The sequence below is a fragment of the Lycorma delicatula genome, chromosome 2 (genome assembly GCF_047948215.1).
Source record: "Lycorma delicatula isolate Av1 chromosome 2, ASM4794821v1, whole genome shotgun sequence".
Classification (NCBI taxonomy): domain Eukaryota; kingdom Metazoa; phylum Arthropoda; class Insecta; order Hemiptera; family Fulgoridae; genus Lycorma; species Lycorma delicatula.
This window is the reverse complement of record NC_134456.1, coordinates 194,294,537-195,409,103: the sequence shown is the minus strand read 5'-3', so window position 1 is coordinate 195,409,103 and position 1,114,567 is coordinate 194,294,537. Positions and strand designations below refer to the sequence as shown.

The 1,114,567-nt window shown below is 29.6% G+C and overlaps 3 protein-coding genes across 4 annotated transcripts; 2 read left to right on the top strand and 1 right to left on the bottom strand.

Moving 5' to 3' along the window:
• Positions 1–33,840: 33,840 nt before the first annotated feature.
• LOC142319549 (uncharacterized) lies at positions 33,841–45,954 on the bottom strand. Of its 2 annotated transcripts, none has more exons than XM_075356940.1 (4): positions 45,796–45,954; positions 39,801–40,025; positions 37,589–38,558; positions 33,841–35,703 (listed from the first exon to the last, which is right to left on the bottom strand). In XM_075356940.1, exons 1-4 carry the CDS (start codon positions 45,841–45,843, stop codon positions 35,447–35,449), a joined length of 1,500 nt encoding a protein of 499 aa, XP_075213055.1. In that variant the 5' UTR covers positions 45,844–45,954; the 3' UTR covers positions 33,841–35,446. The 2 variants fall into 2 exon arrangements, with proteins under 2 accessions (XP_075213055.1, XP_075213056.1); XM_075356941.1 differs by lacking the exon at positions 45,796–45,954 and adding an exon at positions 44,135–44,308.
• A 19,577-nt stretch (positions 45,955–65,531) lies between these two features.
• LOC142319548 (uncharacterized) lies at positions 65,532–110,102 on the top strand. The gene is made up of 9 exons (XM_075356939.1): positions 65,532–65,720; positions 69,131–69,306; positions 85,289–85,732; positions 94,571–94,679; positions 97,186–97,427; positions 98,452–98,658; positions 102,905–103,252; positions 104,009–104,156; positions 107,944–110,102. The coding sequence occupies exons 1-9, from the start codon at positions 65,669–65,671 to the stop codon at positions 110,037–110,039; spliced, it is 3,822 nt and encodes a 1,273-aa protein (XP_075213054.1). The 5' UTR covers positions 65,532–65,668; the 3' UTR covers positions 110,040–110,102.
• Positions 110,103–181,117: 71,015 nt separating this feature from the next.
• LOC142320024 (neural-cadherin-like) lies at positions 181,118–769,471 on the top strand. The gene is made up of 16 exons (XM_075357704.1): positions 181,118–181,251; positions 201,462–202,774; positions 674,673–674,864; positions 697,271–697,517; positions 712,573–712,789; positions 715,932–716,208; positions 718,150–718,321; positions 718,981–719,278; positions 719,486–719,611; positions 723,602–723,748; positions 730,574–730,765; positions 752,877–753,067; positions 760,634–760,823; positions 762,871–763,053; positions 765,815–766,004; positions 769,434–769,471. The coding sequence occupies exons 2-16, from the start codon at positions 201,478–201,480 to the stop codon at positions 769,469–769,471; spliced, it is 3,957 nt and encodes a 1,318-aa protein (XP_075213819.1). The 5' UTR covers positions 181,118–181,251; positions 201,462–201,477.
• Positions 769,472–1,114,567: the final 345,096 nt, after the last annotated feature.

Sequence of the window (1,114,567 nt, the reverse complement as noted above, 5' to 3'; positions counted from 1 at the left end):
TTTCTGAATGCTTTCTTCCAATCTCTTTAGTTGTTTGTCTATTCCTCACTCTCCCCAGTGATACACTTTACCCAAATTATGCATTCTTCCTTTTCTCATTGTCATGACATCTATACCATGACATCTTATCCTCAGCTACACTATTTTATCCTACTCCACAGAAATTTCATTTCATTGGGATTTTTCTTTTATTAGATTTCTTCATAACCAATATCTTCACAACATATGTAAGTATTGTAATGTTTCTATGATGTACTTTTTTTTGTATGATGTATCCCATCTCCAGATTAAATGTTCCACGCTTATTTAGATTGCTTAAGCTTGCATCACACTTTTATTTATCTCTTTCCTATCTCTTCCCCAATTTTCTTTGATGTTTTCCTGTTGATATTTGGAAATTTTCCAATTCACTTAGGACTCTCAATTTTTAATAGGGCAAGGAGTTGCACTCAGTAGCTTAAGTTAGATAAATTTTTTTCTCATTATACACTGGATATAACCAGACCTAGACAAAAAGCCCTACTGTACGTACCACACATTAAATATTGTAATGTACACTTCCATCTATCTCGTTCCATCTCATGTATGCGATTGCTTGAGGAACTGAATTTCTAACTTACTTAAAACATTGCAATCTTTAATAGGTAAAATTGAAAATATAATAAAAAAAAGAATTAGATAAAGCTTATCCAGAATTTACTTCAGTTAAATATTTTCTTAATTGGAAAAAGATTGAGTACCTCCATCTAATTCTAAATTCTAGCTAATGATGCTATCTAATTCTAGTTGAATGATCACAAATTATTTTAATAATAAAAATGAAAAAAAAAAGAAGCTGAGGAGGAGTGCATATCCTAAAATTATATCTCTACTTAAATGTAAAATAAGATTTACCTTATTTTCTGTTTTGGTGGAATGATATTTTCAATTTTATCTAATATTATTGCGCACTTGTCAGTAGTAGTACATCTGTTTGCTTTAAAATATCTGGTGAATGTACTTATATTTACTTAAAATTGAAAATTATTTTGCAGATCAAGGTAATTCACCATTGCACTTTAACTGAACTATGAAGAAGCTTTTTAAGAGTACATTTATTCAGATAACTTATTGTGGATGAATTGTGAGGCTTATGCTGAGAGTCATTCTAATTTTATAGCATAATTTTTTGTGTAATAATACTTCGAGTCTGACTAAATTACATGTTGTAAACAATAGTTATGTGGTTCATGTAATTAAAATTGGGGAAATGCTGTAAATTTAATATGGTATTTTTTATCAAAATATTATAAACTCTTTATTTTAAGAAATTTTTTAAAACTGATTTTTCATACTTTTCTAGGAAAGGAAAGGGTAACTTGTTTTAAAGATCATAAGTTTAAAAATTAAAGATACATTAACTTAATAATGAAGACATATTTTTTATGTGTGAGTTTTTTCTTCAAATATTACATTTAAAAAATCCCTTTTTGTTAAATATTACTCAGAAAAAAATGAAGGGTGTAGATAAACTCTGTAGTTAGTTTGACATATTCTAAAGCAAGATCATGTTATATTTTGTAATGACAATTAGAGTCTACACCTAAATTGATTCTGTTGCAGATAGCTTCTTGATTCCTCTGAGCAAAATTTAGATGATAGTATGATTTTTCATTTATTAAAATCAAACATCTATTCTGTTAGGTATAAGATGTAAGCTATTTTTTACATTTACTGGTGTTGATTTTTCTTCTGTGTTTAGGTACTTATGTAGAGATCCAAGTTTCATCAGAATGATTTTCTAACATAATTTTAAATTATATAGAGAGGGCATACCTTTATCATCTCGGTCACTGATATCTAACAAAATATTCATTGAAAAATTAAATTAATTTATTGTTATGTTGATACATACCTCTCCTACAATTTTAAGTTTTGTTTTTAATTAAAGCGTATAAAAACCTATAGTGATAAACAGAGATCTCTTAAAGTACTAGATTTGTAAGAAAAAGACAAGAGTAGTGAGTATAAAAATTAATTTTATGTATAATTATGTTCTGTTGTTAGAATAAATTATTATATATAAAATGCTCAATGCTTAAAAGATTCTGAATTTTATTATTATTAAATCTTAACAACAGCATAGAAGTTTGGATAATAGACTTTCACGAAAAGAAACCTGCTACAAATCACAAGCAGTAATTAAACTGTGAATGATAAAAAACATTTACTTAATTGTCTTAATTTTTACTTTACTTAATATTCTTTAGTAATTTGGCAATATTTTATTATAGTAGCGATAAAATAGTATATAATATTTACATTTTAATTCTAATTTTACTTTGGTAATTATTTTACCTACAGAAAATACCATTACAACAAACAAAAAATTATGAAAAAATTTTTCTTCAAAATTTTGAGTTTTATTAATAATTTTTTCACATTGTTCTGTTTACTTGAAACATGTATTATTTTTCCCTGAATAATGTGTTAAAGAATTAGAATAGACTTCATTTATTATTATACTGCTATTGATTAAATGTTTAGATTAATACAAATATCTCAAATTATTTATTTTTTGATTAACAGGCTCACATATTATGATTTTAAACAAGTAATTTTTATAACATATATCAATTAAAATCAATTTGTTATTATTTTAATATTCCCAAATAATTTAAAAAAATCTGATTTATATGAAAAATTTTTTGTATCTAATTTCATTTACAACAATGTTGTGTTAAACTCATTATTTGTATGCAGTATGTGCTTTAAGAACAACAGTGTATATTTTATTACCATATTAATTTGTTTTTAATTAAAAGTAAAAAAGAGTAAATTACAATTCAATTTTGATTTGTTAGTAAATAAATTGTTCTGATAGAGAAGAGACTGATTGATTAGAGGTAGTAGATAAAATATATTGTTTCTACATAAGGGATTTGTTGATGTACAATGGATTAGTCAGAATTTCTTTCTTGAAGATGTTATACAGTCGGTCCCTATGATGATGAACAAAGGAACAAAGGTGATGCTTGTGGGGATGAGTATCATCATTCAGTAGGCTTGACAGATGTGTGCAACAGTATATTTGAACTATTGAAGAAGGAAACCACTCCATAATCATGCATTCTTGAAGACATCTTTAGAGCTGACTTGTGTCTATATCATCACCCAAAGCCTCTTAGTTAGGGCACCTAACATACATATATAATTAATTGTTAATTTTTATAAAAAAAAATTTACAAGTGATTTTTCAAAAATTTAATTTAATGAAAGGTGTTTTAAGTTATTAGGAGTTAATATCCTTATTTTATAGCCTTCAATTTCAATGATGCTTCTTTCCATATGTCTTAGAACTACTCAGTTTGCAATATTACCCAGGATTCTTTTCTAATTATGTAGAACCTTTTAAGTACAGATATTGTCGCTGAATTTCCCTGACAGCATATGGCACTGTAGAACCTTGCAGTAGCCTGAAAAGACAATTTGTGTGTTTGATGAGGTTGCCCTGAGAAGGGACATTGAGTCCGATCTGTCGTTTTCTGGAGATGTCGGCTTGGCTTGATGGGTTGTAATATGGGAGTTATGGCTTGTCAATTGAAATCAGACCAAGTTTCCCTTCAGTGGCAGTTGTATCCCTCACTGCAGTTCTGCTGTACTGCAGAAAGCAGTACAAAGCTCCACAGTGTTGAATTGATCATCTTATGCTGCCAAGACTGAGGAGTTCTCCCAGCCAGTGGTCATTGAGCTTTGTCTCTTCACTCCTACGCCTCCTGGCACTAGTGAGATGTATTAGGCCAACCAGAGGACTTCTTCCACCTCCTTCTGGTAGTGGTCTGAGAGAGAATGCTCTCATTACTGCAAGCTGCTTACAGAGCTAGTAGCACGTGTTAGGGATTGTTACGTTTATAGCTGCTTTAATAGGGGGAGCAAGTGTGCAACCATATAGATGGACTGCAAACTCCCGCCGACATCTAGCTAGCATCACACTCACTGATAGAAAGCACAGCATGTAGCAACAGTGAATATGGTGTGTCCTAGAGGTGATGGCCAAACTTCAGGACTGAAGTTGGGTGTACATGTAACCCAACAACATGGTCTACAAAATAAGTGAAAATTCCAAAGTAACAGCCATTTAAATTTTTAAATTCTTAGTAGCTCTATAAATTAATATTTCATGTGATAAAATGTTTAGCCTTTTATTGGGAACAAAATGATAACCTCATTTTTTTTTAAATTGGTTGAATAGCTGAAATGTGGCTAGAATTGTTGAAGAAGGTAGCAGAAATAAGGTAGTCTGACTTTTTTCACTAATTGAATTAAAAGTAATAATTCTTACTGTTATTAAGTGAAAACAGTCACAGCATTGTCAGACTGCAAATTATTTTATGGAAATAAATTGAATTCAGTAAGCAACGAACTGGGAAATGCATTTTTTATCCTTGTTTGAAACCAATGAAGTTGTAAAAAAATACAAAGCTACATTAATTTATGAATGATAGAAATATTGTGAGAAGTGAAATTTATCATGCAAACCAACTGAAAGATTAACTGATATTACAGAAATTATTAAAAATTTATCAGTTATATTGCAATTGACTTTTCTCTTGTTACTATTTTTTTTTTTTTTTTTTTTTTTTTTTTACACCAAAGCTTTCAATAATGCTGTAGGAATTAGTCCAGTAGAATTAGGTTGGGTACATTAGAGACCACCATTGATCCTTTACACAGTCTTCAGTTGCTTAAGTAAGTATTGTTCAAGTAATTTGTTTTGTTCACAAATATGTGGAGGTACGCTACCATGTTGGAAAATCATCTGCCAGATGGCAGATGTTCAGTAATAATGTGGTCAGTATAAGCTCACTATTAATTTTATACCTATGTTTGAACATAATGTCTGTTGTGCTGCATGGGGGCATTCAAATCTCTTCAGATGATGATATCTTGTAAAAATTATCATGTAAGTAAATAGAGTAAACTGCAACACATGTTGAAACAGGTAGTAGATGTTGAACCTTGTGAAGCGAAAAGGTTACAAGATTTTCTTACAACATACTCAAGCTTTAGTGTGGGACAAATCCACACTATACATCTGTTATCATCTAATACAGATAGCAATAACAGATAAGTTGTAGCTGTTGAACAAGCTGAATTATAGTTTCATATTCATTAACTTCTTGCTGTGCTAGAAATTTAACAGAGCATAATACATAATCTCTCTGGCCAGGATTAGCAACATATAGCAGCCATGTTTCGCTGCATGTGCATGCAAAAACCATACTGCTGAGGTCCAGAGACCTGATGACAAAAATACAGTACAACTTGAATGAGCATGAGCACTATGTCCAATTTATTTTTGAAAAGTCATTTTATAAGTGATATGTATGCACTATATTTTACTAATCAAAATAAGGTTTTATAACTATTCAAAAGCAGTTCATATACTCTGCAAAAGCATTTAATTACTATTTTATGAAATGTAGATATTTTACAGTTTTAAATGTTAAGTACCTTTCAAGTATATTCTTTGTGAAGTAGGCTGTTTTCAAGAATGTTATAAGACTGCTATTAATAAATTTTTTATTTAAGAGTAAATATATTTTTCATAATTTTTAAATTACTTTATAATATAAGTCCATAGAGGAATATCCACTTAATATTTGTTATCCGTTTAATAGTACAAAAGCTATTTATATAAAATCAGAATGACTCATATGTTATGTTTTACAAGATGGCAAGGTATTATGATTGACTGGATCAATTTCTCAACATTAAATGAATTAGTTTAATAAAAGCAGTACTACCTTCCATTGCTGTTAACTTTATTGATGTTGTAAGTACATTTAATGCTGAACTGAGTTAATGACTCATAAAACTAAATATAAAACAGTTTATAGTTCTCTCATTGTGTTAATTCTCATGACTTGTAATCATTTAAAGTTGATATATTTTTTGCACAGAAATAGTATTATATTTGTTAATACTTTTTAATGAACAGCAATATAAAATTAGCTATTAAGACATAAACAATTTATTTTGAATGTTAAGTGATTTAGGAAATCATAAATCTAAAAAAAGCAACAGTTTGAAAAAATTGTTTTTCTTGAGGTAAATTTATGCGATTGATTTCCTTAATAATCTAAATATAGAAATATTTGTTGTGCGTTTGACCCTGTATAATACGTTTCAATTTTTTCTAGCCTAAACAGAAAAACTGATTTTCTTTAAAATGATCATCAGTTTTCCATTATATATGTAGCATTAGCTGCAGTTCAGTGTTAGGTTCAGCATTCTAATATCCATCAGCCATCTACCATCCATCATAAGACTAAAATTAGAACAGTTATAAAATTTTTTTACCACCGTAGCTGTAATAGTTCCATACTATCAAAATAAATTGAGTATAAGACAGCAGTAATTGCTAATATAATCATATACATAATGCTTAAATGAGCTTCTTTTTTGTTTGCATTCAAAAAACTAAAGAATCTCTTTCTTTCTTGTTGGTAGATTTATTATTTCTTTTGTGCATTATATTATAAATTTGTAGTATTAATGAAGTGTGAATTATTAAAGCATGCAAACAATACATGTGTTTAATTTATCATTTCTTCCATTAATTTAAACAGGAATTAATATAGATTGTAGGGTTTACTGCATTTATTTCACTGAGAGGTTTAATATGGTAGAGTAATAAAATTTCTTCTTTTCATCCCAAAGGTTCTGGATTAAATCTTCATTAGATTAGGTGTTTTCATATTTTACAAATACTATTACCACATTCTCACACATATGCTGTGTGTGTTAATGTCCTACTGTTAATGTTGTGTTAAGAAAAAAAATACTGATGATGAAATCTGTAAAAGGAGAGAAATAAAGTTTAATTATTTGCAACATTTGTGTATAATTATATAAAAAATATTTTTTGAGATAAAAAAGTAATGTCTAAAGCATTTTTGACTTCAACAATGGAAAATACCATTAAGAGTACAATAATAATAATAGTAAAGTAATACAGCAGTAATAACCTTATGAATTAATTTTTTAACACCGAATTCCATGCATACAATTTTTTTTTATTAGCTGTCATTTAAAATATGGAGAGATGCTATTATTAATACCAATTAGATTATCAAGACAATATTTTATTTTTTCACTTTCTTATCTAAACCCAACTTCCTTATAGAATTAACCATATTATTATTAAATAATTTTTTTTTATATTTGCCTGTTAATTATTTTTGTGAGTATTTAATTAATTAAATTATGATAACTGATTTTCATTACAGTATATAATTTTATTTGATTAAAGATTTGTTTATTATGATGTGCTAAACTTAATTAAATTTAAGGATTTATTTAATCTTTTTTTTTGTGGTGGGTTATACCATTAATAGAATACTCATTATTGGAAAGTGAAAAGATTCCATAAAACTTTTATGTCTTTTTAAAATATTACATGACATTGCTTTGTAATTAAAATATATATATATATATATAAATTAATTGAATAAATAATATATATTATTTATAAATTATAATTAATTTATAACATGTATTTATAAATATATATATATATTTATTTAACAAATTAAATATATATATATAGTTCATTATTCAACTGTGTATAACTATACAACTAAATAGTTGTATAACAATAGTATAACTAAATAGTTGTAACAATTTTGAATTTTGTATGAGGTTGCATTAACTGCTTTGGTCATTTAGCCCATTGGAATTTTGTAGTATATGAAAAATGCCATGCCTGACTGGGATTCGAACCCAGGATCCCCAGATGAAAGGTCTAGATCAGCGCTGGCAAATCTTTTTACAACTAGGTTTGCATCTGAATGATTACAAAGGTTGTGTAGGTGCGAGGATTTGTTTCAATTATCTCCACACTACTGCTGCTACTTATGTGATGTGTAGCTGGAACAATATGCTTTTAACGAGTCATCAAGGTGAAAATCTGTCAGGCAGGATAGATATTTTATTGAGGAAAATGCAACTTCACAAAGATATGTTGAACCAAAGCACGAATACATTTTTGATGTAACACTAAGGAGAATGGGGTATTTTCTCTGTCCACCAGAGTCCATATATTGCTACACATTACAAATGAGGATTTCAAAGAAAGGTCGTCTTGAAAATTTAAAATTTCCATTTCTAATTCTTCAATTTTAAACTTCCCAAATATTTCACACACCTTATTTCCAAGTTCACTAACATCAACAGAAGCGAATAATTTATTGACAAACATTATCACTGGTTCAAGTACTGAAAACTGGCTAAATCTATTGTCAAATTCAAACAAAAGAGTTTCAAGATGCTTGGCATAAGAGAAAAGTAAATGATGGCGATACTCGCCATCATTTACTGTTTCTAGAATTAATTTGAAATTTGGTAAGTGTGAAAGGGAATTTCTTTTTAAATGTGTAACCTGTAACTTCACTTTCTTTACTAATGCATTTATAACACTTACCATATCTGAAATATTACCCTTACAATTATTTCCCTTGCAATTCCAGATTTAACTCGTTTAATTTTGAGTGATGTCAGTCAGGAAATATAAAACTAGTATCCATGATATATCATAAAGTTCATTATAATATGATCCGGGAGATGATTTCAAAAATCTCTTTACTTCCGCTAGCAGACATCAGATGTGTTCCAGTGTTTTACCCCTAAGTCACCTTACATCTGCAAGAAGAATTATATTCCCATACTGAGTATCTGATATTTTCAAAATATTTAGAAATAATTGATGACATGTAACCCACCAGGTTGGTCTAGTGGTTAACAACATCATTGCAAATCAGCTGATTTCAAAGTCGAGAGTTCCAAGGTTCAAATCCTAGTGCAGTTACACATATATGGATTTGAATACTAGATTGTGGATACTGGTAGTTGAATTTCAATTAACTACACATCTCACAAATGGTCAACCTGATTCTGTACAAGACTACATTTTATTTACATTCATACATATCTTGCTCACTCATCCTCTGAAGTAATACCTTACGGTGGTTCCGGAGGCTAAATAGAAAAAAGATAATCCGATATAGTTCACCACATGAGTTACAACTTTCATGACAGATCAAACTTTAAAACCTTTGTGCATAAAGCTTCCTGGTGGATAATGCAATGATAAGAAATACATTTTTGAAATTATTCATCCTTAACACAAAGAGATAGAAATCCATTATTCCTACCAGTCATAGAAGGCGTTATCTGTTGTTGTAGCAACAAGCTTTGAAAATGGAAAGTTACTCCCCTAGTTTGTCCATGAATGGCAACAGTTTGACAAACTCTTCCTGTGCTGTGAAATCATAGAAAACAATTCCAATAAATACACACAACTCGGCAGTATCAGACATGTCAGTACTTTCATCAAACTGGAGTGAAAAATATTCACGTAATTGCAAATCTTGATGTAACAGATTCCAAATAATCAGAAATCTGTTCAACTTGCCTAGCCACAGTTTGGTGAAACAGTCGTAGTCCTTTAAAGGAAGATATAAGTGCAGATCTATCTTTGTGACCTTCGAGCAGAGATTCAGCAGCACTGATCATTGCTTCTTTTACTACTTCCCCATCATTGAACGGTTTCTTCCTTTTAGCTAGTACATAACAGATTTTATAAAAAACTTTTATCAAGTTACTGGTGTCCTGAACAGGTTGCATAAACACGGATTGCTGCAATTGTAATTTACATTTAAGGTCTTTGTGTTTTTTCAGTTCGAATTTACAGGAAATTCGTTATTAAACTGTTTGTAATTAGTCAAAAAATGTCACTCTACATTACTTCTTTTAGAAACAAACACACTAGCATTGCACAATAAACACACAGGTTTTCCCCTATATGCAATAAAACAATATTGGTTCTCCCATTCACTGTTAAAGTTGTAAGTTCTTTGCCTTTGCCATGTTAAGACTAAACTAGATAATTTATTAAAATAATATATAATAATTTAAAGAACTTTACTTTAAAATCACTGATAACATGTGGAATGTATAACATATGACAACAAACTAAATTGTACAGCAGAACATAGGCCTACTTCACTTCACTTCAGAACTCCCAAGTTTTATTGAAGTTAAAATATGACAAGAATGGGATTGCACTCAGAGTCAGAATTGTTTAAATGTGTCCAATTCATCTCCTTATTGGCTGAAGACTATGTTGAAAGATAGAAGCTCAATGGTTTTTCTAAATAACAGAAAATTCACTGATCACACCCACATGCAAATTAATTCAAAAACTTTCTCTCTCGAGAAACATGTGTTTCTAATTTAGGAATGTCACATTAAAATCGATGTTAGGAAATACAAATAACGGAAGGGACTCAATTTTATCAAAGAACAGAAAATTCACTGTCTTTTAAAACTGTCAGATTTAAATTTCTTAACAACTAACTGACCAAAAATGACCCTCATTAGTATTACTAAATATCTGAAAAATCAGTGTCTTGGTAAATTATACAACTGCTAAAAAAAAAACAGTTTTAAAAATGCTAGTTTGAAATTTATTACAAAGAATTCTAGGAGCTTGAGTGGAGAGCAGACCACCAGATGAGTGACAATTAGATAGCTTGTGTTATGTTGAGTTAGACCCCTGCTAGGAGGGTCTTATACCTACTTATACTATTACAAACATGGGTTGTAAGGAAATGAATTTGTCAACAACAATGATAAAGAAATTAACAGGAGTTACAAAGGCCGGCCAGCAGAATTACTTCTGTTGAACTACTGGACAATACAACAGCAAAAATGTATTTTTTATATCCATTACAAGACTTAAAGTATAATGTTATTTTGAAAATATGAAATAGTATTAAAAATTGACAAAAGGGCACCCAAGTTGAACAGGGCTAGTCTGGATGCTACCACTTTGCTGTGGAGATTGGCATTAAGTACTTGTATTTAAAGTTATAATAAACAATTTATAGTAATTTTAAAATTTATTACAAGTATTTTGTTATTGTTTTTTTTTTTTACCATCTTTGACTGTAAGAGAGTATATTTTCTATAGTTATAAACAAATCTAAAAACATAAATTGAGAAATTGATTTTGTCTTGCATTAATGAATATTACTAGGGGAAGAGGTAGTCGGTTGATGTAATCAGTTTTTTGTTTGCACAAAAAGGCCTATGTGTTATCTTAAAAGAAAACATTTACTGATATCTGTCATCATAGGAAATGTAAAAAAAAAACGAATAGTCGGTAAATGTCCGTCTAAACTAAATTAGTTTTATCAAGGTATTTAATCAGTACTAAATAATTTGAATCTATATAAATAAATTCTCTTGATAATTCACATTACAGAATATTTCTAAAATTTATTACTTATGTTTAGCTGAATATAAACATAATCAAGATCGTAAACAAAGTAAAGTTGGTTTGCAGGAATGATAATAACTAAAATAAAATAAAAAAAGCTAAAATAATGTCTCTTATTTTTATAAAAACCTGTTTTCAGCCATGAAAATATGAGAACCATTTAATCAAGTTTTTATGTAACTTTTCAGTGTTTCTGTTACTTATTCTTTTATTTAAATAACTATATCCTAAAATTTTCTGATCTTATTTAGATTAAAGTTGGTAGTTTAACAATTTCATTGTAAACAAAAATCTACAGACAATGATTTTAAAAAAAATTCTGAAATTTTTGGGGGTCTGTTCATTCTTTTGATCTATCAGTTTTCTTAAAAATTTGGTTTTTAAAAAAGCTCTGAAAAGTAAAAAAAAGAAAATACTTTTTAAATATTTCTTTGAGTTTCACTTTTTGAATCAAATCGAAAACGGTTGACAATAACTTACTCACTCTTAATTTGGCACTGCCTTCAGAAAGTCGTCAAAATTTGAAGAACTATTTACAAAGTATTATTTTCTTATTTTTTAAAGTGATTTTGTTATTCTATTACTCTTTAGTTAGATTTTTATTTACAATATAGTTAGGCATTCAAAATATTCTGTCCTAAGATAAGTGCTTTTTTATAAGAAAAAAAATGGTAAAACACTTGCAGCTTCATAAAAATAAGAGTGCAGTGAAATAATGAAAACAGAATGGTAATTAAGTAGTCTTTTTACTCACTATGAGTTGAAAACTTTCTCTAAGGCAGGAAAATTTTTTTTTATACCTAAATAAGTAAAAAAGGAAAATTGTAGTAAATCTATGTGTAATCATTATTTTTTAATATATCTGTGTAACATTCCTGACAATTACACCATGAAATATTATTGACCAATTTCTATTTAGATTATTGACAAATTATGACATTTTTTCCTGTTTGTAATATTACTAAGTTAATTTATAAAATTTCAGTCATAAGTGTTTCAGTGGTTTGTACATTAACCATTTTAGTATTTGTAAAATCTTAATTGTTTTTTCATCCACGATAAAACACATTAAAATGTAAGTGCACTATAAATAATGATATATGAAAGTCTTCATTAAAGATGTAGATGAGAATGTATAATGTATTCTAAACAAGTTTAAATTTTAAGTTTCACTTAGGGGCTACCAGATCTACTTTATTCTATGAAATTGAATAAACTTAACAAAAAATTAACTTACGCTGCTCAAATTAAGGCTACTAACAGCAATATAAATAATTTCTGAAATACTAAAACCTAGAGTGTTATGGAAAAATTGTTTATACATTTGAAGCACACAAAAATGCAGCTTCACTTAGTACATGGCAGTGCATAACCATTGCTTAAGTAGATTAATTGCATACCACTGTGAAAAACTTATCGATGATAAATTAAGATGTTTACAAAATGCACAATTTTTTTTTGGGGGAGCATAATGTTATTGAAAATAATGCAAAAATGTATACTTTTTGTATGCATACTTTGTCATAAAGGTACTAATATTTTTACTCATCACCCCAAAAACTGAATTTAATTTTTCATCATTTAAATGTGGGTATTAATTGTGGGTTTACTTTTGAGATTTACCTATGCATACTTTTTGTATGTGTAACTATATTATAAATAAAAATTCAACTGAAAAGTAATGACAAGACTAAATAAAAATCACTTAAAAAAATAAAAAAATAATATAGTTTTTTAGATTTTGGCTTTCTGAAGGCAGTGCCAAATTAAGAGTGAGAAAATTATTGACAGCTGTTTTTAATTTGATTTAAAAAGTGAAACTTAAAGAAATATTTAAAAAATATTTTCGTTACTTTTTAGGGCTCTTTTTATTGTTGTATTGATACAAATAAATAAAACATACAGAGTTAAAAGAAACCCATCAGTATTATTCAACTAAATGGACAAAATGTTAGTGCCACACAGAAGTTAGATTTCTTTGATAAGTTCATTGCTATATAATCAGATGGACAGAATAAAAATAATCTAGCTTTCAAAATGAAAAAAAAAGAATCTGATGTGGATGCCATATGACGTCCTTGTACACCTATTAAATTGCATATACACATTTTTTTTTTAAATGTTCATAAAATTTTATTTCATAACTTTTGATATTTTTTCATATATATATATATGTTTTTTTTTTATTGTTATTGAATTAAAACATTTGGATTTTGGGCTTTTTTGGACACTTTTGGTTCAACCGATTGTAATCAAAAGGGGAGGTGCACAGTACGTATAGGTTGTCCAAGCCGAATTGGCACAGATCTGATGAACAGCATAGCTGTATATCTTGCTCCCTAATGAGCATGTGTTTATAATACTATTCGATTAAAGAAAATATGTATATGGTACGACTATTGTTTATCCCAATCAATGAACAAATTCATGTCATATTTATTAGTTACTTATTTGATACTGAAATAGATAGGTTATGCAATATTATGCAGACTTCTTTCTTTTCCTGTTTAGCCTCCAGTAACTACCGTTCAGATAATACTTCAGAGAATGATATGTATGAGTGTGAATGAAGTGTAGTCTTGTACATTCTCAGTTCGACCATACCTGAGATGTGTGGTTAATTGAAACCCAACCACCAAAGAACACCGGTATCCACGATCTAGTATTCAAGTCCGTGTAAAAATAGCTGGCTTTACTAGGACTTGAACGCTGGAACTCTCGACTTCCAAATCAGCTGATTTGGGAAGACGCGTTCACCACTAGATCAACCCGGTGGGTTAATATTATGCAGACTAACCCGCTTAACCCATCGGGTTGGTCTAGTGGTGAACGTGTCATCCCAAATCAGCTGATTTGGAAGTCGAGAGTTCCAGCGTTCAAGTCTTAGTAAAGTCAGTTATTTTTATTCGGATTTGAATACTAGATCGTGAATACCGGTGTTCTTTGGTGGTTGTGTTTCAAATAACCACACATCCCAGGAATGGCCGAACTGAGACTGTACAAGACTACACTTCATTTACACTCATGCATATCATGCTCATTCATCTTCTGAAGTAATTCCCGGAGGCAAAACAGGAAAAAGAAAGAGACTAATCGGCTTACTGATTAGTGTTTAGCCCTAAATGTATTTATTTATAGTTTTATAGCTGTATAAGATATCCAAGCCAAACACGCAAAAGATTGATGTCTACTGTTTATGCCCTTTATTCTGTTTATTCTTTATTCTTAAGGGCTCTTCGCCCTTTATTCTGTGAGCAGCGAACAACCGTACGCTAGCGTAGGCTTTAGTCATACATAAGAAAAATTTCTTTATTCAGGTTTATGTAAGCAATAACCAAGGATGTGCCATTCTAAATAAATGAAATATTAAATCTCTATTTACAAAAACCGTTCCCGATTCATTCAGAGACTAACTTGTTTTTGTAAATGGTCTAATTTATACTGTACAGTATTTGCAGTTAAACTTGTCCAGTTAATTGTGTGTATCCAAACAGTAAGGTTATCGTTTGGTTATAGCGTTCTTTGAGTTTCTACGAGCTGTTTCTTTAGCTGTCTACGAAGTGACATTCATTTGACAGCAGGAGTTAAATTATTGTAAGAAAGACAATAATTTAAACAAAAAATACAACACTGCACTTCATTTACATGTCATGCATATCATCCTCATCTCATTGGGGTATGGGGAGTTGCTTATTGTTCACTAGTTGAACAGATTGCAATGTACACATTAGGAAAGAGAATTATATTCAATTAATTCTTAATTAATGAATGCAATAGGTTCAAAAAGGATTATCCTATTGCCCTGGTTGAACAGATCAGATCTGAAAGTAATGAGACTGAATTTTATCAGATTCAGTACTACAAGACAGACCTTTCTCCAAGTTATGCTGATAATAACTAGCATATGGTGAGAAAATATTTTAAGATATAAAAGACATAAACAGGTAGCAAAAACTGAAATGAAATGAAAAGTTGATGTAGGAATAAAATCATGTAAGAAAGACTTTTATAAAATGTAGTGGGATAACTCTAAAAGAACAATTGATGCCAACCATCTCCAAAATACATATTCATGTTATTTAAAGTAATGAAAACAATATACCAAACAGAATAAAAAAATCAAAGGCACTGAGCCAATATCATGGTTTACTTTTTGTAAGACTGTAATTACACACAAATTTGAATTTATTTTAAAGTTAATTTAAAAATATGAAATAACAGCAGGTTTACTCTGAACAGATATTTCTATTCATAACCAGCTCATAAATTACCTTTTTTAAATCTCCCTTATAACTTATTGGCTTTTTAGAATTGTAACTGGTGTTTAATAGTAATTCAATGGCATTAGTAATCTACTGCACATTAATATCTTTATATTTGTGTCAGTTGATCTGACATGAAAAATAAATCAAATCAAAAGAAAAATGCAAGTAAATGAACATTAAATATTTTAATATCATAGTTTTACTGACCTTTAGGTAACATTTAATATTTAAATAAATATTTTAATATTGGGGTTTTACTGTTACATTTTATCACTTGCATTTTTCTTTTGATATGAATTATGTATTTTTTCATGTTATATCAACTGAAACAAGTGTAAAGATATTGCTGTGCAGTAGATTTCTAATGCATTTAGTTACTAATACACACCAATTAAAACTTTATTAATGGTAGTAAGTCGTTAAGTGCATAACAACATATCAGTATTTTTTATCTTAATTTGATAAGTTGTACCTTACAGTTTATTTTTAGATAGGCTTATTATGTAATATCATGAACTGCCCAAATTATATTTGTTTAAGTTTCTTTACAAAGTATGTGTTATTTAATAATAGTATTCAAATTAAAAATTATTTTTGATACAATTTAAGAATAGTCTCTTTAAATCTCTGATCATTAGATTATAAATTTGAATTCTTAGTATTAAATTAATATTAGTGTTAATTTTTTTAATAATAATCAAACTACAATTTTTTTCCTTTATTAATTCAATTACATTTAATTACTAGTATTGCTTTACAAAGTAAGAGTTTTAATAATATGCATTAAAATTAAATTATTCACTTGGTAGTATTAAATTATTTACACTATATATTTTTTTCTTATTGTACAAAATATATATAAGTAAGTTCCATGATTATTGAAAATTCTAATTTCAATCTATTTAGATTTTGAGAATTCATGAGTTTGATTTAATATTAGTAGTTTGTTTTTGTATTAGTAATTTACAAATATACATTTTATTTTAAAAAAACCCTGTAATTTCCTCATTAGATGAATGTAAAAATGATCTTAAAATTATCCAGAATGTTATCCAGGTACGTATGTATGTATATTAACTGTCATAACCTAAAAGATTGTAGATATCATGTGATAAGACATTCTGGAACCGGGTGTAGCCATTCCCAAGATAACAAGCACTCCATATGAATTATTAAGGAGTGAAGTGGTTTCTTGTTGCATTTTGCACAGAACTGAACATTCTGTTGCATATAGGCATGCCAAGACCACTGGTGTAGATGTTCAGCATTACAATTAATTACGTTGCCACAGGGGTTGTGTAATGAACACAATTTCCCTCAAAGTACAATTTTGATAAATGCCTCTACATAAGATGCTTTACACACATAACAGCTGTAAGAAAATTTGGTACAGATAGTGTAAAACAACCCCCACCAGGTTGGTCTAGTGGTGAATGCATCTTCCCAAATCAGCTGATTTGGAAGTCGAAGTTCCAGCATTCAAGTCCTAGTAAAGTCAGTTATTTTTATATGAATCTGAATACTAATTGTGGATACTGGTGTTCTTTGGTGGCTGGGTTTCAATTAACCACACATCTCAGAAATGGACAACCTGAGACTCCACAAGACTACAATTCACTTGCACTCATACATATATCCTCATTCATCCTCTGAAGTAATTCCTGACAGTGATTCCCGGGGGCTAAACAGGGAAAAAAGATAGTGTAAAACAACAAATTAGTATTCTCTTTGTCAAGAAACAATGGATTATATATTGCCTCTACTAAGTAAAGAATGGAGGATACCAGATTATATATTTTGAATTATACAGTTCTTCGGTATTGTAGATATAGTGCAGATTTTTATTAAAAAAGATTCTTTGAACTTGTCTAACATTTATCTCAAAATACCTGTGTTTAGTAAATATTTGATGCACATACAAAAAGGTATTATACAACTGTGCAATAAACCTGGTATGAGATGCTTGTTACTTTTGAGAATGGTTATGTAATTCTTGGGATTGACTTCATCTCATTTCAGATTTCCTATAATCACTACATAAGTGTAATACTTGTTGGCAACTCATTAATATGTTAGATTTTGTTACCTCAAACATATATTAACATGTCACATATGGCATCTAGCATACATAAACTTATATTTCAGAATGAATCCTAAAGCTGTGAATTAGGATTTTGATCTTCTTGTTACATATATTAAAAACATTAATCGTTTTGTCTGCGTTTGTTATGCTGTTTAATGTGGTGTGTTTTAATTATTATTTTAGGAAATAGAATATGAAAATCGGTTGATTTGGGTGCAGTCTTTATGATATAGAGACATAATCCATTTATGAATTCTTTTTCATTCAACATACATAATAAGCATCGTATCAAAATATTTAGAAAACCCTCACAAGTGAGCCCCTTACCATACTGCACATTTAATCACAGCATACAACATAAAGGTTTTTCACACTTGTTACATCACTTGTCAAATTTAAACCTTTGTCTTCCAACAATTACATTGAAGAACTAAACAATAGAATATGTATGTATTAATGGCTATGCACACAAACTTATAGATAATATTTTATATAAAATACAGAACAAAATCAAAAATACACCTTGTAATAAAAAATGTGCAATAAAACATTTATTTAAAGTTAGCAGCATTTTCAGAAAAGAAGTTTATTGTGCTGTTTTCCATACAATAAAGAAAATGCAGAAATCCACATGACACAATAACAAAGCCAATAAGCATTGCAAGCCAGGAATGAACAACTGCAGGTATTGTACCAAATACTCTATATTTTCCTTCACGTACAAAGAACAAGTAGTAATAAAAATTAAAATTAACATTTTTTAAATTTCCTCATACAAACAGAACAAACATATATTAAGCACAACTCATAAATTTTACATATAAAGCATTATATGTCTAAACATTATATGAACCCAATATACTTTGGCAATATCAATTTTACTAACACTAAATCTGACAAAAATAAGATTAAATTAACAAATTAAACAGAAAAAAAACAGATATTTGACCATTTACTAAATGGGTTACCTCATCATTTCAAAATTAACAAAACTGTTACTGGTAACATTATTGATGAAGAAAAGGCACAATAACCCTGTAAACATCTTCTGGAAGCAAACTTCCTTCTTTTTAGAAAAGAACTTATTTTATAAATCTGTAATAAATTCTAATCACATTTTGTTATTGTGATCTAAAAATTATAAATTGTTATTTTGTTTTATTAAGAGTCTGATTAACTAAAAAAAAATTCAAACTAGACTTTATACTCCATTAAACAATGACTGGAATACTCTCTGATTCGGTAGTTATATTTCACCGGTTTTTAATGGAAAGTAAGCACAGCTTCAATGCCCATTTAAAAAGAACTACTACTAATAATAATTATCATTATTATGATCAATATAAAATTTATTATTTTAATGGTAAATTCTTTTATCGTTTCTTTGATTTAGCTAGGTGCTGTAACAAACAATTTTGGATGATCTGACATAAGAACAAAATTACTAAAAAAAATTGTCACATTCGTTCCCAAACTTATAAAAACATTTCTTGCTTTCTGAGCAGTGTGAGGAATAATGTAGTTTCCATCTGCCTTCTTCATGAAGCCAAATAAACTGCTGTATCAAAACAGTATTTATCCAACCCTAAAAGTGACATCTTTACTTTTTTCACCATAGGAACTTACTGTATTAAGAGGATAATAATTGTTAGAGAAAACTTATTTATACTTCAGGTAGTTACCCATTTTTTGTGGGAAACAATGCATTTTAAACAGTCTCCATTCAATAAGAGAATGTTTCATATTATTCAAATCAAGCATTTTCATACTTCATTAATAATTTTTTCCAATAGATCAATAGTTCTAGTATCCTAAAGGTTATAATAAATCAGCATGCAGTCTTTATATTTACTAATTTAATTTATTTATCCTAAAGTGTTCATTTTTTGAATATGGAAGCATGACCGTGAGACCTGGAGCTAGTTAAAAGCTTTCTTTTAAATACATTGAAGCAGTATACCACACCCATACAACATATACATATATACAAAAACCCTACTCACCCATAAACATTGACATACATTTAATAGTACCGAAAACTCAAATCTCAATAAACACTAAATACAATATTTTTCTTTATTTATTCACAGAAGTGGAATAAGGGTATTTCTAAAATAAGAATGATTAGAAATGTTAAAGAAGATACCCTATTCACTTAATTCCCTGTTCATTGGCTTGATTATCCTTTAGGATGCTAACTCATTCTCAGGCAAAATACTTATCTTACTGAAGATACCCTTAAACAATATCATAAGATGCAACGTATGGAAAGACAAAGATTTTTTTTTAAATTTAATTATTGAATACAATATGATAAAGTTGAGGACCTGATAAAAGTGATTTTGTATTTTAAGCTCAATTTTATTGAGTTTTTAATTTTCAGCTAGGCAACATTTTAAGAGGAGTAAAGGTGCATCATCCTCACTTTTTTGCGTTACATTCCTATCACCATTGCAGAATAAAAAGGAGGAAAAAGCTTCTATTAATTTGCATTGTGAGTGTTCTTGTATAAATGCAGTTTTTACTTATTTTATTACTGTTCTGAAAAAAATAAATACAGTAGGCCAATATCAAGTTCGATTACCGGCAAGGCCCAAGAATTTTTTCTCTTATTTTTCATTTAATTCATCTCATTGAAATGTATTTCATCAGCATTCCCAAAGTCTTAAAATTAAATAAATAATATTATTGACACAATAATAGGATGTTGATACTGTAGATTAATTCACTAAATTTATGTTGCATATCCCACATACAGTATGTTGTGCTCATTTATTTATTTTCTAATTGTATGTTTGGTTTAGTATTTCTTTTGAGACATGAAGAAACAAACAAATATATATAAAAAAATATGTATTGCTTAATTTTTATAAAACGTTGCCCAGTATTTATACGACAAAGAAAAACAATATAAATATATTTAAATAAATATCGACAGTTGTAGATAATTGTTGGAATTTATCAGCTTCTTGCAGACGTCAGAATTACGCACATTTTCACGCGGGATGACCCCCTCCGCGACCGATGTAGGAAGAGCAAAGGAGTGAACAAGAGGCCACGAGGCCAAAGCACTGCCGCAGGGAGGCATGCACGACGCCCCCACGTGCGCTGGGTGTGTCAAACAGGCCCTCGATTTCGCTAACACTACTATAATTTATTTTCTTAACTGCGTTTTGGGATTCAGTCCAACTTAATATAAAATGTATGCGCATAAAACTAAAAAAAAATAAATATAAATAAACAAACCACTTAACAACAAAATGTTTCTGTCTAGTGATAAATATAATGTAAAGCGTTTTTAATAAATTAAATAAAAATACAAAATTTTAATCCAGTTTTGTCGATTTCCTGAAATTTCACGAATTAAGAAATAAATATTCAAGTTTTTATTCAGCGTCATTTTTTGTGGATGAATTTAAATCGTTTCATTAAAAAGTCTTCGAAGTATAATTGTGCTGTATTCTATATGATAAATAAGATATTTAAAAAAAGAGATTTCGATAATAAAAAAAATTTAATACTAGTTTTATCGAAATTTTATTTGTTTTTTGCTGCCGACTGTCGTACGCTACGGATTGTTTTAATATTCGTTTAGTGTCTACGTATATCCAGTCGACTGAATACTGCATAAGAGATATTGTTTGTGTAATCTTCAATTATACAATGGTTTGATAAAGGGAAGGAGTTTTATATATATATATATATATATATATATATTATATATATATATATATATATATATATATATATATATAATTACCTATAAATTGGTAATTACATATAAATTGGAAGGAGTTTTATATGAACAATTATATATATATATATATATATATAATTACCTATAAATTGTTATTTATTTTAATAAATAAAAAATAAGAAATTAAGTAATATTTCACTGATAACTTAGGTTTATATTAGGACATTTAGTTCTAAACTTAAGATATTGTGGTTTAATAATGTTAAAAATTACTGCAGAATTTATTTTATTAGTCTTTATAATCGCATCAAAAAGACTTAAACCAGTAAAATTAAACTTTTTTACGTGTGAGTTAATAAATTACGGTAATTTTCATAACACTTTTTTTTTTAAATATATGGTTATGGTTTTAACACAATAAAGATTCTAATGTTATTAAATATTGTAATAATTATTTTCTTAGTTTCATTAATTTTGAATAAAAGTAATCTGAAAATAAATATTTAGAAAGTTATTCGTTAAATGATGAAAAAAAAACAGCTGCATTATTGTAATTATCTATTCTCTTAATTGTCATTTGGATTAATATGGTTTTTCATTAAAATATAAGCTGCTCGTTTCAGAATAAATATACTTTTCTGTATTAATACATCGAGCTTACAGAAATGTAAAGTGTAGAGAATAGGAATCTTTCCTTTGGGTATTACAGGTATGGGCGCAGCCGGCTTCCGTGGCGCGAGTGCTAGCGTCTCGGCCTTTCATTCGGAGGTTCCGGGTTCGAATCCCGGTCAGGCATGGCATTTTACACGCTACTTGTCATTCATCTCATCCTCTGAAGCAATACCTAACGGTGGTCCCGGAGGTTAAGAAAAAAATAAGTATTGGCGCAAGGATTGGCATGATAAAGAAACTGATCAGTTATGTTTTCAGTTTTTCAAACTATCTATTACTTTATCAAATAAATGGAAAATAAAATTTATTCCTACTGAATTCCCAAATATTATCGATTACATGTTTCTGTTAGAAAAAAAAAAATATATATATATATATACGAGGTGCGACAATAAAGTAATGAGACTGATTTTTCTTTGCAAGATGTGGCAACCCTGCAGCTTGCGTAGGCACACCATCTTTGACCTTGGTGTATAAGCTACTTTTAGTCCAAGCGGCGGCACATTGATGCAACTGCTCAGTCGTGAGTTGTGCTGTAATAAGTGAACACGTGTTTGTGTCTCTCGTCACAGAAATGAAACCGCAAAATATTGCGCAACTGTATGCCATTTCTTTTAGCGTTAAATTGGGTAAAACGCGACGACAACTTATGGTTAGCTTCAGAAAGCTTTTGGAGAGGAGGTTATGTCAAGAGCTCAAGTTTTTCGGTGGCATAAAATTTTTAGTGAAGGCAGAACGAATGTTGAAGATGAAGACCGCAGTGGACGACCATCAACCTCACGGACAGATGTCAACTTGACCAGGGTGCGTGAAATCGCGTACGATCTGATCGAAGATTATCCGTGAAAATGATTGCAGAAGAACTCAACATCGATCGAGAAACGGTTCGTCTAATATTAACAGAAGATCTTGGTATGAGAAAGATTTGTGCAAAAATGGTTCCCAAAAATCTCACACAACAGCGAGAAACACGGAAAATGCGGCAGTCGATCTGTTAGAGCAAACGGAAATCAACCCAGATTTGTTGAGCCGTGTTATCACTGGTGATGAAGGTTGGTTTTTTCAATACGATCCAGAGACATCATCCCTTTGAGCACCATTGCGAACTCCAAAGTTCGCAATGGTGCTCAAAGGGATCACCCAGACCAAAAAAAGCTCGCATGTCAAAGTCAGAAGTGAAATGCATGCTTGTGTGCTTCTTCGATTCCAAGGGAATTGTTCATAAAGGGTGGGTGCCTCCTGGACAAACAGTTAACCAATATTTCTACGAAGAAATTTTAGAAAGACTTCGTAAACGAGTTCTTCGTGTCCGTGCCAACATTGCTGATAATTGGATTCTGCATCACGATAATGCGCCATCCCATACTGCCCTGTCAGTACAGCAATTTTTAACCTCAAAACAAATTTCAGTACTACCGCAGCCACCTTATTCACCAGATATCGCTCCGTGCGACTTTTTTCTATTTCCAAGAGTCAAAATGGCGGACAAGGGACACCATTTTCAAACAACACAAGATGTCCAAAAAGCTGTGACGAGGGTTTTGGAGGATATTACAGAAGATGAGTTCCAGAAATGTTACCATCAGTGCCAGAAGCGCTGGAATAAGTGTGTGAAATCAGAAGGGAACTACTTTGAAGGAGACAAAACTAAACACGACTAAACGGTAAGCAACATTTTTTTTCACATCAGTCTCATTACTTTATTGTCGCACCTCGTATATGTAAATTATTAAACTATATACAGTTTATTTTTCTTTTGCTTTTACTCCAGTCTTCCTAGTTTTTCTGAGCTTAGTCGAGAGTTAATGGAAAGTCCTTTACTTGATGTCAGCCGACTTAAATGAATGTGATATAAAAATTTATGGTTTACGTAAAACGCCAGCCTGTCCAAGATTCGAACTTCCAGATGAAAGGTGAAAACGTTAACAGTTCACAACATAAAAATCGGTGGAATGATCGATCACTATTAATAGTATTAACTATAAGTATATGATATAAACTCAGAAAAATTATTTATTTAGAGAGAGAAAGAGAGTAATGCGAAAATAAAATAATCCATAACTGCTATATGTTCAGTACAACCCGTTACAATAATATTTACGTAATCCAAATGATAGGCATAATATTATCAATGCATCTGCAGAATCTTGAAGAGAAAAAAGTAGTTTTAGTCTATGTGTTAGGCTTATCAAGCCAATGAAATGTAATCCTTTTGGATACATCCTACATTACTTAATATTGGAAGCAGAGTAGATAAATTTATTAGAATATAGTTTTATTTAATGAAATTTTATAAAAATATGAAAAAGTTAGTTAGGTAAAACAGTAAACAAAAGACTTTAACTCAGATGATAAATGCTTATGAAAAAAGGCAAACTTTCAAAACTTTTAAAAAAATCTTAAAATTTGTGTTACAAAATCAGATGTTGAAGAAAAGATAAGGTTATTGATTACGTGCGGGAATAAACAAAACAAAATAAATAATTTAAAAAAAAAACTTTAAATTCTGGATTATCAGAAGTTAAAAAAAAAATACATTCGTTATTATCCACAACAGCCGTGCATTTTTTGATGATATAATTTTTTATCTTGGTTTTAATAATTATTTTTTCACAGTTAAATAAATTAATCAAAAATGAAAATAGGTTGTTTTTAAGAAATCGCAATATAATTAATTATCGTGAAATTAAAGGACCATACATGTTTTTAACAATGAATTTCCATATAACAGAAAATTATAAATTGTACATCCAGTATTTCAATGTGAAAATTTCTTATTAAATAGAAGAACTATTTAATTTTAATTTTAACTTAAATATTTTTACTATTTATTGTCAACGATTTTTTCATTGATTTGCGTAAATGTAATTCTTTGAACACCCCCACCGGGCCTAATATAACTTCAATTAAAATAGTTGACGTGCGGTTCCGCTGGCAGCACAGGATCCTCGTCACGCAGCCTGTAACCATGACGTCATTACAGCAGTGCTTTCATGTGATCACTTCGTGACATTCCCTACATCGTAAGGCATTGACGATATTGCAATACGAAACAAGATATTCTCATTCACGGTAACTGTTTATTTTGCGCACAACCTTTTGTTTTTACCTTTTTTTTTGTTTTAATTAAAAATGAATGTTTATTGAATCATTAGGAATATAGAAAATTTATCTGTAACCCAATTTATACCGTCATTTTATTACGATTCGTGAGATGAAAGTGATTGAACAGTCCTTCGTGTTCAGCTCGGGGTATGAACATAAATTAACTCAGATTTGTTCATAATTTTAAAACATACAAATTTAATAGCTTTTTTAAAGAAAAAATAACAGATAAAGTAACTTGAATGTTAAATGATATTTTATTAAATGAAATGTGAATATGTTTAATACCAGAAAATTTCATAGCAACCTACCGGGTTAGTCTAGTGGTGAACGCGCCCTTCGCAAATCAGCTGATTTCGAAGTCGAGAGTTCTAAGGTTCAAATCCTAGTAAAGGCAGTAACTATTATACGGATTTGAATACTAGATCGTGGATTCCGGTGTCCTTTGGTGGTTGGGTAACAATTAACCACATCTCAGGAATGGTCGAACTGAGACTGTACAAGACTACACTTTATTTACACTCATACATATATCCTCAATCATTCTCTGAAGTAATCCTGACGGTGGTTCCGGAGACTAAACAGAAAAAAAAGAATATTTCGTAGCAAATGAAAGAACGCTACTTAACATTACTGGACTGGATGCACACTTTCAAAATTCAAAAACGAATGGTTAAGTTAAACCCGTCGTAACCGCTAGAGCATAAATTATTTTATTCTAATTTTTTTCATTTGTAGAGTCAACGTTTATAAATGTATTAGTCACTTAGTAAATACCAAGAACTTTCTAATCGCGTTAGCCAACTACATGTTAAGTATTGTGCGTATCTGAAAGCGATCGCTACATCAACAAAAGTGTTACCTGTTACGACCCCAAAAAATGTATAAAATTCATAGTATAATAATTTTTTTACTGAAAACAGGAGTGATCTCTCGAAATTAAAAATAAATAGTCCGTACAGAAATTGTTTATATTTTCGCAAAAAATAAATCTTGGGAGAGTTAACTAAGAAAAATTGCTTCTCTGTAGGGAAAATATTGAGTTTGAAATATAAAAGAAAATATTTCATCAAAAGTTTAAGATTTTATATGTTTATTTAAATAGTTTTGTTTGAACAAGTCCTTTAGAATTAAAAAAGAATAATAATAATAACAATAATTCCCCCCACTTCCGTAAACATATTAAAATATACTATAGATTTATTCAGAATATGCGAAATTTTGTCAAATTGGAAGTTCACTCACTAGCTGCTACAGCTAGCGTCTAACAATAATTTTTTGTCCTAATATTATTTTGGAAAATAATAATAATAACAATAATAATATTATTATTATTATACTGATAAACATCATTTTTGTTTCCTAACATGCAATGCAGTTTTAATCTGTTTTTGATGCTGAAAAAGAATGTGAACTCAGAATCTTTCTATCACCCACCATTTTTCAAAAATGTTTAAATTTTAATTAAAGAATTTTTTTTCATTTTTCAATGTCTAGTTAGCATTTTAAGATCCTATATTGTATTTTCTTAGCTCATTTTTTATTGCTTAACTTTGTTAACGTAATTTGTAAGCTATAAATAAACATTATTAGACAAAGAATTAAATCATAGTCGCATATTATGACATCATATCTAATACTGAAGAGTGAGCCTTCATGGACAAGATTAATCATGTCTGAGCAGGTCAAATCAACGTAGTTGAAAACACAGCTGTGTTGTTTGTATTAAGCACTGGATTTAGGAATGAATTAATTTTGTTCAGTCTTATTGCTGTCTTAAGTTTGTTAACAGGGCAGTGTCATAATGCCTCGAAATTATGTAAATGTTGTGGATGCTTTTTTTATGTATGTGGTGAATTTACCATAAAATAAAATAGAGAAACATTCACCTTTAATTAAAAAAGCACATCGTTTGTACTTTTAGTGTAAAATTGGTGATCAGGATAAGACGTGGGCTCCTCATATAGCATGCATTAATTGTTCTGTTTATTTAAGAGGATGGCTGAAAGGTACACAGAAGGCTTTGCTATTTGGTGTACCTATGTTTTGGCGTGAACTAAACGAACATGTAACCGATTGTTACTTTTGTTTAACAAGTGTGTCTGGAATTTCTAAAAAATCTAAACGTACTGTAAAATATTCTTCATTGCAATCTGCGATCAGGCCTGTACCTCACAGTGAAATTATTCTAGTTCCTGAGCCGTCTCTGAATGTATGTTTCGAAAGCAACGATGAAGATTCAGGCATACTGAAGAAGACAACAATGATTTTGATTTTGAATTATCTTCCAAAAAACCACATCTTATATCACAAGGTGAATTAAATGACTTGGTTAGGGATTTAAATTTATCAGAAAATCAAGCTGAACTGTTAGAATTGAAAGACTGCAGCAAGGTTGGAATTTACTTCAAAAAATACAAAAATTTCGGGCTTTCAAAAATACAAAATAAAAAAAAGAACTTTCTCAGTACTTTATTGATGAAAATAACTTAGTTTATTGCACAAATATTGATGAGCTTATGTTGAATTTAGGATTAGTTCATAAATCTGAGGACTAGCGCCTTTTCATAGATTCGTGCAAGTATAGTTTAAAAGTGGTTCTACTAAACAGCAGTAACAAATATCCTTCGATACCAATCGCTTATGGTATTAATTTGAAAGAGACATACGATGTGATAAAAAACGTTGTTGAAAAAATAAATTATAAAAAAACATAGCTGGACGATTTGAAAGTTGAAAGTTGATTAGCTATTGATTTGAAAGTTATAGCTATTTTGTTAGGCATGCAGTAAGGACATACTAAGTACTTGTGTTTTCTTTGCGATTGGGACAGCCGAGCTAGAGGTAAAGATTGTGTTACCAAAGAGTGGAAGAAACGAGACAACTTAACTCCAAATGGGAAAAATATTATTCATGAGCCCTCAGTTGAACCCAAAAAAAATATTTTTACCTCCTCTCCATATCAAGCTAGGACTAATAAAAATTTTGTAAAAGCAATGAAGAAGGATAGTCTTTTAACTATCGAAAGATAGATTTTAAATATATTTTCCCTTAATTTTTTTGAGGCGTAATTTATTTAAAACTAACAGTGATAGAAAAACTGTATTTACAGATCTGTAATGTACGCAAAAAAGCAATTCAAGAAATGGTATCACTCTTAGAGAAACATTAAATTTTTTTTTCTGTTAGTGTTATTATTACTAACAGTATACTAATCGACGTAATTTCAGTATTAACTATTTTTACCGCAAGCAGTCCAAGTTTTAGTAAAGTAGTGAAATCTAAATTTAAGAAGTTTTTTGCTACAATTTTTTTTTAATTGATTAATTTATCAAGTAAGTTTAAACTTGTTGTAGGAATACGATATGAAAATTTTGTATTGTGTGAAAAGATACTACATTTGATAGGAATTCGAAGCGGAAACCTTGCCTATTAAGAAGTATTAAGTTCTTAATAGTTCTGTGACAGCAGGGTTTTGTTACTCGTGGTACGGGTGGGTGATACGAACGTGCATGCTTGTTTCAACCGTACAAATGTGTGTGTGTGTGTGTGTGTGTGTGTGTGTGTGTGTGTGTGTGTGTGTGTGTGTGTGTAACATGCACATATCTTAAGCTGCGTGTATCCTCAGAATACATGGCACAGAACAAACAATCTATTTTGTTTTTCCTTGTCGCTGTTATCATTGGGGCTGCCTGATGATCACGTGATATTATCGAGCAACTCTATAAATCACAAAGTGTAGGCCATTCTGATTGCATCAAAATAACGTACCTCTTATTTTATTATTTTTATATCTGAACAAATTTGATCTTCCTTATATATATATATGTGTGTGTGTGTGTGTGTGTATTGGGTTTATTGCACTGACATACACGACATACATCTTAATTCATGAAATAGATTAACAAAATGAAGAATTAGCAGTGCAAATGTAATTAAGAGTAAACATAGCTAGCTATTTAACATTGTAAGCTTTTAGCGAAAAATCTTCCAAAAATCTTTATATTTAAATATGATCATTGTTAATTAAAAATGCAGAACTTCACGATAAGAAACACAAATCTATATTCACAGGTGTATTAATATTAACAAAGTTTTTCACTACACAAATTTGGAAGCAGTACAGAATGGTTTCTGTGGTAGTGAAATTTTCTAATTTTTGTTAGTGTTAGCATCGTTATGAAAGGGGTAAGTGAACATTTTAAAATAACATTTTACTTAACTTTACTACATTTTTTTTAACCTCTGAGACCACCTTTAGGTATTGCTTCAGAGGATGAGATGAATGATTTGTAGCGAGTGAAAGTGCTATGCCCGACTGGTATTCGAACCCGGAACCTCCGGATGAAAGGCCGAGACGCTACTACTCGGGCCACGGAGACCGGCAACTTTACTATATTTACATTAATGACACTTAACGGAAGATTACATTAAAATTTTGAAAAATTCTCATAAACGATTTTAATAGAACTTTTTTCACTTTCTCAATATGTGATTTATGTACATATAATACTACTAAGCTGTACATATAATACATAAGCTGTCAGGGAACGTAGCATGAGATACTAACCCCTCTCAGAAGTGAAATAGGTATTCTCATAATAACAAGCACCAGTTTCAGGCTTGCCCAGGAACGTGAGGTGTGAAGTAGTTTCCCGTTGTATTCCTCATCGAGTCGAATATATAACTGCATATTATTATGGAAATGCACCGAAATCCAAATGATATTCTTCTTTAAGAATGATACTTCCACAACCGGAACTATTGGGCGCTTTACGAACACCATTACTCTCAGAAAAAGCAATTCTTATTAGTGATGTTTGGATTTCACACGATTTAACTGCGTCGCAGATGCAAGAAATGAAAAAATTCAGTAAAAGAAAAATTCAGTACCCTGTTTCTGTGGGAAACATTCGTTGTCTCCTCTCAGCAGGGGAGCATAGAATTATGTATAATCTCCAAAAATATGAAATTCCATTCATTTCTTAAGGCTGTATATAATTATATTATTCTTAATTTCCTATTCAGTTATATATTTTACACCTATTATAAATAATTTTTAACAAGAGACCATCGAATTTTGCAATCAATATAGAATTTTTTGTACCAGTATTCTAAAATTTATCTGCAGAATTTTGAATAAAAAAGTTTACATTTTTAAACAGCATCCCATAAGTTATTGTGAAAAAGAGATAAAAAACGCTGTATTTGTCAAACGAATACTTCCGTACCGGTGTCGGGATAATTAAATTATGTACTACATGTTCACGTAGATCCCACTCATCAGCAGTTATTCTAGGTAATTAAAAATGCCAGCAATGAACTGCATAACTTTCCCAGCTACGCCGATCAAGGTTTTTCAGTTAAATCATTTTAAGCTCTGTTTTTTATTTATAATAAATACGAAGATACAAAGAATAAACAATTCGTATAAACAAAGTTGTAATTATCTAGGAAGGGATGAAATTTTTGGCTAATTTTTTTCAAGAAATCTAAAGGTAGGACTATAAAAAATTAACTTTTTAAAATTTTAAAAGCAATGGGTAACTTGCGAGATGGATTTAAATTTAAAATACTTTTTTTAAATTAAAAAAAATATTTGATTCCACAGACCAATGGAGTGTGAGGGACAAAAAATCTTACAGTAGTTTGAGGGTCTCTACTGGTGTAGAAAATATTGTAAAAAAACTTCCGTTAACTCCTTTTCTGAAGCAAGGTGTAGGTGAAAAAGAAAAATATGTGAAGTCATTTTTTGGGAAGGGTAGAATATTAAATAACAATTTCTGGTATTTTGTGATCTTGATTAAAAAACTTCGACTTTTGTTAAGAAAAACATTTTAGTAAAAAATGTTCCAATAAAGATTTGAAGTTTTATTCTGGCCAAAATACTCCCACCTCTTTTTCCAATTTTTGCCAACATTTTGAAGAAAAACGGTCAGCAGGGTCGAGAGTTATAAGACCAAATACAGGCCAACATACATTTGTCAGACGAAAATAATAGATTTTTTGGGAGTATTAGAATAAAAATTTTATTTCGCAGATTATTTACAATTTATTTAATTCTATTGTTCTTTTTTGTTAATTTTTTTTAAATGTCTCCTTAAGGTACAAAACTTAAAAAGACCAATTTTTTAGATTTTTCTATGACCAATATATATATACATACCTTCCCGTTATAGCTATAATTGTTATAGCATCATATATTGCTATAGCGGGAAAGTAAACATATTTTAATCTGGTTTTTAATTTGTTTTATATTGTTAAATAAATTATTATTTTAAATACAAGTTTAAACAATCAGTTATTTATTTATTTATTCGTATGGCATACACGCAAAGTGATTACAAAAACATATTTAGATTACAAAAACATATTTACAGAAAATATATGAATAAAACAAAAATACAATGGGTCAAATAAAAACTAACTAAATATTAATATCTAGGCTTCCAATCCATGTTAGCGCTGTGTCGTCAACTTTCATGAAGTCGCTCCAATTACCTGGTAAAAATATGAGGCCACATTCCCCACTAATATGCCTGATTGTCTTGTTTGGAGCTTCACAATTACATCCCGGAGACTCCGCAATGCCCCTTTGTGTAGTGAATTCGCCATGTCTTGTTTAAAAATGTTGATTTCAATATTCTGGAGTGTAAAAGCTATCCCAAGCATATCAGCAACAATTCACATTAAAAAAAAAAAGAATCAACGGCTGATAATGATTTTATCTGTAAATATCTGTAATAGTTCCACTTTATTCAAAATAACGGTAAAAATCGAGGGAGTTTTATTTTATCTCAGATTACTTTGTCTTTAACTTAACGAAATTTATTTAAGAACTGAAATTTGTCTTTGAAATGAACTGAAAAAAGAAATTTATTTGTGGCAAATTCGGAACGAAGGTCCAAGATTTCTTGTTGGCAAGTCCTGAAAAGGACTGTTGGATATATCTAGCGACATGGCCTACAATTCTTAACACTGTAGGCTTGTGTCTGCGTGGTCAGGAGAACCTACCTTCTTGGTTTGTCCGACTGCCAGCATCTGCTAGCTCATTTAGCGTTACCCAGGGTGCACCACGAGGCGAACTAGCTTTAAACCCCGAAATAAAGAAAAATACTCATTTCTGCTACTTCCAACCTAACTAGATTAGTCACCCGATCAAAACACGCAAAACCTTTCGTGTTTACTTGCCTAATTATTAACCTTTTCTGTTTTGTCAAGCGCAATGATAATAAAATTTCAAATATTTTAGTGGATTAAAATTCTAATTCTGGTTTACATTTTTTCCCAGAGAAAGGGTTACATTGATTGTTCTGGTATTCCTAACATCTGCTTACGTGTAACTCACGTGAAATAATAACACAACTATTGATAATTGCTTTCTATGAGAGTAATGATGTTCATAAAACCCTCAAAAGCTGCGGTTAATTGATTGAAAGTATCAATCGTGGAGATTAACATGTACTTAGATTTCGGTTATTGCCACAATGTGCAGCTATATATTCAACTCGATGAAGAATACTACGGGAAACCACTTCGCATCTCACTATCCTTAGAAAGTCTGGAACGTATGCTTGTTATTCTTAAGAACTTTTGAAAGTAATTGATATTTTATATCAGTTCTGTTTTTAAATAATGGATTCATCTATCCTGTGTTTTTTATAATTGTTATCACCTTATGTTTAAAAGGAAATTAATTTGCAATAAAATTTAAAACGTCCTCGACATTTTAGCGTTAATATGAAGAGCGCGATTACAGTTATATAAACTATTTGAATTTTGTAAAGGTACAGGTCCGGTTAACAATTGTCTTTTGTTATACTGCCCGCTGACACATTCAACGGGGAGGAAAGGACCTTTTGAAAATATAATGAAGATCGGTTGAGTTGTTCCTGAGTTACGTTTTAAGGTCGACAACTGACAACATACAAGTATTTTCAATTTCAGGTATTTTTTCTTTCGCATGGTGTGATCGGGGGAGGGGGGTTGAGAATGGATCTCCTCTGCGTTTTGAGGTATTAGGATTACAAAAATACCATTCATGTACAACATTTTGGGGTTATAAATCTCAAAAATTGCATTCGTGTATAAAAATTTTGTGGCTCGAAAATCTCTAAAACTATTGGATCAATTTCATTGAAATTTAGATTATTTGATATTTAGATATTTATGTATGTGAAATTGCGAATTTGAAAATTTTATGAAGATTGGTAGAGTCGTTTTTCAGTTATGCTCAATTAAAGATCGATAACATATCCACTTATTTAATTAATTAATTTTCATATGCACCATGCACCTATACCGTGAGTTACAGTGGTGAGCGAGTTTAAATTTAATGCTTGTGCGTAGGGTCTTCTCAGGCAACAAAAATTGAACTAAGAACAAGTAAGAATAATTGATCATTTACTATAAATAACTGTCTAATTGATTGTTACATAAAAATCTTATTTTCTATGTTTTGTTGTGTTTTGATAAAACCTTTTTTCTTTGGCGGTTAAATAGAAGAGAAGAGTGCATCTAAAAGGTGTGCCTCTAAAAATGAAGCTGAAAGAGAATCAGTCAATGAGTAGTCATCTCTCTAGTTATACATGCATCATAGAGCTGGTAAATACCATTCTTTTGTTTTTTACTTATACACACACAATTATCTATAATTATTACCAATTGAGAATAAGGTTAAAATAAGTACAGTCCATAAACAATGTATTAATTTATTGCATTATTTTTTGGTCTTACATATTCGTATTTCTATAAATCAGCTAATTTAATAAATTTTTATATTTTATTCTGTGATGTAAAACCAAAGTCAATCAAAATATTGAGCAAACACTCCTACCAATCAATCCCATTTTATACATCTTTTTTTTATCTTTCTATTTAAGAACAAGTATTACTAACAGTACCTTATTTTACAGTTTATAGCACTTAACAATAGATTATCTAAAACACATTTAAATTAAATTAAGTAAAATAAATTAATTATAATTCACAAACAAAAATATAATTATCTAACAGTACAAAACATAAATACTTAAATTGGCAGCATAACATAAAACTTTTATACCAGTTAATCATATTTATAGAATTTTATATATACAACAGAGTAAAATAAATTAAAAAATGGAATGGTAAGAAAAAATAAATTATATATTGCTTAAGAAATAAATGACTATATTCAAAGTTTATTATCACAAGAGTAGTAAGTGAAATCTTAAAGAATCACATAGATTATTCAAGACACTAACATTAAATATATTTAAATTTGTTAAAATGCTAGTTCTTGTCTTTTAACTAAAAAGTAGAGAGTAATCAGTTTCCTACAAAAAGCTACCTACTATATTTCTAGTTTAAAGTGGACTCAGGTACAACCCATGTATAAAAAAAACAAAAATGGATTGTTTTTTATTTGGTCAGTTACACAAAGTGGAAGACAATAAAATGGTATTTGTCTACAAATTAACTAAATTTTTAAATATTCAGAGTAATAAAGTAATAAAGGTTTGTATGCCTACCGTATTATAAATTTTGATATCTGAAAAATATATATTTATTTAGACTATACATCAATAAAATTTCATTAACTTACAGTTTTGTACATATAAATATTATATGTTTATGTCATTAGCAGTCTTATAAGTTCAGTTATTAACCTATCTTGCATTTTAATTACCATTTATTAATTATTTTTTAATTCAGTCAAATCTATCTATTTTTTATCTAGTCTATATGAACATCTCTAATAAATACAATAGTTAAATCAGTCAAAACAAACAGTATAAAAAAAATTTGTAACATTTCACAATTTTAAAATTAGTCCAGAATTTCAATAAAAAAAAGTCAATGGTGTTATATTCATGTTACACTCTTAATTTCTGTAACATGTTCTTTAAATATGTCAAAATTCAATACAATTTTACGTAAAAAAGAAATGTTAATTGTAAAAAAAAAATATTTCATGAAATAATACAGATGTTGAACTTATTCAACAACAAATTATATTATCTGCATTTAAACCCTAAAATATTTTAAATCATGATCATCCTTCATTGTCAATGATTGTAGTTAAGTATTTTAGTTTTATCCTTGTTATTTTCACCGACTGTATAATTATTTACACATATTATTCTCAATTCCATTACAAACACCTTTTAACTGAATTATTTATGGTCAGTAAACATTTTTACAGTTTTAACATATTTTTTAAAAATATTTTTAATAATAATTCTATAACAACATTAATTGGTAACACATAATTTTAAACAAATAAAGCGCTTTTAACATAACGATATTTTGTAATGAGTTTATATGGAACATTTATCATTAGGGATCATTAGACCCAATTCAACATGAATAGATGATGGAGATCCAGTATTAATTGCTTCTTTTAAATGCCTCTTAGCGTGTTTTGCTAAATGATCTGATCGCATAAATCTTCTTCCACATGAGGTACAAGCAAATTTCTTTTCACCAGTATGAGTCCTTTTATGTCGTGATAATTCATCAGATCTTGAAAATCTCCTATTACAATCTGCCCATTGACAAACAAATGGTTTTTCTCCTGTAAACAAAATTAACAAGAAAGTTAAATACTTGAAACACAGAGAATAAAAACTTTAAAAGGTTCAATCAACCAATTAATAACAGCTCACATTAAAATAACTGCTATACAAAAATTGACTGAATCCTTAAGACAAGTTATTTAAACTTTTGTTTTCATCAGTTAAATATTTGTTTCCTCTAGGATGACCTAGATTCTCTAGATTTCCTCTAGGATGACCTAGTTCAAGCTTACTAATTATCATCTACTTTTAAGTTCACACTGCTGCATGTTTGTATTCATGAAACAAACAGTTTATACACTTTTTATAAAGAGCTTTCATTAATGGGGCATGATTCTTCTAATGATATTGATTAAATTGAACACTCATAAAAAAATGTAATGTTTCTAATTTCATGTCTTAAATGACTACTGATGTTCTGAGTTATAAAGGCACCTTTACTTTTTGATTTTCTGTGCAAAAATACAGAAGTATCAAAAACTTCTGTAAAAGTTCATGTAATATATACTTAAACAAAGTAAGTATAATTTTGAAGAAAAAATGTAATTTAAAAATAATACATCAAAATTGTTCAATATATCTTAAAAAACTATTCATGTAATTATGTCAATTCTATGCTATCTAATCAACCTTCTTAACCTGTAACCATCTGTTACAAAACAAGCATTTTAAAGTTTATAATATTAATAAAAATCTTACTTATAGAGAGAGATTCCTATATTGTAATGAGTAGATATGCAAGAACAAATTTCATTCAACATCATGGTAAAAAATATTTGCTTATTCATAAGAAAGAATGCTTGTTATTCTTCTTTTTTTTTTTTAAATTGCTCATTCAGTTAAGTTAACAGGAGGTAACACAGTGTTTTGTTAAACAATAAAGACTAAAGCCATATGGTTTCTCCATACTATTAAAGTACTAAGTATAACTTTTGAAAATTAAAACTCTTTAAAACAAATTTTAAAATGTCATTTATATTATTATTTTAATTTTAACCTTCTTTGCCTCATGCTTTATATGTTATTATATTAATTTTATAACACACAGTTACCTAGCTATTATTAAGTTTGAAGGAGGAAGATTGACATCCTCACTCATAATAGTGATTAAGAATGCCTTATCAGAACTCCATAGACTTTGAATAAACATTTTATTTGTCAGAAGCATTAATTAAAACTTAAATACGCAAGTATCTGTTAGTCTTCTTCTTCAAATTAATTTTATAAGACAGTAATAAGGATTTCTGATGTTTAATAAACTGCTCCTTTACCTACCCACCCTCATACACACAAATATATATATATAAACCAAACAAAACACATAAGTGCGTTACAGAGAATAACCTTGCCTGAATATTAAGCTTTATGGGCTAATAAATAACCCATGCTTACAAATTTTAATTTAAAAGAAATAAGACTGTAAGAGTTTTTCTGTGAGAAACATGAAATTACTGAACTACATAAATAAAATATTACACTATAACATCTAGTTAATAATTTTTGAATTATTACTATTTGTTATTGGACTTCACTAACAAAAAAAAATATTAAAATAAATTCTGTTTCAATTATGAATAATGCATTTATTACTTCTATTTAAAATACTCTCCTCTTCTATAACTTCACCACAAATCTTTTAAATTGTTCTAATTTTGCTTAATTATGATCACATTTTAATATTATTTATGAAAACCTGATTATAACTGTCAGAAGAAATTAAAACTAAATAATTTTTTTTTACAAATGATTAATATACAGCATCAAAATTATTTTTTTAATAAATATTTTTATTAAAAAAAAAAACTTCTTCAGGCTGATTTTTATAGCGACATAAAAATTTATTTTACTCTATTTATCTAGTGTAGAAGCAAGTAACGTAAATACCTGTATGTGTTCTAACGTGAGCCTTAAGGTGAGACGACTTGAAGTAATTCTTCCCACATCCTTCAAAATCACATTCAAAGATTCTTCTCCTTACATCTCCTTGTTCCTTTTCTTCTATTTGTTGATTTCCAGCAGTAAAAAGTACAAAAGATGGACACACAGCTTTCTTTTGCACTTCAGCATTTGTAGGTGGTGACAAGACAATATGCGTCGCCGGTATCAAATTCCCATTTGAAGAATTTATAGGAATAAATGATCCTGTTAAGGAACCTGCTTGAGATCTGCTAACTGGAATCAAAGACCCCGTGACATGATTGGATGAGGTGACAGGTATCAGGGTTGTTCCAGTCAATATAACAGTCTCAGGAACAGGAAACACAGGTTTTGGAGCAATTGCAACTGCCTTTTGATTAGTTGCATAACTATTATTAATACTGTGGTTATGGGTGGAGTGTATAGATGGTGGTGAATTATCAGTCGAAATTGTAGCTAGACGTTTTTCAATGCAATTTTGATCTATGACAGGAGCTGAAGATGGGAATGGAGGTGAGGATGATAAATTTTTGGCTTCTTTTTCTTGTTCTCTGTTGGTATCCTTGTTATTTACAAAAATCTCTTCCTTTTTAATGCTCATTTTAAACTTCAAACTTTTAACTATATTCTGAGATGGTACAAATCTTCCTTTAACGACAGGTTCTACACTTCTTTCAAATGTACTTCTCTGTGCTACCTGTCGTTGATTATTTTCAACTTTTGTATCGATATTTTTTGAATAATTTTCATTAATTTTGGCTGCAGAATTATTTGAATTGCTATATAAACTCTGAACTCCTGAAGAACAGACACCATCTTTATCGACTTTCATTATAACAGAAACAGGTACTGCAGTCGGTCTAATAACTTCTTGAGTCGGTTTGAGAATCACATCAACTGGACTTGGCGTCCTGGGTGGGGTACTTGAAAGCAGCGGCTGTAAAAATAAAAATTAAAAAAAACATTATTTTCTATCCAGAAAAAATTCAAAGTATTTTATATTTACAAATTTAAATTTTGAGATCTGTATAAAATTTATTACATCACCCTAATTAAAATACATAATTATTTTAGTTCAGTATAATTTTATCCAATCGAAGTCCATAAAAAAATCATTTTAGGGTAAATAATGAACATATATTTAAATGTTTATTGAGTAATTTTGTTCTGATTAAATAACTTTTTTAATTATAATAATCTTATTCTACCTTTGTGATGAGAAAATCATCCATTACAATATTCAAAATGAAAAAATATATATATTTTATTGTTACACTTTCTAATTCTGATTTTAATTCAGGTCATATTCTTTATCAACCATATTTGTGATATACTACTGTAACTTCATTTTACTTTGTTTTTTTTTTATTTTAATTATTCTCAAGAGTTGTATAAATGTTCATAACAGAATGTGAAATATGAAAGATATTTTAAAAAATATTACCCTAATTTCATTGCAATATAAACTAATTAATTTTCGAAATTTTTTTTATATATAATTTTATAATATACATAAATTTTATTAAATAAAATTTAGTTGAAAACAAATAATCTGAAATTGCACGTAATTAATGTTACTGTTTTCATTTACACTTATAGAATTTGAATTATAAATTTATTAGTTTCTTAATTATGGTATATTTTTTTAATTTATTTAAACTAAATTTACAAAAAGCAGATAAATTACTTCTCTGTAAAATTTATGGAGTAGTAAATCAGCAATTTTCAGAAAATGCATTCTTCAACAATAAATTTCAATATACCAAACAATGGGCTTCTATAAACGAATAATTTTTGTGTTTGTCTCAAAATTGTTACAAATTTAACATGATCAACTCAGATTAGTCTGGATTAACTGATAGTCCAGATTAATGAATTTATACCACATATGTTATTAAATTTTCAATTATAATTCAACACTTAAATAAAAAATATTTTAAATAATGATAAAATATTTTAATATTAATGAAATAAATAATATTTTAATTATCTCCAATGAGAGGATCTAAATTTATTTATTTGCATATTCAAATTTATTCATATCAGTACAATGTTATCACAAATAAAAAAATCATATAATCACTTAATAAACAGATAAGATTTATAAAATTATTAATGCTTATATTAATGAATTGTAATCAATCATTTATAGACATGCAATTTAACAAATTATACTTACTTTAGCTAATTCACAATTGTAACGACAAACACGTTTGCGTAAGGGTAAATCTGAATCATCACTTTCTGAGTCAGATGGCTGTGGTGTTGGAAGACCAGGAGGTGTAACAATAACTTGACAGTTACTGTTTACATCCTCAGCATTATAATTCCACCACACCCTCTTTCTTTTTCCATTTTCTAACAGTGTTCTAACTGCTTCTAAATCCACCCCGTCTCTGTACATCTAAAACAAAATAAAATAAATATATTATTTTTCAATTAAATTGGTACTCATTTTTTTAAAAACAAAGTACAAAATCATAGCTAACAGTTAACAACATAGTTTTATAAATAAATTTACATTTAAATTTGTTAAAAAGAAAAACAGTTTTAAATTAAAAATATCAATAAAATAACAATCTACTGACATAAATTACATTTAGAAATGTATATTAGCTAATCAACAATGGATTTGCTATAGTGATAAAAAAATGCAAAAACAAGCAGTAACAAGATTATATCTTAATCAATTTTCTAGGCACCCACTTACACCACAATGGTGTTTTGACTAACCACAAAAATGACAAAAGTGCAACATAACGGACTCCTAATAGATCCTGGGATTATTTACTTATATGTAAATAACTTTACATTTTTAAGTTTGTTTTGATTTTTTCTTTGGCCAGTTAATTAAAAACTATTTTGTTAACTACTATAAGAACAATCTAGAATTTCAAGTGTTCCCAACAAAAGCTGTTTCAAATATGTGTTTTCATTTATCCTTCAGAGTTTTTGTAACTCCTGAGTAAATAAACAATAATACTGAATTCATAACCATCTCAATAAAAATTCATCGAGTAAAGTTTAAAATCCTAAATTAGTGAATAATCTCTGCTTATAAAAATTATTTATTTATAATTTTACCCAATTAATGAAAAATATTTCTTTATTGTAATGATGATATATGAGAAAATTAGATTCCTGTCAGGAATTGAACCTAGGACAACTTATAATTACAGAATTCAATTTTAAAATTCCTTTTGAATCCCATTTTATTGATAAAAAAATAACTGTTTAATCACTGCATACTAAAACTAAGCACTTTTAAAAACTGGTGTATGATTAATAAAAACACACAATTGGTCTAAACCCATGCAATACGATGCTGAAATTTTCAGATTGATATTACTGTCTTTCTTGTGATTATTATAATAGTACAAGAAGTCAGCCTTTTTAGTATTTTTTTATACACTAATAATAAATAGAATATAATTTTCAAAGAAAAAGAAATATAAATTTAAAAAAAATCCATTCAGTCTACATATATTATTATGGAGCAATGGGAGAGTAACCTCCATTTTATTTTCTCAAATAAAATGGTTTTTATATCTATATATATATAAAAGAACATATTGTGAATGATTCATAATCAATTTTCAGCAAACATGACAGAAGGTAAATTGATAAAAATTTGTATATACGTTCTTCTTATGGTATAAATGCCCAATAAAAAGGGATTTTTTTAAATTCCGAGTTTAAAGGGTTAAAATGAATTTTTGATTTTTTTTTAAACCTGGCTATTTTATTTTAATTTCTCAGTAACAAATGAAGCTATCAATCAACTTGATTTTTTATGTCTGTAATCTTCATGTGAATATCTAAAAACAATTACTAAATTTTTGAAATTCGATTTTGAAAGAAGTGAAAAAGTTAAAAAAAATGTTGAATGATGGCAAATTTTCCACATTTCCTACTATCCTAAACGAGATATTCACTCAATTTGGGCTTGCAAATAGTCTTCAGATAAATATCTAAAAACTATTTTCAAGTTTTTAATTTTAATATTTTAAGGGATAAAAAACATAAATTGTTTTTTACATTTTTTGAATTTTATGTTACCGCTATTGAATCAATCTTTATGAGATTTGTTAACATTGTGATGGTAATTTTTTTTTTAAATTATGATTATGTATTCTACAAGTGATGTGACTGTAAATATAAAAACCAATTACTGGGTCGTGTACTGACCAAAATAATGTTGCTCTGCAGAAATTACAATACACTTACAGTTTTTATAAATTGAACAGGCTTTAATTTTTATTTATAAGTTAATAAATTATTTTCAATTTATAAGTTATTTAATTTTTATGTATAAGTTTAAAGAATACAGGGGATCCAGGGGGTACAGCTCCTTGGCTAGATGGGAAGGGCAATGGAAGTGAGCCCTGACTGCGAAGGGAAAACCAAGTAACCAATGGCTAGTGTATATATATACATAAGTTAGTTATTAACTTTCATCAATAAATAAGATGTATAACAAAGATTTATGTCAAAGAAAACATGTTCAACGTAGTTTTATATTCTTGAAGGTACATGTATTTTTTTAAGTTAGGTTTTTCACATATCAAATTTGATATGAGCTACAAAGCTGCTCATTTACCTAAATAATAAAATAATTCTAATAGAAGACACTAGATTACATAAATAGAAAAATTCATAAATTCATATATGACACTCTCATGTATTCAAGAAGTACACACTCATATATATATATATATATGTGTGTGTGTGTGTATGTGTGCACACACACGCACATGAATATAGCCTTGATTAACAACAACATTTCTTACATTACAATATCAACTTTTTTATAGTAAATATTTTAACAGCTTAAAATAACTTTAATAATTTTATTTTATTAAATCTGAATTTATAAACAACTTAAGTTGTTGAACTTCCATAAAAATGAGGTCAGTAGGACATGAGTATATAAATAGATCTACAAGGTAATATAGCACTGTTACTCTTAACACAAGGCTAGTTTTCAATCTCATACATCATTTAAAAGGAACAACTGTTAATACTGAATTACCATCAAATCTGAGGTCACAAGTAAATATTAAAATTAACAAGCCAATTTATATAAATATGATTCACTTTTGTTATAAGTTCAGCATTGTTTTAAAATGTTATAAATTATATATTTTTTTAAAGTCAATCAGAATCATGAAACATATAAAGACTAGCATTTTATGTGTATGTATGCATGTATGTATGTATGTATGTGTGTGTGTGTGTGTGTGTGTGTGTGTGTGTGTGTGTGTGTGTGTGTGTGTGTGTGTATATGTGCATGTGTGTTTACATGAAATCATTCATATTTTTCCAGTCATATAATTACAAATATAAAATAATAACAAGCTGTTTCTCATTGAATGATGGAAAGTTTACTTTCTTTTAATCTCGATTATTATGTATAATTTCTAATCACAACAAAATATCAATTTTTTCTTGAACAGTTATTTTATTTATTTTTTTTAACAGTTTATTTTTTTTCTCCAGACAATTCAAGTCTGGAGGCACCGAGTTAAAAATAAATTTCCCCTGAAAATTAATAAATGTAATTTATATACTTTCATATAAAAGGCATGCTGCTAACAAAAGCAAGTCTTTTTAACAGCATAATCAAACAAGAGAATGCTTAAATATTATAAATGATAGCTTTGAATTAATAAAACTATTCTTCCAAAGGTCTTCAGTGTTAATTATCAGCACTTCCCTCAGAGGAGTTTCTCTGAGAAAGTTTTCAATACCATTAGTTCTATCAGTAACTCCATTGTGTTAGCTCCTAAAGGATTTGTAAAAACAGTTTTTACCGATTTAATAGTTAATTCTTCAAAATTTTTAATAATTTTAAACAATAAAATAGACAAAAAAGAGAACATCACTAAGAATGGAACCCAAGGCAACTATAAAAAAACCCAGAAAAAACCATTCACTTAACCACCTGAATCTATGTACACTACCCTTGATGTTGATAACACCTATTTTTATTTTTGTACTGCTTTGGTTACTTTATTTTTATTTTATAATTATAGTGTCACACAACAGCGGGTTAGTTTAGCAATTGGCTCTAATTCAGTGAGATAATGTCATTAACTAAGTCCCAAGTGTCAAAGTAAACCAGCAAACATGGGTATTCCAATACAATTAAAAATAATTATACTTTTAACAAAATCTTATCCTAGACATGCAAAATAGCAAGACTGCTGAAATAGTTGTTTTCAATCAATAACTTTAATAACTATAATGCAAAAATACAAGAAATTATATTAGTTTATAAACATTTAAAAAAAAATGTGTAATCAAAAATAATTTATCAGCATATTAATATCCTTCTCTACCAAAATATTAATAATTTACTGCTGCAGATTTTAAAATTTTACAGAAAAATATGGAAATATTTTGACATATGTAAAAAAAAATGTTTCTTGTTTTACGTATTTATTTTTTAGCTAATACGAAAAAGTGAATAATTTTTTTCACATAATGTTTTCAAACAATCCAATTTATTACCTAATTACATCAATTTAGAACGGCCTAAATGAAGACTATTGAGACGTAGGTATCGCAATATTTACTCAGACAAAAAAATCTATTATAACAAAATAGTACGTTATACAGACTGTTAGAATAAACAAGACGAGAATGTCTGTGGAAAAAATACTGTTAATTCATTAGGACTATTACGTAATATATAACTCAGCTCTTCACAACAGGTATGATGTCATTCAATAAAGAAGTGTTAGATTCCAGGATGTTTACATGTGGACTGTTGAAGAAGGGAAGCCAGTGTGAAGAGGAGGGGGGAGCATTAGGCGCCGTAATGTCTGGTTTATCATACACTGTTCACGTGAATAGCACGATCTTGCGCAGCACAGTATGGCAGTAACACGCCAATGTCAGTTGAATCGTCTACAGAGTAACATGAATGTTTATATGTATGTATGTATGTGTGTGTGTGTACATCGTAGTATGCTCACTACCGTTCTGTTGAGGAATATAATAATAAGGCGCCACTTATAAATAGCATTGGCAAGCGCAACCTACAAGTAACAATAAAAGTAAAAAAAAACTAGTAAATATTACAAATTTCGTACACCAATATGGAATAACCAAATTTAATAAAAATTTTAATGATCTTTTTCAAATGAACATCTATTATATAAATATCCATTTAAAACAAACTAATTTTCGTAATAAATATCTTCAAAAAAAACATTTAACAAAATACGATTGGAATACAAATGAGTCGTATTCGAGTAAGGGTTGTAAATAAAAAAAAAATATATATATTGAGAAATGGTCCGGTTCTCTCTGGTATTTAATTAAAACTAGTTGCTGAATGTAAAAAAATGCATAATTAATCATATTGGTGACAAATTATATGTAAATTTCTAGCATTTCTTCCCTGGAAAATATTTTATTAAAATACAATATTTCGTTGAAATGAAAACACCTCAGACATCCCTCAAATTATTAAAAATTAACAAATCTTAATCATACATTATCATTTTAATATTATTAGTTATAAATAATAATAATATTTAGTTATAAATAAATCTTATTTAAAATTAGTGAAAGTTTTGTAACATAGAGTAACTTTTTAGGATTGTCGTATAAGTTTTTAGCATCTACGATGTAACCACATGCACACTTTCTCCTACTACTATGCATTAATTTTTTCCCGGAACAATAATATAAATTTCATTTTAAAAACTGTAGAAACGTTTTCCTAATATTTTTTCTTTTTAATTAACGCACTTATAACAATTTAATTATACTAAGTTATTTACCAACTTTAAAAACGTGGTCGCAACAAATAAAGAAATAATCTTTAAACGGTATATAACGTTATTAGATTTGAAGCTACCCCTTCACTTGAAAAAATAAAATGCAACAAATAAATTATTTATTTCTTGCAAATTGTTAATTTATATTTTATAACTGAATAATCCCAAAACGTATTTTATCATCACCTTTGAGCAATAGTATTTTATAATATTATTAAACGAATTCAATATTTACAAACCTTAAACTTCATAATCCACAATAAAACCCTTTCACAAAATTAGTTTTCCCTAACCGTGACGATACTTTCATGTTTTTGTAATTTCTGAAAATGTTTAATCTAAGGTAATATTTTACAAAATTAGGGCAAATTAATTAATAATTACCTTTTCATGCGGGGGTGTATTTGGCGGTGATAACTGATGACTTGTCATTTATATTATAAATAACTATTGAGTTAAATATTCACAAGTTCACTAAAAAGAAGATCCCTCGATCATTCGCTAACGAAAACCTGAGTAAAATGTAACGTTCCATGGGATTGTTGGGGGTCCCTCGAACCAGGGCGGGTATGCAGGGCCAATACGGGTAGGAGGCTCGCCTCCATTAACCAATCAGATTTTAGCAGTCAGGCAGCGACCGCGTGATCAGCAGCATGCTGTTCACGTGAACGCCGGCTGATTTCCTAGCGTCACAGTGACGTCATTATAGCGTCACCTATCGATTGCCACACCTCTACCTCTACGCGGAGCCAGGACATCTCATTGTTGTTGTTTACTTTATGTAGCCAAGGACGTGCAGATAATTTTTAGAGAATTTACTCGTACTATTGCGCTTTCTTTAAACGATCAGTAAGCAAGAGCTAGAGAAATATGCTTCATTTAGAGGTTCCAAATAAATTGGTCATTTAAAATTATTTTTTTGATGTTTCGGTAATTTTTTTATTCGAATAATAAACAGATTGTATATTTTTAATTTAATAAGAACAACAAATTGTAATTAGAAAGTTAAAATACAATTCAAAATAAAATGCTACGCTAAAAATAAACTAAACGCGATAATACAGCTAATTGACGTGGATCGAAATTCCGTTTTATAATTTATTTGTTTTTAGAATAGATAAGAGTTGCAATACATTTCAGGACAGTGTACTAAACAACTACTTTAAAGAAGTATATTCTCAGTCCTCAACTACGTGTATTAGCCAAATAATTAACATAAATATAAATAATGTTGATGAAATAATGTATCTAAAATTGTATAAATTTCTATTTTATAATCATTACATAGACTAGGTTTAATTATTTAATAGATGATATAATTGAATACTACAAAAGTATTTTAATAAGGTAACATGCTAGTATATGGTAGTAGCAGTATTATGGTAGTTTTCAAAACGTATTAAAATTAGTTGAAATAATACAATGTGTGAAGTTCAAAGAAATCTAATAAATCCATTCCTGCTAACTTGAAACAGTACGTGTCATGCATTGTTTCATAATAGAACAGATACATTAATTTGTTGCTTTACACTACCTGTCCAGTCTTTCTTACAGCTGTAACATATGTGAAGCACCTGAGATGCAAGAAGAACCAGTTTGAATTGCTTTCTCAGTCGGAATTAAATATATCAAAGATTTGTTTTGATACACTCTCCTAAAATGTATTGCAACTCTAGTCAGAATTGTAATGATGTTCACTGTACAACCCATTCTTATACTGCTTCGTGTATGCTGAATATCATTTGATATTCAGAAATTCATTATCAATGATATTCATCGGCTTGGCATGCTGATATGTAACCATATATTTGGCTTGGTGAAGATGGCAAATGGGAAACTACTTCTTTTGTCACCTTCCTGAAAAGCTTGGAATGGGGTTTGTTGTTCTTGAAAATTCTGTCATTTTCATGAGTGACTCGTGACTCAAATTAGGTAGCCTAGAACCATTATGAATATGACGTGTAACATATGTATATCAGTTTTCACGGTGGAGTGATAGCATCTCTGACATTTATCTTTCAGATTATGGATTCAAATCCAAGTTAGACTTGACATTTTCAAACACTAAAAATTTTATCATTAAAAAAAAATCGAAAAAGTATAGCTGTAACTGGATTTAAGCCTTTATACTGGAATAAATATAATATTCCAGTAAATTTTTATTCAAGTTCAGAATAAATATAATACATATAAGTGTTTATACTGGTTTCTAATATGGCATTTTTTAATTTTTTCCCCTATTTTCAAAGTTACATAAGATATTTTTAAAAATGCAGCTTAAAAGTGTATAAACCTTTATATAATGTGTGAACTGAATCAGTTCAACATCACATTAAACTTCTACCTTTCTGTTTTATTTAATAGAAATTGAATGGTACAGTTTTAGATATAAGTGTAAATATAAACAGAGGCATATTGGAAAAAGGGTTACATATATTGTGTAGGGAAATCCAAATCCACTAACTCCCCTCAATTTAGTGACAGTCTACTTCATTAATTTTGCCATTCTATAGAAAATAAGTTTTTTGAAATCAGTGTTTAAAAGGAGGCAAATATAATAAAAATAATAAAATTTATTGGTCCAAGAATCGATATAACCATAAGGTTTAATCACAAAAACAAATTACAACTCACTGACTTAATCTATTAAATTTAAAAGCTATTTACATAATACAAATTTTACATGGTTTAAAAGTAAACAAAAAAAGAAATAAAATTAAAAAAACAGTATATAACAATAAAAATTATTAAAAATAAATGTTAAAAAACAGATAAATAAAATAATATATATAAAATGGAATGAACAAAATGAGCACATAGGCTTATTTTAAAATAAATATCACAGATTAAAAATTCATCAAGCTAATTAAGTTAAATGAAAATTACTGTAAATTTAATAAATATACTTTGTCCTTTATAAGAGAATACAGTAGTCACCATATAAATTATTAAAATAAGATTCATGATTGTTATGAATCCTTAAAATAGCTATTTTTATTTTCCTTCATAGGCAATGTCTTGGGCTTATGCTGTTTTTGACCTGCAATAATACATTCTTCCTGGAAAGGTGGATTTTAACAAAATAAAAAAAATCTTTATAATCTTTAAACAATGGGTGGGCAGTTAGGTCTTTCCTTTAACTCTGCTATTTATGAAGTTGAATCATAGTTTTCTGAAAACTTTAAATAAGAACCAGATTTCTCATATAATAAATTGATAAAACTATTTCTTTGTTACCTTATATTGTACAAACAATTATAAAACCAAAATTTTTACATAATAACTATTTAAAAAAAGAATGAATATAATTAGTTACACTTTTATAGTGCCAGTGATTTACCTACAAATGCTGGTACTTATTTCAAGTAGGATATTTTGTTCTTTGTAAGTAGTTGAGTGGTAATTAGACCCTGTTTAGTACTCTATTAATTATAAACAGAATATAAACAAGTTATTAGTATTATTATTTCATGACTCATTGTTACAGCCAAACATCTGATTATAAAAAATAAAAACGCATATAATATAATCAATACATCTTATTTATAATTTAAAGAGACTGTAAAGATTATTTTTCAATTTAAAGAGATCATTTTAAAAATGTTTAACAAATTATAATTTTCAATTTAACGGATAGAATATTAAATAATACTTAGCTTTCATTCAGTAAATGAAATTTCCTATGAAATAAAACAATTGGTTTCATAAAGAATTTCTACTTACACATATTGATAATTATTTCCATGTCACAATTTCTTATCTCAATAAATATTTTTTTCATTGTTTTCCTATTACATTATTTCCACGTTATTTATTCTCTGCAATACTTACAGTTCTACACCCAATTACAGTTATAATACACTTAGTTGAAAAGTTAATGTTTCTCAACAGGTTTCTAGATCAGATGATCTCAAATTTGATTTCTGACTAAGGTCATTTATTTTTACCTGTCAGTCAGTCATCCACCTCATCTTCCTTACTAAAATAGAAACAAAAGAATGTTTAATAATAAAATAATCATGTCTTAAAGTAGAAAAAATGTTTATTGTTTTGTGGTATTGCTGTGGTTTTTTTAGGTTATATATATATATACATATATATAAAATATTGACAAAAGAAAGGGTACAGTAATTCCGTAATGTTAACTATGCATTTGTTAGAAATGTCAGTACTTTGCTCAAACTGTGTAAAAAAATATATTTATATAAACACAAAATAGATAAATATCTTACATTAGTTACTTTCTATAATAGAAGACACCTATACCCATCTACCCAAAGACAAAAATTTTTATTTCTGAATAATCATAATTTATATTCTAAACACAACGTTGATCTTTGAAACAGTTGGGTTTTGTGGAAGGGTACAAATTCATAGCTGATTGGGTTGAAGTCAGAATAACATTGTACACATTTTGATTTTGCAAATCCATGTTTTCATAACCTGAATTTTTTTCAAAAACAACTGTGTATTATACTATTTATTTAATTAGCAAAATTGCAGTTATTAGTTCATATTCAACAGTAATGCTAGGGTAAGTTCAACAAACTTTGTAACCTGTAATTATTATTGCATACATAATCTGTTTTATATATTATTTTTTTTATAGCCTGTTATTATTATTGTGTATATACGAGTATATATATATATATATATATATATATATATATATATATATATATATATATATATGTATATACGAGTATATATATATATATATATATATATGTATGGGTGTGTGTATATGTATATATACACTAGCATTGATGTTGTGGCTTAGCACTTGTTATATAGTTACTTTTGTCTCCTGTCCAAGTCAGGGGATGTTTAGCTTGAAAAATATAATGTTTTTTCACAAATATTAAAAAAAAAAAATATTAAAATTAAAAAAAAAGTGAAAATGGTCTTTTTTATCTGAAGAGTATTTGCAAGCCCAAATCGATCTCGTTTAGTATAGTTGGAAATGGAGAAAATTGCAATCATTGTTCGATTTTTATTTTTACCTTTCTTCTTGAATTTCAAAAAATGTGTAAATTGTTTTTAGATATTTACAAGAAGATTACACACAAAAAATGAAGTTGATATCTTCATTTGTAACTGAAAAATTAAAAAAACACAGTAAATTTCATTGTTACAACAATTTAATCCTTTAAAATCGGAATTTCAAAAAAATATTTTTTAATGTGCACTTACAACTTAACAAGATCATGTACACGCCGGCCTCCGTGACGCGAGTTCTAGCGTCTCGGCCTTTCATTCGGAGATCCCGAGGTCAGACATGGCATTTTCACATGCTACAAATCATTCATCACATCCTCTGAAGCAATATCTGACGGTGGTCCTGGAAGTTAAAAAAAAACATAAATTCAAATTTTCATCTATTTATCTTCAGTAGTTTTTGCTGGGCGTTGATTATGAATCAGTCACATGTTCTTTTTTATATATATACTAGCATTGCCCCGACTTGGCTTCACCCGCAACATTTTTTTTATAACAAACTTATTTATTTATAAATGAAGATATTTAATCAAAAATATTATTATTAGATTTTCATTAAATCCTGATAAAACGGTAAATAATCATGTTTATTAAAAATATAGAGTGAATATAATATGATAAACAACGAATTGTTGCCCAACACTCAAATATATACTATCCTGAAAAGCTACGGCCGATTTACAATGTAGGACTGAAAAGTGCTGTATGGGATATTTTATGTATATGAGGTAATAAATTGTGCATAACATTTTATACCCTATGCTAAATTTTATGCGTTCAATTAATTAATTAATTTTGATGCATTTCTAGCATCTCGTTGCGGCTTCGCCCGCGCTATGTAGTTAGTTGCGTTTTCTGTCGCGGTCAGGGAATATTTAGTCGGTCATGGATCGCTTCGCTCTCTCTTCCCGTCCAGCAAGAGAGCTCTGCTCGTTGGACCCCACTGTGTTCATTAAACTTATACATGTGAAGATAATAATGATAAATAAAACTTAAAGCCTGTTCAATTTATAAAAAATATCACTGTATTGTAATTTCTTCAGAACAACAGTTTGCTCGGTACAGGAGTCGAAACTTTGAGTGATCTGAGAATGTGGATTTCGCAACAGTCAGCCTCCATCTTAGAAAAATTAGTTGTGACTGGTTACCCGTGCTTTATACAGGTAAAAAATTATTTTTACCGGTTCTTAGCATTACCCGGCAAATACCACTAGGAGGTGACCGTATGCGTTTATCATTTTAAAAAAAATTGTTTGATTACTTTTTCTGTTCTAAGGCAAGTAATCGAAGGCATGTGTAGCCAATCGCGTTGCACATACAGTAACAGTGGCTGTGTTGGTTGAACTGCTGCATCATATACCGTCGCATCCCTTAAAAAAAATCAAAATTAAAGAAAAACTGAAAATTGTTTTTAGATATTTATCTGAAAAGTATTTACAAGCCCCAATCTAATGAATATCTCGTTTACTTTAGTCGGAGGGGAATATTTGGAATTATTGTTCAAATTTTTTACCTTTCTTCACCCCTTTCAAGGTTGAATTTCAAAAATTCTAGAAAGTGGTTTTTAGATATTTACATGAAAATTACACGCCCTAAAAATCAAGTTCATATCTTCATTTGTTGCCGAGAAATTAAAAAAAATAATAAATTCATCTTTACTCCATTTCAACCCTTTAAACTTGGAATTTCAGAAAATTCTTTTTTAGTGTGCACTTACACCACAAGAAAAACAAGTATATAAATTTGCATCAATTTATCTGCAGTAGTTTTTGCTGGGTCTGCAATAGTTATTGCTGCAGTAGTTTTAGTCAGCCAGTCAGGACAAGTTGGCCGGTCTCCGTGGCGCGAGTAGTAGCATCTCGGCCTTTCATCCGGTAGTCCCGGGTTCGAATCCCGAATGCCAGGCATGGCATTTTCACACACGCTACAAATCATTAATTTCATTCTCTGAAGTAATATCTGACTGTGGTTCCGGAAATTAAACAAAAAAAGAAAAAAGTCAGGACAAGTTGCTTTATAAATAGACATATATACTAAGGTTTTTATAATTACTTAATTAAATCATAAATAAATGCAATGAATCAGCTGTTTATAATTTTGTTAGAATTTTTACCAAATTCTAACAAAATTAATTTCGAATAATTAAGTAAAAAGAAAAAAAATTTGGAAAACGGTTTGCATAATCGTTTCCAGCATGAAATTACAATGTTACTTGATGTCTATTTGTACCCCTTTCTTCCGAAAATAATTGTCTTGAGTGAAGGTTTGTGCACGGTCATTTTACCTCGATATGGACACTTTATTGGTCAATATCTAAAAAAACGGATGAAGCTATGCATGTGGGGTTTTCACTAAAGTTTTCGTTCAAATCTGTATTGAAATCGTATATAACTATCATGCCATTTAAAAAAATAAAAGTCTATTTCAATATGGCGAATTCAAGATGGCCGACAATAATTTCAAACAACAGTAGTTTCTTTGATACAGTAATCAATTACATTTATACTGGTAATGAAGTCACACAACGTTTTCTATAGTTAAGCCGTTTCCAGACTTTCCGGATACTGTATATATATATATATATATATATATATATATACACACACACACAGAGAGAGAGAGAGAGAGAGTGAGTGAGTGGGGGGAGAATAATTCTGGAGGAAAGGTAAATAATCTAGGAAGTGATTCTCAAACTTAAAATAAGGAAAAAATGTCATACAAACATAGTCTGAAAACGCTTTGTTATCGAGTTACATCTAGCAAAACATTTCACTCAGATTTCAGTTCCCCCTGTGAAATGAGGTCATACTGAAATTTTTAAGGATAACACCTTAAAAATAAAAGGTAAAGTTGATGGATATTTTTTAGCCTTGAAACAGGTCCCAATAACATACCTCCCATATCTTTCTTAATATCCAAAACAAAACAGAAAAATTTAGTGACGAAAGTCACGTGTTTTTAGTTTTGAAGTACAATAACTTTGTTAAATGACTAATAAATGTGTAAATTTTATTATCAAAACTTGTAGAGAATTTAATTATGAGACAATTTATGTAATAAAATCAATGAAAAACAAAAAAAAAAAAATCTGCTTTTATTGTTTTAAAATACTAAAACATCTGTTTTTATTGTTAAAAACAGAACTTAACACAAAAGTGTTTTGAATTTGTAAAAATTAAAAACAGATTTTTTAGTACTATAAATTTAGCTCTTTGAAAAATTAAGATACTATTAATTTGCTTTAAAAAAATACTGTGGTTTGTACTTTATTAATTTACAATAAATATTTAAAAATTCCTTTTTTGACTCCTGACACTTTTAAACTTGTTTCTTTAAATTTTCTGTCACCAAGCTAATGATGTCTTCAAGTTCCTTGATGAGGGCAGCAGCATTGAGAATGCAAGCGATTAGTTCATAACGTGTGTCTTCCTTTTGCTTGTATGTATGTCCAGTCACATACATGTATATTAAAGTGATGTACAAATGAACACTATAAATAATGATGATATTTAACAATTGAAGTGCACACCTAATTTTAGATCTTTAGTTTTTACAAATGATTCTAGAGTGGTCCTTTTCATTATTCTATTCTTATAACCATTTGATAAAATAACATAACTATGTTTTTATCTTATAATACCCTTTTGATCATAGTTTATTTACAAACATGATTAAACATGATTTTTATCTAAAGTTAAGGTCTCTTAAGTGATTTTTATTTCTTTCAATGAGACGAATGGATAAATAACCACTTGAGAAGTCAACATACTGACCACTACATCAACTGAGCAGTTACTGTTATAATGATTTTCAAAGATATGCCCCAATTTGTGCACTATACTGCTTGATAATTCATTCCCAACTGATGAAAATAAAAATTAACTTGAAAAAAGTTAGTTGTTACAAACCGAATGTTTTATGATAGCAGATGTTCTTTATGTTATTTCTGAAATATAACAGTTTTGTAATCTCTAAGGTAAACTTTTAGGAATGTAATAACAGAAAATAATTAATTATGAGCATGATTATATGCTCTGTGTACATTTTTAAAACATAAGTTGTACACATATTTATTCAGGTTTTACAGATCATTAACTTACCAGCTGTTATAATTTTTTTCTGTTTTACTATAATTTAATTACTTTTAATTGGCTCTGAATGGTTCGATAGTTTTATTGATGACTATATCGGCAATGCTTCAACATTGCTAGATTTGAATATATATATAGATTGAATGAGCACAAATGAAAGTTTGATAAAACATTAAAAAACTGAACATTACGGAACTTCATAAAATTTAACCTTTCCCTTCTTCTTCCCTTTTCCCTTTCACCATTTTTCGTAAAAATATTTATATGAATTGTATAGGAATGCATATGGGACAAACAAACAAACATTCATTTTTATGTATATATACTTGCAGACCCGGCAGTGCTTCACTATTGTTAGATTTGAGTATAAACAAATATATATATATGTATAGATTAAATGAACACAATTGAAAATTTGATAACACATTAAAAAAATAAACATTACGGAATTCACAAAATTTAACCTTTCACTTTATTACTACGGCTCATTACTGCAGTCAAGAAAAGTCCAAAATCCAAATGTTTTGGATTTTGGGCTTTTTTGAACACTTTTGGTCCAGTCGATTGCAATCAAAAGGGGAGGTACACAACTAGATGTTACAACACTCCTAAATACAAAATTTCAACATCCTATGGCTAATTGTTTTTAAGTAATGCAGGATATATGTACGTATGTGGAGATGTCATACTGAAACTAGTCAAAATTGATTTAGGAATGGTCAAAATGAATATTTCCGTTAAAATCTAAAAACTGAATTTTTTCGCAATTACAATACTTCCTTTACTTCGTACAAGGAAGTAATAATAATTTTTAATTTTATTAAAAATAATTCAATTATTATATTTTATATGAATAAAATTTATATATTTTATAATAATAATTTCTATATTTTATTATTGACTGGTACATACTATACAAATATATATCGACTGAAACAGTCAACTCAAAATCAAGATGCTTAAATTTACATTTGTACGTAACTTAAGTAATGGTTTTAAATATTTCCTTTTTACATCACATAATAATTAGTAAATATCAAACATCAGAGTATGTAATGGATACATCTGAGCTCCCTTCTCCAGGAAAAAATTCAAATCTACACATTAGCCATTAAAATGATGCTAGCAGTGTTTTGGATCTATAAAGGCCCAATTTATTGAAATTGTTTGGAAGAACAAGTTTTAATCATTAACAAGTACTATCGTGACATGATACAAAATAAAGTGAAACCCACATTAAGAAAGAAACATCCTGGATCTCTCTAAACGGGTAATTCTTCTGCATGGTAATGCCTGCCCTCTTAGCACTCAAAAGATATGAAAAACTATTCAAAAGTTAGATTGGGAGTGTTGTCATGTACACCTTACAGTCCCAATCCCACATTATCAGATTTTTTTTTGTTTGCTCCTCTCAATGAGTTTTTATGGGACAGCAATGAACAGACCAAGAATGCAGTACAAGAATGACTCAGACATCAAGCTGAACAATTCTTTATTATTGGAATAAGAAAGCTCACAGAAAGATGGGACAAGTGTCTAAATGTAATGCAGTTGGTGATTATGCTGAAAAGTAGGGCAAATTTCATTATCATTTAATAAATAATAATCTTTCTACAGTAATCTGTCTCTTTAATTATTGAACCACCTTCACGTAAGACATGATATTAAATTTTTTGCAGTGTTTAGTGAAGAAGTTTACATACAATAAAATGTTATTTATTTATTATGTCTTCTTCGTCAGGATTTTTCCACAGCTTTTGCAAAACATCATATGTTAATTATTCAATATGTAAAGCCAAAAATCCTTCAATATCTTCAGAAATTAAATCTAAAACAACTTTTTGTTGAGACATGTTTTACAACTCTTAACTATGATAGTAATATTTTTGGAGAGATTATCTTGGTATAAATGATGTAATCTATTCAAATACAGGGAACTTTAACTGGCACAATCCACTTGTGCCAGTTATGCCAATTTATGTACAGTAAAACAACTTGAAACAGAACATATTAGAGAACTTATGTAATTATTTATCACCAATCACGTGCCAACTATCACCAATAACATACTTGCTATATACATAGCAGCCTATAATGTACAAATTTTGTTTACAACAGGGAAACTCCTATGCACAACACATTATAACTACAAATACTTACTGTATTCTCACTTCAAACACTAACTGACCTCACCACTTTATTTACTCAGATTTTAAGATGAAGCTTCATTACATTTAATTTTAATAAAAACATAATGAAAAAATCCTTTTGTAATAGAACTTATTTACTCTAATTATACTATATAATATGTTAAAATTTAAAACTAAACATTTGAAATGATACTTTTTAGAAGCATAAATTTTAAAAGTACAACATTTTTGTAACTTACTTTAAAACATTTTCAGTCTTCTTTGTCACCATCTACAGTGATTAGTGCTCCTATTCCCACCTTGGCTTCAGTTTCTGTTATTGTTGGAAATATATTTTTTAGTTAATAGATGCATATTAAGAATGTGGTTTAAAAGTTTATGTATTTGAATTATATCTTCATTTGGTATATTGTTATTTTGTGTTTATACATTTCATAATGTTTAAGAATACTAAGATGTGGTTCTTTTTTATGTACGAATGGAATATCAAGGTTGTTGTCAGTGTTGGTAGATTTGTAAATTATATTTATAAGATGGCTAGAAAATGTTTATTATTTGTTGCTGTAGAAGGCTTTGAGATGTTCAGTGTATCTTTTAAACTATTACTTGACCAATGTAGAACATTGTACAGTTAGAGCAGATTAGTTTATGTATTCCTAGGTCACTGCATTTGTTTGGTAATAATGTTCTGTTTGTAATGATCTATTTTGTTTGTTATCCTGAAGGCCAAACTGTATCCAGCTTTATAAAGTGTGATTTTTATTTTTTATTGATGATTTTTTTAATGCTTTTTTTTTAAGAAGAAAAATGATCAAAAAACCAATTTTTGTTTTTAGTTTAAAATCTTCAAAACAGGATAAAATACTCATAACATAATCCATTTTTCTTATATTTAACGACAGTTAAGTAAAGCTTACCTTTTTGTTTTTTACTTATACTGGAATATGTGTGTTTTATTCATTCCCCTCCTGACAACTCATGTTTTAATCAGTCTTTTGGTCTTACAATCCCTTAAACATTAATGAACAGTAAAAATAGAATTATATTTAAACTTACCTACTTACTATTACTTATTATACATAAAGTAGTATCATCCAACCTTTATTAAAAGTCCCATGAAAACATTCTATTATACAGATAAAAAAATTTAATCATTATTCATACAAATTACACACAATGTTTCCTCTTGTTAGATTTTGTTATACATAGCCTTTTCTACTGGAGCCTTCATGATTTCATGATACTTTCCTCAACTTAATATAATAAATAACATAACCTTTATACTTATGCTTTATTTCAGCACCTACAGAAAATAATAAATGTTCATAGGAGGAGTTAATTTTGAAAGGTTTTTCTTTTTCTTGCCAACATGATGCATGTATCTGAACAGTAAGATTTATTTTATAAAAAAAAAATCTACTTCAATTTATAACATTTTTTCAGTTGTAATTTTACTTCAATTTATAAATATACTGCTGTTATATAAAGAAGAATTATCATCCCCCTAGGAGAAATAATAATCCTCTAAGATCACAGGAGTTATTTTCTCATTTTTTGTTGTAACCTATATCTGAAATGAATAAAGAAAAGTTTACACCTATAAAATAGATCAGGGTAATTACTCTGTGTCATGGAGAAGTGGTTTTGTGTTTTGTAAAACTTTCCCAACATAAACGGGTAGTTTTAAAATAAACAGACTAGGATAGGTGAAAGTAGTTATAAACGTTTTCTTTATCATTAAAGTTTTGAAAAAAAATGAAAGAATCATTTCTATATTATCAATTTCAGGCCCTGAGAAAAATAAAAGTTCTAGTAGCAAAATGCTTTACGTATGAATGAATATATGTGGGCTTCTACTTTCTGCATATCTTAGGAATAGCTTTACCTAAAATCATAAAATTTCTTTTGGTAACAGGAATTTACAGACATTGAATCCATTTAAGTTTTGAATAAATTAGAAACAGGAGTTAAAAAATAATAATATTAACAGGTTCTTATATTTCTAAATAAATTGTAATAAATAAAACTTTATTTTCTTTCATTTTTTTCATACATGGATCAAGTGGATAAGTAATGCATGCTCCTGCAAACCAGTGCTACACAACCACTTGTACAACAGTGTACTCTAAAATTCCAACGTTATAAAAATAAACTAGGCTATGGATATTATACATGTCTGGAAAAATAAATACAGTATTATGTGCTCGACCCACTGGGTTGGTCTAGTGATGAACTTGCCATCGCAAATCAGTTGATTTCAAAGTAGAGGGTTCTCAAATCCTAGTGAAGACAGTTAATTTTATATGGATTTGAATACTAGATCGTGGATATTGGTGTTCTTTGATGGTTAGGTTTCAATTAACCACACATCTCAGAAATGGTCGACCTGAGACTGTACAAGATTACACTTCATTTACATTTATACATATCATCCTCATTCAACCTTACAGTGGTTCCAGAGCTTAAACAGAAAAAGAGATCTAAGCATTATATTCATAGATCAAATGTATTACGTGATCATAAGTTTATGATGAGATTTCAGATTCCTATAATATCTAATCAAGATATAGTAAAGGACAATACAGAAACCTCACCAACAATCATTGAACTCAGTTGAAATGGAGAAAATTCAGAAGAAGGTTTGATGTGTTCTTTAGTTTGCCAAAATTAAATCAGTGACTTTTGTTTTCATTGAAGCAATATCGCATAAAATTAAAGTTTCCTGTTATGATCACCAGCTTAAGTAAATTGGTAGCTTATTAAGACTTAAATCATTTTGGTATTCCATCTATCAGTGATAGGTCAAATGAAGGTACATTACAAGTTAATTCTTTATAAAAAGTCCCAAAAATTTAGTGCAGACCTGTGATCAAGAAGTAAGGCTTAAAAAACCACTGTTCATTAAATTTTGAAAAATCATTTCCATTTTATGAATGTTTTTGCTTCAAATGTTCAATAAGCTAGATAATGTCAAACAATTTTTAAACAATATAATCTCCAGGATGAGTCTGTATTTCACATATCCAGTCATATGTATTAACATAACGTCAGGACGGGTCTTATGAACAACTGCACACTTTTAGTTAACACAAAAATTACAATCCCACAGTGAATGTTTGGTGTGGTCTCATATATTACTGAGTAACAGGCTCATTTTTCCTTAAGAATCTACTGCGATATTAGGTAAATAATTCTTTATTCTCATCACTACATATAATATATTATATTGACCATATACAATAGCTACAAGTAATTGTAAGATAAAAAATAGATGTGATTAGAATCGATATTAATTATTTAAAATATAAACAAATGAAATAATGTTCCGGTAAATAAATTAAATACACGAGGATATTAAAAATAACTTTCTAGATTAATTGGAATTACATGTAGGGCTAAATTATATGGAAAAATGTCAGGTTTCAGAAAGATTATGCTGTTTCACACTACAGCAACACTTTTCACAAGTCTCTGGATATAAAATTTTCACACCTCTGTAGGAGGATGGATGGAAGATAGTCACCAAAATCACAAAACGTGTACTTTAATTATTTATTACAATTTTTAACTCTGAATAAATAAATATTATTCAGAATGGTACAAAGTCTCTCTCTCTAAAAGCGCATTTTGTGAACAGTTCATAATCAATGCCCAACAAAAACTGCTGAAGATAAATTGATTTATACACTTGTGCTTTTTACAGTGTAAGTGTACACTAAGAAAGGATTTTTTTAAATTCTTCCGAGTGTAAAGAGTTAAAATGGATTTTTTTTTAAACCTTTTGTTAATCTCTTGGTAACAAATGAAGGTATCAATTTAGTTTTTGGTGTGCGTTATCTTCATGTGAATATCTAAAAACCAATTTCTAAATTTTTCAAAATTCAACCTTGAAAGGGGTGATGAAAGATAAAAATATTTTGATCATTGATTGTAAATTTTCCCCATTTTTGACTTCACAAAACAAGATATTCTTGATTTGGACTTTCAAATACTCCTCAGATAAAAACTTAAAAACAATTTTTGTTTTTTTAAATTTTGATTTTTAAAGCACTGTGACAATGTATAGCAACACAGCCACTGTTATTGTATGTGCGATGCAACTGGATGTACCTGTCTTTAGTTACATGACAAAAAAAATTTGTTTAATTTAAAAAAAAAAAGAGAATTAAAGTATTGTCATCTCCTAGAGGTGTTTGTCGGGTAATGCTAAGAACCAGGCAAAATACATTTTTATCCTTAAGAAGAATGGCTAACTAGCTATAACAACTATTTTTAAGACAAATGCAGATTATTTTGAAAACCATATTCTTCAGATTGCCCAAAGTTTCAGGTCCTGTAGTGACCAAACTGCTGTTGCTCTTAAGAAAATACAATACACTGTTATTTTGTATAAATCGATCAAGCTTTTTTATCATTATTATTCTTTCTAGCATGTGTTTAATGAACACATAGGGGTCCAAGTAGCACAGCCCCCTGGCCAGATTGGAAGGATGAGCGAAGTGAGCCATGACAAACTAAACATCACTTGACGGTGATGGGACATGCAAGAATACAAGTAACTATACACCACAGATAAAGTTGGAATGGGGATGGAAGTAATCATATATGTACATATATATAAATATTTTACCGAAATTAATCTTTTTAAGATTTATATTATCCTCTGTGCTGTTAAATTATATTTAAATTCTATTAAATAAATCACCCAGTACAGAATACTGAGATAAACCATAGCTTATCTTAATTTTTTATGTAAGTACTTTTGCTGGATCCCACATCCTCAATAATGATTGAAGTAATTCCATTATTGCATAATAAAGATTTAAAAATAAAAATACTAAAATAATGAAAATTGTGTATTAATTTACTCGAGTGCTGCAATCTGTTGCAGTTTTTATAAGACCGTCTTCCTGTCTGATAGAGATGGTTCCAATATAGTAATTTTTCAATAATAACTGAGGAAGCAGGATCCCCTGAAAGTACTTTCATGAAAAATTAAGGTAAGATATATATATATATATATATATATATTATTTTTTATTTTTTTGAAAATTCAGATAGTTCATTAACATATTGACTACTGAGCTAATAAGATTTAATATGAAATGAAATATAAACTGCCAAAACATAGTCAACAGATAAATTGAAATTAAATTGAGATAAATTAATTGCGGTAATTGGAATTAGTATGGCAAGTTTAACTTATCTATTTACTGTGTTTTGTATATATTTCATTTAATATATATATATATATTTTCGTGTATAGATTACATCAGGAGTGGGTAGGTCTACTGTTCCATGTATAATAAAAGAAACTGTGCTAACTTAACTTGCACTGGGTATGTCAAGGAAATCATGGTATACCAGAGCAGCAGTAGGTAATTAATTAAAAAAAAAACCATCTAGAAATTAAATATTATATATTATAAAGTATATTTAATACTTAAAAGTAATAATCTATTGAAATAATAGTGATTTTAATAAATACTTGTAACATGCAAAGACAATAAACAGATCAACTACAAGAAGTAAACCAACTTTGGGGGTGTTAATGGAAATTATTTAAGCATGTATGTAAGCATATTAAACAAAATTGCAGACATTTTTTTACTAATATTATTTAAACATTTATTGATATAGTAATACTGACTCAGTAAAAGAAAATAATTTTATTTTATTTGAAATGAATTGATGAAAATATCTTTTAAATGACAATGGAACCATAATAAGAGCCTTGTTGTGCAACAAAATATTGAGCTGAGTTACATAAAAATAATTCTGTTTGAAAGAGGTAGATAGAGTTATTTTTTAAGACTAAAGTGATAATTTTTTTTTAACAAAGGTAGCACTTTCATAAATTTGAGCCTTTAAATAATTTATAATTTTTAATGTAAAAGAAGAATATATATAAAAAAATAATTTATAATATATAAGAAACACAATTCCTATTTATGGTTATCAAAAAATTGCTTGTTTTCTATCTTGGAAACTGTTAAAACTATTTTATATCCAGTTATTTGTCCATTATTCACCCTTCTGTTCAATATGCCCTAAAAAATGAAATAAAAGGGATTTATATCAGATGATTAAGAAGGCTAGGCCACAAAGCCACAGCTTTAAATGTATTAGTTGGGGGAATATATCACATGCACATGGATTGCAGCAGTGCTTCTACATGTAAATGCCCAGCGATTGAAAAAGTTAAATAGCAGAAATATTTTGGCATAGTTATAGAGAAAATTTAAGATGGGAGGCCCATACTTCAATTTTTTTTTAAAACCTGAAATTTTATAGACTAAAACTATAGACTATATTCTATAGACTAAAATAAATGAAGTAAAATTGATTTATTATGCATTTATACAATCAATATTATTACTACATGATTTATCAGTTTGAGGTGGAATTTTTGATTCTCACTTAAATACTTTATTTAAAATGAAAACAATGGTAATCAAAAACATATTGAATAAACATAGACTTTATTAAAGTGAAAATATATTTATGGAATTTGATATTATGACATCAAATTCTGTCTTGTTAAGACACTCACACATTAAAAGCCTCATGAGACATATCTAATGTAAATAGGACAATTTAAATTAAGAGCAAATTATGCATTTAGTTACTAGGAAGTGATACAATTAAGAAATATTATTCAAATTTGATCTTTATATGAAGACAGTTTATTTATTAGTACAAGACTAATAAACCAAGACAATTTTTAAATATCAAGTTATCAGATATAAAGCAAACAAAGAATTAACTAAATTGATTAAAAATAGTTTTTTCTTTAATACAGATAGTTTATTTTTTGTTAAATAATCTTAACTAATCTTCCTCTGTTTTTTTTAAACATCTAATCTTTAATTATTATTATTATTATTATTAAAATTTCAATTCACTGCTATAATTTTGTTATGCTAATGTAATAAGGATAATTTTTTATCCTTTTCTCTCTTTTTATTGTACTAACTTACAGGTCTGATCTATTGAAATGGTTAAATGGATGCTCACACTAACAGACCATCAACTAAATCGAAGAAGGTCAAGACAGCTGTTAGTGAGGCTAACAATGCTAGTGAACAATTGAAGTTGATTCATGGGTGGGAATGGTTGAAGCAGAGGCAATCTCCAGTGAAGGAATCACAGCGGGCAGAGAAATACAAGTTTCTGGTTCTAATCGAAAGCTCAGCTGATGGAGGAACTTTTTGATCCCTCCACGAGCCAAATTAAACCACTTTTTCCGCCTATGCAGGCAAAGAAGGTTGAGGTTGTTGCCTTAAAAAAGTTGGAAGTTCAGTTGGCCTCTACGGATTTGATATCTAATGAGGCAATGTCAGAGTTTATAGATATGTTCAACGATTTTTGTGTAGAAATAGAAGAGTTCGTTGGTAATTCTAAAAACGTAAAAGAGAAAAGTGCCACGTATATTCAATCGCGGCAGTGTAAATTACGGTTTTTTCATCTGCTGAAGATGAGAACTGACAGGTTGCAAGGCTACATTGAAGGTTTTAAGGATGGAATGGTTGAACGGGCAAGAACCTTTCACCTTCGCTACTAAGAAGTTGTTGACAAGTTAAGGAGTCAAAACCGAAGATTTTGCTGATTGACAAACGTAAATAGGATGATCATGGTCGCAGCAGTCGGAGGAATATTCCGGTATGCTCGGGCCTTGATCCCGTCTATCCCTGGAGCCTTGTCAGGGTTTGTGGCCTTGATAGCCGCGGTCACTTCTGTTTCAGTGACGGGGTTATTAACGGGTGGGGGCTTCCTCTACCTAAGTAAAATAATCCAAGAGGAAAGTTTATACCTTGGTTACATGGTCGACGTCTGCGCCGTGAGGAGGGGTTCGGGATGAACTGGTCCTCTAGTGTATTCGCGAAAATATCCGTCCGGTCTGATTCAGAAGAGACTAAAAGGCTTCTCTGTCACTACACTTGGTGACGAGTTTTCTTTCCGTCGCATAGCTTTTATTCAGCCTGAACATCGAAGAGATGTCTTCCGATATCGAGGCGAGGTAATCGTTTCATGATACTTCACGATGTTTTGTCAGCAGCAACTTCACCCTGTCCGTCTGTCTATAAAATGCTCGCTTGCAGTCGGGGACCAGGGTGAGCCGTTATCTCCTCCTCTGCCGGTGCTTTTCCGATATTGCACCGAAAACGTGAGGTGGGAAATCATTATAAAGCGGCCGTGCAATTTTCTCCGTAGTGGTATATGACAAAGCCTCGTTTATTGACGACGTGACACGATCGACCGTGTCGTCGATTTCCTCCGGCGTAGTCAGGAGTTTTAAAACCGTCGGCCTATAATCTTGTTGGAGAGATTTATAGAATTTACTCCAGTTCACTGACCTTTGGAATATTGACGAGAGGGTCTCGCCCGGCCCCTAGTAAGCCTAACCCTAGTAGAAACGAAGAGTGTGGTCTGAGCTGAGGTCCTCAATTATTTCTGTCGCGTACGGTATTGGTACCGCTCTCAACAAATACGCTGACTTATAATGAAGAAGCAATACGGGAATTAATAACGTCCTGCTAAAGATTGTTGCATATAGAAGGAGAACAGTATTGATTAAATTGCAAAAGTAAAGGAGATACCGTATAAGATATTAAACTATTCAGACAACTTATCATTCCAACCAGCAGAAGTATGTCATTTCAGCCCTTTAGTTGAAAAATGCTAGAAAAATTTACGTTAGCATCAAATAGTAGCATAATGGTAGTTTGTTTCTTAATTGGATATTCTTACTGTTTGAAGCGTCTTTATTTTTAAGTTTACCTATTATATTGCACTAATTTGACAGTTTCTGATAATTGTAGAATACTGGCTGTTTTTTTTTTTAGATTTTGTGTTGGTAAACCTTGCAAGTATAGTAAACATGGTGTATTGGTCAGAGGAGGAGTTTTGTTGTTGGGTTGAAAATGTGTATTATATTTAATTTGTGTTTAGAAGTTCGTTATGTAATTTGAAATTAAAATTTTATTTAAATTTATTAGTTACATTCAAGAATTAGGTATGGATGTACAAGATCATAATCTTCTTGTCGTGAGTTTAGATAACTCTACAGGTATGTGTGACTGCTAATTTGATTCTGACAAGTTATTTAACATTTTCGGTGTGATGTAAAGATTTTCTGGACAATATCAGCAGCCTTTATTTGTAAAACGTTGTTTTATTGAAACGTTATTATGTTAATGATAAAAAAAATTTTAGCTGTTATTGACAAGCCCTGCTTTACTGATTGCAAATCAACAGTTAGTAAGGCAAAACAATAGGTTATTATTGTTACCGATTTCGGACGTTACTTGCTTTTATACGATTTTAAAATATGTGATTAATCATATCAGTTATTTTCCACTTTAAATAGTTCACCGCATAATTACAATAAGTATCCTACACAATATTAGACTAAGTAATATTTTCATCAGTACTTAGATTATCACCAGTTCCAAAAGTGTTTATGTTATTGACCATCATATATTTTATTGTTTTCAATTTTTTTTAAATTCCACTAGTTCTTGATATTTATATGATAGATGTAATTGATAAGTATTCTGTTATTTAAAATATACTAACAATGTTTTTTAACATTTTTGTAATGTACTATTTACTTCGAAACAGTATACGCATATTTTTCTACAAATAATAGGTATATAAAATTGTTTAGTTAATAAGTAACATTTATTTATTGTTCATTAATACTGTCAAGTAGACATTAACAAAATTTTGCACATGTCTACTTGACATTGTAAAGTAGACTTTACTAGCAAAATTTTGCACATAAATTTAGGCTGGTTTTCTGTTCCAAACCAAATTAATATATATGTATTACTTTTTATTTTATTAGGGTGTTGTACCTTAAACAAAAAAATAATAAAAAGTGAAGAATAGGCAAATAAATTATTTGGATCAGATATTCTGATGTTCTGGGTACCCATTTAAAATGTATTATGAAACCACTATTTACCTATAAAGTACTAACACTTTAAAGACCACTGTTTGATGTGGACTGCAAATTTTGTGGTATTAATACTGAAATAGATGACAAACTGCACAATTGTATACTTGTGTTGTTCTTTAAAAAAATATGCTAAGCTACGTATTCTTTTTTAGAAATTATTGGGGATTTTTTTTCTTCATTTGTTACTAGAAAAAGCAGTATTTTACCTTTTTTTATATAAAGGCAGAAAAAATTGTTTTAACTTCATTATATATTTGGGCACACATATGGACATATATACATATTATGTTTGGGCAGGTTAGTTTGTGGTTTTTATGTTGACATTAATTCTATGCTGATGTTATCTGACCCTTTTCTCTGCTTTTCGGTTCTATATTTAAATTTCTTTGTTTTAAAAATATTGCTGTTTTTTCATGTAAAGATTATTTGTTATTATAAAATAACGAGCCACAATTTGTAAATAATGATTGGTTGATATTGGTCTATTTTACTTTTTATTTAATTGCTCAGCACGTTATTTCCTTACCACATTTTGTTTACAGGTAGCGCTAAGACGTAGAACTGAAATTAAGTAAATGAGACTGATGAGTTTATGAATTTATACTGTAAATCCTTTTATAAATAAATCATTTGCATAATATTTTAATTTATTACATTTTTGCTATTTTATTGGTCAGTGCAGCAGTTCTTTATTGGTCCAGTTTACTCTGTACAGTTGTACTTTGTAGTTTTGCTTCTTCAGTCATGACAGCTAAATCTGGATGCTGAAGGCTGAAGTTTATGTCTCATCAACCTTATCCGATATATATATATATATATATATCATTGAGATTAAATTTTTTATAGTCCATTTTTTCTTTTACCTTTGTACATTAAATAACTATATAATATAGACCAAATCATATAATAACAAACAAACAAATATTTTTTCTGATTATATATATTATATATAAATATTTGTTCACTTAGTTCTGAATTTTTTAAATGTTTTTAACTTTTATTAACAAACAATTTTTATAAAATAAAATGTAAAAAGCTAATAAAATTAATGTGTAAATGTAAACAAATCAAGAATTTATTAAAAAAATATCACTGAAGGCTTAGGCCCGAAAACGTTTTGATGAATGTAAAAAAGTAAAGGTAAGAGTTTTCTTTAATTCTGCACTTTGTGGAGGCTGAAAAATATTATATAAATATATATATATATATATATAGAGAGAGAGAGAGAGAGAGCGAGATAGAAGGAAAGGAAAAGAAAGTCATTTATATATATAATATTCTACCACAAACTCCTGTTTCCAATTCTTGTTAAAACGTTGTCATTCCACACTTAAACTCACCAAATTTTTAATATTCTCTTATAACATTGCGCTACAAAAAGCTTCATTTTTAAAAACTCTTCCCTCTGTTTTGCTGTTAAGAAATGAAAATTTTTAAGAATTTATATTTATTCCCATAACATCTAATTGATGTCGGTGAATGAGAACTCCCCCATTACAACTTCTACAACTACTGTACAACAACTCCCCTACAATCTACTTTTGGCTTTATTTGTAGATCTGCTTTATTTATTATTAGACTAAGTAAATATTAATAATATTCTGTAACTTCTGGTATATTCTGTAGACCTGTCATAAAATTTAACAGATTACCAGTGTCTCATACAGCAATTGGTTCATTAGTATAAATTCTTTTAATTCATTCCTGGCTCTGTTAAAATAATAAATTTGGTACTTTAAAAAAAATCCTTGCAATGTATACAAATCATAAATAATTAAAAGTCATCGTGTAGTATTTTCAGTATTACACTGTAGAAATGTGGTCGTAGATTTTTCTGTCAGAAAGTGGTTATTGTAATTGTCAACAATAATATTTATGATGAAAATTATTTTTCATATCTATACAGACACTAAAATGAAGGATTTGGTACTTGTATATATTTTCCAATTAAACATCTTATACACTTGTACTTGATTTATTACAAATTATTAACACTAAAAAAACATTATTCATGCATATCACAATTAACCCCTCCTGCCTGAATTTCTATAAAATGAAACGTTTGTAGTTTTGTCTTTAATGTCATTGAACATTATAATTTAATAAATATTTCTATGTAAAGATATTGTTACCTATGTGGTTTTTTTTTTAATTTTAGTTCAGGGATGATACTGTGAAAAGAATTTGTGCCTTTTGAAGTAAAATAATTATTTTCCTGGTAAATTTAATAAATTTCACTAATAAAGAAACCCTTAAGTTTTTTTGAATTTGTATTGATTCAACCATAAATGTGCAATTAAAAAAATTTAAATAATGCAGTTATTACTTTTCTAGATATGTGTAATTAAATATTTGACATTAATATGTATTTGTTTCTAATACTGTTCATATAAAGTGGCCTGACAGAGATTGCTTTCACTTGAAAGATTCAAACAAAAAAATTTTGTTTATTTTATCATATCTAAAATTATACAAAATAGCTATCCCTCTATTTCCTTTAAAATTTTATTTTGCAGGTGGTAATATTGCCAAAACGGGTGGTTGTATTTATACAGCAGCTATGTCAGGTGCGGCATGCAATCATCAGACATCTGTAGTTGAATTAACTTCTCCAATCCAGTGCCTTGGTACAGCAGTACCTCGTTTACAACATCAACACTTAACACAGTTGCAACCAATTCAGTACCCACAAGTAAGTTGAATGACAGTATTAATAATAATAATTATCTGTACTACTGGTATTACTGTTACTAAAACCTGTGTTATAGTGGGGTCATGGCTACACAAGATTATACAGAAACTGTTTTTGTACAAAAGTACATCAAGAAAAATGTTTACTAGTACTGTATAATATTGTCTTTTACACCTTTGGTACAGAATCAAATTTGGTATTCATTAGATGGTGGTGGAATTCTAGTTTTAATATATATATTAATAGAATAAAGCCAAAAAGAAAAAAAAATGTGTGTGTGTGTTTAGATTTATGAACAAATAATGAAAATAAAATTTTATATCTTGTAATTTCTGAGGTGAAATATTTTTGGAGAGTGTGGCAGTATTGCGCTTAGGAAGTAACTAAGGCGTAATATTCTTCAAATAATTATAATTTAACAAAAAAATGTTATAATTTAAAAAATTATATTTATTATTTATATATAATAAGATATATTTATAATATAAGAAGATATAATATAGAAGATATATTTATAATATATATAATAATATCAGTTTATCATAATTTTATAAATTAGTTTTTGTTTTAAAATTTACCTTAATGTCTCATATAAAACATTGCTTTAACTTTAAATGATAAAATTAAAGTTATTGAGTTAAATAACAAAGCTAAACTGATTGTACATCAATCAATGGACAAGTTTAAGTGCAGAAATATTCAGATATACAACTCTTTAGAAAATAGGAAAAATTATGGATGACTGGCTATAATGAAATGGGTATATGAAAAGACAGCAGAAGACTACTGGGTATGAAGAAATAAACAAACTATTGTGGGAACAGTTTGTTAGCAGTAGATCTAAACATTTGCCAATTTCTGGCCCTACTTTACAAAGCCAAGCTTTACTGTTAGCTAAAATATTAAACAAACTTGATTTTAAAGCTTCTAATGGATGGCTTGAAAGTTTGAAAAATGGACATAATAGCTTGGAAAAGCTTGGAATAATCCTTGTGGTAAAGCAAGCAATGTCAATATGTCTGTAGTTAAGGAATGGCAGACAAAACTTTCTATCATTCTGGCTAGCTATGATCCAAAAGACATTTTAACTATAATGAAAGAGGAATATTTTTTAGAACTTTGCTGACTAAAACACTAGTGTTAAAAGGAGAAAAATGTCAGTGGAAATATATAAAAACAGTCCCTTACTGTCATTCTTTGTGCAAAAATATCTGGGAAGTCGGCAAGACCTCGGTATTTTTCTCACATTGATGTTAATAAACTCCTTGTAACTTGGCAATTAAACAAAAAACCTTAGATGACTTCTATAATGGAGAAGTGTGACAGAATACAACAGCGGCCTAGGTCAGTGGGCGAATCTTGGGCATTGACCAGTCTGCTGATCAAAGAGTCCCTGCAGCCATCATGACCCCTACTGAGGGACCATCTGTTAACCACAGGTGGAAACCTAGGAAAAGGTGGTGGTCTGCTGACCTTAGTCCACTGGTAGGAAACAGTACCAGCGTTGTGATAGCATCAATGATGTGCACACAGAATATCTCCAGATCTACCAGCATTTCATGAAAAATATGTTTATGCCATCAAGGAAGCCAAGCTCAAATGCTGGCAGAACTCCTTGTGCAGGATGCAGGGAAACTCCTGGCAGCTTAAAAAATCATGTTACTGGCCAAAGCCATTGCACGTCGTGACACTTGTGACAACTTACCAGGCCAACTTAACTTTAACACCTATGATGACTTACCAGGCATTCCTTGATATTCTGTTTCCAGATGCTCTAGAGGCTGAAGTAGAAGTCAGCATTCAGGCAGGGGTAACACCCTTCCCTGTGGATCCCGTAGATATTGATCAAGTGGTTTCTTTAATGGTACTGAAAAAGGCACCGTGGATTGACCCACTTGACTTGGATATTTTTCACCATCTCCTGCCTGTCATAAGAGAGTCACTAGCAGACTGTTCTTGGGGTTGCTTTCTGACTTGTTGGAAAGTGGCTTTGGTGAGGATGCTCTAAAAACCTGGAAAGGATCTTAGTAAGGTCAACAGTTATTGACCCATCAGCCTTTTGCTGGTTCTCGGCAAATTGCTTTAAAGGCTGGTTGTGGAACAGCTGTATGAAAACATTGATGTGAACAGTCTTCTAAATCAAGGCAAATATGGCTTCATGGAAGGGGTTGGCACTGAGGATTGCATCTTAAATGCTCTTGCCAAGTTGGAAAGCGCCATCTGTAAATATGTTTTGCAATTTTTATTGACATAGAGACGCATTTCCTTCCTTGTGTTAGAATTCTGTCCACAATGTTCCCAAAGCCCTACAGCATATAGAGTTCTTGTGTTGTGTAAGACAGTTTGTCTAGTCACCTAGTTGTGGAAAAGTCCATGACCATGGGAAGCCTGCAGGGTTCTGTTCTTGATCCTCTACTGGAACCTGGTTTTAGACGGATTTCTGGGATTGAAATTCCAGAAGGGGTCATGGCCCAGGCTTTCACCGATGACTATCATGTATTAGTTCATAGTAATTCACAACTGCAGCTAGTTGAAAAACCACAAGCAGCCTTGTCAGCTGCGGAGGGCTGGATAGATAGTCAAAATTTAGAGATTTCTGTGCTCAAGATGAAGTGTATGCTTCTGAAGGGTGTAGACAAATTATCATACAATCATAGCCCCAACATTAAGTATAAAGGCTGTGTAATCAGCCAAGTAAGAGTTCATAAGTACTTTGATGTACTGTTTGATGAAAAGTTGCTGTTTATCAACCATATCAAACAAGTAGCAGTGGACACCATCTCCGTGTTCCACTAGCTTAGGAAAATTGCTCGGAAGGACCATGCTGTTGGACCACCAGTTGTGCATGGTGAACTGAGGATTCTTCAAAAGTATGACCACTTATGCGGCACCCAAATGGACACGTAGGTTGGAAAGAAATAATGCACTTATTCTAAATTTAAAGAATGCCCAGCACGAAGCTCTCACTGTATGCACTGGTGTTTACATAACAACCTCCTATGAGTTTATATATTGGGAACGGCTCTCCCAATCAATTTTGTAGTAAAAGTTAGACAGCCATGTGGAAGTTGTGAAGAGGTCGGGAGGTTGAGGTATTTGGGATGCGGTTTCGAGCTGGGCTTGTATCAGAACAGAACAGTGAACACAATGTTCCAGATATAAATTTCATACAGTTGCCCATCTCCCACTTGCCGAAGAAGCTTCAGAGCCTCGCGGTGGAAGCATGGCAGTGTGAATAGAACAACACGAATAAGAGTAGGTCTTTGTATGATTTTGTAGAAGACTTGGGGGCATTGTAAGCCTCAAGATCATTTTTAAGGGCAATGAGGGCCCAAGCACTCACCAACTGCATAAATTAGAAACAACATCTCCTTAGATTCCTCCTGGCAACTGATGAGCTGTGTGTCTGCGGGGAGATCCAGTCGAATGTACATATGATGTACAACTGCCCCACTCTTGGAGGGGCCAGAGCCCTGGCCACCCTGGAACTTAAGGTCAAGGGGAAGATTGACCACTCATAAGCAGTAAGTCAGTGTTGTGGTGTGAGCCGCACTGTTGGACCGTGTGGGAGTTCTTTGATGTAGTTGCATTGTTCAACTGGCATCAATAGTTTGATTAAGGGAGGACACTAACCACGTTGCTAGAAGAAGCTACCCTTCAGTAATGATCGATCATCAATCTATAGCTCCAAGCAGCTATAAAGGATGGGTGGTACTTGCTAGCATGCAGCGACCAAGGCACAACAGCGAATTGCTGTCATTTAATTAAATTGACAAAATAAATTTTTAATTCATGATGCTCATATTTTTATTATAAGACGGGGTACACCTACCCATTTAGAAAATATATGACATGTGAACGGCTGGACAAAAAACAACTGGTGTAATAGACCATGCTTATATTGTTCACGCAATTAGTTTAGCTCCAGGAGCGATTAGGAACTAAGTCACTTAAACTGTTTCAAGGTACAGTAGCCCTTTGAGACACAGACATTTGGTCTCATTTAGGATGACCGAATGGGATGGTAGTGAGAGAAATGCTAGTAATAATAATGAAGGAGTGGCTGAACAATTAAATAAATTTAATTCTAGAATGAAAATTCAAAACCCCACCATGTTCTGTTATTCCTTGATAATGCAACTTGTCATCCTATCAATTTGTCTAATCTTAAATTAGCCCTTTTTTCACCTAATACTACAAGTAGCACACAACCATTGGGTCAGGATGTGATTTACACCATGAAAATCCTCTGCAGAAGAATGATGTTGAAATCAGTTATTACAAAAATGAGTGGTGTGAAGAGTGCTAATGAGCTCGCAAAATCAATTTCAGTACTTAATACTGTCTACTGGATTCATATGCCATAAAGAACATAAAAGAAGAAACTGCAAAAAAAAATTTAAAAAAGCTAAATTCTTATCACTTCCTGATGCAACAACTGTAGTCTTAGATAAAGCAGAGGAAAATATGAGGATTTTAATAGATTGTGCAGTACTAATGAATTTGAAGTAGATGCTGATACATATGTAACCTCTGACAATGATTTGACTACCAGTATTACCAGTAACAATGCAACTGAGGTAGTTTTGTCAGCTCCATGGGAAGAAAATGATGACATTGGACTGCCAACTGACGAAGATGAAGAAGACTGTACTGAACATGGTGATTCAACAAGCAACATTGAAAATCCCGTCAAAATAAACTCCTACATCGATGCACTCCAAAGCTTAAGTGACTTGAAATTCAGCATAAGAAAAAACTATACTGAATTTTTGGAGTATCTATCTAAAGCATGTATTTCTTTAGAACAGCATGCTGTTAAAGAAAAGACAAAGCAGGTATCAGTTGACATCTGTAAATCATATAAAAAATCATGATATAAATGTAAATTAATCATACGTACTGTATTTTTGAAAAATTGTCTTTTTATAGTTTTTGTGGTTAATTAGTGTAACTTTAATTTTGTAAAAAAAATATCCATTAAGCCTACAAATTGAATTATTTTAATAAATTATATACTGTATTATTCCAGTGGATTACAGCATTCTAGGCAAATTGCCATGTATTCTTAGCGTGGCTTGTTGTTACTCAGCACAAACAGTACTCAGTATGTTCATCATTACTGCAATAAGTGAGTAAAACTGAAATCTGACCAAAACGGAAAAAAAATTTATCTCCTTGGTTTTCATTTTGATCAATCTTCACTGTATATATATATTTAAATAATTTTTTTTAGATTATTGTAATACATCCTTAATTATGTATATTATAAGTATATGGATTATAGCTTGTTTATTTTAAGTGTTCCCTCTAATTTATTTGACAGTTGCCAATATGTCATCATTTGTTTATTGTATGTCAACATTTTGTTTATTATTAATTAATTATTATTTATTAGTTTATACAATTATATTATTATTATTAATTATTTATTACATAAATAGTAGTGTAAAATAAATATTAGAACTATTTTAAATAATTTTTTATAAATATAATGTAGTGGTCCCAAAAAAGGTTGTGAGTTGTGTTTTATTGATAAATATCACCAGAAATAAATCTTGTGGAATCTACAAGACCGATAGATAGCATTATACATACATATTAAAAGAAAACAATGCTTGGCAGCAAATGGCTGATGAGATACAAAAAACAAAAGAAGAATATATACTAAAATTATTAATTTGCCGGTATCTCTGGAAAGAGCAGTCAGAAACATATAAAAACAGAAGAACAGGAAAAGGTAAGACTTATTTATATTATTATAATCAATAAGTGTTCATTAATATTTTCTATTCTTATTTATTTATTCTATTTGTTTATTTATCGTCAAAGTTTAATTCGGAAATTTTATTTTAATTTATATTTCTTTAAGTTCCTTACATTAATAATATGATTTTTAATTTCATAATGCACAGTTATTTAACTTTGAAAATTTTGACGTGGTCTTTTTCAATAATGTTTAATATGAAAATACAGTAACTGTTGTGGAGAAAAAAGTTAATTCTCTGTTTTATATGTAGTTAATGAAGTATGATGTAAACAAGTAAGTCTATCCATGCATCAAGTAGTTATAGTTTTATTTAGTTGAAATGTTCAGAGTATTAAATTTTTCTGTTGCTAGACTATTAACATTAATCTTCTCATTTAAAATGACATCGTTTTCCCAGTAATGAATCATCTATATATCTCATTCAGTAAAAACAAGTTTGGCATCACTATCCTTCCCTTTGGTATCACATATTGTACCTCATTTTTCTTTAAGATGGGAAGATAATACAAACCAAGTTGACTGCATTCTCCAGACTCGCCTTCGCCTTGATTGATTTGTCAAAGATAAAAATAATGCCATTGGCCCAGAATCTTGCCTTGAAAACCCTGATGTGATGTTTCAATTAGTTTCATCTTCCTCAATTTTTTTTTTTTTATTGCACCCCTAAGGCAACCAGCTCCTGCTGTTTAGACATTACTCAATCGCCTCAGGGTGTCGTGGCAGCAGTCTCTGCCCTCCCTATCTTACCCCCACCAGAGGATTTTTCCCAATAGCGGTCCCCCGAGCCTCATAGGGACATGCTGACCTCCTCTCCCAGACAGCCGACGTGCCCTTCCATTGGAGGACTGCCCTCCCCGACCCTAACCTACACACTCCAGACATGCCTTATGTATATCCTTTGTGATCCGCGCCCCCTACACACATCTTGAGGGTCCCCCATGTCATCATCAGGGAACTCCAACCCACCCACTCATGCATGTGAGCAAGCCAAAGCACTCTATACATAGAGGCTGCCTTCCTGGCCCTGAACGTTGCCATGTTTTGTATCCCCTATATATATGAGGTGTGTGAGAAAAGTAATGAGATTGGTAACACTGCGAGTGATCTGGCAATGCTGTGTCTATCAGTTTGTGCTAGACTGGTTTGTTCATTCCGGCAAAGCGGAGTGGCACACTCTGTCATCTCCTTGATCGAAAAAATGTCAAATGAGCAAATCAAAGATCAAAACCATGCTGATTTGCTGTTTTGACGGTAGGGGTATTGTGCATAAAGAATTTGTACATCCAGGACAAACTGTCAACCAAGTGTTTTACAAAGATGTCCTTGAAAGGCCCAGGAAAAATGTGATTCGCGTGAGAGCAGACATTTCAGACAAGTGGATGCTTCATCATGACAATGCCCCGTGTCACACGGCCATTACCATCACGGATTTTTTGGCCTCAAAAGTCATGCCTACGGTTCCTCAAAACCCCCCCTATTCACCTGATTTGAGTCCTTGTGACTCTTTCCTTTTCCCGAAATTGAAACATGTCTTAAAAGGAAGTCATTTTGGAACTCTGGAGAACATTCAAAAGACTGTGACCGACCAGTTAAATGCCCTACCAATTGAAGCCTTCCAGCGTTGTTATCAGGAGTGGGAACAACGACTCCACCAGTGTATAGCTGCGCAAGGAACTACTTTGAAGGGTATAATATTGTTGTTTGAAAAAAATAAAAACTTTGGTAAGTAAAAAGCCAGTCTCATTACTTCTCTCACATACCTCGTACATAACGTTACTGTTCCACATGGTGCTACCCTTATCCCAGGTATGGCGGGGCATTTCACCTACCAAGCCATTCAAAAACAATACAATACTACCCTGTTACAATACTAAACATAATAATATTAACATTAAAATACTGCACAATAATACTTAATAATAAACATTATGATACTACACACATGGAAATGTAATTATTATTACCCAAGATGTCGAGGCTGTGCACCCACCAAGCCCATACTAAATACAATGCAACAATTACAATACTACAACACTACCCAATACCTGATAATAATACATGATGCTACTTTACATGACAATATACAATATACCAAAACAATACTACATCGTACATAAACATATCTACACGGCTGTATTGTAAAAAATATGGTAATATAATCTATACACAACACGATACAGTACCATTTAAGATACTCTGCACACAGAAACACGATAGTAGTAGCATCCTGATACATCATGGTAGGGAACTTGCTGGTACATCCTAGCAATACGTAGCACACTTTCCTTTTAGTGAACTTCCTCTTCCGCCGTTTGTTTCTGTATGCTATGCACCAGGTTGACCACCACTTCCCAGCCTTCCTTGCTCCTTGTCATGTGCTCGAGCACAGTGCCCGGTGTTATATTAACCGACAGTCTGTTTCTCTCAGCTTTGGCAAGGGGGGCAGATATTATCCTAGTCCCAGAACCAAACATTAAAATGATGAGAGGTGATGATTGGATGGTGGGTCCTTGGGAAGACGTGTCAAGGGGGGATCTCATGAATAAGTTTACCTTCTCTAATTATAGGTAAGGTGAAGGGTTCATAAGGATGAGTATGGGGGTATATACATCTACTGTGGTATATCTCCCCCAACTATACACAGGCGAAATTCTATGACTTCCTGGGCGAACTTGGGGATGATGTCAGAACTGACCATCCTGCCCTAATAATTGGAGACCTTAATGCAAAAACCACAGAAGCGGGAGAGGTTTCACCAACGAAAGGGGCCAGGCTGAGCTGATGTCTTTACTTAATCTACTTTGCTTTAATGATGTTACCTCCACCTTCTGGAGGGGGGATCAGGATTCTGTCCTCGACCATATCTATGGCTCTGAAGTTTTGGTTCCACGTGTCTTGAGGTGCGGACGTAATGCAGAAAGAATTGAGCAGTGACCACAGGGGGATATGGGTTGAGCTCAGTGACCTGCAACCCATCAGGAGACAACCTAGCTGGCAAGTGGACCAGGTACATTTGCTGAGGCTAAAGGAGAGACAAACAGCTAAATTCAATGAAGAGATCCATGAGACCCAGAAGATCTAGCAGGGTCTGTGCGGGCAGCCTGCCAGGAAGAGTTACAACAAAGAAGAAGCCTCACTCAGGATGCTGCCTGACTGGCAGCATCCTTCTCAGCCTCTTGGTGACAAGCTTGTAAGCTTGTCCCCAAGGGTCATCCTGTAGCTCTTGTGTAAGCCTCTTCCAGGACTCACCCTTCTCCTTCCAGATATCCCTCTTAAGCCTGTTCCATGTCTGTTTTAGGTCTCATTTGAGTTTGCCTACATCCGCCCTCCTCCTCACCAGACTGCATTGTACCTTACGCCGTAGCTGAAGTACCATGACCCTCAGTTCACATATTTCGGCAGTCCACCAATAGACCCTCCTTCTTTTAGGGCTTCTTCTTTGTTGTAACTAATTCGTCACTTGCTTATTAGTTTTACCCTCCTTCGCCATGTGGAGCGTCCTCCTTCTGTCATCCCTTCTTGCAAGGTATTCTAATAGCCTCTTTTACTATGTATGCCGTTTTACCAAGAACAGCCCCAACAGGAATCGGCCCTTTAGTCACTCCCTCTATCTTCTGTATTCCCTCAATAAGGTGCCTTGTTGACAATGGGTCTTCCATTGCCAAGTCTAGGACCAGAACGAAGGTTCTGTCAGAGTCCTCAACCTCCTACTCCTTCTCAAGAAAGACCTCCGCCCTCAGGGTATCTCAAAGCACAATGCCAGAGGCGATTTTCCCTTCATTCAGCATGCGGCATATTCACTGTGCCACATAACAAACCCAACTGGAGAATTGACTCTTTTTGTCCCCTTTTAAATCCAAAACCATTGCCACCTCATAGCCAGGACCCAGTTCCATTAGTCCTGTCTTTACCAACATGTTTTTGAAGAGATCTTCGGGCTATTAGGCCCGGAATCTCCTGTTTGACACCATTTTCTAATCTCCTTAAAGTCTCCTCCTTAGACACCATGGATCTATCAAGCCTTTCCATTTGAGCACCTGTCTCCTCCGTATCACATGGGGTCAGATTCTCGACCAATTCAATAACAGCATCTACCTTCTTGTCCAGGAGTTACACAGACTCCTTAATTTCATGTTTCGTGGCATTAGTCTCTTTTATTAAGTCCAACAGCTTGTCCATTTCGCCTCGTAAATATATCCTGGGTATGGGATATGGGTGGAGGCCTGCGGCTTCTCGGAGTTTGTGCCCCCCTGCTCGTCTTGTTTTCTCCCTTGACATATCGAAGTGAGGCAAAAACTGTATATTACAAACACTAAAAATTAAAGGATCAAAAAATGTTATGGGGTCAAAAGTTTTTTTTTTGTGGCGGGTTAAATGGGTCAGATGAAAGTAGAACCCAACCCATTTGTATCTGTGTACACTTATAACAGTTTATATATTCCCTAAGATACCCCCATTGACTTATAATTTTTCCAAGTCCCTGGAAAGAAAAGATCTAGGTTTGTAGTATGACCTACCCTAGAAAAGTTACTAGTTTATATACTAAAGTCCATCTTCTTTGGTGGGAAGCTGGCACCAAAAAGAATTGGTGCGCAGCAGAAACTAAGCTATAACTTTGACCATGTGGCGAGTTTTAGGTTAAGCACATGCTTTACAGATTAATTTAAATTAACTTAAAAGCCTAAATAATGCAGTTTATACTTTAAAAAAATAAGTCACTGTCACTAACAGTACAGCACAGTCTTATCACTACAGTTTATAATAACTAGGAACTATATTACACAGTTAATTATCACCACTAAAGTGTATTACACTTACTGTGTTCCCGCTGCCACATGATTTTTCACCAGTTTTATTAAACACTGAATAACTTAAATGATACTTGAAATCACATCATCTGCATTCACATGATTGTTAAATACTCACCCGAACAACTTAACACATAAAACAAATCACAATTACTAATATATATAAAAAAATATAGCTATATAAGACACGCATTACTATAAAGACTTCCCATGATCACTTCCCACTATAATTGGTCTGTTCATCTTCCTGGTTTATAAGTTCATAAATACTAAGTATCTTCTTAAGTAATTGTGAAAATTTGTTATAATGATCATAAGATCATAAGATGGAATAATAAGATGGCTTTCCTAACACCAAAAACTGACTATAGAATGCCAAAAGTATTTTCAACTACTTTTCTGACTATACACAGTCTAATTGAATATTCTCTTTTGTGTTCTTTTGTTTCAGGATCCTGAATGCACTCATTAAATTTGCAGAAAGACAGAATGTTTCTTTGGGCACAAAATAATAGTGCATTTCCTGTGATCTTCCTGTTGATAAATCTGGTTTTTGTGTATTTAAAATATTGTTCTCCACTCTTCTATATAATTCAGAGTCTAAATACTGCACCATGTGAAATTCTTCCTTGGCATCCAATGTCGATATAAAGAGAGTTGTATTATGAATCAACAAAAATAAAATAAAAATACTGAATGAATATTTGTAGTTGAACTCTCACCTTCACTGCTGGTAGAAGGTCGTAAAACCATATGCTTTCCTTCAAGACTCCAAGACAGGGAGGAAAGTTCCATTTCTCAGGGGTTATCTGCAATTCTGATCTATTCTTCAACTGATGAGGAATCAGTGAAGCCATTCATTGATGAATGAGATAGTTTTTGATTTTTTATCAGCAATTAGTTAAAAACTACTCATATTTGATGAGCAGCATGTACTATGTACTATTTATTATTATGAACTTTTTTTTTCAAGGATGTAAAGGTTACTTTGAAGTGATTTACCCAAGATGAACCAAATATGAATCTGATTATGGACATTCACAAAAACTTGGCCATTGCAGATCTGCATTCATTCACATATCCAACACCATCATTGCAACAACAATCAACAAAGGAAATAAAGAGGATGTCAAGATAATTATGCAGCAAGAAAATGCTACATTTACCAGAAGCTTGGTTGCATAATCTGGACCAATGGCGGGAAAGCTAAGGATTTACTTTATGAATCTTCTGACTAATAATTGATTGTAATGATAAAAACAAACTGAAGTTATATTTATTATGAAAATAAAATGCCATATTTCTGTATTTTGGTTTTAGTTTTACTACTAGATTCACTGACTTCCTTGATAATAAATCCCATTCTTTGCCTTGATATTTAAAAAAAAAAAGGATTATAAGCTGGTGAAAGAGTTGACAGAGGCAAAAAAATTCAATGTAACTGATATAGTTTTTCTGAAAGTACTGTCTTCTTTTATACTTATTGCCACTGTTAAAGTTAACAGGATACTGAAAATCCTTACATGAAATATGAACTTAGGTTTTGTAGTATCCACTGATGTCTTAGTTTTTTATGATATTCATTAATGTCGCTTCATTAACATTTCTTTCTCTTAATTAATTTGTTTGCTACCATCACTGTTGTTTTTTCCTCTATATTAAAATTATTTAGTTATCCATTACAATACATTACAACAATAAAGCACTTGCAACTTTTAAGTCTGACATCCATTAAACTGAAGTGGAACACCGAATCCAAACATTCAAAGTGAGCATTCATAAAGAAACAATTTTAATAATGTAATACTAGTGTGAGCATTTTATTAAAAACTGTCATAAAATCATAAAACTATAAATTTGTTATTTGATTGTCGATAAAATGTAACCACACATCAAATTTTTATACTGATCTCTCCTTTCTATGCACAACACTAAAAATTAAACACACTAACAGCCTGATGTAAATTGGTTGTGGAAAAGTATGCTACCTCCTGTACTGTATGTATTTTTTAATATTTATATTGTACAGAACAAGAATGTGATTAACGTAAAATGAATTTGTGTTCTTCAAAGTAGAAGAGTAATTCTGATGGTATAAATGTAAATTTGTAATAATTTTTCAGTTATAAGTGAATTCTTTTCTGTCTAAGTAATTAACTACTAATTATAAAAACATTATTGATTTGTTTTCATTCTTGAAATGTTCAGATATCTAGTGGAATGTTTTTTATTTGAAGCGTTAGGCAACTGCATCTCTTGTTCTTGTAATCGGTGTACCTGTAACTTGTTACATTCATGGATTGCCAGTTCAGGGTGTGTTGTCAGTAAGAATGCTGCAACAAAATGTTGAGCACTCAGCAACGTTTGAATTAAAATGTAACTGGTTTGGCCTGACCTTAAACATTAACCTCCTGCTTGGGAAGGCACATGCGCATACACAAACACACACACACACACACACCAAACTTTTGTATGTTTTTGGTGTACAAAGATCCATTCTGACAATTTTTGCAATCCACTGTAACAGTTTTAGCCATATCTCAGCTGTTTATCAACTGATTTAAACAAGTGAGATGTCATTTTGTTCACAATAAAATTTTAAAATTTTATCTAACAAAATATGTTTTGTTAAACTAATATATTAACTAAGTATTTGATAAAACTAATATTTACAAAAGTATTAATGATTAAAAAAGTTAAATAAATGGCCCTCAATTTTGGAATTGTCAAAGGTAAGATTTTTCTTTTTTTAAGATGTTGGTTACATTTATACAGAATTTCATTAATATCTAGTACCCTTTCTTAAGATATAAGCTTTTATTGAAAAAAATGAATAAATAAGCAAAATGTCAGAAAGAGAGAAAATGAAGCGAGATAGGTCATTTTTCCACATACACCTTTTTTTCATTTTGATATACTGAATCAGTCCCTTAAGTTTGGGCTCTGGGTCACCTGTATATGTCATTTTTTATATCTTTACCACATGTAGACACTGATACTTTTTAATTTAAATATTTACTACTCAGAAAAAGTAAAAGTTATGATAGTTTAAATGATTTAATTTCAGAATCTTATAAAGTAATAATGCTATTGATTCATATAGCAATTTTTTCAGCAGTTCTGAAATATATTGACCAATTCTCAGCCAGTATTTTTGATTATGTTACTTTCTACAAATGTATACTATAAATCAAAATTTTGTTACAAAAAATGGATCTGTTCTGTTATATTTTCAGATAACTAGGGAATAAGTAGTTCAGGTATATGAACTAATGAGTGAACTTTGTGTAAAATTCCTTTTTATAGGACAGTACAGATTGTAATCATCTATGTGAAATAAAATTAAACCTAGAAAAAATCTTTACAAAAAAAAAAGGTTGAATTTAATACGGAATCCTCCAATACAATGATTGACTGTTTGAGACTATAATAAGCAACAAGAAGAATAAAGTAATTAAACAATACATATTTGGCAAAAGTGCATGCAGTCATATTGTTAATTATTTTTTGTTATCTATTGAATATATTTATTTAAAAACACTTTTTTATTTACTGTAGTTAGTATTTTAGTTGTTAATGTCAGATGCTAAAAATATATATTTACAAAATGTTATTAATATAATATAAAAAAATCTGATGTGGACAACCCATGACTACCTTGTATGACTATTAAATTACATTGTACATTTTTTTTAAATGACAAGTACATAAAATTTTATTTCATGAAAAACTTCTGAATTTTTTTTTGTTATTGAATTATTATTCATCGTAAAGATTTTTTTATAGTTAGAGGTTAATTATTATTAATAAATCAATATATTTAAATTAAAAGAAAAAGTTAAACAAAAAAAAGGAGATGAAGTTTTATTCGAACTGATGTGCCTTCCCTATTATACACATATTTCATTAATTAAAATTTTATTTGCCTATAACACTGGAACTAATGAAAATAAGTACCACTTATGATATATCGTTCAAAAGCTCTCACTGAGAGCTTATTACTGTAATGAAGAAAAAGTCAAGAATCCAAATTCTTTGGATGCTGGACTTTTTTGTACACTTTTGGTTCAGTCGATTGCAATCAAAAGGGGAGGTGCATAATTAAATGTTACAACAGTCCTAAATCCAAAATTTCAACATCCTACGGCTAATCATTTTTGGGTTATGCAAGATACATATAAAATGGATATTTCCATTGAAATCTGGAAACCAAAATTTTTGCGATCACAATATTTCCTTTACTTCGTACAAGGAAGTAAAAAACTTGGCAAAAGTCCAAGTTGCTTTGATTTGATATATTCTTTAAATTTTATTAAACAATTACTTAAATATTATATAGCCATTAATTTTATTTTCTTATCATGTAAACACAGGTTGTTAATGACTGTAGGTAGGGTTGACTGATCATGAGTTTTATGGACCCTAGCCAGGAATTGAACGTTGTGGTCAACAAGTACGTTACTGAATGCACCAAGAAATTTTCCCATTTAAATGTTACATCAAATTAAATTGTATCTTTAAAATTCTACTTAAATGTTTTTATTTTCTACAAAGTAATCAATCATTTTGCTGTTTGTTGAGTTAAATTGTTCTGCTAAATTGTGTAGGGTCTTACAGTTCCTTATATTAAATAATAAAAACAAACATTTAAAAAAAAAAATGGAAGTTTATTTGTTTTTAAAAAAAAAAAATTAGCTTAAGAATTTAAAGTTACGTATTAATTATCTTAGAAATATGTAATTAATGTAATTAAAATGTAAATACCTTAGGTATTTACCTAAGTTTTGTTGCTTAAAAAATATTAAGTTTAAAATATGAGAATTGTTGTCATTTAGTGTTTTTTCAAAACTTTTCTAATCGCACATCTTCATTTAAACTTTTATGAAACAAAGCAAAAAAATTTATGAAAACAAAAATTTGTAACTCTTACTCAATATTAAAAGAAAAAAATGTCTATTTATATACACACACAGAATTTATAATATCTAGATTTAGATATTTAAGAAAAAAGTTACTTCAGCTGTAAAGAAAATGACTTTATCAGAAGTTGTACCTATTTATATTTCAGCTCTTCACCATATTCTTGGTTCATTTATAAATTTATATGAGATTGGGTTTAAGTTTAATATATAATTTATGTTTGCATAAATATAAATGATAAAGCCTTTTCTTTAAATTTTATTTTAGTGTATTAATTGTATTATTTACATTACAAGTCTTTTGTCAGAATTTTTTGCTTTTATTGACATAACCTTTGATATAATATAATACAGTTCAGGCAAATACTAGTGCACGAGTATAACTTAAATTGCATAACCTATAGGAGCTATAATAAATTGTATTTGCTTTCTGGTTGTGCATCATAGTTATTACTTAGTTCAAACAAAATTTATTTTTATTGCAGGCTGTCAGCTATGAGCCTGCTCAACCCCTTCAACAACATACAAATCTTGTTACAAGTCACGCTATTTACCAGTCAATGAATCCAACACCGTTACACCATTACACACCGAGCCAAGCAATATTAAGTAGTACTGCTTATTTGAATACAGCACCTACACCTGCTCAGACTATTCATCTTGCGGCTCCTCCGACAATTTCAGCTCCACCAATTCATCATCATCCTCCTACTCATGTGATTCAACAACATTCAATTCCAGAACCTCAGCCGGTTCATATTGCTACAGAACAACCAGCAGATTCTGATATTACTCCTGAGCCTACATTTCCTGAAGATGATTTTGAATATTATAAAGAAATATTTAATTATCTTACTGCTAATCAGTTTCCAGAGGGAGTTTCAGAAAATTATAAAAAACATTTAAGGAAACGTGCTCAGCATTATACGGTAAGTATAATTTTGTTAACTCAGAGTATGTTTTTTTCTTTCTTTTTTTTTTATATAATCTAACAAATATTTTATAATTTGTTATTTAATTAAAATCATTGAAGGTCTTTAAGTTTACCATTTAGATTGTGATACGTAATGTTTAGGTGTTGCTAAGATGGTCTGGTAAGATTGAAGACATTGTTGTTTATCCCATTCAATGCCAAGAATGTTATTGTGTATTGCTGCTTATTTCTTTAAGAGAAATATTGCTCACTTTTTTTCTGTGCAGTTTGGTGGGTAGATACTTTAATTAAACTATTTTAAAGTATTCCATTTTCAAATTGGGTTTTTCATTCAATTTCAGTCATAGTCTCTTCATGTAAGAGTTTTTATTTTTTATTTTTATATAATTTTGATTGTATTTATTATTAACTTGAATAAAAATAGTTTTATATTTTTATGAAAGTTTAATTTTATATTTTGTGATTTCTTATAAATTTAATTTAAGGTTTCACAACATGAATTTCTTGGCTGTAGTTGTATACACTGTTTAGAATTTTAATCTTGAAAATTTTATAATCTGGTAATTTTTTATCTTAATCTTGAAAATTTTGCCAATTCCTTCCTTTTTTTGTAACCTTTGCATATTGTGGTTAATTATAAATTTTTAAGGTTTTGTTATATTTTTCTCCAAGTAAGTGTAAAAAATATGAAGTCTTTGTTTTAATGAACATCCTTTTCCTCTACCCTCCTATTTTCCTTATTCTTCATCCCTTCTTCCTTGAATAGATAACATGGTTGACCAGTGCACTACCTCCCTACTGCAAAAACTGCAAAAAGAAATGTTTGACCCATTAAGACGTGATATGCAAAAATCAGAAGTAATGTTTTCACCACTATTAGCATTCAGAATTCATTATATATTAAAGCAAGACTAAGCATCTATAATCTTCTTGTTAAGAGTTGTTTTATGTACTGCAATAGCCATTCAATGTGTTTATAAACCATTTTAAATGAACTATGTAAGGTGATTTATATAAACATCAAGCTGGTGTGGTAAAGAAGTAATTCTACTAGGAATACAAACTTGCTCCATTTTATTAGCTAAAGCTCTTCTTTAGTCAGTCAGATGTCAATGAAAATTGTCCAACACTAGCGTGCTTCTAACTGTAGAACAGCATCATTCCTGTAAAAGTTTAATCCAGTGTAACACAAGTACATTATTTTTTATCTTTTCTTTTTCATGACATTGATAATTGCCTTGTTTGGTAATTTCTCACCTGTTGGAAGAGTTTTTCATTTAAATATAACAATGTAGAAGAGCATTAGCAAACATCATCAGTGTCATAATATATTGCAATATTTTGGATGCACTATGTGCATAATCAGTTAAATCTCTCACTGTGTTAACTGTTGTTTCCAGCAATTCAAAAAATGCTGGTGTCTGATAAATATTTATCATTCATTTTTTTCTTTTTTAAAGATAATAATGCCTCTGAAGAACAATTAATTTCTTTTAACCATCCTGCAGTCATTGGTATTAACTGTATGTTCCTCCTTATGGATAGCCCAACCCATGAAACAGTACAACCATTTTCAGCTTGCTTCAAAGTCTTCTGTGGTATTTGCATTTTTGAAACCTTTAATTATGGTTCCATAGGTACAGGATAAACTCTTGCTGCTTTCAATCTTGAATGTAAGATGATAACGGATTTGTGAAAACTTCCATAGTCCTCTTGGAAACAAAAACTGTTTTTATCACTTTTAGCAGTTTTCTTTTTTTCTTCAATCATAATTTTTAATTTATTTGTCACTCATTTATTATCTGAGGCACAATTACCAGTCTCTTCAGCTTTGCAGATTTAAAAAAAGCAACATTTTTAATTCTAAAACTTAATTTTAAATTAAATTTTAAAACTTACCAATCATAAAGTAAGTTATTTTTAAAATGTCTGTTTTCAGTAAAGTAGTAATAAAATTGTTCGTTAAGGATAAGTTTCAAGTTTGTTATGCAATTACTTCTCATCTTGTTTTGATTTGTTTAATTTTTATCTTTTTTTAAATGCATCAAATACTATGACTTTGAGCATCTAATGTTATTTTTCTCAAAGTCATATTATGAGATGTATCGTAATCCTTTGATGACTTAGACAAAACTCTTCCAGATTTGTAGACATGGGCTGCAGACTTTAAATGCTATTCCTGTATATAGAACAGGTGCAGTTACTGGCATTTGTGTTCATTTGGGCCATCAATTTATTTTAGTTCTATCCATCAGTTATTTAAGCCATCATTTATTTGAGCCATCAGTTATTTAAGTTTTATTTTAGATTTAATTTTTCTGTAATTTGATTGCATATTTAAAAATTTTTATTTTTACTTCATGAGGTATTGTACACATCTCAATCTAAAAAACTTTTTACACACTTGTTTCTATTGACTATTAAGCCGGTTCTTTATTTTTAGACATAGAATATTTACCTGAAAGAGGGGAGACTAAAAAATTATATTTCTTCAGTTTTTGAATATTTCACCTTCAAGGAATAAATGCCTACTAGTCTTGCTAGACTGTTGGCACTATCCATGAAATGTTTTCTCACATGTGGCCAATAGTTTTCAGATGCTTCCTGAGTGTATTATGCCCACTTAAAACCATCATATAAGACTTTGCCTGCGAAATTTAAAAAGAAATGTTGAGTACTTGATTGGGTTCTTCATTGACAAGCCTGTGTGCACAGGCCTTAGGGCCCAAAAGTGATACAAATTGCAGAAATTTCAAAGACGCCGTTGAGACTCTGGGTCATGTCTAGGGCAATTGTGTGAACAATAAGGCGAAGTACATAAGAAGGCATGACAAGATAAAAGACCTCGTTGATGCCTTGACTTCTCCGAAGGGGAATGTGGTCGCTGTAGAACAAACGTTTTGCAGCCTCGCTAAACCCGGAATTGGCAGTAGCAGAGACCGCTTGAGGCCGGATATCATCGTAAAAACTGCTTCTGGTCTCTTTGTGGTCGATGTAACTGTTCGGTTTGAGAAGGAGACTTCGCTACATTTAGCTGCGGAGGAGAAAGCTGTAAAATACTGGCCCATCCTCCCCGAGGCAGCTCGGGTTCTCAACTACCATGGTGATCGCTGTGAAGTGGTTCTGATCGTGGTCGGCAGCAGAGGAGTGGTACTGACCTTTACTGCGCAGCATCTGCAGACACTGGGAATTTATTCCCCATCAATTGTTAAAACGATGTCACTCATCGCCCTAAGGTCGTCACTAGAGATCTTGCTCCGCCATATCGATGGCTGATTGTGAAATTCAAAATTCCCCTTCAATATTTTGTAATCTAAATTCTTTTTCTAGTATTTAATCTGACAACTGGACTTCTTAATCCGCGGTGAGTTCAACTGCTTTTGCAGGAAGTTATAAAGTTTATTTAACAAGGTCCTATGGGCTGCACAAGTGAACTTGCTGCTCCTTAGTATAAGATTAGTATTTAAGTGTTGCGATCTTAATGCTCTATTAGCAAGCCCGACTAGGCAGAGTACCCTAGAAAGAAGAACCCCTCTGGATTTAATAATCATTAACGTTCTAATCCTAGCCAGAACACTGGATATGCTGTGTACGCACTGTTTTATTAGTTTTAATTAACCATTTTGGGCAGAAAGAAAATAATCTTACCTTTTTAACATTTTAAATTTCTTGAATCAGTTAATAGGAGTGGATATATACTCATCTGATTTATGATAAAATTTCATAATGAAATGTATTAAAATAATGTTTTACTGAAAATGAAGTTGTAAGAATATTTATAATAAAATTTGAAAATTGAAAGATATGATTGACTTTACTGTTGATATTAATTTATATCATTACATGTTTTTATGGATCTCAATTACTGTTATGGAAAAACATTTTTTATAACCAAACCAATCTTTATTTAAAACATGTAGCATGTTTTAAATGAATATAAAATGTATTCTATGTTCAGATTGTACTGTAGTTTTCACCCATTCTCTCTATTCTTTCTTTCTCCTTAGTTTTTTCTGAAAGCAGTTCAGAAACTGCTTTCAGAAAAACTTTATAACTTTTTCATTTGGTATTAATAGTTAACAGTGTAAAGGTTTAACCTTACACACATGTAGGTCTTAAGCTAAAATAGATGCTTGTCACCACAAAAGAACATCCCAATAGATCAATTACAAGAAAAGTCTGTGAATAAAATCTGTATGGGTTTAAACTGCAGACAACGTTTGTTTAACTGGTGTATTGCTACACCAGTGAAGTTAAAGAGGGCTGTGACATTAAAGTAGAATAGTGTAGTGAGATCTTTACTAAGGGTTTACTAACAACTTGTCTTTTTCTACAATTGTCAGTTTATATTGGCATGTATTTGTTTCCTATTTTCTCTATTATATAAAAAGCATATTCAGTCATTACATTATATATGCTAATAGAGACATCAGAGGTTCACTATGCATCATATCAATAGCACATCAATTTTTATTCTCAGGTTTTCATTATTATTACTATGTTCAGTTAATTGATTTTCATCATCTAATGTCCTACTCTTATAATTTATTTTTTGTTCATTTATTTTGTGTGATTTTCTTGTTTAAGTTTTGTTTTTTGCCTTTTTCTGTTTGTTAATTTATCTGTAACAATTATTAATTATGTTCATAATTAGCATTAGTTTCTTTTACCTGACCTGTTTAAAATTAGGTTTAATCGCTTCTTTTTTCTAAATGTGTTGAGCTTTTGTTTTAAGTTATTTTCTCTGTGATTAACTCAAGGTCATCAGATGTTTGGCTGATTAGATTTGCATATGTTTTTGAATGAATGTAATTGGTGTTACTGAATTATTCAGAATTTATTAATGATTTCTGCTTTGATTGTTAGATTTTTTTCTTTACAATGGTCAGTAGATCAGGGGTAACAATTATTAATATTTAGTATAGCAGTTAACAAATTGAAAATTCTTGGATCAGCTGTGGCCAATTCCTCCCCCCCCCCCTAAGATTCATGGATTTTTTAACCAGTCATTTCACACATTCATCATCTTACTGATTAAAATATGTGTAAAATCATGTCTGAAGTGATAATAAAAAAATATTAATAATATAATTTTTTTTAAATCCTAAGATGAAAAAATTAATTCATCATTCTTCCAGAAGCTAGTAAAATTACAGCTGATTATGTTATTAAACTATTAACTATTGGTAACTTACTACCTTCTTTGTTCTGAGGAGATTTACAGGAGTACTTTCCTCTAATCAAGTATCTACCAATTTAACAAGATTTGATACTGATTAAAGATTGCTTTATGCTTAATTGCAGCCAAGAAATGAACCAGTTACAATACCTAGTAATGAATGCAATCAAAAAAGAAACTGAAGAGCCAAAGTTGTTGAAAATAATAATTAAAAGTTAAAAAGATCAATATGTTTACAATTTACAATGTTACTACCAGAATAATTATTCTAATCCACCTTTCAAATTAATAAATGGTAAAAAGAATTGGCCTGTAATAAATTCTCTTTATTTTTATGTAAAATAATTTTATCTTTACCAAAATTCAACGTTATGAGTTTGTAGTGCACTAAAGAGGGTGGTTATTATTGTATTTAATTACAGAAGAAGAATAAGTTTAGATATTGACTTAAACTATGGGTATAATAACTGAACTTTTCAATTTATTGCCTAGATTTGATATATAGATATAATGCGTATAGTCAGACACACACATACTTGTGTGTGTGTGTGTGTGTTTGTGTGTACAGGATGTATGACAAAGTTTTCTTGGGACTTTCATAACCTATTCTACTCATGAAAATAATGGGAAAAGTTCATATAAACATATGTCCTAAAATGTTTCATTTGCGAATTAGGACTAGTGAAAGATCAGTGCACCACATCATTGTGGATTGCATACGTTATGCCGCCTTGTGTTGTAAATTTAAATTGCCCAGAAACATTCATCAAATTCTGGGCAATGACAAGGAAATTTTAGATCACATGTTTCTATTTTTACAACGTACAAAATACGCATAAAATTAAATTATTTTTAAAGTACGCATAAAATTTAATATTTTTGTTTATATATTTTGTACCATGAAGAGTTTTTTAATGTGTTAGTTTTATCTTTTAATTGTTATAATTTTTATGATAGTTTTTTATTCTGTTATCCAAGAAGGGGTAAATTCGGTAAATTTTTTTTCTTTTTAAATAAATCTATCTTATTATTTGACTCTGATTCTTGTTGCAAGTTTTTTGGGGTATTTTATGTTTCTTATTAGTTGTAAGTTTAATTTTTTTAGTTTTTAATGTAGTTTTAGTTGTGTTTTTTTCTCTTATATTTTTATTGATGATAACACGCAAGCATCTTTTGCACTCAAATAAAAAAGGCAACTTCCAATTGCAAAAGCTTCTCCCATATCTAACATTTGCCATGATGGTGATGATTTCCCAAAGCATACAAAGAAATCATTCATAATATTCTCCAGTGTTTTTTAAGTGTGTGGATGTTTATGGACTCACATACAAGCTAACAGTTGCTCTTCAACAGTGAATGCACTCATATCTACCATTGTTCTGTACTTGGCTACAACTATGGTTATCCCACCACACTTACTTTACTTTTTCATGTCCTAGCGATGAGACATTAAAACCTTTGTGACCAGTATTGTGCCACTGAAACACCAGAAGCATTTCCTTGCCACAGATCTTGTAGTGTGCATTTGGTTGGGCAGAGGGTGCATTTTAGGAGATGTTCAGAGTCCTGAATCTCACCGCACTCGCAGTTCAGGTCATTAGGCTCTATTTGACACCATCTAACATGGTTAACTCTGGTTGGTGCAACCCCAGTTCGAAGCCGGTTTAAAGTCACCCACGTTTGCCAGTCCAGGTCGTGTCCTGGAGGTGTTGGAGCCCTTTTTGGGAACCATGGAGGGGGCTCGATAGATGTAGAGTTAAAATCCCTTTCTCGATTTCAGTCTTGGAGGGGGTGGTCGCTCCATCTGGTACATTGTATGTCGTGTATCAAAAGATTGTCTGAACCGTTCTGATTGCCTGATTAAGCTAGATATTTATTACAGTGTAAAAGGACTCTTCCCACTTACTCTGTAGAATATGCAGCAAAATAGAGTGAGATGGCAGCTGTCAAGTAACACCCTTATTCTTTTAATAGAAGAACTTTATGTTCTGACCAACATAGTTCTGATTATTAGATAAAGTTAGATGTATTAAATAACTAAAATTAATATCTATCTCGAGAAATGGTTATTTCTTGCTTTAAAGTAATTATTAAAAGTAATAAAATAACTATGAAGCAATTATTAAAATAATTATATAAATAATAATTTTCTTTTCATTGCTGTAATGAAAAGATTAACATACACCTGTTATAAGGAATCTATTATTTAAATTAGTATTATTGAGTTTATAAAATGAATAACTAGTTAAACAAGTTTAATAAAAAAGGAAGAAAAATTTAAGTTTAATCCTCTCTCTGACAATGGCTTAGCTTCCCTATCTGTGCTATATTCAGTTCTTCATTTTTAAATTGCATGTATGCCATAAGGCATTCACATGTTACAAGTTCCTTTTATTTTCATTGTAATTTGACATGCAAGGTATTTTTCTGTGCTAAAAACTGTTCTGATGTGTGGTTATTAATTTTTTTTTTATTAGAGTCTTTCTGAGATGAAATTAATTTTAAATTAATACTGAATGCTTCTGCTTGAGTACAACATGCTTATTAGTACTGTATTGCAGATAGATGTATTCAGTACAGCTATAATTTTCCGTACTTATAGTGGAAATATAGTAAAAAATAACAGATCTCTCTCTCTTACCTATTTCAAGCTTATATAAGTGCAGTACATCTTTCTGTTACTTGGTGCAGTTTATATAGCTAGCAACAGATTAAAATATTTCGTTAATTTAAAAAAAACCTTAAGCACAGTAAATATTTATGTGCTGTTACTAATTATAGAAATTAATAATTGTAGTTTGGTCTTAGATGTACGGAATAACATTGCTCAAACCATACGAATGTTTGATTCCATAGCCATTAAAATTTAGTAGGAATATATAGAGTTAACAACTTTATATTCACTATAGTATTGTTTATCTTTAGTTTAAATGGGAGCCCTTTACACTTAACAAGGATTTTTACAATTTATGTGTATACACACTATAGTTTGTTTTATCGTTTTTACCCTATTATGGGGTTTTCTGTGTTGATAGTATCCCTTTTCAGTTCCTTAATAACATTGTTTTCCCTGAAATTTATGTTACTGGTTTATAAAACATTGTTTTTTAACTTTCATGTTAGTGTTTTCACAAAGTTGGTTTTAAAAAAGAATTATTTTCATCTTTGTTTTTTATTCAAGGAATAATAACTTTCTGATGGCCTCTAAGTAAAAAATGAATAATCTAGCTGGTTAAGATTAATTATCTATTAGTTTGAAATGTTTAATAATCTAGCTCATATAGTAAGAAGATTGTCAGCAATCTTTTGACAGCAGTACATTACCAACAGGTTTAAAAAAAGGTGAAAGGTTAGTATAGTTCTATTACCTTGTAATGGGGAACATTGGTCCAACGCATTACTATTACCAGTTTAGAATAAAAATTGTTATCTTCCTTTCTAGATGTTATTGGTTTCTGTAAGTAATATAATTTACTTTATATCCGAATGAAATAATTATTATTTAGGTTTATACTTCTCAGGTAATTTCTTTATATCATGTTACTGCAGTCTTATACACTGAGAAAAAGAATGACACGTTATGTCATTTTAAAAGTATAATTGAATTTCAAGATATTATTTTAGATAATTTGTAAATTTTAAAAATATTTTCAGATAATTGATGGGAAATTATATCACAGCAGAAAACAGCCTAAAGAAGTTATAATGAAAAAAGAAGATCAACTGAAAATGTTAAAAGATATCCACATTATTGAAGAAACAGGTTAGTTGATAATATGATTAGAAATTTTTCTTTCTACATTAAAATATTAATCATTAGAATTAGCTTTTACTCTGCATTCCCACCTAGAGAGTACAGGACCTTAATGTTGTCAGCAAGGTTTTTTATGCTCTGTTGATTCTGTGAACTGTGCTGACAGTAGCTTGTTTCTGATAGACTCTCCTAAGTCAGACAGATCAAGTCAGACAGAGCTAGACTAAAACGTACTTTTCAGCAGTCTGTTCCTTATGTTAGCATGTGTTCTCTATGTTAAGAGCAGCTCAATCAAAATCTGGTCCCATTAGGAGAGTCTGATCTATAGGCAATGGAATAACATCAACCAATGATTCTCCAAGTTTTCAGGTCATAAGAAATCCTATTTCTGTCCTTTAATTAATGTCATAAAAATTTCAGTACGACCTCATTTCACCATGCTGAAATCTGTGTCATACTTAATAGTTTTTGTGAATTAAAATATTCCATTTAAGTGAACTTATAGCTTTACAATATTTTTTATTTATATAACATATTAAAATATGATTCTTGAATAGATTGGGATGAATACTAAAGTAATAAATCTAATACTAAGTAATAAGAAATGTTTTTTCAAATTCAGATTTTTTTTTTTTTAAATAGTTATATAAAGAAAAGTCAAAAAGTAAAGGGACATTTTTGTTTCCTTCCCATTCATGTGACTTATATTATGTTCTGCTATGAATCATAACCAGTTTTTTCACTAGAAGTATTGTTTCATTATTAATTTTATTAAGTTGTATTTAAATGTTAATTTAAAATGAATGCTCCTCTGTCCAATTACACCAAGGAAGAAATGCAAGCAGTGATACATTTACTCAATTCAGGATGGGTCAAAGTGGCTGAGATTATTCGTTGAATGCAGCAGCAGTATGGAGAAAGTTATTTGAATGAAAGCAAGATCTATGATTGGATTAATCACTTTAAAAAAGAATTTCTGTCTGTAATAAACAATGAAAAGGTACCCCCTTCTGGTTCATAGAATAATGACTATGTTGAAACAGTAAATAAATTATTTATAATAATTAGTGAATTAATGTTGATGAAAAAGGAAGTGAATATAAGCCATGAGTCAGCATTTTCGATCAACCATGATATTTTAAATTTTTTAAATGTCTTTTTGCTGTTTTCACATCATGTGACAGAAATCCACAAAGAGAATCATTTTAAAATTTCCCAGAAACTTTTGAAACATTATGAAGATGAAGGGATTTCATATTTCAAGTGAATAATAATTGTTTTTGAGACATGAGTCCATCAGTTGAACCCATGAATAAGCAACAAAATTTATTATTTCAAAACATCCTTCATCTTCTACAGCAAAAAAATTCAGAGCACTTCTTTTCATTAATGTTGATGACAATATTAGGGATGTGGAAGGTCCAGTTTTTTTATCATTTCACATCTAAGAGTAAAACAGTGAATAATGAAAGCTATCATCAGCTACTGTAATCACTTAAGGCAAAAATCAAATTCTAAAAGTGTGAAATTATTTCAGGATATTAAAACTCATATGAATAACAAAGTAGTTATTTACCTTCAAAATTTTGATTTTGTGTTAATGGACCACCCACCATAGTCTGACCTAGCTCCATGTCAGGTCTTTTTGGCCCACTGAAAAAAATGCTGTGAAGGTATCATTTTTCTTTTGATGAAGAAGTTATGGAAACAGTGTGGTTTGGCTATGCGCCAAACCAAAAACTTCCTTCCTAAAGTTTGTTTAACAATGGACATAGAAGAATAAAAAAAATAAATAAAAAATATTTTTTGAATTTCACTTTACTTTTTGACTTACCATCATAGATTAAATTCACAAAGTAAACAAGTTTTCTAAATCTACTCTAGTCAGTCAAAGTTAAAATTAAAAAAAATATATATACAAGTATATATATTTATGTTTACTTTTATTAACAACAAATAAACTTAACCTCCATTATTTATGTATTATCTTGATGTTGCTTTATCTATTCATTAAATTCTTTTGTGAATATTTTTTTATTTATTTGCTGTATATCCTAGTACCATCTATCTACCAGCTCCCCTTGTGGAAAAATCCTTAATTGTGTAAGCAAGACTGCATGTGTGCATAATGAAACAATAGATCATCAGTAACGCTTGTACTTTGTGTTAAATTGTGGATATTTTCTTAGAATATGTCTAGAATGGTCTTCCCAAGTCTAGACAAGTACTTCTGCTGAATTATAATTTAGCTTTCAGCTTGCTGTAAAGTACTTTATTCTAAAAACACTTTTTGAGTGATACAACCACTAGTTGTGACAAAGTAGCATTACTGCGTTTTTTTTGTAATTTTTTTTCATATATGACATAAATAAATTTTGCTGTTTTGTGCAACTTCTAATTTTAACTGCTTAATTGCATGGTAGAGAACAGGAAATTATTTTTTTTATTCTTACATTAAACTACCAAATTATTTCAGTAGTGGAAATGCATTTTTAATTACTGAATATTTTTTCAGGAGTCCATTTAGGAGTAAAAAAAATGTTCAATAAAACTCAGATGAAACATTTTTGGAGGGGTATGTACATTGATGTTGTAACATTTGTTAAGAATTGTGAAAAGTGTTCAGATGTGGTGGATATGGCAAGACAAAAGCAGTTATGTGGTGAAGAAAATGAGGAAGACATCGAAGATCCTTCTGCAGTATTGCAGAACACAGTTGCAACTCAGTATCCAGAATCATTAAGAGTTTGGAAGAAGGTAATACAAATTATTTATAATGCCAAGAAATTACCTGAACAATAATTGGATGGTCCTTGTTAAAAAAAGACTTCAATGATTTATCATAAATTAAAGTTTTAAAATTAATATGTTATGATCACTAGTTTTTTTCTTTAATCCAGCATACTGTATTCTGATGATATTTCCCATGATCCGTAAATTATTTAAAGAACTTATGAACCAGTAGTTAATTGAAATTGATGAAAGTACTTTGCTTAGGAATTTTTTGAAGACTGTACTTAATGTTATTTCCTATTATAATGTACCTGGCAGAAACTTTCTATAAAAACTGCATTTCTTATAACATCACACAGTTACAAAAATTAAGAGTATTATTATTGAGATGAAGATAATTCCATGTAAATCCTTGTTGAGATTTGAACTCAAATTTTAATTTTTTTTTTTAGTGTTTACATTTTAATTTGAAATTTTCAGATACACTGCTGAAAGTAGTGATTTTTTTTGTCTGCTTTGATATTTCTTTTCTCATTCTGTTTGTACCACAGTTATGTGGTTTTTATTTTTATTGGTCCTGATGTGTCTGTAACCTCTGCTTTATCAATCACTGAGAAATATTCTTTAAAAGACTGTTTTGTTCTATGTTTCATTAAATATGTCAAGTAATGCTATTCATTGGACCTTTCCAGTTGTTAGACATGCATGCAGTTGTGCAGCCAGTTCTAAAGTATTATTGTAATCCATTAGTACATTTGTTTAAAAAAAAATTTTTTTTTGTCCAATTGATCATATGAATAGCAATTCTGAACATCTGATAAAATTTTACACAAGTTGCTCATTTTTATTTACATCATAAAAAAATACAGTCTGATGCTTTAGAAAAGAAATTGCAGCAGTTGAGTAGTTTTTCTCTTCAGCCATGATATCGGTTTACTTATTTTTTTATTTAGGTGTATCGTTTGTTTTTGTTTTTTAAATTGTGGTTTCAGAATACGTGGTCTCTCATTGTAACATACTAGGGGACGATTTATTTCGATGAATTCAGGTGGAGGTGTGGATGCACGGGCCATTGAATCAGACTTGCAGCCATCAAGAGTTTCTGGTGACTGTTGTTGATGAGGAATCTCGGTGGGTTGTGGCTTGTCCGGTTTCATATGATAGTGCAGCTCAGATAGCAGAGTTCCTTTTCCATACTTTCTGCAGCTACGGATTTGCTCACTGTTGTCTTGTTGGATTTACTACAGAAATGAAGGTTTGTTAGTAAATTTCTTATAAATATTGTTTTAAAATATAGAAGGAATTATACAGAATGGTACGATACTGTGTATTTATTTCTCTTAGTTTTTCTTTGATACCATGTATACCTTCATGAAGTAGGAATCAGTCTTTATCCAACAAAGAATATTCTATTTAATAAAGCTTATTTTTTATTATCTGTATTTTATAATGTAAATGATTATGCTAAAACATTGTCACCTGTTTCATTATATTTATTTTATTTTGGATATGTTTATCAGATTGTATCAAAATGGAAAATATTAATAGAACAAGTATGAACTGTAAATAAATAAATAGAATGATATCTATTTATTATATGCTACACATGTGACACAAAACACTGATATAAGGAAATCATATTTTTATTTTAAATAATGAGTCGTACATTTTTTTTGAACACACTGTGTGGTACATATAATAAAGAGTACATTTCTCATTTAAACCACTAATTTACTTCATTTACTAAAGTTAAATTGCTTTCTGTTGGAATTCTTGAAAATTTATGGATAAGCCATCCATTGATAACTTTATTGCACAAAATAGGGTGATTTACAGGAATATTTAATTCATGCATTTCATATGAAGCCATCTTACCACAGGAGTGAACAAAATCTACATAATTTTTTCAGGAGTGTCAATTTTGCTCAGAAGCAATCTTTATACAGTTCTTGGGGGACTTGTTATGCTGATGGATCAAAACTGTCCATCCTTTTTAGCTTTCTAATTGCTTCATGTCTTTGTGAATTTCTTGAATGATATTAAATTTGTTTTACAGTGTAATTTGCTTACCTGAAGCCATAACAAACTATTACAGCAGTGAATATTAAAACAACACTAAAATAAATAAATAACTGAATAAAGCAGGTAAAATTTGTTTCAGGTTTCCACTGATACAATTACAGTATTGTAGTATTTAAGTTTCTAGAAAATAGTAAGCAGTGAGTAAAGCAACTAAACTCAAAAAATGACAAAGCCATTTGTGGGGTTTGCCTGAGTGTACCAAATACAGTATGACAAGAAACAGCCATTTAGCAAGCTATAGTAATGTTTAATTCAAGCTAGTATAATCCTTGCTAATAAAATGGCAATGGCACTTTTAGATGTTATTATACCGACCAGGTAGGAATGTCAAACATGATGTCATTGCTGCTAGAAAATGATCAGAATGTAATAGAACATAATTGACATACTGAAGTCAATACTGTAAGTCATAAAACAGTCAACTAGCTAACTATATTGCTAAAACCAGTCTTATTGACTGTTGTAAGCCAATTTTGAAAGGTGTTTCAAAAGTTATGATGCTAGGATGTCAGAGTGCTTATGAATGTAAACAACATAATTTCAGTCCAATTGTAATATTCTGTTTGTACTTAGTGAAGTTGTGGTCTTACTCTAGCTCTGTTAGGGGTGGAAATAAATATTTTAATGAAAGCAAACTCATCCATTTGTATATGTAAGTCTCCTGAGTAATAAACAATCTAATAAATATTATTATTGTTGTGACATAAAATTTGTTAAAGTTGTAGGATTTATCAAACTTTGTACATTCTTCACAACCAAACCATCAGCTCATAAATATGAGCTTATGGATGTTTGCACTTTGTAAATATTCTGTGTTTTGTCTTGATAGTCCTAACATGTATGATCTTTATGTGTTTATTTATTTCTTCCTAGCTACTTATTACCACTGAATTTCCAACATTGATGGGTTACAAGAAGTAAGCCATTGATCAATTGGAATTTTTTAGGAGTTTTCTAGCATTGTTGGCAAGGTAATCCAAGATGTAGTAATATACACTGGAGAATATAATATGAATCGGTGATAGGTGGTTTGATTTGTTGTGCATTCAAGATCAGTCAGAGAATACTTGTTTAAGCATGTTTTTTTTTATATCTTGAGCTTCATGCTACATTTATGACCTACATTGGTATATGACATTTCCATCACAGTATAATTTGGTTTGCATTTTTAAATTATTATATTTAGCCAAATCATTGAATTATTTATTATATGTTTACATTTATATTACTATTTATACTCTGATGGCTTCCACAAATCATGTGCGCAGTTCAGATTATCTGTGTTTCATATAATACCAGTTGAAAGAGTTTTGGCATAGTAATTTTGTGATTAATGTACTGAGTTTTTAAGGGCTGCTATACATAAAGATACTGTATTGGCAGTCATCAGTGAAGAAATCTTTGTCTCTTTTTGCGTCATTATTTGAGATTTACATGTTACTTTTAATGTTATATTAAGGGAAGTTAGTAGTCAAAAACAAACTACATGAAGTAACAAACTACATGAAATATCAAAAAAATATCAGTGAGTAATTTCTAAAATTATCATCATTAAGCAGCTGCAAAATCATGCTTGGTGATATTCTGTTTTTAGTTGCAGTTACATACATATACATACAGTTCAGTTCAAAAATGGTTACCATGTTTGATCAACAACTGAGGTAGGCGTTTTTTCCCCTGTTTATCATGAAAAGTGTTTCACATGAAATGGTGCACAACTAGTTGATGTATACCCTCAAGGATGCTTAAACATTTTCATTAAGACCAATCTTGTCTGATACCAGGAGAATTTATAATGCTATTAACAGACGGAAATTTTAATAATCATTTTTTGGCCCAACTGGAGGAGGTGATCTTATATTATAAACACCTATTTTGTTTTTTTGGACACCCAAAAGAATGACTGTAAAGTATTATACTTACTAGCCAACGCCTGCCCTTGGCTATTGAGCCATTTGGCAACGCGCTGATCAACAAAGACAGGCTTCTGTGAACTCCCGGCTCTCATCCAGCTAGGTGTAGTCCAGGACTGGACAATCTCTCAGGTAGTCAACATCCAGTGTCCCACAACCACACAGCGGACATGCAGGAGACAGCAGCACATGGATGCGGTGAAGGTGACAAGCAAGATAGTCATGGCCAGTTTTTAGTCTGACGGCAGCTATGCTGACCATACGCGGTAGACTGGGGTTGATAGGACCATCACTGACCAAAGTCTCCCATGTATCAGCAGCCATCTTGGTGAGGTGCTGTTTGTTCCATCTGTCAACCGCCGCGTCGACCAGTGCCCTGGATTAACGCAAGGACACGGGGCAACTAGGTTAGGGTATTATTCTGTCAACCTAGAAGTAAAATTGTGACCAACTTTGTGCAGAGGGTTGTAAAGATAATGTGACCTGATTGGTGGGTAATGATAAACAAAATAGGAACTTATGTTTATACTGCAGCATTATGGATGATTGCTTTAATTACTGAAAGATTCTCATGCTATGAACCTAGAAAACTAACTTATTGAACACAAAATGAATCAAATTGATCTGTACTTGATTCTCTTAGTACATCAGTGTGCCAATGAAGACATGCTAATTGAATTGTTAATGGGATGAAACATAGTCCACTTCTATCAACCCTAATCAAAGCATGATTTAATGTGATGGTAACATGCTTCTTTAGCTTTGTCCAGCAGAAAATTCAAGGCTATACCCATCTTGGATGAACTGTGGGTGCTTGCATTTTGAGATTGTCATTGGAAAGCTGCTGACCTGTTCTCTGATAATGAAAATGCTATTCAGACTTTGAAGTTCTGTTGTTTCTTTGAGCTACAATTGAAATAAAACTTCCACGCGTATTGACTAGAGGTGAATTCCTTCACCATGCCATACTCAGAAGAGAATTGAATTAGGATGATACCATTTTCAACATCTGCTGTACAATGTAGTGTTAAACACTAGCTACATTATTCTGTAAAAACTCACCTGGGCATCAAACATTTTATAGATAATATAGATTAAATATGAGGTTCAAATGTGGCTGAGAAGCACCCCAAAGACTTTGCTGCAGACACCAATACATTGGATAAGTTTATCAATGTTGGTGAACATATTAAAAATAAAAATTCCTTTCAAATAAGCATCTGAATATTTTTTGTTAGCATAAGTGACCTTTTGCTGTTTATTTTTGAGTATATATATATATTTATAATAATTTCTACTAATTTTATTTTTCAGATTGTGGCATTTAGGTTATTATTATTATTTATTATTATTATTATTAACACTTTTTATTATTCATATATTTAAGTTAGAACTGCTAAATGTTGTTTGGTTACAAAATGTTGTGATTCAATAATAATAATATTTTATTAGAATAAAATCTGATATTACAATGAAATACTAATTTGAACTTTCTTTTATATTCAGGATCATTTAAATGAAGAATTAAGGTGGAAAGTGAGAAATATAACTGATATTAGGTTGAGTTTAGTTGATAAACCAGCTGCTAAATGTCAGTGGGTGTTGAAACTTGTTGATAATTTAGTACAGACATATACAGATTGGGATCAGAATTTAAACCAGTATCTATTCCGATACCGAACTGGACAACTAAAGGCATTTAATCCACCATATGGTTGTACTCCATTTTCTTCCCTCTTCAACCATGATCCATTAGGAGTAGTGGATAATGATGATGATTTCAATAAAGAGAACATTGATGATGACTGCTCAGTTGTGTCTAAAAAGAGGAAACCTCAGAATAACACACTGCAGGTACGAAGTTTTTGTTTTTGAAACTGCATCCTCATTTTATTTTGGTTATTCATACACATATAATATAGCTAATTCCTTGTTTGTCTGCCTTCACCTTCATGTAGAATTCCTGAAGATGAAATTTTTCAGTTTCACATTGTAGTTGTTATAATTTGTAAAATATTGACAATGGCATTTCAGAAATATTTGTCTGATTAAGAAACACATGAGCTGACTACATTCTCCGTTCAATTTCACCAAAATATGTTAATTACTTCCTATACGAGACTTATAATTTCCTTAACAGCATCAACATCACATTTCTTATAAATAATTTTTTTATTTAACATAAATAATTTGAGTAATAATGGAAATAATTAAAATTTTATAATATTTTATTTCTCCTAAATTAATCACCTTTTAAGAGTTTATTTTGAAGAGATTGTTGGTTTATTTTTTTTTATTGTTAACAAAAACTTACAAGCCTGTGAATGTATATGAACTACTTCAGTTATGTAAATAATTATTAGAGGAGAGATAATAAATAAAATCAGCCAGAAATAGTAAATTTTCAAACAAAACGTTAGGGCACCAGTAATTTGATTTTTATTACTAATTAAATATTGGATACTTAGTAATTGAATCTGTGAATATGGGTTGTATTTTTCTTAGAATTTTAAGTGTCATCTTTGACAGTTTTTCTTTTGATTGTTCTATATAACAGTTTAGAATTCTATTTATACATGTTTAAAAAAACATTATGTATTTTTTCTGCAGTGTGAATATTGTCATGATGTTTTTACTTCAAAGATTTCATTCCGTATCCATCAACGGAGACATCTAGAGAGTAGATGTAATTCAGGTGATCTTGATGAATCCAAATCTCGGTTCCATCGTAATGGAAAGAAAAGAATCGTTAGAAGAGGTAACTAGCTGAATTTTATTTTGTTTTGATTTTTTTTAAATTTTATTTTGTAATCTTTCTGTCATATACATATTTTTATTTTAGTACTCTAATAAAGTTGGGTGAAGTTTTTTTAATAAAAAAAGGCCATCCCATTTAAATATTGAGAAAATTGTGCCCTAGAACAATGGTTTTTTGTTGCATGGGATTTTTGTTAGTGTAGAATGCACTAAAATTATCCACTCTCTTCTTATTGCTGCTGGGTTTAACTTAAAAATGAATTAAAAGGGTAGTTATTTTTGAGTTGAATGCTCATCTCATAACATTAATGCCTGTTTGTATATCTGACTCTTCTGAGCAAAAATTTTTTAGCTACTACAGAACAAATTTGCCTTAAAATGAATTAGACATTTTCTATTCTGCTTTCATTATAAACTTAACTTTTATTTTTTGATTGATATTTATAACCAAGCTTAATTATTGCCACAATTTTTTTTTTTTTTACTTTTTTTTATAAACTAGAGTTGAACTTTATAGCATGTAAAAAATGCCAAGTGTAAATGAGATTAGTAATCAAAATCTGCTAGATCCACTCTGCCACAGAGGTCAATAAATTTGACCTCTCAAATCTTTAAAGTACTCCTATATAATGTATTATTATATGTAGCATATTGTGCATTACAGATACGTGCCAGCCTCTGTGGCAAATTGGTAGCGTGTTTAATTTTTTGCTATTTAAGTTCTTGGTATTGCTTTTGCCTTTTAGTCGCACTGTGTATACCTGTCTCTGTGGTGGACTGCAAGCCTTTTGCTGCACATTTATGTTGCAAACTACCTTGATGTTTCTACCTTGTGACTTCCATGATTCCTTATAACATTTCACATTACAACCTGCAGTTGATCAATATTTGTTATTTTCTCTACATACAGTTTCTTAATAAAATACTGCAGACTGCATATACTCAGAGTGGTAGGTAAGAAAACATATTATAAAAATACACTGTACTGAAATCAAACCTGTGCAATTTTTGTGTTCTTATTTATCTAAAGTGTTTTCCATTTGTTATAGACAACAGATAATTTACTTCACAAATCATAATATGCAATACATATATAATGCTGATATATAGCGTATAAATCAAACATCTTGTAATTTACTATTTTAAATTAACAATTAATTAAATATATTTTCATAAACCATAGCTTCTTAAAAGAAACATGATTTTTTTAACAAAGTTAAAAAAATTTAGGGACATATTCTATGAATTGTAGTACAGATTGTTAGTTAATAGTCTTAAATTACAATATAAAAGCAAACAAGTTAATTAAAATGTATAGAAAGCTTTGTATGAAAAAACTAGAGTTCTGCTAAAACTTATGTCAAGTACTGAGCAGTTTATTTTGCACTGAAAAAAGTTTCAAAATATGATATTGAACTTACGTTAACATACAAAATATTTGTACATATGTTATTAAATACAATCTATATTTTGCTAATAATGACTACACTGTCAGGAGTATTTATCGTATGTGTTTTTAGAATTTGTCAAATTTGAATATGTTTGTTACTATACTGTGATTGTAGCATGTAGTATATCAAACATACTTCTCCTACTACCACATCCTTGTTGTAAATGAAAGTATATGAATAAGGACATTCATCACAGAAATTTACACTCAACTTATGTAGTGAATCTTTTATAAATAGTCTAAAATAATCATCATCGGAATCAAGTTTTTACTTAAATATATTTAATAAGTATTAAAAGGTTATAGGTACTGTGTAAGTTTTCGCAAGTAATGATTGAGGAAAGAGAGGTTCTATCCTAATTTGATCTTTTGATAAACTTATCAAATGTTACTGTAAGATTCCGTGTTATTAGGAGAACTACGTGTATGTATAGAACTATGTACTTTTTTTGTATAGACTTCCATTTTTATTTTAAACAATAGTTAAAGCCTATTTTAAAAATAGTAATAAGCACAGCATTAATCCTTATAATTTAAAAGAAAACAGGTTGAATCGATTAGCTTTTTTTAAGAATATTGAAACAGTGTGGATTTATAATTTTATAGGAAACTTAATTCTAGACTGAATGTAAACTCGAAAACATTCTTGGGTCACTTAAATCACTACTTTTTTTTAGATTGAGGGTGAAAGAGAGGACTGGTGGTAGTCTGTTAAGGGGTAGTTAGCAACATCAAGCCTGAACTGCTGCAACATTTGAAATGAACACAAGAACTTACTACTACAGAGAAGTGATTATCACATGCCCATTGTAGTTAAAACGAATTAGGCTCACAAATTATTGTTTTAAATTAAACAATAACAATGTTGTTTTAATAATAAAAACTCAGTTAAATGCTATAACTTATTACGGATCCAATCACTGTATTTGCCAACAAATTAAAAAGAAAGTAAACTTGGAAAAGCAGACTCACTAACCCACTAAGATATATACATGTTTTTTTTTTTTTTAAGTAGGGCCATTTTGATATAAAAACAGGTTTTCATGACAGAAAAAACTTAATTAGATTTAAATAAATTTACATGTATGTATTATTTTGCATATAGTCTGTCATTCATTAGGGCACATGTTCTACCTGCTTTATTAATCTGTCTTTGAAAAATTTCCCCACCAGTAACTTAAGCATTCAATTACTGTAACATTGTCATTTTCAAACCTCTGTGATACAAGTTATTGTTTTAAATAGAAAAAAGATAATAATCACTAGGTCATGAGGTTAGTATTATATAGTGGATGTTAAAAAATTTCCCTGCAGATTTGTTGTATTTCTTGAACCATTTTCGTTGCAGTTTGCTGTGAATGTTGTATGGAAACAAAAATGTGTTGGACAGCTTCCCACTTCTTTTTTTCTGAATGGCAGATTGACATTTTTTTTAAGTGTTTCATTACACATTCAGCTTTATACTATTTTCATAATCAAGGGACTCAATAAGAAATGTCGCTTTTTATTCAAAATACCAGTGGCATTGGTCTTTTGAATAAAGACTTTCCCATCTGAACATTCTCTCTTAAACTTCTTGGGCCTCAGAAATGATAAATCATGTGCGATTGTATCATTTGCTGCTCTGTACTAACATTTTATATAATATTAAAGTCTCATCTCAAGTCAAAATTTGATTAAGCAGTTCTCATCATTATCCTCATTTTAGAAATACTGCAAAAATATGTGAGCTGCAGCAACATTTTTTTTTTGTCCATTTGTTAGTATTTTTGATTTCTCCAGGCACACAACATTCTGTAAACTAGTTTTTCTGTTAAAATTTGATTAATCATTCAACATGATACATTTGGAAATTCATTTGATAATTTTAAAACTGTAAATGTCTTCACTCACTTTTCAAAACAAATTGTTTGTTATAATAAAAGGGTAATCACTACATTCTTCATAGTCAGCATTCATCCCACCTTTTTTGAAATAAAAATAACATTATTTTGGAAATTTACCTTCACACATTAGCATTTGGTTCATAAATATAACAAATTAATTTGTGGATTTATGTAAAACATTTTTTTTTAAGAAGCAAATTTCTGTTTGAACCTCACACTTGCCAGTAGTGTTTTAGATTCATTTGAAATGGGTTATGCACGGCAACTAATGAATATGACTGGAGTATTGTTACCATCATTTAACTACTGATACAAAGAATCAGGCTTCGCAAGAATTATCTATTTCCATCGTTTGAATAGCCCTCAGTTAAAAAAACATGCCTTATAAGTAAACAATGTATATGAATTGCAATCATTTGTCAGTATCATCATGATAAAAAAAAATTTTTTAGGTGTTTTGAAGATGTCTGCAACTTCAGTATCAGGGAGTTCAAAGAGTACAGTTAGTGATATAGATTTCAAACCACCAGAAGCTTGTGTTGAGAGTGCTGTATCAGCTGTCAAAGCATTGTTGGCTGCAACAAAAGAGGAACGTCGTAGGCGTGGTAAGTATCATAAGTACACTCCTGAACTTCAGGAACATATGGCTGCATATGCTGTAAAACATGGTAATCAACAAGCTGTTCGTTACTTCTCTGAACGCCTTGGCACCATGGTGTCTGAAAGTACTATTCGTAATCTTGTAAAGGTTCACTCTTCATTTACTCCCTTATTAAAGGATGAAATTGGACGATTTGCTGCTAGTTTTGGAGTAGAACCTGCTGCTCGCTATTTTTCTGATAGGTTAAAAAGAGATATACCCCAGTCTCTTGTTCGAAAATTTAAAGGTATTCATTTAGAAAAGTTGCCGGATACCATTAAAAGACAAAAGGATAAAAAGCCAAAGGACCTTAAGAAAAAATGTGTCATTAAAAAAAATGTGGATTTAAATGCTGGCAAAGCTAAAAGATACAGCAGTAAAATAAAAGAAGAGATTGGTTATTATGCTTGTCAGCATTCTATTTCAGATACAGTCAATCATTTTTCAGAAAAATTACAGATGGTTGTAAAAGAAAGGACTATTCGAAGGTTTCACAAGGCTTATATGGAAAAATATAATTTGCAGTCTTGTAGTGGTGGCAGTCAACAACAAATCTCTGCTAATGGACGACAACATTCTGTCGAATCTGTGCCTGTAATTAACATGAATTCCCATCACCACTCACAATCACAATCTCAGCCTCAACCACCTCCTAGTATATATGCAACACCATTTCCTCAAGTAGCTACTAATACCACCACTTCCTGTTTGCCTCATCCTCATCCTCCTCCGCCTCCTCCTCCTCCTCCTCATCCACCTCTTCTTCGACCACATACAGCAGCACTGCCTTTATATCCTCTCAACCAATGTTCTGCCGAGAATGACTGTTATCAAACACCATCATCATCATCTGTCATCATGGCACAGACTAATGGTTCATTCCAGTATCAAAGTATAGGTTCAGTTCAGAACTTTCAGATACCACTTCCTTTTAATTCGCACCAAACAGTTCCGCCATTAACAAATCATGAACCTCAACATCAGACAGTCCAACCATTATCACAACATCATGAACCACAGCAAGATCCATCATCATTTGTGATGACACAACAGCCTTTAATAGTTTCTCATGAGCCCAATAATTTAAATGTCTCGACACATTTTATGGTAACACCACAGTTAAGCACAGATATGGAAATGCAACAGCGTTCACTTCAAGACAAAAGTATACAGAAAAATGTTAATGATGAAAATAATATTCAAGTATTTATTGCTGTGAAATGTGATAATGATAATGATCAGCCGGATTTTAATAATGAAAATTATACCTCGCAGTCAAATGTATCTACTAATACTTCATCAGTAGAAGTTAGCAATGTGTCGCCTAGCCAACAAAAGCAGAATGTAAAACCAACTGTGAGTCTTGATAAAAAAGATACAAGTGAAGATGATAATGAGGAAGAACCTTTAATTAAAAGACTGAATGAAACACAAATTAAAAAAGAAAAGTCAAAGAAAGAAGAAACCAGTAAAAAGCGAGGTAGATACACTTCTTATAGTCCTGAATTAAGGGCTGAAATTGGTAAATATGCCGCTGAGCATAGCAGTTTAAAAGCTTGTCAGTATTTTAGTAAATTGCTTGGACATGATGTGCCTGAAAGCACTGCTCGTGGTCTAAAAGAAAAATATTTACGGAAGAAGGTGCACTGCACAGTTACAAGTCTTGGGTATTCACAACGTGGCCGCCCACTACGCCTTGGTAAATATGATGAAGTTGTTCAGGAATGTTTAAAAGAACTTGTGCGTTCTGGTGAAAAGGTGTCTTCATTTTTGGCAATAACTACTGCAAAACAGATACTAAACAAGTGTGAGCCTGAACTTTTGGAAGATAACGGCGGCCCTATTAAATTAAACACAACATGGGCAAAATCTTTCTTAAAAAGAATTGGTGTTCATAATAACTCATAATATTTATAAATTTTCACTGATTTATGTAGTGTATTATTTTTCATGTATCAGAAAACTTTAGGTTTAAAAACCAATCTCCTTAAACAGAAATATAATTTTATCTTATTTTTGTATTCAATTGTATATATATAGAGCCTTTATGAAATTTCTGTTTAAGAGGATATAGATGTTATTTTAAAATGTTTTTTTAAGTATTGTGATTATTATAGGTAGCAAGCTAGTATTAGTTGTTTATTTTTATTGCATGAAAATTTATACCATAGAATATGAGATTTTATAAAAAACGTTAACTTTTTATTATAGCATGATGAGTTATATAGTATCAGAAGCAAACAGATTAATTATTATTAACGTAGAATTATTCTTATATAATTTTTTGCTTTGAAGTGCTTTGCTGAAAATGAGGAAACTTGTTCAGTTTAATTTACATTTATTTTTAAAATTTTAATTAAAAAATTATTAACTTTTTGTTTTTATTATTTATTTTAGTGTTGTTTTGTTTACATAAATGGAATTTAACTGACATGTATTTGTAAGTTAGTAATCTCTATCAATGTGTATTAGTGTAGAAGTATTCATGAAATCTATTTTTGAAAGACTAGAATATCCCGAAAGATCTGGTATTATTTGAAAATGAAATTTAAAGTAAACCAAAAGTGAAAGCTCATGTATTTTTATTATCCTAAGTACTTTAGGATAAGCTCATGGTCACTAACTTTCTCATAAATCATTGATCTTGTCAATTGGCTGCAGTGTATAAGACGATTGTAGTACACAGCAAAATGTTTATTTATTTATTTAATCATCTGATCAGATACAATAGGAATTGAAACAAATTATTTTATTTTTTTTTTGTGGTTCTTCAGCCACTAACACTCTCCATCTTCTCACTCCCATCAAAACCAGATCCTTCATAAAGTCATCAATCTACCTCTTCCTTGGCCAGCCTTTCTTTCTTCTTTCATGGAATCTTTCCATATTATCTTGACCATTCTGATTGCCTCTTATTTTTTCAGTATGCCCGAGACAACTTATTTTTTGGTATTAATAAATGCTTTAATATCCCTTTCTTCTATGAGAACTTTCAGTTCTTCATTATTTTGTTTCTAATTGTCTCCTTTAACTGGTATAAAGTATTTCGCAAGGTACAAAATGTTTTTGTACCTTGCGAAAATTACCAATAGTTTTAATATGAAATAAATGTTTAGACAAGACTAATCATATAATGAGTGAATTTTAAGATTTATGTTTATACATTTATATTTATTTTTATATTTGATGATTTTAAACTTAACATTAATTTTTTCAGAACAGACCAAAGAATGCATATATTTTGTTGGACGTGCAACTTTTAAAAAAAAAAAATCTATAAAATGAAAAATATTCTTATGGAAACTTTTTTTTTCATTTGCAGCCCCTTCAGAGTGGTAGAAAAAAATATTCACAATATCAACTAGTCCATTAGAAAGAAAAATTTGTTTTTTACCTACACAGCCTGTTCCAGTGGAAAAGGTGACTGATGCGAAATAAAATAAAGATGTGGTTTATTTTTAATTTTCTTTATTTTTTATTCAAAATAGACTCCTTGTGAGTCAATACAAAGCTGGTAACAATTATGAAATTGTTCAAAGCACTTATGATACTCATTTGTAGGAATCGTCTTCAAAACCACAGTCAAAACCTTCTGGATATCTGAAATCGTGTCAAAACACTTCCTTTCATCACCATTTTAGTTTCAGGAATAGCCAGAAGTCACATGGAGCCAAATCAGGTGAACATGATCAAGCACCACGAAATGTTTTTTAGCTAAAAAATCATGTACAATCTTGCACTTGTGCATTGTCATGCAACAAAGACCATGTCCTTTGCTCCCTTTGGGTTGAACTCAAAAAATCCTGGCCATAAATGATTCATAATGTCAAAGTAATAGTCACTGTTCACCATTTGACCTTCTGGTACAAATTCTTGATGGATAATTCCTTTGGAATCAAAGGAAACAGTGAGCAAAGTTTTGATTCAGCTCTTCTGAATTTGTACTTGCTTTGTTTTGGGTTCTTCTGGACTCTTCCATTCCGAGCTCTGACGCTTTGTGAATGGCTCAAATTGAAAGCACCAGTTTAAATTTTTGCCATAAAGTCTGGATCCATATCAGCCATTCTTTTCATATCTTTGCAGTGATCCACTATGTAATCTTTGTGATTGATAGTCAGTGTGTGCAGTTAAAAGCAAGCACAGACCTTTTGTTTTCCTAAATTTTCTTTTAAAGTAAGATGGACAGTGGATTTCAGAATACCAGTGAGCTCTTCGATGAGTCATCTTCAATGCTCTTTTTGATTAAATTTTGCAAACCGCTTGAAAATCTTCTTATGGCTCATTGTCTGACTACCATAAACAATCAGAATCATTTCAAAAGTTTCTGTTGCACTTTTACCTAACGTATAACAAAATTTAATGTTAGCATGTTTTTTCTATCGACACTCAAAATGTAATATCACGTGTTATATCATTACAGCTAAATAAAAAATGTTAGTGCCTTGACATATGTATGGTAAAAAGCTCAAATATGTCATCATATAACGAACATATTCATTCAGAGGTGGTGCTGCTAGTTACATGAAGAGTCAGTCAGTACCCTTTTTCATTGGACAGACTGTGCATATGCAACTTTTCAGTTTGATAACTGTTATACGTAAATTTTGAAAAATCTTAAACGAAAAATTCAGTCTGATGCACAGAAATTTTGGAAATGTTCTAAAATTATGAATGCACTATTTAATTGAATTCTATTGTCGTGTCATACCTCTGAATAAATGATATATTGTTTTTATATAAACACTAATTAAACATTTTACCTAACAAAATATTATCACTAGGATTAACAATAATGTGGCATTCCAGACACAGAGGATGAACAACTTTATTACATTTTTTGCAAATGTATCTAGTTTTATTTTCTTTTGCCACCACCGTAAGTACTAGCTGGTCTATAGATACTGCAGTTTTTCTCACTTATGCCTGGTAGTAATTTAAGTAACAGCTATTATTTCCATCTTCACAACTTATATCACCAGCTGTCAGTACTAAGGCTGCCTAGTGTACCTAGTACACTTACAGTACAGTACCTATTGCCTGTAGGTACGCTTAGAAACTAGCCATTCACTTGACAAATGTTCATCTAGTAAAACTGTGAATTCATAATGACTTGCTGGTCTGTCTGTACTTTCTTTATGTAATATATAACGCTTTTGAATAATTCTGGCAAAAATGTATGTTAAATGTCATTTTTTTCCAATACTGCAATGTCGAACATTCATGATAGAAATATAACATTTGATCAGACAAGTCAACAGCCCCCATGAAAGAATTATACTTTACTGTAATTTCAGTTATTAGATATTATTTCTCTATTACCTTACACTTTGACTGTTGAACATTATTTGCATTAGCTTTAGTAGATAACAAAAGCACTGCTTTATTTTAATTTTTTTTCTCTGCATGCATCCATTAACATATTATTTTTCCTGCAATATTTCTTTTCTTGTACTTTGAAAAGAACTTTGAGCCTTGGAGATATTCCGTTTTCATTCTTTCAAATTGTGGTTGCAATGGTTAATTTGGAATACAGATCTTTAGCAAGTTTTATAGATGAAAAGTAAATATCAATAAAATATGGTAACCTTTGCTTAGAAGATTAATGCTAATAATTTCATAACTGCAGAATAGGTTAACCCATATTTTAAAAAATTTTCCTTTTCAGCTCCTCTTACCCCTTTATATACAAAAAATTAATATAATATTTTGATATTGCATCATACATCATCCAACATTTGATTCCCCAGCAGTGATGAGTTTTGGCATATACTGCAACAAACTTGAATGACTCTTTGTAGCCACCATACTTTCATCAGTTGAAAGGTTTTGATGAGTATAATAAAATCTAAACAGCCAGTTAATGTGGTCTACCAGTGGTTGGAAGCGAGCACACGAATCATACTATGGCTGGCCAGGTTTGGCCAGCTTACTAGTACCATATCTACCATATGAAATAAATTTCAGTATAGCCTGAAATCTCTTTCTGCTAAACATGTTAGCAAACCAAGGTGCACTCTGTGAAGATGTAGTAGATTAATAACAACTTAAAGTTGGTTTCCTAATCAGTCCTATACTGTTCAGAAAAGCAATGAAGGCTTTTATTTCCAATAATGTCACCGGCTTCTAAGATTTTTGTGTACTGTGTACAGAAAATCTGTCCTTTTAGCTGATAGGAAATTCTGACTATATCGATTTGTATTCACCATGAACATATTTAGCAGAGAATTAATGAAAAATGGGTTAAATATGTAATATGTAATAAAAATATAAAATATATAATCTCCAGGAGGGCAATGTTTAGGACCTGGTGTTTCATCATAAGAAAATGAATGATTGAAGCCTTGATCATTATTTTCTTCGACATCTACCCAATCACTGTCATTCTTTGAACCAGCAGAACAATCTGAGTTACTGTATTGATGTAGTTGTATTTTTTTCTTGGATGTGCTCTAGGCCTACATATATTTTCCGGTAACATATTCTCATCATTTGAACTCATATCACTTTTGAATGGTGTAAGAACAAACTGATTACTCACATTTCCGGTGGTAGATGGTTGATTACGATTAAAAGATGGATCTTTGTCAGTATCATCATGAAAAGAACTATATTCACTTTCAGAATCAAGACAACTAACACATACAACTCTCAGATATTCATTGTTAATCAATAATTCATGCAATGTATTATCACTTATGGATGAACGTGATCTAAATAGCCTACACATTATAATACAAAAACATGAACATATAAACGTTAGAATTAAACACACTAATAGTTGTTTAGTGTAATAAAATAAAAATGCACGGTTAAACAGAACACAAATGAAAGCATGATTGTAATCAAACAAGCAAGGCCAAGACAACTTACAGAGCTGCCATCACAACAGATTGGCCAATATGGGATTTAATTATGTTTTATTTAACTAAACTACATATACCGTATTTTTCTGTGTATAAGACGCACCCAAGAAATTTAATACAATTTTTTGGAAAATCTAAAATTTAAAGTATGATTTTAAAAAAAATTGATTAAATAATATGTAATTTTAAATAGTAAACTGACTTTTCGGAAACTTGCAAATCCATGTCACTGTCATCTGAATCTTCTCTCTCATCAATATCTTCAAGGTGTTAGCTGATTTACACCAGCAATCATCATCCACTTGTTCCACTCTTCTCTCATAAAGATTTTAAAGGCTTATTTAATGATACATCAAGTGGCTGTAGTTGTGATAAGTCCTCCTGGTATGACAACCAGTTCAGTATTGCACTCTTGGAATTTTTGTTTGATTGTTTCCTTCAGATGAGCCTGGAACTGATCAAATACAAGAAGAGCTTTGTTCTTTATCAGTGCACCATTCGTTCTTTTCCATACTTTGTCTATCCACACTTTCATCCATCCAACCTTTTTCATGAACATGTACAATCACTCCTGTTGGTATTTTTTCTTTAGGCAGTGTCTTCCGCTTAAAAATTATCATTGGCAGCAGCTTCGTACCATCAGCACAACATGCAATTACTACAGTGTAGTGTATTTTTTCATGTTCACTGGTTTTGATTGTAATGCTTTTCTCACCTTTCTCAGCTACAGTTCTATTTGAGGGTACCATATTGGCTATCTGTTGTCGTATTTCAAAATTGTAATTTTTTTGTTGCTGAATTGCATATTTATGAAGGGAAAAAATTTTTTATTGTATTCTTTTGGCATTTTTTGACTGATTTTTGTTTCTGTACGCATACAAAGTCCACTACGTTTCATGAAATGGTAACACCATGACTCACGTTTAAAATCTTCTATATTATGATTACAGACTTTTTTGATTGCATGTATACTTGGATTGCATTTTAAAACTTCAGTCTCGAGTTCTGGCTATTTTACAACTTTCTGCGCGCTTTTCTTTATGCAAATTGAACATCTTCTGACCATCCCAAGTTGTACTCATGTTTTCTGTAGGCGGAGGTCCAAATGTCTTTCAGCTTCCTTATTTCCATGTTCTTTTGCATATTTTACAAGCTGTTATTTGTAACTTGTGTAAGAATGTCATCTACTTTTTTCCATCACTAAAAACTATCAAACTATCACAACACGTCAACTCAATACTGATAAACGTCTGTAACTGATTACTCGAATAAGAGATTACGCAACTTAAACTGGGACTCCCCGTTCTGAGCCAATGACGTGCTAGAAGTAACATGAAGGTCACACATCAATTTGGTCGTGTCATTCACTCCCGTCGTATCACCTGAAATCAATTTCTTCCCAAACTCAGTTCAGCATATCAATTTTGCAACTTTAGTGGTGATTCAGTTTTTGAATTCAGCAAGATTGGAAGATTAGAATTACATAAACAGTTATTATTTAATGAAACCTCACAAAAAAAACTGACTGACATTAAATTTGGAACTAGATGGTGGCCTGTGTTGCTCAACCAATCCACCAAAGCTGGTAAACAGTTATCAAGAAAATCCTGGATGTGTGTGAAGTATTGGGAGTTACACCATGAAGGTGAAAATAAGTTTCTTTTTAGACTACTAATAGTGGATTGAGAAGATTTTCTACCATGTATAACGACATTATACTGTTTGTGTTATTTTTGTTGAAGGCAAAAAAATTAACTTGTTTAAAAGTACCCGTGACATTTGCATTTGGAATATCATAATTATCCTACAGAGAATCGCTTAGAATTTTTACTGCCCCAGATCTTGTTATGGATGTACACCATGCCACTAAACATGACATTAAAAATTATGTTTTCCTGGATAAAGGAAAACCTTCTTTTCTTTTATTCAGTTTAACATTTCTCAGAATTCATGAATCAACTTACTCGATTAATTCCTTGCACCTGTATGTGGTTTTAAGCTCAAATGTTCACTTGTTCGCCAAATAGTCATTTGTAAATGCTTGTTTGAAAAGAAACATATCTCATTGATTTATTAAGACTATTCACAGCTCTTTGTAACCTGTCCCACAGCAGGATCAGAAAGATGCAAGCTAATGTTGATGTTCTTCACCAAAAAAAAGCCAATCCAACAAAATTCTGGTCCCAAGCATAAAGTTTACATTTACAGAATAATGCTAACCATACTGGGTGAGAAAATTTTCTTGAACTGTAATTTCAGATTTTATGTCATGGGACCAAAACATTCTGAATCTCTGAAAGTAGCCATTTTGCTAGCTGAACTAAATAGATGCTGCTAGCTCTCATAGTGAAGAAATTTATACTGTAGCCTTATGAGAATCAAAACTTTGAACATTTTGCTACAAAAAGTAATACCTTAACCAATTTTTTAAGTATATGAATATACTTTTATTTGTCATTAACTTTTAAAGTTTTCTTTGAATCACCAGTATGTGTATTTAGAATTGTATTACCGTTTTCACAGGTCTTTTTGTGGTTAAACAGAGGAAATTTGGCAGGTTTTTTTTATAGAGATTGTCTTTCCTAATTGCTTTTATAATTATTTGTTTTGAAACATTTTGTTTGTAATAATATATTTTCATTGTAAAATACAAATTTATCTTTCACAGTATGCTATTTTACTTTTACTGAGAAAAATCACAAATAATAAGCAACCTATTACCAATGTAACATTGATAAATTATAAATTTTAAACAATATGAAGCTGTCATATTTCATACCCTTTCATTGCCTCAATGTAATTGACTTTACTGTATTTCCTGTGGCTGTTTTAATTGATTTCATCCCAGGCTGAATAATTTCATTCAACATTGATGCTTTAGTTGACAACTAATGCCATCCATACAGATTCGTGGGAATAAATTTTCAAAGAAGCTGATGTATTAACCTAAAAGTTAACAAAGTAAATAGGTTAAGTCTATTTACAAAAAAATGCATAAAAATAATTTTAACTTTAAATCTAAGTAAAAATGCTATGAATCATGAAAATTCTTTTAACTTAAAAAAGTATTGTAAAATTAATTTAATTTTTATTTCAAATGGGAGAGAAATGTTTTTATCTAGAATTTGTAATTTGGACCTACTATCTTTTTTTACATTTAGAATATTTACTCTTTTTTTTCCTTTTATTCATTATAAAATCTCTACTAGTAGTTTCCAGATATCCATACTAACAGTTGTAAACTAATAAATGCTTAATAGTTAAAAATAAAAATTCATATTAATAAATTTAATAGAGTGAAAGTTAATAGTTCTAATACCACTGACACAAAATGTGCATTTTCATTAAATAAATTATTATTCACTTATATATGCATAATTTTTACGATTGGCCTGTGCTACAGTTTACTTCTTCTTCCTTAATTTTTTTAGTGCTTTAATCTCTGCTTTCATTTCCTTTTCTTGATGATTTAGAGATCTTGATAATGCTGTTCTTTTCTTCTTTTTATACTCTTTACTCACCCAAATTCATTGTCTTACTACATTTTTTTTTTAAATAGAAGGAAAGAGAAAGTTCTGCCACCCATGCAAATGGTAGTTTGGCTCGCACTGACTAAAAAACATCTCCCTTATACAACAGCCCTGATATCTTCTTTGTGGCATCATGAGCATGCTGTATTTTTTGTAGGCCTTCTACAGATGGTTCAAAGAGTCCTGGACATCTCAACAGTAGCGACAACCCCTAGGGTCCCCCAACTACCTTCTTGCCCAAACTATCCTCTTCCCATCCGCCCAGAAACAACTAATGCTCTTGCCTCTCCTCCGCCACATATTGGTGCACAGGATTTCTCTGCCTGCCATGAACCCTTGCTAAGCAGGAGCTTATCAAATAAATTTTTAGCATTTAATGTTTCTACTATTGCATTGCACTGCTGCCTCTCATCTGTCCACCTACCACACTCAAAGAATGTGTCTTACAGAATTTTCTCTTTTTGAGAAACAAGGAACACCTCGAGTCCAATCTTCTCTTTTTTTTACCAATAGTTGAAAGCACCTTGGTCTGTGTAGAGCTGGGTCAACCAGGAATCTACCTCACCATGCCTCTAACAGACCCATCTTCTGATGTTTGGGATATCAATGAAGGTCCACCTTCCCACAGTGGCGGATTTCCATCTATCCCGCCACTTTGACAGATAATTTTTTACATGCTTTTTCTTTAGTGATGCCTCTCAATCTTTTGACCCATTCAGATATTTTCAGTTCAGTAGGTGGCACCTCTACAATGTTGAAAACAGCCTCAGTGGTCACAGTTCTTATATGTAGAGGCAATCCGAAATGCCAGCTGACTCATTACACTATGAGGTCTGTTCAGAAAATAGCCGTACTTTATTTTTTTAATGTTTATTATTAATTTTACAGATTATTGGTCCTTGTCCTCTTCAAAGTACTCCCCTCCCCTATTCACACACTTTTCCCAGCAGTGTTTCCACTTTGTGAAGCATTCCTGGATAGCTTCATTTGAAATGGCCTTTAAGGTCCATGTCTGATTTGCTTTAATGTCGTCAGTAGTCTTAAAACGACATCCTTTCATCACTGATTTTAATTTCAGAAATAAAAAAAAATCACAAGGAGCCAGTCTGGCGAGTAGGAAGGAGAGTCATCTGACTTATAGCACAAAACTGACGAATTGACAAAGCTGAGTGTGCTGATGCATTGTTGTGGTGAAGGAACAATGAGTTGATTTGCCACAATTCTGGTCTCTTTTTGTGGATTTTTTCATGTAACCATTGTAAATTGCCTTGATGTACACACAGTTCACGTTTCACCGTGAGGCAGAAATTCAAAATCCGTAATTCCATTAAAATTGAAAAAAAAGCAGTGAAAATCACTTTGACCTTGGATCCAGATAGACATACTTTCTCGGGGCATGGAAATCCTTTGCCAGTCCATTCTGATTATGAAGTTTTTTCTCAATGTCATAGCCGTAAACCCAGCTTTGTCTCCCATTATGATTGTTAGCATTAATGTTTCATTGTCATTAGTTTGTTGAAGAAGTTGCAAACAAACATCCACTCAATATTCTTTCTGCTGTTCAGTCATCAAACGAGGAACAAACCTTTTTGCAACTCGATACATGTTCGATTTTTCAGTCAAAATGTCATGGCATGATCCAATTGAAATGCTAAACACTTCTACAAGTTCTCTGACAGTCAACTGGTGCTTTGCATGCATCAGATCATTGATTTTCTGAACATGGGTGTGATCAATTGAAGTCAAAGGCTTTCCTGGTCAGTGTTTATTTTCAATTGACTGACGTCCACTTTTTAATCGTGAAAACCATTCGTAACATGTTGTGGTAATATGTGATGTAGTGAGTTGCCCCATGACTTTGCCAGAGATGATCCCACCAAGCACAGTGTTTTGGAGTGTTGTAAACAAATTATGAAATTTGAATCTTCCATCTCGTAACAAATCAAAGAATAACTCGGCTCTGACAAGTATGTCAATCTCACTTGGTGATTAAAATAAGGATCTGCTAGTTGGACATTTTGAGGAATTTTCAAGTATGATTTGCTAATTGATACGGTAGGTAACTCCTTTGTGATGATGGCAAGACAATTGATAGTGGCAGAAAATGAATTAAATCTTGACTTGATAACACACTGAACTACTTTTGATGTAGTTTTTGATGTTCCAATCCTGCTCACTTCTACTGAAAGTTTTGCTGATGGTAAGCCAAGTTTTTTACATTCATTTGGGCCAACTCCTAACTGGATTATTTCTTCATTTGGTGAAATATGACCAGTGAGACACTTCTGTATTGCGTATATTAGATATTGAGTGAGAAAGTCTAACTTTAATTTTGATTTCCATCATTTTAATACCGCTGTTTGCTCTTTAGTCTTATTGAGCTTTTATTTGGCATAATCAAAAAACAAATACTATACAAAATGACATCTGATCTAAACCTGTATTACTAATTAAAATTTTTTCTCAATAAACAAAATTCTAGTGAAGAGATTCTGGAATCTCTTCACTAGAATTTTGTTTCTATTTTTTGTTGGTTTCTATTTTCTTGCCTGAAAAATATTGCTGGCTTTTTTGTGAACCATGCTCTGGAAGTGACCAGTTTTCCATTAACCTTAACTATTTTTTTTTTATTAGCATGGTATATCACTACTGGAGATTACTAACATCAATATTGACTCACCTTACTTGATGTTATCCCATCAGTTATTGTTCTCTGACAAAATATATGAAGGTATATTATTGGTATTTGGAATTTTGGTAAATACAACAATTTCTTTTCTTATAATTATCCTGCTGTTCAATAACGTATATTTTTTTAGATTTATACATTTGTAAAATTATATTTTGTATTATATGGTTTCTTGGATTCTTTGGTTGCATCCTATTAAACAGGTGAGCCACTGAAACAGGCTGGTTATAAAAAACAAAACATAGATATCTTCTTTTTTCATTTATAACTTTCAGGTATGTAACATTTGGTAATAATAAATTCTTTCTTAGTTGAGAGGAAGCATTAGTTGAGTGAACAGCATATGTTTTGATTAAGATGTTCTAAAAAAGGTTTTTATGGCTGGACAACTGTTGTTTCATTGTCAATTCCCTATCCATCAGGATTATGCTGGGCTGTCAGCCACCTTCAGGATTAGTGTTCAAAACTTATAGTGTTTAGATTCAGTTAATTCTATTAAATTAACTACAAATTAGCAGTAAAAGCCCAATTTTAAAAGAATTATTAGATTTAAAATAGAATTTAATATAATGTAATTTTAATTTATTAAATTAATAAATTATTATTTTTTTACTGGCTCATCCATTATTTAAAAGCTCTTCCAAAGTATTGTAATAATGTTTGTAGACAATTAACTGGTGTTTTTGAGGTGTAGATATTAGAGTTTTTGAAAAGAGTGATTTTTTTTATTTTAGATTCATTGATCAGCATGACAAATAACATAACACTTTTTAAAAATACAAAAAATTATAATAACTTGTTTTCAAAAGTGAACTTTTGAGAATGTCTTGAATAAATGTTAAAATTAAAATAGTGGTTATTTAAGAAATTTTATATTTAAAGCAGTTCATATATAATGAATGAAGCAAAAATTTCTGTTTAGTTGAAATAATTCATAAGATTGCTTCAATTCTAAGATTTTTATTTCAACATTTTAATTTATCAATTAATAATTTTTTTAAATGAAGCATTCATTTATTTAATGTAATTGGAAAAAAATAAATTTGTTCAAACCATAACAATAGAACTTCATCTAATTGACTTTTAAAAAATTTATTGTGATATATAGGAAGATAAGGAAAAAATGAGTATTTCTGTGAATTTCGTAAACAATGTACTGGATTTTAAATTGAAGCATCGGCAAACAAAAAGAGAGAGCCCAATGCAGTAATGTTGGGGCACTTGATATCAATAACTTGTGATTGTTTCCATAGATATATATAACCAGAGCAATCTTTGGTACCATCTTCTTCCATAAATGCAGGTAAAAACTCAGATATATATGTATTTATAATTAAGAGATAATATAATAGCTAATGCTATGAACATAGTAGCTATAGTAATGTATAAAAATTAAATATAAATAGCTAAATATAAAAACTTCTTTACCTAACAAAGAGTAATTGAGTTTGTTTTAATTTAATGTACATGAAACAAATGTAATGTATTTTAATTGTCAACATTATAATATATAGTTGCACTGAGATTAATTTGACAACCATTAACAGATAAAACCAAAGGAAAGTCTGGGTTGTAGTAAGTAGGCACTCTGCCAGAGATCATTTTTGTTTAATTCTGTTACAGCTGTTTTGTTTTGTATAAAATCATCAGGAAATAAAAGGGATTTTTATGAACTTTGGAATAATCAAAGACATCAATTGAACCTTTCAGTTATATGTATTAAAATTTCCAGAATGATGATGTTTATGTGTGTAAAAGCTTCCACTGAATCAAATTTATCAAATTATTACCAGATACATCTCATACAGGTGCCAGGTTCTGTACTGATGAAATTAGATTCTAACTTGAAATGCCATACCTTTAAACAGATAGTATAGTTTCTTATTATAAAAAGCATTATTGTATAGGTATTTTATCATATTAATAGATAATTTAAATTCAATAAATATACATCAGATGTATATGTAGCTTTCTTAAAAACTGTATTTATGTTAACTTTTAAATTAAATTTAGTAATAGGCTCCAGTAGTTAGTAAACAAAACATGTGAAGGTTACAATTATATTTTAAGTGAGAAAAGGATTCATATATACTTGTAAATCTTTGCCACACTTATGAATTTTTTTGTAAGCCGTTAAGATAAGAATTCACTTGTATCCCATTTTAATTATGTCTAATTTGCTTTCCTTTACATTTATACATTTTAAAGAAATTGTTCTTGTCCCTTTTTTTGATCCGTTCATATAATAGATCGTAAACAAAAATTTTGTAAATATAAATAACTATGTGACATTGATAACTCTACTTCTTACTCAGGGTTTTATTGACTGCATCCAATTTTTGACTGATTACTGTAAGTTTGCTTTCATTTCCTTAGATTACAGTAAACACTGATGCAGAGAGACTACTTTGCAGTTGATACTAGCTGACTTAAAAACATTTTTAACTTCTGGTTTATTATTAATGTGACATTAAAATTAAAAACTTAAGATCTCAAGAATCCCACTGCAAAATGTAAAGCTGAATATTATTTTTCCTTTTTGAGCTCATCGATCCTTACACAGTTTTCTGTGAGAATGAGGAAATAGTAAATTAATATTCTTAGATTATGATAAAGTTTATATCTCATTTTGTCAAGCTGATTTAATGAATCTCTCAAATTTTAAATTAAGAATTGTGTTTGTAAGTTCTTTTTCAGTTATTTTGAAATCTGAGGAAAATTTTCAGGGATAATCATAATTTGGTTAAAAAAAAAGAAAAGGTTTACTGAATGTTTATTGAAATAAATTTATTAATAAAATACTCTCAAAAGACTGTTAGCAAAAGAAAATTTTTTTATTAAAAATCAAGATGTCCGTTAAATTTTTATATGAACTGCATTTACTATTTCTAGATATGTAGTGTCAAAAAAAAAAATCGCATCTTGAATGACAATAAATGCTGAATTTATTAACATAGATAAAAGATTAGTTGTTTTTAATTAAAGGATATAAGTGTACACCGCTTTGCTTGTTGACAACCAACATTTTCCACACACAAATGAATGGTGGAGATCATGGATTCCAAAATGTTACAACTCATTTTCATTTGGAGTTGCAAGACATTATCTTTCAATTTCCCTTTTCAAATTATTTGTGTAAATCTTGTCCTTGAGTTATTTCCTTTAAAATAATTCCATCATTTGAGTTCTGGGGAGTGTTCAAGGAATTCAGCATAACTTCGCCCAATCTGCGAGTTCAGATGTGTTGCATCAAGTTAGGTCTATACATTACAATGGTAGTGGGGAGGTGCTTCATATTATTTGTAATAATTTTCTTCATCACCAAACATCTCTTCAGTGCACGGATGAACAAATTCCTGCAGCAACTTTGCATAAAAGTCACCCAGTGACAGTTTCATAAAAAACAATGACGTTCCTAGGATGAAATCTGTATGTCAAGCTCAGATCCTTTAGCCAGTTTTACTGCCTGCTGACAAAATTAGAATAGATTTTGATTTTAAACATATTATTTTAAAATAAAGAAATATTGTTTGTACTTAAGGTCTCAAATTACAACTGTATTTTTTTTGAACAAATATCTGTGTCAAAAACCACTACAAACCACTCCACCATCTATAATCATGGTAGTGTCTTTGTCTTTGATCATTCATTAGGAAGATCCCAGGTTTGAATCCCAATCATACATAGTACTACTCTTCACGCATAAAAATATTTCTGTAATGGACTCTGTCCCAGCTGTTGAACTATAATTCTTTCACACCTAGTCATTTTTAATTTTACTTTTAGGTGCATTTAAGTATTACATTTCATAGGCACAAACCTCTTAATTATTATATTTTCCACTATATTGTAATCCCTGTTAAGTTCAAATGGTGTTCACTAAAACATGAAGATTTTGAGGACCAGTTGTGTTGATTAACTGAGTAATTTAACTTAAAACCTCATTGATCCAGAAAGGTTTGTTTAGAAACATTGCATCTTCTACACATTTTTTCAGTACCATTCACAAAACTGTTTTCTGTGGTCAGGATTATCTTCATTGAGGTTATGGGGTAGTACAGAAATGTAACAATGGATTCACTTCTAATAAATGATCAGTTTTGGGATTACTGTCTCAAGAGCCATTATACAGATTTCTTTAGGGATCAGAGGATGCTTTCCAGCAGGCATTTTTCTCTTACAAAGCTGGCCAATGTTCATGATTTTTCAGAATATTGCTAACGGATGTTATGAACCGTTCCATCTGTTTCAGTTTTATCTCTGATACAAGCAGTGGTGTATTGTGTTGGTGGATCTTCCTTCTAAATTGTCTTCATATTCTTTGATGTTTTCTTACTTTCAATAACATTTTAGATTAAGTTTTCTTTGTTGTAATTCTGCCATTATTTCACGTTAGTTACACTTATAAAAATAAAAAAAAATTGAGTGAATTTTTTTTGGTATACTAGTTCGGCGTTTAAGAATTGTTATTCTCCTGAAATATTTGCCAAGTTTTACAAATAGAAGTAGCAAAGTAATAACAAAACATTGTTGATTTTTATGTGGTTTTTTTAAAAATATATTTAATGATTTTGTTGCCTTTCTAAAGGTTTGAAAGGATTAATATTAATTCGTTAGTGTTTATTTTCGTTTTATTATGAAAGATCCTTTTTATATTTTAAGCAAATATATTTATGTAAATAGATTAATATATAGATAATTTTTTTATTATGCAATTCATTGGTTTAATTGTTTTTGTATTTTATATGTCATTAAACAATTTAAAATGCATTAAAAAACATATTGCAGGTCAATTGTGAAATTGTTTGATGCATAAAGGCTGATCCACACTAGATAAACACATTGAATGAAAGGATCCTTGAAGTTATCCCTTTTGTTTATGGTTTTTGTGTGTAGGGTAAAATTCTATTAGAAATGTTTATATTTGATGATTATGATTTTGGTATTTTGGCAATAATTATCCTTAATTTTTTTTTTTTTTTTAGTTATAGAAGTAAAACAAAATATCTGTTATTAATAAATTGAACATTGACCAGTGTAATAAATGTTAACATTTGTGAAGTTCATTTACCTAGTGTAGGTCAGCCTTAAAACATGACTGAACGTTATATTTATTTTTTAATTGTGATATTTAATTAATGTATGGTACTGTTTGTTATATTACTTAATTTTCTTAATAATAAATGGTTATTTATTTTATTCTTTGATGTATGAACAGCATTGGAGCAATTCTATTTATAGAAATGATTTCCTTAAAGTTAAGTGAGAATATAATCAGAAAATTATGAATTCTCTGAAAGTTTTTTTATTAAATAATTAAATTTTTTACTTCTGGTATGTGTATGTGTAATGTAATCCTTTTTACACTCGTTTTCCCTACTTAAGTTAAACTATTACAACATTTTATTAATTCAAAACTATCAAAAATAGTATAAATTTAAATTACAATTTACTAATATAAACATAACTACCTGATAATAAAACTTTTAAGCTCAGTTACCTAGAGACATATACAATTGAACTGAGCTTTTAACTTTTAAATCTTTTGAAAAAATTAATATGTTAACCTATTCAGTACTAATATTTTTTTTTAAATGGATGATACTTATAATAAGTTACTGGTATGCCTTAATTTTCAGTAATGTGATATATTTATTATTCCCTGTTTTAGACTGTTATTACGTTTCATAGGTGCTAACTTCTGAAAATTATTGTTGGTGCTCCAGTGAATTTCATCGGAGTATTTGGGCATGTATGAAACTTCATCAGGTCTTAAATTCTTTTAAAAGTTTTTTAAGATGGAAAAAATATTATGTTACACTTATTAGGAATAAGAATAGATTTACACTCAGAAAAATATTTTACACGTAACAAATGTATAATTAAGCATATATATATGCAGATATACATGCTTATCATGATTAATTTTTTTTAGGATGGATAAATATTATAATTTACTTACAAGTGTTCATGAATATATCATTAAATTACTGACAATAATTATTTTAAAAAAATTTATTTAGATTACATTTAAAAATAAAAAATTGAACTATAACTATTAATAAAATATTTTTATAAACTCTAGCCAGAGTTCTCTCAGAATTCTGAGTAGTTTGACCATTTTTATAGCTCTCATACAAATCTCAGTTAAGATTCACTGTACGATGCTAAGTAATGAATAAACATCAGTAAAACTAACATATGTGTATCAGACCTGTCTTTAAGTAGTGATTGATATTATTTTCATAAAACGTAATTGTATTGTCATAGCCAACATTTATTTTGCTTTTTCCAATAAGAAATGCCTGACATATTGCTTATATGAATTTTAATTGAAATACTGTTCAGTGCTCATTAGTATTATATTGTATCTGAAACGTCAAAATATATTTTTCGATAGAAGATCATTGGTATTGTGATTAAATATTGCTCACAGCACATTATGACTTTTTTTACTTCGGATAGTTTCAGTATGTATACAGCTTTTTTGTCTATTCTTAAAAATTTTAATATTCAGTGTGGCAATGCATGACCATATTTGCATACATCATGTACTAGTTAAGGCAAACAACAATGTGGCTGTTATTCCTTATATACTGTATTCACTGGACTTGGGTCTGTGTGACTTCTTTCATTTTTCCAAGTTGACAAGATACAGATTTCTCGAGGTAGAAGGGATTCAAGGGGAATCGCAGGCTGGTGCTTAACACACCCACAAAAAAAGACTTTCATTTTGTGGCAGAAGCATTGGGACTGTTATTTTAGCTCCTACTCTGAAGGTGTTGGTGGGAAATAAGATCCAGGTATGATGAATTGTATCTGGTGTTATATTTTAGGAACTTTTAGATAACCTTTTATGAATTTTAATAACTATTAAACTATTTACGTCTACAAATAAAACAAAAGTGGCATAATCTTTGCCGCTGACTGTTGTAGTTATGGTAGGTACTATTTCAAGTTCAATGTTAACTGATACTTTTAAGTATCTTTGTTTCCATTTATTTGTCACAGGCTCCATCCCATAAAATAATTATTACATCCAGTGGCATTTACATTCAGGAAAATTGGCTTACGAGGTGTGATCAAAAAATACGGTGAATAATTTTTTATTAAAAAAAGTAATAAGGTTACATAGAATTCGATTTAATCTCCTTCAAAGTACTGTCCTTGGCTAGCAATGCACTTATCCCAGCGTTGACTCCATGACTGGAGGCATTTCTGGAAGGCGTCTTTCGGAAGGGCTTTCAGCTGCTCGGTCGTGGCCCTCTCAATGTCAGCAATGGTGTCAAAACATTTTCCTTTAAGCACAGTTTTAATTTTTGGGAAAAGGCAAAAGTCGCATGGTGCTAAATCCGGTGAGTATGGCGAATGTGGACAGACAGGAACACTTTTTTCGGACAAAAACTCACGAATGAGAAGCGAGGTGTGACACGGCGTGTTGTCATGGTGAAGAAGAAAGCCATTGGTCCATTTTTCTGGACGCTTTCTTCGTACGTTGTTTCGCAAACGTTGCAGTACACCCTTATAAAATTCAGAGTTTACAATTGTTCCCCTTGGAACAAACTCTGATTGCACTATGCCCTCACTATCGAAAAAAGCAACGAGCATGACCTTGATGTTGGATTTTGACTGACGTGCCTTTTTAGGGTGAGGAGATGAACTGGTTTTCCATTGGGAACTCTGCATTTTGGTCTCAGGGTCATAGCCATAGACCCAACCTTCATCTCCAGTTACAATTTTGGCCATGAAGTCCAGATCTGCATGAAGATGACCCTTCAACTCCATGCAAATTGACACACGATTTTCCTTCTGTTCATCACTCAAAAGTCTGGGAGCAAATTTTGCACTCACTCGTCTCATTTGCAATTCATTAGTTAAAATGCTTTGAACGGATCCATACGAGATGTTAAGGTCTTCCAATAGCTCTTGAATAGTCATTCGCCTGTTTGAACGAACCATTGTTTCCACTTTTTGCACATTTTCAACTGTTTTTGAGGTTACTGGACGTCCCGCATGCTGCTCGTCTTCAACAGACTCATTTCCGTTTTTAAATCGGTCATACCACCTGTACACAGTCTTCAAAGTTACCACATTATCGCCGTACACCGATTCTAACATTTCGTGAGCTTCTTTGGCACTCTTTTGCAACTTAAAACAAAACTTAATGTTAATGCGTTGTTCAAAATTCATGTTGCGCGACAGACACGATAAACACAACCTCACTCTAGCGGCTCTGGCAGCTGACTGGCCACGCTATTGGACAAATTGCAGCATATGGATGTAGCGTCGGCAGTTGCCGCTATAAAAATTCATTCACTGTATTTTTTGATCATACCTCGTATAGCCGATAAAAGCTTTCTCAGTGCGACGGAAGCTTAATAGTTTGTGCATAATGTCAAGTTTGCTAAGTGACATAGCTTGTTCTGCACAGTACATAGTCATATATCTCACCATGCATTTTTTTTCTGCAAGAGTTCTTATCCTTTCAAATAATGTCTTGCAACCAAACCCTCAGAACTTTTCTTTCAATTCTTTCTGTTTAGATACAACTCTGATAATAAAATGATTTCTTCTAAGGACATTACTTTGTAGTCAATATCGGCCTGGCTTCATGTAATTCATAAGGTAATCAATATGGTTGCTGGCCTGTTTATCATTCAGCAAGAAATATAATAGTAGTCAAGTATCTTTCCAGAGGATTTTTGAGTCATAATCCTGGTCGATATAATGACTATACGCTATTGACCGCATGACAGAAATGGTTTTATCTTTTAAATGTGTAATAGTATTATCACAGAAGTCAAATTCAAGAACTTTCTTAAGATCAATATCATAGTAATCTCCAATTTCTACAACACCATGACGCGATGTAAATACCAGTTTGTCTGGATCAATATTAGCCTGTTTTGCTTTTTACATATGTGGTGATAACCTTAAAGAGTGGCCATACCCCATGTCACAGTATATGTGATTTAATGAAATTCTTAATAGATAACAGATGCTTTTTATCACAGCAGTCTGGGAAATAGTTAATTCAGTTTTTGTCTTTTCTTATAATTGATGTGACCCTGCCTCCATACTTACAAAAGCATGACCAAAGTCTCCATCCATCCCATCTCATGATTAGAAAGTATAAAGGAATTTCAAGATGTCATAATTTATAGGAGAGATCATAACAAGAGAACAAGAATATTAGTAATATATAAGTTATTTTCATTGCTTCAGTAATATTTACAATCAGAAGTCTCTGAGAAGTATGTTGATTTACATACATGTATATCATTATACTGTAGTTTTCTTAAAATTAATTTTATCTTTTGGATCTGCGTTTCATTTCATGTAAAATATGTTTTTTGCATAAAATATTTAACAGTAAATTAAACTGAGCCCACATTAGGTGACACCTTTTTCAGTCATTCTTAGATAACTGGATCCTGGAGCACCCACATCTTCTGTATTAACTTATATAATATCTGACCTTAATTTTAAATCCTTCTCTTTCAGTAAAGTGTTTTTTGTTGGTCATAGAATCTTAAAAATAAAATCAGTATACATATCACATGACCAGGAGATTTTTAAATCTACATTACCTTTGGTTCTAGAGATATCTCATCTGAATTTTTCATTATCATATAAGTTTAAAGCTTGTATTACTCTTATTATATTAGATTATCATTATGGTGTTGGGAATGGTAGTCAGTAAGCTTGATCTTCATTGTTTAATTAACTTTTTTTTTCTCATATGTTGCTATATAATACTTTCAGAATTTTGTGAGCAGAGATTTACTGATGTATTAAAGGATTTTTAGATATTTTTTTTATTAATTTTTAATCTCTGTGTGAAATAAAAGTAAATGAATAATCAGTGTTTATAAACAGCAGAAATAATCAATTTATGTTTTGTTTATTTAAAACTTATGAAAATTGTAGTATTCTACATTTTTTCTAATTTATGAGGACTTTATAAATTGCAAAATAAATTTTAGGTTTATTAAAATTAACTTTCAAGATAAAGTTGATAAAAAGTAAATGTAAATTTTCATTTCATTATTCATATTTATGATTGATTTTCTACTATATCGCATACAATCATGATGAACTTGCTATGTAATTTTTAATAGATTTAGTTTAGTTTTTTCCTTAACAAAGAAACAAAATTGTTAAATAGTGCATTAAATCTTCATCCAACATACTCATACTAAGTATTTGTTTTTAGTACTCATGTATTTTGTATAGAATTGTATTTAGAAAAAAATTTGTAATTATATTCTTATTGTTTAGAAATTTATAATGAGACTGAAATATTAAAAATAAAAAATCTAATTTTAAGGGATTGTTGAATTTTTTAATATGGACTTAATAAAACCTAACTTCAGTATCTGTTGTGTTAGTAACCTAACTTCAGAGTTGTGTTGGGTGAGCCTTCCTTGAATTCCCAAAACTTTGATTTTGTAGTTATTTAATGTAAGATTGGGATGTATGACCAAACCTAATAGTGGGATGAAAAGAATAACTGGTCCTGTAAGTTATGGTAATAGTGCAAAGTTTGCTTTGTCAACTGCCAGTGCTAAAACAACATAAACCAAATATTCTTCAGTTATCCATTAAGCAGTTAACATTCACTCTGCATAAAATACATTACAAAGTAAAATAACACCTATTGGGTTATTGACTTGTATCCTTTCACCCTTTCTCTCTCTCCCCTCCCTCCCTCTCATACTCTCTCTTTCCCCCTCTCTCTCTCCAATTTGCCTCATTCAACTGCAATGAGTGAATTGCCAGTTTTGTAAGCTTCCTTTGGAAATATTAATTACTTACTTGGATAATATTGATTTTAGTAAGGAAAATAAATTACCCATTCTGCTTCACCACAATGTTTTGTTTTGGTTCCAGTCTCTTAATTAATTGGTGGAATTATCATATAAAACTAACATGAAATATAATTATTTTGTTTACTTTATCCAAATCCAGTGATAAATTACTTAGTAACAACTTTTAATATATTGTTAATGTTTCATTATATCCATTGGAATCTTTGTGTGTGTGTGTGTGTTACGCTCTCTCTCTCTCTCTCTCTCTCTCTCTCTCTCTCTCTCTCTGTGTGTGTGTGTGTGTGTGTGTGTATTTATTTATTTATATATATAAATGAGTGATTAAGTGCTAAATTGTTAGATAATATTTTAACACTAATTAATTTATTTAACATTTCATTTGAAATTTTTGTGGTCATTAGTATATGCGTTACCATACACATATTACTGGCATTACTTTAAACAATTCTGTTTGCTAAAATACCATGATGTTTTAAAAGCCTATGTTCAGTTCCATACCCTAAAATCATAGTTGTGTTTGTCATGGCAGAAGCATGATATGAAAATCACACCTGCTCTATACACCCTGGTGACAACAGTAAACATATTAAGATAATGACATGAAACCCTGACTTATACTTTCATTCCATATTGACATGCAAATGTAAATCAGTTGTATAGTTGACTGCTATGAACTGTTCCATTATATGTTAAATAAGCAAACTTCATATGCAGTAGACCCATAGTAATATGTAATTGTTATATGTAAACCACCAATAACATCACTTTGACTTTAAATGTATAGAATGTTTTCAACTGTTTCTATATGCATGCATTATTGTTTATAAATTTTATGTTGTTTCTTGTTTAAATTTTAGTAAAACTACTCTTTTCTCATCGGTCTTCTTCCTCAGCATCTGTCTTATTTAATTGAGGAAAAGATGGTAAAAGACAAGTTCTTGCAAGATTAAGTTGGTCAACAATAGTAAATGGATATATCTTAATGAAAAATAAATCATTATGGCAGGTTTTAGCTATACACGTATATATATATATATATATATGTATAAATAATGTTGCATGTTACACATGATAAAAGTTAGACGTATTAATGATTTGACAAAAAATAAAATGATTTACATCAACATTCTTTCTGTACAATTGCTACAGTATTTTACTTTAAATTTCGTGAAAGTATTGGTTAAATGGAACACTTTTACAGATTGAAATTTTCTTTTTCAAATAAACAATGTTTCAAAGAAAATCAGAATTTTCTAAAAAAAAAAACCTTTCATTCCCAAGTTCTTTGGTAGGATACTCTTTTTATACAACAAACTTTTTTGTTTAATTTTAATAACTTAAATATAGAAAACCTACATTCCCTGTTACAGCAATTCTAAAAATTGTATTTGAGCTTTATTGTATGATTTATTTTTAAAGATTTTTTTCAACAAAAGGGTACTTTTATTGTACTTCAGTAATTGTTTATCAGAATTTCATGAAGCAAAATACAATATTTTTAAATATGTTAAGTCAAAAGATGACATGCATAAAATAATTAACTCATTTATCGATTTTATTATGATTATAGTGAAAACAGAACTTATAAATGAGTAAATCAAAATTAAAAAAATGTCTGAAACTTTAATAACAGTGAATAGTATGCAGTTGACATTGACAACTGCACCCAGCTTTTTTTTAACATTAAAGCCTACATAACTTTTTAGTAAACATTATTTTGATTATCTGAAATCTATGACCATCATAAGACCAACCTTTTATTTAGATTTTAAAACTGTATCACAAGATATTTTCAAAAATAAATAGTTTTTGAAAATATTTTGTGAAAAAATTATTCAAGTTGTATGAAGTTATGATTTCTTTTGAGTATTATTTAATGAGAGTCAAGCTAACAGAAAGAGCAGAGAGGGAAAAAGAAATTGCCCATACAGCTAGTAATGGAATTTCATTGCTCTTGCTGATTAAATGAATCCTGCTCAATAGTGAGATACTGCTCAATAGTGAACTGTTTTATTAGTTAATTTGTAGTTAATGCATCATAAAGTTTCTAAAGTGTAATTTAAAGAAGGAAATTACCTGAACCCCCACAATTTTGTAAGATAAATGTTACACTTATAAAAGTTATTGTATTTCAAAAATATTACTTTTTTCATATTTTGTATTTTAACATTGAGTTTTTAAATTTGATTGCACTTTTAATCTTTTATAGATTAATTCTGATATTAGAAATTTACTTATAATTACTCTGAACTTTAACAACTGTTCTGTAAAAAAATATAATCTTTTGGCCTTTTTTAGTTTCTTAGTAAAAACAAATTCACTTATCTGAGTTTATTGTCACTTTTGACTTATTCTGAAGGTTAGTTTAAAAATGAAATACCTAGGTTCATTATCTAATATGAACATGCTGATGTTTTTCTTTTAAGGATACCTCATGGTTCTGTTTATCATAGTTTTTTAATCAACCTAAAAACTTGACAAAATATTGTTAAACTATAATAATTTTACATTGTTATTTAATTATAAAACTTTTGATAACCACTTAAATGCAATTTATATAATTAATTTTGCTAGTGACAAAGTGTCATTAGGAAGTGCATACATCCTAATATAAAATAATTTGATGTAACAAACTATTAAGTTTCTCTAGTATTTTCAATTGGAATCCAATATATTGGTCATACTATTTTCTCCAACAATAAGTTATTTACGTCGGTGATTTAGATGTAAAAATGTTTTAGACTTTCCGTCAATTTACTGTCATCTCAGAGACCAAGGAGTGGTATATTTTGATGCCCAAGTAAGTCTTAAAAACTGGCTTAAGACGTTTACAATTTTCATCGATTGATTTTAGTTGTAATTTATTTGCTTGATTGTTGATACTTAATTCTTATTCACAAGGTATTTCTAAAAGATCTTTGGCAGCACTAACAGCATCTAAATGATATTTGTTATAACACACATTCAAATGGCCATCAGTACCTAGGAGTTTTTTAAACGACTTCAATGGTTGTCTCACTAAATAATTAAGAGGAATATTTTTTTGGTCCACCAGGTTTATAATTTGCAAAAAAAGTGATAGTATTTGTAAAAATATCCTTGTTAAATATCTAGAAAATACTAACCGTTCAAAATATTTAGATATTTATGACTAGTATAGCATTTTATTTCCTTTCCATAAAATTTATACATAGAAAAAGGAAATTTGTAGTTTTTATATAGAACCCATGGATTCACAATTAAGTTTTTCTTTGTGATGTTGCTTATTTCTTTGTCAAAATAATTTCCTACATTGTACTTCACAGCATTTTGAGATGTACTGATACTGATATTTTTATTATGAGTACTGACAGTTAGGCTTTCATTTTAGTCAAGTACAGTACACCCACTGCTACATTCACTATTAGCAACATTTTTACTCGGACATTGATTACTTTGGCGAGACTTAGATTCTTCAATCTCAAGTTAATTCAGTTAATTTGGATGTTGTTCATTTACATCTTTTGGTGCTGTTGAACAACTTGTATGCAATGTAGGTCATTTTAGCTCGAGCAAACATCCTTTTTTCAGTAATTTTGGGCTAAAATGTGAGCTGATTTTGTTCTCTATTTTTCTTTTGGTCTGACTGTTTAATTCATTTTCCAGTAATACAATAATTTATGTATGAAACCATTACTTTCATTAAATTAAGCAATTAAAAATTGTTTTTTTATCATTATATGCTATAAAAAGTTTTTAATTTTAATCAGTATTTACATAATTATTGAAGAAAGTAATTTTTTTATTCTTAATTCTGACATTATAATTTAAATCAAGAAAAATACATAGAAAAGACATAAATAACTTGTTAAGTACTCACTGTGATCAAAGAAAAAAACAGTAGGATGGCCCAAAAGATAAAAATTTTATCAATTAAATTAAAATGCCCAACCTCTCAAGTTTTACTATGATACTTTGTTAACATCATGCTGTTTATTTTGTTATAAGTGAACTTCTATTTTTTTAATCTCAAAAAATGATCATATCTGATTAGCAGCAATAAATTTTTCGTATGAAAATGAAAAAGTATTATATAAGTTTTTATTATATGTACCATTAAATACTATATATTACATATATCTATCTCAAAAAATGGATAAGTGTTGCAAGATTAAAATCATGTTTGTAAATATTAGTATACACTGGATGCAGGGGTCTTTGCGACACAGCAATGTAATTTATCATTCAGTTACTGCAATTTTCTATAAAACATTATGTTATGCAATCTTTTTCTTTCAAAAACATAATTTTCAAATTTTGAAATGCAAATATCCACCCAATTGTAAATTGATTTCAATTCAAATTGTTAATGTATCAGTTAAAAATGTTTATTACCAATATTCCGGGTTCTAATGTGTGCACAGACCTGAATTCAGTTATATTTTATAACTTTTTGCTGTTTTCAATCTAATTAAATCTTGAATATATTTAGAAATTTTTCACTTTTTCTTTAACCATTGTATCTATGGGTATGATACTAGAGCCACAATTAAAAGAGTCAAGGACTTTAGTAATAAACTGTTATATGAGGAACATACATGATTATTATGTAGAGTAAAACATGTATGGATGTTTTACTCTACTTTTTGATTTTGATGCGAAGACAAATTAATCATTTTAGGTTCTCAAAAATTAGATTCAATCATGATTCTTTTCAGCAAAAAATCAATGTTTTTGGTTCAATTAATTAATTTTTTATTAAAAAAAGTTTAAGAATGAACTGTTTCTTCAATGTTAACATATATAAGACTGGCTGACTGTATTGTTAGAAAAATTTCATGTTGATTATTTCTTAAATTTTTATTTGATTGAGGAAATTGTACATTTTAATTCAAATATCTGGAAAAAAATTGTAGGTTGTGCATGTTTCAAGGTAATAAATGCATGTTTCTACATAGTATGATTTGTAGGGTTGAATATTCCATAATATATATTATTTGAGTTGATCAATGTTTCTTTTTTGACTACCCTAGTATTATACATGATAGGATAAAATAGTATAAAATTCATAAATATTAATAATATTTATTTCTTACCATAACGTAACAGTTTACTACTAAGGCTTGTACTTGATTTATAATAAATAATGCTTTGCAGTGATATAATGCACATTGGACTGAAAATTAATTTGACTAAACAATTGTTGATTCACTCAAGTAAAAAACTGTTGATAATTTAAAATATTTTTTGATTAAAATCAATTGTCAGACACAAATGAATTCAAAAAAACTTATGGAGATGTGTGCTCTTTGTTGTCTTTAGGACAGAAAAATGATATAAACACAGAAAAGTACTGGTATATATGTTATAGCCAAAGCTTAATACCCAGACCTGCTCGATCTCAAAATCTGCGATGAGCTTTGCAGGTCACAGCATGCCTGTGCATTGAGCTTTGTCCAAAACATATATATATTATAAAAAGTTATGTAGCTGTACAGCAACTATTTCAGCATAAGAGTGAAAAAGATACATATTTTTTACAAGTAGAAAGATCTAGTACATATTTTCTTATTTCAAGGGCAGATGTTTGACACATGTCTTTTTCTTATAATTTAAAAGGATTTTTTAAGGAGTAGCTTTCTTTTTAAACTTGATATAATTTGACCGTTTGCTGCATATCTGTTAACCATAAAAAAATTCATACACATGTTCAAAATGTATACAAAAAATATATTGAAATACTATCAATAATAAAAATTCATTTCTGGGGAAATGTATTGGTTTTCGTAAAGGAAGAGAGAAAGAACCATGCTTAGGGTTCAAGGTTACCTGTCTACCGTGTTGCATACATAGAACTTGCTGTATACAGAACGCTTTTAGAGTTTAAGATTTCCAGTCTATTATTTTCAGCATATGTATTTGATTTTGGTGGGAGGGGGCGCAGTACTTTTATCAAGTACAGGCGAGGGTGGATCCACCCTTGCCCAAGAAAACAAAGTTACATATAGAATCCAGATAAGGTAATAAGTATTAGCATTCTAGAAAAGTATGTGTGGAATATGTGCACATGTTCCTACTTAGAAAAAAAGCTTTGAGGATATAGAACTCAAAAATATGTTCAATTACCTCAATCTCTACCACGAGGCTTGTTTCTTACATCATTGTATAGGTTACAATTTTGCCCAACAATAAGCTAGTTATTTATGTCAATGATATGTTTCAGTTTGATGTTAAAATCTCTCCTTAATAGCTTCAACCCATTTTTTTATTTATGCCATATATTCCTCAGCTTACCATCTATGTTTATAAGTAGTTTAGGATCAAATGTAAGATGACAAGAAAGGCCTTGTCATCTTGCCACAGTTCTTATCATAACAAAAATGTCTGCCTCAAGTGCACCTTTCAGACAGAAATGTCTGAAAAATAAAAACAAAAACAGATCTCCAACTCATTAACTGATGCTGTTTAGTGTTTTAAAACATATATATATATATATATATATATATATATATATATATATACAGAGAAAAAAAGATTTTTATTTTCAACAATTAATATTAGTGTAACCAAATAGTTGAGCTGCTTACCTGCGGCACACTAGTTTGAATAATTAAAGAAATTGTGCCAAATTTAAGTTTTAATATTAACCAACTCATAAAAGTAAAAATTATAAAACAATTTTTTTATGCAGTTGAGAATGTTCTAGCATTTAAAAATTAAAAACTTGTAGATTGGATTTTGGATGTTTTTTTAAAGAATTTAATGCCTTTTAACCTCCTAGTGTTATCATTAAAAATTCTGCCAGCAGGAAATTTTCCAAAGGATCAAAATTTATAATTTTTGCTTTTTAAGTGTAATTCTGGAAATGAAATTAACATACTTAGATCATTCTCTTTAATCCCATTTTATAACTACTTTAGAAGGGAGTTTTAAAAAATTTAGTGGATACTTGACTTGATGAGCACTCCCTATGAAGTTTAATTTTCCTGTGACAATGGGTTAGGAGAACCTGAATAAATGAGTTAACATATGAACAATGAGGCTGTGGTATTTTATTTATTTATTCATTAGTACAATACAAATCCACTTACACAAACAATCATAGAAATATAATCTCATAACTAATTTATAACAAATTAATTAGTGTATTATCTTGTATAAATCAGTGATTTTCTTCAAAAAATAATATTACAAGATAAAAATTAATAGTAAAAAAAAAATGTGTAAGTAAAACATTAGGTACAATAATACATTGGAATTCAGTTCAATACAATATGTTGGTTTCACCTTTGATAATATGTGGAGTTGATGTTTAAAAATTGATTGATATTACATTCAGAAATGTTGATTTCTGTACAAATTTCATTCAAATTTTTCGTCATAAATATTTTGGTTTAAATATAAACATAGACACAGTTAAAACTATCCTTATCTGTAAGTCATCAAAGAATAATTTTTTTGTCTATAAATTGAATCTAGAGTCGTAGATTTATTTGTGACTTTCTTGTGCAATGTTTGTAATATTGCTAGCTTCTGATTCAGTTTTATCCAATATATACCAAAAAAAGTATCCGGTGATTGATGCAGTAATCACCCCATATTATTCATTTTTATCATATAGCAAGATTTAATAATTATAAATTTGAAGAAAAGAAATTTTGAAAGTAACGTAAAATATGGTGAAAATTACAAAAAATTGTTATTTTTGTTTATAATAGCATATTTTTAGGAACTGTTATGGGTGCTATCCCTAATACTGATAAAAATACAGAGCATGAAAAATTAGCCATTCCTTTAATGATAAAAGGTTAAGAAGAGTACTGAAGGAACCTTTCAGAAGCCTTTATGTGTGTGTAATGCCATGACCTCTTGTTTATATTACTGAAAAGGAAAAAAGTAAAGTTTTCTTTTATCAAAATATAATGCTTTTACTTCAGCTATCGTAAAGAAATTAATCCAAAGGTCAAAAATGAGTTACAGGCTTGTTTATCAGTTTTACTTCCTTAAGTTGCTCTTTTATTCTTTATGCTTATCATTCATACTTTTTTAAAAAAAGAATTTTATATAGTGTCACTCATTTGCATTTGTATCAGTTTTGAAACATATTGTTGTTGTCTTTCTTTTTACTTTAATAAGAGTAAGTCGAAAATTAAATTGATAATTTCTCAGTGATAAAAAATGGTTTTAACAAATCACTTGTTGTACCTCATTGATTATTTATTTAAATCTGTTGAATAAAACTTAATACTATTTTGTTTTTTACATTAAAAGTTTTATTTCTTTATTTATGACAAATTCATTCTCACATTATTTTATAATAAAATGTCTTTCTTTTCTTATTCAATTGCACTTATCTCTTAAATCCATAATTCTGTTTTGTGAATTACTTTATTTCATGTTAGTGCTGATAAGTGATGAGACAACAATATATTTTAATGTAATCAAGAAATGCAGGTTTCTGAAAGAAATTTGCATAACCAAAGAATTAGAATGTATTTTAAATTGACTCTGCTTTTTAATAAAGACCTGTGCGATTAATATATTATTGGTGTTTTATTTTATTCATAATTAAAATGACTGCAAGATTTTCCATTTATTTAACAGTACTCATGATTTGTATCTTGTGAAAGATACAAAAACTTTTTGAACAGAATTACAAAGCAGTGTTTAATTTGTAGTTAAGATTATTTTCCTTGTAAAAAGACCTAAGTTTTTGCTTGTGAACTTAATCCATGAGATTGGCATAGCATTTAAAAGTGATATAGCAAGGATGTATAAAGAATAGAAGGTAATGCTGTCTTCAATACTCCTTGAGAATAATTATTTTCTAGTGCTCAGCTTTAATTGAGACTTCTCAAGGAAAGATTGAGTCAAAAAATTGTGAAATAAGTTTATGACCATTTTAAGTGAACTTAACTCCAGCAATTCTCTAACAACTTAATGCTATTAGAGTATCTTTAAATCTTAGTTAAAAATTTCTCAATTCTTAAAAAAAAATTAATGATTATTTCCACAAATTGATCAACAAAACTATTATACAAAGCTTAATATTGTATGAATAAGCCCTTTTTATGTCTCGTTTCCCATTTTCAGTTAATTATCTAATTGTCTAAACAATCTTCCAACTAATTTATTTAGAATTAAATGAAATGATTTATTTTCTAAAAAACAAAATTATTCTGTTGATGACTTTCTAAATAACCCTAATGAAATACGGAAGTATAAAAAAATACAAAAATATAGGTGTAAAAAAAATCAGTTTTAATTTATTATTAATATCTCTTGGATGAGGTGTATAGTGTTTATTTAAGCCTAGAATCAAAGAGGAAAAGGATAATTTTAGTTGTGTGCATGACCGTAGATTTATTCCCTATCTTTCTGCTTGATAGCGCCACTAGCAAAGATAGTGACTCCTGAACACGAAGACGTTTGAGCTTTGGACTTTGCTAAATGTGAATATTTAGTTGCAGTTCTTTCTTTTCCTGTTAAGCCTCCAGGAATTACCATCAGGTATTACTTTAGAGGATGAATGAAAATATATGTGAGTGTAAGTGAAGTGCAGTCTTGTACAGTCTCAGGTTGACCATTTGTGAGATGTATGGTTAATTGAAACCCAACCACCAAAGAACACCGGTATCCATGATCTAGTATTCAAATCCATATAAAAGTAACTGCCTTTACTAGGACTTGAATACTGGAACTCTCCACTTCTAAATCAGCTGATTTGCAAAGACTCATTCACCACTAGGCCAACCCATTGGGTTTAGCTGCAGTTCTATGCGCATACTGTAGAACCTTAAATTGTGATCCTCCAAGTAACAGTATAATTCATTGGTGTTATAAACAATTTGAAACAACCGATATCTATGTAAAGGGATATGCGAGGGTGTTTGAAGAAAATGTTGAGAGTGTGAGGGAATATTTCCTGCATATTCCTAAAAAATCTTTTAGGAAGGCCAGCTGTGATCAAGCAACTCCACTGATGACAGAATAGAATGTTTAAAGGAAACCCTTACATATGCCTCCATATTGTTTATAGCTGTTGCAGGCTTTAAAGCTTACATACAATGCTGTGTGTGCTGATTTTCCAATCAAAATGTTGCAGCACGATGATGACGGCTTTCTTAGTCATATTGTGTTTAGTGATGATTCAACATTTCACCTCAGTAAAAAGGTTATCATAATTATACTGTATCTGGAAGTCAGAAAATCCCCATGAACTCTTACAATGCGAAAGGGACCCCCCAAAATTAAATGTGTTCTGTATAATATCTAGACAGCAAATTTATGGGCCGTCACTTGTTTCATTGAAACAAGTTGGGGTAAACCAATCCAGCATCGGTTGGTATAGAATCTATAACCGAGCTTGTTTGCGGTGATCTCCAAGCTCACCCAATCTGATCCTATGTGATTTTTTCCTTCAGCATTTTATGAAGGATCTTGTGTATGTGCCTCCACTACCTACTGATCTACTCAATTTAAAGCAGTCTACAGAAATCAAGTACCTGTCGCTTCCATTACTCCAGACATGATGGTTAAGGTATGGGATGAACTCTCCTCTCGACTGGATTTGTGCCACATGACAAAAGGTGCTCGCTCACATTGAACACATTTAGAGAAAACTATAAGAGATATTCTTTAATTTTAATTGTAATTCATTACTGTAAGTCAAAGTTCAGAGCTATTATAGCTTTAAAGCCTCAATATTCTTTTTTTTTACACCTGCACATGAAATTTTTTCATTTTAATTTAAATTGTACTTGAAATATACGCATATGTTTCAACTTTTTTAAATATCACCTTCAAAATAATTTTTTTATTTTCTATCTTTTATTTATTTAAATTTATTCTTTCATCGAGCTTAATTCATACAGTATTACTTTTATGCAATAATTTGTTTCTTTTAGTGTATTCCATTATTTTATTTCATTCTGAAAAATCCTTTTGCATATATTTTAACATGGATAGATGAAATGATGCATTATCCTTGCTTGCATTTCTTTATCTTCAGGGCAAAAAAACCCAGTCTCTTGCTAGATTTGAAACCCACAATCAGTTGATTTAGAAGTATACTAACCAACTAGTTGTATGTAGATAATAAACAAATACTTTTTTACTCTCTTAGTTACTAATTTTATGTATTTGTTTATATATTTATTTATTTATTTATATATATATATATTAGCAGCTTAATAAATTATTTCTTTACAATATTACTTGATGTTCCAGAAAACACACACACCAATATATTTTTTGGGACCCTGAACCTTACCTAGTACTGGGACACCTATGTTGATGATGTAGTGGGCTTGATATATTGATTATTATTATTACTAAATCTAACAAGAAATCACCATTCAGTTAAACAGTATTGAGATAACTAATATGATTTACCTGCTCTACATGAATTCCAAAACCTGGTTCTGAAATAACTAGTAACTAAATTCTAGAAGTTATCCAAGAACTTTCTTTAGTCTAGCTTAAATATGTATTACATTAAATTGCTTTTCCTTCAGATAATATCACTTTAAGCAATGCTCAGTCTTCCTAAAGGAAAATCCTTTCTAAGAATTCTTTACATGTATGGAAATATCCATCTGAACTGTATAAAACATTTAACCAGGTTACTGTTGAAGGGTGAATGGAAGGAAATCTTACATACAACATTTTTCTTTTACTTTTTTTAAAAGTAGATTGAAAAATAGCTCTGGTCATATTTTCTAAATATCTAACGATAACATCATCCAAAATATAAACAATCTTCCATAGATTACCATCAACCTTGAATGAGTTTAATAATTAGATCATGAGCTCACATACTTTGGATTAAAAATGCTCTTATAAAGATTCGAAATAGGAAAACGATTGTAATACTCCAGCAATTTATTAATTTTTTTTTATCCAAATATTGGATTTTTTTCATGTATTTTTTATAATTAATTAAAACAAAAAAATTGTTTTAACTAATTTCAGTAATCAAAATGCCTTTTTTCATGAGAAAATTCTAGTTTTTGTGCACTTCAAAAAAATACCTTACAAAATATAAGGATCTTTTTAAATTTAAATTTTAACTATTAAAATTAGTAAAAAAAAAGGTTTAATGGTAAAAATGTAAAGCAAGAAAATACAATTCAGACGTCTATTCTATCAAAAATGAATTGTTATGATTTAATAATTAATGCGAGTTAAATGTTTTTAATTTAAAAAAAAAGTTATTTTTTATATTTACACGAAACTAAATTTGTTTTTTGTTATTCCTTAATTTTGCTATCGAATTTTTACCTAAAGCTGAATAAAATTCATATTATAATGTGAACCGCGAAAAGTGAACAGATTTTCCAAGTGGGCAACAGCTTTAAAGAAAAATAAGAAGCATCAGTGATAACTAAAAATAAAACTTTAAATTTTTATAATTTGGTCAGCTTGAAATACGACTTTATTATATTTGTTCTTATTATTATAATGGGAAACGCAAACAAACCGAGATGTTTTTGTACATTATTACGCGCGCGCGCACACACACACACAACATATATATAAAAGGAAAATGCCTTTATTTTCTGAATAAGAAGCTTTCGTATAGGATATTTAGTTCGAGGACGCAAATTGTAGTAGAAACAAATAGTTCGTGTTTATATTCACTAATACGAAATTAGTAAACATAATTTATTAGATAGATCAGTTTTCGTTTCTCTTACGAAATATAGACTTAAATTATTCTAGAATGAAACTGTTTTTAGTTGGAGAATCGTTCAACTGTCTGAATAAAATGTTTGTGTAATGGAATACGACATAATAAAAGGTGCAACGTATCTGTTAAAATATCGGTAATGTTGCTCTTAACATGATTTTAAATGGTAATTTTGTAGAAATTCTACTGCTAATTATATTACTAAAAAGGTTTGGAGAGGTTGATCAGGAATCTTTTAATTTTTCCAATTTAAATAATTTTTCATCAGTTTTCAGTTTTCGATTTATCATCTTTTTTTTGTTTAACTTCCGGGTCCACCAATAGGTATTGCTTCAGAGGATGAGATGAACGATTGGTAGCGTGTGTGATAAATGCCATGCGTGACCGAGATTCGAACCCGGCACCTCCGGATGAAAGGCCGAGACGCTATTTCTCGCGCTACAGATATCGATTATCTTACATTCCCATTACCTAACTTTCCGTTCATTGTTCACATTTCGTTTTTCATTTTATAAAACAGTATTATTCACTGTCAACTTATAAAGAAAAACTAACCTTCCACATAGAAAATTTGTTAGTCGTTTTTTTTTGCAATCGTAGACAAAGCCTGCCAGGAATACATATCGGTGTGGTTTGAGAACACGATATGACGTTACCTTTTTGAAACGCATGCTGACTAGACATGAGTAATAACGAGTCCTTATCCTTTTTTATTTCTAACACTGACAAATGTCCTGTTCTTACTATCCTTAGCATACTATTACCAAATTCGTAAAAAAAAAACCTCAGTAATGAAAAATTATCTCCTCACCCTGCTACTTTTGCTAGTAAAATGTAAATATTCATTCTTTAAAATATGCCTCAGAATAATAACATAGTTTTTTTTTCATAAATTAAATAAATATTCGTGTATTTTAAAATATTTATCCATTTTTTATTCTTAATAAAATACTTCAAAACTATACATAGTACAATTAAATATTGTAGATTATGCTTGTAGTTAGATATATTGGCCAAGATTAAATTTCAAATTGGTGTTAAACGTAATAAATCTTTTTTTAATTAGAAAGGGGACTTAAAAATAAAAGAAAGCTTTTGAACTACATTCCAGTACGTATAACAAGCGGGTAATGGCAGAGGTTGAGACAGAAGAGTATATAGTTCCCGTAATACCCTACATAAGTGTTCTTTTTATTTCCATGTGACGATGATATTTAATTTCTTTTTTTTCCAGTGAAATTCTGAGTTTATTTCACCTCTCTCTCCGATCGCCTATAGTGTTACGATTTTTATTATGTTTAAATTTGTATTTAAACTTTAAGACAGATTTATAAGTTAAGGGAAAAATCGATTCTGTAAATCCTGCCGACTGAATATTCCAGTGTGATTTGATAACGTGAAATGGGTAAGGAAGACGTATTTAAACCGTCCAGGGTGCTGGCGAGATCGCCAACACGGGAGAGAGTGCCATTTCGACAACGAAATGCGACAGCGGCCATTGAGCCTGTTGAGAAGGAGACCAAACAACTGCTGACAAAGAAAGGGGATGAACACGGCGTGAAGAGAGCGGGCGAGATAGCCCAGAAATCTCCAAGAAGGCTTTTAAAGTGGATAGAGTAAAGGTTCTGGACATTCCTGATCTCGTTGCCCGGCTCCAGATGGTGTCTAAGGAATTTGAGGAGGGGGTAGAAAAAAAAACACTTTTAAGACACTAAACGAGTACAGAAAGAGCGGACCAATTTGGTCGGGGACTTCGTAACGTATCAGAAGGAGAAGCCGTTACGGGCGGATTGTGCCACTCAGACTGAGAGGTTAGTCAGAATAAGGTGTTGCAACTACTGGAGGATGGAGTGTACAATGATGATCTAGATGAATTAATTATGATGCGATGGCCGAAAGGATGTTATACCCGCTCGGTCGAGAAGAACCTATTTCACAGGTTCTTCACCGAAACCTTCTTCACCTACTTTGGTGAATACGATAGTGATATGGCGGTCATTCTTGACCTTGCGAAGTCGAAGGGTGCCTTTGCGGCCTCTCTTTAAAAAACGGCCCCTGAGGTTAGAGTCCGAATGACTGGGGGACAGTTGACCGCTGGCCACTTGTTGGCCTTCACAGCCTCCACGAAGGTGCTTCTGGGATAAAGGTCGGACAGAACGATTTTTTGGATTCCTCGCTGGATGGTAGGAGAGACTCACGCAGTTGAAGAATGATATTGGAGGCATTTTCACTAATGCGAGCAGCGATGTGATATTTTGAGTAGAGGAGGATGTGTTTGCACTCCCATGTAGGAAACTGGTGGAGTACTCGGCTAGGAGGATGCACTGGACGACGTATATACATATACACGGGGCTCCGTAGAAGGAAGCGAGAAGATCAGAACCTAAGATCTTCTCAAAAACGGTTTTTATAAAGCGATTGAAGTGGATAGCAAATATACTGATGTGCTGAAACACCAAGACTGAGGTTAAGGGGAAGTCCTCAGAGGTGCTGTCGGTGCGTATGGGCAGGAATGAGGAGGTACTAATTCGAATAAGGGACGAGGGACAGAAGGCTGATAATTTATTCCAGAAAATCCAAGGTGACATGCAGGAGGTACAAGTCACTTGGAGAAAGAAGGAGTGACTGAGGAGGGTCTGTAAAAGGGATATCACGGCATTAACCTAGGAAGAGGAGGTTGCAAATGCTGTTGTGGAACTCATTGCGTTAGAAGAAGAACACAAGAAGTCCTTAAAAATGCGGTCTGCTTACTCAGGTACTCAGGTGGTGACCTTGATGGTGTCTAATACTCAGGCGGATATATTATTGAAGAAGGGCAGGATGATACTGGTGGATTGAGTCTACTGCAGGTGTCCCTTAGCATCAACGAGGAAAGGTGTTATAAATGTTGGGACGTGGAGTAGGCATATATCTGCTAAATGTCAGTGCCCCGATAGGTCTGCTTCAACTGCGGCAAGGATGGACTCTTTAAGGCTGAACGCAGGAACCCACGACCTGCAAAAAGTGTGGTGCGGAGGGCCACCGATTTGGCAGCCCTCAATGTAAGTCATGAAAATTCTGCAACTGAACACGAATCGCTGCCGCCAGTCACACGACCGTATGACCTGTTGTGGATTATGTTTGGGGACATGGGAGCGGATTTGCTACCAGTCTCTGAGCCTAATTGTCGGACTGTTGCAGACGATAGATGGTACAAGGTTCTAGATGGCACTTGTGCGGTCACTGCAGTAACCAGTCGACTGGCGGTCATCAACTGAGCAAGAGGTAACGCATTTGTTTGGATGACTGTGGCGGGGATTACATGTTATAGTTGCTACCTCTCTTCTAACATACCGCTGAGCGAATTTTTCGCGGTGATAGAGGGATTAGCCTTGAAGATTAGGAGTACGCGGGGTCCGACTATCATTGGTGGCGATTTCTATGCTAAGAGTCACGAGTTGGGCAGCGTGGTGGCTGGTAAAAGGGGGTAGATTGTTGGCCGAGACGATGGCCTCCTTTGGAATGGTGTGTGTGAATGTGTTCGGCGCATTTACGTTCCATAGGAGGGGCCGGGGAACCACGCAGGACATGCATTTGTTGGGGAGAATTACGCCGGCGTGTGCAGTGGCGGGTATTAGACAGGGAGACACTCAGCGATCATAGCTCTATAGAGTTGGTCGTTGGGTGCTCTCTGAGTGGTCTTACTGATGTGAAGGGGAAACTAAGCAGGCACACTCTGAGTTTTCGTCCTTAGCTGGTGACAGAGTCTCAGATACCGGCAATTAGGAAGTGCTACTTAGAGAAAGTGTCGCGTTTGGATATGAATGAACCCGACTGGCTGCACGAGGCTATACACGAAGCCTGTTTAGAGATCCTGCCTAAACGTGGGGTTTAGACAGATCGTCGTCGAGCATATTGGTGGAACTCTATAGTAGAACTGAGAAGGAAATGTAACAGGTTAAGAAGAATATTTACCCGAGGAAGGGTAAGGAGTAACGCTGCGAATGAGAAGGTGGCCTTAAGGTTACGACAGTCCAGGAGGGAGCTTAAAAAGATCATCACAGACGCTAAAAAGGAAAAATGGCATGCATTTTGTGCGTAATTGGATAAAAATCTGTTTGGTAACAAGTACAGACTGGTCATGGATAGGTTTGGGAGGGCGTTGCCCAGATTGCCGGTGGATCAGAAGACGCGGGCTCTGCGAAAACTTTTTCCTCGGGAGGAGAAATTGAACAGACGAAAAATCACGGCCGGAGATATCTCCGAGATTCACGGTGGAATATGCTGTCAACAAGCTTAGACCCCCACAAGAGTCGGACCGGACGAGGTTACGGCGGAGGTGTTAAAAATTATGGCTGAGGCGATCCCTTTATCATTTCTTGAGGCGTTCAATCAGGCCTTATCTTGTGAGGTCATGCCGGGTAGCTGGAAAATGGCTAGGCTGATTATGGTGCCCGCGCTTCCAGAAGACTGATAGCGTTTACAGTGGCCTCGGTCATCTTATACGCAGCTCCGGTATGGTTTCAAGATCAGAAGGTTAAGCGTAATTGCACTGAGATTCACAGCACTTACAAAAACCTTGCGCTGCACACATGTAGCACAAGGTATGCCATGGTCACAACCATGGCATACCGATCGGTGTCGCTTGAGGCCTTCTTCGTGATATCCGGTATGGCTCCGATTGAGATTGATATGCTGGCGGAGGAGCGGGCAGATAGATACCGGGATACGGAGATCTCGGATGCCAGGAGCAGGATGTTTGATCGATGACAGGAAAGGTGGGATGTGGCCACCTCTGGCAGGTGAACGCATCGGCTAATACCATGTGTCAGGACCTGGCTGACACGGGAAGGTGGACGTTTGGACGGCCCAGTGGCTCACGGGGCATGAGTCGTTCAATGTCTACCAGCATGCTAGAGGGAGACGGGAGACACCGACATGTGTGTATTGCCATGAAAGAGATGATCTAGAACACACACTTTTAATGTGTCCAAGATGAGCTACGGATCGGCCGTTTGATGGAGTGATCTCTCCACAGAAGTCACGAAATATATGTTGGCTTCGGTTGAAAAATGGCACATTTATGCGGCATGGTTTAAAGATGTACTCTTTAGGAAGTTTGCAGAAGGCAAGAGGTAGTTAGGTGGTTTTCGGGCAGAGAGTGACGGTGGAAGGCCAGCCTTTGGTGGTAGGTAGTGGGGGTCCAACAGGATTGCCGCTGCTGGTTCCCTCCGGGGAACGCTGGAAGCCGTTGCTTGAAGTCGGCACTGGATTTGCCTCCTTGCCAGAAATAGATGGAAGACATCGATTGGTGTATACTACTATGATAGAGGATATGGAATATGCATTTTTAATGTGTCCAAGATGGGCTACAGAGCGGTCGTTGAAGGAGTGGTCTCCCTGGAGGTTATCATGGAACATACGTTGGCTTTGCGTGAGAAATGGAACATCTCTGCTGTATGGTTTAAAGATGTACTCTCCTGGAAGGTTGTAGAAGAGGTAAGACAATCGGGTGGTGTTCAGGCGGAGAGTGATGGTGGAAGGCCAGCCTTCGGAGTAGGAAGTGGGGTTACAACTGGATGCTGCTGGGTGCCGCAGGTTCCGCTGCTGGATGCACCCGGGGGACGCTGGAAGCCGTTTCTTGATGTCGACACTGGTGAGCCCGTGAACACGCGCGGTGATGATGCAATACCCTTTGGGTGGTTGTATCACCGCGTTTCGTGAGTGGGAGGGTTTTTAGTGAGTCCCTGTCTCTGCAGGTAACCCCAAATACCCAGCAGTACGGGCTGCTAGGCGTCTGGTAGCAGATTTTTCCTCCTCCGACGCAAAACAAAAAAAAAAGTACTAGTGTTATATAAGGAATAATGAATGTACATCAAGATCTAATCTGTAATATAAATTGTAATACATGAGATTTCATGCAGATCGGTATCTTTCTTATCGGGTTCTTAGATCCAAAAAAGGCTAATCTTTAAAACATTCCAATAATTTTTAATTATGACAGTGTAAGCCTGATTTTGCTTGCCAAAAATCTTTATCTAAGAATGGTTAAAATCCTTATTATCGTATAATCAACTTTTATAAAATTAAATCGAAAAAACTTAACTTGATTACAGTTTATAAAAGTACAATGGTAGATGGAAATAATTTTTTAATAGAATTAGAGATAGAAATACGAGTAGTACTCAGTTGTAAGCTGAAAATCGACTATTAAAAACCTCACAAATCATACTGTATTTTTATATATATATACTGTACGTACAGTATTTCACGTATTAGTTATTGTTTTAAACACTTTATAAAATAGTTTAATTTATAAACTAAATAAATAATTATAAATAAAATTGTTAAAAATTATATTTTTGTTTAATTTTGTTAATACTACTTTTATTAATAAATATTTTTGTTTATAATGACCTGGATATGTTATAAAAATAACCAGGAAATGAAGAGTTTGTTATATTTCTCATAATCTTAACAACAAAAGGAAACTGTATCGATATCAATTTCCTTTCCTTGTGATAAATTAAAAAAAATTCAAGTAAGTTTGGATAAACCGATTAATTAATCATTGTTTTTGGTTCTCCCTTACTATTTTTATATAAAAGTAATTATAACATTTTTTTAGATTAAAGATAAATAAAAGAATCTACTTTTCTTTTACAGTTATCAAGATCTGCAACAATGAAAGTAAACTAAAATGTTTGCGATTACTCTTCAAGAAATAGGCTCGATCTCTTAAGCCGTTTTTAAACGCTTTCAGAAAATTGTAATCGTATCATCACTTCCTAAGAACTGTACGAAATGTACACAATCTGAAGGATGTACAAGTATAAACTAAATTGATTGACATAGAATGATTTGATGCCGGTTAGCGACGACATAAGGATCGATGGATACAGCTGTGAGGAACACAGGGCACAGGGTTTATTTAAAACACCCAACTAAGTAATATATACCTTTTTTCGGGAATTGCGAGAAATTTTTATTTTTCTACCCCCAAATGTATGATGTACAATTTTTTCTGAAATTTGAATCGGTTACTGCAGTTTATTAATCAAGTACAAAAAAACCTGAAAAAAAAACATCAGTATTTGAGCTGTTATGATTATTATTATTCATATATATATACGAGTATATATATAAATAATAATAATAATATAAAATTAATTTTTTAAGGTTACTTTAAATAACAGGATCGTTAAAAGTTATAAATAATTTCATTTACACGTAGAATTTTTGTTTTAATAATCATGATTCATTTCAGTTATTTACAATAAAAATAATATAGTTATTACATATTATTAAGTAGTTTACGGACGAAAAGCTTTATATAAAATCTTATTACTCGTCAGATTGTTTTATTCACAGGATTTTATACGTATGTAGAATATGATGCTCCGATTCTAAGTTGTCAATGGTTTACTACAATAAACTAAAAGGCGGGGTTTATTAGGTTTACCAACACAAAACGTAAAAACCTTGTTAATTAAAAATAATTTAATAAAATAAACCTTGTTTATTAGGTTCTACTTTTTGATGGAAAAATTCTGTCACAGTTTAAGATGATAGATGGCGTTGTATCATTTTTTGACATTTACTTGAATTCACGACTTTGAAACTCTAGCCGCAGATTTTGATAACTGTTAGTAACATAAAGGCGACCTTACTGAATTGCTTTGATCAGTAAGGCTTTATTTTAACGGATGATGGTATTAAACTTTATAGTAATAATGCGGTTGAGATCACAACATGAAGCAAATTTTGTTAATGTTATATGGTTATATTAAACACCCCATTCAAGTAATGCGACTAGCTCTAATTAATTTTGTTGAGATCTCATGGAGTAGTATGATCTCATAACTTTAGCGAAGTATTGATTTAATACTACCTAGATTTACGTAATATATATATATATATATATATATATATATATATATATATGTGTGTGTGTGTGTGTGTGTGTTTAAATGACTTGTCTTTGTCTTTTCTTAGTTCAGAGATCAGCATATTTGAAAATTGTTCAACATTTAACCCAGTAATGGGTTACTTTACCTTTTTTTTTTTTTTTTTTTTTTCTCTCAGCTCCCCTGGGCCGGACCGACTTGTTGGTATTACGCCGCCCAGGGGAGTGTCTTTAAACTTAAATAGGCCTCCCCACCTACCGGATATATACCGGCAAGGCCGGTTGGCCTACCGGTTAGCTCTTTTTGAGAGTTCTTTATCAATATTGCCCCCTTGGGGACCCAAAAGGGCAATACTAATACACCACGCCAGACCCAGTTCGCCGCGACGCGGTACCGGGTCCCTTCAGTTTTCAGTGTGCTGTTGCCTGACTGTTACCCGTGGAGTCCTTGGTGGCTCATCAGTGCCAACACACCGCAGCATGCTGGACCTCACCAGCAAGGCTGTCCACCCAGTCCTATTCTAGCGAACACCTTGTCTGCTCTCATCAGAGTATTTCTGTAGAACAACTTGTCTAACAAAACTAGCAAAATTATTCCAGTTTGACTCGCTTCTTAGCATGTAGTCTATTGTTGTCTCTGGAGTTATACCTGTGAGTGCCTTACTATGTCTAAGTTTGTCCCACCTATTGCACTCAAAAAAGGTGTGCTCAGCATCATCTATCTCGTTGCAGTAGTTGCAAATTGGCTCTTCTCTCTTGCCTATTTTGTGCAGGTAGTTATTGAAGGAACCATGTCCTGTAAAAAACTGCGATAGGTGATGATCAACCTCACCAAATCTTCTCGACAACCATGGCTTGATGTTGGGGATGAGGGTTCTCGTCCATCGACCCACAGCTTCCTGCGACCATCTTTCCTGCCAGATATTATAAACGGCATCCCTGACCTCTTGTTCTGGCTTGCCTTGTGCCGTCTCCACCCTCTTTTTTGCGATTAGGTCAATAGGAGGTGTACCCGATAACACGCACAGGGCGGCATAGGACACTGTCCTGTATGCGGACACAACACCTAGGAGCACACACCTGTGCGTCCTCGCCAGTCTCTCTTTGTTACGCCTGATGGCGATAGAGCGCCACCAGGCCGGAACGGCATACATAATTAACCAGTACATACATTGTAACCACACGTTTGGTATTTCTGGTCATCTACGTGTTTCCAGTTAACTAATGAATTCGCTTATTGCCTGAGTCGGCATTAACGATGAAATTAGACAATCGGTTTTTAATAGCATAATTTTAGATAATGCCTTTTAAATTGTTTATCTTAGCTGTTCCAACATTTTTTTTAATTACTTACGCCTTTTTACTTTCTTCTCTTCATCGATATACGAGTATCTGTGTATATGTATATGTGCGGGTTCCTTTTATTTTACATCTCTGTGACAGTTTATCGGTTTTTCACGGAAATTATTAACGTGACTCATATGTATTATGATTCTGATGATGAACAATTTTTGGAAAATCGTGGTAATAAAAGGTGATATATATTGAGGGAGTACTATATTACGTAAACGGTTGAATTTTTAAGTGAACATTTTATTCGAATTCATGAAAGTTTTTTTTGGATTAAAACAAGTAAAATAGGAAACGAAAATATAATGAAAAGGTTTTGAAAAGACGTTTGGTTTTTATGAGTTTTTTTAACTTTTTGGCTGTTCAACCTGTCGAAGTGAATTTTTTTAAAAATATTCCCTTTGGCGTTACCAAGGTTACCAAAGCGAATTCTTTATCAAGGTTAAAACAAGTTCTTTATTTTTCAGAGAGTAAGGGAATAACCCCCACCATTAAAATCTGGAGATTATGTCTTTTTTTAACTTTTTGCTATTCTAACGCTTGAAATTTTTTTTAAATTACTTTTTTCTAAACTTCTGGATGGTAATAATTTTAATATCTTATCATTGAGTTAGGGGTAATAAATCCCTCGCTAAAACTAAAGTCAGGAATTCTATATATTTTTCTTACATTTTACTGTTTGAAACTTTTATATTATTTTTTTTAAATGAGAGTTTATCAGGTTAGAAATAATTTTTAACCTTTTTCATAGGGACAGAAAGTATATTTTTAAAAGTTTTTTACTTACTTGTACGAAGTAAAGGAAGTGTTGTGATCGCGAAAATTTCGGTTTCCAGAAACTAGTCAACATTTTTACTAGTTTCGGCCGGACATCTATACGTACGTATACATATATGTACATAAGTATCCCACATTACTCAAAAACGATTAGCCATAGGATGTTGAAATTTTGGATTTAGAACTTTTGTAACATCTAGTTGTGCACCTCCTCTTTTCAACAATATATCACAAGTGGTACTTATTTTCATTGATTCCAGAGTTATAGACAGATAAAAGTTTAATTAAAGAAATATTTGGATCTTACGTGGGGAAGATGATCGGTTAGAATCCGACTTCATCTCCTTTTTTAAACCTTTTTCTTTAATTTTTTTTTGTCTTTTTTAATTTATGTATACTGATTTATTAATAATTATTAACTTCTGATTGTAAAAAAAATGTTACAATAAATAATAATTCAATAATAACAATAAAAAAAAGATGAAAAAATCAGAAGTTATTAATTAAATAAAATTTTATCTACTTTTTATTTTTTTTTAAATTTGTGTATGTTATTTAATTGGCGTAGTAGGAAGTCATGTGATATCCACATCAGATTTTTTTAAAAATTAATTGAATATTTTTGAAACAGTTCAAAGTACTGCCTTTTTTCACTACGTTTCATGTTTACCTCACGACAAAGAAAGTTACGAAAGATTAAGTTTCCGCTAATTTTACAACTGCTTAATTGTATAACTATAGAAGCTATTTTTTATTATTTCTGTTTAATTAAGAAAGTAAAGTAAGTAAATAAATTAGAAAATAAGTAAAGTATTAAGAAATTAAATTTTTAATTATATTAATGGGAAGAGTGATTTTAAATTTTAAGCTCGAGTTAATTGTTTTAAGAAATTTTAGCGACATCTTTGTCAGCCATTCTATCTCATAATTTATCTTCGTAGTCTGTTGATTTACATAAAACTATACAGCCTATATTAAAAACAGCATATTGAGTAACTTGTCTGAATGGTTTATGAGTATACTCGTATTAAAATCTATTTAATGCGTACTGTTTTTAGTTATAAATCTGCCATTGTTATTTGAAATACATGTTTTTCTTTTTTAAATCTACATAGCTTATGAATTAATTTGACCGCTACTAAGTTGATTTCATTATTATACTTTGTAATTAATAACGTATGTATTATTGTACATATATAATCTTAGTGAAATATGCAATATCAATATTAATATTCTATATCTCAATATTAATATTAGAAAAATCTAAAATTAAACCTCATTTTAATATTTCAAATGTAGGTTTATTATTATTTAAATGGGTTCTCTTGGAATTTTAATATAAATTGTAGAGTTAAGCTGTGATACAGTGTTCCTGTTTTGAATTCAATTTAATTAATCATAGTCAGATTTTTTGAATGTTGAAGTTGGATCTGTTTGAATTGTTAAGAGTACGATACTTAATCAATATTTTTTAAGTGCTGAATACTGTTATAAAATTGCCTTTAAGGGATTATGGGATTCCTTAGATATCTTCGTTGGTCTTATCAGTGAACCTTAAAGCTTCGGTCTTAAAAAAACCGTAAAGCTTATAAGCTTTACGGGTTTTTTAATGAAAGTTTTACTAGAATTATGTTTTTTTAAATTTTTATTTTATATTAAAACTTGAAGATTTTAATCAAATTAGCATTCTAAATAATAATTCTATCTGTTTTTTTGGAAGAATATTATAAAAATAACTAATCGCTTAGGTAAATTTTTTAATGAATTTAAATCTTGAAAGATTTACTTCGAGAAACCAGACTGTTTCCACCATGTTGATAACAAAATAATAATTTCACTAATGAATTGTTTTAATGTTTTTATCACTGGCAAACGTAAAATGATTTTTCTCAATATGAATTGCAGTTTTTTCCTTATTGTACTGCTACGGGAAACAGAACCCGTAGATTATTAGATTGTGTAACAATCTGTACATCTGGGGTTTGATCATACATAAAAATGAGAGAGATTTAATCTTGTTTTGCCATTTAAATACTTGTAACTATGCAATAAAATATGTAAATATTATTTTTATAATACGTAAGTATTTTTTATGACAGTAGTAATCCTTTTTACAAGGATGTAGCTCTTTTCTTAAGCTCTAAATAGAAACTAAAACTTAATAAGCTTAATATTTTATAACGCTACTAAGGAATGTTGCTAGACATACTAGAAAAATTCGTTGTACGGAATGGAACTGTGCGCAATCGTCTCGGATCGGTCCACAAGAAGCCCCCTCTCACCGGATTACGTTAAGGATTGCACTGGTTCTACAGGTTCCGACACCCTCGCCAGGACCTGGCAGGATCCCATCTGTATCCACAGAACCGAAAATAGGGAAGAAGGAATCAAGGATAAGGAAAGGGGGATGGTGAGAACAAACATTATCGATCAAGATAAACAAAAAAACCGAGATAAATAAAACGGGTAAAGGATACCTCCGTGTCCTTTTTGAAATACAGGCGCCCATCCTGTCTGTAATCCGCTGAGATATCAGGTAATTTTTACTCACATGGGAGGAACACAAATAGATTAATGATTTAATGCTTATCAGCGTAAATAAATAAGAAAGAATCTTTAATGTTTAATAAATAATCTCTAATAAATCTCAAATTTTAATCTCTTATAAATAATAATCTTTAATCATCTTTTAGAATCTAAGAATTTTTAATTATAATTGTTTTTCCTCTGGAAATGAAAGATTCGCTTTAGAAAATGTAGAAATCCTAAAGATAGAAATCCTACTTTTAGAGTTATGTGGCACGTGGAAACATCCAGCTGAGCTATAAATGATTTATATAAATCCTTATTAGAGGAATTTTCTCACAATGTTACTTCACCAAGATGTCAGAAACCAGATTAAGAATTGCAGATATTGTATAAATTTAATGACCGATGTATTTATTTTTAAATGATTAGAAAAATAAATAGATTGATGTTAACTACATTACTTGTTCATTAGATACTTTTGAGAGAAAAAATCAGTATAACGATTGAAATTAAACGTCGATAAATCTAATACATACCCGTACTTCTCTAAACAATTAAATCTGATGATTTTACGGCCTTTCAAATCTTTATTTTCTATATTATTAGCATTGAGTTGTCTGGTTATTTCTCTAAAATATGTGATAACTTTAAAGTAGTGTTAAGTAAATTTTTACCAATCATAATTTACTTTCTAACATAATAAGATTTAGCAAAAAAAAATGTTATGAGAAGATTTATTGTGGTGGAATAATTTGTTTTTTATATGTCAGTAATCGTTTATTTTATTTTTTTCATTATACTTCTTATGAAACTTTATCCAAGTTAGAGCCCATAACGTTTATACAAAACAAATAATGAAGGTTACTGCGTATCTTGGTACTAAACTCCACCCGTAACACAACATATTCCATCCCACCGACATCTAAATACGAACAATCCAATTTTTAGTGATTTATTGAAATTTGATATTAAATCAGTATACGGTAATTTTTCTCTACTGAGTATGAGTATTATTTAATGTACTAGCTGACTCGACAATGCTTTGCTATTACTAGATTTGAGTACAAATATATAGAAATACAAATATATATAGTTACATACATAGATTAAATGAACAAAAATGAAAGTTTGATAAAACATTAAAAAGCTGAGCATTACAGAACATCACAAAATTTAACCTTTCCTTTTTCCCCCTCTTTCCTTCTTCCAATCTTCACCCATACCCCTCTTCATCACTTTCCCTTTTTCCATTTTCCCTTTTTCGCAAAAATATTTCTTTTCACGTAACTAATATATTCTGAATATGAGCCAAATCAGACCATAAATACAATTTTTCAAATTTTTTTTTGCAAACAACTCACGATAGTTTTATCGCACCGGATGAATGGTGTAGGAACGCATACGAGACAATCATTCATTTATATATATATATATATATATATACAGTTTCTTACAGAAAAGGATAAATTAATTTAACACTATCTGTCTCAGATGTACTTATCCCTATGACGCATGTAATTTAGCTCAGATACAAGTAGCACTGATCCGTTTCTATTGACAGTATTAGTCCTAGTTCCTTCATCTGGAACTAATAATGTTCAGTTCACATCCAATCTTGGTGGCGCACAGAATGATGTTACTTGTTATAATATCACTCGCATTCCAGTGGGTTTGCCATGCTGACATTCAACTCTGTATTTAACTTAGTAGCTAATTTGTTAAACATTTCACTTCTTACTTTTCCTTGTAAATGTGACAAAAGATATATTTTATTCTTGAGAATGGCAATGTCATTTTCGGGAGAGTCTTATGATTCATTTCTGTTCGCTTACAACTGTTATGGTTATATTATTTAAAACAAAATATACATAAAAAGCAACTAAGTCAATAATGTAAAAAAATATGTTTGACTTTTCAAAAATTTTATTAAAACTGTAAATTCAAAATCCATAACTTTCAGGTAAAATGAATAAACTTCTTTGTCAGGTGAGACAGATTACTAAATATAGTCATGATTTCAAGATATCTAAAAAAAGTTAGTTAAAGAACCGATCAATAAATTGCAATGTTGTTACGGATTTCGTATTAGTAACGGATTCACTGAAACATCTCGAATCACGGATCGAATATGCGAAAAATAAGTGAGCCTGTCGTGAAAACAGACTCAAAAACAATCAAAATGCGCATCTACTTATTAATCTTATTTTTTTGTGAATAACTCCGAGCATTTGTTTATTTTATTAATAATTTTTCCCTGATGAGGTAAAGGTTTGTATATAACAAATTGTTTCAAGTAGGGAAGGGTATATTTGTCACTACAGAGTGTCTGTCCCAGTCTTTATGACTATAATGCAAACACCTGATATACATACCAGAGGCACCTGTCAAAGTTGCTGACCGCAATGATGATTTAAACGCAGTCTCTGTAGATGTCACTCGTGGGATTGTATATCACTGGCATTTTGGTAAGCGTGGCATGCCGATGTGCAAAAATATATTCGGCTTATTGAAGAAGACAAGATGAATCTACTTCATTCCTCACTTTCTTTTGTAAATCCATTGATTTATGTTTCACTTGAGAATTGCTACTTAATTTTTTTTTTAAATGGTTTGCACTTTATTTCAGGTTGTCTACAGCTATTTCATTTTTGAATCCAACATACGGATATAGGAAATAATAATTTTTAAAAAAATATTAATTTAAACCAAACTACGATTATTTTTAAAAATAATGATGATTTTTTTTATAGATAAGTTAATTTATTTCTTGATTCAACCAAATCTGTTAAAAATTTACATTTTTAACTTTGTTCGTAAGAAGTTGGAATATTTTTGACGAAAGGGAAGCGATTATTATTTTCATTTTTTTCGACACTTACTAATCTAATTAATTTTGTGCTGGTGTTTTAATACAGATCTAAAAAAATGTAACTCCTCCATGAAAATTTAAATTTCTTAGGAATTTTAATTTTCTACAACATTAGTAGAATTTTGCATAATTTGTGCTGTGTGCCTAAGGCAACATGAAACTAATGAGAATTTTTTCAGTTTTCTTTTATGCCTCTTTCAACTGTTATATTCTTACTTTAATGCTCTGAAGGAAATGCAGTGTAAATATTTTAATATCATACAAATTATAAATAAAATCGAATTTTTAAAATGATCCTTCTTAAAATATAACGTAAAATTAGTAACTTATATTCGTATGTTTGTATTTGAACGGGTCGGATTTGAGAATCAATTTTACTTTTTTTAGCGTAATACACTTGCTTGGATTTTTTCGTTTTTATAAAATATTGATATTTTGGTACGGCAATGTTTTTGGTTAAACTTTGTTTTCCATATTGGAGATATCGGCAGAAAATTTCTTGATCGACTGATTTTTGTATCATCTCAAGAGTGTTACATTTAATAAAATATATATGTGAAAAGTTTTCGATCAGTTAGTAAAGGTTTAAAAATTAATAGTGCATTTTTTAATAAATAAAATGAATTTGATTAGCTAACCGTCCTACATAAAATTTTATTCTTTTTTATACCAGTTTGTTCATTTAACATTTGTTTTTTTTTAACATGTTCATTTTATTGTTATAAATTTATATTTAGGAGCTTTATCGCCTCCTGTTTGCTTAGTTTACCAACCCCTTAAATTTTTTAACGCAAATTTCTGTATTAAAAATACACTATTGCTATTACTTTTTCTTAGGAGTAGTGTTATTTTTTTCATCACCCGCATAAATATAATGCGCCAGGTGTTCTTTTTCTAACTGTGGTTAATATGGTACTCCGTAGTAGCTCTAATCCTCAACGCATCAGGAAAAAACTTATTTTCGATTTTGTTAATTATTTTACAGCTAATTTAAGTTGTGAATCACTGTCGATATCGGTCGTTAATTGCAGCAGAGATTTATGTCAGCAATGATTTCTTATTTATTTTTATTTGTATTTCGCAAACTATATATTTTCACTCTTGCACGTATTTTAAAAAGCTAACGTATTTTAAATAATATTAAGTAATAATTACATAATATATATATATTTTTATAGTTTTTTATCGCTTGTGATTTAACTATTCTTCCTTTTTCACAGTAACTTCTTCCTTAAAAAATGTTCTACGGTAGATTCTACTAAAAGATCTTGTTTTTAATTATATTAGTTACATTATCATTAATAACAGCACGGAAAAATTCAGTAGACGTTTGAAAATAAAAATACACGTAATTTTCATGCTAATCAAAATATTTATCCTTGTTCGTCATAAACTCTAAAAATATTTTTATTATTTCACGATCTGTTACTAATGTAGAGTTTCAATTTTGTTTATTTCATCTTAAAAAATACTTGATACAAATTATATATTTTAAAACTCTTTAATTATTCCAAATGCTTTCTGGAAATATTCACCTTGGTTTTTTACAGAGTGAAATTATATTTTTAAAATGTATAATAATTCCGAAATAATAAATAAATAAAAAAAATGTGGCAGTCGCCTTACTGGCCGACAGAAGTGAAAACGTATATATATAATATAATATAGATATATATACGAGGTGCGACAATAAAGTAATGAGACTGATGTAAAAAAAAAAAATGTTGCTTACCGTTTTAGTCATGTTTAGTGTTGTCTCCTTCAAAGTAGTTCCCCTCTGATTGAACACACTTATTCCAGCGCTTCTACCATTGATGGTAACATTTCTGGAACTCATCTTCTGTAATATCCTCCAAGACCCTCGTCACAGCTTTTTGGACATCTTGTGTTGTTTGAAAATGGTGTCCCTTGACCACCATTTTGACTCTTGGAAATAGAAAAAAGTCGCACGGAGCGATATCTGGCGAATAAGATGGCTGTGGTAGTACTGAAATTTGTTTTGAGGTTAAAAATTGCTGTACTGACAGAGCAGTATGGGATGGCGCATTATCGTGATGCAGAATCCAATTATCAGCAATGTTGGCACGGACACGAAGAACTCGTTTACGAAGTCTTTCTAAAATTTCTTTGTAGAAATATTGGTTAACTGTTTGTTCAGGAGGCACCCACTCTTTATGAACAATTCCCATGGAATCGAAGAAGCACACAAGCGTCCATTCAATTTTGACATGCAAGCTTTTTTTGGTCTGGGTGATCCCTTTGAGCACTATTGCAAACTTTTGCGTTTTGTCTCTGGATCGTATTGAAAAAAACCAACCAACGTGTTATCACCGGTGATAACACGGAGGCTGATGGTCGTCCACTGCGGCCTTCATCTTCAACATTCGTTTTGCGTTCACTAAAAATGTTATGCCACCGAAAAACTTGAGCTCTTGACATAACCTCCTCTCCAAAAGCCTTCTGAAGCTTACCATAAGTTGTCGTCGCGTTTTCACCCAATTTAACGCAAAAATAAATGGCATACCGTTGCGCAATATTTTGCGGTTTCATTTCTGTAACAAGAGACACAAACACGTGTTCACGTATTACAGCACAACTCACGACTGAGCAGTTGCATCAATGTGCCGCTTAGACTAAAAGTAGCTTATAGACCAAGGTCAAAGATGGCGTGCCTACGCAAGCTTCAGGGTTGCCACATCTTGCAAAGAAAGATCAGTCTCATTACTTTATTGTCGCACCTCGTATATTAACTTATATATCAAATTATTATTATATATATATATATATATATATATATATATATATATATATATATATATACATAATACATAATATTATGCCGTATATGCTTTTTGAATGTAAGTGTCACGTGCACACGTTATAATAAAAAAATAAAATATAAACATGAAATACATGTTTGATGTATTCACTTTTTTATCCAGTATTCTTCTCAAATATTGTGATATGTTACACTTATACTGAATTTAAACAATTATTTTTTTAATATTATGAGTACGTATTGAACTATTTCATATAAACAAAACTTTGACATATAATAAACAAACATTTCAATGTATATATGTATACAAGCACAACCGAGAAGAACGTGATACGGCTTACTATAATTCACAGTCTATCTTTACCGTATATTAATCTATACGTATATGCGTGTATGGGCATGTATATTGAAAGAGAGAAAGAGAGTGATAGAGAGGGAGAATTATTGTGAATCACCGGCAGTTTTTTCTCCCACCTCTCATCCTCTGCTACTGCATATAATACTATACACTCATATATACGTATATATATTCTCGCTCTATGCCTTTTTCTCTTTCATATATATATATATATATATATATATATATATATATATATATATATTTATTTATATGCTTAGCGTCTTGCGTTACGTTACAGATTTTGATTACGAGACAGTGATGTTTATTCCCATGTTCCCATGTAATTCATATGTACAAAAAAGTCTGACACAACGCGCCTAAAGAAGTTTTCACTTCAATAATTACGAAAATTACGAGTATTAATTCTGATAAGAATTAATACTGAATTAAGAATTATATAAACTAACAACCCATTCATTCTTGATCCGTTACTAAATTGTAAATCAGCTGATTTCGAAGTCAAGCGTTCTTAGGTTCAAATCCTAATAAAGATTTAGCTGCTTTTATTCGTATTTGAATATTAGATCGTGAATATCGGTGTTCTTTGGTGATTGGGTTTCAATTAACCATACGTCTCAGGAATGGTCTGGTTGAGTTTGTTCAAGACTACACATATACTGATATAGTTACAGTACACTGCTAAGTCGCTAATTACTTTAATTGTTGATGCGACTATAAAAAAAAAGTTTGTTTTTATATTTTTTAAAAGAATTTGTAGCACCAATTTAAAAAAAAAGTTTTTGATAAGTCTGGTAATTAAAAATACAATTTAATTGTTCTAAGAGATATTTCTCAAATATGTATCTTCATCTATTACATCAGTTTCGTCATTTTTTACACAATCAGTACTGTAATAAGCTTTATTATATATGGATAATATTTTTTTAATATTTATTATTTAGGTTATAACTATTTTTATTATGGAAACAAAAGATTTTATGAGATATCATCGTCATTATTAGATTATTATTTTTTTTTTTGTAATGTCTTAAATAGGTTAACCTATCAATGACGATCCGGTTTTTCAAGGTAAAGTGAATTTTTCCAAATACGGTTCCTTATTAAACAGTTTTTTTTGCTTACAATTATGAAAATAATGTTTACAGGATTAATTTTAATAGATTATCTAAAGATCTATGCACATGTATTCATGTACATTACGCGACTACTGTATTTCTTATTCATGCTAGATTTATTTTTTAATATCGATGTATTTTTTAATATAGGTTTTTTACATGTGCATGAGTACACAAATTACAGAAGCAAATATGTTGTAAAATAAACAGTTTGTACATTGCATAATTTTCGTTATAAACAAACATTCAACTAAAAAAGAACTAAAGACATGTTGATACGGATTCTCCAATTTATTGTGATAATCACGATGAATTTCTTAGCTGCTTTTTGAATAACAGAATTTTATTGTCTCATCTCAGTTAAATAATAATGCCTTCAATTTTGATATCCTACATGTTGTTTAGGATAATAAAAACTTTCCTTCACCGACTTCAGCTTCCATAGTTCAAAAATTCTTTTTACGAAACTTTGCCTCCAATACTAATAAATTTGCTTTCAAGCGACCGACTCAACACCACAAATATTTATCTCAAACTCATAATAAATTCAGCAACAGCGCGCTTTTCATACAGACAAAATCACTTAATATTGAACATTATACGATGCCTGAAAAAAAGTCAGCCAAAATTAACGTAATTTAACGATCGCTTAAAAAAAATGAAAAAAATAAAACCGTGAAGAGCGTCTCGTAAAAGCGCAATACATATAGCTGGCTAACGGGGCTCCGAGTAAATTCCTCAGATGTATTACTTTATTGACCTGTCTCCATCTTCAGGTCAACAGACGGATAGGATTTTACGGCTACCTGCAGGATATGAACAATTTATTGATTAGGAAGTGGACACATACCAAACTTAGAGCTGGCGATGTAGAGGCCAGGGTCAATGTTATTGCAGGTGTAACGGAGACCCTTCCGTTGTCCACATGCCCCCTGCGATGGCAAGCATGTAGCAATGGTGCCCAGGTATGTCGGTGCATGGGAGCTCTGAAAGCTTCGGTGAGTAGGAGCCTGGAGTCAGAGCAGAGACTGTGCATCCGCTCTCTGCCAGGACATATGCCGGTTCCACCGGAGTACCGGATCGGTACCAAGGTTAGTAGCCCCGGAGGGGGGTGTACCCCGGCGGCTAGCCTTGCTACAGAAGGGATTAACCGTTCATGAATTATGAACAATCAAACGTGGCAGAGGGTGCACGAAAACACCCTCGTTTAGAATCCTCCGATTCGCCACAAGCGAAGAGTAAAAAGAGCAAAGAGTGTGACAAAATCAAGAAAGATGCTGATAGAATCAGTAAAGACTTACGTAAAAGCTTATTTGGCTATAGTGTACCTAAGCCAAGATTTTTAATTATTACAAAGGAGAATGGAAACTTCCAAAAAGTTAGTCCATTCTTAATCGCAAGAGAAATTACAAATTGTGCTGGTGGTCCCGTTAAAGAAATCCGAAGGACTTTTAATGGATTGCATATCGAAACTATCAACGAGGTGCAAAGCCAGAAAGTTCAGGCGTTGAAGAAGATCGGTGAATTTGCGGTTTCTGTCCAACCGCATACCACACTGAACTCATCCAGAGGAGTTGTTGTTTGTCGCGATCTTCTTAATTTTACAGAAGAAGAAATTGTACAAGAAATGTCGAGTCAGGGAGTGACTCAGTGTCGCAGACTAACCATGCGAAGAAATGGTGAAGTTGTTCCTTCGGCCTCGCATGTTTTAACATTTAATAGGCCGAATCTTCCTGAAAAGGTACGAGCTGGCATCCATCGGCTTGATGTGCGAGTATTTATTCCGCAGTCGATGTTTTAAGTGTCAACGATTCGGACACACAGCAGCTAGATGTGAAGCGCAGGAAATATGTATATGTGGAGAGAAAACACATGAGGGTGACCCATGTAAGGACCCTCCAACCTGCGTTAACTGTAAAGGGCATCACAATTGTCGTTCAAGAAACTGCCCTACATATAAATTAGAAACAGCCATTCAGGAAGTTAAAACGCTTCAGAAGGTCAGTTATCCTGAAGCGAAGAAAATTGTTAATCAACGTACACCACGACCATCGACTTCTTACGCAGAAGCAGCGGCTGCCCCTTCCACATCTAAAATTAATGTGGAGCAGTTGCTTAACACGATGGCACCAAGTCTTGCGACAATGATTGAAAGAATCATTGATTCAAAGATTGAGTCGACTCATCAGAGAAAACAAAGTAAAGATGAGAAGGCTCATTCCCGGACTGACGCCGTTGACATGAGAGACGCACCAGTGCACTTTAAAACACCAGCTAAACCTGCGATTATTAAGCCACTAACTGAAGTAAGAATAAAAAATCTTGACTTATTTAGTAAAGAGAAACGGATCACTCCGTCGTCTAGTCACAAGCTTAAAGAAATTGTGACAAGTAAATCTGAATCTGCGGAAATGGAGGTACAAGTTTTTATTGAGAAACCACCAGACGCAGATGAAATAAAACCTGTACCAATAGAGCCTCCAAAAGCGCAAAGATCAGCTTCGGTGAGAGCATCTATTGCAGCTGGACCCAGCACTGAAGTAGAGGTAGAATCCAGTTCATCAGCCGCGGAAAGTGCATCGCTTGCTAGTTTAGATCAACAGCAACGATGCTAACTGCACCAACGATGTTTTTGTCTCCTGACGTCAGCGGCAGAACGTCACTGGCATCGGAAAGAGACGATGCCATGTCTGAGGCCTCAGATACGCTGTCATCAGAGGTTGAGTCCGTTAGAAGAATGGAGAAACGGTGCAAGAAAGGATGGCCGAAAGGAAAGCCTAGGAAGTAATATTCTGGATTCGGAGTTATAGAAGAACGTAAATCTTTGAACATTTTTGATTCATAAGAATGTAAATCATTGAACCTTTTTTTTCTTCTTTTTTTTGAAGTGGGATGGGGCTAATGACCAAAGTAGTCGATGCCCCTAAAAACCTCAAAAAAAAAAAATAATAATAATAAAAATTAAAAAAAATAATAATAATATAATGCTTCCACACTAATAGCGTAAATAGAAAGGTTAGAATTTAATTTGAAATTAAAATTTATTATTAATATATACAAAAAACGCTTTCTTAAATCATTCATAATTTTACATATACAAGAAAAATTTACAAAATTACCTGGTAGGAAATTAAAATCTCATTGGAATTTATAAATTATGTTTTTTTAACGTGTACGTTAAATACGTCCTCAATTCATTCATAAATTTTATATACATAAATATTACGCTGAATTGTTTTATATTATTTATCCCAATATTTTAATAACTGTGACCCATATAAGGCACCTAAGAAGTACAAGAGTTAGGAGTCAGAGTTCCTTTTTCTGGGTTCGTTTTTGGAAATAATGTGCGACTTGTTTCTGGTCGTTTATAGTAGTTACGGTTATGACAATTAACACAACATATACATAAAAGCGAGCAAAGTCAAAATATCTTTTTAATTAATGATATTGTGAAATAAGGGAGCAGGTATCTTGAACACAACAGCAGCGGCAATGATTTTTATAATCAAAATTAATAAAATTAGATCACATTAATTTTAAGTATCCCGCTGAAGCAATTTAGAAAAAAAACCACTTATTTTGTTAAATCCAAAAATATATTTAATTAAAGATGTATTTAAAATATCCGTTTAATTTAGAAATGTTGTTTAAAAAAAAAATATATATATATATATTGTTTCCGAATGCGATGGAATTGAAAAGTTTATACTGTAGCACGGATTTTGTCATTTGAGTTTCTCTTGTATTCTTCACGTTGCACAATTGCTTACTTCTTATTCTGTTATACTGACGTACTTTGTTGAGCAATTGAAATGTCTTGAAGGTCAGTAAATTAATTAATCTATTCAGCAGACAGGCAGACCGACGCATTGCATAGCCTATCTGCAACTCACTAATTTCTATTCTCAATCCCTCCTACGCCACCTCCTCATAAACTGCGGCTGTATTTCTGCTTCATGAGAGACGTTGTTTAACTTTTAGCGTCAGGAAATGAATTTTAGCGGTTATTGCGCTCTACTATTTTTCAACGATGTTTCAAGATTCTTATTTTAAAACAGGTATGCTAATTAAAAAAATAGTCTAGATTGAAATTTAGTTTTCATACAGTACGCTTCAAGAAATATTAAAATATGCTATACATATTCGATGTAAACGTTACTTCTATTAATAATTAAAATTATACTAAAAAATATTTAAATCTGATTCAGTAACAGCAGATTGACTTTTATTATATATTTTTCTGTTTAGCCTCCGGAACCACCGTAAGGTATTATTTCAGAGGATATGTATGAATGTAAATGAAATGTAGTCTTATGCAGTCTCAGGTCGACCAATCCTGAGATGTGTGGTTAATTGAAACCGAACCACCAAAGAAAACCGGTATCCGCGATCTAGTATTCAAATCTGTATAAAAGTAACTGCCTTACTGCTGAAATCGCCTTCGAAGTCAGCTGATTTGCGATGAGTTCACCACTAGACCATCCTGGTGGGCTATTTTTTTACATCTAAAAAATTTCAAAGTTAAAATCAAACAGCATCTTTATTCCGAAATAATCCCCTACAATATATTTAAATATTATTTATCTCACAAAGCAATGATTAAGTTTCTACTGTTAAAAATTACATTAGCTCTGAATTCTTTTAATTAGTATTATTTTAAAATAATAATTATTTTTTTAATATTTAATTAAGTTATTAGTTAGTTTTATATTTTTTTATTTTTTTGTGGGGATATCGGTCATCAGTCATCGGCTGCTACGGTCATTAACCCTTGTTCCAAACAAAAAAGAAATAAACTTTCCCACCCTGATAAAAAAACTAGTGACCAAGTCAAAAGACCAGTCTATTATAATCCATCAGCCTGTAAAGAGGTTTATCATAGATTATTAAAACCCCAAATAGACACAAGGTGACAAGGGTGTAATAGGATCCTTGTACATAAAAACACCGAATCCAAAAAACAAGAAAACCAATCAAAAAAAAAAAAAATTAAACTCAGAAAAGGAGTTAAAAAAAAATCACAAAAAACCAGTAATTTCTAAAGAAATTTCAAATCATTAAATCGGATGCAAAGGACCAGCAATAGTTTAAAACACATCCTTAAAAATAAATTTATTAGTGTTTAAAATATTAAACGTATAAAAAAGTATAAAAAATCAGTCGTCTAGGTTTTTTCTTAGGCCATACTTTTTTTGCTTGATGATATCATCGCATAAGCTTGAAGCTTGTGATAGGATATGGAAATGGAATTTTTCAGCGTATGAAAGATGCCAAGCCTGACCGGGATTCAAACCCGGGACCTCCGGATGAAAGGCCGAGACGCTACCACTCCGTCACGGAGATCGGAAAATACTATCGATACGGAGATACTTCTTTTCTCCATCCTCCTGATGGCCTCCACTTCTACAGGTAAAGTGTCTGAGACCTCGGTGATGGAATCTTCTTCCATTTCCGATACTATTGATGGTGATAAAAGAGTGGTTGACGAAGAAGAGGTACCAATTGCTTGTGCATAGACGATGTAGGTCGAGGTGTTCGTTTACTGACAATTTTTCTTGCTTCTTTTGTAGTGTTCTGCTGACTTTTTGTAGTGTTTTCATCTCCTAAAGCGCAGTTTCCGTTTTATAAACCGGACAATTTCTAGAACGGCAATTATGTTGCCTCTTGCAGTTAATACAAATAGGAGGATTTTTTCACGGATCGCCTTCTTGACTTGCATCTACATACACTCAGATTTGCTGTCTTTCGCATCGGAGTGCTGTGTGTACAAACAGCTGGCATTTAAAACTCTGCATATACTGGTATGAATTCTCAAAAGTTCAAACGATATATGCCAGCACGTTCCTTCTCAGACAAGGAAAGTCTATTGAATGTCAGCAGATGAGAAGCTGAAGGAAGAACCTTACCATTTCTTTTGTAGTCAGCCTTCGGCATTCGGTCACACCTTGACCTAATAGTTCTTTAACTATTTCTTTTTCTTTACAGTTAAGCAGATGCCGATAAACGGCAACCAGCTTTGATGAATTAAGGGTGTTATGTGGTTGAAAAATCAAGGGGAACTTAACAGTTTTCTTCAACGCAAGAATTTTCTGCGTTTGGCCGTCATATACAGTTTCTACATACAGATCATTAAAAGTTTTGCGAATTTCTTTAATGGGCCACCAACACATTCGGCAATTTTGCGAGCAGTAAAGAATGGGCTCACTTTACAGAAGTTACCACATTCTCTCTAGTTAGTCTAGTGGTTAAACTCGTCACAAAATTAGTTGATTTTCGAAAACGAAAGTTTTAAGTTTTGAGTCCTTCTAAATGCAGTTGCTTTTATATGGATTTGAATACTAAACTGTGGATACCGGTGTTCTTGGTGGTTGGGTTTCAATTAACCACATTGGGAAGGCACTGACAAACCACCCGTAAAGCCTGCCAAGAAAATTCCTATGGAATCGTCAAAGGTCGAACACGGCTGAACGACTAAAATTAATTTGTTTCATAACAAGATACCTGGTTCTGAGTTTACTATTACTTACAAATAGCTGTCGTTGACTTCTGAGTTAACTTCTGAATCTCACTGAGTCCTTATATTTTTTTGAGTTTTTACATTTTTTTGTCTTCCTTCTGGCGAATCGGCTGATTCTATATATGGGTGTTTACGTGACCTGTAGACTGAAGAAGGTTTTCCTTAAGGAAGCCCGAATCTCACATGGCATTTTAGTTTCTGGAGGAAATGTTTTTAAACTAGCTGCACAAGTTTGTTTATCAGTAACGTAGGCCTGTAGTTCTCATCCTAATAAAGATAACTAGATTTTTTGTGTAATTTCGGGTAGGATGGATCCCCACAGCCTGGAAGTAGCCTACGGTTCTCCTTTTGATGGGATTATTTGGTTTCGTATCCGTATGTTGGTAGATTGCACGTTTATCAGTATTCACTGCTTATCCTTTATCGTTTCCTCTTTTGCGATTTTCTGAGGAATTTTTCTATATGCACATTGGATTCGAGTTAAGGATATCGGAATGTTATTGCGACTTGATATTTATATGATTAGATTAAGACGGCTCTGCCATAGATCTTTCAGAGGCTTTAATAAAGCTTTCGGAGGCTTTTATAAAATTTCGCCCTAGCAGCAAAATATGATTATTTATTTTGAAAAATTAAAGTATTAAAGGTAACTTAGATTTAGAGAAATGGTTGAGAAAAATTGTATTTAAAAACACAAGAAAAAATACCACATAACTATATCATTATTTATTTGATATATACAATCACGAATTTAAAAAATGTTTAAATAAGCAATGATATTCATAAATCATAAATATCGGATTTTTGTGTAATAAAATTACACTGTTTTTGTTGCGATACGTAACAGTTAAAATCGGTGTCTTAATCTCAATCATAAGTAGATATCTCAATTCAATCACCGCCCCTAATTCAGATGTCATTCTCTTTCTTGCTTTTTCCAGGTTTTAAACGAAAATATCCTTGAAAAACGAGCAATATTTTTATATTCCATACAATCAGTTCGAAAATTTTTTTCATTACAATTCTGGTGAAAATAGTCATCTAGAGACTCTTTCGTAGAAATAATTTATTTAATTTTAATAAAAATAAACTGACAAATACCGGCGATTTTTAAGTTTCACGGTAATGCAGAGTCGCCTTTTTTCTACCACCTGACTAGCAGTTTGTGTATATATATATATATATATATATATATATCCTGCGGTTTAACTGAAGTCCAACGGCTGTAAAAATAATATTTTATATCATGTTATTTTGTAATGTTACAGTGTAATGATTTATAATGTTTATCTCTTGTTAATAATATGTTTCTGCCTTAGAATATTGTACAAAAAGCACTTCTGTGCATGTGCGGATTTATTTTTGCATTATACACCTTGGTTCCTACTTGTTATGCTACGTGGGACTTAGATCAAATTTAATATGTACTATTACATTATCGATCAACATTATGTTGATCGATAAGTAACTGCCCACGACGCTATTGCACGGAATTGTACTTTGTTTCGTATTTTTATTTCTATACAATATCATATAGTTTTCACGGCTTAAGTTATGAAATACGTACCGTACACTAACAACTTGCCTGTTCGGAGATAAAAAAAAATACGCTGTAATTTCAGTGCCGTGAATATTAATTCGTAGAATTAATTTAGATCAACGAATTAGGATGAGTGAGTGATACAACCATGACTCACCATTTTTAACGAGACTGCTGCAACACATCCGCTCTTTACAGAACTTGGATGACGATTGGATTTATAAAACGTACCGAATTTTCATCCAGATCGATTGAATCAATCTACCAGTTCGCGTACCAAAATTTACGTTAGGTATATTATAAACTGTAAACGTCATATAATGTTATGTTTTTTTGAATTTTTTGATCTAAATGGAAACTATTTGGAAACTATTTTTATCTAAATGGAAAATATTTTTTGAACCTTAATTTATTTTTTGTGTGTTTCTTTAAAAATAAAATATGTATATTTTTTAAAAAATATTTTCAGTATCAGACATATTCAGTGTAGACCTATGATAAAAAAAATAAATCCAGAATCCAATTTAGAATTATTATTAGTAACATTACAAAAAAAAAGGTGAGGGAAGATAGCTAAAATTAGTCGTCAGCTTGTAGTTGCCGGGCTGAAAAGAATAAAATTATAGTTTTTTATGAAAATGGATATTAGTAAATTTGATTGTATTTATAAAGAAATTCTATATATTTCTTAAGTTTATTTATTTAAATTATCAAAAAATATATTTGAAAACAGAATGATATGTTTTCCTTTGTTAACGTGAAGAAGAGGATTGTATATACAATGTGGTTTTGAAACAGTTGATTCAGCCCCTCGCTAAATGCCACATCTGTTGTCTCTGAGGTTGACGGAAACAGTAAATAAAAAGTTTGTATAATTTGTTCAAAATATTCTGTTTAACAAAATTGATTTAGCATACGATAACGCCCCCCCCCCATACACTCAAAGTCTCAATTGCTTTTTTATTTATACATAGCGTCCTGTATGAAATGCATCTATCCCAACTTTATGTAAGTAGATATACTTACATATAAAAACATTAAATATGTTTTTTATTTAATTTTACATCTTAAATTCTAGAGTAAATGCTGAAAGTGGCCAGCATCTTTTTGAATACATACTTCCACCCTTTTCACTGTGTTTCTTGGAATTATTTTTAGACTTAATACTGACATTTTATTCGGAGCCGGTCCGTCTCGATATTTCCGGTGAAACATTTCTTGCACAACAGCCGCTCATCGAGTGCTGAACTACGACTTGGCAATAAAAACACGCTCCTCTCGTGAAAATACGATTTTCTCATTAAAAATCTGCTGGGGGTTCTTATCGCTTGTTACGGCTACCGTTGTTAGTTTATTGCTTTGACACCAAAATCAAATGTTGGACGATTCCAGAATTCAGTAAAATATACGGGAGTAGGGTTCTCAATCAAAATTTTATAGAAGGCTGATTGGTTGCGAGGTCGTATTCTGTATGGGACACTGTATTACGTTCTAAATAACATGGAGAAAATATATAAATAAATGCCTTATTTTTAGATTAGATTTTTACATTGCGTGATTTATAATTTGTAATACACAACCAAAAACCGGTAAATACATCTTAATAGCAATTTAGATTTGTAGAAAGAAAGGGTTTGTTTATAATTTTATTTATACAATTTTTTTTATTATAATATTTTATAATAAGTTTATTTTAAAATTTAATATATTGTTGAAGGATGAATTGATAAATAACCACTTTGACGCTTGTAAAGTTATATTCATAAATAGTTATGAAAAAGCCGGAATACTGCTTATGGAAACCTAGTTATTGGAGGATGCAATGCATTCCCTTCGCCAGAGAAAGTGGTATATGCTAAAGATAGGCCAGAATTGTAAGTAGGAAGAAAGAAGGATGATTGGTGAATTTATGTTTTGTAGACTCATCTTTTTGCAAGACGAAGAAGATGAGTCATCTTCTTCGTCTTGCATCGGCCGGTTCAGGGCTAGGCAGAGTTCAACATAGTGAAATGTAGCTTCTTCTTATTTGGTCTATCTTTACGTAATTTCGGTTGTAAATAATTACTGACCGTAACCTTAGAAAGACCTGTGAGCCCCGAAAAGGGAAAAGTGTAGGCCTCTTCGCGCAGTGCTCTTCGGGGGACTGCTGGGCTTCTTCTTCCATCATCGTTTCTATCTTCCGGCGGTCATCATTATCTTCTCTAAATAGGATAAAGGATTTTGGTTTGACTTACAGTTAAACAGTTAAACTTACAGTTAAACTACATATAAGTAGGGCATTCGCGTACGCGACGGTGCAGCGGTCGCCTTGTGTGCGCCGTATACGACGAGAAGCAAGAATAACAATCATTCATGTTCTTCTAGACACAGGTGTATCTAGGGAAAGTTTGGGAGGACCACGAAGTCGAAAAAGTTGTCCTTGATGTTGTGTCGCTTTGGTCAGTCTGTAATACCTGAAACAAAAGAAAAGGAACATAGCCCTAACGCTGGGGGGGAGATGGATAGACAAAAAACCACAATGTCGACGACAATGTGGTTAAGAATTACACTCCTAAAAAAATATTTTGTTTGTTTATGTTGCTTTTGTTTTAATTTTATTTATAAATAAAGCTTTAAAAGTTACGTTCAATAGACTAAAATAATAACTATTAATATTATTTCATATTTCTATGATAATAAAATTAAGCGCACCTATTTTTATGAAATTTTTCAAACTTTTCGTTGTTAATATGATCGTGGGCTTAATATTACACTGAAATTGCAAACCATAGGGAAACTAAGTGAATGAGTTTTAGTTCAGCTCACTACTTACAATAGCATAAATTCTAGGTGAGATTAGACGAGGGAAAGCGTGTATTTGGTGGGCACTTTAATATTTAGAAGAATAATGATTTGTTGCATTTATTTAAACACTCAGAATCGTCGGTTATCGTAAATTAACCAACAATTTCTAGCCTATGTAATATGAACTGGCAAAAGGAGATATATCCACCATAAAATGCTCTTCACACTAAGGTATTTACTCCAGTGTGAAGACAGTAGACCTGTACAAGGTATAATCTCTGAGTACTTTTTTTATAATCTCACTTCTGGATGCCTTGAAAATGTAATGTATGTTTGTATAGCTCTTTCAAAGTATCGACTAAATAGGGCAGGCCTTGAAGCAATCTTTGGTTGTGGTTGTTCTCGTTTTGCGGTCTACTCTTTCTCACTAAATCGTCCCTTTCTCGCTATTTACCCTTCACCTATTCCTTATTCTCTTCTTCGTGGGTTCTGGCTAGATGCTCCATTGGATCCTCCTTAAGGATGGATGGACTTGCACAATCACTGCTTCCTTAATATTTTAAGAGCCGGTGCCTCATTATTATTTTTAGTATATACATACAACACATTGTAATTTCAAACAAAGATATGTACTATCATTTTATCCTTAAAGGGATAAAATTATTGTTTATTTGAACATATGAATCTGGATGCTCAATGTTTAAATAATGGGGTTGTAATTGTAATCGGTATAAAAAAAGTAAAGAATCGGTAAATAAGAAAGTTTGTAAGTTTTTTAATAATATAAAATGGACAGCCTATTTAAAATAAACAAAAATATTATTTAGTTTCCCACCTTTTGTTTTATCCTTGATGATGCTGTTGCAGTAGATTTAGACAAGGTCAAACAATAGGTAAATAAGAGTACGTTAAACAAAGGATTATAAGAATATTTTTGTATTGTTTAACTAACAATAATGCATTATAATAAAATGAGATATTAATATTCTGCTTGAAAGAAAAAAAATAAAAATTACTATTACCACAATTATTCTTTTTAAATACTAACTAAATTCGGTTAAAAATATCGTTTACATAACTTTAGCTAGAAAATTATCTGACAGTCTGATTTTTTAATAAGATTTTACTTAATTATTTTTTTTGGAGAAATATTCTATTGTTCATGTTGCACTGTTTTTTTTTTTTTTTTAACCTCCGGGTCCAACTTTAGGTATTTCTTCAGAGGAAGAGATGAATGATTTGTAACGTCTGTGAAAATGGCATGCCTGACCGGGATTCGAACCCGAGACCTCTGTGTCGCACTTCTTAGCTAATTAAAAATAAATTGTATTCTTATATTTTTTTTTTATGTCATGAGGCATATAATAAAAATAACATAATTAATATTTATGCAATAAAAATAACTAAATACTATATTATCTAAAGACAAATTAATAAAATTATTTTTTTATTAATCCCATCACAGAAATAAGACAGCGTATTAAAAAAACTAACCACAACATAAATATTTTATACATATTTATTTTCTCTACTAAATTATAAACCTACGCCAGTTATCTTATACTTCTTTATTTTATAAGAATGAATTTTTGCACCGTATGAAAATTTGTTGAACCTGACCGAGGTTTGAACGCAGAATCTTCCGTATGACAGAAAGAAGGCGGGGATGGTATCACTCTTCCACGTTTGGCACTCAACAGATAAAAATAAATCTTAGCACACCATTCAGTGGTATGAGTTTTACCAACGTACTAAATTTGCGAAAAATCATTTAACCAAAAAACGATCAGGTAAAATTTATTATTAAATTATTACTGAAGAGGTTTCTTAATTTTTTAAGACGGTCGCCATTAACAACAGCGCATCCGGTAAAGGCCTCTGTAGAAGGTATTATTACTATTACTAGTGCTACTAATTATTTTCAAAGTCTTTTGAAATTGTACCGTTTATAGTTTTGTAATAATTTTAATGTCAGAAAAATAAATTAATTAACGATTAAGAAAACATGAAAGAAAAGTTCATTTTTGATATTCTGAAAATGGTTTTTTCTTAAAATATATAATTAATTCTTATCAAGCGAATAATGCAAATATCACGAAATTTCTTTCCAGCAAAGCTACTTGCTAGTTTTACCTCACGATCATACCGGTTCTTTTTATTTGCAGCCTATCCGCAAAATATTGTTATCGTTTAATGTAGATTATATTTTTAAGTTCAACATGATAAAAAAAGAATTATAATATTTTGCATCAAGATGATTAAATGTCAAATTTATGGTTGATATAAAAATAAGATTTAAAATCTATATGATTAATGATTTAAAGCCTTGCTAAAAAGAAATTTTTTCTAATGTGTATTTGATCTGGTAGATTCAAATTCGTTCATTATGCCGTTTACATCTTAGATAAAACTATCCTGATTTTCCGAGGAATTATGAGCGAGATGGATGCCCGCTGGACAGAGAGATCTAATTCGGATGGGATTATTTGTCACGTTTCACGGTCCCTCTGTTGGCAGATCGTTCCTTTCACTGTATACTACATCTTTTATTTTATACTTTATTTATTTTTCTCTATATTGTACAGTGATTTCTAGCCAGACATCCACTAGCCCTGCTAAGAATGTTTAAAGTTTAAAGTAAAGAGCCTTTAAAGTTTCTACGTCCCTGATATTTGTGGGTTACAATGGGAGGTGGGGGCATTGGCTTTTGAAGTACAGAGTCTGTTATCTGAATGAAGTCTGTACAAAAAGTTTAACCTTATAGTCGTGGTACTTAGAGGATAAATTCATCTTTAAATACAAGAATTTAATTAACTTTTAAGTTAGATCACGCTTGAATACGAACATACATAAACGCATATAAATCAGTAATTAATAAATATCTAAATAAGAAGTTGATTGATCGATGTAATTGACAAATCTATAGTTGAAAAATTACAGTTTACTATAAACTTTAATTTTCACAATAATAATTAATAAAAATTTAATAAAAAGTGAGGTAGTAATTAAATAAAAATAAAAAATCTGATGTGGACACCACATGACTTTCTTGTACGTCTATTAAATTACATATTCACATTTTTTCTGCACTTCATCTAAACTTATTTCATTTGAAAGTAGATACGATCCTCCAATTCTTTAATAAAAGTGGACAGTTACGCAAATGCTAAAATATTAGTTTTTATTAATATCAAATATTTACAATTATTAATTCAACAATCGTACCTGAAATACTGGATTAGTGTAAAAGTCCCTTTATTACTCTTTAAATAAATAGTTTACCAAATAATCCAAATAAAAACTGATTATTCTACACCGTAAGGTAAAAATTAATATTTGTAACGAGTATACAGGAGTTCACTAAACGGAATAGTTTAATTATTATTAACCTTTATTTATATGACACACCAGAAATCTTGTGCATATTACGCATAAGTGAAGAAAGACTCAAGATTCTAACTAAAATTTTCAAGTAATATTAAATAATCAGATGTTCCACCAAATCTCTTACATATGTATATACCTACACAATGTCTATTAAATTATATTTACACATTTTTATAAGTACACAACATTTTATTTCACGAATTATTTTTTTATTATTTTTTTTATTATTGAATTATTATTTATTGTAAAACTTCTGTACAAGCACGAGTTAAAAAAAGGATATTAAATCAATATATTTAAATTAAAAAAAAGAAAAGTTAAAAAAATAAATAATAAAAAAGTTAAAAAACAAAAGGAGATAAAGTCTGATTCGAACCGATGTGCCTTCCCTTTAAGATCTAAATATTTCAATAATAATAAATTTAATTTTAATTTCGATTGCAATCAAAAAGGGAGGTGCACAATAGATGTTACAACAGTGCTAAATCCAAAATTTCAACATCCTACGGCTAATCGTTTTTTCAGTTATGCGAGATATATATATATGTACATACATACATACGTACGTACAGAAAACATACAGTCACGCCGAAACTAGTCAAAATCGATTCAGGGATGGTCAAAATAGGTATTTCCATTGAAATATGATAACAGAAATGTTTTGTGATCACAATACTTCCTTTACTTCATACAAGGAAGTAAAAAAAGAAAATGAAACCTGAAGACCGAAATTTTTGCGATCACAATATTTCCTTTACTTCGTACAAGAAAGTAAAGATAAAGCATACTTTTAAAAAACTCTAAAATTAATATATATATATATATATATATATATATATATATATATATTTACAGAGTGAAGTATTCGTAGAAAAGTTTTCGAATGCCTGTACCCCAGTCAAGAGTAACATACACAATTTAGTTAAAAAATGTAGTACAACAGGTTCAGTTTGAAATGTAAAACGAAATAGGCAACCTCCGTTAAGACTCCACAGGGCAATGCCGATATTGAAAGAAGAGTTACTACCAATCCAAAAAAATCACTACGCAAGTTTTCCCAACAATCTGGTGTTAAATACACATCTTGTCGCAATATTCTTCGTGAATTAAAATTGAAATCATACCGCGTCACAACTGTGCAACAACTGAAGGAGACAGACAAACCAAAACAACTTAATTATTGCAACTGGCTTCTCGAAAATATTGTTGATGGACAGACAGACCTCATGTCTGTATTTTATGTCAGACGAGGCATGGTTTCATTTATCCGGCCATGTTAATTCGCAGAACACCAGGTATTGGATGGCGAGGAATATTCACGAGATATTCGAGCGTCCACTTCACGATGAGAAAATTGGTGTTTGGTGTGCCGTTTCCGGTAATCGTATAGTGGGACTAATATTTTTTAACTGGACTGTCAATACACAAGTTACCTCACAATTTTCGAAAAATTCAATTAACTGATAATGTAAAAGAATACAGCTTCTTCCGACAATACTAAGGAACGTGTGACACATCAAACGTTTCACTGAATCGCATTCATGCAGTTTTCACAAATGAACAAGGTCTCAGCAGAGGACGGTCGCCTCCTCGTTCCCCAATAGGTGCATCAATTGCATCAGACGACTCTTACCATATATGTTCAGTGGAACACAAAAGTGCATCGATGCCCAGGATAGTAATTTTGAACATCTTTTATAACAATAAGGTAAATAGATGCAGTATTTAAATTATGTTTTATGTTTTCTTATTTAATTTATCCGAATCATTCATAAAATTTCATTCCAACATAACCTACCGATTCTGTAGTGGTTCGGTTTTATGTTGCTCACTCTGTATATATACAATTAATATATATATATATGTTTAAAAAATCTTAAATATCAATTTCCTGACTCTTCATTTCGAGCCAAATACAAAAAATCAAAATTTAAATAATAATTTTATATATATATATATATATATATATATATATATATACACACACACACACACACACATACATACATACACACACACACAATGTTATGCCGATACTAATGCAACAGTTAGCTTCATTTGTTGGTAGTTATTTCTGTAGTTTATTTCTGAATACCGGTGCGTGTGATTATGTATGTAATAGATGAGATGAGATGTGTGCGTAAACGAAGACATAGAGGGTAGCGTATTATTTTGCTGGGTGACTGTACGTTGATGGGCCGGTAAGGTTCTGCCGTTTAAAAAGACTCAAGGCGCGGGAGTTTGGAGGAGGGGGCACTGGCGGCGCGGAACACACATCAGTGATCTCACAAGTAATATTAGTGAATATCTGAATGGTTGCTTTTGAGATATCGTATTGAGTATATTCACATTAATATAAAACTAATATTATTAACTGTTATTGCTATTGGAATATCGAAAATCGAGTAGTTTTTTATTTAATGCCGGGCACTACTTTACTAGTGAGCGGATGAATAGGAGCACAACGGCGCCGCGGTCGTTAGCTTCTGTCAGTTCTGTGGTTGCTCTGGCCAGCGTTGTACGGTGTGCGTCTTGTTTGTTGTGCGAGCTGTGTAGTGTTTTTATTTACTACTAGTTCTTGTCACCTGCTGCGATATCACGATCATCGGAGGACGTTTCCTCAGCGCTGCACAGAGCGTAGTAAGTTCACTATGTTTGAATGTTAACAACTTTTACCATTGATGTATCTGTGGACGCTTTGGCGCCGTTGTCTGTCTTAGTTTATTTCAGTCATCCATAGTAGGTTCATCCGGCGTCAGTCCCGGCTTAGTTTATTGCATTAACAGTAATGGTAAAACCAGAAAAATGTGTTTGTTAAGATAGCAGACACGTTCGGCCCGGAACGGCAGTGCCCTGTGCGCTCGGCGAGGTATTGATTTTACGAGCGCCGACCCACTGTAGTTCGTGCGTATAAGAGTCTTAGTACATTTAACTTCCTCATTCAAGTTTTACAGTTTTTTTAGTGTCATCCTAAAAGACAAATAATTTTTTAAAATATGGATTAATGTGCATTGTTTAATTTGAATTTGAACTTTATTTTACGAATTTACCGGTGGAGGGCATTAGTGGGAATGTATGCTTTACCTAACCTTCATGTACGTTTCAGTATTTTCTTAATTTATTTTCAGTGTTAGAATTAGTTTTTGTATTTATGTATTAATGGTATAGGACTTAATATCTACTACAGCTGCAAATGAATTTATTTTTTTAGTTAAAAATTAAACCTTTAGCCCCGCCCTTGTGCTAAACGATTTCCGGTGGGTATTACTAGCCAGGTGCTACTCCATTGCTGGGGTTATATGATTTTATTACAATGTTTAATTTGTTAATAACTGAAAATTCATCCTCGTTACTAAAAATAAAATGTGCTATTTTTTAAAGTTTTAAAAACTTAAGGTTTGCGTGTCTTGATTATTAAGTTAATGTCTGTATAAGAAATATAAATGATAAATGCAGTTATTTCTTAAGTTAATACTTTACATATGTCTTTTTAAACGTATTTTAGAAAACTAATGAAATTGTATTATTTCATTTTCTTCGTGATATTAAAATAAATTATTATACAGTTCATTGACGGTTAATATCTTTAAAAATTTAGCGTAAAGCAGTTACCTCTGTTATTGTAGTGTTGTTAGTTGCTACATTTGTTAACAGTATACTTATTTTATTGTGTAGATGACTAAAATAGATACTACCATGAGTACTGCACTGTCACACTGTTAACAAGTCATATTTGTAATAGACTGCGTAGAGTGTGCTTTTTTAGTCTTTCTTTTTCTCTGTGTGCTTCATTACTTGTTAATATTTGGTATAAAATTTTAATTATGTTATATAGTAAGCCTTGCTACATAATTATGTTGGTTGTTCAGTCTTTACAGAAGTTACTCGAAAATTGTGGTAGAAAATGAATTCCTTTCTTTTGATTTTATTATTTTACTTTAATGAAATGCGGTTATTTGTTTATTTATTCAAACCAGTACATATGCCTTTAATAGTAGTACGTATTTTTACATTTTATCTTTGTGCATATAGTCTTTAAAATAATTTAAATAATATTTCCGAAAATATAACTACGTTTTTGGTTTGTCCAGAATATATTTAAAAAAAAATCATTTATCCTTTAAGCTATTTTTGTTGACTGAGGTCCAGTTTTCATTATTTTTAGACTAAAATTTAAATGTTCCTGGTTACTGGCTAGATGATAGATTAATTAATGTACTTCCAAAGATTTATTGTTCATACTTTCTTAATTTAATAATAACTCCATACGAAATACTCATGGGGGTCTTTTTTTGTATTACAAAGCACTTTTCATTTACTAATTAAGGTATATAATTTTTGGTATTATAAATTAATTAAAGTCTATGTCAAAATTTAATTCATATTTTATTTATTGATGATTTCAAATCTGGTTATATTGTAAAGTATAATTTTAAATGTTAAATTTTATGATTCGTAAAAATTGTTTAAAAATATAAACAGTGATTACTAATTGGATTCATTTAAGAACGCAATTTATTTCTTAAAATGATGTGTTTTAACGTAATTATTTTAGTTGGAATTCAGAAACTAATTCCTTTAACAGAGTTTGACTAATGGCGTTACTATAATGTAGAACATAAAATGTATATGTTGATTTGTAAAGTTGTACTAGCATTATTTTATATTGATTTGCAGTAATGTTCTCAAAGAATTCCTTAAAAACAAATTTCCCCTTAGTAATCACATTTTCTTACCTGTAATAAATTTAATCATGATTAAATTTCATTTGGCTGTTCATTAGCCTTTTTAGTTAGCACGTATTAATTTACGATGCTAGTGACGAAGGTTTGCGTGTGAATAATTATTTTTAAGTGGAATACTGTATTAAAGTTTCTATTCATAGATTTGCTATAAAAATCAATTTTTTAGTTATAGAATGAAAGGTTCTATGATAAAGTTTAACTTTGCAGTTGAGTTTCAAATGTTTAATTTAATATGAATACCGTACTTTAACCCTCGTCTTCATTTGTATTAATGCATGCGTTACATTCACAACATCGTTAACTTTTCTACGTTCTGAAATTCATTACCGTGTCGGACGTCTAGTTTTGCATTTATATTGTATTTTTCTTGTAAACTACTACAGTTTATTAGTTTTATTAATGAAAGTGCTATAATTTTATGTTCCTATTTTTAAATATTATTGGTTCGACTCATCTTAATAATATATTTTAAACAATTTCTAGAAATTTCTTTTTTAAAAGATCTTATTTACTTCAATTGTGAGGAAAAGGTTTTCTAACCACACACTGACATTTTTCTGATAATCCTTTAATTCATAAAAAAATCAAGTAGTCAATACGATAAAAGTATTAAATTAACAATGATTTGTAGCCACATATTTACCTTCGTGTAACACTGTGAATGCCGGGGAACTACCAGAAGCTATCACTGACTTACCTTTTCTGTATCTGATCTTTTGAGGTTTCCGAGCCAAAAAATAAAAAAAATATTCCCGTTACATAATTTTTTAATACATCTCTGTATATTATGTGTTACAGGGTCCGGATCTCTGTTACTATTTAGTTTATTATCATGAGATTTAAGCTGGATAGTTTCTGTATTAAGGGAGGTGATTTTATTCAATTTTTGAAGAAATTAGATCGGGATAAATTTAACAGGGTTTTCATCTTAAAGAGAATTATACTTTGTTAACAAAGATATTACCGGTACGTACTTTGTAAATTGAAAAAACCTCCGAAAATGCACTTGAATAGTTTTCGAAAAAATACCGTAACCCAGTGATTCCCAAATTGTACGCCGCGGCGTCCCGGGGAACCGCGACCTCTTCACAGGGGCGCCGCGAAATATTGTAAAAGCTTCATAATTAATTGAACCAAGACATTTATAATTATTAATATTAATAAATAAACATTTTTGAAGATAAGACTAGTTTTATTTATTTTTATCTCTTGCTTACGAGTAGATACTTTTACTTAAGGTAGGGCGCCTTGGAAAAATTTTAATTGAAAAAGAGCGCCGCGACTTGGAAAAGTTCGGGAACCACTGCCCTAACCTGTTACACTGTTCAATCTCTCAGCTTGAAAATTAAAAAAAAGCAAAATATGGGTATTAAATAGATGAAACTGATAAAAAGTAAATAAATAGAAATTAGTATTTATTACAGTTTATTGTTTGTTTACTTATATTTTCTTCTTTTTGCTGTAAATTATCGGTACGCTAAACTATTATTTTACATATTAACTTATTGTAAATAGATTGAATGTTAATATTTTTTCTGTTTATACTCAGATTTACCGTACAAAGATAGAGAATTTAGTGTTTGATTGACGTTATTCTTCAGGTACGATTCAACTTTTTTAATCGGTTGTTACATTGGTAAATTAACATGACTAAACCTAATTATAATATATATATATATATATATATATATATATATATATGTCATTTCCTCAAGTTTTTGTTTCATGTAATTTTAATTATCTTGGTTTTGATTGAATTTTTCCGAGGACGGTGATAATGAATGGAAAAATGAAATTATGTACTTTCCTAAAACTTAATTGCTTCAACTAAAATATTTTATTTTTTTAAATTATTTAACTGAGAATATATAGTTTTAATACGAATTTTTTCTACATTTAATTTTTCTTAAAATTCGATCTAAAAATAAAATTAAAAAAAGTATTTCAATACTTTAAAATGTACCCTATTACATATTTCATATCCACATTAGTGGATGGTATATCACTTTCTGACTGATATTTTGTTCATAATGAGCGGATCTATTCGGTCTGTAACTAAATTTAACCCTCTATTATAATATCTCTTGTTCTCAGATTAAATCGGCTTAACTCAAAATGACCCTTCCTGGAGAATGAATATCGAGAGAAGCTTTAATTCGTTGAGCACGTGCGCTTTAGTGTGTTGTTTGTCTGCTTGTTACGTACCTTGAAGAGAGGAATGTTGATAGAATTCTTTAAAAAACATTTTTTTATAACGTAGTGAACGAAAACATTAAAAATAAATATAAATACTTCAGTAATATATATATTTTAACTTTACTTACAAATTATATGCAGTAAAATATGATTATTTTAATTATTAATTAAACGAATCAATATTTGGGTATTCAATATAATCGTATGAATAAAAAAGTTATATTATTATAAATGTTGCTTTATATCGACTTTCCTTGCTTTTATTACGATAGTACCGTACTTAATGCTATTAGAATTAGATTAATACAACCAGTTAAAGGTGCTTTCTTTGAAGGTAAATCAATACTCTCATATAATGAACATCTGTTTGTTGTACAGCCAGTCCCTGGAATGATCAGAGTGAAGATGTTTTAGGGGTGGGTTTTAGTAGGTTTAAGTATTTACGCGGAACTCACCGGGTTGGTCTAGTGGTGAATGCATCTACGAAAATCAGCTGACGTGGAAGTCGAGAGTTCCAATGTTCAAATCCTAGTAAAGGCAGTTACTTTTATACGGATTTGAATACTAGATCGCGGATACCGGTTTTCTTTCGTGGTTGGGTTTCAATTAACCACACGTTTCAGAAATGGTCGACTTGAGACTACAAGACTACACTTCAATTACACTCTTACATATCATCCGAATTTATCCTCTGAAACAATACCTTACGGTGATTCCTGGAGGCAAACAGGAAAAAAAGTACTTATGCGGTTCTTGCCTGGGTCACCTTGGCTCGCCCGAATTCAAGAGCGGTGGGTCGGGGTGCTTCCGATGATGGCACGGAGGACCCTGATATCATGAGAGGGCACGTTGAGGAGAAGGGCAGACGAAATGCATCCCTAGAACCTAGTAGGTTAGGGCCGGGAAGGGCGGTTCCCATGGGAAGGGTCATCTCGGCTATCCAGAAGCGAGAGTCGGGTTGTTCCTGTGATGCAGGCGAGACCCCGATGGGGGCCTCTGGGAGGGCCAGTCAGGGTGGAGCAAGCCGCTGCCACGACACTCTGAAGCGATCGAGGTAATGCTTTAAGGTTGTACCGGTCGCGCTGGGAATGTTTAAAAAAAGAAGGTGCTTATGCAGAACAGTTTATTTGCTTAATTTTTTTATTTTTTAATAAGCATGACTTGGGATGCTTGTTACTCCTGGTTGTTATCCTTGATAATGCCATTTTCAGGGTTTTCTTAAGATTCATTTCAGCCATCGCTTACAAGTGCTAAGGTTATGTACTTAACAGATATGTTATTACTCGTTCTTCTAAGTGTCTTCATAAATTATGTTCAAATTTTGTGAACATATTTTGTGTATAGTACTAGAATAATATTTTCTGTTGTAAAGAAGATTACTGTATTTTTTTTTTGTACTTTAGTATCTTTGTTTCCTTTTATGGAAATTATATTTAATATTACTTAACAAACACACACACACACACACACACACACACACACACACACACACACACACACACACACACACACACACACACACACACACACACACACAAACAGATATATACGAGTACAAAAAAATATAAATATGTATTATTTATTATATGCATATATATATATATATATATATATATATATATATATATAGTTCCTTAAGTAATATCAAGACAAGAATATATGAGACAAATAAATGAGAATGTAGGATTTAGATTAGGAGATGTGCTGAGGTTAGAGTTTGTTGTAGAATGGAAAGAAGTTGAAATTCTATAAAACTAGGATGATAGATATATTAGGATTATTGTATATTTTCTTAACGATCTCATACGTTGTTAGTAATTCTTTTATTTAGTAATACAATTATTTATTTACGTACATGCGTAGAAAAATTTAGTTCTTCCTCTGTGAGTTTTTTGTTCTTATTTTTTTTATCTCTTTTCTTTCAAATGTTCATCTTTTTTCATTCAGGTAGTATCTCATTAAACCTATACTCATTCACCGTTTTCAGAACCACCTCTCCATTTCTTATTCCGTAAACCTATTTTATCCTCGATGTTTGTCTTCAACACCGTATTTCCTGTTCACTAATCTTGATGCCGGAGTTATTCATTTAGTTCGACCTTGTCTTTTTACGTTGAACAGTTTTTTTACACGTAGAGTTTTAAAACATTTTGTCCATATTGAATACTTGTTATCGATCAAGCCATCTCAAATCACATGCAAATTGACTGAAAAATAACATTACGAAACTCTGATAAAAATTTTATTTTTTTTGTTTATGGACATTCGGATAAAATTTAAAAGAGTAATAAATAAATAAAAATCGTAAAAGTAGGTAAAACTAATTTGTCGTAAAATATTTGTAATATTATGTCAAGAATTTCATATGTACGGTGGGATACTACCAAAATGTACAGCACAAAAAAAAATTCTTTCGTATATTTTTGCTGATGTTACCGAACGTCGTACACATGTAGGTTACCGAGTTTTCGTGTCGGCTACTCATATCAAATTACATGTTTTATATAGATTACTGAGGTTTCATATTGCCTCGGCTCTTAAACGTAAATAAAAAAAAAATATTAAATAAAAATTGTAGTTAAAAAAAAATAACGACGAAAAGGAAATGCAAAATATTTGATAAGCACGGACGTGGAACATGAAAACTGAGAAGAGGTTTCTTGGTCTATCGTGCTCGACCTGACTTTGACTTGTTCCGCCTTACTGGATCCAGTATACCAGTGCTTCATTTGAAAAACTTAAGCTGTTCTTTTACCAGTACGATGCTACCGCTACATAATCAACACAATATTATGTAGTATTCGGAAGATACCGCTTTGAAGTCGTGCCTGTAGGTTCAGTCATCTAAGCTGTTCAACCATCAGCCGTTGTATACTCTTTTATTTGTCCTACAAAATGTTAAAGTGATGAAAACACTTTACGTACATATATATATATTTGTGTGTGTATGTACGTAAAGTATATATATATATATATATTTGCATTCACACGAATTTGTTTACTTGCACTTTTGCACTTTTTCATCCATTTAAAAAAAAAATCTATTATTATTATTTTTTGCTTAACTATACGATTTATAGGCAAATTTTATTACTTGTTTAAATTCTTTTATTAATTTTTAAATTCATTATTACTGATTTTTATCTATAAATCTATAACCATTTTCAAAACAAAAATTAAATATGATATTTAAAAAAAAATACCTTACATAAGTTTATTTTAAAAGACTAATTATAACTAATTAAAACTTATAAGCAATGTGGTTCATTTGACTAGTATGGGATTAAACCTGTTATATGTATTCTTTCAAAATTATGTTCAACTGTAGTACAATATAATTTGTTCATCTATATTTAGTTTTTAATTAATTATAATTGTGAAGAAATATTGTACGAAAGTATAAGGAAACAAATATGTAAGTAATCTGTCAGTCTCCGTGGTGGAGTCGTAGCATCTCAGTTTATCATTCGGCAAGCCCTTGATTCAAATTCCGGCTAAAAATGAAATTTCTCCAATATGATTCTAGAGTAATGCGGAAAATTATAATTAGTATTTTCAATGATATTTTATGATACTACCGTATTAAACTGAATGCAAACTTTTCTTTTGGTTAGCGTGTCACATGACGAGAGTCGGGAATTAGAACAAGTTGGGTTGCGCTAAACGAGGCGTGGACAGCAGGTTTTGCCTCCAGGCCGAATTGGAAAGTAAACTTTTTACACGGGCCGGACGAAATATTAAAATTAAAAATGTTAAATACAAAAACGATTCATCTAAGTAAACAAAATTTTATTATGGAATTTGTTGTACTTTTATTTAGATTCATTGAAGAAAATGATTGTTAACAAATATGTTGAGCTGAAGATTACTAAATATTTCGTGGCAAATTTTTTAAATTTCCGTATTTTCCATTATTCAATTGCTTATAAAAAAAAGCTAATATTGAAACATTTTTCGCGGGACGCATAAATTCATTATGCGGGCCGTATGTTGGCCATGCCTGCACTAAACCGACTGATAGACGATCTAGGATCCTTTGAAGACGTTGATTATATTATCTATAGTCGAGCGTCCACTCAAAAATACTGTTTGATTTCGAAGCCACGTCGCATCTATATCTCGTCGTGAAAGTATCATAGTTAGGAGTATGAAGAAAATGGTCGTACAATTAGAGCAAACATATAATGGTTCATTCAATTCCAAAATGTTTAGTTCACGAATGTGTGAACTATCTAGCGCTTTTGATATACATCGCTGTATGTTGTTTTATTTAACTATTTAGAAAATATGTCTCTTCTTATCACCGATTAGAAATTATCATATTTAGTAACGGAATTAAAAGTCCAGATCTCTCAGTAAAAACAAGTAAAAATTTAATCCAGTTTTAATGATCTTCAAATAAATAGAAATCTTAGAGAATTACGACTATTTTATCTAATATACGACCTAGCTTTCATTATAATTAGATGCTGTATTTTTTTATTAAAGAATAGTAGAATCTAACAGTGTTAACTTACATAGAAAAACAGTGAAATATCGTAATAAGCGTCTAACTTTTTATGATTGCAGGTTAATTTTAGTATTAAAGATGTATTTTACGGTAATGCAAGTGGTATTTAATGGATCGAGTTTTGCAATTACCCCTATAATCACGATGTTATAGCAGCACGCTTCATGTGTACTGTGCAATATAGTATATAATATTATGTTCATACGTCCTCTCATGATCACGATGGCATGCATTTAACTGTTGCGGTGTTGCCGAAGTAAAGAAAATTTTTCGTTGTTAGTATCTATCTCGTATTCATGTTATTTTACGCCTCGTTATGCAGAGTTTTTATTTATTATTTTAATTTACTTTAAATTTTTTTACATTTATGTTTTTTCTTTATTTTATTATATAGGGTAATCATCAATTTATTAATATTGTTTGGATTTATATAGGATTCCCATAAAAAATATTTGTACAATTTCATGAATTTCAGTGGCCTAATGCTATAATCAATGAAAATAGTTGATTTGATTTTATTTCTGACGTTTATTATTTCATTTGAAATTTATTTAAGAAAAACATTTTCATCGTTGCCAATTTTTAAGAAGCTTTCTCAAAACCGTTTATCTTTTTTATTATCTGTTGAAAATATCTCGGTTTGGTATTTTTTTTATCAATTACAATTTATCCCAACACTTTTTCAACATATATAATTCTACGGTTAACAGTTAATGTAATAAAAATACATATTTACATAAAATAGATATTTTTCGTAATCATACATAATGACTTTTTATCTTGTGGAGATGTTATTTTATGTGTCTCTACACATAAAAGTGGCGCGTGTACACACAAAAATTTTATGGATAAAATTTAATAAGGCTTATAAATATTATTTAATTAGAAAGAAAACATTATTTCTGATACAAGTTTAATTTCCAAATAATATAAATGATTCATTTTTTTTTTTTGTAACATAATTTTTATTTTCTGGTTTATTCCTAAATGTCTCATAAAATATACCGAAAATCATTTTTCCTTTTTATCTAATGGTAGCCAAAATGTAGCGAAGGAACATTAATTTATTTTGCGACTTTTGAGGTGAATGGAATCGATTACTAGCTTATTTGTGGCGTAACACACCTTTTTAGTGTTGCCTTGGATTTATATAATTAAGGAAGCATTAAAGTAGAATAAATTTTGCTATATTTTTTTAGCCTAGTGTCTATTTTTATTGATTTTTTTATATTCATGCTTACCTACACACGTATATAGGCTACATATAAATACGACGTTTTGCACATCAATGTACATGTACGATCGATTGTTCTCATTCACTCTTAATGAGGACGTGAAAGTTAGTTGGTCAGTCAGTCCTATACTTGTAATAAACTATACATCAAGCGAAAAACTTATTTCCTTTACATTTTATTCATCTAGATAGTCTTTTTGATTTTTACTTTTTCTTGTTAATATTATAAATTTTATAAGTAAAACGTTTTTTAATCTGTAATTAATTAAGCGTTTAAATAACATATCTATTTTATGTTTTAAAGGTCTCTGGGTTCGATTCTTGCATATAAAGATTTATCGGTAAACGTTGAACTCCATTTATAGGGCTCACTATAAATATGAACTATAGTTTTAAAAAAATATATAGAAATGTGCTTTATTACTTTCTTGTAAAACACTTAATTCAATTTAGTTTACGTGCCAAAAAATATTTTAAGCTGAGAAATTCTTTCAAACTTTTCATTGCACTGTGAATTTGTGTCAAATCTTAGATATTAGATTGTGTAGTTATGATGCTGATGTTGCTATAGAATCTTGTGGGGTTCTTGGTGAATGCTTTTTGTTGAGAAGTCCGCTAAATTAGATAAGGAATCTTACTGGAACGAAATGGCTGCTGGAATACTAATGCATGAGTACAATAATAATAATAATACGTTTTCTCATCCTCTCTACACTCTACCCGTCTCTCTCTCTCTCTCTCTGTGTGTGTGTGCGTGTGTGTATGCGCGCGCGCGCAATATTAAACTTTCGTTTTGAATTCATTTGCCCAGTTGGATCCATGCTTTTTATTTACTGAAAATTAACTTAATCTTACGTATAATTAGAATTAATTTTTGGTTTTTAGAATTTTAATTTGTTAATTAGGCAATTCCATATTTTTTCCAGTCGGATTGCGAGTCTTTTTTTTGAGATATTAAGGTTAAATAAGCAAGGTTAAATAAATAAGATTTTTAACACATAGTTATTGTTTACGTATTCAAATTACGCACACAGCAGATAACGATATAAATATATTAATTTAAAGAAATATTAAAGTTGAAAAATATGAGATAAAATAAATTTTGATTCGCCGCATAGTCGGTTGGTGTTAACAAATTGTTAATTGTGTTGTTATTTTTATTCACAGTTGCCTTTAATTTTATCATCGACCATAAAATAAATAAAAGTAAAATGAAATCTAAATTTTTATTTTTATCTTGTTGAAAATAACAATCTTATGGTCAATCTGGGATTTTCATGTCCTCAGCCCCAAATTATCACCGTCAAACTTGAATTCATAGCTGTATGTTTTTTTTTTTTTTAACTTCTGGGACCACCGTTACATATTGCTTCAGAGCAGAGGGTGAGATGAACGATTTGTAGCTTGTAGCGTGTGTAAAAATCCCGGGACCTCCGGATGAAAGGCCGAGACGCTACCACTCGCGCCACGTAGGCCGGTACGCGTTTTATTTTTTATTTATTTATTTTTTTTAACCTCCGAGTCCACAGTTAAGCATTACTTCAGAGGATGAGATGAATGATTTGTAGCGTGTGTGAAAATGCCATGCCATGTTTTATTTACATCACCAAATCGTAACTATTCAATGTCGGTAACATTATCGATTTTTAATGTAAAACCGATAATTGATTACGTGAATCATAAATCGATTTTGTTCTATATACATTTCGCACAGCGCATAAAAATTTCTAGCGTTGCCGGGATATATGTTTAAATATGTTTTAACATTAGCTTTGAACACCATTTCTGTGATACGTACATTTTTAATGCCGTACACGGCTGCCGTATTTGCCTTTTTAAACGACGGTTATGTTTCAAAATTCTCATTTGCTGATGATATTCATACATTATTGGTTTATTTGTGCCGTTGTTGGTAATTGCAACTGTTTGCAGATATTTCATCAGTTCTGGTAATGTATCTTCAACGAGAATATTCAGACACTGCTGCATATAATACCGATTCAAAGGTAATCGTTTACCTAACGGACAGGATATATATCAGAATAACTATCTGAGATCCTGTACCTTCATAGCTGAATGAAAATTCGTCGATGAAATTATATAAATATATCTCTGTAGGTACCGTTGGATTATCAGTGGGATATTTATATGTACCTTTGGCACCTTGTTATTAATTGTTCAAACCGTAACCTTTTTTCCTGTTTAATCTCCGGGAATCACCATCAGGTATTACTTCAGAGGATGAATGAGGATGATATGTATGAGTGTAAGTGAAGTGTAGTTTTGTACAGTCCTCAGGTCGACCATCTCTTAGATGTGTGGTTAATTGAAACCCAACCAACAAAGAAATCCGGTATCCACGATGTAGTATTCAAATCCTTATAAAAGTAACTGCCTTTAAAAGTAACTGCGTAAAAACGTAAAGTTGCGTATAAAATTAACTGTTCAATGCTGCATTGATTATTTGGATGCTACCCCTTTCAAATGGAAGAAGAAAAGCGATTGAAATTCACAGTTTTTCCCCTTTTCTCTTGAGATTTAATTGCTGAGTTCTTGATTCTGTAGGACACAAGCACGATGGTATTGCATCACAACGATCACTGATATAAGGAGTTACAACATAACCGTAAGTAATAAATGTTCCCGGTTTCGCAAGTGTTGGTGTAGCGAGTACGGTCTTGGCTCGTGTGAATTGACTGTTGAGATGTTGAATTGGTATCTGGTTGTCTCATAAATCTCATCACCATTGCCACTTCCGAGTCCGGCTTACTGATATTCTTGGTTATATTATTCTAGTAATCATCTCCAACTCCGTATTTTGCTGAAAGGTCTACACAAACGATTTTGTGAAAATTCTCAGTCAGATTGAAATTCTCACAAAATCGCCGATATTCTGTCTATATGGTGTATGGATATGATCATTGCTGCTGGCCGATTGTACGCGTTGACATCAATCCGAGCGATCTGAACATATAAATATATCCATCGCATCACCATTGTCGGCAAGATTTCCGGGTCCTAAATAATTACGTCCAAGAAAGTTCATATCGATTAACAAGAAGTGGCGCGCATTATGAACGTGATATCCTGTTATCACGCAAGTAATCCCTACTCCTGCCAGACTCAGTATTCCGCCTAAAAATACTGGATGGGAAGTAAAAACGTCGTACTAATTCTTCGAATTTTTTTCGATAGCTCCAGCCCCGCCTCACCTTCTCCACAGGCCTCTTGACCGCTCTACTCCATCTTCAGTTACAGAACGAACGATTTCAAAATGAAATGCAATTTTCTGTGTTACTTTTTAAAGGGCTTAAAAGATTTTACGAGTAGATGTTTTGGCTTCGTATCATTTATTGGCTTGTTAGTTTGTTAGCTAGGCGGCCCGCTCCTGCGGTCACCTACACCTGTGGCCGACTGCTTTTATCGTTAGCTCCGTACTTTTGTTCCCTTACCTGATAAGACAGTTAGACAGAGCGACGATTGAAGTTGGAATCAGAAGTTATAGAGCTGTATGTGCAATTCTTGCAAATGCCCTTTTACTTTTAATTATATTTTATAATTTTTTATCCATTTATACAATCAAAATAAAGTTAGATAGTGAAAAATAAAACGAAATTAAAAAAAAAATTAAAACCGATTTAAAGAAAGCACCGAATAATAATGAAAAAAGATTTCAATTTATTTAAATTTATTTTTGTTTTCAAGGCCAAATTAAAGGTTAATAAGTAAGTGATAATGTTTTAAATTTGATGTTAACCTCAAAAAGTAAAATTTAGTGATTGAATTGTATTTTTGTTTTTTGTTTTTAATGTTTAATTCGGTTTTAATATTTTTAAGGTTCATTTTATTTCTTTACCAAATTAAGATAAATTATCTTTCTGTCATTATCTCGTTTCTCCTAATTTTTTGCTCTCCGGTCTTCACTATGAGTTTCCTCCTTTGCAGTTTCTGGAATTCTTTTCTTGAATAAAAAATTTACTCCCTAAATTAATTATATTTTCCTAATTACTGTAGGCAAACTAATATCAATCAGAAATCCCTTCCATAAATAATTAACATTTTTCAAGAATAACAAACATTGCCTGATAGGGATATTAGTTGGGGGATGAGTTGTGAACTGATTTCCAATTGTCATTTTCTCTGATACAAATATTTGGTTGCATATCAGCATGCCAATGTCACCGAAATGTATACAACATTTTAAACTCTACAGGTAAGACACCTTCATTATGTTCACCACAGAGGTTGGATGTACAGTGAATTTAATTTGCATGGCATTTCTCCCGCCACCACCCCATTCGGTTGCCCTAAAGTATAAGACCGAATGTCTTCGCAACTTCTCTACATGGCCGTCCGAACTTTCTCCACTAAATCGATTGGGAGAGCCTTTCCCAATACAGCAGTAGCCTCGTAGGAGGTTGTTTTAAAAAACCAGTGCATACTATTAAGGCTCAGCGCTGGGCACTCCTTAAATTCTGAATAAGTGCTCTATTTCTGTTCAACCTATGCGCCCAAACGGAGCAGCATAAGAAGCCATACGTTCGAAGACATCTCGGTAGACTATGAACAAATGACGGCCTGACAGCCACTAATCCTTCCGAGCAATCCTCCTAAGCTTGTGCGTCACAGAGACGGCGTCCGCCGCTAGTTGCCTAATGTAGTTGCTAAACAGCAAATTCTCATCAAACAAGACACCTAGGTACTTATGAACTTTAGCTCGGCTGATCACACAGCCTTTATACTTAATGTGAGGTGATGTACAGTGAAGATCGTTACTCTCAGAGAAGGAAATTCTCATTGTTACCTCCTGTACCTCACTTTATACTCGTGGAACTATAAGAAAGACTGGCAAGTAGACCAAAATGACAAACAATTAATGTACCGTTTTCTGTTATGAACAACGCATTTCACGCTGCTTCAACTCAGCAGGATAATCCATTCCGATTAGTTAATATCTTAAAAGGATAATGTTGTTTATTTAATTTTTTTCTCGTTTTTACTATTCTACTGAATTATTTTTCACCGTTTAAAATTACTATTTTTTTGTACATTTGTTAAGTGCATAGTTTATTGTTTGATTGTTGCCGTAGTTTTTTTTCGAGAACTCGTAACAAATAGAATTCAATCAGTCAGTCTCTGTTTCACTACTCTGTTTGTACGTAAACTTTATTTATTATGTCGATTAGTTTCGGACTAATTTTAACCTAACAAGGCAATCTATATATTTTAATGTTAAATGAAAATCGTATGACTATATTTTGCAGAAATTGGGTCGTATTAAATAAAATATTTTTTTCATAATTAAAGTTTTCTAATATCGAATTTAATGACTTGATGTTACAATTTTATTTATATTAAAAATGTTTTCTTTTGTTTCTTTGTTTCAAAGAGTGCAGAAATTGAATCGTAAATTAGCAGATTTTTTGTTCCTTTGGACAGAATTTATGAGAAGCGTTATAGATCACTTTTAAATCCTGTTAAAGCATTTTTAAAGTGTTTTAAAAAGTATTCTTTTTAATTCAGTTTAAATAAATTTATTTATCTCATGAATTATAGAGAAATGTTGATCTTTGTTAAAGTAATTATAATGGTTTGAGAAATATTATTGAAAAAGGATTGTTGAAGTACTTTACTACTGATTCATATTACGTGTGCTTGTAAGTAATACTTTCATCTGTTTGTTGCTCAAAACTTTCCCGTTATTTTTAGCTTCAAGCAAATTATTGGATACAGGGAAATTAGAAAAAAAACCTTAACCGAAGGTTACATACAGACAGTATGTTTGCGAGGATGTCCGCATTCCTGAAAATATTGTTGTTTTTTTTTTTATTGGAATTGACGCGTTTTAAGTAACTTGCACCGAAAAAAAAATTAAATACGACAAAAATTTTTAATTTTTTAGGAAATACTTTTGATTATTGTAGTAGATTACATTCTAGTAATAGGCGAGAAGTAATGATAACGTTCAGATAATTTTTACTACTTAAAAAAAGGTTATAGATCAATTTACAGTGGGATTTGTCGTTTTTTTTTTTAAATCAACCATTTACGTGACATTTCAACCATTTAATGAGTAGTATCAGATTCCCGGTGAGGTCTGCCAGTTTTTCACCCATTTTCATACATCTCTTTCAAAAACTATTTGCAGTAGCTTATCCAATGTTTAAATAAATGATTAAATTAAAAATTATTATAAATTTAAAATAGTTTCACATTTTGCTAGTTAAAACAAAGAGAAAAATGAAAAGGGAACGTTCAAGAAACAATTACAAAAAATGAAAATCCGTTACTAGATTTGCATTTTCATTGTATTAGTCTGAATTTTCCTATACCTCCGATGATGAAAACGAATTTACAAAAAAAAATTCACAAAAAATGAATGAAAAAAAACAAATTTATGAAACAAACCAAAACATAAGCATTAAAGACAAAAGTTAATATTAGAGTTCGCGTGGCGGCTTTAAGTTGTGTCGGCTTAATTTTGTAAGCCAACATTTTTCTTCACCTCATTCCCTATAGCTAAGTTGTTTTTGTTTTTTAATTTTCTGTTTTTTGTTTTGTTAATAAATACAAATAAATTTTTTGTGATGTTTTTAGTTTCAATGTTTTGCTATTATATTTTAATGTTTTTCTAATTAATTTATATACACCGATGATGATTGTTTAACAATGAAAATGCGTATCTAGTTATAGGTTTCCAAATTTTATAAATGGTTATTGTTTATTATGTAATTTGTGGTAATGGTCTGCTTTTATAAGTTTTTTCTTTGTACTTTATATTAGTTGTTTTCGTCTATTTACTTGGATACTAATCTTTTTCTACCGTGCACAAATAAAACTTAGTATCCATACTATTAGTTATAATCGGTGATATTCTAATCTTTTTCCTGTATCTATATTTTAAATCACATCACGACATGGAACATAAAAATCGTTGACGCTGTTACATAGTATATTTTGTATTTTACCGTTTTTTTTTCTTCAATAAGTGCTTGTTTAATAACTGAAAGCCGATATTTTCTTACTGTTTACGGTTTTTGAAACACTGTTAATAGACTACAGTTTAGCAGAACTAAAAAAAAACATTTGACATCAATGTACAAGTTTTGCTTTACAGGTCACTTATTTTAATAATAAAGTGTAAATACAGTACTTTGAATTAGTTAGTTTCTAAATCCATGTCCTTGTTTTAATTTGATTAGTAGGTTAAAATGGAGGGTAAACTAAAATAGATGGTTTGGGGATGTAGGGTACATCTAGTTATAAATAGTTTGCAACAGGATTACCTTTGATGATAACATTCCGTGATATAGAGGGTAGCGTGCGTGCATGTAATGCCATACCGTGCTAATCCTGTCCATATACTTTACCATAACTGGTATATGCAGAATTATATTCGATATACCATACCTAACTTATTGCTACCTAAACTTACCTATCTCATTTCGGTAAAGAATGAACGATTTTCTTTCCATTTCATATTGTTTATTTTCTTGTAAATTATGAACTGCCGTTATTTCCACATTTTTTTTCTTTTTTTAATACTGTTTATAATATATTCGTATTTTCGATCATTTTCTATTCTATTTACGTTATTATCGTAGTTTAAAATATTGCAAAGTAATGAACCTTTATCAAGGACCAAATCTATTATAAAACCTAGTTTCAAATTAACTATCGTGCTTTGTTGTAAAGGACAAAATGTTATTTCTTTGTCGGAAATGTTTTTTATAAATATAAAGGCTATAACAAGGTTTCGTACGAATTATACTCGTATTTCTTTTATAGTAGTTGTTAGTTTCGCAAATACGTCTTTATTTTTAGATGAATATTTCGAAATTTTTGTTTAATATTTTATTATAACCGAAAAATAAATAAATAAATAAAGATACTGGTCACAAGTTATACGGTACATTTGCTCTATTTTTGTCTGATTTAAACAGTGAAGGAAGTTATCTATATATTTATGCTCGCAAATATAAAAAAACCACTTGTTGTTTAATTACTTTTATATATATATATATATATATATATATATATATAACAACGAGAAAAGAAATCTATCTGACTGATTAGGTGGATGTTTGATGAAAATTCAATGGTTCTATTTGCGGGCATACAAATATATAGATTACATTGATAACCTTCATCACCGTTTAAATCAAATAAAAATAGAGCAAATGTACCGTATAACTTGTGTCCAGTATATATAGAATATGTATATAATATTAGAATCACTTTATATACATATATATATTTATTTTTATTCATATAAATAGGAATATGAATATATATTCTTCTTATATAAATATGCATATTCTACATATACAAATATAAATAAATAAATAAATAAATAAATATATATATATATATGTATATAAATATATACAAGAATTATGAATATATATATTTATTTTTTTTCATAATTCTTATATATAAATATACATATATATATATATATATATATATATATATATATATAAGAATGATAAGTAATTAACGCATCAAATTAATCCAGCCTTAAAGAGTTACCGAACTGCAGGGATATCGAAGGTGAAACAACATATTGAAGCGGATGTGCTTGTCGGTGAGGGACAAAATTTATATAAGCCTGATTTAGCGATTTGTGTACATAATATGAAAATTATGTTAAAAAAAGTGGAAAGAGTTCCAAATGAAGTAACTACACAACTTTAAATAGAAAGTAAGCATTTCGTGCATACTATTTGCTCATTTTTCTACTGCAAAATCTAAATTTTTACAAGCTTTCTATTCAGACAATTTGGTTAATATATTCTGGGCCATTTTTAATTCGAATCAGTAATAATTAACTACTAATTGTAATGTTTCCTTTATTTCCCTGAAGTAAAGAATTTAAATTGTATTTATCCATGTTATGCAGTTTAATCTTAAATTGAAGATTGCTATCTGAAATAGGAAGCTGTTTTTAAAACTGTGGTTGTTAAGAATGCATATGCAAGCTTTAAGAATACGAGTACATATAAATTCAGCGGATATTAGAACCGCTTCAGTTTTGACGTTTACAGCAGGGATATGTAAAGTATCTGTCAAAAATATATATTGCAATTTCATACTTTTAATCTTGATTCAGTAAAAATTATTTTTTTTACTCTGAACGGGCTAACAATTTGTAAAAGAAAATATATTTTGTTAACAGGATAATGGTAGGAATTAAAAAGCAAATGAATTCTGTAATAATTTATAGATTTTAAAAATGAGTGTTACTTTATTTTGCTTATCGTAAAATTTATATACGATAAACCTATTTTATAAATATAAATAAAACTTATTTAGTTTTATCTCATTATTAGTTTCTTGGTTATCTGTATTCCAATGTGCATTCCATTTCAAAGTTATGCTATGTAAGTGGACTAATTTCGAGGATTAATCCCGTATCTTTGTAATTTTTTCAGGTAACTAACCTGAGACGATCTTTTATCAAACGATCTGCACTGTTTAGACGATTTGAAAGTATTTTTCTTTTACAGTAGTTATTGGAAATGTTTTATAGTTGTAATACTTAGTATCATATTGCTATGTATAATCTATAACAATAAACTAACTTCTGATGGATTCTTATATTCAAAGCTTTTTCTTAGCGAAGATTTAACAAAACTAATCGGAAACCTTTGGGTAAAAAATTAAAAGGAAAAATTAAAATTAAAATTTTAATTAAAAATTAAAATTTAGTTGCTCGATAGCAGCTCTTTGCGTTTTTACGCGAATTGTTTTTTACGATCTGTTTAAAATTTACGTACAAATAATAGCTAAAAAATTTAACATACAAGTTAAAAAAAAAAATTATATATAAAACCATCTTTGTCAGAACCGCCCTCGTAAGAAGAGCAATTGTTACCATCCCTTTTTTTTAAGTAAAAAAATGATTGATTATTTTACAACATTGGTTTGTTAAGAACTATGTCCACATACACTAATGAAAACAATATTAAAATATTTTTTAAAAATACAAGGATTGTGTGTTGCTAAGAAGAAACTGTGATTTGAGAAAGATGCTAAGCCCAAACCGGAAATCGATTCCAAAACACTTGTATATCGGAATATTACATTTATTATGTGTATAGCTTAAATATTTTTTAATTGTTTTGTACGTGTTTTAATTTATATTTTTGTTTTTCTGTTTCAGTGAGAGGGGTTTAGCTATGAAGTGCCTGGTGGTGTTGGTGCTGGGATTAGGCCTTGCCCACGGACTGGCCGTACTCCCGCACGACACCTACCCCGGCTACACCGTGAAGAAATTTCCGGGGGACCATGTCATGAACTATCGTTTATTGGAGACCGGATTCTCTCAGTTTTTTACCGTACTTGACGATGGACTAGTTATGACCACGAGCGATCTTACTCCTCTGGTAAACCATCCTGTTAATCTAGTAGTGCTCGAAGAGACGCCTAACAGTACAGCGACTCATACTCTTCAGTTGTACGTGTTAGATAGAAGAGATATGCTTAGATTTCCCGAAGAATCGTACGATTCGGGTAAAGTGATGGAGAACGCAGCGGCGGGTACACCGGTCACTGATCTGCCTATCTTGCAAGCTACCGGAGAAGGAGCCGGAGGGTTACCTCTCCGTTATTCTATTGTAACGGGTAATGAGGACGGGGCATTCGCTTTAAAAGATGAAAAAACTTATAACGGGTCTGTTACTGGTAACGGAGTGAAACTTATAACCGCTAAACCGTTGGACAGGGAGGTAACACCTTCTTACACTTTGACCGTTCAGGCGGCTGATGGAAGAGGTATAGATAAAGCGGTGACCCGTGTGAAAGTTGAGATTTTGGATGAAAACGACAACAGTCCCGTTTTCAAGCAACGCGTGTATAGGTTCACTATCGGAGATGTTAAAAATGGACTCAATAATATTACTATAGAATCTTGGAAAAGATTCTCCGCGGTAGGAACGGTTTCCGCGACCGATGCAGATGGTGATCGAGTAGCATACCGTTTGGCTGTGCCTAGCAACCTGGTCGTTATTGTACCTCAGACAGGTGATCTCCTTCTTACCGGAGAACCACCGACTACACCCGGTGAAGATACGGAGGTGGAATTGGCTATAGAAGCTCATGATCTACGTACACCCAGCCGAGTCTCTCACCAACCCGCGCAAGTTTGGCTGCAGTTCACTACTCCCGTTCAAGATGATGATTTATTACAAAACGAAGATAGTCCGCACCGCGTTTTCAAGCGTCGTGTTACTCGCGCTGTTCGTCCGACTAAAAGAATTGACTTTACAGAAGGTGATGGTGAAACCGAGGGACGTATAGTTTTTCAATTGGAAAAAGAAACTGAACGCGAAACGTTTAAGATCCGCGATGAAAATGCGTGGGTGACCGTTGAACCGAACGGGGCTGTGCGCGTTAAGAAGAAGTGGGACTACGAGGAACTCGGTCCTGAGAAAACTATTGATTTCTGGGTTACCATCACAAACGCCGGTGTTGGAGGTAAGCGTTATTTAATAAATTTTATTTATGTTTGTAGTCGGATGGTACTGTGCCTCGATGTTTATTATACTCTAAATAAATCGGGTGTGATATTATGCAGCTAAGTTTTTCAGGCTGTTGCTCAACACTGAAGTATTTAATTTGTTTAAATTATTAAGTACTAAATTCTAATAATCGAAATTTTGGTTGCTTAATTATTTGTTGTATTATTTTTACTTCCATGTACGAAGCTAAGGATGTATTGTGATAGCGAAAAATTTCGGTTTCCGGATTTCAACGGAAATATCCATTTTAACCATCCCTGAATCCATTTTGACTAGTTTTGGCGTGACATCTGTACGTACATATGTATGTATATCACATAACTCAAAAACGATTAGCCGCAGGATGTTGAAATTTTTAATTTTCAACTGTTGTAACATCTAGTTGTGCACCTTCCCTTTTGATTACAATCGACGGAACCAAAAGTGTCCAAAAAAGCCCAAAATCAAAAAAAAAAAAATTGGATTTTGGAATCTTTCTTAACTGTAGCCCTCGTGTAGTGCTTTTCAACAGATATCATAAGTGGTACTTATTTTCATTGGAACGGGAGTTATAGCCAAATAAAAGTTTAATTAATGAAATATTTGGATTTTAGGAGAGGGCACGTCGGTTCGAATCAGACTTCATCTCTTTTTTTTTATTTTAACTTTTTTTTAAATTTAAATATATTGATTTATTGTAAAAAAAGTTTTAATATGAATAATAATTCAATAACAAAAATAAAAAATATCAGAAGTTTTAATGAAATAAAATTCTATGTACTTTTCATTTAAAAAAAAAAAGGGTAAATGTAATTTAATAGGCGTACAAGGAAGTCATGTGTTGTACACGTCAGATTTTTGTTTACAGATAATTAACGAAGTAACACTGTTAAATATAAAAATATGTAACTGTTATTTAATATAAATTATGTAACAGCTGCGTACTGTACTATTATTAAGTTATTATGTATAAAACTATATTTATTTATTTGATACTTAAAGCAAAAATGAAGCAAGTGTTCATATTATTCCGGATGATCTCCTTTTTGGAAGGTTGTTGTCGGATGTTATAATGTCGCACATTAATGTTTAATTTTAGAAAACATTTCTTATAAAGGACTTATGTTCCCATTACATTTTTAATGAAAATACTGTTTCCTAACGGTAATAATTTATAATCCGAAAAAAACGTATTTTATTATTTATTCTTTCATACACTTTCTATAAGTCGTATTACAGTTTATAAAGATACTTCAAATTAAAATTTAGTGATTATTTATATTCTTAGAGTAGTAACCGTAACTTTAATTTTGCCATGCCGTAGTTCACTACGTTTATAATTAAGAAAATATTATTCTTTGTTATGTTCGTGTTAAAAGTAATCTTTATTTGTTTTCCACCGTGCAACGATACAAAATGTGAAATAGTCTACTCTTACTTTAATATTCGTACTTAAGCTTAATAAACACATCAGATTTTTTTTATAGGCTTTAGGATACAAATTTTATAACTTTTAACTTATTTAACCCATGACATTGTGTGTAATAGGCGTGAAATATCCGAAGAACAAAAGCCAAGTCAGATTTTGATCTGACAGCGTGCAGCTGGTTGGGGCTGGCGTGCGGATTTGCCTCGGGCGAGCGGGCATTTGAGTTTTCTCACAGGTTCGACTTTGTGTGGCACTACGTCGCTGTGTTTAGCCGCCTGACTGCTTATTCCATTCTGTTCTAGACTGTTGGGCGGGATGGACTAAGCTGATGTGAAGGTCAGAAAACGCCATCACTGACCTTCAGCCACCTTGTAATTCTCTACTCTTCCTCGGTTTAACTTTAAGAGTTTTTTTTAACCGAAATTGTAATTTACGGTTTATTTGATGTTTAATTTTCGTATCATCCTCTACATTAAAGGTACAGAATTTGGTTTAATGGTTATTTATCGTTTGAAGTACCATTCGTAAATGTTTAGGTCAATTTATTTGGTAATAAACCTTATAGAAAACCCACCTCAACGAGGTGGGAATTAATTCTATTAATATGTTTAGCTTAGAAACGTATTAATTATTTCTTCACAATTTTTATTTTAAATGTTAGACTATCTTGTATTTGTTAACTTTAATTTTATTTATAATTTCGTTTCATCATCTCCTAATTTAATTCTCATTCTATTTTTTGTTTCCTTTATTCACGTTTATATATTTCATGATTTCAAGTATCCTGTACGTATTTATTCAATTTTATATCGGACAAATTGTACCCATAATTTATATGTTGTAGAACTTCTCCGCTAACAAGTTGTGATTAATTCATTTTTTCAGAGAAGGAAAAAAGTAAATTAGTCACTTTACTGTTCGTCCCTGTCTTTCGTTTGGTTGTAAAGCTGATGACATATGTACCTGATCCTGTAAAGGACCTGAATTTCTAGAAAAATTCACTATTCTTTGTTACTTTTTTTGAGAGTAATGATATTTACGTGAGGTTTACAAACTATAATTTTTAGAAAAAAACCACCTTCATTTCGTTGGGCTTGACACGCTGATTTATAACGGTTCCTTCTGCTCACTGAATAAGGTAACTGAAAATTACCGGTTTAGTCTTGTTTGGGTTTTTGAGAACGGTATGCCTTTTTTTCCGAATGAATGAATGGTTTGTGACCCATGTCAGATCGCTTAAAACCGTTACTGTTGTGGTACCTAACAAATAAAACTGTGGAATAAATAACCGAAAGCTAATATTAAACAATACTCAATCTACTTTATTTAAGTCTACTTTATTAGTTTCTGTAGTATTATGGAACAAGACATTTTATTAATTTAAAAAATTATTTTTTTATAAGAAAAATCATTTAATAATATGTTCACAATTTAAAAATGAAGTCATATAAATTTGTTTGCATAATGATTATTTTAAAAGAATTTTCGATTATTCATCCATTTACTGTAGATTATTACCGATTATGTCGGATGGTTTCGTTAGTACAGCTGGGCACGAGATGGGATCTCGTTTTAACCTCTGCCACGACCGTGATCCTTTAAATTACTAAGAATGCACAGAATTGTACTGGTTGTTCTTTCTTAAACTTCTGAAACATGTGTCTAAAGGGATATTTATAATAAATACAAGTACGTAATGTACTTCATTTATAATACAAACTGTTCTTTGTTAGTATCTGATTAATTTTTTTTACAGTCGGTTTAATTTGTTATCGTCTTCAATAAGTGTACTTACTTATTTATTTGTTAGTAAAAAATTCAGTGATAGAACTTTAAAGATAATATTTTGAATTGGACTGTATTTTCTCGTTCTACTTATAGAATAAACTACGCCGTAACAGAAGTCGGTCCGGAAATTAAATTTTTTTCGTGAATATTTTTCCTAATTCAGCATGGATTTGTTTATTAAAATACGCATCTTTTTATTTTAAAATTGTAATTCTAATTTTTTTTAGCGAGAGAATTTGTACTAGATTTCTACTAAAATAGATTTATCACGTAATTTTTTTTTTTGTTTTTCTTTTTTAATTTATTGATGTTGGTTAGCCGCTAAAACACTAGTACTCGTAAATCCAGTATAGTGTTTAATTAAAATTTAATAATTCCTGTGAGGCCTGAATTTAAATTAAATGGGGTTATTCTAACGGGATTATGACTGTATTAAATTTAAACCGTATTTATGTATTATACAACTGTTAACATTTTGTGCATGTGCAGATTATTTGTTTATTTCTTTCAGAGTGTTTATAAAAGGCATTTTCAAAAACAATTTCATCTGTTCCCATAAAAAAAAGCTTAATTTTGTTCCATATTTTTAACATGTGGGAGAGTTATTTATTTATGATTACCGAGTAATTACTGGCATTACCCTAATTGCAGTTACCGTTAGTAATGAAAAATGAATTACATGTTGCATATTATTTGTATTATGCATAGTTTATAGGTTGTACATAATATGTATACATTTTTTAGTACGACTTATATTTTTGTTTACTTAACTGTAGTAATTCGGCGAGAATTAGTAAATTGCATTGTAGTTAAAATCCATAGTATGTGATTAAAGCTGAGTTGATAATATCATGATTGAGAGCATAATTTTAGTTGATTTTAGAATTCTAGTTTTTAGTACTTAATGAAGGATTTTTGTAGTAGAATTTTAAAAAAGCGTTATTTATTTATATGAATCATTTATTTTTGGTAGTAATATATTAGATTTGTTCCCGTTAATTTTTGTAGAATGCTTCATTCATATCTGAACTTAGAAACGTAGAATTCACGAGAAAATTACTCTATTTCTCAGATATATTTTTAGATTTTTATTATATTTTACAGTAAATTTATTAAAAATTAACATTTAGCTTTTAATATCTGTACTTTCTAATCCTTAACATTTATTAAATTATTTGGAAGCATTACGGTTGATCTTGTTTCTTTCGAAAAAAAAACTTTTGTAGCATGTGTGAGGAAACTCTTTATCTTGCAAATCCTGCCTAATAAATCTAATTTTATTTCCTGCATTTTTCACCAGCTGGATCATTTCTTTAAATTTTTCTTTAAGGCTGTTTCATTATTCTTCTTGTCATTGAGGTTGTTTACCATCATTCTAATCTATGAAAACGTACAAATAAATGTCTTTTTTCCTTTATACATTACTGTTAAAAATGACTTAATCCTTTTTTTTATCATCGCATTAAAATGGTTCTCATTGTCGGTACATTTTAAGTTAGATAGTTCACACATATTCTATTTTTCTTTAAAACTAAAACATCTAACGTTAAAAGATTTGTGAAATCAGAGCGGTATTCTGTGTTTTCGACGCTAGTACTTTAAAGTTTCTAATTGAGTTATGAGTTCTGAGATTTTACGCGCTCTGTATCATCGTTAAGTTGACTTTCTGTAATTATTATTTTCAATATACTGTTATATGTGTTTGTATCTGATAGGTACTTCTGCCGTTTATTACGAAGACCAGAAATAGATCTCGGGAAGGTCCAAAGGCAGCTGTCCTACAGATCAAACCAATTCTACAAGTTCCTCCTCACCTGGATGTATTTCTATACTCATAGCCAAAAAGAGGAAGGAGCGATTAAGTATAAGAAAATCCTAATTCGTAATATCAGACGAAACTACTCCAAATCGAAGCACCGACGAAACTTCGTAGCACCCTTCATCCAGTAGGTCAGATGGATGATTTGATTTATATCATATAATCTTCCGAAAGTCTCAAAATGTCTAGTGCAGATTTCTTTATTCGGGGCTCGTAGACATCTGCAGATTACTTTTTCGTGTAGTGAGTATACCTTTAGGTTTTTACATCTGTGGATCGCCAGGCCTAGATGTATCGTTAAGTAGAATTCTACAACAGAATTGTAGATCCTGCATCCTTCCCACAATCCGTGGAAAGATCGTATTATTTTTATCAGGATAGTGAGATGCATTACCGATCTAAATTTTTCATTGATCGGCTTCAATATGTGTTCAGTAGATTTATTTTCAAACTAAGAACAGTTCATCCAAATTTTTCTGAAATGGTGAATCGTAGTATTATTTTTTTAAACAGGTTTTATATACACCAACAAAAATAAAAAAGGTCAAGTCAAACTTTGGACTTTTAAATTTGTTAAGTTTAATTGAATGACAAAAAATCCACTAAGGAAAGTGGAGTCCTCAATCAAAATATCCAATCCTTGGAAATTAGCTGGATGAATGATTAGCCAAATTTTAATGAAATTTATTCATATAAAGTTTCTGCCAATATCCAGTATAAATAAGAAAATTTATAAATTTCCATTTATTAAATTATTGTACTAAATCATCCTTCCCACACGATAAATAGTTGAAACGCTAAACAGTAGAAAAAAAATTAAGGTAAATTATTTTTGGTGTTTTCCTTCACCTACTGGCTGTTCATTCTCGCCTCCGATTTCTTCAGTCCTATTCATTTATGTTACGTAAAAAAAAAATTGGCTAACACTTCATCATTTGTACATGAAAGTTTTTCTCGATTCAAATCGATTAAGAAAAATAACTGGCTTTACTAGAACTTGAACGCTGTAACTCTCGACTTCCAAATCGGCTGATTTGGGAAGACGCGTTAACCACTAGACCAACCCGGTGGGCTTACAAATTTGAACCTGATAAAAAAATAAATAACGGATTAAAAAGAGAACTTGTAAAACTAGTTATTATCACTTTAAAACATGTAACAAAAAAATGCATAAAAACACAAAATCTTGAGAAGAATCTTCAATGCACTGATAGATTAAGGTTTTAGTTTAAATTTTATATGAATATACATATTCATAAGTGGGCATACATTAAAAACTGCTCGGTTTTCTCTTTACATACGATTAAAATAACATGTTTCACTATTTTGAAGTTTAGTTTTTTTTTACTATTGTATTGTTTTTCTTTTATCGTTGAAATTAAGCTCTTTTCTTAACATAAATTATTTATTAGTCATACGGTAATAAATTATGTGCATCTGATAAATAGTTTAGTATGTGAAGTATTTTTAGTACTTCTACACGAGATAAATTTTAGGTTTTCATATTTTATGTATTTTATTTCAGAGCTAGTATATTATATAATTCCAAAATTATAATTAATATTCTTAAAATTTTCTATCGTATTTTTCAATTGATACCGAACTGCAGCTCTTAGTTGTTTAAAGGGTTAGTTCAGGACAATCATTAATAGTAATTCAGAAAAATATTGAAGCTTTAATCTTTGTTTATTAAAGGTTGTTTGTGAAACCAATATTCTTAGTTTATATCCGTACATCAAACGAATCAAATCTAGTTATGATTGAAATTAATATAAATTAATTCTTACGAAATTTAAAGCAATACATTTATATTGATTGGAAGATTTTGTCCTTCGTAGATGTTATTTTACAACTGGTTGTAAATTGTATTGACGAAACAATACTTATTGTATATTATATTGTATTACGTACAACCTGTCGGTATAAATTACGATATAACTAGCGCAAAATCCCTGTGCGAATAACAAAATCAATGTCATATTTGTAGATAAAGCTATAAAAATGTCATATGCACCGATATAAAGTTTTGTTTATGTCAGTATTAGGTATATACCTACGAAATATAACATTTGTTGTACGACATAAGCATCTAGTTTATTGCCTTTTTTCGTTATTACTTAAAAATAAACTTGTAAAGAAAGAATAAAAGTGGTGTTATTTGTTTTTAATAAATAATGGAAGCGAGTAACTGTCTCGAATTTACAAATATAAATGGTCATTAGAGTTTGTTCGAAGGCATACAAGATGCTATTAATCACAAACTGCTCTGCTAAACCTAAATGTGGTTGGTTGGTGTGCACCAGCCAGTATTAAAAAAAAATTAATTATTGAAATAAATTTTTAATGATAATTTTAAATTAAGATTTAAAACTTATACTGAATATAAGAAAAAAAAACAAGAGGAAAGCGATGAACTACTTGATCTGAAATTACTTAAAACTGGGGAAATGTGGAAGGCAATTTACTTATGAATATATACACAAAAAATTATAAAATTGTGTGGTACCTAACTTTGATAAGCGGCACATATATTTATTTAAAAATAAATCCATTACTTATCTAGCATCATAATAGATATGCTATTAACTTTATCCTATTAAAATGGATATAATAATTTCCACTGAATCTTTATTTAATTGACTACTTGCCAGAATTATAATTAAAATTACGAATATGAAGTTTCACCCGTCTTAATGTTATATGTCGGTTTGTAAGTGAAGGAATATCATTCTCAATAAGACTTTCTGAGACCTGCAAATCACGTAAGAAATACTTTTGATGTGTTAAATTCCAGCAACCCACTTGTCCACTAGTTTACTTTATTAGGCATTTCTTCTCTTTCACTCACACTGTCCCTCTCTTGACATCATTGTGTGCGCGCGCGTAGTGTAACCTGCCTATTGAAATTGGCTTCTAAAGGATGGTTAAAAGAGGGGTGGTTGGGAGGTTTGTCTGGTACGTTATACAGTATTGTAGCACACTAGCTTCTAGTAGAACCCTACCGTTCTGTTTTCTTAACGAAAACAAAGCTGGCGCATAACCTAAGTGAATACCATTCTTGGGAGTACTAGAAAGTTGGACAAATTAGTTAAGTACGTTGATAATATTAATATTCTAAATTATTCCTTATTTAATTTTTTTATTTTTTAAATAATTTTTTAACCGTGAATATATAAAAATAAAAAACGTATTCTCATTTAATTAAATTTACATTAACCACTTTCGGAGTAAATATAAAAAAATATTCAGAGTAATAACTTATACATATTTATTATAGTTAAAAAATAAATTGAGTTCTTAATTTTTGGTTGATGCTAATTTTATGGTTTATTATTTATTGTAGAACTTGAGATTTAATATAATTTGATATAATAAAAAATATGAATTTATGAATAATCCATTAAAATGGATATCTTATTTTCATTTGAACAAATATTTCCAATAAATCTATCGTATTGTCAAATCATCCGTGAATTTATTTTGCTAACTAGTTTTATTTCATTTTCTTTATTTCTGGATATATTTTTTCCTAACTTAGGTTTCTCGGGTCGTCTGATTCTTCTGTTCGTTTACATTTTTCTGAGGTAAGTGAAGTATCCGTGGTACCTTGCCCTGTCTTATATTTTGTTGCTTGTTCTTTGATTGATGATGAACTATTCTTATTTGCCGGGTTGTTTGCTCAATCTTGGAAAAGTTCTATTGAAGAGAATATCGATCTAAAGATTGAACTGGGGTGAATCGGAAGATTTTGAATTACTTATGTATAATTACTAATTTTGCCAGTAAATATTTGTTCGATCCCTTTTGACGCCTTCTTCACTGAAGGAGTAACTGTTAGGCTACTCCATAACATAATTTATGTCCATTTAGAAGCGTGACTGAACATAGGCACTTTTAGATTTTAAAATATTTCTATCCAGTTTAAACTTCCATAGTGTAAACATTTTACCGCACGTCGGAACAGATGTGCATAATTTTACCAGTATTAGAGTTCACAAAGCTAAATTCTTATTAAGTTTACAACTGCATTGTGCATAAGAGCGATTTCAAACAACGTCAATTTACCAACGTTAATAACTCTTGTCAGGTGGTTACTTACTAAACAATTCAGGAGGTACGTCTGAATGATCCAAAGTAACTTATAATTTCTTTTTGATGAATTATTTAATTTTCACGATCGATAAATATAAAAGTATAAAAGTTTCGATGTCGTTAAACTTTTATTTTTTCGTTGTTTTTTTTGTTCATAGAAATGTTAAAATAGTATTGAAAGCGCAATGAATGATGTGCACATTTTTGTAACTTGAGATGTTCTTTTATGTGTTTTTTAATATTATTTTCTCAATTTTGATCAAAAATATACCTGAAGTAATATCTTTAAATGAAAAAATGTATATCCTAATTCAGTGTAATAAATGTTAAAAATTTAATTAAAAACTTTCATTTAACGCCGTGCAAACGTTTGAGGATAGTCTTCTTTTGAACTCAAGTGCGACATCCTTCTTTGCTAACGTTCAGCCCCTATCATTTAAGACAATGACTGATGATTCATGCATACGCTGTGCGTAATCATTCTCATCTCACTTTGCTTCTTTCATTGTGTCTCATTCTCCCTTAACTCTGTCAACTCTCCCTTGAATTGATTTTAATGTCGTTTGCTTTCATTTAACATAATCCGGAACATTATTGTAATCATTGTTTCTTGAATTGAATTTCCTTTAACGATTACAACTCTTGGTGCTAAAATATCTCTTACGAGCTGATTTTTAGCAATATTAAAACGTAATATTACAAATCTCAAATGGGTATTACAGATTTAAATAATAACTGTGATATATTCCTTTTTGGTGTGGTGCTTCTCTAATACCTTAGGTGGAAGTTAAAATACAGATTTAATGTCGAATTGGCTTTAATAATTAAAAGGCATACAAAAAAGGTTTCAAATATAATATATTCATTGAGGATTTATAATTTCTGATATCCTTTTTAATAGGTTAACGAAAATTTTCATAAACGTACGTTGGTTTTAGTTGTCTGAATTATTCGGTTGTATTTTTATGTTAGTTGATTCAGTAGTAAATTTATTTGACAACGTTTCAGCTGGTACGGTTGTGTGTGCGCGTGTGTGCGTGTATATATATATATATATATATATATATAAAGGTATAAAAGGGACAAAAATGCTTGTTGAAAGATAAGATTTAGATATACGATATGAAGTGCTATGATTTCGGCTTATGTATTATTGTGCCGTATAATGTGAGAAGGAGGAAGGTAGTGTACGTAGAGTGGCAGGCAATATGTCTCTCTATTCGTTTGACAACTGAGGCTCTGTCAGGCGTTGGACTGGGCTAATGGATATCAACGCTCCTATTAAATGCAGTGCCATAAGCCCATTTATATATACTACATCCCCTTCTAAAACAAACTGAACCCCGTGCTTCCCCTCATGCTGTTGTATTTTAACCCTCCTATTTTATCCTGTGTTTATTTATCTATGTGTATGATCTATTTTTCTCTCGCGTAGCTGCTTTCATTTTATTTAATTTCTTCTATACTTATTTATTAAAATAAAATATTTAATGATAAACGCAAATAATTATTACGCGTTTACAAAAGTAAACAAATTTTCAAATAACAGAATGTTGTTTTTTTTCCAATGCATCCCGATAAACTGCATGTAGTCTTCTTGATCGAATCCCTATTTTTTTACTTTTTTTTAAAGACCTTGAGGAACCTCATTTACGGGCGCCGAAGCAATGTCGGACTCGCTAACAGGTTCCGCAAGATGAAATTAGGTGCGTATGTATTCCTGCGCACTACCGACTAAACCTCCATCCCTGGCCACCTCCTTCCTGGTACAGCTGGTTTGCATTTTATCGGGAAGGGGGTAATACGCCCACACACACAATCAAACCACGCAGAAAGTCACACACACGAACAATATCATATAAGGCAAAAGCGCACCACTGACGCAACACAAAATAACACCAACCACAAACTACACACATCGCTACACATCACAAGTCACACCCATCCCCCTTAGCAACAAAAATATTCGTCAAAACTTACTTTAGCATACAATAGCAACACACCAATCGCACACCATGCACACACACACACACACACACACACACACACACATATATATATATATATATATATATATATATATATATATATATATATATATATATATATATAAACAGTCACAACATAGTTATCACATACCACTTACCACAGGCCATCATCGGATGCATAAGAGGAGTGCCCCCGACCTCAACACGCCCAGGCGATCCCCATGCGTACGGGGAACCCCGGAGGCGTTCAGCTGAGAGCCTATCCTCCCAAACGCCCTCCGGCGGCCCCTTCTTCGTCTGCCCCTACTGGACTTTTCCCAGGCGTACAGCCCCTGCGTTACTTTCCTGGCCAACATTGCTACGGCTATTACTACGGCAATTACTTGCACTCTCAAGCATGATCCGTTACATTTTCTCATGTGAAAACATATCCCTTCTGCCTATTGCTTGCAATTCTTCACTCCTATGATCCTCAAATCTGGGACAGCTGAAAAAAACTTGGTATGCTGTCTCATCCACACTCTCACAAACCGGACAACACGGGGAGTCGTCAAGTCCAAACCTATAAAGGTACTCTCTAAACCCCCCATATGGCCCGCCAGAATCTGTGTAAGACAGTAATACAGCGAGGCATGAGTACGCCCGCACCAACCCTCCAGGTCCCTGCTGATCATGCGGTACGTCCATCGACACCTTTTACTGTCATCCTACCGCCAGTTCCAACCTACCAGTTCCAATGATGGAACTGGCCAATCTCCTTTTTTCAGCGGTTGTTAGAGCAGCATGTTCTTTCATCTTCCTACGAAGAATTTCAAGGTCTACCGATAATATCCCACTAAGACGTTCGTAGCCTCGCGGCTACTCTCCTGTTCACAGCGCCGTGAGTCACACAATTAAAAGCGTTGCGGACATCCAACGCCACGAGCACGCATAACTTCTTCTCACATGTTATTCTCGTCATCCCAACAACTTCCGTATCTAAGACCGATTTCCCTCTATGAAATCCAAATTGTTTGTTCGAAAGCACTGCTGCTTCCTCTACAGCTCTGGACAACCTCTGTTGCAGTGTGCGTTCGAATACCTTAGATATTGTATCAGTCATTGCCAGAGGCCTATAAGAGGACGTCAGCATCGGATCCCTCCCTGGATTAGGGACCAGTACCAGGCGCTGCCGCCTCCATCTCTGGGAGATGGACTCCTACTAAACAATTGTTGTACACCCTCAAAATCTTGATCGAGTACCTAATTTATTAAAAAAATATCATGGATTGATTTTAAATTCTTAATTTGGATTAAGAAGGCAATAAATCTTTTTCTTTATACAAGAATAAGGTGAATGTGAAGTCTTTAAGTATTTTTTCTTATCTTCAAAATTATCTTATCTTCATTTTTTCTTAAGAATAGGAAGACGTGAAGGGGGAAGCTGTTAGTGTTGTGGTTGGCTCTAGGTGTTGGTGTTGTATTTAAAAGAAGCTGGTGTGCATTAGAATTATATCCTTGCGTGCATTCTTGTTTATTAAATAAACTCGCTTCAAATACTGTTTGATATTTTCACTATTCAAGTCTATCGGTAGAAGTTTGTTTTTATTATCCTTCTCTGAACAAGACATTATCAGAATGAGAATAGTATGCAACCCTTACGATAATGAGTAAAAGATATAATCCTCAAACCGAAAAATAGTAGTTCTGTAATTTTTTACTTTTCAACCTTTTGAAATTTTAATTTTCTTTTTTCCCTAGATGAGCTATTTTTGGGGTTGAACGGCCCGTATAATCCGGTTGGGGGTGGATTAAAATCTTAAAATTTGTTTTAAGCAAATTTTTTAAATAATCTTAAAAATATTCATTTATGATAATCTTAATAACATTTTGTAATACTTTATACAATAGTGATTAATTTTGAAGAATTTTGTAATTTTACTGGTGTTTGGTATTTTTGTCATTATTTTTATTTATGTAAGAAATTAAATAAATAAATAAGTTAGGCTGTGATAAAAGTAAAAATCACTTTAAACTACAGAACCTAAGATGTGTAAAACTTTTAAGTTCTATGGAAATTTCGAGAAAATTCTATATCATTGCCAGTTTTTAAAATCTTTCATGTACCGTACGATTAAAACTGTACGAATGTTGCTGTATAATGAAGTTTAGAAAATTAAAAAAATGATTGACATATGCTACTACATTTTTGCCAGAGTACTGGGAAGTAATGGTAAATTACCAAGAAAATTATTCAAATTAAATGACATTGTTGTATAAAATCTACCTGTTGTTTATATGTAGTTACAAGTAATTATGCAATCATAAACAACAATTATATTATCGCTGGTTTACCCATTCGTGTGTTATTATAATTTAGTCTAATTTGCTTCTTTTTTTTCTTTCGTTAAAATGGAGTGGTGTTGATAATTATTCGTGTATATAAACTGCAATCGCCTTTAATAATTATATTAATATTTAATTTTCATAAACTGTCAGGAAAGTTTAATGTTATAATTCGTGATTTATACTGTATTATACTTATCGGATTCATTTTTGCTCGGTTTCTTTTCCGAACATCTATTTTCATCTTCATTTCAAATAAATTATAATAAATAAATAAATAAAAAATAAATAAATTAATAATTATTAAATTTTAAAATTAAAAGCAATGAAAATATTTAGTTAAATAAAAGCGTGGTGCAGTTTTTATAACAATCTTTTCGAATAAGTATTTATAGACATTTGCTGTATTTTAAAATATATTTTTTGTTTAATGAGGTTGTTAGTATATATATGTACTTTATTTATCTGTAATAAAATAACAAAGTTTTAATTCTTTGATGGTTCAAATTTGCACCGAGATGACCTTTAAGGGTTAATAAGATTAAAAATAAAAATTAAATTTAGAAATCTTGCACAAAGTTATTACATTTAGACGGTAATCTGAAAAATTATTAATTATTGTCATTATTATAATTGTAATCGTAATTATGAATTCATTAAATAAAAATTCATAATTAATTGAAATGAAACTTTTAGCGGAAAGAGTGCGTTAAATTTTGCTTAGATTACAAACAGAATTCGAAGATGAACTTCAACTATGCGAGAACACGTACAAAGAAAGCGAGTGGGTGCATTTTCCCAGATTGTTACTTGTAGCTAGTCAGTCTCAACTGGAGAGGTTCCAGCAGACCTTTCCTCCTCCCCGCGTCGTTATTGAAAATGAAAATGAAGATTAATTGTTGTAAAAATAAATGTTGTGTTGTTTTAAATAAATAATAAAAACTGCGCCACGCTTTTATTTAAATAAATATATTCATTACTTTTAATTTTAAAATTTAATAATTATTACATTTATTTATTGGTTATTTATTAGATATTTATATAATTTATTTTTTACTTTTCAGTGCATTTTTATATTTGTTAATATATTATATTTTTTTGTTTAAAATTATTAATTTGATTTAATTCTTATTTTTTACTTTTTAGAGAGTTTTTCTAATTTGTTTCCTTTTTTTTTAATGTTAATATTAATATTAGTTAAATAAAATGTTTTTTAAGAAATAATTTTTTATATGTAAACAAATATATTTTTGTAATTTTTGTTGTTTTTTGTATATTTTTAAGACTAAAAAAAAGTAAAAATATTTATTTTTACACATCGAAGTTACATAAACGAGTTAAATAAAAGCTTTTAATAAAGGTATTGTCCATATAGTTTTATGCCGTCACCTAAGCTGTGTATAATATTTCTATTAAATATCGTAAAATAGTTTTTTCTTATTGAAATAAAGCGTAATAGCAAAAATTTACGTCTTTAGTGTCAGCTGTAAAGCCTGTTATTCGCGTTATATATATTTTTTATAGCTTATCAGAATTCCATCTGCATCTTTTATCGTTTCAGAATCATATGCCTCCTTCTGTTTTATGATATATTTTATATCAACTACATATTTTTGAAATAATTATTTATCCACATAATATATACTATCATAATATACTTATTTGTTGGTTACTGTACATTGTTTTTGAATTTTATGGATAGTATTGGTTATAGGAACTCATGTATTATCTTTTTTTAAATTATTTTGAAACGTCTACAAAAACAAACGCAAATATGGTTACATAATTTGAAGTTTAATCTTACGCTATTTAACTATTACCCCGATTTATAATTCTTTATATTTGAAAGGACCCACTTCATAAATTTACTGTATGAAGTTAAGAACTTGAGTGATAAAAAGAAAAATAATTGCCATCATACCATCTCGGTTGAATTTAACACTACTGTCGTCATGCCCTTTTTAAAAATTGTAGTATTGTAACAGTAACGAAGATAATGAAATAAATATTAAAAAACACAACCCCTAAAAAAAATATTGCTTACAAACATTGCTCTTTAATAATGGTTTAATTAAAGAGCGTGCGGATGACAATTTTGTATATAGTTTAATTTGTTTTTCAAATATATATATGTATATACACACACATACACATACATATTTATATAGCTTATGACACTCCCGGTAACTCAGGGATTCCAATGCAGGAGTCATATATCTAAGTCAGTTCAGCCGTTTAGCTGCTACTGTGGAACAAATATACATACGCCATAAATACACTACCCTTCTTTCTGGGCAGTCGTGTAAAATAAGTAAAGAACAGATTATCCTGTATTTTTGTAAAAAAAATTAAATAATCAACTTCAGTCGTTTTAAAAAAACAGTCTTCAAATTTATTTATGAGTGTAATGTTCTAAAATAGTTTCCTTTTTATTACAGTTTTTTTATATTTAAATAAATTAATATAATGCACCTTACCAGCACGTTGAAATGTTCTCTAGATCTTCCGGCTTACTTGGAAGTATCATCAGGAGCAAAAATTAGTTATTAAAAAGTTTAAAAAATCAGTTAAAATTTAAAAACAGTCACGACTGTCCGGTCCTACCAGTACACTGATATACTTTGAGTATACTAGTAAGACATGTTCAGGTATACTGTTTTGAGAATACTAGTAGGGCCGGACAGTCATGACTGTTTTTAAATTTTAACTATGATTATTTAAACTTTTGACTTTAATACATTAATTTAATTCCTGATGATGACATCCAAGTAAGCAAAAAGATGTAGGGAACATTTCAACGTGCTGGTAAGGTGGATTATATTAATTGTTAATTTATTTATTTAACATATCAGCGAAACCATGTTTGAGAAATTAATTTTTTATATTTATACAATTTGGAATTTTTCTCTTAAGGGGCCAAACTATTTAATAATAATTCAAACCTCAGACTGTGGTAACACTATGCTGTATGATATTTTTTACGAATTTTCGATAAGATATACAATATTTAATTATACTTACGTCACTAATTGTACAATATATATTTTCGATTCAAATTAAATTGAAATTTACTGAAAAATGATTTTTCAATTGAAATTTCTTTTGATCTTATATCATTGTAATTCTGATTTACTTAGATTATTTCTTGTTAATGCCTATATTTTTGGATTTTTTTGTACAAATAAATCGTTTTTATTCTGAAAGGTATTTTATTTTGAAATAAATCCAGTTAACTACTTTTTTAGTTTTTATTTCATTATAATACAACTAGTGATCTAACTATGTAATAGTAACGAGTTTTATTGTATTAATCCGTTTCTAATTAATCAGTGCATTTAATTAGCGACAACTAAACAAAATAAGCAATTAAAATTCAAAATTGCTTTCGTAATTGGATCATTTTTTAAAGTTAAATGTTTGTTTTTGATTTATTACGTTTGTTCAGTCGCCAACTTTCCTTATTAGTCCTGTTAATTTTTTATGGTATTACTCTGTTTTAATATTTACGACGAAATGAGAGTTGATATGTATAAAATAGAATTGTGATGCCTTATTTTAAAATGTTTCTGTGCAACACAGTTTTGCACTGTTATAGAATGAATAATTCAGGTGAATCAATACAGACTAGTGAATAAAGCGGGTTTCAAATTCAATCACTACCCATTTCCCCCTCCACTTAACCTCCCGTGAAACGATTTACTGTCACTAATTTGTCTTCTTTTTATTTATTTATTACTGTTTATATTTTATACTCCTCCCATGGTATTAAACGTTGTTATGGGGTTGTGTTGTTTTTCTAAAAGAAATACAATACAATAGAATCTAAACTAATCATATTATCATAGTGACATTATCATACTACTATTCGCGCTAAGTCTTTGCCGATGTGTTCGAAATTTAATAACTCCCTTCTTAATACACTAAAAAAAATTTCATACACTCTTTTAGGATTTCATAAGAAGGCTACCTATTGTATTGGGTACCATAATTTAACTTCCAGAAAATTTTGACATATCTTCGCGTTTCACATCCTCCATATCCCAAAACTACCGTCACTTCAAAAGTTTATATATACATTTGTATAATATATATATTTCACTTTCTTGTGGACACGATAACTGCCATAATTTTGCGCCAATCACTTTCAAATTGATACATAAAATATAACGACCCAAAATGTCGGTCGAGTTCATTAATGGAAAAATCGAACCATGAGGGGGCTTTTTCGAAAAAAAAAATATTGCTATAACTTTCTTATTAAGTAAAATATCGAATTCGTTTAAAGTTCCTACTATTCTTTGGATAAGGGCCTAAAACATATGTAAGTAAAGTTTTTTGATATCACCAACCATTGGCCCAGGGGATGGAAAAATGGGGTTTCAAAGACAAAAAAACATACTTCCCTTAATAGGCAGAGTATCGAATCCGTTTAAAGTGGTCGTTAGTCCTCTAAATATTACCTAAAACGTTTATCTGAAATAATTTTTGTTATGAATAACCCTTACTGGGGAATGAGGGATGACCAAAATGTTGCTGGAATTGTAAGATGGGGCTTGTCGTATGCTAAACATGTGAAAATTTTTTCACATGCAACCATTGTCGTATTGAATAAATTTGAATTTTTTCTTAACTTTAAGGTGGAAATCTTTTTTATCCCCTACTTAGCAGAAATCTACCGCCTTCCGGTATGCCGAAAGGGATTTTTTTGTTTCCTTATCAGTTTTTCTTTTTTTGTTAATTTATGCAGTCTTACTTCATTACATAATTTTTTCAAAAAACTGAAGAAATGAAAGGAAAGTTTCCTTTTTATGACTACATTTAACTGTACGAATTTATGGCCGTCTGTAACGCGCGACAAAAAAGTTTGAAGAATGCGTTACATTACATTGCTTTTGGTAGTTTCTTAAAAAATATATTGTATTTTTTATTACATCACCTCACGTCTCAGGAATGGCGGGTCTGAGCCTGTACAATAATATACGTAATTTACATGTCATACATACCATCCTCATCACATTGGGCCATGGGGTGGGGGTTGCATATTGTTTACTATTCCAACAGATTGCAACGTACACATTAGAGGGAAAAATTATGTATTACATCTATTAATTGCATAAAATTAATATTTTGTAATGTTTCTTTGCTAAAATTTCTAAGTAACAGCTATTCAATCAAGGAAAAATTATAAAAGGAATTATGTATTATTAGTAAAAGATATTTCATTTTAATATTACTGTAAAAAATGAAACGGTCGCGTCAAAATTATTAATCACAATTGCTGTTACGAATTATTGCTCTTAAGACGGTATGTAAGGTGGTCATTTTTATGGGGAAGTTACTGTACATCAGTTGCACTCGAGCAAAACATTTAATCTTAATTTTATTGAGAAATTTCATTTCATCATCGATGTAATAATTTTATTTTTCATTTACAACATTTATTATTCAGATATTTAAAAAGAACTTTATTTAACTCAGTCCATGACAAAACTGGGTGGTAACTGGAAAATCATCGGCCGAAAAATTGTCGATGACAATAAGAAATACAAAATTTAAAAACAATCATAATCGGTAAAATTTTAATTCTTAAAATCAAATTCATAATTGTACTATTTAGGTTCTGAACTTAGAAGTACGATTAGTTGTCTGTAAAGGTATCTGTAAGGTTGTTTTATTGATGTGTACATGAGTGTGCAAAAAAGGTAATAATAGAGAGAACGGGTTATATATGTCAGCCGATGATCGGCTCATTTCCGCAGGAAGAATGTAACCAAACCGAAAACAAATGGTGGTATGTACAAAAACATGGCAAATCACTGCATAGTGGTCGATCCCGTTCAATTTCCTCAAACAGAAATAACAATAAATGAAACGAGTTTAAATTGGATTTTTATTTAAATGAAGCCATTATGTAATATTATGTATCTTTATAACCTAATAATCAGGAATTTATTATAAAAATAACGTAATACAAATGCTAAAATCGTCGAATGTTGATGAATTAGAAAATTAATTTATTATTCTATTCAAATAAAAAAAAATATCGAGGATGGTATAAAAAGGAAGCTCTACTACTAAGTAACTGTAATTCTCTTCAAGGTTAAGTCAATTTTTGTGACTGTGTATTTTTCTGATCTTTCTTTTAGCTGAGAGGTTTTTTTTATTTTATGTAGTTCATGGAATTACTTGAAATTTATTTTTATTTTTTACATTAATTTTGGTACTTTTGATTGTTTTCATCCTTTAATTTACGTCTTTTAGTGTCTGCTTATGGTTACTTCAGTGACCTAGTTCTACCTCGTTGTTTAGTCTGACTGACTGGGTCACTCAATATCTCCCGTTTCCATATTGTAAATTCTTATTCTCTTAGCATCATTTGTGTTGCTGTATGTGTTATGGAAGGTAGGATACCGAAATCATCACGATATGATGTGATTGTAATAAATTTACTTGTAGAAGTTGACGTTTGTCGTGACTGTAAGGTTTAAAAGTTGTTATGAGCAGAGACGACATGATTCTGAGTATGGGGTTTCGATAACCTCGATTATTATTGATTTTATTAATAAAAATATGCAAAGAAAATTTCTTCTTATATTGTGTTGTTTTTTTTTTGTTACTCATTAAAATTTGTCATCGTAATCATCGATCGTTTGCTTTGGCGTGATTGACACTAAGAATTTTACCTCAGTAAATGAATAATGAAAAAAAAATGTATGATTTGATGTTTAGATCAATGTATACTTATCGCTCAAAATTTGGTAAATGATCGTAAGCTTAGTGGTACGATCTTCCAAGCTTTAAATGTAGAATCTGCCCTTTTAACAGAGATCAAAAAAAATTTCAAACATTTATTGATGCAGTTTATTCATCTAATATTGTAGTATTTAAAAGTTAAAAAACTTGAATTCTATTTTATTTGTATGTTGCCGATGAATAGATTTTATTTCTTTTGTTTTAATTTGTAATTAATTATATTATTTTATTATCTCTGAATTCTCGGTATTCTGTGGTTCCATTTATGTCTAAATAAAATGAACAGTTCAAACTGTGTAGTGATAATCCTTATATTTTTAAGTAGTTGTAATCTGTGACATCATTTTTTCCAGTTTATCACCGTTCATGGCCCCGAAAAGTCCGAAAAATTACGAAATAATTATAGAATATTGTTAAAGCCTTATTTATCAGTTCTGTCCTGCGCTTAATTATTTGGGGAGCTTAGATGGTAGGCCTTTTTCCATATATCTTTAATGAAATAATAATCTCAATACTTTCATGTTTATCATATTGAAACTAATTTGTTTTTTCAAAGTATTTTGTTTTCATTTTGAATTGTTGAGTTAATAAACGTGCTTAATTTTGTTGTTATAACCTCGCCTTGTACGTTGGATGTAAAAATCGCGATGGTTGTTGGCGACCTAATACAGGGAAAAGTCACATCCAAAACCGGGATACTTAATTTCCAAGAATAACAATCGTACAGTGCCGAGCTTACTAAAGAGAGTGAGAAATGAGGTGATTACCCGTTGTCTTCTTAATTGAGGGAAATGTACTGTTGCATGTCGAGATGGTAAACCGATTTTAGTGTTATTCAGGCCTACAAGTAACACCTTCACTGTTCAACACACGGACTGGCTGCATTAAAGATTATTAGTCTTAGAGAAAGTAAATTATTTTACCTCAGATGATTTACATTTACATGTGTTACTGCCTTAAAAAACCGTAAATATACGATAATGAAATAAATTATTGTACTATTTTCTGTGGTTAAATGCAATATATATCACGCGGTAGAGGAGAATTCTACTGTATAATTATGAAGTACTGTTGGCCATTAATTGTTATGATATTTTTTCTTGATTGTATTTATAAGAATTCGTGATACTTAATTACTTTAATATCAATCTATTCTGCAATTGAAATAATTTATCAGTTAACATTCAATGCGTATATTAATATCTTGGTTAAACATTAATATTGACTTTAGGCTATTTTTAATTTACATTTTGATGTATTTTTGGATGTAACCTGGCATTTGATGACGTTATTATAAGGATTTTGAAAACGAGTTCTTATTATTATTTAATTGTATATTCTAGCGTATCATTTTTTTATAAATGAGGGAATTCTCTATTCTGTAAATCGATTACGGGCATTATTATCAATGTATACGCTTAATATTTAAATATGATTGAATGTGTTGGGCTTGCTCTACTCGTACAGTAGGTTGAGGTCAAGGTCACGCACAATTATTTTATATTTGCTTATTTTATATACCTGTTCGTTTGCCTTTATTTATTCTCATGTTGAAGATTTTTGAAATCGGAAATACTTGGACTAAACTTAATCAGATATAACGCTGTTATATCGTTGTAACGTCAAGCAAAATGTGATGAACCTCACGGGGAGTTGTCTAGGGAACGGACATATTTGAAGATTACCTAATTAACATGAAAAATCATTGTTTTAACTTGTACTCTGACCGCATTCGACAAGATGATTTTTTATAATGAACAACATTACTTACAGAGAAAGTCACATTAATTGCTATTTCTTGAACCTGAAATCGTTTATTTATACCAGAGACATATGGTAGACAATGTAAAGAAAATTATTTTTTCATCCCTTTTTTGTCGTAAAATCATAATAGAGTACGGTCACCGCCAAGTATCGGCGATCTAGTAGTAGTGATGATTACGACTATCCAACGTAAAAACATATTTTAGTAATCCTCCTTACCAAATAATTGATCTATTTTTAACAAATGAATGCAACAATTTTGAAATGAAATACAGTCAGCTAATTCTGTACTGTACATTGTAAAATGTAATAACGGATGACAAAATATTATCTGTTTCTAATAACTCGGTAAATATTGCGGTAGATGGTTATTATTGTAAATTTAATTACTTACTGGAAAATGAATTATCCGTTTAATTCCTCACTGGAACCCTCTTCTCGCTGTCATTATTACTTTTATCGCTGTCACTACATAGACAATGAAAGATTCTGTCAGAGAATCTATTAACGATTCTTGGCTCCAATATTCACCTTCGATTTTTTTAATCTTTTCACAATAAGGTTTCCAGTGTTTGTCACTCATCGTTTCTGTACTTCTAACATCTTAAACGTAGTGTTGCGGCTCGCAGCATGTCGTTTTACTTTTGACCGTACGATCTCGGTTGGATTTAAATCTTAACAATTCGTCAGATTGGTATCGTTTTCTGTTACTGTTGTTCAACTTAATGAGTTCATGCAATTATGGTTTAAGCATTTGAGATGAAAATGGAATATAATGTTTCTGTAGCCAAACAGTCAAGTCATGTTTCTTGCTTGATGACGCTGGAAGTTTTTCAGAAAGGGTATTACGATAAGGAGCATTTTTAGTAAATACTGCAGATTCAGGGGGAAAGTTAGGAACTAATGTTTTTTCAGCCCATTTAAAATAAATTTTAGTATTCATGCTATCATGGTAATGGGCACTTTTTGAGTTGTTCTAATTAATATTGCGTTTGGAATAAAGCCCATTTCACCTCCGGCGCGAGTTATAATTAAACGTTCACCTTTATTTATTGGTAAATGAAGTCCTGCACCGCTATCGTCAGCCCATGATTTTGCCGTTGATGAGATGATAAAAGAACAGGATTCATCTAAACATACGATCACCCGGTTATATTTTCTAAAATCACTGGTTGCCTGCAAATATGAATTTTTTTCCTGCCTAATATCATGTTTTTCAACTAAAACTTTTCTTTTGTTTTCTGTTTTGCGCCACTTAAAACCTAATTCTTCTTAAACTAGTTTCACTGCCGTTAAAATTATTTTATTTTCAATTCTTTACAGAGTTTGTTAACTGTTGACAGCTCCCCTATCTTTGAGTGAAATTCATTCACAGTTCGCCTAATCATACCTTTATCAAAATCATCTAATCCGACAACTTGTTTAGAACGTTTCGTTTTTTTTTCGGGGTGGTGAACGACCATTTTGACCCCTCGGATCGAAGTTGTATTTTTCTTTTTTTAGGCTTTGAACGTGAGTTCTGGAAATGCCACAGGCAGCTGCAGTTCTTTCTTCACACTTCTGTATAACAATTAAATGCTCGTCATTTTTAATTTTCCTACAGCTAATGATTCTTTCTTCATGGAATCATACACGTTGTTTACAATTTCGTGCGCCTGTCTTCGAAGTATTTTATCTTTCACAACTGACTTAAATTCAACCATAACTATTCAAGTTCGTGAACGAACTTCTTTTAAAAGTTTGAACCGTACTTACAAAACTTTACAAAATAACTTAAAAAACCTTTTTACAAAATAATCTACCGTATATTAATTGACTATGTAACAAAATGCACGACACACGCTAAAAGAACCGTACCGAGAAACAGAACTTAACTTTGTATATATATATATATATATATATATATATATATGTGGAAAAGCAAAAGAAAACAAAAATAAAATGACAATAATTGTTTTGTATTTGAAATATGATGTCACATTCTTAATACTGTAACCAAAAATACATTGCTTCGTATACAATAGTTGCATCATGTTTATGCTACTAAGAGATGTCTAATCATGGTACCAATGTTTTAGAGAAAAATAGTATAGCAGTAACGTGCGGGCTGATCATCCAAGCTGTAACGGCGAGCTTAATAAAAAACCTACCTTAATAAAAAAATTAATTAAATTACCTTAATAAATTACCTATGTACTATCTTATTGAGTTTGAACGAACATACCATTTTTAATTTAAAACATAATTATACCTGATGAATTAGCTATTACTTGAAATAGCTAAAACTGGAAAATTATCGAACTAAAAACGCTAGAATTAGGCTAGAATATGAGACGAATTCGGTTCTGGAAAAGACTATATTTTTAAAATTATTTTACCCTTCACTTAAGTCGAGTTAATTTAAAAATTACTAAAACAATGGGTTTTTCTTTTATCATTTTTTTAAACAGATTAAAGCAACGAAATAGATTTCTTGAGTTTATTGAAAAATGACTACAATATAAAATAAGACTCTCCTCACTTTTTAGCTGTTATTCGGAAGCGAGTTGGTAAAATTCAACATCACCGGAAAAATGTAACGCGACTAATACAGTTATAATTGGATTAATAACGTAGAATTAAATATTTATTTGATTTCCATAAAACACTTGTGAGAAATGTTTTTGTAATTGGTAAATTTAAGACAGTTACAAAGTAACCGCTTATTGTAAACGAGACGCTTGTTGTAAACGTATGGTTTGTTAAAATACATTTTTTCCAAATGTAGTATGAAGTAGAACCTAAACTTAAAAAAGAAAAATTTTTTATAGTTTTCTTTTTTAATTTTTCTAAATATAGGAAATGTTTATTTTTATGCATAAAAAATCTGGTTTGGACACCTATGATTTCCTTGTACGCCTGTTAAATTACATATACGCATTTTTTGGTGCGCTTCATTTAAATTTATTTCATTTGAAAGTGAGATACGATCCTACAATTCTTTAATAAAGTTGACAGTTACACAATTGGATTGTGGTGGACACCACATTGTATCATTTTTTTTTTGTGGTGCCGTATCAGCATTTTATATTAGTTTATTAGTTTTGTTTCACGTCATTCAAGTAGATACGTGATGTAAGTGAAAACGTGTCGGATGCGTAACCATGCGCACATCGGTTAGAATCAGACTTCATATACGTATTTTTTTTCTTTATTTAAATATATTGATTTATTAATAATTATTAATCTCTGAATGTAAAAATTTTTTAATTAAAATAAAAAGTCCTTAAAACTTTATTTCACTAATAACTTCTGATTTTTTTTTTGGTATTTTATTATTGAATTATTATTTGTCGTTAATTTTTTTTTACAATCGGAGGCTAATTATTAATAAATCAATATTATTTAAATTAAAAAAATGTGTGTATGAAATCGGATTAATTAAAACTTTATTTGGCTATAACCAATCCAATCCATTTTTGGCCTTTTTTAGCTCAGTTGATTACAATCAAAAGGGGAAGTGCACAACTAGATGTTACAACAGTCCTAAATACAAAATTTCAACATTCTACGGCTAATCGTTTTTGAGTTATGCGATATACATACGTACGTACATAGGTCACGCCGATACTAGTCAAAATGGATTCAGGGATTATCAGAATGGATATTTCCGTTCTGGAAACCGAAATTTTTCGCGATTACAATACTTCCTTTACTTCGTACAAGGAAGTAAAAATTAAATACAATTGTGATGCTTGGAATTGAACCGCAGACCTTCATGCCAGCTTATTTTATTAACTGAAGTATCAAAGTCGGATTAATTAGTTTTCTTTAAATACTGTATTAATCATTCATGTATGTAAATTATATTACTTTCCTTTGATTTTACAATTTTTTAAAAATAAAAAAAATATTTAATCATAATAATAAAGTTCTTCAGTCTAATAAATTTATTTAGTTTATTAATGTACTTATATTGGATATTTAATTTGTCGTTATTAATAATTTAATGCGGCTGTAATTATTTCAAGGAGCAAATTAAATTTTTTTTTTATTATGATTTTATAATTTACATTTCTGCATTAAAAAGAATAATATTTACTATTAATTACTTTCAGTTTAGTTTACTCTGTATTTATTCAGTTTTTTGTAATGATCTGAAACACCATAAATAATGTAAAATAATCACCGATGTAATTTTACTGTTGCATGCTATAAAGAGAAGTACTTCATTTATTACGAAATTATTTTCTACTGAATGGGTTACCATTCATTTTATATCCTGTAATGATAAATTGTATTTTCTTTTCCACGGACTAATCTGTTTTGCTTCACTTTTTTCAATTTAAATGCCCATACATGTTTGATGCATTATAGATGTCGGATTTTGTTGGATTGATTGGTCGTACTGAATTCTGTTGAAAGTATTAATGTGGGTTTGTACCAAAGGATGTTTTTCCATTTGGTAGATTAAAGCGCGGACATCCATAGATTGAGTCGATTCATAGTTCGGTTCAGGATTGCGACTATTCGAACCGTATTTTTCCCAGCGGCAGCTGGATTATAACATGAGGCTAGAGCCATTGATTGGGACCTAGGGTCCATGGGGAGATAGGATGATGCGGGGGAAAGGGTTTCCGAATGCGAGAGGTGGAACGGAGTTTGAGTTCGGTTGGCGTCGGTTCAGATCGGATTTTCGTCCAATTACATCTTTTGTTATTTTTCATTTGATTTCCTTCTTTTTTTAATTTTTATTCATTTAATTCATCGTTGACCTTACTATCTATATGAACAGAATCATATGTGCAAATTTCCCATGTGCATTACGTAACGTAATATAATTTATAACGTGTCCAACATCAACTTTTTGTTTTTTTTTTCATAACCTTCCTGGCATAAATTGTCAAAGATCTGTTTTTTGCATTTTAATCCATAGTGTGTATTTTTTTCTGAATTGTTATTTATGAAAATCACGCGTGAAGGCGATGGCGCGCACAAATATTTAAGCTTACTGTCGGAAGGCTGTTTGTTACAGTGCAAAATATTCCCTCATGCGTGTTTCACTAATACAAATAGTCTTTCGCCATGAAATTATTTTTAGAGATTTAACTTTAATTTTAAATACATTTTTATATAATTTATTACTATAAATTATATTAAGTAAATTAAGTAATGTATTTTAAATACAAAAATAGTTTATTGAAAATTAAATAAAACGCTTATCGCATTGCATTATAATTAAAATTTTAGAAAAACTCACTACTAAGTAAAGTCATTTGGAATAAAATAATTTAAAAGAATGTTTTTTACGTAATCTTGTCAACAACGTATGTGTTACGCTAAAAGGGTTGTAGAGTGGCGCTACCACTGGTCTCGGCTCTGAAGCAGCCGGTTGAATATTGGGGTACAGCTTATATTATTTATATATATATATTTTTTTTTATGAAAAAAATCTCACACGCCCAGCAGAGCAAAGAAAAATTGTAATGACAATTTGTCTTTAAAAATGAACGTAATGATCAAAGCAACCAAATATGATTGATTTCCTATTATGTATTACAATATAGTGAATTTATTAAGAGGTTTTTATAAAAGGTCGATCCTAAATAAACAAGCCTTTACAGATGAAATATGTTGATGAAAAAACGAATTGCCTTTACTCTCGGGTTGAGAATGGAATTTAAAGCTTGATTTAAAAATATTGGAGCAGAAAAAAGCAGAACTAAAAGTTTTGCGAGCGAAAATTGGCGTTCAAAAAATGCTTTTTTAGATTCGCCATAAATTAACTTTCTGAAATTGCCAATATACAAATAAAAATTCAAAAAAAAATTAATTTGTGGAGAATTTAACTCTTGAGAAAATTGATGTAAGTAAATTCATACAAAACAAGTAAAAGTTTCAGAAATTCGTTTTTATTCCATAACAAAACAGATCAAAAAGTGATTATGTGAACATTATTCTTAATATTAAAAAAACTGTCGAAACAAGTTTAAATACTGGTCTGTAAGGACATAAAACAAAATAAAAAATTCGATTTGAAAAAAATACATTCGCTAACTTTTATGTAACCATCCTGGCAACTTTCCGTAACACAAACGTCACTTATTTCTTCTTCCACGCCTACCTTTTTGCAAATCTTTCCTCCGCAGTCTTGATAACTCCGACTCATTTATTGCTTTGAAAATTCTATGTTTTCTCCGTTATACTAGAATTATCTTCCAGCTTTCCTGGCCCATCAGTAAAGCTGGTCCTTTGTTATTCGCCTATATCGTGATGAACCTTTTTTTTCAATTTCATCAAATAGGTTGCTTAGTGTTCGTATCTTCCAAATCTCCTCATTTCGTTTCCTGTTGAACCTCGAGATAGTAAAACTTCACCTCCAAATATCCATCTGTACAGCTCTTATCATCTTTATGTGGTTTTATTATTTTCAGCGTAGAAGCGCCATTAGAGTATTTATTGCTTAAAAAATTAAAAATTTAATAATTTTTTAGTTTAAAATTCTTCGTATTATCATCAGTTGCCGTTATAAAACTGAATAAAAATTATAATACAATTTTTAATTCTTAATAAATTATCAATAGGTTTTAAAATAGTGATAGAAGAATGGATTCTTCATATTCACTCACCTCAGAGTACCCAAGGGTATCTCGAGTTCATCAAAAATTATTAATTTGTTTATTGCAATATTTAAATAGTTCCACCTTCTTTTGTAATCCCAAGAATATAAGGCATTTCCCTTACCGATAAATAATGATTATGCCTTTAAATGAAAAGCCATTAATGAATGATTCCTGAACAGAAGGCAGACATCACGTTTTATATTTTTATATTCTAGTGTGTACGGTACGTACATTTATGTGTTTGTACAGGCATAAAATTAAATATAATAAAAATAAACGTTTTATTAATATAATTAAAATTAAGGTATAAGAATTTAAGTCTCATTTTTATTACCTATGAGGTGATTTTTATTACTTTTTTATGCATGTAAACTTATTACTCCGTTGTCCTATTTTATTCTTATTTGTTTCGAAATTATTTTATTCGTTTATTAGTAAAGGCTATTTTTATTACTACTGTTTTACTTATAACAACGAACGCTTTTGAATGATCTGTATAAAGAATGGAGAAATTATGCTCGGTTAATGGAAATTTTAAAACAGTCTAACCTACTTAATTTGTATTTTATTAGAATTTTTTGTTTTAGATTTTTTATTTTATAATTTCCGTGCTAATTTTAAAGAAATTTAATCCTGTTTTTTTTTTGTTGTTTAAACCGGTTTATTTTACATACAAGTTAGATACTACATAAAAATTGTAAGTACACCTATTTTTCATTCTGGTTTTTAACTTTTTAATATGCTTTGAATAATTTCGTAGCGTATTGAAATGATTAAATGTGCTTAAATTCTGGATTGATACAGTATTTCAGATCCTTTAATATATCTAATAGTAACGTAAAATTAAACAAACAAAAGACTTACAGGTAACTTTACATCATTGATTGTGGTTATTGTTTGTAAACGTATAATGCTACAGTAGTTTGACTTTTTATTATAGTTTTAGCTCTACTTCATTGTAAAGAAGGAAGTATATATTACTTTATGTTGTAGCCCAAACTGTCTGCCGAAGGTAGCTAAAGTTTTCTACCTACTTAGAATCTTCAAATAAGAAAACAAAATAAGAAGTTTATATACGAGTATGTTTTATAATAATCTCAAGTTATAATGAATAGGAAAAAACAGATTTGTTGTATATTTCATAATATAATAAATTACATACATATATATGTGTATATACTATATAATATTATCTACATTTCATATATATGTATAAGAGAAAACACTTCCAATATATTTTCTATTCTTTCCAAACTATTATCTACCATTATGGCAGATACCTTTATCTATCCTTCATTAGTTCCATAAAACTTATAACACCGTAATTCTGTTGATGATAAAAGACCAAGATTAGTACAAAAAATCAATCTGAATAGTATTACCCCAAATTATCTTGAATACATGTAATCCGTAATAGTGTGCAAATTATATAGAAATGTATTATGCACTTTATTGATATAGACCCGTAAAATCTTTTTGACCAAAATAAACTAATTTGGCCAAAAATATATTCATTATTGTTAGTTTTTAGTACGATGTCAACCAATCTTGTTCTGCAAATACTCTGGTGACTTATTTGTGTAAATTTTTTACATAATGTATTTTATTGTTAATTATTACAGATTGTGGTATTCTGGGTCCCCGTATTAACAATTTATAGAAATGGTTTCAGTGTAAAAATTGTATGTAAAGTAATATTTAATCAATCTTTATAGAACATTATTTTTGTTGAGAATTTAAAAAATAAATTAATAGCGACTTAAAAAGTAAATTAATAGCGACTTAAAAAATAAAACACGTCTTTATTTTTCTTTAACGAAACCCTTGATGGAAGCGACAACTTGAAATCAATACTGTCGTAAAACTTGCTGGTTAGTTGTGCTGTTCCTCGTCCGCTTCATGAAATTTACGAAATAACTAAAAGAAATTCTTTTTCTCGTCAGTTCAGAGTTTACAACACAATGCTCTTATCAGTTCATTTTATTTTCAGGGATATATGTAAAAGTTTTTTGAAACTTTCAGTGATGTCAATAATAATGAAGTTTTAAGGAGAGAAAAAAACGACAGAAAATCTTACTAAACTTTTGTCGTTTTAGTTAAATTAAGTAAGTTAGGATTTTTCATTATCTTTTGTAGTAATTATTGTGTAACTTTTAATGTCTTCTTGTGATATTAAGAATATGTGGAAATCGACCGATTTCCCGTCCAAAAGATGCTGAAACTTTAAAATCATTCCCAACGTTTTCCGCCTAATTCCCTTTTCTTTAGTGTTTGTACAGTCTGAAGTCCCAAAGTCTTTTCAACCTCTCTTACTCACTCGCGTGTATGCATCTTCTGAGAATATGCGTTACAGTATTTACTAGCCCATTAAATATTACGTACGGTCGAGTTTGACGAGACATATCCAGAAAATGGATAATCAGGTTTTTGAAAAAGGTTATATTAAAATTTAGCCTGTTTAGTTTTACTTTTTGAGGTTATATTTTTTAAAAAATCAGTTTCTGTTTGAGGGGTATGTATTAAAAAGAGCCTGTTTTGGAAATTTGATTCGAAGGTCTTGCTTTGTTGATTATTATACGTGAAATCTGATAACTGATTTTTTTCAATTTTAAAAATTATACATCTTAAAGTTTTAAATTGGTATACTACATCTCAGATCACTTATTCTTTTATAATATTTTAATACTTTTATGAAAGTGAGTTAACTCCACCAAGTAAGTACAACTCACGTAAATGTGAGGTAATTGTATTGGCTTCGTTACGAGTTTATTGTTATAAATTATTTATTGTAGAGAAACAGTTTGGTTATTTTATTGTTTTTATTTTTTACATGGAAGACGTATTTACAAGAGAACAACGTTGCCAGATTTATTTTGGGGCACTACTCATTGGCAAAAATAAACGTTCGTGTTTGTTAGAAGGAATCTAGCATTGTTGCTGTTTCTTTTCTGTTTTCTAGATTTACTCTCCATCTATAAAAAAACCTTCACAAGATATGTTTACATTATAATACTACGAGTATTGCAGGTTTTTTAATTTCCTCGACCAAATACACTATAAGGGTAACGGTCTTTAACTCGTAATACCTCCACGAACACTTGGCAATGGGACGAAACCCTTTTACAAAATGATAAAAGCAAAGCCAGTTTCACGTTGTACTTTCTGCATATTTTCGTTATGTGAAGCTTATTAATTAGCACGATAGAGCTGTAATAAGAAATTAAAATAATAGTCTAAACTGTTACAGAAACCGAGTTCTTTTATACAAAACACACATACACACACGCTCGAACGCGTGTGCACAGTGTAAAATATTAAAAATATCGACGTTACTTTAACAGTTCATTTTATTATTATTGTTTCATTTACTCTCGTTTATATATAAAGCTGGTCGGATACAAGTGACAAATTTATCATTGTAGAATTTATAAGGAAAAAGTAACTTTTTCGTTGAAAAATGCAAGATTGTTTTGCTTTGTTTAGTTGTTTTCTTTGTTTTATTTTCCAGTGAAGCGGAGAGCTATAATATATATTTATATATTTTTTTGTTTTTGTGATCCATCTCTGTACTTACAGTTTTTATTTTATTGTATCGAAATTTCAAAGTTGATTTATTTGATGATTTTCTTGTTAATTTCTTTTTTACAAGTCGCAGAACTTCAGCTGCCATAAATCATATTTCTCGCGAATAATTAACAATTAAATTGTAGTGAAAATGTTTATGTTTGAAATATGCGGGAAGAGGTGGTTTTCTTAGTTGGAAAAAAATGTTCTTTTTTCCAGATATTACTTACATTGAAGAGGTAATAAATAAGTGAGGAAAAATTTTCCCCTTTGGCATTTTTATCGAGATACGATATTCCAACGGTTTTATTTTCCCTTTCATCTGTATTCAAACATTTAATATTATTCTATATAAATAGAAGCAACTTTTAAAAATTACAAGTGATTACGTTAACGCAGTTCGGAGATATTTATATCTGAATTTCCTTACTCTTCCTTCTTACTCCTTTTGTAAAGATCGTCAGAATGAGATTTATGCACCTAAAACATATTTCATTTAGATAAGTAATAAAATTAAATAAACCAACATTCATTAAAATGTATATATTTTAAATATTTAAAGGACAAGGTAGATTAAAAAAAAAGAAAAAGCAAATATTACTTGTATCAAAAGGCAAAGAAAAAAATACTTCATGGAAGTTCTGATGCTTTATCAAGGAATGACAGCCCCTACCACCGTATTTCGACACCCATTTGACAGATTTTTGTAGAAGATTAATAGAATCAGTATTCCCTACTTACAACCATTCAACCAAATTTCAAGTTTCTACGTCGACCCGTTCCTGAGTAAAGTAAAGGATAAGTATAATAGAGGACAACATACACAACAAACAAGCATTCTAATGAATGATTTTTTTTGCCGGATTATAGTCTTGTAAATTAGAAAATGTCTTATCGTGTCTTCAATTGATGACTCTCCCGCTATTGTATTTAACGATAAGATAGGAAAGTAATAGGGGGTCGTAGTTTTTGACTCGATAGGATGATAATCTCTACAATGTTTGTAAGTATGACTATGTTAGAAATTCATTTATGTATGAAGTTCTGGTTCACGCCTGTTTCTCTAAGGCTCATGAACCAATATTGATGAAATATTAAATGTAAAAATATACACTAATGTGATACAAATTTAACATATCTCTTCTTTTATAACAACATTGTTAACTAGGTTGATTATTAGAGGAAATTTTATATTACATCTTTGCTTTTGAGTGAATTCATGTTCTTATTCTTAATCCTGTGACGGATGAAAAACAAAGGACAGCACTAGTGAAGTTAGTTGCTTATTTAATGGTTCCAGTGGTAAAAGGTTTACATCAATGATAGTCTCTCTATTTATATATTTTGAGATGAATTTTGTAGCATAGGAAAAATGCCAACTCTGACCGGGATTCAAATCTAGAAAGTGGAATCGATCCACTCTTCGCTTTCTGAAGTAAGCCTGGCATTGATTTTTTTTAAAATTATTTTTAGGAATAGAACATTTTAAGCGGTTAGTTCTCATGTTAGGTCGCGTAACCGTTAGGTTATCGTCCTCAGTTTATAATTAGTTTATGAAATTCACGTTATGCTTAAACGTAAGGCTGGAAGGATCAGTTTAAGGGGAAACAAAAAACGACGTCTCAACGTATCAGGATATCGAGAAATAAAAATTAGTACGTGAATCTAAAACTGAAAGGGGACAAACTATAAAAAGTTTTATAGGGACTTCGGGACCACCGTCAGGTATTGCTTCAGAAGATGAGATGAATGATTTGTAGCGTTTGTGAAAATGCCATGCCTTTTATAGGGACTTGTCTGAAGGTATATTTTGATGATGTGTCCATCACCATGGAGGAGTGGTGAACGGCCTCTTTCTTTCATCCAAATGGTCTGTGTTAGATTATCGGTCATACTTGGCATTTTCAATCTAATACAAAATTCTTTTACATCATAAAAAAAATCGTCATCGCCTTGTTACTAAAATGAATAAATTAAAAAAATAAATAAATAGATACCATGGTCTTTTTATATATTCGTCAATTCTGGTAAAAAAATGTACGATTAATAATATTAAATGTAATTTATTTTTTGGCAAACAGTTTTATTATTTTTGTTTAGAAATAAGTAATTTATTTCTTAATCGATGTACGATTATACGTAAAAAATATAATTCTTTTTGGTAATTTTGTTGCCGTGTTCGTAAGATATTATCCATGACATTCATAATATTGTATTTCTTGACGAGTGGATTTACTCGAATTTTTATTTTCTTTAATTTTTTGTACAGTCACGAAGCATCAACGGGTGTTTTTTTTCTATTTGAGCTTACCTTTGTCTGTCTTTTCAAGTTTTAGCAGCTGGTTTAATTCCGTGACCGTATTATGTAGCTACGTAGTTTACTGGTCTGTCGAGAACTGCGTTGGTCATGCTAGATTCTAGATTGCACGATATCATTAAATTTCTTGAAAGATTTTTAAAAATAAATTTTTATAAGTTGCTAAATTAGAGAATTCTTTTTTAAGAAATTTACCATTAATAAAAAGAATGTATGTAATAAATATATTATCGAAGTACTTATAAAATGTAAATTTTAATTTCGCAAAATGTTTCTTTAATTTTAATTTGTAAATTCTTCATATTTCGGGTATTTAATTAATTTATTATTGGCTTCATCTGCTTTCACCCACTACTAGAACATCTGTTTCTAATGAATCGAGCTTACAATATTATATTTTCTTTAATCTGTTTTTCGTTTCCTCTAAAACTTCGTTATTGAATCCAGTTACTTAAAATATCCTATCCAGTTGTATCTTCAAAATAGTTTTAAGTTGGGATCTGGTCGTTGTTTTTTTTTCAGTCAGTTATTCTATGATCTTTACTGATGTTAACATTTTATTCCTTTAGCATCGTCGTTTACCCCACAATCCCTGTAAGGCTGCATCTATAGGAGCAAAGCGCGATGGTGGTTTAGCATTGCAAAGGGAGTGAAATATGCAGTAATGTCGAGGATAGCATCAAGTTACGCCATGAGAGGAGCGGTGCCGATTGATTTTCTTTAATCCATTTTTAAAAAAAAAAGAAAAAAAGAGTGTCCGTTGTTTGTATTTTATCCTCGGTGTGTACCGAGGATACTCTTTCTGCTACGCTCTTTCTACTACGCAGCTTCAGGTCAGAATTGTGATTCCTCCTACTTTAATGTAGATTATTTCCAGGCTTTGTTTATGAAACGTTACAATAATTAGTCTTGAAACATTCTTATTATTTTTTTTTCTTTTTCTGTTTAGCCTCCGGAACCACCGTAAGGTAATAGTTCAGAGGGTGATTGAGGATGATATGTATAAACGTAAATGAAATGTAGTCTTGTACAGTCTCAGGTCGACCACTCCTGACCTGATACCTATTTCAGTTTTGCCAATTTTCCATAAATCTTTTTAATTTTTAATTGTATTTGTTATAATGTTATTATAATGTAATGTTAATGCATTCTAAGTTGGGTTTCACGATGGAGGAGATACTAGGAAAATTATGTCAAGGATAGAGAAACTTATAGTTTGTTTGTAAATGTCCTTTAGTATAGGATATCAACGGGGAGCTTGATTTGCTTTTAGCTTTTTTTTATTTAGCATTGACATTATCCCTTTTCTCCTGATCGAGTAAGGAGTGTGCATTCGCTGATTGACAGTGATTCTAGTAAGGAAGGGGAATTTCATGCAACTGAGGCCTTACAGATTACAGAAGAATGTGACTTACTACATAAGAGGACCGTTCGGGAATTTCTCGGCCTGACAAAGAACACAAGATTTTTCAGAAAGTTTTTTATTTTTCAACGTAGTCACCTTACAAACTCGATACATTTAGATCAACGACTTTCCAGGGTCTGTCTGAGCTCTAACCTCATCATTTTGAGTGATTCTTCGTCCAGATAGACATTTCTTCAGGTCTGAGAACAAGAAAAAGTAATCGCTGAGAGCCAAAGCCGACGCATGTGGAAGCAGTTTGACGCGTAGATCTTAGAGCACTGCCTCAAAACGTGTGGACAGGGCCATTACCGTGTTGAAAGAGCGCTTTCTTTTTAGACAAATGAGGACGTTTTGCTTGAATAACACCATTCAGTCAGTCCAGTTGTGAAGCATAGTCCTCTCTGGTGATAGTCCTGCCTTTTTTCAGGTAAAATACGAACACCACATCACGCGAATCCTATAAAACCGCAGCCACGACCTTTCCTGCAGATGTAACCGTTTTCGCATTCTTTGACGCTATTTCACCTGCTCTCATCCGCTATTTTATCTCTGACACGTAATGGCGAATCCATGTTCTTCTACTGTTATGAAACATCGAAGATGTAGCTGAATTTCGTTTAAATTAATGTAAATACGCTTGAGAAATGTTGAGTCGAATCCGTTTTGGTTGACTTAACTAACACGGCACTCATGGAGCGGAAACTGATTTATATCATTAAAAGCAAGTGTAAAATATAATGGACACGGTCTATGAGATGTTTGCAGTGGCAGTAAACCTTCAGTCAGCAATCATTTAATACGGCATTGTGGATTTTTGTAACAATTTCTTCGGTCGTAGCGGTTTTTGGGCGCCTTGAGCCTATATCTTGCATGTACGACCACGTTTAAACTCAGCGGTCCGCTTTTTTAACGTCGAAAACGAAGGAAATATTTCTTAAAACTGGTATCTAATTAATTTTTTTGTGAGCCGGTTAGATGTTAAACCTTTTAAAATATAGTATTTTATAACCACGGTTTTCAATTTTACCCGTTTTTCAAATGTTTGTTTAATTCGATCGCGTCACAAACAAGTAACTAAACGCACGCTTCTAAAACTTCGTAGTAGCCATCTAAAGTGTTACTTGACGAATATCATAGTCATTTTGTCACATCTCCATTTTTGTGTCAGACTAAGATTCGAACTATCCGTACACTAAGTTTCAAATCGGCAATATTACTACAATGATTTTTTTAGTTAGGTATTCTGGCCCTATCAAAACTTTTACAAACTATTATTAAAAATATACATTACGTAAATATTATAAAATATACTTTAGTATTGTAAATAGTTAGAGTTATGTAATCAAATTATTTCATATTTTCAACAACGAGTGAAAAACATAAATTTAAACCACAGTTTCAGATGGTTTTATCAAGGGTATTGAAGTTCACTAAAATAAACGTAAACAGTTGTTGATAGGGTGGATATTATGTTTCTTATCTTTAGCTAGGATCTGTCTGTAACATCTGCCTTTATAGTTTTACATAAGAAGGGAAAAATGTTACAGCGAGTAAAAGGCTTAATGTTATGGTCAGTACGCCAGATTACATAGAGGCAATCGGTGTACATCTGGAGCTGTCTCTTCGGGTTGTAGATAAGCATCAGTTCTTAATTATAGCTTAATCCGAGTTACGTCATTTAAGTTTTACACTTTTTTTTTTCATTAGTTCTAACGAAAAACTTTTAGATTTTAGATAGAATTTTATATATTTATATATTAATTGAAGTTTTTACAGTCTTCTTATGAGACGCCATTATTTATTTTAATTTTCAGATGGTAAATTTAAAATGGATTTTCGTTATTTAAAATAAAATTAGTATCAGAGTAATTAGTAAACTAACGATTATTGTAATTATGATAATAACGGTAACGAGTGATGGTGTGTTATATTTAGGTTAGATCGTAGAAACTGAATTGCATTTGCTGTAATCCTGATTATTAAAAGTTATGCACAATAAAATTAAAACTTCGTGATAGAGCTCTAAGCAACGATTACGGGAATACATTTAACGTTTTACTATGTTTACTATACGTTATTGTTTCTATGTGATGAGACGTAATGTTATTATTTTGGCTCTACTGTTTGGTCTATGCGAAATCAAGTCGTGGTAATTATAATAATAATATTGTGTTAACGTGGACGCCTTCAGTAATATTAATTGAAAAAATTCTTACTTTGAAATAAAATATAAAATTATTTTATCGCAAATAAAGTGAAACATAAATTCAAACAATTAAAACCGAATTGAATGCCTTGTCCTTGTTTAGTGAACTAGTTTCGGATATGAAATTACCATGAAAATAGGTTTTTCGTTAACACCTTTTTAGTCGGAAGTCAGGAGCTTTAAACATTATAACTTTTTTATTAACAATAAAGTAAATTTATTATCTCTGTTTTTGTAACGAGAAAAGGATACCATTAAAAATAAGCCATAAAGTTAAGGGCATAAATTTTCAAACAAATCCACAACTTCTTTCCTCATTTCCTATTGTAATAAAAGTTATTTAAACTTAAAACTCATATAAATCTTAAGAATTAACTTCATTATTATTATTATTATTATTATTATTATTATTATTATTATTATTATTATTTTTGTATGACTTGTAGTATCGTCACTGAAATACAATTTTCAGTAATTGAACTGACTGTTCTATATTAATACTTTATTTCATTCAGTTCATATTTTAATTTAGCTATCTGTACAAGGACGTTTTATTTAATTTCGCTTTGTTCATTTAGTTTTTAACTTCGATCGATTTATGAAATTATAATATTTTTACATAACTATAATGTTTAGATACTTAGAAAGAGCTAGTGGTTTTTCTCAGAGAGCGAGATTTTTAACATCTACACGAAAAATCTCACTTTTTCTTTAATTTTATAATTATTAGCCACTAAAGTCATCTATAGCATGTAAAGAAACATCATATGATATTAGCTTAACCCACAATTCATTTTTACTAGTTTCGCCGTGACGTCTATACGTATGTATGTATCTCGCATAACTCAAAAACGATTAGCCGTAGGATGTTGAAATTTTGCATTTAGGACTGTTGTATCACCTAATTATGCACCTTCTCTTTTGATTGCAATCGACTTGACCAAAAAGCCCAAAATCCAAAAAAAAATTGGATTTTGGACGTTTTCTTAACTGCAGTAATAAGCCCTCATTGAGAGATGTTCAACGCGATATATCGTAAGTGGTACTTATTTTTTTCATTGGTTCAAGAGTTCTAGCCAAATAATGGTTTAGTTAATGAAATATTTTGATCTTATTAGGGGAAGGCACATAGGTTCGAATCAGACATCATCTCCTTTTTTTTAATTTAAATACATTGATTTATTAATAATTGTTAACCTGTGATTGTAAAAAAAAGTGCAATAAATAATAATTCAGTAATAACAATAAAAATAAAAAATAATAAGGAAAAATATAAGAAGTTATTAATGAAATAAAATTTATGTACTTTTCATTTAAAAAAACGTGTATGTTATTTAATAGGCGTACAAGGAAGTCATGTGGTGTCCACATCAGATTTTTACTAACATTTTTCTGTTGTATTACGTAGTGCATCTTTAGGATACTTTATTAAAATGTTTAATATAACAGGAAACCTACTTTAATTTGTTCCATTTTTGATAGGAATTTATTGTTCCATTTTTGATAGGAATTTAGGGACTAGCATAGCTTTTGGTTAAAAGCCACTCCTACCGTAACCGACAGACTTCTATTATGTAATCTGTTATCCGATACACCCAGGCATCAGCAGCGAATGGAAAATAAATATTTACTACTTATTATTGTGTTTTTCTTAATTGAATGCTAAATTTTACCGGTAAGAAACTTCAGTTTTTTCTCACAGTATCCGCTATAGTAAAAGTCTTACATACTCATCGCACACGCTCAATGTTACACGCCGGTCACTTGGAAACTGCTCTCTGCTTGATTTTCTCATTGTGTTTTATATGAGTGAGAAAGACATTAAGTACACACAGTCCCGGCAGCTATGTTTCAACCTTTTCTTCCTCTAGGCGATCAACTCAAAATACAGGAGTATAAATAAACACTTTACTGTTACATTAACGTAAACATGTTATGTTTATTAAATTATGCTTAATTTCATAATACTGACATTTGCTGTGAAAATCATTCTCACTGAGTTTGAAGACAGCCAGGTTTTGTAAAATATTTCTAAGTAAGTGACCATTTATATTCAGACACAATTGGAATGACGTTAACACTACATATTCTAGTAAAGAAAACTACTGTTTACTCCTATTATTCTACAAATAATTATTATTGTTTTATTACTGGTAAGCGATTTGTACTGTACGATTAAACGTTGCGCTAAAGTACAAACTTCACATTAAGGAAGTAAAATCGGCCGAATTGTGATGATTTGTTAGTTTAAATGGTAATTATTAACTTTAATATTTTTTTCAATTAAAAGAAAAAGTAATATTTAAAAAATATTAAACAATATATTGAAAAATAAATAATAGAATAAAATAAATAATAAATAATATATTAATATTAAATATTATATTTAATTCATTACATTTAAAATTTTTTTTTTTTTCATTTTACGTAAAGTTTTACTCTTGGTTTTTTTAGGTATTCATTATATTACAGTATATATTCTATTTTATTGTTTAGTCTTTATATGAATTCCTTTGTAAATACAGTTTCCTAAGAAACTATGGTTTTTTTTCTTGGAAAAAAACAATGAATTTTTTTATTTTGATTTTTGTCCACTTAATCTTCAACATTTAATACTATCTATTCGTATTTAAAGAGCGTGTATTTATTAACTTTTTGGGTTTCTTATTATGGTGTGTTTTGCTTTCGTCTATGCTCTCGAGAAAACTGTTTCCGTAAATCAGAAATCTGGTGTTTGACACTAGTAAATTTATTTCTATATAGAAGATTAAGCTCTTTTTTTTTACGTTATTGTATTGATACATTGTAAAATATAGAGTATAGACGTATTTTATGAAAGAACATATTCAGAGTAAGAAGATATTTTAGCGGTCTTCCAAGATACTTTTACATTTTGGGTGATGTATATATGCCTTAGAATTATGCCAATACCAAGTCTTAGTAAATAGGCGTTAATTCGGTATACTGGTTGGTCTGGGTTTTGTTTAAAAGAAAATATTTTGCTTTTGTTGAATGCTTTAGAGTTAATCGGTATCGAAAGTTGTGAAATAGTATAGTTTGAATTTTTGGTTTATATTTCAGAGTTGTCTTTATTATCTTGTAGTCCATGAAAATGAATCAAGAGAATACTCTGTTATTTAACAAAACGTGGAACATCTCCGGTAGTAGAATATTGTAAATATTACAGAATATTTTGTAAAAACCGCTGGTCGAAGCTATATTCAGGAAAATGGTAAGCTTTTTTCACTGGTAACTTGGATATTATTATTTCCGATTAATTATCTTTTTTTTTTTGTATTTTTCTGACTAATGCCCGTAATGGACGATGCCATTAATAAAAACATACAAATAGATTAGTAAAAACAAGAAATAACTGACTGGTATCCGATTAAATTAGCGATAATAGTGATTAATTCGTCCATTAAACCATTAGATTTTATCATATTAATCTAATTTGTTAATGTTCAAACTGCGGTTTAAAATAATGTATGATAAATCAATTTATTACAGCGTTGTACAACTGGGATTTGTGAATTTGATTTCCACAGGTGTTTCACGGTTTATTTGAACATTATAATACATTTATATAACTGCATTATTAATTTTATAAAAAGGTTTTCCAGTTTTTTCCTATTTTATGTTGACACATTTAATTTCATCAATATTGGTCATTTAATAGCTTATATGATCATATTAGGTGGTTTTACTTTAAAAGTTTTATTATAGAATTTTACAGAAATAACTTAAAGCGATTTACATTATTAATTAAATTAACTTAAGATTTAAATTAAAACATATTGCATGTAATAGCGTCAATATGTGCTATTTCAGACTATTATTTGAATTGCACTTTAGTGTTAATTACAATTCAGATTTAATATACTTAAATTTCATCGTGCTTGTAATATTGATATCTATTTAAAGAAAGTCAATTCAGGAAAAACGGTAGGCAGATATTATGTTAATATGTAACATAATTTTTTCGAATACTGCAAGTTATGTGAAACAATGTTTTGTTTTGTTGTCTTTCATCGTTAAGTGGAAAGAAGTTGCCGCTTTATGTTATTTTGCGTTTAGAAGAAAACTTTTATGAATGAGTTTTTCTAGTAGATTTACAATTTGTACATTAGTAAAAGAAGTAGATGGATAACCGAACGGTTCAGGTTTAAGAAAAATATTCTTTTCCTACTTTCTCTGGTGGAAAAACAATGTGCTATTAACGGACACTTTTCTGGATTATATTACTAATCACAATTTGGCTGTCGGAAAATTTGATGATGTTTTATTCTTGGGATCGTAACGTATTACAGTAGTTTGCTGTATCTTTAAATAAAAAATTCCTAAATTTTTATATTTATCAAATGTAATGGAAGAAAATGTAAGTTTCCTACACCTTCGTTTGAAATAAAGAGACCGTCGTGGTTTTTAGTTTGTTAGAGGTTTATGTAAAAAGGAGAGGGTGAAATAACAGAAAAATTATTTCAGAAACCTTTACGTTCTTTTTTGGTAGTATCGATTATTTTAACAGGTTTAGTGCGCAGAACAATTACGAGTATAATAGTGGTAATTCAGTTTTAATTTCATGTTTACGTGATTTAATAAACTTTTCTTAAGCAAAAATTTACTCAGTATAAGCGTATTTTTATTCACGTTTATTTAATTAATATTAAAACTAAGTAAAATTACTTATTCCGTAGGAATATGTGTACTATTTTATCTAAATTTAATATTTATTTACCAAAACTTTGTAATAGAATTATGTATTAAAATTTTTATATTTTCCTTTGATACAGTGTAAGAGCAGCCTGCACTCATTACAGGATATCAGGAATTCATACTTAATCATTACTTATATATAAATCAAGCTTTCATTAATGTTCATTCCATTAATGCTCAGCGGTCCGTATGTTAGCAAAGAATAAAAACAAATATATTATTCGTTTATTAATACTAATTTGTATTACTATTCTTCAGTTTATTCCGGTGAAGAAAGAACTTCCATTCTATTCGACTAACTTCTCTTCCATTATAGTAACAGACAAGATGACCTGGTCTTATAATATGACATTTTAAAATGCAGTAGAATTGTATTTACTCGATTTAGTTTAATTTATAATTCGATTTATACAGTATAATATGACTGGTGAATCTTTTGAATTATTCTCTGCAATTATAAACTTACTTCTGTATGGTTCAAGGCGTAATCTTGCGAAGTTACTGTGAAATCACATTGAGATGCTTGAAAGTTTGGCTAAATACAAACAAGTAACCGCTTGCTTGCACAAACACACTCACACGCACATACATATAAACACAAAATGCCAAGGTGGCCAAGTTAGTTAGTTGTAGGTTTTGTTTCAGTCAGTAATATTAAAAGAGAAAATTAAATGTATTTTTAATCTTAAATAATAAAAATCTATTTATATTTAAAATGTTATTTTAATTAAATAAAAACCATAATACAGTTACATACTTCAAATTAGTTGTAACTTAAAAAAAAAAAAAAGAGTTAAATATCCGGGAAAACTGGGATAGTTTGTATTTGTTTTTTTTTATTGTACTATTTTTTCAGTCGCTACTGAGTTCAATTCTTTAAAATTGTTATTTTATTCTGTAATTGTATTGTTGATCTTATTTCTTGATCAGTAAAACTCATTACATGGAGATCATGAATTTTGATACATAATTTATTTTTATATAGCTATCAGCACGAATAAATTTCATTAATTTATTCATATTGATACTGTATTTTGTGTTGCTGCTATAATGCAGGTTTTCCTGATTTTGTGACAAACCCTGAAGCAGTTTTTTTTTATTCGTGAAAAAATATGCCTATACAATCATTTCTTGATGTTAGTAAAATACAATATTAATTCCTAACATTAAGAGTGCCTCTATACGTATAAGAGTAGGTCTGTAACTTTTCTCCATTACCATTCTGAGTGTTAAGCAGATTTAATTCGTAATTTATTTGCATTTAGTTGTTTTCATTTCATGTCGTAAAGACCTATTATACTTACCTAGTGTTTCATGTTTTATTGATTAAAAGAGATTGTTGTTATGCAATCTTTGCAAGGATGGTGAGTTAATTCATGCTCTTTAAATAGCGTTTTAGTTACATTTACTTTATAACTAAAAATATTAACAATAATAATAATAATAACTTTCTGGTATTATCTGTATTAATCAAATAAAATTTACCGTTTTGATCAGATATAAATTTGAGATCGTATAAGAGAGTGCTGTAAAACTTCAAAGAATGAAATAGTCATAAGTTTAAAAATCTTAAGAAAGAAAGAACTGTTAGTTGGCCTGTTGTTGTAATATGTACATGTAGTTTGTATATAAGGAATGTAAATTGATTTATTAACAAATTTCCGGTAATTACAAGGTTACGCCCAATTATAGCTACCTATCCGATTTTTTATAATGAAAAATGAATTTTGTAGCCTGTTAAAAATGCCAAGACACACCGGAATTCGAACCCAGATCCTTCTGTATGAAAGACAGAAACCTAACCATTCTGCCCATGGGAGTTACACCATTGTGCCACAACGTTTGTTTTTATAATATCTTTGTCTTTTTTTTGTTGGAAGTGAAGATTTCTGTTTCATTGTAGGATTTAAAATTCTATTCATATGGAGGCCATTTCTGTTTAAATAGAACAATTATCTAGTCAATAAAAAAATTGCTCTTGATACTGTAAAATTAATTCTTTATATCTTCGACTGTCTTCATCATTTATTACGACAAGTTAGCGAACTGTCAACGATACAGGAACTTCTTTTCAGTGTAGTAATAATTCTTATTTTGATTGTAATTGTATTAATGATAACAGATAATCAATTATATATATATATATATATATATATATATATATATTATTTTTTTTTATAAATATAATTATAATGAAAAAAACATTTATTCACTTTAAAGAGCCTAATCTTAACAAGATTCTTTTTTTTTATAGATACTTTTTAATTGTTATTTTATGAATGCTAATTGTGATACGGTCAGTTACGATAGACTGGAAATTATTATATTATTATTATTAAGTTTAATAATATTGTATTCATCTTAAAGTGTAATATCAGATTCCCGTGACGTTGACTATCAACTTAACGTGTTAACATTTTGAAAAAGCGCTTCAGCCCTTTGGATACCGGTCCAAACCTTAATATTGTCCAACAGGAAGTTCGTCTCCTTCCAACTTCTTTACGCCCGTCAGGTTTCTACTGAAGAACCAATTTCAAAATTTGATACCGACTCTCCCTTAAAATGTGAGCCAAATAAACCAGCTTCCTGCACTTAATATGTGTCAGAAGCTCTCGTCCAACCCCGGCTCTTCTTAAAACATCTTCATTAGATCTTCGTTCCGATCGTGGGATGTAAAACATTCTTTTATGGAGCCATATTTCAAACGCTCCCACTCGTTTAATAGTCACCGCTTTCAGTGACCAGACCTCACACCCGTACATCAACGTAGACCAAACGTAACATTTGAGCATTCGTCGTCTTAAGCTTCAAATTCAGATTTTTATTGCAAAACGTGGGCTTCATTCTAAGAAAATTTGGTCGTTATCTTTATTATTTGTTTCACCTCTATCAGGATCCAACTGGTTGGTGATGTAGCTGTCCAAATACTTGAAGGAATTAATTCTTCCTATTTGACTATTGACAACTAGTTCCACGGTTGAATACGTTGAATTTAGTCTTTGATGAATTAATATTTAAACCCATCTTCAGTCCTGCTTGATAAACTCGATTCAGCAAAAGTTGAAGACCTTCAAGTCTAAGAAGATGACAGTGTCATCGGCATATCTAATTCTATTGATAAATTCTCCGTTCACTCTTACCCCAATATGTTGACCATGTATAAATTCCTTAAAGACTTTGTCCCAGGTATAGATTAAATAGTAGAGGTAATATTTAATAATATTTGATTAACCAAATCTAAAATAAAATTTTTTTCAAAAGTCGTATGTATCCATTTTAGGTAATCCAACCGTAATGTTTATCGGTGACTTGAACAAGAAAAAAAAATGTAGCTTGAACATTTATTTGTAAGAATACAAGTATAGTATTCTAAACATATTAAAGAGAGGAAGGCTTGAAATGGTTTCCGGTTATCTTTTTCACTCGGCTAAACGTATTACTATATGCCAGCATGCAAGCCGATTGTGATATGGATAATATTCACTGCTAAGTGTGAAATTTTCACTGTGTTGACAACAACGTTCCGATGTATAATGACATCGCTTCTCCCAGGGAAAACATCTTTGGTTTATGATATTTTATCTGAGCTTGCCTAATTAATTATTTATAGGTTTCAGAGAGTGTAAAATAACAAATTAATGTACTCTTTTCTGTGAGAAACAATGCATTATAAGACTATCGTCACTTTGTACGAAACAAGTCGGGTGCAACTATTCAAAATTCACTAATGACTGGAGTTTCATAATTTTTTGCTTGACATTCTTTATAAATTGACACAGTTTGATTTTCGTTACTATTGTAATTATTATTATTATTATTCACTTAATTTATTAGTTTAATTATTAGTTATTTTTCACTTTCCATAAGAATTTTATCGTTCTTTATATGAAATTATTTGTCTTATTACTTACGCGTAAAACAGATTGATATTACATAATTCAATGTGTGTTCGGTAAAGCTTTGTAATGAACCATATGTTGGTATTCATAGAACAAGTACAATTGATCTGTCAGTGAAATTGCAGTCTGCCACTGCCACGATTCCGTGATTGCCATTAACACTACGCTACGCCTCTTTAGAGAGTTGTCATCTAGGACCGTAACGCAAATAGATGATTTGGTAGTTGACGTGTGCAATATCATTCTATTATTAAAGAACCTTTTAACATAGTTATTGTCACAGTTATAATCTATCGCATTATTCGTAATCGTATTAGATTTAAGATTACATTTGACGGCTAGGATTGTAATATTGTTTGCTCTAAATTCGAAATTAATGATCTCAAATGAATCGATGGCGTAGTATATATGATATAATGAACTATAAATCAGACGTTACTCATCAATGAAAGTTCTGTGTTAAAAAATGTTCACACTTATGTATAATTATAAAAAATGTTTACGTCAGCTAATTGATTGTGCTTTCTTGTGAAGATTTTGAAAATGAATTGTAAATTTGAAAAGATCTTTTTCTTAAATAATGTTTTATAAAATCATTCTTATCTTACTCTGATTGTTTATTAACGTCGTTAGTTACGAAAATGTGTCAGTCTGTTAAAGAATTTTCGATTCCTGAAAAAAAGAATGGATTTAGGATAAGTAATAATAAGATAATATATAAAAAATTGGTTTTAAAATGAGACTGTTTTATGTTAAAAATTGTAATAAGACCGCATGTATAAGAAAGATTATTTGAAAGTTCAGTTTTCTAATAAAAAGTGTTCTTAAAGTAAGTAAATTTTGTATTTGAACGTGTGGTTATTGTTTCGATTTATTACAAATTCTCAGTGGTAAAAGTAACTTTAAATATTATCACTGATACATTCTGTTGTCCTTAAAGTATACTGTAAAAATGTTTGTTTTTGTTAAGTGTGAAAGTTCTTATAACCTATAGTAGGTAAGATTTTGTTTAGTAAGCCGCGAATTAACTTCGAGAAATCTAATATTTTACCCTTTATAGTCGAACAGAAAACAGGATGAATATTCTGAATAAAGTTCTTTTACTTTTTTAATACTAAAACGCTATGTTGATGTTGTAAGTGGTCTGTTAATAGTGTAACCTTAAAAGAATAAAGAAAGAATTTTCAGAAAAAAAAACAGAATATTAATGTAGATACAAAACATCACATGATGTAAATCAGTGGGCGTTTGTTTAAAAAAATATCACAGCGATCCGTAACAGTGCAAAAAACTGGAGATACCTTTTTCACAAATTGCTAAAAAAAAAAATCAAGTTGACATCATGTCATTAAATTTCCCAATTTTTGCAAAGATCTTAAAAATGTAAAACCTTCCTACTGGTATAAAATTGAAAATTGTTGTTTTCCTTCTGACTCGAATTTTTATTAGTTTCTAAAAAAATTAATAAATATAATTCTTCAATATTTATCAGCCTAAATTATGGTAGTAACTAATGAAAATATTATTAGCCGCTAAAAATCACGTATCCACTGACGACTAGAAATTTCTTGTTCACTGACAGGATTGCATGTAATCAAACAGAAAAAAATAATAATGAAATATGGAAAGTAGCAATTAATTATAAAGATGTCTAAAATCTAAGAAATGAAGTCAGTTAGAAAATTATAAGAAACAATTATTAGTAATATTGAAAATATTTATATTCTGTATTTTAGCATCTCAGTGATTTAGCGTAAAATAGTCTGAAGCTATAATAAAAGTATTAAGTTATATATCATTTTAAGAACAGTTTACCAAAATTCCATTTGACTTCCTCAAGCGCTTTCTGCTGTTCTCCCATCTTCAGGAGGGATTTATAATATAATAATTAAAATGTTAAAAATGTAAGATTCTCGTAATAAAATTAAATACGTAACAATTGATCGTCATTTTTTAATGTTAAAATCGTAAGTTGAAGTAACTACCTCCGTTTTGTAAAAGTATCACAACTGTTATCAATTACATAAAACGGACGTAGTTACTTTTAAACTTATGAATTTAACATTACAAAATGACGATCCATTGTTATGAATTTAATTTTATTATGTGAATTTCATATTTTTATATATTTTAATTATAAGTTATGAATCCTTTCTGAAGGTGGCAGAATAGTCGAAAGCGCTTGAGGAAATTAAATGAAATTTTGGTAAGCTATTCTTAAAATTATATAGAATAGTGATTAATACCAACGGTAGTACCATGTTTGAAAAAAATAATTAAGTTATTACATAGAAAAAAAAGTATATAGTAACGTAACGTAAGTGTAAAGTAACTGTATTTAATTCAGTCCTGGGTGCTTATGAGGAGGGGGAGAAACTATTTAATCAAAACTATTGAAAAATTTAGTGTTTGTAAGGAAAACATTTGCAATAATCCAAATATTTTAATCCGGAAACCGCTAAAATATAGATAATTTGGAATAATAATCCAGTCTGAATGTATGCTTAAAGATTGAATCGGCATTCTGTTTTGGAACTGTAACTTAAACTTTTTTCTTTTCTTAATTAATATATTTAATTACATAAAAATAAGAAATTTATGTATACAAATTTGTTTGTAACGCATAGTTTCACAGCAGATAGTGGTGCATTAATTGTTGCTTTACAGTTTCTTCAACTCTTTCTCATGGCTTTGATGCATGTAAATCAGTACTGTTTAAGACACATCAGCCAGAGTTATTTTCTCTGATCGTTATGGTGATGATTATACATCCAGTGTCTATGATGAGTTCAGGCATCATTTGTAGGGATGAATGTCACTTGTGGACTTGGCATGCTGATATCCCCTCCCCTCTTTATTTGGCTTAATGAAAAAGGTTACGGATTCAACCTTTACTTTCCTCGGTATTCCTGGAATTGGAAGTTTGTTGTTCCTGATAATGGCTATTTCATTTTTAAGAGTGGCTGTTATTCGTGTCAAGTTGTTTACAAGCGTTATGGTTATGGCTCTTAACATAGAAGTTTAAAATAATTACTCTATCTATTGCGCCACATTTAAATTTGCTTTCACTGCAAAATAAATATAAAGGCTTTTCGCCTTTATGATTGTTACATGAAAATTTCAAATCCCAGTTGTGGACTGGTAGCGTCTCGAGCTTTCATCCGGAGGTCTCGGATTCGAATCCCGGTCAGGCTTGGCACTTTTCATTCGTTACAATATTTCATTTCTTTTTCCCACGCACATGCTTCAAGATTATGTGCCGAAATCATTAAGTAAAAAAAAAAATCTTACGGCAGTTTCAGGAATGACTTGTATCTCATTTCGGATCCGCTATAACGTTTTTAATTAATGTACTTAACAATATACACATCATTATTTACTGAATCTTATGTATCTCTTTCAAACATGTTCAGATTTTGTGGTTAATTAAACGGTTTTAATTGTAGAATGTAAAATTTATATTAATGTAATCAGTTAGTAGTGATTATTTTTATATTCCCTAGGGTAAAAATCTGCGCCGAATAGCATTAATTCACAGCTGGTTAGTGTTATAAGATTTTACGCAATTTTTTTTTTTACGTTAAACATTTTCAGGGTGTAGGTAAGAGGTACTGTTATATAATCTCGGGTAATAATTTTTTTATAATGCTTAAAAAAGGAGTGTTTTAATGTATGCGCACAGTTAAAGGGGTGGAAACGATGAGTATGGGAGTTTAAACCTTTGTATCGCTTATTTATTATTCGCTGTTGTAGTTATTCATATCGCACCTGGTTGTCGTTGCACTTCGATCACATTGTTCTCTACAACTTACCTCTCGATCTGTTCCTCTTTTTCTCTCTCACCTTGTGTGTACACACGCGTGCGTGTGTATGTCTATAAATGTTGCGTGATTGTTTTCAGTTGACTGAATCGAATTGACCTGAACAGCGGGGTGCATTTTAATAATGAAGGGAAAGAAATTTCATTCATTTGGAATAATTTGTGTCACCTGTCTAACGTCATGTACAGTGTAACAGAATGCAAGGAAACAAAAACAAAATGAAAAAAACATGCGCGGTTAAACACTGAAAGAAATTTAATTAAACATTCTAAACTTTATGTATTTTCTCTGTTAGTCTTTTTGTTCTGTTTACGCGCCGATTGATTCATTTACAGTAGTTGCATTTCAGATTTTGTTCCGTGTATTTATGTTTACTGCACATACAAACACAACAGTTTTTGATACTTTGCCATAAATTTATGTAGATCGAGAAATAGAAAACACGGTTGATCAGGATTTTGATTAAAAGGGGAAATCGTTTAATAAAGAAAAATAAGATTTAGTTCTGATTATTAATTTTATTAGCATAAAACAAAAGCAGGTAAATCTATTGTAGACGCACTAGTGATTTCGTGTAATCTAAACGCCTGTCCTCATTACTTTATTATTAAAATTGTGAAATTTATAAGCTCTCTCCAATAGATACCTATTAAACATTTAGGGACAGTTCTGCATTTATTATAAATCTGGACAAAGGTTATTATTTTATATATAAATGGTAATACCTTATAAATTAACGGATATCATTTTTTTCGAAAAAATTATTTCGAATTTACTTTGTATTTATGTAAGACAAATTTTCGAATTTATCCTTTTTAACGTATGATTTCCTTTTTTATTGAAGATATTTCTGGTTTTTTTTCTTTTAATTTAAAGAAAATTTTAAACTAAAGGGACACTTGTCTAATCACATAAAAAAAAATCGGCTGTTGTAATGATTGAAAATTGGTTAAGATAAATGCATTAGAAATAGTAGTAAAATTTTTCCATAATAAATCACATTTAGATAATTGGGTAACTAATTCACAGTGATGTAGTAGGTGTTAAACTAAATAATGATAGGGTACAAATATCTAATAGCCTTTTAGGATACTGTTTTGTACATAGTATTTGTTACATTTTTTAAAGGTTATTTGATGTGAACATTAATAGTTTATCGTGATTAAAGTTTTATTATAATAACAGTAGATATTACTGTGGGTTGAAAGATTTATTACCGATCTTTCTTCAAATAAAGGTTTTTATTATCTCACCTTGTATAAAGGGAGTAGAATAGTTCCCGGTACCAGTCCAGGTAGGCAATTTAATGTTTATGTATTGCAAATTAACCAATTCCTTTCCATTTGGAATGCTTATAGGGAAAGGTGTGTTATTGTTTTAGTTTACAATTTAAAAAAAATATATATTCTTAAGCACTGGGTTTTGTTTATTTATTTTCATTGTTAATCGTGAAATTTGATGTTCTTGACAATAGTTTAATGTTTAAGCATAACTAGTTTTATCTGAGATTGCCTAAAAACATTACGGTTATGACACTTAGTGTAGATATAAGAATAAAAATTTAAAAGTTTCACTTATATTCCCATTACACCATATTTAAGGTTACTTTCAGTGGATTTTTATTCATATTTATTTATAAATCCGGATGGGTTTATTTTAAAATTTATATTAATTATTACTAATACATTTGTAATATTACAATGATGATAATTGTTTAACAATGAAATTGAGCACATCATTTCTAGATTTTTAATTTTATAAGCTGTTTTTAAAATATTCTGTTAATTAATTTATTTTAATAATCATTTAACATAACCCGTTCTTTGTATTGCGTACTTCTATTAAAAGAAATAATAAATTTCTATTCGTGGAATAAAATTGGTTCTGGGTGTGCGTTTATGCACAATTTTATTCTTATGTAAAGGTTATGTATTTTACCTCTTGAATTACATGACTGTAATACGATCTTTCGGAGAGATTGTTTGTGTACAAGCACGCAAACTAATAGTTTTTGTAAGATTTAAGAAGGCTTTTTTACCGACTGTAATAATGGAATTATTACATTTATAAGATATTTAGTTTTAGGTTACGTATTCAAATTTCTTTGTAAGTGTGTAATCCCTCTCTTTCCTGTCGTTAAGATGATTAATTTTAAGACTTTTAAAGGAATTAACAAGTGAAGGGCAAAGAAAAGAAGAGAAGAGAAGGATGTAATGAGATTATAACTTTGCTTTTCAAATGTCACTTACTTTCTAGCTAATAAGCTTTTTAAGTAAATGTTTAGGAATTTTCTAATTTATTTAGTTTATATTATAATATAATATCTGTATATGTTTAAAATAATTGTTAATGCGTATATATATATATATATATATATATATATATATATATATATATATGTTTATAAACTGAACATTTTTAATCTTATTACTGTGTTAGTAAACATGTAAGTGATTTGTTTACTTTCTCCGATTTATTTTCTGTTTTATAAGATTTGTTACTAATTCCGCTTTTTATTTAATTTTTTTTATATGTATAAATTTATTTGAATTGGGTGTTCATAAATATTTTATTAGTATTTACAACGAATAAATTTCATATTTAAATTTAATAATTTAAACTGGACAAGCATGTGATCATCTGACGCTGAGTTTCCTTGACATTGATGAGGAAGTAAGACGATTCAGGATGGATGCATATACTGAACCTCGCTGATCTTTGTAGGGATGATGATGATTGAAGTGCATGACCTTTGCGATGATACAGTGGTTATTATGTCAAATATAGTTGAAATTGGCTCCGAGTTGGCGGTCTGATTTTCTGTTGTGATTATTGTTTTTATCCAACTTCAATATTTGTGATTACTCGGATGACTTTAATGTTTTATGACTTCTGACTTCATTTTTTGTTATTGCTTCGTTTGTGCCATAAAGGAGATGCATTTTATTAATATTGTATTTGAGGTGGGCTATCTTTGGATGGTCTCCTAAATACATTTTAGCCAAAAATTTTACTTATAGTCGCAGTTCTTTTGGTGACCGATTGTAAAAATAAATTGCTCAAAAAAAATTTTTATCTATTTACTGTATTTTAGTTGAAATAAAAAACAAATTTTCATGTACCGCATATCTCTCTGACCAATGTAAGTGTTTCTCTTATTAATCGGGCCAGTCGATGGAGCGATCAGCATTATAATTACTAGTTTACCATCGTCATTTTCTCGAGCAAGATGCTTAACCGGCTTGAATGTCGTAATGCAAGAAGGCCAATCATACAGCTTTTTCTTATTTCCGCTTATCATAAAAGTTTTCTTTTCACCTATTCTTATCAGGGAACTTCTAATTTCCCGTTCTATCCTTCCAACAGATCTCACTGATTTTCTCAGGATCCTTTCCGATTTTCTCAGGATCCACGTTTTTGATGCACAACTAAAAATATTCATTATGAAGTTTTTAACAATGTTTTGATTTTAGAGGAGCATTCTTTGTTTTTGATAAAGTTTTATTCTTGTAAAATATAAAAATAGAAGATTTTTCCTTAAATTTTTTTACTTTTTGTTACCTATAAATCAGGTTTTTACATCGTTTGAACATTTTTCATGATATTATGTAGGTAACTAAAGTTCCCTGCCTTAGTTTTTCCCTTTTAACCTGGACCTCAACTTTCTGTTTTTACATCTTTGGTATAGTTTATCTTTGATTTTGATCTTAATATTCATTTGAGGTTTTAAATTGTGTACATTTTTTTTTTAATCTCCGTGTCCACCATCGTTATGTATTGCTTCAGAGGATGAGATGAATGATTTGTATCGTGTGTGAAAATGCCATGCCTGACCGGGATTTGAACCCGGGACTCCCAGATGAAACGCTGAGACGCTACCACTCGCGCCACGGAAGTCGGCGTATAATGCATCTTGTAAATGATGATTACAAGATATGATTTTGTAGCGCTTAATATTTATACTTATACCTCTTTGCTGGAGAATTCCTTCAGGATTTTTCTATTATATTTATTGTTTAAATGTTAGAGCAGATAAAGTTACATCCTTTTCTAAAGCATTTGCTCTCTTCGTTGGCCTATTCATCATTGCCCTCCGTGATATTACACAGCTTCGGTGTAAATACTGTGTACAGCTACGGTTTAATTAATGTGAATATTAATTTGATTGAGCTGCAAATATATAAATCAATTAATTTATTCTTCATTATTAATTTAATTGATGATTTAATTTTTTGAGTGGATATATATTTTATTTCGATTAAATAGGTGACGAGTCGCGAAACGTATATTTTAAAATTTAAAACATAAATTTGTCGTTTGTATCATAGCACAGCACCAAAGCATTGTACGTACTTTATACCATCGTGAATGCTTGCAAAACTCATTGTCGTAATAAAGTTATATTAATTTAGTGAAATTCATGTTTACACTTATGTAAAAAAGTTTATGTGTTTTTTACTTCCTTTTACGAAGTAAAGAAAGTAATGTGATAGCACATTATATGTTATAATGTGTTTAAATTTCAACGGAAATATTCATTTTGACCATCCCTGAATCCGTTTTGACTAGTTTCGGCGTGACGTCTGTACGTACGTTCGTATGTACGTATGTATCTCGTATAATTCAAAAATGATTAGCCGTAGGTTGTTGAAATTTTGGATTTAGGACTATTGTAACATGTAGTTGTTGTATACCTCTCCTTTCGGTTGCAATCGACTGGATCGAAAGTGTCTAAAAAAAGTCCAAAATCCAAAAAAATTGGATTTTGGACTTTTTCTTAACTGCAGTAATAAGTTTTCATCGAGAGCTTTTCAATAATATATCACAAGAGGTACTTATTTTCAATGATTTCAGAGTTATAGCCAAATAAAACTGTGATTAATGAAATATGTGGATCTTACAAGAAGAAGGCCATCGGTTCAGATTCGACATCCTCTCTTTTTTTTAACTTTTTTATTTATTTATATACATTGATTTATTAATAAATATTAACCTCCGATTGTGAAAAAAATTACGATAAATAATAATTCAGTAAAAAAAAAAAAAAAAATATATATATATATATATGAGAAAATATCAAAAGTTATTATTGAAATAAAATTTTATGTACTTTCTTTTTTAAAATTGTGTGTACTATTTAATGGGCGTACAAGGATGTGGTGTACAATGTAGATTCCACATTAGATTTTTAATATAAAATATGCATAAACATTAATTGTTAATTTTGCTGTAAAGGAAAAAGGTTAACAGCATAATGCACCTCCATATATAGTAGTTCACCTCCATATTTTTGCTTTAGCTATTCGAATCGGTTAATATTAATATTGATTATACTAACCTTCTGGTTGATTACCCGTACAGTAACGTTAAGTGCAAACTCTTTTTATCGTCTAACTGTATTTTAGTATTCGAAGTTAACGTTCTCAGTATTTTTATACTTTATTACAAACTTCGTAGTACTAATTAGAACAACATCTAACAAAGAGCTAGTGGAAGGAAAACCGTCTTTTCTACACAGCTATTAACTTCTTAAATTATCGTATTAGTTTCATTTGTAGTTACAGTAAAAGTTTAGATTTTAATTAGTTGAGTAGTTTCTCTCAAGCCTTCTACGTTTATGTTATTAAATAACTTAAAATATATTTAATGGTAATATTAGTATATGTATAATACACAAGCAAAACCGAGAACATACTCATGTTACTCTCAGTTTTAGAGAGAAAACATTTTTATGGAAGAAGAACAGAAAATATATATCCCTAATAATAAAATCTTTTATAATAACAAAAAATGCATGTCCATAAACACAAAAATAAGACATTATAACTCAGTTATCCAACCAGAAATACTTTACGGATCCGAAACAATATTTGTACTGTACCAGACAAGGTTTACCGACAAACTGGAAAAGATTGAAAGACAGATTCTGCGACGATGCATCGGGAAAAACATTAAAAAAGACGGGATTTGGAGAATTATTCCAAACGAAGAGATTTACAAAACGATCATCCCGATAACTAATAAATTTAGAAAGAAGAGAATTTCCTTTCTAGGACATATTTTCAGAATGGAAGAGACCAGACTTATCAGACGGATAATCGAACTTTTCTGGAACAAGAAAAGCAGACCGAACTGGTTATACGAAGTACAGAAAGACATGAAGGAATTAGAGATAACTCGTGAAAACCTAAAAACGAAAACCGGAAACTATGAGAAATTAAAAAATAAAGAAACAAGATTCCTATCAAAACCCAAGAAAACAATAAGCCGGGTGTACTCTGAACAAGAAAGGGCAAGAAGATCTGAAACCCTTAGAAATTACTGGCAAAAAAGAAAAGCTGAAAAACAATAAATCAGCAAGAAAAGAAAGAACTTGCCTAAAAAAATGAACTAAAGTGATCCATTATGGTCTTAAAAGTAAAAAAAAAAAAAAACTTTTTATTGAAGATTTCTTTAATTTTTTTATTTATTTATTTTTCTTTTTATATTTAAGACGACACGTTTGCTTTGTTACAACTGTACGAATAAAACAGTGGTTTTTGTGTATCACGGTAAATTATTATTCCGTTTGCTACGTCGGAATCTTTGTGAATGTTATTGTAGTCTCCCACGTTTACCGCAAGTTATTCCAATTATTGTACATTTTAGACTACATTTCGCTAAGTTATACCACAACCCTCTCAATTCTGGTCAATACCAGAAAATAAATAGTAAACCGCATCGCATCTCATCACTTATTTGGTTACAGTCCGCTTTTAAAACAATTTGGAATATTTACTACAAGTATTTACAATTAAATAAGTTTTGTTTGTCGTTCGTATTAAAATTGAATCGTGTAAATTTTCATAAGGATTAATTTCTGTAAATAATTTTTAATTAAAAGAAGTAGTGTTATCAAATAGGGTTGATGATACAGATCGGTATCATTTATGGTTAAACGAGTAGGAATAGTAAGAATTAATAAACCTGTACTTATCATTAGTTTAAAAAGAGAAATTTACAATAATGTGATACGATACAGATACAAATGTGGACGCGATTTCGTTCAAAGACTCAAAATCTCTCTATAGAAAATATTTTTATGTAAATATTTAAAAAAATTAATATTTTAAATTAAAAGAAAAATCAATACGTAGAATTAGTTTATAACTAACTGACGAGTTCTTTACTAATTCGAATTCTAACATTGGAATCGTTAATTGTGATGAAAACACGACTTGGGAGAATTTGTATATCTTTGAAGGGAGAGGATTGAAAGGACATTTTTAAAAATTAAGATGAAGTTTATTTTTCTTCAAGCCTGTGAACCTGTACGGTAAACCGTTTCTCACGGTCGTATGACGCATCCACGTTTTGAATGTTAAAATTTCCATTTTAATATTATAGTATTACCGAATTAAAATAAAGACAGGATATTTGCAATCTGTTTATTGTGGACATGTAGAAATAACATCGCGAAAGAATGCTGTGGGTTACAATTAAATAAAGCAGCGCAGTAGTTTGTTACAATATAAAAACAGATAAACATTACTTTTTTAATTTCAAATATTTCTTTATTTAAAAAAAAAATATTAAAATATAACTGGATGTTGTGGAATAAATTTAATATTTTAACGATATAATTTTTAATGAACTTCATTAACTGTATTACTAAGAAATTACCCTTCCAGACTACTATTATGCTTAGAAATAAACTCCACTAAATATAACGTTTGGTTTCTGGTTTTTCTCTTTGGGTCTAATAAAAACATTGACAGAGAATGTTTAGTTTAATCTCTTAATGCGTATGAAATTTCTGTAAAAAATTAATATTACTTCATTTCAAGATCGAGATTTCCACCTAAGTATTATATCCTAATAAATAAGTCGCTTAAATTTTTTAATTAAACTATTTCCCAATCGCTTATGTTGTACGTGTCTTTATAACCAGATGTTTCTAATGAGGTTTGTGAATCGGTTTGGTCGCGTACGTTTTTATGTGTTATGTATTATATGTTTTTGGTCATGTTTATTCAGCTTTTTTTTTTAAATTTTAAATTAAAAAAAATTGTTATAGGTTCGGTTTTTCATTTAATAGTTTTTAAACGTATATTATTTTTCAATAAAATATTTTAAGTCTGTTTAGTCTAACATTTTTCTACTAGAATTGTAAATTTAAGTGTATTAATCGAATATTGTAGTGAAGCTTAGTATTCTTTATTCTTTTAATGTTAATAGCTTAATTGATATTCATCGTTACCGTTTATTCCCTTCCGATTTTTATAATTAATAATTTTATTCTAAACAGATTTCAATTTTATAACGTAACAGAATTGTATGAGATTTTCAATTATTTTTTTTTTAATGTTTGTGTCAATTTTATTAATAAATAAATATTATTATAAATAATATTGACATTTGTCAATAAATAAATAAATAAATTAATACATAAATAGATTTATTAAGTAAATAAGTAAATGATATTTAACTTAGCGAGATAGAAAGGCTGTTTTTTTTCTTCAAATTTACGTTTATATAACATGTAAATACTTGTTCAAGATATATCTATTTATTATAGTAAAATTGTATTTTTTTTTTTACTGAATCATTAGTATTTTTTTCATGTGGTAATTAAATTTTAAAATGTTAATTGAAAATAATTTAGAAACACATTTTTAGGTTGTTATACACATTAAGCTTTATTATATTTCAGGATTTTTATCACTGAATAAGTTAATTACGTAGTCTGTTACCGGGAGAAATGTTACTTCCTATGAAAAAAAGAAAATTTTCAACCGAGGGAATTATATTTTAGAAGAGGGGTAAAGAAGTAGACATGAATTATAGTTATTATGCAGGAAACATCTGCGTTGATCCACTTTTTGTTCGGTTATTTCTTTTAGGTTCATGATTAAGCTATGTACGTAACCCTCAAAAAAACTACTTCGAAGCCGTTCCAGTTGTCTTCCCAGATTTGAAATATTTATTACTAAGTGCTTTTTTTTTTAAACAAGTTACTTTTAAATGACGCGAGCTAGCGCGGTTTTGCGTTTGTGGGTCTTAGAATTTTATTTATTTACATCAGCTCGCTGAAAAAGTTATGTTTTGTAAATTTTATTGATGCGTTTGTTTTAATTTTTTGGTTATTAATTTAGTAAAAAAGAGTTATTATTTTTTGAAAAGAAATTTGGCCACCAGTTAATTAAAAAAAATTATTGAAATGCCGTTGTAAAGTTATTTTTTTTTCAAAAATTTAATCAAGTTAAATAAATTTGTATTCCTGTAATTTGATGGGTTAACGGTACAAAATGAAAAATATTTAGGAATTTTCTTTTAATTCGCAGATCAGTGAAAATACAATTTAAAGAAGTACAATTAAGTATTGTTGAATTATTATTTTAATAACACTATAAAATATATCATTATTAATAAATATTTGTTTCATTATTTAATTGTGCTGTAGTTGAACACAGCGACGATTTTACACTTGATTTTTTTAGGGTGTATTTAGGTATTTATGGTACACGCATGGGTAAAATTTCTGGAAGTTATTTCCCTCTCATTTAAAAACTTAATTTTATTCTGTACTTAATGTAAGTGTAAAATACAAATAATATTAGATAATTAAAAAATATATTCCATATAAAACTAAATATAAATTTTGTAAAAGCTCTGAAAATCAGATACGTTTCGCTTACTAGGTTTAGAAGACAATATTGTATCGTTTGAAATTGTCACGATACGATATAATATGACTAAAAAATTTACTCAATAAGCCTATTAATAAACGATACAGGCAAATGTTGTTAAAGTTGACAGTACTGTTAATATGTTAACAGCGGTTTAATTAATTGATATTTACAGTTTATTTTTGTAATCAGAATAGGTATATTTTTAATAAAACATATTTTGGAATCCAGGATCATGGCTGTAACTAAACATTTACTTTTCAGAAAAATATTTGTTTTTATTTTTAATTTTTTTTAATCCACTTTATTTAAATGTATTTTTTTGAGAGCATTTTATACTTATTGGTGTATTTAAGTAGTTAGAATTTTTAATTCTAAAGATAAATTAAAATTTTTATTGGAAATATATTAAAAAAAATTACATTTAAAAATATGGTTTGTTTTATAATACCATATCATCAACGATATGATTGTATGTAGCTGACAGGTTGTTAATTTACCCACCGGGTAATTCTAGTGGTTACGCGTCTTCTCAAATCAGCTGATTTCCAAGTCGAGAGTTCCAACGTTCAAATCCTAGTAAAGGCTTTTATACGGATTTGAATACTAGATCGTGGATACCGGTATTCTTTGGTGGTTGGGTTTCAGTTAACCACACATCTCAGAAACGGTCGACCTGAGACTGTACAAAACTACACTTCACTTACACTCATACATATCATCCTCATTCATCCTCTGAAGTAATATCCGACGGTGATTCCCGAAGACTAAACTGGAAAAAAAGGTTGTGAATTTAAAGATCGATTTAATAATAATGGATAGAATTATAATGGGCTTTAAATGAAAATAAAAATAAAGAACGTGTAAATTAACAATTTTATCTTAAGGTCAATAATGTGGAGTCCTAGTCGTTCATTTTGTATATCTCAAATGTAATACAATGAAGTTACTGGAAAAAAGAAAGAATATCGCCGTTGCTTTATCATTCTTTCGTCATTCTTCGTCATTCTTTCTAAAGAATTTAAATTATTTCAGAAACTTATAATAGTAGCGCATTTTGTTTAGCGGTTATCTAACTTTAATTTCTTTGTTAATATCAAGGTTATTCCATTTCTGAAACCCCTTAACCCGCATTAATTGCTAGTCATGTAATTATTATGTGGATGCCAAACTTCATGTTGTTTTCTTGGCACGTGGATTGTGATCCCGTTGTTAGTTTTGTATGTTGAGGTTGCGTTATTACAGCAACCAATTTATCTTCTGCGTGTGTCTTTCTTTTTCTGCGTTTTCTGTGTATTCTTGTAACATTATATTGGTGATATTTGAAGGACTTCTTCAATCAGGTCATTTAATTCTGTTATATCTAATTTCATTAATAAATTTTCTGTTTGAAACAGTATTGAGAAGTAAAGTTCGAGGATTAATATTAAGATTATTTAAAATCGGTCAGAATATAAGTAGGGTGTTCAAAAAGTGACGCAACCTTAGGGGAAAGTGAATAAGTTGCAATATTTGTTGAAAGTGGCCTCCATTATGCGGTTCACATAACTGAATACGACGTTTCATGCTTTTTTAACACTTGTTGCAACGTGTGTTGAGGAATTGAAGCGACACATCCTTCAATTTAGCTCTGCAATAATGGTGTGAGAATGAGTTTCATAAGCAGTATCCTTAAAGTATCCCCACAAGAAAACGTCAGGAGGGGTTAAATCAGGAGACAGAAAGGGCCACAACCCCTTCGAAATCACTTGTCCATGAAAACATTAATCCGAAAATGTCAAAGCGTTGTTGGCTGTATGATCCGTAGCATTGTCTATCTGAAACCACGTGTACTCTAGCCGGTCTGCAAGTGTAGTGTTCACAAATTGTTGCACCAACTTTATCACTGTTCACTGTTCCATGAAAGAATGCCATGAAGATGTGCCTATGTGACCTTGCACACCAAATTTCCGCTTTTTGTCTGTGCAGAGAGGACTCGTGCAGCTGATGTGGATTTTCCGTGCACCAAATGCGTGAATTCTGTACATTCACGTATCCATCAGCGTGGAACCGTGTCTCGTCAGACCAAGACCAATCATCGAGTTCTCCTCCATTTCGCGTTACAGGTGACATGAACCACGACAGAAAACTACAGTTTACTAGTGTCTGCTGGTAGCAACTCGTGAAAAACAGGAAATCTATACAGATGTATCTTTAAACACTTGCGCAATGCCATGTGGGCACTACCAACGGAGAGATCAGACTGGCTAGATAGGCGTCGCACAGACGTCTTGGGACTAACAGAATATGCAGCTTGCATCTCGATCAACTTTTCAGGTGCTGGCACTTTCGGTCGACCACTTTTGGCTACATCTGCTACATTCCCTGTCTCTTGGAACTTGTCGTACAGCCGCTTTGATGGAAGACTTGTTTGGTGCATCCAAACCATACTTTTGTGAAGATATTCTGGTTCTAGGCATAACTGACACATCTAATGTATTGGGAGACAATGAAAATTCTTGCTGCATTGTGTAACCCATTTTTCTTCAATTAAACCAGCAATAAAAGAAGGAAATATTCTTCCATAAAATTGCATCACTTTTGAACACTTTGTAAGTTAATAACATGCGTGTGTACATTTTATTAATGCAGTACCATCGCTCCGAAAACAAATGCTTTATTTTATTGTGTTCTCTCAGTATTTTAAGAGAATGATTGAAATAAAAAATATATTTTTAAAAGTACGAGTATTTAAAATGCAAATATTTGTTCAACGGGTGGAAATACCAAAGACCTTACTGGAATAGTTTGAGTTAATATTCAGTTTAAAATTTACTATTCATGAAGTACTCTCGTATTTTCTCTGTTTTTTTTTTTTTTTGTGAGATATGACCTCATTTTTCTTAATGAGGCTCTTTTAAGTACGTATCAGATCAGTGTGAATTTTTTATTCATAAATTAAAAAAAAAAAACACAGTTATTCATTTTATGTAACTTAGTTCGGGTATATTTGATAATGTCCTCATTTTATATATTACTTTCTATTGATGTAACTTAAATATATATTTTATTACATTACATTCTTTCGAATTTTTTGCAGTTTAAAATGCAAATTTGTAAATTAAACTTAATATTTATTTTAAAACTAGTGAGTGTTTGTGTGTAAGTGTGTGTGTGTATGTGTTTGCGCGCGCACTACATTATATATATATATATATATATATATATATATATAGTTATTTTTGTAATATTAGTAATTATATTTATAGAACAGTACCTTATAATTTAATGAACTGAATAAATGAAAAAGATAAAATTAGATTTCCTTTATGATTTGTTGACCATAAAATACTTCTGTTTTATAGTTTGATCTTGAATGTTCTCAGAGGAAGGGGTTACCCATGTGGATTCCTTCCCATTTTGTTGGTTCACGGAAATCAATCTTGTAATCTGGATGTTGTCCAACCCGGCCAGGAAATAAATTTATCCGCGGAGTGTAGATGTTTTAACTTTGTGCAGTTGGGAATTGTTTTATCTCACCGGAAAGCAACCCGTCTGGCACAACACCCTTGAATCGCTTCTGCAATTTTTCATTCGGTTTTCTCTTGATAACGTAAAAATTCAGATGTAAAAATATTTTCATACGACTATATTAAATGTCCTGTAAAATAATAGTTTTTATTTATTTAATCAGTAATGTTTCTTTTATTATTTAAATTGTAGGAAAAATTTGTAGCAATTTGCATGGAAAGCAGTTTTCTATATTTTTTTTTTTTGGGTTGGTTCGATGGAAGTACTAATTCAATGTAAATTTCATGTAAGCTGTACGTCGAATCAAGGCAGTGGATTTGGCTGCTAAAATTTTGTGTAATATGTAATATTGAAATTGTTTTTTTGTGTCATGAAATATTTTTTTGTCTTCAGTCATTTGACTGGTTTGATGCAGTTCTCCAAGATTCCTTGTCTAGTGCCAGTCGTTTCATATCGGTATACCCCCTACATCCTACATCCCTAACAATTGTTTTACATATTTCAAAACGTTGCTTGCCTACTCAATTTTTCCCATCTACCTGTCCCTCCAATATCAAAGCGACTATTCCAGAATGCCATAAGATTTGGCTTATAAGTCTGTCTCTTCTTTTAGCTGTATTTTTCCAAATGCTTCTTTCTTCTTCTTCTTTCTATCTTGTGTATAGATAAAGTAATACAATAGTCGAAGGAAAAATTTGAAAACGGTTAACTATCAAGAGATAAAAAAAGATGTTAACAAGATCATTAGAGAATTTAATAATTTTACGGAAACAAAATAAATTTGTTTTGGCATGAATTTTTTGCTAAGAGAAAATTTCAGTCTGAAAATATATATGAATAAACATGAAATTTGTTTAAATAAAAGAATACACTTCAAATTGGATAATGAAGAAAATATTTCGGTAATATATCAGAAAGTCAAAAAATATTTTGGTTGTAAATTTGCAATAAATAGACAAAATAAAATGGAAATCGAAAGTAGATAAGCACGGAGACCTTCATGTAGAAAAGGAGTACAGATGTAAGAATAAATAAGAATTTTTTAAAAATATTCATGCGCGCTTCTTAGTAGCGAAGCGTGACAATTCGATATCCAGCAAAAAAATAGACATTTGAAATGCTGCACGAGGTGGGTTGATAAAATTAGAAATGAAGTAGTCTTAGATGAATAGGAAAGGAGAAAAATTAATTGAAACTTAGAAAGATAAACTATTCTTGTCGGACACGTATTAATGGATCAGGTTTAATTGATGTGATAATACAGTGATTTGTAGAGGGTAATAGCTGAATAGGAAAACCAAGATTGGAATACATAAAGCAGATAACCGTCTTATGTAGTAAATATTAAAATGAAAATAGTAACAGGGCCTGAAAGGAATGGAGTATATCAAACCATAAAACCATTTAGTGACTTAAAGAAAAAAATAATATTATTTGAAATCTTTTTCAACGATGGACATAATTTTTATCTCTAAAGTAATAATGCACTACATCTTACATTGATCTTTGCCATTGTGTTCTGTTGAGTTAAGAAAATGCTCATAAGTAATTTACGATTTAATTTTTTATTTATTTACGTGTTTAATTCTTTAAAAAAATTATTTTCATGCGACATCAAAAGTTGGGAACCCAATTTTTTATACGAAAAAAATTCTAATATTTTATTTTATTCCTTCGATTTAAAAAGAAAATTAATTACGATTATCTAATTGAATTCTTTTGTTAAGATTGTAAAGGGAAGATAAAGAATAAAAATTATAATAAAGGGTTATCGGCGAGGATCCGAACGAAAAAAAAACTTTGGTGTAGAATCTAGACACTATGCGCTCGTGCACACATACACATTAGGATACTGCATTCCACATTCCAGTCTTTGCTTTACCAGGCGCGGCCTCAATTCCTTACCCTAGTTTTTTTTTCCTTTATTTTGGTTACGGCTCGATACTAAAAGACACCTCCAGTTATATAATAGATCTAATCTGTGTATAGCCCTGTTAAAATAATCTCAAGATAATCTTATTGCTTGAAATATGATTCCTTTCTAAAATGATTATTCGTTATTACATAATTTGGCTTGAAACTTTTTACGTAATTCGTAATGAACGATTATTATATTTATTAGTTTTATAAAAGTATAGCTAAACGTTTTTGTTTATAAAAAAGAAAATATTTAAAAACTTGGATATGATCAAGATGGAATTTCATATCCGTGTTTATGGATGATTTACCTACATTGTTTAGATGGAGAAAAGATGGTCAAGAGGAAAATATTTTTTCCAATGATAATAATAATGTTCATTAATGTTTTATTTATTTTTCCTTAAATTTTACCGGGTATAACTCTATTGACTGTGAAATATCTTTCAAGAATTTGATTAAATTAAGAACGGGAATGTTTGTTAGTGATAACTGTTAAAAGACTTAATCAATTTTCTTAATTTTTTTGTAAAAAAGAAGACTTCTTAATGTAAAAATTATATTTTGTTGATAGAAAAACGTATTAAATTATGTGTGACAGAATAGATAGATGATCACAACACAAAATTTTTATCTCCTCGATGCAACTATGCACTGAAAATTTACATAATTACATTATACAGTAAAAACGTGTAGGATATAAATATTTTTGCTACGATGTGGTGGATTACTTCTTTCCACAAAAATTTTTTTCAAAATTATACGGTTTCATTAATATTAAATTGACGATTTTATTGTCAGCAGCCTGAGGCTAAAATGATATAACTACGAACTGGGCAAGTTTTTAAATAACGAATATATTTTACGTGGGTAATTCATATTTTCAGCAGTTTACAAGTAGATAAGAATTACAAGCAGATGTATTCAGATTTAATTCAGTTTTTGACCCAATTTTATTATTATTCCAATTTAAATAATTTTCCAATTATTATTCTCCCAATTTAAAAACCGCAAGAAATTAATTGGAATAAACGTTTAAATAAAATGTCTTTAATCACTGATGAAAGCTGTATTGAATTTTCAATAACTTTTAAAATTTTATTTGTTTGATTGTTGATAGGTATTCTGTTGTTTCATCTCACCAACCATATTAAAGAAGACGTCAAACATCCTTTTTTAAATTTGTAGGATTATAAAAATTTTCATATATTTGATCTGCGCTCTTAGGATTATAATATTATAGCAATATAAACCGTCAAATTAACCAAAAAAAATTTAGTTACGATGTGGTAGATTACTTCTTTTGCACATATTTGTTACACGCTACATCTTTCATATATTCTACTATTTCCTTTCTGTTTGTTTTTTACTTACTTCTATAACAGGTTCACTGATGCTGGTCCTATATGATCCACCAGATTTGTATTTATTTTATTTATATATTATGTCAAGAAACCTTTCTCTCTCCAAACCACTTTAAAAACTCATAATTTTTTCTACTATTAATCCGGCCAATTTTCAAAATTTTCCTGCAACACCAAGTTCTCATATTTACCTTATTCACCATGTTCGTTCCCGTAAAGTACTACATTCCATACAAATATTTTTGAAAATTTATAAAAAAAATTGTTAAATCTATATTTGACACCAGCAGAATTCTTTTCTATGAAAAACTTCTTTTGGTTTGTGATACGTAGTTTTCACATCATTTTTTTTTTTATTTCGTTTATTCTTACTTATTTTGCAATCAAGACGATAAAGTTTTGCAAGTTTTTGTATACAATCTTCTCATACCTTATTCGTTTATCCTCTTTTCTTACAAATTTCATTTACTTTGACTTCAAACTTAGTTTATTTAAATATATTTCTGTGTTAGATAATAAAACTTAATAATTCGAAACTTTGTTAATACAAATAAATTATAACAGTAATCTCTCCCTTTCTTCCAGTTGTAATTTGAAGATATAAATAGAATGTTTAAATAACAAGTTCTATAATCTAGATGCTTAAAGATTATATACTTAAATTTCTCAACTATGGCTGCTAAGTTATTATAAAGTTCATTGATAAGTTCTCAAGATGTCCTTTTTATTTCACCGAATTGGGCTCTTTTTTGACAGCTATTAGAAGAAACAGAAATACTGTCAGAGTGCCAAAATATTTCTTATAGAATACAAAAACGTTGCCAAGACTATGTTGTGCAGTTCTTCCTTTAACTCGCTAACACTGAGTTGACGGAAATTCATGAATCTGGAAAGAGATCCAATTCTTTTACTTTTAAACAACTGAAATAGCGTATTTTATTCTTTCTGTTTTATTTTTAGAGTTACAAAGACTCATTTTCGAAGATTTACAGTTTTATTATATTCAACTGGAATGTAATTAAGTTTAAAGCCTACATTTATTATCAATATATATTATATAAATAGTATATATAGTCTGAAGTTTATATTTATTGATTCTTTTAATTTTTTTACTTTCATTTACGTTAATGCTCCATCCGATTTTAACTTGTTTATCTTGCTTTAATTACTTAGTAATTAAAGAAAAAACAAAGGAAAGCAAATAAACATTTATTCATATCCATTTATAACTTTTTACTTTCTTGTGTGAAGTAAAGGAAGGATTGTGATCGCGAAAATTTCCATACATACTTCGAAAGTATGTAAGTAACTCGCATAACTCAAAAACGATTAGCCATAGGATGATGAAATTTTGTATTTAGGACTGTTGTAACATCTAGTTGTGCACCTCCCCGCTTTTGATCGACTGGATCAAAAAAGCTCAAAATCCCAAAATTTGGATTTTGGAATTTTTCTTAACTGCAGTAATAAACCCTCATTGAGAGCTTTTTAACGATATATCGTAAGTGGTACTTATTTTCATTCCTTCCAGAGTTATAGCCAGATAAAACTTTAATTATTGAAACATTTGGATCTTACAAGGCACATCGGTTCGAATCAGACTTCATCTCTTTTTTTTAACTTTTTTTTTTTTTAATTTAAATATATTGATTTAACCTCGTATTTAAAGAAAAATTACAATAAGTAATTCAATAACAAAAAAAAAAAATATATATATATATATATATATACATGAAAAAGAATCAGAAGTTATTAGTGAAATACAATTTTATGTACTTTTAAAAATGTGTATATATAATTTAATATGTTTACAAGGAAGTCATGTGGTGTCCACATCAGATTTTTTTTCTTACTTTAATACGAAATTTTGAATAATAATTCAAGTAAGAAATTATCTTATTGACTATATAATATGAGTTTTAGATGTTCAAGTGAATTGGGTCCAAATTATTATCCAATTGTATATCTCTATAACACAGTGTGGTGATTATGTATATTTATGTTTTACGAGTTATAAGGAAGTCCGGCTTTAACCATTTAAAATTATTAAGTTTTATTAACTAACACTGAAATATATTTAACTGAACAAAGTGTCAAAGTAAATTAAATGTGAGAAAAAAGAGGATAACAATAAGATTAGGGAAGATTAATTTACAAAAACGTAGAAAATTTTATTGTTTTGTTGGAAAAAGAAAAAAAGAATAAATTATTTCTGGCATTTAGCTTATTAGATAACCACCGGGAAAGAAACAGAGCACCTAGATCGATTCACCGGCTTGTAACTCACACATCACATTAAGGAGAAAAGTTGTACTTATTCTGGCGTTCTCAGTATGAACTAATTGAAGTCAGACGTACAGCCATCAGACAAGAAATGAAGTTGATCCATGACAAAGAACCGAGATTAACGGTGAGTAAGAATGATATATTTCCGAAGGAACCACAGACGAGATAATAACCCTTTCTATAAGTAAATTGAAACCTCTTCTTGGCACTAGGCCCCCATCCAATCTATAATCCCTAGGAATATTAGAACACATTTATCCATTGCTGGAGTAATACACTGATGAACGATTTTAGGTTAACCAGCTTAAAAATATATGTGGCAACTAATTTTTTTCATCCAGAAACTCATCTTAAAAGGTTGATACGGAATTCTTTAAGAAATACATCTTGCTGAACTATAAACCGTTCAGCTAGATCCCTAATAGTGCGTCTACGAAAAATAAAATGTGTAAATTTGTAAAAAGTTCGAATAGTGCAAAGAAATAGCTTTAATTGTTCTTAGAATTATAGAAAATGTTAAATTTATACGCATAATAATTGATAAAATTCTACAGTACGCGTATATTAACCAACTAAATGACTTTATCTCGATTTAGGGTATCGCATTTTTGAAGCAAAGAATTTGTTTTATTTATTTTGTAGTCATTGAAAAAAAAAACCCAAACATCCATATATTTTCGATGTTTTTTTTTTTTTTTTACATAACTCTTTAGGGTTGATCTAGCCCGGCTGTTGCAGTTAATTTCATCGTAGTTTCTGTACTGGGGAGAAGACATGATAATAGTTTAGCCTCAGGAAACAGCTGCTAAATGTATCCTGTACGTCTGATCTATGGGTTCGTAAAACACTGACTGAATGAGTAAAGATTTGAAGTTTCCAAAAACATAAACCTTCAGTATGTTAAAATTTTATTATTCTGTACATTATATATAATGTACTAATATATATATATATAATATTAGTATATATATAATATACTAATTCTGTACTAATCTGTAGTTATATATATATATATATATATATATATATATATATATATATATAAAATACATGTATAAAAAAATAGAAATTAATGGCTTATATATATATATATATATATATATATATATAATCCATTAATTTCTATTTTGATTAAATCTTTTTATATACGGAGCCATAAACTTGATAAAATATTATTACCTGTTTTATTATTTTAAAACCGTATATTTTTTCATCCGAAGTGAGATGTTCATTTTTATCGCATCGGTTGATTGTACGCGTATAGAATCATAAAGTTGGTAATCGGATTTATATAGGGTTGAAATATCGTCAATAACAGAACCTTTTGAATACTTATTTGTCGATGTTTATACACATTCGCGCGCACGTTTGTGCGAGTGTATTCAAAAGAACAAATACGAAAAAACAACGCGTCTGTACGTGAGTTAGCCGTAAGCGTGCATTTTATTTGGGATTAGAATGTTTGTATAAAAAAAAAAATGTTGTTTTGGAAAGAAAAAAAGGGAAACAGGTATTGCCTTGAAAGAAATAAATATAGTAGTCTGTGGTAGATCTTCCTCTTAACTTCTTTTTTTACAAGTGGACAATCTACAGAAAACCATGAGGTTCGTTTCTGGTCGTGTATACGTAGGTGTGCTGTAGTTTCACCAGCAGTGGGGAAACAGGGGTTGTCATAGCAACATTCTCCCTTCTCCCTTTTGTTCTCATACCACCCTTCAGTTTTCACCCCTTAGTGTCGATAGACCTTTGTAATTATTTTATTACTTCTAGATGCATGTTACTGTAATATATTGATCTTTAGCCTTAAAGATTTTCAATGGATTACCGATTTAAAAAGGTAAACAGGCTAAGGGATCCTTTATCGTAGTTTTCTCTTTTTAACGACTACTTAATCCTGGAATTTGTGGTCAAGATTGTTATTTATTCGTTCTGAAGTTTATTGTTTTGTATCAATTAAATAAAATAATAAACTTACAAATCTCACAGATGTCTTTATGTAATTTTTAAAACCAGTTTACATAGATCTTATATTGCTTGTAGGTAAATCACAAAACAAGGGTTTTGTTTTCTTTGAAAAAAATCACCTCCGAATTATATATTATCCATAAGGTGACGATCTTTTTTGAAAATTGACTCATTTTACTGTTATACGCGTAATTCTGGTTGCTTATGTTCTACATTATATTTTTACGTTACTTATAAAATACATTAATCATTAGGATGGGAGGAAACATGTCTTAACAGAAAAGAAAAACAATATTGAACAAAAAAACTTCATTTTTTTGTTTGTTTATATATATTCCCATTATACGACTTGTAATATTTTATACACAACAAAGGGGAAATATTTCAGCTTTTAGGCATTTGTGTGCACTTCAGTGGATATTTTTCTAAATTCCTTGCTCTCTTAAATGCATGTTTCAACTGTTGTGTAATAGTTTGATGCTAAAGATAAGTCGTTCTTGTGATTTCGTTTCTTGTGTGCTGGGCATTTGTGACATTTTTGTAACCTCTTGGAACAACCTTTTATCTTAGGGCTGCTAGGCAACCTAGTACTGATGTACAAGGTAGAATAGAATAGCATATCCGGTGGTCTGGAAGGTTTATTTTACAAGGAATTTTATAAATAGTTCATCCTCGTTTTGAATCCTGTTCAGAACAAGTAGTTTTTCCTAATTCTCTGAAAAATTAAAGAATGTCTCTTCCGTGAATCTAGGAATGGTGTATAAAGGGAACCTGACTTCAATATCAATATATTATGATAACGTTTTAATATTTGTGTTAGGTAAGTTCTTTTTTATCTTTGAAAAAGTTGATGAATGTCTGTAATAATGTAAGTGTTTTATTACTAATTTTTTCATATTTTCGTTAATTAATTTATCTCACAGTAATATAATCTTCATTTATTTTTAATTAGCTGTTTTCAATTTAATAAACGTATAAATATTTTATCGTACATTTTTATGTGAGGTATGAGAGGATGTAGAAATGTTTTGATGCATTTCCCGGATGGGTGTAATAATGATTATAGTTAAAAGATAATCGGCAGTAACTTGGGCGGAAGGGAGCAAGCAGCTCAAAGGAGGGTAAATTGGCTTGTAGGAATAGATCACTACCGCTTTGTACGTGTGTGCTGTAACAAACTATTGAGAACCTGTGCCAAAGTGTAGGGCTAGATGTACCAAGATTAGAGCGCATTTTATATGAACAATAGAAGAGAACGAAGACGCTGATCTTGAATGAAAAGATTTGCTTACAATTAATTATTGCATTAATTTTCTATTATCAGCAAAATAAAATGAATTGGATTAAATAATAGTTTATATATGTATGTATATATATATATATATATATGTAGAGAGAGAGAGAGAGAGAGAGAGAGAGAGAGAGAGAGAGAGAGAGAACAACGAAAAAGCTGTTTAGAAAAGTTGTAACTTAAGTAAAAAAATAGATTCTGTTTTTAGGTACTAATTTTGCCCGTTTTTTGTAGCGTCTTAGTAGATATTTTCGGTTAATTCGTTTTTTATTTAAAATAAATAATTTAAATTATGTGTAATTAAAAAGACGGGTTTCAACCTGTATCATTCTCTCATGGTCATTTAAATTAATATACGGTATTAAAGAAAAAAATAAATAAAATGTTGAGTAACTTTCTGGTTACATGTTTTCTATTAAAAAAAATTATGATTGTCTAAAAAAAAGTTAATATTATGTTTTATGTGCTTGTTTTTACTAATTATAAATGTTTTATCTTATTACTTAAGTGTATCATTAATTTATTCAAATTATTATCCTTCTTTAAAAATAATTTATTTAAATATCTCTAATAACTCGCAAAAAGAAATCTATTAAACAATTATTAAGTTAAAAAAGTTATCGGGTTTATTTTTTTATATTTAAAAGGTGCTGGAAACTTGAAGAGGAAGTTCAATTGACACATAGAAAATGAAGTTCATTCGTTTCGTTAAACAGCAAAGACAATTCAATTCTTATTGAATCTTCTGTTTTTTCTTTGATAAAATTTCTTTTTCAAGTAATTCAAGTGTTTTCTGTCTTTGACAAAAATCGATCTAATTTATAATTACTACATTAATATTTTATTTAACTGAAAATTAAATAAAATATTAACTGAAAATTGGTTAGAAATTTTCTACTTTTTATTTATGCTTTGATTTTTTTTTCACTTTTTTGCGGTTGTTTAATTTTTGTTGTTATTTATTGTAACATAGGACTGGGTGGATTCTTGTCGTGAATTTGAGTTTGACATATCTTAGAATTTTTTTGATATATTTGTAGGTCTATTTGGTACACTCTTGACTTTCTTCCTGAAATGAGAAAAACGCTTTCGCTTACAGGGTTTTTTATTATTTGTTAAAATCATCTCATCTTGAAAATGTGGTTGTGAGTTCATTTTTCACAGAATTGTTCCCCCTTTAGCTAAGAACTAGAAAAAAACTACAGCGCGGCTAAAATTTGTGTTTTGTTCTTTTTACTTCCTTGTACGAAGTAAAGGAAGTAATGTGATCGCCAAAAATTTCGTTTTTCAGATTTCAACGGAAATATCCATTTTGACCATTCCTGAATCCATTTTGACTAGTATCGGCGTGACCGTCTTTATCTCGCGTAACTCAAAACGATTAGCCTAGGATATAGAAATGTTGGATTTAGGACTGTTGTTGTGTACCTCCCCTTTTGGTTGCAATCAAATTGACCAAAAGTGTCCAAAAAAGCCCAGAATGTAAATAAATTTTGATTTTGGAGTTTTTCGTAACTGCAGTAATAATAAGCCCTCATTGAGAGCTTTTCAACGATATGTCATAAGTGGTACTTATTTCCATTGGTTCCAGAGTTAGAGCCTAATGAAATATTTGAATTTTAGAAGGGGAAGATACATCGATTCGAATGATACTTCATCTCCTTATTTCAACTTTTAATTTTAATTTAAATATGTTGATGTATTACTAAATTATTAACCTCTTATTATAAAAACAATTACGATAAATAATAAAAAAAGGAAAAATATCTGAAATTATTAATGAAATAAACTTTTATGTACTTTTCTGTTTATAAAAATGTGTATACGTAGTTTAACAGGCGTACAAGGAACGCATGAGTACGCATCAGATAGTTTTTTAGCAAAAACAGAACCAGAATCTGATTGGATTTTGTACACATTTGGTCGGGTGATGTCGATGCAAGAATAAAATTTTAATTAATAATTATTATCTAGTTATAAGAAATTTCATTGAAGTATTTGAATAACTCCGAATTTGTGTTTACAGTCGGCTCGTCAGTTAAGAGTTATAATAAAAATACCGAATTTTTGCTTATTTAATTGAATTAAAAATGGGTAGTAACAAAATACAGCGGTACTGACACATCAGATCACAAAGGTACAAATGAACAATTTTTTTTTTAAAAATATGAATGTTTTTTTATTTATAATAATTTGTATAAATACATTAGTTTTTGTTTTAATCTACCTCTCCTAACTTTGAATGTAGCTGGGACGCATGTGCAACTCCGACGTCCTTAATCCAACAGTCCTAAATTCAAAATTTCTATCCTAGAGCTAATCGTTTTTGAGTTATGCGAGATACTACGTACAGACGTCACGCCGAAACTAGTCAAAATGGATATTTCCGTTGAAATCTGAAAACCTAGATTTTTCGCGATCAAAATATTTCGTTTACTTCGTACAAGGAAGTAAAATTGTTAAAATGCGTGTATTTCATTAGTCGGAAATACAATATAAATATTACTTTAAACGGTTCATCTAATAAATTTCGTTGTAACGGATCCAAAAACTACCACCAAAAAAGGATAATTTATCAAAAATTTAAAATATCTTTTCTATAAATAAAACGTTTTCATTACATTGTTTTTACAAGTAATATTTAAAAATAATGTAAAATTGTATACATAAACTTGTTTTCTTAAAACAAATTAAATCCTAGTTGATATTTTTATTTGTCACATTATTATCCTTATGAAAAAAATTTCATAAAAATTTAATAACATTGAAAATGAAGAGGTCCATGAAACTTGAAAATACTTTTCATGGGTCATTTTCAAATTAATGAAACCGATTCTTCCGAAGGCCTTTCAATGCTAGTTATCAGACATTTTTTCAGAGTAGCTTCTGGTATGATTATTATTGATGACACTCGTCCTTAAAATATTAGGGATCCATTTAAGAGTTTATCGATATACATTCGAACTACATGCGCTGTTTCGTATAGTATGTTATTCTCAAATTTATTCTGTTCGATTACATATTTTTCAAGTTTGTTAAAATATTGGGTTTTATGTGACGTATAGAACTTACAGAAAACACTTAAACAATACGTAACCTTTTATTCAATATAAAATATCTTCCTCAGATATTTTATATTGAATAAAATATCAATATAAAAATATCAATATCAATATCAATAAAATATCAGGCTGCTCATCTACACCCATAAAAAAATGAGCAAAATAAAACAAACGCGGAAACAAAGAGTATATAATATTAACGTAGATAAATTATCAATATAATAATAATAATTATATATTATTATAATAATAATTGACAAAATATTTTTTTTAATAAAGAAGGTTACTGTAATTTACTCAATATACGAAGATATACCATACCAAAACGTAAAATAAACTAACAAACATAGCAGGTTAGAAGCACACAAATTTAACATTTATGCGTGCATAGAAATCTACATTGTACAAACCGGACGCTTATTTGCTCACAAAACAAAAAATACATATATTAATAGAATTAAACTTCATATAAATAATTTTGTCATAGGTACAGGACAAGTATCATAATTAATTAACATAGGAATTGTACTCCTGGCATATAAAACCAATCTCAACTCTCTTCAACAGTATAAAAATGTATAAACTCGCTAAATTTTACAGAACCAATATTTTAAATGAACAATAGAAGAAAGATCAGATATATTATCCAACTCCTTTGAAGAAGGTATGCTTATTATTTTGCTCTGAAAAGAAAAAGTACCATTAATTTAAAGTCGAATCGTTTATATGATTTTTAAAATTTTTGGCCTAAAAAGTACGTTAAGTCTCTTGATGTTCAAACTGAAGACTCTGGATTTAAATCTCGATCAGGTTTACCATTTTTCAGACTAAATTAATAACTATATCCTGTTTAAAGGTAATAAGGAAAATAGTAGGTGCAAAACACAAAAAACCAACCAAAAATGTGTAAAAAGAATTACGTAAGTAGATTTTATAGATGATTAAAAATGAGAATATTTATTTAATTATATTATTGTAGTATTTTTAATTAACTGCATATTGATGTAAGTATTAAAAATAATGTTTTTATAATATCTATTTTTTTTATGAATGAAGTGATTGTAATAAAAAATTCACATTTTCCCAATTAATTACAATTCTGAGAAAAATATAATTAAAATTTATAAGTTAGTCTGTGTGACACACACACACACACACACACACACACACACACACACACACACACACACACACAATACTTATATTGTCAATAATGTGGTAAAATTTAACGTATTAGTTTTTTATTAATTCATTATTTCAATTTTATTACAATTAAGCTATTTATTTTTAATATTATTTAAAGAATGTTACAGTTTAATTACCTCATATACAAGTAGATTTTATTACTGGGTTCAAGGTTATTTATAAATTACAGAGTTTCTGGGTTATTTTATTGTGGCAATTTACTTTCCTATACCGGTTTAGTATATACTTTATTGCTGCACTGTTACTAAATTAACGAGCTCTGTAATAAAACTACCACAAGAGAAAATGCATGTTAACTTATTTAAATAATAAATTACAATTATGATTCTGAAATTTATATTTGTGTGAAATGCGTGTGGTTTCATCAGGTTATTGTTATTCATTATAAATTAATCTTTTTAAAAATTAAAATAAGAATTATATCAGCAAATTATTACATTTATTTAAGTTAATTTTGTCATTTCCAATTATATAATTTATTAAAATTGGACATAATACTCGTGGATCACAAATGTCTGATAAAATTTTAATTAAATAGTTTTATTTCATCGACCTAAAAATAGAAGTTTGTTATTCTCTTTTCAAATTGTTCTTTTCTTTTTAATTTTACATAAATATTTATGTGAAAATTAGAGATAGATTACTATAATGATAGTTACTTAATGAAATGATAACATTTATACACCATCTAGTAAATGTTGGTAATTACATTTTTTTTGTAGTAATTTTTACACTTGATTTTTTTTAAAGGTAAAAAGTTGATAAAATTAATATTTCCCAATATATTAGTATATATATATATATATATATATATTATATTATACTTAATATTAATTAAGGCACATTGTATTACAGTAAAATAATACTTTCAAGGTATTATCAAAATCTGATCTACAGAGTATCTTAAACCTGTCGTTTTGTTTAGGTACTCGGAACGGCTAGTTGTTTTGTTCTTAGCCCCTTATTCAAACTTGAGCAATAAAGCATTTTAATAACTGTTTCGGTAGGTAACTGGCCACTTCTGTTTAGTCAGGTTATACCATTTTCCTCCTTAATAAAAATATCTTAATATATTTTTACTTTAATAAAAATATCTTAATATATTTTTACTTTAATAAAAATATCTTAATATCAGTACAACACGTTTTATCCAGAAAACCTTTTTTAATATTACGACATTTATTCGATTATTTTTATCTTACAGCCGAGGAATTGAATAGCTGCCACCAGATTTATTTATTATTTTAGCTAATGTTCTACAAACATATTTTTAATAGAAAATTTCGAAGTATCTTTTTTATATTTGATAAGTTTGTTTTAAATAACTATTTATATTTCGACGTTTTAATGCATTAATGTAATTCGCATATTGATTAATTACTAAGATATAGTAGTACATTACTACAAGTTTATTGAATTCTAGTAGATTAATTTCGTGTCGAACTATAATCCATTTCACTCATGTTTAGATGTGGTGTAAAAAATGCTCCAGTTCAATATTAGAACAGTAAATACAATTCGTAGCGACAGAATTCGGTATTTATGTTTCCCTATCCATACAAATAGTAACGATAAATATATCTAAACATTTTAATATTATAAATCACGTTAATATTGTGTGAAAATTTTATAATGTTCGGATATACTCCGATTTGGTTTATGTTTCTATTATGTTCGCCAATAACAGAGTAGTAGTTTATATCATTTGTTTATATCAGTACCAGATGTGAGGTCGACTTAGACTACATATAATCTACCATGTAACTGGTAGACACAATAAAGGTTAGGTACCGGCTCTTTCAAAATATTTTCACTGAACTGGTTATTTTGTCATTTGAAATATTGTAATAAATAGAAATCTGTCTAGGGAAAAAATAAACATCATTTTGAATATTCTTCACCCTTAATCGAAGAGCAGCTTTGATCTGATCTTACTGTTTTGATGTATTTATTCGATACAGTCATATAGATATATCAGTTTATACTACTGTTCTATTTTATAATAAATTTGTGATTTTATAAATACTTTCCAGGTATATTTTTTCCACATGCATCGATTATATTTTTGTAATTAATAATTACTTAATTTTTGCTTTTTCCCTGGTCTTAAATAATTAGTCTACTACTGTACTGGTGCGTTAATTTCAACGTCGCCAGTGATTGATGGATCAACCCACCGGGTTGGTCTAGTGGTGAACGCGTCCTCCTAAATCAGCTGATTTAGAAGTCGAGAGATCCAGCGTTCAAGTCCTAGTAAAGGCAGTTACTTTTACACTGATTTGAATACCAGATCGTGGATACCGGTGTTCATTGGTGGTTGGGTTTCAATTAACCACACAAATCAGCAGTAGTCGAACTGAGACTGTACAAGAACTACACTTCAATTACACTCATACATATCATCCTCATTCATCTTCTGAAGTAATACCTGAACGGTCATTCCCGGAGGCTAAACAGTAAACAGAAAGAATGTGATTGATGATTCACTCTATCATAAAAAAATATTTAATTATAATAATTTAATATTTTGTATTAAATATTTATAATGATGTTTAGTTGAATTAATCAGTCACTATATTATGATTTCGTATTGATTGTGCTGCAGAAACATTAATTTAAATTTGAAGAAAATACTGAAAGAATCCATCATGATTAGAATTCCGCCTTGAAATATTTTTGACGGGAATTATATATAATTTTATTTTATTTAGATTTGTTGCCCGTTTTTAATTTTTTTCTTCAAGGATTCAGTAATATTTCTCCCGTGCAGTTTCTATAACTTTCTGGAAATATCTATTCGGTTTGACTATTATAAAAAAAATATTATTATTATTGTTTAATTTGAGAGTATTATTATTTGAATTTTTGCACGGAAAAAGTATACGTTTCTTTTCTATAAATTTCATGTTTAAATCTAAGCCTATATTAAAATTCTCAATATTTATGAGGATGTAGACACATGTGTTCGATGAAGTAAAAAAGGGACATTTACTAGAAAAATTACAGTAGAGTTTATTTAACAATGAAATATATTTATATGTATGCGTACGCGTGAATAAGGAAATATATAATTTCAGTATATGTTCTACTGATAAAAATAACGAAAAAAACGTTACATTAAGTCAAGAAAAAGCTTTTTCCAGTTACGGTTAACGAAAAATGTCGCTCTTATATCAAACTGTGAAATTAGACTATTAAAATTCTTTGGACCAAAATTATTTTTTTTTATACGATATTTTACCTGAAAATTCAATCAAACAGTCGATTTCCAATAGTTTACAAAGAAATCGTTGGAAAGGAAAAAATTGAGTCAAAACAGATTTTTTAAGTTTTGCGTTTATTTACTGTGTTGAATCATCAATAAAGTAACTAAATTTCTGGAGAATTTAGTTTTAAGAATTGATTGATATAAGTCAAGTCAACTGAAAACACAACATTTAAAATGTTCAATTTATTAGAAACAAACAGAGTTAAACCAATTGAAAACTTATGGTTTTAAAAGAATCGTTTTTTTTTAACAAATGAATTAAAAATCTTTTGTTATAAACCACAATAAAATTATAGAAACAAAGTTAATTAACTCTTAAGTTACGTACATATAGTTTTTTTTTAAGTAGAGATTTTTAACTGGAAAACGGATTAAGGTATCTTAGTAATACTTAATATACTTAATTAATCCAACATTCTCTTACACTTTCAAATTTGTATGAAATTTACTTTTTCAAGTTGAGGATCATTTTAATTTTTAAATCATTAATATGTCGGTAATACTAAGTTCTATCCTGTCTTCTTCGATATTAACTATTTTATTGCAAAGGGATTGACATTTATTTAAACATGTTTTCAAACAACCGAGTTATGACGGGAAAGATTTGGTAGTTTAGATTACCCACCGGGTTGATCTAGTGGTGAACGCGTCTTCGTAAATCAGCTGATTTCGAAGTCGAGAGTTCCAACGTTCAAATTCCAGTAAAGGCAGTTACTTTTATTCGGATTTGAATACTAGATCGTGGGTACCGGTGTTCTTTGGTGGTTGGGTTTCAATTAACCACACATCTCAGAAATGGTCGACCTGAGACTGTACAAGACTACACTTCAGTTACACTCGTACATATAATCCTCATTCATCCTCTGAAGTAATACCTGGCGGTGATTCCCAGAGGCTAAACTGGAAAAAAAAGGATAGGTTAAATTAACTTTTCAAACACATTGTATGGAAATGTACACCAGAATATAGCTTTTAGACGCCAAAAGATATATTCATTATTATGTACAATCTTCGTGTTGGAGATTACGCATATCTTCCAGCGTCGTGTTGAAAAATAGTACCACAATTTAGGAATTAAGTATTATTTATTATTTTATTAATTTATTTCTTATATTATTGTGTAATAAATTTGTTTTTTTTCCAGGTATGTACGAATAGAGCGAATCTATTTTATTACGAGTGAGTAATTTTTTACAGTAGTTAAATTTATTTTTATACGCTATTGTAATGACAGTATAGTATTAAAAATGTGGGTACAATTTCATTCCATACCAATTGTCATTGTTAATAACTTAATGAAATTAAGAGTAAATTATTAGGTTACGATTTTTTTTTAATTTAATAAGCGCATGAATGGGTTTCAATGAACGGATTTACAGTGATCCGTTTGTTTATTTTTCAGTTGATTTATTTTGTTAGTTTATTTATTATACATTGTGTAACAGGTAAAGGACGGAAAAAGATAATCAAATGGTAGTGGAGAGAAAAGTTGTTTGTATCATTTGATTAAAATAAAATCTGAGACCAGGGTAGTGGAACGTTGGTTGTTTTGTTTTTTTTTTTTTTTTATGTAAAGCAGCGCCGGATACAATTCAAATAATACTAGTATAAATAATTAACGTAATGAATTTCAGCTATATTTTCAACTATTTACATTTTTTATGATTTTGTTAAAACCTTTACGATGTTGAATGTATGTTGTTTTTTTATCAATTCGGTATAAAATATTGAGCGAATTTTCAACCTGGAAATTAGAAATTTTCATTTATTAAGTTATCTGGGGTACTATTTTGTTCAAGAGTATTTAAATTTTTCTTCATAGGACTACATAAGATAATTTTTTTTATGTCATATTGGAAATTATACAACGATTTCAGAACAAAGTAGCGAGGGTAATTGCCGAAGCTCCGTGGTTCACGTGGATTGATGAAATTCAGGATTATCTGGAACTCCCATCGGTTCGTGAGATTGCACAACAGCGCAATGTCAAATACCTGCGGAGGCTTGAGAATCATGTAAACCACTTTGCAATTAATCTACTCGATAACAGCAGAGACGCCCGACGGTTGAAACGAACCCATGTACTCGACTTAGGGTCTGCGTAACGGTTTGGAATCTAACACCGTCAAGTTTAGTGGTGCCGTATCTAATTTCTTGTTACTTTTCTTTCTTTTCTTTTTTATTTGTTATTAATGTTTATTTTGTGGACTATATGGTTCTGAAATTATTGGGTTGTGATTTATGACTGAGCTTGAAATTTCATTTTTGACTTTAAGTTGCTTACAACTGTTTAGTGTGTATTATCTATTTTGGGGGTTCCTTAAGGACTTTCTTATCACGTGCTTTTGTCAGGAAACTTATTTATGGCTCCGCAGGAGAGCCGATTGTAATTATAATTGTTATTGAGCAAAAAAAAAAAAATATTAGCCTTTTTTTATCTGAAGAGGAAATTTTTTGATTGCGTTGTTACTATATATATATATTTCTGAGTACAGATAATTTAGGAGAAAAGTGCAGATTTCTTCAGTCCAATATTAAAAGTACTAACTTTTAAATTCAGTTATGTAATCAGTATCTAAAAAATAAAGATTTTCCGGTCATAAAGTCTATTTTTAAGTTGCGGAGTGAAATATAGTGATAAAATTGATTTCACAATGATCTTGAATGCTTAAATTAATCCTCCTTGAGGAAGAAATATTACTGTGCAGTCAGTTTCACTAAAGTTACTGGAATGATTCTTATATAATTATATCTGGCATATCAAGCTAATTCTGGTTTGCTTATTTTGGGGTCTAATCCCAGGTAATACGATAAACTGATAGGCTTCTTTACGGCAACCGTAGAGTTCTTGCAGATAAAAATCGAATTTTGCAAGAGTGAAGTTTATATGTTTCGTATTTCTTACCTTTCTTAGCTTCAGTCTTTTATCTATTGTTGACGCGTTTGAAACCACTCCATTATCAAATCTTATTGTACTCATCCATGAATACAATAAGTTTTGACAATGGAGCGGTTCCGAAACGCGTCAACAATAGACAAAAAATGAAGCTAAGAAAGGTATGAAGTACTAAACACATAAACTAAAGAGATCTTAACAGTAAAGATAATATTAATTATTATCTTAACAACAACAATAAGAGTGAAGTGTCGACGGATGAAGCTTATGTTATTAATTGATGTAGATCACCAAAATTAAACAACTCTCGGTTCGATTTTCTTTTATTATCTGTTAGCATCTTCTCATGGATTATGATCTTTACAGTCGATGTCGTGTAAATATATATACATCTCTTATTTTTAATAAAAAAACTTATATATGCACCAAACATACATGCTGTCACTTTACATTGTGATTCATCGAAATCAGCTTATTCATTTACTATCGTAGTAAAGTCTGGACAGACATTAGAATCTGAAATACATTTTTAATTATTAGTAATAGTTCAGGTAATATAGAACCTTAAAGGTTTGTTGTACGTTTTCCGTTTCTAATACGTTTACAACTCATAGTATAATATGTAAGCAATGTTTTTCCCCAAAATTTATATTTGAATTTACTTTTGTGTTATATCTTAAGAATTATGAACAGTAAATTGCAGTATTCAGAAAAGTTCAATGAGATGAGTTAAAAAAATAAAAAGTAGAATCCTTGACGAAATTGTAAATTAAAATTTATGCGAAGTTGCTTCATGAGATTATTTTTATTTTTAAAAAATTTTTAGGTATATTTTTATCTTTAAGATAAAATTTCACATTTTTGTTTTGCAAGTATTATTTTTCCAATGAGGTTTTGCAGTCTATACGTAATTAAAATTCGTAACTCGACGATTTTTTTTAATATATCAAACCTAAATCTCCAGTTTCTGCTACATAAAATGTGTTTGGGTTTTTGATATTATAGCAAATTACTAGATGTTGGAAGTTTTTAATATGTTTAAAGCAAATATTGCTTTATTGGTTGCGGCTATAAAGTTTAAACAAACGCTTTTAGTGATAATAGAGGAAAGCGTTTGGGGTAATACGCATTGGTCAGACGGTTAATAATCTTGAAAACAAAAAATCCTTGAAAAAGTTTTGGTAATTTTACCTGTTCCTCTAGTCACGACATATTCCTATGAGTAACAGGTACTAATATATAATCAGTATAGAATCAATATTTATATCTTACTTTCATTCGTACGTAGTATTTCCTGGCGCGACCATTGTACAAGTACCTAAATTTCCAAGATCCCTGTAGTTGAAAAAAGAATATTATTTTTTAATTTCTGTTTTAGAAGTAAAACTATTCGATTCCTTTCTTGATCTGGTTCCTGAAAATCATATCTTGAGTTATCCCTACATCTAGTAATATTATATAAAGCCTAGAAGAACGTTTTAACTCAAGGATTACGGGGTAGGTGGTTTTTCATTTTCCTTATTTCAGTAGGTTTTTTTTTTAACCTCCGGGTCCAACGTTAGGTGTTGCTTCAGAAGATGAGATGAATGATTTGTAGCATGTGTGAAAATACCATGCTTGACCGGGATTGAACCCGTGACGTCCGGATGACAGGCCGAGACGCTACCATTCGCGCCATGGAGGCCGGCCTGATTTATGATCAGATAAATGATTGATCGAAAATCAGATTACTAATGTATCAATTATTACAGAAATAACGTTGTGATACAATGCTATGTCATTTAGGTGTATTCATTGATCAACATCGGTGTGTACATTTTATTTATTTTGTATGTATGTATGCGTTTATTGTGCTTACTAGTTAATTGACAATTTCATTATTTATTTGGAATTCTGTACTCAGGTAATTCTGTACTCTTGACCCACCGGGTTGGTCTAGTGGTGAACGCGTCTTCCCAAATCAGCTGATTTGGAAGTCGAGAGTTCCAGCGTTCAAGTCCTACTAAAGTCAGTTATTTTTATACGGATTTGAATACTAGATCGTGGATACCGGTGTTCTTTGGTGGTTGGGTTTCAATTAACTTCACATCTCAGGAATGGTCGAAGTGAGACTGTACAAGACTACACTTCACATTTACACTCATACATATCATCCTCTGAAGTTATATCTGAACGGTATTTCCCGGAGGATAAACAGGAAAAAGAAAGAAAGGAACTTACTTTTATTCTGTTATCAAATGTCTTTTTATATTTTAGTTCTTATTCATTAGATTTTATGCCCGTTGTGCCAATTCCACAGTTTTTACCTGACATTACACGACCGTAATATTTTAATTTTAGACTATGAAAAGTTATGGCTTTTCCAGTTACTTAATGATGTTCATTATAATGTAATAAATAAACTCAAAATTGTTATGAACTTTTCGTATAACTGATGTAAAGTAAGTTTTGTGCTGTTTGTTATACTACCGTTGTATCCTCATTGTTATAAATTTGCAAAAGTTGTTTCTTTTATTATGTCATTAACCAGTCCTGTCCAAAATCCCTGTTGATAACTATTATTTGAAGAAGTAGTAAATTGCGAAGTAATTTATTTTAATCTTTTATCAGATCTTTTTTATTTGTTTTCAAACTTTAAACAATTCATTTTATTTACTGGAAAATAGAAGCTTGGTATTTTCGTATTTTTCTCCGAAAACTTTCACCTTGTGTTTATTACTATTTTATTCGTGTTAATAAGCTTTGCTATGATTCATTTACGTGTATTATTGGAATGGTATTTTTAAAATACGTATGTGTTTCTCTTAATGACTTACTAGTAACATTTGTATAAAATCTAATCCAAATTTCATTTTGAATCGGTATGCTACTCGTATTATACAACTAACCAGTAAGTAAAAGGTTTTTATTAAATCAAAATTCAGTTTTTAAAGTTTAAAATTCAATGCATAAATGTTAGCAAATTTCTATTTATTATAATCAATTTTTATTTTATGAAAATAGTTGTTAACTCAATAACGGTTCAACCAGCAGTCATTTGATTTGGTAATGGATATTAAATATAATATCTACTATAAAATCCTATTAATAAATTAATCCTATTAATAAATAGGATTGATTCTGATCATGATTTATAAAACTGGATGAAAAGATGCAAATATTTTATAACTGTAAAACACCTACCTGTATTGTAACATGTAGCATTGAAATTAAAGTTATCAGATGCACTTAAAACATTCAAATATTTTTGAAAAATAAATTTTTAAAACCTCCATACTAGAAAGGTTATTAACAAATATTTTAGTTGTTTCAATTTAATTTAATTTGGATTTCAAATTTTATTTTTTCTCTATAAAGCGTTATTAAACCAGCAAAACTTTATATCATTATTAAAGGATTAAAATATGTTGTACTATTCTCTGTATATTAAAAATAGATTCTATTAGAATATTTTCCATTACAGTCGATTTGAATGGTAAAATGTTTATCGGTTCATTTAAAGAAAAATCTTCTTTTTTTTAATTCAAGCCGATAGGGAGGAATAATCAAAAGTTGTAATAAAAATCCTATGCTTTTTTTAGGGTAGTGGGTTATTATCTCCTAACTCTTTGTTAATGAGAGATTATCAGTGCGATAACCATACTTTTAAAAAAATTGTTAAATTTTATTTGGGCGGTAACTATTTAAAAACTTATCGAGCAGATTTTTGATCCATCCAGAATGAAAGTGGAAGTTTTTAAATTGTTTTATTATTTTCCTTTTTCGATATTTCCACTTAATTTTTGTTTTATTATATACTCCTAAATATAGTGTTATCAGAATAGAAAAAAAAATTATCAAGCGATACCAATAAGAGTTGTTTTTTATGACAGTAATTATTTATTAGATAGAATAATCATTTAAATAATTATACAGTCTATGAAGAGGTTTTCTATGGAGAAAAGTGGTCACTTTAAGGGCTAAATATAATCCCTGTTTTGATGGATTTGTATTCTGATGTTTGACGGTATTTTCTGATCAGCATCAAAGGCAACAGGCATCCCATGTCATGTTTCTTGTAAACATGACATGGGATGCTAATTCAAGAATTCGGTTACTGATTTTTTATTTTTTAGGAATATGAGGTGTCCCTCTCTAATCAGAGTAACTTTCATTTAGGTGACTTTTTTATTGTATTTTGCGTAGTTTACGGTATAATCGCCTGGGCGATTAAAATGAAAGACCCTCAAAAACGATCCAGGGTCCTATATGACCACCATATTTCAATATAAAAATGTTCTGCTCTTTTCATTGGTGAGAGGTCAAAAATAGGTCTTTCCATTGGAAAAAAATCGTATTAACCTTGAAATAACGTTTCAAGGACAAATCAAAAGTCACCATGAGGTTTCCCCCCAATATGAGTAACTATTGTTTAGGTAATTTTTAGGTTGATTTCATAAGAAAGCTACCTATTGTAACGGGGACCATGATTCGACTTCCAGGAAATTTCGACATATCTTCGCGTTTTACATCTCCCAGATCCCAAAACCACAGTCAGTTCAAAAATTTATTTTTACATTTATATATATATATATATATAATATATATATAATATATATATATATTTTATATATATATATATTTCACTTTCTTGTGAACACGATAACTGCCGTAATTTTGCGCCAATCACTCTCAAATTGATACATAAGATATAACGACCCAAAATCTACGTCGAGTTCGTTAACGGGCAAAATCGGACCATGGGGGTTACTGAAAAAACAAAATATCGCTATAACTTTCTTAAGTAAAAATCGAATTCGTTTAAAGTTCCTATATTCTTTGTATAAGGGCCTAAAACTTATATAAGTAAAGTTTTTTAATATCACCAACCATTGGCCCAGGGGATGGAAAAAATGGGGTTTCGAAGACAAAAAAATCAAACCTCCCTTAATAGGATCAGTATCGAATAGGTTTAAAGTGGTCATTAGTCCTCTAAAAATTACCTAAAACGTTTGTGTGAAACAATTCTAATATGACCAACCCTTACGGCAAGGGATGACCAAAATGTTGCTGGAATTGTAAGAAGATGCGGCTTAATATGCTAAACACGTGAAATTTTTTTCACATGCAACCATTGTCGTATTGAGCAAATTTGAAGTTTTTCGTAACTTTGTGATGGAAATCTGTTTTATCCCCTACTTAGCACCGGTGAAATCTACCTCCGCCTTCCGGCGTACCCGAAAAGGATCTTTTTTTGTATTGTGCGTAGTTTACGAGAAAATCGCCTGGGGCGATTAAAATGAAACACTATATAATAATTAATTAATTCTATTTTCTGAAATTTTCTCGTTAGGAAATTGCAGGATTTATATGTTAAAATAAATTAAAGCCATTAAAAATTTGAATTCTTTGAAGTTACACATTATAAAGTTAATTCGTTCTCAGTGTCGTTTAACTTAGTGGACTACAGGAATTCATTTATCGAATGAACTTTACATCGGCTATCATTTGTGTTTATTTCACACCTTTTTCGGGATGTTCTGCTTGTGACGTTTCAGGGGTTTTAAAACAATCGGGTATTTTTGGAAGTAGATCAAGATCTGTCAGTGTATTATACTCGTAATTTATATGTCATTGAATAGAAAGTTTACGTGTTAATTAAATCTATTGCGAAAATTAAATGTAAAATTTGGTCGAAAATAATAGACGGATATCATTTAGAGAAAGGTCTTTACGATCGAGTAATTAAAACGTATTTACTAAAAGTTCATCAAGTTGATCCCATCTCATCCGATGTCATCTGTTTGGTCGATTCGTACAAATTTCATCTAAACGATTTTGTTAATGTTGATTTTGGAAATGAATTCCTAGTATTGTATTTTTATCAACGTTAATTAAACAGAGTACTTTATTACAAGCGAGTTAATCACATTAATTGTAGATGTTAAATATTTATTTGAGAGAAAGATAGTCATTATTAGATTTAATAATAAAGAGATAATATCGATTTGCGACCATGTTACGGTTAGCTAACGGTGAAGTAGCAACTGCTGCACCATCCGCAGTGCGCTGTAATATCCACCAACCCCATTCTTCTCTCATATTTCCACCCGTTATCACATCCACTATAACATCACTAAATATAATTTATCTTCCATCTATTTTAAACTGATATGAAATCTGCTCGTATTATCTGTATATGAATTCCCTGCCTATTTATTCAGGCTCTTCCACTGTTCCTCTTGTTTTTTGTTTGTAAATCGTATAGTTTGTACATTACATTATAATTGAACGTTTTGTTTCTTTGATTTTCTAGTTTGATCCAAAATTGATCAGAATTCGATTATTCTATAAAGATTATCAAATTATAACGATTCAGGTTTGTTTGCGTGCATAAATAAGTGTTTTTTGCACTTGCATTCACTACCTGAATACACGTTCACGGTTTGAGTTACGTTTTACGTTGCCAAGAATGCAATTAATATGCATTTTTCATTAGATCATGTATTCCAGTTGTACCACCGAAGTTTGTATCGATTTAAAGTTGAATATATGAGAGTTCATATATTCATCCTGCGATATTTTCAAACGGTTCGAAAAAACTCAACCACATTTTTTAGGGATGTTTCTTGAACCTTAGGAAAAGCAAAATAAAAATTTGCATCGTAACAAAATAAATTTTTGGCTTAACAACTTCAATCTTGTGATCAAATATATTTATCTCATTTTTTTTTTAAGTTAAAATAGTTTACTTCAAAACAAATAAAGATTTACCGTCTTAAGACTAATCCTACAATCTTATCGTCTAGACGAGTATTTCTTGGTCTATTGAAGAATTTAAATTTAAGGGTTAAATAAAATTTCTATTATTATTGTAATTTCAACTATTACTTTTATATTGGATTTGTATCTTTTTTAAATCTGATTTTTCAATAGAAAATTCTCGCGACAGTTGCTGTTATTACTAAACGAATACTTTTGAACACCTGATACTGGATTCTTTTTTTAAATTTCTGGTTGCTTTGAAGAAGGAAGCAGCTGTACTATAGCTTAGTTATTAAGAATTTATTGATGTCTTTATTTTTGCCTTAAACCTTTTTTTTAATTCTCTTTTACATCTTTGAATATTAAAAGCGTGATGGCATAGTTTCAATGAATTTTACATGTTTTGAATCTAATTTGCACGAATTTTTTGTGTGATAAAGAGCTATGCGTGTAGCAAGCAAATAAAACTCAACAATGGTCTTTTCAAAGTTCTCGAAGTCTTCTGTTTCATTTCTAAAATATTTTTTACTTTAAAAAAAAAGCTACTGGAAATACATTTGATTTGTATGTTAGAAAGAAAATTATCCATATTATTAATGAATAAACTAACCACAACGAAATAAAATTTCTATCGTAAAATCGGATGATTTTTTGATTGTGGTTATAAATCTTTCATATGGTAATAAAAGATATATATGTTCGTTCTTTTATGTTCATCTTTTCATGACTTATTTGTATTAAGACGGAAGTTATAACCAATGTAACCGCCCTAAAAACCCGAATACCTTTATTATAATTAAACTAACCTAACTTAACCAACAGGTATTTAAACAGGTAAGGTACGTACTTCTTGCGGGAGTTCATTCATTCTTCGCTTTATGCTGTCTGTTGCGATGTTTGTTAATGCTATCCATTGTTTAAAGCTTATTACCTTACGTAATTGTGATGCTTTTTCTGAAAGCCATGATGTTTCATTTCAACCAGTACTTAGGTAGGTTGGGTGTCCCTCTGGCTCATCGTGGTCTCCATCACGATTGGTACATCAGGTTAGGTGTCCAGGGTATCCAAGTTAGAGAGTGGTCAATTTATAATCATTTGGATTCTACTACATTATATAATTCGAGGGGTGGGCGTAGGAATTTCCTAAGAATGCCTGAGACTGAGACTGTTGGGAGAAAAAAATTTGTTTAAGCACAATTTTAAATATTCAACTCATATTTACTAATGTTAACAGTGCTTGTTCCACCCTGGATGATATCTCGATCTCCTGAGGAATTGTGGGCAAGATGGATGCCACTACCTGGAAGAGGCTGTGAAACACTCATTTCCTTGGGATTTTTTCCATTTCACGGTTCTCTTTTGGTATACTGTTCCTCACTTACCAGTCACTTACTCTTTTATATTATTCGTGATACTTTTTTCTTCGTGTACGTTCTGTTTGTTTTGGCTAAACGCTTACAGAATCATTCCTAATGACGGGTGGATGGGGGTACTGTGTGTGGCCTTCATATTTTTATGATATCGTGAATGCAGCTGTGCAGAAAGTCTTTTGTACGACAGCTGTACAAAAGCCGAATCTGGAGCTGAGATACTTATCGGGTAATTTTAGGCCTTCCAATTCATTCTAATGCAGATAACACAGTGCTGCAAAAGATTAATTCCTGTGAGTAGATGCGTAAGGTTAAATATTTTGTTAAGACGATTCTGCATAAGCCTCTGATTTTTTAATCTGTTTATCTGTCATAGTTTTAATTTTATATATAGTACTGTGTTACAGTTATATATCGTTTTTGGATTTTAAGGAACTTTAAAAAAATTATAAAAAATTGAATTTGCTAATTTTCATCTGTCATTTAATCCAAATTGAGGATTTTTAGTTGTATCTAAATATGAAAACATAGTTCAGAGTTCGATGTAATCACGTCGATTAGTACATTCGTCGAATCGATTTCTTACTCTATCTAGTAAGAATATCTCTCAACTGCTTACTGTGGTTTCTCTTAGTAAGCTTTGAGAACGTTGTTTTGATAAAAGTCGTCGATTTAATTACGAGTACATCAACGTTGAACAATGTTGATTGTACTTAATTCAATACGCATATATTAACAATTGATTTTCGATTACTGGAACCTCTTTATGATTAAATTCTCTAAGTTTAATCTTTTGTGTTAATCAATTAAATTACATTTTATTTCATTGCTTTTGTAAACATTTCCCAACAGTTTTATTTTTTAATCTTAAGTTATATCGAAAATATTTGAATTTTTTTCAAATTGTTAATAAATTGGTTCTGATGTATTCACCATAGTCAAGTAACATCAGGTTCAGTAAATTGACATCTTTACAGCTTGCATTCTGTAGTACCTTGGCACCAGGTAGGGCATCTACTTATAAAAATCCTACAAAATCCCTAATTTCTCCTATTCTTAGAAAAATGTAAATTGTGTTGTATAAAGCCTAGTTATTTTTTTACAAGATGATTTAAAAAATAAAAATAAATTGTCTTTCTTTTTTTCTAAAAAATCTTTTAATCATTATACTATTTTATGTTTGGTTGTATAAAGTCAATAATTATTTTATAATGTCGGGTTTAATGGTGGGAAGTAGTTCCTAGTTAAATAGTAGTGATTTATTGATGTTCTTTTATTCGTCTAAAATTAGCACTGTCGATGGTGTGCATGGGTTCTGAATACTGTTATAGTATAAATTTTAAGAATTTCATTCCAGACGTCATCGGTTTCTTGCAATGTATGGAGGTCATTGGAGGTTACTTTTGAAAGGATGTTTGTCGGTAGAAGGGTCGATGTTTTTCTGTTGGTATACTAAAGGGAAGAGTTTTTTTATTCTTTTCCCGCAAGGAAGATGTTGGAGTATTTGAAATAATATTAACTAACTGAAACATGTGAACGGCAGGTTAGTCTCTGGTCACGTCTTATAACATGTCGGTTGACTCCTGCCTCTTAGCTACTTTACCCTTATCTTGTCACATTAAATTCCTTTAATGGTAAGTTGCAACTTTTGTTTATGCTGTGGTTTTCATTGTGGATAGCCGTAATTGTTATTTCTAGCGCCATTATTTGCACTCTTGTAACGTAAACAGAAGTACGAGTTTTACCTTGCTTTATTTGGTCTAACCGTTCCGTAAGGTTAATAATTTTTTTTTTAATCGTTTTTCTTTCTCTTTGATGTTATAAAAATAACATATATAATGATTAACATTATAATTCTTTTTAATTGTTTATTTGTAGATTAAAATATCTAAATATGTATATATATACTTTTTTTTTGATTCTCAAATTATATTTACAATCAGTTTCGTAGGTAGAAACCTTCAGTAAATTCCATCATAATAAGCAAGTGTAAAGCAGTTTCCTTCAAACAACAAACACATTCTAAAAACAACAATAGTAAATTAAAGATAGCATATGCAATGATAAAATATTGTCTCGTGTTCGCGGCTCGATCAGGATATTGAGAGAGTGACAATTGAAATTGCTGATATTATTACAATTTATTAGTTTAAGAACATAATTAGAATAAGACAAATCAATAATAATAATTACAATAGTAATAGTAATAATAATAATAATAAACGACATTAATAAACAACTAATAATAATAATAAATGTCAACAATAAACAAGTAATAATCACAACCACAATAATAATGATAAACAGTGATAAATACAAAACTGAATTTAAAGTAATCGTCAGGATTTATTTTCAGGTAATTAAATATAATTCAGTCCAATTGACAAAAGACATTAGAATGACCGTTAATCTTAACACTTTTAACCACTAGTCTTGTATTAACAACAATAGCTCAGTAGATAAAAGAAGTTTAAAGTTATTTCACTGCAGATACGTTTGCTGTTCGCAAATAAAATTACCCTAAAACTTTATCAATGAAATTTAGTACATTATCTCGTTCACTTGTAGTCTGATAGTAATTAACCGAACCACTCTTTTTCATGTACTGAAATTACTTGTGACCTCACCTTTATCGCTTCAAACTTAATTCACTAGAAATTCGCTCTTTCACTGACCTCCTCGCAGAATACTTTGCCTTCAAACTCACATAATCACTTCTCGCTTAGAACTCTATCGTAGCACTCTCTCATAGACTCTCCTCTGAGAATGATTTCACAGACTCACATCTCGCAGACTGATTGTCAACTGGTCTTCCCCGGAGTATTTATACTCATATCCTCTTGACCTGCAGGATCAGACCTTCGTTGAGTGTGATAACGATCGACCGAGCCATTTCATTCCCATGCATTCCTAACCTGGTTTCGGTAACTCTTCTTACGGAACAACATCTGTTTAGCTGTGTCAGCGGGCAGTATTATAAAGCAGGATTGTTAATCGGACCTGTTAGCTTTACTAAACGGGTTTCTTTTAGCCCCTTTCTGGATTCCTCCCATTATTATATTTTCTATTACTTTCTTCTTAATTGACAGGAATACGTTGCTCAAGTCCGTTATACCGGTCTCGTTACAGTATACACAAGTACTAGAAGCCTTATCCACCGGGTTGGTCTAGTGGTGAACGCGTCTTCCCAAATCAGCTGATTTGGAAGTCGAGAGTTCCAGCGTTCAAGTCCTAGTAAAGTCAGTTATTTTTATACGGATTTGAACACTAGATCGTGGATACCGGTGTTCTTTGGTGGTTGGGTTTCAATTAACCACACATCTCAAGAATGGTCGAACTGAGAATGTACAAGACTACACTTTATTTACACTCATACATATCATCCTCATTCATCCTCTGAAGTATTATCTGAAAGATAATTACCGGAGGCTAAAGAGGAAAAAGAAAGGCACTAGAAGCCTTAAAAAGTTCAGTAATACGAATAAAACCACAAGGTAAAAGGAAAAGTAACATAAGAACAGATTACACCACAAACATACAAAATCACTAACATTAACACTTATCCGTCTATCATTATTTGTCATTGTTTAAGAGGTTAACGGCTAGATGGTTCACGTGGTCATTAAGCTTTATTTTGTCCTTGGTTGCCAATCGATTGACTTCTTCCCGAACATACGGTAACCCATGGATTTTTTTTACGGTAACCCGTACGGTACTCATGGATTTTGGCACTCCGAATGAACCGTAGCGCCTGCGTTATGCATCACTCAAATTTATTCGGAAATCGCTGAATAGTCTTTGCATTTCTGGTACTTGCCGTACTCCAAAGTTAAATTCCGTATGTCCAAATAGATTTTACGATCACTTAGTAAAATAACAGCTTGTTAAATACGGACTGTTCCGATTTCCTGCCTATTAACCAGTGTTGCTTCCTAAATTTGATATTATCTACCTGGATTTCTTTTTCCTTAATATGAACCTTCCATGTTAAACGACTATCTAGGTTAATACCTTAATACCGTACCCTCTCACTTCGGGGGATGTAACTTCTATATAAATGGATTCCTGGGCAGTCACCCTTTCGCAACGAGAAAGTCAGATGTGTCAAATTCGCTTGATTCACCTGTATTTTCCATTTCTTAAGTCATTCGGCGTGAAGGTCTAATCCCGACTGCAACCTGAAGCCTGAGTTGGTTGATCATCGACAGCTTTGATTGCCGTTGATAAAAATATATTATTATATTCCCGTAAATGAAATATATTAAAAAAATAATATCTCCTTTATTGCAGAATCTGTAAACGGTTTTAATTCGTTATTTCTACCTAACAAATTTGGATAAATTCAGAGTTTAATAATGAATCTTTTTTTTCATCTGGATTGTTTAGTTAATGCTTATTCATTGTTTTAACGATTTTAAGAAACATAAAAGTTCTTAACTCTACCCATAGGTAATTTTTTTATATGAATTCAAGCCTTACACTTTACCATGTGGAACGAGTTCAACGATCCTTTTTCTTGTGCTTGGTACAAGAAGCTCCTTTGTAAGTTATATTAACATAACTTCGTGTAAAACTTTTTAAACAAAATTAGATTATTTTTACGACGATTGAAACATATTCCTTAGCGTTTGATTTTTGTATTGTAGTGACGTATAATTTGATATTCCAATTATTTTCATACGTAAAATAATAATTTGAGTTTATGGTGAATAAGTAATACGTATTTTCCTGAAATCTAGAGCCTTAGCTCACACTCGGTAATTTCTTTTGCATTCATTTTCTTATACGTATTCAGACATATTTTTTGATTTGTTCAATATTTTTTTGTAGGTCTATTCATATGTTAAATAAATCTAAATTAAAATAAAAAAAAAAAAATAATAAAACTGATTAAAAAAATTTGAATTGAATATTATTTTTTTTTGTCTTTAGTCATTTGACGGGTTTCATGTAGCTCTCCAAGATTCCCTATCTAGTGCTAGTCGTTTCATTTCGGTATACCCCCTACATCCTACATCCCTAACAATTTGTTTAACATATTCCAAACGTGGCCTGCCTGAACAATTTTTTCCTTCTACCTGTCCCTCCAATATTAAAGCGACTATTCCAGGATGCCTTAATATGTGGCTTATAAGTATGTCTCTTCGTTTAGCTATATTTTTCCAAATGCTTCTTTCTTCATCAATTTGAATATTAAAAAAAATAATAATTTTTTTAATTTATTTTTTAGATTTTGATTTTTTGAATTTTGAGTTGTTTTTCATTTAGGATCTTCTTCTAACTATTGGAAGTTTATTTTATTATTATTCATACAAATAGATTTAGCAGTTAATTTATCCGGATATTTAATTTTTAGTACAACTTGTTTAAGAGTTATTTTCATTTTATTTTCGAAATTCGATAATCTTATACTTTTCACATATTTCTATTTATATCCATTTATTTATTATAGTTTATGCGATATCAAGGGGTTCCATTTCTATTCCCTTTTACTATTTATACAAGTAGTAATAAAGTACTAAAACTTTTACATAAATGTAGTGAATACTATATTTGTTCGCTAGTATTTTCTTTAAATAAAAATACTTTGTAATACGAATCAGGCTTATTACAGAGCTTATAAGTACAGCTTAATTTGTTCGGCTTTGTTATCTTCCATTTATTCCTATTTGTTTTTATTTTCCTGGAATATGACATAGTTGTTAATAAATTAATTTATTTTTATTACTTGCTTTTGTTGATTGTTGACCGTTTCACGTCCTTGACAGGGAATGATGTTAATTGGTAAGTCATTAATATATCTTTGATTCTTGATAAAAGTATATTAATTTGTTCACTTGACAAAATTAATCCTCTGTAATTTGTTTCACGAAAGCATGCCGCAAATCAAAACATAACAGTATAATTATTTTATTTAATTTAGCAGAATCCCACCGAGAAAAAACACCTCTCTTTACTTTCAACATAAAAATGAAGTAAAAATAACTTAAAATATAAAAATTAGAAAAATATGGTAAAAATAGAAATTTAAAGAAAGTATGTTACCGCTATATTAAAATTTCATCAAGTAAAACAGAAAAAAATATTTATTACCTCAGTGTATTTCTTCAGTATCCGTAAGCTGCTGTCTATTGAACTATTGTCATCGTCTCGTATGTATCACAATATCTTCAATAATATTTTCATACAAACTATATCGTGCTTTTTTTTTTGTTCTTTAATTACATGTTGAGTACAATTTTTCCAAGTGCATCTACTCTATGAACACCTTCAATCAATAGATTTTTAATATCACTTGACTTAAATGTTGTGTTTACTCCCAATATAGCCTTTCACTTGTATCCATATCAGTTCCATAGGGTTAAAATTGCAGTGGTATGGAGGAAGACGCTACACGACACAATTTTTAATTGTGAATTTATTTTTGTTTAACTGATTTTACTAAGCTTATAAGTCCTACTTCTAACATGTCTTCACGATACACGATTTTCTTCGATTTAAATTATTCGGCTATTTTTTATTTTTGGGTCGAAGCGTTTGGCGTAATGGTACGGCGCAATATCCATTATTGTGACGGATCCTTCAGAAACAATTTCTAAACAAATTGTCACCATTCAATTCATCATGATACTCTTGGGAAGATCTGCAATAAAATACAGTTCAAAATTCCATTTTCACTTCCTACGTGCGTTCCTATTAATTGTTTATTTTTTCCAGCCGGGGTTTTCAGCCCAATTAACAAACCTTTCATAAAGGCTTCTTTTGCGCTCTTTATTTCTTTATCCACTCATATATTTTCTCGTACTTGTCCCGCATTAACCCAATTTTCTTCTAGATAAGAAATTGTATTACCTTCTTTACGAAATTTCTTAATTCCTCTTAATATTCCTACGCTGTGAAATAATACCTTCGCCTTCAGTCAATAAAGAATTATTTTTTCTGAACATGAAACGAAAAGTCATTGATTTTAAGACACGATATAATGTACTTCTAGAAAAATTCAGCAGTTTAGAATCGGTATTAACAGCATTTAATATATTGTTCAAGTTTCGAAGCTTGTTATTGTAGTAAAACGAATGAACGTTTTTTCTGATAATGGTTTTAGTAAAATCGTCCAACTTATCAATCGTTTTCACTCGCTTTCCAGTCTTTTTAGGGCTAATATATTTACCACCAATTCTGAGTTTCTTTATTATATTAAAAATTGTTCTTTCGTTAACGCCACTTGCACTACTTGCTTTCCGAGCAATGTCTCTGACTGCAGTTTCAGGGTTATCTTGTTTTAAGGTTTTATACATATATATATATTGATAATTTTTTCTTAGGAGCTACTTATGGGTTTATCCGGTTTATATTTCACGACAGAATCACTCATTGTTAAAACCCGATTTGCACAAAAATAAAGGGTAAATTAAAATGAATAAAAATAACACTGAATTAAACTGTTATAAAAATGAATTCTAAAACTGCATCGTACCTTATGGATTAACACGATAACACAGACTGATATACTTTCTTTCACTGAATTGAATAATAGTTTGAAGCATTATAATTGATGTTATCGTTATTAGACATAAACAGAATGTTTAATTGCTTATCATCGCCTTACAGGTAGTTTACAGTACGTTATTATACACATAAAACAATAATTATACACGTGGGTGTGACGGAATGATTCAGACTTAACCACTAAGATGTACCTCATACATGGTGAATTCTTAATTATATCTATGCACCGTTTTGAGAAGCAAGGATTAATTCTAAAAATTTTAAATACGTCACTTTTCTCAAGATGAATAACCTTAATTTTGAATTTTAGTATTTAATTTTTATTTTATTTAATCTAAGATAAAAGATGGTATTCTTCCGTTAAGAAATAATAATGTTAATTTTCAACTGGTTTACGTTAAATTGTGCTCTATAGAATAATCTTTTGCAAGTATTCAAGATTTTGTGAATTATTCATATTTTTATTTAAGTTATAAAGTAAATGTTTCTACCGTTAAGTTACGTATATTAACGTTGTGTATCAAGGTAACTTAAATGATGGTTTTTTGGGTGATCCTTTTCTTTAGTTATTATGTTAAGTATCATTTACCTTTTATTTAGGCCAATAAGCGGCAATCTCAGCGAGGATATTTTGAAATAAATCCCGAACTCTGTACTGGTGACGCCATGTGAGGTCGGCAAGGTACGAATTTGTCATTCCTCTATCAGTATCACACCGAATTTGTTAGAGAGTTTCCCTAATTTCCATGTATTTTTTATAATTTGTGTTCGGGATTCCGTTTGTGGGTATACAAAATTTGAATGATGGTGGCGAATGAAGATTGACGTAGTTTCACGGCAGGACTGGAATTCCCGATATGCCCGCCATTCATACGAAATAATTGTCGATCCCGTTTTTATATAATTTATCAAAGAAAGCGCGCTTCGGTCTTGCACAGCGACCAATAAAAGCATTCCTTAGTTTCTCTGCAATGACCACTGAAGACCCGCTCCTGAGACAGTATGCGGCTAACGTTGTTTTCGTTGCGTGAACAAACTGTCGTCGATTTCAACTGTCATATCAAGTACGTAGATTACCACCGGATTGTTAATGATATCGAGAGTACAAAGCTCGCGCAGGTAGTTCCCAAGTCCACATAACTGATGTGGTCGATTTGTAACTCGTGTTCACAAAGCTTGAGTGATGCTATCTATACCCTTTGCTCGAGCATAAATGAAGAATACTATTCTCCGAAATAGTAATGTAGACGGGTCAGAAATTATTATGGCATAACTGTTTAAATTCTGTAAATCCGTCCTTGGACCACATTCACCTGTCCCGTCCACGCATTCTCATATTCATGTTGTTCACATCTACGCGGACTCCAAAGAATACCGTGTTCGTGGAAAAAATCAAAATATCATCATTTTCATTTGTAACCCTTCAACAATTAATCGCACAAAATTCATAATAGACGACGAATTGCAAAAACTTGACGATGTTGTTTAATTGATTATTAATAATCGGTTAAATACGGACCTGTATGATGGCGCGCAGTATGGACTTGTACGACATGCGTAGTTGGAACAGTGACACTAGCTACGTTGATATATATAAATAAAATAGCAAATATTACTACTAGATTACGACAGTAATAGATTAATAATTAACTTTTCTTGGTGCATAACGGAAGAATACCCAAAAGGTAAAGATAATTATTTATTAACGTACTAATTTGCCTACGAATATTTATTGAACGATTTGTAGGCGATTTAATTGTGTAGTATGTTGGGCATTTTAGTGCTAAAATACATTTTTTAGTGTCTACAATTCATTTGAGTGTACGAAATTTTATGTAACTGGAATAAAGCTAGACTGTTAGCGGGTGGGAACATCTTTTTATTAAATAAAGCGAGCGGATTACTGTATAGCCACATCCGGCGTGTGATGTTATGAGGAGATTCCCATAGCTGCATTAGCAAAAATTAGAATACGTATTATTAATATACTGTAGTGATTATATATTTGGTCTGATCAAAACGTAACTTCTTTTTTTTTTCTTTAAACTTCAATTTAATGGTTAAATTATCTGTAAATTTCAAGTTATTATTTTAATTAAACTTTTTTATTGATTGATTTAAATAATTTCTAATTGGATTTTTTCGAATAAGTTAACGAAATCAATTTTAGATATTGTTTAAAAAATCTGACAACATAATTGTAGGGCTACCGGAACGCGGCTTTAGCCGCGTGACAACTGTGGGTTATTTCTGATGCACCACATAAACTTACACACAAAACTTTATTTAAAATATTTATCATTCTATTTAAATATAATATTTTTTTCGTTTATTAATTCAATGATTCTATCTAAAGAGCGCGCGCATATCGTATTTAATTCGGCCGATGTGACGGTACTAGCGGCGAGGGTCGGCACTAACTGAACTAATGTAATTTCGCAACTTACATAGAATATATTTCGCTTGTACGATCGGCAGACTAGTATAGCCGCGGGTGTATAGGGGTACAGACTAGTATAGTCAACCGGGCGATCGAGTTCAAGACCAAGCCAGACCGAGTTACTTTTTTACCCACCGGGTTGGTCTAGTGGTTAACGCGTCTTCCCAAATCAGCTGATTTGGAAGTCGAGAGTTACAGCGTTCAAGTCCTAGTAAAGCCAGTTATTTTTACACGGATTTGAATACTAGATCGTGGATACCGGTGTTCTTTGGTGGTTGGGTTTCAATTAACCACACATCTCAGGAACGGTCGAACTGAGAATGTACAAGACTACACTTCATTTACACTCATACACATCATCCTCATTCATCCTCTGAAGAATTATCTAAACGGTAGTTACCGGAGGCTAAACAGGAAAAAAAAGAAAAGCCACGGGACTTAACGCACCAGGTACTCAGTCAACTGGGCGATCGAGTTCAAGACCAAGCCAGACCGAGTTACTTTTTTGCACTTTAAATATTATTCATTTATTTAACTCTACCGCTCACCTGTGACGTCACAAAGTAGTAGACCACTACAACAGCATTTTGTTGAGGTGGGTTGCTATTTTGCAAATAAGCTTTTTTTGTTGTAAATATTGTTATTTTTTTAATTGTCAACAAATATTTCTAAGAAAAATATGACCTTAATTAGGCGAAATGTCGAGAAACTGAGACTGACCTTGCTGTACTGCCTCACCTCCTTGACCTTTTAAGTTGAAAATTTAACGGCATCAATACCCCATATACAGAAGTAATCTGACCAAGTTTGGTCAAAATTAGTTTAGTACTGGAGATAAGGTGATTTAGAGGCCGTCACTGAACACACACACACCCACACACACACACACACACACACACACACACACACACACACACATAAATATCTGGAAAATATCCATTCGGTTTTTTTGTTTTTTTTTGGCCTAAGGTTTCAAAACATCAATATCCGGTGAAAATCGCATATGCCAAAATTGGACCGATTACAATACTTTCCCATTTATAGCTATAGTTCTGCTATAGCGCTATTTAGACGGGAAAGTAAAAAGATAAAAATCCTGAGGTAAAAAAATAAGTAAATACGGCTGCTGAAAAATAGTTTATAAACCACAAATGAAGTTTTCAAAAGCTGTAATACTATTTCTAAAGACCTATAAATTAGATTTTCAATACAGGTTTAATGAACTTGTGCGTAATTATTTTACGCCTTATATTCTCCATAGTGCCCTTTTATGTTAAGTGAATGCTGAACTTTTAAAGCTTATTCCGTGTGGGAAGAGGTTACTTAACTTTCATCGAAGTAGAATCTGTGGTGTTTAAGATAAGAAGACAAAGCTATAATTTCGTAAATAAAGTTATAAGTTATATATATTTTTCTTTTCGTTACTTGATGTTTGTTTTTTATGTTACTCTAACATATTTTTCTATGTGAAATACTATTAACTTCTATATTAAAACTCCTGAATTCAGTTATAAATATTGACATATGAGGGTTGAAGTATTCTCGAATACTGTATAAACTTAGTGACAATTGATCGAGAATAGTAAATTGTAATTAAAGCAAGAAAAAAAGTGTATAGACCCCCCCCCCCCCTGCGCACTCGTGTTTGTTTAACATAATAATATATCTAAAATGGCTATTACTTCTATAATTACAGTACGTAGACCGATTTACTTACTCAGTGGTAGATTTATTACACTATATATTACAGCAAAAATTTATTAGAATGGATTATGTATGTATCGTACGTTTATTTTTTTTTATCTTGGCAATGAAAAATGATTTATGAAATGACAATAAATAATTATCTTTTGTTCGTATCGAATTTAGTTTGTTATTAAATTTATGTAAATGACATTCTTTTCGTATTAAAATTATTGGCTTGAATTCAGTCCTCTGCTCAAACATTGATTAATGCCATTAATTCTTAACGTTTCATTTCTAAAATTTTTATATCAGAAATAATTTAAGAAAATTATTATATTTTAATTTTAAAAAATTCTTTTTATTAAAAATTTAAACTAATATAAAAATTTTGTCTTGTTTTACGAATACGGCTTATAGATATCGTTTGTGCTTTGGCAGGTTCTATTTTTTGAATATTACTCTTGTCAAAACCGTTGCAGTGATTTTGTTCACTTCTTTACATTTCCGTCTCTTGTCAAACCTGTCAAAAATCAGCACATGTGTATTTCAGTTATACATTTTTCAATTTCTTATTCATGTCATTCAGTGTAGCGCAGTACTAGAGTGTTTATAATTTAATATCGATATCAGGATAATCTCTTTGTGATCGACAATTTTCGTCGTTATGTGATGAAATATAATTATGATTGATTCTTTTACATTTTTACCGTTGGATATTTTTTTTTTTTTAAACAAACGTAAACGTTTTTTCATTTCCAATTTAAAACATTTATTTATAAAACAGAAGTTTTACTCTACGATAGACAATATATGAATAGGTTAAATGTAGATGTAGTAGGAATCAGCAAAGTTCAGTGGGAAGAGAAAAACGACTTTTGGTCAGGGGATTTCTAGAATAATTTAATCAGCGTCAAATAAAGGACTGGCAGGAATAGATTTTGTAATGGACAAGACGATAGGGAGGGGAGTAGAGTATTTCAAAAAGCTTAGCGATAGAATCATTGCAAAAAGGATAAAATCAAAACCTAAGCCGACAATGATTGTTAACGTCTACATGCCTACAAGTGCCACCAATTGACGAAGCAGTTAAACACATTAAAGGGGATGAAAATTTAATAATTTAATCGAATTGAAAAGAGACCAGAGTTAAATTGAAAATTTTATAATAGTTAGAGATTGGAACACAGGCATGAGAAAAGGCAAGGAAGGAAATGTTGTAGATGAATACGGGCTGGGCAAAAGGAATGAATGAGGGAACCGTCTTATTGAGTGTTGCACGAAGTAAAATTTATTAATTGCCAACACACAGTTTAAAAATCATAATAGAAGAATACACACATTGGAAAAAGCCTGGTGATACTGCAAAGGATCAGATAGATTATGTTAACTCAGATAGATTCAGAAATCAACTCGTCGATTGCAAAGCATATCCTGGAGCAGACAATGATAGCGACCATAATTTACTGATAATGAAATTTAGATTGGGGATTTAAAAACCTGAAGAAAATGTGTCAAATGAATCGGTGGAATTTAGAGAAGCTTGAGGAAGAGGAGGTAAAGATTTTTGTGGAGGATATAGGAAGAGATCTGAGTAAAAACGATAAGGTAGAAAATATTGAAGAAGAATGGGAGAATGTTAAAAAGGATTTTCTTAAATCAGCAAAAGCGAACTTAGGCGGAACCAAGAGAACTGAAAGAAAACCTTGAATATAAGAATATATATATGGCAGCTGATAGATGAACGTAGAAAATATAAGAATGCTAGTGATGAAGAAGGTAAAAGGAACTATTTACAATTAAGAAATACTATAAACAGAAAGTGCAAATTGGCGAAAGAAAATTGGATTAAAGAAAAGTGTTCAGAAGTGGAAAGACAAATGATCATAGGTAAAATATACGGAGCATATAAAAATGTTAAGGAAACTTTTGGGGTACATAAGTTAAAATCTAATATTGTGTTAAATAAAGATGGTAATCCGATTTACTAACCGAAAGAAAAAGTTGATAGGTGAATGGAATATATTGAAGAGTTATATGTAGAATATGAATTAGAAACTGGTGTTATAAAGGAAGAAGAGGAAGTCGAAGAGGAGAAAAAGGAGATACAATATTAAGATCTGAATTTAATAGACCATTAAAAGGTTTGAATAGCAGAAAGGCTCCTGGGATAGACGGGATACCTGCAGAATTACTGCGCATTGCAGGTGAGGAAGCGTTAGATTACACAAACTGGTATGTAATAGTTAAGAAAAAGGGTAATTTCGGTTAGACTGCAAAAAGAGTGTTGTTGTCATGATATCAAAGAAAGCAGGAGCAGGTAACTGTGAAGAATGAGTAATTAACTTAATTACTCATGCATCTAAAATCTTAACTAGAATTTTGTACAGAAGAATTGAGCCAAGAGGGAAGAAGTGTTTCGAAAGAAGAATATAGTTTCAGAAAATGACAAGGGACAAGGGAAGCAATTTTAGCGCTCAGATTAATAAACTTTGAAAATGCATTTGCTAACGTAGACTGGAATTAGATGTTCAGCATTTTAAAAAGTTTAGGGTTGAAGTATAGAAATAGAACAATTGCTAACATTTACAGGAACCAAACAGCATCAGTAATAATCGAAGGGTTAAGATAGAAGCGGTTATAAAAAAGGGAGTCCGACAAAGATGTTCCCTATCCTCGTTACTTTTTAATCTTTACATAGAACCAGCAGTTAATGATGTTAAAGAACACTTTAGATCCGGAGTAACAGTACAAGGTGAATAGATAAAGATGCTACGGTTTTCTGATGATATAGTAATTGTAGCTGAGAGTAAAAAGATTTAGATGAAACAGTGAATGGCATGGATGAAGTCCTACGCAAGAACTACCGCATGAAAATAAAATAAAACAAAACCAAAGTAATGAAATGTACTAGAAATAACGTAGATGGACCACTGAATATAAAAATAGAAAGAGAAAAGATTATGGAGGTAGAAGAATTCTGTTATTTGGAAAGAAGAATTACTAAAGATGGTGAAGCAGGAACGATATAAAATTCCGAATAGCGCAGGAGAAACGAGCGTCCAGTTAGAAATATAATTTGCTTAATCAAAAATTAATTTAACGTCAGGGAAATTATTTGAAAGTATATGTTTGGAGCATAATGGAAGTGAAGCTTGGACGATTGGAGTACCTGAGAAGAAAAGATTAGAAGCTTTTGAAACGTGGTGCTGTAGGAGAATGTTAAAAATCAGGGGGTGGATAAAGTGACAAATGAAGAGGTGTTGCGGCAAATTGATGAAGAAAGAAGCGTATGGAAAAATATAGTTAAAACAAGAGTGAGACATATAGGCCACATCTTAAGGCATCCTGAAAAAGTCGCTTTGATATTGGAGGGACAGGTAGATAAGAAGAATTTTGCAGACAGGCAGCGTTTGGAATATGTAAAAGAAATTGTTAGGGATGTAGAATGTAGAGAGTATACCGAAATGAAAAGACTAGCACTAGATAGGGAATCTTGGAGTGCTGCATCAAACCAGTCAAATGACTGAAGACAAAAAAAGACACTATAGTAACCATCTGCCTATGCTTTTTTTATTATAATGAAAGTAATCAGAATTTGATTATTTTTTCGTTTTTATTTGCTGAGAATTGATTGGATGACTTGTAAATTGTATAATAATATTTTTCGGATTGATCGACAAAAAGCCAGACACTTTATGGAATATTTAGAAACTTGAGGAAACGTTTTTAAATTATGAACATGTTGTTTGATTATTCTCTGATCAGTAATATAAATGGATAATTGTGAAGTATTTCGTAGACGGTATTTCTTAGCTTATTTTACAATAATAGGCTTATTGAGAATACTTACACTTTCAGTTAGTATTCTAACTCGAAGAAATATTCATCTGTTAAATTGCGATTGTGTGAAAATATTATACCTCATTTTTTATTTCAATTTTATTAAAAAACTAATAAAAACCATCTTCATAATATTAATCATGTTATTTTTTTTTTTTTGTAAGAGATTTTCTATATTGCATGGAAGTGAATTATCGTGTTGATTCCAACGTGTTTCTGATTCCATTTAAAAAGTTTTACCTTTTCCTGTCTCGATTTAAAAAAATTAAATTCATTACTTCCCCTTTTTTTAGTAATTAATATACTTTATATTTTTCAGTATAATGTATCTGTTGCTCTGTTTTTAAATGCATTTTTAACTTACTTAATTACCTAATGTTGCTAGAGATATTGCTGTTGAATTACAAATAAATAAAAATATTTTGAAATGTCTATTACAAATCTAATCATTTTTTTTTACATTAGGTAGATTTAATAAGAACGTTTTCTATTGTAATGGGTACCATGATTCGACTTTCGGAAAATTTCGACGTATCTTCGCGTTTCACATCCCCCAGACCCCAAAACCACCTCCAATTCAAAAGTTTATTAACACACACACACACACACACACACACACACACACACACACACACACACACACACACACACACACACCCACACACACACACACACACACACATATATATATATATTACACTTTCTTGTGGACACGATAACTGCCGAAATTTTACGCCAGGCACCTTCAAATTAATACATAAAATATAATAACCCAAAATTTTGTTCGAATTGGGACCCAAAAATCCATTCCAATGGATTTTTTAACTAACAGTTGTCTAGTTAATGGTCATTTTCTAGGTAATACCTATTATATTCCCGAATGAATATTTTTTAAATTTCAACTCCTAAAATTATATTTGTTATGATAATTCAGTTAAGAAAATGTGTTAAGTAATGGCAAGAAAGCACTATTACTTGTACATTGTGGGCAAAGTAGTACTTGCAAAGTGAAAAGTGATTCAATTTTTACCACCATCACTGCTCAATAATAGTTTTTAAAAAATGTATTATATATATATATATATATATATATATAAAAAAAATTATTATTTGAAAGCGATCAATAACCGCCACGAGAAATAGTTCAATCAAAAAAAAATTCTTACTCATTTGAGTAAGACAATAACAAACGATTTATTATTAGATAGTTAATAAAACATAATTATAAATTAATATTTTGGAGTAGAACTGAAAACGAATCCTAAATGAAAAAAAGAAGAAAAACTTAGCAAACAAAGGAACATTTCAGAACGTGTGATTTCATGTGTATGATCTCATACACACATCACTTTCTTTCTAAAATGCATTAATTAGCAAAAATTCCAATTGCCATTAATTTCTTTTTCAAATGCTTTAAAAAGAAAGAAAAAAGATCTTCCATTAGTTTTTTTTTCAATTAAAAAAAGGAAATATCTAACTGAAGTTGCAACGGTTAACAAAATAAAGGTGAAATAAAATAAGTCTACTTAATATTTTTTTATCTTTACTAGCTTCTCCCGGCACGCCCTCCGCAGCTAGGCCCTCCGGGTGGGTTGCCCTGGTGGGCGGCGTTTCGGAATGGGATTATTAAGTGTTAAAAATTGATTCATCCCAAGAACTAAAATATACTTTACTGGTTCTTATTATTCAGTGTGAACAATTTGTATCATCGATTGGTCATTTTTCAAGCTAATGTTTTTCTGATTAATTTCGGAGATAATAATAATTAGTATTTCTGATTTCATATACTTAGTAAAAAAGTTTTGTAACAAAAAAAAAAAAAACATTATTACTTCTTAAAGAAAAGATGATATTTAACGATATTAGAATAAACCCTTAAAAGAAAAACTACACATAATTCAGTCAGACTGCTCTGTAATGGGCTCTAAATAGAACTATAAAAATATAATTAAAATGATTAAAAATTCAATATTAAATAATAATAGAAAAACATGAATTTATAAGGTGAATTAAAACATCTGTAATATTAATAAAATCAGGTATAAGCAGGTCCTTTTTTTAAATAAATTGATGAATATGAACATTAAATGAAATCAGAAAAGGATGCCAAAAGAAATAGTTTTCCAGTTGTGTAATTGTTAATTTGAGTAATTACTTTTTGGTTATATAGTTCATTATTTTATGAAGAAAAACAAATTATATAAATAAATAAAAAATATATTATTAATATATATTTCGCATATATATCTATATACATACGGTATATCGGTATATAATAATATAACAAATATACACCTGACCACCACGAGACGTGTACTAACGAATCGGGATTTTCCGCTAGTGATCGGTACATTCCGGTCCCTGTTCTTTCTTTCTTTTTCCTGTTTAGCCTCCGGTAACTACCGTTTAGATAATTCTTCAGAGGATGAATGAGGATGATATGTATGAGTGTAAATGAAGTGTAGTCTTGTACATTCTCAGTTCGACCATTCCTGAGATGTGTGGTTAATTGAAACCCAACCACCAAAGAACACCGGTATCCACGATCTAGTATTCAAATCCGTGTAAAAATAACTGGCTTTACTAGGACTTGAACGCTGTAACTCTTGACTTCCAAATCAGCTGATTTGGGAAGACGCGTTAACCACTAGACCAACCCGGTGGGTTTAACGGTGCCTGTTGTCTGAGCACATCATCACTTATTATTGTACGGAATGACATCACTCGGAGTATTGGTGTTTATGTCTAAGCTAAGGGGGCGGACACACACAAAAACAAATGCCCTTTAATAGGACAGGAAAGACCATTTTTTTATGAACTTCAAACTTATCGACAATATAATATATCTCAACTAGCTTATTTTTTGTTATTATATTTTTATTGAAAAGAAGCTACTTATATTTTTAGGCTTTAGGTAAAAACAGTAGCACTTAATGAAAAACGATTATTTTAAGACTTATCTGCAATGTTTCTAATTAATTAATGTTTATGTTAAACATAACTGTATATGGAAACCGATTCACGAAGGAGCTGCAGGATTTAAAATTGAAATCCTTTCATAGAATATAAACAAATTCATAAAAAGATGTAAATGCTTTTACAAAGAAGCGTAATTCCTTCAACATCCGTTTCCATACTTAATTTCTTAAGACTTAGGAGAAATGTTTAATTATATACAAGAAATCAAGAATAATAATAGGATTAAACGGCTACATCTTGAGGTATAGTAACCGAGTCACGCTAATGAAAGAAAAAAAGTACCTCAATCATAAGAACCATTTGTATACGCTTTTACTCGCTATAAATGTAGTAAGTAAGATAACGTATAAAAATTAAAATCGTTAAAACACATTCAGTTATAAATAAGGAGAAGCATAAATTTATGTGCTTGTAAAATGAAATTCCTGTTATAAAAAAAAGACACACCTTTGAAAAATTTAATATATATTTTTGAATAAGATTCAAACAACGGGAACATTTACCGACAATTTTAAAATAAACGACATATCAATAGGTTGTTTTTACATACATAGCCATAAAAGATATTTATGAAGTAAAGCTGAAAGTTAGATAAATAAAAAGATTTCATATTTGTTTAGTTATGGTCCTCCAAAAACCGGATAGCCACTTTTAACGGTTGCAAATAACACATTAAACTTCTATATAAGGCAACAAGTCAACCTTGTTAGTTTCAGAGAAATTAATGTGTGGGCGATGTTCTCTATTAAGTATAATTTTATAAGCGCCACCAAACTTACGTTCCGTGTACTTTCAAAGTTTTATCTACTCGTATATGTAGTGACATACAGAAAAACTTCACTTTTACACAAAACACATCCTGTTCTCGTACTTTCACCCAAAATTTATTTTTTCTTAAAGCGATAAGATAAAACGCGTTATTCCTTTGCAAGCAGTTAAATAAATTAAATATCTGTTTAATTAATTTTTATATATTGGAATACGACAATTTTCAACAATATTTATTTGAGTAAATAAATATTGGGACCCAAAATGACATTGGAAATGGGTAAAGTGAATAAAAAATTAGTAACTACTGTTAGTTGTTACTAAGTAGTTTTTACAATTGGCTAAAATGAGGTGAATGAACAGATGTTGAAATTATATACTAGTAACTAGTCCAAATTAGTATCAAAAACTTAAGTAACAACTACATTTAGTAATTACTAAGTTTGCTTTATATTTAATTTTTATTCGAACCTAAGACTTCCGGATGAAAGGACGAGACGCTATGAAGGCTGGCTTTGTCTGCTACTTGACATGAAATAACCTTAATTTCATAATTATATTCATAAAATAATCGTAATTTCTTATTGTATTTGCACTGGCCATCTTTAGGTAAAGAAGTATCGCGAGTATATATTTTACAGTAATCTGAAAGTGACGTATTCATCACACAAAGAGATAGTATACAAAAGGCTAGGTAGTAGATAGGGATTTTTTTCAATAGTAGATCGTGGATACCGGTGTTCTTTGGTGGGTTTCAATTAACCACACATCTCAGGAATGGTTGATCTGAGACTGTACAAGACTAGACTTTATTTACACTCACACATATCATCCTCATTCATCCTCTGAAGTTATATCTGAACCGTAATTTCCGGAGGCTAAACAGGAAAAGAAAGAAAGTAGATAGGGATTTGTTTGTAAAATGATTATCGAAAAATAAAATAATATTTGAAAAGTGTAAGTTGCCGGAAGTGATATCGTCAAAGAAGCAAGCCTGGGAATTAATCACGGATTTTTTTTCAAATGTATATTTTTTTGCTGTAGATCCAAAATTTACAATCGGTTTCTCGTGATGAAACCGTGAGTAAATAATATGTTAAAATATCACATGAAAGAGGGCCATCCAGTGATGATCCCTCCCCACGTCTAGGGATCATCACTGGATGGAAGATCAGCAGAATCGTCAACAGATTGCCGTATCATCCGCATAGATGCAATTACAATAGATTCTGGACAAGGAAGATCAGCAGAATACACTAGGAATAAACATACGTATAGTAACAAGTAAGATCCATTAAACATCCTCTATGTCAAAAGTACTATCATCACTGGGTTCTGTAACTTGTCCACAAATTATGGATCACATGTGTCCGTCACTTCAGTTCACACCCTATGTTTTTTATTTAAGATAAACCAGGTAAATAAACGAATGAATGAAAATAGCGTTAAAACAATAGTAACAACAAATGGTACCGGGAAAAAAATAGAGTATCTTCAACAACCATTACTAGGGTACAGCAATGAACTCTTTTCAATCGTTTAATGTGATCACCGTTGTCTAGCAGGTTCAAAGCAAGTGGATTTACATGTCTATTCGGCTTAACTATGTGTTTAGAACTGAAGCGGTCAATCTCATCCCAAACATACGGAATCCCCAGGTTTTCATCTATTTCAGAATTCCTAAGGAACCAAGGCGGTTAGATCACTATCATCAATGCCTTTTTCTGTAACCTTCGGATCACTTTAATATTGCTGTCATCCAGAGCTGAATCCCATACATTCATATCGGTTTCAAGGAAGTCTTGAAAGAGGGTCTTGATTGAGAGAGACAACTGAGAATCCTTACGCATTAGCCAATAGATATTCTTGAATTTCTGGTCAGTCTGTTTATTCTTCTCCAGTACATGACCTCTTCACGATATACGTTGATCTAGCTGTAAGCCAAGATATCTCACTCTAATCGTTGAGGAATTTCAACGTTATCCAAGTAGACTGGAGAGTAGTCTCCTGTCTTAGTCGTAAAGGTAACGTGGGTACATTTCGCAGGATTGACTTAAATCTTCCACTTTGCAGCCACTCACTGATTGCATCCAATGCAGACTGAAGCTTCTCAGAGGCTACAGTCCGGTAATCGTCAACAGATTGCCGTATCATCTGCATACGATGCAATTACAATAGATTCTGGACAAGGAAGATCAGCAGAATACACTAGGAATAAAATCGAGCCTGCGGCACTCCTGAAGTATTTTCCAAAAAATTTGGAAAACCGGTACCAACCATGCAGGCGACAAAAATATGTTAAATAATATGCAATCTGCGGTAAAGAAAAACCCGACATTAAAGCGACGGGAAATAAAAAAATATATATATTGAAACCATGGGAAAATACACTTCTGAGATTAATAAGTAATGAAAAAGAAAATCCGTTGTTCAGTAAAAACGTTAAAAAAAAAATAGCCCAGTAATAACAAATTCAACAATATACACATCAAATGGAGAAGAGAAAATAAGAAAAGGTATGAAAACAGTTTATGCATTACGAAAACGAAGAAAGTAAAAATTTTTCCTTGCCAAACTGTAACGAATTGTTCTCTTGCAGCAAATTCAGTTAAACTGAAAATTGAAAAATTAAAAACTGACGACTTGAATAGTTATTTAATATCTCACAATTTGTAATAAATATATTTGTAATCCTATCCTTTCCCTAGCAATTAAATAAATAAAAAATTTAAAAAATTATCTAGGGTGATGCTTGCGTGTGTGTCAGTATAAGTGAATGTAAGACCTTAGGTTATATGTGCGCGCACGCACACAACACACACACACTTGGCGGCATAATATTATATACACACATAAACAGCGTAATATACGAATTACCACAGTATTTTTTTAATGTAAAACTTTCTTTTTTTGAAAGTAATTTTAACTTTATTTGAATACAAAACAAAACCGTTACAAATATTAAATACTAAAACTACTGTACTAACTTTCAAAAATCCATTTTTCATTCATATTTACAACATTGATCAACTTTATCATGCTGCTGCGATTCTTTTCCCCCAATATTTTTTTTATTGCCCAAAAACTCTTTCTATGATTACCTACTCCTTACTGTGAGTTAAATAAAAATATCGTTATGCTCTATCCTCAGGAGCTGTAAATGGTATTATTAATCATGGAGAAATACCGACCTTGAATATCCCAGTAATCTTGCCGCTTTGTCATGCCGAGAAAATAAATCTCTAACGGAGCATCATCTCCATATCCTAGTATTATGTACACTCCTAGGTTATTCAGCACTTTTACTAGGAAATTTTTCTCCAGCATCACAAGTCGCTTGTACATTAATTGATGGGGAATTTTTCCTGTTAATGTACTCATCCCCAAATATTGACAGTTTCCTTATCTTTATGTGTACAATCTACGACCCTATTTCTGTTGACAGCTGGAATTGTGACTGCCACTGAAGCTTTGCCACATTGCCACATGCAGTACAAGGGGAAATGGATCCATTTATCCGAGTTTTGAATAATTTGATCCATTACAAAGTTTACTGTTTTATTGGAAGTGGTTCCATGAACACCGACGTCCTGAAAATTCGCCACTCTGGAAACCAGAATCAGCTACCAGCTGTAAGAATAATTCCATTTGCTACCTGGGAGACCATCATGTGTTTCACTTTTTTCTGGCAGTAATTCAGTTATAAAAATCGATGTTCTCATTTTCAAAACGCAGTAATTCTTTCTGATTTATTTTCCTTCGTTCGTCGTACATTTTCCTGGTGTGTATATTAAAGAACGTCGCTGTGGCTGGTGCTAATAAAAAAAAACAAGCATGCCTTCTGCGATATTTAAATAATCTAGTTGTTACCTAAATTATTGATTTTATTGACTTTATTTTTTAAGTAGTCACAAGAAATGCTTCTTTTTCCTGTTTAGCCTCCAGTAATGACCGTTTAGATAATACTGAGGATGATGTGTATGAGTGTAAATGAGGTGTTGTCTTGTACAGTCTCAGGTTGACCATTCTTGAGATGTGTGGTTAATTGAAACCCAACCACAAAAGAACACCGGTATTCACGATCTAGTATTGAAATCCATGTAAAAATAAGTGACTTTACTAGGACTTGAACACTGGAACACTCGACTTCCAAATCAGCTGATTTGGGAAGACGCGTTCACCACTAGACCAACTCGGTGGGTTAGTTACAAGAAAAAACCAATTGATACTACGTTTACTTATAACTAGTTATTTTATTCACACAAAACGTAGAAGTTACTTAAAAACAGCCTAGTAAAAGCAACTACTAAGTTCCATTCACTTCACCCAATGTGAAACATTGCTAATTGTCTTTTGTAAATATATTAGACAATTAATAAGAAATATTTGTAGAATTCCCCCTCCCCATAGTTTGGTACGGACATTAAGTTCAGTTACGTTAAAAAAAAAATAGTCAAAGGGTTTTTTTTTATAGTTTTCTTTATTTTGAAGATTTTTTGTTTTATTTTAACGTCCGGGACCACCGTTAGGTATTCCTTGAGAGGTTGTTATGAATGACATGTAGCGTGTGAAAATGCTACCTGACCAGGGGATTCGAACCCGGGACTTCCGGATGAAAGGCCGAGACGCTACCAGTCGCGCCAAGGAGGTCAGCAGTTTTGAAGTTTAATGTTAGTAATGAAGTAAATTAGCACAAATTAACAGAAAAAAAATTTAATAATAAAATAAAGCCATTTTTTATTTATTTACCTTTATCATGAAGCAAATTGTAAACCTTAAAACTCATCGACAAAGATGAAACACGAATTGTGTAAAATTATAAATAAAAATAGTATGATTGGGAAAGGGTTGATGATAATATTTTCGGTGTAAGTTAAAAATCGTATATTTTGGGGGTCCCTCATTAGAGGCATGGGGATGACAATAAATTACCGAGCCCGGCTGCCTTGGTAAGGTTTTGTTTCCGCCGAGGTAGTTTGAGGCGGGGGCACTCCTCGGAGCTGAGTTTATGATTGATTGGTTGTCCGGCTCGGGGAGGGCGGGGAAAATAAAGATCTGACGTAATAAAAAAAAAAAAATTTTAAATTCGTGTATTTGTTTACTGAACAAAATATTTGTTTTTAAATAATTCCAATCGTGAATTAATGTGGCTTTTTGTTTTTTTTTTAACATGAGAGTATTTGACATTGTAGAGACATTTTATAATCATTAAAGCTGTAATTGCAATCATTTTATGAAACCCCCGGTCGTTATTCTTAGTTAAATTAAATTACTGTCGATGTAATTATATACTTATTCTAAAGAGAGCTTTACTAGTAGAATAATTTAAAGATAGTACCATTTCTATTTTAGGTTTATTATTATATTTTTGATTTTTTTTAAATAATTTATGTAATTTTTTATTATTATTTTAATTTTTTTAAATAATTATTTGTTTGAGGAGATTTAATTAGAACTGAAATAATAATCATTATTTTATTTTATGAAGTTATAACGTAGGTTTACATCGCATAACAAAAACCGTTATTTTATTTTGCCACATATTTTGTGGAAAATATGGTGAAGACAGATTACCTGACGCTGCTGACGTAGAAAAATAAATCGGTTCAGTAGATGTAATATATATTTTGTGAAATTTAAATAAATAAAATTAAATGCTATCGGTACTGAAAGTCTATTTTAAATAAATATATACGGATAATTTGAAATTAATTTATTAACATTTAAAGCAAAATTTATCCAGTAGAAACGGTTTATTGTAATGTTTACTTTTGTCTGTTCGTTCAGCAGAACTTTCCTCATCAAATTATTATTTACATATTAGCTTTAATTTTTCTCTTTATAAATGAAAAAGTTATTTAATTGTTACTTGTTTATTTATTTTAATTTCGATCTTGTTTAAAAAATTATGTTTAAAGTTTTCAAAAATATTATCACATAACATGTTTGTTCATTAAGCAGACTATTAAGAAATTTTTAAATTAGATTCCTGTATAAAATTTTGTGTCTCTCTGGATAATAAAGAAAGTGTAGTTGCATATTAGTTGTAGCTATATATTCGTTACTGATAATCTGAACTGGTATTGCATGCGATTCGATTCAAATAATGGGAAGTAGAACCTGGACGTTTAATCTTATAAAAAACTACACAGTCCCTTATACTGCATTTAAACGCATCGATGAATTGAAAATCATTACTATTACACTCAGAGACAACGAAAATTATTGTAATAAATAAAATCTTTATTTGTCGAATAAATTTCATTTGTATGCTGCACAGTTATTGTTTTTTACTTAGTTACATTAATGATTAACGAATTACAACTTATTATATCATTATAGGTCACGTTCTATGTAATAGATCGATTTTAAAACAAATACGATATTACAATCTGTAGATAAACAGAAAATTACATATTATATGAGTAATGTTACCTTTTATTTCTGAAAATTAGCAGTAAATAAAGCGTTTCAAGTAATAACATTATAAATGACTTGATAATGATAAAAGGTATCGCTTACAAACACTAATTAAAGTTATAAATAGACAAGGTAATGTTCTGAATGTAATAGTATAAGGTATTGTACTGAAATGTTTTTGTACTGGGGGCAGACAGGAGATAAAGGAACGGTTATTTACTGTACAACTGATAGGGTCAGTTATAATAAGTGGTATTTGTGTTGCCAAAAGTTACCATATAGAAACGACTGAATAGCTGTCTGACCTTACTCGCTGAAGGTCATAGAAATGAATGAAAGATTAAAGAAACTGGAATAGAAAGAGAGAATCATTCTAAAGTGAGATTTCGGTTATGTTGCCAGAGCTAAGTATCAATATCACGTTTCCAACAGAATTCATTGATTGAGCAAAACATACGTCACAAGACGCTTCTTCCATTGTAGTTGTTTTAAGTATCGAATTAATCACATAAAAAGATAAAAAAAATTATTTACTAACCAGCCGGTTTATCGATTTGCTTTGCCACATTGTAAAAGAAAATAAAAATGTATTGGTTCTTATAATACCTCTTCAAAAATTAATCTTTTTTGCATAAAAATAAAATAAAAAACAGAATTAAAATAAACTATTTCTCGTCAAACCATTGATTCAATACCTTAATTAAAAGACTGATTATTATGCTAACTTAGCACAGGCAAATTAGTACAGATATTTAAAAAATTAGTGTGATGATGATTGTTTAACAGTAGAAAATCCGTATCTAATTTTAGATTTTCATGTTTTGTAAACGGTTTTTAAGTGTTCTCTAATTATTTTATTCCAGTAACTGTTAGGGTTATTCTTCGTGCTTGTAGTTAATTTGTTTAAATTTACTTGTGTGGTAAAATATGTTTATATATATTAAACTGGCAGTTAAAAATAATTTGGTTAAAATTATCATAGCTTATAAATACCTTTAATTTTTATAGCAAACATTACTTGTTTTTGCAATTCAAAATAATGTAACGTGTAATGTTATTTGTTGTAATTACCCATATATATTGTATAAATATTTCTAATAATAAATTTATAATCTGTAACGAATAATCAGGTGGTTTTTTGTTTTGTATGTAACTCTTAGTGTCTACTTAAAAAAAAAAAATTATGTGGATAAAAGGACATAACTGCTCAATTTTATTGTTGTAGTATTTCTTTGTTATTTGTTTAATTAATTACCATATAATACATTAGTAATCTGAATAAGCGCCAGGTTTAATAATTAATTCATTAATAGTGTGACATTCGTGCAAATGGTCGGTTATGAGGGTGCAGAATTGAGGAATATTTGAGGGTTGTTGAACTCTTGCGGGGGCGTGGATCGCTGCCAGAGCCGGAATTAACTAGCTTCCTCTAATTGCGGTTATTTACTACACTTTAGCTTTAGGTCAGGGCCAGTACTTCGCTACTATCTGAGCTTGTCTTTTAAATAGATGACTTAGTCTAGTCTCTCGTTATAGTACTTTGTATCCCTATGTTTTGTGCAAATTATTTTAATTATAAGCAATCACATGCGGTTTAATAGCCCATTTCTTTGCTTCTGCTCACTGTCCACTTGAAAAATGATGCTTCTCATTTAGAAAGCTAAATTTCGATAGGCATAGTGATAATCAATTAGTGAATTTACAGAATTATCCTGAACTATACTATTCATGGATAAAAAAATTTCCTGAAAATTAAAATTTTTTAAATTAGGTAATACCGAAAAATTTGTGAAGAATTTTTCTACACGCAGAATGAAAAATCAATATAAATTTCCGCTTCTATTTTACAAAGGGTTAAAAATGAAACAATTAAAAAGATTTTTTCGATTAATTTAGTTTTGAGTTGTTTTATTTTTATTTTATTTTTAATAAAATAACATTGTATCTAATTGATGAGGATCTAACTATACAACTTTAATATGTTACTTAAATCAAAGTAATTTAAAAAATTCGTAGTGGCTGTCATCAGGTAAAGTTATGTAAGTATTGAGAAATTTGGTTTCTCAAAAAGGAGTTAGATAAGTTAAAAGCGAGGAAGTAAGAAGCAAAATATCTCGAGGAAGAGAGATTTAGAAATTGTGAAAGGATGTCTGACAGCAATAAGGAACCTTATTGAATTAAAAAATAGGCAAACCAAATGGTTTTTGTAGAGTACGTTATGATTGGATCCCAGTTGGGAACATTTGGAGAAAATGAAGAATAATTGAAAAGTTTTAAAATTTGTTATAGAAGAATGAAAAAGTGAAATGGATGGATAAAGTGAGAAACAAGTATTGAGAAAAAAAGAGAGGAAAGAAATTTGATTAAGATGATAATCTTGATTAGAGTGCACGCTATGTAGAAATCTTTTTCAACGAAGGATTATTAAGGGATAAGTGAAACGGGAAAGTGGTATAAAGTTAAAAAACAGGGATTCAGAAGAACGAATGGGATCTTTACAAACAATTGTAGGAATGGTATAACCAATAATTAAATCAAGAAAGATGTCAGGACTGAGAAAATGAAGGGCGTTAACTAGAACCTATCGAAGGACAGTCACCAAGAAGTATCAGCAATGGCGGCTGACGCATAGGCAATATGGAACTGCATCACTCCCTATTTCCACTTGATATTATCAGTAAAATTTAATTTAATGTATTAATTTTGTATAATATTAATATAATGTTTTATCATTAACATTTAATATGAATCCTTTTTTCTTTAATTCTTCTTTTATTCTTGTACATTATATAATCCTTAAGCTTAATGACAGTAGCCATCCCTCAGTTTATGATAAAGATACAAAAATCTTTGTATAGAACTGTGCGCTTCACAGTTCCAGCGGCGAGGTGTTTGGCTGATGCGCACGTAGGAAGCTGCACGCGAAGCTGCGAGGGAGAGAAAGCACTGTCACTCCTGCGTGCCTACCGTGGCGTGCTGGTACAAGGTAGTTTTTTTCTCCGCTTGTATATGGATCGTTCCTTGCTCGTTCCCTTTTCTAGTTTAGTCGGTGGAAGGAATGTGAAAGTGGTTTAGTTGTCTTTTTTCAGTAGTGATCAGAAGATGGTGAAAAGCAAGGGCTCTTTGATTGCCAGATATGTCCAAAAACACGCTGGAAGGGCGAAAGAGAAGGTAATTAGTAAAAACTAATATGTATTATATATTTCTGTGAACATAGAAGTATAATTAAGCACCATTGGACTATATAGTTTTGAAGCGAACATTTTGTTAAGTTATTATCTAATAACACTAAAATTATTATCTATATTGATATTTTATTATTTATTCGGTTAAACCTAATACTGTTTTTAAGCACAATGTGCTTACAAACAGTGTATCATATTAGTGAATGTGATAAAATGTAGAATTAGATTATTATCCTGCTTCCAGCTATTCGATTCTTTTTTTTTTCGATTTTATTCCCAGGAAAAGATTTTCTGGAGCAGCACCTCCACTAATTTTAGCTGCAAACCGCTACTGAGTATCAGCGACATGTTTTGATCTTTCAAGACAGAATTTAAAAATATATGTATTCGCAAAAGAGGACTTATTTTTCAATTTTCTTTATCATTATAGTTTTTGAAAATTATTTTATTTGCCTGTTCGTAGCCGTTGGGATTACAAATTAGCCAAAATGAATTTCAGCCTCTATTTGCTAATTTTTATCAAAAACTGTTCAAGCGTTGTGTTTTTATTTATATTTTTTTTTTGTTGATGGGAAAATAACGAAATAACTTATTACCGCCCGATTAAAATAAATTCACAGTAAATTACAGTAAAAGTTTTGTCTCTAAGAATTCGTTCTAGTTATAAAACCGTAAGATATAAAACGTCAAGAATAAAACAGCGTAATTAACTATCATGAACAAAGAAACAAAAGACTAGTTTTTAGCTGTGATTAATAGTCTTTTATTTCCATTTTTCCTAAAATAGATAAAACTAAAAGAAGAAAGAAAAATGGAAGTGGCATAGTTATTTATTTTTCATATATTTTTTTTATCCCTAATGTTTTACTGATCGTTATAATATATAGACATTTCCAATGATAATAACTGAGAAATTTTACGATCTTTAATTAAAGTATATTTACAAGAAATATTTTAAAATTTGTAAAAAAAAAAAAACGTACGGCATAATAAACAATTTTTTAGATTTAATTTACTAAGCATTTGGCACCGTTGGTATTAATACAATTGTATAAATTAAATTTCCACTTACCAACAATTTAAAAACTGTAAATCCTAGTACTTTCGGAGCTGTTACTCCATCTTCAGGAATTTTCGTAAAGATGTTAATTTAAATTCAAATCGGTAATCGGTTTTAAATTAAACTGTATGTTCATAATAGTTGGTCGTGGAATAAAATTAATGCGTTCGTCAATAAGACAGTAACGTCATGTTTGTAAGATGTTTGCGACTATTATATATGAATACTACTGATACTGCTACTATTGATAATAATCGCAAACATCTTACAAACATGAGTTACCGTCTTATTGACGTGCGAAATAATTTTTATTCTTGACGATCGAATATTATGAACATAACAGTTTAATTTAAAAACGAAAACTGATTTGAATTCCTGAAGATGGAGTAACAGCCCCGAAAGTACTAAGAGTTACATTTTTTAATTTTTGGTAAGTGGAAATTTAATTTATATAAACAAATTTTTTTAGTACTATTCGACTAATTTTCATGAAACAAAAAAATTATTGGATTTTTTCACCAATACTGGACTTTTATTTTTTCTAAGATAATTGCATACAAAACTGTCGACTTCTTTTTCCAATTAATCAAGTCTTGATAAAAAATGTTCCACCTTATGGAAATTGTTTGCTTAGTAAAGGTAATATGTATAATTAAGTGAGTTTCAGACGGAAGTATTCATTAGTTTTTTTGCTTTACATTATTTGTTGTTTTTATAGAGTGAAGGTCCAGTCTTTTTTATTCAAGAAAGTGTAAGGTATATATAAACTTTTAAACTGACGGTGGTTTTGAGGTCTTGGGGATATGAAACGCGAAGATTGTCGAAATTTTCAGGAAGTCGAATCATGGTACCCATTATAATAGGTAGCCTTCTTATGAAATCTACTTAAAAGGATGGATAATGGTAAACTGACGGGCCTGTAACAGAGGGATTGCTTAAGTTGACAAACAATATTGCTTATTGGTACATCTCAGGTCCCCTCCAGGCACTAGCATCTTCCGGCCTACAGTCTCTTGGGAGTCGGGGTATCATTACTCATGATTGGAGCCGCACATTAATAATAAACATTTTAGTGCTTGCCATCAATCAGCGAAGTGCTTTTTAGTGCGATACTAAGACCAACTTGAGGTAAAGTTCCTTGATGAAAATCCTCTCTTATCCACAAAATTGTTGAGTTTAGAAGTAACAAACTGAATTAAATAGCCGTTCAGTTAGATCCAGATTTACATCGGAGCGTTTCCATATATTAGAATCGGACTTCTATTAAATTAGTACAATAGATATCGTTTAGGAAGTAATGAACTTTCTTTTTCCTGTTTAGCCTCCGGTAACTACCGTTTAGATAATTCTTCAGAGGATTATATGTATGAGTGTAAATGAAGTGTAGTCTTGTACAGTCTCAGTTCGACCGTTCCTGAGATGTGTGGTTAATTGAAACCCAACCACCAAAGAACACCGGTATCCACGATCTAGTATTCAAATCCGTGTAAAAATAACTGGCTTTACTAGGACTTGAACGCTGTAACTCTCGACTTCCAAATCAGCTGATTTGGGAAGACGCGTTAACCACTAGACCAACCCGGTGGGTTAGAAAGTAATGAACTGGAAAGATGTAATTGCACATTATTCCTTATTTATCTACAATTAATAATTACGTTTAAAAAACTTTATTCTGTAATTTAATAACTGACCTACACTAGTATTAGAATTGTCTAGTTTCTAAATTCGAATTTGAATTATTACAGCCGTTTGTTGTATTTTAAGAAGTTATTCCTTGTGATTGATATTTATAATTTATTGAAAAATATAGATTTCATTTTTTTAATATTTGAATTTTCTTTGTATTTCACTTAGGAGTATTGGTATCCACAGTCTGAGATTACTTTTTTCAAGAGCTACAGTAAATTGTTTTATTTTTTTTTACTTTATTAAAAAATATATGCCCTATTTTTGAAGTTTTTTTTTTATTAAGTTATTTATAGACAAAATACAGTATGTTTATAAATAAATAAATAAGAGTAGTTTAAATTTATGTGAATTGATGTGTACTGTAAAGTTTACATCGGATTTAATACGTACTGGTTCGATATTACCACAGTGGTTTGGTAGGTGGGAGAGGTTAGTATTAGTATTGACTAGTGACGTCATAGTCGTAGTAAAGCGCTGTTTTGGCTAGCTGCTAACATCCGCAAATTAAGATAAACGGGATCTATTAAATGATTTATGAAGTGAATTCCGATGTTGCAGAAAATGTTAATACACTAGTTTACACGAATACGGATGTATGGCCATTACTTAAAATATTTGAAATCGTATTTGTATTGGTAAAATGTAAACAGTAGCCATTAGTGTATTTGGAAATATTACGTTTTATTATCCCCTGTTTTAATTATCTCTGCTAAAAAAAAAAGTTGTTAGCTTTGTCAATAACTAGGTCAAAGTATATTTCATGTTCACCCGTGTTATCAGAACTAATTCAGTAAATATTTTAGTAGTGTATAGAGTTACCGATATGAAATGTTCATTCTTTTTGTGTATTGAATATATACTTGGCTAAATTAATGATTCATATGTTCTACACGTAGAAAAATTGGTGTATCAAAACTAGTGATCCAAAAAACTGCAGAATGACATTCTAAATAATTATCCTTTATGTTTGTTGACGGTAAATTTCTCGTTATTCTCTCCATATTTTTAAATAATATGTAATTATAATTTTGAGTATCAAAAAAATGGTTTATTTTAATAGATTATTACAAACAAAAATTTATTTAATTAAATCTAAAATTAAAAATTTCATTTGAATTCTTCCACAGATAATATCTTACATAAATTACTCTTTGTTTAAAAGGTGTTAGTTGGAGGGAGGAATTCATATGTAACCTGGTTGTATTTAATATTTTGTGGATTCTTCAATGTGGTTAAAACCAAGCTATATAAATTCAAAATGTCATATCAAGTTATCTTTGATGGTTTATTATTGCTAAGTAATAAGTAAATATGAGAAGCATATTTACTCTTTCTGTAGGTATAATATATAAAAACTGTTCAGTCGGATTGTGTTGTATTTACCAAGTTTTTCAACTGGAAAATTTGCATTTAACTTGTATTCTATCAGCGGTATCAAACGGGGTTTGATGTACAATTAGAATAAATAACTCAAACAATGTTGTTTGAAGATATAGAACAACAGTAAGTTAAAATGTAATATAAGTATATTAAATAATAGGTAACTTTGGTTTAAAACCTAATTATGTATGTGTATGATTATGTATTTTTTTTTATACCAAAAGTATGAAATTTTTCATGAATATTTTCAAAAGATATTCTTTTACCGGTTTACAAAGGATAATGTCAAAGTTTTGTGGCAATTGTAGTTTCAGATTTTGCTAAATCTTGCTACATATTTTCACTTTAATCATATTTATATATATATATATATATGCACATACATACACAGCGCGCGCGCAAACACCACACACACACACACATACACACACACACACACACTACATCCATTTTTATCTGTACAATTAATTATATGTAAAATTGAAGTGCTGGTAAATGAATAGAAATCCGTTATAGATTCTTATAGATTTGTAGACAGTTTTGTTAGAGGTTGTTACTGTTTCTTGTGTAGAGTTAAAAAGTAGGTTATTTTATTTGAAAGTTTTACCTGGAACAACAAAACTAACGAAGTTTTTTTCGTTGTAATCATAAAAAACAATTCTCATATATAGTTATTAAATTAGTTATTTGACATTGTCTTGGTAAATATAAATAGAACGAGTATCATAGATATATTATTTCAAAGATTAAATAAAGCTTAATGTATGAAAAGTCATCTAACTGGGATTTTCTGATTCATGTAGTCAGATTCGTAGTTCTTTAGGGATTCAATCGTTTTAGCATTTAAATAATAAATAATGTAACTGAAGAGCTATGAGTTTTTGTGAGAGTTTTTTTTATTATCTAGCTTTTCCTGTTTTATAAAATTTTTTTTTTGTTTTCTTTCGTTTTGTATAATTTATGTTTAAAATGTATGTACTCGTATATTCATGTTTTTTAATCTAAGTCTAAATCTTTGTTAAAGAATAATTTACGTTTGTAGTGTTTTCAGTTGATCCAAAGTTTTACCATGATTGTGATTTGACAGGCATAAGTAATGTAACTCTCCTGTTCTCTTTATTTGGGTCCAATATTCTTAATTAACTCAATGAATCAATCAATTGGCAGAATAAATATAGAATGACCCCCGTTTCGTCCTTGTTTTATTATAAGAATGCGCGTGTGGCGGGCTATAACGTGGTAAGGTATGTTGATTACCATTCAAAGGATTGTTTTGTTTGTATTTTGCAAAACCGGTTGGTTGTTAAATCGCACGTGCTTGTCGGACTGCTACGGTTGCTATTCTTTATCGCTTGCTTCCGCCAGTGTTTGCTGACTCTCCTTTCAAATACCCCTTGACAACCTGTACTAAAAGACCACATTCTCCTAGCACCTGTCAGCGAATCATGAATAAGTTTTTAATACATAAATTATACTCTTTAATTTTAATAGCTTTTTATTTTTATGTAGTAATTCGCTTTAATTGGTAGTTTTAGTAATTTATAATTCTGATAAAAATGAAAAATAAACAGAGTATATATTTATTAGAACGTTTTTATATATTATGTCAATTTGCCTAGTTTTATATGTAATTGATTCTTGTCTTAAATTACATATTAATTATTCTGCATGATATTTCTTGTTATTTAATACTATATTATGTTAATAATAATTTATTTTTTACACAATGTAAGTACGTTTATATTTTATTTGAGTTCAAAAACAATTTTCAATTTTAATGTAGTTTATTGTATTGATTACCTTGATAACTCCCAACAACATTTTATGAAATACGTCAATTACTGGCCCATCATCAGAAAGAATCCTCGTTTTTCGGGAAACCCTCGGAAAGTTTTCAAATTATTGATATAGATAATAACAATAAGTGCTGTAACGGCACATTTTACTGATTATAACACAACATTTTTTGTAATATCATGTTATTGATTAGAAAAATCAGCAAATAATTATAAACCCTCTTCTATAATACAAATAAAGAGATATTGAAAAACTGGAAAACAAGATTATTCTCAAAACCATGCACACAAATTTTTCTTATAATCTAAACCATTGACTCTCAAACTTTTTCGCTCACCGCCTACATTGAGAATCAAAAATATTCTAGCGCCCTCCAAAATTTTTAAACTTACCACTGTTAAAAACAATAATTGCAATTATTGTTTTTAAACGTGGCATATCCTATTTCTGAGTTGAAACTTACATTTTAAATGATAACAATTAAAACGCTTATTTAATCATATATGGAAGTATTTTTATTAAAATTGCTTTCAAAAAAAGTTAAAATTATATCTTATATAGTTGTATAACAACTATAGTGATATCATATTTAATATAACAATACAATAATTGAAACAAAGCTTTGAATTGAAAAATTACACATTAATGTGAAGGATGAATCTGATATGTTTTAACGAGTTTGTTAATATCAGGCTCAAATTTACTTAAAAACAGCCGTAAGTTCGGTAACATGCAGCCAATTTCTCCTTTTGGTTAGCAACGTTACTGCAGCACTAAATCCACGTTCAGATAAATACGACGATGGAAATACTATCAGAAATCGTTGAACAATCGACCAAAATCCAGTGTAGAGTTGTGGGATTCGCTTTTGCAGCCAAAATTCTTGGTAACCATCCATCAGCCTTCCTAGACCGCCTTACCGCCCCAAATTTTCTGTGGTTCTTCTACGGGCCCCCCTGAAGGTCTTAGCGCCTACAAGGGGCGTTTTCGCCCACTTTGAGAACGAATGATCTAAAAAATTGAATGCAAAGTGTTTATTACAACATATATTTTTTCTGGATTTTAGCATAAAAAATTACAAAGAACTGTGCCATTTTATGCAATTTCTAGTCGAAAGCGTACATTTTACCTAAAATGTCGAAATTATTTTTTTCACGGATCTTTTGTAGCTTGAGTAGCTAAAACGTATCTCAATTAATAAAATAACCCTTAAACTGTAAAAAAAAATTCAAGAGGTGTCCTCGCCAAGAACAAAAGTTAGGGAGGGGATAATCATTTTGTTATGGTTTTCAAGAATTCAAGAAGGTTTATTAAATTAATTTTATTTATTATCGTTGCTCAACAATGATGTTTCTCCATTACTGATGATAAAATAATTTTTCCGATTTCAGTTCTTATTTATTACGTAAATTTTTTAAAACTTATCAATTTTAATAATTAAGTTCACGACCAGGGAATGCTGACTACGGCGGACTTCTCAGGTCCTCTTTGTTCATAATAAGCCAAATGTTCCTTTAATCTAGTCTCAGTCTTTCTTTTAGTTTGTCCTACGTACCCCAATTTGAAATAATTATTGGTTTTACGAATCAATTAAACATGTAACTCTTTCGGGTTTAATTTTATATTTATCATTTTCGAGGATGGATGCTAATTTCCTGGAAGTAGCAACTGTAATTTAAAGTTGTGATTTGAAAAAAATGATTTTTTTTTTTACCTTGTTGCTGTACGGAGGGCAGAATGTAGTTATTGTAGAGTTCTTTTGCTGCATCTATTAAATTTTATTTTCAATTTTTTTTTACATTGTCAGTGGTCGTTACAGTAAAACCATTTAACTCAGCTCTGTAGTTATAAAATTCAAATCTGTTATAAGATTCCAGATCAAGCCGTGACCGGTTTGCTCTGTAAATTATGCACTAAAAGTTGGCATCTTATGTTGCATAGAAGAAAAATGAATCGTTAGTGATATACTTTTTCAGTATATATATATATATATATATATATATATATATATATATATATATATATATATAAATTAAGCGATTTCACTATCTTTACAAAGTAATTTCAAATCTACAAAAAAGTAACATATATTTCATAAATAAGTTTTGTAAATAAATTTGTTGTTTTTATTAATTTCATCGTTAAATTTTCAATGCTATTAGAAGTTTGAAAAACAAACAAAAAATATCATAATTACTGAAGTTTTAATTTTGCACCATTTCATTTCGCGTTAAAATGAAAAATCAGCTAGAAGTCCAAAAAGGGGTTTACCCATTACTGATCCAACTATTTGTTTATAAAAATCATAATTAAATTGAAAAAGATTTTGTTTTGTTTTATACTAAATTTTACATACGTTTCTGTTTTACTGAGAATCGAAGAAATTGGTTTTCTTGATTAAAAACGTTTTTAAGATTTATAATGATTTTCCAACTCCGTAATGTTGTCATAAATAATTATTTTCTCCGTAAATAATTATTTTAAATATTACATGATATTATTATAAATATTTACTCCGTAAAAGCCATCAATCAATGACATTTATAAATTAGTTTTATTACTTGAAACAGTTATAATTAAACAATATTAGAATATTAAGTAGCATTTGACAGTTTTAGAAATTTTCAAAAATCCAAATCAAATTTATCAGATGTAAAAAGTTGAGTTGTAACATCAGTAAAACGTTTTATCGACTCTTCAACTTACCGGTAACGAATAAATGATCATCCCGGCAAAGTATAAAGATTGTCTTCTTTATAGACAAAAACTATCATTTAAAATTGAATGGACTCAAATTCCAATACACGAAACTTCACTTCAAACAACTCTAACAAATGCAGACGTCTAACGGCCACATGATCAATAACTCTTAATGCCGAATCAACTATTCTACTTAATAGATCTTATTCTAATGATTTAAAACAAATATAAAACGTAATAAATATAAATAAATTATAAAACGGAGAAATACTTGTAGAACGGGTGGGACTGAATTTATACAAAAATTTACTAATACTTCTAAATGTATTTTTTTTGAAGATTAAGATGTGTATGTAATTTATTATTTAAAAGTATAGTAAAGTAATTAATGTTAAGTAAAGTATAGTAAAGTAAAGTAAAATAATGTATCAAAGTAAAGTAATTAATGTTGGTTTTGTTTTATTTGTTGACTCATTCCCCTTTTGAAACAATAACGTACAATAATAAGATAGAATCCTTGTTAAAAAATAAATAAGTAATAATATTAATTGGATTTTAAGGTTCTAAAAAATACGCTACATATTTTAGATAGATTCCAATTTCCTAATGATATAATGAATCATTAAACTTACGACAACATTAACTAATATCATAAATGATGAAGTAATAAATTCACTGCCACTACTGTTTATATCTTACATTTTCACTCAGTTTTTTTTCATTAACAGTACTAATGCGTTACTAGGGTTTATAATCAGTATTAATGCTTGCTTTATCGTATTCATATGTAATTTTTTAATTTGAAAATCTTCCACGATAATTGAGAAAAGTTGCATTAGGCTTAAAATAGCTGGTAAAATATTAACGAAGCTCTATATTAATGCATTAAAGTAAAATTAATTCATCCTAATTTGAGCTTTTAAATTGTTTTGTTAGAAATAAAATTTTTTACTATATTTTATTTTAGAACTCCTTCAGATGCTTTATTATTTTTTTTTATTTATGAAAAAATATAAACATTTTTGTTGCGTAATAACTGTGAATATCTATAAACTTTCTAAGTGGCGGAGCACGGTGGTAAACATGACAAGGAAGTTCTATATTTTAAGATCGAGGGTTAGATATGAACAGCATCATGTTATAACTTTTTTACTTCCATAATAGCACCCTAGTACTCACTTTATGTAACACTACAGGGGTTTCACAGTCATTTTCTGACTGAAACAGTTATTAAAATTGCATAGCTCTTCCGGGAATAGGATGTTAGTGATAAGTTTTTGTTTGATGAAAGGTATATTATTCTAGAATAAACTTTTCTCTCAAGGAATACTTTTTTTTTTTAATTTTGTACTAAAATTAAAATTTTTATCTTGAAATTCTGTGAATGATAGGTAGTCATCTATCACTGTTTCAAATATGGGTAACCTATTTATAGAAAATTAATATCAACATATTAGTGATATTTTAATTAACATAGTAAAGCGTTTCGTTAATATCATCGGTTTTTACGATAATTTAAATTATGTTTATCGAAACATTTCTAAATGATAAATTTCGGTCATTATTTTCATATTAATTAATCATGATTATGATAAAGAGGGATTAGTAAATTATAAAGTGACATATATTTTACAAATTTGCATGAATTAGTTATTATTTCAAACGTTATCCGTATCGATATCTTCATTATGTGTGGTTATTTAATTATATTTTAATGGAAATTCTAATTAACTATTATTGAATAATTCAGTTATATTAATTATAATAGTATTATTATTTTTTTACGTTCACTTTTTATTATTAAAGTTGTAAAATGCTCTTACTTTGCTACGGATGTAGCAATGTAATGTATGTTTTAGTTCTATATAAATATTAATAATTCAAATACAGGAACATTTGGTTTGGTCTTCAAAGGAACATTGTTTACGAATTTAATTATTTTATGTTACGAAATGTAATATAAAGAGAATGAATAGTTTAATTTAAAAAATCAAAATTTCTCAGGCACAGTTTTTTTATTTTGTTTTGTAGCACACTTTAATCATGTTGTGATCACGAAAAAAATTTAACAAATTGGCTTTTTTCTTTCTTTTATCTGATTAGCTTCCGGGAATTACCGTTCAGGTATTACTTCAGAGAATGAATGAGGATGATATGTAGGAGTGTAAATGAAGTGTATGTAGTCTTGAACAGTCTCAGTTCGATCATTCCTGAGATGTATGGTTAATTAAAACCCAACCACCAAAGAACACCGATATCCATAATCTAGTATTCAAATCCGTATAAAAGTAACTGCCTTTACTAGGACTTGAACGCTGAAAATCTTGACTTCGGAATCAGCTGATTTGGGAAGACGCGTTCACCACTAGACCAACCCGGCGGATTAAACAACTGGGCTCTAATCTAATAAATCTAAACATTAAGCCAACATTTTTTATGTCTCGTTCATCTGAAAATTGGGTCTTTTCCGTTTATCCCCAACAATGGTTTTTTTTATTTTTACGTTGCGTATTAGTAATAGGGACGAGTTAATTAGTCAAGGTTTGTGAGCGTAGGTTGAAATTGATTAAATTTTATTTATAATTATAAGTAATAATGCTTTTAATATAATGTTTATTTTTAATGTCTATACGAAATGAAATAAAATAATGTAAAACAGTTGCTTTGGTAAAAACTTATTTCTTCTAATACGTCTAATTTTTAATGTCAGTATGAGAAAAGTTACTAAAAAATAACGATTATTATTTTTTAATGAGTTTAAATAGTTATTGTTGAAAAAACTTTTGTGGGGGAGAAACAGAAAAGACTCTGAAAGTTACAAATTTAACATTTTGACTGCAGCAAATTTTATATGATCAGACATTAGGTTTGGCACTAAGTCATAGAGTGCTTTAGTGATTTATATAAATCTATTCCATGTTTACCATTTAGGATTGTATGTTGATATGACTTTACTTAACTTCTCCCTGAGTGAATTGTAAGAAATATCTGTTCAACAAACTGAAAATTTCTGCAAGTTTATTTAAAATAAAACTTTAAGTAGGTATTTTATTTCAGATTGAAACTGTTAGGCCCTTGCAAGATATATTGTTCATAAATTTAGTTCAATATTTATTAGTGGCCCTTCTTACAGAAAACCATGCAAATTCTAACGCAGAAAAGGAATTGTTTCTAAAATCAGATTTAAGTTCTTTTGTAATTCGTTAATTGAAATAATTTAATAAATTATTATACCTTTTTACAGTTTTTACCTGTTTTTTTTTTAGCTTTTACCCGTGAAAATCAACAATTTCCCGCTAGTATGACAAAATTTAAAAAGATTTTGTAGATCCATCTTATTTTTCAGCTTCCATAAATAAACATATTGCACCACTGAATTTGTAGAGTAATAAAACTTTCTCTCTTGCACTCTTAAGCCATAATATACATATAATTTATTTCTTTTAATTTTTAAATAGAAACAGTAATTAATTACAGGTTTGGGAAGATCAATTTTAATAGAACAAAATGAAGATCTATGGATTCATCACTCCTCCCAAGACACTGATAAGGGATAAAGAGGTTTTTCCTTTGAAAATCTAATTTTTTTTTTTATTAACTATTTAGGAACATTATAAAGTTTTTATTGCTGAAAAAACGTTAAAATAGGTAGGACAATTATAAAGAATTTTATTTTTTTGCTCGCTTCACGGTTTTATTCACAAAATTGTACATTACTGTACATCGATATTTTTTTCAATAGTAAGAAATTTAAGCTAAATAACGAACGTCATTTGGATCCGGTCCAGAATTTGGGAAACCATGAGGGATTTTTGGCTTCTAAAGAATTTATTTAATTTTTTTAATTTGCTGGGAAAAAAGGGATGTTTCTACTGCATATTTTCTGCTTTCGGATTCAGAAATTAAAATATTGGATCAAATTCTCATCAAAGAGAATAGATTTAATAATAGATTAACCCCTTCCTTTTCAAAACGTTGAAGTCGAGTCGCAGAGCTGAAGTTTTTCTTCTCTGGTATGAGAAGGCAAGAGACCCATTTTGTGCTGTGCGTTATTTGTTAACACTCCCCACGCTATTCTTACGTTTTGCTGCAGTTGTGCATTATTATTTGCTGATTGGGCCGAAGCAGGCTTATCAATTTACGTTACGTCAGGAGTTGGTCCCGAATATGACATCATTCTCGGCATCTCTTTTTCCTCATTACACGATTTTGACTAATCGTATATTCTTGTTTATAATAAACATTTACGCCAAAAAGTGTAAATCTGGTAAAACTTTCTACAGACTTAAATCCCTCCGTTTAAGAAAAATGGCATAATATTATTTTTTTTCAGCAGTGCTTGCTCAGAGATCTTTTTACATTATAATGTGATCGATTTATAAAAAAGAAGAATTAAGTTAATATAATTGGCAATTTATCCGTATCTGAACATTTGTTAAGTACCACAATTCAAACATAATAGGTTTAGAAAGAAAATTTTCCTAACTCGAATTATAAAACAACTAAATTATTTTAGGCAGGTTGGAACCATCCTAAAATAATTCTGTTAATCAGTGATAAACAAATTTAAAAGTTCTACTTACTTAACCGTTTGTTTTTATGTTAAAAATAATACAGTGATAAAATTAAAAAAAAAAAAAATAATAATTTTTTTAATATTTAAAAAAAAAACTCTATAAAGAATGCAAGATAGTCAAATAAGCTTATACTTACTTACTTTTACATGAAGCTAGCACAGTAGTTTTATTAGATAGTGTGTTTTTAAATTATAGAAGATGTATGTTTGAAAAAGAAAAAATACATAATGTTCTTTGCTGTTTTGCATTTCCCCTGGCGTTTTATGCAAATCAGTCGCTTCTCGTTCTATAGTCTACTAGTATTCACGTTGGTGCAACTCGTCTGGCTTAGGTTTAGCTTTTCTCTTATTGGATCATTGTTCATTGCTGCATTTAGATAACGTTAGAACTGCTATAACATGAACCCTTCGTGAATTGTAAAGATTATACCTTTTCAACTTGTTCAGCATAATACTTTTCTTTAAGTGTATTTTTCAGCCATCGCTGAGCTCAGTTCTTTCATAGCTTAAAGCTGTACAGTTTGTATATTTAACCACAAACGATATCTGTTTTTTAACTATCCTATAATTAATTTCTCCTCTGTCAATTTATTAAATAATTAATTTTCTACTAAAATGAATACATTTGATCAGCAAAGTAAATTTGATATATATTTAATTATTCTTTTCGTAATAGTTGTTAGACATTACTGGTGATATAAGCGAAATAGTTTATCTGTACATTAGCAACGTATCTCTCATTTAATTTATGACACGAGTAGATACGGACATTTTTTTCTTCTTTTTTTTAACCTCCGGGACCACCGTTACGTATTACTTCAGAGGTGAGATGAATGACAATTTTTGTAGCGTGTGAAAATGCCATGCCTGACCGGGATTCGAACCCAGAACCTTCGGATGAAAGGCCGAAACGCTGCCACGGAGGACGGCAGGACGGGAATTGTACGGCAGTTATCATGGAATACGTCTTTCTGAAATCATATTGTTATTTTCTTCCGATATTTGTACGAAGCTGGATGTTTGACGTACAATAAATTGACAACCTTTATAAATAAAGGTATTTAAAAAATACTCCAATAAAATGTAAATTAAGTTTAAAATAATATACTATTTCATATGATATCTTCATGAGAAGCTATAACCGTGTTTGTGATGGATGAATTTATAATGTTAAAGTTTACAAATTGATGTTGTTATTACTGGTGCACTTTAGTTAAAGTGCATGTATTGATATTACTCAGCGTACTTCTATTACTTCATGGAGTGTCTTAATAGTTTATATCGATTGTGCTTCATAGAAGGAACTTATTCTGTGGATCTTAAATTTTCTCTTCAAGAGGTAATATCATTAATGATTATTAGAGATTGTAGTCGATTGTTGTCTCGTAAGAGAATATCAAAGTTTGTTAAACAAAAAAATTTAAAGAATATTCTTTGTTATATTATTATATATATTTATTTAAATAACCAGAAACGACTCGTTTTACTTTCCTGGCATCATAGATATAGATCTATGCTGCACGAAGGAAATTATGGTAATCAGCCGTAAAATGGGGTACGGGTTTTTCCACATCTAGACGTTTCATGACCAATGAACTCCAAAAAAAGGAAAAAAAGAAGGGTTAAGGTACGTGGCGTGTTTTAAACTTAATAACTTTTGATTGGATAAACCGATTTTGATGAAATTTAGCATAGAGTCTCGTGAATGTGGGGAAATTAGTTTGTAAAAGTTTGGGATCAGTATCTCCAGTGAGTGGGGGGGTAGATATTTTCTGTGGGGTCAATTTTTCTCAACATTTTCCTAACATATATTAAGCTAACTGTATATTAAGCTCAGTACATATGTATCTTAAAATAAAAAAAAGATTCCCCCAAATTCTCCCCTTCCCCAAAAATTGAAATTAGCTATCTTTTTGTTTATTGCATATTTTTTATGGCTTCCTAGTAGTAGTGTAAGTGGCCCAAAAAAGAAATACTTTGGGGAAATATTGGGGATGGGAGAGCCGATGAAAGTTTAAAAATATCGATTTTTTTTGTTTCTAGTTTTAAACATTTTCATGTATTTTTTCCACTTCATAAGAATAAATAAACATTGCCAAGGAAACTATAAAAACTTTGTTGTCAGCTTTTTTGTTTAATAGAAATAGAAAAACACAATTATTATATATTTTTATTGTATGTACGATTTACTAGTTCAGTACCTTTGCTGAAAATTGCAGTTAACAAAGGAATAATAAATCAAAATATTTATTATATTCATCAAATTTTGTTTTACCTTTTTTCCTATTATCTCGATGATGAAAGGACTTAAAAATATTGTCTTCCAATGTCTGAATGTTGTTTACGAGATTTTTATAAGATGTTTTCTAACATTAACATGGGATGTAAACTTTATAATTTGTAATTTTCCATCATTTCTTTATTTATCTATACTTTAAAAATTGAAATGATTTTTCATGCTATAAGTAGTTTAATTACGGTTTGATTTGTCCTGTTTCTGATTATTTATAAGTAAAGGTTTTATATTTAACATCTAATAGTGAAGAAAAAATGAATAGAATACCCTACATAAAATTTATTATTTATGAAATTGAAGTAAAGAAAATTTCAATTTACTCAAAAATGATTCTACACGAATTCTGTGAACTTTTTTTGTATCATTAACTTATTTCTAAGATATTAATAAAAGCTGAGTTGTTTGATATGATTATTAGATTTTTTTACCACTTTTCGAAGAAAAAGTACGGTATTTCTTTTGGTCGCAAGGTTTGAAATTGTGGGCGGGGGGTTAAAATGAATTCTATTTACGTTTTGAGATGTGAGGAGTAAATAAATAAAATACCATTCACTTAAATTGGGATTTCCTTATATATTTATTTATCGGCCCATGTAAAAAATTTTGTGATTCGAAAATTTCCAAAACTACTAGATCAATTTTATTGAAATTTAGATATCCTTTAGTTGTGACTACTAACTTTAGATATCTGAAGTTGTGCATTCGAAAATTTTGTGAAGATTACTTTAATCTTGTATTCCGCTCAATTCAAGGTCGAAAAAATTTGAACGGGGTAAGTTAGAAACGTGATTCGTTATGATGCTGCAAGTTGGAACGTTGACGTTTCTTATCTGCAGTATCTATTTTTAGCAATATTAAACCAAATTTAAAAAATAAAAAATAAATATTAAAATAAAATTAAATTAACGGAAAAGTCGGTCTTGTGCAGAACTGTGCAAGAGTTTTTTCCATTTTGATTAATTTGCCAGTGTAACGTTTCATAAAAATTCCATAAAATCTATAAGATTGATCGGTAAGACGTAGTTTCTTAAAATACGTCTGAAAATAATCAGAAAGCGTTAAAGTATTTTTTTTTGGTCATCGTCTGTCACACGGTTGTTAAGATTGTATTTTCTATTCCTTTTTATTCCACGTTTATCTTTTAATCTCACTGTGTTTGTTAGATGCTACATCTCAAATTATTTGTTTTAGGTATTCCTATTATTTTCTTCCTTACAGGTTTTAATAATTTAAAATTAAAATTTAATATTACTAATTAAAACAAACTGCGTCATGATGATTTTTATTACTGTTTTTTGTTACAGTTATTTACGCTGTAACTATTAACATTAACATTAAGTTTTTAAGTAGTGAATGAAAAAATTTTTTTCAGCATTCATGATTCCCGTAAAAATAATGAAAGTTATCTCTGTATCCTGCTGAATTGGCATTTTACTGGATTTCTCTTGATAAATTCTAAAGAATTCATATTACGTAGAAATTATATTACGTGTTTTAATTTCACATTAAAAAACCATATCCTAGCGCATCGATCAAGATTACTGCCGAAGGAATTGTAAACAATGTAATATGATGTCGTTCGGTAGAATCAAGATTAATGGTACGTACCGACACTAATCTATTTCCCTCCGGTGTAATGATTTAAACCGCCTGTAAACCTTTTATAAACGTTGTGAATAACGTTTACGGATAACTTTAACATTAATCTCAATGTTTATATTTACACTATCTAATATATAAATTGCTTATTTTAATACCAATACTTTCATGCAATCTAGTGAACGGTTTCGATTTAATGTTTGCCTAGTTTAGTTACATTTCATAGTTTCAAGTTGTTCGACGATGATTTTAATTTCATGTTTTAAACCGGCACGCTATCTGCATTACTTTGATATCAAATTTGCTACAGTAATATTAACGTAGCTATACTGCTTTTTGATTTAGAGGCCTTGTTTTACACAACTGGCATCTCAGTCTGCGCTTCTTCTATCGGATAGAGAACAGATTCCCTGGACCGGCACTAGAGAGAAATGCTCTTTATTCCCTTTTTTTTTTAAATCTTTATTTGTCTCACCTCCAGAGCCGGACAGGCACTCAAGCATAAACTCAGCTCCGGGGAGTACCATTGCCTCAAACCACCTGGGTAATAACCCTGCCCGGCTATTCCGTTCCCAAAGCCCCAACCAGGTAGCCGGGACTCGTAATTTTCTTGCCATGCCTCGGATAAGAAGACCCCGAGGGGGAACCCTCACCGGGACTCCGGTCTTTATGTTGCTTCGCTTCAAATGGGGAACCCCCCCAAGGGATCCCCCACTGGGATTACGGTCTTAATTATCCCCCCAGCGGTTCCGGAAGGAGTTCCCACCCAATCATCGAAAGTGAGACACCGGAGCATCTCACCCCCACCGGACGGGGCTGTGCCAGACCGGAACCGTGTGGTATCCAGATGCAGCAGCAGCCGATTTTCACCCCGCATGGGTAATTTTGCAACCCCGACCTTCAGGGGTGACAGAGTAATTCTCCATATCTTTACTTACTTAGCGTCTATCAATCTGGTATCTTGACAAAGCTAACATAACGATTTGGAAGGATGAAAAAAAGGAGCAATCTATCTAAAACGGGAACAAAACATTAAAAAAAAAAAATGGTATCCACAGCTTCTTCTGGTTGTGAATGCGTATCCTACCCACAATTTGTCGAGAATTATCTTCCCTAGAGAGGAAAAGCACAGTTAAGTACTGTTAACGCGTTACTCCGAGAACAATCATAGCCCGTATTAAAAAAATCTCGATAATCTGCGGAATTATTTGGGAGTAAGGAAGCATCCAAAGGTTCAGTCTATGCCATTTTAATGTTAACCGGCTTTATTAAAGAAGTGACGATAGTATTTATTTTTGGTAATAAAAAAGTAATCGTCCCCTTTGAACTATCTATCAGTGAAAAATAACCATTACGCATTGATGGATTGGTAGGTTGGTTTATATTTTGTATTTCGCTTTTCTTAATTAAAATAAAACAATCATCTGTTTGTATTTATTTAAAAAGATTCTACCCACTTATTTAAAACTTAAAATGAAAGAAACGGTTTGACTGACCCGATTTTATTTTATTGTTATAGTTTTATTGCCTATTAAGCTTGAAGTTCAGTAATATGAATGCATGTTCTCTGGATGCATACAGTATGCATAAGCACGTTTATTATCCGTGCGTGTGACCTTATGTAGTGTAATCTTTCAACCGATCATACTGTTACTATTAAAAGCAGTCTCATGCTCACGCACCTTGCTCACTTTTAATGTAACTTATATTTAGATATAGATTGTTACTAATTTACCTTTTCATGGTAATAATGCATTATAGATGGAGGTTTATTATTGTTTTACTAACACGAACCCTTACGAGATTTTACCCCTTCATGTATAATATTATGTGGTATGTTATTAAAAGTAATATTTTCATTAATTTTATGGCTCTCTTTTGTAGAATTAAATGCTCTCTTAACATGAAGTTTTGTTTTCATTTGTTCATTTCCTTTCATGTTCATTTAAAATTATATTGAATTTAAGATTGCGATTAAAGTTTCTAGAAATAATTTAAATATGATTTTTATTTTTTTTAAAAGTGGCCGTAAGGAAATTACTATTGAGAAAAATACGAGAATCAACATTTTCTTGAGGAGAATTTTGTTTTAAAATATGTCAGATTAGTCTAATTTTCTTCCCCAATTACCGTATATAATTACTTAATATTTCAGTTTCGCCTCTACTAAACATATTTTCTGTACTAAAATCCAAGGTTGAGCTGAGGTGGTTGTCTGATAAAGTCGAGCCTCAAAATCATACCAATTAATGACGTTGGGTCGTGCTGTAATTAGGGATAAAGAAGTTTAGCTACAACTATTGAATTAAGTACTCGCTTCAGTTTAAAAATCATCTACTGATTCTGCGGGCGGCTGTCTTTCTGTAATGTTAGAAGACAGTTATTCTTAAAATTATATCGGAGTGCGTTATGCTTTTCAATCTTTATTAAAATTACTTGCTTCGTCATCACTTTAAAAAATCACATTTAAAACATTCATCCTTCTTTTATTTGGATTGTCCTATTCTTACAACCGTGTAGCTTTAATATTTTGCATTTGTTACTTAATTAGTCTGGCCTTTTTCCTGTTTAACCTCTGGGAATTACCATCAGGTACTAATTCAGATGATGATATTTATGATTGTAATTGAAGTGTAGTCTTGTACAGTCTCAAGTCGACCATTCCTGAAATGTGTGGTTAGTTTCAAGTCCGTATAAAAATAACTGCCTTTACTTGGACTTGAACGCTGGAACTCTCGACTTCCAAATCAGCAGTTTTGCGAAGACGTGTTCGCCACTACACCAACCCGGTGGGTTACTTAATCAGTCTTATCCGTCTCACAAAAATTATCCAGATTTTTATAAAACTGATGGAGTGTATTAAACTTATGTTTTTGAGAACAAAGTCTTAATTTATCAATTTGTTACTTAATTTCTTTGTATTTATTTAGAAAATGTTCATCATATTATTATATTACGCTTCCATATTTTACATCTTAGCATGCGATTGTTCTGATGTCAACATATACAACCCACATTTTGTATCGATTTGGACTATCGTATATTATGATTTTTTATCCCAAATAAAGACATTAAAAAAAATTAAGAATTTTCCGTGAATAGCAATGTAGTTGCCATTGTGTAGTCTAGATTAGTATAATACATATTTTCTAATATAAATTAAATTACTCTATTTGGTGTTCTTAGCGCACATATAATATGAAATAATAATTACACTAAACTGTTAATCTAGACACAACTGTAAGAAATACAAAAACTGTAACTGAAAACAAAAATACTTATATACTTATTTCTAAAATTGTTAACAAAACATTAATCATTATTATGAATGAAAAATCTTGCGCAGTTCTGCGCAAGAAGACCCACTTATCGTTTCTGACGCCTCGCTATTTCGCAACCAGAAACACACTGATTTTAAGAAAAAAAAAGGGTAGTGATGACGTAGAAAATAATGAGAAAAGGAAGACTAATAAAAGGATGAAGATGAAGAAGGAAAGAAGATAAGTGAATTTTTTTTCTTTATTTTCATTTGTAGATTACATTATGAAATTCTATACATTTCATCGTGTGATACTCTATCTGTCTCATTCTCTCTCTCTAAGGTAATAAACCTTTTACAACTGTGATGATAATTTGTAGCCATTTAAATACTTTGCTGATTTTTAAACAGTTTTTGGTGTAAGGCACATTATATTTTATAATCTTATATGAATCATTTTGAATGGTTTGACGTAATTATCAGTTCCTTTCATTACATTCCTATGCTAACCTTATAATTTTACATATTTAAAATATTTTACATCCTTAATTATCTAATTTATATATATTACAATTTTTATTTTATCTTATAATTTTTACCACCTACTTCCTTTTAGTAAAGATATATCTTTAATTAATCCTGTGTTATTCCTCCTCCTTGTTTCTGTATCACTTTACTTCTTAATGATAGCGGTAGATTAATTAATCCAAGAGACTCAATATAAATGCACGATTACTATTGGATTGATAAAAGTCTTTCTATCGGATTGTAAGTGTAACCATTTGCTTGAATTTTTGCGAAAAATCATCCACGTTTTGTTTGAGTTTATTTATTACTTTTTTTTTCAGTAATATCTTGTAGTTCTTTAACCTCATTTACATTTAATTGTGCTCTACGTTTAGAATAGTCAGTTGGCTGCATCATTGTAATAATGTAATGATTTTGTACATTGTACTTAATCACGAACCTTGGAAACGTCAATGATTTTTTTCCTGAATCTACATGAGTATTTTTTATCTTTACATTACATTTTTAATTACATATTAGAAAAATTTTCAAAAATAAATATATTTTTTGTAGTAGAGTTTATTTTTACGTGTAATGACCATCTGTCTGCGAGTGACGGTTAGTTGAACTTAACTGTAATCTATTTTCAAGTGGGGAATTGAGGGGTCCGACCTACCCCAATAATAATAAAAGCGTGAGTCACCCACACATTTTGTCTAGGGCAATACTAGGCTCCCTTTCCTGATTACATGTCCGTCTGTTGGTCTGTTTGTCTTTTATTGTGTGTCGATACCAAAAGTCTTAGATCTTAATTATTTTGAAAACTTTGCGTCATTCTTATTTTTACTTACAATATCGATCGATAAATTATTTCTTTTTTATGTAAGAACATCTGGTAGAATACCTTGTATTTGCGCGTGGCAAACATACATGTTCGATGATTTTGGTAATTTACAGTTACGTGTTTTAGTGGTAAATAATTTTATTATTCTATCAAAAATCTGTTCAATATATGAATATTATATGTTTCATATTTCTTTAAAACAAAACCAAAAAAAAAACGCAGAAACTGATGTTAATTGAAGTGTATGAAGAAGTTAGGAGCTATGTTTTTAAACTTTGTTAAGTTATGTCAATAATCATAAAATTCTGCTATTTCTATGAACAAGAATAAAAGTCATTCAATCAGTCGCTTTATTTGTATCAAAAAAATTCTTGCTTTCAAAAAGGGTGCCTAAATTCAAAAACTGATATCTTAAAATTCTAACAGTATTTGCATATCTTAGCACTATGTGGAGATCCATCCGTAATACAGATTAAATTAGTTCAAGGATTATTTAATAATCTTTTATATTGGTTTTCTTGTTTCTTAATTTTAGAAATTAATATTATGGAATTTTATTTTTTATAAGTATTATAAATATATCTAAATATTGCAGTAATTTTGTTCTTTATTTAATGATTCAATTTAAATTCTGTATTTAATTCGTTTGAAATTATTAGGAGAGTTAATGTAAAAAAAGTTTTAAATAAATTTTATTCAATCTGCTGAATTAGAGGTAGTCAATTAGGGATGGTTATCAAGTTATTGGTATAAAGTGAATTGATTTAAATAGTTTCATTATTAATTTTTTTTAATAATTAGTATTGTTGGATATTTTATGTCTTTGTTAATACGAAAAAATAATATATATTATAATAACCTTTTATTAATTCAGTTATAGTTATAATACACAGGATGTTTAGAAAACTTTGGGAACTATTTCACGCAACTAAAATGAATGAGATGAGACGGAAGAAAGAAGCTAAACAATAAACCATCTCTGTCCCCCATCTTGAATCAACTTTATTTATAAGTAGACGTCGTATGGTCATGCAATACGTGATTTTCATTTCAATTTGACAAGAAAAACGATATTGAAACCATTTTTGTAAGTGGACATAGATTTAAAATTTTCTGCGTAATGGTAAATCTGTTTTTGCCGATTAATATTCAGTTTTGTAATGTAAAGCTGTTTCGCGAACTTTCTATGTATTTATATATATATTAATTATTTTGAGTTGTAATAAATGGAAAATCAATGAAATTATTTTTTAGGCCAATATTAATTGTCATATTAAACATAACTTATTCTTATTTCCTTACTAGCCTATTTAATTCTTTGAATTGCGGGCAGGGAAATTAGTAGGTTATCCCGTTGTTCTCTCTTCTGAATCCTATACTTCAGTGACTATTAAATAGCTCCATTACAACGCTATTTAACTCCGTAATTATGCTCTTATACTCCTCGATATGATACTATCCCCCATCTACCAACTCATTTTGATTCAGTCCGTGACATTAAACCTCACAAATGGGTCTCGAATGTATAATTCCAAAATTATTACCTAAATTTTGGGATTAAGTAAATTATGGGGTTCATTTTTTTTTCATGAAATTCTATTATGTAAAATTCGTTGTTTATTTATTTTTCAACCGAACAATAATTTGAAATCAAATAATTCGTAATGTTAAATTAATTTAAAATTGTACTCCGTTTCAGGTGGGCAGGTTTTTTTTTAAATTAAGAACTGAGTTATTATAGAGTCAATTTTCGTGAACGATAAATGAAAAAAAAACAATTTTTAATGATGTTTTGCAATTTTTTTTTTGTAGAAGATGAATATCTGTTATATATCGGGTTAAATTGTTTTGTTAACCATTTTCATTTAATTTAATATAGACCCTCAACTAATGATATGTGGTTTGTATAAAACTATTGTATTATTTATATTACTTATATTTTATTGGTTGGATATTGTATTATCTACTATAAAAAAAGGAATAAAGTAAAACGTATGAACATTGTATCTTTTTTAACATATCTGTGTAAATGTATATTTTTGAATGAAAAACTCGACATATGTGGCTATGAATTTATTCATGTATTAATATGTTATACCTTTTTGAATTGCATCTAATGTAATTCTCATGTCTAATACACATTTTATTTTGCATAATATCGACTATAAAACTCTTATCATCACTTTTCTTTAACGACTTTCAAGCTATTATAAACTCAGTTCATCATTCAAGATATTGTAAATTCTAGGTTATTGTAGGGATGTAATATCACGGAACTTTTGCGATTCATCTTGCTGAAATTACTTTCCCTGTGTTGTGTTCTATGTCCATACTTGTTTTTGTATACCGTGTCCAGATTTGGTCGACGAGTTTTTCAGAAGTAATTTTTGATCAATAACCGTGTTCATCTGATATATCGTAAAACCCAAATTATTAGTGAATGTGAAAATTATCGTAATGTAAAAGTATATAAGTGTGGAAAATATCGTCTAAAACCCTAGAAATATTTAGATCGAGCTTGATTTTCTAGAGCAAAAACGTTTCACCAGAAATATTGACGGCAAAATTACGATCTCAATGCGTGTAATTTCTGGTTTTATTTTATATCACCATATATAACACCAATTCAGGAATGGTGTCAAGTATGTATTGTTTCTACAGTGATATTTTAAATTCAGTAACTTATTTACAATAAATAACATTATCAATTGAAGATGTTCCGTGTTCCATACGTTTATATTTTGCATACTTAAAGTAAACTAATGTTTTTATTTCTGAAAACATTCACCCTGGTTCCTATTGCGTAATATTATATCGTGTTCAATTCCAAATGGAATCCAAATAATATCTATAGTCCAAAGAGTATATACTCTGCAGTTCCAATTATTTTTAATCTTTTTAAAAATCAGAATAAAATGCAATCGTACAAACGTTTTTCGTTGTATTTATTATTAGTCTATTTTCATTCATTATTCTTTTCGTTTATTATTCAGAACCTAAAATTAATCATTTTTCGGCATACTACTCCTGTTCAGTTTAAATAATAATAATTTTAGTTTAATTAGTGGTTCAATTTTGTTTTGAAGTTCAAGTTTTTCACGTTCCGTTATCAGTTTTTTCTTATGTCGGGCACATCAACTAATTTGAACCGATTTTTTTCATTCTGTTAACTTTTAGATCTTCATTCCGTCAGGACTTCCGGAAACAGTGTTTTCTCTGAAAAAGAGAGGGCTTTTGGAGGTCCTTAATCGAGACGAACTAACCTAATCAGGAATCACTTTTCGGCTATTCTCTACAGTACTGTTACAAGTTTACACTTGCCGACCACGGGATTTTCGTTTTTATATACTCCGAGACTGATATTTCACGCAGCTACTACGTAATTATTTAAAATATTTCTTTGTTTAACTTTCCGCACTGTCACCATTTGATTCTTATCACGTTGTGTCCATTTATTTTTTTTCCTCCGCCAGCCAATCTGTCCGGTTCACAAAAGTTTCACTCACCGCCGAAGGCGCTACCAGTCAGTCAAAAAGCTTTAATATTAAACAAATTAACAAACTAAGATAAAAAATAAATAGTTCATTTACAAATTTATAATAAATAAAATAAATTTCCAAATTCAGTCTCAAAGTAATAAAATTAAGTTGATCAAAAATTAAATAAATTAATATAGGAAACAAAAATAAACCAATAACAATTAAGAATTAGCAAATGAAAAACATATGTTAAAAAATAATCAAATTATGGCTGAAATTGATATTCACATTAAAAAAAATGAGTTGATAAAAGAATTAAATAAATTGTAATATTGTAAATAAGTAAACAAACTAATAACAATTAAAAATAAAGAATTAAAAATAAAACCATATTTTAGGTATGTAAGTTATAAATTAAGTAAATTTTTTCCTTCAGAAAGGAAAAAACACAAAAATTAATAAACTAACGATTTAACAAACGATTACTAAATTATTACGGAGAATCGAATGACGTTGAAAAACGATGATAATCATAAGTCAAAGTTACAAGCACATTTAGAAAAGAATCCAAGTTCAGCAGTGTACTAGATAAGTACACGCGTTCAGATACGTGTGTTAGAAAAGGATACATAGGATTCTCCGTGGCAAATGAATCTTGTAATTTTAAATAGATTTTTCGCTCGCTTACAAATGAACAAGACCTTACTTAATCTGAGAAAAAACGCGTGTTCTTTTCTATCATTTCTTACCGTAAGATTTAGCGAGTTGATTACTTTCTTAAGACGTTGTTCACATTCCTACCTATAAGGATGGAAATGAAAGTCACCGGTCTCTTTTTTGATATCAATTCTTTCAGTCAGACAGATTTTGTTGCGTGTTTTTGGGAGGCGATAGATTTTTTTGGAAAACAGAAGAGTTTTTTGGACAGGGCATACAACATTCTCAAACATTTTCACCTTGGAAGTGTTATTTGGGGCATTCATCACATAATTCAGTAAATTTTACTTTGATTTTCGTAGCCTTATTGATTTGGATTATACTCGCTCGTATAGCGGGCGGCGTGTAGCTGTGACATTGCATGCGACAGAGATAGACCGATAGGATGGGTAGAACAGTTAGATAGTCATTCCTTTACGAAAACATCTCGTGTAGCTCCGTATACTTACATTGTAGTAGCAGTACGTTGGCAGAGTTGTTCAGGATAGTTAATAGCCCAGTAAGCCAGCCGTCAGCCTATGTGCACAGCAATACGCTGCCCGCTATATTTTCATGTTAAAATTGTATAAATGCTCATTCCCTGCAATTATACATTTAATAAATCTAATTTAAAATATTCACTTAGGTATTTTTATAAATGGATTGGAAAAAATGAGTTGAAATAATTTATGCATTTTAATATATAAATAAAAAGAAAGTGGTTACTTAAAGAAAAAGAATATTGAACACTTAGTTTTTATTTATGTTTTAATAATAGAATTTAAATGAGAGATTTTTGTTCGTTTTTTATAATGTAAAATATTTTTGTAATTCTATTTCTTTAAAGAGTTATTTTACTGTCATTTTAATTAGTTTCTTACTTGGTTGTTGACAATTGAAAGAATATATTTTTTTCTTCTTTGCATAAGTTAGGCTATTGTGTTTATCCTTTCTTTGTCTTGCTTACTAAATAGTTAAACCTTATTGAATAACTCTATGAGCAGCATTATGCAGCAAAACAGTTAACTAACACTTAAGAAAAGTACATATACTTCTGTTAAATGGGAAAATATTACGTAGAGTTTAATGGTAGTTTATTACTTATCAAAATTCCAACCTTTGTTTTTAACAATCGATAATAAATTTGTCTTTTAGAAAATATTATTTTTAATTTCTTCGTATCGTAGCTTACCGCATTTTTGCATGTCTACTGGTGGCTTTTCCCCAGTATAAATATTTCCGTTTAATGGATTTCAATAAATTTCACTTCTAATGTTTTTCAATTAATTTTTTTTTGTTATTTTTATTTAATTTTATTTTTTTCCAACTGAGAAACTAATGTATGCTTATCTTTTGACTGCAAGCTAGGTCAGTTTAATGTATGTACTGATATCATTGCGTTTGTTGATAGAGATCCATAAATCGTATTGAGTGGTGATATAAAAATAAAAAAATAAAATTGCCACCTCATCATCATCATCCTGTAGGATTTTAGATTAAATTACAAACGGTTATCGTTTACTACTGGACAATAGCTAATCTGTAAGTTACGATCTACAAATAAGATATAAATTTTATCTGTACCCTGCTATTTCCCTCATGATATCGTTTACAAATATTGAACCGAATTAAACCATAATTTCGACTCAACCTGCCTTTTTATTCATCACAAATAATTTAACGAGTGTTCAGGTTTTAAGAAATTTTCTTGGTTGCTTGGATTACTTGCAAGAGTGGAGAATTATTTAGAATGCAATTACGAAAAAAAAAATTGATTAATTTGAGTATTGTACAAAAACTTTCAGCATTTTGAAAAATTATTTTTAATTTTTAATAGCGACTCCATATAAGCTTGCTTTATTATTTTTTCATTAATTTTATTTTCGGGGTGGGTTTCAACGGAAATAAATCGGGATATAAAAATATTTTAAATAAAAAAATTTATAACTCTTTTGTAGGACATTTTTAATTTTACCGCCCAACGCTGTAGCAGAACTATAGCTTTAGAAGGGAAAGTGTTGTAATCGTTCCAATTCGGGATGTGCGGTTTTCACCGGATCTTTACGTTTTGATGCCTAAGGAATCCAAAAAACACAATCCGGATGAATATGTTTTGCATGTACGTGTGTGTATGTGTTCGGTGTTTCACACCTTATATCTTCAGAACTACTCGACTGATTTTGACCAAACTTGGTCAGATTATATATATGGGGATTGATGCCATTAAATTTTCCACTTAAAAGGTCAAGGGGTTAATGCTATAGAGGAAGGTAATCCTCAGTATCTCGAGATTTCGCCTATTTAAGTTTTTATTTATTAGACACATTTCTTAACAATTAAAAAAAAATATTTCCAAAAAAGATGTTTGCAAATCGTACCCCCCACCTCAAAAAATATTAGTGGTTAAGTGGGTATAGTGCGTCATTAGTACCTCCTCTCACCACAAGGAGCGATAATATATCACTGATGTACAGCTGCTGTAGTCCGTCTCTCTCTTTTTCTGTTTAGCCTCCAGAGCCACCGTAAGGTATTACTTCAGAGGATTAATTAGGATGATATGTATGAATTTAAGTGTGTTAGTCTTGTTCAGTCTCAGCTCGACCATTCCTAGGATGTGTGATTAATTGAAACCCAACCACCAAAGAACACCAGTATCCACGATCTAGTATTCAAATCTGTATAGAACCAACTGCTGTAGTCGTCTGCTATGTTGTAATATCACAGATGAGCGGTAGAATTAAATAAATGAATAATATTTAAAGTGTAAAAAAGTATTCAAAAATGGCCGCTAATACCGCAACACCCACGCGAATGAAATATGGTATGCGCCGCACTTTAGTTAGAATCATTGAATTGAATATACAAAAAATATATTTAAATAAAATGATAAATATTTTAAACTAAGTTGTGTGTGTTAGCCGTTAATCAGAAAAAAGCCGCCTGATGGTAAAGTCCTACAACTTTGTTATTAGCTTTTTTTTAAATTTTTGCTAGGATCTGTGTCCCTTAGATGCAAAACCTTTTTTCTGTCTCACTGAATAATGATAAAAATGTAGCTTAAGATTTCAAGGAGAAAAAATTAAAGCATCGAAAATTAATAAAAAAATCTGTAGGCAATATTTAAAAATCGCTTTAGATCGATGTTCTGTCCCTTATCGATGGTTATTAATTAACCGGAATATACCTAATGATGAGTGAATTACTTCTTAGAAATTTATTTTGAATACTGGTAAAAAAAAATAATAGGATTTTTTACTTCCTAGTACGAAGTAAAGGAAGGATTGTGATCGCGAAGAATTTTGGTTTTCATATTTCAACGGAAATATCAATTTTGACCGTCCCTGAATCCATTTTGACTAGTTTCGGCGTGACGTCTTTGCGTACATAGGTTTGTGGGTATGTATCTCGCATAATTAAAACACGATTAGGCGTAGGATGTTAACATTTTGGATTTAGGACTGTTGTAACATTAAGTTTTGCACCTCCCCTTTTTATTCAATCGACTGGACCAAAAGTGCCCAAAAACCTCAATTCCAACAAAATGTGGATTTTGGACTTTTTCTTAACTGCAGTAATTTTTCTCTAAACTGCTAAGCTCTCAATGAGAGCTTACTGCAATTAGCAAGGATATATCATAAGTGGTACTTATTTTCATTGGTTCCAGAGTTATAGCCAAATAAAATTTTAATTAATGAAATATCTGGATCTTACAAGGGAGAGAGGCACATCGGTTCGAATCAGACTTCTTCTCTAACCTTTTTTTTTAAGTATATTGATTTATTAATAACGATTAACATCTGACTGTAAACAAATTTTGACGATAAATAATAATTCAAAATTAACAATAAAAAAAATATATATGAAAACTATCAGAAGTAAAATTTTATGTATTTTTCATTAAAAAAAAATCTGTATATGCAATTTAATAGGCGTATAAGGAACTTATGTGGTGTCTACATCAATTTTTTTTAGTTGTAATCTTAATAATTCAAATAATGATGATGTATTTGCTTGTTGTGCTGTAGAAAAATGTTTGCTTTTTGAATCTTAAAAGTTTACGAGTTCGTTCGAGCCGAAAACTTTTTCCAGTTAGGTTAACTTGACCGGAATGACAGCAACTCCTCTTCCCTGATTTTAGTCTTTCCCAAAATATTTATAATTGTTTATTTTTAAATAAAATTAGAATTATAATCGGTAAAAAATTATGTTAAATAATGGAAGGTTTACATTTTTTTTTTATTCTGAATAACTACAGTTATTTTTATCTCTGTAAATAAGCGTACATTATTAGCTTTTTGTTAGCTTTGTACTCTTGTTAAAGTACATTCCTTTAGTTTTCATGGAGTATACTACTTTTAGAGTTGCTATTATTATTACTACTGATACTGATTTGTAATCTAAGTTGCTATATTAAAAATTAACTACTACTTATGGTTTGAAGAAACTCAGCTTATTAGATAGGCTTAATGTAAAATTTTCTTAATGAAACAATTTTTGTCGTTTATATCGTATAATTTTTTTAAACCAGAATACCAGTATTAGTTAGCACAGAGTTGGCGTGTATCGAATATAATAGATCCTTATTACTGTTATGTTACCCTTTTGCGAGTCTCATTATAATTTGATTTATTTCTGGTATACTGTAATATGAAAGAAAGTCTATGAAGAAACAGTAACAGTGATTGCTTGACGCCACCTGTGTGATGAATGTGGTGATATTATTATTGTTATGTGGCTGTGTTAGCGTACGGTCACGGCACGCAAGTCGGTTCACGGTATGTACACGTGGCGCTATAACATTGTAGCCCTATGGCTCACCGGCGGCCAACCCCCCGCTTCAAAGCTCTGAGATGGGGAGGTTTGCTCTGCCTCTCTTTGCTCTATATCGATTACTGCCACACCCGCGTTTATACCAGCCCCATCGTCTTACCTTAACGCTCGCTTTTCCTATACTATATTATTGTCTTTAACAACAAAATCTGTTTATCCGGTTAACATTTTCTAACGGAATTAATCGAAAGTACATTCAAATATGATTTTTATCGTTTTGATAGGTTCGATTTTACTCAGAATATTGTATTTGCAGTATTTATCTTTTCTTAACAGAATGAATAAATAAATAATAGTAAAAAATGTTAAAATTTAAAATTGTACGTATATTTATCTAGAGTTGATTACATATTTTTTATTAATTTATATTCCAGTTGTTTACTTTTCACAATCTATTATTTTTTTTTTCTGAAACTTCAGTTTCTTACTGTAGAGTCTAAACTTAAAAAATTATCTAAATTTTTAATTTTATTTGTAGAATTTTGTTTCATTCTCTAAATCCAAATTGTAATAGCATTAAAATTCGAACTGAAATTAGATACTCAAAATTAAGACTAATTTAAATAGTTTCATCGGTTTCAGGTGCATTAATGAAAGTATTACTAATGAATTAGGTGCATAATCTCCCCGCAATAATTTCTTTGCATAAGATCTTTTATTCGGGTTAGGATATTTAGACTCCAGCCTAGTGCGACCAATATATGTCGTAAACAGCCGATTGCTACCAACGAAACCTGATTACACTTAATTTCTTGGATACTGCCAGAATATCATATGACTTGCTTTCGTTCTCGTTACTGAATTGATAACTTAAAATGAAGAATTAAGTACGATTATGTCTTAAAATTTAATTTAAATTACTTTCTGCATTTCTGATTTCTAGGTACTAATTTCTTTGTACGTTTGTTAGGTATCTTGATCAGGCAGAAGTCCTAATGTATGAAATATTAGATTTTAGTAGTAGTTAAAAACCCACCGGGTTGGTCTAGTGGTTAACGCGTCTTCCCAAATCAGTTGATTTGGAAGTGGAGAGTTACAGCGTTCAAGTTCTAGTAAAGCCAGATATTTTTACATGGATTTGAATACTAGATCGTGGATACCGGTGTTCTTTGGTGGTTGGGTTTCAATTAACCACACATATCAGGAATGGTCGAACTGAGAATGTACAAGACTACACTACATTTACACTCATACATATCATCCTCATTCATCCTCTGAAGAATTATCTAAACGGTAGTTACCGGAGCTTAAACAGGAAAAAGAAAGAGTAGTAGTTAAAAAAATAACATCTGCTTCTAGCGGATACATATTATATAATCTGAAAGATCGATACCGGGTGTGAAACATGTGCGTTAAAGTAGATGAATTTTGTTTTAATTATAAGTTGCTGAGAAACAACTCAATTTTACTGCACTTAAAGTGACGTCCTGATACTCAGTACAAATTATACCGGATTCCCGTGTAGTGTAGACAGTTTGCCGTTCATTTTTAGAAGTTATATTTTTTAATCATAATCGTAATTATATGGCTTTTAATAAAAAAATGTATTAATGCAATATTTTTTACGTAAATTTTTCTGCGTTGTAAGTAAAATAAAAATTAATAAGTAACGTCTTATTCCATTAAAAATAGTCCGCATACGTATATTAAAATGATTTATAACTCCTTAAATGTCCATCGTATAAAATATTAAGATATTTTAGGTAAATTTCATAAGAAAACTACCTATTGTAATGGGTAACATGATTCGACTTCCGGAAAATTATGACATATCTTCACGTTTCACATCCCCAGTCCCCAAAACCACCGTCAGCTCAAAAATTTATATATATATATATATATATATATATATATATATATATATATATATATATATATTTCACTTTCTTGTGGACACAATAACTGCCGTAATTTTGCGCCAATCACATTCAAATTGTTCCTTAAAAATAACTCTTCCCAAAATCTCAGTCGAGTTCGTTAACGGCCAAAATCAGACCATGGGGGTGGAATGGGAGGGGCTTTTTCGAAAAAAAATATCGCTATAACTTTCTTATTAAGTAGAATATCGAACTCGTTTAAAGTTCCTTCTATTCTTTTGATAAGGGCCTAAAACATATTTAAGTAAGTTTTTTGATATCACCAACCATTGGCCCAGGGGGTGGAAAAATGGAGTTTCTAAGACAAAAAAATCATACCTCCCTTAATAGGTACAGTGTCTAATCGGTTTTAAGTGATCGTTAGTCCTGTAAACATTATCTAAAACTTTTGTCTGAAACAATTTTTATTTGACCCACACTTACGGCAAGGGAAGACCAAAATGTTGCTGGAGTTGTAAGTTGGGGCTTGTCGTATGCTAAACATGTGAAACTTTTTTACATACAACTATTGTTATATTGAGTAACTTTGAAGTTTTTCTTAACTTTATGGTGGAAATATTTTTTATCCCCTACTTAGTACCGGTGAAATCTGCCTTCGTCTTCCGGCGTGCCGAAAGGGATTTTATTAATTCTATTTGTGTAATCTAATTTTAATTTTCCATTTTTTATTTCATAAAATAAAGCAGAACTCAATAATTGAACAAATTTAAATTTTGGCAAATAAGTAAACATATTTTAAAAAAATTAGGGTTCAAATACAGAGATAGAAGAACAATTGCTAACATGTACAGGAACCAAACAGCAACAGTAGCAATTGAAGAACATAAGAAAGAAGCCATAATAAGAAAGGGAGTCCGACAAGGATGTTCTCTATCTCCGTTACTTTTTAATCTTTACATGGAACTAGCAGTTAATGATGTTAAAGAACAATTTAGATTCGGAGTAACAGTACAAGGTGAAAAGATAAAGATGCTACGATTTGCTGATGATATAGTAATTCTAGCCGAGAATAAAAAGGATTTAGAAGAAACAATGAACGGCATAGATGAAGTCCTACGCAAGAACTATCGCATGAAAATAAACAAGAACAAAACAAAAGTAATGAAATGTAGTAGAAATAACAAAGATGGACCACTGAATGTGAAAATAGGAGGAGAAAAGATTATGGAGGTAGAAGAATTTTGTTATTTGGGAAGTAGAATTACTAAAGATGGACGAAGCAGGAGCGATATAAAATGCCGAATAGCACAAGCTAAACGAGCCTTCAGTAAGAAATATAAGTTGTTTACATCAAAAATTAATTTAAATGTCAGGAAAAGATTTTTGAAAGTGTATGTTTGGAGTGTCGCTTTATATGGAAGTGAAACTTGGACAATCGGAGTATCTGAGAAGAAAAGGTTAGAAGCTTTTGAAATGTGGTGCTATAGGAGAATGTTAAAAATCAGATGGGTGGATAAAGTGACAAATGAGGAGGTATTGCGGCAAATAGATGAAGAAAGAAGCATTTGGAAAAATATAGTTAAAAGAAGAGACAGACTTATAGGCCACATACTAAGGCATCCTGGAATAGTCGCTTTAATTTTGGAAGGACAGGTAGAAGGGAAAAATTGTGTAGGCAGGCCACGTTTGGAATATGTAAAACAAATTGTTAGGGATGTAGGATGTAGAGGGTATACTGAAATGAAACGACTAGCACTAGATAGGGAATCTTGGAGAGCTGCATCAAACCAGTCAAATGACTGAAGACAAAAAAAAAAAAAAGTAAACACGTAAAAAAAAGAAGAATTTTGCTTACTTGAAAAAATAAAATAAAATTAGGTTTTTATTAAAAATTTCATTCATGTACTTTTCTTATATATTATTCTTCAAGAACGCGATTTTCTTAAATTCTTAAAATTTTCCTATTGAAAGGAAATGTGAAATCATACGAAAATCCTTGTTCAGTCTAATTTTTTTTAATCTCTGTTCTATTTTTATTCGTTCATTACATGCCTACGTGGAGTAAGTATAGTCGGCTTTAGGAGACATATTCAGGTATAATATTTTCATAACAAATTAGATTTTGGTATATGGCTTGTGAAACTGAAAACGCTGTGCCAGTTGTATTTTATCACAGTACAGATTATTTTGGTCAGTTTATCTAAAGAATATAATATCGACTGCATTGGCGTAAGTTATTCGTAACAGCGGTCATACTGACGAGTGAACTCAATCTCATCATTTATGCCCATCAACTAACCACACCGAAATGATTACTTGGACCGACATAATTGTGGTTGGGAATGATTGTGAAATACCCTGAAAAGGTTTTGTTATATATTTTTTTTGTTGCAGGACAGCGGCTGAAAGATATAGCCGTCCTCTGCAACCCAATGCGATCACCGAATGCGAATGCGGATAACGTTGCGTGATAATGGTTGTTGTCAGGGCATCGCGGAATAATTTTTTTTGGGAGAATTTAAATGGTTATATTTGATAATTCTAGAATAAAGACTTCATGTGGAATAAACTTCTATTTTTCTCGGTGAGCTCAAGTTCAGAACTTTTAATAGAAACCGATTTCCTTGTTCTTACAATTTTAATTTTACCGTTAAAATCCTGACGGGATTATAAATAATGATATATCTTAAAAATATATCTTTATATCTATAAAGATATATCTTTATAAATAAAGATATCTTAATAATATACGTTTGACTACAGTAAATATTTTTTTTTTATAATGAATTCCTCTAATCGGGTTAAATTTCTTTACTGATTTGAAGCACGGTACATTAATTTGTTGCTTTATCAGTCCTAGTTTTTTTTTTGTGCTGCCATGCATTTACAGCACCTGAAGACCACACAGAGTTACTTTCTCGGAAAGTAATGATATTTACTTTATAGTCAGTCCCTGACTACAGGGGAACTGAGATCCTCAAGCTCACTTGTAGATACATCTGCATTATAAATACTATCTGCATTTGGTGGAATTAATGTCTTCTGCATAAAATACCGTATGCAACCATGTATTCGGCTCGGGTAGGAAAGCAAATGAGATTGCTTCTCATTTACTTCTCGTTTTCTTCTAGTAAATTTTTAATTGATGTAGTTGTTATTTCCGAGAAAGGTGATTTTGTTTTCGAGAGTCTATTGTGACTTAAAACAGGTCGCTTACTGCTGTTACCATCATGGTGCAATATACATACATACGGTCAAGAATTTAGATGTTTACCTTTGAGAAATGGTTCCCAAATAGTGGTTTCCAAGTCGCGGTGCCCTTTTTCAATTAACATTTTTTCATGGCGCCCTACCCTAATTAAAAGTATGACTACTCGTAAGTAAGAGGTAATAATAAATAAAACTCGTGTATCTTCATTTATTCATTCTTAACAGATAAGTACTTCTGAGGACTAAATTGTTAAGAAAGCTGATTATTCTAAGAAAGTTAAATTATGTCGAAGAAAAAAATCTCTTTTATATATTTTTTTGAAATAAATAGAATTAATATCATTTTATTTTATTTTTAATTTAAAATAATCTTAGTTTATAATATCTGTTTTATATAAAATATTGTGGATATTTTGATAGGAATGAAGGATGGTTAAATAAAAGACAAAATGAGAAAAATTTGTTGTGACAGTTTAGTAACATTTTCCTGCTTAGAAGTTGAATTCAACAAGTTTCCACTCCATTTGCTTTGCAGGTGTCATACGTTTACATCGGTTCATGCAGGCGTTTTATACTGTTGGCGTGTACTGTGATTGTTAAAGTTTAATCCCGTATTAGTTTGACTTATAATTTAAAGCTGTTGAATCTTTTACTGATACGTAGAAATTTATGAAAATTTGGAGTTTAAGCCTTTACATGTGGGACTAAAACCTTTGAATTTTGATCAACGTAAAATATAACTTTTAATACCTAATCATCCTTTTACCTATACCGATATAATATCAGAATCCTGATTCGAGTCTCGATTAAGCTAATTGTATAAAATACAATTATCTTTACAAAGTCAAAAGAAAGGAAGTTAATTATAACTTGTCGTAAGCTAGGAATTGTCAGAATGAATACATAAATAAAATGTCAATACCAGCCGCCTTGCCGATTAGTTTGTTTAATCGGACGAACAAAAGCTAGGTCTTGTTTTAACATGAGGAATGATGTATGTGTGACGATATGTTAAAAATTGTTCCGTTTTATGATTATGGCTTTTATATTAGTTAGACCGGCGGAGGAGGACGACAATTTACTATTGCAAAACCACCACTGCCACAGACTGAACACATGGTCTTCCCCCCACTCTTGATATGAATTCTCGACATGTCTCTACTTAACGTTAATCATACGAGTAATTTCCAACTGCCTCAATGGCTACGTATTAGAGGCTTTTTTAAAATTGTAAACCTAACGTTTGTTTCTTAAGACAATTCTACTACTACTATATAAAATAGGATCGTGTCTTCTCGGTACACTATTACGTAGTAATACTAGTACGCAGTCTTACGTTGATTTTCGATAAACGTATTTTTTATTGTTGTCGCTTGAAACACCTTACTGGCAAGAAAAAAATTAGAAAAATAGGGAGGTTTTAGTAATAGGTTTTCTTTGAATGTCTTCAGTAAGTGATGTCCAATGTCCCAGGAAATAGTGCTTAAAATATTCCTGACAGAGTAAAATTATTTTTACACTGCTACAGTGAATTACGATCGACAGTTTTGTTTTTTAAATTTTATTTTACTTTTAATTTCATTAATTCAATTTTGTTGTAAAATTCAATTTGTCATATTTGGTGCAAAATTCCTGAATTCTGCTGTCTAAAGAACTATTTACATGCGACGAAGAAAATTGAGGGTGATCTTACTTTATTCCCAAATCAGTTTTTGTTAATTGATACAATTTCATTTCATTACTGAAATCTGTCTATAAAAAATTATAGAATAAAAGAAATACACTTTTTGACGACTTCTACCTTATCAGAAAAGTGATTGGAGGGAAAAAACGAGATTAACTTCGATTTTTTCCGATTTTCAAGAGAGTTGTTATACTTAATCGTCAGAAAAATGTATTCCGATCAATGTTACGTATTGCATTTTATTACTGTAATATTTGCATATCAGAGTTTTTGTTGCCGCATATACGTCACTCGGTTATTAATATTTGTAAAATTAATATTAACAGTGAAATAAAACGTAATGAAATAAGCAAAAAAGAAATACTATTTTTTTTGTTTTCAGTTCATACTGAAAATCGCATGTTGTTGGTGTATCTTTACCACTATTTTCCAGACTTTTTTTGTCTAATTTTCAAAGTAACTTTATTTTATTAAAATATTTCTTTATTAACTTTTTTCATCAGAAAAAATAGATGATCTGCTTGTGGGATATTTATTTGTTTGTGTAACGCAATTCAAAAGATGAATTTTTTGGCTTTTTCCTAAATCTAAAAATTTATGCAAATTAAATTTATCTTATTTCGTCAGATCCTAATTTAAAAAAAAAATTATTTGGACACACATAACTTCCTTGTGCGCCTATTAAATTTCACATACACATTTTTAAACGTTCATAAAATTTTATTTCATTAATAACTTCTAATATTTAAAATTTAAAAAAAATTATTATTTATCGTAAAAATTTGTTAACAAACGTTAATAATTATTAATACATCAATATATTTAGATAAAAAAAATTTAAAAAAAGGAATGAAGTCTGATTCGAACCGTTGTATATAAAATTTTATTTCAATAATAACTTTTGATATTTTTTCATATATATATATATATATATATATATTTTTACTGAATTATTAATTATCGTAATTTTTTTCACAGTCAGAGGTTAATATGTATTAATAAATCAATGTATTTAAATTTAAAAAAAAGTTAAAAAAAAGTGATGATGTCGAATTTGAACCGATGTGCCTTCCCAGTGTAATATCCAAATATTTCATTATTTAAAATTTTATTTGGCTATAACTCTGGAACCAATGAAAATAAGCACAACTTATGATATATCGTTGAAAAATTCTCAATGAGGGCGTATTACGGCAATTAAGAAAAAGTCCAAAGTCCAAAAACATTTGGATTTTGGGCTTTTTTGGGCACTTTTGGTTCAGTCGATTGCAATCAAAAGGGGAGGTGCACTACTAGATGTTATAACAGTCTTAAACCCAAAGTTTTAACATCCTACGGCTAATCGTTTTTGAGTTATACGAGATACGTACGTACGTACAGTCGTCAAGCCGAAACTAGTCAAAATGGGTTTGGGGATGATCAAAACGACTACATATTTCCGTTGAAATCAGATAACCGAAATTTTTCGTGATCGCAATACTTCCTTTACTTCGTACATGGAAGTAAAAATGTAATGTACTTTGTTTAAGTTTTTTCTTATTTTATTTTAGCAGCGAATTATGATTCTCGATTTATTTTCCCCATTTTTGTTTTGTTTATTACTTTAATTTTGAGCGATGTTTTAATCAATACCTAAATCACAGAATTCTTTATTTTTATTCATTTTAATTAATGCATATTTGCGTATTATTTGTTGTATAGTAACGTTTAATGTGACTTTTACAAGTGGAGATTGTTATCATCATGTTGGTTGAATTCACTAACAATGTGGTTTCCAGAAACAACATTCATACACTGAAATTACTAGTCCCCTCCGGTTAGCTATTGTACGGAAACCTCACTGTCTGTAGATCACAATCTTATCTTTGTTTATTGTGACTCTAAAATACTCCAGTATCCATCAATTTTCTTAAGCGTATAATCTTATGCCTTACCGAACTCTTTTCTTTATTTATTTCAAAGATTATCTGTTTACTGATCGTTAGTAATTTATAATTTTAATTACTTTTGATGTTAATGTATTTAATTTCCTTAAATTACCATAAAATGTTCTATATTTTTGTTGTTTTGCATTAAAATTATTTATTTTTTTCTTTTAGTATTTAATATATAATCTAATGCTTATTTTACTGTTTACATTCTATGTAATAATTGTTAAGTTAGGAAATGTTTTGTTATCTTTATCTTAAAAAATTTACATTCCTTTTTTACTGCGAGGTAATATTTAAGAAAAATATATGTTCAGCATTTAATTTGTGAAGTAGTGTATGTTAACATCAAGAAACTTTGTGGTTAATTCTTGATAAGGACCAAACGCATAGCGGACCGAATTTTATTCCACCGAGAAACCGACTAATATTTGTTGTTTGGGTCAGATTGACAGTGCCGTCCGGGGAATTTTAGGCTTTAGTCGTGGCAAAGAATACTTTGTACTGTTTACTAGTGTACCCAGGTTAGAGTACTTCATTCACCTGTCCCTTATGTAGCAGTTTGTTTATATTTTCTCTGCAAATCTAACTTCATCATGATTAAGCTGATTGAAAACACTGATAAACATAATTTTTGTTTCCTAACATGCGATACATTATTTTAATCCCTTCTTTGATGCTGAAAACGAATATGAATTCAGAAACTTTCACCCATCAATTTGAACAATTTTTTAATTTTAATTAAATGATTTTTTCATTTTTCAACGTTAGCATTTTAAGCTCCTATATTGAATTTGTTAGCTCATTTTTTATTATTTAACTTTAACATAATTTGTAAACTACAGATAAACAATACTAGACAAAGAATTAAATCATATCATAGTCAGAAATTATGACATCATGTCTGACTGACATGAAGTGTGAGCCTTCTTGGACAAGAGTAATCATGTCTGTGCAGGTCAAAACCTATATCTTAAAACACAGCTGTGTTTGTATTAAGCACTGGATTTAGGAATGAATTAATTTTATTCAGTCTTACTCCTGTCCTTAGTTTGTTAACAGTGCAGTGTCATAATGCCTCGAAATTGTGTAAATGATGTGGATACCTTTTATTATGTATGTGGTGAGTTTACCGTAAAATCAAATAGAAAAAAAAATACACCTTTAATTAAAAGAGCATATCCTTTGTACTTTCAATGTAAAATTGGTGATCAGGATAAGACGTGGACTCCTCATATAATAGCACTAATTGTTTGAGTATTTAAGAGGATGGCTGTAAGGTACACTGACCTACCTATGGTTGGACGTGAACCAAAAGATCATGTAACCGATTGTTACTTTTGTTGAACAAGTGTATCTGAAATTTCTAAAAAATCTAAACATACTGTAAAATATCTTTCATTGCAATCTGCAATCAGGCCTGTACCTCACAGTGAAATTATTCCAGTTCCTGAGCCACCTGTGAATGCATGTTTAGAAAGCAGCGATGAAGAATCAGGCAGAACTAAAGACAACAATGATTTTGATTTTGAATTATCTTCCAGTAAGCCACATCTTATATCACAAGGTGAATTAATTAAATGACTCGGTTGGGGATTTAAATTTATCAAAAAATCAAGCTGAACTGTTAGGATCAAGGCTCCAAGGTCTGAATTTACTTTAAAAAAATACAAAAGTTTCGGGCTTTCGGAGCCGACAAAAAGTTCTGATTACTATATTGATGAAAATAATTTGGTTTATTGCGCAAATATTGATGAGCTTATGTTGCACTTAGACTAGTTTATAAACCTGTGGACTGGCGCCTTTTCATAGATTCGTCGAAGTATAGTTTAAAAGTAGTTCTACTACACAACGGTAACAAATATCCTTCGATACCAATCGCTTATGGTATTAATTTGAAAGAGACATACGATGTGATGAAAGACATTCTTGAAAAAATAAATTATAAAACGCATAGCTGGAACATATGTGGTGATTTGAAAGATATAGCTATTTTTTTAGGCATGCAGTTAGGTTATAGTAAGTTCATCTATTTTTTTTTTGCGAATGGGACAGCCGAGCTAGGGATAAACATTGTGTTACCAAAGAGTGGAAGAAACGAGACAACTTAACTTCAAACGGGAAAAATATTACTCATGAATCCTTAATTGAACCCAAAAAAATATATTTACCCCCTCTCCTTATCAAGCTAGGTCTAATGAAAAATTTTGTAAAAGCAATGAAGAAGGATAGTCCTGGATTTTTGTACATCAGGCAAAAATTTCCGAATGTAAGTGAAAGAAAAATTAAAGAAGGAATATTTCTTGGTCCTCAAATAAGAGAGTTGGTCAAAGATGATGTATTTAACTCAGTTTTAAATAATGTAGAAAGTGCAGCTTGGGCTTCATTTAAAGATGTTAGCAAAACTTTTCTCGGCAACAATAATCCAATTTACCACGATATTGTTATTCAACTTCTTACTTCATACAGAGCTATGGGATGTAATATGTCTTTGAAAATACATTTCCTCCACTCACATCTGGATTTTTCCCGGACAACCTCGGAGACATAAGTGACGAACACGTTGAACGTTTCCACTAAGGCATTTCGGTGTTGGAAAGCCGCTTTAAAGGAAATACTAACATGCTAGCCGATTACTGTTGGACATTAATTCGGGATGTAGCTGAGGCTAATTATAAAAGAAAAGCATCAGCGAAATCATTCTAACACAGGTATGGCCATGCAAAATTATAAATTTTGCAGATTTTAACTATATTTTCCCTTAATTTTTTTTAAAGCGAAATTTATTTAAGAATAAGGTTGATAGAAAAATTGTATTTACAGATACGCTGTAAAACACAAAAGCAAGTGTAAGCTGTTTTTGCTTTTTTGTGTACGCTGTAATGTACACAAAAAAGCAATTCAAGAAATTGTATCACACTTAGAGAAAAATTAAAAATTTTTTTTGCCTATTTATGAAATTGGCTGAAAAATTATTTTGAAATTCGTATTACATTTACTTCGTATCTGTAGATTTTTTTTTAAAGTTCTGTACCAAAAACCTTTTTTTTATTAAATTCATAAATTATTTCCATTCAGTACCCAACATCCCCTCAGTGACTGTTATGATTATTACCAATACAGTTCTAATATGCAGAGACTTCTCTTTGCCAGATATTCGTATTATTACAGACTGCATGTAATGTTTTAAATAATTTCTGAATTAGTTTTTAAGTGTTGCCTAGTTAACACTGTGAAAAAATTATATTTTTATCTTGTTGTGAAATGCAACCGTATGTTTTGTCCAGTGAAGAAGGCAACACGAAACAGTTTCCTCTTCACTTTCTGTAGTAAGCCTGGCATGAGAATTGTTGAATGAGTTGACACTCGAAGTTCGAGAATGATATGTGTCACAAATGAGAAGTTACTTACAACCATTACAGATGTAGCTCTTCATCCACCGGGTTGATCTAGTGGTGAACGCGTCTTCCTAAATCAGCTGATTTGGAAGTCGAAAGTTCCGGCGTTCAAGTCCTAGTAAAGGCACTTACTTTTATACGGGTTTGAATACTAGATCGTGGATACCGGTGTTCTTTGGTGGTTGGGTTTCAATTAATCATACATCTCAGGAATAGTCGAACTGAGACTGTACAAAACTACATTTCATTTACACTCATACATATCTTCTTCATTTATCCTCTGAAGTAATACGTGAACGGTAATTTCTGGAGGCTGAACAGGAAAAAGAAAGTAGATGTAGTTCTTACATAAAATTCATGATTATTTTACTTTTTTTTGTTATTAATATTATTTGGTTGTTAGTTAAATATAGTTTATAGAATTATGTGTTGCATAACAATAAGAATCACAATAATACTGAAATTCTTGTAGAAGCGTTTCCAAATACGGTTAAGTAATGTAAATAATTACTATACAAATTAATTCCCTTGTTCATGAACAAAATAATGCAGTTTAATCTTACTGAAATATAAATTTATTTGTAAGCTGTTTTTTAATTATCTTTTACTGAATTATATATTGAGCTGATTACAATTTAATACAAAATATAGAATTATTTTACTAGTACTATCTCTACACGAATATTCAATATTAGCAATTGTCTTTTATATAACATTTTTTCAGGATTTATTCGTAATAATAACATCCAATTCTGAATATATAATTGGCAGGTAGAGACGTTTTATGAAAAATTATTGTTTCAATATTAAGCTTTTATAATAATCTTGAAAAAATCTGTCATTACAACTATGAATCGGTATATCTATATTATCAGTTATTTTCATCAATTTTTCTTTATTGTAGAACTTTATTGTTGCGAATTAATTTTATCATATTATTCAGTATTGTTTTTTTTATTTTAATATATTTCTTATTGTTGCCATGAATCTTTCTATAACTGACAGACTTGTTTTGGTAGACAAGAATAAAGTAGGTTTTTTGTGTCTTATTTTTTCATATTGTTTAGATTATAAATATTTATCATTTATTTTCATTTTTATTTAAAAGATCTAACGTATTAAAATAACATTTTTTCTTCTTTAATTTTCTGTTATTACATTATAAATTTCGCCCTATAAATTCTCGCTTCTGTTTCTTTTCGGTATAAATATTATTATTATTTAAAAAAAAAGGTAATTTAAAATTCTGTCTGAAGCTTTGAAATTTGAAATTATAATTGAATTTTTATCCGCCTGCGAAAGGAAGATAATTATGTATGTTGAATCTTATTCGTATGTGACACGGTAATACCATAACGGTCGCAATAATTTTCATAAATATTGAATGTAACGTCTACAAGCAATCCTGATACTAATAATGGGCTCCTTCCAGATTTATCCTGGACGTCATTCTTTTCTTCTTTTTTTTATCAGAGTATGCCAACTCGTTTTTTTCATGAAATGAACACAAGACGGTCGTAACGTACAGTTTATTTTTACCGACTGATTTGAGCATCGATCGATTTAAACTATTAGCCGATTATTTAATCTAAAAATTCTATAAAACTCCGTTGTAACAATCGTATAATATAATGGACTACATTGCTTTGTAAGCTCGAATAGTTTCTTGGCCGACGCAGTGCCTCTTTTGTCCCGTTCTTAGAAAAACTGTTACGTCGTTTGTAAGCGGATTTTTTTTATTCTATAATAGTCTTTTTTATAGTAGAGCTTAACACAGAACTCGGTTAGGGAAGTTAGTAAGGGTGGTTACTTTGTGTAGGCTGTGAGATGGCAAGGCAGTTTGCGGAGGGGATTAGTTGACCCCACCGTTGCAATAGCATTTTACTATGCATGTTTATCTTGTTTGTGCGACAATTTATGGGGCTTTTGGCCATTGTGATTTTTTTAACTGTCTATTTAGTGATAATTAATAAAAATGTTTCGCTTTTATTTTAATGCATTTACCTTTTTTTTAAACAATGTTGATTAGTTAGTTTTTAAAATAGTAACTGATATTTTTAGATTGAACATTTATCTTGAACGACCACATCTTTCACCATCGTCTTCTCTTAAATCTATCTTTTTAGATGGTTTGGTATTGAGTTATATTTAATCTTTTAGAGTTTATTAACTAGTTGGTAAAGGAAGAAATAAATGGTGATTTTTTTTTGCGAGTGTCAAAACAGTTTTATTCAACGTGTGTTTTCGTGCGCGCTTGTTATAAAATCATATAGGAAAAAAATTGTTATAAAATCTTATATAGAAATCAAATGTGTATTTCTTATAAAATCATATAGGTTGGTATTTTTTCCTCTATTTCCAACAGATTTAACATGAACCAACAGTAAAATAGCGCAGCTGGTTTTTTTTAATAATATCAACTGTAGGATAAAAGTTACATTTTCTGCTAATAATTTTTTTTTTGTATTTTGCTTTTGAATTTATTGAGTCACCTAAAAATTAAATATGAAACCGAATAAAAAATTTAATTCGGTAATTTATAGTTTTTTTTTAATAACCTCCGGGACCTTCGTTAGGTATTGCTTCAGAGGATGAGATGAATAACAATTTTTGTAGCGTATGAAAATGCCATGCCTGACCGGGATTCGAACTTATGACCTCCGGATGAAAGGCCGAGACGCTACCACTCGCGCCACGGAGGCCGGAGGTAATTTATACGGTTTTTTTTGTAACCTCCGAGACCACCGTTAGGTATTGCTGCAGAGGATGAGATGAATGATTTGTAGTGTGTGTGAAAATTCCATGCCTGACTGGTATCTCCGGATGAAAGGTGGTAATTTATAGGTTTTTTTTTCTGTAGAGGGAGAGAAAAACTCTGCCAGGCTCGCTCTGACGGCAAGTGCGGGGCTCTCACCCGCTAAAAAACTTCCGTGTACTCACGTAGGGGACGTACCTAATCCACGTGGAATGTACGCAGCCCCTGCGCAATTATCCGGGCGCTCTTGTTACCGAATTAGAATAGCCAGAGCGACGTCCCCAGGGGATCATCGGCGAACGACAACTCCGAGGAGCCCCCGCCGCCCAGTCCCTGAGGCTGGCCGTCCGGGATCGGTCGCTCCGCCTCAGGTCAACTGCAATCTTTCAGCCTGCCTGCCTCTCTCCTCTGCCTTGTCTCGAATTATGGCTGAAAGCGCAGTCGTTACTCTCTTCCAAGCATCTCTGTCACCCAAGTCACACTTATAACATTACCCACATTTACTGCCCCGTGGCCCATCATGACAGCCCTCAAGTCTCTCCACCTCGTGCAAAAAAACACTACGTGTTCCTTCTCCCCACAATCATAGCGGCATCTCGTGGTACTCCTACTCATACGGTACAGGTAATCTTGAAAGCACCTAATCTATTAGGGCTACTCAGTTGCCCTAATAGAAACTGGGTGAGCTCGTAAGTGGTATCACCGTATTTCCGCTCTACCCAGCTCCTATGTTACTGATGAGCCGGATCTGTCCACCGTCCAGTCTCCGCTGTATTCCACCTCTCGTTCCAAGCTCTGTAAATCTCGTCGACAGTTACTTTATCTCTCACTCCCTGAAGCAATAGAAAGTCTCATCCTGGCTTACAGATCAATCGATGGCACACCAGCTATGACTGACGACGCCTCTGTACCTATCGTCTGGAACCTTGCAATAACCCGCAGATTGAGTCGTCGTTGTTGGCTCAATAACCTACTGTTGCGTTCCCTATGAAGAGCACCAACCCAAACAGTAGCCCCATAGAGCACTACTGCTGGACAGTAGCCTCCTCTTCGCTGTCCCGAGGACCACCCATATTGTCTATCAACCTTGTCAGGGCGCGGACAACCCGCTCGCCCTTTCTGACAGCTTCCACGACATGTATGGAGAAAAACCTGTGCCTATCCATTCAAACCCCCAGATACTTCGACGTCGGGCTTGTGTACACAAACCCACCCGGAACCGAAGAGGACTGGGTTGTCATGACTGTCTTAACTTACCATGACCCAGTCATGGTAAGTTAGTTAAGTTTTTTCAATGTTCAAAAAAGTTCAGCAACACTTTCTCAGCTTTCTTCTTGTATTGAAACTGTTTTAAAATATGAACGTATAGTACTTACTAATATACAGGAGGAAAGGGAAATAATTTGGGAATTGATTTTACAGCTTGAAATAAGGAAAAAAGTACGTGCAAACGTACGTCCAAAAATGCTTTGTCATCGAGTTACGGCTAGCTAAACTAAAAATTTTAGTTCCTCCGGTGAAATGAGGTCATACTGAAACTTTTAAGGCGTTATAGGAGTATATAAGAGGGTAAACTTGATGGTTCCTTATGTTTTTGACCCGAAAAATAAAAATAAAAAAGGTCCCAGAATCTGTAAATATTTTAATATCAGATTATCTCGCATTAAACTTAAAAATGTTAAATTTAATTGTTAAATTCCTTATATTAATTCATTATAAGCTGTTATCAATCATACATTTTGAGAATTTATGTCATAAAAGACTTTATTAGCATTGTTTCTTCTAATTAGACAATTAAACTCGACATTTTGAATGCCTGTTATATCTTTTGCTATTCTGATAATAGATCTGATAATTTTTCCAGTGTACAGACATTAAACGGAATGAATAATAATTATTGGCTTTTAGTTTATAGATTATTATTTAACGAATGATTTATCTCCATGTGTATGTCAACAAAAATTGCGGTAGTAAGTTTTTGAACTGTAGTATGTTGCAACATCAAGACAACTATTACATTTTCTATGACGAATTGGAAAATATACTTTTACAGTTTTAAACTAGCGGCCACTGCACTCTTACAATAATCACAGTATGTTGGACGAGTTTTAGGTTCTTTCTATCGGTGAACTATATTTTTCGTGTGATCTGTAAAGTAAATCCTAACTAAAAAGTAATTAAAACGGTGAACTAAGCTTAATTTTATATCACATTTAAAGTAATATAACTGGGAGAATATTTTTCTCAGATGTGATAGAAAATATTTTACCACTTTAAATTTTGTATTAAAATAATCTTTCTTTGTATTATCTAAAGAAATTCACTTTAACTTAAGTAATTCATTATTTATTATCGAATCATTAAACAGCTCTAAAATGGGTAAGAAAAAATTTGTAAAAGTAAAAAACATTTCGTATCTGTCTGCAAAATGAATTGAATGAAAACTAAAGAACTTGCTTTTTATAAAAACATTTTTCTTAAATTACAATTTTTGTAATAATGATGCTTTTCTTATGGGAAAAAATTTATTGCCTCTTTATTCTTGGATTCATTTTTTTTATTTTTTGTTGTAAATTGTATCATTTCATATTTCTATTTTCATCGAAATTTAATTTTATTTAGTGTATATGAGGGAGTTTCATTTTAACTTGTTTAACCTTTACTGCACACTTTTCTCATGTATCCTTGTAAATAATAAAACGCGATTAAGCTTAGTGTAAATTGTGTATTTTTTTTGTTTACTTTAGTAATGCATGTTTATCAATACTGTAATTGACTTATTACCTAATTGAACATATATGAAAACACGGAAATAAAGAAATATTTATATGGCCGAATTTACTAAAGAATTGCGTAAAGATAAGTTTATTTATAGAAAATTACATGAAAAGTCGGGTGACTAGAATACAGTGTTTAATACAATGATTTATGCACTTTGTAAACGTTTCAAGCAATTGTAAATAGTATATTTTGATTAAATATCTCGAAAAAGTATAATGTACTCTCAATTACCCATGAGCAAATTGATCAAGTGTTGTAGATTTTCTTGGAATTAAAAAAAAATACAGTCCAGAAAAAAGAGATCAGTTATGATTAATTTTTTTTTAACTTCCTTTTATAAAGATAAAGTTTGCAATTATTAGGCTTTTCATATGTCCATTTTGGGGGCAAGAGCAAATTATTATTCTGAAAATACAAAATGTTGTCTATGGTGTAATTATTTTTTTATAGCTGATTTATTTATACAACTTAAAATAAATACTTAATTAATCCAATTTTTATGAAAGAAAAACATATTTAAAATTTTTGTAGAATGTGCATAGATTTACAGAAACATACTGTGTTAATAGAGGGAGTTTTTTTTTTGTGCTGAGTTGATAACTTTACTCTGTAGCTTTTTATACTCAACTGTTTTCCGCGACATTTTTGCTTTGTACTGTAGTTCTTCAAAGAAATAAGCTGCCCTGAATCAAGTGTTGAAACAATCTTCTAAAAGAAAATTGATTGATCGATTGAACATTTTCTAAAAGAAAGTATTCAAAAACGTTTAAAAAAAAGATTAATTTAGATATTCCTGTTTACCGTTAAAAAATCATCAATGGGACCAGAATAATTAGTTGAAGTAAATGTAAATGTAAAAAACTCTTGCTCAGTTTTCCCAAGATGACCGACTTTTCGTTTCCTACGCCCTCACTATTTCGCAGTCAGAAACGCACTGATTTTCAGAATACAACGCATTAGATACGTTCCATTAACGAGTAGACCCTATACGCAAGCATTAAGTTTAAATTCGCTCATTGTGGCTCACTGCATGAGCGCATATGAAAAATACACCAATACAAAGTCAACTTAACCTCAAATTAAGGTTATATTTTCTGTTGTCGACATTAAATTGAGCGTAATTGAGAAACGACTCAACTAATCTTCAACAAATTTTCACATGCACAACTTCAGATACCCTACTGCAACATACCTAAATTTCAAAGAAATTAATGTCGCGGTTTTGGAGTTTTTCAAGCTATAAATCGTACACATAAGCCTATAAATAAATCTATAAGGAAACCTCAATTTAAGTGTATGGTGTTTTCGTAATTCTCATACCTCAAAACGTAAAGAAAATTCAATTTAACTCCCGAAAATTCGGTAGAAAGAAAAATTATTATTAAAGAAATTAATTTTTATACATATATAATCATTTTTTTTTCAAAGAAATAAAAACATCATACATATGTTACAACACAAAGAATATTCTATCCGTTAATTAAAAAAAAAACAAACAATTTTTAAATGAAAATTGATAAAATATAGCTTTGGACAAGCAAAGTCGAAAATTAAAGGTACTTAGTTTAAGATGAAAATGAAAGTTAAGTAGTTTAGAGTGAATTTAGCAAATTCGGCCTAAAATACTTAGACGTCTTACTCGGCCATTCCGAGTGAGAGGTTTATGTGGTAGAGTGTATTTAAGCTTATTTTCTATTTTACATTTGAAATTTTTGAATGATATTATATAAATCTTTGTTTAGCAACTATTTTTATTTTTTATTACTTTTTTTTATAAAGGGAGGGAAGAGTTGTATTTTTTCTCTTCACTGTTAATTTATCTTTTTTTATATTCATTCATTTATAGTAGTATAGTATGTACTACTTTATAGTTTATAGTAGTATGTATGTATTTTCAATATATTTTCTTCTAACTTTTTAAGTACGAGTATCTACTGATGATGATTGTTTAAAAACCAAAATAGGCATCTTCCTTTAGATTTTAATTTTATTCGTAAACGGTTCTTATGACTTTCTTTATGCTCTATATCAAAATACCGTATTAACGGCTAAAACTAAAATACTATCGGTAGGTCAAAAGTTGACGGTTGCTGTGGTAGTCACCGCTAAAATCATTAACTAAAATTTCAATAACGGTACATTTAGTTGATTTTAAACGCATTATCACTGGTAAATTTGCGGTTCATAATAGGCGAACAGATATATTTTCTTTCTCGAATGATTGTCATTAATGTAGCATAATATTTGAGTTCTTCCCGGTATATGTCAATATGGCATGTTAACGCTTGTAGACGGTTATATAACTTGCTGTTAAGCTTTATTATTTATTTTCACAAACTAAAGTGTATATGTGTTAATTTATTTTAATAATATTAAAAATTTGGATCTTTGGTTTTGGATAGATCGAAATTTTGTGTAGGCTGATGTTTTCTTCGTTCGCTCAGGAAATTAAAGCTACTGATTATTTCATTAGTTATCGAATTCGATAAAATTATAATCCAAAGTCACCCGCAGTTTTGAATCCATAACAAATAAAAATTAGTGTTACATTATCTAATGAATATTTGAAATTCATATTGTCTGTTTACGATAGCTGATAAGATTTCATTTCTGATTTTCTGATCAGCAATCATTTACTCATAAGTATAGTGTAATTATATACTATTTTATAGAATCGTTGAAAAAATAACATATTGGGTCTCTTTTTACTAAATTATTATCTAGTAATTTTTTCAATTAATTTTATTTCGTGATTTAATAAAATGTTTTTTAACCATTTTATAAAAATAAAAAACTGTTCTACTTTTTAGCAGACTACTCTTGAGAATACTTAGCTAGTTGTGAAAGGAAGGTACTAACAGATTGTTCTTATTTTAAGGAAGAAATTACTGTATATTTGTTGCGGTATTTTAAAAGATTCACTGGATTATTCATTGCTTTTTCTCATAATTTAATTAAGTTCTCGTAACAATTAAGTCTTATTAAGTAAATTGTTATATCTTAAGCTCTGTAAAGAAGGACATAATTTATTTAGTGATAAATATTTAGTATGAAACGTTTAGTCGTACTTAGCTGAGATGTAGAAGTTGTGATCGCCTTAAAGAAATTATCTTAAAAAAAAAAGAATTGAGTTCAACTCCAGAGAGAAAAAATAAAAAATAAAAACGCCTGGTGCATGGAAGAAAAGAAAAATGAAATTCGTTATATTAAGCCAGTATATTGAATTATATTGATTTTCTTTCTTTTGTTATATAAGTGTATATTGTAGTTCTGTCGTCGGTTTGCTTTGCAATAACCAGTTTTCGTAAGACGACGATATGTTTACATTTTGCTGGCCGGTGGAAACGAGTGATCGAGTCAAATACTTTGTAGACTGTGCCTTGTGTACGTGATACTCTGTAGAGTGTGGAGTGTTTACAGTTCAGAGCTCAGTTCCTAAGGGACTAAGAAGAGTAAAGATAGAAAAGGTAAAAGAGGAAATGAGAGAAGGAATATCCTATCTACCTTAGTGAATAACGTAAAACTCTTTTTAGAGTGGAGATTGTAGAGTATAATATTTATTAGTGTGTCTAGTAATATGGAATACAGTATAAAGTAGCAAAAATACAGCAACCAGTATATAAAACTTAAATGTCATTTACGGCGTCAAGTATTACAATCTTTAAACAGTCGTAAACATGGCTGAATTATATTTATCTTACTTCTTTCTGTTCGCAAGTTTATAAGAGACATATTTTTGTTTTTTATTATTTGCAGTTTTATTTATTTTTTTTACTATTAACAACGCAGTTTCTTAACTTATACATTTTATCACTTTAATACCATATCAGAATTATATAATCATCCAGTTTTGACAAGAAAGTTTATTAGTTTTTGTTTTTAAGATTCTTTCATTTAATTGAAGCCATTTATTTGGAAATGTATTTTATAATTATACTTTAATTGTATTTTGTGGTTTTCTTCTGTTAAAAGTAGAAATTTAAGCTTATTGAGATAGTTAATTTTGGATGTCCCTTGGAACGTTTGCTTATTCAAGTAACAATTTAAAAATTTCCGTTCTAAGCGTTATTATCATTATTCAACTTTATTTGAGTTAAGGCTTGGATTTGTTTAATTCTCTCTTCAATTTGTTTAGGTTCTTAACTTTATATCATCTTCTTTTAAGTTTTTAGTGTTATAATCCTTTCTGAATCGATTTAAAAAATTTAATTATAATTAAAATTGTGCGTAAATTTTTAGAATTCTTGAGAGTTTATTAATTAAAAAAAAAAAAAAAATGAACAATAAAGAAATTTTGTACGTTTAATTATTTTAGGATTAATAGAAAAGAGATAAATTCTATTTTTTATTAACGTATTGGCTAGGCTAAAAAGGGTTATTTTTTTAATTTTATTAACATACATAAATGTATTACGTCGTTTGGAATTTTATCAGATTTTACAGCTTCATATAGTTTTGAGCTTTTATATTTTCCAATATTATTTTAGGCCGGGTTAATTTTCCTTTTCTTTTAGTTTTTTTTCTCATAACCTTTGGAGGTTATTTTCTTGTAGTTTTAGCTATCTTCAGATCCTTCATGCCACTTCTTCAGTGCTATTATTACAATTACAACATTTATGTTTTTTAAAAATCGTCGTTTTTACGTTGGATTACCAGCATCAATCATCAGTTATTCGGTAGATTTTATTTCTTTTATTGAATTTATATTAATATTTCACGTTTTTTTTTTTTACATTATTTCACGTGAAAAAGAGGAATTATAAATGGAAAATAAAGTGAGTCATTTTAGTTATAAAAAGTTCTGATGACTTTTAAATTAAATTAAGACCATTTTGCCTGGAGTCCTACACGAGTGAATTTCGCAATTATTTTACGGTTAGGAACGTTTTGAGTGAATAATTTTTATAAAAGCTAAAAAAAGTAAAGAAACGTTTTTTTAAAATATATTTTTTAATTCTTCTGTCATGTATAATTTTTCATTTTTGGTTTGTTGTTTCATTGTACATCTATGCAAATTTCATCATTTTGGATGAAACTGCCTCTTTCCCTTCCTCTTACAAAATTGCGATTTCTATTCTTTCCCTTTTTAAACATCCAGAAAAAGCGGGATTTTCTAATTTTAGCCGATACTGGATTTCAAAAATTATTTTCTCGAACTAAAAATGTTTTAACATGAAGATTTTGTGTTGTACCTGGGTGAAATTACAACAGCGGCGTTTTTTTCTGAATAAGAAACCACATCGGAAATAATTAGGAGAACCTAAACATTTGGGTAGTTTACAAAATCCAGTATTTTTTGCAAATTGTTGTTATATTGAGAGAAATATCTTTGAAAAATAATTCCTTAGATAATAGCTTTTTTTTTTTACGGAACAGATTCGACAGGTTTGTCCACAAATAAGTCATTTATTATCCTATTACGTCAGAGTTACCGGTTTCTACAGTTTTACCGTTGGACGGAGTTGTTTGTTTCGAAGTAGTAGGATTCCGTTCAGTCCTCAATTCCATGGGAATCGGGGATTTTTGCCCAAAAAGGATGCGCAGATTACTGATAAACGATATTATTTTTAATTTTCTTTTATACTGTAAAATTCTTAGATTTTCCGCTAGAAACTCTTTCGTCAGATGAGCGATCTGAGTTTAAAGCTATATTTTTAAAAAATTTCTTAATCCCAGCTTTAGGGATTCATCTGTAAACGATATAAAAATAAATATACAAAATCTAAACTTCCTGTGGCTGTAATATCGAGTGATGTTCAATCGCATCCTTAACCGTTTAGCCATATTCCCAAACAGTAAAGTTTTAGATTTTGTATTCTGAATTATTTAAATATTAACAGTTTATATTTCTATTCTTCATATTAAAATAAATCACGTTCGGAAAAATGTTTTTAAATATAGTATACAAGTACTTAAAATTCTAAAATCTTTAATGCAAAAAATTATTTTTATAATTTAAAAAATTTGAAAGAGTTGGAGTATGTTTTTATTGTAAGGAATCACATTGAAAAAAATAAAGAAGTTCGTTAGAACTTCACCGGTAAGATCTCGCAGAACTGGACGGCACGGCGAAGTAAACGAACTATGTTTGCAGTTCTAAACACGACCTAACGTAAAAGTGAAATGAAAATGGGGAAAAATTAAAAAAATAAACAAGAAAACATTATATTTCAGTTCAATTAGATTTGTAATAAAGAATACTTTCAAAAAATACCTCGAATTTTATTAAACAACCTTTTTTTTCCCATTTAATGAACCGCGAGACTCGATTATGTTACTTTTCCTCAAGAAGGTGGGTTTACGAATCGCGCCGCTAGGTAGCCTTTGAATTTACGAATGATCTTGTACAAAAAATTGATAATGTACTTGAAATAATGAAATTTAAAAGAAAATATATTACAGCTTGTTTTAATGGTAAGTGCTGTTATGAAAATGAAAGTACTGAAGATGAAACAATTTTTTTTAATTACATCCACTTCATTAAAAAAAAATAATAATATTAGTTTATGAGATTATAGCTGCTAATAAAACACAAAAACCACGAGCAGTTGGAAACTGTTGCAAATGTGACAACAAAGAACTGTTACATAAAACAGAAATAAATTCGATTGGTAAAATTTTTAGTCTACAATTACAATTATTTGAATTAATTGATGGAGAAATAAAAAAAATGTAATAACAATATAAAATGTGTGTCCTCGGATACGATAAAAATCGAGGGTTATACTTACAAAGTAATAAGTCCAATATTACATCACCGATATTCGATTCGTGAAGGTCATTAAAAAAAGGAAAAATATGGTATGACGTGAATGATAAGCCTATAAAAAAAAAAATTAACCGAGAAATTTAAAATATGTGTATTTGGTTGTTCTAGAAAGGCAATAAATTTTAATAATAAATCCATATAATAAAAATCGGTAGTTCATAAAAAAAATAAAAGAAAAATCTAACAAAACGCAGTGATATCCAATGAAATTGTAAACTGTACGGTAAGTCTCTCAGATATCATTTCTTCCACTCAAAAAACAAAAATTGTTGTAATATAAATAAAACTGTTTTAACATAAAGATACTGATATCGAAAAAGGTAAGACGCTACATTTCTATTATCAAAACCTGCTATTTATTTAGAATTTTGTTTAAAAAAAGTGTTAAATATATGTAATAACAATAGATATACAATAATAGATAATAAACAATGTTTAAGCGTTTAATATAATAAGCAAAATATATAAAAATTTGTTACAAAACTCTTACCGGCCCGATTTCATTTATTAAACGACGAATAATCATAAGAATTGTATTATTTCTGTTAATGTGATATGTATTACATATAAACATAGATACACAATAATAGGAAACTATTCGTATCGTTTTGTTAAAAACAGTTTTATTTATATTACAGTAATTTTTGTTTTTTGAGCGGAAAAAATGATATATGCGAGACTCTTACTGTACGGTATACAATTTCATTGCAATTTTTTTGGATTGTACTTACTTCTTAAAGGAAAGGAAATTTTAAATATAAACACTTTTGATTTTTGTGCGGTTAAAAAGTAGTTCTTCTATTATAGTCGGATAAATTTATATTGCAATCAGCTATAACCTGTCAGTAGCACGCAACACCCATCTAAATTGAACTATACTTGACGGCTTCGCTTAACTTTGGCGTTCTAAGAGAACTGGTTTGTTAAACATGGCTTCCGCTGTAAGCATTTTATCCATTTTGAAAATTTTATCCATCTATCATATCGTCCGTACGTCTAGTTCAAGATGTTATTTCCTGAGATGTTGCAGCTGCTTGGATAACAATCAGATCTTGAGTGACTCGATTTACAGCTTTGCTCACTACCTGAACTTCTATAGGTAAAACTCGTGTTATCTTCTGTATTTGACTATATTGATATTATTCACTTAAGTAAAACGTTTTCACATTTTTAAGATTTTTCTCAAGAAATTATTTTATTTCACTCATAAATCCCCGTTCATTTTACAAAATGTTTCATTTTTTATTATTATAATTAATTTGGTTTCGGAAATGCAGCTGCAAGATATTATTATGTTGTTTCCGTGCATAGAAAATACGTTTTGAAGGTAGTTTGATGTTCATTTCTATTACTTTTTAAATCCTTTTGTCACATTTTTTATTTAAGAAAGGCTGTTTTAAATTATAAAATAATTTTTTAAGTTACGTAGCTTTCTTTTTTTAATAAATTACGTGACTATCTCACTGTTAAACTCGTGTTATCTATCTAAATCTTTGATGTTAATTACGAAGACTTGCTGGAAGACAAAAATTTCTGAGAACTCGTACAGCTGTTTAAATTATGTAATAACTATGATCGTTTTCCATTTTACTAGAAATTTCTGTGTACAACGTCTGATTAAAATTTTAAAAGGTTTCGCGTTTATTCCATTTCTCATCTTTCTCTGGGTTCATGCGATTCTTTTTTGTGAAAAAAAGTGATAAAATTGTATTTTGGATTATCAGGGTAATCCATTGAAGACCGTTTTTATAAATGTCCTTGCTTTTCGCCATTTCGATCGGATTGGATGGTTAATTTAATTGTTTTTGTTTAAGTATTTGTTGACTTTCCTTCTCTTCTATAGATTTTTTTGATATGTATCGTATTTGGCAAGTAAGGATTCATACATCAGGTGACGGTAAATAAAAAAAAAAAAATATAAACGCTCATTTCTAAAAAATGATTTTTTTCTTTTGATTTATTTTTTCTTGCCATGTAAATTAATTCTCTTCAATTTCTTTTTCCTTTCTAATCCGTTTTGATTTTAATGAAAGAAAAGAGTTGTGATTTTTTTTCTTTAATTAAAGAACCTAGGGTTACATTGACTTATTATGTCTATTCCATCTGCTGCTGTGTCCTTTTACGTGTATAAAATTTTTATTTTCGCAAAAATATTGCAATTTTTTTTTTTGTATAAAGTAAAATCATTTGAACAAGTACATAATAGGATTTTTCGTAAATAGAGTTTGACATTCAAGTAATTAAAAAACTATTTTTTTTTAATTTTTTTAAGGGTCAAAAATAAATCCACCGGCTTGGTCTAGTGGTGAACGCGTCTTCCAACTCTGCTGATTTGGAAGTCGAGAGTTCCTAGTAAAATTCAGTTATTTTTACACGGATTTAAATACTAGATCGTGGATACCGGTGTTCTTTGGTGGTTGGGTTTCAATTAACCACATATCTCAGGAATAGTCGAACTGAGACTGTACAAGACTACACTCATACATATCATCTTCATTCATACTCTGAAGTATTATCTGAAAGGTAATTACCGGAGGCTAAACAGGATAAAGAGAAAAGGTCATTAAAAATAAGTTTCCTTTGTCAACAAACTTTCAAAAAAATAAACAACAAAAATCTTTTCGAATGCAATAAAAATTTCAGAAAATTAAACTTAAAGTAAACTCTTCGTCTAAAATAAAGTTGCACAATTTATTTAGTAGATTAATAAAATGACTTATTTGAAATAAAGAATTTTTTTAATGTCTATTCATATCCGATTCAAAAAAAACTTTTAATCAGTTACTCAGTCTTATGTCGGAAATTATGTGCTACGATCGTAAAATTGAAACACGCCGAGAAGTGGTTTCTCTAAACCTCCAGCGGGGATCGGACGGAATGATTTTTTTTTTTTCTACTTGGAATGATATTTTACATTAGAAAGTTCTACACGCCATACAATTCTGCAAATGTGTGGGTTTCTCTGGGGAAATCTGATCCTTTTATCAGGTGACTCTAAAGAAAAATAAATGTTTATTATTATGTAGGAATATTTTTCGCAAAGTCGTTGATCAATTAAGTAGGTATTGTTCCATTTTGAATACTTCGATTTTCTAATGATTCATAGTCGGAATTGATGCCTCACTATCTGGGATATCTGTTTTCTTTTTTCTTTCCCTGTTTAACCTCCGGGAAGCACCGTCAGGTATTACTTCAGAGGATGATATGTATGAGTGTAAATAAAAGTATAATCTTGTACAGTCTCAGATCGACCATTTCTGAGATGTGTGGTTAATGAAACCTATCACCAAAGAACACCGGTATCCACGATCTAGTATTCAAATCCGTGTAAAAGTAACTGCCTTTGCTAGGATTTAAATGTTGGAACTCCGACTTCGAAATCAGCTTGTTTGCGAAGACGCGTTCACCTCTAGACCAACCAAGTGGATATGTTTGTCTCATTTAGCATAAATTAGTGTAATTTCTCTCTCTATCATCATCTGATCCGTTATTACTTTGATATTTTCTTTCCATCTGGATTTCTGATATACAGTTTTATCTTTGTTTTGTTTGTGAAGTCACAAATTCTTAAAATTTTATTTAAAAAAAAATTTAATTCTTTGTTTAGTCTTTTTCAGAAATAAATCATATTGGTTAATGATTATCTAGAACTTCCACGTGAACGTTGATATTCACTGAATGAGGAGTGACATTAAACCTCGAATGATTATATGTGGAATTTCTATGAGTTATTAAAATAGGCAATTTTCAATAATTATTATCTTATTTTTAAAGTAATACTTAATTGTAATTAAGAATTTTCCTTGGATACAGGATAAAATATATAAAAATATTACTTTTTTGAAAATTGACTATTTTAAAGTGATTCACTTTTGAAATCCCACAATTAAAAGGTTTTCGTCGAGTTTACGTAAAAACGTCAGTCATAATTCACCGAATTGACATACATGTGGATCGCAGAAGAAATGGACATGGAAATATTAAACATATTCTGACATGTAAATGGAAAAAAAAAATTATTATTTATACGTACATCGGTATTCCATATATGTCAGTGTATTCACATGTGTAGCAATTCTTAAATCGGATAATTTTTTTAATAGATTTATGTAGTAATAACTAACTAGTTTCAATTTGGTGTCCCCTTCAACGAATTGTCGATAATTTGAAGCGATTTTAATTGAAAAACGTGTTTTTCTACTAATTATTTTGTGATTATTATGAAAGTGTTAAAAAATGAGTTAAAGTTTATTACTTCAGACACTAAAAAAGCGATAAAATTTCCATTAAAATTATCTGAATCAATTTTAACAGTTTAGATTTTCAAGAATTTAAGAAAAAGGTATTTACAATAATTCTGTAAAAGTTATTTGTAGACGAACAAGACTTATTTGTTTTACGTCCTTGTTTTTAACGCTTATATTCTACCTGAGAAAAGTAAGAATATAAGTAAATAATCCAGTCACGACCATTTTCACAGGACTCGGCGAATAAATGAAAAATTTAACTGTAAATTTCGTACATCCCTTAATTACAGTGGTAGTCGATCGAAATATTGTTAATTAACTATTATTCACTAAATAAACTATTCACTGTAACCTGTAACATAGTTAACACACATAAGTTCTTAATAATATAATATAACATGGAGATTGCAGTATCGCTTATTAGTCAGGTTGTAGACCCCCCAAGCACGTTGGGTTATTTCCAACCTTGTATTCGTAACTTATGTTAAACGTAATGCTCCCGGCAAGAAATGAAATAATACATACAATTATTATTACAGTAAATTGCTCGTACTTGTCAAGTGATATTAATAGGTGTTTCTCATCTAGTTATCTCTAACTAAAAAAGTTGAAGTAAAATTTATTTTTTTTAATGGTATACTGCAGTTTCTATTTGCAGCTACAACGAGTATTACCCATTTAAAGTTTAGCATGGACTTAAAACAGTATGTAATTTAATTAAATTTGACCTACTTTGTTTATCTAACTCCCTGACGACAGCGTATATTTATCTACTTCGTTTTTAGTTCTCAACTTCTCTTTTATCTTTTAAGCAAATTCTACAGTTAGAATTTTTGAATTAGGGTTGTTTAAGAAGAGTGATGTTATTCTTTCATTTTTTTTTTTTTAATTTTTACTATAGTTTCTTTTTTTAATATTGCATTACGATTTGGTAGTTGTGTTTCGGTATATATGTTAAATTATTTGTTCATAATTGAACGTAAGAATAGAGTTGAAAATGAAGAATTTGGTATATATTTATAAATGCGCGTTTAAATGCTGTTCCCCTCATACTGTCTTGTTAATATAATAAATACAGTCTGTTCGAAGTGTAACGAGTAATAGATAAGCAGGTGTTGCCTCATTTATTGTCCTGTTGTTTTCCAACTATCTTTAAGTTTTCATTGGGTCTTTTCTATAAAAATAATTAAATTTAATGAGGATTGTGGTTATTATAACATTTTCATTCCTTTATGCACTGCAAATTTATCTTCTTTTCTCTGTTTGCAGTGAGTTTCTTTTTAGTTTTGTTGTTACTGTGTGTTGATTTGAAATCTGACAAAAATTATGTATCCAAGCATTTCAATTAACGCTACAGTATTATAAAAGATTGACGGAAATCTTTAATATTGTTGATATTTTTAAATTAGTTTATTCATTAGAATGAAAGAGAAAAGAAAGAGTAATGTCTTTTTTTGTAGAAAAATGTCATTGATGATAATAATTTTAGGATTGCCATATAATTTGGTTATAAATATTTATTAAAAAAAATTTTTTATGATTTTTATTTGAAATATTAAATTTTCATTTAACGAGATACTATTTTATATTAAGCGAGATCTATTCAAAATGTAGATTAATCACTGATAGGAGTGTTATTTTCCTACATTTCTTACATTGTAGGTGGTATAGTAGTTCTAAAACACAATAATATTTAATGTAAAGCTGTTGTTACATTTAATACCCACGCTTGTGTACAATAATAATATGTTCCGTACTTCAAGGCTGTTATTGAAAATGTAATATCTTGTCTGCATGCCATTTGTCAGTTGCTATTAGCAATGTGATTTAGGTTGTGTTGAATTTATTTACATATAATTTACATTTTATTACGTTTTGAGTTTCAACAGTTATTTAAACATTTTTTATTTTGGGATAATAAACTAAAAGGTGGTTCGGTAACTGCACGGTGTTAAAATATTTTGTCTAATAGCCGTAACAGTTTATTAATTTAACTGCTACTGTTAGTTGATTATGTAGCTAAAGGCATTTCAAGAATGTTTGAATATTTCCACTATAGAAACAATTATTTTTTACCGATTTTTCGAAGAAAAGTAAGGTATTAAAGGTATCATAGGTGGTATGATGTGAGTGGGTCCTAGTTCTGAGGCTTATTTTGGTGTTGAAAGTCATTTATCTTTTCTGTGGGCAGGTTATTAGCCTCCCGCACATCCCCCAACCTGTGGGACCAGGGACTTTCTTTCGGGCTTCAGCATTGGTGACAGAATAAGGGTGAATAAGAAGAGGTGGTGTATACTCTCAAGAATGATAGAAGATCGGTTGCCAGTAGCGGCGTTTAGGTATCGATCAATGTGAAGAAGGAGAAATTTAGATATGCTTTAATAGTGTATCTAAAGTTGTATATGTAAAAATTTGATGAAGATTGGTTGATTCGTTATTGAGTTACGCTCAATTTAAGTCAGAAAAATATTGTGTGGGGCCAAGTTAGAACCGTAGCTCGTTATGATGCTTCAAGTTGGAATGATGACGTTTCTTTATCTGCGGTATCTACTGTTAGCAATATTAAACCAAGTTGGTCTTCTTACGTAGAACAGCGCAAGAATTTTTTTTTTTTTAATTTATGACGGCTTTAAAATTAAATGAAGCGAAAACAAAAAACTCTAAAATTGTAAATAAAGATTTCTAAATTATAAAACTAAAATTATAAATTGTAATTTAATATTTTTAACGATCTCCATATTGATTAAAGAAAACAACAGAATCTACGAACACCTTAATTTAAATCCATAATTTAATTCGTTTCAAAGACGATATGATGCATTGACAAGTTTCTATTATTAGGTGTAAATGTACTAAAACAATATGTTGTATTGTCTTGATGAAAGTAAAACATTGTTAAATATAAAATACACTTATTACTGTTTTATTTTCTTCCACTAAATCTAATACAGAGTGAGTAACATAAAACCGAACCCATAATGAAATCGCTACCCAATACTATTCATGAAAGTGTCTCACACAACTAGCGCGAGTAGTGGATGTATATGTTACTATTGATTGTTGCTGCCGTTTATCAGGTGGTTACGAGTCAGTGCAGTGTACGTTTAGTTACAGCGCAGTATAGTGAGTGCAGTTGTGTTTGTGTAAAATGTCTTATTCAATCCACGAGAGGATAGCTATAGTTGCCTATATTCGTTCTAGATCGTTTGAAGAATCACGTCAGGTATTCGTAGAAAAATTTCCCAATGTCTGTATCTCAGCGAAGAGTAGCATACACGATTTAGTTAAAAAAAATGGCGTACAACGGTTTCTGTTTCAAATGAAAAACGAAATAGGCAACCTTCGATTAGGACTGCACAGGCCTCTGCCGATACTGAAAGGAAAATTATTGTCAGTCCAAAAAAAATCACTGCGCAAGTTATCCCAACAATCTGGTTTTAAGTATACATCGTGTAAAATTCTTCGTGAATTAAAATTGAAACCGTACCGCGTTACAACTGTGCAACAACTGAAAACTGACAAACCGATTATACAACTGACTTCTCGAAAATATTGTTGGTGGACAGGTTGACCCGACGAGGCATGATTTCATTTATTCGGCCATGTTAATTCGCAAAACACCAGGAATTGGGTGGCGAGGAATCCTCACAAGATATTCGAACGTTCACTTCATGATGAGAAAATTGGTGTTCGGTATGCAGTTTCCGGTAATCGTGTAGCGGGACCAATATTTTTTGATCGGACTGTCAATACACAAGTTTACCTCAAACTTTTCGAAGAATTTTATGCGCAATTAACTGATAATGAAAAAGATTATAGTTTCTTCCAACAAGACGGAGCAACGTGTCGCACAAAAAACGTTTCATTGAATCGCGTTCATGCAGTTTTCACTAATGAATGAGCTGTCAGCAGAGGACAGTGGCCTGCACATTCCCCAGAGTTGTCTACTTGCGATTTTTTTCCTTTGGGGCTACTTAAAGGAGAGAGCTTATGCATCTGATCCCCATAATATTGATGACGAAGATGAACATTCAACGAGAGATTAACGCAATTGACAACAGCGTTTTGCGTAAGACGATTCTCAATATGATCAGTCGAGCACTAAAGTACATCGGTGCCAAGGGTGGTCATTTTAAACATCTTTTTTAACAATGAGGTAATAAATGAAACATTTAAATTACGTCTTATGTTTTTCTTATTTAATTTATCCGTATCATTCATAAAATTTCATTCCAACATAACCTACCGATTCCGCAGCGGTTACGTTATGGGTTCGGTTTTATGTTGCTCACTCTGTATTATGAAATAGTAGTATAGTTACAATTGATGATGGGAACTTATTCCCGAAATATGTCGTTAGACATAAAGAACGAAATCGCAAAGGGATTTAAATTTTAAAGGTATTTATAATTTTTTTTAATCTAGAAGATTGGCATAGTAATCATAAACGATTTTTTTTTTAAGTGGGAATGTGCACTATATACGTACAAGTGTAATATTGCTAAACCATTCCCAACGGAAAGAAACTTCAATTTTTATTACATATCAAGAGAACGCTTCTGTTTTACTACCTAATCGACTGTAGTTGTAAGAAAAAAAAAACGGATATGGGCGTAATATAATAAGGATTCATGTGTGTAAAGTATACTTCCTCTGAGAATTCACTTAAACTTGTTTATAATTTAAAGCTAATAACGATCGTTTGGGCGTACTTGTAAATAGCGGTTACGTAAATTACTATACTATCCTACGCATGTTTCTTTTGCATAAGCCTTCTTATAATAACATGTTACATACGTTTATTCAGCTTATACTGTGTACACATTTATATGTATATATTCAGTATGTTATCGTTTGTATGAAAGTTACAAGTTTAACAATTTATATTTGTAAATTTAAGTAAACCTGTTCGAAAACCTTTTTAAAGATATAGTTTATTTTATTCGTGATAGCGTCGACGCGTTAGGAATCGCTTGTCATATTTATTTTATTTATACATCTTTGTACTGTTTTATTTGATAGTACTTTGTCATCTCAAAACTGGTAGAAATTTAATGAAAAGCATTGTGGTTGTACGCGTAATATCATATTACATTTACTATTTCCGAAATACGATATTGAAAATAACACCTGATACTTTTTTTTTGTAATTATACAAGTCTATTTATTTTTGTAATCCGTAATATATTTTGTGTTGATTTATAAAATACAATAAAACCTTACATTAAACGGTTATTAGAATAAAATAATAGTAAATGGTCAAAAACCGTTGCTGTGGACAGTTGATTTTCCCTTCTTTATTAAATAACATTATATGCATTTAGAAAATTTATTTCTCTGTAACTGAAAATTCTCTGACCTGACACAAAACAACATTTAAATCCAAAACCTACTATATCGCTAAGGTACAAAATGAAATTGGGTTATGAGTCAAGTGTCAATTAGAATGTATTTTTTACCTCAAAAATTAAATTAAAACGATTTTAAATACTTTTCCTTACCAGTTTGAATGTAACGAAAGAAATTTACATGGAAATTTAGTGAAATTTTCAAGTTTTCTGAGTTATATACAAATTAAACGAGAGTGTTAAGTAATTTTAAGTTACTTTCTTTAAGCCGAAAATGTGAAAATACCAAACCCATCGAAATTTAGGTATCATTCAGCAGTAGAAGTGATACTTATCCTGTTTATCATATAGAGAGATACAAACAGTACTTTCGTTTCTTACCATAGAAATATTGTGTCTAACAAAATTTCGTCTTAAAATCTATATAGTATAAGGTTTAGTAAATTTCATACAAAATGTCTCGTATTCGTAACGTATTTCAAAAAAAATTTCCGAATCTCATCCTTCGTAATTGTTTTGAGTTATTTATGGATAACCTGTTATCTTAATTTAATTAATTTTGTAATTTGTTTGTCCCATTTTTTTTTTTTTTGTTAGGTTTTAGTAGGATGTTCTATTATGTTGTAATTATGATTTTAAAATTTATATTATTGAAAATATTGTTATTTATTTCTGTTTCAGGTCAGTTGAAATAAATACTTATGCTTAATGTACGTATTTATTTATTACAAAATATACATTAGAAGTTTTGCAGCGTCCTATATTTTTTAGTAAGTAATTTATATTGTACAGAACATTTTTTTATCATTTTTTTAAATCCAGTTTATTAATTTTTTTTTTCATTTCCAATAAAAACAAATATTGTATGTTTACAAATGGAATATTGTGTGTGATTTTTTTAGTCTATTTTAGTTGTAAAATTTTAATTGTAATTACTAGGCCCTATACAGATGGTGAAATATTTTACACCTGTTGGCCCTCTCGCTCCCCCTCATCACTCTCTCACTCTACCTATCTATGTGGAGGTGGATCGCGCGTGCATGCTTTAAGCCTGGTAAATCAGATGTATTCCAAGCACGGTATTTGATTTGTTAGGTCAAAATGTTTATTTATTTTTGTGTTCTAGAACCGATCATTCAAATGTAGCTTAAATGTATGCTTATTTTAAAACCATTGAAAGTAAACTTGTGTGTATTTACTGTAACTATTAAATAAACCAAATTCTTGGTTAATTTGTTTAAAAATGTAGCTGGATGCTGTAGTAAAATTTACTAATAACTGAGATAAATTTTAATTTCATTAAAATTGCTTGAACGTAAATTAATTATAGTATTTTATTTACTAATATCAAATTCCAGTTTTATGAATTTAATCTCATTTCGTTTTTGTAGTAAATGTAGGTGCCATATGATAAATTAACAAATTAGTTGTAACGTAGCCTGCTTTATAGTATATGTATTATTACTTCTGATCATATTTAAATTTTTGAATTGTTTGAAATAAAATATAGAAATTAAATTCAGTTAGGTTGTTCATTTTTAGTCTTAAAATTATTTTTAATAAATTATTCCTTATGCACCCTTTTAACTTGTTTTTTTTATATTTTTTTACATCTGCATGTAATTTCAGTTCGGTTTGTGATTAAATGTCCTAAATTTATTTATGCCTAGTTATAAATCTTCAATTTCATTTAAAGTTAAAACACGTAGGAAATTACGAGATCATTAATTTTACCCGCAGACGTTATACGCAATAGGATCTTTGTACGCAGTACTGTTGGGGCGGCCTAAAGGGTGCGTTATACCGGTGGTCACTGAAAAATAAAAATAAATTACTGGTTTCCCTTAAGTATTAAATGTTTTAGATATATAGATGTGCATGAAATGTCTAATGTGAATACGTTTATGACTAAATTATAACATGTCTGTTGTTCGTTTACCTTAATTATTTGTTGGTAAATAAATAGAAGTGTTTTGTGAAACTATTTTGTATGAGAATAAAAGATTTTAATATCTCTTAAATTTGTTTGATATTGCGGTATCTTAGTTTCAACTTTTAACATCATAGCGCTATTAGTTGTTCCTAAATACCGGAAAAGAAGCTTTATCGACTTATCTTTCACAAGATTTATTTAATACTTTCTTTACTACAAAAACAAAAAAAAAACTATTCAGATTGTCTCCATACCTTTACAGATTTCTAACCTACTATTGAGTGTTCTTGATTCGTAAGCTCAGTTGACTCGTTTTCATTAGATATAGCCTTAAAAATGACAGAGACTATGATTAATAATGTGATCTAATTCGTGGTTTAATTGTGGGTTAGATTTAAAGCTAATGTTATGATAACAGTTTTGGTTCGATAAACGATTTATAATTAGTTCCTTACATATTTAAACTTAGCAATTTCATCGGCGTGTGGAAAAGCAAATTGAGAATCGTTGTCGAACGTCTTTCTAATTTGTAGAGAAAAATAATTTTTGTTGCTTTATCTCATTTGTTTGACTTACTTAAAATAAGTCGTGTGCTTCATCCTGGGTAAAAATGTTCGAATTTGATGGATTTTTTATTAGGCTGGCGTCTGCTGCCTGCAGAGTGAGGTTTTCTCCTCGTTTCGCAGTTGCTGTTTGGGTATTTTGTTCTTTCTCACTATCCGTTCTTTATTCTTATTTCTTTTTAAGGTTTTTTCCTATTTTAAATTCTGTGTTGTACCTTGATAAATCATGCTGGGATGGGATGAGTAGATCTGATGAATCTTTAATGTGATTTGGTGTAAAAAAGCGCCTTCCTTTTTCGTGTTTAGCCTCCGGGAATTACCATCAGGTATTACTTCAGAGGATGAATGAGGATGATATGTATGAGTGTAAAGTGTAACCTTGTGGAGTCTCTAGATCGATCATTTCTGAGATGTGTGGTTAATTGAAACCCAACCACCAACATAAGATGTTCGTTGAAACCCAACGAACATCTTATCCACAATCTAGTATTCAAATCCGTATAAAAAGTAACTGCCTTTACTAGGACTTGAATGCTGGAACTCTCGACTTCCAATGACCACTAGACAAAACCGGTTGGTAAAAATGTGTCTGTGCACCTGTTTGAGGGCTACCCTTTCGCTTACAGTAAACCTATTTCTACAATCCAAAGAACGAATACATATGCTAACTTTTCCCAGCTTATTTTTATCCGATAGTATTGTTCGTTTGTTAATGATAAATATCCTTTATTGTTAGTGTATTACGGTATCGCATTACCATGATAATGTTTTATGGTATTTAATTTTATTGTAACTTTGAATGAAGTTTGACTTCTTGACCACTAGTTTAGTATATTTCTTTTTTATTGTAGAATATTTATATTTGAAATTTATTTAAGTTTGTTTTTTTAATTAACAGATACTGAAGCGTAAACTAAAATTTTATAAATATGGCTACTTAAATTCGTTGCGTTTAAAAAGTTTCAATTAAATGGTTTTTTTCGGAAATTTTATTTTCGGATTAAATGATAAGTAGGTTAAATGAAAAATAATAAGTAGTTTAAAAAATTGTCTCCAATTTGACTTTCATATTTTATCCCTATGAAGGATCTTGTTTTTAAAATTGTTAAATTAGGAGAATTTTTTTTTAAGAAATAAAAATTAAATCTTTATATGTTGTTATGTTTATCATTCATATTTGTTAATCTTTTTATTTCATAAATAAAAAATATTTATGTTACTGCATCCCTATCTACAAAGAAAGGAGGTTGAACGCGATTTTGAAGTGAAGCTAAGAGGAAGCCAAAGGAAAGGGCGTGACTTTTGGTACTAAATTACATCGGATGGTTGTGCTGTGTGGTATAGGTGATGATAATCACTGTACCTGGTTGCAGCTTGTTGTCAACCTGACTAGATAGTTGTTATACGTTGAGTCAGGTAAATACAGACACCAAAACACCACCGACCCGTGTTTGTTATTTGCATTCTCTTAATTGCATTCCTCCTCGATGGAGTTACTTTTCTTCTTATTCCTCTTTTAACTCGGTTTGCATTTAGGTGCAGTCTTTTCAGCTATTAATATCTTCATTATTTGATTATTTTTAGAATATATATATATCTTTTTATTTAATTTAACATCATACATGCTTAATAACTGGATGGATATTAAGTAAGAAATCTTACCGCGAATTAAAACGTTTTTTATTGTTTACCTCGTAAAAGTTTTAAATTAGAAAAAATTCTCTTTTACTTGCACATTCCTCAAAATCTTAGGTTTCACGTAATTTAACATTTTTTTTTTATTTACCTTTATTAACTGTAGTAAAATAGGTTAATATTGTTTTAATTGTTAGAAAACTTACTGTTGTTTCAGTATGCTATGATTTAAAAAGTAAAAATCATACAAAAAAAATCATGTCGCATACAGAATCTTTGTCAAATATAAAACGAGATGAAGTTTGATGAGGGTAAAGATGAAAAATTTATTTAATACTTAATTTTGTTGAAATTCATTTAAGGGTTTTCACATACTACCAAAAGCGCGTAAAATGAGTATTTTTTACGTTTTTATAAATTTAAAAGATGCCTTTCTTTTTGTTGGCATCTTGCCGACCGTAAACAGATATTTAAAAAATCATCTTTTAATAAGCATAACCATGTAAAATGTTGGTTCTCACTTTAAGATGTAGAATGCGGAGTGCCATAAATTACTCTAGGACCCTTGCTTTTCTTCTTGTTTATTATTGTGATCTGCCTCAAAATCTTTTACTATTCATTGTTGCGCTCTTCGCTTATAGAAACTGTGTTGATAGGTGATTTTCTCAAAAATTAGTACTGAAAAGATGGTTTTTTTCGACGTAGAATATATTACCTTTATTAATTAAGGTAATCAATCTTATTTTCCGGTTAGGCCAACCACGGACCACGCAAATTTCATTTCTTCTGGTTTTTATTTTCTCCTTTTCTGTCATCCCTCCGCGTGTTTGGACTTTGTTTCATCCGGCTATTTCATACTTTCGTGTGATTCTTTTCCTTCCTCGTCGTTTCAAACTCAACTTACTGTATTTTTTATATGAGTTCGTTTCTTTTTTTTCATTTCTGTTCGTGGGTTCTGCAATTCTTTCTTCATTTGTTGTAGATAACCGTGGTTGCTCTTTTGTTCAAGAGTTTAATTAATTCTTGTTTATTTAGTCTGTGATCGTCCATTCTGTATACATGGCCCAGAAGTTTAACTTCTTATTCTTAACATTTTTACGAGATCCTCTATTTCTTCGTGTAGTTAACTATTTATGTTAAAATAGAAAAGTTTAGTTTTTTTAAACTTTTTTTCAAACTTATATTAGCTAAATTTTAGTTTTTTTTTCTTTCGTTAAACAAACTATAGTGGTATTATTTCAGATTTTAAACTCATGATTTATACGGCAAAAACCTTTTAATAATATGCTATTTGTGTACGTTAAGTTTGCAATCCACTTTACTAATTTAATGGAAACGTTTAGTCTTAGACAGATGTAAGAAAATGTAGAATTTTTTAAGTACTGTGGTAATAAAACAAAAGAGTGTTGATGTTATTAAGGGAAGGATAAAAGAAATTAACAAAATTGCTGAGCGCAGAACGTTTTATATATTTACAGGTTAACCTTTAATTACTTTATATACATTTATATATATATATATATATATATATATATATATATATATATATATATATATATAAATGAATGTTGTTTGTTTGTCCCATATGCGTTCCTATGCCATTCATCCGATTGGGATATAATGATTGAGTGCAATTTATCACGGTTAGCGTTTTTTATCGTAAAATTAAAAATTTCATGATCCCTGTTCTAATTTCAATTCATTTACTCTGATATTAGAAAAAAATCTGATGTGGGCAACACATGACTTCCTTGTACGCCTATTAAATTATATTTACACATTTTTTTAAAATGAAAAATGCATAAAATTTTATTTCATTAAAAACTACTGATATTTTTTCATTTTTTTACATACATATGTACGTACAGACGTCACGCCTAAACTAGTCAAAATAGATTCAGGGATGTTCAATATGGATATTTCCGTTGAAATCTGGAAACCGACATTTTTCGCGATTATAATATTTCCTTTACTTCGTATAAGGAAGTAAAAACATGTAAAAAAAATTAAAGAAACTCGAGAACGGATATTTCCTTTTACTTACTGCTAAACCAACAAAATGTTTACAACTATCATTATTATTTTTTTAACGATATAATTCTGTTTAAAAGTAATAAATTACTCATTTAAACGTCTGTATGGTCAAACCTTAATGGACTAATTTCAGTCTCTAATACAAAATGAATTTGACATATATACTCATGTTGTGTGTAGTAATGCATTTTGTTATTTAGTCTAAATAATCTTTAATTATTTTATATATTATTTATATATATAAAAAAAATGAATGTTGTTTGTTTGTCCCGTATGCGTTCCTATGCAATTCATCCGATTGCGATGTAATTTTGGTATGTTATGTGCATGCCTGTGAAGGTTTCTGAATTACTTTGAACACGCTAGGTGGTGCTGGGGGTCGAGATATTTCGAAAAATTGTATTTATGGTCCGATTTGGCTCGTATTCAGATATATATTTGTTACGTGAAAAGTTAGATTTTTGTAAAAAAATGGATCAGCTAGGTGGCGCTGGGGTCGAGATATTGCGAAAAATAGTATTTAGTCTGATTTGGCTCATATTCAGAATATATATTAATTACGTGAAAAGAAAAATTTCTGCAAAAACTATACCCGCTAGGTGGCACCGGTGTCGAGATATTTACGAAAAAAATAAATATACATACAGACTTTCTCCTTCTCTATATATATATAAGGTAGTGTTCGTATGTGTGTCCGCTGTAGATAAAAAAAACTACTGGACCGATTTACGCACAGGAAAATGGGAAATGGAGGAAATTGGTAACGCAATAGGGAACAGGGAAACAGAGAAATAAGGGAATAAAGGGAAGTAGGATAAAAGTAAAAAACGTAATATTTTGTGAGGTCCCTTAATGTTTTATCAAACTTTCAATTGTATTAATTTGATCTATATATATACCAAAATCTATCAATAGCTAAGCGTTGCCGGGCCAGCGCTAGTGTTTTATAAATATTGTGTTGTTTAATTATGTTTGTCGTAATTTTATGTGGAATACCACATAAATTCTGTTACAGATGTGCATTATATGTACGGTTCATAAACGTTTTAGTAGTTGCGTATTTGAGTCGTTTTATTTAATTTAAATCACGTGCAATATGAAGTTTAATTGAAAATTACTGTTTATTTTAGAAAATAAATAAATAAACTAAACCGTTATTAAAACAAAGGTTTGTTTTAATATCTATATTTAATGATTAATATTTCTTTGTAGTAGATTTCTGAAAATCATTTTGCACATTATTACTGTAAATTCAACATTCTAGTTTTGAATATATTGATAATATTGTTATTTCTGTCTAACTTATTTTGAATTTATCGCAGAAACAGTCAAAATGTATGGTATTTCTATAAAATGACAGTGTAAATTAATTTTAAATTTTACCGCATTTAAGCTACAATTATATATATACTCCAGTCGATCATATACGTTACCTATGAATTATTTTATATTCAATTAAAAGTTTGATTTGACGTCAATCCTATGTAAAAAGTTAGGCTTTTATTGATTTTCACTCAAACTAATCAAAACCTTATCTAAAATTTACGATTTGATAACTTTTAGATGATTTATATTTAAAAATATATACATAAAGGTTTTATTACTTTTTTAAAATTAGGATAGATTTTATAATTAGAAATTCCGTTATCAATATTTTAAGTTAGGTTGATATTTCATGAGGGTGATATTTAGCTATTTATTTACTTCCTGTATTAATAAAATAGTATGTAACATGTAGGGTGTAGGATATTTAAGTCGATTCGTATGTAACAATATTATAAGGAAATCACATATAAATGAGAGGATTTGTTTGAGTAAAACATATTTTAATATCAAAAAAGAAATAATAACTTAAAATTACCGTTTTACAAGAGAAATTATACAGAATAGCTTAAAATTATATGTAATTTCTTGGTAAAAAGAAACATTTTACTTAGTGAAAAAATCTAATTCCATTAAAAAAATTCTAGGAAAATAGATTTGATTATCGTTTTTTGTTCCAGTATCTTGAATGAAACATAAAATGACATAGGGTTGGTTATAGCTTACTTTAGACAAAGTATACTTAAAAATAAAATGATTCCGATGTAGGAAGTAATGCTTCATACGCGTACGATTGGCCTGAATTTTTAATCGTTCCTTTAAGAAAATTTATATTTGGCTGTAGTTTTACTTTGTTGAATCTGGTAGCTACTATTTTGTTGATCATCACCTTCTTTTTATTATTATCACTAAAAAATTTGATGATTACTATAAGATTGGGTGAGATTGTTTGGATTACTAGGAGAGAGTTTCTATGGCATTTTATATTTTTCTTTTATCATCAAGCCGCATCAATACACATTACCATATAATCCACTGATATACTACACATTTAGTCCTTCAAGTAATATCTTCATTTTTTTTTACAACAGGGACTGGATAATGAACTTTATAAAGTAATTCTTGATAGATGCTTCTTGTATATGAAATTCTGTAAATTGTTTTCTCTTTCTTCCTCCATTTACTTTTTTTAACATTCTTTTCTGTATAACGTATACATTAACGGTTTGCATATGAGCATGTCCGTTTCTTTAAATTTGTGTTATTTACAACTTATTTTTTTTGTTAAAAATGATTTATTATTTTTTGAATAAAAAACTATGATGAAAGCAAAAATGGAAAATTGTAATAAATATGAATTAAGGATAGATTTTTACGTTTACTATTGTCAGCAGATGATATAGGATTACTCACTGTTACGGATTTTACCTTTTCAGAAATTTACTTCCGATGTTCCCTTTAGAAGTTTTGAAAACTTATCGATTGATTTTTATACTTTTGTACTTCATGCATTACTCAGAATTTTGATGATCGGAATATTACCTCTGGTATAAACTTTCCGTTTTCTTCTTTTTTGGTTTTACATTTTTTATAAATACGATGTAAAAGTTTGATTGGAAATGGGTTTGAGGAAGTTGAGGTATCTTTTATACTTTTAAGAATGAACGTACAAATTTTACGCCTGAATAAACAGAACATGAATTTCAGCCGCTCGTGGCGACATTACAGTTTTACCTTAAAGTGTAGCTAGATTGTTACCGTCTCATACAAAATTTATAAACATTGTGTGAGGTGATATATCGCTATTTCTTAAGAGAGAAATATCTCCCATACTGCTTTATCTCTTACATCCAACAACACACAACCGAATTCTCAATTGCTGTCACGATTCCTACAGTTAACAACAATATTAGTGTACTGAAATAAAACAGATTGTTTTGAATAGTATTCATTGAGAATAAACAAAACACATTGTAACTATTCAGAATTTCATCATATCGGTGGTTAAATGACTGGTGTTTGAGTTGGACTATTTTATTATTTTAATTAAACATATCTTTTTTTTTATATCTAATGTGATCTTTTACTGGCTATACAATATTCAGTTTTTCAGAAATTAAAATTTGAATCTGAAGAAGATTAAGTTAACAAATTAATTACATATGCAGCGACAATTGAGTTATAAATGTGATTTTAATATGAACATTGAAAATTCATAGGAATTTCAACCATTTTTTTCTTAAAATTATTTTTTATAATTTTCGAATATTTTTTCTGATGACCTGAAAAAAAAGACTGGGATATAATAACGTTCATAAATAAGGTCGCTTTAGTTGGACATTTCCACACCGATGGATCATATTAAATATACATACCACTACCATCACTACATTATTTGTTTATTACTACCCTTTAAAAACACCTAGTACATCACAACCCCATTGGATTACAAGTTTAAATGGTAGATTACGAGGGAATGTGCTGTAAGGTTTCAACAAGGCGTTCATTTTTAAAATTCTGTGACACCCTTTCATGAATTTCCTTTTTATTATATTTCATATTAGTTCATACCGCATTTAAACAATCATACTACGCAACTTAGATTTAGCAGGCTAATTCTGATTTCATTTACTTACAGTTCACTACGCACATTCAAAATTATCAAAATAAATTAAAATTATTTATTTATAATAATAGTTTGCTTATATTTATTTAAATATAAGTAAACTATAATAGTTCTTTATTTATATAATAGTTTCTAGTTGCAAACAATCCTTAATTGTATGTTTGTGCGATTTCGGATTAGTAATCCATCCTCAGGAACATTGATGGGTAATTACTCCACATATCATTAATTATATTAACTTCAATTTATAAATAAAAATGATAAATATATGAATTGATCGTCAAAAGGTAAAATAATGTCAACGTTATCTGTTATGTCAGTATGAAGGTCTCAATTGTTATGTTCATTAGCATGTAGCAGTATAACTAACCTAAGAATCAAAATTGTTGTTTAATATTTGTTTGAATAATGCATCATTTTCAAATTTCGTTTGCTCATTTATCAAATTTTTATTATTTAAGTATACATAATATTATTCTATAATATTTGTTTTATGAAGGTTATTGGAATATTCAAGAATATTAATAAAATTATCTGGGTTGTAATTATGATGATTTTCTAATAAAATGAATATATTTTCTTTATAAAATTTCTTTATTAGAAATATTTTACTTTTTATATTTTTAAATTACCCACTCTATACCGTTGTTTCTACTTTATTTTATAGAATATAGTCTATTTATTGTAATACTTAGGATTTGTATTCCAAACTTCCTATTGTCGCCGAAATACATAATACAATCGGTGAATTAAATCGTCACAACACACAGGTGAATTTCTGCTGGATTTCTAGCCATGTGGGATACGTGGGTAATGAATGTGCGAATTCCGCTGCTAAAGATGATGTAGTCAACTGGTTTTCACCACTCCAGTTATAACTACCGATTTTATTAATTCCATTAAACGCACATTTCGAATAAGGTGGCAAGATGACTAGACCCCTACAACGGATAATAAACTCCGACACAATCAAAAATACGATGTTTCATGGGACTCTTTATACAGAAAGATTTGCCGAGAGATAGTGTTCCTGTGCCTGTTGCGATTGGAACTTACCGGAGCTACTCATGGATACCTGATGTCAGCGGAGAGCGCACCACTGTGCCTCCGATGTGACTGCCTCTTGACTGTGCACCACATTTTTGTGGACTGCGTATATTATACGGCCTTACGTCGAAAATTTAGATTTCCGAGGGACATACGTCGCGTCCTAGGAAATGACAAAAATGTACTAGACCGGGTGTTTTTACATTTAAGAAGAATTAACGTGCTTAATAAGATTTATCCCGTCATAAATTTTGATATTATTTTATTAATCGCGTTACGTATATTATCCTAAACGTGTTGCGTTTCTTTACTACTTCACTTTTATTCCTATTATTATCTTAGTTTTCGTAATAGTTTTAAGCCTATTTTTGGCTTATGGATATTAGTATTTTAATATCCGAGAAGGAGCCTCTTGTTATTGTTTTGACCTGGTCGATGATAACGTGAAAGCGTTTTTCACCTCCCCCCCGCCAAAAAATTGCCTATTTCAATACATACATTTTGATTTTTTTTTAATTTTTGTATTTTCCGTACCTTTTATTTAATTTAAATAAGGTGAGAATTGAATGGAAACTGAACTTCCAGAAAGTAATTACTGACAAAAAAACCCTAATGTTGTTACTGACTTTAACTGATGAATTATTTAAATCATTTTTTAACTGGTTGTTGAAAATGCCGCAGTGATAATGCAGTAAATATAATGAAAAGAATACTTTTTTGTTTCTCGAATTCGATTATTAACCAGCTCTCGATTACTTGAAATCCTGGAATAATATTCCAACAGCCAAATCTTTATTGTTAGTAGTTTTATGTTTTATTTATTATTATTATTAGTAGTAGTATTATTATTATTGTAATTTAAAAATTACAATTAAAATTTTTTATTTATTATTAAAAAATCAATTATATTTTTTTTTATTGCTGCTACTGATAGTTGGCAGCTGGCTGAATCACGGGTGACTGGAATCTATATGTCCGGTAATTACAGCCGATAAGGGCCGCCGTCCTGTTATAAAGACAATACAGACGGCATAGATACCAATCTTTCCCTGGTTGAATGAAAAATTCACCCCGATAAAGATAGCGCGATATTCGAGTTAACAAACTTTCTTTTTGTTAGAGATCTCGATTCTTTAATACCTTGTATTACTCGTATTGAGTAGTCACGATCAGTACTCGCTCATCACATTCTGTAGCAGGGATATAACTAGAGAATAGTAATTGTGTTTAGCTGTGTTATAAACACGAAATTATTGTGTTTATCTCACATTTGTCTCTAAATTGGTAACAGTTAACATGAAATACATTATGGTTTATGATATGCATTATTACTAAAATATTTCGGGACCTCTATGTTTTTATATTAATTTAATGAAAAATTATATCTTTGGAATGTTTAATTTTTTTAGTTGTAGTTTTAATCGTTATTGAATGTAGTAAAAATCATCACTCTAGATATTAAAACTAAAATTTGATCTAATGTCCATTACATAAATACAAACTTCTCACCGATCTGATAACATTTATTGGAACAAAGTTTTACGATCTGGTTACCGAGAAAAATTTTTTGTCCCCGTCGTTGTGATTAGTGAGAAACTATTTCTTGTGCGGAGACGTAGTAATACCTATTTTCTTTCTTAACCCATCTACTCGTGACAAGATTACAGACTACATTAGAAAAACTGAAGGGATTGTTATATATATATTTCTATAAAACCGAATTACTAAAACATTAAAGATATTCAGAAACATAAAATTTATTTTCAAGGAGAATAATGATACGAAATAATATTCCGTTGTTTTATATATATATATTTTTTTTTTTTTTACATTTTTGATAATTTAAAGAGAAAGTTACATACTTGACAATTGCAGATATTTTAAAACGATTTAGAAGTTTGGAATTCACTTACTACTTTTCTTTTTTTTTTAAATTTGTGTTGAAAATAAACTTTCATTATAGATAACGCTGTCATTCTTATCAGTTTTGAAGTAGTGATTTATAAAAAGGGATAGTAACATTAGAAAGTTAGAAAAATAACTCTAATCACTCGTTGAATAGAATTTGTTTTCAGTAGCGCCTAATTTTTATTCATTGAAAGTTATCTCTTTTTGCATGCAATTTGTGTTGAAGTTAAATTTTTAGTAATGCAAGAAAAACAAATTCTAGATTGTGGTGTAGAATAACTTTTGAATCCGATTTGAATAACATATCTTAAGAGTCCAGTTTCACTCCTTTCAGTTGCTTCAAAAAAGAGATGTAAATTAGATGTTAATAGTTTCTTGTGTACTTTGTGACTGAGAATATAATTAAAACTTCACAAACTTTTTTAATTAATTTTAATTTGTTTTTATTCTTTTAAGGAAGCGCTTTACTAAGAGTTGCTTTGATACAAATAGTTTAAAAGAATTTTTTTATCGTTTATTTAATTTTTAATTTATTTTTACGTGCATTTAATTGCAGATCTAATGTAGGATTGAAATGTATTTTCTATTTACTGGATTTTTTATTTATGGTTTAATAATCCTTTGTGTTATTATATTAAGCAATACCGCAAGCAAAAAAATCTAGTGTGTAATATTAATCAGCCATTGGATAATAAAACATCGTTGCAATCATATATATTTTAATTTTTTTTTTTTTTATTTGATGGTTTATTTTTAATTTTTTTTACAAGATAAATTTATTGCTACTAGTGTGTTTGGAAAACTTTGGAACGTTTCAGTTCTTTGATGATTAATAAGTACTGAAGTTTTATTATATTCTGATATCTTCTAATATTATATTTCTATGAAAAAGGATTAAATTTATCTGGTAAATAAGCTGTGTTTATAAAATTTTGTAAAAAATGCAGAATTTCATGTTAAAAAATTACGTTTTAGTTTTTTCTTTACACAAGGGAAACTAATCCACATTTAGTATGACGGTAAATTTGTAGATTTACTGTTGTATATTTTGCAAAAATGTAGTAATTTGTGTTAAATATTCAGAAATATCGTGAAATATTTAAGTACAGTGGTACTGTATAAAATAAAAGTTCATTTGCTTAACCCGTAAAGAATAAAACTGACAAAACAGCTGTAAAAAATATGAAGCTTATTTGTACATTTTTGTTTAAAATAATTTTCAATAACGTCTTCTGAATTTTGATTTGGCTTTGTGGTAATTATTTATATTTAATATATTTATATTATTCCTTGTGTTAATATTTTAAATAATTAATATGAACTATACATCTTTTTTTATTTATTTTTATTTTTTTTATATAATTTATCTTATAACGACATAATCTGTATGGTATATTATTATATACCGATCAGGATTAAAGATTTATTTATTATACTAATATTTAACTAAGAGTAAAACTTCTTCAATTAAACGACAAGTTTTTCTTCTGTTGGTATGTAGTGGAAAATGTTCTAAGTTATTACAAATTTAATTTATCGGTCATTTGATTTATAGATGTGTGTAATTGAAAAGTAAGAAAAGTGGCCTACAAGATGACGATTAGCTTGAGTGGTTTGATTGAAATATTGAATGATTAGTCGATATTTTCCCCTCGAGTGAAACTTAACTAATATCCGGGCTGATATACGTAGTACGTGAGGGTGTGAGAAATTCCAATCAATTTTCGTCAAGTACTCTTTTATTGGTTCATTCGAAGGGGTTTTGTTGAATTTTGAACTTAAGACGTTATCTGGATTTTTAAAATTTAAATTTAGTTTTAACGTATTTTTCTTATAGATTTTTACGTATGCTATAGTGGTAATACGTAATTACAGTTATAAGTTAGTGTTTTATTATTAGTGAGTTTCTCGTTACATATACTGGAAACTGTTTTACATTTTTTTATTACGTAATGTATAGATTATTGTTGTGTGAATTGTTTGTCATTATTAGCGCGCGCGCGCGTTTTATATATATATATATATATATATATATATATATATATATATATATAAACATAAAAAAAATAGAGGATACTTAAAATGTGTAGATTTACCTTTCTACACAAAGTAAAACATTTGTCAGAGATCATGAGTGTCAAAGCTGTTAAACCATTGTTTTACTGCCTCTTTCATTTAAATTATTGATCATTCGTCACTTCAAGCTTTCTTGTACCTAAAAGAACTTTATTTGATAACAATCCTTTGCATAATTTTTTAGAATATACCTTCATTTTTTTTATTAATTATTACTAAATGTTAACTGAAATGGACCGCCTCAATGGGTCAGCCATTTACATTATTGATTACTGAACACAAGGCCGAAGATACCTTGTTTACTTTTCGTAAAAAGATTTGGATTTTTGAGGCGGGAAATCTTTCAAGACTTTCAACGAACATCGTTTATAACTTAAAAAGTTATACTGTGTATATTAATGAGACTCATTTTCAAAACATTGAGTCCCAGCTCCGTAACAAATATTTTTCAAAATGAATTTTTCCCAAGATTCCAAATTTTAGTAATTTTTTCCAAAATTTGACAGTTTGAATTTTGTAATATTCAACATACGACAAACTTAATATTTCTTTAGTTGTTGACTTATGTAGAAGATCACAATCGTCAAAATCAGTAAGTATATTTAAATTGTTAGTGTCAGGACTCGCTTCGCCCGCCCGATCGTCTAGCCAGGTCGCGGAGCTTTCTGGACACCCAACGCGTTCGTTATATCCTAATGGTTGTGTTAATATTAAATACTTTACAGAAATCCATTAGAAAAAAGTTAGTAATTTTATTTTATTATATCTCTGTTGCTATGTTAATGGAAATGTCAAAAGGATTAATTTTAAGTAAAAGGATTAATTTTTTATTTCTTTAATGAATATTAAATACTAATATTCACCCCCAAGGGGGCTAGGGCCTCGATCTATGACGTAACATCTTTCTTGGGATAACATGAATGTATCCTGAAAATTTAAAAGCAAACTTTGTTGGTTCCCGCTTGATGCTGTTGCAAACAAACGAACAAACGTTCGCATTTATTTATGTATTAGATTTTTTTAGAATGATTCTTGTAATGAATCAATAATGATAAAGAATTAAGTCGTGAGATACTTACGTATATCTCACGATTTAATTCGGTTAGTTAGCTGCAATTCAAGATAACCTTGTTTAGAATTTTTGTATAATTTCAAAAATTTATTTTGGTGTTATCTTTATTCAAATCTTTATTTATTGTTAGTATCATTCAATTATCTTCATTAAGCTAAGTTTGCTTAAAAAGTTTTTATTCTATATTCACAAATAGAAAAAAAAGTTAAATTTGTACTGACATAAATTGCTTTTTTACTAGCGGATTATATATATATATTTAACTTAAAAGATATGACTTGGGTTTTAATCTTTTTTTTCCGTTTATGTATGTGTATTTAATCCATTTTGTACTGGTGTTTCGAATAAAAGAAAGGTGATAGAAAGTCGATGATGAATAAACACATGTCATGTCATATCGTATTGTGAACCCGACACGGATGAATGATACGTGAGTTACCGACATCCATAGTTGTAGGTATTTCTTTAACTAACTTATCCACACTTCTATTTACCATAGTTACTGTTTGTAATACATGTTTATTTTCATACAATGACATATCTACGTACTCTTTTTTCCACCCAAAAAAAATAAAAAAATGTTTGTTTTACATGACAGGTAATTTTGAATGCAAATGAAGGTACACTGGTCTGATAGTATTAACATGGTTAAATTTATTCTTGTTGTTTAGTTTTTGTTTAATTTTCTTTAGTATTCATTATAATTGATTATAGAAGATTACTTTTTATCATTTAAATTATTAATTTTTCGGTAATTAAAAAAAAACAATTACAGAAAACAAAATATTTTTATATTAGATTAGGTAACATTACTTTAAACATTGAATTCTTAGTTATAATAAATAAATTACAGTTATAATTAGTTTCTTTATTCGAATTTAAAAATTTTTATTTTTTATCGTTATATATTTATCCAATTATTATTTTTTTAACAAAATATACCTTCATTCTTATTTTTTACCTCCTGGTACGTTGTTAGGAATTGTTTACTAATTAATATTGCCTAGTGAAAAATATCAAAATAATTATACCGATCTCCTTAGCGCAGTGATAGTGTCTCGGCCTTTTATCCGGAGGCTCCGGGTTTGAATCCTGATCAGGCAAGGCATTCTTCTTACACTACAAAATTCCATTTCCATATCATATACAAGCTTCAGTCTTATGTGGAAATGTCATCAAAACATAAAATATAAATCTGGCGAAAGTGAATGAGATTGTAAATGTATTGAGCATCGAAAATAACCAGTTAATTTTTTGTAAAATGGGTGGGCGATTAGTAAAGGCTGAAATAGTGGCGTGTTTTTCCTATAACGATAAACCATTGCAACAAGCGTGCGTGACGATCTGGGGTTAATAACTTATTGTATATAAATTAAGTTATGTTCATTTCGCAAAGTTAATTGCTTATGTTAAATATCAGATGAAAATTGACGTAGTGTTCTGAAAAACTGTTTTCATAATACAAATTTGTGAAAAAACTTTTTCTCGTATTATAAGTTTAATTCGATTGAAAATGAAATTACGATATTTAATTTGTAATCTACAGTGCACAATGTAAACAAATGTGTTCTTATTAACAAACATTTAATTAAATGTATGTTTACATTTTTAATTTCGTTTGAACACCTTCGTTTTTAAGTTTTATATTATTAAAATTCATTTGTATCTTTTAAAAGTACTTGAATGTAAATATATTTTTTATTTTTACGCCTATCTTTATGTTGGAGTTAGGTCTGAGAGGTTTTGGTGGTATTTCAATGGCCGGTTGTCTTTTATAACGCTGATCTATTAAGGGAATGATTTATGTATATTTGCAGCGTGTCTGATCGGGATTCCAACCCGGGTCTTTCCGGATGAATGACAGAGAAGCTGCTATTCCGCCATTCAGCGGATGTACTGTTTAATTTTATATATATATATATAAATAATTAAACTAATATAATTATATCTAATACATAATTAAATTATACATATATAATTAAACAATAATTTGAAAATTGCATTCTAAATTAAATGGATGAATTGAATTAATTTTTTAATAGGCGTTTATTTGCAACTTGAAGTATTAAGTTTTTTGGTTTCGTAAAGCCTTACATGTTTACATGATCCCCAAATTTTGACTTAATGTATCGGACATGTTTATTTAAACCTTGACCGAGTTAATCCGGTAGAGAATAGTAATATTAATGCGTAGGATTTGACCGACTTAACCCTCGGTCTGTTTGATAAATGTATATTACGATAACATCCACGTTTTTTTTTTCCATCGCCATGTAGGCCTTTACTGCTTTAATCGATAATACCCATTTAAAATAATTGATTTACAGCGTATCATAAGGATGTATGTGATAGTCAATCGATATGATTTTTATGAAGGTTTCTTTTCTCGTAATCAGGTATTATTTGTCTTCATTTCATTTGTTCTTCATTCTACGTATCATAGTTATAATATTTTAATTATTAATGTTCGTGAAAAATAGAAGCCACTTCAAAATTAACATTGAATTGATCATCGGATATAGTTACAAAGTCTTAGTTTCTTCTTAATTAATGTTACGTTGATTAATTTGTAGTACAATTTTAAACGGTTGCTTATCGAGAACTACTAAAAAAAGCATAAATGAAAAAAGAGAAAATGAAATGTCAAAGTTTATCTATATTAATTCACTAGTTATCTAATAAAATGCCAATTAACATTAAAACAATATTTTTTTTTAAATGTTTCTTTTTTAAAAAATTTATATAAAAATTGAAAGAGATGATAAAATAACAACAATTAAAATATTAAGATGAATTTGTAATCGTAATATTGTGCCGATTGAACTGCTGCTAATCGACCGCTTTCGATCGTTTTTATGTATATACAGCGCTTTGCTCATACCGTGCGATTCTTTGCTTAGTTTTTATTTCTAATTATGAATCAAGCAGAGCAAGACGTAGTAATTGCTTGCTGATTATAAATGTTTATAAAAGAGGAAACAAAAAAAAAGGGGAAAAAAATTGCAACATAATGAAAAATTGCCCAAGAATTTTTGATTACGTACCGGCTTACGATCAATGTTCCGGTTATCATTACGTACGGCTTCCATGTATGCCTGTTATAAATTTATTGTTGTCGATGTCAGTAGATGTAGAAGATGAAGTGATAAAGATATTTTTCGGATACCAAAATTAGGTTAGCTACTAAAGCTAGAGAGAAACGCTGCATGTACTCTCCGTAACAGCCACTACCGGCTGCTTCGGATTCATGCTCAGAGTGGAAGTTTTCCCAATTAGGCAGTGATAATTTATGACGATTATGTCCAACATGCTTTTCTCAAAGGAAATAAAATCAGAAACTATTAATTGTCGGTTTATTGAGAGTCGTCCTACATAAGAAAATGCTTGTGTTCAACTTGTAAAAATATATATATATATGCGTCTACGTGAAGCTTGAATATGCTGAGACAGTCGTTCTCACTGCTTTTGTTTTTCATAATAAACTTCGTGAATACAGGTTTGAATTCTACATTAGTTTCCGTATGTAACACCTCGATTGTTATCAGCCCTTAATGCAATGAGGAACATCTGATTCCGGACTAATTCGGCAGAATATAAATACCTGAAAAAGTGGTTTTTACGGTTTATATTTCTTTATAGCATTCTATAGCGGGTTGGATCGTAAGATTATGTTTTTGTGCTGTACTGGAATGTCTTCTTTCACGGTCTTGACGATCGGTTTTAGAAATGGTCGAAGACGTTACGATTTGCTCATAGTTGAAGTACGTAGAGTAAATTAAAATTACAAAGCAAATTAGTACATGTGTGTATTGGGAAATCATCTATCCATGCAGTTCAGATGATACAGACCATTTTGAAAACCCACCGGGTTGTTCTAGTGGTGAACGCAAATCAGCTGATTTCGAAGTCGAGAGTTCCAACGATCAAATCCTAGTAAAGGCAGTTACTTCTATACGGATTTGAATACTAGATCGTGTTGTACCGGTGTTCTTTGGTGGTTGGTTTCAATTTACCGCACATCTAGAAATGGTCAACCTGAGACCGTACAAGACTACAGTTCACTTACACTCATACATATCATCCTCTGAATTAATACCTGACGGTGATTCCTGGAGGCTAAAAAAAAAAGTTTTAGTACTGAAAATTCGTAATAATTAATATTCTTAAACTTACTTGTAATGCAAGTTAAGTTTAAATATAAGATTTTTCCTTGACGCTTAATAAACATTTGTTAGGTATTTTTCTACTATGGAGTACTAGGATCCCTCTCTAATCCTCAAAGTGTTAAGTTTGAATGCCGATCAGACTTAGCATTTATTATATTTAAAAATTTTTCACAACGGTTTTACCCACGCATAAGCTTCAAATTTATGTAGTAAATCAATCCAATCATAATGAGAAATAAACAAAAAATTATTTAATTCGAATATAATGATCGCTTTTTCAAATGTGATCGAATTATCTGCGGCTGTTTACCATAGATAATACGAGAAGTGAATTTAGTTTAAAACTAAAATATACTTATCCGTACTTTATATTATTTTTAAAAATTATTAAATCTATAAAAGTCTTATATTAATTATAAAAACTAAATATATTATAAATAAAATATATTCTAGAATTGTATAAACTAAAAATTTTCAAAATTAATTGAATTAATTGTGAAAGGACTTGAGAATTTTCTAAATTGAAATCGGTTTTGGTTATAAATTATTTTGTCTAGAAATGAATTTGAATTAAAATTGAATCTTCTACTGTGAAGTAAATTTTACAGTTTACGTACGCCGTTTGTGTACATAAGCCATGAATAATAATCATCGTAACTATTATTAATCCATCAAATCTGATGTTAGATACCCTATATTATGTGTTAATTAAATAAAGAAACATAATTAATGTTTGAACAAGGGAAATGATTCATTCCATTAAATTAAGCCTTGCATGCTTTTTTACATTTTTCAAAAAACATTTCTGGGATATTTTTTAATCTTTTTAAATTTACAAATTTGTTTTGTTCGTTTTCATTGTATTATACGTTATCTGGTAAAATGGGTAGAAAATAGCTCCTTCTTCCATTGTAATTAAGATTGCCCAGATAACGAAATCGGCATCGATATTTTGTTATTTTGACAATTGAAATATGAGCCAGTTTCATTTTCTCTATTATGAAAAAAATACATTTAATTATAAGTGGTTCGTAAATAATATACGATAATCAATAAAAATACAATTACATTAGCAGTTATTTTATTTATAATTGTGTGGGGATTCCTTATTATGAGTAAATAGTCTACTTTTAAAGAGAGAGAATACAAATTAAAAACATTCTATGCTCTAGATGGATTTTAGAACCTATTTAAATTTTCTTATACTTATTTGTTAAAATATACTGTATAAGCTACCAATTGTTACCTTTGTTAATTAATAATCGAAAAAACTCGTTTAATATATATATATATATATATATATATATTTTAATTATCAAACTGAAAATTACTTTTAATAGATTTATAAAAAATTAAAATATCTTTAAAATTTGTTGAAGTCTTCTAATTACTTTCCAACATGGTAGAGGTTCAAACTATTGTAAGAAAATATTTGTAACATTACACCTACATATAGGTGAGATAAATGCTAATTTGATTTTTATCTAAAGAAGACGACAAAAGGGCAAATTTTAATTTTCCCAGGAGTAATGTAAAACACACTCTGCTCATATTAAATTCTAATTTAATAATATTCCGATAGGCTGAATGAAAAAAAAAAATGGAAAGAGCAAAATCATCAGAACTATATAGTTGATAAAAATTGTTTTCTATTTTTACAAACCGTAAATCACAAGCATGAATTAAATTCGCTAAAAAACTTTTAACTTAAAAATTACGAAGTTTTTATAAGATGAAGTAACATTTGGTTTGTAACTGATACTAAATTCTAAATCCATACGATTAGTTTATTTCATGTTTTGAAGTCCCACTATATTAACGAAAATGTTTTAAACTGTTAAATTAATAGCGAACGAAAATTTTTGTAGTATCAGCACCATTCTATTCTGCGATTGGCCAAACTAATTGCCCATTGTTATCGATCTAAATTTGATTTATTATGATCTTTTAGATCATTCTTTCTCAAAATGGCCGTAACGCCCCCTTGTGAGCGCTGTAGGCCTTCAGAGGGGCGGTAGACGGCCCACAGAAAATTGATAGGGTTCAGGCGATCTACGAAGGCGATGGCTGATTAAAAACAACGCAAAAATTATGTATTCCTTATATTTCAAACTAAAATTAAATACCTACTACACTAGTACAAAAAATTATAGGGACACTTATATTTCATGATAAAAAATGATTACATTCAGACTAGTTTAACTTGGCAACCAAGAGGCTTAGAGAGACGAATAAAAAAAAAACTTAAAGCTTGAATACTCTACTTTTTGACAGTATACTTCAGATTTCAAAAATCAAATCAAAAAAAATTCGGTGAGAAGAAAAGTTTAAAAAAAATTGGATCTTGTTTGATTAGTACTGATGAGAGCCCTTAGTAAATTCTTGAGTCAGATTCTTTTCATCATGCGTTTCAATGAATTTAATGTATATTATGTATATTATGTATATTATGTATATGTATATTATGATTAAAATATACGCATTCTACTGATGATTAAAATTATTAATCATATTTGGTTTATAGTTCATTCTATTCATTTAGATTAGCCGACCTCCATGACAGTAGGTAGCGGCTCGGCATTTCGGGCGAAGATCCTGGGTTCGAATCCCGGTTAGATGTGATATTTTTTCATACGCTACCGATTTCCACGGGGCTAATGAACAATGCTCTTGATGCTCCCACTCCTTCATAACAAAAACAACAATCCATTCAGATTAATTTTCTGGTACTAAGAACAACAATATTTCATTATTTTTTTAAAATGATTTCTTTACTATTTTGTTAGTAGAAATGATTTAAAACATTATTTTTGTCCTTAATGTTTGTTATACGTAGTTATTTTTATAGAATGATACTTCCGCCATATTTAAGAATATTCCTGACGTCTTTGTACGTTTTATTTATTACGTTATAATAGAAATATTTTTTTTTCATATTTGAGTAATTGTTAGTAAAACGTTAGGCGTCCACAAAATATACAGATGATAAAAACTTTTTTCTCTCTTTCAACGTTTAAGATTCTGCGAAATGAAATTTTGAATAACTTCAAAAAGAAAAAAAAAGAAGAAATTGTTTACTACAAAATAAGACACTTGGAATCTCAAAATCACTTCGAAGACAAGCAAGAACTCAGTTGTGACCGTACGTTGTTTGAATTACATTTAACACATGGCTATTTACAGCTATTTTTATTGGGCGTATTTTTTCCATAAAAAGCTCTTCCCCATTAGTTATCTTTTATGTCCGCACGTGGCAGTTAATTTGAGTGTATTATATCTTAATAAAAGTTTTATATAATTATTTTTCTGTAACTAAGTAACTATATATGCTAATTTAACCTGATTTAATACGTGTGATTCAAAATGAATACCGGGATTTTAAAGTTATTCAATATTTATTAAGTTTACTTACATTGATAAATTATACATGAAATGAAAGAGTAGCTCAAGCAGTTTTTCCTATACGTGTTCAACGTGAGCACCATTCATCACACGGCACACATCCAGGTGATACAAGAGTTCATCCCGTACTTTAATCAGCAAGCCTGGAGTAATTGAGGTGACACTTGCTTCAGTCCTGTGTCTCAAGTCGGGTAGTTTGCATATACACCTTATCTTTTGTAAACCCACATAGAAAAAAATCGCACGGGGTCAGGTCGGGCAAACATGAAGGCCACGGCAAACAAGCCCAGATCTAGTCCCCGGCGACCGATCCATTAGTCGGGAAAGATTTCATTCAACCGATTACGTACAGCGTTATGCCAGTGAGGAGGCTCACCATCTTCTTGGCAAATAACGTTCTGTGGTTTGTATTACAGTTAAGGAAAGAGCCATAGTTAGCATATCAAAACATTAAGTATTTTGTGCCGCAATATTTCGTGAGGATTATCTGATCCCAGGTATGCACATTATGAGTGTTTACTTCTCCATTAACATGAAATGTTCATTCGTCACTGAATATGACACAATAAAGAAAGTGTTCACGGTGCATCATTTTATTTGCGAAGCTAACACGCAAACCATAATCCGTAGGCTTTAGCGCTTGTAGCAACTGTAAACGATATGGACCCAATTGTAAGCATTTCCAACACAGACATCACTAGAATTGTTAATTTGCGGCTAACCTTCCCAACAGATTTCCTAGGACTACGCAGAAAAGACTCTCTTACTCGTTCAACATTGTCTGCGGATACATTCGGTTCTCCTGTACTCTTACCTTTACAAATAAAGCCAGTGGTTTCAAACTGTGGTCAAAATCTGTTATATGCCCACAACGCTGAGGTTAAGTTTAGACCTTAAGGTTAGTTAGTTAGTACTTAGAAAGCGCCACTGAAACGCTATATTGAAATAAGAAAATTAACAAAATTATAAATATAATTAACCAAACTTAATACACGGCTCACTAAACGTGACTAGCGAGCGAAGCGAGCGTAAGACTACATTCGTTAGATTATATTTATAATTTTATTTATTTTCTTATTTCAATATAGCGTTTCAGTGGCGCCATGTAAGTACTAACTACGGTTTGAACCCGGTCAAAGTCCGTTGTGGGCATATAACGGATTTTGACCAAATCGTTTATACCATCTATGAATAATATTGTAAAACCCTTTAAAAAATTAATTAACAAAATAAGTTTATTAGTAAAAAAATTAACCCGTTAATTTTTTTGTTAAAATTTATTTAGCTACATGAACAATTGTATTTATATCCAAAGCGGGAAAATTTATTTATTAGATTATATAATTACAACAGAACGCGCGCGCTCGCGCGCGCGCACACACACACACACACACACACATGTGTGTATATAATAAATCATATTTGGATTTTTGTAAAGCTCTTACATATTTGTATTTAAGAGCATGAATGTTTATTAAAATTATTCAAATTCTCAGCTTGTACCTTCCCGTAATGATTTAGGTAGTGTTCTGTAGATCAGTCTGTTGAAAGTTGTGTTCTTAACTGCAGAGCAGCAGTTCCAGCATCTGAATGTCATGAATAATTTATGTAGCGAACCTTGTGCAGCGCATAATACTGGACTAACTTACCCAATCACTCTGTCACACTCACTACCTCTCTCTTTCTTCCTCTTTTCACTCGTTCACCGCCTCTCTTTAATACATAGACACTCAGATTATTCTCTGATCTCTTGCACACCCACCTACTCGTTCGCTCTATAATAATATAGCCTGCTATTAACGGTCCGGCCCCTAGGCATATCGTCTAACACGCGGTGCAATAAATATTTTGATTGTACATATATTAAAGAAAAAATAACCTGTTACGTACTCCTTTAAGCTCTTTAAAAACAAGCCATTACTGCATTATTAATAGGGATATTAATTTATAAGAGGAATTTTTTTAATAAACGTATAAGGCATAGAACTTTTAAGTAGACGGTATAAATTTATTTACAAAAAAATTTTATTCCGCGAAATCTTTAACGTTATTAAACTAGTATTATTATGTTAATTAGATAGCGCAAAATCATATTTTTTCCTTACGTGGCTTCTTCAGGTAATATTTCGGAATAAATAAAACGGTACACATTCAAAATAATTGAAAATTGGCCTGCGCCTTAAAACATGTTTATCTTCGGTGGACTGTAATTACATCTATTTATGTTTTGTTTTTCATCCATGTAAATTCAATTATCGTCCGTAATTGATGATTTTTTCCCTTTTTTTGTAATTGAAGAAGTATATATAGTATATTTTAGTTATTGTCAGCCATGCATGTGGTAATCGAAGTTTTAATATTTATAATACCAGACTTCTAATAATAGTGATAAATTTCATCTAATTATAGAATTATTGTTAAATTATGTATTCAAAACATTATTACGTATTTTTAACCCGTCCGCTTTACATTATTCAACCGTTTATTTCAAATACCGGTTTATATGAAGATTGATATAACCTGAATTTGATTTTGGATTCACGCTTGGCATTTTCCCCTTTCATTTCTTATTAATTTAGTAAAACGTTATTTATTTATAATGTTTTGTTCTTTAACCTTTAGTTAATAAAATTAATTAAACGATGTGAAGTCTCCCGAAATATAAATAATAAAACTAAGCACTTGCAGCAACTCTTTGTGCAGCTATGAAGTTGAAAATTATTTTAACCTTTATGATCTTAATTGTTTTCTTATTCAAAGAGAAGTAATTAAAAAAAAATTAGTGTTTGATTTCTACACAAATAAAAATTGGTGTAAATTCTCAAATGTTCTACTCTATGTCTCTAACTTTAGATATAATGAAATATTAAAAACACCTCAAGTTAGTATGACTAATCAAATATACAAAAAGTTTTATTGTTTTTCATAGCTGTAGAATAGAAATCAGATAATAGGTTATAAAGATTGAATAACATTATTTTTGTTAGTTGATAACTTTTATTATTTGTTGTGAGATTTCGCCAGTTATTAGTTATTACTAACTAATAACTACGTATGAATTTATAAAATCAGCATAAACTAATATTATTTCATTTATAATTTATGAAAAAGTAATTATTTTATTTAAATAGTTAGCGACCAACAAAGCTACAGAAGAGTGCTTCACCATCCTGTTAGATGAGGAATCGAGACTGATAAAAACCTTTTTTTTATTTTTTTAAAGAATTGCAGTAAAGATCTGGAGTCGGAAGGTCCGTAGTGAGTACAGAATCGGCTCCAGAACTGGACTTTGAGGAACACCCAACCCAGTATCAAAGAATACAGATATGTCTTTACTGTACTCGTATTTCACCTGAGAAAGACTTCTTTCCAGGTAGCTGTGTAGGGTCAAGTAATACTGTTGAAGAAGGCTCGTTATCAATGTATATTGTAAAACAAGAAATGATACGAAAAATTTGTCTTATAAGGGTCGATCTAAGTTTCTTTAATAATCTTCTGTAATATTATTTTACGATAACTGTAAAAATTCGCAGGTGGTTTTGTTTTATTACGTAATCAGTTTTTTGTTAACCTATACAATTTCATTTTGTTACTGTTTCTCTTCCGAAAAAGTTTTAATAAAATGCATGTTTATAAAAGTTAATTCATCCTTCAGGTAACAATGCTCGTTTTCATTACTGTTTACATTACCTTACTCTCTCTTTTTCCTGTTTAGCCTCCGGTAACTACCGTTTAGATAATTCTTCAGAGGATGAATGAGGATGATATGTATGAGTGTAAATGAAGTGTAAGTCTTGTACATTCTCAGTTCGACCGTTCCTGAGATGTGTGATTAATTGAAACCCAACCACCAAAGAACACCGGTATCCACGATCTAGTATTCAAGTCCGTGTAAAAATAACTGGCTTTACTAGGACTTGAACGCTGGAACTCTCGACTTCCAAATCAGCTGATTTGGGAAGACGCGTTCACCACTAGACCAACCCGGTGGGTTTACATTACCTTACTAAGTATAATAATTTGAACTTACCAATTGTTTAATTTTTTTTAAATAACCATTTCTGGTTATTACTTTGAAAATTAACAATAACTGAGAATTAATCTCAATTCATCAATAATAATTGATAAATAATTATCATTTTCATCAATAATTGAGTTAATCGATAAATAATCAAATTATGCGAAGACAGTTGAGTTAGTTATTAAGCATTTAATGGGGCATTTTTAGGCTTCTTTGGACATATCATAAGGCTCATAAAATCGGATTTATGAAAACGTAAAAAAAAGTTTACCTTTCCTTTCAGACAAATCTCAGTAATAAAATAAATTGTTTAGTTTAACAGAAACGTGATTATACATATTTAATAAAATACGACCACTACCAATTTTTTTAAATATTATGATGTGATCATTATTAAACTTGAAATACATCAGAAAAATTATAGTGTAACCAATACGAAATTTTATTCTTAAAATGTACTTTAAAATGGCAGTGACAATATTTACCTGTTGTAAAAAAAGGGTACTTTATAAGTTTTTTCCACCCTAGCATTATATTTCCCCCTCCCAATACACTGATAAAGTTATGAAATTAATCCTGTTTTGGTAATGCCACATTTAGAGAAAAATAACTTAAAAAATGTCTAGTTGTCGATAGAACATAACATTCAGAAGTATTAAATATTTAAAAACCATCAGTTCTTAGGTGCAGTAGAGTTTTTCAATGTCAAACCCGATATTATTCTTTCATAAGGTAGAAAAAAATAGTTGCACAACTTTCATTAAATTCAATTATTTTTTAATACTACAATTCCTTTGGGTATATATTCGATGTGAGTCGTAGTCTAGGCTCGTACAGCAATTGCCTCGTTCTATGTGAATTGGCTTGTTTTTGGAAAATATGATCTTTCTGATATTGCTGCCTTAATTTCTGTGATTATAGTTTTAATAAAATATTCAAACCATTCTTGTACTGCAGATGTTCCAGGAGTATTTATTCGCTGAATGCACCGGTAAATGTAATGATCAGATTGCATAGTTTAGTAATTAAGTTGACAGCAGTATAGGTCTGCATACTCTTCTTAGAGCAGTCTTCATAGAAGTTATTCTTAGCACTTCCTATCTTTTCTGATGAGTTTGAAACTTAATAATACGTTTCATAAGTGGTAAAAAAATTGCCTCTGGGTATATTCCTTTTCCCAATCTATATTTTGTTAATTTTTTCAGTTTCATTTAGTTACTAAAAATTTTTCATCAGAAACTAAAAAAAAAACTTAAATTGATGTTCATAATTTTTTGTAATGTAACACGACTTCACGCTAGTGTGAAACGCGTAGATAATTTCTAAAAAAAATTCCGGTGCTTTTCAAAAATATGCCTGTAGCCGATCTGTAGTTAGTTGTTAGATTGGGCCACTGAAAGGTGAAAATAAATAAATAGTACACATGTTTTCTTTTTAAATATATACATTGTACTGTAATATCATTAAAATAATACAATGATACTATAATAATAAAATAGTAAAATAAAGTACGGTATTTTTTGAGTACAGTAATTTACTGTATAACTTAACAAGAACCTAACCTGTACTTCTCCATTAAATGTGAGTTTCAATTTACGCGATTTTATTATATGCGATTTCATTATATATGTTGTAGTCACTTATTCGAGTGTTTTTTGATTTAAAAATATTTGTAATTTATTTTATATCTATAATTAATTACTATTTTAGTTTATGTTCTGAATTCATTATTTTGTTAATTTGAGTCAGATTAAAATGTAAATTATGTTTCAAAAAAAAACAAAAACAAAACAGGTAGCCGAGTTGTAATACAGTATTAGGTAGGGTGTTACTTGTTAGGAGTGTTTTATTTATTCTTTTTTACACTTTCCACATTGTGTTAATATATCCTAATGTTTTATTCATTATATTTTCTTAACACTTTTTATTTATTACATTATGCTTTAAACATAACATCGTAACATTAAACGATAGACGCGATCATATAAAAAAACAACTTAGTTGTTACTTTTGTAATGGTTTTAACTTGATTAAATTACATCATTACTGTTAACATTTTTACACTTTGTTTACGTTTCAATCTTTTTAATTAAACTTTTTTTAATGCTTTTACTTTTTGCAACATTTCTGTTATATGTTGTGATTTTTACAAAATTAACTTTTTGATAAAATAATTAGTTATTCGTTTTCGATGAAAAAATGGATATTAGTTTGTTTCGACGGAGATTTAAAATACTATTATATTGAGAATCCTCAATTATTTTACTACTTTTGCTGTATTATTTGTTATCTTTTCAGATTGTTTGTATCAGTTTGTCATCTTTTGTTATTATTACTTTTTTTTAATGAAAAAATTAATATTGTATTTATTTCTGTGATTTAAAGTCGCATAATAAGAATTGAAATTTGATTTTTTGTTTATTAAAATTTTACAAAATTATATGTTGCCAGAAAGGATTATTTGAATGAATGGAAAAACAAATTCTGTTTGCGTAGATCGAAGTAATTTTGTTATAGTAAATTATGTAATTGTTAATTCAATTATCTTGTGTTTGGCAATAGAAACCGAATTAATGTATGTTTTACCGATTTTTTTTATAACGTAGAATTTTTTCTTTACAATTATTCTTGTTCTTTTAATAATTTATTTATACTGGAATATGAACGAAGATGGAAACTGTAAATTTATTACTAGTCTGAAATGGAAGAAAGGTATTTGTTTGTCTTTTTTTAGAATATTAATTGTACATTTTTTGCTTGTTTTTGTTTCTATTGTGGTCACAAATTAAAAAAAAAATATTGTGTGCTATGTGAAATATGTAAACAAATATCTAGTAATTCATCATTTTGCTTCTTTCAATTCTTTTTTTTCTATTTTAATTTAGAAAATAGCATCAACTCGTCATTATATTCCTGTATTTAAATTTTACTTACTTGTACGAAGTAAAGGAAGTATTTTGAAAAATTTCGGTTTTCCGATTTCAACAAAATATCCATTTTGACCATTCCTGAATCCATTTTGACTAGTTTTGGCGTGGCCTCTGTACGTACGTATGTATCTCGCATAACTCAAAAACTGTTAGCCGTAGGATGTTAAATTTTTGGATTTAGGACTGTTGTAACATCTAATTGTTCACCTCCTTTTTGATTGCAATCGATGAACCAAAAGTATCCAAAAAAGCCCAGAATCCAAAAAAAAATTGGATTTTGGTCTTTTTCTTAACTGCAGTAATAAGCCCTCATTTAGAGCTTTACAACAATATATCATAAGTGGTACTTATTTTTATTTTTATTGGTTCCAGAGTTATAACCAAATAAAAGTTTATTTAATGAAATATTTTAATCTTGTGTGAAGGCGTATCGGTTCGAATCAGACTTCATCTCGTTTTTTCTTTTAACTTTTTTTTAATATAAATATATTGATTTATTAATAATTATTAATCTCTGATTGTAAACAGATTTTTACGATAAATAATAAATAATATATATGTGAAAAAAATATATACATATATATATATATATATACGTGAAGAAATATATGCCCTCAAAGAAAAAAACTTTTTTTATTAATTGTCTTTTAAGTTGTGTTGGAGTATTATTTTTGTCGTGAATGTTTTTTTTGAACAAAAATTTAGCCTACGTGGGCGTAATTAGCTTTTTAATATGTAGTTACAGTAATTAAATAAAATGCAAAAGAAAATTCCAATGTATAATTGTAATATGAGAAAAGATTAAAACCAAATAAATGGCAAAAACAAAAGAAAATAAAAAAAAATCAGATGATTACAAAAATATGTTGACAAAAACTATATACAACAAAGTTTTGAATAAATAATTCAAAAAATTCCTAAAACAAAATACTTGTTATGAAAAAGAAACAAATACATTACTGAATTAATGTTACAATCATGTAAACTTAGTTTTGAAAACATTTATGTGATTTCTATGATAAAATGTTTTAATAACATTTACCGCTCTCACCCCAACCATAACTACAAAATTCACATTCCGATATTTACTTTATTCTTTACGGGTTGTCTGAAAAGTCTCAACATGAAGACTTCCATGTTGAGAGCCTCAACATGGAAGGTGGCAGCACTCGTCAACAAAAGTTAGGGAATGTATTTACGCATGCATTGAAAGGTACACGTTAAAATTTCAGTCATTTTGACCGTTCAGTTGTATGATAATCGTTTGAGTAATTCATTGTGAGTTTTTTTGTGAAAATGGAAAATTCCGAATATCGTGCCGTGATTAAATACTTGCATTTGAAAGGCAATACGCCTACGCAAATTAAAACCTAGTTGGAAGCTGTTTACGGAGACTCTGTCCCATCATTTTCTATAGTGAAAAGATCGGCAGCTGAATTTAAACATGATCGTAACAGCTTGGTTGATGATGAGCGTTTGGGACGGCGAAAAACTGCAACTACCACCGATATCATCAAAAAAGTTCACCAAACAGTACAGGACGATCGACGAATTAAAGTTAAACAGCGCGTTGGGTGCCGCGTTTGCTCGCTTTGGACAAATAACACATTCAAATGAACATTTCCAAGGTCCTGCTGGAAAAGTTTAAGCAAAACGAGTCGGATGTTTTGCGTCGATTCTTAACTGTAGATGAAACGTGGTTCCACTACTCCGCTACTGAGACGAAACAACAGTCAAAACAGTGAACTACAAAGGGTGAACCTGTTCCGAAAAAGGCGAAGACGGTTCTATCGACCGGGAAAGTAATGGCCACTGTTTTTTTGGGAGAGTAACGTAATTTTGTTTATCGATTACATTCAAAAAGGTAAAACAATAACGGGGCAGTATTACGTATCATTATTTGACAAGCTGAATTATTTTTTGCAGAGATTGTAAAAAAACGACAACATTTGAAGAAGAATAAAGTGCTTTTCCATCGGGACAATGCGCCTGTTCACGCTACGACGGTTGCCATGGTTAAAATTCACGAATTGCACTTTGATTCTGTTGACTACTCACCGTATTCACCAGATTTAGTCCCAAGCGACTTTATCTTGTTTTTTAACCTTAAAGTTTCGCTTGGAGGAAAGAAATTTTCATCGTACGATGAGTTTATCGCATACGTAAAGGCCTATTTTGCGGAGAAAGACTCCAGCTACTATTTGGAAGGGTTAAAGAGATTAGAGCATCGCTGGAAAAAGTTTATCGACTTAAAAGGAGACTTTGTTGAAAAATAAAACTATATTTGATAGAAAAAATACGTCATTCTATGTTAGGTTCAAAACCTTCAGACAACCTGAGAATATATTATTTTTGTTTGTTCTTGCTATTTATTTTATTATTTCAAATAAATTAATCTAAAAATTTTGATATTAGAAAGGATAATAGAATCCACCGAAGAGAAAAAGATGAAGAAGAAATGCAAAGATACGACAAGTAGTTACCTATAGTTTATGAGATGACTATCATCATCATAATGAATTAATTAAAATTTCTAAATCTAAAGATGAATTAGTTTAAGGAGTACTAAATATCTTTTTTCAAAATTTCAAAATCAGTTATACATCGCTATAATCTAAATGTTTCAGTCATGAAATCCGAAGTGCAGTGTATTATAATGCGCATTTTATAATGATAAATAAATCAAAGATATCATCTGTATCTTTTTCTTTAAATGTAGAAGACTTCTCAGATGGAGCGTTCTACAAGAATGAACCAAAAATCAACGTAAAACAAGAAAGAAACAAAGGAAAAAGGATATTATCAGAAATAATGTGAAGTAATTGTGTCTTGAAAGAAGCGACAGCAAGAAAATGAGAAAATAAACGACATAAAAGAGAGTGAGAGATGTTTTTGATAAAGACAAACTCAATTAGAATTGAAATGTGGTTTTCTTTTACAAACAGTCATTTGCCTGATTTGACCCTATTAATTTTTTTTTCTTTTCTCTGATAAACTTTTAGCCTCAACGTAATTACTTCGTTCTACTTCCTCAGTTATCTGTGCGGTGTATTCCATTCTTTGTCTTCTGAAAGTTTTTACCTTCTATTACCTCATTAACTATAACTGAATTCTTGATATGAGGCGCACCGACTTAGTTCGACTCTTTAAAAGATTCTGCCACAAATCTTGTCTTTCATTCGTCTTAAGATCTCTTCATTTTGTACTACATGAACCCATTTAATTTTAAAATCTTCTTGTAACATCACATTTCAACAGCCTTTTTTCAGTCCCTTCCGCTTTTTTTGCTCGTTGTCTTGATACCAGAAGACGCTATACACTACACAAATTCTTTTAATAATATATTTTTTTAAATCCCTATGTATTGTTGACAGATCCGTACTTGGTGCTAGCAGAAGTTTTACATAAAATCTAGTTTGCTTGTTCCATTCTGCTTTTGTTCGACCTAACTTTTTCCGACCTAGATAAATTTACTGCCTAAATAATAAAATTCTGCGACTTTCGGTCTCTTTGTTTCCTTATTTAGTATTTGATTCCTCATTACTCTTTTTTTTGTCACACTACATTACTCTTTTTTTTACAGACTTTTCGAAGAAAAGTACAATATAACTTTCGGTCGCTTGGGGGGAAAAGGGGGTGAAAATGAATATTGTTTACGTTTTGAGGTTTCAGGAGTATAAAAATATCATTCAATAAATGTGGTTTCTTTGTGTGTGTGCGTGTGCATATACATATATTTTGTTTATATAGGCCTATGTATAAAATTTTGTGGCTCAGAAATTTCCAAAACTATTAGATTAATTTCATTGAAATTTAGGTATGCTGCTGTATAGTGTATCTGTAGTTGGGCACGTGAAAATTTGATGAAGATTGATTGAGAATTACTTGAGTTACGCTCAATTTATAGATAACGAATAGTCTATATTCTTGCGCAGAACTGCGCAACAGTGTTTTTATTCTGAATTATTTCAAGTTAAACTTCTCTCTCTCTGCAATAAATACGTCCCGTTTAGTTCTTCTAATTATTATTATTATTATTATTTTGCAAAGTACTGTCATCAGCAAATTTCATATTTTTATCTTTCCTTTTTTGATACTTTTCCGTTCTCAAATTTTCCCTTTGATTCTTTTTACTGAATTTATATATAAATTGAAAAGCTATATACATATATATATATATATATATATATATATATATTGAAAAGCTAATTATATATCCAAATTTTTGAATCTGAATCGAAGCCTGACTTAATAATTTTCTATTTTCATCAAAGTTAGCTTATTATTGTACAAATTGTATTAAACTCTTCTTTCCCTGTATTTCAATCCCACAGAATTATGTGGAACATAATATATTACATTATTTCTAATATATGCTTTTTATGAAATATACTAAATCTAGTCCCTGCTATCAACAAGCGTCGAGTGTTAAATATGAAAACTAAGGAGGGTTTACATATATATAGAATTAAAAATAACTTTTAATCATTGAAAGGCAAACATAAAATTAAATTAATTAGATAAAAATAATAAAAAATAAAAAAAATTGCCGGAAATAAAGTGATAAGAACTGAAAAAATACAAACAACTTGCGTGATTAAATCAAAGTAAAAATCGTCAAGACGCAGTATACTGAAAATAAAAAGTTCCCGAATTTTTAGAAATAAAAAAGTAAAAAATGGAGGAGATAGGACTTGCTAAAAAAATTAAACCGCTACAAAAAGGTTAATGAAGTGCACCCTAGTTCTGTTTCTTCGTAGGCTATTATGATTTCTGTTACTTTGTGTGTAATATTCTAATTTCATTTGGTTTAAACTTACTGTACTTTTAAAATTAAGATCGTTTCCTTTTATCTGTGTAACTATTAATTATATCTTCTTATACTTTCAACTTTTATACTTACACTTTTACTGCAAACAGTACCTTTTTCACATTTCTTTTTTTTAACTATTCATTTAAACAATTTTTGTCGTTTTCTTATATTCGTCTGTCTTAAAAATGTATTTATTTAATAAAACACTCTTCTGCTACGGTATTTTATAAATTTATTTTTCGTTTAATCTGATAAAATTATTTAATATTAAGAATAAAATCCAAAGATAATTTTTTTCTTTTTTCTTTGAAATTTTATGCTGCACTAGATCATCAGCGATTAAATGTTAATCACAGAAAGTGTTTCTGAAAGGAGCGGAACCCCGGTTTGCAGTCACCAACTTTAAAAAAAATTGGAAATCGAGGATTCTACTTCCTTCTGATGAAAACACTTTCTTTAATTTACATTTATTTGCTGAGGATCCATTGTAGCATAAGATTTCAAGGAACAAAAGTAAATCTCTTTTTTAATATCTTTCTTTTCAATATTATATTAATTTATTGCGATTATCTAGTTAAAATAAATGAATCTATTCCGGCACTTAAGTTATCAAATGCCTACAGAAATTTAAGTGATAATTTACGTATTTATTTATTAAATAAATGTGAAAAAAATTCCCATTTCATTTGTAATGTTAAGTTTGAATAAAAAATGTGATTCTTGATCCAGTTATAAATTCGTATTTATACGGATATAATAGAGCGTTAAGTATTAAACGGCGATCTCATTAGTGAAAACCTTTCAAAAAATTCGTATTTTTCTTCTTTTTTTTTTATTGGAAAAATCTACTTTTTTGGAATATTTTTTTAAAAATTTTGTAAAGATGGTTCTTGATATTCAGATTTTAAAAAAAAACTTTCTGTTTATGTATGTTCAAGTGCGCACGAGAAAGAGGTAGATGATGGACAAAATAGAACATGAAATGTATGAAAGTGATTTAATAACTTAAAAAGCAAAGACTGTTGATCCAAATATTCTCTCTCATGTAATGGAATAAAATATGATAAAGGTGGTGGATGTTTTTGAACAGTTTTGTTAATGGAGTAAAATTAAAAAGTTTAACAATTTACTTAATAAATGTATTTCATAGTTGATGTAAAGGATAGATTATTTATTAGAGATCGTATTTTCTACTAATTCTTTTGTCAAAATGCTTTCGAACTTAGAATAAACTTGATAAATTAGACGTCGAAAAAACAGACAATATCGGGTGGAAAGTTAAAGAAGTAATCACTGTTTATTTTATCTACTCATTATTGATGGAGTAAATACTGTAATTTTATTTTGCTATATATATATATGTTAATCCCGTGAAATCCATAGGGATTATATACTTTCTGGTAATCGCTGTTCCTAAAGTAAAATTATGTTTTACATTTTATTTAACTGTGTTCTTACATATATCATGTATAAACAATTTTTCCCTGCTCGATTTATGTTAATATTTAACACAGTAGAATACATAAATTGATTTCGATAACGCAGACACAGGCCATATTTTACGCTGTTTTTACGGTAGTTATTTTACCGTCATTTTGCAATTCCGTTTATTTTTTTCTCTTAAATGATTAGAGTATCAGAATAAATACTAGTGTATAGATACTATTTTAAAATAGTAAACTCTCTTTTAAGTAGGGATTAGTAATACGCCACTTTTTACTTAAATTTCAAGCTTCAAAGTGAAAAATTTAACACAGATATATATTTTCTCATAATGCTTTATATGAATTAAATTAATATTGCTTACTTTATTGTTACTATTACGTTTTTAGTGTTATTTATAGTCTTTCATTGCGTTTAGTTTCTTAATCACACTTATTCCTTGGGTATTTCTTCTCGCAGATCGTATTGCGTAATGTAATAATTTTTTACATTTATTTAAAAATAATTTCCGGAATATGCTTATTTGTTCTTAATTTTAGCTCTCTAATTTTAAAAAAAATTAAATCAGGGCGGCTTCGGTAGATAATTTTTTTGAAATTAGGTATATTTTATTTGGAATTAAATACACCTCGTAGAGATTTTTGTTCAGAAAACAAACGTTAGTTAAATTTCCATCGTCATTAGGATTCAAACCCCTTTATCGGCATATCAGTTAATGTACAAAAACATCATTTGAAAGAGTAGTTTATGTAGTGAGATAGTAAAATAATTTTGTTTTAATAAGATTTACCGTACCATTGAGCTATCAAATGGTACTAAGAGTATTATAAACATTCGTTCAGTTTACTCACCTTTTATTGCCTATTTTAGGGCAGCTGAACTAATGACTTGAACAACATTGACTTTTCTAGAGTATTTTGCTCCGGTGCATTGATGACATCTGCGTTATTTGTACAGCGAGTGCAATGCCGGCTGGATATCTGATACTCTTTCTGTTTGTCGTCCCCTCTCGCTCGCTTTCCATCCTGTCTTCTACTTTTATGATATACCGACGACCTTAATGATAAAGAGTTTGCTAAACGACTCCATACATCAGCTATTGTTATTTTTTTTTGTTAAAATTACTTTTAAAATGTTTACCGTGAATTAAGTTTTTTTCTTTAAATAAAATTACGGTTTAAACGTGTACTTTGCTACGATGTATATTAATTACAATTTGGTTCCCTTTTTCTTTTATGTGCACATAGATAATACTTGTTTTCCTTTTTTATGTTTTATTCGTTTACTGAATGAAACTTGTTGTTTTCAAATCTAATTTTATTGAGCAGTGGGACATTGGATTAAATATAGCGTACGATAAAATTTTGTTGGAATCTATAAAAAAAAGACTGTGGAACAGATGCAATTGTATTTTTTACTCGATTACTCTACAGGTAGGTTAAGTGCAGTATTTGGGTAATATGTTTTGTTGTTTATTTGTATGATTGTTTTCCATTGTACATCTTGAACAGTAGATTTTCGTAAATTAGGTATCAAATGATTCTTCTCAATCATGAATCTGACAATATAGTCTTATAATTAATTTGAATAAAACATTAAAGGGTGCTGTTTGTGTCTTATTCTACCAGCCAATAAGTCAATATTTCAAACTATTTAAATAGGGTGTAATAAAGTAAAAATGGATTTCAAAACGTATTATATTTTTATTTGTATAACTGTGTATAATGAAGAATTATTAAAAAATTAAAAATGAGTATAATTTATTAAAAGTGATTGTAAAATATTACGTTCACTTATAATATTCTATATACTATAAAAAAAATATTAACAAGATTAATTAAAATAAATTGGAAGACCTTTTTTTAAAATCCAAATGTGTGTGTGTGTGCGCGCGTGATTTACAATTAAATTAAAAACAGAAGTTAAAGATTGATCTTAAATTTAATCATGAATAAGACATTAAATCGTTGTACTCTGACATGACTGACGTTGGGTACAAGCCAATAAAAAAAATACATATTTAAAAAGTTTTTTATTATTTACTACATCTGACCCCGTTACAGGTATTTTCGTGCTAGAGAATCTTGCTATTATTAATCATATAATAGCTTTTCCCTTTTTTTTATTTTTCATAATAAAAATAATTTATTACTCTTTCGATAAGTATATTGACTTAGATTTATTATCACCGACTACAATTGAGATTTTTCGTTTTTAGGTATTTTAACATGCTAAAAATGTAAATTTTGTTGGTTTTATCTATGTAGTTTTATTATAATTTAATTCATTTGCTCTGCGTTTTTTTTAAAGTTAAGATCTTAATTCAAATTTTGGCCTCTTATCAAGCCCAGTATTTTATAATTTCAAAAACTCTTTTAAAGTTCCTAAATTTCGTATAAATTTGGCTTTGATATGTTGTTATATGTGTATATTCTTCATATTAATAAAAGTTTTACGGTATTATTAATTCCACCTACGAAGTATGTATTTTAAAAATAAAACAGTGACCTACAAAATTTTTAAGTAATTTTTATATCGTTCGTTGTATGAGAACTAGAGAATTATTTGTGAATAAGATTTTCGTTTTGCTTGTTTGAAATGTTTTTTTTCGACACTGGTCGCTGAGGACCACATAGAATAGTTCATTTGCTGTTAGTTTTTTTAGTTTTCCATTACTCCTTCATTCTTTCACTGTGCCGCTTCCTTCTTTCTTCCAACCGCTTTTGATTAACGAATTGTTCTTCTCCTTCTGGATCTCTTCAATTCTAAGATTTTTTCTTAAGCACCCTTCTGTCTTTTAAATCTGACACATTTATGTTTGCTACCGTTAGGTCCTCTTTACCTGCTTGAACTATTTAAATTTTGCCTTCTCGCCATTACACTTGTCAAAAATTCTCGTCGCAAGTCTGTTTGCATTCTTGTCAGATGACCAGTAGAATACCAGTCTTCGTTTACGTATTCCTTCCGTGATTCTGTATAACTTTGGGTAAGTTACCTCATTCTTCCTTAATTTCCAACCATCGTTAGTTTTTCTGGGTCCTAGGATTTTCCTTACTATCCATCTTTCAGCAAGTTCCAGTTTATTTGTTTCCCGTTGGTTCAGACCTACGCATTCTGTCGCGTATAAAACTCCTATTCGGATTACGTTGTTTTTTGAGATTTTGCTCATCCTTGAGACCCGTTTCTTATTGTATTGGTCGTCCTTCGTAGACCATAGGAGTTTAGAATCTTGTTGAACCTGATGATGTTTTCTTCCTTGTCAGCTCTTGTAATCGATTTTATAATTAATGCGTTTCTGTTTTCGTACTTTTCTAAGGTTTTTTTCTCCCTCTGAATAGGATTACACTTTTATAATTTATTTACAGTAAAGTTGGTGTCACCATAATCTATTTCTATTTCCATGTGCTTCCGATTCTATTAACTGTTGCGTATACTTTCAGTTTTCCCCCGAAAGACAAGATTACCTACAGTCGTTCTTAGTTCCATATAAATGTGACTTTTTGATTTTTGTTAATTTGTTTAATTAAAGTATCTTCTTTTTAACTGTTCATATTACTAGCTGTGATTTGTCTTAAGCGTGTTTATATTTCTTTTCAAAGAAAATCATTTTTTTGTTTTTATTTTCAGATTTACACAAACTTTATAAAGGAATATAAACGTCTGTCAGCGTATTTCTTATTCTATAAATTTAACTTAACCGAAACTGTTTTTTGGGGCGGGGATTTTAAAGTAATATTACTTTTTTAAATACATAATTTTGAGCTAAATTTTTTGAGGTATTAAAATGTGTGTTACAAATTCCGTAATATTTTCCCATGTACGATATTGTTTTTATTAAATATGTGTATCAAATGTACGTATTAGTACTATACTTCAATGTTTCTCAAACTTTTTTTTTATGACGGACCGGTAAAATTATACAAAAATATACAGGGACCGGCAGATCCTCAGCTTAGATTTTTTGACGAACAAAAACTTACCAATTTTTATTTTACTAGTAATTAAATTTACATATACGAGTACATAATATTAATTATATCCTTTCTATCTATAAACAAAAAACAATATATGAATGAAAATCAGAAAATAAATAACAAAAAATAAATATAGGTTGTTTTATTTAAAAATAAAAACTGCAAACAAATCGTATTCCAAATTGTAAATAATGAAATGTAGTGAGAAATTTGTTGTTGCTCATTTTGCACAATTGTCTCAATGTCGGGTTGTAAATTACTAAATCTATTAGAAGAGATGAATTTATTGATAAACGATTTTTTGTTTTGGTTTTAGTAAGTGTCATAGCTGAGAATCCAACTTCGCACAAATATGTAGTTGCAAAGAGAAGTAGCATTTTCATGGCTTTGTTATGTAAATTTGGATATTACTTTTTTATTTCAATCCAAAATTTAATTAAATTCATAGTTGAAAGTTTGTTCTTTAATGTTGTCTGAACTCAGTTTCTAGAGACGTAAATTAATAACTACTAATAATATTTATTAATTACTTAAATTTATAATATCGCAGTTATTCTCAGTAAAAGAATTAGTTATCCATAAATTCATCTCCTGCAAGTTTATGTTTGTGGGAAAATATTTTTCAAATCCATCATATAATGAGTATAAATGTCGACTCATTACTACATTCCGGTTATCAACTATTAACTCCTTTTTTTGTAGTAATAAAATCGTACTAAGAACTACATCAGGATTATTATCTTTAATTTTTTTTTTTAAAGAAAATTTAACTTTTTTTTAAACGCATCAGTTTTGTCAAATTAAATGTAATTGTCATACTTCTCTGCAAACTTAAATTTAAGTCGTTTATGTAAGAAAATATGTCATTAAAATATGCCAATTTCGCAGTCCAATGAGTAGTGGAAAAATATTTTGATAACGGAGACTGTTTTTCTACCAAAAATATTCCCACTTCCGTCCTTAATTCGTATGTCTGGTGAGCAATTTTCCTGGCGAGAGCCTTCTTACTTCTGCATGAAGTAAGAGATGTTGGTGTTCTCCTACCTCTTGACAAACAATGGCAAATAATCGAGAGTTAAGATCTCTTTTCTTTACGAAATTAAAAATTTTTGTCGATTCCAGGAGAACATCGTTTAATTCAAGTGACGTATTTCTAGCTGTTAAGTGCTGGCGATGTATATGTCAGGAGAAACGATTTCTTGAATCCTTTTTGTTACTCCGCAACGTTTCCAAATCATATTTGCTGTTCCGTCGATACGCAGGCTAATACAATTTTTTCAGTTTAAAGAATGGTTAATTATATACGAATTCAGTGAATAAAAAATTTCGGAACTTGTCGTGTGGGAATCTAAATCCTTACAAAATAATAATTCCTCTTTAATTTCTTCAGAAGAATAGCTAATATACTACGGTACATTAGCTATTCTTCTAAAAAAAAAAGCTATTTTGCTCTGCTACTTACGAGTAGCAGAGCAAAATAGCTTTTAGATTTGCTTCCGGTGGTAGCAAATTAGCTTTTAATTCTTTAATATTTTTTATTAACTGGTATTCAGTATTTTCAGATAAAGTTTCAGTTCGACGACTAATCTTATCGTTTGAAAGAGGAATTTATCTGATCTGATCTGCAGCTGAGGGTCCAAACATTTCGTTGCAAACATCAATTAACACCGGTTTAATTAAATTTTCTCCGATTGTGAACTATTTTTTTTTGTTTTGGCTATACGTAGCTCAACTAAATATGAACATTTCTATTAAAATTATTTTGAATAAAAGTTTCTTTACTTTTTTCTTTTGGAGATTAGATTCTTGTTTTTATCGTTAAAAATATACCAGTGATTTTTGTTCTAGTTCGGGGATGTCTTGATTTTAAATGTCGCAATGTTTTTGACGGTTTCATGGTATCATTATTCTTAATTCCTTACATATTATGCCTATTAGATGTACATCGTCTTCCGTAGAATCCGGCCAAAGTATAAACCGTATTTCAAGTACTCATTATTGTGGTGCCTTGTGAAATCAGATTTATTTTTCTTGTTTGGTAGACATTCGTTTTCTGTTTCCAATGAAACTGCAAATTCTGTGACACTTGATTTTTCTATATTTCTAATTCCCGGAGTAGAACTTTCAGCGCGGAAAAATTATATAAAATTCCTTGTCTTTTTTTACTCATTCTAAGGGGAATAAAAATTTGTATTTTGCAAAAATTAAACGTAAAGCACTTCACTATAATACTAGTAGTCGACTGCGTAAAGTAAAGAATGTAATTGTAAATGTAGTGTTTTCAATAAATTGAACATGAGAATAGCTGTCGTAAAACAAAGGTACCGCCCAAGCCACACTCTTTAGTGTGACGTTGTTTTGATATTTTCCGCTACTACACTTCATGCGTCGCGGGATAGTTTATAGTTGCCGATTGTGGCAAAGAATATATTGCATTCAATAAATTAAACATGTACCAGTATTCGCCAATGTATACGTACAGAACATTATTAAATTTATAAATGTTTTATTACCGTTTTCAGTGTTACCGTTTTTTAGTGTTCATTTTTTCTCATAATTTTAATTTTTTTTTTTTGTCTGCTGATTTGTTCAGGGACTGGTAGCATTGTCTTGTAGACCGGTGGTTTAGAAACATTGCTTGCCCTTAACACTTCTTTTATTGTAAATATAATAATTGCAGTGTAATAAAATAGTCAACAAACTGCAACCTAGCAGCAGAATATAGTTACATTATTTTACTGATTTATTTACTACTTACTGCCTTATTATTTTTTTAATTATTTTTTGTAGTTGCTTACATTTAAAATTTTACTGATTTTTCGATGAAAATTACGGCGTTACATTCGGCCGCATGGATGGAGTTGGGGATGAAAATGAATTTTCTGTACGTTTTAAGGCATGAGAAGTACCAAAATACCATTTACTTAGAATCGGGTTTCCTTATATTGTATATATTGTTGCGTGTTCGTGGCTCGATCAGGATATTGACAGATTGATAATTGAAAATGTTTATATAATTACAATTTATTAGTTTAAGAACATATGTAAAACAAGACAGATCAATAATAATAATATTATTATTATTATTATTATTATTATTGATTGCGGTTGATATTACAACCGCAAACAATAATAATAATAATAATAATAATAATAAAAAACAGTGATTACATACAAAATAGAATTTAAAGTAATTCTCCGTATTTATTTATACGTAGTTAAATATAATTCAGTCTCATTGACAAAAGGCATAACCATGACCGCTAGTCTTAACACTTTTAACTAGTAGGCTTGTATTAACAACAATAGTACAATATATGACAAGTATAAAGTTCTATAACTGCAAATATCTTTGCTGTTCACAAATAAAACTGCCCTAACACTTTATGGATGAAATTTAGTACATTATCTCTCTCACTTATAATCTAACAATAATTCACCCAACCATTTCTTGTTTTCATGTGCTGTCCACACTGGAATTACTGACGTCACCTTAATCGCGTTGAACTTAGTTCACACTAGAAATTTGCTTCTTCACTGACCTCCTCGCGGAATACTTTCGCTTCAAACTCATAATCACTTCTCGCTTAGAACTCTATCGTAGCACCCTCTCGTAGACTCTCCTTGCAGACTGATTTCACAGACTCACATCTTGCAGACTGATTGTCAACTGGTCTTCCCCGGAGTATTTATACTCTATCCTCTTTACCTTCAGGATCTGAACCCAGCTGAGTGTGAGAACGATCGACCGAGCCCTTTCATTTTCATGCATTCCTAACCTGGGTCCTGTAACTCTTCTCACGGAACAACATCTGTTTAGATGTGTCAGCGGGCTGTATTACAAAGGAGGATTTTAAATTGACCTGTTAGCTTTAATAAAAGGGTTTCTTTTAGCCCCTTTTTGGATTCCTCTTTGTTATAATTTCTACTACTTTCTTCTTAATCGGTGGATTTTGTGGCAAGAAAATCTCCAAAACTATTCTTTCAATTTCATTGAAATTTAGGTATGCTGTATTAGTGTATCTGAAGTTGTGCATGTGAGAATTTTTTGAATATTGGTTGAATAGTTCTTGATTTACGATCAATTTAAGATAAAAAAAATTGAAATTATGTTGACTGTATAGTAATCTATTTTTCATACACACTTATGCAGTAGTGAGTTGAAATTTGTTTCTTATTATAGTAGTGCTTTTTTGAAGTGTAAATATTTATGGATCAAAGGCATTTTTTGTAAAATTTTAGATTTAAATGAGTCGATACGTTTACAAAAGGAAACAAAATAGAATAACGAAAAGTCGATCTTCTTAAACAGAATTTCGCAAGCATTTTTAAAATTATTCTTTTAATCTAAATTTCTACATATTCCTTATGAAGAAGCAGAGATCATTGTTAAAGCAATAAGAGTTTGGAAAAGTATAATAGTAAGTGGAAAAATAGATTTTTTATAATTAAATACACTAGAAGTCGATTACAACGAGGTCCTTAGAAACGAGAATCCGGTTGTAACTAGCATAAATAAAAAAATTGGTTGGTTTCCAATATTATTAATGCATATTAAAGTTTGCTTTAACCAGGTTAGAAGTCGGTTGTAACGAACAAATTATTTTCTTTAAAATAATAAATTTGTTCCCTAAATAATTAAAAACGTGTATGATATTAAAATACAAGTACAGAAATTAATTGTTAAAATCATTAGTACTGTATATTTGTAATATTGAATGTTATAACGACGTTGTTCAGTTAGATTAGGGAGGCAATGAACTCTTCATAAGTGAAAGTGGGTAATAAGAAACAACCCGATGGAGTAGTAAGCCATGTATAATTTTGAACTGCCTATTTCTGGATTCTGGAAAATTCCAGAATCCAAGAATTCCAGAATGAAGTTTATGCAGATAGTATGGCGTTGGAAAGTGCGAGTACAGTCAAGTTCAGGTAGTCGCTGCTTTGTACAGTAATTCGTGTGTTTAACTCGAGCAGAAGTCAATGAATTTTCAGCGAGCGTTTTGTAGTATTTTTGATAAATTTTTACTTTACAGAGGTAATCTCGGGCGCTTAAACGGAAATTCTTGCCGCAAATTAAAAACAATTGAGGAATTAGAAAGCTGGCAATCTAATTCTAACGTATGTAAAACTCATGGGCTTTCTACTTCCACCTCTCGACGGTTTGGAAGAGCTAAGATAAACTAAGGGTAACTTACGGAAAAATTAGTCTCAGTTAAAGAAGATAAGACTGAAAAAATGATTTGGAAGAAGCTCTTCTTACGTGGTTCAAAGCGAAGAAAAGTGAAAACGTTCCTATAAATGAACACATTTTTAAAGTTCAGACGGAAAAATTTTCTGACTAACTAGAATGCAAAGGGCTTGTTTGTAGCGATGGTAGGCTGAACCGGTTTAAAAACTGTCATCAGATTTTTTTTAGTCAGAATTCGGAGTTTTATCAGCTAGTGAGTTATGATATCGTGCATTATCGTTAACCTCCACTGACTGAGTAAGATGATCGCGAGTTAATTTTTCAGATCCCCATTTCTTAAAATACTTTCTTTATTAAATTTTAAGTATTATTGACGATTTCACGCGCTTTATTATGAACTTTTTTTTATTTTTAATTACGAATTTAAATTCTGCCGTAACAAGCGAAAACCAAAAATATTGTTAATAATAATAAATGCAAAACCATCCATTTTGGATTATACTTTAACGTTTAAACCAGAAAAAAATTTCATAAAAACTACGAAACGAAAGAAAGAATATATCTTTATTTTATACCTTTGTAAGAGCCCGAGTACCCTTACAGGACACTAAAGATTAAACTAAGCTCATTTATTCACGATAATTTATGAAATAATTGTGCTACTGCAATTTAATTTTCTTGTTCAGAATGATACGAGATGAATTGGTCCATTATTTTTTAGCTTAAAATAAAGGGTTTTATCAGTGTTAAATTAACCATGTAAAAATATGCTTGGGTAAATAACTTGGGTGATTTTTTTTGCAATGCAATTAATAGAAAAAACTTATTTTCTTATTCTTAATGTATATATATATATATATATATATATATATATATATATATATACATTAAGAAAAAACAGTATATATATATATAAATATATATATATATATATATATATATGTGTGTGTGTGTGTGTGTGTGTGTTCACGCGCGCGCGAAGGGGTGTGGGCGATTACACATAAACGTACGTTGTTCATGCGCGTACTCACAGAAGCCATCTCTTTTAAAATTGAGGAGAATAGCAGTAATTTACTTTTACTTTAATATGTGAAATTAAAAGAATTATTAATATGTTAATACTAATTCTGATTTTGGTTTGACAAAACAACGTACTGAACTGACTAATTACTAATTCTTATACAACTCATCGAAATAAAACTATCAAAAAAATTCTTGAACAATAAAAAAAAATCAAATAAAAATAGATTAATTTTGTTGCTACAGAAACATTATTAATAAATTCTCATTTATTTATCTAATAGGAGTTACAGATGTCATACGTACATTTGCTTCTCTGTCTTTGGAGTGAATCTTAAATTGATTTTACAGAGGATACCTCCCTTCCGATCCTGTTATTATGCCAAAAACACAACACAAACAAGTTAGTCTCGTGAAGACGGGTGGGGATTTTTGACGCTATATAAGTCTGATCTTTTTATGAAGTGCACGTAAATAGGCTCGCGTTAACTCTCATTTCTGTTGTAGGTAGATCAATCACGTTTCAATGTACACCGACATCGATTCGCGTCGATGGGTGGGGTTTTAATCTAGATCATAAATTGATCATTTTAAGCGTGCATTTTGGAAGTGGTGGGAAGGGACAGAAAAAAGGGTAGTACTACAGGGTAGGTTCGCGCTCGCTCGTCTTGTACACGTAGATTAACACATTTCACTAATAAATCCTTAAAATTACACTAAGTACCACAGGGTCGCGAGACGGGAGAGTATCGTACATACTTACACTATGAAGTGCAGTAACATTTACACAAGCAGGAACTCACACGTAGGGGCTTTCCTGTCAAATGAATGTGGATACCAGGTGTGTTTTAACAGGAAGGAGTGGACGTATCCCTCAAATATTAATTTGTTTTTCTTCAAGAAATAAAAACCAGTAAACAAAGTATTTAAAATAAAGAATAAAACTGCACTAATATATTAATTGCTTTTACACCGATAACTTTTAAAATAAAATTTTTTTGATTACTATTATTCAAAATAAATATGTAAAAATATATAAATGAAATAAATCTACAGTAAACTTGAGATAAAGTTTATAAATAGCTGAACAAAAAAAAATTATCTTCATTTATTCAAATATTTTAATTTATTACTAAAAAAATTTACTTATGAAAAACATTTTTATGTAGACGTATAATGTTATAGATAGAATAGTGAAATGTGTATCATAATAAGCACCTGCCGTTCACAGCCAAGCTTGTACTTCCCCCTGGTTCAATGTACCAATAGATATGTATATTAAATTCGTTAATGGGTAGCGATAAAAAATAATCCATTGAACAATGAATATTCTTTTTTTAATTGGACTAGTTTTGTTTTTAATCAGACTAAAACGTAATTATGAGTAAATTTGAGAAAAATAAGAAAAAAGATTAGCTTATAAAATACTTTATTACAAAAAAAAACTTAGGTTCCAACAATTTACGTAACAGATTCGGTAGCATTATCTCTTGGACGAGTGGTTGAGAAAAACTGCTGTACTATACTATAGTATTATTATTACTGTTTTATATAAATTCTTGTATCCCAGTCGCGGCTTCGCCCTCGCTACATGGTTACTTGCGTTCCGTCGCGGTCAGTTTTTTTTTTTTATTTTAGGTGTAGCCAGTCGCGACGCACATACAGTAACAGTGGCGGTTGAGCCGCCGCGCAGTACACCGTCGCACTTCATAAAAATAATTAAAATTGTTTTTAAATATTCATCTGAAAAGTATTTTCAAGATCAAATCTAGTGAATATCTTGTTTTGTATAGAGTCGGAAATGGGGAAAATTTTAAATCATTGTTCATAATACTTGTACCTTTCTTCACTCCTTTCAACTTTGAATTTCTAAAAATCTAGAAATTCGTTTTTAGATATTCACATGAAGATTACACATAACAAAAATTAAGTTGATATTTTCATTTATTACCGAGAAATTAAAAAAAAAAAAAATTATAGACCTAAAATGAACTTCTAGATTTTTTAAAAACATTTTACTCTTTAAACTTGGAAGATCAAAAATTTAGAAATTGATTTTTAGATATTTATATGAAGATTACATACACCATAAATCATGTTGGTATCTACATTTGTAGCCGAGAAATTAATTTAATTTATACTCCTCCATTTAACTTTTTAAACTCGGAATTGCAAAAAGATACTTTCTTAGAATACGCTTACACCGTTAAGAAGAACATGTTTACAAATTCTCATCAATTTATCTTCAGTAGTTTTTACTGGGCGTTGATAAATCATTCAGTCAGTAAGGACAAGTTGATTTGTAGGTACAGATTTATACCCTATAAGTGTAATTTAAGAATTTGTTTATTAATGTAAATTATTTATTTATTACTGATAAAAAATGTTTTGATTTTACTTATAATAGTTTTATTATAAATATCGTTCATTATTTTCGATGTAGATTTATTTCATTTATTTGATCTAATTAATGAATATCGATTGTTTTGAATTTAATTCTGCTATTTGCAGAATATTACGATTGTAAATTATTTATTTTTACGATATTTGGTTATTTATTACTTATTCCAATTTTATTTAATTATATTACGTATTGTTTTTTATTGGACCATAAAATCAGAAAAAAATTGCCTATACGTGTCGATGTACAACGTACTATTTAAAAAATTATTATTTTCGCTTCCTTGTACGAAATAAAGGAAGTATTGTGACGCGAAAAATTTCGTTTTCCAGATTTCAACGGAAATATCCATTTTGACTAGTTTCGCCGTGACATATGTATGTATGTATCTCGCATAACTCAAAAACAATTAGCCGTAGGATGTTGAATTTTTGGATTTAGGACTGTTGTAACATCTAGTTGTGCACCTCCCCTTTTGATTGCAATCGATTGAGCATAAACTGTCCAAAAAAACCCCAAAATAAAATAAAAAATTGGATTTTGGACGTTTTCCTAACTGCAATAATAAGCTCTCATTGAGAGGTTTTCAACTATATATCATAAGTAGTGGTACTGATTTTCATTGATTCCAGAGTTATAACCAAATAAAAATTTAATTAATAAAACATCTGGATCTTAGGGGAAGGCTCATCGGTTCGAATCAGACTTAATTCCTTTCTTTTTTCAACTTATTTTTTTTTAATTTAAAGATATTGATTTATTAATAATTATTAAACCTCTCATTGAAAAAAAAAAACAAGTTTTACGAAATAATAATAATAAAAATATATGAAAAAGTATCAGAAGTTTTTAATGAAATAAATATTTTATGTGCTTTTCATTAAAAAAAAAAAATGTGTAAAGGTAATTTAATAAGCATACAAGGAAGTCATGTGTTTTCCACATCAGATTTTATACTTTTAAGTTAAGGTTGTATTCTGTTTTTCCCGTTTTGTATAATAAACTTCAGTTAAAAGTAGCACATTTGATTAATTCACTTTTTTAAGAATTTTATGAAATTAAAAAACGCTAAGAGTACGAAAAAGGAAGCAGAACTTAATTAATTAATCCTATTTTAACTTAGTTTATTTTCCGCAGTAATAATTTACCGTTTGAAGAACATTTTTTATTCAAGCCATTCATTACGGAAGGTTACCTATCAACAGCTTTATTACCGTCTTGGTAATTATTTTATGGGGTTAGATAAAGGGTTGTAAGGGATATGGGAAAGGAGCTAATGGTTGAAATTCTCTTGGGGCTGTTCAGTGTTCACAATGTTTCAAATGAATGGATCGGTTTAGTACCGCTGTTTTAATAGGGTAAATGTCGGCTGGCTGGTATACTGTACCGTGTGCTAATACAATCTGACTGAGGCAAGGAAACTCGGTATGTTAAGCGGTGTATAGTTCATTGTTTAAACGGATACAACTCTGCGGTTTACATGACATCTCATACGATACTTTTCAGTATAATTAGCGTTCGTTTATTTGATTGTTTTTTTTTCTAAGATTATTTCTGTAATTACCCAATAAAAATGTCACCCTACGTTCATGTTATTGTTGTAATATGTATTTCATTGGTTTTGTAGAATATTTAACATTATGAATGACTCAACATGGTGTGATTAATGAGTTTTTCTCCTGAAATTATTAAATTATTTTTAATTTAGCCCATACTATATACAAATTATATAAATGATCTATACTATGATATATATATTTCTTGTGTGCGTGTGTATGAAAGTGAATTCCTCCTAAACGGCTGGACTGATTTTGATGAAATTTTGTGTGTGTGTTCAAGGGGATTCGAGAATGATTTAGATTCACAATTTGGTCCACTGGAAAATGTTTTTATAATTATTTTTTTATTTATAAGTAGTTGTTGATTTTGGAATGTTTTACATTGGATCCGGCAGACTGCACTACCATCGCAGTATCGAATATTCAATAATATTCTACTTTAATTTTAGTTTGTCCCGACAGTTGGTGCTGCGATCAAATTGAGAAAAATATTTCGTAATTTTGTGTTATTATTGTGTTACAAAAAATCGCGAGAAAACATTTTTTTTATAAATAAGAGGCTAATAAATCAGGTGGAAATGTAAACAAAGGAAAACCAATCAGATCAATGCAAGATGGCCGCTGTCAAACACAACGACCAATCACAAAGAGCCCGTATGGCCGTTGCCAATGTAAACAAAATCACAACTGATTAAGTAACAGGTAAGCAGCACTGCGATCGCGTTTAGAATTGTGCGCGTATTGAGAAATATTATATTATTATTTATTGAAATAACGTTTTAAAGTGTAATTAAAAAAATATACATTGTGCAAATTTGTAAGGTACAGTATTGAAGTGAAAATGTTTTTTAAATTTATTTATATGTTGTTGATCTTGGGATGGTTAAGGTTCACAGTTGGGTCCGGTAGGCAGCGTGTGGGTCCGGTAGGCAGAGCTGCGATCGCGTTTTAGAAGGTTTTTTTTTAATTTTTGGGTTATCAGTCAAACCCGGTAGTTGGTGCTGCGATTGGATTCTAGGAATTTTTTTATTTTGTTGCTTTTTCGCATATCAGTTACTTGCGTCGTTGCCTAGTGTTGTTCTTACATTAAAATTCGAATAGTTTGGAATAGAATAATTTCGATTAAATCCGATAGGTAGTGCTGTTCTGACAATTGGATTTATTTACATTCTGACTTTTATAAAGTGAAAGGTTAAATTGCTAATGTTCAGTTTTTAAGGTTTTATGAAACTTTCAATTGTTGTCATTTAATCTGTATGTATACTCAGATCTAGCAATAGCGAAGCATTTCCGAGTCTGCTAGAATTGCGCGCTTATTGAGAATATTATATTATTATTTATTGAAATAACGTTTTAAAGTTTAATTAAAAAATGTAAATTGTGCAAATTTGTAAGGTGCAGTATTGAAGTGAGTATTTTACATGATTTTTCATGAATTTTAATGATGTATACACGTGCATTCAATAACAATCAACTTAACCTACAAATTTAAATTGTCAGTTCTCATTTGATTCTATGCAACTTATGAAGTATTGAACGGCTCTTTGAAAAAAAAATTTAAGTTTGTAAAATAAATTATAACATTTATAAAATTAAAATATAAATTACTTATAATATAGTTTAAAGTATATTTAAAAAAATTGAATTATAATGTTTTAGCTGATTAATTTTATAAAAAGTTTTCTAAAATTATTTTTAATTTACAATTATCTAAAATTTCGTAAAATAGATGTTAAAATAAAGAATGAGAAAAATAAGAAAAATTTCTACTAAAATTTTAACTACATTGCTTTTTTACAGTGCTTTAATTTTTTTATTAATTGATTAATTAAGCTGTTACATGGGTATGAAACATCAAAATTATTAAATAAAAAAAAAAAATTTGTAGGAGGTACGTTTTTAGAATGATGTTAAGTGAAAATTAGTAGTAATGTGGATGAAAATTTATTAATTACACTAATTATTAATTTTACGACGTTTCGATTTTTAATTCAATTTTCATCGGACATCTCAATATTTAGTGAAAAAAAATATTAACCATACTACACATGATTAATCAATAAACCCATTACAATAGTACAACAATCACAAACTGATAATATCATACTAATAGTCATTTTAATAAAATTTAGAACACATTCCTCCTAATTTTAACTTAATTAAGTTACTTATATTTATGTGTATGCATTTATTACAGAATAATGCACAAAATTAGAGAAACACTCTTACCTTTATTTTTTTACTTTATCCTAACGTTTTCAAGCTTAGGCCCATCTTCAGGGATATTTTTTATAAATTTTTAGACTGTTTACATTTGCACATTATTCTATTAGCTTTTTATATTTTGTAAAAATTGTTGGTTAAAATAAACATTTTAAAAATTAAAAATATTTCTTTAAAACATTTAAGATAAATTAGAACAAATATTTGTTCAGTCAAGAATGAAAAAGTCATAACGTATAAGAAGTAAAGGTATGATTCTGTGCTTTGCGGAGCCTGAAAGAATATTATATTGTATATATAGATATTTACGAAGAGGAAAAAATTTGAGTATAAAAGGTTTAACCTAAATATATATATATATATATTCGAATGAACTTACAGACATTGGAATTTTTACAATAATCTAACAATATCTCTCTCTTTTTTTCCTGTTTAGCCTCCGGTAATTACCGTTCAGATAATACTTCAGAGGATGAATGAGGATGATATGTACGAGTGTATATGATGTGTAGTCTTGTACAGTCTCAGTTCTACCTTTCCTGAGATGTGTGATTAATTGAAACCCAACTACCAAAGAACATTTGTATCCAAGATCTAGTATTTAAATCCGTTTAAAAATAACTGGCTTTACTAGGACTTGAACGCTGGAACTCACACTTTCAAATCAGCTGATTTGGGAAATCGCATTCACCACTAGACCAATACACCAACCTGGTGGGATAACTGTGGTTACACCTGTGGGTTAACGACCCCAGGAGTAACCAGCATCACTTTTCAGCATTACCTTCTGGCAACTCCTGTAGAGACGTGGAAGTAGATTGCCCCCAGCCTATCTTAGCCACGTACTGGGGCCCAACAATATTATATCTATTTCACCTTTTTTATCACAAACACAGGTCACTGTGGGTCAGCCACTGTGACTAATATTTTTAAATATTACAACAATTAAAAGTTTTAGAATTACTTCTTTTTATAAATCTGTCGTTGTATGGAGAAGATCGTTTTGGTTATTTGATGTATTCAAGACGGTTTACTATGTTTTTCAAAAATATTGTATAGAACGTTTATCAAAGAACTCATAATAACACTATTTTAACTGTGACACGAGCATTGTATATTTTCGAACGTGTTCATTAAATTCAAGTATTTTTATAATAATTTGAAATTTTTCTTTAAAATTTGATAGCAACACATTTTGTGAATTTTTATCGAATTCATTATTATTTCTTTAATTTAATTCTGGTGTGAGCAACTCATTTTTAAAGAAACTCGATTAATTATTTCATGTTAAAATATTGTTTTTCTCTCTGATCTTGAGCGAATTTCCCCAGAAATTTTAGCGGAAAGTACCTTGGCGGTGTCGAAGAAGAAACTCCAGCTATTGAAAAAAATGCAAAATAAGAAGTTGATAAAAAAAATTTAGAAGTCCACTATTTACATAACAACAACAGTAAATATCTCATTAATATTTTATTTATTTATTATTTTTTTTTAATAATAAAATAAGTAAATTTTCAAAAATTTTTTTTAAATGGAAAAAGTTTAGATGTTGTTAATTTGTAAATTATTTATCAGTATATTATGTCTATATACTTAGAAAAAAAGGTTCTTTTAGTTAATTTTATCTTTAATAGATTTCTCCGTTAATTTAATTTGAGAATTAAATTTATACAAAAATACGAGTTTATATAACCTGTTTCCGCTGTTAAAAACATTTATTATAAATATTATGAGAAGAATATTTTAATTTGTAATCTACTTATTTAAAGAAGCTTAACTTGTTAAGGGGTACTATAAGGATACTGAAATAAAAGTTGACTGTTAAAGAAGATAAATCTCTGAAAAATTTCCACGGACATAAGCTTCCTAAGAAGAAAAAACTTTTAATGTATTTGGGTAAAAATTAAGTAAATTTAAAATTGTAGCCAATTTATCATTACTTAATAAAACTTTTGTAAATAAAACTTTCGCAATCTTAATATTAATAATTTTTTTCTAAAGAAAAGTTATTATCAATGGAGTTATTAAAGTTTAATACTTTTTTAATTCTATCTACAAATTCTTTTTTTTTAAATTTAAAAAAATCTTATCCTCGTAGAATGTTATAAAATTTTTAATTTTTAATTAGTTTCAAGATAAATATTTTCGGGTATTTAGTACTTTTAAATCATGGTATGTATTTTATTTATATTGTAATTATAAAATAGCTTGTTCTATAAGTATAAAAAAATTCAATCCTAAAGTATAGAAAAATCCAATCCAATTATAAATAAATAATTAGATTGGATTTTTCAGATTTAGATGAACTTTATACGAAATACAATTATGATCCATTCTTAATTATTTTCAGTTTAAATTCTACCGACATAATGAAAAAGGTGCTTGGAAATATGATCCTGATGCACTGTTCTCATTATCAGCAGCATCATATTGTTCTGGTTTTCTGTATGAGATAATGTCGTGGTTATTAAATTATTTTATTAATCATCATAAATGCCGAAGTTCTATACTTTTCTCTGAAAGCAAGGAACTAATAGAAACGAACGTATTCATAATTTCTATATTACATTTTGCATTGTGTGTATCGGTTTAATTTCACTATTTTTTTTTTTCAAAATTGGGTGGAATAAGGTTTCGTAGCTTTAATTAATGCTACAAATAAAATCATTTATAATGTAAATTAAGATGTTTTTCAAGTTTCCTGTGTCGGCTGAATAAACATAATAGCTTCTTAAAAGTATATTAGTTATAGACATAAGGAAATTTGGGTATTCTGCTATTATATTTTTAAATATTATTTTATTTTTGGTTTTTAAAATAGCTAAAGTACTTAAAACTTGTCTCTTACATTAAATCATAAAAATCGCTGTTATACAAATTTAAGATTAGTAAAGAAAAACTGAGACAAATTTGTAATACTTTCCTGACATTGGTTGTATATTCTTATGTGTAGAAAAATAATGATACATGAAAATAGATTAAAAACGTTTTGAAATATCAAAATGAAATCGATATTTATTCGGCTCCTCTACTCCCAGTATTGTCTCCTAAGTATTTTTTTTTATTTTTGGTCAGTTGCACTACTACTATGCCTAGGAAGATGTAAAAAAAATTCGGTTAAAAAATAAAAAAATATAGTTTTTTCGATTTTTGGAGAAGAGGAAATTTTGGGTTAAAACGTTTTTTTTTTAATATGCACGAATGTATTGAGCTTAATATAAAGCTAAAAAATAAAATATAAAGCATAAAGGGGTTATATTGCAGAATTTTTAGAAATTGACCCTCAAAAAAAAATGCACCCCACCCCTGTAGATATTGATCCCAAACTTTAACCAACAAATTGCTTCATACTCACGAGTCTTTGTACAAAATTGGTTTATCCAGTTATAAGTTATTAAGCATCAGACACGCACATACGTACGAACATAACTCACCACTTTTTTTTTTGTTTTTTACCTTTGGTAATAAAACGTCGAGAAATGAAAAAAATCCATATTCGATATTTAGGGTGATTTCCATTCTTGTAGCATAGTTCTACAGCTACGATATAAGAAAGTAAAAAATATATAGGAACTGAACATCATTTCGCTAATATGAGAACTACCCTTACAAAGAAAATATAATTTTCATGATTATAAAATAAATTAAATTGGGTGAGTAGATTCGTACTACGAGAATATAAAAGAGATAGGTTTTATATTTTAGATTTGACGTCATAGTGTTCGTACATCGTTTTCCGACATATTTGTCCGTAGTTTGGAGTATCATGCAGAATATTTTAAAGCAGAACTACTTTTATTTTTCTGATTTCATTGAAACCGTATTCGGATGAAACGTGTTCATCGCTTTAAAAATAGTAATTCTTTTATTCATAAGCTCTTTTAAATAATAAAACATTAAAAAAAGGAATTATTGTATATGTATACATATAACAACATTATAATATTTGAATTTTCTTTCATGTTAACCAGGCACGTAGTGACACTAGGCTCACTAGTGAGCATAATGACTAGTGAGCTAGGTATATCTAGGTAACTACCTAACTAGGTATAAGCTAACTAGCTATGACTGTTCATTGGTCGCACAGTAATAAATTGATCTTTAATGTCATGATTTAAATGTTAGGACAAGTAAAATTGATTAACCCACTGGGTTGGTCTAGTGGTGAACGCGTCTTCCCATATCAGTTGATTTGGAATTCGAGAGTGTCAGCGTTCAAGTTCTAGTAAAGTTAGTAATTTTTTCACGGATTTGAATTGTAGGTCGTGGATCCCTTTGTTCTTTGGTGGTTGGGTTTCGATTAACTACACATCTCAGCAATGGTCGAACTGAAACTGTACAAGACTACACTTCATTTACATTCATACATATCATCCTCTGAAGTATTATCTGAACGGTAGTTATAAACGGCTAAACAAGAAAAAGGAAAGAAATAGTAAAATTGATTAAAAATTTATAATCAATTAGTGGCTTATACCTAAGTTCACAATTACCCCTAAGTTTAATAAGAATATTAATATTAATGAATAGGTTCATGCAAATTCAAGACTATTTACACGTAACCCGAAAAATATTGATTAGAATATTGATTTTTAGTTTTCTATGTTATTAAATATTATGACAATGTTTACCGTTTAAAGTTGTAATTAAGTGAAATTTATCGTGAATTACAATATTTCTTTCATCTATTTCTCAATTAAACGCTCTATTGCAAGTGGATGATCGGATTTAAAGTAAATTCAGATTATGGAATTGATTATAAAGTTACCCGGCTGTAGAAAGTTTTAAAATGTAACGGTTCTTTTGCATTAAGTAGCGTAAAAATGTAAATTATGCATCGCATCATGTTTTTGCTGGTTTGCATCTTGCTAACGGTAATATTATTGTATAATTACTTCTTTCTTCTTTCTGCATCGTTTGATAATGGATTATTTACTGATATTTTGGTACACATTAACATAAATTATTTAACTTCTCGATTTTAATTTTATTTTCTAATGATAATTACATATTGTTGCATTTAATTTATTTGTAATTAGTTGATTTAATCAATTAATGATAATATCTATTTAAATTAATGATATATTCTGTTTTTATTTATTGTAATTATTTAACGATATTTAAAGATCAATTTATTACTGTGCGACCAATGAACAGTCATAGCTAGTTAGCTTATACCTAGTTAGGTAGTTACCTAGATATACCTAGCTCACTAGTCAATTTAAATATCAAGGATATTTAAATTGTACGTTGTTCTAATCTTATTCCCCATTTTTTAGTTAAAATTTTATATTTTTCTTGAAATATTCATTTTTTCGAAGTTAGTTTTCGGTGAAATAATAAAATGTCAAATTTTATGTGGATACGGGGACATCATCATGAAGGCTTAGATCAATAACCAGTTTCCTCCTCATAACTGGAAATTGTTACACGGGTTGATAATATTACGAATGAAAAATCAGAATATTTGATTTTAAAATGACTTTAATCCTAGTGTATCAAAATTCAAATTCTCTTTTATCTTGGTTTTTTATTTATATTCCTGAATAGCTTAATAGATAAATTTGCGAAAATGCTGTGTTAATGTTACATATTATAATAGATCAAAATTTGTATGCCCGAGTTCTTGGATATCTCAACTTTTTGGGGTTCTCTGATATCCGAGGAAGCAGGGCTGAATTAAACCAAGGAAAAGGAAGCTTAGAGGAAGAGAACTATCAATCAACGGAACGTTACCTCTGATCACTACAGTTTACTGAACTGCCCAGGACCTATCATTTATCTATATTTATATCATTTTTATTTTTTGAAAATATAATGGAATAATTGATTTTTAGAAATTTTTTTTAATATTACTTTACTTAAAGAAGAATGGTTTTTTAATAAATCTATATTAGAGCTACACTTCATCTGTTTTATTTCTTTATTTTTGTATGATTTTTCACCATATAAGCTGGAAGCTTGTGCGTGGGATATGAAATGGAAACTTTGCAGCGTATGATAAATGCCATGCCTGTACGGGATTCGAACCCGGGACCTTCGGATGAAAGGAAAGGCTGAGACGCTACCACACCGCCACGGAGATCGGCGGTGGGGCATTATTTAAATCCGAGGCGGAATGGTAGCGTCTCGGCCTTTCATCCGGAGATCTCGGGTTCAAATCCCGGTCAGGCATGGCATTTTTCATACGCTACAAAGTTTACATTTCATATTGCTATGCACAAGCTTTCAATATATATCCAACCCTATTAACGGGCACATGTATGTGGGTCTGTGTGTGTTTCCCTTAGCTTAGCACCGGAATGTACTAATCACTAGCGGAAAATCCCATTCGTTAGCGTCAATTTCTAGAGTTAATTTTCTAATTTAAACTTCGTTATATCCATTTTCATCATTCAAAAAAAAAAATATTTTTACACAAGAGGGATTACTTTTTTAGTTTTGGACACAAATCCCATTCCGAGAAGCCGCCTGCCCGGAGGGCCTAGCTGCCAAGGGCGTGGATAAGGCATGCATGCCTGTGCAGCTAGTGTGTAGCTGCATAGAATAACTTATTGGTTTACTTATTTTCAAATTTTTTACCGCTCTTTATCCGTTGCACGTGATGTCCAGTGTTCGTGCAGGTTTGGTGGTCGTAACCACACTTTAACATCTATGGCGACTTACCAGGCGTCTATAACCCCTTCGCTCTCCGGTCCAGCTCTTCGCCTGATCTCAGGACGTTTTTTACGTCAGTTCATGACTGTTCATCTTCTTAAGGTCTATCTTTCTGTTGCATGATGTTAGCCACGAAATTTGCTATTGTGACGAACCATTTTTCGTTGTCCAACATTGTGGAGATTATGTAACTTGAACTGGGGCCACGGACGCTTCAAATTTCTGTCTCTCGTCGCGCCATCTTCTACATAGGAAGACTACACGCTCAGGGGTGTCAATTTCTGAACAGTAAGGACACTCCTCGTTATCTTCTCTTCTCCTGTAGTATAAATACTTCTTGAAAGTCCCGTGCTGGTCAGAAACTGGGAGAGCCAATAACTCAGCTCTCCAAACTCCCTCCCGAACCGGGGTGCAATATGCGGGATTAGTCTGTGGGTCCATTTACCTTTGTTGTGGCATCCCATCTCGTCTGCCAGTCATTCATTATGATCTCAAAAGATTGCTTTTTGTCTGCTCCATCATAAATTATTTTACGGCAATTTGGCTTAAAGGTATCATTCGGGCAATCACCATAGCGGCTTCGGTTGAAACTGAACTGTATGCAGCTGCTACCCTTAAAGCCATTCGACGTTGCATACTTTCCAGAAATCGGCAATTACGTTTTATATTGATAGATCCCTCTTTTATCTCTGACGGCCGCGAAAATTGACTCCCATCGAAGGAAGCCAAAAGTGTTCTTTACATCTAATGTAACCAACACAGGTATTCGCCTGGTCCTCCGTGTTCCAGCAGCAGGCTGGTCGGCCCTTTCAGTAATAAAATTTGCCGCGTCAATTGTCGATCTCCACCGTTCGCTTCTACATCATCAAGAATTCGTTTAGCTGCCATTCTTTCTAACAGTTTGCATATATTGTTAGTCAGCGAAATCGATCTAAAGGTTTCGGGTTCATTTATAGTTTTAGGCTTCCGTATCAAAACTGTTCTGGTTTTTTCCATGACCTTGGAATTTCTCCACTTAATATTCATTACTTATTAATTGTTCATTATTTCAATAACGACCCGGTGGTCGTTCTTACCGGTGTATTACCTCTATGATAATCTTGAACACTTCAACAGGGAGACCATCTGGTCCTGGACTCTTTAAATTTCATTTTTCATCCAGCGGCAAATAGTTCTATCTGGAAAGGGTCTGTCTCTTTACGCGTGTTCTGTCTATTAGTAAAACATGGAACAATCACCTTCAATCATTGTATAAAATTTTTTCGGATAGGCTTCTCCCCAAGGTCTTCGGCCTATTGCTTCAGCGAACCTTTTGCATCCAGAAATCGTTGTAATCATTCTTTGTGGATGCCTTCTATTCTCCACTCTATTTAATTCGTAAATAACCATATAATGGTCTGATAAGCTCTCTTCCTGTATAACAGCAATCCCGATAATCTCCTAACTAGTTGTCGAACACATAAGTTAAATCTATTACCGAGGTCGATAGAGCTCTCTGGAAGGTAACGGCTTCTTCATTCAATCACGCCAGGCCACAACAGTTAATTCTTTCTGCCAGTAAATTACCACGTATATTACGCACATTATCCCCGAGTTCTGGTGTCTTTGCATTAAAATCACCAGCCATAAGAATATTTCTACCTCTATACTGACGTACCACTTCTTCTAAAGCGTCCAGAAAACTAACAAAATCTTCAGTTGTAGTATTTATGCAGACAAATTATCGTAAAGTCGTAACTCTCATATAAAGGCTGTGTAATCAGTCGAGTTAGAGTTCATAAATATCTTGGTGTTTTGTTTGATGAAAAGTTGCTGTTTAGCAACCACATTAGGCAAGTAGCGGCGGACGCAGTCTCAGTGATGCACAAACTTAGGAGGATTGCTCGGAAGACTATTATGGTTGTCGGGCCGTCAAATGTACATGATTTACCGAGGTGTATATGAATAGAGTACTTCTTCAAAATTTAAGGAGTGTCCAGCGCAGAGCCTTAATTGTATGCACTGGTGTTTTAAAAACAACTTCCTACCACCGTATTGGGAAAGGCTCTCGCAATCGATTTAGTGGTGAAAGTTCGGGCAGCCATGTAAAGATTGCGAAGAGGTCGGGAGGCCGAGGTATTTGGGATGCGGTTTCGAGCCGGGCCAGTACCGGAGCGGAACGTGATCACAATGCACCAGATCTAAATTTCGATTAGTTGCCCATCTCCCGCCTGCGGAAGAGGCTCCAGAGCCTCGCTCTCTGGAAGCATAGCAGCTGGAATGGGATACCACGACTAAGGGAAGATCCTTGTATAAACTTATACAAGATTTAGGGGGATGATATGCCTTGAGCACGTTTTTAAGGGCAACGGGTGCCCGGATGCTCACCAACCACGGTAACTTGAACCAATATCCGTTTCGATCTGCGGGGAGGTCCAGTCAAATGAACACCTGATTTTTGACTGCTCTGCTCTTGGGGGGAGGGGCAGTGACCGGGCCACCCTGGAAATTAGAAGTCAAGGGGAAAATTGGCCACTCACAAGCGACGAGTCAATGTGGCGAGAGCTGCATTGTCGGACCGTGTGGGAGTTCCTAAATACGGTTGCTTTGTTCCACCATCCGTAGTTTGCTTAAGGGAAAGACTCTTACCGCATTGCCGTGGGAAGCTAACCCTGAATATGGCTGACTACCAGCCAGTTATTATGGCTCCAAGCACTATAAAATGGTGGACAGGTAACCTACCTGTCAAAATGGTGGACAGGTACCTAGGTTGCTGAATGCCGGCTGGCATTCTGCAACCTAGGCGTGGTAGCGAATTTCTGCCTTGACGAAATAAATTTTATTATGGATGTCATATATATTTTTAGTAGTTGACGGGGTGCGCCTACCCATTTTAGGAAATATATGACAATTGAGCGGTTGGGATACGTAAGCCGCTGGTGTATGGCACTGCGCTTAGCCCAATCACGCTGTTAAATAAGTCTAGGAGCTATGTTAGGATACTGGTCGCTAAACTGTTCGAGGCTCAGTTGCCGCTTATGGCACAGACATTCGGTCTTATGCTTTAGGGCGACCGAATAGTATGGTGGGAGAAATGCCAAGCAAATAAAAAAAAAAATACCGCTCTTTATCATGGAAATAATAATTAAACACTGTTTCACGATAGTAGGTTTTGTTTAATAATATACGAGTAAAATTATGAATATGAGGATTGGGATGTATAATTTTATTTTAAATATGTACGGGGGCTACGAAACTGATGTTTGTTTTGTTTAGGATGCCTTTATTTGTATATATTTGTACCTTTTAAATTAAATAATGAATCTGAATTCTTTATATTAGTAATTTCAGTATACTGAAAAGCTGTTGTGTATATTTTTGTTAAGTGTTTTTCAGTTATTGTTATACAGTTTCAAAAATGTTTGTTACTTGTAATTGATCAGTCCTAGAAAAATTAATTATGTCATTACAGCCAGTATTGTATAATACTAAACTGACTGAACCCCGTTTTAAAAATAATAGAATTATTTATAGTTACAATATTTAATTTACGCTGGGTTATTTATCTTCATATTTCAATTCGATTTGCATAATATTCACCTGTTTCAATTTTCATCATTATAATTTTTTTTCATACACTATTGTCAGTAATTAAAAATGCAATTATTTATTTATTTTAATGATTTGTTATTTTTCTTGCCTGCTAATAATTATTGCACGTGTACTATTAGATAACAAATAAATTATTCATGATAGAAATATTTATTTTTTTAATCGAAAATTCATATTGTACTTCTGTTTTTTTAATTCTTTGATTTCTATGATTGATAGGTACGTAATGTTGTTAAAAAAGAAAAGCAGTACATCCACTTTTTTTCTTAGTTTAGATTAATTTAATGTGTTAGATTAGTTTTAATATAACTATGTTGCTAGCATTTATTAGTTTATCTTTAGTCAACCCTTCTAGGTAGATTTCACACGAAAGCTTCCTATTGTATGGGTACCATGATTCGACTTCCAAAAAATTTCGACATATCTTCGCGTTTCACATCCCCCAGACTTCAAAACCACAGTCAGTTGAAAAGTTTATATATATAAACTAAATAAGTTAGAAAATTATCCAAATTAATAGAAAATTTTCTACTTTAATTCATTAGGTCAACAACAAAACAATTTTTTTTTTTATATTTGTCTAACCAAGGAATAGAATTTAATTATTCTTTATTTAATTATTATTATATACTCGTGTATATATGTATATATATATATATATATATATATATATATATATATATATATATATATATATTGCACTTTGTTGTGGACACGATAACTGCCGTAGTTTTGCGCCAATCACTTTCATATTGTTACTTAAAAATAACTCGTCCCAAAGTCTCGGCTGAGTTCGTTAACGGCCAAAATCGGACCATGGAGGTGGAAATAAGGGGGCTTTTTCGGAAAAACAAAATATCGGTATAACTTTCTTATTAAGTAAAATATGGAATTTTTTTAAAGTTCCTACTATTCTTTGGATAAGGGCTTAAAACCTACCCAAGTAAAGTTTTTTGATGTATCCAACCATTGGCTCATGGGTTTGAAAAAATGGGGTTTCGAAGACAAAAAGAATCATACCTTTCTTAAGCGCAGTATCGAATCAGTTTAAAGTGGTCGTTAGTCCTCTAAACATTACCTAAATTTTTTGTCTCAAACAATCTTTGATATGACCAAACCTTACGGCAAGGGATGACCAAAATATTGCTGGAATTGTAAGATGGGGCTTGTCGTATGCTAAAGATGTGAAACTTTTTTCACATGCAACCATTTTCGTATTGAGAAAATTTGAAGATTTTCTTAACTTAGAAATCTATTTTTATCCCCTATTTAGCTCCAGTGAAATCTACTTCCACCTTCCAGCGTGCCGAAACGGATTTTTTTAATTCTAAATACATAGAATTAAAAAAGAGAGTTTACGTGACTGGATGCCTATTGATCTTTCAATTTCACAATTAATTAAGAAGTTTATATAATTTTAGTGTTTTTCATGAAACTTCTAGTTTAATAATTAATAATTATACTTCAATAGAAAAGATTTTCACGGAAATACCAACAACTATAAAGACGTTCAGTCTGTGTAATGGATTATGTATGATTTATTATGATTTATGTATGACGTCAAAGTTGTATTTCTAGCCCCGTTCACATAATATTGCATTCTGCGCTGTCTAGGCGTGCAGACTATAACATCACCATTACCGAATCATCGATTGTTCAGTCGTAAAGTCTGCCAATTATGATTCAGCCACCAAGTGATTGATGGCAGAGCCTGATACTCACTCTCTCTCTTTCTCTTTCAATAATTCATCTCAGTAATATGCGTGCAAAATTAGGTGATAACTATCGCTACTATTTTGCTTTGTCTTATTCTTGAATTTGATTTGTAAAATGGAGTTTTGTTAGATTACTTAATACAATATTTAGGTTATAGCAATTATATATATATAGGCTAGCAAAAATTGTATGTGCTTTCCTAAAGTGTGTATTTTCTTAAAAGAGGTTTTTGACATTTATAGTTAATTAATTCAATAGTTCATTATGTAAGCGCACACATTCTTCCAAAGCAATGAAAAGAAATGTCATGTAAAAAAGGAAAAACATTTACCTAGTTTTATTGGTGTACCAATTTTTTCGTCTTTAGATCTACATTCATTTCCTCTACATTCGTTCCCTATCCTACCAATCATTTATAACCAGTTTCTTCCGCTTATCTAATTAAAGTCAGTTTTCTAGTTACTTAAGCGTTCTCTTGTAAATCTCTCGGTTGGCATCCGCCTGAAAATCTTTCATCAGAATCTTTGAGTCTCTGTCCTGTCAGCGCGATTAAATCATTTATAGTTTCTTCTGAATGTTGTTAAGTTATAGTTTTTTTATTCAGTATGTATTTTTTAGGCTTAATAATTATTTTTATCCTTTGATAATATCCTTTTATACTTAGATAATATTTATAATAAATTTTTCATTTAAACTACATATATGTGACAACTTTGTCATCTAGGTCATCCGCTTTCACTGTTCGATGATTATATTGGAGGGATAATCGGATTAGCGATAGGTTCATCCTGTAAACTAATAGGATTGTTTTTTGAACATCGAGATGAATGATTTCATTAATGAAGGTCAATTATCAGTCGGGATATCTATACCGCATTAAAAAATGACAGTTTGACGATTTCCATTTTAATATTTTTTTCTATGTGTGATAATAATTGATTAAGAATAGCCAAGTTCTCTTTTCTCATACCAAGTAATGGATAGTTTTCGAAGTTTTAGCGGCCTATAATCAGATTAATTTATTACATTTCTTATTTATTTCTTGTCCTCTTCCATCAGTTTCATTCTGTGTTCATAATACCTTATATTTTAGTAAGAATTATAAGATTTCCGTTTTCTTTTTCTCAGAATTACTTCCGATAATTTTCCTTTCATTTTATTAATAATAAATTGAACTTTACATTTCTGAAGGTTATTTGGTCTGTATAATTACACTGGTGAACAAAATTTAATAATTTGTTTGTTAAATGAGAATGAATGACTGATATTATTCTTATAGTATTTTATATGCTGATTTCATATATGTTAATAAATTTTTTCTATCGGGCTCAGTTGTTTTGCAGTTGAAATTTCTTTTGAAACAAAAAATGTATGGTGAACGTAATATGACAATACATTATTACATGCATTTTGTACTCACCTAAAATCTATTTCGTTTGGATTTTCTGCTGTAATTTACTGTAGGTAGATTCTTTCTCTTTCTTGTAAGTAGATTTCTCTTTATATTCCAACAATAGTCAGCTAACATTTTTGGGTTAATTTTCTTTGATATCGTGTTTCCATCGTAGATATCTCCTAGTAAAAGCGTTCTACGTGTTCATCACTGGTAGCGCCGAGATTGTTAGGGAAATAATCTAAATGTGAATGTAAGAAATGGATTTTGAGCGATATGTTACACCCAACTTCTTTATACTTTTGAAGGAGTTCACTCACAAGCACTTTGAAGTTACTGGCCGTATGATTTCACAGGAAGTTGTTTACTACGTTTTGAAGTGATTTCCACGCAACAGCCTCCAAGTCATTCATACATTTTTCAAACGTCGGATTACTCATTATTTTTCTTATTTGCGGTCCAACAAATACACCTTCCTTTATTTTAATATCGCTTACATTAGGGAATTGTTTTTTTAGAAACTGCACCGTTACGATCCATTGCTTTAACAAAATGTTTGAATAAACCTAGCATCTTAATGTGTAGTGGCGGAAGATAAATTTTTTTTTGTTTTACTAATGCTTGACTAACAATATTCTTCTCTCCTACAGTCAGTACTTCTCTCTTTGACCACTGCTCTTTTATTTAACCGTTTTTCCTATCTCTGCTATCCCTCTCGCACAAAAATCAACAGAAATTAGTGTATCCAAATTGCAGTCCAAGTAAAAGCGCTATTACTTTCAGATCTCTACAAATACTTCTCATTCTGAATCTTCTCAGTACAAGGTTTATAAGACTCCTTCATGTGAACACCGTATGCTAATGGTATTTATTTCCAATGTGAAGTAGAACAGCTTTCAAATTAAGCTTTGACGAGTCAATAAAAAGTCGCCATACATCAGGATAGTCCCAAAGCGTCCAGTAAACAGTCCACATCATTACAGAATACTAAGTTTTCGTACTGAGAGAAGAAATGTTCAAATTCAGACTGTCTGTCATAGAAAGCACTTTTTTAGTATTTGGTTGTAAAAGATGCCATCTTTTCTTTCCAGTATTCTTTCATACTTTCTTGATACCAGTATTTCTGCTTGAGCCAACCGGTAAACAATGTTACACAAGCACAGCAAATGCATTAATCTTGGAGCCCAAGATTTGTCCTGAACACCAAATTTACATCCAAAATACAGTTCATACGACTTTTTTGTCAGTGGAGTTATATTTCTTTTCTGAGACTTCAACGTTTACTCAGCAGATGTAGCAGAAAGTGTTTGGATGATTAATGCTGCTCCGAGGCATTGTTAATACATTACAATAACTAATATTGCTAAAAAGAAACAATTTATAAACACACTAATTTACATAAACTCACTCCACTGAACCTATACCTGCAAATACGAAAAACAGCTACAAAACTGAATGTTATACACCCGAGAACTCGCACTTAATGAGAATTAAAAATATTTCTAGTCTGCAAAACAGTTTATAAGTAAATATAATGACAGAAATAATTAATGAGGGGATGATGAGTTTTTACTAAGATGAAAATAGGAAGAATGAGTCACATTCTTATTCATTTTAATTAATGTGTAAATAATAAACATGATGACTAATGTTAACAAATCAATGTGACAACAATTACGGGACTGTAATAAGTAAACAAAAACTATTTAGTAGGTAAGTAATATAATAAAAATACGTTCACAAAATGCTATGCTTATGGAATTCATGCATGATACTACCTGACAATAATGGTATTTAAAAAAAACTTAGCCAGATAAAAGAATTCCGATTTCATATTTTAAATCAGCGTGAAAAATACTATAAGAATCAGTTATCCACTCTGATTTAACAAAATTATTGTTGATCAGTGTTATTTTTCTCAATTGTAATTTAATATTTTTACGAGTGATAAATTGCACATTAGACTCCTGGCTTACAATGTTCTTTAAACATGTTTAAAAAGAAAATAATAATACGGTTTGAAATTGATGTATTGGAAAATCCTTTCCTATGATTTTCCGACTGACTTAGTATTAAATGTAAGAAAAAGATAAAAGCTAGTTAGTTTCAGTTTAAGCTTGCACTCCCTATTCCTTCCCCTCGCACAAAAACACATACAAATGTTCTCCGTTGTTGAACTGTGATCGTATGCGTATATATACATATATATATATATATATAATTCAGTTTAGTTGTTTTTACAGTTAGTTAATTTTTCCAAGAATTTTGTATTAGATGTTAAGTGTTGCATAGGAGAGTTAGGGTTTACAGTCTTGTAAAGGGCTTCTTATGAAGGCGAAGAGAACATTATTTTGATTTTTATGTTCTTTACCTAACCTTTCTGCTTTTCAGGTTTCTCGGTCCATTTTATTCATATACCTCCGTTTCTACATATCTTTTTCATTTAATATCAGCATTAGATTTTTTATTTACCAACATTTTATACATTATGTATTTTATCTATGTCGACTCTCAGTTTCTCTAAATTTGCTTCATGCATAATTCTCCGTGTAAGTAGATGGCTTTTCTTTCAGGAACTGTATGATTGTTGTACTTCATTACATTTTTTTTACATATATATTTCCGATATTTTAATTCGTGTTTCTTTTAAAAGGTAGTTTACATCTTATTTTTAATACAAACCGTACCAATTTTTTTCATGCATAATCTTTTTATTTTCCGCTAGACTTCCAGCTATTCTAAGGGTATGTGATTGCATATTTTTTCTGATTAATCGTGTGTTACAAGTCAAAAGCATGTTGTCTACTTAAATTCGAGAATTTTGTTCCTTTTCCTCTTTTTATAGTTGGTTACAGGAACTACCATGTTAATCCATTTTAAATTTATTTTCATTTTTTTTGTACAAAATGAAAATATGTTTTATGTATCTTTAAATTCTGATATAGGATTGAGTTTATTTTTCGTGTGATTTAAAATCTTTTCTCAATTTTTTTGAAACTTTTAGGATACCCAATTCTTTTAAGACACGTAGTATATCTGATTTGAGTTCATAAATAATGTTTTAGAAAAGCAGATGTACAAGATCTTTAATGAATATATTGTGACATTGGTATTATAATGGAAAGATGATTTATTTTAAATGTCGGGATAAAAAATTTCCAGGTATCATGCATCTATAATTGGGTTATACAGAAGTCATTAAAATACAATACTAATTTGGAGATGTATCATCGAAATGGACCATTTCGTCTGAACTCATTATAAAACATGAATCCTAAACGTAAATATTTAAATGCTTGCACAGTTAAAGCCTATAATTATTTTTATCCTTTGCATTTACAACAGTTTTCGGTTTAAGTGAATCAGTATTATATAGATAAGGAACTTCCAGTTAAGTTCTTAAAGAAATGTAATTATTATACTTCAGTTAAAAGAATAAAATATTTAAAAATATTGTGCATGAATACCTCAACGATTTATTTTTGATTTGTACGCAAACCTAAATAAAAATTAATATGAATAATTCATTTTTATTGAAACTGAGACTTTTGTAAAGCATATTAAGAGCACGCTATTCGAATAAATCGACTGAAGTAGGATGCAGTGCTTCTACTACTATGAGTGTATCAAAGACAGTTCCGTTGTTGTAGTGCGCGGATTATGTCATTGCTATTTCTCGTTCATCCGCCCTCTTTTTGACATCTGCCGGAACATAAATTTTATAACGCTATGAAAGCGAGTCCAATGTACAACATGTATTTCCTTTAACTGGGTATCGCTGATGATATTACTTTGATGTTTATGTAGGATCTACTTCCTCTTTAACGTGTATTGATATCAAATCTATTTTTTTTCACTTGGCTATTTTACGTAATTACATTTGATAAATTGTGTAAAATACTTAAGATGAAAACACTTTTTTAACCGCTAATGTTTTGTTAGCCTACGCTAATATTTTGTAGTTGATGAACAAATTACTGATGAAGACTTATTCGTATTTCATCTTCCTAATTATTTTGTTACCAAAAATAACTTAATGATCTTTGCGAATTTTTTAAAATATATTTTTTAGAAAAAAATAAAATCTTCGCTAGGCTGTTAGTTAGCTGGAGGTGGACTTCTTACCTTTTCCAGCTTTTGACTGGACATGGAGATTTTGAGGCCTACCTCCATCACTTTGGTAAGCGAGAATCCCCTGAGTGCGTTAGACACACCTGAATTTACTATCTATCGGTGGAATAGATGGGACGTTGTCCAACAGAGTTTAGGGTTGAGTTGGCTCACCCCTGAATTGACTTGTGATTATATGCTTAGTGGAGGAGTCAGTGGGAATTTAGTAACACGCGTATGATAAACGTAAATACAAAAAAAAATTGTAACAAAAAACATAGCATATTTATTTTTTAGGAACTTTGAGGGCAGCCTTGCTCAGAAGAAGGTGGGTCGTCTTTGATGAGTACCAAGGACCCCTCTTGCTCTGGGGAATTAAAGAACCGAAGTCCCGGCTGGAGCCCTTCCTAAGGGGGGGAGCACCGGTTAGAGGCATAGCAACTTAAAGGACCGAGTCCCGGCCAATGGGGTGATCCTCTGTGGGGCACGGTATAGCCGGATCTCACGGGGTCAACCTGGGGGTTAGAGGCCGTGATACCCGCTGAAGCTGCGCAACGCTCCGGCGCAGGACTAGCCTCAGTGGTAATGGCAGGGGGAAAAAAAAGGCTGTTAGCAATTTTTCAGTGTTTCTGTATTCAGAAATTCAAGCTGTTATGCAGCTATGCTGTTATGAAGTTCAAGCTTTTATGCTGATCAGAGCTTTTTTCCTGTTCGCTTTATTTGAACTTTAATTTTAATTTGATGGATGAGTATTCAGCAGTTCTTGTTCTTTAGGTTTGTAGTTTTAAAAGTTCTGTTGAATTTTATTAATTTAAAGATTAAATAACATTTAAATTAATGCTAAATAAATTTTTTTTAATTATAATAATTGAAATGGGTGTAATTCTGTCAAAATTGTGATAGCTAGAAGTCGTAAATGACCAGTCTACCTAGCGCTTGGTACACTGATTCTCTTATAGGTTGCTAAAAACAAAACGAAACAAAAATACTTCCCTAAGTTCTGGTAGATTGAGAAAGCAAAGAACCTAATGGAGAGTGAATTTGAATGGCCAAATCAATTTGAAATTAAATTACAAATAATCTAATAACCCTATGTAATATAAGAAATAATAGTGAAAAGTTTATCGAAGAATTTCATCAGATTTTAACTTCGCATAAAACAAATTTCTCTACTTAACGAAAACCTTTAAAGAAGACTATAGAAGCTATTTTGTACATCAGGATCTTGGTACATGAGACCCAGAAGATATCAGTTAATATAAAATAATTTTATTTAAATACTAGAAGGTTAAAATACTCTCGTAAAGAAATACGTAACAGATTTCTTTATTTTAATAGAGCTTTTATGAAAAACATATATGATTAGTCGTTTTAAAATTAATTTAAACTATATAATAAGTAATTGTTTATTACAACCTTGTAACAAATTTATTTACAACATTGTAATTACTTATTATATACTTGTGGAAAAATTGAATTGTTTGTAAATACGAGTGTATAATGTAATTGAATTATTCATGTTAGGCACTAGTAATTTTAAACAGAACATTGATACCTCCGTTTCTCACTATAATTAAGCTAATCAACGCATGCAAGATTCATGATGCTACGATTGTGCATGAATTTAACACGAGAATTATTTTTTTTATTAAATAAGAGATTTATTTTTTGTGTGTTTGAAAAAAGATTATAATCAATATAATATTTTATTTTTGAAAATGTATAAGGTGTTAAATTTTTGTAACAGAATTTGGTTTTTCACCTTCTACTCGCCTCCACTCAGTTTTAAAAGATGCTCATCTGCTATGAGTATATGGAGATATACTTTATTCACTACGTTATATTGAGTACAATTTGGAAAAACTAATCGCATCAAGTTTTTATAAATTAAATAAATATTTGTTAATAAAGTCAATAATTTGTTTATGTACTTAGAAAAAATGAGGATTAACGATAAAAAAAACACAAAAAATATAACTAATTTTCACGTGATAATAATTAAACCAAGGACGATTTATAAAAGTTATTTTATCAGTTTTATGTAAAAATAATAGCAGATACATTTTTTTTTTTTTAATACTCTACTTTAAACACAAGTAGCATCTTTCTAGGTGCAATATATCAAATCGGTGATTGCATGCGACATCTGTATTATGACTTCGACCATTTGACTACAACCTCTTCTAGACAACCTCTTGTTTTTTGTAACCTTGGTGTTAAGTAAGCCGTTTCAATATTTACTTATTACGCATGTGTGAAAGATAAATTCACGAACATAACATTACGTAACATTGTAATATGCGCAGCTTAGTTATCGCAGTGCAAGAAAGAAAACTTGCTATTGTGATGTTAAAAGTAGATCTAAGCGTTGTAGTATGAAGGGAAAAAATATTTTTTTTTAGTTCAGATATTTTATTTTTCTAAATTTTTGTACCTTACTTTGGAATGTGAGCTTAAAAAGGAGTTTGTTATAATGTAATTGTTAGAGGTGTTTTCTTTTACTTTCTTATCGATTTATTTATAAGTTATGTTAATTTTTAATGTCAATTTATGTATTCAAAGTTTTTTTTTAGTTGATTATAAATTAAAATTTATTTCGGTGATTCCTTATAAATCTATTTGCTTGTTTGCAACGTGTTCATATCCGGTTTTTAATTAAAAATATATTTTTTTATATTTAAAAAGAATACTTCTTTATCATGTCATGCAGACTAGCAATAAATAAAGCATAGTTATTATTATTCGGTTGTCTCTGATTGTCAGAAATATTTTGGTTTCTAAAATATCGAACGAAATTCATTGTTTCAAGATTATTTACGTACGTGTAAATCAATTTCCAGTAGCTATTAATTGAGATAGGAATTAATTATTTTACAGTGGCATTTATTATGAATTATGACGTAGGAAAAATGGGTGAAGGGAATGGTCATTTCAGTCAGGGTTGTCGAACATATGATACAGTACCGTGAAGGGGAACCGTAGACCAAAATTATTATTTTTTTTTTTAAAGAATAAAACATGTGGTATAGTACCACGAAGGGAAAATTTGAAATAAAATTATTTAGCTTTAGCTTTTTTTGAAGTAGTATTTCATTAACCTCATCGAAAGTTATTTTTCAGTATTATATAACGTGATCATTGTAACTAATACTTTAATTTAATTTTAATTAATTACTTTAATTAATATTTTAACAGTTTTCTGAAATAAATTTTTATATTTTTGTGGCAACTATATTTGAGCGTTTAAAAGTGGAATTAAAGGAAATAACGATTTATTTTTATAAACATAATAAGAATTAATTGTAACAGTTTCAGATTTGAATTATAGGTAACAAATATGTACCGTGGAAAATATATTTCTATCTTCTTTTTTTTTTGAAAATTAGAATTTACTGAAATAGCTGAATTCTGCTTCTTGCTTTTTGTATAAGTATTGACTACAAGCTGTATGTACACCAATAGGAGGAATTGTTCCATCATTCGAATGAGGTCACATGAGTTTTGTGTAAGAGAACAATGGTTACAGTTCACGGTCAAATGGTCAATCGCTATTGATAGTGAAAGCGGTTATAGAAAGAGAGAGAGAGAGAGAGAGAGAGAGAGAGAAATAGTATGATGCGATGAGTGAAAAAGGAGATTCACTGGTAGGAGCTGTGGGTGTAATTTAAAAGAGAGTGAGCGTTGGTCGGAGTTATATCAGCTTTTGCTTCTGTTTCTAGTTTTGTAGCTTGTAGAGTATATCTGATTGATGTACGTTTCTCTTTCTAGTCCTTTTTCGTAATTCTGCCCTCATCCGTTCTATTTGTCAGGATTAGGAAAATTGGAAGTTCTGGTGATGGATGCGACGTATATAGCCCCTTTTGTCATTTCTTTTCTTTATTCAGTTTTGTTTTTTCTTTTTTTTTTTATTCATGAATTTGCACCAAATATATTTTTATTTGTTATTCATACACTAACTTTGATTTATCATAAAATATAATGGAAACAAAATTGTTTCTACGTCTCGATTTAATATCATTTAAGTTTCGAAGTAATATCAAAAATTTAATATCAAAATCAGAATTTTAATATCAGAAATCTATCAGTATCAGAATTTTAATATCAATAATTGTTAGTCAGAAGTTTTAGGTAATGTTTAGAGGACTTTTTTTTGTCTTCAGTCATTTGACTGGTTTGATGCAGGTCTCCAAGATTCCCTATCTAGTGCTGCAGGTCTTTTCATTTCGGTGTACCCCCTACATCCTACATTCCTAACAATTTGTTTTACATATTCAAAACGTTGCCTGCCTACACAATTTTTTCCTTCTACCTGTCCCTCCAATATTAAATCGACTATTCCGGGATGCCTTAATATGTGGCCTGTAAGTCTGTCTCTTCTTTTAGCTATGTTTTTCCAAATGCTTCTTTCTTCATCTATTTGTCGCAATACCTCTTCATTTGTCACTTTATCCACCCATCTGATTTGTAACATTCTCCTATAGCACCACATTTCAAAAGTTTATAATATTTTCTTCGTTTAGAGGACTAACGACCGTTTTAAATTAATTCGATACTGTGCCTATTAAGGAGGTATGATTTTTTTTTTGTCTTCGAAACCCCATTTTTTCCACCCCTTAGGCCAATGATTGGTGATATCAAAATAATTTACGTATATAAGTTTTAGGCCCTTATCCAAAGATTAGTAGGAACTTTAAACTAATTCGATATTTTACTTAATAAGAAAGTTATATCGATATTTTGTTTTTTCGAAAAAAGCCCCCCCCCCATCAAGGGTGGATTCACCCCCCGTTGTTCGATTTTGCCCATTAACAAACCCGACCGAGAGTTTTTGTGGGTCGTTCTATTTTAGCTGTAAATTTGAAAGTGATTGACGCAAAATTACGGCAGTTATCGTGTCCACAAAAATGTGAAAAAAAAATCTACGTATAAACTTTTGAAGTGATGGTGGTTTTGGAATCTGGGGATGTGAAACGCGAAGATATGTCGAAATTTTCCGGAAGACGAATCATGGTGCGCATTACAAGAGCTTTCTTATGAAATCTACCTAAAAATTTGAGTTTGGTAAAAACAAAATTTTATCCCTATACCAATCTAGAGTATCCCGCCATCAAATACCGCATGATTTTTATGTTCTTGTTATTTTATAGTAAATATGTAATTCATCGTTTCTTTACACTTGTTAATATATTTATAATGGTAACTGTTGTTGCCTTGTACCATCTGCCGTAAGTAAAATACAACAGACAAAGCGTCAAATTTTTTGACAGAAGTTATACAAACGTTGATGTTAATATTTCGTTCTTTTTAATTTTTTTTTTTTATAAAATAATATTCATTCAAAAAACTGTTATTGACGAAGAGTTATTAACACCGAGATGACTTTCGTTTGAAATGTTATGTAACCAAACAGGACTAAGAAAAATTAAGCCTGTAAGTTTATTGATTTGAACGAATAAGCAGAACGGTATTCAAATAGGTTTAATTTTTTTTTTCAATTTAAAGGAGGATGATTTTAATTGACCCGTGCATTTTTTTAATTTATTTTTTTTAGATTAACTTCTTTGATTATTTAATCTTGATATTTTTCAAGCTTTATTTCTATAATTTTTTTTATTTTATGGAGGAGAACTCCTTTGATGAATTCGTTATAGGTTTTTTCATATAACTTTATTTGAACATTATTTCTTAGCAATAGGTTATTCGAAATGATATCCAAAAGTCAAGAAATTTTTTTTTAAGTTTCAGTTAAAAATTTTTTATACAATTATCGTGTTTAAACTTAATTCGCGCTATGTAATACCTTCATTTTGACATTTATCTGAATTTTTAAAACTTTTTATCAAAAACCAAATTCTTGCAAGTCTTTTCTTCTTATGATGTTTTTTGTTTTAGCAAAAAAAGTCCCTGTACGGAAGCGATTTTTGTGGTATGTTTACTTAAAACTTTTTATCTTATGAGATCGAGATCTGATTACGATTTCGTAAGTTTTTGTTAATTGTTTTTAATTTGAAACCGATTTCATAATATCAGTTTTAGGGAAGAATTTTAAGTCTTATTTTTTTAACGGATATTTCAAGAAGTAAGTTTTGATTTTTTCTAAAAATTGATTTTATTCGCATAAAATAAATAATTTTAAATATTTTGGAACATAATAAAGCATTTTAAATATGACATCAATCGCCGATACGGTGTAAATGTATAAATAGGTTCTTATTTTCTACTCGAGTTAGATATGCATACATAAATTAAACTGTGTGCAGATCAGACGTGTAATAATTTTTATTTACTTTTCCTCCTTGTTGTTTGTCGGTTTATCTGACGGTTCTCTCTATCTGTTAGAGAGAATGAACACACACATACCTCAACTTGGTAAAGTTTTAATGGAAAAATATATTTATTAAATAAATGTGTCTATTGTGTGTGTGTATATATATCGTCAGTTTGCAATGTGCGCTTTGTAACATATGCTATTTCCGTGATTTGGCATCGGTTACCTCGAACGAATAGTTAATAATTATTATGTTTAGTGTAATTCAGTTGTGAAGTATATATGTTGTTTTGAATGGGCGCGGTACCACTTTACCTCTCCCCATTACAATGCATTACTTCCTGTTTTAGTTTCACCAGATGTTTCGCATTTCCTGGCTAGTAATAAGCTTTACTGAGTTCTGTATATTGGGTAATATTAGATCGCTCCTCTCATATATGTATATATAGATAGATATATATTGCCCCCATATATGTTTCAAGACTATTAATATAATTTAGAATGGCATAAAATAATATATTCAGCAAGTGAATATTATTCCTATATAACATAATTAATTTTTTTTCCTCACTTTTATGCTATGAGTTTAGTTCATGTGTGGATTATCTTGGTTTCATTTTTTTAATTTCAAAATGGCGTCATGCAATTTGGAAAATTTATTAAATTTTACGGTTCAGTTTTTTTTAGAAATGAATTGTAAATATTTTTCATCTTGAAATAATTAGTTCTTGGTGAAAAATTTAATTTAACATTAACAAGTTTTTTATATTAGCAATTTATGTTAGCATTATAATATAATTTGCATACAATAATATGTTTCTATAACCTAAAAGCTTTTATTCCAAATTATTTTTAATAAATTTATTCTGAATATTTTGTAAAATTACCATAATCTTACATTTTGTACTATTTAACAGAAAACAATAGATAAGAAATAACGATAACCGATTAATTTTCTTCAGTTGCGTATGTAACATTGAAGTATTATTAAATACTATTATTTTACTATGAGAATTAAAAATCTTATTGGGATTACTTTTGAAATATTTACCGCAATTTTTAGTACAACGTTAAATTAAAAATATTTTGAAAGATTGACATGGAAGGAAAGGAATTATTTGTGTTTTCTATTATTATAAAAGAAGTAGACTACGGTTGATGAGAACGAAGATTAACTGATTTTCATAGCTCTTGTCTTTTAAATTACTTAGCATCGACTGACGGAAAACTTTGTTGTTTACTACTGTATTTTTATTTGCTCTTCTAAATTTATAGATTTTGAAGATAGATTTATTACACTGTATTTCTTAAATTTATTAGAGTTTAGATAGTTTTACTTACTTTTGACATTATATCTTAATGAAATCCAGATTATTATTTAACAAACTTCAAGAAAGGAAGAAGTTTTCAATTCGATTCGTCTGGGCTAGACACGCGCGCGCGTACACACACATTTTTTCTTTATGTTCGAGATGTACTTAGTGAAGTGATTTTTTATGTAGAAAAGTAACTGAAATTTATTTTAATAATAAAAATAAAGTGTTAACATAGTTTTTTTTTTTTTACCGATCATTTCTTTCCCTTGGTGAGAATGGTTTTTGTCATTTTGTTTATCGTTTAATTTCTGGTGGTTCGGATAAATTTAAAAAAAATTGTTAAAAATTAAACTGATAACTGTTTTGGTGGAAGAATATTTATAAGATCTTATAGTATAGGCACGGAGTAGTATAGTGGGCTGCATACCACTAGTGTACCGGCGAAGCTTACACAACGGCTCGGCTTCAGTCGAAGAAAAGTTATAGTCGATATTTATACAGGTTTTGCTTTAAATTTGATATTTTATATTTTTTTCAATTCAGTTTCTTATCTAGTTCAAACCAGTATTTGCTGTTGCTGTTTTCTAATCATGACTTATGTTTAGTTTTTTCTCCTTTTTCTGTTATTTCTCGTTATTTTCATTCTCTTTTTTTGTGCACGACGTACTGCTTCTACTCGTACTTAATGCTGTGACATGTTGTCAGTTTTACCCTGGGGATATTTGGTTTTTCTTCTTTTTTAATTTCATTTTTCATTTCGTGGACACTAAAATTTATTTTTTCTTTTATGTCTGATTGTAATAAATGTCAAATTGTTTGAATTAACACGGGTTATGTAGGCTTAAAATTTTTTGTACGAGTTTGTATTATATTCATAACATGTAATATAATCTAAGTGTATATTAAATCTGTTTTTTCTTTACGGTATGTTTATTTTATTTATCTCTAATATTATTAAAACGCCAAAGGCGTTTTTTATAATGGCTATACGTATTTAAAAATATTAAAATGTACATTGGTTCAATCGCACTGTTTCAAATTTAAAGAAATAAAAAAAAGAAGATAAAAAAATTTCTACGTAAAAAATAAAACTTCAAAACAGTAAAAATTTATGTAATTTTTTTATAATTTCAATCATTTTTTTCTGTTTTACGAAATTTCTCCGTTATTAATTACCTAAATTTAAAAAAAAACCATACTCTTCGTTTCGTTTTTTGTCTTTGAATTAACAGCTATATTTTGGTAACCGTTGTTAAGATAGAGAAAATACAAACAATCCTCTTATCTCATAATAGACATTAAAAAAAAAATTATGTGATTTCTTTTTTAACAACGGTTAGATAAAAATTCACATCTCAGAAATTTGGACTGTTCACAAAAATAGTTCTTGGTTTTTTTTTTTAGAATTTTAATGATTTATAATTTAATTCGCATATAATTTGTGATCTTTCAAATAATAAATTATTAAATTTTTTAATTAAAACATGCGTTTTCAATAAACTACGTTTGCGTATTTCTTTCTTTTTGTAGATTCTTTAAAATGTATTATTATTATTACTATTAGGTAATACTTAGGTAATACTATTAGGTTATACTATTAGGTTACTTTTCGTACTCTTACAAAGTTTTGTAGTTCATGATGTTCTTTCATGCCTAGCTGGAGTTCAAATTGGTTTTGTGAAAATACAACATTATTATACAATTATTTTCGAAAACAAAATTCAAAAAGAAAGAAAGAAATTATTTCATACAAAGAAATAGCACATATTTAATTTGCTAAGGCCATGTGCTCTAGTTAAGCCAAGGGACAAATTAAATAATCCCATTTTCTGATTAGTGCGAAGTTTAGCGATATTCTTCGTACGTCCGAAAATACGAAAATAGTTTTTGTTTGTGTATGTCACTTTTTATTACAAATTAAAAAAAAAAAAAACAATTTATAGTCTAAATTGTAAGGGGAGTTTTCCAGTGAATTTTTTTGTCGTTGGGAATTAAAAGTATGTGAAACTTAATTATTGCTATTTAGCTAGTGTATTGATTAAAATTTTATGTATCCTTTATTTACGTATTAATTTTGTTTTAATTCTAGTAGGTCAGGGAAGTAAAAAGTTTGAAAAACTGAACTTTGTAGGAAATACAAAGAATATCGCTAGACTTCGCACTAATAACAAAACGGGATTATTTAATTTGTCGCTTGGCTTACAAGAGCACATGCCTTTAGCAAATTAAACGTCTGCTATTTCTTTGTTTGAAAGAACTTTTTTCTTTCTTTTTGCATTTTGTTTAGATTGACATTCGTTTTGAATGAGTTACCTTTTTTGACCCGAAGTAATAGTTTTTAAATCGGTATTTAATTACTTCTCAAATAAAGAACTGTTATTGATTTTGTTACCGCTCTACGAACAGATGAAGTTCGGCGCTGGTTCTTAAATAATTAGAGTCATAAGTTGATGTTATTATCAATTGTTTATTATATTTAAATATACTTTTGTACGTATAAATTGAATGTTTAATATACTTGAAATATTAAATGAATTATTTATATATTATTAAATGTTTATTATAATTGAATTATGAACTGGAACTGTTACTGAATGCGATTGTACAAGAATTGCCATTTGTAGGCGATTGGCTGTAATTGTGACTAGCTGGAACTGAACAAGAGTGATGATTGAAGAATTAATGATGATTGACTACAAGAATGACAATGAACTTGATTAAATAATGTTGCTAGTTGGTGGAGCCGCTGCTTCGCCAGGACCCGAGTGTATCCGAAAGGAGCCGTGTGAACTGTTAGGAGCCGAGTGATGTCGTGAGGAATCGAGTGCATCCGAAAGGAGCGAGTGATGTGTAAGGAGCCGCTGAACCGTCAGCAGCCGGATGCATACAAAGAAGCCGAGCGTACTGTAAATATCCGAATGAATCCGATCGAAGCCGAAGATGTTTAAATTTAAAAATCCTATTCATTAAAGTTCAAACATTTAAACGATAATTACAAAATATAAATATGTAAAGTGTATTTAAAAATTAAAGAAACCTAAGTCCGAACAACCACGTTCGGTGGAATTTCTTTGCTGAAAAAGAAAAAAAATATTTTCAGTAATGTTTCTGTGTAATCATTCCGTCTGTTTATATTTATATGTATGTGCATTTACAAACATTACGTATAAAGAAGATAGAGTTCTCAGTTAATTTTTCTTTTTTTTTCTTTCAAGAAATAGATGTAGATATTATTTTAATTATTACTAATTTACCACAAGTACGCGATAGATTTTGCATGGAAATTTAATTTATGAAAACTTTACATTTTGAAATTGAACCTAGAAATTTACAAAAGAAAGGCAGATATGCTTCAGCCCGTTGGGAGACAGATTATTTATTTATAAATTATATGAACAATATATTTATGAAAATACTGCAAACGATTGGTAATAGTAACTATATACATAATATACTTTTTATATACATAGCAATACATGTGATAATACAACGGAATAGTACTATTTCTATTAATGCCAAAATAGTAGAAATAATTATTACCAAATAATTTTAGTATCCAATTGTAATATTAATTAAATATGACTGAACTAACAGAAATACGTTTTGGCTTGGTTAACAATTAAATCTATAACTGGGGCTGTGCAAGCAATATTGGAAGGTAATTTAATTACAATAATTTTATTTTAAACGAAGATTTCATCAAATACATTCAAGAGGACGAAATTACGCGTAGTAATTATGATGTAGATAGTTTTATGGTCAACTGCGTTATAAAAATTAATTTAATAATTAATCTGATGAAAAACAGTACAATTTTTGTTTTTGATTTTCAAAAAAGATGCCTCTGATTTTATGTCTATTTAAACTTTTAATGAAAAACACATCAAGTAGAGTTTTCATTACAATTATTTAAAAAAAAAGGAACCGACATCAAAATGCGCTAAAAAGTAAGAAATAATATCGTCCAGATACTTATATTAATTCCTTAGGAACGTTATTGAAATTGGCGCCAAAATTCATGATCATAATTATGTGGTACTTGATTGAACCTATAGATTGCGTATATAAAAAGACGGGATAATCCCTCGCTGTGCGCGGTTGCCTCATCCAATTTTCTAAAGAGTGAATTTTACTAGTATAACTACAAATAAATTAAAAAATTATCATTTAGTATAGTACTAAACAAACATTTTGTTGTTACTGTACTACTTTTATCATTTAAAAACAATATTTTCATCCGTATTTTGGAAGAGGTTATCAGCATAGCAAGGCAGATGCACTGTGTAAATGTTTGCTTACTATGGGAGACAAAATGCACCTGATTTAGAGCTGTGCAACTCTTGTTTCATCTCTGCACTTTTTCCCGCGGTAGATGTTAACACATTCACTCCATTAGTCTACTCTATTTCATTTGAACGATGAGGTGATCGATTCATCTAAAGCCTCTTCCTGCTCCTGGTTTTACTTATTTTAATCCCTCATTCATTTTCTAGCCCTTCAATCATCTAATGGAAAATTTATAGAATATCTCGATCGTTTTTAGTGAAATCTGTTGATTTACTTTTTCTTAAATCTGTGTTTTCAAATACTGTTTTAAATATTTTTATAGTTTTGATTTATGTATAATTAGCAAATCACCATTCGCTATGTTTTACGGAATAATGGAATCTCTGAAATCATTTTTGATATATTTTCTAAGGAAATGGTTAAAGTAAAAATTCATTTCCGTGATTTATAATAACTGAACAATAATTTCTATGAAAATTTACGACTCGAGAAGGCGAAGTTCACATTTGTGGAGGAGTGCATCACTGTTTTTTTTTGGCTATAGACAGAGATGGAGGTATAACACAGCAGTACAGTCTGGGCTTAGTTCTATTGAACAAAGTGACATGTTCTAAACAAGAAATGTTATCCGTTTAAAATAGGTTACTGTATTTTTTGGAACCAGTAATTTCTTTTTGTTTACGGTAATAACACAATTTGAAATAAATTAAACCTGCAATTAATACTTTCTGGTCATATAATGTTGCTGCCTCTAGTCAAAGGCCATTGATGTTTTGTTCAAATTTCTTGGTTTGACGCAGAAATAAATTTTTGGCATCAGTTTTAATTTTTTAGTTAACAATAAACAGGAGACAAAAAATGACATGGAGTTCATTGATTTATTAAATAACTTGCATTTTGGCGAAGTTACAACTCGCCAATTGGAAATACTTTGCGAAAGAAGGAGGGTACCTTTAACAGACAATTTTGCTGATAGAAATGGTGTAAGAATATTCCCATCTGTTAAATTAGTTGATAAGTATAATCGTAGTATGACTGATATGATATAAAACCAAATAGAGTTTATATTATTAACACTATTGATGAATCACGAGAAGCTGCAGCGTTGGGAAAACTCCCCCGGGGAATGTTAATCCGGTAGACGACAATAACAATGGTGGCCTGTTGCATAATGTATAATTGGCAGGGGGTTCAAGAGTTATGTTAATGCGTAATATATCGATTTCTGATGGTTTGGTAACGGCGCTGTGGGAATTGTAAAGAAACTCAAATGGCTTGTCCTACGAAGGGACCAACTGGAAAGGGGTGAGTGATTAAAAGCGGTGTTAATAAAATTCGATGACGAAACAATAGGTACAAAAATTAAAGATGAAGGAGGTTATGTACCTATTATACCAGTAAGTACAACGTTTTAAGGTACTAAAGGATATGAAGATTTAGAAAGATGTATGCTACCTTCAATTTTAAGTTGAGTTGTAATAGTGCACAAATTGCAAGGTATAACATTAAATAGAGCTGTAATAGATTTGGTGGGAAAAGGTATTAAAAAGACAAGTCTATGTTGCTGTTTTGAAGCTTGGATGGTTTACTTACTTGTTCGACCTTGCGAGACCGCAAAACACCGTGTAATATGATGCACGTATAGAGAATTATAAGATTCCCACTGTCTCTACCGATGCTGTATATTTTATGTAATTTATATTGGGTCTGAAAACTTTAAGACGAGATATCTCGATTTTTGATGATTTTATTAACGGTTGTACATATCTTGTGCAGAAACTCACATTACTTGTACAGAAGACTCTATATAACATAATCTAACGTGACGCATACATATAGAATATTGGATTCCCACTGTCCCTACCAAGCCGTCAGACGGTGAAAAAGTTTTGTCAATTTTCAGACCGATTTTTGTGTATAAAAATGTTTTTAATCCACATGCTTCCAACGCGAAAAGCAGATTGTAACAAGATTTATTTTAATCGGATTAATAAGAAAAAAGTAATGCGTGAGCATAATATATATATACGGGTCGAATATATAACCTCCTTTTTTAAAGTCGGCTAAGAAGTACTGGTGTCTTCTATTAACTCTTAAAAGGAGGGGATAATTTCCTGTTTGTATATATATATACACAGTAATCCTTTGGTTTAATGAGATTTAATTTATGCGATTTTGAATTTGCACGGTTGATTTTATAACGCTATCCCTTGATTTAATGCGGGTCTGGTTTCGAATTAACGCCGTCTGAATAACTGTCTATAAGGTAAAAAATAATATTCGTGAAGGAATTCTTAAAAAGGATTTTCGGTAAACAGTACACATGGACTTATATCCATATGTAATGCAATAAAGAATAAAACGGGTTTTCCCTTTCAATAATAACTAAGAAGTGTAGTAGGTTGGTAATGCTGAAGTGTTTGGTTTACAAACATTTTAATAATCACAGTCATCCAGCTATTAGCTGTTCAGAGAATATATTGTATTGTGTTATTCTGTCTTACGTTGTACTAATGTGCAGTAAATAATTTTGATCGGTTTGTGTTCAAGACGTGATGCAAAGGCATTGTACTTACAATATTTTTAATTTATTATGTGAGATATTTTAGGATTTTATTGTGAATTATTTACGTATTTCCTTTTTATTTTATATCTTTCATGTTTTTAACTATGTCTTGATCTTAAACGTATAGGAAAGAAAAAAAAAACTATCACTCTTGAGACAAAGTTGGAGGTGATAAAAAAACATGATGACTGTTTGCGTAACATTGGTATCGAAAAACGTCTTGGCCTTGTCGAATCAACAGTTCGTTCAATAATTAAAAATAAGTGTATAATTATGATTGCTAGAAAAAATGCTATTCCTCTACAGGCTTCGCGAATATCTTGTTTACGATCTCCGTTAACGGTTTAACTTGAAAAACTATTGAAGATTTTCATAGAAGATTGTACTCAACGTCGTATTCCCGTGACAACTATTATTATTCGTGAACAAGCGTTAAGTCACGAGCTATTAAGACTTAAATACCATGATGAAGATCTATTCAATGAATAAGACCTATTCAATGCAAGCAAAGAATGGTTTGAAAATTTTAAAAATCGTTCAAAACTGCATAAAATTTTGATTCAAGGTGAAGCAGCCAGTGCAAATGAAGAAGCTGAAAAATTCATAAAAGATCGACAAATTATCATGAGAGAAGGAGAATACACGTATCAGCAGCTATTTAGTGTTGACTAAACGACGTTTTTTTGGAAAAAGATGCCTAAACTTACTTTTATCGCAAAAGAAGAACGCCATATGTCCGATTTTAAAGTATCTAAAGATCGAATCACACTTTCACTTCGAGGAAACGCGAAGGGGAACTGTAAACTAAAACCGTTGCTTGTATATCGCTCTGAAAATCCCCATGCTTTTAAAGGAATTAACAAACAATCTCTTCCCGCGTACTGGACATCCAACCAAAAAGCATGAGTAACGAGACGCATTTTTTCTGACCGGCTTAAGAATTGTTTTAGCCTGCAACTCAGAACATTTTGCAGAAGGAACGATATCGCACACGAAGCCGTTCTACTACTCGATAACGCTTCTGGAAATCCAAGCTCCGAGAATTAGAAGCAATTAATTCATATGTAAAAGTCATTTATATGCCTGCAAATACTACATCACTGATACAGCCATGTGATCGAGTACTGATAGCCACATTCAAGGCTTACTATCTTAAAAAAACATTTTCTCTTTCTGCGAATAACAGTTCAAGCAATGAAATCTGTGATTTCCGAACGTTTTGGAAAAATATAACATTCTTCAGGCTATACGCAATGTTGGAGAAGCTTGGAGAAATATCAAAGCGATTACGCTTTTTATAGTATGGGCACAAACTGTATCAACATGATGATCAAGATCAAACTGCACTCGATGGAAACGGACAAGGAATTACAGAAACTATTAAAAATGAAGTTGTGGAACTTACCACGAAATGAAGTTGTGTATAGGGCTCGAAGTTGATGCTGAAGATGTAAATAAACTTGTGGAAGGAGATAAACAACGTTTAGTAAATGAGGACGTGTTAACACTAGCCGAGTCACCAAATGATCAGCTAGATGTCAGTTCGAGTAGCAGTGTGACGTCATTTAAATCAGGGTCATCAAAATTCACAGTGGTAAACCTTAAACTTCATTCTCCATTTCTCAGCCATAATTACCAGTAAAAGGATTACAGGAGGCATTAGGATACATCGAAATTGTGATTATGTAACTGTAAATGATCCTGTTCGAGAACGAAGTATAAAAGTTGTAAATGGACTGTTAGGGATACGAAGTGCTACAAGATGATGCTAATTAGTTGCCATTAGTAAAGCAGGGTAAACTGAACAGTTATTTTAAGAAACCATAGCTGAATTAAACCACAGTTTAGTTCAGCTATGGTTTAGTACAAAAAGTTTTTTTTTTTTTGTATTTAGGCTTATATACGTTAATAATACTGTACTTTGCTGTATTCGATTTATATTGTATTAATTAAAGTATGTTTAGTCAAACTGTCTAAAACTTCGGTGTCTTCTACCTACAAAAAGAATTAACAAATTTAGCCTACTAAATACGTACACGTACAGATACAATACTGCACATTAGTACAGTATTCTACTGTACCTTTTTTGAGAAAACAGTTTTGATTTACGCCGTTTTAATTTACACGAAAATTTTCAGGGATGAATTAACCGTGTAAATCAAGAGATCCCTGTATAGCTACGATTTATTTTTACATTTTTGTCATTGTTTATTTTTTAGGTATTTATTTCGAATCTTCTTTTATAATATTATATGTCTGCACGCTTTCTTTCTCTTTATCGTGCTTTGTATTTTTGAGTGTGCATGTGTACTTTAAACTTTTCGCTATAATAAATTAATAACTAAGAGATAAATACACGGAGTAGTTTCATAACAAATTTCTGTTTGTAACGTATTTTAATATAAATGAAATATTCTGAATGTGTAAGCTATATAAATATCGCTATAACTTTCTTATTAAGTAAAATATTGAATTCGTTTAAAGTTCTTACTATTCTTTGGATAAGGACCTAAAACTTGTCCAAGTGAAGGTTTTGATATCACCAACCATTGGCCCAGGGGGTGGAAAAAATGGGGTTTCGAAGACAAAAAAAAAGCATACCTTCCTTAATATGCACAATATCGAATCGGTTTAAACTGGTCGTTATCCTCTAAATATTACCTAAAACTTTTGTCTGAAACAAATTTTGATATGACCAACCCTTATGGCAAGGGATGACCAAAATGTTGCCGGAATTGTAAGAAGATGGGGCTTGTATGCTAAACTTCTGGAAACCTTTTTGCACATGCAACCATTGTTGTATTGAGTAAATTTGAAGTTTTTCTTAACTTTAAGATGGAAATTTTTTTTATCCTTTACTTAGCACTGGTGAAATCTACCTCAGCCTTCCGGCGTGCCGAAAGGGATTTTTTTACATATTTTTTAATTTCTCCCTCGACATTTATATGAAGCACAATGTTTGAGTGAAAACTTTCATCATCTTCTTTTACTAACGATTGAACATTATCCAGAAATTTTAAGTAACAGGTGTAAACTGGTTTTATGTATTCATATTAACAATAATGTATTAATGCAGCTATTACCTTTTCCGTTAGTACAGTGCTTACAACAGCATGGTTATTCGATGGTAATTGTCAATTTCCTGTAATGCCGTATATACTAGTATAGATTCAACTTGAAAACAAATCAACCACAAGGCAACGTGCAGCGCACAACCAAGCTGCTAGATGCACATGGAGGACTTGGTTTAAAAATTTCCCTATAATATAATGAACAAATTTTCCATCGTAATAAAGTTCGACATTGGACGGATAAGTTTTCGTACACAATTTAGAAAACTTCATTGTAAACTTTCCTTCATTAATATTTTTAGAAAGAAACAATCGGTTAAATAAATTTCTGTTGTATTTCTTATTTGAACGTATGTAATGTACAGAGTGAGTTAAAAGTACGGAAACCTCTCAACAACTTTAAAACCGCTCCAGATAGAATACTGTAACTTTCAGGATAATGTATCGGTCAACTACTTTACCTTTTGACGTGAAATAGAATTTCATTCCCTTCTTGGGGGGTGGCCCAGAGGTTGTAACTCAAGTATTTTAAATGGTAACACCCTTAGTGTGATAATCATTTTATAGGTTTCTAACACAAGAGAAATGCTATAAATAAAAAGTTTGTTCGATGTCTCTACTCAAATTGGCGGCGGGATAAAAGTTGGTTTTGGAAATAAATTCCATTAATAATTTAAGGAACTGTTACTGTAAATAAATAAAGTTGTAAAAATTTGATTAAATGGATGTTATCGAATAAATTTATTTATTCGAATAAATAAATTCGAATTATTATGAATTATTTATTAAACATATCGTTTGCTTAATCACTTACATTTCATTTTAATAAATATTCGAAATGTTCTCCTTCTGTTGTTTGACTTGTCCCAGTCGGTTGTAAAAGGATTATACTGTATTATTCAGCGATTCCCTGCTGATATTTTGTGCTAATTTTCGAATTATATTTTGTATCTTATCGATATCTTGGCGCTTATTATGATAACGATACTTTATATGTGGCCCGATACTTTATATGTGGCCCCATAGAAAGTAATCCAATGGTGACAAGTCGGGTGATCTCGCTGAGCATTTTATTTCATTTCTTTGGCCAATCCACGTTCCAGAAAAAATGAATTTAAAATTTCACCTATCTGAAGACCGAAATGAGGCGGGGCACCATCTTGTCGAAACCAAATATTTTGGAAATTAGAACCATCCCAGTCCCGTAGGGGAAGACACCCGCTTTGTGACGCTTCCAGTCGCCACACCACCCTCCCCGTTCCTAGCCCAGATGGGCTTTAACGGGAGGAAGTTAGGACCAACATTTTAAATTTTTGGAATGATATTGTCGAGAAGCAAAGCTTCATATTTCACTGCGTTTAAATTTCTATCAATAAATATAGACCCTATCAATCGTCTACCTGCAATACCTACGCATAAATTTAATTTGACTGGATACTAAGTATGTGCCTCATGGTACCAGCGTGGATTAATACCATTCCAATATCAACAATTATGGCGATTTACATTTTAAAAAAAAGTGGCTTCATCACTAAAAACTATGTTATTTAATAATTAATAATGGTTTGCCTTGATAAAGTCCTACATCTTAGACGAAACGCCGAGGTTTTCTGCTTTTGTTTTTGTTATTTTGTTTGTTTGGTTGTTGACCTAATGAATTGCATTGTAAAATGTTCCATTAATTTGGATAATTTTCTAACTTTAGTTTTTTTTGTGTATATATATATATATATATATATATATATATATATATATATATATATTTATTGTCATTGTTTTGTAATAATTTTTGGTAAACTTTTTATAACTACAATTACAAAATTGTTACAATTTTGTATGATTTTTAATTTAATTTTCTAATTTTTTAAACACAGCTAATAAGAAGACTTCGGTCGTGTATTCGATTTGGGATAAAGACATTTTCAAAGCAATTTATATGAATAATGATTAGCAAATAGCCCACGTCCATATACAATCTGTTACGCTTCTTAAGCATATTGTTGAATATAATGTTTTGCACTGTACATTGCCTCTTCGGTTTGAAAAAGCTTTACCGTGAAATTAATGCATGAATAAACGCACACGTTCGTAGTTTTTTAATGAATCTGGCCGTTTGTATGTTAAAAAATGTTAGAGTATTGAAGTAATTTTTTATATTAAATGAACGAATTAAATTAAAATATGTTAAAGTTTGTTTGTGTAATGTTACAATTGAAAAGAGACAAGATGTTTTTATATAAATAAATTTTTTTTCTAGTGGATGTTGCTTCTTTACTCCCACTTATACTGGCATTTCCCCTAAAATAACAGAAGAACGTTCTCTTACTTTCTTTTTCTATGTAGAATAAAATAAACAAATAAACAGATTAATATTTATTATTATTTTGTGCGTAAATTAATATATTGTCGGAATACTTGTTATCTGAATGATCCCCCTCTTCCAATAATTAATCTCTAAGTCTGTACATAAAACGCAATTTTGAAAATAATCCTTATTTAAAGTAAAATGGGAATATTTAAGAAAGATATAGCAAAGATAAAAATAAAAAATTAGTCGGGCATTTCTGTTGTTAAAGAAACATCCTCAAAGGAAATGAGGAATTAGCCGAATTAAAATAAGTATACGAACAAAACTTAACTTAAATAAATATAATTGAAATATTAAAAATTAAAAAAATAAATTAATAATACTTATAAACTACAAAAATATATTTTTAAGTGTGTTTTATAAAAAAAATAACTATGAACAAAAAAATTACACCAAATAACTTTGGATAATCCAAGTGTAAAGGAAAACAAACTAAATCTTTGAAACTCCCTTGTCGGGCTGTTAGTCGCAATTAATCCGTATTTAAGCAGTTTAGGCTGTACAGCGTTTTACTTTTTGTTTGGATTGTCTAAAACATGTAATTTCTTTTTACTTAATATTGGTTACTATGTTTTATAAAAACAAGTCGAAATACTAATTTTGTATTTTTTTTTTTTTTAATACCAACTTCGTGTTTGCAGAATGAATCGTGTTTGCCTTTCAAGGTTGTCAGCTTTAATGGTTAGGCTTGGTATTTTTCACGAGCTATAAATTCATCTCATCCTCATGATAAAAAAAGTGATTATAAATGGGCGTGAGTTTGAATTCACTAAAGAAAAAAAAATGGATTTAATTAATGTTCGTTTGGTTTTGTTTTTGGATTTATATTTACTTATAGTAATTTTCCAATACTTAATGTTACGGTTTTTTTTTTTTTAACAATTAAAATGTGCATCTAATACATAATTCTGAAATCTTAGCTTTCAATTTCATTTCTGTTTCCTTTTAGTATAGCTGATACTTTTTATTTATTTAATGAATATCTGCCTGAAAGTTCGATGATAACTTGTGTTCGATGTAAAACGCATAGTCGAACAATTTCTTTGGATACGTGTCGATCATTTTCTTTACAATGTTAACTAATTAAAAATGTTCTGTAAAATCTGTTTTTAAATATTTGGTTAAAATTATTAGTATATCTTTTTAAATTGTAATAGTAAAAAATTATTGTTAATTTTGGAATTAAATAATTCAGGATATTGAATTTAATATTGATTACTTCTTCATTGTCCAACGAAAAAGTAATCTACATTTACCAGGTTTACATTTTATTATTACTGGTCTATTATTTTATAAGATTAAATAAAAAGAAAAGGTAGAGGATAAAATAAGATAAAAAATGCTTAGTTTTTTTACTATTTCGTGTGAGAAGTTTATTATTTTTAAAAATGTTTTTTTATAGTAAGTGTAATGAAGTAATATAGCTTAATCAATAAATGACGTAACCACCGAAAATTAATCTACTGGTTTTGAAATATTTTAAGGTGATGTAAATTTCATACTCTAAAAATCGGTTATCAAATGAATTTAAAAATAATATTGACTGAACGAATCAGTGAAATACGAAAGTATCATTTCATTGGTCTGATCTTTATGGTTTTGATTTTTTTTTTACATGTGATTCCAAATTTGTCGATATTATGTAACGATCGCTGCCGGGCACGAGATATTTAAGCAATAAAACATTTGTAATGTAACGTTTTTAATATCAGACGATTTTACATTTGAAAATTGGTACATTTAAAAGTTATATTTATATTTACGGCAAAATTAATTTATTACAGAAAAATTCAAGTAAAGGTGGCCTCTTTTGAAAGTTTTTCATTATTTAGTATTTATCTATTACTATTTTTCTGCGGTTAGCCAAAGTAAAACTACATGAAATTAGAAAAAAAATTTGTACAAAAGTGATATTAATTATACGCGTAAAGTTTAATATTTTCTATCGTAAAAATTTGTAATCTTCATAACTTATTTCATACTGTCGATCTATCAACGATAGATGTACAAAAGCAGAAGTATACAATATAAACTGAAAAAAAGTAAAGAAACCGAAAAAATAAGCTGTTATAAAAAACATTTAAATTTTAAACTGATCTACAAATAAAAAATAATTTAATCTGTTTTAATTCAGCATTAATAAAATAAGTCAGTAATTTTTAGCCTTTGCATTATCGCTCGATTTCAGTTTATAGGTAAGCTGTACAATTGAGTTTTGTAGAAAAATTTGAATTACAATTTAGAAAATTTTGAAAACTTTTTCTCTTTTTTAATGTTAATGAAAATAATCGTCAATTACGATAAGTATTGTTTCTAATAGGACCATAATATGATAAAGTTTCTGTAATAACGACTATTTCTTGATGAATTTTGATTTATATACTATGATGAGAGCTGTTCCAAATATGCAAATCATCTATACTATTTGTTCGCCCTATTTCCATTCATTCCTATCTGGCGGCATCTGTAGATTAAATTCGTCAAGAATTTGAATCTGCACATTAGAATTACAATATATCACCGAATTTACTTGCGTGACAAGAATCCATGAACATTACGAAATTGGATCATGTAAAATAGTGACTGAACTAGTTTTAAGTCACGTGTCTTTGGCTTCATTCATTTAAGAATATTCTACGCTGTACTAACTTTATATATTTAGAATATTAAACTTATATTTTAGTTTTACTAATGCAGTTTTTATTAAAAAGAGTATGTAATTCGAAAATTTATAGCATATCTTGTCTTATTCATCTATAAAGAATTTTTTTAACGAGTCTTTTTGCGTGTCGTATTTTCCAATTATTTCATCCAGTTCTTTATTATTATTTTAAAGTTTATTAATCGATTGTAAATTATTTATGTATGAAAATGATTTGGTATCCAATATATCCTTTGTAGGGTAATAAATAATAATAATATAATTATATATATAAAAACACAATTTCGTATATTATATTTAAATATTGATACAGCTTACATATATTTATTCATGTAGAGAAAGTCACTTTTAGTGGTTATACATTTTTATGTTGGTGTATGATATAAAGCCTTTTTAGAATCTGTGTAGTGGAAAATTTTAAAGGATTTTTTTATGAAATTTAAAATAAAAAGCCATTCATTTGTTTAAAAACTTTTCTACCTGACTTTCGTAGTATTAAATTATAAATTAATTTTTTTTTATATACTAAGAAATCAGTTAAGACTTCTGCAAACATTCAAATTTTTTTCGTACGAAATTAAAAAAAAAATGAGTAAGAGCTCTTTTTTCGTTTACTAGGTTAAAGGCGGGATTAAGGCTCCCCGCAAAAATGTTATATAGTTTATGTTTCATTACAGTTGATTTTGTTAAGTTTTGTCAATTATAACTAAATTTAATTCATGAATTTAGCGTACTAACAACAACAAAAACATTTACAACGAAAAGCTTCAAAATCCTGATCATTTTTAACTGTTTCTTGAATTGTGATTTATTTGCATAGCTCTAACCTTGTGTTTTCCTTTTTTATCCCAAGTTTAGATAAATCGTTCGTATTAAGAAGTAGAAATCCTTTCAACATATGAATCATTGGTGCGCTGCGCGCAGCCACCCGGCGCACCACCATTGGTTCGTTCTGTGCCGATAGCAGCTAAAATAAAAATGTGAGCACATACAACAAACAAACAAATCCGCGCAGCATTCTTTTTTATATGGTAACAGATTTAAGTAACGTTTCAGAAAACAAAAAGTTAAAAAAACTTGTCTTTGCGAAATCTCGCAAAGACAAACTGCAGAAAAGAGTTAAGAAAAATCTACCCTATATCTGTTGTATCTGTTTGTTACAAAAGAAAAAATTGGGAGTAGGGAAACCGTTCAGGGACACAAAGTAAAAAGCATAAGATACACCGATGATATTGTTATTTTATTTAAAACTAACAAGTAATGAATGGTGTGGATTTATTGGAGAGAGTTATAATAAATTTAAAAGTAAATAAAAATAAAACAAAGATAATGAAATGCATCAAAAAGGGAAGGCACAAGGAATTCATACATGAAAGAATATACCAATACTTAAACCTAAAGAGTAATGTTATTTTGATAATAAAATTACAGTGGTTGAACTAATTAAAAAATACGTATAAACAACAGACCAGCAAAATCCAAGAAAATTTTTATGACTATAGGAAATTTTCTGGAATCAATCGTTGTTATAGTAATTAAAAAGCAATTGTTAATAATATTTATATGGGACATAGAGCGTTAATTTGGCGGAAAATCGACATTAGGAAAGTCAAATAAACAATAAAAAGTTTTTGAGATACGGTATTAACGTAAAGAGTTAAAAAATTGAAGTTGATTAACAGGAGTTTTAACCCGAGAAGAGAGACAATTTTGCGGTAGAATACCTTAAAAAGAGTTATTTGGTGGGAAGTATATTCATTGCTGGTAAATATGGAAGGTATTATAAAAAGTTAAAATAGTAAGGCTAGACGAAGCTTGGGACATATGAGATAGAAAATGGAGGATGTAGGATGTCGTAAGAAGACGCGCGAAGGGATAGACACAGAAAAGAAAGGCGTAAAGAAGTTCATCCAGTCAGTCAAACGACTGATATAAAAAGAAGAAATTTATATTTATTAAAAAAACAATTAATATCGGCAATTCTTTACTGATTTCGTATCTGTTAAATCCTTAATCATTTGCTAACCATGTTAAAAGTTTATCAGCCTTGAAACATTCCGAAAATTGTGATGTTTATATGTTTTTTTCATATTTAAAAAAACCATTAATAGGTAATTACTATTATTATTCTGTTTAATTAATGTAATAGCTAAATTACCGGAAAGTTCGAATAAACATTAAAAAGGAATAATATAATTAAAGTATTAAGTCTGATTATATTTCTTTGATAATCGTTTATAAATTCTAAGATCTAAGTATCGCCGTTTATAAAATTTGTAAAGATAAGTGTTTTTAGAAAGTTTTAGTTTAACCCGTGAAACTGGAGGATTGTTGCTCGTTATAAATTGTAATCAACCTCAAAAGAATTTATAACAAACGAATTAATAAGGATAACGCTTTAGAATAATTTGGGGATAAAGTTTTAGGTTTCTAAACGCATATTCTATATTAGGGGAATAAATCCGGATATAAAATCCTTCTAATATGGGTGGGATTTTCTTGAAAACTCGTTGTATGTTGCCTATCCATAATAAATTACTTTTATATAAAGTTACGAAAGTATAATATCGTTAGTAAAGAATTTTGTTCATTTGTTTTTGTTGACTAAATTTGGTGGAAAGTTCCATGTTACATTTTCTTAGAGCTATAGCTTAGATAACGTGCGTTTATATCAGATAAATGTATTTCCATATAATTTAAAAATACACACTCGTTTTTATAGGTATTTAATTGTATGCATTTTTTATGATCTGGTATTTTATTAGAGTTCTGTGATGTTCCGTACGATTAATGATTTTTTATTAATTCGTGCGAGTAGAGTTTTCTATAATAAAAGTTATATTTTAAGATTGTTTGTTAACAACCTATTTATAATTTAGTTAAACAATATATAAGAGGATGCTTTTAATTCAATTGATAATTTAGTTTGCTGTAATGAACTTCGGCTTAAATATTTAAGTAGTAAATATTTTCTGGCATGTTTCACAAATGGGACGAGCCTGGTACCATAACAATAACACATCAGCAGTAAATCACGGTTGAGTGCTCCATTCCGTTTCATTGTATGTTAATCTTTTAACTTATTTACATGCCAGGTTTCCGTGCATTTTGCGAATGATCTTCCTGGTTGTTAATTTAAAATTTATTTTACTTTTTACTTCGTATATCATTGTTGAATAGCGATGTCTGTACGTACAATTACCATATATCAAATAATTCTTTACATTTTTTACCGATTTCTTCATCTGCAAGTATTACTTTTTCGTGTACATTTATTTTAAATATTGGTTTTACACTTAAATACTAAACAAGAATTATTAACGAGTATCCTAAACTACTTGTAAAAATATTTTTATTTATTTTTACTTGTTTATGAAATCGTTTGTTTTTTATTTCACAAGATTCAGTCTGCTACTCATTTTATTGATACTTTTAAATTAGGATAATTTTTTCTCAACTTAACAGTTAACCAAACTACTTGTCATCTGTTTATTAGACTGATTTGAATCTCTTTGTGTTTCTTTAGTCTCTTTGTATTTCATTTGCAATTATAATTATCGGATTTGATCGTACATTTTTTTGAGCAATTTATTTTTACAATCGGTCGCCAAAAGGATTGAGATCATAAGTAAAATCTTTGGCTCAGAGTAACGTGTTTAGGAGACCATCCAAAGATAGCTCACCTCAAATATAATATGCATCACCTCTTCCTTAGACAAACGTAGCAGTAACAAAAAACAAAGATAACAGATAATAAAGTCACATAACAACGTTAAAGTCATCCAAGTAAAGTTACAAATATTAAGGTCAGATAAAAACCATAATCACAAAACAATAAAGATACCGAATTCAGAGCAGAGATTCAGACCGCCAACTTCACCATATGTTAATTCCAATATAGACTATTAAGGTTTAAACTACTTTTGACGTAATAATCACTGTATCATCCAGTGGGTACTACTCCAATCAAATATTAGAAACATTCTTTTTTTTGTACGTATATGTATATACGTACAAAAAATATATATATTCATATACATATATATGAATATTAATACAGTGATAACAATTGAATGTAAAATCCATTTTACTGTAATAATTATAACATTGGCTATTTGTTAAAAGTTTAATTAAAAAATTTCTTTGCTTTTCCATTTTAGTTTTGTGTCGAAATTCAAAAACTGGATAACATTAAAAATTCTGTGGTTGTTTTTATACATATTGGTGAAGAACTACTCGACCGATTCCTACGTAACTATTATGAATATACTTCCTGACTCTTTGAATTGTATATATCTGTTGATAATATTCTCTCTGGAGAATATTTCTTTCTATTTGAAGTTATATATATATTTTTTTTAAACTTCTGTCGCTTAGTTTTAATTATAGTTAATAAATAACGTTATAAGGGGAAAAAATTCTATATAATTAGTAAATTTACTTTAACTTTTTTGAGTATATATTTTTATAAATTTTATTGTACATAATTGCATTAAGAGGTATGGGTGTTAAGAGTTTTTGATACTTTTATTTAATCTAAGATCAGTGTTTTCGTAAGATTTATTTTTAGCTAAGTTACACCCATTTATTTAAAAACTGATGACGTGAATAAAAATACGGGTATGTTTGTCCTGCAAATTTATTTAATGAGGGGTTTTAATTTATATTAGCCTAATCGGAACAATTTCTGTCTTTTTTCAGGTAAGCTGTGATGAAGATTATGCTGTTCCTTTTAACGTAAGACTTTATTTTTATTTAATCAGGTAAATGTAATGGTAAGTTAATGAATTATTCCTTAATAATATTCACGGGTTTATACAGTGTCGGGGAAAAACAATTCACTTATTCGTTGATTAGTAATTTATTTATTAAAAAGTATTCGTTTTATTTTTAAATTTTTTTAATTTACCTTTTTCTGTTGAAAGAAATTTATAATATTCTCTATCAATTTTTAATTTTTTGAGTACCAAAGTGTTTTATATTTTGATTTAAATTGAAATCTTGACGTTTCTCTCTTTTGTTTTTGTAGATATAAAATTTTTTCCCTAGATGTAATGGAATTCTAAGGAATATAAATGAAATATAAAATATACTAAAAGAAAAATACTTGTTTAGAAATTTTAATAAAACGAAAAAAAAACCAAAAAAACAGCTTTTTATTTCAATTTAATGGTGTGACATTTTTATTAAATTCATGAAAAGGAAATTATTGTGCATGTTTATTATTTTGACATTTCACTTCTTTATTTGTTTCAGCGAGAGTTTCTTTTTATTTATTGTACAGGGTAAACTGATTTTTTTTTCTGAGAACGAATAAGTTCGTATAATATTATACATACTATTTATAATTTGAATAGAAATGTAATTACGGGTGTACCCACTTCTTCGTCATCATTTTCTTAATTAAACAGTGCATTTCTAAAACTTTTTTACAGTACCTATAAATACCTTATATTTTTATTGCAAAAACTGAAAAAAATTAATGAATATATTGATTCTTTTATTTTGGTTTTAATGGATTTGGTAATAAATTCTATCTAAATATTTATGGATATTTTTACTTAACGATTTCAATCTATTTCAAAAATACGATGAAACATCACTTCAGAATTATTATCTATAAAGACTAGTTTTTTTTTAATTTAATGGAAATGTGCTGGACGATCATAAAAAGCTAAACACCCAGCTCATTTTTCTATGGAGTTTAGCGATAGATTTTCGGTAATCCAACTAGAGAAGGAGCTGCAAAATTGTTTTCTTACCATTCACTCGATGAACAAATTCCATATAATTTTAAGGCGTGTCGTTTATAATTTTCGATAATTTTAAAGCTATGTAGCCATAGTAACTTTCTGTTATTGATCGGCATCATTTTAAATGACAGAACAGATTTCACATCAAATTTTATAATACGAGCGAACATCACGGTGTCGTAAACAGGTGATCGCACAAGGACGGTTTTTGTTTCTCCTTTATAGATAAAAAGAAACTAACGATTAAAGGGTTGACGGATAAAGTAAATTAAGTCGAGGATAATCTTGACTGGTGTAAATAAGAAATCCTATCTTTAGCAGATAGGAAAATCATGCATCTTATTTTTTAGAATTTCGGGTCGCTAATTGATAAGCTAAAACTGAAATGTACAGTTTTAATTTCCGGAATGAAAAACAAGTTACACAATTTATTTAAAAAAAAAAAAAAATTAATATTATTTATAAATATTATCGTAGGTGCTTGTGAGTAGACGTGTATGTAATAGTTGAATATGTGTGACCGAGATACTGTCTGATGTAAAAACAAAACATATAAAACCATTAAGTACACAGCAGTCATCTGAAATAACAAGAGGGATATGCGACGCCGCCGCTTTAGCACACGCTTGCATTACTGCTGCTCTCTACTTCATCATACTATGTTGGTCGCCATCACGTACGCTTTGAAAATGAGTAATTTCCGATCTCAATTGTTAAATATAATTCATTTTATTTATTCTTCGTCATGTTTTAATCGTACCGTTTCGAAATTTTGCTTATACGTATTGTGAAAGGATACATTATTATACAAAGTTATCCACAACAGCCTTACCAAAAGGTTTCATTAGTTCTTCGATATAAAGATAAAAAAACAAAAAATACAGCACCAGTATTATTAATTTTTAACCAACCCACATTAGCGGACACTAATAACACCAATAACGGATACTAATACAATGTTCTCCGAGTTATTTGCATGACTAAATTTTTTTCATCCTCTTTGTAGATTATAAACCGGTAAATCATTCCAATTTTCACAACATTACTAATTGTATGATCAAATTATAAAGTACGAGCGAACATCAGGGTGTTATAAACAGGTGAACCCACAATGACGGTTTTTATTTTTCCTTTATAGTTAACATAGTCTAACAATTAACGGATTGACGGAAACGAGTTGATTAAGTCCAGGATAATTTGGATTAGTGTAAATACGTGAGCGTAATACTTAGGTCATATTATACTCGTATTATCATACAGTCTCCTAGATGCAGTAAAATGCTATTTAGTATTACAGATTTTTTTATATTAGGATTGTTAATAGTAATTTACACTAAGAGATTATAGAGAACTATTATGTTGCGATTGGTGTACTTTATTAACGGTTTAAATATTTTGTATAAAATATATTTATTTGAAAGAAATATATATTGTAATGCATGGAATATTCGGTTGAGAAATGACTAATTATCGCGGGAAAAAAGTATACCGTAATATCGCGGGAAAAAAGTATAACTGGATTTGTTAGATCGAGTTTTGATTTACTTTTACGCATTGTGACGCTGTCTGGGCCTAACTACAGTACTATTTTGTATTTTAAATAAACGAATTATTTTGGGGTGTGCGGCAAACATCTGGCGGCTATAAATAGGGTTTATAGCACTGAAAAGTAAGATTTCAGTGCTGATCTAGACATTTTTATTAAAATATATTATGTTCATTCATTTGTTTTTTTTTTATAATTTTTTTATTCACCTTTGTTCTGTCAAATATGTATTTTGTAATGATATTTTATGAATTTATAAGTAACTATTTTACAAACATTGTAGGAAGAGATGTTGAAGATTTTCTGATAAATAGAGTTGCCTAGTTTTAAATATGAAATCTGTTAGCTTTGAATAATTCTTAGGTATTTCTATAGTTAGATACTGGAAGAAACACAATTTGTTTGTTCTGTGTCGATAAAATCGGAAAATGTTTTATTTTCTATGTTAGCTAACGATGCTTTATGGAGGCTTAATGTTGTTGGTACGATTATATCTATTGTTTGCGTTTTGTAATTAAATGTGTAAAATGTACAGTTTTATCTGCATGGAGATAAAATTATGCTTCACATTAGTTCCTAAGTGTAGTTTTCATGAAAATGTATTTTTCTTGTAACTATTATTTCCTTGGAGATTACATATCTAAAGAAAAGCAGGCTAACTCGTTGTACTTTTGTAATTAACGTGACCGTTACTTTGGAAATGTTCTCACAAATTAATGTTAAAATTGGGAAAAATATATATATATATATATTTCCTTACGTTTTTGTACGTAATATAATTTTCTATCAAATAATTCAAATTTGTTTTTTAAAGATGAATTAATCTCTAGATTTAATTGTAATTAAACAATCCTTTAAAAAATATGTCATAATCGGAATAAAATGTGGTTGCTTGAGTGAATACAACATTCACTCATCCAGAATTTATAAACTGATTCCTTAAAACATCCAGGGAAGCTTTATTTATCATCATCCAAAACATATATATATATATATATATATGTATTTTTTTTATAATGATGAATTCATTAACTAATTCACCACAGAAACCTTTGAAGTTTGTACGTGGAAATATGGATATGAAATTTTGTAGCTTATGAAAAATGCCATGCTTGACCGGGTATTAAACCCGGGGTCCCCGGATTAAAGGCCATGACACTACCACTCCGCTACGGTAACGGCAAACCTGTTAATAGTTTTTTCCTAGAAAGAAAGAAATAACGCACTTTTCTTACCTATCAGTTACGTTTTTATCTTAAAATATGAGTAGGTTTATTTATATGCTCTTAATTGTGTTTTTTCTGTTGTAAAAAAAAAATAATTCTCATAACTATACTTAATATACCAGAATTTGAAAATTCGTTAGGTTGTAATAAAGTGGTATTACTGCGATAATATAAATTCTACTGTTACGCTTCCTTGTTTAGTCTGAAATTTACGAAATATTTATTGTAAACAACTTCAATTACACGGTAAATGTTTTGTGAAAATTTAACTTATTTTAAAGTATAATTTATAAGTTATAAATTATGACAGTATTAATTTCAAATCAAAAAATATACCGTGCTATTTTGTATCGATTGAAAAAATACTTTTGGAAAAGTTTTAATTAAATTCAAAATTAATTATTTTATCCATTTTGAATAATAACACATTCAAAATTATGAAAGGGTTGTTCAAAGAGGGCAGTCAGTGTACGCGCTGAATAAAACATGGTTTCTGATTAAGCATACAGATAGGTTTTATAAATGTTATTATTTATTATTTGTTAGGGTAAAATGAATACAAGGGTCGTTTACAATTCATTGTACGGAGAGATGTTGAAGATTTTCTGATAAATAGAGTAGCCTAGTTTTAATTTCGATCGCAAGTTTTAACTTGGTATTCTGTTCGTGATATTTAGTGAGCCGTATTTAAATCAGTTATAGAATTGCTCTAATAGTCCGGCAGGTAACATAACACGCAATATCCCGTGAATGAAAGTAAGATTTTAATGCTAATCTAGAAATTTTTATTAGAATATATTATTTTCATTCATTTGTTTTTTTTTTCTTTTATTCTTTGTTGACCTTTGTTTCGTAAAATATGTATTTTTTAATGATATTTTATGAATTTATAAGTAACTACTTTATGCAAACTTCGATCTGATTGAAAGAAATCTAATTCTTTCCGGGGATGGAATCCATGATATCACCTTAATGACGCAGTATATGATAATGATAATTCTGTTAAAAAAGAAGTTTTAACAAAAAATGTTCTTACTTGGTAGGGGGAGATTTTAATGTGTTAAAATTTAATACGCACAATAAGAGGAATTTTGAACCACGATGAGGTTTATTTCGTGTGAAGAGATTTTATTTGCTAAAACGTTCAAATTTTATTTAAAAATTTAGTTCAAAATAGTTGGCAGTGCACCTGATATCTACTCGTTTGGCTTGGCTGCTGAAACTATTATTTAACATCTAGTTTATTGTGTCTGGCTTTTATTTGTGTCATATCTAAACGGTTATACATAATGTAGTTAGGCTTAATTTTGTTATATTACTAAAATGCCCATGTGATAAATTCAGTATAGAAATTGTTTTCTATCTGAAGTTTATTTAAAAAAAAAAAAATAATAATAATTTCCTTTAAATTAAACTAACAAAACCGATGTGTTCTATAGCAGTATATTTCAATGAAAAACATATAAAGTTGAATTCCATTACCAAAATTTAGTAAACATCGTTTTATCAGTGTGATCACAGATACGTGTTTTAAAATCTCAGCACTTTCTTTTAAAGTGTGGAGTAAGCTGGTAATGCATTTAGTGATAGTAATGCTTTCAAAATTAGACGAGCTTGACATTACATTTACGTCACATTGCCTGGTTGGTGCTGTATGTGTTAAGTTCTATATTATTAATGTAGTAAGTATTACATATAATTTACTGCAAGTTTAGTATTGAAACATACTGCGTGTGTATATAAATGAAGAGGATGTAACTGAGAACATTATTTTCCATAATGCAATCTTTTATTTTATTTCTTGTGAGATATCTATTAGTAAACTTTAGATAACTATTAATAATTAAAAAAGATAGCAAGGCTAATAAACTAAAGAGATATTTGCTGCTACTTTATGAGGAACTGTTATATATTGCAGTTACTTAGTAAAAAAAAAATTAGTTCTTTTATTTTTATCTTTTTTTTGGTATACGTCGTTCTGTGATCAATATACAGAATTGTTTATTTCCGTATTTAAAATAATTGTAACTTTTTTCTCTCCAAATAGTTCAACTTGGTACACGTTAGATCATTTTTTTTTCTGTCTGCTCAGTACTTTTCATTATTTCTGATATATCTTTCTTCAGAAAGTTCGGCTCTGTTATTCTTGCGTTTTAGCGCTTCATGGAACATTTTATTTTCATCTTTTAATATTCTCTTTAAAATTTCTCTTTTTCTTATAATTTCATCAGTTATCTTCAGTTCTTTTAGGTCTTTTCGAACTTGTGTGAAAGATTTGCCTTTAGTTTTTTTACTTTGGAAGAAATCAAAAATTAGTTTAGTCAATCTACTGTGCAATTCGTCTTTTCCTTATCCTGTCTGACAGTTTTTCAATTTTAATATAAAATTTGTTGTTTGTAATTAATTTTGCCTGATTATTGTGAAATGTAGGACTTCTTATAATTTTCCTTTCTTTTTTCTAGATTTTCTAGTAGACCTAGGATTTCTTCCGCATAGAGTTCTTCAGGTTATATCACAGTTTGATAGTATCGAAATTTTGAGTTCCATGATGAAGACTGTTTGTTATATGTGTTTTTCGTTAGCTGGAAAGCTAATTCCATTTTATTAGCTCTAATTGTTAACGTGTTTTTATCTAGACTCCCAACTAATCCATTCTCCGAGATATTGGAAATTATCCACTTTCTCTATTTTTTTATTATTTATACTAAACAAATTCGGGTAGTTTTTATTATTAGTCAAAATGTTCGTTTTCTGAAACATGATTTTTATTCCCATTTTAGTAGCTTGTTTTTCAAATTCTTTAATTTGTTGTTCAGTTTCTTTCCAGTTTTTAGCTAATAATGCTATATAATCAGCGAAAGCCAAACAGTTAATCTTTAGTTCTTTAGTTCCCAGTCTTATTCCACTGTTTTTGACAAAAACTTTTGTTCCATTCTCCAACTACATTTTCAAGAGCAAAGTTAAAAATTAGCGGAGAAAGTCTATCGCTTTATATTACGCCGGATGGGAAAAGGATCGGATAATTCTCCCAGAAATTTTGCTTTAGAGTGTAATTTTTTTTTAGAGAAATTTTATTTTTGTGTTAGTAAAATTTTATTTTAGTGTTATTTAATGTTGCTTTCATTAAGTTTGCGGTTTTGTTATCTAAACCTAATTCTGTTAATGTTGAAAAAAATTATGTTCTATCTACCGAATCGTATGTTTTTTTTGAAAATCAGTAAAAGTTATAACATATGTTCTACTTTGACATTTACGATTTTCCATAATATTTTTTAGAATAAAAATTTGTTCTGTACAAGTTCTATTTTTCCTATATCCATCCTGATATTTAAATTTTTACATAATATTCATTATTATTATTATTATTCCTAATGTTAGATAGATAGATAGATAGATTTCAAAATTCAGCTGTTAAACACGTGATTGCGATGAAGAGTTTACCACAAGACCAGCCCGATGGGCTACTTCTACATAATAGAAAAAATTTTTAATTAAAAAGTTTTCTAAATAAAAATTTATATTACACTTTTTCCAAGGCAGAGGTCTAAGCCATGTACCGGAATTTGTTAATAAACTTAAAAACCTAGTAAAAACTCGTTATTTAAGTTAAATCCATTTATTTTACTATAATATTGGTAAAATTATTTTCTTCGGGAAGAAAATTTAGCTAATAAAATACTGTTTTACGGTACTGACAAGCAGTACACTCACTATAATCATGTGTGAGTACGGTAGTATTGAATTATATGTCTCGTATGATGAACAGTTATTTATTACTAATAAAGGAATTTTTAGCGAAATATTTGATACTTTATTTAAGAACTTACTATAGGCATCAAATAGACTTACTTATCTATTATTAAATACCTTAAATATATATACGGTGCATGTCATGATACGTGGTACTTATTTAATATAACAGACTCCTCCGACCGTATGTCAACTGTAGAAGACTCTTCGTAGCTCCTATGGTATTCATTTAAAAATTAATAAAACTGTCCATCGTCAACGTTTTAATTAAAAATTACTTTTTTAAAGCTATTCAAGTAAGTTCTAAACTGAAAGAAAAGAGGTGAATAAATAATACCTACCAGTAATTCATTTCCTTCGTTTAATCGTTATTTTTACTTTAATATGAAAATGCATATCGAATATATTTTCTATAAAAGTTCACCAAGGACTCACTTTTCTGAAATTTTAACTAGATATTTATCTCGTATTCTACAATAGTTTTCGATTTAGAGACGATAGTTACGATCCGAGTTGTGTTGTAAATTTCTCTGTTCGTGTAGTTTATTGGTTTTTGATTTAGTAAAGCCATTTTATTTCATTATTGATATGCTTTTACCGTAACCACATCATTTTTTTCTATTTTTGAGATATTTAATTTTTATTCAAATATAGTTATTTATAACTGAATGTCTTTATCTCTAGAACGAGAATAAGTTACGCTGATGTAGAATTATATTTCATCTGTTTCATCAGCCGAATATTGTTGATTATTTTCATTTTGTAATAATTTTTTTAATATATGTTTATATAGTTTATTATTATAATTTTTTAAATTGCATTTAATATGTAAGTATCTGTACTTATAGTTCACTAAATCTATTCGGAAGATACGCCTCAGATTAATAAGATTTTTTGAAGTCCACAATATATTTCGCCATGTCATTTTTGGATTAAGTGACAGTTACTTTTCATTGTGACAGGTATACTTGTTTGATTAATAAACGAAAACATGTAGCTTAATCCATCAGGTCTAATGGTGAACTGGTCATCGCAAATCATCTTATTTTCAAAGTCGAGAGTTTTAAGGTTCAAATACTAGTAAAACCTGTTACTTTAATACGGATTTGAATACTAGATCGTGGATACCGGTGTTCTTTGGTGGTTGGGTTTCAATTAACCTTACATCTCAGGAATGGTCGACCTGAGACTGTACAAGACTACACTTACATCCATACGTATCATCCCTTGAAGTAATACCTGACGATGGTTCCGGAGGTTAAACAGAAGTAGAGAGAGCTTGAGCCATCATTAGTTTTAAAAAATTAGTCGTTGAAAAAACATATCCTTCATCAACATAGAGTCTTCATTCTACTAAATTATTTTATTAAGAATTAATTTTATATTTTTTCGAAAAATGTAGAAAAACACTAATTTTGTCCCTTTTTTCGATTTACAATATCCAAATGCCGTATACGTAAAAATAAAAAATCCAAAAAAAGGAGTTAACATTTAACAAAATTTCATTTCATTTCATCCACTATTTCGGTAATGTTACCTATTTTAAAAAAGTATTATTTTTTTGTCCCCAAGTATTTTATGGAAACATTATTTTTGGTGTAATGAACACTTTAACAATGAAAGTTTAAAACTGCGTTCATGCTTGAAACTATAATCGTGTTAATTAAGAAAATGAAACTTACTTAATACGTATGTAGCTTATGTGTTTTATTTATGTACGGAAGAAAGTGAAGTATTCACTGTGACAGCGTAACCGTAGCGATAATATCCTATTAAAATTAGCTAATTTATATATATAAAACCGAATCCTGTACTTCAACTTTGTTAAACTGAATGTTAGCATAGGGTTTCTGTCATTAGCCAAATTTAAAAAAAAAATTTATCCAAGTCAACAAATTTTATATTCGAAAGCAATGTAATTTTATTTTGTTATTAATGTCATCTAACTTTTTATGTTCTGTTAATTATATCTTTAATATTCAGTTATTATCATGACGGTATGATGGTGTTCCCCACATACTATATGGGAAATGGTTTACTGTAAGCCGTGACTTAGCGGTGAATACTTTTATATTGATTTAATTGTTTTATTTTTTTTTCAGTAGGCTTTACTATAATATTTTTTATATTGGCAGCATCTTTACCCATGCGTAACACTAGATTAAGCTGTGTGATACCGTACTGTTACCAGTTCAGTGAAGGTCTTTTAAAAAAATTATTTTTTTTACTGAAATTTTGATTGCCTTTAAATTATTTATACCGAGAAAAATTATTTTAGTACAATATCTGAGGGGGACAGATAACACTTTTTTTGTTTTAACCCACCGCTGTCGAAACGAGTTGAAATTTTAAGGGGGTAAAAGTTTATCGTACATGTTATTATATAGCTTTAAAAAATTGTTGTTTGGGTGAACAGAGCTTTGAAATTGTGTTGATAAAAAAAGGGTATAAAAGTTGTGTTTTTGTAGGTTTAAATTTAAACAATTCTGTATTTTTTATTTTCATTAACTGGCAATAATATAAAAAAGCAGGCCATAATTCACTGTATAAAATGAAATTTCTATTTTACGAAACACAATAGCCCAAACTTGTGTTTTCATTTGTTTTTTTAATTTTTCTCAACCATGATTTATGAGGTATCTAACTAAATACCGGATATCCAAGAATTATCTGAACAATTCTGATTTGATGTCTTTTTAGAAAAAAGAACGGTTGGGCTCTCTTTAACAGATAACTCATAAAGTTTCCTTCGGCAAATACTAGATAGCGCTGTGATTGCATTCGTAACCGTATACGTCAGTCGTTAAGAATCCACGGATGAAAACTCAATGAGTAGAGTGGTTTATTGAAACAAAATCAGACACGCAAGTTCGATGCAATTGTAGATCTCTGTACAACTTAGAGCCACCTTTTAGAACAAATGTATCGTTTACGGTATGATAAATTTAAAAAAACTGACACTGGTGAACGTAAGAAGAATGCAGACAGGCATTTTTCTTCATGAAGAATGTTTCTTCATGAAACATCAGATGAAAAAAAATGGAGATAATTCTTCAGTATTTTGTTCGCAGCCCTGAGTAGTCAACTCGGATTAAAGCGCGCAAGTTAAATCTTCGATCTACCATTCATGATGTTTTGAAGAAACGATTAAAATTGCGTCCTTATAAATTACAAATATTCCAGCACATTACACCACAAGATCACACTGCTAGAAAAGATTTTGTTGTGGAAACGATTGAAAGAATTGAAAGTTATGATTGTTACCTTAAAAAAGTTATGTTCTCAGGCGAGGCTACATTTCACATTTCTACGTAGAAACGTGAACCCTCAGAACGTTGTAATATACCGTTCAGAGAACCCACATGTTATATTTGACCGTATTAGAGATAGCCCAAAAATTAATGTTTGGTGCGGACTGCTTCACTATTGTGTGATTGGACCATTTTTCTTTGCGGAATTGGCAGTTAACGCAAATATTTATCTGAACTTGTTAGCAGGATTTGTTCACCTTCAGCTTGAAGAGCTACAATCCAAAAACATATTCCAATAAGATTTAGCGGCGCCACGTTGGGGTTTATTAATGAGTGAATCAGCAAAATATTCCGAAATAGTTTTTGATTGGACGTGATTGATCGATTGATTGACCCGCCTCGATCACCGGATATAACTCCATGTGATTTTTTCCTTGGGGTTTCATCAAAGATATTGTATATAAAACTCGTGTGTTGAATATAGTTAACCTTAAGGGAGACGATTTTTAACGCATTTGAACCCATAGATGTGAAGGTGTTACAACGAACATAGCATGACATTGATTATCAGTTGGATGTTTTGCGAATTATTAATGGTGCCCAGGTAAAAAAAAAATTTAAATTTTAATGTTTATAAATTTATACAACCTGTTTTTGTATCTTCATAAATGAATTATTTATGTTCGGATAATTGTCAGACACCGGTATGTCAAGACAGTTGTTTGTTTTTGGCCATTATTACACTGTGAATTCGTATTTTCATTGATAGTTTCATTTAAAATTTTTCAATTAACATTTTTTTTTTTTTGTATTATGTATCAATGAATTCTCGTACTTTTTATTGGGTACTTCTTAATGAAATTTATATTCAATTCTTTTTTTCTCGTCACCAGCCACTATAGAACCACGTTTAATAGTTAATTCCTGGCTGATTTCCTTTTCTTGCAGCTCTCCTTGATTTTCAAGCTATGTTTTTCACTTAATGTTCGTTTTACGTCTGTTGCTTTTCTAGAAAATCCTCTTCTTCAGTCTGTTTTCATTCATTCCAGCCAAGTGCGCGTAGAAGGCTTTTCGAGTGGCATCTGCGATTCCGACTACAGGGAGAAAAATTTCTTCGTTCTTATGCAACCTCCAACCGTCATTAGTTTTTCGTGATCCGAATATTTTACTTTCAGCCAACTCCGATTTATCAATCTCTCGGTTTAAAGTTACGCACACTGTAGCATACAGCACTGCAGAACTACTACTGTGGTGTAATGTCAAATTTTTCCCATCCTTGATATCCCATTTTTGTTATGAGGCGTAGGTCTTCTGAAGTTTATTGATTCTAGCCTTATTTGCTTCTCTGTGTTACCCATTTGGTTGTATTACTTCGCCATGATATTTGAATTTCCCCGATTTGCTAATTCTTCCAAGGTTTGTCACAAAATACTTTGTGAATACTTAATGTTGGTCACGTACTCAGTTTTATCGATTGATATCCTTAGACCTTATTTTGTTTTATTTTATAGCATTTACACTTTTTTGCTGCGTGTAATTTAGTATTATCATGTTTGATTTTTTCTTTCCATTACTTTACGTTTCTTTTCTTTTTCACCTAACTAAAATTGTTAATATCTCCCTGTCCCTCCCAATATCTCCCAGGGAGATATTGTTAATATCTCCCTGTAAAATTGTAGTATATTTCCCTGTCCAGCAGTTCATAATTTCTTGATTTTTTTTTCCTTTTTTATTAATTTTTTTCATTTTAATATTAGTATTCAGTCTAATCATATTTTAGGCCCTATTTCGTAGTTTACGTTTTGGAGTAAGAATTTTCTGGCATTTCTCCATTATTCTCTCTTATAATATAACCTTAATGGCTTAAACGCCTACTCATTTTCCTAAGCACTCTTAATCTTGCACTTACAGCTTAGTTACCATTAAACATAAGTTTAAAATTAAATAATTTATATTTGAAACAATTAAAATGTTTACGCTGAAAAAAAAATTGCTGTCCGAGGAATTCATACTTCCCCCTAATAACGTACAGTATTTCTGTAAAATTTGTATTGTATTAAAAAATAAATTTAATCAAATCAGTTGTAATTTTAAGAACACCTTATTCTTCTTTTCAGGTTTCAAGATAGTTTAGAGATTTTAGTGTGAAAAGAAGTAGGCCTACTATTTTTATCAATAATTAATTTTGTTCATTCATTCTTTTTAAAATTACGTTTAGGTTACAGCGCGTTTTTACTTTTAGAGTTCCCTAACATCTAGATGAAATTTTTAACGTGTGAAAAATGAGATCTGAACATTACTGGTATTCCAACCTGAAAACGTTTATAGTTTTCATTGAAATTTATGTTTTTTACCGATTCAAATTTATTATTAGATTATTTAATAATTTCCATTCTAATTGTCTTACCTCCTACATTGTCGTATTTGATATCAATAAATACTGTATATCTATTAATAAAGGATAATCTACATTCCGATTTATTTTATTGTTATTACTCTGGTGGGTAGACTGTAGTACATAGCAAATCTAAATTTCAACCCTCTCGATAAATTTAAATGATTATTCGTTTTGCTTCAGTTTGAATTAAATTCTCCTGTTTCGAAATTATGAGGATCCATCCAAAATAATAATATAAAATTTCCTGTTTTATGATTTATTTATGTAGAATAATTAATATTCTAATATTGAAAATGAAAAAAATTATGATTTTTAACAGGGCGTATAATAAAAGATATTGTAACATTTTTTTACGTAAATTAACTTTAAATCCAATTTTATTGTTCAATGTAAATTTTGGTATTGATAATATAAATAAGTATACGTTTGGTTTTGTCAACTTCAAAAAGGAAATTTTGGGATATTCAAACTCACATTTTGTTATTCATAGAACGGATTATTGGTTGGAATATCAATAGGATTTCATATATAGATAACTCGGTAGACGCGAACCTCCGTACAGCACTCCTGTGCTACGTTATTTAGAATTATAAGTGGGTAACCCGTTTTTTGTGCATCTTATATTGTAGTTTAACTTGAATAGGTCGAAAGGAAAATAATATAATAAAATTGTATGTAGGCGCCATTCTGGTACGTATTTTGTAATAAACTTGTGTACATGAGGTTTTATTTTGCATTAGATATAGGACATTTAGAAAAATATATTCTTTACTATATACACCTTTTTAACAGAATTATATTGCTACTGATTTGGTTGTTAATTTAACTTTTTATTTCTAAATATTTATAAATATTTTACTTATTTTTAATTCCTTTATAATTTTTATTTGTGATGAGATATTTTTCGTAAAATATCAACTTTATTACATATTTTTAATTTATTTCTTTAATAAATGTTCCCGTGATTTGTGGTGGGCATTGCATGTACTTTTCATAGGCTGGAAAAATGTAAACGAGCGAAATAATCTAAATGATATGTTTATTATTTTTAGTAACTAAGTAGGTATGATTAAAACCTGAGCAAAGATTATTCTAATATTTTACACAAGAGAATGAAATTTTCCGTTTTAATTACAAATTGAGAGATTGATATAAACAAGAAACATGTTATACGTTTAAAAAAAACCTGATGACGAGAAATCCCAGAATTACAGCCATTTTTTTATACCTATTTGTATTTATTTGTTTATCGTAGAGCTTACAGTTATTTTTATTATAAAGAACGTTTATTTTAAAGTCCTGTTTCACTCCTGTTTGAGATAACCCAATTAAGAGATAGATTTAGTATTTATTGTTTAAAACAAAATTTATCTGTATTTTAGAATCTTTCAAAATTTTTCCTATAACGATTTCGATATGACAACAAAAAATTAAATTTAACTTTAGCTGTCGTTAAAGATAGAACTGTCTTTTTCTGAACTTTGAATCTAATTAACACTATTATGCTAGTTTACACAGTATAAAAATAGATAACAACGAGATGATAAAAACGTGGTGAAATAAGGAATTAACATTAAAAAGAGTGGGAAAATACATAATTTATTAACAATAAGTACTTCATGAAAGTTTGGAATACGGCACAGGAATTTTACTTGTTTACAAAGCTTTTGCTGTGTAATTTTGTGACGTGTCTTATACTTTCCTAACAGAAAGATGAGATTGTCAGCGTCTTAATAAGAAATTCTTATTCTTTCGAACAGTTTTTCGTCCTTTATAAATTACAGGGCATTTCATAATGTTCTTCGGTGTTTTGAAAATTCATTAACGATAAACTATTTCACTCATAAGAATAAAACAAGTACTGTACGAAAGAGTACTTCAAATAGTTTTTTCCACGTATACTAGGCAGTTAGTAAATCATTTGCTCGCTAGGCGTAGACAGTAGAGAAAATGGCTGCCATGGGAAGCGACAAGTCGTTCTGTATTAGAATTTCAATTGTCAAAGTCAGTAATTTCTGTGCAACGTGCCTTTCGGTTGAAATTTCATAAGGAGCCACCAAGTGACAATTCAATTCGTACATGGTATAAACAATTCAGTGAAACTGTTGTTTGTGCAAGTGAAAATCAACTGGTCGTCCATCAACCTCAGAAGTCAATGTCGAACGTGTGCGTGCAAGTTTCATTCGCAGCCCGTCAAAATCGACTGCGGCTGTAGGCAGACAATTAGGAATTCCGAAAACAACAGTGTGGAGAGTTCTCCGTAAACGTTTATTATGCAAACCGTACCATCTTCAATTAATCCAGCGTCTTTCTGATGGAGATAAAACACGTAGGCTCGATTTTTGTTTACAGTTACAGGAAAAGATGTTGTTAGATGAAGGTTTTCTAAACAAGATAATTTTCAGCGATGAAGCTTCTTTCCATATTAGCGGCAAAGTAAACCGTCATAACGTGCGAGTTTGGGAAATGAAAACCCACACGCTTATGTGAAACACATTCGGGATTCTCCGAAAGTAAACGATTTTTGTGCGATCTCTCGTGAGGAAGTGTATGGGCCGTTCTTTTTTATGGAAACGACAATAACCGGCATGGTATACCTGGATATGTTACAATTATGGTTTATACCTCAGCTACTCAACGACTTCATTTTATAGCAAGATGGTTGTCCTGCCCATTTTCATAACGAGGTTCGACAGTACCTTAACACAACATTACCTCGGCGCTGGATAGGACATGCGTCTGAAGATCAACATTATGCTGTAGCCACCAAGATCACCAGACCTCACGCCATGTGATTTCTTTCTCTGGGGATACGTGAAAGATAAGGTTTTTATCCCACCAATGCCGCACGATATCGCTGGGCTAAGGGATCGGATAATCAATGCAATCAACTCTATCGAAAATGGCATGTTAGAACGAGTTAGGCAAGAGCTAGACTTCCGTGTTGATGTGTGCCGTGTCACCAGAGGAGCACGTATTGAACATTTATAGATTTTAACATAAACTGTTTGAGTCTCTGCATCACCTCGTACAACTTTCATTTAGGTAAGTGAAACACTTTTTTTGTACTGAATTTTTGTAACTCCTAAGAACATTATGAAACGCCCTGTATAATTATACTACGTATCATAAATTTGTCGTTAAAACATATACAAAATCTCACAAAAAAATAAAATCTTACTTTGCTATGCCTATTCAACGTTATTCTGGACTAACGTAAAAATATTCGTAAATCGGAGAATTTTTTATGTGTAATTTGTCTCAGGTTTATTTACTTCAAATAAATTAAATTTTTGAAGACTAACCTACAAAAAAGAGTTTATAATTGTATCATTCTCAATTTTTTTTCAATCGAGAGTCCGTAAGATATAAATAACTCTTCAAATACAATCTTTTTATTTCGTGATGCGTAGGATGGCTGTAGTATACCATAAGCAGTTGTGAATCTTGCATTCGGTTTAAAATAAATCTTCACGAAATAAGAAGAAATAAATCGTTCGTGGGTCTATAGTGGTACTATATCGATATCCTGTTCTGCTACGTTCATGACCTTGTCCTTTTCTCTGGTACTACATACTAAATTGTTGGTGTTCATTTTGTTATATTAAGAGAGATAGAATTCAATACCTTAGTGTCATTTATCCATGTTATTTATATAAATAATGAGGTTTATTATATAAGAAAGCAGTTACTGTTATAAAAACAAAACTTTTTTATTTATTTATTTTTTTATTTTTTTATTTTGTGGACTTTTTTTTGTTAAATGATAATATTGTAAGTAAATTTTAATTGTACGGAAGTGATGACTAGTATTCTATTCTTAGAGTATAAATTCATTTCACTTTCGCTTTTAAGAGTTAAGGGTGAAGCCTTGTATTGAATTATACCACTTCTTTTTTTTCTAAGCCGTGGAATTTTTCCATTGCAGTGAACACTTACCTTCGTTAGTGCTCCTAAGTTTGAAGACGAGTTTCAGAAAAATACGCGCCCTATTTGCTCTTCCCATCGTTTTTCTTTTATCCCCTTTCCTGTTCCTGAATCTTTCCCCCTTCTATCAGCTATTATATGTAGTCTTCGCTTTTCTTGGGGTTAGTTTCTACCCCTCTACAATATGAAGAGATCTTCCATTTTCTTGGATCAGAGTTCCCGTATAAAGCTCTCTCTACCCTCCAATATTTTTGCAATAAAAACTCATGCCCTTTTATTCCTTGTATTTATTGTACGTGATTCTTTACCTCGATCTCAGTATATTCCGTTTATTTTTTCTCACTGTATTCTTTTTTATAACTTGTTCTTTAATTTTTATAATATGTTTCTTAATGAACTATATTCCAACAATCAACCGATCGATGTTAAACAGTTTGAGCTATTTTTTTATTTACAAACTAGCATTCTCGTTGCAGTTTCGCCGCGCTACATGGTTACTTGCGTTTCCCGTTGCGGTTCGGGGATATTTTACCAGTCAGAGCGAAGCGGGCCCTTCCAGTCTAGCCAGTGGACTCAGCCCTCTTGTGTTGATTAAACTCATGCTTGTGAGAATAATGATAAATAAAAATTAAAGCCTGCTCATGTTATAAAAAATATCAGTGAATTGTAATTTCTTCAGAGCAAGAGTTTGGTTAGTACAGGACCACACTAATTGATTTTTAGATTTTCCGTCGCGAACCCACCGGGTTGATCTAGTGGTGAATGCGTCTTCGCAAATTAGCTAATTTCGAAGTCGAGAGTTCCAACGTTCAAATCCTAGTAAAGGCAGTAGTTATTTTTACACGGATCTGAATACTAGATCGTGGATACCGGTGTTCTTTGGTGGTTGGGTTTCATTTAACCATACACCTCAGAAATGGTCGACCTGAAACCAAGAGTCTCAGGTGTACAGGTTGTACACAAGAAATGTACAAGACTACACTTCACTTACACTCACACATATCATCCTCTGAAGTAATACCTGACTGTGATTCCCGGAGGCTAAACAGGAAAAAAAGATTTCTCTTTGCGGCTTCGCTCGCGAAATACATAATCACAATTACAAATATAAATTACCATCACAATGTTATGAAATCTCACAAAGATTGATTCAATAGCATTAGCATAAAACGGCAAAATTATGTTTTTTATCCCTAAAATATTAAAATTAAAAAAATTCGAAAATGTTTTTAGATATTTATCTAAAATAATATTTACAAGCCGAAATCGAGTGAGTATATCTCGTTTAGCATGGTCGGACATTGAGGAAATTTGCAGTTATTTTTCGAATTTTTTTTACCTTTCTTCACACTTTTCAAGGTCTAATTTCAAAAAAATTTGTAACTGATTTTTAGATATTCACATGAAGATTACATACACCAAAAATCTTATTTTGTTAGAATGAAATTAAAAAAAAAGTAAATTTCTCTTTTACTCCATGTTAGTTCTTCAAATTCGGAATTTCAAAAATCTTGCTTAGTGACACTTACACCGTAAGAAGGACCTGTATACAGATTTTTATCAATTTATCTTTTTTTTTTTGCAGAGCGTTGATTATGAATGAATCATGACATGTTATTTTATATATATATAGATTAATGATTCCGGAAGAGCCCATTTTGCCATCACCATTCATACATTGTATAAGGGTATTGTAATCTAATATTTGTAAATGACCTGGCTTTGTTCCAAATCACTCCCGAAAAATCCAAGGCAAGTCTGGTTAAAAAAATTAATAAGTATTCCGTGCCGGTTTTCTCATTTTGCCGCAAAATGAGAACTGAAGTGAAGTTTAACCTCTTACTTGTTATAAATGATACTGTTACGCGTAACCATGTAAAGTTCACTGAAATACAATTGATATTCATTCCTTCAAATCACACTTTCATTATTCAAAACTTTGATCGACAGTACAGAGAACATCATTATTCTCAGAGAGAATCATAATTTTCTAGTGCTTCTTGTATTTCCAAGGTTTAAATAATAATAATAATAGAGGTTTTGTCCGTGATTATTAATAAAGGTAGAGATTATTAATAGAGGTAGTATCCGAGGTTAAAATTATAATAAACACTGAAATAGATAGCGTAAAGCAGTAAATTATTAATACGTACATTCCTTTCCTTGTAAATTTATTTACGTATATAAATAATTTATACTCGTACACTACCTGGAATCAAAAGAAAAAATACAATTTACATAAGAGCTTTAAGTTTTTTTTTAATTTCATCACACACTCCATTTTAATTATTCTTTAACCCTAAAACCTAAAAAAATATTACCTAGCATTTTATTAAAAAAACCTTCTTTTGTGTTATAATTTAATTCTAGTATCAGTTTTTTTCATCAGTGCTATTATTTTTTTTATTTTGATATATACTAATATTTTGATACTGCAATTTTTAAAAATGTTGCTTCAATAATATGTAGTTTAGTTTATCATTACCATTTATCTCTTGTGGTATTTATTTTTCAATATTTGTTCGTAGTAAACGGTGAAAACTGCGCTCATTTATTTTTATGTTCTTTAATTAAAATTATTCATGAACTCCAATTGCTTCAAGCACTTGTATATATTTCTCTACAACCGTTTTTTTTTTCATCGCTTAACGTAAAGTTCTACAGGTTACTTTGTTAAATAATAACACTTTTTTCTCGCTTTTTCCTTAAGCGTATGAATCTCAACTGACAGATAAGAAATATTTACCATTAAATACAGTATAATTGTCCTTTCTGTGAATCTTTTATTCTGTATAGCATGATAAGTGATCTTTAAATAAACATATGTTTTCACTGAAAGTGGTTTATTATTTAAGATTACAATCAAATAAACAACCGCTGTGATTTTACATTTTGTGTACGAAGTTATTTTATTTATTAATGGTAATTATAAGTGAGATCTTGTTAACGAATGGTGTTTAGTTTCATATAGATTTTTAAAGACAATGCATGATTATACGAGATATAGTTAAGATAATATATGTACTCGTGCTTATATAAAATTATTTTTATTTCGCTTTTTAGAAAACTCAAATCTGTAGGCTACGCAGATTTTTTATTCGTAATTTATATTGCATGAACGTTTATGTTTGTAAATTACGAAGAATTGGTTACCTTTTTTGTTGTATATTTTTCATGCAAAAGAATATTTTAATGTATTATTTAAATGTATTTTTATTTGCTCATCGCGATAGCTTTCATGTACCATTTACTGTACTTGAGCGATGAAACTATTTTGATCATGTTTAAAATCTAGATAACTTTTAATTAAAGATATTTATATGATGCCGTTTTTATGTTACTATAAAATGGGTTTTACATTTAATTTTGTAAGGTACTTAGATGGAATTTAATAAGCTATAAAATCTAACAATTCTAAGGGAATCTTAGGGTTTTATTTTTTGATAAAACATTCTGTTCCTTATTCAGAATGGATTATATAATTTGAAAATAATTTTTTTCTCGTTTTAGTTTAGAAAGATTCAAAGTAGCAAAAATTGAAGCGTATAAAAATTATAAACCGCTCGCTTTCAAATTCACATTTCTGAACACTACCTTAAGAACTTGGATATTATTCTTAAGAAGTATCTTTAGATAATTATACAATCCGTTCTTCAGTAGTGTTAACAGTTGCACTGTTAATGACCCTGCTCGACTTAAAAATCTTAGTCGAGTTGTCACTTCCATTGAAGAAGAACCTACATAATTAACTCATAAATTCCTTTAGAAGAAGAAATAATTTGAGAGCGATTCGTTCATAATTTCTGATCACTTTCAAGTTTCATCACGTTTTTTTTTTTTTTAGCTGTAACAATAAAATAAAAATAATAAATAAAAAAAACTAGTACGTAATCCTTTTTAGGACTTTCGACTGAGGGAAAATGATTCCTCTACATTGTATTTATATTTGTACAATTTTATACGAAATTAGTTTAACATTTTTTATATAAACAGGTTGAAAAACTCAAAAATTATATTTTTATCCTATTTGGTTCTAACAGTGAACAGATCTTTTGTTTTTTTTTTGTCTGCAGCCATTTGACTGGTTTGATGCAGCTCTCCAAGATTCCCTATCTAGTGCTAGTCGTTTCATTTCAGTATACATACCCCCTACATCCTACACCCCTAACAATTTGTTTTACATATTCCAAACGTGGCCTGCCTACACAATTTTTTCCTTCTACCTGTCCTTCCAATATTAAAGCGACTATTCCAGGATGCCTTAGTATGTGGCCTATAAGTCTGTCTCTTCTTTTAACTATATTTTTCCAAATGCTTCTTTCTTCATCTATTTGCCGCAATACCTCTTCATTTGTCACTTTATCCACCCATCTGATTTTTAACATTCTCCTATAGCACCACATTTCAAAAGCTTCTAATCTTTTCTTCTCAGATACTCCGATTGTCCAAGCTTCACTTCCATATAAAGCGACACTCCAAACATATACTTTCAAAAATTTTTTCCTGACATTTAAATTAATTTTTGATGTTAACAAATTATATTTCTGACTGAAGGCTCGTTTCGCTTGTGCTATTCGGCATTTTATATCGCTCCTGCTTCGTCCATCTTTAGTAATTCTACTTCCCAAATAACAAAATTCTTCTACCTCCATAATCTTTTCTCCTCCTATTTTCACATTCATTGGTGATCCATCTTTGTTATTTCTACTACATTTCATTACTTTTGTTTTGTTCTTGTTTATTTTCATGCGATAGTTCTGGCGTAGGACTTCATCTATGCCATTCATTGTTTCTTCTAAATCCTTTTTACTCTCGGCTAGAATTACTATATCATCAGCAAATCGTAGCATCTTTATCTTTTCACCTTGTACTGTTACTCCGAATCTAAATTGTTCTTTAACATCATTAACTGCTAGTTCTATGTAAAGATTAAAAAGTAACGAGGATAGGGAACATCCTTGTCGGACTCCCTTTCTTATTACGGCTTCTTTTCATATGTTCTTCGATTATTACTGATGCTGTTTGGTTCCTGTACATGTTAGCAATTGTTCTATCTCTGTATTTGAACCCTAATTTTTTTAAAATGCTGAACATTTTATTCCAGTCTACGTTATCGAATGCCTTTTCTAGGTCTATAAACGCCAAGTATGTTGGTTTGTTTTTCTTTAATCTTTCTTCTACTATTAATCTGAGGCCTAAAATTGCTTCCCTTGTCCCTATACTTTTCATGAAACCAAATTGGTCTTCTCCTAACACTTCTTCCACTCTCCTCTCAATTATTCTGTATAGAATTCTAGTTAAGATTTTAGTTAAGATCTTTTGTTAATCTAGTTAAATTCATTTTGGTGATTAATCAACCAAACTGAAATTTGAAGTAAGATTAAATAATAATACATTTTTCAATTAGAGAACCGAATTTCAGTTTTAATTATAAAATCGAATTTATAGTTTTAATTTGAACTTACTAGTTCCAGTTTGTAGCTGTCTTTGTATTCATTTTTTCGGAAACTACAGAATTTTACAGAAACATTTTATGAATAATAAGATGTATATATTATTCTCAGAATTTTACTTAATCGGTTTAACTAAAACTCTTAATCAGAAATTGAAATATTCTGACGAATGTTAGTCTAGACGATCTCAATAATTTTTTATTTTACATTTTTCTCGATTGTCTTTATTTTTGGTATATTAAATTAGGTGGCATTAGTGTATTGTTTTCCGTTTTGTATTTAAGTAAAAGTAAAAACTGCTTGTATTAGTAGTTTACCACCACTAACGTTTTGTTAGTGGTAGTTTACTTGCGCAAAATAAAATAAAATCTTTGTTTTTGAATAGTAATTGTTTTGTACGCGATTTCATTTACTTCCAGTAATACTTGAGTGTGATTTGTGTATAATATTATTATTCCGGTCAAAAATCAATTCTTCTGTAGGTTTCTGATGACAAAATGTATATTTGTATAGAGAAACATGAAAAGAAATACAAATAACTGAATTGTCGATGTATTTCTTTGATCAATCAAAAAGATTCTTTAGGAATTACCTGCTTCAATTGCGTATAGAGAATTTTTAAAAAATATTCTTTTTTTGCCACTGATAATATTTTATTATCCGCTAAAATTAGAGCTGTAGTAGAAATCCTACAACAGAAATTATTTTTAACTATGTACCAGAAGATAATTGCTACCGTTTCAACATTTGATTTATGAAATCAGGCCTACTTTGAAAGTTTCTATAAGTAGTTATAACATCAGTCATTTTCCTCAGATCGGTGTACAGTCGGACATTTTCGATAGCTATTTTGGAAGTGAATTAGATAGAGATCCTTAGAATCTCGAATAATAAAAAATGTGTATTCTTTCTGCTTATATTATTATTATTATTATTATTATTACCAAAAATTACCAAAGAAAGCATGTGAAACATTTCTTAATCATGTTTAAAATTAGTAAGAAATCTTCTTTTTACGACGTAATATATTTTAATTTCATGCTTTTTTTATTTATCTCTTTCATGTAATAAAAGTAATCGTATTTCACATAATTGAAAACTCTAGATTCATTCCATTAATTTCCTGGGACACCATATAGACATTAAAAAACCAGGTCAAATACCGGGTTTCGAAACATATGATCATTCTTATTTCATAGATATCGAAATAGCGAGATGTCTTGTTGTATAAGAAAGGAATAGCTTTTAATGGCATGTTTATTGTTATAAAAGGGATTAAACGTAGTGACTGGAGTATTTTCTTGTAATTAATGGGATATAAAAGCAGATGTTTATGGCGGTTATTGACCAATTATTCATAAAAGTTCGTGACTAAAGTTACAGTAATCAGTTTTATCTGTGTGTATTTTACGCTACTGTACTATGTTATCTGTGTCTTCTTGACTCATGCGCGGAATTATTACATAAAATTTTACGTAAAATTACAGTTGAGTCAATCCTTATTATTCTCTTTACAATCATGTAATTTATGTTAATTATTACTGCAGTAATTTGTCTTGCTTACTGTATGGTTGGTTGGTAGATTATCAATTTATACATCAGATCTGCTACGTTCAAAGAAAAATGACTGTATCTCGAATACGCGCGAATTTTTATATACCTACTATTTAAAAACATGCTTTTTTTGAAAACCAGCGCTTTCTGTTAGACGTAAAGCAACACACGCTATACTAAATATTTTATTATTCCATTTCAATGTTTGCGATATGTGTGTCCGCTATAGACTAAAAAACTACTTAACCGATTTACGCGCGGGGAAAACGGGAGAAAAGGAAATGGAAATGGGAAAGGATAAAACAGTAAAGGGGAAAAGGGGAAAGATAAATGGGGGAAGGAATTGGGAAAATGGAAGAAAGGGGGAAAATACCGAAAAGGAAGGGGGAACTAGAGGAAAGAGAAAGGTAATATGGTAAAAGGAAAATAAGGAAAAGAAGAAAAAGGAAAGGGAGAAAGGGAATAGGGAGAAAGAGTAAAAGGGAAAGGTTAAATTTTGTGAAATTCCGTAATGATCATTTTGTTAATGTTTTATCAAACTTTCAATTGTCTTCATTTAATCTATATATATATATATATATATATACTCAAATCCAGCAATAATGAAGCTTTGCCGGGTCTGCTAGTTTATAAATAATGAAAGAAAGAATAACATTAATTAGCTATACTCGTATAACATGATTTTTTTCGCTGCCCCTCTGCAAGGCTATATCAGTCTCATTTAATTTTTATCATTCTTCCTTTTGATTGTAGTTTCGTTGGTAATAAGTGCGATAATTTCTTTATCGTTGAATAGGCGAATATTACTTCATTTTTTTATTTGTATTAAACGAAATTTTCTGTTATGTTTTCATACGCTTCGACTTCAATTATTATTACTATTTTGTCGTCGAATGGTGCTTCTGAGGTGTCACTTGAATGTTTTTTTCTTGCTTGTCATATTTTGAAAAAAGGTTTTCTGTTAAAAATATTAACTAAAATAAAATACTTACATAAGTTTAAATTAACGGGGAACCTCTTTCTTATAGTTATCGTACAATTATTTCTGTAATTTTTATTGTAATTTAATTACTTTCGTTACTTTCTTGCGTTATTCTTTGTTTGACGGTAGTCAGTGATGTTTAATAGTCGCTGGGATTTCTATGAAATAAACATTCTTAACATGTACCGCTTTTGGAACTCCGTTAAATAAGAATCAAGATTATGCAAATTTGTAAGGAGGAGAATGTTAAATTTTATCTCTGCATATATTCCACTCTTGTGAAAACACCCATCCGGCCTTATAGTTCGTCTCAGTTATGTACTTTCATCGACCTACGACGAAATTATCCCTCCAACAGTTTGAAAGTCCCATTCTGTTATTTTGTTTAATAATGTCTTTCTCTTTTACTTATCCTAGTTCAAGAGCGATATTGTTTCCAGCTTCCGGTAGCACCATCTAATAATTAAATAATCAATTTTTATGTTATCCTTTTACTCCAGCAGCGATTGAAAAGAATAGCATAAATTGTGAAGTCAATCAGTTGATTGACTTCAACTCCTTTTCCTACTCGCATTTTATAAGGCAAGACCGCAGTTTACAGCGTCGGTATTCTTTTGCCGATGTACGGCTTTATTTTGTTTCAATAATTTTTATTTTACAAAACAATTCCCTTGCCAACACCTTGTCGAAACAGAATTTAAGTTTTTTTACAGCAGAAAAAAATGATATATTCATACATACGATACGGTAGACAAAACTAAACATGTTGACTGACGGTAGTGATGAGGCATGGGGACTCTCGGAACCCCGAGCGAAGAAGACCGAGTCCCGGCGGGGATGCCCCACTCGGGGTGTCCCTGTTAGAGAAACTGGCATAAAGACCGAGTCCCGGCTTCCGAAGTGGGGACCCAGGGATGGCATAGCCGGGCCTGGTGGATCCTACTCTGAGGGTTTGAAGCGATCGCAAAGTGTGACCGGCGGGCCGAGACGTGGAGGCCCGTTAGAGTAAAGGATACTCTCCTAGGCTGTGTAATACTTAACTGCAGTATCCGGCCCGGTGGAGAAGACAAAGAGAAAGAAAAACATGTTAACTGAATTATACGTTGTTATTATGGATGATAATCATATAAATAATTTACGATAACTGCAAAGGAAACCAGACGAATATAATAAAGATATTACTAGGTTATACAGTACGTAATCCGTAGTACAAAGTTTTACGTCTGTTTACCGCGTTAATATTACATAACCTAATGGCCATCTGATTCATAAATACCAAAACTGTTTTGTCCCACAGTGTTTTTAAAACGGGCTACGTGCGCTTATTGGGGCCAACTCATCATCCGGTCTTTGTAATCATTCGAGTATATCTGTACGTAAACAGTATTTTAAAGTACGAGTATAGGTGTTTTTCTGTTTCGAAACTGCCTACTAGGAACCACGCCAAATCATTTTTTTTTGCTTCTTTTCCACATTTTCTTAGAGTATATCCGTTTTTCTTTTGCTGTCCATTTTCTTCTAGAACTCTTTCTTTCTTAATCTACAAATCCTTTGAGTTACAATTTATAATATAAGTTATTTCTCTAAACTTCATTCTGTCCAAATAATCCTTTTTTTATTTACTTTTTAAATGTTTAAATTTAGGTATTTATTACGTACATATTTTAGGATATAAGTCCATTGATTTTTATTCCATAAGGTTAATATAGTATTGAAACCGAGAACTTGATTTAGAGATCTCCATTAACAGGAGTTTAATGTAAAGTACAGTCTTGGTGCCATTTATAAAGCAAAACGATAAACGTTTGACTGAGTAAAATGACGTAATGTTAAATGTAACTTTTTCATTCCATTTTTCCCCCTTTCTTTTTATAATATGAAAGCTGATGTTTTCAGTTAGAAATATACACCGCTATATGATGTAAAGGTTTCCAACATTTGCAGATTTTAATTTTAGCTTGTTACCATCATCCTCCGGCCAAATTGAATAATTCCCATTGTTTTAACAGTTCATTTGCTGTTACGAAATATTCTACACGATCCGCCTCGTGTTTCTATTTGTTATATTTATTCAATAGTATAATACATTTTAAATCGGTATTATTTTAATAAATAAAACTTTAATTAAGTTTTTTTCCAAATTGAGGAGTTAATTATTGTCGGGTTAAATTACTGAAACGGAAATTGCTCTAACAAATAGTTTTGTTTAACGTAAATTAGCTAAAAGATTACTTTATAAATTAATGTTGTACTTTTAAAATAATTAATAATGCCAAGATCTGTGTTTGTTATTATATTTTATGAATGCTTGATTACATTTATTAATTTTTAAACGTTTTCTTAATTTAAGAAAAGTAATATTTGAATGCATATATGTTATCAGGCAATATGAACTTTACCTAGAAGTATAATAACTTACAAGAAACTTAATTTTCTGTTGGATGATTTATATTACAACGTACAAACGAAAACAGAAAAATTAAATTTTTTTCCGTATTCATATAGAATAAATATTCATAAACTAAATATAATTTTTTTTCACCTTTTATTTACATTTATTTTTTGTGCTCTATATAAACAAAGTTTTATACACAAAAACTAGCACAAGCTAGTTTTTGTGTTGTTTTTTCAAATACAAGAGTAACTTGTAGTACGCCCATTATTTCTTGCATCTGTAATTACGATTAATTAAATTTTTTTGTATAAGAATTATTAATTTTATTTACAAGCAGTCGTCAGCGTTTTCAAATTTTTCCATTCCCTAAAAAAATATGTCAGTGTTGAAACATTTTTGTATAATTTATTTAATACTTTTTATAAGTATGTAATACTTGTGTGTGTGTGTGTGTGTGTGTGCGCGCGCGCGATATATCCCCTGAACATCTGTATATAATAAATATACATACATATGTTCAGGGGATGTTCATTTTAGATGTGCCACCATTACAATCTTTGAAACTGTAAGAGCTAAAATGAGGAACTTTACTTATTTTTCCCTAAGCGTTAAAAAATACGGTATTCGCATTTTTCAGTTCACTTCCAGTTTTCCAATATAACGGTCAACTTTATTTTATTAAACCTGGTCTGCTATTGGAGCTATATAAATATACGTAGCAGCAAAAAAAATACGTTAGAATAAAAAAGTTTTTTCCTATTAGAAATTTATATAAAAATTGGTTTTCACCTTTGTTAGTTTCTTACTGGTTACATTTACTTTAAATATAAAAGATTAAATAGTTTTAAAATAATTTTTGCTATTGAAAAGAAGTTACTATTTAAAACAATAAAGTTCACTGCCGTATTGAAAAAAAATGGAAATCAATTAAAAAATGTTAGAACTGAAATTTTAATGTTTAGTGTAAAATAAATGAAATTCTTCATTTAAAGATTTTTTATAGATTTTATAGGTTCGGTAATCCTAGTGAATTTTAAATGAACACTGCATATTTAATTATAATTTTAATGATAATTGGCTCTCGCCAATTATAAATCACTTAAAATATAATATATATATATACACGCGCGCGTATGTATATATATATATATATATATATGTATACATATATATATACATATGTATACAATATACATTGTATATATATTATACAATATATTATATATATTATATATTATACATATATATTATACAATATACATTATATATATATAATGTATATATATATATACATAAGCGCGCGTGCGTGCGTGTAGCTTGTAGCGTGTAGCTAAATTTGGGAACGATTAAAAATTCTTTTAAATAATAATGTTATTATACTTTTCATTTTAAAAATGTTATAATTAATTTCTTTCAGTGTTGTAGAACAAAGATTTTTGTTTCTTTACAATTACGAGTGTAATCTGACATTCTCTAATTAAAAGAAACAGTACTTTTACTTGTTCCCTCTCCCTTATTTACTGTATTTTCCTTCGTCCCTATTTTTTGTATCACTTGTTTTTTCTGTATTTGTTTTCTTTGCTTCTATTCTTCTTTGTAAATTTTTAAACAATAATTGCGGTTTAAATGAAATTATAAAATAATTTTTTTTAGAAAATTATACTTTGCTCTTTATGTATGTATGTATGTATGTATGTATGTATTATTATTATTATTATTATTATTATTATTATTATTGTACGTGTAAAGGTGACGGTATTTGAAATAAGTAAATTATTTCGTTAAGAGCTTTATTTAATAATGTGATCTGTGTCATCCTTCAGAAATTTTAAAATTTCCATTGTGTAATAAGTGGTCTATTTGGTAGAAGTTAAAAATATAATTTCCGCATTCAATTTATAATTTCATTCTATTCTATTAAGTGTTCATTAATATATATTACATCCTTTTTCTAGTAATAGAATTGCTAAAGTATTTTTATAAATGTAATAATGTATCATTTTTATTATATACAAATAGATAGTATAATATTCTACCTTTACCATTTTGTATAAATTCGTTCCAGAAAGAAGATGATACAACAATAGAAAAAGGAATCAATACAATTGTAAAACAATTGTATGTGCTCTATTTGTCAAGCGTAAAACTTATATTAACATCGCGGTGTTGAATCCGTTTCTGTTTGAAAAGTTTCATAACTTGTGTAGTTTTCTGTATTGCATATTCTACTAATTATTATCTAGTTGTAGAATTGTCATCAAGATCTAATTATTTGAAATATATGTTATTTATTAAACTTGTATTTGTTAACTGTCTGAAACCGAGTAACTTTACTAATTAGATTTATCAGGAACGGAAGTTTTATCAGTATTAAAGTTTTCCGTAATTGACCTCTGTTTACTTACTTTAAATCAGTTAAATTCTATTATTAAATTATTAAATAAAATAGAAAGGATTATATGTGTCTAGTAAAACTTCTTAAAATGTGTAGTTCATCTGATTAAATGCTACGTAATTAATTACGAGAGTTCATGTAGTTATGTAAATATACGCTCTGAAAAATTTAATTGATCGGGAGTCAGTAGAGCCTGAATTAATGTAATTTTAATATCATTTTTTTAAAGGTAAGAGTAATAAAATGTAAAGAGCATATTAATACTATTAATGAGAATTTTAATGACTGCTGTAATTTTTGTGTTCAGAAATTCTGATATTTGGTTAAATAATATAAATATATTAGACTCACTTTTAGTTTTTTAATACGTAACGTTTGGTTTTTAAAGCCAAACTTAACGTTTTTTGTTTTGTAAAAACATACTTTTCTTCTGTAATACAATTTAAAAATACATTTCCATGAAATTTTGAATTTAAATATTTTAAAGAGAATTGTTTTTGTTGTCTTATTCAAGTATAAAATAGCACTATCCATTTCTACAAAACAGAACTGTTTTCGTTTAATTTCAGACAGTGCTTCGGCGTAGAAGAATAGCCTTATTATGCTTCCTTCGCCACCTTTAAAAATTACTCGTTTAAAAAATGTCGTTTATATCGATTTATATAACTAAAATTAAAAGATTTTCTTTTACAAAATTAATCTTACTATGTCCGTGAATTTTTAGATAATATTAATTTTAAATAAACGAGTGCGTGGGTGCAAAATAAATGTGTACGCAATTTACGCAGATGATAACATTTTTTATTAATAAGAAATATGAACTTACAATGAAATTGTTAGAGAGAGAGAGAAAGAGAGATTACCGAACACGATTGTTAGTATCTATATATAGCACGCAGTTGGCACAGTGGGGAAATAAGATGACGCGTGACGCTTTTTCGTGACGCTCGTTTTTTCTCAGTTGACTCCCCATCCCGAAGTCTGCGTTAAGAAGCTTCGCTTCAAAAATTCTAAATTTTAAGTATCTTCGTTTAAAATGTACACATATATATTTCATTTATTTATTTTCGAACGCTAACGTGAACTTAACATATGTGTGTATAAATATATATATATATACACGCACATTTTTTTAAAAATAGTTGTGTATTTTGTGATGCTGCTCTATTAAAGGTTTTCATATATCAGTAATCTTCTACGCAATGAAAGTCTGGCTGATTGGTTTATATCTCAGCTGATATTTTCACACACTATACATGTCCGGGAATGAGGACTTCAAAAAGAAGCCTGGCCTTGTCCTTTAAGTGACTGTATTGTCTGGAGAGAATCAAATTTTGTTGTAAAAATGTATTTTAGCCGTCCGAAATGTACAAGCGCGTACAAACACACACACACACACACACACACACACACACACACACACACACACGCACGCATGCATGCATGCATGCATGTATCCTAAGGACGCAAATACTGTAGATCCAGTGCATTTTGATTTGATTCCGTTGAGATAAACGTCTGTAAACCGATTTGATATTTGTTTTCTAGTTCCTGGACATACACAGTAAGTCTAATTATTGAAGTAATTATTAAGTAAAGTCAGGCATCTCAAAAAAAAATCCGTGGTATAAAATTATAAATAAATAAAAATAAAAGCGAACTTGGATGTAAATTGTTAGAATTGTATGACTTTAAAATAAATTTAAAAAAATATTTTCTGTTTTTACAGACTTCAATACCTGAATATCTTTGTAAAATTAATTATAAAAATAATAACGTTATGTTTTAAGTTTTGAAAACAGACTTAAAAAACTTTTCAGATCACAGAAAATTTGAGGAATATTTAAATAAAGAAGACTGAAAGAATCGTGTATTTTAACTAACAAATCCTTTTTTCTGTTTCTTTCTATTTACTTACTATTATTATTACTGTTATTATTATTTTTCACTTAACAGTAAAAGTAAACAAAATCCTCTCTTGAGTGTCATCGTGCAACTTATTGGCTGAAATTTGGTTCTCTCGAAACGCATTGGGGACATACTCACATACGGGTCAAAATCAGAGCCATTTTTGAAAGATCGATCTTTTCTTTTTGAATTCATTTACATATGTAAATTTTAGAACGAGGATTTTAGATTGCAAAAATAACCGCCAGGATTCTAGATAAAATTAGCAATTGAAATATGTGTATTTGTAGCACAAAATATTTATTTACAATTGTGTAGTCTGTGATATAATCTACAAGAATTTTTTTTTTTTAGATTATATCATAATCTTTGATTTTTCCGCAGTTAAAGCTACCCTTGAAAGAAAATCTCAGTCCAAACAAATGCCAAAAATGAACTGAAGAACTTCATACATTGCAAACGTTTCAGCGAATTAGCTGTTGTAGTAAATGCAAAATTGAAATACAACTTAAAAGTTTTTTTTTTTGAGACGAACAAAAAGATGAAACCGAGAAATTTTTTTTTCACATCTTTCTTAATATACTTTTACATAAACGCACTCGGGAACAAAATACGAGATATATTTCTACGTGTGGTTACTTAGAAATGTGTTAAAATTTACTCGTTAGCTGAATTGTTCTGTATTTTGTTTGATTAAGTTTACTTGTTCGTAAACCACATCCTAGATTTAGATTTATATTTCTCCGTTTAAATTTCTACATTAAAAAACCAGTACTGGTTTTTTTATAATATTTATTTTAAATTAAAAATTTCAAATCCTAAATTAGTGAAACGAGTAAGTTTATTTCTCGTAGTACAAGGAGAACGTATTAAGAATTAAAAGTTAAGCTTAGTAAACTCTGGATCTTTACGGTTGTAGTATTGATTATAACTTGTCAGCAGTTCCGTTTCTAAAAGGATGTGTGTGATTCTTTTGGCTCAGATCCAGAACAGTTTCAACGCTGTTTTTCCGTATCGTCAAAAATCGTTTTCTTCCTTTTCTATACCTCCCGTTACTTGTTTCAGCTTTAATTCGTGATTTTTAGTATAGAACATTTTCGTATTATTAGATTGATCTTTTCTTAAGATATTACCTAATTTAGAAGTGACAATCTTAACTAAATTATTATAACCTCAATAATCTAACTAATTTATTGATATAATTAATTTCTGTAAAGTCAATTTTATCTCTGTAAAATACATCTTAAACATTTTTATTAAGTAATCTTAATATTATAAATCAAAAATGTAAAAGATTTAAGTACTTGTAACCGTTAATTAAAGTAATATGAGTAGCAAAGTTTAGAAGTAGCGTACGTGTAACAGTCTAAATAGTACGTGCATTCTGTTCGGTGTTTCATGTTCTAGTTAAGTAGTAACTAATGGTGCCGTATCGCTGTCTGTTTCTAATAGAACTTTGTGTAGCTTTTTCGTTTAATAGCTTTGTGCTGTTACTTTGTTGCCTTTATGTAAATATAATAACCTGTACGATAATACTTGGTGTAAAAAAATAAACATAAATAATAATTCAAAGATGAAGATATGAGTATCATTTTTCTTAATAATTTTTATGAAATTTTTATTATTATCTCGAGGATAAAGACGTTATTTATCCAACTGATTAGTGGATTTAATATAATAAATTATAGCAAAGTTCTTATGTACATATTTTTGAACTGTGGAGTTAAATAGAGATTTAGCTTTACTTTTTATCGTTAGAGAATTTGTAAAATTATCATTTTTTTTTATTTTGGCACCCTATTGTTACTTTCAACTTTTATGAAAAAACAAAAAAATGGGGTATATCACAAAAAAATCATATTCTCATCTTCTTACTTCCTTGTACGAAGTAAAGGAATATTGTGATCGCGAATCCATTTTGACTAGTTTCGGTGTGACATCTGTACGTACGTATGTGCGTATGTATCTCGAAAATTTTGGATTTAGGACTATTGTAACATCTAGTTGTGCACCTTCCCTTAGACTGCAATCTACTGAACCAAAGTGTCTAAAAAATCCCAAAATCCCCAAAAATTCGAATTTTGGACTGTAGTAATAAGCCCTCACTGAGAGATTTTCAACGATATATCATAAGTGGTACTTATTTTCATTGGTTCCAGAGTTATAGCCAAATGAAGCTTTAATTAATGAAATATTTGGATCTTACAAGGGAAGGCACATCGATTCGAATAAGAATTCATCTCCTTTTTTAATTTCAATATATTTATAATTATTTACCCGTCATTGTAAAAAAATGTTTTCAATAAATAATAATTATTCAATAATGACAATTTTGAAAAAATTAGAAGTTATTAGTGAAATAAAATGTTATGTACTTTTAAAAATGTCTCTCACCCACTCATTCTTTCTCTCTCACTCTCTCTTACTCACTCCCTCCCCCTCGCTCTATCTCTGTCTTGATGAAATGATGGAACTCACTGGTCATAACAACAAATACATACGTCATTCCGTTGTTGTCAGATAGAACTACCACGCTGTCGGCAACCGTAGTCGTTGAATAACTACTGTGTGGTAGTGTCTGTGTTGTATTTAACTCTTCCTGCATTTGTATAGCATTTTTATCAATAATATAAAACAGTACTTTTAAGTACTATTACTGTCAGAAATTATACTAATCTGTATGTACAACTGTACGTTTTCTACAAAGTATTTTTATGTTGTATTATTAGTAATACGGTAGAAAGTATATAATATCTTTCAAGAATCATTAGTTAGCCGTTGGTTTTAGCGATCATTGTCATGCGATGACTTCAAAAAGAGGTAGGCCTATCGCTCACCCTGTTCGTGAAAGGGCAGTTTTGTGGTCGGGGCGTAACGGTTCATAGCCAAGCGTGGTAAATGGTGTGCAGTGTGAGAAAGATTTTTGAGAAAGAATCAAAAGTATTTTAGAAAAGAGTGAACCTTTAATGTTTTAGAAAGTTAGAGAACGTACTGCTGCTCTTAAAATCAGTAAGAATACAGTTTCCAATATTACTAAAAATAAGTCTTTAACTGTGCAGAAAGGTTATCCAAATTATCAACACCGGGCAAACAACGACCAAGAGATTCTCCAGTAACCGATTTAGATACGTTTACAGCTGTTGCCATTCGCCGGCACATTTACTATTCGAAGAAAAAACATCCAGCAACTAAGAAGTTTATTAGTTTCTCTTCGGGAGGCTGAGTTATTTTACGGAAAATACTCGTGTTTACTAAAAGTATTGCATAATATCGGCTTGAGTACCTAAAAATTAATGGCCGGAAAATTTTACTCGAATGAGATGTTGTCGCTCATCGCAGTATTTTTCTGAAGTAGATGAAGACTGTTAATTTTAATTAAATTGTTTAGTTACCCCGAACTTGAGTTAATGCTAACCGTTCAAACCCAAAAGCGCGGACTGATGAATGGCTTGAAGGTACTATGCCTGTGCCTATATGATGAAGTGGAAGATTAATTGTCTGTCATGTCGGAACTGTTGACGGCTTTATGAATGAAGCGCTATTAATGTTCAGATCAAAGAAAACGAACGACTACCAAGAGGACATAAGTCCTCTTGGTAAAAACGTTTACAAAATCGTTCAAAGAAATGCTTTTGAAAAACGTTAAACGGAGTAGCATCACAGTAATGGATATCGCTTCATATCACTCGGTGCAATTGGATAAAGCACCAACTAACGTTAATGGGAAACATGAGTTGATCGATTGGCTTGTTTCATGTAGGGGGGGGGGGGGTCCAATGCAGACCATTCAATGACCAAAGGACAATTTTTGGAAATTATTCAGGCAAAAAACCTTTAAGACCTATCTATGAAATAGCAAAAGAAGCAGGCCACAAAGTCATCCGATTGCCTACCTGTCATTGTCACATCAATGCTATTAAAGTTGTGTGGAATCACGTCAAAATATATGTAAAAAATAATAATAAAAATTTACAATGACGGAAACAGAAGAAATTACATCGCAAGAAATAAATAGCGTACCCGTCAAGACTGGAAAAAACCGGTGCAACATGTTAGAAGAGTTATATATGAAGACATAGAACGAGAAATTCCCTTGGACGTAGACAATTTAATTAAAAGTTTAGAAGAATTATCTGGTTCATCTTCCAGTTCCGATAGCGGCTCTTGACAAAAGATGACAAAACGGACGGAATTCAACCGTTTTGTGATGAATAACACCACAGTATTTATTTATAATAATTATTCTTATTGTACGGTAGTTGTTTACCCAAATTTAAATAATATATTGCAGCGATTATTATAATATTAATAAGTAATGTAAAAGTAAATTAAGCACATTGTAGTCTACAGTAAATAATTGTAAAAAAATGTAATAAGCCTAAAATAAAAATAAAAAATTAAATTAAAAATGATATTTCGGGGAAATTGCTGACACTTAACTTTCAGAGAAAATAATTGGTAGGTCGATGGCAACGTGCGAGTGAGAGGGATTAGAAAAAGGTAATGAGAAAGAGAAGGTCAGGTACGTTTGGCAGCATTAGACACGTCGCTTTCCTACCGACAGCCGCACGTGGCTACGATACATTAACCGCCAGAACCAAACTCTAAATAACATCATTATAGAAGTTTTAATTGTAAAGACATTCTGTGGGAAATTTTTTTTAGATTTTACTATAAATTCCATTTACTCATATAAAATTATATTATAAAATATTTGTTCAACTATCGTCAATACTTTATTAAAAATTACAGAAATATGAAAGTTTAACAAGTAATCTTGTACTAATCGCCCCTTATTTAAACCGATAACAACCTTTTAACTTGTAAACATTGTACTTAAGAATTCATACTGCTGCCAAGCTGTTGTTTATGCTAGGGCAAAAGAGTTTGTGTGGGCCATGTCGGCACTGAATTCACTACGTAAACCTCACGTAATTTATTTTTTTAAAATTCTGTTTTTGTTACACTTTGTGGTATCCTTGAAATTCTGTTCGTTACGCTTTAGTTAGTTCTGTTGTAGTTAACTTTTATTTGAATTATTAAGTTTTTTTTTTGTTGAAAAAAAGTATTGTAAAACAAATTATTAAAGAAGATACTTGACCTTATCGCTGTAGCGTCTTAGAAACATTTTATTAAATTATTATTGCTGTTTTATTAAAGTACAGTACTTATTTTTCGGGTTTTAAAGTTAACTCACCGGTTGGTCTAGCGGTGAACGCGTCTTCCCAAATCAGCTGATTTGAAAGTCGAGTGTTCCAGCGTTCAAGTCCTAGAAAAGTCAGTTATTTTTATACGGATTTGAATACTAGATCGTGGATTACGGTGTTCTTTGGCGGTTAGGTTTCAATTAACCACACACCTCAGGAATGATCGAACTGAGACTGTACAAGACTACGCTTCATTTACGCTCGTACATATCATCCTCTGAAGTAATATCTGAACGTTAATTCACGGAACAGTAAAAAGAAAGAAAAGGTTTTAAAGTTAAAACGATTGTTTTAAAGTAAATTCTAATAGACCATATAAGTGACAATTAATTCGTGTTGGAACTTTCAATATCGATCATTGTATTTTCCTTATACCATTTTGTGTTATAGTAAAATACAGCGGCTGGGACTTAATAATGTTTCATAATGGACACTAATGCATTTTAATTTTTTATGACCTCGTAGATATGTGTTCTTAATTCTGGTTTAGTTTTATCAAATTACTTTGGAAAAATTGCAGTGGAAATATTTTTAATTATTGTAATTATTTCAGATAAGACAAAATATTTTGTGCTGACAAACGTTGTTCTGCACTAGTGCGCTAACGCATCTGTATTACATCTTTCAATTCTGTTAGCTATTTTATATAAAAATTATGTCCGATTTAAAGTTGTAATAATCCGCATAAATTATGTATTGCATAATTATGGGTGAAATTTTTTCGTTAAAGTTTTCATTTGAAACGTTTTTGTAAAAATCCACTTTTTACTCATGTTTATTTAAATTAAATTTTCTGTTTTTTATTACATAAGCTTATACCTGAAGCAAAAACAACATCCATGTATGGAACAGATATACTGGCATTTCGTTTCTGTATCGTCATCGCGATACAAACTGCGCGATTTGTCACGCAAGTATTACATTGTAATTTATGTTAAATATTGCAATTTAATTGTTAATTAATTATATAGGTCCCAGGTTTGTCGTAGAAAATAATCGTACCAAAGATTTCTTGCCGATCGTTATCGATACCTCTGTGTTTTTTTTAAACCAATCGTTTATTTATTTTTATTTTAATGCCTGATGAAAATAATATTTGCGTTCCTTTATAGATAAATTTGTCTATTCAGACGATAAGAAATATTCGTTCATTTCTTTGTCATTTTTCTTAATTGTAATTTTCTTTATATTTAAAAGCTATTAAGACAATGTGAGTTGTAAAAAATACGGGATATGTTTTGAGCTGTATTAAATTTTAACCGTCGTTTCGAAAATGCGAGTTATTTAATCTTTATAAATTTAGATTTATAAAATTATCACCCTGAATTAATTATGCCGAGAAAATACAGTTTTTTGAAATGCGTAAAAATATTAAACGTACCCAGTTTTATAATCATATCGTTACGTATATATACAATGAAGAATCAAGAAACAGATTTTTTTTTCATTGCTGTACTGGGCTCTATTTTATTATTTTTAATTCTCACAGAAAGTTATAAATGAGAAACTAGGTACTTGAAACTTTGTTTGAAGAAGCAAATTTTTAAAATTATTTGATGAAAATACTTTTTTCTCATCAAAGAATTTTTTTGTTGTTTGTTAACGCTACTTGACAGAGAAGTTTGAAATTTTTTTATATTTTCAGTATTAATACAGTTTTTCCTTTTATCAGTGTATTAAAGGGAACGGTTCATAAATGAAAAAAATTTCTTAACGTTTGTATTTCAGTTCTGTTTGAAGCGATGCATTTATATACTGTTAAGGTTTTTATTTTTTTAAAGTTTAGTTCTGTGAGTAAATTTAAAATGAATAATATTAAAATTTTAAGGATTTTATACGCTTTATAATTATAATGTGCATTATGTAAAAACCATTTTAATAAATTACCTTCTTTGATAGTACAAAATATAATTCTACAGATACAACTTAAAATGCCTCAAAAATTTATTCAAAGAAAGATAAAAATAATTCATAACGTGTAACAAGTAATATACAATTTGTTAAAATCATAAAACTAAATCGATATATCCTCCTTCATATTTCATTGTGTGCAATAATCTTTTAAAGTTAAGGTGCTTATCACATTGTTCTCCCTTGAGTCATATTTTTATATCTTCTATTTTTATCTTTAACCAAAATTATTTTTATCTTATCCGATGTTAATCTTTGAAGTTTGACGTTGTATTGGATATTTTGAATTTTTTTGTAACACTTATATTTATAGTCGCATCAATAATTAAGTCATTAGCGAGTTATCAGTGTAATGTAACTGTACCGGTAAATTTGTAGTCATGAACAAACTCAGGTCGACTACTCTGGAGACGTGTGTTTAATTGAAACCCAACCACCAAAGAACACCGGTATCTACAATCTAGTTTTCAAATCCAAATAAAAATAACCTGAAATAAAAGGATTTAAATCTGAGAACTTCGACTTCGAAATCAGCTGATTTACGACGACAAGTACTAAACCAATCCGCCGGGTTTATTTTGATTTTAAATATTCCTTAAATTTATATTTAAAATATTACCCTTTTTTGATTTTATTTTTCCTTTTATGTATCTTATTCTTGTTCACCATCGAATACAACCCAGAAATTGTTATAAAAATTTCTTCATTCTATTCATTCAATTACCGACGCGCGTAGATTTTAGTTTTACAAGAAAATTCTCCTTTCTGAAGCTCACGTATCTGGTATATTAAGTAGTCTAGTTATAATTTATTCTCCATGCTTTCTTTATATCCTGTATCTTTTTCTTCCGCCTCAATAACATGATTCCTCATGGTCTGATACATTACTCTTTCGGATTTTACTGTTTATTACACGGTTAGTTAGTCTGTCTTACCGTTATTAATTTTTTTATTTATAAAAATTTCTGTTTGCATTATGTATTAGATTTAAACTATTTCATTTACTATTTTTCTTTTGTTTTTCCTTAATAAAATTAATTAAAATTTTGTTTCGGTTAATGCAATATCGTTCCAGTAGGTTAAATTCTGTACTATTGAACTTAGTTGAGATTAAAGCCATTTGTAGTTTGTAATAATTATAACTAGTTCGCTTATTATCCAGAATTATATTCAGAATCGGTAGGCTCCACGCGTGTGAGTGGAATTTTAATTGGGTTTCTATTGTTGAATAAGTTCCCTTTTGCTATGTATCGTGAATTCGGAATTCAATTCGTCTGTATTAATGAGTAAATCGTAATTGTACTTCAAGTAATAATAGCGTTTTAGCAGGTGCTTTTGATGGATTTTTATGTTTATAGTTTTACATGTATTGAGTAGTAGCGGTTCGACTTGAGATGTTTAATAAAACGGTTGTTGTTTGTGCGTGCACACGACTATTTTCTCGAAATTATTCTTGTTTTTTGTATGCCTAAATGTACGTTTCTTTATTTAATAAGTGTGCTTATAGCTTACTTTATTAGGAAAAATGTAGGTAATATTTGTTTTTCCTTCCACGTACGAAGTAAAGAAAGTATTGCAATCGCGAAAAAATTCGGTTTTCAGATTTCAACGGAAATATCCATTTTGACCATCCCTGAATCCATTTTGACTATACGTACGTCTTTTTTTTTCTTATTTTTATTTATTTCTATAATAGTACATGTTACATCATGCATGTTAATAAACGGTATAGTATTTTTATTACCGTTTAATTAGGTTTTGGATTTAACAATATTAATTTTATTTCATTAGAATAGTCATAATAATTCCTTTAGAATAGTTCCTTAATAATTTATTCAGGAAGATGATCGATAATTGATAAATAATTCATCAAACCTGTCAATAGATTATTGGTTGATAATTATTTTCATACGTTCAATTATATAATTTTTTCACTGTAGTTGACAATCTGTCATTTATCTAGAAAAATTAAAAAAAAAGAAAACAAGTAATTTTAAAAAAATATGTCAAGTATAAAAAAATAATTTGTGTAGCAAAGTATGATGTTTTTTTTAATTTTTTATACACTATTTATTGTTCTTATTCATTATATTGGTGGGGAAGGTTGACTGTAAGAATAAGAGGTAGATAAAACTTTTGGTTATTAATCATTTATACGTACATTATCTTATCCAAACGTTTTAAGATATTGAAGAAATCTTCTTTTTTTAAATTTAATTTTAGGTTTGGACATTTTGAATGATGAATTTTTTACCATAATTTTAGAAGAGTTCTTTATAACATTTTTGTGAGATTTTAAAATTTTTTTCTAAATTATTCGGGTGTCCGGGTGTTAATACGTTTTTCGTTCTGCATTTAAATTAATAAGTAAATGGAACTCATTTATATTTTTATGTTAAATTATACGAGCAAAATATTTATGTAAGGCACATAGGTAATAAAGAATTTAAAAGCAAGAAAATCGACTTTCTTTCGTGTACATGAATTATACAAAAAATGTGGTTTCAATTATTTTTTTACGTAAAAATTACTTTTTAAAAAAAAAAAGAAAACCTTTTTATAGTTAAATAATTATGGTTTACTCAAATAATTTTATAGATGGATATGTCAAAAATAAAAAAAAGAAGATTCTACCATAACTTATTTTTTCCTTCGGTTAGGTGTAAAATTGAGTAAACTTGAGGAAAATTCATCTCCATAATAGTGCGAGCTGTATGGCAAGTGGCACTGTCCTGCTGCAATCAGCAGTCACGCTCATCTTCAGTAAGATTATGTACTTTTTTACTCTATAGTTCTGCCTATTAACATACTAACAAGGTGAAACCATGCTTCATCTGTGAAAAACGTTTGATCTAAAATGCCAATGTTGCCTCTAGTGAAATTCTTGAACCATTGACAGTAGTGAACTATTTTACCATGATCAAGATTACTTAGCTCATGAAAAACCTGCATTCGATGCGGGTAACATTTCACCATTCTCCTCATTGCAGTATGGGCTGAACCTAGTAAAAAGTTCTTTTCCCGGCTGTCTCCGCAAAAATTTATAAAAAATATCTTGTAACTGCCGCTTTAATTTCCTTTACGACCTGCGTCCTTAAAATTGATTTGTGTCGGGCACATTTCTGTTCTAACACCGAACTTTTTTAACTAATTTCTGAATAGTACTTTTCACTGGTACTTCCTTTTCAAATTTCTCCCTGAACTTTTTCCGACACACAACATGAGATTTCATCTGTAAATAAGTTTCCGTCACGAATATACGTTATTATAAAATTAAACGAATTTTACCAACAACAACACACTATTACGCACCATTGTTCAAAAGTCAATGCTTGATACAGAATTGGAGTACTCAAATGTGCAGGAAATAAAAGTCCTCCCCACTCTAGCTCTAGTCTTACCAACATTTTCCACTTATTTTACCCAACTCACACCAATATGCGCACTTTATGAAAAATGTCCATTTAGTATAAAGTACTGATTGATGGAACCTCTTTTAAGTTGAATATTTTGTAAATGTTCACAATTGTGAAACATCGTAAAAATATTACGTAAAAAAAAATCTTTAAATATTACGATTTTAGATTTTAATTTGGCCCTCGGGTACTGAGTATTTTGGTTTTATAGCCGTGTCAATTAAATCGTATAAGCTACTTAAAGATGTAGATCTAAAAAGTTGTAATTTCTGAGAAAGGTCGTATGACTTTCAAGTGTTATTATTCAATTTCTGTGTTCATTTTTGTTGTAATTCTTAGCGTATAAGTGTAATTTTCACAAAATTACCGTAAAAAATCTCTTTTTCCATTGTAGAGCGCTTAAAATTATTGACTTCAGTTTTAGAAATTTTAATTATAGAAATTTGATGCATTCCTCTCTTGATATATGATGAGTTATTAGTTGAGAATTCCGTTAAAAAATCTATACTAGTCTAAATAAATGGTACTCTTGATAGGTTTATCGTAAACAGATATTTGGGTAGTACCCACTTTCAGGCAATACTCATGGTTTTTCTTACGAAATTATGCAAATAGATCGTTGGACAGTTCTTATTTTTGCACGGCATTAAGAGTTAAATGAAAACATGTAAGAACTTTATTAATGCCGGGGGCATATATTTCAGTGTTAAGTATTATATTAACATTTGTGTAAGCAGTCTTTCTCTTACAGCTTTTATAATTGGTTTTGTATGTTGAATGTAAGTTAGCGTTTCAGTGTTATTTTTTCTTTATGTACGTTTACCTCATTGTATGACGAACAGAATGTAGTTAGTTGTTTTTTTTTGTAATCTCATTCATGTTTCTGCACCCTGTTCACGTGATATAATATTATGTAGGAATATTTATTTTATTAAGGTAACGTTTAGCCAGTTAAATCAACAGAGTTATATCCGCGTGCATACTTACGTACACATATGTACGTAAGTACGTATTATGTTTTCTTTATTAAAACAAACGTATCAAAAGCAAAGTCTGATATGATTGAAAAGTTACCTTACCGTTGTTGATGAATACCTTTTATATATATTAATAAATTAAAAAAGTAGTATCGCCAACAATTTTAGTAACGTGTAGAAGCACATATAATGCGTAATTTTCTACAGTCGTTTTCTGCAGACGAGTTGATTTTTTTTGTGAGTAACAATGATCATTGTACGGCTAATTTCTCTAGTTAAACAGACAAAATGGTGCCACTTGAACATAAATATTCCTACCTGTATTTCGGTACACTTGGCATACTTTTTTCAATAGTATATTCAACTAAGTAAAATTGTAATGAAATGCTACTTCACCTCTTACTTTCCTAGTAAGCTTGGCATGGTATGCTTGTTATTCTTGTAAATGGTTACATAATTTTCAAGAGTATTGATTGCGGTTCATGCGAGTTCTCTTAAAATACTTTGTTTATCCCACCCATTGCTTATTAAAATATTCGATGTTTTTTTAACTGTATTTTTAAACTTTTTTTACGTCATATATAGTTGTGTTCATAATTTTCTTTTCATTAATATCGATTTGATAATTGATTTTATAATGCTTTTTTATAGGCCCAATTAAGTTAAATTTGATGACATACTCGTTAACATGTAATATGTTAAGGTAATGATAAATTTTAGTGACTGTTATTTGTTACTTACGACCTGCGTTATAAAAAGTACGTTTTTTAAGGTTTATGCTGCTTAAAATTGAGGCACATTTATTTTGAGATTGTGAGATAAATATTGTTGAAAAATCATTATTATTTCCTGGTTCTTAATGGGATTATCCAGCTCGCTGGCCACTATACGAAGTAAATTGTAATTTATAATTTTTATGACGGTGCGGGTATTTTAAATTCACAACCCTACTTTAACATGCTCAGAAAATTAATATATTAGGAAATTCATCTCTACCTGATAAAGATTGACCGACCAACTAATACTTTTCGATTTTTTATAAACTAAAAAAAATTAGGTAAAACATGTTATTTTTGGATGGAAAAATTAAGTTAGGAAGAATAAAACTAATTAAGATAATAACTAGCGGATGTTCATGTCGATTTACTAACTCTTATTTAAGTCACATTGCAATTCTTCGCCTACTTTATTCATGCCGTCAATCACAGTTTTAAATATTTATAATTACTTTAAGTAATGGAATATTATTTACAGAAAGTTTCTCGATCAAGAACAGAGTTAGAACAACAAACAACAATCTGTAAAAGACGGTCACGTTAATTATAAATTTTGTCTAGGAAGATGACATGTAGCTTTTTTCCCTTAGCTATTTACTTTCATTAAAAACTTTTTATAAGAATTTTGTCTTACCTGTCTGGCCCATTATTTCGTTTATGTAGGAACAGCTTAATAAATTAATTTTACTCCGTCGGCCTAGTTTAATTTATTATTTTTAGCTTACGTAATACGCTTTTTTATGAGAGGGAAGGTAAAAACACACTTGCGTGCACTTACATTACCACACAAATTATTTTAAGTTATACCTATAAATTAAGTCATTCATAAAACGGATAAAACGTGTGTGGACTTACACACTTAAAACTTTATAATTAAAATTTTTTTTCCTAATCTAGAAAGTTTTGATGTTTAGAAGGTTCTACGTTGAACGAAGAACGTTTTAAATTTATGATAAATCGTGAAAAAATTGTCTTTAGTTTTTAGAAACCTTTAAGCAACTTTTAATTTATATTTTTAATCTTCATCAGTAGCAATCCAACATGACCTTCTACATTACAGTCTTCCATTGCTCTTTTCCCCTTAGACCGACTATCTCAGACTTTCATCCTTTTTCATTATTTTTGTTAGGCTTCCAGCCTATCCGCTGTATTTAGCCGAGCTTTTAGAGTTCTTCGTTTCTATATCACCAATATTTCTTTGTTTATATATCATTCTAAATCCTCATTAATTCTTATACCTTTGCTCTCCACTTGTTTCTGCATTAAAAGTTCTTTATAGCGTCTTTCTTCCCGAGCTACAGGTTTCAATATGATAAAGAAGGGACCTAGGAATAAGGATAAATTGGTGGCTGGTGAGAAGGAACGCTTTATCATCGGAGGAAGGCAACATGAGATGTATTACCATTGAAGGAATAACTCGGTCTTCTCCAGGCAGCATTCAGTCCAAAATCTCAGAAAAATATGAGGACGTTTTGTTATCCACAAGAGATGGAATGGAACGCAAAGTTGGCGGGAGTTTCACAAATTCTCCCTACAAATCGCAGAACCTGGACGGTGTTCCTTGCTGCTGAATGATTCTATAATCGGGCGTGTTTTAAGGGTTTATTTTTAATGACGGGTCTAAGTTTTAAGTTGTGTATTATTTTATATTTTAAATTTTAAGGACGGATTTAATAGCATTCCAATCCGTTTTTTACCAGCATTCCATAAGAGAGCAGCACAATTCTTACCGTCGATTGTAATTTGACCGGTTTCATAAATAAATTCTGCAGCAGAAATTACTTTAACACCAATAACAGCTAACTGAGTAAGTTATCCGTATAGAGAACTTAAAACAGCAATCTTGTACGACATCTGGTAACAATAAGTAGAATTGTGAATCTGTCAGCCACTGGAGGGCTTCCGTCATAAATCTGAGTATTGATTATTTAGAGCCACTCTATTGTGCTTCATTATCAGTAATTCTAAATGCTGGAACACACCGACTGTTATCAGATTCCTGTTTACTAACACCAGATCAAATTTTTTTTCAGAAAATAATTATTTCGTTTTTATTTTTTCCGATTTTTGTTCTAAACTTACCTGTTTGGCTTCTTCCTGTAGATTTATGAATATGTTTTTCAACTGTGTTCTTACCAGCATTCCTATATCATTCAAATAAGCCAAATATTGATATGATTATGTCTATCAATTAGGTAATTTATTTTACAGGAATTAAATTTAATGTTTTAATCGTAGAACATGATTGACTATTGGATAGTTCTTGAATTTAAAAAGTTAGTTAAAGTTTTGAAATTGTCTGTATTATGTAAATATTTTTTTAATAAAAATTTATTCGACCGTCTTTGTTTTTCTAATTTAAATTTTAATAAATTTGTATTTTTTATTAATTATAGACACGTTAATGTTAACCTTGCCCTGAAGAAAGATGAAATAGCGTGTATTGTAATTTTTTTTTAATAAAAACCGGAAGAACCTACATATAACGGTTTTGTTTGCATTTTAATTGATATGCGTGGTACATTACAGCGGCGAAGTAATGTACACGCACGCAGTAGCAGGCTTGCACACCAGGACACATTTTATTTTTTGTTTTGATGTTTATTTAATGCAGGTGAAAAGAAAAATGAAAGAGAGTAAAAGAACTAGCGAGTAAGAGAAGAGAGAGAAACAGTGTGGTATGGTGTGTGTGGTGAGGTTGGTAAGACTGGAATGTTGTGTCGTGACGATAAACTTGAATGTACCATTGTAATACCACGTAAAACCGACACTTCATAAGTATGGTACATTACTTTGAACTATTTAGAATGTTTCTTTTCTAGACCGACAAACTCTCACAGAAAGGTATACCGTTTCTTACTGCCAGTACAAGTACAAGGGTTGTTATGACTGATGAAGGTAGATTAATATAATGACGATTTTTTTTTAGAATAAATTACGTTATTTACATTAAAAAATACTTTCATGATTAATGTTGGTTTTTTAGGGAGAAAAGCAGAAAAAGTTTATTTTATCTTTCTTTATTAATATTAAAAAAATTATTCGAGGTGTTCTTTCTCACGTTGCGCGCGCATATTTATATGTACGTGGCGTATGATTGAACGAATAATAAGCGCATAAAAATTAAAATTGAAAAAACGAATGAATTCGTGATTATTAATTGATAATGTAGTGATTTTATTATCAGAAGTATTCAGGTATATAATCGGAAAAGTATTCAGGACTATTAATTTACTTGGTCCAGAAATTATTTTTTTCTGTTTATTTCACTTACTGCTTACCTGAGATGCTTGTAAATTGAAGATTTATTTATATTTATTAGATGCTTGTATCCTGCGATACAAGAGGTATTAAAGTCAAGAGATATTATTTACGAGGATGGTGATGTTCAGTATACAGTTTCTATGTTGAACAGAGTTTTGGTATCGCTTGCAGGACTGAACTCCTATTTTGTTGGATTGCTGATATGCAATAATATATTCTATTCAGTGGAAAAAGCAAAGGAAAACCACAATTTCCTCTTTCTTAATACACTTGGGTTGCTTTCAGTGTTAATGTGTAATTTAGCTTTCCCGAATGATTTTTTAAGTCTAGTTATCATTTGGCAAGATTTTTAAGTTTTGTTACTGAAAGGATTGTCAGTAGTTGCACCTACAGGATGTTCAACATAAAAGTGGCCCCATCACTCAGTATCTAATACTAAATGAATATTTTTGTTAAAATGCATGTATTGGTGTGAGATGGTTTAAATAATGTGGAAGATTTTGATACGAGTGGGTTGTTTATTGCCAGCACGTTTCAATATTGCCAGTTTGTGTCGAGCACCCACCGGGTTGGTCTAGTGGTAAACCTGTCATGGGAAATCAGCTGATTTCCAAGACGAGAGTTGTTAGGTTCAAATCCTAGTAAAAGGAGTTACTTTTACACGATTTGCATACTAGATCGTTGATAACGGTGTTCTTTAGTGGTTGGGTTTCAATTAATAACACATTTCAGGAATGGTCAACCTGGGACTGTGCAAGACTTCACTTCATTTACATTTGTACATATCATTCTCTGAAGTAATACGTTACGGTGGTTCCGGAGCTAAACAAAATTCATTAGCAATCTATAAGTAGAAATTTAGCAAAAATAATTCTGTATCCTTTATTTTTTTCTGTATTTCGTTATTAATTAAATTATTGTCAGTATATCCTTTTATTTAATAAAAAGGATTTTATGCTTTTAGTATTTCTAATTATTGTTTAGAAAGCTCTGCAGTTTGATTTTCCTTATTTATTACTTTTCACCCGATACTATTCCATTTAACATTTTAGTTTTTCTTCATTATTATTTTTCAAATTTTAGATGTAAAAAAAAGCAAAAATACTTTTCTTAACATCTACTGTTCTTATTTCATATTTTGCAACTTCATTAAATATTTCATCGACATAATTATTCTAAAGATTTCAATTTTTTCTTTCTTTTTTTAATGTTGAAATTTTTTTCTGTTTAAAAAGTAATGTATTTCATTGCATTATTAAATGCATTCCTACAAAAGAAGTTGAATATGAAGTAATGACAATAGTAGAAAAGGTACTTATTAAAAACTTAATTTAATTTAAACTTTTGGTTCAAATGAGAACTATACGAAAAGATAAAGTTATTAAAAGTTTTAAAAGCATCAATTAACGTATGCAGAAAGCGTTGTACGGTATTTTTCCAAGATGCTTCTTCCAGTTTTAATATTCATAATTTACATAATTATGAGTTAACTTAAGATTATATCATGTTTAAATTCAGAGGTTTTTCTTGTACATTGATTTATTTGTGATAGTGTTAATTTATTATTTTTACGCGGTTTATTTTATTCACGAATTTATGTAATTTATTTTGTTTTAAATTTGTTGTATGTTCTGAAATAATTTCCTGTGCTAGTGAATTTAGCATAATTTTTTCCATTTTAAATTTCAAACGGTAAAAAGCGGTATTCCTTAAATTTATAACTTTTTTAAGAATTAACTGTAAAGTTTTTCGGCCTTTAAAATATGTTAAAATACTGACTTTAAACATTATTAATAAAGGTTAAAATTAAAACCTTAAGATTCTTTATTTTCTTTAGTTAAGAAATATTATTTTAATTTTTGAGATTGTTTAAAGAATAATACGGTTTAAAAAAAAACTTTAATTCGACATTGTGATAAGGTAATTTGTTTAGATATCATAAAAATGAAGTTAAACAAATTAAACAGCATTATTTTGTTCCTTATGAATTAAAATACAGTATTACTTTATGAAGTAGTAAAAATTATTACTTATGAAGTATTATAAAATATTACTTTATGAAGTATTATAAAATATTGTATTGTATACTGTAAGTTAGAGAGTAAAATATTAAAAAAAAATCAACTCATTATTTGTTTATTATTATTATTATTAAAATTATTATTGTTAGTTTAGAATTGGAATTTCTGTGTTGAAAACTGTAACATTCCAGTTAGAGAAAAACTGGTAAACAATATTTCAACTAGAGAGATTGAAAGAATTAAAAGTTATGAATATTTATAAGAATTCAGTTTAGTATTACTTTTTTTTTAAAATAAATTAATATTATTTCTTTTTTTCTAAAAGTTTTTTTTTATAAATTAAAAAAAAGTCAGGCAAGCGTAAAATTTCGTTGTCATCTGTATTGAGATGTATAAGTGCGAAATATGAAAAAGTCATTTCATTGCGTGACTATTTTTTCTTCAAAAATGCTTCTGATGAAAACTTACCTCACGAAATTTTGTAACTGCAGGTTAAACGGTTGTTGAGATATGAAGAAATAAACGGATCTCAAATTACAAATCCTATATATAGAATATATAACCAAAATTTTAGTTCTCAGAGGATTTCGGAATGTCGAAAAATAGATAAAAAATTCTGGTTATCATTTTCGACTGCTATTAATATTCTTTTTTTGTTAGTACAGGTTTCTTTTACGTAAAAAGTGAAACCTAATTTATGTTAAAATGTGGCGGATGGGTAACATCTCAGCCTTTTCATCCAGAGGTTCCGGGGTTCAAATCCCGAGCAGACATGACTTTATCCATAACCTGAAAAATGTAATTTTCATATTTCCCCGGCACAAGCAAGCTTATGTGATAAATTAAAATAAATCATAACATTTAAAAAAAAAAAATTAAAAAATGACTACTTTTTACATCGATAAAAAAATCATGATCTAGTTTTTAAAATTGAACTCCATTATTTGTCATGATTGATTGTACTTGAAATAATACACTATTTCGTATAATATATATATATATATATTATATGTATAGTTATTTAATTTTTTGTATTACAAGATAACATCGCCACCTATATCAGATTGTGAATTTCATGGTGAAATAGCTGCAATGAGATATCTAGATTGTTATATAGTTTGGTTGTCAGACAGAAAGGTTTACAGACAAAGAGAATTAATTTCACGGTGTGGTGGTGTCTTCATGGATTAAAATCGTCTTCGAATTTATTGTAGATTGCACCCAACATAAAAAAAAAAAACAACAGCGACTTGTATTTGTACGGTTTCAGTTTCACATAGCATTTCATTGGTGATCTATTTCGTCATGGGGCTCGTCCCTGGATGATGAGTTGCTTTTGTGACTGACTGACTGACTTGATTGTCATATGCAGTTTTTTTTAGTTTTTTATTTCAGCATACAAAGAATTTATTTTATAAAGATATATTTGTCGATTGGTGACGTTATTGTACATGAATACTGTTTTATTTGTTTGCTGTCCACTTATTTTTAATAATATTTTTGTAAGTTGTATTTTTTTTTTTATTCTACGTTTTAATTATAGTGTAATAATTATACTCAATCGGTTTATATTTATTTAATTTTTGTAATAAAAATAAACGTAAGATTTTTGTTTGTCCAACACCTAACGTATTACATTAATTATTTTTCATGTTGGTAGAGAGAAGTAACATATTCATTTAGGTATTACAACAATAGAAACCCATTGAACAAATTAAAATGTGAACTTACGTTTTAAAAATATGAGTATATTAATATGAATTAACATAAATGTGTCACTGATTATTGTAATCTGAAATATCGGTTGGAGTTGTTATTTTTTATATTAATGGTTACTACATAAAAATATGACAAACCTTTTTTTACGATAATTTTAATATTAATTTTTCATTTGTTAATTTTAGATAACTGCGACGAAAGACTATAGCTTAGATTGTAAATAATTACGTTTATTTTGGAGTAGTTTTATTAATAAAAAAAAATTCTAGAAAGACTTCTATCTTTTTTATAGTATAACAGTTTTTTCTAAATATCAATAAATTTCCGCTTTGCTAATTAGTTTTTAAAAACTTGAAAATCTTAATTTGGTAGCCTATAATGACGAATATCTAATTAGTAAAAAAATACTTGCACCTTCTCGACCCCGTGAGAAAGTTCTCTTTTTCCGGACTAAATTCTTTTTTTTAATTTTTTTTTTATAAATGTTGTATTATTAATAATATTTCTTTTGCATTAATTTATCGTTAGTTTTATTTTTTTTAAGTTAGTTATATCTAATGCAATTTTACAGAAGAAAAAATATATTATGTTATTATATTTTGTATTAAAAAATGTTCTTGCGCTACAGGAACGAATCTCATAAACGAGAAACTCATTTCATGGCTTATTGTTATAGAAGCTTCTTAGTGATTAAGGGTTTCTTGTATAAATTTTTACAGACGTCTGGTTATTATAATTTCATTCAAGAACGGTTCATTTATATGCCGCATTAAAAAAACGAACTTCATCTATTCCGTATTATATTTTTATTCTTTACAATAATACTGTGTACTACTTCCATTATTTCATTATGTTAACTAATAAAGGAATGGATTGCTTATTAAAAGGAACGAATTTTTCATTATTTATTTTATATAAATATTAATATTTGACTTGTAGCTGAATGTATTTGGAAGATGTATATGTGCGATACTGGTATGAAAAATGTTACCGAGCTCTAGAACAGTATTTAGAATGGATTAACAATGGAGCTAATCTAAAATTTTAGTTTGCTCTTTGGGTGATAATAATTTTTAAGGCTGTGAATTTTGAATTAGTACAGATTTTGGATATGCTTTCTTCTTTTTCGAATATGTCGTATTACTGTTATCAGCCAACGGATTATCCCTCAGATATAAGATGAAATAACATTAAGAAATACGATCTTGAGCAATGAATGAATATTTCAAACATCCGTAATCTATACCGAAGCATAAATTACAGTACTTCATTATGTAAAGACTGTCTGGAAAAGATTAATCCTTTTTTAATTGTAATATACGTTACGTTTTACGAACTAATCTTTTAAGAAACTGCGTTAAAATCTTATCCTTCATAGCGAAGAATGTGCTGAGAAGTCACAGCCCAGAAAACATTTAAGTATTAGTCTTCTTGTTCGTCTGTTAGTCCTACACCCGCTACGATTTTAAACCATTTGACACGAAATAAAGTCGTCCGTAAAAGTGGGATACCAATTACAGGTATTCCAGACATATTATGGGAGGTGAAGAGTGAAACAAAGGGATAATTCCTTGTTGCTTTTCTCAGCCGAATATATAGCGGACGACGTATAGTTGTGCACATTGCGTGTGACAGAGATAGAATGATAGGACGGGAGGAACAGTTAGATAGTCATTCCTTTACGAAAATATCTCATATAGCTCCGTACACTTACATAGTATGCAGTACATTGTCAGAGTTGTTAAGGATAGTTAATAGCGTGGTAAGCCAGCCGTCAGCCTATGGGAACAGCAATACGCCGCCTGCTATACTATTCGTAGTAATAATCCCGCCGTAATGCAGTTAATATTCAGTATTAACCATAATGCGGTTGTACTATACCGCATCAGTGCGGTAGTACTGTGACAGATCAAAATATGATATAAGTCTGACCAATAATCACAAATCTGATCGGATCGGGTATTTGTAACTGAAATTTTTTCCATCAAAACTCGCAAATGTTCAATTCCAAGTCCCAAAAAAATAAAATTACAATGTACCACTTAATGAATGAGATCACTGTAAGAATCAGATTTCAATTCGTACCGATCAAATGCAACTTTTGATAATAAGAATATTTAAAAAATTTGTTAACGTACTATAATATTAGAATGAAAAAAGTACCGAGTCTACTTTTTTATATATGAATCCTGTATAATTTTATTTTTATTGTAAAAATACAACTATGTATCTTACATAGTTACATTGAGGGTTACACGATTATTCAGAAGTTACATGAGGTTAAATAATAACATAGAAGTTACGTTTATCCTCTTGGATGGGCTTTTTATGCAGCCACACATACTGTTATAAACAGACTCTTGCTGAAATCAAACCCACCAGATATCAAGACGCAGGAATTCATAGTGGTTTATACATATTGAACTCGTATCCAGTATGCGTCTAGAAATATTACTGGGGAGGAGAGGATCAAGGTTTAGGGACAAAGTGGAAAATGAAAATGATAAGGTAAAGATCTATTCAGGGAAGGATTGCGAAGGGAGAGATATAGTCGCACCCAAAATGGTACTTTAGGCCCCCTTCGGACATAACTGGAGGTTTTAGATTTTATATGTTACTTTACGCTGCGATATTCTTAACAAAAAAAAGGCCAAAATTCAAGAATGAATTATACCGTCTTTTTTTAATGCCACGTTAATGATGAATCAATTATTATTTCCTTGACCATTAAAAATTTAGCAACCTGTGAAATAAGGAGAAAATAATCTTACTTGTTTTTGTTTCTTTCATTTGTTAATTAGGGAAAAAGCGAGAGAGAGGAATTCTCGCCGTAATTAATTTTTTTATAGACATCAAATAAGTCATCTTTCCTTGAAGTAAATCTTTAATGAAGTATCATATTTAACATTTTGATATTAACTTTGTTCTTTATTAACTAAGAAATATGAAAGTGAAGTTTATTTACATCCTTATACTGAAGCAAGTTACATAACAATTTAGGTTAATTAGAATACTAATCGATTTCTGTGTAACATGATATGATTGTCGGTAATTTGATTAGCGTTCGTGAAATATTACCGGTTTATATAAACCTCGTTCGCTTTGATATCTCTCATGTAGCTATTGAATATATGCTTATATGCATAGATTATAATGTTTGGAGGGTACACTTTACGCTTATTAATTTTGAAAATAAAATTTATTGTGTTAATTTTAAATTATGAAACTCATTTTTTATAATTGTATTTAATAATTTATATAATAAATTGAACTGCCTGGGTTTTTTAACGTTACATTCATAATATTTATCAGCTTCACAATTTTAGGTAGATTTCATAAGAAAGCTACCTATTTATTGTAATGAGTACCATGATTCGGCTTCCGGAAAATTTCGACATACCTTCACGTTTCACATCCCCAGACCATAAAACCACCGTCGGTTCAAAAGTTTATATAAATATGTATATATATATATTTATTTCACTATCTTGTGGACACTATAACTACCGTAATTTTGCACCAATCACTTTCAAATTGATACATAAAATATAACGACTCAAAATCGGACCATGTCGACTCATATAACCTATAATCGACTCAAAATAGGAGGCTTTTTCGAAAAAAAAGACAAAATATAACTTTCTTATTAAGTAAAATATCGAATTCGTTTAAGGTTCCTACTACTATTTGTATAAGGACCTAAAACTTATATAAGTAAAGTTTTTTGATATCACTAACCAACCATTGGCCCAGGGGGTGGAAAAAAGGGGTTTCGAAGACAAAAACAATCATACCTCCCTTAATAGGCAAGTATGAAATAGGTTTAAAGTGTTCGTTAGTCCTCTAAACATTACCTAAAACATTTGTCTGAAACAATTTTTGATATGACCAACCCTTGTGGCTGAAATTGTAAGAAGATGGAGCTTGTCGTATGCTAAACATGTGAAACTTTTTTCCACATGCAACCATAGTCGTATTGAGTAAATTTGAAATTTATCTTAACTTTAAGGTAAAAATCTTTTTTATCCCCTAATTAGCACCGATGAAATACACCTCCGCCTTCCAGCGTGCCGAAAGGGATTTTTTAAGTTGTATTAACCATTTTTTTAAGAATAATTTTTAATTAAAAAATAATTATTTGGTGAGAAGGTTTAGGCGACACCAAATCTCTCTTGTCTAAGCTAAGAGAAACGAGAAAAGAAGGATATAAAAGATAACATTAAAGTTTATTTATTTTTAATTATACGTAGCCTTGTTTTAATTTTTTTTTTAATCATTCGTCCATTTCGAAGCTATTTTTGTTTTTATTTCTTTGTCATTTCTGTACCAGTATCTTTTAAATATATATTTAGATACACATTTTTTTAACTTTTTCAGAAAGAAAATATTTTTAAAATTACAGTTTAAATTTGGGAGAGGTTTACCTTCCTATGTTACACAGACGCCAATTTGAAACATTCATAACTAAAAGAAAAAGTTATTTTAACACGTATATTTTACCCTATTAGCTCGAACAATATGTATGCAAATTTTAATAATTTACTTAAAAATTGGTTGTTTGTATGCGTAAAACAAACAACGAATTTTTAAGTAAATTTATTTCACATCCTTAACCATCGGGTAGATGGTTAAGGATGTGAAATAAAATTGTATTCATGTTAGTATAGTAGAATAAGAATAAAATATTAACATTATTAATAAATGTAAAAAAGTTTATTTATGAAGTACTCTCTCGGTGTGTGTGTGTCTCTCTCTCTCTCTCTCACTCTCTCTCTCTCTCTCTCTCTCTTTACTGTGTGTGTGCGCGCTTGCTCACTCGTGCGTGTATGATTTAACATACTAAATCACAAGCAAAAATGATTAACTGTGCTGTTTTAAATGAGAGGTAATATTGAAATTAAGTGATAAAGCATTAAATTAAATTACTTAGCATTATTCAAATTCGCTATAGTTTCAAAAAATGTAGCTTTAATAACTTTTTTTCTGCAATATTTATTTCATTAGGATGAAATCAATTATGTGCATAAACAAACATCAGTATTCCCACTTGTAAATCCATTTTTATAATTTATTATAAAAATTTCTCTTTCTTCATTGATTATTTCTGTAATTTTTACATGGAAAGAATCAAAGTAATACTGAGTTATTTTTTCTGATATTGTTATTCATATAGTTGAAAAAAATTGTTCTTGTTAAAAAACATAATCTGATTGAACGCTATGATAAATTGTATTAAAATGTACAATTTGCCATGGTGTTGAAAACTGCCTGATACAATATACATGTATTTTTTTTTTTTTTTTTTTTTTTTTAGTAACAGTTTTATAAACTGTTTTAAACAGTCGTAACTTAAATATTTTTTAGAGTGCACTTTAGTTTGAGGGCAAATGTGTATCATTTAATCCTCTTATATCGAATAGAAGTACTGAAGAAGAGAGTAGCCGAGAAAATTGCAATTAAATTGACATGAGGTTAAATGGGTGCACTATCCTTACCTATTAAAATAAATGTTATATAAAAGGATGTAATGCGTTCTGCTTATTTGAAGCTTATAAAAATAAGTGTTTTTTTGTTATTTTTCTTCAACCCCCTCCCAAAAATTGTGTCACTTATTTGCTTAAATGTTTATTTTATACCTTCTTATTATCCTTCATATGTAATTACGTAGTTCGTTATCATATAAAATGGTGTATGATACATTGATATTTTGTCAATTTTGATAAAAAAATAACCACAGTTTTTTATGAAATTAAAAAAAATTCGTTATAATTTATTTTTGTATTTTTGCTCTATTTTTTGTAAAGTTGAAGAGTATAATACGGTGTGCTAAAATATTGTAATTTTTATCTAAACTGTAGTTGCGGTACTATCAGTTGTGAACTATTTGCATTGTTTGTTATGCAAATGAGAAACGTGTTGAATGTATGTAACTTAAATGTTTGCTACGAAACAAGTACCATCATAGTAGTTTATTTTCCAAAATGCGGACACTGATTAGTGTTACCTAAATAGAAAAACATGGTGTTAACGAGAAACCGTAGATATGAATAAACATGTTTAAAAATAATTATTTCTTGGAGAAAAAACATTGCTGTTAATTAATATCCTGTACTTCCCAAAGTTATTACTTTTTTATTATTCGCATTTTATCCATAATTTTAATGCGGTTTTCTTATTTTTTCTGACTTTTTATTAGACTCTTTTCTTTTATAATATAAAATATTTAAAAAAAACCATATTATATTGATGTATTTTCTTGTTTAATTTATAAAACATTAATAATTTTTGTTTGATATCCTAAATCATTTTTTTCCGTATAAATAACTTTTTAAGTTAGTTAACTAATAAATATCGGGATAATCGTCAGATTATTCCGATAATTATTAGTTTTATTAAGCAAATCATTCAAATTACTATTCTGGTTGGTTCATCCCTAAAATTTACGGGCGAATTCTTTTAGTCCAAATGACGTGTACACCTTAACAGTACTCCTTAACATTTAACCTAAAGCTGAGTTTTCGGAAACTAAATTTCAATTAATTACTGTGTGGTTAATGAACGGTTGATTTTCAAATTAATTACGAATGGTTGTTAAAAGATAGTTTATTATTAATAGTTACGAAAATGTTAATTTATCATTATTTGTTTTGAGAAAATGTACATTTTCTCTTTTATAGGTAATTTCGCGATGGCCAGTTTTTAGAATTTCGTTGAGAATTAACTGAAGAAAACGGGGATCATTTTATTTATCATGAAATGATAGGTACTTTTTCGAAAAGTAGAATACCCATTTTTTGGAATAATTTTCTTGAACTCAAACTGTAGGTTTTTTAATTACGACTTCTTGCTTCGCTTAAATATCATCATTACTTTGTAGTAAGAGGTTTCGATGGGTTATCGTCCACTTACCATTTTTTTATCGTTGTTATAAATTAGGGTGTTCTGTTCTAGTTATTTGGTATCCAGAACAAAGCTCATTTGTTATTGCAAATAGTACAAAATCATTAATCAATTATGCGCAGTGTAAGATAGCTTGTGTAAAGATATCTCGGTGTCTTGATGAATTAATGCTCTCTGTTTCGAGAGTACCACAAAACCATTACTTTGGTGGGTTTATTTAGAGAAACAGTTTTTAATGTTAGCACAATTACACCTTACAATTTGGTCTTTACTAGATTCTGCCTGACCCCTCATGAGCCGTACTACTATTTTTCCTAGTAAATTGCATTTGTATATCTAAAATTATCCTTACATGATTATCATGTTGCTGAAAACAAAAACGATTTTTCACCGTTATTTTTGTTTGATTTACTACACCTATGCTATCGTTTTTTCTGAAAAATATAGATCACGTATTCTGTCCAAATATATTTTTGTTAATCAAAATATGTTTCATTTTTTATTGAATCACAATCAATGTGTTGGTTTAGTATAAATTGTTTAGAGGGCTAACCTACAGCCACGTCACTTAGTGTCGCCGAGGCAATACCTATAAGACGATTACCGGTTACCCCTAACTGATTAAAAATGGTACGAAAAAATGTATGAATTGTTTAACCTTCACCCACATTCATTGTACACAATAATATATAATTATATCCACAATTATTCTGGGAATTACCGAGCAGTTGATAATTACTTCAGAAAATTTCACAAGTTAATGATGGAATTATATGTTTCGCTATTACTTTATAACAAAAATTACGTTTAAAAACGTTACGCTAAATTTGTATAACTCATTCCTTCTCAAAGTGGGCGATAATACCCGCTTGTGGGCGCTGGAGACCTTCAGGGGGGCGGTAGAAAGCCCACAGAAAATTGAGGAAGTTTAGGCGGTCTAGGAAGCCATTGGCTGATTAAAAATAAAGGCAAAAATGATGTTTTCCTGATATTTCAACCTAAATTTTAATACCTGCTACGCTAACAAAAAATTAAAAACAATAATTGCAATTATTATTTTTAACAGATGGTAAGTTTAAAGATGGTTATTTTGGAGGCGCTAGGAAATCTTTGATTCTCAATGTGGGCGGTGGGCAAAAAAGTTTTAGAATCATTGGTACTCCTATAACCGATTAATTTTTTACAAACAATTGTTCCGTTTCTACATATCTATTTTTCCTCTAAAAATTGTGTGCCAGTAATCATATGGATATTCGATAAATCTCGAGAAATTAGTTCGTTAATAATTATGAAGCTAGAATTACAAAATAATAAGTAAAAATGTGCTATTAAATCGTTAAATTTTAATATAAAACTTTAAAAACCGGTGTTAACCATATCATCGTTTTATCTCAATAAAGAAATAAAAAAATTGAAAGCTTTTGTCTCCATGGAGTGCTTATTTGCAACATAGGATCTGTTGCGTTATTTTCCTACAAAATTGATAAACAAAAATTATGAAGTATATTAACGTACTGTAGTGAGGATAATAGATTAAAATCGTGTTGTTACGTTTGATATTAAACGTAAAATAACTGAAATAATTGTTTACAATCTTTAATTGTTATGTATTTCAAATCAGTACCGCTTACGAGATTATTTATTCGTCAAAACGAGTGAAAAACACAAGAAGATCACTGCAAAACACAATAAGGTACGATCACTGCAAAATCTTTTGGATGTTGCTCTTTCTATATATTTTAATAAAAATAAATAAAATATACTTTACTGTTTAATATCATAATAATAACTAATAACATTTTATATTTATATTGTATTTTCTCAAACTAGTTTTTCAGCTACTGCCAGACCTGGGTGTGTCTAGGGAAATAAAATAACCGACACCGGGTTGCCAGGCCTGACATAACTTCAGTGTAAGTGTAAATGTATCGGTAAACATGTAGTATGAAACAGACTCAGGTCGACCATTCCTGAGACGTGCGGTTAATTGAAATAAAAACCAACAAAGAATCCTCATTGAAATCCTCATCGTCTGATAATACCTTACGATGGTTCCGGAGGCTAAAAAGAAAACTAAGAAAAACAAACCAAGTATACCGGTATCCTCAGTCTAGCTTTCAAATCCATATAAAAGCAGCTGCCTTTAAAAGGACTGAAACCTTAGAACTCTCGACTTCGAAAATCTGATTTTGCAATGACGAGTTTAACCACGGACTAACACGGCGATGTTTAATAATCACCAATAATACCTTGTGTAAATGAATGTCGCAGTTTTAAAGCTATGTAATATTTCTCAAGTTTCACGTACATTGATTAGTTAGTTATACATGAAATGAAAGAGCAACTCTTTAACACTTTTAGCTGTGTGCAGCTCATAAACTGTTTCCTGTGTACCGACAGCCTACAGATTATGGCTTGTGTGCTAGTTTCGCAAATGAAATGATGCTCCGTGATGATAAATACTTTTTATCGTGTCGTACTGTATTCAGTGACGAATCAACATTTCATGTTAATGGAAAAGTAAACACTCATAATGCGCGTATCTGGGGATCACAAAATCCTCACGAAATATTTCAGTGCGAACGAGACTTCCCAAAACTGAATGTTTTTTGTTCCGTATCCTGACAGCAAATTTACGGGCCGTTCTTTTTGCGGAAGGAAATGTGTTTGGAATGAACTATCTTGATATGCTATAACTATTCCTTCTTTGTGCTTATGTTGAGTTTTATGTTTTGCTAAACTGATTCTGTTTTTTTTTCTGTTTGGGTATCCTTTTTCTTTGCTTTTTTTTAGTTATGTTTTATCTTACATTATTTATTGTTATGTTTTGTTAGTGTTATTGTGTTGCGTTTTATCAATCGTTATGTGTCGAACTCATTTTTACCTTTCAGGTAGGTAGAGTTCAGTTCCTTCGTTCTTCGAAGGTCATTCAGTCTTGTTAGAGACTTGACTAGATGTGTTTTGTTTAGAGTTTATGTTAGTTGGTAGACACCGATGGGAATTTAGATTGTGACATTTGCATGGGTAGCATTCTGGCTGAGGCTTGACTGAAAGATGTCATTGCTGAGGTACTGAAGATGATCTCCGATAAAGCCTATAACGGCTATGTACGGAGCGGGTGTCGTGGCGGCCGAAACCGTCATATGGAGAGTGTGTTCTCCTATCGGGTCAGAATGTACATAATTGGTTTAATAAAATTCACCTCGACCGCTGGATTGGTCGCCGGGGACCAGATGACAGGCCTTATTGCCGTGGCCTCCACGTTTTCCCGATCTGGCCCATTGCGTAGTTTCTCTCTGGGGGTTGGATGAAGAGTGTATGTGCCACCGTTATCAGCCAACCTACCCGACTTGAGATAGGATTGAAGCAGCTGTCGCATCAATTAGTCTAGACTTGCTGATTAAAGTATGGGATGAACTCTCCTATCGGCTGGATGCGTGCCGTGTGACGATTGGTGCTTACATGTAACACTTACAGGAAAAACGGTTAGAGTTGCTCTTTTATTTCATGTAACATTTATTAGTGTATGTAAACTAAATATTACATAAATTTAAAACCCAGATATTCATTTTGAAACACATATAATATTATACATCGTTACTCCGCCGATCTCCGTGAAGGAGTGGTAGCGTCTCGGCCTTTCATCCGGAGTTTTGAATTCCGGCACCCGGGTTCGAATCCCGGTCAAGCATGGCATTTTTAATACGTTAAAAAATTCTATTTCCATATCCCACGCACAAAGTTCAAGCTTATGTGGCGAAATCAAGCAATATATATAATTAAAAAATCGCTTGGTACAAGAGTATCATAAAACTCGGTATAAGAGTGCTCGGTATCATTAAAAACTCGTTATATAGAAAGTAACTAATTAAAAAATCAGTTACTTTCTATATACCGAGTTGTGGGATATTTTACCCCACTTTAACAATTATACAGATTATGGTGTTGCAATTAGTCGGTTACTGTTGTTAATGACACTCGTGTTTAAGTGGTTTGGAACCCCTTTAATATGTAGTTTTAATAGTATATTAGATTTCTATTGGTTTGTTCGTTTCTTGTTTCACTTAAATTTATATATGATTATTAATATCATATCGTTTCTGTTAAAAAAAGTTTAACCTTATATTCATATCATCATACTAGTGAAGAAAAATATTGTAATTTTTGGGAGAATCAAAACAAAAGGCTGTCAATCAATAAATAAATAGTACCTGATTCCATATTCAGCATGAATGATCGTATTAGTGATGAATTCATAAAGAATGAATTCAGTTGGATCCTCTTTGGAAATATTACTTTAACTAGAATTCCCAAGCTTTTCTCTCTTATAATTGTTCTTCTTGGAATCTAGCAGTAAATCCAGATTTTCGTGCCAAGTAGACAATCGGTTTCTTTGTAATGTTTTTTTTTTTGTTTTGTCGTCCGCTCTCGCATGAAATTGAACTGTGTATCTATTCTGGTTTATTTTTGTGCGAGTGAATTATAGTAGATGAGTATGAATGCAATAAAATATAAACGCATGATCATTTTTTTAAAAAATGATTTCAGTGATGATTTCGTGTAAATTTCTAATCTTATTGTAATTAACAGCTAAAATCTTAAATGCTGTAGCGTTATCTAAATTATCTTATTAAACCAACAAATTATATCTTACGTGGTATTTACTAATTTATTATTTTGATACTTCATACGTCTTAAAATACGGCACATGGTACGTGATACAGTTGTAATGAGTTAAACAAATGTGAGTAAAATAGTAACTGAAGTGGAGTTCGAAACTACAAAGAGACATTAAACCTATTAATTATAGTACAATTCCTCTTTGCTTCTCTCATTTCCCCATGTGGAACCATGTTGTGGCTTCATAGGTATCTGTGTTTCTCTTTACCTCTGGGGGCAGCCAGTAATCATGATATGCGGCAAAATACAGTAAGTACCGCTGCATAGTTGGGGCTTCTGCATTACGTATTCAGTATTCCAACGCTCTCAGTTACGAGTTCTCTTATTGACTAAAGTCTAATATGTATAATGCAGATTCTGTTTGTTTTACTCGATTATATAGTTACCTAATTAATTAACAAAGTGTATTGTATTCTGTAATATGAAAACCGGAAAGTACAGAATTTGTGTGAAGCTTATATTAAATAATTATTTAATGAGACTTTGTTATTATTTCTTCTATTGTTTTTTTTTTAAATTAAAATAAAATCAAACGTATTTCTGTAGATTATAACAATTAATATGAAAAATCTTTTGATTATTTATTTTCCAATCTGCCGAGTATTTTTTTAAACGGTATTGTTTTATTGTTAATGTACGAGTGTATCACACTTATCACAAAAAAGGATGTCAGACAAGACGTCTGGTTCCTTAAAGTTAACCAGTTAAATTATTAACTTAATTAATATTTTTTTAATTCGTAATAATTATTTATTGAAATTATTATGTTTTACACATTTTCAATTTTTTTAAGTTTTTAAATAAAAATTTTACCGTCTTAGAAAAATATCTGTTTATTTAAATAATTTTTCTTATCGTATAAAATCTGTAGAAACATAAAAAATTCAATAATTTTTATAATATTAAACATAGAATAATCATATCACTTGTAGGTGATCTGACATATCACTTCTAATAGTGGTATAAGTAAGTAACAAGCGTCATCCAAGTAATTTTTCTTAATATCCCAACTATACAAAGAATGTTAGTAAAGAACTCTCTCACTTTACTGGTTTAATTTGGAACGATTTTTACGTTTTTCAGTAAAAAATAAAAAGTGTTTGGAAGAATTACTGAATGGTGTAGCTCGATGCTAGAAGAAAAATTCAGTTTGAAAAAATAATTTAAGTAATTAACGTAATAGAAAATGGGTTATTGGAAAACATAAAAAATTAAGGTAGAAAAACATTACATAAGAAAAATAAATACATTTTTTATTGTATTTATTTTTTTTTAATTAAGCAGTAAGTTTTAAACGGATTTGTAATTTATATATGCATTTAGGTTTTAGTTGCAATTAGGGTAATTGAGGTAGCTTCATTCAGTAAGCGCTTCAAATTCAGGTTGGGCTCTTTTGAATAGCAACTGGAAAATTTACAGAGAAATAGATTGTAAGGGAATCATATCCACTTAAATCACTCAAACATGAAGGATTGTAGTATTTATGGTACCTTCGACTTCAGTGTGGATTCAGTGAAATTTTAACAGATGCCAGTATATAATTACTGGAAAAGATGGGATCAGAGATTACAGGAAAGGAATATATGTTACGTAATTACTACGGAAAGACCGCAAGCAAATAACCACACCAGAAGTGATAGAAACCTGAAGGCTCCTTTCAGGTAACGACAGTCTATCTGTCTTGCCCGCAATACCTCAGGAGGTTAGGGCATCTTTACTCTTGATGAGAGCATTATTACCCAATTAAATCTACGATTCTGCATTGGCCAAATCACATGTATAACATTGCAAGAAGTTTTTTCCCCAGTCAGCTGAGAACAATATAATATATATTATTCATATATAACCATATAATATAATCTTAAAGTTCCGTTTGAAAAACCCTCGCTTTTTCTCAGAATTAGATGGCAAATGGAAGTTTACAATTGCAGTTAAAACCTGTTAACAAAAAGGCATTGCTGAATAGAAAAGTAAGAACGTTGTCAAAAACAGACTGGCACAACAAGGACAATATTACCAAAGAAAATAACTCCTCTTATATCAAATACACGTTTACAAAACCGTTAAAATTATTTTGAATTGCACGTATCTTTTTATTGAGGCAAAAAAGGAAGCTCAGAAAGGAAAAGAGAGATCAGGAAGGAAGAAAGAGTGATAAACGAAGATTTGGAAAATTACTTGGAATCACAAAGGAGTTGAAGAGGTTTTAAGAATTAAGGCAGAGAAATTTTTAGCGGAATCTTCTGAAAAAAGAGTTAGTGGGCATATGTTGAAATACAGTTTTGTTAATTTTTGAATAATAGGAGGTATTGAATGTATTGTTTTTAAATTATAACAATACCTAAATAAATAGTCTTTATTTTTGTTTTATATATCATGTTCTCTATTAATTTTCTAACGTGTCAGTAACTTTATTTCCATTCTGTTTATACAGCCGCTGTGAATTTTGATTTTTGTTATTGAACTTCGTGAAGGAAAATTTACCAAGTTTCTTTTACTTGTAATAATAACAATGCAGGTTTTCGAAGAAACATTATTTTAAAAAAAGAGTTATATAAACGATATTTGCTTACGTTTTAATTTTTCAATATTTTTAGGGGAAACATATAATTTATTTAAGTTAGCATAATTATGGTTACTATTGAAAAATAATAAATTTTTTCTCGATTAAAGTTTCTAAGAATTTATATATTTTTTGATCATATAGTTGTTGTTTTTACTTTATCAGTTTTCACCTTTCATTAGTAATTAATGGTGTGATTTTTAATTCTCATTTGCAGTATTTCAATAACAAAATTTCATTTAAGAATTAAAATTGATGTGATAGTAGATATATAATTTTTCCTCCATATAATCTTATTAGATATTTTACATTTATTAATTTGTTTCAAGCCTGTTGTTTTTTTATTTTGCATAATTATTTTTTTATCAGTTTTATTTTTTTTTTCAGTATGAAAAATAAATGTTTGTATCATTGAGAATCATAACGGTTAGAGCAAAACGCTATCAACCGTTAATATTTTTATTTTATTTAGGATTTCTGTTGGTTAAAAAATAATTTCGGAGTTTTAAATGTAGCTGCTATAATGCAACTTCTTCAAGAAGAATTTATTGTTTTTTAAAGAAGTTTTTAATTGAGTAATTCCTAAATATTTGCCCAAAAATGCGTAAGAAGAGTCATGAAGTAAAAGTAATATTTACAAGTAAGACTTGGAACTTAAAATTTCGAAAAAAATGAATTTACATATTCAGTACATTATCATCAAAATATGTCTTTTATGATTTATTATTATATAATTTAGACGGAATTATGATCTTAGATTTTTTAAACTAATGGATCATCAGATGAAATACTGAAACACTAATAAAATTTATTTATAGTAAAAAATAATAATTCACAACTAATAAAAAATAATAGTTCACAAATACAAATGCAGTAATATAGGTTTTCGGAGCATTAATTGTGATGTTATGCACGTTATTTCCTAGTTCCCTACTGATTTGCATGTAACGTTTAATATAATTGATATATTAAATAAAAAAAATTACAATGAAATTATAAACCGTATGCTAAGAGTCTCGCAGATATTATTTCTTCCGCTCAAAAAACAAAAATTTCTGTAATATAAATAAAACTGTTTTTAACAAAACGATACTGATATCGAAAAAGGTAAGACACAACATTTCTATTATCAAAATCTGTTATTTATTTAGAATTTTGTTTTAAAAAAAAATTCATGTTAAATATATTTATGAATGATAAATATACAATAATAGGTAATAAACAATGTTTAAGCGTTCCATATAATAAGCAAAAAATATAAAAATTTGTTAGGAAACTCTAAACGGCCCGATTTCATTTATATGTAATACATATTACATTTACAGAAATAATACAATTCTTGTTTATTAAATGAAATCGGGCCGGTAAGAGTTTTGTAACAATTTTTTCTATTTTTTACTTTTTATATGGAACGCTTAAACATTGTTTATTATCTATTGTTGTATATGAATTGTCTATTACATATATTTAACATGTATTTTTTTAAACAAAATTCTAAATTAATAACAGATTTTTATAATAGAAATGTAGCGTCTTACGTTTTTTGATACCAGTATCATTTTGTTAAAAACAGTTTTATTTATATTATAGAAATTTTTGTTTTTTGAGCGGAAGATTCTTACCGTACGATTTACAATTTCATTGTAATTTTTTTTTGTTGATATTACTGCGTTTTGTTAGATTATTCTTTTATTATTATTTTTTTTATGAATTACTTATTTTTGTTATCTTATGGATTTATTATTAAAAATTATTGCCTATTTACAATAAACAAATATACAGGCTATAGTATATTTTCTTTAAAATTTTATTATTTCAAGTACATTATCTAGTTTTTGTACGCTACGTAGTACTATCAAATACTGCTACCTAGCGGCATGGTTCATAAAGTCACCTTTAAAAAAAGAAAAAGTGTCATATTCGAGTCCCGCGGTTCATCAAATGGGAAAAAAATGTTATCTAACAAAATTCGAGGTATTTTTTGAAAGTATTGTCTATTACAAATCTAATTGAACTGAAAGTTAATGTTTTCATGTTTTTTCTACCGATTTTCATTTCACTTTTAAGTTACATCATGTTTAGAACTGTAAACATAGTTCGTTGACTTCGGTGTTCCGTCCAGTTCTGTGGACTGTTACCGGCGAAGTTCTAACGAACTTCGTGATGAATCTCAGTAATTCATCCGTCTGCTTGGTAATTACATCAAAATTTTGTTTTTGGATCAATGAAATGCTACTAATTTGGAAATAAGTCTATGTTGATGATTCTGATTTTGCAATATAATATATTTGGTATTATTTTTAAAATGTTACCATTATTATAATACATATATTCGTTTGAAACAGATCTATTTGATTTTTATTTTTATTTTGTTAAATTATTTATTAAATTCCGTTAGGTGTTTTTTTTTTATTAAATTTTATCGAAATTAAAGAGTAACTGTGTTCATCTAAATTTCCTTAATTGCGCTGAATTTTGTTACACTTTGCTAATATTTTCCTGAATACTATTAACTGTTCTTTCAGTCTACGCAATCACTTTCCGAAACTTCTAAATGAAATAATTCTATTTTTTGTAAATAATTCTTTTGTTAATACAGATCTCATTATTAGAGGATGTAATAATAATAGTGCTAATTTCGATCTATACTTTTATGCGAAAGGTTCTGGTTCGATTTGTGCTAATACTTGGCATTTTTCATTCGTTACAAAATTTATTTCTCCAATTAGAAAAAAAGGGTAAAGAAAATGAGGGTAAGTATTATAATTTGACGTTAGCACGGTAGTCACTTAAATTTATGTTTTTCATTAAAATATGTTTATTTTTTTAAGAATAATACAATTTCTGTTTTTGATGTTCTTACATTATATCAGAATTTTCAATTATATTTTTTGTTAGAATAATCGTACTTCGGTATTTAAAGTGTATAAGTTGGATAAGAAAGAAGAAAATCCTACTGTTTACAGAGGTTTAGGAGTAATCTCGCATTAAGTTTGAGTTTGTTTTATTAAAATATACGTATGATTTTTCCCCTAACGTTGATTTTTCAATTTCATTGAGGTTGTGAAATTTTAAAATGAATTTAAACTTCTCACTAATAAAATAATTTTATATTATTGTTTTTCACGTTTTACTTGACATCATACATCTTTTTATTTTGACAGATAAGATTTCTTACGGAAGTATGAAATAAAGATGTTACTGCAGTCTAGGACGTAACATTTTTCATTCATCTGTTAAAAAACATTGTAAAATTCTGTAGCTCTCTTACAAAGACTAACACAGTAACAATTAAACATTAACGCATTGACATTAAAGTTTCAACGTATAAGTCAATTTTGTGCAGTTTATTGTGTATCTTAGGATTAGTATTGGTAAAGTAATACTACATAGAACTAAGTTTTTCTTTAAGTTTCTTTAAATATAACTTATTTTATATTTTTGAGTATTGAATTTATTTGTATTTCTATTTAACTGCATTCAATAATAACGGATGTACGTGTGTCCTGTTTTAATATATTTCGTTTGATTTTTAAATTTTGTTAAAATTTCAATGCGAGTATATATATATATATATATATATATATATATATATATACATGTATGTATATACATACATGTATAATATATGTTTACACATATATTACATATATTTACTATTAAAAGAAATTTATGAAAATATTTTACACACACATATAAATAGAGTAAAATCTCTTTATTTGCGGGAGTTAGAGACCGTAAAAATACCGCGAATATAGAACGGAAATAATACCGATTTAAGGAAGAATGGTAATGTAAAGAATGTAAAATGAAAAACAATCATGCGTACTTACTTAGGGCGAAGTTACTGATGAAATAGAGACGGCAACATTCATTATAAGCAGTGGTTTAGTACAGTACATAGGTACACTACACAAAAAATATTTAACAAAATACAGTATATTTCCTAATTTACTCGTAAACACTTACCGAACTGTTTGATTTAAAAACTTACTACAGTGCGTACTTAATTAGAAAATTATATTGCATGTTCAAATCGTACTTGGTAATCGCCTTAAAAATTCAAGAAAACAGCCTAGAGTACTACGTACACTAAACCTAAAATTACTGTAATTTACAGTACATTTACAAAAATTTGTAATTTTTATCTCCGGTCACGGAAGATATGGTGCATACCCTCACAGGTTTAAAAGAAGGGAGCTCCCAAATTGTGTGTACTGCGGTCAAGAGGACACTCCCTGCCACACCTTTTTTGAACGTGCACGTTGGGAGGATCTAAAAGTCAGATATAACATAAAAGAGGTTACCCCGGAAATTAAAACAAAGTATATGTTGAGAGGTAAAGAGAATTGGCTGACGATAGACAAATTCGTGGCTGAGGTTATACGGGCAAAGGAAATGGATTACAATAAGCAGAAGGACTTACTTTAAGAAAAAAAATTAAAAAAATCGAGACCCGCCGCTGCAGCAGGGCCCGGGAACTGCATGGCCGAGATCGGTGTCCCTGGTCTTATCGGTTAGAGGCAGCGGCAAGATAAAATAAAATAAGGAAAATATCCGGAACCGGTGAGCCGACCTGCCATACAGGACGTACTGCCGGTAGCTGGGAGAGAAAAAAAAATGCATCAGTTTTGTTAAATAAATTTAATTCATACTTTTATGCAAACCTAAATTTAAGTCGTTTATGTAAGAAAATATGTCATTTAAATATGCCAGTTTCGTAATCCAACACATATTGGAAAAATATTTTCATAACTCGAGACTGTTTCTACTAAAAATAAACCATTACTTTGCGAATTAACCACGGAAGTGGTAAGCACTTTTCCTCGCGAGAACTCTTTTACTTCTGCATGAAGTTTGAGATTGTGTTCTGCTCGTACCTCTTGACAAAGAATGGCAAATAATCGAGAGCTAAGATCGTTTTCTTTACGAAATTAACAATTTTTATTGATTCCAGGAGAACGTTTAATTCAGGCGACGTATCACCAGTTTAATTCAGGTAACATCGCCAACTGTTGAGTGCTGGCGATGTATATGTTAGGAGAAGCGATTTCTTGAATCCTTTTTGTTACTCCGCAATGTTTGCCAGTCATACTTGCTACTCCGTCGGTACACTGTCCAATACAATTTTTCCAGTTTAAGGAATGTATATTAATATACGAATTCGATGATTCAAAAGTTTTCAAATTTGTAGTGTGGGAATGTAAATCTTTGCAAAATAATAATAGTTCTTTAATTTCTTCAGAAAAGTAGTCGGTGTACCGTACGTAGTAGAGCAAATAGCTTTTTTTAGAAATATAACATGATTCGTCGATCTGCATGGCAAACATTGATGATTCTTTAATACTTTTTATTAACTGGTATTTCAGATAGAGTTCAATTCGACGAGTAATCGTATCATTTGAAAGAGGAATTTATCTGATCTGATCTGCAGCTGAGGGTCCAAACATTTCATTGCAAACATCAATTAACACCGGTTTAATTCAATTTTCTCCGGTTGTGAACTATTTTTTTTGTTTTGGCTATATGCAGTGCAAGTAAATATGAACATTTCAATTGCGATTTATTCTGAATAAAAGTTTCTTTAAATTTTTTCTTTTGGAGATTAAATTTCTTTTTTTGTCGTTTAAAATATTCCAGTATTAATGCTCTAGTTTAAAATGTCCTGATTTTAAATGTCGCAATATTTTGGACGTTTCACTGTATCATTATTCTTAACTCCTTACATATTATGCATGTTGGACGTACATCGTCTTCCGTAGAATCCGGCCAAACTATAAAACCATATTACAAGTACTCGTTATTGTTAGCGTCTTGTGAAGGAAGATTTATTTTTATTGTTTTGTGGTCATTCATTTTACGTTTCAATCGATATTTCTATATTTTCAATTTCCGGATTAGAACTTTCAGTTCGGAAAAAATTATGTAAAGTTCCTTGTCTTTTTTCATTCATTTTAAGGGGAATAAAATTTGTGTTTTTTCTATAATTAAAAGTAACCCACATCACTATAATACTAGTAGTCGACTGCGTAAAATAAAGAATGTAATTGTAAATGTAGTCTTTTCAATAAATTGAACGTGCACATAGCTGTCACAAAACAAAGGTACCGCCAAAATCGCACTCTTTAGTGCGGCGTTGATTTGATATCTTCCGCTACTACACTTCATGCGTTGCAGGGTAGTTTATTGTTGCCGATTGTGCAAATAATACAATGTATTCAATAAATGTAACATGCACCAGTATTCGCCAATGTATATGTACAGAACATTATTAAATAATTATATAATTTTTATATAACCGTTGAATGAATTTTTTTAATCTTCATTTTTGCTCGTTGTTTTTAAGTTTGATTTTTTTTTGTGGACCAATATGTTCAGTGACCGGTAGCATTATCTCGCGGACTAGTTGAGAAACTCTGCTATACAGCGTATTTGGCTACTTTTTAAATATGGTAATTACAGTATAATAAAAATAGTAAAAAAAAACTGCATCCTAACAGTAGAATATAATTACATTATTTTTTCGATTTAGTTACTTATTTATTACTTAGTGCCTTATTACTTTTTTCTTTTCATCACAGTCGCTGATATCAAAGCGACTGAGAAGATTTATTGTACTAGCCTACATTTAAAATTTTACTGATTTTTCGATGAAAAGTACGACATTATGTTCGGCCGAAGAGTGCGAGAGGGGGATGAAAATAAATCTTTACGTTTTAAGGTAAGAGGAGTACGAAAATACCATTTACTTAGAATCGGGTTTCGTTATACTGTATATATTGTCGCGTGTTCGCGGCTTGATCAGGATATTGAGAGATTGAAAATTGAAAATATTTTTATAATTACAATTTATTAGTTTAAGAAGATAAGTAAAACAAGACAAATTAATAATAGTAATGACAGTAGTAATAATAATAATAGTAATAATAATAAACAAATAATAATCATCGTAATTTCATCCACAATAATAACAATAAAAAACAGTGATTACATACAAAACAGAATTTAAAGTAAATGTCAGGATTTATTTACAGGTAGTTGAAAAAAATTCAGTTCCATTGACATTGGTAAATTCTTTCACGGCAAATACCTTAGCTGTTCACAAATGAAACTACCCTAACAGTTTATGAAAGATATTTAGTACATTATTTCTTTCACTTATTATCTAACAGTAACTCACCGAACCGTTTGAGTTTTCATCGGGATTTAGTTTTTCAGATCCCCATTTCATAAAATTCTTTCTTAATTAAATTATGATTATTATTGACGATTTCACGCGCATGGTTATGAAGTTTTTTCATTACAAATTTAAATTCTGCCATAACAAGTCAAAACAAAAATATTGCTAATAATAAATAAATGAAAAACCATCCATTTTGGAATACACTTTAACGTACGATGTGCATACACGTACCCAAAAAAGACATCACTTCTAAAAGTGAAGGGAGTAGCGGTTGTTTACTTTTACTTAAATATATAAAACTGTTATAAATCATTAATATGTTAGTGTTAGTATGTTAATACTAATTCTGATTTGGTTTGAAAAGGAACATATCGGACTTAGAAATTACTAAATTCTAATTTTTACATAATTCGTCGAAATAAAATAATTAAAAAGATATCTCAACAATAAAAATAAAACAAATAAAAAATGATAAATTATGTTCTACAGAAACGTTGTTAATAAATTTTCATTTATCTAATAGCAGTTACAGATGTCAGACGTAGATTTGTCTTTGGAATGAATTTTAAATTGATTTTGCAGAGGGTACCTCCCGTTTTATCCTGTTATTATGCCAAAAACATAACACAAACAAGTTAGTCTGGTAAAGACGGGTGGGAATTTTTCACACTTTATAAGTGTTTTTATGAAGTGCATGTATATAGCCTCGCGTTAACTCACATTTCTATTGTAGATAGATCAATTACGTTTCAATGTACACCGACATCGATGGGTGGGGTTTTAATTTAGATCAGAGTTTGATCATTTTAAGCGTACACTTTGAAAGTGGAGGGAGGGACAGAAAACAGATATGCTGTGCATATTTTTGTACTACAAGGTAGAATCGCGCCTCGCCCATCTTGTACACATAAACACATTTCCTTAATAAATCCTTAAAATTACACTAAAGTACCACAGGGTGGCGAGACGGAAAGTATCGTGCGTACTTTACACTATGAAATGCAGTAACATTTACACAAGCAGAGGTGCTCTCCTGTCAAATGAATGTAGATACCAAGTGTGTATTATTAGGAAGGATTGGACGTATTCCTCACAATATTAATTTTTGTTAACTACAAAAATTAATATTGTGAAATAAAAACCAGTAAACACAAAGTATTTAAAGAAAATAATAAAATTGAACTAATATATTAATTGCATTTACACCGATAACTTTTAATATAAATTCGTTTGATTACTATTATTCAAAATAAATATGTAAAAATATATAAATGAAATAAATCTATGATAAACTTAAGATATAATTTTTTATTTACTAACGATATAATAAATAGCTGAAGAAAATAATTATCTTCATTTATCCAAATATTTTAATTTATTATTAAAAAGGTTTACTCATTTTTATGTAGACGTATAATGTTATAGAAAGAATAGTAAAACGTACATCATATCAAGCGCCTGCCTTTTACAGCCAAGCTTGTATTTTCGTTCGACACACTGTACAAATAGATATGTATATTAAATTTGTTAATGGGTAGTAATAAAAAATAATCCATTGAACCATGAATATTCCTTTTTTAACTAGACTAATTTTATTTTTAATCAGCTTAAAGCGTAATTATGAGTAAATGTGAGAAAAATAAGAAAAAAGATTAAATTAAAAAATATATTGCTACAAAAAAAATAAAATTGGCTTCCAAGAAGCAACCTACTTAACAGATTCGATAACATTATCTTGCCCACCGGCACTGGTGCTTGAGAAACACTGATTATGTGTTGTATATATATAACAAATGTGATCGAAAGAAGTTTTTTAATTCTCTACAAACCCAACTACTCATATTGTGAGCTAATGAATTCGAAATTTTTGAATCGTATACTATTTTTTTTTACGATTCGTCATGAAATATTTTAAAGAAAAACCTGTTTATAAGTAAATACTTTCCCGCTTTGTAATGGTTACCGTATTTGACCAATTTCCACAGCCCTGCTAAAGTGCGGATAGGTTTTTCTACCACTTTAAAAGCACTGACAATATTTCTACCAATTTTCTAGTTCTGAAAACATTAAGATGACATCCGCTTGTTGAATGATACTGGAAGCAGTTTAATTACTGACGCGTGCGTTTCTTAACTTTTTTTTTCTAATTTTGTATATTATTTTATTAAACCTATCAGTATGCTATCAAATAAGTTAGTGTGTATATACTACTTATGTAGTATGTACATACTAACATCTACAATACTTGCTAAACAATATTAATAAAATTGCGCCTTACAGAAAAATACATTTTCTTGTACTGCTGGAACATATTTTTTTTTTCTGTTGGTAGTACGCATCAGGGAGACCTATGACCAAATTACTCGTAAATATTGTACTGTATAGACTTATCACCCGTCTTTTTCCCCACAAATATTGTTAGAGGTTTATTTTTTGTATCATGTTCATTTTTTTTTAAATAGTTTTTTCGATGGCTCTTCGGCCTTCGAATTGTTTTACAATTTTGTTCATTGTTCAGTATGTCTTCTTAAGTTGAAGAATGTCTGTTTAGTTGTTTGAAATCAGTTCAGTTTAAGTTTGTAACATACAATACACGCTTACATGCTAAGTATTTTACACTGCTATTGTAGGTTAATTTTGGTTCTGTGTTCTTACTTATGGATCATTTCCTATGATCTTACTTATTGGTCATGGAACTTATAGATCTTGTGACATTCGCAATGGACGCGTACAAATATATTCAAATTTCAAATTCTTTTATTTCTTTCAGTTTTACTAAATTAATAATTAATGGAGTAATCCTAATACTAATTAAGGTTATCTATTCATAGCCTATAACCAATATTAACATGGTTTTATAATACAATTTAATATTCATTACTTAACTTAACTTAATTATACTTAATTTATATGATTTATAATCGGAAGTGAGTTTTGTAAAAGACGAAAGATTAGGTGTCCACAAGGGTCTTGCCCGTTTTGTGGATCATCCCTTTTATATTAATCTGTTTAGTTAGAGTAAGGGGGACAAAAAGGAAACAGTTTTATCTTATATAGGAAAATTAGTATGTATATATATATATATATGTATTTATATGTTTTAATTTATTAAACTGTTTTATTTTTTTAAACTTATTACTAGTTTTTTTCTAATTTTTTGTCTTGTAGTTATAGATCGGTTTTTTAATAAAGTAAAAGGCAAGATTTTTTTCTATTTATTTTTACGAGGTAACGTATTTAATTAAAATTATGATGCAGTTTTCATTGTATAGTGAAGTTTTCTTATGATTTTACTAATATATTTTCTTTTCAATTTTGATACAAAAGCTGTAAAAAAAATGGATAAATATTATGATATGTCATATGAAGCCAGTAACCAAGTTTTTGCCGTTCAGGAAAGTTTTATTTCATCGCCACATTTTCAATAACGTTGTATTGATTGTGAAAAACCCTTTCCTTGTAGAAAAATATTTCATACAAATACCTTCAGACGGTTTTTTATAGTTTCTTTCTTTAGGTTTTAAATGGAAAATAAGAAGTTTATATGAAATGCATTGTGCAAGTACTCTTGAAACGACTACTTCAGTAATATATTTATTATTTATTTTTAAATATAATTTTATTATAATAAAAACATTTGTAATCCTCTCAATCAGCGTATTTCTGACTTCTAGCGTTGCACATTACCTTGATTTTTTATTTTACGACTTATTTAGCTGTAATAATATGGCCATGTTAAAAAAAACACTATTTTTAAGTTTATTCAATTTTATTTCCTCTTTAAAAATAATGGCATTCGTATATTTCATCCTTTAGATATTTTTTTTATTGTTTTCTACTGATATACCGAAGTCCCACTTTCTATTCTTTGGTTGGGCTCAGTATTTTTTCATTAAAATTTGATAAACAAAGTTTATGATATATCTAGATAATTTATGATTTAAATAATCTTTTATTTATTTATTTATGTAAGTCTTATCATTAAAAAAAAAAAAATCGGTTTGAAAAATTATGAACTGTATCTCGCCCGAACTACTTTAGTGTTTCTATGATTTTGATTTTTTTTATAATGTACATCCAGATGAAAAATTAAATATTTTAATTTTAAAACAAACAATAATTTTCTTTTGTTGATTAGTTACTTCACGGTTTTGTTTACTGTAGTTAACTTGTAAGTCTTTGACGTCGACTGAATGGTTATCGAGTTACTTTTATGGGAAAAAAGTATTTCGGTTTTATAATGTTTTTCTTGATGTTGATCCGTGTTGTCTAACTGTCATTGAATTTGACAAAATTACTTAACTTGTCAACATAATGCCCGGTCGTGCACAGTTCACCTCTTCTTACTTCAGTGAAGTGTCACGTCTTTTCGTTGGATGCGTTTAACACTCGCAACCACGGGTGGGTGGTTGCATTTTCTCCATCGTAGAAAAGAACCCCGAGATGGGTTTCACGGTCGATAGAGCATGACGGGGACTAGTAAAATTGTCACAAGTATAGTAGTAGTAAGCCGCTTGACAATGGGAGTGAGTAGTTTAGTTGAATAAAAGCGACGAAGAAATTTACATGGGATTCTGTCATAACGATTAGATTATAGATTACTGGAACAATAAGTGCACTATTAGTTCTACCGCAAGCCGATTTACTTATTTTATAATTATACAAATTAATTTTTAATTTTATAAACTATTTTTAATCATCACGTATTTGTAGTTTTAGACAGTAAAAATTATTACCGTTTATTGATTAATTAGTAAAATTCGAGTTACAACTGATAATATTTATAAATAAAGACTTTAATCTTTGAAATTACTGAAAATTATTTTATTCGGAAGTTAAAAAACGTTTATAAAAAAAATTATTATAAACTTTTGACAAAATTTGTTTATAATCGGCCTACATATACATTTAATTTCTACTTTTCATTGTGTTTGAAAATATATATATAAGAAACATTCTACTTATTTGTTCATATTACTGTGTTTATTACTATTTCAAATTATATGCTATGTCAACATTAACGTCTCCATTGCTGTGTGTGTGTGTGTGTGTGTGTGTGTGTGTGTGTGTGTGTGTGTGTGTGTGTGTGTGTGTGTGTGTGTGTGTGTTAATGTAATTGTCTTTTAGTTTTTTCTTCTAACTTTGGATTGTATTGACCATTGATTTAAAATATAATCCGATGAAGCAAATTGTTTATCCATTCGACGGTCACTATTAATTCTCCTTACATTTTTCTAGAGAAAAATATTATGAAAAATATCGCTTTATTGTATAAAAATACATTTTTTTAGTTAAAAGAAGAGACAGATTTATAGGTCACATATTAAGGCATCCTGGAATGGTCGCTTAAATATTGGATAGGTAGAAGGAAAAAATTTTGCAGGCGGGCAACGTTTGGAATATGTAAAATAAATTGTTACGGATGTAGGACGTAAGGGGTATAGCAAAATGAAACTACTAGCACTAGGTAGGGAATCTTGGAGAGCTGCATCAAACCAGTCAAATGACTGGACAAAAAAAAATAGAAAAATAAATTATAACTTAATCATTGTTTTACACCAGATATTAAAAAAATGATTCCAGTAAAGAAAATGGTTGCTTATTATATAAAATTAGTTTCGTTATTTTTAATCTATTGGATTAACGATTAATAAATTGTAACAATAGTATTATTTTTCTTTCATTAAAGCTTTTTAACAAATTTTAAATGCTTAATTTTTACGTTTATTGATTAATTAGTAAAATTCGAGTTACAACTGATAATATTTATAAATAAAGACTCTACTTTTCATTGTGTTTGAAAATATATATATAAGAAACATTCTACTTATTTGTTCATATTGCTGTGTTTATTACTATTTCAAATTATATGCTATGTCAACATTAACGTCTCCATTGCTGTGTGTGTGTGTGTGTGTGTGTGTGTGTGTGTGTGTGTGTGTGTGTGTGTGTGTGTGTGTGTGTGTGTGTGTGTGTGTGTGTGTGTGTGTGTGTGTGTGTGTGTGTGTGTGTGTGTGTGTGTGTGTGTGTGTGTGTGTGTGTGTGTGTGTGTGTGTGTGTGTGTGTGTGTTAATGTAATTGTCTTTTAGTTTTTTCTTCTAACTTTGGATTGTATTGACCATTAATTAAAAATATAATCCGATGAAGCAAATTGTTTATCCATTCGACGGTCACTATTAATTCTCCTTACATTTTTCTAGAGAAAAATATTATGAAAAATATCGCTTTATTGTATAAAAATACATTTTTTTAGTTAAAAGAAGAGACAGATTTATAGGTCACATATTAAGGCATCCTGGAATGGTCGCTTTAATATTGGATAGGTAGAAGGAAAAAATTTTGCAGGCGGGCAACGTTTGGAATATGTAAAATAAATTGTTACGGATGTAGGACGTAACGGGTATAGCAAAATGAAACGACTAGCACTAGGTAGGGAATCTTGGAGAGCTGCATCAAACCAGTCAAATGACTGGACAAAAAAAAATAGAAAAATAAATTATAACTTAATCATTGTTTTACACCAGATATTAAAAAAATGATTCCAGTAAAGAAAATGGTTGCTTATTATATAAAATTAGTTTCGTTATTTTTAATCTATTGGATTAACGATTAATAAATTGTAACAATAGTATTATTTTTCTTTCATTAAAGCTTTTTAACAAATTTTAAATGCTTAATTTTTACGTTTATTGATTAATTAGTAAAATTCGAGTTACAACTGATAATATTTATAAATAAAGACTCTACTTTTCATTGTGTTTGAAAATATATATATAAGAAACATTCTACTTATTTGTTCATATTACTGTGTTTATTACTATTTCAAATTATATGCTATGTCAACATTAACGTCTCCATTGCTGTGTGTGTGTGTGTGTGTGTGTGTGTGTGTGTGTGTGTGTGTGTGTGTGTGTGTGTGTGTGTGTGTGTGTGTATGTGTGTGTGTGTGTGTGTGTGTTAATGTAATTGTCTTTTAGTTTTTTCTTCTAACTTTGGATTGTATTGACCATTAATTAAAAATATAATCCGATGAAGCAAATTGTTTATCCATTCGACGGTCACTATTAATTCTCCTTACATTTTTCTAGAGAAAAATATTATGAAAAATATCGCTTTATTGTATAAAAATACATTTTTTTAGTTAAAAGAAGAGACAGATTTATAGGTCACATATTAAGGCATCCTGGAATGGTCGCTTTAATATTGGATAGGTAGAAGGAAAAAATTTTGCAGGCGGGCAACGTTTGGAATATGTAAAATAAATTGTTACGGATGTAGGACGTAAGGGGTATAGCAAAATGAAACGACTAGCACTAGGTAGGGAATCTTGGAGAGCTGCATCAAACCAGTCAAATGACTGAAGACAAAAAAAAAAAATAGAAAAATAAATTATAACTTAATCATTGTTATACACCAGAGATTAAAAAAATGATTCCAGTAAAGAAAATGGCTGCTTATTATATAAAATTAGTTTCGTTATTTTTAATCTATTGGATTAACGATTAATAAATTGTAACAATAGTATTATTTTTCTTTCATTAAAGCTTTTTAACAAATTTTAAATGCTTAATTTTTACACAAGATAAAGTAAATATTTCGTAATGAACTAAAAATTACTGAATAATACTGAAAGACATCTCGTACAAGTGATTTTTCACAAAAAGTATTCTGTAATATTTTAGTGTCACCTTATTCATAAAGATTGATTACGTTGAGCTGACCGCTAGTTTGCTATTTGGTTTTTCATGTAGTTGTTAAAACAAATTCATTGTTTTAAGAATGTACATTGCCGCTCATCGTGATTTTTTTTTTGGACGAAAAACGTTTTTATGTTATTATCGCCCGGAAAACAAAAACATAAAATCTAACAAATTAAAACAAACTAAAATATGAAATACAAGAACAATAAAAATAAAACGCTTAAACTAAAATATTAAACATAAAAGTGACTTTTATATTACCGTAGGCTATATAAATTTCAGTCTATATGCCTGAAATATAATAATATTTACCTTTCATAATCGGACTGTTTTAAGTTTTTTTATTTTTCAATAGTCTTCCAGATGTTACGTTCTAATTTTTATATTTTGTACGAGTATTTCACGGATATAAATATGAATGTGAAAAAAAAATTATTTTCTTTGAATAATGTTGAAAAGAATGTCTGTAATAAATAGAAGTAATAAGAGAACATATTTCTTTGGATTTTTTTTTAGAAAAAGATAATTTTGATAGTAAAGAAAAACTGTTCAATTAGAAATAAAGAGTGTTTTAAAAATTATTTCATCAATTATATTTATTTTTGTTATGACAGGTAATATTTATTTAAGATTTAATATGATAAATTCTTCCTTAACTTAAATTGTATTATTCAAATTTCACGACGCTGGATTCATCTTAAGTGTTGACATCGGTGTTATCAGTAGCATCGCTGTCGGTTTCGTCGAAAGAAATTATAAAAGAATTGACAATGTCATCAATCACATGCTCTTCTAACAGATACTCACTCCCCTTCAAGTTTTTTTTAATATGATCACATTTGCTAATCCACGCTACAAGTCTCGTTTGAAAAAAAAACTCTTAATATAATTTAAAACCATCTCTAGTCTTACAGGACACGTTTTAACAATATTTATTCTATCTCTGACCGCATTCTACTCGATTTTCAGTTTAGATGATACGAGAATAGGTCTGATAAACCAGTAGCATATTTCAGCACTTTCTTGCATGAATTCCAAATCTTAATACTCCAGCTAGTCTGTTTTTAAAATTTTTGTATAAATCATTCCCTGGATGGTGTTTCAGCTTTGCCATTGCACTGATTTTTTTTTTTAGAAATAAAGAAATATATACTCAGTAAAGTTAAACATGATAGAAATTAATGTTAATTTAACCGGATTTTTAAAATGAAATTAAATACGGTGCCTTCTAAGAAAAAAAAAATATTGTCACTTCAGCAGCCGTACAAGAAAATCTAATAATAATATTAAATAAATGATAGAAAATACAAAAATCTGATATGGACACCATATGACTTGTACGCTTATTAAATTATATATACACATTTATTGCTGCACTTCATTTAAACTTATTTCATTTGAAAATGAGATACGATCCTCCAATACTTTAATAAACTGGGCAGTTACACAATTGCTGAAACTAGAGAACGTGTACACAAAAGAATTACGATCAAAAGAATTATATCAAACAAAAGAGGGATTAAATGATTGGCAACGAAAAACAAATAATTGAAATGATGATCAACACCGACTTAGGTAGAATATTGTCCGACAATATCAGAGGAGTAATGAACTAAAAGATAAGAATTTTTTGCAATTTATTAAAGATCGAATATGTATGCCTCAGTGAATATGTTGTTCTTGTGATGGTCTATTTTTCAGTCACTGTGTAGTTAACTTTAATGTAGATGAAATTAAAGAGAAATTCCAGAATAATTAAAATTAAACTAGAAAATACAAAAATTATTGATTCTAAATTATAATTTTCAATTAAATCAGATGTTTCACCAAATCTATTACATGTACAGATACGCAATAATGTGTATTAATAATACAGTACATTTATTTTTAAAAACTATTTTTTTTAATTGGTAAAAAAATAAAATGAATCTTTGAATTGCATTCAATTTAAGGTGATTGTTGAAATTTTTTTTTACTTGCGCGTAATATGAAGATTTCTAGTGTGTAGTTAAAATAAAAGTTAATAATAATTGAACTATTCCGTTTAGTGAACTCCTGTATACTGGATACAAATATTAATTTTGATCTTACGGTGTAGAAGAACCAGTTTTTGTTATTAGATTATTTGGTAAACAATTTTTTTAAAGAGTAATCTAGGGACTTTTACTCTAACCTTATATTTCAGGTAAGATTGTTGAATTGATAATTGTACAAATATTTGATGTTAATAAAAACTAATATTTTAGCAATTGTGTAACTGTCAACTTTTATTAAAGAATTGGAAAAATGAAATCTCACTTTCAAATGAAATAAGTTTAAATGAAGTGCAGCAAAAAAATGTAATTTAATAGCCGTACAAGGAAGTCATGTGGTGTCCATATCAGAATTTTGTTTATTATCATAGAACCTAAAATATTTGTAAACTTTTATTATTTTGACAATTTTATAACTCTTAAACTAGGTAACAATAAACAATTATAATGGTAAAATACTCACGGGTTATCAGATTTTTCGAACAAGCCAAGAAATATTTATTGGAAATTTAACATGTCTTAATTTATTTAAATTTAAAATATATATAATCTTTGTAAATTACTAACCTTTGCAATTACTGAATACTAATGACGCGTAGCTTCTTTTATATGGATCATGATTTACAGGAGATGCCTGTGAATCAGCCTCCTGAACATTAGTATACGCAGTCTACTTGAACTCATAAACTAACTGAATGATTTATTTTGTGAATGAATTTTCTTTATGATACTTTATCTCCTGTGTTCACATTGAAACCAGATTTGCATGATTTTTATTTAAAAAATGAACTACTGAGAAAATGTTCTAAAATAATTTTATTTATTTATTACAGGTAAGGAAGATATCTTTTTACTCATCATACACTTTTATGCTGTAGTACAGTTGTCTTATTCATTATGTAAGTAACTTATTTATTAGTATTTTTGCGTCTATTAAATCTGACAAAACCATGTGTTTTTCCATTCAAGAGACAATGCTACATGTTTTTATAAAACAAGAGATAATCTTTTTTAAAAAATCAAGATCGGTTTTAATTTTTATTGCGGGGTAGTGTTATGCCTTAGCTGTTAATAAACTCTACATTTTGTAAATTATTTTAATAAATAATTGTCTTTATTATCTTTTAAAATCCATTTTATGGATAATTTTTTTTATTTAATAAATGATTATAATTTAGTAGTATTTCTTAATAATATGAAATACAAGTATAGTAGAATATTATTTAATGAATACAGTAATAAAGTATGTTCACTAAATAAATTAATAGTCAATTTACAATTTAATATAATTTGTACTAAGTTGCATTAAAACAAATACTCAAGTGTCCTAGTAATCATTTATACATAATTTGCTAGTATTATCTTATTCGCGTAAATTAATTTAGTTCACTAAAATCACTGGTTTACTTCTTTGTTTTGTCACTTACTGCATTATTTTTTATGTATTTATTTTTTTTTTTTAGTTTTTTCTATTTTTAGATTCTATTTTTTAGGTTCTTTAGAATAAATTTCTTACCCTACGATACTTTAAAAATCCAGTAGACCAAGAACATTTTTATTTAATAATGTACATTTAGTTCAAATTACTTTTATATTAAGTTATATATTAATAAATAAATCTGCTTACGATTTGATGCATTAATTTAAACCATTTTTAATTATAATTCTTATTAAAAAGCTTTTCCCATTACAGCTTTGTTCATGTTACATAATACTTAATTATTATTGGTTATGCGTCGACTGTAATAACGAATAAGTTGTTTTCTCTTGAGTGATATTTCATGTTATTTATTTAGGAACATATACTTTCTGGAAACTTCTCTGCTATTCCATTTTATGATGTTAATTTTTTATGATGGCTGGAAAAGCATTATTATCTGCGTAACTGTCATCTGTTGCCACTGGGCAGTAAATTCTTGTTATTTTTAACGCGTTTGTTATAAATCCCGTCATTCGTTAATTTATATGCGTTTTATTTTTACTCATTTCTGTTTTAATTTATATGGGCAGGTACTAAATAGGATGTGTGTATTTCGATTTATTATTTCACCGAATAATTTGGACATTTTTTATTATATTTTTAAATCGATTTTGCTACGTTTATACGTAGGTTTTTATGTTTTTTACGTCCATTTTGTTAATTATTATTTATGAAGTATTTTTATAGTACATTTCAAAATTGATTTATTTTAATTAAAGTTATTTAATTTCGCATCGTTTTCGAGGTTGCATTATGAATAAAATTCATAAAAAATTAATTTTTATGCTACACTGTTCAATAGTCTGTTTAAATAAATCACGTCATTATAAGATAAATTATAAATGTAAAAAATAATTTAAGAGAAACAATAGATGTGGTAAAGTCCATATAATTATTTAAATATAAACTCTTGAAATAATGTTAAGGTAAAATGCACCAAATATTAAAAAAAAATTGCTACAAAATAATTCACAATTCAGATGGCGCTGTTGAAAAGGGGTTTTTTTGGCACATATTTATGTATACATTGAATAGAGTGTAGAAAAAGAAGCCTTTTTTATATTTATTTTAATTAGAATTATTTAAAAATTCATCACTACAGTGATGAATTTTTTTACATAAAAAATATATATATATATATTTAAAATAAATTGGTGAGATTTTTCAAACGGTTCAGTAATTTTTTTAAAATGACCACGGAAGCACGATAAAGTCCTTGTAAACGGAAGTGTTGTTTTGAGTTGTACGAAAACAGTTCTGTTGTTTGGTTTGGTAGGGTTGGATAATTTTTTTAACAAAGTTTCTGTGCTTTCAATCATTGCTAAAAAGAATATGCAGGTTTTTTTTTACAAAAATTTGCTAAAAATGTTTCGGACAAATTGGCAAAAAAGAATGGTGAAAGTTTAATAAATACTTGTTGATTATTTCCTATAACGCTATGTTTTAAGTTCGAGGGATATTTCTAAAGTAAATACAGCTGGGTAATTTCTCTTCTTAAGGTTGGCAAATTGTTATTGTTCATGGCCACGCTAGTAAGTTCATTGTTGTCTGTAAGTTGTCGCGTTGTAGTATCTTTGATTACGTGTAAGTTATTACGTTATAAAATAAATAGGAATATCAATGTTGACGCCGACTGTGAAATACGTGGTCATACGTTTTTTAAATCATCAAAACGTTAAGCCGGCTGAAATCCATAGGCAGTTGTTTGCTATGTACGGTGATAATGTAACGAATAAAAGAAACGTTCGAAAATTATGTGAAATGTTTAGAAATAACAGAATTAATATGCGCGATGAAGAACGTTCGGGAGACCCTCGAAAATCACCGAGGACTTGTTGAAACGCGTCGGTGATGAAATCAGGAAAGATCTTCGCTCAACGATTTCCGACCTGGCCCTTATTTTTCCTGATGTTTTAAGAACTGTTATTAATCGCATTATTCATGACCATTTAGGCTTCAGAAAGGTTTGTGCACGTTGGTGCGCATGTCTTAATGGAACGTCACAAATAAATCCGAATGGGATCTGCTTTGGAATTTTTGATGCGCTACATAGAAGAAGGTGATGAGCTCCTTAATTCAATTGTTACCGGCCATGAAACATGGATTTCGTATTACACGCCAGAGACAAAACGGCTGTCAAATGAATAGTGTCATCCTCAATCAGCAACAAGACCAACAAAAGTCAAGCCGTAGTCATTTGGACGTAAACTGATGGCCACAGTCTTTTGTGATCAACCCACCGGGTTGGTCTAGTGGTTAACGCGTCTTCCCAGATCAGTAGATTTGGAAGTCGAGAGTTACAGCGTTTAAGTCCTAGTAAAGCCAGTTATTTTTACACGGATTTGAATACTAGATCGTGGATACAGGTGTTTTTTGGTGATTGGGTTTCAATTAACCACACATCTCAGTAATGGTCGAACTGAGAATGTACAAGACTACACTTCATTTACACTCATACATATCATCCTCATTCATCCTCTGAAGAATTATCTAAACGGTAGTTACTGGAGGCTAAACAGGAAAAAGAAAGTCTTTTGTGATCGCTTTGGCATACTGTTGATTGATTTCATGCCACGTGGAACAACTATAAATGCAGAATCCTACTGCAAAACTCTACGTAAGTTACGGCGCACCATTCAAAATCGGCGACGTGGGCGGCTGATCGACGGTGTCGTCCTGCTACACGATAATGCAAGTCCACGTGTTGCGGGTCCGACACGTGATTTACTGAGAACATTTGGATGGTAAATTTACGATCACCCACCATATAGTCCGGACTTAGCTCCTGAATACCATTTTTTGGGGAAATTGTAAGAATTTTTGAATGGTAGTCAATTCGCGGGTGACGATGAATTTAAAAATGCTGTTAATCAGTGGCTAAATAGACTGGCGGCAGAAGTATACAACGAGGGTATGTTGAAGCTGGTGTATCGCTACGATAAATGTCTTAATTCATGTGGGGATTATATAGATAAGTAGTATAAGATATGTAGTTAAGAGAAATAAAAAATATTTATAAAGTTTTCTGAATAAACTTTTTTACAATGAAAGGATCTTTACTTTAGAGATAACCTCTCTTATATTTTTCATATTAATACCATTTTCAAGCACTCTGTTTCATATTCTTTGTGTCAAATTTCAATGAATTTTTGGCTTAGAGAAGATGAATTTTCCTTCCCCCATTTTGTTAATTTTTCAAATATTCATTTATTCATTCTCACTTACGAGATTCAAACGTACGAGTATCATTTGATAATTTTTCCATATGAAGTGGTAAAGTCGTTCCGGTGTTAAACGACACTAAAACATACCATCAAACGTGGATCATCTTTCTCCTATAGTATTCAATTAGACATTATGTGTATTAGGAGAATTATTGTGTTTCTCAATCAGATATTTGTATGATTTAATGTTTCTGTTCCACACAGTGTGTCAGGAAGGATATACAATCTTAAACTTCTCACCTTTCCGTTATCCCTTCCGACAATCCTACTAACCAACAAATAAATAATAAAAATGAAGAGCTATATGAATCCATATGTATTATAATATTTGTCTTGCACTTATAACAACCAGAAAGTGTAATAAAATAAATGTATATAATTAATTCTTGTTTTTTTTTTAAATATTAAAATAACGCCAGTCTATAAGAAATAAATAATTGTACATGAAGTTTGATCAACCAAAATGATGCAAATTGTGGTCCACACAAAATATCAGAATCACAGCCACATATAGTTCTGTACATACGTCACATTATTTTTAAATATCCTTCCTCATTCTATTTCTACACAACTCAGAGGCAATTTCGACCTTGTAAAACTATACCGGTGAGCACAAATCGCTGTTGTTTTCAAGTGTAATGTCATTTCTTGTTCAGGATTTACTTTCTCAGCAATATGATTTGTTGTTTTAGGCAATGGAAAGTTGGAAAGTACCTGGGAATGCTTAAAGAAGATCATTGAGTAGTTATTTTTGATTTTGTTTTGAAATATAATATTGGATACGCTTCTGTACATCAGTTAACTTAGGAATTTACCAATATCTTTTATTGCAATTACTCACGGTTAGATTTTACCCTACTAGATTCCAGTTTAAAAATGACATTTAAATTCAATTCTTATAGTTTGGAACATGAACATAATACGTCCATTCAAGCATAAAGTAATTATTTGAGTTCAACGTTATTAGTTTATCTGTTAGGTTGTTTTAATGTAGTAATAAAGTTAAAGACGTCAAGAAAATTGTAATTTTCAATAAAATGATTTAAATTTTTTCTGAACCTATCTCTCTTAAAATTTTGTTATTAAAATTGAAGTTAATAAAAAAAAAAAATGACTTAGAAATAGAACTTTATGATATCGTTTCAAACTATTTTGATAAATTGTTTTTCGAAAAGTTTTCTGCTACAATTTTTGTTAACTTGACACGAGATCAAAATTTATTAAATGTTGTGGTGGAAATAAAACGTGTTGAGGTTAGTCGATTTGACGGCGGATGTAGAGGAAATGCGGGCCTGCGCTCTGTTAACGGAACTAGCACTAATTGAGCTCTACACGCCCTCACGCAGCGAATTAACGTCTTGAACAAGCAACCCTCCCTTCTCAGCCTTCTACTTAAGTACATTTCTTTTTATCCTGTCACTTGAACATCCCTTCCCTTTAACATTTCGGTGTGGTATGCCATATTTCCTCTCCCCCCCCCCCCACGGACTAAATTTTTTTACGACCCTTCTCCCTGTCATTTCCTTTTAACATAAGTTCATCTTTATTACCGTAGTCTTGCGAATATTGTTGTTCCGGTGAGAAAAATGAAATATGGTACCAAAGTTTAAGTTATTTTCGTAGCAGCACTGAAAGGAAATTAAATACCTTTTTTTTTGGTAATAAAGATTGTTTATTATCTTACTTAATAATGGTAAAAGAAAAGGGTGTAGCAAAACTTTCTTCTTAACAGCTAAATTCACTTTATTTCAATTGAAAGGCTTATTTATTTTTTAAATTATTTACATTAGTTTTCGGAGTTTTCCTTTTTCACTGTCGTTAGGTCTTGAAGGAATCAAACTCTCTTTCTTTGTTTACTTATAGTTATATCAGCAACACACTCATAAGCGATATGTTTATGTGAATTGATCCACCATTTATTTAATAAATAGAACATTTTTGGTTGTTTTATGAATGTAATACACTTGGATAAAAGCAAATTGTAAGCGAAACATTGTGCGATTTATTGTATCGTTTATTTATGAAGTATATGATTGGTTACGTTAAGGCAAATAAAGTTAGTTTTTGTAATAATATTTTCTGGTGTTTTATTATTTATATATATATATTCCAATCGAAAAAGTTATAGGCTAAAGTAATAAATTGTTAGTATAGACTACCGTAATTGTACATCAATACCCCTGTGTATATGCATAAATTATATACGCGTACATGAGTTCTTTTATCTGATATTCTGGAAGGATAAGTTCAAATTCAAAGGTGTATACAACTGTAATGAAGGTTAATTATGGTCGATTGTTCTACATTTTTATCTAGTGATATAGATGTTTTAAATACGGTATATACAATGGCGGTACATATGTTTCTGTTGGTTTTATTATATCAGACAAACAAAAACTAGAATGAGAAATGTATATACATAAATATTTTCCAATAAAACAATGTACGTATTTTATAAAGTTCGTATTCCAACACAGATATTTTTATTATTATTATTATTACAATATTTATTTTTATTCATTTTGTTTGTACTGATAAAAAGATTACATGAAGCATGCTATCAATCAAGCTGCAACCGACCGTTATATCAATCAGCTGAAAGAATTAAAATAAAATTTCAAAACCGCAAAATACGAGATCACAGATTATAACAACCAACATACACCGATAATCATTGTAACCCGGGAGTTTACAAATTAAACCCCAGTGACTTAATTAGTACTGTATTGGACCAACCAGATTCGCATTAACCTCCGATATAAAGAGAACACTTCATCCAACAGCAAAATTTACTTTTCGATTTCATCTCGCAGAACAAGGAACACGTACATAAGATATTAACCACAACGTGGAGATTTTATATATAGCTTGTAAAAATCATGAACTTAACAACATATTTTTGATCGTACTGAATTTAAAATCATATTAACTTTTAATTAATTAGACTAAATCAATAAAAATCATCAGTTACATTATTTGATTTCATATTAAGTGTTTCCGAAATATTTAAAGATGAACACCATCGTAATCATTACGTCTGAGGAAGATATTGGATTATACTTCAGAATTATTTCCTTGGAGCTGTATTTCCTGGAACTTATAAAGATTTTTAATTACTTTAAGAAAAATTTATTTTCTCTGTTTGTAAAATAGTTATGTTATTTTTTTAAATAGAAAATTTGAGATTTATTGGAACGTTTATCTTTTTGGATAAATGTCCAATAAGCAATATGCTTGTTTAGTCATATGTGGTACTTGTTTACTTGAGTATATAGTCCTGTAATTTTGGTTTAGTTCAGTGTTTCGTACATGAATGATATAAATTCATCCATATGAAAAATAATCGTGTAAAATATATATACCATTTTATTGTTTCATTTTAGTGAATACTTTCCACTTTTCAGTTCCTTCCCGTTTTTCCTGGTGGATATATTTGTAAGCAGCATTTTTTTTTTGTGAAAATGATAGAAATATAAAAAAGGATACAGGTATGGTATTTCAGGAATTCCAATCAATAAATGTTTGACGTTCCTTTCGGATCTCAGTCATTCTTAACCTTCTTTGTATTCCTGGAATCTTCTATGCTGACAGTTTTCCAATTTTTATGTCACATTTAACAAGTATTATCGGATAGAATGTGTTGTATTTTTATTAAAAATATCTGCAGTTTCTTTTTATATAGAATCGTATTATGTATAGACATATTCAGACATTTATTTTAAAATTGTTTTTACTTCGTATGATTTTTAAGAAGGCGGTATTAATATTTTTGAATCTCTTACTTTGTCGTTCTTTCATACGGTAAATAGCAATGCTTCTTTCCATGTAAGCTTCTTTCCATGTAAAGTTTTTTAATCCTTAAAATTAATTTACGGGTGTTATCATGTTATGTTTCCGGATTGATAAAATTTTTAACTTATCTACTCGTTTTGAAAATTATTTAAAATCTGATAATTTTTCTTTTTAAGTTTAATAGTACATTCGAAAGCAAATCTTGACCGGTAAAAAAAACCACATTTACTTAAGTTCTACTGCAGTGCTTGTAGCAGCATGTACTTACATAATCAAACTATAAAGTTTGTTATCGTAGATATTTTTTCCTGCTGATCTATATTATTTAAAAAATAAATATACTTCTAATCAATAATCTCTAAAAATATAGCCTAGGATATTCTGTTCAGATAAATATTTTAGAAGAATCTCTTATGATTTGTTGACTAATATCCTTTATATTTTTATAGATTTATTTTCGTTTCTGTAAAAGTGTAAAATTCAAGCAGATTTTTTTATGCACGTTTTGTAACTTTCAAATCATCTGACTGTTTTGTTGTTTAAACTTTTGATTTTATAACATACAATAAACTATTGAAATTTTAAAAAGTCAAAATAATTTATCTATAGCTTTAGAAATGTATTTATTTATTCATTAATGTTTTATAAAATCGTTTTGAACAATTAACAACAAAACAAAAACCTAATTCTTTCCATCATCTTTAAAATAACTGAATATATTTTGAAAAATACATTTTATCCTCTCTGAGAAAAAAAGAACAAAAAGGTTCTGTTCTCAAGTAATCATTTCCATTTAAAACTATTAACTTTTGAAAAATTCTACAAATACATAAACTTCTAACAAAACCATTTATTCTTTGCATTATGAAGATCGTAAATAATGAAGCTAAATAAATTTCCTTCTGTTTCTGACGTTTTTAAATAACATATAATGCAAAATGTGTTCAAACGGGTAATTTTACAGTGAAAGAAAAAAGCTATTAATAAGAAATATGTTTTTTTAACCAGGTAGTAGAGTATGACTGTTTTTAACTGGTTTTATCATCTTGGCTACATAGAAGGTGATTAATTAATTAGAACTGCCTTATTAATATTATCGTGGCGGCTCGTCAGATAATTAGTATAAAGCTAGAAATACTTAAATTTACCTTAATCTTATCGTGACTACACACTAATGAAACCTAACAGCATAACACGAATTAAATGAAACCCAAGCATTGCTTCAATTAAATCTCCCAATGTTAAATATGATGGAAAAGGTATAGTGATAATTATGGAATGTGTGTGGTGGTAGCCATGACAACGGCCGTCATAATTACGTTTAATTGAAAAGTGATACAGATTTTCCAGCTACTTTATTTCATCTGTTAGCAAATTGCAGTGCACGTTGATATTTTTCCTTCACTTCGTGTTCTTCACATGGTCTGATTTCTATTTTATTAGAAACAGTATTTTCACGATTATTCTCAAACGAAGAATTTTTTTTATAAATATAAATCTATGGATATTAAAAAAGTTAATTAATTTGGAAAATCAAGTAAAGGGTGTAATGTGCAAGCAGGATAAATTTAACGGAAGCGGTGGGAATACTGTAGCAGCTGTACGGTTATTTCAGTTCACTTCTATAATTTGTTTCTGTGCCATACGGTTACGAAAATGCATTTATAAAAAAAAATTACTTTTTGTTCCTCTGTCAATCTTTTTTTAATATAGTTATTTATTCTACATTTATTTGTTTTCGTTAATTTGTAGTTTTCTTATTTCATATCGTATTAAAATATTGTTTTATAGCTAAAACTTAAACTAACTTTTTTTTTATAGAATTAATTTAAGAATCGAAAAATACGTAATATTTAGATACGTTGCAACAAAAATGTATAAATATTAGATTTAGAAAGTTCAGGGGTTGAACTTAGAAAAAAATTATTTAAGAATTAATATTAAAAGTAAGTTTTTAATTATAATTAGTAAATTATTTAAGCATTCTGTTAACAAATTCGTCGTGTTAAAAAAGGACCATACATAACACAAAGTAATCTCTTGCTTAGATTTTTGATTACAGATAATTTTCTTCTCTTGCAATATTATTGCGATGAACTGATGAAACGCCTGCAGCATTTTTATTTTATTTATTTCACATTTTTTGTACATTTGGGTATCTACTCTCGTACTCTTAATGAATTGAATTTTTCTTCATCTAAACACTTAATGCCGTCACTTTTAAAGGTAGTATTGCTACTCGTTTTTAGACATTCACAAAATTAATTCAGTAGCGTTAAGATCAGGGTTAATACGACGATAAACCCAGTGCATTATAAGAATTTTTTTATAAATTGTTATTGATAATTTTATTTATTTTTTATATTTATATTTTTGAAGTATCTTAACCTTTAGCGTGTCTAAGTTAAACTTAATTTTTTATCTTCTCTAGCCAGTTGTATGTTATACTTTTTATCGCTGGACAAAATTGGTTCGGTTCATTTTTTCCGGATTCAGATATGATAATTTTGTAATTGATTGATATTAAGATCGATTTAACTTTCGAATAGATTTCGTTTAGGTGTGTTTAGTTGCGATGAGCTTCTTAAATAACTTTAACCATTTAGAATTTGTCCTCATTAACGATATTTTTGGACTCGCGAATATGCTCCTCGATTTACTATTAATTATCTCATTTTGCATATTAAAAGTATTAAACCTCTGTAATACAGCAAAAGAAATGACTTTTTAAAAAATCTTAGCGTAAAACGTATTGCAGTTTATATACTCACGTTTTACTTCCACGGGAGAATCTATCAAGGTGCTTCATCCATCCCAGAACTCGCTATTCACCACTGAAACAAATTAATAAAATCTCATTTTCAAAAAAGCGAATGCAATATAATATAATATGATAAAAATTAAGTTATACATGATGCTATTTATAATATCTTTTATGCTAATTTCGATTTTACGTATTTTTTCGATGAAGCATGGCAATTTACGTTTGAATCTCTCTGTCTCTGTATGTGTGTTTGTGATATTATCTTTCAGATTTTGTATTCTGAACCAACCAGGTCTAGTGGTGAACGCGACTTCGCAGATCAGCTGATTTCAAGTTGAGAGTTCCAACATTGAAATCCTAGTAAAGGCAGTTACTTTTATACGGATTTGAATACTAGATTGCGGATATCTGTGTTCTTTGCTGATTGGGTTTCAATTAACCAAACATCTCAGAAATGGTCGACCTGAGAATGTACAAAACTACACTTCACTTACACTCATACATATCATCCTCTGAAGTAATACCTGACGGTGATTCCCGGAGGCTAAACAGGAAAAAAAAGATTTTGTATTCCGTGGAATTTGGTGAATGTAATATATAAACATAATAATCTGGTTGCAATTTTTTAACATCTTATCGATAAGCTGTTGACTATCTTTGTAGTTGAGCTAGTTATTTCATATATTTTTTTAATATTTTGTAAGAAAAATATATTTATAAAACAATTAACATAAATACGCGAAGAATTATTCTGTGGAAGGAATACAGCTGAAGGAAAATATTCGTAGAGAAGCGTAGAGGGATCTTAACACTACAAATCTCTTGCTGTACGATATGGTGCAAGATAACCTCTCATTCTCCTTTCCCTTACCTCTTATTTTCCTTGTTCCTCCATTTTTATTTTCCTTATGCTTGCTTTATGCCGCCGTCTTTCAATCTAACTTTCTGCATAGATAATGAACATTAAAACGCGGACCACTCGTCTGGAAGTTCAATTCCTAACTTGTATTTCTTTACACAAACTTTAGATTTATAGTCCACCTTTCCGTCAGATTACATTTTACAGTTAAATATAACTTTTGCCAGCTTGTTATTAATTATTTCTGCTCGAGGAAAAAATATGCCTGCATAAAATACATTGCAGTAAAGTTTGTTAATAAATGTAAAAATAATCTGCATGTTGCAGTGTTTTTATTTTTATTTTTTGTTTTAACAGAGTTTTAATGATTTATATTTACACTTTTAATTACTTTATCGTTTAGTAGAATCTTACTTAAGGAAGGTTTTATTTATTATCTGTTTATTTGTTATATTTTTAAAAAAATGTTGCTAATTCTAAGAAACTGTTTTTACCGCACAGGATTAAGTACTGTTATAAGCTTTAATGTACGCTACATATTTCAAAAATCGGTTTGATTGTTCTACCTAAATTTATTATTTGAAATATTTTTACCCAAAATTTATAAAATTAATTCTTGGTTTTTTAGTTTGGGTCTAATCTGTATTCTTTTAATTTATTTATTAATTTTTTTTTACCAATTTTTGTATGCTTTTATCTTATATTAATATCTTATTTTTTATTTGTAAGTTAATGTTTAACTTTTTCTTTTCCTGAAAGTATGTCGAAATTGAAAAACTATATATATTGTTATTTGAAAGAGGAAAAGAAAATATTTGTGTGGGTGCGTGTGTGTTTTATCTCGCTGCTCTATCTCAACAGTTTTCTTGTATTTTTAAGAATCAATCACGTGTTGTTTTTATGATGTTTGTAATGATTGTTTGATAAAACCCTGATGAAGGGATGTTTATAGGCTATACTTTTTCTAATATTTCTGTGATCGAGCTGACTTGTTACATTTTATTTTGAAGTCGATTGGGTATATCACTTTTGTTTCTTTTAAAATAAATCTGTCGAATGTTGGCACCATTGATCGCTAAGTGGTTCGTATTATTGATAATTTCTATCAATATGCTGCGAATTTATTTTTAAATGGTTGGTATGTCTCTGTGGATATTCGAATTAAAAATAATCATGATATTTGTGAAGAACGTTTTTTTGCGTCGACTTTCAGTGTTTTAATTGTTGAATTCCGTTGGTTTTATAATAATTTTATGTATCAAAATTTTGTTATAAGTGGAAGAATCTATATGCTCGTTAAAATTCCATTGAGTTATTAAAACAAATCATCGTTCATATGTAAGTTTTCAAGTTGCCGTTTTTTAAATTGTATTCCTAGATATTTTTCTGAGGCGACATTGTTTAGTTATATTGAATGATATATTTTTCAGTGCAACATAAAAAAACTTTATTATTTTCATATTAAGTGGCCATTTCTTTTTCCATACTTATATTTGTATGCAGTTCTGCGAATCCATTATTGGATTATCGCGTATAATTTGTTTTGGAATATCGTCTGAAATATTACTACAACAGTTTTGTCTGTAACAGTAGGTCAGAACTGTACAAAATAGATGCCAGAACACGGAAATGTTGAATGTTTCTAACAAACCAAGTGCAGATTAGGAATAACATACACGGACGTGAAAAGAATGGTACAGTTGTGTATTACTCCCCCTCTATGTGTATGAGCTTTTTGGTATTGACATCTGTAATAGCAGTAAGTTTATGAATGTTCTTTTTTTAATGATTTCTTCCTGTTACTTATACGAATTATTCTTATTCGGTGAAATATTTTCATTAAAACTTTTGTAACTTTTTTCTCAGTACAGCTGTTTTACAGAGCTGTTAAAATTTATAGCATCTGCTCGTATTGCAGATGAAGGGGAATATTTTCGTTAATTACGTGAGGAATAACTAATTGTTTTTAACGTTCATTTATGTTATGTAGCTAATTAAGCTTTACCTTTTTAATCATTTAAAAAGTTACCTAAAAATTGTCGTACGTCTACGAATTCTAAACTTTTGATAGTTTTTAACGAGTTGAAGAAATTGGGAAATGCGACATTGTGGTCCAAACAATCATAATTTTTTTAAATTATTATTATTGCACCCATAATTTAATTATTTTACATAGGATTATTTACAAAGTCTGTTTCAACGTTTTATACGAATAAACTGCCCGCATACACGGTTTTACTTTATGATTCTTTGAAAAAATGATGCAGGGTACTTATAATGAATACAACTCGGAAGTCTGTAACCATTAAACTGTGGAGGGTGTGAAAGTTGTAAAAATTTAAATGTTTGGAATAAAAAAAGTTGTTAAAATTTAAATATCATATGAAAAAAAACGAAACATATCATCTGTTTTGCATAGATATCTGATATCTCGTACCATACAACTTTAATAAAAACATTTCGCTGTAAGTTACATTATTTAATATATAATAAGATCATATAATTTAAATATGAATTCGTTCTTTTTTGTATTATTTTTTTAAATATGTATTTTCAACCTGCTTGTCTGTAATGCTTAATTTTAATATAGGGTGTTCAATTTGAAAGAGGCCCCATCATTTGCTTAGTTTAGTCTATAAAGTAATGAAATAGTTTATTGGCAAACACTTCCATAATAATTTACAGAAAGTATTGAAAATGATGTCCATTCACTTCTATGCACTTGTCAACACGTTTGACCGTGTTCCTCGTTACTCTTGTTGGCTGTATCCTGTCTATTTCCTAGATGTTGGTAATGTTTTTCTTCAATTCATGCAGGGAGTGTGGATTACTCCTATAAATAATTTCTTGTAAGTAACCACGCAGAAAGATTTCTGGACTACTCAGACTAGAGGATCCTAGTGATCACAATTCTTTAGATATGATTCATTCACCGAAAAAATCCTGTAGCATCTCCATAGTAAACCAAGCTGTATGGCAAGTGGCACTGTCCTGTTGCAACCAGCAGTCACGCTCATCCTTTTGCAGTAAAGCTATGAACTGTTGATATTTTATTGGTAGAGCAGGACCTGCAGTTTTTTCAAAAATCAAGGTTCCGTCGTCTTGAAACCGCACACCATACGCTTATTTTTTGTGGGTGTATGGAAGATTCAAAGAAAATATGAGGGTTTTCGCTACCTCAGGTCCGGTATTTCTGCTTATTAACATACCTACCAAAGTGAAACCACTGGAAAACTGGAGCTGATGTATTTTTCAGCTGAAGCGCGTACTTCAAATGTAACACAGTCGCCTTCTAGTTATAAACCGTTTCAAGATAAACTTCTTCATTTAAGAAAAACGAAAAAACAGAATCCATTCTCTTAATATACGAGCTTCATGTCAGATTTTGTAGTAACGGGTTAATCTGCTCCCGAGATATCGAACTGCCAAACAAAAGCTAAGTAGAGGCTAACAAATATATATATACATTAAAAATGGTGTATACAAACAAAATTATAATATATTTGAACTCAGTGGTCTTCAAATGATCATTTAATATACATTTGAGAAGACGACTTTTTGACTGCTAAAACCACTTTCCTTTTGTTGTATAACAACCAGGAAAAAAAATTAAATTTTGGATTTATCTATCATTTGCAGCATAAATAATGCATTGTAGTCGTTAATAAACTCGTTCTAATTCGTTTACTTCGTTTGTTACGTCTTCACTTTACTGTTCCATTGGTCAGAATCAATAAATGAGTCTTTACTAGTAAGATAGTGAAGAAATTCGAAATTCGGTCGTGATAGCCACAGGCTGGACAACCACCTATTTGAATTATGTTTAGTCGACTCTGTTATTAGCCTTTCTATTTTAAAGGGACTTGCTTAAGTGGGATGTAGCTTGTATCTACTTACTGATCTCTTTGTTACTTTCTAATGTAAAAATCCGTAGGGAAATTAAGAAAAAATAATCTTTGTAAAAATTAAAGAATTTTATTCGCCTGGCTTTTTTTATATAAAACTTACATCATTTGTTTTGTTAGGGTGTAATTTACATCTGTGTCAAAAAGTGTATTGCACTGCATTTTAAAATATAACTAATTTAAAAATATCTGCCTTAAATATCAACCTTCCTTCCGGTACTAGCTGTTATAAATAACCTGGGTGGAAAAACCTCAGTAACAATTCAGAAACTAGTTCCATTGAATGTTGCTTGAAATTCTATTTTTAAAAACATAATTCTTTCCCCCTGAAATGTTTTCCTACCCAGCGACGAATTTATAAAAAACAAACCGGTTACATTATAAAATAAAAATTGAACCATCTTAAAAACGAAAAATTCAACTTAAATTGTTTAATATATTGTTTTTTTTTTTTTTTTTTTACATATAATTTAATATCTTATTCGTATTTGAACGGGTACTCAAATCCTGTTCTGCGGTAATTATTTTTAGTTCTATTTTGTGTTGCCCTTTAAAATCATTTGTCTTGAATAAATAATAAATTCAGAAAATAGTATCTACAAATTCGTAACAATTTCATGATTATTCTTATTAATATTCTTTTTCCAGTAGTTCCTTACCGTGTAAAGGCCAAAAATCCTATTTTTCTTCGAGAGACTGGATGATTTACAAATACGTATTTTACGTTAAGAGATAGCTAAGATAAGATATTAGTTTTAATTAAGATAAATTCATTAAAGATATTATAAATTAATTAAGATATCAGTGTCTTTAAAATGGGGTTCACTATTCTTCTATGATTACTGGAGCAGTGAACAAAACATTAATTTAGAGAATAGGTAATATTCATTTTTATTAACCGTAAATGACTTTAATTTTCCCTATAAGTGAAAAAAAGCTTCGAATTCATGACCCAAAATAAAATATACTTCTGTTAGAAATTAAGATAACTACTACATTCACAGTAAGATCTTCATTAGTTTGTTAATTTTTGTTATTTATAATTTTATTTTCATAACACCATACTTCTTTACTTTCAACTAAATTCGCTTGTAAAATTATAAGCATATTATTTGAAACTGTTTAAATTTTAATATTTAATGTATTCACAAATGGTTATTATAATATCACTGAGTTCAGTCTTAATTATTATGACAGAATGTATGCGCTTGTAAGTTCTGTTGATATTTCAAAACGATAATATTATGTTATTACTACATACTTATATCCTCAAACTTGATTATACGGAACTTATTTACCTTTCGTTCTAGATTAACTTGATAAAGAGTGAAAAATATCTCCCAGTCATATTCTCTCCCTCCCTTACTCTTTTTATTTTATTTATATATATTTCTTTCTATTTTAATGTTTACTAATCTACGTATATATTCTCTTTTTTGTCTCATTTTATATTATTATTCTTTCATTTATTTATTTTTATGTAATGCTATTAATAGCAATGAACGGTGTAATACAGTTAATTAGCACTCTGCAGTTATGCAGATTACTCGTTGGGTATTTTTTACTCATTTATATTTTGCTAATTTTTATCACTCAACTGCTACGATTATTAGGTATAACCATAGATTAAGCACATTTTTTGTACTTCTGTATTTAGGGTATCTATCTCTTCTTAATATGTTGTGTAATCGAATAACAGTTACTTTAATACAGAGAAGGAAAAGAATACCAGCATTCTGGGAAGAGGATAGGGGAGATACTAATAGGTTTCCTTACTCGGCGTTTCAGAAGTACAGTCAACGTTGACAACTTCCGAGCTATATGTCACTAAATTTACCATTAAATTAAATAAGCAAACCTAGGTTTTATGAAGAAAAGATACATATTTTTACGTACAAAAAATGTTTTTTTTTTTATAAAATTCCTATTTGTTCTTGTAATGCCGAGCTACATCTTTAAAACTAATGAATACAGTAATACAGGAAAATTTCATCCAGCGCTTTTCACTTAAGTGATATCTGCATACCTGTTTGTGAAAGGTGCGTGCGATCATTTGCATTTCAATTCCGCTTAACATTTTATTTTTCAGAGTGTTAAAAGATTGATGCACGTATCATATTTATATATTAGGAGGAATTATGAGGTTCGGCTTTACCCGATAAGTGCTGTACCCCTTTAGAGTTATTGCTCAGCAACCAGAAAGGGACTCGGTTCCCGTATCAGTCCACAGACTATATCATATCAAGGATTGACTGACTCCATAGATCCCGACATTCTTAGAACCCTTATAACAGTGTCCAGTGTATAGAACCCAAGATGGACAAGAAAAATCAAGGACAAGGCAAATGAGTCGATATTGAGAAACAACGATCTGTTCACAAAGAAATCGAAATACGGACAAACAATCTTATCTAATGGACAGATCAACGCCGCTTCAGAAAACAGGCGAACTTTTTGCCCAAAGTTCCTTGAAATCGGAGTATTTACACCGAACAGAACAGTACGTTACAAAGATTTTCTATTGACCAATTTAAAACACTGAGATTTTTTTTTCTTTTAGAAATTAAACATTTATAATGATTTCTAAAGGAACAACCTCGCGTATCCTCGAATTTTTATGGCCGGTGAAAGTGTACAACTATACGCTGTTCAGCCAGATGCCTACTGGAGATCAGTCTTAATTAATATTACTTTATTTTCCAGGATACTGCACTTTGGGATTTTTCAAATAGATTATTATTAGATTTCCTAATTATTAATTCAATTAAATACATTTTAAACGTTTCTTTGTTACTGACATAAAATTTCATTTTATTTTTAAAGATATTTCGAGTAAAGTTTACTTAAATACAAATTTTTCAGTTTTTTCCCCATTTAGTTAAAGAGACTTAAAAGCAAATGTTGGGTAATGTAGTTTAATTCTAAGTGGTCACCGCTTTAAACTTTTAAAAAATAAAGTCACCGCTTTTTAAAAAATAAAGTCACAACTCCTTATCGTTAAAAGGAAATTACGGTATGTCATAGGATAAGTTCTTTACTTTTATATAAGAGCTCATTATTTTTTTTTATGGTTGTCCGAAATTTTTAGGATAAGTTTTGTTTTATTCCGATCCTCTTAATCTGAACATTTTCCATTACTTTATTATTCCCTCAAAGCCTTTTAATATTCAGTATAATATGAAAATCTATGATGGTTCATGAATGCGTTTTAATCTAGTATTTGCTATACCGTTTATTTTTGTTTTAGTATTTAATAAATAATTTATTTGCTTTTTATCGCTACTTGTAAAGACTTTTACAATTCTAAATAAGATGATATCAAGACAATTAATAAACAAAAATGAACACAAAGGTATCAAGGCTTTAATTCACGTAATCGATTTTATTTTCCTATGTATGATATTAAATACTGATCTTCCTCTTAGAATTATTTCTTTTTATAAAATTATTTATTACTCTTGACTTCATTAATATGAATTAGTAGATAAAATATCTTACAAGAAATTATTTAGTTTTCAGACTTATATAACAGTATTAACCGTTTATAACATTTACCGTTTGTACAATGCGCTGAAATAAGACCGTACGCTGTAGGAATTCGTCTGTTTTGCTTATAAATGTGAATGAGAAACTTTGACAGTAATTTCTATGCAAGTTTAATTAAGGCTACTCCTCCCGTTCCTCCTTACATAAATGTAAATTATTTACTGTACGTAATAACAACAGTTAAGTATTTGTAACTGAAATCATAGGTGTTACTTATTCTCGTAGAAACTCGGTAGTAAGGTTTCAGTATAATTATTGTATTATTAATTAAAGCTTTATTATCGTGCTTCAAAAGCAAATTTATTTTTTTAAAGTATTTGTGATTATAAATTAAACATAAAAATTTATTTCTATGGGGGTTACATTCAATTGTTATCCATTATAGGTTTACATCCAATATTGGTCGTAAACGTAACTTCAACATAAAAAATTTATATACCTTTATTTTTTTCTTCGTTCATAAAAAAATATATATATATATATAAATTTTTTATCGATTCCTTTTTTTATCAACCACGTTCTTTGTTAAATATTTGTTAATGTAAAATAAAACTGTAAGATATTTAAAATTTCCTTACTGAATAGAGGCAATATATATTTCGACATTACTGCACGACAGGAACATTAACACCCTTTGACCTAGACTTTTAATAGGTGTGACACATGTAAAGCACCTAAGGTACCAGAGATACCTGTCAGACCTGCTTAGAGTAACGATTTTCCCTACACGAACAGTATCTGTAGCGAACAGTGTGAGAATGTCACTTGTACTTTGGTAGGTTTGATAATTATGATGTTGTGTTACATTGACCGGTATATTATGTATCCGACTCGGTGAAAAAGACAAAGGGGAATCATTTTCACGTATATGTTTGATATCGAATGCTTAATTTGTTCGGAATCGAATGCGTCTCGTGTCGTGGTTAATTGTGACCTTTACTATTACTCGGTTAGAAGAAAGTTATAGATTTCGTTTAATAATAAAATTTTTGTAAAAAAAAAAATTGTAACAAACTGGATGAACGTAATTCTTAAACAGCTTATTCATGCTGTAGCACTTAAATATCTCCAGATGCAAACAAAATAACGTCATGGATACTTTATTACTTTAGTATTTTTAGTAATATTTAGAATATTATTACAGTAAAATATCTGCAAATGTACGAGTATATAACAATGGTATGAAATTACATATTTTTACTTCCTTGTACGAAGTGAAGGAAGTATTGTGATCGCGAAAAATGTAGATTTTCAGATTTCAATGGAAATTTTGAGCATTTTAACCATCGCTGAATCCATTTTGACTAGTTTCGGATTAACTTCTGTACGTATGTATCTCGCATAACTCAAAAACGATTAGCCGCAGGATGTTGAAATTTTGGATTCAGGACTGTTGTAACATCTAATTTTGCAACTCCCCTTTTGATTGCGAACGACTGAACCGAAAGCATCCAAAAAGCCCAAAATCCAAAGAAATCTTGATTTTCGGATCTTTCTTAATTAAAGTATTATATATTGATTTATTAATAATTATTAACCTCTGATTGTAAAAAAACTTTTACGATAAATAGTAATTCAATAATAACAATATGAAAAAATATCAGAAGTTATTAATGAAATAAAATTTTATGTACTTTTCATGTTAAAAAAATCTGTATTTGTTATTTAATTTCTGTTGGATATAAGGATATTTTTCATGGAATCATCACACTTTTAGACGAATTTTGGTGTTATTTTTTCGTCTTGGAACTGTATAATTAAGATTTATATCACGTTTCGCTGCCCCCTTGGTTACCTTAGCGAATTTTTAACGAATAATCTTTTGTAAAAATTACGAAAGCTTAGAGACATTTTACAGTAAGTTAAAGAAATAAACTGTATAACTGTTCCGCCGCAAACTATTCGGAAAGATTGGGTAAAACTGTAGTAGTTACATCACGTTTCTGTTGGAATACCTTGGTTGAATTCGTTGATAAACATTGAATTGTCTTGATATCTGTTTTAACACATTTTGGTATGAACCTTCATAAAATTTCTTAAATTGAAGAATTTACTCGGTCTATTTATACTTTAGAAATCTATGCGTTATTTTGTCCGGAGATGCTGTTAGGAACTAGTATTTGGCTATAAATTGAATTTATGTCGTTGCTAAAAGATTAATTTGAAAAATAAAAAGAGCGTCTGAATTTGTGCTGGAGGATCCTTTTCGGTGGTGGAGGGTATAAAATTTAGCGGAATTTTTCTGCTTATTTATATATCGTGTTTGAATAAACCCGGGTCACGCCAGCGGTGGTTCATTGCATTGCGTACTTTTGTATTATTATTATTGACGGAATATTAGTTGTACTTCTCTTCTTTATATTTTTTTCTTAACCCGTCATTACCGGCTCTAATTTTCAATATTACTCTTTGCTAATTTTTTTTCCTCAGTTGATATAAATAATTAATTCAGGTCGTTGCTTTTCGAATTTTATTATCTACGTTTAATTGCTTTACGTTTTGATAAAACAACGATAACATGCCATTATTAATTGCATCATTCCCGTATTATTTTAAGGTTAGGGATGTTTTTGTTGTGATATATATCTGACAGAAAGTATTCCGATCTGTAAAAAGACGACAGCCTAGAGTTTCGTATTTTTCGATTTTTTGAGTTCTTGAGTCATACAAAAATATGTATGTTACAAAATTCTACACGAATAAATATTTTTTGGCTTCTATTTTGCTGCTTTGTTTTTAATAACGGTGAAGTACAGTTGTAAAATTTTGCGTAGCAGATCGTTTATTAGAAGAATTAATTGTATCTACTTTTTCTAATGTCGATTGGTGTGAAAAGAGGAAATATTTGTGTAGATGATATACACACGTATATATAAGGGGGTTGGTATTAAATGTAATTTTTGTAAGTATGAATTTTCGAATTTATTTAAGAATTAAAATACCTAAAAAATTAACTATAAGTTTACATTTTTCATACAATAATATTTCATTGTTGTATTTTCAGTATTTTACTTCAATTTCGAGTATGATACTTGAGGCAAGATTCGACACTTCCTTTTTCATGATCTTGTTTCTCTTTTGCTAAAATTTATTTTTCAATATTACGTAGAATCTTGTTTTTATTATTTTTCATTAATAAGGTGTTATTAACGGGGTAATGATTTTATATATTTATTACAAAAGCGAGTAGTTTTTTTAAACTTATACTTCTTTTAATTTCAAATAGTTTAGAATATAAAAATAACTGTAATTGCATTTGATAATCGCTCCTAAGAGTAAAAATAGTTTTCGAATTGTATTACGAGGTAGTAAAATTATGAGGATTTTTTCGTTAACAAAGTATTTAAGACGTGATAATGAAAGATTTTTCTAAAAAAAATTACAATACAGTTAGTTTATTACGAGGTTCAGTAAGTAGCGAATTTAAACGATTTCAAATTACAATTTTTACTAGTTTTTAGAATGTTAGTTTAAATTTTCTTAATCGGTTTTGAGTAAGTTAGAGTAATATTTCTGAATAATACACCATTTTATTGAACAATGTTGGAGTATATTTATCTGGATTATATCCATCCGTTTTGTTTGTAGCTTCTAACTTCTCAGTAAGAGCTGAAAACCCCTTCTGCCCCTACTGTTGGGACTTAGATACGCCGGAGCACGTGATATTCCAGTGCTCGTGGTGGGGCGAGGAATGCCGCGACTGTGCTGCCGTAACTGGCCATCTCGGACCATCTTTGGAACGATGTTACGCAGTCCGATGGACTTCGACACTGTGACGGGTTTGTGTGGGGAGTACTTCAAATGAAATATCGTGATGAGAGGGGGCGAGGGACAGCTCCGTACGGAGCTGTCGTTCGCCCGTGCTTGCACGGCGGGCGGTGGTGATGATGTGCGGGGACTCTAGAGCCCCTGAGCTAAAATACTGAGTCCCGGCGGGGTCATCCCAAAGGCACCTCCCGGAACCGTGTTGATGCTTAATTGGGGTTCTGGTTAATAATAAAAAAAAGTCAGGGTTAAATAAAGAAATAAAAATAAAAACTCAATATACAGAATCTATGATAAACTTAACCGTAAAACAATGTATGTTTTACGGTTAATTATAAAAAATAAAAATTTATCTACTCGTTTATTTAAAGTATTCTGCTAAAATTACTTTGCCATTAACTGAAGTTCAAACTGACTTCAAAAACGGAGTACTTTTCAATAAAAAAATTATACATCTAATAGCCATGTAATTGGGGAAGCTTTTTTGTCATTTGGTTCACGCAAGAACCAATCGACTGATTGCATTCAAATTTTCAGGATACATTCATATTATACCAGGGAGGGTATAGGGAAGTCATACATGGAGCCCCTAGCCCCTTAATGGTGAAGTTGTGAATCTTTTCTGTTGGACGACCTAATATTTTTTTTTATTTCATTTTTCGACATAAAAATAATAGATTATGCGTTTTATAACATGACGGATTTTCAGCTGTCTACCTTGAGCCTATCCCGAGATATAAAGTATTCTATGGGAACACAAAGCGTACCAAACGGGTTGTTTCATCTACAACAGGAATATCAAGTCGGTAACGGTCAACAGTCTTCTATATCAAGAACGAGGAAACGCTGGATGAAAGAAAGCTTTTCAGTCTTTAATTGTTATTCATCAGTATTATTCTTACAACCATGAGGATAACGAACATAGAAGGGGTCCAGGGGGTCCGCCCCCTGGCTAGACGGGGAGGGTGAGCGAAGGTAGCCCTGACCGGCTACTGTATATATATATATATGATATTGTCAAAAAGTTGATATTCCACTTTTCAAAAGCGTAAATATTTTATTGCAGTTACGCTCAATATTTTTATTAAAGCGCAAGTTTCTCCTGTTTGTATTTCTTGTGAACGGATTTTCACAATCTAGCAGCATTTTTTTCTTTAGCAACGCAAATTTTAAACAAAAAGAAACTGCAAATTAAATTAAACTTAAAGCTAACTTCAGAATAATGACTAAATAAATTTAAAAGAAGAATTGGGAAGTATTATTTTTATTTTAGGGTATATTTTAAAAGCCTGTTTTATTATTTTTAAGTTGGTTTTATCTCTGTATTTTGAGAAGGTTGAATTTAATTATTTAAATATTTTTAATGAAATTACATAGTGTATTTACATTCTGTATTTTTATATCGTTTTAGGCGTTTTAAGTATAAATTTTGTCCTCATTATTCTATATTTTGACAGGAACTTTGTACGTAACTCACCCAACACTCTGAGTATTTTAGTTAACTTAATCGCATAACCTAAACTTCTTTAAATATACCTTCTACCTCTATTTTTCCTTTCTTATATTTTTTTCTGTAAATACTTTAACGCATCACCCTCTTTCTTTAGCATAACATCAGTTGTATTATTTATGTCCTTTTTTCAGTATACATACTTACATAGAAATTTGTACGTCACACTTTTTTCTGTTTGTTTTGTTTAAGTCTGTATAATATAATATATATCTTTTTTGTCATCAGCCTGCTTGAATAACCGTAGTATACGTATATGAATAGATGAATGCTCTGTTTTGTTTGCGTATGACTGGTACTCTGTTTATTAAAAGCGAGCGAATTTTAATTAAATTTTCTCTTTTTTTAAACAAAATTGTTTCACTTTTAGTTATAGAATAAGTATTTAGAAACTGAAGTGTGGGTGTAGAAAGTTATTTTAACTTGCGTTCATTTTCATCGTGTTTAATTTTAAAATACTGCTGAAAATTAAATAAAAAGGAATTGTGTGTAAGGTATATATATATATATATATGTATGTATTTCTCTTGTGGGAGTATTATCTTCATACTGATAACTAACAGCATTTAATTTTTTTTTAATGTTTACGGTTAGATAGTGAAATACATCCATACAAATTATTAGCATTAATTACTAAATATTTCATTTTTCCGTTGTAGAATTTATCTCGCTTTGTTTTTCCATCGATTTTAATGAATCTAGCTTTAAAAGACAAACTTTTAATTTTAGTGAAAACTTGGTGTGATTTGAAAAATCTACTATTAAAATTCAGGGGTAAAAAAATATTGCGTTTTTTTATTTCCTGCAAAATATTGTTTATTAAAACGGTATCGTATGATTAAAATGATAAGAATTCGCTCCAGAACCGTTATTACGAATAAAATCTTGTTACTAAATGGGGATATGGATAGTTAAGTAAAAAAATTGAGTTAAGTCCATAATGTTACTTAATTATATCAAGTAACAAATAAAATTAATTACAGAAATAAATACAAAGACAAAAAAATAACACTAATAAAACAGTAAAAAAAAAAATTTTAACAGCAATTCCAGAAAAAGACATAAAAAATACAAACTTGTCATGAGCAGTCCAAGAGAAAAGGAAAAAAACAAGCAAAGTCGTTTTTCTTCTTTGGCTGCTGATAGCTAGGCCATATATGTATATATTTTTTTTAATTTGACTATTTTTTTTAAAACAGACAAATACAATAAACTATACTTTTTTTTTTTTTTTTTTTTTTTTATCTGAATTTTTACGGGCATCGACTGCTAAGGTCATTAGCCCTCGTCACATTCTTTTAAAGAAATTATTATCTCCATCAGGATCGTCATATGTAAGGGTGTAAAGGGCCCTTACATTTTATTTAAAAACACAAACTTCACAATAAACATTAAAACATGAAAGACAAGGACAATCACAAACACTAACGGGGTGTAAAGGGCCCCAATATTAAAATTTGAGATAGGTTCTCAAAAGACCATGAACTTAAAATTAAAATTAAATTAATCAATACCATATCTTTCTTTCTTCTACGAAGTCTCATTTATAGTTTGCTTAAGCACCCTCGGGGCGACCAGAACCGCCGTTGAGCAGTATATCAGTCGTGCCAGGGTGCCGTGGCAGTTGAATCCTTCTTATATCAGGCCATAGGCACGCACGGCGTACACCCATAGCCTCGCGCCCTCAATCCACCCTTGAGGGTCCCCCATGCCATCATCGGACACACCCCGACTCACTGCTCTTGAATGCAGGTGAGCCAAAATGGCCTAGGCAAGAGGGCTACCTCCCGTCACTATACGTGCCACGCTTCGAGACTCCCTTATATGTATATATAAAACTACCGCTTAGAGTATCTTTTACCACAGCTTTAAACTTCCATTTTATAGACTTTTAAGAAGTCCACTGGCGTGTAAAAATGCAACTATATTTTCTTCATTTCCATTATCCAGATCAGCACTAATATTATTTGTAAGACGGAACCTCTTTTTGAGGTCCTCATATATGGTACACTCTTCTATTAGATGCTTGATTGTCAGTGTTTTATTACAAACACCGCACATTGGTCTCACTTCGCCGGTTAACAAATATAAATTTGTTAATCGCGTGTGACCGATTCTAAGTCTGGTCACCGCTACTTGTTCACGGCGAGTCAACTTAAAGTCGCTTTTCCATTTATTACTTTTACATTTATTACTTTATTATTTTTATTACATTTATTACTTTTCCATTATACTTTTTTTATTAGGTTACTTGTAAATTTTGTTGTATCGTTGCATAAGTATCCTTTTTCGCTTTAATAAATATATATATATGTTTAGGTAGTGAATTTTTCAATATTCTTCTAATGCATTTTTTATTGATTTTGATTGTTAGCAACAAGAATGCGCTTTTTTGCTTTTCTAGACTATTACTTAGATATGGTTTTTGGTTGAATCTAGTAAAACATTAATTAAATCGGGTTAGGTAACTTAATCATAATACAATTTTGTGCGTAATTATGCAATATCAAATTGTTAACTGAAATTAAACAATATATTGATCTATCAATAATATAACTTGTTTTATTATTAATGCATGTTGATGCGCACCTTAATAAATATTAGATATCAATTTCGTGAATGTAAAACACAACTATTTTTAACTATCACCGTAATTATAAAACGAGAAAAGATTGCAGTAAATTGTGTTCGTTAAAGTTATATATTGCTCTCACTCATTCATAAAGCTGTGCAAAGTATTACCTCCCCCCCTCTTTCTTTTGCCTTCTTGTATTTGCATGCGCAGTCTGATACAGTGTTTTGTTGCGTGTACGCATGTTTATGTGGCTATATATATTCTGTTTGACGTTAAAAGGTAGAATTCTCCAATTACTACTTCATACATTAAACTTTAACGTTATTAGACAGGTCACAGCTGTGAGACGTACCTCAAACGATGACAAACATCAGAGAATTTCGATGAACAGAATTATTAATCAAGTATTACTATACACAAATTATTAAATGATTGACGTGTAAACATATTAATAATGCTTCAGCCTTTTCGAAATAATTCACGAGTAATAATTTAATGTTTAATACGATAAGAAAGGAATCCAGTTCTATAACGTTTTATAACGTAAGACATATTTAATTACCAATTCCTTTTCCTAAAACTCATCTCATCGATCAGTCGGTATAATATCATGAAAATAAACTTAAACTTCTGCCTCGGGTTCCCTTCAAACAGTGTGCACCAAGATACCCACAGTTCGTCAGTATATCGGTATGTCTTTATGTCGTTATGTCAGGATGAGGGCAGTACATTACTCATTAATGTTTTTGGGAATATCAATTTAAATATATGCTGCGACAAGTTGTTTTCAACTCTCCTCATTCTTTCTTAGAATTTTATGGCGTGTTTTGTTTAGCTGAATCCCCGCATGATAGTGGGCAATCGGTTTTCCAATGAGCCGGAATTTTTATTGATAATTTTTTTTAAACTTTATCTACTCTAATACTGAACCGTAGTTCAGTAAGAACATTGACCACATCACTGTTGGGTTTGGGGTTCGATTTTAAAATAAAATATTATCGTAACACTTTACAAAGGTTATCTGTTAGAAACCGGAAGCAAATTGCTAACCTGACATGAAAACCAGTTTTCGTAAAAATGGCGTAGCCGTTATCAAGAACGATATTCTTAAGAATTAGAAGCATTTTATGATAACAGAAAAATAAAATGATATCCTGTTCAATTATTTTCTGATCCGTACATACTGTTGCATTCCAAACATTTCTAAACGTATTAATAATTAATCCTTAAAATGCCACCTTCATAATTGGAGTGGCGGCGGTTGTTACTGCTAAACATAATTACTATCAGAGAAAACAACCCGGACTGATTCTTCATATCGGTTCGAGATATATATTAACTATGTTGTTGAAATGTTATTTATAATTCTTATAAATTACTTCTTTTCTTTTAATGATAGTGATTTTTTTAATTATAAATATTTTAGTTCACAACTATAGCAGTAAATTTTAGTTGGTTTTTTATTTAGTTTAGGTAAAGAAAATTTATGTATTGGTACAATACGCCTACTAAGAAATGAAAGTCGTCATTGATGGTTTTCTATTTACTACAAATAAATAGGAAATCTAAATAAATCATTATTTTTATTTAATATTTTTATATCTTTTTCTAGGCCGATTGCGTTGTGAAGCTATCAGTAAACGGCTGGATAGGAAATCTATAATACTGAATAATTATATTAACTGGTAAGAGAATCTTTTCTCAGATCTCGTTACTACGTTTACATTAATTCATCATGATCTTTCTAAAAATATTATATTTTGAAAAGTATGTATCAAATGTTTACTTTATTTTTATTTTTTTTATAATTCGTAGCTGTTTATTTTTCGTAAGATATAAATTGTAGTTAAAATGTTTTTCTAGATGAACGTATCTTTACAAATCAATCTTACTGTTTTATCGTATAAAATAAATCATTTTATTCGGTAGATAAATCATAATTTAATTTCTTGTTTTCTTTGTATCCGTTTTCTCTTCAAACTTTTATAGAAATGTATAAGAGAATAGAATCCTTGAGTGCTTCTAATGAGAAAATAACAATGACTTAGTCGGTACCCGTTTGAGTAGTATTAGTATTGCTATAAACGCATCGAATTTAGTATACATTGTAGGTTAAATTTCAGAACTTTTTGCTCTTAGTTCATTATAATTTCATATAAGGGTGTACGTACAATAGTTTAGGCTGAACGGCGGGGATATCGTAAATTTAGTTGTTAGTCGAGTTTCAGAAATAAGAGCAGAGCAAAGCGTAGGGTAGGTTTGTTTAAAGGGGATAGAGTGAGAGACAAGGAAAGAATATTCTACATTATTCAACACCTGAGATCATTACAAAAGAAAGATGAAGGCGGCTTACCACATCATTTTAAAACAAACATTAGTGACGTGCGTGATACGTTCTCTTGTCTAGCTCGGTCGAATACTAATCGCATCACCCTTACTACTCTTACTTCCTGGTCTACATCATCATTCACTCTTTCTTTTAAATAATTTTTGTCTCCTTTTCTCGCACTTCCCTTCCCACATCCATTGTATCTTTTGTCTATCTTATTTTTTTTGGATAATTTTTGCGAAAATCCTTGCGAGAATTCTGTGTTAAGGTCCTCTATGCTTTAAATAACAGAAGAGTTTTATTAAGATGCCCAAACAAATCATTTGGATAATAACTTATAACGTGGTATTTAAGCTGCAAATATATATTTAGACCTTTCATTGCTTTTATCACTAGAATTGATGGCTGATAAACTGTAACTTATGCATAGATCAGATTCCAAGAGGGAAGGTTTACATTTTTCACGTAATGAAAGTTTCTTGGTTTCTCAACATTAAAAGGTTTCTGAAAAAAAAATGTGTAGCTGAATTGTTACGATTTTATTAATCTATATAAATAAAAATGTAAATGTTCGTTTGTTCAAAATCTTAAATCTCCAAAAGTTCTTCACCGATTGCTTTGAAATTTTGACACAACGTTGTATTCGAATACGCGCGTGTTTATATATACCTACTATTTATATAAATAAGATGTCACACCTGTGACAGGTAAAGACATGCTTTGTTTGAAAAACAGCGCTGTTTGTTGACGTTAAAGTAACACACGCTGTAGTACATATTTTACGATTCCATTTCAATGTTTCCGTTATGTGTGCCCGCTATAGACTAAAAAACTACTGGACCGATTTAAAAAAGGGAAAGGGAAAAAGGGAGAAAGGGAAAAACGGAAATAGTAACAGGGAAGAAGGGTAAAATGGAAAAAAAGATAAAACGGGGAAAAGGAAAAACGAGAAATGGAAATGGAAAGGAAAAAGGTTAAAAAAGAAAAGGGGAATGAGAAATATGGGAAGGAAATTGCGGGAAGGAAGAGATAAGGGGAGGAAAAGTGGGAAATGGCTTTCCCTTTCCCCAGGGAAAGCCCTTTCCTTTACCAGGTAATATGGTAAGATGAAAATGGGGGACAGGGTAAAAGGGAAAGATTAAATTTTGTCAAGTTCAGTAATGTTCATTTTTTTAATGTTTTATCAAACTTTCAGTTGTGTTTATTTAATATATATACATATATATTCAAATCTAGCAATAGCGAAGCATTGCCGGGTCTGCTAGTTTATAATAAATGACCTCGTTTATATTAAATCATTTTCTTGGGTATAATATATTAACCCAAATATAACTCGTGTATCATTTTAAATGAAAATAGTTCAGTTTAATAATCTTAAAAATAATTTTAATAATTATAATTATTTCTGTTGGATAATCCACGTTAAATAATATTATAAATGAATTTTGGATTGATATAATTATCTATTTACATCCTTTTCTGTAACGTCTTGTAGAATTGATGGCAAGGTGGGTGGAGTGGAAATTCCATCAAAACGCTCCTTCAGATTTTCATAATTCTTGGTTGTTTATAATCCTATTTGTTTAAACATTTTGGTTTTGTTATTGTTGTATACTTATAGTTTATTCAGTTGTTGCATGAAAATATACAACTTAATAAGCGAAACGGACACGAAAATGGGACAAACACGATTAATCCTATTCCAGGCTTATTTCAGAAATTGAAGAATGAAGCGGTTTCACCTTCCTATTGTCACATTGTTGAATATACGAGTACAAACGTTTATTAGGATGCTTAATATTTAAAAACATAAAACATATTCCGTCCTGCAAAATATAAATTCACTTTACCACAAGGACTGAATGTATAAATAAATATTTATAATTTAATTTATTAATAGTTTATGAAACCTCAAAAAATCAAACAGACTTATGCCACTTAAACCTTAGGTAGTTTACACTTAATAAGAAAGATTGGGAATGATAAGGTAACGTATATCAATAAATTAATATAACTTTTGTGGGGAACAATACAATATATATGTTACCGTGAAAGATCGAAATTAGAGAATGTCGGTATTCTCCGGTGAATTTCGACACGTACCAAATACGTCGGTGAAAGACCGAAATATTTGCTAATATTATTTTACATTCGGACCTTTGCCGTTATATGTCAACAAAAACAGATAAACTCTGGTGGCGGTGGAAACGGTAACTAGAAAAAAAGATCACTCAATACCAATCTCTAAAGTAATTATATTACGAGAAACCCTTGTAAAAAAAAGGAAGTTTAATTTTAAGCCAAACATAACCTACAATCGCTTCGCTCGCTAACCTCATCTAATTAACGTTAAATATACAAATTATATATATTATTCTCCAACACTGGAGGCGACTAATCAAATTCACCGCATTCAGCATTAATTGATTGTGAAAGTTGAATAAATATATTTTTATAAAAAAAATTGAACAAAGGGCAAACCATCTGACTATTTATTTATATCGTTATCGTTCATCCATGCAATTAACATATTCTGTATATCCTGATTGGGCCTTTCATTTTACAAAATACTGAAAATTTGATTAAATTTTCTTACAAATGTAGTGAATTTGATTAATCGCCTCCGACATTGGAGAATAACAAATGTAATTTGTATATTTAACGTTAGCGAGCGCAATTTATGTTTAGCTTAAATTTAAACTTCCTTTTTGTTTACGAGTTTGTCGTAATCGATTTATCTTAGAGGTTGGTATTGGATGGTGTTTTTTTTTTTTTTGTTATTTCTATTTGTCGTTTCGACCCTCAAAGGGCTTACCTCTATTTGTCGATATACACCGGCGAAGGTCCGAATAAGCAAATATGTCGGTCTTTCATTGACGTATATGGTATGTGTCGACATTTACCGGAGAATATCGACATTTGCCAGTTATCGGTCTTTCACGGTAACATATACTACGTAGGAGAAGTTTGTAAGTTTCTTATGTCTAATAATAATAATAATACATGTTAACTTCAATCAAAATTTATTTAATTATCCAAATTCATAAAATTGGTTGGAAATGAATCACTAAAACTAGAGTAAATTATTAAGAAATAAAATTGGAAATATTGTATAATATTTCCAATTAATTTTTAATATTAATATTGTAATTAATATTTTAATTGGTAATATTGTATTAGTTTTGCAAATAACGTGTACTGAAGAAATTATCAAGTTGTTCGTATTTTAGTTCCTTCCTTCATCTTACAATTACTAGCATCTTACGGACATCATCTACGGCTCTCTACGCGAAGGGATTGTATTGGACTCTCCAAAAAAACCTAAAGCCTCATCAGGCTCATTCCTAAACACCGAAAGGCCTTCAGTAAAGAGGAATCGCATCGGGAGGAGGACGCAAATATCTTGGTAATCTCCCAAGAAATAACCCAAGTAAGAATACTAACACACGACAAACACGATCTATAAGCGATCGGAACGCAGTCTCAAATTCCGTCCATCTTAAATTCTAACTAAAAATAAATCCATAACTGTCATTAAAAAATTAAATATCAAATAAACAGAAAGACCCAGCAGCAAAAGACTGATGCCTAGGCTCTGCAATAAATAGGGGAAAAAACATCACTCGACATCGTTGTATTCTTTTCCGTATTCTAATTAAATATGAATTTTCTTTCTTTGGTTTGATTTTTTTATATATTTGGGTATTTAATATTATTTTTTAAAAATAAAATAATAATTATGAATTGAACTGTTGGGAAAATTGTAAAAACACTGGATAAACAGAGGGATAGGCGTATTTTGAAAATACCTTAAGATTACCTTATTTTGGGTCATACGGGACAATACTTCGGAACACCATGATAGAATTGAATATATTGGAAAAGTCTATAAAGAAAGAAAAAATGAAGTATTAAACTTTTCATATCGTACATTTATCTTTAAATAAAAATAATTAATTAATTAGTCTACTAAATTTGTATTATTTTATTAGAAAATAATGGTTTATTATTAGTTCAAAGTAAATTCTTAACTAATCAAAATGTGAGTGAATTGAATTTGTGTATCAGGAACTATACATTTTGTTTGCCGTTTCTCAGTTTCACCGATAAACGTTTCATTCCTGTTTGTTTGTGTATGTATAATTAATTGATAAATATACATGTCGCAATCAGATACATTGTTTCACATTCGTGGTTTCAGATTGTCGAGTGATGATAATGATGATAGTTGCATACCGGCCGGGTTACTACCCTTCTCTTTTATAGATTTAGAACGCTTGCGCATGTGTATCGATTTGCAATAAATTGCAGGTCACTTGTGTAATCGGCCCTTTGGGCTGTGTTTCTGAGCAGTGCGTGTTAATGAATATAAACGCCGGCTTAATTAAACTACCGAATGATGGGCTACAATTTATCTTTTATTCAAGCACGGTAGATTTGGCCCGCGGAACGAAACATAACCGACCTTTATCATCTAAATTGTCCCGTAAAATCACAGGAACTAATTTACTTCGTCGTTCACCTGCGAAACGATTCAGAATCCGTCCATTCTAATAGTAAATCTTTTGTTATGCGTACAATTAAACAGTTCTTTCGTATGTCCAAAGTTATTTGCTTTATTATTGTTATGAATCTTTGCTGGTCAGCGCTTTATTATTATTTCCAAACGACAGTCGCATTTCAGTATTTTAAATTGACATCGGAATGCTTTTAGTTACATATTAGTTATTTTTATCAAAACCATGCTATCTGGTTGAACAAGCTATGAGTTTCCCTTTTACCGCATAAAGAATAAATTTTTAATAAACTAGCATTTAAAAATAAAAGTTTGATAAGTAAATCCTCTAACTCGTATTCAGTAAGTTTATATTTAATGGCAAAAATAAACTTAAATTCTCGTCATAAACTTATAAGTCGTTTGTCATAATATAGAATTTTTCGAGGCAATTGATTAAGAAACTTTATATTTTTTTGTTCCAGTCATTTTTCAGTAAAATGAACAGGAGATAATATATTGAAAAAGATATGGAATTGATCTTTTGATGAAAGAGGGGTACTTACTTTGTTCATTTGATCGTTCCACTGCTTTGTCAGTTTTTCTTCAACGAACTTACATGAAACCAAGTTCGAGGAACGATCCGCCAAAGTTTCATTGAAATTTGTTCAGCTGTTGGAAGGATAACTTTCCTTCAGATACACGCGCGTATATGAGAAGTTAAGAAGTACTCACGTGTACTTATGAAAATTTAAGTTTAGATTGTCAAATAAAATTTCGTTAATCGTTTACGTATTTCAGTCGTTCTTTCATTTAATATGTGTTCTGTAACAAATCTAATATATTTTATGTATTATTCTAATTTTTCTTTACTAATCCTCCTGCGTAGATAAATTTTACTAAAACTTACCAATATGTTTTTTCTTCATCGAATTTCCTGAACTTATTTTGTTAACAGATTAATTTTATAAAACAATCTACGTATAATTGTTTTGAATAATCATAACATATATTTTATATAATTTAAGTATGTTGTTTAAATTGCATTAAATTTACGAGGACTGGATTATAAAATTGTTACATAAAATTGGAAAAATGTTATTTATAAACGAAATAATATTAAAATATTCCTGTTTAAAATTATAATAATTTTATTTATGCATTCTCTAATTTTTATTTTTATACTTTAACATCATGAAAATAAAACACTTTGATAATCTATTCGCTTTTATAGCATGATAGCTGAATGGTACGTGTACTGCGAACTAAGTTTCGTGTTTGCCATGATCAATGATACGCGGGAGGGGAGCTATTTTAATTAATTCACATTCAATGGAGGTCAGTGGGCCTCTTTCTGTTGTGGGTGCATAGTTGCATATGGAGACATTGCATGCAGTTATACTATTAGTTTATTTTAATTTAAATTGAAGTCACCTTTGATTGAATAATTTTATCGTTGAAATTATCTTAATAGAAAATAAAAATTAATTTAATATTTTAAAATCTTTTTCTGCTTTATTTACTCATATAATTTATTGAAGTATTCTTCATTATTAACACTTTTTTTAATGTTAAATACAAAGTAATTATTAAATTCCAATATTCCAAATTCCTTTAGAATCCCAAAATATACCGTAAAATTAAAAAGAAAGAAATGAAATTGAATGAAATAATCCTCAACGAGACTTTTATTCATGTTTGCTTAAATAAATATTTTATATGTTTGCTTATTTTCATGTTTGCTTAAATAAATAAAAACACTATCATGAGATTAATAAACACCAGTATATGTGCCATCTATAAACGGTCTTTACGAATTAGTTTAAGTGAATCATAATTCAGCTATACAAACGTGATATGGTGAATAATTTAAATGAAGTTTAATAAACATTATTATTTATTGTGTTTTTTTTTTTATGTTAAAAGAGGAATTAGGAAAGTAACCTCATTTTTCATATCATATTTATTGCTGTTGTCGAGAGACTTATGGGCTGACCGTTATGTAATGACTTAAGCATGTGAATTATTGAACATATTATAAGAGTTTTATCATAAAAGTTTACATCTGGCTTTATAATCTAATACATAAAACATTTCAGTAGTTTTTACATAATAATATATTATACTAAAAGATTATTTATCATTAACATTTATTGTAACATTACATACATTCATGTTAAAAAAAAAGTCTGTAATTTTCAATTATTCCTTAAATAAAAACATACTATACCATGTAATTATTATATCAATGAATTTAATTTAACGAATTACACTCCAACTTATCTGCAGAGAATCCTTTTATCATTTGTTGCGACAAAAATTACCTGAAAGATTAATTTTTTTCATTAATCTGAATATTTCAGAATAATGAAGTAATATTTTTGTAATGAAGTATAATGTAAGCTCAGGTCGTATTTCATATTTTATTTATAGAAAACCGCTAATATTGAGCTAATTTTAAATAAACTTGAAACATCTGACTGGTTGTATTATAAAAAAAAATATTTGCGTGATTTTCTGTCACGATAAAATGTATAAATAAGTAAATTATAAATAAAAGGTTTATTTGATACTGGAAATTATAGATGTTAACTTGATAGAGGTGATAAAAGCTAACATATATTACTTGATACGATTCATTCCTTAGTAAATGAAATTGATTAAAACCGCTTTTGTACTGATGTTAAATGACTAAGCTCTCGTTTTGATGACTTAAGTACTAATTTGTCCAGTTACAAATGAAAACTTAAGTATCAGAAATTGAAAATACTATTTTGTCAGCCGGCAAAAAAATAACAAAAGTTCAGTAAAGCTTTACCTAGAATCCCGATCGACCCGCCATTTTCGAAAAATTATTCTGAAAACTTCATTCAACAGCAATAAGATTACAGCATTATTTTACTTTACAGTATTTAAAAATATTCATCTCGGAATACTGTTCAGTCTACGAGTTATCATTTTTAATGATCAAAATTTTGATGCAAAGACGTTCCTGAAATAAGGTTTCTTTGTTGGGATATATTGACTCTTTCAGCTTGACAACTTGTGTAGGTTGTCTTTTTGATATAAGTTTTGTAGTTTTAAAATTTAAGGTTTGTTTTTGTTACAATAAAAGTGGATTATTTTAAAACTTGATGCTGATCTACAGAATAAAATATTATAATCGCAACTTTAAACATTATAAAAAATTAATACCCGTTCTAAACTTTTTCGACGGTGTCATTTGAATCGTATATAATTTTATTTAATCGCTAAACAGTGTTAATGATATATTAGATCAGAATATTCGTATTTTGAGTGAAATATGAATTTCATTTCTTTGTTGTTAACATGAAATCGGCTTCTGGAATTTGATGAAGTCTTATTAAATTTCGTCGGGTTATCGTTATTTATTAATGTCACACGTTAAATTAAAGTAATCTATCAAACAGATTCAGTTAAAGCAGTCGGGTTGTAATTTTAAGAGTTATGTGTTCTTATTTCAATTCGCCAACTATCTTCATCGTCAACTTTACTATACACATCACTTTTAACCGACTTCTGATAGGATTGAGTGTGCTATAGGGTGAAACGGAAATGCTCGTTAAGCAAACCTGGAAGGGTGTAGAGTACTTTATCAGATGTGTCAAATGAAGTAAGGGAAGTTGAGGAGAGACGCGAGTAAGACGTAAGAACGAAAGGGGTTGTACGATGAAATGAAGGAGAATTAGAAACCAGAGTGACTAAACCTCACCCAGTACTCGATTGCATTGTCTTTTCTAAGAATCACAAATGAATATAATTATAACCTCTGTTCTCATTACGGCTGTCATATATTTACTTTGTGCTATAATTCTGTCCTTTTATTTTATTTTATTCCTTTTTTACAAAATATAATTTCAAGAAATATCATTTTGATGAAGATATAAATTGTTAACTCTTCTTCATTAAAATATATAATCATTTATTTATTTAAAAAAAAACCTTATCCAGTATTGAAAATAATCATTTACCTTAATTTATTATTATTTTGTAATTCTGTACTATAGGATTAATGCTAATAAGAGAAGTTATACTATTTTAATAAATAATAAAATATCGACGAATAACAACGGAACGCCGAATTGACATCTCTTAGTATGGTTATTAGTTTATGCGCTTACTTTTGTATTGTTTTCGTTAATTTTCATTAACTGTATAGATTTTTATATTATTTTATTTCATTTACTATTCAGGCTTTGTATAGTAGTTGACAAATGGAGTGATGTGGCCCAGACGATTATTTATAACTTAAATAGAATATAGATTTGTATTCATGTCTATAGTATGTTTGCAAAGACTTATTATACACACACAATTAATACAGCCTTATTCTTTTAGTTGATTCTTTATGTTACCTTATTCTTTTTTTAAGGTGTACGATTAACGATATTTTATTCTGTAATTAACTATACTAATAGTAACTGTTTGATAGTTATTGATAGTGCTAGTGAATATCCGTTGGGGTGAAATACTCCAAAGACTTCATCTCACTTTGATTTATGTATACGAGGAAATAATCTAAATTAAAAAAACCCTTTCGGTGCGCCGGAAGGTGGAGGTAGATTACACCGGTGCTAAGTAGGGAATAAAAAAGATTTCTACCTTAAAAGTTAAGAAAAACTTCAAATTCACTCGATACGACAATAGTTGCATGTGATAAAAATTTTCATATGTTTAGCATACGACAAGCTGCATCTCCTTATAATTCCAGCAATATTTTGGTCATCCCTTTCCGTAAGGGTTGGTCATATCAAAAATAGTTTCATACAAAAGCTTTAGATAATGTTTAGAGGACTAACGACCACTTTAATTCGATTCGATACTGTTTCTATTAAGGGAGGTATGATTCGTTTTTGTCTTCGAAACCTCATTTTTTCACCTCTTTGGACCTATGGTTGGTGATATAAAAAAATTTACTTAGATAAGTTTTAGGCCTTTATCCAAAGAATAGTAGGAACTTTAAACGAATTTGATATTTTATTTATGAAATTTATAGCGATATTTTGTTTTTTTTTTAAAAGCCGCCCCATTTCAACCCCATGGTCTGATTTTGCCCATTAACGAACTCGACTGAGATTTTCGGTCGTTATATTTTATGTAACTGGCAATTTGACAGTAAATTTGAAAGTAACTGGCGCAAAGTTACGGCAGTTATCGTGTCAACAAGAAAGTGATAGTTTAGTCCATATATGTATATATATATATATAAAAGTTTTAGCTGACGTAGGTTTTGGAGTCTGGGGGATTTGAAACGCGAAGATATGTCAAATTTTTTGGAAGTCGAATCATGGTACCCATTACAATAGATAGCTTTCTTATGTAAGCTATCTAAAATATAAAATCTTTATTTGATCCATCCAGCAAAGTAAGTACAAAGAATCCTAAAGAAAATCTCTTAAAAATACTTTGTACTGAACAATTATCTGAAACTGTATGTAGTTATCCCATTTTGATCTAAATCCCTCTTGTATTATGAAAAATTTGAATTGGAATGACTTCAGGATGGAATGACCAAGAAAAAAAAGGCATGCAAGACTAAACATTTTAGTTTGACAAAGTAAGAAACTCCCGTGAACTGTAAACTATTTTAAACTGCAATTAGCCCAAGGTGTGGAAATCGAAAAAGTATTGGAAAATTTGAACTTTATTAAGTAGCTTTATTAAAAGCTATAGATTACATTTTTCCCATTTGTTCCCTCTGGTGTAATATCATCGGCGATAAAATTCAACCGATATTTTTTTTTTTTCTGAAAGAAGGATATTATAGAATTTATAAGTTGCAAGACAATTCATGATAGAATTTTAAGTTAGTCACTATACAGCACAGAATTTATTAATCGATTTTAATTGTATTATTTGAGTAAATTGATAGAAATTTTATTTCAGTTATCGAGGAGGTTGTTGAGGACTATCAGGGACGAGACATTCAAGGAGTACATAGGAAATCTTTCTCACCTGAATGGGAACGGATGTTCCTTATGGAAGGCTACAAAGGGACTGCAACGATCATCAGGAACGCTTCCCACCCTACAGAGGCGTACTGGATCGTGGGCGAGGACTGACAAAGAAAAGACCGATCTGTTTGCTTCACACCTAGAGGTAACGTTCCAACCCGACGATGCAGAGGGCCCCGGTGATGTGAATGTTAACGACTTCCTTGAAAGCCAATCAGCTTCCCGATTAAACCGATCTCTGCAAGGGAGATACTGAAATTAGTCACCTGGATTGGCGTTTGACCTGGAAGTGTCACGTGAGGATGAAGAGGAAACACCTAAAGCAAGATACAGGGAACTTCATTGCCTGCTACGGAGGAACTCAGGCATCACGTTATCCAACAAAATCTTAATTTACAAGGCTATCCTGCGCCCAATCTGGACGTACGGTGAAGAATTGTGGGGAACGGCTAGTACTAGTAATGTGGAAATTATACAACGATTTCAGAACAAAGTAGCGAGGGTAATTGCCAAAGCTCCGTGGTTCACGCGGAATGATGAGATTCAGGATTATCTGGAACTCCCATCGGTTCGTGAGATTGCACAACAGCGCAATGTCAAATACCTGCAGAGGCTTCAGAATCATATGAACCACTTTGCAATTAATCTACTCGATAACAGCAGAGACGTCTGACGGTTGAAACGAGCCCATGTACTCGACTTAGGGTCTGCATAACAGTTTGGAATCTAACACCGTCAAGTTTAGTGGTGTCGTATCTAATTTCTTGTTACTTCTCTTTCTTTTTCTTTTTTATTTGTTATTAATGTTTGTTTTGTGGACTCTATGGTGCTGAAATTAATGGTTTGTGATTTATGACTGAGCTTGAAATTTCATATTTGACTTTAAGTTTGCTTGCAACTATTTATTGTGTATTATTTATTTTGGGGGTTCCTAAGGACATTTTTATCACATGCTTTTGTCAGGAAACTTACTTATGGATCCGCAGGAGAGCTGATTGTAATTATAATTGTTATTGAGCAAAAAAAAAAATTATCGATATATCGAGTTAATTATAGCTAAATACAATATACGTGGCATACGCATGGCAACCCCTCATTCTTTTTTTAAAAAATCAGCTAACACAAACTATTTTCAGATCTGTGTAAAAGTAATGTAATTTTATCAAAAGCTTTGAATTAAAGTTGCAGTAGAGACATTTCGTTTTATTGACATGTATATTTATGGGTTAATTTAGATAAGCTGTCGTATGTCTGGAGTAGTACATTTAAAATACTAATCTTTTTAATTAAAAAAAAAAAAAAAAAAAAAAAAAAAAATGGAAGTTGAGACTTGAAGAAACATGCTATTCAATCAGTAATAAAGAATAATTTTTTCCTAGCCATCCAGAAGAGAACTCCTACTATCTGAGTAAGATTTAATCAACAGATGATTGAGTAGTTGGAGAATACGCGTTAATCAAACAAAATTGAACCGTGTGACACTCTCAGTGAGGAAAGATGACAGCCCATGGGTCCACCTTGATGGCGTTGTAATTTTGCAAACTGAAAGTATGAGGTACCTAGATCTACCCTTTGACCGTCGACTGACGTGGAAAGTTCATAAAAGAGAGAAGAGATAGAAACTTAAGATAAATTTCAAGAAAATGGTCTGGTTGTTGGGCAGACGTTCTCGTTTGTCCTTGTCTAATAAGCTACAGCAATTCTTGTCTAGTTCTACAATTCAACAATTCTAAAACCTATCTGGACCTGTGGGATGGAACTATGAGACACTGCTAGCAGAAGCATTGTTGACATCCTACAGCGGTTTCAGAATAAACTAGCGAGGTGTGTAACAAAGGCACCTTGGTTTACAAGGAAAAATGGATCCAGGATTATTTAGGATTACCGTCCATTAGGGAGGAAATACAACGTTTTAGTTCAACTAACTTAAGTTGTACTAAGCTGAAGTACTAACTTCGGCTTAACTACCATATAAATCATTTGGCAGTGAACTTACTAAAAATTGGCAATGAATTTACTAAGGCGGTTGTACTGACTGCACGTTGTAGACCTAAATGTTTCTAAAGTGTCTTAATGTACCTATAGTAACTTTGCATGTGAGTAATGTGCGTTATCTATTCGACTCTTAATTTCAAATTTTTTACATATACTTTTTTTCTTTACATTGGTTCATCGTGTTTTTTTCTTACTTTGCTTATTATGATAGCCTACTTTGTATTGTTCTAGCTGTGTTTAATGTCATTGGCAATTGCTAATTGTATGAACTTGCCATAAAAGTTTTTATTATACTAGTGTACAATTTTAAGGTGTTTCGCTGAGGAATCCTTATTATGTGATTTAGGATGTGATCCAACTTACTAAAGATTTATGTAATCGGATGTAAATAAGCTTTGAAACAATAAAAAATAAATAAATAATAATGTAGGGAACGTATGAGATACGATCTTTTGAAAGAGTGAAGATAATAATAGTATTAAAATAATTAAATTAAATGTATGTGAAAGTTTTCAGAACGATGACGCTTTACGGAAAAATGTAAAACTAAACTTTTCATTACAAAAAAAAACCTTATTTTTAATAAAATAGTGAATTGGATCATTTTTCAAGGAAACTAAAAACTTTTTCGTAGGTGTAATATCTGTGTAAAATATTGGATTATTTATTTCAGATTTTTAATTTTTTAGCCTACTTTTCTGCATTGTAATTTAGGAATTCTTACACTTATAACTTTTTAAAAATAATAATCTCGACTTTACTATTAAAAAAATTGTATGTATGTTGAAGATTTAATAGCTTGGATATGTTTTAGCCTTTTTTAATCATAGATCACAACCCTCGAGTTAATGGTTTTTTTTTTATCGTTTCTCCGCTTCAGAGTTTAAGCGGTAGTACATCCACATTTTTACCCAGAAATAAAATAAGAAATTCTTTTTCTATTTCATAACTTGATATATTTAATTTTTTTTTTAAATTACACAAAATAAATGCAAAACACGATTATAAAAAATATAATTATTTATGCTATTAATGGTACAGTTTGCATCATTATAATCGTTTTGCGATTTATTTTCTAAAGGGGTCGTGAGATAAGTTAAAGAATAGATTGTTATTTTTATTAACTTATTGATAGAAATATATTACAGTGTAATATGAAAAATAATGATCGGTGTGCATTGTCGCTTATCTTCCTGACCTCGTTTAGTGGAGTAATCGAATATAAAAAATAAAATATTAAAATTATTAAAATAAAAATTGTAAATTAAAATTAATTTCGATGTGATAGAATAAAAAAAGATATATGAATCGATAAGAAGAAGGTTATATTAATCGATATGCGAAACGTCTTTTACCTTTGAGACGCTGTTTGTTTTAATTGAAAAAGGGGATTTGAAAGAAAAAAAAGTATATACACCGCGAAGAGTTTTCATTTTACTATTACTATTACTTTTTTTAAATTTATCGATTTCTTGTAAAGATAATAAGTCAGTAATTCAGTATGTCATTCGGAACAAAACTTTTTTTTGTTGAATAAAGCTTGTCTAAATAAAAACCTTTATTGAATGATACACCTCCTCATTTTATATATATATCGATACTGAATTGTGCTGACAACAGAAGAACCATAAGACTTATAAATTTTTATTACCGTGAACTTTTTAACGAGACATTATTGTCATGTTTATTTAGAGACAGTAAATTATCAGTCATTATTAAATTATCCTTTTTTCTTTCCTTTGTAGACTTATGTCAGACGTGCGATTATTTCCACCGAATAGTGACGTTGAAATTATTATTATTAATATTTATACGTGTAAATGTATACATATATATTTTTTATTTCTTTTCATTGGATTTTCCGTCAGTTATATCTTACAATGTTTAGACATTTTAATTATGTTTTAATGAGTGTTATGACAACTAGTTCTATTAATATTCCTAGTAACATGAAGTAATTGGGCATTTTAATACCTTTTTATATTAAAATTTATTAAAATGCTATGATTTAAATGATAAGCATCTCAGTTCATGGTTGGGTTTTTTTTGCACTACCCGATAGGATAGGGAGTTCCTGGAGAAGTCCTAAGCTGAGCCACCTCTAACAAATCACAGAAGTTCTTAGGAGTAATACTATGGATTTCTACAACTTTATCACAGACCGAGAATAGCTAAAAGACAATCCTGGAGATTAGTAATAAATAAAAAGAAACTCGCCTAGGTACTGCTTCAAGACCCTTCCAGGTACTGGTATCCCATAATTTCCAGAGGTTTCGGATACTTTTAGTCAGAATAGAAGTAGGACTTAATGATAGAACAATTTATTATAACCACATAAAATGTACGCCGCAACCACTTGATTTTACTACATGTATTAAACTGCCAGTAAGGAACATGCTATACTTTTCTAAAAAAAAAAAAACCTTTTTCATTCCTAGTATTATGGGGATGTTCATAAATATCCAAGAAAATGATTAACTGTGAATCATATTTCCATTTCAGTGCTCCATAGTTACTGTTTGAAAGCGTCAAATTTTACTTATTAGATATTAGCTATTGCACATCGCAGTTAATAACTATTGTTATATTTTTATTATAGTAATAAAAAAAAAATGCATTCGAAAATTATTTTAATTAGAAAATGCCAACTGTAATCAAACAACAAATGAATAAATAATACGAATAATCTAAGAAACATATAGAATTATTTTGATTGTATTTTCCTTCTACGCTATCGTAATAGTTTCTGAATCGGCAGGTAGGATTCAATACGTCGTTAAATACACGTAAGATGCATGTGTGAGGACGTTTCGTAAAAAAATGTTGAGATTCAACAGTATTAACTTTGGTATTATTCTTTTATATGAATCATTTTATGATTTTCTTTCTGTTAAAATTTTCATTTTACGTGTGAGATACATTTCAACTTTTCGAATAAAATATAAAAAATGGTGTCTGTCTTTTAAACTCGAAATTATGATACTGTGTGTTTTTCGGCGGTCTTAAATTGACATAATTTTTAATTGGAAGTCACATAGTTTTTATATTTTATTTGGTAGAAGAAGAGATGAAATACAGCAAACAGCATTGTAACTGGATGAATTCTTTGTTTGTAGTCTTCCGATATGTGTTGACTAAAATTTTAGGTAATATTTTTTTAAATATATATTTATGTCTTAAAAATAAGTAAGTAAAAAATTTTTAAATCAATAATTCAATAAATAATATTTAAATTGAAATATACATATAAGCAAAATATATTATACATGTCATAATTACACAGATAACGTCAGGAATGGATATTGACGTTTCTAGAATAGACTGCCAAGGTTTACTGCACAGACACCGTGGTTCGTACGGAACGAAGAAATTCACGATTATCTAGAATTACCTTATATTCGCGAACAGGTCAGACGATTTGATTCAAATTATATACAGCGGTTAGATAATCATGTGAATTTTCTAGCGGTTAATTTCCTAGACAACAGCGAGGATATCCGGCGACTGAAACGCCTAAATGTGCTGAACTTCGGGGAATCTGAGTGAATGTTAAGCTGGTTCAATATCACATATGTGATGAATATCTTTCTACGCCTAGATGATGTGCCTAGCCTCTTTCCATTTACCCCCACAAGCTTGTTATATCTTTGTTTATTTTTTTCTATTGTTTAATGATGTTATATGTTCTTTTTTTGTTTTTCATTAGATCTTTGTGAACTTTTGTACCTATCAGGTCTTGTTCAGTGCAAATGTGTTTAAATATATATGAACTTTATATATGTATGTATTTATGTCTTTATGTATATGTACGTTTTATTGAGGGAGTTCGTCGGAAACCCCTCATCATGTGCTTTTTGTAATACGATTTACTTTTGGTTCCTTACTCGGAACCAGTTTTAGATAACAAATTATGAGGAAAAAATATTTTTTTCCTTATAATGAAAGTAAACAGAAGTAATAATTTGTAAGGCATTAACAGGAGTTGGGAATGCAGTATTTTATGTTAAATTAGGCTACAGAAATTTTAGGGTGAAATTTCAGGGTTTAATTAGTGTTAATTAAAAGCTCTCATCAATAGTAATATTATTTCAATGAATTAAATTTAATTATTAATACATTTTTCCTTTTAAATGGGACAGTAATTTATTATGTTGCAAAAAAACATAATAATCTTCTTTTTCGTAGACCTAAGTACTGTATTGTAATAAATAATAATAGTGTTTGTTTCAATCGAAATGAATTGAAATTATACCCTTATTATAAAAATATAATAAAATATTTTTATTTTAAAGTATTACTTAGTTTTATTCCTCTCGATTTTTAATTATGTGGGAAAGGAGATTACTTTTTGGGATTTATTTTCCAATTAGTAATAATAATAATTATTATTGTTTTTCCGGTGCAAGGATCTGAAGAAACTTATACATACGCTTAATGTCACCTATACATGTTCAATTCATTACTACTTAGCACGTTTAGTGTTTCTGCTTTTAGGGTAAAAACTAAACATAAGATACTTGTAAAATTTACAAATTTTATATAGTGTTTTAAGTTAAATGGTAGTATTATAACATCGTGAATATTCGAAAACGAGTTAGGGTCATATATCTACTTTACTACCTTTAAAAGGTGAAGAGATGAATATTTTAACTTCTTGTTCTTGTTTACCGGAATGCTGTGAAATTCAATATTATCTTTTGAATAATAAAACATTTTCGCATGAAAAGTTTTGTATTCTGTTTATGTGATAACGACAAACGGAAACTTTACTCGTTTCAATAAAATCATAAATACCTATTGAAAATAATTTATTTAGTTTTTCATTTAATTAACTATTTGTTCAGAAAATGCAATTTTTTAATAATTTCTTTTAAATAACTTAAAAGTGGATTAATCTAATAAAATACAAATACATATACGGCTTGCATGTTTATACTCCCTGTAAATTTAATAGGTTGATGTATACTTATATGTACTATTTTATTTAATTATTACTTGCGTTTGTATCACTTTATGATTAAAAAAAAATATTTCTGTTGATTCAGCTCGTATCCGACTTATCTTGAAGGAAATATATAAGTGGTAGACTTATAAAGTACTTATATATAAAGGGGATGCACTTTTCTGAACAATATAAACAGCGGTAACATATAAATCGATGATGAAGATTTTAGGATACTTCTTGTGATTTTATATATATATAGTTAACTGTTTTAAATCTTCTCTCATCTCTTAATGGGGAAGGGTAGGCACTATTGTTGTATCTTATTTGATTTTAATTAGTTTTATCATTCGTATAAAGCTAGACATTCGAAAAGACTAGCTTATAACAATTATTATTAAAATTATTTATTAATTAACTCCATTAATTTATTAATATTGTAATATTAAATTTGTGCTTTATAATTTATATCCTCCTACACATTCATTTATTATTGAATAAGTCGACTAATTAAAAAATCTAAAATTATTTTCTTTTTGGATTATAGATTTTTTTATTTGATCTACTTTTTCTTTAAAATATTTTTAATGATTCAATTTAACTGTTATTTTAAGCGCCTTTTTTCTTTCTATTCTTCTTCAACGTTTGTTTTATAAAATTATTTTCGATTTTTCAAAGTGATTTAATTAGCAATTTTTTTACATTTTCTTCATTTTATGCCGATTATTATTATTTTTGTAAGTATAATAATCATTATTATTATTCCTGCTTAAATATCAATATCTTTTTTTTTTAATTTTTATTGAAAACTATTTTAGCATCAAATAATCGATGGATGAAGACTTTAGTTGATGAAAATCCATCATTACAAAAGAAAATAACCAAATATATTTTAGATTTTCGCAAAAATTAATTTAACTTTGTGGAAATCTGTTACATACTCGTATATCTTTATTTTCTTTTGTTATTTTACATCGTTTAATTTTTTTTTTTTTTTTTAGCTTCTGTATGGATAACATTTTTTCTAAAAAGAAAACAGAAATGAATAATTTTACTTTCAAGCGTTTTATAAAGTGATAAAACATGACGGGCTCTTAAACGAAACCTAAATTGTAGAAATTTACAGAAACATTAGATTATAATTTGATTACATTTAAAAACTAATACTAATAATGAAAACGTTTGTGCTCGATTAGATGATTAACAGACTGGAAACTTTTCGTTGAATTCATATGGTTTGGTAAACGTTCGCAGGATCCTTTGCTATGCAAATGATGGCACGTCGGTTAAGCAGAGCTGATTAATTTTTTACTGATATTTACTGCTGAACGCCTATTATTTTTATGTGTAATTTAAATTGAAAAGAAAAACGCTGTTTTAAAGCCTTTTTTGTTTGGTTATAATATGGAAATTTACTTGAAAAAGTTTTCAGTTGGTAGCTTTGGAGCAAAGTACAGTAATTATATCTTGTTATATAATCCAAGCATTTTATTTAGCAGTATATCATATCATTTTTTAATTATAAATTACATTTAAAAATTAAGCGTAATCATTAATTTCAATTAATATAGCAGTATATCCGCCTATTTCAAGTAATATCTATGTAGGATGGATAAGCTTTCAAGTTGGAATGCGCAACAGATCAAGAAGCGTTTGTAATGTGAGACTTTAATGTAATGTAAAAATACCTTCATCCAATTTGTTGTGGTGTTTATCCTTGAGAATTTCTTAATTGTATATCCTGACTTACTAGGGTAGACTATGGTTAAAGCCGGTAATGCTTCTCCGTTTTTCTGTCTCACTTTCTCGTCTCGTTCGTCAATTCAGAAATTTTAACTATATTATTGATGGTTCATACAATGCCTGAGCAACCCCTGCGGTGAAAATACGTACACATCAACTCTCTAATAATAGTGTATAACCGTGTCGGTTAAAAGTGCATTCAACCCATCTCGTATTGTAATGTGGAATTAATAATTTTTATCAATATATACTAGGACCATGAAAATAATCCATGTAAGAATTAGTACAATCTAAGTTCATTTAAAGCGGATGATTTTAGTAAAAGTCATTATGATTGCTTCTAAACTTGTATGTAACTTACATATATGAAAATCATATTCGTAGACCATATTTATAAGAAACAATATTATTGCGTTTTGGATTAAGAATATGATTTTTTCGTGGTATGATAGTGATTATTTCATTTAAAATTTAATTTTTACCTATACCGATGGTCTTAATCTTACCTATACTGATCTTTAATCTTTAACTATACTGATGGATTAAGAAAATATTTTTCTTAATTTAAGAAAAAAATGTATTAAGTTATTTAAAAAGTAAACTAAACCTTTTTTGTCGTAAGGTCAAATGTGTTTGATCTGATTTATAGATTTATAATACGTCGTAATTGGTAGAGAATGTAGATGTAGTTTTGTCTTTTATTGTGTTACACAACAATTAAAATAAAACGTAAAAATTGTTTTCCACATATTGTTGTAGTTTTTCCCCTAAATGACTGTTTCATGTGTATATGTAGAAGTTCGACTGCAAAAAAATAAATAAAAAATAATTTTTTGATGATTCTGTCGTAATGGGTTTAAATAATGGGTCACATCTAGCCTTTATAAAAATTTATTAGGAAAATTCTCAAATTTACTTAAGAGTTCTACAGATTGGTTTTATTGGTTTACGTCTTTTTTTATTGAATCCAAATTTTGTGGATGATGTAATTTTGTTTTCTCATTTACTCGTACATTATGATTTAAAAAAATAAGTATTATGTAAAAGCCCATAAAATTACGTAGCCATTAATTTAGGAATTTTTAAATGAATTTTTATGGAGAACTTCACTATTTAAGAATCTATAGTCTTTTGTGCATTTTGATATTTCATATTTTTTATTTTAGAATTTTCTGTTTTACTTTTATAATCGATAAACAATATTGGCTATATAAAAAAACTGTGCAGAATTACACATTGCATATACGGTATTTGATAGTTGATTTATATATATATATATTTTTAAACTTAAATTATTTCTCTGCTGATTTTTCGTTTATTTTTACATGCATTTTGTAGTTGATAAAAAACTACTTCCTTTTTTGAAGCTGGTGGTTAATCGGTATTTGTTATATATGGTTTTTCCTTGGTACCTGTATGTTGTAATAAATATAAAGATTATTTTTCTTTAATACTTTATAGCAATTTTTTTTCTCCCTTTATTCATATTGTGGTCGATTTTTTCATTTATTCGTTCATTCCTTATTCAGCATTCTGTAACGTAGTGTACATGCAATTCATCTTCCTCTTTTAAGACAGTATTTTGTTTCGTGACCTCATTTCTTTTGTACCATTTAAAACCCGCTCATGTGATTTTCTATCAGACTATTTTATTTTCTAGCTTCATGCAAAAAGTATATGAGAACTTTTGTTTCATAATTTTTTTCTTGCAAAAATACGCGTGTAAATTCATTCAATTCAGTTATACTGAAATTTTCAGGCATTTACCTTGAAATTATTTTTTTTTAATGTACAAGTATTATATTAATTAAATTTTCTAATTTATTAATTTTAAATATATGTTTATGACTTATTTTGTTATTTAAAAAAGTACTGCAGGTAAAAAAATATGATTTTGTATATTCCCTAGATATTTTCAGTTTAATTCTTTATGATATTTTCCGAGTAAAATCTTGTAATTCATATTAACTTTTTTTAATTGGATAACGGAATCATATTTTAATTTCTCATTAAAATTTTACTGACCTATTAGCATGTATTAGACATTTTAATTAATAAATCGGGAATTTTATTTTTAATATAATTGCACTTTATATTAATTATTATTTAATAAATTCACTTGTTTTTTATTACATTGCGAATGTACAATATTTCTTTTTACAGTATTCTAGTCGCTCATTATAGCATTTACTATAAAAACGAATAGTCCAACAGTTTAAACAATTAGTAACCGCCGTCCTGATATTAAACATACAAATTAATTTCTTTTCTTTTTTACATTTACTAAGCTGTTCATAATTCTAGTAACAGTTTTCGGTTTTTGAGAAATTGAAGTATACATACCAGTACTAAAGTTTCTTTATATACAGACTGTTTCAAGAAGTTCTGCTCTAATTTATAGGCGTATTGCATTCACCAAAATAATGTAAAACGTTCGTATAACCATAGGTCAAGAAAACTTTGTTTCGAGTTATGTCTCGCGAAATATTTCACCCAGATTTCTGGACTAAAGACCTAATACTAGAGAAAAATGAATAGTTTTACTTTACGAATTTTATCTTTATGTTTTATTTGGTTATTGGTAACTTAATAAAATAAATTAATGTCAGACATGGAAAAGTGTACTTTTCGACTAATTTTTTAGGTTTTACAAGAAATTTTTTGGAAAAAGAACTACATAATAAGCAGCTCTGAAACCTATCTTTTCAGTTTTTCTTTAGGTTTACATTTAAAAATCACTAATTTTGCATAGTAATTTGTGACCATACAGTTTTTAATAAAACATTTTTTTTATTTTTAGAATAGAAATCTGGGAGAAATTTTTCGTTAGCATAGCTCAAGAATAAGCGATTCCTAAGTAATTTTTACATGACATTTTTTGGTTTCTTTGATGAGAGGAATACGCGTATAAATATGAAAAAAAAATTTGAATCACCTTTATATATTTTTTTATCATTTGTATTTTATTGGTGACATCCTAAACTGTTAACACTTACAATAATAAATAATAAAATTAAGTTTTAGTGTGACTCCCCAGTTTTGGATGATTTTTTTTTATTATTCAAGTTCAAAAATATGAACATAAAAACATCTAAATTCTAAGTTTTTATTAAATTTAAAGTAAGTTCTGTTCGTGCAGGAGTTAATATAATTACTTCATATGATCACATAATTGGTTAATAATACATATGCTGATCTTAGCGTCCTGGCCGTTCATCCGGAGGTCCCGGGTTCAAATCCCGGTCAGGTATGGGATTTTTCACACGCTACAAAATTTATTAATATCCTTCGGTAACTGTAAGTGGCGTAATCTTGCTACTTCATAAATAAATATAATGTAGTAATATTATAATTAGGGGTTATCGCAATATAATTACTTAATAATTATTTCTAATCCATGTAGTTATTTTATAATCACATCCATAATACTCGTAAGTAATAATAATAATATTTTTTTTTTTTGTTATTTGCAGGTGAGTGTTAACATTAGCATTCTCTGTCTCTTCAATATGATTTTGAAAAAAGGCTATAAACCGTGAGTAATAATAGTTGGTAAATTAAATACGGTTACATTTTTTTGTTATTGGATATACTGTAGATTGAAATTACATATATATATGCGTTCTAATTTCTTTCAGATCATGAATCACGCTGACTAAGGCGTATTAGATTGTGAAATTGTAGGTGGTTATTAAATTGGTAAAATATATTTTTAATCTTTTATAAATAAATTGCTGGCAATGCATACTTCTGAAAAAAGTAACTAGCTACCTTTTGAAAACACTTCTGCTGCTTACGCTTTTGTAACAGATGATGGTAACATTGAATCGACCAGACCTGTAGCTTCTGTTCTAAGAATTCATACATCATATGTTTAAATAATAAATTTACTTATTACGTTTTAATCTTGTAGATTATACGATTTATCTTATTAAGCGTAAGCAATTACAACTTAGTAGCATTTTTTAAATGCGTAATTAAATGTGAACTTTTTTTAAATTTATGCACGAACATGTAAATTGTGTTTGTAATTCTGTAATTAACACTATTTAAGTGATTACTACCTAAGAACTTCTTTTGTTAGCCTCCGAAACCACCGTAAGGTATTACTTCAGAGGATGATATATATATATATATCATCCTCTGAGTGTAAGTGAAGTGTAGTCTTCTACAGTCTCAGGTCGACCATTCCTGAGATGTATGGTTAATTGAAACCCAACCACCAAAGAACACCAGTATCCACGATCTTGTATTCAAATCTGTATAAAAATAGTTAACTTTTATACAGATTTGTATACAAAAATAAAGGCAGTTTTGAATCCTAGTAAAGGCACTTATTGCCTTTAGTAACTTTCGATTTAGAAATCAGCTGATTTGCGATTACGAGTTCACCACTAGACCAACCCGGTGGGTTCTCTAAGAATTTTTTTTTTTTTAATTATCCCTCCCCCCAGGGGCCGTATCCGCTTATCCAGCATAACTGAGCCCTGGAAGTGCCGTTGCTTCTAACCCCTGAGTTGTCACAGTGAGCTCGGCTATGCCGTTATGTGAGTCCCCCCAAAGGGGAACCCTCACCGGGACTCCCTAAGAACTTGAAAAAACAAAACTGCACTCTATAAATCTCTTCTAGCGTTTTCGCGTCAATAAGTGTGCAAGCGTGAGTTATACTTACAGATTGTCATTTTAGTAATTAGAGAGTAAAATGATTCGACCACGTTATAAGGTTGATATTTATTATTTTCTCTTTAATTGATTTTCTTTTAATTTACTTTGTACATCTATGTATTCTAATGGGTTCGTGTATGTCTATCCATAATGAAGTTTATCGGTACTTATTGACTTCAAAAAAAAAAATTTATGTAATTGAGGTATTGGAGTTATTTGAACTCATTTCGGTATTCTTGACGCATTTTCGTTAGATGTAATACCAGTTTAATTCGTAACTGAGATGAAGTGAAATTTTAATCTTTCACTTACAGTGTTTGTTTTTTGATCGAATTTTAAAATATAATAGGTTTTAAAAATAACAATATTGTTTTTAAGGATATAATTTTTCGTATAGTTTAATTTGTTTTAACGGGAAATTTTTTTCTTCGTTTTTTTTTTATAAACGTTGCAAAAAGAAATTACTACTCGGTCTGTAAAAAAACGTTTAATCTTAAATGTGAAATGTTTTGTTAAAATCAATAATCTCTTTTTTGTCTTCTAGAAATGAAACGTGACGAAATTTTCACCGTCATAAATCTAAGTAGGTGGTTTACATTAATCTGTTCGAACTACGTTTTTGATAAATATCAAACATATAAAAGAATTAGTATTTTTTGCCCGTTTATTGGTATACTGAACTGTTTCAATCGGCTTAATAAATACCATTATCAATTTGATCCCATTCGTTTTTTTCTCTTCTACTCATAATTTGAGAGGTACTAATTTGTTGGAGAAAAACCTTTATAGAGCTGTAAAGATCTGTACTGCTTGGATTTGCAGGTGTGAAAAAAAATTATTAACAGTTATTCTTCCAGATTTGTAGCTTAGTATTATATTGTTCCCAATTCGACATAGTCGATATTTGAAACAATCATTCCGAATGTGTACGTTCAAATGTATCAAAAGTTTGTTTAAATTATTTATTTTTTCTTCAAAGAAAATTAAAAGAAAAATATACTTAAATTAACTAATTTTATTTAAAATGTCTTTCCTTTTATAAAGATGTTAATAATATTTTTTTTAATTGTAATAAAAACTTCATTAATATATTTTAAAAAAGGGAAAACATTTAATATTCTGCCTTAAATAATTTAGTTTTATAAAAAATAATTTAAAAGAGTATAAATTGCGATAAATGTTTTAGTAGCAATAAAACAAAGTGAATTTATTTTTGATTATCGTGTCCAATTAAATCTCATGTTTAATGTAAATCTAAATATCCGTAGAATTAATTAACGTTCTCATCAAAACGATTTAATGGCGTGTAATTTCAGAAATAACCTCTGAAAACAATCATGAGATTAATATGATGTAATTTCATCTCTAGTAATTTCAGTAGTTTTATTATCATTATTTTATTTTATTTTACCCTTCGTTATTAGAAGATCTAACAGTAGTGACATAGATAACGGAAAAACTAATTGTTAATTTTTGATATTGAAATTCTTTTTATATTGCGATTTAATTTGTACTCGTATTTTTTCTTTACTGAGCTACAGTTGTTACATTGAAATTTTAATTTTCTTTTTGAATAAATTTCTACTTCGTTATATCTGTTTTTATTACCATTTATGAATGACGAATATTACTGTTGAAAGACTGATGAAGAAATTTAAAGATACAGTGTTCATATTTTGATGCCAAAAAATCTATTGATTACGTGGATTGCAAATCTACTAGAAAAAAAAAATAGAAAGGAGATCAGAGTAGGATTTTTATCTTAAATCCACTAAGTCTCTTTATAACACTTACGAATCTATGAACGAATTGTAATTTTCAATTCCGTGTTAAAAGACTTTAAATTGATTATAACAAGTTTCTAGAAATTTTTATTTATTTATAAGTCTCTTTTAATTTATTTAAAACTGGTTCATTTATTTGGTACTAACAGACTGGGGAAATTTTTTGCTGAAACTCATATTTCGCACTTAAATATTAGTCTTAAAATATCTGTGTGCTAAATTAAATCTTCAGCATAAATACATTCTTATCCTTGGAAAACGACAATGTAAGAAATGCATACTGAAATCATAGTGCATGACAGAATTTCTGCAACTGCTACATGCTCTTTGAGTAGTGTTGCTAACTGACAAATAAAGTAACGTGAAATTTACCCTTCCTTAAGTTCTACATCTTCATTTAAAGAGTTACAGTCTTGTAGAAACAATTATGTTTATAAAGTAATTTAACAAAATTATCCCACCTTACAGTGTGACTAAGGTTAATGGGCAATTGGCTTAGATTAACAACGATATAGATTTTTTGGCTTGGATTAACAAAGTGAAGCTGTCTTTGATTGATAACAGCAACCATGGAACTAATGATAACAGTTAACGTTTGGTGACTTTAACAGTCAGTTGTTTGTCTTTTCTCTTTTATGTAACTTACTGATACGTGTATTTTAATGGGTTTCAAAAATATTTATATTTAGACAGAGAGATTTCAGTTTCTAGATCCAATAATTAAATTTTATCTTCTTGAAAGATTTGGTTACGTTCGTTTAATTATTTTAATTAAGCGGTCAACATTTAAATTTCCTTGATGTTTTAAATATAATTGATTAGAGAAGAAAAATCATTTTTCTTATGTATGAATTTACTTTTTCGCTTTCGTTCTGTGTAATCAAAAAGTCTTCCGTACATAATAACCTAATGTTTAAGACTACACCTACATAAAGTATTTAAAAAGGTTTACATACTTAAATCACTTCTTTCTCAATAACAGACATTATTTTCTGTAATTACATAGGCGAAAGGTTTTCTAGATTTAAATAAAATTTGGGAGATTTATTATAAAATTTAGACAATTTTTTTTAATTGAAGTTTCAATGTGTTAATTGTAGGTTTTTATGTTCTTTACACAAATTAGGTTCCGCTAAGCCTTAATTTATATAGTTATTTATTTTCCATAATCAGTGATAAATAAAACAAAAGTTTGTTTTTGGTTACACATTTCCGCTTAAAATTATTATTATTTACTCCACTTTTTTTTTATATATAAGTTTAAAGTTAAGATTTAGAACTGTCAAAGAATGACGCCAGACTAGCGTCATTCTTTGACAGTATATATATATATATATGTATATAATTAAGTGTTTGCAGATTATTCCAGATGACAGAATAGCTGATTAATGAATGAATGTAGGCGTTTGTCGTATTTAATAACCTTGAAATAATTGTATCTCCTATACTTGTGTAATGAAAAAAAGATTTATAACGAAAGAGATAAAATTACAACTTATTCCGAGTTTTTTGTGTTTTTGTTAAATTTAAAAAAAGTTAAACGATTGGTTTATTTTTTTTGAGGTGTTGATATCGTTACCGCTCGCTATTAATATTGAATGATTTTACAGTCTTCAAAAATTTAAGGATGATGAATCCCGTTTTTTACGTGAGAGGGTATGAGTCAGGCCAAGCCGGTTTACGGATTGTCGTTTTATAAAATTTATTTTATATAAAATATTTCAGTTGGGTTTTTTTTGGAAATGATACATTTTATAATAAGTTTTCCTATTTAATTATAATTTTTTGTAAAATTCTCTAACATTTTTTTTAATATTACTGTGATTTTATTGTTATATGAAGAGAAACAGTTTATGTAGCGGCTTTATTTATAATTATAAAAGCAAAACTCTAAACTTAATCTGTCTTATTGTAGGTTAATTAAAAGTAAAATTATCAAATATTTTCTATAAAAAGAGTATATAAAAATCATTGGTAATAAATAAAATTATAAAATTTAAGTTATATTTATTAGATTAGCAACGTAGAAAGAACAATTGTAATAAATGTGTTTGCCTTCAGGCGTTTGACCACCTACTATCCTGTTATACCGATCATTTATCAGAAATTCTTTACTGGAAAATATCAATAGAATCTAATTATAGACTGTAGAAATTATTCGTAAAGTAGAGACGAACCTATTTATATAAATCAAAATTAGAAGTATAAAATTATTTTAAACGCTTCCTTTTTATATTCTTTGATATTATTAAGTATACACGTAACAAATATTTCAAAATACAATATAGCAGTCTTATTTTTTTTCTTTCCTAGAGTGCTTCGTTGTATTGTACTAGTTAATTCAGATACTGGTTCAATTACATTAAAAAACTTATTTCAAAATAACTACATACTTTTTCAGTCATTTGTAAATAAGGATTGCTAAATCTTCTATTCTCGAAGCTTGCTTTAAAAAAAAACATGGTTATTATAAATTATAAACAAATATAATAATAGATAAGAATGACCACACACTTATATATTAAGCTTGCGCTTTGATATGTACATTTAAAATAAATAAATTATATTTTAACATTCTTAAGTATTTAATTCTTATGGGTCAACTTAAGAAAAATGCATCAGTTATCTCTCTGTTACTTTTTGGTTGATGGTTGCCTACTGTCCAGAAAAAAGTTATTAAGTCTTGAACTCCTACTGATGGTAATACGAGTGAATTGATTTTATTTGTCTTGAACTGCGGTTCCTTCGAAGATAAATTGTCTTGTCTCCATTCACCCCTTCCCTTATTCTTTATCCCACTTCCCACATTATGGATGGAAGTCTGACCCTACCAGATCCTTCATGCTTAGGATGCCGGTACTTATAAGTCGGTACATCCTTGATACGGGGTGGCTGCTGCCCGTGGATCAACATTTGGAATCTTTTTGCTAACCAGTAATTCCACAATAAAGCTGAACCAATCGAGTCTTATCAAGAAAAGCCTGATTTTTTAATTCCTCTTACATATTGTCTTGCTGCTACATCAGATATTGCTTATTTCGTATTTTCGTTTTTTCAGTTTGGAGAACTGGAAAACCATACTTTTATTTACTACAGTCCATAAACGGATGGTTATAGGAGATCTGATATGAAACATATCGCTTCCGAAATTGGCATTATTATATCTAAAAACACGGTTCCTTGTCAGGTTTATTTGACATGGGTGTAGTAAAGTGCTTTCCTATTTCAATCTTCACTGAGCTGGATACGCCATTACCTTTCTGTTTGCCGTACTCAACGAAATATGACTCTGAATTTTTAAATCTGTAAGTGACAGCTTCTTCAATGTAACAAAGGGATTAGCAGTATAATTATTATTACTTTCCGAAATCGGCTACTTTGACCACTGTCACTTAGCCAGATGTTTGTAACCCTAGAAAGGAAGACTTTCTGTCCCCAGAATTACTTAATGTAATAAAAATATAATTGTACAACACTCTCTCTCTTTCTCTCTCTCTCTCTCTCTCTCTCTCTCTCTCTCTCTCTCTCTCTCTCTCTCTCTCTCTCTCTCTCTGTGTGTGTGTGTGTGTGTGTGTGTGTGTGTGTGTGTGTGTGTGTGTATATATATATATATGTATCCTATACTTTGTTGCTTATAGTTACGATTTAACTTAACGACCTAAAAATGATCTCAAGAAAAGTGACATACTTCTGAAATAGCTTTCTGATCTAGTTCACAGAAGTAATGTTATTGGATTATGCATGATATTTTAGGGAACGTTTGGTTATTAAGTTAAGCTTCTTCTGCATCATTTTCTCTTATTTAACAGCTTTTCTAAGTGGTTATTGATTTAGAGCAACTTACACTTATTTTGAGTAGATATTTAATTTTTTTTTTTTTTGTATATTTAATTCTGTTGCAGTAATGAAAACAAAAATTTTTAATTAGTAAAAAAGTGTTACGTTACGTAACTTAAATACTAGTTCAAATACACGTTGTTTTACTTCACTGTGAATTCAATTTGTTGCGATTTATTTTCAGAAATAATTAAGAAACGACAAAGAATCAGCTAATCCTGGCTTCTCAGGCAATCGCTTGTAACTACTGATTTTGAGTAATTTGTTGCTTGTCGATAGTTTTGGAAATAATAGATGAGAAAGGTAAAGAAGATCAAAGAAAATAACTGTTTTTCTTCATGTAAATAATAATAAAGAAATATAGTAAATACACCGTTTGAAAGGATAGATTTTTTAACAAATATTAAAATGTTAGAAAAAGGTTCTTTAAAGTTTGCTGCAGCGTTTTTTATTCGAGTATAGAGAGGCTAATACAATTATAGTTATTATTGGATGATGAAATGAATTTTGAAGCGTATGAAAATTTTTTAGGCTGACCCATAAATTTCCGGGTAAGTGGTTGAGACGCTATTATTTCTTATTTTTATATCTAGATTATTGATCGTAATGCATTTAATTTAATTAAATGTAATTGAAAACGAAATAAGTTTTTATGAATATGCATAATTATTTTCATTTTTCTATATATTTCTTAAGAGATTATTAATTTCAGTTGCGTAAATATTACAATGAATCATTGTTCTTCGTATACAGTATGTAGATCCGTTACTAAAACTGTACACTTATGTCATTTAATTAAATCAATTTACTAGTTCATTTTGTTTTAACCATCAAGTTTAATTGACCTCTGTTCATGTGACTCTTTCTAGGAGTACTCTTTATTTCCCAATTATTAATTCTAATTGATAGTAATAATTGATTCAATTTTTATCGTATTTTCTTTTTTCAGTAATTAGTTGGGAATGTCATGTGAAATACTAATTTGTTTTTAATGGAAAATGGAATGTAGTTATACGGTTTACTTGTCAATCGATTTGTATCATTTCCTAATGTGGCGAAAGATAATTAAAAACAATTTTAAACAGGTTGAAGACCGGTAGATTGCGTCCAGTTTCTGATACTCTTCGCGTTAAATATTTATTGTCTTGAAACTTACCCCTTCGTAAGAAAGGTAAAATTTCAGGATGAATTTATTTTATTCTTCAGTCGCTTTTTCTTTTTCATTCTTTCACAAATGAAAAAACCTAAAAAATTAACCTTTTGTGTTAGTTTATAATTTAACAGTATTTTACACTCGTGAGAAATGCTAAACGTTGTAGAAAAATATGTTCTCTATTAACCAATTATTAAATAACTAATTATTTTCTCACTGCTCTCGACCAGGTTTGCTTTTTGGAGTAATGGTTTTCCAGTTATCGATCATTTTTCAAATAATATCTATTTCATTAAGGAATTATTATTTTTAATACTTTAAAAAAAAAAAATTAGTATATTTTGTTTCATTAAGCTGAGCAAGATTTTATATAGAAATAATATATTTCGCATTGAACGATTTATGAAAAAAAAATTCTGATAAAAAATATTGGATTAATTGGTTACAGCAAGGAAACTAAACAACTAAGATATGACACCCAATCTGATAGCTATTTTGGTCTTCTGCTTTTAAAAAAAGAGCAGCGTTTAATAATTTACTTATGAGAATGTTAATGTACATCGCTCGCTTTGGCGCGAAATATTTAATTTTTTATTTAAAAATATTTCATCCGCGAAGTAATATGCGTACATCTTCTAAAATAAACTAACGAGTTGTGTTAACAGAGGCATCTTGGTTTGCAAAAAGTAATGAAATACACGAATATTTAGGTTTACGATACATCTGAGAGGAAATACATCGTTTCAGCTCAGAGTACGTTTTGAGTTACTAAATTGATTTATAATATATAAATGATATCTGATCAATATTGTATTTGAAAATTATTTACGAAATTAAATGATTCTTCTACTTTTAGGAATCATGAAAATATTAAGAATAATAAAATAATTTTCAACAACTTATAGAATGTGTGTGTATGTGTGTGTGTGTGTGTGTGTGTGTGTGTGTGTGTGTGTGTGTGTGTGTGTGTGTGTGTGTGTATGTGTGTGTGTGTGTGTGTGTGTGTGTGTGTGTGTGTGTGTGTGTGTGTGTGTGTGTGTGTGTGTGTGTGTGTGTGTGTGTGTGTGTGCGCGCGTATTTGTGAGAGAATTATATTAACATATTTTCTTTATAGAAAGTAGTTTATTTGGTTTTTTATCTGATCTGTCCCATTCTTTATGGTTGTGATGCATATAAAATATCCAAGGTTCAAGAGACTCTACTTAAGAGCTACTTTCTCTGAGAGTAATGATGTTCAACGAACAGCCAGTCTTCATAGTGAACAAACTAAAATATCACTTTTAGGGCTTAAAATCACTTTGTACATCGATGGGTTTGGCATGTCGATAATACATGAATATTATCGATTGTTATGTGAATATTGTGATTATTCTAAACCCGATGAAGAAAGCAATCGGAAAACCACTTCGGTCTTTATTTTTCGTGGTAAACTTGACATGGTGCACTTGCCATTGTAGGATTGCATTGTGCCTATTGTCAAACCAGCTATAACCGTTACGGTTACTGCTTCTTCTTAAGGTGCACTATTCTTTCGAAGGTCAGCGATCAACATGATTATTTCGCTGATCTAAATAGAAGTCTAATCCACGATATACATCTTCTGTCTGCTCACATTCTTCACTATTTTTTCTTAAGTAATTATATAAAATCATTGGTACCTTTGTCCTCTCATAACAAGACCTAAATATGACAATTTCCTTGGCTTAAGTTCCAATTGCATCAAATTTCTTCATAATCACTTCAATCCGGTTAGCAGCCTTTATACCGTACAGGAAGGCAGAAAAAACATAGCATCTTAACATGTACTGTTTCACATCTATGTTTGACTGCTTATTGCAAAATAACTTTCTTATTTAAGAAAGAATTTCGAGTAAGTTCTGTTCTTGTTTTTAATTCCTTCATATACTATTACAGTGCTAAACATTAAATGAATCGGTTCAAATTTTCTTAATCATAGCTGAAAATTAGTAACGAAAACTTAATTTTTAAAAAAGTAACTTGCTAATACAGAAACCAATTCTTTTTTTTACTTGAAAAATATAACTTAGTAATTCTTCAATCGGTAAATGTATTGATATAATTTAGTTAACTCTAATGTGGGTTTTTTCGTAACAGAGTTTTTGAACATAATACTTGCTTGCTTGTTTTAATAATGTATAAATTTCAAAGTAATTTTTAAAAAAATTCTTACATTATTTGTACTGAATTATTATAATTTTCAAAAGCTTTGTAATTCTGCCTGAAAACTTTTAACAAATTAGGTAGACGTACATTATAATAATTATATGTTTATGTATGCACAGTAAAAAAAAAAAAAAAAAAAAAAATTATTTTGAGCTATTAGATGAAATATTTATTGAATATATTTCAGTAAAATGGCAAAAAGTCTAAACGATAATGGATAGTTTTTCTATGAATACCCTATAGTCGGTTCATTGATTTTTTGTCTCATGGCCGTGACTAGTGTTTGATAAATTTAATGTGATGATATTCATGGTGGGAAGAATGATGATATTGACGATGATGATCTGAAAGTAGCCTACGTGTCAAGGTTGTTGATAAAGTGTTAAAGGTCAAGCCGAATTCTTTATAATCCATCAATATTGAGCAGGAACTTTTAACAACCTCCCTGAAGTACTACTACTCTGTATAATGTATAGTGTATTTCAAATTTTGCTACGTCACATTATTTAATAATATTGATTATTATTATAGGATTATTAATTATAGTAATCATTGTTGTTTATTCTGCCTTTTATGCTAGAAGTATATACTGCCTATATCATCAATCTTTCTACTTATTTCTATTAATTAAGCTTTAATGAGTATTACGAAAAGTATAATTAATCATTTTTGTGATCTTTTCAATCTTTTCACTCATCTTTTTCAATAAGAAGTATTTGTTCGGTTTACAATACTAGTTGTAATAATAGAGCAAATAATAATAATGCCTTATGAAGGATAGGTTAGATACCCTTTCCACAGTTGAGAATTGCTTCCTTAGATTCTTCAGCTTAGTGGAATATGCATGTTATGAATTACATAAGTTTATTTGATGATCGATGCGTCTTTTACAAATATAGCTTGTTTTGATATTACAATAATCTGAATGATGTCAAATTTTTTACTAGTTTCTTGGATTATTTTTTTTATTTTTTGTACTTAACCCAATTGATAGATTAGTTTGTACTAAAATATTTATGACTTATTTCATTAAATAAATATTTAAAAATATACGAGAAAAATTTTTTTCGTACAGTTTCTTTATAATTTCTTTAGCAATTTTTATTGTATGTATTATAATGTACTTTTTCTATCTTCTGATACACATTTATACGTAGGCTACTTGAAACATTAACATTCTACGTCGTAGCATGACATCGAGCAATCTGACAATAATTCTGGCTATTTTGATTGTCTTTGGCAGATATTCCTAAAGCACTATATAAAACAGTATTTTTTGAAGCAATACCTTAATTTTTACATCAATATTAATACGTAGCAATACTTTATATTGACTGTTCAATTTTGTTTGTGAAAATTATTTTAAATAATAACAAAAATCAAGCCTGAGGAATGCAGTAATTTTGGACAGAAAATTGTGAATGCTATGCAGAGCGTTACTTTTCTACCTTATAATTTTCACTGCTTGGTACGAATGAATGGGCGTCTTAATAATTTGTTAAATTTGGTTAGGTTGTGTAGTTGAAATCCGCTGGGTTGGTCTAGTGGTGAACGCGTCCTTCCCAAATCAGCTGATGTGGAAGTCGAGAGTTCCAACGTTCACAAGTCCTAGTAAAGTCAGTTATTTTTACACGGATTTGAATACTATAACGTGTTCTTTGGTGGTTGGGTTTCAATTAACCCCACATCTCAGGAACGGTCGAACTGAAACTGTACAAGACTACACTTCATTTACATCATCCTCATTCATGCTGTGAAGTATTATCTGAACGGTAATTACCGAAGGCTAAACAGGAAAAAGGAAAGATTGTGTAGTTGAAATGTTGGTGAGGAAAATTTTATTTAACTGAATTTCGAAGAATTTATCATTTATTCATGTCATTTATTAATATGATATAATTAACAAAACAGCCATGTCTTATTTATTAATGATTATTTACGCATTAATAAATGACTATTATTTTCGTTAGAATTAGTGAAAATACTTTAATTAAAATTACAATATGTGAGGATATATTTTAATCATGAATTAAAAAAAGACTGTAGTTCGATGTTAATTGGTCAGTTATTCCTTTTTAAATTGTTTTTGTATTATAAATAATAAACTGAAAAACTAATTATTGAACCCATATAAAGTAGTTATTTTTTGTAATCCATCCACTGTTTAAATTCCTGAATGCAAATCTGTTGAAGTATCACAGTTTATTACTTAAAAAATAGTCTTACTGAACAATTACCTTTTGTTTATATAAGCTTTGAATCTATTTTATAATCTATGTGTTTTCCATTAGAAATAATATTTAATCTGTTCACTTTGAATACTATAATAATCTTCCTTGTTAAATTTAAAAAAAAAAGAAATCGTAGGGATTTGTATTATCGGTAAACTAATTTTCAGAATTTCTAGTATTGTTGTTTACATTAAGCGGATAATAGTAAATAAGAGGGGAGAATTCCAAAATATAAAAAGATTTCTCGCGACCGATCTGGAGTTCTAGATCAGCTGATCGAGTTCGATTCCCGGTGGCATTTTTTCATTTGTAATTTTTATTCAGTTCATTTTCCTCGTTTAAATAAACTTTTAGTATGTCGAAGGTCGGTATTCTAAATAAACAAATACACATTTATTTGCAGTATAATTTGTATATTATGTTTATTTAAAAATATAGCTTATTTTTATCTGTTATGCAATTTTAAGAGAAGTCTGTCGAATTTGAACTATAGTATAACAAACCATAATTTTTTACTTATTCAAAACAAACTGTCTGCAAATTTGTGTTTTTTTTTTTATTTTTTATTTTTATTGAATATTAATCGAAGTTTATCAAACATAAATCGTAAATTTAATTGTAAAAAAAAAATTGAAAAAAGTATTTTTTTTTATTATATTCGATTTTATTACGATCTTGAAAGAGAAAATTAAACTTATGCCTACCCACTTGTGTAAATTTTATCTTTCGACTAAAGACCCGCTTTATTCATTGTTCAGTTTTAGCTACATTGCTGATCTATCCCAACTATGCATTTAATATTCTGTTTATAATTTTAAAAGTTTTCTGTGACTATGAATACAATTTGCAAAACTGTATTATTCTTACTGTACGTACAGTATTATGGTTATTGCTAATAAATGGAAGGACGAGTTTGGTGAGATGGAAGACAGCTAAATTCAGAAGTTTAATGACCTTGTAGTACAATTATTATTTATTCAGAATTAGCAGGAATTTCATTCAATAAAGCTTAAAACATGAGATAAATCTGTTTACAGTTACGTGTGATTGATTAAAAAAGTATCACTCTAAGATTTTTACCTACCACAAGCGATAACTGATTCGTATCCAATTTTTTATCCTTTGATAAAAAATTGGATAAATATAGGTAGCTCAAAAGAAGATAGAGATAATGGTTTACTGATGTAATATAAAGTCTCTTAAAAAGATCTCTTAAGTCTCTTAATATAACATTCAGTATATTTCTTAACATATTCATATAAGCTGTATTTAATGCAAAAGTTTATCTTACATTCGTAATTGATATTCCCAAATGAAATAAAATGATGTATAAACTGAAACGTTAGGTAAAATAGTAAGTTACTTTGAAAAAGTTTGTCATGAAGGAAAAGTATGGATATTCTCGGTAATCTGCAAGAGGTTTTGCGCCCTCGTTTATTAAACAGAAGACACTAAACTACTTTTAACTTTTTGAAATTCTCTTTACTTGTAGATTTACATTCTGCATTTACGTATGCATGCTTTAGTTAAAGAGGATGAAAGTTTTGCTATAGTAATGAAATGTTTTTTATATCGTCTAAATTTTTCTTCGTTTTACGGCGTGATAATTCAGTTAAAATGAAATAAAATTTCAAGTACGAGTCAATTATTACTATTTGCAGTACATATTTTATAATTTTCTTGAAGATATTAAAATTTTTATTTGTAATTTTTGTAATTAATATTTTTGATTTTATTTTATGGTTATATTATTATATATTAATCCTCTCTAGAAATAAAAAGGAAGAACGTAAAAAAATATTCTTTGTTTCGATGTTTCTGTGAGGGATATCTAAAGTAAAGACCACTGGGAAATTTCTCTCCTTAAGGTTGGCGAATCTTGTGTAGTTCACTCGCCACGCTAGTAATGTGCACACTGCATTATTGTCTGTAAGTGGTCGCTTTGATTACGTGTATGTTAATACGTTATAAAATGAATAGGAAAATCGATGGTGCCGCCGACTGTGAAATACGTGGTCATACGTTTTTTAAACCATCAAAAGATTAAGGCGGCTGAAATTCATAGGTAGTTGGTTGCTGTGTGCGGTGATAATATGCAATGAAAGAAAAAACGTCCGAAAATGGTGTGAAAGGTTTAAAAATAACAGAATTAATGTGCACGATGAAAAACGTTCGGGGAGGCCCTCGATAATCACCGAGGAGTTGATGAAAAGCGTCGGTGATGAAACCAGAAAAGATAGTCGCTCAACGATTTCCGACCTGGCCGTTCTTTTTTCTGATGTTCAAGAGCTGTTGTTGATCGCATTGTTCATGATAATTTAGGCTTCAGAAAGGTTTGTGCACATCGGGTGCCGCACGTCTTAATGGAACGTTACAAAAAAAATCCAAATGAGATCTGGTTTGGAATTTTTTTTGATGCGCCACACAGAAAAAGGTGATGAGTTTCTTAATTCAATTGTTACCGGTGATGAAACATGGATTTCGTATCACACGCCAGAGAGAAAACGGCATTCAAGTGAGTGGCGTCATCTTCAATCACCATCCAGACCAATGAAGGTCAAGCCACAGCCATTTGGACGCGAACTGATGGCCACACTCTTTTGGGATCGGTTTGGCATACTGCTGATTGATTTCATGCCACGTGGAACGACTATAAGTGCAGAAGCCTACTGCGAAATTCTACGTTAGTTACGGCGTGCCATTCTAAATCGGCGAGTGGGCGGCTGACCGACGCCGTCGTCCTGCTGCACGATAATGCACGTCTACATGTTGCGGGTCCGATACGTGATTTACTGAGAACATTTGGATAGGAAATTTACGATTACCCGATGTACAGTTCGGATTTATCTCCTTCTGATTACCATTTGTTTGGGAAATTGAAAGAATTTTTGAGTGGTAATCGATTCGCGGGTGACGGGTGAACTTAAAATTGCAGTTAATCTAAATGGACTGCCAGAAAAAGAATACGACGAGGGTGTATCGCTACAATAAATGTCTTAATTCATGTGGCGTTTATATAGAGGAGTAGTACATGGTATGTAGTTTAAGAGAAATAAAGAATATTTATAAGGTTTTCAGAATAACTTCTTTTTTTTGCAATGGTCTTTACTTTAGAGATAACCTCCCGTAACTATTATTCGTAAAAGTAATTTTGAGTTAATTAAAACATATTAATCTATACCAATTTTTTCAACTAAACATTTATATGATTTAAAATTAGCTAGAAATAATTATTTTTGTATTTTAACATTGTTTTGATGAAATTCGTTGTACTGTGATGAAATTTTCCATTTCATTTCTTATTGCGCGTCATTTTGTCTCTTTAATTGTTTTGTAATAAAAGGAAACTGCTTGGAATAGGATGGAAGGAAGTTAAAAGTCCTCGGGTTTTAATACTGTCAGATGTACAAGAGATGTACAAAGGGATACTAGTCAATATGCAAAGCTTTTCAGTCCTTTACAAGCTACCACTGTTTCTCATTGCCACCCGCATAGAGAGAGCTTACTGAATCTCATTACCATTTCCATTATGACCGCATTGTCGTACAACGTCTGTTTACTATTTGAAAATTATGTTAGTAAAATGAATAGTTATGAGGTGGAATATTTAATACGTTTTTCTTATCGATCGATTTATTTAGTATTAATTATCAAATGAATTTGAATAAGAAGGTACTCGTTTGACATATGTTGCATATTTATATAGTATTCTCTAAAATATATTTTTTTAAGACTAATCTCTACTAGTCTTCCAAGAAATCTTGTTAGAATCTACAAAATATTTGATTAAATGTAGAAATAAAATTCTGTTGTAGTGTCTTTTATTTTTGTTTTAAACCTTTCATTTTTTTTTTTTTTTTAGAATATTTAGCAAATATTCGTGTGGGCTCCTCGATATCATATGGTGTAGGAAACCAAAAACTAAACATAAACTATTCCAAGCTTTTGGAAATCAGATACTATGTTATCCCGGTAAAAGCAATCCTATTGCGGTAGAAATTTGCTCTTATACAGTTCATTTGTGCAAGAATACACGAAAGGAAGCGATTAAGGTTATTTAATAATCTTTCTTTAAAATAAATAACATTTAAACGTGTTAGTTGCTTATGATTACAACAAACAATAACAATAAATGTCATTTTAAACTATATGATATTTACGTATCCTTCAAGAGTGGTTTTCATTTTTAACAGAAATAAATAATGGAATTTTTTTAAACTTTGATAATCCGTGAACGACTAAGAATAACTTTTAAATTGAACTTTAATCTCGACTGTTTGCCACATCCTTGTGGATTGCATATGTTATGCGACCTTCCGTCGTAAATTTAAACTACCGAGTAACATTCGCCGTATTCTGGGCAATGTTAAGAAAGTTTTAGAGCAGATGTTTTTATTCCTACGAAGTATAAATAAATTTCATAAAATTTAATATTTGTCATGTGACATCGATGATAATCTTTTAAAGCAATTCTTGTACTTACATGTATATTTTATTCCCGAGCGAAAGTTTTTTATTATTTTATTTTAATCATTATATCATAATTCTAGAACTTTATTTTTTATTTTTTGTTTTCCGTGATTTCTTTGCACCCCTCTCGGACTTGGTTAAATTTTATTTATGTTTAATAAATTTTTTTGTTTTTTTTTTTAAAAATAAATGTATTGGATTTTAAATATTCCGACTGTGATGATTTTTTTTGGAGTTCATCAGTTTTTATCTCTCCCCTGGAGCCAGATCCGAAACCAAGCGTGAACACAGCTCCAGGGGGTGCTATCGCCTCAAACTGCCTAGTCGAGAACTGAAGTTCCCCCCAGACAGTCGGGACTCGGTCTTTAATTAATCGCCATGCCTCTAATGAGGGGACCTCGTAGAGATCCCCCCCATCGGGACAACGGTCTTTCTTTGTCCCCCTCATCGAAGTTCGATCGGTACACTACCGGAGTCCCTGTCCAATCACCGGCAGCGGGACACTTACTCCTGGACAGGGTGTCCCAACCCAGGTCTTTTCCAAAACACAGGAAAAGCACCTCATTTTTTGGCCGTGGTGCCGCAGACACGTCCCCCGAGAGAATGCCACGAGAATTACAAAGGGTAAATTTGGCCTCCGTTGGGCAATCCTTACGTAGACGTCCCGCAATCCCACAGTTGAAACAATGTCCTCGCCTATCGGGACCGCCGCAGGACCCAGCTCGGTGTCCAGTCCCCCAAAATCTATAGCAACGCTCCTCAGCTGACCTTGAAGCCCTGCAAGATACCCACCCAATGCGGCCATCCTTCAATTTATCCCATAGCAGAGGCGTAACCGCAACCGTCGCCACTTTTGTATCCCTAAAATAATATCCGACTGGGATATTAGTTGTAAGTTTTTAGTGATATTTAATCTGTGTTATTAGTTGTTTTAAGTTTTAGTTTTTAATATTTTAGTTTTAGGTTTTTGTGTGTTTGTTCTGGGCGATGATAATGGTAATGCGAAAGCGTTTTTTGACCTCAAAATGATTCTTCCAAGCAAGTTTCATAATTCTTTCCTTTTAACTTTTTAATTATTTTTAACCTTTTTGTATTGTAACGTGACTGGTTTGTTTACATCATCATCGAATATCGAAATCTAGGAATGGTTTCTCAGATAGTAATGATGTGCTGTTGTTGGTTTTATTAAAATATAAATTATTAAGAACTGATATCCCATTGAATGAAATTTTAACTTGTTTCGTTAGTAGATCAAATAATTATTGCTTAACAGATTATTACTTGATAGCTAAGATAAGATATTTCCCTTGGTAATTATAAGATAGATTAAACTTATGATAATTGAAGAGCACTAGAATTTTAAAAAATGTTTTCATTTTCGCCCGTAATAGAGTATTATCAGATAAGTGTGAAACGGTTATTTATAAAATACTCTGCTTTGTTATATTATTATTATATGGGTATGATATATTTTCACCTGTTTTTGTCGACAGTACGTCTTAAGCCTGATCCTTCTTCAGTGTTTGAGGAGTATAATGATAAATCAGTTTATATCCGAAGTTCCTGAGCTGTAACTGAAAGTGTATATTTACAGTTGGATTTTGTGTTTTATGTAATATATAAAAATAACAGTTAATTCAAGTATTTTAAGGAGGTAGGTTTTCGCAGTTAGGACTATAAGAACAATTACAAGTTTCATTTTAAAAAGAAACTAAATTGAATTTCATTGAACGAGTTAGCATTTCCATTGAAATAAGTAAATAAGTGTTTATTAACAAAAATTAGAATGAATACAGTATAATATATATGGCATGTTACTTTCACTTAAGTTCGCTTAGTATCGGGGAAAATAAAATTTTCAAAGATCAGTAGTTTTTGTTTGGAATTTTTAACAGGTCTTGTAATATCCAGATAGATGCGAGTACAAACATAAATAAATTGTCTGATTAAACCATTACCTTCCTTATAAAGTTGCAGTCGGTTGAAAAATAATAAATCCCTAGTTTTTTTCGGTGTTGTTCTTAAGTTTCGGTGTTTGTTCTTAAGGATCTTAAGTTACGGTGAATGGGCGTTATCGTTTGGCTAATGAAAGAGAACACTTAATCTTAAACTATTTTTCTAACAAAAACTTGGAAAAAGTCTTTTATTACTTTTCTTTAAGGTAAAATTAAAGCAGGTTCTTGTATTTATAAATTATTTTATTAACACTAGAAATGTGATGTTTATATTTGTATAAAAATGCAGAAAAACAATTACTTATTTTTTATTTTTTTTTAAATCAGTTTTTAAGCAGTTGTGTCGAACAATAATTCCAGTTTTATGTATTTAGTTTTACCTTTTTTTTAAATCTTCTAAATTTCAAAGAAAATCCACCTAGATGTTTAACCGTTTAAATGGTTTGTCCAAATGATTTTTCCTAATACCAGAGTAAAAACTGTTTTTCATCAAAAATTCAATTGTGAAAAAAAATGGAAAGTAATTACAAATTTTTTTTTAGATTTTTTCGTTTTTTTTTTGTACAGGAGAAAGTCAATTTTGCACATCTCTAATATCATAAAAATTGTAATAAAATATTCTTAAAAGTAAATGAATTTGTTTTTAAGATCAATGTTTAAAAAAAAAAAACAATTTATCACTGGGTATATTAATGATGTCTAAAATGCCTCCGTGTCGTGCTTTACAGCACAGTCAGTTGGATATTTATATTTTAACCGAAATTCTTCGTTTATTAATTTCTGTCTTTTTTCAACCATCTTTCAAAATTTATACATTTCTAAATTTTTAAAGGCGTACTGTTGCGGATGTAATTGAAAAATCTACACAGAATTAAAATAAAAGTAAAGATCAGTATTTTAACATCTAGGATTCACAGAAAATAGTCATGAGTTTCTAAAAATATAAACGTTTCGTGGTTTTTCAAGTAACATAGAAAAAAAAATCGCTTTAGTTTAATGTGTAATATATTGTATTCTAATAATTTTTTTGCAGAATATAACAGTTCAAAATTAGACGTTTCTTCTCATTTACTAAACAATAATTCGAGTTGATTATTTAGTATTTTAGTATTCGAGTCATAATATTTAGTATTCTTTTCTTGGAAATCGACTAGATGGTTTTTCTCATGGCCTGCAGATTTTACACCTTATAGATAGATTTGTTTTTAATTTATTTATTACTAGCCGATTACCCGGCGTTGCCCAGGTATTATTAACCCAATAATTTGTTAGACTTGAAAAAGAATCAGATCTGGAAAAGGTTCTTTTTAGATGGTTCTACCAACACACAGTTCTTTTCGTTTCCACAACCTTCTAGAAAGTTGTACAGAGTTCTATTCGTTTCTAAACATTTCCAGAAAGTTCTACAGAATTTTGTTCATTCTATTTGATTATGAACTTGAACTTAAATGTCATCGGGACTGTCACCAATCAGCCTAGCGATCCCGAAAATCATGGATACGGCACTAATATCGGTCGTTTTCGATTATTTTTACATGTCACCCTCTTCCCACCTTAACCTTTAGGGGTGTGTGTTAGGGATGTTTTACTTTCAAATTATTTTTTACAGATAGTAAGTCGTATGTGCACCAAGTTTGGTTGAAATCCAGACCTTCCAGAGTTATGATGGAACATACACACATACATCCATTTATATATATATAGATATATAATTTAATATGGCAAAACAAAATTAGAAAATGCTGACTATTTTTTTTAAATTTAATAAGTTGCAAAGAATTTTCAAGGAGTGTTCATAAGACTTTATACATATACTTCTTTTTTTCCAAAACCAACAAGGAGTAAATTATTATTGGTGTAGTATAGCAAAACTAATTCTTTTATTAGATTTTTTTTTTAGAGAACGTAATGAAGACTATCAATAGTCTTATTGTGATACTAATTGGTATTTTTCTCTTTTTTCTAAATCATATCGACGGTCGATAAAGAATTTTTTTTCCTGATTATTTTCTTTTTATTATAATGAAATTAAAAAAAAATAAGTAATATGATTTAAATTGACTGTACTAGCGTTTGACTAAATTTGATGTGAATTTCCTGTTGAATTACAATGCTGTACTTAGTCAGAAGGGGTGCTTGTTTTGTAACAATAACTTTTACAATTTAAAATTTCACTTAAATAAAAACGTAGCAGACCTATTTTCTAATGGATAACGAACGCTACTTCTGGAATATTTACACGTTCTCTTCGACGACGGTGAATTCTGTCGATGTCAGCGGTTTAGGGGAACGGTGAACAGATCCTTTTGTCTTTCTTTTTTTGCTATACTGAATGTAAATGGACTTGTGAGGGGGTGGTTGAGTCCCTTACGCTTGTCATTCTTTGCGGAGGGACGCTGGATTGAGAGGAAAAACTACCATATTCCAATCGAACAATGATTATTCAACTGTAAATTTTGAAAGGGCGAATAAATACAAAGTTTTTTTTTTAAATTGACTATTATATTTAAATAATTTCGTTCTTGTATATTTACCTTTTACATGCGTAGGTAAATTATATCTAATGTTTATTTTTACATTCAGTACGTGTGTTGACATTTAAAAAAATACTTATAGGTCCCGCAAGGAATCCTGAAGCTTGGACCTCAATGGCTATTACGGTGCCTGTTATCCAAATTGAAAACATTCAGTTTAGACGCGCAGTTGCAATTTGCTTTCACGTAAATACAACTTTATTTTATGTTAGTGGATGGTATTATGGATTTCTTTTAAATATTTTCTAATTCTGCTGTTTATACTTTATTTATAAAGTATTATTTATAGAGTAATTTGCCATAAAAGGAAATGTTATGGTATATTTTTAAATGTTATAAAAATGTAGGCTTATTCGCAAAAAGTATTATGATTACGTCAGTAGACAAACGCTAAATGATAAATTAACTAACGTTATAATCGTCTGACATATGTAAACATTATTTATAATCTATCGTAATTTTATTTGTTTATTTTAAAAATAAACACTAAGAAGCCAAGTATTATAACTCAGGAATGAGTTGCCACTCCGTTTTTTATGTGTCACCGTTTCTTTTTCTTCGGGTTTTGGTTGTGGAAAAGTTGTCACGTTTTATAATCGGTTGTTATTGTTAATATTGAGTGTGTGGTGAGACGGAGTATAAACGATTTCACGAAATTCATAAACTGCAGTGAAAAATATAATGTTTGCGCTTAAAGATGCCATTGGTTTTATTCAAGAAAACAGACGAATTTGAGAAAAATAATCAAAAAGGTTTTTGGGCTTTAAGTTGAGAAAAACCGAAAATAACAGGAAGGTGCTCACTTAGCGACATGATATAAGGTTATTCAGTATCTGACTGACATAAAAAAGTTTAGAACCAAAAATAGACTGATAGTGTACCTCGACGAATCGTATATATATTATCTTCTAACACTACAAATCGTAGTGTAGTGATTCAGGTGACCGGCTGAAAGTTCCTATTTCAAAAGCAACAGACTTATCATAGCGCACGCCGGAAGAAAAATGGGGTTTATACTAAACGCCTTACTAACTTGGTAAGTAAGTTTTACAAAGGGCAAATGAAAGTATAAAATTACTTAAAATTGACAGAAAATATATTAACTTCAAACCTTCCCGATAATTCTGTGGTAATTTCTGACAACGCACCTTATCACAATGCTGTTTTAGAAAAATCACAAATTTCCAATTCAAGAAAAGAAAATACCGCGTTGCTGAAACCACACTTGTACGAATTGGTAAAAGCAAATAGGGAAAAGTTTATTGTCTATGTGTTTGACGAACTTTTACAAAGAAAATTGCATTGTCGTTCGCCGACAACCTACATGCCATTCGGATTTAAATTCTATCGATGGTTTGGTCAGAAGTTAAAGGATTTGTAGCAAGTCATAACGTAAATTTTGATAACAAAGTTGTTGAAAGTTATGTGAAACTAAAGTGGCCGACATGAATGAAAAAAATTGGGGTGAATTGATATAAAGTTTAGGTATCTAGTTGGGAATAATATATTATTTTTTCACAAGAAATCTTCTTATGAAGATTTCTTCACAAGGTGAAAGTGAGAGTGATGATGATTCTAATAACATTAACCTCGGAAATTCTGATTTCTTGTGAAGTGGATGGCGTTCACCCTCTTTAATTAAAGTATATTTTGTAATTTTAAATATATATTTTAATTAAAATATAATTTAACGTTTAAAAATTATTACTTTTGCTGTCCATTATTATTTCCGATTCGATTATTTACTGTATTTAATCGTTATCTTATATTAACTTTTGAATCCTTGGTTGAAAATCAAATGGAACAGCAGCATACAATGAAGGTAATACATTTTGATTTGCATGTTATACTATTTTATGTTTAGGCCTACTGTAGTACAATTCACAGCTTCGCATAAGCGCTTCTGTAATTCTTGTCACGACTATCATTTTGAAAAATGCGTAACAATATATTTTTTTGCAGAAAACGGATATTAATTAGACGTTTTTCAGTGACCCAATTAAATTTGACCTCAATATAACCTTTATTTATATATATATATATATATATATATATATATATATATAAATAAATTATATATATATATATATATATATATATATAAATATATATAAAAATATAATATTTAATAATAATGTATGTATTAAATGCAATAATAATGTAATAATATATTAAATAAAATTAATATGTAATAATGTAAATGTAATAATATTAGCTATACAATTAGGTGAATATTACGAAGAACCATTCGTTGTTAGGTAATGAAGTAAATATTATGTTGAAAGGACAGTAGATTGATTTTAAGCGCGGCTGTTGCTGCTGTGGCACTAAGCATCAAGATTGGTTGCGGTTTCTGTGTGTAATCTGATATTTTAATGAAAGCAGTGTTTTTTTGTTTTTTTTTTAATTTAATCTTAACGTTTTTTTAAGAAAAAAATTATTTGTTTACTTATTCGAGTAGTTCTATTGCTGTAGGAATTGGTGCAGTTTATGTGTTTTTAGTAATAAAATTGTACTTGTATTGCAGCTTATTAAATTTCAGATGTGATAAAAGTTTTTTCAGCTGATTCAAGGAGGGTATTTTTATGATAGATTTTATTTCTTTACTGATTTAATTGAAATGTTCGCATTATTCAACGAGACAAACTTTTCTCTTCATGTATACTGAAATTAAATAGCGATGTTATTTATGATAAATATTTATTTTAGCTTCTTTCCCATACGCAATATCTGCAAATGTGTTTTAGCTTTCTCTGTTAGATAAGATAGTTTTACACTTACACTTAAACATATTTATTTATAATTATCCTTACTGGTAACAGTATTTTAGAACAGTTGAATAATAAGTTCGTTCAGTAACGGTATAAAATATTTTCATGTCGTAATTCGTTGTTTTCTTTGTGAAAAAAAGTTTAACAAAAACGGAGTTTTCATAAGGATATAGACTGCTTTAGGTTTTCAAATTCATGAATGTCTTGTCTGGATAATTATTTAAAGAATGAATTAGTGTTTTATTCGGTTAAAAGATTTCTAAATCGAATATTTTTCTTCAGCAGAACTGATTCTATAACAGTTGGTAAAATTAATTTGAAAGAATGTTGTAGTTATCTATTTGTACAAAGAATTTTTTTCCTTTCGTAAGAAATATTTAAATCATGCTTTTACATTTTTCAATGTTTAATGGGTTCTCATGTCAACTTTTTTATAATTTAAGCAAATTGCTGTTTGAAATTTATTCTTTCGTATTGCTGTAATATAAAATATACTCTACTGAAAAAGAAACTGAACAAATATAAAATTTATAAACAGAAGTATTGACTGAACTAATACTAGTTAACATTTTTGAAATCCAATTTTTTATTAACTTTGTAATAGGTGTATAAAAAATACTCTTTCTTATTTTCTTAGTTTCTTTTCATTTTCTTTGTATAAAACATTATGTTTTATTTCTTCACAGCTTTCTTTCTCTTCTTATTTTTAATTTTATCATTTTTAATGTTTGCTTATATTATTTATTGTTTTTCGAGAATCTTTCATTTTGTTTTCTGAAAAATCCTAAACATTTTCCTGCCCTTTTTTTTATAAAATTAACTTCTTTTTATGTTTGTTTTACCGAAATAAAAATATCGCTATTGTTGTTACTACGTATCAGTGTAACAGTTAAACTGTATCAATTTTGTTATGAAAAATACGAGAAAAAAACATAATTTTAACAACTAATATAGTGTTTTTTTGTGGAATTAAGGTGAATGAATTACAACTCAGAAAAAATACAATTTTGCAACTAAAAATGCAAACCGTTTGAACAACAGTTTAGTATAATAGTTATGCCTTTATGATAATAATTATCCAAGTTAGAAGTTCGATGCTACGCGAATGTTAAAAATTATAAAATAGCAAATGTTTCTGTACGGAGAATATACGGTTAACATTTTGCTTTTTATCTAATTAGTTCATAATAAATGTAATTATGAAGGAAAATTGGATTAAAGAAGGAAGAAATTTGGAGAACTAATTGGAAATGAACGAATATTTGTAGAAAAGGAATAGAAAAATTTTGATGAAGTAGTGGAATAGATGGATTTTTTGTTAAGCCTAATTCTTTTTAGTCGTTACAGAACTGATGATCAGGACCGACATTTTGTCTAAGGCAAACGACCTTATTCATTCGCTTTTATAGTTAGTATTTAATAACGGTATTTTTAGTTGAACATTTTTTTTTTTAACTTAGAATACATTAATCCATAATCTAGGTGTCTTCAGGATAAAGTAAAAATAGATACTAAAATGATTAGTTTCAACTCATGCGGTACAGAATAAAACAAATTAAATGAATTTGTACGACAAGCTGTAATTATGTACTGTTACTAATGTAAGTAGAAGAGTTCTCAAAATAGTTGGCTGGCTAGTTTCAGCAAATGACCTGTATTTTTAAATTAATGATAAAGTCATTATTATTTTACAGTTGTTTCTGTCCATATCTCAGAGTCCTTAATCCAATGAAAATAATATATTATTAAAAAATATTTTTCTACTTAATTTTTTTTTTATTGTGGTACGTGTATTTTTAATGTTTTGTACTTTGACAGGAAGATTTTTTGCGCTTATTTGTTGACGGTATTTAAAACAAAAATTTGTTCTAAGCCCTTCCGCTTGTCTTAAAATTTGTGCCGTACAATTTCAACTTTCTTTGAATTTAATTTGTTAAAAAAAACGATGTTTCGAATTTTCTTTTATTCGCTGAAGATGAATCCGTAAATCAGTTACTAAGTAAAACTACTTTGACATTGTTCATTCCTAGTTTTTTGCTAGTCTGTTGTTGTTTTTTGTTGAAAGTTGACTTGATTTTTTGTCTTATTTGAACCTCCATATACAAATTATTAACATTATTAATTAGATTATCACTTGTATTCAGCCGGCGCTTTCATTAACCCGTTATAAAAACTGCATTATTGGAGCTTGTTTGTCTATTACATTATATGATCACACACTTGGCATTGTGTATATACATTAATGTTTTATTTTTATTTCTAATAGGTACTGTAGCTACTCATTTACTAATAAATATGATTTTATAAACCTTCTTTTAATTTTTTTATAGAATTTTGTTTATTTTTAAAAGTAATTGAAAGAATTGGTTTTTATTTTGTAATTTTTTCGCAAAATAACTTTTTCGTAAATAAATCGTAAAACTGTTTCTGATCTTATATACTCTGAGATAGATAAGTTGGCATAATTTGTTAAAAACGTACTGTATTTGTAGTTTTTTGCTACTTTTCTTTTAATATCTACTTCTTTCTAAATTACAAAATCCCAAAATTCTTCCCGTGAACTTCAAGAAGAACTATAAGTATATTAAAAAAATGGTATGTGGTTATAAATAAGTTTGATGTTTTTTTCTATATAAAAGGATGTAGTATACTGTCTTTCTTATTTTTATAGAAATATACTTGTCCATTACATTCAGTTTATAAGTAAACTACTTGTTCTTTTTTTTCTGTTGACTTAATAATTCAACATGATCTTGCTATTTTTGCAAACGTCATGAGATTTTTCATAGCCTTCCTCTGAACTAAGGTAAAATGTAATTTTACGCGCACATTCTTTTATTCTCATGAGATTATTTGGCATTACAATCGTGATTGTTTGGATTCGGTGAATGCGTTTGATATAGAAATAAAAACGGAAATATTGTGTACTTTTTCTTCTTATACCTTCGTCTATGTTTCTAGTCTATCCATTTCACATTTATACAATTTTTCACGGTGTTATTATTTATTAATAATTTTGTTTCATTCTGAACTGTTTTGTTCCAGGAATTGAACATTTAATTTGACGTATTTTATCATGATTTATAATATAATTTGATAAAATTACTTTGTTATAAATTATAAAAATTGTTTTCGCATTAGTTGTAATTTTTATCGAACAATATTTATAGGTCGTCGTTTCTTTATTCGTATTTCATTACTTTATGTATTACATTTTTTTTGTTATTGCGTAATCTCTATGGACAATTAATAATTGAAAAAGGAAAATTTTTGTTCTTCAAATCCTATGTAACGATTGTAATTCATTTTTCCCATGTTTACTAAGTGGCGACCAATTGTGTTTTCAGAATTTACATATTTTCCACATGTGTCATTTATGACACTAAAAAAAAAAAAATTATATTTAAATCAGTAAAATTAAATATTGTTATTTTTCCTTCGGTTAATTTTCCTTAAATATATATTCTTTAATGTTATTTCAAAGATTTAATTTCATTTTACGGCTTAGGATCAATTACACCTATATGTGTGTGTTTTAAATTACGTTATTTAGCTATTAAAGAAAAAAAATCAATCGGTTCATTGTGCTTAGAATTTAATACTCGTAAATGACTTCGATAATTTAAAATTATTTTACAAAACAAATACTACGTTTTATTATACGTATAAGAATAAATAAATTTATCAGTCGAATTAATTTATATAAATAGTTGATCAGCATTCAAATCATCTTTCAATATAATTTTTCTATAACACCGATTAAAAAAATAAAACCTTACTAAACGTTTATTGAATAAAAATCGTAAATAGAATACTCAAAACTAGTTATTGGTAATATAAAAATATTAAATTAGATTTAAATTATGTTTGTTTAAATAACCTTCATTTATAGATATAAGTGAATTAGTGATGGTAAAATAAGTACTTAAGAAAACTTTGAATTAATCAAATTATCTTATAAACAGATAGTAATAGTAAAAAAGTAACTTAAAGGCTGGATAAATATCTTACAATCACTTGTAAATAAATAACTTAAAAAGCATTATCAGAAGAGTATTTTTGCTTATATAAATTTAAATCAACTGAAAGATTGTACTCGTGAATTATCGATATAAATAGAGAGAATCCATATTACATCAATTAATCAATTTATTTATTAATTTCCTCAAATATTTAGTTTACTTTTGGAATGTAAATCTTAAATTCTTTATTTTAAAATAAATATTTATAAGTAAAATATTTTCTTCACGATTCCGTTTTAGTTAATTATGAAAAAAACAAATTTCGAATTGTTTATATTGTGAAAAATCATTTGCAAAAGAATCATGTTGTGCATCAAATTAAAACATAAAACTCATTTAAACAGCTGGAAACATGTTTCGTTAATATTTTTTGTATACAAAAAAGTAGAGAAATAGGACTCCTGCCTTTTTTTGTACGTGCAATTTATGTGTACATTCACTTAAAACCATTCCAATAATTCTGGTTTAAACAGGTATATTAATGTTAGAGTCTGAAATTTAATTTGGGGTTTTATCTTTACCCTTATCAGACATGACGTCATTTTTTGCAGTATTTCAATGACAGTTTGGACGTATTAAAGAAAATTAGTATTATCGACCTGAGATATGTTATGGAAATAATTCTTTTACGGAATATATGTAAAGAAAAAATAGTTCTAAAAATTTAGTCTACTATTTACAACGCCGTAAATGTCATATCATATCTATCATCACTGTCCAATGAAAAGATTTTATGGGTTGGTTAGGAAAATGCCAGACCATTTTGAACGTATATTACTGCCACGTTTACGCCGTCATGGTTTATAGTTTATTTTCTTCTGTATAGAAACAATCTAGAAAATCTGTCTAGCCAGAGGGCGGAACTCCCTGGTTATATATATATATATATTTATTTATTATTATTATTATTATTATTATTATTATTATTATTATTATACTAGCTGACCCGCAATGCTTCGCTATTACTAGATTTGAGTGTATACATAGATTAAATGAACACAAATGAAAGTTTGATAAAACATTAAAAAACGGAACATCACAAAATTTAACCTTTACTTTTTCCCCCTCTTTCTTCCAATCTTGTCTCCTTCCTCTCTTTCCTTTTATCTTTTTCTCTTTTTTGCAGAAATATTTTATTTATTTTCACATAACTAATATATATTCTAAATACGAGCCAAATCGGAATACAATTAAATACAATTTTTCGAAATATCTCGATCCCAGCGCCTCCTAGCGGGTCCAAACTAATACAGAAATCTTCGCGGACGCGCGTACAAGTCACAAAGGTTTCATCGCAATCGGATGAATGGTATAGGAACACAGACGGAACAAACAAACATTTATATATATATATATATATATATACAAACTATATAGTATTGTAGTATATTGTATGTACTATTGAAGTATATAGTATAGTAAGTATACTGTACTACGTATTATTGCGTATATACCCTTTACTGCGTGTACACAGTACGTATATGTATATATATATATAGAAGTCATCTTTTACACATTTGGAAGATAAATTGTCCTTACAGGTTGGTTTTTCTTTTTGTTATTTAAATAATAACTTCAAAGTAAAGTTGGTAAACTGGTACACCATTAGAATTTCACTACTATATTCTATCGTTAAAAAGCTTTTTTCACATCATGTGTATTTCAAAACTGAAATTCAGTTTAGATTTTTATAATGTAGACATTAGGCTACATTACCAAACACAATTTTAAAAAGCAATTATTGTGGTTTTCGTGAAAAAATATTGTTGCCAATTTTAAGCGGCAATACATGAAATTTAAGTTTTGCTACCTTTAAATGTTGTTTAAATTTCCGCAGATTGTAAATTGAGATTTTTTTAAGAACTTTAAGAAATGTAAAAATAATTCTCTTTTAAATGAGAATTCTACTTTCAGTTCAGCATTTCCTTTAATTTTTATTTGATATTGATTTACGCATAACTACTGATTCGATAGATGTTTTTTCGAATTTGATACTGTTTGTATTTTTACTTCTAGTAATATTGCTTAATTTTTCTCCTATTTATCGTTCGGATTTTTTGGGTTTTCTTAATTAATTTCACTAAAATATTTAATGTAGTTTTTATTTTCCTTTACAATAATACATCAAATTTTTCCTACACCGTTATTGTTTGTAGCCAAATACAAGAATAATATAGTAACATATAGTATTCATTAATAGTATTAATATATAAATTCATGTAATTTCCTTGTCAATTTTTGAAAAATATACTCTAACATATGCGCTCATTACTATATTTTACACGAACGTTTCATAGTCAGCAGTAATGTAAAGCTAAGAAAAATATCGATACTTTTTTCCGTGCTTTTAATAGGATATAGTCACGCATAGTTATCTGTTTGTGACGCAATCTGCATACGTAACAGTTAGAAGGGGCTTAGAACTAATTTCTTGCGAGTTATTAAATGTTCTGTTTTTATTTATCTTTAATGTTAATGAAATTTTTCTTTATTATTGAACCCACGTAAGTGACTGATTTCTATTTACTTGTTTTCCTTTAATTTTTTATTAAATATATTTTATTTATACGCCAGTTATTACAGTACGTGAAGTTCTGTCTAGTTTACAGTTCATAACATTTAGAATCATTGAATTTTTTGTATACCGTAATTTTCTATTAAAAAAATAATAACGTTTATAATAATGTAATAACGTATTATAATAATAATAATATAGGTTTTTAACATACATGGCTGTTGTATTGCTGTTGCACAAAAAATGACCCTCATAATTTTTTGTTTTGCTCGACGTTCTATATATAGTTCCCTGAGTTCTAAATATTTTACAGAAATCTGTATGTATTTATTATATTTGTATTTATCGTTAAATCTACGTTCTATCTCACGAACAGTTTGAAGCATGGTAACTTTTCTCGTGCGTGTTAAAAAAAAATCATCACAAATATTATTGGGAGTATACCACTGAAAAAATCCATGAAACCCCCAAATTCCTAATAATTTGATTTTTATAGATTTTTTTAACTTTTTACTGTTCTCACCTCTTGTCTTAAAATTCATTATTATTTTTATTTAAATCTTTAATATGAGGGAGGCAACAGTTTTTAAGCGTTAAATAGTTACGGTAATAACCTCCCTGAAAAATTAAAATTGTTTAAATTTTTCTAATAGCACACTGATTATATTAGTTTTTTTTTTATGAAACATTTAAGAGATTGATTTCAGCCGTTGTTAGAAAATAGACTCCAGTATAATATTTTTAATATTACCTGAAGTATTTTTTTCTTTACTATATGTTTTATGACACATTAAAACGGAACATTAAGAACAAGATTGAATTTTTGTTAATTTTTATTACAGTTACTGGTTTAAAGATAACTTTAGAATATCTTATTAATATATTTTTTTTCTTTTGACAGGATAATAAATAATAAATAAAGTAAAGTAGAAGTAAGCTGGAAACGATAATTTCAACTATTAATGTAAAAAGTATATTAATAGTAATATAATAAATATTGAGGAAAGGATTAATTTTTAATTACAATTAAATTTAGAAAAGGTTGCTCGACATCGTTTCCGTCTTTTCTGTTTCCAGTATTTTACGTTTAATATTACTTTAGAGTAATAATTAATATTGTTTACAATTGATACGGAAAAAAGTATTCTTAGAATGTTGCTGAAGACATTGTTTCATGTGGTTCCTTGGTTTATTGAAATACTTTTATTTTGTAATTTTTTTGAATTTTCAGTTTTATCAGTGTTCAAGATAAGGGTTTTTGTTGTCCATCTGTGAAGTTTATGCAAATATTTTTAACACACTGATGAAAATCTTAACTAATGATAAATATTTGTAAACTGAACTGGTGCTTTGTTAACACATGAAAGATTCAACAACTTTTGTTTTGTTCCAGTCTACTTATAGTGTCCGTAATTATAATATAAGTAATACTTAACAATTCCTCAAACCCTGAGTTTGGCATATTGTTGGAAGCTACGGGAGATATAACTTAGTTGAAAGTTACTAGAGACAGATTAAATTGACTTAACTGTTACTGAAATTGAACTTTACCGTCCTGACATGGTTCCATGATCTGGGATATTCGGAAATGTTGGCAATTGCATATTTATTTGACAAGTAAAATTAATATTAGTGAAATATTTTTTCTTCAATAAAATAAATATTTTAAATTCTTAATTAATTTCCGTTTTGAGTTTAAAAACGGTACTATAAAGGTTGTAACTTCTAAGTTCTTCAAAGGTTCATTTGCTCAAAGTTCATTAAAAACAGGCTTGCGCTCCTTTACACTTACCGTTGGATGGTAATGAATTTTGTAGCGTGTGAAAAATGAAATGCCGTGCTCGACTGGGATTCGAACCCGGGATCTCTGGATAAAAGGCCGAGACGCTATCATTCCGCTGCGGATATAGGCGGACAATAAATTCTTTTTTAACGTACCTATATTGTTAAGAGAAAGAAATTTCTTACTTAGAAGATTTATGGAATTAATATATTTACTGAATTAGAATCTATTTTATTTATTATATTATTAGATTATAGTAATTTATAGATTGATGACATTAATTTTAATTTATTTTTTTATTTTTTTCATGCTTACAAAAGGACTGAGATGTAAGTATAATATTAAATTGTTGAAATATTCTCATTTTGTTTTTAGTCTTTAAGTTTTTATTTTTTAAAACCTAGCTTTATGTTCAATTGATTCATTCGATTGAAGTATGACTCGCGTGTGTGCGTCTGTGTGTGAGGGTGTGGGAGAATATTATAACGTAATATATAGTACATTTGATTACGTAATATATATTTTATTTACCGTAAAATTTATGTTAGGTCTTTGTTATCTTATGAAAGTTTAATATTTTGTATGTGTAATGCTTCATAAATTTAAAACTTTCGCATCTCTGACGTCTCATCTGTTGTACTTATCAAATTCAACTATATCTTTTTCATAATATATATATATATATATATATATATATATATATATATATATATAAATATATTTAATAGTTTACTATTATAGTACGTTGTATTTATATATATATTTGTTTTTTTTCTCTGTGTACCCCATCCCCCAGAGCTGGACCCACAATTAAGCATAACTATAGCTCCGAGGGGGGGGGTGCCATCGCCTCAAACTACCCGGCAGAATTGAAGGTCCCACCCAGATAGCCGGCACCCGGTCTTTTGATCATTCTCCATGCCTCATTCTCTTCGGGTTCCCGAAGGGATCCTTCTACCGGGACTCCGGTCTTTACCCCTTGACTCTAGTAAGTCCACTCATCAGTGATGAGACGCCGGAGCGTCCCACCCTTCCTTCATACGCCGACATACTTCAGCCTCGGCCTCTGTAGCGCTATCAGTCCCGCTACTATCAGGAGGAGACTCGTGCACTACCACCGTCTTGCGATGGCTCCTCGTCCCCGCGGATGAACGAAATCCGGATGGAAAACCATTACGGAAGGAACTGTCATCATCGCCAGGAGGCGGGCTCGCACCCTTCGACCCCCCAGGATGCGACATAACGAAAAAAGTACCAAAAATTTCTTTAGTCTAAACACAAACAAAAACTTCTTAGTCGATATAAATAAAAAGATTCGACGGTTGCTATGCTAACTAAACAGACTTTGGTACCGTAGGCCAAACACAAAATATAAATATAAAACACGTTATTTAATTTAAATAAAACAATAAAAAAGAAATTAAACACCGTAAACGTTAATTAATGTAACACAGTGAAACCGCCAAAAACGGAAATCTCCTCAAAACGTACGTTTTCCAAGTCCCGATATATTTTTATAGAAATTAATCTTTTCAAGACGGAAAACTCCGCAATACGTAAACGGAAAGGAAACATAGATTTTACTTTTAATTTTACGTATTAATCTTGTCCCATAAGACGGAAACGAAATTAAAAAAAATGATTGAACATTCCCACGATTTGCAAATTATAAATCCAGTAGAGATGATTATTAATATAATAATACAGTACTGTAACTATTGTTTATCTTATTATACGCAGTCACATTCTTGGCTCCAAACTTCCGTCATATAAGCCGACGGTCATTAATAAAATTTGATAGCGGGCGGCAGCTTTGCAAACAATCCATGTACAGTTCTGAGATTAATTTTATTCAGTGCCTTGAACACTGTGATTACCAGGAGTATAGTTTTCATTTTGTCGTATAAGTAAATTTCGCGTTCTGTTTGTTCTCTGTTGAGAGTTTAAATACAGTACATACGTACCTTTATTTTTAGTTTAACCTAACATTTTAAAAACTGTAACTTATTTTAATTTTAGTTACCTGCGTTTTTCTTCTTTTAAAATTTTGCTCATATTTATCCCGATAAAAAATACTTAACGTTTAAAGGACAAAATAGAGGTTATTAACTTAATTTCTAAAACAAACGTTAAATAACTTAGAGGAAAGTTTAATTACGGAAAATCACAAATTTAAAACATTTAAAAAAATAAAGATAAAATCAAGGAAGAATGGTTGAAGTGTGAAAGTAGTGCTAATTGTAGACGGCAGACTAAAAGCAAAAATGAAGAAATAATTCAATTTTAATTGGTTTTCACACATGCAAGATAAAAATATCTCTTCTATTTCGAGGGCTATCCTGAAAAACAGGCGAAAGAAATTGCAGCTAAGTTAGGAGTTACTACATGCAGCGCTTTTAATAGATGGCTAGAAAAGTTTCGTGCAAGGTATTCTGTTTCTTACAATCAAATTTCAGGTGATGCTAAAGATATAGACACAAGAAATAGTTATCGACTGGAAAAATAATATTAAAGAAATAACCGCAGGTTACGGACCAAAAAATATCGGTAATTGCGATCTAACCGGTTTATTTTTTCGAGATTTACCGAACAAAACACTGTTTCAAAAATTAAAAGTGTATTTCAACACACAATCCAAACATCCAAAGAAATTGTTCAGCAAACAATCCAAAGAAATATTGTTCGGTATGCGGTTTTGCGGATGGCACGTTGCTTAAACCTCTGGTGATAGGTAAATCTTGGAAGCCTCGCTGTTTCAAAAATGTTGTTCAGTTACCACTGGAATGGTACGCAAATAAAAGTCTTAGATGACGTCAACATAATGGAAAAATGGATATGTAATTTAATTTAAATGAAAAAATGGTTTGTAAAAATAGAAATATTCTACTGCTTTTAGACAATACGTCGTGTCACTCTAATGGAAATTATTCTAACATAAAACTTGTGTTGTTTCCTCCAAACACAAAGTGTAACTCAACCAATGGATGAGGGCGTTATTAAATCATAGAAATTCATTATCGGAAACACATTCTGCAATCGCTAGTCGTCAATGGAATTTTTTCTTTTGGGTGTCGTTTGTGTTAATGAACTTCGATCATTATCTTTCTTTATATTTATTTACTTTATCTAATAATATTTAACCGAATAGAAGCCATTCGTAAAATTATTAAGTGTAAATTGGAAAATAAGAAAAAGCTGGATTAAGTGTAAACCATTTTAATTTACGTAACATTATGCTTTCATTTTACTTATTCTGACACTTTGACTTCAGCCATTATCTTTAACAGCTACCTCATCACACGTTACCGGTGGAATTTGATGACATTAACCAGTTTAATCAGTGAGATGTGGAAGTGATAGACAATTACATAGCTGTACCTTAGTGTAATGTTTTACCGCACGTGCTTTATTTTCTGTTTACCGCAAATACACTTTAACCCATTAGGTCTGAATTCGTTTAATGCTTTTAACGTGAATTGCTGTTTTACTATGCTAAATCGTCAACATTCGTAATTGCACATGCAACTGCTCAACGTTTATTTTACTTTCCATCCTCGCTGATGTTTTTTTTTAATTTTATATAATAACTGATGTTTTCAGCTTCTAATTAATTTTATTTTTGTTCGAAATTCTTTATTTATATTATTTTTTTATGCAGTGTATTATTTCTTTAAGTTTGAATAAAGATTAAAACACAAATATCGATGTTTAATTTTGATATTTTTATTCAGTGAATTTTGTTAAAAATCTTACAGTGATTTGACTATTTATTACTCATAAAAATGAAAATACGGTTGAGTAATTGCAATTGAAAATTATAATCAACTTCTAGTAATTTAAAATAAATATATGAGTTTGGAGTGACAGTCCAAGGATAATAAATAAAAGTTTTAACATATTTTTGATTATATTGATCTATTTATTTTGCATGATGGAATAAATTACAAGGCATAATGAATAATTTGAGTTTATTGTTAAGAAGAAATTCATTTTGAAAGTTAACTAGAGTAAAACAAAAAAAATAAAAAAGAATGTATGAAGTAAAGAGGCCATCAAAATAATACTGGCATGAACTAGGGTAACTTTTATGCAGAAAGAAGTCTGCTGATCATCAGATTAAAATTTAGGAACGATACATTACAGTGATTTCAGCCGTAACTTGGTTGCTTAAAATGGTATTTGAATAAGTACAGTGTCATTTTGTTAAAAATGAAGTTTTTTAAATTTACCTAAAAAACCGAACTTGTAGTTATCACTGTTGATTCCAAAAGTTGAAGTACCATAATGAAAAATAAAATAAGAATTATTTATTTCATTGAATATACCGGGTTTAGTATAGTTTTTCTTTCTCCACTTTCATATCAAAGCTGTTCATATCAAAGCATATGAACAGCTGTTCCTGCTTTGATATGATCACAGCCCCAAGGGAGTTATATATGAGGAATTTCTCACTCCTGCACTTTTTCCGCCAACTTTGTCTGTATCATTTTAATCAACATCGTGGATACCGCGTGCCACGATCGCTTGTTCTACAGCAATGGTAATCTCTGGTGTAAGCAAGTCGAATTCTCTCTGGCATACTCTCCATGTTCCCACAGTAATTTCAGTCTGCTGAGGGCTTTAGTGTCATTCGCGCATACAGGTATACCTTAAAACACCCGTGAACGGTAAGGAACTGGTTCAACTCGTACCGCAGTTCCCCGGTTTTGCGTTGCAGCCATCTCTGGAGAACCGAGATCAGTCTGTGCGCCTATCTTCCCTTCGTCAACTGATCCCTTGGGTGTAGTACACTTAAAACATTTTAGTGAAATATAGCAAAAATTTCATTTAAGAAAAATTTCATTGAGATTTGAATTTTTGTTTAAAAATCATTAAACGTGGGGAAGACTGAAATTCAAGCATTTTCTTTGAATATATTTATTATGTGACTTTATGGATATTTTGATGCTTTAGATTACCTAAGGTAAGTCTTTTTTTTATTTTAATAACATTACATACATTTTCGACACTTTTAAAAACTTCAACCTTTGTGGTACAAATTTTTTTGTTGCATCGTCTCAGCCTTTCATTTGAGTTCAAATCGGTCCTAGTTAACATTTTTCATACGTTAAAAAATGTTATTTTATATTGCTTTGCACTAAATTTGAGATTATCTGATGAATTAATCATTAAAAAAAGGAAACAAATTACAGACTTATAATTTATTTGTTGGTGTTTGAACGTTTTTATTGTTGTATGATTTAATTAGAATTAAAAAAAATCATTTTTAAAAAACACCAAATTTTTAAGCAATATAAATTTAATTAAGTTGATGAGATTTTACATTTTAATGTTGTAGAGTTGAGCGGAACACATAAATCTACGGTAAATTTAAAAAATTCTTCTGATTTATTCTTTTATTCTTATTATTTTCCCGAGTTTCTTCATCGGTGCTTAAAGCAGGTCGTTGCTCTAAAAGCAGTAGTTAGCGTAGTTCTCCCTATCTTCCATGTATCACTTTACTTACGGTCCATTTGTTCTTTTGCAGCGTGCACGGGAGCTTTTACCTCTTGTATTGGCTCTATCGTTCATTGTGACCTTTACTGCCCTTTCTTACCCTTTTACAGAGTTCAAGAACATAACGTTTTTGGAATGTCAGATAGGTAAGCGTTTATTCAATTTTTAGAAGAAAAAATGGTTTTAACAGATTAACATTTTTAAGTTGATTTCTTTAGTAATTTTTTCGGGCACAAGCTGTAGAAATTTTGAGAATTTTTATATTTTACCTAGATTTTTCTTTTCTTTAGTGATTCGGAAGAATACCATTTACGTTCTGAGTGTCGGAATCGCTAACAGGATGTTACAAAAATATTTCAGTAAAGTTTCTAATAATAATTTGCTTTATCATATACAATATTTTATTTTTATTGTTGGACGCATCAGCTATTATAATCCAAGCACCTTACGCCAGAGGTTCCCAAAATGTGCACCTAGGCGCCCTAGACAACCGAGACGCCGCAAAATATTACACAATTTTCATAATATTACTTCCACTTTTAATTCGTTTTTGGACACACCGCCTGCTTTCAAAAATATTTTCAGAATGATAATATCGATAAATATGCATGGATTCAAGATCCGTTCAATGTATTTGTTCCATCTGTATTTACTCCTACAGAAGAATAGAAATTGAGTTGTCTTGTTACAGTTCGTTGAAAACAAAATTTAGCAGTATAGAATTGATTGAATTACTGGATATGAGTAAAAAAATATCCACTACTAGAATGAGCTCAGAGAATTTTAATCCATTTGCGACTTAAGTGTTTGAAGCTGGGTTTTCGGCAGTTGCCATGATAAAATCTAAGTATCCCCCGAAAATTAATGTGGAGAATGAAGAGGTGGCAGTGTCTAGTTCAATTCCACTATCGAGAAAATGAACGGCTTTGAAAAAATAATTAGTGAAATCTATTCAACTACATTTTTTGGTGATGGAAAATATTTTATTTATTTTTATTTAAGTCTTGCAAGTAGCTAACCCATTACCCAGGACTGCAAGGTCGTATTAAATTTAACCCATTAGGTTTCAGCAAGGAAGCCGAGAATCGAAAAATTTTGAGATCCACAGCCTTGACTTGACTTGTCATTGAGTTACCTGACATTTATTTTTGAACGATGAAAAGAAACTAATGCTTCATTACTAATTATATTTATATTCTGATTGTATTTACTTCTTAACTCGCTATCAGGAAAGTAAGGAATACATATTAGAATTATTATAATTTTTTAATAAATATATTTCTATTATAAAAATTTTACGAGAGTTATTTTTGTCTTTTCTGTTCTTAACTAGGTTTCTACACTATTACTTCTTGCGTTTAACATTCTTTTCGGCATAACCTCTTCAAATATTCGACTTATGTTTTATGATTTATTTAAATTAATCTTTCTCTTTTTGGTTTTGATTAACAATTCTAGAACTGTTGTATTTTATAGTCCGTCTTCTTTCTTTATATAATTTTCGTACAGCAAAACTTGAAAACGTTAAGTACTTGTAAAATCTTATCTCTCTTTAAGTGGCAAGTTTTTTTTGGTCCAGGCTGAAAGGCAGAAATTGCATGTTTATTACCGTTTGCAGACTTTATGTTTCTACTGCAGTTGTATTGAGTAATTTGTAATATTAATCATATTATGAATTATAAATTTTGAAAGCTTGAGAACAGTTCAAGTAATAGGTGGAAAAAAGATATTTGCTTCAAATCAACGATGTATATTGTATATTTTCTATATTCTGATGAAGTTTTATTAATTCCAACAGCACGGTTAACGTAGGCAGATTTTACATTTGGAGTCAAATTAATTTACTACTTGCGCTGTAGTCAGTTTTCTTTTTTGTGAATTTATTCAGAGAAGAAAATAATTTTTGATTATTTATTATTTCTAATTATTATTTACTCACTCAGTTTGTTCATGGGTTTTATTTCTCCATTATCAGACCCACAGTGTCTACTGCCGATCGTAAAAGGTGACTCTTTTTAGTCACCTTTTACAAAATAAAGTCAACGGACAGTTGCCAAAGGGCAACTGTCCGTTGCGACTTGTTACGAACCTCAACCTTAATCAATGGCGGAAACTATTGTGCGATACTGATGGGTATCCACCCATCGGCATTACGTAGAGCCATCCGGCTGTACGTAGTGAGTCTGGAATGATGCCTCTGGGTAACTGAGCGAACCCGTTTGTATCTAGCTCTAGCCTGTACGTGTGAGCTCTGCAGAGGTGTCCTGCATTTCCCTGGTACTCGTAGGACCAGAATTTCTAGTCCGCACATAATCCCTATAATAGTTGTTGGTCCATCTAAAAAACCATCTACATTAGTTTAATGAAAAGGCGTCGCTTAGCGTAGTCCTGCAGAAGATAATACGTTAAATTATGACGTATCTCGTCTACAATTTAAAAATAATCGATTTGTAGTTTTTTTCGAAATAATCAGGAAGGTGGCTGATAAAGTAGTTTCGAGTTCCTTAAATGACCGAGCTTTCCGTCTTGTCGGAGATTCTGTGTCGAGTAGCGTCACTTTGGAAAATAGGGTGCAAGGATGTGTATAAAGTTCCAACTTCTTTGTTATAGCAATCATTAATATTGGTAAATGTGTGCGGCCACCTGCTTCATGTTCTTTATTTGTTGATGATTTTACTAATTACATATCATATCCCGTTCCCGTTAGCCACAGTTGAGACTACTGCAGAATACTACATCTTCTCTTTAAGTGGTCCAAGGTCAACGGCTTCATCTTTTCGGCTGAGAAAACAAAATCTGTATTCGTCTTTCGCCTTCGAAACCCATTTATTTCACAAGTTTTTCTCACCGGAGAGCCAATTGTTATCTCTCTTGACATTACACTTTTAGGTTTGCTTTTGATAGTCGACTTACGTGGGTAAAACACATAAAACAATTAAAAACGAAATGTTTAAAAATTCTAGATGAGCTACGAGTCCTTAGCAACACCATTTGGGGAGACGTTCGACTATATAGTTGCATTTTCATTATCCGTTAGTTCAGTCCCGTTTGGTTTATGGTTGTGTCGCCTACTCTTTAACGCGTCATACTGTGTTTAAGATGCTGGATGCTGCACATGTCTTTAGATCAAGCTCTGTCGCAAGCATACTTGTTGACTGCGGTGAGACCAGCTGCTAGCATGTTATCTGTTCATCTTAACGGACAACCGAATAACCCTATTTTTAATGCAGTCTTTACGAATCCTCCACTTTAAAGTGGTATGAGGACCATCCACGTTATACATCGCCAATGGGTATTCGTACACAGCGTTTAATGCACCTTTTAAATTTTGACACACCATTTTTTCAACTTATCCCTGTTCATATCCTCCGTGGAGACTCAACCCCATAAATTTTAATCTTGACTTACCATGTTCAATAAAAATCTGATGTAGACACCACATTATTTCCTTCTACGCCTATTAAATTATACACTTTTTTGCTGCACTTCATTTAAACTTACGAGGTTCGGCTGATAAAGTTTGCAGACTAACGTGCTACACTGGGACAAAAGATACTATCGAGTTGATTGTGGCAGCATATGATCGCTAAAATCCCCCTCTACAAACCTGTGATAATGCGTTGAAATCCAATTACCGGTTTGTTTTCAGTAGCAGTTAAAATGAAGTCGAGTACGGTCAGTATGTCAACATGGTTAAAACAGCGCGCAGTGATCGAATTTTTAACTGCAGAAAATGTGAATCCTACGAATATTTTCATCGTTAAAAAGCGGTTCACGGTAGTGATACTTTTGACAGGAGTACTGTGAATAGATGGGCGTTGAAATATTGCGAATGTGAAGCCGGTAAAGCGACAATGAGGATGCATCTCGCAGCGGACGACCAGTTTCTGTGACGGACGAGAAACATCGAAAGGAGGTGGACTATTTGATTCAAAGTGACCGGCAAATCACTCAGCAACCATCGCTATTCAGTTAGGCATATCTAAAGAACGAGTAGGCCATATTATCGAGCAGCTGGGATACCGTAAACTCTGTGCACAGTAGGTACTGCGCAAACTCTGTGATGGCTCCCCGCAAGCTGAAGTTTGAGCCTATTCCGCATCCACCATACTTGCCGGATTTGGCTCCGTGCAACTTTGACTTCTTCTCTCATCTCAAATGTAATCATTGCACCACTGACGATGGGGTGAAGTAAGCTGTGCCTACTTGGATCTGAGAAAGACCGCCAGAATTCTTCAGTGACGGAATGGAAAACTTGTCACACATTGAGAAAATTGTATCAATGTTAAGTGAGATTATATTGAAAAATAAATACTGCATTTTGTAGCTAAGGTTGATAAATTTTGCACTTATATGCGTAGCCTCGTATTTCATTTGAAAGTGAGATACGATCCTCCAATTCTTTGATATAGTGGACAGTTACACAGTTGCGTTGTGGTGTACAGCACACTGTATCACATGTTTTTGTGGTATCCGTATCAGAATTTTATATTAGTTTATATATTTATTTTGTTTCACATGTTGTCTCAAGTAGATATGTTGTGTAAGTGAGAACGTGTTGGATCTGTAAACACGTGTTGGATCTCGGATTCACACAACGGTTTGAATCCGAGTTCATATACCGTACATATATTTTTTTTAACTTTTTTTTTAATTTAAATGTATTGATCTATTAATAATTAATTATTAACCTCTGATTGTAAAAAATTTTGAATTAAAATGATTGAATATAAAATTTTATTTCACTAATAACTTCTGATTTTTTCATATTTTTTTACTTCCTTGTACGAAGTAAAGGAAATACAATCGCGAAAAATTTCGGTTTTCAGATTTTAACGGAAATATGTAACCGTTTTGATCATCCCCAAACCCATTTTGACTAGTTTCGGCGTACGTCTGTACGTACGTATGTATCTCGCATAACTCAAAAACGTTTAGCTGTAGGATGTTGATATTTTGGATTTAGGACTGTTGTAACATCTAGTTGTGCACCTCCCCTTTTGCTTGCAATCGACTGGACCAAAATTGTTCAAAAAAGTCCAAATTCAAAAAAATTTGGATCTTTATCTTTTTCTTAACTGCACTAATAAGCCCTCGTTGAGAGCTTTTCAACGGTATATCATATGTAGTAGTTATTTTCTTTAGTTCCAGAGTTATAGACAAATTAAATTTTAATTAATGAAATGTTTGGATCTTACAACAAAGGGAAAGCACATCGGTTCAAATCCGACTTCATCTCCTTTTTTAATTTAAACATATTGATTTATTAATAATTATTAACCTCAGATTGCAAAAAAATTTACAATAAATAATATTAAAAAAATATAATAAATAATTCAATAATAACAATAAAAAAATGTGAAAAAATATCAGAAGTTATTAATAAAATAGAATTTTAGGTACTCTTCATTAAAAAAAAAAAAACGTGTATATGTAATTTAATTGACGTACAAGGAAATCATGTAGTGTCCACATCAGATTCTTCTATATTGTTATTATTGAATTAGTTTTTCTTGTTAAAAACCTTTTTACAATCCGAGATTAATATATCAATATAATTAAAATAAAAAAAAGTTAAAAAAAAAAAAAATATATATATATGAAGTCGGTTTCAAACCGATGTGCCTTCCCCTTATAAGATCCAAATATTTGATTAATTAAAATTTTATTTGGCTATAACTTTGGAATCAATGAAAATAAGTACACTTACAATATATCGTTGAAAAGCTCTCAACAAGGGCTTTTCAGTTAAGAAAAAGTCCAAAATCCAAATGTTTTGGATTTCGGGCTTTTTGGTGCAGTCGATTGCAATTAAAAGGGGAGTTGCATAACTAGATGTTATAACAGTCATCAATCCAAAATATCAACATTCTACGGCTAATCAATCGTTTTTGAGTTATGCGAGATATATACGTATGTGCAAACATCACGCCAAAACTAGTCAAAATAGATTCAGGAATGGTCAAAATGGATATTTCCGTTGAAATCTGAACACCTAAATTTTTCGCGATTACAATACTTACTTTACTTCGTACAAGGAAGTAAAAATCAACAACACCAATTTTCTTTTAGCAAATGTTTTACCAGTTTCTTTCAAAGACAAACCTAACGTATTAGTACACACAGATGGGTCAAAATAGAATGATACCATGGGATGCACAGTTGTTTTTAATGAGAAACTTATATGTTTGTTCTAACTAATATTACACGTTTCTTCTGTGCTGAATTGTACATCATCAGTAAGGATTTGAATATCATTAACCTAAAGTGTATTATCATATCCTTATTTGTAGCGACTCGTGTAGTGCACTCCAAGCTTTAGAAGATTTGTATTGTACCCATCCTATCTTTACCGAAATTTATAATGCAAGCCCTAAGTTGAACCATCGCAACACACAAGTGAGTGTCTGCTGGATCCTTAGCCATATGGGAATTCCGAGTAAACGTGCGGATTCCTCCGTTAAAGACGCATTTAGTGAATCGTCTTTCACCACTCGTGTTACTGTTGCCGATTCTATTAATTGTTTAAAAGACACTCTTCGACCATAGTGCCAAGGGAACTGGACTCCTGCAGCGTTAATAAACTCTGACTTCAAGTATACTGTACTGCCATGGGACTCTTCATGTAGAAAAATTCGCCGAGAAGAAGCGGTTCTCTGCCGATTGCGCTTAGGATTTATTTATTTTTGGCGTCATAAATCTAAATTACGAACCAAATTAAACCAATTTTAATATCTAAACCATCAAAAATCTGCAGAATATTTTCCTAAAATGATTCGATCAACAATTTTAGTAGTTAAATCTATTTTCTTCGTGCAGAATTCTTATCATCGTATACCCAACCCACCTTCATATTAGCTTTTTTGTGATTTATTTTTCTTTCTTATGGGCAATAATTAATTTTTTTTTATCCAAAAACAGTTAAGCTAATCCAGTGTAGAATTTGGTCTTGCACAGGTCTCTTTTATTATTACGTTTACATACACATTTATCTCTATTAAAAATCACTCGCTGTATAAAAATCAATACCGAATCATTCCTTTATAATAAACCAATAATTTAATAAATGTATTAAAATAATACGCTGTACAGTTCTAATTCTTTCTTTGAAAGAAGAATATGATTTGGATATTTTTTTGCCAAAAGTAATGTTGTGTGTTAATAATATGATTAGTTTAAATAAGTTTGATAACTAAAAACTTTAGTCCAGCATTTTAGAACGGGTCGTCCAAGTTGACCAGGCACTTATTAGACGGAACGGGAACTTCACTTCTACAAGGATAATGGAACTTGAATGTTGTAAACTTAGTAACTGGATTCTTCCAAACTCTGTAACTCGCTCCGTCCGTCCGTCTTCATAGCCATCTGATTTTCTCTTCTTACTTCTCTTTTTAGTCTTCTTTTGCTGTTACTTGTCTCTTTCCCTCTCTATCTCTGTTCTTACCCTCTATCACATAACTTAATGCATAATGAAAGTTTTGCTAATAAAATTGTAAATAACTGCTTTAAGGTGTGCACTGTAGGGTACAATTTATGATATGAGTGCATCAGCGACTAAACCAATTATTAAATTGTTCTCTTTACTGTAAGTAATACAAAAGCTCTCATCCCTTTTGTGTAAATACCAGTTTGTAAACTAATTAATATGTATTTAATTAATATCGTTCTTAGACTGGTATTACTTCACGCCTTCTTTTTTTTGGAGGGGGAAATTAATTAAATTTTCCTACCTTATTGTTTTTCTTATTATTATTTTCTTTTACTTAAATTTATTTTTAACTTCTTTTTTAAGAATTGAATCTAATTTAAAGTTATAATTAGTTTTTCATTGTTATATTCACTTTTATTTCGTAATAATTAAACAATTATTTCACAATTTTCATAAGTCTAGCTCTTTGATGGTTATGTATGGTGACTATTTTATAAATTTTATTATACCGAGTATGTGTATATAGCTTGTGCATAAATATTCACTTGTTTAAGATTTTCATGCGTAAAGTTATACTCAGGAAAAAAATTGGTTGTATCAGATTTATAATTAAATGTATAATTTTATACATTTCGACTTCCACATTTATACATCTTATACTTTATTCAACTTCCTTTTTTTTCACCAAACTTAAAATCTATAACAGAATTAACTTTTTAATTAACAAAATACTACTATTTGGGTTATATTTAATTTGTTATTAGCTAATCAAATATGAAGCGTTCTGCGCAGTATGGTAAACTCCATTTCCTTGTAATGGGGTAATTCCATAACATCTATTGTATCTTAAAGCGTTCCAAGTCTTGTATCGTATAACATTTATGGGTGTTATAGTTAATTTCCATCGAACATTGAAATTTTCTATAAGCCGGTATCGAAAACCACCATTGGTTTTGTAGAGTTGATACGTTTAGAGATTGAAATAATTTAAAGAAAAAAAATTTTTTTAAAAGTCGTATTCATATATCTTTGAGGTTGTAGTTGAGATTGGGGATATGCTAATTCTGGTTTAGGTTTTAAAATTGTCATCCACCATAATAAATTCTGTAAATCATTTTTTAGTAAAAAAATTAATGTACCTTTCTCATCGCTAAACAGTACATTGTAAATTGTTGTCACTTTCAGTTATATAAATAGAAATGTAAACGACAATAAAAATTTTAAAAAATAAAAAAAAAGATAAATAAAGAATAAATTTTTGATAAATCGGTCGTATTTTAAAAGAAAAAAACAACACTATTAATCTTTACAAAATAATTTACGCTTATACACATGTATTATTTATTTTTTGTTTTTTTATTATCGGGTTATAGAATGGATTGTCATTGGTTTCCGTCTCTCTAATGGCTGATTGCTTTCCGTCTTAACTACAGTCTTTCCACTCGTAGTTTAGCGTTAAGCACTCCTTTTGACGTCCGGGTTTTATCAATAATTGCCTATAATAGAATTTGTGCGTTTGCGTGAATATAATAAACATTACAAAGTTATGGTATGTTTATTATTCCAAAAACAATTAGTCATTTGATTATAGTAGATGAGCATACGTGGACAAATAATTTTATTATTGGCCAAAGTTTACTGATTAGTATCAATTTCTGATTACTGTAATAATATTATTGAATATAATAACATCATAGCATCATAGATTTCCTTCTTTACGCGTTAATATATAAAAAAAAATACATTTATTATATCTCATAAATGAGATAATATCTTTTAACGATTAGACTATTTTGTTTTTTATCTTTATTATTATTTGGCGTTAATTATATCCAATTTTTCTTTTATAGCATAAAAAAATTGTGATATTTCTTGTCTCATTCTGTAGATAATAGAACATTTATTCTTTGACTATACGGAAATTGGCATTCCTGATTTTTTTCAGAAATTTGAAATTTGTTAATGTAAATTAAATTTGAATTACTGACTCACGCAGGTAGAAACTTGAAAATGGAAAAACCAGAACCTTCATACAGGGAATTAAAAACGATAGGATTTCCAAAATTTATTTTGTTTATTTATTTTTAAAGCTTATTTATTCAGTGTTGAATAAATAAATAATATATAATGATAAATAAATTCAGTGTTCCAGTGCACCAGTGAGAGTAGCACCACAGTCATAATACATAAAAATATTCATTAAAAATCTACGAATTCCAGCAATCAAAGAATTTCAGACTTTAATGGCAGTTATAATAAAACTTCTGTCTGACCAGAATAATTTAGTAATAAATCTTCTAGATTGTTGGAAAGGCAGTTAAAACATCAAAACGGAAGCATCTACATGTCTTATCTTAACAATTTTGAGGTTAATGATGTTTCTTTTGTTTTTTCAAAATCAGTACTCTGAAATGTAGAAATAATCCTATAACTTTATTTGTGGTGTTTTGGAGTAACTGTGGTGGATGTTAATTTTTCAATGTATAATTTTAACCAAACAAAATCTTATTGTTCAGTTTTCGGTCAGATAACTCATATATATATATATATATATAATTCTGTTTTGTAACATTATAACTTATATATAATCCAAACTCCCAAAACAATAAAATTGTTAAGGTTTCGGAGAGACTTTGCAGTCAGTTGAAAACATCAAAATTCAACAATTTATTTATAATTCTTCAAAAAAAAAACATTGTCCGAATCAAAAAATTACAGATATGTATGAAAGGCGAGATAATAATTGTTATGTATTTTTCCTATTTCATTTTCTCAAATACAACATACACCATTAAATATTTTATTCTTATATATTGAATATTATATATTTATAAATATTAAATATTTTATTCCTCTACTAATATTGTAACTAAATGATAGAAATTTTTAATACAAACAAATATGAAATCATCGAGAAATAATTAGAGATAATTTTTTTATACACTTGTATATATACTTAATAATATAAATCACATAATAAAAAGTTCGTCAAATTTTCTCAAATATGTTGATTGAAAATGCAAAAACCTTTGCCGGTCCGATTTTATACTTCAAACAACTTCATAAATTCTAATAATTCATGATCCATAACTGAGTTTTCTACTTCTTTACTTGCTTTTTAAAGATTATTATTCCCAATGCAAATCATATGAGTCATTCTCTATTTCTAAATCCTAATTAGTCATTTATAAGACTTTCTATGGTATAAAATAATTTGATGCAATTCGGGAGTAAAATGCAAAATAATGTGGATCTTAATTTATACAATTATTTTTTTATTTTTCTTGAAAATATACTTAATTTTTTTATCTTTGAATTTTTGACAATGTTTGGTTTAAAGTTAATGAAAAAAAAAGTTTGTTCATGACAGTATCAAATGATTCAATGATTGAAAATTATTAATTAATTAGCTGAAAAAATATTAACGGTTCGTAATTTCTTTGTTTCAAAAATTAATTCTATTCTACAATAAAAGTTGTATAATTTAAAAATAGCAAAACAAAACGTAAATTTCGTTCACAAAATTTAAATATGGTTTAATAATTATTTTATTCACAAAGTTATTTTTTTCCAAGATAATTAATGCACAATTACAGGTAGTACTGGTAGTATGATACTCTAGAGTGAAGGTGACGTTAGAAATGATTTCGTCACTTTGAATTTTCAAAATATCAAGTAAACACTTTATTAAAGGTAAAATTACATTTGATTAATATTGTCTGACTTTTTAACTATTAGGAACATATGATGTATATCAATAGAAACATACGAATGATAATTACTTCACGTAATAAGGTGTGTAACATTTACTTTAAATTGTCACAACGACCCGTACTGCCCCTACTTTTGATCTATGATCAACAATTGATCTGTTCATTAAGTGATCTTTTTATTGAAATCAGAAATTAATTATATTTCTTGATAGAATTTTTTCGATGTAACTGACAAGGTTGAACTTATTTTTGAGATCGTAATGCATTTGCGTAGAACAATAAATAATAATGTTAAGAGTAAAATATTGAAATTTCGTTCAAATTCGTTCTTAAAAATATGTATTTAATTAATATGAAATCGGGCCGGCAAGAGTTTTTGCATTTTCAATCAACGTATTTGAGAAAATTTGACGAATTTTTTTTTTTTATATGATTTTTATTATTAAGTGTTATACAAGTGTATAAAAAAATTATCTCTAATTATTTCTCGATGATTTCATATTTGTTTTGTATTAAAAAAATTCTATCATTTAGTTTCAATATCAGTAGAGGAATAAAATATTTAATATTCAATATATAGGAATAAAATATTTAACGGTGTATGTTGTATTTGAGAATATTGAAGTAGGAAAATATATAACAATTATTATCTCGCCTTTCATACATATCTTTAATTTTTTGATTCGGAAAATGTTTTTTTTTGAAGAACTGTAGATAACTAAATAAATTGTTGAATTTTGATTTTCGATTTTTGATGTTTTCAACTGACGGCGAACTCTCGCCGAAATCTTAACAATTTTATTGTTTTGTGGGAGTTTGGATGTCATCTGGTTTTTGTTTTCTGTTCAATCTTTAAACTGAAACTGTTTTTATTTATACATTTATAAAAATTCTGCTATCTGTCGTGTGTTTGCTAATAACTTTTCGTCGATTGTATTCACGTATATAATAAAAAATCAAATTTGTTCTAAAACTAAAACAAACGTTTTTGGAATTTCGTGGCCAACGATTTTTTTGCAATTAATAAATCATTAGCTTCATTCTAATTTTTCCCAGTTTTGATCATACTACTACAATGTCCTTCTTTTATTGACTGCCCGTGATGAAATATTGCACTTATAATTTTATATTTTTTCCGGAATAGTTTGCAAGTATCATTAAACACTTTTTTTTATTCCTTTAGTTTCATTTATTTTGCGTAAACATACTACGTCGTTTTCGAATAATTTTATTTGAATGATCAACAGTTTTCCTAAAGAATGAATTTCCATTTTATGTATGAAATCTGTGTTTCCATATTCAGCACACCTACTTTCAACATGAGTTTTTTTCTCTAAAATTATGAATTAAATCTTGGAGACTTAAACTGTTATTTTTCTTTAAATTATCCGTTTTAATATCTATGTGTAAAACTAAATTACTTTCTTTGTGCTCTGAAACATACTTTTATGACTTGCACAAATAATCGTGCATTGGGTAGTGTGTTCTATAATGATCTTGAAGGTTCAACTTTGTCAATTAAATATGTGAAAAATTCAACAGAATCTTGTTGTCGTTGAATATTGAAATTCTCATTTACAAATTTTCTTATTTCTATCATGTCACGTTTGCTCTATTTGTATAATTTTTAAGTGACGTATGTAATATATAATTTTTCGGTAATTTCAGGATCTCATTCTTTAATAATGACAATTAAACAAACATTTAATAACTGAATTAGCATAACACGAAAACTGAATCACCATTAGATAATACGTGCAATTCTCTATCTTTTGCGTGGTTTATATCACGTATCAATCGATTCTTAGCACTCATTGATATGTTTAGGCATAACCAAAATATCATACTTGACTTTTTTAAATTCATTTTTCCCTCTTCAAGAACTAGAATATCAGGTCTATATTTACGTTTTAATCTATTGTATTCATGTACTGCTTCAGAACTGGCCTTTTTCGTGGATGGATTAAAATTTATCAAATGCAATCCCTCAATAGACGTTCTTGAAAAAGCAACATATGCTTGACCAACTGTAAAAATATTACCAGCATGTACGAAGGAATTTTTTATACTCATTCCTTGTGATTTATATACGGTGATAGCGCAGCTTACATATATAGGAAATTGTTTCCGCATGATAAAAACTTTGTCCATAAATTCAAAATAAAGTAATTCCTCAGAAAATAAAGTAATCATTACTTATCGAACATCATTTTTATCATCAGCGTTTTTTTTTTTTTGTATACTTTTTATAATACCTACAATACCATTAACAAATCCTTGAGATACATATCTCTGGTCAACATGACTTTAGCACAAATTTTTATAGTAATGACCTTAGGAAGACCTCCAGTCGTAGTAGAATTTTCATCATCTTATTTTAAAGCTTTATTGATTTTTTCCTCAAATAGGTTACACGATCTAATGAATCATAATCACCTAATTTAATTTCTTCAGAGGAGATCCGTCTTAACATTAAAGTATTTGTTTCACACAATACACAAGATGTAATGGGTTGCTAGAAGACATTTTATCGATGCAATTGCACAATTCGAGAAAATTCTTATAGTAATCAGCATTTGTAAACAAATTTTCTAGAATTTGTTTAGAAAGTTGTTTTAGATTGTCATTGTTCAAGTAACCGATTCTAATTCGAGATAGCACTTTTGAAAATATTCTAAATCGTTTTTTATCGCACATTGATAATCAGTTCATCGTAATGGAAAAGAATCTTCCATAAATCAAAGGAACCAAATGATCCTAAGTATTAGTTGGTTTCATCTGAAGTAATTTTGACGTAAGTTGATTTTCGCGCACTGGTTGAAGTTGCAACAAATCTCCAAATAATAAAATGTGTCGTTTTCCAAACCAACCATCTTGTTCATCAGAAGTGTCGAATATTTCACATAATCTAAGTTTTATGTATATGAAAATTATGTTAGAATCATCAAAATTTCACCAGTAATGGTTAAAGGCGTGTTTTTCAAGTTTTCTCGTATGATTTCAATGCCATTTCTGACAATGGTCTATATTTTGCAGTAGCATCATGTTCTACCGGCAGTTGAAAAAGTCTGTGGATTGTTAGTCCTTTGATGTTATGCGCAGCGATACCAGTTGGAGCAGTTACAGAAACACTTTTATTCAATTGTTGTTTAACCCAACACCTTATTGCGTGGATTAGAAAACTTTTACCGGTACCTCCTTCACCACTAACGAAAAATCGTGAAATTTGATCGTTATCATTTTCTACGCATTTTGTTACTGTATCATGTATACGTTTCTGATCTTCATTTAATTGCGCAAGAATATTGTCCATCTCAAAATCTTCCAAGTTGTCAATTTCTCTGTAATCTTTCATTGCTTCATCGGTCTCAATAGGGTAACATTCTAATGATTAATCGATTATTTCCGAGTGTTTTTCGTTCTCTTCTATTTTATTTTTAATAATTTCCTCAATATGCTCAAAAGCCTTTTGAATTTCCACCAGTCATGGTATGCCATTCCTTTTGGTAAACTATGTTGTAGATTCTGCAATGACTCTGCATGTGTGCTGTATCCATCTTTCAAAATTTTTGACTTTCTCCAGGGTTTGAAAAACAAAAATAAACTCTAATAGTATTTTTCAGGTTGAACATCCACATTGTATCTATAATGATTTACAAGACATGGATTTAAACGTTTCTTGATAATATTTCCAATAGGTAGCTAATGGAATGCAACTAATATCAATGCTTCAACGAGAATCTGCTGAAAATCTGGGAGCATTGATTATTATGCTTAAACAACAATTCGTATACGAAACCGAGAAGTTTTACGACCGCTTTGTAGAATACGATTACGAATTTCTTGGAGCTAAAACAAAAAAATTAAAATGTGTATTGAAATCAAAATATCATTTTCAAGATGGTAAAGCAACGCCTTTCTAATTTCGAAATTAGATACAAAAGTATTTTTATTCATTAAAATATTAGAAATATCAATAACTGTATTGTGTTTGTTTGACTAAGTAATGCTTAAGATATATAAAAAAAAAATCAATTCATCTTCATCTTCAATGAAGTTTTGAGGAAGATTAAATCTTTAGTGTTCTCTAAGCAGTATATCATGAAAGTGTTCCAAAATTGTCACGAAAGTTATCAAACGTTTACTAAAGTTATCAAACTTTATTTATTCAAAATAAACCCATTACAATTGTAAAATTTACAATCATATTCAAACGTTTTTTAACCACGATAAATAATATCTCAGTGATGACTAAAAAAAATGTTAAAATTATGTTATTTACTAGAATGTATTTCATTTTATAATCATGTTATTTTAAGAATATGTTTTAGTTTAGCCTTATATCGCTAAACTGATTTTTAAAATTATAATCAAGTTTTTGAAAAACTTGAAAAAATATCAATTGGACGTATACTATGTACAATATCAACCTAATAAAGGCCTAATTAAAATATATTAAATATTACTCATTGTTAGTAAGTACTTATTTATTGAAAGGTATAAACATCAAATGATAGGTTATATTGCACTGAGCTGTTATTAAACAGTATTTTTGTTTTGTGTTAATATTGTTAAGAATGAGAGCGTTAGAATTTAATTCAAATTTCCTATGAAACTAATATTATGTAGCTGATGATCCAAGTCGAAAATATTTTACCAATTGCACTGAAAAAAAATTAACGTAAGTTAAAGAGAAGTATTCTACTCAAGTATAACAGAAATAATATACTTAATCAGAAATCATGCGATAGGTTGATTGGACGATATATAAAGTCTGGTCAATAACTAACTATCCATCTGTTAATAAGAATCTTCATAATTTTATGAAAAATAAATGTAATTTTTTTTTTTAATACGTAAATACAATTTTTCGAAATATCACGACCCCAGCGCCCCCAATTAGTTCTAATTGTAGAATGAAAATTTTACCAATTTTTTCTGTTTTATTTATTCCTTTTATAATAAACTAGTATAATCTCTTTTAAAATTTTATTTTAAATTTTATTATTTCAAGTGTACGCCACCTAGTATTATGAAGTACTGCTATCTAGCGATTCGATTCGTAAACGGGTTAGGGAAAACTCAGGGTTAGAAGAACAAAAATTTCACACTTTCAAATTAAAAAAACGTGAAATTACAAAAATTATCACATATTTATCGAAAAAAACACTATATTCATTAAGAATATCTATTTCTGCGATGATATGTAGCTTTATTTCATTTCTTTTTTTTTTTCTATTTTGAAATGTCGATTTGCGAGTTGGTAGATTTAGGCCTCGGTGTTTCCGCCGTTGGACAAATTCTCGCCGGCGTCATTCCACCGAACCACTTGACAATTTAATATGTAAAACACTTTGACAGTTATATATATGTGTGTGTGAGCGCGCGCTTAAAAGAGAATGAAACTTGAATAAATGAACGCGTTTTTATTAGCGTTTTAAGTAATCTTTCATTTGTTTTTTTAATTTATGTTTTTGTGAATTTATTATTGATATTACAATATAAATTAATAATGATTAAAATAGTAATTAATTAAGCAATGAATTTATAATAATTTTGTTACGTAATAATATTTATATTAATTTATAATTCAATAATATTTTTGTTATCTTATGAATCTATATTTTTTATTATAATTTCTGTTTTTAATTTAGTGTTTTTCATTTACAGACACCGACAATCAAAGAGTTATTATCCACGTGAAGGATGTTAACGATGAACCACCATATTTTATCAACAGACCGCTGCCAATGCAAGCTGTTGTTCAGCTTAACGCACCTCCAAATACCCCTGTGTTCACCCTACAAGCTCGTGATCCTGATACTGACCACAACATTCATTATTTCATCGTGCGAGACAGAAGTAAGTGCAAACATATGTTTTTTATTTTAATTTTTATTAAATCTTTAAAGTCTTAGCTCAATTAATAACCAATAATTTATTTTTAATTCTTTTTATACTGTAAAATTGTGCGTTTTAATTAAACATAATCAGTATTTTCCTAATATATAGTTTAATTTTGTTATTAGCGTACTTAAATTTGTGTATAATTTACACGATTACAAACAAGAGAGCTTGCGAAAATAGTAATGTTGTGACCTTAGCAACCACTCTTATTGAAGGGACAACTAGTAGCTGTAATGGGGATAATTTAGAACTAAACTTTAAGAAAATAAATTCGCGTTTGGCTTGTTTAAATACTTCTTATATTGTATTATCTGAAATATTTTTAATTAGTTAAAATATCAAGTTTTTATTAAAATGAAACTGGTTTCACTTACTTTATCTGCCTTTAAAGACTTTTAACCATATTATATTACTGATTTATAATTACAACCTTAAAAAATTTTCTTTATTTTTATTGAATAAGGCTCAATGTAACCTTATTAAAATTCCCTTAAGTAGTGGAAAGAACTGTTCCAGTTTTTTATTTTTTTAGTTCTAGTGATTTATCTTGTTTTTGTTTTTTAATTTTATTTTTCTTCACGTTACATTATTATTAGGATTATTTTAAAGTAGCTATCAATCCTCGATAAACTTCAGGTAGGCACGTTTTTTTCGTGTAACGGATATCCAGTTATTGAAGTTTATAGTGTTTGTTTTTATAGAAAAAGACAGTTTACCGGCGGATTTATTGTGACAGTTGCAGCGTGCTGGAAGAACTTCCGGTAGGGAAAATACAATTAGCTCAAAGAAAGGGTGCAAAGTTAGATTTGTTTTCTTTTCTTCAAGATATAAAAGAAAAATACTGGAAACCGAGATAGAAATTCACAATTTAAGAAGTAACTGTGAAAAAAGGAAAAAAGGTCACACAGAAAAGTCTCCCCTTCAAATTGAAACGTTTTTTAACCCCCACTCTTTAATTTTCAAATTTATTCCTTAAAATCCCTTTTATAAAAGAACTTGCACGATCTAATAATCCGATTATGTATAAGAAAAATTATTATTATTAAATTGACTTACTGCAACATCTGTTTTTATTCACAAACCACTGTTTCTTAATTTCTCCTCTGTTGTCTGAAATAAATAATTTCTTATTGGTTATGTTTTAAAACCTTCGTATTTGAATGAACATTATTTGTACAATCATTTTCAGTTATTTTTATAATTTGTTTAAAGAAATAAATCATTTTATTAAAATTTCTTCGCTTTAACGGAATACAGAAGGAAAATGTTTAGATTGTGCAGTAAATGGGTGAAAAGATTTGACTTAAGTGGTAAAATTAACATTTAGTAACTGGAATTGAGAAATATTTATGTTTTTTTAAAAAAAGGGTCTGGGTACCGAATCTGAATATAAACGACGAGTGGTTGCTAAAATATTGAAATAGCGTGAAAAAGAAATCTGATTACATAATTTTTATGTAAAAAATAAAAGCAAGAAAGCATAGAAATTTAAAAGGAAATTTCTCCTTTTTTTCTAAATTTCTCACAGGTTTTTCTTTTGACTAATATTTTTCTTATTTAAATTTAATCTCAGGCGATTTATACATTGAGTTTATTGAAGAGAAATCAGTTAAAAATTATTAAATCTATAGTGAATACAAAGCTTGTATCGATCGCTATCTCTAACAAAAACTTTCCATAGACAGAAGAAAAAAAAAATGGTTTAATTCTAGATAAAAAAATGTCTTATGTAAAACAATAAGAAAGGTTAAAATAATTTCAGTCGTCATAAAACGGGGAAACAGATCACCATAATACTAATATTCGATGAAAACACGTGCTAAGTTTTATTACATAATATTAATTTATTATTCTTAGTATTTTATTAATGTTCAGCAACTTTTTATATAATTAATCAAATTGATTTTTAATGATTTTAATGTGCGTATTTTTGTATTGATTTTTAATGTACTTAATGAACTAAATTTTGGCGTACCATGCTTGTTACATGTTCAGACAAACTGTGATTACTAATTCGTGTCAAAGATAAACAAACCTCTATATTTAAAGAACGTTTACAGTATCTTTTTTTCCTAGTATTCATTCTTTTTTAATCATTTAAGTAACTATTTTTAATAACTTTTTCAGTAACTTTTTTTAATCTTTAGGTAACTTCGATGAGCTCGAAGTTTGTGATTTCAACTTAAATCTGAAATTTTTAAATTTATAAATGTACAATTTCAATTACAAACAAAAATTGCATCGGTTTTACATGTAATAATAAGATTTTGAGAAAAGTCTGAGAAAGAAAAACCTAATGATAATATCATGCAATGATTATAGATACTCTTCTTTTTCACTGTACTAATCGTTTAGTATTTTCATACTTCTCCCGCGAGAATGTACAAGGATAGCTCAGTTCTTTCATCTCGCAGGTTCTTGGAAGGTATGGTTTGTAGATAACATCACACTGAAATTGTTTCCGTTTTTCGCAAATCTAAATCGTATTTCTATTTTGTTCTATTCGGTTTAAATTTTCTAGTGTGAGAAAATTCTTAAAAACTGACGTTGTTTAAGTGGTTTGTATTTTAACTAAACTACTTGTAGGTGCGGTATAAAATTGCTAATCGTTCAAGAAATTTACTTAATTACTTATTTCGTTGTATAGTTTGTGTATTAAGTAGATTTCATAAGAAAGCTACCATGACTCGACTTCCGGAAAATTTTGACATATCCCCTAGACCCCCAAAACCACCGTCAGTTCAAAAGTTTATGTATATATTTACATATTTATATATATATTTAAATTTCTTGTGGACAAGATAACTGTCGTAATTTTGCGTCAATCACTTTCAAATTGATACATAAAATATAACGACCCAAAATCTCGGTCGAGTTCGTTAACGGATAAATTGGACCATGGGGGTGGAAATGGGGGTTGGGCTTTTTCGAAAAAACAAAATATCACTATAACTTTCTTATTAAGTAAAATAGCGAATTCATTTAAAGTTCCTACTATTCTTTGGTTAAGGGCCTACTTATATAGTAATTAAGGTTTTTTTATATCACCAATCATTGGCCCAGGGGGTGGAAAAAATGCTGTTTCGAAGAGAAAAAATCATACCTCTCTTAATAGGCACAGTATCAAATCGGTTTAAAGTGGTCATTAGTCCTCTAAACATTACCTAAAACGTTTGTCTGCAGCAATTTTTGATGTGACCAGCCCTTACGGCAAGGGATGACCAAAATGTTGCTGGAATTGTAAGAAGATGGAGTTTGTCGTATGCTAAACATGTGAAACTTTTTATCACATGCAACCATTGTCGTATTGAGTAAATTTGAGGTTTTTCTTAATTTTAAGGTGGAAATATTTTTTATCCCCTACTTAGCACGGGTGAAATTTACCTCCACCTTCCGGCGTGCCGAAAAGGAGTTTTTACAATTTGCATTGTTTCCTGCCCTTCGGAAGCTATTGGATACCTTGCATACCCGTACAGAAGGTTAAATGAAGTTGTATTGGTTTCCATAGTTTTTTTGAAAATTAGAATAATTGTAACACAAAATAATGATTCAATTTTTTTAAAAACCATAACAAATACAAGAAGTGTTGTATTAATGCCGTTTCTTTGCATCAATAAATTTTACTAGCTATTGTCACTTCTTTGTACTGCACGGAAAAGAATTGAGGCGTATCAAAAATGCGTGATGTAAAGTAGAAGTTGAAGATGCTGCGTATGGATTTCAATTTTTTCATGCATGCTTGTTCACGTAATGAGCATATTCTTTGTTTGAGGAGTGCATTGTTCATCCCTCTACCCGCTCCTTAAAGGGTTGAATACATCATTCTGCGAAGGGCTGGTCCCATACGAAAAGATTGTTTTTATGTAGATCTCCCGCATATTGATCTGACTACTTTTTACTTTCTTTACATTACTACTTTTCTTATAAAATCTAAGAATGTTTATATATATATATATATATATATATATATATATATATATATATATATATTCTCTTACATAAGAACCAAAACTCATTTATTGTGGATATTTTAGAATATCTTTGAATGTCAACCAAGACATTTAGACAAAGGCAGGAAACTAAGATGTAAATTTTATCATATCCACCAACTTATGTAGACTAAAATAATTAAATGACTAATGCAGTTATTTATCGGCCAATAAACAAAGCATATACTAATAAACACAGCAGTGTAAGCACATACAAATAAAAGTGCATTTAATACATAAAATGTTACATTGGATTAACTTACTGATTTTCAAACTTTTACGCCCACCGCCCATTTTGAGAATAAAAAATTTTCTAACGCCCACTAAAATTTTTAAACTTACCGTCTGTTAAAAATAATAATTGCAGTTGTTGTTTTTAAGATGTAAAATCAGCAATCGCCATTATTGTTTTTAAACATGGCACATATTTAATCATATTTGGAAGTATTTTTATTAAAATTGCTTTCAAAAAAATTGCAATTGTATCGTAGAGAGACATACAAAAAAAGAAATTAAAGCTAAAGTGTTAAGCTTTCAAACGATTTTAATTCATTTTACAGAAATAATTTCCTGTCAAAAACTAGAGTATTCAAGCTTTAATTCTTTTTTTACTTGTCTCTAAACCTCTTGGTTGCAAACTTATGTAGTTTGAATGCAATAATTTTTTATCATAAAATTTAGGTGTCCCTTTAATTTTTTGTACTAGCATAATAGATATTTAATTTTAGTTTGAAATATCAGGAAAATATTTTTCCCTTTTTTTAATCTGCCATCGCTTTCATAATCCGTCTGAACGCCCCCATTTTTCTGTGGGCCTTCTCCCCCCCCCCCCGAAGGCCACCAGCGTTCACAAGGGGGCGTTATCGCTCACTTTGACGAATGGACTAACTGAACGCAGATTCATTCCTACACTTACGAAGCATAATGAAATTAGTTATTTCTATATTTATTCAATAATATATACTTTTCATGTTCAGTTTTTATGAATACTCGTATATAATTTTTGTATCCTTTAAACCTTACTCTCCTAGTCTATATGTATTGACTTTAATTCTATTTAATCATTAAATTAATTACTAATTAACTAATCTAATTTTCCACTGAAAATGTAAGAGTAATTTTAAAAAACACGGTTTTTTTAATTGCGCTAATAGTATATCTTTGTTTGTTTTAGGTTTTGTGATGATTTAAGTGATGAAACACATTTCATATATATTAATTGTAACACTGGGTGTTTCATTAAACTAATGGGGACGTGCTTCCCTTTTCTTCCATTGTTTTTAATTGTACTTAAGACGGACAAACATACGTTTCATAGTATTTCATTTAGATACCTGTCCGTTTACGTACGTCCTTATTTATATATTTATACACGGTATGTGAACCCATTTTCCCTACTTCCCCCTGCAAAAAAAACACCCGCCGTGTGTGTGAACGCGCGCGCGACTTTCTGCTTATGTACGCAGAATACAAACATGTAGCTTTTTCACTTACAATTTATTATCTGTTTCAATCGATAAAATGAAATATTTAGAACACCTCAGCTGACAGACATTAATTAAATGAATTAGAAATAAAAACACATCTGCCGATGACAATAATTAACACTATCTTGTATAGATTATTTATACATTACAAAGTTACGGTGTTGCTTTCAAAACTACAAACCAAAAATATATTCTGTAATTAACAGAACTCGAGTGTACAAATAAAACTGTATTTATTTTATTAAGATTATTTTGAAGAAATCAGTCGCATATCCTCCAACAGATACACAGAACACATAAAAAAAGTACGTAAAAACAGAACCAATCTTTTTTAATCAGCTCACGGTATTAGTTATGCATATGTGTGTGTAAAAACAAAACGAAACACTTAAATAAGTTTTTATAATGACTATTCTAGGCATGTTTTTTAATCCCTTTAGAACAACATCTTCTGTAGCGTCATTGATGTAGGAACTCCATCATAGTTACAGAATGATGTGAAAATATATTTCCATGTGTTTCGAATCTTATTTTGAATTAGTTTTTAGAAATCGTTATGTTGCTAAGACAGAAGTTATGTTATTATTAGAAAAGAAGATTATTAATTAGACCATCACTCCACTTTGTACGATAATCATTCATTAAGACAAATGGCAACAGCGGAAATATATTTAGAATAGAAAGATACTTAAATAATTTGATTGTTCTTTGTTTTTTTGAATCTTCGTCCGGTCTGCCCAATTTAATATTTTGTTCAATAATTTCAGATTTATTTATATATATTCATGGATTGCTATGTTTATTATTTAATAAAATGAAATGAAACCAGACGTTTAAGTTTTCACCCCTGACATAGAAATTATTAACTGTCGAAAAGAATTTCCATTATTGTTGTAATCTCATTTATTTTAAAATGTTCGTTACGCGAAAAACGTTTACCGTGGAAGAACAGTTTACTGAGGTAAGACTTATTTTTTTAAGTTTAAAACCGACCGAAATTCATTCGCAGATGTTAAAAAGAGTTTGGTAAAAACGTAATAACTTTTTGAACTTTTGTAAATGTATCAAATAATTTAAATCGAGCAGAACAAGTGTAGCTGATTTTCATAGTAGTGGTGGAAGATCGGAGGAAATCTCGACTTACGCTTTACAGAATCGCATTAATGATCTTATTCGCAGCATAGACGCGTACAAATTTTTGGAATTACTGAAATTTATAGTGCAAGTATGGGCAATGACCTTAAAACATTATCCAAGATAGGCTGAATTACTACAAAATATGTTCAAACTAGTGGACTTCAAGACAGTCGATTCAAAATTACAAAGATACTCGAATTTAAATTTGTACAAAACTTAAATAACGATTTTTAACGGAAGGTAATCTCTTTTTAGATCGCATAATAACCTGTACTGAAACTTGATTTCATCATTTTTAACTGGAATTTAAATGCCAAGAGTATGGAATGGAAACATCCGCGTTATTACTAGTTCGTCCGCCGGGAAAAAAATTCCAAACCTACCACGTCAGCCGATAAAGTGATGCTAATGATGTTTTGGGATTATAAAGTCACAATTTATTGCGGTTATGTGGAGGAACAACGTACATTTAACAGAGAGTTTTATTTTGTCTGCTAGAAAATAAAGTAAAACTCGCTATAAGGAGGAAGAATCCTGGTTCTTTCTGAAGAGATGTAATTCTGCATGATATCGTCCGACCTCATACCGCTCAAAAGACACAGGAATCTATTCAAAACTTGGGTCAGGAGGTGTTGCCACCACTTTACAGTCCTGACCTATAAACTTCAGATTTCTGTTTATTTGGTCCTCTCGAAGAGTTTTATTTGGCACCGAGATCGGCAACAGTGAGCTCAATCAAGAATGCTGTACAAGAATGACTTAGGCACCCGAAGTGAACAATTCTTTACTTTTGGAATAAGAAACCTCACACAGAGATGAAACAAGCGTCTAAATGTCACCGGATATTATATTGGAAAGTAGCGTTAGATTTATTGTCTTTGAATAGATCATTTTTTTACTGGAACTAATTGTTGTGCAACACTGCCTTCATAAAAATATTTAACTCTCAATTGTCAACTACTACATCTGTTACCGAAAGCATAACGTTTCTTTTAAAAATTTGGCTTCCTTTTTTTGTAAATATTTGCCTCATCATTAAAATTTTTTTTATTTTTACTTAATTTCTTGTGGAGAATCTTCATGAAGTATTTAATTTGTTATCTTTCTTCTTTGAATTGTTTAATCATCTGAAAGAGTTTATATATAGACTTTGAAAGTAAAAAAGAAAAAATTGTTAAACTTTTGTAAACGAATCAGTTTACAGATGACACGGAATTCGAACAAATTATTATACATTTTGTTTGATTTTTCAATGTTTATATTTTTGGATTGCAAACACATGTACACAATTATTTTTATTTGCATACTAAAGTAATTTCGATTTTAATTCCTGGAAAATTGTTGACTGAATATTATAGATTTTCTAATGATTAATTGGATTGTAATTGGAGGAGATTAAATTAATTTCTCTTATTCTCATATTTTAATTCTTTTGGATTTCCAGTATAAAGGTAACGAAATTAGCCTGCTTCTTACGCGCAATAACTGGCGTGCAGAATAATCACATAAGCATGAGAATTGATATGTTAACCTCAATAACCTGTGTTAATAATTTTAATTTTGATTTTCCCTCGAAAAACTAGATAAGTTTGGTTCATACAGGTATTCTTATAAATAATGAAATATATTTGTTCTTTTTTCTTCGCATTAAAAACTTTATATCCTGTTTTCTTTACTGCCAGTACTCTTTTATTCTTTGATAACTTCGTCTGTCCAGGTCAAAAATTTATTCTGTATATATTTAATTCTGTTAGATCTTTTTCAATTTATTGAAAACAGTTATTCTTAGTTTTTAATTTAGAAAAATAATTAAATAAAATTATAATATATATTTAAAAAGATTCTGTCTGTTAATCTGTAGTTCTCCATTCTTTTTAAGTATCCGTAAAAACCTAATCTTTTTCTTATGGTTTTTTTATTTTTTGAAATTGTTAATTTTTTTCATTTCATATATTGATTATTTTATAATCAAAATATTTTAAGAATAGAGATATAGAACAGATACATCTTTGATATATCTGTTTTTATAATAAGTTATGTAATTTTTTTGAGTAATAGTTAACTATTCCATTTACAGTTTTTATGCATAAAAAATTGATAAACTATTTGAGGAGTTCTTGTTATTGAATTGATTACAGGTTGCATTACTATATATATATATATATATATATATATATATATATATATATATATATATATATATATATATATATATATATATATATATATATAATGCTATATATATGTAAAAAATCGTGAATGCTTATATGTGTATAAGTTTTGTTGTTTTACATTTATTATTTTTTTTAAAGAAATATTTTCCTTTGATATTTCGAGTAGGCAAACTTTTTTAAATTATCATATGCCTTATACTGATATACTTTGTTCTGTTTCAAATAGGTTCTGTTTATTTTGGTTAAATATATTTTTCTTTTCTTGATATTCTGTAGATGACAAAAGAAAATGTTTTTCGTAGTTTGTAACTGTTATGATTGTTCGAATTATGAAAATATTTGATTAATTAATTCAATTTTCAAGTCTCAGTTTATATTTTATAAGCTTAAACCTAAATTTGAATAAAGATTTTTACGAATAAATATTTATTCGTATAAATTAATCTCTTAAATATTTCCCCTGTAGTTAAAAGAGTAGCTATCGATTCAAGTGAAACAATCAATAATTTCTTTTAATAACGACCCCGTAAATTATCCCATAGGGTTCGTATGAAATATAAAATTAAATTTTATTTTTTATTAAAAGAGCTACTTTGATTTAAGTTAGAAGAGTTCTGTCTTTAAACAAATTCATGAAAAGGCACATTATACATCGCTGCAGTTTTATTTTATCTAGTTCGGTTACGATGTACTATACAAAGAGTTTCTACAAAGAGGATCTTTAATGTTCTGTTGTGCTTCTGTAGCTACAGCATTCCAAAGAGTCGTCTACTGTTCCTCATTTCCCAGGTTAATGTAACGCCACACTTTATAAAGTTCAGTAGAATTTTAAGTAACCTGAATTTAAATTGCAACTTTGTAAAGAGCCCCGATAGAAATTAAACACCCTCGAGGTTTGTATTGTTAGGTTTGCTTTATCAGCAAAGTTCTTTTATTAAAGATTCTCTTCTTTTTCAGAGTTTCTTTTTTAATATAATTTATAAATGTTTATACACAATTTTTTTTTTTAAATGTGTGTACGTAAGTATTTTAAACATTTACCTCAGTATTTTTATTAAAGAAACGAAAAAAAGGTTTTAAGAAATACGATATATTATTATTTGTCATGAGATATTATACTCATGAGATATTATACATAATTATATTCAGTATTTACTGAAATTTTTAATGAACTTTTATTTTTATTTTTTTTTTTTTTTTAGTAATATAATAAAAGAATACTTTAATTATGTAATAATTGCGTTATTTCACCATTTTCAAGAATTGGTTCCTTACTAGTGGACATTTTTTCCGTATACTTTTGCATTTGAATTTCAGTGTAATAGTCTTATCAAAATGATGATAATAATAAATAATTAATAATAATATTTAACAAGAGTTGTAACTTTAATCGCAGCCATTTGTTGGAATTAAAACAAAACACCGTATAGGTCCACTATACGATATACTGTCGTAATTTTCCTCTTAACAGTGTCACATATTTTCTGAATAATTGTGTTTATATTGGTTGCTAGTCATTTATAGCTCAGTTATTATTGAAGTAAATCATTTGCTCTGAGCTAAGCGTTCATAATAATGTGAAATTAATTTCTACTTAAAAAGCTCTGTAGCTTGTATTTTCACTTAAAGTTCTGTAGTATTGATGAATTAGTACTACTATAAATTGTATGTCTAGACAGCACTTAAAATACGTACTAAGCCAAAAGTTTTGGATAATGTAACATATTACAACTTAGAATACAATATAGAGTAATTTTGTTACGGTATTAATAACACTTGATTACTTTCTGATAATAGTATTCTTATCATCAACACTCCTTTACTGTTCTTTTTTCTACAGCACAGCTGAGAAAGAAAAACAACTTTAACGGAAATTTTTTTTTTCATCCTGTTGATGTTTGAGGTTAAAGCACCTATGTAGAAAGTGTTATAATCATTTTTATGCGCCATATTGAAACTGACCATCGAAAAAATTACTTAAAATAATTAAGACAATAAAAAATCTGCTCTTAATTTTTTTTTTAAATACCAATTTTTTTTATAAAACCTATTGTGGAACATTATACTTATCAGAAAATAGGAAAAACCAAGTCAATTTTACGCATAATTTTCCGTAATGGCGCTCATCCACTGGAACAGACTAAGAAATCACGCTAGTACGTTCGTAGTAACGCGTCTAATCCCAATGCAAATAATGCAACGGAATTGCGTCCTTTGCAAGCAACCTTGAGCGGCCTACTACGTACGATAACTGGCTAAAACAGACAACAAGCGACTGATATCCTCGGATTGGGATTTTTCTCTCGTAGTCGCCAGTACATTACGGTTTCCTTAACCTGTTTTCCGATTAGATTACAATTTTTTTTCTGTGTTAAACTTCTTTTTAGTTTTAATACATTTTTTGTACATTCATGTCCTAAATAATTAGTATATTCCAGTTTGTTCTTTCATATTTTTTATGAATAATAAATCTTTATAATAACAGTAGGTATTTCTTACCTTATAGTTATAGATAAGCGTTCTACAGTAGTTATTGTCTCACTGAAGTGTAACAATAATACATTATCAAATAATAATGTATAAAAAGAAATTAATAAAACATCTGCTAATCTTAACTTTAATATTTAATTTGGGTAAATTCGTAATGAAGTAATGCAATGAAATTTCCTATCTCTTCGAGCTGTAATTGCCGAGATACATGAAAAATTCAAAAGTATAAAACTTAGAAATTTGATATTTGGCAGATTCCTTTAAATTTGACGAATAATACTTAAACATTTGAAATAATCTAGTTATAAAATTTCATAAGTTATAATCAGCCAAAGTAACGTCTTATAGAATCAGACCCCTAAAAACAGGTTTTTTCAAATTTGCCTAAAAATGCTCTCAAATAAAGTGCCTGAAAAGTTTTAAAAATAGAGTAACATTAAGAACAGCATAAAAAAACCACTAACATAAAATTAATCTAAACTCTTATACAAACTTTATAAAAATTTGTTTATCGATCTCCGAGATACTTATCTTTAAACTCCACCGCTCATAATATTTAATACTATTATGATTTAATTGACCAGTTGTAATAAGTTACAATTATAAATGCGTTCAATAAAGATCTTAATTGTTAAAGATTTTCTCTATTAGCCAATAATATTCCATTTAACGCAGTGAACAGGGAAAATATTGTTAAATAAATAAATTTAAAATAATTTTTGAATGAACTTCTATTCCTGAAAACTCACCTTGAATATCTACGTTTCATACGTGAAATACAGTTACGGATTCCGTGTTACGTATTCGTTCACAATTTAAGCTAATATTAAACATTTATATTAAAGTTTATAAAAAGTACTAGTTTATCATGAAACTCAACTAGATAACTTAGCAGCACGGCACGAAGCGTGTATCACAAACATAAACAAAATTAAATCAAAATAGAGAAAAAGAAAAAAGTTTATTACTATTTTAGTTTTTTTGACGTAACTTTATTAACTTTGTTTTACCGCGTTTTATATAATACTTTTTAACTTCGTTAGATAAGCATGTAATAAACGATTTGAAAATAAATGATATAAAACGTTTATTATTTTTTTTATGTTTGTAGATTTTAAATAGATTTACGATTAAACTGTAACTGAATTATCTTCTTTTACGGGTATTTAAGTTTATAAAGTTTAACTACCTTGCATGTTATCTTACTATATATATAAAACAGTAGAATATCCTAATTTGTTAATTGTTGAAAAGATCATTAAAGGATATTTTTTATGCTTGTCTTTCAAATTTAAATTAAACTGTTGAGCTGTTTTTTCTGTTAATTACTAGCAAAATATAATTGCTATGTAGCTTTTATTTCTATCCTTTAAATCTATGTCGCACTTGGTTAAATCTATGCCTACGTTTTGGATTATAGTTCATTATTTTATGAAGAAAAACAATCACATAAATAAAAAAATATATTTTTAATATATATTTCGTATATATATATATATATATCGATTAAAGAATAAATATATATTAAAAGTATAATAACATTAAGTACAAGTAATAGATATATAAACAAGCATACACCTGATCACCACGAGACATGTACTAACGAATCGGTATTTTCGGCTAGAGATCGGTACATTCCGGTGCTAAGCTAAGGGGGCGGACACACACACACAGACAGACAGAAAACATGCTTACAAATGCCCTTTAGGATAGGATTGTTTAAAGTTTATTTGTTTTAACTCTTCCCAAAATATACAAGTTAAATACTAAAAAATTGTTTGGTTATGATGTTAAATAAATAACCTTTGGAAATTTTAAAAAGGTTCTTATGAAAATAGTCAAAATTCTATTCCGCTTTAACCGTATTCGGTTGAAATATTTCGCTTAAATACATCCCGAAATGCTAAGTAAAAAACCCTTTTAATAAAAGTAGGATGGTACTCCCGTTCCTGTTCAAAATGATAAAGAAACCATTTAAGAAAAGATGTGTCAAATACAATGTGATCTTTTTCAGTTGAATTTTTGTTATTATGTCCCCTGCGCGTTTCAATTAAAAGAAAAATCATGACGAAAAGTAATATGTAGTCGAGTTTATGTAAAACTTTATTTTTAGTTTAGAAGGAACTGTCCACCGTTAAAAATTTCAAACAGGACATAAAAGACTAGCAACAATATTGTGTTAATTGTAATGTCTGGTAAGCTGGCATTCACGGGTAATTATAAACAATTAGGCGTAAATCAGGTTAATTTGGTAATGCGGAGAAATTGAACTAATAGAATTTTATAACACAAAAATAAAACGCATTACTTACAAACCAAACTTTATTATTTGTGTAATACATATAGATCGTCCTCATAACGAAAAATTACCGTACCTACCTACCTAAAAAATTATAATACAATAAAATTCTCTATTAAATCCGTGATCCCTAAAAAAAAGGTAATCCGATTTTCATAATTAATTTTATTTATTTAAACTGTAAGCTGTGTGAAACATCAACATATTAAATAAAATTTAAGTCTAGGACCAGAATCAGCATTCGTTCAGAGCTATAAATTATTCTGCTTTTAAAAATATAAGCTATTAATTATTCATCCTTACAGGGAAATATTTCATCAAGTAATCTCTAAACATATTAAAACTGTATTACCCACATCAATGATATAAATTGTGTAAAATCAAGAACTAAAAGAGATATTTTAGTGAAATATATTTTAAGTATTAATTTAAATTTTAATTAAATTTATGATTTGTTTGAAATTCCTACATAAATTAATTATTCTTAACATTTAAACGAGCTGAAATCTGATTACAAGAAAGAAAAACGTCCATGTCTTTATTACATATTTTACAGACTTTTTTTAATTAAAGAACTCAGAAAATGCGTATACAAAAATAACTTATTTTTGCCGCGGTTTTCTGCATATGTAAATGATACGAATCTTTTGATATTTAAAAAAATAATAATAAAATAACAGGTCAAATGACTTTGATTTGCTTTGTATAATGTTTTAATATGACTTATTTATAAAATTATATAAACCAAACTAAGTTTTCTTCCGTTAGTCAGACTATAAATTAACGTAGTAGACCGTTTAGATTGTTGTTTTTTTTTTTACAAAATTTCTAAATTTTATAAATTAGGATAAGCGAAAGATAATATCGCAACTAAAAATAATAAATTTGTGATAGAATTTTCCATTAAATCTTTAAAAAAAATGTTTGCAGCTTTTATAAAATTACTTTGAGTAATAATTTTTCATACGGTTTATGTGTAGTAGCTTAGTCTTGATCATTGTTTCGCAGTCTATAAAATTCTTGTTTTAAAAATGTGCCGTATTAATAATGAAACCTGGAGACTATAGATGATTTTATTTAAATTTTATATGAATTAACAAACAAGAAAATATAGTAATGACCGATAATATTAATTATTAATCAAAAAGATAAATATTTTATTCGGAAACCGGAAAACCTGTTCATTATATATACTGATTACAGAAAAATAGCCGGCTGCTGAATTTAATCAGTCTATGTAACACTCAGTATGTTTTAAACTTAAGCGATGTAATATAAATTTATCATAGAAAGGATACGGTCCGTTTTTCTACCGGGTCTTATTGGATTATTTCATTGCTGAACATCGTTGTTAAACTAAAATTTCAGCGGTTTCGTAAACGTTTTTCTTCTTCTACCACTTATTTGTTACTATTTATTTCTAGGGGTGTAATGTTAATGCAAGTGCGTTTTGAATTAAGCTGTTTTAGGAACGTTCCAGTCTTGAGAATGAACAACAAATTTTTTATCCTTAATCATTCTTGACGTACGTGTTTTTTTTGTTTTTAAAGTTTGGTACGTAACTTTATGTACCAAAAACGTCACAAAAATTGCAGGTTTGCTGTGAAATTTTAGACATAATTTTGATGAAAATCTTTCAGTTCATTTAAGGGCTGGATAATCGTACACAACTCACACACTGAGTGTGTGTGTGTGTGTGTGTGCGTGCGTGTGCGCGTGAGTGCGTGTGTGTGTGTGTGTGTGTGTGTGTGTGTGTGTAGATAGTCTTTTCAATTCCTCTTTTAGTTCCCATTTTCTATTTTATTTATTTTCAATAAGGGTAAAACTTATTTAATTATTTGTCTTTGGGAACTTTATCTATCTGCAAATGAATTCATTATTATTTTTTATTTTATTTTACTATAATTTATATTATTATAGCAGCTGTACAACCAAAATTAGTTTTCAATTATTTCTGATACTTATCACAGTTTAATTTAAAATGACTGTATATCTAAACTGGAAACATTTCATTGTGTTGTAAAATTTGGAATTTGTGTTAACCCAAATATGTGCATGCATTTACATAGAAATTAATATTTATAGACATCGGCACTGATATCGAAATTTAGCTTTATTGGAGTGGCCTGAACGATTTAATCGACTGTATACAATTAAACGAATTGCTGACACATGAATCAAAATCAGACGCTAGGCTACCTACCGTGCTTTACTATTAAATTGAATATACCGCCGCTTTGCTATCACTATTTGGCCGCCTCTGCGTTCATTATAAATTCAAATGAATAACAAAAGAGAGGTTGGGGAATCGAGATTTGTTCTCAGCCGTATTATGCACTATACACGTACGAGATAATGCATTGATGCATTTAGAGTATATTTCAATGAGGGGATATCATTAAATTTTAAATTACGAACATTTTATTAGCAGTTTATAGTTTATTCAACTTCATTAAAATTACTATCTTTTATTATGCTATTAAGAAATTTTTATTGAAGCTATTCGAACAATTTTTACGATTCTTATTTTCAGACTAATACTGTCTTTGTCGGCTATTTATTAAAGGGTTTGCGGGGAGATCATGTAAACCATGTCTTTATAACCTTTTTCTTAGGATTCAGTACAGTAGATCTATTCAAGAGAAACAGTTGAGTTGAAAGAGACACACATGTAAACTTTAAATGGGATAATTACGATTAATAAAATTAAAGAAAAATGTTCGTGTAAAATTGGGTTGTCCAGTTTTCTCAGTTATTAAATTTTTTACATCTTATATAAGCTGAAAATAGCTGGAATTTTACAAAAACTATTCAAAGGTATAAAATAAAGCCAAATATTGTGTTGCTTTGGTGGTAAGAGAACTTCCAAATTAATTCTAAAAGTTTAAATTATCAGAATGTCAAACATCATTAGATACTTCAAGAAATTAAAATTACACTGTATTATTGGCGCTAGTCACTTTGTAACCTTCTGTAACTTATGGATACAAATTATCAGAAATTTAAAAAAAGTGATATTCTACATTTAATTATATATATATTATATATAAATTTCACGGAGTTCGTTAAAACTTCGGGAGAGGCGACGAAGTCAAAGAACTACATTTACAATTCTAAACATGACCTAACCTAACAGTGAAATGAAATAGGGAAAAAATAAGCGTGAAAACATATTTCAGTTCAGTTAGATTTCTAATAAAGAGTACTTTCAAAAAATACCTCGAATTTTGTTTGACAACGTTTTTTTTCCATTTGATAAACTCGATTTTGTCATTTTATTCATTTTTTAATGTACCTTTACGAATCGCGCCGCTAGATAGCAGTACTTGATAGTACTAGGTAGCGTACAAAAACTTGATAACGTACTTGAAATAATAAACTTTAAAAGAAATTATACTACAGCTTGTTTTAATAGTAAGTGCTATTATATAAATGAAAGTACTGAAGATGAAACAATTTTTTTAATTCCCATCACTTCTTAAAAAAAATTTTAAAGTATTAGTTTACAAGAGATTATACTAGTTTTATTAAAAAAGGAATAAATAAAACAGAAATAAATTCGATTTTACCAATCGAACGATAAAAATCGGGGTTTACACTTACAAAGTAATAAGTACAATATTATATCACGGATTTTGGATTCGTAAAGGTCATTATACTAGTTTTATTAAAAAGGAAAAATATGTTATGAAGTAAATGATATGACTACAACAAAAAAAATTATAAATTGAAAAAAAAAATTGTTACAGAACTCTTACCTACCCGATTTCATTTATATGTAATACATATCACGTTTACAGAAATAATATAATTCTTATGATTATTCGTTGTTTAATAAATTAAATCGGGCGGTAACAGTTTTGTAACAAATTTTTATTTTGTTTTTGCTTTTTACATGAAACGCTAAACATTATTTATTATCTATTACTGTATATCTCTTCTTTATTACATATATTTAACATGCATTTTTTTAAAAAGAAAATTCTAAATTAATATCTGATTTTGATAATAGAAATGTAGTGTCTTAGCTTTTTTTATATCGGTATCCTTTTGTTAAAAACAGTTTATATTACAGAAAGTTTTGTTTTTTGAGTGGAAGAAATGATGTTTGCGATACCGTACGGTTTACAATTTTTTGGGGTAATTATAAATACGGTAAATAATATAAATTATGATGAAATTGTATTATATAAATATACATTTTTATTATTATTTTTATTGTTAATTCTCGTCGCGGCTTCAACCGCGAAATACATAATCAGAATTTAAACATGAATACAAATTAATTTCTCAACGCCAGGGTTATTTTATGTTTTGAAATACAAAAAATGAGTAATAATTCAAAAATGCAAAAGTATCTTAAGAAGAAATGAACACAAATAGTACGAAATAAGCACGAGTTGAAAAAAGATAGAAAGATAGCCGGTCAGTGGGTTCTGCCCCCTGGAGCCCCTTGCGTTCATTAAACTCATGATTGTGAGAATAATAATATAAATAAAAGCCTGTTCAATTTATAAAAACTATCAGTGTATTGTTTTTTCATCACAGTAACGGTTTGGTCAGTACAGGCTTTAACACTGAGCGATCTAAGAATGTGGGTTTCAAAACAATCGGCCTCCATCTTAAAAATATTAGTTATTAGCTTCTAAACATTTATAAAATGTTTACACATATACAGTCACTTTAAATTAAAATATGATAATTATCAGATATAATTGAAAACTAATTTTAGTTATATAACTACTATAATAAAATAAATTATAGTTTTTAGTTAATATTACTTACTCATACTTCATGCGGGTAAAAATGTATTTTGCCCGGTATTTTTATCCGACAATACCACTAGGAAGTGACCGCATACAAAAAAAATTGAACACTGGCTGTGTTGGTTGAGTCACCGTCGCACCCCTTAAAAATTAGAAATTCAAAAAACCCGAAAATAGTTTATAGATATTTATCTGAAGACTATTTGCAATCCCAATCTAGTGAATATCTCGTTTATTATAATCGGAAATGGGGAAACCTTTTCAAGCATTGTTCAATTTTTTTTACCTTTCTTCACCCGTTTCAAGGTTAAATTTCGAAAAATCTAAAAATTGGAGTTCAGATATTTACATGAAAATTGCACACACCAACAATCAAGTTTATATCTTCATTCTTTACCGAAAAATTTAAAAAAATAGCCGGGTTTAAAAAAAAAATCAAAATCCATTTTAACCCTTTAAACTCGAAATTTTTAAATCTAGTAATTAGTTTTTAGATATTCGTATGAAAATTACACTAGCAAAAACTTAAGTTTATATCTTCATTTGTTACTGAGAAATTAAAAAAGTAGCAAATTTCATTGGTATTTCATTTTAACCCTGTAGACCCAGAATTAAAAAAAAAATCTTTATATATATATATATATATATATGTACATTATATACAGATAAATATAATTTTAAATACAATTAATTAATTTTTATTATTTTCTTTAAGTACCAATAAACTATACATCAATCCATTACTGTAATGTAATTTTTTTTACAGTTTTTAATTATGTTTAATATTATCGATTTATTTTGTTGGAACTTAATTAGTGTATTCTGAATAACAAGCACTGTATTTACAGTTTTACAACCCAATATATAATAAAATAATTTTTTCTTGGAATCCTCCTTGTGGGGATTTTAAGCATTTTAGAGAGTTACCCAATGATAGAACAAATTGATACCATTTGGAAAAATCTAACGTTAACAACACCTTCCTTGTACGCCTATTAAATTACATTAACACAATATTTTTAAATGAAAAGTATTTAAAATTTTATTTCATTAAATACTTCTGATATGTTTTCATATATTTTTTTGTTGTTATTGAGTTATTATTAATTGTAAAATTTTTTTACAATGATAAGTTAATAATTATTAATAAATTAATACATTTAAATTTTAAAAAAAAGTTAAAAAAAGAAGATGCAGTCTGATTCAAACCGATGTGCCTTCCCCTTATAAGATCCAAATATTTCATTAATTAAAATTTCATTTGGCTATAACCGTGGAATCAATGAAAATAAGTACCACTTATATAGTTGAAAAGCTGTCAGTGAAGGCTTATTACTACAGTCAAGAAAAAGTCCAAAATCCAAATTTGTTTGAATTTTGAGCTTTTTTGGACACTTTTGGTTCAGTCGATTGCAATCAAAAGGAGAGGTGCACAATTAGATGTTACAGCCGTACTAAATCCAAAATCTCAACATCCTACGGCAAATCATTTTAGAGCTATGCCTAGATACATATGTACGTACAGACGTCACACCAAAACTAGTCAAAATGGATTCAAAGACGGTTAAAATGGATATTTATATTGAAATCTGGAAACTGAAATTTTTCACGATTTTAATACTTTCTTTACTTCATACAAAAAAGTAAAAAGGGACAATTTCCATTTTGACGAATTTCACATGTGGTACTTAATTATAGAATTGAATGTGTTATAATAAAAATTAATTTTATTTCATGGTATGATGAGAATAAAAAAAGAAAAATCTATTTTTTATTAGAGTTTGAAATTTTTTTTTAATTTTACATTAACTTCCTAAAGAGTAAAAGTTTAGATTCTTAAAAATTGAAGACAGCATCACATTTTTGTTAATGATGTTGTACACTTCTTGGATGGTCTTGACACATGATTTGACGTAATGTAAGAAAAGCCAACTGCTACAATTTTTTAGTAAGTATTATTGTGAGCTAGAGTCATTAACCATTAAATGTCAACAGCATACATTGCATGCAGCCAAGTCATAATACTCATCAGGAATTGCTGTTGTTATTTAACTTGGTGATCTATTAAAAGAGTGAATTGTTTCCTTTATTCACCTTAATTCACATTTATCTTTAAAAAAAGGTGATATTTTACATCAAACTCCATTTCTTTTTTTATTGTTTAATTTGGTCATTTCACTAACAAAGTAGCATCTTAATTATAAATCCAAAAAAATGAAAAAAAAACAAAAAAAATAAAATTTTCACAGAACACTGAAACACCATAAAGTAATACATGAACAATAGTGAATATAAAATATTTATTACTACCCTTTTTGTATTTCAGCATATTGGCAAAATAAATTTAAGTATCAAGCAAATATAAAATATACAAATAAAATAAAAATAAAATTTGTAAACATTTAAATAGTGCAGGTCAACATAGATATTAAACAAAGAACTGGTCATTGTGTAGTCCAGAATGTAAAATTGTTATTTTACTTTATTTTATTCTATCTGCACCCCCTTCTCTATTATTACTTATTTATTTAATAGTTTCATTGATTTATTTATTTAGTATTTTATACTGCTTGACAGTATACAATAATATTAATGAAAGATCTCTTTTTTAGTTTTTGTTAAAAATAATGGATTCTTATTTCATATTCATCTTGTGATCTTTACAAAATGTAAAATTTTTGCTATCTGTATTTCCCATATTTGTGTTCTTCACTGAAAATGTTTTCTGCAAAACTTGTATATTTTGTTTTTATATTTAACTTGGGTTTGTGTTGTTTGAACACAATTGTATTCTATGCAATGTTTTTTACATTCACTTTATTTGTATTTTGCTAATATCATAAATATCACGATTGTGTTTTTTGCACTGTTAATGTGTACTGGTTTAAGTTATATGTTGTCCAGAATAGTTATCATGATCCCCATCTAACCCAAGAGTCTTCTCAAAAGATGTTCAATCATGTTGTATTCATGAACAAAGTGTATTACTTGTTGTCTACACTTTTTTCCGTTAGCAGTTGAAGTTGCCAGTTCAGGAATCTAATCTTTAATTCAGGGTTATATACATTATGTTGAGCAATGTGCTTAATGTTCTTAATATGTTTTATTTCTTTTCTAACTTATTTTTTATCCATTGGTTTTGTAATTGTTTGGTGTACGGATGATGCCAATTTGTGTGTGGTTAGAATGGTATAAAATGTGTGATTTGTTGTAATTGATTTTTTGTACATTCTAAATTTAGGTTATTTATATTGTTGTTAAATGTCAGTAATTAATAGTGTTATTCTTTGATGTAATTGAGTACCACCATATGAACACATTTAAATATTTTCCGTTAAAACTATTTTATTTTATATCATCTGTGCCATTGAATATTAGAAATATCATATTCATTTTCCTTTGTATAAAAATATATGATTATTGGCTGCAATTTATTCTTATTATGCACTATTTGTTTGTAATTTACTGCAGAAACAACAGGCTCATGCTTAAATACAGTTTCTTCATGTTAGATAAATTTTGTAATATGTGAAAAATGCTATGCCTGACCAGGACTCAGTCAGATCCAATGAAAGACAGCTAACACTCAGCCACAGAGATTGATGTTATCAATGTAGTTTATGAATATTTTTTATATAATACTAGGTAATGGAGAAACCCATTCCTAATCTCAATATACTGGAATACATCACAATTCTAATGTACTATTTATCACTGGTATCTTTAGTGTTGTTTTATTTGTTGAATCAGTGTAAAGGTTTTCTATAGCATTTTATACCATTTTATACTCGTTTATTTCAATGTCCTGCAATTATTAATCAGATCTACATTAGTTTTTACACTATACTTAAATAGTAGCTTTTTATTTTAATATATATTCCTAGAATTATGAGAGAAAGGTTCATGTGGTTTTTTTATTATTTATTTTTACTGCAATATGCATATTTTTAGGATTTTATATTTGATTGATTTATTTTCTATATTGTTATTATATTAAACATTCTAATCTGTTTTTCTAGCTGGAGGAAGGTTTGAAGTCGATGAAAGGTCAGGTGTTGTACGGACAAGAGGGACAGATCCATTCCAGTTGGACATGGAATATGTACTTTATGTTAAAGCTGAGGATCAGAATGGAAGGGTTGATGAACGTCGTTATCAATCAACTCCTGAAGAAAGGTTATCAATTGTTGGTGGTAAACGTGCACCGCAATTTTACATGCCTACTTATGAAGCTGAAATTCCTGAAAATCAGAAAAAGGACTCAGAGTAAGTATTTATTTGCTTCTTAGAATTTTTGTTTTATAACAAAAATTTTTGTTCTTGTTAGAAGTATTAGAATTATTATTTTTACTTGGTTGGAATAAAATTAACTTTTGAGCAGACACAAATTCTTAGATCTAGTGAAAAATAAGTCAGTTTTACAAACTAGTTTAATGAAGTTGTATTTTTGTAGCAAAAAATGACAGTTTATAAGTTGTTTTATAATGTTAATAGCTAGTTAATAGTATATACTTACTGTGCATTGTTTTTTTAATGTACTTTACTTTAGAGAATGAGTGAGAATGATATGTATGAATTTAGATGAAGTGTAGTCTTGTACAGTCTCAGTTCAACCATTTCTGAGATGTATAATTAATTGAAACTCAACTACCAAAGAACACCGGTATCCACTATCTAGTATTCAGATTACATACAGTAATGGTGGCAGTGGCTGTGTTGGTAGAGCCACAGCGGTGAGTATACTTTTGCACCTCTTAAAAAAACAAAATTAAAAAAAACCCGAAAATTGTTTTTAAATATTTATCTGAAGAGTATTTGCAAGCCCAAATGTTGTGAATATCTGTTTTAGTATAGTCAGAATTGGGAAAGTTTACAATCATTGTTCAAAATGTTTTTTATCTTTCTTCAATCCCTTTCAAGGATGAATTTCAAAAATCTAGAAATTGCTTTATTCACATGAACATTAACTCACCAAAAATCAGATTGATGTCTTCATTTGTTACTGAGAAATTAAAAAAAATAGCAGGGTTTTAAAAAAATTCAAAAACCCATTTTAATCCTTGAAACTTGGAATTTCAAAAAATCTGTAAATTGGTTTTAACATATTCACATGAAGAGACAAAAATTCAAGCTGATATCTTCATATGTTACTGAGAAATAAAAAAAAATATTAAATTTTGTTGCTACTCTTTTTTACCTCTTTAAACTCAGAATTTCAAAAAATTATTTCTCAGTGCGCAGTTACACTATAAAAAGAACATGTATGCAAATTTTCATTAATTTATCTTAAGTAGATTTTGCTTGGCATTGATTATGGACCACTCATGATATGTTATCTTAAATTTCAATAAAACCTCTATTCTAAATATCTTGGGAACGGATCACTGTAAAAAAGGAATGTGAGAATTTAGTTGCTCACCACCTAATAGCCTGAATGAGAAGTGCAGCACTGTAATGGATTATTTATATTATGCACGTTTTAATTTATTTATCCCATTTGAATTTTGAAAATTGGATGACTTGTTTGCAGAGATATTATAAGAGCGCCCCATTGCACCTCTCAAAACAGTACCCTAGGGAAACAAAACAGTACTCCATTTGTTAGTGATTGATGATCTAGCCTCGCACGAGATGCTCGCATACCTCATCACTCTAGCCTCATATGCAATCCCCATAATTGTTAAACAGAGATTTTTCTAATATTATTTTATTTAACAAATTTAATTCTATTATTTTTATAATACTCGTATTATTCATTCTATTGATTCAATCATTCAGTTCAAACCCAGCTTGCACAATAATAGAGATTCACAGTTCATTAATTCTATTCATTAAAGTTTATGCTTCAACTGGGAAATCTTCACTACTACAAATGTTGGGTAAAGTTAACAAAAAAACACACAGCTAGTATTTGCCAAAAGAAATTGGACTTTATTGAAAGTGTAACAAATGAACTTATGTTATAATCATAACCTTAAAACATAAAAGGAAATTATGAAATTAACATAACTTAATGATACTTAACATATCAGTTGAATCAACATATAAATAATGATGTTAAATACAAAAATACATGAATAAACGTTTTTCAAATACACAATGTAACAGAGCCTGAAAATAAGAGAACATAAAACACCTTAATTTCAAATTAGATACTTAAAACATAACATCAATAGAAAGTGGAACTGGAAAACAGTTGCACTACTAACATAATCTGTACTATGAATATTAGCAATGAACAGATTTCATTGGGTTAGAAAACATTAATTACAATAATTTCAGTATAGAAGGCGTTAATTACAATATAATCACATTAAAATAAGTAATAATATAAATGGAGTTTATTTTGATAGATAAGCATTCTTGAAAATACAAAAATCAAAGTCCTAAAACATACCAGCACATCAGGAGTAATTTGCTTTAGGTTAATTTACGAGAAGTATTATGAGTACAGTGCATAAGTAGCAATGAATTAATCTCGGCGATCAACAAGTTACACAAATAAATTATAGAGTTAATTACAATAACAAATTGTAATAATTAAACATGTAAAATAGGTAAGCTACCTATCATGATTGCACTTAAGTGAATAAATGGTTTTCTTTTAGCTAAACTTGAAATCGAAAGGCATAAAGTATGATGAACTGAATGTTCCACAAATTTCAGTGATAAAATCACTGTTTAACGTAAAAATGAAAATTGAACTTGCCTGTAGCACACAAATAATGTCAAGAGACGAAGTCGTGAATGCAGATACGTGAATACATACAGTAATCCTGAGCGTAGTCCGCACTGGTGTATCAGGAATACAGAGGTGTGATGTGGTTTAGTGGTAGATTAATATGTAGCATCTCAGATGTGTAGCGACGAGTTTGGAGATTCTGCTGGGATGAGAATATTATCACGAAGTTTGCAGGAGAATATGGCCATAGGCAACTGTACTGGAGAAATGTTGGATCTACTCTGCCGAAAAGATGGCGTGAAAGAAAAAGGGGGAAACCAGATCCAGGTAGTGGACAGGAGAGAGTGTGTGTAAAAAACAAGTGATGTGTGCATGTATTAGTATGGGAACGAATGAATAACGGGTGTATGAAAAGGGTAGTCAAAAATAATTCGATAAGAAGAATGGACGCGGTCACTAAGGATGACGAAGGAAGTGTCGAACACGAGAACAAATAATAAAACAGGTACAAATGACAAGCCCAAAAATACGAAACAAAGTGAAATTTAACATTCCTGTAACAAACAACAGGACCCACCCTAGCTTGGAATTCATAGAAAATAACGGAAACTTTACGCTAAACGGCGTAAACAACAAATATATAATTTTTTGAGATTTTACAAAATGAAATATATCAAGAAACCTTCTCAGCTATGCCAAGAAACATGGGTCAAAATTTGGTTGCGATTGATTGAGTAGTTTTTTGTGCTCTGGACCACTCGCAGAGAGATGATGAAGACCCTGTTTATACAGAAGCTCATCTATACTGGTTAGCGTGCCACAAAATGGTTCAACAGCCAAGAGTGCATTGGCTAGTAAGTAAGTTTTTTGTTTATTCCAAACAAACAAAAACCCTCTTCCTCTTTATATAATAGTATAGATGTATTAATGCTTTTTTATTATTATTAATCAGAATTCAAAAATAATTTTTCGTTTTTATTCTTAGTCTACTTTTGTGACTGCTGTTAAGACCCCATTCTGTTGTTTTCAGAATTTATTAAGTTGTTGTATCTTACAATGATAAAAAGTCATATTACATAAATTATTCCACTGGTTGTTTTTTTCTTTAATTTGCATAATGTTCATCTTTGATAAATATTCTAATCATATAGTCACTGGACCCAGATGTTTATTGAAATCCACTTATTCATTCAGTTTTTGAAAAGGTCATAAGTGTAGTAGAGCTGAAAATATTGAAGAGAAGTAAAATCAGTAACAATAAAAAGAGGATGTAGAAAAAAATAGGAAATTTATGAAAGGGGAAAGGATAATTTACATTGTTATTACTTTGGTTAAATTTATTTATATTCTAAAAAAAAGTTCAGTTAAAAAATTTGAAATTCTTTCATTATAATTGTATGTTATAAAGGTCAGTAGATTGCTAGACTTATTCTGTAGCAGTAAATTATCTCTACAGTAAGCTAAATTTAGCCGACCATGGAGAAACAATTTTCCTTTACATCAACACTTTTGATCTCCAAGCCTTCATTAAGGGCTTCTCTTGTTCAGTAACTAACAATAATAAACATTTTTTTACAACTGGAAGTAAAGAGGGTTATCTAAAATATAAACAGACTGATAGGAGGATTAAAAACTGTTCTCAAAATCTAATAAAAGTACCCCTTATACTTATTTCTGTAGCATGTCTTCATTAATGCATGTCAGGTACCGTCGAACAGTATTAGAAGATTTATTTTTCTTAGCAGAATGAAGGAAGTGCATGACTTGAAGTTGAATGTTGAAGAAAAAAATGTAATGGTTTAGAAAGGGTAAATGAAATTGGTTGGATGGTGGGCCTCACCTTATGAACACAGTTCTATTGATTGATTTGTGATTGTGAAATTCTCTAAAAGGATATGATCTTTTCTGCAATTTTGTCATCATTAGGCTTTGGAAATATTTTTCAAGTGAATTCTCTAAAATATGATAAACTTGAGAATGTTAGCTAAAAATAAAGAAAAAATTGAATGTTACATCTTAAATGACATCTATTAATTTATTGCATTTGCATCTAATATGATGGATGTTTTTTAAAACTAAGTCATTTAATTTTTTAGGTATACTTAAAATTAACAAGTTCAGAGATATGTGTTGTTGGCTGGTCAGTGGGAACTTGACATATACACATTTTATTTCATCTTGAATATTTATTTTTTTTTAAATAAAAAAATGTATTGATTAACACCATTTGTTTATTTTCTGATTAGTACTATTTACCTTTGTAAGCTTCGTTCCTTTATCTCTAGTTTCCGAACTAGAGATAAAACAATGAAGTTCATAGAGAATTAAGAAACTATAGTGATCTTAGCAAAAACGATAATAATAAATATTATCTTAACAACCAACCATTTGTTTATACATAAAATATGGATTGACATTTTAACAATACCTTGAAAATTCATTATTAAGTGTAGTTCAAATATTAATTTTTAATAAAACCAGAACAGAATTGGGTGATTTAAAATCACAAAATATACATTTCAATAATGTTTAAAATTTGTTTCATTATGTTTTAATTTTTCTTCCTACACATAAATATCAGCTTTTGTCCCTTTCATTTTCTTACTTGGCAGCATTTCTTTATCATAAAAATTTTATCTTATACTTAAATGAGTTTCTGATGTCTTCTTTCAATCTAGGACATAAGTCCAGATGTTAATCAGTTAATTCATCATCATTTTCACACAATTAATATTTTTATTAAATTAAATAAAAGTTTAATGCATTTTAAATACAAATTATTCTGTATTTTTTATTTCAGAACAAATTATTTTTAATGTATTATTCTTATGTAAGTCTGATATTCTTAAGTTGTTTATACAACTTTTTCTTAACATAGTTCTACTTCTAAAAGTTGTGTTGAATTAAAAAATAGTTATATATTTTTTTCTGTTAATATTCTATTCTGTTTAAAAGTATTCTTTAATTCTGTGTATTGTATAATAAACAGTTCAGATTTTTTAAACTTTAAAAGTTCTTTAGTTGGTTACAGGAAATTATACTTACATTTTACAAAACTCATTTAAAGTTTTTCAATGCAACTATCTTATTTTGACATTATTGAATTATGATTTATATTAATATTTTATCTTTATTCATTTTATTATTAAATTCAGTTTATCGTCCATCTTTTTTTTAATTAAATATTTTATTATGGAAAGAAAATTTATTATTTTCAAAATTTTGTCTGGAAACTCTATTTACACCAGTCCTGAAATGGGCGTGATTCTATTCTTTTGGTGATCCCGGAAGTGAAATAAATATTTCACTGCTGGAGGGGATGCTGTTGATTGTCTAGGAGGCTGTCGAGAGCAGAAGAGGGGATCAATAAGTAAGTCATAAGGGAGCACGCAGGAAGAAGCAAGGTACCTTCTGCGATGTGGTTGGAAGTAGGGGAACACAAATATTACCTACCGTCTCTCTTCTGTAACCATCTCGGTGAATAACTGTGAAACAAATGGGCTGTTTTGATTTCAAAATCTCTTTATCACTCTCTAAAAAATATTATCCACGTATTCCTTTTGACTTTACCTTCTAAAAGACAAATGTTAAGACTGCTGTGACATTTTATATCATTTTTATTATTCATGGTTTTGCCTTTACAATTCCTTGCTGGTTGAAAAAGAAAGATTTTGCAGTCTATGTTATTTAAACCTTGTTTATAAAAGTACTGTAGACAGTCTTAATGCAATTACATATTTGCCTAATACAATACATATTCATGTGGATAAACTAATACAAATTTATTCATAGAAATTTTACTTTTAATAAAAATAAATATCTAATAAACATATTTGTTAACTTTTAAATTTCATTAACTTTGGAACCTCTTAAAGATAATACTGAGACAGATCTGTGATAAACAGTTACTGAAATAAATTGTTTAGTAAAAAAAAACTAAAAAATCAAAACATTAGATTTAAATTTTTATTGTTTAAAATAGTTTTGAATTTTTTTCTACTTGAATCACGTTATGCAAAAAAGTCATCAGTCCAAAATTTTGAAACCCGTGGTTTTTGTAGTTATTGGGTCAGAACAAAAATCTTTATAGATTACACATATACGGCATCAGTACATAGCTTCAGTACGGAAATAACATTAGGCAACTAATTGTGTTTCATGCTAAAAGGGCACAAATCCAGGACTGATGCCGTTTTTACACAAATCGTTTGAAAGTCAACAGATGTTTTATACAAAAATTGTATGCGCTATCGCTCAGTACTCTCTCTTTTTCTGTTTAGCCTCCAGAACCACTGTAAGTTATTACTTCAGAGGATGGTATGCTTGAATGTAAATGAATTGTAGTCTCAAGTCGACCATTCTTGAGATGTGTGGTTAATTGAAACCCAACCACCAAGGAACACCAGTATCCAAGACATAGTATTCAAATCTGTATAAAAGTAATCACTCAATTGTACTGTACTGTACAGCTTGATTGTACTGTACGTTTATTTGGTGTTCTGTTTTATAAAGTTGTTATTTCGTGACTAAAAATTTATCAACCTGACATTTCTAAAATATGTATGAAAACCAGGAGTTCGAATCAGAATGGCTCAAAAGAGATCCATCCAAATGGAAACAAAACATTATTAAAAGTTAAAAAATTAAGGGACAGGAACTTGTTAATAATTACGTTGACAAGAACATACCAACCAAAACAACTGGGAATCCATGCAAGATCTGGATGCTAGACTAAATGTTAAGATTATGTACAAATTATTGAAAAGAAAACGCCCAAACATTAAAATAGGTTATGTTTCTTTTTACAATTTTTTTGCAGAGAATTTTAAACTATGTTTTTTTTTAGACCTAAGTCAATTTGTGTTGCACCTGTGAAAAATTGAAGGTTAAGATATGCAGTCCTGTGTGTGTGTGTGTGTGTGTGTGTGTGTGTGCGCGCGCGTGTGTGTGTGTGCGCGCGCGCGCGTGTGTGTGTGTGTGTGTGTGTGCGTGTGCGCACGCGCACCTTTAAAGTTTCTTGTGTACTTCATTTTTTCCTGTTGTGACCTAATCTCCAATGTACCCTTACCTTAAAACATAAATCATAAATTATTCCACTCCAGAAAATTATTTTTAAGAATTTCTTCTGATTCTTTGAACTAGTTTTAATACTAGAAAACTTATTTTTGCTTAGAAGTTTTCCTTGGTTCTACCAGACTGTTTCTAATCTCCACCTTACATTGTCCATCTTCTTTAAATTTACTACTCAAATTACAAAGTTCTGAAATTATTGGTTAATTTTGCCTCCCTTCTTAATATTTAATGTTGCATCTCATTATCATTTTACAGTAAATTGCTATTAAATAAAACTTTCTAGACTAAAAAATATTCTTAAAATACTTTTATGCAAAGTAGGTTAATTTAAAACATAAGTTCTTTTATATATCAACTCTGACTTAGATAATTGTAAATGTTAGAGAAGAAATTGTGATGAATGGAATGATTGGTAAAAATAATTAAATTATTCTGGGAATTGAAAAATCCAGGGCCTGTTAATTTCAAACAGATTCTATCAACTCACCTATCAATTTTGATACCTTAGTGATTCAATTTGGCTGATATGTAAAAATATCAGTGTTAGTTAAAAAAATGTAGACCTTTATTTTAAATCATTCCCAAATTTCTGTAAATGCATTGAATTACATGTTAAGCTCTACTTAAATGTTTATTGTCTCTTTTACATATGAAAATTATAATTAAGATTTAGATTGATAAAGTCCAAAATGAATTGATTTTATTTTAATTTAGTACTTAAATTTCAAATTCTAATGTAATCTCTTTTAAATATTTTAATGTGACCTTTAGAATTTTTGTTTATTTCCTTATCTGTAGAAGAGCTGATTTGCTAATATTCTACGGATGCATTTTAGTTAAAAATCTTTTATGCAAATGCCTGTTTCAGAATGTATTATATATGTTACTAAGCATTACTGTAAAATACAGTGAGCTCATTACAATATTGGATTCATTCCAAGTTAATTATACTGATGAGACATTCTTCAGTAACCCACCACAACTTGAGAAACCATGTGTGTATGGTTCATTCAGTTTAGTTGCTCTAGTAACAGTGGCTGTAATAAATTAATGTAATCAAGAGCACTGATAAATGTTTGTTTTGTTCTGTTTGTTACATTTAACAACTGGAAATGCTAATGATTAAATGCATTAATTATGGAAACATATTATAATTTATGAAAATGCAATATTCCAGTTTTCTGATTTTTCTAAGAAATATTTCAGCTATTTTATATATTTTAAATTTAAAAAAGTTCTAAAAATTTTCAAATATTCAAAATCAAATATTTAATAATATTTTAACTACTTAAAATCAATTCTTAAGTTAGATTCATAAATAAATAAATTAAAAAGTTAAGATGTAATTTTCACTCGTTTGTATGTTTATGAACATAAAATAAAAGTAGTTAAGGTGCCAATAATAATTAATTATTGGAGTTCACATTCTTCCTCATTACTAGTGTCAATTCTCAATTTTTGTTTTGTTTTCATAAAAATATTCTCTTTTATAATATTATTTTTTTCATTTAAATTTTCACTTCTTTAATAATCAAATATCATGAACTTTAAGAGTTTACTAGTTTTTAAAATGTTGAATATTTAAATAAGCATATGTTCATTTATTGTAAAAATATTTACAATAATAATGTTGCTTTAGTCTCCATTTTTAAAACTCATATTTTTACAAACTTGCATTACATATGTCAGCTGAAAAGTTATGAAACAAAAAATAAAACCATTAGAATTCGAACAATTAAATACAAATGAATAATGAAAAATAAAAACAATCTTTTACAAAAAAAAAGAAAAAACCATGTAAAATAATAATAACAATGACTGTGTGCACACACGCATGCGCATGTGCATGCAGATACAAATACTTTCATTCATCCTTGCAACATCTGTTTAAAGCACCAATTTACCACTGACATAAACAATACAGTTATATTATTCTTGTTTAAAGATTAGTTTAAAGAGTTCTCAAATAAATCATGGAAAAAATATCTAAGTACTAATTTGTTATAAAATATCTTGAATCTATCATATAATTTATAATCAAAATAAAATCTATTTGCTGCCTAGTTAAAATGTAGTTTTATTTTAATTATTTAAATAATGAGCAACTTTTGACTTTCTAGAAGCCCTATCCCTACCTATAAAATTAAAAACAACAACACTCGCTACTTAAATAACTTTTATGGGTATTTACATTATTTAAAATGAATTTCCTAACTACATTAACGTTATTTAATTCATGTATTCATTATTTATACAGACTTTCTGAATTTTTATAAACAGACATATTACATTGGTATAGCAGTACACAATTAATTTAACACTACCTTGCTTTGATGCCTTATCAACATTTCAGCTTTTACCTAAATTTACTCCGTTTTATAAGTTATTAATTAATGTGTAAGTTAAACTGGAATTCAAATGAACAGAACTTCCTTATTAATTGCACATCTCATGTTGATTGTCACTACTGCTGTCCACACTTTTAGGAATAATATTAGTAATAAATAGCATTATAACAAACAGTTTAAATAATGAAAAAGTACACCCAAATAATAACGTTAACTACTCTAATAATAAAAAATAAATTAAAAATACCATTAATAATAAAATTATTGAATGAGATCCCATCTGTAATGCCATTTTCTCTGCAATAGAACACCAACCTACCTCAATCCTTATCATTTAAAACCTCTCTATAAATAAGTAATTCAATAACTCATTCAACCCTAACCATGATGTTACCATCAATGCTCAGTGTCCTGTATCAGCACAGGACACTGAGCAATAAAGTGATGGACATCCTCCTTCTCCTCTTCTCTATTACATGAAGAGCAGTTTAAGACTTTTATCTCTGATCTAAAATTTAAATCAGTTAAGCCACACCTAACTTTTATAATCCACTTAATATATTAGGATTTATCTACCTGTTTAAGATAAATTTCTCCCTTCAATCTAAATTCAGTGTTTTAAAATACATATAATACTGAGAAACTTCGGGTTCAGTTACTAATTTTCATTTAAAACTAATTCTCATTTTAGCATTAATTTCTCCTCTCCAATATGGAATATTAGACAGCTTGAAATTTGTGTTTATATCATACTTTAATGGCAAAGTAGATCTCTCCATCCGCCAACCCCTCTTTATTATTTTAAAAACTATACTATAATTAAGATAGCCCAAAAAAGTCATATTAGTATAAAAAAGAATGTAGTAGCTTCTCCATACTACCATACTGCCTAAAGCACTCAAGGAGCATAACAAACAACTGCTCAACAGCAAGACTTAAACAGTGAATTTTTTACTCCTAGTTCAATAATTTTTTTTTAAATGATCTATATCAAACTATGTATCCTATTAAGTACAATTTTGGGATTTTGCACTGTTTAATTTAAATGTTGCTACATTTTTTATGGTTGAATTTATTCCTAAAAATTTGTATTTGTTTACACATTCTATATTTTTTTTCAGTAGACCACCTTTTTCATTGCTTCCATTTTACTCCCATTTCTAAAAACTTTTTTATTTAATTTTTTATTTATCTAAGTTCATCCTTCAATTTCACTATCTACAATAATCCACCAAATTATTTATCAAATTGGGAAGTCCTACTGTGGAATCTGCTAGTAAGATTATTTTGTCCTCATAAAATAACAATCCAATTCTTTTTCTCCAACAGTAAACCTCTCCCTAAATCATCATGCATCTCATTTAGGAAAAGTACGAGTGAAGTTGGAGTTAGGCAAATTTGTCTAAAGCCTATTTCTGAGTTAAATTTCTTCAATAACTCACTTTACACTAAATGCTTATAGACATTTCTATCTTAAATTTTGTAAAATTTTTATCAGTTTATTTGATGATTCCATACAAGATAATTTGTAACATAAAGCTTTTATATCAACTTAATTGAACCTTTTTTTTTATTTTTAGCAAGCTTGAAAATCAACAATGGACAAAAAAACAAATGTATTAACAACAGTGGAATACCATTTATGGAAGTGGCTTGAAATTAATTTAAATAGTAATCTTGTGCAACCAACTGTAAATTTTAGTTGGCAACATTCTTGTATACAGTTTAGTTATATCCACAAAAGAAATCCTCTTGTTGTTCCTCACTAAATCAACCTTTTCTCTTCTTGTGGTTTGGGTAAACAATAGAAAATTTAAATCCATCTGGCATCTTTCCCTGATGATATACATTATTAAAAACTGCTAGAATTTTTCGTAGCAAAATACCTGGGGCATATTTTGAAAATTCATATGAAGTCTGATCCACCTGGATCCTTATGGTTTTCTGATTTTTTTAAACAGTTTACAATTACTCGATCCCAAAATTCATATCTGGTATTTTATTTTTTACTTATGCCACCACGTACTGAATAAGTTTAAAAGTAGCAGAGGGTTGAATAAGGAAGAAGATATTTAATCAACTCCTTGTGGGGTTTACCTTGAATCTTAAATTTATTTGAGAGCTTTGTAAAATCTATTCATATCATATGCAATTTCAAGATTATTCAAGCCTAATTCATAATTTTAAGTTTAACCTGATAATTGTTTTGTTTATTATCATATAATTTATTACATTGAATTTTAAAAAAAATAGTTTTTCCTCAATTAGTATGAATTATTTATGAATAAATTAAGCAAAGAAAATACCTTATCTCTTAATTGCTTTAATCAAGCCACAATTTTTTAAATTTCATATTTCCTTGACTTTGGCCTAATGACTGTTTGCTAATTCTTGTGCACTTATTCTTGTGAACAGCTTCTAGTATCTCTTGTACACTGCCTAGTATGAATTGGCCATCTTATTTTTATACAACAATTCCTTGGTACTACTCCAGCCTAACTTTGGTAAAAACGGCAAACAACCAATCTCCGTATTCTTGTTTTCTCTGCATATTTTTAGAACAACCACTAAAATATCATTTGTGGATACACCCATTTTTCTACAAATGCCATTTTCCTTTCTAGATCTCTTATTCTGTCATTAATTATAAAAAAACTTAACCCACTGTTTGCATACCTTTAACTTTTTTTGTCAACATGAAAGAAGTTCCTGAATTTTCTTAAACTATTTAGATACTTATTAATTAATAACGTACAAATTGCAATCATCCACAATTTCCTGCTACCTTCGAATATGTACATTCTTGTCACCCATTATAACTATGTTATTTTCTGGATTTCATAAAAAAACCATACTTATTTAAAAAATTTGAATTTTAGTTTTTACATTTAAGATGTTCAGTTTGTAAACAAAATTCTTTTGAATTGTTTAGCTTAACTAATATTACAAATCTACTATTTACATTACTTAATTTAATTTTCTCTTTATACCAAGATTACCTATTGTTCCTTTATAGCATAGCTCCTAGCCCTACCAAAATGAGAAACCTTTTCTTTAAGCATCATTTAACTTCAAAATTATAGAAAAATTTCTCTAAAAAATCTTCATCCTCTTCAAAAGGATGAAATTCATCCAACAAAATAATATCATGCTCTTTTAAAAAATTTAACAAGAAATTATTCCCAACTTTTGCTCATAACCCACAAACATTGTACTATAAAATCTATAAAAATCATGAGACTTTCAAAGCATCTTCTTTCCATCTGGAACTTCCAGGTTGTGCCTTGGGTAGACATAATCATGCACATTTGCCCTTCCTTCTCCATAGTTAAAAAGCCATATGTTTATATGCCTACCCAGAATTTTCCACAGTCAATTTTTTAACTTCATTTCAAAGATCTACATGTAACAATGACTTCAGTTTTTTCATGCTATCTTCTGCAATTGCTTTCATTTCATAACATTTGATCTATCAAATTTTGCACCTTCCACAGTCATAGCACATAGAAACTTCTGCTTTTCCAGCCACCTTTTTGAATCTTTACTGCAGCACCAAAAACTTACTATGTTTCTCCCTTACTTCTTATGTGTAATTGCGATACAAGACCAATTTAGTCTTTTTCAGTGTATTTATGTACTCAAAATTTTTTTTTATATGCTCATCTCTTTGAATATGCAATTACTATATTTTTTTGCTTGATGAAATTCACTACAGAAACTCAAGCTTGTGTGTAGGAAAATATTTTGAAACATGAAAAATGCATACCTGGCTGGGGGATTCAAACTCGAGACTTCTGGATGAAAGGCTGAGACGCTACCAGTTGCGCCGTGGAGGCCGGCATTATTACCAATCCCAAAATGAAGTACTGGTTTATTTCAAGCTGTCCTCAAAATCCAGAATGTCAATGCAGATTTTTTTCATTTTCAACGCAAATTACCAGTTAAGACATTCTGAATCCCCTTGAAGATAACATTGCTTTTTCTTACTCTGCCTAATGTAGCACAAAAATTAATCCAGACAAAGAATAATTAACATGCATGTTTTCATCTAACTTAAGAAACATAAAAAATACAATATACAATTCTAGTACTGAATGTCTAATCGATACTAAATATATGTACAGTTATGTATAGTACATATATATGTAATGTATATATATATAAAATCTTTTCTTCTTCATGTCTGTTCTTAAATTTTTTTTTACTGATCTTTTTGCCCTTCTTCCAACAGGTTTCTTTTACCCTGTATTAAGCTTTCCCAACATGAAAATTTATAACATTGAAATCATCATTCCTTTTTTTTGTTAATAAATGAAAAATGTAGTAACTTTTTTACGTTTCCAGTGTTTCCCTTTTTGATCAGAAGAAAATGATCCTGTCTAATGTAGAATAAGTATGTACCTAACCCAAGAAAACATTTTTGTGCTATTTATATGTTTTTGTGTCATATATTTATATGCTGATACAAAACAATAATTTTAGTTATTTCTTTGGAGATGTATCCATTAACATTGGAGTAAGAAACACGAATGTAGAATGTACAATATTACTACAAACAAGCTAAGTAAAAACCACTTACAATTCACTATTTTAATAGAGACAAAGAGAATAATCATGCTTAATAACCTATGTAAAATCATTGTTACCAAGAAAACAATATAGAAACAAAAAATACTTAAGTTCAGAATTATTTTTTCCGCTACTGTATTTTCCAAGATATCATTATAATCTAATAATTATTATCATGTAATTGAAGAAATTAAATGAGAACAAGCTGTGATATAATAAAAACAATATTAGAGGATGTTCTGTAGTTTAGAAGAATTTTTTCTTATAGTCACTGAAAATTGTACAGTCTGAATGATGTTTAGCATTTTAATCTCTTTTTTTCTGTAGATGTATTGCAGCGTAGTAGGTTGAATAACATAAAAATGAAGTGTTACACTTTTCTGCAGTATTATCAGATTATTCAAACCTTAGAAGTTTTAACATTTTTCTATGCTTGTAATATTACTACAAAAACGTCATCTGTTACAACCTGCTGTTGATTGTATACTTATGTATTTATCAACCCTGTAATAAATTCCCTTCCTTTATTAGGAAGCTGGTAACTTGCTTTTCCTTTATGTATTTTTTACCTAGTAGAAAATGATGAAACAGACAGTGCAATCAGTAACATTTGGTGTAATAAAAATTGCTATTTTAATTTTTTTTTCAGCATAATTTCTGTAAAAGCAAAGTCATTTGCTGATAGAGAAATCAGATATACATTAAAAGCACAAGGTCAAGGAGCTGGGACGTTTAACATTGGTCCAACTTCTGGTATAGTAAAACTTGCTAAAGAGTTGGATTTTGAAGATTTACGTCAACCACATGTATATTCACTAATAGTTACTGCAACAGAAGATTCTGGCGGATTTTCCACTTCTGTTGAGGTATGCATAAGATCTTATTTAGTATTATCAATTATTAATAATTTATTACTGCAAGTTGTAATGTGAAATTTTGAATACATGTAGTAAAATATATTAACTGGTCGCAAATTAAAATAAATTATTCAGACATGTAATCGGATTAAATAAATATATATTATTTAAATAAAAGTGGTGGGAGTATTTCAACTTTTTTTATCAACTCTAACATTAAATGTAACTGAGTTAGATTTTATCTTTATTTTAGAAAATAATTTCTATTAATTTTAAGATCCATCTACTTTAAATTCAATTTAAGTATAAACTATGTTCAAACTTAACTATTGCAAATAAATCTGAAATTATAAGCCTTTCTGATCATCAACTAAAGGAGTGTTTCAGTCATTTACATTTAACTAATGTATTAAATTACTAGCAGACCTGACAATGCTATTGCTAGATTTGAGTATATATGTAGATTAAATGAACACAATTGAAAGTTCAGATAAAACATTAACAATATGAACATTATGGAACTTCACAAAATTTAACCTTTCCCTTTTCCATTTTACCTTTTCCTGTTTTTCCTTTTCTCCATTTTCCCCTTTTTTATTTTTTATTTTTTCCGTTTTCCCCTTCTTCCTTTTTACCTTTTTCGATTTTTTCCTTTTCTGATTTTTCCCTTTCTCCCTTTTTCCCCCACACGTAAATCGGTCCAGTAGTTTTTTAGTCTGTAGTAGACACATATATCAGAAAAATTGAAATGGAATCATAAAATATTTATTTGCTTTTACATCCAGCTGATAGCGCTGTTTTTCAAAAAAAGCATGTTTTACCTGTCACAGATATGACATCTTAGGTATATAAATAGTAGGTATATAAAGACACGTTCGCATTTAAATGCAATGTTGTGTCAAAATTTCAAAGCAATCGGTGAAGAATTTTCGGAGATTTAAAATTTTGAACAAACGAACATTTACATTTTTATTTATATTGATGTTCCAAAAATGTCTTGAATACATCTGCTGTGGGAAGGTGTTTTTTCTTTGAAGTCTACATACATTAACCTTGGTAATTGCAGATTAATCATGGTAATAGATAAAGATGACAGAGATATTTTAAATGTGGCTCTTAAAAGTTAGGATAGCAATTTATTGTAATTTAATGAATGTCCCTGCTACTATTGATACTATGCACCGCCTTACATTAATCCCTGATTTACAATCACTCCTAGGTTATAATCACTTGTCTATTACATTTTTTTCATAAAACAGTTGTCTTTAGCCATTACTTTTTTTTATTGTTTAATGATTGTAAATTGGAAATATAATTATTATAAAGTTATATTTATAGGAATAGAGAAAAAAAACCCAAGCAGGAGATTATTGCACTCTCATATAAAAACTTCCTCCTAGTACTTAACACCTTGTAGTGTATGTCTATTTTAATGCATTTTTGAAATAACCTAGAGGTTCTAATTTACAATTTTTACTTGTGTACAGTTGTTAGAAATATGGTTAGATTATCTATGAATTTTATTACCCATGAATTTAATCCCTACATTAACTTGACTGAACAAGAATTTCTGAATTATTTTATATTGTTGTTGGTGTATTATTATCATGTTTTAAATACAAAAGAAAGAGAGAGAGAGAGAGAGAGGGTTGTGAAATCTTGTTGTTTTTTCAATTTTGGTCTTAATATAGCTGAAATTTACTATAAATTATGTGAAATTTAAGCCTCTTCAGCTATGAGTGGAAAGGTAAGGTGTCATCATCATGAGTTTAATAAAAGCTCATGAGTTTAATAAAAGCTATATGGATTTCATGATGAAGAAAGAAATGCAAGGTTTAACTTTAGAGGGATGATCTTGTTGTATTTTTGCATATTAATGTGACAGTAATAGCGATTCTTTACTATTACTGTTCTTTTGATGAAATGAGCAAGAATTTTACAGAGTACAGTGTAAATGATTATTATTGAAAAATTAGACTACTGTAACCTGTGTTCATTCTGGAGAAAATTTCCACATCTTCCTTCACCTGAAGAGATGTCTTGGTTCTCAGTGGTTCCAGGAGAATGATTAGTTTGAAACAACAACTGGACACTTACTGTTGACATGCATTATATGCTGGGTGAACAACTTAAAACCGAACTGAACCAGCTTGAACTGTAGTTGTTTGTAACCTTTAATGTTTTTATCATTGTTGCTACTAGTAGTGCCACTGTTGGTTGTGTATGTTACTCTCATCTATTGTTCTCAATTGTACACTGTTCTTGCTTTAGTATCAGTATAAATTTTTTCTTCAGTTGTGTTTTTCTAAAATGTGACCGAGGAAAGGATTGCTGCACTTCAAACATTTGTGGAAAAATTTCCTAAAGCCCATTTCCCACCAAAGAGTAGCATACATGATTTGGGATTTGGTTAAAAAATACTGAACAACATTATCAGTTTCAGATGCAAAACAAAATCTATGTGAAACCTTGCATTAGGACTCTAGGGGTCTAGCTGATATTCGAAGAAGAATTTCTAAATTCCTTTTTATAGAAGAATAAACTGTCAGCAGGGGTGGTTTGTCTATTTGTAATTTTTTTCTTTGAAGCTGTTTGAATAGTAGAGTTTATAAACTAAATTCCTATATTCTCACTGAAATTAAGGCAAACATTCAACAAGAAATTGATAGAATTGTCAATGACATTCTGCATCAAGTCACTCAATATGATCATTCAAACACAAAAAAGGATCGATCGATGTGCAGGGCAGTCACTTCATATATTTTTAATAAAAATATGATAAACATGTAAACTTTTGCTAATGTAAATATAGAATTTTATTTAATTAATTAATTTTATATTTTTATTTTATCATTTCATTCATGGTATATTACTTGTTACAATTGTGTTTAGTTTGTAGTGTTTGGTTTTAACTTATTAGAGAATTATAATTATTCTGTCTTAATAATGATGATTAATGTTAAACATCAATTTTTATGCAGTTGATGATGATTTAAACAGATGTTTATGATTATTAAAGTGAACTATGCAATTTACGATTAACTTCAAAAATTTATATATGCTAGTAAAAATAAATCAGATTACTTCCATGGAAATATGTTCATGTTATACTAACTGTTTATTGCTAAATGAATCCCTTCTTAACTTGCAGTTGACGATACGTGTTACGGATGTAAATGATAATGCACCTAAATTTGAGCTCCCTGATTACCAAGCTCATAATGTTGATGAAGACATACCATTAGGAACATCTATTCTGAAAGTGAAGGCTACAGATTCAGATTCTGGTGCAAATGCCGAAATAGAGTACCAAGTATCAGATGACCACTTTGCAGTTGATTCAAGTGGAATTGTGAACAACAACAAACAGTTGGATGCAGATAATAATAATGCTTATTATGAGTTTGTTGTAACAGCAAAAGATAAAGGTAATTTTTTACAGTTATTCTAAATTTATACATTCTTAAATATAAATTTTAAAAAGTAGGCATTACAAACTGCCTAATTGGTCAAATCCATCTTTAAAAAAGTTACTAGTCTGACTGCATATAACATTTTTTTAAAAGAATAGTATTATGTTTGTTATATTTTGTGCTATTGGTGTATGTCAAAATAAATACAGTTTACAGTTAGTTCATCCAGTAGAAATTTTTATTTTATTTTATAAAGTATAAATAAATAAATTAAATATTTTAAAGTTTTAAAATAATTAAGTTTCCAGACTTAAATATGCTAAATTAATTTGTTGTATAGTGATTGCCTATGTACTTAGATAGTTTTGTTATTTAATGTTGCTTTTCTGTCTATAAAATAGAGAAATTAGAAAAAAATTACCTAGTAAATTTTCATGTATCATAGCCTACTATTATGTTATGAATGTATTTTTTGTTAGTAGAATTTTTTAAGTGGAAGATATAATTATTAATAATTTAATATTAGAAGTTCATAATTACAATACTTTAGAGAAATTACAAATAGTAAAATATAACAAATGAATATTAGAAAATCATAAATTTAATCTCATTATTCATTTTAAATTTAAAGTACATTAAATAAAAGACTAAACCATTAGTTAAATCTCTGCAAACAGTTGCAGTGCTCACAATAGATAATTGTTTTATTAAGTAATTAAAAAGAAACAAATGCTTACTTCCTGCATTTTAGAGGTAATGATTTTTTAATTTTTAGTGTACCTACTTGATGAAGTAATGATCACTATGAAAGTGATCATGACCATATATAAAAAAAATTCAGGATTATGCCATTCTAAATTGTGAGCAGCAAAGTTCTCTCTAAACTGAAGTTTGCATAACTGAAGTTCTGTTATCTGAAATAACTAATAAAATATTAAACGCAATTCATGTAAAAGTATCAACCAACACTTAAGAGTACTTATACTAAGGAAATGTGGTTAAGTGTGCTATTCCCCCCCCCCCTTTATTTAGCCTACTAATTCATAAATGAAAAAATAAAATACATTTTTCACACAATTAAAAAAAATTAAATCTTAAAAACATACAATATAGAATTTTACTTTCTTTTTAGCTGTTTTTTTTTTTTTTTTGTTTTTGTCTGCATCCTACATTTCCCAATCAGTATGATATTTACCTCTCATACATTGTAATGGCTGTATTTACTGTAGTCCATAAAATTAATCTTAACTTTTCACACTGTTGGAAATAAATATGATACATGTGTCTGTGTTATTGTAAGTTCTGTTAAAAATGTTTTACACAGAACAGTGGTATTTCTCAGTTAATTATCCTTTTATGACTTAAAACCTGATATACCCTCATTTTTTCGAACCTCTATTATGCAGAATTTGTCTGCCCTTTATTTGAATATTCAAGCTTACTTCTTACCACCAGTTTGATAATAAATATGTTTATGTAGATCATTTGAAACGTTATTTTAAATTCTATTAATATAGAATAAATATAGTTAAAATATAATTTAATAGTACAAAGGAATAATATGAATCTTAAAAAGATTAATTTCAGTAAAATAGTTTAAAATGAGAATGAATGTTATATTATAAATTTGTGTATCATTCTTTTCATTGTAGTGCACTTTGTATTATATAAATAATATTTATAATCAATTTCATTTTTATGAAATTATTACTTTTTCTAAGATAATGGTTGAATTTTCATTGTTCCACTTTTTGGATTTCTTTCTTTCTATCTTGATAATGATCTTATTTAACATAATAAATTATGTAATTTAAAATATTTATTTTTAAATTTCTTCCATTCCCTGTGCTGGGATTATTGTTATTTTAGCATATTGTCACTTTAGAATATTATTTAATTTTACAAAAGGCTGGTGTGTGTATGTTCAATTGTGATAAATATTTTTTTGTGAATTAGGAGAACCTTCTAAGACTGGAACTGCAACTGTTCGTATTTATACAAAGAACAAGAATGATGAAGAACCAAAATTCTCACAACAGGTTTATACGCCTAATGTAGATGAAAATGCGGGACCAAATACTCTAGTAACTACAGTTGTAGCCTCTGATAAAGATGGTGACAATGTTAGGTAATTATAGTCTTTTTTCAATTTTAATTATAAGAAAGGAAATAAACTAAATGCTTCATTTTATTTATTTTTTTTTTAATAGTTTTTTATAGTAATTATTTTAAATAAATTGTTTTGCGGAATAACTGTAACCTTTACAACCTGATAGTTCTGTAACACTTGGAATATCTCAGGTAATAGCATCCAGAAAATTGAAGGGTTTAAAATAAAATAAACCACATTAGCCAAAGCCACATTAAGTGAACTGGATCCTGTAGATAATCTAAGCAATGATAAAGCCAATGCTTTGGGTACAGTTATCTGCATATCATTATTTTCTTAGTGGCTTAAGACCACCATAGTAGTATTAATTGCTAAAAATATTTAATTTTAAAACCTTTGTCTGAAAGTGTGTTATCCATTTATATTTTATTTTCATTAAATATCTAAATTACATTTAAATATTTTTATATTAATGTTTGTTTCTCTTAATGAAAGAAAACAGATCACTTTTATATAATCAGTATCTTTTAGTCTTTCAATTATAGCTTTATCCTTCATTTAAATAGTAAGAAATGTACTTATACTTTTTAGATCATTAGCTACAAAGTATATTATTTTTTACAGACAGTATATTATTTTTTAAATGGACTGCTTATGTAAAATATTTAACTTTTCAGGTTTGGTTTTGTTGGTGGAGGAACATCATCAGGACAGTTTGTAATTGAAGAGATAACTGGTGTAATACGACTTCATGGCAAGGCTATTTCATTAGATCGTGACAAATATGAATTGAATGTTACTGCAATGGATGATGGAGCATGTTGTGTCAATGGTGATGCTACAGTTCATACTAGCACTGCTGTTGTTGTTGTCTTTATTACTGATGTTAATGACAATAAACCAGTTTTCAAAGATTGTGGTACTTATTATCCAAAAGTTGAAGAAGGTGCTCCAAATGGTAGCCCTGTAATTAAGGTAATAATTATTTTTGTTTTTCTAACATTTTTTAAGCTGTCGGTTATATGTCTACAAATTTTTTGTATTTATGAAAGGAATCTATTTAATTTATTTATGTTATTTAAAAATAATTTCAGTTTTCTGAAATTGTTATTATTATCATTATAACTGTTATGCTTTCTTTTTTTTTTTTTGATAATGCTGCAAACTCTGAAATTTGTTTAGGTTCAAGCTACAGATGAAGATAAAGGTGTAAATGGTCAAGTAAAATACTCCATTGTGCAACAACCTAACCAGAAAGGAACTAAATTTACTGTTGATGAAGAAACAGGGGAAGTTTCTACAAATAAGGTATATTACATGTTTTTAAATAAATTCATCAATATTAATTTTATAAAAAAAGTTGTAAAATATCATCTTAATGCAACTGGCATTATCTAACTGGTACTGAAGTTGATGCTTCAGAGTAAGTTGTAAGAATGAGGCAATGCAGTAACATTGTCTCATTCTTCAGCCTCCTTCTTGCTCTCACATTTCCTTTCCTGACAACATCATTCACCATATTTTCAATATCCTTTTTATTCCATATTCTCATTACAGCTTGAATCTTACTAATACTAACTTATAGAAAAGTATATGTTATTAATAATAATGATATGTCAATACATGTTCCTTAGAAAAGAAAAATTAATATTGTTAATATTATTTTTTACTTAATGGAATAATTTATTTATATCACATTCTCCTTCTTCTCCTATGTGCGCACGCACACACAATATTTTTTATATATATTATTGATCAATGAGGTATCATATCCATTCTTTATAGCTGTATTCTTTATGCTATTTATTTCATTATGCAAGTCTTGTTTATAGTTTGTGTATTTTATTGTTCTGTCTATCATTTTTTTAAAAAGATTAATTTTTTGAAACCAAGTTGGAATTTTTGTTTATAATAATTTCGTTTGAGGTAGGGTTTTTATATACTCCAGTTATTATTTGATTATTTCATTTATTTTAATATTTACATCTAAATATTTTATTTTCCTGTTATGTTCTATTTCATATGTAAATTTCAATGTTTCATGAAAAGAATTTAATTTATTTAAAATTATTTCATGTTCATTATTTATACTTGGTTCATATATAACTAAAAAAAAAAGATTACCTACATATCTGACCCATAATAAAATTAAACCTGATAACCATATAATAAAACATTTAAATAATAATAATAAAATATAAATACTATTCTTCTAGTATTTATAAAATAAAATGCAATAATTGTGAAAAAATATATATTGGAAAAACAAATAGGTCATTTAAAGATAGATTTAATGAACATTTCAGGTCATTTAAAAAAAAAAAAATAGGTTTCTCAAATGTAGAAGACCACTTAATAATTAACAGACATAATATAACTAGTTTGGAAAATAATTTAGAAATAATTGAAAAAGTAAATGTAAACGTTGAACATGAAAGTAATAATCAAAAATTAGAAATTTTAGAAAGATTATATATATATAAATATAAACGTAAATTCAGCCTAATGAATCTGCAGGCAGAATTTGATGGGAACATTCTTATAAATATTATTTAAGTTTGTAGTACACTGATAAGAAATTTTTAATAAATCAGATAATCAGTACAGTACTGTATTGACATATTGTCAGCATGTTAAAGATTTAAAATAATATAAAATTTTTAATTTAAAAAAAATTATTGACTAAACAAATATTTGTTCCGAAAAGTTTAACATATCACTTATTTAACATGTAAATGTAAAAAAGAAAAAATTAAACAAATTACTGAAGATGGTCTTAGGCCCGAAAGCGCTTTGAAAATGAAAAAAAAGTAAGGTAAGAGTGTTCTTTAATTCTGTACTTTGTGGAGTGGCTGAATAAGTTTGTATTATATAATTAGCTAGAATTTTCGTACAGAGGAAATATGGACTACAAAAAATTTAATTTAAATATATATTTTTAATTTAAATTTATATTTAAATATATATATACACACACACATATACTCTACGCATATACCCATATACAGATCAGCTAATTTTCTATGTGCTGATCTTAAATAGCATGTGCACTTGTTACTAAATCTCTGCATGCCACTTCAACCCACAATCTTCAGTGTATCGTCTTGAGTAAATTTTGAAGCAGAAATAATATACATATGTAATAATAATAATAATAATAATAATAATACAGAAATTTTTATTTTTGTTTGGAACTTCCTCTCAATAATAAATTTACTACTTAACAACCCTGTATTTATTGTTTTTTTTTGTCTTCAATCATTTGACTGGTTTGATGCAGCTCTCCAAGATTCCCTACCTAGTGCCATTCGTTTCATTTTGGTATACCCCCCCGCATCCTACATATGTAACAATTTGTTTTACACATTCCAAACGCTGCCTGCCTGCGCAATTTTTCCCATCTATCTGACCTTCCAATAACAAAGAGAATATTCCAGAATGCCTAGATGTGGCTTATAAGTCTGTCTCTTCTTTTAGCTATATTTTTCCAAATGCTTCTTTCTTCATGAATTTGCTGCAACACCTCTTCATTTGTCACTTTATCCACCCACCTGATTTTTAAAATTCTTCTATAGTACCCATTTCAAAAGCTTCTAATCTTTTCTTCTCAGTTATTCCAATTGCCCAAGTTTCACTTCCATATACAGCTACAAAGCATAGCTTCATATGTTTGGAGCAAACATATACTTTCAAAAATTTTTTTCCTGATTAAATTAATTTTTGATGTAAGCAAATTATATTTCATAGTGAAAGTTCATTTTGTCTGTGCTATTTGGAATTTTATATCGCTGCTGTTTCATCTATCTTTAGTAATTCTACTTCCCAAATAACAAAATTCTTTCTACCTCCATATTCTTTTCTCATCCTATTTTATCTTCTGTGGTTCATTTACTTTATTTCTATTATATTTCATTACTTTTGAATTATTCTTTTTTATTTTCGTGTGGTAGTTCTTGCATAGAACTGCCATTCATTGTTTCTTCTAAATCTTTTTTACTCTCAGCTAGAATTACTATATCATCAACAAATTGTAGCATGTTTATCTTTTCATATTGGGCATTTATTCCGGATCTAAACTAGTCTTTAACATCATTAACTACTAGTTCTATGTATGATTAAAAAGTAACGGTTATAGGAAACATCCTTGTCAGACTCCCTTTTTTTATTACTCCTTCTTTCTTATGCTCTTCGATTATTACTGTTGCAGTTTGGTACATTTATTGTTGAGTACATTATTTATATTGTAATGTATAAACAAATAAATCAAAATTACTAAATGATTGATAACTATTAAAGAAAAATTTACAACAAAATAATGATTACAAATTATATGATTCAAGTGTTACTCTTACTTATAATTGTATACTTGGAATACACATCTGAAAATTTATAATTAATCTGTTTTTATAGAACACAAAATGATTGTTAATAAAGTTTGTTACCCAAACTGACAAAATACTGTACAAAAATTCCTGTGGAGAATATTTCAGTATCTGCTTATACAGCATTGTATTATTTGAGTTAGGTATGCAATATATTTATTTGATATTAACTAATTGGTATTATTAATCATAATTTCAGTGTAAATCTTAAAATACAGGCTGTATAATAAAAGGTATTTATGTATTAGCCTGTCAACCATAACCATAATGATCCTTTAACTTTGAAAATACATAAAAATTACAGGATCATTAACATATTTTACATATTAAAAATATAAGCATTATTTTTTATAATTGTAGATATAAATTAACCAAATTTAAGCTTTTCTCACTAATCTTGACTAATTAACAGTAATGTTTTGATTACTTAAATAATAAATAATTGCAATAATTACTGAATTTATTATTTAAGTACTTAAAACATTACTGTGTTAATTAGTCAAGGTTAGCGAGTGAAGCGAGCATAGGTTAAGTTTGATTTAAATAGTTATAAAGATGGTAATATCGGGTGATATTAACAATAACCTAAAATTTTGCAATTTATTGGTTGACAGGCTAATACATAAGTACCTAATAAAATAACATTGTAGCTCATTATAAAAGATTGAAATAGAAAATTAATATAGTGAAAGTTATTTTCCAATTAAGAAAGGTATAGTAATAATGAAATGTATAATAAGTACAAGAAAGGTATAGTTATGTTACTATAACATTATTTCTTTTTAGCTTGCTAAGTTGCTTATTTTCCATCTTGTAACCAAACTAGTTATATGCAAACAAGCACCAGTTTCAAGTGAATTAACTCTCCTTTTATATTTTAAAAAGCTGTTTACATAATTGTATTTTTTTTGTTTAGGTGTTTGACCGTGAAGGTGATGATGGCAAGTTTGTATCAGTGACTGTCAAAGCTACAGATCAAGGTGACCCATCACTTGAAGGTGTCTGCTCGTTTACTGTTGAAATTACTGATGTTAATGACAATCCACCTTTGTTTGACAGACAGGTATTACAATTTAGTTATTTTTTTTTTTTAATATAAATTAAATGTATATACATGAACAGTATTTTATAATTAACCCTTTGCGGTCAGATGACGTATTTAAAATTAGTCCACTGGGGTTGGGTGGCCAGTAGTATTGACCATAGCCATTTTACCTGTCAAGTCAGAATTGTTTGCACAGTTTTCGCGTTCCTCACAGCTCGAATGGCCAGCAGCAGTGGCCAACTTAAAATCCCTTGAACACCTGGACGGCCAGCAGTATTGGCCACTCAAAACATATTGCTATAGAAACAGTGTATTTCTTATTAGCATCCTGAATAAAGACATGTGTGAGACTATTAAGCTATATGCAGCACCTGTTTGGGTGGATAGACTAAAATATAAAAGGTTTCAGGACATATTATTAAGGGCTCAATGTCTAATATTGTTAATGGTAACAGGTGGTTACCTTAATATTTCTCAGGAGGCAGTCTTGATGATTGCAGACGTGAAACTGATAGACTTGCTTGGGACTGACTGAGAAGCAGCAGCAGTATGTTGCTAAGAAGTCCAGTGAGTTGACTTTGGATAAAGTTTGAGAAATTGAACAACCTGGCAGTGCCTTGTTGCAGGCCAGATGGGTGTTATACGCATGATCTTTTTCTAAATGTTGTTGGTTTGTGGGACCCCTCTTGGATACACCCTAATAAATATGTGACGCAATCTCTTTCCGGCCATGGTGCCTTTAGGGACAGACTGCAGAAATTTGGCCTGGGAGATTCTGGTATGTGTCCTCAGAGTAGAAAATTGGAAGACAACTATCATGTTCTTTATGAGTGCTTGAAGTATGAGTTAATGCCCACGGAGACAGATGGTCTCCGTGGGCATTAACTCATAATTGTTTAATTTGTAAACTGTTAGTTGAATTTTTTTAGCTTGATCTTACCGAGTTGGTGTTGGATCTCTGTGTAAACTGGAGGAGCTAGGTGGAATGGGCAATAGTGGAGAGTTTTGTAGTGTACTTGGCAAAGGAAAGAGTTGCTGAGGGGATCTAGAGCTTGGATTTCTTTTGTATTCTGTTTTTGTTTATCTTTAATTTTATAAATTATGTTTTTGTTGTTGTTTTTGTACTTTGTTTTGTTTCATGTTGTGTGTTGAACTCACTTTTACCTTCTATGGGTAGGTAGTTCAGTTCCTTTGTTTAATTAGGTCCTTTCAGTCTTACTCAAGATGTGTTTTGTTTTGAGTTCATTAAATAGTAGTACACTGATGGGAATGTCACTCATGGCATTCGCATCAGTAGCATCCTGGCCAAGGCGGACTGGAATGTGTCAAAAGCCGAAGTTTCGAAGATGACCTCTGGTAAAGCCCATAAGGGCTAGGAATAGAGGGGTGGCAGATGGTGTCTTTCATCCTACGTGAAAGACACCATCCTTTTCTTTTAACAAAAGAATGCGCTGTTTGCAGTGACAAAAGACCTGGAGGAGAAAGAAAAAGAAGCAAATTTGTTTTTCAAGACCTGTCAGAAACACCCTGGACTACACTTGGGGAATGGTTTGAAAAATATCATTCTGAAATATAAACCACGATCTCGCTAGCAAGTTAAAAATATTATAATTTTCTTATACTACAAAGTTTCTGTTTAAATATTATTTTATTTTGTTATATTCACTAAAATAAAAATTAATCAAAACTATGTTTAGTATTTTTTGTGTCAATAAAAAAAAAATTATATAAAATATTGGCATTGTTTTTTTAAAAAATTAAATGTCCTATTTAAATATTTAGGAATGAATGAAAAACAATTCTGATTTGGGGAGGCAGAGTAGTCAAGATGGCAGCCGAACCAACAATGACAGGTTAGCGGCCAGTCCTGCTGGCCATCCGAGCTGTGAGCACTTCTAGTGCCATAAATATTCTGAACTGACTGAGCAGGCTGTGGCCAGCTATACTGGCCATCCAACCACAAAGGATTAATGATGAACAATTTTATATTACAAAATATATACTTTTATTTCTTTAATTATCTAAGAAATACTGTCAAAGATTTTTAGAAGTTTATTGCTAGTTGTTTAATTTTTAAACTGTTAGTTGAATTTTTTTTATGTTTCACCTTACAAAATTTGCAAGTCCTTGCAAGATTTTTTTTCAGCAATCCTTTAAAATAAATTCTAACTTACCTTTTTATTTCAGTGAGTATGAATGAGGTCTGTGTAAAAAGTACCCAACCATAGTGTAGGCCGTGAAAAAAAAATGCTTGCCTATTGGCTTTTTATTCTTATCTCCTTCAAAGTAGTTCCCTTGTTATTCCATATACAATCCAGCAATTCTTCCACGGCTGGAAACATTTTTTCATATTTTCTTTGGATTGGCATTCATCAGTATGTCCTGCTGGTTGTCAAATCGAGACCATTTCATCTTGGTAAACAAACAGAGATTACAAGGAGTCTGTTGAATCTGAGGAATTTTATGTTTGACTAAGAAATCATGGACTAGATATGAGGAATGGGCAGGTGGCATTATCAAACCACCACTTGTATTATTCCCTTAGGTCTGATCTCTTACACTAAATTGCATCACAAGTGCAATGCAGATCTTCGATATTGTTATTTATTGATAGTTTGGTTATAGTATATTGTTTATTTCTTGTAGAGCTTGATCTTTTGGTGTGCATCTGTAATGGACAATTTTGTGATAGTAGTAAAAACCATTCAGTTCATTCTGCTCCTCCTTTGTCTACCTTTGTTTAGTCTTGAAGTCGACAGTGACTTCCACTATAATGATTGAGCTTTGGTTTTTCAGTCTTGTGTCCATACATCCTGGATTCTTCACCAGTTATCACAGTCTTAAAGAGATTAGGATCGCAATTGACACAACCTAGGATTGGTAATGTCTATACATCATCAAATTAAATCTTCTTTATGTGAAAGCAGTGCAGCTTTGGTGTAAATTTTGTGGTAATTTGTGAATGCTCAAATCGTCTCTTAAAATTTTGTTTACAGAATCATCACTAATCTCAATTTCATTTCCAATTTCTTGGATGGCCACATGATAATTTTCCATTTTCATACAGTGCATGTTTAATGATATCTGGATTCTGACTTTCTGAGCTATTGGTCACTCATTGGTGCATTGGTCACTATTAACTGAGTTCAGCCATTTTAAAAATGATTATATGACTCATTAGTATGTGTAATCCCTGTAGTTCCATTTCCAAACACCTGCTTAAATCTTAAGAATTCTTTAACTTCAGATATCACCAAGCTTTTGGTAAAACTTGATAGTAATACTGTTCAACACCCTGTATAATTGTACACAAAATGAACATGTGACAAGCACTTGTTATACTAATACACATAATATCTTTCTCTTTTCTGTTTAGCTTCTAAAACCACTATAAGGTATTACTTCAGAGAATGAATGAGGATGATATGTGTGAATTTAAATGTAGTGTAGTCTTGTACAGTCCCAGGATAACATTGATTCCTGAGATGTGTGATTAATTGAAACACAACCACCAAAGAACACCAGTATCCATGTTCTAGTATTCAAGTCTGTATAAAAGTAACTGCTTTTATTAGGATTTGAACCTTAGAACTCGACCTTGAAATGCTATGCACTAAACCAAGGTTTATTGCTCATATTCAAAGTTTTTTGAGAAAAAAGATTGGTAATTTTTTTTTTTGAATAGACCTAGTATTGTTATAAAAAGAGTATTTGAAATAAAATTTATTGTTTCCTTCACAATGGAGTGAGAAACAAATGGAAACTGAAAAGTTTTCTCTAGTCTTTAAATGTGTACATTTGTAGTATTGTAATTCAAGATAAAATGTTTCACTAAGCAAAAATTAAGTAACTTAAATTTTCCCCTCTTTCCACATTTCTGAAGCATCCAAATTTCATAAAATATCTAATGGCCACCATCTTAAAATAAGGTTGACAGTATCATGTCTTATAACAATATCATTTTTTTCATCTTTTACAACCTCATAGGATCACTTTAGTCAGTCCATTATCCAAGTCTCTTCAAAGGGATTGTTTGGACCTTGTTGTCTTTCCAGTACTTTTTCATACACTCACACATTTTTCATACATTGGTTTTTGAAATTCGAGCTGTTGTTGTTGTTTGTAAGGGGGTCTGTGTGCTTTCTGGTGTTGAAAATATTCGTGGTGCGAGTTTCTTTCTTGTGAGTGTTTTTGGCCTTGATTTTTTTCATTTGTCTAGTCTGTGGTGTCTTCTGTTGTAAGGCCAATTTCCATCAGATCCTTTCTTATTTCTCTAATCCAACTGAATCCTTCCTTGGTGTTTTTAGAGTCAAGATTGTATTGTACCAGCTGTTTCAGAAGTCTTGAATCTTGCATCCTCATGATGTGTCCATGTGATCCTAGCCTCCTCTTACACATGGTATCAGTGACGGGTACTAACTTTGTACACGACTTTAATGGGCAAGATCCACCATTGCTCATCTTTCTGATATTCTTTTTTATGCAGATTCTTTCAATTTTCTGGATTCTGTTAGTCTTTAATTGTTTTTTCAGGTGGAAGTGTTTCTGCTGTTTATGTGGCTTCCGGTTTTATAACTGTGTTGCAGTGTCTTATTTTTGCATTAAATGGGGATTGATTTTTTTACTGTAGGTGTATCAGATTAATTGTTGTACTTTAGCTAGTTTGTTTGTTATTGTTAGATTGAATTTTTTTTGTTTAGGTTATTTATTATTTAACTGAGCTATATGAATTGGGTTACTATTTTGACTTTATTACCAATTGTATTTACTTTTAATTATTTTGACTATTGGGAAATAATTTTGTCTTCTCAAATGATATTTTAAGGTCACTTTTATTTGTATTGTTTTGAAGTTCTAATATTTGTGTTTTAGCTTTGTCAGTGTCGTTTGTTAGCATTGCCAAGTTGTCGGTGAAACACCAAGGCAATTGGTTTTGATTTTTGGTCTATTTTTATTCTTGGGAGCATTTTATGAGCCATTTCCTTATTACCATTTCCAGAGCATAGTTGTATAGTAGCACTGAGAATCCACTACCTTGGCACAGTTCTGTTTTGATCTCATTTGTTTCCGAGAGTTCGCCTCTGAATTTCACTTTTGACTTAGTGTTTGTGAGGGTTAGTTTTATCATGTTTATTAATTTGGGAAGTAGACCGTGGTGTCTTAGAAGTTTTAGTAGGGATTCTCTGTGGATGCATCGTATGCTTTCTTGAAGTCAACAATCATTATCACCATATCTCTTTTTAGGTTGTATGCAAAATATATTAAGAGCTCAATTAGAAAAATAAATTTTTTAACAAAATGTTTTTTGTTGATTTTTACATCCTTGTATGAAGTAAAGGAAGTATTGTGGTCACAAAAATTTCAGTTTTCTGATTTCAATGGAAATATCCATTTTGATCATCCCTGATTCCATTTTGATTCGTTTCTGTGTGACTTCTGTACATATGTATCTCACATAACTCAAAAACGATTAACCGTAGAATGATGAAATTTTGTACTTAGAACTGTTGTAACATCTGTTTGTTAACCTTCCCTTTTGCTTGCAATCAACTGGATCAAAAGTGTCCAAAAAAGCCCAAAATCCAAACAATTTGGATTTTGGACTTTTTCTTAACTGCAGTAATAAACCCTCATAAGCTTTTCAACAATATATCATAAGTGGTACTTATTTTCATTGGTTCTAAAGTTATAGCCAAATGAAATTTTAATTAATGAAATATTTGGATCTTACAAGGTGATGGCACATTGGCTCGAATCCAATTTCATATATTTATATATTTTTTTAAATTTTTTTTAAATTTAAATATATTGATTTATTAATAATTTAACCTCTGTTTAAAAAAATTACAATAAATAATAACTCAATAGTAACAATAAAAAAAAATATGCAAAGTTAGAAGTTATTAGTGAAAAAACATATTATATACTGTTCATTTTAATTCAAAAATTTTTACAGAGGTTAATAATTACTAATAAAACAATATTATTAAATTTAAAAAAAGATATATGTATATGAAGTCGTATTCGAACCTATCTACCCTGGTTACAGATCCGACACATTCTCACTTACATCAGATAACTACTTAAGCGATGTGAAACAAAATTAATATATAAACTAATGTAAAATGCTGCTACAGACACCACAAAAATGTGATACAATGTGGTGTCTACCATATTGAAACTGCCCACTTTACTAAAGGATTAGAGAATCTCACTTTCAAATGAAATAAGTTTAAATGAAGTGCAGCAAATATTTTGTGTATATGTAATTTGATAGGTGTAAAAGGGAGTCATGTGGTGTCCAAATCAGATTTTTAGAATTCATAAAGGTACTTAATAAATATTATAGCATTATAAAAAATTATTATTATTTATGATGAAAGAGTAAATTCAATAAAGAGCAAAAGTAATTTCTGTTTGTGTCATGTTGATATTTAATAATTAAATTATTGATGTTAGAACAGTAGATATCAGTTTTTGGTGTAGTACCATTCTGAAAAAATAAATAGCATTGGTTTTAAATCCGTTCAGTAACACTAGAGGTCATTATTGTAACCTTTGTATATCAGTCTTACAAATGTTGTCAAGCAATGCTCTAACTGGCTTGATGATTTGGGTATAAAAAAAATTATTATTGTAGAAAGTTTGTATTTCTTTAACAGTGGAAATATTTATAATAATTAAAACATATTAACATTCAGGCAAACCTGTAAACAAGATATAAAGAAAATTATAACAAATGTTTATTGATCATTATGTTATTTAAATTTGTATTAAAAAAAAAATTAGATTTATTGTTGACATATAACAATATACTGATATATTCTTATGCCTTTGTTTCAGAAATATGTAGAAAATGTCAAACAAGATGCCAGTATAGGTACAAACATCTTAAGAGTGTCTGCATCAGATGAAGATGCAGATAACAATGGAGCTATTGTTTACAATTTAAGTGCACCTTACAATCCATTAGATTTAGAATATTTTGATATTCAACCAGAATCAGGATGGATCGTATTGAAAAAACCTCTGGATGTAAGTAATATTCCTCTTTAAAGTTATCAGTTAAAAAAAAAAAATTATTTTTGTGAATTATTATTCTCCTAGACTAATATTTTTTTAAAATAAATAAATAAAAATAGATGTCAAGTGTAAGAAATTATTGCATTTTATATAATTTTTTGCTTAATAATTGAATAAAAAAAAAATATATTTTGCTAAAAGGGATCTGCCTTTCATTCAGATTTTGTAATGCCTGGACAGCATTTTATAGTAAGAATGAATAACATAATTTTATACCAGTTACACAATTAATAATGTTTTAATGTACAATTTTCTAAAATTTAACATTCTGTATAATTATCTCTATGGATAATGTTTAAAAACTATACCTTTATTATAAGGTAGATTTTATAAGAAAGCCACCTATTGTAATGGGTACCATGATTCGACTTCCAGAAAATTTTGACATATCTTCGCATTTCATGTCCACCCCAAAACAACCATCAGTTCAAAAGTTTTTAGATATAGTATTGAATCCATTTAAAGTGGATAAGTCCTCTAAACATTACCTAAAACTTTTGTCTAAAACAATTTTTGATATGACCAACCCTTACGGCAAGGGATAACCAAAATGTTGCTAGAATTGTAAGAAGATGGGGCTTGTCATACGCTAAACATGTGAAACTCTTTTTTCACATGCACCCATTGAGTAAATTATTATTGCACCTATTGAGTAAATTTGAAATTTTTAACTTAACTTAAAGGTGGAAATCTTTTTTATTCCCTATTTCATGCCGATGAAATTTACCTCCACCTTCCAACATGCCAAAAAGGATTTTTTTAAATAATTAATACTGAAAAACATTTCTTATATTTCTCTATAATTTGTACTGATGTTGCTATATCTTTTTTATCACCGTATTACACTGTACATTATATATTGCTTTTCTAATTCACTGAGCATTATTCCTTAATAAGTAATTTCATAACACTGGTTTGTTTATTGTTCTTGTTGGAAATAGTATTCTGTTATAACATTTTTGGGAAAGTAAACCAAAATTCTTGTTATTTTTACTAGGCAGCTTTTTCATCATGGCTGCAGATTTTTTTAGAAATATTAAATATTACTTATTTTAATTATTTTCAACTATATCTGTGAAAACTAAAACCTACATTTGCATAATGGCAGAAACACACACTTGTCATGGATGTATGTTTCCTCAAGTATTTATTTTATTTGAATAATAAAATGTTATATTTTTCAAAAGATTTGAAGACATTCTGTTTATTAAGTGATTTACTTAAAAAAAAAAAAAAACTATTTACGAGTTTGTAACAAATACATTTGTATAATATTGATAATGTTTATATTATAATAATTATAAGAACAGAAAGATGGCTGCTGAAAGTAAAATTCCCCCTAACTAGTAGTGAAATCATGATTTAAATTTGCCCCTGCATACAATCTGCATCTGCTAAAAAAAAAGAATTTACTTGAATGAATATTATGCTGCTAATATGAATGAAGATTTACCTGGTATTTGGTCTGTGCTCATCTGAAATTATTACATTAGCTGAAATATTTCATAGTGCCAGAAATTTAGTAGTGGTGAGAAGGCATACTATTTCAGGTCACAGATTGATATGTAATTAGTGAAGAGTGGATTAGTGAAATTCACATTATTTTTCTCTGTGGTGTTATTTATTTCAATTTTTTTTCTTTTTTAACAGTTAAAAATTGTCAAGTGATTATTGTTCAGTGATTACACTGAATCAAAGACTAAAGGTCTGATTATATCTAGCAGTCGGTAAAGTCAATTGAAGTAGATTGGAATATTGATAGATCTAATAAAATCTTTGGTAAATGTAATAAAATATGCGCTCAAGAGCACTTTCAGCAGCATTCTCAAAGAGTCATTACCATGTAATGGTAATGGTTAAGTTGATCATGGGCCAATCAAATTTCAGCCAATATAGTATGAAAACTAGGAAATATATTGTTGTTGATTGTGTTATTTATATCATATCATAGTTGTAATAAACGTTTTGAAGTACACAATCCTAAGTTGTATTTTCTATCGCTTTTATATTTTAATTCAAGCCTAACTATGTCTCACCAATTTATTTTTTGAGCTGGAACTGCTTCTTTTCTATACCAAAAAAAATTAAGTTTATTTTTAACATAAAATTAATTTTTTTTTAATTATAAAAATATTGCAGTTAATTATTACTTTTTTATTATTCTTGACTGATGATGCTGTAAATAATTAAATTAAAAAAAAAAAATTAAACACATTATTAAAAATTAAATTAGTACAATTGTATACGTTAAAATTTTTTTTTCTTTATATTTTGTTTGTTACAAAAATATATATATATATATGTTTTTATAAAGAATGTTTAGACATTTTTTTTTTTTTTTGGTGATGACTAGTGTTTCAAATCACTTTTAACTGATTACTAACTCTAAATAAATACTAATGTGATAGTTTCTTACACCTGCATAGTAATTAATGAAATTTTATTATTATACTGGTATTTTCATTTATAGGTTTCTTCCTACTCAAATAATTAACATTTTTCATAATTTTTGTGATTCTTTGCATTTAATTTTTACTGTTAATTATAAATTTTTTAATCTATAAAATGGTTTTAAACAACCTTTTATTGTATAGTACTGGTCATTCATATAATAGTTGTATAGAATATATTTCACTGAAAGCATATACAAAATAACATTGGATAAGAATAAGTAATGAAAGGAAATACATTTTTCTTTTTTTTAGTCTTTGGATATTTAATTCTTTCAAATTACTCAGTGATTTATCAAAAAAGAAATTGTTATTTGTTTAGGAGAAAACCTATTAGTATTAATTTTATAAAATATTTGATCTGGTGGAGACATTTTGGAGTCATTAAAGGAAGGTGATTTTTTTTACTTTTAGATAACTAATTAAATTTAAATATATTTTAATGAAAAAAACAAGGAATCTGTGTGCCTTGTATATAATATTAAACATTTTAAGTGCTTCTTTCAAGTTGTGTATTGATTGAGTTACAGCACACATTATTGTTCCGTTGCTGAAATACTTTTATAGTATTGTTTCTATGGAATAAGTTTCCTTTGTACGGCACCTTCTACTTTTATTGAGTACTTTTCACTGTCGTCTTATGACGCACACTCTTAATACCCAATTGCACTCTTTAGTTTATGATTCCTTCAATTTTTTCTAGGTACCTTGTTAACAATTTTTGAATATTTTTTAATTTTTGTTTTTGAAAAGAGCCGATTTGTTTTTTTTTGTGGCTCAGCACACACGATTTTATCGGATTAAGATTTTTTGATAATGAATTTTTTTACATGTTATCATGTATTATGTATTTTTTGTGTCAAAAAATGATGTTATTTTGTTATAATGTTTTTAATACTTTTTCAGAGAAAAAGTAAGTATTTTTGAAGTTTGTTGCAACAGTGGTTGGTTTTGTGGCGGGCAGACACTGGTTTTTCTACCTGTTTTTGAAAAATTTTTTTGTAAAACATGTTATTTTGAGACAGGATGCGTCATGCGCGTTTTGAGAACAGAGGAAAGATGTTTTTGAGCCCAGATGTGTGGCTGCCTCTGAGTAGATATTTCTCGTTAAAAAGTGTGGCATTTTTTTCTTCTGTGTATGGGGCAGCGTACACAAACTGAATCTACGATGAGGTTATTTGATAAATTTTTGTGGCAGAATTTAATACATTCTGTCAAATCACAATTTTTATTTTTTGAAATGAAACCACTCCATCCTCTCCTTAACCATTCTTATTTATTTTTTACTTTCATTTTGAATTATTATTTTGTTTTATTTTAGGAATGCATCATGTTTTGCATGTAAAAGTATGCTTGCTTATAATAATTTTCTTATACAAAACCATTTATGTACTATCCTTTATTTCTTATATTTTGTTATTTAATTATTGCACCATTTCTGTTTTGATTGCGCATTCAAATACACCAACACAAGGGATGTTTTCCAGTAAGTAGGTGACCTTCAGTCTTCAAAACTTTGTTGACTGAAGGTTTCTTTTAAAAAAGAATTGTTTTAATTGTAGCTGTAGATTAAATTTCATTTTGTGAATTTATTTAAAGTGATTGTGTTTCTGAATTTATAATTAAACACCCTGTAATTAGCATAGCTCAAGGAACCTACATTTTCCATAGTAGTTAATAAATTGTAAAATTTTTTATATTTTTTTTTTAAATTGAAAAACTAACTTTAAATTCTGTAGCAGTTCTAATTAAATTTTGCAAATTTACATTTTTTTTATGTTGTTAGTAATTTTAGAATTAATATATTAGGCATATGTTTTAAATGTGCTAACATAATCGAAATAATTGTGTAGTTACCTTCTTGGTCAGAACATGTAGGTATCTTAGTCTTTGTGGTAAGTTATTGAATCAGTGTGCTAAATATAATTTCATCCTTACATGTATAATAATTATATTGGTTATTTGTTTAGATATTTTAAAAGTGTGAGTGAAGTTTTGGATGTAATGTAGAGTAAAATATTTTTAATATTACTTTTAGTGAAATTTCTGACAAAATTTTATATTATAATTAATCCTTACTTGATTGTACTGCTGGATAACTCCTTTTGCCATGATATATATATATATATATATATATATATATATATATATATATATAGAGAGAGAGAGAGAGAGAGAGAGAGAGAGAGTTAGAAATATTTGATTAGATGTTACCATTCCTGCTATGTAATCATTTGTTGTACTGCAAGATTTTTGAATGAAGTTATATTGTTCAGCAGTTATATTTAGAAACATTTAAAAAGTTTTATATCTTGGATTGTGTAATGCTACACAAAAATATTATTTTGTAATATTTTATTGAAAAAAAGGAGTATTATACTTTTTAATAATTGAAACAAATACATTTAAAGGGTTCAGGGGAAAAAGGGGTTTAGTCACATTTCCTCAATTTTACAGGACAGCTGCTTTTCTTATTAAATAATTATTACTAGTTAAATAAAACAATATTTGAAACTTATTTAATGGTATAAAATGTGTTTTATAATAATAGCTTTTTTAATATATGAAACAAAAAAATACAAACCTCAATACAAAATACATAGGTAAAAAAGGGTTTAGTTGCAAACTAAACACCCTTATCTTCAGTACAGGTTGTAGTAAATGAAACATTCTTGTGAAAAAAATTGCAAAATGTACGGAAATAATTTAAATGATATAATGATAACAATATAGTAGTATAATAATATTCACGTTTTAATATAAAATTTGGTTACTGATTTTGATTTTATATTTCAATATTTCTTTTAATAATAAACAATTTTAAAATTGAATAGCATAAGAATTAAAAGAACAAGAATGAGTTTAATGATTGAATGAAATTTATGCCTCATAATATCAGTTTTACTCTTTTCTTCTTTTTTTGATGTTTTTGAAGTGATTGAAAATACATTTTTGCTGCTGGTTTAGAGTATTTCAGAAGATGTACAATGTCATTGTACTTTTTCTGAGGTAATGGCAGTGAATCTACAGCAAAGAAAATAGCCATGTTACAATAAATTTGTAAACCTATTTTAAGAGAATCTTTTTTGTATTATAAGAGAACAAACAAAATATCTTCGTCAAACTAATTATTTTCATTATCTGATAGCATTAATTTTGAACTCAGAATATTTAATATACAGAAAAAATTGTGAAAAAGAATTTTGGTTTAAAGGACATAGCTCTATTACTTGAAAATATAAGTCCTCAACAGGCTATAATTAAACGTATTCAAGAAGAATGGATAAAAACTAGGTCAGATTTTGGAACAGGACTATGAGAGATACTTATCTGGATACTTTTTCTGTTTGGATTATACTAGTTTTTTTATGCTTTTTGTATTTATTATTTGTGAATTATATTTTTATTATTATTATTTATATTTGTATATACAAATGCCAACCTACCAACTCATCTGTGCAGGTTGGTAAGTTCTACACATGGGTTATTTTTATGTAACATGTTATAATGGGTAGAAAATCTCATGTTTCCTCTCTTAATTTTATCAACCTAATTGTTTATTATTATTGCACTTCAGAATATTTTTAAGTGTTAAAAACAAAAAGGAAGAAGTGCTGATTAAATTTGTATTTATGACATATACTTAATTGTTTTTCTATGGTCATAGGTCAACCTTAAAATGAATTTTTGTTTGTTTCATTGCTGATTTTATGATTGAGTTGGTACATGTATATAATAAGTGATTCATCTTAATGAATGTGATTTATAAAAATTTTAATACATTACAAAGTAAAAAATGTTCATGTAGTTCATAGATTTGAAAGGTTTGTCATTCAAAAAACCTGCAAGGCCTTTTACTCTATTAATGAATAATATTTAATATTTAAAAAAAAGAATAACAATTTTTTATGTATTGTATAAAAATATATTTTTGTTTCATAAAAATTGGAAATTGTTGAAATGAATTAAATTAGCAGATCTCAATAAAAATAATGTGGGCTGTCAAGTTACACAGTATAAATTCTTTCTTCAGTGAGGAATGACTAGGTGTTTAATGGTTTCCACTTTGAGAAGTTATCAGCCAGTCATGTGATAACATTGAAAAAAAGCAGGAATATAGTTTAAGTTTTGGTGATTCAGCAAATTTGGCATTTTCATTAAACAAACCTTACATTACTTGACTGTTTTTTCCTTAACACATTTTTCATGCTTGCAGAATTGAATTTCATTATGTACTGTAGCAGTTTTATCTTTGATACTTTTTTTTATACTGCATTGTTTTCTTTTATGAAAATTTATTTATAACAATAGCAAAACTTACTTATTTGTGTATTTAATGATTTTTATTATTACCATCTTCAAAAATAAACAAAACAAGATTACCATTTAAAAACACCTGCCTGCAAAAATTAGTTCTGTAGGAAAATTTAGAAGCTAAAAGTTGGAAAGATTTTGAATTGAATTGAATTTTATTAAATAAGTAAAAAAAAATTAAAATCAAGTAATATTAAGTATCTATTGTAATAGTGTTAAAATATATAGGCACGTGCTGCTTAGTTTCTTAATAAAATATTAACATATAACAGGATTGTTATCATGCAAGCAAATAAGTGATAGTTATTGTTTGGGATTAGGTTTGGAATAAAAAATAAACTCTTATGTCTGATGTGTTTTGTAATAATAAAAAACAAGTTTTCTTCTTTTCTGAATTAATTTACATCGTATAAGTTATCTGGATACTTTATGCTGTTAATAAGTGTAAATTTTGTGCCTGATTTTAGGTCTATTTTTCAAGTAAGTGACCTTTGGGATTGTCAACTTATACAATTTCCAACATAAAATAATGCTGTTTAAAGGAGTACATTAAGTGTAAATTTGTATACTCTTGAGTTTATCAGCAAAATTTCAGAGTTTTATTACTTGAGCTCAGTAATTGATGCAGCTTTTCATAATGCAGCAGTTTTTCATAAATTTTTGTGGTTGTTGTTAAAATTTAATGAATATACCATGTTCTCTTATTGGTATTCTTACGTGTGATTTGTGTTGATTAAATTTATTAACATTTGAAGTGTTGAAATCATTTTATTCTATTATGTTTTCTAAAAAGACATGAATGAACACTTTCTTCATGTTTGATATTCTTTGTTATTGGAATATCAAGACTTTTACAAAAGGGTTTTGCTGATTTTGAGTATTTCTCTGCATTTGTTAGTTAGATTCTAAGCTGCTAGGATTTCTTAGACTTCGTTTTATAGAATTTTCAAAAAATATATAGACATCATTTCAAAGTGAAAAAACTATAGCTTTTTCACTTAAACCTGTGGTAATAAAACCTCACATAAACCTTATGTTAAGGTGTTAGTTTGTTGATTTTTTTTTATAAAATAGCACCTACAAATTAAGATATTAATAGTCTGAAAATATTGTAATAATAATCAAACTTTATTCCTTTTAATAATTTTTTATTCATTTGCAACTTTAGACTCTATTTTCATGTCATTTAATCTCTTATTCTGTCTAATGAGTTTGGGTAATAGTTCAATATGAACTTTACTGGATTAGAATGTAGGCTGAAGCTAATGTATTTGTACTGAGAATGATATTTTACGAAAATTTTATTCATTATAAATGATTAATTAGGAAAATGTAATTGATAGTAAGAATTTTGACTTGTACCCCAAATCATCTGCTGTGTGTACATATGGAGGGCGAGACCTTCTGTTAGTTCACAAGAAACATAAACATACCAACCTCTGAAGAGTTTGAAGCCTGTTCCTTTACAGCAGATCACTGGGTCCTCCACTGTTACAGGGCACTTCTATAATTTGCAACCTCAACTGTGGTGAAAATGGAGTAAGTTCAGCCTCCAACATAACACAGAAGTGTTAATCTCCAGTTTTTTGCCTAGCAGGTATTTTAAAAATTGTTACTACCCAACTTTTTCTTACGATTTTATGCAGACATTTCAGATACCCAAGGGTTAATTCCTACATTTTCATCCTCATCTAAAAGTTATGAAGCGATATCATCTAGTCTTAAGAGACTATCAGTCCCCTTTTTTTCAAAGTAAAAGACGCTATCACATATTTCATGATTCAGTTGTTAAATTCTCATATACCAACAATGGATTGTATTCAGAGCATTATCCATTATCTTTGAAACTTGTTAGGAAGTTTTATCTGAAAAGGAAGGTCATCAGTGTAACCTTGCTTGTAGAATCTTTTCCTGTTCAGATTAACCAGCAGACCATCCACAACAAAAGGGAAGAACCCTCTATTGAACCTCTTTGATATGCATATCTCTTCTGATTCTTCAAACAACTGTACCCGTTGCAGTCTTTGATGTTACTTAACACATTCACTGCCATGCACATTGTTGGGCATCTCATTTCCCTGTGCCAGCCATTTTTGCCAGTTTAATGTATTTTTACAACAATATATCTTAAATTCTAAATATCTCTAAAAGTACTGAACAGAATTGAATGAAATTTTCTAGTTACCTTTAATAATGCTTCAGGGTGTGATATCTGGTAAAACAATCTCCTGGGTGTAGAGGGATATTGCAAGAAATGCAGAGAAACTTAGTTGAGCTGTGAATTTTCTTTGATTTGCAGTCTCTAGAGGGTCTTTCCTTCTTCTTTGTAGCTGGGATATGGATAAGTTTATGTTTTTTCATCTGTCCATCTAGTCTGTGTACAGGATCAATCTTGGGGGCTCTTACTGGCAAGCTGGGATGATGACTAGGTCCAGGAGAACTTGGATCTGTAGCATTATCTTCTGTAGGTATTTGGGTTTCAAGCATTTCCTTTATAATTTGTTGCATGTAATTCAGAAGTTTTGAATTGGGGTTCTGAAGCTTATGCAGAGCATGTGAATTGCAAACAGCAGCCAAGAGGAAATACATGAATACTTTCTTCGTCCATTTATCAGTTTTTCTCATGAAGGGGTAGTACTAAAGGTGCTGATCAGCAGTATCTACTCCATGCATGAACTTATTATAATCAGCCACACATTCTGGTTTGAAAATCTTTTTCCTGGGATCTCTTTTGCTTTCAACTTCTACCATCTGTGCTGAATGAATGTTACCAAGACTGCAGAAGGATTTTATCTTTACGCTTGAAGGTCATTTCACCTTTAGAGTGGCAGCAATAGAGAGCATTTTTTTAGGAATCCCACGATTTTTCCTCATGGTCCCCACAACATCAAAACTCCTCCTTTCCAGCATTTGAGTTAGTTTGACGCTGTTATAAAAATTGTCCATGTAGACAATATGACCTAAGCCTGGGAATGGTGCCAGCAGGTTCATAACAGTATCTACAAGTCGTCCACTCTGTCCACAATACACTTCTAAATTACAAATGTACCCAGTTATACTGTCAGATACCATTCTCAACATGATCCCGTATTTTATTATTTTGCCTGGATTGTAAATTCTAAAACCGAGTCTACCTCTCCATGCGAGCATACCATATTTAAAGCAATCCTCTTACTTGGTACGTAAGCTGACTTGAAACAGGTGCAGAAAAAATCCAGTATGGGCCTTACTTTATACAGCCTATCATTGACATCCCTATTTTCATTATTGAAATGAAAAAAATTTTGAATTAGGCTAAATCTGTTACAGGACATTGTATTATTGAAGATAGGAGTGGCAAAAATATCTGAGGAACTCCAGTACATTTCAAGAGTAGGTTTCTTTATAATGCCTGTAAGCATCCAAAGGCCTAAAAATTTCCTCATCTCTTCATTTGTCACGGGTTTCCAGGCATCAAACCTGCAGTGTTGGGTGAAAGGTCTAGGCACAGATTGTTCGGCATACCGATTGGTTTCAGTTACAAGAAGGCTGGCGTGAAAAACATAGTAAAATACTGAAAACAGTCTCTAGGATTTGCTGGAATGTTTGTTATGCCTGACTGTCTACTATATACTGGTTCATTTCCGGGTATATCAGTATCGCTCCATTCATCAGAGTCAATTTCGGGAATATTTTGATTAGTTGAAGGCCTACCTGAATTATCTTGTTGAACTGAAGGAGCAAAATTACTCATGTTATTTTACGTTACTACATCATCTTCATTATATACAACATTATCTGATTTACTATCACTTTGTTCATTCATCATTATATCTTCATCACCGGAATCTTCGTCTGCAAATATCTCGTCTAAAACTGCCTCAATTTGCTGTTAATCTAAACCTTTACTACGATTATATTTTGCAGAGGACGCCATTTTCATAGCTTGTAAATAACAAATAAAAGTTCGATTATAATATCAAGAAAAAATTAAACTATCGAACGATTATCGAAAAAACCCGCAAAAATCGATAAGTTAAACCTTTATGTATCGATAGCCAAAGCTTCACTGCCAACAGTAGTAAGCAAAAACATTTATATGAAGCAGTGTCCTAAAACGTCTAACTACGTGTTTGGCGTTGGTGACCCGGAAAAGGTGAAACGTCGATCGGCGTGTTTGGCGGTGAATGTGTTAATGTAACATATATTTCTTAATGTTTTTTATTTGGTGGGTAGCTTGTATTATTTTTGGTTTTAAATTATACGGTATAGATTAGAATAAATAACTGTATTTCAAGCTATTTATCAAATTCTTTCTGGTAGGCAAATTGAATACATAAATTATGCATAATGCATCATAGTTCTGACAAAAATAAAGGTAATTTGTTGTAACATGACTAAAATTCCCTGTTATCTTGAAGAATATATGCATTCTGAAATTAGGATTACGTATAGGTGTGATTTACACTACGAAATATTTCTTAATTAAATTTATTCTACCAAACAGTTTGTTATAAAAGCTTTAAAGTAGCTTTTGTATTATTTATAACCCATCCTTAGTAAATATCAATTTTTCTACACAAGTCACATTAATAATTCTATTTTTTTTTTAATTGGAAATATGAAAAATGATATTATTGACATTTTGTATCGACTGATGTATTCTAATTTTACAGCTAAAAAAAAAAATATTTGATATTGATTAAACACATTCTAAATGACATAAATGTGCTTTTAAGGTAAATCCTATAATTATAATTGATTTGGTTGAAAAACGTTCTTCTTAATAATTTTGTATAATACTGTATTATCAGTAATAAATAAAATAAAAATATCGCTTAATGCTTATTTTTAAAAAAAATTATTTCACAGCACTTTGTTAATTATTAATTATTAATTATTATATCCTGTTATTACTACTATAGTACTCCAAACCATAATTATTGTACATCTTGTAATGAATTTTACTTACGGAAAGAAGATTTAAAAATGGGATGCCCATCAAGTAATATTTTATCAGAAATATTTTTACAAAATGTGGAAGAAATTATTTAATTTATTATTAGACATATTCACATTTCATATAATAAATTTCTATAAAAATTGAAAATAATAACAGTATAAATTTTCTTGATGTAAATATTAAAAAGGATAAAGGAAAATTAAAATTAGGAGTTTACAGAAAACCAATTTTACCAAATAACTTCTCCAACCAACCATTTCATCAAAAAATTGTCATATACAACAATGATAAACAGAGCTTTACAATACATGGATGATAATATGACAAATATGATATTAACTCATTCGCTGCTGGCTTTTCATCAGTGCATTACCCTCCGTGCTGAATTACTTTTTTGTTTTTAACTCACTTAAATATACTAATAATCAACATTTATACATGTCTTGAAACATAAAATGTTTGAAAAACATGACCAAGTGTATTATGAAAAAAGACCTAAGCTTGTGGATATTACTTATAAAAAGTCTGTATTAAATTTGTAATAAATCCTCAATTTATTCCATAAATCAATAACTGATTTAGAATCTTTTATTTTACTTTTGTATCAATTAGATTAATTTACAATTTATTTTCATCTGATTTCATCTACCATGTGACTTTTTTACAAATTGAAAATTATTAGTTTTTACATAAATTCCTCTATATAGCAATAAAAAGAAATTTTCTACTCTTTGTTAATTATAACAATTTTCTATCTATGACATATAATAATAATACATTTCACTTTTTATAAAACATCTCACAAACTTTTATAAAATAGCGCCTTAAACTAATCACAAGAAATTAAAAAACTAATTAATTATAATGAATTGGATAAACACATTTATGATAAACCAGGTGTACGCAGAATTAATTGTGGTAATAAGGATTGTAATAAATTCTATATAGGTATGACAAATAGAACATTTAAAAAAAGACTTAAGGAACACTTATGAGCATTTAAATATAATAAACAAAAATCAAACTATGCAGAGCACATAAAATACAGCAAACATTTTCACATTTGCAAGATATAAAAATATAAGAAATAAGTAATTATTAATTAAAAATTAATTAATAAACATTAAAAATAAGTATTAATTAATTAAAAACAATTAATTAAAAATCTCTTGATAAAAAACATAAATAAAAAACAATTGTATTAATATTATAAATGAGCAAGTGAAATCAGAATATCATGAATGGATTAGACAAATAGTAGAATTTATATAATTATAAATTCATCCAATAGATGAATTTAGTATATTCTTATACTAGTATAACCAGTATATTCTTATTATCAGCAAATATTTTCCTTCAAATTGCCATTTAACAATCAGACTAAGAAGAATAACATCCTTCTTTTTTTAATTTAAAATTCTTAAAAAGCTTTTATATGTTTGATGAAGCATTGCGCACCGAAAAAGTGTTAATGTGGAGGAATTTTTGAAAAAATAAACATTGAGTGATATTTTTATTTTATTTATAATTGATAATGATCATTACATACTGTTAGGATGCTAAACTACAAATTCATTAACATATAATAATGAATAAGAAATCACATGCAAAATGTGTTCAGAAAATAAGTACCATCTCTGCATACCTACTGAGTGCCCTGGCAGTACCAAGGTTGTGCATGTTTAGTTCCTTTCATTCTAAAATTAAGTAACCCAGTTGTTTGTTTACATTCAAGTTGAGAGTCATCTCATTTTGTTATCATGTTAAACAAGCAGTTGGACCATCAATTATGAAATACAATTAATTATTAGGTTTTTCAATTTCAGAAATTTTCAATATGAATTTACCTCCAAATTTGTGAAGTTTATAAATTGAATATTATTAGTGGAAGGACTGATGGGGGTAGGGTTTGGATGGTTAATGAAAGAAGGGAGAACATTTTATGATCAGGAATAGAGTTACCATGTGTACATTAGTATATAATTGCTTTACAATATTGAGGAGAAAATTTATTCCATTAGACACGTCTAATTTCTGATTTGTCTGCAATTTCCTTGCCGTTCCAGGCAAAAAAAATGGGAGAAGTCTAGAAGTTTTGCAGTGGTATGTCAAAAAGGAAATTTTTTTTTAAAAAGACTGTTATAGATGTTAAAGCATGGGTGTTGAAGCATGTCCATGTGACACCAAGAGTCAAATTATAATCACTGAAGTGGAAGCATAGTGGTTTCCCAAAAGCCAAGAAATGTAAGACTACCGTTCCTGGAAGAAATATTGTGTGCATTATTTTCTTGGACTATTTGGGAACTTTATTGTGGGATTTGTACCACAAGGCATAACAATCAATGCAGAAGTATGTTGTCAATCTTTGAGGTTATAGCAAGTGATATATAATTAAAGGTATAATCTATTTAGTTCAGGCCAATTGACTTTCGCCAGAACTCAATAAAATCATGCAGTAAAACACCAGTAAAATTCAATTGTTCTTACACTGTAGACTTAGCGTCAAATGATTTTCCACCTGTTCATGCCCCTCAAAAAATATTTTTGTAGGCTTTAGATTAATACTGCTGGTGTAACAATGGAGAAAAATTCAAAATTGTTCAAATTACAGGCAGTGGAATTCTAAGAACAGGGTTTCTGCAAATTTGTTTGGCGACTATGTAAAATATAGATTAAGGTACACTGAATCTAATTTAATAAAATTTCAGTTGTCTTCTTTTTTAAAGAGCCAAATGGTACTTATTTTCTGGATATCTCATGTATAAATGAAATATGATTTCTGCAGTGTCTTGTTTACTATCATCATCTTGGTGATAATGACAGTATTTGTACCTCCAGAGATAATACATACAGATATTTCTTTCATAACAGAATAACTTTTCTGGTGGCAAGGTAGTATGTAAAAGTTTGCAGCAAAGATAATTTATAAAAAATAAATAATCTTATTAAATTATTGGCTTCAATCTCCTTCAAAATGGTTTCCTGCTTGGATAGCACAAAAGCACAATCCTATCATTTTTTCTATGTTGCACTTCTTCCAGACATCTCTTAGGAGCCACCTTAGAACACCACCACCTAGCCACCTTACAACACCTTGGTAGAATTGTCCATTCACAGTTTAAAATAGTGGAAGAAACTTGTGCATAATACCATCAAAGTGAAAAAAGCAAATAAGCATTTGTTTGACATTGCTTTCAACCTGCCGTACAACATTTGACTCTTCCACTGCAACTGTTGCTGCTTCCTTTCAAGGTTATAGCCAGAAAGTTGTGTCTCATCATCAGTAATGATTCTCAAGATGAATTATGGATTAGATTCAGAAAGATATTTATCTCGGTGGTAATTTATTCTCAGTGCTGTTTCACAATGCTCAGCAGCCTGGAACAAATTCTATAGTGCATGTTGAGCTCCTGCAATAGGATTTGCTGACAGACATAAATTGGCTTACAATCTTGTAAATGTGTTATGGGTTGTACTTCTTCAGACTTGCAGATTAGCTTAAAATACTGCTTCTTCATTTATGAGGCGTGATTTTAGTCAAAGGATGACCAGAAATCTCACCATCATCAGCTGACTGTTGTTTGTTTTTAAACTGATTGTACTACCGTACCACTCCGAATTTCATTCTAAATTTTGAGTTTGTGTTTTACTTAAAACATGCTCATCTAATGCTTGCCTAAGCATTTTGGCAAGTGTCAACCGAAAAGACAAGTGCAACAAAAATAATTTCTTTGTCTTGCCAAATTTTAATCAGAATTTAATGAAAATCTTATGCCTCCTTAATGTTATTCATTTTCGCTTTACTATAGAATAACAAAATTAGACAAATACATCTGTTTTTTGTTACAATTGTAACAAAAAACAGATCCACACTGTGTCATGCCACTCATTTTTCTAATAAGAAGTGTACTTATATTACCTAGTGTCACACAGCTGTAATATAGCTAGTTCACAGATTAACAAGTATAAGAACTTTTGGGCATCACCTCATAGAAATGTACTTATTAAATATTTTATGTGATTGTTATACATGAGTTAGCAGGACTGTGGATTATAAAGTTAGTTTGAAATGAGAGCAGAAATTGTCATTTTAATGCTTAAAACTATAGTTTTTATGTCAAGTATTTCTAATTCATTTCTCTTGAAGGTTTTTACTCAAAACATAACAAATTAACTATTTCATTTAACATTTACTTCAGTTCAGAAATCTTAATATAAAAAAGGTCCATGCTATATGAGTGTTTTTTAATTCTATTTTGTTATTTTATTATACCCTTTTCTGTATTCCCAGTATTATTTATTAAAATTTGAGCCATCAGAAAGTAAACTCTGAAGAAGTATCTTTAGTATTTCTTCGTAGTCTTAGCATTATTCTTTTCTTAGTGTTTGTTCAGTTATTAGTGTTACTATTGTTGTTATTAAATGAATTGATTTAATATTACTGATTTTTTAAATTGATAATTGAACAATCTTTCTTAAGGTATGCATTTCTTTGATTATCTATTTCACTGATTATTGTTGTTTATTGTTATAACTGAAATTTGTCTGTGTTAATGACTGTTATATAAGTTTGTGTAAAATGTGATTTCTAAAAAATTGAAAAATATAATTTGCTAATATTTTAATTTTAATGTTAATTATAAACAAATGGAGATCACTCATTTTCAATAGTATTTTCATTTTTTTATGGTTGATTAATCCTGTTTGTGGAAGAAAATCTTAATTATAATGATTTCAATATGAGGTCCTTATTAATATATTGTGTTTGTGTGTAAGAGGATGTTGTTGCTGAACTTATATATTTATTAAAATTTTATTACTGATTATTTTTATTTTATTTAAATTGTTTATTATTTATTATTGTTTATTTTTTTATTATTTATTTATGGTTTTATTGCCATTTTGTTTTTTATACTACACTAGCAATTAGACTTAAGTCTGCATATAGTTAGTGAATAGCTTTTATTTACGAATTATTAATAGCAGCAGTTTTCCAAAAGTTCATTAAATTAACAGTTTTCTGGTTAATATCTATACTTGCATATTTAATTTAATTATTTGTTTTAAAATGAAATGTGATCTGTGTTATTAATTACACTTTTCCTGCTTTGTATTACTGCAAGCTGTTTGTAATACTGCAGATTTAAAAAAAATATTTACATTGAAGTATTGCATGGAATATGTTATTTCATTGAAGTACTGTTATTTTATTTGTTTATTTTTACTAATTATGTTGTTTTAACTGTTAATCTCTTACTCATTAACAAGAAATTTTGTTTTTTCAGTACAACTGTAACAACTTCATAGAAATCATCAGAGTACATTACTGACTTTTTTATTTTTGTTGTTCAATGATACCAAATAATTTATCAAAAAATATTAAATTTGTAAACTTAAATTAATTGGCTTTGTTACATTTTTAGTACAAATTATTTTTTTTTTATATTCAGAAGGTACCAAATTTAAACGTAGCATACAATAATATAAAATACAAATCAATTATTTCATGAATTGTTTACTCAATAATCTGTAATTTCATTCTTTCTGATAGTTCCATTATAACTGGAATGTCTTTAGTAGCGCTCTTAAATATAAATAAAATAAAATGCGTAGATTGGATTTATTTTGATTAAGGGTTAAATAACCTTACCTTCAGCATCCTTTTGATTTATTTTCTTTATTCAATTGATATTTAACAGATAATAGTCACCAGTTAAACACTACTCCTTCAGCCAACCTCCATCTCAAAATTTTTAATTCAATTATAATTATAAAATAATAATTTAACTTTTATGGTAAGTACAATGTAAATAATTCATATAATTTCTAAAGTTTACATTTTTAATTCCTTCTTTATTCTTTTGTTCTTCTCTATATTGGTCCATAAAAAATTTCTGTGAAATAAATTTTTTTTTTTATGTTACCCTACTCAAATGATGTCAAACACGATTGAACTATTTTTTTCCAGTACAACTTGTGTAATATTTTTAATTCTATTAGTTACATTTTTATTTTATAACATTAGTGTACTGCAATAGTTAACTTATATATTGAATGGTGCAATAACTTGTTAAATCATGCTGCCAAATAATTAGTAATGTGTGCCTAATTCAGTAATAAGTCACAGTTCAGCAACATTATCCTGGTATGTATGCTAGTTTATTTTAACAATAAAAGGTAAGAATAATGATGCTATTGCTAGATAGTTGCCTTTTGTATAATCTTTTTTTTGTGTTATGTTGAGCACCAGATTTGCAAATTTTGTAATTGTATAAGATTTAAGATTAAATCTATTTGCTGACAAGTTATTAAGTTAATGGAGTTTTAGTTATCCTGATTATACAGGCTGATATTAAAGTGTGAAAATGGATTTATATATTTAAAAAATGAGGGATACTAGGAGGTAGTAAGAAGTGCACGTCTTTGTTGTTACAAAATTACTACTCAATATTGTATTTGAAATTTTTGTTTGCCATCTTGGATCCGTCACATTGAATCAATTTTTTTTTTAAATAGGAAGTTAGACATGTAGTACATGATTTTTATGTAAAGTTTTAAAAATGACGGTGAAAACTGTTTCTTGATAAATGCCTTCATTTCTGAGTTATAAGCAAAGTTGCAAAAATGGAAAAATTGTAGTAGTTATAAAACGAGGTAAATCGCCTCATAATATATTTTTTATTTTGTATTACCTTCAGAATTACATCCAGTAACAAACCTTTAACAGTTTGTGTTAGAATTAATAGCCCAAACTCTAATAATAACAGCACTTTTTATAGTTTACAATAATAATACACAATAACTAATAATTTACAACACTACTACAAATTAAATGGTTAGGTCAAGCAATATTATTTACTTTTATTGTTACAATATTTAATTTAAATATTTAGTTAATTGTTTTTGACTCTAAATTATTTAATACAATAAATTATGAAAGCATACCATTCTACAAGATATGTTCAAAATGCTCCCTCCCCTCTACAACTTGGCAGAGCACAAACCTTAAATATCTGTTTATAACATGTTTCATGTTTGGTGGTATGTGTGCAGATTCATCAATTATATTCCTTTCAAGTTGTCACTGCTTATAGATTTTGTTTTGTATACATTATATTTTAAGTAACCTCAAAAATAATAATCTAGAGGAGACAGATTTGGAGACCTGGCAGGCCATTCTATGGCTCCTCTATGACCTATCCAATGAAGTGTTTCATTTAAAATTGGCTGTGCCTTTAGATAATAATGAGGTGGCACCCCTATCTTGTTGAAACTATAAGTTATGTAATCGTTCAAAATTTTCCTGAATATTTGGTAAAATTCTGTTGGCTAATAAGTTGCGATAAACATTTCCTAAGAGATTTCAATCTAAATGAAAAGTCCCTACAGTATGATTATCAGCAATTCCTGCCCAAATGTTTACTTTCTCAGGGTACTATGTATGACCCTTTGAAATTGAAAAATTTGCATCCAAGTCTATTTTTTGCAATACAGTATCAAAAAACTTGACATGAAATATTGTACAGCTGTTATTATTAATATTTGGGTCATTATTTTTAACATTAATGGTTTAAAGTTTGTTATTGGATTTAATTCTAAAGGTAATACAAAATAATAAAGTTACTACAAGGCAATATACCTTGTTTTATTACTTATGCAATTTTTCCATTTTTGCAACTTTGATTGCTTATAACTCGAAAATGAAGGAACAGTATCAAGAAACAGTTTTCAAAATAATTTTCTGGTAAAATTTTACATTAAAATTATGTATCACCTATCCACCTTCCTATCTAAAAAAAAAAAAAAAAAATAGTTTGATTCAGTGTTGCAGATCCAAAATGCTGGACAAAAATTTACAAGACATCATAAAGTAATTTTGTTGCTATGTAGATTTGCACGTGTTTCTACCTCCTAGTATCCCTCAGGTTTGAACTATGTAACCAGTCCCATACTTTAATATCACCGTGTTGCTTTTTTAAGATATAATGTATACTCTTTAATAGTTATTCACACTCTAAATTCTGAATAATACAATGTTCTTAAAAAATCTGCTTTTTATCTGGTTATATTTTTATATTTTGCACCTCTACAGTATACTGAATACTGGTTTTTCACTATTCTGTGTATAGAAGAGTTTTTCTTTTTTGTGTACACAAATAATGAGGGTTTATGGATGATACACGGACACACACACAAATTTACTACATATATATTTAAATGTAAAAATTTTTATTAAAATATTCTTTAATTTTTTTATTTAAATAAATTATAAAACTTTTTTTATTCAATTTTCTAATGTTATTTAAATCGATCATGTATGTATTTATTTTTTATTTTTTTCTAAGATGCCACTCCGTTTTATTGATAGTCCATATTAATATTACTATTTGAGCTATCTGATTGTGAAGTAATCAAGTAGAATTCACCACTCTTGGGACATATTTTGTTTACAGATCATTTTCTGTTTTTTTTTTTTTTTTTTTTTTTTTTTTAACTTAAAAAAGTTTTTGTTTAATTCAGTGATAATATTTAATGTAACCTAAATAAAAAAGAGAAAAAAATTGTATTACTTTCATCTGGTCAGTTATTTCTTATTTATTTATACATCGGATTAAATAATGTTATTAATAAAAAAATAACAATAATAATTAAACTGAAATTATTTTTTTGGGGTTTTAATGGTGGTATAATTAATTTATTTTTTAAATGTTTTATAGTTAAAAATGCAGGATATCAAGTAGCAAGGATGGTCTCCAATGCTGAATTCTTATTTGTTACATTTCTTTTAGTAGTTCATTTATTAATATTGATTATTTAAGAATGGAAATTTGTGTACAGTAATCACTAGAGCATTAGAAAAATTATATAATTCAGTAAAATAAAACCTTTTAATTATGTTATTTTTTATTTTAAATATTTATGCATTTTAAAAACTTAGTGTGCTTTTATATATACATATCGTTTTTTATTATATATAAAATTTTAATTGATGAAATTGCAATAAAAATTAAGTTGATTTCTGAAAATTTATATATACACAATATGAGCGCATGTGCGCACACACACACACAAATATATATTTTATATATATATATATATATATATATGGAAATCCTAAAAGTAGATGATATTAAGCCATTTTCTTCATTTCAGTTCTTAAAGAATTTTTTTTTATATTGCATGTTCTTAATCACATAAAAGCTTTTGTACGCAATTGCATGAAAATACCTTATTTACAATGAAGAGTGTTCTAATCATGAACTGCAATTTTCAAGTTTTTATTTATTTTTTTTTCATTCAAAATTTTATTTTTGGTCAATATTTTAACTAAATGAGCTGTAATTATCAAATTAAAAACTCATATGTTGCTGTATATTTTTTACCATAACAATATTTTGCTTATTAAGATCTTCTTCAGATAGCTCTGGTGAGTTCATCAGGTAAGTTATGTTTGAAATCCAGTTATTTAATACCTCCAACAGATAACTAAGGAGTGAAGTAAGGAGCTACATTGATGAAGGTCTTGATAAGAGAATTATTAAGATTGATAATACTTAGAAAGTTTTTTACTTAGCAAAATTATACGTGTTTAAAGAATAAAGAAGAGTTGTAGTTAATGTATGCACAAATATTCATTCTTTTTCAGTCATTCTAAAATGTAAACTTATTAAAAGTAAAATGATTGAAATGAAATTTCACTTCATCAAAATATGGTTTACTTGAGCTATGCTATTTTCAGTTAAAAATAAACACATTTAATATAATTTTCAATAAATGTTTATGGTAAAAGCATACTTATTTTTTTCAAGAGAATTTAACTTTTTTTATCTATAATGTATCTAAGAATTCTTTTATATTAATCCATTATTACTCATTTTCCTATTTTAGTTGTGCTTTATTTTGTGTTTGTTGTTTATGTTGTGTTTTGTCCTACCCTGACGGCACATGTTTGATGTAGCGAGAAAAGTATCGACTGCGCGTGCGAGCCTCAGACAGAGGTGAGCCGCAGCTGTATGCAGACGTGGACGTTGAATTAGATGTCGTTGACAGGAACAATAAGCCACCTCTCTGGGACTCAAGTGTATACGGCCCCATTCACATCAAAGAAAATGTCACAGTCGGTACAGTAGTGACGGCAGTGAAAGCCAGGTTGGTATTCCAGAGTCTTGCCCATCCACCTGCCTTGTGCCTAATGCCTTTACCGGTTATCTGAGGTGATTATTTCACCTTAGTGAACCTATTAACTTTACCTTTACCCCATGCCAAATCCTTAGTGTAAGGAACTAATATTACTAACAACGTGATTTTTCCTTTGTTTTTCTGTTTCTCTTTTCCCCGATCCTGTTTTTGAATGTAGCGAGAAACTTACAAGTTGGAGGCCATGGCTCAAGACAAAGGATTTCCTCCTTTGTCACGTACCGTGGAAGTTCAAATAGATGTTGTCGACCGTGCTAACAATCCTCCAGTGTGGGATCATTCGGTCTATGGGCCGATCTACATTAAAGAAAACATGGCTGTTGGTGCTAAAGTTGTGTCTGTTAAAGCCAGGTCGGTCCATTTACATTTAATGTGGTTCAGTTTTTGCCTTGTGCCTTGGACTGACCCTTGCACGGCACAAAAATGTGGGACATTATTATTAATTATTATTATTTTGTGCACGCTAAGAAAACCCACACTTAATGCACGAATTTGGTGTGAGGTACCGTTGATCCTTTCCTGCAGTCCTGATATCCCTGTCAAGTGTTTATTGTGTTAGTGAGCTCTAGTCTAGATTAGTAAGATATAGGGGCTAGCCTCAGTATAATATGCAACTTTAGTTTATGCTATTGTTTCATTAATTATTACAATATTATCATAACTCTTCCTAGTAATATTAGTTTAATTTAAAACAGTAATGTATGATACTTTATCAATACTTATAATGTATTTTTAATAATATTACAATAAATCAACATTTGTGCTTCTTCGCACTTTGGTGAAGGTGGCACAGCTAAGGATATGGAGCACAGATGTTAGTAATCATTCACTTTAAAGACATGATGGGCTAAATATTGATTCTGTGAATACTATGAAGTATTTGTAATAATATTACTTTGAAATATGATACATTTTTAAGTTGTTATTTATCAAATGTGTTATTTTAGTTTCAAAATTTACACAATTTTTTTTACTTTTACTACATACTATTATCATCTTATCTTTTCTTTTTAAATTCTCCAATATGTTTTTTTAGCATTAAATTTATTTTAAATACATAAATTAAAAAATGTGCCCTATTTTTTGACTTGTATATCAAAGTATTCAAGTAACGTTTTGTTTGCTTTTTACATAATGCTGTTTTTGTCATGTTGTAAATATTATTTATTTTTTAATTTAAATTTTACATTTTATTCATGTTGTTTGGTACTTTTTTTAAACTATCTTTTCTAGACAGTCATTATGTTATAGAAAAAGTCTTTTGATTTTTGAGGACTCTGAAATTATGCAAGACATCTATATGCATTGAAGATAAAAAAATTGTCTTTTTTTTTCTTATTAGACTCTATTATTTATAATGCATGACCGTATTGTATTCTTAGTTTTTGTTTATCAGATTTAAAATTTAAAATATATTTATTTAACTGATTGAAAAGAAAATTTTGAAAATTATTAATTCATGTATCTGATATTAATGAAAAATTATTTCATAAGGGACAGCAGGTTTAATGTAATAAAAATAGTATAATATTTATGCAAATAACAAATTACAAGTGCACTATTAAGTTAATGTAGTAATTACATACATTTTAAAAATCAGTGAGTATGTTTCATCACCAAACTAGGAAATTACAACTTCAGTAGTTAATTAACAAAAAAAAAAAAAAACTATTCTGTAAACAACAAAAAACTTTTGCTACTGATTTTACTCTTTGGTAGACTTGATAAATGTGTTACTTAACCACATACATATTTTGCTACCTTATCTTAGTGATTTGTTCTGTTGATTGAAAAGTGTCAGTATCTGATAGGCTATAGATTTAGCCTAATATTAACCCTTTTGATGATATCATTCAACATTTTACAGTTGATAATGGCGTTACATAAACATTGTTTAAATATTTATTTAATATGTTTTTAAAATTCTAATAAAATGGGTCTGGTTTTCATATTTCTTCTTTATAATTTACATTAAGGATAACAAAGTTTTAATATAACTTTTTTTTTCTTGTTATCCTTAATGCAAATTATAAAGATGAAATATGAAAAAATATTAATATAACATTTGCCGGTCTTTGTGGTACAAGTGGTAGTGTCTCAGCCTTTCATTCAGAGGTCTCGAGTTTGAATCCCGGTCAGGCATGACATTTTCACATGCTACAAATCATTAGTTTAAAATATTGATAGCTTTAAACTTTGATCAGTTCCCTGACTCCCAATTTTGCCCTCAAATTATTTTTTTTTGCCACTTACAGTATTGCTTTGCTTAGGAAGGCATAAAAAAAATTGGTTAAAAAATATGCAGTAAATAATAGGACAGATTTTTCGATTCTTGGCAAAGAAGAATTTGGGGGCAAATTTTTTTTTAAATGTGAGGTAGATACTATGCATGTACTGAACTTAATATAAAGTGGGGATATGGTTGCAAAATTTGAGCAAATTAACCCCAAAGTTTTACCAAAAAATTGCCCCATATATTTGAGTCTGTGTCTGTGCCACATTTCATAAACATCGGTTTATCCAGTCAAAATTAAATTTCAAACACGCCAACACATATACATATGTACGAACATTTCCCCAATTTTTGTTTTTTGGGGGTCCCTCGGTGATGAAACCTCAATAAATGCAATAAAACCCATATCCAATTTTTTGAGTGATTACTATACTTTCCTTCTTGCAGCTTTATAGTTATGTGCCAGGAAAGTAAAAATTATTCAAGATTTAATATATCTTTTTTTTTTCAAAGTAAATACAATCATTGTTTTTAAAAATTTGGTGTGATCACAGACATTTTTTTTCTTAGGATACAATTTGAGATCAATTTTATACGAGCGATATCTCTAAAGTAAAGACCGCTGGGAAATTTCTCTCCTTAAGGTTGGCGAACCTGTGTCGTTCATGACCACGCTAATAATATACACATTGCATTGTTGTCTGTAAGTTGTCGTGTTGTATTTTTGATTACATGTGAGTTATTACGTTATAAAATGAATGGGAAAATTGATGATGCCGCCGACTGTGAAATATGTAGTCGTACGTTATTTAAACCACCAAAATGTAGAGCCGGCCGAGATTCATAGGTAATTTGGTTGCTGTGTACAATGATAATGTAGTGAGTGAAAGAAATGTCCGAAAATGGTGTGAAAAGTTAAGAAATAACAGTATTAATGTGCATGATGAAGATCGTTCGAGGAGGACCACGATAATCAACTAGAACTTTTTGAAACACGTCGATAATAAAATCAGAAAAGATCGCTACTCAACGATTTCAACCTGGCCCTTCTTTTTACTGATGTTTCAAGAGCTGTTATTGGTTGCATTGTTAATGACCATTTTGACTTCAGAAAGGATTGTGCACACTGGTTATTGCACGTCTTAACGGAACGTCACAAAAAAATCCGAATCTAATCTGCTTTTGAATTTTTGATGCGCTACACAGAAAATGAGTTCTTTAATTCAATTGTCACCGGTGATGAAACATGGATTTCGTATTACACGCCGGAGAGAAAACGGCAGTCACGTGAATGGCGTCGTCCTCAATGACCAACCAGACCAACTAAGGTCAAGCAATAGCCATTTGGATGCAAACTATGGCCACAGTCTTTTGGGATCGATTTGGCATACTGCTGATTGATTTCATGTCACATGGAACTACTGTAAATGCAGAAGACTACTGCGAAACTACGTAAATTACGGTACGCCCTTCAAAATCAGCGACATGGGCGGCTGACCGACAGCGTCGTCCTGTTGCACGATAATGCACGTCCACATGTTGCGAGCTCGACACATGATTTACTGAGAACATTTGGAAAGGAAATTTACGCTCACCCACCAAATAGTTCGGACTTAACTCCTTCTGGATTACCATTTGTTTGGGAAATTGAAACAATTTTTGAGTGATTAGCAATTCGCAGGTGACTATGAATTTAAAAATGCTATTAATCAGTGGCTAAATGGACTGGCGGCAGAAGAATATGACGAGGGTATATTGAAGCTGGTGTATTGGTATGATAAATGTCTTAATTCATGTAGCGATTATATAGAGAAATAGTATAAGGAGGTTTGTAGTTTAAGAGAAATAAAAACTATTTATAAAATTTTCAGAATAAAGTTTTTTACAATGTAATGGTCTTTACTAAAAATAACCTCTCGTATAGCAAATATCTGTCTGTTTTTAGTTTTTAGAAAAATTTTTTATTGTAGAACAATTTATAATATATTACTGTTATTACCTCTATACTTGTTTTAATTTTCATGCATATGTTTGTCCTTGAGGTAATTAAACTGATGGATAAACTAAAAAAAGTACTTACAATATAATAAATAATAATACTTAGAATAAAATATCATTTTACAGCTAATATTTGATCAAAGATGATCATAGTCTTTGAAGATAAATCATTAAGGATGATTTTTCTTCTCAGTCACTTGTGATGGCACATTCATGTGGTAGCATAATAAATGCCATCTAAGAATAAAGGTGTGACAAAAAAACTGCAAAAAAGTAGCACATGTAAATCTTATACTATTATGAAGATGATACCATAAATTACGAAAAGTGATTAGTTGCTAAAATAATTTTCCTCTTAAAAATAAAGGAGAAATGTGGTATGGTGTGAATTACATGGAGTAATTGTAACAAAAAGTAACAGAAATTCATGTAGATTTTCTAGATGATTACTAAACAAGCATTCATACATGTAATGAGAATTAAAAATAACCTTGATTTACAGTGAAGCTTGGTAATAAGAAATAAAACCAATATTTTTGGTAAAAATATCAAAGATATTTCTTCAATTAGAAAGTAATGTTATGTTTGATTACCTACCCTAAAAAAAATAACTTTTCTTCTAAAAGTTATCTACTACATATCCATAGAATATTTTTTGTAGAATGATGTCTTGTACAGTTTCAGAAAACATTATTTTCACTCTTCAAAAGTTACTTAGATTTTATTTGTTACAAATTAGAGAATTAAATTTTTTCTCTTATTTTACAGTTGTTTTTTTTCTTTAAACTTTTTTTCACTTTTAATATATTTTTTTATTGTTTATTATAAATTCACTTATGAAACTAATTTATTGTTAGAGATGGGATAATATATTTGATTTATTTTTTGATATTCCAGAGAAAAAAAAACTTGTTATTTTTATTTAGTTACATTGTTCAGATTGCTATTTTTATAAGTTCAACAAATATTTTGTATATATAGACATTTATTCAGAAACACATTTTCTTGTTAATTTATTATTTTAAAGATGTTTGTCCTTAACAGTAGCACTTACAAAGTTACAGTTGCATTTCTCAGCTAGTTATATTTTTTCACATACATCTTGAATTTTATTGGTAGACATTTAGTGTCATACTTTTATTAAAAAGGGATCAATTTGTTTACTAGGTTAATAGTAAAATTGAAACGATAAACAAGTATCTATTCACCAAATACTTGCAAAATGTTTTTAGCATATTTGTTTTATGATTTCAATGAAAACAAATCTTGTTTACTTAAATATGTTCTATTGATAAATTTTTCATATTGTGATGAATTAGAATTTTTTTATGGTATTGTAAATAATTAATTTTTAGCTTTTTTTTTTACTAATTTTAAACTGGGTAATGTTACCGTTCAAATCACATCCATCATTTAACTGGAGTATTACTTTGTTTCACATTTCAGTCTTAAAAATAGAAAAATATTTGATCAATTGTAGCTCAAAAACCAGTATTCACATCCCTGTGTTTGCAAATTGATTTCATGAAAAAGGAAACGGATGTTTCTGTTCACCAGACTTTGACACCTAATTTTTTTTTTGGCCCTGGGATTATTTGAATTTTTTTTATTACCTAGAACCACTATAATTTGTCACCTTCACAGCTATGTAAATTATAAACTCTACTGAGAGTAAACTCTACTTTTTCTATATAGTTTAATCAATAAATGTATCTATTTTGGATGTGAGTAAATTACCTGTTTTTTTTTCTCTGTTGAATGTGTCATGTTTTAGATGTCAGGCTGACAAATTCCATTTCAGGTTAGTCTTGAGTTTTAACTAGATTTGACTAATTTTAAATGCATCAACTTTTATTTCTAAATTCATCTGAAGAGTTGTGCAAGTCAGAAATGGGCTCCATAATGGAAAACCTTGCTCCTCCTGTGAGTGTTGAACATCAAGTTGGGAGTGAATGAGTGTTTTCATTCCTTCACTTTTGTTAACAAATTCATCAGTAATTTGCATTTCAACCATATACATAATTATTATGTATTACGTTTATTAACCATATACATAATTTTTGTTAGTGTTTCTTTGTATTTACTGATGTCCAAGGTATTTTAAACTCAAGTGTTAATTTCACATTACAACATCCACTACATAATAAATATGTAAACAGCATTCAGAAATAGTTTGCTAACAAAATTTTTGTAATGAAATTTAAGCCCAAATCATACATACTTTTTTTCCATTTGTATGTATAAATATGGTATAAAAACGTATATGTATCTGCAGACAAACACGCACATGCATGGACATACATACATACACAATGATCATGATAGCTATTTTTGTTTACTGCCCAATTGTATTATTGATCTCATAAAATCAGATTTGATATGAAATTAAATAAAATGGAGTAATTTGTTCATGTTCCTTAAAACTGAAATAAAATATTGAAAGAAAAAAAACATGAATGTTGTTAGCTCTTTATAATTTTAATTAAATGAATAAAGATAGCAAGAAGTCACTTTCTTTGTAGCTTATATGCTAAATTAGTTTTTTTTTTTTTTTTTGATCAGTTAGGAGTAATTGTGTAATCTACAAATCTTTTATTACATTTTTCACATTATGAAGAAATTTCAGCATCAACTGTTCATCTAATAGTTTTGCAAAATTTATGCAAAGTGTGGATGTTTAAGAGTAAGAATTAAGTCAATTTAAACATGATTGATCAGTACAACAAACATACATTTCTGCAACTGTAACCATCAGTGGAAACAAAGACCACTATATAAACTACATGAAATACCTTTAATATTTTTCTTTAATTACATGAGTAGTTTTTCCTATAAGTTTCCTTTTTGCTAGATCTTGATTTTTGTTTTATAAAATGTAGGATTTTTTTATTCTGTTTAAAAATTTCTCCATTTTAATTTATGTTAATATACTAAAAAACATATTTTAACTTATCCCATCTCTATTTTTAATGGAGCTAAAATATAATTTTGTTGTAGTGTTAGTGTGAAATGCTTACAGAGGATACAGAGGTATCGTATTTTAATCAATTTTGTCTGAATGGTGTAATTCCATTAGAATTTTTTTTGCGTTTTGTGGCGTTGGCTATTTTTGTGATTTTTTTTGGCATGACTTTTTTAATAGATTATTTTTTGTTAAATATTTTGTAGTATTTTTCAACTAATTATATGTATATTTTTTATAAAAAAGTTTGTTGTCATTAATTTGGAAAAGTTGTTAATTAATTAAACAATATAATTTTTTTAATATTTGCATGCATCTTATCCATAAATGTGATTAAAGTTGTAAGAAATGTTTTTTTTAATGATGTTAATTAGAACATTGACAATTCTTATGTCGTTTTTAATATGACATATCTAGTAATATCTTCATGAAATAAAGTAATATATTTATAAAGTTATTTGAAACTTTAAATGAAATATAATGCATGTGTTTATTATGAGTTAAAAGGAATTTATATTGAGTTTGAATTAAATGAAAAATTGATTATTTATTGAAATTTATAACTAGGGAAATGAAAGTTAGAGATGTTTACTTTTACTCATTAAATTAGAATAATATTAAATAGAACTTTTAATTAACTTTTTAAAAATAAAATTTGTTTTCCATTTATGAAAAAATCTTATTTGTGTCTTTACTAATATAAGGTATAATTTATATTTCTCAGCTCTGGTATCGAGGGGAATCCTACTGTATTCTATCGACTGATGCCTGGTTCTACTGCACAGACAAATAAGTATCACACATTTTACTTACAACAGAGATCAGATAATGGTTTTACTTGGGCTGATATAAAAGTGAATCATCCATTAGATTATGAGACTATAAAAGAATATAATCTAACAATTCGTGTTGAGGTAAAACTTTACTCTTTCATTTGAGATATCCACATTGTCTTTTGGTATGTTGTGTTGTTAAGTTATAAATGTAGTTATTACATTGAACATTTTCTTCTATACAGATATATATAAGTATAATATATATAATTATATATATTATATAATTGGTGCATAACTGTCTATTCTTTACCTTGTTGTGAGTGTGTTACCATTTCATCTATCTTCTTTTCACTTGCTTTCCACCTCATTGTCAGTCTTGCTCAATGTTAGGTTACAAAAAAAACTTGTAAGATGAACTTCAAGCAGCATCCAGAGTTGCATCTAAAAATCAAATGAGCATCAAAGAGTTAAAGCTACATGTCAAGTAAACATGTGAAGCCTTGGGTAGCTGTTAAGAGTATAATAAAGTATTAATATTGTTTAAAAAGGAAAACTCATTATGAGCGTACAACAATACTCACTAAATACGTATGAGTAATACTTCTTCATGCTGGTTGGTATATACATCAAACTTAAGTTTGATGTAACAGATGGGTTTTATTTTTTTGAAGTAAGAAATTTTACTTAGTAACATGTAAACAGTGATCATGTAAGAAATATCTCTGTTACTTGGTTCATCTGATTTATTAATAAAGCATTTCTGAGTTGTATAGTTAATTTTGTAAATTAAATAATCCCTCACAGTCATAAATAAAACAAAAATAATATTTATCTGTGTTATTTAATTTTTTGTTTGTTTATGTCATAAAATATGTTTTTTCCTTTTGTGAGCAAAAATGGAAAAAAAACAGCTAGTGATTAAAAAATTTATTTACTTTTTTCAGATATAAGATCCTCCTGATTTTTTTTCTCTTTGTGCTACGTATTGGTAGCATTATTATTTTGTTTTATCTCATGAATAAATAGTACAGCACAATTTTTCGATTAGAATTGTTTATGTTGTTTAATAATGATTCTAATCAATTACATGATTCTTTTATTGATATAGCCTTGAAAAAATATGTATGTAAAATATAAATACGTGAACAAAATATGAAATAACTGCTTTTGTGGTTGGAAAATATAATAAAGAAGATATTACTATGATTTAGCCGGTATTTTTTATAAAACAAAGAGGTTGAAGAAAAAAGTTTTTTTTATGTATAATTAATATAATTATGCAGTAATAAATTGATAAATGTAAATATTTGTAAAGTTAAGATATAAGCCTAATCAAAATAACAGGTAAATTAAATGTTCATGGTTGGCAGTGCTACTGGATCTGACAAGATCCATATGAAATGTTGACTTATGAGGATTCAGTAATTCATGATTTTAAGTCATTTATTGAGTGATTTATGTTCAGTCATTCAAATTATATGTTCAAAAGGTGAGACTACTGCTAAATTCATTGAGGTTTTATTTATATTTGTATCAATAATGTTGAGTATGCAAAACATGGATGTAAGGAAAAAAATTTATGTCATGGTAAAGAAAAAAGTGAAAGATTAGAAGGATGTCAGTCCTTCTAATCGTAGGTAGATTAGTAGGATGATCTCAGAACACTCAACTTCAAAATCAACTGATTTGCAATGACGAGTTAACCACCAGACCAGCCTGATGGGCTAATATGAGACATCTCTAAAAATAACATAACCGTTCTCAATAATAGGCAACGCATCAGGCTTACTAGGTAAATGATGCTGGTAATATTCAGCCCTATAGTTATTGTTTTTTATTCTTTTAACCATAGATATTGGTTGTAAAGTAAATTTCTTTATACTCAGAGAAAGCAAATCTGGTGCCTCTTGTACATCACTTGCTTTGCAGTTATAAGTAACACTGAAATAGATTATATAAAGCAATAAGTTAATGTCCCCTTTTTTGTTTAGAAACAGATTATATACAATGTTCTACTCAAATGAAAAATGAATTCCAAAACAAAATATTTTGAAAACATTTTCTGACTTATTTCTTTGCTTTCTGATTATGACCTGAACATGAATGCTGATTTTTATGTAATTAAACATAGATTTATGTATGTTATTTTAGTAAGTCTAATTTTATTTAAAATTCCATTTTTTAGAACAATGGTGCCCAGCAATTGGCGTCAGAAGCTACAGTCTTCATAATGCTTGAGGATGTAAATGATGAAATACCATTATTTACTGAAAGAGAACAAGAAACTGTGCTTGAAGGTGAACCAATTGGAACTAAAGTTACACAAGTTAATGCCATTGATAAGGATGGGACATTCCCCAATCATCAGGTATAAATAATCATATTTTGATTTTTTTGGAATGTTTATCATAGTTAAAACCAAATTTTTTTTTGTGTTCCGGGTAAAATGAATGGATAAAGATACTTTTTCTTAGCTGATTATTTTACTGTTGTTTTTATTATTTTGGTTAACAAAGTTATTAAAATTATTTTTAAAATCTATTGGTTAGCCCAAGCAACATTAACCGGATCTTATTCCCAGAAAGTTTTGTTGTAGGGATGCATTATAAATAAAACTATTTTTGGTTTCCATTTATGGAGTGTCATGGTATCTAATTTCTAATTTAACAAGATATTGTACATTAAGTCTTCTATTTAAATAAAATTACATTGCAAAATATTTTAAGTTTTAGACTATTGTGTAAAATTGTCAATTTCAATTTAATTTTGAGTAACTCAAAATTCTGTAAACTTCATGTAAAAAATAGTAAAAATAAAAAGTAGAGTGACTATAAATGGGTATTAGCCTGTTGTTGCTCGCATGAACAAGTAAGTAGTAGTTATTCCTGAGTGGGCTTTTTGTGTGATATAGGAATAGGAAAAAAGTCAAATTTAATTACTAAGCTAATTTATAAAAAAAAGGAATAAAGTCTTTTATTTAATATTTGCTTTCTTATTTTCCCGATGTACGAGGGTGTCAATTATTATCCGAAATTTAGTTATATTTATGTTGGTAGCACTGTCTTGTTGTGTAGATGATGCATGAGTGGTTTAATTGTTGTTATGTCTGTGCAGGTTTGATGTTGCTAGGTTAGTTCCATTATCCATGCCGTTAACCATGTCTGCTCCGCTTTCTGTTTGCACCAAAGAAGAGCAACGTTCAGTGATCGGTTTTTTGTGGTCGGAAGGTGTATCAGGGCCGAAATTCATTGAAGACTTTCGGTACAGTACAGGAACAGTGTGTTGCCGCAATGGAGTGTCTACGAATAGATTGAAAAATTCAAAAACAGTCGCTCAAGTGTTATGCATGATGAAGGAGCCGGACAACCCTTTACTGCTGCAAATGAGGAAAACATTGAGCGTGCATGTGACTTGGTTTTCTTAGAAAGACGAGTAACTATTGATGAAGTGGCACATCGTCTGCAAATTAGTCACGGTTCTGCTTACAAAATCATCTGCAACAGACTTGGGTTTCATAAAGTCTGTGCAAGGTGGGTCCCAAAACAACTCATTCAGTTGCATAAACAAATGTGCTTGGACATCTGCCAAAATCATTTGGATCGCTATGGTATTGAACAGGACATCTTCTTTGACAGAATCATCACTGGTGACAAACATGAATCCATCATTATGAGCCGGAGAGTAAACAGCAGAGTATGGAATGGAAACATCCAAATTCGCCCTGCAAAAAAAGTTCAAGACCCAACCGTCCACAGGAAAACTGATGCTTACGGTTTTTTATGGACTTACAAGGCTCAGTACTGGAATATTATGAGGAAAGGGGCACGACAATAAACAGTGTGTGTTACAGTGAGATGCTTACTGCCAAGCTGAAGCCTTCAATTCAAAGCAAACGCCGAGGACTGCTGTCGAAAGGTGTTGTTGTGTTGTTGCACGACAATGCCCGTCCACATACTGCTTCCCACACTGCCAAAACGCTCCAAAAACTCAACTTTTGAAGTACTGGCTCATCTTCCGTATAGTCCTGACCTTGCCTCTTCTGACTACCACTTGTTTGATCCACTCAAAGAGGCATTAAGGGGCCATCGATTTACCTCAGACGAAACAGTGAAAGAAGCGGTGCACTCCTGGCTTGCAGCTCAACCGAAAACCTTCTTTTATGGAGCATCAGGTGCGTTGAAATGCATGGGGACTATGTTGAAAAATGATGTACATGTAAGTTTCCTATTTGTGTTGCAGTAAAATTTATAACTACATTGTAGATAATAATTGACTTACCCTCGTATTTTATTTTATAAATTATATTTATGAGTATTATAAATGAATTCTCAATTGATTTTTATTAGTTAATGTTAATACAGTGTTGCTTGGTCTTATTTTTTTTTTTCTATATTGCGCTACTGTCATACTAAAACAAGGGTTAATTAAATTAACTCAAAATGTGTTTAACAGTTGAGTGGGTGAGAGATACAGTAACATTAGGAATTAAAACAAAATAACACTGTTATTATTATATTTGTGGAATTGTATTGAGAACATATATATTTGCTCATGTAAGTATGGTTTTTAATGAAACCTAATATATAGATAAATATGTTTTTACACTTTGTTTGCTTTTAATTTATTTATATAAATATGACAGTTTTCTAATATATTAGATTATTTGTTGCTTATTTAGTTAATTGATCTGTTTTTTCCTATTTTAATCAGTTTAAATATAACCTATTCTATCTAATGATGAGTTATTATTGTTCATAAATCTTTTATATTGTTGATAATGTTGTCTTGTTTCAATGTGCCTGCAATGTGATTTTATTAAATTTATACTTTTATTTATGTTAAGAGAATAACAGAAAGAATTTTTTTGCCTTTTGTGTAAAAATGCATTCAACCCATTTTTGTTACTACATTTTGGAGAAGAAATAATTCTAGTTTTCAGTTAAAACTAAATTATAACCTACTTAAAATAAAACCCCTATAAGAGTATAGCCTGATTACTTAAACTTGTATTCTTTTTTCTTTAATGAGTTCTAAACATTTTTTTGCTAATCTGTTGTTTTTGTAATATCTATAATCTTTAATAATGCATTTTTAATTGTGTAGTAATGTGGATTTTTATTATTCGTTAGGTCTATTACTATGTTGTGGATTCTCCTCGTAATGAAGGAAAAGATTTCTTTGAAATTAATCTGCAGACTGGTGAAGTATTCACAAAGATTGTGTTTGATCGAGAGAAGCAAGGTGCCTATGCATTAGAAGTAGAAGCTAGGGATGGTGCTCCTTCTGCTCGGCCAAACAGCAATGGACAGCCAAATTCAGGTAAGTTCTTCAAATCATGTTTTTTTATATATTTCTTTTACATTAGACATGAGAGATTTGCTTAGAATATTTTTGTTTATTCTTCCAACAGGTGAAGTATTTTTTGTTTATATGGGTTCATTTGACAAAAATAATTTTTTTTTCAGTTTATGGCAAATTTTTCTTTTATGCATTGTTTGACTAATTTTATTCAGTTTTGTTCATTAATTGGTTTATTAGTTATGAATTAAAACTAGTCAATAAAGTGAATACACTTTATACATTTGACTAGACTGTATGGTAGTTATTTTTATTTATTTTGTATTTTTTTGATGTTATTGATTTGCTGAATAATTTAAAAACCTATGGATATTGGTAGTATTTGTTTTCTGTGGTAATATGATATATCTGATACCTCATGCCGGTTTTTACTGTTAAAAATATTTTTTATTTAATTTTCTCATCTCTTTTTAAAGCTATTAATAAAATATTATTGCTATTTTTGTCAGCTTTATACCTCCAGTTCATTTATTGTTGGGTTCTAATTGATGGCACGTACTAGCATGGTGAACATACAGCTACATGTATCCATACATAACGGATTATCCCTTATATTCCAATAAACAACGGATGAAAGAGATGAGCAGCTAACTTTGGATCCCAAGTAAATGATATTTTAAATATCCTACAAATGTATAAATTATGGTTCATATCATGTTTGGATTATCATATCACTAAGTTACTTGCTTATTATATTGTTGCCTTACCTACTGACCTACTTACGAACAATTATTTTTATTTAAATGTCACTTATGAAAAAACCAGATAAAGGCAATCTGTTTATAAGGGTATCTAAGAATTAATAAAATCAATCCTTATCATAAAAACAGTGAATTATCTAATTTTTCTTTTGTTATTTACTTAATTTCTATCTGTTAAAATTTATTAATTGTGAAATTGGTTTGATTGTATTGGGGTTAATATTTATAATCTTTGTCCCTGAGTTATGGTTTTGGAGGAGTAGGTGATGTGTAAAATTTAGTACACTCCCTTATTATTACCATTCTTGGGAGTGAGAATAACTTCTAAAATGAATTCAACGTAATAAAACATGTACCCAATAAAATTACTACGATCTAGGCTCATAAACAATACATACATAACCAAAAGTAAACACCAAACAAGAATTAGACAACAGTTAAAGTACATTTCATGATGATACTTATATCACAAACCTTAATATTTTCAGAAAATATATATCTATATTTAATAAAATTAAACTATAAAGCTACTAACTAAACTAAAATAGTTTGGTAACATTTAAAATTTACTAAACATTTACCTCTAAAAACATTCAGCACTGACAGATAATACCTTACTGGAGTTATAAAATCATCCTAACTTTTATGATGTTGTTACTTATAGCTCATAAAGGATAATAACAAATTACAGTAAAATAGTTGAAAATACATAAATACTACCATTTAAATCCTAATAATATTGTTAACAATGATTTATAATTCAAATCTCAAATTTTCTTTGACTAGATTATAGATTCATAGGATTTGAAAATTTCCTTAATTTCCAATATATTTTACACGTCCTTCTCTGTCTCTACCTTTACTACTCTCCTCCCACAACAGTTGTTTCAAACTAAACTCCATTAATACAGGGGTTGCACAGAGAAACGGGAAATCGTAATGGACATTTAGTTGTGATGAAGCAGTGGAATGGTGTAGAGTGTCCGGTTGCCATAAGGGCACTTCATCAATATGGTGACAGTGTGATAGCTGCACAAAGAGTGTTTTGGCGAAATTATGAGATCCCACCCCGCACTCAGTTCCTTCTTCACATGCAATCAAAACTTGGGTTTGCAACTTTGAAGAGACTGGTTTGGCTTAGAAAAAACCTAGTGGGTGTGTATTGTCTGTATGTATGCAGCAAACATTGATGTCGAGAAAGCTATAGTGATAAGGAAAATTGCCTTGTCACTGGAGCGTGGAAAGAATACTCCATAACCTGAAATTTCATCCTTACAAAATTTAAATTGTCCAAGAACTGAATTGTGTGTTGCATCTGCAGTTTTGTGAAAACCTGTTATGTATAATCAATGAGAATGCTAACTTTATTGAAAATCTTTGGAAGTTAGATGAAGTCCATTTACAGTTTACAACAGTGTATGGCAACAGTGAGAAGTTTGGGGATCATGTAATTTCAAGGACTGCTAACATCGTTTGGCCATCTGGTCTCCAGACCTTTCAGTCTGCAACTTCTTTTAATGGGGACATCTGAAGAGCGTTATGAACCAGACTCGACCAAGAAACCTTGTCCAGCTCAAAACACAGATTGAATAGGAAATCACCAAATCCCAGAGAACACATTGCACTTTGTTATGCAAAATGTGTATGCAAAAATGGACAGTACTTAAGTGAAGTAATTTTAAAAAAGTAATGTATTTTGAAATTTACACTCTTCTAGAACATATTTTCAACATTAAATAAAGATTAGTAATTTTTCTTCACTTTTTCTAATTATTTAGAATTTCCCCATTTCTCTGCGCCATCTGTACAATAAAATATATAGAATTCCCAGTACAAGGTGCATGGTGATCAGAACAAATTAATACTACAACACTAAGTATGCGAGATCATCTTTCCTCAGGGTAATTTTTTGGTGAATTTTTATAAAAATCAAATGAAAAAGACTAGATTTTCTAAATTACTTGGAATTTTGCTTCAAAAGTTTTTTTTTTGCAACTATTATGCTGTTAAGGTAAATACTAAAAAATGTTTTATTAAGTTTCATTATAGTGATAAATGGATAGTGTGTTTCTAATCTTTTTTAACATTTTAAAATAATTTTTGGTTTTGAAGTACAGAAGTTTGTGTTTCCAAAACTTAAGAATAAAGTTTAAAGTCAGGAATTTAACTGTATACTAAAGATCTGTGTTTGTTTCACTTATACAACTTTTGTCAGATTGATCTAGTTAATGTAGTTATTTATTACAAAATTAAAAATTTTAATTAATATTTTGTGTGAAACTGTATTTTCTTTATTTTTGTTTAGTTTATAAATTAAAATGAAGATTTGGTTTACATTAAATATAATCCTAGAAATTGAGTTCTCTTTGTCCTCTTTATGTATTAATATTGTACTAGGAGTTGTTCATGTGCTAAGTTTAATTAAACACATTCCAGACTATTGCATTTACATGAAAGGAATTTGTTGCCAGCCAGCTTTAAAATACAATATTGTTCACCTTATTATGAAATTCTAACAAAGGTTTTATCTTTCTTACACACAGGTAATGTCTCAATTCTTTTGGAATTCTAATTATGTACATGCTTTTAAAAGTTGTAAAAAGATATACCAGTAAGCTGTGCTTTTTTAAGTTTTTATCTGAAGTTATTTTACCAATTTTTAATTCTTATTATTATTTTTTTCTTTTAGAAACATGTATACTGGTATTAATAATGGATGCATGGTAATTTACCATATTTCTTTGATATTTAACTGTATTTTTGCGATTTGTTTATTAATATAAATTTTCAATTTTTTTTCACGGTGTTCTTTACGATATATATTTTTATTAAATAAATAAATCATTTTAAAAAACAATGAAAAATAACTATTTTAAAAATCTATCTATCAATACAACTTAATTATAATTACAACTTAATTTATAATTACAACTTAATAGATAGTTTTATGATCATCCTATTGGTTAAATATTTTAATTTATTTATTTTATTAGTAACAGGTATTTTGAATTAGAATTTTTTCTTTTCTTCCTTTTTATTGTGGCATAGGTTTTTATTTAAAAAAACCTGTTGTTTTGTTAACAAATATTCTCCTACTAGAGACTGCCTTCTTAAACTTATAGATCTACTTTATTTGTTTTGGTTAGGTACCACCTAACCATCTACATATTTTAATCTTTTTTAATCAAATTTTCTGAGGGAAAATAAGGTTTTTAAAGGAATATTGTGTCTTAAGTATTTTAATTTGGATTCGTAATTTTTATAAAAGAAAAATGATATTTAGACTATATATAAAGTAATGAATAAATCAAACTTCATTTATGCAACAAAAATGAATTTTATGATCAAATACTAAGTAACTATATTATGTATATTAAGTACATATATTATGTATAAACACAAATATATGTCTAGTTATTAAATAATATGACAATGATAATAAAATATATAAAAGGCCCTTACTTGTTATTGTTTTATATATAAAAGAACCTTGTTTCAAAATACCATCAAAAACAGTGCAATGTAACTTCTGTAAAAAAAATCCCTCGAGTTTTACTTATGCGCTAAGACAACTCATAACTCATAAATAGAGCTCATTCTAAGCTCAAGTTTAACTCAGATGACTCAAACTTAGATTGTTCATGATCCAACCAATTTAATCACATCAGTAATCCCCTTTGATCATTGTGCTGTAAAAATTAAATTTCATAGACACGGCAGAGTCAAAATCTAACATAAACTAATTTCAATGGACCACAACCTTCTGTGTGTGTTTAAATATACATAATTCCCTCTTATAATTAAGTTTTATAATTTATTCACCTTTGCTCTTATGACACAGATTTGAGAAATTAAAATTACTAAAGAACTAATTTTTTATTGTGGTTAACTTTTTTAACTTACAACTGTTTTTATTATGGGGAAAAAAAAATATTTAAACATTTTTTTTCTTACTACAAAATTATTAATGTTCCCGCATTTCATACCAACTAAATAACTGTTTGTGTAATGTTATTGAGTTTATTTCAGTTTAAAGGACTAAATAAAAGTTACTAAAATTTGTCTTTTAAACATTATAATTTTTCACTTTTTTGTAATCAACAGTACATAAATAGGTACACAGTACACACCTTCAACTTTGATTTATTGCTTATAATTAAAAAATCGCTTATAATTAAGCGTAATTGCTTATAATTAAGAGTAAATCAAACCCTTAAGCTAGACCTATCAGCCTAGATATAGGTCTGGTTTTGAAACTGATAATCAAGGCCGATATTTTATACTAGGATCTACCAATATTTATGCAAGAATATTTCAAAGTACGTATGTGATACTAGATTTTAGATTGCAGTTCTTAAAAAAATTATTTCCAACAATAAAATTTTTGGAATGTAGTTTTTAATGTTAACATAACACAATAGTGTTGCTTAAATGGCATTACACACTAGAATTTTGTCTGTTAAATAAGAATGAAAATATGTACTGGCTTGTTACATTAGAGTTTGCTAATTGGCTTATATCTGCAGAGTTTGTTAATTGGCTTATTGTTGAAGCTTTATAGTTGCTATTTGCAGTCTCTGGAAAAAAAAATTAAATGAGTTTAATAAATGTGTCTTATATCTGATTATTTTTATATGTTAAATATCTGTGAATTTTGTTTTTCTTTGATTCTAAATTGGCCTGTAGTCAATTAAAATGTATTATTTTTTTTAAATTTAATATATTTATTCATTTCATTATTTTAAACTTTGTGTCTCAGTTATTTGATTTAATTTTTACGTATAATTTATAATTTCATATGGTTATTTCTGATTATTGGAATTTTGAAAGAACATTCAAACTTTTGGTTGCTAACTAATAAAATTTAAAACTTTAAAGTATCAGGATGTTTAGAAAAACTATAAGTTATTAAAAATTCTCTTTGTAGTTAGTTCTTTGACAGTTAATTCACTCATGTACCAGAAGAATCACTTATTATACTGACATATTTTACATCTTTCCTTTTCACACTTTTAAGTTTTGTTTTCAATACTTAATTTTTTTTATTTATTGTTTTTCCCTCCACTCACTGTAATGGAGTGGCGGTGTCTCTACATTTTCATTCAGAATATTAGAGTTTAATTCACAGTCAGGCTTGGCATTATTTCATTTCGTACATACAATTCATTTCTTATAAAAAAAATTAAGATGTTAGGGTAGATTCATTTAGCACAGCCTTATAGTTACAAATGAGAGAATAAATAAAAAAGTAATTACTTCAGTAGCAAAGGAATTTTTCTACTTTTTAGAAATTTATTTTTTAGTGCACTATGTTTGGAAAGTTGCTGTGTACTGAAATTATGGAAGTGTAATGATGAAACTTTCTTTAGTATCATTTTGTATTTTTATTTCATCATTTTATAGAAATTGATATTAAAATAACTGGAATAGATTTGTAAAAGGTGTTGAAAATGACTTCCACCAACATCAGTACAACACTGCACTTGTTTCAGTTTGTTTTCAAACACTTTAACCAACTGTTGTACTGGAATGTCTTGTATGTATGCCATTGTTGCGGTTTTTAGTTTGTCAATCATGCAAGGTCTGTTGCGATACTGCTTGTTTCACTGCCCCCCATACAAAGTATTCTGGGGAATATCAGATCGAGTGATTGTGCAGGCCACAAACCCCTCCCCATGATTTGTTCACCAAAGAAATTTTGTAAAAAAGACATTGACTTGTTACTGTGTACCATCTTGTTGGAACCAACTATGATTGATTTCTACTTCTGTTAACTGACTAATAAAGTTTGTTAAAACAGCACAATAACGATCACTACTAACTATATTTTCAAAAATGATTGGACCCACTATGTGCGTTCTACTCACACCAACCCAGACTCCAATTTTTGTTTCATGTAATCATTGTTCGTGTAATTCATGGGGGTTAGTTGTTGACCTCAGTCATGTATTTAATATACTGAATTAATATACTTTCGCAGATGAAACTACGCCTCATCTGTAAAAAATGTAATGTCAAGGATACCTACATAAGTTTGGTCAATAAAATGTTTAAACCAATAACATTAATTTAGTCTTGCCATGATTGTAGATTTCAGTTCTTGAATACATATAACATTGTAGGGGAAAAGTTTCCGTTTTTTCCTTACAGCTTTATCTGCATTAGCAAGTCTGATATCTTGCTCCTGTAATAACTTATAAATTGACTTTGATGGACTTTCGGCCACAGCATCCAAAATATCAAGCAGCTTATGTTTGTTAAGTTTAGGTGGTTTCCCATTTCAATCAACATTTTCAACAAAGCCTGTTACCCAAAATTTTTGATAAGAGTTCAAACTGCATTGTGATGAGGAACAGGAATATTTGGAAACTTCTCTGAAAACTTTTGCTTCACTAAATCAATGTACTTGTCACCTTCATGAAAGACATGTTCAACGAGAAAAAATCATTCCTCTCCTGAAAGAACCATTATGTTTCTCGCAATTGTTGATTCCGATAAATGAAGTGAAGCACGTTCAGTCACAACTTAACAACTGACATCTTGGTTTTACTGAGCAGCAAAACCCAGTAGACCCACATGGGAACCAACCTAACACCGAAAGAACATAATGTTCCATAAAATTCTAAAGTATACCGTACAATGATTTTCAGAAACCACTGATTTATTAATCGTGTTTCTACAGTAATTTTTTACTCTGATTTCTACCGTTTTTAGCCTTTTCTTTATGAAATATGAAAAATGAATAAAAAGTATTAAAATATTAATACCTTTTTTAATTAATTATTATTATGTGTCCTTATTAGAATTAGGCAAAGGGAAAGGAAATTATATTTTTTCTTATTTTTCATTGTTCAGTGATCCAGTATTAAATATTTTCTGAATTATATTTTTTTAAGTTCCACATAATTTTGTACTTTCAGGTGTTACAAAATTTAGATTTTAAATTATTATTATTTGTTAAAAGTTCTAATTCAAAAACTCATAACAACAATGTTTTTAAACTTAAAAAAAATAGTTACAATAGATTAGTTAAGCAATGGGACAATCTTTTCTGGGTAGAGATAATTAGCACTATGAAGATGAAGATGACTTTATTTAATTTCAATTTTAGCCAGTATACTAAGTTGTTCTATGAATAATCTATATGCAGAATTTGCATAAATTAGTAAAACAATGAGACAATTGGTTTTGGGTAGATAATTAGTACTATGAAGATGACTGTTTATATGAGGCTTATTCATAAAGTAGTAGCTTCTATTTAAATATTACCAGGTCTGAACACAGTTTCAGAGCCATCTATCAGCTATTTACAAAGCCATTCCAATTGTTTTGATTAAGTAGTTTGCCTGCTGGTGAATGCAGATCACAATGTTTGCAACAATCGTTTCTACCGCCAGTTGTGAAGTGCACACTATGATTCGAATTTTGTGCGTAAAAGGATCTTCAGCTGCTGAAATTTATTGGGAATTGTGCCTAGTCTATGGACCTACAATAATTAATGAAGGAAAGGTTAGACAATGGTATTGAGACTTTAAAAATTACTGCACAGTTGTGCATGACAAAGAGTGGAGTGGCAGGCCCAGTATTCAGACCAACGAAATCGTTAAACAAGTGAATTGAAAACTGCGATGTGATCGGCGGCGATTGATGATTAGTGCTTTGGCTGATGAATTTCCACATGTTGGATGCACCTCTATCTACAAGATTGTCCTCGGAAAGGTTACGTATCATAAACTGTGTGCAAAGTAGGTAGGTACCAAAAATGCTCACCTACCAACACAAAGAGCAAAGAATGTGGAGTGGATAAGTTTTTCACATTCAGTGGTGAATGTTTTTGGACCGCTATCGACAAGATGGAGATGATTGGTTTTCCCATGTTGTTACAGTCGATGAGATGTGGATATCCTACACCAGTACAGAATCAAAACAACAGTCAATTAACTGGCGCCATTCAAGTTCCCCAAAACTGAAAAAGTGTAAGCAGTCTCTGTACTCAAGTTGAAAAATGTTGGCTACTGTTTTTTGGCCTGAAAAGGGCATCATTTTAGTTCATTTCATGACATGTGGATCAACAATTACATCCGACCGTGTTCTGGGAAACACTCACCAAACTGAGGTGTGTGATCCAAAATCGACGATGTGGGAAACTGTCGTTCGGCGTAATCTTCCTAGAAAACTTAATAGAAAAACAGAAAAAAATAGTTTACTTTATAACAAAGTACTTCACATAGGTCTTTTCATTTTTTCTTTATCTACCACCGCACTGAGTACATAAGTATTAATAGTCATTACTTTATTTAGTCATCATCAGATTCTAGCATTTCATCCATTTCTTCATGTTCACCAATTTCTGTTCTTCCTCTGCCTGAATTGTTGCCACAATTCAATGCCTTGTAAAAATTGTGGTGAACGAGTGGTATTAAAAAATACCATGTAAAAATTGTGGTAACTGCATTAAATTCCTGTAATTAGCAATTTTAATTTCCAAGGACTTGTTGTACAAAGGTTTTAAGTTTGTGTTAGTTGTTGTTGGATGACCAGGTTTATTTTTCTTTAAATCTACACAGAAGAATGGAAAGTTTGATGATATTGTCTTTTTGTAAAATACTTTATACGGGTGTTGCTTCTCAAAATGAAACCACTGAATCTCTGATTTGTGTCACTTTGTCTTTCATAAATCCATTTCCTGAATGCTTACAAAATCCTTACCTTTCATTTCTTTAACAATGAATTTCTTACTACTTTGAGAAACTATTTTCATTCAATCATTAGGGACAAAAATGTATGGTGTTTTCCCCTTTAGCTTTTTGATCAAACCAAAATCTTGGTCGCACTCCATGTAGGAGTGTCCAGAGATCAAAAATTTATAGTCAACTATTTCGATACTGGTATTCATAACAATGTAACTCCAAAACTTGATTATGTTCTTATTTTTATTTTGTCCACCAGCGTTGTGAGTGACACTTGGCAGCAATGTTTTAATGAAGTGAAGTATGCAAGAGCCAATTTCTTGGGATCCTCTCATTCCTTCTCCCTCATGCCACATAAACATGTGAGCACAATCATTTGATAAGTCGTGATTGTTGAAATTATAAGGCCAGAGTTGCCTCATATAATAAATCGCACTACATGTTAACGTAGGTGTTGGTAGGGTTTTTTTGAGATCAAAACAAATAGCCTGCACTGAATCAGGAGAGTTCTTAGCCTGATCTCTTGCCTCATTTTTTTGCTTCTATAGGTTTTTACACTTAAATACTATCTTTCTCCTGTTTTAAAGTCTGTAATTCTTCTGTGTTATTGCAGTGAGACATTCTGTTTTCAAGATCATCACATTTTGTACACGTGTCGGTATGGGGCTTTTTGAAACTAATATTAAACGATGTATTAAAAATCTTGCGATAAAAGCTTTCCTTATGGTTACTTGGTTCATTTCCTTACATTTCTCATTGTATAGTTCGTATAGTGAATTTTGAGTGTGCTAGGTAAGTATTTCCTGTCTGGATTGTAATGCCTACAGTAGTGGCTTGTGTACAGAGGGAAAGACATTATATGGTCTTTAACTATATTAATCTGATCCTGACCAATTTAGTTAGCAGGCGAGTGTTTACCTCTTTGATCCTTTTGTGATAACTCCAGTCAAGGATGTACATTTGGCTTTAACAACATTGTCATAACACTTTACACTTACATCTAAAGTTTTTAGCAAAAGATGCTTACAAACTCATTTTCCAAGGAGGTTAATTTTGACACTAACAGATTTCCTAGAATTTATTAATACTTTCCGGTTAGGAAAAGAAGTTTTAATCCAAGAATTAAGAAATGCTGTTTGCAAATCCATGAACCTAAGTCCCAATATTCATCAAATAACTTTTGAAGTGTTTCAGTGGAGAAGTAGTCACATTGGTAACAACAATATGTGGATATTGCTTTACTGACAAAGTAGGTACAAACACTTACTTAGGTACAAATTGGTAAACAAACACATGTAGAGGCAAAGGGATGCAAGTAACTTACACCCATATTTGCCTGTCAGACATTTTGTGGTTTTGTTGACTAGTTTGTATGTTGATCAACAGATAACAGCACAATACTGTACTTGTGCTTGCATCTCTTTGCCAGTAAACAGTTTGATATTCATTCTCACAGTTTGTGCACTTAACTCCGTGTTTTAAAAAGAAATCACCTACACCCCTTTGACTCTGAACCCCTCATATATAATTTTTTTCTTCCATTCTAAGGAAGATTGTGGTATATTACCCAGGCTGTGACCATCATATCAGTGATTATAAATTTTGAATTTATAAGTTCATTGCAAAATTAACTTCATGTCAATTAAGTTTATTGTTAAAAATTAAGTTAGTGATGTTGCTACTGTATTCTCTGAGCAAAATTTTCTAAAACGAAGTAGCAAATATTCAAATATTGGTATTTGTTTTAAGCACTTTTCATTTTTTAATTTGTTAAAATGATAATAACTTAATCTTATGCAACTAAATCCTTTTGCCTATTTAAAAATTTACATCAGTGCTTATAAATGAAATCACTTGTATATGTGAAAACTGTACCAATCAGATGACTAGTGTGTTGTACTTAAACTAGTTATATTTATTAGGTGTACTAGAATAGCACACCATAGTATTACAGTCTGGCAAATAAAAGAATGCCCTTGAACTTAGATTGTAATAATTTCTCTCAGTAAACTTTGTAAAAAATGCACATTTATTACACAACAATAAACACAATATTGAGAAGAAAACACTGGAAACAATATTTTTGTACCCTTTTAATTTTATGTGGTAATTTCAACCTCTAGAACTTTGAAAAATTTTTGTAGAATGTCTGATTTACATAATTTAAAATATGGACTTGATCCTTATCAGATTTTTGATTGTTTCATCCAACATTTTGGCAACAGCAGGCATTTCAAATAAAACTGTCATATTCATATGTTTTGCAATATTGAAATGATTTTTTCACATTAACAAACAATTTTACAACAGAAATAGGTTATTTGACTGGTTTCTGGAAACCATCTCAGATTATTTAGTGGTGTTTATTGAGCCCACAAAAAATGGTTACTTTAATTATTTTATTTATTTCTTCAAAAAAATAGCAAATAAAAATGTACTATTTAAATAAGCCACCAAACCGCTATGTTGAGCGACATGCGTTGCACTGACTTCAAAAATCACAAGTTGAGTTAGCATTCTGCTGTTTGTGTTATTTTTTACTGTGATTTACCCAAGAAAATGAGTTACAAATGGTGTGTAGTGCCAGCATGCACAGATACATCAGTAAAGATAATGGAAAAACTATTTGTATGTATTCCAAAAAATGCCAACATGCGCAAAAAGTGGTTACAATTTGCTCGCAGAAATTCTGATGATATGGTAATTCAACTGTTTTTTTCTGTGAAGACTACTTCGATATAAGTAAATATATTATTAATGAGAATTTCATTATAAAGACATAATATTTAGATTATGGATCGTCTATTTTATTAATCTGTTTGAGGTTAGAATTCAATGTTGTCTTACCTAAGGGGGAGTCCTGAGTCAGGCCCGACTGGTCATTTAGGTGCACTATCACTCTCAGCTTAACCCAAGATCATATTATTTTGTAGTATGTAAAATATGTTAATATGGAGAATATGTAAAATGACCGGTATATTTTCTAATCTCAAGAATTTTTTTTTATAGTCATATCAACAATTAAAGTCATCAGCGACTTATCAGTGCAATGTAACTGTACCAGTAAATAATAAATAGTAGTACTACTATATAATAATAGCAGTAGTAAATAATAGTAGTACCAGTCAATAAATAGTCTTGATCAAACTCAGGCCAACCATTCCTCAGATGAATGGTTAATTGAGCCCAACCACCAAAGATCACTGGTATCCACAATCTAGTATTCAAATTCAGGTAAAAGCAACTTAGGATCTTTATTAGGATTTTAACCTGAGAACTATCAACTTCAAAATCAGTTTATTTACAATCATTTTACCACTAGAACAGCCCAGGAGTTAGAAAAAACAGATAAGGCATGTTGTCAGTTCAGTCTTAATTTATACACTTTTTACCGTAATTAAAAGTAGCATGTAAGTCATTGAAAATAACAAAAACATTTTAAAATGTAAACTTTACAATTTTATGAATAAAGTTTTGCCCCCCACATCTTCAGTTATTTCATTAAAACAACTCATTAGAACAACTCATTTTGCCAGTGTTCTTCTAAATTATGTAAATCTTTTTGCCAAAGTCAACAGAATTCTGAATTCAACTTTCTGAATTCATAATGGCATCAACTTTAAGCAGGTTTCCACTGTCTGCTTTCACGAAGTTACTCTCCATGATCAGGTAAAATATACAAATGTAATATGGAAATCGTAAAATATAACAATATCACTCGATATTATAATAATTAATAGTTTCAAAATCACAAGACACCAAGGAATGGCAGTCAATGACAGATATTTACTGACATGTGACGTCAATAGATTCAGCCAATCCAGATCGTTTTCGATCACATGGCCAGCTAGAAAAAAAATTAAGTTTTTTTGGGTTTTTTGGATAAGTAATCCGTTATTTTTTCATCAGATTAATGTAAATTTCTTTTAAAAGCCATTATCTACGCGGATATCAATAATTAAGAAATTTTTCACACTGTCAAATAGCCTATTGAATAATAAGTTCTTCTTAAAGGAAGAAACATATTTCAGAAGAAAATGGAAAAGGTGAAATGAAAATATTTGTGTAGATTTTTAAACTTGATCACACATGGTACAATACACTCTGTGCCTGTATAAACTGGTAAATGTGGGTCTGATGGGTTAATGAAAACCCATCAATATCATCAACCTTATAGTTATTAATAATAAAGGTGTTACTTTTAGAAACAAATTATTTTTATATGCTTTAACATTCTCACAGTAAAACATATTTTACAATTTATGCCTTCTAAAGCATAAATTGATTGGATAAATCATATTCTACGGTTTCCATAAATTCACCAATATTGTAAAATTTGTTTTTTTCTCTAACCTAACAAAAAAACATGCTGTAAGACAATAACAGATGTACTGGAGTCATAGTTGTTTGTCATCAACTAACAATTGAAGTTTATACATTTATTGAAACTGGTAATATTCATATATTATTGTATTTTATTAAAACTATTCACATTTATTTCTATTATAAAATTTATTGTTTTGAAATAACTCTATTTTGTTACTTCTATGACGAAATAATTAATGAGTTATTGACCAGCTAATATATCATTGGTTTATTGTTAACTGATGTATAACACATATATTTATTTATTTTGTGATATCATTCTGATGATCATTTATTTATACAACTTACTATTAATGTAAAACAGCAGTTTACTACGTATTTATACTATTTGAAATACTGGTCTAAATAAAACAAACCTTTTTGTTGGTAACAAATTTGTTTTCACATAAGTTTAAATTAAATAATTTACCTTGCATTATAAAATAATATTAAATTATTATTAATGTGCTAAATATGAATTATTTTTTTTAATTCTGATGTAGACCTCCTAAAAAAGTTAATACACATTTACGAACAGCTATATATTGGTAATATAATATAGCAAGTGGTACATGTCATTGGGTGGTGACTGCTTTCAGCCTAGAAAATTAGTACCCTTACACAGAACAGGTCATCAAAGCAAAGTTTTGAAGTGAGTTTGGATTAATTCATTTCATTCTTTCTTTTCAACATTCAGTCCACATTTTTGAAAATCCAGATTTTTTAATTTTTGTATAAAACTGTTTATTGATGTGAAAAAATCATTTTGATATTGCTGTTAAATGTGGACATAGCAGTTTTTTTTTGCCAACTGTTGCCAAAATATTGGAAAAAAAGTCCAGAGTCTTAATGCGGTTGAAGATAGGAGTTCATATTTTAACATATGGGAACCACACATTCTATAAAAACCCTTGTCTAAGTTCTATACACCAGTAACAGCATATACAAAAAAGCTGCAAAAATAGTGTTTCCTGTTTTCTCAAGAATATAAATGATATATTTATTGTTGTCTAAGTTCTTTATAAACTAATGCAGAATGAACAAGCGTTGGTTTGGTAGGTATTGCATTTTTTACAATGTTTTATTGAGAAATTACTGCAGTATTAGTTCAGGCACTCTTTCATTTGACTGTCAGTAGTGGCCTGACCATAGTAAATTAGTAGGTGCATGTTGTGAAAATATTGGTCTCTGTGGAGGAATAGCAGATATTTCATCTTTTATTTGAAAGTTTGAGGATTGAATCCTGTAAGGTATGGCATCTTTCATATGCAGTTAATTTTCATACTGCTTGCTTCCCTGTGGAGTAGGTTTGGTTTTAAGAAAATTAATCATGAAAGTCCTGTCATGTATAGGCATAAAAATAAAAAAAGAGGAAATATAGTCTTGATTGTTTCATTCTTCTTTTGAATTAGCCTAAAAAAACAGAGTTTTCAATACAAGCATTTTTTTAAATAAACTATTGTTTAATTGGCTTAAACATGTTGTCATGTAAAATAAAAAGTTGCATGTATGCAGCAAAACTGAAATTCAAATCTGTAATTGGGTCTTTTCCCAAGATACAGGTGAATTTTTAAGGTAGAAATATTGTCAGTTAGTAATATTATGAGTTTATTGCATTTATTATGTAAATGTTACAGTTACTTTTGTGTTGAAATATAATTTTAGCGGTTTACTGATGCAAATCATAACAATTTTTATACCTGAATAAACATTTTTGATCTGTTAATTTTCTTGATGTGAATATTGTTAAAAATGTTTTATGCAATAAAATGGTGACTTTTCCAACCACCTGTTATTTAATATATTTAATTTCACAGAAGTATAACTGTAAATAGAATTTATTCTTGAGTAAATTATGTCTTGCTATTTCTGTTGGCTGTTAATTTTTCACTACAAGCTTGTCATTACTTTTTTCCTTCATTAATTTTTTAATTTGTACCCGTATATAAAAAAAAATTCAAGTGTATCCATTACTTAAATAACTTACTGTTTCATTCAGATGTTATAATGAATTTTATAATAAACTATCTTAGAGACTAGTACATTTTAATATCTTCTTGAAAGGGTTCAAAGTTCTTTAAGAAATAATTAAAAAACGTTTTGCAGCTTATAACATCTTAATTTGATTTTTATTGTAATATTTTCTGTTTTAGTATTACACAATTTTATTTTTTATTTTTCTAGAATTGTCTTAACTTGTTGAAATAGATTTGTGATACCTTGCTGTATAACGCAATTGCTATTTTGAAACACATCAGAAAAGTGAAACAAGATTTACTGTTGGTGTTAGAAAACTGTTTTGACTTAATGTGGTCAGATATACTTTAAACATTTTGTAAATATTTTTGGTGAGATTAAAACTGATAACATTTTTTCCTTAATTATTGAGAATATGGACCTATTTCAAAATAGTTTTTATGTAATACCTTTGGTTTTCTTCTTGAGAGAATTCAGAAAAATTGAAATGAGTGTAAATGTATGTATTTATCTATTCTTTGTTTTTTTTTTTATTTGTGCATAAATTTTAATTCAATGAGAGTAATAAGTTTATTTGATTTAAGACACCTAAAAGTAATCATCTGAATGGAGTATTTAATATTTTTATGGGCTTTAAAATAAAAAATTCATTTTTTAATAACTTGGTAAAGGGGTACTGTGTATTAATTAATTTATTTGTGGTATTTTGTACGTTTAGAATGTATATGGGTGTGGTTGTGTGTTTGTGATATGGATACATTAAATTATATTACAGCTGATTATGACTGAGTACTACATACAGGGCATTTGTCTTTGAGCTATAGAGCATTTGTCGTATAGAGACATGCTTCTCGTTTAATATAACCCTTTTGCTGGCTGTACATAGCAGACTAATAAAAAGGGATCATTATTTGCTACTCCCCACTACATTTTGTCCCAGTAGATTCCTCTAACCACATTCAATTTTCTACTTTAAAATCCATGTAATTATATTCTTCTTTATGCTCTAGTATAATACTCACTCAGCTACTATAAAAATATTCTTTTCTGGGATTGCATATTCCATACATTTACTAATTGGGGTTCTATTTTTTTTTTTTTTATTTGTATTTGGTAATTAATATGTTCTCTAATGGAAATAATAATTACAAACCATTTTTTGTTCATTTTAATTTCACTGTCAAGTATAATTTTTCATTTATATCAATTTATTTAATATTTTAATATATGGTATATCATTAAAAAAGCATTGAACAACCCTTACTGTTGTACCTTATTTAAGGGGAAATATTCCTTTTCATATGTATTTTTCTATCCTTTTCCCTAGATAATATATTTTTTTATTCATTTATTTCTTTAATATTTTTTACATTCCTATTTAAATTATGTTTTCCCAGAAGCAATAATTGCTAAACATTTAGTGGTACAATCTACAGTCAACACTAACTAAACTAATGTAAGGATCACAACTTACATACAACAAATTTCGCTTGTATGGTTGGCAGATTAAGATTAAGCTTATGATTTTTAATTCCTGAATGTGTTTTATTAAAGTAGTCATGTGGCCATTATCTGTTACACAGAGGAATATTATTAAGGCCAGTTTTAGTAAGAAAATAACGTTTTCATCCTTTTAGTGATGTTCTTTTTGAAGCAAAGGAGGTACTTAACATTAGGCAATTATTAATTAAAACTAATTTGACATTAAAAATACAATGCTTAAAATTAAATATATATAAATTTTTACCTCACGAATATAAAACCATAATGTTTGAGTAAAGTAAAATATTTTAAATCAAATTAAATTGTTCTTTCCCTAGAATTTAAATCCTTTTATATTTATTAAAAATATTGAGTAGGTATTTATCTGATCACGTAAAAAAATTTAACTTCCTTAACTTACTAAAATTCAACAAAAGGGTGTTATGTCGAGCCTAGATTGGATTGGTAGAAATGCTATAGAGATAATTTTAACAGCTTTATTACTTATATCAAGATTGGGTATTTTAACAAGTTATGTGATTTTTATCTAATTAAGTTAAGCCAAAAGTTGAGCTGGGTAGGTGAAGGAAGCTGTGAATTCTCAAATTATATGGATTTTTTATTTTAAAGGATTCCCAGAAATTTACATAGTCCTTCAGTGGAATAACTAATATTGTACTGCTAATAGTGTCATTTTAAAAAGGTTTAGAAAACATCTTTAATATACTGTCAAATAATATTATTTGATCTGTTACATGTTTCTTCATTTAATGCATTGTTTATGTAAAATGTTGTGTGTTTATAAATTTCACATTGTGTTTTCACAAGTGTTATCAGTAAAATTTCAATATTGTTAATAGTATTCTTTTGTGTGTAGTACAAGGTGTGCAGCACCTGTATGTGTGTCTTTGTATTTATGGATGAATATGTGCTTTCTGTCTGAATATATGAATATTTGTCTGATGCCTTTAAGGTATTCAATGGAGTTTAATTTGCTTATTTATGATCTGTGTGTTCAGTGTGTGTTATTTTAGTTTGTTGTATGATCTTGCATATGATTAGTTTGTTGTTTTGAAACTGTAACTTTTGTTTCCTGAAAATATGTACATTGTTTTATGATTTTGTGTAACATTTTATAAGTGTTAGATATTCTTGTCAATAACTAACTTTCTGATTTTTTTTTTGTGTAGCATGTTATTTAACAGTTCTATGTTTTATGTAACATGTTGTTTATGTATAGTTGTGTGGCCAATAATTAATATCATGTACTCAATTTTTTATCGTGTAGATTTCCTCAATGTTTCTTCAATTAGTTGACATGTATATGAATAAAATAGGTAATGAAATATGTCTGAAAAAGATTGTGTGTGTGTGCACTTGTTTTATATATGCTTATTTATTCCTCTGTATTCTGTGTTTATATTTAATTTTCACACACTCCTACATCCTCAATTATCTATTTATGTATTATTTTACTTATACACCTTGAGCTTGTTTTATATATATACATATTTTATGGAGAGATGAGAGAGATGAAATGATAGATTTGTTTAATATTTTTCTTCTTAACCTAAATATTTGATCAGCCTTAATTCTTATTTTTACAAAATTCTGCTATACACTAATCTCGTCTTTAGTTTATCTTAAAACCTCTGCATTTTTTATTATGTTCACCCCATTAAATTTCAACATCCTTTGTTACATTATATCTTAAAAGGTTCTACTATTTGTTTTTCTGGTTTCTTATTGTCTAAACGTGTTTGTAAATGTTGTTACCAAATTTCTTTTCTGCATGAAAGTTATCCTCATTCATATCAGTATAGTTCTGATATATTTTTTTAACTGCATTCATCATTCTAATTATACTGTATAAATAAAAAGAAAATTTTGCATCTTCGGTACATCTCGTTCTATTAACATAATATTTAACTAATCGTCTTTCTTTCTGTTGCAATCACTATGGTTATTTTATTCTTGTTTGCTTTCAAACTGAATTTAGAAATATATATTATTTATTTTAAAAAGTAATCGATAATGGTTAAATATATAAAATAATACTCATTAAAAGTTTTGATTTTAAACAGGAACTTTAGTACTTTTTTGTCTGTGAGCTGTTTTATAATTAATATTTAAGTAACTGTGATATTACAAAAAAGTATACACACACACACACACACACATACACACACACACACATATATATATATATACTCGTATAAAAATATAAAAAAAAAGAATAATTTATAGTATACTTGGTGGTGAAATCTCTTTATTATTTTTTTTTGTCGTCCCCTTGTCTTATTTTTCTATTTCCATGCTATCATATAAGTGAATATACAAACATATAAAAATGATGTAAGTGAGAGGTTGAAAACAGAAAACTGTGCTGCTCTACTGCTTCTCCTTTTTTATTCAAATTCCTTTTTATACAAAACATTGTTGTACAATTCATTCTTTTTCTCTGTCAGTTCCTGTTTATTTTATCTTACTCTTTTTTTTTTTTTTTTAGTTTTTCTTCTATTCTCTGTATAGTATTTGATGTATTAGATATAAAGTACTCTTTTCATTTTCTTTTTATTGTAACATAAAAATTCTGTAAGTAGATTTGTAACTATTTTTTTTTTTTTTTTTTCTTATCCTACCCTACTAAACGCGGCATTTGTATATGTGTCTGTGTGTGCGTCTTCCTTAGCTTAGAACCGGAATGTACCGAGCACTGGCGGAAAATCTCGATTCGTTAGTACATTTCTCGTGGTGGCCAGGTGTATACTTATATTATTATACATCGATATATATATATATATATATATATATATATATATATTTCGAAGTTTTGGGAAAATGTAGTACTTTTTAACTGGATCCGAATTTTCGGACGAAAATCGAAAATATCTCGAAAACGGTCGGTTTTAGTGCTCTGAAAAATTGTTTCGACCCCCCTCGACGGTACCCCATCCGCTGCCAGCGGTACCCATCGGATGATAATATTTTCAAATACCCCCATGGCGCCTTTCGGAAATTAGGGAGCGGATGCCACCGAAATATCTCTGCAGCAGCTCGTCCGATTTTCACGATTCAAACGGCGTATGTATCAGCAGGTCGAGCGCTAACTGTTTAACGCATCGGGTACAGCCTTGATCGACCGGGTCTTGGTTAACCGGAAATTAAATCGTTTAGCCCTATGTTTTGATTGCACTAGCTCATCGTAAAACGTTCCGATCCGATCTTTCGAAATCTAAATACACTCAAACGTATGCGCTAGCGCAGCTGTAAAGTATAAACGTATGAAGACCAAAAAGTAGAAAATAAAAAATATTTTAAAAGCCGCTGTTAAATTAAATACACTAAAAAGTAGAAAATAAAAAATATTAAAAAAAAATTTAAACACCACTCTTAAATTAAACGCGCTAAAATGTAAAAAATAATTTTAGGACGGTATCTCACAATGGATTTGACAACAACCTTTAATGGTTGTTGAATGCTTAATGGTGATAAGTAAGATTGTGTGAAAGTCATAGTTTCAAATTAAAAATTTGATGTTTTTGCCAATTTTTTTCTTATGCGTGTTTGCAAGAAAAAATTGCCAAAAACATTAAATTTTTAATTTGAATATCAATTTTCATCATTCAAAAAAAAATTTGTTTACACAAAAGGTTTTTAGACATCTAATAATCCCATTCCGAGACTCCACTCGCCAGGGCAACCCGTCCAGAGGGCCGTAGTATAATTATAAATATTACTCTTAATAATAATAATAATGCAGATTCCAATACTGCATTTATTTACTATTGCATTTCATTATATGCTGAAAGTGCGCGCGCGCACAGGCACAAACATGCACTCATAATTGTTTCTTAAATTTGATATGTCAATTGTATGCATGTGCGGACAAAATTAAAATGATTTTAATAATTGTGTGCATATGCGTGCATAATTAAAGATTCCTTTGTTGATAAATTAAAAATTGATTTTTCATTATTCTGTCAAATAAGAATATCTCCTAAATTATTAGAAAAAAGAGGAAATTGTTTCGGTTAATATTTTTAAAATGATCATCCTGAAACGTAGTAGTCTCACATTTTATTTTCAAAAATGTTTAATAGTGTCTCTGCGGTAATAAAACAAATTAAACCCTTTTTTGCGCATAGACATATAGGTTATTAATTGAAAATTTTCAAAGATATTTTTCAAAATGTTTTTCACTCTGATATAAGAGCATTAGTGGAAAAAAGGCGTATAATTTGTCTCGCTAACTTCCAGAACACTTGAGAGTATTCGTTGAGAAAATCTAAAAGTATTCATAGTTTATATATTTCTTCCATTATTAAAAATGATTGCTTTCCCTAACGAATAAACACAATCTACATAATTCTTTCCTCTCGAGAATGCATTTTGAAATAAATGTGTGTATATGACTGCAAGTAAATTAACTAAGATATAACAGAATCTGATTGGATCTCAATCCAACCAGCCCAGATGGATAACCTAATGTAGGTGTTATTTGCAGGATTATACATTATCCGTATTTCTGTAGGCTTAGAATATTAGTGATTAACTTGGCTCGGTGAAGAAACCAATTGTTTCATTCCTCTCGACAATGGAAACTATAAGTCCTCCCTTTTTCATATAATTGTGTTATGGAGTGCTTGTTATCTGTACCTATAAAGCAACTTTTCCTGACTGGCTGATTCATCAACCCCCGTCAAAAACTTAATTTAATTTACTTTTTTTTTCGGTAACAAATGAAGTTATCTACTTATTTTTGGTCTGTGTAATCTTCATGTGAAAACTAAAAAGTAATTTATAGATTTTTATAATCTGAGTTTAAATAGTTAAATGGATTTTGAATTTTTTTTTTAATTTCTCGGTATCCAGTGTAGGTAACAACTTGATTTTTGGTGTGTGCAATTTTCATGTAAATATCTAAAAACCAATTTCTAGATTTTTCAAAATTCAACCTTAAAATAGGTGAAGAAAGGTAATAAAAATTTGAACAGTGATTGCAAATTTTCTCCATTTCCGATTATACTAAACGATATATTCACTAGATTGGTGTTTACGAATACCTTCAGTAAATATCTAAAAACCGTTTTCGGAATTTTTTGAATTTCGATTTTTAAGGGGTACGACGGTGTATACAGCGCCGTGGCTCAACCAACACAGTCACTGTTACTATATGTGCGACGCGACTGGCTGCACCTGCCTTCGGTTACTTGACTAAAAAACATAAAATAAAAGTAATAAAAAATTGAGAAACCTAGTTCGGTCACCTCCTAGTGGTGTTTGTCGGGTAATCCCTAAGAACCGGGAAAAATACACTTTTACCCCTACGAAATCTGTTAACGTCTTTGTAAAAAAATTTTTTAAAAATTATTTTGCCGGTATTTTATCTAGTTAATAATAGTTTTTGAAAAAGAAAAACTAATATTTTCATTAACTAATCTTTCTACTTAAAAATCTTGACAAAAGTGAGTATAGATTAGTTCTACTTTATTGTGAGGTAAATTTGAAACGTTTCTTACTTCTGAATGTTCCAAATACATATTTTAGCAACTGGGAGTGTAATTTTTAAACGAGAAACTGTTACCTAAAGTGTTCTTTGTAGATAAACAAATTAATTTCGTTTGGAATTTTCTACACATTCGGTTTATGTTGTGCCTAATTGTTTATTCTTTAAGTGTTTGCAAAATTAGCTACGGTTGGTTTTTTGTTTAAATGAATGTACTTTTATTTTTCTTTGAATTACTGTTAGTGTTTTCATTGTTAATTATTCGTTCTTACAATTGCTTTGTAAGTGCGCATTCACGTACGTCTATTTTCTGAATTAACATTGATTATTTGAACAATAACAATACAGAACTGGAAAGTCTTGAAATCCCAAACGGAATCTATCTCTAATTCCTGGTATCAGTTAATTGAATAGTCGATACGATTACCGGGTAATTGTTTCTTGCCTGTTCTGTTTTAATATTCGACGTTCTCTGCGAGTAACCGAGTCCCTCTCTAAACTCTTTAAGCTCCTCTCTAAACTCCCAACCCTCCTTTTTCCTTTCTTTATCACCTCTTTTCTTCCCCTTCATTCGCTAAACTCCGATTGTAATGTTAACATTTGTAGAATTGTACTTCTCTGTGGTTGATAATAGCTTGGGGATCTGATCGCAGTCGGCGCTACGAAGCTTCAATAAAAGCAGTGGATTCTTGCCCGTACGATTTTAATTAAATCTTTACTATATTGGGCTTGTCCATCGGGCACAAAGGATCCAATTGTATTTCATCTGCTTTAGTGTTTAACTTCCGTTCAGTCAGTTCTCTAATAATACGTAGTTTTGTTTTTCTTCCCAATTTTGCAATATGTTTCTTTATACTAAAATTGTGATTGCAGATTTCATTAAAAGTTAATTGATGTAGTGAATCTGAATTTATTTTAGTATAGTGATATTGTAATTGAGCTTTTATTGCTTTTATTAGTTAAATTATTTTTATTATTTAAATTATTGGAAAACTTATTGTTAAATTACTAAAATTCGTTGATAATCTTAAACAATTAGGATTCTATTCCTATCTGATTTCCGATAAGTAGGATTACTAATATTGATGTACTTGATGTAGATGACAATAAAATACAGAAACAAATCGGAATAAATGTTTTTCTTACTTTATTAACTGTTATCTTTTGTATAATCTGAAATAATATCCTATAATCTTAATAAGGTTATCAACCAAGAGCAAGCCCCTAGCAAGCAATAAGTCCAGCTTCTCTTCTTTGCACCTTCTACTGATCCAACACTTTTTTAGTTAATACTGCTCTTATGAAATGCCTCAGATAATCAGTTTTCCTATTCTAAATTATTCTCTTTCAGCTTTTATTCTTTCTTTTCTCCTTATTTCATTTTACACTTTGCCTGTCAGACTTAATCTTGTCTGTTCTCCTCCACGCTCATATTTTAAATGCATTTAGCCTCTGATTTTTCTACTTTGTATTTTTATCATGAAATACGAGTCTCTGCATACCTTTCCTTGACTTTATTAAGAAATAGTTTTCTCGCTTTTACGTTTTTTTACGAGCAGGTATTTTTATACGGGTAATGTTTTCAATTGACATTATTTATATAATTATAAATATATAATTTTTTTTATACTGTTTTATTTACAATCAGCTTTCCAAATAACGAAACAATATGTAAATCGTATAAAGTAACAATGTCGTGAAAGGGGGCTATATTCAATAATATCTCAGTAATATCAATACAATAAGAGTTTGAATAAAGAATAATAGAATTAAAAATACAATGAATAAAATATAACTTACAATCCACACAAAGTCCGAAACAAAGTACACATAAATCAGCAAGTAATGAAACAGAGCAAAAAGGATAAATGGTCAACACAGCAGTTAAATTGTTAATAAAGAAAAAGTGCAATATTCACCGCACAGCAGTCTCAAGATCCAATACATGCAACCTTTTCAATCATATCACAACCCCACTGTTGTCCAATAGGTTAACAGCCAGGTTTTCATGCGTGTTAAGCGTAAGTATACTGTTGAGTACTTTGAGTTTAACTGCTGAATTTTTTCACGAATCGATGGCATCCCTAGGTAATCGTGGATTACCTTATTCTTTGCAAACCATGGAGCCTCCGATATGTTCCTTACCACTTTGTTCTGGAACGTTTGGATGATGCCGATATTGCTATTGCTTGCCGGAACCCAAACTTGTATCCCGTAGGCCATATTGTCTTTAAAAAAGACTTACATATCAACAGTTTGTTATTTAGTGACAACACGAACCGTCGTAGTAACCAGTTCAACAGCCTAAGTTTGATACTTAGTTGCTTTCTCTTTTCTCTCACGTGATTTTTCCATGTTAGGCGGCGGTCCAAATGAAGTCCTAGTTATCGTACATTGTCCGAATGAGGGATTTGAACTTCATGTAGGCAGTTCGTGGGCAGACTTCCTTTCTCATCACAAACGTCACATGACTCGACTTTACGGTATTAACATGCGACTAGCCATTTACTAACAGTTTTTAACTCCGATTGCAATTTTTCCGATGCTATTGTTGGGTTAACGTCAACCGCCCCATAATCGCCGTGTCATCAGAAAAGTACGCAAGTGTTATATTCTCCGTGCTAGGAAGATCATCAGAGTAGATTGAATAAAAAACCGGGCCAAAGTCTGAAACCTGCGCAACTCCTGATTTCGTATTAAAATGCCTGATAACTCTTAGTCGTTTTTAATTTGTCAGAACCGTCCATCAACGGTATTGGCGTAATACCAAATTATATAGTTGTGATAAGGTTATTTTAAGCTTTGCAGCAGAGAAAACAACCGTGTCATATCGAAAGCGTGTTAGATATCCAAAAATACCGTTGAGCGGTATTCCTTCCTTTATAAACAATCGCTGATGATTACATAAAAAATTCTATGAGTTTGTTCAGTGCTGAACTGCCCACTTCGGAAATCATCACATTAGTGGACAGCAATAACAACCCCTTCTACTAAAGTAGGTGTAATTCGTCCGAGGAAGATCCTGTCAAAGATCTAAGAGAGATTCGGCAAAAGGCTGATAGGTTTATACGAAGATACATCTTCTACAGGTTTGCTCGTTTTTGGAACATCATTATTTATGACACGTTCCATTTCGATGGAAATGCTCGTCCGAAGGATGCCATTGAAGAGCCGTTTTATGCATTCGATGACCGTAAATGGTGACATAAACAGCATCTTTTGAGTTATTATGTAAAATCCAGTAGCCTTGTTTAAGCCTTCTACTTTCCCGATCGCTTGAGACACTTCTGTATGGCTGAAATGCCTTAGAGGTAGACATAGAGGAATCGGGCTATCCAAGAAGTCATAAATCATCTGTTTCTTCCATCTCATTCGGCCAAAAGATCCTTGTTACGTGATCAGTAAACAGATTCGTTCTTCTTTATAACCATCTTGTTAACAGTCAGTAGAACTGGCGAATGATCGAATAAGAAATCATAATTATTTTCAACATTACTGTAAAAAAGAGAATTTCCCAAGACGACTTAAAAATCTAATAAATCAGGCACCTTCGTTACATCTGTAGACCAGTAGGCTGCAGTCCAGAAATCACATTCAGCCGTAGGTTGTCAATACTCTTCTTCAAGGCTCTGCCTCTAGTCGTTATGAGCCGAGAACCTCCAGAGTACATGCTTTGCTATCCAGACACCCCCATCACAATAAAACGGGAAACCAGAGTGCTGAAGAATTCCGAAAACGAGTCATCTGTGATCGCATTACTTGGAGGGTAATAAACTACAGATAATGCGATTGGTTGTAGCCAATCCAGTATTTCAATCGAAGTCGCTTAAATATGATCGGTGCTAAACTTGAAATCAGGTGATGCCTCAAAGTATTCTTAATTGCAGTACGTACATGTGCTGTATCATCCCGGTACCAATTCTAAAAATTTGATGTCTAAAAATTTCGTAATGTCATCGTTTCCAATCCCTTCCTTCGATTCACCATTTCGTTCCATTGAACGAATTGAATTTCACCATTTTTGTTCCATTTCGATTCGGCCATTGACGTTTCAGGCATAATTTTTAAAGACCTCGTCATTAATATTTCTTGGTAATAACTTTTGTCTGCACCAATCAGATTACCAATTTATTGCATTAAGAATTCAGTCTTAGTTCGTTAGGTTGTCTATTTTATCCTTGCCACCGGATTCACCAAAGTCGTTGTCTGCAACTGCAGCATAAGATCGAGGAAGACCAGAAGAAATACCTTTCGAGTTCTCTTGTATCCTCCGATTCAGAGAAGTATATTACTTTTATTGATATCAAATGTGACCGGTTGTGATCCTGTAGAAGGAGTATTTTCCTTTACATAAGTGACTTTGTCCCTCGTTCCTTTTCAAGATCTCCTTGTACACTCTACGTCACTTATCCAGGATGATTCGAACGGTAGAATACTCATGTCATGTATTATTCTTCTTGGCACATTCCGCGGTTCTATGTCCTATGTCCTCTGTAGGTTCTATGAACCTGCATCTGTATGACCGCATACAATTATTTTTAGTGTGCCCATATTGCTGACATCATGTGCGTTGTGCTGTCCCAGGAGACCTCCGCGGTATTTCGAAGCAGACGCTACAGTTCGCAATATCCTTTAGATCGAAGATTTCCCTGTTATTACCCTGCGGTTCAAGGTTGACAAAGAAGGTTGGCAGAGGTTTTTTCGTCACTCTTTGTTTGGCTTTAACATTACTCCAGACCTTTTGTCCATGACTCTCAATGTCCTCCCTTATAACATCTATTGGAAGTGAATAATGTAGGTGTATACCACTCGGAACGCCCGTTCATCCTTCGTTTTGAAGGTGGGTTCTATTGGACCTTGTTTTCGGACCTAGTCAATAATTTTCTTATAGATATCTACTTCTTTTGCAATTACCCGAAGCTGTTTCCAAACAAATTTCCGCAGATAATTGTCAGATTTGTCTATAACGCCCCAAATAAATCAAACAGCTTTAATAATATGTCTGTTTTTCCATGAAGGATTATTGGCAGGGGTTTGTATGGTCGGTTTGTCCGGTATTGTTCTACTTTGGAAGATGCTCAGACTGATTTGAAAGAGGCAGTTTATTCATAGTGAGAGCATGTTACACTTTCGGTTTGCGTAGAATTGGGGTAGGTTGCCGTGGGAAGGAATTCGTAAGCGAGTCCGTAATATCTTCTCCACTTCCAGAGGTGTCACTCATGACATGGATGACGTCACTGATATTGTCTGCAATGTTATTTCTTATAAGCTTGGGTCGCGAAAATTTTCTAGTATCCTGTCGGAACACATCAAAGATCCTCCTCATTCTCTGTTTGTTTGAACACTCGTACTCGAATCCAACAACGTATCGTTGTTTGTAGTTGAATCAGCTGACAGTTCATCCATAACAGCTTCTAAGGGAGCGGTTATAGGGTAGCTAGGTTACCCTAACTAAACCCACCGGGTTGGTCTAGTGGTTAACGCGTCTTACCAAATCAGCTGATTTGGAAGTCGAGAGTTCCAGCGTTCAAGTCTAGTAAAGCCAGTTATTTTTACATGGATTTGAATACTAGATCGTGGATACCGGTGTTCTTTGGTGGTGGGTTTCAATTAACCACACGTCTCAGAAATGGTCGAACTGAGAATGTACAAGACTACACTTCATTTACACTCATACATATCATCCTCATTCATCCTCTGAAGAATTATCTAAACGGTAGATACCGGAGGCTAAACAGGAAAAGAAAGAAAGAAGGTTAACCTAACTAGTCTGCTAAAGATGATTCATTTAAAGATAATGTTAATGATAAAATAAAAAAAAATAATTATAATATAGTACCTTTTAGAAAAAAGAAAAAAAAAAGAAAGATTAAATATAATACTTTTTAAAAGTTTATAGTCTTAATATAAGGGTTGGTTAATTTCAAGTAGTTTGTTTTTATTTTGGCGTTGACTTCTTAAGTTAAAATTTTATGAACTTTGCTTATTTTTAATCTTTTAGATTTTTTTTAATGTATTCTTTTGGGGATAGAAGAATTCGTAACAGAAATCAGTTTGTTTTATTTATTTTTTTACAATAAAAGTAATTATGTTATATTTTTAAATTCTTGTGTATGTAGTTAAATAAATTTCGAATGAAGTGTAAAGTGTTCTTCGTTGTTCGGTCTTTCATCCTCATTTGTTATGAGGATTAATAAATTTTTTTTGTTAGAAGTAGTGTATTTATGATCATGATGATTGTTCTGCCACCTGTTAAATCTCAGCTGTTAGCTACATTCCTCCATTAATATAATGAAAAAATACACTGTTTTTGTTTATAATATATTTATACTATATTTTAATTATATTTTACAATTTAAATATCATGTTGTGATATTCTTCTTATTTATTTTCATTTAACTGTTTACCATACAGAAATACAGAAAGAGTAATGCATACATGTACGAGTTTTAAGTAACCAAAAACATTGAGAAGACATGCTAGATATAAATCGTAACGCCTGATAACTTATTTTAAAGAAATAATCATCGACGGGTTTTCTCATATATAGCCTGTTTGATTTTAATGCTGAAAGACTAATATTTTTTCATTACATTATTTATTAACATGTGTAACAAGGAGTTAATTTCAAAATTTTACCAAATTTTAGCGAATTTATTATAATAATGGCCAGCTGTTATCAAGTGTGTGAAGCTGCATTTTCTTGAAATTAATATTGCTTAAAATTCAGGATGTTATATATCTAAAGTTTACATTTACGAAGGACCACGATTTATTAGTACTATTATTAGATTTTAAAATATTTAATACAAAATAGCAGCCGTGCATCAGTGCATTAATAATTTATTATTGTCTTCTTTTTAAATAAATGTTTTCATTAAAACACTTGCGAAACATCCCACACAACCTCAAGTAAAGGTTTCCTTTACCAAAATGCGGGTGAAAATGTTACAAAAGAGTTGCGATGCGGGTGTGCATTGGTCTGATAAATTACTATTAATTAAACTTAATTAAATAGACTTTGATATTGCACGCCTCAAGATTGTCAAAAAGAAGTTTTAACTATTTTATTTCCAGAACATAATAAAATAAAAGTTTTGAACAGTCCAAACTCCGTACTTGATTTTAGTTTCTGTTTGTTTGTGTCCCATACCTTATTTTTATTTCATCGGTTTGGTATGGTAAACAGAATTTAAATGTTATTCAGTTTCTCATCCTACTGTTATTTTATTTAATGTACTTTAAATTATTCTGCTGAGAAATTTTAAAAGTCAAACAGTATAAATTTTCATTGAAAAGAAAACTGAAAATGCAAAAGTTTTTGTTATAGTCATTATTATTTTTTTTTTTGAATTTTGTAAACCTTTTCCACGAAATGTTATTCATAGTACAGTACATTCTCAATTTTTAATCACAGAAATGTAATGTAATCACTAGTTCTATGATAATAATTAAAGAATTAGTTATGGGATGTAAATGAACTATTTTATTGTTTGAACGAACAGTAATTGGTAATAAAAATTAAAAGGAAGGTGTTAGCAAATTTTTGTCTGGAATAAGAAATTTAAACGTTAACTAGATTACCAAAAGCAACTGGTAATCAACTACGTTTTGGTAGGTTGAGTTTGACTTTACAGATTGATAAAAAGCGGCAGATTGATAAAAGTTGTGAGGGATCTCAGTAAAGCACACACACACACACACACACACACACACACACACACACACAAAAAAAAAAATATTTTTACCACACAAAATTTAAACGAAAAATATTACTTCTATACGGAACAGCAGTTTGATCAGTTCTTTTTTGTTTAATTTATGACTGTTGTGAGAAACATTATTGATTAGTTTTCGGCAGGTCATCACGTTTTATGATTGGTTTGGATAAAGCTATATTATGACTACAAGTGTTTAACCGTAATGTTTCACCATTTGGATGAACTGATCAGAGTTATTCCATTTTGTGATTGGTAAGATTGAAACGTAGTCTAGCACCATATTGCGATAAATTCGGAAATGAGTGGTTGCTTCTGTGACTTTCATCCGAAGGTGAAAGTCAAAATCGGGGTTTGAATCCCGGTCAGCCCTAGAATTTTTCCTACGCTAGAAAATCCCTTTTTCCTAATAAAAAAAATCGGAATGAAGTTTTAATTGGGTGTTGGCCTTAATAAATAAGCATAATTTTTATTTTTATTGTTATTCTTTACCTATAATGAATAAAATTTAGAAATTCTTCACTTTGAAGTTCAATTGGTTACTGATCTGTGGAAGGAAAATTTGTCTTAAAATCAGTTTTGCAGTTAAATCAGTTAATCGTGTATTTAAATCGACGGTATATTTATTTGCAAACAAAAATTCATATTTTTATAAAATATGTTAAATTCCTTAAATTTCTGTCAAATATTTGCCGATATATTTTGTAGTGTTGTAGTATTTGTATAACAATCTTAGGAAACTGAAGTGCTTAAGGATAATGAAGAAAATAAATGGTTTTTCAAGCGCGAATGTAGCACTAAAAGATTTTGTCTGTATGTATTCATTTTTATATTCATATTTACTTTCCTTTTAAGGTAAATAATTTTATTATATTTACTTTTCATTGTGATAATAATTAATAAGAAGATTAATTTATGTTATAATTTTAAGAAAAAGTGGTATGAATTTATAAAAGATTTTAATTCTCTTTGTAAACTTATTATGAAACGATATTTCAGTATTTACATATCGTATTGTTGTGCATTTTATTAGAGGTACGAGTCGTTTAAAAGCAACCTCTTTGCAGACTTAAAAGTTTGTAAAAAGAACATCTGCAGAAGATGTTTATTCTTCATGGAGCAGTTATTTAAAATTATTTTAAAACTTTGATGGGGAAATATTGAGATGAGTCTTTGAAATATTAAAATATAAAGATGAGTGTTTATTAACTTTATTAACAGATTACAGAACAGTGAACAACATACAAATTAATTTACCATAAATTATACAATATTATTAGTATAACATTATTAAATACAGAAAATAATACTATCGACAAATAATAATATACTTACAGACATATATGTATAAATGTTTTACTTTTTCTTGTTTTAATTAATTTTGAAAAATCACATTTCTTATAAAATCCTCTATTCCTCTTCTACAACTTTTTTTGCTTTTAGGATCCTTGTTATATAGAATATTAACTAATAAAAAATTAAATAAAAATTAAAGAAAAGAAACATATGAACTGTATAGCTATCAATAATAATTATAATTTATTTATTTAATTTTGTACAATAGAACAGCAAAGCCTTTGTACATCGCACAATAAAGACAAGTGATACAAATTAATTAATTTAATATTAATCTCAATTATAATATTAACAGTTTTTAAACAAATTCAATTACATATAGCTGATCTTTACGTTCTTAAATGTTTTTTTTTTTTTTAACATCTTTTCTATCTGTTACCTACTTAAAACTAACATCAAAAATATCAGTGTCCCTGCTTATTCCATGAGTAATATCAATACCTCTAGCAAAAGACGAACCCTTGACCGTCTTTTGCTGGTGTTGAAAGACGCGTTCTCTGTTTCAGGCATAGGAGACTGTGATTTCTTAATTTAATCTCGGCATTTTAAGTCCAACATTCGAAATATCAACAAATATCTTGGTATTAAGAGCCTTAAAAACAGATATGGCGTCCTGCACTGTCCGCTTTTTAATGAGGGTAAACCCTAACACGTACACTTTTCCTGGTAACTAATATTATGCCCGCCGAAGCCTCTTTCTCGCAGATGGTAAAAAAACTTCTTTTGAACCGCCTTAATCGTAGTGTTAGTACAAACACTCTTTTAGTTCCAAACTACCGTGCGATAAAAATCTACCTAACGTTAGTTCGGTATAACCTTAACATTGACTCATTGTTAATAAAATGACAGCTCACCCACAGTATCGTTCCTAAGTTCCTCCTAGCTTTTGATAACATGGCATCTGCATGGTTTTCTTTTTCCTGTTTTGCTTCCGGTAATTATCTTTCAGATAATACTTCAGAGGATGATATGTATGAGTGTAAAGTGAAGTGTAGTTTTGTACAGTCTCAGTACGACTATTCCTGAGATGTGTGGTTAATCGAAACCCAACCACCAAAGAACACCGGTATCCACGATCTAGTATTCAAATCCGTGTAAAAACAATTGACTTTACCAGGACTTGAACGCTGGAACTCTCGACTTCCAAATCAGCTGATTTGGGAAGACGCGTTCACCACTAGACCAAGCCGGTGGGTCGGCATCAGCATACTGTGTGAACAATAATTTCTCATCAAATGTTATGCGTAGATCAACAGTTGTCTTTATCCTATTGATACTAGAATTGCCGAATTTATACGCATACTTGATAGCAAGTGTTTTCCTTGATATAATAATGATGGGAGGTTTTCTCAAGGTTCAAGGATAACCTGTTGTTTACCGACCGTTCATGAATTCTGTTGATATCATCCTACAAGACCATCATACTTCCACAGTTGTCAGTCGTTGAGTAAAGTTTCAAGTCGTCAGCAAATGCCAGAACTCTAGATACAAACCCCTTAAACACGTCGTTGACAAACAAAATAAATAATAAAGGACCCAGGACAGATATTTGTGACACACCAGAAGTTCCGTAGATTCCTTAGACAAGCTTACCAGCAAATCTTACCCTGCAGGTTCTTCGATATAGATAGGATCTATTCCGTCAAGCGGTCCCCCCTTGAACACCGTACACCCTAAATCTCCGTACCAGTATATTATGCGGTACAGAGTCGAATGTTTTCTTAATATATATATTACATACTCCTGCCCTTAATTTTTTAACTATGGTGCAATACAATTCATCAACTCGGCCAGATTTGTGGTTGTGGATTTATTTATAAAGCCTTGCTGGTAATGAGCAATATACCTCTTAAGGAAATTAGACAACTGTTAATAATAATAATAATGTGAGATAAACCTCATTTACTCAATAATGAATATAAAATATTGAATAAAATTCTAACATAAAATCAATCTTATTTATCTTGATACATCTTTAAACGCATTTATAAAGCAACAACAGGCTGACGCAATGGTAATGAATTTTGTCGTTTGAAAAAAATGTCATGCCTGATCGGGGCTGAGGCCCGGGTCTTCCAGATAAAAAACAGGAACATTACCACTCCAGTAAGGATTTAATATATAAAACAAAATAACATAATAACCAACCTGCCCATAAACAATGATAATCAAACTACTCAAATCCCTATAAGACAAAAATTACTGACTACTTACTAATCATCTGTTCATTGATTAATCGATAGACAGTTCGTAATTATAAAATGCCGTATTTCAGTACATATTTTTAATGTTTTAACAGTTGTTCTTTTAGACTGGATGGTAATAAATTTACAATATTAGTATCAGTCTTTCCAGATTCATTAAGTTTATTAAAATAACAGCTCTCCGTCGCAGTTTCGCCCGCGCGATATGGTTACTTGCGTTTCCCGTAGCGGTCAGTCTTTTTATTTTATACTTTTTAGTCAAGTAACTTTTTAGGCAGATGCAGCCAGTCATACAAACTGTTACGGTGGTAGTGGCTGTGTTGGTTGAGCCACAGCGCCGTATACCTTCGCACCTATTAAAAACATCGGAATTAAAAAACCCGAAAATGTTTTTTAAATATTTATCTGAAGAGTACTAACAAGCCCAAATCTACTGAATATCTCATTTATTATAGTCGGATTGGAAAAATTTACAATCTTTGTTAAACAAAGATTTCTTTTATCTTTCTTCATCCTCTTTCTAAATCGAATTTCAAAAATCTAGAATTTATTTATTGAAGAATATTACACTCACCAAGAATCAGATTGATTTCTTCATTTGTTACCGAGAAATTAAAAAAAAAAATAGGGTTTCAAAAAATCAAAAGTCCATTTTAACCCTTGAAATTCGGAATTTCAAAAAATCTAGAAATCGGTTTTTAGATATTCGTAATCATTCAGTTCAAAACCAGCTTACACAGTGATAGAAACTCACAGTAAACAATCCATTAGAGTTTGTGCTTTAACCAGCCGATTTCCAATACTAAATGTTTTTTTTCGAGATTTTTCGAGATGAAATATATTTAAAAACCTTCTCAGTTTTGCCAAGAAACATGGGTAAAAATTTGTTGCCATTGATGCGGTTTTTTTTTATCTAGAACAAACGAAAACCCTCTTCCTCTTTATACAATAGTATGTATACAGATATTTCATAATAGGGTTTTTAGTAGAATTATAAATTATACATTAGGCAGATCCTCATTTAAATTTAAGTTGCAGTAATGTTCATATTTGTAAAGCGAAAATTGGTCACAATACTTAACTTCAAATAATACAGATTACAATCTATGATAATTGTATATATTATATTTTATAGAATTTTATTTAAAATTGGAGTCATTTTCATTCATTGAACTGAATCTAAAGTGGTCTAACATTAGAAGCGGCTGGAGAATTGTCGATATTACCTCTATTGCTGAGATCGGTATAAACAGATAAAAATTTCTTTTAACAAGCAGCTTACGAAGTGTAAAATTTAGAGTTTTGTATTATGAAGTGTGTTTGTATATAATTGCATAATCCAGGTTATAAAATAAGATCCTTCCCGAAAGCTGACGAACGCTTTACCAAAAACATTTCTTTCTACGTTATTTATATTTTAATTAAAAATTTATTCCTAATAGATATTGTTTTGTACTGTAATATTGTTACCTATAACGTTACCGTTTTTTTATTCTTTTTTTTCTTTTCGGTAAAGCATATTTTGCTAATGATAGTAAAAGGTTAATTCTACTCCTAATTATAATCCTTCAATATCGCTATTCAGATACTTTGATAAAAAGCTGTTTATCAGTAAAGGATGATATATAAAAATATTTATGCGTGAATATTTCTAAAAAAAAAGTTAACTTTTTTTAAGTTTCCTGTAAAACTTTCATTAAAATGTTTCCACGTTCGGTTTTTGTTGTTTTTTCAGTGTTGTTTTTTTTTTCTATCTGGCTCATTAAATAATTAGGAAGCAATTATCGTTTTATACGTTTTTCTTTTCTTTTATATGAAAATTAAAACATGGCAACCGGCCAGCTATAAAAGATCATTTATAATCCTATTTTAGTATTAATCTGTTTATAGTTATAACATCAATATTTATAATTTATATATATTTTTTAAAAATAAACACAGCTTATTTAAAATAATATCTTGAAAGATAAATGTTTTTATAGTTATTTTCCTACTCCATAAAAATTGAAGTAATAGCTTCTTTATTCTAAATTATATGAGATTTATACAAGCAAAATTATTTTACAATCTTTTACAAAAAAAATATGTATTTTTATGAACATGACTTCTTTGCGTATTCATGCATTTAAAATTGCATTTGCATTCATGTATTTTAAATTATATAACCTGGCTATACGAGGTGTGTGAGAAAAGTAATGAGACTGACTTCTTACTTACAAAAGTTATTATGATTTTCAGACAACAATATTATCCCCTTCAAAGTTATACACCGGCCTTCAAAGTTGTACCCTTCAAAGTTATACTGCCCCTTGGGCAGTTATACACCGGCGGAGTCGTTGTTCCCACTTTTGGTAGCAGCGTTGGAAGGCTTCAACTGGTAGGGCTTTTAACTCGTCGGTTACAGTCTTTTGAATGTTCTCCAGAGTTCCAAAATGACTTCCTTTAAAGACATGTTTCAGTTTCGGGAAAAGGAAAAGTCACAAGGACTCAAATCAGGTGAATAGGGGGGTTGAGGAACCGTAGGAATGCGTTTTGAGGTGAAAAATTCCGTGATGGAAATGGCCGTGTGACACGAGGCATTGTCATGATGAAGCATCCACTTTTCTGCAATGTTTGGTCTCACGCGAATCACTCTTTTCCTGAGCCTTTCAAGGACACCTTTGTAAAATACTTGGTTGAAAGTTTGTCCTGGAGGAACAAATTCTTTATGCACGATACCCCTACTGTCAAAAAAACAAATCAAATGGTTTTGATCTTTGATTTGCTCATTCGACATTTTTTCGGTCGAGGAAATGACGGAGTGTGCCACTCTTCGTTTTGCCGCTTTGTTTCAGGTTCGTACTCAAATATCCAGGATTCATCTTCTGTGATCACACGATTGAAGAATTCTTGGTCATTGTCAATCCTCTCAAGAAGATCAACGCACACAATTGTCCTGTTCCGTTGTGAGGTTTTTCGGCACCAATTTCGCACAAACCTTTCGCATGTCCAAATCGTCTGTCAAAATTTGATGTACGGTGAAAGTGTTTAAATTTAACTGTTCACTCATCATCCTTATTGTTAAACGACTGTCTGCTCTCACAAGAACCCTCACACACTCAACGTTTTCGTCAGATTTTGAAGTTGAAGGTCTCCCTGAGCGAGGTTGATCTTCAACGTGTTCTCGGCCTTCCAAAAATGATTTGTGCCAGCGGAAATCTTGTGCTCTTGATAAGTAATGTTCCCCATAGGCCTGTTTCAACTTTTCAAAGGTCACACTCGCGGAATCCCCAAGTTTAACACAAAACTTGATTGCACAACGTTGCTCTAAATTCCGATGCTTCATTTTCGTAACACACAACAAAAACACAACTTCACTGATGGCGCTGTCAAAAATAATGTGTTGGCTGAACGGAGTTGAAACTCGTACTGAGCATGTGGAAGGGATAAACAAACCGGTCTAACACAGACCGGTAGACACAGCGTTTCCAGATCGCTCGGAGTGTTACCAGTCTCATTACTTTTCTCACACACCTCGTATAACGTAACTAATTACATTTATGTAAATGAAACTAATAATATTTCATTATTACTTTCATTTAACCGTGTAATTCTTTTATTTATTTTTTGAATTGAGTGAAAAAAATAATTCCTTCATCATGTTAAAGACTATCAGAAATAAATCCTAACTTTAATAACCGATAAAAATTTTTTTAAATTAATATATGGGCCTAGAATTTATTCGTTATGTATTTTACCATAACTGTAGTTTGATAATATCAAATTTTTTGGTTTGATATGCAGTAATGTTTAATTTATTTGCAGCTACTTTTTTTAGGTTTATTCTATTTGAAGAGACAATCTTTAGTAGAATAAATAGGCAATAGGTAAATGTATGTGGATTTACGCGGAATTAATTTTTTTTTTTGTTCGAAGTTTACTGCAGAGCAACTTTTCTATTACATTTCGCTGTCTTCACTTTTAAAAGATTTCTGTAACTATTTTGAATTATATATATATATATATATATATATATATATATATATATATATGATGGTACCATATGGATGGTACCATTTCTGGATCACGGATCAAGAAATATCCGATACCAAAAGTGAGATTTAGCTGCGTTAGTATTTGGTTCCTTCAATTCTTATAATTATCTTTAATTGAAAAGTTTAATTTATTTTTTTTTTTATTAATTTGTGTTAATGTTTGTTGTGAACAAACCTAAAAAAATTCTTAAAAATTATTATATAAAAATTAAAATTAACTAAAGCGAATAGGAGAAAACAAAAATTAAATAAATAAAAACTATAAATGTATAAAATAAATAAATAAAAACAGTCTATCGCTTAATTGATTGTTTTTATAAGTGAAGTCTGAAATTATTTTTCTGTTATGAAATAGTAGATTGAATTCAAGAAAGCATTTTCACGTCGTTTTTACACTCATTGTCTGACAATCATACCGTATTTCTTTATATTTTAAAAGTGTATTTTATTGACTCGTAAAGAATTTCTGCATGAAACAAATGTCGTTGAAGGTTGCTGTTTTTATTTTTTTCATCTATGTCATTTGTCTTTTTAGAACGGTATGTGTATGTATAAAAACACAAAAGAAAGCTACAAATGAAGTGACAATTTGCTTTCTTTTCTTGTGTATTGACATCATTTAAACACTTAATGGCTTCTTCTTGGTAGAGATAGGTATGAAGAAATAAAGAAAAAAGAAAAAGATACGCGATAAAATTACAAAAGAAATGAATGTACAGATAATTTTTATTAAGTTTTAATAGTTATGTTTATTGTTTTCTTTTTGTTGATTTAATAATTTAGAAAATAAATTGACTATAAACGTTGTTATCTCCATTTTATCTATACAAATATTTTATTTAACTCCGATGAATTCCAGTTACATTAATAAATAAACTTGATATTCTGAAACTCAAAAGTTTTACCAATTACAAGGATTTACAGAAACATAAATACGTTTTTCTTAAGGGAAAAAGAAAATATCTAAATATGATCGTATGTGTTAAACTTTTACTAAATCTATGATCGTCTTAGAGACTAACAGCCTCTGAGACTAAGGAATCTGCAAGGGTCCTTCTTCACAGCAATGTAGTTATTACGAAGCTGATGATAAAGGTTGACTGAATTTATTGTTGTAGCAAAAAAATCATAAACAACTTTATTTTCATACGATACAAATATGGGCACATACGAGAACAAATACTGCTGCTTGGAGGAATTCAAAGTTGTTGAAAGGTTTCAGTCAGTTTCTAAAGGAAGTTGCATTTCAAAGTATTTACGTAAATTTAATTTTCTTTTACTTACACCAATTTATTTTACGTTAAAAGTAAAAAAAATCAGATAGTTTTATATTCCAAATGTTAGATTGATGAAAATTTTTAATCTGATTTTATGAATGTGAAACGAATGAATATAATGCAATAAAAAACCCCAAAACGAAAAATTTTGATTAAAATGCTGCTGAAAAAAAGGAGTAATGCTTTTCATATAGAAGTATATTAATAGTCTATTCCTGTATTTTTAGATCGATGGAAGCTCGTTATTTTGATTTGTGATTTTAAATTAAAGTTTCTCTCTTATACACATACGTGACGAAAAATGTAAATGAAAAGAGGATTATTTAATCTCTTATAATTAATGATAAGGTTTTGTTATTGCGTTAACGGTAAAAACTACTTTGTTAGGTTAGGTGAGTTGATCGCTATGCAAATTGGAAAACTTCGTACGAAATACAATAACCTGAAATACTTGGGTTACTCATAATAGCAGTTTTTGACATTTATGGCAATTAAAGAGTTAAATATTGTTGCTCGTATTTTTTTGTAATTTAATTTTGATATAACTGCGCCGGATATTTTAACTCTGAGGCTATAATAATCATAATCATTATTTGCAGAAGGCTACATCTGTTTAAATTATTATTATTATTCCTAATCTTAACATTTATTATTTTGTTTAAGCGTGTTACACTTTATCTCTAACTTATAAATCTACTTATCGTTCAAAATTTAACACTTAGATATTTATTTTCATATTACTGTAACTGTTGTTCGTGATATAACGATTATTACCGTGTAAAATATATTACATTTCGCATATCTTCCCGTTTTTTTCTTTTTTTTTAAACACTGAATTATTTTAACTTTTATATTATTGCTCTAGCTATTTTTATTGAGTTGGCTTTTCTTCTGCTTCCTCTGTATGAATGTAGGTGGACCTCTTACCATTTTAAGAAGAACAATAAAATAAAGTTAATTTATTCTTATCATGATTATTCATAGTGTTTCATGAAGTTTGTCTTTTTTTTTAAAGATTAAATGTAGTTGTTTTCTTTTGTCTATTAAACACAGTAGAACTTTACTAATTCGGCCTATAAGCTCTTTGAATCGGTCTGTATTATAAAAGTTTCTTTAAAGTGTATAATTTCAGATCCGTTCTTCTGTTGAATTTTTTTCTGTATTTCATTAGAACACGTATGAAGGAAATATAAATTATTCATTTCTAATTATAAAACCGCTTTATTTATTACTAAGTGAAGCAGTTTGTTTTTATTTTTGTGATAATTTTTACTTAACGGAATTATTGCCTTCCAAATAAATTGGTTTTATTTGAAAGCCAATTGATATACAGTATAAGCGGTAAAAATTAAGTTTTTTCTTAAGTTCTTGTGTTTTTTTTTTCAGATTCTGTTAGTATTGTATATTTTCAACACCTTCATTTTAAACCTTTGTACTGTCTTAATATAAATCTAAAAAAAACATTGGTTTGTAAAGTAACACTGTCGCTCAGGGTTTCTTTTTTATTTCCTTTTATAATTAATGATTTTTTTTTTAAACGTATATTTCATTAGTTGTCTTTTCTGGGTTATGTGATAGTTTGAAGATTTTTGTTCTATAAACCTGTTTGCGTATAAAATTACAATAGATACGATATACGATGAAGCTGATTGCATAAAATTAAATTTAGGTTATTTTAGATCCCCTTAATGCTTTTATAAAGATTCTAGAAAGAAAAAAACTGTTGAAAATTTTCTTTAATTTTTGACAACTTCTGCAAAACTACGTTACATCGGTAATTAAATGCTATTTAAAATAAAAATAAAGTCTTCAGAAAAGAAAAACTGCTGTGCAACAATTCCAGTCCAATAAAGTAAAAAATTATGAAAAAGAAAGTAACATTTTTAAATTGTTCTGGAAAATGCTTAACTGGAACCCGTTTTATCCCGATATTAAATATTGTCTTTTCGTAAAACGATCTTATTATGTTTTTTCTTGTTTTATTTTTAATATTCTCTTTCTAGAGCAGCCATTTTTTCAAAATTGTATCGCAGCTGTACATCTCGATGAATATTACTTTGAAATTAACAGTTTTTTAATATTTCCTTTCTAAATATGCATCAGCGTGATTATATTATTTTATAAATAAATATCTTCTTAAAAAATGTACATTTGAAAACTGTTATAATATTTAAACAAAAAATTATGTTACAAACTTCGTTAAATCAGCATCTTAAAATATACCTTTAATTATATATTTGTATATGTCGTAGGCGAATTGAAAAATCGGGCTTATTGTAAAGAGTGCCGTCATTTTGCAATGCACCCAGCAAATTGGAAAATTATCTACTAATTTCTAATCACCCTGATATATTTCAGGCTTATTGTAATGAGTCCATACAACTTTAGCCTAATTTTTTTTTATATGAATTTTACGGAGATCCAGTTATGGTTAAATGAGCCGGCCTCCGTGGTGCGATTGGTAGCGTCTAGGCCTTTCATCAGGAGGTCCCGGGTTCGAATCCCGGACAGGCATGGCATTTTCACACACGCTACTAATCATTCATCTCATCCTCTTATAGTACAGTCAATTTGTATTTTCATTTGAAAATCCTTACCTACCGATTGATGTTTTTTCCATATGTTAGGGGTGATGAGGGAGCTTAACTCCAGATTTTTAACACCCCCCTCCCATAGATTTTTGAAAAACTCAAAAATTTGAAATGCGTTTATCTCTGAATGTATGCATTTTAGAGAAAAGTTTTTCAAACAAAAAATGTAGAGGACATTATCCTTTACAATTAATGTCTTATAAATTATGCCGTATAATTTTAAATTGAAATACTAGGTGGCGCTGAAGTTGTAAAAAACGTATTTTTTCGGTTTTTTCATCGGAAAAAATTGTTTTTCGTCTGTATTGCATTTGGAAAAGTTGTTAATCTCAAAAAAACAGACAACTTTTATTTAAACAATTTTCTTGTACGACTTCCGTTTTGGAGATGTAGCTTGTGAAAGTGTGAAAATGTTGTGAATTGGGCACATGTTCGAAACCGGTCTACTCGTTTACAACTTCGTTTACAACGTTTTTTACAACTTCAGCGCCACCTGGTATTTCAATTTCAAATTATACGGCATAACTTCAAAGACATTAATTGTAGAGCAGAATTTCTTCTACATTTTTTGTTTGAAAAACTTTTCTCTAAAATGCATAGATTCAGAGAAAAACTCATTCCAAAAACTTTTGGAGTTTTTCGAGTTTTTTAAAAATCTATGGGACGGGGGTTGTTAAAAATCTGGAGTTACACTAACCTCATCACCCCTAACATATGGAAAAAACATCTATTGGTAGGTAAGGATTTTCAAATACAGCCTATTTTGATGACAAATTGCCTGTACTATAAAGCAATTACTGTGGTACCGGACGTTAAAAAAAAAAGTTATGGTTAAATGAAGCAGTAATTTTTTATTTGCGTACCGATTTATTTTTGTTTATATTTTCTGTAAAATTTTATAGCTTGTTATATATTATTGCTTACAATAAATTAAGTCTTTAATAAGAAACTTGTTGGCCTACTTCTAAAAGCATATTTACGTATAAACTTTAAACGGTTGTTTAATAAATATTATCGCTAATTACCTATTTTCTTTATGTCCTATATTTAGTTTCCTTTCCTTTCTACTGTAATTTTTGTTTTTAACATTTATAATTAATTACTTTGTACCGTACCTAAAGTAGGTCGGTTTACTAATTACTTTTTACTGAAAATTATTATTTAATAATAAGTGTATTATATTGAGTAATAATTTTAGTAATAATACAAAACTAAGAATTATTCAAATAAGATAATGTTACCTTTACTCTTAAAAAAAATAAGGATGAATTTATTACAGACTATAATTGTTACGTTATGTTTTGGTAGGTGATGCTTAATTAAACGTCTGTTTATATATATTTTAGTTAGTAAAATATTTAGGTTTTCATAATTACATATTTCGTCGAGTTACTTATGTAATGAATTGTTGATTATTATAAACCTTGCAGTCCGAAAGGTGGGTTGACATCTCAAATTCTATCAGGTACTGTTATATAAAGATTTGTTCGCATTAGGGAAGTGTAGGCCTAATACATCTAAATTTAAATAAATTTACTGTTTTCGTAATTATGATGTATTGAACTGTTTACTGTGAAAAGCTCATGAATTCATTTAAACATACGTTAACTGCTTATGTTTCATTGTCATTACTATAATCCGGATCGACTTTTCATTTAGCTCCGAATAAGTTAAAAACTTTCCAATATCAATTATTAGAAGGATAAAGTTATACAAATTTTTGCTATTTGTTATTGTAAAGGCTGTTATTATTAGTGTTTGGACCATTAAATCCAGCGTTAAATATTTGTTATTGGATAACAAACTAACAGTTTGGTATTGGATAACAAAATAACAAACAATATGAGGTATCAAAGATGGCGGACAAAAATTTCCAATAAATCACATAGTATAATTTTGTAATTATGTTGATCCATACTTGTTTCTACCTCCTTGTAATCCTATTTGCAAACACGAAGTGGTGTTTCTTATATTTTTCCAATCTTTTTTTTTTTTTTTACCTGTAACTTACGAACCATTGATTTGAGAATTTTAAGTCTTCATTGCGGAACCTGTTAGCGAGCCCGAAACTGCCTAGGCGCCTGTAAACGGGGTTCCTCCACCTCTTTTTAAAAAAAAGAAAGAATCTTCATTGGTGCAAAGCTTGACCATCAGAAGAAATGTTAACATTTTTAATAAGATTAGAGCATTCGTTCCTTATTAAAAAAAAAATAATTCTTTTTTGTTTTTTTTTCGCTTATTTCAGATTTTAATTTAAAAAAAAAAAAATTGAACATTTTATTTCCTAAAACGTTTGCGTTTGTCTAATTTTGTTTTAATATCTCAGAATGAAATCCGGTCTGTATCTTGGTAAATAATGATTTTCTAAAAATGTGTAAATTATTTTCTATTCTCTCAAAAGTTTATAGGTATAAAGATACAAAGGTATATTAAGATACAAAATTAGAAAAGAAAATTTTTTCAGAACGTTTTATGAAATCTTATCCTCTTTGGTAAAATATTCTCTTTTATAAAATGTTTGCCATTTTAACAATTTATATCTTTAACAACCTACATTTTTAGCAATTTTTTTTTTTTAAATCACAGACTGGTTCTTAATTCTTAACGCCACTCGTTTAATAAAAAACTGATTTTGTGCAGTTTTCTTGCTTGTTTTGTATTCGATCGAAAATTTTGGCAATAAAAATTAAAGCTTATTTATTTTTCACGTATCCTGTTTACATTTATTTTAATTTTGAACTGAAATTCCATTCTTCAATAAGTAGGTTACTTGACGTTATTTTATTTTTTTTTTTAATTTTCGACTAAATTCATTCCAATGCAGTTTTTAACAACGTAAATATTTCATGATTGTAGTCCTTTTTAGTGGGATTATTGCTTTAATGTTTATACCCATGATCGTAAGATCCCTTTTTGTTTCGAAATATTTTATGAAGTTTTTTTTGTGAACATGGATGAGTTTTTTACACTTTTATTTCACCTGCAATGTTCTGACACTTCAGATCAGATTCAATTCGTATTTAAAACAGTAAAATCACCTGGTTCTCATTACCTGACTTTCTATTGTAAACTACATTATCAGTGTAATGTACGCACGGTTATTTGTGAAATAAAAATAGATTTTTCTATTGAATTCGAAAAGGCTACTTTTGAAACTGTCCGTAAAAAATCACGATTACAGGAGATATTTAAATACATCCTATTTACTTAGTCATTAATAGATTGAACCGACTGATTAAGTTTGGGAAAAGAGATCAAATTAGGCCTACTGGATGTTAATAAGTTTTTAAAAATTAAAAAAAAAAATATTCTACATTAATTGACAATTATAAAAATGTAAAATGAAAATTTGTATTCATTGTATTATTTTGTATTTTAACGATCGTATTTTTCAGAATTGTACACTTCTGTGTATTGATGTAAGTACATACGTTTTAAAGTATGCATTCTTATCCATTCTGATTTCCTAGTAATTGTTGAAAAAAAAAGAATCAAATTACTTTGGGTTCTATTAAACTGCAAACTTTTATAATTGCAGTGAATTGTATCGGATGGATTTGTCATTTTAAATTATAATGTATGAAAAATTCGAAGATTGTTAATATTGATGTTGACGATAAGCAGGAATTTATTTTATGTTCTTCACAATCTGTATCCTTCCTTATTGTATAATACTGAAAAGAGACACCAGCCAACATCTGTTGCAACTTTTCTTTGTAACAAAGAAAATTTAATGAAAAATATTCCTTTTATCGATTGATATTGTTAAAGTTGAAAAGTTGAACCAATTGAAGTTGTTTTGCACTTTGTATTGTGAAAATATTTTATATAACAAATTTTTATGTACATACTTGTAGATATATACACATATATACATACGTATTGATAACTTGATCGTGACTGAAACAATATCAAATCCGATTACTGTTTATATCACAATAATTTTTATAACCACCTTGTAGTTTCAAGACATTACCCGGTGTGAAAGATTATTGTTAATCACAATAATTTTGTTAATTCCCAGCCCAGTCGGTTTTAGAAGATGAGTTTACATTTTTTTACGTCTAGCAATCTGCAATCGTGATTTGACCATCTATGACTAGTTTAAATCCATAATAAAATTATATAAATTAATCGCTGAATTGCCATTAAGTGACTTAAAGAAAATTTAATTGAAATATTATGAAGATAGTCACTTCTAATTGATGCCATGCATCAGAAATATGTAGATATTTGGTAATATCTTTATATTTTATATAGACACAAAAATTTCGTGTAATTTTTGATAAGATTCTTCTAGAGTCAAGATAGCAAAAACAATTACTTTAACAGGATAGGTCGTGACTACCTTATTACGGATTCAGAGGATGTTATTTATTTTACTTACCACAAAAATCATATATATATATTTATATCTCATCATCATTTCAGCCATTATCGATCCACTGCTAGAAAAAGGCCTTTTTATCACATTCCAACTGATACGTCTTGTGCAGTCTTCTGCCAATTTGGGCCAATATAATTGATAATATCGTTAATCCAACGCCCTTTTGATTTTTTCAGGGGATGTTGAATGGATACTAATCCATTCAAGTGCTAATTTAGTCCACCTGCTATCAGTTTTTCTTTCTACATGGCCTGCCCACCGCCATTTCAATTTTTTATCTTCTATGATGATATCATGTACTTTCGTCTGCTCTCTGATCCATATATAGGTCCTCCCGTCTGAAATATGGAACTCCAACCACAGATCGTTCCATATTTCGTTTTGCTACCGCAGCTTCTGTAATGATTGAAAGATCAATGTTCAAGTTTCTCTTCCATAGGTAAGGACTGGCAGGATTCACCGGTCGAAAAATCTTTTTAAAATAAAATTGAGAGCTTGTTCTCAAAAATGAAGTTAAGTCATCCGAATGCCTGCCACCCGAGCTTAACTCGTCGTTCAAGTTGTTTGATTGTATCACCCTCAGTAGACATCCGTTGACCAAGATATATACCTATTCGAGGTAGATAAAAATATTTCTTTCCATCTTCTTTCCTCTTTATTGAACATGTCCTGGCTCTTTTTAAGTCATCATTAGACTACATAGTTCGCCAGCCAGCTGCAGTTCTTGTAAGTGTCTGTAGTAGTGTTTGTTGTAAGAGAACTCTATCATTCACTCAAATAGGATGTTTTGTTTTATCCGTTATTCGATTATTATTTATAATCGAACCGACGAAGAATATGTAGGAGATAAAAATTTAATAATAACGATGAAGTCATTGGGCTATATAAAGATGGTTTGATTTGTAAGGGAAAGACATATCTGAGATTCGAATTATTAAGAAACGTCAACCGCGATGGAATAAATCTATTACAGTAGACGGGGGACTTCATTGAAAAGGTTAAGTTATGGATTAAAATTGTGAAATTATGGAGGTATAATTATGGTGAAAATGTAGAAAATAATTTTTTGTTTATATTTTTAAGAATCCAGATAAAATAATTGCATCAATATTAGTTTTCTGATAAAATAATTATTTCATTTTGGTTTGCCCGAAAGTAGATCGGAAAAGTTCTTTTGAAAGTTATAAATTTTTTACCTTATGTTATTATAGTTTAATTTAAAAAAAATTTAGAATTTCATACGCTGTTTTCCTTATCATTTCATTTTTCAGCCTATACATTAGTATTTCTATTATTATGGTAATAATAATATAATAACTAAAATTATAATCCGGTAATAATAACCAAAATTCTTGTTTTGTTGTTTTTTGTTTTTTCTCTGAGAGTATTTTGTACCGAAACAGTTTCTCACCATATACATATTTATCTTATTTAGGGTAAAATTAACAATTTTTTAACTTTCATAAATACCAAGTGGTATTTAATCCTACGATTGGTTGGCAGCAAGTCTCCAAAATCCTCTATCCTGAGCCTTCCTTCTCAGCTCGGCATAGGTTTAACTGTAGAAGACTCCATCATGCTTGCCGTTACTGATCTTAATCCGCAGATCTTTAATCCGCTGGTTTCCCGTTGCCTTGCGAATACTATACCGTTGGTTATTTAGCTCATCCGTCTTTAGGAGGCATTTTTATCTCCTAGGACGAGAGTGCCCTTCTCTTTCCCGCTTATCTGCCTCCTAGGAAGCGATAGGCACTTGGTAGGGGTTAGAATCCTTATTCCGGATGTCACTCGGTGCCTGTAATCATTAGCCGTTTTAAATACAATACGTTACCCTCTCAGTACCACGGTGTGGTGAATGTCAGGATTTTCCCTTCCTTGACTCTAGGACAATTAGGAATTTCTTAGACTGTCGGGTATTTGTAGAGAGGCTAATAACAATAATAATTATTAATTCATATCTATTATCAAAGTGTTTATGAATGCATTGAAATATTAGTTTTAAACTTACAAGTTAACTACTTACGATTAAGATTAATAAATCAAAAGAATTCTTCAAGGGAATAATTATATATTGAATTAATAATTCTTAATGTAAACTATTACATTCTATACAAAACAGTTGAATTTAAATAAGCTTATTAGAGCGGAAACTATTGCATTTTATTTTCATTATAACTGAGAGTTACAAATTAAATTAACTATAATTTAATTTCTTGATACTGTCTTGTACGCCAGTTACAGCGATACTGTGAATACTTATGATCCTTGATGTTATATATATATATATATTTAATAAATTTGTTTTACTAGTTGTCTTTTACTCTGTCTGTTTCTATAAATTTTAATTTCTAGTGAAAACAAAAATTACACTTCTAGACCGTAAAAATAATCATGATGCTCATGTAGAATGTGAGTTAATCTATAATTTTATTTATCAGTAAGGACAAGGGATTTAAGAATTATAAATAAATGGATGAACAGTTATGTATTTTTTACTGAAACAGTTTCTCACCAAATACATATCTTATTTAGCGTAAAATTATCAAATTTTTAAGCCTTTAGCTTAGATTGCAACTGCGCGTAGGCCGTCGCATGGGCCGGCAAGTAATTTTAATGAAATCTCACCCGATGTCCAATTCGAATGTATAATCTAAAATTACCTGCATAGTTGTAAAAGTGTTAGAATATTGTTCCGAATTGGACACCAGTTTATTTTTATTAGGTTATTTGTTCTTCATAAAATTCTAATCAGACTTTTAAAAGAAATATTTTCATGATAAATTTCAAGACGATAACCTTTATTTTTTGTACATTTAAAATCATAATTTTATTAGTAGGTAAACGATTTAAATTTGCATGTAATGGACGAGGTTGCAATAGATAAACTTTTTTATTGTGATTTCGGGTATGATTTTTCAGTCAAAATTTGAATCGGTAAACCTTTTTCGTATTGGTAAATTTTAACTAAAGTTAAAAATTATATTATTATCATTGTTTGTTATATCTGCATACACATCGTGTGCATAACATACTACGATTTTATTTAATGTAAGACGATTCTTTTTGTACCATAAAGAAAATTTTTAAGTAATTAAGTAGCACAAACCTGGAACTATTTTTGTTTTTCTTTTTTCTAATAATGGATCTCTAAAGTAAGAATCCCTTCTCTGGTTCTTAATTCCCAACGGAAATAATTCTTCGAAAAAGCACAATACTGATTAAGCCTTCTTAGTCTTATTGCTGTAGCCCCAGATTTATAAACCATTAAAATAATTAACATTGTACATTTTAGTCTACCTAAAGAATAATAGTCATTTATTTAACGTTTTTCTTATTCCTAATGGTTGTTTACTAAAGAAGTAATAAAAAAGTAAAATATATGAGAAAAACTATTCAGTTAAAGTTAAGCATATTCTCATAAGAGATGATGTCATCGTAGATCAATAATAATGTTTTATTATAGCTGACGTATTATTACGTTTGTTTTTCCTCTGTCTTTAGTGTATTACATTCACTATTTATAAATAACATCAGAATAACTATAGTTTTATGATGGTACAGTTGGTGGGTTTGCTCGAACGTTTGCGTTTTTTGGCTGCTTATTTTTTACTATTACACTTACCAGTATTATTAAAATTGTATGTATTGAATTTTTGGCCAGTAGAATCAAACAGTTCATCTAAACGTTTACTTAAATTCAATAATAATTTTAACTGGTTGGTTTTTCTTGTGTATAAGTAATGAACTCATTAAACGGTTATTGAAATGAAATAGAAAAGAGAAACTTTAGAAACGAAAAAGTTTATAAAAGGGGAAGTAAAATTTTAAAAGTATCGTATCTACCAGGAATTAGTTGAAATAGTTAATTTGTTAGCAGTGATAGAAGAAATTCATTACTAGGTAGCAACAGGGACAGAGATAATATATTTTAACCTTTAAGGATCTGAAAATTTATTAAAAATTCTTTTGAAAGGTTTTTTATCATTACAACAGTAACATTTTTTGCCTAAATTTCATTTAACATAGGTCAGAGATATTCATATAAGAGCTGAACGTTCCTACAGTCAATATTTCTTGAGGTAATCTTTTATATAAAAATGTCAGTTTGATGGTATAATAGATCAGCTTCTGGATCAAACAGTGCTTGGCTCAATTCCCAGGGAGGATCTATAATTTTCTACTTATTTCATCCGTCTCATCTTCCTCATAATTAAGATCAAAACCGTGCCTGAGGTTTTAATAACAGAAATAAAAAAAGCTTAACCTCATGTAAGAGGTTAAACTCGAGTGAAACGTTAAATAATGAATCATCTTTTGTGGGCTAACCCATTACTTTCGTCGAAAGTGAGATTGGACTATTTTTTTTTTTATTTACGTAATAAATACACAAATATGTGTATTTCAAGTGTACAAATAAATAAAGACTTGGCTTAAATCTCTTTTTTATTTATCTTTATTTTTATTATTCAGCATCTACTGACCTACGATTGTCTAAAATTTAAATACGCATTTGATTATAATTTTTATTTCTTCTAAACGGTTTTTCTAATTTTGTTTGGCTTATAAAATTTATGCCGAAAAAGGTTTGGAAATTTCTGTTTATTCAAAATGTTTCTAACAGATATATTTCTAAAAATACTATAATAGTTTAAATGAAGAGTGCATTTTACAGTAGATCAAATTTTAATGATGTGTTTATTATCATAATCAATTACAAATAACTGAATTGTATGTTACTCTAGAGATAAATATTTCTTTACATTTTTTTTTAAATTTTATATTTTGTTTAAAGTAACTTACAAATTTGTTCGTTTCTTAAACCCTCGTAAATGCTTTTTAAGACAATAAGCAGTTATATCTCCAGAATGTTTTTTATTAGCATACTTTAGACAAAGTACGGTTTAAAATGATTATTTCTTTGAGGAATAGCTTAAGTCGGTTGAACAGATATTCTGAAGTGCAATTGTAAAATTTTTTAATTAAATTTCTACTGAAAATTACATTTTTTCATAGTTAAATTTTAAGCTTATTAATTTTCTGTAAGGCTTTTCGTTTCACTTTCAATTTTACTTTCTTAAGGTTGCGAGTCTTTTAGTTAAAACTTGTAAGGAATAATCGTTTATGATTGATAGTAAATTATACTGGTTTGAAGAATTTAAATTGCGTTTCTTTATTTACATCTCATACCTCACGTATAAACAGTGAAGACTTATTTGTTAGAACACGGGCTGTAACAAAAACTCAACTCCGTTGACTTACATGCTTCATTTGTCAGATTCGGCCTTATTGATGGGGTTTTATTTAAAATTAAAAATCGGAAACATGACTAAAGTGAAATTTGTTTTATAAAGAGCACTTTGATTACTTCTTTATATTCTACAGAAATCTGATGACTAAGTAAAATTCTCTTTGTTGGAATTGAATATTTGTTTTTACAAACGACCTTCTCAATTCAAAGAATTCAATGAAATTTAAATGGTTGTTATTATGACTTAGGTCGAGTAACTTAGGTCTGAGATGTTATAGAGTTTATTCGCATCTATTTCTTATTTGTAGGCATATTTCACTATTACACCTTACGAATATTTTAAAGCGTAATTGATTTATTTTCCCGAAATTTTTTTCTTAACAATCTTTTCTCAATTTTTATTCATTTTACTGATATTAGTAAAATATCAGTATATCAGTATGATTAGATGGCTAAATGTTTTTTTTTAAATTTTTATACTGATCATTAATAATTTTAAATTGAAATTCTTTTTTCATCTCTTACTTTCTAAGCAAAATTTATTACTAAGGTAAATTAAAAGATTACCATTGGTTTAATAGTTATACCTTCAGATTTTGTAAACAGTTTTTTACGGCTCCTTTTAGCTAGTTTGAATCTAACGGAATGAACTGAAAATGGGCATTAAGCAGTTAACAGAAATTAGCACTCAAACAATTCATAATTTTGTTTTTAGCTTGTAAAAAACTAATACAATTGGGTATAATCATTCTCATTGAAAAAATAAAACAACGTTTGACCTTTATTGGCGATAAGATCTCTAAAATCAATTTTTCACTGTTTTTATGTATGTAATTTTACCTATTTCCTTAGTAACACAGTTCAAGAAGATTATTTATTGAGTAATAATAACATTAGCAAAAATTGATTACTTTTCTTTAATATAATGAAAAAAAAGGTTTGATTTTAAAACCTGGTTGTTGGCTTTAATTTAAGTCATAATTGTTTAACACAATCTGCTACAAGTTATTTTGCCTTTTTCTTTGTAGGATCTATTTATAAACCTTCCTGGATTTTTTGTAAATCTGGACGCTTGAATAACTCCATATTTTACATCGCCTGAGTACCTTTAAAAATACTAAAATAAATTTCAGGTACACGATTCCGAATAATTGCTAGAAGCTATTTACTTTATTCCCTGGAAAGGGTTAATTTACAATCACTAAATTTTTTGCCGGAATCCGTGTGTCAGGATTAAATATATCGTATTACATTTTTTTTAAATCGTTATGATGGTGATAAGGTGATGGGATGGTCAATTTTGAAATGAAATTCATAATTATGTTTCGAAGCTTTTTAAAAATTAATGCCATTGGATATATTCGTAATTGAGTTGTTTGACGTTTATTAATCGTGATAAAATCTGTTCTAAATAAGGCTATAAAATTAAATTTTCACTAAGTTTTATATGTAATTTTAAACCTTTTGTAATATTTATTTTCTCTCGTAAAATAATTTTCTCAGAATAATTTTTAACAATTTCATAATTAAAGAAATGAATTTAAACTCACATTATACAATAAAATTTATGAATTTTTAAAACTATTTTATTCTAAGCTTTAATTTAGTTTCTTTTAGTGCTACAGTGTAAATTCTGCAGCATTTTATGTTTGTTTAATTTATTATAAATGTAAACGAAAGATACAACAGACTGAATACCAGAGAATTAGAGAGGAAGGAACTGTCAGTATTCTTGTGTAGAACTTTCAAATGAGAACTGAATGAAGAGCAAAAGGATGATAGGAAAGGGCGCCTGCCGGGTCGGGTTAGTGAGCTTTATCTTAGTTGCTTGCTTGATGGCTTAGGCTAAGATGTTAGTTTTAGAACAGTGGCTGGCAATGAAACGACGGCATTACACACAAGTCACATCATTTCTAATGTGTATTACTAAATATTAAACTTTCATATACTGTTTTACTTACTAATTACAACAAAATTTCCGTCACAAAACAACTGAATTTCTGTTCATTTATAAACCACTCTGCTTAGGTAGTATACGGTATTTAATATGCTTTATAATGTTAATTAATTAACGACTATAGTAGAACAATTTAGGTAATTGAATTCGATGTTAGATATCCTTGTTTGAAACAAACAGTTCTGTGTTGGTCGTACATATTTACTTAGGAATGCTGTTCAAGAAGATTGATTATTAATCGAATAATATTAACTTAAGGTGGTATTTCTTTCAATTTCTTTAATATTGTCGCTTGTTCGCGGCTCGATGAGGATAATGAGAGATTAACAATTTAAGAATGTTTATATAAATGCAATTTATTAGTTTAATAATATAGAACATAAATAAAATAAGACAAATCAGTAAAAAAAAGGGTAATAGTAATAATGACAACAGTAACAATATCAATGATGTCACAATCACGATAAATAATAATAATAAAACAATGATTGCATAAAAATAGAATTTAATTGAATTTAAAAATTTAAAATTGAATTAAATTGAATTTAAAAATCGTTTAATAGAATTTATGGCTAGGGTTTACTTTCAGGTAGTAAATCGTAAAAACCAAAACTAAGTTCAATTGACAAAAGACATAATGACCGATAATATTTACACCTTTAACAACTGGTATTGTAATACTTAGAAGATAAGATTTGTCTAAAGTTTATACAATTCTATTCTCTACACATACCTTTGCTGTTCCCAAATACTTGTAAAACTACCCTATAGTATATGAATGAATTTAATCCTTTACTCCTGTTACTAGTTATATATTGTAACTCACCAAACAACATTGTGTATTCCCTCACTGTCAACCGAAATTACGTTGACAATCGTCAAATTACGTCTTATAATCGTGTCAAACACACACCAACTTGCTTCATACACTATTCGCTGAAACTCGTCGCAGAATACTCTCGCTTAAAACCTTCGCGTAATACTCCGATCTTTCCTGGAGTATTTATCCTCTTGACCTGCAGAACCAGACCCAAGTTGAAGCGTAACTTAAGCGGACTTGAATGAAATCATCATTCAAGTCCTTACATTTTCCCAAGTATTCCTACTTCGGTCCGGTAATTCTTCTCATGGAACAACATTTGTTGTAGGTGTATCAGCGGGCAGTATTACAAAGAGCGATTGTCAAACGGACCTATTAGCCTTAGAAAAAGGATTCCATTTAGTCCCCTTGTGGATTTCTTCCATTAATATATTTTCTACTACTTTTTTCTTAATTGGCAGGAATCTATTACTCGGATCCGTTACTGGTCTTGTTACAATGTTATTAATACTTTTAATAAATAATAATTTTAAAAAGTAGTTGAGTTTGTAATAGAAAATCTAATAATTTTTCCCAGCAATTACCAGAATAGTAGATATAATAAATGCAGATTATTGAATAAAATGTAGATAAACAGTAGTTTTGTAATTAGGTTTTCATGTGGCAAGATTTGGTACCTTACAGAGATATTAACTTTTTACTCGACTATATTGATCGGATGGTAATGTGTACGGTTGGTATGTTTCTAGATTAGTTAATTTGTGTTTTTGTTTGATACCCTATAACTCCAAAACTGAACGGATATTCTTGAAATAGATAGCTAATGATTTTAACACATTATAATGTTTGATGTTCGGCTTATAATTTTAAACTTTATCAAATGATTCACTTAGTGCAAATTTCATATACCATCACTAAATTTTATGCACCACCGTAGTAGTAAATGGTTGTACGAACGTGTTGTTGAATATGATTTTAAATGTTTTTGTTTAAAGCATTTTAAAATTATATTTAAATTTGTATGCAAAACAATATATACTTTGTATTTTACTATGCATAGTTTTATAAGTACGTGGTTGTTTATGTTAATAAAAGTAATTATAGTATTAATTCTTGCCAGTTTATTTTATATATATTCCAGTCAAGAAAATTACTTGCTTGAAAATTTGTTTTTACAAATTTCCCCCCAAAAAATTATGCATGGAAAATAGTTCTAAATTTAAATTATATATACAATATTACATATAATTTTTTTTTTGTCTTTATATTTATAGTCGCATCAACAATTAAAGTCATTAGCGACTTATCAGTGTAATGTAACTTTACCGGTAAACTTGTAGTTTTGAACAAACTCAGGTCGACCATTTCTAAGACGTATAGTTAATTGAAACCCAGCCACCAAAGAACATTGATATCGACGATCTAGTATTAGTATATATGTAATTTTAATTAATTTGAAATCAGTTTAAATTAATTAAATCTTTTATAATTATAGCATAAGTAATTATTTAAAAAAGTGATCAGTTTGTACGAAAATAAAATATGTGAAATAACTATGAATCGTAATTTAAAATAAGTTATATCACTAAAAGTTCTTTAAAGAAATTTAATAGTTTTAACAGTATCAAGTTAAAACAAATTTGTTACGAATTAAATTAATAAATGCTGTTGGAATATTGATTTTACCCATCAATAAGCCATTAAAAATGTTCATTTTTCATAAATAATGCGATAAAATCTTCTTCTACTCCTGCTGTGTTAGAAATACAATTTGAAAAAAATTTAAAGCGTAAATTTGGCTTACAAATTTTAAACCACTGAAACCTCCAAAATTCTTGGTGGGCAATCTGAATGGCAGTTTTCGGTCGTTTAGATGTTTTTAAGCCAAATTTATCCTTTCTGTTGGGTTTGGTTAAAACTACGACACTGTATTTTTTTCTCTTTTTCTAAAATTCTTACTAAAATATTCGTTTTTTTATTATGCTCCTAAATACTGTTTATTTCTGTTAATATTTTTAATTATTTCTCTGTTTTTTTTTCTTATATACTTTTTTGTCAGTAGCGTGAAATAGGTTCGTAGGGATTATTAGCCTCGTCAGAGGGCTTCGGTTTTTTTCTGTAATGACTAGCTGCAGAGTCGTCCTACGGCACTCCCTCCACAGCTAGGCCCAACCGGCGAGATGTCCTGGCCGGCGGCATCCTGGAATGGGATTATTAGGTGTCCAAAATTGATTACCTCTTATGTAAAAATATTTATTTTGGAATGATGAAAATCGATATAACGAAGTTATATAAGAGGTTTAACTTTAAAGTTATCTAAAGATTTGACTCTAAAAAATTGGTACTAACGAATCGGGATTTTCCGCTAGTGATCGGTATATTGCGATGCCTACAATTTGGACATAGTTCATTATTTTATGAAGAAACACAATCGCATAAATAAAAAATATATTATTAATATATATTTCGCATATATATATCGATATATATGAGATAAATCGATGTATAATAATTTAACAAGTATACACCTGACCACCACGAGATATGTACTAACGAATCAGGATTTTCTGCTAGTGATCTGTACATTCCGTTGCTAATCTAAGGGAGACACACACACACACATAAACAAGACACACATACAAATATACCTTTTAGTTGGATAGCATTGTTTAACAATCAAAATGTTCAATCCAGTAGTTTCAGATTTTAAATATTTTTAGCGCAATTTTTTTTTTTAAATTATATTTCAATAACCGTTTCGTACAGCTTTTAATTTCTATTCTTCGAAACGAAATCTTTGAGACGTTTTAATAATTTCGAAGAAATCGTCGTGAATAGTTGGGGGTAATTGTATAAAGAAAAGTTCGCAACGTTAAACTACTTCAAGATTTTGATCATCGTTTAATCAAAGAATCATCAAATCTTTAAATTACAGATTTTTCAATTCTGATAGAATCCGATTATGATCGGTCTTTTAATTCTGACAGAATTGAATAATAAAGATAGAAACGTCCATTAAAGTGATCTTGTATGAAGTAGGTGAAAATAAAATTGATTGATATTCGCTCAAGTGTAAAGAAAAATAAGAGTGTCCTTTGGTAAAGCGCGGACTTAAAACCTCATTTTTAGCTTATGTAAGGTGTATATATTATTAACCAACGGAACAATTTTTTGTTTTTCCCGTTCGGGTTTTGTTGAGGGCTTGGAAATTTATTTATAAGCAAGTCGACATACTTCGACGAACTACAACTATTTCTTTAATTTACATTTTTTTTTTTCTGATTAATAAAAATAAAATTTAATAAAATACCTCTGTGTATTATATTTTTAAATAAAGTTATTAATATTTGTAAAAGTGTAATTTATGTTGATAAAATTGTCGGTTTCAATCCCGAATGGTGCTGATATATTTTTATCTACTGCTTCTAGTAAGTTAAAATTATTTGTAAGTGTAGGATCAGGTGTGTACAAAGCTACAAAGTAGAAAAAGGGGGATGAAAACCTTCTGTAATCAACTTTTATCCTGTTAACATTACTTAAATGTAATATATTGTTACTGTTTACCGCAGTGACCTAATTTTTTTCTATGAAAAACGGTTAAAATTTGCTGTTTGTAGATAAAAAAAAATTAAAATAAATTCGGTTTCAAGAGATTTTTGTGTTATAAATCAGATTGTTTTTTTAATAAAAATATTATATGTTTTGAGATTAGGTTATAAGTTGTTACTATTTTTAATCAATTCAAATAGTGTTGTCAAGTCTATTAAAATAGAAGTTTATTTTAACAAGAAAAGAAAAAAGATAATAGTGCGATAAAAGTTGTATTGTATAGAGCTCATTCAATTCATTTTCCTTAAAACTAGATTATTTTTTAAGTAATATCTATTCTTTCTTCTCCAAAACTTTTAGATTATTTTTAGTAATTTCTTGATTTGATTTCTTGGTAGAATTGTCTCTTTTCGTTTATCTGTCAGTTCGCTCAGTTTTTATTAAGTTTAAGACCTGACTAACCGGCCTAAAATAAAATTATCAAGTAACTTCATTTAAAGTGATAAAAAAAAGTTAATTGTAATGTAGAAGTATGTAATAATAAATATAATTCTTAAAACTTTATTAGCTCCTTCTCAACGTAGTTAGTGAGATTAGTTTCGTAAAAAGTTAATTAGAGTTATCAACTGAATGTTGTAGAAAATTCAATCTGCTATATGAATCCACAGAGTTGATACGATTACATTTACGAGAACGTAAAAGTGGTGGCGTACTCCGTATTATGGCTTGTTGGTGTACTTAATCTCTTCAATTTATCTATTAACGTTAAAACTCTTCAGGGAATCTCACCGATTCATAAGGGCTTAGTTTTCGATTCTTTGAAACTACGTGGTAGGTTTAAGTATCATTGACTTTTTTTAAATGTCATATGTTGCTAGCAGATTAACATGATACCGGTTGTAAATAAATTCATCCGCTTTCATAGGTTTAGTGAAGTGATTCAATATACGTTAATTTATATTCTTTGTTTTAGCCTACGTTTTTCTCGATTACTATTCTTCAAAAGGTCATACATAAGAGGGTTCAAGTTATTTAGCGTATTGTTTAATTATTTCAGTTTTATCTATATTTTTATTGAATTTAGTAGTAATGAATGAAATTTATTTAAATATTTAAGTCTTTTTGACTATACTAATAATTTTCCCTTTCTTGTAAATTAACATTTAAATACCGACCTGTGTGGATAATTGGTTTTGCCTCAGCTCTTCGTGGTCCCAGGTTGTAATCCTGGTATTTTTTTTTTATATCCCACGAAAATTCATTTCATTTTCCCATGGTGAATTATTTTAAAAAAGTAGTAAAACTAAATTTTTATTTTATTTCGGTAGGTTTGACGTTCATTTTCCTATTCAGATTTCCCTTTTTTCCGTCTATCCTTGGAATCTTGTTTCATTACGATAAATTATACTGTTTTTTGTAAATTTATGAACAAATTCTTCACCGTTTTGAGGATTTTCCTCATATCTCAATGTAAACATTATACCAAAAAAATATTTTTTTAGCGTTCTTTATAAGTTAATTTTATCATGATTTGATTATTGAAAACAGAGAAAATTATAATAACGAATTCATAAATACGAAAATATGTAACATCAAGGTTATTTTTGTTAACTTGTTTTATTCGGATTTTATTAAATCGTTTTAACATTCAATAACAAAGTTATTTTATTTAATAAAATTTTGTTTTTCTATGCGTATACAGATAGCAAAAGCAATTATGTTCATCCGCTTTACAAACACTTCTATTATTGTTATCTTTCACTCAATTTGATTATCAACATTCAAACAAAATTGCTTTTGAAACTGCATTTAAACATTAATCTCATTTTGTGTTGTAAAGTGTAATATTAATCCTTGTATAATGAATTTGTGTGTGTGTGTGTGTGTGTGTGTGTGTGTGTGTGTGTGTGTGTGTGTGTGTGTGTGTGTGTGTGTGTGTGTGTGTGTGTGTGTGTGTGTGTGTGTGTGTGTGTGTGTGTGTGTGTGTGTGTGTGTGTGTGTGTGTGTGTGTGTGTGTGTGTGTGTGTGTGTGTGTGTGTGTGTGTGTGTGTGTGTGTGAGTGAGTGAGTGAGTGAGTGAGTGAGTGTGTGTGTGAGCGTGCGTGCGTGCGTGCGTGCGTGCGTTTCTGTCTCATGGAAATTATTAAATAGTGAAATAGTTTAACTTATTACATTCCTTGTTAATGTTTTCAATATAATTATACTAAATAAATGTAACAAATTACACAATTTAATTATTATTAAAATTTACCGGAATAAAAGTACCAGTAGGTTTGTATGTAGCAACCCACAGGGTTGATCTAGTGGTGAACGCGTCTTCCCAAATCAGCTGATTTGGAAGTCGAAAGTTCCAGCGTTCAAGTCCTAGTAAAGTAAAGCCGGTTATTTTTACACGGATTTGAATACTAGATCGTGGATACCGGTGTTGATTGGTGGTGGTTTGGGTTTCAATTAACCACACATCTCAGGAATGGTCGAACTGAGAATTTACAAAACTACATTTCATTTGCACTCATACATATCATCCTCATTCATCCTTTGAAGAATTATCTAAATGGTAGTTACTGGAGGCTAAACAGGAAAAAGAAAGGTTTCTATGTAGCGTAATAGCTCGTAAGAATATGAGTGACAAAATAACGCTTAATAATTTATGCGTTTATTATTATAAATGTAGCTATTTTAATTAATTTTAAGTGAATATAAAAATAGAATTTAATTTTTTACTCCAAGATTGTTGTCTCAGTCTTATTTAAATGTTAATCATAAAGGCCGCATCATTACTTGTAACGCGAATACGATAAAGATACATAATGTAAAATAAAGATGGATATATTAAGAGAATATTGTAATTATTATTAATAAAGATTATATATATATATATATATATATATATATATATATATATATATATATAAAGTAACCTTTTTTCGCATTCGTTATCTTTCCTCGATAATTAAATTATGTGTGATTTATTTAAAAATTGGTAGAAAAGTGTAAGGTACACATTTATTTATTTATTTATTGATTTACCACTCGGTGCTGTCGTATCTGGCAATAATTTATTGAACCCCATCGAATAACTTTTTCGCCAACTACTTTGGCAGTGATAAATACCTGTGAAGTAATTTTACAAAATTTCTTATTACACACACAATCACATTACAGTTTCACCGAAATCACGTCATATTTGAAGCCTTTCCTTAATTCTTAACGTAATATTTTAGACGTTACCTGTGCTAATCTAGATTATTAAAATAAAATAGGTAATAATTCTAATAGTACATCAATATTAAGGTTAAAATGTATTAAGGTTTATGTCGAAGATGTATGAATTGAGGTAACTACAAGTTTTTCAAATGCTAACCGAAAATGTACTGTAAGGAAAATGAATGCATGTCTCGGCTATAAATTAAGAATGAGTTATTTTATTATTATTTTTTTTAATGCAATCGTTTCTTTTGAAAATATAACCCAAGGATGAGACGCTCACGTAGGGGATAGCTTCAGCCCTGCCCCGATCACTCCACTTTATCTAACTGACTGGCCATAGTATAAACAATTGCAATTATCGTTTTTCCTGGAATACCATTTCTTTTTAAGTAATATTAATCCATGTAGGCTGCCTGGCTATGGATAGACGGTCAAATATACACCTGAAATTCAATGCCAATGATAGAAAGAATTGAAATGAATTCTTAAATGAGTAACATGATTTCTAATCGGTACCAGTAAAGAAAGCAAACAGCACATCTGTTACTTCTTTTATAATTTTCCAGATTTTTTTAAAATTCCTTTCGGGGTTTTTTTTTTAATTAGACTTTCTGTTAATCATACTCGGGAAGAATTTTGCAGCTTCATTATCAATTAAAATTACATTTCAGATAATGCCTGCTGAATTAACACTTATCTATGAAACCCGGTCATGTTTTGAACGTTTCTTTATTTTTGTCTTTAGCCACTCAGGTTCTGCTTTGAGCTGATGTAAACGCAGTCTTCGTCTACGAGTAGTCCATTAACAACCTTCTAAATTACTTTTTACTCAAAATAATGTTTAGAAAATTTAATACATGTATGTATGTATGTATGTATGTATGTATGTATGTATGTATATATATATATATATATATATATATATATATATATAAAACCTAACTTACACAGTTCAGGAGTATCATTATTGTAAATATTAAGTAACTTAATGTCCTATAGAAACGATTTGTTTGTTGGTAATCTTTTGGATAATAATTTTAAAGTCAGACGATCTACGTACATTATAGAGCTGAGTTTAAAAATAATTATCTCGATAAATTTGATTAAAAATAACTACTTTACTTAATTTTGTTAGTTTAATTCCCCAGCTATTCGTATAATGTTTAGCAAAATTACGAAATAAAAGTTCGCGACTATAATTGTTGTTTATAGCGACATAGTGATTTGATTAAAGTAATATACAATTTCCGATTATTTATTTCGAGTTATGAGTAACATTTATTAGTTTTTTTTTCTTTTTTAATCTATAGATCACTCGCAAGGGTGATTTTCATAAGTACATACCTTATAGCAAGTTACTAGACTTTCGGAACTCCTTATATTTCCTTCCGTTTCTTGATGCATAGAGTATCCATTCATAAAGTTTATAATCTTTATTTTTTGACCGTTTATTTTTCTTTTTCTCTTTCTCTTTCTGAACCTTTCAATCCTTTCTTTAGTAGACCCTTTATTTAAGATATGAAACCATATTTCTTCTTTTTTTATTTTTTTTTTATTATTTGAAGTATGTTTTTCTTCCTTTACTCATTTTAGCATTTTTTTTATTATTTTGTCACTCTGCTTAAACTTTATCAGTCGCTGATAACATTTTATACTTCTCTCACCAAAAACCAGTATTTCAAATATCTCTGTTTTTATTTTTCTGTTTCATATTTCATCCATAAATTAGAAAATCTAAAATGTGAACTTTACACGAAACGTTTTTGCTTTTATTCGTTAGCGATATTATTTGGTCAATCTTAGTTTTCTGTTGATATCCTTGCTTCGATTTTTCATGTCGGTATTTCCGTATTCCTATTACTTTAATAAGTACTTTACAAAATTTATTTACTTCAGTACTTTATTTTAGTACTTTTATACTTTAATTTGTTGAATTCGCCTTTTTTTGCTGAAAAGAAATGACTATTTATCGTAGAAATAAAATTTTAACTTTTTTTTGCAATTAACTAGGTCAATTATTTATTCTGTATTGATTTTATTTATTTAGTTTTTTTGTTGTATAAAAAAAAATCAATGACTTTTTATCACTTTAAATTAATTCATACAATTATTTTGGTTTTTATGAATTAAAAAGGATTTTAACCATACTTTGTATTAATTAAATAATTTTATATTTGTGACGCTACGCTGAATAAGTGTTCCCTATTTTTTTTTCTCGATATTTGCAGGAAAATGTTGGTGTAATACCTTTTGCTATTTTGGGAGTAGCTAACGTTTTCCTATGTAATTCATTCCTAACGTTTTCTATATAATGTATTTTTTAAGTAATAAATAAATTATTTATTTATTAAGTTCTTATCTGAATAAAATATTTATTTCTTCATAACATACTTATCATCTTTGTTGTGCTTAAGTTATATTCTAATTCATATTCAACCGCTTCATCTTTCAATAATATATATAATTTTACCGTTATCGGGTATTCTCTGTTTTACGGTATAACCAATCTTACTGCTCCCAGATGGGTTTCTTTTACCAGTGTTTCTTTTACCAGTGTTAATACTTCGATCCATATCAGATCCATTTTTAATTATTTCTATAAGGTAAGAACGTTACACAGTGCAAAAAAGGAGGTCACTTTTTTCTTATTATCATTCGATTACTCTTAATATTTTATATTAATTTTGTTTTTTTTTCATAACTGCTTCATAAAGTTCTGTTCGTTTAAGAACGTTTCATCTTTTTGTTTATGTTTTCCACTTAAGTTTTTCTTATTAAAATATTTCTTTCCATTATTTATTACGAAGGTTTTACAATTTTTTATTTTGTTTCAATAACAGTAAAGAGCGTGGAAAACAAAGAAGAAACAAGATAAACAGCACCACCGTTGGGAATTTAACTGAAGAGTGACGGTTTCATTAAAATTTCGATAGCACAGAAGTATCTTACCGTATTCTTTAAATTTCAACATTCATAAATGTAGGATTTGTATTCCCTAGGAACTCTGCCTAAGTCGGTCGTAGTATTGTCAATTTTTGCTGCTGCCAGTAAAAGCTTGACCTACTTATTTCGTTTCAATACTTCCCTTCCTTACACTATATTCTGTATTTCTTTTGTATCCTTATTCTTTGCCAATATTTTTGTTTAGTTTCTCTTTCCCTTATATTCTGAAATTGCAACAATGAAAATTATATGGCAAAAGATCAAAAAAATATAATTTGGTATTAAATATAATTCCTTTTTTCTTGGAATTAAATAATAAAAGGAACTCGATATATATTTGTTGTTACTTTCTCATTTATCGCTTACGGTATTAATTTTATCAGATCTACAACGAATTTCTTTTATTCTTGGGCAATTAGTTTTGAAAAAAAAATTATTACTCTATAAACTACACTATATGAAGATTTATTGAAATAAATGGAGCGCAAACGAAACGAACTTAATTTAATATCTTTCTAATTGAAAACTTCTTTGTGTAATTAGACGGCGTATTATTATTATTATTATTATTATACGTTCTTATTTATGTATTTCGATACTTATGTCTCAATTACTTTATATTGTAATAGTTTTTTTCATTAAATTATAATTGATTATTCAAAATGCCCCCCCCCCACACACACAGAGAAAATAATAGTATCATCTTGTTCGATGAATTTTAAGCTTAATAGTTTCCGTTACAATAACTATAAATAAAATCGCAGCTGGTGTTATTTTTAAACTGCCTAACAATTTTCTGTTAACCTACGCAGTTTCGTTTTATTACTGAAATTTATCATAAAATTGAAGAATAAATACTTTATTCTAAGGTAATAGTAAACCGTCGTACATGTTCTCTTGCTTCGATTTGAGTTTCATTTTTTTATTTTGTTTTAAAATTCTGGTGAACCATTTGTTTAGAAACTGTAAATAAGCGTATAACTTTTTGTATGCTGAAATTCAATGTTTCTATTCGATGTTTGATTTTTACTTGAATTGAATTTAATTTTACTGAAAAAAGTGTATCATTCTCTTGTTACGGATTTGGAGTTACTTATAAAATCAGAAAAAAATATGAAAGATTAGTTTTGCATCAGATTAAATTATTATATTCAGAATTATCCGTAAATTTATACACTTGGGTTAACTTTTATTTGACAAATGGAAATTCTGGCTAATAAATGAAACGAGGATTAAAATTTTAGCTTGATGCAAAATCTTTAAAATGGTCTGTTATTTAAGATTTATAATGGAATTTTTAGGTAGAAACAAATAAAATTTTAATTTTTTGTGACTTGAAGATAAATTTTTTTTAAATATATTTTTTTATTACACTTTTAAAAAATTAATCTTTGAAAGTGAATTAATTTTGTTTTCGTTTTTCTTTGTTGCAGGTAATTCGTCTTAACTATTCTCGAAAAACATTTAAAGATAACTTCGCTAAAGTGTAAGTTAATTATTTTATATCTTATTTTAAATTTGATCTTCACATTAATAGTAGAGTCTATTATAATAAAATATTACTATTTCCGTGTAATTAAACGTATACTTACCTGAATCGTTTAGAAATTATCAATTTTGGAAAATCTGAATTTTTTCACCCAAAAATTGTCACTTACGCATGTTGAAATTGTTTAGAAAGAGTTTTGTATTTATCCGTGATATGCTGCTTTTTTTAGTTTTTATGAACAGTAGTCTTTTTTATAAACTTTTGGCGTAATGAGATTTTTTAATTATATTTTTGTTAAATAACTTTGCATTGTTTTTATTTTTTTGTATTGTACTGTTATCTGATAATGCTTTACATTCCTTAACTGCATAAACTTTATTACTGATTTTAAAGTTTTTTCTAGCTGTGGTATTCGTCAGCATTTTTTGCTGTTTAATATCACATTTCAAAAAGGAATTCATAAAAGCAGTTATTTGCTTTTTTCTTGTGAAAGAATGTTGTGTATTATAAAGAGTAAGAAATTTTTCCTGCCTACATGTGTGGCATTCTTGCATAAGTCTTTGTCGGTTGGTTGATTTAGAATAATTTTTTAGCGGTCAATTTCTTCACCTAATTCACTTTTTACCTGGAAATTCTTTCTCCTTCATTTTTTTTTAAAGGTGTTTAATACAGAAAACAAAATGACAGATTGTAAGAAAAGGTCTCAAGCATTTATGTCGTGAAATGTTCTAATTTAATGGTTTTTTTTGTGATCTCAATTTTTGTTGGAATAAACTACATTCTGATAACCAGTTTTTGACTGTCTTGAGTTTTCCACGGTTATTTCGATTACTACGTAACCGATTTTTTTTTAATTTTTGGGAAGTAGACGTAGATGTTTAGGATAAAATTTTGTTATCCTTATATAAAACTAATCATGAGCGTTCTTCCGCATACCTATTGCTATTATGTATTACCAACAGGGAAATTCTTAACATTTTCCTTAATTCTAATGCGTTTTAATTGATCTCTAGTTTAGAATTTTATAAAATTATCTATATAGTTTAAAAAATTGTTTGCTTTAACTTATAATCTCGAAAGTTTTCGCTAAAATCTAACCTTAATAAGTAAAACACAATTAATGCAATTCCTGTATGAAGGATGAAGCACCGCTTCAAAATTTAAATTAATTTTTCAAGGAAGTTATTTAAAATTAAATTTTATTTTATTTTTGTCTTTAGTAATGCTTTTCTAAAATTCTTTCAGAGTGTGTTACAAATTCACTTTTATAATTATTAATTTTTATTTTTACTTATAACGGTTTTTTTTAATATTAAAAACATCTTTTAATGGTTTGATTTAAATCCCATTTAAGGTGTTTATAGAAAAATGTTCAAATGTTTGTAGAAGATCAGTCAGCATTCAGCAATGTTACTCTAAAAGAACTGAAAACATTTTGATGAAAGTGTTAAATTAAAAAGATAAAACAGATTACCTTAAACTTGAGTAAATTATAAGCAAAAAGAAAGGAAATAAGTTAAGGATTTTGCCCAAAACTAATAAGTTTTATTTGCTTAGTAACTATATAACAAAGTTATTTTACGCCAATGCTAAAAAAAACTGTATTTTTCAATTCAATTATTTTGTTTATTACTCCCTGTTTCGTAAAAAAAAATGGGAATACAGTTATGGGACCCATTTCTAAAAGTTTTTCAGGTCAGAAACCATGAGAAATCACTAAATTCGCTCCTTAATTTACCTTCCCAGAATTTCAATAGGACTTCATTTCAGCGGTGGAACAGAATTCGGGGCGAAACCTATCACTAGCCGTAACTTGCTAACGAAGCATTTTCGGAACCATTTTTATATGACTTTTTTCATTATTTTAATGAGAAAAATACGCCTATGAAGTTTAGCAGAATTCTCCAGGAACACTTAAGTGATTACGTAACTCTCCTCAATTGTATACAATCGTAAATGAGTTTCGTCTGAATTATAATGATGTAGCAAAATGGGTAACCCACTCGAATAAATTTGTGTTTAAATCTTAAGATGAATGAGTCACTAACGCTAGAATCACCGACACATAATTGAAAACTGTCCATAAAAACAACAAATTTGCAGATTATGGGACACAGTGCGCAGAATAAGTTAAATAAAAACGTATGAAAACTTATTTTAAAAATAATCTTAAAAACTTTCGCTGAAATAATATAATTATTTTTATAAATGATCTAATACATAAATCACAATAAAGATTGAAATGAATAGGAATTTTAAATAAATTTAAATTGAATCATGGGAATTTCATTTGAGAAATAAATGAAATTGCCACTGAAAAATAAAAACATAGGAAACAAATTTTATTAATTAAATTAAAAATAATAATAAAAAATAAGGTTTAAACATTTTTTTTTTAAATTTGAACTTTTATGAATATATTCTAAAAAATGTGATTCTTCCGTAAAAATTGATTTGTATTTAATCTACACCAGAAAAAAAACAAAAAGTATTTAGAAAATTGAAAAAATGTCTACCTATTTAATGTAAAATTTACATGAAATTTTTGTGTTACATTCGTTCTGAGAATCTTGCCATCAGAAATCGTATAGTTTTCTACCTCTTCTTTCCGTAAAAAATTATTTCCTCTTTTACGTGTGTTGACATAATTTTTTAAATATCAACTTTCTTTTGGAGTAGTAGTAGTAGTAGTAGTAGCAGTAGAATTTTTTTAATCCTAACTTATATATAATTTTTGTTTACATAAGTAAACTTAAGCAAATTAAATTAAGTGCTTAAGTAAATTTCATGTAACTGGCAAGCAATTAATTATTTTTTTATTAATTTTTTTTATTCGTAAATTAAATGGATTTTTCTTAAAAATTAAAAATACGAACTTAATTAAATGTGTTTTTATAATTGTGTAAACAAAAACTGTAAACGTTCTTTAGATTATTTTATTATTATTTTCATTTTATTTAATATAAAAAAGAATGTTCCTTAAAAGAAGTACTTAGTTAACAACTTGAAAAAAGTTATATTCATTATATAAGTTTCAGTTAAGTAAACTTTTTATGATTATTCTCTATCAAAGCGAAGAAGAGTGTAGAAAAGTTTAACTTAATGAAAGTTATTTTCTGAACTTAGTTTCTTTTAGCTTCAGTTAGGGCTAGTATGGTGTTGAAATGAAGGTTTATGTAACAATCATTACGCAATGCTTATTTGTATGCCTTTTATTTAAGTAAAATCTTAGCTTTTATTACTACAATTTATTTTTCTGATGCAACTTTTAAAATGTTTGCTTGGTAGTAAAAGTAAAAAGTGCAATTATCATATTTCGTACTACATGTCTTTTTTTTATAACCAATCTTTTCCACGGTTAAGTATCAGAATTTCCTTTAATTTGACCTTATTATAAGTCTTTTGATGGCTATTTTTGTTGTAAAGTATGCATAATGAAATTTTTATGTATTAACAAGTTATCTCATAAATTATGTGTGTTTAATAATTTGTCCATTGACCACGCTTATTTATTAAATTTTTTTTGCGTAAGTGTTACGCAAAACATTTTTAGATATTTTACAAATCGTAATTGTCTGTTTTTACAATATAAATTTAATAGCATTGGCAAAAGAAAGAAGGAATATTGTTAATTTATAGAAAAATAATTTGTCGAATTATTTTGTCATTTATTTGTAAGGGCATTATGATATCGTAATGTATAATTTTTTTTGCCAGAATTACAACTAAGAACATGAATATCTTCATGACAATTGTTGCCAAAGATAATTTACGACGTTCTTTTGTTTATTTTGCTTATTAACCAGCTAATAGGTTTTGGAACGGAACAGATTGGAAGGATAGAGGGAGTTTGTTACCTCTGCTGATCGCAGAGCCTGAACAAATATCCCTATCTGATACGTCTTTAGTTTGACGGGCGAGTCATTATTTATTTAGTGGCAGTTATAGGTATTTTTTTTATATTTATTGACGTAGTTGGTATTTGCGTCCCGGTCCTTAGACCAATGTGAAATAATTAACGGGCTGATCGTGGGAGACTAGGCGTGTATGAGCTTCGTACTTCCGGCGTAATTCCCCTTCAGTCCGTCCCCTGAAGTCCTTTCGGCCTAATGAATACGCCTTCCGAGAGCCCTAGTGTTTGGAGGAAGCAATACTCTCCCCTTTCCGGAGGGAGTCGCATGTGCTGGCTGGGGCCATAATTGTAAGAATTAGGTGATGGTTGGTGGGTGGTAAGTGAGGTGAAGTTGACGTTTGTAGTTTTCGTTCACTCGGGTTGTCTTTGCTGCTGCGTCTCTGCTGGGCTCCGTCCTGCCGGATTCCTCTTGGTGTTGGCGGGCCGATCTCTTCTCTTCTGTTCTTCTGTAGCCTGACTTTTCCGTAAACCGGCTGTAAATAGTTAACCGTAAAGTTTGAATAGTGCCGTGGTCCGGAAAGGGCAGGCCTCTTCTCTCAACAGCTACTGGGATTTCTTTCCACAATCGCTGTTCGCCGACTGTAATAGTTTTTACTAGATTATTTTTTAATAAATGCTTTATTTTTGTTAGTTAATACTGACTACCGTTCCGATTAAATTATTATTATCCAAAATTTATGATGACAAAAAAGTACATAAGCAACATTGACGAATTTATTACACGTAGTTACAATAAGAATTTCCTTAAGAGTTTTAAATAGCAAATTAATTCACAAAATAAAAAATAACTGTAAATTACGCACTTATTGAATGTAATTACTGTAATTAGGTTAAATTGCTCTCGTTTATTTTAATTCCTCGCTATCTAATTTGTCAAAAATTTAGTTGTTTTTTTTTTTTTTTTTTTTTTTTTTTTTTGTAAAAAGTGTTACTTTATATTCGTAGTTACTGGTTTTGCCCTAGAATATGATTAAAACAGAGAAATCTACCGATAATTAAAGCACAATATAATGTGTGTAGCACTGGTTTAAACATTTGTTTCATGTTGTCACCACCTGTTCCCGCTTTGAAGGAAATTAAAGTTTCCTAACTTTAACTTTTCCCCGTTGATGAAAATTAGTACGGTTAAATAGAATATGAAAATTTTAGTCGGGTACAGATTGTTTATATTATGAGTCGGATTGAAATCTTTACGGTTTTATTTAAAGTTAGTATTATTATTTTACGTTGTGTACTGAGCTTATACCCTCACTATACAAGTTACAGAATAAATAACTTGCTACAAATTATTAAGTTATTCAAACAATAAACTGTTTGTTTGTTTTTTAAAACTTTTGATAGTTCTCTTACATTTTCATCGCTCTTTATAAGAATACGTTTCAATATTTACTTAATAATAATAATAATATAAATCGTAAGGTTAATTAATTATCGTATTTGCATACTTAAATGCATTGCTTGTATATGCACTTTAAAACTTTCGGATTTAAAATTAGCCGGAAGTATAGTTTTATTCAATATTAAATTTGCCTCTACCGCAAATTTACTATGAAGTTTTATCAATGTTTGTTTTAAGATTCAATTAAATTTTGTTGAATCCTTTTTCGTGTTGTTTTATAAAGGTTATCTTCATTTTTATTTTTTTTAAAACATGTAAAAATAATCATCGACTATATAACTATAGTTTATAAACGTATTTTTATCCAACATAAAATCCCATCAAATTTTTGGTAAAATGAACCGGTCAGAATGTAGTAGATTGCTAAATAAACTGCAGCTATGCAATTCTTTTATCAATATTTAAGTTTTCCTATCATTAAAGTCCTTTTATTATTTTCGGGTATAGTTATTGGGATTTATTTTTATTACTTCCTATCGCAGCCGGTGTCATTTTCAACCAGAAACAGTGTTCTTTGTTCCCTTGTAAATTTTGATCGAATTGCTGTCAGTTCGTTCAAAATTTACAAGGGAACAAATAACGCTTTGCGAGAGAGCCGGTTTGAAATCAGTATTTCAATCAAGCTTTGTCGAATTGATTTGTTGTTCCCTAAGGGTGGGTTATAAGTGTTTAAACATTCGAAATTATTTAATGATTTTGAAATTAGTTTTCCATGCGATTTCTATGAGCTCCTATTATGAACATGACGACCACGCTAGTCTTCGCTAGCAAATGGGAGTAAATCAGCTTAGAAGAATTTACGTTTTTATCGTCAGAGTTTTTAAATTTACATTATTTTCTTGTTGGGAAGACAAAAACTTTGAAGTGTAACACAGTTGTAGCCTTTTGAACAAAAATGAAAATGATTTTTGTTTTATTTTGAATTTTGAGAATTATCCTTTTAAAATCTGGGAAATGTTTTCATTAATTATTTATGTTGATGAAAAGATATTTGAACATTCTTAGGATATTTGGAAGTGCCAGTTCTAAACTTAGTGTTCTTTTTGTTTCTTTTACCACAGCTTTATGATTTTAGATCATTCAATTTATATCCTTCCTAATACGTATTTATAAGTGTTACTGAGAACGAACTTCGTCCTTTCAGTGGCATATATAATACAGTATTTTTATTGATTATTTTATGGATAATACCATTTATTCATCATAATATCTGTTGTCAAAATTAAATTAACTTTTTAAACGAATAAAACTAATGTTAAGTTTTCCTCAATGGTTAACATGATTCTGTCGAATGTTATTTTGTTAATTTTTTTTTGAATGGAAATTATTTTTGCTCGATTTGTATAGCTCTTTCGTTACGTGAAAATGAAATATCCACGTCGATAGAACATTTTCAGTTTTTTACCATCCGCATTTTAAATTACAATTGTTTTAATAAATTTTCTTATAACTAAATTTATACTACTTATTAAAAATCTTAGTATTCAGTTTTCTCCAGCTGTTAAACAAGTAGTTCATGTTGTTGTTTACATTGCTTCAAAAAAGAAAGGGTATATTAATTTGATGCGTTAGATTATTTGTCCCAGTCTTTCTTACAACTGTGAACTATGTACCTTATGTGCACCTTGGTAACTGTAAGCACCTTAGGTGCAGGAACCATGGAGTTGTTGCTTTTCACCTTCACTGTACAGATCGTGTGATGAACGGAGAGGTGTCAATTGCAGGATCAGCCCTATATATCTTTCATTCGTTATTTTTTTTTTTTTTTAGTAACCTTATTATTCATGAAATGTTATTCTGCCATTATTGTGACTCGGATCAGATCGCCTCTAAAACATTATGTTTATGGCATTTAAAATTACATGTATGATTTATGTTTAATAATGAATTAATGGTTTACCTTTGATAATACCATGCAATGTAGGTATATCACTTAAATTGTTCTTTAAATTATATATTGTTATAAAGCAATTATGATTAAATAAATTATTAAAGAAAGGAAGAAATAGATGAGAAGAAAAAGGAGCTAATTACTTTTTTTTAACATGTCAAACAGAAATCTTTTAAGTTGAAGAGAATTATTTTAAAAAGGGTTCAAACACGAATGATTTTTTTTTCTTCATTTAATTGTCTTTGTTAATCTCTTACATTCTATTTTTTGATCCTTCAGCAAATAAGATTTAATTGTTAATTTACTGTATATTTTATTCTTTTTCTGTCTGTTTTTTTTCGATTACGTACAAAACAATTAATTGCTTTATATATAGAAAATCTTTGTTGTGTTGTAATAATCGGTTTTTCGTTTATTTCTTATAAAAGAATCATTATTTTTGTTTTACAATGCCTTATATATTTTTAACTTTTTATAATACATAATGTTTTTAAAATATCTTAAATTGTAGGAAGATGTGTTTGTCAGTTTAAAAAAAATATATCATTTCCTATATATGCGACTGTGTATTTTTGTATAGAGATAGAAATGTACAAGAAGTAAAACAACAAAAAAAGTTGACGAAAATAAATTTTTAAAGTAAATAAAACACTCTTCAAATGTTAAATAAGCAAATTTTTTAGTAGACGTTTCCTTAAATATTAATGGTATATTTACATGGAATGACATAATGTTTAGTTTCTTACAGTTTAAAATCTTTTGTTGTGAATTTCCTGGATGTGTTGAATTTAGAAAAGATTTTTCTCTTTATAATATATGAGGTTTATAAAGCTTCCACTGTACTTTATGTAATCTACATTTACTGTTAAATAAATTTTAATGACTACTTTGTAGTAATAAATAAAATGTTATCTTCAAAATGGATTATATATAAAGTAAAATAATCTTTTTTTTTTCTATTTTATTATTGTGAGAAAAAATGTATTGAAGTAAATTTAATGAGTTTAGTATTTAACCTAGAATTTTAATCATAATAACGATAATTTATTTTTGATGATTACTAGCCTTTTATTACGAATAATAACAGTCTCAATATTTCGGCTGCACGGATGTATCTGCCATACAATTATACTTTTAACGCCTAAGTGCATTTATTGTCACTACGGTATGTTTTTAGTACACTGTATTTTTACAGAGATGCTCTACAGCAGAGGTAGTCAACCGTTTTATACCTACCGCCCAATTTTGTTTCTGTTATCAGTAACATTTTTTAACCGCCCTCCGGTTCCATAGTAATGGTGATTTATAAGATAGGGAAGTAACTTTATAAAGCAGAGTTACAGTAAGTTAAAGCCTATAATAATAATTACTTAGCAAATATTTAATGTCGGATTTTCGCTAAGTTTGGCAGAATAAATCTTTATAAAACAACTTACAATATTTTGTTTGAAAATGTATGCACGTACTGTCACAAATCTAACTGCGTACGGAACAGATGCGCGAGCTATTCTGTGACGAGGCTCTTTTGTTTGCGGTTGCACCGTAACGCCATTTAGTTCACTTACATAACGTGAACTAAACTTAAGCGCGGGCGATACAAATAGTATATTTTCCGAAATTTTAATTGTCACGGGGAATTTTATGAAAACCTAATGAAAATGTTTTTAAATAATGCTATGAAAATTTTTAAAAGTCAATTAAATTAAAAAAAAGGAAAGTGCTGCAGTATCGGACAAAACCCCTGCCGTCTACCATGAAAGCTGGAACCCCCACTAGTGGAAGGTAGGGACCAGGTTGACTACCACTGCTCTACAATATTTAAGTTTTTTTTTAAGATGATAAATTTGTTTTTTAAATGTATAAATTTAGTTTATGAATGTTTGCTAACATGTTTGCTAAGGTTTGCTTATTTATTATTTACTAATAGGTAAACAGGAAAATGCTTTCCTTTTTAGTTTTTGTAGGGATGTATAGATACAACATTCGATAGAAAAAGTATAACCTTTTTAATAGCATATTATCATATGAACAGTTGGAATATCCTCGTTTTGTAAGTATTCTTTTTTTTGTCAGTCATTTGACCGGTTTGATGCAGCTCTCCAAGATTCCGTATATAGTGCCAGTCGTTTCATTTAGGTATACCCCATACTCCTACATCCCTAACAGTTTATTTTACATATTCCAAACGTTGCCTGATTGCACAGTTTTTCCCGTCTACCTGTCCCACCAATATCAAAGCGACTATTCCACGATGACTTAAGATGTGTCTCTATCTCTTCTTTTAGCGATATTTTTTCAAATACTTCTTTCTTCATCAATTTGTAGCAACACTTCTTCATTTGTCACTTTATCCACCCACCTGATTTTTAAGATTTTCTTATAGCATTACATTTCAAAAGCTTCTAATCTTTTCTTCTCAGGTATTCCGATCGTCCAAGTTTCACTTTCATATAAAGCTATGCTCCAAACATATGCTTTCAAAAATGTTTTCCTAATGATTAAATTAATTTTTGATGTAAGCAAATTATATTTCTAACTGAAAACTCGTTTCGCCTGTGCTATTAAGCATTTTATATCGCTTCTGCTTCGTCCATCTTTAATAATTTTACGTCCCAAATAACAAAATTCTTCTACCTCCATAGTCTTTGTAAGAATATGGAATTTTAAATGTAAATTAATAGGGAGCATTTACATAATAAAACATGCGGCAGGAAAGTAATATTTACTTATTCTTTATATATCTTCAGGTAATAGACCCGATTACAGTTACTGATGATGGTGTGAGATGAATTTTATATCTTAAAATGCCAATCTTGACCTGAATATGAAACCAAAAACTTGGACCTGAATATGAAACCAGACAACGTAGGTTTGCTACCACGGAGTTGATTTATATCACATCAATAGGTTATATAAAAAAGAATTGTTACGATATATTGGCTCAACCGCAAATTTTCTTTCGAATGTTCTCTTCAAATTTTTACTCGCATTTGACCTTTACTAATGCACTAAAAATTTTTCAGTTTTTTAATGAAAAGTGCAGCTGAGTACACCCTTTTAACCAAACCTATCGAAATTTACTCAACTGTTTCTAAACGCTTGCAGCACGGTGAATAGCACTTTCTTTTGCACACATCGGTTTGAGAGGGTTAATAATAAAATTACTTTTATTATTAAATTTTAAGCGATGGTTTAAGCTTAAGCTGTTCTACATTTATGTTTTCTTCTTTTTTTTTAATAGTCTTGTGGAAAACAAAATTACATTCAAAAAACTGTTTAAAACAACGTATTAATTGACAGATTAAAACAATATTTATAAAAAGATAAAAAAGTATTTTTAACCAGGATTTTAGAAAAATATGAGAAATAAAAGTAATAATACATATATATATATATATATATATATATATATATATATATATATATATATATATATATATATATATATATGTGTGTGTGTGTGTGTGTGTGTGTGTGTGTGTGTGTGTGTGTGTGTGTGTGTGTGTGTGTGTGTGTGTGTGTGTGCGCGCGTGTGTGTGTAGGTGGTTATTTAGTGGCAGTATATATTGTGATCCAGAAACCAAATTTAGGGAAAAATCAGAAAAAAATTAGCAGATTCATTGTATGTACTTTTTAGATATTTTTTTAAAGTTTTAACTTCTTAAAATATCTTGAAAACAATTTTTTTTAATGAAATTATATTGCATAGATTGAATAAGAAATCTATTAAAGCAGTGGTTCCCAAACTTTTCCGAGTCGCGGCGCCCTTTTTCAATTACAATTTTTCCATGGCGCCCTATCCTAAGTAAAAAAATTACTACTCCTAAGTAAGAGATAAAAATACGAGAAAATAAAACTCGTGTATCTTCATTATTTTTTACTTTATTAACATTAAATTAATAATTATAAATGTCTTGGTTCTAATAATTATGAAGCTTTTATAATATTTCGCGGCGCACAGTTGGAAATCACTGGATTAGAGAGAATAAACGCAACCTTCCTTGATTTTTTCACCGAGTTATTGCTTTAAACTTATCGCTTATCGGGAATGATGTAATAAAGCAGATGTTATTAAAAAAGATTTTTTTTTGGGGGAGTGTCTGTGATTATGAAAGATAACCAATCAATAATTTGAGGTTAATAGAATTTTAATCACTAAAAGTAATTTCATTAAATTATTTTGATAGTTTATGTAAGAATTTAAATTAGGCCTTCCGTAACCATTTTTGTGTTTCTAACTGTCTATGCGCATTGTTTACCTTAAGGTTATACTCCGGTTACCTAGAAAATGATTTTATCATTAGATAGCTAGGCTATACCATTATGAGGAAAAATATTAAAGAAATTCAGTAATTTATAAAATAAATATTTTATGGGAGAAATTAATTTATTGGTTACATTAGTGTCTTTCTCTCTTTCGTTCAGATCGGTAAGTATGCACATTTAACCTTATAAAAAAAAGGATACATATTTATAAGCATAGTTACATGTTCAAGTAAGTTATTCATCTATTTTACCTTAATATTCTGTCATCCATGAAAGCCCATGTATTCTGTATTTGGATAAGTCTATTTTTAATTATACCTGTGAAGCTGTCGACCTGTAAAGAATTAACTTATCTTCAACCAGCTGATTTTCGGTTTGACATAGTATACGGTACGTTAGACGATTAACTTGTGGTAAAGTAAATAGTTGACTGAAATTACTTGAAGCATGTAAAGAAGTTATGAACTTTTTGTGAATCGTCATGTGCTTCACTCTATTATAAATACCGCGTTGGCTTAGTACAAAACTCTCAACAAGTTTAGCCTCCGTTCTGTTCAACTTCTGCCACAACGAAAACTTTTAATATAGCACCCTTAAATGAAACTAATCTCAACGTTGTGTGCCTACACTCCTCTTTCTTTGGTGTAATTATATCAAGAGAAAATTCATTTTAACTCTAAAGAAATTCATTTTTGTGGTAAGTTTTAAATACTATTGAATGAAATACTTTTGGTAGATTTTCTCCGTTCTAACCGAATTTTTTTAAATATATTCATTCAAATACAGTTAAAATATTCGACTAAGTAATTTTTTTTTTAAATAATTAATTTAGGAATATAGCAGCTCGAAACGTTGCTTTTAGCTTAAAGGCAGTAGCGTTTCGCATTGCCAGTAAGTAAACATTAGACTAGTATAATCTGTATTTTCTTCGTGTGAGAAGTACGTGTGTTATAAATCGTTTTATTCGCTTTAATGTTAAGAATAAAATAAGAATAAGAAATAGAATAAGAATAAAATAAACTTCAATTGACTTCAAGGAAAAACATTTAAATAGAAATTACATACCAATTTATAATCTGTATCCTTATATTCGCTTTACCTTTTCGCTTCATGATGCTTAGAGGCTTTTCAATGATTTCAAATAATAAAGGGTTTATACTAACCTTCAGAGGTTTCATAAAGTTCTGTAGCAATTATTTCATGCGAAAATAAATTATTAATTTATATTAAGGTAGATTTATTTGAATTAAAAGAAGATATTTTACTATAAGCGAAAACTTTTTAAAAGCGGTTAAACAATTTTTTTTTAATTCAATAGATTTTAAAATTATCAATCTTGAGGAGAATGGAAGGGAGAAAGAGAGGGATGAGTGAGAAAATAAACCTATCTAATTATTATGGTTATGCATAAAGGTGATAGCTGTTGAGAATAGTAGTAAACTATCCAAGTACGTATTATTATTGGGAAGAACTGTCTGCAGTTCTTTACAGGTCAGTGATATTCCGGTCATACGTGAAACATTTATGCTTACCAACGTCCAAACTTCTTTGCTTCGATGTTTCGCTGTTGGAAAATTTTGATTTGATGAGTTAGGAGTATTACGTTGTTTCTCGCTCTTTCTTTAAAATAAATTAATAAAGTAACTATTTATTCTGATTGTAGATGGTTATTTTGACTATACATAAAGTCGGTAATCTTCTGTTTTTTTTTTTTTTCATATGTATTATTGTATAACTGGAAGTTATATTTTGGACGTAAATTTAACTAATAAAATAAAGCAATGATTCTACATCTTTTTAGCTCCATGACCCCGAAAAATTTAAAAAAATGTACGAGTATATTGAATACTTCGCGACACCCATTATAAATAATATTTATATAATTATAAATTCACGAAATAACCATTTTATTCTCAAATTTTGGAAATTTTATTTAATATAATAAACAATTTGGAAACTTTTGTTATTAAATTTTGTAGCCTATATTAAAATTTAATACAAATTTCTTGGTATTAGAAGCCCAATAAGTTTTCTTCAAAAGAATAAGAATTTTTGTTATTGAAAGACATCGGGAAAGATCTTCGTTAAAAATCCCTCCTGGATGTACTCATTAGGAAAAAGTATATGTAACGTACAAAAAAATAAATCACGTATTACATGTAATTTTTTTCAGTTAATATGTTTTATAAAGAAAGCTCTGGATTGGCTTACGAATAAAACCAACCGATATATAGCTGTTATAATTTTGGCAAAAAAAAAATTGTACTTCTATTTATTTTTATGTATCGTAACTTTGATAAATGCGTTTTCAGAGTTCTTAACTACGTTAAAATAAATAATTAAACAGATTTTTTGTTCAACATTTTGGATTGTAAAAACTGGCTTTGACCAACTCGTAGTTTTTCACTACCATTTCGATTGCTATTTTGTAGTTCAATTTTTTTTAATAAAAATTATCCCTTAACGTTATTTTACTTATCTTCGTTCCTTAATGCTTACTAACGAAGAACCGTTGGTCCAGATTGGTCCACATTTTACGAGGAAAGCTGGAAAATATTAGTAATAGGAAGTTATTAGAGCGTATTATTAAAGGTTTTTGTAATTATTGTGTTTCACGCAGTTGTAAATTCAAATAACTTTTTAAATAGTTAAAATTTTCTTTTTTAGTTTCTTTTTCAGTTTCTTTAAAGAGAAATATAAATAACTAGAGGCTAACACCGGCTTCGCTTGCGTACTTGACATGTAGCTTAAGCTCTTGTACGTTCGTTTGAACTTCAGTATCTTGCAGTTCTGGGTGTTGCTTGAAGTTCAGCTTGCGGGTTTTTTTTAGCCTATCACTGAGCGATTGTGACCGAGAAAGAAATAGAAAACGGGCAAGAAGGAGGTAGCAGATGAAATAGTGACTTACACACATTACGGGGTAAAGAATGAAACACTTCAATTTTCAGCTTTGATTGTAACTTCGGAGCTAATAACGCTATCCCAACCGTAGAGATTGCATTCTGTAGCAAATCTTATAGGCTTTCAAAACATCACCTCTATATTGATCGATTTCCTCACCGTTTTCGAGATATTCACGAAAAACTGTAAAGCTGCGCGTTAAAACTTTGCTTAAGGGGTGGAAAAGCGGGACGGGGGTAGCTTTGTCAAAATGAAATACAGATATTAATTTTCTTCCTGTTTGGAATTGGTGTACTAGATTTCATCAAAATCTGAATAAAACTATAGATCTGTGTAAAATACAAACGGACACACAAACATTCTTATTTATATATGTATACGAATACAAACCATTATTTAAAAAAAAGAAATTTTTTTTTTTTTAAATTAATTATATTTTAAAAGCTTTTAATAAAACTTTTAATAACTATATTCTTCTGTACCAATACAAATTAATTTATATTTAATAGATCAACCCTAAGTACAGAACAATTGAAATAGTAGTTACCTTATTTCATTAGGTAACAGAAGCACTTTCACGAAATTGATTCGCATCATCACCTGCATACATTTTATATATATTACAAAACCATCAAAAACTTGTAATCCATGACAAAATTCCACCCATTCAATTATAATTTTATGTTAAAAATATTTTTAAACTAATTAAATTTTTTTAAAGATTTTTAATTAAATTTAACTTTTACTTTAAAATCATACAAAAATTAAAACCCATTTAATTAAATATTTATATTAAAAATTTTAAATTATAATCCGAACAAGAGGTAAAAACATAAAAATTTTAAAAATTGTTTAAAATTACAAGATCAATTAATTAAAATTAACCAAATCAAAATTAAAATGTAAAAATGTAATTAAAATTAAGATAAAAATACATAATTAAAACTTTAATATAAAACAAAAAAAAAAGAAGTAAAATCAAAAAGTAAAATCGGTGAAATGGCTAGAACATGATTTTGCTTTGCTTAAGTTTTTGTTTTATTTTAAAAGTTTTAAATTTTAATTAGCATTTTTATCTTTGCTTTAATTACATTTTAATTTTGACTTTGTTGATTTTAATTAATTGAACTTTATTTTTTATAACATTTTATGTTTTTCCCTCTTGTTGGCTTTATATTTAAAATGTATAATTTAAATAAATTTTTAATTTTTGTATGTTTTTAAAGTAAAAGTTAAATTTAATTAAAAAAAAAAAAAATTATTAGTTTAAAAATATTTTTAACATTAAATTATAATTGAATGGGCGGTATGTTGTCATAGATTACTAATGTTTGATGTTTTTGTATACAAGTAGATGTTAAGAAATTAATTTACGTTAACAGAAACATGATAGGGAATAAAGTAATATAATCGTTTATTTTTTTGGTTATTATGAAGATAGTTTTTAAGCTTCAAACTCATCGGTAAAGATGTAACACGATTATTGGTGCTTCTTTAACTTCAGTACTCAATCTTTGATACTTTTAAATTCATTACAAGCTTTTAATACTTTTAATACAAGCTTTAATACCCTTAATACTCAAGCAATTTTGAATATTTATCTGAAATAATCATACTTTATTTTAACAAAATTCTTATTTTTAAATCGTTCTTTAAGAATGTGAATTATGTATATGATTCCTTTAATATTTAATTGCGTATGTAGTATGTACTGTTAATTCTTAAATTTCTGTTAAAAAATTGAACTGATGATTTTGATAATTTTATTTCACTGTTAGTTCGGTAGAGCAATTAATAGTAAATTAATGCGGTGAATTCATAGGTATTGACTTGATATCTTGTTACTGATTTAAAAAAAAAATTTTTTTTTGGTTTATAATTAACTTTTTTCCTATATTTATTAGATTTCTTAACAACAAAACACCGGTTTAAGTATTAGATTTTAAAATGAAACCGGATTAAATTAATTTACAAAGAAATGCTGAAAATTAATATGATATTTTTAAGATTAAAGATTACGTAACATTTTTTTGTTCTGGTGGTGATTTATTTTTTGCCGCATTTTACTGATGTACGATTTTATGCTCTTTGCTTTCATCTCAAGAAAGCTTGTTTTCTTTAGGCATTAAATTTCAGTTGTTTACATTAAAAATACAATAAAATAATGTTTAATGGAGGAATTACGATACGGTAATATGTACTCGTAAAGCTCGCTTTGTATATTTTTAAATCTGTGGTGCGTAAAGTTATCTACGTCGAGGAAAAAAGCTTCTGGTCGATTTAATGCAGTATTTGAAAAAAGGAAGAACGAGGAACGCGGTAATCCCGCAAAATCCAGTACTTTAAGGGTTTTGCATTAAGTGTATTCGATAGATAGATTTCCTGAATTTTTTTCTGAAATATTTATAACGAAAAAACTAACTTGACTATTTTGATGACGTTTACAATATTGATCAGATTTATGTTATCAATAAAATGAATTATGAATGTGGCATGAAAATTTTGGTATTTAATTTTTGTAATTTTATTATGCATGTAAGTATTATAATTATTATTATTATTATTATTATTATTATTATTTTGTATCCTGTCTTTGACCGTAAATGAATTTTAAAATTGGTTTATATCTGCATTTAAGTAATCAAAATTACATGGAAATTGTAACAAATAGAAAATTTATGTTACCTTGGTAGACTAATTGTGCTATTAAATGTTTAAAACTTTTTTTATACAGTTTTAGTTTTGAAGCAAAAGTTGTTGATAAAAAATCGGTTTCTTCTTCCCAGATCGCTACATGGTGATGGTAGTTTTTGCTAGAATTTTTCCAACGCAGTTTGAACAAATTTTAAGAATAAGTTTAAAATTTTCCTTTGGAGGTTTGCGATACTGCATTCATTTTTAAGCTCTTTCTTCAACTTGTTTAGAATTCTTTATATGTTCTCTAATAATTTAATACGTGTTTAAACTATGACGTATATATAAAGTTGTATTAATTAGTGGGAGTTAGATAGCGTCCGAATTTTGATAATATTTTCTTATGAAATTTTTTTATACATGCTCTTTCTTTAGTCGCGAGTTAAATAAGTTATAAGTTTATATAAACTCTTTAGAAAACCCTGCATTCAATTTTTACCGAGATTTGTAGTATTTTTATACGGCAAAATCTTTTATTATCGTCATCCACGTGTTTTTCGTTCCTTTTTCTTTTCTCTTCTACGCTATTCTCTTAATTTCATTTTATTTGGTGCATCCTACATCCTTATTTTGTATATCTTATACTCTTATTTTCACTTTTACTGTTCAAACTTCTTTCTGTAATAAAATTAAATAACCCTGGATACCTTACGTATAGCCCACTTACTGTGAAGTTTTTTTTAACAGGATTCTGCTACAGATTTCTGTTTTCTCCACCCCATTTTAGTATTTGTTGATTTTTAACTTTATCAAATTTTTATTGGCAAAATCAGATCGTAAACTACGAACTGTTTTATATTTATTATCATATATTTATGACAGATTTATAAAGTACCGTTTTTAAGATGGAAGGGATGTACGAGAATATAATATATATATATATATATATATATATATATATATATATATATATATATATATATAGTGTGTATATATTTGGTGAGTTATTGACGATTTTAGTTTTCATATATGTAAGTTTTTCATACGAAGAATGAGTTGAGTGCCACAGTACGCGTATTTGATTGTTATTAAGTTTCTAATTAGTATTAATTATTAATGAGAGCTGTTTAACCAGACGAGAGAGCAGCACTAATTCTGTTTACGTTAAAGGAGAAAGTCTTCTAAATCAATTGAATTTGTATTTAATTACCTTGTAAACATCTATCGTCTTTACGTCTATCGGTTCATATCCTTCACTAAAACAAATGTCTAGGATGACGGATACTATTATGTTAATTACGTACCAGTGACTTCCAACCTCAGCAATAAACTGTTGATTTATCATCTATAATAAATCCATTTATATGCTAATATAAATGACGTTATATTTACCTAATGGAACTGAAGATTGTTAAATTGTAAATAGCACAAAATTAAAATTTTTATAAACGATATACGACATTTCCAAAATAATTGATTTCCAAACGTTTTCGAATCTGTAAAAATTTGGAAATAGATCGTTTATAATTTTTAACATATTTAAATTATCACGTTTTATCACTGTTAACGGATTTGCAAAAAGTAATAAGCCATAAGAATATATTAAAATCTATAATTTTAATAGTGCTTGTTACGATTATATTAAAACAAATTCAATAATAAATAATGTACATTAGAAAAAAGAATAAATCAAATAATTTGTAATTCATAGAAGGTGTTTCTAAAAAGTACCAGTATATATTTTTTAATAAATTATTTCGGTAATATGAGATAATTAAGTATTTTTAAAATATATTACCATAAACATCTTATTTATCAGAAAAAAATTGTAATAGTGATGTCAAATTCATATAAACAACAAAAGATTAACGGATTCATACAACGGCATTAACTGTTGAATTTGTTTAGCAGTAACATCATTAGTTATTCTATTTGATATCGTTGACTTCACTACTCAATAAAACGAACGTAAGTGTGGGATAAAATGTTTACATTTAACATCTTAATTCTTCTTTCTGTCATGTATTTAGGCTTCCATCTGTTACGCCATCCTACATTCTGAATTGATCTTGTCATCTCTTCTTTGGGCGTCCCATATCTCTCATCCCTATTGTACGATAATCATAAAATCCTCTGGGCATCTTAGATTCCGCCATTCGCTGCACATAATCCAACTAATGCCTCTGATATTCTTTAACTTTTTATTCAGTTCATACATTCCAAGTTTTCGAATCTGAGTCTCTCCTTTTGTCAATTTGTATACAACATGCCACTGATCTTAAGAAACGCGTTACTGCTGCTTGTAATCTTGGTTTATGTGCAGCCGTCATTGTCAACGTTTCGCTCCCAAAAAGGCAAGAAGGAACTGACTTTACTCCGTAAAACTTTAGAAGAGTATCCTTCCTCACCTTATTTCTTAAGATTCTGTTTATGGCGCCATTTAAACGATAAAAATTCTCAATTTTGTCACGTTCTTCTATTTCTCCTAAATAAGACATCGTACATCTTAAAGATTTAAAATTTGTCACTTGCTTTATTTAAACTGTCAGAGATAGCAAAAATATATAGTTTAAATTTCTCTTCGGACAAGCCCAAGGTTATAATAGCTTTTATGGGGAACAGCTTAATTATTACAGGTAATTTTTTTTACATAACTTAATTCTGAATTAATTTATATTCTGAATTCTTAATTAATTAATATTTTCATAAATATTTCTGTTTTGAAATTTATAATTTTCGGTCTCAGGAATACCAAATTATACCGTTAATAATATTTTATAAATTAATTGCAGTAATTTGATTTAGTTTTGATTGTAAGGTGGCTTAATGTTTAAAAGTGAGTTTCGTATGACTAATGGATTTACAAAAATCTAATTTTGTTATAGTCGAATGAAATTAATTTTTTATTAAAATATAATATTAATGAGTAGAACAAAAGAAATCGACGTTCTAAAATAAACAGTTTAGTAAGAGTAAGATAAAGACGATGTCCTCCAGCGATAAAACTAAATCCAAAGCATTTTAGTTAAAAGGAAAAATATATAATTGTTAGAAGTACAGCATGCTTTCTTTATTGACGGTGAGAAGGATTTCCTGTCGGTGTTAGTGACATGAAACTGAGTCGGGGCGAATTTTTCCAGTGATCAAGGGAAGGGTAAGTTAGAGGATGAGGATGCTGGAGATGAGACGTACTGTTACATTCAGTGGTTGACAGTGATAGATGGATTAGCTGTAATAAATTGAAACTTCTTATAAGTCTTCCAAACTGGGTACCCGTGTACTGAAATTACTCTGAGGCTTCTTCATCTACTTTTCCTTTTTTATCTTCTTCTTCTTCTTGTTATTCATCATCTGCATCTATTTGGATACCAAAACATTTACTGACACTTTTTTTCAAACTTAAATTAAATAACAATGTATTTAATTTGTTGTAAATCGGTACACTTTTAACTTCGGTTATAACTACGCTGATGATTAGTGCACTTTAAATTCTATTTAATCAAGTTTTATTATTTAATTTGGTTTTTTCCCTATTTTAACAATTAAATTTTGTTTAATATAAAATAATATTAAACAAATATTTAGCAAATATTTTAAATAATATTTAAATAATAATTATTTTAATAATATTATTTTAATTATTTTAATAATAATTATTTTAAATAATATTCAGCAAATATTTTAATTTGCTGATGTACTTCGCGTTACTTTTTTATTATTTTCTTTTTATTTTTAATTTATTTTATGAATTTAACAATCAATATTTGCCTAAAGCATTTACATATTGAAAATTAAAGAGCCTTTTATCAGTAAAAATAATTTATTTTACTTGAATTATTTTAGCAAATGACAGACTAACCGCCCGATTACAGTTACTTTTGAAAGATGAATTTTACAGAGAATGAAAGATTCTAAAATCCAGAACCTTCCGGATGAAAGGCAGAGACGCTAATACTCTGCCGCAGAGGTTTGAGTCCCATGTTTAAACTAGAGGCTAACATGCGAAATATTCTAGGGAATTATAAAATGATGTTACCTTATGTTTTACGATTTCTTAGGGCCGTCCGTTTACATTCAATTATTTAAATTTTCTGTAGTATGTTTCAACTGTTTAAACCGATGTTAATTTTTAGTACATTTATTTAAAATATAAATATCGCGTCGGGTGTTGATAATGACACTTCGTCGTGCACCCAGGAAAAAAAGCAAAATAATAGATTTTACGATCACAATATTGTATATATTATTTCCAAAAAAAAAAAATTATTAATAAAGTGTGACCAGTAGGTTATGACAGTAGGTTAGTGTAGTAGGCTACATTATAGATTATTGTTGTTTTTTTCTTTTTTTTTTTTTAATAAAAATGATCCACGATCTTAAAAAAATAAATAAATAAAAATAAAAGCCTTCATAATTATATAAAAAAAATATATACAATAAAAAAAGGTAAAAATACGTGTTTCGATCGTGGATCATTTTTATTAAAAAAATGATACATTTTTTTATTATATATATTTTTTTTATATAAATTATGAAGGTTTTTATTTTTATTTATTTATTTATTTTTTTTAAATATGAGATTTTTCTATATCAATACTGAAGACGTTATAAAAATACTCATACTCATACACAAACACATGCGGGTATGTGCAGTACATATACTATGTCTTCCTAGCAAAACGTCATTATTTTTTTAACATATTCATGATATAAAATGTTACCTAAAACGTATTTGTCGCTTTTATTATTATTATTATTTTTTTTGTTATATGGTATATTTTTGGTAGTCTATATTAGTGAAACATTTTTCTCGTCAGGTCGGATGAACGATTTATTTGAATTTCATTAAAACTTGCTATTTTTATGTTGGTGGCATTCTATCACGTACCTTTATTGTATTCAAATCAAACTTATATTCAAAGAATGTGCTCTGGTTATCCGTTATTGTCTTGTTTTTTCTGTTTTCGAAGCTTATATTTTAAATACTTTTAGTTTGTTACTACATTATCTTTCCTTATTGTGAGTATGACTAGAGAGTATATTAAACATCTATTATCAATTTTTTTTTAATATTCTAAGAAATACCTGTAATTTAATTTCGCTTAATTTTATTTCATGTCATTTTTTTTTTTAATTTTAAAATAAAATATTATTGATTTTTTTTTAAATTTAATTTATTGTTGGTTCACTACTATATAGTAAATTAAATATTTTCTTCTTTTTTTTTTGTATTTCTTAAGTCTACTTATGTCATAAATGTAAGTCGTCAAATGTGTGTTGGAAATAAAATAGTGAAAAACGAGATATAAATCTTTTCTTGATAAAAATTAAATGATATAATTTAAATTGGTGTGCCGATTTAAAGAGAGTGCTAGAAATGAGTTTACCAGCAGAATAGTATCGTACAAACCAGTTGTTCTCTACTGTACTCTGAGTGCTATCTTTGGTAGGATGCCAAAATAGGTTGTATATTCTATCCATGAGAAGAAGAAGAAGAAGAAGAATTTAATTATAAAATTATTTTTCGATCTAATTTTTATATAATTTATTTATCGCATTATTTTGTAATTTGAAAAATACACAAATGTATTTTTCGATAAAATTATCGAATGTTTAAATTAAAATTTAAGCTGTTCGATTCCATATATGTAAAACTCTGGAAGCGTTACATGGAAGTTTTGAAACAAACTTTAGTTATATTTTGTAAATAATTCATAATATTATTAGATAATTTTCTCATTTCCTAATTTTCATCAAAATTTATACATTTTATTAGTCGTGGTTAAGTAAGCAAAATAGTTCCATTGTGTATGAGTAATTTAAACTGTGCATTATGCGGCACAGATACTCGGGCCTTTTTTTTAATGAGACACATTTTTGTTTTACTGAGATAATTTTTTATCCTGAATTCTTTTATTTACTTACAATCAGCTTCTACAATGAAGCTATAAGCAAGTCGTATGACTGACCATCACGTAAAAGAGGATCACCATATGATAATCCTCAAGTGATATAAAAATAGTAGCATACATAACAAACAATAGTATTGTTTGTTATCAATATTATTTATTAAATTTTTATTACATTATTTTGTTACGTTATTTATTAAATAATAAATAATGTAACATTTGAATAGTGCCTTTCAATGTCCATTCAAATGTTCAGTCAACATTAACATTAAAATAACAAAATAAATAACAACTTTAAATAGAACAGTAAACGAATTAGTAACTTTGAAACAGCCAAGAAACAATAAACGTGAGCACCAAGCTTCCAAACCGGATCATCATAACAGTCAACAAGATCAAGCACATGTTTTTAGTCTCCTAACGTCCTCGCTGTTGTCTAGCAGATTCAAAGCGAGATGATTAATATGCTTATCCAACCTGGACACATACCTTGAAACTAGACGTCCTACTTCCTCTCGAACGTATGAAATTCCTACCTAATCGTGCATTTCAGCATTCCTCGCGAACCACGACGCGTAGGTTACGTTCCGTAGAAGTTTGTTCTGAAACCGTTGAATGACTTCCACGTTGCTGTTACTGGCCGTTCTCCAGATTTTAATCCCGTACGTCCATATCGGTTTCAAGAAAGTCTTGTAGAGCAGAACCTTGTTTGACAAAGAAAGTTGTAACCTCTTACCCAGCACCCAATCAATCTTCTTAAGCAACAATTTCAAGGAACTGAAATAATTTTGATGCAAATTTTTCTGTAATTATTTTATCAGCAGCAAAATAAAATAAGGTGCATCAGTTTTTTTGTTGTTTTTTTTTTTTAATTTATATAAAAGTTGCTCAGGCATACTGTGATACTTTTAAAACCATTCCTCGCCCATTTCAAAGATTTTCATAATGTGGTCTAGACAATATGATTTTTTTTTTTAAATTAGTACATTAATGTATTAGCGTAGAAATTAGCGCTTAATAGTATAAAAATACAAGGTTTTCATTAAGTCATGAAAAGTACTTTGGTGGGGAAAAATACAATCAGTGTTAAGACTTGTTTTTAGGATACTTTTTTTAAATTAAATTGTAATCGTAACATTGACATCGTAAATAGCGTATGTACCTTTAGTAATATATTTAACGATTCTATGTTTAGCAGGAACATAAAGAAAAATCAACACCGAGATTTATTTTACTCAGCCTTTCAGCAAGTAAAATTCATTGACAATTCCATGTATGTAACAAAAACCCTTCTGGGAAAACAAAGAGAAACGGTTGAAAATGTTTTTCACCGACCTATGTTGAATGTAACGTAGAAAGATTTTATTACATATTACATGATACAACTTAAAATCAATAGCCGGTAACGAAACTTTGTAATGTTTATAGGCATATCAAATTTTGTTATGCGATTCCGGATTGATTATATTGTTATTGAATATATCTATAATTTCATTTTTTATTTTCACTTTTTGACGTTTAAATTTCATTACTTATTTCTTTAAAAAAAATAAAAATATGAAAAATTGAATAGAAAGGAGGTTTTTATGTATAATAAAAGTAAAAAAATGTAACAAAGAGATCTTTGTTTTTTTTATGTTTGATATTAAAGCAGATTGTCCTATACATTTCTAATTAACATTATTGAATTTTATTTTTTGAGAACATATTCCTTTTATATTGGCGAGCAGCAAATTATGTCATAATATGAAGCTAACATCTCTATTCTTTTGTAGTTTTGAATTAATGATTTTATGAAATTTCTTATTTTTTTATTGATTTATGTATAATTTTATATAAATTTGCCTGAAGATTTATCAATAATTTGTATGGAAGTAACAGTTACCAAAATGAATATACTTATTAATAGGATCCATTTAATTCATTTTCGTATATTGAGGAATTGTTTTGTTGTATCATTTCATTGAAGGTCATAAACTACAAAATAGTGATACTTGCACTTTCGGCCATAAAGAACCCAGAGCAAAAGAAAATAACCACACAAAAAAACTTATATATATATATATATATATATATATATATATATATATTTCTTGTGTGCGTGTGTATGAAAGTGAACTCCTCCTAAACGGCTGGACTGATATTTGGACTGAAATTTTGTGTGTGTGTTCAAGGGGATTCGAGAATGATTTAGATTCACAATTTGGTCCACTGGAAAATGTATTTTTAATTATTTTTTTATTTATAAGTAGTTGTTGATTTTGGAATGTTTTACATTGGATCCGGCAGACTGCACTACCATCGCAGTATCGAATATTCAATAATATTCTATTTTAATAATAGTTTGTCCCGACAGTTGGTGCTGCGATCAAATTGAGAAAAATATTACGTAATTTTGTGTTATTATTGTGTTACAAAAAATCGCGAGAAAACAGTTTTTTAATAAATAAGAGGCCAATAAATCAGATTGAAATGTAATCAAAGGAAAACCAATCAGATCAATGCAAGATGGCCGCTGTCAAACACAACGACCAATCACAAAGAGCCCGTATGCCGTTGCCAAAGTAAACAAAATCACAACTGATTAAGTAACAAGTAGGCAGCACTGCGATCGCGTTTAGAATTGTGCGCGTATTGAGAAATATTACATTATTATTTATTGAAATAACGTTTTAAAGTGAAATTAAAAAATATACATTGTGCAAATTTGTAAGGTACAGTATTGAAGTGAAACTGTTTTTTTAATTTATTTATGTGTTGTTGATCTTGGGATGGTTAAGGTTCACGATTGGGTCCGGTAGGCAGAGCTGCGATCGCGTTTTAGAAGTTTTTTTTTTATTTTTGGTTTATCAGTCAAACCCAGCAGTTGGTGCTGCGATCTAATTCTAGGAATTTTTTTATTGTGTTGTTTTTTCACATATCAGTTACTTGCGTCGTAGCTTAGTGTTGTTCTTACATTAAAATTCGTATTTAGAGAATAGTTTGAATTAAATCCTGTAGGTAGTGCTGTTCTGACAATTGGATATATTTACATTCTGAATTTTATAAAGTTAAAGGTGAAATTTTATAAGGTTCCGTAATGTTTTGTTAAGTTTCTTAATGTTCAGTATTAATTGTAATGATTTTGCAGGCACAACACTTTTCGTTAAAAAATGATTTTCCACGGAATACTGTGATTAGAGAGTGGTGTGAATTAAATCCGATAGGTAGTGCTGTTGTTTTGCCATTTGGATTTATTTACATCTGACTTTTATAAAGTGAAAGGTTAAATTTTGTTAAATTGCTAATGTTCAGTTTTTAAGGTTTTCTGAAACTTTCAATTGTTGTCATTTAATCTGTATGTATACTCAGATCTAGCAATAGCGAAGCATTGTCGAGTCTGCTAGAATTGCGCGCTTATTGAGAATATTATATTATGTTATTATTTATTGAAATAACGTTTTAAAGTTTAATTAAAAAATGTACATTGTGCAAATTTGTAAGGTGCAGTATTGAAGTGAGTATTTCACATGATTTTTCATGAATTTTAATATGTATACACGTGCATATTACACAACAATCAACTTAACCTACATATTTAAATTGTCAGTTCTCATTTGATTCTATGCAACTTATGAAGTATTGAACGGCTCTTTGAAAATAAAAATTTTAAGTTTGTAAAATAAATTATAACATTTATAAAATTAAAATATACGTTATAATATAGTTTAAAGTATATTTAAAAAATTGAATTTATAATGTTTTAGCTGATTAATTTTATAAAAAGTTTTCTAAAATTATTTTTAATTTACAATTATCTAAAATTTGGTAAAATAGATGTTAAAATAACGAATGAGAAAAATGAGAAAAATTTCTACTAAAATTATAACTACGTTGCTTTTTTACAGTGCTTTAATTTTTTTATTTATTGATTAATTAAGCTGTTACATGGGTATGAAACATCAAAGTTATTAAATAAAAAAATAAAAATATGTAGGAGGTACTTTTTTAGAAAGATGTTAAGTGAAAATTGGTAGTAATGTGGATGCAAATTTATTAATTACACTATTTTTTTAATTTTACGACGTTTCGATTTTTTAATTCAATTTTCATCGGACATTTCAATATTTAGTGAAAATAAATATTAACCATACTACACATAATTAATCAATAAACCCATTACAATAATACAACAATCACAAACTGATAATATCATACTAATAGTCATTTAATGAAATTTAGAACACATTCCTGTTAATATTAATTTAATTAAGTTACTTATGTGTGTGCATTTATTACAGAATAATGCCGCGTCAGGACAACGACTGTCGGGTTAGTGTGTATATATATATATATATATATATATATATATATATATATATATATATATATATATACACATTCTTGAGCTCTGAGTAAGCGTTTCATTCAGTCTTATGCTTTATTCTGTTCAACAAAATATTGTTATATTTAATCTGGGCCGATATATTTTAACAAACTAACATTTACATGCTTGTTATTAAATTAAAATAAATTAAGTCGCTGTTCCATTTCGTCTAATGGTTTTTACTTTCTCAGAAAGTAATTTTATGAATAGATGTATTAAAAAATATACCTGGTGGCTTGATTTTTATGTAGCTTAAAAAAGCTGATATATATATATATATATATATATATATTTCTTCCACATTAAGAATTGAATATTTATTTTTTTGTCGGCATGAATGTTTATTGTTGGGGAAATGTGGAAGATCAAAGATTTTTTAATTGATTTTTGTAAATGTATTTCTACTTAGTACATTTAGAATTAAGCAATTGAAAGGTATTACAATTATAATTTTATGTTAGTTTTACAAGGATTTTTCGGAATTATAATTAAGTTTAGAATGAAATAAATTAAATAATTGAAAGGTATTACAATTATAATTTTACGTAAGTTTTACAAGGATTTTTCGGAATTATAATTAAGTTTAGAATTAAATAAATCTGAAATATGATTTTAATTGTCTTTAATAATAAAACTAGTAATTTTCAAAAATGAAATACATTACATTAATTTTTTTTTGTCTTTATATTTATAGTCGCATCAACAATTAAAGTCATTAGCGACTTATCAGTGTAATGGAACTGTACCGGTAAATTTGTAGTCTTGAACAAACTCAGATCAGCCATTCCTGAGACGTATGGTTAATTGAAACCGCAACCACCAAAGAACACCGGTATCCACGATCTAGTATTCAAATCCAAATAAAAGTAAACTACCTTTATTATCTAAACTACCTTTATTAAGAATTTAACCTGAGAACTTCGACTTTAAAATCAGCTGATTTACGACGACTGGTTTATCATTAGACCAACCCGATTGGTTTCTTTAATTCTTGTTTCCTTTTTCTTATAAAAAATAAAACAAGAATTGACTTCAGTGTAAAAGAGTAAATCAGATTAATTATGTGATAATTAAATGGCAAATTAGATTAGGTAATTAAATGGTAAATATGAAATTAAATATTTCTTAGTGCAAACTATAATTTTCTTACTTATTTTTTTAAATTAAACTGGCATATTATTATTATAACAATTTATTATGTATTTTTCATTTTTCAAATCAATTTTTGTGCCTAATTGATCTATTTAATATTTTCTTTTCTGCCTAAACCCTTTAAAATGCATACGCTCAATATTAACTGATCTTTTAAAAATTATATATTTTTTAAATAGACGAAAATTGAGGATGTTTATATATTAATCCGGATGATTTACGTAAGTTTACATTTTGTTATTTGTGTCATATGAGAGTTTTTATCGCTATTTTGATAAGCAATTAGAATTTTAGTAGGGGTAAAATGTGTTATTTTATATTCAGAAATGCAATAGTACCGGTCTAACGTATGCTCAGGTGTTCCTTTGTTGATTGATTGATTTTAAATCCATTCGGTCTGGATTATTACCGGGTTGGATAATTGTATCTGCAAGAGATTACCCTCTAATCGACTTCAGTTAGTTATACTCGGATGTTTTGATCTACCTGCCTGAACCAGGGCCGCTTTCAACCAGACCCTTTTCCTATTAATATCCCCTGTCCTGTTTATCTACTTCCTTGTCGATTTAAACAACTTAAATTATTTATTCTACCTCTTTTTCTCTCTCTATATTAAACTCAAACTGTATTCGTTCAACGGTATTGAAAAAAAAAAAATAATAATAATTTTTCATTTCTGTAGAATATTGACTTAGAAAAGTTCAAACATCCATCCTTTCATATTTTTATTAACCCGTATTGATTTAGAATGGAAGTTTTATTTTCAATATTTTTCCCAATTTCTCGAAGCAATTTTTTTTTAATCTTTTGGCTTACCTAAATCGGTTGTAAATTTTATGTAGACATATCAATTAACGAGGATATTAAATGATAAAAAAAGGTTTTCTAAACGTAAGTTACTGGTTTGACTCCACTCAGACAGACTGGAAATCGTTTTCATTTTAACTTATTTATTTTAGGGTTCCATTGTTAGTAGTGGTCTCTTGCCGTCCATCTGTGGTGCTTGCCGTTCTATTTATCACAGTAGAATTTATCGGAAATCATATAACAGATTGTAATTTTAAATTTAAAAAATAGAAGTTCATCCCGGGTCAAAGATAGAATAATTTAGTTTCTTTAGTATTTTTTTTTATTCAGTCATGCAGCTCTCCAAGATTCCCTATCTAGTGCTAGTCATTTCATTTCGGTATACCCCCTACATTCTACATCCCTAACAATTTGTTTTACATATTCCAAATGTTGCCTGCCCACACAATTTTTTCCTTCTACCTGTCCTCCAATATTAAAGCGACTATTCCAGGATGCCTTAATATGTGGCTTATAAGTCTTTCTCTTTTAGTTATATTCTTCCAAATGCTTCTTTCTACATCTATTTACCGGAACACCTCTTCATTTGTCACTTTATCCAACCATTTGATTTTTAACAATCTCCTATAGCACCACATTTCAAAAGCTTCTAATCTTTTCTTCTCAGATACTCCGATCGTCCAAGTTTCACTTCCATATAAAGCGAAACTCGAAACGTATACTTTCAAAAATCTTTTTCTGACATTTAAGTTAATTTTTGATGTAAACAAATTATATTTCTGACTGAAGGCTCGTTTCGCCTGTGCTATTTTTTCTTGTTTGTTTTCATGCGGTAGTTCTTGGGTAGGACTTCATCCATGCCATCCTTGTTTCTTCTAAATCCTTTTTACTCTCAGCTACAATTACTATATCATCAGCAATGCGTAGCATCTTTATCTTTTCACCTTGTACTGTTACTCCGAATCTAAATTGTTCTTTAACATCATTAACTGCTAGTTCTATGTAAAGATTAAAAGTAACGGGAATAGGGAACATCCTTGTCGGACTCCCTTTCTTATTACGGCTTCTTTCTTATGTTCTTCAATTATTACTGTTGCTGTTTGGTTCCTGTAAATGTTAGCAATTGTTCTTATATCTCTGTATGTAAACCCTAATTTTTTTAAAATGCTGACCGTTTTATTCCAGTCTACGTTATTGAATGCCTTTTCTAGGTTTATAAATGCCAAGTATGTTGGTTTGTTTTTCTTTAATCTTCCTTCTACTATTAATCTTAGGCCTACAATTGCTTCCCTTGTCCCTATACTTTTCCTGAAACCAAATTAGTCTTCTCCTAACACTTCTTCCACTCTTTTCAATTCTTCAGTACAGAATTCTTGTTAAGATTTTGATGCATAACTAGTTAATTGTGCTGTATTTCTTCACATTTATCTGCTCCTGCTTTCTTTGGTATCATGACTGTAAAACCTTTTTTGAAGTCTGACGGAACTTCCTTTTTTCGTAAATATTACACACCAGTTTGTATAATCTATCAATCGCTTCCTCACCTGCACTGCGCAGTAATTCTACAGGTATTCCGTCTATTCCTGGAGCCTTTCTGCCATTCAAATCTTTTAATGCTCTCTTAAATTCAGATCTCAGTATTGTCTCCCCTTTCATCCTCTTCGACTTCTTCTTCTTCCTCTATAACACCTTTTTCTAATTCATTTCCTCCGAATAACTCAATATATTACACCCACCTATCGACTTTGCCTTTCGTATTATAAATCGGTCTACCATCTTTGTTTAACACATTATCGTTAATTATGTTTAATTGTTTTGTTTAATTTATGTACCCCAAAATTTTCCTGTATGCTCCGTCTGTTTTACCAATGTTCATTTCTGTATCCACTTTTGAACACTAGTCTACACACGTAAAAAAAATTCATTCAAATTGGGGTTTGATCTGGGAATTCAGCTTTATGAAAAAAATCTGAATTTATGTTTTTCATAACTGTTTATTTTTTTACAACTTTGCTAGTATATAATTCAAGTAGCCAGGTTTTATGAAAATAGGATTTCATATGAAATTTCAGAGTAATACATATAATTTGCTCTTAAGGGTTCCACTAAGCACTGATTATTACTTTTATGAGCCAGTAATATTCCGCTCTTTGTGTGGGTGTGAGGGAACGCGCGTTTTTGTAGAGAAACAGAGAGAGGATCTTTTTATTCATTTGTATTTATTTTTCCAATTTAAAAAAAAAAATTAAACAAAAGTAAACACTAGTTACATAATCTATAAATATACTACACAGATGCTATAGAAAGTGATCTCAATGAATGCACAAATCTTTCTGCACCAGAAATTAGTGAGTGAATCTCTTGTAAAACTTTAACTCTTACATACGTACTCTTCTGTAAATTATGTCCCCTGAATGTGCTTAGTCAGAAAAAGTTATGTTTTCATGTTTATATTTGTTTTTTCTATGCTTCAGACTAAAAGTTTGACACCGATCTCCGTGGCGAAGTGGTAGCGTCTCGGCCTTTCTTAAGGAGGTCCGGAGTTCGAATTCCGGTCGGGCATGACATTTTTCGTACGCTACAAATTTCTGTTATATATATTTTTTTCTATGAAAATATTTGCTTTTGTAGGGCCGAGTGATATTGTGGAATCATTCGACAATATATTACTTAATTTTTTTCATTGCAGTAATGTTTTAGTAACAGTCTCTTCATTTTATAAAAGCACCATTTTTGTTTTACTTTATTTTTTTAAATTTATTATAGGAAAATATTACTTATTTACTATTTAATTATTACTTAGTAATTTATTTTTTTCTTCTACCTACGTTCGTGCACATTTTAAGTCTACGGTTTAAAATTTAATTGGTGGTTTTGCTCATTTAGTGGTTATGTGTAATTTTTATTTATATAGCTACATTCCATGATAAAGTGTACAATATTTGCTGGATAATGAGATTACGGGAGGGAAAAGGTTAAGTATAAAGGGTCTTGTGACGTAAAAGATAAATAGAAGACGTGGCAGGAACGCTGTTAGAGAGGTTTAGCGTGGTGTGAATAAAAATGGATTTATGAGTCGGCAAATGTGCTCACGAGTTGACCGAATTGAGGATCGCCCAATTCATTTTACTGAGGTATGATGTCATCTGCGGTAAATGTCCGCATCGTATTTTCTTATAAATATTAGGGGCAATTATGTATATGGTTTAGCAATAAATATATATAAAATATACAATACATCTGGAATACCCATACTTAACTTAATTGTGCGTTTAAGTTTTTTGAATTTAGAATTACAATTTTTGTTTTCATATTATTCATTAATAATTAGGACATATTTGACGTATATAGTTGACATTTTTTTTATATATATATATTTTATATACATATTTTGACGTATCAGCATTCTTACTATACAAAAAAATCTGATGTGGACACCACGTAACTCCTTGTAGACCTATTAAATTACATATACACATTTTTTAAAGTACATACAACTTTATTTCTCTAATAACTTCTGATTTTTTAATTTTTTAAAAATTGTTATTGAATTATTATTTATTGCAAAATTTCTTTTACAGTCCCTGGATAATACTTATTAATCAATCAATATATTTAAATTAAAAAAAAGGAAGTGAAGTCGAATTCGAACCGATGTGCCTTCCCGTTATAAGACCAAATACTTCATTAATTAAAATTTTGTTTGGCTATAACTCTGAAACCAATGAAAATAAGTGTCACTTATGATATATTGTTGAAAAAATCTCAATGGGAGTTTATTAATGTAGTTAAGAAAAAAAATCAATGTTTTTGGATTTTGGGCTTTTTGTACATTTTTAGCAAGTCGATTGCAATCAAAATGGGAGGTACACAACATTGTTCGGCAACAACAATAGTTGTGCAACCTCATTGGAGGTTGTAACATCTAGTTGATGTTACAACAGCCATAAATCCAAATTTTCAACATCCTAAAGCTAATCGTTCTTGAGTTATGCGAGATACATACGTGCGTACAGACGTCAGGTCGAAACTTCCTTTACTTCGTACAAGGAAGTAATTATTAAAATTGTTCTAAATTTTATATTATTGAAAACGTAGGTCAGTTTATTGAAAACATAGGTCAGTTTAAATAGAAACGTCAAATTCTAAAAAATTACATCCTGTTTAAAGAGAATTTCAAATCATTCTTAGAAAAAAAAATTCGTTAATAATGCATTATATTTATCGCTGGTTTCAGGAAATGTTCAATTTTGATATGTTTCTTTTTGAATAGATTATATAGGTAAGTAAACAACAATTGTTTTCTGTAATTTTCTGGTTTATCCAGAATCATACTTATTGTCATAAAGTTTCAGCTCAATTACACTTCCAAATAATACTGTTTCACAACATGCTATAAAACCATTACGATTAGGCAGTTATTTTTTTCTACTTTAATTCCTATGAGTTTACCAACCTTTTCTTACTGATCTCGAAACGGACCCTTTTTAATTTTTTGATAAAGAAGTATACTATTTTAACAATTTTCAAGAATTATCTTTCCTAATTGGTGAAACTATTACTTGCAACAAAACTGGTAGTCGGAAAATAGGGTATATTGAACGAACGGTACAGGGTGTTGGGTGTATGGGTGGAAAACATAAATGGAGACAACAGAAATTAGCACAGGGTAGAACTGCCTGGAGAAGGAAGACTGTTGCAAACCAATCCTAGGACTGATTACTGCAACAAGAAGATTAATAGTAAAACGACTTGTAATTATTTTTAGAATTTTATTTAACCTAAAGTCAGTTTAGGTTAAAAGTCATGTAAATAAAAAAGCGTTTTCTTTTTTTCATCGGTTTTTGTAAAAGTTTTAGAAACGAAATTGCTTTATAAATTAGTAGAAAAGCGAATGGGGGAAAGTAGATTCTACGATTATTTAAGCATTATTTTAAAGTGAATTATTAACTCAAATTTATCTACAAATATATAATTCGACCAGTAATAACTGTGTAAACCTATAAAATGATAATATTAGAGAAAAAATGTTATTGTATTTGATTATATAATATTTTGTTTCTCTTGCATGCACCCATGTAAGCGCATCTGTAGCGTTCCCCTTCAACTCTTTAACCATATCCGATTAATTTTTGTAAATGTGTTTTTTCAATCATTGTACTGTTTCATATGGTTGCTCTTAGCTATATGAATCTGTCATAAATCTATATATAAATTGTTACTGGTTCTTCCTTCCTCTTTTCCTGCTTATCCTCCGGGAAGTACCTTTAGGTATTACTTCAGAGGATGAATGAGGATGATAAGTATGAATGTAAATTGAGGGTACTCCAGTACAGTCTCAGGTCACCATTTCTGAGATGTGTAGTTAATTGAAACTCAACCACCAAAGAACACCGGTATCCACGATCTAGTATTCTAATACGTATAAAAGTAACTGCTTTTACTAGGACTTGAACGCTGGAACCCCTTCAAAATCCAAATCAGCTGATTTGCGAAGACGCGTTCTCCACTAGACCAACCCGATGGGTTCTGTTTGCTATATAGATCGCTTGAAAATAAGTTAAAATATTTTCCCTTCGAATCATTTTATTGCCGATAGAATAGAACATATGCAACAGTGATTCAATTAATTTATTTTTGTTAAGAGTAGTGGGAATTTTTAAAATTATTTTTAAAATAATAAAAGTATATCATTCAAAACCAAAAAAGTGAAAGGATTTGTTTAGATTTATAGATGGCAAACAAAAACGGAATGATAAATTTTTATGGCTCGAAAGTAATCAACGTAATATTAAAAAAAAATTAAACTGTAGGTTGTATCTGAAAATCTCCCACTTTTTTGTATTTAAAATATTGTTGAATGAGTTGGATAATCATGTTTTGGTTTTTTTCGAATAAAATTTCCTTCTAGCCTTTATTGATGTTACTTAAAATTATGTAGTTTTCCTCATCAAAATGAATACAAGTTTTCTAATTTTTATAAACAATCACTAAAATCCTATTACTTCCAAAATTACCGTTAACTAAAACATTATTGGTACATAAACGCTAAAATTGGCTGCGAAGATGAGAGAAGTCTAATTATTCGAGACATATTGAAAGAAAAATAATTGCTCATTTCACATAGGCTTAAAGTCGGATTTATGTTAAAGAGGATTTATCAGTAAGTGAAAAAAATTTTTTTTCCTTAATATTTCGTTTCTATGAAGATAAATCTATGTAATAAAATGAAGTTATATTTATTAACAGAAAAGTTGTTCGAATTTTAACGTTCACAATATTATTGTAATTGCCGACCAATTAGCGTACAAATTGTTTTATTATACAAGCATGTAAACGATTCTACACTAACATATATTTTTGTGTATATAACGTTATAGATATCAAACACAAAATACGTTAAATTTGTTTTTCTATTTCTTGGGCATTTCTGTATGAGTTTAATGTATACCAGATTATATTTAATTTTCAGAATATACGCTATTTATAATTAATTAAATAATTTATTAAATTCGTGATGACTGATGAGTTGAAATCTCTAACATCACTATTTTATTATATTTGTCACAGTTTCTATCCTCTCTTATATTTTATTTATCTAATATAATGTTTTTGTATATTGTAACCGGTGTTCGGATTCATTCCTCTTAATCTTCTTTCGTTGGTGAATTTAATTTAAAATACTTAGAAAATAAATTTATACATATATATAAAGCATTGAATAATTAATTAATTCAAGTGTTATTATTTTGTATTTTAAATCATTTCTGGTGTAGAAATGTAATTAATTATTTTTGCTTCCCAACATTTTTGTTTTTATATCATTTTAAAGTATTAAAGAAACGTTTATTTATACATAATTTAACTGTTTTAAATTAAATATCAGTTTTTGTGGGCAAAATATTTTTTTAACATAATTTATTTTATTTTTTTTTTTACGAATAATTAAAACAATTAAACACATTATTATATTATAAATTAACTGCGTTATAAATATAAAGCTGTCAGAAGCACGGTCAGCGATGATACACTACCGTTTCGGGACTGAATTATGAGTACTTTGAATAAAAATATAGCTCCTACGAAATGGTTTATATTTAATAAATTTTAATGACTTTTTAAGTCAAAATCACAGTTTAAGTATAAAAGTATGAAAATTTAGACTAGAAATTTATGTTGATGTTCGATACGTTTATACTATTTAAATCTCAATGAATCTTCTGTAACGATTTAAAAGGTTTGTTTGATGATATACGAATTTATACTATAATTTACGTATCCTTCTATAACAAAAATAATTTATATCATTTAAATAGCTAGATCCTTCTTGATATACTAAACGGCTTTAAGTTTTAGAAATAAATATAATAAAATTTGTTTGTTTTATAAGCCTAAAGTAAGACACAATAATTTCATGAATTTATTTTGTACAAAGTGATTATAGTTTGTTATGTTAGCGACTATCATGAAAATAGTACATTTTAATAGTTGAGGTTTTTAGCCTGAAGATTAGTTTTTTAAAAGATAAAATAAAAATAATAAAAAATCTCCTGATCAGTTTTGTTACCTCAGTAAATATTTATAAGAAGTTTTGCTGAAATTCAGTGTGGGGTACGAAAGACGCTATATCAAAATCTATTTAAAAATATCTTAAAAAAAACGGCAACATATTGAGCTTTTTTTAGAAAAAAGCCAGTTTTAATAAAGAGATTTAAATTTAAATTTGCTAAATCTTTCAATAAGTTACGCTTTATCCTTTGTTAAAGTTTACAAGATTCTCATCTTTATAAGGATTATTTCATATATAAAATAAATACAATTTTTTAATCAATTTGTTTAAGAAATAAAATGTTAGAAGAAAAAAATTTGATGTGGTCAACACATAACTTCGTTGTACCCCTATTAAATTACATACACATATTTTTTTTTTAAATGAAAAGTACATAAAATCGTTATTGTTATTATTGAATTATTATTTATCGTACATTTTTTTTTGTAATCCGAGGTTAATAATTATTAATAAATCAATATATTTAAATTGGTCTGATTCAATGAGGTCTGATTCGAGCCGATGTGCCTTTCAAAATTCCAAATATTTAATTAATTAAAATTTTATTTGGCTATACCTCTGAAACCAATGAAAATAAGTACCGCTTATGATAAATCGTTGAAAAACTCTCAATGAGGGCTTATTAAGAAAAATTCCAAAATTCAATTTTTTTCGTATTTTTGGCTTTTTTGGACACTTTTGTTTCAGTCGATTACAATCAAAAGACCTCCCCTTTTGATTGCCTTTCCCTTCTAAGATCCAAATATTTCATTAATTAAAATTTCATTTGACTATAACTCTGGAACCAATGAAAATAAGTAATAGTTATAATATATTGTTGAAAAGCTCTCAGTGAGAACTTATTACTGTAGTTAAGAAAAAGTTCAAAATCCAACTTTTTAGATTTTGGGTTTTTTGACACTTTTGGTCCAGTCGATTGCAATTAAAAAGGGAGATGAACAACTAGATGTTAACAGTCCTATATCCAAGATTTCAACATCCTACCGGTTAATCATTTTTGAGTTATGAGAGATAAAAAATACGTACGTACAGATTTCACGCCGAAACTAGTCAAAATGGATATTTCCGTTGAAATCTGAAAAACCGAAATTTTTCGCGATCACAATACTTCCTTTACTTCGTACAAGAAAGTAATTATGAACTCTTTTTTAAGAGTGAGATTTTCCAAATTCTTATAAAAGATAAAAATTAAATACTTTTACCGTTCCAAAAAACCTCATTTATAAAGTTTATTTAATATAGTTTGAAGTAGGTAATTTAAAATAATAAGAAGTTTAACAAATTTTTTAAATCTAAATTGAGAAGTGTTTTAATACAACTTTTTTCCAAAAACGTTGAACACATTTAAAAAACGTTAAATATTAAATGTTAAAATTAAATTTTAATATTAATGTTAATATTAAATGTTATTTAATGTTAAATATATTTAACGTTAAATGTAATAATCTTTTATAAAATATTTGCAAAAACATCATTAAGTTTATAAATCCTTTTAAAAGAAATTTCTTTGGAATTCCATCCCAATCATTAATTTAGTCCGAGTTAAAAAAAAAGGTCTAAATTAGTACGATTTCTTTCAAAATAATATTCAAATTGTTTTTTAGTTTCTACTATGAAATATATATATATTTACTAATAAATACATATTAAAATACCCAAAGTAGTTTTTATAATTTGTTAATCAATTCTTTTTAAAGATAATTTTCTACTTAGTCAGACTTAGAAGACTATCCTTTTATTTGTATCAAATATTGATTGCGTATTTTACTTCAAACGTTTAGATATATTTTTACTTTTAAAGACCCTTCGAATAAAATTTATTTTCTTTAATGATTAAATGAATGAATAATTCCAAAACTCAAATATTTCAAAACGTATTGTACTCTGAATATATCTAATTTATCATAACTAGTACATGTATGTTATGACATTCAGTGCATTTTCTATTTGATAAAGTTTTCATATAATTATATTTCATTATATACTTACTTTCAAAGTTTCACTATTCATGTTTCACCAGTGATTTAAGTTAACTTGTTGAGGTTCTGATGTTATCTATACTATTGCAACTACTGTGCTGTAGTAAATTTTTCTCGCAATTTTTTAAAAATTTGATATTGAGATTTGGTGGTCTCTTGTGTTATGTACTGAAATAACAGATAGTAGAAATAAATTTTTCAGTAAATTTATTAGATGAAACATTTATGATCTTATGTTCTTACTGAAAAGGAAGAGTGGTTTAACACGGAATCTTCTATGGACGAAACTAAATTACCTAAACTTTCTTTCATCCTTCCTGAGTTTATTTTTATCGAACACAAGAGCCTATTAACGTCTATTCAGTAACACTAACCTGTTTTCTTTTTTAGCCGCTCAGTGAAAATTAGATAATGTAATATAATTTTTTTTTTAGGCATTGTTGTATGTAAGATATCCCAATAATTGTAGTAGCCGATGAACAGTATACTATTTTATACTCTTACCTAACTTTAATTCTTTTTATTGTATCTTACCCTTTAAAATAAATGTGTGAATTCTCGTACGAGATTTTAATAACAAAAGAGAAAGAACATATTGACTGAATTATTCGTCTGAATTCCTGCAATAAATAAAATAAAATACTGAAATTACTGGTTCATCATGATGATGAATTAGATCTAAACTTGTATAAATAATAGATTAATGGCGACTAACTTTCCAAATTTTTCGAATTACAGATGGCCATTACAGAAGTATGTATATATTTGTTTTATCAGTTTCTCACTGAGATTATCTCGTTAGTTTCTCTCTGAAATTATACAATAATTTCAAAAATAGCTTCTGTTAGCGTACTTACAGGTAATTAGAAAGTAAGTTGTAATTAAATTATTCTTTTATATTAAAATATAATAAATATTATTTTTACATAGTATTTGAGCTAGGGTAAATTTATGTATTATTTTTTTAAATTAATGTGTTTTATTTAAATTGTACTTTACAAATTTAAATTTGATTATATATTTGTCTTTTTTATATTATGATTTATTATTATCTTTTATTATTTTAACAAACCTTAGTTTTTTCTTTTGCATAGACTCAAGACTTGTACGTAGAAATATGGGATGTAAATTTCGTAGTTTATGACAAACTAAAAGCCTGATCGGGAATCAAACCGGGACCCTTCCAGGTGAAAGGTCGAAACGCTACCACTCAGCCACGGAGGTCGGCATGTAAATGGAGCGTCTCTGTCTTTCATCGGAAAGGTTCTAGGTTCGAATCCCAGTCCGGCTTTTTATTTTACCACGCTACAAAATTCACTTCTCATCATCGAAAACAAAGGAAAGAATGTAGTTGTAAATAAATAAATATGATTATAATAAGTAGCGGAATGTTGAGTGTCTTGCTAGCGCTTTGTCACACTAGTCAGGGTATTATAACTATATAGTGCAAATACGCTATCGTTCCTCTCAAGAAAACTTACAGCTCCCATTTTGCTAGGTATTGCTGCAACGAAATTTCTGCTGCTATGTGAATACATTCATTGAAAATTAAGTTACTGTTTAGTGTAAACAGAATGACAGCGCGCTAAGAGTTTGAATATCGACATTTAACTATTTGTAAACTTTTAAGACCGGTTCCTACTCGAAGCTTATTTAAGTTATGCTCTGCTATTTTACTCCAAAATTTTGCCAGTAAAGTTTTAAATTCATTTTTAAATTAAGTTATGGGTTCTTTTCCTCTCAAATATAGTCTGTTTTTTACGAATTATAATTGTATATATTATAATATTAAAATAATTATATATTGAATTATAATTAACGAATTATAATTGTGGAGCATTCAAACTTTAAATTAATGAGATTGTGTACTCCAAAGTTGACTAATATACTGAGTGGTAGGACTGAAGCATATCAATAATCAGGTGAGATTTTTGTTAATTATGTTTGTACATTTTTAAAGAAAGAACAAAGTTAATATATTTATAAAAATAATCATTTGTTACTGGGTTTATATTTGCTCATTGTGCTCTACGTTAGAAGAAGAAACCATTTTATGTCGATCAATGTGTTTCTGTGTAACGAAAATTATAAGAACGTTTTTTCTAATTAAAAGGAGGGTATACTCAATCTAAATGAGTTAAATGGTATTCTTATCATAAATAGCAAAATTTGTCTAAATTAGCATTATATTGACAATATATTGTCTGCTCGGAAGTACAAGTATAAACAGTGTTTAATTATTTTCTTTTTCATATTTACTTCTATTACTATTTTACTTTTACTTTTGGGGTTTACTTTGAATCGTACACTTTTTCACTTTCTAAAAAAATAAACTCATTCTGATGGCTTTACGCCAAGAATATTGTCTTGAGTTATTCTTAGTTTAATTCAATTATATTTTTTTTATGTAAATAAGCAAATTATTATTATTTTGGAGTATTCAGAACTGTTTTGTTTCTGAAAAAGAATCGTTTTTCCTTCCGACTTTGATTCCTGTAATCCGAATATATTATTTTTTATTCATACGGTGAGTGTTGGATTTATTTGTTAAATGTTTCTTTCCATAACAATATTAAATATAATACCAAATATAACATTACTTAAGTACACGTAAAAAACTGGAAGCAAAATATTTTATGTTAAATTTTTTGAGTAATTATTTAATGCTATTTATTTTAAAATTACTTTATTTATGGATAGTCTGAAGAGGTTATTTTATTCTTTATAAAAATGCATTAACCTACTTTGGTGCTATTTAATATGTGCTGCTAAATATTGCTTGATATTAATGAACATTTTTGACTTACCGAAGTTACAGAGATATATATTTTAACTTAACCGAATCGATTTTAATGAACTGAAAAGTATAAATTGGAAATTTTCAGCTATAAAATTTTAATACGTATTCGTTCATTTTATCGGTTTATTATGTTATTGTACTTCCTTAACTACTGTTATATTACAAATGAAAATGTTATACTTTAATTGAATAATAATATTATTATACAACCAATTATAGAATCAACTTGCTGTAAACAATTTTTCTGTTTACTATTTTATTAGTTAAGTTCAATGAATTAAACTTAACTTATAGGATTAAGTAACATAAAAGTTTAAACTCAAAATGTTTTCCTTTTGTTCAGTGAAGCAAGCTATATTTTTAAGATGATGAGTTACTGATATAAATTCAATTTGACAGTGGATTTAAATTTCATGTTCGTGTTGGTAAGCAGTTAAGATGAACAGATGATTAATGTTATCTTCAAGTATTACTTTCAAATAAATTTATCTTATTGTACATAATATATTTATTTATTAACTTAGTTATGAAATTATTTACGTAAGTTAATTAAATCAATTTTCCCTGAATGTTTATGAATTTACGTTAAAAAATGCTGTAATATATTACATTATATTTTGATCAAGTAATAAATATTTTGGTTTTACGTATCTAACTCAATATATGAAAAAAATAAAAATTATATTAAAAATATAAATGAGATTTGAAATTTAAAAAATTTAATAGACAATGATGATGAAATTTATCTTTGTATGATGTGTACTACTGTTGTAGTTTATATGTTTATCAGATCGCCTATTACCGTAAAATTATGCCACCGAACATAAATTCATTGAAAAAAAAAATTTAGTTACTATAAGAAATCGAAATTTTATATTATCTATTTTAATGTTTGATCAATCGTTTTCATTTTTTTTTCACGCATTGTCAGTAACGTAAATAAATTGATGTATTAAATTATAGTTTATTGCAAGTAAATGGATATTTGTAGAGTTTATTCCACATGCAGTGTTCGCAACTTTATGATACTGACTAGCTTTGCAGACCCCGTATCCTCAACATAGAGCTAGTAGGATCTTCCGTTATGAAGAAGGGATTAAGGATAAGGAAAATAAGATAAGAACGACCACTTACCTGCAGAAGAACCACTACGCAAGACGAACTATTCAATCCACACATATCTATAATATTCCATATTCTTCGGTAGATTGTGGTATTTCTTCCTAGGATATGAATATTTATGTGTGTCTGTATATATATATACTAGCGGACCCGACAGACGTTGTCCTGACGCGGCATTATTCTGTAATAAATGCACACACATAAGCAACTTAATTTTAAGTTAAAATTAGCAGGATTGTGTTCTAAATTTCATTAAAATGATTATTAGTATGATATTATCAGTTTGTGATTGTTGTATTATTGTAATGGGTTTATTGATTAATTATGTGTAGTATGGTTAATATTTATTTTCACTAAATATTGAGATGTCCGATGAAAATTGAATTAAAAAATCGAAACGTCGTAAAATTAATAATTAGTATAATTAATAAATTTTCATCCACATTACTACTAATTTTCACTTATGTTAAGTGAAAATTCATTCTAAACAAGTACCTCCTACATATTTTTTCATAACCATGTAAGAGCTTAATTAATCATTAATAAAAAAATTAAAGCACTTTAAAAAAGCAACGTAGTTAAAACTTTAGTAGAAATTTTTCTCATTCTTTATTAACATCTATTTTACCAAATTTTAGATAATTGTAAATTAAAATTAATTTTAGAAAACCTTTTATAAAATTAATCAGGTAAAACATTATGAATTCAATTTTTTAAATATACTTTAAACTATATTATAACTTATATTTTAATTTTATAAATGTTATAATTTATTTTACAAAATTAAATTTTTATTTTCAAAGAGCCGTTCAATACTTCATAAGTTGCATAGAATCAAATGAAAACTGACAATTTAAATATGTAGGTTAAGTTGATTGTTATTGAATGCACGTGTATACATATTAAAATTCATGTGAAATACTCAGTTCAATACTGCACTTTACAAATTTGCACAATAGACATTTTTTAATTAAACTTTAAAACGTTATTTCAATAAATAATAATATAATATAATATTCTCAATAAGCGCGCAATTCTAGCAGACTCGGCAATGCTTCGCTATTGCTAGATCTGAGTATACATACAGATTAAATGACAACAATTGAAAGTTTCATAAAACCTTAAAAAACTGAACATTAGCAATTTAACAAAATTTAACCGTTCACTTTATAAAAGTCAGATGTAAATAAATCCAAATGGCAAAACAACAGCACTACCTATCGGATTTAATTCACACCACTCTCTAATCACAGTATTCGGTGGAAAATAATTTTTTAACGTAAAGTGTTGTGGCTGCAAAATCATTACAGTTAATACTGAACATTAAGAAACTTACAAAACATTACGGAACCTTATAAAATTTCACCTTTAACTTTATAAAATTCAGAATGTAAATAAATCCAATTGTCAGAACAGCACTACCTATCGGATTTAATTCAAACTATTCTCTAAATACGAATTTTAATGTAAGAACAACACTAAGCTACGACGCAAGTAACTGATATGCGAAAAAACAACAAAATAAAAAAATTCCTAGAATCAGATCGCAGCACCAACTACCGGGTTTGACTGATAAACCAAAAATAAAAAAAAACTTCTAAAACGCGATCGCAGCTCTGCCTACCGGACCCACACGCTGCCTACCGGACCCAATTGTGAACCTTAACCATCCCAAGATCAACAACACATAAATAAATTTAAAAAAACAGTTTCACTTCAATACTGTACCTTACAAATTTGCACAATGTATATTTTTTAATTACACTTTAAAACGTTATTTCAATAAATAATAATATAATATTTCTCAATACGCGCACAATTCTAAACGCGATCGCAGTGCTGCCTACTTGTTACTTAATCAGTTGTGATTTTGTTTACATTGGCAACGGCCATACGGGCTCTTTGTGATTGGTCGTTGTGTTTGACAGCGGCCATCTTGCATTGATCTGATTGGTTTTCCTTTGTTTACATTTCCATCTGATTTATTAGCCTCTTATTTATTAAAAAACTGTTTTCTCGCGATTTTTTGTAACACAATAATAACACAAAATTTGATCGCGGCACCAACTGTCGGAACAAACTAAAATTAAAATAGTATATTATTGAATATTCGATACTGCGATGGTAGTTCAGTCTGCCGGATCCAATGTGAAACATTCCAAAATCAACAACTACTTATAAATAAAAAATAAATTAAAAAACATTTTCCAGTGTACCAAATTGTGAATCTAAATCATTCTCGAATCCCCTTGAACACACACACAAAATTTCATCAAAATTAGTCTAGCCGTTTAGGAGGACTTCACTTTCATACACACGCACACTAGAAATATCTGTATAAAGATATATATATATACACACACACACACACACACACACATACACACACACACACACACACACACACACACACACACACACACACACACATACATACATACATACTTATTTATCAATATATATGAAATTTAAGAACCATCCTATAAAAAGCTTACGTTTTCTAAAGGAAGCTCTCCTCGATTACTAAAATTCTGTAGCGTTTCGAAGAATCAACTTAAGTACAAACGCTGTAGCCCGGGCTCCCACTGCTTTTGGGCTTGCATCTTACAAATCAGTATATTTTCTTTCATGATGATGAAAAATAAAATGATAATCAAAGCCAAAACAAAACTTGTCTGGGTGTCAAAGCCAGGTCATACAATCGATCAGTTATTTATCAACCTATTTTACGTCTCAGGTATGAACAACTTCACTGAAAAACTTTCACTACAAATCACCCAACATAAATTTATTATATTAAAACATTATAAATTAATCTAAACGAATATTTCATTTATCCAAACGTACGTCAACTTTTAACTGAAAAATCCTCCCTGCTACTTACTAAGATTTCGTTTGCATTGCTTAAAAATAATTAGAGCTAATATTGATGGTACGTAAAGTCATTTGAAAGACGGTTGCTCACGTAAATAAAAAAACGAGGGTGGGTTTGTTGTAGAGATTATGTTGAGTTAAAATTTGACGCTCTGGATCTAGGAAACGTATCACTTTTTTTTACTTTTACCCGATCGGAAAATTTTAGAATTTATATTTAATTATCAGTTTCACTTAAATTTGTTATTATGTTAAAATAAAATTCTTTCTAGTTTGAGGATTTCTAATTAGATGAAAAGGAAAATCAAATAATAGCTCCAGAAAATTTACAGAAGAGCAAAAAACAAGCATTCTCGGAAAGAATACGAAAAGAAGTCTAAAAAGATCTAACCGAAAGAAGAAGAAAAAATTCTTTCTGTTAAATTAATACTTTAATAACGTTGTTATTAATCTAATATACTGATATTAATTACCCTTTTGCTCTGTATTATTATATACCAGTATTAATATTAAGAGGTAATTACATAAACGTCCGACACTGACTAATAACTAGTTTGTCAAACTTCCTCTTTTCCTTTCAATAGAAGCGTCTTGTATACAAAAGGCTTGTTTATCCAACACAGAATTTACACTGTACATCTTCATCAAAACAATTTATGTTAGGACAAAAGAGGCGTTCCAGTGCAAATCCTATCAGTTTCATATGGGCGTTTCTCCTTGATTCTGCTAAACGATGTTTGTATTCCCACGATGAAAACCATTACTAAAGATCAGTTTAAGCATTTCTAAAGAATAATCGACAGTAAAGTTCTTTTTTTTATTAGATTTAAATTAGGAAAATTTTTCTCAACTTGCATTCGTTTTTGGGGAAACAATAGTAGTTATTGATATTTTGGTTGTTCTTTTTAAAATTTATTTTTGGAATATTGTTATTTTTTTCATTTCAAAACTTTTATTTATTTAAAGTATCACTTAAGCATAAAAATATTCTTGATTAAATTTAAGTTTGTTAGTTACGGATTACTTTTAGATTCACATTTTTAAATGAAAATCTCCTGTTTGCATTATAATAATTTAACTCAAGGCGTTATTTTATTTTTTTTTTTTTAATGTTAAAGAAAATACAGACCGGATGAATTCCTGACTAAAGTATGTGTAATCAGAATATTTCTTTGCGCTAAGTTACAGACGACTTAAAAATGCGTGCCCATTTCAATAACTGAATTTTATTCTTACAGTATGTTTTATACCCGAGGAAGAATATAGTTTTACTTAAGGAATAGTTTAGTTTATTCTGACGAGGACTAGACTCCGTTCCGTTTACATTATGTTAGTGTGAGAGACGGAGAGAGAGAAAGAAAAGTCTTATTAAGAAGCTTAAACAATTAGGTTATAATGAATTGTTGTTAAATTCCGAATAAACTTTTTTATTTAATTTGTGTTATTAATACGCTACAGAATACTGACATTTTAGTTTTGTATTTAGTTGAATTGGTGATTTGAATTGTAACTTTGCTTTTATTTAATAATAATAATAATAATAACAGCGCATCTTAATAATTGACGATTTAGTATTAGAACGATTTTAAACAATACTGAAATAAAATATCTACTTCGTTGAAATATAAAGAAAATAAATTTACATGTAATAAAAATAATAATGCTTGGAAAGGCGAGTAGCAAACAGGTTGTGCTGAACTAAATTACATTTGAATATGACTGTATTAGTAAAATATCTCTTCAAGGTAAATAGACCATTTAAAACTTGTTTTCTTCTTGATATTTTTCAGTACTATTCCATCATTGTTAATTAAAGCGACTGTACTGTTGTTTATATGACGTTACCTCTTAACACGAAGACAGTGTGATAACGTGGTGTTTCTGAAAATAGTAATACACATTTTGTTGTAATTAAATTAGAATTGACTTAGTAATATTGATAGTCATCATTTAAATAAAATAGTGTAGCAGTCTATTTATTACTAGAACATAGTGAACAAATAAGGTCAGATTTATGTAAACAAGCTTACTTTACCGAACACCTGGCTTATCGGGTGACTTTGCTAAATAGTAATATATAGTTCTGTGTCATCTACAGGGCTTTATCAGAATATATAACAACTATATTACAGTACAAAAACAGGCACGACGAAGTAGTGAGGGGGTGATGGACAGCCTCCTGTGGGGTTGTCGTTCGTCCGGCTTGCCGGGATGGGCGACAATGATGAGAAACAAGGCTCCATCTTCCTTGAGCTATGAAGCCCGAGACCCGCCTGCGGCTCCCTCGGTGGAGCGGGTTAGAGGCAAGCAACTGTTACGACGAAGACCCGGGTGGGTCTTGGTTAGGTTGAGTTGATGACGACACCTCCTGTAGGTGAGTTATGCTTAATTACGGGACCGGCTCTGGAAGGGGTGTATTTAAAACAAAAAAAAAGAAGAAGTATATATAGTATTATCATTTCATTAAAGTATCTACTTAAGTATTCATTTTACTTTTCCGTCTCGATAGCGTTATATCAGAGGCATAGGTATTGTAATCGGTCCAATCTGGACGTATGCCGTCTTCACCGGATCTTGAAGTATTGATACCCAAAATACCAAACGACGGAATGGAAATTTTCCAAATTTTAATGTTCGTATGCACGTGTGTGTGTGTGTTTTCGGTTGTGGCCTCTATATCACTTTATATCTCCAGAACTCCTTGGCCGATTTTGATCAAACTTGGCCAAATTACTTCTCTATATGGGGCAGCATTGATGCCAGTAAACATTCAACTTAAAAGGTCAGGGGGGGTGAAGCTGTTGACCAAGGCCACCCTCATTATTTCGAGATTTCGCCTAATTAAGGTCATACATTTCTTAGGCGCATTTGTTAACAATTAAAAAATAACAATATCTGAAAAAAAAAGTTTGCAAAATCGCAACCCACTGAAAAAATTCTCTAAACTACTGCTATGTTGTAACGTGACAGGTGAGCGGTAGACTTAAACAAATGGACAATATTTAAATGCAAAAAAATTAACTCAGGCTGGGGTTTCGAACTCAATCGTCTGGTTGATTCGGTAGCTGGTGCGTTAAGGCTTGTGGCTACACCAGTTTACCGACTGTACAAGCGGAATTTGTTCCGTGTAAGTTGTGAAATTACATTAGTTTGGTTTGTGCCGACCGTCGCCGATAGTATCGCCCCACCCGCGCAAATTAAATACGGTATGCGCCGTATTTTTACGGTGCATATGTTGTTTTTACAACAAATTAAGTTGTGCGTGTATATCTGTGTAAGCAAGATTATTTTATCTTCGTTATGTGTTTTTTTTTGTTCGTAATGCCTTAGTTTGTTATTTATAAAAATTTGCTTTGGTATAAAATGATTTTTGTTGATAACATTTTTAAAAACAATTTTTTATATATGAATTTACAAATTTTGTAATAAATAGAAACACGTTTTTAATCTGTTATATTCACAGTAGTCCCCATGTTAAAAAATCATTAGTTATACATTATGCACATGAATCGTTTCAAAAATCTATTAAGCCAGGTACATAAACAGTAAATTATATCATATAAGACAGCAGTATTTAATTTTCATTTTAAGTGCAGGAAACCTTCCTTTTTTTAAGATTTAAAAGTTGATAATTTATGGAGCTTAAATTATATGGTTTTTGTTTCCAGTGAAAATAAAATTTAACGTATAAAGGAAAAAAATGGAGATTTCTTTTTTTATTTTAATTACGAATTTAATAGTTTAACTTTTATTTCAGATTTGAATTTTGTCATCAAACGATTAAATAAAGTTTTTCAATTTAAAAAATATAGAAGCAGTAAAGATCTCTTACTGCTTTAATTTCTTTGATTCTTGCTTTAATTTATTTGTTTAGTTTTACTGCGTAATTATTATTATTATTTTTTTTTAAGTAATATGACAATGAGCATAATGACATTTGACTTGGTTAAAAGTTAATAAGGAAATATACAGAATCTAGAATAAAATTTTCTTTTATAATAAAGGTAACTATGTGCAGTGTTATTTTTTTTATTATCACTTTTTGAAACTTGTGGTTTAAGTTAAAATATTTATTTAAGAACTTGTCATCTTTACCTTTTAGGAAAAAGTTGCTGATTTGTGCGGAACCGAATATCCGTCTAATGATTTACATTTTCGCTTGCTTAAGTTCATAATATAAACCGTATCAAGAATTAAAATTTATTCGCTTATTTTTTTGCTATACTTTTTCCTCTTCTTTTGTAGTACTTTTTAATTTTTTTGTTTGTTTATTTTATAAGTTAGTAAATTTTACTTAATGCATGTGATGGAAGAAAAAGTATCGCTTTAGAATCGTGGTTCTAAAAGATAATCGTGGTACAGAAAGTTCATGCAAATTTGTTAATGACTAATTTTAAACGTTGTCCATTTTAAATGAGTATGAAACGAAAACATTAATAAAAATATTTAAATAATTATCAAACTAAAATAAAATACATTTAAATATGTACAAAGCAATTTGTCGTTAACGAAAGTTTGCAGCTGTTAATATAGAATTTTTAATTAATTTTTTCAAACAAGAAATTTGAAATCGTGCATAACATTCAAATTTTAACATAAAAAAGGTGTTCTTTATAGAAGATATTTTCACTTTTTTTTATCTTGTCAGCAAGTTTTCAATTTGTAAACCGAAATTGTGAATTGTAAATAAGTGTCAAGAGCTGAAAGTAAATGATTATTTCCTTTATTGTGACACGTAGTGAAATAGTTCGAATGCTGTGATCCTTGTATTAATAACAGATAAAAGAATATGAATGTAAATATATGTATATATATATACATAAACGATTTTTTTTTCTGTAGCCAAGGAATATCATTCTATCCCTAAAGATTATTGAGGAAAATGGGCGAAATTCTTTATTAATTTTTAGAAAAGGGATGGACGCGGATGTACCTGAGAGCGCATGTACAGTCCGGATGTAATACTATTTGCACTATACACTCATTTTATTTTATGAATTACGAAAGCACATGTATAAGAATGCACATATTATTTTCTTTGTAATAAAAAAAAATAATAATAATAATAATAATCAGCATATTTAAAGGTAAATTTTTTATTTATTAAATTATTAAAAAAAAAATTTGTAATGGTATAAATGTCGAGTTTTGAAAAAGAGTTATATTTTCCGAAGCATTTGAAAAAAATATTAGGATTTATAACTAACCAAATTGTGTTTTTTTTTTGTTGTTATTTTTGAGCATATAAAAAGTATTTTTATAACAAATATTTAAATAAAGTAAAAAATATTTTTTTTTAATATATATATTACAAAATATATAAATTTTTCATTCAGATCAAAATGTTTAATGATCAAAGTTGTATCCGATTGGAAATCCTTGGTCAAATGACATTTTTACAGTAAAACCTATGCAGTATTAAAACTATAATTTTTTTTTATAGTTTCAAAGTTTATTTACAATCGGTTACATTTAAATTAACCTTGAGTAAATTAGATCACACTCGCAATCACGTGATAAGGAGTTCCTAGCGAAACTCATCAGAATTGCTTACTAGTATTACAAAGAACTTTTGTGGCAAGCAGCACATATACTATGTATTTATGAATATTTAACATCTAACAATAGAACAAGAGGAAGAAAAATAAAAGAAGTCATAAATAGTAAGAAAAACGATGAAACAACAATAAGAAAAAGAAAAAAAAACATGAATAAATTTGAACATAAAAATCGAATAGGTAATGCACAGCACAGCTGAACTTACACGTAAGACGCAATATAGTCTCTATGTTCCTTATAGACTTTTTAATTTTTTGACGTCATTCGCGTTATCTAGAATATTCAAAGTATTCATGTGTTTGTTAATTACAATAAAAAATTAAAATTGATAAAAAATAAAAATTCTTTTAAAAATATGTATGGTCCAAGTTGACACCCTCAATAAAATTACATTTTTATTATTAAAATTAAACTGTATTTACAATATAATTCTTAAAAAATAAGGATTGTACTAAAAAATTTTGGTTCCATTGTACCTGACCTGCTCCTCGATAGCTACTTCATATAAAATAACAGTCGCTACGTGAAAAATGAAATGTCAGAAGCTATTTAAAAAAAAAAAAATTAATTATTAAATCGGGTCCCATGGGACTACCATTTAAAAAACTTCCCTTGTCGTCTACATTAATACTGCATATATTGAATTTTGGAAAAGTAAGTTAATTAAATTTTTAAAAAGTGATATTTTAAGTACGAGTCCCATTTAATCCCCCTTGTATTTTTGCCTTAAATTTTTATTCATTGGAGTAATTATTTACTTCAATAAGCTCTCCCAAATATGGATACCATGATGGGGTCAAAAATCACTCCACGGCTAGGACATATATATAGCCAAATTTCAACTTTGGTCATCACATAAATATTTGGAAATAATATTTAATATCCTTCTCTCACAAAATCTGACTCACTTAAACATTTTTATCGTAGTTTCATCAAATTACATAATAAACGTCTGAAAAAGTCGATATTGACATAGACCATAGATCAGTGTAAATAATACCAATTGAAGTAAACAATGACATTATATTTAGTAAAAGAAATTCTTATTTATTTATACGTTTTATTTATTTAAGATTTACACAGTAGTGAGATTTGAACTGCAGTAAACATTCCGGGGTTCTTAAAAAAGCTACAGTTAAATTTCGTAATGATTGGTTCAGTAGTTTTTGCGGTTATCGAGAGCAAACGAAAAAGACATCTTTTTATTTATCAGTAACATTAAGAATATATATATATATATATATAGGCTCAAAAAAATAGTTAAATTATATGTTTTAATAACACACTACAGGTTTAATAATAATAGGATGGAGAAAATTTCCATTAAAATTAGTGGGATTCAGTCGTCTGTTTGAAAAAGTACAATCGCTTCACGTTATCGTAGAACATATTATAAATATTATTCTGAAAACTGATTGAATTAAAACATTATATGTATTATACCGTATTTTATAAATTTGTAATTATGAACATATTTCTAAATCCAAACTTCATGTTTAATTTTACGTTGTATAATTGATATTCATAACGGTTATAGAAGTATCCAGTTATTTGAAGATGAAATATTCATGCTTTACTTCAAAAATGTGTTTTTTACGGTCTATTGGTGAAATAAAAAATGTTTGTAATCTTTTAGTTTTTAACTTGAATTGATATAGTCGAAAATTCAAATTTCCGATTTAATTCATATTTTCTTAAATTTTATACGAGTAATATTCTGTAAGAATGTTTAAGCTTTGTATTAAAGTTAATCAGTTGTTATCTTTTTAATTTTTTTTTATTTTACTATTTTACCTTCATTTAGATACATTTTTCTATTTTAGCTTTATTTTAAGATAAATCAGGCGGATTATTTTAAAATGTTTTTAATCTGACTGAATGAAAAAGAACAACAGTTGTTATTTCATTAATGTGATTAGTGAGTGCCATTCTAAATTGTGAAATGTTCATTTTAAATTACGTTTTATTTAAATAATAGTGGTTTTAAAATGAAATTACTCTCATAATAACAAACATTTAATATTCCGCTTACAAACTAATTTTTTATGAAACTCAATTATTGTATTTATTTTTGTTACTTTGTTATAGAATTCTCTAAGAGCATTTAAAACATCTGTTTTTAACTATTTTGTGGTAATATTGTTACTACAATATAAAAAAAAATATTCAGCAAAAAAATATTTAACAGTCAAAAAGTCTGTTTGTTTGTTAAATATTTAGTTTTTAGTTTTACATATCCTTGTATTATCAATCGTCAAAAAATGACAATTAGTACTTTGGGTTGTCAACATAATGCGTTTGTCGCTGTTTGTTGAAAATTAAAGTACGAATTTCTCATACTTTAAGTTTGCCCCCTTTAAAGTGTTCTTGATACAAGGTATAAGCCGAATTGATATTTTTCTGTAAATATTTAAGTAATCATATCAAGTTATATGAATGGAAACGATATTAAAACAGAATATGATTTTTTTTAAATTGTGACATGTTGTTTATTATAAATATTATGTTTTAAAATTTAAAAAAAGAGAAGACTAATTTTCCTTAGGAATGAAAGATTTTTGTAAAAAAAAGAAATTTTTTTTTTTATTTGGATTGCACTGAATTGTGAATAATTAATGTTTTATCTAAAATGTGACATTACAATTGTAGTTTGGTCAGAGGCAGAACAACACAATCACAAATACAAATTTTATCGTCGAACAATTTAGAAGTTTTTCCCTCTCCCTAGGACCGGACCCACAATCAAGTATAACGTAGCCCTGGGGAGTGTTCGTATACTACCGGCTATATATCCGGCGGCATGTCAGGTCGGCCCGCCGGTCCTTCCTCCGTGCCTACCTCTAACTTCCAGAGTAGGGTAACCAGGCCCGATTAAGTCGTTCCTGGACCCCACCCCAGAAGCCGAGACTCGGTCTTTACGTCAGTGCCTCTAACGGGGACACCCCGAAAGGTGCAGCCTCGCCGGGACTCGGTATTTTTCAGCGCGGGGGTTTTGGAGTCCTCATCAACATCGCCCACCCGCGCAAGCACGGACGAGCGGTGGCTCCGCAAGGGGCTGTCCATCCCCTCGTACCCCCCACTTTCTCGTGACGACTCACAAAGTTTCTCATCGTGCCGACACACACCCCTCAGTCCGGTCGCCCTCCATGCCACATATCGCGCATGTCGCAGGCGCTGTATAACCCGTCCGATGCTGTCCCGGCTTCCCGCAGTTGTAACAGAGCTGCAACCTGTCGGTCCCTGTACAGGTCGCCAAAACGTGACCCACGGCCCAACACCAATAACATTTGTTCTCATCCTCCCGGATGACGGCTCTACAATGGACCCATCCAATGGACCTCATCCTCTGGGTGAAATGCCGAACGCTACCACTCGCGCCACGGAGGCCGGCTGAGCTTTCGGACCTACACTCAGTAATAACTACCCCACGCCGGTTACTTCGTATGTTCTCTCTGGTAGTTTTCCTCCCATATTTTTCCAATCGGGACTGAAAATTCACCACGAGAGTGCAGGTTCACACCCCGCGACTTGCCAAGGCGAGACATTATAATATTATAGTAATGAAAATTGTAGTAATATCCGGAAAGTCAAAAGATAAACAGTGGATGATCGGGCATTTAGCTACCGTTGTAATATGGCCGCCGTTTCTAACGTAAACAACTAACAAAAGTAAACAGTAAACAATTAACTTTTTTCCGTTTTCTTCTTTTTTTATCCCGCCCTCCAGAGCCGAACACGCAGTTAAGCATAAATACAGCTCCGGGGGGGCCATCGCCTCAAACTACCTCCGCAGAACTCAACCAGGACTTGGTCTTTCGAATAGTCGCCATGCCTCAAATGAGGGGACTTCGAAGTGATCCCCTACCGGGACTCCGGTCTTTACGCCTCGCCTCTAGCGAGGAACCCCCAGAGCGATCCCCTACCGGGGCTACGGTCTTACATTCCCCCCGCCTTATCTCTAATGGGGAACCCCCGAAGGGATCTCCCACCGGAACTACGGTCTTATTTATCCCTACCCATGACTTCGCCAGGAGTCCTCGTCCATTCATTGGTGATGAGACGCCGAAGCGTCCAACCCCTCCTGGATGAGGCTATCCCGCGTCGCAACCACCATAAGTCTATGCTTCAGTAAACAATTAACTATAAAATAATAAAACCCATAATAAAATAAATTTCAAAACATTAACGCATCGCCAAACTCAAAAGAAAAAGAAAACTCTTGAAAACAGAACCCTTGCAGAGTGACCTACCCACACAACTAAAATCGGGATAGCCGAAGGCTACCTAACCCAAAACCTAAAATAAAAAACTAACAAAACCCAAAATAAACACTAAGCATACACTAGAACAAGTAACAAAACACCTGACAGCACAAACAAAAATCTCATCTAACTGTTATTTACTAATTAGAGTAATTTGACTTTATTATGTTTTGTTACACCAGTGTTTTATAATAACTAAAACTATCGTTTATTAAAAAAATATTATTACAGAATACAATTTAATTTAATACTGTGAAAAATATTATAAGAATTAAAATTTCTATTTTGGATATATAAAATTAGTTTTGTTTTTTTTTGTTGTAATTATTAAAATAATAGTAATTCTTTGATCGTTCTGTTTCTATTTGTCACTATTTTATATACGTAAGGATTAAATAAACTTTACGAAAGTTTAGGATTAAACTTAACGAATGTAAAGTTCAGAATAATTTTAAAACTTTTTTGCATCTTATTTTCTACTCTATGTATATGCTGTATATGGAAAATCTTTCATTTTAAGTTATTTTTAATTATCATTACAATATTATCTCTTAGCTGTATGGCATCATTTCGCCATGAGTGTTGCTTATGCAACACTTTATTAATAAGTATATGTAATATAAAGTGTATATAACTGTATAACTATATAAGTGTATTTGTATAACTGTAGATCACACAATTTGGTCAAAATCATATGAGTAGTTCAGGAAAATATTGTGATAATGTGAAAATAGTATAGATATACTATACCCCCTGGATAGTAAAAGTAGGTTTACTTTGTTTTACGCTCATATCTCTCAAATCACTTCAAATTACCATGTTTTTTTTTTAGTGGTAGAATAGCCATATCTCCTGAAAAGATGTGCAAGATTAATAAAATACGTTAAGTTCACTGAACTTTGAAGATATTATAATCGAAGTGGTTATCAGAGGAAATGAAATATAAATTTTTATTTAATTTTTTTTTGTGGAAGAAAAATCATTGTTATCTCTACACCTTTTTAAATTTTCCTGATAAGTATGCGAATTTTCTTTATTGAATTACTAATTATGATTAGTACGAAAGTAAAAATGCCATGTTGAATTTTGTGATAAATTATGAACCTTGATATAAGATTATATATTTTCAGATGACTAATAAGAACTTTGTAGCAAACACTGAAAAAAATGATGAAATTTTCAGATATCGTGTTATTAAATTTATAATCTTATTACTTAATAATCCGATTAATATTTCTGTAATTACTTGTACACAGATTAGGTCTCACTATTTTTTCGTTTCATTAATTTCTTTAAACTACTGTGGAGCCTATTGACAGTAACTAGAACGCAATTTATCTTTATAATTACTAATATAATATATATTTCGTATATTATATACGAAATATATATTATTATACTTCGGAAATATTTTTAAAAAATCCGATTTGTTAAAAACAAAATTTTGCTGGAAGGATACAACACTAAATAATGTTTATATGTTGTTACAGTAGACGTGAAGTAAGGTTTTATGGGCTGTAAATGTTTTTAAATAGATTTTTGACTTATTACCTTCTTAAAATAAATAACCAATTTTTTTCTCATATAGAAAGTTTACTCGTATCTTGATTGTCATATAAGATGTATTACTGAATATTATTTTTTATGTATCTGACAAAAAATTAAATAGAAAAAACGATAAAATAATTTGCTGTGTGTTTGACAAACAAGGAATGATCAATAGGTAAAGATAATTGCTTATGATAACGATAATTACCCGCACTTATGGTAGGAAATAACAGAATACATATATGTTCGAAGTCTATTTAGACGATATAATGAAACGAAATTACTGACAATGGGCTATTAAACGTGTAATTACAGTTAACTATGTTGCGGTGAACAGATTTGAGGTTAGCGGTTGAGATTAATGTAGTTTATACGGACATCTAACGTAAACGGTATTAAAAAGTAAAACCTAAATATTACCTGAAACATTTTTTTGATGTACTAAAATATCAGAAATATTAATTTAACAATCTTTCTTACTATTTTCTGACATTTATAGACTTAGTGTGTTTCACTTAAAGGCTCTACTCTTTTTTTTTTTTTTTTGCTGATACGCATTAACAAAGTTAGCTACATTCTGAATTGAAAGCTATCATTTTATAAATTTTGGTCATAACCAGTTGTTAGAATTAAATATTATAATGTAATAATAAAGCCGATCGATTATACTTTCTTCACTTTTGCTTATTTTACGTTTTGTATGTAAAAACTCTTGTAGTAAAATATAACTAAATTATAGATAAAAAGTACAATGTACGAATGATTTGTCAGGGTATAAGATTATTTAGAAATTGTAGGGACGAGATTCTAAAAATAATTTCCGTTTTATAAATATTTGCTTTAGAGTGTATGTAAAAATCTTCTCTTCACGAGAACTATTTTTATTATACAACTATATTAGGCTTCATTGTTGTACATTTACAGCAATAAGTAAAATAAAATCCAAACAAAAGCGCTGCATTTCAACATACAGTAAATTACAATTTATTTATAGTTCGCTACTCCTAGACTTGATACAAAATATATATAATTCTGCATTGTATAGCGAATACATTATATTTTTATACATATTCTTCATGGTTTATCCGTACATCCCAAGCGTATTTTGAATGAAATAAGATATTCAGATTTTTAAGCAGTGTATTACGATTTTTTTTTGTGCATTATATTTATATCCGGTTTGAATATAACAGGAAATTGTAAGAAATGATTTATTAAAAAATATTCCTGTCAATCTATGTTTTTATACTTGTATGTGCTTACATACTCGCGCGCCCAAACTCACACCCTGGCCTTTGCGTATACGTACAATTTATGCACAATGGTTTTTCATGTCATATTACTGTTACGTTTACCTATACATAGGTTATTTATTGACTTAACTATTCATATATTTAAGTATTTCCATCCGATGAAATCATTTTAATACGTAATAAAGTATCATGTGAGAGGGTTCTTATTTACATCTAATGTTTGGCTGTTGCTGTTGACTCCGCAGCAACTCTCCACGTTTGGTTTTATGTATAAGTTATACAAGTTATATGTATAAGTTTATATGTATACACCCTAACACATTTGAATGGTCCACACGCAAAAGTTCAGGTTACGCACAAACACTATGTTTCACGAAATGTCCCAAATAATATATAGTTTATTGTATAGCCCGTTCAGATTCTTGTAGTTAGGTGATAAATTGTCCTCCCGAAATCTCGGTAGATCGCTGTGATCGGTGGGGATTACTGGGAAATAAAAAATCCGAACCGGTGGGAGATGCCAGCAAAAAGGATCTAAGGCGAGTATACGAGGGACTGAATGCGCTTTCCGAGCTGTCCTCTCCAGACACAAAGACTTCCCAAGCTACCCAAACGGACCCTATTGCGGGTGACGATTACATGGAGTATATTTTGACCAGCGATTTGAGTGATGAAGAACTCATTGAGCTCCTCCCTAAAAGGTGGCCTAACTCACTTAGGGGCAAGCTAAAGTTGGTTACTGACCTTCCACCTGAAGTCAAAGACACTTGTACTCTTAGAGATTTAAGGAGAGTAGGTGAGCAGGATATGGGTAACAAACTCGCAGCTGGTGACATCATAAAATACGAAATAACTCTAATAGGAGACCAAACCGTTGAAGAAAAGAAGAAGAAATTTAAGATACATTATGACTCGGGAGCCCCGGAAAAGGAAACCCTTTCTTGTTTATTGAAGGCGTTCAAAAAAATAGCTATACAGTCACCAAATTCAGCGTACATACTGCCTTCGGGCAGTATGGGAAATTTTGCCAAGAAGATCATACCCTATATCTTCAGAGCAAGGGAAACACCTGTATATGTGTTAACTCTCCAAGGGGATGGTGGGACCAGGCACATCGGTAATAATCAAATCCCGATAAAGAAGGCTACTCCACCGGCGGAGCAAAGCCGAACAGTGATTGTTAAGGCGGAAGGAAAAACGTACGCGGAGCTCCTCCGGTCCATGAAGGATGCTGCCACCAGCGAGGAGGCAAATAACGTCATCTCATTGCGAAAGGGCCGTAACGAGGAGCTCCACGTTAGGATACAGGGTGCAGAGAAAGCGGAACAATTTACATCTATCCTGAGGGACAAGGCTGCCGACCTTCACGTTGATATAAAAAGCAGAGCTGGAAGGAGAACTGTTGTGCACATCCGAGATGTCGAGCATGACACAACAGAGCAAGAGGTTATGGCTGCCATTATAAATCGCGTGGGTTCTAGCGAGGAAGTCAAGGTAACATCCATGAGGAAAGGTTTTGGCGAGACACAAAATATTACGGTCATGACCTCTTACAGAGCGGCATGCAAACTGATCGAGGAAAGAATAAGAATCGGATGGATTAGTTGCCGGGCGTACATCCGGGAAGATGAAGACAGGTGCTACCGTTGTGGGGCACGGGCCATAGAAGGCACGAATGTAAAGGCCCAGATAGGCTCGATTTGTGCTTCAACTGCGGTAGCAGAGGTCACAAGATAGCGGATTGTCTTGAACCTAAGCAATGCCTCGATTGTAAGAGCGGTGAACACAGGACTGGAGCATGGCAATGTAAGAAAAAATTGCATGATTAGGACTATGTTAGCGAATGCCAATAGGAGTATTCTCGCTCACGACTTAATTAGTCGTGTTGTTGCAGACAAGAACGTAGACGTCCTTGTGGTCACCGAACCCAATAAATACCAATACCAATAAAAACGCGTTCGGGGCTATTGGTTGGGGTCATATTAATGACGCAATTGCGGCTAGGGGCCTCAGCCCGTACCTGCGTAGGCAAATTGAATGTTACTTGTCCAACAGAGGATGTCTGGTGGAAGCACAGGAAGAAAGAGTACATTTTCAAATGCACGGTGGAGTTCCGCAGGGCTCTGTTCTGGGGCCGTTGTTGTGGCTGGTGGTTATAGATGAACTCCTTCAGAAGGAGTTTCCTGTCGGCGTCCAGGTCCTGGCTTATGCAGATGACCTTGCAGTCCTCGTAGAGGGAAGGACGGTCTTGGAGGTGCGTAAGAGGGGGTATGCGGCCATCGACACTATACAGGAGTGGTTGAGGTCCAGGGGTCTGCAACTGTCTACGGAAAAATGCCGGTGTATTGCCTTTACGGGTAGAAGAGTGCTAGAACCGTTCAATATTTCCATCAACGGTCATGCTATAGAAGAAGCGAATAACATCAAGTACTTAGGAGTTATCCTCCAGAAAAACGGTAGATACACCGAGCACGTAGTCAATGTATGCAACAAGGCAGAAAGGATGATAAAAAGTCTAAACATCATTATGTCATCGCAGAATGCCCCTCGGGCCTCAAAGCGCCGTTTACTGGCGACCACCGTCGTGTCTTCGCTTATGTATGCCGTTCCGGCCTGGTGGCGCTCTATCGCCATCAGGCGCAACAAAGAGAGACTGGCGAGGACGCACAGGTGTGTGCTCCTAGGTGTTGTGTCCGCATACAGGACAGTGTCCTATGCCGCCCTGTGCGTGTTATCGGGTACACCACCTATTGACCTAATCGCAAAAAAGAGGATGGAGAGGGCACAAGGCAAGCCAGAACAAGAGGTCAGGGATGCCGTTTATAATATCTGGCAGGAAAGATGGTCGCAGGAAGCTGTGGGTCGATGGACGAGAACCCTCATCCCCAACATCAAGCCATGGTTGTCGAGAAGATTTGGTGAGGTTGATCATCACCTATCGCAGTTTTTTTACAGGACATGGTTCCTTCAATAACTACCTGCACAAAATAGGCAAGAGAGAAGAGCCAATTTGCAACTACTGCAACGAGATAGATGATGCTGAGCACACCTTTTTCGAGTGCAATAGGTGGGACACACTTGGACATAGTAAGGCACTCACAGGTATAGCTCCAGAGACAACAATAGACTACATGCTAAGAAGCGAGTCAATCTGGAATAATTTTGCTAGTTTTGTTAGACAAGTTGTTCTACAGAAATACTCCGATGAGAGAAGACAAGGTGTTGGCTAGAATAGGACTGGGTGGACAGCCTTGTTGGTGAGGTCCAGCATGCTGCGGTGTGTTGGCACTGATGAGCCACCAAGGACTCCACGGGTAACAGTCAGGCAACAGCACACTGAATACTGAAGGGACCCGGCACCGCGTCGCGGCGAACTGGGTCTGGCGTGGTGTAATAATGTGGTGTATTGGTATTGCCCTTTTGGGTCCCCAGAGGGGCAATATTGATAAATAACTTTCAAAAAGTGCTAACCGGTAGGCCGACCTGCCTTGCCGGTATATAGCCGGTAGGTGGGGAGGCCTATTTGAGTTTAAAGACACTCCCCTGGGCGGCGTAATACCAACAAGTCGGTCCGGCCCAGGGGAGCTGAGAGAAAAAAAAAAAAAAGTTATAAATTGCCCTCCCGAAATCTGGGTAGATCGCTGTGATCGGTGGGGATTACTGGGAAATAAAAAATCCGAACCGGTGGGAGATGCCAGCAATCGTGTTCCCTCACTTGAATGGGCGATTACCTCCATATCAAGTGATTACACCATGTTCATGGTGTACCCCCACTAGAGTGGGCATAGGAATGACCCGAACCGGTGGGAGAAAGCCAGAAATGGTGTACCCCCGCTAGAGTGGGCAAAAATCAAAAGAAGAGATCCAACTGGCGACCCTCGTTTGAGTTTCAAGAACGTGCCCCTGCGCTGTCATGCTTAACTGTTGATCAGTGCAGGGGGGTGTAGGGAGAAAAAAAAGAAAAGTAAAGGTGATAAATCTCGGACCAAATATCAATTCACTTTTAGAATTAATCTGAGTTTAGATTTTATAAACCATCTTTAATTCTATATACAGAATGGGTCACGAAAAAATAGTTCTGCCAGATTGTGAAATATTGAATAGAACGTCATAAATTCTCACGTAGGACATTGTCGTGGAAAATTAGAACAAAGGAAGGGGACGTACATTCTACGTAAAACTCTCTTCCCGTGAGTCACGTGATCGTCCATCCCTCCCGCCCGTTCAACACTTCAACCGTCAGTTGTTTGACGGGGCTACCGCCCTTTGGTAGGGCTGCTTTTTCGTGGCCCACCTGTTTTATGTAGTTATTTGTGTACATTAAAAAATAGCTTTAAAATGAAAGAAATCGCCTGAATGTAAGATGCAAACGTTTGTAGTCAATCTATCTGTTTGATTACTATTCAACTGTACAAATATCGAATTAAACGCTCAAAAAACTGATCAGAAATTAACCTAAGTTCCTCCGCTTTAGTTAGAAAAGAGACAAAGAAAATAATACGGTATTTTGATTTTATTGCTCTCTGTGAACATACATACTTTTGCTGCCTGTGAAGATGTGAGAAGATTGATCTAGAAAAAATGTCTGTGAACATAATCATTTTCCTACCTTTAGCGTTGGTGTAGAAGTTCAACTGATAATGGGAGTGTAGGAAGAGTTATTTGAAGTATTTTGGATCTTTACTTCTTCTACTTCTTGCTTCTTCAAATAATACCGATTCTTTTAAGAAACTGTAAAGTTTCTTAAAACGTTGAAAACGTTTCTTAAAACGTCTAAAGTTTCGTTGATGCAACGTTCTCAAATTGCTTTCTAGACTTAATGTAAGAGTCCAAGAGATTAAATTGCTCCACGATCCGAGGGCTTCAGTGCCCTTAAATTAAAAATTGAAACACTACGATATTTATTAGTTCTTTCTCAAAATCTCCTATTTCTTGGGTCGAGTAAAAAATTTATAGTACAAAAGTTTAATCTCTCTTGTCCACTCAGATACCCCAGATATCTTAGCCCTTCATTAAATCAAATTAAAGTGTTTGATAGGTAATTTCTTATTTTCAAACAACATAATTTTTCAAGAACACACCTTTGTTCTTTTTTAGGAACATAAGAATAGCAGGTCTTAAAGAGGTCAGGAACCTCTCCTGCTGCTATAAACCAAATTAATTAAAACGGAACTAGTTTATTTCCGCCTTCAGATGGTGAAAATTAAAATATTTTTATTTTCTAACATTCTTCTTCGAAATTCTTTTTTGATGCTAGTAAAAAATTCGTGATTTCGTAGCGGCCTGGTTACTCATTGGGTACCCATATTAACCTTCTGTTTTGAAAATTTCTTCGCGTAAAATTAAATTTTGAGAAAGTTAATTATTATTAAAATTTATATACATAAAATATAACTTGTGTTGTAAAATATAAAAATATATTTATTATCAATTAATTTTGTGCTATCAAATAGGAAAACAATTTTATAAACTTGATAAATTTAAGTGGGTAGTTTACATCCATAAATGGCAATAAACGAGGTTTTATAAAGTTCATATAAACAGTATCACATGCCATTTATGTCAGCTATATATTATATTCTTCAATCAGCTATTCTATCATATTCAATCAGATGTTCTTCATATCAGATGGTATATTATATTCAAATTATGAAAGGGAATTAAATGATGCAGGTCACTGATATCATATGATATATCCTGAGCAATAGAAAAGTTAATGAAAATTACATACTGTTAAAGATTTTTTTGGAACAATATTTACTGCTTGTATGATTAATACATGATAACCACTCTTATTAAATCGAGATACTCCTATTGGTCAATTAAATAAGTTTTTTTTTTAAATTCAAAATATAGTGCATGTATTGTAATGTAATTTTACGTTAATAAAATTGTAACAGAACAAACTATTATTACTTTTTTTTTACTATAAAATTGTATTAATAGAAATATAACATAAGTATACATAAGAATTTATGATGTAAAATAACAGATTAAAAGAGTTAACAGGTAGTTAAATAAATGGAAGAACACTTTCTGCTACACGAATACTATTACGTTAATCAAGAATATTGGACATCACGTACAATGGAGCTATTATTCGAGAGCTTATTCGGAGTCCACTTTGTATTGTCTAATAGCAGGATGCCCTTATCATAATCGCAGATAAAACGACCTCTTAACAGAGTATGTGCACGCTCGCCCCTTTACGTCATATCCATAGCCTCCTATCCAACCAAGCAAGTTCACTTTACGACTACACACATACAAACTCCCTCTCTCACGCGTACTTCTATTTAATTTGCACTCTCCCTCTCCCAGCCCTTTCTCTTTCTGTCTGAAGTGATGATTTTAATACAATGAAAATCAAGAATTTTTATAAAGTAAAATTTTAAAGAGATTTGTGGTTATATGTAACTTTTTTCATTTCAAATTAATTATTTTATTATGTGAATACAGTATTTTGTTAGCTTGTCTTTTTTCCGGTAACATTTTTCGATATTCAAATGAAATCGTTATACATAGTTATTAAAGCTTATTTAGCGTATAGTTTTTAAATGTTTTATTGGAAAATAAGTTATCATTTGATCCAAATTATTATATTACAGCCACCAGTCGAACGAATGTCTCCGAATAATTAGGTACCGCTTGATAAGGGTTGCTCATAAAAGAGTATCGATGCGTAGTAACTTTGTGGAAAATGTTTTTCGAGTCAGATTTTACACTTATTTCTAACGTCTGTTTTTATTTGGATAATCCTGATTCAGTATTCGTTTCCTAGAAATTTTATAATATAAATTAAAAAAATATGCGTTATTTAATACGTCTATTAGTGTGGTAGCTTCGTACGTGTGTCTTCTACAATCACAGTAGTGACCTGACTTCACAAATAACACACAACAATGGAATAGCTTTACTGTCCTTTTATTTAAATGTAACTTCCGCAATACGTTTATACTGCATATAGGTGATGTGCGATATGCTTCCATATATCTGGTGCAATCGCACACCAAACCACAGAAATGTAGATGACATAAATGCTTATTAATCTCTACAAGTGGAGGCACAATATAACTTCACTTTCTTCGCCTCAATACTGCTGTTTAAAGAATATCGTAACTTTTAGAAAAAGCAACAGTGAATGATGAATGCAATACATCATTTATTCAATATATGTTACACCCGTTAAGAAACTAGATGGAATACCGTAAAGCAGTACGATACATATTTTTCCAGAAACATTGCACTTATTATACTATACTCAATAGTAAATGATACTATAATCAATTTTTTATAATAAAAATAATTTTTCCAGATAGATTGAATTTTTTTTTAGTATTTAGCTATTACATTGTTATTCACAGTTTTATGAAGATACAGCTATCATTTTATTAAAAGGTTAAGTTGCATATTTTTAATTATTTGTTACATAAATCATATTTCTCTCTTTTTAAAGAATTATTTTTTTGTTTTATCTAAATTGCTTCTGTTTCAGTTTATATTTTTGAAAGATGTTATGTTTATATAAATTTTGAATTATCTATAAATATTATTTAGAACATTATAAACTCGTAGTTTATTTTCCAGTACGTTTTGTGTGATATACATGTATGCATATGTGAGCGTGTATATATATATATATATATATATATATATATATATATATATGTGTGTGTGTGTGTGTGTATGTGTATGTGTGTCCTAGTTAGCGTCTGTCCTAGCAAAGGGAAAAGGATGGATGTGCATTCAGCTCTTATGATGTCGTGTTAAGTTTCCTTGAGAGGAGTAGAGAAGTAAGTGTTGTTACTTATACCATTCCTGACGTAGCTGTTTCTATTCGGCCACTCTTCTTGTAACTGCCTTTGAGCTATGGTGCGGCTTGTGTTATGTACTCTTGAGTTGTTTTTCTTTAGTGTTTCTAATATGAATAGTGTAGTATAACATTTTTCTCAAAGCATAATTTTGTTTTTGTTATGAAAGATTGTTTAAATTAATAATAGAATATTTTTTATCTAAAAACTAGTTTATTTACTGAATATTGTTGTATTAAAATTGCTTAATAGTTTCTTTATGCAATTTTTTTAATACTAAATGATTTTCATTAGTAATTTTTAAATATTTAAAAATATGTGGATAAAAGACTAAAAAGAAATCATTTTTTGAAAAATAATGATTTTTATTTTGTTATTTTTAGGTGTGAACTAAGATGATAAAAAAAAAAAAAATAGCATTAACTTAAATCACCTTAAAAGCAGCAGAAGAACAAGAGATTTTATTCAAAGTGAATGATTTATTATTCATTATCCAAGCCTTTATAAAAGTATAGCCCATGTTAATTGATAACAAATTTCCGAATTACATTATTATTGTGTGTTTACCCAAGTTACTCTAACGCTTTAAAGGTATATTTAAGAAACTTTTTACTTCATCCGTTTTTATGTTTGTTAAATGCCAACTATGACGACTGCAGGCAACCAGATACGAATCACAGGTCATTCCCAAAAATGACATAGCCATCCAATGCTATGAATAACAAACACCCCGTGCTAGGCTTACTAGGAAAATGAGAAATGAAATTGTTTCCTTTTGTCTTCATTGCTGATCCAAATATACTGTTGCATATTAGTATGCCAAACTTATCAAAGAGCAGATGATATCCATCCCACCCACCGGGTTGGTCTAGTGGTGTACTCGTCCGTTGCAAATTAACTGATTTCGAAGTGAGGGTTCTAAGGTTCAATTCCTAGTAAAGGCACTTACTTTTATATAGATTTGAATATTAAATCGTGAATACCGATGTTCTTTGGTGGTGGGTTTCTATTTCTAACTACACATCTCAGGAATGATCGACCTGAGACTGTACAAGACTACACTTCATTTACAATCATACATCATCCTCTAAACCACCTTACGGTGGTTCCGGAGGCTAAACAGAAAACGAAAGAAGATAATATCAATACAGAACAATACCTTTATTCTGTTTACCCCTGACTGTTTTTGTATAGTGAACATCTTTACTCTCAGAAAAGGCAATTCTGGCATTGTTTTAGTAAGGTAAAACCTCAGATGTTTCACATGTTTCATAGTCACAAGAAAGATCGAGACTAACAGTACAGATCCGTTATACATTTTTAAAAAGAGTATATTATTTTTATTTAATACGAGTATTACCATTTTTTGATGAATACAATTAGAAATTAAATAAATAAAAAATTACAAGGTTGTGTTGAGTTCCGTTATTTTTAGATATGCAAACATTATTTTTCATATCCATATAAATTTATAATTTTTTTTTGGGTGATAGTTGGGTAATCATTCTAACATTAGTGGATTTATACATAAATAGTTTAGTTATAAATTTAATATTACATTGGTAAGATATTTTCTATTCAGTAAAATAAAAATTAAACTTGAATTTAAGTTAAATTTTCTGAAATTTCTTTCTTTTTTTTAATTTATATACTTTTAACTTTTTTTGATTTTTTATTAAAACATAGAATTCTAATCGTTTCTTTGGTTTATTGCTACTAGTTTAAAAAAAAGAAGATTTTAACAACTTTTTAAGTGTATGAAAATTAAAATTTTAGCGTAAATTTTCATTATGTTATAGAAAAGAAAAATTATCAAGTTATAAAAGCTTGGCATTTTTGTAATTATATTTTATACTATTTTTAGTTATTTCTTTAATATTTTGAGTAGTTAAGCATATGCAGCAAAAATTTTATATTGATTTACTGTAGTAGTTTCTGAGACGAATAAATAATTAAACAAAATTAATCGGTTGTTATTAACCACAAATTATTTCTTTAATTTTTTAATACAGAATTACACCGTGATAGAAATGGAAAGCTTTCGATGGTTTAATTTTTTTTTCCTTTTTATATTTGTCAGTACGTAATACAAAAATATGTTTTAGGTTTATCGTACATTTACAGTATTACCGCTTTTGTGTATCATCGATATAAAGAGTATTCACCTCTGGGGAAATGGTGGTTGTATTTTTATTTGCGATTTTTATCGCCTCTTTTTATAGTTATAAAACCATCGTGAAGCACGTTGATATTATTATTGTACCGATTTTAATTCCATACAAATCGCTGTATAGCAGAAAATGTTGTTCGCTTAGTCGTCAAGCAGTAAATTGTACTGTTTAATATAATAGAAGCTGCTGCTGCTACTACGAGTGTAGTCTGCATTTGACAGCGGCCGGTGCTATGTCCCATTAAAAGGATTAACTGCTTCAGCACCAGAAGATCCCGTATCTCGAAATACAATGCTTCTACTCTCTCTTGGTCCTAGGTCATTGAAAATAGGATCATAACATTATTGAAAATTCATTGTACTATTCAGTATCATCATCTCTGATGTTTAATCCAATTTGTATTTCGAAACGAATTAATTGTATCTCCGCTCATCATTCAGTTGATTTACGATTCTCGATAGACATCACGTCAAAGCAGCTAAAGGGCGAAAAAGAGAAGAGACCGCCTTCGAATGTCTTACTTTCTTCTTGATATCGATATCAGCTTTTACTAGATCAAAATAAATATTCTTCAGCAAATATATTTTTTCCTTGACAAAAAATACTTTAAATTTACCATTAAAGAAAGGCGTTAGCGAGAAATAAAATAATAGAGTATAGCTAATTATTGGTTGTATAGCTAACTATATCACACTTATGAAACAATTCATATCGTCTGAAACTTGGAAGTTTCAATGAATTCAACTGGATTGTCTATGGCGATACTTCATAATCTTAGTTAACTACTTGTTTATTATATAAATACAGAAATACTCTTGCCCTAAACTTTTATAACTATTATTTACTTAGTTTTCAGTTATTATATTTGTCATGTTTTTTAAATATATTTTTTTATTTCTATTAAATGTTGTTATTCATTACGTTATATAAATTTCTCAGTACAATCATCACTTACAGATAATCATTTAAAAATCGAAATGGCCATCCAGGCATGTATGTAATTATCTTTAATTAATTTTTTTAACGGAATTTTTAATCTGAATTTATTTTAATAACTGTTTACAATAGCTTTTTCTTTGAATATATTTTACATTTTTTTTAAGGAATAATCTCATTACCTATGATAAATCATAACTTTGAAAATTTTGTTTTAATAGGGACACTGTTATTAGTGCTTAAAATTTATATCAATAGAGAACTAACTTCGACGGTCATTCATTAAAATACCCCAGAGTGTAATAAAATTTGAAGAAGGCGAAGCAACGTAGCATCATGTGGTATAAAAAAAAACTAATTTAATTTAAAAATCCAATTATGAAAACCCATTATTACTGTTATTTTTCTTTTGAATGACCAGTTTATTACTTTAAGGTTAGTATTTTTATAATAAACTATTAGTAACTAAAAATTATTTCTTTCATAAACTATGTTTTCACAAAATCCGGAATTACTGGCATTTTAATTTACTTTTACGTTACTATTGCAGAATACAACAAAAAAAAAATGCTTCCAATTCATAAATTTAGTGTTGTTTACTTATCAACTTATCAGAAATAAATGCTTTTCCTTCGTGAAACTTTCCCTTTACCTCGAATCTGAAAGTAAGTTTGCATTTTCATTTTTGTTGCTGAATGATACTGAAATATTATGATGATTTCCTCCATGTTTAATTAAAAACTATGCAGAACTGTCCAAAAACGGTCAATTCATAAGTTAAGTAACCACTATCTACCTAATTAAGGGGATTCTCATCGTAAATAAAACAAATTCATTACTAGAAATATAAAATTAAATTAAATCTTTTGTTGTTTTCTCGTAACCTAATTAAATCGCTATTTTGTGATCACATATTTTTCTATTTTGTAGCAAAATAATGAACCTTCAATTTAAAAGATGATGTAATTTCCGGTTTTCGTATCGCTGTTGAATATTTTAAACAAACCTTATTTTTTTGACGATGATATCTGCCTATGGATGGAAATCTTGATTACATTGCAATTTTAGTTGAATCAGTAAATTATTTTATATACATACTTCTGTAGGCGAGACGTATTTTGCTTAGGAAAAAATATTATCTTATGCATCTTAAAAAAAATGCAGTTTTTTTTTTACTTTTTGTTTTGAATGCATACTTTGAAATAAAGTATTATTATAATTTAATATTTCTTAACATATTAGTTTTAAAATATTTGAAAACTAAAAAAAAAAAGTCACCGAAAGTATTATTTAAAAAAAAATAATACGGTAATTTACTTTGTTATTTAATTTGAAAAAAAAAGGATTGTTTCTTTATAGGCTAAAAGCTTTGTTTTGATTAAATTATAGTTCCTTAGGAGTTAAAACATGTCAGCGTGAAATTAATAACTGTGAACGCGACTGAACTTACTGCAGTAATATCTCACTAATGGAAGATTTCATAATTACAACCTAATTGAACTAATGTACATAATGTAATTTTATCTTAAGCTTTTAGGAGGAATTTATTATGTTAAATTGAAGTAGTAAATGTATCAAAATAGTTTTTTTATTTGTTATTTAATATTGTAAATAATTTTTATCTACTTTCAAAACAATGTGTGAAGTTTTTTTATGGTAATGTACGAATATTGTTAGCAATTAATTTGTAATTCTTTATTTTTTGTAAAAGTTACGAAAATTAAATTAAATATTAATATTAAAACTAAGATTAAATTCTATAGTCAACTATCCTCGTATGTTGAAATTTACATCTTTCATACTTTTAAGCGCAAGAAGTATTGATGAAACTTTTTTACGTAAAAATGAAAGTTTGTTAAAAGGTTTTCCACTTTTCTACTACGTCTAAAGAATTAATAATTTTCCCACATGCTAATTTTTGTACGTAAATGATGTTAAGAACGGCATAGCTACTTGATTGTAGCAGTATTTGTAGATTGTAGCATAATTAAAATTACAATAACAATAATTTCACTAAGATTAATCATTACCATAATAATAATACTTACAATAATAATTTCTAAAAAGAATAAAATAAGACGAGAAAAAAATTCACCATTTGAATGCGGATTCTCAAAAATATCATCCACACGAAAATCATTTTCTACTCACTTCTTTCTAATTGCAACAATCTTCCTAATCTTTGACATTGAAATTTCAATAATTATACCAATATTCTCAACAAAAATAATAATTATAGAAGAATGACTAATTTCATCAACAATTACAATCCTAATTCTAATCTTAGGACTTATACATGAATGGAAAATAGGAATACTAGAATGAAGAAATTAAGGAGAATAGTTAAATATAACATTTACTTTGCAAATAAAAATTATTGAATAATCAATTTCTCTTAACAGAGTAAAGAAGTAAAATTACAATTAATTTCGACTTAAATTTAAGGATAATCCTCATACTCAATTTAACTGAAGCTAAATAGAAGCTATTCACTGTTAATGAAAAAATTGATTATATCCAGTTAAAAGAATAAAAAGAAAAGGAGTAAAAAAAAAAAATATATAGTTAATTTTCCAACCACGCTAGAAGGGGTTATGTATATTTGTATAAGGTTTTTTTTGTGTTTATGTATATATATATATATAAACATCCCAATTATATTATGTATATAAACATCTTACGTTTGTATTCCAAAGAAAAGTTTCATTTAATATAGCAAAAGGTATCGTTCAGGAACCGCAAAAAATCGGTTCTGAGAGACGATGGTTATTCACTCAGAAGGACTGTTCATTGTTGTATTTATGAAAGAGCGGGCATGAACAGCTGTGGTCATTAGCCTGGACATTTTTAGTTATCATTTTTTATTTTGAACTAACAGACCCGGCAATGCTTCGCTATTGTTAGATTTGAATATATATATATATATATGTAAATTAAATGAACACAAATGAAAGTTTGATAAAACATTAAAATAATGAAAATTACGGAACTGCTTAAAATTTAACCTTTTCCTTCTTCCCATCTTCCCTTTTTCCATTTTTCGCAAAAATATTTATTTTCAATATGTATTCTGAATATGAGCCAAATCTAACTAGAAATGCAATTTTTCCAAATATCTCAACACCAGAGCCATCTAGCGGATCCATTGTTTACAGAGGTATTTCTTTTCTTGTAACACATATTCTGAATATGAGCCCAATTGGACCATAAATATAATTTTTCGAAATATCTCGACTCCAGCGCTACCTAGCTGGTCCAAACTAATCCAGAAACCTTCGCGGGCGTGCGCACAACTCACTAAAGTTTCATCGCAATCGGATGAATGGTACTGGAATGCGTACGGGACAAATATACAAATATTCGTTTTTATATATATATGTAAGATAAGATTATAAACACAAGCTGCATTTCCTAATGTAGGTTGTTTATTTATTTTTTATTGTTACGTATTTGATTTTTTATTAATTCTATTTTTTTCTAATTGTTAATAATCACTTATAATGATAGTCTACCAGTCGAAATGTGGATTTAATAATAGATCGTTAGTTATTGTAAACTGTAAGCTTCTTGTTTGATATTTATTTGCATAATTCGTAAGTTATAACATTTAATATTTTGCTACACGTTTTGTATTTAGAATAGCGATTTGAACGTATAATTGTTTTTCAATTTAGATTTTAAAACATGTTGGGTGTTAAAATAAAATATTATTTGTGTTAATAATTATGACTGAGAGTTAGTGATATGTTACTCGAATGAATCAAAAATCCTGTAATATAAGCCTGTTCTGACAATGTGAATGTAACAAACACGTTTCATGAACGTTGATGGGGGTTAACTCTCTAAACGTGCTGTTTCTACAAAAATGGTTCGTGATCTTTTTTCTCATACTATTTTATTCGAGATGGACTTACTTTAGTCCCCTTCAGTATTACATTTCTATACTTTTATTTTATATATTTTTTTACCTAAAAATTCACTTCTGAAGCTTAAAATTGACTCAATTTTTTCGTTTAAAATCGTACATTTTTTGTTTAAACTTTTATTTATGAACATTATATCTGGGTTATGAACGAATTATATTTTCTCCTTTAACGTCTGAGTAACAGCTAGGTATTATTTCTTTAACGTAAAACTCTTGCATAAATTTTTTGAATGAATTTTAGCTTTAGGTTAGTACTTATAAATTATTAATTTTTTTTTTTTATTAGAGCTGTATTTTAGTAACGGAGAATATGTTCGTAAAAAAGCTTTCACATAGATAACAGTTTTATTGCGTGAATTCTGCGTATTCGTTTACAGGACTTCAGTAGATATATTGAACAAAGAGGGGCGGTACAGATAGAATGAGCTTTTTAATGGAGGGGCGAACCCTTTTTCTCTGATTCATGGATACTAACCTTGGGAACGGAGATTACAGAAAAAAGAAAAATAGTAGCTAGCTGAATAAGTATGCGTCTAATACTATTCGAAAAATTAACGTCACTGTTGTATTTTTTATGAGTTTACTTTTATTTGCGGATATGAAAATAAACATATACACCAGTTTTAATTGACTAAACAAAGTTGATTATTTTTATAACAATTTCTTCTTTTACTTCCTTGTACGAAGGAAAGGACGTATTGTGATCGCTAAAAATTTCGGTTTTCAAATTTCAAAGGAAATGTCCATTTTTGCCATCCCTGAAACCATTTTGACTAGTTCCTACGTGATGTCTCTAAGTACGTACATATATATCTCGCATAACTCAAAAACGATTAGCCGTAGAATGTTGAAATTTTGGGTTTATGACTGTTGTAACATCTTGTTGTGCAACTCTCCTTTTGATTGCAATCGAATTATAGACTAAAAATGTTCAAAAAAGCCCAACATCCAAAGTATTTGGATTCTGAACTTTTCTTAACTGCAGTTATTAGCCCTCATTGAGAGCTTTTCAACGATATGTCATAAGTGGTACTTATTTTCATTGGTTCCAGAATTATAGCCAAATAAAATTTTAATTAATGAAATATATGGATCTTACAAGGGAAAGTCTCATCGGTTCGAATGCGTCTTCTTTTCCTTTTTTTAGCTTTTTTTTTAATTTAAATATATCGATTTATTGATAATTGACCTCTGATTGTAAAAAAAATATATACAATAAATATTTCGATAACAAAAAAAAAATTCAGAAATTATTAATGAAATGAAAAATTTTATGTACTTTTAAAAATGTTGTGTATGTAATTTAATCGGCGGACAAGGAGTTCATGTGGTGTCCACATCAGATTTTTAGTACTGTTAAAGTTAAACCTACTTTGTAAAATTTATTAAAAAAAGAATTATAGCAGTCGGGACGTGACCCGCGTATTAGGATGATACATGATATCTAGAATTTGTTATAACCAACTGTTTCCTTCTTTTCTAAAACATAATTTAATTTTATTTTAGGTAGAATGTAACTTTCCATCAGTTTTCTTTGTTTTTCAATAAAAATGTATAGAAGTAAAAAAAAATATGTATTCGTAAAGATGGTGAGTTGATACTGTACTGATGTAATTTTAAAAATTTATTTTATCTATGTCTGAAAACGAGGAAACATAATAAATGCTAATAAACTATCTTCTATAGTAGTGAACTTTTTCATCTTTTTGTTGACACCAACTTGAAAAATCTACCCTAATAAACACGAAATAACTTGCGAATTCACTGCAATTAATATTTGAACTCTTTAACCATTCGTGCTTTTCCGGCCTAATCTACCTTTTTAAAAGTAACAAAATTTATTAATGTGATTTCTTAATGGATGTAAAATTATTTATTATGTCTGCAGTCGTACTTATAAATTAATTAACAATACATTTTCTACGATAATCATGTTGTATTTTACATATATATATATATTCGTAGTAAACATTTAATATTGAAAACCTTTGCTGGTGTCATATTGAAACAATGTTACCTTTGTTAAGACACAGATGAAAATGTGATGAAAGATTTATACAGGATGTGAGGTTCCTTTTGCTAGAGCACTGCTGTAAAGCTTATCTTGTCTCCGCTTTGTGCGACATTGAACCCAATTGGTTTTCGCCCATCCTATTTCACGTTACATTTCTACCGTTCAGAGCATAGAAGCAGACTTCCACTTTTTCACTTACAGGCTGCGTATTTTACCGGCACTATTCTGACGTCTTTTTATTCTAGATTTTCCTTTTCGTCGTGATTTTTTTAGCTTATAAATTTCTTCGTGACTCCTTTATGTTACTGCTTCTGTCTACGGGTTGTGTAACGTTCATTATAGACTATACATAAGTCTCTGACTGAATACAGTTGACTTTCTTAAAAGACATTCCGGTATATCACACTTTGAATGTTCCTTCCATGACTTTCATTTACTTTTCCTGCTGCATTTATTTTTTATGAAGTATGTGTAGTTGAAAGATTTTTCTGTTTATTTTATTTACTAAATTATTTATTAGTGAAAATAAAAGTACTATTGTTTCTAAGAAATGATTTATTAGTAGTAATATTATTAATTAATTAATACTTATAACTTAATTACAGATTCATTTTCAGTATCTACTCGTGTATGCGAGTATATCTATAAATCAAACGATGTCATCTTTAGATGTAGATCGTTTTTTTCACTTAGTTGTTCTTCAAATGATAAAACGTTTGAACAATTAAATAAATATGAAGTTAGATTTTCTTTGAATTTTTAAATTCGAGAGCATAATAACTGGAAAAAAGCTTAATAAAGAAATTCAAAAAGTGAATCGTGAAATTGAAGAGCTTCATTGAGCTCTTGAATTCTCTTCATTGCGTATTCAACTGGAAAATTTATAAGGAATTCTCGTTTGTCCTTTATTTTATTTTTTCTTTGTTTTTTAATAATACGATTAATTCTGTGGTTAAATCTTCATTTAACTTACTCATTTATTATTAATCGGTTTGATTCAGGTTTTGTTAAAAGATCAAATTTATTTAACATGACTTAATAATAAGTTATTGTAATATGATTTTAATTATATATTAATTTACACACACCAACAACAGGATTAAGCTCACTTACAGTTAGTGATGGATGATAATTATTTTTTTAGCTTGCGAAAAATTCCATGCCTGACTGGGATTTAAACCCGGGACCTCCGGATGAAAGGCCGAGACGCTACCACTCCGCCACGGAGATCGGAAATTTGGTTATTAATAATAATAATTAGGATTTTAGTTTTTCCTGTAGTACAACCTTATGTTTTATTCAGCCTTTATGTAATTTGGTACTAAACTTAGACAAGAAGTGAATCAGGAGAAGTAATGAGCACGACTACTTATAATTTTTTTTAAATTGTTTTAAAAACTTTTTTTACGATTTAATTAAATTTTAATGATGATATAGTGGATAATTTGTACGATGATTTAATCTCTAAATGTGTTTATTTTTCAAAAAAATACAGACATTTTAAGTGATTTAATAACATCTTTCATTAAAAATTAAGCATTCATTTTAATATGTATGGTTTTATTTCATCAGTTTTAATTTTATTTATTTACAAATCAGATTTGCGGTAGATATAATTTTATTATAATTTATTGAGTCACCAACGTTTTTATAAAATCTTCATTTAATGGAATATCCTGCTGGAGGAGTTAAATAATTTCAGTTCGTTAAGTATTCGTGTAAAAATGAAAATTCAATAACACTTCAACTAAACGTATTGCTTGAAATGAACATAAACTCCTTTTAAGAACAAACAGGAAAACTTGTCAAAATTGAACTTGTTTCAAAAGAGGAAGAGAAGTTGGGTTCCTTCCAACTGACGCTAAAATGATGTAGATGTAGACCCTAAAATTTAAGTCTAGCGGCGGTGCCAACTACCGGGTTTACGATACACTTTAAACATCTTTCACAGCTTCTACCACAGTACCCGTCATACATCAGTGACACGACACTGCACTACGTACTATACTATAAAGTGTAAAGTTGCAGACGGAACTGAAAATTAATGATTAATACGAGAAAGATATAATACAATTCTACGCTAACTGCATTACATTACTGTGGGTTTATTATATTAACAATGGAAAACAAAACTTTAGTTGTTTGTATAAATCTTTTTGTTCTATTTAATGATTTTAAATATTTACTGTTTCCAACAGTACCCAAAGAACTCTGCTCTATTATTCTAGCCACTTTGTCGTCTTAAACACACACATACACATTATATATATATATATATATATATATTATACACACACTAGCGTTTCTTCGTCACGGCTCCGACCACAATGTTTTTAAAATATTTTTTCACCCACAAACTTATTTATTTATACTCAAAAATTATTTAATCAAGAATATTGTTTTTATATATTTTCATTAAATTCTGATAAAAAGGAAAATAAAATTTTTATTAAAAATATAGAAGGAATGTACAATATTGAAATAATTCAGTATAAAATGATAACCAAAAGTCCAATAAAGAAAAGAAAACATGTATTAAAATCCCCAATCTAGCATTCCCGTCGCGGCTTTGCCCGCGCTATATGGTTACTTGCGTTTCCCGTCGCAGTTGCGGGATATTTAGCTCGCTTCGCTCGCTCTTTCCGTCTAACCAGAGGGCTCTGTCCCTTGGATCCCGCTGTGATTAAACTTATGCTTGTGAGAGTAATAATGATAAATAAAAATTAAAAAGCCTTTTCAATCTATAAAAAAAATATCAGTGTATTGTAATTTCTTCAGAACAAAAGTTTCGTCATTTCAAAACTCGAAAATTTGAGTGAGCCAAGAATATGGGTTTCAAAACAGCCGGCCTTCGTTAAAAAATATTAGTTATAAGGTTACCCGATAAACACAACAAGTAGGTGACCGATGAGTAATTATTTTTATTTAATTTCTTTAGTCAAGTAACCGGAGGCAGGTGCAGCCAGTCGCGTCGCACTTGCAGTAACAGTGGCAGTGTTGGTTGAGCCACGGTCACTCTGTTAATAATTCGAAAAGAAGAAAAAAAACCGTAAATGGTATTTGGATATTTATCTGAATAGTATTTTCAAGAACCAATCTAGTGAATATCTCGTTTAGTACAGTCAGAAATGGGAAAACTTTGCTGTCATTATTCAAATCTTTATTACCTTTCTTCACTCCTTTGAAGGTTGAATTTCGAAAAATCCAGAAATTGGATTTTAGATATTTACATGAAAATTGCACACATCAAAAATCAAGTTGATATCTTCATTTGTTACCGAGAAATTAAAAAAAGAGCCGGGCTTCTAAAAGGATTCAAAATCCATTTTAAACTTTTAAACTCGGAATTTCAAAAAAATTAGAAATTAGTATTTAGATATTCACATGAAGAGTAGACACATTAAAAATCAAGTTGATATCTTGATTCCTTACGGAGAAATTAAGAAAAAATAGTAAATTTCATTATTACTCCATTTTAACCCTTTAAACTCAAAATTTAAAAAACCTTTCTTAGTGAGCACTTATACTTACACCGGTTATACATATATATATATATATATATTAAAAAAAAAAAAATATATATATATATGTCATTTTTACATATAAGCTCACTGTTTCTCTATTTTTCTGGTGTTAACGTTGTTTTAGTGTACATTTCTATTAATTCTCTAAAAATGTAACAACCTACTTTTTACGTTTTGAATTGTGTCATTTTTTATTTCATATCCAGTATTAAAATTTTATATTGATATTTTATTTTTATTATTTTTCATAAAATAGTAAAAAGATAAGGAAATTGTTTAAAACATATGTCTGTATTATCATGATTTATAAAGTGAGTCTCTATTATTAAATATGTCACCATTTTGGATTTTTTAAATGTTGCTTTTAAAAACCCACTTGTTTCAAATACAAGATAAAATGTAAATATAAACACAGACAATAGAATTTAAAAAAAATAATAAATGAAAACTTTTCATTTTAAAAGATTTTCTAACGTTATGAAATTTAAAGTAAAATTTTCAACAAAGTTGTTAGCTGCAGTTAAAGAAGTATAATTACATACATTATGAAAACAACTAAAAAAAAAAAAAACTTTTCTTGTACACTTACTCTTGTTAACTGGAAAATACGTAGCTTTTACTCTTTTTATTTTCATTTTATTTACGTGTCTATTTCCTTATATGACGTAATGGAAGTATTGTAATCGCGAAAAATTTCAGTTTTTCAGATTTCAACGGAAATATTCATTTTGACCATCCCTGAATCCATTTTGACTAGTTTCGGCGTGATGTCTGTATGTACATATGTATCTCGCACAACTCAAAATCGATTAGCCGTAGGATGTTGAAATTATGTATTTAGAACTGTTGTAACATAGTTGTGCACCTTCTCTTTTGATTGCAATCGACTTTATCAAAAAGCCCAAAATTCAAAACAAAAAATGAATTTTAGACTTTTTCTTAACTACAGTAATAAGCCCTTATTGAGAGCTTTTCAACGATGTACCATAACATAAGTTGTACTTATTTTCATTACTTCCAGAGTTGTAGTCAAATAAGATTTTAATTAATGAAATATTTAGATCGTAGAAGAGGAAGGCACAACATTGGTTCGAATCAGATTTCATCTTTTTTTTTTGTAACTTTTTTTTTAATTTAAATATATTGATTTGTTAATAATTATTGACCTCTGATTGAAAAAAAAATTATGATAAATGATATTTCAATAATAAAAAAATACGGTATATATGAAATTTAATAGGCGTACAAGGAAGGCATGTACCCACATCAGATTGTTTATTTCTTTATCAATTTGATTACTTTTCATTGTAAAAAGATATGAAAATCTTTTCAAAACATTTTTCTGCATTATCATTATTTATAAAGTTGTTCTCTATTATTACACACGACGCCATTATGGATTTTTCAAATGTTGATTTTAAAAAACTCGCTTGTCTTAAATATCGGTTAAAAATCCTTTGCGTATATATATGTAAATATACACATAAGCAATAGAAATAAAAATAAAAAAATAGAACAAAACTTTTCATTTTCAAAAATTTTCTAAGGTTATGAAATTTAAAGTAGAATTTTCAACAAAGTTGTTAGCTTCACTTAAAGAAGTATAATTACATACATTATGTAACCAACTTTAAACAAAAAAACTTTTATTGTACACTTACTCTTGTTAACTGGAAAATATATAGACTTTTACTCTTTTTATTTTAATTTTCTCTACATTTGTTTTCTTTCATATATATTTATTACGTCATGGTGATAATTATGAAAGATCTCTATTTATTTATTGACGAACTCGAACTTAGCTCGTTTACGGTTGATTATACCGTTCAGAAAAGAGGTTTTTATTGATCAAATTCAATGTAGTTCAGGTGTAGTGTAATCAGTTTATTTATAAGTTAATAAAAAAATTGTAATATGTACTAAACTTTCTGTTTAAGAAACTTTGGAATTATATTTTTTTCTTTTTTATATATCTTCCTATGTGTATTTTTTTTGGTTTTGAATTATTTTATTTTTCCGTACTATTTAAGTACTTTCAAGTATAGTGTTTTAATTATAAATTTCGAATTCCAATTACATTTTAAAATAGATTTAACGTAAAGTATTTTATGGATTTGTGTTCTCATTTTTATGCTGTTAATTGATTTTTTCCAATTTCAATTAATTATTTCATTCTAGATTATCACATCGCAGATTGTTCTATCATAATACAAGTACCGATAATAGTGATCTAATTGTTATTTCTTGCCTTCTTTTTACTTGTTTTTCATTCTATTTTCTGTACGTCTTTTCAGCAGAAATATCTTTATCAAATTTCTTTCATTTCATGTATGATCTATCCAATTAAATTATATTAATTAGTTTTTCTTCTTATTTTTCTTTCAGAAGTAGCGGTTTAGTTCTAATTAATTTTTTTCTAATTCCCGATATCTTATTGTTTTAACATGATCCAGTAAATGTTCTTTTTAATTTTTCCGTCGTCCTTTGTTATAAATTACTCAGTATTCGTACAATTGTATAATTATTTTATTTATTTAAAGCAACAACAGGCATATGCCCAACTAGAGTCAGTTTTTGATAAATGAATTTTGTAGATTATGAAAATGCCATGCCTAACCAGGATTCGAACCCGGGACCTTCGGATGAAAGGTCAAAACGCTACTACTCTGCCACGGAGATCGGCAGAGTGGCTATTATGGCGATAATAGTTGATAAAATAATATGTTTTGTGATAAAATATTGATTATATTTTTTAATCTTATTAATAATAAATATTTGGTAAATAATGACAAAAATTTTTGTGTGTTAATATTACTATAACGGAAATGATTTTATCATTCGTGCTAATAGGGTTCTTTATATTAATTTCCTAATTAGGTATTGGTTCGGTTAGGTTGAACGTCATCCCATTACATCCAGTATTATATGTGTGACCACAAGGTTGTTGTGATACGAAATAGATGAGCTTTGTATGGGAAGGGGATTTTCTAATTTCAAAAAAGAGGTGGAAGATACTACCGAGTCAGGGTTGACAATTTCCGGTCCCGTTGTAGCCAACCTGACAGGCATTAATAGATACAAAGTTCCAGTCATTTTGTTCTGCACCAAATAATATTTCTTTTTTTTTTCTTTTATCACTTCTGTCCTGACGGAAGTATCACGTAGCTTTTTTTCAGTGTGTTAATTCATTTGTGTGGTGCTTCCTTAGATGAAACCGATTAATTACTTCGATTGACTTTATTAAATCTATTTTACAGTATTCCATAATTAAAAATTGTTTAGTACAGCAATGTAATGTAACGCTCGTTATTACATATATGTGATTATGTATGAGTTGCCACAATTGTTGCGTTTGTAGTCAATCTATCGTGATTCATGTGTGAAAATATATTATAGTTATGAAAAAATAATATTTTTTCAAATTTTTTATAATGAAAATATTCACATAGATGCAGGTAACAGATAATAGTGTTGATAAAAATAAAATTGAAGTAATAGCCTAATATTCAGATAGGACTAGAAAAAAAGATGTTACAGACCGAATTGTTTGAAAATGTCTACAACAGCCGCCAGTTACGAAAACAATTGAAAGTGCACTACACTTTACTGTGTTTGAAATGAATCACCAAACCTTTTCCTTTTATACCTTTTAAATAGCAACGGATGTGCTAAGTAATGGGAGTAAAGAAAAGAGGTGTGTATTTGCTTCATGCGGAAATTACTTCTAAATTAATCATTTCCTTCTCATGTTGTTGAGTTGACTGCGTATTTTCATTTCAAATATATTGTAGTAACCTAAATTCGATTTAATTTCCAATCGGCACAAAAGCATCTATAAGCAAAAATATTTAGCGTGTTTAAAAATTAATAATAATAACTATTATAGTCGAATTTATTGTATATATATATATATATATATTTTACACTATATATATATATATATATATATATATATATATATATATATTTTCTTTTTTTACTAAACTTATGTTATTAAAAAAAAAATTTAATTGTTTTCTCGATAAACTTGTTCCACAAAGAACAAAAGTTAAGGAAATATGTTTACTTATATAGAAAAACTATGACAGTTAGCTTTTCATTTGATGGTGAAATATTATTTCAGTTCAATTGCGCAAAAATTATTCAGTTAACAAAATAGAAAAAAATCACGGTAAATTCCATTTCTTTACTGTGGGTTGAAAACCAGATGTCGATTTTTATCCCTCAATTACTGATAGTACGACGAGCCCATGTACTTGACTTAGGGTCTGCGTAACAGTTTGGAATCTAACACCGTCAAGTTTAGTGGTGCCGTATCTAATTTCTTGTTACTTCTCTTTCTTTTTCTTTTTTTATTTGTTATTATTGTTTGTTTTGTGGACTATATGGTGCTGAAATTAATTGTTTGTGATTTATGATTAAGCTTAAAATTTTATATTTGACTTTATGTTTATTTACAACTATTTATTGTGTATTGTTTATTTTGGGGGTTCATTAAGGACCTTCTTATCATGTGCTTTTGTCAGGAAACTTACTTATGGCTCTGCAGGAGAGCCGATTGTAATTATAATTGTTAATGAGGAAAAAAAAATTACTTATAGTTTAATTCTTACATACAGAAGCAAATTATTGACATCTTGTGGAGCTACCGGAGAAAAGAGTTTAGGGTCTTCGTTCATTTGTAGCCCTCCTCCAGGTCACAACAGGGAAGCACTTGGCATTTATTCTACAGGTGCTAACATTCTCAGTATGAATGTAGCAAGGTCTAACTTACGACTACTGAATCGAAGTGGGGAAGATTGGGTAATAATAAGGGAAAAGAGCCATCTAAATGATATAAAGACATTACATGACAATCACATTACACATATTTCGTGATATAAAGAGCGATCTACATGATTTCCTACCGAAAATACATTATTACGTTTTGGGGATATTTCAAAAAGTCAAAAGTGTGAGTTTTCAGGGTGAAAAATTGGGTTGTCAAATTTTTCTTTTTGGTACTGGGAAATGTGTCATTTAAAATTGATTTTAAAAATACTAAAATTTCCTTTTGAAAAAATAAAGTAATATTCTTTTGGGTCATATTAGATAGAACTATTTATCATGTTAGCAGTCGGTCTACGAGAAAATAATTTATTTAATTAATATATTTTTTAAAAGATTATTTAACCATTTAAAGGTTCAATCAATTTATTTAGAATTAAATTAAAAGATACCATCTTGAAGAAAGAGTTAACTCAGCTGATTTTTAAATGAAAAAAAAAATTACATTCTAGTTTAACGTGTACTAATTTATTTACCAATTAACCTCAAATTTCCGATTGCATTTATTTATCTTCTTGTAGTTGCATCGCTGGTTTTTTTTTGAAATATAATTATTATTTTAAATATTGTAGAACTTATGTTTTTTTTTGTTTGAAATTTGTTGTATTTTTTGAAAACGATCAAGTTTATGCTGGAACAAATTTTTTGTTCCAATTTATTGAACAACATCAAACCCCTTTTGGGGGACTTGATGTTCAAGTAGTACTTGAACATCATTACTATTACTTCAAGCAGTTACTGTTTAAAATGAATTTTAGTCAAATTAGAGCCTTCTAGTGAAAAGTAGAGACGATTCCATTTTGTAGAATAATACCAGTGCCATTACTGGTATGGCTGTAATTATGTTCTTTTCTGAATTATATATTTATTATTTATTTTCCGTAATTACCTTCGGTGAATCCTCAGTACAGAATAAAAAGTCCCTTTTGGCACGCCGGAAGGCGGATGTAGATTTCACCGGTGCTGAGTAGGGGATAAAAAAGACTTCCACCTTAAATTTAAGAAAAACTTCAAATTTACTCAATACAACAATGGTTGCATGTGAAAAAAAGTTTCACATGTTTGGCATACGACATGTCCCATCTTCTTACAATTCCAGCAATAATTTGGTCATCCCTTGACGTAAGGGTTGGTTATTAAAAATTGTTACAGACAAAAGTTATGGTAATGTTTAAAGGACTAAGGACTACTTTAAAACGATTCGATACTGCGCCTACTCAGGGAGGTATGATTTTTGTTGTCTTCGAAACCCCATTTCTTCCACCCTTTGGGCCAATGGTTGGCGATATCAAAAAACTTTACTTAGATAAGTTTTAGGCCCTTGTACAAAGAATAGTAGAAACTTTAAACGAATTCGATATTTTACTTAATAAGAAAGTTACAGCGATTTTTTTTTAAAAAGCCCCCCATTCCACCCCATGGTCCGATTTTGATCGTTAAAGAACTCGATCGAGATTTTTGGACGAGTTATTTTTAAGCAAAAATTTGAGAGTGATTGGCGCAAAACTACGGCAGTTATCGTGTTCACAAGAAAGTGAAATATATATATATATATGTATATATATATATATATATATAAAGTTTTGAGCTGACGGTGGTTTCTGGGTCTGGGGGGATATGAAACGCGAAGATATGTCGAAATTTTCTGGAAGTCATGGTACCCATTACAATAAGTAGCTGTCTTATGAAATCTGCCTAACAGCGGAACCTATCCAGCAGAAAGCTCAGGCAGCAGGCGCATTCTCATCCATAATCCGCCGTGTTAATTTTGATTCAAACGTATCTTATTCAAAAAAACTTAAGGAACAAGATCAACGATTTTCCTTTGGTCTGATTGAGTAAAACAAATTATTTTTCCTTCAGTATAATGCCATCGGTAAACAAATGCAAAATTCTTAAAGGAAGAATTCCTGCTTTCCCCGCAGTTTTATGACAAGTGAAAATATCCAAATGAACTTTTCAGCCTACTAGATAAAATTAATATGAAAAAGATGAATAAGTAAACTGAAGTGAATTTATAAAAGATAGACTACTACATAAAGTTATTACACGTAGACCAATATTTAAAAAAATTACAGGATAAGTATTTAAAAAAAAATTAATTAGTATTTTAATGTTTAAGTATTTTTAATTACGCTTCATAAAAAATACTGTACTATAATCATTTTTTTATAATAATAATGTGTCGATGTATGGTGTAAATAATTTGTTTGAGTGTCATATACTGAACAGTGGTTATAAGATTTCTTTCAGTGCAAAATACGGGTAAATTATCATTCTCCACGCATCCTAGTTCCAGTTATCCTGCAGATGTTACCAACATTTTAAATGCTCTTCAGTTTTCATTGAAAAGCACAATTTAATCGATTGAATTTACATGAGGTGGGAGTGGATGGCAATAATTAAAGCCTCTAGTGAAACTTGTTTATTATTTAAAATCCTTCTTCATCTGTATTCAGTAACTGTGTAGTAATTAATAAAACACTTGTGTGTTATAGTTGTCATTATTACATTATCTATCTGATCTAATAGTTTCAGATTTATTCTGTAACGGTTCCTTTCAGTTTCTTTTAATTTATTTATAAGTTATTTTTCTTCTGTTATAAACTAAATATGATTTCTATAAAATTATTTTCATCTAGAGGGACATTGAAAAAATGTTCTAGTTTCTGGTTAAGTATTTATTTAAAACAGGTATTGTTTACACCAAAAATAATTGGTGTTACTGAGATTTTGATTAAGAAAAAACGTATCTACATTTAACAAGTAATTAAATTAATTTAATTATATCATGAAGATTTTAATTTAATTGTTCAGTAAATATATTAGATATTATTTACTTATGCCGTAAAACATTTGTTATCCCTAACAATGGCTGTATCCACTTTTCTCATCAGTATGGAAAGATAAATGTATTATTTCATTTACGTTTACCCGTCGTACTTTTTTAAATTTATTTTATTATGATGTACGGTGGTGTATGATGTGTTAAAAGCTTTTACGAAGAAATTATTAATATCTTCAAAAAATAATTACCAAATTCATTTATTTATTTTTTCTTTTAATTCGAATTGTAATTTATTAATGATAAAGTATGTAAAATTGTTATAGGAGTCTTTTATAGGAGTTCAAAGTGATTTGCTCAAGTCGATTCTTTGAATAAAAAAAATTAAAAAAAAAAAAAAAAAAAATTGTAACTCCTGGTTACGCTTCTATTTATTAAAATCCCTTCTGACCATAATTTGTTTTCATTGTTTATTTTATCTGAGAAAGTTTATCCGTTCAGATATTTGATGATTTATTAGGCTAATAGAAAATTTAGTTCGCTGAACTTAAGTACGTTGAGATTTATTTGAAAAAATACATCTGTTATTAAAAGAATGTATGATCAGCCAGTCGATTAACAAATCTAAATTTTTATTTTGGTATAATTATGAAACTTTTGTTACGTTTACGTGTTACGATAAAATTTATTGTGAATATATAATAAGCAGCTGTAGCGTCAAAGGATTCAGCTGTTGACGTGGTTGGTCTAACAAAGATGTTCGAGATAAGGGAGACATTCTAAATATCACAGCAGGCAAAATCAGTAAATACATTGACCCTTCTTACTTACAAAACTTTTCTAACCTACAATTAATTATTTTCTAGTTTTATCTTGAGTTGTTCAGAAAATATTTTAATTTATGAGTACTTGTTAATTTATTATTTTTATCCTAATTTTTTAATGTTTATGGCTTTCTTTTTAAATTTATTTTTTCGTGAGTTAATAGAATTATTATTATTATTATTTCTCTTAAATAACATTATTTTAGTAACGAACAGTTATCAGATTACGTTGATTGGTATTTACGCTATCCCATAGTTAAGCTATATTTTTTGAATGATCAACATTCAAAGATCTTTGAATGTTAAAATTTTAGCTTCTTATTATATTCAACGAGCCCCAAACCCCCTACAAACACACAAAGAGAGAGAGAGAGAGAGAGACATAGACAGACAGATATATATATATTTATCTGTCTGATATATACGTATATATATATATATATATACGTAATTATAAATAATGTTGAATATTTTCATACTGTTGCTTTTATTTTCATTTCAAATATTATTCTTGATTGTTATTAATTTTATGTAAATTTATGATAATTTAATTGAAATGAATATTGTTTGAAGAAATAAATTGTTCTGATCGCTTATATATCTGTAATTGTTTTTACAGATGTCTTTTAATAGATTTTAAAAGTGTATTGCTTTTTAATTTTATGAATGCCATGCCACTAAAGCGATTTTTTGTAATACATTGACTGTAAGTTAATTAATTATGCATTCATGAATCGTTCATATTTTGTGTAACGTAACAATAATTAAACTTTAATTTTAAATAAAAAGGTATGAAATGATTGTTGCTGCTGTATATTTATATTTATAAACGCTTCTAATTATATATTTTCCCTTTATTCATATATTTAAACCTTACGACCTAATCCACCGATTTTATTGATTCTATTCTCAGACAGGAAAAGAACTAGTAAATTTCTTCAAGGTAATGTCAGTGGAAGTTTAAAAATAAAATTTATGTCATCACGTATATGATATTAGGACACATTTTATTTATCTCAAGAATCATTTTGGGACAGTTGTGTGCTCAATAAGATTTTTTTTCTTTACATGATTTCTTGACATATATCCTTCGACCAGGTCGGTAGTTTTCCCTTTACATTTGGTCTTTGCAGTTAAATGAAATTATAAGAAGGAGGTGAAGGGTTTATATTTATATAACATTTTATTTTTATTGTTTCAAAATTTATTTACAATCGATTAAATTTATATCAATCTTGAATAGATTTGATCACACTCGCAGTCACATGATAAGGAGTTCCCAGCGAAACTCCTCAAAAATTACACACTAGTATTACGAAGATTTTTGTGACAAGCAGTAGATACACTGAGTCATTACGAACATTTAACACCTAACAGAAAATAAAAATAAAAGAAGCCATAAATAGTAAAAAAAAACTATGAAACAATGAGAAGAAAAGAATATGCAATAAATTTAAAAATGAAAATTGAAGAGATAATGCGCAGAACTCACAGCTGAAGTTACACTTGAGACATAGACATATACTTGTTCTGGACCCTAGTCCTTGTTCTGGACTAAGGTCCAGAACATGTAGCTATTTTAATCATCTAACGTCATCCCCGTTGTGTAGGAGGTTCAAAGCTAAACGATTCACGGGATAGTTAAGTTGCAGTTCGTACTTTGAACTGAAACATTGTATTTCCTCTTGGACGTATCGTAAATCTAAATATTCGTCAATTTCACTACTTTTCTAAACCAACGTGCCTCTGTTACACACCTCGCTAGTTTATTTGAAACCGCTGTAAGATTTCGACATTGGACTTGCTCGCAGTATTCCAAAGTTGGATCCTGTAGGTCCAGATTGGTAGTAGAATTGTTGAGTATACAATTCTAAGCTTCTATCAGAGTATTCTATCTGTGCTTATCAGATAAAAATATTTGAGAATGTCTGCCCAACAACCAGAACATTTCTTTGAACTTTATCTGAAGTTGCCTTCTTTTCTCTCTTTTATGAACTTTCCACGTTAGTCGACGGTCGAGGTGTAGACCTAGGTACTTCACACTCTCAGTTTGCAGAATTACAACGCCATCAAGGTGTACCCGTGAGCATTCACCTCTCCTCATTGGGAATTTCACACGGTTCGATTTTTCATAGTTAACACATACTTTCTACGAACTCAACCACCTGTTAATTAAATCCAACTCAAATTGTTGTCTATTTGAGTTGGATGCTGAAGGCATCTCTATTTGAGAAGGCTGCCGAACAATATCTTTTCTTTTCCGAGGCTTCTGCTGATCACGTTTATGAACCTGTGTGTTTACTCATAATGTGCACAGCGGAAACCGAAGTGATTGTCTGGAATTACATGGCCATGCTCCAAATCAGGCAACATTCTCCGAAGGAACAACCTTTCGAACACTTTATGTAGAATAGATAACAGGCTTATTGGCCTCTATGAAGTCACATTATGTACCGGTTTGCCTAATTTCGAGACCATGACTATTTGCGAAGCTTTCCGCTGCGTTGGGAAGTATGTTGTACGGAAAATGTGATTAAAGTGTTACATACATGATGGCTTTTGGAGGTAGGCATAAAGAGCAAATAGTTCGTGATTAGATCAAAATCAGGGCTCTTCTGTGAGCTTTTCCCCTTCTCGATCACATCAATAACTACTACAGCTGTAGAGAAAGGCCTCATAGGAAAACGAGCTATTTAGAGATCGAGCTATTTGAGGACGATGTGAGGATGGAAGTCGACGGAAGCTCCTCGTGGCTCTCCTTATGGAAGACCACCTTAGTGAGTAAAACAGTTAGCTCTATGATCAGACGTCGAATCAAAATTGTTATCAGCTTCGGTGCATATTGGCGAAATTCCCGAGGATACAAAAAAGTCCAACAAGTCAGAGTTCTTATAAGGATCGGACGGCCAGTAGGTAGGCTGCATTCCGGAGATCACACTCAGGTGCACGCTAATAACGCAGTACTTCAGAACCCTTCCTGTAGGTGAAATTTCTCTAGTTGTGAACCAAGACATGAGAGAAATCAGAGAAAGTGGCGACAGTCGTCAAATATCGAGGAGATTTATTACAAATTGATTTATGGGGACTGATATTCATTACGTTCACGCAAACCCGGCACAGTCTGCCGTGCTACAGATGTTACATGTTTGTGGGTTTGGGTTATAAGTTTACAGTTTCACAGTCATCAGATACATCAAATATAATATCGTCCTTGATAAGTCTGCGTCGAGACTGTTTTGTAGAATCTCTACTAGAGGCAGACAAGGATACACGTTTTCTGGACGACGTTGCAACAAAACTAACGGCTGTGCCCATTTCATTGATGGGCACAGCTGAAGGTTTACCCATTTTTGAAGTCCTTACTTATTAGGTTAACCCAACGATTTTACACTGGGAAAATAAAATGTCTACAATTATTAAAAAATAAATTTATTGACTTCTCTTATAATTCGTGTAATCCAACAACTCACATGCTGTAGAATATACTTAAAGAAAAAACTCAAAAAATTAAATAGCAAGATGCAACAATCTTGCTACTTAAAACAGCTGATTCAGATTAATAAAAAACTCTGATGTGGGCACCACATGACTTCCTTGTACGCCTATTAAATTACATATTCACATTTTTTCTTTAATGAAAAGTACATAAAAGTTTTTTATTTCATTAATAAATAATTTCTGATATTTTTCATATTTTTTTATTATTATTGATTTATTATTTATCGTAAAACATTTTTTACAATAGGAGGTTAATTATTAATAAATGAATATATTAAAATAAAAAAAAAAAATAATAAAAAGAAAGGAGATGAATTCTGATTTGAACTGAACCGATTTGCTCCTTTCCCTTCTAAGATCCAAATATTTCATTAATTAAAATTTCATTTGACTATAACTCTAGAATCAACGAAAATAAGTTATAGTTATAATATATTGTTGAAAAGCTCTAAATGAGAATTTATTACTGTAGTTAAGAAAAAATTCAAAATCCAACTTTTTAGATTTTGGGTTTTTTTGACAGTTTTGGTCCAGTCGATTGCAATTAAAAGGAGAGATGAACAACTAGATGTTACAACAGTCCTAATCCAAAATGTCAACATCCTACGGCTAATCATTTTTGGGTTATGTGAGATACATACGTACATACAGACGTCACCCCGAAACTAGTCAAAATGGATTCAGGGATGGTCAAAATGGATATTTCCGTTGAAATTTGAAAACCAAAGTTTTTCGCGATTTCAATACTTCCTACTTCGTACAAGAAAATAAGAATTAAATGACCAACACATTTAATATTATAAATGATAAAAATAAATATATACTCATATAATACTGTAGAAAAAAACAACAGTAAAACATTTTTAAAAAATGAACTGCTACCATATTTAAAGTATTTTTAAACAAATATTTTAATTCTACAAGTTATAAGACAGTAAAACTTAGAACATTAGAATAAATAAGTACGAAATTATTTACTTAAATGATCTTCTAGATAAACTTCAGTAATCTGATTTTATTTTTTCGTTAATAATTTTTTTTTACCCTATTTCTAAATAAAAATAAACAAATTTAAAATAATTACACAATATGTTATAGATGTGTATATTAAACACGTATATGTAATTAATTAGGCGTACAAGGAACTCATGTGGTGTCCACATCAGATTTTTAGTATTGTTAAAGTTAAACCTACTTTGTAAACTGTATTAAAAAAAGAATTATAGCAGTCGGGACGTGACCTGCGTGTTAGGATGATACATGATATCTAGAATTTGTTATAACCAACCCTTTCCTTCTTTTCTAAAACATGATGTAATTTTATTTTAAGTAGAATGTAATTTTCCAAATAATATCCTTTATGCGACCTGATTACGTGATCTCTTGCAAGTTGTATGTCGTAATTTTATGCTTTACAAAATTTTTCATATTTGCTTTGTTTACGTATTATAAATGTGTGTGTGATTATTATGTTTTATTACGTTTATATTTTCTTGTTATATCTGCAACGTGCAGAATGATTCGACTAGTTTGCATATGCATTATGATGAGGTACTGTAAAAACAAGTATCTTTTTTTCATTATATTATACTCCTTGTTTCTTTATTTTAATTAATTAAATTGTGCACTGTATCGCGCGAATTCTTTTATAAACTAAGTAATAGTTTTAGCAATTTATAAATTATAAAAGGTTTTACATTAAAAAACGTTTTCATTGTCACTCGACTTTGTGTCGAGGTTTTAACATTCTTCAAAATGATTCTCAACTTATGTACTTATCTTCAATCATCCAAAAACCTTACTTAATAACTAAGCGATAAAATGACTATTAACTTGACATTTAAAAAAAAATCAACAAAACTTACGAAAAACTGACAACGCAAACGTTTTCAAAAACGCTATCAATTAACATAACGAAGTTGTGTCGTTGTACTAAATTAATGTAGACTTTTTTATTGATTTATTATCGTTTTATTAGCTTAAAACTAAATGAGACTTGATTATGTGGTCACTTCCAAGTTGTGTGTTGTATTTTTACGCTGTTTAGATGATTTGATATTTTCTTTAATAATATGTAAATTAATTATTAGAGTATATTATTTATATATTAATAAATTAATATTTAAATAACAATTTAATCGCGATATTAACATTTACTTTTATTGGGTAAAGTTTAAACCTGATTACTCATTAGGCACAACAGTAATCGGTAGTGACAATGAAGTTATGATACAATTTTTCACTTTTCTTCATCTTTTGTTATGAGACTGGTTTTTCTTTTTACAGTATTTAATTTTTTTTACCGATTTTTCGAAGAAAAGTACGGTATTCCTTTCGATCGGATGGTGAGGGGTGTGTGGAGGTGAAAATGGATTATCTTTACGTTTTGAGGTATGAGGAGTACGAAAATACCATTCACTGAAATTGTAGCTTCCTTATATATACAGGCTTGTGTATAAAATTCTGTGGCTCAAAAATCTCCAAAACTACCGGATCAATTTCATTGAAATGTAGATATGCTGAAGTAGTAGTATATGCTGTAGTTGTGCATGTGAAAATTTTATGAAGATTGGTTTTTGAGTTACGCTCAATTTAAGGTCAAAAAAAATTGAGCGCGGCATGTTATAAGCGTGGTTCGTTATGATGCTGCAAGTTGTAACGTTGGCGTTTCTTTATATGCGGTATCTATTAGAGGATTAAAAGTATTTTAAAACATTAAAACCAAATTAAATGAACGAAAAGTCGATCTTCTTGCGCAGATTTGCAAGAGTATGTTTTTTTTTAAATGTTGTCATTCTTAATTTTAATTTATTTTACAGTTATTATTTATAATATAGTTAATACTTGTTAATTTTTTATCAAATTATTTTTTATTTTCCGAAGATCTTAAGATTTTTAGCAGCTCAATAAGGCACAACGTTGTGCTAGTTTGTTTGTCTGTCTACATTCTTTTTGTATTTTATTTCGTTTTTATAAATTACTACATCAAATCTTCAGATAAATAAATTTCTGAAATCAATATTTTCATTGCTGTGCTCTCTAATTATTTGCATTTTGCTTATCTTATTTGACTCATATTCTGACTAGTGCATCGGTAAACTTTTCGCATATTTCGCCGTTGGTTTTTTCGTAGAGTATGTTTTATCTACTACGTTGATTTTTCTTTTATTACTCCTATCTTTTTTAATCTCCCCTTTTTTTGCTCTTTTTAGAACGTCTTTTGCTGATTCTCTTTTTCTCTGGTTTCTTATTCTCATTCAATAGAAGTGCAACAATTAAAATTGTGTTTTCTGCACATTTTTTAATCAAAACGTACGTTATCCATTTTGTCGAGTGTCCTTCCATTCTCAGAATAGGCACTATCTTAAATTTTCACTTTGCGGTGTTTGTATTATGTTCAGTCGATTACAGGTAAAAAATCAATAGGGGAAATCGATTAGGAATAAATCTATTTCAATTTTCTCCTAACTTTCGAAAAGTAAAACTCAGTTTATTCAGGTTTCTACAAATTGTATGGAAAATTTGATGTTCCTTTACCACACGTGAATTTTTGAAGTTTTGAGTGAGCAGATTTCGTAAAAGTTTTATTTATATTCATTTAATTGTGGTATCATTTTGTTTATAACTCACTGATGGTCTTTTTAAAGAAAAATAATAATCTTAATCTTCAAGATTTTCACTGACTTAAAAATTTTAGCTCCTTTATTGCGTATAAATCTCGCTTAGTGCATTTTTTTAAACTACAAAATGAGCTGTTGGAAAGAATACAATGTAAACAATGCTACATTAATTATTTATTCTTTGTTATTAGTATTATTTTTTGTAAAACGTTTAAGCTGGAAAATGTCTTAGATATAGGGTATAAAAAAAAAATTAGCAGAATATAAATATTACAAACAGATTAGATTGAATACAACAGCTTATCTTAAGACTTAACTAGAACAAAATTTGCAATTTTATTTTGAGAAAATGAACCATTGGAGTGCATCATACGTAGATGCAATACAAAATTCTCAACCTTTCTCACTTAGATTATTGTTTATGGGGATGCATGTAATCGAGATATACAAGGAAAAAGTGGACACACGTGTGAACTGATCGCTCGCATTCTCAGTGCTGCTGCCCACATCAAAGAACGCGACGATATCACTTAGTAGGCGACAGAGAATATAAGGAAACGGGTTGAAAAGTGCATCGATGTCATTGGTAGAAGAATTTTCGAATACTTAGTGTAAATTAATACTGTATAAACCACAGCGATTTTTTTTTTTTTTATAGTAAAATAAAAGTATTTTAATTTTTCAAAGATATAAATTTATTCTACTAAAAACAACTGATTTTAAAGTTTACAAATTAATAACTTTTTTTTGTTAAGTTTTATTTTTAATAATAAAAGTTGATTTAAAAAAATTGTTTTCAAAAACGTTTTTACATAAATTTTCTCAGAATTAGATTGATTCTCTACAAGTCTTGATAATAAAATTTACTCATTTATTAATTATTTAACAAAGTTATTGTACTTCAAATTTATAAAAAGCAATGTGTTTTTCGTCACTGAATTTTTCTGCTTTACGTTGGATATCGCAGAACTACGGAAGATATAGTTCTGGGGCTATTCAATATTTCTGGTCAAAAACCATAAGAAATAATTAACTTTACGTTAATTAGATCATTAATACATTAATTAAAGAATTAACCGTAAAGTAATAAAACTAGGCCTTAAAAATTTCAGTATGACCTCATTTCACCGGGTGGACTGAAATCCGGGCGAAAATATTCGCTATTCGTAATTCCATAACAAAACGCTTTCGAACATTTGTTTGTGTGAATATTTTTTTCTTTATTTCAAACTCTAGAATCATTTCCCAGATTATTTCCCTTTTCTCCTGATTCATTCTGTAGAATGAATTGAAATCGACTTTTTCACGTAATTCCTCTCTCAGACAGCGATCAATAACAAAGTGGTGTAAATTGTGGTAAGATTTGTGGAATTGAATATAGCCAAAGTTATTTGCAATTGGACTGTTTAATTTTTGGGTAGCAAAATCGCTTTCCTTAAGAGGGAACACTACTTTGTAAAATAATAAAGTACTCTAACGTTGGAACACCAAACATTGTGACTTGTTTTACCAAATTTTTTAATCTAAAATTTACTTTACTTTCCCTCTATATTTGTTCCCTGTCATTGTTGAGTGTATGATGTAGATGCAAAAGCAAGAACAGATTAATTAAAAATAAAATAATAACCTTTTAATAATAAAGATGTTTTTATAAGTTTTGCAAATTTAAAAAATTAAGAGAAAAATAATTCATCAAAAAAACATTAAAATAAATAAACTTTGTCGAATTAAATAAAAAATCCTTTAATCTTTTTTTTTCGCTTTAAGAAAGAGTTTATCTTATCGAACGTCAGTAATAATAATTTTCCTGGACAAAGGAACAGCTTAACGTTACAGATTCACTTCATTCTATTCTTGTACAAAATCTTATTATATTGTTTTATTATTCTTTCTTCTGTCAGTTTAAGATGTCTAAAAAGAATAAAGTTTCGTTTTAAATTTACCCTAATTGCGCTCGCTAAACCGAAAACAAAATTGGTTGTAGATGGATCAAGAGGATGTTTAATGATATTTCATTTATTACTTGCGCGGGAGCGTGTATGAGAGTATGGTCTGCTCCTGAGTTTACAAACGTTTTTGTATTTCAGTCTCATCAGACGTCTTTGAGAAAGGCAAGTAAAAGATCGAAAGAGATCTCGCTTAACTTGTGTCCTATATCTAAGTTAATTTTCCTTAGTTTTAATTTAGTAGGCTGCTTTTTACTGCTTAAAGAAGACCGGATTATTACCATTAGCGACTAGAAAAATGGAGAAAAAAGCTACTTCAATTTTATACATCAAAGGAAATTTTATGCATAGAAACGCGTGTTTGTGTTACTTTATTAGACATCCTTCTACAAGAGAAGATCATTTTATTTATTTTTTGGCTTTTAAACCGAACCGTTGTGTTTGAATTAAACTTAGTTTAACGTCGTTATATAATTTCAATTATTCACCAAGTATTTACGTATAAAATGTTAATATTAACATCTTAAAGATGTTAGTTTTAATAGTATATAAATGTTCATGGCTAATTTTTCTAAAGAACGTTTTACATTTCTAAAACAGAACGGTAGGTGCTTTTGAAGTAGTTACAGGACAAGGTGATTATTACAAAGATTATAAAGGATTATATACCAAATATAGAAACATCACATTGTTCCTCCTCATGTTGAATTTCAGTAGTAGTAAAGTTTATAGTAAATTTTGTATTATTATCAGGGATTTTATCTTATCACTGATAATTTCATGATGCATTTGGAATGATAGAAGAATACTGTCACAAAAATTAAAAGTTATTTCTGTTGCATTAAATATTAAACCTAGTTTAGAGAAAGTAGTCTAAAAAATAATAAAAAGGTCTCAATAAATTGCGCGATCTAGAGTAGTACGAATCTCTTATCCGTGTCATTTTCCAAATATTTTGGAATATCTCAGCGGTACGTTCGTGTACAAAATTACTGGAAAACGATGTATCGTTTTTTCTTAATAAAGTAGATTGTATAACTCCTTAAGTATTAACATTTCACTATATAATCGCATCTTGCTGTATTACTAGATTAGTGAGGATTAAAATACGATACAACTTGTACTGTTTTCATTACATTTTTAAGTTTAGAAAATCTGTAAGTCTGTTTACAGTAATACATAAGTTCAATTTCTTAAAAACTTTCAATAAAAGAAAGGGAAATATGCTATTTGATAGGTATTAAGTACTTAATAACTGATCTTTATTTGTTATCATAATCACTGAACATTTTTAAAAAGACAGTCAAGGAATCACTATTTCTGGAATGGAATGATTATTTTTAGGTGAATGTTTTAAATTTGTAAGTTTGATAAGCTGAATAAAAAATGCTCGCAATTATTAAAACGAAGGATTAACCTGATGACAGAGAAGTGATCACTGAAAAAAGAAAACTCACGATAAAGTTGTAATACTTTCCTGGAATTGGATATTTTTTCTTATGCAGTGGAAAAATTAGTCATGAAAAAACTGACCTAAGATTTCTTTTTTTGGGTATAATTTATTGTAAAATAAATTAAATTTTTTAAGTTTTAATTTTAAATTATCATTATATGTTTAAATAAACCAAAAAAAGTTTAAGAAATTTAGAAAATCGGGATTTTTTTATTTTTTCTGCTCCCCCTCATCCAAAAATTACCTTCCAAGAAAATTGTTTGATTTTTTTTTACGTTCACTATGTTAAATGTAAGAGACTAAAAATAAAATTTAACTAAAATATACAACCTATAAAAAGTTATCTGAAGTTACATTTTTGATGGTGGGGGTGAATTATGATAAAATTTTATTCTAATATTATTAAAAAAGTGTAAATAAACCAAAAAAAGGTTTAAAAGATTAAAAAAAAAATACATTTTTAAACTTTGATCAGCTACTGCACAATATTGCCCACAAAGATTTTTTTTTTGGGTCACCTGCACTACAACTATACCTAGTAAGATATAAAAAAAATTGTTAAAAAATATGACAAATAAAAAGATAGCCTTTTTTAGATTTTTGGGGAAGAGAAAATTTTGAGGCAAAATTTTTTTAAGACTATGTTTGCAAAATTTTGAGAAAATTAAATCCCAAAACCCTCCCACCACCACCCTCTGGAGAAATTGACACCAAAAGTTTACCAACAAATTGCCCCATACACACCTGTCTGTAAAAATTTCAACACCGGTTTATCTAGCCATAAGTTATTAAGCTTCAAACACGCCAATATACGTACGAACATTACCCGCCACTTTATTTTAGGGTGGGGGTTCTGGGTCGTGGATCGTTGAGAAATTCAAAAATATCCATATGTCATTTTTTGACTGATTACTTACTATACTTTCCTTTTCGCAGCATATTTCTAGCGCTACGTCGCAGGGAAATTAAAAGGAAATATTTTAAATTAAGGCTACATTAAATATTGTTTAAAGACTTAACATAAAGACTTTTACATTTACTACACTATAAAGTATTTGCTCATAGAAAATTGGACGTTTTGTTTTGGAGTTAGCTCATCCGCATTGATAATAAATATTTCATCTTCATCTTCATCTTTTTTTAATACAAATTCTTAATTTGATAGTGGTGTTTCGTTATTTTTTTTTTTTTAATAAAACACATCCGACTGAAATTGTTGCTATTACAATGCTTGATAAACAAATGATATCTGAAGAACTGTTAGTCTAGAAACACCCAGTTTTGGTTGGAAGAATTTGATGAAATATATGTTAAGAATATATATTTTTACGCGATTAATTTTGATGTTAAGTTATTTAGGACATTAAGTATTGAAAGAGGGTAAAATATTATGTATACTTTACCTTATTTAGTTTGATGCAGTTCAGCGGTTGTTATAAAAATTGTAAATGTTATCTAATCAAAGATGGAAATATTCTTTTTATTGTCATAATAGAAATTTGAAATTGCCGGTTAATATAATTAATTATTAACTAAAAGCTGTAAATTATAATTATTTTATGTAGATCTAAATAGCATTGAAATCTACCTATTTAAATTTTATTGTAATATTATGAAAAGAAACCTTTTGAGTTTATGACTAGAAAGAAATGTTTACTATTTTTTATTCCGTTGCGATTTTTGATAATAGTTTTAATAGTGTCTATTGCAAATAGTCATGTAGAAATTCGATTAATGTGAACTTCCTACACTTATTGTTGTTGCATTAAATGTTATTTATTCATTAAGAAAAATATCTTTGATCATAAGCAAATTTAATTATTCAATGCATTACTGATACTGAACATTGCATTTTGTGTTTGAAAGGATTTGATTTACAACCCTTTGATCTTGAATAGCATTATTACTGCCATAAATTTATTATAGTTCTACGTTACGTCATGCAGGATCGTGCAAACGAATGAGTTTATTTGCTACTGCATACAAGTATATATAACCTTTTCATTAATACATCATTTTGCTAATTAATATCGTATCTGATGACGTGAAATTAATACATTTCTGTAACTTAATTATTACCCCCTTCATATCAAAACAAAAGCTAGCATATTTGTTATGATATGTTGCGTTTGGCCTATTAATATCATATTAGTTTAACCTACTACTATTAATTATAAGTAATGGAAAAAAATTGTGACGGGAAGACTTTGACTCGCATCCTCGCATCTGTTTTCTAGTCTGTTTGGTTATAGATACTGTGAAACGTTTTTTAATTAGTTTTTAAACAATTTCAACATTAATTTCCTGTTTTCCCAATAATGCAATTTCGATGTTCCATAACTTCTTAAAAAGATTATAAAAGAAAAAGAATAATGTTTAAGTATATTTAAGGACAAAGTTTTATCTGCATTGTGCATCTAAACAACTTTAAAACAAGAAGGTCTGTGTTATGTTTTACTCAAAATGGCTTTACTCTTACGATTGATACGTTCTAACAAACGGTCAAGATTCCCACCAATTGTGACAGAAGATTCTTTTCCCGTTCTGAGAACACTTTTTCCATACCGTTTTGTAATAATAAAATTATAAAACTTTGTAATAGTCTTGTTAAAAATACATACTTACTCAAAAACAAATTACGTGTCTTTACTGAGAGCTGAAGCAAACATTTCTTTAAAATAGAAGCCGTATTGTAACTAACCATTGGAAAATTAAAAAAAAAAAAAGCTTAACAGATAAAATTCTTTAATATACTTACATGCTTAATTTTTTTTATGATACAGAAGAAATTACTTGAATATTATTATGCTTAGTTTTCCATACGTACTGCAAATTCTCTTCAAATAATTTGAAAATCTTAAAAATTAAATAGGAAAGAACGAGATTTATATGGTATTAAAATCATTTTTTTTTTTAGTACTAAACTTAAAAAAAATTAACATAAATTTAAAAAAATGTATTAAAATAAAGAGATTAATGAAATTGGAAATAAAATAACAAAAAAGAAACAAAGAAATCAGTAAATCAAGCTGATGGTACTGTTGAATTTTGTATGGTACGCAAGAAGAATTCCAACTTTTAGTTGAAATTTTAAGAATTCCAACTAAAAGGCGCACTTACATATTTTCGTAATAGAAATTGTTACTTATTAATGAAGAGGATGCAAGAACATCTTAATAAGAGAACGGGGCCTAACATATTTTTACATATTTATACAACTGGTTACTCAAAAAATCGTGCACGCGCGACTGCGGAGAATATATTCTTAGATAATAACCTAATTTCTTTACAAAACATTAGCTCATGAAAATTTCATTTTTTTCCGCTCCATATGGCTTATGTAATAAAGATATCTCTAAAGTAAAGACCGTTGGGAAATGTCTGTCTTTAAGGTTGGCGCACTAGTGGCCACATGGCCACTAGTACCACTTAGTGGCACACATGGCCGCACTAGTAATGTACACACTGCATCGTTGTTTGTTAAGTTGTGTTGTAGTACCTTTGATTACGTGTGAGTCATTACGTTATAAAATGAATATGAAAATCGATGTTGCTGCCGAATGTGAAATACGTGGAGTCATACGTTTTTTTTAAACCGTCAAAACGTTAAGGCGGATGGAATTCATAAGCAGTTGTTTGCTGTGTACGATGATACTGTAATGAATGAAAGAAAAGTCCGAAAATGGTGTGAAAGGTTTAAAAATAACAAAATTAATGTGCACGATGAAGAACGTTCGGGGAGGCCCCCGATAATCACCGAGGACTTGTTGAAACGCATCGATGATGAAATGGAGAAAAGATCGTCGCTCAACTATTTCCGACCTGGCCCTTCATTTTCTTGATGTGTCAAGAGTTTTTATTAGTCGCACTGTTCATGACCATTTAGGCTTCAGAAAGGTTAGGTGCCGCACGTCTTAACGTCACAAAAAATCCGAATGGGATCTGCTTTGGAATTTTTGATGCGCTATACAAAAAGGTGATGAGTTCCTTAATTCAGTTGTTATCGGCGATGAAACATGGATGTCAAATACATGCCAGAGAGAAAACGGCAGTCAATTGATTGCCGTCATCCTCAATCACCTGTTAATCATTGGTTAAATGGACCGGTGACAGAACAATACGACGAAGGTATATTGAAGCTGGTGTATCGCTCCGATAAATGTCTTAATTCATGTTGCGATTATGTACAGAAGTGCTATAAGATATGAAGATTAAGAGAAATAAAAAATATTTATAAAGTTTTCAGAATAAATTTTTTTTAATAATGAAACGGTCTTTACTTTAGAGATAACCTCTCGTACATCCTTCCATTATCTGGTGGTAAATTTCAGTATTAATATTTTGTTATATATTTTGGATATTATATTAATTTTCGGTTATAAAAATTCCAACATACAAAAGTTGCTGTTAATAATATTGTACTTACTACCACGTTGAATAACTTTAATAAACTTTCTACTGACAAATTAATTAGATTTAAACGTTTTCAAGATATTTGTGGAATTGAATTTCAACTCTATGTTTAAATAAAAGCTATAGCATTTTTAATAGTTCAGTCTAAACTTGCATTTTTACTTCCATATACGAAGTAAAGGAAGTACTGTGATCGCGAAAAATTTCGGATTTCATCGGAAATATCCATTTTAACCATCTATGTATGTATCTCGCATAACTCAATACCGATTAGCCATAAGATGTTGAAATTCTGGATTTAGGTCTGTTGTAACATCAGGTTGTGAACCTCCCCTTTTGATTGCAATCGGCTGGATCAGAACTGTCCAAAAAAGCCCAAAATCAAAAAAATTGGATTTTGTACTTTTTCTTAACTGCAGTAATAAGCCCTCATTGACAGCTTTTCAACGATATATCATAAGTGGTACTTATTTTCATTGATTCCAGAGTTATAGACAAATAACATTTTAATTAATGAAATATTTGGATCTTAAAAGGAGAAAGTACATCGGTTCGAATCCTCCTTCATCTCCGTTTTTTTAACTTTCTTTTTAATTTAACAGGTTGACGGCCATGAGACATCAAGTGATGTTTCAGCCAGTTATTCATGATTGCTATGAGACATCATTTGATGTCTCATAGCAATCCAATACTGCTATGATATATCAAGTGATGTCTCGGTGTAATATCACACTTAAGATCCAGTATTATTGTTTATTTTTAATTTATTTGTATCAAATTACATATTATTTTAAACATAAAATTGCGTATATTTTTGTGTTGTGTGTAGCACCGAAGTTTTTCTCTAAATTTCAAATTAAAGAATGTTTTCTTTGAAAATCCCCAAATAAAAGCAATATGAACATAATTGAAAAGTGTTGTAATAAAATGTGAATTAATTTTAGTTGTTTACTGACAAAGTTTGGTTAGAGTTTAATATCAAGTACTCTTTAAAATATTAAATTCAAATTTTACTCTGAAAGAGTAAAATAAATTCAATTCAAAGATTCAAAAGATTCAATTCAAAATATAATTCTCAATAAAATATGATTTTATTACAGAAACCTTTACTAATTTATGTTAAATAAATATATAATTAATAAAAATAGTATTCAATCAATTCTGGAGTTGTATATTTAAAAATAAATGCAATCAGTTGTTAGTAAGTAGAAGATATTATAATTCAATTAAATTATGTTAAACATTCTGAGGCATTAGTTGGTGTTACGTTATCCACGGTTGCTAAGAGACACAAATTGATGTCGCATTTATTTTTGAATATTTCAAAAAGTTTCAAAGTGAAATTGGTATCAAAAATTAGTAATAGGATAACAAAATCTTTATTGAAATTGAAAAAAAAAAGAATGACAGCACTGGTGAATATTTTTGGCAGAATAGTATGCAGTCTTGGAATTGTTTTATTTTACAGTGTGGCAGTCAACCTGTTAAATATATTGATTTATTAATAATTATTAACTTCTGATTGTAAAAAAAGTTTTACGATAGATAATAATTCAATCAATAATAACAATATAAAAAAAAAATAATAAGAAAAAAATCGGAAGTTATTAGTGAAATAAAATTTTATGTACTTTTAAAAATGTGTATATGTAATTTAATAGGGGTATAAGGAAGTCATGTAGTGTCCACATCAGATTTTTTCTAATTATTATTTTATTTATGAATTTTATTTAGTTGTTGGTTTTAACATAATCGTAATAATTCAATTGATCTTCAACGCAAGTTTCGAATGTAATTTATCTTGCCCACATAAATAAATATCAAAAATAGACGATCCAAGTATTTGTAGATGGTATAATTTGGTGGTGGGATAAAGAAACGTAAAATCAATGTAAAATTACTTTGTGAAAATAATTAACTGCGAGAAAATAAAACTTTTTTTCAACATTCTGTAAGTATAGTATACGGTAGAAAAACCGGGGAAAAAAATTATAAACTTTAATATTATACCGTAAAGAATGTATTGCGTCCATAATAATCACTCTTGAAATTGCTTTCTTTGAACCTGTTACTCTGATTCTGACGAAATGAAACTTAAAGGACCAAATGCAATTTCCCGTGAGTTTAATTTATTCAACTCACTCGTGTTACTTTGATGTGATAATTTCTTACCATTTATTTAGTCAGTACTTCCTCCATAATATTGAATGAAATTTTACTGTTCACTCAGGAAATGAAATTCGGTTCTAAACAAGTTCTTGATATCTTTTTCTTTATATATTCATTTCTACTTTGTTATACGTTGATTATTATTATTTTTTTTAGATCGGCAGTAATCAGAATAAGAGAATATATTACACTAAAGAAACCTCTGATTTTTTTGTTGAAAATTGTCATTTTATATAAATCTTCTTCGGATTTTTTCCTTTATGTGTCATCATTTTAACAGCCACAGCAATTAACTACGTGTCATATATCAGTTATATCTTTTCCCGTTAGTGTTTCATGTTATAATAAAAACTGCAGTTGTGTGTGCTTCCAGACTGTGTGTTTTGTATTGTTGTACTTGTGAGTTCCATTCGTTTAATCGAACGTGTTCAAGAAAATGCCGCGTTACGTTTTCTTCAGGAACACGCTATTTTACATAATCCGAGAAGGTGTGGTCGCAGTCAGGATATGATTTGAAGGATGGGTGCATTATGAGATCGGTGTACTTGTTCAAAAGAAGACTGTAGAAAATATAAACAATTGAGAAGCAATACGTTTTTAACAGGTTCTAAAATCCCTTCTATAAAATTGTCTTATTTATTGTTGGAATAGAAATTCTCCACTGAAACATTTTGCGCGGAGGAATTAGAAATAAATCAAAATATTAGGGTTGACTGGGCGAATTACTTTCGCGAAGTTTGTTCCCATAGCCTACAAACAATCAGAATTTAATGGGAGGTCATGGTTTAACAGTCGAAATAGACGAAAATCTATTCTCTCGCAGGAAATACCAAGTTGGGCGTGTTCTTCCACAGCAATGGCTCTTTGGGGGTTATTGTAGAGAGACTAAGGAGTGTTTTATGGTTACAGTGGAAAACAGGAGCGCCGAAAGTATAATTCCAGTAATAAGGCAAAGAATACATCCGGGTACAACCGTAATTTAGAATGAATGGCGCGCTTATAGGGGCATACAAAATTTACCGGAAAACTTGTATCATAAATCTGTAAACCACACGTATAATTTCGTAGATGATACGAAAGCACTTGGATACTTGCAAAGAATCGAAATTAGGTAGAATGTATGACAGAATACTGTTGGACAGTTATTTTTCGGAGTTTATGTTGCGAAACATAATAGCGATCGGGAATCAGATATTTTAGATATAGCTTCCTATTAGCCACCATTATGAAGATAATCTTTATTATTTACTGTATAAATAAATAATAAATTAATTACAATTACTACAAATGGCATCAGAATTAAGTTAATTGCAGCACCTTATCGACAATCTGTTCCTCATCAAACTGACACGTAACGGAAAATGTATCTCACCATTGTTACTTTATCGGAGAATTCGTCATTTTTATTCTACTTTTTTGTTATCACCACTGCAAAAATTCGTTTATTTATATTTTAATGTGGAAAATGAGAAGGATAGATGAAAGAATGTTAAACACATATTTACTAGGAATCGTTCAAATTGGACCAGCTGATAAATTTGCGGTATATATAGATCCTAATAACTTATAGTCTGTTATTTACTAACATATAATCTGTTGTTTAATTTAACGAATTTGATCATTTTAATAATCTTTTAATTACTTTTTTTATAATCTGTAAAACTTATTTTACATACAGTTATTTCTCGGTTAAGTAAAATACGGAATTTTGAAATTTTCTTTAGAAAAATTAAATTATGAATTAAAAAAAATAATTAATCGTAAAAACATGAAATTCTGTGAGTTGTATGCATTTTTTTAGTGTGGCAAAAATCTCTTAATTTAATTGGAATTCGAACCCGAAAACCTCTGTAGTAGAGGTTTAAAACGGCTAAATTGAGTGATACTATATTTAGAAACGAACAGTATGTTATTTTCTTTAATAAATAAGTAGATCAGATTAAACCATGTATTTAAATTTATTTAATAAAATATTATTCAATAAAGTGAAAGTAATAAATATACAGCCTACACTTGCAAGTTTATATACATCGAAAAGCAATCGAAAATCAATTAATCTTTTCGGATTAAGTTAATACGTAATGTACGTTTGAATAAAGTATTTGCGTGTTTTGATAGTATAGATTTCGCTCAACGTAACTGTTTACGTTAACCATCTACACTGCCGAAACTGGCAAAAATTATATTTAGGAAACTAATCTCGTAAATAATTTTAACTCTTTTCGAAAATCTGTTGGTAAGAAATGAAAGTATTTTGTTTGAAATATTTAATAACTAAGATTCAGCTTTGTGTATTTATATAATTGTGCAAGTTGTATTTTGCTTTTATTTATATAACCTAAGTTAATTTTTATTTAACATTAGATTTAAGCCACCAAAGAGTAAATACTAAACAATCATTTTTTTTATAACAAAGAAAATATTTATTAAAATTGCAGTGGTTGCAACCTCCAAAATTGGATTTGGAGGCCAAAAATCTTATTTAAATTCTTGTATTGCGTATGTGGTGAACCATAAAAAGCAGAAAACGTTTACGATAAATCATGAGATTTTGTCCCTACCCAATCATTCTGCGTACACGAGTTTTTTTTTGTACCCTAGAGTTTAATACACGCATAATGTATTACAGCTTGAAAATACAGAATTTTGGTTTTTTTATGGAGTTTCAACCATACCCGTCATTTAAATCCAAAAATTAGTGTAGTTACGTTACGGTATGTTGGTTACTGAACCCACCGGGTTGGTCTAGTGGTTAACGCGTCTTCCCAAATAAGTTGATTTGGAAGTCGAGAGTTACAGCGTTCAAGCCCTAGTAAAGCCAGATATTTTTACACGGATTTGAATACTAGATCGTGGATACCGGTGTTCTTTGGTGGTTGGGTTTCAATTAACCACACATCTCAGGAATGGTCGAACTGAGAATGTACAAGACTAACACTTCATTTACAATCATACATATCATCCTCATTCATCCTCTGAAGAATTATCTAAAAGGTAGTTACCGGAGGCTAAACAGGAAAAAGAAAGAAAGGTTGGTAACTGAGCTCACCGGGCTGATCTAGTGGTTACTCGTCATCGCGAATCAGCTGATTACGTAGTCGAAAGTTCTAAGATTCAAATCCTAGTTAAGGCAGTTAACTTTGTGCCGATTTGGAAACTAGATCGTGGATACCGGTGTTCTTTGATGGTTGGGTTTCAATTAACCATACATTTCAGAAACGGTCGACCTGAGACTGTACAAGACTACACTTACATTTATACATATCATCCTCTGACGTAATACCTTAAGGTGGTTCCGGAGGCTAAACGAAAAAAGAAAGTAAGCTTGGTAACTGAGAAACGTTTTTCCGTCTTTGCAGTAGCTCTGAATTATTAAAGATATGTACGAGTATATTAGTCTTATTTGTATATTTTAGGCTACACACGGGATTCTATGTGACGTGTATGTAAATATGAATTTTTTTTTATTATTAATTGCGATTAGTTTTATTTAATTTACCTTTTTCTGTTTTATTTTACTAATTTTAATTATATCTATTTTTATGTTGCAATTTTGTATTAAAGTGATTACGGAATTCTTACTAAAAGACTTAAATTATTTATTGAATATTTAACGGTAACGTAGTTCTTTTAAAAATCCTTGTTAATCTTGTATTTGTAATTTTACATTCAATTTTTTATGTGTTTTAAGAGTATCGATTGATAGATTTTCCTTATAATACTTCAAAAGAACCAAGATAAAGTTATGTAATTAGCGATTGAAGTATATTCTGTTATCTGTGATACTGCTATCACATAACAAAAGAACTGCCGCCTAATGTTTTGCACGTTATTCCTCCAAAATTGTTCAACCAACTTTTGGGTTTTTTTTTTAATTTCAAATTGAAATCGTCTAAAGTAATCGTCTAAGTAATCGGTTAATAAATTGTGATTTTTCTTATTCGTGTAGTAATCATATTAAATTACGTACAATAGTACGTAATTTAATATGATTTTTCGGTCTGTAAACATTATCACCGATTTAAACGTTTTATAGTTTGTTTAAAATTTAGAATTATCTCAATTTTTTTTTTTTGTAATTCTTTGTGATATTTAAGTGGTTGGGATTTTTCTTTGTGATTTTTTGACTCTTTTTTTATTAGTGTATATAATATATAAAATGTTTTGTTTAATTTGTTTCAGGTAATTGGATTCGTATGAATTTATTCTTTGACCAACACTGTTTACTGTAAGTTGTATATACATTTTTTGTTCCAAGTATTTGTAAATAATTTATATGATATACGAAGATAATTTAAATTCAACTCGTATTTGCTAGAATAATAATCTAATACTAATATTGATTGAGCTTATACCATCCATCTTTCTTTGTTAAATTTAATTAGGTTTCTCTGTTTGAGATAACTTATAATTGATTTATTTATTAAGTGGTTTATATTTTGAAAACATGATATAGAAATATGAAACAACCCATTAATATTAATAAATGTTAATAAATTAATCTTGAGAATTTAATATATTTCATCAGCAAATAAATAAAACAGATTTTTTTTGTCGGTAAGAACCGTATTATAAAAATAATTAGATAAAGGGAAAGGTTTCATCTAGAAGTAAACGATTTCCGTCGGGGAATCTTTTGTTTCTTCATTTCAGAGATTTTTGAGAAGTCGACGGACTACAACAGTCTCCTTTAAGGTGGTTATTTAGTTTTCTTTCTCTTCAGATACTCTTGTAAACGAAATACTTAAGAGAACTGGCATTTAGAGACCGTAAGCTTCCGTTATTTAGTTAAGGCTATTAATGCTTGTAAGAAGTTCTTTTTTTTTTCAGAACACTAAAAGTCACCTAGATATTTTCTTCTTTTATTTTTACGAATTATTGGTTATTATTTATAAATTCGTTCAAGGAGTTTGACGCGTAGAAGAAGAAGGAAGAAAGGCGGTTGCATTTTTTAACATTACGTAACAATTACACTCCTTACCGTAGTTAGGCAAAATCAGTATGTCTTCCGTACAAGATAAAATAATTTTTTTTTCCTTTTTTTTACTATTCTATCCAAAAAGATTTTCTTTCATGAAACGTCTTCTACCTTAGTTACATCAAATACTAATGAACACTTTGCAAACGATCGTAAAAAATAAAAATAAAAGAATTTATTTCTTTATTTTTATTTACGAATCGCTATCACCACTATTAAAGTTTAATTATTTAATTTTCTTTCTATCGTTAATAAGAACAAAATTGATCTGATTGAGAACAAAAAAGATTTTCATTAAACGTAAAAAGAAATTATAAATAATCTTTCTTAATTGATCATATGATCAAAAAATTCGTAATTTTTACCTAAAACTTTTAATTTTTCTCATTATTTGTAAACGCAGCCTTATCGTTTCAAGGAAACTCTCTTCTAAATTTCAAACTTAATTACAAAGGTAGTTCTAACTCGGAAACTTATTCAGATAAATTACTGCCTCACTCTACACAAAATAATTTAATAAATTCATTATAAAATTAGGTTTACCTTTTGACTTCCGCATTTTGATCGTTGTCATTATTGTAATTCATATAGGAATTCTATGTTTCGATATATTTTTCACTTGTATTATTGAACTGGAAAATATGAAAATATTTTTATCGTCTGCTTACGCTCAGTAGATATTTTAGTTAAATGAGTTGTTATTTTTTCAATACCGGAAAAAAATATTTTCCTTTTTAACATCGGATATAATTTTCTTCAATGCCAGTTCTAAACGGCAAATAAATAATTTAATCTTGTTCTATATTTAAACAACTCGTACATAATTAAAATAAACACAGGCCTATAAATGTTGTATATCTTCTGTTACTGAAAGTGAATAAATGTATCTTCATATAGTGTTAAAAACAAGGGATTTCTGTAGAAGTATGGTTCGTACCGTGGTGTAATACGGTAGCAATAATATATTACTATTAATAGTTATTTGTCAGCGCAGTATTTATTCTCTTTCCGATAGTGAAGTTGTTATCACTTACGTATAAATTCTACTCTTTTCTTCAGAATAAAAAGAAAAACTAAATATGTGTTGAAGTTTGTGAAAAAAATGCCAAGTCAGGTCGTTACTCATCCTAAAATGTACTTTTTTCGAACTATGGCGATATTTGAGATCATCGAAGGAAGATAGTGCTAATCATGCTTTTGTGGAGTGTACATAGTATTTTTATGTTCCTTCATTAATGTTTCATTTCCGATTGTTTAAAATGTACGATAATATATATTCTTTATGCATCTAAACGAATTATGTTAAGTTCAAACAAAAACATGAAAAACATGAAAAGTGGCGAGATAATTTATTTTCTCGCCACTTTTCATCGTAATTGTACATATATAAAACTCTCTCTCGCCTCCTAAAAAAAGAAGTGAAATAAAGTTGATTTTGTAATTTTATTGTATTCCGTGATCTTATAAGATTTTACTTTTTATTAAAACAAGACCGTTCGAATTACAATTCTTTATAAGTTTCATTTAAAGAATTTTTTCAGATTTTCATTTGATAGAGATAAAATTTGCAGAACTGTTTTTTATACTAGTTTTTGATTTTCATTTCCTTTATTGATTTTTTAATTTTTTTTTTGTTTTTTTTATTTTTTTTTAAATTTATGTTTTCCAGATCTTTCATCAAAACTCATCTCATTTATTTTGTGAAAATTACATTTGTATTTAACATCGCAACCACAATTTATATAAATATGGTCGTTTGGTTTGACTGATGGTCAGGAATTCTATTAATATCTTTTTCCTTTTTAATTTTGATAAATCATATACTATTCAAAGGAAATCTGTTTATTTTAAGAAACGTTTTTCAGTAACCAACATTTTTAAGGTCATTAATTTTCAATCGAGGAATATTGTAAAATAAATGAGGCGCTCACGAAGCGATATTTATCAAAGTTCCAATTTAAACCTTTCGCATATTAAGTAATACTGCTTTTAAACAAACCTTTTATAATTAACATGTTGATAAAAATTTAAGGTAATATTGATTAATGATCCATCCTTTAGAATTTAGATTTTTTTTTATAAATTGTATAATGGTTATTTTTCAGATTATTAGATCTCATTGATAACTGAAAAAGAAAGTTTAGATTACATAAGCGCATTAATTTCATGTAACTTGAAAATACAACGTATAAATAAACTTTTAACCTCTCCCAAATCTGTATGAATTGTTTAAGTATTTATTTAAGTAAAACAGCAGTTACTTGTTTGAGATTGATATGTTCCTTTATTACTAGCGGATTTTATTGTTAATTTGATTTCAGTTTAATTGAGGACAGTTATTTATTATCAGGTTCTGTATAATGCCGGCCTCCGTGGCGCGAGTGGTAGTGTCTCGCCTTTCATCCGGAGGTCGCCGGTACCAATCCCGGTCAGGCATGGTATTTTCACACACGTTACAAATCATTCATCTCATCTTCAAACGATTCCGGTTTTACGCACACCAAAACTATCGCGAGATAATGGCAGCCACAAATTACTCCTGACTAATTGTCACGAACATCTACCGATGCAGGAGTGCTCCGCAACCGTTAATCAGGCAGTACATGTTAAATTTCCTATCGTGCTGTACAGAATTATTGACACAAAGTTTTATGGATTGTTAGAATTCGAGTACCAAAATTTTATTTCAATATGCGAGTTATAAATAGGAAACAGTTACGGCTTTTTCTTACGACATAGACAGCTATAAAAAATTGTTTAGGTGTTACGAGAAAACAACCTTTTAAGTCATTTTCTTGAGGCAAGTTGAGAAAGCATTCAGAGTGGTCTTGAGAAACCTTCACCGTTCTATTCCTTTGACCATAATAAAAGGGGACATGTAAACTCTCAGGAAGTTTCTTCGTATACGCCGATTAGCCTCCTGCCGATTTTTACTGAGATCTTCGAGAGGTTTTTTCTTCAAAAGCTATGACGTATTTATGAGTGTGAAGATGTAATACCCAACCACCGGCTTGGTTTTAGAAGTGGCCACTCAACTATACAGCAAACCCATATAATGTTATTATCGGGTATCTCTAGAGAAAGAAGTAATATGGAGTTTTTAAATAAGTAAAACCGTTTTTAAAAAAAGTTGAAATAAGTACTATGAAGCGGAGTTGTAAATCTACAGCAGACCTTCGATAAAGTTTGGTTACCAGGCCTGCTCTTCAAATTGAAGTCTTGCCTTCTTCAACCTTATTATTTGATTCTGCTAAGTTACTTAGATGGCCGCTTCTCACAGATTAGGTATGCTCAAGATCTATCTAAGTTCTTTCAAAATGCCTCGGGAGTGCTGCAGAACTCGGTGTTAGGACCGGTTTTATTTCCGGCCGAACTTCATTGTGCAGGATCTGTTGCAATTGCAACGTACGAGGATAATATAGCTATCCTAGCAGTTGACGATGATCGAATTGTAGCTTAGGAGAAACTTCATTTGTCGGCGTTGGATGCAATCGGTACGTGGCTGCGCAAGTGAGAGGATTAAAGTCAATCTGAGAAATCTAATCACTATGTTGAAATTCTTCATACAACTAGTGTGACATACCTTTGCTTATACCTAGATCGACGTATGACGTGGAGAAGTCTTCTACTAGAGAAGAAGAAACAGATTGATCAAGAATTCATGTGTGTATATTAGCTAATCTGTAGCGGTTCTCAGTTTTTTCTTTCGAAATGAACGTATGGGATTCAGATTTGAGGGAAGACTAGTGACAGCAATATTAAAGTGATTCAAAAGTCACAGAAAAGATATTGAGGGCAGTGTCCTAACCGCCTTGGTTCGACAGGAATTCTGAAATACAATAATAATTGGAGATCCCGTTTGTCTAGGATGAAATTGAACGTTTCAGTTCTAAATAGATGCTTAGACTAAATACACAAGTAAATTCCCTTGCTTTGAGTTTTCTTGACAACGATGATGACATTAGACTGTTGAAAAGGGTTCATGTGCTGGACCTTGGTGATGGTTATTGAAGATACTTTACTTTCCTTTTTTTCCAGTACTGTTTCTTGTTACAATTTTTTTTACAATTTTGATTACTATTGTCTTTTTTTGGCTCTATTGCTGTTTGTTTATTACTGTTTTCATTCTCTCGTTTATCTACTTGTGATTATCTTCTCTTTGATAAAATACATTGCGTGCGAACTGAATGTGTTGAACACATGTTGGTCCATAAATTAGACAAGTTAACCCACCGGGTTGGACTAGCGGGAAGTATTACCTTACGGTGGTTCTGGAGGCTAAACAGAAAAAAAGATTGGACAAGTTATAAACTCAGTGATAATGCTTTTGACATGAGTGTTTATTGGATATTACTTCTGACTACAAGTATGTTTATTAACATGAAAAAAAACTTTTTTTGTTTGAATCGACATTTTTGGAATTTTAATTTTGTATTTTGAAATTGGCTACGAAAAATCTCGTATTTTAAGCAAGAGATATTGCATTCCTTTTCCTGCATGATGAACGAGCAACCTTCGCCCTTTCACTGCTAATTAATTTTCATTTATCCATCACACTGATTGCATTATTGCTCAAAATGTAGTACATTTTTTCTTCTTTTTTTTAAATTTATTCATATAAGAGTTATATGAATACACTCCTCTATATCTATTTTTCCTAAATAATGAATAGTTTTAAAAAAAATTAATTACAAGTAATCCTCTAAAATTATTCTTGTATTGGCCGTCAATTTTGCAGCTGCATTGAAATTATATACAAATTTTAATTAGTTTTGTATATCTCATTTAAAATTTTAATAAATCACAAATGACTAATAAAATCGTACGAAAATTACAACTGTTTCTCACATACTAAAATTAAATAGAAGATTTAAACACTTATTTACTACATTTAAAAAAGAAAACTATCTTTTTACTCTGGAAACAAAAAATAAATATCAGTTTATGCTCGGTAAGAATGTAAACATGCCAACACGAACAGCTGAACAATATTTGTACAATATCATATTTCATTAGCTGTCATCACAAGGTGGCAGCATATGTTTGAGAATAGTGTTATTTTTGTGAACTGAAAACGATAATCGAATGAACTAGGAAAGAAGGATAAAAAATCACTAAAGTTGAACTAAAACTCTGAAGGGAATGTAACAATTCGAATAAACTAGTGAAAGGGTTAAATGATTACGTTATCATTCAGTATACTGAGAATAATAATGCGGCTGCTATAGGGCAACTTTATCCTTATAAAAAAGAATAAATTTCATCTTTATTTCGAAGGCCTTGGTGTACTGTTGCAACAATTCAAGTATATTTGGCTTAGTGAAAAAGGAGACAAGCAGACCAAAAACCACTCGAGTTTTTTTTTTAGTAAACCTTATCTTGGGGTTGTTTGTTATTTCTGTTAATACTGAATTATGAACTCCGTTTTCGTGAATGAATTTTGTCTCCTATCAGGTCCCTTAGAACCGTCAGGTTGAGACCTTTAATAGTATAATACTATACTAATACTATAATTTGAAAGTTAGAAAAAAATAATTATTATTAAAACGATTAATTATTATTTTAATTATTTTTTATAATACATCATGTGATTAACTTTTATAATTTTGAATTACATCAATTATTCAATTACTTAGATTACAGTTAATAAACTCTAAATAAAAAGTAATCTTTATTCTTTTATGAAGTGATGAGTAAGTGTAAATGAAGTTGACTAAATATAAAATGAATAATACGGCTTCCGGGAACAGGAAAGGGTTTCTACTTAAATTCTTAATTACATGTAAAAAGTAAACGTTTGTTGTATTTAAACGGAAAGAATTTATTTTTTGTTTGGAAAAAGCAATAGTCGCATTCATCCTGTTGTATTATTTTCTTTGTAAACAGTAAATTTTTTAATCGTGAAAATTTTGGGCGAAAATGTTAAATACAATTTAATAGCTCCCTTTAATTTATCCTCTATCCTTTCTCTGTTAAGGTTCAATCGAATATTGTTTAATAATGACGTAATATTACCTCTTTTAGAGCCGTTTAGGTTTTGGATCTTTATAATCCCTTTCCTCTGCTATATTTGAAAATTTTTCTCTCGTAGAAGAGAATTGAAAATTATTTCTGGTTTGTGATAGTTATTGTTCTTTATATTAAATATACTATTGAATTAAAAGATTAAGTTTTTCAAAATGTATAACGTGTCAAAAAAGCTAAGAAACCACTTAGTTTATTATTTCGAACTGATTTAATTGAAAAAATAAATAAACTAAGTACATATTGATATAGTGTTTAAAATAGAAACGATGAATTATTTTTACACTGTATTGAAAATGTATTTATTAATTTTGTAAAACCTAATTAAAATAGAATATAAAATCAAATAAACATATAAATTAAATTAAATATTATTTTTCAGTTGTCTATTTTCATTAATTATTTTAATCACAAGAGTTCTCAAAATAATAAATACAAAAGATGTACGTATATACATCGTATATCTTATATGGCTCAATGATATGAATTCAGAACACGGAAAGATACACAATCTTTTAATTTTTATGTATGAAGCGTTCTTCAAAATTTCATTCTTCGTAAGCTGAAATTTTATTTTTATTCACAGATATTTTAGTATTTGTGATTATATTACAATTTAAGATTCTAATTTCCATTTTAAGCAATAACAAGAACAAATTTCTTGCTTAGTATTCTTTGATTTAAAAAGACTGAAGCTTATTTAAATTTTAAGAAAATTCATTACGTAATAATTACTTTTTAATACTTTCTATGTAGGAACAAATTTTCAAATAATATAAAGGAAAAATATTAAATAGTTATCAAGATCCAATCACATAATGGCCATCAGAAGGTATTATTGGTCTTAGTATGAAACAATATTCCATTGTACCCTCCCTCTTGACTTGTGAAGGGATACGATGTTTATTTGTAAGGTTTATTGATATTACTATTTTATCTCTGTAACAAATAGAAATGTAGCTACTTATTGGTTTTGATTTAATCCAGTCATTATTAGCGCTATTGAAAGAATTTAGCGCTATTGATTTATTCAGATTATCCTAATTACAAGGTTGCGCTAGTTTACAATGTTGTAGTGCTGTTAGACTAGCTTATATCGCGCTATTTTAGTTTCCACTTGGATAAACATTTCTTGATGGAAACCGTTCTCACGTAGATGTTTTGTTATATTGTTTTTCCTGCGATACACTATAATTCTGTGCACTAACCTCTTGTTAAGAGTCGTCATGTTTTATGTCATTTTGTTATGCCGTCGGTAACAAGTTGAAGAACATGCTGCAAGAAAGGTGTTTATATTTATTCGTTTCCCCAAAGTATTGGTCCACTCGTGAACAAAAGCTGTTAATGTGACTATTTATATAGATTCATCTTTTAAAAGATGTTGAATAGTTTCTATTTTTTTATATCGAAAATCGACAGTGAGTATTTGCTGCAACCGGTTCAAAATCTCAAGAATGAAGATGAAACCAGTTAGTAAGATAGATAAGACCCGATTTTACCGTTTTCAAGAACGATAATATTAAGCAGGACCAGCTGTAAAAGAGGCTTAAATTGTTACTATAAACGTTAGAAAGAATAGTTCATCAAACGTCAAACAGTATTGCAAAAAATATTTATAAGTTTCTGTTATTTTTGTTTTTACTTATCCTTTTCAAATGCAAATATATTACTCAGATAGAACAAAACATAGGATAGCATTTAAATATTTTATATTTTAATACTTTAGTGTTCATTAAAAAAAACTCTAAATGCTCAAAAATATTCGAATTGTTAAGTAAACAACGCGTAATATAGGATTGAATAAGGCCTAGTGTAAAACTTCATTTATTTACTAAAAAAGAAATCTTTTTTTTATAAAATGTAAAAATAGATTTTTGTAGCTTCACAGATTTTTGCAGCTTAAGATTTTTCTGGTCGCGAAGCTGTACGCACCCAGGGTTTGGTACTTACCTTAGAACTAGAACCGTGATGTTCCACGGTTACTATTAAATACTCAGTTTATTTTTTTAATATTTAAAGTTCTATTGTATTTTTGTATTATATAAAGTTAAAAATAATAATTTTTTTTTCTTATATTATGGTATTTGTAAATTTATTTAGCGAAGAAGCCACTATATAATAATAAATAAACAAATAAGTATTAAATACTTTAGTTAATTTTTTCTTTCCCGAACACAATAATTTTATTTTACCAAGCGTTTAGCATTTTTTACTGGTGTTTAGTAAAATTACCTTACATTTAGTATTTTACACAGCGTTTTTCGAGTTTACCTAGCATTTAATTTTTATATTGAGCAATTAGTATTTTACTTATCAATTGAAGAAAATATTGTGAATTTGTACCTTGCTTTTAGTTAAAATATGGGTCACTTAATTTACAGCGAAAAAATGTAAATAAAAAACTTAAAAATAGTGCGAATTTGAGGTAAATAACTATTTTTACATTAGCACAGCTTAAGAGTACATTTAAGCATATTAAGAAGATGCACTTAAACGATATTGCACTTAACTTATTGAACCTGATAGTTCTGTAACATATTGCAACGTGCAATGTTGCTAACATATCGAAATTTAAATCGTTTCCTAACAGGGCGACTTGGATCGTTTAACACTCTTTTTATCGGAACGTTAAACAGAGACGAAAATTGTATTTTAGATATACTGTTATAACAATTCATAATATTTATGACAGATTCGGGTGATCATTAACGTTTCTTCGTATTATGTTCTGAAATTTTTTTATTATCTTAAATTTTTTTACCCAGAGATACTTGTAAAATACGTATAATTGAAATGTCATAAATTTGGACTTCGTGATATATATATATATATATTAATGGTGTAATCTATATAAATAAAAAAATTTAATGTTTGTTTGTTCAAAATCTTAAATCTTCGAAAGTTCTTCACTGATTGCTTTGAAACTTTGACACAACATTGCATACGAATGCGCACGTGTTTGTAGCTAGATACCTATTATTTATGTACTTAAGATGTCACACCTGTGACTGGTAAAAACATGTTTGTTTTTTTTTTAAAAACAGCACTATCTGTTGGCTGTAAAAGCAACACACGCTATAGTAAATATTTTACGATTCCATTTCAGTGTTTCCGATATGTGTGTCCACTATTGACTAAAAAACTGCTAGATCGATTCACGCGCGGAAAAAAGGGAGAAAGGGAAAAATCGGAAAAGGTAGAAGGAAAGAAGGGTAAAATTGAAAGAGAATAACGAAAACGGGGAAATGGAAGTGTGAAAGGGGGAAAGAGAAATGGGGAAGGAAAGGGAGGCAGTGGGAAACTGGGAGAAACGGGAAGAGAAAGGTGGGAGAAAGGGAAAGTGAATGTGAAAAAATGAAAATGGGAAAAGGAAATGGGGAAAGGGGAAAAGGGAAAGGTTAAGTTTTGTGAAGCCCTGTAATGTTCATTTTTTTAATGTTTTATCAAACTTTCAATTGTATTTATTTACTATATGTAAACTCAAATCTCTAGCAATAGCAAAGCATCGCTGGGTCTGCTAGTATATATATATCTTGAAATCCTTGTACTAATCCAGTTTGTATTTTTATATTTACGCAAAGTTTTACATGTATTAATTTTTTAATGAATTGCACGCAGGTGTTTTAAATTTATACATAAGTCGTATTTATTTAACTACTTTGAGGGGTAATTGCTGGAAACCCAAATTTTTTTTACCGGTTGCAATATTAATGAAACTGAGACGTCAAGCATTCTGCAAGTGCTTCATTATATTATATATTGGTAAATATTACATAAGAATATTACTGTCTTTTAACTTAGTCGATCTGCACGGATAACCTTTTTTACCTCTAAATTTAAGATATAAGATGTATTTGGATTTAGTTATAAGACTTATGGTTGATCGTGATTGCATCAGGGTTTTATTTTGTTTGTACAGCAACCCACGGATCTATTTTATTCCCTTTACCTGGGATTTACTTACTTCATACAGCTGATCCTAGTTTGTGTTTACTTGTTAGGAGATTATACTAGTATATACTAGTTAGGCGATTAAATCTCCGGAACGATACTTACTATTTGCACACAATCTGAACTAATTTTCCCCCATTCGAAATCTAGATTATTTTTATTTAGGACGCAACCGTTTCAAGATTTCAATAACTGCTGATTGTAGTTAAACGTACTGGAAATAGTTTCATTTAAAAGTGAATTCAGTTAGCAGGAATTGTTGTCGAATAAGTGAAAAAGAAGTCTTTTCTAAGTTTATTAGTTCGTATTTATCTTGAAGCTATAACCTTTTTTTTTCTTTATTCAACATTTCTTATGAAATTGGCAGTTACAGCGTACTATCGACTAGATTATTAATATTTTCCATATTTTAACAATTTTTATAGGGAATGACGGGTGAAGAATTGAATTGGCAATACTGCTCATACCATGTCATTGTCGCTATAACCCTCTCTTTCCCCTCACTGTTTAGTGCCATGCCGTCCAGTTTTACGTTGTTTAATTTCAACTGACCTGGCCTGGATGGTGTTGTATTCCGTTCGTATTTAAAGGACATGTCTCGTTTATCCCAATGTTTTGCCATTTCACACGGATGCAAACCACCTCATTCCCCGGGAGAGATTACATGTCCATTTAGTTGTTAGAGTTCAACCCTACCACTTAATATTCATATAGCGTAACAAAAATTAATTGTACAAAAACATTGCGAAGGGATGTACTACCCGTATTATTGTTATAATTATTACTACTGTTACTGCTACTACCGCTATTCTTCCTTTTTTATATTTTCAATTCGTTTTTTGAAAAACATATAAATCAATTATTCTCTTTAGAAATTTGTTGGATTCTTATATTGACATTAAATAGCTATCTGTCAACCGAAGTTAGTCCCATTCATACTGCTATTGATTATAACTCGTCTTAATCATCCTCCAAAATTATCTTCAAAGTTTTGATAGAAAGAAAATGAGTATGTATATTCAGACTAGGAGTTGATGTTAATTAACCCACCGGGTTGGTCTAATGGTGAACACATCTTCACAAATCAGCTGATTTGTAAGTCGAGTGTTCCAGCGTTCAAGTCCTAGTAAAGTCAGTTATTTTTACACGGATTTGAATACTAGACCGTGGATACCGGTGTTCTTTGGTGATTGGGTTTCAATTAACCACACATCTCAGGAATGGTCGAACTGAGATTGTATAACACTACACTTCATTTACACTCACACATATCATCCTCATTCGTCCTCTGAAGTATTATCTGAAAGGTAATTACCGGAGGCTAAACAAGAAAAAGAAAGAAAGGAATTATGTTAATGCCGCCTCCGTGGCGTGAATGGTAGCGTCTCTGCCTTTCATCCGGAGGTCCTGGATTAGTATTAGTATTTAACACATATATCTCCTCAGAATACGTTAGTTCTCTGAAAACTTACGAATCAATGGGGTGATGTAAATAATAGGTTTTTCACTATGTATTAATCTTTAAGAAACGTTTTTATTAAGTAAAGTTAAATATTGTTCAACGAAAATTGCAGAATAACTTAATTTAATCAGACTTAGTTATTCACAACCCTCAAATTTTGGTTTAATTTTATGGCTTTGCTTTACATCTTTTACAGTGTGTTCTCTCTTGACCGAAAAATAAATTTTCAAATTAGTTCATGCTGGATACAAAAAAAAATCAACCTTTTTATTTCTTTCTATTTTTTTTACACAGATAGGATAAATTAAACAAAATTTAGCGATAGTATTTTAAATAATCTTTCTGGAAATTTATCTTTTTCAAACCGGTGTTTATAGTTTGATAAATCCACTCGATTTCCTCTAATGTTTGTTTTTTTTTATATATTAACTGAGAATGAATTTTTTTTCAAAATTTCAAGCGATTAACTTTAAAAAAGTAAAACTTAAAACAATAATCACAGAAAATTTTTATCCTCTATCTTGTGGAAATGCTTTAAAAAAAAATCGAATAAAAAAATTTATAACGGTTTTTATAATAATTTTTGTAACGTTTTCTGAAATTCTCTTCCGGTTAGTAGTAAAACGTTCATGTGCAGAACGATTAGTAATTTGTAAAATTTGTGTTTCGTTTTGATACAGATGGTTAAGCACTTTCTTTTTTTTTATTAGTCGTTGATATTTAGAATCCCGAAACAGTAGTATTTTAACTCCGACGGCTCCTCGATACTGTCGTCAGCCACTCTTCTGTTGTTAAGAACACATCCTGCCCTGGCTATTCGTTTATTTTACTAGTACACGAATACTTTCGATAAACGGAACAATGGATGCAGCTGCGTACGAGTCTCGAATCTAAAAAGTCTGCAATAGATATCCATGCGGATTATCATACGAATCTGGTATTTCTCCACTTCACATAAGACTGAATCGCCCTTATTAGTGATAATTTCCGAATTACTTTGTAAATTAACATAATGAAACTTTTTTTGGAAAATATTAAAGCATCTCTATGTAATGAAAGATATGAAGCAGCTTACGATATTAATCGGGGATTAGTATTAAGAATAACTGCGGAAATAAAAATCAAAGCTGTACACTATTTAGAAATTTTTATAAAAAATAACATCATATCATCAAATTATAATTTTTATATCATCAAGTAACATCATATTACATGAACATCAATAAAAATTAATCTAATCCCATTCATATCAATAATAAAAAATAAATAAAATGTGAACAAGCAATGAAATATCTTAAAATCATAATAAAAATGAAGCAATCCCTTCTTTTTGTTGCTTTTCCCATTCGTTTTATAATAATAAAGTAATATTAGGCAGTCTTCATTTAAGTGTAATATGTTTTTGTCTCTAATTTATTTGTGTAGATTCCTTTTTTTCTTGGTTTTCTAAGGATTTTATTTTTAAAATGTTACTTTTGTATTAGTGTAATTTTTTTTTAATTTAATAAATTTGAAATCGCTTCAAAAATTCTGATTAAAATGTTCATGATTTGTTTGTAACTCTTCAAAATTAGTTATATATATACAATTTTATTCTTCTTTATGCACGCATTAGTTAGTTTTTATGAAAGATTTTTGAAAATTATTTTAAATAAATTAAATTAGTCAACTTGTAATTCAGTTTGTAGGAAAAGGAAATAATTCAAACATATTCTTTATGTAAGGCGGATCATTAAGTAAGTTTTTTTTATGCAAAACATTTATAATTCATTTACTTTACTCTTGTTTATAATTTCTTTAATTATTTTAAAACCAGTTGATTCATGTTTGTGAACTCTACTTGTTCATACTTTGAACATATAATAAAATATTGTTAGTAAAATAAAAATTTGTATGTATAAAAATTTTTTAAATTATTTTGGTAGTAGCGTTTTCGTCCTTTCTATTTGGAAAATTTTTTTATCTTTTGTTCATCGTCATCATATTCTGTTTTTTCTCAGAATCAGGTTAATATTGAGTTATAAAATTTCATAATCTTTTAATTTTTTTTTTCATTGTTATATAACGTTTTTAATTTTCGTTGTTTTGATATTTTATTTTTTGTATGTTCTGAAGGAGATCTTGTTTGATTTAAAGGCCTTCTATTTGTTCATTCACTGTATTAAAATTTAAAAAAATAAATTAAAAAATGTCCCTTTGGTAATACCTGTTTTCTGAATAATTGATTATTCGTACGTGATGTCAAATTAAATTTAGGATTTACCTAAATTACGAGTAGAGTATTTTGTATTTGTTTAAACATTAAAATAAATCTAATTATTAGGTGTAGATGGTTCTTATTTAAATATAAATATCTTCTTTTTTTTCAGCCTTCATTTCATCAAGAAATTTCTTTCGGAATTTTTTTGAAATTTTGTTATTAATTTTTAAGTACCATTAAGTACCTGTAATTTTCTTATCTCGTTTTTCGTTTATGATATTTCATATTTTATATTGGTACGTTGAATACGCTGAAAAGTCCGTTTTAATTTCAGAAGTAAATTTAAGTGAATGAAAATTTTGTATGACTATAATTTTGTAATGAATTATTAATTTTAAAGACAATTTAATTCTCTTTGCAGTTACTTATTATAAACTATGTAACATGAAATAGAAAATATTGGTAATAATTTTATGTTTAATGCATATTTTAACAACGTAATTTTTATTACGGTACGTAATTGATTAATTGGGCTTCGTTGTAATTGCTGGATATTTTCAATTTATAGCAGAATTTCTGTAACTGCAATACCTGTTTAATTACTCAGCTACCAGCTCGGGTTGCTTCCTATACTTTAATATCGTTATCGTTAATTATTTTTACTCACCCTTAACCAACATTTTTTTTACAATGTCGGATGTAATACATTTCAATGGACGAAACGATGACAAATAATTGCCACTACGTGGTTGAATTTATAAGGTGATAACGATAAAAGAATTTTTATATACATATATTTTTTTTATGAAATAATAAACAGTATTGTATTAACAATTTCTCAATGAATTTACTAATATCGGAATCATTAGTTTGTTATATAGTGAGGTCGATTTTATAGTTTCATTGTAAATAAATTATTAATGTAAATAATAAAATTTTAAATAAAAAAAAAACTTAAGATGATGGTACAATTGAAAGTCAATTATTAGTAAATGAAAAATTGAGTAACTGGAGCGAGCAATTACATTATTAGGTACATTAAACACATGGATAATCTACGGATTCCAACAAAAGATAACACTACCAGTATTAAAAAATGGAACAATTATTAATTGATAAGATCCAAAAGAATAAAATTTACTTTAATACGATTTTTTAATATTATTGTTATTATTCTTACTTCCATTAAGAAGTTAGAATAATCCTCTACGGATTGATTATTCTTACTAAGCGGAATTATCCGCTACGGATATTATTATTTTATTATTCCGCTGCGGCATTATTCTGTAGCGGTATTATCGTAGTCTTTCGTTCGGAAATTGTGGTTTGAATCCTTCCTAGATTTGCCTTTCTCATAAAAACTCAATTTATCATCACTGTATCAGTAATTGAATCTAAGTAACTGCGACATCAATTTTAAATATATAGATTAATTATTATTATCTTACTTTTTAATCATTTGATTGGATTTATTTATCTCTGTTTTAATATTAAAGAATATAAAATTATGCTTTTTGTAATTACCGTACTACATTAATACATATTAATATTATACTAATATTATTATTTTACCACACGTTTAAGAGATTTTTTTTGTAATAGGTATTATATTTGCTTCGCGTAACTTATTTTAAGCATGATTGTTTAGACTGAAAATAGTAAAAGTATTACTTTGATCTGTAAAATTATTATTTACTTAATTTTCGTTAATTAAAAATCAGGAGTTTTACGAGTTTAAAAGGTTGATTATAGCTCAATCGTTTAATTTCTCAACTTTGGATACACATGTAAAAATTTATAATTCCACTTCTGTGCCACTTGAGTTGCACTTATTGCCGTACAGTTTTATGATAAAAAAAAGACTTCTATAGTAAAAAGAAACTCTGAAAAGAGTTTCTTTTTATTATAGAAAAGTCAATTTTTTTTAGCTTAATAAATTTAGATAATGCAAATTCTTTCCCATGATTTGGCCTCTGTAAAAACAAAATAAATGCAATACTTACTTATTTCTGTACTTATATATATATATATATATATAATATATAATAACGACTATTTTTTATTTAATTGGCAATATTAACATGAGGTTATTTCCATGTGTTCGTAAATTGTGTAGATCTAATAAATTGTGTAATGAATAACGCTTAACATAGATTAGCCCTCGAAACGTAATGTACTGTTTGCAAGTGGACTTAATTTATTTTCAAACTCATGAATATTAAAAACATTTTAATTGATCGTGTTACAAATGGCTGTTTTTAGTTTTATAAAATAGTGTATCAATGAGAAATTAATGCGGTTAACATTCAAACAGTAAGTGTGTAAATATTTGACACGATTTCAATAGACGTTTTGAATCGATGAATTTCCATTAAACAATGTAAATAATTAATTTTCAAATCATCCTGACAATCGTTTTGTTTTATTACGTTCTTTTTTATGAACATTTATTGGTATGCGTTTGATTAAAGATGTCAATCCTTATTACACGTTAAATTCTCTTTTAATAATGTGAAGAAATATAATTTTATTAATGTATTGCATGAATATATAGATTATTATTATAAATGCATAATGTTAAATTCCTTTTTTTACATTTTTTATTTTTGTGTTATCGTATAGAAAGCCTAGGGATACAATGATAAAGCATATTAGAGTAGTTACTGTTAGGTAGCCTTAGCACTTATTTCGCTTCATATTCTGATAATTTTTTTTTGTGGGAAAAAATAAAAAATAATTTCTTTTATATCTGTTCGAAGCTTTCTGAATAGTTTGTAAATTTATTACCGATTATGTTTTATTTACTTATTTTTTGAGTAGGAATTTCCTTATTGCTAAGTAAAAAAAAACTCTTCTTTCTTTTTTCTATTTAGCCTGTGGAACCAACGTAAGGTATTACTTGGAGGATGAAATTATGAATGTAATTGAAGTATATTCTTGTACAGTCTCTGGTCGATCGTTCCTGTGATGTTTAGTTATTTGAAACCCAATCACCAAATAACACCGGTATCCACTGAAAATGTAGTTTTTTCTACTTTTTAAGTACAAAAAACTAAGATAATCGTATAATAGACGAAATGACCAGCAGGTTGGTCTAGTGAGTCTAGGCCTGAGTCTATTCAAAACTACACGATTACCGGTGTATGTGCAGTTACAGTCCAGTCGCTAACGACTATAAATAAAAATATATTAAAAAAGTAGACAAAATAAAAATATCGTTCACTTTTATGAAATTTGGATTTGCAATATTGTTGTAAGGTGGAATTAACTAATAGTAATAAACTATAATAAACTGGCTAGGAAAAATTCCTTTACAATTCTTTCAGTTACGTTTTATCTTGACGCATGTTACTTCAAAAAAAAAAAATTTTTTTTAGTATTTTACTTAAATGTTTAGTTGCTCATACTAAACTTATGATTTTGAACATCAAATTTGTAAAGTAATTGGAAAAAAAATTCAATTTATTTAAGCATCCTTATATAGTGTTATAGTGGTGATGATGTACTAAAGGAAATAAGAAACACTAAAATTCAAAAGTTTAGCTAGAAATAGAAGAGAATGGTGACGGACATGGTAAGAGGAACCTGCCACAAGGCAGATAATAGTATGACGATGATGACGACACTTGTAGGACGTTGTCTGTAACAAAATTTATGACGGCAACAATTTGTAGGCAAATTGACCAGAAATTGTACTTTAACAAGATATAAATACTTAAAAAAATAAAAAAATAAAAAAACACGACTGTCTAAATATAAATTGCTGTTTATGGATAATTAAAGAGTGTGCGGGTGATAATTTTGTATATAGTATTTGTTTATAGTGTAATTTTTTTTTTTAATTTGTTTTAAATTTATTTAAAATATGTTTCGCCTATGACATTCCCGGTAACGTAAGGATTCCAATGCAGGACCATACATCTAAAAAAACTGGTTCAGCCGTTGAGATACTAAGGTGGAACAAACATACATACATTCACATACTCTAAATACATTACACTCCTTTTCGGCCAGTCGTGTAATAATAATTCAGAGATTTATGTTTTATGAAAATGTTATGTTTGTAAGAATTTCTATTAATAAGAACTATCATGCGACACGATCGAAGAACATTTAAATCTGTAAATATAATAATTATTTTATTATTATAATTTGCTTAATTACATCTTTTTTGTCGTCACTAAATCTATGGGTTTATCAGTTAATTTTTGTTCTGGTTTGGTTCCATCGTGATTTTGTACTATACGAATATAGCAAACACACCGTTTGAATTTAGAAAATCGGTTGCAATAGTCCGAATAACCGTTATCTGTTTAATCGAGAGTGTACGTGATGCATGCAAATTTAGCCTTCAACCTACTAACAAATATCCCGTTTTAATTTTGAAAATCGGACGATTGTTTGCAAACATATTATAATAGCACCTTATTGCACTTCCCAAAACAGCACCCCTGGGGCACCTCGTTTGTTACCAGTTTATGTTAAAGATTGGTCTACCCTCGAACGAGGTGCTCACATCACATCACCAATCTAACCTCACATGCAATTCCCACAAGAAAACCATTATTAATAAACAGATTTTTTTTAATATTTATTTAATATTATTTTATTTTATTTAACGTAAATTTAGTTATATTATTTTTATAATATTATTTATTCGATCGATTTGAATCATTTAGTTCAAACCCAGCTAACACAATGAGAGGCTCACAGTTCACTGTTCATTAATTTTATTCGTTAAAGTTTGTGATTTAACCGGAAATTCTCCACTACATATATATGTCCCTGGTCCCCCTACCTCAGAAGCCGGGACTCTCTCTTAACTGCCTACCTCTAATCAGACCTCGCGAGAGGGACCCAACCGGGTCTCGGTCTTAACAGTACAGCAGGAGGGTGAGAAAGTTCCCGTGCCTCATCATCGTCGACCATCAAGGCAAACCCTGACGAACGACGACTCCGCAGGAGGCTGTCCGTCACACCCTCTCGCCACCCGATCTTTCTGTCTCAGGACTGAGGTTACGAACCCCGAGACTGCAGTAAAGTTGTAGATGATAGTCAGCATGCAGCGTATAACATTATCCGGATCGATTTGTCCTGTAAAAGCCGTGCAGATTAGCGTGTATTTCTCCCACCTGTAACAGTGAAAGATGACATGTTCTGGATCATCAGGCTACCCTCAGTAAGGGCAGTTCGTATCATCCATCTTCCTCCTTCCAAACAGATATGTGCGGAACACTAAGCGGCCGGTTAGGAATTGCGTGAGCCAAACGTCAGCTCACCAATTTCCCTTCCTACCTACGGTCCGAGCTCTGTGATTAGTCTGTGCATCCAGCGACCCTTATCAGACGTGTCCCATAGTTCCTGCCAGATTATTAGCATTTCTTCCCGTGCAACGTTCCGTCGCACTCCGTCTCTGATCCTTCTACGTAAACCGGCCAGTTATAGCGGTGTGACCACAAGGATCGCCTCGGTAGACATGGACGAGCATGACGACGCTATTCTGAGTGCAACTGTCCGTTGCACTCCTAAAAGGCGCAGATTTCGGTCTGGCTAAGGCCCTCTCCCACACCGGAACGATGTACGACAAAACCGAATTTATAACGTGTGCATACAGCCTCCGTTTTGAGGTACCTGGTCCTGACGGATGATGTTAAGCAATAAATTAATGTATCCAATTCTGTAGTGTAACTGAGTGTTATATACACTGATCCATTCAGTAGGGGAAATGAAACGCACAACAAACATTTAAAGAGCAAAGTAGACGATTTAAAAATTTTAAATTTAAATCGATTAACAATTTATAATACTTATTCCTAAATTACTTATTGAGTTTTTTTGTAATACTAAAACCCAGTTTTACTTGTTCATTAACATAAATTGCAGTATAAATCTTCTACAATATTTTTTTTAATATTAGTTAATTTAATAAAATCCTGTACTGGTTTACCGTGAAGCAGTGAATTGCAGATCAGATAACAAAAATTTCATTATTCTGTGTATAAGTTATTTGGATAAAGTAAATTAATTAAACTGATCCTAGTTTGAATACATTTTTAACGTCATTTAAACAGAAAGTTAATAAAGATATATGATATTGATGTTTTAAAAGGGTCTACATTTTTATTCTTAGCTAGGATGCATAATGTATGTGGTACTATCCATTTCTCATTGGAACATTTTACATTCTTAATTACAATAATATTTTTTTCATATTATTTTTTAATGCTCCTCGATAATAAACTACTGAATATTCAAAATTATTTTTTTTTGTAAAGCGGTCGTATAACTTTCCAATATGATTAGAGTTTGTTACAATGAAATGAATATAGTCAGTTGGAAATAACTAATAATTTAGTAATAAATATTAATTTATATTTAATAATTAATAATAATGTAATTAAGCTCATTTTTTAACTTTTTAACTAAATAGAAAAAACTATAAAATAATTTTCTCACCAATCACTGTCTTCTGTAATCTGCACGTGCTTAAGACAATACGCATCAATCATTGATGGTATTAACGAAAAAAAAACATATAACAAAAACATCCGGAAAAGTCCATGCCTTTTGTAATTGTGATATTTTTTTAAACATTTAATTTTAATTTATATGAAATTTTAGAAAATCAAAATTAGTATTTATTATTTTCTCTTACAATTACTTAAAATAATTTTTTCGACATTGAATGACATAATCAAACCGATATTCATTTTGATTTTCTTTACCCAATTATTTATTTTACTTTAAGTAAGTTGTTTGAAGGTTGTAACTATTTAACAATTTTATTACAGAGCATAACATATCCGTTTTGTAAATTTCCCTATCCCTATCCCCAAAATACTCTAATTATTCTACTTTTATTGTTGCTAATTTTTTCGGTCGAATATTTCTTTCGTTTTGAAATAAAATTTCTGTTCACGTAAATAGAATAGAACATTCATATAGTTTTGAAATGCAGTATTGTTTTTGATATTGTACTTTTTATATTACGTTATTATGATGTTAGGTACTTTTATCGTTCTCAGTATATTATAAAAGAAACGTATTTAAATGTCTGCGACTTAAATATTTCCATTTATTACATGTAATAAAATTCCTTTTCCTCGTTTCTAAAATAAAATATTCTTCATCGTTTGTAGATCACTGAATTATAAATATGCAAGATCGCTTTTGTTGAAGTTTAATATTCTGTCCTTAATTTAGAAACGGTTAGTGATGGCATATATAACAGGATATTTTGTAAAATGGTCGTTCAAAGAGAGAAAGGGGTACGTTCTGTGATCATCTAATGTTTCATTTTTTTTTCTTTCCATCGTGCTTGTTCTACTGCACGATAAAATAAATGAAGCTGAGATGTGTTCTGTATGTGTTATAGAAGTATGTAATCGCGAACCCGAGTATGATTTTGCCAAGTGCGATTTATTAGTTAATTGATACTAAAAATAAAAAGTTTTATATCGTGAGGTTTACGTAAATTAGTTGACTGAACATCAAACTTTTTATTTTTCATTGAAAGATTAAAAAAAAAGTAGTACAGTTTTCTTGTTGGTCTTCGTTTTACTTAACGTAAAGAAATTAATTGATCTATTCTGATAATTATTTCTACTCTCTGATTTTTATTTACTACTCAACAATTTGTGTTTGTTAACTCAAATGTATATTGCCGAAAAGTGATTTTTCTTCAGATATTTAACGTATTATTAGATCCATCATTAATCTGAATAGTTTTATTTACAAATAATTTATTAACATTAATTTACGTTATAATACTTTATTCACAGCTAATGTTAAAAATTTTGTTCATCAAATCATTTCAGTATAGTTATAAGAACATTTCATCTTATTTCTGATGACCTCGATGGATCTGTCAATAACTTCTCTGAGGCACTGATTGTTAAACTAAAGATTCCGGATTCGATCACCGGCAAAGACCTGGATTTTTACGGCGAAATAGACCTACCTTTCAAAGTCTCTTAGTTTTAGTCTTAGCAATACATTTCATATATAAACAATCGTTTCAAACTCCTGTTTTTAGTTTTCCCGTAACGTATTTGACATTCAATTTTTTTTTTTTATTCTATTGTTAATGTTTATCAAATGCTCTACGATGAAAAATCTGATGTGGACACCACACGGTTTCCTTGTACGCGTTTGGGACACACCACTATCTGGAATTTGGTACAGCTTAGGCAAAAAATCTGACGTGGAGATTACATGACTTCCGTGCAGACATATTAAATTACATATACACATTTTTTTAACAGTTGTGTTTACACATCTTCGCAAGAAGAAGTCTGGATCGGTGAGATCAATTGAATCTTGATGATCAATATGGTAAGCTACACTACCTGCTGGAACCAGAACGCTCGTCTTTTTTTAGAAAGAAATTAATTGTTGGATAATTTCTTGGTAACCTTTGTCTTTCTTGCCCAAGAAAGACAAAGGTTACCAAGACGAAATCATCCAATATCTCTGTTATAAAAACTCATCTTTGTCGAAGAAGTTTCTTATCTAAGATCTAACATGTTTCATGAAATTTTTTAATTAGTTTCTCGTATACTTTTCTCTGATATTTCCTTCGCAAACTTTACATAATAATTTTTCTTTGCACGAGTATAAAAGTTTTCTCGATATAATTTTTCAAAATAAACATGTGATAATTGCATTTTGAACACGCAGTTAGTAGGTGCAGATAATACTTCTCCGACAACCATCCTTCGGTCTGATAAATAAATAATTACTTATGTTGGCGAGATTTGGGCACTACTTATACCAGGTACAGTCTTATCAAATAAAAGCCATATAATAGTACCAATGTAATCAAAAATTTGAAATCAAGAATTCACGGGTGAAATAGGTGTACACGTTTAATTTTTAGACTGTACTGAAAATTATACTATAGATTCAACTGATCTTTTTAATTTTTATTTTTACCAATGTAATGTTATTTAATCATATTGTATTTTAAAGTTCATACTTTTATTTTAACGGCTAATTTTTTGTTGCTGTGTTTGAAGTTAACTTAATCTTTAATCTATAAAATACATGAAATCGATAATTGGGAAAGGATCATTAACAGTGACAAAATAATAAAAACTTTATGCGCTAGTAATTTATTAAAAAAATAATTTAATTCTCGTAATTTAAAGTTATATTAAGTAGTTTGAATTGACGGGAGAGCCTTCTACTCCGTTTTATAACCAAGAAGGCTTTCTACTAAAATTAGAGATGGGGATGTGAGGGCATTGAGGGACAGTATTCCTGAATACCAGTAGGCTGTGTACTGAGAGCATGCAATTTCAGTTTCACGGGGTTTCAGTTCTGAACAATGTACGTCAATCTGGTGGTATACATATTAAACCCTCCGTTGGTCTGGTGCACCTCATTCTCCGCTCTCTTTGTTCACCAGTTGGTGTGCAGGATTCGTTTGTTTTGCATTGCATGGTATTAAATGAATGCAGGTCAATGCGCCCGGTTTGAGATAATAGTTTGCGTTCGCTATCGTTAGAGATATATTTTATGTGTACGGTATTTATATTTTTATTCCGCCTTGTACTTATTTTTATGAAAATTAAAATCGGTGTTTTATAAATTATCGAATACATTACGAATACTATAACATTTACTCCTATTTATACATAATGTTTCTAAAATGATGGCTTTACTTTTTCGTATTTTACTTGTAAAACTAAACAAAAAATATCTTTAGGAAAAATCACAATTTCTCCTTCGTTCTCCCACTGTCCACCTTTTTGTTATTTTTATATAAAAATTTATATCTCAAGTTCGGATGGATGAATCACATTAATATTTGGTAAGAGTCTTGGTAATAAAGTTTTAAAATTAGCAAAAAATCAAGATTTAAATACCTTCGCAAATTACAAAATGGTGATCATGTTTATTTTTGAATCCGTTATATCTCCGTAAATATAATTTTTATCAAAATGTATGTTACTTACTAAAATATTAAGCCTTTTGTGTTGAACAGTGACGTTTTATTTTTTAAAATCTATTAACAAATAACTGAGTTATGGCAGAAAATTGATTTATAATTTTGTGTCTGTTTTATTGTCCTCCACTTTACGTTCAATTCTATTAAATATTGTTTCTATTTATTGTTATGTATACATTTTTATAATTTATGGAGATATAATGGATTGGAAAATAAACATGGCCGCTATTTTGTAATTTTCGAAGGTATTTAAGTCCTGAGTTTTTGCTAATTTTAAAACTATTACCAACACGCTTACCAGATATTAATGAGATTCCTCTATCTGAACTTGAGATATAAATTTTTAAGTAAAAAATGACAAAATGGTGGACAGGGGGAGAACGAAGAGAAATTGACATTTTTCGAAGGCTATTTTTTTTTTTAGTTTTACAAGTAGAATCCGAAAAAGTATAGCCAGCTCACCATTTTAGAAACATTTGTACATTTTTAAAGTTTTATATAAATTCATTCATCTCCGTACCAGTTGCTTTGTAGTAATATATTGGTAATGCAATGACTGCATATGGTAGCTTAACATTCTTCCTCTTAACCCTGTCATTTTCCAAGTAAACTACAGGGAAAACAATTGTTATGCGATATGATGTGTACGAAATTATCATATAGAACCAAACGTCAGAAACAGAAACGTCAGAACTATATCCTTATTTAGTAATTTCTGAAACAAAATCGAAACAAAATGTAGTATTTTGTGTATTTGTGTATAAAAACACAAGAAATCTACGTTAGCGAAGCAGTATTTTATTTTATCATTTTTAAATTATAAAATTGTTTCTTTAGTAAAGCTTAGGGGAGTTATTAAATCTTTAAAATTACTGATTTATTTTTATTATTATTATTATTATATAATGTATTGAATTAATTCTTTAAATTCAGTGTTTAAAATAATTTAATATAATTTAAAAAAGAAACACCACGGTTACTAAAATTGCTAAAATACAATAATTACCTGCAGACTTTAAAATTCATTGTGGTTTTACTGAAACAAAGATTGAAAAAATAATATGGCTTTTCTTCTGAGATCTGAATCTTGGTGGAGAACAACATTATCTGGGATCACCAATTCGTCTTTAAACGCGGGTACACAACCGTTGACCAAACCCATAGAGTTGTTAATATCATCTGCGATTCCTTGGATAGGAAGAAATACTGTTCAGCGGTTTTCTTAGTATAGCAAGCCTTTGACAAAGTAACGTATTCTCTAAAAATAACATCTCAAACAATAAAGGCTAACATAAGAAAAATAAAATTTTCGAAAGGCTTTGTGCATTTTAGATCTAAGGTCTATAACTTTAAAAAAATCTGATGTGGACACGATATGATTTCCTTGTACGCCTACTAAATTACAAATACACATTTTCTTTTAAATGAAGAGTACATAAAATTTTATTTTATTAATATAAAAAAATAGTAAAAAAAAGATGAAGTCGGATTTGAACCTATGTACCTTCCCCTTGTACGAGCCAAATGTTTAATTAATTAAAATTTACTTGGCTATAACTCTGGAACCAATGAAAATAAGTACCACTTATGATATATTTTTGAAAAGCTCTCAATGAGGGCTTATTACTGTAGTTAAAAAAAAAAGTCTAAAATTCAATTTTTTTTATTTATTTTGGGCTTTTGTGGACACTTTTTGTCCAGTCGATTGCAATCAAAAGGGGAGGTGCACAACTAGATGTTACAACAGTCCTAAATCCAAAATACGGTATTTCAACATCCTACGGTTAATATTTTTTGAGTTATGCGTGATATATACGTACATACTACGTACAGATGGCACGCCAAAACTAGTCAAAATGGATTCAGGGATGGTCAAAATGGATACCTCCGTTGAAATCTCACTACCGAAATTTTTCGGTAGTCTTCCTTTTAAAGGAAGTAAAAGATTGTAGACATTTCTTGATAGCTTTGTATTTGAAGTGTAAACTTTAAAAAAAATCTTGAAAAATATTTAAACTGAAGGGAGATATAAAGGAGAGGTTTAAAAATCATATATTTCAATTTTAAGAGGTATTATTTATTTATGCATTGTAGGTAACAATTTGCTTTAATAAAGTTTTTTCTAAAATGCCTATGAAAAAAAATCGAACTTGACTTTTTCGTGACATCTCCCATCCCCTTAACCAATTTTGAAAAAAAAAATATGATCAATGTCCCATGTATAGAAATATTTGAGCTAAATCTAAAGAAAATTGGGTCGGACAATCGTGAGATATAAGGCCGAAAGCAGTACGACGCATACGTACACACATACATATATGTTGTCTTTTTTTTTTGTCTAGATGAAATAGCTGAACCCTAAAACGTAACGATTTGCAAAAAAACCGATACCTCATTTTTGACATGAACATATAATTTACCCTTTAATATAGCTATTCTAACTATCACCGGGAAATTAAAAATATAAAAAGCAACTTCTTTTGGTTGGGGACAATTGATTTTAATTTTTTTTTTCAAATGTTTTACGGTATTAATTTCATTTTGATTTCTAATTACATATTATTAAAACTTATTATAACTATTAAAAATTAATAAGCTGAAAACTACGCAAGTGTAAAATTTTTATTAAGTCCTATTCTCTTCAGGAAACATAGCTTCCACTCCAACATCCGATTTTTTCAAAATATTAACAGAATAAATAAAATATTTTAACAGAATAAAAATTTGTAATATACAAATTTCTATATTAAAGTTTATTATTGGCGCTTAAATATTTTTCTAGTCACTAACTCGGATAGAAGCCTACGTATATGTACTAGTACTGTGTTTTACAATTTCCTTCTATTACTCTCAATACAATTCTTTTACTCAATTATAAACTGTAACACCTGAAAAATCCTATGCAGATATCGATATAAATCTTCCAGATTAATCCTCTGTTAAAATTTATGCGGTAACTGATTTAATTAATTTTATATTATTATTTATGGATTTATACTACGCTAAAAAAAGTGTTAAATTAATATAACGCATTCCAGAGTTTTATGTTACAATTTATTTATTTATTCTGTGAACAAAAAAGGGTGTTAAATTGGTATTTTTATTAAAATGTATGATTAAAAAACTTTGTCCCGTTTTAGTTTCTATATGTTTAAGTTTTACTCTACCAATCAACGCCGAAGTGATTTATGTGAAATTGATTGTGATTTTATCGCGTAATGGAAGTGAAGGTTTGTTATGTAATTTTAGTGTTGTTTCACATCCTTAGTTTATACACGTATGTAATATTGTAGCTTCAGTTATCGTCCTGATCCAGAAGTGAAGTAAATTTGCTGTCAAATTAGTGTCAACGTTTCATATAAGGATATTTATAACTGTTGCCATGTAACCTACATACTGTTATCAGTATATTGTTGTAGTAATATTACTTTGGATCAACAAAGTCGGTATTAAATTATTAATTACATCTTTATCTACTCGTTGAGCTGAAAAACTCGCACCAAATTAACTCTATTGTATTTACGTAACTCTGATAGATAAAGTGAAAGACGAATTACGTTATGTCCCTGTTCGGCCTAAATCTCATCAATAATGTAGTGTTTATTCCGGTCCTTGTTTTCTATTATTATTTTAACCACTTGAATATATAGCACATCCCTTTCATAAGGGAATATCGTTTAATGAATTTCGTTTTTTACTTCTATACACCAATAATAAACTAAATCCGTCTGAAAAATGATGTTTCGTAATCGTAATTGCTTTCTCAATTCCTTAAACTTGAGTTCACTCTATAAATCTGTGCTTAAGTTGCATGGATTCTAACTATACACATAATTAAATTCGCTTATATTTTTTACAAGGACAAATTGGTATGCTTTTCTTTTTTACTTTCGTGTACAAAGTAAAGGAAGTATTGTAATCGCGAGAAATTTCGGTTTTCAGATTTCAAAGGAAATAACCATTTTGACCATCCCTGAATCCATTTTGACTAGTTTTGACATGACGTCTGAACGTGCGTATATATATCGCATAACTCAAAAACGATTAGCCGTAGAGTGTTGAAATTTTGGATTTAGAACGGTTGTATAATCTATTGATTGCAATCAACTGGACCAAAGTGTCCAAAAAAACCCAAAATCAAACAATTTGGATTTTGGAATTTTCCTTAACTGCAGTAATAAGCCCTCATTGAGAGCTTTTCAACGATTTGTCGTAAGAGTTATTTTCATCGGTTTTAGAGTTAACCTAAATGAAATATTTGGATCTTACGAGGGAAGTCATATCGATTCGAATCCGACATCATATACATATATTAATTTCATATTATTATTTAAATTTATTGATTTATATATAATTATTAACCTGAAATTGTAAAAAAAAAACTTAGAGTAAATAATAATTCAATAATAACAAAAAAAAAAGAAATATGAAAAAAATTAGAATTTACTAATGAAATAAAATTTTATGTACTTCTCATTTTAAGTCAAACGTTTTTACAGAAGTTACTGTTTATTTATTAAATCAACATGTTTAAATTTTAAAAAAGTTAAAAAAAAAAAAAATGTATGTGAAGTCGGATTCGAACCGATGTGTCCATGGTTACAGATACGATACGTTCTCACTTATACCACATACTACTTGATTGACGTGAAACAAAATTAAACTAATATAAAATGCTGATACGGACACCACAAAAAAAAGTGATTTAATGTGGCGTCTACCACAATGCAATTTTGTAACTAACTTCCACTTTATTAAAAAATTGGAGATCGTATCTCACTTTCAAATAGAATAAGTTTAAATGAAGTGCAGCAGAAATGCGTATATTTAATTTAATAGGAGTACAAGGAAGTCATGTGGTGTCTACATCATATTTTTGTCATTTAAAACATTAATGATTATAAAAGTTTTATTAAACTAACTGTCTCCATAATATTATTCCTCTCTGATTGAAGAATTCACTTGTATGAAAATTGTGACTTTCTATCCAACCCAATTACTTAGCTATTGAATTCTATTTTGTATTTAAAGAAATTTTTGAATATAGTTATTTTTTTTAAATGTTTATTGCGGTTTTTAAAGTTGGTTCAATTTTTAAAAATATTTCTTATAAATTTATTTATTTATTTTATTACATTATTTTATTCTTATTTTAAACGTGGATAGTAAATGTTATCTATATAACCCTGTATCTTGATGATAGCGTTGTAAATAATTCAGAAAAACGTCATTAAGAGGTGGTATCATATAAGCTAAAACGTTTTTGAATGCAATATGCAATACTTTTTACTGTAACTTTCAAAGGAAATTTTTTGAGAATTCTTTGTTGTAGTCATTACGCTGAACTAGTTTACCTTAATAACGATAACAAACGAAAACGATAACGGTAACGATAACAAAGATTAGAAATGTCTTCGAATCTCTCCAAAGACAAGTAATTTTGTATTTAAGAAACGTTCCCTTAATTTATGTGGGAAAACTGACTGCCCAGATTAACTTTTTATCCAAGTTAAAAGAAAATTATTAAAATTGGTTGATTTGATGAAGAGGAATGCTTGCATATATAAAAAAAAAATTTCGAACGGTTCGAATTGAACAGCAACTGTATGGTTCGAACATCCATTTTTTAAAGCGTTAATAATTGTATAATGACTCCAACAAAACTCATCTTTTCTGAAATGTTTATCTGAGTACTGTCCATTGAATAAACCTTTTGCGATTTAAGCAGCTAACAAAATTACGATTAATTACTTAACGATATTATGCGTAGAAAAGATGTAAATATATCTTCATGCTTAGAAATACGTGCTAAAAAAACGAGTTTTTAGTTGTATTTGTTAGAGGATGGATAATGTTTATCGTTTGTATTGTAATGCTGGCCAGAAATAAATGTAAAATGATTTGATAAGTTTAATGTGTTGAATGCGACTTAGTCGTAAGGATATGGTAGGAAATGATATAAATAGAAAAATAAAGCAAATCCTTCGGGAAAGATAAAAAATAATATTTCGTAATTTTTGTTGTTTACTTTCATATAGGAACTGCTCATTCAATCGAGCATCGATATGCAATTTAACATCGATTCTGAATATTAACGATTAAATAGTGAACGAAGCCGTTCTTGTAAATATAAATCGGATCAAAAGAGTAATATCTGTTTAAAAAAAGAGCTGATTTATATTTTCTCCTTCTTTTTTTTGTCGTGTGATAATCGCCGTTATTGATTATCATGACGAAATATTGCAAAACGTTTTTTAAGCATTTTTGTGTTCGAATCGTCGTCTATATTACAAAAAAACCATGTGTTTTTTTTTATATTTTCCTTTGTAAAAGTGCAGTATAATTTATAAAATTGTTCTACCCGTTACTTTTCCTGTTACAGAACAGTTTAATTTTTAAAATCGTACGTGAATGCATTTGTTATTTTATAAGTGTCTGTTCATTTATATTGTTATTTATTACTATCACATTTTCTTCTTTGATATACTGTTCAATAAAAGTATATATATTCATGCGCTTCGAATAATTCTGTTTTATTTATTTAATCATAATGTGTTATTTATTTCATTGCACTCTGGAATTTACATTTTTAACATGCCGTTTTTTATCTCATTTTCAATATCCGTTATCGTTCATATGAGAATTCTTAAAAATAAAGAATAATTAGGTTTTATTATTTAAAATAATAGTCTGATTTTTGTATTTGTCCTTGGATTTCGTTGTCCATTTCTCATTTTTCTAAGATAATTTGAAATGTATTGCCTAAATAAATTGTTGTTATACTTAATTAACTGCGTATTACCTAATCAATTTAATCTTTTTTGTATTCCTACTAAATAAATTATTAGCATTTGAAACAATATTTTTTTTGTTATTAATGATAATTATTATTTTAGGTATAGGTTTATTTCATGCCACTCAAGAAAACAATTCATGTAAATAAATAATGTTTTATTTATGTAATATAACTCAATGTGATGAATGTAGATGATTATATTCGAGTAGTTTGCCCTACGGATACATTGTCATATCGAAGTTTATTCTATGAGACTATACAACTTCCTACAATTGAAATCGTAATAAAATTCTATATGATAGTTAAATCTGGTAACTTTGTATCTAGATCAAAAGTCCTAAGTGCCAAGAAAGATTGACCCGTTCAATTCGGCAGGTTTGTTATTTACCAACAGTTTTTCAGTGTTCGTATAATGGCAGGAACCACCACGTTGTTGAAAAACAATGCTTTGGATGGATTTAGACTTTTGAGTAGACATCATCTTGTTTTCTAACTGCAAATTAAATTTACCTTACAAAACAAACACACCAAAAAAAATTGAAAATATTTGACTTTATCCAAAAAATAAAAATTGTAAACAGCGTGGTGCAAATCATAACTTATTCGATTCTGGGAAGGTTTACATGATGACAGAGCAACATTGTGACGCTGAATATTTGAAAATAATTGTTTTCTAATTATTAGGAGTTTACATAAATGCATAGGAAAAGGAAATGCGTAAATGCAAGTTATGTAACTGATTTATATATATATATATATATATATTGAGCCCATTTGTCCGAATGGATAAGGCCTTTTTTCTTAACTAATTTATATGTTACAATAAAAAAATTAACGTAAAATTTGCTTTCATTACACTCTATCATCAACAGCCTCCGTATAATGTAAAAAAACCTGGAATTTACATATTAATATGCCGTTATTTATCTCATTTTCAACGCTCAATCGACTCATTTAAATATTAGACTCAAATTATTATTTTAATTGTTAAATGCTTGTTACATATGCAGTTAAGCAAAATTAATTCCCGAAGACGGATTTTTATTTAGTTTTTTAATTTGTAGATAATCTTTGATGATTATTTATTAATTTATTTATTTTAAAGCTTATATTAACCGATTTGGTAATAAAGAGTCTGAATGAGGACGCATATTAAATATAATAAGCCAAGCCAACTCTTGTTACAGTACAGTATTTGTTGTATTAATCACATGTCGGTATTTTTAATACCGGCTTATGAATTCGTTCATTAATCGCATGAATAAGTTTTTGGATTTATTAATTAATTAATTAGTCAATGTAATTTAATACTATTTAATTTCTACTTTACTAAGTATTTTAAAATTAATATAACTGTATTAATTTGCTAATTTTCCGCATCAGATGAGATTACAAAAAATAAACAAATAATTTTGCACTGGGATCACGTTCGTTGAAGTTAACTACTGACCCGTTCGTTAATTACTTTACCCAACGATTTTATTTTATAAAGATATAATAAATTTGACGCTGAAATGAAATATTAATTTTAGATAAAGGTATTGATTTTAATACTAGTTTATGCTCTAAACGTGTGCGGGTGCGTGCGTAAATGAATTGAAAGTTTCAAAGGTGTGATGTAAAAGGACACAATAAGTAATAGTTTTCATTATTGAATCTTATTTTTGAATTTTTTTCTTTTGGAATCCATTTTAACGCGAATACTTGCCGATTAATTTAGTTGCTATGTTTTAAAAAAACTTATTCTCCTGCATTGTTGTATGATTTTTTTATTTATAGCCTCGTAAAGGCGGTATGTACCTATATTTTCTTGGAAGATGAAATTGTATTATAATGTAATTTATATTACTGAAAACATATAGCGCTGAATAGAAAATAAAATACGTTTAAAACTTTACTTGTTTTCTTAAATAAAGTGTCTACATCATTATATATTGCAGGATAGTGTTTCTCTATCTCTGTTATTGCGAATTTTTTTTCCTAAAGCTTTAAATGGAAAATCTTAGCAAATTCTTTTCTTATCGTTCTTGAAAAATTATTTTTATTGAAAAACTCGATAAGATTATATTCTTTTGTATTTACGGTACGGTTTGTGAAAATGGAATTGGCTCAGTAACTTTATGATATCTTGATTTTCTTCAGTTATTTTATTATCAAGTATGAAACACGCCTACTTCTCAGCTTATTTTAAGTTTTCTTTTTGGCTATGTAACTGTTGTTTTATTGATTACAACGTTTTTCCATTTGTTAATTTTTTTATTTTGTTAGAATTTTTAAATTTTAAATTGCGAGAGGCACTGTTGTTTTGTTTTACATTATTTGTGTAAATTGTCTAAAGGTTATTATTATATATATATATTTTTTTAATTATTTGGGCATCGGCTAATAAGATCTTAGCCCTTGTTACATTGTGTTAAAAAACAAAAATAGGATCGTCTACTCTAAGGGTGTATAGGGCATTTTTACAGAAACGCAAACATGAAATATTAAATAAAACACACATATATATCACGTACTGGGTGTAAAGAGCTTTGACATTTACATAAAACAAAAAAGTTAAAACGTAAACATAAAACACAAAAAGTCTTGATAATACCATGTAATTTTGAGAGCCCTGTGTTGGGGTGTAAAGACTTTCACACAGGGTATTATCAGGCAAAAGTAACACACTGACTTCTGTGGAAGGCTTCCTACAAACGCGTTCTTAATCCGCTGGCTTCTGCAGTAGATAAGCAGCTATTTTTCTTTGCCATTTTTTAAATCAGCAGCAATATTGTTTCTTAATCCGTACATTTTTCTGAGGTTTTCATATATTGTACTTTCTTCCAGGTTTATGTAATTTACCATAAACTGCATACTGGTCTTTCTTTGCCGGTTAAGTAATGAATTTGTTTTTCGTTGTGACATTCTGATTTTGAGTACGAGTTAAACCTATTCTTTAATTTCATAAATTTTTCTGAAAAATAATTGCATGTAGAGAAATTTATTGCCAAAAGTATTTAGGTATGTTCAACTAAGTAACTTTTTGACTAGTACCGTGAAGCTATCCAACTGATTGTTTTCTTGTAAAAATAAAATTACAGTTATAAAAAAACAAAATTATTAAGTCATTTAAATTTATTAAGTAATAATCACAACAAAAAAAAAATGAAGGGATTCAATAAAAATAAATGACGTAATACCCAATTTGTACGAGTTTGTAATATTGTTGTGCTCAATCTTACAGAATGTTGGCTAAATTATGAAATATTAAGGAAAGTTGAAAAATAAAATTCATTACTTATTATTAGCGATATCATCATCAGTCTGAGACTGAGTACGTCCGATCAACAGACATTTCATCCTTTTAAACTATCTATTCGGTTCAAAGGGACAAAAAATTTCAGATGATTTATCTTTATCGATGAAATTAATAAGGCGATAGATAAAAGAAGTTTCTCCGAGCTAAATCATTCGATTCTACACTACACGTTGATCGATATCGTTAACAAAGCTTGACCGTGCCAGTTTTCCTGGTTAAGACGTACGATTGATATAGCTACCTACGTAAGACGAGGCAATTTATAACAGCAAATGTAGTAAAAGGTGACGTAACTGAAGAAGACTACGAATGGCATGATGGTGTTATTCAAAGTAATTTAGAGCCGATGTTGTTCTTAACTTATAAATATCTCAAAAACTAATATATCGTGGAAATTATTTATCTTTCCTAAGTATCCAAATTTTAATTGATAAGGTTCTTTAAACGTTAAAAAAAATTTAAAGTTAAGGTTGAATTGGCATAATCTAGATGACAGAACAAAATTAATGGACATTTCATTGAATGCAACGGGGGATGCAGACTACTTAGTTGTTATGTATGATATAGTAAAGCATTTCCAATAAATGTAGTTTGAATTTTATTTCATTTATTTTTGTTAATGTTTCTAGAAATATTTGACTACTATTGACTACTATTTAATAGTACTTGTAGATATTTAGCGAGTTAACTTGTATACATATGAGATTTTTTACCGGTAAAAGGTCAGATTGATCTGATCGTATAAATTACTTATGTAAAAGGAACTGGGCAAATTTATTCTTATCTTTAAGAAAATTAATTTCTCTTTGCTTTTACATGAAGTACTTATCGTGCAGTATTTAAGATGTACTATTTTTCAACCGGTGATATTATATAGGGGTTGGCCGTCTTTGAATCCTTTTTTGTCTCATTCAAAGGTTACAGTGAAGGGAGCTTTGAATAAGTCATTTTTATTATCTAAACTATTTTTAGAAAAGTAAGTCATAAAACCTTTTGCGCTTATACTCTTAGTATATAATCTGCAGTAACTACATCGCTTTTGTCGAGACGGACACATTTTTATATTCTAGAAGCATTAGTAAATTAATGACCAGGTGTTTAATATTAAATAAATATTTTCTACAACGGACTTAAATTATTTAATGCGCGTATTCTACAGCAATATCCCGTTAAATATAAATAATGTAAAGTTGTGTGAACCTTCTTCATAAAAAATATTAATTAAAAAAGTGGTTGTGAGAATTAGCTTGAATGATGTCATAAAATGTCTCGATATCAGTGAAAATGAATTTTTTTTTCTTTTATCGTTCTCTATTTTATAAATTTTTTCTTTAATCAATACAACCTGTAATATAACATTTTATTTCATTGAAAATTCAACGTACTTAATTACGGTTTATTTATTATGCATTTCATTTTGCCTTACAAAAACAAGTGAAGATTAATTATTCGCTTGCAAGTTTTATTTGTAAATATTAATGGTTGTTTATTATTATTATTATTATTGAAATAACTGATAATGGTAATTATTTATATGCTGCCAGTATCAATAATTTTTAATCCTTCTAATTTATACTTTGCGTAATGATGGTAACGAAAATTACGCCTGCAAACATGGCATTACTTCATTCGAGAGTTATTTCTTAAATATCGAGATCAGTTTACAAGATAGGATTAATATCTGTTAAATATATGTTTTTTTATCTTTATTGTTTATAATACATTTTTGTATTTTATTTGTAATTGCTGTTGGATGTAAATTTGTAAGGTACTATATCTATTTTTTGCGGAATAAATTATTCTTACCTTCTTCCAAAACAATTATAATAGATTACGGTTATAATTAATCACAATTAGTTTTTTTCAGAGTAAATCAGTTCAAAGCAGCGATGGGTAAATTTACCTGGGAATTGTTTGTAGAGAAAATGTTACCGAGAATTTAGGGAATTACGTATTTTTGGTGGGAATTTATATTTCACACCCTCCCCTTTTTTTTAATTACCTACTGATTAAATACAGATACAAATATACATTTTTACCACTATGTGCCCTTGCTATTGAGTCGTAAAGGACAAATTTGTAACAGCCTAAATGTAATGAAACCGGGTTTTTTACTCTGACTCTAAAAAGACGCATGTACTTGCTTTAATAACTATAATTACTACGATATTTTAACATTAATTTGAAAATTTACTGTTCACTATCACTACTTTCTATGCTTTATTCTTCAGCATCATCATCATCCTCCTCCTCGTTTCCACTTCGTCCCCCTCCAATTGTTTGAGTATGGCGACCATTACAATCTAGTGGCTTTTGAAGTCCACCTGAAAAACACATTTGGAATATTTCTGAAGATAATAATTGTTGTCTACAAATGCGATTTCTCCAGTCCTTTGCGTTGTTAGACCCTTTCTTTTTTTATTGTGGATAAAACCGAAACGACTGAAGCTCCTCTCAGTCTCCGATAATGGTGGAGCCGATAAAATGCGACTAGCTACTTTACTTACGCCAGTACCGCACACTAATCCTATCCATCACTTTAGGGGGGCCATGCACAGAAAATGTTTGGCCCAGATATTTTCTTTCTTGCGCCTGTATTCTGCTAATTTCGGCAAAACAAATTTCTCATTCACGATCATTTTTTGGGCTACTTGGTCAATGAACTCCATTCCGTCGATTAACTCCTCGGCCGTGTAGTTTGACCCCTAGGAAGGTGAATTTAATAAACCAGCTGCGAAATGAATTTGGCGCACATATGTCTTCATTATTTTATGAAAATATTTCGGTAAATGGTTTGTTCTACAACTGAGAGGAAGCTGATTGGAAAAAACATAAAAATATTTTTCAAATCTCTTTAAAATACCACTTTAAAAAACACTTTGTGAATAAGTATTTTTCGCTTTCCAGAGCAAGAATTGCATCGCTTGTTGCCAACAATAAAATAATATTATCTACAAGAACCAAAAACCCCTCGACATATAAAATATTAGTTTTATACGTTTTATGGTGTTTGGATTGGTCCTCGACGTATTTGTTCACGGATAGTTGCTGCAAGCAGTTTTTACAGTTGTATAAACTTTCTAGGCAATATAAATTTTGACACCAACGTGTTTTAACAGGAACCTTTAATCAGATGTGGCTTTTGTTCATCTTTTCTTAAGTAATGCTTAGCCTTTTGCTATTTTTTATCGTTCTAGCGATAAATCAGAATGGTCGCTGCGGTAGTGGAAAGGATGTCCCCTCAAGTTAAATATAGCGTCTGAACAAGGCAACCAAGGGGCACGATAAAATGTTGTGCGTTGTTTTTTTGAACAATTTTAAAAGGTTTCTGTAAATTTCTGGCATTATTTCCAAACAGCTTCAAAGGTTTATGGGCGGTATACTAGTCTAGGACGTCTTGAACTTGAGAAGCGAGGTAGTCGGAGTCATGAATTTAAAAACTTAGCGAAGACAGGCTTCGGACGAACTGATATGGAGATCATAAAATTGAAAATATCTTTATTACGAATGCTAACTATCGCATTGCAGATGCAAATCATCAGATGTGTCGTACCAAACCTGTCATCATACGATTGTATTCTGTATTTAAGAAGGTCGTAGATAGCGACTTCCTTGTCCTTGTTGTAGATGTAAATGAAGGTCTCAAATAATGAAAAAAATCCTTCTGTAGATCGTGCTCAAAAATCCGTAATGGTACTCCGGAAACGTATATAGCTCGTACCATCATAACGTTATTTTCACCTGAAATAAAATAAGCTTACATTAGCAAATCGTCTATCCTAGAGCAAGGTGTATTCACAACAAACGATACTAATTCGGGACCCCAAAATCCTTGCACTTCGGCAAAACGTTTAGCTTCGCAATCTGAAATGTGAATTTTCGAGAGGGTTAGAATACGTATAGATTTAGCACTAACGTGTTGACTTTCCTCCATCGAGTCAAAATAATTAGCAATGGATGCGGTGGACCCACGTCGCGAGTGAATGGGGGCTTCTGCTCCTTGTAGATAGAGTCGTGCTTCCTCGAAATCCATGTTTTCCTCGCCGAGATTAGGTGATTTTAGACTTTTATTAGTATCTGTGAACCACTTAATATTATTAATATTAAATAAATATTGTTAATTATAGTTTAATTTTAAACGAATATAATTCTAACAAATTACAATAATTATTAACGATGAGTCTTAACTAAATGTAATACATTTTTTAAACGCTCTATTCACGTATAATATGAAGAACCTTTTTAATCAACAAAATTAATTTTATTTGGTTGTAGTTTAGTTTTCAGTAACAATTTTATGGTGAATATTTCGTCTGTGGAATAGAAAATTTGGTTCACAAAGTTCCAAAAAAAGTTTCTTTGTAGTTTGTTTTATAGGTAAAACAGTAGTGGCTGTCAAAGCCAGAGCGATAAACTATTTACTCACAAAATTTAAAGTTTTATAAATTTTATTGTAATCATCTTCTTGAAAATTATATTGAAGCATATACAAAACGTGTGCTTATTTTTAGGAAATAGATCCGAATGGTTATTTGAATGATATGTGGAAAGAGGCGTGCAAAAAAGAAACAGAAAATAACGAAATCCTATTATTCGATATTTGAATTTCTTAAATATAAGAAATATTTATCTAAATTAAAATTTAAATAGAATACTTAAAGTATAATGAAAACTGCCGAGTTATTTCTAAGATTCCTAATTTGAAAGGGTTTTTTTAATAAATTAAAACGAATTCTTTGTAGTTTTCAAGAACGGCAGTTAAATAATATTCTAGTCATAAATTAAGGAGATTTGTTTCCGTATGTCAGATCGATTTTATCTTAATAATAATTGGCTCGTTCTTTTTTTTAAACGTTAAATTTTTTCATCAACCAATACAGGATTTTTGTTTTACATTTGAAAATTATTATTTTTGTATTGTGTTAAAATTAATTATTTAAGTAGCAACTTTAAAATGGTAACATTTATACAACGCATTAAACATTATTACTTGTATTTTCTTCCCGGATTTTATTTTTATCTCTTATTTTTCGAATTGCTAAACGTGTTATAATCTCTGTTGTAAAATAAATTAACCGTTTTTTTTTTTATTAATTAGAAAATATTGTTGGCTTTCGTATAAAACTCATTTCAAATATTGTTGGAGACTGATTCCGTACTTGACATTAATTTAATGAATTGGTACGTCATTTAGTTTTCGAATCTTGCTAGATCGTGGATACCGGTGTTATTTGGTGGTTGGGTTTCAATTAACGACACATCTCAGGAATGGTCAAACTGAAACTGTACAAGACTACACTTCATTTACATTCATACATATCATCCTCATTCATCCTATGAAGTAATACCTTACAATGGCTCCTGGGGCTAAACAGAAAAAAAAAGAGTTTTCGAATCTTGTTTTTAAGCATATATATATATTTTTTAATTTTTTCTTGTGTAGAAAAAAATTTACAATCTTCTGACGGTTTCTTCTGACGAACCGTAAGTAAATAATATGTTAAAAAATATTATCTGAGATGTGTGATCCAATAATAACTCTCCACGAAAACAAGCAGTAAATTATTATAATAACATAAACGTCCATGTTAAGAGACTTACAGTAACAAGTAAAATCCAATAAACACTCATGTCAAAAGCACTATCACCACTGAGTTCTATAAGTTGTCCAATCTATGGGCCACATTTGTTCAACACATTCAGCTCGGAAGCGATATTTTTTATCAAATAGAAGATAAACAAACGAATGAAAACAACGTTAAACAGTAATAGCTTTAAAAAAAAAAAAACAAAAATAAGCGTTAAAACAGTGGACAATAATACACAATTTTTTTTTAAATAATAACAAGAAATAGTACTAGAAAAAAATAGTCTCTTCAACGACCATCACTAAGGTGCAGCCCATGAATGATTTTCAATCGTCTAATGTCATCACCGTTGTCTAGCAGATTCAAAGCAAAGGGACTTACATGTCTATTTAGTCTAACCGTGTACGTATTTACAACTGAAACGGACAATCTCGTCCCAAACATACGGGATTTCCAGGTATTCATGTATTTCAGAATTCCTGAGAGCCAGGGCATGTATGGTTTAATATTTGTTAGCGATTGAGTGAGGAATCATTAGTATATTTTTGCGAATTATTATTAATTCTCTTTACTAGTTAATATAGATTTACTAACGGCCGTGGCGGAGTGATAACCATTGATCCAGAGGTCCTGGGTTCAAATCACGATCAGGTATGAAATTTTTCATACGCCATTTTTATTTTACTTTTCTTTCTAATTTCTCAAAAATTAGATCTTATTTATTTGCGTTTTTTATTACTTCAGAGTTTCTTGTAAATTTTATATTTATTTTATTACCTTTTATAACATTTAATTTCGTTCTGACAGTCAGTTTGTTATATTTGTATTTTATTAATTGAATTATGTATCATATTCCATTCCAATTCGCTTGTTGCTGACTCTTATTTACGCTCAACTGATGTGCTTTCAATTTATCAAAATTTTTGACTGAATGTTACTCAAATATAAATATTTACTTAATTTAAATGTTATATCAATTTAATTTATAAAATGTACTGTACATTTTCATGCTATTCAGTATTAAATATTTATTCTATTAATTGATAACTTATATTTTTTCACGATATTTTTTTTAAAAATTGTTTATTTTACTAATATTGTATTTTTATTTGGAGGTTTAATTTCAAGTAAAAATATTGTTACTTTTATTTTAACTTCTTTTTATATTTCAAATATATAATTAAATAATATATTTCATTGTATTGAAAAATAGAAATAGTGATGTTAAAAGAAACAAGCTAGTTAAGCGTGTTACTTACTTAACGTATACTGCTTAAACATAGAATTTGACGAAAAAGAATATTAGTTGATCGCAAATAACACAGAGGTCAATGAAAAAATATTTTTACTGGTAATATGAACTGATAGATTTTACAAAAGTTTGTTTTTAAATGAAGATTGCTGTAACAGACGTTCCTAGGAGATTTGAACTAAATAGGTGAGACATTAAAAATAATACCAGATATAAGTTGATTAAGTGTATTATTATGGTCTGCCATATAGTTTTCTGAGAGGGAAAAGAAGGGGTGATGATCTGATAAACGTTGCAGGGAACGAGCTTGAAGATGAAAACAAGAAGTTGGAAACCATGGTATTTGTTAGGAGAGGCTTAAGCCCAGTTATGGGCTTAGGTTTTAACAATTTTAATGATAATGAACTGAATATAATTATACATACTTAGTATGTTCTTACGGATACAAAAAATAAAGATTTCGTTATATTTATTTTTTTATTTGTTAATTATGATGAAACGATTACATTACTTGTAACAAATGTAATTTGAGCATAGTTTAATTATTACAAACCAAAAAGGCTTCGTTTATTTATTATTGTTGTTACAATAGTCATTAGTATATGGTCAACGGCAATACGTCAGTCATTGGTGTACATTCAATGACTGTACCATTTAGTTAAACGGTATAGCCATTGACAAGCCAATTTCAGACTGTAGTTAATAATAATTTCCTTTGCACGCGAACTTATAATAATGCAGCAATAATAATATATTATAGGTATATATTTATGTACAATACGCTAACTCTTATGTAATAATTGTGTACTATAATATCAGTGTAATAATTCTGAACTAATTTATTCCGGTTACCAGATTTTATTCTTGCTTAAAATATAAATTATTGATGTATCTTAATATTATTTATAATATATTATTTATGAATTTAATATTATTTATGTAATTTTTTACGTAAATTACGTAATTTTTATATTATTTACATAATTTTTACGTAATTTTTTTTTAACGTACAAGGGGTGCATTTCTCTTTATATCATGTTATAAAAAATCGATTCATTTTTAAATTTTTAATTCTATTTTTGGGCATACATTTACAATTATACATACATACATTTACAATTGCCAGCTGAAAAATTATTATTTAATTGCCAAGTAAATACGGTAAGTTCCAACAATATAGAAACTATTCAGCGCTTCCAGAGTAAATTGGGGAGATGCATATAGTCCAACCAAATTACACTTACAGAAAAAAAAAATTTTACTTGGACTTTTATAAGTGGAAATGGTAAAGGGGCTTTAGTAAACAAAAAAAAAAAATGAATGCGAGAGTGGTGGTCGGGGATAAGGGATTGGGGCGGTTGAAAAAAATTTCCAATACAAAAGTTGTAGATCATGCAAAACAACTTTTGTATATAGAGACACTTCTTAACATAACCTCAGAATTTCCGAGAAAATTCGAAAAATCTTTTCTCTTTTTCGTTTTTTATCTTTCCTTTCCGCCAAAATAATTTCATTTTGACGAAACTTGGTGAAAGTATACCTTTCTGTGTCTTTAATACCTTACATTTTTTTGACGTCAACTTTCGCCGTATATCGTAATAATGCCATTTTTCACCCCTTTTCAACTCCCCAACTCAAACCTCCACCATCCCCGCTCACGTAATTATTTTTTTTTACATTTATTATAAACACCTTTACCACTTCCACTTATAAGAGTCCAGGTAACAATTTTTTTCCTCTCTAAATGAGTTATTTCGGTCGGTCTATAACGCAGACTTCTGTACTTATAGTTACCGTATGTTCCGAAAGAAGCCAGTCGATAGGCAACCAAGTAAAAAATAAAATCTAATGACCACATGAACCATCTGTAGCTCCTTTTTTTGACAATGGCGAAGATTTTAGACAGATTACGCGGCTACATGTATTACACGTAGGTTTGAAAGTAATTCTCCAGACGAGGTTTCTATTGTGAAGTTATGCATTTAAGTATTTATCTTTATGATTTTTTTTACGTTTCTGGTGTCATTTGTTTTGTTACTTTTTATTTTACCTTGTGGTTTTATTCGTATTACTGGACTTTTATGGATTCTAGTTGTCTCTAGACTTTATCATCGCATACTTATGCTATCTTCTATCTACTATTGGTGTTTCTAGAACGTATTTAATGCATCAGGGAAATTCCTTTCCACTTGTTTATTGTAATGAAATTTACTTGTAGTTTTTACCCACAAACAGATTGTAAATATAATTTGAGATTAAAAAGAATTGTTGTAAATTTACTACTTAAAATAAAACTTAGTAACTTGATGTACTTAACTAAATGACATCAATGTTTTCCTTAAATGAATAATAAAGTATTTTATGAAAACTACTCTAACATAAAAAAATCATTAAAAGTACATAATTTTTTTTTTGTAGTGGTGATAATATTCAAGAATTGTAGGATAATATATGTTTTGTTACTTAACGAAAAATTAAAAAATCAGTGAACACCGAAAAAACAGGGTAAACAAATTCTATATTATGTGTGACTGATTTTCGAACGATTTATTATAATGCATTGAAATATGACATAATTTTATAGAATAGAGAATGAAATAAATGTTGAAATGTGACTCTTTGGTTTACAAACTCCAATCCTAGGTTTGGTTTAGGATGATAGGCAATCAAAAATGAATTTATTGAAATGACAATACTTGGGTGATAGTTTTATAAAAAATAAATTGAATATTTTTCTGGCTTACGGAATTAAGTTTTTAGAAGTAATAGATAATAATTTTAGTAAACTTTATGATCTTATTTCCCTGGAATATGTAGATTATTTATTACTTGTAAAATATATACGTATTGTAAAATATCTCAACATTTCTACTAGTTTAAAAATTACAGTAAATACTTTTCAGTCGATTGATAAACTTATATAAATGTATAAGATAATAGTTTTATTTGAATTATAGTAATAAGTAGTATTAGGATATTTAAAAGTCCATTGTATTAAAAAAAAAATTGACATTATTTTGGAAACAATACTGAATTTTAAAAGACTGGTTAAGCGATTTTATGTATTTACTTATTTGCATCTTGTCAATTAATAACTGTACTTTTTTTTTTTTTCTTTATATAACGAAATTTTGCTATAACAATGAAATATTGCGCCTCTTCAATCCCGTTATAGATACAGACAGTAAAGCAGCTTATTAGCTGTGAAAGATATCTATTAGAAGTAGAATTTTATCTTAACATTTATTAAGATTTATCTTAAGATTTATTTCCTTTGTTTTCCTCCGTGTTTAGTTTTTAAAATAAGTATATAATACTTATTAAGTATGTAATTAAGTATGTAAATACTTATTAAGTATGTAATACTAATAATAGGCTATGTTTATAATATTTCTTTTTTAATAAGTGTTCAGAAATTATATATTTTTTCGTTTTAAATTAATTTATTAATAATTTGTGTAATTAAATGTGACGTTGAAACAGTTTTTGTTTTTCATCTATAAACTTATACTTTTTTTACTTGAGCTTGGTTATAAGTTCGTTTTGTTATTAAATTTTTCTATTCCTATATTTTCACTGAATTGGATTCGAAATAAATATCTGATTAAGAAGGTGGAGTTAGTTAGAAGTGTTTTTAGAAATATTCTTGGACAGTTTTCTTAGAAGAAAGTAATGAAACTATTAAATTCATCTTCAAAGTAAGAGGATTCTGAAAGCGATCCTCAAAGCCAATGTAAGCAATTTTAGAAGAATTTTCTGAGACGAAGTTCCAGTCCGCTGGTTTTGTATTAACAAAACCGTTGGGCTGTTGCTTGTGTGTCCTCGTGAACAATACTCACGCTCGCACGCATACACTCTTAACAATATAAATCCTTAACTATTTATTGTTGTCTGTAATCGGTTAGTAGAAATGAAAAGTTTCATTTATTTTCTTTTGTTATTTGCGTTTCCTTTTTGACTGACGTAATAGTCAATAAATAAAATATATTCTACTCTTTGATGTCAGAAATGACAGCAGAGTATTTTCTTCATGTTATGTTATAAAGTATAAATATAATCTTTTCATTAGTTCCTCTGTGTTGACCGAGTAGTAAGTCCAAGCTCTTTTTGTGTAAATTGTTTTACTATTCCATTTTTATTCACCTAAGAATCTAGAAAGTGACGCCGAATTCAGCTCATCTACATTTTATTTATTTGAAAGAAAATGAGTTTTTTCTGTGTAAAAATTAGCGAGCTTGAAGTGAATTTGAATCAAGAAGTTCGTTACAACTTCGCCAGTAAGAGTCTGCAGAACTGGACAGCACGGCGAAGTCAACGAACTATGTTTACTGTTCTAAACATGACCTAACCTAACAGTGAAATGAAAACGGGGAAAAATTTATAAATAAGCATGAATACATTATATTTCAGTACAGTCAGATTTGTAATAAAGAATACTTTCAAAAAATACCTCCAACGTTGTTTTCTTCCATTTGATGAACCGCGGGAATCGAATATGTCACTTTTTCCTCAAAAAGGTGGGTTTACGAATCGCGCCGCTAGATAGCAGTACTTGATAGTACTAGGTAGCGTACAAAAACTTGATAATATACTTGAAATAATAAAATTATAAAGAAAATATTCTACAGCTAGTTTTAAAAGTAAATGCTCTATGTAAATGAAAGTACTGTATATGAAACAATTTCTTTAATCCCCATCATTTCTTTAAAAAAAATAATAAAAGTATCACTTTTAAAAGAGATTATTCTAGTTTTGTTAAAAAAGGAATAAATAAAACAGAAATAAATTCGATTGGTAAAATTTGTATTCTACAATTAGAACTATTTGAACTAATTGATGGAGAAATAAAAAAAAAGTTAATTTAATAATAAAAAGTGTGTTCACGAAAAGTAATAAGTGAAATATTACATCACGAATATTCGATTCGTGAAGGTCATTATACTAGTTTTATTAAATAAGGAAAATTGGTATGATGTGAATGATTTTCTCGACTTAAAAAATTGGTCAAGAAATTCAAAAAATGTATATTTGTTTGTTCTAGAAATGCAACAAATTTTTATAATAAATCCATAATATAACAATCAGTAGTAATTCATAACAAAAGAATAATGTAACAAAACACAGGTCCAAAAAAATGACAATGAAATTGTAAATCTTACGGTAAGTCTCGCAGATATCATTTCTTCCGCTCAAAAAACAAAAACTTCTGTAATATAAATAAAACTATTTTTAACAAAATGATACTGACATCAGAAAAGGTAAGACACTATATTTCTATTATCAAAATCGTTTATTAAATTAGAATTTTCTTTAAAAAAAATACATGTTAAATATATGTAATAGACAACAGATATACAATAATAAACAACATAAGCCTTCCATATAATAAGCAAAAAATAAAAAAAAATTGTTACAAAATTCTTACCGATCCGACTTACAGAAATAATACAATTTTTATAATTATTTTTTGTTTAATAAATGAAATCGGGCCGGTAAGAGTTTTGTAACAAATTTTTATATTTTTTTGTCATTATAAGGAACCCTTAGACATTGTTTATTATCTATTGTCTATTACATATATTTAACACGTAATTTTTAAATAAAATTCTAAATTAATAACAGATTCTGTTAGTAGAAATGTAGTGTCTTACCTTTTTCGATATCAGTATCATTTTGTTAAAAACAATTTTATTTATATTGTAGAAATTTATGTTTTTGGAGCGGAAGAAATGATGTCTTTTTTCTGGTTTAGCCTCCGGGAATTACCGTTCTCGTATTACTTCAGAGGATGATATATATGTATGAGTGTAAATAAACTGTATTCTTGTACAGTCTCAGTTCGACCATTTCTGAGATGTGTGGTTAATTGAAACCCAACCACAAAAAGAACACCGGTATCCTCGATCAAGAAATGATATCTTTTTTTTCTTGTTTTTTTCTCTCAGCTCCCCTGGGCCGGACCGACTTGTTGGTATTACGCCGCCCAGGGGAGTGTGTTTAAACTCAAATAGGCCTCTCCACCTACCGGATATATACCGGCAAGGCCGGTTGGCCTACCGGTTAGCTCTTTTTGAGAGTTCTTTATCAATATTGCCCCTCTGGGGACCCAAAAGGGCAATACTAATACACCACATTATTACACCACGCCAGACCCAGTTCGCCGCGACGCGGTGCAGGGTCCCTTCAGTATTCAGTGTGCTGTTGCCTGACTGTTACCCGTGGAGTCCTTGGTGGCTCATCAGTGCCAACACACCGCAGCATGCTGGACCTCACCAACAAGGCTGTCCACCCAGTCCTATTCTAGCCAACACCTTGTCTTCTCTTATCGGAGTATTTCTGTAGAACAACTTGTCTAACAAAACTAGCAAAATTATTCCAGTTTGACTCGCTTCTTAGCATGTAGTCTATTGTTGTCTCTGGAGTTAAACCTGTGAGTGCCTTACTATGTCTAAGTTTGTCCCACCTATTGCACTCAAAAAAGGTGTGCTCAGCATCATCTATCTCGTTGCAGCAGTTGCAAATTGGCTCTTCTCTCTTGCCTATTTTGTGCAGGTAGTTATTGAAGGAACCATGTCCTGTAAAAAAACTGCGATAGGTGATGATCAACCTCACCAAATCTTCTCGACAACCATGGCTTGATGTTGGGGATGAGGGTTCTCGTCCATCGACCCACAGCTTCCTGCGACCATCTTTCCTGCCAGATATTATAAACGACATCCCTGACCTCTTGTTCTGGCTTGCCTTGTCCCCTCTCCACCCTCTTTTTTGCGATTAGGTCAATAGGAGGTGTACCCGATAACACGCACAGGGCGGCATAGGACACTGTCCTGTATGCGGACACAACACCTAGGAGCACACACCTGTGCGTCCTCGCCAGTCTCTCTTTGTTGCGCCTGATGGCGATAGAGCGCCACCAGGCCGGAACGGCATACATAAGCGAAGACACGACGGTGGTCGCCAGTAAACGGCGCTTTGAGGCCCGAGGGGCATTCTGCGATGACATAATGATGTTTAGACTTTTTATCATCCTTTCTGCCTTGTTGCATACATTGACTATGTGCTCGGTGTATCTACCATTTTTCTGGAGGATAACTCCTAAGTACTTGATGTTATTCGCTTCTTCTATAGCATGACCGTTGATGGAAATATTGAACGGTTCTAGCACTCTTCTACCCGTAAAGGCAATACACCGGCATTTTTCCGTAGACAGTTGCAGACCCCTGGACCTCAACCACTCCTGTATAGTGTCGATGGCATACACCCTCTCCCGCACCTCCAAGACCGTCCTTCCCTCTACGAGGACTGCAAGGTCATCTGCATAAGCCAGCACCTGAACGCCGACAGGAAACTCCTTCTGAAGGAGTTCATCTATAATCACCAGCCACAACAACGGCCCCAGAACAGAGCCCTGCGGAACTCCACCGTGCATTTGAAAATGTACTGTTTCTTCCTGTGCTTCCACCAGACATCCTCTGTTGGACAAGTAACATTCAATTTGCCTACGCAGGTACGGGCTGAGGCCCCTAGCCGCAATTGCGTCATTAATATGACCCCAACCAATAGCCCCGAACGCGTTTTTTATGTCTAGTGATAGCATCAGTGGAATTCTCCTGGTTCGCCAAGTGCCTCTCTTCACCTCGTCGGCCCATCCCGAAATTCGGCAGATAGCCTGCACGGTGGATCGCCCCCGCGTAAACCCGTACTGGTTAGGACTGATTCCGGCTCCCTCTTCTAGTTCTTTGATGATGCGGCGAGCCAGCATCTTTTCTACTAGCTTCCCCATCATGTTAAGGAGGCTCAGGGGTCTATAGGTTATATCTTCCTCCGAAGAGGTGCCTTTAGGTAGGAATACCACTCTGGCCTCCTTCCAGCAGTCGGGGAAGTCTCCGTTCTCCATGCCATGGCTGGCAATCTCGAGCATCTCCCAGGGAGCCTTCTGAACTAGCCCCTTGATCACTGCCGCGGGAATCTTGTCCGGGCCAGGGCTCTTTTTGGTTGCCAAACTCCTCGCCGCAAGTTGTAGCTCTTCCATGGTGAATCTTCTATTGTCGCAAGGTGTGGATCTCACGATATCAGGCACTGTATGCGGGAACAACCTGGCTACCTCCCTTGCAACACTGGTCTTATTGAGGATAGGCATACGTCTCCCGAACTTTTTGGTCACAATACGATATGCCTGGCTCCAGGGATTGCTGTCAAGCTCTTCGCAGAGCCTGATCCACCAATCCTTTTTACGTCTCTTAATAGCCTTATTGAGCGTTCTTCTTGCCTCGTGGTATCTATTGGCTATTTCCTGGTACCCTTCTCTGTTATTTCTAAGAATACGTTGTTTCCTTCTCCTAAGGGACTGGAGCTCTTGTCTCATTGCTTCAATTTCAGCAGTCCACCAATATACGGAGCGCCTCCTTGTATTGTTAGCTGCCATTCTGTCCATTTCCTGCTTTATTATATTAGATAAAGCCTCAGGTGATTGTTGATGTCTATCAGACAGTCTACTTGTAGTCCTGTTGACGATTTGCTCTATTTGTACTGATGAGAATCTCGGTGGGGGGGAGTGCACTTCACGCCTGAAATCTACGTCTTTCAGATCCAAGATAGTGGCGCGGTGATCGCTCGCTATATCTTCTGAGTGAACCATCCACTGGTACTCATTCCTCCTCCACCTACAGTCCAGGATGGTGAGGTCAAGCACCGACCGATGACCTCTCGCTACGTACGTGGAGGTATCGTCATTAATGCAGATCCAGCCGGCAGTTTCCAGGAGATCGGCAAGGATCTGTCCCCTCCTGTTGGTGTGTCGACTGCCAGCCGCCACCATTTTGCTGTTAAAATCACCCAACATTACGATCCTCTTGGTTGAATTGGTAATCACATATTGTAAAGTGTCGATGAAGTTAGTAAAGTCCGCGATCGCAATGTTGGGCGAAATGTACACACCCACGAATCGAGTTGTTTCGGTATCAACAGACACCACGCCACTACCTCTAAACTTGAAATTCCATTGTATACTATGACTTACATCCATAATGGCAACATCTCCCGACATATCAACAGTCCATCCAAGTTTGGCAGCTTCATATTTATTGGGTTCGGTGATCACAAGGAGGTCTACGTTCTTGTCTGCAACAACACGACTAATTAAGTCGTGAGCGAGAATACTCCTATTGGCATTCGCTAACATAGTCCTAATCATGCAATTTTTTCTTACATTGCCATGCTCCAGTCCTGTGTTCACCGCTCTTACAATCGAGGCATTGCTTAGGTTCAAGACAATCCGCTATCTTGTGACCTCTGCTACCGCAGTTGAAGCACAAATCGAGCCTATCTGGGCCCTTACATTCGTGCCTTCTATGGCCCGTGCCCCAACAACGGTAGCACCTGTCTTCATCTTCCCGGATGTACGCCCGGCAACTAATCCATCCGATTCTTATTCTTTCCTCGACCAGTTTGCATGCCGCTCTATAAGAGGTCATGACCGTAATATTTTGTGTCTCGCCAAAACCTTTCCTCATGGATGTTATCTTGACTTCCTCGCTAGAACCCACGCGTTTTATAATGGCAGCCATAACCTCTTGCTCTGTTGTGTCATGCTCGACATCTCGGATGTGCACAACAGTTCTCCTTCCAGCTCTGCTTTTTATATCAACGTGAAGGTCGGCAGCCTTGTCCCTCAGGATAGATGTAAATTGTTCCGCTTTCTCTGCACCCTGTATCCTAACGTGGAGCTCCTCGTTACGGCCCTTTCGCAATGAGATGACGTTATTTGCCTCCTCGCTGGTGACAGCATCCTTCATGGACCGGAGGAGCTCCGCGTACGTTTTTCCTTCCGCCAATCACTGTTCGGCTTTGCTCCGCCGGTGGAGTAGCCTTCTTTATCGGGATTTGATTATTACCGATGTGCCTGGTCCCACCATCCCCTTGGAGAGTTAACACATATACAGGTGTTTCCCTTGCTCTGAAGATATAGGATATGATCTTCTTGGCAAAATTTCCCATACTGCCCGAAGGCAGTATGTACGCTGAATTTGGTGACTGTATAGCTATCTTTTTGAACGCCTTCAATAAACAAGAAAGGGTTTCCTTTTCCGGGGCTCCCGAGTCATAATGTATCTTAAATTTCTTCTTCTTTTCTTCAACGGTTTGGTCTCCTATTAGAGTTATTTCGTCTTTTATGATGTCACCAGCTGCGAGCTTGTTACCTATATCCTGCTCACCTACTCTCCTTAAATCTCTAAGAGTACAAGTGTCTTTGACTTCAGGTGGAAGGTCAGTAACCAACTTTAGCTTGCCCCTAAGTGAGTTAGGCCACCTTTTAGGGAGGAGCTCAATGAGTTCTTCATCACTCAAATCGCTGGTCAAAATATACTCCATGTAATCGTCACCCGCAATAGGGTCCGTTTGGGTAGCTTGGGAAGTCTTTGTGTCTGGAGAGGACAGCTCGGAAAGCGCATTCAGTCCCTCGTATACTCGCCTTAGATCCTGTTCATGGGTCGCAATGTACTTATTCAAACCTGGGCCTAAATGCTGTTTCAACGATATCAGTATCAGACCCAATTGGTATGCTAGACTGCTCACTGTATCGAGTGCCTCTTCTTCCTCCTCGGAAGATCCTTGACGGAGCCTCTTCTTCCCTTTTAGATCGGTTTTCTTGACTGTCGCCGATTTTGTAATGCTGCTGCTACTTTGGGCGGATGTCCCATCCATAGGGAGTGAACCGCGTCTTCGCATGATATAGTACTGTAATCAGGGGGCCGTCCCAAGTTCTACGAGTACCCACTCGGGGGAGGGGCCCCCCAAAAAACATTTGTGGGGGGTCGGTTGAGGGGGTAAGAAAAATGTATGTGACCGAAAATGGGGTCTAAAAATTTAGGGGGGTCGTGGTGGTAGGGGGTTAGGGAAGGTTTTGGGACGAATTTATGTCCAGGTAGGAAGGAAATCGAGTGGGTAGTTCTCGAGATATTAATAGAAATGTAATTCCCTATTAAAACAGCTCTGAGGACTTAGAAAAAATATCTACTAGTACGACGGTAATACGAGAGAATAATTACAAGTCCTTGTTTACTACAATAAACACGCCTGTATGAGCCTGTATATTAACTTACAAAAATTTCGCTAAGAAATATTATAATATTATACTATTATAACCTCAATAGTATATAATGAAACACAAAATAGTATCTTCTACTCACTCTTCTGAATTGTATGTAAACTCAGTTTATACTTCTTCACTATTGATAACTTAAATCACTTCAACACCTTATAAAAAGTAAATTATAGCTATTTTAATTCACTATATAATTTGAAAACTAAAAAACACTAATAAAAAAGTAATTCCGTGTCCAAAACTCTTGAAATTTTCAGATCTAGTCCATTAACCATAACACTTTAACATCCAATTAACAAATCAATGAAAATACCGAAAAAACCTATCAAAAAAGCGACAAAACGCGGAGCAATAATAAGACGTCCTCACAGTATGAGTATCCAAACTCGACTACAAGAAATGATATCTGCCAGACGCTAAGCGTACGGTTTAGAGTTTCATTGTAATTTTTTGTATTGATTTTTCCGAATAAAAAAGCAAAGTTGCTATCATCTGCAATAGTAAATTATATTTTTACCAGGAAGTTAACCTTTCTCTATGAATATCTTGGTTATGTAGTGTATACAGAATTTAGGCTTATTATTTTAGAAACTTTGAAAAACAGAATTTAAGATCTTTTGAAAAAATTAGAAAATTCATTTTGAAATTTAATTTTAAAAAATCCGTTTGTAAGATAATATTTTATAAGTGTATTCAAATCTAATTTCCACTTTAACGAAGGAATTCTGGGCGATAAACATTTTGAAAACCTTATTATTCACGGATACATGATCCGTAAACTTTCTGCTTTCTAAAATATTTTGTTTAATGTTTCAAATTCTACACATGTACCATAAAAGAACGATTTTCTCTGAATCTGTACTGTGGTACTCAATAATCTTTTCTTTCATAAAAGGTTAAATGATGAACGAGCAGGTATATACGTAACAGGTATATAAGTAAGCAGGTACGTAGCAGGTATATAAGTAACAGTTTTTCTATGAAGTTTAACTAACTGGTAGTTAATGGTTGTTCTCTTTAAACGTAAGTTTTGCCGGTTCCTTTTTAAGTTTTAAAACTCATTTCGGTTTCCGTAACATTCCATTTTACAGGAAAGTATTCAAATCGTATCGCATTTACGGTACAATTTTATAATGCCAATCTTTTCTCAGAAGTTTTAGGATTTCTCCAATGAATAACTTATATCCTTTGAATTAAGTTGCTTTATTAGAATAGTTCGCCGAATTTTTATCACCCAGTTTTACTAACTGGTAGTGTAAATTAAAGAAGGTTTTCGTAATATCTTTTGAAACCCTGACGGTTGTGGTTACTCTCGTACCAACCGATACTCCTGTTGCATGTAATCTGCAGTAACAGACGGACAAGTTTCTCTTAGAATTAATAGACGTGGTCATCGACGTTTGATACCAAAAATCAAAAGTTGTTCACTAACGATAAGCTGTATTGTAACATTTAATTTAATCAGAGAATCGGATCTAGCTTTAACACGGAAATAGTAAACGTATTCCTATAAGAGGTAGTGAAATATTTGAGCAAGCATTCGGATTGTCACTTGTATAAAAGAAACATAAGTAGATGAAACGAAAACAACATGGACTGTAATTGCGTCTGGTGTTTTGGCTAGCTGGCAATAAAATTGTATTATGTAACATTGTATGAAAACCGGTCAGTACGTACGCGATAAAACATTTGAAAACGGCCTCCTCATGTAATTATAAAACACTTCAACTTTTCCAATTGAAATGTTGTAAGAAGCCATAACTCGAATAAAACACACTATCTACGTTATTTATTTTTTTTAATGTTTTATATAATGATCTTAAAATACCCACGGTCAAAGAAATTATCATTGAGAAGTGTAAAAAATACTGTCATCATTTTAGGCTGAAACTAATAATTAATTACATTTCGTTTTAGTTTTTTTAATAATGTAGATCATCAAAAGCTATCCATTTTAACATACAAAGCGAGTTTTTTGAATTTCATCTACAAACATTTTTTCGGCTAAGTATGTTGTCATTAAATGATATTCAAGTAAATGGACTCATTAATTTCTCGTCAGAATCCCCAAATCAGACGAATTAATTTTTAAATAGAATTACTAGGTTTTCAACTTCAAATTAAGCTAAACGATTTATTAAAAAAAATCTAGCACTGTCCCATTAGTTTCTGGTTATTGTGAGTGGGCGGAGAAGTAGCAAATATATATATAAAATATATACATATATATATATATATATGTTTTCCTTTAATTAATCTGTTTATTCTTTAGTCGCAAGTCGACATAAAAACATTTTTGTAAGAAATATAGCAACAGCTAAAATTATTACCACAACCACGATTATGTCACACGATAACTTCCGTGCAACACCAAACTCTCTCAATACCCGTGTATTATAATAGTTAACTGTAAAATTGGCAGTTATTGATCTTTTGTTAACTTATTTAATGATTATAATGTTCACCATATTGCGGTAATGCATAGTATCGTGGTAACTTATTTTATGTATGGCACGTTCTGTTAAGGTTAACCTATTTGACCTATAAAGCATGGCTATTGTGTCGGTTGGTATTATAGTTAATCTGTACTGTAATTGTTATTGCTAAGCGTAAAGTTACTTGAAACGTGCTACTTATCCTTTTAATTTGTTTCTAATTAAGTATCAAAAGGATCAATTACGTTAATTCTCGTAATGAATGTTTCAGTTTCGTGTTATATTTTAAACAATACACTGCAATGAATTTAAGTAATTATAAAAATAGTTATTGCAAAATTTGTTGTTTTTTCTAAGTTAATACAATTTTAGTTGAGTCTATGATTGGGAAAAATCATTAAAATGACAAAAAACCTAAAATATTTTTATAGATTTATGACGGGAAGCAATAATGATATTTATTTATGTTAATTAATCTTTTATTAATCGAGAAATATGAAATTATTTCTTGTTTTTTCCACTGAGTAATTAAAACCTAAAAAATTATTGAACATGTAAAATTAGAGTTGTATTAGTAACTTATGTAGCCGCTATTATTACGTGGATATTATGATTTTCAGAACGGTACGTTGAACAGTCTATCACGCTAGTACTTGGTACATTTATGTAGGCCTACGTTTGGAATCTTAGATTTGACAAAGTTCCATACTAAAGATTGATCAATTCGCAAAAACTTTAATTAATTTAATGGTTTCTTTGTTTGGTTATGCGTTCGGAGTTAAACAATAAAATGTAGGGAGTTTATATTTTGCATCATTCATCGAGTTACAAATTTAATTTTAGGAACACTTTACATCATCATTAATTAACTGTGAGAATACCTGCCTTTATTTTACATTCTATCCGTGTATACTCTTAATGCGGTTATGTATTTACTGCTGCTTTTAATTAATTAATTAAGTAGATTTAATATTTCTAGTGTTGTTATTTTTTTACTTCTGTGGCTAGATTTTAAAATAGAAAGTTATTTAATAAATAATAAGCCTTATTTTTAAATTATTTCAGAAGTCTTAATCTAGATAGTTTAATTATTTTTAAAATAATTTTTTGAAAAATCAAATTCGCCTAAAAGTTTTATTTTAAAATTCTTATTTATAAATTTGATCTATTTGTATTCTTCCCAGTTTCAGTATGAATGCAATTACATCTTGAATCTATTAATTTATTAATAAAATGTGTGACAAATGGTACTGAAATAAGAAACAACAGTCTTGACATCTCGATTTTATATCTTTACCTGATTGAACATTTTTACAACGGCGCAGTGGTCTTCAATGGAACTAAGGATTGCTCCGCAAATCTTTTAACAAAAGTTGTTCATTGGACAAGAAAATTGGAGAGGAGTGTCTCTATCAATTGGAAAATGGGCAGTTCAATCTTTCTACCGATTTAATTTTTTTTTTTAATTTGTACTTTTTTGTATGTTTTTTACCTTTATATAAACACATCCCTTTAATGGAAGTGTTACTAATTGGTTAAAAACAAGAAGTAAATAATAATAATAAAAACTTATGAACCAATTATGTGGAGTGATAATCCTACTTTATAGCCCGTGAAAGACTATTAAAAATTGATAATAGTATTCAAATCGAATGATTCGTCGGAAACGTATAGATCAGATAATTGTTCAAAATAAAAAATAAGATGTTTAGATGTTTACGTTAGATATTCAGATATACTTTAGGTGTTGTTTTTTGCAATTACAGTATTTTTCTATACATTTCTATTGCAGTAATAAGAATTTTTATTTTACATAAACTTTCTTGTTTGCATAGAAAATTTTCTTAATTTTTCTTTTTGATTAAAATCATTTTGAATAAAACATATAACACCGGTTATTTATGATAGTAGTCAAGAGTTATGTTCCTGTTATACAAATTCGGTCTAGAGCCATAGGTATGTAAAAGAAGGGGTAAAACAGAGCAGACCGAAATAAAGTTTTTAAAAGAAAGAGGAAATACCCGAAAGGAACGAGTTAGCAACGCTGTGTTAATGAAATACCAAGAGTATTACAAGAAATCTTCAAGTTAAAAATAATACGAAGAAGGAACTGGATGAAGAACAAGACTAATACGAATAGATTGTTCAGTCGAATCCTTGAAAAAGAGGTTTGTAATGAAGAAAGATGTCGAAGAAGAATGGTTGAGACAGAGTATGTGGATAGAGGATAGATGCTCGATCCAAAAATTGGATAATAGAAAAAATTATGATAATAATGACATTCCCTTTTGTTTAATTTTAATCGTCTATCCTAGTGATTCTGTTTTTGTGAGATATAAGATTAATATTTCCATAATTTAGTAATAGATTAAATAAAGATTATATTTTTTAATTATGCGAAAATAGAATATTGCAAAGTGTAATATTATTTTAATTCAGACATTTTTAATCGCCTTTTCTTCATTAATTGTGTAAATGTAATTAATTAAATAGTTATAAAATATAATCACCTCCTGTTTTGTGTTAGATTTTGATGTATTATTTCTGAAATGGTTGTTTCTAAATACACCTTATAATCTGACAGGTTAGTTGAAATTTACAAGTTTAAGTTAAATTTAGCTCAGAATTATCATAGATATAGATTCTTAGAATATAATAGGGATAATATGCATTGAAATAGTCCTAGTTTCGAATAGTTTAGACAACAATTTTCGAGATGAATAGTTTCAATACTCAAATGGAAGTGGTTGTGTCTAATAATTGCCTAGAATTATTATTCTCTCCGTTACATTTCACAGTTTTACGTTATCATAAGTAATTTCATTTATGTGTATTTCTCAATTTACTTATTGAAAATTTAGAACGGTAGTAAATCATTGCTTTAACTTATTATTACATACATATACATATTATTAAGTTTATTTTTTTATAAAAAAGTAATAAGTGAAAGTATTATAAATGTAGTTTTAATTAATAATATTAGTTTGTTTAAACTAATTTTGGGAATTCTATGGGTATGACTTTTAACGCTCAGAAAAAAACGTTTTGACTGGATATTTATATTTTTTATAAAGTTATTCAAGTTATGTTGAAGGTAATAATACTATTATCGCATTTTATTGTAATTAGATGAGAGTAAACACAGAAATCGAAACCTTGAACCATTGGAACCTAATGATCACGTGACGGTTCGGAATGTTATTTCACTGGACCTCACGTTTTATAAAATACTGTTGGTTAAATAGTTAGGAAGGAATAGAGTTCAAAGTAGCTTTCGGTATAATTTATTTAATGTATGAACGTGACTGGCATTTAAGGTTGAACGTGGTGGAGATGGAAAGAATCCTATAGTTTCTATTGGTTAATAAATTGTTGCCAGAGTAACACAGCCAGTTCGCTACTTCCAATTAGCAGCGGTAGAAAAAACTAAAGCTGTGCATTCCTTCCATATCCGTCATCAGCTAATCTTATTTATTTTGCGTGAAGTATATTATCAAAATACTTTATAAAACAAAAAAGATTGGTCGGGTCATTGAACCGGTCCCCCTCAGTTTGCTTTTCTCTTTCTCCCAGTCTGTCCTCGCTCAATTGTAGTATGTGAGTTGGCGAAGAATCATGTCTTTGTCTTTCCAAACGTCACTCATTTTCCTTAATTGTACACAGGTTGGTTTTATAAATCAAGCAACGTAGATAAAGAATAGAAAATTACATTCAAGACTGATCTGACAGTAGCTGTCACAACTTCCCACGCGTGGAGACACACATTTTTTTATACGGTCTTCCTCTTCAAATTGTGATTACTGTTTTTATTTCTTATTTTCGACTTTTTCTTTTTTATTCTAATTTATCGTTTTTAAATTGTCTCCAAAGAGGACTGCGATTAGTGGATTTGAACGTTGGTGAGACGTCAAGGCAAATCTATTCAACTTATTAGCTGAACGAATTGTGATCATTATTTAGAAAATAGTTTTGCATTTATTTATTTTGGTGGTTAGGCCAGAGTTAAAAAGAATATTTTACTAATTAATTACCGCATTATTTTCTTCTTATTTTTTTTTGAAGCGTTCAGTTAGTTGACTGGTTTGATGTTAATCTCCGTTTCTTTCTGGTTTCAGCTAATTTGTTAACTTCATTCTTACTATGTTTTGCATTTAGAATTTTCTGTTTCATATATTATAATCTTTGTCATCCTCTACAATTTTTTGTTTACCTTCTACATGTTCCTCTAGCACCTAATTAACTAAACTGGTATTTTTTAATACATGTTTCACAAACAGTGAAACTGTTTGTTTTTCTCCTCTATACGAGTTTCTGCCACACATCTCTATCCTTTCCTATATACTTTAAGACCGCTTTTTACTTCGAATTTTATGGATCCACCTAATTTTCAACATTCTCTGTAACACTACATCTAAAAGACCTCTATTTTGTTCCTTTCTGTTTTTCTGTTACCCACTCACGTCTAATTACCGTAAAGCGCTTCCCTAAATAATTTCAGGAATCTCTTTTTCTTAGACCTGTAATTTATATTAGCAGTCTGTTCTGCATAGATGTTTTCCTTGTTTATGATAATATGCTTTTAATGCCTTCGTCCATAAATAGCAAAATTTTCCTACTTTTGTCATATTATTTTCTCTATATTTAATTCCTCTTATCTTGTGTTATGACTTTCATTACCCTTTTTTTTTTACTAAATTATTTTCAGAATAATTCAGAATAAAGTTCTTTACTAGTAATAAATCCTTTAGTATTTCTTAAAATTCATCCTTCGATGAATAATGTCATTACTGAATTATACATCTTTATTTTTTTCCTTCGTCAGCTACTCAGCTCTCAGATTTTTCCTTCGTGTATTCAATTTGAAAGATTATTCTTGTTTGTAGCAGATTATTTTCTGTATAAAGTAAGTTTAATTAATTATTATCGGATATAATAAATGCAGAGTCAAAATTAATGAATAATAAAGTTCGTTTGTTTGTATCTGCATATTTCACAATATTTATTGCATAGAAAATGCGCATAAATCTGACCTTTTCTATCCATTGCTTGGATGAAATACAAATTGAATTATTTATATTAAAATACTAGCGTGAATCTTTAAAAATCAAAAATAAATGATTGTGAATGTAATGTTTATATTATTTATGAAGGAAGATTTTGTTTTTATTATTGCAGTCCTGCGTATTATTTAAGAAAAACTAGTTTTTTTTTGTTTGAGAAACAAACAAAATAAATAATTACGGTGTTTACAATATTTTTCACACAATTAACAGTTTCGTGTGGCTTTTTTATTTTATTGCAATCTTATTTTCACAATAAAATTTTATTTTTTTATATTTTCAGTAAAATAAAATATTCTCTGGTTCAAGTATTAGCATAATAATGCAGTTAAATGTAAAAGTTAACATTGAATTTTTTGTATTTTAGTGGTCAAAGTGGTTGTACATTGATATCGGTATGTTATTTGAGAAATAGTTTGTCTTTGTAGATTTATTACTGATATTACTTGCTACTGATTTTAAAGCACATAGTTCGAACATAGATTTGTGAAATAGTACAGTAGTTTTCCATACCTATTTCTCGTTTACTATCGTAAATTTAAATTTCTAGATTTGGTTATGGTTATTATTAGAGACATTAATTCCTGTGCTGGTAATCCGCTGTGATAAATAACGGTAGTTGTACTTTCAAATAACAGATCTGCTCAGCATTTAGAAAAATTATTTATTTTGTATAGAAGTTATGAAAGTTATTAAAATTACTATTTTTGTTCATGAAAGTAATATTTCGTTTCATACATTTCAAAATCGTTATTCTGTATCTACAATAAGTTTTTTTTTTAATTTCATCACATTCAAATCCCGTGCAATAGTGAAAATAATTTTAATATAATTAGAGTTTTTAAAGTAGTAATGCAGAATTATATTTTATTTTAAAGGAGGAAAATGTCGGATAATTTTGATAATAGATTTTTCTGATAATAAGATCGTGTTATCTGTTTAGGCCTAAAATGTAATATTTACCTTGAGTATTTAGTGCATAATTGTAAGGAACGAGATCTAGAAGAATTTTTTGATGAGAATAAATGTTGCTATGAAAACCCTCGCTTGTATGTTATCGTATGGTTTTAGCGTATCCCATAGTAACAGCTATGTTTCCATAGTAACAGCTATCCCCATCAATATCCACCTTTTAAAAATACTTCTTTTATCAAGAGTATAACGATAATCTTGGTATTCGTACTTTAATTGTTAAGAATTGAATTTCTTAAAAATTACTTAAAACTTCAGAATCCAAAATTTAGGATTATCTTAGAATCTGTCGGTAGTTTAAAAAGACTAATATATGTTTTCAACTTTTTTTTTCTCTTGAGAATATTATGGAACTATTTAAATATCATAGAAATTTGTTTTTTTATTCGTTAGTTTTTATTCTTTCATTAAAAAAAAAACTGACTGCCATTGAAATAATTGGAGATCATTGTTATTTTGTTTGACAGAAATTTTTCAACGTAAAAAAATATAGGTATAGTGAGTTATACCGACGTAAATTATTTTAGAATGAAAATAATGGGAACGTTTACGATAAAAGTTCTCTTATCATGTATAAAATTGCATTTTAAAAGAATAGATAATACTTTTATTTTCAACGATTTCGAAAAAGAGAGTAAGTGAGACGGATGGATTTCTTGAATTTGTTGGTAACTGAAACGGTTTTTTTGTGTTTCATCTAGTCCTCAGTTTAAGTAGATAATGGTTCAGAAGTCTTTTATGTCAATGTTTGTATAGCCAAGGGGAAATTTGTTTTTAGAATAAATAAGAAATACTTTTTTTGCGAGTTATGTATACTTTATCTTTTAAAATTGTTTCTCTTTAACTTATATTTTATATTTATAATATTTTTTCTATTTCATTTCGTTTTGGAAAATAATTCCTGTGTAATCTTTAACGTTAGAAATATTTTCGTGTTTGTTTTTTTTTACATCTTTAATTAATGAATATACTGTCTATAACCGTTTTAAAGAGCTTTATTAGTCTTTTTAATTGTTTTAATTACGCTTAAAGGTTAATGTAATTAGTCTTTGTTAATTTATATAGGGGCAATAAAACCTTTTTCGTACAGCCTGAAACATAGCTAATATTAAAGATTTTAGTTGAGTTTAATAGATTATATATATATATATATATATATATAAATATTAACTTAAATCTAAATTAAGATTGGATAGAATTAAATATAATTAAAATACATATTTTACTTAAAAATATTACCTTTATTAATTTCTTGGGTTAGCCAATCAATTTTATAAACTTATAAATTGAATACACAACGTTTCACTTAGAATTCTCTAAGCTTCCTCAGGTGACAATACACATTCATACACACATACAAAATTTTCTTAAGTACTAAGAAATTAACTGGTTACCCATCCTAGATGACAATATTTTGTCCCCACCCTTGTTGTAATAGATTCTCCTACTCCATACCTGATCCATCTTATCTTTAGATAATTATCTCTTTATATAACCTGATATCTATTTTCTGTGTATTTAAACATTTACAATGTACATATTTTTTCAAAAATTACAAACATTAACTTTATTCTCCTTAAAACCAAATTAATAATATAAATAAGATTTAAAAAAAATTAAATTAACGTATATGTTGCTTAATCCGGCTATGTCCGTTCTATTGTTGATAGAGTTTGTATTTTTCTTGATGTATATAATTTCTAGAGTGGTCCTTTTATATATATTTTGTTCTTTGTCCAATATTATGGTGCTGTTGAAATCGAACGAGTGTTCATCTTCTATTGTATGTTTTGTGAGCGCTGTCACTTCCTTTTTTTCTATATTTAATTGACAGCGCTCACAAAACATACAATATTAATTTTTTTTAATTTTTTTTTTACAGATTAAAAAAAATGTGTGTAATTAAGTAAAACTTATATTAGTTTATAATGTTCAAGATTACTTAACTTAATTTATTTTATATAATTTTGATGAATTAGTTAGCAATATATTTAAAACAATTGGAAAACAATAGTTAGTTACATATAAAACATTATTTTTTTACTATTATAACAAAAATGATGATTATAATATCAGTCAGTGAAGTCTAATAAATGATCTCTTATCATGGTTTTTGATGAAGAATATTGAAAATGTTCAAATGTTCATGGATATTTAACGATTAGAATACTTATGATAATATATATTCATAGTGAACCAACAATGCAATAATTTCAGTTCAGATTCAGAAATTCTTTTCATATATAACATACGCTTCCAGGTATATAAAGGGAACGGGAATTTTACAAAATTCATTTTTGAATTTGTTTTGGAAGATAGAAACTCCAATAAGATACAATATTGTATTTCATAATACTGAATAAACAAGCGTTTGCATAAGCTGTTGTAAAGTAAAGGATAAAATAATAATAATTGCATTATAATCTGCATTATAATTTTTAAAATAAATTATGTGAAAATGAATGAATACACTTATATAAAATAAAAAAATTACCCTGTAAAAATTCAATGGTACGAGTATCATTGGGAAAATAGTGCACTGTTTTGACGAATTTTGGAAATTTCCATCATCCAATTTTTCTGTGTATTTAATAAAAAAATTATACACCTGTATAAAAAATGAAATGCAACGAGCTTCGAATATCAGATAAGGTTTGAGTACTGTTTCCATCCGCATAATGTCTCATTTAGAAAAAAAATCTTTAAAATACATCCAAGGTTAAAGTAGAAAAATTGTTTAAAATTCTATTTTTAAATTTGAGGAATAGACTTTCCTTTGTCAAAGTTTGAAGCGTCCTCCCTGACAACGTTTCATTTAAAAAAATAAAATAAAATTGATTTCATGTCAGTACGCTGAATCAGTATTCGTTTGGTAAATCTAATAAAAACAAAATTTTTCTGGTGTAAGGTTATTTTTATAATTTTTCCCCAAAAATCTCTTAATTGTATTATTCCAAATTTTTTTTTTTAACATGTGTAAAACATACATTGTAGAGTTTGTATTAAGTCTAATAACGTTGACATACTTAAAGTCAGTTCGTCATCTGATTAAAATAAAGATATAAATTATAAAATAATTCCTTTATTACACCAGCCTCTCATCAGTTCTCATGCATGCATTTTTTAACTGTTTATAAAATACGAAGTAAAATTTAAAATAGACATACATTCATAAATACAGAATGCTATGACCATTCCAATTCGGCTAAAATATTGGCTTTTTAAGGTACAAAAAGGCAATAGTATAAGTAGTCAGCTATCACCTAGCAGCTGAAATTATTACGTTTAAGCAATTCTAATATTATATTATCTTTTAAACAGTTAAAAATAGTTAACTCTTTAGTAAGTTAATAATAATAAAGTTTTATCTGCAGGAAAAACGATTTCTTGCAACATATATCTAAGACGGTATTAGCAGAATCATTAATCAGTGATGAATGTTCTTCTCTCATCCTGGGGGAAAAGGTACTGCGATCTCCCGATCGAATCAAACAAAACGATGCCAGATTATAAGATGCCCTAAAGTATTCCACTGGGAACGGTTTGTCTGCTTTCATTATTCTTCTACGGTTAGACCAACTCTCATAATTTGATGACCTGTTTTCCTTATCTGTAAATGTTAATTACCCGGTGGTTCGTGGGTTTTTTCTTAACACCCATTAAAAACGGGATGTGATACCTCTTTTAATTACTGCATACGTAGTATTTCTGCGGTTTGACGTGGGACGAGACTGATTTTGATTGATTTCTTATAAAGTTTATTGGAATTTAATGTAATTATTTTTTAATAATTTTGCGTTTACTTCAGTAGCCTTTATGTAAGATACGTCATAAATTCATGTTATCGCTTAAGAATTATCCATACAATTAATACAATGTTTAGGAGTAGGAATAACATAACTGAATAAGTACTTTTTCAGTATTAAACTTACTTGTAACTGTTTGTTTCACTAAGTAATAAACTTTTTAAAAAATAGTGTTTTTAAGGAACGCAGAGACTCACTTGTAATTACATATTTATAAAAATAGCCATTTTGTAACGGCAATTTATTACTTTGTAAAATTTACTATTATTATTTTGTGTTCCGTTCCACGTCGAATCGTCCGGTGCTGCGATCTAGTGGGTGCTAGCGCTCACTGGCGAGTTAAGCTCGTACGATTATTCTACGTCAGAATCCCGCGCAGTGTGGTCGTGTTTTCATTTCAGTCCAAGGGGACTCATAGTTTCTTGATAATGTTCAAGTTCAATTATCAAATAAATTGTCATCCATTCTTAACTATTGTAATTCAGTCAAGGGTGACAAGAAATGAAATATAACGATTCAATAAGAACATAGCGTTGCTTCATTTCATCATCTACCATCTCATCAAAAATACAGACCACACTAGCTCTAAATTCTACCATTTTGAGATAAAAAATTTTTATCTTGTTTAAAACTGATACGTATGTTTTTAAAAGCTATTACTCTAACAAAATGTATTTTCATTTTTGAATATAATTTGTTTTGGCTAAAAGAAAAAAATTATTGATTGTCCGACATACAATGTTTTTCATATAATTAGATGAAAATTTACCTTAATAATGACGTAAATTTGCACGGGGAATTTTTTGAAAGTGTTTTTTGTCTTATGCGAAATTTTGAATAGACTGTAGTTCACTCAGTCGGATAAATAAAGATAATGAATGTCATTTGTGATCCAATTTGAAAATATAATAATCAATAGCTTTATGTACTTCAAATAAGGAATAATAAAAACAGGATGCCAAGTGAAAAATTCATTAGTTTTATTTACCGTTGCGACAGATAGACTACGCTCGTTGGAACCGAGGAAAAATATGTGGTATTTATTACATTTTAAAGGCATGTTTAATATTATCTTAAACGATAATTTTTTTTTATTCCACGTCTTAAAAGGTTTCAATAACATTGCTTAACTAGAAACATTTCCAAGTAATAAATTCATTAGCTTTGCAAGTTTTTATTAAATATGAATTTGTTATCGTAAAGTAAGGATACCGATTTACTTCCTGAAATTAAACGTTTCTAATATTTATCTCTCAATGAGAAAAAATGGAGCATTTTATCTATACTGATGTTTTACCATTTTGTTGCGAAAAAATATATATATATTATTTCTCCGTGTGTGTGTGTATGCGCGCGCGCATAGGAGATACACACACACACACACACACACACACACGCCTTTATGTGTAAATTTCACCTATGACTCAATATTTAGTGTAGGTCTACGCTTTCTCATCCATTTGTTTTGTGTGAGTCTATATTCTCGTACGAATAAGTCCCTCAATTAGGAGTATGATTCAAGTGCTGTTGAGGGAATTGTATTTTCTTCATCTGCAGTAAAAATACTCGCTTGTTTATAAAGAAATAAGTTTTATTTATTTAAGTCTATGGTATATCTTTAAGCCTATGTTATGTTAGTTTATAAGACCTAGAAATAATCTATAACGTAATTGATTATTTTATTTAGTTAATTTTTACATAAATATATATTTTTATTAAAATTTGTAATATAATTTCATTAAAAATACAACAAAAAACTTATGTTTTTGGTTTCGTCTTGTTCCTTGTGGATTCGAGACTAGTCTTTTTCGATAAAAGATAAAAATGTATGTTATATATTAATTGTTTTCCATCCACAACTACAGTTGTTGCCAGCAGTTATGTTTGGTTTTCAACAAAAACGAATTTGAAAACACTGTTTTCAGTGTTCATAGAGGCTAATTACATCACTTTTTTTAAGAAATTTATTTTAAGCTAATCATTAAAAATTTGTTTTTTGGACCATTAATTTTGGCTTTTAAGTCAGATATCTTAAAAACTAAAGGAGATACAGTTGTGGGACCTATTTTATTGAATTTTTCAGGACAAAAGCCATTAATTTCGCTCTAGATTAACGTCCAAAAAATTTCAGAACGACCTCATTTCATTGGTGACCTGAGATCAAGGTGAAATCTTTCTCTAGCCGTAACTCTCTAACGAAGCGTTTTCAGACCTATGTTGATTTGAACTTTTTTATTGTTGTGATAAGCGGAATAAGCCTGTAAAGTATTGCAGATTCCTCGTGAAAAATTTTATATAATTATGAGCGCGTGTAATTCATGCCGTGCCTGCATCCAGTACAATAAGTAAGCTGAAGGTTTGCCCCTGTCGTCAACCGAACTGTCGGCTGGCTTCGGCGGGACGGTCGAGCGGGGTTTGTTGTCCTATCTAACCAGATGGTATCCGATTAGTTATAACATGACATTTCATTGTCATTCGCATTATAAATAAAAATTATGAACCATTTGTAAATAAAATGCAAACAGAACAGACTAGTACAATACAGTGACTAGTGCACTAGACACAGCAGTTGGCGAGGAGCAAACTTTCAGCTCAAGTATTAATAGTAAATTTTAAAAACTAATTAATTGCCGTTTTTCTGAATGGCCTTTTTTTTAGATGTGTAATTGGTAATTACAAGTGAGTTTTTGCACTTAAGTTTCTGGGGCTGTTAAATATATTATTAAACAAAAGATTATTGTTTAAAGAGATAATTTTAAATAAGTTTAATTCTGAAAAATCTATTACTCAGTTATGCTTTACCTATTCCTTCGGGAATAGTAATCCTTAACATTAGTTCAATTTTATTTAAAAGGTTTAGAAAATTAGATACTGACGTCTCTAGTTATGTATGAAAAAACCCGTTCTAAAAATAAAAAAATAAAAAAAAAAAAAACAGATTTTAGCCACTTACTCGTGTAAGGTTAACTATAAAAAATGAAAATAAACTTTCCAGCCTAAAACGCAGAAGTTGAAATATGCAACTATGATTTAGTTATAATACAACGATAAAGGTTTCCAAATGCTTTGATTTTCTATTTGATTCTTAAGGTTTTTAAAGGAATAAGAATTTGTAGGTGCATCAGTTTTCTTTATTTAGCTTTATTGTTGTAAACCTGAGTATTACTTTAAAACGGAGTCAAACATTCTTTTGCACATCAGCGTACAACGCCCACCGAAATAGATGATATTTAGCCGTATGAGTGATGTTGGCATTGGGTTTTTAGCTGTAATCTTTTGTTACTATCAGAGAGAAACTCTGATTAGTCACTCTCTAGTGTCAAGGAGTATTATTATTGATGCCTTCCTTTTTACTGCGAATAAAATAGTTCTGTGCGTTGCGTCTTTTCATTACAGCATACAATTTATGGTCCCTAAAAATTGTAATTGAAAGTTTGCTTAATAAAGAGATTTTCAACGGTAGGGTTTTATGTGTATTCTGCCTACAGTCGTTTTTTTTTGTTTTTTTTGTAATTATTTATTCTATTTTCTGTTTTATATTATCTTAAACACGTGTATTTTGCTAAAAATTAGTAGACGTTCCCGTGTACGGAACCTAATTGCATTTATAGCTTTATATGTACATAATATGTTAACTCTGAACGTTCATTGAGGCAGAAAAAAGAAGGATATAATACGGAATGCTAATTAGTTTGCATATATAATTTAAATAAAACAAGCTGTTGAAAATTTTATTCTGTACTTATTATTTTTTATTGTTTTGCACAAAACTAGTATCTTGGTTCAAGGCAGTTTAATACGGAGGTAGCATTATTTTACAACTACAGAACTGCAAATTGGAGTGTTAGTAATATTAATTTGTGCAATTAATATTAATAATCCAAGTCATATATATATATATATATATATATATATATATATACATATATATTCATTATTATTATTAATATTAATAATGTTAATTATATATATTAATACATATTAATCTGTATTTCTATTAATATACTACATTAAATGTTTTCTTGTTTATAAATACATATTACATATTTGTTTTTTTAATTAAAATTCTGTTACAGTTAAATTTTGCCAGTAACAACAGAATATATAGTTATTTATTATCGATAGATTATAAATAATTTTTCTACTCGATTTGAATTTTATTTCGTATTAGTAGATTGTATTCTTAATTTTATGCATTCAGTGGAAGTAAAACAAGAAAAATTCTTATTAAAGTTGTATTCCAAGCGGTAAAAGAAAAAAAAATCGCTGTAGATTTCTAAGCCAAATCTTCAATCTTGAAAACTTGCCCAATATGGATTTTCAGATATTAAAGTAATAAATTATTTACTTGTGATCGAATGGATTGAAAGTAACAGTATAGGCTATATATTTATCTGTATCTTAAAACTGAAAAACCTGGTGTTTTTATTAACCTTATAAAGAAATAAATACAAGTCAATTATAGATGTATAGAGTACAGTAATTTATTTAGTTTGCATGACAACTCAGTATTACGTTATTTATTTGGTTCTTAATTTAAAGTAGAAAAATTAAAAAAAAAACTCATATTTTAAAACAATATCAAACTTTGTTTGATATTTGGCTTATATTTGTGGGTTATATTATAGCTATCGTATTACTGGAAAAAAATCGTCGGATCAAGGTCACCTTAAACTTATTTATCTCCTCGTTTTTTCTACTAGTTGTGTGATTCTTTCTCGCTGCTTTGTACCCTGAAAACTCATTTTAAACAATTACTTGTATTGGAACATCATTATTTTCTGGATATTTCTATTCAAATAATTTTAAACAATTAAGCTAAATATTTCACGAATTCATTTTATACCATTTTTATAAAAATAAAGTAGGAAATTTGTTGATTTCAAATATACCGAGTTTAAAAAAGTAAGTGCAGTTTTATTTATCATAAATAAAACATTTTGGTGTGTGTCTTGAATAAGTTTATGACTGTATAATTAGTATAAATCGGGTTGAAAAGAAATACGGAAAGCGGTACTGTCATTTATTATTTCTAAGTAGCAAGTTCAATTATTTTTCTTCAGTTGATGTTATATTTTATTCATATGTCATATTACTTTGTTTCGTAATTACTTTTCGCAGGTCTGCAAAATTTATATGCATATTTCTATTTTTAATCATTTTTCACGACCTCAATTTTTAATCGGTTCTTGTGCTTGGGTTTATAAAACTAATAAGAATTTTAAAGTACATTTCAAATACATATTTATTTTCTTACTATTACTGAAACATATAAAATCTAAGCAGAAAAACTTGTAATCTCTTGTTTAAAAACATATACTGGCTGATAGCACATTGATCTCAGATTTCAGTAGAAAGTAAATTATTGATTTTTAAATCGGTTTTGAACCTGTTTGGACTTACACGCTTGAATTATGGGGTACAGCGTGCTACTCTAGTATTGACATACTTGAACGCTACCAGACAAAAACTTTGCGAAAAATGGTAGACATACCATTTTTTGTACATATTATTGTATTTGTACATATGCAATAGCCTCATATATAATGATTTAAAATTGCGAACCGTTTGGTAGGAAACTTCCCTGATCAGCCTACGGTATCCGTTTAGATCGGCACCCGAATTATTTGGCGGTCAATTTATTGGATAACATGATTATTGATTTTTCAAGATTGCTAAGAAACAGTATTCTTGGTTTGCTTTATAGTTTCAGTTAGATCTGTGATCAGACTGTACGGAGTGCTCTTCTATTTCAATTCTTTCATTTCGTTGTTATTGTTAAGTCACCAGCCGCTGGGTCTGTAACTACTTAATGTTAGTTCAAATCTTATTTACTTATTGTTCAATCATCTTGCTGAACAGATTGTAAAGTTGATGTGTCGTTATAATTAAAAAAAAACCTATTACTGAAATTTATATAACTGATTTACGATATTAATTCAATAATCTTAACAGCACTGATTGTGCACTAATCGGAATTTTACACTCCTAGCCCGGTTAAGGGTTAGCTTTATCCGCTAGTTAATTTACCTATAAATTAACCATAAATATAAAATAATCTTAATAAAGTAGAAATCTTTAGGAGCAAGCAGTTGCATTGTAATAATTATTAATTCAGTGGTGAAAAATAATGAGTAATGTAGTTATTTGAAGTGATTTTTACAGCACAAAATGGGTATGGTAGTTTTTCCATACATTCCATAACTTCCGTTTTTTATAAATTCATAAGACATATGTAAATTAATTTAGATAAACCGTCTTCAGATTAATTATTGTACTATTTGGGTGAAAAGGGCTTTCTTTAATTTTAAGGTTTGTTTTTAATTAACTTTCAATAATTAAATACAATCATTTAAGAAGCGTTTTCTGTAATGAAATTCAGGAATTTGAACATTTTGTTTAATATAACCTACATACCTTTTTGTTTCAGTTAAATGTACCGCGTAGAAACGTAATGTTAACTAAAACTTCAAGCAGATAATTGCTGCTGAAGTTCTGTATTCTACATTTAACTTAATGTTCCTGACATATTGATTAGTTTAAATTAAAATATTTTGTATAATTAGCATAATCATTCATTTTTGTGTGACTGATTGATTACATTTTCGATAATCTAATTTTCAAACTTAATAAATTAAAATTTGTTTCAGGTATGTTCCAGTAACTTCATTTTATTAAACGTCGGTGAGTTTTATTGCAATATATTTTAAGATTGTTTTAATTTCTTTCAGCTTACCCTTTGAATAATGAATGTATAATAGAATTTAGAAACATTTTATGTTCAACTCATGCTACTGATCCAATATGTTATTTTTCACTGATAACGGAAATTAATTTTTTTGATAATCTTGATCTTTCTTGGCGGAGGTTTGTCAGCCTCCTTCTGGTTACCGGATGTTATTTTCGCTATCCGTGGCTGAGTGTTAGCGTCTCGGCCTTTCATCCGAAGATCCCGGGTTGCGGGAGTTTCCGTTCGTGGATGGCATTTTGTCATATCCTACAAAATTCCGTTTCCATATTATACCCCACGCACAAGCTTCAAGCTTATGTGGCTATATCATCAAGCCCAATAAAAATTCACCACCAACTCGCTTGCCTTTTGTTACGAGATTAATTAAACTTTTTTTTTTCGGTTATCCCTATTGTTTTTGATTAATTTTATAAATTTAATCCGTAAAATTGTGAAACCGCAATTTCACGGATTAAATTTATAAAATTTATTTTAAAATTAGCCCTTTATAATTTTCCTAAAGAACAAAAATCTTATTATTATAGGTTTTGTTCGGTACCTGAAACACTGACATATTTATTTTGTATGTATATATACATATTCTAATGTATATTTCCATTATATCTCTTGTGTGTTTATTTTGCAGCCATGTAAAACTGCTACATTTCATTTGAAAACATCTCTTCGGCACTCTGTTTCATGTCACGTGAAAAAAAACAACGTGATTACCTTCTCCCCTTTTGTAGTATTATATCATAAAAATGTGCAGTCGTTATGTTAGGCATTTTTTTCTAAAAATCGGTATTATTAAAAATTGTTTTAGTTAACAGTTATGTAATTTGCTACTATTTTTCATAAATATTAGCAAGTTTTTATTCAGAATTATTGTTTTATATTGAAATTTTATTGTGCATGTGTGTATTTCTGTAAATATATCGTAATTTCGAACTTATTTGAAATGAATAAACTTTAATGTTTGCTAAATGATTTCTTATTTGCAAACCAGGAATCAAGGGGTTGATATCGATATTAGCAATACTGCTATTTTCTTTCATCTGAGTTTAGTAGAAACGTTTTACTTGCTTATGAAAATGCCCTAAAGCAAGCAATAGAAACTGTTTCCTGGGTAAATAATGCTTAAAGTATTTGTGGAAAATTTTCATTAAAATCTTCTGAAGCATTTTTTCGTCTTACATAAGACTATATTAATTTTAGTCAAATATTTTTAGCTAGAGTGTAAAATATTAAATTTTGTACTTAAAAATTATATAATTCAAACGTTTTTTAACTCAAATTATCAGTCCTAGGTTTGGCGCTCTATAAATGTTTTATCATATCTTTTTTTTTTTTGCAGTAGTATCAGTTTGTTTGTTCGTAGGCTGCAAGTTTAATTGTGCTTTATGAGGAGAGGGGAGAGCCAAACGAATGATAAGTAATTTAATTGTAATTTGGTATTTACTATTGTAAAAAAAGGCGAAAATATTTCATTTTTTTATAGCTTGTGGTAGCGCACATTATTTTGTTTTATTTTTGAATAACAGTCTGTTTCACTAGTTAAAACAATAATTCTGAATCTTGGTATGAAATAACTGGTAACTCCCAAATCAAAACCGTCACAGATTTCATCCTGTAAGAAACTGATTAAATGGATTAACGTAATTAATAATTATGAAAAAAAGGTTTTATATTATAACATAAAATGTTAATTATTGTTAATAAAAGATAGGTTTGAAAGAAAGTAAATGAATATCTGTTTATTCGGTTAATAGCTATGAAAAGTTATTTACACAAGAGTGTCATTCGCATTTCGTTAAAGTAGCTGATATTGCTAAGTTTTAAATTCTCAAAATATTGTCTAGGTAAATCATTCAATATTATTAGAAAATCAGTTTGAAGTAAATTTTTTGAACTAAAAACAATATTTCTTCCGTTTAAATAATTATTGATAATAACTGATTAAACAGTAAATTTTTTATCATTAGCAGGTATAAATTATCTCAAAACAGTTAGGTAATAACTTAATACACTTAAAGTCCAATAATAATTATAATAACAGAAAAGGTTACAACAAATAATATTAATTTATTAAAAAAAAAATTAACCTTTTATAAAATTAACTTTTTAATTAACAAAATAAAAAAAAAAATAATTTATTAGAAATCTAATTATAACATTTATAACAAGGCTGAGTTTTATAAAATTATATCCGGAGAGCGAAGTTGTAAAACATTCTATGTATGAATGACTAAGAAAAATTTGTTGAAAACTTTCTGAAGCATTTGCAAACATATAAATAAAATAAAGAGAAATCTAATTACAATAATTAAAAAATATACTAATCTATAATTAATTTTTAATTTATCACGTTCGAGATAATAAACATACATTTTTAAATATTATTAGTTTATATATATAATATAATTGTAATAAATAAAAAACAGCAACCTAATTGTAATAAAATGGACAAGTTAATTTTGAACATGATAATTAGATTAAGGGAAAATACATTTAAATTCTAAAATATTTAAATATTAACGTCATAGACAATAATTTTATTATCTTCCACAGTTTGCAATAACAGCAGAATAATTCATTTTGCATATTATTAACTTAGGTGGTAAACATACCTCTCTGTATATTTTAATTTTTTAAGATATGATGATTTAATATCCAACATATAGATTTTGTACGGTCTAATGATGTAGATGTCATTGCGAAAGTGCTAAACGTGAAAGAAATCTAATAGAATAAGCAAGAAGTAAATGATATTTAGTTAATAATTAATTTCTGCTGCTGGTATATACGAGTAATTTGGTAACCTACTTATGAATGATTTTATTAGTCGAGCCAGCGTAGAGTTTTTTTTTATAAATTTAACTAAACCTGCTAATTTTGATATTTGTGTTTAATTATACCTGTATCTTAATTAATTTCCTAAATATTTATTATACCTTGCTTGTGTGTGTGTGTGCTCTTATGTTTAAATGAGGGAAAAGCTTAAATGAGTGCATCCTTTGTGCTTCCTAATCTTCTTTACAATTTTATTTTAATTTTTATTTTATTTTAATGTAATGCATTAAAAAAAAAACTTAGATGTTTTCGTACCCTAAATTTCCTTTCATTTTTATGAAGCATTGTCTGAGCATAATAATCTATTTAACCATTATTTTAATTATTTTGTATTAAATAAAATAAATTTGAAACTCAACTATAAAACGTGAACTCTAAAGTTCATGGTAACGTCTTCTATTGTTTAGTATAAAACATAAAATGAAAACGTGAGGGTTCGTGATAAAATATCTATAATTTACAAATATAATTGCATGATGTTCAAAAAGTGAACGAAATGAATTGTGTAACATGATTTTCGTCTACTATCCTCTAGTGAAGCATTAATTGTTTTCGTTTAAATTTGGAATTTTTTTTAAGTGTCTTAGTGTGTAAAATAATTGGAATTTTTTTTACTTAAAAGTTTAACAAAAAAGTTGCAATGACACAATTTGTTTTCCTTGATTTTGAGTTTGTAAGTTTAATACCTAGTCAAATTCATTAAATTATTATCTTTTGATTGTAATGTATTAGAATCATTATAAGACTTAAAAATCGTTACAAAACGTTTATTCAGTTATCTATATAAAATTAATCCTGATATTTTAAGAACGAACTAGAATTGAAAAGAGAATTCGTTGGTTGCTGATAGTTACCATGGAAGTGTGTCCTCTCCAGCCAATGAATAGAGCTGATTTTTTTGGCATGCGTTTGAAAAAAATATCTTTAACATCACGTTGCTTGGTAGCTTATTCAAGATGGCCGGAATTATAGATCAAATTTTATAAATAGTTATTATTTTTATATTTTATTATATATTACTACTGAAAACGTTTTACACCTACGAAACACAATAGTATATCTTTTTTTTTTTTTTTAATTTGCGTTTTTCATTTTATTTTTAGGGTGTGAAATTTTACTTTAACTTATCACAAAACTCTTTCCTTTATGAAGAGTTTGTGTTTATTTATTGCTCTTGATTTTGTGACTTAAATATTTAAATATTTTATCCAAGATATGGATTACTAAGTGACTGTATAGTAGGGTATTATTTTACAAGACTGCTTTTTGTATATTTATCTAATTTGCGTACTTGCCGGCTTTTATAATAATTTTTTGGTTATGTGGCCTCTAATCAAGAGCTTAATAATGATTCAGCTGTTTGTTTCGTTTTCAAACGAAACGAATGGTTCTTGTTTACTATCTTCTAGAAAACGTAGACCTTTGGACCGTCAAACAGGGATCCCAAAAAATAATCGCGCGTAAATTAATTAGAGATATCATTGTATTCGATCTGTATGACGCCTTTGGAAGCGAGACGAATGCTGGCATCACAGATAACTCTTACACCATGGCAGACTATCCAAGTCTTGCGTACCCCTAAAGAGCCGCGAACTACCGTTGCTGTCACTACTGCATTACCTCCGTCAAGTCATTACCAGGACTTCCCGATGGAGGATGACAATAAGAGGCTTTTCGAAAGAACACCATTAGGTCCTCGCCGATAATTCTATACGGCATTACTGATATTATTCTTTTAAGTTGCTAGAAACGGTGATTAGTAAAGTGATTACAACATCAAGATAAAATAAGCAGTAAAGCAAGATAAACAAGCAATTACGCGTTTCAAAGGATGTTAACGTGTACAAGAAGATAATTGATGTGGTCCGTGAACACAACTTTATTAATCACATGTTTACGAGGAAAGACGAATGGGCATTTCGCGTTGTTCTGAGGAACTTACACTTTCCCGTTCTGACAGATATCATCATGGGAGAAATTGAGAAATACCGATATACGTAGCGTTGACGAAATACGTAGCCCGAGGCATAATCAGTGCCCATAATCGGGCTACAAAGGAACCGTTGTCGATCTTTTTCAACCACCTGGAGACCAAAGAGGGTTAAATCTGAAACCCCCTCCTGGAGAAGGAGGGGTTTAATCTGAAATATATCGCGAACTGTGAGATCATGTTTGAGATACCCCGCAAAACCTCCTGGATTTGTGCAGTGCATGCGATACCAACAGTACGGTCAGAGAAAGAACTGCATGCGGCCTATACCGTTGTGTTAAATGTGCCGCGGGCCATACAACTGCAGAATGTTCTAAAACAGAAATACACTGCCCATATATGCGTTCTGCCAATCGTACCATCCCGCTGATTACAAAAAATGATGGGTTTATAAGGAAATCCCGAACAGGACAGGAAACAGGCAAAGAATTCAATCGTGTATGAAGTATGCTACTCCACTCGAAATTTGGAACAAACGGAGCGCTTCCATTGACCTATGCAATTCAGATGCAATGATTTCATTGATCTAGGCAATTCAGATTTCAGGTAAATAAATTGCAAATTTTATTTTGAGACAAAAAAATCTTATGTCTTAAAACTGTAACTTTCTTCTTAGTTTAAATTGATTGATAATTCTATTTCATTATGTCGGTGTATTTGATCGAGTAAATTTTACATTTCAGTCTATTTTAAGGTTATTTATTTGTAAATAAAGAAAACAAAGAATAAATAAAATTATAGATGCGCTTTTTATTTTTTTTTAAATGCGATAGTTTAATTTACAGTTTCATAATAATACATCAGAAACACTAATGAAATGTTATTTAAACTGACAGAGTAAATACCGTAAATAAATTTACCTGAAATTCTGAGTTTATTAATAATAATAGTAGTCTAATTGAGAATATTAATATAGACAGCTAGGGTAAAAGAGAAAATACGGTAAGAGAAATGAGTGTAACAGAAAGGAACGTGATTTAATGCAAAGTAATATTTGTGACTGATACTAATTGCTTGATACAAAAAGGCATATGAGATACTCGATCTCTACTTCCACCGTTTTGAATGCAGAGCTAACCCCTTTGCAGCAAAACATACATTACTCTAACTACCGTTATTATTAACAGAGAGCGTGTATGTGTGTGTGAATTTTTTTTTTTTGTATATTACAAATGTTATAACTAACTAAAATTAGCTACAACCATTTATGTATTTGTTTTTTAACAGTTGTTATATTTAAAAATATGAATTATAAATTATCACATTTATATGTAAAGTAGTTAATGTTTTTTAATATACTATAATTGTGATCTAATTTGGCTAATTATTGTTGACAGCGAGGTGTTGGTGTTATTTAGCGTGCTTATAATACTACTATACATGCTACTATATTTAAGCTGCTTATACATGCTACTATAATAACTTGTAAAGATATAATCTAGTATTATAAATAATTCTGCTTAATACTTTGGTCAGCATGATTATTCCAATACATTGTGCTGTCGCCGAGCATAAACCCTTTGATATGTGTATCTTAACGAAACTTTATTTGTATAAATATAATTTACCTTTAAGAGGTTTGTAGATAAATTCTAAAGAGTTATAATACGTAATACATTGCTAGAAAAATTTCTTTGAACGGTTATTATAATTTTGAATTAATAAATAATATAATTCAGAAAAGAATTTTACATTTTTGATGATTAAATAGTGTAGTATGATAATGAAGGATATATTTTTAAATAATTGACTAAGCCTCTTAGGGGAAAAAATTCTACAATTCTCTAACCGAATAAGTCATTATTTCTTTGTCCACCAAACACGAGTGTCATTTGGTTAGCGGACTGCGTCTAATAATTAATAACTAATTTGAATTTTGTTTCAGCCCTCTATAGTTTTTTGCTGGTATAATTTTGAGTATGTGTGTGCGCGCGCGCGGGGTCGCTTTTTTATCGTACGATAAAACATTTTGTTTAACGTTGCTTCACTTAATCTAAGCTTAACAAATTATTCTGACAATTGAAGACCTCGATTTTTTCTAAGATTAAAATTAATTATATTTAATATGTTTGTAAACCTACAAATATGTTTATAGGTTAGTCTTCGAAATTAACCTATTTTAATATATTGGAGTTATGACTAATCAAATCGCATGAAAGAATGAATTATTGTTGCAACCAAATGAAAAGTTGATTTTGTATTTTCACTTTGATGAGTGATTATCTTTATTTGTTTTGAATCTCATCAAGCTTTTAATGTTTTGTAGTTCAAAGGATATTGTTATTTTAAGAACTGATTCTAACGATTAAGTTTTGTTAAGTAAACTTGAAAATGCCGTCAAACCAGTATTTCTCATATTCAAACGTTCATTATATTTATGTGATAGATAGTTTTACTGAAAAATCTTAATTCAAATTGGATATAAATATTTACTAAGAAGAACCCCTAGATTTTGATAAATATTTACTTTTTTATTATATTGAAAGAAATATACTAAGTAATTTTCTATATCTTGACGGCAGGACGATTTGCTGTTTTTCTCAGTAAATTATTAGTTCGCTTATTTATGCGGTAAATAAATTAAAATTGTGTCATGCTACGTTTAATCTACACGATATTCACTTAAGATTTTAAAGTTTAATGTCTCGCTGGAAAATACTTATTCGTTTTATATATAAGCAATAGGTACAAGATTTTTTTCAACATTCAGCTAGAATAAAAAAAAACTTGTGTATTGCTGTGCGGTTTGATTTTGTCATCTGCGATGAATTTTCTTGAATGAAAAAAAAGAAGTCATATTGTGATGTGTGGAAATTCACTGTGCAATCTTTGTAGAATCTTGTTGTGTAACTAAATTTTACCTCAATGAATTATTTTAACAAAACTTTCCTTATAATACTAAGACTGATTTATCGGAAAGACTATAATTTTTTTTTTTTTTTCTGAAAAAAATGTTCTTTTTGTTTTTTATTTATTTTGTCTTATTGATTTAGTTTACACCAACATCGTAAAAATTCTTGACCGTAAATTTTTGGGAAATCCTCTTGCTTCAGGTAACATAAAATATCTTGTATCCATATGCTCTATAACTTTCTGTAAAGTTTTAATAGATGAGTTGCATTAAAGTTTATTTGTAATCTATTAAATACAATTAAAAATTAAATATGATCTTGTTAAACTAATGTAATTATTTTTTATTTATAATTATGCAATGATTTTCTGTTTTAATTATTCAATAGACTTTTTTACTAATTGTCTCGTAGTGTTTTATAATTTTATTATTTTATTTACTTATCTTTATTTCATAATCATAAATTAGATTTTATGTAAAAGTAATTTTTTTAGTTGTTTTTTATTTTAAATATTTGAAAGTTGTTTAATTTGAATATATATATATTTAACTATTTGTAGATATTTCGTGTTCTTTTTCTTCTAGAGTTTTTTTGTTGTGTTACTTTATGTTATATATGCTTTATTTGTGCAATTCATCCTTACGTATTAAAAAAAAAATGAAATTGCCTATCTTTGGGTATCGCTGTACAGTTATCAATTTTCAGTAGGACTAGCTTGCTTTCTTTTTTAGACTGCTTTGAATTACCTTTATGGAAAATAATATAAATAATACTTTATATTGATAAAATAAATTAAGAATTAATTTCGTTTTTTCTATTTTTGTTAGTTTTTTATTGAGGAAAACAATATTATCTCTCTACCAAAAAAATAGCGAATTTATGATCAAGTTATAAGTTTCATTCTCTTTTCTGTTGAGTAAAATTAGAATGAATAATATATTTCAGCTACCTTTTAATGCTGATTTATTAAGTCTGATAGAATGGAGAGAAATGTAATTAACCGTTCATAACAAAAAAGACTTTTGGCCAGTTTTTTAATGAAAAATAAAATTCACTTACTAATTCATCGTTTAATAATTCAGTAATTAAAATGTCATTATTTATACTATTTAATTATAAATAATTCTCTTTTTTAATTTTTTCTGTGTTCCTCTTTTTTTGATAAATATATAATTTATTTAAACTTAGATATAATGTAATGCATTAAAAATATTTATAAATGAATGTAAAAAATGCGTTCGTATGTGTAAATATATTTGCGATGATATGCATTATTTCTGTACTTACATCCGTATGCGAAGGTAATATTTTGATACAAGAGTAGGGTAAAACAAAAGTTCTCTCAATCATATGTATTAAATTCAGTCTGAGTTGAATGCTTTGTAGCTTGAACGTGTAGACCTACGTATTTAGCTATGAAGATGTTGAAATATTTGGTCGAATCCGAGGAATAACTTTATGTATGAATTTTTATAGTGTTTCTTTTTTGTTGTTTCTTATAAGAAATATTCGGGAATTTTTATAAATTTAATATGGCAACTTTATTTTAGTTTTTTGCGGTTAGTCCAACTACGGACTACGCAAATATCATTTCTTCTGGTATCTTTTTCTTTTCTCTGAATATTCTTTTATTCTTTCCGTGTGTTTGGTTTTTCTCTTTTCCAACCGTTTCACGGGGGTATGATTCTTTTCTTTCCTCGCCGTTTTAAGTTCAGCTTCGTGTATCTTCATTTTTAAATAGCTTTCTATCTATCATTTCCTGTTCTTGGATCCCTAGAGTCTAAAATTATTTATTCATTTGTTGTAGGTACCCTTGGTTTCTTTTGTGTTTCTGGAGTTGTATGAATATTTGTTTATTTAGTGTCATTTGGTCCATTACGAACACATGGGCCAGGAATCTCAGTCTCCCTCCTCTTATCGCTTTATTTTTTCTTTTTTCTTTTGTGAATATTTGTTTGTACTCTTAGTTTAATTAATCGATCAAATTTAATATCTTCAACGGTTAACGAATGAATTACACAGGTTTTTCCGGTTTTCTAGTTAAAACGGCACTTTAAGAATTTCTGAAAAGTATAAGCCATTTTTTCAACAACACAAAAGTCGTTTATATCGGACCAGTAGTACTGTAAACATGTTTTAAAAAAGTAATCTGTACAGGGTGATTTACCAGGTTATGCAGATAAATTTTGGTAACTCATTCTACATGTAAAAATAAAGAAAAACTTACATATAAACATAGATCCGGAACGCTTCGTTAACGAGTTAACGGCTGGTGAAAAATTTCGCCCAGATTTCATCTCCAATGAAATGAAGCCATACAGAAATTCTTGGGACGCAGAAACGTAAGCTAATTTGATGGTTTCAAAGTGAAAAAATGAGTGTGAGAACTGCAACTTCAGTAGTTTTTTTTTAGAAAACCTGCGAAAAACGCAAAAAACAGGAGTCGAGAAACGCACTTTTTTACGTTTGACTTGTAATAACTTTGTTAAATTGCCAATAAACAACTAAAGCTCTAATAAAACTTGTAGGAAATTTAATTCTAGACAGAATAGTATAAAAAAAAGTAAACAGAAAGAGAATAACAGTTAAATGAAATTGACATTGATTTAGAGCAATGCAAAGCTAAATTTAACTGGAAAATGATTTTTATCTATAACCGATATAGTTTTCAAAACGGTGGAAAATTGATTAAAAAAAAAAAAAAACAGAAATTTCTGGTATGCACAATTAATAAAAGCAGTTACAAAATAAATGATTTCATTCGGGATAGTACTGAATCAACGGTCGTAGCGGTATATTTAAGTTCTGTAAAAGAACTATGATTTTTGTTTAAATCGAATTAATATAACAAATAATTTTTTTCGAGAAATCTTTATTTCATAAATTGGCAGTACAACAATTAAGTTTTTTAAATGTAATTATTATTATTATTATGTTTTTTTTTTTTTGTACGCTTACAGACGAGTTTCAGTTCATAAGTGCAATTTTTCTGTTAGTACAAGTAGGCAACTGTACTGTTTGGAATCTTCTTTTTTTTATAAAAAAAAAAGAATGTTCCCTTTGTGAAATAATTATTAAAATTAGTTTCGCTAACAGGAAAGCTAAGACCTTTATGGAATTTGAAAAGTAAAACTATTTTCTAGTTTTTACTCAACCGGCATGCAAAACATTGAAACTGTTATTGTTATTTTTTGTTACTTATGTCGGTATGTAGATATAAAGTCTCTCACCTCATATCCAATTATTTAAAGTAGAAGTAAGCGTTAATTCTCTTTTTAGGATAGTATTATTATATATTGTTGGGGGCTTTACCATGCCGTTATATGTTTATCTTTTCGAACTTTTAAATCTACTTATTTTATTTTCCAAAGTGAGTGATGATATATATAAGTAAAATAGTGATCTACGTGTTGTATACAAGACGTTTATAATTCTGGATAATATTTAATAATGTTATCGCAAAGGATTCACCTAAAAAATCTTAATGACAAAAATAAAAACAGAAGATTAAGAAAACCGTGAATCATAAATAAATGTTGCAGATTTTTATGGGATTAAATTTTTTAGTAATTTAATTTTTCATTGAAATTCATACAAAGCGATTAAATGAAAAAAAAAGTTGTTTTTGGTAAGAGGGAATAGAAATCCCTTACTGCATTTACAAGTTTCGTTAAAATCGGCTCAACAGACACAAATCGAAATAATCAGCTTATTTTCTTCAATTTTCTATAAAACTGAAAGATATAATGAACAACCCTTATCAATTGTTAGCAAAGTAAACTTAATATTACATCACATTCATTTGTAAACCAGTTTGTACATTTTTTTTTTGTACAGTTAATTATTTTCAGAACAATAAAAAAATTCTACAATAATTTTTTTTTTTAAATAATAAAAAGTTACACAAAAATGTTAATTTTTTTGTTTTTTTAAGAAACTTTTTTTAACTGTGACTCACTTTCTTAGTAACTCTACTGGTGCCTCTTTGCCGCTCTGCAGTGTATTATTGCAAACTAATGTATAATTAAAAAATCAATTAAAAATCAATTCCATTTACAACACGTTACTTTCCAACCTCCTTGCTTTTCACATCCTTTCCTACCACAGGTAAAATGCGTGCTCAAAACCTATTTCCAGTTCGTCCAGACGTTGTACTGTACGGATCGGGTTAATTTATTTTTATTCTGCTCGGAGTGTCCCGCAGATATAAAGCATGGACAGAGCTTCAAAGTGATTTTCCTGTGCGTAATAACCTCGGATAGTTCCTTAATTGAGTAATAAATGAGGGTTTTTTTTGAGAAATTTTCAGAGACTCAAGGTTGTAGTACGGTGACGCTTGATGACATATATGTAGGCATTTCCGTGCTGAATCAGCCCTATCCGTCCACTAGAATATCCAGATGGACTGGAGATAGGTTTTCAGTCCATTTTTAATATATATGATTTAGTAGACCTAATAAAATAAATGAATAAAACCGGTTATAAAAATAAACATCTCAAATTTAAAAATTAATTTTTTTTCAGTTTTTCTTTAAATTTCGTTTTTAAGTCGAGATCAAATTTAGGGTAAGTAAATTGTTGGTAATTGTATGTTTAATGTTGTTACCAACTTCAATACAGTGAAATTTTCAAAAATCTATTTTATGTTTTTAAACGATTCATTGTATTTTAAACATTTCATTTTTATTTAAAATAACAGTAGCTCTGCAGACAACGGAACACCACAACCGTATAGTCTTTCACAAGACGTGCTAAAGACGAAAAACCTGAGTCTTTATAAAAACAAGAGATTGAGAGAAATTAAATTAAGAAACTACTACCGAGTATAAGATAAGGCTAACTGGAATGCGGGAAATATATTATTCTTGTTTTTCTTTTATAATCGTGTTTTAATATAAAATACACAGTCAAAAATATTGACCCATTTTTATTAAAAGATTAAGACAAAAATTTATTATTTTGTATTATAAATAAAATTGTGTAATGATTTTAAAACTGAATATAATTTTTAACTTACTGTTATTTAACCGAATTTCTTTTGTTTTTCTCTCAAATAATGTTTATGATTTTTTTTAAGTTTTGAAAATAATAAACTAGAAAAGTAAAAATAATTGGGTTGTTAGAGATATATTGAGTCTGTCGAATAGAGAATAACAAATGTCATATAGATTAGTTAACGAGCGTCTTTGCGAATAGTCGAGTAGTCTTTGCACTTAGCTATCTTTGCAAGTGAAAAACAGACGGAAAAGAGTGTATGTACGTACATTCATACAAAGAACCAAGCACTGGAAGCGTTTTCCTCTAGCACATATATATCGCTTAAGGGATGTTTATTATTGATGTTCGTAGATTCTTGTAGATTTTTTTTATATTGATTGTATTTGAATTGTGTTAAGTATGAAGAATATATATTTTTTATGAAATTTGTTATCAAATACAGTTAAAACGAAAAGTATAACTCTATAAACAATTTGTTAATTACTTTATTATTGGAAATAAAATATAATACAGAATAAGTAAATGGTTAAGAACCAGAATTAAAAATTCAGTGGTACTTCGCAATTTAGTGGCTATTGATTTGAATTTAGTTATTGTTAAAATTATATTCTAATAAATGCATTTCTCTTAAGCCCATTCAACTGTAATGGACGACCTAGCTTTATTGATGGGGAAGTTAAAGCCAATGGAGTGTAATAGTAGCCACATCACCCCGTCCGAACAGTAGTCTGAGAAAGAAAATGTAATCCTATTCTATTCCATTCTCCACATAGCGTTACTAGCTTCTTTGCTTCAGGTAATAACTTCATTAAAATTTAATATTCTTTTTTATTTATATTGCGCAGATTTTAAAATCCAATAAAGTATATATAATTATTGTGAATAATAATGATCTAAATTTTCTGAATTTGTTATCCGTTGTTAAAGATTGTAGAGAGCAAATTTATTTGTATTGAAAACATTAGTCTATTCCTTATAAAGACGGAATTAATAAAATGTATTCTTGTATAAAAACGAGTAATTTAAGATTCATTTAACTGAAGTGGATTTTTGTTTTAGTATATTTTAAATTGTTTATTTATTCCGTGAACTATTTTTATCGATTCTTATTTTTTACGTTCAGACAAATGTCCTAATTATAATGAGATGTTTTACCACTACAACAGATCGTAATATGAAATTTTGAAAGGGAAGTAAGGAATAAACTACGGTACCACTGGAATATTATGATTCTTTTAATTATTGAATATTTCTGTAGAACTAACATCCGACACATTTCTGCAGCAATCGCGTATCCAAACTGATGTGTAGTCCGTATATCCGCTACATGTTTTCTTCTCTTTCTGGATATTTCGCGTTTTCCGCCGGAATGCTCTTATTTTTATTGGCTACGAGAAATTCGTTTTTTTTTTGCCACACGAATGCAGGACTCTGCTGTATCAATGTTTTTCTTGTAGCACGGTTTCCGTGGTAATTTTTGAAAGCGACAAAAGGTAACTTTTCTGCAACAGTGAATGAACGCAGTTTCTTTTTTATTCATTCTGCAGTTCTATTGTACACGACAGTTTTACGTACTAAACGTATGAAAACTGATCATACAATGACTACAAAACGATCGATAAAAATGTTAAATAAGAATATTAAATAAAAAAAACTTATGTATGAGAAAAACGCAAAGGGCACCGATAAGTCTGGTGCCACGTTATAGATGAATTTAATTTTCTTAATACTGTTAGTTACTCGTAGCCAAGTTTTTTTTAAACTAAATTAGTTAAAAAAAACCTACACTTGGATGTAGGTTCATTGTTGAAACAACGCAGTTTTTATTACATTCTGTACGAATTTATATATATATAAATTATATGTATCATCATCAATGTGTGAAATATTAATATCCATGTATGGTTAGACTGTTCATGCAACTGTCATTTCGGAGAGAAAATAATGAGTATGGTAAATGGGTACGGCAACTTTATTTGAATTTTTGTATTGTCACAAAAGCAAGAATTATTATTTTTATCATTCGCATGTGTCACCTTGCGCTAGTGTAGACTAACATGTATTTTTAAATTAAATAATCAAATAATTATCCTGCTATTATCATATTATAATTAATTTGTGTAATGTTAACCGTGTTTTTTTTTTTTGGGCATTGAATTTAGTAAAAGAGTAACTTTAATGAATGATACTATTCCTAAGATTTCTCTTGATTTCATGTTATATTACAGTTGTTCTATGATAAAGCAAGAAGTAGGTTCAAATCCGGGAAAAGATTTGTTACTTTAATTGGATTTTAAAGCCCTGTTACTGCCTGGAATTTTCAGTTTAATTAACGACTTAGAAGTGGCCAAGATCAACTATCGAACTGCAAATGGCCCTATAGTAAGTCTCGTAACTTTGGCGTATAAACTTGATTAAAGTAAATAATTTGTAACGGAATAGTAACTACTGATAAGCTTTTTATAGAGTTCTTTTGCATATTTTTAACAGGTCTAATAAGAATTGCTCGAGTCTTACACAAGATAAATTTTAATTCTCCTTGAAAATCATTTTAATAAGCATAATAGACATTATTTCCTTGGGAATTAAGAGTATCTTTTTTTGAGATTTATTTTCGCTAAACATAATTCAAGGATAAATTTTTTTTTCATTCCTAATATATCTTAATATTGCCTATTTTTTAAACGATTTTTCATTACATCTTAAACGATGTTTTATGTGACTTAATCAAATAAAACATGTTTTGTTTTTCTTTTCTTTTGTTTTATATATAAATATATATATATATATCGAATAACTCTTAAAAGTAATAAATTTAGCTTCTTTGAAAATTTATTTGATAGGGAATTTTTTTTGGAAGTGTACAATAAATGTTTTAGTGATCAAACAAACGTAATTTTTGTTGTTTCTCGTAACCTACATTCTCTATGCTTTTACTATCACAGCAATTGCAGTAATCAGATTACGATAAGTAAGTTTAAATGAAAGTTACTTCGGGTTACTTATTCTTTATTAGGAAAGAACCAATCATTCTTATGAGGTTCAACAGCATTATTCTTATTTAGATTAAACTTCGTGATACTAATCGAGCAATTAAGTTTTTGTTTTACTTCTACTGCGTTTGATTATAAATATACCCTTCACATCTATGGACGAATTTTAGAATCTGTAAAAGAAATTTAACAAAATTATTCATCCTTTAAATTAGAAACATATCTGTCAAGAAAAAGGTAAAATATTTTGTTTTAAAAAGTTTTTACTGACTTTTGGAAGAAAATTACGGTATTACTTTCGGTCTCACGGTGGGATTGGAGGCTGAGATTGAATTTTCTTTACGTTTTGTGGTATGAGGAGTTCGAAAACAGCATTCACTTAAAATGTAATTCCTTATTTATATATGTATAAGTAATCTTATATATACCTTAAAAGTAACCTATACAAAGTGATCTTTGTATAAAATTTGTGGCTTGAAAATCTCCAAAACTACTAGATCAGTTTCATTGAAATTTAAATTTACCTGTACTGTTGTATCTGAAGTTGTGCATGTGAAAATTTGATGAAGATTGGTTGAGTTTTTCTTCATTTACGTTTAATTTAAGTTCGACAGTAGACAACATAACCTCAATCCACCGGTTTGGTCTAGTGGTGAACGCGTCTTCGCAAATCAGCTAATTTCGAAGTCGAGAGTTCCTGCGTGTAAGTTCTAGTAAAGGCAGTTACTTTTATACGGATTTGAAAACTAGAACACTTATACAACAACAACAAAGACTGAAACCCAACCAACAAAGAACATCTATACAGGTGTTCTTTGTTGGTTGGGTTTCCATTATCCACACGTCTCAGAAATGGTCGACCTGAGACTGTACAAGAGTACACTTCACTTACACTCATACATATCACCAGCATTCATCCTCTGAAGTAATACCTGACGGTAATTCCTGGAGGCTATACAGGAAAAAGGAAGACAACATATCCTAAGTTTGGTTTATGTTGACTGTATATTTTTTATACGCCCTTATGCAGTGAGTCACAGTTGCGAGTGAGTTTAAATTTGATGCTTGTGAGGCCTACCCGTTAGTTTTAATTACCTCATTAAATTACTGTTATAATAATTTAATTTTCTTCTAAACAAGAAATATATTGAAGAATATATTTTGATGTTAATAGGAAAAATTATAGGATACGTATAATTAAATATTTATGAAAAGTCGGTCTTCTTGCGCAGAACTGCGCAAGAGCTTTGTTAAATTGGATTCGAGGTTTATTTGGTATGAAAGTTTGAATTATTTACGCACTGTGACAGCGTAAACATGGGGATGAAATTCTCTTGCAATGGAATAATATATATTTTCTTAGAAATCCTACTTTTTTTTATCAATGGACAGTAATTATCCTTGATACATCGTATTTTTACGGTACAAAAGACAGTTTATTGAACATTTTTAAATTCCTTTCTTTTTAATTTTCTTTTTTGATTTTTTCAACAACCATTAAATATTTATAAATGACTACAATTGCTGTTTCTTTTGTAAAACTGTTAACGTAAAACGTCCTTTTAATAGAATATCAAAACTAAAGCCATCTGAGTACGGTGATGACCATTTTAATGTTGGAATTGCGATTAAAATATATTCTATTTAACACATTTTAACTATATATATATATATATATATATATAATATGTGAAACAACAAGTTCAAATATCAGAAATATATTTTTCAACACTTTTTCTCATAATTATGACAACTTAAACTACATTGTTGTTATCTTTTGTTAGTTGGACTAAAATTATTTAACTGAAAAATATTAATAAATTTAACAAAAAATATTTTTAAGTGTTTACGAGATGGTAACTTAATGAAAAAAATGTATTAATTAAAATAACAGTAGTGTAAACCAAATAGTAAAGTTAAAATGTTAGAAACTAGGAAAACATGTAAGAAAAAATATCAATTCTGTAGATGATAGGTGCCAGGTCGGTCGGTTACCGTTCACGGTTGGTTGGGTTGCAACAGGCAGCGTTAGCGTAGTGTTGAGCCCGTAAAAAAAAAATCGAAATTGCTAGTAGGTATGCTATTACTATTGTTTTTTATTATTATTATCTAAAAACGATTTCTGTAAATAACTTTTTATCTTGAAAGAAGGCACTTTCCTCTACAGAAAAATATCGTCGTTCTGTTTGAAATATGTTATACTGTTTTGAAATATATAACATGTTCGTCCCTTTGTTTGCAAATGATTTAAAATCGGTCGAACTGATTTTTAACAAAGCTTTTAAGATGTGCTCTTAAGAACTACTTTACTTAAATTATATATTTTTTACTCATTTGCTAATACAGTGCTTTACTGGTGATACTGTCATTTTTTTATGCTCTATATTTATTTATTTAATTTATTTATGTAATACCAAGGTACAGAGTAAGAGCACAGTGACATATGGTACTCTACAGAGTTGCCAAGGCATCTGTTCGCAGCCTGGGATGTAAATGTAACTGTAAATGTGTAGTCTTGAACACATTCAGTTCGACAACTCCTGAGACGTGTGGTCAATTAAAACCCAACTACCAAAGAACACCGGTATCCACAGTCTAGCATTCAAATCCATATAAAAGCAACTACCTCTAAAAAAAATGCAACTACAACTTGTATCCAAGGAAAATTGGATGAAGTAAAGAATGAAAAAGTGGATTTTAATAAATCTGATGCTTTCTTTACTTCCCTTAAAAGGAATTGTTCATCCGAATTATTTTTCTATTCCCCAACGCACTGTAATTTGTGATTGAGCTTTCTAGTATACTTTAAAACTGATATAGGACCACCAATGAATTCAAGATTTAATTGTTTGTCCAATAAGTCTAAAACATCCTGTTCTTATGAGGCGGAAATCAATAATTTACAAGTCTCAAATAATAAATATGTGTACACTTAATGATTATAAAGATTTAGATCCAAGAACATCTTCACAAAAATTAAGTCTTCCAATCAAAGTTTTTTCGGTTAATTATGTTTCACGACTTATTATAGGCGTAAAACTGTATTGACCTTTATTCAAAACAAATTCATTGACGAATACGCAGAACAGATCAACAAAAACTTCCGTTCGAAATTACGAAAACTCATACATCTAACAAATTTTCGGTCTTTGTGTAATTTTTGAAAACAAACTCAACAAAAGTGGAGCCCGAGTTCTTCTGTAATTTAATCTCTTATATTTTCCTTTTATTACCTTCCTGGCATCACAGCTATTGAGCTCTGTGGCAAGAAGGAAAATAAATCAGTCAGAAAATGGAATATGGGTTTTTTGAATCTCATCCTAGAGATTCTCCGAAAAAGTAGGGGTAATGTTCGTACATACGTATGAGTGTACAGTATATATGTACGTGTGTTGGCTTGTTTGAAGCTTAGTAACTTTTGATTGTATAAACCGATTTTGATGAAATTTTGTACTGAGACTCTTGTTTTTGGGAAATTTCTAGGTAAAATTTTAGAGTCAATATTTCCAGAGGATGGGATAGATAGATTTTTGAATCAAATTTTCTCAAAGGTTATCAAACATAACTCGTTAAATTCAGCTCAGTACCTATGTGCACGGTTATCATACAACTTTAAAAAAAAAATATCCAAATTTCCCAACCTTTCCAAAATATCGAAAAAAGCTATATTTTTATTTATTACTTATCTTTTAACCGAATATTTTTTTGTCTTGATGGGTAGTAATAATAGTAGTAGAGCAAGTGTCCCAAAAAAAATTAAGGGCAACTAATTGGGTTGAGGGAACCGATCTAAGTTTAAAAATATCGATTTTTTTATGTTTTTGGTTTATTTAGACTTTTAATAATATTAGAATGAAATTTCATTATAATCCCAAAAAAAAAAATTAGGTAATTTTTATTAGTTGTACGTTTTTCAGTGCAATTCCCCCCCCCCCCCCATTTAACATATTAAACGTAGAAAAATCCAAAAAATTCTTGGAAATTGATTTTGGGGTGAAGGGGCAGAAAAAACGAAAAAAAATACGATTTTTTGAAACTTTTTTTGGTTTATTTAAATGGTTTTGGTTTATTTGATGTTACAACAAAACTCATAAATTATCCCATCCCAAAACAAAAATTTCAGGTAACTTTTTTCGTGTATCACATTATTTGCTCACTACATAAGAATAAATACCTAATACCAGGAAGATCTTAAAACTTTGTTGTCAGCTTTTTTTATTAAAATTATTGTTTAACTTTTTTGCTATCAGTTTTCCAAACCTCTAGATATATTTCTTGATGAAAATTTTTATCGTTATTGTATTTATAATTTAGGGTCCGCATTACACTAGTTTGTAATCGTGTTATTAAAAAAAAGAAAATTAATTTATTATTTTATTTAACGACTATTATAAGATTTTTAAAAATTTTGTTTTAATGAATGTTCGGAATTTTACTAGGACAATAGTTTTTGTTAACTATTTGCAGAAGATGACTTATAGTAAAACATTTGTTATGGGGCTTCTGCCACTTTTATTATCAAAGATTGGGTGTTTTGTTTTTAAAATTTATTTTCGCAAAGTAGAGTTTTACTGACCCACCGGGGGTTGGTCTAGTGGAGAACGTGTCTTCGCATATCAGCTGATTTCGAAGTCGAGAGTTCCAATGTTCAAATCCTATTAAAGGCAGTTACTTTTATACGGATTTGAATACTAGATCGTGGATACCGGTGTTCTTTGGTGATTGGATTTCAATTAACCATAGTATCAATAATGATCGACTTTGAGACTGTACAAGACTACACTTCACTTACACTCATACATATCATCCTCTGTAGTAATACCTGACGGCGACTCCCGGACGCTAAATAGGGGGAAAAGTAGAGTTCTACTATAAACAAATCAAGCGTTAAAAATCAGTATAAATAAAATATTAAACAACTGCTTTTTAAATGTTTAAAAAAATTCTATTCCCGTTTGTTTTTGTTTCCTTTTTTAAAATTATGTGTTCTCAGATCGTTGCTGGGAATGCATTTTTCAAAAGATTTTTGGAACAGATAGAATTACATAGTATTTAAAAACAGATTTGAATTTTAGGTTTCTTAATTATTATGATACATCACTTTCGAGTATAGATCAGAACTAATACAACTGAACCGTCGAATATCTCGACTTTTTTAATGTAATCATCACCAGATATTTAGCCTACGTTTAATTGTTTGTATAAAATCTGTTGTTTAACTGCGTCGAAGAATATATATATATTTGTTTTCGTGCACTTTGAAGAAAACATTTTAATCCGAAAATGTTGAATTAATAAAATAGTGAACACATTGTTGAAAAGGTATACGGTAAATAGTAACTGTATAATTTTTTTTTTTTTTCTTTTAGTGTAGTTACTTATTTTTTAACACTGGTCTCCTAATGAATGAGATTGAGAAAAAAGTTTAATTGTAGAGATTGCCAACAGATTACCTTGATCTTTGACTAATGTATATAATTTAATTTTTAATAGCTGTGGACTTGATATTATTTCAAAATCCTGTATATTTCTTTTTATGAAGAAAACAAACTTCGTCATTCATGTAAGTAGCTAGATCCTTAGTGTACTATCCATTAAGCCGAATCATTAGAAATTTATGTCGTGTAATCCTCTGCAAAAGAACAAAAGATTTCTCTGTAAGTAGGTAACAAAAACTGTCGTCCTAAAAATTGTTCCAAACATTCATTCAAAATAAAATTTAAAAAATCCTACAATAGTCATTGCAAATGTTAATGGCACACTTATTTATTTATTTTTATAACATATGACGTGGTTATTATTAAAAAATACTTGTGTAAACCTCATTTATCTAATTAAATCCTGGTTATTTTTATTATTCGTTCTTATCGATAAATTTACTTACTTTAAATTAAATAAATTATTCGATTCATTTGAAATATCGTTTGTTGGAGTACAGAGTTAATGGACCAAATGGGCCGCTTGTTATGTATGCATGCAATGCCTCCCTGGTCGAAGTTAGACCTATATATACAGTTCTGTGTACGGCGCCGCTGAAGTGCACTGAATCAATCTATCTACACTGAGTAGTTGATGAGCGGACATGAGTGTTCCTTGTCTAGTCCAGTCAATTTACTTACCCTAGACGAACAGTATGATATACGTTGAAAACGACAGGATTCCATTACTTCTTTTACTAAAAGGCTAACTTTTATCCAATTTATCTTAAAGCTTTTACTACAAATTTCTTTTAGTCTCCTTAAAAGAAACCGGTACGAATTTCAGTTTACTTCTCCAGTTTACTCTTAAGGTTGTTATTACTGGCTTAAAAAAAAAACAAATTTGTTGCCTACCTTGTTATGAACTTATATAAGTTTTTTTTTATTTTATTTATTCACGTTGCCTTTTTTTAAATCAATATTTCTTCGAATTTTTAAACTTCATAAGTAAACTTATACCGTTCATAACGTCTTTTTTTTTACAAGATTCATCACAAAATATACGACTTTTTTGAAAATTGTAAATTTTCGAAACATAAAAAACAGATATGGAAATACGGAACCTCCCTTGGGTACTCTATGGAGCGTAATATATGTGTCTCTGAGTATGATTGGTTTTATACACTATTGTAAATTTTCTTTTTTTTAAATTGTTTTTTTTTTCTTATAAAAAGATTTCAATATGATCTCGATGTTATTTATATCAGTAGTAATTTCTTCAACCAATATTTATAAAATTGCAGCCGATAATATGAGGTATTTAAACTGAAAACGTGACGTTTTTGATTTTTCTAAAATCTGCTTGCAGATAAAAAATATGTAAAAAATTATATTATTTATTCAGTAATAAATAGTATTAAAATTTTACCAAAGTTGTACAGTTTGTTTTAAAAATCCAGCTTTGTAATCTTTCAAATATTTTTTATTCATCTCGTTTAAAATTGGTAGTATTTTTAATCGGCTTAGTCTGATTCAGAAATTAATAATAAATCGGCATAAAATAATCAGTACGTTACTCAAATCGTATTATTTATTACAACGTCCGTGTTAAACTTTAATATGCTTATTTAAATCAATAAAAATGGTTATTTTTTACCATTCCATCAGTAAAAATTAGAATTGTTCATTTACAACTACCTCGGTCTAAAGTTTCCATTAATAACTCCTGCTTCGTAATATATACAATATGAAACTGTACATACAATCACTTTTTAGGATGCGTGCTGTGTCAAAACATTGTACTCGACTTTTACAATAGATTATTCCACTGGAAATTATGTAAATATAAAAACAATTTGTTCGCAGATTTCAGTGTCTTTGCAATCCTGATAATTCTACACGACAACTGAGATGAACTTGTTATAAGGTTTAAATTACTAATTTATAAACTTTTAGTACCATTATAAATTATATTCCACATCAGAGTGATTTGCTCACGTGTAAATGAAAGCTCTTCATTTTTATTATTATTGTTCGGACTTAGGTTTCTTTAATTTTTAAATACTCTACATTTTTGTATTTTGTTATTGTCGTTTAAATGTTGGAGCTTTAATATATTTAATAGAATTTTTAAATTTAAATATATTCGGCTTCGGCCGGATTCATTCGGATATTTACAGTACACTCGGCACCTTTCGTATGCATTCGGCTGCTTACGATTCATTGGCTCCTTACACGCTACTCGGCTTCTTTCGGACACACTCGGTTCCTGACGAAGCAGCGGCTCCAGTAGTTATTTAAGCAAGTCCATCGTCATTTTTGTGGTCTTTCGTTATTCATTCTTCAGTCGTCAGTTTGTTCAGTTCCAGCCAGTCGCCTACAAATGGTAATCGCATTGTTCTTGTCCAATCGCATTCAGTAACAGTTCCAGTTTATAAACAATTATAATAAATATTTAATAATATATAAATAATTCATTTAATATTTCAAGTTTATCAAACATTCAATTTATACATACAAAAGTATATTTAAATATAATAAACAAATGATAAATTTATATTTATATATTGTAAGACGTACGAGTAACTGTACTGTATGAAGAATTTCTTTTTATTAATATATCAAATTTAATTTGGAAATTAAATTTATTTAAAACTACTGTATCCTAACAGTTGTGTTTGGTTAGCACCTGAATTTTGATATCATTATCATAGAAAGGGTAAAAAAATAATAAAAAACAAGAAAATTAAATTTGATCTTAACTTGTAATGATTGAAAAGTTTCTTTCTTTGATAGTCTTTTTACATAGGGGCAACAACTTACGTTTAGTAACATTAAGTAGGGTAATTTGCTTTCTTCATCAGTATGTTCATTTACAGAGTAATTACTGTTAATATTTACTACTATTTAAAAGATTTTTTTTATCAGATCAGAATTCTATATTATTGCTTTTAGTCGCTATTTAACTGTAACTGTTTTTGACAAGCATATTAAAAAACAAGAAAATTCAACTATGGATGAACCTCATGTTGCGATGACTGTTTAGTAAATGTCATAAACTTATATTGAATCGTTCACGCGTAATGAACGTCAAATCTAACGGGAGAAATCAGTAGATAGAAACAAAAATAGAATTTTTTGTTTGAATCTACTGATTGCTCCCATTAGATTATATATCTTTTTTTAAAAGTTTTATATCTACCCGGATATTTAATTTTATTTCAAAGCCATATTATAGGGCTACATATATTTCTTAAGTTAGTTTTAGCCCTTTTATTTGATATCTCGCTTAATAAATTTTAAATCTTTTGGCTTCTTTCAGAATTGGAAATATTTAGTGTTTTTTTTCTTTCAATTCATTACTTAATGTCAATCATGTAATTTCGGTGAATTTGTTTACATTTATTTTATTAAAATTTGTTCAGTAGTTTTATAGTTACTGTGGTATAAAAATAAACACAAATTAATGTTCTAGCAATTATAATGAAGTAAAAATTTACGTAAATTGTTGTTTTTAAAAATAATTATTTATAAGATTGACTTTCTATTTTAAATTGTTAGTTAAACAGATATTTAGTTGTGCAAGATTTGTGCTTATATTTTTTTTATCTGTAAAATTACACTTGAAAATGAATTCATTTACTTTGTAATAGGACAGTACGTTTTTCAAGAAGAATCTTCTTCATGATGGTTTATGTTATCAATCTCGCGGAGAAAAAATGAATAATAACAATTATAAATCTTCCTTGTATTTTTATCAATTCTTATTTCATTATTTTAATTTGTCATTCAATCGTTAACTTATTTAACAAAACTGTTTGTTAATTTTGTAAGTTTATCCTTTTTTTTTTCTCTTACAATTTTAGTATATGAATGTACTTTTAATTATTTTACCGGACTTTTTAAAATTTCTGTTTTTGTATATACGAATAAATTACGTTGAAATTATTTAATGTAAATAATCGTATTCATCTATTACTAAAAAAATGTATTAAATACGGGTAAGTTGAAACATACCCCACAGTATATTTTTATAACTATATAATGTTTTAATTATTTTAATTTTTAATATTAATTTATTATATTTGATTAGTAATAGATTAACAATTAAGTACGAGTAGATGTACAGCGCTTAGTGTTTGTGGGGGGTAAGTAGTAGGCGCCTGCGTACATTTAGTTTAGACTACCCCGCTAGACATTTGGCCTGGCGGCACCGCTCGTTTGCTCGGCTCTGTTTTCTGTCATGTGTTCTGATACTCAATGCGCTCATACTGTTATGTGCGATATCGCGAAATGTGACCTCTCGCTTTTAATTATAAAAATGTTTTAATATTCTGTGGTTTAAACGTTTTATTTCATTTCCCCCGTTTTATTACATTAAAGTAGTGTTATTTACTTTTAACGTGTTACTCTAGTTATTGTTTAATATTTATTTGACTTTTTATTTGCATAAAACAAAGTCTCAGCGTGTATTTACCTTTATGAAACTTGTTTGACAGTGATAAAAAAGTGACGACCGGTGATTCTAAAGAAGAATAAAAGTGAAATTTTTAGTGTATCTTAAGCGTGTGTTTGTTTTTAATTTAATTTTTTTTTTTAAATATTCATTATAATTTTATACATATAGAATAAATATGTATAAAATTAATAATAAATATTCATTACAGTAATAAGAATATTGTGATGCTCTGCTTTTATTTTTAAATATATGTTGTTTTTTTTAATACATTGAATTATTTTTAAGCAGCTTAGTTAAAATCATTTAATTTTATAGATGATACAAATTATTTGTAATAATCAGAGATAAATAAAAGTAACCAAAGTAAATGATTTAAAGGACAGTTTATTTAAACTGCATGTAATTCTCCATTTTTATGTTATGTAAATTACTTTCTAATGTTCATTTTTCTTCATTTGAACGAGGCGTAATTTGAGAGTATGCAAGTCGCGCTAAAACAGATAAATGTAACTAGATTATGAGTTAAATAGATTTTTAACCGTGAATTTTTGATTTTTAATTTAGTGTTTTTACAAAAAAATATATTTATTAAATATAAAAAATGATTTAACATTTTATTTTTTCTGTGTTAAATAATATTTAAAGTTTTAATCGTTTCATTTAAAGAAAATTGATTTCTGTTATTATTTTTTTTAAATATATTTATATTTTCATGAAATTTTTAAAGCTGCTGTTTAAAATTAGAAGTTATTCATTTAGATTTTAACAATAAATATTTAATACTTCATGATATTTGTTTTAGAATAATTAAGTATTTATCGTAAATGATTTTTACCTTTTACCAATTCGTCTATACAGTTGGTTTATAAAAAATTACTTTTTTACAGTTATAAATAATAATATTTATAAAATGTTTCTATTTCAATTTAATCGTTAAAAAACGAAAAGTAAATATACATTATGTTATGCTTTTGATTCAGTTTTTGTTTATTTGTTTTTAACGTACTTCTATTTATTAGTACAGTAAATGTAAATTTCTCTTGAAATTCGTTATCAAACTTTATTTTCGTTTAATTATTCTCATATTGTAAATACAAAGTTATTACTTTAAGATTAGTTTCATACTGAAAATACAGTTTATTAAAAACACATTCATATATATAAATGAAATAATAAAGTGCATAATGGAAATTGTAGTTTGATTTTAATTTTGGTTATATTTTGTTAACTTGAAATAGCGGTTTGTGCGCGCGCTCTTGTATTTAAAAAAGTATGAGTATATTTGAATTTTCCTATATTTATGTTATGTTTGCCTTATATAAAGAAGTATTTTGTTTAAGATGCACAACCGACTTTATTTACACTGATTGTTACATTAACTTTCTTTCTCAAGTTGATTGCTAATTAATAACGATTATTATTTCTGTCAATATCTTCTTGTTTAAATGAGATTCTGTTCGTACGCCTTTATTTCTTTGGTTTACAAGAAATATAAGAATGACCAGTCCATTTTATATACCAATTAATTCGGTTATATTTTATCTATGACAAAATTAAATGTCTTGTACAACTGCAGATATAACCGTTAGAGTATACTTTTTAATATATATACAAGTATGTTTACACAAATTGTTTTAATAAAATTGCACATTGAAAAGTGATATGTATATTATATTATTTAACAATGAATTCAGTTTGTTAATAATAACATGCGTAAAATTTACTTATTTAAGCAAAACCTGATCCGGATTTAAGAATATTTATGCAATTATTGATTGTATTTTTGTATTATAAAATAATACAGTTGAAAAATGTCACAGTTGGTGGTAAACCACGGGTAGAAACAGTGTAAATGTTAAGCATTAAGGCGTTGTAACTATCCAGTATTTTTATAATAAAACGTTCAAGATACCTAAACGGTTTCATAAATATTTATCGATAAACATTTTTCTAAAGAAGAAACTCGATTCTTTTTATTATAAGTTCTAATCGGAGAATTGTTCTGGGTCCTTTTTAAACAAAAGCTGCCCTTTAAATTTTATCGAACGTTTAACATTTCGTATTTTCATTACTTTGAACGATTATGTGGGACGACTGAACATTAATTGTAATGTTTAGTGGCGATTAAATTACTATTGGTGAGATCCACACTTTTTAGAGTTTTACGCAGTTTAAGTTTTTGCTTACTCGGTTTTATTTTTTTACTTTACGCTGTTTAATTATTTAATAATTATTTTTTATGGAAGAAAACATTGAGTTGTTACAATAACCGTAAGAGGTGGCTATCACCATTTGAGTGATACCTATAAAAAAATGCTTTACCGCATGTAGAACAGTAGAAACTTGAATGAAACCGGTTTCGGGTTGTCGCGCTCCATTAGTATTGCAGCCGCAGCTGCGAAGACCTGATTGAAGATTTATAAAAGCGTGTATTAATGCGTTGTTAAACTACGTTACATAGAATTTATGTTGCGTGTGTGTGTCTTTGTGTTTTTATATTGAAATAAAATTTTTAATTCTCCTTGTTTACTTTCTCCTTGTTTTAAATAATTATTTTAAACATTTCATAATTTTCATTTCGTGAAAAAGTAAAAAAATTATTTAAAACGGTATTGGAAATAAAGGAAATTAAAATTATTGGGTTTTATAATTATAATTATTGGGTTTATTATAAGGAAATTTATTGGGCTTTTAAAGTCCAATTTACGTACAGATTAAAGATTTATTTTAATGTTGTAAAATTAGATCGAAGTGTTATAATCTTCTGTTTTTGAAGTCTGTTAAAAAGTGTTTTTTTTTTTCCAAACCGAATGGAAGCTACAGGTAACTTTAAAGTGTTATGCGGTATATTTTTTATGGATTTTTTTTATTAATTTAATTTAAAGAAATAGAGCCGGTCTTTTATTTATCTTAACGTTGTGGTTTTACTACCACTTAACTTATTTTGTAAGAATCCTTTATAAATATTTTATCTTACGGTAACATAATAGGAGGGAATTTTAATGGGTTTTTGAGGACGCAATAACATCACAAGGTGAAAGGGATGAGAGCAAATGGGTAAAGGAAGTTTTATTATTTTGCTGCGTTGTATTATGTGAATCTTATTATATTTTGCTGAACTTATACAGCTATTTAAACTTGGTTTCAAGATGATAGTATGCAGTGTAATTAATCAAGAGCTTTTCTTGTTAGAAAAACTTAGTATTTTTTTTTTAAATAGGCTGCTTAAGTTCTTATAAAGAATAATGGACATTTAATTAAATTTTCGAGAATGAAAAAGGATTAATTTCATAAGTAAAGTGGAATCCCGGTTAAGTTATAATTATTTTTGCAACGATAATTATAATTACTGATGTTATTATGGCTAATTAATAATATTGATTATAAAAGCAATGGTATCTGTATAATTGAATGAAAATACGAATATTAAGAAACATCTGGGTATTGAGATGGTAAGAATAAAAGATGGCTTTCTTTTATTATATTGTGTCGCTACAGCAAGAGAATAAGCTAACGTAAGTGATATGTAGCAGAAGTGCGAAGTACCTTAAATTTTTTAGAGAAGGCCAATTTGAATAAGGAAGAGTTTTCAATTCGACCCGTAAGAATTTTTTTTCATGTTAAAACATACTAGAAAGTCCACTAATGTTAATGGATTATTTTATATTTCTTGAAGAATCCGCTTTAGTGGTCTTGCACTAAATTTTTTGTTTTTTATTTGATATTTAAAAAACCTTTTTGACGTTATCAGTGCTTAATATAGAATTTTTACTTGTAATCATATTTTTCCTGATGGCAGTCTATTTAAACTATTTATTAAGAAAAAATTAAAAAAAAAAACTTAAAAAATATAGTGTAGAAAAGTATTATATATATATTGCCACATTCCTAACAATATTAACTCATTCTTTGTAGTAGTGCACTTACATTGTTTCAGAACCGTATCTTTACATTGTTTCTCTGAATTCCTTTTCTTATTTTTATCAAGATAAACTTGCCCTTTGGTATTTATCTTCTATCGAACAGCTTTTTTTTTAAACGGGTCAGTGAAATGTTTTTCTTTAAGCCAATCATATTTTATAAAATTTAAATTTAAAAAATTCAAAATAAAATAATAAAAGAAAGTAAAACCAACTTTAAAAATATTAACTTGTTAAAAAATAAAAAAAAAAGTTTTTTCTTCCTGGTATTTCAAATTTTTGAAAGTAAAGGACAAATTAAGAATTGTTATGCATATTTATAGTATCCTGTTAATTAGGTGTCGATTTAGAAAAGTCAATTTAAAAAACAATAGATAGAACTTTTTTCTCTTTATTTTTAGTATGTTTTTCAAAGCAGAATAAATGTTATAATTTTATTCAATTTATTTATTTCAATTATACTTAAATAAAATTTTTTGGCGTAATTTGCATAATGAAAAAAAATACTGTTATATTTTACAGTAATTAAAAGTAATTACTTGTGCATATTTCATACACAAGGTAAATTTAAAAGAAAAACATGCGCGCGCGCGCACACACACACGAAATAGATGTTAATGAACGACATATCTTCTAACAGCAATAATTTTTTTCTTATTTAGTTATCGGTTGATATTAATTTAAACACTTTGTAATTCTATTAATTTTCATTTTCATCTTTGTTTATTAAGTATTTTTTCGTCTCTTTTCTTATAAAGTTATGTTTGAGAAAAATGTGAAAGAATTAGATCTTTTATCTTAATTGGTTTATTTCGCGACTTTTCTTCCTTGAGATGATTTTTATGCCTGTCTTTTCTTGAAAAATATAAAATATAATTATGAATATGATGTAATTAAATATTTATCAAAATATATTTTTCTTTTTTTTTTCTATAAAAATAATAGTCTTTTCTGTATTGAAAAAAAAATGGAAAACGTAGACGTAATTAAAATTTGAATGAATGTATTAATTAAGAAAACTAATTTTGTTGTTATAAAATTAATTGCTTATTACGTTTTTTTTTTTTTTATAAAAAGAATATAAGCTTCGTTGATTGTTTATTTTTCTTTCTGTAATATTTCATTACAGTTTCAATTTTATATGTTGTATTTTTTAGAAATTTTCTCTTTTTTGTTTAAAAAAGGATATTTTTTTAAAGAAAGAAGCATTATTACTTTTAGCTACGTTTCAATTCGTAGGATTAGACCAATTTACTGTTTAAAATATATGGTAAGGAATATGAATATTATTTAATAGGATTGTTCATTAATTAATTACCAAACGCACGCGTAAGGTAGAAAATAGATATTTCTGTTAAGTGTACAAATGTTTAAATCCTATTGTAAAGTTATATTTGTAATGGTTTAATTTTAAAATAATTTTAGTTTGCGAAAATCTTCTATACGCCACAAGCTATTCTGAATCGAGTGCAGCTTAGCTTGTACGTACGTTAAATCTGCATCATCGTAGACTATATTTTTTAATCTTTTGTTTTTATGTAATGCGTTACGGCAATTAAGAGAATGTTTGTAACTTTTCTGTAAACGGTCCAAAAAATTTAGACAATTAACTTTACTAATAAAGCTGTTGAAGTGGGAGTGGAAATAATATTGATTTTCAATACGTAGGTTTAATTTCAATGTGTAAAATTCCCGTACTGTTTAACACATTATTAATTTATTTCGACTATGGATGATGGTAATTTTATTCTATGAATAATTTCTTTCTGAAGTTCTGGTCCCTTTTTATTGCAGCCTATAGAACTACTCTTGATTGTTAACAGAATTTGTAATGGGAGCCCTAAGTACAACTTACAACAGAATATTTTAGGAAAACGTTTTTTATTATTTTTGCATTTAGGATTAATAAGCCTACGTAATTCAGTTCAGTGTTTCATATTTGTTGTATTTTCGTTTACTTTACGCGCCTGTTCTTTACTTCAGTTTTAATTATTATATAAATACAAAATTTTTATTTGAATCCTATTACATAGTGTTAATTTAAGTAACTCTGCAATTTAATCAAAATCGGAGTATTCTATTTTAAAAATTGTTTATGTATTAAATTATCATATTTTATTTTTACAATTGCAATATTTAGTTATACTTTTTTGTTATTAATAACAAAACTCGTTTTGTCATTAAATAGAGATAAAAGTAAAATTAAAATTTTTATTTCATTTATAATTTAATTCTTTTATTTAGTTGTAAATTTTTCGGTTAGAAAAATAGAAGAAAATTAAATAAAAGAATTAAAGAAAAACGAAGATTAGAGAATTTAAGAAAGAAAAGAGAATCAGTTGTTTGTTCTTTCCTCCTGAAAGGATTCCTTCAGGAAACTCTTGAAGGATTCTTCTTTTCCTTTCAGGAAAAGAGAATCTTGTTCCGATTGTTCTTCAATCTTTATTTTACAATAAACAAATATAACCAAATAATACTTAAAATTCATATTAGGTAGCAGTGAGGTATAAAAGATAATAAATAATAATAATTATTATAAATTATTATTATTTATTTTAAAATAGTACGAGTATTCTAGGAAGATTAACTTATGTTTGTTGAACTTTTGTTTTTATGTTCAAGCCATGTCATCAAATGCGCTGATTTCTATGATTCTGTTTTATTTCGTTTAGGAACGTGCAATTTCATGTTTTAAATTTCCCCGTGGTAATCTCGTTAAAAGTTTTTCCAAGTAACTAAAACGGAAGAGTTTTAACAAAAAAATTACATTGTCATCAACGAAAAAAGATTTTCGTTTGACATAATTATTTCATATTGTATATATTTTGTCATAAAAATCCAAAACAATTGGTTAAAAAATTATACTACATTCCCGCATGCCGTACAGTTTTGGAAGGATTTGTAACATATTTTTTTCTTATTTCTTTAAAGACGTAAGTTTTTGTTCTTTTTATTTCTAACAAGTAAATTCTTTTCATACCGGCAGCGTGTTATCTTAAGCTTACCTAATTAAAAAAAGAAAACAGATAATACGGGATAATGATAAATATAGTAATTTCTCAGTGCGTTTCCTGAAGTTAACGACTTCAGGAAACGCATTTTTCATTAAAAATCAGTGACTTCAGAAGACGCACTGAGAAAAAAAAAGTTTTTTTTCTTTAAATTTTACATTTTGAAATAGGTGTAAAATTAACGATTGGTAAATTATAACTCTTTTTAATTTGGTTCTGACTTCAAAAAATTAAATAATGAATAATATTTTTAATTGCACTGATATTCGGGTTTTTTTTTTACTAAGAAATTAATTTACTCAGAAGCTTGTACATGGGTATGTGACCATACCTTCCCGGGATTGCCTGAATTGCAGAGGACTTATTTTCTGAGTTTTTCGATAATCCAGTTTCCGTTTTTTTTAAATTTAAATGTACTTAGTTTCGCACACAGGAAAAATCGAAGAATTTTTTGTTTAATTATAATATTTAGCCTACATGATTTACGGGTATCATAAAAAAAAAAAAAACATTAAGTATACATAACAACATTAGATTTTTATATGCTGCAACGTTTGGTATACATTAATACATATTATTTTAAGTGAAAAGGTTACGACTGTTCTATCAAAGAAAAGTGTATTCCACCTGTTCTGAGATTTAACAAATATTAAAAATCAATTGTTTGTATAAATTATGATACAGACTTGTAAATTGTTTTAAAATGGTTATTTAACCGAAGTTGTAAGAGAATATTAATTTTTCTGAGAACAGATAGTATTGTAAATGACATATGAAAAGCTTTAAATGTAGATCAGTGATAATTCTTTTAAATTTATGATCTAAAACAAATCGATGTATTAATTGTTAATAAGTAAAACGATCTATAGAATTACGTAAGAGAAACAGTCGGTTAGTAACGTTAGAATAAAGTATTGGTGAATGAGAACTTTCTAGCGTCTTTCGTTATTATAAAGTAGTAACGTAGGATGATGATGGATTATGGTTTTGCGTTGATACTGAAACCGTAACTTATCAGAATCAGTTTTGTCGGGTAAGGGTTTTGACAAGATATAAAATTTATTGATTGTGCATTCTGAACTTTTTTCTCTTTGAAATTAGAAATGTATTTTTTGTCGATTAAATGAAGGGTTGCTGGTTTTTAATGTATTTATTTTTTATAAGTTAAAATTAAATGAATTAAGTCCGCATTCAAAGTAAATCTCAGTCCAGTCTAGAATTAAAGTTCTGTTACGTGGTACGCATTTTATTTTATATTTATATAAAGATTAATAAAATCTAGGATTGTCGATAAAAAATATTATTAACTGTTTTTTATAAATAATATACTATTATTATGTATTAGTATGATTTGTTTGTCTTTAATTAATGGCTGTATCAGTAAAATTTTATTCAATATGAATACATTGATTCTGATTTTTAATTCGCAGTGGAATCCACTATGTTAACACGTTATTTCATACACATTTTATTACTAAAGTCCAAGCCTCTCGGCCTTTGTGAGTGTCATTGTAGAAAAATTCAGACTCCCAATGATATATATTTGAGAATAATGATAAATAATAATTTTTTAACTTCTGCCTTATCATAATAATTTTTCTTATGTATATATATATATATATAAATTTTGCACACTAGTGTGCTACACGGAGTCAAAAGGTACTATCGAATTGGGCGTAGCAGCACATTATGGCTAAAATCCCCCTCTACAAACTAGCGACAATGCGTTGAAATTCGTTTACCGGTTTGTTTTCAGTAGCAGATAAAATGGAGTCGAGTACGGCCAGTATGTCAACACAGTTAAAACAGCACCCAGTGTGCCAATTTTAACAGCGGACAGTGTGAATCCTATGAAATCTTTCATCATTTAAAAGCGGTTAGTGAAACTGTTGACAGGAGTACTGTGAATAGGTGGGCGTTGAAATTTCGCATATATGAAGCTGGTATAGCGACAATGAGGACGCACCTCTCAGCGAACGACCAGTTTCTGTGACTGACGAGAAACATCGAAAGGAGGCGGACGATTTGCTTCAAAGTGACCAACGAATCACCCAGCAACGCATCGCTTTTCAGTTGGGCATATCTAAAAAACTAATAGGTCATAATGTCGAGCAATTCCGTTACCGTAAAATCTGTGCACGATTAGTACCGCGCAAACTTTCTGATGGCTCTCCGCAAGCTGAAGTTTGAGCCTATACCGCATCCGCCATTCTCGCCGGATTTAGCTTCGTGCGACTTCTACTTCTTCCCTCATCTCAAGAGGGATCTCAAAGGTAATCATTACACCACCGACGATTAGGTGAAGGAAGCTGTGGCCATTTGGATCCGAGAAAGGCCGCCAGAATTTTTCAGTGACTGAATGAGATAACTTGTCACACGTTGGGAAAAGTGTATCGGTGTAAACGGGGATTATATTGAAAAATTAATACTGCATTTTATAACTAAAGTATTCTTTTATTCACTTTTTATTTCATTCCATGCTACGCATATATGTGCAAAATTTAACAGCCGGGCCTCGTATATATACGCACGCGCGCACACACATATATAAATATACACAGAGATAAAAACTCAACTCATTTAAATTCTGAATAGTAAAGAAACAATTTCTTCAAAATAATCATCACCTCACCTATTCTTTGTATTTAATAGAGAATTAAAAGAAATCTAGGCTTCAAAAATAATGATTAGGAGCATTTTGAACAATAGATTTGTTTTTCAAAATAAAATTTACAATCGGTTACAATATTAAAGAAACCATAAATAAATATAATCACCAAAAATTTCACATGTAGAGAGGCTTCCATCGAAGCTGCTAAAAAATTGCGTTTTAATATTCCTATTCAGAACATTCAGTGTAAGTATACACATAAAGTTAAATTATTGAATTGCACAATCGAAAGCTCAACATAAAAAAACACAATCAAAGCATTAATAAACAAGAAAAATGATGATACTCTAAGAAAAAATGAAAATATAAATAAAATTAATAACGAAGAATAATAAATAAAATTAAACGAAATGAAACAATGAATTGATGGGTAACAACCAGTTGATGCAATTCCAAGTCGGATCACATAAAGTCATCTTGGTCTAACATGTGGAATTATTTTAGCCTTCTAACGTCGTCACTGTTGTCTAGAAGGTTATTTAGCTAGATAATTCTAGGTAATCAAGCTAAACAATTCATCTTCTTCAAATAACGATCAAGATGAAGACCAAGGTACCGTACACTTTGAGCATGTGGTATGAGAACGCCACCGTGATAAACCCGTGGGCAGTCTCTTCTCCTCATTGCGAATTTTACATGACTAGACTTCGCTTGATTAACCTTAATCATCCATCCAGATAGCCATTAGTTGATTTGGTTTAATTCAGATTGTAGTTTACTTGAAACTAGAGTACAATAGATAAATAAAAATATTTCAACCTACCGACGGCGTAATTTGTTGTGAATAGACCTAATATTTACGATAAAGTATGCAAGTTGCAGTAGTAATATTAATACATAGTATTAAATTTAGCGGTCATTTTTCAATATAGTGTATGGATAAACATTGTAATCATATTGTGTTAAATGTTGAATCTAATTACTTTTTTAAAAAATATTCTGTATGACTGAACCAAGAAGGCATAGATATTACGTTTTGGTTCCAAGATTTTATTAATAGTATTAGACGCATTTTTTAAAAAAGTTTCAATATTGTCGAAACTACTTTTAAATGGATCAAAGCAGGGGTTAAAATTAAATGATTTAAACGTCTATTTAAACCAGTTCCTTGAAATAAAAATTATTATTAAAATATTTACGTTTTCTGATAAGATCATCATAATTTGTTTATCGAGTACATTTATCTACCTTTCTTAGCTTTCTTGAAATAACCCAATCCTTTCCATAAAAAAACAAAAACGGCATCGATTCACCTTTACGTATGATTAGGTTAGTAGCAAGGGAAGAGAGTAAATAAATAAACCTTCATCATTCTAAACGTATGTACGTGCTTTCCATTTGTTATACAAATACTAATTCATTCATAAACATTTTCTTCAAACACTTATTTCTTTCATTCTTTCTGTCACACTCTCAAAATCGCACGTGAGCGCGCATACACACATAAACACACACACTCACACAAGGTAACATAATTCTACTTCTAGCAAATATTAATTTTACAGAAATATGTATTGAAATATTTTTTCTATATATGTACTGTAGCTTAATTTATTTTAAATCGATGAAAACATAAGTCTTTTCATTTCTCTGCCGATAGAGGTGCTTCATACAAACGGATTGTTTTAATAAAAGAAAGTTTTGCTTGAACAATTAAGAAAATATTCTTCTTGGTAGGCGTACGGTAAATACTTTCTGTTTCTTGTTTATTCATTCTTGGCGGAAAAGAAAAAATCAAACCGACAGTATGGCGAAATAAAGTTGTTTTTATATGAATCTCACGTACTAGTATACCTTGTGATAAATAGGTCACTTCAAAATGTTCTGTATACGTGATGTCTTTCAATACTATCCTGTAAGTTTTAATTTAATTATTAATTACCCAACACTTATTATTTTCAGAAATTCAATATATTAATTTTATACGAAGAATTAATAGATTGCTATATCTTTTTTTAAAAATATTAATGGTCTTGTATTGTTTTTAAATGAGCTATCTCGTATATAAAGTACTGCTGTTATTATTAATGATTAGTAATTTACAATTTATTCGTCGTTTCAGATAAACAAAATACTACTATAGAGTATAAATAAATTTTAATGTTTTTATATTGCAGTAATATTAAATAGTCTGTTGTGTATATTAGCGATAAGACATAATCTAGTGGTGTAGTTGCAGAAAAAGCCACTGCACACTATTTAAGACTTATCTCGTGCAGAACAAAACCAGAGCTTCACTCTTGCGTTTTGTCGGGTTATATATACATTTTACTGAAATATTTTATAAAAAAACCCGTATAAAAGCTGTACTTACGGTTTTTTTTTATATAAAACTAATAAATTAACGATTAAGTTGGTCGAAATGGTTAATTAATTTAAAAAAATTAACTAAAAAACTTCATATTGATGTCCATGTTTATAAATTACGTTATTATATCTACTGAGAATACAGAGATATTATTATTAAAGAAAACATTTTTCTTTTTTTTTGCTCCAATGTTTTATTTACAGTCAGTTTCATATACAAAAAACTATAAATAAATTGGATGAGAAATCAGTAACGTGAAAGTTTCCAATGAAATCCCCTCAATAGAAAATATATATTAGCAATCGTATACGTTGCTTGTATGAAAAAAAACACAGTGAGAAAAATTAAACACAGAACTATGAATTTTATTATTAATCAGTTCGATGTATAAATTACGGCTTAACAACTATGATAAATATCCGGCTATGAACTTACTGTACATTAGAGAGGATATTAGACGTTTGAAACACCTCTATGTCTTGAATCTGGGAGATAATCTGTGATAACTAGAGTAGAAATTCTTCCCTTTAAGTATTTTACTTATTTTATTTTAAAATTTCTGGATTATGTTTGTGTTGTGTTCTATTTCTTTTTATTATTTTTTGTTGTTATTCACAGCTTACCAACTATTTTTATTATTATGTCCGAGCGCTTTCGGATATTAATCCGTCATCAGGAACATTTACGTGTTATGGATTATAATTATTTCCTTCACAAATTCATAAATTAAATGAATTTTGAATTTTAAAAACAAAAATGATAACTACTATTAATCGTCTAAAAATAATGTCAACATTGTCCGTCATGTCACTATGAAGTTCGCAGTTGCTATGAAATAAGAATTGAGAGATCGTTATGAGACAACAATTGAGAGCTTCATACTGACATGACAAACAACGTCGACATTATTATTAACTTTTGACGATCAGTTGTATTTTTCATTTTTGTTTTTATTGTTTAAGTCAAGAGATATCTCCGGTTTATCTCGAAACTCGTAAGGATGAGTCTTTCGCAGCGTAATGCATCTTTTGCTTTTGCGATCTTTCGAAAATCTTATTTTACCTTGTACTCTTCGTAGTTTGCCGGATGGTCCGAGTGACATAGGGCACAAGTTGCCGGACTGCTTCTACCTTTTTTGGGACAATCTATAATCCTATGGTCTTCCGCGCATTTTATATAACGATATGATCGCATCTAATTGCTTTTTGTGAGCCCGTATTGTTGGCTGCGCATGTACTGAACTACTCTGAAGACCTACGGGTCATGAGGCTAACACCGCAGTTGGCAGTTTACTTTAAGTTTAACTTGTTTCCCCGGGATTCCAAGTTAATAAACAAAATTGTTGATGGTTCTTTTGTCATCCGACAAAAAAAAAAAAAAAATTTAAATTAAAGATTTTTCACGGCGGGAATTTCTAGTTCGGATTGTATGGCTTTATAGATTCTAAAATAAATTATTTTTTTACGTTTTTCAATTTTTATTTTTGTTTTTCAAATTAGTAGTGATTAAAATATAAAATGTTTTATCTAATTTATAAAAAAATCATAACCTTTTATGACGATAAAAAATCACTATAGTAATTAATCATAAATATTGTACTTGTTTAATTTAGTAAGAATTTCGAACTATTTTGCTAAACAATTATCAGTGATTCAGTTAAAGTTATAAATTTTGTTGTTTTTTCATATTGTTATTATTTTTGTAATCATTTCTACAAAATTAGAATTTGTTTAAACTATTGTAAAAATTATTGATTTTAATTTTGTTAGAGCTCTATAATAATAGGATATATATCTATATATTTTTATATCCTGTTTGCGATAACTCTTTTTTTTACATTTTTGATGAGTTTAAAATAGTTTTGGGTCCATTCTTAATTTTTTTTCAGAAATTTTTTTTTATCGATTACATTGTAGTGTTTTTCAAAATTATTATCTAACTAGTATCACTCATGCGGTTGATAACTTTTGTTGCTTTTTTCCGGAAATTGTATTTTTATTCAAAAAATAGCTCTGGATTTGTTCGGCCGCAAACAAACATACTTGTACGTTTACCAAAACACAATAGGCAACTCTTCATTTGTCAAGTTGAATAAAAACATTTTTAACTGACCGTTGACTCTCAATCAACAGATTTTCAAAAAATTGTTTAAACATTTTATTTGCATTTACATCGCGGGTAAGATTTTATTATTTTAATCTGGAATTACGTAACTATTTTATGCCATAGTTTCTTATTTCTTTTTTTAAATCTACAAATCTATATTAGAATTTCTCTGTAGCACTCATCTTTATATTGTTCTTTATCTTCATTATGTAGAACAAGGTTCTTTGTTATATTTAATTTTAAAATCTCTGAGGATGAAAAGGATTTTTATCAAAACTTCTTTCTCTATAATATGAACGAATTGAATGAAACATTTTGAAGAAAACGTTTAGTAGGAAATTACTGAAAGGTAATTAAAATTGTAGACCCTAGTTATTATGATTATTCAATTTTTTGAAACAAATTTTAGTTTGTTTCTCTGTTATTATTCTCCATAATTTTGTATATTTTAAGTTTCATTGAACTTTTTAAATCTATTTCATTAGAATTTACTTTTAAATTCACAGTTAAAGAATAGTTTTTTTAACTGGATTTTCTTCTTTTTTTCTCTTTTTAACTAGCTTCAAAGTAAATTTTAATATTACACAGGTAAAGATATTATGTGCATTTTTATTCTTCGTAGAATTTTATACATTTATTTATGTATATTAGAGAAAGTAGAATATCTTACTTCTGAAAGGGATGAATAGTACGACTGAATTTGATAAGATTTATTCGTTTCCTCCTTCAATTTCATAAAATATCCTAATTCCTGGTACTTTTGTAGAAGAATGAGAGATATTCCTATTTTCTTTTATCTTATCGTATTCTTAACTTAATATTACTAATTAACGTAATAACGTTGTAAATTCTTGTGCAAGGACGTGTATATGTATATATTTTTAAAAAAATATTATAATTTTAAAAAAACATAAAATTATTTCACTGTAAAGAAAAACACAAGTGAAAATTTCCATTTCTTTATTTTTTAGTTTTTTTTAAGATTATGAAGGATCAACTTGTGCCAAATATGACAGACGATAGACAGATAAACGAATTCAAAGATGGGAATGGTATATTGCCCTAAAATGTATAGGGTGCAGAATATCTATATATAAAATCTTCCTAGCTGTATAAAGTCTGTTGAATACATTACTTTTCCCTTATTTATGCGCCCAGGAAATCGAATTCAAATTTTTTTACCAGAATATATATCCGGTTATATTTCCTACTTTTTAACAAATAACGTTTTTCCAAAATGAATGTTTTGTACTGAAAAATTGTGTTTCTTATATTAATTAAGCAAATATTCTAAATGTAGAAATGATTAAATATAAGAGTATTCCCTAATTTATTACTTTATTGATTTTTTGAGTTCTTGATGTGTAGAAATTTCCCTCTTCTTGAAACTACGACTTTTAGTAAAGAATTGTTTATCAGTTCTTTTAACATTTTTTAAAATGAAAATAAAATTTTAAAAAATTGTTACACAATAAATCATTGTTTTTTGTTTTTTTTTAATAATATGATTTATACAAAGTCTTGGCAATAGACGACAACCTATGAAAGATTATGAACTTTTTAAATGGATCAATATCTACACCAACGTTAAAAATATACTATTTTTCATTTTTTTTTGAATTTGTATCTGTATACTTGTGGAATGAACTTAGGGATATACTGCCGCTTAATTGCAATTTCAGAATTCATTGTTATAAAATTCCCATATCGTTTACAATTTATCGGTTTTAACGATAAATTTTAACCGGTACTTTTAAAAAATAAGTAGGCTGTATGAAATTTTTCTTGGCTATCGTTTTTGTGGGTAGATCTTGTTGGGAAATGGATTTTGTAATATTTTATAGCCTATCAATTTTATTACTGTTATTAAACGTAACCGACGGAAAATATTTCTGTCGGTCCAAAAATTGATTCCCTTTCCAATTTTTTGACTTTTTAAGGTCAGCTGGCTGCATAAGTAGTAATTTTTCCGTTAAAACTTCTTTCCGTTATTTCTCTCTCTCTCTCTCTCTCTCTCTGTGTGTCTGTGTTGTTGTTGTTGTTGTTCTCCACTTAGCTTTTTAACTCAGGAACGCTGTAACATGAAATTTAGTTTTGTAGCTTGCACATTTAGCGGCTTGATTGCATTGTTTTAACTAAGGATTACGGTGTGTGTAAATAACGAGAGAGTACTGTACCACGTAGACGGTAGATATGGATAACAATTCTATTCGTACGTTTTGTGTTTCAGTATTCTTTAAGCTTTTAGAAAATAATGTTTTTCATCTGAACATTGTTGATAATAAAATCAAAAGGAACTTTAGGAAAAATATCCATAAATTTAGCCTCAAAAATTGATTTTTATTAAATTCTTTAAGTTTATAAGAAAATTTCGTTTAGAATTGAACGTTTTTGTGATCTTTTTGTAAATAAGACTTTGTCGTGATGAACAGATTGTATGGACCTCTGCTCATACAAAAAATTAGTTTTATATAAAATTGTGTTTGTGGCTTTGTGAATGTGGTAAAAACCGCGCGCGCCCGGTTACTTTCATGTATGCTTTCCTTTTTTCTGTTTAACCAAGAAATTTTCTTTAATTAACTATCTTTTTTTCAGTCAGATATTATTGGGTAGGAAGAGTTTTCAGCTTGATCACAAGATCATACGTCTTTTTTTACTTCCTTGTACGAAGTAAAGGAAAAATATTGTGATCGCGAAAAATTTCGGTTTTCAGATTTCAACGGAAATATCAATTTTGACCATTCCTGAATCTATTTTGACTAGTTTTGGCGTGACGTCTGTACGTACGAACGTATGTATCTCGCATAACTCAAAAACGATTAGATATAGGATGTTGGAAGTTTGGTTTTTGGACTGTTGTAACATCTAGTTGTGCACCTTTTGACTGCAATCGACTGAACCAAAAGTGGCCAAAAAAGCCCAAAATTCAAAATAATTTGGATTTTGGACTATTTTTTAACTCCTGTAATAAAACCTTATCGAGAGATTTTCAACGATTTATTATAAGTGTTACTATTTCCGTTGGTTCCAGAATTATAACCAAATATAATTTTCATTAATGAAATATTTGGATCTTATATGGGGGAAGGCACATCGATTCGAATCCGACTCTTCTCCTCTTTTTTTGACTTAAATGTATTGATTTATTAATTAGTAACCTTTGATTGTAAAAAAAAATATTTACGATAAATAATAATTCTGTAATAACAATAAAAAAAAGAAATAATATCAGAAGTTAATAATGAAATAAAATTTTATGTACTTTTCATTTTAAAAAAACGTGTTAATTTAGTAGGCGTTCAAAGAAGTCATAGGTGTCCACATCAGATTTTTTTTTAAGTAATTTAAAATCCTTTTCGAAAATTGGAATTCTGTAAAATCTTCATTTTTTATTAATTTGAAAAGCAATTTACCAACTTGATTTTCAAAAGATTTATTTTGGTATTTTGTTATCAGGATGGCAATTATTTTTATTTTTAACAATTGTTTCGGTGATAAGTTTTACTCATTTTTGAAGTGTTTTTAACGGTCCCTGGCGCAAATTATGCGGATACCTATAATTACACAATTTAAAATAAATATGTAAGCTAATAAAATATTATTTTCCATCTGATCAGAAAGTTAGTTAAATCGTAAGAGTAAACATTTTTTAATTTTATCTGGAGGTTAAAGTATTGACTGCATTTTTAACTGTGTGGAAATTTGGGAAACTTTTCACAGAGTTAAAAGTGTAATACTAAATTAAACGTGATGAAATAAATTATCGGTATTTATTTTTTTTTTTTAATTTTTACAACGTAATTTTATAGATGTCTGATGTGGACACCTATGACTTCTTTGAACGCCTACTAAATTACATATACACGTTCTTTTAAAATGAAAAGCACATAAAATTTTATTTCATTGTTAACTTCTGATATTATTTCTTTTCCTTCTTTTTTTATTGTTATTGCTGAATTATTTTTTATCGTAAAAGTTTTTTTTACAATCAAAGGTTACTAATTATTAATAATGAATAATGAAAATTAAACTAAAATTCGATCTGAAGTTTTTCTATTTTATTCGTCGGAAAAATATTAAGAAGACCCTTTTGAATTCACGTGTACACAGCACGCTGCGTTCGTGTAAAGAAGGATACATTAAACAGTGCAATATAAATTGTTTATTTAATAGAAAAAACAATCTTGGAAAAAATAAACAGAAATACTGTTGTTGTAAGGGTAGTAAAAATTTCTAATAGTTTTTGTTTCGTAAAAACCTGAGTTAAGTTCTAATAACTCGCACAGAAAAGTTTTTGCCATCTTTTGTCCAGCTTTAGTTAAAAACAACTCGCTTTAACACATTGCTAACTGTCAGAAAAACGATGTCGATTAAAAACTATTGTCCTCTCATTTCTTACATTATTATTGCAAACTTTATTGAGTGTATTTTTTTCTTGCTGTTTAATAAAGAGAGGAGTACTCTTCTTTTTTTATAAAGTTAATATATATATTATTGCGCTATCGATTTATTATAAATTTGTTTAAAGAAGTTTTAATTTTTTGTGTTTGATTGTTCTTTAATTTAACTCGGTGTTGGCTTCGTTGTATTTAATTTTTTATTTTCATTTTCAGCAACAAAAGCTATAGAATAAGTCCGATATAGCTTTTCGCTTACAAAAGTAACAGATATCGACCAAGTTAAATTTTACAGAGAGAAGCCAACTTTGAATCAAAAAGAAATAGAAATATATATAATTAATTGTCGATTGAAAATTATTTGTAACGTCATATTAGATTTAATTTGATTTTTATGTGAATATATGTTTTTTATTTAATGAACGTTTGATTTAAAGGTTGCTGCTCGTTAGCGTCTCGCTGAACGGAATTTTTTTACGGTTGAATGTAACTGTGAATAGTACGTACTCTTCTATTATTCATTTCGGTTTAGCGAAACAGCAGTAATATACAAAAGAATATTTCTTTAATTTAAATCTCATAGCTGTACGCTACAGTAGTTAATTAAAATAATGTTAACTCGTAATAAATGTTGACTTTTTTTATAGCATTCACGTCTACTTCAATGTAATATCTTATGAAAAGTTTGAATGCTTAGTAGTACTGGTAAAAATATTCTCTCATTTCCTTAGTATTTTTATTTGTTTGTTTCTTCTTAACTTATTTGTTAAATAGGATGTTGGAAGAACCGTACCGTAAAAATCTCAAGAGAACGTTATTTATCCCAACAGTGGAAGTTTATATGTATTAAAAATTATGTTTCACTGTTACGGTATACTTTTCTTTGTATATCTGTGTGTAAATATTTATGTAAATACTTGGGTATGGACGCGCGCGCCTAGACACACATACAAACGCAAAACAAAAGGGAGCAGAAGTAAAAATTCCATCTTAAATAATTTGTAAATGTAAGTTCTGTATATGAAGGATTCTTATTTATTAGCTCATATTTCCTTAGCAACTTATTTAATCACCCCATTATGTCTTATTTTATCTTGCCTATGAAATTAAATTGCTCAGTTTGTTCAAATTATATAAATATATATCTATAATATATAGAATTAGACATTATAAGTCCTTTGATTTAAATGGATAACTTTAATGAATTTGATCATAATAAGGGAAATAATTAATTTATTTACTAAAATGGATGAAAGAAAAAGAAGTAAATTTTTCTAGGTAGGAGTCTTTTGTATTGCTGTACTATCAATCGCAGTAAATATGTAATAGAATTTATTTAACGTCAAAGACCCTTTTCCTTAAAGTATATTGTAATTTTCTTGTAGAAAACTGTTAAATCATAATAATATTAGGATGCGATTATTCATATTTATGCGCGTATCATTTTTTTTTTTTTTATGATAACATTTTATCCTAGTGAGTGTAGTCTGTGTATATGAAACATTTCCTACTGAAAAGGGTACATCCACTTTATTAATCTTCATCGAAAATCCCAATTTTTCTTATAGGTATGAAAAAGTACTTGAGGTACAAGCATTTTTGACAGAGCTGTTTTTTCTTCACTGTTCACTATAAAACCAATTACTGTGGTGAATAAGGGGAAGACGTATTAATAAATGTCAGTTTATTCGAATCTGATGAAGTCACTGCCATTAAGAAAAATAAGAAATTATCTTTCGTATTATCTGCGTGGTAAACTTGTCTTTGTAATAACACTGCCAATTTCGGGAATGGCTAATTTCTCATATTAGGTTACCTACTATACTTACGGTTATGACGTATAGTATATTACTTCTGGACATATATGTGTAATAGTTTTGGAAATTTCTATATCCTTAAATAAATCTTTAAATTCGGAAGAATAATAAAAAATTGAACGTAGCTATTTGCTAGTTTTACAGTTATAATCTTCATTTGCATTATAAGTAGTACAAAAACTTGGAAGTGAAATATTTTTATCTGCTAGCTTAAAAAATTGGACTAATCTTTATTGCTTATTAACAAAACATTGAAGTATCTACCGATATACGTATATTCAAAATGCGTCTTCAATGAAATATTTATCTCAAAGAACCATACTTTTTTTTGTTTATTAACTCATCTAAAATTGCATGAGCTGTTAGACAACAGGTAGTGTATATATATGTATATATATATAATTTTTTTTTTCAAAAAACATTTTAGGGCAAATTTTGAAAAAAATTAACAACTATATTATAAACTTGAAAAGCATGTAACTTAAAAACACTTACAAAGCACAAGTATGTAACAGACAAAATAGCACATAATATGGATTAAATATTTTGCGTTTCTTCTTCTCTTATTCCAGTTATTGAATCACTAATTGATTACTGATTGGGTTACTAGGTAATTTTATTACGTTATATGTACATATCTGTAAGTTAGAATAGTAAAACGTTATTGTTATAACTTTTTTTTGTCTCAAAATAAAATTTACAGTCAGTTATACTGTTACAGAAACCATAAGTATATGATCTCATACAATCATGTAGAAAGGCTTCCATCAAAGCTCCTCAAAAATTACATACTAATATTCCTGTAAAAAATAACAAATGTAAGTACACGCATAAAGTTAGATCAGAGAACAGCGTCATTGGTAGTTCAACACAAAAGCAAAACAATCGTAAGAGTTCATAAACATAAGACAAAATGAAAATAAAACCATAATTAATAATGAAAGAATAATAACTAAAACTGGAGGAAGAGAAATAATGATATGATAGGTAACATTAAGTTGATAAGGTTCCAACTCAAATCACATCCAACCCGTCCAGTTCCAACACGTGGAGTCGTTTTAGCTTTTCGACATCTTCATTATTGTCTAGAAGGTTAATAGCTAAGTAATTCACGCTGTTTTAGGGCCGTAATTTATATATTTTACCGAATCGTTGTATTTCATCTCGAACGTCTGAGTAAGCCCAGGTATTCGTGGATTCACCGTTTCTTATAAACCAAGGCGGCACTGTGATGCTCCTCAGTAATTTGTTTTGAATCGCTGTATAATCTCGACGTTACTGTTGCTTGCTGTACCCTAAAGCTGGATCCCACAGGTCCAAATCGCTTTCATTATCGTGGTATACAATAATGCTTTGTTAAATAGAGAAATCTGCGACTTGTTGCTCAACAATCCGTGCATTTCTTTAAACGTAAAATCCAGTTTTTTTTTCTCTTATATAGCCTTTCCACATTAGACGACGATCAAGATAAAGACCAATTTTATCTTCAAATCCGTGGGCAGCTTCCTCTCCTCATTGCGAATGACACATGACTCGTCTTCGTTTGATTAATTCTAATCTTCCATCTTGGCTGCCGTTCGATCATTTGGTCCAATCAGATTGTAGTTTACTTGAAGCTAGTGTTGGGTCAACATCGACAGCCAGAATACTCATGTCATCGATAAATGAAGTGACAGTGACATAGTCCATAGTCGGGTGGTCCGCTGTGAAATTAGGATATAAAACAGGTCTTAAAACTGATCCTTGAGAGACAACCGTCGTAATATCAAAGAACACAGGCAACATATTGTACTTCACCTGTGAGGTTGTTAGTGCGGATCTGAGACATTCAGAAAGTGGCTCTTTTTAGTAGGATCTAGGCGCGGGGTCTTCTTTCCGCGGTTAGGTTTCCTAGCTTAGTTCTTGAGGGCGACGTGGTAGCTGCAGGTGTCCGTTGTCTTCATTCTGAAGGCATAAACACATAAATCTATCTCGGGGTGAATCTTTACCGATGTAGATGTCCCTCGGGGCATCTGCATCGGTGGCATCTCAGCGGGGCCTAGACTGAAAGCTGTGTGGCACAATCAGTTTGAGGGCGAGAAGATGTCCTCCGTTAAAGCCACTACTGGCTAGGAACGGAGGGGGTGGTGTAGCGATTGGACACGCTACGAGGTGGGATCTTCTCCCCTCGGGGGGGAATCGAGATGTACTTCACCTGTGAGTGAAAAGCATCCGTCCAGGTATCTACGCAGTACAAACGGTTTAACGAGTTATCTGTGAATCTGTTTTGTCAGTATCCGTCTCGTTTTCAGAGGCGTCCAGATCGAATACAATTTTATCTCTAATTCGTTTAGACGAGATTTTTTCCTAGGATGTTCGACGGTGCCAAAAGTCCACGTTTTCTAAAAGATAGTAAACAAGATCCATTCGTTTCGTACTCAAAATTTGGAACAGCTGGTGCTGATCCATTATTACCTTGAGAACTCTCGTTGCTGTCACTACTGAATTATCTCCATCAAGTCGTTACCAAGACCTCCCGATGGAGGATGGTAACGTAGAGGCTACTCAAAAGAACGCCATTAGCCCCCCGCCGATAGTTCTATACGGTACTGCCGATGTTAACCTCTCCACAACAGGCTGTAGAATAACCCGAATATTAGATTAATAACCGGGAAATATAGAAATTAAATAAATATATAAAAAGCAGTTTTGTCATGCAATACCCTTCTGAATAGTCATAATTAATATACATCCTCGATATAATAGTTAAATACCGTAAAATTACTTAATCGAGCTAAAGATAAACGCAACTTCTCATTATTTTAAAACTATTTTTATTATTATTTAAACTCTCATTATTTTGTTGTTATAAATAAAAGTAATTAAATTTTTATAATTTTTTTTAATATTAATGAAATACTTTTTATGTATTTTATTAGCGGTTTTTGATAAATCTGTAATAATTATATTTATTTATATAAAATCTACGCAGATCCAGTTGTTTGTGATATTATTAATATTATTATTAGTATGATATTATTAATATTTTCAATATTAATAATATCATACATTATTGTTATTAATTAATTATTCTTCCGAAAAAATAATTAAAAAACAAAAAAAAAAGTATGAAAAACCTAGTTTAAATGTTTGTTCATTGTTATTATTATTTTATTTATTTATTAGCAGTTATGAAAATTGGCAACGGATATCTCAATTTAGAGATTAGGTCTTTTATTGTTTTATAATATGTTTTTTTTTTATTCTTGTTTATTTGTTGGATTATTTTTATTTTGTAATTTATTGTATTTCTCGTTCTTTTTTTTTCAATTATAACTTTTTGTTTCATTTACATCGCTGGTTTTTTTTTTATTAGATGATTTATTAGCCAAGGGTCAATTTCTTGAACTTATAAATAATATTTGTGACGATTATTCGAATGTAAAATAACATACCACCACTACTTCGATAATATATTAATAACAGACTTTTTATTGTTATTATTATTATGCATAATATTCCTGTGAGATTAAAAGTTATTAAAGCTTTTCAAAATATCCATCCAGTACTTTTGGGTAAGTGTGAGGCACCGTTTATATTAATAAGTAGACCGCTTGTATAATAATGGATTCGAATTCCGACTAACTTATTTTATTTTGTTTCGTTCATAAACTCTTTACATAGACTATATTCATGAACGTGAATAGCTTGATTCTGAAAATACAGAAGTTTGATTGAGCGGTATTATATAATCAAACCCATAAATTGGCAGTTTGTTAGTTAAATACAAATATTAAATACGTTATTTACTTTATTAATAGCTTTACCATTCGTAGATCATCCAGTAACTGCGATTAAATAAATTTTAGTACTATTTGCAGCTAATCTTTTTATTCTTATTAAAGATATTACATTTTTAGAATGATTTTTCTTTTATTTCTCACGCTGAAATTCGTAAAATTCCCGTGTAGAAAATGATTAAATATAAACTTTTGTTTAATGAATAATAATCTTGAATTATGTTTTATGTACACTTACATTTTATCTACAATTTCCGTCCATTTGTGTTTATTATTATATTTAAACCGGCTCTGTTTTAATGAAATACAAATTATCGTAAAAAGGAAATAAAAAATTAATTGCATGCTATATTAAATAATTATTTTATGTGTGGTGCACACTAAAACTACTCACTACTGTTTATGAACTTTCATATTTCTTTATTTATTTTTACTCGTAGACTAATTTAACAAGGAAAATGAGATGGTTGAAAAATGTAGTCGGTGAAAAATGTCATATCGTTATTATGAGTTAATATAAAATTCATCGGGCAATTGATTTGTAACAAGTTTATTTCTAAACTTAATCTTTAGAAATGTTGATGATGTGAAAATAATTAAATATTAACTTGTAGATAACTTGTTATTCAAAAAACGTTACACATACATAAACAGTGTCCCAAAATGTAGGAGCAGATTCACTACGATGGTTATCCATGAAATTATTCACTTCTTTAAACTAGATTCTCTTAGAAAGATTAAATACCCTTTTAATTAAAAAAGATATATTTATTTCATTTACAGTAAACATTCAGTAAGCCCAATATATTATTATAATTAGTGAATATTATCAGTAGCTTTTTATAACTTCTTTTGAATGTATAGCATTTATCGATTAATGATTTTACGGTTTATTGATTTTTGTGTGATAGGGATCAGTAGCTATTATTTAATTAGATTAAAATTAAGTACAGTAAAAAACATTTATTACAAAATAACCGGGACCGATTATTCTCTCGTATTATAAATAAAGAAAATGGAGGCAGTATGGTGAAATAAATTGGGAGATTATATGTAACAAGTAAAACATTAATTTACTGTACTCATTAGTAAGCTTATTCTATAAACATATATTTAGTAGGTCGTACTCTAAACTAAACAATTTTTTTTTTATCCTTCTAGTTTAATTTTGTTTTCTTACAGCTAATTTTTCGTAAAATTTAGAATGCACTTTATTTTCCCAATTTACTCTTACTGTGTTATTTAAGAAAAAAAACTTTTCTTTTCTTTTATACTGAAGTAATTTTCTGTTGTACCCTATTTTATTTTCAACGAATTGTTTTAACTTCTAGTTAGCATCTAAATACCGATTTTAGTACGAACCGGTAAATTTTCATTGTTACCATTTTGTTCGTCGATATTATCGTTACTTTCACAGTTTTCTGAACTTGTACTGTTTCTAAAATGACTGCTAATATCTGAGAATTAGTTACGTTGTCGTCCACGGTCACGTATTCATCGAATACTTTACTTAGATAAAACGTTTAGATATAGTACAATCGATTTTTATTTTCTTTGGATTGTTTAATTTTTAAATTCTAAAAGAATGCATTCATTTTCATGTTAAACATATTTAAATGTATTCTGTATTTAAATTACTTATAATTCATACAGTAGGTTCAGTAATATTCATTTATTTATGTTTGTAACAGATTCCAATATATCTTTTTTAAAAAATCGGTAATGACATGGTTAAACTTTCCCTCAAATGAACCAAAACGTGATCCTGACACCCGTTCAGTTATCATCCCACCCCTTTTGAGATTCCGACACCAAACTTAAATATCATCAATGCCCCGTACGTAGAAGCCACCATTCAAAATTTAAAAAGTTTTAGTAATCCAGTTTCGAGTTATTGTTAAATAAACGCCGACAAAAAACAACCTATGAAAAATTCAGTCCTTGTTTATTTTTTCATGTTACGTTATTTCATGATCTTACAGTAAAACAAGTTTTTTCAATAGACAAAATTGATATTTCATTATCTAATTTTTTTTTTGATACGCATATGGGAGTTTCAATCATTTAACTTACTTAAACCAGCCTCTTCCAGGAGGGATGGGACACTCAGGTGTCCCAATTTCGATGATTAGACGGAGGCTCCCTTTGGAACTTCACAACGGTGGGAGGGGGGTAAAGTCAGACCGTAGTCCGGTGGGGGAACCCTACGGGGTTTTCCATTAGAGAAGTGGGGTCAAGACCGGAGTCCCGGAGGGACCCTTGGGTACCCTCATTAGAAGCAAGGCGAATGATTAAAGACCGAGTCCTGGCTACCTGGGGAGAACCTTAGTTCCTACCGAGGTAGTTTGAGGCGAGGCACCTGCTGGAGCTGTGTACAGGCTTAGTTGCGGATCCGGCTCCAGGGGGGGGTAAATAAAGGGGTACAATAAAAACAAAGATATAACTTGCGTAAACCATAAATAAAAGCTAACTCGTAAATAAATATAAATAAAAATACAAGAGTATATATTTATTAATAACCTATTTATATCTATTTTATAAATAACTTTGCAGCAATATTTCTTGATACACATTTTGAAGTTAGCTACTAAGGTTACCGACTGTATGGAGTAAATATGGTAATAAATTTTTATTACTATTTTATGAATAATGCACTCGTGGAATATTTATCAATTTTTTTCTCGACGTTAAGATGTACTTAAAATAACTTTGAAAGAATGGATATTACTAAATCCTGTAATACTATTTTTGATGTTGTTATGTACTCTTCGCGCGTTGGCACTTTAAAAGTTGTTATAAAGTTTCCATCGTCAAAGTATCCAATCTTTTAAGCATGATGACAAAGTTAAAGCTGTAAAATTTAATTGCGAATATATTTTAAAGCGTTTTGTATTTTAGCTTTTTCTTGTTTCTGCTTACGTATACTTTTATACTATAACTTGAAAAGATATTCACTTAAAAATTTAAAACATTTATTTTAAACTGAAATGAAGGGTGGAAAATAATTAAGATTTCGTTATTACACTATTATAGCGAATTCTTGTAGCTAAGTGAAATCTTTATAAAAATTTACAGTTTGGTTGTGTTTATTCCCTTTCTTAGAGAAAATTTGGTTTTATCTTCAAATTTTGGTTTTGTTTTTATGATATATCCTTACTACTATCGAATAAACCCGAACAGCCAAATTACACTGCTAAAATTAACATTGCGAGTAGCTATTATGATATTGAACAATGAACAAGCTCGTATTGTTCAGAACTTTTATTCTGATCCTTATTTATAATATCAATTTATAAAAACTGTACAAATTCTCTATATTATGTAGTAGTCCCATTATAAAATATTGTGTTTGTTTAAAAAAAAAAAAAACACAGTAATCTACCTGTAGTCCGGTTTTTTTATCCAGACGTAACGGGAGAGATGTGTAAAGGGTGGATAATGTTTAAGATCAGAATCATTTATTTTCAAATGCCAGACTTAATAGGAAAAGTTAAGTGTGAAGTGATTTCCTTTTTCACTGAAACGAGCATTACTGTGGAGACCACAGAGATGTACGTGGTATCCAGCCTCATAAGTGACATTACCGGAGTCGATTGCATATAGTGAAAAAGTTTTAGAGTATTTGAATAATGGTTTTTGTGTTTCAGATGCGTTACACAAACAGGCAGACAAAGAGTGTGTAAAAAACAGATTAATATACCTATTTTCTGTTTTGGGATAGTATATTATGTACTCTACCTCAATATACTAGAGGAATTAGCTGGTTAATAACTTATATTACGTCAGAATTGGCATAACCTACTTCTGTTCTCCGTATTTAAAAAGAGAAAATAAATTGGATAGCTTGCGGGAATATAGATATACGAAATTCCAAACTGAATGAAATCTCGGGAATAATGTGGTCTTTATTATTTTTTTATTTTTTGCAGAATATATTTTGTAGATGATGTGATTCCAGAAAATAAAGCAGATTATCTTATTTATAAGTTCGTAAATTTCGTAATTTTCTGCAACTACTGTTTTAACAATTATTTTGGCAACGTAATTAGATTAAAAAATATTTTTCAGGCTTTTATTTGTTTTTTTTTTTGTTTTTTTTTTAATGAGAATTCAAAACTAAATTCTAATGTGAGTGATGAAATATTATAGAAAATTGTAATATTTTTTTCAGTAAAATTTATCATATAGTTCAATCAAGGACTATACCATAAACTGACCCCGACGTTGTAAAACGGGCTGAGTTAGTTAAATTACACCCCCAGCAATAAAATTGGTTTAATTCCTATCGATTGATTTATCTCAACTGCAACAATTTTGTTCTTTTTTTTTATTACATTGAGATTAGTTTACCTATTTTATTTTTTTTAAGTAGCTTCTATTATTAATCGATAACAGCATATTTTTAACCCAAATTTAATGATTAAAGTTATCATTTTTTTACGATAATTATTTATTTTTATAATAAAATAGTTTCAGTTTGTTAGTGATACAGTAATCGATTTTTTACCAAAACTTTGTTGATTTTTCCGTTCTAGTTTGAATTCTTATGAATTTTTGGCAAGTCTTGGTAACAGTTAATAATTATTTTTAGATTAAAAAGACATCCGAAAATCGCATCTGAGGCTCTTGCCGATAAGCATGATAAAAGTATTGATATTCTACCGTGAATTTGTTATTAATTATACTACGAGTCCGCTATATCGAAAAATGGTTTTCATTATATCTCAGTACTTTACCAATAATATTTTCACATTATTTTTTAGGTGACTATTACATAATAACCACAGTCATTTTGCCTTTTTTGGAGTATGCATGATACATTAAATACGCTTTATAATAGGAATTTGTTAACATATTATTTGTTATAACATGTTATTTGTTAACAGATTTAATTACTTAAAATATAAGCCTGCTATTTTCAACTTTGGAAGAAATTAGAACTCTAAGTGTAAAATAAACTAATGTCCTTTTTCAGAACTTCGATTTTTTAACGTTTGTAAGTTTTTAAACTTAAAGATTGTAACTTTGATTAAAATCGAATTATTTTTATATAATAAGAATACATATATACATGTATATAATTGAAACACTGAACGGAATCAAGGAATTTAATAATCAGATTTCATATGCTACATATTTGAAACATAATTAAAAATAATCAAATCTAATATAAAAGTAATGACAATTTTTTGTAGGTAGCAAACGTTAGTTCTTCCGGTTAAGATGGTTTAATATCTATCATAAACTGTCATAATATGAATCCTTCCACAAATAACAATCGATTTATGTAAGATAGCATAAAAAAGCACAACTAATAGATTTTAAAATTATTTGCAATTAGTTTTTTATTTCTTTTTCTATTTTATTATTAAATAATAATAAAAAAAAAGTAATAATTTGGTAAGATTTTGCTTCTTACTAGTTTTGTTAGTATAACGTGACAATCATTTACCGATCTCCGTGGCAGATTGGTAGCGTTTCGATCTTTCATCTGGAGGTACTGGGTTCGAATCCCGATAAGGCATGGCGGTTTTCATACGGTAAAAAACTTTTATTTCATATTCTCAATCGCAAGTTTCGAAGCTTATCTGGTGAATTAATTATAAAAAAAAAGTTATTATCATGCCTGCGCTATAATCTGTGTATTGATTGATAACGTTTTCATTATAATTATTTATTAATGTTCAGTTGTAGCATTACTATTAATGTCAATTTTATATATAGCTATTAATAATTTTTTATGCTAAATTAATTATCCTGAAATATTCTAAGTATAAAATAATATTTTATTAATTGAATTTAGAAATGAATTCGATTAAGAAAGGTGTTGTATACATACAGTAATTATTATTATTATATTTCCTTGAATAAAACTTTATTGGAATAATTTACATTTTTAAAACCTTAGTTTTTTATAAAGATAAAACTTGAGTTATAGTAGGATTAAATGATGTAATAAGGTACTCGTTTATTGTGGAAAATTTGTTATCGTTTGAGCATCTTTACGAGTGAACGTACTCTTATTATGGTACTTCAGTGTATTGACTCAGGACTCTGTAAAACCTGTCCACTTCACAGAATTGTGCCTTTGCTATTCTGCGGTCAAGTATATTATTACTGATGATTCTCTAGTCTCCTCTTTACTTTAAGGACTCTCTAGATTTATCCGATCAAAACGAATTAATGCTGTTCAGCTTCATTATTTGTAAAATTAGTTGTTTCATTTTTGATTTCAATTAAACAGGATTAATTAATATTAAACTGCAGAAGTAATTATAAAATTAATTGAATTATTGTTTTTGTTTTTGGTTTTACTGTGAGGATTAAAAGTAATAAATGATTAAAATTCATTAATTAGAAATCAGTTTACCTAAATACCCTGCTATAAATTGATTAAACATATAATATGAATATTTTAAAGGCAGAAAACATAGTTTCATATAAATTGTTGTTTAGAAAATTTCAAAAAAGTTTTTAATGATTTGTTTAAACTAATTGAAGTGTTAACATTTAAACGAATTTCCACGAATTTTTATTGTTTTATTTTTTTGTTTGACATAATCTAAATACGTTTTCCGGAACCTTATTTTCAAAATGTTATGGTTCGTATTCATTTATTTATCCTTGATCGGCAATCAAATATGCATAATCTTAGCCAATTCGATATGGTCTATCATTAGTTTGATTCATCTTTGTTTTGGTGATTTGTTGGTTCATTTTATAGTGTTATAATTTTATTATTGTAAGAGCTGTTTAATTTTTTTTTAATTTATGTTTATTTTGTAAAAGAAAATCGTTATTGTAGCTTGTACTCTTCTGCTTTATACAGAGTGATTTTTAGTTCTGTTACCCAATTTTAAATATAATTTAAGAAAGGGAAATTTAAGTTGAATAAAAATGTATTTGTTTAAAAATGAGATTTAAAACAAGCTATTACTTACATAATTGTTAAAGAATATGTTCAAAATGCCCACCCCTTGTGGTTATACACGCATAAACTTTTTTTCAGCATATCAGCAGAAACCTTTTTAAGAGTTGCATTGGAAATATTCGTGATTAAGTCTGTAATATTCACTTTAAATTCATCAATAGTGTAAAGATTGTTTTTGAAGGTCTCAGACTTAATGTAGCCCCACAAAAGGTAGTCAGAAGATGTGAGGTCTGGGAACCTTGGAGGCCATAAGCCCTTGCTTATTATTCGATCATCAAAGAACTCTTGCAGAAAATCCATGGTTTCTCGAGACGTGTGGCATGTAGCGCCGTCTTGCTGAAACCAGCAATACCGTTCTTGAGGTTCCAGGAAGGACACAGATTGGCGCACAATACTCCTGTATACTTCACCATTTACTGTCTCTTCGAAGAATATGGGTCCGACTACACGGTGACGAGATATCGCACACTACACACCAATTTTTTCAGGATGCAAAGATTTGTCTTGTAAACCGTTAGGATTTTCAACCGCCCAAATTCGACAGTTTTGACTGTTCACATAACCATCGAGATGGATCCAAGCTTCATCACTAAAGAACACTGTTTAAAAATTCGATTCCGTTATCGTTTACGAGAGACCTAAACCAACGCCAATATTGCAATCGCTTGTTTAAATCTGGAGGCTGAAGCTCTTGGACTAATCGTACGCGATACGGATACAATTTCAATTTTTTAGCAGCTTTCTGAACACTCGAATATGACAAACCAACTTGCGTGGAAAGTTTTCGTAAACTTTTCCGCGAAGAATTGAGCAATCTTGTTTTCACATTCTCTAAAACGTCATCTATCAAGCGAGTTGGTCGACCATTACGTTTTCTGTCGCAAACACTACCTGTCTCTCGAAATCGGTTTGCTAGCCTAGAAATTGACATTTTTTCTGGCGGAGGAACACCAACAAATTTAATTTGAAATGATTATTTTACATTAGCGTACGATTTCGTGGCAAAATATTGTTAAAAAATGAAAACTCCTTCTATGGTAAAAGACATTCTGTTCGTAACACGACCGGAAACGGCACAAAAGTTTACACAGCTCAAGGAGAACTCGCACCGCCGTATCTATACCGGTTGAGTAGTGCTACCAACTTCGTGTCACAAAACAAAATCTCCCTTTCTTAGAATAAAATTACCAGACATTAACAATTGGGTAACAGGACTAAAAAACCACTCTGTATTTTTTAAAAAAAGTGACGATTTGTTTTGATGATTTGTATTTTTCTTTTTCATAGAACTTGATTTCATCGAAATATTGAAAAATAAAATGTGAAATTTGATTGGTTATTGGAAAGAACTTTCATATTTTAATACATTTGACTGCATTTATTGTTTTTGCAATTGTTTTATTGAGGCTTTGAAACCTGAAAATCGCACTCAAAGAGCTCTACAAAAATCGTGTATTCCTGTAGTTTTATAAAAATATAAATTACAAGTTTTTTAGGTCCATTAACAAAGTATTTCAGAATGATGGAGGCGTAAAATTCAATTGCAATACAATATTGTTACAGAATTATGATAAATTTTCTTATAGATTTGTGTGTAGATCAAAGACAACAGGTTAAATATCTTAATCAGCTGATTTGGAAGTCGAGAGTTCCAGCGTTCAAGTCCTAGTAAAATCAGTTATTTTTTCACGGATTTTAATACTAGATTGAGGATACCGGTGCTCTTTGGTGGTTGGGTTTCAATTAACCACACATCTCAGGAACGGTCGAACTGAGACTGTACAAGACTTCACTTCATTTACACTCATACATATCATCATCTGAAGTATTATCTGAAAGGTAATTACCGGAGGCTAAACAGGAAAAAGAAAGAAAGAAGAAAGGTTAAATATCTTATGTTCTTCTGCATATGCGTAAATTTTTGCCTTTACTATTCACATGATACATGATCGCAGGCTATCAAAATTTGATTTTTAACGTTTAATTTACTACATAAATAATGCAGTAATGTAGGTAGACTTTTTTATTTTGACAAAAATGTTAAACTTTTTTAATTTACCCTTTATCTGTTTCTGAAGGAAACAGAAAAACATTTTAATAAATTTAATTATTGCGACTCTTTAAAATTTTTTTCATGGAAGATTTGTTTTATTTGCATCATTATTAACAATTTTTCTGTCCGAAAGAAGAATATATTTATTAGTTGTGCACAGATTGACTGATAAATGGACTTAGTAGTTGTTTTAAAACATATTTGTACACGCGGGAAAAAAATTTGGAGTCATATAATTTAATTATTACTGTAAAAATCAAATAATCTTAATCAGCTGATTTCGAAGTTGTAGTTCTCATGTTCAAATCCTAATAAAAGTAGTTGCTTTTATTCGGATTTGAATATTAGATCATGGATACCGGTGTTCATTGGTGGTTTTTTCTTTCTCTTTCTGTTTAGCCTCCGGGAATTACCTTTCAGATAATACTTCAGAGGATATGTATGAGTGTAAATGAAGTGTAGTCTTGAACAGTCTTAGTTCGACCATTCCTGATATCTGTGGTTAATTGAATCTAACATCCAAAGAACACCAGTGTCCACAATCTAGTATTCAAATCCGTATAAAATAACTGTTTTTATTAGGACTTGAACGCTGGAACTCTCGACTTTCAAATTAGCTGATTTGGGAAGACGCGTTAACCACTAAACCAACCCGGTGGGTTTTTTTTAATGGTTTGGTTTCAATTAACCACACATCTCAGGAATAGTCGTCCTGATTGTTCATAACTACAAATTTACCGGTACAGTTACATTACACTGTTATGTCGCTAATGATTTTAATTATTTATGACTATAAATAAAAGTTATTAAGAAAAACTTCAACAAATCTTTTTAATTTAATCTTTTTTTTTTTGCAGTGAATGATAATAATATACTTAAAATAAGAAAAACAAACAAATCGAGTAAAAATTATTTATAAATTTTAATGTTTGAAAGTTGAGCTATGCCATTCCTAAATCACTTTTTAACATTTTTTTCGCGGTGAAGAATAATTATTTTTGTTTGACGTAATACATTTATTAAACCAACTTAATTTTATCTGATTGCATATCACGCGACTCACATATAAAAATTAATTAAAACCTGTCCATTTTACTAAATAAATTGTCAGTACGGTATTACTGGGCTGAAATAATATTACATAACATAAAAATGAAGTGGAGAATTTAAAGGAATGTATGAAATATATCTGTTTCCATTTTGCACTACCACAGAAAATGTATATAATTTTTTTTTATTATAACGCGTTTTTGTTCGTTATCTCTCATAATCAGGAGCTTTTTATACAGTTTTATCACTCTTCATCATGACGTATTCATCCTTGTTTTCATCGTATTAATAATTTATCTTATATTAGTTTATTTAAAGCATGAGTAAATTTGAAAATTTTAGCGTTGATTTTTCCAATTAATTTTAGTACCCTCTATTTTTTTTTACATTAATCTAAATTTAATTACTTTACCCCTGAGTATATCTCTATGAATACTTTTTTTTTCATTTTATATTGCATTATTTACTGTTTTAAAAACATAATTAAAACGTTTAATTAACCCACCGGGTTTGTCTAGTGGTAAACTCGTCGTAAATCAGCTGATTTCGAAGTCGAAGTTCTCAGATTCAAATCCTAATAAAGTTAGTTACTTTTATTTGGATTTGAAAACTAGTTCGTGAATATCCGTGTTCTTTGATGGTTGGGTTTCAATTAACCACACGTCTCAGGAGTAGTCGACTTGAGTTTGTTCAATTTACCGGTACAGTACACTGATAAGTCGGTAATGACTTTAATTGTTGATTCAACTGTAAATCAAAGTATTAAAAATAAAAAAATAAAAATCGGTTAATTAATGGTGTTTTAAATGTAAGTTAGGCAAATTAGTAAATTATTAGAATATTAAAATAAATTTTACATATCGCAAAAGTCATATGCATCGGTTATCGAGCAATTTTAAGCAAGAATTTTAAAAAAAATATATCTAATACTTTTATTTTTCACCATTGAATATAAATATCATATCCTAACTTTATGAAAACTTTCAGAGAGAAAGTTTCTTTGCTAATGGAGTTTTTTTTTTACGGCAGTGGAATTATTTTTTAAATGTAGATTTATTATGTAAAAAAAAAAAAAAACTTATAAAAGTAATGTTATAAACTTATTAATCTAAAGTTTTCAGAACTTGTAATCTGATGTATAAGGTTTAATTGGATTGCATACGAGGGAAAATAAGTTGGTCGAAAAAATTATTTATGAATGAAAAAAAAATGTAGTCTAAATTTAACTTGCTAACTTTATTAAGAATTGAAGTGTAATGTACTGAACAAAATGTAGATGAATAAAGTAATTTTTTATGTTGATGCTGTGAGAAACGAATTAAAGTGAAATGGACGAGATCAATAAGCTACTTCATTGTAGATTAATTACTTAGAAATGTGTAGAGTACTGTTGAAAGAAGACAGTTATTTTTAAATAACTCGGTGTTATATTTTAATCAGCGTTATTAATATAATCATTTATTTTATTGTTACATTATTATTATTATTATTATTAATCGGTTAAATATTTTGCGCGTATAATTATTCAGGTTTTGTAAATGATTAATTTTATTTCTAAATGGGAGCTGGAATGATATTTTAACTTTGAATTAAGCTACGAAAATCGAATAAAGAGACTACAGTTATCCACTGGAGTATATGATACGAACTGATTCAGGCTTACTTTCAAATAATCGTATCCACCCTCATAAACAGATACGCCCTGCAACTTTCAGTGTTAACGGCCTTTTTATTTTTTAGTTTAATTGTAAAATTTATTTTATTTTTCCCTGTTTTCCGTATTTACGGGTGGCTTAACTCTTCTACTGATACAAAGAGATACTAGTGAACACTATAGGCCCTTATAATTTATGTCAACAGTTTTATGTTTACATCTTTCATTTAACTAAATTGAATTTAATAAAATATAGTTTGACAAATTTTTGCTCATTTATTGGAAAAAAGGAAAATTTAAATAAAATTAAAATATATCTTATTTAAAAATTTTTATAAGTATCATGTAAAAAACTTTTTTTTTTTGTAAGAAAATCCTAGGCAAAACGTAAGGTTTTGTGTCCTGATAAAGGATTTTTCTCCCATATACGTCACTATTATCTGTTATTTCTACCTAAACTTTTGAGTTCTTGTTGGTTCCCGTTTGTTTATAGACTATCAATAACTTTGAACAATTTAAGGCCTCTGTTTTTTTATATGCGCTTTCTACTGATCCTTGAAGCACTGTTTTAATTTCTTTCTTCATTCTATTAAATTTCCTATTCTGAATTGTCGTGATTTAGCTTTTAATCTCATTTACTGTCCTCGTTACTTTATTTTTCATTCTGTCTATTTAATTTTCAAGAATCTCTTCCATTTTCACACTTCAAACGCCTCTGGTCTTTCTTTTTCCTGTATTTCCTTAGTGTACAAACTTTTTCACATTCGTGGAGAAGTACAAGAGTATACTTCGAGCGTGACACTTCACAAGCCGCTTCCCTAAAACCTAACTTCATCTTATTGCATAATAAGTGCTTCTTTCTATTAAACGCTTCCTTAAAGCGTTTATTGGTTTAGATACCAGTAAAGACTATTAACTTAGAACAGACTACTTCATTGGATTAATTAATCTTAGTATCTGGGTCGTATGTAAAGGCCTCAATTAGGCTTAAAAAAATCTTTTTTTTGTGTTTCATTTCTAATAAATTACTTTTTATGGAAAATCTAGTAAATAAGTAATTCAGATATTAGAAAACGAAAACCTAATACATTTATTGGAAGCCTGAAAAAAAAATGAAGTCAAATTGGATGTGTGTAACATAGATTCGCTTCGTCATCCTTCCTTCATTCATCCTGTACTGTATCATCAGTAGCACATTTATCAAATTTCCTACAAATCACTTTAATAATAACTTGGTGACTCTGGCTGTAAAACCCCTAGTTGAAAAATGTTGTTAAAACCCCATAAAAGGTTTTTTAAACGATTAATTTTTTTTATAAGTTTTAGGGGCGTCGTTTACTATGTTCATTAGCCCTTTCTTCATCAAAAAAAGAAAAATAACAATTTCTTCAACTTCCGGTTAAAAGAGCACGTGTGACAGTCTGTAAATTAGTCTTGTCATAACATATCATCCAGAAATAGAATTGTCGTGGTATATTACAAAACCCCCAAAAGAAATACGTGACAAGGATATAAATAGCTCTTTCACTTTAAAAAAAAAAAAACAAATAAAACTGATACTTTAAAAAAAGACACTTCAAATACTCATTAGCTCAAACCATTTCTTATGAACCGTTGTCAATACTGTAAAACTAAATTCACTGTCCCACATAAGAGATTAAAACTCTTCATTGATTAAAAAATATCTCGATTATTATCGCCTAGGTTTTCCCTAGGTGAAGAAGCACAACATTGCAAGAGTGTAAAGGCCCTAACCACTTAAGAAATATTTAAAAATAAAATAACAATATTCTAAAAACACTTTCTAAGACTTCATTCCATTTTTAACGAAATTTTGTCAGTACTGTGAAAATAAAATTCATTTTCAAACAATATTAAATAATGCTCTTTGATCATTATCTATCTTACCAGAGTTCATGAAAAACGTTTCTCAAACATCACGTCTACCGTCTAGATTTTCCTTTAGGACATCCTTTTTTACTTCTCTTCTCCATCTTCCTAAAGCCTCAATGTCAAATTTCAAGGTATCTGAGGCCTTGGAGATGGAATCTTCAGTTCCCCCGTCGGAAATCGCAGTGGATCTCCTACTGCTGGCATCAGATGACACCGGCACCGGTGGCACGGTGAGAAGTACATCACAGTCGAGACTAGATGCGCTCACCGCTAAAACATGTGGTGAGGCCGTAGCCCTTACTCTCTCACTTAAAGGCCTCCATGATTTCATAGGCCCCATTTTTGGTTTTCCAAATGTTCCTTTTCCAAGATTTTAATTTCGGGTTTCACAGGCCCTGAGTTGGGATTTTTTCAATCTGTACTTTAGCTTCAGGTGTCTTCTGTATTTTTGTCCTCAGTATCCTTCGTCTTTGAACTGGTAGAAGGTTCATTCTTCGGTGGAGAAGTACTCCTTTGTTTAGTAACGACTGTTATTCTTGACGGCTTTTGGCTTCTATCCCTATTTCCCCGATTCTTTGTCTTTTGATCAATGATCCTTTCTACTAAGTTTGTTAAGGCTGACGCAAGTTCCGGTATTACATCCTTCGGTTGAAAAACCGAAGCAGCAGCAACCTGCGCATAAGATGTGTTTTTGGCTTTCTGCTAAGCACGAGTTTTCTCGCTTCATAGTAGCTGACCTTCTGAATGGTCTTCACTTCCTGTATCGCTACTTCTTTATATTTAGGACAGTTCCTGATCTTGCTCTGTGATGTCCATTACGATTAACGCAAATCGGTGGGTCCCTCCACGGATCATCCGAGAGCAACGAGTCGCCACATGTGCATATTTGTTTTCTCGTGCATCTCGCTGCAGTATGTCCGAATTTCTCACATTCAAAACATCATAATAGTGATGTGATGAACGGACGAACATTTAGCCTTTGAAACCCAGCCTTTACTTTTTCGGGACATTTCGGCTTATTAAACGTCAAGACATACGACGCGGAGGGTACAATTTCTCCGTATCGTCGCGTATTCAATCGTCGACATGTAATAACGTTTTGTCCATAGAATTCTTTTACAATTTCATCTTCAGTGCAGTTAAGCAAATACCTGCTTACAATTACTCCTTTGGAAGTATTAAATGTTCCGTGTGGTATAACTTCAACTTCAATGAGTCCTATCTTCTTGGATTTTAGTAACGGAGATGACTTATGTTAGCGGTCTCAATAAACAATCCCATTGCTGTTTTCCTTATTTCTTTCACAGGTCCACCTGCAGCTTCTGTGATTCCTCGAGCGTTAACATAAAAGCTGTTGTTAAAAATCTCCTTCAGTTTTCTTAAATACCAAATATTTTGGAATCGCTTCATTACCCTCAGGTCGAAACTTCTTCTCTACGTCGCTAAACTCCACGCTTTTCTTCCTTTTCGCTTACGAAGAAAAAGGTTCTCCAGGACCAGGGATTTTACGTGGACCTCAGCCACGGAAGTTATGGAAGTAAACGTTTCCATAATCCTATATTTCGCCAGTCAATAAGTCGCAAGGTGCGAACGGAGTGACGGTTGGCCATGCCCTGGATCATTGATCCTGCCTGGGTTCCCCAGTCAGCTGTCTCCCAGAAATTTAACCCGGACCGTGGAATCAGGTGAGTACCTGATTCCACGGCCCGGAGCCACGATACCGATCGACATTCCAGAGCTCGCACATAGCAGTAAGGACTTCGATACCTCTACTCGTGGGACAATCCCTGCCAAGGGCCGAAGAGACTGACACACTGAACGGCGCAAGACATCGGCAGAGCAGGCTCACAGCAGCTCACCCTCAACCCAGCTCCACAATTGGTAAGAGGGATGAGCACTCTCCGTTCGCACTCCGCCCAGCGTCGGCAAAACAGATCACGTTCATGTCTCTAGCCACTGGAAACAGCGATACCGAGAAGCACAACCGCAACTAGCTCGGACAGCTTGGGGTCGCTAAGCTCTTGGGATCCCGTACTCCATAGAGGAGTTTTGAGCATAACCATAGCCTCATTGGCCGACATAAGTGAAGGTAGCAATATACCATATTGTTGCCCGACCCGGACGTGTGCATAGATGTTATTGCACGGACTTGGGGTTGGATTTGTCCGGGGCATTGATTAGTATTATTATAAATATTTTTTCTTCTTTCTTCAATATTCACAATGTTCTTCAAGAGTAGATCAGATCATTTAGCTACAAAACAAATTATACTCTTTTGAATTATCGTGAAATGACTGCATAGAAAATTTTACTAACTATTTTTTTATTTTAATTTCAAAAAAATAATAATTTAAAACGGGAGTTCATATGGTATTTATTCAGTCGTCTATAAACTGCTTTTAAAGATTTTTTTTTAAACACCTACTGGAAATATAAAATGAAATCTGTAATTATGCGGTTTTATAAATATTAATTTAATTAATATTGTCGATTTATAAACTGTCGAATCTGTCGACTTAATAACATAGTAAATGCTGAACGGTCGAAGTGCTTAACGTTTTGCACTTGAATAAAACGTGCATAACAATATTCTCTTTTGTTCTTTTTCCAGTTAACAATTTTACTTTATAAAAATATCTTCATATTATTTTTTTATATATATGAAGCATTTTGTATTCAGTAACGGAAAAATATTTATATTTGTCGTATATTTAATATGTCACTCGGCGCAGAAGAATTTTTTTCTTTATTTTACCCGAGCGTAAACTAGTGTTACATTAAGAAAGCAACTAAAACAGTAGTTTTTTGAAGATAAATTTTAGTAATGAAACTATATTACATAAGTGTACTGCTGAAGTCACATTGCTATGTGACTGCTGAATAAAATAAGATCAATTCACGATGCTCTACAGTAATTATGAAACGAGTTATTAAACTTAAAACTTGTCGGTAGAGATATTTATATATAGGTTGATCATGTTGTTATATCGTATTTCTTACAAAACAAATTGTATATTTTCCCTTTATTTGTGTGTTTTATTGTTCATAATAGTCTGTTGTAAATTGGAGTGTAAATAAACCGTTTAATTTGTTCACGGTTGTTAAACACATAAAGCCCTCGCATGACTAGATTACATTACTCTTATCAAGTGCTACTGATGGTTAAATGTAATAGTAATTAAACGTTAAACTAACCGTTACTACATTAACTTTATATTTTTATTTGACAATGTCATCGATGTAATTAAGTATTTAGTATTAATTGAAAACATATTCGTACTCGCATTACCAATAATATAGGTATGCTAATAAAACTTAATATTATAAAATTCTAGGTGTAGGTAATATCATACATTAAACTGTATTTATTAATGAGTTTACATTAAATTTAACTATTAATTAACTCTATTACTTGAGAGTAGGTGTGATTCAAATTTCGGATGATTGGTTCAAAGAACGTTGTCATTTTTCATTTCACATTTATCGCAGTTTTTAAAAATTAGTTCTAAATTTTAAAAATTAAAAGTGATTATAGTGATTTACCGAATTATGTTTCAAGCTGTTTTAGAATTTAATGGAAGGAAAGTATGTATAAAGGTAAAAAACAATGCTTATCTTTCGGGTTTAGAATTTTTTAACTTTGTTGTCTCTAAAATTCAGAAATATTAAAATCTTTGTTACGAATTTATGTATGTATGTATGAGAGAGAGCGAGAAAACGAATGTGTGTGTGTGTATATTTGCTTTTATTTAGTTTTAAATTTGATCTGAATAACCAATAGTCGTGAAATTTGTGTAGTGGCTTAACATATTTCGGAGATAGATTCTGTACATCTTTTTTAATCAGATGAAATGGTAGGGGGAATAATGCAGGGGTGTCATATTTCCAAAAAGAGGTTAAACCTTTTAAAATTTTGCTTCTGTGTTTTTCTGTAGCGTGTTCAAAGATATCATTAGAAATACTAACCACTTAAAACTAGTTCAGTTGAAATATTTTTGAAAAAAGAATCATAAACTATAAACATAGACTCTATAAAATTTAATTTTTATAAAGTTTTCTAACAAGTCAATCAGTTTGAAATCTTTAAAATTAGTTTTCTCTGTTATTATTTTTCTCTTAATTGGACGATATTAGGTTAGGAACAGTTTTCTAATCTTGTTAAAAGTTTTGGGGATAATAAGGCATTCACTACTGAAAATAGGAATTAAAATTTCTCTAATCGGTGTAGATATGTTTATCTTTATTAAAAAGGTAAATTCTTAAGTGTAATAAACAATTTAATTTTTTATTCAAATATTATTTAACGGCTAATATTATAGTCTTTTTAACCGAAATTTATTGTATTTTAAAATAAAGTAATTTATCTCAGGATTGAGCTAATACTAATTTTTATTTTTCAATAGGTTAACAAACCTTCTAGAACTGTGTTTTATTTCATTTTTAATAAATAAATGAGGCGTTGAAAAGTTTTTTTTTATTACCTTTCTATTTAACTTCAAGAAATTTTTAACTTAACGTATTTTCTTAATTCTTAAGACAGCCCTTACTTTTTTAAACAAAAGCCAAATTTTATTAAAATATAATTTATAAAATTTGACCCTGAGTAATTGGGGTTTGTATGTTAAAGTATGTTAGTGTATTCACTGAGTTGGTCTAGTGGTGAACTCGTCATCACAAATATCTAATTTCGAAGTCGAGAGTCCTAAGGTTCAAATCCTAGTACTTTTATACGGATTTGCGTACTTTTATTTCTTCCTTTTTCTGTTTAGCTTCCGGAACCACCGTAAGGTATTACTTCTGAGGATGAATGAAGATGATATGTGTGAATGTAAATGAAGTGTAGTCTTGTACAGTCTCAGGTCGATCATTCCTGAGATGTGTGGATTTGAATTCTAGACCGTGGATACCGGTATTATTTGGTGGTTGGAACCAATCCTCACTCATACCTTATAGTAGTTCCGGAGGCAAAACAGGAAAAAATGGGTATGTTAGTGTAAAATAGTTTCTAATTATTTTTTTAAGTCGGAAACTGTACAAATCAAAGAAATATCATTTAGTTCTCACTTTTTTCATCCAGTAATTTTTATGAAAGAAAATTAATTACATAAAAAATAAGCGTATTTCTTTGAAACACTATGGTGTTGGTGAGATCTAATTTCATCAGCCCTACGCTGTTTACCAAATGTGAAGTATTGTGCTAATATTATTCTGCTCGATTATTGTCACATTTATAAATAATAGCCTATTTTAAAGTAAATAGCTGATAATTATTTAGTACACTTTAATTAGCCTCCGTTTTGAAGTAATTGCAATAGCGTTCTAAATAAAAAAAACTATAAGTTTGCTCAAAAATTCAAATCGTCGTGAAATAATTAGATATAGCAGTACTCATTTACAATGAGGTTGATTTTGGAATTCTTAGGATATATTTAAAGCGTCCATCTGTCTGTATACATTTGGCAGAAGTTTTACACAAACCACATAATCCAGAATCTGAAAACGTTTTATGCAACTGTAAATATTTGATACGCATGTGAGGAATACTTTGATTCCAATATTGCATAGATTTCAAGTTTATAACACGAATTATAATAACATGAAATGAAAAATGTAAGCTTATAAAATTTTACGTATAGTGTTATATAAATCCCGCTTTCATTTTCAAATTTAAGATAGTTAATTTACACTCACGTGGAGTTGTAACCTTTGAAGAGTAATTTGCAAGATAATTAATAAATTAATTATAAAAATAATTCTTTCATTCTATTTATTCATCACTATTTCTAAAAGAAAACAATTCATATATTTCCTCTTAATACTGCTGAAAGTTGAAACGTTCCTGTTATTTTTTATTTGTATATAAGATATAATAAGAATAAGATAAATAAATAAATAAGATATAATATTAATCTTTGTATACTGTATATCTTGTAGGAAATTAGCGTAAATTCTCTGATCATGTGCATAGCTTACCTTACTGTATCTCTATATAATTTTTTTTTATTAGATTAATTCATCACTTGGGCCCGTGGTTTATAATTGGGAATACGATATAAAATATTTCTACCTTTGAAAAATGCCATGGGTGACCGTGATTTGAATCCAGAAACTTTATGTTTCATAATAGTTTCAGTGAAAATTTTTCAAACCAGTTTCTGGAAAGTAGTTTAATATTAAGTAATATTATTATTACTACAGATTTATTATTCTGAGAGATTGTATTTACATTTTATAGCTTTATTTTAAATTACAAAAAAAGAATTTAATAATATTTACATAATATTGAATTAATTTGCAGTTTATTTAATGTTAGACTCGCTAATTCAAATACATTAAGAGAAAAAGCAGAATATATTTGAAACTGCCTTAAATATAATATAACGGAAAAAGTTTGCTAAGGTTTTTAAACATTTTATAGGATCTCTGCATATTTCTTACAACATTTATCATTTTTACCTGGGTAGGAATTGTACGTATTTGCGGTTCGAAATTATATTTAATAGTTAAACTTTTAATCCTGCTATATTTAAAAAAGTTTTAAAATTTAGTTGATGTAAATGAACTAAATTATGGAAATATTATGTGTAATATTACACCTATGCTTTTTAATATTTTTATCAGATCATTGGTTTTTTATTTTTTTTTATAAAGAGTAGGTCCCAAAATAAATTTGGTCAGCTTCTTAAGTATCAAAAAAAAGTTGAAGGCTCTTTAAAAAAACTGTTTGGGATTGTTCTTTATGAATTATTTAAAACTTTGCCTCAGTTTATTACGCTCTTGAATCTACAAGTATACGCCCCACTGGGAGATAAATGATCCTTTTTCTATCTTCCCTGCATGTTACATTTTTACATGAAATTCGTATATTTTATATATACTTTAACATTCAAATTCTATCAATTAAATGTTTTGAATTTATATACCAAAAAATTTTATCTAGATTTTGTGGTTTTTGTTTATTGCTTTTTAATATTAATTTTTACTTTTAATTTAATATTACATTTACGATATCCCACCTATATTGGTAGTTTCAAAATTATAAATATTTATTTTAATATTTTAAACTAAAATGTATTACGTAGGATCTTGCATTTTAAAATCACTTTTAAAATGTAAAATCGTTAATGAGTTAACGTGATTAATTAAGGCATCAAACGCTAATTATGTTTCAATATCTCTTTGGAGATATTAAATACTTTTATAATTTAAATCCATCAAAATTATTAATAGTACTTGTTTGGTGTAATAACGAGTGTCCGAAAAAATTCTCCGCGGTTGTAAATTAAAATTATTTTATAATATTTAGAATTACAAATTTATATGTTTTACATTAAAGTACTAAGTCTAAAGTTTTTGTACCTCATCATATAACTCAATATGAGCATCGTTTACAGCCCTACAGACGTCAAACCGATAATCCATCTCATTCCATACTCTGACAAGCAAATCTACAGGGATCTTTTCCACGGCGCAGGTGGTCAAGTGACTGGATGTGTTCTTGGTGTATGATGTCTTTTACTTAGTCCGAAAAGAAGAAATCCATGGGCGCCATGACGCCCAATGATTGAAAAAAGTTTATATATATATGGAAAATGAGAAGAAAGTAGTTTACTTTCTTCTTTTCCATTTTAACTGTGTCATTGGATGGTAGTTTGTTAAGAAATGGTTACAGGGGTGACTTGTATCTTGCGTTGTGGTACCTACATAACATTTGCTTATGGCATCTAACAAAAAAATTTATTTAAGAAATTGTTTATTTTCATAATTATTTTCAATAATCGGGTTATCTGATACAAATAATAAAGGAAATATCGTTTAGAAATGTTTGACATACTCTTTGTTTCGTAATATTGCGATTGAGGTTTATGCAAATATGAAAATGTGTGGCCGTCATTGAATTCTTGTTTCCTTTCGTCTGTTTACGTCGGTCCGAAGTTTGCACTGACCTAATATTTGTTTGTACAAGTATTGATTAGTCTGCCCTATTCAGTTGACAAGTTCATTGCAAGCCCAAATTAATCGCTTGATTTTAACAATACGTAGGGAATTTATTATTGTTGTTTTAGTTATTGCTTTCTGTGCGCAGTAACTTGCTGTGATTGCGTTGTAGTTGTAGGTTTCATTACTATTCACCATACTGTGCAACAAGGAGTGTTTATGACGTGTGAATTCTAGTACACGCAAATCGCTGAGGTAGACAGTCGGCTTAACCGTACCGATTCCAAGCTCGCTTGGCTTTCAATGAAGTTCGCAGATTGGGTTGTCAGTCGGATTTATTGTTCCTGCAATGAACGGAACGTGCGATTGATACGCACTCTGGTTAATAATGGACTATACGTCCTGTCGTTCTCTCGCACTACGAGTTTGCTCGCACTCAGTCGATCGTACTGAACCGTATCCCCTCTGAAAATCCAAACCTAAAAGCAGTTTTAAACCGTGTCCTAGTTGCAGTTGTTTGACGTATTCTACTACCAATTTAAGGTTTTAATTATTTATTTGATAATGAATTGATACGCTACAATTTGTAACGTAACGTACGTACTACTTATGTTTTTTTTTCAACTTATCTTCAGTTTTTTTTTTTTAAACTATGCTAATGGATGTTGTTTACTGTATTTCAGTTAGATTTTCAGTTGTGTTATTTACTACGCGGTTTAAATAAATAAAGTACTTAGCTAATTCACAGTTAAGTGATTGAATATTTGTTCTACATCTGAAGAAAAACTTTCAGAAAAGATTTTCGTTACAAAAACGAGACTTCAATGAAAATTTAGCTTTCAATAGTGTACGACCAAATAAAATAGAACTCGACAAAATGAAAACAGTATTTAGGAGATTAGCGTTAAAACAGATGATAAGTGCGGGTATTGAATTGTCTATCTTTCGTCATAGCCAGTGACATCACCATCTGATCGAATAAAAAATTATTTTTATCCAGTTATTAAAATAGTAGATTCCTCGCAAATATCCTAATGTAACTAAAATTAAAAAACCTAGTCAAAACGTTAATTTTAATTCGAAAATTATGTCTTATGTTTACACAAAGTTTGTATGTTTAAATGTGAACACTGATTTGTGTTTGCAGGATTTCTTTATACCAATTAAAAATTAAATTTGATAATTTATCATTGTACACACCTTACCATACAGTACACACCTAAATATGCATTATTAAAAGTGTAAGAAACAAACGTAAGAAATATTGTATTATATATAATGTATTATATGTAAATATTCGATTTCTTCTTATTTATACATGGTTGGATATTATTCCATTTGTAAACAATTTAAGTAATTTTTTGGTTATTTTATGATGAATATTTAAAACTCGATTTCAAGTCAATGAACCGCACAAAGTTTTAGAGTTACTAAACTTCGAATTGGTTCGTTGTCAGGAGACGTAACGTGTGCGTAAACTTATTTAATTAAACAATTTTTTTTTTCTAAAGTGATATTGTTTAAAATGTTTTTTATTTTTTTATTTTGGTTATTACCCATTAACATTATTGTTTTACTAACCTTCTTAAAATGTTTTACGGCTCTAATATACCTTAAAAATTTTAATGATTTTAAAATTTATTGATCACATTTTTAAGCAATATTTTATAAAAATAAATTTGTTAAGATTCTAATTGAAATTTTATCTTTCCTTAAACTGTAATGTAAATACTTATTGGATCCTCGCTATTCTCTAAATGAAATACGATCTTTCTCTCTCGTATTGTATTTTACTAAAAATATGCATTAGTTTGTCATACAAATTTTGAACAATTTATGTAGGGAAATTAGTTATTTGAAAAATAATTGCTTCGTCCCTCCAGCTTGTGGCGGAAAGGTAAAAAGAATATTAACTAGTAGCTGAGAATATAGGCCTATTTTAGCAACATTTTAGAAAATAATAATCAAAGAAAATAAAATTTAAAATAAATTTTGTTAGAAACATTTTTAATAATGAGATAATAAACATTTATAATATTTGTTTAAACGTTTCGTTCTCGTTAAATTTAAGAATTAATACTTGGAGAAAAGCCGGTAGACTTCATTCAGTCTATAAAAATTCTCTTATTTTATTTTTAATATTTTTCACATTCAAAAAATAATGTTTTTCATTAGAACCAGTAAAATAAAATTAATTTTTTTACTAATAAAAATAAAACATAATTTTATTTTGAATGTTTTAATTAAATTTGAATATTAAGTTAGTTATAAATATCAATTGTTATACAGTTGTCACAGATGCGGGTTTAGGGTACGATGTGTGATAGGGTTCCCTGTTGATCTAGAAACGTCTATGTTAACTGTCTGAATTTGACGGCTTGAAAAGCCCCTCGTGGTCTTTTATAGGAATTTGACTTTCAGATTAGTCACTTTAGTCGCTGTACCGTTTGTATTTTATAAAGCGCTTTCTCTAATTCAATAAAATGTCCTATCGTTACTCTTCAGCGGAAAAGAATTACATGTTTTTCGATGTAAGTTAAGCGAAGTTCTATCGTATGCAAGAAACTGTATGTATAATTACGTAATAAGCAGATACCGGTTGATTTCACGTTTCATATAAATATATATATTCCTTCCTCAAATCTGATTTTCATTTGACATAGTTTAGATTTATTCCCTAGTAACAGATTTTCAGTTGTTGATTCTTATGCAAATTAAATTGACTTATTTGTATAATTACCCGAACTTTGCTGCAAGATGCGAAGCGTTAATTAAATTTTAATACGGACATAGATGCTTACAATAATTTGAAAAGTTTTGGTCAAAATGTCAAGGAAGTTTAACTTTATAGGAAAAGTTTCTTACAATATTATAAGTAATTTAACTTTATTGAAATCGGTTTCTTAATTACATCTTTTATTTTTATAATTTATTTACACTTATTTTTGTTATAGTTTTGTTTAATTTTTCTTTATGCCTTTTATTAATTTATTTTTTGTAAATTTTAAACCAATTTTAACAATAAAGGAATTTTTAAACTGAATGTTATTTGTAAATTTATAATGGAAATGAATTGATTTTTTTTTTTATTGCAATTGTTGAAGAATATCATTTTTACATCGTTCATTTTTCGCATGATTTAACACAGAAATTTCTTACCGTTATTCATTAACTGTTTAAAAGTATTCTATAAGTTAGATCTACAAGTTTCATCTTTTTCGTTGTACTTTTTTTGATAAATTCTTTATTTTACTGAGCTTCAAGAATATAGATATCTCTAAATTTATCAGAAATTTTTTTTTGCGTCTGTTACAACATTAAAAAAAAATTGTTTGTTATATTATCTGCGTGTTTTACTCGACTCTGCCCTCAAGGAAAGTTTGGGTGATAGGCTGCTCTGTGCAGTGCAACTGCCAATAATGTTTTCAGCAATTGTTATGCTGTTTATATATATATGTTGTTATATTGAAGAAATTTTCTTCAAATAAAACTTCTTGAAAATAACCAAGAAGGATGTCAAAATTGCTTGAAAAGGGGATTTGAAACTTTTTACTTATTATCATGTTTTGTAACAATTTCATTGGTGAAATTTCATGTACACATTTTAAAATGATGTGCGTATTAAAACAATTTATTGCAACGTTGATGATTATGTTGTTGGCACAGACGGTGCTCGTCTGATGAACCAAATATTCCTGGATAGAATCTGGAAATTTTACACCGCTTTCTCATTGTCTCCAATTGCTTACAAGCATATAAATCATGTACGTACGTAAATTCAGTTTTAGAAAAGTATTTTTTTTTTTTTTTTTTTTTTTTTATGTTACGGATAATAACGGGTAGTGTGTGCGTACATTAAAGTGCTCTTTTTTGTACGTATTCCTTTTTACACTTTCATTTATTCTTTTTCTCAGTAGGATTTTATTTGAACTCTTTATTGAAAAGTGGTATAAGAACTTTGATTTTAAGCGTTCACCGCATTCAGTCTGCACCGTTTCCCAATGGAATTATCCTTCGCTTTCTCTTTTATGTTTTTAGACTAGATAAATCTAGGATTGATTATGTCAAATTTATTTAACCATTTTATACAACGTACAAGATCAACGTACAAGATTTTTTTTTTTCTACATACACTCGATTTATATGTTTTTACTTTCCCTCTTCATTACGTGAATGAGAAATCATGTAATCTTTATTCCGTGTTATATGCTTTTCATTTGGTATTTTTCGTATGCTTTCAGCTATAAACATTTCTTCTGCACTAAAAGGTTTACAAATAACCTCAAAATTCTTTCCTCTTCCTTTTGATTATATGATTGGCTACAATCTTCGTTCCGTTATTTTATCATTGGCCAAATAAAATTTTTAATTGAAGAGAACTGATAAATAAATTGGTTTATTGCTTTTGAACTATTTCTTTTTTTTTGTATTTTCTTTTTTTTGATTTTTATTTATTAATTATTTATTTTACTATGAGGAGACTAAATTATTTGTATCAGTGTATTTTCAGAACAGGTGCATCTATTTTCATGAAATAAAAACGCCTGAATAATTTGTAGTTTATATGAAACTTTCGCATAGGCGAAAGGTTATAAGATAATTTGAAATCCGGAATACATATATTATTCTAATCAGTATATAATAAAACATTATACAGCTAACAACAGTGAGTTTCACCACGGAAAAAAAAACGAATTATCCGAGCATGTGAGACTAGATTGATTCATCAAGGAAAACTATAGTAAAACTTTGATCAGAGTGACATCACAGAATACACAAAAAAAAAGAAATAGGGTAATAAAATTGTGTATGTTCATATTTATAATACAAATATAAATTCATAAAATAGTAGTAAATTAATTATGTGAAGATAAAATAAATAAAATAATTATAAAACAATTTTACAATTCAGGTGGTAATGAGAATTATTTGGGCACAATATTTGTTTACATTTAACAAAATCCAGAGTATTGTGTTATTTTTTTTTTTACTTTTTAATTGATATTATTTAACGACGCTTCGACTGAGTAACAATCTTTCTATAATTATGTAGAACATTCTAAAACTTTATTACTTTCATCACTAATTTAAAAAATAAATTTTTTCAATAATTATGATCACACGTGTTTACATAACTAACCAAATTTAACAAAAATGACGGGTTTATCTATTAGTCAGTATTTATCTTAATTCAAGTTTATATTTAATTTATTTTTTCTATAATGGAAAGAATTATCAGAAAGTTTATTTTTATAAATTCTATATATATTATATTTAAAACTTGTTAATATTCAGTGCCATATACTGCATTTAAATTGATTGAAATAATTTAAGAAGTTTTTAGTATTTATACGTCTAGATTCTTGAAGTAAGCCGCTTTTCGTTATTTACGTTCCGTAATTTTATTTCATATAATTTACACTTAGTCTGCCTTATGTATGGAGATGTAATCTTAAAAAGTTTTTGCTGTATTGTTTTGTCGTATTTTTTTTTATATATTCATTTCATCTTAAGGATGCTAGAAACATCACAACAGGTTTACTAAATGCTTATCAACTTAATTAAAATTATTTACTGAATATATGGGGGATAAATTTAATAAAGTATTAGATTCTGATTTAATATTCTTTATTATCATAATAAATAAAGCGGTAGTAATAACAGCAGGCAACAACAGTATTTTAATTCATTATTCACAGTAGTCGGTAATCCGTAAAGTGTTCATGTTTAAAATTTATTAGGAATTACATTATTATTATCATTATTATTAATATTATTAATAGATATAGCATTTTTTTCACAATTAAATCGGATTGTATTGTGTATGCACTGCTTTAAAATGTTAAATCTGGAACACTATTTCATAGAATAATAATAAGATTTAAATAAACATTCAAATTTTCAATTATTCAGACGATAATTAAAATTTATTTTTTAATGTAATTTCGCATGTTATATCTGTTTATATCTAAATTCCACAGTACTTAAATGTAACTAATTTATAGGAAAATCTGTGAAAATATAGGTTATTGTTGTGAATATTGGACACATCGTTCGCTTCAATAAACAAAGTGTATTTAAAGAATTTTTCTCTTGGTATCTAGTTGAAAACTATATGTTAGAAAATATGCATTATTTTATGTATTTTCTTTTCTTTTGTGAAACTTTCTTTCGACGGTTTTCTACTCAACTCCCTCCATTGTCGGTCCTGAGTTTCCATGTTATTTCCTTATAACTTTTCTTCATTACTTAGTCCTTATTTTTCCTTTTTCTATCCTTTTTCCTTATTTCTGTCTATTTTTCACTTAATATAACTGTTATGTAGAAAATGATCAACCAAGATGTTTTCCTCTACCGTATCATTACCCTCAAAATGTGGGTTTTTATTTTCTTCCTGTTACTTCTACAATTTTGATTTATTAAATATATTCCATTTACTCCATTTTTCTTTACAACCAGATTTGAAAACTAAAAGTTGCTCTCTTTCTTAGTCCTCAATTCATTATCATAATAGTTTATAACACAAAATGAATTAGGCAAACCATCTCTTTAATTCTAACCCGATCCTTCATGATGTAAGTAATCCTTTCATCTTTAAAAAACTTTTCCCTTTAGATATTCTGCTTCATATTTTGTAAAGTTTTTGGCTTTTTTCAATACGTTTGACCATGTTCCTTGCTACTTTTGTTAGCTGTACTCTATTTCCTAGATTCATTACTAATATTTATCTTCAGTTTCTGCAGGAAGCGTGGATTTCTCTTATAAACAATTTGTTTTATGTAACCCACAGAGAGAAGTCTGGACTAGTCAGATCAGTGGATCCTGCTTGGCACAATCCTTTAGAAATGATTCTTTCACCGAAAAAATCTTGTAGTATCTCCATAGTAGAGCGAACTGTATGGCAACTGGCGTTGTCCTGTCGCAGTTAGCAGTCACGTCCACCTCTTTTCTAGCAAATTTCTAGCAAATTATAGGATTTCTAGCAAGAAATTGTTCAACAATTCATAAATTGTTGAACAATTTATGAATGCTGCCAAGACGGCAGCATCCACAGTGTTTTTTTTTTGTTTTTTTTTTAAACAAGGGTCCTGTTATTTGTCTGCTTGAAACCGCACACTATACGCCTTTTTTTTGTGGGTGTAGAGGAGATTCAAAGAAAATGTGCAGATTTTCTAGTCCGTAGTTCAAACTGTTATCATAGCCATGAAGGTGAAACGACGCTTCATCTGTGAAAAACATTTGATTTAAAATGCCAATGTTGCCTCTAATGAAGATCTTGAACCATTGACAGGATGAACCCTTTTAACAAAATCAGCGTTAGTTAGCTCATGAAAAACTTACAATCGATACGGATAACTTTTCAGCATTCTCTCCTCACTGCCGTGTTGGCTGAACCTAGTGAAAGTTCTTTTCCCGGCTCTCTCTGCTAAGATTTATAAGGTCTTGTAACTGTCGTTTTAATGTCCTGTACGACCTGCGTCGTTAAAATTGACCAGTATCGGGCACGTTTGTGGACTAACACCGAACCTGTGTCAAAAAACTTGTTTAACTAACTTCTGAATAGCACTTTTCGACACCAACATGAAATTTTGTCCCTAAATAAATTTCCCTCACGAATACACGTTCTTCAACAGTTAACCGCATTTTAACAATAACAACAACACGCGATTAGGCAACCTTGTTTAAAAGCCAGTGCCCAAGACAGACTGGCAATACTCAAATTTGCAGGCAGTAGACATCTCCCTATTCCAGCTCCGGTCGAACCAATATCTTCCGCATTATTTTACCTATTTCACACTAATTATACATTTTGTTAATATGCATTTTAACAAAATTAAGCATTTAGTTATAAACTACTGAATAATGAAGCTTATTTTAAGTTAAACACCATTTATACACACACACACACACACACACACACACACACACACATATATATATATATATATCTTGTAATACATATATATGTATGTATTATATATAACAAGATATATAATACATATATCTTATTCAAAAACTTTTCTGCTCTTTTCTACTTTTTTTTAGACATCCTGGCAATTTTTTGTGTGTTCCTAGGTTGTAAAGGATTCTACACTAGATAAATATAACTTACGAAAAGAAATTCGTTAAATTATTGGTGTTTATTTATTGTGCAATTCACAAGATGAATACTTGAAAAAAAAGAGAAGAGCCATAAACTAAATCGCGCTATATGGATGTTTGAATACAGTTTCAACTTTACATGATTAAATTTCAAACACAAGGATATAATAATGCTTTTTAAAATAAATGATCAATATTTTCAGATATATTTTAGTTGATTTTACTAATTTACTTGTGTAATCAAATAATTAAGTATTTTACATTTAATCTTTTTGACGTAAAATATTTTGATAAGAATTTTTTTTTGTTGAAAAATAATTTTTTGTGTTTTTTACACTGTGATTTTAATAAATTTCAAAAAAGGAAGATTCTCAGTGTGTTCCGAATGTATGTACATACATTTTTCTTTATGTACTTTAAGTCTTACAACCAACTGGACTTATTCAATGATGCCTTTTTTTATTTAGTAGTAAAAGCTTCTTTGGTGGTCCCATAGACAGTTTTTTAGACCGGTGAACAATTTTTCAAACTACAACTTTATGATTTTGAAATAACTTTGAAGATAATTCTTATATTCTTTGTATGATATATGTAGCCTAACATCCCTATGATTCTGAATATATTTTCTTATGAAAATTCATGAAAATAAGCGGAATAAGTTTAAAAGAAAAAAATATATATTTCCACATTTGAAATGGGATTACCTCTCACTATCGGTTATTGTGTTAACGGCGCAGATCTCTATATTTTGAAACAAAAAAATAGGTTTTTTCGTACAACCAAAATTAAAAAAAAAAAAGATAATTAAGATATAATGTCCATCTTCGTGAAGGAATGGTAGCGTCTCGGCCTTCATCCGGAGGTCCCAAATTCGAATCCTGGTCAGGCATGCTATTTTTCATAAGCTAAATAATGCCCATCTTTATATTCCCACGCTCAAGCTTCAAGCTTCTGTTGTGAATTATTTCTCGAGCAAAAACTTGATCTATAACCGGCTTCAAAATAAATATATTACTTCTCTATTTCGTGTTTACGTTTTTTATTTGTTGAATCACTGTTAATTTAAATTCAAAAGATTTCTTCTTTTTCGGTTTAGCCTCCGGTAATTACCGTTCAGGTATTACTTTAGAGAATGATGTGTGTGAGTGTAAATGAAGTGTAGTCTTGTACAATCTCAGTTCGATCGTTCCTAAGATTTGTGGTTAACCGAAAAACCCAACCACCAAAGAACACCGGTATCCATGATCTAGTATTCAAATATAAAAGTAAGTGTCTTTACTAGGACTTGAACGCTGGAACTCTCGACTTCAAATCAGCTGATTTGGGAAGACGCGTTCACCACTAGACCAACTCTGTGGGCTAAATTCAGAAGACTGTCAATAATATATTAAGCCTTGATTGGAAATTAAAATAAAGTTACTTTATTTTTAGTTTTTAATGGTTTTATAATAATCATAATTTCCAATGGATTTAATCGATTTTTTGGTAGTTTTATTATTATCATAATAATGAAGTTTATTTCCATTATATTTTATTTTTAGTAATTATGAAGTAAATTCATGTTTACAAAAAATCGTATTATACTTACACGGAAACTCATCATTTTTTACTTGCTTGTATGAAGTAAAGGAAGTATTGTAATCGCAAAAGATTTCGGTTTTCAGATTTCACCGGAAATATCCATTTTGACCATCCCTGAATCCATTTTGACTAGTTTCGGCGTGACTTACATGTACGTACGTTTGTACTTATGTATCTCGCATAATTAAAAAATGATGAGCCGTAGAATATTGAAATTATGAATTAGGACTGTTGTAACATAATAGTGCACCTCCCATTTTGATGCAATTGACTTGATCAAAAATGTCCAAAAAGCCGAAATCTAAAAAAAATTTGGATTTTTTCTTAACTACAGCCCGCATTTTCTCTTAACTTATAAGCCCGCATTGAGAAATTTTCAACGATATACCATAACGATATATCATAATTTTCATTGGTTCCAGACTTAAAATAGCCAAATAAAATTTTAGTTAATGAAATATTCGGATGTTACAAGGTGAAGGCCCATCGGTTCGAATCCGACTTCATTTCCTTTTTATTAACTTTTTTTAAAATTCAAATATATTGATTTATTAATAATTATTAACCTCTGATTGTAAATAATAATTATTAACCTGTGATTGTAAAAATATTTTTACAAAAAATAATAATTCAATAATAACAATACAAAAAAATATAAATCAGAAGTTATTAGTGAAATAAAATTTTGTGTACTTTTAAAAATGTATATATGCAATTTAATAGGCGTATATGTCCTCATGTGGACACCACATGAGGAAGTCATGTAGTGTCCACATCAATTTTTTTCTAATCACAACTCAAAAATCCTAATATCCGTCACCTATAATATTATATCGTAAAATATTTATTAAAATGTTAAAACACAACTTTTGTAGACGACTTATTTAAAATTATTTCGATTATCCAAGAGAAACTTATTATACAGGCTCAACACGTTCACAAATCTTATCACCTTTGGAACAGTCTTCCAACTTAATCCAGAAAGTTTACTTTATTAGCTAAAAGTTAGCCTACCTACTTCTTCTTCGTTTTAGTTTTCCTATATGAAAACTATTTTAACTATCCTCAGTTTTCATAATTATTTCGTGATATTTATTTTGTAACTTATTTAAGTTTGTAGCATTTATCTTTCAAACTCCTCTTTATTTTTAATTTGATTAAAACTTATCTTATTAAACATCATTATATATAACGACTGCAGTTTTCAGTTAATGGAATACAAATCATTTTACTTATGTGTCAGATTACTTAAATGATTTTAAAATTTCTACCTCATCAAAAAGAATATGTAAGATGATAAAATAACTTCACTTGAATAAGGGTCAGTTTGATACAAAAAACAAATATTTCTATTTATATGTATATAATTAGATATCGTAATCGTAAATGTTTCGGAGACCTGTGTGAGACAATTCAGCTATAAAAACGAAATTGTTAATTTGTATCCATAAATAATTTATATCCTATATCAGGCTTACTGAGTAAATAAGAGAAGTGGTTCTGTGTCGCCTTTTTCAGTTCGCCGAATATAATATTGGGTATTAACAATCCATGCCCACAGAAATATGTGGTGATAAAATAGGTCCTACAATTTACTCCATTCTGGCTATAGCTTCAGCCAATTACCTAGCTATGTAGTGAAAATCATTACTTTCAGAGAAAGTATCTCTTTGGTGTCTCTTATAATTTTCTGGTTTTTTTTTGCGTCACAACTATAAGAAAAACTGAAAAAGGATAGCGTGAATAAATCAAATAATTAAAATACTCCTTTCTATAAAATTAAGTCAGTGTGTTATATTTGTTGCCTTTACTCAGTTGTGATACGGGAGAATATTTACAAATATAAGAAATCAAAAAAAAGTGATGGATAATCGGGAAGAGTTTACTAATTTTCTTTTGTGTCTTAAAACATATTGATTGTGTTATATTAATAGTTGTTATTCTTTACATTTCTGTTTATCTTCAAGTTTAAATTGAAAAATTCGATTAATTTTTCAATTATTCTTCTACCGCATCGATTATTAAGCACTCATATTTTAGTTTTCTTCTGAGTCTGTCCTTTCTGCTAACCCACACGTGTGTTTGTGTTTCGGTTTACTGTATTACTGAGTTAATTTAGCGACGGTTGTGGTCGAAACAATTCTCTCACATTCGATTAGAAACCGCCCACATACCTTTCCACACTATACGTTGTGGGTTTTCTTCAGTTAATCGCCAAAGGACTATTTACATTTTAGATGTGCTCATGCAAACGGATGCCCATCCTTTACAAAATATAATACATATTTTTTAACATATATATATATATATATATATATATATATACACATGTATTATTATATTTTTATTGCCTAATATGAAGGTCCTCAAATACTGGAAAAGATTATTTTAATTATTGGTATTATTTTAACGTTTTTCTCGACAGGAAACGTAATCTTTATTCGTTTACAGATTTAAAATTTACGTTTAAGTTATACCTTAAAAATTTGATGTGGACACAACATGTCTTCCACGTACGCCTATTTAATTACATTTACACATTATTTAAAATGAAAAGAACATAACATTTTATTTCATTATTAACTTCTGATAATTTTTTTATTGAATTATATACTGTAAAACATTTTTTACAATCAGAGGTTAATTATTAATAAATCAATATATTTAAATTAAAAAAAGGAGATGAAGTCGGATTCTAATCGATGTGCCTTCTACTTATAAGATTCAAATAATTAATTAATTAAAATTTTAATTGGGTATAACTCTGCAATCAATGGAAATAAGTACCACTTTTGATAAGTCGTTGAAAAGCTCTCTTTCTTACATTCAGAGGTTAATAATTATTAATAAATAAAAAAATTAAATTAAAAAAAAGAAAGGAGATGAAGTCGAATTCGAACCAGTGTGCCTTCTCCTTGTAAGATCAAAATATTTCATTAATTGAACTTTTATTTAGCTATAACTCTGGAACCAATGCAAATAACTACCACTTATTATATATTGTTTAAAAGCTTTCAAAGAGTGATTATACTGCAAATAAGAATAAGTTCAAAATCCATTTTTTTTTGGATTATGGGCTTTTTTGAACATTTTTGGTCCAGTCGATTGCAATCAAAGCGGGAGGTGCACTACTAGATGTTACAGCAGCCCTAAATCCAAAATTTCAACATCCTACGGCTAATCGTTTTGAGTTATGCGAGATACATACTCTGCACGTACGTACGTACAGACATCATGCCGAAACTAGCCAAAATGGATTAAGAGATGATCAAAACGGTTTTTTCCATTGAAATCTAAAAAACGAAATTTTTCGCGATTACAATACTTCCTTTAATTTGTACAAGGAAGTAAAAAGTAAAACCTTTTAATGAAGAATGAATTTAATTCTGGTGCCGTGAAAATGTAATCTAAGTGCACATGAAATTTTAGAATGAGCCGTTCGTTTGTTTAACATTGTATACGTGAGTTGTGTTTCTAATACGAACTTTTGATTCTGAAAGTAATCCAAGAAATACGTAGTGAATTCAGTGCAACTAATGTCAATTGTGATCTTAACTTCTAAGCTTAAAGTTGAAGCCATTGGTATTCAGACTTTCTCATATTTGACTGAAATCACGCTTTCAGGAAAGCTATCTTGATTTAATTATTTGTGATTTACTGCTGTAATAAATTCAAAACTTTTAGTAATAGCCTAATTGTTCATTAAATATTTCCCCTTCCTTCTGCGATATTTCGCTTTCTATCGTCACTAAATATATCCCTCCATATGTACGCGCCTACTCTATTAATGAATAGGCAACTTTTAGAAATTTTAAATTTTTTTATAGCTTCTTAAAAAAGGTACAAATATTTGAAATGATTTTATTTTCACAAATAAGTGAAATGATTTTTCTTTTTCAAAAATGTATTCTTTTTGCGAGTTACGTGATGTAGCATAAGTATTTTTTCTCTTAAATAAAACACATTCATACATTTTTAACACATTCAAAAAAATGTGATGTGGACACCACATGACTTCCTTGTACGCCTACTAAATTACATATAACATTTTTAAAAGTACATCAAATTTTATTTCATTTAATAACTTCTGATATTTTTTTTATTTTTTAAAATTTTTATTATTGAATTATTATTTATTATAAAACTTTTTTTACAATCAGAAGTCAATAATTATTAATAGATCAATATATTTAAATTTAAAAAAAGAAGTTAAAAGTAGGCGATGAAGTCGAATTCGAACCGATGTTCCTTCTCTTGTAAGATCCAAATATTTCATTAATTAAAATTTTATTTGACTATTACTCTGGAACCAATGAAAATAAATACCACGAATCGTTAAAAAGCTGTCAATAAGGGCTTATTACTGCAGTTAAGAAAAAGTAAAAAATCCAAATTCTTGTGTTTTTGGGCTTTTTTGGACACTTTTGGTCTAGTTCATTTCAATCAAAAGGTGAGGTGCATAACTAGATTTTACAACAGTCCTAAATCCAAAATCGTTTTTTAATTATGCGATATAAATATATATATATATACTCGTATGTACTTATAGACGTCACGTTGAAACTAGTCAAAATGGATTTAGACATGATGAAAATAGATATTTCCGTTGAAATCTGAAAACCGACTTTTTTGGCGATCACAATACTTCTTTTCATTCATACGAGGAAATATAAATAAAAATAAAAAATGTTTCACTTCAACTTGAACATTTATTCTGTCATTTATTTATTTAGTTTTCTTTATTACGTTCAGTCCTTTTTGTTCACCAAATGTATCAGTTTTGTTGATTTTTTTTAGACGAAGTTCCTCTAGTATCATGATAAATTTTTCCATAAAATTTAAGTGAATGATTTTAAAAGAAAAATTAATAGGATTAAAAAAAGGTGTATTTAGAAATTAGCCAATGTTACAGAGTATTTATAAATAGGCTGTAATAATATTCAAAATATTTTCACAGGAAAGATAAAAAAAATAAATTGGTAAAGTGAAGGTAAACAAAACCTTGTTTCCTTTCAGAGAGCTTTACTTGGATTGGTAGTTTAGAGCTTTTTTGATTGGTAGTCTATATTTTTATTGTTTTTCTGTATGTATTTCTTGTATTTTATTAAACATACGTTTCTCGCCTATATATATATATATATATATATATATATATATATATATATATATATTACGTATTTCTTGTGAACCCTTTTTGTATTACGTGCAGTATTTTCATAGACCTTCCCATGTTTTATATGACATTAAAACTAAAAATATAATAAACTTACAAAAAAATTAGATTAAAATACAAAGATTATCGCATTAAAAAATAATATTTTTCTGAATCTTTAAATATCCGTTTTTGAAATCGGCGGCTAGTTAAATTACGTACCAAAAACTTTCTAACTCTTAATTATTTTTTTGTATCTAGTCCAAACGATTTGCAACCCGTTAGAAAATTTTAAATTTTAATTTTCCTTGGCTACTTAAAAAAAAGTAGAACAGTTATTTAAATAACTGTTCTACTTTTTTTTTTCTATTGAGGATTAATTCAATATATGTAGTAGTTTACAGAATATTTTTGTCGGTTTTCACCCAAATTATTCTACGTCTAGTTATTAAATACGTGAAGTAAACTTTTAATTCATTTATTCATGATTTATTTTATCAGATAAATGAAAATTTAGAAATTTATCTAGAAAATTAAACGTAATACGTTGAAGAAGCAATATGGAAGAAGATATATATGTAAATGCTTAAATTTAGTTTTCAAAACGTTTCTTTTTTATGAGTAACGTATAATGTCTGATAATTTTTTCCCCATTATAATTTAAAAATGTATTGATAAAGTCCATTAAATATACTCGTATTCCCTACATTGAGTTCTTAAAGTCGCTTTTTTGAATACCGTAATGGAAGTAACTTTCTATAACACTGATTTACGTTAAGTTTTTTATTCTTTTTTTTTTTAATGTTCTTTCAATTTTTTATAAAAGGTTTAAAATATAAATCATACTTTTTATATTATTCATTTATATTTTGGACCTTAGTTTACGATGCTATTATATTATAAATTTAATATCAGTATTTTCTTCTCACGACAGGTTTTTATTTTATATTATCTTAATAAAATATCATGTTATTTCAACCTTGTTACCGGTTGCACTAAAAAGCCATAAAAGGATACGTTACAACTATTAAATGTCAAAATTTGTAGCTTATTACGATTGTAATTTATTAATATATATATATATATATATATATATATATATATATATATATATATATATATATATATATCTTTATCCAACATCTCTGGTTCTTTATTTTTCATTTAATGTCATTTTCTCGGCAAAATCTACTTTTAATCGCTTCTTTTGTTTATTGTTACTATTTTTATAATTATTAGTTGGTGCTGCTTCTGAATCTATTCTTCCTAATTCTTTTTGTTTTTATTATATTTTTTTAATATAATTTAATTTTCTTCTCATTTTTCGCTTTTCTTTTATCTTCTTTATTCTAATGATTTTTTTTCTATTACTACTACTTTTATTAAACTTTCATCTCTCAGATCGTAACTTAACCAATTACCGTTTCTTTTTGTGCTATTAATTTTGTTTAGCAACAGTTTTTTTTTTAGTTTCACTTTTGTAAATTGCTTTACGTTGTATTTTTCTTTCTTTCACCTACATTTCTGATTTTTAGCTTTTCTTTTTCTATTTTCTGAACTACTTTCAATTTATGTTTCTCACTTGTAAACCTAATACTTTTGTGTATCTAATACATTGCTTTGTTACTTACTGTCTTTAAACTTCGTTTTATTGCCCGATACGTTATTTATTTATTTTAAAGTTTTATCATTGATTTTCTTTTTATTTTATTTTATACTTTTTCTAAAACCAAGAAAGATTAACAATCGGTTTATAATATGTTATTTTCAAATTTATTTTTCTTGTAAATCAGTGACCAGGTAACATACCATTTTGTTATTCAAGAAAAAGAACTTCCCTTCTTTTTCTTGACACCTATTTATTGTTATCATTGCCTGTTTTATATAATTTTTTATAACTAAGAAAAATTTAGAATCAAATGTTGTCTTGATTATTTTGTTAAGCATGGCCCGTTGGTATATGTATATAATTATAATTAATATACAAAAACCTGCTTACCAACAATTGAATTCGAAGCGTTTGACCGCTTTCAAAATTAAATTCCATCATCATGAACTCCTGTATTCGTCTTATTTATAATATTAATTAAAACTTCACATGTAAAATTAAAAGAAATTGTGATATTTTCTTAAAACATAACAGTTGGTCGTAAGGTGTTTTAAAATTATATTAACGTAAACGTCCTGTCAGTTTGGTGGTCTCAACTCAACTGTTGAGGTTAGCCCGAGACAACAGTTGAGACCACGAAAGCGCTTGAACGCTTCGAATTTAATTGTTGGTAAGTGATGTTTTGTGTATTAACTATAACAGTTTTAATGACTTAATTAGAATGAGACAATATTCGTTGGTATTATTTCATTATTTGACTTATACAATATTTTTTATAAAATCTTTTACATCAATTATGGACGAAAGAATGTTGCGATTGAAACTTTTATTCCATTCTTAAGGATTAACTTGAACCGTTTTCTTGAATTAGTATGCTCCAACAATATTTATTATTCATTTTTATAAAAGCATGTTGATTTTAAGATACTTTTGAGCGCTTACTAAAAAGCAATAATCCTTTCCTCTTTGTAATTTGTAATTATTTTCATTTGCTACAGCTGTGCTTTCTCCATGTTAGTCTTTTTATTCAAGTTTATCTCTTAAAATATTTAACTTCCTGGAACTGTAAGTATCATATTCTTGATTGATATTTTATAATATTATTCTTTCTTCGACATGTTTATATTCTTTTCTAGTTGTAATTTTTAATTTAGCTGCATTTACTTTTTCCTAGCTTGATTTAATTTAATTTTTATTGTTTATTGTCAGAAGGATTGGCATGCCATCGTCAAAAATGGATATTACAACTTTATCATTTGTTATTCAGATTAGCTGTAAATAGCTAATTTACAAATTACAATTTGCAATTTATGTATTTAAATTACAATTTATGTATAAGGTAGTTCCTAAATTGTTTCCTTGAGAAAAGGACCGGAGATTATCGTATACAGTGATGAATGTAGGTAATAAAACTTAATTCTGAATTGGGGTTTTAAAAGATTAATTAATAATTAAATATTAATCACATGGGAATTTATTTTGAATTGAATCGGTAACAAATACCTGTTTAAAACAGACATTCCATGTCTCTATTAGTATCTTCACCTATTTTATCTGGTCTGTTTTGCGATTATTCTTAGTTAATTTTATTTTAATCGGTAGATTCACATTTTTTTTTAATGATTAGATTGCTTAATTTTATTATTTTCCTTCTTTTATTATAGTTTTTCGTATATAATTGGTTAAACAAAGTTATTTTTACATTTTCACGTCGTTTAAAATTAACTAGAATTCAGAATGTTACTTTAGACGTAATTCGATTACGTCTAAAGTAATTATAGCTATTAAAAACTGTAACTTTATGAAATTATTACGAAAATATTTCTTAAAAAAAATATTTTTATTGAGATTAAAATTTTTAATTTCTTGTAAATTTTGTTTGTTTTAATTTATAATTATATTTGTGGAGATCCATTAGTAAATAAAATAATGGAATTTTGAAACAGTTTACGTTTCTTTACCGGCTAAATTTGAAGTAACGTAGCCTGCAGCAGTTACTAATTTATTGATTGGCCTTTAATTAGGGCGTTGAGGGTAGTATGTTGAAAGGAACGAACCGTTATTAATTGACTGATGTTTGTGGTGGTAACTATTGCAAGTTGATAACCTCAACCTTGTCTCAAACTTAACCATTCTTTTGTTACGTATCCTTCTGCTCGCTTTTCTTGTGCTATTTCGTACGCCATTCATTATTATCTTAATAGTGTTAGCACAATTATACTAAGAAAATATTAAAATTAACTGTAGTTGATTTGTTTGCGGTTTTGATCGTGAATATTTCATTTGATAAAACCGTAGGAAATTCAATTATTCAATGATTACTTTTCATTTGATATCTTTTAGTTTTTCCGTTATTCATTCGTCGACTATCTAGATATATTTATATATAATTATTTTAGTTGAGTGTAAAATTGATATTACTGTCTAGTTAAATTTTACTTGGCGGATGTTAAGTGATTGCAATGTAACCATTACATTAACGCTTACTTCATTTAATTTAATTAAAACCGGATTATAACGTTCAATCTGTAGATTCGGTTGTGGTTTAGGGTAGTTTCGTGTGAATCTTACCGTACGGCAAATAACTGTAGTCTTGTTTGTACGTAGTAGCTTATATTCAAGTTTTGGTCTTCGAGATAAAACTCACAATCAAATCATCAATTAAATAATTTTTTCGTCAAAACTAATTTCAGGTTTTCAAGAAAAAAACATTACAAATGGTATAGTTTTTTTTTATTTGTTTTAAACCCAGAACATTAATAAAAAATAATTTCAGCACTTTACTTCCCTTGAACGTTATTTTTGTTTAGTTTTTTAGATTATGTTTCTTAGTTTGTAGTACATTTGAAGAGCAGGTTAACTTTACTAAAATATTTCTGGAGTACATTTTTTCATTTAATCAAATGAATTATTTTTTTTTATTGTATAATGTCATAAACATGAAAATTGTATACGATCTGACATGAGTGACTTGTAGAATCTGAATGCGACATAATTATTCTTATGAGAAACTATCGTCCGAACCCAGGCTTTCCAGAATAACTAGGAGTGAAGTGGTGTCTTAGTTTCTAGTTTTCCTGCGTTACATTATGTTTCTGAACATCCCAGTGTAGATGCAGTCGGTGAGTGAACTGAATCTGTGTAGATAATTCCAGCCGGGTGGATAATTATGTGATAATTCATCCGGGCACATCTACTCAAATTCAGTTAGCTCTAATTGTGATACCATCACTTTTTTCAACACAGGGATGGTTGTATAGTGAAAACTGTTATTTTCAGACAACGCGACTCTAGCTATTATCTTTTGTACCAGAAGTACAAAGCTATAATAAGGATCATTACTTATAGTCTAATGCAACACCGGGTTGGTCTAGTGGTGAACGCGTCTTCCCAAATCAGCTGATTTGGAAGTCGAGAGTTCCAGCGTTCATGTCCTAGTAAAGCCAGCTATTTTTACACGGACTTGAATACTAGATCGTGGATACCGGTGTTCATTGGTGGTTGGGTTTCAATTAACCACACATCTCAGGAATGGTTGAACTGAGAATGTACAAGACTACACTTCATTCACACTCATACATATCATCCTCATTCATCCTCTAAAGTATTATCTAAACGATAGTTACCGGAGGCTAAACAGGAAAAAGAAAGAAAAAAGTCTAATGCAACAAATTAATGTTATGTCCTTCGGTTGTGAAACAATGGTTTGTACTTATATCTTACAATGGGACTTTTTAATTGTTTGTATAAAAACATATATGTGTATTTTGGTTCAAGTAATTCCCTCCGCTTGGTAAATAATTCCTGGAAAACTCATGTGTATTTTCCAGAACATGTATTCCTTAGGAATCTGTATGATTTCTTTTAACTATATTTTCGTAGCGGTAGACCATAACGTGTTAAAATAACATTGCAATCTATTTTGAAATATAAAATTTATTCCTTTTTTCGATTTGTTTATTTATTTTTATGTTCAAATATCATTAAAACGTATTTCAGAATTTAGTACAATCATTAAATTCCTTTACGTAATGAGAACGGTAGGTAAGTGGTAAGAAAAGAAGATTGTATTTTTTTATTTCATTTTTCAACAAGGAAAAGTTTTTTCTTTTAATTTTTTATGTAAATTTACCTTGAAAAATATGACTGATAATTCATATTTCTGTTTCTCTTTCTGTCTTTATAATAATTGTTTTCTGAATAAAATTCTTTCAAAAGATTCATTATTCAAATTTATTTATTCTTTATAAAGAAAAGAAGTCTTTATATAAGTATTACTGTTTAAATATTTGTTACATTATTAATATTTACATTCAAAATTCGTAATGACGTATATATTTTTCGAATTAGTCTCTACAATTGGACGCAGGTGAGGGACAAATTCAAATTTTTGTTTGGAAAAATTTGTAAATTTGTTGTAAATGTCCACGTTTGGTTTCTGAGGAATAGGTTCATTGAGACTATCCTGATGAATGTGTGATTTTTGTCCTATTATACTTGATAATATTTTGTATTCTTTTCTTTTTTGCTTTGTATTACCTTGATTGTATTCGGGGCTGCGGTTTCTCATTGATACTGTGACGGAGGCTACCGAGTGACTAAAAACTGGTGGCAGCACCCGGATGCGATATGGTATAAAGGTTAGTGTGATACATGATACTGGATGGTGTTTCGGCCTCCGGGAAGGATTGGATTTGCAGCCTGGTGAATGATAACGGTTGAGGATGGTCCCGTGGGCGGAATAACGGTGTATGCTTGGGTAAGGGACTTCCTGAGGTGGGGATTGTACGTGTGGGAGTCTGCGTGTTAAAAAAAATAAAAAAGTTGGACGAAGCGTGACGACGTTCAGGGCCAAGGAGGTAGTCACCCTGTTTTGGCCCGCGCACTTTCAAGAGTGGGGAAGTCGGGACTCCCCGATGATTGCATTGAGAACCCTCAAGGTATGAGTTGGTTCCGAAGGGAAGGATGCGCGAAATGCACATCGAGCTGGTAGAGTAGTGACGGAGGGAGTCGGTGTGTCTCGATGTAGCAGATGAGATCCTGATGTGAAATTCCCAGAAGTGGGCTTACTAGGGTGGGTGGAGGCTTCTATCACTTCTATCACACGCCAAGGTGACTGTATTTTGCTTAACCGGTTGCCTTGGGGGTGTTAAAAAAAAGGACAAATTTAGAGAAGACAATACAGGAATATATATTCAGAAAAAAAATTAATATATATATATACAGATAGAGTCTGTTTTCAGTACTACTCCTGACTCATAAACACCAATATTTTATAGGTAATAAATAGCCTACTTATCAGCTGAATTAAAGATTATTTTTGGTATATGAAAAATACTGTGGTTGATTAGGATTTAAATCTGGTACGTTTTGGATGAAAAGTAGCTCACCATTTCCCAAAGGAAATTAGCTTTGCACGATGGTATTCATATCTAATTTTTTATACGAATTATATGTTTTTATCCTCTCATTTTAAAAAATATTTTTATATATATATATGAAAAAAAATATTTTTATATATATAAATTTTAACCCATAAATTAATTCATGTCATGTAGTTACTAGATGCTTAATTATGAGTAAAATAAAAAATAATAATTATTAAAATAAAGCAGCATGATTATTCGTAATTTGAATTATTTTTATGGTTGATTTGTTCTGGTTTTTTTTTCTTTTTTGCTCATTTAGCTGAATACTAATTAAATTAATTCTGCTGATTGAGCTATGACAGATGTTTCAGGAAATTAATGTTTAATTTTATTTTTTAACCCGAAATTTTAATTTTATTTTTTTACTCTTAAAATATATGTTGAAATCTCTTGTCATTTAACAAACAACTGTTGTTGTTTTTATCCTGTTGAATTTTTTTTTGGCTCAAACAATTAATTCATCAGAGAAGCGCTGAAAAACATGTACAAGTTTTTGGGAATGCTATTTTTATAGCGTAGGTCTTATCGGAGTTCGAATCCAGGACCCCCCGAATGATATGCTGAGACGCTATCACTCGACCACGGAGATCAGGTCTCCGTACTTTTGTTTGTTAATTTTTTTTTTCGTTTCTTTTAAGTTTAAAATTAAACATACCTTTATATTTACAGATAAATATGATTATATTGATTTATTATGTTAATGTGGTTATTTGCTCTTACTCAGGTTTATTTACCATTTCCGTCTCAATTTTCTTCTATTTTCTGCTAAATTTTAGAGTTATTGATAGGTAATATTTTCTTTGATAGATTGTATTGATTTTCTATGATTGTAGTCTCTACAATCATTTTGTTGGATTTCTACTATCCTTCTAGTATTGTTTTAATTAACTCTTCTCCTCAATCTATTACTCTTATATTTTTCCCACCTTTTTTTAATTTTATAATATTCTCATTAGCTTATCCTATTTGCCTTTTCTATCTTTAAGAAACTTTATTTAAAAAAAAAGAAGTTAAACGTCGATTTTATTTTAAATAGAATAATTCTGTTCTTATATTTAAATATTTGATTTAATTTTATTTTTTACTTAATTTTATATGGTTATTGTCCCAGATATATTTGATTGATTATTTATTATATATATAGCTATTATTATATAGCTATATTTACTATTTTACAGATATAGATATATCTATGTTAATGTAGGATAATTACATTATCGTAATTGAAATAAAGGTTATCAATTACAGAAATAAAAACCACAATTATATATTACTGAAGCATTTAACTCATGATTTTTTTAATAAACTCAAAGATGTATGATTGATTTTTAAAACACAATATATAAAAAACCATCAGTAATAAAGTCATTAAAAAAATATGATGTATTGCCGATTTATCCAAATGTAGATTCTCTGCAAAATCATTTTCTTGGTTAGAGAATTTTTTCTATGCCGAGTAGAAATTCAGGTACGTTCATGTGTTGCTCTAGGTACAATGTTATTTGTAGTTATCATTTGCAAACGGAGGATTTTGCTCCAGGCACGTAAAAGTGTACGTTTATAGATATGTTTTCCAACAAGCTTGTATTGAACGCTTTTTCCGGTTTTGGAAGGTTATATGAAGATGAAATTTTGTGTGTTTTTCGACACAGATAATTTTAAATCCATAATTAATATGTTTAGCAGTATGTTTGTACTAATTACATAAAAGATAGGGTTTATTCCTTTAACACGGATTAAAAGTTTATAGTTTTTCATTTTTATTATTTTTTTTACCCACTCATAATTACATTTCTCGTCATATCTAGATAATTAAAAAAAAGAAAATATCATTACTTTATAGACTATCAAATTAGTTATGATAATCAACATTTGCAATAAACTGATTATAATTTTATCAAAATTTCTTTTTAAAATACTCAATAATAAAATAATATGATAATTTTCATTTAGTAATTCGAACAAGCCAAATCAAGTAGAACGCCATCCCGTTAAATAAGCGCAACTCATATTATAACCTCATTATAAATTGCGTTCAACTCATAATATTAGCATCCTAAAATTTTACGATGCACAAAATTCACATAAACTCCCTCAAAATACTGTTCATATTTAACTCAGGTTTTAGAGTGTATCGCGATAGGCTAAAAAGTTAGAAGTTATTTATACAAAAGTTCAGTTCGATAGATAATCACAACCGTTAATAAAAACAGTAACGACTACACTGTAAATATAAAATCTTAACCCAATTAAGTGGTAAAACCCAGTTAATTGAATTAGCTGTTGTTTTGTGATTTAGCTGTGTTTATTAAATGTTGTTATATTTCATAATTGTGAAATAAATATTTGTACGAAATTATTGCGGACCTCGTTGCATATTTGTGAGAGAAAACAAAATTTCTTTTTTGTTAAGGTATACTTATTTATACGTCATTTTAGTCTATTTTTTTAACATTTCGATCGGGCTAACCTAGGGCATAGAGGAATGCAACATGGATCAGTTACCACCAGCGAATATGATCGATGAAGGGGCATCTAATTGTGGAGGTTATCAAATAACGTAAAGAGATCGTGGTCCATTAACGTCTTCGAATAGAGATCCGAGAAGGGTAGCACGTAAAAAACTAATTAGAGATGACATAATGAACAATATATCCTGAAGTTCAAGCGTTAACGACAATGTAATTATGGAATCTCAACATACTTCTTGTCAGTGGAGAACCATACCTATGCCGAGAAAACAAACTGCAATTCATAATCCTAGCAATGATTACCAATATCAAATAGATTTACCCCTATCAAATAGACTTGTATTTTACCTACTGTACTTTACTAGATAAATGATATGATAAGGTTGTACGAATTGCTAGAAACGGTTGTGCGTAAGTGGGACTACTACATTCTACTGGTAGGAGGTAAACAACTTAGAATAATTTCTAAAGGTATTGAAGCGTACAAGAAAATCATAAATATAGTTCGAGAACGTGGTTTAGTAGGTCATACCTTCACTGGAAAGGATCAACGAGCCTTTCGTGTCGTCAGTAGGAATTTGCACCACTCTATTCCACTGGAGATGATCAAAGAAGAAATCTAAGACTATCGACTTTTTTCGTGAACCTAGAGCCGCAGGAGGACAATAAAACTATATTTGAGTTAAAATACATTGCGAATCGCAGCGTGTGTCGTTCGAAACACCGTGAAGACCAACGCCTCGTGAAGTGTATGTGGTGCCAACAGTACGGGCACACCAAAAACAATTGCATGAGGCTTTTGACTTAGTGACGCACAAAATGCTTGTCATTGTACTTGCTAAAGGCATCACGTAAAATTTCTTTAACGCTGTTCTGCGGACGTCTTACTTTCCACCTGATTGGAAGATGTTACATGGATGCTGATAATGATCTTGAAACAGAGAAGCCTGCACAGGAAGTTTCTTCTTTCAGGTCAATTAGCCTGTTACCGGTCATATCTAAATTGCTTGAAAAGCTGTTACTTCGCAGGCTAAGGCTAGTTTTGGAGGGTGAGGGGATAAATCCGAAGCACCAATTTGGATTCAGGTACGGCCACTCCACCACCGAACAAGCCCATAGAATCGTCAAGGTAATCAGTGGATGTCTGGAGGGAAAAAAATTCTGCTTGGGGCATTCTTAGACATCCAACAGGCCTTTGATAAGGTGTGGTTGCCTAGCTTGCTCTGTAGATTGAAATTTCCTCAACTCTACTTCCTTGTCTTACGGGATTATCTTGAGGGACGTTTCTCTCAGATAAGATATAATGATGAGTTATCGAAATCCTTTGACATTAAGTCGGGTCTCCCTCACGGCTCTGTACTAGGTCCTGTGTTATATTCCATATTCATAGAGAACCTTCCAACCCTGGAAGATTGCATCGTCGCCACGAGTAATTAATTTGTCGATGACACTGCCATCCTTACCGTTAACGAGACCCTGGCCTAGCCTCGCGGGAGCTGCAAATGACATTACGCCTTGTCTGTGCATGGCAGAAAAAATTGAAGATTAAATTTAATTAGGCTAAATCAAAGCATGTCACATTCGCCATGCGAAAGGGTCATTGCCCCGTTATGTACATGTATGGTGTCTTGATCCCATAAACAGAGAGTGTGGGCTACCTAGGACTTCATCCAGATCAGCGTTTGACCTGGAAGTGTCACGCGAGGATGAAAAGAAAACAGCTACACGCGAATTTTAAGGAACTGTATTGGCTGCTACGGAGAAACTCACGCCTCCCGTTGTCCAATAAAGTACTGATTTACAAAGTTATCCTACGACCAATCTGGACTTATGGCGTGGAGTTGTGGGGAACAGCTAGTAATAGCAACATAGATATCATATAACGCTTCCAAAAAAAGTAACGAGAACAATTGCAGCAGCACTGTAATTCACATGGAATGATGAAATTCATGAATATCTGGAGCTTCCGATGGTTCGTGAGTTTGAGAGAGCGCAGAGTTAGATACCAACAACGGCTTGAAAATCACGTCAACCACTTAGAACGTCTCCATGTGTTTGACGTTGGGGCTACTGAATGACAGTTTGATAAATGACAACGCCAAGTCTAGTGATACTGTTTATTTATTTCTTTATTTTTCTTTGGTTTGACTATTTATTTGTAGGTTTTTTTTTAATTATTAAGATTTTGTTTTTGTGGACTATAAAGTGTTGGTAGAAATATTTTTTCTAATGGACTTCAAGATTGCTACTCACTGATAACTATTATTATGAACTACTTATTATGGGAGTTCCTTATGAACTTCTTATCATTTGCTTCTTATCAAAAGATTTAGTTATTTAGTTTAGGAGCCGATTGTAAATATACTGGTAAACAAAAAAATATATATACCATTAATTAAATTTGTAAATGGGTTAACTAATGTTATTGTAACAGCATCGGAGACTGTTACTGAGCGTCATCTGTCTTTATAAATAAATACATTTACAAAAAAATATAGAATTTTCAAACCATTTCCTAAAATAATATATATTTAAAAAATAATCATGATAATTGTTTGTACATTTGTTAATTGTGTTTTACTTATTGTATCACTAACAAACTAACGTGTGAAGTTCCGGTCAAAATATTTATTTTGTGTTAAAAGGTCAGGTTGAATAAAAAGAATGATTGTGAGGTTTGTACAGCTAAGTGTAAATTTAATAATACTGTAATATATTTGGTACTTATACGATTTGAATAGGTTCCACAGAATTGTTATTTTTATACAACTCAATCAATTTGAATTCGTTTGATTATCTAGAAATTAACAATTTTTCCTTATCTAAAAGTCAATTTTTCAATTCACAAAAAAGTCAATTCACAATACATCAATTTACGCATTAAATGTAAAAAGTGTACTCTCTCTTTATGGAACCGAAAACGGGCTGTAAAGAAACAAATACAACTATTATTTCGATCACACTAAATGTTATCGATATTGGAAACATTTTCAAACTCAGATTTGTAAATTAATATTGTTGTGTGGTTATAGACAATATTATACTGTATGTATCTTGTACTGTTTATCAATACTGTACTATCAATCTTTTACTGTATGGAGTAAAGTATTTACGAAACACAGGAGAAGATCAATCAACAAACGATAAATCAGTATCGTTAGCTACGCAGAGGATTAACAACTGTTAATCTTCTTTTCATGTGTTTTCCAATTCCGCTTCTGAATGTCTTTACTTATACTTGAACGTATTTTTCTTGTTGACACTATTAATATTATGTTCTCGTTCGAAACCATATGAATATTTCGTGTTTTTGACGAGTTTCCCTGTATTTAATGTAGTTTTATAATGTGGAAAATGTGTCTTGAGTTTATTAAGTCTTGGTGAAAAGTAAACAGAAGTAAGGTTCTGTTGAGTATGCCGATTCGTGTTTAAATTATTCTTTCTTAACAAGAAAAAATAATTACATGGTTGCATTATGATGTAAGGTTTAGCAAATTACTTTTAGGTTACAAGTTAAAAAATGTATTCGACTGTAGAATTTACATACTCGTATATATCGAAAATGAAATCATTAAAAAAATCAGTGCATATTTATATTTAAAGGAGTTTCTTTGTATTATCATAAATACATTTATATATATAAAATTACAATATATAAAATATATCATTACGTTTAGATATTTCTTAAATTTTAACTTTACATTAATTAAATATTTATGTTCATTCAAGATATAGAAAATTATGTCTTTTACTTATTCTCCTCTCGAAACAATAACGATTATGTTTCCTTCGAGTCGATTTTATGAAAATGTAATGCAAACGTGTTGTTATAACTGATCTGTCACGAATTGGTTTAGTGTGACCATCAAAATATAATATATACAAATGTATCTTCGTACAATTTTTTTTACTTTTAGTTTGAAATAGTACTTGTAATTTTCGATTACGAGTATATTAGGAATTCACATCATTTTTTCTGCTTTAGTATTTGTGTAAATATCCTTACATACGTATTTACGTTATATATATTTCCTTTGAAAATATATCTTGAGGCTCCTTAAAATGTTTAGAACAAGTTTTGTTAAGACTAAATATGTGTCATGTAAATTTATATTGTAGTAAATAAAATATATTAATTTTTCCCGTTCATTTGTACTTATAAATGTGTAAATTTTCTTAAAAAAATCTATTGAAAGAAAAGGATATTAACTTCTGTAAAAATAGTCAACGGTACTCGTATTTTTGCATTACAAAGCATAACAAGAAAAATCCGAATAATTAGGCAGCACTGGCGTTATTAATAAATGATGTATCCTTACTAAATATCACCCACCAAGTTACGAGTAATTAAAAAATTCAATATCATTTATACTTTTTATTATTTTGTAGTGTTTCTTCATGTTTTATTTTTGTACGAATATTAACTTTTACTTGTTCCTCATATCATGTTTCATATCTGTTGTTCCTCATATCTGCTGTTTACGAATGTTTAACAATCGAAACGAACCTCTACTTTATTTTTTTTTTTTTTTTAAATTATAAACTTTTAAATGTTTTTATTTGTTACGTGTACTCAAATTATTGTTCAATTAAAAACCTTGTTTTCTTATTCTTTAATAAATTAAGTTGTTACCTTAGGTAACCCATCGGATTGGTCTGTAGTGTTAACTCGCCATCGCAAATCAGCTGATTTCAAATTCGAGAGTTCTCAGGTTCAGATCCTAATAAACATGATTTTTTTTTGCGGATTTGAATACTAGATCGTGGATACGGTGTTCTTTGTCTATTGGGTTTCAATTAACCACACGTCTCAGGATAGGTCGGCCTGAATTTGTTCAAAACATTTATTGGTGCAGTTACATTACACTGATAAATCGCTAATAACTTTAATTGTTGATGCGACTATAAATTTAAAAAAAAGATATACCTTGGGTATTTGCATCATCTTTATTACTTTTTTATAAAAGTTATTTATTTCAATTTTTTTTTTTTTTTGTGGCTGCACTGTTCAAAGTTAGTATTGCATATTGGCGTTATTATTATTTCTATTTATGGATTATAGCTGTCTTTTCCATGCGTAACCTATATATTACGTAATATATAATTTTTATGTACACGCTGACATTAATAAAATATTTCTTTATTTTGTTAACGTTTTTGCATAGCCACCACTTTCACACAGATATTGAATTTGTTTAAAGTATTCATATTCGCAGTTTGATAAAAAGTTCAAATTACTTTAAAAAGCAAATCTTCTTATCCGCACACATACTAATGTGTTTGTTATTTTGAATAATCATCTCTGAGTATGTTACTAACATCTGCCGTTTGTGATTTGTTGTAGAAAAGGAAAGGGATCTATTGTTGATGTTTGGAAGAGAGCTTTCTCTTCAGCTTTTTAACAAACGTTTCTTTAACAGGAAATCCCCGTACCAATGCGGTCGCGCTTGTCTGCACATAACAATTCATCATCATTCCATTCTGTTTTATTCTTTCTCTCTCCCTTCAACGTTAAACATTACTGAATGAATAGCGAGTCTAAAACGGAGATTATAACTTCTCTATCAAAAGTTAAATTCATCGTTTATTGTACCAATTCATTCCCTATAAATTCTTTACTGCTCCCTTTCTCTCCATCAGCTTTTCTCTTCTGATCATTTGTTTAAGAACTTCAAATTTGAGTCTTTTTTTTAAATATTGAATAAGAATGATCGCTTTAAAGGAAGAAAATCTAAAAACCTTTTTCTGACATTTGAAAAATGTGAAATATTTTTCTATAGTCTAAATACTAATTTGGTACTTTTTTTTTAGAGAATACTTACTTTTATCCACTGATATATGAAGATATTTGTAACCTACAACACAGTTCTATGCATTACTTTACATCTATGTATAACGATTTGTCGTATTTTAGTTTCCAAGATATAATTTCCATGGTATAGATTAGTTATATAGATTTAGTTTCCCAGATATATTTTAGTTTCCGGAATAGTTTGAATATATTTTGATTCTCTTACATACAGAAAATAAAGCTAAAGAATCTACTTTATATTCAGTCGAATAACTGAACCTGTTTCTAATTCTATTAGTCCGTAAAGGGAGTGTAAAATGTAACTTTATCGTACTTTGGAGTTGGATATTATATTAGAGATCGATTTCCCGGAGCAACCGACTGCCACCAAAAAAAACCAGTAAAACTATAAGATTTGAGTCTGGTAAAGTTATTCTGTAATTCCACGCTATTAATCTAAATTCTTGCATACAAGAGTTTAGTGATTGTGCCGGTATTTTAAATGAATATATAAAAACATAATTAAATTTTAAATAAAATCAAATAAATTATTTGATTTCTAAATAAATAAATATTTATTAAAATGGTGCAGTTGTGTTATACGAGGTGTGTGAGAAAAGTAAGGAGATTGATAACACTCCGAGCTATCTGGCAACGCTGTGTCTACCGGTCTGTCCTAGACTGGTTTTTTCATCCCTTCCACATGCTCAGTACGAGTTTCAACTACGTTCAGCCAACACATTATTTTTGACAGCGCCATCAGTGAAGTTGTGTTTCTGTTATGTGTTACAAAAATGGAACATCGGAATTTAGAGCAACGTTGTGCAACAAGTTTTGTGTTAAACTTGGGGATTCCGCGAGTGTGACCTTTGAAAAGTTGAAACAGGCCTATGGGGAACACTGCTTTTCAAGAGCACAAGTTTCCGCTGGCACAAATCATTTTTGGAAGGCCGAGAACACGTTGAAGATCACCCTCGCTCAGGGAGACCTTGAACTTCAAAATCTGACGAAAACGTTGAGCGTGTGAGGGTTCTTGTGAGATCAGACCGTCGGTTAACAATAAGGATGATGAGTGAACAGTTAAATTTAAAAACTTTCACCGTACATCAAATTTTGACAGACGATTTGAACATGCGAAAGGTTTGTGCGAAATTGGTGCCGAAAAACCTCACAACAGAACTGAAGGACAATCGAAGAAACGTGTGCGTTGATCTTCTTGAGAGGATTGACAATGACCAACAATTCTTCAGTCATGTGATCACAGATGATGGATCATGGATATTTGAGTACGATCCTGAAACAAAGCAGCAAAGCGAAGAGTGGCACACTCCGTCATCTCCTCGACCGAAAAAATGTCGAATGAGCAAATCAAAGATCAAAACCGTGCTGATTTGCGTTTTTTGACAGTGCATAAAGAATTTGTTTTTCCAGGAGAAACTGTCAACCGAGTGTCTGCAATGTCAACCAGACATCGCAGACAAGTGGATGCTTCATCCTGACAATGCCCCGTGTCACACGGCCATTTCCATCAGGGAATTTTTGTCCTCAAAACGCATTCTTACGGTTACTCGACCACCCCCCCCCCCCTATTCTCCTGATTTGAATCCTTGTGACTTTTTCCTTTTCCCAAAATTGAACCATGTCTTAAAGGTCATTTTTGAACTCTGGAGAACATTCAAAAGACTGTGACCGACCAGTTAAAAGCCCTACCCGTTGAAGCCTTCCAGCGGTGTTACCAGGAGTGGGAACAACGATTCCGCCGGTGTATAGCTGCCCAAGGGAACTACTTTGAAGGGGATAATATTGTTGTTTGAAAAAATAAAAACTTTTGTAAGTAAAAAGTCAGTCTCATTACTTTTCTCACACACCTCGTATATCAATTTTGTAGTGCAGTTAGTATAGATTACTGTTTAACGGAAATTGAATCCTTAATTTATCTTGTGCCATAATAATAACAATTGCAAGCGACCTTACATGAGTCGCAAGTCACTAAAAAAGAAATTACCGCGTACGGTTACGCTCAAGAATAACAAATCCAATGCCAAGCTTATTTAAGGAAAGAA

What these genes read in the sequence shown, in the direction of transcription:
- LOC142319549 (XM_075356940.1), bottom strand. Translation starts at nt 45,843, where the DNA reads ATGACAAGTCATCAGTTATCACCGCCAAATACACCCCCGCATGAAAAG. An exon ending in ATACACCCCCGCATGAAAAG is followed by an intron (nt 40,026 to 45,795) that starts GTAATTATTAAT and finishes ATTTTGTTTTAG; the next exon opens with ATGTACAGAGACGGGGTGGA. An exon ending in TCACGTTAGAACACATACAG is followed by an intron (nt 35,704 to 37,588) that starts GTATTTACGTTA and finishes TTTTGTTTACAG; the next exon opens with GAGAAAAACCATTTGTTTGT.
- LOC142319548 (XM_075356939.1), top strand. Translation starts at nt 65,669, where the DNA reads ATGGATGTACAAGATCATAATCTTCTTGTCGTGAGTTTAGATAACTCT. An exon ending in AACCAATTCAGTACCCACAA is followed by an intron (nt 69,307 to 85,288) that starts GTAAGTTGAATG and finishes TTTTTATTGCAG; the next exon opens with GCTGTCAGCTATGAGCCTGC. An exon ending in CTCAGAATAACACACTGCAG is followed by an intron (nt 103,253 to 104,008) that starts GTACGAAGTTTT and finishes TTTTTTCTGCAG; the next exon opens with TGTGAATATTGTCATGATGT.
- LOC142320024 (XM_075357704.1), top strand. Translation starts at nt 201,478, where the DNA reads ATGAAGTGCCTGGTGGTGTTGGTGCTGGGATTAGGCCTTGCCCACGGA. An exon ending in GGACATTCCCCAATCATCAG is followed by an intron (nt 763,054 to 765,814) that starts GTATAAATAATC and finishes ATTATTCGTTAG; the next exon opens with GTCTATTACTATGTTGTGGA. An exon ending in CAATGGACAGCCAAATTCAG is followed by an intron (nt 766,005 to 769,433) that starts GTAAGTTCTTCA and finishes TTTTTCTTTTAG; the next exon opens with AAACATGTATACTGGTATTA.